Raw genomic sequence first — 1,050,180 nt, forward strand, 5'->3', positions numbered from 1 at the left:
TTTTCATCTGAATAATAGAGATATATTGTAATGGAAATCCTACTCATGCCTAATTTAGCCCGAGTGTTCCTTCTACATGAAATTTATAAACATAAAAGCACAAATTATGTGCGAATATGAATATAAAATCTATTTAATCAGATGATGAACTTAAGACTTGACACAATTACAATTTGGCTTCGATTTCGTTTTGCATCAAGTACTTTAGGGCTATGGCAAAATGCAAATACAAATTAATTCGAAAAAAAAAAAATACAAAAGCTAAAGCCCTGTGTCGCCTGCAGCAGCAACCGTAACAACAACAACGACAAAAACAACAACATACTGCGCTGTTAGCTAGCAGACTGAGAAGTGAACTTGTCGTTGTCCTCGTTGTGGTCGCCATCGCCGTCGTTCTCGTTGTCGTCAATAAGTCAAAAGTTGGAATTTCATTATGTCAGCCTAAAAGTAGGCAACGCATTTGGCAGACAAACAGCCACAAAACTCAGCGTCACGCGGCGGATGGCTGATGGCAACTGAAACTGAAACCAAACGCTGTGCCATTGGCTGTAGTCCTGCTGCACACCAACCCACCCAGAACCGGAGCCAGCGCATGGCCTGCGTCCAGCCCCGCCCACTGCCCGTTTTGAGCGACAGCATGCTCGGCAAATTTGTCATTTTGCCAAATGTCTAGCGGTGTAAGTTGCTGTACGACCACAACGACTCTGAGGCGGATTGCGAACCACTTCGCGACGGCAACAAAAAATCGACTGCTCGCTGCGAAGCAAATAAACTTGAATAGTGGAAGACACACTCAAAACAAACGCACATCGAAAAATGCTCTGAGGCCAACTCAATTTTAATGCCTCAATTATAAAGTAAATAATCTTATACATAAACTGAATTCAAATATATATCTTTACCATTACTGAGCTCGAGTTTCAGTTCCCATTTTCGCAAAATATGTACATTTCAATTACAAATAAGTTTAACTTTAACGGGTTTTTCCTTGAAGTGTATTCGCTGACATTGGTTGCCATTTTCGCGGAATAGAAAGTGAATTTCATGTTGCAGACACGAGTGGAAAATTAATTTCTTCTTTTTCGCACGACATTTAAATTTCAAATTGTCAGTTTCTTTGAAAATATACATATGTGTGTGTGTGTGTGTGTGTGTGTGTTTGTATGGGCGTCATCAACTGTGGCGACAGCAAAACAATTAATTTGATTTAGATCGGGAGGCTGCTATTGAAACGATACCCCTTGCGGTTTGTGCATGGCGCGTTTCATTTGAAAAATGCATGGATTCAGTGACAAGGTCAACTTCAAATTATCTAAAAAAGACACAAGCAACAGACCTACTCTATGCCAAATACGTTCCATCAGCAAATGTCTTGAACACTTTCTAAAGTGTCACTCGTTAGTTATCGGATTCTCATTTGCAAGGAACAGGAGGAAGAAACTCACTATTAAAAGGCTAGCATATGGTATACAAGTACAGGCACAAGTAATTGTCAAATCAAATGTATCTGGCTCCCAAAGCTTATTAGATTAACACTTTGTATGAAATTTTGAGACTTTGGATGATAAAGACAAGCAGTTAATTAAAATCCGGTGCATGGCTAAGGCAGATAGCTGGCTCTACTTCAGTTATACACTACTCTTTTTGAATGGGTACAGAGCATATGCTCGTATATTTTTTAAATACGTTAAAATACCCGCCAATGCTAAGTCAGTCTCTATTTAAGTATATCGGACAAGCCAAGGCAATCACCAGCAGTGCTGTCAAGTGTGCTACGCATCTTACACTAAATCGAAGCATTATTGTCGCAGTTGGTGACAGAGACAACGACAACAAAAATCACAACAACAACAGCAACAACAACAGCATCAACAACAAAAGCAGCGAGAATGAAAATTATATGCGCGAATTCGTGGGATGGGTTTCGTTTGAATGGGGTTTGGTCACTGGCAATGGAGTCGTAAAGTCGTAAAAATTATTTTGTGACAAATCGTCCGCGTACGTGCGCCTCATTTAAATGCGAATACCCTCCCACCGAAATGATATTAACAATTCAACGAGCAATGCGTAGGGTCTAAATTTGTGGGGTTTATGCAGGGGTGCGGCGGTACGGGCTTGTAGCCAGTGCGGGTTCAAAGGCCAAGCCCAAGTCAGAGCCGCTGAAAAGTGTGCATCAAACTATTTCAACTATTTGGCCACGCACATGTTCTATGCCCCATGCCATATGCACCCTGTTCGCTCTCCCTGTTCACCACTTAGAGAATGCTAACAACAACGTGACATGGCTGAAAAGAGCGCGTCGAACCACACTGCGAGTGATGTAATATGCTACTGAGCAGGGGCAGGACTTGGACTTGCTTAGCGTTAGCTAAGCTGTCGCCTACATGTCGTTCTGCATGTGTTATGAGCCGGTGGCTGTTGGTTGCAAGGAAGTGGGAGAGAGGTTGCTTTTAAATTGGCGCGCGAGGCAAAGACTGTGCCGGAGTTGTGCGTTAAGCGGTAAATTGCGTGCAGTGGAAAATGGAAAATTGTGCGTGAAATGTACAATACACATTTGCATTGCGTGTCCATGTCTATGGCCAGTTCAATTGCCGCCCCTCCTTCGACGGCGGCTACTCGTACCAGTGTGGCGCGCCCGTTTTACTGTGCGTGCGTTAGTGTGTGTGTGTGTGTGCAGCAGTGCAATCGGGTACGATATTCCAGCACCCTTTTAAGCAAATTAAGCATAAGAACACAAAGTGGACGCCATTATGTCGCACTGCGTCGCCCTAGCTGTCCTGCGTTGCGGGCCTTGTGCCACGCCGAGAATTTAGCTATAGCGACAGCGTTTTTCGCGTTTGCAACTTTCTAATTTATTTATCGTCCACTCAAAAATGCACACACACAAGCGCTAATAAACACGCTTACACACAAACACACACACACATAGTCGTAGAGCGAGTGCTTTATTTGTATTTGAAGTGCGTGTAAAAGTACTTTTGGTTTTTATTGTTATTGCCACTTTTGTTGCTGTTGCTGGGGTTGTTGTTATTGTTTGTATTGTTTTAGTTATAGCACTCTCTTAGCTTTTAGACGTGCCTGTTGTAGTTTTTTTTAGCCAGTTATGTTAAATTCTACATTTAGTTCTGCTTTGCACGCACCCAAAAAGCACACCCATTACGATCTCAGCCTGGCTTTTAAGCGGAGGTAAATATGCACACGTATGTACTTCAATATAACCATAATCATCCGGTGCAAACTTTCGATCGAAAGCTCGATGACTTCAAAGTAAGTAACACAAAAAATTGCAACAAATGATTGGTTGGTTATTAAAGTCTAGATTTATGAAAAGTTCATTTTTTCAATGGATTTTCCGGTTTATTTGCCCAGTTATGTTTCTTTAAGCCGCTTTCAAATAATTCCTAGACTCATTCCAGCCCCAAGGAATCGGATATATGAAACCTTTCCCCTAAGATATATTCGCATACCAGTAGATTCTCCAAGCAACATTCTCCCTTAACCCAAGCAATCTATTCCATGGAAAATATACAGAAAATTATTTTCACCGTCGCCAAAATACGACAAATTCCTAAATTAAATGCATAATTCATACTTAAATTGAACGATTTAAACGATATTATTATAATTATAAATACTGTTCCTCTTTTTCTAACACACAATTACTTAGTAAATAATACAATCAAATACATACTTTCTATTATTAAGCTTAATGGCTTTGACGATATAGCTGCCATGTTAACATATATCTTGTTTTTTTATGGTTATAATTTCGGACTGAGGACCGGATCTTGTAAATCAAGAGTCGGTAGCAAAGTCTGCTGATGATAGGTTCTCGAAATGCCTAAATAGACAACCCGCCCACGCTTTGTGCGTATACTTTGTTGATGTTTCTCTTTACTTACTTCCAAACAGGCCACTAAAATCAAATCATCATTTCCCAAATCATGATTTCGGTTATGTGTGACAAATGGCCAATGTTTACTTATCAACACAGTTTCACTTTAACAAATTTTCGGATTTAAATACATTAAAATATTCGCAATTCGAGGATGCTGTTGCTAAATCGAGAATGCAAACAAAAATATCTTATTTCATTATAGAATTATTGACATTTCCTCCAAATGGCCCATTCATCTGTTTTAAAAACAGCTCAAATTGTAGTATATATTTGATCGTAAAATTTAATTGATTAAAAATGATCGCCGATTCAGTATTTCCCACAGTTGTTAGACCAATAAAATTCCAAATTAGGTTCGCACTCAATAAAGTGTCAAACCTATTACTGCCCTCATATCACTGCTTGGGTATATCAAAAAGGAACAACAAATCGTCAACATTTTCGACTTGTTTCGGCAATTGTCTCAATGCGCATTTAATTTAACCAAAGCGAATCGTGTTTCCATGTCGTGGCCCACGACTATTGGGCACTGTAGAATGCCTCCAGTGCCTTTGGCAAACGATGCGTAACGGAAGTTTGTCATTTATACCATCTGGGGGTAGGCTGGGTATGGAGATATACATTGACGACGCATTGATTAGCGCGTGTCATTTGCCTATCAAAAAATGCCATAAATTGGCTGTGCTAAAAAAATCGGCAGCAAAAACTCAATCAGAAATATGGGAGAATCAACGAAGAATATCAATATTTTACAGTCACTTAAAATGTCTATATATGCGTTTATGTAAGGTACATTAGCAGCGATTGCACAATAAAAAGGGTTAAATAAATCAATAAAAAGTGGGCGAGGCCTCATGTTGTATACGCAATTTAATAGCCGCAAATATTCGTGTGCCGTCTGGCAGCGGGGCGTCTGCCCGGGGCGAAAATAACAAAAGCCAAATAATAATCGACACCTCGCATAGGTGGCAACATTTCAAATTGTCACCGAAACTATCACGATAATTGTTTTTCATGTCGACATTTTGTTGATTGATTTTGAGGGCTATTGTGTGGGCGTGGTTTCGGCTTTGACTTGGGGTATTATGCAAAATGTTTCGTGTTGGCAATGCAAAAGGATAAAATGTTTCATATAACTTGACTGACAAGTTGTGACTGCTCGTAATTGATTAACTTTGATTCGGAATTGCAGTGCAGCGAGGGTTCTTTTTGGATAATCCCCTGGCATGGACATGTGTAAGCACCTGGTATGCGCTTGTTTAACGAAAATTTCAATTAAATTCTTTGCCACAGGTTATGTGATTGCAATCTCGAAAATGCTGTGGCACTTTTGGTAGAATTTTGAAAAACATTTAACAATAAGTTATTTATGTTCTTTTTAAAAAGCTGCCTTACGGCTCAGATATGAAAAGTGGTAAAGCGAATGGGCAAAGGCAAAACTTCTTAGCCAGAAGCATTTTATTAATGAATGTATTGCCGAGTGCTTGTGCGTGCGTGTGTGTGTGCGTGTGTGTGTGTGTGTGTGTATAAGTGTGTGTTTATTTCTGTATTCATGTTTGCCACTTGACTGCTCACACAGCCATGAGCTTGCTTGTGAATGTGCTTACATATTCATAAATGCATAAATTGAAGGTAAATTCGCAAAGAAAACATTTCACATCACTTTACATTAAAACTTTGCGTTTCTCTCGCTCGCTCCACTGCTGTCTCTCTATCTCTTTCTGTGTGCTGCCATGACCGAGTATTTTCTTACGGCCACCTGCCACGCCCAGCCTGCCCACTCCATACCTCTATTCTATGTTGTTTGCTTTTAATTTTCGAATTTTTGAAATAATGCCTGCAGTTATTTGCTTAAGTGTGAGTATAAAAATCAAGTATACGCACTGATAACGTACCATTTTAGTCCATTGTACATCTGCTGCTTTTACTCTCGGCAATAGCTCAGTATGCAAGTGCATGTGTTTATGTCTGAGTGTGTACTTGCAAAATCCAGGAGTTAATATATCTTCTTCACAGTAGTGCCAGTGGCTTAGGCAGCGTTTTATATGAGGGGTACCTCTTGTTTAAATATTGCTTTACAACTAAGAATTCCCAAAACTGAATCAGGCATTTTTGCCTCCTATGTAATTTTGTGTTTTTAAGGTAAATTAAAAGGAAAAAAGTTTTCCATTATATCTCTGCACCCTTCTACGCCAGCTTTGACTTTGTTTAGCATGCGTTTATTGCTTAGTAGACTTTCGTATGGCTTTGGGCAGCTACTATCACGAGTATTTGCACAAAGCGATGCTGTTATTTCCATTATATGAAATACGAATTGCCAATTTGACTATTGGGTTAAAAAGTGCGGAAATTGCAAATAAAAACATCAATTACTTCATTCTTACAACCATTATGATTTCACTTAACGCAGTTCAAGTTCATCTTATAAGTATGAAACAAAAACAAATCGTGATTGAGAGAGGTGCTAGAGAGAGACAGAGAGAAAGAAAGAGAGAGAAAGAGAGTGAAAGGAAAGAGTTAAAAGGGTGGAGAGCAAGAAAGTTGTCTTGCTATATGACAAGCAAAAAATTGACGCGCCGAACAATTCACAACCAAAGCAGACAAAGAATGCGAAATGCACAGCCAACTAATCTAATTAGGCAAACATCAAGCTATATGCATGTATGTGTGTGTGTGTGTGTGTGTGCTTGTGCGCCATCGTAAAATTAGTTTTATGACAATGCATAAAAATGTTGCATTAAATTAATGATAAAATTAGATGCTAAAGAGTCTCAACGAGCCGTTGCTGACCATCGCAACCATCCCAACTATCCATTGCCAACGCCAACTTTTGCTCTAACAGTCACTGACTACAATTGACATTTATGGCGAGCTGGCGTCCTCGCCTAATCGAAATAAAATGCAATTAATTGAATTTATTGTTGCATTTGTCGGGGCGGCTTCATTAATGTCAAGGCAAATGACTGGCAGTAAATACCAGAGCCAATCGCGTGATGCAGAGCCCTCAAAGGGCCGTTCAAATTGGGCTTATTACGCGTATGCGTACCAATAAAAACTTGCGTAGGATCACAGTGTACACTTGTTATAATGGACTACTGGGAAGAACTTATAAGGCATAGATAAAGAAAGACGAAAAAAGGTAAGGTGAAGCATGTGGCAAGTGCCAGTTTGTCGACAGGTCCTGCACGGCATAGCGACAAGTTTATGAGCTTTAAAATACACGTATCCTATCACCATAAATCATGGGTCAGCCGCAGCAGCTGGAGGCACAGCTGGCAGGACGGGTGACCAGACACATAACCAGGAACGAGATGAATGTCCTTTTTGCCACGCAATGCAATTTTTAAATGTATTCGAAATATTGTAACATGGCAACTGTTTGGAATCGCTTTTAGCTGCCTCTGCTTATATTAGCTGCCCAACACACACGCACACATACTCAAACTCGCACATATATATATATAGCTATATGTATTAACTATTTGTCCCGATTGCAGACAGATGGAATATTTTCAGTGGCTTTTGACTTGTGCTTTCCATTGGCATAGAGTCGTCATCCGGCTGGGCACTTCCGAGTCTCATGCTCCTTTGAGACCATGGCACATTGACACCGGAAGTACCACAAACACACGCATCCATACACACACACACACACATAGCCCAGTGTCAGTTAGCAGTCGTCTTGGCAGCTTTGACTTTGGCCAGCGGTTGCTGCTTTATAGCTGCATAGCTCCGTTTAAAATATATGTGTATATTATTGCGTTATCCGACGAAGTTTTTTATATTGTTTGTATTGCAAAGGACATTGGCATGCGACTTGTGCGTGCGACACATGCCCCAGCCATCTTCTGATTGCACTTTCTGTCACTGGACATAGGTTCTTTGAGGTTGTTTTTTTCTGGTTGGTGTTCATATCTATATTAGTGTTTTACATACTGAACAGCATTTTGTGCTGTGGTTAAGCTTTAGAGCTTTATGAATATCATCAGGGCCGAAGTCTAAGCTAGTGCATCAGCCATCAGAGATGTATGACACATTTGCACCCAAAAAGAATCCTTACGTCGTTTTGGATTTGCGGCTATCAACTGTTTAGCTCTCGAGTAATAAATGTTGTGGGCGCATCTGCTGTCTTGGCGTCAACTTAGCTCGTTATTTTCCTCCTTTTTTTTGACATCACATCCAATTGTAAGCAGCATCTATCTTTGGAGCCACATCAACTGACCGAGTGCCGCCTGCCCAAGGCCTGAGTCCATATGTGCTGGCATCGGTTAAATCCAACAAATGACACAAAACTGCCAAGCCGAAATCACTATGAATGTCACTTGGGTTTCGTCATTCGACCAAAGTTGTCAACCGTCTTGCGCCCGCGCACGTCCCCCAACACCTGCGGTCTCAACGAATTTTGACAGGTGCCATTATTAGTTCAGCACTCTGACATTTTTCTGCTCTAGAGAATCCTATTGGGGTTTTTCGCTTTGTTTTTGCGCTCGCAATGCGTTCTAGAGTTTTTATGACCATAAGAGTTTTAGTTCTCAGATGGATGACAGCAATAAAAGTACACACACTGGCACACACGGGCACAACCTTGACGTGGTGTGGCCATTTTGTCACACGAACACACATTGCTCATACGCAACGTTGGCCACAGGCTTCCTTGCTTCCACTGGCCTCGTTGGCTGCACTAATTAAACTTGTGCTCGGCTGTTATTATGGCTGCATTGCATGGCATCGGTTAATGTGTGTTACACGACATACCCGGACACCCAAGCAGCCAAGCAGCCACGCAGCTAAGCAACCACGCAGTGGCGCCTGTTGGCCGACCCACCTGACGCCCACCTGTTTTTATGCCGCTGTCGCATTGTCTTTCGAGGCCTTCGAGTCTGGGCCCCATAAAAAAGGTCTGTGGCGAGCACGTTAAGCATTTATGTGTGCGCATCTAATTAAAATAATTTCGCATGGCAATGGCACTTCAAAGTCTAAATTGTCCTTATGGCTTATTTCGTTTCAACTGTAAACACACAAACACACACACACAAACAGACAGCATACCCCAAGGCGCTGCGGCTGCGGCCAGGTACTCTCTGGGGCAGGAAGCCAACAACATCAAGGGACAACATTAAAAGCGCGTGTAACGCAACGCAGCCAACTATTTGCGCACAATGTCTCGCAGCCCGCCTGCATCGCCAGCGTCCAGCCATACAGATATGTAATTATAATATTTTTTATTAGCTTATCTGATACGCCAACAACAAGAAAATAACATAAATTTACTTGCCGCTGCCTGTTTCCAGGTCCTTTTGATTCGCCTGGGTCCGGTCTATTAAAATAAAAAAACCAGCATTGAAGTTGACATTATCGGACTGTTCACGGCGATGGTCAAATGCTCTTTCCAAACTAAAATGAAAACTAAGGAATACATATATGAAAAATGAGAATAAATAAAGTTAGGCCTTGCAAGAAAATTTAGCACAAATATTCTAAAAACTGTGAATATTTGTTATTATGTCTTCTTAGTAACCCAACATTCTTATGTTGAATGAGTGCAAAATTTATTGAAATTTCTTTGACTGTCTTTGGTTAGTTGACTAAACATTTTAATTTACTCCCAACTAAAGGGTATCTGGGGAAAAAACTTGTTATTTTTAATGCACATTTTATAATAAATTTTAATATATGTATGTACGTTGGTGCGTCGCACAGGTAAGGTATACCAATTTAGAGGAAGAGGCACATTGTCAGAGAATCTACAACAACATAAACAGCAACAGAAACAACATCATTTTTTCTGCTCAAAGCCAAGCAAGGTAAGGTGAGCCATGAGCTTTGAGCCCTGGCTCGAGCAGCAGTTGATAATATAAATGGAAAAACGAAAGGTCGACATTTATTATGAGGCTTTATCAGTAAAGGACATTTGTTCTGCTCCATGTTACGAGCTGGGGATATTTGGCTACTTGTAGAGCAGCCGGATAGCCCCAAAGCAAGCTATGCACCGCTTTCCGCACCGCCTCCCGACAATGATTGTCCGTGTTACTGGCGGACTGCAGGATGTCCCTGCTGTGGTCGGTTGTACTGGCAAGGCGCGTGTTATCCTTGGGGTGGCATCTGTATCAGTTAGTGGACATGAGCGTCCGCTAATATGCCATTGGGCAATATGGCTTTACGTGGCCGCAACTTACCCCACAATCATAAAATGTGAACAACAGAGGTCCTCCATGGCATTAACCAGCCTCCAACAACTTCACATTATCTTCGTGATTCACTATTTATTCAATTGATCAAATTGCCCAATTAGAGTTTTTCTTTTGGTCCACGGCACTTGCGCTTTTATCGAATCAAGTGAAGAATTACCTTTTCGAACCGGCGGCATTCAGTTGTCAACTGAGCACATATGCTTTTGCCGACTGTGTACTACCACTAACTGCTGCCCGCTTAGGGTGTCTTATCTGCAAGTCGGATATGCAGCCACTCAGGAGGGAAGCTGCTATTCGAGCTGGCGCACAGCATGTGGTCGCCAGTGAAAGCAGCCAGGCCTTGCTTGCTGTGCCGGTTCGTGCCGTGCTGAGCGTCAAAATCTTTAGTGCTTTGCTATTTGCGCATTTCCGGTTTCCGTTGCAGTTGCACGTCTTCAACCAATTCCCATGCCACCACAGATACATTCTTTATATGCAGCAAATATCCTGCTATGCACCAAATGCTTTTTATTCCACTGTCGTGCACGTTGTCGCTCCAGCTAGACGGTGGGCGACCAGGCGATGGCTCCATGCATGGGAATTATTAACTAAACAGGCGGCATCAGCACCAACAGCAGCACCGACAATAGCAGCAAGGACACCACACCGTTAAGGTAATGCACGTTATGGCGTCTGCATGCCAGAATGCAGCATCGCTTCGAGCCCCAGTTGATGGCGTCCATAAAGTCTGCAAAAATATTATGATGTGTGCATTGTTTGAAGTACCCGCCCACCTGCGCAGTTTATGCGTGTATATGTGCGCCCAGGGACTTGATATGTATGAAAAGCTTCAGCACCAGCAACAACACCAGCTTCAGCTCCAGCTCAATGGCCCCAAGCCCCTGGTAAACCAATCGTTACTTTTTATGTGGCAAGCTTTAGCCAATATTTTCAGTTGATGCCATTTGTGAGCCGCTAGCCCGCTAAGCTGGCAATGCCCAAAACAACTCCCCATCTGGCCATGGCTACGCTTCGGTTATGCAAGCATTGGCATGATTATTGAAAAACTATTAACAATATGTAATGCAGAATAATATACTTATATCCATAAGTTAAAGAATTAAGAGTTAATTTATAAACATCAAAACTTTTAAGGTCTTCGAGTTAAATTTAGCAATTGTACCTGAAATTTGTACTTTTCTTAAAGCTTTTCAACTACGCACTCGTAAAAAAAAATCAGCTTATATGCGCACGTTTCAATAAAACTTAAAGGGGGGAGACGGTCGGCGAAATCAAACTCGAAATGTAAGTAAATAAAACATATTGTTTGTTATATAGGAAGACATTTTGCAAAATTGCCATGATTTGCAATGCAAATCAAACATAGCGCCATTATTTCACATACACACACACACACGCGCGTACTTACACGATATGTGGAAATAAAAGTGAAACCTCGGCGCATATGTTGCTTCAAAGACCGCGAACATCTGTCTGGCAGTCTGTCCGTTGTGCTTGAAACCATTGCGATAATAACGCACACAGGGAGCAGAAGTGTGTGCGCGTGTGTATGAGCTGGTCTTAACCTGCGGCGCAACGCGAAATAACAACTACAGAAAAACGGCAACAGCCGTGGCACAAAAACAAGACTGAAAAAAAAAAATAAACAAAAAATAGCAAAAAATATGTTTTATACATTTTCCTTCACTTTGCATTTTTGCGTTGCTCGCTGCTCGCTGCTCTGTTCCCGTTGCTCCTATTACCGGCAGTTATCCGGCCCCCAGTACGATGCCGGCCGCGCAGTCCTTGGCCCCGCGGCAAGCAATTGCCTTAACTGTGCGTGTTTTCATTGCGTTGTCTTTTCTTTTTTTATTTTTGTTTTTGTAAATTTTTGATTTGTTATTGTTGCACGTGTTGTCTTTTGCCTTTGTTATGACAATTTATGCCAGGCGGGAAACCGAGCAGTTCAACAAGATCAGGGGATGTTGTTGGCAGCATGTTGTTGTATATACGCCCGTACTTATAACAGATGCACATTATTGTATATATACACATCCTATGCACACACACTTTTCACATAAAACTTACCTGAAAACATTTTTGACTTGGTGTCAATTATGCGAAAACACACCTAAAACAACACACATCCGGCTGGAGAATAATGTGAGGAATGTAATGTTATTAAAGTAGACTCAATACACTCATGGTTATTCAATTAACTTTGAAATAAAATGCAATTTTCATTGTTATTTTTACAAAATTTTTTTGCTTGTTTTATTTGTTTTCCTTCAATATATTTATGTATACATAATATAAGTTTTTGTTTTTAGCCGTTTATTTTAAATATTATATTACGTGTTACTTCTATTCATCATTTCTATGTTGCAATAGTTGTTCTTCATGTTGTTTTTGTTTAGCTTTGTATATTTTCTTAATGCTTCTTCTCGCTGGCAACTCATCGACTCATCGAGGTCCTAACTTCTGTGCTGGCCCTTTATAATTACATTCGAACCTCATTTTGAGAAGCCTGCATTTTTCGATTTTCATTGTTTTCCTTTCTTTTTTTTTTGTATATAATTTGTATATTTCGCTTGCTTTTTATTTGGTTTACTCTGGCGCGTTGGTATACAAAAAACGCGACCAAATTTTTGTTTTTTTTTTTTTTCATTTTAACTATAAATATTTTCTTTCTTTCAATTTTGGGTTGCTATGCTTAATTTGATTAACCTTTTAATATTCGTTACGTTGTTTCACTTGTGATTTCTTATGAAAACGACATTTTGTATATATGTATGGATGTGTGTGTATGTGTATGTGTGAGTGTGTAGTTATGTAGTTATGCTTGATACCATAAATATATATATATATATATATATATATATATATATATATATATATTTATATAGATATATATATATATATATATATATATATATATATATATATATATATATATATATAATTTTGCAGTATATTTAAAACATAGCTTATTCCTTGTATTTTTTGTTTTTGCTTATTTCTCTGCTTTGCCTTATATTTTGCTTTCATAATTTTCCTGTTTGTTTTTGGGGTTTGTGTCTACTAATCCTTGTCCTAAAACACACTCAAACATTCTTAAATTTCTACAAAATATTTGCAATACTGCAGTCGATATCTATACTTTGTTTATTTTATTTGCTATTTTCTTATCATATTTTATGTGTTAATACACATATGCAATTTATATATATATATATTTAAAGACTACACATTTATTTATATGTATTTCTTTAATTAATGTGTGAGTGTGTTTGTGTGGGTGCTAATGTATGTGGTGAATTGGTGTGCACGGCTTGTCTGCGGCTTAGTGTGATGCTTTCCAAAATCTACATATGCATGTCTTTGGTATTTTGTATTTCTTTTATTAGCAGCTTTTGGTTATTTGCTCATCATTTTGATTTCTTCTACATTTGTTGCGTATTTGGTTTACAATCTTACTGTGATTTTAAATGCATAAAATGCATGCATATGCCCTCTGGAATATTGCACAAATATATTGTGGATCGCTTCCTTGCAGTGACTTGCGCAACTGCCTCAAATGTCATTTCGCTGGCATTTGGAATTATAAGGGGGGGCTCTTCTAGCTGTACTTACATTTCTATTATATTAAGTTTGCTAGTTTAACGTTTAATATTTGGGTTGGTTTATATCATATGTTTGTATTTTTAAGTATACGAGACGACAAATAATATTCGGCCGTCGGTTGAAGGGATTTTTCGAGTGGTTGCCCTATGGCTCTGTTAATTGTTGCAAGTCTGCCTTGTTATTAAGCAAAAAACCTTTTACATATCTGTCTATGTTAGATGTAATTTATGTCACGTTTACTTGCATCGTGTTAGCTTACAAACCGCATTTCTTCGGTTTTATGGGTTTGAGTACTGCCCTATGTAAATATGTTAAGTTATGTAATTGATTATACTCTTATTGTATTGTTGCTTAAATAATACTTTCATTTGATTGATTTTCGGTTTTTGCTTTGTTGTAATTTGATTTCATTTTTATTTTCATTTAATTTAATTTATGCTACGTGCCTTAATTACAGACTGAACCCTGGCCCTATCTTCCTTCTCGTTATGCTTGTGTGTGTCGTACAATTTTGCTAATGCTCCAGTTTCAGCTTTTCAATAATTACACACCAAATTGACTAAATTGAAATTGCAGTTCATAATCATAAACTACAATTAGTTCATTTTTGTGTTTCGTTCTCTCCGAAACGACAATTACTTTAATTTCAATTTTAATATTAAATGAGTTTCAAATATATTATAGAGAAATCCAACAGATCAATTGAGCTATGAACTTTAATATCCTGACTGCGAGAAAAGGAAAACGCATGTTAAATTATAATAGGGTGTAAGAAACTTAGTTTCAACTGGAGCCCCAGTTAGTACTGGAGAGTAATTAGTTACCGCGTCCAATTTGACATACTTACTAATCTATACAAAACATCCTCCCTTGCCTGTTGGTTTGACATTATGTAGTTGTCCTTATAGACGCCCATAAATATTTTGTTAATTTTACTTGTTTTGGTTTATGGTTGCGTTTGCTGTTTTTGTTTTTGTTGATACTGTATATATATAAATATTTTGTATATGTATATGTTTGTAGACGTATATAAATGTCTTAGCACATTCATTAGTTGCACAACATTAATACTTTTTTTTTCGTTTTTTTTCCTTTCTTTTTTTCTATTGAATCTGTATTACTTTTCTATATCTTAATGCCTTAAGTTTCTGTTTTGTTATTATATTATTCAGTTTCCAACTCTGGGTTAGCTTCTATATGGAAACTACATATTTAACTCTTTACTGATATGTTGTGCAAACATTAACAAACAAACCAATAATATTTGTATATAATTTTTTTTTTGTATACTTTTATATATATTTTTTTTGTTTTTTTTTTTCCTTTTTTTTTGTAATATAAAGTTTGCTTTTCATAAATGTTCTGTTTTTTCTTATAGCCAAATTTTTTAAACTTTTTTTATTGGTTTGGTCAACAATGCTTTAAATTTGTATCTGTCTAAGTTATTGTTTACTTAACAAAAATCGTCATTTTATTTCTTATTTTGTCGCTTTTTTTCATAAACCAAATAACAACACAAAATTGCAGTTAACGCATCAGCTTCAATCTCTCAGAATCGAAAGCTCTGCCTTGCTCCTTTTTAAAATCACATCTACGTCTAAATCGTTTCTTGTCATGTTGAAACATGCAATGCCTCTCATAGTCCTACTACTCGTTAGTTCTAGTGCTAAAAACATCTTAGTGTACATTACAACTCGCTTGTTTCTTAAGCTATGTCTGTTTCGTGGTTCGATTAGGTTACGGTTAAGGTTACGGTTACGATTACGGTTACGGTTACGGGTACGGTTACGGTTACGGTTACGGTTACGGTTAAGGTTAAGGTTATACTTTGCGATCCTGCGTATGTGAGCTCGGTTAGCTATAGACATGCATACACAACATTCAATTATGTATTTTGAACTCTAGTACTACTACTTGCCTCTCCCTCCTCTCCGCTAACTGTCATTGCACTTCCCGGCTGGATGAAAAAATGCAACCAACTTTTGCCCGTGTGTGTTCACAATATATTGTAAACAATGCGCACACACTCACATCAATTGGATACAAAAATAAAGATACGCCGAAACAATAAAGATAAAGCTCGCCATATGCAAATCAAAGCCCCCGTTTTCCCCCAGCTGCCCCTTTAAACAGCAAAATTCATCTGCAGTTATTTTTAGTTGATCTATTACATGTTATATGTATGTTGTTTTGTTGTTATCATTTTAATTGGTTTTTATTTTGAACATTTATTTGTAATTTATCATCCAAGACATACTCGCACATTTACGCATAGATATATGTATGTGGAGGACACACACGAGAATATCATTTGCCGTGCGTACTCGTACCTAGTTTACTGTACTCGTCTGTATGCATATATGTATATGTATAAGTATACTAAATTGCTATGCTAAATGTGTATGTATGTATACCTTTAAATATGTGTATGTATTGATGTACACAATACAAGCATATTTTCTTGCTCTCTTAATACTTTCTACATAAACAGTAATATCTCTAGCTGTATGCATGTGTGTATCTTTGTAAGTGTGTGTTAAAACTAACTTTTGTTTGACATCCAGTGAACTACGATTTCTATATGCCTTTCATACAAACGTACACTTAGATGGGGATGGCCAGTTGGAGGCGTGGTGATGCTGCACCAGGTTCCACTGTAAGTGTACCCTCTTTTTACCCTCTGATGACTCAGCTAGTTCTTATACGAAAAGTTCTACATGCAATATATGGGGGCATCTCAACTATTAAGTAATGTGTGTGTGTTTGTGTGTTCCTATGCTCACTAACTAGTTCACCTCGTGTGTGTCTGGATGCGCTAATTGCTGTTTTGTTATTTCTGTTGTAATTGTTGGGCATTGTCGGACATGCATAAAATTAAACAGGATCTTCGGAATTTGCATTATTGTATTTTTGGTTTGTTTTGCTGAAGCGAATTGGTTATGCGCTCATTTAATTTCTATGTATAGGTATTTTATTACAGTTTTGCATTTATTATGGCTAATATCAATTAATATCATTCGATGGCATATTTTGATTGTATTCATTATATGTACGACTATGTAGGTATGCATGTACTTGTGTGACGTTTCCTTTAGTGTTAGCTAATCCCTCTCCCATACATTGCACAGACCATTTACACTCGCAATTTGCTATTCCCTACCACATTTTATGGCTATGAAATTTGTGAACTCGATATGAAAAAAAAAACATTTCCAGTCTAAGGCCGGCAAATAAATAAATGAGAGTCAACTCGAGTTCGACTTAAACTGAGTTTTACAAAATCCAAATAAGAGTATGTTTGTGGGTAGAGTTTATGAAATATAGCAAATTACAAGTTCTATAGACTTGTGGAACACATGGGTTTCATCTGTATCTATGTATCTTTACATAATTTGTATCTGGTTTTTGTTTGTTCTAACACAATAAATTTGCAGCTAACCATTCATCTTCTGGCAACTGAAATAAAAACATACATTTTATACGTTTATTTAGTATAAACAGTTGATATGAAAATGCAAAAGCAAGTCAAAATGTTTATGTGGAAGTTTTGTAATGTTGCTTTGTACATGTCTTTTCAAAGAATTTTTCAAAATCGCGTCAACTTATAAAATTATAAACCAAATGATATTATTGCAAACTGAGTGAAAATATAAAGAAAAATCAAGTGTTTATCTTGCTGCTATTAATTACAAAGCTGGAGTGACAGATAAAACGTATGCTTGACGCCATATTTAACGAGGTTTGGCTTCGAATTCCAAGATCGAGTTTATGTTTGAGTTTAGCTTGTGGCTGCATTGCATTGGACTTTGTTGCGCTTATCAACGTATAATAAATATTTACGAGTATATCATAAGTTATTTCATATACTATTAACTGCGAGTGCTTGTGGCTATGTTTATGTGTTCTGGGACTGTCTGCGAATGAGTGTGTGTGCATGTGTGTGTCTGTGTGTATGTATCTGTATGTAGGAACATGTCTTTCAATTACTGAGCAATCACAAAATAAAGTACTATATAGTTATATGAGCTTTAGTGCGTTAGTATGTTGCAATGGTCTAACAATTCTTTGTAACATTTAGTTGCAGACTATAGGAAAATGATAGCAGGAAATGTCGAGTTCACCAATTGTCTGGCTTGTCTTGGCTAGGCCTGGCAATTGTCTATATATGTGTGTGCGCTCACATGACAATGTGGCGACGTTCTCGTCTAGATCTACGATAGTAACAGGCACTAGTGCTATGTGTATTATCATTGTGACATTAAATAGTGTATGCATTTGAGTGTGTGGTAAATGCTGCTAAGCGACTATCAGAAGCTGAGCACAAAAGTAGGCAATGTTAAATAATGCGGTTACGCATACAAGTATGAATATGTGTTTGTATATAGGTAGCTGTGTGTGTGGGTGTGGGTCGGGGCTGTGCCAAGGGGCTCCTGGGTACGTCTGCGTCTGGCTTGTCTGCACGCATGTCACAACACATACAGACATAAAAATTTGTATAAATAAATGTAGGTGTACGTGTGTGTGCGCGTAATTAATTTTAACGCATTTTTAATTATGTTTACTTTCATTTAATTCCGCGCTGGCGCATGTGACTGTTGTGTGTATGTGATCGCAATTTGTATGAGTGAGGCTGCTTTGCACAATACACATGGAAAACAGCATACTTAATTTATGGCTTCTCCTTTTTTTGCTTTTTTAATCAAATTGCTTTTTACTTATTTAAGCAATATATTTCTTTTGTAATTATCATAATTTTTTCTTCAATTAATTATAAATCTCTCTATTCGTAGCATGCTAAACACATTTATATAAAGCATAAATTTATTTATTTGTGTCGGTGTGATTTGCGACCTGTCAGTGTATTATAAGCAATTAGTTGTTTTTATTTGGGAATTATTTTTTTGTTTTGTTTTTCAATATTTTATTTAATGTTTAAGGCTTATACAAGGGCCGCGTGCAAGTGTTTATGAACCAAATACTTCATAAACAATTGCAAATGGATGTGTGTGCTTTAGCATATTTTGTTGTGGTTCTACTTTGGTTTTCGGTTTTTGGCTTTTGGCTTTTGGTATTTGGGTGCAGCACTCAACATTTGACGGACGCCAAATTGACGTCAATTGTTAATTTCTCGGCGCTTCGCATTTATTTACAGCTGATTTTTTGGTTTTGTTTCTGTTCAGAACTTCTGCTGTACTTTAAAAATTTGGATAGTATTTTTTTTCTTTTTTTTTTCTGTTGTTTACTGTGCCTGCAAAAGTAAAGGATAAACCTTAAAAAATAATATGGGTGTTAGTAAAAATTGGAAAAAAATAGTAGACGGAATAAAATTATTTATAATGCAGAGAAAACTTTATGCAGCTTTGTGTATATTTTATTATGATTGTTGCATTAAATACTTTGTGTCCAGCAGTAAAATAAATTTGATTTGTTGTATAATCTACGTGAGTATTAAGCGAACGCATGAGATTAACAAATAAAAAATAACAATTAAATAATGCTTACGATACTTTCAAAATATGTTGATATTCAAAGCACATGCTTTAAAGCAGGGATTATGTATTGAAATCGAACAAATGCGGAGAGAATGTTTATAAAAATGTTTTTTATGTTTAATTATTATTGTAAACGGCGAGCAATGAAAAAAACATTAAAACGTATTTTAATATTTTATGGTTTGTTTGTCGTTGTTGTCCCGTGGCTTTAAAAATGCAGTGGCAAGAACTTTTCTTTTAATAAAATTATTTTTTCGAAAACAACCTTTTGTTTATTATATATTTGTTTTACTTTAGCCGGTGCATAAAAAGTGTATGTATATGCGCTCAGAATAAGTTATTGACGTAATAATTATGAATATATTTGAAACAAAAATATTTTTTTTTTATTGATATTTAACCTCATATTATTTTCTTGAATATTTAAGTCGTTTTTTTTTTTTTTTTTGTTTTTCTAATGCCAATATTTGCAATATTTTAAAATAATTAAGCTGAAAATTTGCAAAGCAGGCAACAATAGAAAACGAAAAAATCGAAAATGTGTCGTGTTGCTCATACATAAATATGTCTCATATATAAATAATCAATAAGCAAATAAGCGAAATAGCAAACAACCGGATCGAGCCAATCAGATTGAGAACGTATTCAAAGCATTCATCGAACATACTAGACTCATCGAGATATTGAATATATGTATTTACAATTGCGAGTTGGTTTTGCATGTATGTGTGAGTAATGGTGCGTGTGTGTGTGAGTGTTTATGTCTTCATGTATTGGTATAAGTTAGCACCTACCTGTGGGCTCACTTGGAACTGCTGTATCGGATAAGCAACCACGCCGGCGGCCTGTGGTATAGCAGTGCCTGCAACACCCGTTGCCAACTGTTGGGCCGGCGAGATCTGGGCCTGGGTGACGCCTTGCCAAGTGGCTGGTATCTGCACGCCCATTCTGCAAGTGGAGTGAAAACGAGAACATGCGCACGAGTATAAGCCAAAGGTTGATGATGGCAACAGAGCCCTTGTGTCTAGATCTGACTGCGCGGCGTTTCCCTGACGCCTGCCGTATGCGACAATTACCAACGACGAGACAGAGGACTACGGCTATATGGCAGTTGCACTTACAAATCCAACAACTCCGGCTAGCACACTGCTAACAGCCGAGCATGTGGAATTGCATGCCATTCGCCAGGTACATATACGCCGCAGTCGCAAATGAAAACTTTAGCAATTAGCAAATGAATTCACTCATCCGTCATGCTGTCGCTGCCCATCCCCGGTGGAGGTTCAATCATTTTGTGTAAGGAACCATTGAGTTGGGCTGAGGGCAGGGCAGGGCAGGGCAGAGCAGGGCAGGGAAAACGCAATGCAGGCGCATCAGCTAATGAAATAATTATGCATAAATCGATGGCAACGGCATCGAGTTAACCTACCCCATGTAGCCCTGCTGATAGCCTCCGTACTGGCTGAAATGGTAGCCTTGGATGCCCTGCAGGAACTGATTCTGTACAGCCGCAGCGCTGGCGGCCGCTGCAGCAGGTGTTACAGCGGCTGCGGTGGCCGACGAGGCCGGATAGGTGGGCGTCGGCGAATACCAGCACCCAGTGGCGGCCAACTGCTGCCCATAAGCGGCAGCGGCGGCAGCAGCAGCGCTCACGCCATACGGAAAGCCAGCGGCAGCGGCGCTGTTTAAAGCCTGGCTGGCCATAGTCTGGGAATTGTTTGGGTCGCCGCTCTCCTTGCCCCAGGAGCACTTAACAGGCTGTGCATTGATTTCGGTGTTGTGCACACCGACGATGGCATGAGTGGCGGCCTCCTTGGTGGAGAAGCTGCAAGCAAAAGATGTCGCATGTGGCAAATGAGCATCTGGGTACCTGTGGCATGTGTCTGCTCTCCACTCACCGCACGAATGCGTAGCCCTTGTCCTTGAAGACGCGTATTTCCTGTATCGCGCCGTAGGGCGCAAATGTTTTCTGTAGCACCTCCTCGCTGAGTGCGGTGAGGGCGCTGTTAACGCCGCCCACATAAACGGTGCAATTGGAGGGACTGCTCTGGTTGTAGACCTCATCGAAAGTCAACGGCTTGACATTCTCTAAAGGATGAAATATGAGAACAGAAATTGGCAACGATTTCCATTAGTGCGAATTCATTTCGATATTTCGCAAATGTTGCCCTCAAGCCACAATTAATGACTGCAGTTTTTATGCCTCTGTCGTGCAGACATCCTTTTTTCATATTTTATGTCTTGTTGTTTCTGTTATTGTTGTTCTTGCTATTGTTTTTTTTTTTTTTGGTTGTTTTCAACGAACTGCATGATTAATATGCAAATTAATTAAGGGTTTTGCCCGCAGCAACAACGACTACAACGTCGGTTGCCTACGGTTTTGGTAATTAAAATAACCGCATACACTTAGTCAAAATGTTTCAGTGTGTGTGTGTGTATGTTGTATGTGTGTATGTGAAAGGGTGTATATGTACTCCTGTGCGACAGCATTTACCGTTACTTCAATTGTTGTTGCTGCACTTTTAAAAGTTGTTGCTCTTGTTATTGCATTTTTTATTATACGTATTTGGTGTATACACATTTTACATATTTTACGTATTTTTTCGTATTTTTTCGTATTTTTTCCATATTCAACTGAGAGCTGGGAGCCAGTAATTGGGAGTTGGCAACCCAAATTGTTCGCCATATTGTGGCTTTCTGTGTTGTTGTGGTTCTTGTTGCCATTATTGCTGTTAGTTCTGTTGGTGGTACTGCTATACGGCATTTGTGCACGTACTTATTTCTATGCAAAAGTTACACTAATTACTTCCTTTGAGGTTAAAACAAAATTTGCACTTTTAAAAATAATGTCAGGTTTGCGTGTTTATGTCTTTGTTTAGTTTTCAACAATTTTCAGGCGTTGTGAACCAGACTTTGGCGAAACATTTGTTAACTTTATTAACTAACGGTTTCTAAAAAACGACAATCGAACTTAAAAGGAACGTGAACATTCGCTTAAATGCCGGTTCAATACTCGGTAAATTCATTTAAGTCAATTTTACAACAAGCTGCCTTGCTGCGTAAATATAAAAATATTTTTGATTATAATACGGTCATTTTGATTTAAAAAACAACATCCAAATATGAACATGATTTAACTATAACTCTTGTTAGTAACATACATATATTAAGGCGATTATTATTAATTTATTAAAGTGTACGCTAATCTGTTCTCATAATGCAAGCATCTCCTAAGCATTTTATAACCAAGAATTAGAACAAATAGTTCAGTAATAATAAATATTTTTAATATAAAGCGTAGCGCACTGGCGCCAATCGTATTAGCCTAACCGCTGTAATGCAACGAATTTACCCCGGCATTAAAATGCCTTTACATGCCCCAGCTAGCAATACCTGTCTCTCTCGCTCTCTCCACTCTCTCTTTTCTTCCACTCAATATATCACTCTCACTGACTACCTGTTTCTTTCGTGGTGCCTTGCAGCGGGCCAAACCACACAGAAAAATATGGCTCTATAGCATGCAACAGGACAATTCCTGCGCTTACACACAACACACGCACCAGGTCTCCAACACTCACACACACGCACCAGCTTAACAACAGGAGCAACAACAACATGCAAAGAACCTGCCGAGGGTGCAATGTAGAAACTAACAAGCTTGCAAATATTTTTGAAAGCTTTTGCCTCAAATAAATACGACTTGCCGGCTACACACTCCAACACACACACACTCACACACGTGCATGCATGCACATGTATATGGATGCCCTCACGTACTCTCAGCGCGTGAGGGGCTCATGCAAGCGGCATTGTATACTTTTGAGCGCAATGTTTCACTAATTTGCACTTTGCTTTGTGCTTCTGCCATCGTTTCATTTCTTTGCCTCCATTTTTCTTTACGCTTTTAAATACGTGTAATTAAATTTGGATATGTAGGGGTGCGACACACACACACACGTACGTGCTTAGCCTTGAGGCGATTTGCAGTTGCCGTTGTTCTTGTACCTTCTGGGCGGGTCAACGTTGTCCCTTGCTACATTTCATTTCATGTCTGAACCAAATTAAAGTGCTTGGCGACGTTGCTGCCCGTAGCTTTCACTGCAAGTGTGGACATAATTATCACGTTAAAACTAAGCGCCTGGCCCGCGGGCAGGCTACATGAATAACAACACAGCCAAACGACTGTCTGACTGCCTGTCCGTATAGCTCTCTCTCTTTCTCTCCCTCCCTTTTTTCCATCTCTCTCTCTCTCTCTCTCTCTCTCTCTCTCTCTCTCTCTCTCTCTCTCTCTCTCTCTATTTCTTTTATAATGCTGCAATTTTAATGAGCAATTAGTGTCATGTAGAACCTAATGATAAATTAATCACACAATCATTAACGTAAATAATTCAAACTTATATGCATACGTCACACCCAAGAACAAGAACAATAAGCACAAAAACCTGACGGCAAGACAATTGTGAATTAGCCCCGCTTATTTTCAACTAATTAATATGCATTAGGTGGGTGTGACCATGTAAGTTTGATTTTCGTGCCTGAGAAACAAATAGATAGTGAGAGAGAGAAAGAGCGAGAGAGAGAGAGAGCTATGCTTCGAGTGTATGTGGATGGATGCATTTTCTTTATGTTAAAGTTTTCCGCTTTTAATATCTGAACATTAAGTACTGTCATATAATGCTACCAAAATGCTTTCTTAAATATCAACTTTCAGGAGTAGGTCATAAGTTAAACACAGGCTGTTCGCTGAACTTATTTACAGCACATGAATAGGAGTCGGCCACATAATTTACATTTAGCTGGAACTTTTCATGTATACGATTACAAAAACAGTAACCAGCACTTGGGCAGCGCATTGAGGCATTTCAACTTTTACTTAATTGTGCGCAACTCTGCATAAAATGTTGATTTATTGCAGCAACTACAACTGCCAGGTAAATAGGCGGCACACGCACACAGTCAAATAATTTGCCTCAAGTTTGTGTCGCTCCCGAACTCACTCGCTTTCTCTCTCCCTCTCAGTCTCTCTCAGTCCACGAGCACTCAACAGTCGACAGTTTGCCATTGCAAAACAGTCAAAAGTCAAATAGTTTTGGCACAGAAATTTGTCATACAACATCGTCGTGGAGGTTGTTGTCGTCGTCGTCGTCGTCATCGTCGTGGGCTTTGTGTTACCGGCATATTGTTTCAGGTTAATTAAGTTATTACCATAATGAGCTTGTAAGTATTTTGGCCTTTATTTATGGCATGCATTGAAATGAAGTCGCAGTCGGGGCCTTAACCGGTTAACAAAAGCAAAACTTTGGCAGAAACTTTTGCCACGAGCTGTTGTCGACAATAAAAAATGGCAAATGCGTTTGTTATAAGCCATGAACCTAAAAAATATAAAAAAGGAACCGGAATATTACAAAGCGACGCCAAAATTGTCACAACTGTAAAATGCGCAATTGCGTCGGCTCGTAAATCTTAGCTACAAAAGGAAGCGACACACAAAGAAATACACACGCACACACTCACAGGCAAGTGGCTTACTAAACGCCGCAACTGCGGACTGATTGCCATGGCCATAAAATGTGCAGCCTGCTTAAAACATAAAAATGCCAGAACAAGACTGGCCAAAAGCATCCGCACAGCAGCAGCAGCAAAGTGGCAGCGTAAAACATCAAGTAATGCCAAATCCCAAATGCGAAATGCGAAATGAGTTGAGTGCTACAAATCGTAAGAGTTGCCTGCCAGCAGGCACCCCAAGCAACTAGACAAGGCCATAAAGTCCTCAACCTACTCAACACACACGCACACATATCAAAGATTTATGCACACATGCACACTTGCACACGCCAACATGTGTGTGAGCCCCATGGAAAGCCCAAAACCCTTTATAGAGCGTCGACTAAACGACAGCTCGTAATTGTGTAAAATCTTTGTCGGCGTCTTCGATTTTGGGTCCTGGCTGCTGAGTCAGCTACTCAACCAAACAAAATATCCAAATTATTTCGCTGCCAAATTGCTAATAATAACTTGTATTGCAGCAACAACTACTACAGCTAGGCCCCGTACAATTCCCGCTCGGCCGGAGCACAGACAAAGCCGTGACAAAGGCAAATAAACAATGAGACCAATAAAAATCCGCTTAGGCTTTCATAGGCGTTTTTTATGACAACAATATAAATGCAAAAGCAAAAATTCATGCTCATAGTTGTTGTTGCCCCAAAAATGGGAACCCTTCAACATGTCAGACCTTCCTTCGCACGATAAATTCCACCTTGACGCTCTGTGTGTGTGTGTGTGTGTGTGTGTATGTGTGTGTGCTTGTGTCTGGCTGTGTGTGAGTGTGTGTGTGCCAAATGTTTGTTCTATAACCATGAAATTTTTGCTATCCTGTTTCTCAGTATGTGTGTGCCTGTGTTTGTGTGCCTTTTATGATAATAGTTTCGTGTTGGCAAAATTTATTTATCTGATTTGCGCCCTCTCCTGCTTTCTCTTGAAGTCTGTATCTGTGTGTTTGGGTGTGTGTGTGTGTAAGTCAAACAAATAAAAATTATGTTAAAACATGCAAATACGCATTAACTTTTGATTTATGAGAGACAAAGACGAAATGAAACGAACCGCCCTCCGTCGCGATTGTTCGCTAACTGTTAATAATGATTACGCTAGTTACAGTTAGTTTTGTGGCTAGGAGCAAGCTGAGGGCATTCGTGGGCGTGGCCAGATGAAAATTGATTCGCCGTGTCTAATAGAATATGTCGCATTACTTTTATTTTTGGGACCTTTCGCCGTCGACTAATTGAAAAAGTTTAAACCGAATTTTTAGACCTCGGCCCATTACGGAAATTAAGCGCGTGCGGTTTTTCAGACATCAAAAAATATTAAGAAAACATAATCTGGTGGAAAATTTGCTGCGACACGTTTATAAATAGCGGACGGGTCGACGGGTCGACAGGTCGGCGGGTTGGTGCTCGATGGGTCGATGGGTGGATGGGTCGGTTTCTCGCCGGCTTACTTTTCTGCTTTACCTTTGGCCCGTATCATGGCACTGATACCTTTGGCATTCATTGCCATAATTTCCTGTAATAACAGCGATGCGTCGACTCCTGGCAACAACGGCAAAAACAACAACCGCAACAACAATGGCTACAAGAGCAAAGGCACCTGGCTCGCTGACCCGCCTGCTTGGCTGCTTGGCGGGGTCGCCGGCTTACGCATACTCGTACGCATGGCCGGAAGCCTGGGGCCAGGCCAGGTGACAGTCATGATTTCCTTACCTTTACTCGCCGGCGGTTTCCGTGTGGCCCAATTCGTGCGAATTGAGCGGGAGCCAAGCCACTGCCCGTTCATGGCCGTAATGGCGCTCTCAGCTTCCTGTGGCGCGATGCAAAAGAATGAGAACAAGAGAATAAGCCAGTTATAGATAATAAGTAATAAAGCATGAGCATGCATTTAAATAGGTGCGCAACGCCTACCGATTTCTTAATGAAAGACACAAAACCGTAGCCCTTCGATTTCAATGTTTGTGGATCACGCACCACACGGCAATCGCTGCAACGAGAAAAGTGACAGAAAATTCAAATTAATATTCAGCGTAAGCTTCTTTAAGGAACTTAAAAATCTTTTACAGCAGGATCTCAGCATGATTACAATTCTCTAGGAATGTTTACGCTTCGTTCTCCCAGACAATTGAGCCGGACATTAAATTCGGAAATTTAATAATTTGACTAAAAACACTTAATTTATGATCGAGTAGCTGAGGCGTTTCTAGACATGATTATGATAGGACATTTAATCTCTATAACTTTCGAGCAATTGAAAAAAAGTTTGGCTAAAATATGACCACTTAAAATATTTATATTTATCTTCGTTTTATTAAAACTGTTTCATCTCAACACTTTAGTAGCGATTTAGTTGATTGCCCGGCGACCGCGCTTCAAATTGATTTCCCACAGCAATTCAAAGGAGTCCACAAATTTTTGGGGCCATCCGCCATGGCGCTGCCAGGGCAACAGCTAAGCCAAGCTGCCAGCAAAGTTTGGCAATTACCCCTGATCTGGCAGTTTAGTTAACACTGTGCCAGGGACGTTGGCAATGGTGGCCGGCAACTTTTTTTTATGATTATTATAAGTAAACTGGCGGCAGAGCCGTCGAGCGGACTGGCAGACGGCTTATTAAATATTCACACGCGCCGCGCATTTAACAAAACGGAACCAGAAATGCGCCAAGGCCCCAAACATAATGCCAAAACCAGGCAACAACAAAAAGATACTAAAACCTCAGGCAAACAAAAAAAAAAAAAAAGAATACTAAAATAAAACCCGAAAACAAAAAAGAGGCAAACAACCACGCATAAAACTTTTGACAAAGAAGTCGTTGGCCCCGTTCTAAGAAAGTGGCGGCGGCTGATCCCAGCGCGACGCACGAATGAGTCCGTATCCGATACGGAATATCTGTATCCAAGTTCGTCGCGGCTGTTTGTATTAAGCGTTTTGGCATGTTGGCTACCAGAACTCATCTCACGACAAATGCCAGCAGCGTATGAAAAGAAAGTTATTGAAGTCCCAGTTGCCAACAGGCGGTAACACAGACTCTTACTCAAACTGTGACTCAGAAGGTCGGGAGGTGATGTGAGGCTTCTGGTGTTTCCGGTTGCCTGCCGCTCCGGCTGCTGTTGCTGGTGCTGCATGTGTGAGCAATCATATCAGTGAATATGATACCCAAGATATATATCGCTAAGGTGCCAATCGATTGCTCAATAAGCCGCCAAATCAGCTGCTTAAACGCGTTGCCATCGATACGCCAACGCACTAGGTAATTTTACCATGTGAGAGGCACAATGCTTCATTAGAAGACATGCGCCGCTTATTAGCACGTTAAAGAGGTATACAGGCGCCTGGCCAAAAGCCTCGCAGCCAAATCAAAGCCCTAATCATTTTAATGAGTTTTAAATTATTAACATTTGAAACTGCGTCCGTTAACAAGGGCAGCGGGAGTGCTGGGCTGCTGGGGGCGGGTGTCGGCACATTGATGAAACAAACAAGCGCGTAATCCAAAAATCAAATACTTTGGCCAACATTTTATGCCAGTCGCCGGCGGGCAGGACATGCCACAGAGCCTCTGTCAGCCATTTGCGCCAAAACTTTGCGCCCCAAACAGCAGTTAATTAAGTCAAGTTTTATGCTTTGCTGTTGTTTTCGTCGCTGTTGACCATCAGCTTTAGTCGGTTGAGTCTTTTCAAGCCGAAAAACAGCAACTTAAATATTTGACGCTGTTGTTTCTCGGAATTGTTGCAACAATTTAACTTAAGCGACACTTTTTGTTTACTTTTGACAGCAGCTGGCAGGCTCAGCACAGTGGCCGCTAAAAGAGTTCGCTTAAGTGATATTAACATAAATATACTTTTCGTGAAGTTATGCATTTTTTATGTGAGCCACCAAGCGGCTTACTGCTGTGGGGCCAGCAACCACATCACATGCGCCTGCCAATAAATAGCGCGAGCGTCGAATGCGCGTCCCCAAAAATTGTCGAAAAACCTGGCAAAAATGCGTAAGGGAAGGCCACCTCGAGAGCGGAATGTGAACTGTGAAAAGAAAAATTTGCATTTTAATACTTACGAGATTTCGCCGAAAGGTGTGAATGCTTCGCGCAACTGCTGAGTTTCAATTTCTGAACTTAAGTCACCCACAAAGATGTGGAATTGTTCTGCAAAAGATACAAAAATAAGAAATATTGTAGAAAATATGTTTCAATGTGTCAGTATATTTGTATTTATGTACGGTTATGAATTCAACTTTTTATATACTCTATTATTATCCAATGTGGTTTCTAGCAAATTATTGATTTGATTAAATGTAATTTTTCTTTTATCATAACCGTTCGGGTATCCTCAACAAAAACAGTCGACACGATATAGTCCCTCAGATTCAACGCCTTACTTTTTATTGCGGGCAGTATTTATGTCGGAATCGTTCGGATAGATACATATTATATCATATTATTGTCATACGAATAATGCCTGCAAAATTAAGCTCTGTTATAAAATATTAAATTAAAACAGGTGTGAGAGTAAGATCAATAGCATCTGTTTCATTATATAAAGTAGGAGCATTGGGCAGAGTTAAAACAACTTGCTTAAGAAAATAAGCATATTAACAAATTCAAAGACCAGAAATTACAAGTTTTACTATTCTCCTCACATATATATCTGGCAAACCATAAACCATATGTCTACAAGAGATTTCAAGTTTAGCACAACAATATTATGCATTTCTGTTTAAATTAATGATTATGCTTTACAAAACTAATGTAACCTCACAGAGTAGGAAGTTGTTCGGCATTGCAAAAGTGTGCAGCAAAGATCTGGGTTTAGGCTCAAATTATATAAATACATAAAAGTGTATGTTTAAAAATTCATTTATTATAAAACTAAGACTTGGAATGAATTATATAAAATTATGGGCATTTATATTTACGAATTATTTTATTTAAGCTCTTGATTATTCTTATTTATTTTATTTAGTATTGAGTATGCCCCTAATTGATTTGCACCTAAACAAAACTAAGGAGCTCTTTCTTCATAAAGACAATGCGAAATTGTTTTTTGATATTTTCTTTTTGTTGATTGAGCCGGACACACGGACACGCCGCTCGATGCATTACAATTCTCAACAAGCTTATGCTCTGAATTGACTCATGCTGTGCTTACAAGTGGGATCCAGACGTTTGTTAACACTGGTTGCATAGTGTTCTCGTATCGATTTCTCAAAAGATCTCTAATTGGATTTGATGTTTCCGTTTCCTTGACTCGCAAAGCGCAGTTGCTGTGGTTTGTGTGCTGCCATTATGACTAATTAAACTAATCTAATTGCAAGTAAACTCGGCATATGCGCCCACCTTTCAAATCGTGTTGTATTAGGCCAAATGACAGGCTAACATTATGTACACAGACGGGGGACATACTCCCTGCTCATATATAACAGATATACACAAGCTATGTATACGAAATTCAGCGAGTGCACAAATTCAAAGGCTTTCGCTGTCATGCAGGCTGCACATACACAAATGCAACGAGCAAGATGCACAATGCACACATACACACTCACATAGAGACAGAACAGCTAAGCACATAAAGGCATACACAAGCACACACATACACTCAAAACGCAATCATTTATTATTATTTTTGTGTGCTTTGTCTCTTTGGCACAGAAAAAGTCGCAACGTTTCAGTCGCTGTCGACGTCGCAGTCGCAGTCGCAGTCGACGTGAGTGCTGCGGCTGCTGCTGCTGCTGCTGTTACTGCTTGACAGAAGCAGAGGTGGCAGCAGGAGGACGTTGCCGTTGTCCTTCGTACGCTTTTGTGTCAGCTAAGCTCACAGCGCTAAGGCTGAGTAAAACCAACCAGCATACAAAAACAACAACAACAACAACAACGTTAGTAACGACGCGCATGGGGTGGCAATGGGTTAAGGGCCAGCGTAGTGAGTTTTTGGGGGTCGTCACACACACACACACACACAGCCACAGAAGTCTTACCCTAAATAATTAGCACTATTCAACTGGGGCGACGACGACGACGGCGACGTTGGCGACGTTGATGGGCGCGGCTTTGACTGCCAGCTCGACTGCTGCATGTCCTGTGTCGTGCGTCCTGTGTCCTTGTCATCGTTGTCGTCGTCGTCGTCGTCGTCGTCGTCTGCAGCACGTGCAGAAATTAACATTTCCGGTAATTTTGCGAAAATGAAAAGCAAAGCGAAAAATTAACGGCAGCAGAAACGTAATGCGGAAAGCTTTTGTGTTAAATAAATATTAAAAGCAATTCGCCAGGCCAAGCCACAGCCACACGGCAATGATGACAGTGAGGGTGTGAGCAAGAGAGAGAGATTGAGAGAGCGAGAGAGAGGGAGACAGCAGGAATGTGAGTGAGCCGAAAAGGCTGTGAGGTTGGCTTTTAAAAACAAACCGAAACGAGTAAATCGCTGCTGTGTGCTACATGTGTGCGCGTGAGTGTGCACACATTTTTATTTAATTGGAAATTGCGTATACGCCACCATTAATGAGCCCATTGTAAAAGCAGTCGGCGGCAAGGCTTAGCTGGTTGCCATTTTTCGTAGCCGTGATTGAAGTTTAACTCGACTAGGAACAGTCGCAGGGTCAGGAGCAGGCCCTCAGTCAAGTTGCGACTCACAGCTCGAGTTGTTGTCATTATTGTAAGTCAATTGTGTATTGTCGTTGTTGTTGCTGTTGCCAGCTCAAAGGCGAAACGACAATTGAGGCATGCACGCAACTTGCGAATGACTTCACATTGGATGGCTGCCTGCTTGACTGGCTGGCAGTCAGACTTTTGGCTTATTGGAGCCACCGAATGTAATATTCATGAACCGGAACGAAAAGCAAAGTTCTTATTGCTGTTGCGCACAGGCAGAGAGAGGGGCAAAGAATGCGGAAACAGGCTGCCCGAGTGAGACAGACAACCGTGCACGCTAATTGCAGTCAAAGGCTGCTTTAAATTTACCTCGCATAGGCTGCCAAGACGACCTGGTGCTGTATTGGCAGCTCGTCGCTGCCAGCATTTCTTTAGGCCGCCTCATCAACTCGTTGCCTGATTAAAACCGTGCGTATGTAATGAGTTAATTAAGTTTTTGGTATCGCGGAAGTAGTCCTACCATTCGTTCAGCTACTGTATCATCGTGTAGACCAACACACGTGCACATAAATTAATTAAAAATCCTTGGCAGGCGCACGGCTGTTACAAGTGTTTTGTATATTTGCAGAGGACGCGTCTGCCCCGGCATGAAAGCGCTAACAACCTGCAGCCCAGGACACTGGCCATGCGGCTTGGAAGTGTGTCAGTAGTGCGCTGCCTGCCACGCCCACTTCTCTACCTTTTCATCACAGGCGGAAGCTCGGCCTATGTATGTGTGCTTACAGCTTTATTTAGTTTGCGTTGCCAGAGTTGTTGTAAATTGTATGTTATCCGTTTCCCCTGTTTGTGTTGCCTTTATTTATGTGTTGAGTCGTTGGATGTGTGAGTGTGTATGCGTAAGTGTGTGTGCTGATTTGCCATTGTTATTTATGCGTTTGTGCTATACCTTATTTCATGTTTGTCTTACATAAGCTGCAACGCTTAATTACACGCAATCGCATAAAGTCAGAGACTCGCAGGCAACAGCTAAGTGTAGGCAGCCCTCGAGTTGAATGGAACAGATTTATCGCTAGCTGTATGCAGCAAAGCAAGGGTTGTCGATAGACTTGCCAGGGTAAATATGTATGTCACCTTTGCATATATGTTATCGATTATGCATAGTAAAATTTATGCAGAAAATCACTTTCCAAATCCATGCGGCCATTGACCACATGGCGTATGCTTAATCGTAATGGCAATTATGTACTCACTGGCTAAATGGCAATGCATTAAAACTAAAAGCGTTTAGTGGCTAGTCGAAAAGCCACCAGCTGACCGACTGCTGGGACTGCCCGCTGTCATATAAAAGCCTAAAAAGAGTAAACAATTTGACGCTAACAACCGCAAAACGTGCGGACCGACAAAGCCCAAAAGCCCGAACCGCCCACAGTTTAACCCAAAAAATTGATGAATATGTAAGCAAATAACGAAGACTAACACGCAGCGGGATGCCACACATACTAATACACTGGATAAGTATATGCGGGTATATACATACACATATATACATATATAAAAAAAAGGATCAAAGTCCTAAGGCGCGTTAATTTTCCCAAACGTCAGCAGAAAAGTAAATCGGTGCCCAGTTGGGTCCGATACGGTTGGGCTCCGTATCCAACACAAAAATATGAATGCCGCTCAGCCGCACAGCCACAAATTATATTGAAATGTTAATAATCCAGTTGCTTAGACATGCTGTGCAGCGTTGGGTCGCACAAAAAGGACAACTCAACTGCAAAAGGATATTTACATGGAGATTTGCAGGCGGCTGCCCGCCGCCGTCGCTGACTTATGACTTTGATCAATGTCGGGGCACCCAATCAATTTGGTCCATTCTACATTTGCCGCATTTATGTGCCTTCGAGAGTCACTTATGCCCGCAATTTGGCACTGCGGTTATCTTTGGGAATAGGATACGGACCAGAACCAGGAACAGGAACAGGGACAGGGCAGCAATTGAAAGACAGGAACAGGGACATGCTGCCTGTTCATGTTTACATTCTACCCTCCCATTCACTGCCATGTCGCTTTGATATATGACACACAACTTGACTTCACTTGAGAGATGGGCGTGGGGACGCGTTTGGGGCACTGATAAGCGACTTGGTTCAGCAAATCTTTAAATTAAATTTGCCGACTCAAATCAGCAAGCATTATAAAGTATAATGTGCTTTTAATTTCATTCATTTGCAGGCTGCTTGGCCAGCTGAATGGTGGGTGGGTTGGCCAGTGGGCTGGGGAATGGGGATGGTGGCTGGGGGGAATACTAAATGAAACTAAAAGATCTAATTAGCGTTTAGCGAGCGTACACACCGAACAGGGAATAGCGACGGGCGTCAACTTAAAGCAAACTTTGTACTTTAATTTCAAGTTAATTACGCGCACTCGCAACTAAGTAAATGCCTGCCTGCCTGCCTGCCTGCTGAATGCCCGTTGCAAATGCATCTGCCACGCCGTTGCAAGCAGCAAGTTTCCGCAGCAGATTGCAAAACTGAAAGCCAATCAACTTATTTAGCCTCAACTTCTTTACCAGCTGACTGCTGTCTGTTCCTCTTGTCGGTTGTCTATTTAATGAAACAGCAGTCACTTTAAGGACTCTCAATGCTCAACACTCAGCTGGTCGAGCCAGTCGTTGACATTAGCAGCATTAAGCGTCGCCTTCGTGATTTTAATGGTGTTGCTAATAACACGGGCAGTTCCGTTTTCCCAATCTATTTGAGCGCTATTGACCTTACGCATTAGATCGATACAACTGTCTTCTAAGGAATTTGAATTCATCAAAATGCATTTTCTTAAATATGTTGCACACACCTAATGATACTTTTAACTGAAGTGCGTTTGAAAAGTAACTTGTTTTTATTAAAGAGTTTTGACTCATAATCGCAGTTCAGCAATTAAAAATTGAAATTCTGTCGTTCGTTTAAAGTTGGTCGCCGTTGGCAACAATTTTCTCGGTGCTGTGAAAATATCTGTTGTTGAGTTTCTTTGTAACGAAACAAACAGGATAACTGCTGGAGTATCGTCATCAGGTTGTCGCGGTGCGCAGATCAAATGAAATTTTCATCTTCATTGTGCTGTGCGTCGCGTCACTAAGCTATATAATTATATACATTTATACACTTAAACATTTCTACAAAAAGCTGCGTGGCTGCTCGTCGCGTGCTTGTATGTGTGTGCAAATGAATCTCTAGCTGTCTGCGTGTGCGTGTGTATGTGTCTGTGTGTGGCGCGTTGCTGTGGGGGTTGCTGACATCGAGGTTTGCTACCTTTTCGTGCCGTTGCCGCAGAAACTTTTTGGGTTATTCAGTGACTACGTTGCACTATTCTTAGCTAGCTGTTGTTGTTATTATTGTCGTTGTTGCTGCCACCGGCGACGTCGTCGTCGACGTCGTCGTCGTCGTCCTCGCCGCCACCGTCTAACGTGTAAAACAATGACTCATTAAGACTCATCTAAATTCTAATGAGATTCAGTAACTATTAAAAACAAAACATGGCAGAGGCAAAAGCAAAGGCAACAACAACAACAACAACAACAAGAAACTCAGCAGTAGCAGCAACTGTGGCAAAGGGTTGCTGCCCCAGAGGCAATGTCTCGTCTTCACGGGCCCCCGCCCTAAAGCTCTTATCAGAGCGCCCTTTTGCCTACGGCTTGTGTCCATTTTGTGCTGATTCTGCTGGTGTCTTTAAGTCCTCGGTCCCCCAAAAATTTAACTCATTTATATGCAAGTCGCCTGCGTTGCCTTTAAACAAATGTCAGTAATTTGATTTAAATTTGGCACACAAAAGGAAAGAGACAGGTACAGTGAGTGAGAGAGAGAGAGAGGCAGTGTGAGGGTAGGGTGCACAGAATGCAAAAAATTATGTGTATTGTTGGTTGTGTTTATAAAGCAATCAGTCCAGGATGTTTAGTATAGAGTGTGAGTGAGGATAAGGTTTTTAGGCCTGTTCTATTTTGGTTTCTGCTCGCGTGCAAATTTCGCATTTAAATGCCAGTCATAGGCGCTTGTTTGTCTATAGGCTAGGACTAGAGGATGCCAAGGAAAGGGGTCGGCTGCCATTTGCATTTGCTGTGTGTTGACAATTGTGTAAAAAGCGTCGCAGGACAAGACACTGCAGCACACATCACACACCCAGACACACATAACATACACGACAAAGACAGAAAGCGAAAGAAATGGCAAATTTGCGTATGAGAAATCGAATAGAGGCAGTCCAGGAGGCCAACGAATGCATTAAAGTGCTCCCTTGGCGAACAAACGAACATGTTGCCTTATAAATTAGAAAGAACATTCGCTTACTCTCTCTCTCTCGCGTACATACACGCACACATAGGCACACGCACTTGGCTGTTGAGTACATAGAAAACGAAATAGAAATTGCGTATGTTTGCTTTTTAAGGGCAGCAACAACCAACACCTAACTGGAACCACAGCAACAACAACAACAACAACTGGAGGAGCGAAACAAAAAAGGGCACAAGCATTCTGTATGGCAGGGTCGTGGCCGCCTTTGCCACCCATGTATTTGCATTGGATTTCGGGCAGTTATACGAAAAACACACTTCATAGACTGACAGCCAACCACCCACCCAAACGTTCACACACGCACACACAAACTGAACCCCCCACTAACAACAATGAACATTAAACGCCGTTTGTTGTCGCATTTACCGAGCGGGTTGGGGGCTGACGGGCGGCGCAGACAAACAGCCCGGCGGAATATGTTGCTGTTGTTGCAGTTGTTGCTGCTGGTAGCACATGTTAAAGGTAAACGCGACGCAGGTGAACCAGCTCCCAGCTCCTCGATTCATGCAATCTGCATATTTGCTGGGCGCCACGAAAGGCAAAGCAAGTAAAAACCTGGGTCAAATTGCGGTTACCGCTTCAGTTTTTCCTTTTTTTCTATCCATTTTCCCTTTCCCTTTTTCCTGTCGTGTCACTAGTTTTTAGTGTGTGTAAGCGTAGGTGTTGATGTTACCACACTCACACGCACACGAACACACGCACACATAACTAGTTTCAGTGCCATTATTGGCTCAGTCACACGCTAGACACTAGCCTAAAAGGCGGCTACGATCTTTTTTGGGCTGTCGGGGTCATGACATGACTAGTACATACGCGTCTCTATATATACACCCGGAATCAAGCTGGGTCTGGAACTACGAGCTGGGTTGCCTCGCGTTGGATTGTTAATTGTAAAGAGTTTGGCGTTTGCCATGTGTGGGTGCGGTTTACGGTTTTGCCAACAAACTCCGCACTGAAAGTGGCTTTATTTAGTTTCGCACATTCACAGTTAATTAATTTTGTTGCCAGGCCATAAGAATAGAAAAAAGTGTTGGTGCGTTTGATCTAAAAGACTAATGAATGCTGTTGAGTGGGGTTATATTGAAATGCGAGTAGCTGGGGCATAAAAAATGGTGGCAAATCAGCTAAGCACTTAACATGGAATTAAAGGTGTCTTCCAGTTTAATAGAAATAGAAATATGCCTTTGTGCTACAACAGAAGTCTTACTTTCTTTCCAGGAATATCGCACAGTACTCGGTTCGTAGTAACAATTAAGGCTGTGTAACAATTAAGACTGCTCCTGTCAGGAGTGTCGAATTAGGAGTTATCCCGGAGACTGCGCTGATCAACCCTTACACAGTTTCTTGTTACTTTCTTAATTACATTTATAAGTATAAAACACATATACACAATGAATAATGACTTCTTAAATAGCGTCTGTGCTTACAGTCTGATCTTTAGATTTATAAATTAGAGCATAAATATTGGCTCAACCTACATAACTAAATGTTTCTTTCAATGGGGATATATCCAAAAGCCTTGAGTAAAAATACATTTTTCACGATAACCTTTGTACCCATTTTCTAGGCTCCAACTATAGGGTATAAAAAGGCAGTGCCAGAAAATATTTATGTCTATCGTAAAAGTATCGTCCAGGCGACACCGTCTTGCGTTTGCGATCCTCCGCCGAACGTGAAGGTACGGAAGCGATAACAAAGCGATTTTTCTGGCTATGTAAAATGCATACTTATTTTCGTAGCATTCAAGAATTTCAATAGCAAACAGTCTTAGGAAAAATATGCTACATTCCAGAATTCATAAAGTCGAACAGCAAACAGTTTTGGACCTGATCGGCCTTCGACTCTTTTGCAATTTATTGAGTGCTTTATCGGTATTACAAAATATTTGGCAATAGTTTTAATTTAACCAAATTGAAACGGTGGGCGAAGTTGCAACCATTTCGTGCTTACTGAACAAAATTTGTAGTTTACCCAGTGGACCACGCTTTTTGCACATGGCCAAATGGCCACTCAATGCCAACGCTTATATTGTTGTTGGTGGACAATACAGACAATACAAATGCTAACAATAACCTAACGGGAAGGCTGGCAAAAAAGTAAAAAAAATCAGAAATCAAATTCAAAACTCAGTTCGCGGCTGCTGAATGAAATGTTGAAATTGCTGCGCTTCCAACGCGACGCAACGCGACGCGACGCCATCCGCATTTGTCAGGCTGCCCCCCCCCACTGTTGTGCACCCTTGGTCCGTAACGCCTACATCCGCGCCAGGACGAACAGCTGCCCTTTATCCTGCACTGTCCGCTGTTCCCTATGGGGCTGCGCAGCTGCTGCACTTTATTTCAGTCAGTCGCTTTTCTTTTTCCCTTTTGTAAGTGGCTTGTTTTTGCCATGTTCCATGCAAGTGTGTGTGTGTGTGTGAATTGCGCTCTTGTGTGCAAGTGCGGTCATTTAATTTCGATTTGTGTTTTAGATTGTTTTGCGTTGCATTTGTTGATTTTTGCCATTTAAATAGAAATTTTTATTTTCTACACGTTGCTGGACACGGTCAGGCCGGCGTGGTCCACGGTCCATGGTTTGGTCTCGCAGCCGTCGCCAGTTTTTTGTATGCCATGCATGGTCCTTGCCTTTAGCTTTTTTTTCTAGCCAATTTTTTATGAACGCGTGTCCTCGGGGCATTGCCAAAGCTCGCGCCTGGCAAATTGGATTTCTTCTTTTTTTCGGGCATTTGAGACTGACGAACGCCGGTCCGGGATCAACCGGCAATGGCAAGCTGGGACCAAACCTAATGCCAGAATATATACATATATGTGTATACAACATATATACCTGTACATATGTATGCAGTCGCTATCGCAGCCATCGCAGTCGGCGTTTCTATTAGTTACGCGCATTCATAAGAGCGGAAATTTAATCTGTACCACAGCCGAGCCCCGATTTAGTCAATTTAAAGCTGCCGGCAAATGTTATCAACTCAAAAATACTCGTTAAATATTTAAATTGGCGCAGAGCTAATGAAATAAAATCAATCCGCGTGTGACTGTGACGCAGACAGCCATCCACAGAGATGCGCGTTCATCTCTGCTGCTTGCCTTGCCTCGGCCGGCAGCCGGCAGCCGGCAGACGGCTCTTAGAACTCAACGCATACCGCCTTCTTTACCTTTTTATTTTATTCTACAGCTTCGTTACTTAACTGGTGGCAGCCGCATCAGTCAAAGTCAATGCAACATGGAGCCGAGCTGTGATTCGTTTATAACTTTTCACTTGGTTAAGTCAAGATTTATTTGAGCACATCATTTTTGCCGCAATCCTACTGTATTCTGCCCACTGTAGTTGATGCGTCTTGACATGCGGCACACGTAGCAGCTTGCTTTAAATGTTTAAATAGAAGCGAATACGCCAAAAATCAACAACAACAAAAAATCGGATAAAAGACAGCATATACACAAATCAGATACACGCAGAGAAAAAGAGAAAGAGAGAGAGAAATACACATACACTCAAAATTGGCATAAATAAGTAAGAGCAACGGCGGCCTCAGTTTGCTCGCTTTATTGTCAGCATAGCGCTTGTACATATGGGTGTGTGTGCGTGCGTCAATGTGTATATATGTATTTAGAGGTATATACTCAAATACTATACCCAAAGCGCACTTGAGTGTGTATCATCATCAACATCAGCTGCTCTTCAGCCAGCACAAGTCAGAGTCCCTGTTCCCTATCCCAAGAAAGCGCTAACGTTGAAGTTGCCCCTTGGCCGGCCCATTCCGCCGCCTTGTGCTTGGGCGCCCGGCCGCTGCTCCTGGCCAGAGATACAAAGCTACAGATATAAGCAGTAAAGCTGTGGAGCTGAGTGAGTGTGCGCCCACTACAGTGACAGTATCTTTGGCCGCTTAACAGTATTACAAGCAGACTTATGAAAGAGCTGGGCTCGGGTTGGGTACTCATCCATTCCGTGCAGTGCCCAGCCCCGTCTCGTCTGTAATTTGACTTGACTTTTACGTATCGTCAAGTACTTTTGTGGTTTTGCCCACTCGGGGGACATTTGTCAGTCAAGAGACAAATTTAATTTTTGTAGACAGACAGCGTGAGCGAGGGGAGCATCAGTTAGAGAGCCAGAGTGAAATGGACTGCGATTAGATATGAATGGCAATGAAAGTCATAGCAGCCATATATGACGAGCATCGGACCAACTATTCCGGCTATCCAACTGTCCGACTGTCTTTTATTGTATTAAAGACCACTCGTTAGTCTAACCCCGATGGCCCCGCTTTCTGCCTGCGTGGGCTCAATTCGTTTTTCATATGCAGCTGGGCGCACATGTGGGTGCACATTGTGCGTATACGTAATTTTATTACAACTGCCCAAGCAATACAAACTGCCCTATGCCCAATGGTTGATGCTGTTGCAGTCGCAGAGACCAAAATGAATGGGCAGCAACTATTTTCGGGGTGCTCCGTTGCCGCTGTGCCCCAGTTTGTGGCAGCAGGCGATGCACAGAATTCATTTCGCATTGAAATAGCTGTTCAGAGAGCAATTAGCTGAAATTATTGTTGCTACGTGTGCGTCGTCACTTGCCGGGTATTCAGCCGGATCTGCGTGAGGCAAGCATGAGGCCGAGTTTGTGGCAAACGGGGCGTATGCTTAATGCGTGCAAGTATGGTCATTATTCAGAGCTTGTTCTGGGCCAAGCCAAAAAAATGCTGATTTGCGGTTTGCCAATGCCAACCACACGGCTTCACCAACGCCCACGCACTCCCACACACACTTACTCACTAGAACACACACATAGAAATTCAACATAATTTAGCGAAGCATCCCCCCATAGAATGTGACGAAGCGAACCAAAGTCAAGTCGCAGCAAAATTATGCCAAAACAAATCAAGCAAATGAAAATATCACAGCCTCAAAATCAAGACAAAACACACGCAACGTTTCCCATAAAGGGGGCGTGGACAGGGCGCAGGAGGGTGCCACAAATGCTGCGCTTAATAGGCATCAGCTGGGTATTAAGTTGTTGTTTTTTGCCATCGATTTTGGTATCGTCTGCCTCAGTTTTGTTGCCCCATCTTGGCAGCATGACAACCTTTTTTCAGTTAGCAATACAGGAACCTGGCCTGGACCCGCACAGATTTTGGGCATTTTAACAAGCATTTACCCAGCTGCGGGACGCGTTCACTTGCCTTTCTCGCCTCACTTTTATTCAACAAACAATTTGCGGAATGCCATTAGGTGACGCCTACTGCTGAAATTATCTGTGCCATCCACTTTTTTCTTATTTGGCATCTGCCCCAGCCGCGAGTGGCCGTTGTGGGCGGAGTAAATTCAATCACATCATCTTTTGTTGAGCTCAGTCGCCGCACTCAGCCAACACAACAAATAAAATATAATAACAGCGCACAAAAAGTGAAAATGGCTAAATAAAAATGGCAAAAATTCTGTCGATGGTAGAATATTTCAGACAAATTCCGAATGCGATTGAGAATTATAATGGAGAGAATGAATTTCTTAAATCTAAGGTCTATACATTGTCATAAGAAAATAAATCTTTAAGATAAAAATAACATTTAATTATTTTATCAGAATAACTTCTTAAAATTGCCGAATGTTTAAGATTAGTTATGTGGCTGGCAAATAGCTGGACATTCCTGCTTGTACATCATATTTATCAACATATACATTAGTTGACAACCACTTTTTGGCACTTTGAAACTCAGTACATAAAAGTAAATATAAACACGCCTTAACCACATCAAGAGAAAAGCATTTAACGACCTGTCTAATTACATTAGAAACTTTAAATTCTCTAAACTTGAATAGCAGCCGCAAAATGCTTCACACGACGGCAACAAAAACAGAAATTAAAGCGGAACTTACGAAAAAAAAAAATTAAAAATTAATAGTAGCAACTAGCGAGTGTCAATGGAAACCACAAGAACAACAACAACAACTGCTGCTGCTGCTACAAACAAAAACTAACCAACTAACAAAGTATAAAACAAAAAATAAACTATTGAGTGCTGCTCATTGCCGCCGTCTCCAGCCACCCAAGCTAACCGCCGACTGGCAGCCTCCACGAACAAAAATTTCTAATTTAAAAGTTTTGCGACCAACCGACGATGAGTGAGGCAGCCGAAACGGCAAATAGAAAACAACAACAGCAGCAAAAACAAGCGGCAAATAAAAACGCAACAGCGCCACATAAAGAGACATACACCCACAAACTCACACACACACACACAAACACACATACGCACGCACACACGCTCACACAATTGCAGATAATGCAACCCCCACCCACTTGTGGCAACGCCAGAAGGCGAATAAAAAAAACGTTAGGACCAACGTGTGGGTGGAGAAAGCAACTTTGGACAACTGCAGCTGCAATTTTGTTGCTGCCATCGTAGACGTTGTGTTGTTTTTGCCCACATCGTTAGCAAGGCGCATCGGCAACATTTCGTCAGCTTCCGCCTTGCCCGCCCACCCTCCGGCAAGCCGGCCCACAGGGGCAGCCCAGTGTGCCAGCCAGTGAGGCAGTGTGGCCGTCCAGCCAGCCGTCGGTTGGAGCACAGCCGCGTCATGCGCGTTGCTCCTGCCCTGTTTGCGATTGCGATTGCAGTCGCAGGTCGCCAACAGCCCCAACCCTCGTCCTGCAACCGCCCGCTGCAGCTGTGGGGCGGGTAAAGCGTTCGTCTTTAGTCGCTGCTCGTCGGCAATCGTTGGCAGCAACTATTTTTATACGCTGCACAGTTGCCATCTGTATGTGTGTGTTTGTGTGCTGCCTACCTTTTGGGGTTGGGGGCGCGTTTGTCACTGTGCATTACGTTTAGCATGCATCGTGGCCCCCTTTCAGTGTTGCAACAATGTTACCTCAGCCCTATTGTTGTAATTTGCTTGTTGTTTTGTTAGCCTGGTTCGTTGGCTTTGCCGGTCTTGAGGCACATTTTCCAGCATTTCACAATGATTTTCATATTCGAATCGTGTGCATGTGGCTTGCTAGCAAATCGAATTATATTTGCTGCATGCCACAAGGCAGACAACAGACATGACCGCATTACAAATGCTGCTGTTGCAGTTGCAGTTGCAGCTGCTATTGCTGCTTTTATCGAGTTACCTTCATCTGCACTTTGCCATTTTGCACTCTGACCAGCAAGTCCAAAAACTTCAATGGGGCCTTGCTTATGTAGCCTTTCCCTTAAATTTCCTGCCTGCCTGTCCGTCTGTGATGAGGGGTTGGGTGTGTGTTGGTATGGCTTAACCTCACTTAATGCCACGCTTCATATTTCACAATTTTCTTGTCTTTTCCCCCCTTGTAGATTTTCTTTTAATATGTATTTTGTCATACATAATGTTGACATTTTGACGCGCTAATAAACATAATTTGCTCATAAAATATTTTTATTGCCCTTGCCTTTATCTGACTCCTGTCTGGCTCACTTCGGGCAGGTGGTATGCTTAAGTAGGTGACTTTGTGTATGTGTGTGCTTATAAATATATTTTATACATTTTTCTTTCCACAGCGGCAGATGAGGCAGAGTTAATTTGCAGATAGGCAAGTGAAACATTAAACTGTAAATTTAGCCGATAACTTGGCTGAGTGGCGCATTGACAACTTTTTTAATTGGGTTTTAAGATGTAGATATTTTAAATCTAAAAGGCATACAAATCTCTTGCAAGAAGGGAGACAAAGTATGCAACATAATATCAATTGAAATATACAGTTGTTGTATAAACGTAGCGCAAACTAAAAAAAATAGCGTATATTTATTAAATTTTGATTTATTTGTGAAATCAATACAAATTAAATTAAAAGAATAATTTCTGATATCATATTCAATTTAATTAGAGTAAATTGGCAACTTAATAATTATGATTGTACATTATAAAAATGTTCGGTTAATATACCGTATAACAAATAAGCTCCACAGTTATATGGATTCATCTCTTACACAATATTAGGTATGCTACATATCCTTATTTAGTCCAGTTAATATTAAGTCAGTTGTTTTAAGAATTGTATCCGCAATCCACATCGGTTTCGGATTCCATAAACTGATTGCAGAGTTAAGTCTATTTTAGGCACCTCTCACGTACTGTGCACTTGTCATTTTTCAAAACGTGGCGTCTCCTATTTCAATATTAATTGTATGTTCACACCGCAGGCGCACCCTCTGCCCACGTGACGATGTGTACAGATCTCTGATTTCCACACTAGGGTGCCATGCAATCAACGAGCTAGCGAACGGCTACAAATCACATTTCCCCATTTTCCCGACACACACATACTCCCACTCACACACACACACACACTCACGCACACACAGACGGAACGCGCTGCCAGTTGTTTTTCTGCACGTTGAATGAGCAGCACCTAAAACATTTTTAAATATTTATTAGCAACAGCTTACAAGCATCATCTTATTTTGTTGTTGTTTTAGTTGTTGTTGCTGCCTGTTGGTCTCGCCTCGTGCGATAAGTAATTTCATTATTTGCCAAGCAAGCGACCAACGCCCCCAAACAAGCTGGGGCCCACGCTAGCGTCGTGGTCCCGGCAACGCCAGGGTCTACGCCTTTTTGGTGCTCGCGCCATTTGTCTGCTCATCCTGCCAGTTGCTTGTTGATGCCATTATCTTATTCAGCATCCTTGTCATCTCATAAAGGATGCCTATTATAAATTAATTTTTACCATCCACGGTCGCTGCCTGCTGCTGGTTGCTGGCTGCTGGTTGCCTCTTTTTGGGGCGCTCTCTTTGCTATCGCCTTTATCACTTGAAGCTGAATGCCCACCCCTCCCCCTAATTTCCTACACCCCAAAGGCAAACATGTTGCTCCTGTTTATATGTGAGTGTGTGTTTGTTTGGCTGCCTATATGACAATATAATTTTTTGATTTAAGGCTGCTGTTGCTGCTGCTGTCGCAATTTTTCAAAGACTACAACGACAAACACACCATCCCTCATATATTTCAGGTTGCCACAAGCAAAAAGTTGCTGGTTGCCACACACACACACACACACACACACACACACAAGCACACACGGGACCTACTCGTGATATTGATGCCTTACACTCTGCGCCCTGTTTTATTGTTATCATTAAACTGTAACACCTCCCGGCCCGCTCCCAGCCCGACGCGCAGCCTGTTCGACATACTGCCTTGTTTGCTTGTCTCGTTCCGTGGGCCATCGGCTCGTTGTTGGCTGTGATGCGGGTTCTCGAGTCAGCCTCAACAAGTTTGACATGGCATTGGGGCCAGCCACTGATCCCAATATGATTAAAAACTGTTCGCTTGGCTTAACATTGTGGCCGACAGTATGATGGTTAGCCATCTTCGAATGTATTTTTCTAGGGAGCCTGTTCAATAATTTCGGCATCGCAGCTGCTGGTCATGATTAATTGGTACGCACAAGCGGTTGACAATGGAGGGAAGAGACAAATGAAAAGCAAAGCCCAAAGCAACGACGCTTTTGGGTGTTAACTGCACTTCATTCATCAACGCTTCCTAACCGCAATGAGCTGCTGGTCTGGGCCAACAGCAGTAACAACACATCTGGGCTGCTGCACAGGGGGTAAGGGGCGGGGCAGCAGAGGAAAGCTGCTGTTGCGGCAGCTGCATTGGAAATTCAAATAAAATTTACCACAGTTTCGTAACTTTGTCAACGATGCGCAACGTGCGATGTGCGAATGGGGGCAAGCGGCATCTTGCGGCAGTGGATGCGGGTGGTGCGGCGGCAGTGTCAGCCAACGAGTCATGGCGACGAATTGCAATTTGCAATTTTATGGCAGCGCAGCTAGAAACACAAGGAGCACAGGACAGAGAAACTAAACGAACAGCAGAAGCAGCAGCAGCCACAGAAGCACCCGCAATACAAAACAAACCAATTTAAATTTTTAGCGCTGCCAGGGACGAGGCAAACCGGGCAGACTAAGAAAAGGGCTGCCGGGGCAGGGCACTTGCAAAAATATAGTTAACAGCAGCCAAGAGCTGGCGAAAAGCGCAACAAAGCGTAGCTGACAAAATCAAACCAAATGCAGCACTCAGAAAAAAGCGAGAAGAAAGCGCAGGGAAATTTTCAAAATGACAATGGAAAATTGGGGTTGAGTCGGCATCGAGTAAGGGAGGATGCGGTGCCGGTGCCGGTGCCGGTGGCGCTGGCGGTGGCGCTGGCGGTGGGTGACTGGCCAAACACTCAATCAATAAATTATACTGCCACCGAATATACAAATCAGCGAACGGGCAAACGTGGCAGCGAACGCGCAAGCCACAGCGGTTGAGTGGTTGCCTTGGTCTGTGGATCTCGGGATCTGTAGGGCTGTTGGCCTGTTGGGCTGTTGGTCTGTGGGGGCCGCTTGTTTGGCTGGTCACGCGACAAACAAACGAGCGAGCGTCAGCTGCAAAACAAAGGCCATGCCCCTAGCAGCAAGCTGGGGCACACAGACGGATGTGGCTTTGTGGGTTTTTGTGTGCGGCGTCCGCTGGCCGCTGTCCCGCGACCGCAGCTGCCGTTAGTCATTTTAAAAAGTGCTACGCTGACGATGTCCCTGGCTAAGGGCAAACCCAAGCGTCAGACAGCAATGACAATGTCATGTGCGCTGCATTGTGCAAATGTGGCCAGCAGGAGTTGGCATAACCACTGGACCGGGTGGTGCTGCTGGAGTCGGTTTGTTGCAATGTCAACGCCAAAGACCAAGGCACACTGCGACCAAATGTCAAAATGGCTGCAAGGCATTTCTCAGCGGTGGCAACGATGGCGGCGGCTGCTGCAGCTCTTGCGGCGGCTTCTGCTGCTCAGCCTGACCCCAAGTTGACCTCGAGCCCAGCGCGGCTTTAAAAAGCGGCCACCAGCATCGATTTTTTTGCGCCCAACGCAGACAAACAAATAAACGTAGATAAATTTGCATGCATGTGCCCCCGGCTCTCATTTAAAATTTGTATATAAAATATTGATCAGAATTGACGATTGCAAAAATGACGGGCCCGCAGGCCGTCTGTATGCCTGAGTCTGTGTGTCGTGTGTGTGTTGTGTGTGCAGTCTGTCATTTAATGGCGCCTGTTTGCTGTGTCTCTTTTTGAACGTTGACCGCAACGCTTAAAAGTAATAATAGCGTTTAATTTCACAATTTTCAATTTTTTTTATAGACCTGATCCTGGCTAGCTGCTGCAGCGCTACAGATCGAGCTTCAATAACTACTTTAAAGGCTGCCGCGGGACAGAACATGGTAATTTTGCCAGCAGCTTGATCGATTTTTGTAATCCCCTTAACATTTTTACACAACTACGCACCTGCCATTCATTCAGTCACATACACACACACGCATACACATACGCCACAAAGTCTTGTCAGGCTTCATTGTTTCTGCTGTGCGTTGTCCATGTCCATGCGGTCGAACTAAGCGGAAGCTGTTGGAATTTACCAACGTTTAAACTTTAATGCTGTGTACAAGAGCACTTTTTATTGTTGTCCTGCTTTGCTTTTCCATTTTTTGCCATACTCTTCACCTATCCACCTACGTCCCTTTTCCTGCAACTGTACGCTGTGCTTTAGTGGACTTTGGACTTTTTTTTTGTGCTGCATGTCCTCTGCCTGACTGCCCGCTCCAATTGAACCTAATCCGGCTGCTAAAGTATTAGCTACGTAGTTGTATGCTCATCCCGGCTGTCTAAACTGCCTTATGCTGCTTTTGTTGTTTGCTGGCATTTAAAAAAAAAAAAAGAAACGAGTCCAGGCGGAGGTAGCTAGCAGCGGACCAACTATGGCCAGCTGGAGGTCTGTAAAAACTTTTGCCTCTGTCTAGGTATCTGCAGCTGTAGCTCGAGCTGCCCCTCACTTAATAACAAGGCGTCGGCCGTTGTGTGTGTTTGTGTGTGTATGTCACCCTGTCGGCTGCAGAAAATGAACGGCAGTCACTTGGCCCTTGGAAACGACGAGCATACTAATCTGTCTCCTCCGCCTCATCATGGTTACCGTCATCGTCATGTTTTCCGTACAGCCAGTAAATGAAGTGAGCGAGAGAACTCCGATCATTGTGTTTGGCAATCAGGCGCTTATAGGACTTCTCGTGCATTGGCTTCGTTATATACATCTTATATATGTATCGCTACTACCCTATCTATAAAGCGGTTAGCGAGCAGGCAGCGCTTTAAAGGGATTCGTGATAGTCGATATCAATGAATGTCACTCAGTTCTTATTATAAAATTAACACTAACGTCAACTAAGCGACAGATCCGATCCGACAAGATATGATGGGAAGTGTCAGGTGAGCAAGCTAAGGCTTACTCGACCGTCAACATGGCGTATGATTGATTTTCAAGTCATAAACCAAGCAGGGCAGCAGCAGCAACAGCAGCAACAGCAGCAGCTTGGCAGCAAACTGTAAACTGAACGTGCCCAGATAAATGCGGCAAATATTAAACGGAGAGTAAGCTCCAATAATAATAAAAGTTATAAATCTTAGCATTGCCTGTCGCCCCGTCCAGATGAGAATCAGCTGAAGCATGAGAGGATGTGGACGTTCAGAAAGGGCAAAGAAGGCGACGATGGCGACGACCACGGCGACGACGACATGCTGCATCGTGGCGATAATAACAATTTATTGCACGCACACAAAGAGTCCCAAACACAAACACACAAACACACACACAGAGACACAGGCATGTGCACAGTTGCCAAGTGCCGGAAAATGCCGCGAGACACAACTGCAACAACAAGGATAACAACAACAACCACAACAACAACAACAACAACGAGAGCAGCATCAGCAGGCAGACAATCATAAAGAGCAGAGCAAGGCAGGGCTGAGAAGGCAGACGGGCATAAAAACCGCACAATAATAAAAATGAACAATGACAGGTTAATAGCAAATAAATGAAAGCCCATAAGAAAAGCGCAACAACAGCATAAGAATGGTATGAGAGTGGGACAAGAATATAAAAAAAAAACAAGAAAGTGACAGCCAGACAACAGCAAGAACAACAACAACAACAACTGAAAGCGACAATGGGTGACACAGTAGCCAGGAGCGCAGCGAAGAACAGAGACTACGTCCAGCTGCTCCGGCGAACTCTTAGTCTAAGCAATTGATATATGGTTTTCAATTTTCAAAACCATTGACCACTTGCAGCACAACTACCAGCAACAGCAACAGCAACAACAACAACAACAATAACAGCAAAGAGCCCAGCACTAAATGGTGTAAAAATGCTGTGGAAAATGGACGCCAGGCGCCACAAGTTGATGCTGGCATATTTAAAGCTTAGCTGCGAGCGTTAGAGACTCGTTGTACGCCGGGCAAAGGAACAGGCCAGGATAATGGCAGCAAACGTACTTAACGACTTCAATAATGACAATAATGGCCAACGACTTGGCAGCGCCCAGCTTTTGCTCATCCACAAACAGGTTGACAAAATGCACTCGACATGCAATGGCAAATGCGCTGCCTGCCAATGATAGTCATCGTCATCATCATTATCGTTGCACAGGTGTGGTGCGTGTGTCAATAGATAGCCAGGACCTAGTATGCTGCATATTGAAACATCATATGGTTAAGTGAGAGCAGAAATAGGTTGTGATGTACATGCAGGGTATTTGACATTGGGTGCTTTAATTTATCTGCTTTAAAGCCCTTTAATGTGCAATGTAAATTATAATATACAATTTTATTGATATTAATTTAATATTGAATAAATCAAGAGCAAGGGAGAAAAGGTTAGAAATTCATAAATTCATTTGCATTTACATTAAAATGATAGCAATTAAATATTATTTATAAATATATGCACAGTCTGTTGCATTTCAAAACACGTTGTTAATTGTATATATTGAAAATATCCAATATATTTGATTATTTATTCTATTAATTTAATACATTACTGAGGTGTTGCATGCAGACCGCGAGCGCATTAAATTTTATTCAATTTGGCAAAAGTTTTAAAGTGACAAAGAGAAAGAGCGAAAAATCGATCACCTGTTTAAAGCTCAGACGCCCACGAGACGACCGAAACGGAAAGGAGATGGAGCAGCAGCCGCAGCAGCAGCAGCAGCAACAGCAGCAGCAACAGCAACAATGGCGGCTACTTGGCAGCTGTGCCAACGCTTGGGCGAACGCATCAGTCAACGTCCTTAGAGTTTAACAAAGAAGGACAATGCGAGCGCACGTGGAGAGAGGTAGACACCGGGCCACTTTATAAGCCAAATTCAACGCTTGCTCGTTGTTGTTGCTGTTGCTGCTGTCGCTGTTGTTGCTGCTGTTGCTGTTGTCGCTTGCAATGCGCCTTTGTCTGTTTGCTTTTTGGAAGGGCAAGCATGACGACAACTGCTGCTGCTGCTGTTCCGTCCGCCCTCTTTTTGGCAATTTGTTTCTGCATCTTACAACGAATTCAATTGAAAATTTTAACAGACACTCGACAGGCGACGAGCATCGAGCACCGAACGACGAGCGTTGCAAATTTCAAAACAAATTTGCCGCAACGCAACGGCAGCAAACTTTTCGCAAAGAAGTCGAAGCTTCGATTCGATTCGACTTGATTCAATTCGTTTCGATTTTCAATTCTCGCTGCATTCTCTTTATCCCGTGCTCTAGCGTCTAGCCTTTCAGTTGGTCAAGTGTAGACGTGCGTTTAAAAGTTACGTATGCGCCACGTTGTCCAAGCCACTTCAGCTGGGCACAATTGGCAGCGTCTCGTCTACTTCTTCATGCTCGTCTCCCGCTTTGTCTGGGTGTCTGTGGCGAACTGTGTTCAGCTGTTTGCTTAGTGCAGTTTTCACTTTGTGGGCGTTGCACAAAAAATAACAAACAGCCGCACCCCCAAGCCCAGCCTGACTTTCTTCTGCTATTTACTTTTGCCTTTCACACTGCCTGACATCACGTTAGTTTTGTTTGCTTCCCATTGTGCGTGTGTGTGTGTGTGTGGGTGAGAGTGTATGTTTGCCTTTCGTTTAGCAATGGCTATGACAAAATCAAAATCAAATCGTTGAACCAATGCCAAAGTGGAAATTGTCAATAATTTCAAATTGATTTCTGTTTGATTTAACACAACAACAACAGCAAATAAAATACAACGAACGAAATAAATGAAAGTAAACATACAGCAAAAGGCACTATAATTGTGCCATCTTACATAGAAATACCTGGCTAGTTTTGTCTAGTTGAGGGCGAAAGTGAAACAGTCAACTTTGACTGGCGCATGCGGCTCCCCAAATAACATTAGACAGCCATTATGGGCTTGGCCGACTTTTACGACGCATCATAAAAAGCATTACTTGAACTGCGCCTGACTCGTAAAACTCGTGAAATTCCTGAGCAGGCAGTGGCAATAAAATCAAATCGATAAGTGTGCCCAAAGTGTTCGAATAGCTCGTAAGCTAATCGAAATGGGCCAAAGCTCAATAAAGTCGATGTGCTTAATGTACTTAGCATTTAATTTCTAATTATATTTACAATTCCAATAACTATTCATAAAATAAGCTGATAGTAGACATTTATTTATATCTTTTATATTTTTCTAAAATAGCTTTCAATCTTTTGCTTACCCTGCTTGGGCGAAACGCTGAGCACCTGCTGCGGCGACTGCTGTTGCGAGTGGATTTGGTATTGCTGCTGCTGCTGCTGTTGTTGCTGCTGCTGTTGTTGAACGGCCACCGCCTGCTGCTGGGCGGCACAAACGGCCGCGGCGACAGCAGCTTGTTGCTGCTGCTGATGATGAGCGGCTGCTGCTGCAGCTGCAGCGGCTGCAGCAACCGCTTGATGCTGCGACTGCTGCTGATGCGGCGACTGGGACTGTGGATGATGCTGCTGCTGCTGAGTGGTAACAATGGACATTTGCTGAGAAGACTGCTGTTGCTGCTTCACATTAACCTGATGCTGCGCCTGCTGCTGCTGCTGAGCTGGCGCCTGTTGCTGCTGCTGCTGCAGGTGTGTCTGGTGTATGGCCAGCAGCTTAGTCTCATAGGGCTTGGCGCCCACCGACAACGGCTGACTGCTGAGCGTCATCTGTGCTGTTGCAGGCATCATTAGCGTGGGCATTGCCAACATTTTTTCAATGGCACTTTAATGTGCTGCTGTTGCTGTTGCTGTTGCTGCTGTGGTGTTGCTGTTGCACGTTTTGCGGTTGGACGCAATTCGCTTTGATGTTTAATGAAGTGCCGCCTCTTAGTTGATGTGTATCATCAAATCGTGTTATAATTTTGCTAAATATATTTCGGAGCCTCTTTTTTATTTGTATTTATATTTGTTGTATTTTTTGTTTGTGTGAAACCGCACTTTTAATTGCTGTTTTTGCAGTTTGTTTGCTTGTTTGTTCTGTATTTCTTTTTTTTTTATTTTCTTTAATGTTATATTTAAATCATCTGATGCGTTAAATGATTTCTACAATTTTACTAATTTCAAAAGTTTCTCTTTGTGGTTAGTGCTCGCATTTATTTTCCGTTTTGCTTTTAAAAACTTTTTTAATTTAATTTAGCTTTACCTTCACTTATCACAGACCAATAAGAATTTTTTTTAGTAAGTTCATGTGGTTTTCGTGTTAAAGTTGCTCGCTAAAACACAAAGTTTATTTAATCCTGTTAAAAATATATTTAACCTGATTGAAATATATTCGCAAACTACAATAAATAATGAAACTAATGAAAAATATAATATACATTTTAAGAGAAGCATGTAATAAGTACCATATATTTTTATCACTGATCAAAACAAATGTTAAAAAATACAAATAATTGTTTATAATTTTTCCTACAAATTTTGTTTTTCATTGTGAACTACAATTGAACATTTATAGTTGAAATATTTATTCAACTGATCTGATTATCTGCACAACTGCTGGTCTCTGGAATCCACAAGCATCTTTTTGGTAAGCACATTTTATGCTTCGGTTTTATGAGGTACCCCAAGCACAAGCATTACATTCTGGGCACAAGCCTTATCGTATATCAAGACTAAGCCATTCACACATCATTTGAAAAATTAAATTTAATATTTTACGATTTGCTGGTGTGCTTCTGTGTATTCTGAGCACATTCAAAGCAGAGCATGAACCAACAAAAAAAAATACAAATTATGCGAGAGACAGCGAAAGTGCGCGTAAGGCAAGGCAATGCGAAGCAGAAGAAGAAAAAAATTATAACAATAATAATAAAAGGCAGCTGAATACAAGCGCTGGTTTTTATGCGTCTCTCGCACGCCCCAGAGACAAAACAACAGAAGCCAGAGACCGGAAAACACAAACTCTGAAACTCCAAAAATCGCACGCCCCAAGTGTTGGCAAGTGTCAGGATCAGGCGCTGCCACAGTCTCAGTCGGCGTTGACGTCAGTCTAACGCTTCCGGTTTTTATAGCGCAACGCACACAAAACCCCAGACAGTGCGACAGAGAAGCAGACGGACAAATGTTATGTATAAATATAAACTTATATTTTTATTTTTGAAAGCCAAGAAACACACACACAGAGACGCAGTAAAAAGCAACGAGTGTACGAAAATTGCTTAACAAAAAAAATAAATATACAACACACAGCATTCGCTGTCATCTAAGTGAAGTGTGTGTGCGAGTGTGTATGATTCATACACACAAATGCACTGGCCTTTTATGTGTCCGCGCTGTGTCGGCGGCAGTCGGCGTTGGCTGGCTGAAAGCATTTATTGGCTGCTCGTTGTCGGTTTATGTGGCACATAAGCCGAAGTGGCAGAATGTATGTATGTGAGTGTGTGTGGTTGTTGTTGTACATAATATGTCCAAAAAACACCAGCACCAGAAGCAACGGCCAAATACATGCAGGCAAAAAGTCGTTGTGCTCTATGTAAATATGACTAAAATCGATGCACAGTTTTGTGGGAACTCAAGAATAACATTTTTATGAAAATTGCATTCAAAAATATCAAATATCTATAAAGATAGTGCAAATTGTGATATATATGTATGTGTTATTCTATCTTAAGTCAATATGATTCATTTTCAGTTTTCTATTAGACGCAAGAATAAACTATTAGGCATGCATAAGACTTCACTTTACGTGCCCCACAAAGTATGCAACGAAATTTGTTCAACAGAATTTCACTTTTAAAATGTCTGAAAGACACACAAAAAACCGAAGGAAAGTGTTTACAAACTATTAACTAAACAAACAAAACGAAACTTTAAAATCATATGCACACTTTGAGTAAAATTAAATATTTAATGTAAATTTTAAATATTAAAACTTGAACATAATTTGCACTATTTAAGTAAAATTAAATATTTAATGCATGTTCTAATTATAATTATTTACTTTTGCCAACTTTATTTTGTCAGTTTATTTATGTTTATGTATTCGATATATTTTTGTATTATGCTTTTATTTATTTATATCTTGCAGTCGCTCTTGCTGTTTATTTTTTACGCGTCGTTGACTGCTGCCTTTGTCCGTTTTGGATTTCTATTTATATTTTATTATATTTGTTTTTTTTTTTTTGTTTTTGTGTGCTTTGTATTTGAATTTTCGTCTTCAAGTTGTTGCGTTTGTAGATGGGTGTTTTTATATATTTTTATTTTTGGTTTTGGTTTGCTTTGCTTTGCTTGCTGGTTTGTTTGAAAATTATAATAACAACTTAACAACAATGTAACGAATATCCTTTCTTCACGAGGACACAATTCACACTGAATGCGAAGCGCGCTCGTCGGTCTCACAAATAGCCAAAGACATCGTCCGCTGTGGATACCCGTTATTCTGCCGGCGTCGCTGTCGCGCTGCCTGCGCTCCGAGTCCTTGCGTGCAGACGAGTTGCCTACTCGTCGTCCAGTCCAGCTTCGTTTCTAATAACGCTCAGGCCTGCGCACAGCCACGCTTCGAAATGGTTTGTGTCCCAGTTAAATTCGAACTATGCGATTTATAGCATACCAAGCTGCAAATTTCCCATTGTCGAAGGACTTTTAGCTGTTATACATGGACAATACAGCAACTTCTTACCAGAGTTGCACTCTAAGAGGCTTTCGCACAAAGGACTTATGTTGCGTTTTGCGGGGATGCTGCATTGTTGCTTTGTGCCACAGACTGTGCACCTCAACTCTTGCAACAAATGCTTTGAGCGGCTTTGCGAACAAAAGCAGCACCAGCAGCAGCAGAAACAATGTCAAATTGTAAGTAAGTATGTAAGTATATAATAGACAAACAAACACACCCACACTCGCACACAATCGCATACTCATGCGCTCACACACACACACACGCGTGCCATTGTTTATGCGCTCAAGAGCCAATAATCCACTTTTGTTTTGTTATCATTCGCGTGCCCTTATCCAAACGCCTTAAACCACACGGCCACCCCATTCAGTGGGGCAACGCGTTAAGCGCCTTTGCCACTGCCTTCACCCGTCTCCACTTAATTTCTACTTGATTTGTCGCTTAAGAAAACTAATTGTCTGCCTTTTGTTGAGCGTGAAAACAATAGAAAACATTTTAGCAACTGTTACTTTAGCCAAAAGCGTATTAGAAACATGGTCGGTTGGTGGAGGGGTAGGAGGGGGTGAGACAGTGAGCAAATGTTCATGGCAAAGCTCGAAAGTGGCTAAAGAAGTGGCTGGCGGCCTTAATGGTTTTGGTCGCTATAGTAATGCCAAGGAGCTGACGGCGTTAGTTTTATGCCTCGTGATTGGCCAACAATGTCTTCAAGGCCGTTCGCTCGAGGCGGAAATGCAAATGTAATTTCTGTGCCTAAATAGTTGAAAAAAAAAGAACACGCACAATTCTTGTATCTTATGGGCACGTCTCGTAATATACTTTTGATCTTTGGGCTGTCAAAGTTGACCATCAAATCGCCCTACATGTACGCTGTTGCGGCATTCAGCAGCGAGCAATGGTAAGAATTCTTTACCATTAATTTTTCGTTCCACAATTAAAACGACTGTTGCAGCTGTGGGCGTGACCCAAACGGAAATTTAACTTCCTTTGCATATTCATGCTCATGCACAAACAATCAGGACTATTCAAGTTGCAGGCCATGCTGTTTTCAGTGGCAAGAATTTGCGTGCAATAACCACAAGTTCAGAACTGCAATGCCGCAGTTGAAAATTCGGTATGAATTTCAGGTATGAGATTGCAATAACACCTGAGGAAACATTGAAGTAAATTTTTCTTAATAGTGTAGATTTAAATGCAGCCAGTCCTTAAAGAGCTTATTGTTTGCCAGTTTAACTGAACAAAAATATACGCTAAAGAACTTGTTAAATATTTATGTTATGAACCAAAATCATCAGAAAAGATAAATAATATTAAATATCTAACACAAAACTCTTTTTGTAAACACATATTTTTGCAGCTATTTTCTGGGTAAGTAGTCCCAATGGCAGAAAAATGAGAATAGCTATTCGATTCTAGCCAAGTATAGGAATTTTACTTAAATTTTTCTAATATCAACTTTCAACTGCTAATGATACAAATTTTAATTAAATTTACTTATAATAAATATAATTACTACACAATTAAATTAGTATTTCGTTGTCAACGTTAAATCCTATTCAAATGTAAGTGCTGTAAAGCGCTTAAAACAAATTTTGTGCCAATAGTATTTTACAAATCGCAACAGCTAGCCAGCTTATTAACTTTGTCAGAGCTTAAAACAAGTAAAAACATAATGAACAATTTCTATTTTGAAATGGGTGAAAACGCGCAAAAATGGCTTTGGGCAAATGTGTGTAACAGACAGAAGAAAGCACCTGTGGCCCTTTACATACATATTCTCGGCCCGTGTCAATGTTGCTTGAAGAAAACTCTTAGGTGTTTAGATCGAGAGTCAAAAAATTCAACACATACCCAACTTTTTTAATTGTTTTAGGTCTCGCACCATTCAGCAATATGAAAGATGTATAAATTTCAATTGAAAACGCACAACAATATTACGCCATATATTTAAGATTTTGTGTTCTGTTCTTTTTGCGAATATACGAATATTGTATTTCAGAATAAGATTATCAAGATCAGTTACGAAACACAGAAATAATTAAAGGAAACGTTTGCTAAGTAAAAGCAAACGCATCCGATTCTTTTTCTAACTCTTTAGATGGGATTGCAATTGGAATTTAACTGTGTGATGTATAGTATTAAGACGCAAGTGTTAGTACGGCGCTACTGATTTACCTATTTGATTAGGGTTTAATCCCAGCAAATGGAATTAACTTTTTATTTATTTGTTTTTTACAACGTTAGTCTTATACCTTTACCCATCAAAAATATTTAAATAGAATATATTTTCGCTTTTGGTAGAAGAAGGTTCAGGGTATCTGCCAGTCGGATATTCCCTATTAGAGCACTCTTACCGGTTGCCTGACCCCCTTTAATTACCCAGTTAACCGCCAAGATAAGATTGTTATGAAGTTGCATTAGCAATTGATATGCACGGGGGCTTATGCTCTATTATCCGCGCAATGCCGGACCCTGTGCACTTTTGCATTTAAATGCAAATGTCCTCGAAGTTGTGCTGCAGCGTTGACGGCCACAACAATAACGATAGCAACATGGCGACATACATATTAACTGCATTGTGACTAAATACACGTGTGTGTACATATATGTGTAAAGGACGCACACACAAACACACACACACACACAAATAGTTAGTGGCAAATACGCATACACACACTAGCACACCCATGCAGAGGCAAAGGACTCACGTGAGCGATTAAAATCTGAAGGAAAGCATTTCTGTTTTTTCTTTTTTCGCTGCTGCTGCAACATTGAGGGTTGTTGCCTCTGCCAAGCGAGGCAAGCGCCGCCAGGTGATGTGTAAATGAGCAGAGTTGAGCGACACGACGCGGCGCGGCGTTGCGCTGCCCTGAAAGGGTTGTTCAGCTGCGACGCGGGCAGCGGCAGCGGCAGCGGCATGTAATTGGAGGCGAGTGTCGTGTAAAATGTAAAACTTGCGCCGTAAATAAATCAAAACTTTCTGACTGAACAAACATTCAGGTGAGCGAAAAAATGCAGCGTGCGACGGCAACAGCCGCCAGCTCCAGATGGAAGTGTAGCAAGTGTAGCAGCAACCTAAATGCGGGCCTGCGGGGTGGGCTGGCAGCTCACAGTTTCGTATTGACAAGTGCGCCCGGAGGGAGCCAGAGGTGTGCAGCTAAAAGCGGGCACAAAAACGAGGCCGGTGGATTATTTATGCTAGAAATTGGAACAGCTGCTGCCGTTGGGCTTGAGAGGGCAGCCTCTTCATCTGCAGCTGGCTGAGCTGTTGACAGCACTGAATGTTTTTTTTTTTATGTTTGTTTTTTTTTGGGAATCTTCAAGCTGAAATGTTGGGTAAGTTCATGATACACACAGCAACACAGTTCGTCAATAAAGTTTTACTGTATTTCGCATTCCTATATTCATAGCATAATTAAGAGATTTTCCTTTCCAAAATTTAAAGCAGCTCCAAGAGACCTTCATCTTATGTCGCGCATTTTATTGATTTATTGCATAATATGCTAAACAGCTTGACCCTCACTTGGGGGCTCACCACAAAGTTTTTTGATTTATATATTCATTATTTGTACGCTGTATTTTTGCCGAGCACAGAATGAAATGTAAATGGCGCATTAATACGGTTGCAGAACACCAGAACTACTTTACTATACATATACATATATACATATATATATATATATATATATATGTAGAAAGGGAATTAAAGTTGTTGGAAAAACTTTTGCGGAAATCTTTGCAAAATGCGGCCAGGACACAGTCACATTTGCGGTGGTCGCAATAATAGAATCATAAAAATATTATTATAAATAAACAGTTTCATGAAAGAGATCTTAAAGTCATTTGCAAGCTTTCTCTGCTTCTGTTTCGCACTAAAGTTTCTGATGTCTTCAACAAAAACAACAACATCACAAAACTGTTGAATAAGTTGACAGGTTTTTCTATACCCAGTGCGCGAATGGTAAATGTACAGACTACGCACACACTGTTAAACATCATTCTCGGAAAATGCCTTAAATATTCTTGAAAAAATCTGATATTAGAATTATAACTATACATTCACAGGAAAACAGAAATCAAATCAGACTGCATGGAAATACTGAATCATTAATGGGAAGTGTTCTACCATACATAAACCAAGAAAGAAGGACATTGAATATTGTTCTACGAATTATTAATTTTTTCATTTCAAGAATATATTTATAGTTTTAAAGATTGTTCATTTTCTTATCTTTTTCGACATTTTTCTATTAGAACATATTTATTATCTTTGTGAAAGTGAGAGACAATATAAATAATGTGTCTTTATACAACCCACAAATTTAAAATATTAAACATTTCCATATGCGCTGTGCGCACATAGATTATATGAAGCACTCATAAGAGAGTATTTCAGGTCGAGCATATACAGTAAAAAAAAACTTCGTCTTTTTTTGCGCTGCGGCTTGTGCCATAAATATATTAAGCCGACAAACTTTTCCCATTGCTAGTAGGTGCTCAGCTGGCTAAGCTGAGTATGCATTGCTGGCAGGCCGCTTAGAGACGCAGCTAGTCACGAAAATTGATGACCGGAGTTTAACTTAATTGTATGTGGGAATCTGAATGGAATCTGTGGCATGCTGATTGTGTCAAGATTTCGTTTCAATTTGCGCCGCGATAAGGCAACGAGACATAAAAGTAAATTGAAACGCCTGTCGCTCGACACAGCATCAACTGGCCAGCTGACTATCACGGGTCGAGCACCTGAAACTGAACCTGAAGCTGGAAAGATGCTGTACAGGGGTGGCCGCTGCAGCCCGTGGACCTTGTCACGCACGTGCAGATGGCAGAGTTTCAAAAATTTTTAATTGAATTTGCCACTGGGCAGCGGCTATTGTCTGAGCAATGGTTGGGGTTTGGCGTCTGGGCTTGGGTTTATACTGTTGCTACTCACTGTGTAACGGTATCATGTACTCCATTTCCGAGTCGCTATTGTCAGCCTCCTCCATGGGCTGTATGCCGCCTCCAGTTTTGGCAAACGAGTTGGTGCGCAGGGCCATCTCCATGGCACGCAATGCGGGCAGGTTACGGGGCAATTTGCCGTTCTGAAATGGAGACAAGCGTTGGCATATTAAAATTAGACATGGATAAAGCACGTCCAAGGCACTTTAATTTGCAGACGGCAATTATTAATTGAGGACTGAAAACTGGTAAAAAAAAAAAAAATAAATAAAAGAAACAAACTACAAATTCGAGGCCACAAAAGGGAGACGAATGTCCTGTGCAGTGCTACAGAAATCATGAAAAAGGATAACACGTAGTAATCTGAGCAATGGATATAAATGCGTTTGCCTGCTCACCTTTGCCGAGCTCTGTTCTCTCTTTTCTTCTCCTCGCTCACACGAAACTAAACTAAAAAGCAACAACGTGACAACTACTACAACAACAGCAGCAGCAGCAAAAGGAGCAGCAGATGTAACTAGATGCTGCCAGAAATCCAATTTCAGCAAGTAGCAAGACATAAATTTGTTTGTGCCACACAGAGACACGCATTAAAGCCTCGCACCGTTTGCCTTTCCAGGGAATTGAGTAACCGGACCGGGAAGGAAGGGATCATCCCGCCTGGCCATGTCCAGCAAATGAATTCTGTTAATGCAGACATTACTCGAGCATATTAAAAGTCCAAATGGTCATTTCGTACAGAATTTTATAGCAACTAGCCACACTCACACCACTCTCACACACACACACACGCACACAGACAGACAGACAATGGCACTGGGGCAACAAATAGGCACATTTGTTCCGCCTCCCGCTGGCAAACCCCTTAGACGAGCCTCAGGACTGCAGCCAATGGCCAATGTAGTTAGCAGCCCAAACCTATGCGCAGTATTGTTTACCTTGCCACGACAATTGCGGTTGATAACAACAACAAAAACAAAAACTGTTCTATTTGTAGTTGATTATACATACACATACAGATATACATACATACTGACACATATATTTTTTTTGCACACCCCAACTGATCAACCAAGCGAAAGTGGTACTCCGCCCCTAAGGACATTTAGTTTATTTGATGTTGCGAAATGAAAATTGTGACATAAAAGGGACTAACAACATAATTAAGTAGTGTCCGAATGTGCAAATCCAAAGGCATAAAAAGCATTAAAAAAAAACACCAAAAAGAGCAAAATAATAACAACAACAAATGGATGAGCAAACGAGCGAATGCGTTTATGTTCGGCTACTGTTCGCCAAATGGCACTTAAAGGATTTCAATCCAGGGCCCAGCCTCAAGTAGGCTCCAAGTTGTGGGGGAGCATGCATATTAACTGAATGGTTAAAGCACTAAGAAGGGCGCAACCTGATCACCAAGCATACATAAGAGGCCATCTCCCCGTTTGTGGTCATAATTTTTAGTTTTTGCTGGCCACGTGTCGGCCACAAAAGGGTCATGATTAGTTCGCCCAATAAGGGACATGCCGAGGGACAGCACAAAAAAATAAATACAGTGCATAAGCCAGAAACAAATAAACAAAGCTAAAACAGACTCGAATGTGGGCTAACACATGCCCATAACTATTTTCAGGTCTTAATCATAGCTGGACCTGTCTGTTGACACATTCCGGATTATGCGATGCCTAACGGCGCAGAATATATTTTATTATTTATGAATCAAATAACAGTTTGCTAAGATTATTTTAAATAAATCTTTCATGTAACAACATGAGAACTTCAATAGCGTATTTAATAGATGCTCAAGTTAGAAATTGTAAACATTTCTTTAAAAAAAAAAAAAAATGAAATTAAATTTTTAAGTAGGGTATTTACTGGCACACTCGAGAATTGTGGAAATATTTGATTTACTTTATTCGAAGCCGCTAACAAAATTACCAAATTGGCTTACTATGACTTTGAAAATTTGCTGGCCTTATACTTAGTGTAAATATTTATGTACATAAGCATATATATACTAAGTTCACAGAGCCGTTGGCATATCGTGCCGTGGCTTAGTTAGGCTCAAAATACCCTGTAATGCTGAAATATTCTAAAACAGGTTAATCTAAGGTTTAGCAGGAATATGTAACTAGCCTTTGAATATCTCTCTGTCTATGATATCTTTATATATGCTTTTATGTTCAAGATGAACATAAACGAGAGATACGATATGGCCCTAACACCGATTACATATCTCCCATCGGGAATATATGACTAAATCTTGAGGCACTTCCCGATATAGGAAAACAATTTTCGTAAAGGCAAAAATAAATCAAATATGTTTTATGTGTATATTTTATACTGTATACATTAACATATAAATTCAAATACCTTTGCGAAATCATATATATATATTTATACAAATATATGACTTTGCATTAGGAATTTAACACCAATCGCTGGGTATCTTCCAGTCGAGCTTTATTGAGAAGCTCATTGCTCTTTGTTTTATTTGCTCATTTTTTGAGTATTTGACTTTATTTTCTTCGCCCGCAACCGTTTGCATGCACTGTTTGAATGTATATGTGAGTGTGTGTGTGTGTCTGTGTGTGTGTGCGTGTGTTGTGTGCCTGAGCTTTGTACAATTTTTTATTTAATAAAACAAATTCAGCGGACAGCCTGCGGCGAACATGGCAAGCAAAATTAAATTGTTTCGTTGTTTTGCGGCAGACTTCTTACAGCAAGATCTGGACGCGAACGCTTTATCATTTCTTGTTGCCGTTGACAGGAGAACGTGGCACGGCGGGAACGGAGCGGGCATGCGGGCACAGGGTACTGGCATTTGACAGGCCTGTCAGACAACTGGGGCGGCGACTGAGTGGCACACGCGTTCCCCATACCCCGGCGACTTGTTTGTAATTTCGTATTTTAATGACCAACAGAAATATCAAATATGCATGTCGGGGCGGGCCAGGATTTATATTTCTGCTGCGCGCTAACTCGCTGTTCAATTTCTAGATGGTATTTCCAGAGTTTCAACTTGCAAAACAATTCAATTTCAACGCACTGTTTTCATTAAACACATAAAGCAAATGCATTTGTGGCCACTCTTTGCATACATTTCGGCGCCGTTTTTCAGCTCGTTATATGCAAATGGCTGATTACAATGTCGAGCTTTAATGACGCAGCTGCGTGCTGGCCTTCACGCAAATATTGCAAATTACCTGTCAATAATATGGAAATCGCAGAAATTGCAGTCATCAAAGGCTTAACATTTTTTCTTTTAATAAAAAATGCGTGCACAGCAGGTTTCAGCGAGCACACACGCGCACGGTCTCTCAAAATGTGGCCATATTTATTTATATATGTATGTGTGTGTACATGCAAGTTTGTCCAACTGTCAAGGCGTACCGCCCCCCACCTCTTTAGGGCGTGACATGTGACGTGATTTCCACGCTGCGTGTTGTTGTTATTGCATATTGTGCCGCACTTCCGTTTCCTGGCGGCGCGCCGCTGCGTTTCTTTTGCATAATAGACGTTGATTAATGACGCGCCAAAGCATAGGTAAAGGTGTATGCAATACATTATTTATGAGCGGAGTTGCATAATTAGCATCGCGCTAAATAGCCAGCAAAATTATTAGCGGCCACAATGGCCCAGGCCCAGCGGTGCAATCGAGACTGCACTGCCATGGAATTTGTTGTTCCTGTCCTCCCATCGGCCTGCTTTGACAGTTGCCATTTGCCAAAGCAATGTATGCACAGCGAACCGGCAGCGGCCTCAGTCCCATAAATTAGGCCCCTTCTCACATCACATCACTCAGAGCGGAGCGGTGCCAAAACAGAAAGACACGCTAGCGGCATCAATCGACAAAAGTGCAGAGCACTAAAGGACGCAGCACGAAGTATGGAGTACGGAAGTGACATAGTAGTCGGGGCCGGAAAGACACGCAACATTGCATATTGGGAGCGCAGAGCGTATGAGGAATGCCAAATGCTGCCAACAAGCATGGACTCAACTCGAACCTCACACTGCCAACTGGCAATGATATAGCTCATAATTTCCAATTCGCATATTGCGGCTTGCAAGCGGCCGAGCAAACAAACGCAATCAGAAGCACTAACGCAAACCCAACTGCATTGTCTCTGCTAAATTCTGCATATCCTGTCATTGCATGCCAAACAATGTCCTGACCTGTTTGTTCAGTTGCAGTTAAGTGGGCTTTGCATGCCAACATAAACGCTCCTGTGTGCGTCTAGGCTCCTCTACTGGAACCTGTTCTATAGGCACATAAAAACTTCATATACAATTTTCGCATATCAATTTTAAAAAACAAAGTAATCTTCAGGTATGCTGCATATTTCAATGTTCTTGGCTCGATATAATTGTGATCGTGCTTCATTTTCTTATTTGAATGTAAATAATATGTATCCAATTTCCTCCTCTGCCTAAGGAGTGTAATCAAATATCTAATAGATTTTTTTAATTCAGGTGTGCCTAAGAAGAGAAGACTTATCGAAGCGAAGCTCATCAGAAGACTCAGCTTGGGACCGAGACAATCTAGGCAGGTCTCTTATAATTATTGTAAACTCTTTCATTTTATATAAACAATTAATTTTTAAAAGTTTCCTGGCTTTGTCTTTTTTGTGGCACTTCAGCTATACAGACAGTCTAAATAGACAGTTAATTCATAAAAATTAAACCAACCTTAAGAAGTAAAAATTATTCTTTAGCAAGATTTTAAATCAAGATATTAGGTATATAATAAAAAATATTTATTGCCGCAAGCCGCAATTCTTTAATAATTAAAATTAAATAAGACAATGTAAAGCCTGTAACTATGTACTTAATCGCGTCCAACTAATTGCCCGATAATTGACAGTTTGACGGCTTCGCTAATTTGTTTTTGCATGTTGCGCTGTCAAAAACTTTTGTTACCCGCTTTTTTTCCCCTACTTAGCTAAGCGAGTGCTGCCAGTAAATGTGCAAAGTGGCTGTGGATGCGCGATGGCCACTCGGAAACAGCAGGCAAACAGCCAAACAACTAACCATCTACAAAACTAGTCATAATAGTGACAGTAACAACAACAACAACAAAAACAGAAACAAAAGTTGCTCTGCAAATTGCGAGATACTTTTTATACATTTTTTAATTTTTAAAACTAATTGTTAGTTTAATCCTCTTACTGTCTCTTTGTAGCCATATGCAATTTGAGTAGAAGTGGATAACCTATATCATAGATTTTATCAGAAGCGCGGCTTGATTGTTTGGGTTTGCAAGAATATTGGTTGAGTCGAGATTTGGCTTTGCCCTTAACACTCAACATTGTGTTCGAGACTAATGAACCGGAAGTGCCATTGTGCAAAATGTTTGGAATTGTAAGGTTAAGGTTTCTCCTTCTATTTAATGAACTTCAATTATTTTAATTAAATTGTTTTTCCAATACCTTGCTAAGATCTGCTAAAGAAGAGGTTTCCTCTCGTTTCTAATTTCTAGGATTCTGATTTTGTTGGGCCGCCTTAAATACTAGGTCCATGAACTTGTTAAGCTCTATTATGTTTAACTTTTATATTTTGTTGTATTAATTAGTGTATGCATGTTACATTTTTTTGCTGAAATCACTTTGTGTAACCAAATATCTGAAGGCAGCGCCCAATTTATGTAAAAGGCAAGTAAATCAATTAATGTCAAACAACCTGTAGACAAGACAGCGCGCAACGATACAAATTCTGTTGAGACTGAGGGCGCTGCCGGTGGGCCTGGCAGGCGATTCTGCTTCGTTAGACTAATAATAATTAGGAGCCCACTGACATTTTGAGTCGAAGGCAAATACAATTAATTACCACAAAATACAAGTAAACACAATACAAATTTATAAAGGCACACACACTGAACGTGAGCGAGAGTGTACGGCAAAGTTATATGGGAGGGGGGAGTCTGGGAAGGACCTGAAATATCAAAAGCAAGCGGCAGGCGCTAAATCAATAGACGGACACAGAAAACTTGGCCATTTCTGAGAACATTTTGCAATGTTCTTACGAACTCATACAAAATAATGAGTTAGTGGCCGAGGCGAAAGAGGCAAACAAAACGTCCAGCCAATGGCCACAAGAACCAACAATAACAGTAACAACAACAACAGCAACAACAAATATGCCAATCAATTATACGGCCAATTAAATGCTGAAAAAGCACCGAAAAATACCGACAAATATAATGGAGTCGAATCAACTCGAGTCGATTGGTGGCGACTCGGGTCGACAACAACAAGAGGCTGGCTCTTGCATTCAATTTAATTGACTTGGCAGTTAAAACATTTTTATTTGTTATTGAAAATAAAGACGTGCACGGTGCCAAAAGACAAACAAAGCTGTTTCAGACATAACAAACACTCCGAATTCGTGCCATACGTACAACACTCGCTTTTGCGAGAAGAAGAAATGTCATTGAAGTACTTGAATGTGGGATTGTTTTCAGAAAGGCCTAATTGTTTTTATAAAATGATCTCGGAGACGGCAAACAGAAGGCAACCACTTTTAAAGGGTGCAGCTAAAATAGCACCACTTTCTCTTTTTTCTCTCTGCATGTCTTTCGTTTCCATTTTCATTCTCTCTGAGCCGAGTTTCTAATCATACCGGCTGAAATATTCCCAGTAATTTTAGTTCAGCATTTTGGGCATCATTCACCTTTATTTATGTGCGTTTTGCAGTGACAGCGAGACAATCATCGGTCTGGGCGTGAGGCGATCTGCTGGACTCATTTTAGGGAAGCTATGTAAGTTATTTCACGTTGTATAAATATTCGAATAAGCCTGAAGCAATTTGCACAAATATTTTCGAAGCAGACAGCAACGGCAGAAGTAGCAAAAATGGGCAAAGTTATTTCATGTATCTATTGGCATTTGATATTGCTCAACTGTACTCTGAATGAATGTTTGAATAACTCACTGTACGGTGGAGCTCACTTATGGCGTCTAAGAATTCGACCTGTTCAAGCAATAACAGCTGCAACAGTAACAACAATAACCGACTGGCAGATAGCTTCACATTAGTTGCAAATGTTCATTTCAAATTGTTTTCTGAAAACAAGTAAATTGCAAATCCTCAATAGGCAATGGCCAACGGTTAAGTTTGTGGCCTAAGCTGTTTAAGTTTAATTTACTAAGTGCAAAGGAATTTTAACTACAAACACACACGCTAACACCTGGAAACATTAGAGCTGACACATGTATTAATCACAGCCAGTTTGTAAATTATTTAGAAATACCTTTTGCGAATATATGCATACTCATATGTATATGTACATATATATATTGCTTATGGCTTATTTAATTAGCTTCGTATTAAAGGCAGTAATCGTTAAACAATTAAATCACCTACGGCACTAGGAATTTGCTTTGCTATGTGTATATTGATTGTGCTGTCTAACAGTTTGCCAGCAATCAACTGAAAGGTAATTTAATAAAGACATAATAATTTTGGATAAACTGCAATAAACACAGAAAATAAAGTGCTGTCAAGCATAGACAAAGTTATTTTTTAAATAAAATGTAGTTAGATTTGACTTTTTATGATAGTTTTATAAATAAATGTTCACGGGTTGGTTATTTTGACGTTGTTTAAAAATACTATCGCTATTATAATTGTACAGTCTTAATAAAGACCTTTCTATTTATTTATAAATCAATAACTTTTTTCTATAATCTAAAAGCAACTGTTATCAACCCGAATAGCAAATGATCTGCGATATCAATAAGACCTTTTAGATTTTAGCTTTTCTTATGGACACCTGGGCTCTCTTGGCTCGTGGCGGGCAGGATTTTTTGTGCATTTAAAATGGCAAGAATGTTGCACGCGCTCCGTTGGCGCTGTTAGTTGCCTGCTTGACTGCCTGCCTCTAATTTGACAGCCGTGGCTTGGCATTGTCGTTTCGTTTACGTGTTGTCTATCTTTGCCAGCGACACGCCCCGTGGCTGCAACGCCCCTCCCCGCACGAGCGATTCCTTGTTCTACATTAGGAAACATTTTCTTTGTCAGTTGAGGTTGCATTTTATTGTGTTACAACAGAGTTTGGCTAAGCTGCCGCTGCCTCTGTCGCTGTTTCTGTTTCTATTTTGTGTGTGTGCTTTTTTTTTCTTCTAGTTTTTACCCTTCAACTGTTCCCTTGTCCCGCTGCTCCGCACTGAGCGGCAGTTTGGGATTTGGCCTGACAGCTCGCTCGAAATTGCGACTGTCAATTGCATTTAATTCGAGTTGTTGCTGGCGGTTTGACCTTAGCCACAGAGAACACAACAACAACAACAAAAGACCAGCAAACAAAAATACATGGGAAAAAGTTAAAATCTACAGCTGAACCAAAGTTAGCTGCAAATTTTGGAAAGCAATGGAATACACAGATGTTTCTTAAACAAATTTATAAGCTTGCGTATACTTAATATGTCGGCGACATTTGCATTGTAAAGCATACGCCCCGTGTGCTGTGCTTAAGGCGAAGCCGCTGCCAACGTTTACAGTTTCAAAGGCAACCTGCTTACAGCTCGACGAGTGTCGAGTGGCTTAATAAACCGTTAAAAAAAAGAGCTTTTTCGCGACTGCTTTTGAAATTTGGCGCCAGCTTGCACAGTCACACACATACACAGAAGCACACAGACACATCATCCGTGAACGCAGTGAAGGCAAACGAGCAGCATGAACAAAGAAGCACTTGGCTGGCTCACACGCACGCACACACACTCACACACACAGAAGCATTGTGGTAAAAGCTTTCAAGTGCCAGCAACAAAAATAAGGAAAGCGAAGCTGCCTCGGCTGCTGCGTCGACGTTCGCGTCGTCCTTTTCATCTGGGCAGCGGCATTTAAGAGACTTTCGGCAACCCAATGCGTGCCCTACACACACACATACACACACACTTGTACAGGCATACATGTTCGTCTGTATTTGTGAATGCGGTGAAATAAACGGTATTCAACACCATCGACTTTCACTAACGCCACCTCGCGGCCGCTGCACAGATTAAATTAACAGCGCTCTGTGAACCAAAGATGCCCATGGTGGGATCAGGACGAAAAGGACATAAGAGCGAACTTGCGAGCCCTTGAGCGCATTGAAGCGTTCGTTGAGACTGATTCGCACTGCCAGCTCTGTGAAATGCGAGAAAGTCACCACAGCAGCAGCTGTTAATGTGGTCCTGACTGTCCGGACTATGCTACAGTTTTATTTGTAGCAATATTCGAGCTGTTTTTGCGGCTCAAAGCCAAAGGCAAGGTTTTGATTGGCGCTGCTGGCATCGCTTTTCTCGTTTGGTCGTTTCGTCGTTTTTGCCAGGCACTTGTCCAATTTGCCATTTTAGCTGTCAACGTTTCGCAGGGCTTTCAGTTGTTGTCGCTGCCCACAAAGCGCTCCTTTGATATTGCATCCCTTGGCATAAATATCGGATTTCTTTTGGCTAAAATATCAACAGCATTGCTTGCATTACTGTTGCCTGCCCGACTGCCTGCCTGCCTGCCTGCCTGAGCGCTCTACAAGGACATGCCTTTCGCCTCATTTTGTCTATGGTCTTTATTTCTGCACGCCAAAGTTATGACAACATCAGTTAACGATACGTTTGTTTTTGCCTAGCTGGTTGGATACGCATCATAAAGACAGACACACTCTACAAATTCGATGCTCTTTGCAGTCCTGCGCATATGTTTTCGTTTGCTTTTTGCTGTGATGCTAACGGTATATAAAATATGAATTCACTTACGAGTATACATCACACATCAGCCCGAGGCCATTAAGCCAACTTCACTCGCAGCCAAAGGATGCTTTCTGCCTTCTGCCTCTCAATGGCCACTGCATTTTGTTTGGTGCGACCTCAGCGCTTTTTATGTTCAGCTGGCCCCATCATTGTCTTCGCTTTTGGTCTCTGAGAGCCCCTGAATTGGTGTTGTTATTGTGACTCGTTATTTTTCGGCTTTTTGCTTGTTGCCTTTTGCCTTATGCCATATAGCGAACGATCGGCACAAGGAACGAAAATGGCAAGCAACTGAGTGTGAAGAGCTTGCTGCCCTTTTGGCCTCTGTGCGGGGTTAAATGGATTTTTGATTGCACACTGGCAAAAATGCGACGATTTTAAATTGTCCTGAATTCGGCACTTATAAAAGTGTTTGAAGACCTCGTTAACGGCTGTAGGCTTTAAAAAAAATAATTAAAAATAGCTAGGAACCTAACTAACTAACCAAAGATATAATATTGTTTGAGGTCTTTCTGAACTGAACAGATAAATTTAAGTTCTTTTTTCTAAATAACTGAAATCGTAATCAGTTTAATCAAAAGAAAAATTAGCTTAACGTTTAAAAATAAAGAAGTTCAAATGATCAATATATGAAGGGATTCTCGTTTATTCAGACTGCACAGAAAAAAGCCTTGAAAGTTATAGAAGAATTATATTCTGGTCATGTTCTCGTCTGCAGCAATCTTACATGTAGTTAAAATGATTTGAAATCTCAATGTGGTAATGTGCAACATCTGGGCACCTGTATTATTGAATAAAACGCTATGCAGCACACATAAAGTTCTTAAATATGCAAATGCAAAAACTAAAGGATGCTTCCCGCACTCCTAACTGCGCAAACACATTAAAACAAGCTCGCACCAGTTGCTCTAACACCAAAATCCGCTTTAAAAGGCTCCGCAATGGCACATGGAATATGAACAGAGCAATTATTATTTCCCGACCGAGTGTTATTTTAACATAATGCTGTGGGTGGGTCAATTGGGAGCGGCTGCAGGATGAAAGTGATGGAAAAACAGAAAAGCTTCATGTGATTTAAAATGCAGAGTTCAGAAACAACAACGAAATTTCTTAATGCAGTACCCTTGCACGGGAACATAACCAAATAGCATGCTTAGCAGGGGCTAACTGTTGTCACGCACACACACACAATCACACATACAAACAAACACCTACACCCATATGCGAATGCAGTGAGAGTACATTATAACAATGGCCAAGTGCAAGCATTAAAGCGAGTACATAAAATGCTTTCTTTGTGGATGATAGTCTGCTGGGTGTTGAATAAAACTATAAATGGAAAAACGTCGAGCAGGAAAAACAAACGAATTTCGGGTAGAGTGCATGAAAGATGAAGGCAAGGCATTGTTAAGTTGTGGTTGAAGTCCAGACCACAAGCCACACACGCACACACACACCGACACTCTCACATAAGCATGTCTTACACCGGACAGTTATGGATATGTTACAAAGGAACACACACGCGCACTCACACTCTGGCAGTCAAAAAAGGGTATTTCATGAAAGATTTAGCATTCAAATGTGCAGGAAAAAAAGAGAGCAGCCTGCTGGAAACGCTTCTTAGGATCGTGTGCTTTGTAGCATACATTTTGAGGGCTAAATAAAACTACTTAAACGAGTGAATGAACACAAGTAAGAAACATGCTATGAAACGAGCCAGAGATGTTCTACTTTTTAATATACATTTCGCTTATGTTTATTTAAAATGTGAAAGATAATGTATCTAAACGCACAACCACGCACAACCCAAATACGAGTAAGGGCAACATTTGACAAACTGCAAGTTGTCAACAAAAGAAAACTGAAAATTCAAATTGCTAGCTGAGAGCTTATGAATTTTTATACTTTAATAATATACTTTTTGCTGGCACTGTAAACGTGGGTGACTGCTGGGCAACACTCAGCAATTTTTTACAGATATATATACATATGTATACAGGTATATATATATGTGTGTGTGTGTGGAACTGTTGTTGCCGCTGATTCTTAATCAGAATCAACTGATCTGCTATGCACAAGCAGAACAAAACCAACGAAACTCTGGCAAAACAAAAAAAAAACAGAATAGTAGACGCTATCTTTGCAGTCGTATCTGAGTTCTTGCCTTTAGCTAAAAACCTGACAAGCAACAACGTAATTTACAAGGCGCGTTTGCATGTCGCTGGACAGGACGCAAAACTCAACCTGAGCTGAGCCAACCCCAAAAGCTGAGCACAAGTTTTAGTAGTTCGTTGTCGTTTTTTAGTTGCTTCTCTGTTGTTTTTGTTGTTGTTGTTTCGCTACTTTCGCTCGTTGCTTTACTCATATTAAATGCAAAAGTCATTGAGCGCAGGACAGCAGCAGGATAAGAGGGCAGCTCGGTGTAGTCGGACCTGCTGCAAAACAACAAGTTTATTTCCACATCCTTGGACATGAGTTTGCTGTAAAATTTCGTGTTGATGATCTTACTAGGTTATGCATTAGTTTTTTGTGCACGCCCAGTTTCGGCCCCTTATCTCTCCTATCCCTCTCTCTCTCTCTCACTCTCTCTCTCACTTATCTCTCCTTCGCTCTCTCTCGCTCTCTAGCTTTCAATATCGCCGTTGTCTGTTCTTTCACTTCCGCTTGCAACGCTTGTATTTCCTGTCCATGTAACTTTGATTTTTTGTGTGCTGTCTCTGGGTTAAATCTCGTCAGCGACATGCACCCAAATTCTGTTGCAAGCTCTCGACTTTGCTGCAGTTACTGTTGTTCTTGTTGTTGCTACTCGTTCGTCGTTTATGTTTATGCAAATTGAAGTTTTGTACTGCTGCTGCTGCAGCTGCTGTTAACTAATAAATATTAAGTATACGCGCCCTGGACCTTGTTTCTTGTCTGCACACAAATTGAAACATTTTGAAACCTTCCAGGATTTGTAGTGGATCGTTTAAAGCTGATGCTCAGATTTACCGATGCATAGAATATGTGTAAGGAGTCGGGGACTAATGGACGCGGCACTAACCTGCTGATGCGCTCTAATGGCAGCTGCAGCGACCGCTTTCAGCGGCAACACAATGCGGGGCGGCGGTGTTGGTGGTGCTCTTGGGGGCAGCGGTCCGGATATTGGCGGCTGTGGCAACGACGGCAATGCCGGAACTGGAGGCGGATAGTGGCAATGAAATGCAAGCGGCAGCACCAGCGGCGGCGGCCGCGGTGGTGGTGGTGCTGGGGTCTGGCCCAATGGTGGCATTGAGTTTTTAACAGCTGGCAAGGATGGTGGCTGTTTTTTTGTATATTGCAGCGGCTGTTGTTGTTGCTGCTGTTGCTGTGGCACGGGCAAACTGAAGGGCACAAAAATCATAGGTGGTGCGTTATTGTAGCTGTTATTGGCGAAAGCAGGCGCGGAGGAATTAATGTCCATGTTGTTGTCGTTGCAGCGATTGGATAGGCTAAAGGCATTGTTGTTGCTGTTGTGCCTGCTACAGCTGGTGTGACAATGTGGGGTTGCTGCTGGCGGCGGATTGTTTATATATGTCGTTGACGTGGTTGCCTGATGCTGCGCAGGCGTCGCAGCTGCTTTCAGGCAGGGCAACGGCTGCATCTGCTGTGTCGTTGTTGTCTGTTGCAGCGTTGTGATGCAGCTGATCTGCTGTGGTGGGTGCTGTTGTGGATGAGGCTGCTGGTGCTGCAGTTCATGTTGATGCTGCTGTTGGTGTTGCAGTTGATGCTGGTGCTGATGCTGCTGTTGAGATGCCTGGTGCTGCTGCATAGCGGCGATCACCTGTGGCGGCTGCTGCATACGTGGCACGGGCAAATGCTCATAGCTCTGTCTACAACAGCGACAATCCTGACAGCAGCCAGTTGCTGAAGCTGGCGGATTCACGCTGTTGTTGCAGCAATTGCTGCTGCTTGGCAGCACGTAGGGATTGCTACTGGACCGCACTGTGCCCAAGTAGTCCATCTTAGGCGCCTTGCCTGGGGCTGCTGCTGTCTGCGATGGCTGCCACTGCAGTGCGCACGGCAGGATGCCCATTAAGCGCAGTCCCACGGCGGGACTGGCAGGCTGTCCAGTTGCTAGGTTGTCTATTTTGGCGGCGTCTTCTCTGCTTGTTCAACTGCAAAATAAATATTTAATAACGAATTGGAGTGAGTGAGTTGTATATACTATGGGTCTAATTGCGATAGATAGAACCCATTAAAAACGCAATCAAAGATAACTATTAGGACAAGGGCATGAGTACGAGAAAATATAGAGAGAAGAATGGGAGAGAAAAAGAGAGTTTATCAGAAAGAAGTTTTGCAAGTTAAGTAGATAAAGAGAAAAATTTAGAGCGAGAGTAAAAGAGGGAAAATTAAAAAGAGATATTAACCATATAAACATTTTTGGATCCGATGGAAATCGCAAAGGGAGCCAGAAATTAAAGATTGTAGGAATTTTCATGGTATAAGTGCTCTGCTATAAATGCAAAATCTAAGTCGGAAATCTTATTTTACCAGTGACACACATTTGCGCAAATTTATTATGTAGGATTTAATAAGCTACAGTTCCAATTTGAGCGTTATTAATTTTAAATTAGGCAAAGAATATTGCAAGCATTCGTCCTTCGTCATCTCTCCTTTTAACTTCCTGTAATTTATGAATTATTTTGTGTGCGCGGAAGTAAAACCTTCGGTACGCTTGATTACGATTTTGGCTTCTTAAAACAATTTTGCAAAAACAATGCGTTATTTTTTTTCCTCAATTCAGTTGCTCTAAAATTTGCTGGCATAACGAAAACATTCCTTGTTATTGTTCAGACCTCCTGTGCTGCCTACTTTTCGGCTGCTGCTTGTTGCTTACATTTTCAACATCCTTTGCACCCACGGCCCACTGCCTGCCCGCTGGGTTGGCACTCGTTAGAGACTTTCAGAAATCACTCAAAGTTTTTCAGAACGAGAAAACCAATTTTTCAGCTGAGTGCATTTTAATTTAGTACACACTCCGTTGCCTCCTGTTGGCCTCTTGGCCTGCCATGTTGCAGGAGTGTGAAAACCAAAAATACTATAGGTACGGACCATATGCTCGTATTGCTGTTGAAAAGGTTTGCTTTTCATTGCAACACGCCTGAAATGGCAACTTTGACAAACAGCAATAACAGCATGGCTCTTTTGCCTGCACCTCTTGGAAATGCTGGCAAAATTGGCAGCACCTTTTCCACCATTCCCCTCACACGTTGGTACGTGCCACCCAGAGCTTTGGCTGCCACCGCTACTCCTGTTGTCGACTTCTCATTGCGTTCTGCCTTCTTTGACGCACTTTGCCAAAACAAATCCCCGCAATAGCAGAAGCGGCAGCAGCTGCAGCAACAATAGCAAAACAATGGAATTTTAAATGTGACAAACATGGTAAACACGTCCAGCATGAGGAGTGCCATTGCCTCCTGTTGATGCTGCACCATCCCCGTCCTGCCATCTATTTTGAGCAGGATTCAAGCAAATGTTGGAAGCATATTTCAGTGTACCTTGTACTAACATGCTTCTTAGCTACCTAGAAACGTCGAATTTCTGTTCGGATTTATAAGAATCAAATGTTTCTTTAGCAACAAAAATGCAGTGGCCGAAAGTAGGCCCAAAACTATATTTAAACAAAGTGAAATGCATTTACTTCATTTTATATTTTTATTACTTTTAGTAAATAAATCTAAATACATTAGGTTTGAACCATAAATTCAGCACAGCTCAGTGGAAACCCTTAAGATTTCAAGTTCTTAGTCCTTTAATTGGATATTTAATTGGTTCAAACTGAATTTTTAAAATTTTGTGGATATACATGATACCTAAACCAATATCAGTTTGATGCAGTTTGTCTATTTGCAATTATCTCTGAAAATACTTTGCATTTGCTTCCAATTTGCAAATGCTAAGCAAACTCAGGCTTAGGCTATTCACATTTTTCAGCTCGTTTGCCACAATCTTTCGAGGTAAAAGAAAGTTATTTGGAGCCATACAAAATATTTTCTAATAATTCCATAAATACTTCAAACGTACAATGAAAAATATTTCCACAAAATTAAATGAAAACAAAAAGAAAAACTTGCAGCTCAAGATCAAAAGTTTTCAAGTGCTGTACACCCACACGCACATATCAAATAGTTTTATGTACAACACAGCAACAGCAACAACCACAACAAAAACTACAATAACCGAATATATATGTAAGTGCAATAACTTTTGGCGATTAAGCTGGCAGCATCGCAAACTTTTGTTTTCGCAACAATTTGCCAGCGTGTCCAATTTAAATTTTGTGAAAATATGTTTGCTAAACAACTTATCTAATAGAAAGAAGCTGAATAAGAGTTTCAGATGTGTAGCTTAATTACAAAGCGAATAGTGTACAGACCGAAATAAGCAGTACCATATACCATAAACTGGTTAAACTTTTACCCGAAAAATAGAAGATATATACACATACACATACATATATATATAAATATATATGCAAATATGCAAGTTGGGTCTGTGGTTGTTGTTGCCATAGGAGATTCATGCGCCACTTGCACGAAAGCCAAAAGTACACAAAAACTTTGATAAAGAATTTGGTAACATCAAAGCAAAAATTTTTAATGAATTTCTTGGCCGATCCTGAAAGCCTCCAAAACGCACCACACACAAATGTGCGGGCGAAGAGGGGACGGAGGGTGGGTTGGGCGCTGGCACAGTTGCTGCTGCACAGAGGTAAGGGGTCAAAGGTCTGGCTAGCATGGACAGGCCCCTTCTTTGACCATGGCACGGAAATCGTGTTGCTCGTTGGTGGCCTTAATTAAATTTAAATATTTTATCACCGAAAAATTGCCAGCAACTGCACAGTGACAAGAACAACAATAGCACCAGAGGCTTCGGCAGCATCTCTGGCATGAAAAGGGTGCGGAAATGTTGCCAGTGTACATATGTATATGTGTGTATGTGTGGGTTTGCGGGTGTGTGGATGTGTTCCCGTTTGTGTTTCTCTTTGTATGCATGTGTGTGTGTGTGCGAGTGCAGACATCCAAAAAATACTGATGTGGGTGTATTTTTCATTATTTGCCAAGCGCTGCAACTTTTTTGTTGCCTCACTTTCACATACTGCCCCGCCCCCCACTCCTGCTAGGCCTTCGTTCGCTGCCTTTGCCACACTTCATATTCAATTGTGTTGAATAATTGCCATACGGTTTTTTGACCAACGGTTTTTGACACTTGCCTAAAAGGACACACACGCGCTCAAGTGACGCAGCCGCCCCCGCCCACACGCCCCTGGCAAACGCTGCCCTCATGCCGCATTTGAAGTTGAACTTCCCTTTTGGGCTCTCGACCAAAAAATGAGCAAAACATTCGACACAAGAGGAACACTGGCAGAGCTGCGGACCGACCCCTGGACACAGCGGCAACAGCAACAAAACATGCCAAAAGCGTTTTTTGAAATATCTTTGTAAATATTTAAAATGTTCCGCACATGCGGGTACTTCAATCATGAACCAAACTGATTCGCCGACGGTTCAAACGGGGTGCACGGGCGTGGTGTTAAAACTGGTTGGTCTGTCGATGTCTGTTGGCTTACGAGGTAGGTGCTAGGTTAGGGCACGACCCTTGTCGCAGGCGTAAGTTTTAAATAGTTTTTGTTGGCCGATGTCAGCATACAATTTGGTATTCATAAATTAATGAAGCATTGGGCAAAAAATCGCATTGGGCTATAAAGTTTTTCCATAAATTATATACCATGGGTCAAAGTGAAAGTACGAGATTTAAGTAGGGTATTAAAATATGTAATCCGTATTGTATTTTAAAATCTATCGCATTTAGTTTGTTTTGCAATTTACAAACAGAGATTAGTGTAATGCCCACTCAAAAGGTTGTTAAATTTCAATTAAAAATGCATTCGATTTATTTCGAAGTAGCAGTAGTAGTAGAAACTTAAATTTAATAAATCCTGAAGAGTAGCCTGTACTGCTATGAACTTAGCTCTAATTCCAGCATCTGTGAAAACTTAAATAACAAAAAGTTGGCTTGCTATTTATTTCTGCCCCAAAAAACCACAAGAGCCCATGTCAAATGTATAAAAAATCAAATAAAAATAATACTATTGAACAACATTCATTTTAGCAATATGTTCCAAAATTTGCAGCTTGTGGAATACACATTAAGTATTGTAGTATTCTTTTTTTATATGCCTTTAAAGTAAGTATATTGTAAGCGTTGAAGAAGTGTAATTATTTTAAATTTACAAAATAAATAATCAAATTTTTCAGGTGGTTGGCTCGAAAGTAACATTTGTTATAATAACCAGAAAAAACTAAAAATAAACACTCAACGTGAGCGGGTTCTCTGTAAAGCTATTTCAAGAACCTTCTGGGCCTATCATCAGCAGGATTCTAGATTTTCCAGCACTAGTTTTGAATATATTTATGCAAAAGAGGATTGCCATTAAGCAACAAAAAAAAAAGCTACAAGTTTTTTAGCATACAGAGTGTGTCTAAGTTTAAAAAAAAAAAACCCTCCGCTGAATACATGAGAAAATGTTTTAATGCCCTGTTTCCGTGTAAACTTGTTTTTCGTAAATACTTCTAAAGTAATGTATTTATTTTCGAACAAATCATTTGAATGAAAGCTTTTTCAAATAAGTAACTAAGTATATGTGTTTTTGAAGAAACGCAAGTGATATTATTCATATCGTGTGTAACCGACTGAGTAATACCTAATCAAAGCCCATTTAATAGTTTAAAAAGTTAACAGGTTGCTCGCCAAATTGATCGAGTTTGTCGAACTTGCCATATGCAAAATAATTTCAAATCGATATTTAGAGAAACACATCAGCGCAGTCATCGATTCAAATTTGGACACTCTCTAACACTACGATTTGTCCCCAGTAAATAAGGTAATTAGGGCGTCTTCAATTCTCTGTTTCGTCTAGACCTACTAGGAATTATCGCCCATTATTCATACCTACGTTCACAACAGATTACGCACAATTCTTTTCGTGTACTATGTTTAAATAATCACGTTTTATCCACTGAACTTTCTCTACCTCTAATAAAATCGTTGCTTTCAGGATACCTTCGAGAACTCAAGGTCCATTCCCAGCTTCAGTATGGACATAGCTTGCCGGACAGGCTATAATTTTGTTCTAGTTGGGAGCTCCCGACTAGGGGATACCCTAAACCCTCTTGTTCCAACATCAAATGCACATATATTTTCTATTTTAAAAGCTATATGACTCTAGCTCTTATTATTTACCAAAATAGACCAAAAAACAGGATATCGATATCGATTTTTATCGATTGCTTGGAAACGGAGCAAATTATCGATTATCGGAAACAAACTCGATCTGCGCGGGAACTAGGAGCATCTACATCTAAAATTTCTCTAGCTCTTATAGGTTCTGAGATCCTTGCGTTCATACATACGGACGGACGGACGGACGGACGAACGGACGGACAAACAGATGGACATGGCTAGATCGACTCGGCTATTGGTGCTGATCAAGAATATATATACTTTATGGAGTCGGATATGCTTCCTTCTGCCTGTAACATACATTTGGATTTTGCACAAAAACAATATACCCTTATACCCATTTTTAATGGGCTTAGGGTATAAAAATAAATAAACGTTGACGTACAAATTAAACTGTATAATTGACATGGACGATCCCCACATTGCATGGGGATGCGCGAGAAAAAACCCTGAAACTCCGAACGGACAGATTGAAGCAAATATACTTTTTGTCAGCGAGTATATACATCAATATTTTTATTTCTAATACATTTTAACGCATAAATTTAGTTACTCCTACGTTACGTCTAACGTTCGATAGTGGATTTGATTGACTTGGATGAATGCTAGCTAGTTTGAAAATGAATAATAAAATATGTAAGCAAAAATGCTCTGGGATGAAACTAGATTTGAAATTGGGAAGCAATTTCGAGTAAACGCTCTTTGACCTGAAAACTAAACGAAAGTAGGAATACCAAATTGACTCGGATATATATTTATTTGACATGGAATATGACAACTTCTAATTTGCAATTTGGGATTGAACAAATTGTTCGCATCGATCATTAAAAGAAACATTGTTTTATGTTGCTTGTCAAACGGCAAATTTAAATTGGTTTAGAATATCAAAGGATCATTTATTAAAAAACTAAACTTAAACTTAAAAACTATTAAAACTTAAGAATGCAAACTAAATTTTTGTAAAAAAACGTAAGCTGAGAAACATGAATGGAACTTGAAAATGTTTGCGATAGATCGACATTGAGCAGCATACTTCAAGCGCTACTCTCAGCTGTTTGTTTGTGTTTGGTTACGGCGATTGGGTGAATGAATAACACGATACAACGAGAAGAACCAAGTATAGAGCATGGTTACTCACACCTATTCGCAGGCGCAACACAGCAAGCACGAGCCGACGCGCCTCTCGGTTGCCTACACCAACACAACGATATGAATGCCTCGCGCACACACACAGACACAAGCCGGCTGAGAACTGGCACACTTTGAGTTGTATCGAATTTTTTTTTGTGCAGAAACACAACAAAACTCGCGACGTTAGCGGCAACAAACAACAACAGCAGAAGGATATACGCACTGTTACCGTACGCCTCAGTTGCTCGGCTCAGGACAATTACTGCAGACGTTGGCGTTGACTTTGTGGCGGAACGCAGCGTCTCGTGTCGACGAATTAACACTGAAGAGCCAACTTGGCGGTCGGCGCTAGGTAGTTCAGTTGGCCATAGCAGAGCCACAGCTGCACTACCACCCAAAAAGAGGCACACACACTGGCCAACCCAAACAGGCAAAAAAAAAAAATTGTAGCCAGGCAGCTATAAAAGGCGCACTGTGGTTGACATTATCATGTGCAACTAAATCACACACACACGTGCATGCAACTCTTTATGTGTGTGTGCTTGTATAAAAAAAAAACTGCGTCGCACCGCCCCTTTATGCGCTCATTCGCTCGTGCAGTGCGGCGTATGAGTAACAAAAACAGACACACACACATACACACACACACGTACGCTCAAAAGTATCCGCCCCCCGTTCACCGCTCGTTTGTCCCATTTATGGCATTTGATATGCTAATTTGCACGATTTCGCTAAAGATGTCGTGACAGAGAGTCGCCGAACGGAGCACCAAAAGGCGAAGCCACCACCAGCTGCTGCTAAGCCGGCTCGTCTCATCTCATCCGTTGTCCTGCTGCAGCTGAATGGTTATACGAGAGCCGCTCGTTTCGCTGGCCTAAGTTTCGCTCTGTTTTGATAGCTCTGGCATAGCTGATGAGTGCCAATATCTAAGGCGAAATGTGCGCTACAATATGAATGCAATTTCTTTAGCAAATACTATCATGATATCTCTATCTCAATTTAATGAAAAATCATTTTGATCTTCACAACTTACTTACATGCAGATAAATATTTATCTCAAAAATTTATATACTTTTTATGGCAAAAGTTTTAAACTTATTTTTAATTTACGAATTTTCATTTCATAAAGAACCGCAGATGGCATCATGTGGCCAACGACAACCAACTGTAGCGCATTTCTCATGTCCTGCAAATCCATTCGCTCACACACACACACTCACAGAAACAATCCACCACCGTTGCGCACGAAACCAGAGCACAGTTTTGTGCGCTCTCAGCTCTCAGCATGCTGCACTACGAGTCACCAATACAAGCACAAGTGCCACCAGTAAAACCGCATTGCGAACTGCATATACAGCACAGAGGCGGAGTCTCAACTCTGGACTATGTAAAGACTTCAGATGCTTATATACCAAAAGGGAGGTGGCTGCACAATTCTATACATGCACGGCTATAATTTCTTTGGCCAGACAAAATGGCGGCACTCAGCATTTGGCGGCACTGATTGACAAACATTTAAAATGTTAAACCCTAGTGAAAACGACGCCACTGCGTTTTGTTTACCATTTGTTTAGGGGGGGGCAATACAACAACAGGCCGAAAACATAAACACGATACAAGATAGAACACGATGAAGCCGTTGCGGCGCTCACCGAGAGCGAAAGTTGTTGCTGCCTTGTATCGCAGTTAGCCGACGAGGCTAGGACGAGTGCGATACAAACTGTGGACACACTCTCTCTCTCTCTCTCGGCTGCATTAAGTGCGATACAATGCAACAACAACAAACAGTTGGAGCTGCCGCATATGCTTTTCCTCCTGTTGAGCGCGGGTCGAAAGCAGCTGACAACGCGCAGGCAACCGGCGTCCACTTTGACAGCAAATTGACACTATCGTCAGGTTTTTGGCAGGCACATGTGACATTATCGGCCTGCCCACGGACAATGCCGAGACAATGGCTGCGCCCAAAAAGTTGGCCAGCCAAAAAGCCATGAATAATATTTGGCACTTATCTGCGCAGACAGTCAGCCCCCCAACTTTGACAAATTATGCAAATTTCAGTTTTCAGATTTTCTATGTAAACATTTACTTTACTTTTCAGCGCAGACGCTGCCATCTGCGTAGCCCAAGTCCCAGTCGCCCATTTGACATTCGTTAAAAATTTCTTATCGCGCGCTTTCATTAACGGGCGTCTGGTCCTGGCCAGAGACCTTCTAATTGTCTTGCAAATTAGTCGCCGCGAGCTCCAAAAAATGCGACCCAAAGCATCAAGAAAAACATTTTAAAAAAATGTTACCAACGGCTGCCCAAGTTGCTTTATTTACCAACTGCTGCCGCCGGCTGCTGCTGCTCCTGTTGCTGCTGCTGATCTCCAGTTCCAGCTTCAGCCACATTGATATACGGGACAACGACCGTAAGGCAGCTGTTCAAGGAAATGAAAAGCAAACACAGCCGCGGCATGTGAGTCAGTGCGTACTCAAGCTGTAATTTTTACGCAGCGCACGAGAACGTGCCTGTCAGGGATTAGTCCCAGACATAGAACAGACGCTATCGGGCAGCTGTTGATTGTCAACTGGGCCGCCGGTAACGTTAAAGCAAGCCCATATATACATTTTTTTAGAATTTTTTACTTAATCCCCGTGGAGCAGCCAGCCAAACGAAGGCCAATCGATTAGCCGAGTAGTTTATGGTTAAAGTATAAGTCTTCAAGCTGGCTCGAACCACTCAGTACTAGAGAGCTTAAGTGATAGATAAACGAAGGCTACATCTTGGCCATAAATTGTATTGGCCCTTAACTAAGACCATTTCTTGAATTTCAAATGCTTCATTTTTCAGTACATTTTTGAATCGAAGTAAGTGCTCTTTATAGTAAATCGAAGTATTTAATTAATGTGCAATCTCGTTTGAAAAGATCTTCAATACAATTCATTTAAGGCGTCTTCCACACTTTTCGGAAATCCCCCCATCCCTGGGCGGCAAATGGTGGTCAAATTTTGGTTGGGCGAAGTTTTCAATTTCGCCCGATCGGCTTCCAACTTATTTTCAAAGCTCTAAAGCAATTATGAGAAATACAATTTTCTACGCGTAAATTTGAATTCCCACTGACAAGAAATGGGTGGAAAATTGTTTTCCAAAATGTTAATCAAGAAACTTGGAAAGTAAAAGGCCATAATATACAAACTAGTATATACTAAATGTTAAGTTAACTCTTATTTCCCGTTCAAATATCACAAGAAAGCAATAAACATCGTTTTTAATTTGAATAGAGATCTGTTCTTTGGTAACTATAAAAAAGAAATAACAACTATCCAAGTGCTTATTTATTTTCTCAGCTCTTGAAGTTATCTGCTAATTTTCCATCATCCCAGTCGAATTTCAACCACCCCTCAGCTAGAACATCTTGGAGCCTTGACTATGGTCATAATAAAGTCAATGTGCTGTCATTAACATAATTTACAAATACTTGCAGTAAGCGTTCCCGCTTTTCCACTGTCTGGCACTAAATGTCTGTTAATTTGGAGCACAGTTGAGAGTCCATTGCAACATCTCATTTATTGCTGGCAACAGAAGACAAAATGGTTGTAGCTTTAATTGAAAAATTATTGGGCCATAAAAAATGTAGAACGCATAAAAAATATGTTTGTTGCTTTCAACAGAAACGACGCAACTTTTTCAGCTGAACGCGAGTTAAACGCGAGTTTAATTAACTGCAGAGTTTTAAGTACTTTTTACCCGGCATCACTTGCAGCCTCCCCCTCCACTCTTTCATATGCCCTGTCAACCTTTCTGACTGTGAATTTAATTCATATTTTAAATAGTAATGTGAATACGAGTATTTCGGCAATGCACATAAAATATGCGACATTTAAGGACACTTTGACTCTGCCGGTGCCATGGCAAATCCGAGCGGATTTTCGAGGCAACTTAAGAAGTTGTCTGCCATTTTTTGTTCTGCAAATCTTTTGTGCTTTTTTTTTTCGTTAATATATAAAAACTTTTTGTATATTTATTTTATAATGAAATTCCCCAAAGTCTACAGAGATGAAATAAAGAGACAAGATGAGAGAGTGAGAGCTGCAGCAGCAGCGGAAAAAGCATTTTGCAAAATTACCCTTAAAACAAAAATGCATTATTGTGATCTAAAATGCAAGCATGCATTATCCTGTCACAGGTCCTTTGAGAGTTGGCTTTTTTTGTTGCCGTCGTCGCTTCCTTCTTGAAGTTGCCTGGCGTTGCCTTTTCTTTCTGTCTCTATATATGTTGTTGCCTTTTTGTGCGAACTGCAGCAACGTTTATTATTTGCCACACCGCCCGTGCCACACCCACAATAAATGTAGTTGGTGTCCTTCATAAGCCAGGGACCTGGGATCAATTTGCCTGCAGCAAGAAACCTTTTTACTTGCGCATGCAAATATGACAAACACACTGGCAACTAAACACGACACTCCACTCCTTTTGCCATACCCCCATCCTCCTTAGCTCTCTGAGCACTCAGCTCCACGGCTGGCCATCGGCCAACTGCGTCTCGTGTTAATGCTGCGTTCTTGGGGGAAATTATCGCAGCTACAGCCACAGTCATAGCCAAAGGCAGAGTCATGGACAGGGGCAGTGGCAGAGTCCAGGCAGCTCGGCTCCACATTCTCGTGTTCAATTGGACAAAACTGGAATTTGGCAAATTACATATTGAAATATTATTGCAGTGTGCCGAAAATTGTATTATGTGTCCCTGTTCCGGTTCCTATTTGCATTGCCCCCTTCCCCGCCCTCGCGGTCTCTGCGCCAGTGTCAAAGTGCGAATTTGACAATTTTTGCAATGGTGCAAGCCAACGACAGCTACTGACTGGGGACATTTGGCGTTTGAAATTGCTTTCAAATTATTTTGTCAGCTGCGGCAATGTGGCGGCTCGGAGATTTGCTTACTTGGTGACTTGGAGACTTGGCCAGCCTGGCGCTGACTTCCGGGCCGTTACTTGCGTGCAATTTGCGGCCAAGGCGAATGGAAATTGAAAAGAAATTATTGGTTATTTTTGCATGCGTTGCGGCTTCAAGGATTACAGTCACAAAAGTTGGCCAAGGCAAATTACATAGCCGCTGCTAATGAAAGCCTGTGCACAGCGGCGCGATGACTAGGTAAACCACAATAAATGCACCACCAGCATTGACTAACCGCATGTTGTAACCGACTATATGCATACCCTGTACTCAATTGCAAGAGATGAACATTTCATAATATATCTTGGGTACAAACTTTAAGCTAAAAAGCCAATTAGCTTCGCGTCTTCCGATGCTACGCACGGATTTCAACTAATATACCCACTGTTTGCCACATACACACACAAAGAGATTAGGTGATAGAGCTCAAGGGAGGGTAGCGGGATAGACAAACCATAGCCGCAAATTGAAAGACAATAAATGTGCGCAGTCATATGGAAAATTGTGATATTCACACAATTTAATTAACATGAATAAATATTGTTACAAGCGGGCGGGCCAGACTACTACAACAACAACAATAATAATAACAACAACAACAGCAAGAACACCAAGCAAACCGGCTAACCAGCTAACGAGCTGGGCAACGTGGCGTATGAGTGACGACGAACATTTGATTGTCTGTATGCAAAGGCAACGACAAACAAAACGCAAACAAATCGAGAGAAATGTCGAGTTTTGAGAGCTAACAATACAAAAGCCTCTATATACAGGCACGCCCCATACCCAACCCACCAGCTACCGAACGAATTCCAAGCTGCCAGCGACATCATAAATCCCTAAAATCTCGTCTGTTATTGTTTGAAACTCGACCTCATCAGCAGCAGCGACTGCCGAGCGACTGTGCCATCCACGCTCAAGCACTTGAATTCCAAGCAAGAATTCTGGCTAATCAGAGCATTTGCCGGGAGTTAAGCGCGAATGTCACGACTTTACAGCAGCGAATCTCACGGACACTTCAATTCATCGTTTTGTGCCGAGATTTGCCTGGCAGAATCTGAGAATGCGGATGAGGCGGATGTGCTACGGATGGTCGCAGGTTACACGGATTTAGAGTTTTTAGAGTTTCGCTTTTGTATTCATGACAATTGTTATTGTGTTAAGCAACTGAGACAATTTGTTGACTTGACATTTGGTCTGGTAAAAGATATTACAGGCACAGCTTACATTAATTCCAAGCACCTTTTAAAGCCTATTCTTGGTTTCTTCAGGTTAGCAGCTGTATAGATAATATACAAATATCCTTTCTGCATCAAAATATTAATTATTCTCTACATGAACCACTTTTTATTTATAAATAATGCATGCATGCAAATATTAAATTTGTTTTGCATGCAAAGGAAGAGATTAAAAATTAGTTAACATTAAAAATGTTGTAATTCACAATTTATTATTTATTAATAATATATGTAACCAATTTGAATCTATAAATAGGTTTGTTAAAATTGGCATTAAAGGAGTGAAGTCTATGAAATAACTACAAATTTGAACGTTAAGCTACTGAGGGGTCTTAAGGATTAGCTACATTTCCTGTCATACAATGTGAAGCTCGTAAATGCTGAAGGTTGTCGAGAGTTAAAAAAAAACCGAAAAGTTGTAACGTTTTTTGGCCGATATGAGCTTTATGATTGACAAAAAAAGTCCTTTTCAACCGTGTACAAATTTAAAATGTGGGAATGTGTGCGATTTCCTTTGTAGTCGCTTTTAGCTGCCAGCATGAGTGTGTGCGTGCGAGAACATGTGTGTGTACGCGTATGAGCGTGCTTCTATTATAGCCGTATTGCCATGGCAGTTGCGAGAGGGAAGCACGTCCATCCAGAGCGCACAGATTTGTAATCCTGCTTACTGAGCTGATACATCAAAATATTTATCATTTTTATTAAAATATTTTGCGAATCATTTCCCTGTAATTTTCTACATGCTGCATTAGTTGCGTATGCGAAGCTATGCCCCTTCCTTCCTTCACAATTGATCTGCCAATTGAATGACTCGATTCCAAATGCATCGTTATTGCACACGGAAAACGGAATTTCCTTTAAGCTGTCGTCCCGATTCAACTTTTCTAGCTTTTGCAAGCTGTACTCATTCCAACAACATTTAAGAATACAGAACAAGAATAAAGATATTCTCTTAAAAACTGAAACTCATTTACAATAAGGAGCCAACCAAATAAATAAATAAATAAAAAAATTAATTCTTATTTTCTAAACAATTTCATTAGCAAATTTTCAATTAGTTGCACGATTGAATCGACAAGATATTTACAACTTTTTGCCACATCCTCATTCTCCAAATTTCATTCGCGTTCCCATGCCGTTATCTCTTTTTTCTGACTGTTTCGCTTTTCTCCTTTTGGCGTCTATATTAAAATCAATTGTAAAATCAGTAGAAATAAACTTGGAACAGCAGCGTAAACTTTCACGTTTCACGATTGAAATCTTTTACAGCCAAATTATGAGCATTTTCAATTTTCCTTTCGCTTTCCCTTGCATCGCCCCCTGGCCGAAGAGCGAGGACAACGGCTCGGCGAAAGCAACAGGGCGTGACACAAAAGTAAAGCAAACTTTGCGCTATACAGTTTCATGAGCAGGCAACAAACGCTTCTCTCTGGTGTTGAAGACGTCGATTTGCTACAACAGCAGCAACAATAGCAACAGGGCCCATAACAATAACAATAACTTGACTGCAAACCTTTCAATACCAAGAAACGCTGCCACGTTTCAATTGTACTTGGATAGATACACATACATATATAAATATATAAACGGTTGAAGCAGTTGGAACCGGTTGGCTTTGGCCGCAAGTCAAGTGTTTGGGGGCGTGGGCGTGGGCATAGGACAACCGGCAACAGCTACAACAACAATCACAAGGATCAGAGGAAAAAAGTCAATTGTTCAAGTTAAAGTGAAACTTTTTGAAGAACTTTTCCCAGACGCTTGGCTTGCCCCAACAATTTGCTTTCTTTTCGTGCCTTTATCGCTGGGTGAGACTCTGTGTATTCAGCTGGAGGACGCTTCAATGGTGCATCCGCCCGACCACCCAATCACCCGACCAGCCGACCGCCAGCCAGCTAGCCCACCACGCCCTTTGGTCACCATGAAATTGCCATTGACACGTTAAGTTTGCAATTGTAGACCTGCTCTATGATTGCCCAGACTCTTGATTCTCTTTGCATGTCTGCCCGCCGCTAAACGTAGTTTTTCCGCACACTTTTTCCAGCTGTGCGTCCTGTGTAGACAGGCCCTGTCGTTCCATGTCTTATCTACAAATTCGTGCGTCTTACAACTTTCCACTGTCTGGCTAACTTTAAAATTGAGCGCTTCTCTATCTCTGGCAATTGCACCTCATGGAATAAATGGAAGACTCATATTTCAAATCCAAAGTTCATGTTTATATTTTGGCTAATGTTTTTTCTAGTTGCATCCAAAAAAACGAATACAAATAAAATAACAAAAATATAAAGCAAACCACTTTTGAGTTTGACACCAGCTGGTGCCGCCTGCGGTCACCCTGGCTGCCTGGGCGCCACGCCTGCCACAGCCGCCCCCTTGTTGCCTGAAGTGGCCGTAAAAGCTTTCAGCATTAATAGCTTGAGTGAGTTTCAATACATATTGACAATATGGCCATTGGCAAAACGCCACACACGCTCACACACACACACACACACACACATATACACAACTAGAGCGACGCACACTCGCCAAATTGATGACAGTTTGCCAGTTGCAAAGCCGCAGCAGCATTCAGTGGGTCCTTGGGGTCGCTGGGCATGCATATGTGGACCGGCCATGGATAAATACATGGAAATAGCTTTGGCTATTTGTTTTTGGTATTGCCATGGCAAGGGGTAAGTGCAAGGAGTGGGGGTGTGCCGGGGGCCGGCAGGCCGAAATCGTCGCTGTTATGGATTGTGCCATTTTGGCACTTTGTAATTGCCTTGTTTGCCCCCATGTTTTCTGGCCCATTGTTGCTGTAACGCTTTATGTTGTTATTGCAATGTTGGCAACGCATTTGACTTTGTTTTTTGTTTTTTTTTTTTTTATGTTGGGTTTGGGCTTTGCTAAATCTGTGCCCATAAGCCATGCTTTTATATTTCAATATTTGCGCGTTGGCTAAAGCAAATCAAGGAATTATCGGATCGTGCTGTTCAAATAGAACCCAAGAAAAACTTTGGATAATGGCAGCCAAACATTGCCTGAAATTCACATTATGAATAATAGTTAACACAAATTAAATGTTGTGCCAGAAGTTGAAATATTTTTAGTCTGTGTGTAGTAAACCCCAATTGGTGCCTTTGGCTCTGATAATCTACGAGTTATGATTAAAGACCTTGTTTCTATATTGATATTTATAATTGTAATGGGCATAAGAGAGATAACGAAAACGGACAGAGACGGACAGAGGGGCCTGCAATTGGGCAGACAGCAAGATCAACTCTGGTGCTAATTCGGATCGAGAATATATAGACTTTAAAGAATGGGACTAGCTTCACCTTTAATACAAAAGTTTTCAACTATTTTCGATGGTCAAAGATAAAAATAATTTAAAAATTATCTGAAACGGATAAACAAATTCTTAAGAAACCAAAGCCCAATCAGATTTGTTTACCCATGTCTGGCATCAAGTTCTAAAATCCAAAAAGGTATTCAATCTTCGGTACTTCTAAAGGTTAGTCTGCTTTTTATTATTTTCGGTTTTAGGACAACTGAAATTTTAATAAAAACTCCATTGATTTATCTTATGCAGACCACAAATTATTTTATTTGAATTCCACAAGAAAAATGTCGCAATTGTTCCACAACAACATTTTTGCAATTGAAATGCCACAAAGCTTCATCCATGGCCGAAGGGGCTATATGCCACGATAAAGATATATTCTAATATGTGTGTATGCAATACATATATGTGGCACCCAAGGCAAGTGCCGCCTCCAGCAGCGGCTGCCCGGCAAATGCATTTAGAATTTATGTGGCACTTGTCGTCGAAAAGCGCCGCGAATTTATTTCTTGTATGCGGTGACCGCTGACCACTGGCCATGGCCACCGGGCCAATGGTTGCCCGGTCTGCTGTATTTGGTTGTTGTTGTTGTTGTTGTTGGTGATGGTGTTGTAGCTCCCTGGCCAGTCGAAAGGGGATCAAGAATATTTTGTGCGCGCGTCGTTTGTTTTATTGTTATGGTGCAGTCATGACTTAAAAATTTGTCGCGCGCTTTTCACAGGCCCAAGCCCAGTGTAAGCCAAAATCAACAACAACAACAGCAACAACTGGTAATTTCCGCTGTTGAAGCGACGCTTTTATTTGGCTATTTGTTTGGCTGGCGTTGCGTCTTCCACTGCCAGCGTTTATACGAGTTTGCCATCCTGAACGGGGCCCAAACTGCCGCTTGATGCAAGCGAATTTGTCTATGGCAGTGCCGCAGCTGAAGTCGGATGCTGGAGCTGCACTCCTCACATGCAGTGCAAATTTATCGTTTTTAATTTGCCGCAAAAAAGCGAATGAACAACAGCAAAAAGAAAAAAAAAAAACTAAAAACAAACAGCTAAAAAAAAGCAATGGGTGGCGAGTAAGCGCCGCTCGCGGCTCGAGAAAAATGGCAGCCGCGTAATGCCTTTAATGGGTTTTGCGTGCCTCAGCCACAGGCTCAATCTGCGCGGCTTCGCCAGCCGTTTTGCGCCAACTTATTGAAAGCGATAAATAAAGATTTTGCTTGATATGTTGCAAGTGCGACACTTGCAACAAGCACACAATGACACACAGACACACGCGCACGCACGCACGCACACTTACGTGAAACATACGGGGCGTATGAGCGATTCGCGAGCTGCATCTACATTTGCTGCAGGTGGCGCAATGATTATGTGGTTAACATAAATTTGTTTGCGCAATTTGAATAAGTTGTGCTGCCACAGCGCGCGCAGATGAACGACCCTTTCTCTTTTCGACATTGGCCATAATTCGCGGCAAACAGCCCCTTAAACTTTCGCCGCGCAAATCTATGGCTCAGCACCAGCAATCAAGTGCCCCTGAATGACTGCAGTTGCTGTTACAGTTTAGTTTAACTACAGCAACTGCCGCCGAGTGGTGGTGAAGAGAAAATGCAATTTATAAACAAGCAGCGGCCACAGCGCAAATGAATATACTGGCAGAAGGTGTTAAGCAGAAGCGTAAGAGCTATCGTGTGAGCAGTGAGTCGTGCTGGAATATATCCTTTGACCTGTATATTTAAGCTAGCTATAATAATATATAATTAAAAAGAACTATGTGCAAACATATTACTGATCGGGACTCACAAACAAAACCAAAAATGATCAAGTACATCTCGCCTTAAAAAGGTCTCTTGAAGAAAATAGATCAGCATCGAAATGGCATATAGGAAGTCCATTAACAGACAGGTGAAGCACACACCTAACAGTATTCTAATTAAGCCTTAAAAGCAGCTTCAAACTATTAGATAAAACTAATAAAATTAACTTGCCTCACTATCAGTTGTATGTATCTTTAGTCCACACCTTATATCTAAATTTAAATACATTTATTAAGTTTCAGAAAAAATAATATTGGTTTTTACAAACTAAGTGAACTAATTTGTTATGTTTAGCAACAAAACATACATAAGTGTTTTCTGCATGTGCATGAAAATTAAAAGCAAACCCTATTTAAAAGGCAGCATACCCGCACTGTTTCCAATGAATAAACCATAGTAAAACAATGCGCCCCTGGCAGCTGTGCACTACAATTGGAATTTATGTTATAGCCCAAAGTTTGCAAAACTCAATTAATTAACTTTAGTTGAAAAAACAAAAACAATGGACATAAAGTAAAAAAAAAAAAAAAAAAAACAGTGAAAGCGCAGCTCAACAAGAACAATAACAATAAGTAATATAAATATTTTGTTTGCAACAAATACGAGAATGCAAAATTGTAAAAATTGTAAAAATTGGGAAAACAAGTCAAACATGCGAGAAGCAAGCACACATTCCCGGCTGCCAGTGTGAGAGAAAGGGGCTGGCGGGCGCAAAAAACATAACTCGCCAAACTAAACTATTTCAGCTAAAAGACCGCAGGAAATCAGCGTACAATTTGTTGTCCATTTTCGTTTTTTAACCACGTCTTTCATATATGTATAACCCCATTTGTTGCCCCTCAAATTCCAATTGCGCATACGCCCCGTGGACGCGCGTTAATGCCCGGCCATTGCTCATACGCCCCATGCGCGAGCCGCCGTTCATCATTTGCCAGCCCCCATGTACTGTACTGTTCATGTTGCTGTTGCTGTTGTTGTTGCAGCAAGTTGCATGTTTTTTTTAAATTATTGCTGTTGTTAATATACTTGGTCCGCTTCTGTTGGCCGTCTGGCTGTCGCATGTAATTGCTGTGTATTAAAACATCAAAAGTTAACAGCATGCCAGCAACAACAACAATGCCAGCGCAGCGAACGCAGCACGAAAAAAATATAGAAATTGTTGCATATTTGGCTAGCAAAAATAATTAAAAAGTTTTGATTGCCAGCGCTTGCGACTAGAGAAGTTTAAGATTAATGGAAATCCATTCAATTCCTTACTTCTATCCCGCTCTCCCTTTCTCTGTATGTTTTTCTCTCTTGCCAGTGGATTGTATAACGAAACCATTTAACAAAATAACTGACATTGTGCTAAAAAAATAAAGTGAAACAAGAGGTATCAGTTATAATTAGAGCTCCGCAGATTTCATACGTTTGCAGACTTATATTAATCTGATCCAAATCAAATTTAATGCAGGATACCAGGAAATTTTTATCATGCAACAAATTGATTCCGTTTGAATTGCTTCAAAGTATATGTACATGGATGAGTTTTAATCAATTTTAGCAAAAAGCATTGAAAATGCCAAACAAAAAAAGAAAGGTAAAATGGACTTGTGCAAATGTTTGTAACAGGAGAGAGAAGTCTTTATGAACGTGTCAATCTCAGGTACTATAAGAACTCGAACGAGATATTAAGAATATATTTGGCACGCCGAAGACTTAATACCTTTGCATACGTTTGCCATGCTGCCGAGAAGATATATAAGAATAGTTAAGCACATTAATGCCACACAAAAACTCTCCTTTCGTCTGATTCTTTCAATAGTGCTATATAATAAAGTAGTGTGTTATTGATGAAACTTGGTTCATATGTAAGCAACATGGCTTAAATAGCAAATATTGGGGTTAATCAAGATATATTAATAATAAATATAATAAATGGAATCGGTTGTGCATACAAGAGCTTTATTTTCGACTGATCGTTTCTATTAGATATTGAAGTCCGATCCAGCAGGTTCCAATACATGTATTGCCTGCAGCAGAAAAACTGACCAATGCAAGGTTTCAAAAAAGATAAGTATCGAACTAATTTCAAAAATATCTTATTAGAGCTATAATTGCATCTGCAGTACGGGTCCTGCGTATCTACTAGTCGGTCACTCTCAACGAAAGTACTCTTACTTGTTATCTTCACGTTTATTATTTTTTTTATTTATTGGGTCTTTCATTAGTAAATAGTTAACTCAAACGATAAACGTTTAAGTACGCACACTTTCTAAATTTAACAGCTCAATAACTTTTACATTTATTGAATATATTTTGTTTAAATTGATTAATTGCTGCAGTATAGAAAAAATTAAATTGGTTTCTTTGTTTTGATAAGACCATATCAAGGGCCAAGGAAAGCTCTATACGCTGCAAATTTCAGAAACCGTTTGTTGAATTGTGCTGCAATCTCTTAACTGTTTGCAGCTGGGGATTGTGGGAGGACTGAAGTTCAGCAAAGGCGCCCAAAAATGTTCACACGCACACAAACGCAGTTGTTTGTATTTACCCCAACGTGTGTGTGTGTGTGTGTGTGTGTGTGCGTGTGTATGGGTGTGTGCGGGAGTGTTAATTTTCACAATATGTTGTATCCTGCAGCCAAAAGTTAATTAAAAACCAACAAAACTCGACACTGCACCCACTTGCACACACACATACACACATGCTGCGCACATGGCCACAACTTCACGAGCAACCTGGGCATTCACTTGGCAAAAATTGTTGGCAACAACAACAATGTCAGTCATTTTTCTACCCCAGTAGATCCAGTGCGCGTTTCTTGAAGCCAACAATTTGTTTTTTTTTTTTTATTGTTCCTGCCAATATTGTGTATAGAGTCCTGGCGGACGCCCAAATGCCAACGTGCATTTGTTTAGCCCAGCGAGAATATTTCGTAAGATATGTGTGTAAATTAAAGTCATCCACGTTCTGGACCAATTTGGACTATTCGACCCGTCTGGTTTGCTTTTCTGCATGCTAAAACGCAATTTGCACAATTTTGATTAGCCGCATAGCCAATTTTTGCAGCTCGATATTTGATTTGAATGCGATGCTGGCCCAGCCGAGCACGTAGCCTGGTTATATCGTTCCGTTCCCGCTCCAGGGCATGAAATGAGCGGCCAATTTGAGCAAACATTTTCACGCATATGGCTCAAACAAACATCCCGTCGAATATGTGCTATTGTAAGAAAATGGAATTTTAAATCCAATTTAATTGGCAACCAGCAGCGTATCCAAAACAAGCAGCTTTGCTGTGGCGCCAATGCCGCCAGAAGTGTTCGCACCAAATTGAAACGGGCTCAAGTACAAAAAAATAAAAAAAATAAAACACCAACGAAGAAAATTAAGAAATAAATTGGAGAACAACAAATGTGTACAACACGCTATGGTAACTTATACTATATTCTACACTGCATTAACGAAAAGCACGCGGGCGACGCATATTTTAAGCTTGCTTGCCACAATAAGCACTGCAAGAGCAACAACAACAAAAACAACAACGACAATAAGTGCCACAAAAGGAGCAACAAAAAGCATGGCCAACTAAATTGAAGACAGCTAAAAAAAAAACGATGCACTTTGTTGATTAAATTTCCTGAAGGAGTCCTCACTATATCGGGTCTGCTATCTCTTCAGAGGGGGTATCTCGGGTCACGACAACAACAAAATTGATTTCGTATTAAATCAAAATGTGCATATTTGTCACTAAGTCGACAGCTAACAAGGACAATAAGCAGCAAACAAACTCAAGAATTGCACTCTATATCTATTTTATTTTTATAATATGAATATTAATACTGAAATGCAGATATGCTGATAGGCAAGCGATCGATATATTCGATAGTCACTCTATCGATAGCTTTTAGTGCTTAGCTCTTAGCTGTCGCTTATATATAATAATCTTACTGAGAGAGCAAACATTTTGGAAACGAAGACTATTTATAAAGATATTATTTAATGAAAAGAGTATTTATTATATTAGAAACAATGAATTTGAAACATACGTATCAGACATCTGACTGTTGTCTTAAGGTTAGGCAACTAAGCAGCAAGGATTCAAGGCTTGAGTCTCAAGGTAGGCCATTATTGGGTGTCTATGAGAGTTGGTCCATATTACCTTCGGGGGATTGCGCTATGTTCTATCAAGCAAATAATGTATAATTAATAATGTTCACTTGAACTGAATAGCTTCTTTTATTCTTTTGCTTTAATTTGTTAAAAACAACAAAAATCAAAATGAAAAGAAAAACTTAGTACATCTGTATGGATTTTTGTATTCCTATTCGTCAAAAGCAAAAAACCGCACCAAAATCGGCGCATTCGAAATACGAAGAGTTATGAATTCCAGAGCCCCATTTATTGCCCCTAGTATGCTTTCCTTTTCTTTAATTTCGAGTCCAAAAGTTAACCAAGAGCTCAAGAACACTTTTACCGTTTCTCTAAGTTCATTGAACGATCTGCCCTGCGATTTCCCGCTGCCGCTCCTGCTCCTGCTCTCCGGCAGGGTATCCCTGGCGATTACCATATGCAAAAACGAATCTCGTAAATCAGTGCAAATATATCCCAGCTCAGGCTTATTGCTGCAGCTTATCTGCTTATGACAGCTTTCCGCCTGGCAAAAGAACAAAAAATATGTGGTTAGTTGAGGTTGTAGAGGGCAACAACAACTAACCAAAAATGAAGCAACCCATAGACACAGACAACATAAAACACGCGTCCAGAGCGAGCGTAAGTGGAGCGTTCGCGACAAACCTGAAAGGACAAAACCAAAGTCGCCGCAAAAAATATAAAAAAGATGGAAAAGAGGAGCAGCGACGAAAAAAAAAAAGTGTGCAGACTCGTTGTGTGTGCGCGTTAGAAAGAGTGAAAAAAAAAAAGAAAATAAAGTGAAAAGTTTGTACGTCCTGGCCGCAGCCTTCATCACTTTAAGCAACAGACAGGACAACAAGTGCGAGGCCAAAATGGAGATTTCATTGTCAGGCTGGCTGTCTCGTCCTGCCGTTGCCTTTTGGCCACGTGCATGGGTTAACTGTCAACGACATCTTATTATGAATTAGTGTTAAATGCCGCGCTGATAGCGTTGATGGCACTTTACAGCAATTTCGCATTAAATTCCTTGGCATCGCGCAAACTTCATAAATAATTGACTTAAACTCCGACCGGGCTGACTTCAAATTTGTGGCCAGGCTAGTGGATTTATTTTTATGACACCGCAACAGACATCAGAAATCAGAGCCAGTGCACAAACTTGTTAATAATGTAGAACTGCTGTGGAAGCTGGCCAGGAAGAGGCCAGTTCGCGTGCCACATTTTCGGCACTTTCCAAAACAGTCACGTAACCACGTTAGTAATAATCACTAAAGTTTCAGCTACCTACAATCTACCCCCTCTGGCCGATCCCATTGCTTTCCTCCCGCCTCACCTTGGGCCAACTGTTGTGTCTGCTGATGCTCATAAATATTTGTGATGCGCCCGCCCAAGGTGTGCGCTGCGTATCTGGCTCGGGATTTCGGCTTTGGGTTGTAGCTGCAGTTTCTCTAAATTATTGAGCGCTCCTCATCATTAGCAAACGTTGTATGATCATCCAGCTGCTCCTGCTGCTGCTCTTGGCTTATTTACATTTTGTGCGCATCGCGTGCTGTGATTTACTTTTGCGGCTTAATTTCATCTCCAGACATTATTTGTGCCCCGTGCGCCGTTTATCTTGGCCGTTAAGCACTCGACGCGCCCTCAGCTGACTTGCTGAATTCTGGCTGCCATTTCTTTCTTTCTTCCACTTGTTTTGCTGATAAACTTATGCAATTGCACGTGCCTTCTAACCGGGCCGCGAGGTGGGCACTTTACAGCCCTCAGACTTGTCTCAGGCTAAGCTATGTTTGGCGGTAAATTAACATGAATTTATGGTTAATGTGTCTGCGAGTGTCTCGACTTCTGGATTTCCAGAGCAGAGGCCAGGCGAACTATTGTCACTGCCATGCTAAAGCCCGACATTTGCTAATTGATTATGGACCTGCTTGGCGCTTCATTGAAGCGCCATCAACTGGCGCATAAATCAAGCAAACGTCAGTCGCTGCCCGCTGCTGTTTTCATTTCCCCTGTTCCCTTGGCCAAAACGCAAAGCTATGTATAAATTTACATTTTTAAACAACAAAAGCAGCCGAAGTAATAAAAACGAAAGAAAGTCCAAAAAAAAAAGGAAAGCATAATGCAGACCGACAAAAAACAACACGGAAAAAGGCGCAACCACAATCGGTCTCTTTTATGATTGCTGCATGGCAATAAAATTGATTAAATGCGACAGCTCGGCGAGCATTTTTTAATGCATAAATTTAAAGTAATTTCCAGACGAGCCCCCTCAATGTGCAAACACATACTCCAGTTGATCGCACTACCAAAAAGGCGCTGAGAATCCTCAAATTAGTCCAGTGTACAAGGGAATAAGTTTACCCAAACACATATCAAACAGTTTCTAAAGTCTAGAAACAGCTAAGCCCTTTGGCAGTCGAAGTCTGAGAAATTCTCATTCTAACGACAATGCTAGATGAATCCCTTATACTTCTTATCTCATCCTTTGTACTGCTGAACTTAAAAGTACGATTTTATATATATTAACGCCAATCGAAAAAATACAACATTTTTCTCCATAAAGCAAAGCTTGTACTTGCCCGATCACAGATTCTGTCCAAGCATGTCAAAATATCAATTCATGAATGACGACATTTCTGGTTGACCACTTGAAAGTCGAATCTTTTAGACAGACTCTCAAACTGTCTCACATGCTATGACAGTTTCAAAATGCCAGCCAAACGACAAAGTTCAGAAACCAAACTTTTATCAAAGCAACATTAATAAAAACACAATGCTGCTACGAAAGGCAGCTAAGATGAAAAGGAATCGCGTCCATGCTGATGCCTTATGGTCAACTGAGCTTAATTGTAACACTGATGGACAGCGCCGCACAATCAGTTTACACAACAAAGCTCGCCGAGTACTGCAGGCGGAACAATTGGGAAAAAGCTTGAAATGTTCTTATTGTCTATGCTGAGTGCGGCGACTTCGGGCTCAACTCCGTGCCCAAGTCCACATCCAGATGCACATGTCCAATTGAACCTGCTGGCTGCCTTGGACAATAGCTGGCAAAAGTAAAAACTCGGATGCCAATGTGCAAAAGTTTTAAAAATCTGACAGGCTGTCAACGGCACACAACAAGTCAAGCTACAAAAGCAGCAACACTACTGTTAAAAAAAAAAAAAATAGATACAAAAATCAAAACGGATATGCGCGCAGTTGTTGCAGAAAACAAAGATTCGCGGCGCTAAGCAGTCGTGCGTGAAGTGCGTGTATGTAGCCCGATGTGTGTGTGTGCACGAGTGTGTGTATGTGTTAGTGAGTGCGCCGGAAGCCATTAGACAAAAACGTGCAGCTGCAGCGGCAATGGCAGCTAGCGCAGGATATGCGCATTGTTGCCACTGCCCAAAAATGGACACGATGTGGGCAGCCATGATTTTGTGCCGTGATTTCAATGCACTAACTTCCAAGCGTATACACTGCCACAGACAACGGCTACAATATGCAATTTTGTATATTCATACTCCTCATGACCAGGTTTAAGGTTAAATTATTTCACACTCAGTTATGCCTGGAGACAGGCAGACGTATTTCCCAATGGTTAAAGAGCATTTTTTCTGTATATTAACTGAACTTTTGGGGACTCATCCGCATTTTGACTATTCAGATATGTTCGGCTTGGGATTGAGCCGACTTCAAATTTTCTTTCCCTTCCTTTCATATATCAAATTTATTCTTTCTTTTAAATAATTATCAATATTGCATAATGCGTTGAGTTTGCTTGAAATATATATCGATTCAACTAGTTTTGATTTTAAGGTGTTTTAATTATTATTATTATTATTATTATTATTGGAAGCGTTTTAATAGCTGATTGACTAAAATTGTTGACTCGGATGCTTACGCCCATTTGCACAAGAATTAATTTAATTTAATTTTGCTTATACAGTAGAGTATCGGAGCTTCGTTGTTGTTTTCATCAACCGCATGGCACACTTTATTAAGCAAAAAATACTCTAACAGCTGCATTTTGGTTCTTCCGCCGTGGGCTGGTGCTGCTGCTGTCGGTCGTCTGTTAAATTCAGCGTACTTTGTGGCAGTTGCAGCCGCTGCACCTGCAACAGGAGATGCCGAACCAATTGGTTAAAATAAGTGAAATTTAACGCTGCTTGCTAATGCGTAAAAAGCCCATAATGAGTAGGCCGCACCTTTACCAAGCCTTTTGTGGATGCGACAGCAGCAAATTAATGGCCGAAACACCGAAGATATCATATTTATGTAAGAATTGGGCCGATTTTATGGAGCTGCTTAAGCGTTTGGTAATTAAAAACAGTTTGCGCTTTTTTCCATTTATTTTATTTAAAATTTGTTTGTGTATAATTTTTTTCATTTTTAATCAAGGCCTAAAAGAACTAATTAATTCGCCGAAAATTGTAATTTCCGCCAATGGCAACAACGAAAAATAAAGCTATTTAATTAAAAATTGTGTACGATAGCTGATAATTGAACAACAAATGTTTCATTAATAATCTAATTGCCCATAATACGCACAAAATTGGCACTAAATTAGTCACAGCTATTGCATTGTTGTTTTGTTGGTCAAAAATGAAATTTGCAAATGGCAGAGCCCACAAAGCTGAACCTGAACCCGAACGAGCCTCAGTCGCGCCCACCAACCACCTAACAAGCACTGTGCATAATTCAGCAAAGTTAAATTAACCAAAATACATGTTCAACAACAAACCAGGCCAGGCGGAAACGCACAACAATAACAACAACAGCAGCAACAAAATGCAATTACATGCACTGCATACTTTTGGGCTGATGTTGTTGGTAATTGGCCACAAGTTGCTCGGCAGCCACAAAAAGCTCAAAGGTTTATTAGATTTGCGCTTTTATTAAGCGTTAAATTATTTCGTAAATTTCCTCAAGCTACAACAACAGCCGAAAACGCAAAGTAAATAAACACAACATCAGCTTCAACAGCAGCAAAACAACTGCATCAGTCCCCTACCTCCATGACAGCCCGTTCTAGTTGCTTTCTCTAGTAGTTAAATTACTTCATTTGTGTTATCATTTGCATAGCCAGACACAAGAAGCGGCGCCCTGCGGCACTTTAATTAATCATTTGAGTGGCTCCTGTTTTGGTCCTGATTGCCATTCCTCTTGGCACATTGTAAAACTACTTACGAGCCAAGGCCCGAGCTCGAGGACGAGCCCGTAAAAACAAAAGCCCTGCTAAATGGACAAACGCACTACAAAAAGCCGATTAGCTGGTTCAAACTTCCACGCCTCTTGCACCACGTTTTTTTTTTGTTTCTAGTCCTGCAGCTCTTCTGTTGTCCTGCGTTTGTGCAGAGCACCTTTTGTTTAGGGCAACTTTTTGCCAGGCAACACAGATAAATATATGTACTTCTTAATATCTAAATGAATAAAATGCATAGATGTATAACTCATACACACACACACACACACACACACACACGCACGCACACAATACAAGTAGTTGCCTTTGACGCCCGTTTTGGCGCTGCTGTTGTCCTTGCGCTGTGCACTCTGCAGCGCCCATTTGCATAGAAAACAAAGCATCAAAGTTGGTACAAATGGTAAAAGGACTCAACACAACTGAAATGAATAGCAGCAGGGGCTGCAGTGGGCTATAGTTTTTATACCCTGAACCTATTTAAATCGCTTATAAAGGGTATCATAGTTTTGTGCGAATGTATGTAACATGCAAAAGGAGGCATCTCCGACTCCCTGAGCATCAACAGCCGAGAGTTTGTGGCGATGTTCGTTGTCTTTCTATCTACTTTCATGTCCATCCGTTGGTCCGTCCGTATGAACACATCCAACTAATGGACTTTGAGAGCTCGATAATTATTGGGCTATCGATAATTTGCCTCGTTTCTACGAAAAGAATTTACATTCTCTCTGAGTTATAACAACTGAATACACCAAATTTGATGTTTTTTAGTTAATAAACTATCACGAATACTTTACTTTTTAAATGGCTTTCCCGGCTTTCTCAAAAATGGTTAAATTTAATAATATACAAGCATATTTGCACACCATATTAATGCCCTAAAAATATCGTAAAGAGGATGCGCAATCACGTGCAAGTGTGTATGTATTGATTGATGCGGGCTCAGGGTATCTGCTAGGCGAGCATTGCCGTTGTTGTTGAATTGTCTGGTTAACGTCCTGTTCTTGGCATATACATGAGCAGAGTTCCTTTAAGGCTGACATAAATTTAAATTTTTGCTCAGCAGCGAATAGTTAGCCAAACTGACTGGAACCACTTCTGTCGATTGGCCAGTAAAAAATGATTTCCTGCTGAAATATGAGACACGAGATGGTCGAAGTAAGCGCTGGGAATGCGAAAAACAACTACTACATCAGCTACCGGATGTTCATTCATCGCCGTGCGCTGCGTCTATTTTATAAGCTTTGCCAAATCTTTTCGAGTTGATTAAAAACAATAAAAACAGCATGTTTCTTATGGCCAAAAGCTGAGCCATAAATAAGCAATTTATTGTGCGCTTCCGCCGTGTGCTCTGCTCCCATTGTGAGCTGGCCAGTACCAGAGTCCGGTGGTGCTCGGTGGCACAGCATGCTGGCTGCTCCATGGACAGCGTTGCGCACCGCTGGGTCACTACTGGACGCCCAAGCCTGACCAGGCGCTGGCCATGTCCAGCTTGGCTTTCAATGCTTATTTCAGCATTTGGAGTGAAAGGCACGAAGCAATTTCCGCTGCCGTGAGAGCTTAGCAATATTAGCGAACAACATACAGCCGCACACACTTACACACATACACACTCACACACACACGCTAAGGCACACTTACCCACACAAAGGTCACACATATTTGTGGCATTTTGCTGCTTCCTTTGCGATAAGCCCGAGCATTAGTTATTTAAAAGGTGTGTCAGGCATGTTTGTGAGTTGGCGTGATTTAAGCTTGATTTAGAGTGTTGTAGCAGGATGTTCTGTGACCATTGTAACTGGAACTACTTCAATATCCGTGACCTGAAAATCAATAAAAAACGATCGTATTCACTAAATAGTTATTTGAAAGTTTATATGATAACGATGGTCTATAACCTATTCGATCTAGTCATGATTCTCGGTCTACATGCGTACATTCTTGAAAGGAATTGTATTCAAGCGGAATCATTTCCAAAACAAGACAGCAGACCGAGTATTATGCGAGCTGAGATCGTCAGGAGGGAGTAAATTCTCGGCAGCAGTATTAATCTCAGCTTTAAACACTATTACCAATTTTTTAGTTTGAGACTCGAACCTAAAATTATTTCACACATAAGCAAAGAAAACGAACTTCTTGGCCCAAGCTACTCGTGATCTACTTAAATAAAGCTCAAGTCTATTTCTATCCCTAGTCCACTAGGGACCTACCGAACTAACAAAATTAACAATAATGGTAAGAAGCAAAGCCGACATGCTTTACGGCCATACAATGCTAGCGGTAAGTTCCACTTGCAAAAGCAATTTTCAATCTTTTTATTCCATTAAATTCCCTGCTCTGTAACTGCCAAATTGTAAATTCAGCATAGTAAGTCGGACAGCGCTACTTATGATTACTTTTCGCTAATCGCTGAGCATTATTTCCTTTCAATTTGTGGTCTTTTATTTACGTGCATTTGGGCAAAGCGCTGACCACACACACACATACAGACATACACACGCACACACATGATGAAATCACGTATGCCGCACACATGAGAATGGAACTGCCAGATAGACCAGCATGGGCACGTAGTAAAATTGTTTGGGTGTTACGGGTCGCAAGGGGATGAAAATCTTTGGAAGAACCCCACGCACGTGACAACACAAATAGTTGCTCAATAGTTTCTGGCCATTTTCGTGACTGGAGGGGGTTGGCAGACCGGAAACTTTTATGCCATTGCATTTTTGACATTTTCCTCGGGCCACTAAATCCATTAAAATTATATTTTTGGCGTATGCTTTTGATGCGCTTCTCTAATTTCATTTCATTTTATATTTGTAGTTCTTGTTGATGTCAAAATAAATTGAAGTTATTTTTTATTTTTCTGCGCAAATTGGAAATGTGGCCAGCACTTGCCTTCTACTCGACCAATATGTATACATATAATATATAAACATGCATATATTTGTACTCATATGTATATTCTGGATACGTGCACATTCTGTCCAGTTCCAATTCAGCCCGCCTAGCCGCAGCAATTTTCTAATTAAATTCGATTTTCGCCATGCATGCGGCATAAATTGTTTTGTCATTTTACGGTCCTTGTGTGTGTGTTTGTGTGAGAAAGCATTCGATATGCACAATACGTTTATATATACGTATGAATGCGTAGATATTGGAGTAATAACACCCGAGCCATGCCCATACAATGACATCGGCAGCTTTTGGTTTTGCCTCGCCCCAGGCGACCAGCTTGTATACTCGTTTCAGATTAACAGAAATTGAAAATCTTTCGCCTCAGGTTAGGAAATTTGCGACATGCTCCTCTCGTTATCCGTTAGCGCGTGTATGTGCCCCTCAGCGGGTGAGTGTCTGTCTGTGCGTGTGTGTGAGTTAGTGTGTGTGCATGTACACGAAACATAACAAGCTGAATAATTGGTGTACATGCCCAACATACACCCATGCTTGAGACACTTACACTCTACTACCAAATTTCCTCAAACTCGTCCCTCGGCCACTCGGCTTAGGTTTTCTTTCTGTTGTCTGCGTGTTATTTCAATACTTATTTTTCGTGAGCAATGGGGTATATTAGCTTTGATGTGTATTTTTGTATGTACCCCGGCACTGAAATAATAACAATTTATTTGTCACGCCTCTTGCACGTTCCGAATTTAAAGTATACATATATATATACATATATCTAATAATTTTAAGCTAGAATCTATAAAGGTTATTTATATATTTTATTATATATATTTATTTTAGACCGAGAGTACAGAGGTAAAGCTTATAAAACTTTCAGCCCAGCCTGTTTATAATCGCAGCATCAAAATCTGTTACTGTTACTTAAACTCATGAGAATCGCATAGAAGGGTAATGCTTATAATACTTTCGTTTTTTATATGCTTTGTTGTAAGAAGTATTATTGTTCCAATTTTAGAGTACATACATACATACATACATACACACACTGATCTACTCCATTCATACCGTTTTTAATTTCCAACTCTTATCTTTCATATCTTACGGAACAGAGTACTAAGCAGTTGGTAGCTGTCAGCTTCAAAGCTCTTGTGGTTTTTCGTATAAGTATGCTACATCATGTGGGGCAAATGTTTCATGCTTTGTCTCACATGTGGTTGCTATGTTTTATTTATAAGCAGTATATTTTTTCAAAGATATACAGCACCACCGCAACCACCGCAACCACCGCAACCGACGCAACCGCCCCAACCAGGTAGCCAGGTCGCTCCAGCAGGTGCTCTTTCAGTATGTGTTAAAATTAATATTACTCTTTTGATTTGCCTGGACACTTATCATTGTGCGACTTGCTTTCCTGATTATAGGTACCTATTGAAGAGTTACCTTAACTCCTTTTAGCAAGGAGAAAATGTGCAATGAGAAGATCTTCGCTCTTAGAGATAACTTTGAATCTCAAATCAGATTTCGTCAATGCTGGCTTTCCAGCAGCTGTCCTGCAGCTATTCAGTCTGAGCTGCATTCAATTTCATGACCTTTACACATCGACAAAGAAATTCTGTCATCTGCTATAAAGCTGGGTGGCACATTGATAAAATTAAATTAAATATTGCAAAAATATGTTTGCCATAATGATGTTGCCCAGCCATTGACAAAGCTCTAGACGGCGCACAAAGCGAACTGCGTCCTGGCAACCTTAAGAAGCTGCCATTAAATGTTTGTCCTTGCGACAACGTCGTTCTTGCTGGCAACATCTTCTAAATTTCCGTCTCATCGACGCAACGGCAACGGCAACAGAAACAACGGCAACGGCGACAACATTTCACTCAATTCAATTACCTTAAGAGTGTCACCGTCAAGTGTCTGGCAAGGACTAGACGAAGGAGTAGCAGGACGAACTGCAAGAGAAAGCTGCAACAAGTGCAGGATATTCGATAGTCATTGTTGTTGTTATTGTTGTTGTTGTCGGGTCTTTGGCATTTAAAATCCCACATTTGATGTGCTTAGAGCTGCTCCCGCTGTTGTCTGGCCGTCGCCTCCACGCGACTGACAATTTTCGTTGGGTTTACCTGTAAACTCGACCTGATTTATTGCCTTACCTTGCCATTCCCAAAGCATGCCATAGCATACCATGGCGTGGCGTGGCGTGGCATGGCATGGCGTAGCCCGTAGCCGACATGGCGTGTAATAAAATTTTAATCGATGTCGTACATTTGCATGCCAATTGCTGCCAGTTACCAGTCACCAGTTACCAGTTGGAGCTGCATAGTCGCAGCCAGCCGGGCAGCCATCATGCCACCAGCCAATTACGCCCCAAGGCAAGCAAATGCGTCACATGTAATAAAACGCATGAGAGGCAAAAGCCTTCAGAGCCGCCGTTAACTTGGCTCCCAACTAGGGCTAATTTGATGCGCATTTGCATAAACAACGTAACGAAATGCGAGTAAATGCAACTAGCTGCCGCTCCGGTAACCAGTCAACATAATAATTATAATATGGCCAACATCTGTGTGCAATAAATTGCGCTAAGAGAGTCGGCGCTGGCAAACGCAAAAAATGTGAAATGCGAAAATACATTTTTGTTATTCTTGAAATTAACAACGGAAATGAAAAAGAAAATTGAAAATTGTTTTGCTGTTACTCCCCTGTGGTCCTGTTGGATGACTTCTTATTGCCAACACAAAATTCTTGGGCTGCCTGCGTATATCCTCGGAGCGGCTGCTGTTCATAATGAAAAAACTTAAATGGAATATAAATATGCGGCGACCAAAAGGTGGGTGGTTGGCTGAACTGCAGCTGGGGGAAAACAACTTTTCATTATGCATGTAATGAAAACGAAAAAACGAAAAATATGCAGTTCCAGCGAAGCGGAAAATATTTCAATTCATGTGCTTATCTGTATGACAATATGATACAATAAGCTGCCTTTTAAGCCCTGCTCTAATTGCACATTACAAAGCCCGTGCCCAAAATAAGCCATTAATTTCATACTTGCTGACCATTAAGTCCATTTACGTGGACTTGCCACACACTTTCACGCTTTGCTGTCACAGCAATTACGCCTAAGCTCCGTCAAGTGTCAAACATAATGCGCCGATTGCCAACAGCAACAGCAACAGCAGCAGCAAAAACAGTTGTCACTGTGGCCCATTAAGTCGGGCCTGCCAAATTGCCGACTCAGCCCAGAGCTGGGACAAATCTTTTTAATAACTGGCAGCTCGTGGCTTGTATTTGGGTAACATGTGTGCGAAATAGTTCGCACAACTCCAGACGCCCAGTTGATAAAGACATAATGGCATAGATTTATTTTTTATGTGCCTACATTTGCCGTATGATATGATTATCCTATGGCTGTTGTTGCTGCACCTTGGACTAATATTATGGTTGCCAAGCCACATGAGTTCCTCTGCCCAAACAATGCTGTTAGCTGGCTGTGTGTGGGAAGTGGGGTGTTTGACTGGCAGCAGCTTATTTGGCAAATCACCTGCGCTTCCTTAGCAGCTTCCTGCTTAGGCAAACTGAATACTTCCTTGCCAGAGCATAAGACAAGAGGCAGCCCGGCCAGCTACAAGGCAACATGTTTTCTTTAAGACGCAAATGTTTGTTAGCAAAATAAAGTACGCACACACACACACACACACGCTATACACACATAGAATCCCTATAATACCTTAGCAATTTGGTACAAATTTCCATCCTGTTGCTTGCCGCTGGCTTTTCATTTGATAAACAGTCGAGGCCCAGCTGCATACCTGCTTTACTCACCTGTTCTGCTAACTGTCTGTCTGACAGACTGCCTGCCTGACTATCTAACAAGCCGACCAGCCTGCTCATATTGTGCCTAATGTTCTGTCCTCGCCTTTTTCCCATTTTCTGTTCTTTTAATTTTTTTTTTGCTCGTGTTGTCGGCACTGAAGTGCCTTTTTCAATTTCCCCAGAGGCGCTTCCGATCAAACAGGAAGTGCTTAAGTTCAAACTGAAGTGAAGTACGCCCACCACAACTCGAAAACATTACTGGTTGAAGCAACAGCGAAGGGTATTCTTTGTTTTTTACTCAAAAGCCTCATCATAGGTTAGGCTACATGAACTTGATGATACACTACACACGATAAAGACTGTCGAATTTCGCTTTAGACTACTGCTGCGTACATATCAGCCTCTCAATATCACTTTGTATCTCCATCATGCCCATCGCACACAATGTAACAGCCCGTGCACATTCCTTATGCTCCACACTCGCACACCCGTAACTTCATTTCCCTGTCTGCCCCGGCATAAGGTATGCAATATAGATATAAACTCAAAAAATATGCCGCCTGGTAGAAGGCGTTATAAGTCGCCTTTTGGGGGTGCGGACTGCATAACGCCCCAGACAAGGGCATCATATTTCATGTGGCTAATAAACCAGGCGTAAAGGGAGCCACGACTACGATGTCTACGTCTGCTCCATGAATTTATTAATGAGTGGCAAATTAAGTTTTTCAGTGCCTCGCCCGGCAGCTCGACAGCATCCACAGTGGCAGCTTAGTTCACAAACCACAGTGCTGACAACTAAGCTGCCACACACGCACACCCCCACCGCCCCCACACACACACTTACAGAAACAAAGGGGTCCATCAAAAACATGGAAAAAAAGGAAAACCAACCCAGGAAGAAACAATAATCTAAGGCATTTTTGGGCATAGCCCGAAAGTTTACCCAACGCACACGAAGGCTGATTTACGTACATGTTGCACACAATTTTGTGCTAAGGAACAGCAACAACTGGAACAGGAGGCAACAAGGATCAAGCTGAGCCATGAATGCAAATTGAAATCACAAACTGCAATTTTTGGTTTTAAAAAATGAAATGAGCACAAAACAACTCGGGCTACCGGAAATGAATGAGGAGCATCTCATTCTCAACGCCGGCCGCGGTTGAAGGGTGGTGGGCGATTCAGTGGGCGTGGCCAGGCGAGTTGTCGCTGCTGCGGGCTTTCGCAAAAGTTAACAAACTTCAGTGATTGATAAATATTTAAAGCGCAGCAACAAAGCGAAATAATTGAAATAAGTGAAGCAGCGACATTGAGGGTTGCTTCCGCCTTCACCCTTGCCCCTATGGTACGACCGCCCTGGCTGGTTGTGGGTTGGGCAGCTGCGTAGACGATTGTGACAACAACAAGCCAAAATGCTTGTTAGTCTGCAGAGCGGGCACCCGCAGCTGCCTGAACTGCCTGAGTTGGCTGGGCTGCACCTTCATTCAATCTAATTTCGTTGCTTATCGCTGAAGCTGAAGCTTAGCTGCTTTAAAATGCGAATGACATGCCAAAGTACTTCAGATTCAAAAGATTGGGACAAGGGCAGCGACAGAAATAGCGACAAAACTCGCTCCATTCCTCCCTTTCTCCGTTTCTGTGAGCACGCTTCAGTGCAGGCTTTGTTTGCCGGATGAGCAGCAGCGCGTCATGCTGCCTTAATGTCCTCGACTTGCTTGTTGATGTCACCTTTCCCTTACTGAAATACTCTCTTGCCCGGGGCATAACAACTTCAACATGAAATTAGCACGGGTAACTATTGCCCAATAGCAATAGCGCAGAAGAACACGCTTAGTTGATCTCTTGACTGGAAACCTTAAGCTCTGAAATCACCAAACACTTTTCGTTGTCTCTTGAAATGGTTTCTTGAAGAAGACTCTTCTGCTCGCAAATTTAGGCAGGCTGGATAGGGAAGACTTCTGGAGCAGCAATATTTTAGAAATGACTACACGATGATAAGTACTTGCTCTATAAATTGGGCTACTGTATGCTTAAAGATGGTAAAAAATCCGTGTTGTCTATTGAATTGCCAGAAGTCTGAGTGGTTTTGAATTGAGTGAATTATTAATATTTTTGCCCAACTTTATCGATTGTCAAAAGTCAGTGAAGGGCAAAATTTCTATAGCTCAACGTACATAGCGTAATCTGTTGTGCACGTGGGTAGATTCCTGGTAGGTTTAGACGAAACAGAGAATTGAAGACGCACTCACAGAATAAAAGAGTGTATGTTGCCTACAATCAACTTATGTATGAAGACAACAACGACAGAAGGTCAAGAAGAAGCTTGCTGGAATAGGATGGTAACCGAAGCTTGGGGTCCCAATTTAAGTCTCGTTAGGCAAATTCAATAGGATCCCGGCTATTGCGATACTGTAAAGACTAGATGCAAGAATATAGGGAGAACAAGAGAGATATATAGGAGGTTGATTATGAGAGATTCGTAAAACTCTTTGGACAAACGTTTAATGAATCCAAGTACACATTTGGACTCATTTACGCTTACAATTAACTGATATTTATAGGTGTAATAATATATATTTATTAATGTTTCTTCATGTGCAAATCAGATAGACTGTTTAGATAAAAATATATAATACTACAGATCGATCGAAGTTATTCTTGATGAGAATACATATTTGTTCAGTGCATAATAACAACAGCTTATGCTGTTCTTTTTCAATAGTGTATTAAAATATGGTTGTATAGGAGTTAGTATTTTTTCTCCCTTAAGAGCGGCGTCTGACTTTCATTTGCGTTGTGCGTTCTGTTCTGTTTTTCTACTTGGCTGCCGATTTGTGAGTGTATGTGTGTGCGTCTGTTTACCATTGTCAGTGCCCACATAATGTCGCCATGTCGCCATTTCGGCAGACAGTGTTTGATTTGAATTCATTGTCGCGTAATTTGCCCTGCACGCCTTTCGGTTAATACTCCGGACCGCGCCGCGCCGCCTCGTCGGGATGTGCCGCCCACATCTCAGGTGCTCGCCATGCCGTGTCGCTAATTACACAGTAATTAAAATAGCTGTATTTAAACACACACACACACACACACACATGCACATGCACACACCCACACGTCAAGTGCGTGCAAAAATGTTTAAAAAAAAAGTAGGAAAATAATGTACAATGTACAATTCACATACATATATTTCACATTTGTGCTCTTATGTTCCGGTACATTGCGCATACGCCACATACACTGCACGCTTTGCATGCGCTTTGCAAATTAACCAAACGTCCAAAAGAAAAAATAAAACCAAAAACCTTTTACAGGCGGCAAATGTAATGATATTTGCTGGTACTGCTAGCTGGTTTATGTTTTTCTAGCTCGCCTATTTTTTCGGAGGCGTGGTGGACATTTAACACATTTCGCCCGTCGAAAACAAGCTGTAAATGTTGGGCACCTGTTAGGTGAGTGCGGGTCCTTGGGGCATTGGGGGCAGCGTGTGCTTTTTAACTTATTTCGTATGGGCTGCGCCATTTTAATTGCATTTCGCTGGCATTCTTTGGGCTGTCATGCAGGCGTTTGCGCCTAAAAATAGGCTGCACTCGTGCCTCTAAGAGTGCTTTTGCGTGTTTCTATTTCCAACTTAATTAATAGCAAACACAACCGAAGAAGAAGCAGAACCAACAAGAGCAACAACAACAACTGCCGGTAGCAAAACAAATGGAAATATTTATAAGTAAGTTTTTGGTTCGCCTCACACTTGATTTATATGGCGCACATATTTTATGCATAATGCTGGTCGTAATTAGTGCTGCATACGATTACGACTACACAAATTCAAGGCTCTAACTTGGGGCCGGGCTTAAGCCGCCTGATTTAGCCATTACCTTGCCATCTAATATTTATTATCAGTAAATTACAATTGTCTTTTACATGCAATTCCATTGCCACTGCTACGGCTACTGCTGCCTTTCCTTCTGGCCATAAATATTTATTTACAACTCTACCGAAAACCTGTCACTGCCAAATGCAAATGTTTTGCTTAACTTTCGGCTTTCGGCTTTGTTCCTGCCTTTAAGCCAGAGCTTTGCCATTTCTCCAATTGTCTGAATTTACTGAAGGCCATAAAATCTGACCACTCGACTGCCTAGCATTTTTCAATGACAGCTGCAGCTTTAATTAAACAAAAAATAATAATTTTTGGCATGCCAAGGCCCAAGCCAAACACACATGCTCAAATAAATTCTCAATAGCATTGGTCGAATATAGCACCGAAATATAACATTTTTGTGGGACACAATGGTCATCAAGAAATGATGCGTGCCAGTTGCTCTGCAAGCAAAATTAAAGTGCCTGGCAATAGTGTTAACTAACTGATAAATATCACTAGACAAGTTTGTATTATTATCTGCGTTCGTCTGCATGGCGTCAGTTTCTATGGGAGCTGTGTATATATTTGAGTTCGAGTATCTAAGACTAAAGAAACATGAACTTCGAATATTGTGCTTACAGTGAAGCTCGATCAAGACATTTTGACTAACAAGGTAAGAAGAACAAAATACATAGACTTACACTTGGCATAGAACTGCTTTTACGGGCCTGCAGATGAGATTAAGTAAAAGGCTATTGTTGGGTTCTTATAGGTTCTAGGACGGACAAACGGAGAGACAAACTGACAGCCAGACGGACAACAAGAAGGATATATTACTTAGATACTTCGTTAATGGCATGCTTCCTTCTTCATGTTACATACACTTGCACAAAATCATTATACCCTTCTTACCCATTTTTATAGTTTCAGGGTACAAAACAAAAACGAAGCTCATAATTGCTGAAGATAAGTGAAGATATCTAAAAAGTCATGTAAATCATGTAGTCAATGTACCACTTGGGTAAAGTAAAGAAAGAAATAAAATGATGTATGCAAGAACTTATTCTTCAACCGATCTTTTCTATGGGACCTATGCCATACGATCCGACAGACACTAATAAACGTACCGTACTACGGACTATGCAAAGTATCATCAAGATAGCTTTGAACTAAACGACTTATAATCAGGCCAACAGACGGTCAATGTCTATCAAGATTATACTTATGTACAATTGAACTACTCGTACATTTCTGCACCGAATGGCTTGCGTGACAGAACAATCATATTCTCATAATATTGCCCTTTACCATTTATTAAAGTTTAATTTTAAATCATGCCTGCTTCTATGTCGACCTAATAGGATTTTTGTTAAACTTACTTGCATTATTATTTATTGTTTTTACTGGCATAAAAATATGGCTTACTGGCAATAAAATTGGCTTACCAACGTTATAATTTATCTGCAATTAAATATATAAACTTAATTATTACTCTACTTAAATAAAAGGAAAAAAGCTAACAGCTGCATTGAGCAGGATCAGGAGCAGTAAATAAAACTGGCATAAAGACAATCAGCAAATTCACTTTATCGCTTCTTTTTTTTTGCTAGTCAGCAGATGGTTTATTTTAGCGGTGTGCGTGTGTGTGTGTGTGTGTGTGTGTGTGTGATGCGCTAATGAACCAAAAATTATCTGCTTTGCACTGGCGAAAACTGTTGCCTCTTAATGCAGCAGCAACGGGGCAACGGGGTAACAGGGCAAAGGGGCAACCGACTGCTTCGCAGCCAAGTGGCAGTTGCAGGTGCGAGGCGATAATGATTGTAATTAATTTAATTCCGTTATATTTTCATCTAGACGACGACGTAGGTAGCGTAACGATCCGCCGCAATGCGCTAAATGCTTCCCGCTTTTATTTGCGACTGCTGTGTGCGTGTTTCTGTGTGTGTGTGTGTTTTTTATACGCGGGGTCCTGCGCGGCTTGCTCTTTATTTTGCCGCCTCATTACGTTTCATGTCATTGTTGTTGTTCCAGTTGTTGTTGTTGTTGTTGTTGCTGTCGTTGTTATTGTTGTTATTGCTGCCGCAGCCAAAGGCATTTCTGCTCTGTGTGCTGCTTCATTTGGAGTTAATGCTACTGGCCTTCTGCGAAATCAGTTAACTCCTTTTGCTAATTACTAAAGTTTTATTTCAGTGGTTACCTAGCCCCATTGCCCCTCTGCCAAGCCCTCCCAAAGTTATAGTTTACAGCTACAGTTTATGCCAGGGGCGTGCGGCAATCTTGATGTTCGTTGCAGGGCCACACGTACTCTATATGCCATATATATATTCATATAGTACCTGCATATATAACATATATAGACATGTTACCTTAGGCAACGGGTTAATTAAAAGCCGGCATTGGTATTGTTATTGCCTGCCTGCGTTCATTTTACGATGTGCCATTCGCTCGGCGCTGATGTTACTTTGACAGCTGCAGTTCAAATGTCAAGTACACATTCACACACACGCGCACAAGCAGAAGGGATTGGTGTGGACCTGGAGACACTATACACCCACAGGATATGGCCTTTGTAATTGACGAAAACAATAACAAGTTGTGAAGTGAAACATGTAAGCGAAACCTCACCAACCGAGTGCGGCACAAGAGCCAAAAGGAGTTCGGCTGCACTTGAAACTTTTTGCCAGTTGCCTGATGATGTCCTGGCACAAAGTGTGCTGTCAGTGAAAGTGCATCATGTTCTCGAGTTCTCAAAAGGTATATATATTGTTGCCTTAGTTATGAAATTTTCAAGCAAATGCACTTGACTACCCAGCGAATTCTTCAGTGCTTCTTGTTGTGGCTCCTTGCAATATCAAAATCAATCAAGTGCTCAAATTTTAATCAGTTGCTCCACAACGAGTTGCCTGAGCTCGTCAAGTTTGATGCCAACCGCAGCCACAAGCTCACACCCTCACTTTGGTCTAAAGTTGAAGTAGAGGCATGGGGGCTGGGTCTGGGTCTGGGTGTGGGTTGCCCTTTGGCACTATCAAGGCTGCCACCATCAGTAACCGCTGCTCGACCACAAGTTACACGTTACCTGGTCTAGGGTTCAGGTTGGAATTTTACTTTCTACTAGTCCCGACCACTGTCCATGCCTCCACAACGATTGCTGGTTAAGTTTTGATGTTTTTGGCGGATTGATGAACAAGTCTTGGGCACAAGGACAAACCGCAGGCAGGCAATGCTCTGCAGCTGCTGTTGCTTTATTTGTGCCGCTGTTGGAAAAACAAATAACAATAATTATCTTGACAACAATTTCCGGTATTTGCGCTTCAGTCGAGCGCAACAAAATGGCAAAATGAAACTCAACTCAGCCCAGCTCAACTTCAGAGACGTGCCAAAGGACCCACAAACAGCCACACGGACGAGTCGTGGATAACTTGAGGCGTGATTCAGGTGCGGGGCCGCAGCTCTGAATATTTTGTAATTTATGTTGCCGCTGTTGTTGTTGATGTTGTTTTTGCTGTTTTTGTAGCTGTTGCTGGTTCTGTTGTTTGGTTGAGAGACTCGCAATCATTCACTTTGGCCTGACCCCCAACATCCTGCCTGTGGTTGCCAGACACTCACAGACCATCATATCAGATACTGAGCAACTTTTGCCTTCTGATTTTGTAAATTTGATAACAAACCAACTGACGCAGGGCTGATTCAAGCTTGACTATAAATCAGAAATCAGCCTAGAAGGTAAACAAAACCCCAACTCAATCTCTCGCTGTCTACTTGCTAAGCTCAAGCATCGAATTATTAAATGTTAATTTAAGCATGAAATTAAGACAATAATTTATACATTTCCAATTGCTTGGCAGATGTTACGTCTCAACATTTATCATGCCAATGATGCATAGGGAAATACATGAAATGCTGATGTGTATATATTAAGAAAGATCTTAGATCCTTTTAATTACTGTTAATATTATAATATGTTTAATATTGTATTATTTCTTATGTTAACGGTATGTATTAGCATTTGCCTACCATGGCTTTGCTGGCATGTCAACTTGTTTTCCATCAAAAACTTATCGATCGAACAATTGTTTCTATAGAACTATATAATATAGATACTAATAAGACTCCGCTCATATATATGTATACAGCACGACAAAGCTTTAAAATATCAGATTTTGAGAAGGATTCTTAGAATCCAAAAAGGTTTTCATTCGAAGCCTATGTTGTGACAAATAATTCCTATTGCAGCTTTAGAATAAAGTGAACCAATGCTGATAAGATTTTGCTCACATTCAAGGAGCATAGCAAAACTGAGAAATGTAAGGCTTGGCTGGAATATCTTGAATAACAAACAAACTTTCAATAAAGTTGTTGAACAATCATTCATATATAATATAGGTCCGGTCCGGCTGGCAAGAGTTAATGGAGATCTAGGCTGAGAGACAAATTATCATAGAAACAGCTATCTGGGCTCGGCTGTTAGCGCTGATCAAGAATATATATGCATATTATAAGGGTTCGAATAGAATTATAATAATGTTTTATATACAAGGACTTTTAAAATTATTAATATGCTTAAACTCAAAGAACTGTTTCAGAAAAACTGTACATCATATTAAATTTTAGGTGAATATAATTGTAGTTTAGTTAAACAAACTTTAATATGGAAAAAAATAGTGCACCTTTATAAGTTTTAATTGTGTCTGCGCTATTCAGAATTCCTGCCGCCTTAACAAACAGCAAACACATTTCCAAGCAATTAAACCCAAAGCAGTTTTTGGCTAGAAATTTGCCTAACACACCCGTTCCCACACACTCACACATACCCACAGACACACACACATGTACGCAAATATTTTAATTTGTATTTATTTTAATGCTTGAACGCCTTCTATAAAACGACAGGCGTTAAACCCACACGTAGGGCGGTGAGAAACAGAGCTCCCTTTATGTTCCATCAAGCCAACAGCTACCGGCCACAAGTAGCCAGAAATTCCTTTGAGCTTATGGTCAAATGATTCTCAGCTATTCTTTTAATGCTGTGCCAATCCCCCGCCCAACCCAGAAACCCCTCGGCGCCTCAAGTTATGCACCAACTTTTGTGGGTTAGCCCAGGCACAAACATGAAACGAATTGCCGGCGGTTGGCAGAGGGAAAGACACAACGGGCTTTTGACTGCAGCACACTTTAGCATCTAATAAACCTTAATGGGCATGTGCATAATAATAAAATTTCATTAAATTACCCAGACCAGGGCGGCGAGGCAAACTACAAGCAAAAAAAAAACAGGCAACCAAATGAGGCATACGCAAATTTGCGTTTTGAAAAAAAAAAGAAGAAAGTTTAGATAAGCTGCCAAAAACGGGCGGTGGTCACACGAGTGTTTGTGAACGTGTGTGTGTGTATGTGTGTGTGTGTGTGTGTGTAAGCCACCCTTCAAATTCTCATGCTTGCATTGGTTGACAGAAAAGGCCTGAAACAATTCAATTACGTTTCAATATGTGTGGCCTATATGTTTATGTGTGTGTGTGTCCTTCTGTGTGTGTGTGACGTGTAATAAAGTTTCATTTTATAGACCTGCCAGCAGTTTGGAGCAGCTATTTGCGTCGCCAGAGCCGCAGTCGGAGCTGCAGCCTCAAAAGCATAACTCGTGCTCATCAGAGTGACCCCCGACACATGCTTTTGTTGTTATTGTTGTTGTTATTATTGTTGTTGTTGGATTTTGCACAAGTTTTGCTGAAAATTGAAAGCATTGCTGCGGTCAGTGTCTTTGTCGTTTTTCTGACCCAGGAAATTCTTCAGAATTACTTTTACAGTTCGAGTTCTTGTTGTTTCTGTTGCAGCTGCCCAAAAAGGCGCACTAAACACTAAATAAAATTTTAGTTTTCAACTGCGTACGCACACACGCACACGTACACGCACACACACACATGCAGTCGAATGCCGCAATGTCCTTGGGCATATGTGCAGCCTGTGCGTTCTGCTCCCCGTCTGCTGCTTGTTGTCCTGCTGCAGCCCACTGTGTGGCTCTGCCATATTGAACGAAGATTTATTGCAGTGCCAGTTTGTCCAAGTGGAAATAAATCAAATAATTTTCCATGTGGAAAAATTTCTCAGTAAAAACAAAAAAAAAAAAAAAACAAACTGAAAATTAAAAACCAAAAGGAGCACCAAAAAAAAATTGACTAGAAAACGCCAACAAACACAACAAAAGTCAAGTGAGGCACAAGCAGAAGGCGCAGCCAGCTGCTAGCAAGGCTCATTGTGTAATTTACTCATTATGCAAGCATGTGTGTGTGTGTGTGTGTGTGTCTCTGTGTGTCTGCGCTTGCAAGTGCACTGTGAAAAGTGCAGATACCGCCGCCCTGTCAGACTGGCGGCCCCAGTGTTTGCTCATTTTACATACTTACAAAACAACAAGAGAAACACAAGTCAGTTAGCTTGCCTGTTGGTGCATATACATGAGGAGTCCTTTGGCCAGTCGCTGGGTCGTTCGCTTCACTCTGAACTTTGCACTGCGCCGCTGTATTTTTATATTAGCGCACATTGCGCATACGCCCCGTGCACTCTTGCCACATTACCTAACTGTCATTGTCCAGAAATTAACGAAAATATATGTATGCATGAATGTGTGTGTGTTTGTGCACCCAGACACTCGGGGAAAAGGCACTGCGAGTTTTCAGCTCTGACGAAAAAAAATGGTAGAAAACTTTTGCATTTCCTCGTGCTAATGTATGTTAATTACAGGGGGATTTGCCATGCAGAGGATTTGCATTTTAATTTATGCACCGAAAAATTTGCGTTTTTCTACAAAAACAAAACAAAAATACAAAATAAAATTAACACGGCAGCAGGCCAAAGTAGTTGAGGAAAAACAAACCGAAAACGGACAACAAAATAATGACGCAAATGAGAAGTTACAACAACGCAATCACCTCGCTGTTTGTGTACATGTGTATGTGTGTGTGTGTGTATATGTATATGTGCTTGTAAGCATTAAGGAGTAAGTGTTATGTTGATGGATGTGTAGGGGGACAGTTCACATGCTTGCTCAGCTAATGAAAATTATTTGAATTATATTAATTCAGGGATTGGGTATTAACACAAGCTCTAGAGGAAAATGAAAATTTTCAATTATTAGAAATATTATTCTTAAACGAGTAGGTATTATCTAGTCTAGATTGACTGACATTACACTGAGTCTTCTTAGAATTATAAATTAAATTTCTTGTATAGATTCTTTTTATAGAGGCTGTAATACGAGACAGACCCGTTTTCCGTCTGTCTTTTGGTCTGTCCAAGATTATCTGCTGAACGGGAAGAGCTAAGAGCTAATGATAAGAACAAATGCAAATTATTTATAGAAAACTTATAAGCATCCTAGCTAAGCCTTCTATGCCATCTCCCCGCTTGAAGAGATACCACTCTCATTAGGGATACGGACAGTAAACGGATTTTTTGTTATTGCAAGTTCCACTTTTCGGCTTTTTATGCTTTTTCCCCCTACGGCATAGCATCAATATTTATAGTCCGATCTCTTTCGTATCCTAAGCGCATAAGTATGACACACAAATGCTTTTTAATTTATTTTTAAAATTTACACAATTAATAAATCCAGTCTCAAAATTGCATTCTATCGATACTCGTTATGCGTTTGATATGAGAAAATTGAAATTCAAAATTGAATTAGCGGAATCTATACAAATTTGCAGTCGACGATGTCCTCTGCTGACAAAGTATTCCACGAAATCAGCTCGCCTGTAAGTAGATTAATACTCTTGCAAAAGAGGATTCGGAAGAAATGTCTTTAGCCTTCATTTCATCCACTAAGCAACTTCGAACATGAATTCTAAGAACCATATGACATATGGACATACGCTACATTACAGGTATTCCGGGAAGTTTAGCAGCTGGTTCCGGTAACATCTGTGAGCTTCCCAGTTACCAGTAGATTGCCCCAATAAACATGGGGTAAATTAAATCTATATTTACTTTTTACACTGCGTCATGTAGCTTTTATAGTCTCGCGTTTAATAGCGTTTCATATATTTTAGCTATATTCAGATAACAAAAGAACTTATATCAATAAGATCACCTACTTGCCTACTATGCTCCCTTTGTCATAGAAGTACATACCACGCTCTGATTAAAACAAGGAATATATCTGATTGAAGCCCAGAAATATAATTTAATTATTTCATACCCACTTTCATAACAACTCACCACAGATGCACTCAGACAGGCAGCAACCATAAACAGAATAGATGAGAACACAGAGCATTTCGCAGGGCTCATAGTAGGGTTTCTTAGTTGTTCAATTAAATTAATACAAAGCCCAAGTACACGCAGTAATGCTGCCTATGTACGCAAGCCACATGTAAAGGGTGTGAGGCATAGGCATGGCTATGGATTGCAGTGTGGGAAGTGGCAATCTCGGCAAAGCCTATGACGAGTAAATAACTTAAGCATTGGAATTTCCACACTAAAAGACACAAGCACACAGGCAAAAGCAGAGCTACAATAGCGGAGCTGCTCCTAACTAGGTAAGTGTATGTGTGAGCTTACTGTGCGTGTGTGTGTGTGTGTGTGTGTGAGCGTGCGTGTGTGTGAGCATGTGTTAGTTAAGCGTCTTACTCGAGTATTTATATATTTACATTGTGAATATTTAATAGAGATATGCGACGGATTACAACTACCTCCAACAGCAAATTGGAGTTGTCCTGGTTGTGTGTGTGTGCGTGCGTGTACGTGTAGAAAAATGTGCGAGGTAACTAAAAGAGAATATTTAAGCAATCATCAACAACAGCCAACGAGGCGGAGGAGCGAAAGCTCGAGAGAGCGAGTTAGGGGCCAACATAACAGACATGAACACAATTCTGGGCGCTTTATTTCACTTAAATAAATATTGCATAACCAATGAATGCGCTGCACTGGGCGCTTTGCATTAGCTAAAAGCGAGCTGCACGGCAAATGGCTAAAAGACAACAGATTCCTTCAGCTGGCTCTGAATGGCCTACGGCTTAAATCGTTCAAGCGTTATTTTTATGACTCGAACGGGACGAGCAGAGCCAGTGGATGCAACTCGTTGCGCTCGCTGCCCACTAACTATTTCAACAAGTAACTCCAGAGTGTTCGACTTGAAGATACGCTGCATCCAGCGACGAGTTGTTGATTTCCAAAGCTATAAAATGAAAAGCAAGAGCCTAATCTGGGTATACTCTACAAGTATACTCTGCAAGAACCTACACCTGCATTTTGGTGTATTAACTCCGACATATGCCCAAAAACTTACGTGGAAAAAGAGTAAGCTATCGTTGAATTTTCTACAGGGAACTACAGAAGTCAAACTCCGTGAAAATCGGATGAGATTTCGCCGAGATATGGGGGTGGTAATTTTTGACCCATGTCTATATACGAATCTTGGGGTAAGATTTACACATGAATTTCGACCAAAAAATCGATGTTCAGATTTGAATGCCAGAGTAATCTAGAGAGAAAACCATGAAGAAAAAACCAAACTTCGTGAAAATCGGATGAGATTTGACCGAGTTATAGGGGTGGTAGTTTTTGACCCATGTCTATATTCGAATCTTGGGGTAAGATTTGGACATGAATTTCGACTAAAAAATCGGTGTTCAGATTTGAATGCCAGATTGATCTAGAGGGAAAACCATGAAGAAAAATCCAAACTCCGTGAAAATCGGATGAGATTTCGCCGAGATATGGGGGTGGTAATTTTTGACCCATGTCTATATACGAATCTTGGGGTAAGATTTACACATGAATTTCGACCAAAAAATCGATGTTCAGATTTGAATGCCAGAGTAATCTAGAGAGAAAACCATGAAGAAAAAACCAAACTTCGTGAAAATCGGATGAGATTTGACCGAGTTATAGGGGTGGTAGTTTTTGACCCATGTCTATATTCGAATCTTGGGGTAAGATTTGGACATGAATTTCGACTAAAAAATCGGTGTTCAGATTTGAATGCCAGATTGATCTAGAGGGAAAACCATGAAGAAAAATCCAAACTTCGTGGAAATCGGATGAGATTTAAACGAGCTATGGGGGTGGTAATTTTTGACCCATGTCTATATACGAATCTTGGGGTAAGATTTGGACATGAATTTCGACTAAAAAATCGGTGTCGAGATTTGAATGCCAGATTAATCTAGAGGGAAAACCATGAAGAAAAATCCAAACTTCGAGGAAATCGGATGAGATTTGACCGAGTTATGGGGGTGGTAATTTTTGACCCATGTCTATATACGAATCTTGGAGTAAGATTTGGACATGAATTTCGACTAAAAAATCGGTTTCGAGATTTGAATGCCAGATTAATCTAGAGGGAAAACCATGAAGAAAAATCCAAACTTCGTGGAAATCGGATGAGATTTAACCGAGCTATGCGGGTGGTAATTTTTGACCCATGTCTATATACGAATATTGGGGTAAGATTTGGACATGAATTTCGACTAAAAAATCGGTGTCGAGATGTGAATGCCAGATTAATCTAGAGGGAAAACCATGAAGAAAAATCCAAACTTCGTGGAAATCGGATGAGATTTGACCGAGTTATGGGGGTGGTAATTTTTGACCCATGTCTATATACGAATCTTGGGGTAAGATTTGGACATGAATTTCGACTAAAAAATCGGTGTTCAGATTTGAATGCCACATTTATCTAGAGGGAAAACCATGAAGAAAAATCCAAACTTCGTGGAAATCGGATGAGATTTGACCGAGTTATGGGGGTGGTAATTTTTGACCCATGTCTATATACGAATCTTGGGGTAAGATTTGGACATGAATTTCGACCAAAAAATCGGTGTCGAGATTTGAATGCCAGATTAATCTAGAGGGAAAACCATGAAGAAAAAGCCAAACTTCGTGGAAATCGGATGAAATTTGACCGAGTTATGGGGGTGGTAATTTTTGACCCATGTCTATATACGAATCTTGGGGTAAGATTTGGACATGAATTTCGACTAAAAAATCGGTGTAGAGATTTGAATGCCAGATTAATCTAGAGGGAAAACCATGAAGAAAAATCCAAACTTCGTGGAAATCGGATGAAATTTGACCGAGCTATGCGGGTGGTAATTTTTGACCCATGTCTATATACGAATCTTGGGGTAAGATTTGGACATGAATTTCGACCAAAAAATCGGTGTCGAGATTTGAATGCCAGATTAATCTAGAGGGAAAACCATGAAGAAAAAGCCAAACTTCGTGGAAATCGGATGAGATTTGACCGAGTTATGGGGGTGGTAATTTTTGACCCATGTCTATATACGAATCTTGGGGTAAGATTTGGACATGAATTTCGACTAAAAAATCGGTGTTCAGATTTGAACGCCAGATTAATCTAGACGGAAAACCATGAAGAAAAATCCAAACTTCGTGGAAATCGGATGAAATTTGACCGAGTTATGGGGGTGGTAATTTTTGACCCATGTCTATATACGAATCTTGGGGTAAGATTTGGACATGAATTTCGACTAAAAAATTGGTGTCGAGATTTGAATGCCAGATTAATCTAGAGGGAAAACCATGAAGAAAAAGCAAAACTTCGTGGAAATCGGATGAAATTTGACCGAGTTATGGGGGTGGTAATTTTTGACCCATGTCTATATACGAATCTTGGGGTAAGATTTGGACAAGAATTTCGACCAAAAAATCGGTGTTCAGATTTGAATGCCAGATTAATCTAGAGGGAAAACCATGAAGAAAAAGCCAAACTTCGTGTAAATCGGATGAGATTTGACCGAGTTATGGGGGTGGTAATTTTTGACCCATGTCTATATACGAATCTTGGGGTAAGATTTGGACATGAATTTCGACCAAAAAATCGGTGTCGAGATTTGAATGCCAGATTAATCTAGAGGGAAAACCATGAAGAAAAAGCCAAACTTCGTGGAAATCGGATGAGATTTGACCGAGCTATGGGGGTGGTAATTTTTGACCCATGTCTATATACGAATCTTGGGGTAAGATTTGGACATGAATTTCGACCAAAAAATCGGTGTCGAGATTTGAATGCCAGATTAATCTAGACGGAAAACCATGAAGAAAAAGCCAAACTTCGTGGAAATCGGATGAGATTTGACCGAGTTATGGGGGTGGTAATTTTTGACCCATGTCTATATACGAATCTTGGGGTAAGATTTGGACATGAATTTCGACCAAAAAATCGGTGTCGAGATTTGAATGCCAGATTAATCTAGAGGGAAAACCATGAAGAAAAATCCAAACTTCGTGGAAATCGGATGAGATTTGACCGAGTAATGGGGGTGGTAATTTTTGACCCATGTCTATATACGAATCTTGGGGTAAGATTTGGACATGAATTTCGACTAAAAAATCGGTGTTCAGATTTGAACGCCAGATTAATCTAGAGGGAAAACCATGAAGAAAAATCCAAACTTCGTGGAAATCGGATGAAATTTGACCGAGCTATGCGGGTGGTAATTTTTGACCCATGTCTGTATACGAATCTTGGGGTAAGATTTGGACATGAATTTCGACCAAAAAATCGGTGTCGAGATTTGAATGCCAGATTAATCTAGAGGAAAAACCATGAAGAAAAAGCCAAACTTCGTGGAAATCGGATGAGATTTGACCGAGTTATGGGGGTGGTAATTTTTGACCCATGTCTATATACGAATCTTGGGGTAAGATTTGGACATGAATTTCGACTAAAAAATCGGTGTTCAGATTTGATGGGCAGATTAATCTAGAGGGAAAACCACGAAGAAAAAGCCAAACTTCGTGTAAATCGGATGAGATTTGACCGAGTAATGAGGGTGGTAATTTTTGACCCATGTCTATATACGAATCTTGGGGTAAGATTTGGACATGAATTTCGACTAAAAAATCGGTGTCGAGATTTGAATGCCACATTAATCTAGAGGGAAAACCATGAAGAAAAAGCCAAACTTCGTGGAAATCGGATGAGAATTGACCGAGTTATGGGGGTGGTAATTTTTGACCCATGTCTATATACGAATCTTGGGGAAAGATTTGGACATGAATTTCGACTAAAAAATCGGTGTCGAGATTTGAATGCCAGATTAATCTAGAGGGAAAACCATGAAGAAAAATCCAAACTTCGTGGAAATCGGATGAGATTTGACCGAGTTATGGGGGTGGTAATTTTTGGCCCATGTCTATATACGAATCTTGAAGTAAGATTTGGACATGAATTTCGACTAAAAAATCGGTGTCGAGATTTGAATGCCAGATTAATCTAGAGGGAAAACCATGAAGAAAAAGCAAAACTTCGTGGAAATCGGATGAAATTTGACCGAGTTATGGGGGTGGTAATTTTTGACCCATGTCTATATACGAATCTTGGGGTAAGATTTGGACAAGAATTTCGACCAAAAAATCGGTGTTCAGATTTGAATGCCAGATTAATCTAGAGGGAAAACCATGAAGAAAAAGCCAAACTTCGTGGAAATCGGATGAGATTTGACCGAGTTATGGGGGTGGTAATTTTTGACCCATGTCTATATACGAATCTTGGGGTAAGATTTGGACATGAATTTCGACCAAAAAATCGGTGTCGAGATTTGAATGCCAGATTAATCTAGAGGGAAAACCATGAAGAAAAAGCCAAACTTCGTGGAAATCGGATGAGATTTGACCGAGCTATGCGGGTGGTAATTTTTGACCCATGTCTATATACGAATCTTGGGGTAAGATTTGGACATGAATTTCGACTAAAAAATCGGTGTTCAGATTTGAACGCCAGATTAATCTAGAGGGAAAACCATGAAGAAAAATCCAAACTTCGTGGAAATCGGATGAGATTTAACCGAGCTATGCGGGTGGTAATTTTTGACCCATGTCTATATACGAATCTTGGGGTAAGATTTGGACATGAATTTCGACTAAAAAATCGGTGTTCAGATTTGAACGCCAGATTAATCTAGAGGGAAAACCATGAAGAAAAATCCAAACTTCGTGGAAATCGGATGAAATTTGACCGAGTTATGGGGGTGGTAATTTTTGACCCATGTCTATATACGAATCTTGGGGTAAGATTTGGACATGAATTTCGACTAAAAAATCGGTGTCGAGATTTGAATGCCAGATTAATCTAGAGGGAAAACCATGAAGAAAAAGCCAAACTTCGTGGAAATCGGATGAGATTTGACCGAGTTATGGGGGTGGTAATTTTTGACCCATGTCTATATACGAATCTTGGGGTAAGATTTGGACATGAATTTCGACCAAAAAATCGGTGTCGAGATTTGAATTCCAGATTAATCTAGAGGGAAAACCATGAAGAAAAATCCAAACTTCGTGGAAATCGGATGAGATTTGACCGAGTAATGGGGGTGGTAATTTTTGACCCATGTCTATATACGAATCTTGGGGTAAGATTTGGACATGAATTTCGACTAAAAAATCGGTGTTCAGATTTGAACGCCAGATTAATCTAGAGGGAAAACCATGAAGAAAAATCCAAACTTCGTGGAAATCGGATGAAATTTGACCGAGCTATGCGGGTGGTAATTTTTGACCCATGTCTGTATACGAATCTTGGGGTAAGATTTGGACATGAATTTCGACCAAAAAATCGGTGTCGAGATTTGAATGCCAGATTAATCTAGAGGGAAAACCATGAAGAAAAAGCCAAACTTCGTGGCAATCGGATGAGATTTGACCGAGTTATGGGGGTGGTAATTTTTGACCCATGTCTATATACGAATCTTGGGGTAAGATTTGGACATGAATTTCGACTAAAAAATCGGTGTTCAGATTTGATGGCCAGATTAATCTAGAGGGAAAACCACGAAGAAAAAGCCAAACTTCGTGTAAATCGGATGAGATTTGACCGAGTAATGAGGGTGGTAATTTTTGACCCATGTCTATATACGAATCTTGGGGTAAGATTTGGACATGAATTTCGACTAAAAAATCGGTGTCGAGATTTGAATGCCACATTAATCTAGAGGGAAAACCATGAAGAAAAAGCCAAACTTCGTGGAAATCGGATGAGAATTGACCGAGTTATGGGGGTGGTAATTTTTGACCCATGTCTATATACGAATCTTGGGGAAAGATTTGGACATGAATTTCGACTAAAAAATCGGTGTCGAGATTTGAATGCCAGATTAATCTAGAGGGAAAACCATGAAGAAAAATCCAAACTTCGTGGAAATCGGATGAGATTTGACCGAGTTATGGGGGTGGTAATTTTTGGCCCATGTCTATATACGAATCTTGAAGTAAGATTTGGACATGAATTTCGACTAAAAAATCGGTGTCGAGATTTGAATGCCAGATTAATCTAGAGGGAAAACCATGAAGAAAAAACCAAACTTCGTGGAAATCGGATGAGATTTGACCGAGTTATGGGGGTGGTAATTTTTGACCCATGTCTATATACGAATCTTGGGGAAAGATTTGGACATGAATTTCGACTAAAAAATCGGTGTCGAGATTTGAATGCCAGATTAATCTAGAGGGAAAACCATGAAGAAAAATCCAAACTTCGTGGAAATCGGATGAGATTTGACCGAGTTATGGGGGTGGTAATTTTTGACCCATGTCTATATACGAATCTTGGGGTAAGATTTGGACATGAATTTCGACAAAAAAATCGGTGTCGAGATTTGAATGCCAGATTAATCTAGAGGGAAAACCATGAAGAAAAATCCAAACTTCGTGGAAATCGGATGAGATTTGACCGAGCTATGCGGGTGGTAATTTTTTACCCATGTCTATATACGAATCTTGGGGTAAGATTTGGACATGAATTTCGACCAAAAAATCGGTGTCGAGATTTGAATGCCAGATTAATCTAGAGGGAAACCCATGAAGAAAAATCCAAACTTCGTGGAAATCGGATGAGATTTGACCGAGTTATGGGGGTGGTAATTTTTGACCCATGTCTATATACGAATCTTGGAGTAAGATTTGGACATGAATTTCGACTAAAAAATCGGTGTCGAGATTTGAATGCCAGATTAATCTAGAGGGAAAACCATAAAGAAAAATCCAAACTTCGTGGAAATCGGATGAGAATTGACCGAGTTATGGGGGTGGTAATTTTTGACCCATGTCTATATACGAATCTTGGGGAAAGATTTGGACATGAATTTCGACTAAAAAATCGGTGTCGAGATTTGAATGCCAGATTAATCTAGAGGGAAAACCGTGAAGAAAAATCCAAACTTCGTGGAAATCGGATGAGATTTGACCGAGCTATGCGGGTGGTAATTTTTGACCCATGTCTACATACGAATCTTGGGGTAAGATTTGGACATGAATTTCGACCAAAAAATCGGTGTCGAGATTTGAATGCCAGATTAATCTAGAGGGAAAACCATGAAGAAAAATCCAAACTTCGTGGAAATCGGATGAGATTTGACCGAGCTATGGGGGTGGTAATTTTTGACCCATGTCTATATACGAATCTTGGGGTAAGATTTGGACATGAATTTCGACTAAAAAATCGGTGTTCAGATTTGAATGCCAGATTAATCTAGAGGGAAAACCATGAAAAAAAATCCAAACTTCGTGGAAATCGGATGAGATTTGACCGAGTTATGGGGGTGGTAATTTTTGACCCATGTCTATATACGAATCTTGGGGTAAGATTTGGACATGAATTTCGACTAAAAAATCGGTGTCGAGATTTGAATGCCAGATTAATCTAGAGGGAAAACCATGAAGAAAAAACCAAACTTCATGAAGAAAAATCCAAACTTCGTGGAAATCGGATGAAATTTGACCGAGTTATGGGGGTGGTAATTTTTGACCCATGTCTATATACGAATCTTGGGGAAAGATTTGGACATGAATTTCGACTAAAAAATCGGTGTCGAGATTTGAATGCCAGATTAATCTAGAGGGAAAACCATGAAGAAAAATCCAAACTTCGTGGAAATCGGATGAGATTTGACCGAGCTATGCGGGTGGTAATTTTTGACCCATGTCTATATACGAATCTTGGGGTAAGATTTGGACAAGAATTTCGACCAAAAAATCGGTGTTCAGATTTGAATGCCAGATTAATCTAGAGGGAAAACCATGAAGAAAAAGCCAAACTTCGTGTAAATCGGATGAGATTTGACCGAGTAATGAGGGTGGTAATTTTTGACCCATGTCTATATACGAATCTTGGGGTAAGATTTGGACATGAATTTCGACTAAAAAATCGGTGTCGAGATTTGAATGCCACATTAATCTAGAGGGAAAACCATGAAGAAAAAGCCAAACTTCGTGGAAATCGGATGAGATTTGACCGAGCTATGCGGGTGGTAATTTTTGACCCATGTCTATATACGAATCTTGGGGTAAGATTTGGACATGAATTTCGACAAAAAAATCGGTGTCGAGATTTGAATGCCAGATTAATCTAGAGGGAAAACCATGAAGAAAAATGGGGGTGGTAATCTTTGACCCATGTCTATATACGAATCTTGGGGTAAGATTTGGACATGAATTTCGACTAAAAAATCGGTGTTCAGATTTGATGGCCAGATTAATCTAGAGGGAAAACCACGAAGAAAAAGCCAAACTTCGTGTAAATCGGATGAGATTTGACCGAGTAATGAGGGTGGTAATTTTTGACCCATGTCTATATACGAATCTTGGGGTAAGATTTGGACATGAATTTCGACTAAAAAATCGGTGTCGAGATTTGAATGCCACATTAATCTAGAGGGAAAACCATGAAGAAAAAGCCAAACTTCGGAAAATTAGATGAGATTTCGCCGAGATATGGGTGTGGTCATTTTTGCATACATTTGCACTCAACTCATTATACCCTTTTCGCACATGCTCACTGGGTTCAGGGTATAAAAAGCAATTTTTTAGTTAATTAAACGACGAAGAAAATGAAAAGAGCGCAGCAAACTCACTTGCACACTGCCACTGACTCTGGCATCGCCTTGAGCCCTGAAAATAACAGCAGGAGTAGTCAAAGTCAATTGCCAGTTGCAGATGCAAAGAGAAACAAGTTGAACAATGGAATGGACAGCATGATGAACATTTGCATGGTCACTTTGAGGTTGATCCTGTGGAAGGAACTTGTGTTCTATGCAATACCCTGCCGGACTACTATGCATACCAATTGATAGCAAGAACGAATAAATTAACTTGCTAGTGATGTTTATATGTTGTCAACTTTTAACAAAATCGGGCATTTTGGGCATATCTTAAGATAATTTGGAGAAGGGCTTGATTGAGGGATCGATTTATGTGGACCGATAGTTTTGTGAACTTATACACCGCATATAACCTAAATATTGAATTGTGAAGATCAACTGTAACATATTATTTTTCTTATTTACATTGTTATTATAGGTATAGAATATAGTCATAACTATCACCTAAGCCTTTTATATAGCACTGGCTACTTGACATCTAAACAATACCATGGAAACCAAGACCAAAATTTAAAATTAACCTAAATTTAAATTGAGAAAGAAATTTAAATTGACGTACGAAAAGAACAGGTTAGTAGGGTTATATAGGTTTATACAAACATTGATAACGATTAGTAGTTTCATTTCGTAAAGGATGCTAATTTTAGCTAGATATTTATATCTTAAGTATTTTCTTTCATTTTTACTTGCTCGATTGCTTCAGGAACTCACAGTCTATTGATGCTTTTGATACTCTATCGATTCCTGTGCCGATATTTACTAGCGCAGTTATCGATTTGATGTGAATGACCATGGAACGAGTTGGCAGACGCCTACTGTAAGCAATATACAAACTCTTTCATTTCAAAAGTTGGACTCTTGTTTCTAAATGGTATATTTAAACTCATATTTTCAACTGCGCTCAAAGGTTGATTTTATTTCATAGGCGCTTTCGTCCTTTCTTAACGCACAGTCAACAAAATTGAGGCGTGCTGATATCCTGCTGCGATACTTGCTTGCAACAATGTTTGGCCCTATGGCAGGCGCATTGCGTGCAATCAATGCTAATGAATTTTAATGGTTGTAATCAAACTGGCTGCTTTATCTGTTTGGCCACACTCACGGCTAATGAGGCCGAGGAGCGAGAGAACCGGCCAGGAATGCAAATATAAAACAGAAATTAGGGACCCAGCGAAATGCGCAACATTGTTAGGGAAATGTTTACTACTTTTGGCCATTTGTCGCATTACGTTTATCCTCTTATTTATTTGCGCTAATTTACAGCGTATTTAACAGCAAAACGTATTGTATTCTTTTTTATGCTGACTCCATTTTGACCATGTTTGTTATTAACAACAGCGTAATCATCTCAGCTAGCACTCTTTAGTTGGGTTCGTTGTTTTTTTTTTTTTTTTCTAAATTGTCCTTTGTTTTTCTTTTTTGCTTAGCCCCAAACGGTTTTCATGCTCTAATTAAGTGCATTTACTCTAATGAGCAAAAATGGCAACTGCACTGGCTGTAGCAGTAGCAGTAACAGCAGCTGCAGTAGCCGCAAAAAATGTCACAGTCGCAGTCACAGCTCCGTGAAAGAGGCGACCGTGCGTGAAAACTTTCCTAGTAGAGTGGCTGAGCTTGTGGCTTATTTTTTGTGGGTTCCCACTGAAGTGTTTTTCAGCTAAGTGCATCATAATTTAAGTTTGTCATCAAGCTCTAGGTCAGGAAAGGTTAGGTTAGTTTGGTGCGGTAGACGAGGGCAGGTTGCCCACGACCTAAGATTAGCCCAAAGTTGGTCTCTGATCCATATTCCCTTTCTCAGAGCATAATATGAGCAATATAGGGCGCACTTAGTTCCACACGGATGAAGCCAAAAATGGATCTTTAGTTGGTAAGATCATAAATGAGAATGATTTTGAGGAAGTGGAATCTGCTGCTGCTCTTTCTGCTCTTCTGCATCGCAACTTCTACTCTAGCAGCCAGTATCTAGTAATGGCCCGGGCTACTACAACGCAGTTGGATTCGTCCAGCATCTGTAGCTTGCTGGCAATCATAGATAGTTATTCTTACATTGAAGTGTAAGAGGTTTCCTAATACAGCGCTACATTCAATGAGCCCGCCTCCCATGAGGTTATCTTGTTTAAGCCCGACTGTCAATATCCAAACCGAGATTCTGAATGACATAACGAGTTTCAAGAGGGATAAATACTCTCTACACTACAGTTGTCGGAGGTTTACGGGGTGCCCTGAAATATTTTGGAGTGAAGTATTTCGAGCCTCAATGGAAGGAATATAGACATCTTCTCCTATTGGGACCCCGTAGAATAGGATCCTCCGGAAGATTGCCGTGTATAGCGTGTGAAGAACGTGTGCCTAGCACATTTAACCCAAAATATATTCTACTCACATACATATATGCACTGTAGAAGCTGGTCTGGTTGGTCAGCCATTTGTCTATGCAAAATTTCTGCCGCTCATTAGTGCAATTTGTCTAACTGTGCCATTCAAAATAAATGCATACTCAGATACAGATACACATATAGCCACAGCTACAGTTATAGATACAGATACAATTGCATTTTGCTGGTACGTTCATCAAATGCAGAACAAGAGACCGGACACTGAGCCCGACGCAGGCGTTGACGGAGGCGGAGGTACAGGCGGAGAGCAAAGGCAACTCGTTCGTTGTCGAATTCAAATATGTGTATTTTTATTTGACTATTCGCATACGAAACGCACACTAAGCGGCTATTGTTTTTGGCAATTGTGTGTGTGTGTGTGTGTGTGTGTGTGTGTGTGTGTATGCAGCACACCCTCTGAGCCCCTTCTTCGACTTAACCAAACCCGTTCCATGCTGTCCAGATTCGGCGACACTAAGTAAACAACAACGCAGCTGTGGTGTAGAATAGCATACCAGGCCCCTGGCCTGTCTACGCTGCAGGCCTTTGCAAATATGCAAATATGTATGCGCCACCACCACCACCACCAGCAGCAGCAGCTGCACCACCACCACCACCCACAACCAAACGGCGCATGTAGCTTGCAGCTTGCCCACAATGCGATAACATTTCGTTGGTTTCCAGCTTGGCGTCAAATGCAGATAAAACACAAAACGTTCCAAACTAGTTAAAAAAAAAAAAAAAGAAAAACAGCAGAAGCTACAACAACAGCAATGGCAACAAGAACAACACATTTTTCCTAAAACCAAATTCATTTTCAATTAAGGACATTTCAACATATATCGACAGAGTGCAAGCTCGCCCCGCAACTGACTGCTGCCTAATGCTTTTGTGCAGTGTAGCTGCGAACAGTGAAAATATTTGAAATGCTAAATAAATTACGTATACGTACGTCTGACAGAGCTACATACGTATGCATGCATCTATGCATTACATTTGTGTGTTTTGTATTGCACGAATACATATATATGGATATAGTTTTTGGCAATTTACAGTCGCCGCTGTTGACACTCGCTGGCCATATGGCCAGAGTGTCAGAATGTGGTCAAAATGCCAATTGCAAAACAATTGCATTTTGGTTACTTTGCTGTTAAATCCGGAATTTCGATGGCACTCAACTAACCGACATTGCGACGGGCTTCCGTTGACACTAGGGACACTCGGGCTATCTGGGGTGCCAGCTGCTTGGCTAACTGCTAAGGGGTGGGGCGGTGGCCAGGTCGGCAGAGGAGAGCGCTGGCGTGTCATATGTATGCACAAAGACAATAAAAAGCTAGAAGCCTGAGCTTAAAAGCAAATTATTGTAGCTCAGCCACACACACACACACACACACATACGCACAAAGTGTGTATAAATCTCCTGCTGCATTGCGTGAATTTCATTTCGCACTCGATTTTCCTTTATATGCTTGTTGTTGTTGCCACGGTTACTGTAATAGTTGTTGTTGCTGCTGTTGCTGCTGCAGAGCAATGGTCAAATTTGCAGACGACAAGCATTTTTGACATATTCGCCAATGAAAAACTTGCCTAGCAAACACAATAAAAAACAAAATACCCCAAAAAGCAATTAAATTGCACACTTTAAAATGCAACAAAAAAGAATGTGAAAAACAAAATGAAAGAATCAGCACTAAGCAACAGTATTATAACGCAGTCAAACAAGAAGAAGCATAAAATGATACCCTGTAGTCAGAACTAAATGCACAACACTCACATACACATGCATGTGGCACCCTCTGACCCACAATATAGATTAAAGCTTCTGTAATCATCAGCCGATGTGAAATGTGAATGTAGCCAAAATCTAGTTACATTTTACATTAACTCTTTTATCTTGGTTCCAGAGTTGACTCTAATTTGCCAAAAGGTGCAACAAATACAAAAGATAGAAAATAGTTCTAGTTATTAACCTTTTCTTTATTTTATTACTATTTAAAAACAAAAACAAGTAAGAGGTTCTAGTAGGGAGCTCCCGACTAGGGGATACCCTGAACCCTCTTCTTCCAACATCAAATGAATATATATATACTTTTTTAGAAGCTATATGTCAAGCTTGATGACTCTAGCTCTTATTATTTACCAAAATTGCCCAAAAAACATGATATCGATATCGATTTTTATCGATTGCTTGGAAACGGAGTAAGGTATCGATTATCGGAAACAAACTGGATCTGCGCAGGAACTAGGAGCATATACATCTATAATTCCTCTAGCTCCTATAGGTTCTGAGATCCTTGCGTTCATACATACGGACGGACGGACGGACAGCTTATACTTATACCCATTTTTAATGGGTTCAGGGTATAAAAAGGAACCAACTGCCGGTTCGAATTAACCAAATTTAGCAAGCAAATTAACACATGAAATACAATTTTAATGCTGATTAGGATTATTCACATTATCGCTTATATCTCCCTTATTATCCAAATCAATTTACCCCTCCTGGCCACTTCGTGCGTACAGGGTATACAAAAGAAAAAAGAGGCTATCGTTCACAGACGCATATGTGCCCAATTGCATATGACATGCAAATACATTTAATTTCAAAAACTAAACTAATAAAAGCAGCTGCAAAACACGTTCAGTTTCTATGACTGTTTGCGAAATCTGCTTTTGAGTTATTTTTCCTTTTATATTTGTTTTTCTCTTTCAGCAAAATAAGCAATCGAAATGAATTTTGCAAAATTTTAAATGTTTTTTTTCTGTAGTATTGCAATGCAATAAGAGCTCGTTCATAAAATTTAAATTTAGTTTGGGCGATTTAAATTTCCATGATAGCTGATTTACTGACTGAATATCAAGCTTTCATCACTTATTGTATTTATGTATGCGATGTTAAATAATTATAAAAAAAAAAGTATTTGTAAAAATGCCCTACTTTGCGATTCTCATAAATTAATGTGCGATTTTCAAGCTGCCCTGTTTTGATTATACATATTAAAAATTAAAATGTTAAAACAAAACTCTTGCCTGAATGTATTTTCTCTCTCTCCCTCTCTCCCCCTGTCACTCCCTCTCTCTCTCTCTCTCTCTCTCTTTCTCTCTCTTTCTTTCAAATTATATTCTTTTGTTTTCCCAGTACTTGTTTATAAAAAGACGCTTTTTGCTTCTTCAAATAGAAGAGAGAAAATATGAATCTGCAGTGATTGGTATATGCGTACTAGGAATAACGTCTTAAAAAATAATCTCTGAAATTTCAACTGAATGTAAATATAAAAAAATTAATATTAATAAATGCATTTTTGTTAGTGAAGCTTGCGAATACTAGAAAAGTCTTAAATTAAAATCGAATCTGGACGACTGCTCGAAGAAGATTTCGTTGTCCGTGTTCAGATAATGCTTCAGCTGCAATCAACAACAATGAGTGGGCAGATCAATTGTGAAGGAAGGAAGAGGCAACTAATGCAGCATGTAGAAAATTACAGCGAAATGATGCGCAAAATATTTTAACACAAAATGATAAATATTCTGAAGCATCAGCTCAATAAGTAGGACAACATATCCGTGCGCTCTGCGAGGACGTGCTTCTCTCTGGCAACTGCCATGCCAGCAATACACGCGGGTATCAGAGCGGCACACACATACACACACACACACACATACACCCGAACACACATGTTGGCAGTTAAAAGCGGCAACAAAAGAAATCGCACACATTTCAACGTTTTGAATTTGTAAAAGGATATTTTTCACATTATAATAAGAAATGAGGCTGAGAACGCGCGCCGCATGTTATGACCATGCCCCTGCCAGCCATAGCTATGCGGCATTTCCCCTGCAGGCTTACACTCAGAAAAAATTTGCAATAAATTTAGGTAAATCTACATAAAAATAACAATTTTGTACATTTATTTTGTTTTAAAGAAACTTTTTCTGTTTATAAAACAATGACAGTAAGATGCACATGTTAAGAAAATATTTTCTGAAATTACGAGAAGACATACGTTTTTCATAAAGTTAGTGCTGTTTTTTGTACGTGTACACCCGCTGGCAGGCACTTTAAAATGCAGAACAGCTGAAAAATCATATAAACACAAATAATAAAATCGACAATTTGGCAAGAGGCGCACGCACATCTACATCTATATAGAATATCCTTGTATCCATTTGAGTGTGTACATGCGTGTGTGTGTGTGTGTGTGCGTGAGAGTGTGCGTGTGCGCTATGAGCACATAACTGCAAATGTACTGGCAACAAAACGTGCGGCGATTTTCTAACAAGTCCAACAACACCAATGAAAATTCTGAAAGGCAAAAGGGTTAATTTAACCCACCCATCTCCATGCCCCGCTCCACTTTTAGCAAGGGATTCTTCTTGGAAACTTGCCGACTCGACATCGATGTGAGCATGAGCTCAGTTACTGGAAAAAATTGATATAACTCAAGTAATTTAAGACTTTAAAGTGGAACTAATAGAATAAGTTGAACCTAGAAGCTATGACGGAGCCAACAGTTAAGTGTGAAAATTGGCACCGGAAACAATCCAAAATGTTTTCTGCAATCATTTTTTTAGCTCTCAATCTGACGCTCCTTGCAAGATCTGAGCTAGCGGAAAGAACGCTTGTCAGGCCAAGGATTTATGGAGGCCAAGAGAAAACCATCGAACAGCTCGGCGGCTATGCCGTTCAGATCTACCTGGGCCATAGGTTAGTGTGCGGCGGCGGCATACTCAGCGCCCGTTATATTCTCAGCTCGGCACACTGTTTCGAACAAGCGGCTTATAAAAAATATCACGTAATCGCCGGCCAGACAGTGCCAAGAAATTATTTTGCAACAGAGAGCATGAAAAATTTAGTGCTTAAGTTGAAGATACATCCGTACTATCAGAAAACCAAGTTCGTTGCGGACATCGCTGTGGTGGCGGTAAGTGCGCCCCTTCGGGGACCCAATGTGCACTACTTGCCCCTCTGCTCGGTAAAGCCATCAGCAGGCAATGTGGCCACAGTGTCTGGCTGGGGCAACAGCGAATATTCCCTGCAGAACAATCCGCTGCGTGTTATGGAGGTGCCCATCATCTCTGAGAGCGAATGCAACCAGAAGATGGAACGCCAGATGCCCAACAATGTGCTCTGCGCCGGCGGCTACAACAGGCGCACAATCTGCAGCGGCGACTCCGGCGGGCCGCTGGTCATCAACGGCGAACTGTGCGGCATCAGCACCTGGACGTGGGAGTGCGGCAACAACGAGATGCCCGATGTCTATATGAGCGCCTACTTTTATCGGGACTTCATAGAAAAGGCCATGGCGAATTGACACAAAAGCTAAATGGAGAACGGAACACTTGATTTTTGGAACAATTCTTAACCGGCAAATGTTGACTTCAAATATTTTATAATAAATGATTTCTTTAAAGTTTCATTCCTTAATTACCCGTGCTCCTCATTCAAGAATAATCGATTTCGCAAAAAGTGCGAAATGCATATCAGAAAAATGTTCACAAAGTTTGTTGAAAATTATCGGATGGTAAACAAATAACTTTCACATCACCGTTTTCCGATTTTTCCGAATGGAATTGCCAACAATCGCATTTTCTACCAAGGACTTTGATTCCACAAAAAGGGTGAGTTTTCGTAAAGATCTTTGGAACACGAAATTTTACAAACCAGATCTTTGACCCTCATATACCGAGAAAGAATGGATTTTCCGAAAAGTGTATGCCACCCCTCAAATGAAATCGAACAGAAATCTGTGAAAATGATTTTCGAACGGATAATAACAAAAAATTGTTTCATACAAACGTTTTTCGCGATTTTCCCTTACTTGCGGCTGGTATTTCCCAAAACCCAGCCTTGGCATGCATTTCCATCACATAAGGTAAGGCAAGTCAAAATTTCAGCTTCCTAACTCTTACGGTTTGTGCTGTGCGTTGATCATCAATCAGTCAGTCAGTCAGTCAGTCAGTCATTCAGTCAATGATACAGTCTGTCAGAACAAACAGTTTTCTATATGGTGATAATTTTTCAAATATTATATTTTAGAAAAATGATAACATTTTTATCATAGAAAGTTATTATAGGTTTCTTTTTTGATGAAACTTAATAAACTATTATTTTAATAAAAAGGTGGAATGTATATACCTCTTATATATCTCTTAGTTTTTGATTGTTACACAGCGTAGTATATCAAATATATTTAAGCCCTTGAAGCATATCCAAACAATTTTGTGTGTCACTCAGGAGCCAATGAAAGAAGTTCTAACTTGGTCAAACACTTTCAAACAGAACCCAGCTCAAAATGCAGCCTATTCCGGTGATATTAAGTCTATTGATCGCACCGATTATTGCGACAACTGAACTACCCGATAAGCAGCTGGTCAAGGCCAGGGTATTTTCGGGTAGAGAAACCAGCATTCAGGAGCTGGGTGGCTATGCAGTGCAGATCTATAAGGGCAGTAAAATGACTTGCACTGGCAGCCTCTTAACCAAATTCCACATTCTAACTGCGGCTCACTGCTTCGAAAACGAGAACTATACGAAATTTCACGTGATCGCCGGTCGAACAAACTCGGAGACCTTTTTCTATCCTGACGAGATCATAAACTTCGTAATCAAGCTAAAGATGCATCCGAGCTACAATAAGTTAAGGTACATCGCCGACATTGCCATGATAAAGGTTAAAAACGCCATCAGAACTCCAGAAGTTAGCTATTTGCCCCTCTGCACACGGAAAATGTCAGCCGGACTTATGGCCACCGTGGCTGGCTGGGGCGCTAGCGAATTTACCAGGACCAAAAACACGCTCCGAACAATAAGGGTGCCTCTCATCTCGAAAGACGAATGCAACCAAAAGCTGGGCCGCAAAATGCCACGCAACGTGTTCTGCGCCTCCGGCTACAACGGTCGCACGATCTGCAGTGGCGACTCCGGCGGGCCGCTGGTCATCCGGGGTGAACTGTGCGGCGTCAGCGTATGGACATATGAATGTGGTAACAAACTGATGCCCGATGTCTATATGAGCGTGAACTTTTATCGCGACTTTATAAATAAAACAATTACGGAAATGGGCGACTAGCTAAAAGCTTATAGGAACTCGAACTATCAACAATTCTTGTATATTTCGATTTCGTGTTTAAGGTAGAAAAGAAGAAAAAAAGACACAAAACAAGTGATCTCAATAAAGTCAAAATATGTATGGATAATGAACTGAACATTAAATAATTTCAATAATGGCATTTAAATTTCTTTATCATAGTTCCTTTAACTATCTCTTGGTCTAGTTCCTTAAGTTTTTTGCATGTAAATCATCAATAATCTTCCCTGAATATGGACTAATGAACTGTTGTGCCTTGCATATAAGGATGTGGCCTGCTCTAATATATTATAGTACATGCCTTACATTCTTGGTGTCAAATAAATCTTTTACATCTAGACTGCTCCTGATGACTTTTAATAGAAACTCTCTCTCTCTCTCTAATGAAATTAATGATCTAGTTGTCTGTCTTGATCATAAACTCATCAACTCCAAGGAGTTTATTGATCCGCACACAAAAAAGATTGATTACAATTTTTAATCGCCACAGTATTCAATTAATCAAAACAGAATTGAATTTACAGAGAAAAGAAATTCTTGTTGCCGTCATACTCAAATATGTAGTCCCCTGATCTTCCCTCTTTAATTAATCGCAGACTTATAACTTATACACCTCTATTCCTATCTTAACTGTGTCGAACTAAATATGCCTTTCATGAACCATTCCGAGTCCTCTGTGATGATTACAACAAGCAACCTTCCTCATTCATGCCTTGATTCTTTTCGTTCACCAAGAGAAGAACATTGTGTGTAGATATTTCATTTGCAGCAATCTGATTCCGAACTCCTCACGCTCAATGCGCCCAAATGCTAGACTACACATTCTCTTTCGCATTTACAGCTCTCTGCTCACTTTTCGCTGTTCTCTTGTGCATTATCGCTCTCTGGCGTTAATTCTGCCCAATCGTTCCAAAGAGTATCATTTCTTGAAATCCCTTTCACTCTGCGTAATCTTCCAATGCGCAGTCATGCATTGAGAGCGTGTGAGAGCGGCGGAGAGAAAGAGCGCGCTACGCTGCTGCATCAAAAGGAGAAAAGCAGAAGACGAAAACAAGTAACAACGAAACCACAAGAGCAATGAAAATGCCACAAACCTGCCGGCACCGCGCCACGATTCCAGGCAGTTTTTTATGTACATATGTACATACATACATACATAATTCATTATTGGTGTTGTTTTTGTGATTGTGCTTGTTGCTGCTGTTAGTTTTGCAGCTTGTCAGCACACTTTCTGTCGTCTGGCTGAGCGTTTTATCAGCTGCCGCTACAATTTTATGAATTGCCTCTCTCTTTGCCATTGCCACTCCAACGCGTGGAATGCCAAGGCGCAACTATTGCTGACGCAGCCCGCTGCCCTGTTGCGCCAACCCCCTCCCCTTGACCATTGTTCAACGCCCAGCAAACCCACTCTCGGGGTTCGCTCAGTATTTGTAGCTGTGGCCGTTTTTAGTGCACGTTGGAATCTTGACGCGAGCGCGACGATCGCTCATAGTGTAAACCGTAACCAAAGCGATTCGAATAGCAAAAACCCCGTTTCCCTCGCTTTTTTGTCTGCGATTGTGTTAGTGCGTGCGTGTTAGTTTGTGTGTATTATAGTCTGTGCATACATACATACATATCTATCGATTCGTGTTGATAAGTTGTCGGTTAACCGGAGAAGCAACTTAATAAACATCTACCTGACCTTTACCAAAGTCTCAGAGCGCCTAACAATATGAGGGAAATTGTGCACTTGCAGGTCGGCCAATGCGGCAATCAAATTGGTTCAAAGGTGCGTATAATCAATATTCCATTAGTGTGCCAGCTTGGACGCCCCTTCTGATCAATTATTTAGATTTTTTCACTGTATTCCTAACCTCACATCTTAAATTATAAAACAGAACGAAATAAACGCGCTCTGCGCTTTCCACGCTCAATCTCTTTCGCTCTGCTGCCGTTCCCTCTCTCGCGCTCCCTCTCACTCTCTCTCTCTCTCTCTCTTTCAGTCGCTCGCTCTCTGTGCGCGCTCTCATTTATTGTTTTGCTGCCTGCTGCAGATTGTTTTGCCGGGGTTGGGGCAGACAACAAGCGGCCGCTCTCTCGGTTCGAGAAACTATAGAACTGCGAAGCGGCAACACATACATAAACTGACTCAGCCGACCGTTCTAGAAGTTTTAATTCGCGCTGATTTATCTTATCATGCTAATGATATCAGCAGGCAGCTGAATGTGTTTTGAAGCACTGCACTCCCCCCATAGATCATTTCCCGAAACGTAACATAAGCCCAGTGTGCATTGCAACAAAATGTTATGACAGGCGTTTAAAATTGGTTATTGTGTTTGTTTTTGGCCGGCGATTCGTTCCAACTAGAGACATATTGACACTTCTAGAAGAAGCACCTAAAACACATGTAAAGCTGTTGTTGATCTTGAACTTTCTGGTCTGAGTAATGGATACAGCGTTTGAATGTATTTCGAAACTTTCGTGAAGGTTTCGTTGGGGCTGTGCTGTTCATATACTGTTTCACGGCTCACACAGTTTGGGTAATTAATGCAAGGGTAAGCTTTCTTTCGAGTGCCCTCTACACATGACTAAATTTACCTGCTGTTTTTTATGAACACAAACGAGTTGCCTTAGAAAATGCCAGATAATTGGGAACTGTAAGGAAATTGAGCACACTGCCGTACATATGTATGTACATGCATAATTAATGCGGCACTAACAGAATTGTGTATCTTGTAGCTATTGTATCTATAAGTTTGATAGCGCCCCTCGCCTCTCGACACAAACGTCTTTGACGTGTCGCCCTGCTTGGCTACAAGTTCTTATCAGCATTTTTCCATTAGTTAGCCAACACTTGGCCCCACAACTAGCTAACTACTTACACATACCTATGCACGAGCTTGTATGCGTGTAATCAGTATGCTTGTTTACAGATACTTTGAACATACATACATAAATGGTTGATAGTTCGTATCGCTGGCATAGCCAGAAATAGGCATTGCATATGGCAGAGGCTATTCGCTTGTTTCGTCTGAAGTGCGACACACGCTGGCTGACAAAAGCTGGCCACTTTTTCACTTGACCCCGCAAGCTGGCTGCCAATTAAAGGCATACCCAAAAACAAAAACAAAAAAAGCAACTGTCGAGGCGCAGCCCCAAAGCGCAACTCGGTGCCCATTCTAAGCTAATTCAGCGCATTAATGTTCGCTCGCACAATTTACCCCATCATGAAAATCCAGAAACAGCCGCAGCAACAACAACAACAACAGCAACAACAACAGCAACATCAATGAAGTCGTTGACGTTTGACACAGTTTTCTTTTTTCTAGTTGTTGTTTGTTGTGTCTTGGCTTGTCTTGCTGTGTGTTTCTTCGTTTCCCAGCACAGTTTTCTCCACACATTAGCCCATCTGCATATTTCGCTTCGTTTCGTTTCGTTTCGTTTCTGCTTTACACGCTTTTCCACTTCAATTTTATGTAAACATATTTTCTAAGCCTTTACCAAGCTAATTAGGCCGCACTTTGCAATGACAAAGCCATGGCCTATCCCATCGGGTTTTTGCATGTGCCCATTTCCGTTTTGCTTGCGCCAGCACAATTTAAAGTTTATTCAAATAAATACATAATTTATGCAATCTGACAATTTGGCGATACAAAAAACTGTTGTTTCATTCAATTTGCCTATAATAATATTGAGCACAGTTTCGCTGCTGGCATTATTTACAAATAAATTTAAATTTGGTTCATTCTCACTGCGTTATTATATTTTGTAATTTAATTGAATGTCAATTTCTGATTAATTGGCTGTCCGTGTGAGTTATTGTTTGTGCGCTAAAATAAATAAATAATAAATATGCAAAACTGTGTGCGTGGCGAAAAATAAGCTCACAAAATAGACAAATTTGTGTACAGCAGCAGAAAATTGTACATATATACATATATACATATATATATATATATATATACTACATATATTGTATATAATATATGTTTACATATGCTTTTATGTTAAAAATCAATTGCTGTGCAGATAATGGAAACAACAAATTATGGGGTTGTTTTTTTTTGTACAATTATAATAAATTTGTCATTAGTTTTTAAATTCATAAATCAATAAAAGAGATAACAGAATAAATAGGGCCTCGCAAACTGGGCTAACAAACTTATGCAAGGCTTTTAACATTTACTGTTTTTTTTTTTTTCATAATTTTATTACATGTAGCTAATGGAGTATCTATAAAAGTATCACTCTCTAATTTAAATGGCAAGCTTTTCAGCTAAACTTATCCGAATGAAGAATTAGTAGACCCTGACAAAAACATCACAAAAAATATCTAATGGATGTAACTGATGCAACATACCTCAGCTACAATTTTTTAAATCGCAGTACAAATCGCCCAAATCTTCAACTAACTCTCCATACTCCTAGCCCATCTCTGGAAGAAACTTCGCTCTCAATTTAAACTTCATTGATATAGAATCTTATTCCAGCTGCACAGCACGTTTTACTTTAACAGGCATTCTCTGTTAATCTGTTTTAAGTTTTAGGCTAATGTGTATGCTAAATGTGAACAACTGCCGTGTTTACTTTATCTCGGCAACTTCAACAAAGTGTTTATCACCTATTCATTAAAATCACGGCTGCTAATGAAGGTATATATATATATTTTTTTTTATATTACTTTCTCCCTGGTTTGCAGCAAATCTCAACAAACAGCTTTGCCGCACGATGAGGCAGCTAGGCAGTTCCGAGCCCACGGCATATACATATATATTTTCTCTTTTTTTTTTATAACCAACCCAAAAAAAACCTTATTAAAGCTTCTCTCTTATTCAGGGCCAAGGGTTTCAAGAATTTTTAAAGCTTTCTCCAGTGCGCATTTGACAATTACATGAGCTTCTTTTTCCATTTAACTTTCCCGCTCTGGAATATACTAAATCAGCCCCCAACGAAAAGAATATTATTTTAGGCGCTTTTGTGCTTTAATTTTGCAATATGGCCTTAAGTCTTCGCTGGCTGTATATACACGTGTATAGACGCTGAAATTGATCACACATGCGAGCAAAGATGTATATTTGGCTATGGGGCAGACGGGTCATGCATGCCAGGATATTTCATAGAGGCCTGCAGCGAGCTCTTTTTTCATTATTTACATAAACCTAATTTTCCCTAAATCATTTTGTGAACAATAACAGGGAAAATCTATTTACGGCGTGCCGTCTTCGCCCTTAATTCGAGCACAGCCCCTCACTCCAAAAGAATACAGTAAAGAAACGACGACAGCGAGCAAGCAAAAAGCCAAAGAAATGGATATGGAAAAACGTGAAAAAGTGGAAAAGTGAGCTGGAAATTTATAGACAAGTGCAGCGTTGTCGTATTTCAGGCAACAACAAAGCTAAATGCCAAAACGCAAGCAACAGACAATAAAATTAAAGAGTTTGCAAAGCCAACGAAAGCCAAAGGATCCAACGTGGCTTGCACTGCATGCAAATGCCTGAAACACATGTGTCTATGTGGTGGGTGTGTGTGTGTGTGCATGTGTGTGTGTGCCCGCCTTAGGATACATTTATTTAGCTTATAATGGCAGGGCATCATCGCAGCGCCAAAATAATGCACAAAATTGAATTATCGATAACGTTGGCAACTATCGCAGCTATAATTTCTTTATGGTTACACGTTGTTGTTACATGCATAAAGTGGGCGCATGGGCATGGGCGGGGCTGCCACATGCTGTGGCATGTGGCTCATGTTTCTAGCTGGCTTGCCAGCCCGAGAGGTACTCGTTGCTAATGCGCCTGGCAATATGCAAATACAATTTCGATATGGTACTTGCCATGCATTTTATCTGTCCGTGTTTGTTTGATGGTGGAAATAACAACAAGCGTTTCATAACTTAGTTGTGGCACATTATAGTTATAGGATGGCGCAAGTGGATAACCTGATGAAATGCATGCATGGTTTCAAATATCCGGGCAAGCAAATCAACAGGCACTCAAGCACGCTTGAAAGGACCAAGTTGAAAATCAACACGAACCAGACCGAAGCGTGCTTTAACTACTTTAAAATCAACAAGAAGAAGCTTTGCAGAATATTGTCGGGATTGTCATGAAAGTAATAACTGGTCTGAGGTGTCTAGTTTTCTAATATGCTCTTCCATAATTTTTCTTTTAGCATATTTGAACAATATAATTATATTTCAAAATAGCAACAAATACATATGCTGGCAATTGCTAATAAAAATTATATATGTTGACCTAAATTTAAATTTTTAAACTAGAAGTCACTCATATATTGCAAACTTTAATGTAATGTATATTTATGAATTTTTTAAAATATGTAAACAAACCAGAAAATTGCATATTTTTCATTCTAAACTGAAAGAAAACAATGTTGCAAAGCATTTTAAATATTTATTTTTAGTTTTCGTTGCATTTACAATAAAAATGTAAGCAAAACTCTTCATTATTTGTTTTGTACAATGTTATGTCTTGTTTAACTTAACGTAACTCAAAATTCATAAGAGCTGTTGCAATTTGTTGTAATTTACTAGACTTATTACACTATATATATATATGAAAGTTTTGTTTAGTACAACAAAGCAAGTATTCAAGCAGCCCTCGTTTAAAAAAAATAATAAGTTGAATAAAACATAAAGAGTAACAAAATATATACAGTGGATATATGTTTTTGGAAAAATATTTTTCAATTTACATAAAAATGCGTTTATGCATACCAAATGAAATTTATCCTCGCACACACATACACACACTCGCACACCAATATACGCGCGCCCTTGCGCCTAACGCTATGCAATGCAGAAGAAGAAGAAGACGGGCGAACGCGCAGCCCGCGGCAACAAATGGAGGCAACAGCGCTTCGTTGCACAAACTGATTATGAATAAACAAACGTAAATTTGTATAAATATTTTGCGCATTCTATAAAAATTACATATTTATGCATTTCTTTGTGCATCGCTGAGCCCATGCAAATTTCTAAATTGCGAATTGCCGTGCAAAAGGCGCATAGATATTGGAAACACATTAGAGAACAGGTATGCCAGATAACGGCAGACAGCTGTGCTTTTCCTTTTGTGTTTTTTTTTTCGTTGTTGCAAAGCATCGAACCGGCTGCCAGCCGCCTGCCCAGCCACTCAGCCAAGTGCAACAGTTGTGGCCATAGGTAAGCCGCTGGAAACCAGGGCCTGACCAGTCCAAGGCCCGGCCAGATGGTGTGGCAGACGTCGACAAATGGGCGGGAACATTTTGTTATTTATTTAACACTTTTAAAAAGCATTGCACTCTTTTGCTCATTAATATCTCATGTTGCCCCTTAATGCATGCGGCTGTTGCATGCTTTCAAGAGCCGCCCAACATTCCAGCCGAGCCGGAGCCTGGCATATGTTTCATTATCATTGCAATACACCAGTCAGCCACATTGTTATTGTTGTTCTTTGGTTTTTTCAATACATCGTTTCGTTTTTTGTATATATTATTTTGTTGTCTTTTTTGTTGTGAATTTTCAATTACTTTGGTAATTTTATATTATTGAAATTGTACACCACAAATTGTAATTATGGCGCTTTGCCATTCCACTTGCCGCTTGCCACTCGCCACTTGGGCGGATATTGCGCAGAGCGGCAGACGACACCTGAAATAATGCTGCGCTTTTGTAATCTGGTATTTACGAAATAAATAAAACAATAAAAGAGCTGCTGGATGGAAAACAACAAAAAAACAAAAAACAAACTGTATAAAACTCCAAATGCATTTAAAGCTTTCAGGTTTAATTCGCGCTGCATAATTGTGGATGCAGCCAGAAGCTGCACGGGTGTAAATTATGCATGCAATTGCATTGGCAATAACATATTTCGGCCTTGCACGGCAGGGCGCCGATAAGCAGGCAACAGAAAATAACTCTGGACCCGGTGCGCAGCGGCCAGATAATGCCGACAGATATTAACCACACGCGATAGTAGCCTGGCAAATTTATTGCATAGCGACACATAATTAACAAAAACAAATCATGTGAAATGCAAAAACAAAACAAAAATGAGATATAATCAAGATTTGTTATTGGCTTTGTTTTATTTTATATAAATGGGTTGACAAATTGTACAGCCAAATGGCCAAATGGCCAAATGGAATTTGAACATAGGCAAACTATGCATAAAATGGCATAGAGAACACGCCAAACCCCATTAAATACCAAATGCGGTCAAAATATTTATCATTTATGTATGTGTGCACGGTGTGTCTGTGTGCCTGTGTGTGTGTTCGTATGTACAGGTGGCTAAGCATATGCGAATGTGCGGCCCATTATATCATAGAAAAATTGACATCGGTTTTATAATTTATAGCAGGTTAGCGCACGTTCGGCCCAAAGAAATACAAAAACCGCCAACCAAACCACAAATAACCAAATAGTCAAGCGCAATAATTGATCAGGCACAATCTAATGTGAATGTGCACAGCTAGAGTTTTATAAACAATGTGCAACCGGAAAACTCAAATGCAAGGATTCCAAAGCTTATTAAAAGGTAAGGTCTAGACAACAGTTTGCGGCTAGAAAATACCCTTGCTGACTTCGGCGTTATGCAATTCGCAGAGCTTACATACATCACTCATGCATACATACAGACATACATCACTCAGTTCCTCAGTGCCATTCGCACATTTAACATAAGCATTAACATAAACATGCTCTGTTATATTACAGAGTGTGACAGATACATAGAGAGCTGAAGGAAGAAGCGAGAGTCGCGTGTCAAAAAATAGAAAAGTGAAAAGAACTAACTTGGCTTAATAGCATTTCGGTATTCTTATACATATATACTTTATGGGATCGCAGAGACTATTACATACATTTGCCCAATCATATTAAACGCGTGCATCTGAAGAATGCAATTATACCAATACATCTATAGAATGCAATTGTTATCGTGTTTCATCAAAATTAAATTTACAGCTTATAAAGAGCACTAAATATATATGCAAATATGAAGAGTTAACATAAATCATAAACTAAAACCAAAAATAAAATATCCTATCGGCGCATATTTACATGAAAGCTTTTCAATTTTGGCATTTGCCCATCCGATGTGGATCTGTACAGCAAACAGCATTAATTGGATTTTTCATATACATATTTTATTTTACTATTTGGCCATATTTCAGCGCAGCGACAATCGAATTCAATAAGAACATGTAAAAAGGCTTAAACATGAGATACCCTGCAATCGGGTCTGCAAACTGTATAGACTAGAATTCTATTAAACTAATTAATCGATATAGTTATTCATACTATTAAATCTTATATGTTTTTCAATTGATCCGCCTTGACAAACCTGGTCTAGAGTAAGTCAACGTCCTAGCCTCGACAACCTTAGACAACCCGCTTAACACATGATATCTGTACAGGGTGTAAAAAAGACAACAAATAGCCGTTCAAACTATATCCACTATCCACAAACATAAAATATTAATTTGAATGTGTATGTGGATAAAAATTGTTATTGGCATATTGCAAACAATATAACAAAATGCTATCAGCAAATGCAGCGGATGCCATTGAGAAGTTGCCCTTAAATAATATGAATGATATTTGATATCCAGTTCTTTATCTGTGGCACTTGCCGCTGATTTAATGACATTTTCAGTCATTAAATTGCTGAAAAATATCTTTTCCAAGTAAATAACACAAATTGTTCAACCATATTTGCGTCAATAGACAGCAGTTATTTACTCTCTCGCTTCATAGGCAATCGAAACAAAAAAAAAACAAAAAACAAAAAATTGAAAATGTCATCTATGTGGAGAAAAACTCTTCACAAGCCACAACAACATGCTTATTTACATGGCATATACAAAACCGCGCTGAAATCATGACAATGGCATTAGACAAAAAAATTGTAAATATCTGCGTGAGCATTAAAAAAATGTATAAATGTAAATGTGTAAATGTATGCTGATGTTTTTAAATGCTGTATTTTGCGATAAGTGTTTTCAATATTTATAAATCAAGTGACTAAAAAATTAAAACAAAAATATATATCTTTGAATGTTGATATTTTAAGCATATGGATATAGAGGAAAATCGCAAAGGTTGCTGCAATTTTCACTGGAGTTACTTTATGTGATGGAGGTTCTCGTTAAGACAAGGTTTTTGGAAATCCCTCCCGCAAGTGTGGAAAAATCGCGAAAAACGATTGTATGAAACTTTTTTGTTAACCATGCGATTAGCTTTAAACTCATTTTAAAAGATCTTTCTTCAAATTCAGACGTGTTTGACACTTTTCGTATATTTTCCCATCTTTGATGATAAATGCGGGTCAAAGGTCAAGACAGGGCGAAGTTTCAGGTTGCATATGATAGGCCTCAAACTTGTTTTCACTACGAATACGTTAAAATTTTCTACGGGCGGGAACTGGTTGAAATTTTTACCACAAAACTTGCTACGGGCAAGGCCACATTTTTACTGCTAGTATATATATTTATAATATTTAAATAACATTAATTAGTTGTTAAATTAAAAAAAAAAGATATAAACTTATTAAAATGTAAAATAAATAATAAATAGAAATATGCAAATCCTAATTACGATTTCTGACAGAACTATGAACCAAAAATACTGAAATTTTAAATCAAGTGCGTTTACCTAAGAACTTATTTGACAACTTACTTGTCAATAAATATTCTAAGCAATTTTACTTAAATCAACCGGGTGCATCTCGATAGGACACTTGAGTTTAAACTGCGCGGTTGTGACTCATAAGCGCCGGCTTCATTTGAAGCGGTTGGAGCTATCATTTGGCGTTCAACAACACATGAGCCTCCTGTTACTGTGTGTGTATGTGTGTGTGTATGTGTGTGGCTGGTGTGTGCACACTTCCCGCCTTGACACTGTTTATTTATTTAGCTATTGCCAAAACGTACTTCAATGTATGAACTTCATATCGTTTGCGACATAAATATTATTATTATTACACTCTTCGCCTCGAGGCGCCACAGGACAGGCCATCTAAATAAGCACACATACATACATATATTTATATAGCATATGATAAAGTGCAAGTCGTGTCATTTCTGTGCACACAGAGCGAGAGCGTGAGCGAAAGAGGGGAGCCGAAAAACATTACGCCATATGCAAAATGATAGCGGCAAATGCTCGAAGACTTTGGCCATTAGCAAATATTATTGTTGACTAGGAAGAAGCAGACAGCAACCAGAGGTCATAAAGCAACACAACTCAGACACGCTCGAACACTTCATTCCCTCATGGATCTCCAGCAACCATCTATCACAAAAACTCAAATGACAACAGGTTCATGCAAATAATCGACAGGTTTGTGCATTATGATCAGAGCACCCGGGCGCAAATCAATGTTGTTGAAAGAAGGTCATGCAAATGGGCTGGTTGTCCGCAATATTATTATTTACCTCGGTCTGGCTACATAAGTACGAATGGGGCAGCCACACGTTGCCAGATGCTCACACACGCACCTGCACATTAGTTAAATCAATAGCAGGCCGGCCGACCAAATAAACCATAAATATTTACATATCTAAATCGACAATTATTGAAATCTCAATTGAAATTGTTTGTCAACCGCGTATACCTGCACATATGTGTGCGTATATATGTGAATGTGTGCCTGTGTGTGTGTGTGTGTGTGTGTGTGTGTGTGTTGGCCTGGCACAAAAACCTATTCAAATAAGTACATTTTGCTTCGGCCATTATAAACAAAATAAAGCCAAAATAAATTGCTTTGATACTTAAAATATGTTTAGATACATGAAGCAGACATTTTGTGACTTAACCGAAGCAATTACACGTGCATACAACATTTACGATATTTTTATATCTAAAATAAGTTGTCCAGTTATTATTTATTCACAATTATATAAAAAATGACTGCGTACAAAATATGTACTCAATGGGAAAAGCCAACGCATAAGCTTTAAGTGAAGATATAACTTTTCTGATAGGTTGTATACATATATACTTAAATAGCTATTTTTATTACTCTTCATTTCCTTATTTTCTCCCATACATTTGAGCTTAATCCGATCTACAGCAGATTCCAAAATCATATGGGAAGAATGAAGCAAAACAAGGCATTTCAAGCAAAGAGCTTCACATTTCTCCTCAAAGCAAAGTACTTGGGTAAAATGTCTTTATCTCTCTCTCTCTCCCTCTCCCTCTCTCTCTCTCTCTCTCTCTCTCTCTCTCTCTCTCTCTCTCTCTCTACCCGTCTTTTTCTCCCTCTCGAAGCTTTAAGCAATAAGCGGATCTTTAATATCGCATCCGCTCATTTAAAAGGAAAACATTTGTGTAAAGCCTGTTTAATTTAAAAATAATTTACAAAAAACCTTTTGCATCATTTCATTACGATACGAATTTTTATTAAATTATGCACATTTGCATTCGTTCGAATAATTTGAAATACTGAATGTCAGCTGCATGAAAAAACATTGCGCATTTTAAATGCATTTCGGTTGAACAACAAAAAAACAATAACATAAACACGGCACAGAATACAGAAACCCAATCAAACATCCCAGCAGCAAAAAATAAAAAAAAGCAAACATAACGTGCTGATAATGACAATTAGTGGCCACATTTAAATTGATGCACTTGATGAGAAATGTAATTGCAAATGCAGCAGACACACACACACACACACACACACACACACACACAGAGGAACTGGCACACGTATATGTGCCCATAGTATAAAGGGTAATTTACGGCATAGGCGATTGGTAAAAATTGCATTTTTCTGGTAAAGCGAGGCTGCTTCCCAATTCACACGTACGAGCAAATTGAGCGCGTTTATGTGTCTGTAGCAATTACACGCACACACACAAATTGCAGCAGCATTGCCAATTCATGGCCAGCGAATAGTGTATAATTATAGCGTAGGAGATCGAGAGCTGCCCTAAAAAGTATGCTATGGCATTTTATTGCACTAAACGTGGCCCGTACCCAGCTCAGCCATATAGAGATGAAGGCCAGCATTCGTCCAAATCCTTTTAGTATTATTACAAAATATACTTATACATATGGGCGTGACACGCGCCCATTTGGCCGTTAGTATAGTTTGGGGTACAATTCGTTATTTGCGGCGACGCGCATATAAATTGCATTTTTGAGCAGTTGCCCCCCTCCCCCCTTTTGCCAGACTGCAGATGGCCAGGTCGCTATCTTGCTTTTAAAAGGGTTTGTCTTTGCTCTTCGCTTCATTTTTGTTGTTTCTTTTTATTTTTTATGTTTTTTTGTGTGTCGCATCAAAATGGTTTATGGCCAATGGCTGCAAAATGTCATCTATCGATGGGCGGCCGTTAAGCTTTGAGTGTGTAGAGGGCCATTTTTATTTTATTGCGGCTTATGACTGAGCTGCGCTGTGCCCGGGAGCAAAGCTCATTACGCTAATGGATGCCACACACTCGCACACACTCACACACACTCGCACACACACACATATGACATTTACCATACATTGAAATATAATTTCGTTGCTGGCCGCTCAAATTAAAATAAATTGACTTAGTTCACATCGCGCGCTTTGCATTTTAAACGCTCTCGCACACAAATCGCGCGGCTTTTCTGCGCATTTGTAAATTGGCAAATGTTTGTCAAAAGAGCTTCAATCCTGTTTATTGTTTTTAATTAGTTTAATGCCAATATCGCAAAAATTCAATTGAAAATCAATGCAATGTGCCCCACCCAACGTTACTTTTGACTTGTGCCTATTTTAAATACAAACTGAATATATTTGCTAAACAAGGCGTTATGCCAATTAATAGGAACGCCTTCTTCTTTTTTTAAATTTATTTTAAGCTAACTCACTTTTGTGTTAAAAGTCTTAATATTTCTATTATACTCTCTCATCATTATTTTTATATTATTTTAATAGGTTAATGCTTAAAGCTTTTGTTATAGATCAAGCTCAATAATTGCACGCAATGGAATTTTAATTAGAAACAGGGTTTTTTATTTGTCCTCTCCTATAAATGTACATATGCCACTTATTTATTCAATTATTTATTTATATTGAATTTTTATAAATTTACACACGAAAATTGCATGAAGCTAAGCGTGCAGGTAAATTTAATTACACTATTAAACATACATCACAAAACACCAAAATTAAATTAAATTAAATATTTAAATTAAATGCCCAAATCGTTAAAAAAAGTAAATTAAAACGTTTAATATATGTATTAGGGTTTACAAATTAAAAAGCGCATCCGAGTTCAAGATAAGCCCGATTAGAATAAATATTTATGTCTGTTGCAATATCTTGAACAATCCGGCTATGATTTATTTGAGCCGCAATTGTTTATTTATGCGTTGCGTGTGCCGCGAGCAAAAACGTCAAATTCAATATTCAAACGCAGTTGCAGCAATTTGGATGACTCGAACGCCAGACCCAGGGGCAATCCCTGGTGTATCCCTTGGCGCTCTCAGTCACATCCGTTGCGACATGCACTTCCGTTGCTTTGCGTGGCGCGCAACCTTTGCATCCTCTGCTAACCAAACCCGAAATGTCCTTTTGTCTTAGGAACAAAGCACAAACTGCAGCGCACATTTCTTTGCCGGCCGCAACTAATTTATGCTCGTTTTTTTTTTCCTACTCCCGACTTTGGCGAGTTTTGCCACTTGACTTTTGCTTGGCTGCTCGCCGCGCCGCATTTCGGTTTTTTGTTTGAACGCTTTGAGAATTTTAATTTTGAATTTCTTTTACGAGCGTGGCTGTGTGGTCCCATTAAAAAAGACGGCGCCACAAAATGGCTGGCAAAATGGCGCCGCTTTGGTCAACGCACGTTGCCTTTTGTTTACTTTTAATTTGATCACTCTACTTTTTCCCCCCTAATTTCGAAAGTTCTCTAGTTTTTTAACTTGTGCGCAATTTTGTAATTAAGCAATTTGACCGCAGCTAGCAAAAGTTTAACGCAAATGAAGGCAGCGTAATTGTTTTTTCGTTTTTTGTTTTTTTTTTTTTTCGTTTCGTTTCCACTTAAAGGGAGTGTTTAAGGCTACTTTATCAGACCCACCTCAAACAGCTGAGACAGGCATGTCAGAAGCATGAGTCGATATCAACAGACGTTCAACGGACAGTTGGACAGCTCTGCAACATTTTTCGACCGTCATTTGCAACAGCAGAGCAAAAGTTTTCATAATATACATTTATAATAAGCTACTTATATAAGAGCACAGCAGAAACAATAGTCGAGAGTGTTGACAGGGCATATACCCTTACATGAAGTCCTAATTGGTCTGATAAACTTTCGTATGTTATACGAAAGAAAGGAATATAGATATAGAGCGACAGTAAATTAAAATAATATTATAGATATATATTCTTGAAAATCGCATAGAAGGGCGTTATTTGGATATTCATTTTTGTTTGGTGGCTAAACGAAGAGCATCAATAGTTGGTAGGTTACACAGTGCATGTCAAAGTGAATATACCCTATGACAGGGTATGCATAGCGTAGCACCCCTTTGCGAGCAGCTCAGCACTCAATGCCAAGAGCAAACAAACAGCTCAAAAGTAGTCAAAAAGAAAAACGCTTATCTGCAATTGGCTTCGTAAAATATACGAAAACATATTTAAATTTCCCCACAGGCAACAAGTGCCGGGGCAACAGCAGGACCAGAACAAAGTCAGTCAACTAGTTGTCTCCCATGCGGCGGCTCCAAGCACACACACACACACACACACACATAGACACACACGCCCACTCAACCAAATGCCAACAAGCAAGCAAACAAATACAAGCTAAAGCGTATGCAAATCAAAGTTATTGTCAGGCCAAAAGTGTCTACCGATGCGTACAATTGAGTGTCATATTTCCAGTTTGTTATATATGCAAAGGCAAAGGCTATGGCAAACTGAGCTACAACAGCTCGCCCACACGCCCCAAACCACACCCACTCCCCATATGAGGTCCAACTTTATGCAAGGGTAAACTCAAGTCTCAACTTTTTTACTTCTCGTTTTTTTTTATACTTAACTTCCTGCGCTCGTCTTTTGGTCATGCAACTTGTTATCATTGTTGCGTGCCTAAAAGCCAATGTCGAAATGAAACTTTGCCAACGAACAGCAGTAATGCAAACATTTATGCTGCGCCAGGATTAACATAACAACAAAAACAACAACCTGGGACATACGCGCCAGGCCAAACAGTTTATTTGAGCATGCAATCAATGATTATCCAATTTTAGGCAACATTCTAAAAGTGCTCAAACTTTTACATTCGACTATAGCCATTATTCTAATACAGTCTTAAAAGGTTATAATACATTTTTGCAGGTAAAAGAGAGGGATGGGCAGTAGAAAGCAGCATATGAACGCTTAAGTATACTTAAGCATATCATATATTAATATATCATATATCATATATACATATGATATACATATATTCTTCTGCGTCTATCAGTCCTGCATGTATAAGCCAAAGGGCATATTCTGCATTCTCCTTCTGCATACACTTCCGATTTAATTAGAATTAAATATATTTGAAATTAGATTGTATATTTTATTTAATACAAGGGTATCTGCTTGTCGATATGGACAGAAATTGTGATTTTTATTTGTCGTACAAAGAGCTTGAAAGATATTTTGAACTCTATATATCACTTATTAGTGCATGTTTTTCTTCGAATTATTATATCGAATTATTATCAACGGATCTGTGCAAATCTCTCTCTCTCTCTTGTAGACACAAGTAGTAGATTTATATATATATATATAAGTATATTCTAGCGGGTATTGCCCGGCCGTGCCCGTAATCCATTATCTGCTGAAAGTGTTAGACATTAGAAAGCTAGACTTGCACGATTCAAGTATTTTACTCGAAATTAATTAAGACACACTTGGGAACAGTGAGGAAGCGAGGTAATAAATGATGATAAATTGTTTGCAAATACAAATATTCAAAATAACTTTGGGCAGGAACTTTCTAATACGTAATTGCCTTTCTCAGCTAATATCAGCAAATATTATTAGTCTACCAAGACAATAGCTCATTCTAGTGCAACTTCATAAACACAGTGAAAACTCACTTTGGCGGATAGAGGCCGTCGGAAATGTCTGTCCACTCAAGAGGAGTGTTAGCTCCATAAAGCGGCAATGGGTGGCTTGATTTACCATATCGGTTTGAGAGAAAATGTACGCCCAAGTGTGTTGTCTGCCCTAATAGAAGTGTCCATTATACGAGTTTTTACTGTATATCCAGCTAACGACAGTTTAATACAGTAAGTACTTTTATAGAGACCATGGTGTTTGACAGTTCATGCGTGAATGTGAGCAAGGTAGAGACATAAAAATAAATATATGTGTTAGAGTGTTCGATGGCAGGTGTAATGCATCGTCGTCTAAAAACGTCGAGCTTTATGAATAATTTACAGATATTTATGAGCTCGACAGGCACTTAGAAAGGTCCTGCTATGGCCATAACACAAAAGAGACACGACAATCAAGTAATGATACGAAGCGACAGCTCTTGCGGCTGCTCAAATGCGCAACAACATATTTAAATGTTGGAAATGTGCAAAATGTCTTGTGGCTGTGAATACGAAATTCATATATGTACATCAAAGGGTATTTAAAGACGCCTTTGGCTACATACATTGTTATTATTTCTTTTGTTTGGGCAGTTGTTAAATCCATAGTTAATACACTCAAGAGTTGACGTCATGCTACGTTTGCCCATTGTAAAAGTTTGCTGTCTTTTCGGGCAAAAAGCATAAATTAAAACTTGTGCCATGCCCTTCCTTCATCCAATCTCGGACATTAATATATGAAATGCCGAGAAAAAAGAAATTAATTCACGACCCTTGGCGCTTAAGTCCATTAAAAATCATTCCGATCAATGTGAGTGGGGGGCAGCGCACATTGCGATTTTCTCACAATTAGCATTTTGGCATCCACTCCAGTTTTTACCAGCCGCCGGCCCGTATACACATACACACGCGTACACACACACACGCACACCTGGCCAACAAAAGCGAACGAAACGATTGAAACATTTTTAAAAATTTGAAATTCATATGCGCAACAAACGTGAAATGTTTTGTGAAGCGTATTGGGCAATAAAACCAAAACCAAAAAAATATCAAGAATAATCTAGTCGGAATGGCTCGACTAGGAAATACCCAAATCCTTCTTTTGCCAAAACAAGAAGCAGCAGAAGCAGTCAATAAATTTTCCATTTTTAACCCATTGTAAAGTAATAAAGGTAGAAAATGACACTATAAAGCAAATAATAACTCCCTCTGCTGGATATGAACTCGCAATTCTATCATCCGAGCGAACTAACTGCCACCGCCTCATACCTTAAAGATATATATAATCTTCGAAGTAAGTCAAAGGTAAAATACAAGTGAATTGAAATAACAACATTGCTAATCCAAGAAATGTTATATACATGATCCGAGAAGCTATAGGGCTCTACAAACCTAAAGATATATATTATCAAAAAGCAGGATTTCTATATTAATTTTTGGCGTTTGCTTAGAAACGAGGCAACTTATCAATGGCCAACTACAGTGCGGACACTGGGAGGACTTACGTTCAAGATACCAAGATCTAGCTAGGCTCTGAGATCGTTGCACCTATACATATAGTCAGAAGAACAGTTAGATCAACTCGCCTATTGACACTGACCAAGGTTATGTATACATTATGGGCCTTCTGCCTGTTGCATACGTTTTCACAAAAGCAACCACTATACCCTTCTTACCCATGCTCAAAAGGAATCAGGGTATAAAAAAAATAAAAAGTCGAGCCACACGCAAGAAAAATATACGTGCAAGCAAATACGATATAAAAGCGGACTGTTGGGCTGCAAGGTAGCGGGGGCAAAGGGGAGTGCAAAGGTAAAACAGCAAAATCGCTGAAGCACTCGACCCATAGGAAGCGGCAAAAATAAATAAATATATGAAAACACCTAAAAGGATTCAATTATTCCCCCTCGTTACATAACGAAAAATAACACGAAGCTCACTCGCTGCCAGCAAAAAATGCGCGCCCATAAAAGTATGCAACAGAAATTGCTCACGGCATATAAAGTGCTCCCGCTCCCCCGTGCATAGGTGGGGGCATATAGCAAGGCGGGCGGGGCGCTTGGAGCATATGCACGCGCATAAATCGCAACCAGATAGGTACCAGAACGATGACGATGACATTGGCGTTGGCGCTGCCATTGGTATTGGCCATAAAAGCAAGCGGCATGTAAAAAGGACACTCATATTTATATGCACTGATTGCCAAAGCAATGCAACCCAAGCACATACACACACACACACACACGGGCGCGCACATCGCTGACACATGCGATACGATACGATATATTGATTGAAAAATAATATTTAAGCGCCGCGCAGTAAACTGAAAAAAACTGCGAGCCAGCTCGTCATATCTCATTGCATAGAAATGGGCAATATTATGAAATGTCGGGCATACGACATCTAGATTATTTATATTCATTTGTATTATATGGAATTTTATTGAAATTCATCAATTGAAATCAGAAAAATGGCAGAGTTACCGAATATATTAAAATAAAATTATGCCTGCCCCTTGAATAAATCTAATGAAAAGATTTAAAAGTTTCTTAACACAAAAAAATGTGATTACTTTGAATTGAATATTATTAAGATTTGTGCAAATTGTTGTATTCATTATAGTTCTGGGAAATAATCTCAGCGGAGCATGGCATCGATCCCAATGGCTACTATCACGGCGAATCGCATCTGCAGTACGAGCGCATAGATGTCTACTACACTGAGGCAAGCAGCGGCAAGTATGTGCCGCGCGCTGTGCTCATCGATCTGGAGCCGGGCACCATGGACTCGGTGCGTCAATCGCCCATGGGTCAACTCTTCAGGCCCGATAACTTTGTGTTCGGCCAGTCAGGAGCGGGTAAGTGCTACAAGTGAATTAGTTGCAAGTGCTTGTTGAATGTTGTATTTTATTTAGGCACAAAGGCGAGCACTATAGCCATGTCCTTGTGTTTGCCTTAGGGCAGTTCCACCGTTAATCATTGTCCCTCCCACCGAAGTATATTGGACAGCGTTTAGCTAATGCATTTCAGCTGCTCATTAATGCTGCCATGTCGTGGCATGTTGCACACAAACACACACACACACACACGCTCGCACACACTGTACACACATGGACAACTACCGCTCCGCATCTGCAGATCCGCACGACCTGCGTGCGTATGCTTTTGTTTTTCCTCGCAAAAGGCGCCCCACGGCTGATCGGCAGTTTGTTCAGCTTGTCATTTTGGTGGCTCTCATCATCAAGCATATACCTGGCAATAGTTGTTCTAGCTGCAGCAACAACAACATTCAGCCGCAGCAGCAGCAGGAAGAAAACATCATGTGCTGTTGTCATTGCTTTGATAAGTTCAAACAAGATGACGTTGATGAAATTGCGGCTGGGTTCTACTTCCTATAAGCAATCCTGATAAGCCAGCAGTAAACTGGTCTATTGATGGGCAACTACAAAGGCGGCTGGACGGTTGGCACATACTGATTTTTACTCCTCTTCTTGTTGTTGTTGTTGCTGTAATTGTCGCTGTTGCTGTTGCAGTTGCAGTTGCTGCCTGTGCTGGAGACGTAGCTGTCCGGAAGGTTGATCATAATTGCAATTATAAAATAGCCTGCGGATGACGATGAAAATTAATTTCGTACATGTCATTCATCACAACATGTTGATATTATTGTCGTGGTTATGTGTGTGTTTTTCTCTGTGCATGTGCGTGTGCGGGTGTGCATGTGGAGGGGGCAAGTGTGTGCTGCTTAGTTAATTATGTTATTGCATATCTACTTGCACATATATCCAGCAGCTGACCTCACCTTTCTGCTCTTCAACAGGCAACAACTGGGCCAAGGGACACTACACAGAAGGCGCCGAGCTGATCGATTCGGTGCTAGAAGTAATGCGCAGAGAATCCGAGGGCTGTGACTGCCTGCAGGGCTTCCAGCTGGCCCATTCACTGGGCGGCGGCACTGGCTCTGGTCTCGGCACTCTCCTCATTTCGAAAATACGCGAGGAGTACCCGGATCGCATCATGAACTCCTTTTCGGTGGTGCCCTCACCCAAGGTAAGTACGCACCTTTGCACAGCTGCAGATCACGCGCACGCACATTCGCACTGCTCTCATGATTTTGGCCAGGGCAATCCGCTTAGGCAAATCAGCTTAGCCCACAAATTAGTTTAGCGCCGTTTGTAAGCCGTCGTGCGACCATAAAACGCTTTACAGCCGCACGCGTTTTTGTCTAATAACCGAAATGGGCCGCACCATGGCAACAAATATGCCCAGCACCAAAGCCTTTTTGTGCGTGCCACAAATTATTATGCCACGAATGTGAGCATAGCCTTTCAGAGGCTTTCATTACATTAGTTATTATTGCATTTAATACATGTCAGGTGTTTTGCAAATTTTAGCATATAAATGCTCATTATTGTTCATTACAAATGCCAAACTTATTTTAGAGGTATTCCTGAAATCTCCCAAGAGCTTGATTAAAAGATATAAAATAATTTATATCTTCCTTTGATATTCGCAAAGAAGGCTGAAGTCAACCAAACTAATCTCTCCTCTTTAAATGAGAACGATGATAATAACAATAATCATCTTTATCAATTCCAGTTTTTGTTTTAAATTTTCGCCAAATTCAATTGATGTCCTTTATTGTAAGCGGTACGCGGATCTGGCAAATAATTCTAATTAATTTGCCGCTGCATTTTGAGCCGCCAACAACTGCGGCTAATTGACAGTGCAATTTTGGTTGGCCAGTGTATAAGGTAGAGGGATGGATCTCTGTAGCAGCCACATCTGTGCGGCAGGTCGCCTCCACAATGGCTGCATTCTGACACGCTTCAATTATTGCTTAATTAACCTGGTTGCATATTTTACATGCACGCCCTGCCCTGGCAGCACGTGAGACGCCTTCATTTGCATTATAATCATCGTGAGCATTTAATTACATTTCGACATTTAATTAAATTAATTTAGTGGCAAATTGATTGTCAATAACAGGCGGTGCGCAATATCCACAAGCGAATTGCGAGCAGCGTATTAAATACGAACCCTTTTTGTTTTTTGTTATATATCAAAATGATTATTTATTTTAAACTGCATCAAATTAGTAGGTCAGGTTTTCTATTTTATTTATAGTTAAAATGGAATTAAAAGCCTTTGAAAGCCCATTCATTTCGACTTTCAACAGAATGTGAAACCTTAAGACTTGTCACACTGCCGAATCTTTGGACTAACCACAACTAACAAGCCACAACAATAATGAAATAGAAATGAAAACCAGGCAAATGTTTGTGTATTCATGTGATACCCCGCAAACATATTTTATTGGGGAAGAGTATTATAATTTTGATACGAAGGAGACGTGTTCGACCCCATGAATATATATATTTTTGATCAGAATCAACAGTCGAGTTGATATAGCCATGTCCGTTTGTTTCTTGCGAATTAGTCTCTCAGTTTTAAAGCTATCGTCTAGAAACTTTGCCTATCGCCTTTTTAGGCAGTACATATAACAGAGCCGGACGGATCGGATCACCACGATCTGTCAAAAAGTATAACTTCTTTGTTTATCAAGATTTCTTGACCACAGTTTCACTGTGCACCTCATATATATACCAAGTCCTATTAATATCGGACCATTCTATCATATAGCTGCCACAGAAACGATATTTAGTGTGCCGTAGATATCGCCTTTGAGGGTTTGCTAATGCAAAGCATACTATTACCAAAATCAGGTTAATACGGGTCCAAATTATAAAATATGCGACAAGTTTTCCTCTAAAGAAACGCCAGTTCAACTGCCCTGCGATGCAGACAACTTTAATTGTTTTCAGGGTATACAGAAGTATATTATTAAAATACAATTAAACTTAAAATAAAATACATGCCTAGCACTACACTGTTACAAGTGTAAATATGCCTCAGATGGTTTGGCTTGGCACTCAATTTAAAAGGCGAGCAGAAAAAGTTTATTGATGCGTGAAATTAGCATTCGACATGCCCATATATATCTCAGCCTCCCACACTCTCTCTATATTACTCCTGCTCCCGAGATTTTTAGTTTAACACTCACATAGTCCATATGCAGATCGAATGAAACTTACGTTCTGTTGCTGTTTAATTTATTACCGTCACGCTTGAGCAATAATGAACAAAACTATGTGAGAATGCGAGTCCACGCTCCGCACTTGTCATTGGGTCAGCTAAACCCTTTTTGGCCAATTGCCCAGCCCCTTCTATGGTGGAATTGTTATTTATGCGCTTGGTCTGGCGAATTACCGCAATGTTTTGGCATTGGCGGCCATTTTGTTGCGGCCAGGACATGACACACGCCTGTCACTTAATATGCATTTCAAATTTATGCGATTACTCGCACATTTTAATGGTCGTCTATTTTTTATGCGCTTTGCCAGTTGTTTTAAATGCTTTAAGGCTTAGTCAGATTAATAAATTGGCATATTTGTAAAAGCATTTAATTGGGCCCATTGATCCTGCGCAGCATTACAGCCATGTGGCAAATCCTTTTCGATTTGTGCATGGCAAATATTTTGCCTGAGCAGTTGGCAAATACAACTGCAGTAACAAATATGTGTAAGTTATGCCCGGGCATAACTCAATATAATTAGATTCATGTAGTACCTGTTCCAGGTGACCGTTCGTTATCGCCCCAGGACTGCACCATTAAATAATAGCAAGGATTTATGTGCAAACATTTTGCTTTGCAAACAGCAACTGAATTTTGCTTATCCGTGTTGTTGGACACAGGTAGTGCAATGCATCTTGCCAAGGCAAATAGAAGCCTAACCAAAGTATTACACATAATTTTCAGCTGCTGCAAGCAAACACAACAAACGCACACACACACACACGGACATCAAGTGTTGTGTGCAATATGCAATTGCATTTATGCAATAAATGTTCGACCGTATGCCCGTCCGGGCCCCAACACTTTACAAACAGCAGCAGGTGGGCGTCGACTGGGGCAGCACCTTTTCCCTCTCCATTTCCATATAGTTTGGAGCATAGTCCAAATGCAACTTTCATGTACTTTGCTTGACGCACTGCAAAACAATGCAAACTCGAAATACATTTTCAAAATCAAAAACTAGTTTCTATTTTCTGCATTTGAACGTGAACTTTGAAACATGTTTGCTGAATAATTAAGATACTGTATATACGGATAGATAAAATCGGAAATGGGCATAAACTGCAATAGATAAGGCTTTAAATACATTCTAAATGCATTTAATATAATTAAATTCACATGCAATGCGATTAGTTTTCTCGATATTGAAACTGCTGTCATAATGGGAACAGGTGAAGGCAGCTGGTTTCCACGAAATCTTGACAAAGTGCAAAGGGAGAAGGTTTCACACTGTGTGAGGGGCAATCAATGCGAAATGATCCAAATGCTGCTGTTTCTATTTCTGTTGCTAGTCTCCAAACATCAGATCGTATCTATCAACTTGCGTTCCATTAACTCTGCCAATTAATATACTTATATATGTATTTGCTTTTATTTTTCTTGCATGCCATCGCCATCGCCTGTGCCGCTGCTCGCTCCCGCTCATAGGTATCCGATACCGTTGTGGAGCCGTACAATGCAACGCTCTCCATACACCAGCTGGTGGAGAACACGGATGAGACGTTCTGCATTGACAACGAGGCGCTTTATGATATCTGCTTCCGCACGCTGAAGCTCTCGTCGCCCACATATGGCGATTTGAATCATCTGGTTTCCGTAAGTGAATTTTAATCAAACAAACCAACTAATGTGTGTGTTTCGGTTTTGTGTTTGCACTCCATACCCTGTTCCCACAACATCCACGTCCACGTCCATGTCCACATCGTTGTTGTTGTCGTCCAGGTGTCCGAGGTGGTCGTTGAGCCATACAATGCGACACTGTCGGTGCATGAGCTGTGCGTGAACACAGACGAGACGTTCTGCATTGACAATGAGGCCTTGTACGACATTTGCTATCAAACTTTGCGCCTTGGCTCACCCACCTACCAGGATCTCAATCATTTGGTGTCTGTAAGTAAATGGCAAAGGATACAACAACAACTCGCTACCTAATTTCAGGAATAACGCCCGCAAACAAAGCCATCTATTCGTACAATCCCTCATAAAGAATCTCTTTCACATCTAGATCACAATGTCTGGCGTGACCACCTGCTTGCGTTTTCCTGGCCAGCTCAATGCTGACCTGCGCAAACTGGCTGTGAATATGGTGCCCTTCCCGCGGCTGCACTTCTTCATGCCGGGCTTTGCGCCGCTTACCGCCAAGGGTTCGCAGCAATATCGCGCGCTCACCGTCGCCGAGCTGACCCAGCAAATGTTCGATGCCAAGAACATGATGACCGCCTGCGATCCCAGGCACGGCCGCTACCTAACCGTAGCCTGCATCTTCCGAGGTGAGTGTTGAGACCTTTTTCCCTGATAAATGGCCGATGTTAGGGTTTCGCTCCACTCTTAAGTGGCGTTGACATGACTCGACAGGACGCCACGTGCTCTCTGACCTTTTGCTCGCGAAGCTCACGTGAAAGGTAGCCGCGCCCACAAACCAGCGGGCCGGGCAAGAAAAATAGTATTTTAACAACAGCCACACAATACGCGGATATGACCATGTGGCCAACTGTCTGTGTAGGCTTAGGCTTAGCTGTCCGCTGCGCAGCTAACGCGGCTTAGGACCAACTTTGTCGCTTTGTCATGGCCAGCAGTTGGCGCACCTGTCCGCTCGCTTAGGCAGGAGGCCCAGAGGCAGGCACGTAGCGCGCCTTTGCGACAGCGACAATTTTATTAGCAAACGCAAAGCCTACTTATGGGCGCCACTAGAAATGATTAATGCACGTCGACTGGCGGCTAAAAAGGCTGCAATCCGTCAGCGCGCACGTAGCGCAAATTTGTTTGTGTCCAGGCCGCGTCCCTACCATCCACCATCTTTTACCATGGGGAGGGGGTCACATTTTTTCGCGCTAATTTTTAAATTAATAAACTGCTGCGCTGTGGCGCCCAAAAGTATGCCGCATAATATATCATTTGTTATTCCTTGTGTGCCTAGCCAGCCGAATGCTCGAACGCCCCCGCGCCCCTGCCCGAACGCATTTCGCCTTTGACTGATGACTCGCAAAACGCGCGTAATTAGAAATTTACTTTCAAGATCCATTTGGGAATTGCGAGTTTCGGTCCCGGTCCCAGTCCCAAGCCCGCGACCGCCGCTTGACACGGCTTTTGGGCCTTAACTAATCATGCTGAACGTGACTTAAGGCTGCAGCGCCAATGCCTGTCGCAGGCCTCGCATCCCCGCGTTCCCGCGTCCGTTTGTCCGCGCTTGCAAAATAATTAATCACAAAAATGAGCGCCAGCCAGCTAAAAAAAAAACACAACCAACAAGAATTTAAACAGCTTTTTTAGTTGCCTCATGGGACTGTTTCTGTTGGTGTCCGTCCGCAGCCCTCCCACCTAAAGGCAGGCATCGGCACAGGAATAGCCCAGGTGGCCAAGTGAGCTGGCAGGGCTTAGAAGACGTTTAGTATTTCATATTCAGGGATTTGGGGATTTACTTGACGCTTCAAAGCCAGCTCCGCTTTTGATGTAAAAAAAAGCGAAAATGCGGAAAAACCGATGCCAGCAAAGTTCAAGTATTTTTACACTGCACTCTTAATAATTAACAGGACCCATGTCTATGAAGGAGGTGGACACACAAATGCTCAACGTGCAGAGTAAGAACAGCAGCTACTTCGTCGAATGGATACCCAACAATGTGAAGGTGGCCGTTTGTGACATTCCGCCACGCGGCCTCAAGATGGCGGCCACATTCATTGGCAACACAACAGCCATCCAGGAGATATTCAAGCGCATCTCCGAACAGTTTACGGCCATGTTCCGCCGCAAAGCCTTCCTGCATTGGTACACTGGCGAGGGCATGGATGAAATGGAGTTCACCGAGGCGGAGAGCAACATGAACGATCTGATATCCGAGTATCAGCAGTATCAGGTGCGACACGATCTACAGCTTACTTCTAACTTTCCTCACATAATCAATATACATTTACTCTTTCCAGGAAGCCACCGCTGACGACGAAGTCGAGTTCGACGACGAGCAGGCTGAGCAAGAGGCTTACGAGTCAGAAGCACTGCAAAACGGCAATGCCTAAACAAGAACTCGACACTTTCGCGTTTTACTTGTTATCTGCACGATAATCTATTAGACTAGATTTTCAAACATGCAGACACACGGAATGAAAGTTAATAAACAGTAAACATAGTATTTCATTTTCTGTACGCCAACTTTGTATTAATTTTTGCGTGAACGACTTGGACAAGTCGCTGCTTAAACCAGTTAGGAATTTTAAGTGTGGCCTTGACTTTAACTAAATTGTACCTCGGACGAGAACATTTGCGGACGGACATAGTATATAGTACAAGGCCCCCTGAATACCTATCTGGACTTGTTACTTTGCTATTCATATTTTGATAACATTTCGACCTGCTCTCAACTATTTTGTGAATGTTACAGATATAGCTACATCCTGTAGCTTTTATGCAATGCGTATATGATAAAAATGTTTGTGAAAGATTGATTAAACTCACCAACTATTATTATCCTCCTATCCTATTTTGACAAAAAGCTTTTTAGAATCTGGTTACTTTATCTTTCTCCCTCGTGGTATTCACTAAGGATCCTTCGATCCAAACGCATACATTCTGTCCCTTCCTGTGTGTATTTCCTATATATATTTTGATCCTATCCTTGACCTTACATTCCACGAATTACATATCCGTTTGAAAATTGTGTCCACCATGCAGGATTTTATTGGGTCATTAGACTAACACTATAGTGGATAGTTGAGCAGAACATCCTGTCGTGCCAGCTCCAACAACATGGGATCGTCGAAGAACTTGTTTATAGACACGTCCTCGGAGAGACCCTTGCGCCGACGTGTCTTGATCATAAACTCACGAGCCAAGTGAGAGGCTTGCTGTGGCTCCAGCGGCCGTATGACAATGCTCTTGTCCAAGGGATCGCCTGGTACGATTTGCCAATGATGGAAAACAGACAGACAGAATGCCTGACCTTGGGTGTGAGTCCGCAGATCTGTTTCAAACCCAAACGAATCGATGGCGGGTATAAAGGCTTTGATTGTATAAATGGGCGAGCCAGAAACAGGCGCATCCTGCGTAACGTGACCTCTGCAAACACATAGAAAATGAGTGTACATCAAAAAAGATGTCATAATTTCGAATGACTTACCTGCGCCGCGCGAGCACAGTGTATACGGCAGATACACAATCCGCGGGTGCCTGCACCTCGACAAATAGATAGGGCTCCATCAGACGGGGCGTGGCCATGAGGAAAGCCGAGTAGGCGACACGACGTGCTGTGGGAATGATTTGGCCGCCACCACGATGCAGTGCCTCATTGGCTATGACCGCATCTAGAATTTTAAACTTGACATTACGTATGGGCTCCTCGCAGAGCGGTCCCTCGCGCGTGCCCCACTGAAAACCTTGCACGATTGAATCCTTAACCGCAGTCAGTAGATTTTTGTCCACCTCTGAAGGCAAAGTATCATCCACCAGGATGTTAGGTCCAGTACTATCCGGACCGAATGCCCAAATGGAACGTGCGGCCAGCAAATCCCAATCGTAGTTAACTTGAAAGAATTCGCCAATGCGCTTCTTATTCCAATTAATGCAGACAGTCTCGTTCTCGATGTCCTCGGCCAGCCCCTTCTCCAGCGGCTCCGATATCATGGTAATCTTATTCTTTTTGTTTGGCGTTTCCGCGAAACACTTCAAGGAACTGGTCTCCACAACGGTCTCACAAAATGCCACCACTGGATCGGCCACCTTGATGTCAATCTCCGAGTACATCTTGCGTAGATCATGCATGACACAGTCTAGGTAGAGCTCGCCCGTGCCTAGGATAACGTGCTCACCCGACTCCTCAACGCGGGTGGAAAGCAGAGGATAAGATTTGTTTACCTTACGCAGACCGTCCAACATTTTTGGCAGCTCTGAAGGATTCACCGGCTCCACAGCAATCTTAATAATGCTTTGAGTGTTAAACTTGAGCGGCCGGAATATATAGAGATCCTCGGGAACATGAATGTCCACGATGCTGGATGTTTTCACAATGCACTGATCAATGCCCTCGATGAGCACCCAATTGCCTGAGGGCACACGATTCAATTCAACTTTGTAGCGAGCTTCATAGACCCAGAGCCTGCCTACTTGGAGAATGCGCGAATCTTCCTCGTCCTGCAGTGTGTAGTTCTCGCCTAGCACACGCACCTCCTGCCCGGCATGCAGTGTGCCGGACACAATTCGTGCCAGCACCTGAAAGAAGGTGCAGTCGTCGTTGGGGTACATCTTAGAGCTGTGCACCATCAGCGTGCCGTACTGATTGCACGTAATCATGTCACGGTAAATATCGCCCTCCTTGGGGCCCGTGTAAATGTGATCCACTTTACGCTTGGCATTCTCCAGCGGTGACTTAATGTGCTCCACGCACATATCCACAAAACCGCTGCAATCGCCCATAAAACGATTGCAAACCACGCGCAACAATGGCCGTATATTGGACTTCATCTCATCTTTGGATACTCGCACATGCAGCTCCGACAAGGTGTCGGCCAACGTGGTGTCTACATCCCCCACAACTTGAGCAATCAATTTATACATAGGCTCCAGTATGAACTCCACAAAACTGCGCTGAGCAGAGCTATGCGGTGGTTTCTTAGTAAATTTGCGCCTGTTACGATATAAAGTGTTCATTTAGGAACATTTTGGTAGCTTTTTAATCCATACTTACGACTTGCTATGGAAATACATATCACCCCAGAGGCGCTTAGCAAACTCATTGTAGTTGACGCCCTCATACGTGTCTGCATAGAGTTTTGCAAAGGACTTTAAGGTGAAGCAAAACCCATACAAGGAGCTTGCAAAGCAAACGTTACCCAGTACGGGGGATACCATCAAATTATCATCCGCGCTGCCATAGGTGCTGCAATATAAACAGAGTAGCATTTAAGAAAGATTCTTTATATAAATGCATTTGCCCACAAACCTCAACAAGCTGTTGACTTCCTCGACAATGTGCTTAAGCTTAAAGTACGCGTCCTGTGGCGGCAATTTGAGCTCCAGGATTAAGCGATCGATCTGATATAAGAATAGAATATAAGTACTAAGTAATTATACTTTCATAGATCAAGCAGAGTACGCACCTTGTTGATGCACACAGTGATGGCCAGTCGCTCCTGCACAGCATGCTTAAGCAGGCGTTCGGTGTTTAACATCACTCCCTCGGATGCATCAATAAATAGCACCACGCCGTCACTCATGCGCATGGCGGCGGTTGCCTCATCTGAGAAATTAACATGACCGGGCGTGTCGAATATGTTTAGCAAGTAGCTCTTTTGCTTGACGTCCTGCAGAACAAGCGTAACCGGAGTGGCTTTAATGCTGCAACCACGCTCCTGCTCTGTGAAGAGCGTATCTGTGTACCGCAGTGATCGTTCCTCCATATTCTCAAACTGAGGATGCGTTTGACGGATTAGACAATCCACAAATGTGGTCTTGCCGTGGTGCAAGTGACCAATTAGCGCCACATTGCGAATCAATGGTGGAGTGTCCATCAGATCAGCCATGAATTCCATATCATAGGTAGTTTCGGGCAGATCTTGTTCTTTGATCTGAAACTTTAGCTTTTTCACGGGCTCAATAAGCGGCTTGTCCAATGGTTGTGCATCCTCCTCCTGCACAATTGTCTCCACATCCGGCCCATACACCTCAACGGCCGATGGATAATAACGTTTGTCCTCATGCAGCACAACAGCCGTCACTTCTTTGTCTTCATCATCTTGTGGCTCCGCTTCGTCCTCATCCATGGCATCCTCCTGCAAAAAGTAGCATATTAGCATTGGAATAGTTTTCAAATTGAAGAACTTACATCTTGATCATCGTGCACATCGGGCTGACCGTAAATGCTCTGGTCATCATCCTCATCGCTGTCCAAATCGGGCCCTATATAGTTGCCAAACTCATCATACAAATCGGAATCCATTCTGCAATATATACAAGCACACATATATATCCTTAATAATGGAAATACATTTTTTTCCTAATGGAAACATGGATCACCCTTATGTATGTATATGTATGTATGTATGTATGTATGTCCCCAATTGCTAAACGTTTTCGTGGTACAGCCGGCATAGCTAAAACAGCTTTACTGGACAAAACAGTTACTTACCTCGACTATAAAACCGTTGTTATTGTCGCTAATTTAGTTTTTCTTCAATTTACAACACCTAATACTTCTTAATTATCAAATTAAAAATATGCTCAACAAGAAAACGCGGAATACGACGCACGCCACTCTTCTTCTTTGAAACTAATCACACAGCTGACCGGCAACAGTGTGACCAAAGCAAACGAATGGCGGCAATTAGTAGTGCTGCCAACTGCACTCAATGTACATGTGAGGTAGCCCTGGCGCGAAACCAAAATTTAAATGGCCACTTGTCTGTTATTTTTTTGCAGCCGTCTGCACCATAATTACCTTGGCCATCCCTCAGCAGCAATTAAGACAGGTAACAAATAGTTTTGCAGGATAGCTCAGGTAGGTAACCAGAGATTTCAATTATGCGACAACTTGTTAGGCTAAATAGTCAACTGAGTTACTTACGCACAAGCACATCAAAATGAATGTGTGGCTAGTTTTGTTGTCAGTTTTATATTCAACTACCATTATTTTTTGTAAAGTTTTAACTGTTGAAAACTCAATTACTTTGCCGAACAAAATTGGCAGTCGCGAAGACTGGTTTATATTGTCCAAGTATTACGCCAGCATTCACAAACCTTATAATGTGAAGAAATATGTGCCTTACAAGCCTTCAAACAAGACAACCACAGTGGAAACTCCTTTAACATCAACAACGATCCATATCAGCACCACGGCACTGCCAGAGATCACAACTCAGAGATCGCGCACAAAAGGCGATCAGATCGAACAGACTAGTGAAACGGGAATTGTTGAAACAAGTACTTTTGAATCTACAACTGAAACCTCGACGAGCACCACAGAGATGCCCGAAATGTCCACCTTATTGCTGTCTATAATTGGGAAAACGCCAGGCATTGAAACTAGCACCTCATATTACGCTGCTAAAGTCGAGAGCAGCGAACAGCAATATTTAAGTTCTACAATCGAAACAAGTTCAATGATTGATGTGGCCATTTCAACTACTACAGCATCGCCTGAGCCTGAAACCACGACCGAGCTGAGAGATTCGACCTTCCAGCCGCATAACGAGGCAAGCTACACAAGCGAAGCTCCTGCAACGCCTCTAGATGTCACCACCGGAATCAACTTTGCTGCAGTTTCCAAATCAACCCCGCCAGAGACGTCAACCGATGTGGGCGATACGACAACACAACTTTCTATATTCAACATCGAAACACCATCATCCGTTGAAGACACCACTAATATCAACTGTTTGCTGCCAACAACGTCTTTTCAACAAGAAGCCACAACGGAATCGGGAGCTACAACAACCTCGTCGGAGCCGGACACCACAACAGACGAGGCAGATACGATAACCCAACTTCTTGTAACTACAACCCAATCACCATTAACAACATCATCTCCAGCCGAGACTACAACAGATACGACAACTCAACTTTTTATAAACGTAGCCCAATCAACACTAACAACATCTTCGGAACCGGACACTACAACAGACGAGGCAGATACGACAACCCAATCAACATTAACTTCATCATCTGAGCCGGAAATTACAACCGAAACGGCAGAGGCAACCACACAAATACCTATATCCACAACCCGAACAACACTATTAGAAAATACAACTGAAATACCATTTATTCCGACCAGCACTATTGCTTTTGAAAGCACCACCGACGCAGATGCCGGCGTTGAGATAACTACGGATGGGACGATGGCCACAACTTCCTCCGGAAATGCCATTCTTGTGGATGATATAATCCAGGCTAAGCCGCGAAAGTTGACATATTCTTCAGATGTAATGCCCGAGATGGAATGGTATTAAAATGCAGAAATTAAATAGAAACATTTTTTTGATAACAAAACTATTTGAATGTGCTATTATTAAAAGGAATAAAATTTAAAAATAAAAGAACTTTAAACCACAAACAACTGGGTAGCGTTGCCAGACTATTGTATCGAATTTACCAGGGCTTCCATTTCAGAGGCAAACAGCAGAGCAACATTTTCTTGCATGCAGCCCTAGCAGCAGCTCAAACCAAAAATATTAAAAATGTTTAAATTAACAAGGATACTTGCTAGAAATGGTGACTGAAATACAAATAAATTGAAAAAAAAACAAGTTAACTAAATGTTTTCCCATTAGTCACTGTGGCCAATTTGACGGGCACTCGAAGCATGCGCCCACGTTTGTATGCCAATGCTGCTGCCTTGAATGAGGAGGAACAAACGTCGACGGCACCAAACCCGGACGAACCGATTGACATAGCAAATCCCTATGAAAAGGATCGTCAGCTGTGCATATTGTGCAAGCACAACGTAACACCGCACTACAAGAACGTGAAGCTACTGTCACAGTTCCAGTCACCCTATACGGGTCGCATTTACGGCCGCCACATAACCGGGTTATGCAAGCGAAAACAGGAGGATGTCGAGAAGGCCATATTACGCGCCCAGCACTGTCTAATGATGCCTGGATACCACAAGGACTTGGACTTCCTGCATGATCCCAAGCTATTCGACCCGGAGAAGCCTGTGCGGCCACATAAATATTAGACACATGATTTACATTTTGTTTGGTTTGCCGTTTCTTTTTGAACGCAGCGAAATACATCTTACAATTAGCAGTAAGAATACATGTGTGTATTGTACGTTTATCAGTCTTCATCCAGGTACTTGAGCATTTCTAGAGGTATACCCAGTTGTGTAAGCAGCGTTTTCTTAGCAACTCGTGGCACAACCAACGCCTGCAAATCATCCATAGCCGCAGCAAAACCATGTTTCCAAGTCTCTATGTCTGCCTCGAGCTCAAGTATTTGACGTTGTCGCCAATTGTCAAGATGTGAGTTTGCAGTTTCCTCAGAGGGCTTCGGGTCGGGCTTCTTAGGCACGAGCTCGATGGTGTCAGCAATGGCAAACTCCAATCTTTTCTTAGTTAGGTCCTTGCGCTTGCGTGTTAAGCCAGGACGTCGGCAGATTGTCGAGTTCGCCTTTAATTTCACCGGCAATGCGCGTGGAGTTTCGACAGCATCAACAGAATCTTCATTTTTCTCGTCTTCTGATGGCAGCGTTGCTGTCCTCAGAGTTTGTTGTAAACGTATGCCAGGCGTTGTGTCAGCTCTTTTGTGCAATCTTAATCCCAAACGACGCCTCGGCCGTGGCGTTACATCAGGCGTCTCAGCCATCCAGGAACATTCAATTTGTCTAAAGAAAGCCTCGCCAATATTTACAGTTGTTTCATTTGCAGGCGTTGCCAGACAAACAAATAATACAGCAGTATGACGCATACACACACACACACACATGTATAAATTAACGCATATCGTGATGAAATTCCAATGTCCCTTTTACAGGTTTGTATGAAAGCGTTTTAGGCCTTGGATAATAAACAATAGTCACTTTCCCATTGAAGTGTTTTGCAAAATGTTACACTTACCAAATAAAAACAATCTTTTTTTTTTTTAATTTTATTTATGTTATGAATATATAAACTTCGCGCTTCATCTCGTCCTTCCAATTGGGGGTTGTATAAAGTCTACAAAAATTATGCGCTCTTTATCTGCCCTATGATTATACATGTACTATATGTAAGTTTAATCGCAATGCCGACTAAATGTGACCTGATACTGATAATTGGGGAATAAGTATTGATTCCACCATTCCAAGTGTATTTTGGCTTCGAATAAAAATCTCAGCACTTGCTAAAATCGACGCTGATATGATTAGAAATTATTCTATGAACTATGTGTACGAGCTTACGAACTTAATAATCATAAATGAGAATACACAAATTAAAAAAAAGAGAAGAGAAACAGGACGCCATATACGACGTTCCGCTCTGCTCCGCTGCTATCCGAAAATTGAAGATTGGCAACAAAAATTCTTACAAACGAACCTAAGTATATTGAAGCACTAGAATACGACTATTTTGTATGGGCAGGCACGACTACGGTAGCTTGTGATAGCGCTCCACGTCAACGCCGCGAAAAGTGACTTTGCAGACGCACTGCTGGGCCGTCGACAGCATGACGAGGCACTCGCGGCAGACCAGATGACGACAAGTGCGTATCTCGTAGGCAAACTGTCCACTGCGGCAGTTAATGCAGCTGGGTGGCTGCTGCAGAGCCGTGCTCACTTGGGTGTAGCGGGTGATCTTCTGCAGAGTCTGCTGTAGCGCCTGGTCAATGGAAGACGTTGGGCCCGCTGCGGCTGACGTTGTCGGCGTTTGATTGGCGCTGCTAGCAGCGGTAACAGTAGAGCTAACTGTATACGTTGAGTAGCTGTGTCGCGGCCGCTTAGCAGCTGGCGGCGAGGTCGGCGAAAGGGAACCTGAGAATGCCGATGTGGCCGTGGCAGTGACGGTTGACTTGGTCTTGCGCTGCTGCTGGTGCTTGTAGCCGCTGCTTAGTGAGGAATAGGTGCCGACTGCCATGCTGCCCGGCAGGCACATGTGGCTGGCAATCTGAGATGCGTGGCGACGACGCATTCGCGAGCTGCCCAGTAAACGCGGCACTGATTTAAAGTGCTCCGAGTGCTCCATTAGAAACTTTTCGATGCGCGCCTTGAGCGCCAGGTTTAGTATTGCTTTGCGTTGTGAGGTATATTCAAGTCCCGTAAACGGATCGGAAGGCAGGCGACCCCATTTGGCCTCCTCCTCCGAGTGCTTATCTATAGTAGATTGGTCGACAACCTTGCCGGATGGCAGCACCGTGGGAAATATCTACAAGAAAATGAGGCGAAGAGAAAGAGGGGGAATCTTAAAGGAGGACGCGCAAAGGCTTAAGCTACGCACCATTAACTCCCAGGTGATTGAGTCGAGAAACTCCTCTGGTATCTCCAGCATCGATTGTTCGCGCAGTTCGGGAATGTGACGCGAAGGCGAACGCTGGCCTGCCTGCTGCTGCTGTGCTTGGTCCCTGAGTCCATAAGGATCGCTTACCTCGCTCCATATGGTTTTCATTAGCTCACGATCAGCTTTATCCAGGCTGCGAGCGGGTAGACCCCACATTTGTATCTTGCGCAATACGGGAGGACAGCGCTCGGTGGCACGAATGACAATCTTCACGCTGTTCGTTGTGCCCAGTATCTTGTGGGCCGTCTTGAAGAAGAACACTTTCTCGCTCTGCTGCTGTGCGGCTGCGGCACTGCTGCGCGAGTTATAATCGCTTTGATAGCAAAAGGTAACAGAGTCCATACCCTTGGGAAGGTCACGCACGTAGGCAACGCGCTCCCAAATGCCGTCGTACTTGCCATGTACCTCGAAGCCAGTGGAACGCAATGCACCAGAGCTGGGCCATAGTTTAATCACCTTCAGATCGATAGCTTTGGGAAAATCAAAGACAATCTCGACGGGCGGCTTGCAGACTTGAAAGCACATAAAGCCTCGCTCCATCTGCTCCGCATCGTCGGCTATGAGATTGGCAGCTGTATAGCCATCCTCGCAGACAGCGTCGCATTCCACAGAGGGTTTAAGTTTCGGATTGAGAAAGTTGATTAGACTACTCATTGAATGCCTGTGTGTGTGTTCCCGTTCTCTTCTGTGCTCTGCTATTGGTCACGCGGCGTTGCCGTTGCGTCTGCTTCGCCCCACCTGCTCTGATTTTTTTTCTGCTAATTTGCACAGAAAATGGCGTCACTGGCTCCTGTGTTTGCTATCGTCGTTTACAATTACTCACGCCTCTCATGCACGCTCGAAATTACCAACACACGCGCAATGAAGCGTTTAAAAAAACATTGAATTTTGTATAATTCGTTCGTTTTTCTTATAATTTTCCAACAATCCTTGCCTTTTTGCAGATATTTTCTGCCCTTTTTCTTCTCGTCTTTTAATGGCTAATAACTCAGCTGTTTAGAATTATGATGCCAGCTGCCTCAGCTAGGGTTGCCATATGTGCGCATAGTCATACACTGCCAAGGCATGTCTGGTATTTTTAGTACACAGCGGTATTAAAGCGCAGATTTTTTAATATAAACTTGGTGTCTATTCTTTTCTATGGTGCCTATGCATTTTTTTTAATAGAAGTAGATTGTTTGGCTTGACACACTTGTGCAAAGATATTTAAAATTATGTGACCACATTTATAATTGCTTATATTAAATTGATTATATATTAAGCTTCGACTGCCGATTATTTAATGAGTATTTTTAGTACACAGTAGAAAAAAGCGATAGTCACAAAAACAACTATCGAAACTGAACGTACTGCTACTTAAAAAGGTTTCCCTTCGGAAGCATAGTATATTTAAATATATTGGCACGTTTACAATACATTCTCTCAAATATCATTGAAAGTGAGTTTTAAACCGATTGGACAGTAAACAAAAAACTTGAACATAACCGTTTCCTGCCAACTTGCCACTGTTGTGGGCGAAATTTTATAAAATCGCTGAAACACGAAATCCCCTTTATCGACTGCTTGTAAACGGGGAAATTTATCGGGGAAATTTACTGCGCGGTCGCGCTCAAAATGTCATGTCTCTAGCTCTTATAGGTTCTGAGAGCGACGCGTTCGTTCAATAGAAATCAAGTGTTAATACTATCTACTTTTAAGTTCTTACTATTGCCAGCAGATTGCAGATATTCATTTATGATTTAGTTTTAACTATAAGATTAGTTTATATTATATATATATGTAAATAAAAATTTCTCTAGGCGCTGAGTCCACGGGCGAAAAATGGCTGGAAAAATTATATCTACTTATAATAAGAAGCACGAAACTTGCCAATATATTTCAATAATTCTTATCTATTATTAGTTGTTCACGGGTACTGGGAAAGCAATAAAGAATTCCAAATAAAAATATTTGAATGATTAATTTTATTAGCTCTAAATCGCTTTTAGATACTGAAGCTATAGTTAGTCAAAGTGATTAGCTTCACTTCTGATTATGCATGGATCTATCCTTATCAAGCACTTCAGAGTGATAAAAAGTCAGTGAATGGGCAGCGCAAGCTAATGATAACGGCCTTTCGAAACCTATAAATTGGACCCCAGGTGCGGCAGCTTTTTTAGTGGATCAGCAAATGCCATGAAGTGTTTGCTTTTGGTGTTTTGCAGTGTTATTGCCGCATCTGCGGTTAACCTGCCAGGAGTGCCAGTGGACTTCGACTTGGACAATAAGGTGCTGTCAGCCATAGCCGATGATGTGGCTGGGCGTTTGGAGCAGGAGTACATGACCTTTTGGAAAACAGGAGTCGAAACACCGGCATTTAAAAAGCTAACACAACAGCTGGCCAAGGCGCATACCAAAAAGGACATATTTACCAAAAATCTGCCCGAACTGGAGGCGCGCGATAGCTTTGTGGTCTGCACACTATGTCGCTCGGTTATGAACGTGTTCATCCGCGCCGTACGCGAGGAGGATGGCGAGTTGAATGGCGAAAACAGCGCAGCGATAATGAAGGACATTGCGATGGATGTGTGCAAGCGCATGGAGCTGCAGACAGCGGAGGTGTGCGAGGGCTTGATCGACTTCAATCTTCCCACTTTTGAATACATAATGCGCAACTCGGAAATGGATTCGCAAAGCTTCTGCTCGCTCTTCATGGAGGTCAGTTTCTGCAATACGGGTACCAATCCAGCCTACAACTGGACCCTCACCGTGGACAACAAGGTTGAAGAGCTCAGCAGCTCCAAGTCGGACACACCACATCAGAGCGACAATGACTTCAAAATATGTCAGTTCACTGACATACACCACGATCCGCTATACGAGCCGGGCAGTCTCGCCACCTGCGCTGAGCCAATGTGTTGCCAGCGTGAGAAGAGCACCACGGAGGGCACCAGCGATGCTGCAGGCTTCTGGGGCGATTATCGTAACTGCGATTTACCCTGGCGTGCATTTGAGTCGGCGCTGGATCATGCAGCTAAAACTGTGGACTGCACATACATCTATCAAACTGGCGATGTTGTTGATCACATGGTCTGGGCAACGTCCGTGAAGAAGAATACTGAGGTGTTGACCAAGGTTAGCGATCAGTTTACCAAGGTATTTCCAGAAGTGAAAGTTTATCCTTGCATTGGTAATCATGAGCCTCATCCACTCAATCTGTAAGTAGTCTTCAAATACTCCCCAAGATCTTCCTCTTAACTTAAGCAAATTCCGTACAGCTTTAGTCCCGAAGGAGTGCCGGATGAGATTAATACCAAGTGGCTGTATGAGCACTTGTACAATGACTGGTCCAAATGGCTTCCAGCAGAGACAAAGCAGACCATTCTGAAGGGTGGCTATTACACGGTTTCGCCAAGAAAGGGTTTCCGCATCATTGCACTGAATGGCAATGACTGCTATACGGACAACTTCTGGCTGTACCACAGTGGCAACGACAAGATTCCACAGCTGCAGTGGTTCCACGACACACTGCTGGCAGCCGAGGCTGCCGGTGAGTATGTGCATGTCCTGACCCACATACCCTCGGGCGATGGTACCTGCTGGTCGGTGTGGGCTAGGGAATATAACCGCTGCATTACCCGCTTCCACAAGACCATAAGTGGCATCTTTAACGGTCACTCGCACAAGGATGAGCTGGCGGTGCACTATTCGGATGAGGGTCACGCCACGGCTGTTGCTTGGAATGGTGGCGCCTTGACCACATACAGCTACAAGAACCCCAATTACAGGGTATACTCAGTGAATCCGGACACCTACGACGTAACCAACCATCAAACCTACATTTACGACTTGAACGAAGCTAACAAGAAGCCCGACGAGCAGCCCAATTGGTTTTTGGAGTATGACTTCAGCAAGGAATTCACCGAGGATCTGAGTCCTGCGGGCATTGACAAATTGCTGGATGAATTCGCAGACAAACCAGATCTAATGCGCAAGGTAAGTGCCAGAGTGGGAACAATTACGCCCGCATATTTATGTTTATGTCAACTCGTCTTCCAGTATTGGCGCTTCAGGGTGACCTCGGCGGAGCCCAAATTGACTGAAGGCTGTGGTCGCGATTGCCTGGCCAGTTCGCTCTGCCGCGCTGCAGTCACGGTGAACAACCAGCGGGAACGCTGTGAGGAGCTAAGGACACGTCTCTTTGAAGCCGTAAGTTGTTCCCCCCTATTATCAGCCATTCAGCTTAATGAACTTATGACCCCCACAGCTGGACAATGAGGAGAGCAAGCCTGAAGACCAGGATGATGGAGCCGCTGCGCTTAGCGTTTTGAGCCTTGGCTCGCTGTTGGCTCTGGTTCTCTCCGTGAGAATTGGCTTCTAGAGACTTTTATCTATAATATACTATTGATAAGTTATATAATCGCACATTCCATTTTATTTTTTTAATATTACGATTAAGTGCAAAATCCAAAATACATTCATATATACACACGCACACGCACACACTCAGCGTTGTTTGTGCCAAACGCCTTTGTTAATCTATTGTTTTTTTAATCTCCTATCGCCTGCCATAGAATGCACATGTGGGGCCTGTGTCCGGGCTAAAACTATGGGTTAACTGATTAGGCTTAACATCATATTAGCGAAAATTGGCCAATAAAGCCATAAACTGTTGCTCATGTCATATATAACAAAAACTTTAATATTAATGGATATTTTATTGCCCAAGTCAGATCATATCGCGCACAATCATTTTTGCACGTGAATATTAACGTCAATCCACACGCATATAGTTTCTCATTTTTAAAATATACTAATATATGCATAGGACAGTGTTTTCCAAATTGCGACAACTATTTCAAATAGCTGCTCTTGGAACAATTGGTCAAAAGTTGAGGTTTGGCAGTACTAATTGATTTGGTTTAGTATAAAATATATTGGTAGTCCGGGCTTGAACTAGCCTGGCTCCTTAGATAATTTGTTTACGAGGGAGTCAAATCTTCCACATTGCCGAAGATAGAGATTCTTTGTTATTGTCTTTCAGAGTGATAATCAGTCTGACTAATGTCAAATCAGAATTTGAAGTGGTCAAGTTGCTGTCAAACTCTTAGCCCTGGCTAAGTAATTTATTAAGTATAGCAAGTATTAAGTTTGAGATATTGTGAAGTACATGCGATTGAGAGACAATTAGGGCTGTAATTTCCTTAACTATTTGTGGTAGTAAGAGCTAATTGTGTGTAGCCACGCCACTTGCTTATCAATTACTATAGAAATCTCTTGTTTGATTGTATCAATCATGATACTACGCAAATAACATTTAAAGCGATTCGATAGCCTAGCGCTTGATAAGAATGTTGCCTATAAATACAATTTGTTCGCATTCCCAAACTTTAGTCTATGCCATATCGCCCTACCGCAATGTATATCCAGCGGACTCTTCTGCTGCTGGGCGTGGCTTCTCTGCTGGCTAGCGGCCAGGCACATAGTCTACCCGGTGTACCGAATAGCTTTACCACCGAGGAGCGGCTCACAGCTGCCATTTCAGGTGCGCAGTCTTCAATAACAACGGCTTATCGCATCAAATGGACAAGTTCAAGTGCGGCAGCTGTATATCAAGATTCACTACACACGTCTTTTCATTCACAGCCAGCGTAGCGGAAGAGATTAGCCAAGAGTTTGTGAAGTACCTGAAAACGGGCCTCGAATCACCCAGATTGCAGCAACTAGGCGCTGAGCTGTGCACGGCACACAGCCAGAAGGATATTTTTACCGAGTCACTTGTGGATTTGAGTGCAGCCGATCAATATTTTGCGTGCACACTCTGCCGCGCCACAGTCAATGTGATTGGACGCACATTTACGGGGCCCAATGGCGAGCTCACTGGACCAAATCGCGATGAGAATGCAAAGAAGACATTGCTTAGCATTTGCGATTACTTCAGCATTCAGACGCCGGAGGTATGCTCCGGACTATTCGATCTCAACTGGCCGATTCTCGATTACATCTTCAATGAAACAGTTGCCGAGGCGCAGAGCATTTGCGGCATGCTGCCCATTAAAATATGCCAGCTGCAGCAGCCGGAGTACAGCCTAAACTTGACCATTGTCGGCGAGATGCCCACGGAATCGAACTCTGCATTGCCCGAGCGCAGCGAAAATGATTATCACGTGCTCCACCTAACCGATATCCACTACGATCCGGAGTACAAGAGCGGCAGCTTGGCGGACTGTGCGGAACCCATGTGCTGTCGGGATCCCCTGCCAGCTGACGCCACCTCAACTGGCGCTGGCTACTGGAGTGACTATCGCAATTGCGACACGCCCAGGCATCTGATTGTGAATGCCTTCGAGCACATTAGCGAGAATCACAAACTGGATTGGATCTATCACACGGGCGACGTGCCGCCACACAATGTGTGGTCCACCACGAGGCAGGGCAACATGGATATGCTAACAGAGATCGATGCATTGATCACAAGTCATTTTCCCGAAATTCCAGTCTATCCCTGTCTGGGCAACCATGAGCCGCATCCAGCGAATGTGTAAGTAGCGTCTCTTTGCTTTCAGTTCCCTATCATGTATTCTTCTCAGTTTTGGCAACGATGAGATACCCGACTCGCTGAGAGTTGATTGGCTGTACGAGCACGTCTGGAGCCTATGGAAAAAGTGGTTGCCCAAAGAAGCTGAGGCAACCGTACGCCGTGGTGGCTACTACACGCACTCGCCCAAAGCAGGACATCGCATCGTTGCGCTCAACAGCATGGACTGCTATCTGTATAACTGGTGGGTCTTCTACAACGGATCTATTGTGCTGGAACAGCTGCAGTGGTTCCACGACACGCTGCTTGCTGCTGAAAAGGCCGGCGAACATGTGCATGTGCTGACACATATACCCTCGGGCGATGGCGACTGCTGGACGGACTGGTCCAGGGAATACAATCGCATTGTGGCTCGCTTCAGCAAGGTCATAACGGGCATCTTCAATGGGCACACGCACAAGGATGAGATGAATGTTCACTACACGGAGACGGGCCTGGCTGTGGCCGTCTCCTGGAATGGTGGCAGCCTGACGAGCTACTCCTACATGAATCCCAATTATCGTGTGTACGAGCTGCATCCGGAGACATTGCAGGTGCTGGAGCATCACACTTATATACTCAATCTGACCGAGGCAAATCTCAAGCCCGATGAGCCGCCCATTTGGCACAAGGAGTACGAATTTGGACAACAGTTTACTGCGAACACAAGTCCCGCTGGCATTGACGAGCTGCTCGAGAAAATGGCCAAGCAGCCGGATATTCTGCGCAAGTTCTGGCGCTACAAGATGACCGAAGCGGATCCAAAACTGGCTGCCGGCTGCGATGACAGCTGCCTGAACACCACCCTGTGCCGCCTGGCGACCAGCAACTACAAGGAGAGACAGCGCTGTCGCGAGCTGCAGGCCATACTCAAGGATAGTGTAAGTTGTTCTGGCTTTGATTATTTAATCCTATTTTGCTCACCCACCATGTTTTCTGTGTCTGCAGCTTGACAAGGAGAATCCCGAGCAGCCGCAGGACGATGGTGTCGCCGCACTGGCGGCTTACAGCTTCACCAGTCTGTTGGGTCTCGTGTGTGTGGTGCGATATTTGCTTTAGCTGCCAATTGAACCATCTTTAATCTTTGAACAGTGGCTGGCCAGTGCCCTATCTTTGTTGGCTGTCGCACAATGATTATAGTTGCTTTTTTATGGCACATCGTTATTAATTAGTTCGATTAGCAGCGCGTCCATAAATTGCGCCATAAACCGTGGCCAATGGCTGGCGAGCATAAAGCTCCCGTTAACAGAAAAAAAAACAAAAAAAAAACCACTTTGTATTTTTAACATTCAGAATTTTTGATATACACATATAATTACATAAAATTTCTTTTTGGGTTTTTCGCTATTTAGTTTGGCATGGGTGAATACTTTGTGCTTGGATTGGATTAAGCGCTACAATAGAATCCAAGCTGAATGGGTTGGGGTTGTCTTTACTCCTGCCTTTGTACATACATATCCAACCACATACATATTTACAAACATGAAATTGTAATCATTGTGCCGGACTCGTCCCTGTTATCATCCATAAAGTTTGCCGCTTAGAGTGCACACAGCAGCGTGGCAATGTCCAGATCGTGCTCGTCGGCCTTGCGTATGATAACGGCTGCCTGGTTCTGGTAGCGGCCCGTGGACACCAAGCGCACACTGGTCACGCCGCAGAAGACAGCCTGCTCGGGTCCCAGCTCATTGGTGGCGCCGCACACGTCACTGGCCAGCTCCATGCCGGTGGTATCGAGGCCAGCGGAGCCGCCAATCTCTAAACGATCCTCGAACAGGTGACACTAAGAAGGATATGCTCCCGGTGAGAGCAAATACCAAAGACCCAGCTCATAATACTTACATCATAGTTGACCTTCTCCTGGGCACGCACGGCCTTGCTGCCAATACGCAGAGATCCTAGAGAGACGGCGGCCGGAAAAAGTGCGGATAAAGTGCAGTTGCGGGCGTGTCCATAGTTGGACATCTTGTAAACGGCGGCGGTGTCCTGGACAAGTATGTTGCAAGCTGCCAACAAAACGAGGTATATTAACAGGGGGATTAGATGATTCTGCACCTTTCTCCATGTCTCTCTTTCACACTTACGCTGTGTAATCTTGTGGAAGCGCACGTTGGCCACGAAGGAGCCACGTGTGGGTATGCGGTACTGCAGCAGTGCAGCATTCTGGCTGGAGCGGAAGAATTTCTTATTGCTGAAGCGTGGCCTGCAAGGGAGAGGATTATTGCAAAAAAAACCAGAAGATATGCCTGAGATATATCAATCTACCATTGCTTGTTGTTGTTGCAGAACTCGTAGACACGATCCTCGAGCACACGATGATGGTCCTTTACTGCCGGAAAGTATTCACCATTTAGCTCCCAGCCATCCACAAACTGCACCAGGATGATACATGTGAATGCATTACTACTGTTTGTGGTAGCCTCAGCAATTTACTGGCCACTTGCTACACTCACCGCCATTAGACCGCCCGACTCGCAATTGACGTCATAGTGCTTCATGGTTATTTCCACAATCGTGTCTGGTTCGCCAATCACATAGAGACCGCAAACGGACCCTGCGGCAGCTGCAGCTGCTGCTGCTGCCTCCAACTGGTCACCGGCGACCGCATCCAGCTCAAACAACGCCTCATCTCTATTGAAATTGAACGGCGGCGGTAGCGCTGCTTTCTTGAAGATGTAATCACCTGGCTCGGAGGCAACATGCATGCAATCTGAAACGGCAAAGCAAAGTAATTCGACTAGTGCCCACCCAGGGCAATGCCAGCTGGACATATGAAACCAATTTCGGCCAACTGTGTAAATTGCAAGAATTTGCAGCTACAGCTCAAATAGTTTGTTTTGCTTATTGTTTGTGTGTGTGTGTGGGTGGCTGGTCAAGCACTAATTAAAGTCCAATTGGCTTTCAAAACACACATGCAAATTGCAGCCACGTTTTGACCCAAGCTCGTAACCTGGCATTCCCCCAATTAATCTATCATACACAGACCTGCAGGCTGTCCAGCTGATGCCACTTAAGGCTCCGGCTATGGCTACAGTTGCCTGATTTATGGCGCGCATTATTAGCTCGATTTTGGTAACGCACACACAACAGCACACCCCCACACCCCCACACACCCACAGCCCCGCATACACATGCCTTTTGGTCAGCTTTGCGTTGTCATTTTATGACTGTTATCCCTGGCCGAAAACAATGAAACTTTAGTCTGTCTTTGACTTTTTCGCATGCCTGTCACACACGCAACTGTTGATGAGTGCGTGGGTGTGAGTCTGTCTACGTGAGTGTGTGTGCGTGTGTAGTCTGAGTGTATTTTGTGTGCAACTAACAGAATGACCATAAAATCGCTTACTGCGCACACAGTACTTTGTATTTGTATACCCTAACGGGAGGGTTATTAGGTTTTTCAAGTTGTAACAATAAAGTTATGAGAAATAAGCTCGACCGGATTATTTATTTACTTCCCATATGATTCCTAGGTTCCTTGCCACTAGCATTGTCAATTAATTTAATTACTTTTTAATATAAGTTTAAGTTTAATTTTAGTTCGATTGTTCACATACCCAAGCTTAATCCATAAGATATCCCAATCTCAAGTATGTGTAATTGTTTTGAATTTCTAATATTTATCTATTACCATTTAAAATAATCGGGATTAAATTATATATACTAGTAACTCTCTGTCAATATTTAACAAATTAAGATTATTAAGAAATAATTTGTTAAATATTAAATAATTAAAATTATTTTAACTAAGTGATCCAAAGAGGTTTTTAATTAAGCTGTAAATATTTTTATTATTTATAAATTAAATTAATTATATAAAGTGTTAATTTAATTTAATATTTCAATTTAGATTTCTCTAATAGCTGTCCTACATAATATGATGATGATATTATTTATTATACAAATCTTCTGAAAGGGTATTTACTGTTCATCATGCTGATAAACATTTTTTGTAGTCCCTATATGTGCAAGGGTATCTGTGAAAGTCCAGTTTTGTGTGAAGGATGCGTCTTTTAAGTGTGTGCGCGTGGGTTTTTTGGTCATTTGGCGCCTAATTGTTTATTATTTTTCCTAATTGCATTAAGTTGTCACAATTTGTTCGTTTCATTAATTCAATTGCCTGCGCCGAATAATTAAATGAACATTATGCATAATTGATAAATAACGACTTAAGTTTTATTTACAATTAATATTTATATGCATTAATGCATTTATTTATGTTAATTGACATTAGATGGTGTAATTGTGGACTGTCGAAATCACAATTCTAATCATTTATATCAAAAGGTTTGGCTGTGTATATTTTAATCTGAAAGATTAACTATTTAAGGGCATGACGAAGATTTAAGACCCGTATGCACATAAAAACTTTATTTCGACCAGTTATTCCTATTGATATCGACGTAAAAACTAGACGTGAAACCTATGAGCTATTAGTTGTAAAGCAATAACATACTAATAAGGCAAATATATACGTATTTCGTGTCATAATCTAGTCGATTATTTTAAAGGACTTTCAATTAGATACAGTATATATTTCCCGATTTACCAAGCTCAAGCTCATCAAAAACATATTAGAACTGAATTAAATGTTTGTATTTCTGACTGTATGCATTAGCATATTATTATAGCTGCTTTTTATTAATTTGTTCATAATTCAGACCTCAAAGGATGCTGTAATCTATGAATAAATTATCACGCAATTACAGTTTCAGCTTGTTTACTTGTCAGTTGCCCAGCAAAAGGCGCAAAAAAGTAGCAATTATAAATAAACCGAGTAAATACAAAGGTTGAGATTTGTCGAGCTACAAAGGGAAAATGGCAGCAAGGACTCAGCTGCGGTTGCCTTGCCAATCGCTGGCCGTTGGCCAATAAAGCTCGGTTATATTTATAGATGCTGTCATCTAGATTTACATTCAGTTTCCTTGATAGCAGTTGGTAAAATAGTTATTATGGCAAATTTAATAACTTGCCTTTCGTTGGAGTTTCGATTCAAATTTAATGGCTTTTGAAAGTGGCCACAGATTTGCTATGGCCACGTTAAGTGTATAATCCTGAATATATCAACTGAAGTGGAATTTGGTTTTATTTGCCCAAATGCGTTTTATGGTCAATCAATTTTGTAACTCTTATGCAAATAAATTACACATACATCATGCGGTTAGAGTGGTTGAAAAATAAAAAAACACTTGACAACTTGCAAGGAAAAGCAATTTAAAAGACAATTTAGCCAAACTGTAAATATTTTGTAACCCCTACACAAGGAAAAATTTGCAAATTTCAATTGAATGCTGAAAATCTAAATCTAGAACAAATCTACTTAGAGCTTTAAAGTCTTGAGTTGTCAGTCGGGGTATTGACAATATTATCATATCTTATCTATATCGAGCTTAAATGTAATCGACTTATGTTTTGATTTAGTTTTAGTCTATTTAGATTAAGATTGCCAAAGCATGTTAATTGGTTTGCAATTTAAAACCTGGTGCCTGAATAACTCGACTCTTTTGCTCAGTGTATAAACTCTTGACGTCCGCTAAAGTGCATCTCAGCCAACAGCACTTGACTAAAACTTTTACCTACCAATTTGTTGGCGCACTTCCCCTACACCCTCTCCCCCTTACGCGTGTTTGTATTTATGTGCCCTGTAATCTTACCTGCAATCCTGTGCTCGTTGTAGGGCATTGCCGCGGCTGGATATAGCTCAAAGGAGCGCTTCACAGTGGGCCAGGCCTGTGAAAAAGATTAAAAGTGTGAGACAAAAATAAAGTGCTGGCTTTTTTGAATGGTCGTTTTGACGGCGGCTGTCATTCAGCCGCTACAAAAGATACGCATTGAAAACGCGCCACAAATGCCGTTGATAAAAGCCAAACTCTAACTGCGATAAAATCAGCGGGCTGTCGAGCTAATGACAGCTTTTCACCAAGCAACAAATACCACAAGCGCAGCAGCAGTTACACCAAAAAAACTTAGTTGCGCTTTCTAGTTGGCTCAGATGCTAACAGCGGCCCGCTGTGTGACCCCTGGTCAGCAGGGCAACGGAACGTGCAGGTCAACGGCGGCTTTAAGCACAATGCAGCTGCCGGACAATCGACACTTTAAACTAAAATAAAACACCGATCCACTAGAACCACACATAGGCACATAACTTGCAGCTGCCGCTGGACTTGGCTGCATGGAACATGGAACACTCGGGTGGTTATCCGCCTTGAATTTTAAGCATTGCATATTTTTAGATTGGAAAACTCAAAACTTTATAAATAGCCACAAGCAGCAGCCTAAATCAAAAAACTTTGACCAAGCTGGGGGTCAAAAAACAAATCAAGCGGCTTTTGATTTTCTATTTGACGAGTGTATTAATACCCAGCATTCAATAAATATTTGGACTATTGGTAAGGAAAAGTTTTCGTTTTTTTCTTTTAGCTTTTTTAATTCCACAAAAAACAACCGAACTCAGTGAAGGCAGCTGCTCAATACAGTTCAGTCATATTCTAGCCAAGCACAGTCGACTAAAACATTTTGTTGTTTACTTTTTATACCCTGCACCCATTGAAACTGGGTAAAAAGTGTATAATGCTGTTGTGCAAATGCATGTAACAGGCAGAAGGAATAATCTTCGACCCCGTCCAGTATATATTCTGAATCAGCATCAATATTCGATTCGATCTAGCCATGTCCGTCTGTCTGTCCGTACGTATGAAGGATATCAAAAACTATAAGAGCTAGAGACTGAAATGTTGAACGTAATACCCCGCGCTGTACGAGTTTATTGCCGATGATCGATAACTTTTCCCGATTCTAAGCAATCGATAAAAATCAATATTATAAATCTCTGAGGTTTTAGGGCTAGACGTACCACACTTGACTGCAGCTTCAAGAATAATATAAACAGATAATATATCTTTATTGCGATTGGTTCAGGGTATCGCCTAGTCGGGCACATCCGACTAGAGCCCTCTTCTTTTGTTTATTTATGTTTTTTTTTTTTTTTTGGGGGTATTACTTTTACTTATTTCTAACAATTTTTTGTTACTCCCCTGATTGATAAAAGGTTTTATTCTGGGCGCTAATTGAAATTGTTTGGGGCTGGTCAACAGCCATAAGAGCGACGTTGGAATTGATAAATGAGGATTCGCAGGGCGTCGAGAAAAAATAATTGTATTTTCGGCCAAGTTTGGCGAATTGTTTGCGCAACACTCGAAAAAGCCGACACGATTTTGGTCTATAACGAGCTGGGCATGGTGAGTCTTATGCTTATGAAACTGTCAATTAGTGGCGGCTTTGTGGGCCCAACTTTAAGCTGCACCACACTCCCCGACACATAAGCAGCATTAACACACCCACCTACACACAGCTTGTATGGCCCAGTGACGTCATTAGTATTTGATGGGCGCATAAGCAAATTGAAAAGTCAATCGTAAGGTTGTTTAGCAATTCGCGGCATTCGTCAAAACTGATGACAGCCAGTAAATAAATGATAAATATGATCCCTTTGAAAACACTCGACGCCAGCTCATTTGCATAATAACATTCTCGCTGCATGGGATACGATGTACCAGGGACAACAACTGCAGGACAACAGCTGCCCAAACTGGATGTCACAGGATTCTATTGTTAAAGTTGGGCGCTTGTTAGTGCCTTTGGCTGGCAGCAGCTGGTCAGGGTTACTCATAAAAGTCTTATTGGTTGTCAACGACATCAATATCTGCATACCAGAGACACACTCGCACACACCCGCTCACATCCGCACACACACATTTATGTCCAATCAAAGCTTAGCAAAATTTTCTGCGTTTTTTTTACTGCTCGCTTTAAAATGATTTCTGATTTATGCGCACAGCTCTTGGTGCAGGCAAAGCCACGTGAATACATTAATGAATTTACCATGCATTTGAAGTTCATGTCAAATAATTCATTGGCACTTTATTCTCTGACACTGCGACTTGCTATAAATACGCGCTCTGTAGCCAAAGCGCGCTCTAATTGAATAAAATATTCGTGTCATGCAGGTCTCGAAAGTCTGTATCAGCAAACGGCATGCCTTAAATATTATGACTTAATTAAAATGCCACCAACAGCAGCTGCGGCAGCAACAATAACAGCAACTTGACACCTACACGAACTAACTACGTTGCGGAAATGCTTCAAAAGGTATTCGGCATCCCTTTCAAATATTTATTTTTCACCGGCAAAGCCAAAGATTTTCGCGCTAAGCCGTCAGTTTTTTCAAATATTTACTCTCCGTCTCAAACATAACAATTCCCATAGTGAAAGCGTATCATGACTTTATCATGAGACAGCTGGTGGGCCCTGGCTTTAAAAGGGTCTGGCCAGCAACAGGCGACGGTCTTATTACCATAAAACAATTTTTTTCTTATTCGGCAGGCTTTTCAGGCTCATCAAATATTAAATGAAAATTTGCTTCGTTCTCGGCGATGTTTGTAAATATGCATATTAACTAATCCGTTGTCCATAAAGGATTATTAGTAATGCTTCAACGAAACATGCTTATGTAAATAAATAAAAAATATATTTAAAACTGTTTTTTCAGACTGACTTATCAACGCCCAAATCATAATTGAAAGAAATTAGACAAATTGTTATATGAAACTTTTTTGTTCAACAGTTTCAAACTATTTTTCACAGAACTTTGTGAAAATTAAATTCGGATGTCCAAGTTTCGTTCAATCAAGCTGTAAGCATAAGTTGAATACGTGTGTTACCAATTTTGCAAAGTTCTCACCACGGGAAAAAATGCCATATACATATTTATGTATGTCTTTACAACTATTTGAGTTTATGAATGTATGTATTTTCTCTTATAGCCAACGCAAAACAAATATACTTTCCACTGGGCCTCACTATGCGCTTCTCATGAATTCAAGTATAAGACACTCTCTCTCTCTCTCTCTCACTCTCTCTATGCGTGTCTCTACTTCTCACTTTATTCCACTCCCTTTCGCTTGTTCTTAATTTAACCCGCTTTCTTTGTTTTATTAATGATGTGTGTATATGTAATGTTCTTTCTCTCCGAAAGAATTTTCGTGCGAGTGTATGTAAATGTTAATTTTACATATTAACATATATTATAATATATAAATAGCAATATATATTAAGCGAATTCCGAGCACTTTTACTTTTTAAACAAAGCCTTTTGATTTCTTTAAGTCCAATAATGGCTTGGCTGTACTGAAATGCAATTTACTTATGCATTATGAGTTTTAATAAATAGCATTCAGTTTTGATAACCTTTTTAGAGTAAAATAATATTCATTTACAAGTTTATAATAAATCTGATGTTCGCAAACATGGAATAATGATATTATAATAGTATTTTTGAAAAAAAACAATTTTTTTCGAACTCATTTAATAATGATTATAATTTGTAATAAATTATTTTATACAATTATACAAATTATACCCCAATTGAATTCATTTACTCACATAGCCATGTCAGCTGTATTATTATTTATTCTCCGAATCGTATTAATAAATTATCAGATTGTGAACTTCCATTCTCCGTGCAATTGTCGGATTTCATTTAAATGGAAAACCTTTTTTTAAGCATATTTAAATTAATTTTATTACGCGTACGCCTCATTGGCTAAGTGTTTTATTGGCTTAAGCTGCCGCCGCTGACGCACATAAAAAATATTTAATTAATTCGCGCAAAAGTTAAATCAACCGCGAAGCATATAACGCCTCTGCACGCATTTAAATGCAACCGCAGCCCAAATGCAGCCTGGTTGTGTGTTGTATAAATATGTGCGTAGGTTGCAAGCAGCTAATTACCGCAGAGGGTACTCCTGGAATTACTTGGCCCGTTTCCATTTTGAAACTGTCGTCGCCCCAGAAAAAGGAACTTCATTAACTTTATGTCATGTCGGGGGGATGACGCACAGTCAAATGGCTTGTCGTGTTGTGGCTCCATCACAGTTTTCTGCAGCATTTTCCGCAGTGTTTTTAGTGTCGGCTTGCATATGCGAAGAAATCTATTACTTTGCCGGAAATTAGTCGCACACATAACCCTGCCGCAGACCTCCGTTCGAAATTTATTGAACATGCTGCATTGGATTTTGTGCAAAGTGCGCACGCCACGCGTCATATTTCATGTGAGAGCATCGAGTTTTTGGCATAAATTTGCGTGGGAAATGTAACCAGCTGCTTCTACACGAGACTAAGATATTGAATTTATTGGGTCTTAGGACAGCTTCTGCTTCTGGCAGCAACACGGCTAACAAATTGATGTCGATTAAAAGTTCGGCTCCTGCCAACGGCAACAATATGGCCGAAAATACTTTGACACACGTTTGGCCAGGAGGACAATGACAAATAAGCGGTAATTAAGGAAGTTTGTGTGCACACTTATTAAAAGAAATGACAATGACACGATGCCCGCATGCGGGCATATATCCAGGTATTGCTGGTGTGCTTTTGCTGCAAATGTTATTTATCAATTAGGACTCTGACTTGGCAACACTTTATTTTAATTGGCTCCGTACACACGGGCACATCAAATGTCACACACACAGGGCCAGAGCCAGCTGTTGATTCTAGTCTAGCATTGGCAAGTGCGAGTCTAACTTTCTCTCTGTGCGGCTTAACTGCCCGTAAAGGGCTCAAAGTGTTGCTGATGCTGTTAACATGCTGCATTAAGCGAGCATCAAGTGCAGCCCAAGTCAGGAGTGGGTGCAGCCCATGTCCGGCTGACGATTGAGTGAGTGACCAGCTTGACTACAATAGCAAAGAACGTGGGTGCAGGCTGGCTGGACACAATGAATGGCCATCATTTGCAGTGCGGCGCTCTCAAAGCTTGCTTGCACCCTTCCTGCTCATTTTCCCTTGGCTGCATTGTTGACTTTCCGCCCACTTTTCCTACACGGCTTCAGTGGCCCCCAGCGGCAGGTTTGACTTGCCTTTAACACAGCTAAATTGCAGCTGAAAAATGTACATTTCTTCTCTTTACTGACACTGACTCTACACAAGCTTGCTGCAGGCCAATTGACTATTGTCAATGAGCATATTGTTATTTTAGTAGCTGGCAACAACAGAAAGGGGAATGTCGCACCTAAGCAAACATTGCAAATGATATTATTGATAGTTAAATAGTCAAAGGTGCAACTCAATTGCAATGCGTAGCTTGAAGTCCTTCCGACCAATGCACAAATTGATTAGGTCTTACACTAGAATTGATTCATGCTGATCAAGGCTTTGTCCTGATATATCGATGTTTAATGCACAGCCTCAAGACTCTGTTCCAGATTTAGACCTCCAAGTGGCTTAAAATGTGGTCAACGTTTGTATTAAATAACACAACTCAGCCAGAAAGCGTCGGACTTATAAGCGAGCAGTCGCTGATTCAACTTTAGGAGCAAGTGCCAATGTTTTATTATTTATTTATTTTTTTTTATTAACAAAGAAAAGACCAAAATAATAAATTAAAAAACAAAGAAATGGAAACTCATATGTTTTCAAAAAGTCAACTCCTTACGTATCGCGAGCATGATAATATTTTTAAATATGTTTATTAAATTTAAATAATAGTCTTTATTTTGTATAATTGATATATGAATCTAAGCTAGTGTGCACCTCCATTACATAAGCGAACTATAGTAAAAAGTTCAGCTTTTATGGTTTTTACAGAAAAGTAGTTTTTTATATAGAGGCTAATATAAGCAAGGAGAACAGTAATCAGTTTCTTAGCCAGGATTTATTGGCTGAGTCTGTTAATTGGGCTCTTAACAATTTAACTTGGTAGCATATTCAATTGGTTGTTATGTTAGCCGGGCAAAGCTGAGTAATTTCATCGAGCTTACAATATTTTAAACTATGTTCTTAGATTTCGAAAGCACTGCAGAATAATTTTTGTATATTGTTCGACAGGCTATTTCTTTAATCAGTTAATAATTTAAATATATTTTAAAATTGTTTTAGGAAACTTGATGTAAATACAGGCCATGTATTGTATATTAATAGCTTCTATATTGGATTATATATCATTTTCTATAATAAGTATAGAATACAGTTATAAATTATCAACAGAACTTCTGATATAACGCTTCGGATATTAAGTACACAAGTAAGGGAATAGCTCATCAAAACATGACTTGTATGAAAAATATTAAATAAAAAGAAAAGAAAAAAAGAGTAAATGATTCTGTACAGTATTACTGGCACAGATTTTAAATAAATTACAAATAATGCGCAGGAAAACTTAGAAAAATATTTCTCTTAACAGTTTTATTGTTTCAATCTGAGTTGTTGAAAAAGCTTTCTAATTACAAGGCTGACTTGTTTTTACCAATTTGTATTATGTAGTAAGCACCTTTTATATTATCATTAGATAACCAATTACTCTATAATATAAATAATATATTAAATTATTAAATTAAAGAGTGCCGTAAAGATAAAGACTGCACTCGCACACCAAAGCAGACGTCGCTGCAAATTAATGCGTCGTATTGTGGGTAAAGTTACATATTTCACACCTACAAAAAGTCCAGTAATACTTTGCTGAGTAATTAGATAAACTTTAAATGAAAACCAATAATATAAACCTAATCAATATTTTTGCAATTATTTCTATGTAGTTGCCTTTATAAAAACTCTTTAAATAGCTTTAGTTTTCATAATTTGTGATTGTTCTCTGGCAAAAGCCTTACAATGACAGCCCATCGTGCAATGAAACATAAAATTGATTTAGAAGCAAATGATATTTGAGTCAAAGCCCTCTAATATCGCACATGACCAAGTTTGAACATATAATTCGTATAATTTGAGACTAATGAAAGCAATCTGCCCAAGACATGAACCAAGATGAATCAACTAACAAAGAGCCAAGGAAAAGCCAAAGATTTCACAAAGTTTGCTCATCAAATTCGACATGGCCGAGGCCTATCAATCGTCCCTGACAGAGCGAAATGAATTCAACTGATTGTAAGACAAGAGCTGAATTTGAAGTCAAGGGTAACCCCAACTTGTTGATCGAAATCGAATTACAAGCGCGTTACCTTAGCCCCAGCAGCATTAGCAACACCTTCACTCACTTACCTGAACGCCCAGCACAATCATGGACACATAGACATAAACCACGAGCTTCATTCCGTCGGCGTTTGGGTCTGACGCTGACTTTTAATTAACCGACGGTGTAAAAGAATTTGAGTCGCGCGGCCGCCAAAATCGTAAGTCCCAGGATGCGAGCGATGTGCGGTTTGATTTTTAAATTTAAGCTGATTAAAAGTATTTGCGGCGAATGGAATGGTAAGACGCAAGCAATAATTTTATTAGAGCGCAAAATTGATGACAATGGGACGAAGGACGGTCACGTAATTCGCACTTGGACCGAGATTGAAACTGAACGCGTTTTGAATGGCACAGAAACCGTTACACGCGACACTAAGGATAACAAGGATATATAAAGCGTAGCGCTCTGGAAACGGACTGCAGTGCGCGACTTCCGTTCGCTGACCAAAACGAGACGTCAAAGCTGCCGCAACCGACGACAGAATGTTGCTCCTTATCAGCGGCGCATTTCCTTTTATAGTCCTGGCTCGTGCTGCCTCCACATGCTCACACCGTCCCAACCGCCCTTCCTCCCCTTTCGTCTGCTCGCAGCCACTTGCGTGGCATGCAGTGCGCAACATTTGAGAGTTCACTTCAAGCACCGAACTTTTGATAAGATAAGAAAACTTGTCCCTTAAGCATTCTGTATGCTGGAAAATATTCGACAGTTTCTAAACTATTTTCATTTTGGTCATTTTTTTTCTTCTAATTTTCTTTGTCGCAAACGCAAAATGCCTTTATTAATTTAAAAGTTGACCGTTAAAAGGAAAACTCAACACACTGAAAGCTTTTGGGGTAAAGCTCTTTGAAGCTTGCAACCAGACTTGCCAACTTTCCGAAAACTGCAGCAGCGCCATTTTCAAAAAAGAAAAGCTGAAAAGCTTTGAGACGAACATTACTTAAAAAGAAAACTACTTTTATTTGAACTATCTAAAAGCTACAATTATTGACTGGAGATTTCTTGCACTCTCTGTCTCTCTCTCCCTCTCTCTCTCTCTCTCTCTCTCTCTCTCTCTCTCTCTCTCTCTCTCTCTCTCTCATTCTCTTTGCTACTTCAAGCTGACGTCCAGCGACGGCGCCAGGCCCATGGGTATGGGCACATTGCGTGGGTGATTCAAGTCGCCGCGATCGTAGTAGCCGCCCAGATGCTCGCCGGGCACATGATACAAGCCATAATGGAGTCCTGTATTGGCTACCTGTGAAAGAAAATGCTCTGGGCTTAATTGAAATGCTCTTGTAGTATGTTAGACTCTGTTATAACTAACCCGCTTCAGTCCATTGATGGAGGCCAGCAGCAAAGCCATTTTGGCCAATAGCAACGCCTTGCCACTGACAATGGACAGCATTTGGAAACCCATGGGCACCAGCACGGCGCCCAGAGCTGTCACACCGAACATCATGGTGATAATCATGTTGAAACGATGCCGACGTAGTCGGGCGCTGCCCACCGCATCCGCTTTGCTCTGCGACGCATCTGCAGACGATTAAGCCCAAAAATATTCAAGGAAATAATATCTTGGCCATGGTAAAGCCACCTACCGTTGCTCAGATAGCGCTCCGTGAGCTTGGCCAGATTGATTTGCAGCGTGTGCGTGGTCAGACCCTTGGCCAGTCTAACAGCCAGCTGATCAAACCACGTCAAGTGCTTGAGATCCTTGCGCTCATCGGCAGCTGCTCGGCCTTGGCCATTTGTCGCATTTGGTGCGGCCATCAGGCGCACGCCCTCATAGAGCGGTATAACATCCGCCGCCATGATGTCCTCGAAGATTTGCAGGCTGCGCGCGCGGAAGCAAGCCCACAGACCCATGCCCGAGCGATAGCAATCGCCAAGCTGTTGGCGCAACTGCAGCAGCTGGGCTATCCACGAAACGCGCGTATCCGTTTGAGTTTGCGTTGGATTGACCGTTGCCGCATTGCCTGCCACAAGTTGCAGCAGCAGGCACCCTGCCAAGAGGCAAAGGCTTTTCACAAATTTCACTTGCATATTGTGCGGCTCTAGAAATGTTCGCGTCAAGGCTCGGATTGAAACTGCGGCTGCTTGGACGCTCGACTGCAGCTTTTTATGTGCCGCCAGAGCTGGTCACTGAATGGAAACGCATTTGGCTCGTGCAACCAGTCATTAGAGGGAGAATCCAACGCATTGCGTGCAGAATTAAATGGCTAACGGTCAGACATCGTTTCCAATTGGTTTTTGACGGTCATGGTCAGCGGCCAGCGGTCAGCGCCAGTCCAGTGGGCGGGACTCCAAGCCCAGTAAACCACATTGTCATAAAACTGTTGAATCCGAAACTGAATTTATTGTCGTGTATGACCTGAAAACCACCTGGTTAGACATCAAATTACCTTGTCAACGCTTTTGGTCAAATGCCACCGTATTCTAATCGCATACAGGCCGCATGCCTGTTAACAGTTGCAGTTAGGCATGGTTAAAGCGCTTCACTGGGCTGACCGAAGGGCAGTCGCGGTACTTTCCAGTACGACACGGCGGTAAAAGTTATGACAAAAGGTTGAGCTATTTTCAGCTATTTACTTTCTAGTTATTGGATGGGTTTGTGTATCTATAAATTAGCCAAACAGAGTTTGCCGTCTTCTTGGGGGTTATTAGCTTAGGTTAACTTGGCCAAAACAGGCCTCTCAAACAAGGTCAGAGATCAACCGGAGGGGATTGAGCAGCGGCAATATGAGGAGCATATTATAGTCTGCAAAGGATATGCTGATCAACTTTAAAAGAAACTAGTCTCAGGTATTTAAAATGAGAATCAGCTAAAAAAATCAGCTGTCCGATTCACCACTTGAGAGTTATATAATGAGTTCGTCCGGCCTAATCTCATTCGCGAAATTGGGAAGATATTTATAAGTTTTTTGGCCATAACACTTATTAGAAATTGTGGCGAATCCAGCTAAGCACAGCATGGACACTGCCTCCAGCAAACTGAAGAAACATATTAAGTTTCCTCAAGATAGCTTTGAAGGTCCGAAATTCTAGTTAGTTGTAAAAGGCAGACGGATTAGATTTAGATTTGTCTCCATTTGTGCATCATACTGTTCATTAAGTAATTATTTAATTAGGACTTTGCAAATTAGAATTATTTAACCCACTTTAAGAGCATGAAAAGAATCAATCCTGCTCGATTTTCAAGTAAATATCCATTTCACATTTTCACATGTCATTCCGTAGGAATCTAGTTTGTTGTTTCAATTTTTGTACATATTTTAATTATATTCAGTTTTACATTTATTAGCTAAGAGGTAATTCATTGCATTTTTGCATTTTTGCATTGTAACTGTTGAACAAATTCGTACTAAAATAAAAAGATTTTACGCTTAAATAGTTCATTGAGTGCAAAAAGTAGACGTTCAGTGATTTCCTTTGTTTTCGTTACGCTTTAAACTTTAAACTATGCATCTAGTTAAAAAAGTTTTACAAAAAACAGTTACAGTATCATTTTCTATTATATATAAATATATGCTCGTTTCCTGTGCAGATAAAACAGTTGCTTTCAATTGTGTGCCATAAATGTCTGCTATAGTATCATATATACATACATGTACATTTCTATTAATATATATTTCCAAAGTTTGCTTTTAAAACCTGTTGATGGTGTGAAAAGATTACTCTAGAATAGACCAGATGCATCCTCGACTGATTGTAGTTGTATAGGAATAAACGCATCCTAGCAAAAAATAGACATATACTCTATAACTGATCTATACCGACATTAACTTTCTGGCTATACATATACAGATTTATATATATGTATGGTATTTCTATGGCTACAACTGACCAACTAGCTTGTGCATGGCAGGCGATGCCGCCAATATAATCATGAGCCCGTCGCGGTACCCGCCGTGGCAGAAGCGGCAGCGCCACGCCCAAAACGAGGCAGATAGAGTCCAAATTTGGACTCGATGCCCGTCAGCAGCGGCACGGCCGCATGGTAGCCGCCAATGTGATCGGGCTTGGGCTGCAGGCCGCTCAGCGTGCCGGTCAGTGGCAGACCGGGCTTGGTGCCTTGGGAGCCCTTGGGCTGATTGCCGCCAAAGTCCACGTAGAAGAGACGCTGCAGAAGCTCGTAGGTAACCAAGGTGACACCAAATTGGGGCGAGGAGCGGCAGACGCGAGCTAAACAAGAAAGATTCGGAGATAAAGTGGGCAACAGGTACTAGTTGTTTTTTGGCTACTCACCGGCTGTGCCCTTCCAGAAGGCACGTGGGCCCTCCTCGGCCATAATCTTCTTGGTGGCATCCCAAACACCCGTGTACGTGGTCTGTCCCGTGCGAGCAGCGACCTGCAGACGCGTCTTGATCACATCGGCGGGCGTCACCAGCGAGGCAGCGGGCACGCCGGCAATGGCGCCTGCGGCCAGCAACGATAGCGGATGATTGTAGCCATCCTTGTCGGCCAGCGCCGCCTTGGTGTGCGCATAGGTCGGAAAGTAAATGGCCGAGAAGTTTACATCGCGCAGCAGACACGCCCGTGCGCCCTTATATAGTCCAAGGAAGCCCAGCTCGCGAACAACGGACAGGGCACTTATCTTGGAGCCACCGGCGATTTCGCCAGCCACCTGTAGCCTAATCTTGACAATCTCCAACGGATTGGTAAAGATGACCTGTGCACAACCACCACAGCCGCCGGCAACCACCTCGGCCCAGACGGGAATGTTGCCACGCTTATCTGTCAAATTGTCGCGCACAAAGTCATTGACCGTCAGCTTGATGGCCTTCTCAGGGGCGACGCCCATCAGCTGGGGCAGCAGGCCGCGATAAAGACCGAGGATGCCTTCGTGGCGAATGACCTGGCGCAGAAAAGATTGATTGCGATCAGGTATACGTTTTAGTTTTTTGGCTTACCTTCTTGAAACAGTCCCAGGAGTTTCTATAAGCAATCTCACCAATCATGGAGCCAGTGCGTTGATTCTGCATGCGTGTCTTGACAAGATCAATGGGATAGACCACCGTGGCGCCAGTAGCTAAAGAAGAGAGTGCATAGTTGAGTTACCAGGGTAGATAATCTGAGGAACTGTGGACTTACCGCCCGCAAAGGAGGCCAGGGTAAAGCGATAGGTGGCCTCCAGCATTTGAATTAAGGCCGATCTGTCATTGGGACTGTCGACAGCCTTGATCTCGGCCAGGCGGTGAGTAATATGCTTCGTATAATGCTCGGGCGCAATGTTGCTCAGATCGCTGTAGTCGATGCGGCTGTTGGGACAAACGATTTGGGCATGTGGTTAGTCGAAGGTTCGGGATGCGTAGATACCCACACATAGCTATCTTAAACGAAAACACACCGAAGGGGCGATGCATGGCGATCGGGAATTTTGGTATCGTTTTTTGTTTTTTTTTTTTGTTTTTGTAAGGATTGGGAATACCATGTCAAAATAAGGTGTTTTTTTTTTTGTAAGGACAACAACACTTGCCTACTTGGAGAAATCGTTTTGCGTTTCCACCAGCTACAAACATTGTGGTAAATACAATTAAGTCAACAATTTGGTATGCAATTTGGTTTGTTATGAGTGCGATAGAGAGAGCAGGGAAAGAGAAAGAGAGAGAAAAAATATACAAAATTCCAACAGTTAATACACACGGAGAGACAAACACAAGGATGTGACTTTGTTGTGACCTCAAATGGAAATGTTTTCGCTGTTGTTCTTGTTGAAGGAATCTATGGAGGATCTATGGCCAAGGACACTTACCCCGGCTGATTTACAGCGCCGGTCAACTGAAACAATATGTCAATTTCCAGTGGCGTTATCTGGCTCATGGTCTGCGCCGCATAGAGCAGTTCATCCTTGGTGACCATCTCGGTGCGACTGCCCTTGGTGGCATGTAGATAGACTTGCTTGATCAGTTCCATGTTGTTGAGCAGCGAGGTAAATGCTATGAAATATGGAAAGCTAACTCTGTGACCCTCAGTGACCTGTGAAATTGAAAATATCATTAGGTATATGTAAATATATATGTATAGATCAGTTGCCATGCACTTACCGCCACCAAGTTATCCTTGACATCGGCCGTGAGTAAATGCCGCTTAACCTTGACAATAATATCCTGAAAATCTAGGGGGGATATAAATCCAGTGCCAGCTGGATCTTTGCTTCGGAATGCCTCCATTGCGTGCTCCTCGTGAAAATCGTGCAGCAGTTGCGTAAATTCAGCATAGTTGATAAGTCGTTGCTTCTTCTACAGTAAAAGCATAGGAAAACGCTTGAATCTGTAATTGAAGTAAAGATGAAATGATCCATTGACTTACCTCGCCAAAGTAGCGTTTGATAAATGTGCCATCTAAGCTAAAAGGTATCTTTGAGTGCAGTTCCGTCTTTTGTACGACATCAGCGAAATCAGCTGAGAGCAAAAACAAAACCAGTTAGATAATCACGTTAACAGAGCTCGTCTATATGATAATATTAACCATATGAAACAGAGCCATTGCCCTGGCGGTCAAACAGCTGAAAGGCAGTTCTGTAGAGAGCATCGGGGGCGCAGAGTAAGCCCTCGAATGCCTGAAACTCCGAGAATGATATGAGGCCATCTTTGCTCGTATCCGCAATGCCGGCGAGCAGACGCACCGATTCCTGGAAAAACAAGGTTCAATGTTTAATCGAGCCCATTTGACCGTTGCCTAATTGGCGATTAGCTATAAAAAGACTTTATCACAAATTCGAATGTAAGGAAAAGTACAATCCACAGACTTCGGCCTAGCCGCACCTGGAAATCAATTCTTCAGCAGCGACCAGCCAAACAATTGATAACGAGCCGCCAATTTAAATGCTGTGACGTCGACAGACAATTTAGCACGAGGTTGACAAGTGATTGCGAGTGCGGAACGAGTGCACTATGAATCAGTTCTCTTTCTCTTTGGGATAAATGGCACACAGATTTGTCTTCTTCTGGCACAGGTAAACGTTATCGCATCAGTGCTGATAGCTGATAACAGCTGGACCGCGTTGTTGTTGCCGTTGATTGCTTATCACACAGCAACTGTCTATAACCTTGCAATGACCCAACGAACGATGCGCTGTTGTCTATGACACGGGTTTTGTTTGACACAATGTTGTTGTTGTTGTTGTTGTTGCCACTTACATCATTGAACGCTGTCTCTGTGAACAGGCCGAGAAACTTGCGCACAAAATCCTCGCTGGTCATGTACTGCTCGCCATCCTTTTGCAGTGAGGCGTACTTCAGGAAGACTTCGCGCAATTTATCAGTGCCGGCGCGTTTCAGCAGCGAGGGAGTCTGCAAGAAACCAAATAGATAAAGAGATCAAAAAGCGCACACAGCCACAAACAAACTCACACACACATACACACAACCAATACGACTCGCGCACTCTCTCTCTCTCTCTCTCTTTTCAAATGGCAAACAGAAGCAACACGTGTCATATATGCACAAACACAATGTGTGTGCGTGTGTGTGTGTGAGTGTCTGTTCTCTGTAAAAGTCAACTCACAGTCGCGGCAATTGGCATTTTGTTGATATTTGTAATTATTTTTCAACACTAGTGTTTGTTCTTAATGCCCAAGCGTATGCTGGCATTAATTAGCTCATCAACTTGTGACCGATCCAAACTGAACTGAATCGAGCCCGTTGCCCAACTGTGACTGCCCAAAATGCCTCGCTCGCATTCTATTCTATGGCAAAAAAAAAAAACAACAACGAAAAAAACTTGTTGAGAGTGCGCGCCAATTCTCTTTGCTTGGTTTCTTTTTATCGTTTGCTTAAAAGGGGAGCTAGCTACGATCTGGTGCTCTTAAATTGTCTCGCTCTTATTGATTCTGCTCTTTGGCATTTTCGCTCACTTGTTGACATCATAAACAAGGCAATTTTTATGGTTTGTTTGCAAACAATTTTCAAATTTGCAAGGGCAAAACCCATAAATATTAACACTTTTATTATGCTTATTATTATTCGTTTTGTTTTTTATTTTTCACACTGCCAACGAGAGTCAAAGCTGCTGCAAGCAATTCCGACAACAAGTCCGACATCGCTTTAAAGTCGGTTGGTTACATTTATCAATTAATCCATTGACGTAATACAATTATCATGCGATTCTCTCTCGTACTCAGAGAGCATTGTTTACATGGCAAGACAACATTTGCATGTATATGCAGGTGATATAGCAGCGAAAAGCAATAACAAAAACAATTTATTGCTCTGAAGTCAACAGAAAACCCATTTATTTGAGTACTGTATTGATTTCAGGGCTTATCAGCTGTTTGATTATTTGTGCAGGGGCGCACTTGATGTAATGTGCTTCGGTTTTATTCTATGAATATATATCAATCTGGACAAAAATAGTTTAGTAATTAACTTTAGTTATTAGTCAGCGTATGCACTACCTGAGAGCACATCAATTGTATAATTAAATATGTCACACACTGAGGAAATTTTGTGGCATTATAAAATTAATTATATATCGTAAAGTTGGGCTCGAAATAGTATAGAGACTCTGAGAGAATGCGATTATTTAGGAAATTACTGTCAGCGCAAAAAAAATGAACACCTTGTTACTTTTCTTGTCTTATTTGTAAATGTTTGAGGTGGGGAAATATCCTAATTTGAATAATATCATGCATGAATTAGTATACCATGTTAGATCTAGGAGTTTTCGAATGTCGCTATAAAGTTGAGTTAGTTGAAATTTGATCAAATTAGGAATATACGAAAGTCTAATAAGATGCACTGAATCAGATAAGGGCTGAGATATGTCAAATGCAAATGAAATTTTAAGTACTTTAAACGGAATAAAGAAAGCTACCGATGCCAGCCCCTGTATTTATATTTGAAACTAAATAAATGTAATTAACTTTATTTTCATCTTCTCTAGGCTAAGCTTACAGGTAGCACAAAGTCCCGGATAATCCACTTGCTAAAAGCAACAGCAACAACATAATCAAATGTGAGAGCTTAGCGCTTGAATAATCAAAAGGAAATGCATTTCCAGCTGTTATGCCAAGCACAAAAAACCCACACAATCCCACAATGAACTTTAAGTACGATGAACAAACACACACACGCACACACACACGCACACACACACACACACACACACACACACTTGAGAGCAAGCTCTTGCATGCAGCGCCAAAAAGGCGGTAAGGCGGCACATATGCCGCGTGTGGCAGGGCGAGTATTTGCATGCCGCGTCTGCTTTTGGCTGTTTGGTGTTGTTTGTGTGTGTTTTATTGAGAACTATAATGAGGTCGTTTGTCTGCAGGCTTCTGCTTCTGCTTGCTGTTTGTGGCTGTTGCGCTGCCAATTCGGCGGTCGAATCGGGGCAGAGGCTGCACGAGGGACTCACCTCCAGCAGGCGGCACGTGTTACTGTCTCACGTTTCGTATATGTATTCGCGTCTCTATGCAAATTGTGTGCACCTGACAATCAAAAAACATTGCAAAAGTTTTTCAATTCCTGTCAAGGTCAAACCGTCTGTTCATTAACGCCACCTGCCACAGTCCAGACTAGCGGAAAAAGTCGAGCTGCCACATGCAGTAGTAGTTGGGGTAGTATGATGGTAACAAAAAGTTTGCTAGGCTTGTGCAAATCAAATAGACTAAATCATCTTAAGTTGAGTTAAGGGCATAATGAAGTCAAAGTTCAGGTTCGGGTTTATGTCAAAGCTTATGTTAACTTTAAGTAATCTACTACTAAGCTAACATAATCATGTTAAAGTTTAGTTAACTTTCACCAAACATTAGTTTGATTTTCTTTAATCGAAGTCAGGGTTCATGTTAAGGTTCATGTTAGGGTTCATGTTAACACTCATGTTAAGGCGTATGTTAAGCTTCATGTTAACAGTAGATACATTATTAATTGCTTTCACTGTGTAGCTTGGCAATTGTTAGTAATTCAGTAACAGTCAATATCATTAGCATGAATACGAGTATATGTATTTTCATGTTAAAATGTCTGATTACGTATACGCTAGGGCGGTCAGACAGCTAATTGACGATTACGCGAAAATATAATAAGCACAACAGTGGAAATAAACCAAGAGAGAGTTATGTATTGAGAGAAATTTTGCACAGAGAAAAGAAAATCGAGCAGGAAAATAGACAAGAGTTACTGCGAGAATTGGGCCGCACATGTTAGAACATGATTCCGACTCTCTGATATTCAGCTTACGCATTTTAAGACCCCGTTTATATAAATAAATAAAACGGCACATTGCAATGAGAAATAAAAAATAAAAAAATAAAATAAAAACACAACAAAACTGCCTCCAGTGAAAATTGAGATAGTGTTGAGATAATTCAGCTTTTGCCTGAAGGTGATTTTGCTGTCATTTGACATTCGAATGGAGACTGAGAGACGGCCGCCAAATGAACATATGATATTCTGTCGAGCTTTTTTCTTATAGATCATATGTATGTGAATTTTCATTTATAATTTGGCTGTGTCTCTTTTCTTTACATATACGAAGAGTGCCTATGCGCATTCATAATATTGACAGGCACTCGCAGTTGTCTGTCAAAGCTTTTGGAACATCTGAAATATTTCCTTGATTGATAAAACACTTTTATAAGGTATCTCAAAGTTTTCATGGCTGAAAGATGATAAGTTATATATTATATATACAAATCCGTAGGTCAATAATCTAATCGTTTTTCTATTCAAAATAAAGCAATTTAATTTGTAGTTTTAATTGACTCGAGTCTTTGGCTGAGTTTATTTTTATATATACTTTTATCTGTTGTATAAGAAAAACATATGATAGTTCACTGACAGCTGTTGCTTTTTATACCCTGAACTCATTAAAAATGGGTATAAGGGTATATTGTATTTGTGCGAAGTCCAAATATATGTAACAGGCAGAAGGACCCCATAAAGTATATATATTCTTGATCAGCATAAATAGCTGAGTCGATCTAGCCATGTCCGTCTGTCTGTCCGTCCGTCCATCCGTATGTATGAACGCAAGGATCTCAAAACCTATAAGAGCTAGAGACTTGAAATTTTAGATGTAGATGCTCCTAGTTCCCGCGCAGATCGAGTTTGTTTCCGATAATCTCTTACTCCCTTTCCAAGCAATCGATAAAAATCGATATCGATATCCTGTTTTTTGGGCAATTTTGGTAAATAATAAGAGCTAGAGTCACCAAACTTGACATATGGCTTTTATAATAGAATATATATATGATATAGAATTTTTCTTCATGGCTTACCCTCTAGATTAATCTGGCATTGAAATCTCGACACCGATTTCAAATCTTACCCCAAGATTCGTATATAGACATGGGTCAAAAATTACCACCCCCATAACTCGGTCAAATCTCATCCAATTTTCACGAAGTTTGGCTTTTTCTTTATGGGTTTCCCTCTAGATTAATCTGGCATTCAAATCTGAACACCGATTTCTTAGTCGAAATTCATGTCCAAATCTTACCCCAAGATTCGTATATAGACATGGGTCAAAATGTACCACCCCCATAACTCGGCCAAATCTCATCCGATTTTCACGAAGTTTGGATTTTTCTTCATGGTTTTCCCTCTAGATTAATCTGGCATTCAAATCTGAACACCGATTTTTTTGTCGAAATTCATGTCCAAATCTTACCCCAAGATTCGTATATACCCATGGGTCAAAAATTACCACCCCCATAACTCGGTCAAATCTCATCTGATTTTTACGAAGTTTGGATTTTTCTTCATGGTTTTCCCTCTAGATTAATCTGGCATTCAAATCTGAACACCGATTTTTTAGTCGAAATTCATGTCCAAATCTTACCCCAAGATTCGTATATACCCATGGGTCAAAAATTACCACCCCCATAACTCGGTCAAATCTCATCCGATTTTCACGAAGTTTGGATTTTTCTTCATGGTTTTCCCTCTAGATTAATCTGGCATTCAAATCTGAACACCGATTTTTTAGTCGAAATGCATGTCCAAATCTTACCCCGAGATTCGTATATAGACATGGGTCAAAATTTACCACCCCCATAACTCGGCCAAATCTCATCCGATTTTCATGAAGTTTGGTGTTCTCTTCATGGTTTTCCCTCTAGATTAATGTGGCATTCAAATCTTGACACCGATTTTTTAGTCGAAATTCATGTCCAAATCTTACCCCAAGATTCGTATATACCCATGGGTCAAAAATTACCACCCCCATATCTTGGCCAAATCTCACCCGATTTTCACGAAGTTTGGATTTTTCTTCATGGTTTTCCCTCTAGATTAATCTGGCATTCAAATCTGAACACCGATTTCTTAGTCGAAATTCATGTCCAAATCTTACCCCAAGATTCGTATATAGACATGGGTCAAAAATTACCACCCCCATATCTTGGCCAAATCTCACCCGATTTTCACGAAGTTTGGATTTTTCTTCATGGTTTTCCCTCTAGATTAATCTGGCATTCAAATCTGAACACCGATTTTTTAGTCGAAATTCATGTCCAAATCTTACCCCAAGATTCGTATATACCCATGGGTCAAAAATTACCACCCCCATAACTCGGTCAAATCTCATCCGATTTTCACGAAGTTTGGATTTTTCTTCATGGTTTTCCCTCTAGATTAATCTGGCATTCAAATCTGAACACCGATTTTTTAGTCGAAATTCATGTCCAAATCTTACCCCAAGATTCGTATATAGACATGGGTCAAAATTTACCACCCCCATAACTCGGCCAAATCTCATCCGATTTTCACGAAGTTTGGTGTTCTCTTCATGGTTTTCCCTCTAGATTAATGTGGCATTCAAATCTTGACACCGATTTTTTAGTCGAAATTCATGTCCAAATCTTACCCCAAGATTCGTATATAGACATGGGTCAAAAATTACCACCCCCATATCTTGGCCAAATCTCACCCGATTTTCACGAAGTTTGGATTTTTCTTTATGGTTTTCCCTCTAGATAAATGTGGCATTCAAATCTGAACACCGATTTTTTAGTCGAAATTCATGTCCAAATCTTACCCCAAGATTCGTATATAGACATGGGTCAAAATTTACCACCCCCATAACTCGGCCAAATCTCATCCGATTTTCACGAAGTTTGGTGTTCTCTTCATGGTTTTCCCTCTAGATTAATGTGGCATTCAAATCTTGACACCGATTTTTTAGTCGAAATTCATGTCCAAATCTTACCCCAAGATTCGTATATAGACATGGGTCAAAAATTACCACCCCCATATCTTGGCCAAATCTCACCCGATTTTCACGAAGTTTGGATTTTTCTTTATGGTTTTCCCTCTAGATAAATGTGGCATTCAAATCTGAACACCGATTTTTTAGTCGAAATTCATGTCCAAATCTTACCCCAAGATTCGTATATAGACATGGGTCAAAATTTACCACCCCCATAACTCGGCCAAATCTCATCCGATTTTCACGAAGTTTGGTGTTCTCTTCATGGTTTTCCCTCTAGATTAATGTGGCATTCAAATCTTGACACCGATTTTTTAGTCGAAATTCATGTCCAAATCTTACCCCAAGATTCGTATATAGACATGGGTCAAAAATTACCACCCCCATATCTTGGCCAAATCTCACCCGATTTTCACGAAGTTTGGATTTTTCTTTATGGTTTTCCCTCTAGATAAATGTGGCATTCAAATCTGAACACCGATTTTTTAGTCGAAATTCATGTCCAAATCTTACCCCAAGATTCGTATATAGACATGGGTCAAAAATTACCACCCCCATAACTCGGTCAAATCTCATCTGATTTTTACGAAGTTTGGATTTTTCTTCATGGTTTTCCCTCTAGATTAATCTGGCATTCAAATCTGAACACCGATTTCTTAGTCGAAATTCATGTCCAAATCTTACCCCAAGATTCGTATATACCCATACCTCAAAAATTACCACCCCCATATCTTGGCCAAATCTCACCCGATTTTCACGAAGTTTGGATTTTTCTTCATGGTTTTCCCTCTAGATTAATCTGGCATTCAAATCTGAACACCGATTTTTTAGTCGAAATTCATGTCCAAATCTTACCCCAAGATTCGTATATAGACATGGGTCAAAATTTACCACCCCATAACTCGGCCAAATCTCATCCGATTTTCACGAAGTTTGGTGTTCTCTTCATGGTTTTCCCTCTAGATTAATGTGGCATTCAAATCTTGACACCGATTTTTTAGTCGAAATTCATGTCCAAATCTTACCCCAAGATTCGTATATAGACATGGGTAAAAAATTACCACCCCCATATCTTAGCCAAATCTCACCCGATTTTCACGAAGTTTGGATTTTTCTTTATGGTTTTCCCTCTAGATAAATGTGGCATTCAAATCTGAACACCGATTTTTTAGTCGAAATTCATGTCCAAATCTTACCCCAAGATTCGTATATAGACATGGGTCAAAATTTACCACCCCCATAACTCGGCCAAATCTCATCCGATTTTCACGAAGTTTGGTGTTCTCTTCATGGTTTTCCCTCTAGATTAATGTGGCATTCAAATCTTGACACCGATTTTTTAGTCGAAATTCATGTCCAAATCTTACCCCAAGATTCGTATATAGACATGGGTCAAAAATTACCACCCCCATATCTTGGCCAAATCTCACCCGATTTTCACGAAGTTTGGATTTTTCTTTATGGTTTTCCCTCTAGATAAATGTGGCATTCAAATCTGAACACCGATTTTTTAGTCGAAATTCATGTCCAAATCTTACCCCAAGATTCGTATATAGACATGGGTCAAAATTTACCACCCCCATAACTCGGCCAAATCTCATCCGATTTTCACGAAGTTTGGTGTTCTCTTCATGGTTTTCCCTCTAGATTAATGTGGCATTCAAATCTTGACACCGATTTTTTAGTCGAAATTCATGTCCAAATCTTACCCCAAGATTCGTATATAGACATGGGTCAAAAATTACCACCCCCATATCTTGGCCAAATCTCACCCGATTTTCACGAAGTTTGGATTTTTCTTTATGGTTTTCCCTCTAGATAAATGTGGCATTCAAATCTGAACACCGATTTTTTAGTCGAAATTCATGTCCAAATCTTACCCCAAGATTCGTATATAGACATGGGTCAAAATTTACCACCCCCATAACTCGGCCAAATCTCATCCGATTTTCACGAAGTTTGGTGTTCTCTTCATGGTTTTCCCTCTAGATTAATGCGGCATTCAAATCTTGACACCGATTTTTTAGTCGAAATTCATGTCCAAATCTTACCCCAAGATTCGTATATAGACATGGGTCAAAAATTACCACCCCCATATCTTGGCCGAATCTCACCCGATTTTCACGAAGTTTGGATTTTTCTTTATGGTTTTCCCTCTAGATAAATGTGGCATTCAAATCTGAACACCGATTTTTTAGTCGAAATTCATGTCCAAATCTTACCCCAAGATTCGTATATAGACATGGGTCAAAAATTACCACCCCCATAACTCGGTCAAATCTCATCTGATTTTTACGAAGTTTGGATTTTTCTTCATGGTTTTCCCTCTAGATTAATCTGGCATTCAAATCTGAACACCGATTTCTTAGTCGAAATTCATGTCCAAATCTTACCCCAAGATTCGTATATACCCATACCTCAAAAATTACCACCCCCATATCTTGGCCAAATCTCACCCGATTTTCACGAAGTTTGGATTTTTCTTCATGGTTTTCCCTCTAGATTAATCTGGCATTCAAATCTGAACACCGATTTTTTAGTCGAAATTCATGTCCAAATCTTACCCCAAGATTCGTATATAGACATGGGTCAAAATTTACCACCCCATAACTCGGCCAAATCTCATCCGATTTTCACGAAGTTTGGTGTTCTCTTCATGGTTTTCCCTCTAGATTAATGTGGCATTCAAATCTTGACACCGATTTTTTAGTCGAAATTCATGTCCAAATCTTACCCCAAGATTCGTATATAGACATGGGTCAAAAATTACCACCCCCATATCTTAGCCAAATCTCACCCGATTTTCACGAAGTTTGGATTTTTCTTTATGGTTTTCCCTCTAGATAAATGTGGCATTCAAATCTGAACACCGATTTTTTAGTCGAAATTCATGTCCAAATCTTACCCCAAGATTCGTATATAGACATGGGTCAAAAATTACCACCCCCATAACTCGGTCAAATCTCATCCGATTTTCACGAAGTTTGGATTTTTCTTTATGGTTTTCCCTCTAGATAAATGTGGCATTCAAATCTGAACACCGATTTTTTAGTCGAAATTCATGTCCAAATCTTACCCCAAGATTCGTATATAGACATGGGTCAAAAATTACCACCCCCATAACTCGGTCAAATCTCATCTGATTTTTACGAAGTTTGGATTTTTCTTTATGGTTTTCCCTCTAGATAAATGTGGCATTCAAATCTGAACACCGATTTTTTAGTCGAAATTCATGTCCAAATCTTACCCCAAGATTCGTATATAGACATGGGTCAAAAATTACCACCCCCATAACTCGGTCAAATCTCATCTGATTTTTACGAAGTTTGGATTTTTCTTCATGGTTTTCCCTCTAGATTAATCTGGCATTCAAATCTGAACACCGATTTTTTAGTCGAAATTCATGTCCAAATCTTACCCCAAGATTCGTATATAGACATGGGTCAAAATTTACCACCCCATAACTCGGCCAAATCTCACCCGATTTTCACGAAGTTTGGTGTTCTCTTCATGGTTTTCCCTCTAGATTAATGTGGCATTCAAATCTTGACACCGATTTTTTAGTCGAAATTCATGTCCAAATCTTACCCCAAGATTCGTATATAGACATGGGTCAAAAATTACCACCCCCATATCTTAGCCAAATCTCACCCGATTTTCACGAAGTTTGGATTTTTCTTTATGGTTTTCCCTCTAGATAAATGTGGCATTCAAATCTGAACACCGATTTTTTAGTCGAAATTCATGTCCAAATCTTACCCCAAGATTCGTATATAGACATGGGTCAAAAATTACCACCCCCATAACTCGGTCAAATCTCATCCGATTTTCACGAAGTTTGGATTTTTCTTTATGGTTTTCCCTCTAGATAAATGTGGCATTCAAATCTGAACACCGATTTTTTAGTCGAAATTCATGTCCAAATCTTACCCCAAGATTCGTATATAGACATGGGTCAAAAATTACCACCCCCATAACTCGGTCAAATCTCATCTGATTTTTACGAAGTTTGGATTTTTCTTTATGGTTTTCCCTCTAGATAAATCTGGCATTCAAATCTGAACACCGATTTTTTAGTCGAAATTCATGTCCAAATCTTACCCCAAGATTCGTATATAGACATGGGTCAAAAATTACCACCCCCAGAACTCGGTCAAATCTCATCTGATTTTTACGAAGTTTGGATTTTTCTTCATGGTTTTCCCTCTAGATTAATCTGGCATTCAAATCTGAACACCGATTTTTTAGTCGAAATTCATGTCCAAATCTTACCCCAAGATTCGTATATACCCATGGGTCAAAAATTACCACCCCCATAACTCGGTCAAATCTCATCCGATTTTCACGAAGCTTGGATGTTTCTTCATGGTTTTCCCTCTAGATTAATCTGGCATTCAAATCTGAACACCGATTTTTTAGTCGAAATGCATGTCCAAATCTTACCCCGAGATTCGTATATAGACATGGGTCAAAATTTACCACCCCCAGAACTCGGTCAAATCTCATCTGATTTTCACGAAGTTTGGTGTTCTCTTCATGGTTTTCCCTCTAGATTAATGTGGCATTCAAATCTCGACACCGATTTTTTAGTCGAAATTCATGTCCAAATCTTACCCCAAGATTCGTATATAGACATGGGTCAAAAATTACCACCCCATAACTCGGTCACATCTCATCTGATTTTCACGAAGTTTGGTGTTCTCTTCATGGTTTTCCCTCTAGATTAATGTGGCATTCAAATCTCGACACCGATTTTTTAGTCGAAATTCATGTCCAAATCTTACCCCAAGATTCGTATATAGACATGGGTCAAAAATTACCACCCCATAACTCGGTCACATCTCATCTGATTTTTACGAAGTTTGGATTTTTCTTCATGGTTTTCCCTCTAGATAAATCTGGCATTCAAATCTGAACACCGATTTCTTAGTCGAAATTCATGTCCAAATCTTACCCCAAGATTCGTATATAGACATGGGTCAAAAATTACCACCCCCAGAACTCGGTCAAATCTCATCTGATTTTTACGAAGTTTGGATTTTTCTTCATGGTTTTCCCTCTAGATTAATCTGGCATTCAAATCTGAACACCGATTTTTTAGTCGAAATTCATGTCCAAATCTTACCCCAAGATTCGTATATAGACATGGGTCAAAAATTACCACCCCATAACTCGGTCAAATCTCATCCGATTTTCACGAAGTTTGGATTTTTCTTCATGGTTTTCCCTCTAGATTAATCTGGCATTCAAATCTGAACACCGATTTTTTTGTCGAAATTCATGTCCAAATCTTACCCCAAGATTCGTATATACCCATGGGTCAAAATTTACCACCCCCATAACTCGGTCAAATCTCATCCGATTTTCACGAAGTTTGGATTTTTCTTCATGGTTTTCCCTCTAGATTAATCTGGCATTCAAATCTGAACACCGATTTTTTAGTCGAAATTCATGTCCAAATCTTACCCCAAGATTCGTATATAGACATGGGTCAAAAATTACCACCCCCATAACTCGGTCAAATCTCATCCGATTTTCACGAAGCTTGGATTTTTCTTCATGGTTTTCCCTCTAGATTAATCTGGCATTCAAATCTGAACACCGATTTTTTAGTCGAAATGCATGTCCAAATCTTACCCCGAGATTCGTATATAGACATGGGTCAAAATTTACCACCCCCATAACTCGGCCAAATCTCATCCGATTTTCACGAAGTTTGGTGTTCTCTTCATGGTTTTCCCTCTAGATTAATGTGACATTCAAATCTCGACACCGATTTTTTAGTCGAAATTCATGTCCAAATCTTACCCCAAGATTCGTATATAGACATGGGTCAAAAATTACCACCCCCATATCTTGGCCAAATCTCACCCGATTTTCACGAAGTTTGGATTTTTCTTTATGGTTTTCCCTCTAGATAAATGTGGCATTCAAATCTGAACACCGATTTTTTAGTCGAAATTCATGTCCAAATCTTACCCCAAGATTCGTATATAGACATGGGTCAAAAATTACCACCCCCATAACTCGGTCAAATCTCATCTGATTTTTACGAAGTTTGGATTTTTCTTCATGGTTTTCCCTCTAGATTAATCTGGCATTCAAATCTGAACACCGATTTTTTAGTCGAAATTCATGTCCAAATCTTACCCCAAGATTCGTATATACCCATGGGTCAAAAATTACCACCCCCATAACTCGGTCAAATCTCATCCGATTTTCACGAAGTTTGGATTTTTCTTCATGGTTTTCCCTCTAGATTAATCTGAAATTCAAATCTGAACACCGATTTTTTAGTCGAAATGCATGTCCAAATCTTACCCCGAGATTCGTATATAGACATGGGTCAAAATTTACCACCCCCATAACTCGGTCAAATCTCATCTGATTTTCACGAAGTTTGGATTTTTCTTCATGGTTTTCCCTCTAGATTAATCTGACATTCAAATCTTGACACCGATTTTTTAGTCGAAATTCATGTCCAAATCTTACCCCAAGATTCGTATATAGACATGGGTCAAAAATTACCACCCCCATATCTTGGCCAAATCTCACCCGATTTTCACGAAGTTTGGATTTTTCTTTATGGTTTTCCCTCTAGATAAATCTGGCATTCAAATCTGAACACCGATTTTTTAGTCGAAATTCATGTCCAAATCTTACCCCAAGATTCGTATATAGACATGGGTCAAAATTTACCACCCCCATATCTCGGCCACATCTCATCCGATTTTCACGAAGTTTGGCTTTTTATACCCTGAACCCATTAAAAATGGGTATAAGGGTATATTGTATTTGTGCGAAAGCCAAATATATGTATCAGGCAGAAGGAAGCAACTCCGACCCCATAAAGTGTATATAATCTTGATCAGCATAAATAACTGAGTCGATCTAGCCATGTCCGTCTGTTTGTCCGTCCGTCCGTCTGTCCGTCCGTATGTATGAACGCAAGGATCTCAGAACCTATAAGAGGTAGAGACTTGAAATTTTAGCTGTAGATGCTCCTAGCTCCCGCGCAGATCGAGTTTGTTTGCGATTATCGATAACTTACTCCGTTTCCAAGCAATCGATAAAAATCGATATCGATATCCTGTTTTTTGGGCAATTTTGGTAAATAATAAGAACTAGAGTCACCAAGCTTGACATATAGCTTCTAAAATAGAATATATATATGCATTTGATGTTGGAAGAAGAGAGTTCTGGGTATCCCCTAGTCGGAAGCTCCCGACTAGAACCTTTAACTTGTTATATCTCTATTTGAACTAATTTATTCACAAACTTTTATTATTAATAAATTGCTCTTTTAAATTATTGTTTATTTTAATTGGAGAAGTGTGACTCCAAACAAAAAAATATAATAAAAAAAGCAATTATTTACGCGATCTATCTTGAAGACTTGAATAAAACATTGTATCAGATATTATAGAATATTATATAAATATCACAATTATGTTTAAGAATTTTCATTTAACAAAAGGCATTACCTCTTCCATATTTAAACTAAAATGAACACAATGGAAATTGGAAAAAGTCTCTCGAAACACTTGTAACCAAATCACTTGAACGTAGATTTTCTGCGAAATTATAGTTATATATTCCAATTAGGCTCCCGGAATCTTTTACATTTGTTTTCCTATCGGTTGCTGCGATATCGCGTAGCTTAGCTAATTTATTGACGAGTTTTGTTTACGCCGCGCGCTCAACTGGCCAACTGTTGCCGCGAGTGCAAAAGTTGTTGCTGCTGATATTGGCAATGGGCTTCCAGGTCCACGGTTAGCTATGAATTTTCCGAATGCTCTGCCTCGGCACATATATTATTCATATATTTCATCTATACTATGTATTTTGATAGTTATATGAAATTTGTTCGAATTTATCTATGTGAGCGCGCGATTTGCGTTTCTCTGGCCAGTTGAGTCGTGCGTTTGCGACGCCTCACTTTTCCGTTCTGAATCAAAATCTAAGGCACTGACAAAAAGCTTTTCCCAGTAATATTTTGCCGCAGCGCCGACGTCGACGTCGACGTCGACTGCAGCTGCGGCTGCAAATAGGCAGCGCCATTCGACTGGGGCTGGGACTGGGACGTTAATGCCGTTGTGTTTGTTAGTATTATACCCTTTAAACATTGCTTCAAAAAGGGTATAATGGGCTTGTGCAAATGTGTGCAACAGATGGAGGCTCTTCCGACATATATATTCTTGATTAGCGCAAAAAGCCGAGTAGATCTGGCTATGTCCGCCCTTCAGCCTGTTCGTATATATGAGCTCTTCGATCTCAGGTACGTTGAGTGCTTGGGCTTTGGACTTAAGCGTAAGTACACCTAGTGAAGGTTATTTTAAATCATGGATAATTACAAATCGATAGCGGCACGCTGTCTTCAAAAAGTGTTATAAAGATCGGACAACAAGCACCGAAGGCATTCAGGATCTCTGACAGAAGCAGCGCAGTCATGTATTTGTAGAAAAGCTAGTATGAGTGTAATAATTAGATTGAGGGTATCTCCTAGTCGTGCACTCCCAACTTTTACTTATTATTTTTTTTTTGTGGTTGTGTGAATTGCTGTTATAATTTGTACTTGTATATGTATTTGTATTAGACTGCATTTCATGGTCCACAACAACCATATGCAATGTGTGGATGAGCTTTAGAATTTGTTTACTTATAGGGTGCAAAATTTCGAACACAATCAAAGCAATTGCAGCTTGTGTGTGAGCAGAGAACAACAACCACCTGTGGAGCCCCTGGAAACACACATTTAGCTAAAGCAGGAAATAGCTGCAGTTTATGCCCCGGCTGCCATATGACAAAGCTTTCCTGGGTGCAGTTTTTATGCAATAAATCCAAGCGATGCCAAAGCTTTGCGCCGCAAAACAGCTTCTAGACTGGGAAACTTCTATTTATTACTTGAAAGCTAAACGCAGCTGAAATAACAGCTCAAGCATCGAGTTACCAGGCACAGAGGCAAACTGACAAGAACTATATTTAGAAATAGACAATATAAAAGGGCAGGCGCCGTTTGTACTTTTATTTTAAGGGCAAGGTCGCAGTTCTCACAAGTGCCAGTGAAATATGTGTGAAAACTAGAAAGTAATTGTAATAAATAATTAAGAAATTATTGATATTTAATGGGTGGGTGCATATACAGTGAACGCTTGCGCCCATAGGAGCCGCATAATAGAGCAGTTTTATTAGAAATGCTTTGCAGGTGTGCTAAAAAGTGAAGCACGTAATTGCTGAGTTAGGATATCTTGAAGCCCAGAAATATTATCGATATCTATGTTTGATCGATTCTTCCAATAGAGTTGTTTGATTAAGTAGTCCATTGTTGATAAGATTTAACTTATACGTAGGGAGCATAGTCAAGCCAATAACTGTTTGGAGAACATATCTTGAAAAACCGAGAAGTTTTTCCCTGACTGAGAGTTCCCAGGTGAAGTCTGTTGGATACTGTTTTTCAATCATAGGCACTTATTTATTTGGTAATAAAAAAAAAATGCTGGCTCCACAGATTGAAATTGTTTGCGAATTACATATAATTATAATATAATCTCGAACTGAAATGTTATAATATAATTTACGAGCGATCATTGTATTAAATAGCTCTCGAAATAATGCGCTTTAATAGTCAGCATTGACCTTGAGCATTGACCTAATGCTAAAACAGTTTCATACAAAACTTGTTATATACTAAAAAAAAAAATATATATATATATATATGTAATTAGCTGTTGTCAGCACGTGCAGCGTTGCACGATTGCAATGACTAATACCCACATTACGTATACGCCGCATTGTCCGGCCATGATAATTCACGTGAATGGCGCATGGCGCTGTTATAAAAATAGCCAGAGACTAAAAAAATAACATGGATAATTATAAATAAAAGAGCATAGCGCACAAAGACTAGAAACACGTAAGTATCTATGTATATTATGGTGTGCAGGCGGGGAAAAATGATTGCGTTAACAATGCCTATGAAAAGCGAACTGCATGCGATTCATTATATTAAATGAGCTACAATTCTGGCTGAGAGGCGACACGACACGGCAGACAACTTCCATTCCAGGAGGTCGTTAGGCAATCAGAATGTCAATGTGGAATGCTCTTGCTGCGTGCGACCGCCGGCAGCTGATTGTGTCAGCTGACGGGCGTCTCATTCGTGTCCTTCGTGAGTCCTGGCACGAGCCAGGACGAGCAGAACCCGAAGCAGGCAGATGTACAGTAGACGCTCTCCTGAGCGGACACCATCGCTTTTGCACAGGATAACAAATAGACTTCGCTTCCGGCCAAAATAACGTCCGCTCAAGGGAGCTGTCCATTGACGGAGCTTTCACAGTACTTCCTGTGCCCCGTGTTAGCTCGTTTCCTTGATGGCCATTAAAAAAGCAAAGGATGGGCATGTTAAGCGGTTCATTTTACAGGTGGCAACCCTGGCTGGATAAGGGCTATGGCCTCAACTCTAGTGTTAACAACACACAGATAAAACAGATATGTAATTAGGGAGCTTTTAGCTGATTAAAGTGCGCTTATCAGCTTATATCAGGCAAATGAATACTCTTTCGGTCTCTTAAACACTCTCTAAAAATGAACAACAGGGTATGCGTGTTACTATATATAAGTTGTTAACGGCTTATTTCTATATACACACACGTGCGTTTCTGTTGCTCGTGTTAAGTGAAGGCCTTAATTAACACGCACTCTACTTACTTCTTGACATTGGGCGATTTTCAGTTGTGTTATCCAAGTAATTGGAGCCGATTCGAGCATTGGCATTATATCAGCAACGGATGCTAGCTGAGGGGGGGTGAGGGAGTAGCGTATTGCCAAGCAGCTGTGCCGGCGCCAAACAAAACTTAACAAGAACAATAATGTGTAATACTTAGTTTTGAATAGCACGTTGAGCTGATTTTCATATATTTTGTTTAATTATTACGCTTGCCCCTTTGAAATGAATTGAATCAAGGGCAAAGGGCACACGGCAACAGCGATGCGAGGCGTACCCCTCCCCTTTGCCTTTAGTTGCTTAGCTCGATGCGTTTGTCTTTAATGCTGGCTGCTCTTTTATCGATTATTATTCACACCACAAATATAAGTTACTTTTATCGTCGTGCAATGCTTTTTAATTAAATTATTTTTAGCGTTTTGCGGCTGCTGAATTCCGGGTCCTGTTCTTTGACCTGGGCATTCCGCACGAGTCGAGAAAACACGCAAAACTGTGGGCGGGAAATGTAAGCGCAAAGGGCTTTTATGACAGTAGGGAAATTTTAACAGAGCTGCCGAATAACATTGCTTAACATTTAAATTGGGATTTTTTTATATGAACTACTCGAACTATGAATTCATTCGAATTGAAAGACGCCAGCTTAAAATAATGTACATGTTTATTGAATAAAGCAATTTAGTAAGCATACATAACACGATTACCATTGTGTGGTTTTTTCTTTTTTTTAAACAACATGTTATTTCATAGTTTTTTTTTTTTTTAGCAATATTAGGTAAATATATAAATATCATTATTCAAAGATTTTGCATTAGCTGCTTTAGTAGCGGTGTATAGAGTGTATAATTCCTTGACAGACATAATAAATACATGCACACATAAAATTAGTTTTAACAAAAATATAAGCCACAATTGTAAATCACATAAATCAATTTTCATATTGCAGACCTTAAAATGCGACTAAATTGCCACGCCTGAACTAAAAGCTAAAAGAATGCTATTTTATCTGTTCTAAATCGCCGCATCGATTAATTTCTTGCAAAAATACACTGTACAAACTCGCAAAATATGTCGTTTTCTGTAGGTATGCTACGATTGAATTGTAGTTCCCTTTTGAAACTCGCGGTTTATCACGTACTCCTAAAATCGTTAATCACTATAGTGTGTGTGTGTGTGTGTGTGTGTGTGTGTGTTTTGCATTATGGATTGATCCAACATAAATTTTGATATTCGCAAGCGACGGCTTTTGTTGTTTGTTGTTGTCTCAATGAGTTCTGTCTTATAGCATTTGTTAAATTCGCTGCTTCTGCATCCAGTGGGTTGACCAAGTTGACGCGGTTTCAATGTGCTATTAGCTGGTTGATTTTGGCTGCTGCTTTAGACTAAGACTTCAGCATACTATCTGCGCAGATCGATGACTTTGATCTTGGACTGGTCATCCATTTTGATGTGCTGTGCATCCATGAACAGCGGTGGATCATTGGGATGGGGATGAAAGCCGGTTTGCCGGCATTGTGCAATGTAGTCCAGGCCATAATGAGGCGTGAGTATAAAGAAACCAGTTCTAAAAATAAATCGTACACATTGCTCACAAACTGATTCATTGGGAAAGTCAAAGCAATGACTCACGTATTGTACTTGGGCGCACAGACGATGGCGATTGCCTCGGGCATCATCATCTGGTAGGAGCAGTGCGTATGCAAGTCAACGGAGGACAAAAATGCAGTTTGGCTGGGATGGGTCTAGCATAATGAAAAATAGATTAGATATATGCATGAGCAGCTTTCCTTTCCTTGTTGGTTACATGTATCCAGCCGAGCGTAATGAGCTGCATTTGATCCTGGACATCAAAGATCTGTTCCTCGTGCATCGTGTTGCAGCTGTCGGGCGTGCCATGCTGCTGCGGCGTAATAATATGCGTTATATAGAGCTGGTCATGCGCCAGATGGCCAGCCAGCACGCCACAAGTCTCAATGTTGTTGGAGGTATTGGCATGCGCCAACTTCAAGAACACTTCCATGGTATCCCCAGGTACATTGACGGTGCGCAGCGAGCCCGCCAGCAGCGAATCAGTGCGGTTATATTGCGGCTTCCGGCTGCGATCAAAGCCGGGTTTCGAGGACGAGCTGCAAGGCAATCAAATAATCATTCGTGACTCGCGTCAAAGTGAATCATACACTTACTTGGATGTCCTGTCCGCGCTTGGATCAGCTACTGCGGGCAGCAGCAGACCAGAATTGGGTAAGTGGTTGCGATTGGTACCCGTGGGAAAATCATTTGGATAGACCACCTGGTCCAATAGACCCAGATCTGGTGCAGTTGGCTGGTTGCTCGGATCTATTTGCACATGCAGATTGGCGGGTATAAGGGAAGGAACAGTACCCGCTGCCGCTGCTTTCTTGTTGGCCAGCTGTTGCTGGCGCTCACGTTCCTGTTCGCGCATACGCTCCGCCTCCTTGTTGGCCAGAAACTGTTCATACTCACGCTGATACTGGCCCAGCAGCTTGGTGCGCAGCTTTTCCGTTGTGGGCATGATCTCGTCTTTAATCGTCTTATTGATGGCCTTCACCTCGGCCTTAACGCTGGCATAGTCGGGATGCTGGCGTATCTTCTCTATGAAGAGCGTCATGTAGCGCATGTAGAGTATAAACGCGTTCTCATGGTTGCCCTCATTCAAATAGACGTTAGCCATGCGCAGCATCTCCGTTCCGGCGCGGTAGTAGCTGCGGGAGGCAACATTTCACAATTCACTTGGCATATAATAATAATTGTTATTGTTTTTGTTGTTGTTGATAATGGCATGCAGCTGGGTGCCAAAAGGACCAAGATATGTATGCCACCCCACACAAGCACACACTTGCCTATGCACATGAATGCATGCTGCATGTGTGCACACACACACACACACACACACACACACACACACACACACACACACACACACACACACACACACACACACACACACACACACACACACACACACACACACACACACACACACACACACACACACACACACACACACACACACACACACACACACACACACACACACACACACACACACACACACACACACAGCCACAGTGTGCCAAAGGAGAATATCCTTCAAAAGGCAAATGCGCGTCCAAGGCCTTTTCTTGTGGTGGACTGTGACATTGGAGCAGGCTTACCGCTTGGCGCCACAACTGTGGAGTCTTGGAATTTCCAACTTACCGCGTCACAGGCATATTTTTGTCTACATCGATGAGATTGCCGCAGTGGGACAGGTATTTCATGCGCTCCTGCGGCTCCACAATGGCCATGTTCATGTTGTTCACCGCCTTCGACATGTTTTTTCTTTTCTTATTGTTTTTCTTTTTTGCTGGCTTCAGTTCTGTCTTTTTCGCCTCAGCTTTTTTGTTGTCCCTGCGCGATCCAGCTTAGCTTTTCAATGTCTTTTTGCTCCAGTTTGCATTTGTGGAATTGCCCTTGTCAAGGATTTGGTTATTTTGTAACAATTGTTAACGAATTACTCATTACGCAGGTGGTGGTGGTTGTGGCGTCGCTTGAAAACTACAAGAACAGCTGTTTGTTTGAAAAAATAAAATATTCCCTTTACAGCTGCTTTAACAGCTGTTACGGGGAATGCTATCGATAGATTTTCGATTATCGATATTTATGCAAATAAATACCCCACAGAACTGTAAACGCAATTTTGAGCTGTCGGTTTGAGTTTCAAATGCAACAAATTTTCATATGTAATTATTATATTTGCTTATGCGCGCATCTTATTATGGAATGTGTGTGTGCGTGTGTGTGCGCAGGTGGGCCTTCGCACATACCATTAATCCTTATCGCGCTTAAAATTATAGCTTAGCTAATCTTCATAGGTAGTTATCAGTTATTATTTTTAAAGACCCCCACTTGACCAAACTTTAGCAACTGTTTGCGTACTATTCCTATTTAGTTATAGAGCCTGGCTGCGACCTGTAGTGTGAGGAACCGCATAATTTTGAAAGTAAGTAAGCATCGAAACAGTAACTAAGTTTTGTGGCTTAAGGAAGAGTTATATATCTTCAAATCTGTAATAAGTAATAGTTTCATAGTGCAATCAGGCTAAATTTGGTTATTTATTTAATATATGCTGAGTGTAAACTTCAGTTGGCTTAAACAGCTTAATTTACCTGTAAGTTTAGCTAATCTCTTGTTATATCTGCGATAAGCTATCAAATCAGAAGAATATTGCCAACATGAATATAAGTAAGCATGGGGCTATGCTCGAGAGAGACAAAGGGAAATCGATCTCAGGCACGTTCAAGCGCCCCCACAATGGACTCGGACTGCGACTGCGACTGCGACGGCGACTGCGACTGCGACTGCGACTGCGACTCAGAGTTCCAGCTTTGATAGTGCCTGCATGAGCAATTGAGTACTTGAGCAGTTGACGAATGACTAAACTGATCGCTGGACGACAATCACTGCAAAGCAAATAAGAAACAAAAAACACGAAAAACTATTCAACAAAAAATAAATAAATAAATAAAAGCCGAAACTTGCGCCGCGAGAGAGCGCGCTGCCATCTTTTGGTCAGCTTGTGGCCCAGTCGCCGAGCAGCAGTCGAGTGCCAGCTTGGGCGCATAGCGGGCGTCATTTACAAACCACGCGACTTCGACACCGAAATTCGGACTCGGACTCGGTTTCGGTCTCAGTTTCGTTTTCTTGGCAATATTACTGTTGTTGTTGTTGTTGCTGCTGTTTGTGTTATTGTTGTTGGGGGGCATGGCTGGCGGGGGCAAAGTCTCTTGTGCACGCAGATAAATAATCCGATCGATGCGGCGTGTTTCGAAATTAGTTTCGACTTTTGCAAGCGATCGAAAAATTGTGTCCAACAACTAAATAACAGACTTAAAAACTAACAAGTGTTTTACATGTTGGCCGCCAATCGCGATCATTTGTGCCATAATTCTGGACTTAATTGAGGGGTGTGCGTGAGATAAGCTCCTAAATGAAAACAATGACAATCCCATGAAGTGGCGATCGCTTCCAGTTTTAATTGTAAATAAGGTAAAAATTAGTGCTCTTTGTTTATTTGTCGCATTAGTAGCTTGATACGCAAGTGTATATTTATTGGCTGAATATAGCCTCATCGAAGTCCAATCGAATCGGTGCCAAGGCAAAGGAGCCCATTGCATAAGCGAAACAAGTGCCGCGCTTAACCTCGAAAACTGAACAGCGTAAACGCTCTGCCCGATTCACAAAGCGGGGATTGACAAAAATAAAAAAAGAAAGAAAAAAGTGTATGAAAAGGCTCATCAGCAGGCAGCAGCGCCCCTATGAACCGAAATCTTCTGTAATTCGCTCAATTGGATGCCAGCGGCGACGCTGACGCAGCGTGTATCCAAGAGATACATTTGAATCTTTTGTAAGTAATGCGCACAATGGCCAGCGCCAGCACAATACCTAAACTGAAATTGGCCGAATTAAAATCAGATAAAAACCAATTACAATTCGGATTCAAGCGGAATTCAATGTTCGCTGAGACAATAAACAACAAGAAGTGCAACCAAATGCAAAAACATCCAAAACTGCGGGCAAACATTAAAATTTGTATAAATAAACATACATTATATTAGCTGAACTTGTATATAGGCAAAAAAAAAAAAAGAATAGTAATTTCATGAGTTACAAGCTTGAACTTGTATCTGTGTATCTGTCGGATGGCCCTGCAGCTGGTAACGTTAACTATGCTTTTGGTTTTTATGCCCTTGTTAAGGGTATTCCAATTTGGTCACACAATATGTAATATGTAGACGAAGACTCCTAAGAGCTGATCAAGTATATATAAACTTGAACAATAGCCACAGATATTGCACAAGTTCACCTAGCAGATTGGACCTCTATAGCATATAGCTGCCATGGGTCAAGTATTCAGTTTCTGTTTCCTTTGCAAGCTATCGTGAGCAAGCTCCTGGCATATGAGCACAATCTTGGCAATATCGGACTACTATATAATCTAGCTCTATGCGATTTTTTAAATACATATTTCTTCGTACTCTGCATTTACGAGTTCTGCTTTACATTTAACAATCTGCAATGCGGTATTAAATGCTTGTATATATCCCATTTGGAACTTCTAAGCCTATACAAGGGTATTTCAATTTCGTTCTTGTCTTTTTTTTTCAAATTTTTTATTGTCGTTTTGTCGCTTTGGCCGCCGTTTGGGTCTTTTCGGCTTTTGTGGCCAGGCCAGCGGCATATGAGTGTGCATTTGTTTAATTTTCGTTTTCAATGTCAGCCCGTCGACTGAATTATGCAAGGCGCGCGACAATCTCGATTGGGCCTGGGCAGAGGGCGGCAGGGGCATGCCTTGGCATACAAAACAATTACTCACTCGATTTTCTATTTAGCGCCTGCTAAACTATAGTTCTTTTGTATGGAACGTGGCCCGCATACGCTAGTTAAATATGCTCGCTTATAGATACATTTTACATAGGCCAAGATACAATATCTGTAAAACCAGCAGTAAAGTAGCAGTAGCTACAGTAGCAGAAGGCTGCAAATTTCGCAAGCTGATAAAAATATGGTTTCTGTAGCGAGTCGCAGTCGCACTTGTTGTTGTTGTTTATTATTTCCAGCTGATAAGAGCGCAGCAAGAGCAACAACAAAGGGAAGTTGTTGTTGTTCTCCTGGTTGTTGTTGCTTTTGATTTATATATTTTATTCATGGGATGCAACTGCTGGAGGCCACTGCGATTACAGACACAACAATAAATTAGCATTTATCGTTGGCAGACACGACCGCATTGTCCATATAAATATATATACATATACATATCTATATCTATTATATCTATTGATGGGCTGTCTGGCCTCAAGAGTTGGCTAGGCTTTTGATTATATTGCCCAACAATTTGTCACTGTTTGCAAAATACTTAAGCACTGTTAATTGATTGACAACAAAATTGGCAAATTTCTGATCTGTGTGATACACTCTTTACTTAAATGTTGTCAATCGATAAGGTTAAATAATAATAATCTTATCGCTCCTGCGAAGTATTGTGTGTAAATATGAATCCGTTAATCAGTTACTTAACGACAATTACGTATTTAACTAAGGCTACATATACTTAAGCTAATACCCCCAATAGAGACTGTAGGCTAAATAATTTGTAATCATTTTTCAAATTGATACATATTTTAAAATATACCCTAAAGTTAAAAACATTTAACTTTTACGTGTCGGCATTAAAAGATATTCCTACGACACAATAACATTGATCTGTTAACATAGCATTAACATAATGTATTATCAATTAATTATCCTTTGCTCAAATTATTATTATTATTATTATTATTATTATTCATGTATATTCACTGTATATTCCACCGAAAAGTGTGAAAGATTGACGGAAAACATGTGTTTCACTTTTTATCGTTCTTAAGCTCACTTTTATCACATGTTTTGGAAAATTCACTCAAAGGTCAAAAGTTGTATGAACGGAAGTTAAACTCTCAGTTTACTCAATCTTTAAGCATCGATATTGGAAGTCTTTCTTACGGAAGGGAAATAGTTGTTTGTAAGCTTTTGTTTTTCACCTCTCGACTTGAGCTCAGCTTAAAATATCTATGTCTAATTTTCCTAAAATTTTATTTAAGTTTTTCACGGGTGAAAAATGGGTGAAAATAAAATTAATTTGGTTCGGCAAATACCTTAAAGTTTAATATTTCAATATTTATTTATATTATTATTTTAATTAATTAAGTTGAGTCTTCGTTTTTTTCGGACAGGATATTTTTTGCGCAACTTCGAACGTGTTACCACAAGAATGGCTAACTGGAAATTTAGCCTAATCACGCTGTTCGCGTTATGCGGACTCATCAGCCTGGCCAGTGCCTATAAGGTGGGCGTGGGACGTGCTGACATAACCGGGCCGCCAGTGGAAATTAATTTCGTAAGTCTTTGACAGCCATTTGACAAGCACTCACGTTTAACTTAGTTGCTTGAATACCCTGCATTTTACAGATGGGCTATGCAAACATCAAGCAGGTGGGCCGTGGTCTGCACACGCGCACCTTTGCACGCGCCTTCGTCGTGGAGGATGAGAAGGGCAACCGCGTGGCGTTCATCAGCGCCGACTGCGGCATGATGGGCTATGGCCTCAAGCGGGAGGTGGTTAAGCGTCTGCAGGCGCGCTATGGCAACATATACAACACTGAGAATGTGGCCATAAGTGGCACCCACACGCATGGAGCACCTGGCGGCTTCTTGATGCACTTGCTCTATGATATTTCCATTCTGGGCTTTGTGCCGCAAACCTTTGAGGTGATGGCTCAAGGACTCTACTTGGTAAGTGCCCGATCCCACGCTTGGATAAAATTGATTTCTTAATTTTGTGCTGACTTTGCAGAGCATCAAACGCGCCACGGATAACTTGGTAGATGGTCGCATCTATTTCTCGAAGACTGTGCTGCTCAATGTGAACATCAATCGCTCGCCGACATCGTATCTGCGCAATCCGGAGGAGGAGCGTGCCCAGTATGAGCACGATGTGGACAAGACGCTGGCGCAGCTGCGCTTTGTGGACAAGGAGAACAATCTGCTGGGCGCCTTCAACTGGTATGCCGTGCACGCCACCTCGATGAACAACACCAATAAGCTGGTGACCAGCGACAATATGGGCTACGCTGCGCTGCTGCTGGAGAAGGAGTACAATCCCAATAAAATGCCCGGCAAGGGCAAATTTGTGGGCGCCTTCTGCTCCTCCAATTTGGGCGATGTTTCGCCCAACATCATGGGTCCCAAGTGTTCCATTTCGGGCAACCAGTGTGATATACTCACCTCCCACTGTCCCAGCGGTGAGGGTGAATGCTTTGCCTCCGGCCCTGGCCGCGACATGTTTGAGAGCACACAGATCATTGGCCAGCGCTTGGCGGAGGGCGCTCTCGGCCTGCTGAACGAGCACAGCCAGGAGACGAAGGCACGCGAGGTAACTGGAGATGTGCGCTTCATTCATCAGTTTGTCGACATGCCCAACTACAATGGCAGCACCTACAATCCGCTCACACGCAAGCTGGACAAGATCAGGGGCTGCCAGCCTGCTATGGGCTACAGCTTTGCCGCAGGCACCACCGATGGACCTGGCGCCTTCAGCTTTGAGCAGGGCACCACCACCGACAATCCCATGTGGAACTTTGTGCGCGACTTTATAGTGCCGCCCACCCAGGAGGATATCAAGTGCCACGAGCCCAAGCCCATTTTGCTGGCTACGGGTCGAGTAAGTCGATTCTTGCTTGTAAAGAGCAACTCTATAATTATTTACTTTTTAGGCAACTTTCCCTTACGAGTGGCAGCCAAAAATTGTGTCCAATCAAATCCTAAAGATCGGAGATGTTATCATTGCGGCTGTTCCATGTGAATTCACCACCATGGCCGGACGCCGGCTGCGCAATCAGATTCGAGCCGCTGCCTCGGCTGCAGGTGGCATCGACACGGAGGTAATCATAGCCGGCCTGACGAACATCTATTCCAGCTACACGGTTACCCCGGAGGAGTATCAAGCGCAGCGCTATGAGGCAGCTTCCACAATTTTTGGCCCGCATACGCACACCATTTACATGGACATCTTCGAGCACCTGACCAAGGCGCTGATGCGCAACGAGACAGTCGACGCTGGGCCCAGTCCGCCATACATGAACGATGTGATGCTGTCCCTGAATACAGGCGTGCTCTTCGACGGTCATCCCATTGGCACGGACTTTGGCTATGTGAAGACCCAGCCGAATAAGCAATATGGCATTAATGACACCGTCAGAGTCACCTACATCTCGGGCAATCCTCGCAACAATCTCTTCACAGAGAAGACCTACTTTACAGTGGAGCGCAAGATCACCGAGGATCGCTGGAAGATCGCCTACACGGATGCCAGCTGGGAAACAAAGTAAGCACCATTATATCCAACTATCTAGCATAGATTCTAACCGTTTTCTTACAGAATGATCTGGCATCGTACTAACACAATTCTGGGCTTTAGCGAGCTGGAGATTTATTGGAACATCAGTCCCCAGACGCTGCCCGGGGAGTATCGCATACGTCATTCCGGTGAATATAAATATATACTCGGTGGCAAGTATCCATATGAGGGTCTGACGCACTCCTTTACTGTCACTGAGGATTAGTGTTTCCGTTGATCAACCAAAACTAATCCACGTATTTATTTACCATGATGAGGAAAAGCTTTATTTTTAAAACACAAATAAAATGAATGCCAAATTTGTTAGAGCTTAAATAAAAACTATTGGGAAACTAGTGTACAATACAAATGAAATATATTAAGAATTAGCTGTGGAATATGTTTAATATAGTAGGATGAAACACAGATATATATCAAAACAGGAAGATAGGTTTTTCGAACAGTTTAACATGTGAATACATTTTGAATCGCGCGCCCTAATAAAAAGATTCCACAAACAGCTGTTCCAATGGGATCCACACCGCAGCACAGTCCACTGATGCCTGCTACGCGTGGATTCTATGTGTATCTTAGCTCTTACAGCGAAACATAAGTTAAAACAAACGAGAGAAAATGTAAAGTTGCTCTCCCACTCGCTCGCTCTCTCTGGTTATGGAATGTATCCACACATGCGGCAATAATATCGCTTTCAGTTCAATTCTGCGGTGCTGAGCGCGCGGACGCAGTGTAGACAGGGTCCAAAAGCAGCCAGAAGCGAATGCAAAACAAAGGCAATACAAAAGAAATAAAAAATAGCAGGACTGTTTAGAAACTGAATATATATATATATCTATCTGTTCGCGTGTGCAAATATTTTGTTTAGTGCTTGATTTAATACAAGTCTATGTAATCGTTAAATCCGTATTCGCCGGCTGTGGACAGAACTCTAGAATTCGACTCAGCTGCGGTCTGTGCGTGCGCGAAAGAAAACCCAATAAACTGTAAACAAAAGGTGAAGAGACAACGCGTAATAACAATAACAGAGGAAAGTACAAGGAAAGCGACGCCCACACTTTGAGATTTTTTTGGTGCTGCAGCAGCAGAGACTGGCGCATTGTTGAAAGGGCAACAAGTTCCCAGGAAATCAGAAAACATAGACTGGGTAAGTCCAGGGTAAAAGCAGGGTAGGGGCAGGGTACCGGCTGACGTGTTCTATGCGAGATCGTCTTGTCAGCGTGCAGCTTCCGTCCTGCACTGATAAGCGTCTTGTCTCCCTCACTCGCTCTTTCTCTGCGCCCTGATAAAATGTGGGTCAACTCTAAATTGAATTTCGTTTTGATTAGAAAGAAATTTCCAGAGAGTCGGACTACGTCATAGCAGAAACATGAGTTCCTCAGTTCTAAAGTTAGTTCAGTTATTCTACATTTATGTGCATTTAAATATTGTCGCGCTGTCGCTATCTCTGTCTCTATCGTTGCTGCTGTTGCCCACATGTGTGTAGACTCAATTGAAATCATGGAACTGCCGCTGACCGCCACACGCGTCAAATGCTCCCAGTCTTGCGATAAGTAAAGTATCTCGAATCGAAAAAATGTGTGGGGACGGCTGCTGCGGGGGCAACAGAATCGCAGGGGCAGCGGCAATTGAAGGCAGCCTCCCAGTCACGTAGTCAATTGCTCGCCTTTGTTTTGCTATGTATTCCTCTTGTTGCTTTTGGGCCGCATTTCGCTTGTGTTTATGTTCCGAGCTCACTGGAAACCAACCCCTAAATGATGCAGGGCTGGAATGGAACCGGAACTGGAACAGAACATGGCAACTGATATAGCGTTGCCAACTTCTTCAAATATGTGAATAGGAATTTTAAAATGACCGCTTCTGCAACATATTATATTCCAATTGGAATGCGCTTTACTTTATACTAACTTGTTTCTTATACGACTGTAAAAGCAAGAATATAATGTAAATTGGCGCTGTTAACTAAACTTATGAACATGAATTTTAAACTAAGCCCGTTTGGCATATGTCATTCCAATTGGATGCTCCTTGTTATAGGCGGAGCCAAAACGGGAACTAAGCGCACACACTGAAAGAGCGTTGCCAACTATTCGAAGAACGTAAATTCAAATTTGAAACTGCACGCTCGTCTTGCAAATGGGACTCTAATTAGAATGTCTTAACATTTGTATTTCCATTTATCGGCTCATAAGAATAGCTAACTCATATTTATTATATTAAGTTATATTTATAAACATACACCCAGTTTTATGAATATGAATGGCGTCAATTAAACGACGATTTGTTGATATTTATTAATTTTAATAATTGCCTTTCAGGTTTGTTGCACCCAAATTTAACTTGACATCACATACACATAAGCCGAGCTCAGCTGTTGTTAAGCTGTAATATATGGAAATTGCAATTGTTTTTGCTTGAACTTCCAATTCACAAGTCGCCAATCCCCTACAAGTTAGGCAGAGTAGTCAGCTTTAAAAACCAGTTGCAAGATGTGCACAACTCTTCTACTGTTAACAAACTGTAAATTATTTATCCATATTTCATATCGTTTAAATAGTTTGAAATGAACTTTTGGCAAGAGCTTCTTCAGTGCAGATGAAAACGAAAGTAACTCGAATGCCAAAGTGGGCTGAAAATGAAATTAAATCAAACGAAATGAAAGCAAATGAAATGAAATGAAAGTATTGCCCTGAATGTTGCCCCAATCTGGTGGCAACCTGCCCCACTCAATGCACTCCATAGCAATGCGAGGCTAGCAAAAAATACTTCCTTGCAAGTGTTCCCCCACTTCCACTTCCACGTCCACTTCCACTTCCATTTTCAATTCCCACTTCAGCTTCGGCTTCATCACGAGTTTATTGTGTAATTAGTTGCAGCTTTTGCCAAAGCTGGCAGCTGCACTTGCTGGCATTTAGCTTGCGCATCTTTTAATACCCTGTATTGCATAAATGGGGTATATTGATTTGTGCCTTGGCATGTAGCAGGCATACACATCTGTCCATGATCAAGCCATGCCCGTTTGCATTGAGGCATCTCGCATGCTAATCGCAGATCATGTTTATTTCCCTTGATCCCCTGAAATCTTATAACATTGATTGGCAGTCCCTGTTTTTGAAGCATATTTCTGGGAGATACCTTTCACCTCTCGAGAATCTTCCGCCCCTGTGGAATACCATCGTGGATAGACAAGGGAAAAGAATGTCTCTTGTGTGTTTCTATGCTCTAAGGTATCTGCTAGTCGGTCACTCTAGTCTGACTTTCTTATATGCCTGTGCTTAGCTATTTTAACCGGTTTGATGCGATTGTCAACAGGGTATATATACCGTTTATGTCGCTTACGGCTCTCAAGGTGAATCGGCTGGCTATGTAAAATTTATGCGCGCAGCATATTCAATGTCTGTGTAATTTGTCATTCATAATTAGCAAACTTGTTGGATGCACTTGGAGCAGTTGAGCATTAGGAAACGGATCTTGTTAAATATTAAAATTGTTAATATTTAATGCCAATCAGAATTTTCGCATTGAGTTGGGTTCAAGTTCATGACGGCTTTTGGGTCGCATGTATGCCAATTAAATTAAAGCTGATGAAATTGAAAAGTTTTGTCAGCCCGCAGCATAAAATGCGACAAATTTACAAATATATATATAGATATATATATATATGTATATGATCCCATGTTCCGTTCGTGCAAACTTTTTACATGCGGCAAGTTCTTTAACTGACAGTTAAATTGCTTGGCACACACACAAGGCGCATCTAACAAGCGAATCAAATTAAATCACCGAAACTGCTGTCAATTTGATTTTAATTATGCATGCAATGTGCCAAAGGCAGCGCCAAATTTGCCCGTCCAAAACGCGCATCCAACTGGAGTTTGGAGTTTCAAATTGGCCAACTCGAGTTTCGCTGTTACCAAACTGGGCATAAGGTCAGACCATGGAGTCGCTTTGTCAGGTGTTTATAACTGATTTCTGGCATTTAAGGCCAGCGAGTCCGCGTGGCCAAAGACAAAGAGCTGTCGCAAATGTCAACACCGGCGGCTGCTATCGTTCCCCAAATCGGGCGCCACATAAATGTCAGCTGCTGTTTACTGAGTTATGAATCTCTGCCTCACACCTGAAATCAACGAGCAACGGGCAACGGGCAACGGGCAACTTGTTTGTGGCAATTTGAAAAACAACTGCAACATTGCAATTCCCCGGGCAATGCTATTCACATGACATTTACGCCTGAATAATGATGCCGCAGCTTCGCTCGAAATTTTGCAATTTGATTGCATTCTGCACAAACACAGTGGATGCTCGAATAAAAGAACTGCCATTAACTAATTAACTAATTATCTAAATTTTAAGTAACTATTTGTGTAAAGGTTATGCTTTTATTTTTGTATACCCTTGTTGAGGGTGGATACTATAATTTTCTCATGAAGTGTGTAACGCACAGAAGGACACATATCCGATCCCGAAAAGTATATCCAAGTAAGTCCATCTGTCCATGCAAACTAGTCTCAGTCTAGTCTCTCCGTCTCAGACAGTCCATATGTAGGAATGGGCTGCATCGGGTTACTATATCATATAACTGCCATTGGAAGAATTGGTCGAAAAGTAGGTTCTGGTAAGGAAACCTTTCTTTTTAATAACATAACTTGACCAAGCTTGAGATTTATTAGTTCCACTACGATCTTCATATATATGTAAATTCCTTTAAACAAAGGATGGGTCAATGAGTAGGTTCTTGCATGGCAAAATATTCAGTTTTCCAAGATATTTTCATCAAGTTCCGCATCTACAAGCTTCACTATTCCTATATCTCTGCAAAAGGCAAATGTCTACAAGTGTATTAATTAGTCGGCGTGCCGAAGATATCCTTACTTTCTAGTTCTTTTTATTTCTATCAAAACAACTTTGAAATTCATAGAATTCGACTTTAGAGCTTTTAAACGCTTTCAAGCAATAATTAATTTTTCTTCTATTTTTGCATGGGGAAAAACCGAGAGGTCACAAAAATTGAAGCGAACGTTTTCATTTGCCTACTGTACTTATTTTCCTGCTTGTTGACAGTTTCATTTAAATTGGTTGACAGCATGTAGAAGTCAAAGGGGGACGACGGACGGGCAGGAAGGAAGCTGGAAACAAGCCACCGCCGGCCTGGCTGTTTATGATAAGAGTTGCAATACGGCTTCAATCCATGTGTGTGGGCGGGATGCTGGGTGCGGGTTTCGGGGTGATGTGGTCGGGAGACAAAGGATGTCACAGAAACAGTTCCTAGCTAAAGGCTACGGTTACGGTTACGGTTACGGCTACGCTTAGAGCTTTAGCTGTGCCTGTCAAGCGTTGCAGACGTACTTTTAACCCAGCCGTTGCAGTTGCAGTTGGCACAGAAAAATGGTTGCATTTGAAGCAAATTCGAGCCGAGGCGCAGGTTCGCGCTTATTTTACATAAAACTGGGCTGACAGTCAGCCAGTTTGTCAGTGGGCCAGTCGCCTCGTTCAGCTAATGTGCTTAGTCAGCACTTTGCAAAAATATAAAAAACATAATTTCATAACTTAATTGCGGCAAAGCGCAAGTCGAAACGAAAAAAATTGAAGTTTTAGTTGCTATGGAGAGTCGCGGCAACTGCTGAAGTAGGAAGAAGCGACCGTAAGCAAAAAGTTGAAGAAGATGAAAAAATCGTTTGTTGCATAAAACAACGCATTGGCAGCCAGGTAACAACAACAACAACAAGAACAACAACAACAATAGCGAAGCAATGCTAGCAACACGCAAGCGAATTTGCTGAGGCAACACTGCATGGCAAATGAGGCGTGGCGCTTGCCGCAAAAAGTGCAATTTGATGTTGAAAGCAAAATTTAATTACGTTGCCCAGCAAATTCTATTGGCTTATTAAAATTCGATCGAGCACAGGCGGACGTAAATACATTTAATTACAAAATATTTGATATAAATAACGCAAACAACTAATTAATTAAATCAACATACTCTGATTACATATGCTATTTTTTCGTTTTACTTATTCAATTGAAATTATTCACATATCCGGCTAAATAACAGAGCATTAAATGGGCAACATTTAAAGCCTTTCGACAAGTGACAAGTAAAAAAAAAAAATGAAAATGAATTACATGACAAGAGGCAGCTTTTTTAATATATTAATTCATAAATATTTAAAATATCATTAGTTAGTTTACATTATTCATTAATCAAGAATGATTTAAAGTCAATTAGCAAAGCTAGAAAGTGTTGCTGTTAAAATTAACAGATTACCTAATGCTGTTGACAATTTACCGTAATATTCTGAGTAAGTGCATAAAGTGTCTAAATAAATAGATAAAAATGATTTGGCATTAGGTAGTTTACATTATTTATAAATCAAGTCTTGATTATCAAGGAAATCAATTAACATACTAAAAAACTGTTGCTGTTAAAATTAACATATTGCTGTTATACTATTGACAATTCACTGTTATATTGTGATCGAATGCATACAATGTCTAAATAAATATATAAGTAAAATAAAGAAATATCTAATATATTATTAAATAATTATTTGAATTGGCAATTAGGTAGTTTACATTATTTATTAATCAAGGAAGGTTAACAGGCAATTAACATAGTTGGCAACTGTTGCTGTTAAAATAAACATAGGCAGTTGCCGATGACAATTAACTGTAATATTATGAGGAAATTCATAAAAGTTCTTAAAAGTGAACCTTATAATAAATTATTATATATTTTCTAGATTATTAGTTATATGAATAATGCTAAAGCTTAAAATTGAACAGAGTAGGAAACTGTTGCCGTTTATATTAACATATTCATTCCATGCTTGGTGGGAACTTTAACATTTTAAATGTGATTAAAACGGATAAGATGTACAGATAATATAAAAAGTATAAATAAATTTATTTCATATCTCTCTCGTTATAATATATTTATCAATGAAATGCAAATACATAATCCAAAATTATGATCAACATAAGCTGCTGTCTTATATCCATATATTGACTGTATATTGTCATTATTATTTTTTTGGCTTCCATATTAACATAATTTAAGTGTTAAGTATTTTATAATTATTCTTTTTCATTCATTTGCATTTTAATCTTCAACAAATTCAACTTTCAACGACTGTGCATTGTTATATATATGAACACATTGTGGCATTTTTATACCCGTGTTAAAGGTATCTGAATTTTCTCATGGAATAACATAACCAATAGAAGTCAAGTGTATATATTTTAGATCAGGATCAACTGTTAAGTTTCTATGCGAATTACTGTAACAGTTTTAAAAATATCGCCTCAAAACTTTGAATGGGTCTGCCTTAGTGTTGCAGGCAGTACAAATGTCGGGCCTGGCCGGATCGGATCACTATATCATATAGCTGACACGGAAAAGATAGAAAAGTAGGTTCTTATATGGAATACTTTATTTAGTCTGGATTTTATATTGACCAAGATGAGCACTTTCTACTTTCACGGTGCTCCTTCAATGATGATGATATATAGGAAAGATCAGTCGAAAAGTAGGCTCTTATATGGAAAACACTTTTTGACATCAAGATATCTTAAACAAACTTGGCAATTACTAGTTTCATTATGCTTTCTACACTTATGCAATATCTTATAAACATCGATATCGTATATCATAGGAACAATCGGTTAAAAAGTAGTTTTCAATTTAGCAAAAGATTCTGTTTTCCAAGATATTTTCATCAAGCACAGCATTTACAAGTTTAGCTATTCTCACATCTCTTTAAAGGGGAAATGTCTATAAGGGCATCAAATCTTCGGCGTGCTGTAGATATCCTTACTTTCACATTTTTGTTTTTTTGTTGAAACCAACAAACCATATGGTAATGTTGAGCGTGACATTTCAGTTAAGTCTGGATTGTGCAATTTATTTGTTTTTAATCTACAATTTATGCAGCTCTGGTACAATTCATACAATTTGATTTATTTAGATCAATTTTATTGTATTTTGTTTTAAAAAGAATTTGCAATTTTTGCGAAACCTTATTAAAAAGAAAAAAAGCGAAGAACTCTTTTGCCAGCCAGTCGGGCGCACAAAACTTTTGCGCAAAATGCATAAACTAAAAATAAGTTTTATATTTTTTCTCTATTTTGGCTTCCGCATTTCAGCGGCAGGGTCAAAGGTAACTAAAATTTGCGAAAATAGAATTGGTTAAATTCTTGCTGTTTTAGTCATAAATTCAGCATGCCCCACATTCATATTTCAGTGCAAAACTTTTCACCTATCAAATTGTTGGCCAAAAAGTTACCGCTGCTGCTTTTTTACCTGTTTGTGCTGTGGAAAATGTGGCGAATGTGCAAAACTGTAACAAAGCCAATACCAAAGTACTAAAGTAAGAAATAATCAACAAAAGGTTCAGTGAACCCATTAAAAGAAAACATTCCGAACGCTTTTTTTATTAAATTTCTGCAGCAACTGCAAACACGCAGTTGGGGCACGGCCACCCATAAAAGATTATTTGCATTTCAATAAGTTGGATTGTGTAACGTATTGGCCACTTGGCGCGTACCGTTAATGATTTAAATGTTTGCCAGGAAAAAACAATGCGACGCTTGTTCGTTCGGTGGACGGCCGCACAGCATCAGCCACGCGTATCCGTCAGATACATTTGCATATGAATGCGGCTGCGTCAGAGCCTAACTAAATTCTTTGTAGCAAAAGTTCCTTGAACTCCAATTTATAGTCACGTTGCAATCGAGGCCCATCACAAACGAAAAAAAAACTCATCAGATTCGATGTTGTCAGTCTCATCTACATAGACCGTTGCAGCATCCATTAGTCCATTTCTGAGCTCAGTTGCCTTTCCTTTGGCGCCCATTTCTATGCGGAGTCTAAGAAATCGACTGAGAACTCGAACTTTTGGGCTAAACCGGTTTGACGATCAAAGCAGAACATTTTTTTCGTTGAATTGGGAATCATTTTATTTATTTTTCTGACAAGTTGTGGCTTCTAGAGAAATCAGAGCTGTTATAAATTCATCGGACTTATATGTTTAGCAAAAACGAATTGGGAACAATGCAAAGTGTTGGCTTTTAAGTATACTAGTATTTAAATTTTTGAAGCCAAGCATTTTTTAGAAATGTTTTCAAGTATTGCAAAGCAAATAACACGCAAAAGATAAAAGTTCTAAAACTATTGTGATTTAGTGTTGGCTATAATATATACATTTTGTTTTTATATAGGTTGACAGGTTTTGGAAGAAGTATTTGCAAATTCTCTTTTAGTTGCGATTACTCAATAGAAAAGATAATAAAGTGCATCTAATTCAAAGTTGATTTTATAAAATAAAGAGATGGTCAGCTCAGCTCAGCTCAAAAATCAAATTTGTTAACTCTAGCTCTTATAACATACGACATTTTCTCAAAGAACAGGATCGATAAAGATTTTTATCGATTGTTAGTTAACGATTATCGGAAACAAAATCATACTGCGCGGGCACTAGGAAGACTTACGTTCATAAGGACAGACGTGCCAGGCTAGATCGAGCCGTCTATTCATGTAGATCAAGAATATATATATACTGCTTCCTTTTGCCTGTTACGTTTGTGTACATGTGCACAAAAACATTACACCCTTTTTACCCAATTTCAATGGGTTCAGGCTATAATTATTAGATTTTCAATTTCAAAGAAAATATTAGTTTATTCTAAATATTCATTTTGAGAACTGGGAATAAACCTTCATCGAAATTGTCTTTCGCATAAAATTCGTCTCAGTTTTGATGCTTTCTTTTTAACAGAATTCAAATGAACATGTTACTGAAATACTGTTGACAATTCACTGTTATTTTATATATCATTAAATAAATATCTGAATTGGCATTCGTATTTTTCGTATAAGAATCGGCTCAGTTTGAAGTTTTAATTTCAGTCAGAAACCGTTAGGCAAATGAAAAAAAACGTATTAAAACCAAATTAAAATTCATTAAAATTGTAAAGGTGCATACCCGCTACAACTTGTTATTCAGAGTTGAAATCGTTGTTGGAATGAATTTGTGTCTGTTCGAGCAGCTCGTTCAAGTAGCACAACACACTCGGTTGCCATTTGTTTAGTATATTATCTGAAGATCGGGCGGGGCAGCCATTAAGACGAATGTTGTCATTATTCGTTAGCGAATGCACTGCCGTGTTTTATTTCGCTCGGCGAGCAAACACGGGCCGACAGCCGGTTAAGCAGCACGTTGGACATGGACGCATCTTCGTCTTGAATTTGTCAACTCGAGCGAACTTGCCGTTTGATTAATGTGCGCAATTACCGTCCGAGTGCAAGTGCGATATTGTGTCATACTGAGATGTGTGCGGTCCGTTTGGTGCGGTGGCTGGCTCCCAGGTGTGCTTGATGTGCGGCAGACCAAAAGACAAAATAATTAATGCTGACTAATTAAACAGCATTTACGATGCGTGTGTCCTTGCCAGCAAGCAGGCAAGCGGCAAGTCCTGCCGATTAAGCCCGAAACAGAGTGAAAATCAATCTATTCACGCTTTAAATGCAAATTAAATCGTTTCGGTCATCCATTAAACATGTTTTAAAACGCATTTATCTTAAATACACAAATAAACAGCGTGCTGCTAATTAATCGCAATAGTTAATTTATCTCCACATAAACCGAAACAACAAGCTGTTTGCGTCGCGTCCACTAATTACCGTTAATTCGGAACGGGATCTTGTTGTGCAGATCCGAAAACAACATGCCACAAAAGTCACACCTATAAATGTATCTACTAATTATATTTCAATTTATTCATTGATACAATCGGATCTGCCACTTGTTCCATTAATTTTGATAATAAATACTGAATGCATGTATTAATCATAGATCCGGCAAACTGGCATACTCTCTATTTGGCTCTTCTGATTGATACAGGGTGTTTCATAGTCGCTCGAGTCATTCTTTGTTGCAAATAATGCCAGAGGCTTCTCAATAAGTTAACAGATAAAATTTATATAAACAAAAGTTTGCTTACTTAAAGGGTATTCAAAATTCGTTTAAATTGTACTTAATACAATAAAATAATCGAAATGGATTCAGAATATATATATGTATATAGTTCAATGGTATTTACCAATTTGATGCCACATACAGGGTGTCTTAAAGATTTCTAAATTAGTAACACCATTTTATATTAGAAATGGGCTCGCAGTATCTGCAAATTGATTCATATCTTTTATTGGGTTCAATTAGTCTTAAATTATTAAACTTACTATATAATGCGATAGTTTTTATTTTTTCCACTTTAGTCACTTATACACTGTATCTGTTAGTTGCTTAAACTATTTTAAAATAAAAAATCTATAAGATTCTATCTTAAAACTCATTTCATTCATATATACAGGGTATCTATTAGTCACTTCTTTGCTATTCTCCTGCTGTTATTGACTTTATTTTGCCGCGTATTACGACTTAAAGCAATAAACCGACGAATGTCATAAAACAACAAAGCTGTACGGCCGGCCAAATTAAAAAATAAAACTCATTAAAACAAATTGCAAGGCCGACTTTCGAAATACTTACGTTCCGAGTGCCGTTTCCAGTTCCCGAGCGAGCTTTAAATCTTAAAGTTAAGTAGCCAACCGTGTCATCTGGGGAGCAGGATATTAATTATTGCGAAAGCTGTTTTCGGGCTCAATGAATTTCACCTAATACACACGCTTCCCACTGGGCTGCGATGGCCAATGCCAAATTAGTGGACCAATAACCTTCACACACGGTCAATGGTCAGCGACAGCAGGGCTCGCCGTTAGGCTAATAGAAACAGTTATTATGCAAATTAGAAAGCCAACATAAATTTATTGGATGCACACACACTGAATGCAATCGTAATGCTTTAATTATTTATACTTGTCTATATCCTTGCAGGCTACACGATGTCGTCCTGTCTGCGTCTGCAGTTGGCGCTCGGCGTCCTTGTGCTCGCCCTGACTGGGGTGGCGGTGCGCGGGGAGCTGTACACGGCTCTGGCGGAAATGGAGGAGCTACTTGAGACTGAATCTGTATTGATAAGCAATTTAGAAGGCTACATTCGCGTGCAGGAGGACAGGCTAAGCTATCTGAAGAAGTGAGTACAAATACAAATGTATCTGCAGGAAGCTCGCTTGCGAAATGTGCTTCGTTAAATCAAGTATGCAACGAGTAGCTTTGCGTACCATTTGCATGCACTTAAGATACTTTCTTAGAGTGCAGAATATCAAATACCCCTTGCAAACGGGCGAAGACGGGTATAATGATTTTGTGTAACTCTAGCAGGTATATCTAAGGCCATAAATATATGTTCTTGACCTCGACTGCAGATTCGCTAGCTGTTAGTTGGAACTATAGAAAAATAGATTGTATATTGTATATCGATTGCTAATTCGAAAGTATCCCGTGGATGATTTATGTTAGGAGCTGAATAACTGGGAGAAAGGTCAACACATGAAGTATTCTCATCCATATATAACTTTCCCACAGTTAAAAAAAAAACTATATTATATTGATATCCGATGTTGTTAAGATTATACTTATTTGTAAGAAGCATGTTTAATCCCGCAAATGTCAAGATATCTCGAGAAATGTTGACGTTTTTCATTCAAGAACTTTATTTTCGATCGATCATTCGTATGTTAGCAAAATGGTATAAGGGTTCGGTCTATTTACGATACATGTACTATCTACAACAGAAAGACGAACCTAATTAAAGTCAACTTTAACACTGAGAGATAAGATTTAACAAGATTTAGAACAGTTGGTATTTTGGCTTTTCAATTTTATCTATGCGTTATATTAAAGGGATATATAATTTATTTTTGATGTATAAATCTGATTGTTCGTATATGCACCCATTTCATGGGCATATTCAACCTTGGAAAATCTTAAAAATATTAAACTTCCATGTTGTAGTGTTGAGGCAAGAAGAAGCACATGCGCTGTGGTATGCGGGAATATGTGAACTTCTTTGTGTGCTGTCAGTTAAGTATATGCCCATCTTCGAGCTGAATACAGGGTGTATTTTAGTTTGTTAGTCTCGACTGAATGTATTTTAGTTTTTTTCATATAATCTCCTATGCAAATGAGCTTTTAGATTGGGCTAGGTAGCGCTAGCCGGCAGGTGAGACTGAGGCGAGACTCGCGCTAGCATGCTCATAATTACAGTGGCTGTCGCCAGTATTTTTGCCACGTGCGTGTGGCAGCTGTTGCATCTGCAGAAACGGGCAGCAGCATAAACGTGTAAATGCATGCATTGTCGTTTGTGTCTATGCGGCGCCAAACACACACCGAGCGTTATTTACTCTGCATATCTTAAGCTACCCCTGGCATGTACAAATACATGTATATACTTCTATATACTGGAGCATGTTTGTGCGGTAAATGGTTGTTGCCCCTGCTTGCAGCGGAAGGACGTAGATGCAGGATAAAAGAAGCAGCGGATGCGGTAAGGCAACTCCCCTAATCAAATATGCCAACAGCCAACAAACCAAGCCAGCACCAGGAGCCCAAGCACAGGATCTATCTTATTTACTTGATGGCGCCCTCCCTTCCTCTCGCCGGCGTCCGCTTTGGCACAATAAGCGGACGGGGACTGACAAAACAGCTGTCAGCTGTTGTTGAGGATCTGCGCTGTCATTGCAACGCAGTCGCATCCTTGCAGCTCTTCTCTCTTCATCTGCTTTCATGTGGCTCTGCCGCATGTGGCGCGTGCCATGAGCCTGCTGCCCTTTGTCTCGACTCAAATTTTAAATTTAATGTCGAGTTAAAATTTTTCCATTGGCGAGCAGTAGAATTCGCCAGCATTTTCCAGATATGTGCTGCCAGCAAGGATACAGCTCCTGGCTGTGCTTTAGTGTTGGTAATGAACATATGTGAGATCCTTTGACGGCGCATCCTTTTATGTCAATGCATAAATTTTACAATAACTAACTGTGGGTCGGTTGGGGGGAGAGCGAGGGGCAGCTGCTGCCGGTTGTCAGTTCCCTTTGCGGCATCAAAGTTGGATTTGATTTGTAGTTTTGTGGGTACCGTCGCCGCTGGGGCGAAATCCAATTAAGTTGGCCAACATAGGCTGGCCACAGGCACACAGTTGGGACAGTTGGCGTGGTGGGAGAGGTGGGGTACATATACACACTATTGACACTCGATAAGCGCACAGCATATGCTGTAACGGTCGCCTGAGCCAGGGGCGTTTCCATAGAGTATATAGAACATGAAATATATGCACGATAGTGTGAGTTTTTTGCCGTCGCCTATTTCGCTGTTATGAATTGAGTAAATATAAATTCAAAATACTGATAAAACCTTGCAACGCCGGCTGCGGCATGACCGAAATTCGTTTCAACCCTCATGTGGCAGTCGCAGCAGCAGCAGCAGCAGCAGGAACAGGAGCAGATGTTTCCAGCACAAGGGAACGCGCCAAACGACGCCTGCCGCCAGCTCTTGTTGTTTTTGTTATTGTTGTTATTGTTGTTGTTGTTCTACAGTTGTCTTGAGCTCAATTATTATGTATGCTTGTATATAAGCCAAGTAAATGGTTATATTTTTTCTAAAGGGGGGGTCAAAGTAACGCACGCGTCGCTGCCGATCCACTCGACTGCGCGCCGGCGCAGGAAATTGCAAGCCGAGGAGCGACTGGCAGCCCGCGTCGCAGTTCAGTCGAGACGCAGTTGTCGTGCCGTGCGGATCAGTCAGCCAGTCAGCTAGCCCACAGTAGTTACCAGTGATCGTGAACGTGTGCAGTGACAGTGAAAACCCTTAGACACATCTACATATATTCAAGTACAGTGCGGCCATGTCCAAGCACAACTATACGAATCCGGCTTTCTGCCAGAACAGCGAGTTCTATCCGGTGCCGTCGAGCAATAGGGTTGAGTCCATATACAATCGCAGCCTGCAGCTCAACTTTAATGCGGTCTCCCGTCCCGGTCAGGTGCCGGCTGCACCCTGTCGCGACCCGCGCGAGGGACCGCTGCGCATGCAGCGTAGCATGTCGACGCGTTCGGTGACGCGTAAACAGTACCAGCAGCAGCAGCAACAGCAGCAGCAGCAGCAGCAACAGTCATCCAGTGGCCGCTATGCATTGGTGCCGCTGGAGGAGCTGGGCGCCGTGGCCAGTCGCTATGCCATTGTGCCGGGACAGGCAGCACAGCGTTTGGCCCGCTCGCAGGATAATCTGGATCGCTATGGCTCGAGGCAAGGCCTGCAGTCAGACGAGGAGCCGCACTCGTTTCACGAGGAGCCTCATCAGCAGCAGGAGACGCAGTTTGCCAGCTTGCCGCCCACATTGAACGCGTTGCCGCCCAAGCCGGCGCCGAAGATCAAGCACGCATTCTCCAGCGACTTTGGCAGCAAAACATTTCTGATTGTGGACAAGAACAGCAATCAGCGCTATCAGATGGTGCCCACGGCGGAAGATGAGGAGCTCGTTGACGAAAACCAGGAGATCATACAGATGCACAATGGACGCGCGCATCGCTATGCGGTCATACCCACAGAAGCGGATGACGACGATCTGGCGGACGACTCTGCCCACACAGCACAGCAGGAGACCTGCCTGAGCCACACGGAGCTCAGCCAACAGTTCAGCATGCGCACATCGACCCCGCAGCAGCGCAATGCGGCAGCTGCAACGCGAGCGTTGCACGAACTGCTCACCACACCCCGCAAAATGCAACCACCACCGCGTCTGGCACATTCCACGCCCCGCAATGCGGCCCACCACGAGCAGCTGCAGCGCGAGCGTCGCCTGCAGCTCTACCAGAGTCAGCAGCACATTAACCTACACCAACAGGCCACCATCTCAGTGGTGCCCTCTCCAGCGCTGCCGCTGCGTCAGCAGCGACTCTCGCCGCAGCGACTGCACTATGAGACGGTGAAGTCGACGCCGACTTCGGCGCCGGCAGCACAGCAACTGCCCAGTGACCGCACCATGGCGGTGATTAGTCCGCGTGTGCAGGGCCAGGAGCAGGATCTGAGCAGCCTGCAGGGCAAGTCGAATGTGAACAACAACTCCTATCCACAGAAGCTGGCCAATGCCACCATTACGCTGGCCGTTGTGTCCCTGATGCTTGTCCTGGGCAGCACCATGAATGCCGGCCTCATCATCTATATGATAGCCCACGTGAGTACACTCTCTTCTGCCAATTTCTCATCCTCGACTAATGTGTGGCCATTTACTTACTCTCAACTGCCTTAGTTTGGCAAGTCCTTCTACCTGCAGTTCGGGCTGGTTGCCTCCTTTTGCGGCATGGGTCTGGGTTTTCTTGGCTTTCGTTCGCGCCACTGCGAATGGCTGCCAAACCGTAGCTACACCTCCGGCTACATCTTGGTCACCATCTTTTGCCTGTTCAAGTGCTGCGGCCTGCTGCTAATTCTGGTGCTGGACCCGTTTCCTGGACTGCCCCTGCACGATGTCACCACGGGCGTCATACTCGGCCTGTCCACCTTTACCATGTTCTTTATTGGCCTGGGCGTCATTGGCAGCCTCTGGTGCTATCGCCCGCCGCCCGATAACCGCGTCAATGTGGTCTAGGCGCTTCTCTTCTTTAGCCTTAATCTAGCTCATAGTTTGTTTTAGTTTTAGTTTCAGTTTTCTTTTTAGCGAGCGGCATCCGTAACGGCTAGGCGACCAAAAAAAAATATTTATAATTAAAGACGCGCACGAAATTCCAGCAGCGAGTTTTGTTTTCAAGACTGTATATATCGAATCATAAGGCTAACCTATGCAAATATGGGTTGTAATTATATCTAAGACATCTACAATTGTTGTGAGAAAAATTAAATTATGTTTTAAATTATTTAGTCTAAGCATTGCACATTGCATCAAATAAAGTGAACACCAAAAGCACAAACTAAAAGACATATTTCTTTAAATGATTTCGAAACTTAAAAGTGTATAATTAAGTATTTCTTATCGGAGGTTCTCTTCTTTTATAAGGGTGGATTATATTTTCAAGGATTATATTTTACAACGAAAGAGTATTTAAAATCGAATGTTAGCTAATTCTCTCTCTATCTTAAATACATCCCATAATGTGTAAGCATATTGTCTCACTCGCTTCTCTATTTCTTTCTATATCTTGTAATGGTTCTTACTATCTCTCTCTTTCTTTCCTCTCTCTATATCTCTGTTCGCTCACTATAAATTTATACTTCACATGTGTATTCTCCGAAAATTTAATTTGCAGAACAATGCCAATAAGCTTCCAATTGGAGCTATATTTCTAAGCTCTATATTTTATATAAATTTCTTTTTTAATATTTTAAACATTAAGAAAATTGAAGGAAAACAATCTTCTGTACATAACAATAGATAACTGAAGATTTGCATTTCTGGAATGCTATTCCGACTAATTTTCCAATTGGAAGTTCGCGTTTTCTATAAATAAGTTATTAATTATTTTGTACTTCGTGTTAACTTCTTTTGACTGATTGAATGACTGGCTGAATAACTGACTAATTGACTGGTTATCAACGGACAGCCAAGACAGTAAGAACTTTGGAAATTTCCAGGCGCATGTGTGGAAAAATTGTAGAAAAAGGCTGTATGAAACTGTTTTGTTTACTTTAAACTTGTTTTCAACGATATTTTCATACGTGTTTCATACTCCTGGCTGGAAAATTCGAGTGGAAGGTAGTGCAAACAAAAAAGTTTTTCTGCTTCAAGCTTTATAGATTAAATGGTTGGAAAAGTTGATTCTTGTTGTTGGTTTTTATGCAAAATATCTATATAAGATATAACCTTAGATACTCGACGTGCGGAAAATGGGAATTGATGTCTAACATTGGAAGACAAAAAAGTGGGACCAAACAAAGCCGCATAATACTTCTGGCATTCTATTTTGTATATATGCAATGTTCGTAGAACTAGTTAGTTCTAAAGCTTAAGTACGATTAGTTATCCATTTTAAGCATTAGCAGCTGTAATTTATTTATAAGCTTTAAGTTGATTAATTATAAAAAAAAAAGAATATTTCGCTAAACTGAACACTCCCTAATGGATTCATCGGAATTTATGCGGCTAGGCAAAGTGTTTGTTTATTTCCTCTTGAGCTGAACTTAAGCTTTCCTAAACTTTCGTGCAAGCGGCTTCGTGCGAACCTCAGATGCACTCGTAATTTAGTTATTAGTTTACGTGAATGTAATCAAATTATTCAGTAAATTGCTTACGCAACTTTTAACTTTTAACTCTTAACTTTAGCAAAATGGATGAATACCAAAGAGAGCATGCGGATGCTGCTAGCGATATAACCGCCTACGTATCGAATCCCATCAATGCGTATTTGCTGACCAAACGACTGACCACTGACTGGCGGCAGGTGGAGAATCTCATGGGGCACGATGTGGGCACAGGTAAGATTACTTCTGCTCTCAAATTGAGATGAACTCAACTTTATAGTCACATTTGAACTGTTGACATTCTGTGCAATCCAAAGATTTTGTGCAGAACCTCACGCAATATCGCAACGTGTTGAAGTTTCCCTCGGATGAGGACCTCAATGGCGCGGCGGTGGCGCTGCTCCGACTGCAAGACACCTATCAGCTGGACACGTCCAGTGTGGCACGGGGCAAGCTGAACGGCATACAGTACAGGTAAGTGCATGGAAATAGCACAGCAGCTACTAGGCTGGATATTAACTAAGCAAATACTTCTACGCAGCACGGCAATGTCCTCGGATGACTGCTTCGAGCTGGGTCGACAGTCGTACGTGAACCGGGACTACTATCATACGGTGCTCTGGATGAACGAGGCCATGTCCCGTATGCTGGAGGAGCCACACAATCAGACGCAAAGCTTTACGCGTGCCGATGTCCTCGAATACCTCGCCTTCTCCACGTACAAGCAGGGTGAGTACCCTGAAGGCTACGTGCCCAGCTGCTTGTGGCCATTTTGGCTGTTGTTGCCATCAGGCATTTGTGTGGTTGTTTACTGTGATTCTTATGTTGTGTTCCGACTCGTTTGCATGGCACTTTCGACAGCCCCTTTCCCGACCAGGCTGCCCGGACTGCCCGGGTTGCTTGCTGTCTTCTGCTGTTGCTTGTCACTTGACCATTTGGCTGCAGGAAGTTGCACTTCGCTGGCCCCTAGCCAGGTGAGCCAAGATGAGCTGGACTCTTCTGGCGATTTAGCGTCGTGCTCGTTAAGTGCGAAAAATTGTTGACTGTCTGTAGAAGCAATGCCAATATTGTCGCTGGCTTAGTGTCAAGCCGTGGCCGTGCAGCCTGCGGATATACTTAGAATCACGTAGCTCTAGTACAAGCCAGCAAGTGCACGTATTTGCGCAAGCCGGAGTGCGGTTTATAAATGCCTTATTGCCCCAACAGTTATCCAAGGATATGGCACATGCTCTAGCCCTTAAGGCTTAGCTTCAACTTACCTTCCCGTGCCCATTTGCAATAAATTGTCACGGCAAGACTGTATCTGTATCTGTGCTTGTATCTATATCTGTGTCTGTGCCTGTATCTATATCACACAAGCTATCTGTCTTTATGACCGTCCGACCTCCCTTTGCTATATACTCTGTCCTTTAGGCGTGAACGGGTGTAGTGCGAACATAAACAAATATGATTTATTACAAACTCATAATATGTATGCCCCCGAAATTCGGTTTAACTGAGCCAACTAAGCGCTTCCAACTGCAAAGCTCGAGTCTCGAGCTTAAAAAAAGATATAGGTTTTAAAAACTAACTAACGTTCCCGATATATATTTTATTTTATTAAACACACGGCAATACCTCTGAAAACAGAGTATCTTACAGTCGTAAACTTTGCCACTTCACGTTTTTTGTTTGTTCGTCTCTGTTTTGCCTGTGCGCCGCATAAAAATGCGGCACCGCAGTATTTACGAACAGGCTGCAGTAAACGAAACTGCTGCCATATTGTGGAAAAGTATAAAAAAAACCGTATACGAGGTGGTGCAGACCTTTGCCCGGCCACGCCCCCGCTATAGCCCACATTTACAGGCATCCAACAGACATGCTGACACAAAAAATCCGTTGCCTTCGGCCTTCCTCGAGGGCATATGTGTCAGGATCGCAGGCATTGGCATGCAAAATGCAAATTTAAATTCACAGAGTCAGGTGGGGCGGGCGAAGGTGAACCAAATATTCAATGAAATTAAGGGCCACTCTTAAAGTGCTATGCAATCTAATTGGTGCAAAAAGCCAAGGGACTTGCCATTGATAAACTACCAGGGCGAGGCTAGGACACAAATAAATGCGAATAATTTCAATGCTGAAAGTTTTTATTAGAAAACCAAAAAAAAAACAAAAACACAAGTTGCAAGCGCTCTGAAAAGTTTGCTTTTGCGGCTTCCTCTCGCTGCAAATATAAAAAACTTATACTTATTTGCTGGCATTTTATCATACGTTGTGCCGTTGAGCCTGGACGTTGTGTGGCAGTCATAAATAATTTATTATCCATTTACCATTTGCCATTTGCCAGGCATTCAAGAGAGCAGAGCTATCGCCTAATGTATTATTAATTTCAGTCTGAAAAGTCTGAGAATTGTAGATCTTAAGAGCATTGCATACTTGTGGGCGACGCACACAAACATAAACACAAAATGAAATACAAATGTATCCCTGTTTCCAATTTACGAGTGTACACTGTACGCTCATAACCAAGAAGTTTTGATAACATTTGAGCTGAGTTGGGTTTAGGGGCAGTTAAAAGTCAGAGCTGGCCAAGAACAACTGAAGCTTACTTTTGGGCATTCATTAATTCAGACTTTATTCTCTTACCCTCACCTCAAAACCGGAACTGGATTCGGAATTGAAATTGTAATTGAAATATGGGCAAGCGTAGGCAATGTTGAAAGCGCACTGACCATGACAAATGAGCTGCTGCAATTGCTGCCCAACCACGAGCGGGCCAATGGCAACAAGAAGTTCTATGAAAAGGAAATTGCCCACCTGAAGGAGCTGCAGAAGATGAAGGGTGACGATGGCACCGATGAAATGCCCGTTTCCGATCTGGTAGGTGTAATAACACTTCAATCCTTCTATCCTAGTGGTCTTTAATTATCTTCTACTCGCGCCTAGCCTGTGGCCAAGAGCGACCCCGGCGTCTTTGACATGACCGAGCGCAAGGCCTACGAAATGCTCTGTCGCGGTGAGCTGAAGCCTTCGCCGTCAGAGCTGCGTCCGCTTCGCTGTCGCTATGTCAACAACAATGTGGCCTTTTTAAGGCTGGCCCCGCTCAAGCTGGAGGAGGCCTACATGGATCCATACATTGTTATTTATCACGATGCCATGTACGACAGCGAGATTGAGATAATCAAGCGCATGGCCCGTCCACGTTTCCGCCGCGCCACCGTTCAAAACTCGGTGACGGGCGCCCTGGAAACGGCCAACTATCGCATCAGCAAATCCGCCTGGCTCAAGACCACCGAGCATCGTGTCATTGGCACAGTGGTGCAGCGCACCGCGGACATGACGGGCCTGGACATGGACTCCGCCGAGGAGCTGCAAGTGGTTAACTACGGTATTGGCGGCCATTACGAGCCGCACTTTGATTTCGCGCGGGTAAGTTTTTATCAATTTACTTTGTGGAAAATGTGAATAAAGTTTGTTTTACTCTTGTTTTACAGCGCGAGGAGAAACGCGCCTTTGAGGGCCTCAATCTTGGAAATCGCATTGCCACCATGTTGTTCTATGTAAGTTTGAAACTTATTATGGGAAATTGAGCTCCTTTTCATTCTCTTTGTTCTTGCTTTTCCAGATGAGCGATGTGGAGCAGGGTGGCGCTACAGTCTTTACCTCGCTGCATGCGGCTCTGTGGCCCAAGAAGGTACACATATCTAGAAAATCATGCCTGAGTGAATCGATATATTTGATTTTGATTTTATTTCTAGGGCACGGCTGCTTTTTGGATGAATCTGCATCGCTCCGGCGAGGGAGATGTGCGCACGCGACATGCAGCGTGTCCTGTGCTCACAGGCAGCAAATGGGGTAGGTTCTGGAAAGTATTTGCCCATCTATGAGCCGACTAAATGCTCAACTCATTGCAGTGTCCAACAAGTGGATACACGAGCGCGGCCAGGAGTTCAGAAGACCCTGTGACCTGACTGCTGATCATGGTGATTTTGCCATTTAGTGCAATGTTCGAGGAGAGAACTTAAGCTGAAGCCGGAATCTCATTTACCAGCTGACCAATGTGCTTACTACCCACTTCTACTTACTTTGCATTCTAACATATCTTTAAGAACTTGCCGGCCGGAATTCTCATAATCTTTTCCTATTGTAAATACTCAACCCAAAAATGAGGGTCCGGCTGCTGTCAAAAATCATTTATTTTCAACTACATACCATGACTTGGCATTAGTTTTATTTTAGACATGCTATTATTGAATTTATTAACTTTTGTACAAAAATATAAAAAAATCTAGAAAATAATTGCAATTAAAACGAACAAATGATGCGATCAAAGAGAACACGAATAAATTAATTGGTATTTCATTTGGGAACAAGATATATAGGAAAAATATTTCAGAATTTCTTATATCTTTTTTTGAGATAATCAATTCAAAGGAATTAAAGTAAGTTTTAAATGTGTTCTTTTGTTATTTCTATTTTATTCTGCTTGTTAGAAGCGGCAAGAAAGCTTACGTATATACCAGTATTAACATTTTCTTGCTAATTTTGAAGCTATCCGAGCTAATTATAATTTATGTTGAAAGAGCTCCTTCGAGTGAGAACTCTGCAATCTAATCCTTAGAATTTTTCAAAACTGTTTGGATACCAAAGTGGCTGGCTTGTGGAGGGCTTCCTTTAGTATCGTAACTTGTTGTCTGCCTTATGTCACTTTGCTAAGCTGCTTAAATTGTTTATCATTAGCCGAGGGTAAAGTGGGGATAATGAGCTTGTGAAAATATTTGTAGCTGGCAGAAGGAGGCATATCCTACCCTATTGAGTGCACATGTTCTCAATCTTAGTCTCTCTGTAAATCGCAGAGACTATTGTGGAATTGTGGACGAAAAGATTGAGACTATTTTAAATCATGCATTAGAATCGAAATCGGATGAGAGTGTTTGTATGTGAACGAGTCTGTGGGAGTGTATTTATAGAAGGAAGCTACAATGTTTTCTCGGTACTGGCTGGGTATCTCCAAGTCGGGCATTCCCGACTATAGTACTACTTATTATGCATGTTGATGTTCTCGAGTGCGTGTATGTGCTTGGGTGGGTGTGCGGTTGCGCTAGCGTGTGCGTGCATAAATCGGCTCTGGGTTGGTAAACGAGTTTGCAGCATGTTGCACGTTGCATGTTGCACGCAGCATACTTTGAAGAGCTCGCGGCCAATTTAATTTACGCGGCAGCAAAGTGTAGCCGTGTGGCCATCGCCAGGGGCAATGAATGGTTGCCTCTGATTGAATACTTTCCGCATAAATTGAGAGAAGCTGCACGGCATTAGCCATTCGATTAAAAAATTAAACATTTCGTGCATGCTGTTTAAATAGAGAATGGAACTGTCTAATAGTTGTTTGCCTAGCCACAACTGTTCGCTGTTGTGGATACGTGACAGTTCGAGCTGGAAGTTTTCAGCATATTTGGGGCAAAAGAAAGGCAAACAATCGACAAACGCTTAGCTGCCTCTATTGAAATGCGTTCATTAGCCAACAGTTCTTTGGCCAGGTCGTGTGTTAGCCACAAGCCATAATGCTGCGTCAACACTGTTGCATTTTTGTGTGTCTGTTGCTCTCTGGTATCATCGGCATCCTTGTACATGCCGAATTTTACTCTTCGATTGACAGCATGAACGCCTTGGGGCAAGTGGAACAAGAGCTGGTCGCTGCCACGTATGTCTATTTGGCGGAGCGGCTGCAGCAGCTCAACATGTTGTCCAGGTACCAACATTTTATCAAAACCGTTTGCGGAAGCTGTAGATTGTTATTGTGATTTATAGTTTTGTGGAGCGTGTCAGTCGCGAGCATGCTTTTGCCAGGCAAGAGCTAGAGCAGGATGAGGAGTACTTGGAACAGCCGCTGCAGGCCTTCAGGCTGACCAAGCGTTTGGTCGAAGACTGGCCAGAACTATACAAGATACTTATAACGAATCAGCCCAAAGAAAGTGCGTAACGTTTCCGGTGCAAGATATTCACATATACATATATTTCCTAACTTTATTAAATGCAGCTTACCGCGCGACGGTGGATGCAATTTCTGCAGCTGTGGGCATACCAAATGAAGAGGAGCTGCAGGGCGCAGTCAAGGGTCTGCTACGCCTGCAGCGTGTGTACAATCTAACAGCCAGTGATCTGGCCGATGGCATCCTCAATGGCGTCCACACAGACAGCGTGCTTCTCTGGCGCGACTGCTTTGAGATTGGTGTGCAGCTATACGAACTGGCCGAGTATAGCAGCGCCCAGCAGTGGTTGCTGCAAGCGGTCAATTTACTCCAGGAAGTCGACGGGGAAAATGTGCAGCAAATGGCTACAGAGATCTACGAGTATTTGGTCTTGACCCACATCGAGTTGGGTGAACGGGAGAAGGGTGTGGAAACCTTAGAAGAGATGCTCTCCTGGTATTCGGAACATCCGCCACATCCAGCACAATATACACTCAACTACTTGCAGCAGAGCATGCCCAAGTGTCCCAAAGAGCAAGACCCAGCTTCCTGGTTTGACAACTACACGCAGCTCTGCCAGGGCAAGCGACTGTCCGAACCGGAGCGAAATGGAAGTCCACTAAATTGTTATTTAGATTACACTCGTCATGCGCGCTTCAGGCTAGCGCCACTAAAAGTGGAGCAGGTCCGTCTGAATCCGGACATACACATGTACTATGACCTGATCAACGATGATCAGATAGATGACATCTATGAAGTAGTTGAGCAATTCGACAGTTTTCGCTCCTCGGTGAGCAGCAGTATTGTGACGGATTGGCGCGTTAGCCAACAGGTGTGGCTCAACTACAGCAGCCCGATCCTGCGTTCCGTAAGCAATTTAGTTGGCGCCATTTCTGGTTTCGATATGGAGAATGCCGAACAAATGCAGGTGGCTAATTATGGCATTGGCGGCCAATATGCGCCACATACGGATTACATGTCCAAAATGCCCGACAGCTACATTCCAAGAGGCAATCGCATCGCAACGAATATGTTCTATGTGAGTTTAAGCGGGTGCAAACTGTAAACAATATTGAATTCAATTATGTTTCAGCTATCGGATGTACTTAATGGCGGCTATACGGTCTTTCCCAAGTTAAATGTATTTCTGAAACCCGTGAAAGGCGCCATGGTTAGCTGGCATAATCTACACCGATCTCTGAATAAAGATAGCCGCACCTTACATGCTGGCTGTCCAGTCATTGAGGGCGTCAAGCGCAGTAAGTTGAAGCAGGCCTAAAACCTCCGATCTTATAAATATCGTAATGTATTTTACAGTTGCCAACATTTGGATTCATTCCACCCGCCAGGAGTTCCGTCGTCCATGCACGCTTAAAGCCAACGAGTAAGATGGCTGGTATAAGATATAATAATGAATGAATGACACAAGCTGCGTCAGAATAAAATACAGAATTCATATTTTCAGATTAAATAAATAATAATAAGAAAATTATGCAATAATTTTATTCATTTTAACATTTTCAGTTTTTGTGATTTAAAAGGTAGTAATTAAGTTTGATTTAGTCAAGTCAATAATCTGATTGGTACTTATAACAAATGGCAAGCAAACTAAATTGAATTTTAAATTAATAATTGTTACTTGTAGTCCTGATAGGGTAGGGAGATCTCGTGATCACGTTGCAGTTCACAGGGTCTTACGTGGTCTTGATTACTCAAACGTATCCACACATTGGCAACTGGATGATAAAGAGTGAATTCTTGATTAGAACTTACGAGGCTTTGCACATTAGTTTCAACTCACTCCATTTGCTGCCCTGCAGCACCGGGCAGGCAGCATGCTTGGTGCGATAGTCCGCATCGCCGGAGCGATGAAGATTGTACCAGAAGAGCAGGCTACCCCGTTCAGGTGTGACAAGGAGTGGTAGAAAGGGAAAGGCGGTACCACCGCCCGCTTCTACATCAGATAACTAAGAAAACAATAGGTATATTTGATAGTTCTTAGGAGATAAGATGTGGAGCACTTACATAGTAGATGCCCGTAGCCAGGCGGTTGGTTTTGTACATGTTCAGGCTGTAGTCATAGGAATCGGGAAAGCTGTCCATGTGCGGCTCATAGTGACCGCCAATGCCGTAGTTGGCAATTTGCAGCGGCTCCGCAGAGCGCATATCCAGGCCGGATATCTCAGCCACATGATGGCTCATCTTTTGCATGATTGGATGATCGGTATACTCAAAGGTGGTGCCTTGGCTGGTGCGAAAGTTGGCAGAGATATGCTCGTGGCCAGTGCGGCTATAAACTTGTGAACGCTGTAGCTCTGGTCGAGCCAAATGCTGCAGCTCCGCGGCGTCCCTAGCGCTGATGACGTGGTGCACCTGTATGATGTAGGGTTCCAGATGAAGTTCCTCCAACTTGTAGGGTGCATACGTGGACTTTCGTCCGTTTCCAGCAAAGAGGCGGCAGCGTAAGTCCCGCAGCGCTGAAGGCGCTGGCCTTAACTCCTCACGACAGACCTGTTGATAGAGACGATACTCGCGGCTGATGTGGTAGTCGTCCGGACTGCGCGCCACCTCATGCATTAGGCCGCGCTTAACGCCGTCCGAAATGAGCTGTTCGAGATGGGCGCGTGTCTCAAGCAGATGAAGACGCTCCTCCGGCTGTACGGCCAGCACATGATTGATCAGATGTAGTGCATTGTCGTAGTCACCCATCGACTCGTGGTAACCCATGACCGTTTCCATGAAATCCAATGCGTCGGGCTCCTTGCTGTAGCTCTGCTTTACCAGCAGCTGCATCGATTGCTGCAGCCAGGGCACCGTATTGTTAAAGTCCCGCATTGAGAACAGATGCTGGCCCAGCACAAAGCAGTCCTGCCACGACATCGCCGCACTGTAACGAGCTGTCGAGTGTGATTTGTGATTGCCACTTGCCACGTCCATGGCCGGCGTCACTCACCCATATTTGATGCCATTCAGTATGCCACTCGCTAGCTCGCCCACGTCCAGCTGGTAGGTTTGTTGCAGTCGCGTCATCGCCAGGGCCGTGCCCACAAAGTCCTCCTGTGTGGGGAAGCTCAAGTTCTCTCTGTGGCCCGCCATCGCTCCCAGGAAGTCTATTGTGTGTGCCCGCACGGTTAAAGCAGAAGGAGCAGAAGGGGAACAACGACAAATAGAAAGCGGGCTAGTCAGATAATGATAGCATCTTTAAAGGGACACATGATTGATGCCCAAATCTGATACCAACTTGTGCGGCTCAGATCCCGCTCCACGGTGCTCTCAAACGTCTCCCAGTCGCTGTGCAGGCGCTTTATCAACCGGAACGCGTTCACCGGATTGTTCAGATATCCCTCGACGCTATTCGCGGCGCTCAGATGCTCCGATTTAATCGCATCAATTTCGCTGCAGCACAAATGGGAATAATGAAATTCATGAAATGCCTTTTGGGCTTTGCATAGCCTGTGTGTTAAGCATTAATCAGACCTTAAATTGTTTCATATTTTTTATAATTTGCATAATCGCAAATTTGCATATTAAACGCATTTGTTGTGCTCGCAGACATTTAAGTGTGGCGGTTGTGCATGACAGCCAATTTATAAGCACTTTAATACAGTGACACTTTTCAATTAATTAAAACTTTAAAAAACAACTAAAAACAACACACGTTTTAGCAGGGTACAACAGAACGCGCAATACTCTAATTGAACGTTCTAAAACGGCCGAAACAGATGAGCTTGTGACCTTTAAACTGTAAACCAGAAGGCACTTACTTTAAAGCTGTAACATGGCTTGTACTTGTTACAAAGTTCAATCCATTGGGGAAAACTATGGGTCCAAAGTTGAATGTGCTAAAGTTGACGTTGCGTGCACCTTAAACTTGAGTTAAAAACTCTTTGAAACTTGAGTTGAAAATGTTTATTATTCTTATTTATGATTCCGTGAATATGAGTTCTCTTAAACTCTAGTGCCAAGTGCGCTACTAATTAAAACGTATTTTATAACATTGCCCTGCTATGCGATTCTCATGAATTCGAGCTTTGATTGTCAGTATTATATTCACAAGTTGCGTTGGCAATCTAATTAACTTTATTCTGCTCACACTCACTTAAATGAATTCTCTTGTGCAATATTTCTCCCTGTCTTTCCCTCTTAGCTCTTCCTCCTTTTCTTACAATATCCAATATCTCAACTTCTTTTGTTCTTTTGTGTTGCGCACACAAAACAGTCTGTCGCCCTTCCACTGATAGATGGCAATGCGTGTGTATGTGACTTTTTGGGTAAGTACACAAGTATTTACAGACGTATCTATGTAGAAATAAGAATATAAATTAAAGCTGCTCTCGGGTATTTACTTTATTTTAAAATGAAATAAAGCGCTTTTGAGTGCTTTCTATTTTTTATTACCAGAATGGAAAAATCCGACAACCCGTTTGATTTATCGCTAGAATTCATCACACCATCATCACACAAGAGAATGTTCGATTGCCAAAATTTCTCTCTCAGTTATCAGTTACTGCCCATCGAAAATTTGTTTTTATTTTAAAAGAGCCAAGCAAACTATCTTGGTCAGAATGCTATATACTTTGTTCAATGGGATTTGTTGCATCCATTGTTATAAAGTGATAATACCTGTTGTAGGAATAAAATAGAATTTAGTTATTCGCGGCGCCCGCTTCAATAAATAATGAATTTGTTTTTACGGTTGTCTTCCTGCACACTTCTTCCTTTCCAACCCCCTTTATTTTTTTGGCTGGCGCTCATTAATCGGGAATTAAATGTCACCATAACTTTAAACGGCAATGTCGCAGCATCTGCTGTCAACTAGATGGTATCCGCATTTTATCGGGCTATTTATTAAGTAGTAGTAGTAGCATTCGTTTGTTCTTAGCACCCCAGAGCCATAAATAACAAATGCTTTGTGTTCCCAAGACATTTCTCTATTATAAAATATGTTCTACAAATTGCAAAGCTATATCATGATGTAAACGGAACTTGAACCTGTTTATCTGTTGCGCTTGCGATAAAATGAAATTTCATTTCAATAGGGTATCAAATTTAATATATATATATTAGTCTATATAATACTTTATTATTTAAAAATTGCTTAACGGTTCATCTTATGTACTAATTTTTGCATTATAGAGCCGGTTTGCAAATACAACGAACAAACAACAGAATAAAAGTGAATTCTGAAGATATCGGGGATAAATTTGATACACATACAAAAGGCTGACAAGTCGTTGACACTTATGGCCAAGCAATAGAATAAACAATTGTCTATACAAAAAACCGCAGCGACTGCGGCTTGCTGAGGTAGCAATCGATGGCAATAGATAATAAATAGATAATAAATTCAAAACATCAAACAGGTGCCGAAAAGTCAACTAAGTGTAAATAAGGTAAGCGGCTAGAGAGAGATATTAGCAGTTTATAAATTGAATAAAGCGCATAAAATGCGTGCAGCTTTAAAATTATTAACAAATGTATATAAAACAGCAGATGACAAAAAGCAGTCAAGGAATAAATATACTATATATATTAAAATAAAAATATGTATAGTATGTACATACGTGCATCTGTGTACTTTTACCCTTAGACCAGACCACAATTCAGACGCCTTAATGTGAACCGGTTGAGTGGGAATGCGCAAATGAAGTGTAATTAAATAAACAAAAAGAAATAAAAAATAAAAAAATTGCCAAAGGCGACTGCTTAGCAAAAAGATACCCAAAGCTCGGCTAACAAAAGTTACTTTCAGATGCCGCTGAGGTTCGACATTCAACAGAAAACAGGCCGTTCACAAATGCCCAACAGTTTGTTTTGATCGGCAAGAATATAAATATTAAACAAACAATTTGTGTGGGTTGTCTCTTCAATGCGGCACGTGGGCATACAACATTTGATTATTTATTTATTAATTTTAAGTATTCATAAAGCCAAGCAAGTAGCAAATGTCTACTGCAAGCGAGAACTGGAAAGCTGGTCGCCTTGCAGAAGAAATTTTAGTCTCGGAACTTAAATCTTGTTGTACACATAATGAAATCAGCATAAATCATCTAAATCAAATCAAAATGCAAATAAAATCAACAGTTAAAACCAGATTGTAGCTGGTCACAGAACTCTGATTCACTGCACAGCCCACTACTTAATATGCCATTAGCTGCCGTGGCAGACTTTATTGATAGGACTTTAAAAAAAGACGACTCAAATAAAGTGAAGTCAGTCTAATGTATTTTTCTTGGGGAAACACTTACCCCTGTAATATATCAGCATGTTGCCTTATTTCGTTGACATATTTCTGGAGCTCTATCGTCAGCATGACCTCCGTGCGTAGCAGCTGTTCCAGGCCGCTGGTCGAGCTAAAAAATTCGGCATAGGAGGCCAGGACTTGTAGTCCAAATAATAAAATTCCAAAAGCTGCCGAAAGCTTCATTACAATCGGTCCTATTTGAAACAATTTCAAAACTTAAAATTCAAATATTCCTGAGTCTTAGAGCTCGTGCTGTCTTTGCGGCGCCTCGTGAAGAACTGCTCGGGCTCGATCTGCTGACAAATTAACAAACCGTCTCCGCGGATCTTCAGTCTAGCAAAAGCTCTCAGCGTTGGCGGTGCTAAGCTTTAGCCGCAGCTGTTGGGCATTTTGGCCGGCATTTGTAGCTGTGGTCAAAGAACTGCCCTCGAGGCCCCACCGTCAGGCATGAATGGAGCCGGCCAACAGGTAATAAAAGACTGCTCGAGTTCAATAAACCCAAAGTGTTGCCAGCAATCACTCTACATAGGCTCCAAGCTATTTAATTAAGCGCCTAACACTCTGGGAGATCATCTTTCGGGCTGCCTAGTCCACTTTTCGTATAATGTTTAATATTGTCACAAATTTTCTCTTCGCTAATTACTTTCACTTGGCTGCTAACTCAGAGAGTTGTCATTTTCTAATTCTATGCCGCTAACATGCAAATGAGCTGCTGAGACTTTGCCCGTGAACTTGTTTATGCAAATTGCCGGCAAATCCGAGCTCAATTCAATTTTTAACTCACGCTTTGTTTTGAGGCAAAAACACTCAAAATTGAGTTTTATTTTTTTGGGTGGTTAACCCTAGAAATACATTGCTAGCCGTTATTGACAATATTCTAGTGATGGCGTTTTTTTTTAGATAATATTATATTCGAATTTACTATCCCAGTGATTTTTCGAGCTGTAAATGGGCGCGGATAAGAAGTAAAATAAAGCATAATCGTTTATAAATCCGCAACTAGTTTATTTAATAATGTCATAGCCTAGGGAAACTCCATTGTCCCGATATAAATCACAGGGTCGAGCAAACGTCTGTGTAGCCTCATGTATCCAAATGTTGGCGACTGTCAGGTATGGAAATTTAAAAAGAATAGAGAGAAGCTGTTAAAGAAGTATAAAAGATCTAGTAATAGGTTAAGTTAATGTCAATTATTCTCCAGTTTAACGTATTTTAAACACATTTCTGTAAATGCACCTGCCCCATCCCAACCATCTTGTTGCACTCCTTATATACTACTTATTATATTAAATTACATCATCTCGTACAAGCATCTTCATCTTTATTTCTGTGTAATTTAAACAATCGTTGTCATCTTTTTAGTAATTACAAAGACATCAAAATGCTTTGTCTTCTAAAATACCTCTTTTATATTTTATACTCTGTTCACAAAGTGGAAACTAGCATATTAGTTATGTACCTGTTTGTAGGAATTTTCCCCTGAAAATCTGCCCTAAGAATTGAGCCTAACCGTTTGAGAGCGACTGCTTTAGAGTTACAGTTTTGAAGACACTAATGTCCAATGATATTTAATATCAGAAAGACTGATTTCCACCTGTTGCTATAAAACTGTGAAGAGGGTATTGCACAGTCGGCTGTAATAGCATCCACATTCTTACATCTCACTTGTCAAAACTATATGAATATTAATAATTCTGAGCATACGCATACAAATGTGCCACGAGAAACCAATTAAATTACATTTGAATATCTAATCTCTAAACAGAAATTTGCCAATAAAATTTGTATCAAACAAAATTTGTTAAATTTTTAATAAGCTGAGCATTATGAGTATGGATTATAATTGAAGCAAGCAATTATAACTGTTCGAAAGGTCAATATTGATGCAAATTTTGACATGAGAAACTAGTTGTTCGCTTTGGTAAAATACTTACTCCACTTGCTGCCCTTTAGCACGGGACAGCCCGCGTGCTTGGTGCGAAAGTCCATGTCCGAGGAGCGATGCAAATTGTACCAAAACAAAATATTGCCTAGCTGCGGACGCACGGCGAAGTTTAGAAAGGGGAAGGCTGTGGCGCCACCCTGCTCCACATCCGAGAGCTGCAGCATGGCACGAAAGTTAATTTTTGCGAATGAGGTGGACTCAGTGTGGTTTAACTCACATAAAATATGGCCGTGGCAATGCGGTTGCCCTCTGCGGCCGGATAGTGCCGCGAATCGCGGAAGAAGTCCCAGTGGGGCTCGTAGTGACCACCGACGCCATAATTGGCCACCTGCAGCTGCTCGCAGTAGGTCATATCCAGGCCGGTGGCATCGCTAACATCACGCAACATGCGCTCCATCGTTGGGTGCGTGCTGTAAGGCAGCCACGCGTTTTTGCTCACGCGGAACGCGGATTTTCGCCGTTGGCCACCGGGAAGAGGATTAACTGTGGAACGCTGCATGTGCGGCACAGCCATTTCTCGAAGCTCGGCGATTCTTTGCTGGCTCAGCATGTCGTGAAAGGTGACCACCAGTGGGTCCAGGTTATGCTCCTCCAGCTTGAGCGGTGCAAGCAGCCGATAGGCATGCTCACCGCGTGTATAGCGACAGCGCAAAGGCCGCTGCTGGGCAGCAGAGGCGCCAACCTCGCCTCGGCACACCTTCTCATAGTGGGCGAACTCCTCGGTAAGCTGAGGGCCAGAGTCCAAAATTCGTCACAGACAACATAGATGATTCGTGTGGCAGGACTCACCTTGTAAGCATCTGGTTGCCTTGGCTGTGCCACATCCTCACTCTCGCCGTGCGTCAGCTTGGCGGTCTTGTCACCCAGATGCCAATTCCGTATGCGCGATGGATCCAGCTCGAGCACGCGCTGACTCAGTTCGTATGCCGTGTCAAAGTCGCCTAAAAATCGCTTGGTAAATATGCATAAAGTTGGCCGATGGCTTAGCGGGCTGCTCACCCATACGGAATAAACTCTGCGCCACCATTTCCATGTTATTTAGCAGGGCGGGCTCTGGGGCGCTGGGCTGCGGCTGATGGCGTCGCAATCGCTCCATAGATTCGCGCAACCATACTTTCGTGTTGTTGTAGTCCTCCATTTCAAAGAGTTGTTGACCCAACACAAAGCAATCCTGCCAGCTCATGTCCGTGCTAAAAATAAGGGCAACACGAAAATCGAAATGAATATGATTGGTGCTTAGGTAACGACACACGACACACAACACACGACAAACAACACCACACAACTACACACAACCTGTGCAGGGGCGGATTGAGAAATGTGGAAGGGAGCTCGATTATAATCTGCAGAAACAATAGCCGTCTAGCTCAAAGAAGAGACTGATATTATGCACGAGTCCGCATGATTAAATATCTATAATATTGAATATTTTGCCCCAGGGCGCTTCACCCTCAACAGCAAAAATCCGCTCCTGCCTAGTGTTGAATAGTATGAGTATTATGTTTATGTAGTACTCATGTATTTTAAGCTTGACTGGTTATTGCTTATTTGGGTTGCATCCCTTAGCCGCTCACCCGTATTTGATGCCATTCAGTATGCCAGCGGCCACTTGAGCCACATCCAATTTATAGGTGCTCTGCAGGCGAACTAAGGCCAGTGCGGCGCCTTCCACATCCTCCTGACTGGGAAAGTTAAGGCCATAGTGTTGTGTAATGTTGAAACCTAAAATATTGAATTCAAGTTTTCTTTGACATAATTACACTGAAAATAATGTTGAATACCTACATAGTTGTGCGCTCATTTGCTGGACCCGATTCTCCATTTGTTGCCAGTCCGTGTGAAGACGCTTCATCAGACGATAAATATTGACCGGATTGGTCAGATAGTTCTCCAAGCCTCTGGCAGCCAGTGCATGTTCCACCTTAATAGACGACAGCTCTCTGTGGATCAGGTTGCGGATTTTGGCTTAGACGAGTTTATAACTCTAATCATAAATCGATAGCTACCAGTTTGGACGTTTTGTGGGCTTTGTCGTCATAGACATAAGAAGCCCACCGCCAAGACAGCTGGACTTAATTAATTCTAATTTATTTGCGATTCTACGTGATTCTAAACACAAAACTTTTTTTTTACGATCAAACCCATAAAATGCAAACGAAAGCAAAAATGAAAAAATAAAAAAAAGCAATATGCCAAACTTGAAACTGTAAGAACTCGAAAATAGTTGCTTAAGCGGAAAATTCTACGTGGATGTATTAAAGTATACAATAGCATATGCAAATTCATTATTATTGACCAATTGAAAATGACATTTAAAGATGACATTTAGATAGCATTCAGCTGTGCAACTTTCAATATTAAAACAGCCTCATTTGTAAAATATACCAAATAAAAATTAATTTTATGAGCGTGCATAAATTATTTATTTATGACGTTTATTCGAAGCATATACTAAAACTACGCCATTTAAACTGTTGACATTATATATTGTCACCTTTCCAACTGTTTCAATGCATTTCGGGTCGCACTCAGCTGTGAACTTAAATCCTTCATCAAAGTGTGCTCCGTGTGCAGCAAGTGCTCCAGTCCAGTAATGGATGAGAAGTAATCCGTAGCCTGGCCACAGATCAGGCTGGCCAGCACCAATAGTGCCAGCAGTCCCGTATTAACCCGCATCTTAACTTATAGATATATGTTATATACTTTGTATGGATATAGCAGCTAAAACTATTTTAGGCGTCTGCAGTGCGTCGCGTCTCGCAATATACTGATGCCGGTGCCGCAGCTCGGGCCGAACATCCCCCTGAGAGATCTGTGAATAAAACCAGTGATGACAGACATTCTGGCACACGCGATTAGGAGTTCGGATACCCACGACCAGGTGCTAACTACATGCTACAGTATTTGCATAACCAATTGATGTGTGCCTATGTCTAAGTCGAAGTCTATGTCGACGGCTATGAAAAATAGATATCGGCATTATGAGCCACTCTAATGAAGAGCATACGAGTTTCGTCGCGATTAAGCATGTTTTATGGCTTTGCCAAAGCTGATTTAGTGATGCTTATCATTAGCTCGTTTTCGGCGTGGACCTGCCCCGAGTTCTAGTTCTCTCTACTCGCCACTGTCGCGGCACATTGTCGCCTTATTCGATGGCTTATTAATTCTGGCTAATTAAGAACGCGTTGTCTGATATTTAATAATGCAGTCGCTGCTGTTGCTATTAACGATCTAGTGTTGGAAAGCGCCGCTCTGACGACAAGAAAACAGAATTATGCCCTGTATTTGTTTGCCAAATTTATTGGGCTAAGTTATTCTTAGAAATTGCTTTGTTATGGTAACTACTATTATTAAAAAATTTAAAATAATAAATAAAATACATTTATATGACTTTATTTAGGCACAAAACATTGTATTAATTAAAATGTTACTTCATGTTTTATTACATTTAATTTTAAACAAAATTTGCTTGTGAGTCGAATTATCAGTTACATATATAATTTATATATATTAATAATTAATAGTATTTCAAAAGTACAGGGTATCTCTTAACGCCATTTTCTTTACTATACTCTATTGCATTTAATAACGAGCAAGTAAAGTTTAATATAAGTGCTATTGTTTGTGTTAATTGACATTTGATTTACACACATGTATGCAATGCTCAAAATTCGACTTAACATGTTTGCTTGGACTTTTAATATTGACTTTAACTACTTCCTGCTGCCCACTGGCCAAAGGCATTTGGCCAAAAGCCGAACAGAACTCAGCTCGAATGTTAATTATAGCATGTTGTGATGCATAAATATATAAATTTTGTTTGTTTGCTCTCTAATTAGTCAAAAGGCGACGCCAATGAAATGGCCATTTAATGTCAGATTGAAGTGCAAATGTAATTCAATAAAATTTTAACATTTCAGCATTTATTTTCGTTTGTGACAATTAGCGAAAGATTAAAAGGCAAATCATGCAGTCATATTTTCAACCTCTGAAGGATCGTCTGACAGGCTTCAACTGAGCTCCGTCCAAGCCGCTGCAAAGTGCAATGGGATTTGTAGAGTTCATTCAGGAGGCATATGTGCTCTACTTACATAATTGTGCGCCCAGGAGCACCGGACAGACAAGCTGGCGACTACGGTAATCCGACCTGGACGTAGCTGAAAACTCGCTTACGCTGCGTACGCTCCAGTAGAGCAGAGAGCCCCGTGGGACACAGACGCTGAGCTCCAACTGTGGAAAGACAACGGCGCCGCCCAATCTGGCCTCTTGAAGCTGAGGCAAGATGATAATGGACCAATTAGTGATATATTAAGTAATCATTTAATTAAAATGACGCACATTGAGCAGCGCACGTGCCACATGCCCCGATGTGCTGGCTGGCTCCTCTGGTTGCGTCACGTGCTCGTGACTATGACGACGTGCCTGCCACAGCTCTGGCTCAGCACCGGCCATGCCCAGTTGATTATGAATGCCACGCAACCTTTTCTGTGCAAGATTAGTGAATTTAAGCGGCTCAAAGGCGGCTGTCTTTGACTCTTGCAGTCGCGGCACTTCATCCAGCATACTAATTAGCTGGTCAGTCTGCTGCGAGTTGAGCACATCATGATACAGCATGATCAGAGGATCCTCACTAAGTTGCTCCAGGCGCAGCATACGCAGATTTGATATATCTTGGCGACACTCTGTGAAGCGGCTGCCTGTTATGGGCTGTTGCGAGGCAGAACGACAGAGATCGTCAACAATCAGCTGCTCAACGGATTTTGTGAGCTTGAAATGGACGTAAGAAAGATCTGTATTAAGTTTTGAGCAAGTATCTTAAAAGAAATAATTGAAAATTTAAAGCATCATGCTTGAGTAGTAAAGTAGAATGCCAAAAGTCAGACAGTTGCGCACACTTTAAAAATATATATTAATATATATAGATCGAGGCTGCAAACCAAAGAAAAACGCTATCCTATAGGTTTGTTAAGCTAGTATTCTATATCCATGAGCTCAGGTTTACGTTTAAATAAGAACTATTTCTCGTTCTACTGAAAATATTGCATATTGTACATAGTTTCATATATGACTGATGGGATAAATTCGATGTCTATTTAAAATTGACAATACAAAGGCTTATTTTAATTTGCAGCCCTGATATATATCAAGCAACTGCTGCTTTTATGCTGAGTTTAGGGTATCTTTAAGTCGACTACGCTCAACCAGTGCATAATTATGTAGTTTTTAATTCGGATTATTCATTGTATGTTGCATAATATTTGCATTGCTGATTTTACCTTTGCCCTGGACTTCTTGTTTGGCAGATATTTCGCTGGACTTCCATTTATGGCTCGTTCAATCTTGGCCTTCGCCTTTTTCACATTTTGGCTGGCGGGCCGCAGGAGCAGCAGCTCTTTGGCCGTTGTGAGTGCGTTGAAAAATTCACCTGTTATTGTTGAGAAGTTCGTGCAAATACGTAAAGTTTGATGAGTTTCAATGGAACAGACCTGCGCGATAATCCATATTGAGAGATGCCTCCAGTATTTGGACTTTGCCGCGCTCCTGCTCACCGACCGAGTTTGTCGCATTGTTCTCAGCTGGCAGTTTTCCCAGCGCCGTCTCCAGCCAATACTTGGCTACGGCGTAGTCGCCGTTTCGATCCGAATTACGCGCCATTTCGAGACAGTCGCTCCAGGTCATGGCCGAGCTGTGAAAATCGAAGTGAATTTTAAATTGTGTTTTGCATTTGTTTTTGCATACTTACCCCAGCTTAAGGCCATGTACCATGCCCAGGGAGAGAGTGGCCGGCTTCAGGTCATAGACTGATTGCAGGCGCAGCAGATTTAGCAGAGCCGTCTCGTAGTCCTCCTCGCTGGGCAGCGGCAGGTCCAACTCATAATCTGGCAAATTGTTGGCCAGATTATGCGTGGCATTCGCTTGCTGCTCGAGCAGAGGCCACACGCTCTGGAAACGCTTCAGTATGGTGAGCACATTTAGTGGATTGCCCATATGCTGCTCCACCCGGTTGCCCACCAGCTGATGTATCTGCTCTATAGCCGCAGTTTCGCTCTTGATAACCACCAACTGTTTATCCAGAGCATCTATATAATCTCGCAGCGCATCGATGAGCAAGGTTTCTGTGGTCAGCAGCTCACGCAAGTGCTCTTCACTGCTGCCACTCGCAGCTGCTCTTGGCCACATTAAAGCTAGCCAAAGCAGCCACAGCAATCGGACTGCTGCCGGCATTTGCATAATTGCGTGGTTTTTGTTGTTTTTCTCTCTTTATAATATTGTTTTTATTCTAGTCCGGGTCAATGCCTGGCGAGTTCTTTATTCTCTTTTGATTTTGCTTGTGGCTCAAGTTCACGGCTAGCTCCTAAATATTTATTATTCTTTTGCTAAAACTACTGTCTGCCAATTGACGACCAAGCCGCTTGGCTGCTGTGTCTAAACTGAAACTTTGAATCTTTGCCGGCTTATGAGAGAGGTGGAGGGAGGTAACCTGTCTTTTGAACTGTCTTCTTTCAGTTTTTCATTTTCTTTTTTGTAATATGCTTTATTCTTCCTACTTTCAAAGCCCTGCAAGCAATCGCTTGAAAGATAAGTTATTCTCTTTTTCACTATTTACATCTGTTGTTTATTGCAGAATTACATATTTATTCATTTAGTTGGAAACTCAAATATATTCAGCTGGACATCTTCCCCTCAAAGTTACATAGAAAAGCTTAAGGGGTAGGCGACTAATTCATATTCAGCCATAATCTAGTTTGCACAATTTACTTATTAGCTTCTTTCCTTGTCAAGTCCCGGTAAGGCCCCAACACACCAAGTCATTTGTTGTGCGATGTCTTCTGATATTCTGCAGCTGTTATTTAATGCCACTAAAGCTGCTTACGCCCCGCTGGGTATTTTCACTTGTGGCAACATCTTAAACTGCAGTTCTAAAGTGAGTTAGTTTTGTTATACCTTGAATCCATTAGAAAACCAAGAGTCCTCAGAGGAGAATACTATTGAAAAGATTTTTGAAGGTTAGTTTAAGGTGTCGTTCGATTTGCCTTAAACTAACATTTAAATCCCTTCATAAGAAAATTCCACCCGCAACTGTGGTAAATTGGTGGATTTTGTTGAATGGAAGCTATGTTTAAAGTTCTTTCTTAAAATACATATTTTTTGTGTTTCACACTTTTCGTAAAATCCACCTCTCTTGGATAAATAAGCAGTCTAATATTTAATTTAAGACGTATTCTAAAAGTTACATTTGCTATTCATTTGCACAAATACAATCAAATTTCTGCTTTAAGCTTTAGCTTTCAATTATGGTAGGCTCTCAGATTTTTGACAGGTAAGCAAATATTGTTTTTATTATTGTGATGCTTGAATCATATGTTGATGCAAACTATCTAATAACTAGAAATTACACGTTTAAATATGCTTTGTCCTTGTAACTTGAAGGCGTTGTCAAGACATTACTTACTTATGCCAAGGACCCTGCAGGAATATTCATATCAACGGCGTGAACAAACTCAGTTGCTAGCAGCAAAAATGATTCAAGCCAGCTTCAATGGATTTCGCAGGAAATATTGTAAATTGCATTGGTTTGAGCTGGCTTTTCATTTGTACAATCAGTCCAGTTATTTTCCTTTGAGCTTCCACTTCATCAACGTCCATTTATCACATCAAAGTATAAATACATTTGCATAAGTGCCCTTGAAATGTATTGACTTTTCGATAATTAACTTTACTATGGTATTCATTGGTATTTACAGACGTTAGTAGCTGTAACTAAGAAATCATGTCGTCGCAGTTTTCGATTGAGAACTGGGTTACCTTTCAATTCTGTTCAATGTTTACATATTTAATTTTTGGCAGATTTTCCCTGTTTAAGTATATTCCTTAAAATTTTTGGGATCATTTTTTCATTAATTTCCCTCCAATGGAAAATTTAACTTTTCCCTACTACTATATTAAACGTTACGTCTAAAGTTATATTATAGTTATAAAACACGCGTGAAGTCTATCGAATTTTTGAAAAAAAAACGTAGAAGCAAATGAATATATGTTAATTCGCCCAACAAATGTGTATCACCTCTTAAATTAATTTAAGCAAAGATCTTTGCAGAGGAGTTTTTGGTCGATTGGATTGCAAACAAAAAAGTCGCACGCTCCGTTTTCCGCGCTTTTTAAGCACTTGCGGGTGAAATTTCCCAAAACCACGGCTTAGCGTGTTGTTTCGGCATATAAGGTAACAACAATAAAAATTTCAGCTTCATACCTTTTACAGTTTGCTCTGTGCGTTGATCACCAATCAGTCAGGCAGTCAGTAATTGATGAAAACCAGTTTTGCATATAGAGATATGTTAGCATAAATGTTAAAGCATTAAAGGCCTGAGCACGGGTTATCTCGTCGTATGTTATATTATATCTATACATTAAAGCATTAGCATTCAGTTTATTATGTATGTAATTTCATTTCTTGTTTATGTACATTATATGAAGAGGAAAAAATCTTTTAAAATCATATGCAACAATAATTTAGACTGTCACAGAAAAGACTTATTACTGCAACTTATTTCCATGAATTGTTGCTCTTCCATCATCTATAAATCTACTTTCAGGTTTGCGATATGGATCCGCTCGAGCGCCAGTTTCTTCTGTAGCACAATTTTATTCTTGAGAGCTGCCTCATGAGTTGGCTCAGACTTTAGAATTGCATTGTTTAGCTTGTTCCCCAGCTTGTTGTTGCCCAGCTCCTGGAGTGCCGGGGCCAAGTGTTCCAGAATCTGCAGCTGGCTGACATTGGGAAATGTTGACGCATCGTGGGAGGCGTGTTGCCGCGCCTGCAGTAGCCACTCAGTGGCATAGTCATATTGATGCTCTTGACAGAGATAGCGACCGATGACGTAGCAGTCGCTGGCGCTAAGAGTCACATTCTCGCCTCGATCTTCATCTGCGAAGATGACTTCATTTGCCAGCTCCGATGTGGCCCGGCTCTCGCTCTCCTGCATATCCAATAGATCACGTGTGGCGCCTAGGAGATCCTCATTTGTGGGCTCCTCAAGTTCGTGCCTACCCAGCTCGTTGGTTAAACGTTGTTTGAATTCCGTATAGCTTTCGTGGGCCAGCACTACGTCGAAGATCTCATGTTTCCAGTTGTTTGCGAAGCGGCTGATGGTGGTGAAGGCATTGAGTGGATTACCAAAGTACTCCTCTGGTTCGTCCATATCCTTATGCAAATGGTGCACATGGTCCAAAAATCTAAGTGTCATATTTGGCATGAAACTATATTTTCTACTTAAAAGTTTTCTTCATACCCACCTCATAATACTGTCTCGCTCTTTCTCCGCTTTGTCCAGATACAATTCAAATTGTTTTACTAAAATTTCCTCCACATTGAGAAAACCTTGCACTCCGTCCTCGGACTCTGTGTATTCGGCACAAGTGCTGCCCCAACTCAAACATCTCAATCCGAACGTCAACAGAACCGCACTCACTCGAAACATGTTAACCACACTACTTTCCAATTGTTACTGTCTGATTTTCAATTGTTAAAAGTAGAGGCAGCGACTTAACTTAACATAACTTCTGTAGAAATGTTAGCAAACATTTACACAGTTGCCTGTCATTATTTCCAGTTTCATTCCCTGGGAGAACACCTTAAGAGCAATTAGGTCAATTAAGTTGAGTAACACCTGAAGTTTTCAGCATGAGACGCAAGACACCACCTAGAGTTCTCTAATTGGGACAACTCACACACTTACACACACACACACTCACACGGTAACACACTTGCCGAGAGCGGATCTGCTTCTTCTTCACCCAGCCTTGAATTATTTTTGTGTTTTGATGTCAATAGCTCTTATAATCCCCGAGATATATACGCTCAAAGTTCATAGTGCAAATCGATATTTAGAGCTGGCAGAGAAATTTGCCTATATATCGATTATTTAAATACTTGATCTACGTTTGGGACTTGCTCTTAGACATGAACTCGGCTGTTGACGTAGATTTTGAATACATGTGCAAAACTTTATGTATTATTTTTCTATACCCTTTAATGGGTATAGAGTATACATGGGATTTCCAATTTATACTACACAGAACAATTAGGAAAGGAAGAAAGGATACTTATGTGATAAGATCCATTAAAAAATCATATAGTATCTAGTATAAGAAGCCGCCTAGAAATTAGACTCAAAACCAGTTAGGAGGCACAATGAACCCAGAGCTTTCTTTACGTTTAACATAAGCACAAACAGGTTTTGCTTAATTAGTTAAAAGCGGCTGAAACTTACGCTGAGGCTCTTGGAAATTATGTAAGATATGGAAACCATGACCATGCATGAGTCATCGATCGAGCCAAGAACAGGCGGGGTCAATTGGCAAACTCAGTTGACCGCGAGTCGTGGCCGAGAGCAGAAACTCGGTTAAAATGTTATTCTTGGGCGCACAAGATAAACCCGGAGCGCTGCTGGCTGTGCTGACATTCTTGGTCTGGAGTGGCGCCTCCGCCGAGTTCTACTCGTCTATACATGCGATGTCCAGGGTGTTTGGCTATGAGCAGCAAATGTTGCAGCACATGCAAAAATTCATAGCTGATAATGAAAGCAAATTGGATTTTCTGAGAGCGTAAGCTGAAGCTGGTTTGGCACTAATCAAATTGTATGCAACCCAATCTGCAATGACAGGCGACTGGACGAATTCGAGCGCGAGCGCAACGAGGCGCAACAATGGGGGGTGGCATACTTTGAGAGTCCGTTGAACAAATATTTGCTGAGCAAACGCCTGACGCGGGACTGGCAACACATTGCGAATCTCATGGCAGCCGCAACCGGCAAAAGTGAGTGCCAAATCCACTTATGTTCAAATGTAATTAAGTATACGCTCTGTGTGCACTCCACTTACAGAGCCACTGGTACGCCTGCAGTGGTTGCGCCAGCAAGAGCACATGCCGAACGCCCAGGAATTGGAGGGCGCCATCGATGGTTTGCTGCGCCTACAATCCATTTACAGGTTACAGACCAGCCATGTGGCTGCTGGCATACTCGATGGCGTGCCTTATGGGTGAGACAAATCGTCAAAATTGAAAAAAAAAGAAGCGCTTTCATCACATATCTCACGTTTTGTTCGTTAAAGTACTCAGCTAAACGCCCAGCACTGTCTGGACATAGCCCAGCAGGCACTGCGGGATGAGCATCTGCAGCTGGCACACGCCTGGCTGCTGGAGGCGAAAAGCCGTCTTTCAAACAGCGATCGAGCTAGGCTGCAGCCCCTCATTTTCGGGCAACTAGGGCAAGTCAAAGCCAGACTAACTCATGTTGGTGGCGTCAATGGTACTCTGCAGAGCCTTAAGGAACTGGAGCCAGGCAGTGAGAGGTATATAAATAACTACAAAGACTTTCAGACGCCATTTGACGAGCTGAACCCAGTCGAGGAGCATCCCGTAAGTATAAAACGTAACGCCCACTCATTTACCAAGCGTTTCCCTGTGCCAAGCAGCCTTTGCCCGAGAATCTAACGGAGCTAAGCGAGTTCGACCTGTATCGCTACACCTGCAATGGTTATATAAAACCTACGCCTGCGGAACTGCGTCAGCTGCGCTGTGGTTATATGACTGAGACGCATCCCTTTTTGCTGCTAGCTCCGCTGAAGGTCGAGGAGCTGAGTCACGATCCGCTGCTTGTGCTCTATCATGACGTCATCTATCAGAGTGAAATCGATACGCTAGCTAAGCTAACTAAAAATAAAATTCACCGTGCCACGGTAACTGGCAATAACGCATCCGTGGTGTCCAACTCACGTACCAGCCAATTCACCTTCATCCCGAAGACGCGGCACAAAGTGCTGCGCACCATCGATCAACGGGTGGCAGATATGACGGATCTGAACATGGGTAAGCTTCAACTCAAGCAGGAATCGCCATATGAGATGAATAATATTCAATTGTAGTTTTTGCGGAGGATCATCAATTGGCCAACTATGGCATAGGCGGTCACTACGCCCAGCATATGGACTGGTTCTCCCCGAATGCCGTAAGTAAACAATGGAGTCTGGCGTCAATAGTTAAGTCCATCTAATAATACTCTTGACAGTTCGAAACCAAACAGGTTGCCAACTCTGAAATGGGCAATCGCATTGCCACCGTTTTGTTCTATGTGAGTCCTTTTGTGTTCTGTGCCAAGTCAACCCACGCAAATACATTTATTATGTTACCATACAGCTCACCGATGTGGAACAGGGTGGTGGCACCGCATTTCCCGTCCTAAAGCAATTACTGAAGCCCAAGAAATATGCGGGTACGTGCAGCACGGACTCAACTGTGGCTTGTGTAATGGGTTCTGTTACGGCACGCGTGGGTTGTCCCATTGTTATGCGTACGACGAACTAACTCAACAACTCCAACACGATGCAATAAGCATAGGGAGCAGACTATTTTAGTAAATGTGTAAATAATATTTGAATAATTATAGGTTATTATGGGCTATAGTTGCAAAACTAATTTTGTAAATGCGTAAATAATATTAGGATAATTATTATTGGTATAGGCTATAGCGGCAAGACATACAAATAACAATTTTAGATAGCATTCGGACACAAGCTAGGGATTCATCCAACGAATAATGAGAAAATATTAATAAGATATCTAAATTTTGGTACATTAACCATTTTGTATATTCTAGTCTTGCCACAAATTGTTGTAGAGACTATTTCTGATTCGTGCTCGTGCCACGCCGTGTAACGTAACGCATCTCTAGCACAGCCCCAGCCCTTAACTCCCCTTGGTAATATTTTGTTTTGCTAATTTTAGCCGCATTTTGGTACAACCTGCATGCCTCGGGCGCAGGCGATGTGCGGACCATGCATGGCGCCTGCCCCATTATTGTCGGCTCCAAGTGGGGTAAGCTGCAAGTCGTGTGAACAATTCAAACTCTATTAATATTACAAGCAAACCCTATTTTCATATAGTGCTCAATCGCTGGATACGTGAGTTCGTGCAGTCAGATCGCCGGCCCTGTCACTTGTGGGATGACTCACAGGTCATGCTAAGTCAACTTTTAGAGCTAAGTGAGAGCCAAGTCGAGTGAATTATCTATAACTTAGCCAACGGTCTGAATAAGTAAAATAAACTTTGTTCAATCGCTGAAGATTCTTCAGCTGATTTTATTTGGTTTTTTTTGCCACTTATACATTCATAATTCAATTACATTCAATTCAACATTAATATGTATTTGCATAATTGCTAGTTAATTACTTCGACTTACGCCTTCCATACGCCACGTGCGCCAACAAAAATAATTGCCTTTGGCTTGCAGCTGCAAGTGTCTGTTTTAAAATCTGTTTCAGTTACAAACTGACAAAACTTTGCTAGTGCTTTGATTTCAATTAATATATATGTTTTCATATATATGTGTGTGTATTTGTATAGTTCAATAATATGTGTGTATTTGAGTAAATTCAATATGACTTAAAACAAACATTTATATAATGTACCTTTATGTTGGCATAAATTAATTTTCGCTCATATTTCTTTTGATATTCATTTGTATAACATTAAGATTTGCATCACACATCGATATTGAAAACAACAACGCATCAAAACATTTATCATTTTTTTATATATTTTATATTTTTATATAATTTTTTTTGTCATTTTCTTCAAGCCTGTAAGTGGCCGTCTCTTTTTTCTTCATAAATAAAATAGTCTAGTTGCTTAGTTTTGTTTGCAAATTTGAGTTTTGCATTTGAAAGGACACCAAGTGAAAGTTATTTTTCTTGTAGTTTTTTGACTATGCAGTTTTACTCTTGTATATAGTTGATAAATTCGCTTTTGTGTTAGGTCATATATGTGTTTTTTGCTTATCGCATATGCAACGTTCTTTGTGGTGGGCATTTTGATGCTAGTTTCAGCTTGAATTATCAATGTTTTTTTCTAGTGCACAAGTAAACACTTCCAAGGGGATTGTCTTATAGGGGGCACATGTTACATACATCGATATATAAATAGTTGTAGATAAATATATTGTAGATAAATATATATAATATAGTATATGCTTGTATATATAGTTCAGTTAGACATTTACCATTGATATACACATTTAAAATTTGACTAATTTCATTTAAATGTTGCACTTTAACTTAAATTAAACCTCTTGCCGCTTGCATACCTTATGTTTATTGAAATTACAGTTTCTTCAATATTTAATTACCAATTTTTTTGTATACACCTATAAACATTTATATAATTCGCAACGCTATAAGTTCACATCAATATATATATATGTACTCTGTGGAGTTGTATTTCCTTTATAAATATATATGTAGTAGTATTTCTATAGAATTGATTAATATTTTGCATATTGTGTAATTTAGCTTTTCAATGCTGCTTTGATATATATGATATATATGTATTTTAAATGTATTTGTTTTGTTTGGTATTTTTAATATTTAATATTTTAATTGGAATATGTATTCTTGAAACTCACATCGAGATATACTGCCCTTCGATGGGCTATAAATATGCATAAAATTTACTTTACGACTCGCTTCTATTTTATCTCATAACATCGATACTCATCACGGGCACCGCACACTTTTTTAGCATTGCTGAAATGCCGCTTAGATCTCGTAATTACGGAACTTATTGGCCACATCTGTGTTCTCAGTACCCCACTCGGCCTTGCGGCTGCCGTAGTAGAGTGCGGCTCCGCCCTCCGAGGCCCGTCGATGGGCCGGATTCGGGGAGGCGGCTGTAAGGCCGCCGCTGCAACCAGCGCCAGCCGGAGCAGCTCCAGCTTCAGTCTCCGGTAGCATGCGGTCCTTGGTCTTAGGTGTGGCCCAATGCATGGACTTTGATAGAGTGGAAAACAATTAGGCCATTAATTGAACTGTCTTTTGTAACTGGATAACGCAACTACTCTCAGAGCCAATGCATTTGATGTGTGCGTGTATTTACATTAGGCTGGATTTGCATTTGTGCACGAAATAGAAACTCAGATGCATTAGCTCCTCATTTGCATGCACGGCGTACACTTAGAATACTTTGGATGAAGAGGCACATTCAAAAAATACCATAAAATACGTAAATACTGTAGGAATTCGGACGACCAGTGTCAGGCTTTAGACTGGGAGCTTAAATCAAAGTTTGTTGCTAGTTAAATTAAAGACACATTTGCAGTTTTATTAGGGCTGAGATCTGGTTTTCCTGTGTGCCGTTTACCATTAGCAAACGCATTAATCAAAATGTTCCTACCAAATAAGAGCCTAACCGCACTGGCCAGAAAAGTGCGTGTGGCCTTAAAACGAAATATGAAATTGGCAGCACGTGCCCAAATTGCCTGCAACCGCTAAAGCCAAAATGCAACCAGTGCAAATTGTTGGCCCACTCGACTGCCAAAAGCAAATTTATGACCGGACCAAAAACTTACCGCAGCAAATTAGCCAGACAGGCTGTCAACATTGATGGATGACCGAAAATATCCTACGGAAATTAGCTTCGAGCGTTGATTCACTGCGACGATTAATCACATTAAATTTGTAACAATGTCAATGCAAATGCAATCGGATATCAGGTTACAACTACCATAAACTGAGCAAAAAAAATTAGTACACAAACAAATTAAAATGGATGTCTTATATCTGGAAGAGCAGATACATAAGTAGTATGTCAACTCTGTAGAGAATACCCTGTTGCAAAACTATAGAAAGTAGCTCAACTTCTTACTTTCTGTTAGCTAACACAATATTGATACTTGAATGTTTATTTATTTATAAATTATAGTGTTGTTGCTTTAAAATGTAAGAGTATTGTCTTCTTAAAAGCATCTTTTATAAAATTTGCTAAAAATACTTGATACTTATTGTCTTGGCGATAAACTCGCTTAAAAAGACTAACAGGCACGGACAGAGACAAGTTGGCTGTGGATGCACTTTCAACAGCTGTAATAAGCCCACATTGTCAAATTCCATGTGTACAGGGTATAAGCATTTACACAAACGGCACACGAAAACCCACAGTTGCTCAGTTTTCTAAAGTCTTTTGGGGTTTGGCGGCTACTTCTCTGTTTCGCTGTATTCCTGGCTCATACGCATACCTCTTTATCCACTTTCTCGGCAATTGTGTATCTTCTCACCTGGCCGACGTGCTCCTTCATGCCGAGCCACTGTTTGTAGCTCATTGAGATGCCGCTGTTGCGCCACTTGTCGTACACGGCGCGCTTCTCCGGATCGCAAAGGGTCTCCTTGGCCTCCTGTAACAGAAAAGTAACAAAAAAAAATACTTGAATGTTTATTTATGTAGGTCGATTGAAGTCAAATTCGACGAAGCCCAAAACAAATACCAGTAAAACCTTGAGTTGTTGTCTTCAGCTACTATTTTAGCCTTTGCCTTTTGCTTGCATAATAATCAATTTACATAGCATACTTATTGGCATGACTGTGATTAACACACACACGCACACACGAACACTCAAGTGAACAAATACGTTTACACGCTCAAGTGGCTTTGATAGCGTATCTGGTCATGATACCAATACACACACATTATTAGACATCTACAACTTTTATGCCAAAGCAGCCTGTTGGCACGTTTGTTAGATACACAAAGGCCGCAGACAAGCCTACAGACACACACACACACACACATCCAGTCTGTGCTAGTGAGATTTTATTGTTGCGATTCTTACACGATAATCAATTATTTTACTACTCATTGATTATGTGGGTCAGCAGGCAACGTTTCAGAATATTCCTATTATCTGCTAGCTGCCTGCTTCAATTATTTTTGCCCTTTGGCTATGTTTGTTATTGCCAATCAGGAATTTGATTTTGCATGGAACTGAAAAGGCGAAAATGTTGTCATGAATTACAATGTCACCCGCTGACAAAATTACTTTAATAAAGATCTCTTAGTGACAAGACAAAATAATATAAATTGCATGTGCACGGAGTTTCAGAAAGAGTAAGCGCGGCTTTCTCGAGGGAAACTAAAAACAAAAAACAAATTTCTGTAAAACTTATAAGATTGCCACAAAATGAATACAAATTGCTGCTAGAATTTTTTTAAACTTCCGGTTAATTTTATCTCTAAGTTAAGAAAAGTTTTATGTGGGAACTCTTTCCAAAAAATTGGAACCCGCCCTAAATGACAGCAAATTGATCTGATTTACAATAAATTTGTTTCTTAAAGTTCAAGAAGCTCATAGTGAAGGTAACTTTTGACAGGCGTTTATGTCGGAAAAATTGCGTATTTGACCATTTCTCGAAGATATAAGTATTATAAATATTACTGATATAATTGATGCTATCTCATATTGTATTGCACATTAATATTATTTCACATTTAGGATACATTTCCCCGTTCTCCGCACATTTGAGAATAAAAATAATTGGGGTATAGCTTTGAATTTTGGTATAAGCATCCAATATTTAGGTCATAAAAATCATAACATCAAGTTAATCAAGAATCATAGCTTGGAAGTTGGGGGAGAAGAAGCACAGCCACATCGCGCTGCGTGCCTCCTTGTGTGTGTGTGTGTGTGTGTCTATGTGTGTGTGTGCGTCTTTGTGTATGTATATAATGAAAATAGAATGCTTGTAATTATAGAAAGATTCTGGTCTCGAGATATATCTTATTCGGGCTCGAGATATATCTTATTCGGGCACGCACGAGTGTTCGAGTGTTGAACGCGCATAAAAAGTTAAATATGCACGTAGGCAAGCAGATTCATATGTAAGAATGTAATCCAGCAGAATTTTATAGAAATATACATTTTACGTAATACTTTTGTTTGTACTGTGGAGGATTGATAAGATTATTATGTTATCTATTGCAGATATATCGGTTTAATGCATAATATAATATCAGTGCACATTTTATTGAGCTCGTTAATTTATGCAGCTTTTGGCCTGAAGCAATTTGCATATTTCCAGTAAAAAACTACTTGAATATTGCTGAAGTGCAAAGAAAATATAATAAATGTGTCTCTTTCTTATTATTTTGAGCTACTTTGAAAAACTTTAAGGCTACACATGTTGCTTATGCTCTTAAAATTGCTTAAAAAAAGTTTTTTGAGCAGATTTAAATTATGTTGGTGCTTATTGAAATCTCAACATTTCACTTGGAATGCTTTATAGCCGCCTTCAGCGTTTGTTTTATGGCTTTGACGCTAAAGCGACCATAAAAAAGGCTCCCGACCTAACTGGCAGCAAACACACGCGGGCACAGGCACGTACACGCACATTCACACACACACACATACACAGGGAGAGACCTTTAGTAGCTGAAAATTTTATTTGCTTCTTTTGTTTTTTTATGGCAAATTCAAGCTCTGAGCCCAGTTCCACAACTAAAATGAATAGAAGAAGACTTCCGCAACACTTGTTGCCGTCGCTATTGCCCAAACACAAGTTTTATTGTCGCTGTAGCTGGCAGGACTCTAATGAGGAGCGACAGAACAAGGACGAGCGAACGGCAACCGTTTGGCAAAGTTGATGTGGTTCCCCTTCGCCAAAGTCGGCTAACAATAGCCACGTGCAAACATATTAACATGTTCATATATAGTATATGTATATGCATGTGTATGTTATATATATATAAAGGTATATGTAAATGTATATTTATGATGCTATGCTTTTGGTGCCCTGACACAGCGGAAAATCAATAGTCCTTTTCAAAATATGTGCTCTATGCATACATGTGTAGGGTATATTTTTGTAATTTTGCTATCTACTTGTTAAGTGCTCGCGATCTCTGAAGCTTTTTGTTATGTGTAAAATTCAATTTGAGGTTGAGTGTAAATGAGTGTGTTTCTGGCTAGCTATTCAATTATGTGTGTGTGGCTTGTGTGTGGGCGCATGTATGTGTGTACGTGTATGTGTGTTCTTGCTAGTGCTTTGTTTCATGTGACTTAAAAGTTTTGCCAACTGACAGGCAACCATATTGCATGCACCACACACATTTCTCTTGCTCATGTGTGCGTGTGTGTGTGTATGTGTGTGTGTGTGTAGTTTTTGATTACGCCAACTGTGTGTTTTTCTTATAATTTATATGAGCAGCCCGAGCCCTCCAAATGCAAACACGAGTCCACGCTTTCAACTTAAACAAATTACCCTCGGGGCGGACAAGTACGGTGCCTCCCCTCGTCCTCGACTTGAGAACCCGCCTGGCGGCACTTTATTAAATATGTAAAATGCTCAACATTTGCCTTTTCGTTGCTGGGCAAATTTTCATTGTTGCTGCTTACCTTTAGTAGCTGGAACTTGGCCTCCGCCTCCTTGTCGCCGCAGTTCTTGTCCGGATGATACTGAAGCGCCAGAACCTTGTACTCGGCCTGGACTTGCTCCGGCTGGGGAAAGGTAGAAAATGGCGCAAATTAACTAAAGTGCAATAAAAAATTCGTATTTTTCCATAAATTAAGTAAGCATGTTCTGGCATCAATCTTGAAAATATCTCCAGAGCACAGTGAAACATTTTTCCAAAATGCATTACAAAATTCATAACATTTGAACAAAATGAGAAAATCGAATAATAAAAAACACATGAAAGAGAATTTATGCAACTTTAAAGTGAGGGCTTAGTCATTTTTAAAGGTCAACAGGATCTGCTTTTAAAAGGCAACTTAGTCAACAATTTATTACGATAATTTAGAATAATTAGCATTTGAAGTGGAAACCCAACCCTTTTCAATAAAATTTCGAAATATATATGTTGCAAATATTTTTAAAGATTTTAAGTGGAGCAATGCGGAGTATATCCAAAACAATTTAAAATTTAGGACCTAACTGATATCAATGATATTAACAAATACTTGATTGTGGTTAGCTTAGGAATTAAGGCGTATAAAAAAAAACAACCAATCTCAATACTTTCCCAAACTTTTTACTCAAAAAACCAAAAAAAAAAGCACTTCCTTGAAAAAGTTGACTAACTATAAAGACAAAACAACAAAACCAAGTTATCAAATAAAGATTTGTCTGATCCTTTGGGACTACCCTTATCGATGTATGTATACTTTGGTTTACAAACTCAACTCAAACGTCGATTTTTGCAATAGGTTTCCAGATAACGGCCCACTGTGCGGCGTAACAAACACGTATTACATAATATCAAATTGTTGTGACATGCAGATTTCATGCTGTTCCCCAGATGAAGAGAAATATGCCGCCCATCACCATGCCAAAAATGAGGAAGTCAAGCCAGCTGGGGGCGTCGAAGCGGAGCCGTGCAGGGAAGCTGTAACCACATGCCAGGTAAAGCTGTCAGGAGTACGTGAAGCTTCAGCTGGCATATGGCATTAGAATTAAAGCAACAGCAATGGGCGGTTAGCGATAAGCCCCAACAACAATCAGAAGCACACATTTAGCTGCCGTTGGGCGGCAAGGCTGGGAAATTGTAAACTGGAAAATTTCGTGTGAAAATGAAAACCACTTAACTGTAATAGCATGGGCATAAGAAATACTCAAATGCTTGAAACGCCACGCAAATTGCGGCAAAAAAATGGAAATAAATAAATATGAAACTTGTCTAAAAGGCTGACAGACCTTTGACGCTGACAACGGATCCTGCTCTCGACTGACATTAGCGTCAAGACTGTGCGAACAATTGTTATTAATTAAGCCAAAGTGCTTTGCAGTGACAGCAACAAGTTGCTGTCAGGCAACAACATTTAACCTCGCCGCTGTTGACCAAGTTTGGCGTCTGGCAGGACTTGACAGTTGTCATCGCAACCCGAGCTACAAAAGCGCATTATTCTTTCGAAATCGGTGCAGCGCAGCCAGGACTCGCAATTTCAAAACAAAGGCCACTTGTTTTTTTGTTTCTCTGAATTGTTTGTGCAAATAGCTTTTCGTGCACAATAACAAACGCGCACAATGAATGCAGATGCCATACACAAACAATTGCTTTGCCAGCAGCTCAGTCGGTCAGTCAGTCAGTCAGTCCGTCAGAGAGTCAAGTATGCATTAGTTTGCATTTCTGCATTTCTATTGCCAGCTTAAAGTATCGACTCTGCTCATTAAATATATGACAGATATATGACTTATGTATAGAACATTCAGTCAGTCAGTCCAAGCAGAGAGTCAGAGAGCCAACTAGGCATTAGTATAATCTGCATAAAGTATCGACTCTGCTCTTAAAATATATGTTCGATAGATACATCATATATATATATATAGAGAAAGAGTATTTCTCGGCAGCTCCTCTTCCTAATAAATATTTCTTATTATTTATTTGCGCAGGTTGAATTTGTTATGTTCAGCTAAAGGCAACGAGGCGTCTAATTAATTTCGACGCAATTAATATTACTTCTACGGTAGACTGCAAAACACACAATACAACAAATACTATTGCCGCAGCAGACAAGGACACAAGCTCACACCCACACACACACACACACACATGTGTTTAGATACGTGCGTGACAGATTCGTTTGTCTCAGTATGTGTGTGCTCCTAGTGAGTTTTGACATTTCCACAACCATTAGATAGTAGCGAATGTTTACACACGCGCACACACTCGACAGATGTGCCATTTAGTATGTTGACATTTTGTTATTTTTTGGCAGTCCATTACGAATTTCGAAACTGTATCAAAACAATGCGCACAGTGGCACAAAAGAGCACCGGCGAGCCCCACCCGAAACCGTCTCCCGAGAGACTCAATAATGGAAATGTCATCAGTTGCAGTGAATCACAAATACGTTGCTGTAGACTCGATTGAATTGTAAAAGCGCTCTATTGCAACGGAGTGTACAAATTGCATAATGCAATTAAAGTGAACCAATTAATATTGAATTGATCAATTAGTATGCATTGCCATGTTATTAACCAAAGCGAATTTCCATTTGATTATGCCGGACGTTGTCGGGCGCAAATGTAAATGAGCATCAAGAGCTCAGCCCAATTGTTCTATGGAGACTTTCAGCAGCTTTTCATAATAAAACCAAATGCACATATGTTAAAAACTGTGCATTCAAATGCGGCCATGACATATGCAAATTTTTTTAAGAACATCGCATAAGTGTTTCCCGACACAATGCGCAGCTTAACTGTAGGAGAGATGAGATGACACGGTTGTGAGCTCAACTGCGGGCAATTCAATTCATTTGCGGAGCCAACAATTGATCCACTCATAACAATAATGTCGAGGCGTTTGAATTGCTGCAATTTCATTTGTAAAAAGCCGGCCAATCGGAATTGGCCTGCAAACTGAAACTAGCCGCGAGAAGCTGGGAACAAAGATGGAATCTTGATTGAAAAAAGGGGGGAAAATGTAAATTCCACTTGGCATTTTTATCACATTGTTTATGGCACATTGCAGAACATTAAAGTTAAATAAAATGTTTTCTTTTTAATTGAAGCTTGTTAAACCCTTTTACAGGGTATCTCCTGCACTTTCATCCAGAGAACTTTTACTTGTTATACCCAAAATTGTGCTACGCCTTGGCCAAGATATCTTCGACCTCATAAATCAATAGTCATATTTGTCTGTTCCTCTGCATTTCCTCTCTTGGCTTTAAGACTTTATTTGCACAGTTTTCGTCTTATTTGAGAAGGCAGTACACATGGCTGAGTTGGTAACATATTTTTCTCTTCATCAATAACAAGTCATTTTTTTCATTATTGTCATCGTCAGCAGTAATTTGATTTAATTTCAACTTTGCCGCAAAGGTATTTCATGTTCCTCACTTCGGAAATTATAGATTCTTCTAGATGTTTAGAATCTTAAGAAGTGCACTTGAATAACATATCTCATGTAATATACTCCCTTTAACCCGTTGAATACCGCAAAGGCAAATGTTATGACAAACGTTTGGAAACTTAATCGAGACTAAAATTAATAATAATACAAGTAAAAGGTCACTCGGGCGTGGCTGACTAAGAGATATCCTGAACATAGTGCTTAGCTGAACATAACTGAACTACATACGCAGTTCTAACCCTTTTCTAGATAAGTCTATACTTTTAAAGATGTTGTTTTTTTGTACTTTTTTAGGAGATAGGAATGGTTGTTTTTAATCTGCGTATATAAGGTAAAAAAACGATGAGTTTATCATTTAACTTGTTAAAGAGGGGTTTAATGGTCCGTTTGTTTGCTCGATCTCAGAAACTATAAGAGCTGAAAACTAAAAGAGAGTTCGACTTCATGAAATCGATCGCAATCGACCTCTAGATTAATCTGGCATTCAAATCTGAACACCGATTTTTAGTCGAAATTCATGTCCAAATCTTACCCCAAGATTCGTATATGTCGTTTCAAAACGACATAATCTCGCCATGATCAACGGCGGAGTAATGTCGTTTTGAAACGACATATATCCGCGCGGATATATGTCGTTTTTGGGGCTTGGAGATATGTCGCTTCAAAACGACATAATCTCGCCATGATCAACGGCGGAGTTATGTCGTTTTGAAACGACATATCTCCAAGCCTCAAAAACGACATAACTCGGTCAAATCTCATCCGATTTTCACGAAGTTTGGCTTTTACTTCATGGTTTTACCTCTAGATTAATCTGGCATTCAAATCTCGACACCGATTTTTTGGTCGAAACTCATGTCCAAATCTTACCCCGTATTCGTATATAGACATGGGTCAAAAATTACCACCCCCATAACTCGATCAAATCTCATCCGATTTACACGAAGTTTGGCTTTTTCTTCATGGCTTTCCCTCTAGATTAATCTGGCATTCAAATCTCGACACCGATTTTTTAGTCGAAATTCATGTCCAAATCTTACCCCGTATTCGTATATAGACATGGCGGAGTTATGTCGTTTTGAAACGACATATCTCCAAGCCCCAAAAACGACATAACTCGGTCAAATCTCATCCGATTTTCACGAAGTTTGGCTTTTACTTCATGGTTTTACCTCTAGATTAATCTGGCATTCAAATCTCGACACCGATTTTTTGGTCGAAATTCATGTCCAAATCTTACCCCGTATTCGTATATAGACATGGGTCAAAATTTACCACCCCCATATCTCGGCCAAATCTCATCCGATTTTCACGAAGTTTGGCTTTTTCTTCATGGTTTTCCCTCTAGATTAATCTGGCATTCAAATCTGAACACCGATTTTTTAGTCGAAATTCATGTCCAAATCTTACCCCAAGATTCGTATATGTCGTTTCAAAACGACATAATCTCGCCATGATCAACGGCGGAGTTATGTCGTTTTGAAACGACATATCTCCAAGCCCCAAAAACGACATAACTCGGTCAAATCTCATCCGATTTTCACGAAGTTTGGCTTTTACTTCATGGTTTTACCTCTAGATTAATCTGGCATTCAAATCTCGACACCGATTTTTTGGTCGAAATTCATGTCCAAATCTTACCCCGTATTCGTATATAGACATGGGTCAAAAATTACCACCCCCATAACTCGGTCAAATCTCATCCGATTTACACGAAGTTGGGCTTTTTCTTCATGGCTTTCCCTCTAGATTAATCTGGCATTCAAATCTGAACACCGATTTTTTGGTCGAAATTCATGTCCAAATCTTACCCCAAGATTCGTATATAGACATGGGTCAAAAATTACCACCCCCATAACTCGGTCAAATTTCATCCGATTTTCACGAAGTTTGGCTTTTACTTCATGGTTTTACCTCTAGATTAATCTGGCATTCAAATCTCGACACCGATTTTTTGGTCGAAATTCATGTCCAAATCTTACCCCGTATTCGTATATAGACATGGGTCAAAATTTACCACCCCCATATCTCGGCCAAATCTCATCCGATTTTCACGAAGTTTGGCTTTTTCTTGATGGTTTTCCCTCTAGATTAATCTGGCATTCAAATCTGAACACCGATTTTTTAGTCGAAATTCATGTCCAAATCTTACCCCAAGATTCGTATATGTCGTTTCAAAACGACATAATCTCGCCATGATCAACGGCGGAGTTATGTCGTTTTGAAACGACATATCTCCAAGCCCCAAAAACGACATAACTCGGTCAAATCTCATCCGATTTTCACGAAGTTTGGCTTTTACTTCATGGTTTTACCTCTAGATTAATCTGGCATTCAAATCTCGACACCGATTTTTTGGTCGAAACTCATGTCCAAATCTTACCCCGTATTCGTATATAGACATGGGTCAAAAATTACCACCCCCATAACTCGATCAAATCTCATCCGATTTACACGAAGTTTGGCTTTTTCTTCATGGCTTTCCCTCTAGATTAATCTGGCATTCAAATCTCGACACCGATTTTTTAGTCGAAATTCATGTCCAAATCTTACCCCGTATTCGTATATAGACATGGCGGAGTTATGTCGTTTTGAAACGACATATCTCCAAGCCCCAAAAACGACATAACTCGGTCAAATCTCATCCGATTTTCACGAAGTTTGGCTTTTTCTTCATGGCTTTCCCTCTAGATTAATCTGGCATTCAAATCTCGACACCGATTTTTTAGTCGAAATTCATGTCCAAATCTTACCCCGTATTCGTATATAGACATGGCGGAGTTATGTCGTTTTGAAACGACATATCTCCAAGCCCCAAAAACGACATAACTCGGTCAAATCTCATCCGATTTTCACGAAGTTTGGCTTTTACTTCATGGTTTTACCTCTAGATTAATCTGGCATTCAAATCTCGACACCGATTTTTTGGTCGAAATTCATGTCCAAATCTTACCCCGTATTCGTATATAGACATGGGTCAAAATTTACCACCCCCATATCTCGGCCAAATCTCATCCGATTTTCACGAAGTTTGGCTTTTTCTTCATGGTTTTCCCTCTAGATTAATCTGGCATTCAAATCTGAACACCGATTTTTTAGTCGAAATTCATGTCCAAATCTTACCCCAAGATTCGTATATGTCGTTTCAAAACGACATAATCTCGCCATGATCAACGGCGGAGTTATGTCGTTTTGAAACGACATATCTCCAAGCCCCAAAAACGACATAACTCGGTCAAATCTCATCCGATTTTCACGAAGTTTGGCTTTTACTTCATGGTTTTACCTCTAGATTAATCTGGCATTCAAATCTCGACACCGATTTTTTGGTCGAAATTCATGTCCAAATCTTACCCCGTATTCGTATATAGACATGGGTCAAAAATTACCACCCCCATAACTCGGTCAAATCTCATCCGATTTACACGAAGTTGGGCTTTTTCTTCATGGCTTTCCCTCTAGATTAATCTGGCATTCAAATCTGAACACCGATTTTTTGGTCGAAATTCATGTCCAAATCTTACCCCAAGATTCGTATATAGACATGGGTCAAAAATTACCACCCCCATAACTCGGTCAAATTTCATCCGATTTTCACGAAGTTTGGCTTTTACTTCATGGTTTTACCTCTAGATTAATCTGGCATTCAAATCTCGACACCGATTTTTTGGTCGAAATTCATGTCCAAATCTTACCCCGTATTCGTATATAGACATGGGTCAAAATTTACCACCCCCATATCTCGGCCAAATCTCATCCGATTTTCACGAAGTTTGGCTTTTTCTTGATGGTTTTCCCTCTAGATTAATCTGGCATTCAAATCTGAACACCGATTTTTTAGTCGAAATTCATGTCCAAATCTTACCCCAAGATTCGTATATGTCGTTTCAAAACGACATAATCTCGCCATGATCAACGGCGGAGTTATGTCGTTTTGAAACGACATATCTCCAAGCCCCAAAAACGACATAACTCGGTCAAATCTCATCCGATTTTCACGAAGTTTGGCTTTTACTTCATGGTTTTACCTCTAGATTAATCTGGCATTCAAATCTCGACACCGATTTTTTGGTCGAAATTCATGTCCAAATCTTACCCCGTATTCGTATATAGACATGGGTCAAAATTTACCACCCCCATATCTCGGCCAAATCTCATCCGATTTTCACGAAGTTTGGCTTTTTCTTGATGGTTTTCCCTCTAGATTAATCTGGCATTCAAATCTGAACACCGATTTTTTAGTCGAAATTCATGTCCAAATCTTACCCCAAGATTCGTATATGTCGTTTCAAAACGACATAATCTCGCCATGATCAACGGCGGAGTTATGTCGTTTTGAAACGACATATCTCCAAGCCCCAAAAACGACATAACTCGGTCAAATCTCATCCGATTTTCACGAAGTTTGGCTTTTACTTCATGGTTTTACCTCTAGATTAATCTGGCATTCAAATCTCGACACCGATTTTTTGGTCGAAATTCATGTCCAAATCTTACCCCGTATTCGTATATAGACATGGGTCAAAAATTACCACCCCCATAACTCGGTCAAATCTCATCCGATTTACACGAAGTTGGGCTTTTTCTTCATGGCTTTCCCTCTAGATTAATCTGGCATTCAAATCTGAACACCGATTTTTTGGTCGAAATTCATGTCCAAATCTTACCCCAAGATTCGTATATAGACATGGGTCAAAAATTACCACCCCCATAACTCGGTCAAATTTCATCCGATTTTCACGAAGTTTGGCTTTTACTTCATGGTTTTACCTCTAGATTAATCTGGCATTCAAATCTCGACACCGATTTTTTGGTCGAAATTCATGTCCAAATCTTACCCCGTATTCGTATATAGACATGGGTCAAAATTTACCACCCCCATATCTCGGCCAAATCTCATCCGATTTTCACGAAGTTTGGCTTTTTCTTGATGGTTTTCCCTCTAGATTAATCTGGCATTCAAATCTGAACACCGATTTTTTAGTCGAAATTCATGTCCAATTCTTACCCCAAGATTCGTATATGTCGTTTCAAAACGACATAATCTCGCCATGATCAACGGCGGAGTTATGTCGTTTTGAAACGACATATCTCCAAGCCCCAAAAACGACATAACTCGGTCAAATCTCATCCGATTTTCACGAAGTTTGGCTTTTACTTCATGGTTTTACCTCTAGATTAATCTGGCATTCAAATCTCGACACCGATTTTTTGGTCGAAATTCATGTCCAAATCTTACCCCGTATTCGTATATAGACATGGCGGAGTTATGTCGTTTTGAAACGACATATCTCCAAGCCCCAAAAACGACATAACTCGGTCAAATCTCATCCGATTTTCACGAAGTTTGGCTTTTACTTCATGGTTTTACCTCTAGATTAATCTGGCATTCAAATCTCGACACCGATTTTTTGGTCGAAATTCATGTCCAAATCTTACCCCGTATTCGTATATAGACATGGCGGAGTTATGTCGTTTTGAAACGACATATCTCCAAGCCCCAAAAACGACATAACTCGGTCAAATCTCATCCGATTTTCACGAAGTTTGGCTTTTACTTCATGGTTTTACCTCTAGATTAATCTGGCATTCAAATCTCGACACCGATTTTTTGGTCGAAATTCATGTCCAAATCTTACCCCGTATTCGTATATAGACATGGGTCAAAATTTACCACCCCCATATCTCGGCCAAATCTCATCCGATTTTCACGAAGTTTGGCTTTTTCTTCATGGGTTTCCCTCTAGATTAATCTGGCATTCAAATCTGAACACCGATTTTTTAGTCGAAATTCATGTCCAAATCTTACCCCAAGATTCGTATATGTCGTTTCAAAACGACATAATCTCGCCATGATCAACGGCGGAGTTATGTCGTTTTGAAACGACATATCTCCAAGCCCCAAAAACGACATAACTCGGTCAAATCTCATCCGATTTTCACGAAGTTTGGCTTTTACTTCATGGTTTTACCTCTAGATTAATCTGGCATTCAAATCTCGACACCGATTTTTTGGTCGAAATTCATGTCCAAATCTTACCCCGTATTCGTATATAGCATGGCGGAGTTATGTCGTTTTGAAACGACATATCTCCAAGCCCCAAAAACGACACAACTCGGTCAAATCTCATCCGATTTTCACGAAGTTTGGCTTTTACTTCATGGTTTTACCTCTAGATTAATCTGGCATTCAAATCTGAACACCGATTTTTTGGTCGAAATTCATGTCCAAATCTTACCCCGTATTCGTATATAGACATGGGTCAAAATTTACCACCCCCATATCTCGGCCAAATCTCATCCGATTTTCACGAAGTTTGGCTTTTTCTTCATGGTTTTCCCTCTAGATTAATCTGGCATTCAAATCTGAACACCGATTTTTTAGTCGAAATTCATGTCCAAATCTTACCCCAAGATTCGTATATGTCGTTTCAAAACGACATAATCTCGCCATGATCAACGGCGGAGTTATGTCGTTTTGAAACGACATATCTCCAAGCCCCAAAAACGACATAACTCGGTCAAATCTCATCCGATTTTCACGAAGTTTGGCTTTTACTTCATGGTTTTACCTCTAGATTAATCTGGCATTCAAATCTCGACACCGATTTTTTGGTCGAAATTCATGTCCAAATCTTACCCCGTATTCGTATATAGACATGGCGGAGTTATGTCGTTTTGAAACGACATATCTCCAAGCCCCAAAAACGACATAACTCGGTCAAATCTCATCCGATTTTCACGAAGTTTGGCTTTTACTTCATGGTTTTACCTCTAGATTAATCTGGCATTCAAATCTCGACACCGATTTTTTGGTCGAAATTCATGTCCAAATCTTACCCCGTATTCGTATATAGACATGGGTCAAAATTTACCACCCCCATATCTCGGCCAAATCTCATCCGATTTTCACGAAGTTTGGCTTTTTCTTCATGGTTTTACCTCTAGATTAATCTGGCATTCAAATCTCGACACCGATTTTTTGGTCGAAATTCATGTCCAAATCTTACCCCGTATTCGTATATAGACATGGGTCAAAAATTACCACCCCCATAACTCGGTCAAATCTCATCCGATTTACACGAAGTTGGGCTTTTTCTTCATGGCTTTCCCTCTAGATTAATCTGGCATTCAAATCAGAACACCGATTTTTTGGTCGAAATTCATGTCCAAATCTTACCCCAAGATTCGTATAGACATGGGTCAAAAATTACCACCCCCATAACTCGGTCAAATTTCATCCGATTTTCACGAAGTTTGGCTTTTACTTCATGGTTTTACCTCTAGATTAATCTGGCATTCAAATCTCGACACCGATTTTTTGGTCGAAATTCATGTCCAAATCTTACCCCGTATTCGTATATAGACATGGGTCAAAATTTACCACCCCCATATCTCGGCCAAATCGCATCCGATTTTCACGAAGTTTGGCTTTTTCTTGATGGTTTTCCCTCTAGATTAATCTGGCATTCAAATCTGAACACCGATTTTTTAGTCGAAATTCATGTCCAAATCTTACCCCAAGATTCGTATATGTCGTTTCAAAACGACATAATCTCGCCATGATCAACGGCGGAGTTATGTCGTTTTGAAACGACATATCTCCAAGCCCCAAAAACGACATAACTCGGTCAAATCTCATCCGATTTTCACGAAGTTTGGCTTTTACTTCATGGTTTTACCTCTAGATTAATCTGGCATTCAAATCTCGACACCGATTTTTTGGTCGAAATTCATGTCCAAATCTTACCCCGTATTCGTATATAGACATGGCGGAGTTATGTCGTTTTGAAACGACATATCTCCAAGCCCCAAAAACGACATAACTCGGTCAAATCTCATCCGATTTTCACGAAGTTTGGCTTTTACTTCATGGTTTTACCTCTAGATTAATCTGGCATTCAAATCTGAACACCGATTTTTTGGTCGAAATTCATGTCCAAATCTTACCCCAAGATTCGTATATAGACATGGGTCAAAAATTACCACCCCCATAACTCGGTCAAATTTCATCCGATTTTCACGAAGTTTGGCTTTTACTTCATGGTTTTACCTCTAGATTAATCTGGCATTCAAATCTCGACACCGATTTTTTGGTCGAAATTCATGTCCAAATCTTACCCCGTATTCGTATATAGACATGGGTCAAAATTTACCACCCCCATATCTCGGCCAAATCTCATCCGATTTTCACGAAGTTTGGCTTTTTCTTGATGGTTTTCCCTCTAGATTAATCTGGCATTCAAATCTGAACACCGATTTTTTAGTCGAAATTCATGTCCAATTCTTACCCCAAGATTCGTATATGTCGTTTCAAAACGACATAATCTCGCCATGATCAACGGCGGAGTTATGTCGTTTTGAAACGACATATCTCCAAGCCCCAAAAACGACATAACTCGGTCAAATCTCATCCGATTTTCACGAAGTTTGGCTTTTACTTCATGGTTTTACCTCTAGATTAATCTGGCATTCAAATCTCGACACCGATTTTTTGGTCGAAATTCATGTCCAAATCTTACCCCGTATTCGTATATAGACATGGCGGAGTTATGTCGTTTTGAAACGACATATCTCCAAGCCCCAAAAACGACATAACTCGGTCAAATCTCATCCGATTTTCACGAAGTTTGGCTTTTACTTCATGGTTTTACCTCTAGATTAATCTGGCATTCAAATCTCGACACCGATTTTTTGGTCGAAATTCATGTCCAAATCTTACCCCGTATTCGTATATAGACATGGGTCAAAATTTACCACCCCCATATCTCGGCCAAATCTCATCCGATTTTCACGAAGTTTGGCTTTTTCTTCATGGTTTTCCCTCTAGATTAATCTGGCATTCAAATCTGAACACCGATTTTTTAGTCGAAATTCATGTCCAAATCTTACCCCAAGATTCGTATATGTCGTTTCAAAACGACATAATCTCGCCATGATCAACGGCGGAGTTATGTCGTTTTGAAACGACATATCTCCAAGCCCCAAAAACGACATAACTCGGTCAAATCTCATCCGATTTTCACGAAGTTTGGCTTTTACTTCATGGTTTTACCTCTAGATTAATCTGGCATTCAAATCTCGACACCGATTTTTTGGTCGAAATTCATGTCCAAATCTTACCCCGTATTCGTATACAGACATGGGTCAAAAATTACCACCCCCATAACTCGGTCAAATCTCATCCGATTTACACGAAGTTGGGCTTTTTCTTCATGGCTTTCCCTCTAGATTAATCTGGCATTCAAATCTGAACACCGATTTTTTGGTCGAAATTCATGTCCAAATCTTACCCCAAGATTCGTATATGTCGTTTCAAAACGACATAATCTCGCCATGATCAACGGCGGAGTTATGTCGTTTTGAAACGACATATCTCCAAGCCCCAAAAACGACATAACTCGGTCAAATCTCATCCGATTTTCACGAAGTTTGGCTTTTACTTCATGGTTTTACCTCTAGATTAATCTGGCATTCAAATCTCGACACCGATTTTTTGGTCGAAATTCATGTCCAAATCTTACCCCGTATTCGTATATAGACATGGGTCAAAAATTACCACCCCCATAACTCGGTCAAATCTCATCCGATTTACACGAAGTTGGGCTTTTTCTTCATGGCTTTCCCTCTAGATTAATCTGGCATTCAAATCTGAACACCGATTTTTTGGTCGAAATTCATGTCCAAATCTTACCCCAAGATTCGTATATAGACATGGGTCAAAAATTACCACCCCCATAACTCGGTCAAATCTCATCCGATTTTCACGAAGTTTGGCTTTTACTTCATGGTTTTACCTCTAGATTAATCTGGCATTCAAATCTCGACACCGATTTTTTGGTCGAAATTCATGTCCAAATCTTACCCCGTATTCGTATATAGACATGGGTCAAAATTTACCACCCCCATATCTCGGCCAAATCTCATCCGATTTTCACAAAGTTTGGCTTTTTCTTGATGGTTTTCCCTCTAGATTAATCTGGCATTCAAATCTGAACACCGATTTTTTTGTCGAAATTCATGTCCAATTCTTACCCCAAGATTCGTATATGTCGTTTCAAAACGACATAATCTCGCCATGATCAACGGCGGAGTTATGTCGTTTTGAAACGACATATCTCCAAGCCCCAAAAACGACATAACTCGGTCAAATCTCATCCGATTTTCACGAAGTTTGGCTTTTACTTCAAGGTTTTACCTCTAGATTAATCTGGCATTCAAATCTCGACACCGATTTTTTGGTCGAAATTCATGTCCAAATCTTACCCCGTATTCGTATATAGACATGGGTCAAAAATTACCACCCCCATAACTCGGTCAAATCTCATCCGATTTACACGAAGTTTGGCTTTTTCTTCATGGCTTTCCCTCTAGATTAATCTGGCATTCAAATCTGAACACCGATTTTTTGGTCGAAATTCATGTCCAAATCTTACCCCAAGATTCGTATATAGACATGGGTCAAAAATTACCACCCCCATAACTCGGTCAAATCTCATCCGATTTTCACGAAGTTTGGCTTTTACTTCATGGTTTTACCTCTAGATTAATCTGGCATTCAAATCTCGACACCGATTTTTTGGTCGAAATTCATGTCCAAATCTTACCCCGTATTCGTATATAGACATGGGTCAAAATTTACCACCCCCATATCTCGGCCAAATCTCATCCGATTTTCACAAAGTTTGGCTTTTTCTTGATGGTTTTCCCTCTAGATTAATCTGGCATTCAAATCTGAACACCGATTTTTTAGTCGAAATTCATGTCCAATTCTTACCCCAAGATTCGTATATGTCGTTTCAAAACGACATAATCTCGCCATGATCAACGGCGGAGTTATGTCGTTTTGAAACGACATATCTCCAAGCCCCAAAAACGACATAACTCGGTCAAATCTCATCCGATTTTCACGAAGTTTGGCTTTTACTTCAAGGTTTTACCTCTAGATTAATCTGGCATTCAAATCTCGACACCGATTTTTTGGTCGAAATTCATGTCCAAATCTTACCCCGTATTCGTATATAGACATGGGTCAAAAATTACCACCCCCATAACTCGGTCAAATCTCATCCGATTTACACGAAGTTTGGCTTTTTCTTCATGGCTTTCCCTCTAGATTAATCTGGCATTCAAATCTGAACACCGATTTTTTGGTCGAAATTCATGTCCAATTCTTACCCCAAGATTCGTATATAGACATGGGTCAAAAATTACCACCCCCATAACTCGGTCAAATCTCGTCCGATTTTCACGAAGTTTGGCTTTTACATCATGGTTTTACCTCTAGATTAATCTGGCATTCAAATCTCGACACCGATTTTTTGGTCGAAATTCATGTCCAAATCTTACCCCGTATTCGTATATAGACATGGGTCAAAAATTACCACCCCCATAACTCGGTCAAATCTCATCCGATTTACACGAAGTTTGGCTTATTCTTCATGGCTTTCCCTCCAGATTAATCTGGCATTCAAATCTGAACACCGATTTTTTGGTCGAAATTCATGTCCAAATCTTACCCCAAGATTCGTATATAGACATGGGTCAAAAATTACCAACCCCATAACTCGGTCAAATCTCATCCGATTTTCACGAAGTTTGGCTTTTACATCATGGTTTTACCTCTAGATTAATCTGGCATTCAAATCTCGACACCGATTTTTTGGTCGAAATTCATGTCCAAATCTTACCCCGTATTCGTATATAGACATGGGTCAAAAATTACCACCCCCATAACTCGGTCAAATCTCATCCGATTTACACGAAGTTTGGCTTTTTCTTCATGGCTTTCCCTCTATATTAATCTGGCATTCAAATCTGAACACCGATTTTTTGGTCGAAATTTATGTCCAAATCTTACCCCAAGATTCGTATATGTCGTTTCAAAACGATATAATCTCGCCATGATCAACGATGGAGTTATGTCGTTTTGAAACGACATATCTCCAAGCCCCAAAAACGACATAACTCGGTCAAATCTCATCCGATTTTCACGAAGTTTGGCTTTTACTTCATGGTTTTACCTTTGTTTTCAGAACATATATTGTAGATTTTGAGTGCTAGAGTCAAATTTTACATGTGCTACGCGTATATTATGCACATATCTGGAATATTTCATTTTTTTAGCAATATCTCCCGTACATTTAACATTTTTGTAGCTGTAGCCTTGGGCTTTGGTAAGAGCTTTGGTATGAGATGTAAATTTCAACAAGATCGGACACTAAGCAATAGGACAATAAGAAGTTGTAAAAGAGGGTTATTTCATAAAAGAATAATAAGAAGCACAGCCGTTTCATAAAGAAGCTGTGACTTGAATGCTTCTGAGTGTGTATGGATGTGTATGTGCACGTACAGAAGGGATACAGCTCGGTTGCAGGGTATCTCTTAGCCAGGCACTCCCGGCTCAAGCACTCTTACTTGTTGATTCTTTTTACTTGCGTTACGGGAAACATTCGAAAATGGTGCTAATAAATATTTGGCTTTGTGCATTAAATTTTTACTACAGAAAGAAAAACCTGTATGAAATCGAAAAAACTGCAGATTTTGCAGATCAGGAAACAACGAGAAACTGGATAGGAACCCCAGCTAGGGATTGCCGTCGCCGAAGGAGTTAAGAGGTAGGTGTACTTATGGAACTAGGCTTCTAATTTTCAAACGATAATAATAATAAAACTAATTTATTAGCATTGAAATCCGTTTCTTCAAACTAATAAGCTATTTGGGTCGTTTCAATATTTCAATTCTTTAATATGCACCTTTTGAAATTGAATCTGATTGTATATATTATTTAAGTTTTTGTTACAGAGCCTACAAATTTTAATATAAATGAGAGCCATTACCCGGCAGACATTTTCCTATTTACGCCCGTCGTTCGTCACCCTCATCACGAGAGATGCTCGGTGAGAGCTCGTGCATAATTCAATAGATGATGGCTCAGGATGATGCAATCGACAGCTTGAAAAATTGCCAACATTAAATTGTTTGCAGGTGGAAAATTGCGGCAACGTCAAAACATTTTTCATGCCAATGAATTTGATTATAACCAAGCCAGGTTGAAGCCAACATCATGCTGTTTTTGGAAAATTTCTGAAGCAGAAAATTTGATAGCCCCAAGCGAATGCCAAGTATTAAGGTATTCATATAGCTGAATGCCATTTATCAGGCCAGCAGAGACAACACAAGGCTTTCTATATGCTACTAAAAGTGTTCTTGTGTCAACGGAGAGTCAACACAACAACATGCTACATGAGTAAGGCAAGGGCAGGACTTTTGCCAATCTGTTGACAGTCGGCCACAGCATGCAGCATGGAGTTAAAATATAAAATAATTGTCAGACTTAAGTCACGCACACACACGCAAAAGTTGGCAACTGTTGTGCCAAGAAGCTTAGCCAAAAGTTACGAGTTAGTTTAAGGACTGAGAGTGACAGCAAACTGTTCTTCACTTGACAAAAAGGCAACAGTTTTCGCCTAATCACAGACAATTTTGCACTACGGACTTGAGTCCGTTTTATTTAATTGGCAGTAGTTGCCGCGTTTAATTCTTTCGATCTGGCACGATTCTGATTCTGATTGCGTATACGACGCGTAATTGAGACTAATTCTCAAAGCAAATAGCCCGACGCGTTCAAAGCCAAGTCGGCTAACGTCAACTTTTATTTGATTTCGTTTGTAACTGTAACTGTATCTTTATCTCGCTTTATTTATCTTAAGCTGTTCGCCCAAAAAAGCGTTGCCTTTGTGGCTGCCAGTTTCATCCTCGCCTTAGCTCCTGTCAATTGTGTGCCTGTAAGTGTGTGTGTGTGTGTGTGTGCGTGTGGCGCAAAAGTTCTCGAACTAAACCTAATTCATTGATAATTACATTTTTGGCCAAAGTTAAACGTTGGCGGCTAACGGAAGTGCGGATTTGCTGCTCAGATCATTATGAACTTGGCTAATAATTGGTTTTAATTGAAATTTCGATTCTTACCGATGAGGTCTCATCGCAATGGAGCAGAGCATAAAAGTCCTCGTTGGGACTGCGTTTATAGTTGATGATGGCATCCACGGCGGTCATTTTTACGGAGTTTGTTATGCGGCGAGTTGCTGTCAAACTGAGAGCCAGAATGAAATGAATTATAAATACGCTGGAAAAACAAATCTATATTTATGAGTGTGTGTCAAACAAGTTTTAGATAGCTTGAACTCGAGTTTTTGTTTATGTAGATGTGCAACAACAAATATTTTTAATTTATTTTGTTTTCTCATAGTTTATATACTTGTTTGCTGTGACCACATTTTGTGCTCTGATTCATAACAATAACAATAACAATTGCCGCGAATTCCGCTAAAAAATTTATTTCCTTGGAGAGCAAATGTATGTCTCTCAAGCACGTTTAACAAAAAAATGAAAGCAATATCAGCTGACCTTCGGGTTGAAAAACAAATGCTAAGTATATAATTAACAGCTAAAAAACAAAGCAAGTTAAGTAAGTAAAAATTGCGCGTTTTCATCAACAAATGCAGTTCAATTTATTTATTTATTTTGTTATACTTCTTTCTTGTGTTTTAGTATGGATCACTTTCACTTAGCATCGAGATGCTTAACACCACACTAAAAAGTCAACATCAAAGACCGCACAGTTACTTTTGTTGGTTGCTTCGCGCTCATACAATCAAAACAATGCCGCAGAAGAGCATCAGAAGACGCTGTGGGACTAGCTGTGATTGTCACTACACATAAGGCTCTCACTCTCACTCACTCCCTGTCTCTATCTTCCTATCTCTATATCTCTCCGACTCTCTCTCTCTCTCTCAGTTTCTGTCTTGCGTGCTGTGCACTTTTGAATAAAGTTAACTGTTATTTAGCTGTATTTATTGTGCTTTTACATTTGATGCGCTCACGATGTGGCTGGCAACACGTCGAAATTCAAACTGGCAGCGGATAGGGCTCTGTTCGGCTTGGCTTGGCTTTGCCTACGCACTGGAAGAGCTTGCATCTGTCTCTGCTGAGAGGCAGCCGCAGCTTGCGCTCACGAAAAAGTTGTAGATACGCAGGCAGCGAACTTAAAAGCACCTTTGACTCTTTGGCCGCCTTCCATGGACTGATAAGCGCGCAAAGTATCGGATTTTTTAAATGACAATTGGGGCATTACGTATTCAGTGGTCAAGAGCCGGTTTATTGCTGTCGCCGGGTTAAACCTAATTCTGCTGACTCAGTGCATTGGGTAAATTACCCAATTTCGTCGAGAATCCGTCTGTTTAATCCGACCAAGAATTAACAGCAGGCATTTGTTGTTGCACTCGCTAAGCTTTCAAGTTTGGCCACTTCCAGTTGGCCAGCTTTGGCATAACCGTATGCATGCTGTGTGCTTTGCTTAGCCATAAAAGCTGAACAGAGCTTTTGCCATAAACACTGTTTTATAGCATTGTGAACAGGCAACGGCCGCCACTTGTTGCTTTGCCTTCAAGCCGAAACCCATGCAAGGTAATCAAATTAAACTTTTCCAAATTGTCAAACACCCGTTCCAAACAGGAAATGGCACATTTTCAGCTTCGCCAGTGTTAGATAAGACTCATCAATCTGCGGCCATCGCAATGCGTAGGCTTTCGGGCGTTCCAATCGAATGACAGAAAATCGCTTTTCAAATTAAAAGAGTCAGCCAAGCGTAGAAAATGTGAACAAACTTTGCGGCTAGCGGAATTGAAAATGTAAACTGTTGCATGCTTTTAGGCGGCCAGCAAAAGGCCAACAACGAAAGTTTTTCATAGACCTATCCCATCTCGGCCAACCAACCAATGGGCAGCCCAAAAAATAATTTCCGCCCATAAATCATCATAATGGTTTACCAAAGGTCCGGCATATGGTAGAAAGGTAGCTGGCAAGCGAAATGAAGATGAAACATTTTGACAGCCAGCTAGAGTCCAGGACTTGCCTGGGATCCACGCACGTAGCCAAGTTTATCCTGTGTGTGTACGTGTGTGTGACGTCGACAAATAGAACTGGCCAGAACACACGCACACACACACAACCAAACACTCGAAATGGCAGCTGCTAGAAACCCAAACGAAACGTTTTAATTAGACAAAAGAGCTAAGCAACTATTTATTTCCATTTCTGTTTGCCCGTCTAGCTGCATAGCCCCCAGGCACAGATAAAGATACACAGACATCGAACCGAGGCGCCAGCTCAAGCTCAGAGACAGAGCCAAGGCCTGCAAGCTGGCAGTGCAGGCGATGGCCAGGACACATATCGCCCGGCTTGTGTGCATTCGTATTGATATTGGTATCTGTTGCTAACAGCATTGCGTTTCACTTAAAAGAAAAACCGGGCACCCGACTGTCTCCCAATTTGTGCAGGATTTTAATCTGCCAATTGAATGTGTTTCTTCCAATAGAGGTGAACGATGGTCGTGATTGTCGAACAGAGTTGCAATTTTCAGCAAAGCATTTTTCAATTAAATATCTAGCCAAAAGTGCGATCTACCAAATATATTAAATAATTGCCATAGCTGGCGCCAAAGCAATTTATATATCGATGCTGGATTTGCCTCAAAAATTTCAATTAGAAAATTATGATACAGCTCGGATGGCGGCTTATTTGTGTTTCGCTTTTATTGACAATAAATAAAATTGTATGAAATCTTTTAATACAGATATTTAACCACAATATTTCACTACATAAAAGGATTAACAACATATATGACGTATGTGAATAAAAAAGGGGGAAAACTTAAGATCAAAGCCACAAATCAAGTCTGTGCTCCGTCTGTGAAATGTTATTATGCGATCTTCATATATAAAACTATAAATATAAGTAAAAAATTTGGTAGGTTCGCATTAATTTTATGGTAATATCGAATATAAGCACTTGCTGGCCATCTTTAGATGAGATTTGCCTAGCTTTCAATCAGTTCAACAGTGCAATTTTTTCTTCAAATTGCGATTTCATACAATCGAAGTCGAAGTCGAAAAAATGAATCGTTTCTCTGTTTTGCATCACAGCGTCGATTGGCAAAAGTTTTCATTTCTGAATATGGCCTTTGTGAAGGGAACACATGCTTCTAACGAAGCTACTCGTAAGGCATTAAGGCGCCTTCCGTTTGTCTGGCTGTGTCTGTTCTTTATCTCATCATCTTGGCCCGTGGCTGTGCTCCTGGGTCAGCGCAAGTCAACGACACTTGCCGGAGAAAGGAATGACAGCTTGTTGGTATTATAATAAAAAGTACTTCAATAACTTTGTGCAATTTACAACTGTGTAACTGCGTGAGATTTACGGAAAATGAGCCAGGGCCAAGGGGTGTGGGGACTCAGTTCCGCTTGCATCCTTCACATGAGCGAGTTTTTCTTTATGTTGTCTTCCATTTATTTATTTTTATTTTGCGACTGTCTTCGCTTTGTTTTATTACCCCTTGTGCGTCTGCCCCTTGCTGTCTGACCTCCCTTTAATTTATTTACGCTTGCATTTTATTATTAAAGATTTTCCTTACAATTTTCAGCTCTGACGCTGGCGTTGGCGTCATACCACAACCCACAGCGAACTGTTGACAAAGGCATTACTTGTTAATCATATTTGAGCGCTGACTTTTCGTCAAGCAGCTGCTTATTATCCTATAAAATTATCCTTTGCCTGTTGCTCTGTAATTTGCTTAGAGGCTGCCACTTTGATAAACTTCCACGCAATGCGGACCCAATTACAACTGCTCGAGTCATAATAGACAAGTAGTATAATCAGCCATGTATCTTCAGACATACAGCCAGCAGCTGTATCTGTATCTGTATCTGTATCTGTATCTGTATTTGTAGCTGTTTCTTCGCACAAGCGCGTGCAGATACTTGTCTCGTCTTGTGTTGTTTGGGCATCTTGTTGCGCTGCGCGGCCAAAAAGACATTTGTCGAGCATTAATTTTAGAATATTTCATGTCTTGCGTTTATTTGGCGCTTTGTTTGCACAACGGAGCACTTGTCTTTCATATATCTTGCAGTCGATTATACAGGAAGTTCGCCCGGCAGCAGCATGAATGAAAAATATATCGCACCCGATAGTTGTGCCAGACTATTGGACACCCTGTATGCACTCATATGCCAAATGCAATTCGGCTCGCCTGTCGAACGCCGGGCACAGCAAATGCCTCTGGGCCAAACGGCCAGACAGCCAGAGACACGCCGGAGGGCGCGGAACAAGGCATCGGCAGACACGAGCAATGGCCCAGTCCCAGTCAAAATCCCACTCCCTATCCCCCAACAGCCTGTTTATATTATGTAGTATCACTTTTAAATGCCCCAACTGTGGGTATAACAGCTTAAGTATCGAGTTTAAAAAGCTTTTATCTCTGGGAAATAATCTAAAAGAAGTATAAAAAAAAAACAAAAATATAAATGAGGAAAATAAGCAAAGGTATTTCTCTTTAAAAAAAAAAAAAACATTTTATTTATATTTTAAAGTATTTTCCTTTTATATTTCCTAATTAGTACAAAATAACTTATAAAACACTAAAGGGTATATTTATTTATTTAAGATACTTAAATAATTAAATTTATAAATTTAATTATTGATAATAATTAAATAATTAAAGTAATAATTAAAATATTATTAATTTTATTTATGTTGATAGAATTTAAGTTTTTGGAATCTTACAAAATTTAACTAAATACCCAAAAACAAAGGCCGAGTGCAAGGGTATTTGTCTGTCGTCACTCTCTCGCAATTGCTCTCGTTTCCTATGCTGCGTATTGTCTAGAAGCGGGCGCGGGGTGCGTACCAAAATAGCGCCAACGACGCACGTGGAGAGGTGGGGCTGGGGCGGGTGGGAGAGAGGGCCAGTTACAGATTTGACATGCGTCACGGTTCACGCTTTGGCCAGCAGCACTAATTGCAGCCCGTTGAGCATTCAGAAGCTTTCAAATTTCGTCTCAGATTTGGACTCAGCAGCACTTGCAGCAGTCGAACAATTAGCAGCAGCTGCTCGCCCAAAATATTGAATTGAACGTCAACATTCAAATCAAAATTCAGAGCGAACAGCAGCAGCAGCAGCAGCATCAGACGTCAGAGATGCCAAAGAGCGGACATTGACTATGGCCAGCCCGCTCGCACTTGGGCCTGGCTGGGACTATTTTGGTGATCCCAAGCAGTTGGGCATCTCGCTCGCCGGGAAAAGCACACACAACAGACTCACACACGCACATGTATAATAATATATACATAGATGCAGACACATAGACAGTTCATGTCCAACTAGTCGTATGTATTGTATTTGGTATTTTGGTCGCTCTCCGGCGACGACGACGGCGACGGCGATGGTTCCGGTGGCAGGCCAGACGGCGAGCAGTGCCATCGATCGGGACAGAAGCCTCAGAATCGTGTAATTTGCCTCGTGCGTTGTCGCTGGGCGCTGCTCGCTGATTATTTTCAATTTATTGCTGCACAAGTGAAACAAACTGAATTTTGTTCTCGAATTATGCGTTTTTAATTGTACAAAAATATTCACTTTGTTTCATTTGGCAATTTGTCGTGCGTCCGCTTGTCGTGGTTGTCACCACCTCTGTCTCTGCATTCAGCATTGTCGTGTGCTTCCTTATCCGTTGTTCGTTGTGCGTTGTCGTTGTCGTTGTTCGTTGTGCGTTGTCGTTCTTCGTTGTGGGTTGCGCGTTGTTGTCGCGCCTTTCGTTGTCGCTGGCTGAGCGCTCACTCTCGCAGTGTCAAGCACAGCCAGCGCCCGTGATCATCTCAAGGAGCTCTTGAGTTCTCAATATAGAAATCAGTTTAAAGATTCCCAAATACAAGTAAACGTTATCTCGAACGTGATCGTAAACGTAATCGTGATCGTGATCGTGATCGTGATAGTCAACGTTAGCAGTGAAAAAATTTCTATTGTTTATATAATAACCCAGAGCGGGCAACAAGCATATAGAAGCAAAAGAAAAATATATATATTCATATACATATATATTCATTTTGGGTTGCTTTTTTTCAGGCGAAACAAGTTGAGAAATTCTCTATTGTGTGTCTGTGCTGCCCCAGTGTGCGTGTCGGTGGGCCGCTATAGTCGCTATAGTACAAAATTTAGTGAGCAAGCGCCGAACCAAGTGAAAGTGACGCTGAAAACAAAAAAAGAAACCAAAACACACAGTAACAAGTGAAAGCCTTTAATATAGTTAACAGACAATAAGCAAACATGTCGGACAATGAGGATATTGTTGCTGCCTCCGCGGAGCAGGCCAATACCAATGCCAGTCCCGATTCGGTGCCAGATGCCAATGCGGAGAGCAAAAGCAGCGTTGTTACGGAACGCACCGAGGAGATAATACCCGGCGAGAGCGAGAAAATGGTCACCGAAACCATCGATGAAGATGGCGATGTTGTTGAGGAGACAACCGAAGTCACCCGCAAGACCGTTAAGCGTACCATGAAAATAACCGAGGTGAGTGCAAGACAAAAGTTGGTTAAAGCTACGCAATAATTACCCTATACGAGGCACTCTTAGGACTAGCCAAAACATGTCAAAATGATTTCTTAACTTAAAATAATATTTCATTGTGTGCGTCTTAACAAATTGTTTATATAGCCGTAGAAATGCCATAAATCATCATATATGTGTTTATTATACGGCCATTGTACATACGTAATGTGCATATACGTGTGTGTGTGTGTCTGTGTGTGTATGTCTATATATTATGTGGATCTGTGTATATGCACAGTATATGGTAAATATCTGGTTCAGCCACACTTTATACAGGCGACAACGCCTGGCACAAAATCACAAATTTTGCAGCTGTTTGATTTCGGCGCAAATTACGAATATCAAAAAACAGAAAAACAAAATTGTACCAAAAAACAAAAATTATTGTTAAGCACAAATCACTTAATGCGCTGCGAGAGCTGCCAAGAAGGAATATATAAAAAACAACAAACACAAGAAAAACAAAACAAAATATGATTAAAATTAAAAACGAATTGCAGAAAAAAACAACTGCAAATTAAATGCTATAAATTCTGCGTTTGCTAGGAAAGTCGCAACAAAAAAATGAGGTTTCCGTGTCTTGCGGTCTGGCGCACAAGCCGCAGACGACGGAGGCGAGCGGCGAGCAGGCGCATTGCAATTAATTGCTACAAATTTTGTTGCACAAATTACAAATTGCACTTCCGGTTTGGCGCGGCAGCGACGCGTGCGGCATCTCGTCTTTATATAGGCCGTCTAAAATTGATTTGCTGTCGCTGTTTTACGATCGACTGTGCATTATATTCGTTCAATTTTATGGCAGCCAAATTAAATTTACATTGCCTTTGGCCGAAGGGGCTGAGCTGCCATTTTTTACCATGTCCTTTGACATTTTATTAACGAAATGAAAATGTATGTGTCACACGCATATGTATGCAGATTTGGGCAACGCGAATGCCCAAATGACACTAGCTGAAAGCGCCATATGTCATTTGAGCAGTAGCAAAAGCTACGTTAGTGTTGAAAAATTGTAAAAATACTATTTATCAACACTTATTTTGTTTTCCCTGTACACATTGTCATCTCGAGCACAGCAAAAGCTTTGTAAGTGTTGAGTAGGAGTCTAAATACTCAACAACTCTTATTTTGTTTTTCGTGGATGCATTGTTTTGTTTTTATTGTATGTTTGTTTTACTAAGTTGGTTTTATTGAGTGTTGCTAAATGTTTCAAGGCATTTTTACTGCTATTCAACACTTATTTTGAAGAAAAATAAATCTATTTCTATTAATTGTAGTCTATTGTTAATTTAAACCTGTGCACAGAGCAGCATTTGAAATTGAGTGTTGATTAATTTTGTAAAAATGTAGTGTTGTTTTGTTTTATGAAACCACTATACAGCACTGTTTTTTCCCCTTATGGCGCTTGTTGCTTCGTTGTGTGCGTTGCTCTTATCTTCAGCCTGTGTCATGCGTATGTTGACTGTTTGTGTTGACCCTGCCACAGGTCGGCTAATTGTGTTACGTGTGTCCGCTGCGGGCCGGCTTCTTAGCATGTCCTTAATGAGGCACGTGGCATTTTTGTCATTTTTATGCTTGCTGCTGGAATCTACCACAGTGCTACGTGACTCTGGCAAAGTTCAAATTGAGAATGCGAAATGTGTTTAATGAGCAACATATGAGATTTGACACATGCCATAAATTTTACAGTTGATTTAGCTGCAGTTTCCTGACCGCCTTGATGTTGATTTTGCTAATTTGCTAATGTATTTATGCAGTAAGCAAAATAGATTAGCAATTATTTTGCCCTGTCTGAGCAGACAGCGAAGGGGGCGCCCAATGAGGCATGCCAATTAGTGCAGCAAGGCGTGAACAATCACACACCAGCACAAACACACACACATAATTAGACACAAAGACAGCTATATGTAGATAGAGAAACACACAGCTAGATAAACGGTCAAACACATGAATGGAATTTCATTGGCTCAAAGCTTAACCGCAGCAAATATTTGGTCACCGCGCGGTCAACTTGGCATTGCCTGATTTGATTTTGGGCGTTATAAGGTCGAAATCTGTGTCTGACCCTGGCCCATTGCCTTAACCAATTCCTGGGCCACAGCCCTGTGCGTCAGCCGCATTGACAGCTGTCAACGGAGCTGGCGCCTCAAAAAGAAGACCACACAAAATAATTCACACGCGTCATCACACTCATACACACACACACGCATACATAATTACATATGAGGTACGCCGATTTATGTGGTATGTATTTTTCACATGATTATGGCATTTAGGTGTGACAAAACAAGTCAAAAACAATTCAATGTCATGCTTCGGCCACTTGGTTTTCATTCATTTGTTGCAGCTCTCTCAAGGCGTCCGCCTCCCATTGCGCATACGACGCGTTCGCCCAGCCAGCTCCAAATGCTGCCCGCTCGGTTCTGGTGGATTTTGGTCAGCTATTTATGCGCTTAGCGTTTGTTTTTCGTTTCGTTTCATGGCGTTCGTTCTTTTAAATTTATTTATTTGGTTGCTTTTTGCTGAGCAAACAATTTATAATTTTAATGCACACACGCACAACATATGCGGCTGTGCGTGTGTATGCGTGCATGTGTGTGTGTGTGTGAGTGTTAACTGAATATAATCTAAATATGTTTATATAATTGAAAAGCAAACGCGAAAACATCAAGCAAAACATAGCCATAGTCTAAGTATGCCAGTGCGTCAGGGCGAGCGGCGCAGCGGGCAGGGGGCGTGACATATACAAAATGTTCATATGTTCAAAAACGATGCCCCCACAAAGCAGTATATATGTGTGTGTGAGTGAGTGTGTGTTTGTATATGAGTGTGCGTGTTTGTGGTATATAAATACAGCTGCCAAATTGTTGAACGCACTGGGCTGGCTCACTGGGCGTATGATAAACGTGCCATTTATTTTGGCAGTCGGCCGCTGTTTAACTTTTGAGCAACGCAATTTTTGCACGATATGCGTCGAACGTGAGCATTGTTTGTTGCCATTGTGCTTGGCATAAATCAGTTTTATGAGTGGCATATCTCTTGTAATTTACAGGCGCTTTTCATAAGTTGCCTGCCCCACACTGATTTATTTATTAATGCCACAAAGAAAATCTGTGCAATGCTTTTGATTTTGACCTGCCGCAACGGAAACTTTGCCCGCCAGTCGCCACAAAGAGTTTACTTTTTAAGTTGTTGTGTTGCAACCTCAACAACAACAAGAACAAGAACAACAACAATGCCATATCAACTGGGCAAGCAAATAATTTTATTGCCTGCCATAAACTTCCGCCGCCGCAGGCGGATATTCAATTGATATTTACTTAATTCAATTACATTTTGTGTGCGCCGCCCGAAACTCAAAATACAAATTCAATTTACAAAATGTTTTGCGTAGTTTTGCAAGCTGGCAACCGCCACCCGTCGCCCGCTCCCCATTTTAGCTATGTATCAATCCAATGGTTCAGGCCAAAATGTATTCCCAACACACACACACACACACACACACACACACACACACACACACACACACACACACACACGCACACGCACACACACACCAAAGTTTCAGAAGCCAGCTGCAGGGAGGGGGGCATTGCAGCCCGTCGCCTTCGGGCCTCCGACTGCCCTCGTCACCGTTGTCTGTTGGCAAATCAATGAGGAAATTTGCAAATTGAGTAAATTCAACGCATTGTAGACAACAGCTCGGTCTGCCAGCTGTGCCAGTTGTCTGTTGAATATGTCCGACAACGGCAAATGCAAATGGGTTGAAACGCAATTAACTAAGCCGGCCCTAAACAGGAGAGACAGCTTGGAGTCGATACTGTTGAATGCCAAATGGAAACGGAAATAGTCCAAATGTGCACGGAGAGCATTCAAATTGGCGGAATTTAACAAATAGTTAATCCAAATTATAAATGGAAGGCAGCAAAAGATGCTTTCACTAACCGACAATGCGATACTCTGCACAGAGTGTACAATCATAAAGAGACTACAATTTATGACTAAAACTAAAGTTGCAAAGGGATTGCTTATTATTGAAAATTAATAAGTATTATATACTACTGACATAAATTAACTCTAAATAAATTGAATACAGTCTAAATAATTTTATTTGGACGGAACTAAACCTTGAATAAATTAACTTTAATTTTTATACTTAAATACTCTAAATTTTGTAATCACTCTGAGTTTTATTTTCAGACTGAGTCGCAAAACTAATAATATCCTTTATGATAAACACAAACTTAACCAGAATTCACTTTGAAAAGCAACAAATTCAAGTAACTCGTTTGACATTGTTGAAAGCAAATTAAGGAGGCTTTGTTTGTGCCTAAAATGTTGTGAGTAGGTTAAGCTTTAAGTGAGTGCCTGATGGAAATAGTTGGCTTTATACATTTTATGGGCCTAATCAAATTAAATGAAGAGCTCTTGATATTGGGGCCTGTGAAATCAATCTTTGAGTTCATTAAACGCAATGTTCTAGTTTAAAAATGCAATTGGCGCTTTCGATTTCTATGCCCGCCGCAAGTTTGTTTACTTCATTAATTGCAATATGTTTTTGGCCAGGTTTGTTGTTGCTTATCCGCCGACCATTTGGATAACCTAATTAATAATTTAGAGTCAACGGACAGCTGCTTATTTGTCCAAAGCAATGCGTGATTTGCTACACCGCACATCGTAAATAAATAATCCACATTAATATTCATATTCACAGCTTTGACGCGCTGTAGAGGCGGCTGCAATCGACATTTAATCCAGTTCGTGTTTCACAGTGCGACACTTGACATATTCCGCTTGAAATATGGGCCACGATTTTTACATGCCACGTGTTCATCTCTTTATACCCTTGTAGGGGGTTCTATGAGTATGTCACAGAGTGTGTAACGCATAGAAAGAGATGTCCCTAAAATAATTGCACACTTAGCAAGTACATGCATAATATGTGAAAGTCCGCCGCATCGGACTGCTAAATCAGAAGCTTCTTGTAGGAGCGAGGCTCACTTTTCTCTGAACTTAACTAATACCAATTTGATTTTAAATAGAATAGCTTCTACAAGCGTATTTAATTCTTCGGTGTACCATCTGGCTTTTCTTTACGCTGGGAATATTTGGTCTAACTTGTTTGCAGTATGTTAGCTGAGAGCAGAAATGACAAATGCGTCACTTGTCATCATCAGGATTTTCTTATATATTCAATATTAAGAGATTCTTTTGATACCCCAAACACTTGAGGTTAAACGCGTAACAAGGTAAACAAATTCTTCTAAATTGAAGATGATTTTTAATTTTTTGTTGATTAAACATTTGCTTCCGACTTTTGCAAATGAATTATGACTTACGTTAAATGAATAATAAAAGATTGATCTGCTTGCGACTTTTCCGTGTTGCCTCGTTGCATTTTCTCATTCCCAAGTTCCTTGACAACTTTTGAAACTTGCGATTGACAAAACCATCTACATTTTACCAGTTATTTCTGCGACTTTTGAAGTAGGTTAAGGGGGGTATGCTTATAGGAATTGTAAGAAAGAACTGTATTTATTTATTTATGTATATTTAAATAAATAATTTTTCAATATATTTCAAAGACAGGCGCTCGATTTGCACAGCCTTTCATTTTATATTCAACTGATTTTGTTAAGAATTTCAAAATGTCTATAATTGTGTGAATTTTGAATAGCCCCATCCCCTTGCCCACCTTTGGCTTATTGTTATGACCAAGTCAATGGCATTTCAGTCATTTCCTTGCCACAATAAAATATGCTAAACAGCTGCCGCAAATATTAGCAAATATGCCAAAAATTTGTCAGCACAAGACAAAGCGCTAGAAATCGAAAGTTGTGATGCACTTGGCCAGACCGCAGACTCCCCACCAACCCCCCCGGGCCCATAGCCAGCGCACGTATGTAAGCGCATTCGTATGTAACTGTGTAATGGCGCATTGCAATTTATTTGGCTGCGGACCCCGAACGAAAGAACAAAAAGCCACTCGAAAGTAGAAACGTCGATTGAACTGCAGCACTTTGATAGCATTTCGATGTTGCTTCGATTTCAGTTGCATTACAAGACTCAAAAACAAAAGGCGCTGCGCGAACAATACAAGCAAATAAGCTAGGCAAATTCTAGAATATTCCAAAAAAACTATTGATTTATTGCTGGATTGGCTCTAATGGAGGCGAGCCAGTCAGCTAAATAAATAGATTAGTTTTTATGCGAATTTTCTGTGCGCATTTTGCGTAGTTTGTGACGTGCGACCAGTCGAAACAGCCCTCCTCAGCTCTCGTCGCGCCTCGGTGTATGTGTGTGTGTGTGCGTGTGTGTTTGTGTGTGCGTGGGTGAGCAGCACAATAATATTGTAAAATTACAATTCAAAAATAAATTAATAATCCTTTTGATATTTGCGTTCGATCGCAAATTGCGCAACTGCCCAACTAACAATTGCCAACTAACAACTGGCAACTGTCGGGAATTTCAGGGATTTGTATTTTAAAGCGGATTAGAAAAAGCTACAGCCATGGCTATACTAGATGAAAAGGTAAGCTGCACATTTCGTTAAGCAAATTGAAGTCCCAATAAGCTTTTGTCGAGCTTACAGCAATAATTTTTGCACTGATCCCCGAACAAAAAGCTATCATTTTTACAAACATCTCAATGGGCTTAAGCTGTTCCCATAATGTGCATTGTTGTTGTTGCTGCTGCTGCTTCTGTCTTCTTCACATGTGTGTGTGTGTGTGTTTTTTGTGTAGGTGTGAAAATCACTTGTCAATCTTTTATGTAAAAAGATGCCGCCAACGTATCTGTCAGCCCGTAAAATTTTGTCGCCTGCTTCCGTTTTCTTTGCACTTAATTGTGTCTGCTGCTAAATCGCTGTCGCAGTCGCAGTCGCAGTCGCAGTCGCAGCGACTGCGGTTGTTGTGCGTGTGGTTCAAGGTGAATTGGCGTCGACGTCAACGTCGAAGTCGCTGCCAACACTTCAACGCATCTTTCAATCGGTTTCCGCCCCCTGCACCGCCTGTGGCTCGCAACGGGCGGCACCCGCAACCCGTTGAGGGAAATAAAGAAACAAGCGAAAAGCTAAAAAAGTCGATATGCTGCTCGATGAGCTCAACTAAAAGATACTCTATAAAAAATTAATATCACCTTAGACTGTTATTGTGCTAGTTTGCTCAAAATGTATTCCTTGACCCCTTAAAATATTTAATTAATTCTCAGAAAAAACAGCATTTTATTTGTCTGTAGACGACGTCTGCAAACTAAATTCAAGCTCACGTTAATATATTGAACCACATGACGTATGAGTAATAAATTTGATTGTTTAACACCTCATTATCGGTAGCTTGTTTACATTCACTTAGAACTCAACATACCCTTACTGACCCTTTTGAGTTTTTTGGTATAAATACAAGTTTTGCCACTGCCAAGGACTTGTGTTGCCTTCGCTTTGACTTTGCCTTCAGCTTGGGCTGGGGCTGTGGCTGTCGTTGTTCTTGTCGCTGTTGTTTATTTTGGTTGCGGGCTGTTTTCTGCTACGTATTTTTCACTTAATAAAATTGTATTCATTCGCTGCGCTTGCTTTTCAGCTGATTTTCAATATGCTTAAAAATAAACGACAGAACCCAACCCACCCACCAGGTCCCTGGCCATCCCGGCGAGCTGTTTGATTGTGCTAAAACTGCTATCGATACAACTGTTATCTGCCTTGGCTATTGTTGTTGCATCTGCTTTGCCTTTGGCTTATTAACAATTTATCTGAGCGCCAGCTCTGCATCCTGTTTATGTCATTTGAGCAGATCAGGCATTGTCCTGGCGCTGCCTGAAGCCGCTTATCCTGCTCATGATTATGCTGATATTGCAGGCATGCCAAGGCATGGTTTTTGGCTTGCAGTTGTTGCCATTGTGGCAAGCATTTGTGGCAGCAACAAATTGTTTTCCGGTTAAGCAGCTTAGCCTCGTGCCGTTTGTGACTATTCAATTAATTTTAATGGCTGCACTCAACAGGCAGCTAACAGACAGCATTATTATATTTGTTGCAATTATTTAAGTGGGAATTTAAATGAATATAATTGGATTGCATTAGGCCTTGTGCATGGCCTGTTTGCTTCATTTGCGGCATACCGCCGATGGTTCTTGTTGTGTGTGACTTCTGAGCGATTAGTTGAGGTGTTAATTTGATGATTTTATGTCTGTGCAGTCGATATCTCCCCTGGCTATTGACAGACTGCAGCAGATATATTGTAGTTAGACGCAGCTGCGATTGTCAGATACATTTTGCAACCATTTTATAGCATGAGCTCCGCTATTTCCCCATTGTCTGGTGCTGCACTCGTGTAATCAATCAAAATGTGGCTCGACAGCCAAAGCGAAACATGTTTTTTACAAAAACAAAAGCAAAAGAAAAAACAAACAACACGACACGATGCTGGCATCTGTTGCAGAACTGCGCTCCCAGGCAAAACACAACAGAAATCAGAGCAAACGCTAACACGCAAAATAAACTACAACACACACACACACACACACTTGCATTCGCACACACACAATAGATCAAACCATGTTCCAAAGATTTTCAATTTATTTTCACTAAAACGTTTTGAGTTCTGCCGCCCCCGCTTTGCTCTGATGCTGCTCTTGTTGGTTTTGTAATGGCCAACGAAAATAAAATGTTCTATGGCTAACATGGCGTATGCGCAACGGAACCAAAATCATTGAAATGGCCCAGCAACTGCAACGCGAATTGATTGCCACATGCGTCTCTAATTAGTGACCGAATCCATGCCCAACGGAACATGCCCACATGACGGGGACGTCGTCGTCATCAGTCAGCAGGCAGCAGGCAGCTAACGGCGGAGATAATCCCGGAAGTGCGCACCCGACATTTAAATCGAAATGCGAGTGACTGCCTGCAATTCGATTACTTAAACTGCCCCGCGGACATTCCATGTCGATGTCGATGTCGATTTCGCTGGCGTTATTCTTGGTAACTCGAGCGTTAAACAGTGCGTATGATTAATATGCAGCTTGTATGCCCGTCGCCCTCGCCCGCTATTAGCTGGTCCGGGCGCCCCATTAGAAATGCATATAAATTGAGGCACACATTAAAATGTCGTGCGGCCAAGTCGATCCGTAAATCAACGGGCCATTAGAACCAGCAACAACAACAGCAGCCAGCCAAGTTGTAAGATATTAATTTATACTATTTAATATCTGGTATGTTCACATGTATCCAATGTGAATTCAGGTGCAGCTACAGCTAAAGACAACTTATAATAGAACATCAAATTTTCATTTGAAAGATATTTTTGTGATCATCTGACTTTGACTTTATTGCAAAGCTATTTCAAATCTTTTTCGGAGGTATTTCATCTTTATGAACTTATAAGATTTATAGCTATTAATGTGTTCGTAATGTATATAATAAATATTTATATATATACGTATATGTGATTTAATTTAATAATTTAAACTTTGAGAAAGGTCCGCCAGATAGAAATGAATAGTCGAAACTTTCAAGAGTACTTAAAAGCCAGCCAATTCTAAGTTTAACAAATTAATGGCATATAAAAATTAATTTATTTATTAATAATATTTAACGTTTAATACATTTTAATGTCAAACAACCAACATGAGACAAGCTTGATATGGTATATTTCTTTATCATTCAAGGTTCGATAAAATTAAATTAGTATACATTTTGAAATAAATCTTTAAGTCTCTTATGATTTAACGCGTTTTGCTCAACTCAAAGTAATAGCAAAAATTGCATTGAATAGCTTTCCTTGGCCTCAAATGGGGTCCATGCACACCCGCAACCTCCTTGCTGGCGTGCCCTTAGCGGACACGCTTGTTTATTTGGCTTAGCATATAGAAACGTCTTGACAACATTTTCTATAAATACATATTTCATATCTGTATTTTTTCTCTATATATCTCATATGGCGACCCCGGTCGAGGCGAAATTCTTTAGAAGCATTTCTTTTTCTGTGTTTTCCTTCTATTTTTTTTTTTGTTTGTTTGTTTTGTTTTTCTGGCATTTGATGTTTTGATGAGATGCCCACTCTCATTGGTTATTTAAATTATAACCTACATAATTTTAATGGCTAAGAAAGAAATATATAATTAAATAATATTTATGGGGCGTGGACAGGCACATGGCCAAACATTCGCTGGCAGCCGAACCCAAGGGGGGCGCAGTGTCGAGCCGGGGGAGGTGTCAGCAATCCTTTTGTGATACACACAATGCATGGCATAAAATGAATTAAAATCGTTTTTCTTTATGATTATAGCAAAGCGTTAATTGCTCGCTTAATTGGTACTTTCCGGGCAGGATGCAACAAATTGCTATACATTTATTCAATATTGATGTGTTTCAATTTAAAATAATATATATATTTTTACAACAACGTGACATTTAAACAGAACCTTCGAAGAATGTATTTTTTGCTGTTCACAGCTTTTGTATGCACTTTCAATTGCCAACTATTTTTAACAATTGCCTTTTATATACAAGTTTTTAATAACACTGAGAAAATTACCTTGAAAGCAGCGCCGCCATTCAAAATGAAACCATGAATAAAAGACGAGTCGGCCGAGAAGAAGAAAATCAAATGGCAAAAACTCGGGAAATGCAAACGAAACAACAAGCAAAACAAGAGCTAAGAACAGTTTTCTCAATTTTTCCACTCAGGGAGCAGCAGGTGTGTGCGTGTGTGTGTCAAAGAGCTAATTAGCGCACTGGGAAGAGCAACATTGAGGTGCTGAGGTGCTCTTAGCTGCCGACACCTGTGAGAGCACCTGTGAGGTGTGTCTCTGTGTTTGCTTGCGTGCGTTTGTGTGTGCTGGTATAAAACACCTTCAGCGCGACAATGTCAATGATCATTTCTGACATGAAAGCGTGGGCGTGGCGCAGCTGCCTGCCAAGAGAACTGAAACGCACCTCAATGACTCCCAAACTGTGCGGTTTATATATTGGGCCACCGCTGCTCACAGGTAAAATACATAAAATGATATAGTCACAATGCTCAGAGACGGCATAGACGAGGTCAAAGCACTTTCATTCCCAGCCTGCATTTGTTTACAAACAACTATTTTTACAACAACTCACAGCAGGCGGAAGGGGCAACCGAACAACCGAAGGCAACGATGGATGCCGTTGCCCCCGGGCCGGATACACCAGCAAATGGGGGAAAAAAACAACTTCGTTCTTCGCTGGATATTAACGCCCGCAGGCACATTTTGCTGTTTTTGAATGCAATTCAGACGCAAATACATTGGCATATTGATCTGTTACAATTGCTGGTGGCCCCAAAAACAAGTGGGAGAAAATACTAACTGTTTTATGCGAGAGTGCGCGACACGGAGATACCTTTTGTGTATCCAGAAAGTCAAAGTTTAAAATTGAATTTGTATTGCGTGGCCAAAAAGCATTGACGAGGTTAAATAAGCTTGTGCACCTCTGACAAAAAAGTAATGAGATCTTAAAATTTAAATAACATTGTTATTTTGAGATTTTTATACAAGCTATGAGTACAGGGTATATGAAAAAAGGAAAAAACAAACAACAAATCGTAAAAAAGTATCTTTTTTTCCTAGCCTAGTTTTTTACAATCGTTAAGTTCGAATTTTCAGGCAACAGTTGCTGCTAAAAGTATTTTCCCTTCATCTTCAAATTCACAAAATATTTCAACGCGTGATTTTGTATATTAGCTGCTGTTGTTCTTGCTCTGTTGCTCTGTTGCTTTGTTGCTTTGGCTATAAATAATATTTTATTTTCTTTCTTTTTTTGGAACAATTTTCAACGCGTTATATTTAGCAGGCGTTGAGCCTACAATTCGTTTGCTGTTGTTTATTTTTTGTGCAGCAGCCGGCGGCTCGCGAGCAGGGCGTTAACTTTATTTCCCCCCGCCCTGCCTATTCACGGCACTGAAAATGGAACTTTTGTGTAAACTTGATGAGCGAAAAATAAACAATTAATTATACGGCTTAAGCGACAACAGGGCCCGGGCTTAGGATTCCTTCAGTCAGGGCGCGCTGTCAATGCAATTTAAAATTTTTATTAATTAAAAATCAACAGCTCGTTATAAATAATTTAGCAGCCATTAGCAAAGTCACAAAGCAAGTATAATTGAATTTATTATTTCGAAAAATTAACAACCAAATAATAAATACAATTTGTGCATATTTAAATGTATAAGCAATAAAACCCAGGCACATACACTATTTGCATATTCCTGATAGTTTCTTTTGGCTTAAATTATACAATCTATTTTTATTATATTTTAAATATGTCAACTTGTAGCGAACCAGCACCGTTTAATACATTTTAATTGGTTTTCTATACCCTGAATTAAATGAAAATGGATTGAACGGGTAGCATGGTTTTGTACAAAAATACGTAACAAGCAGAAGCAAGCTCTTCCGAACACATAAAATATATATTTTCTTGATCAAGAGCCAACTTCATGTAGACCATCAGTTCGACTTTACTATAAGAGGCAGATACTTTATATTGATCGAATATGTTCCCAATTATCGATAGCTGGCCCCATACATACTTGGCGCTTATAAGAGCTTAAGGCACAAATTGTAGCATGAAATCTTGTATAGAGTATACACAGATATAGACTATTTTAGACACCTCCCACCGGGATTTAAATATATATTGTTGGGCTTTGGTACAGATGTGCAGTGAAAATAAAGTTCGGTTTATAGGCTAGTGTATACAGAGGGTATACAGAGGGTATCTAAAAGTCGGGCACTCTCAACCTATTAATTTGTATTTGTGCATACACATATAAATAAAAAAATATATATAGTATATATGTTAACTCTCGCACCCGTTGCACTCTGTGGCAGACAGCTTTACATTTGCAAGACAAACAAGTAAGAGGTTCTAGACGGGAGCTCCCGACTAGGGGATACCCTGAACCCTCTTCTTCCAACATCAAAGATACAACATATATATATTCTATTTTAGAAGCTATATGTCAAGTTTGGTGACTCTAGCTCTTATTATTTACCAAAATTGCCCAAAAAACAGGATATCGATATCGATTTTTATCGATTGCTTGGAAACGGAGTAAGTTATCGATTATCGGAAACAAACTCGATATGCGCGGGAACTAGGAGCACCTACATCTAAAATTTCAAGTCTCGAGCTCTTATAGGTTCTGTCAAATTGATTTAGAGATCAAACCATGAACAAAAAGCCAAACCTTATGAAAATCGGATGAGATTTGACCGAGATATTGGGCTGGGAAATTTTGACTTATGTCTATATAAGTAATTTAAGGGTACAATTTTTACATGAATTTTGACCAGAAATACTGTTGCCAGTTTTTGATGCCAAATTGATTTAGAGGTCAAACCATGAACAAAAAGCCAAACCTTATGAAAATCGGATGAGATTTGACCGAGTTATGGGGTTGGGAAATTTTGACTTATGTCTTGTTAGGATATTTGAGGGTACAATTTTTACATGAATTTTGACCAAAAAAATTTGTTGCCAGTTTTTGATGCCAAATTGATTTAGAGGTCAAACCATTTACAAAAAGCCAAACCTTATGAAAATCGGATGAGATTTGACCCAGTTATGGGGTAGGGAAATTTTGACTTATGTCTATATAAGTATTTTGAAGGTACAATTTTTACATGAATTTTGACCAAAAAAATTTGTTGCCAGTTTTTGATGCCAAATTGATTAAAAGGTCAAACCATGAACAAAAAGCCAAACCTTATGAAAATCAGATGAGATTTGACCTAGTTATGAGGTTGGGAAATTTTGACATATGTCTAGTTAGGATATTTGAGGGTACAATTTTGACATGAATTTTGACCAAAAATACTGTGGCCAGATTCTGATGCCTAATTGATTACAAGGTCAAACCATGAACAAAAAGCCAAACCTTATGAAAATCGGATGAAATTGGGCCGAGTTATGGGGCTGGGAAATTTGGACTTATGTCTAATTAGGATATTTGAGGGTACAATTTGTACATGAATTTTGACCAAAAATACTGTTGCCAGATTTGGATGCCAAATTGATTTAGAAGTCAAACCATGAACAAAAAGCAAAGCCTAATGAAAATCGGATGAGATTTGACCGAGACACACGGGCGGACAGACAGACAGACAGACGGACATGTCTAGATTGACTCGGCTATTGGTGCTGATCAAGAATATATATTTTATGGGGTCGGAGAAGCTTCCTTCTGCCTGTCACATACATTTGGATTTTGCACAAATACAATATACCCTTATACCCATTTTTAATGAATTCAGGGTATAAAAAGCTGACAATTTAACATGCTCCTTTGACATACAGCTAAGAGTCACATTGCCACATCCGCACAACGGCTACCATGGCAGATTTACAAGGCAAATCGATGGGAACAATTAGCACTGACCAATGACCAGACCAGGACCGGGACCAGACCAAGAGTTGCAACGCAAATTGTTAGCAATTAGAATGACAAGCGACAGCAACAGTTTACGGCCCCCATAAGAACTGGCAATATGTGATGATTATGGAGACAGCTAAAGCAGCTAGATATATAGATCCATATCTATATATATATGTATATATACGTGATAGGTGTGCTGATATAGGTGAATGTGGCCAGCGAGCAGATGATTTGGACTATAATTAGACCATGTGACAAATAACGTAGCGAAGCTCGCAACGCAATAAACTGTTCACGCGACAAGGTTGCCCCCTGTGCGATGATTTACTAACAACAAAGCGGCAACAACAAAAACAATATTGAAATATTTTCGCAAAATAAAGTCTTTACTGCTGCGCCACAAAGGTGCGAAACAAAGGCCAAGAGCAACGCAGCTGGCGAACTGCATGCTATGTTAAACGCGACCCCGACCAGGAGCTGGAAGCTGTAAACGACAGCCAAATCCTAGCGTCAGTTCAGTTCATTTCGGATCAGTTCAGTTGAGTGCCACGCGCAGCACATAACGCACGGTGCTGCTGGCCAGCGAGTCTTTGCGGCTAGACAAATAAAATCACAATCCGCTTTTTATTATTTCATTTATATTTGTATTTTTTAACGGCCGTCGAAATTTGTTTTTCATTTATTTGCGCGCGGCCAAGAAGAATATCTTAAGGAATTTGCTATAATTTTTCAAGCAAGTGTGGTGAACAAATATTCACCTGTTTCTCTATTCGCAAGTTCGTTGAAAGCCAATTTATTGCTCTCTCGTGCCAGCAGCGGCGATGCTGAATACAAATGTTCACATTACGCATACGTCGCGTTGACTGGCTGCAAAAAAAAAAAATTGAAATAAATAGAAAGAAAGAAATAGAATAATAATAATATTAATAATATAAAGAAGAACTCAAAATGTAAAGCGGCAAATATTTTTGCGCACACATTTTCAAAAGTGTATAATTTAAAGTGGCCATACACACTCAAGCACACACACGCACACACACACACACACTCATAAAAATGCTGCGTGTCTCTATGAAGCATTTCATTTTTAAGATTATGAGCAAATTGTGTTAGTCAGCCGCTTCGTCCCCGCGGCAACATTAAGTGTTGATTGTGTGCGCCGCTCTATTAGCGGCTGCCTCTCGCCAGGCACCAAGCACACCCCACCTCTCCCCTCCTCCACACACACACACACACTTGGACACCCTGTATAGTCCTCAGGCTGACTGCTTGGTTGGCTGACTGCCTCGACTGAAAATCAAGCAACTCAGTTTGTTGCGAACGCGAGCGCGTCTGCTGCTGCCTGATGGCCCAGCTGAATATTTAGCATTTGAAATTTGCATGCATATGAAGGCGATAAAGCCACACAGTAACACTCTGCTCCACTGGTATAAAACACAATAACTACAACAACAACAACAACAACAACAACAACAACAACAGCAAAACACCCACGCGTTATCAGAATAAAAAGCTGAAAACACAAATCCAAAATACACGTACAAAATAAAACTACAAAAAGTGCAATTCAGCAACAACAACAATGAAAACCTATTAAAAAAGAAATACACACATACAAGCACACATAAATAATAACAGTGCACAAAAGCAATACCAACAACAAATACAACTAGAATCACAACTGCGAATGATATCAGATGTTGAATAAAAACTCATAAAAATGCATTTGAGCTGGTCAGCAAAAAGCATTTAACAATTTTATATTTAAACGAACGCACAAAAAACCAAACACAATGGCAGACGTGCTTTTTGCATTTTACAACACTGTTTTTTTTTTAAGTTTTCTTTTATACTTTCTATTTTGAATCTCCCTGCTGAGTTCAATTGGCCACCTGCTCAGTTGTACTTTATTTTGGCAAACTTTGTGCTTTATAAATAAATAGTTTTCGAGTTAAATGGCATATGGGAATTTCACAAATAGAAATTGCTCTCAACCAATGCACATGTGTGCGCTTGTCTGTGTGTGTGTGTGTGTGTGCAGCAACAATGTCCGGCTCATAAGTAACAATAAGCAGCTCCCAATGGGCAGACAGTTGCTTTGATTTGGCTTAAACTTGGCCACACACTTGGCTAGAGAAACTTGTCCAGACCACAAGCTCCCAGTGTGCGCACATCAATTAAATGTTAAATATAGACACGAATATATGCATCATTTGAATAGTTGAGATATAAAATTATGTTTTATGTATTTTTCCATTTGAAGCTTTCTTGTATGTTGCTTATACATATAATTTTTTAAACATAACTCATGTGTTTATTTGGCGTAAAAAAATTTTTGAATTTTGCAAAGATAAATTTAAAATTCACTTGGCAAGCAAAGTTTATTTATTTGCTCGTTTTATATTTGTATTAATTATATTTTTGCATTTTATGCAAGCAGTTCGCTTTTATTTAATAACAAAACAAAACAAAATGTTCGCCTCAAGGCAGCTGCAATAATAAATTATAGTAGCAAAAATAATGCATTATATCTCGTATGCTATATATGTTAAAAAATATCGCATCTAATAAAAATCATAATGTGTTTCCAGTGAAAATGTGTGAAAAATAAATGAAAAAATTGTCCATGTGAATTGAAAGCAAATATTTAAGAAGCAGCCGAAAAGTTTTTTCGTGTTCAAGTGCCAAAGAAATTCCTAAGAGCCATGAAATAAACTCGCAAATTAACACAAGCACACAAACAAACGCATATTGCGAGCATTAGGATACGGATAACACTTGTCACCTCTCAGGATTAAAACACAAACATAAACACTCTACAATATGGCAGACACTGCCAATGACAACAGACCCAACGACAATGACGTCATTGAGGAAGAGGAGACAACAACAACAACAACGAAGAAAACTTCACAATGGCGCAAAACGCGCTCCACCAAGGTGAGGAGAGCCGAAAATGCGAGGTTCTTTCAATAAGTGTGTGGGACTTTTGTAAGAGTGCAAAGATTACTCGAATTGTTGCTTTCGATATAATTTTAGAATGCCGCAAAAATAACGATACTTAATAGTTCTGATATATAAGGAGTTGTCACTATCGATATTATCGATAGCTTTGAATAAATTCCGCTCGATTTCAAATGAAGTTCTTTCGACTTACTACTTTATCTTATTTTCCCAATATCGTAAACACACTAAAGGTCAATTGACATAAGTCCAGTATCGAAGCTCTTTGTACAAATGTTCTTTTCTTTGCAAACTCGATACAGCTTGTTCATATTTCGATATATTCAATGCTTAGTTCTATATCGATATATACTTCGCTTAAATCGAATACTAATATGTTTATAACGATCTTTACAAATAAAACAATGTCTTAAGAAATCGATTTCCTGTATATGTTTACCGAGATCTTAAAAGCATATTTATTTGATTAGAACTAAAAATTTTGCTACTTTAAGTAATCGATGGCGTGGAATGTCTTACAACATTGGGGCTTATCTTAGTTAAGATTTTTTGAATGCTGTCTTATTTAATGACAAGCTGCAAGTGTTTTAGCTTTAGAATAACATAAAGATGAATTGTGTAAAATTTTAAAAATAGACCAACCTATTTGTCTGCCCTCGCTAATGTGTGTGTGCGTGCGTGTGTAGCTGTGCGTCTGTGTGAAAGGCTATTTAGATGCGTCAAGTAATGAAAGGCAGCCGCATGACCAGCGTACGCCCACTTCACTCAACATTTGAAGCTGACAAATGAGACAGATTGAAAGTTGCCAAATGGACGCCGGACAAAGATGTCGAAAGCGACGTCTCCCGATTTGCCAAAAACAAACAAAAGAAAAACAGCGTCGAATTCTTTCGATTTTTGCCAAAATACAAAATACTAAATATTTATATTATACAAATACGCTGCGGCAAAAATTACCTATAGATACTCGCATAAACATATATTTCCAAGTTTCGAAGCTGCTGCTAATTAACCGAAGCATTTTAGCTGCGCTTTGCACTTGATTAACTTTTCATGCGGCTAAAAATAAACAGCTCGCTTTGGACATTAATCAATTGGTGTGCCAGCACACAGAGCACACTTTGTTGAATGTAGCTGGTGGGGAATATCCCTAATGTTATGCACATACAAAAGGGTTTGCTCCTTAAAAAAGTGACGCCCTTAAAGCAATTTTAGCTATAGCTTGGCCAAGCCCACACAAAGCAGACGGCGTTAGAAAGTTTCCAGGTCAGTGAGTTTCCACTGCAAGTTGCGGCGGTTGCTGGCTGCCCGGGTCCGGAGCTGAAGCCGAAGCCGGAGCTGGAGCTGGAGCCAAAGGATAAACATAAGCACACAATGGTCGGGCGGCACATTGATTATATTCAGCCACATGGGACCCAATCTGTGGTAGCTGCTGCAAGACGTGTTTCTGGGCGCATAAATTACTTTGACTAACAGCAGTAGCAGCAGCAGCAGCAGCAAATAGCAGGAGCAGGAGCAGGCGCAAGAGGCACGAACAGCAGCAACAGCAATAGCTACTTAAGCATCCTTAAGCCACACTCACCTGTCGCAGGCGGGCGCACCTGCAATCAATCAAGCTGTAAAGTATTTATTAAACGATATTATGAGGTTTACCAGCAGATATACTCATGCACACACACGCGCACACGCACACACATATTTTTTTAATAGCTTCATTGTTTCTCTTAACAGGATTTCATTTCACTTAATACGCCAACACAGACGTATGCATTTAAAGGGGGCTCACACACACACACACACAGCTACAGCTGCCAGTTGGCATTAGTCGCCCCTGCAACGCCCTGCCTCTGCCACACCTGCCTCTATCATTACTGGCTTTTATTGTTGCTGCCGGGGCACACTTGTTAACCCGACGTTTGCTTCTGCCCGGCGGCATTTTGACGCTGCGCTCAAATGAAGCCAAAGAGACGTTGACGGTCCTAGCCTCAACAGCTGGCAGGTAGTTCGGTTTTCTCACAGGATTTTTCATAGCAGCAATCAAGGCAGCTCCAATGGCTATCACAGTGCAGAGTTTCCGCTCCGGCGCTCCATTTCCCTTTCCGCCTTCAGTTTTTTGTTTCCTCCCTTTTTTCCTGCTTGCCTAGCCAGCGCTTTTCGTTCCTCCTCTCCACCATTTATTGTTGTGCTTGTTATGTTCTACGACTTCAGCTAAAATTCTAACTTTTAGCTGCTTTTATTTTTATTTTTTTGTTAATTTCATTGCCATTTTTATTATTTCATGCGCTTTGAGACTCGTTATTTCTGTCGCTCTCCCTCCCTCTCCCTCTCCCACTCTCTCGCTCCTCCTCGCTTGCTACAGTTGAATATGAGCTTGGCCAGGCAATTTTATCTTTTAATTAAAACTGACGCGTCTGCTCCTTTTATTTTTTCGAGGGTAACACACCTCCTTACACACACACACACACACACACACACACACACATTTATAGGTACATTAATTAAGCGTTGTGTTTTTCACATGCCACATGCCAAGGCCAGCGTAAAAGTTAAAACCTCAACATTTGTTTTATTTGGCTGACTCGCATTAAATATTCGCTGCCCTCAAGTGGTTTGAAAGTTCAACGTGGGCGTGGCAACGCCACTAATTTTGCACAATTAAGTTGCAAAGGGCTGCACAATGGCCACAAGCGGAATGCCGAGGGGTTCAGGGTTCAGCGAAAGGCTAATTGATTTCAAGCACTCTGGCCCAGGAATAGGTCACAAAAATTCCGACAGATTTTTAACCATTTCTCACACAATAATCTCCCTCTAAAGAATATGTTGGGAAGAAAATCAAGAATTTTCAGAATGTTTATAATATTCAAAATATGTGTGTGAATACATATACTTTTGACTCGAAAAATAGGATAGTTATCAATCAAATTCCTTTTGATTTAGAATTTATTTAGAATATATTTCCTTAACTTGCACCTATTTTTGGTTGTCTTTTTTGTCATTTAGTAATATACCCTAGCACGTTGCTTTCTCTCAGTGTATAAGCATACAAAAGCAGAATATTTTAAGATATTAATTTCGCCATGGACCAATTCATTGTAGATGATGTATGTCAAATACTAAGCCCTCTGTCAGCTTAAGCATTTAAGGCAAACAGATCGGGTCTTAATAAATTTCAAACCGAATTCCCGCTTTCATAACTTGAGTCATACAAATTATTTACCGTTTCGTAACGTTAGTCATCGGCCTTATATATAGTGTACATTTATGAAGAAAATATTTACCAATAAATCAAACAATTTACATTTGCTTGTTTTTAATGTTTATTGATATATCTATATATATGCTATATTATATTCGCACTATAGAGCGGGAATCTATATCTGTCTATCAAATTTTCCAAATTTGATTCTAAAATTAATTTGCTCTCTTCTCTCTTCTATTTACAGGTAAGCAATGGCCATGCAATTGATAAGTACACAAGCTCTGCTTCTCCCTTATTTACTAGTAAGTTATTCTGCTTACTTCTTTCAAATTTCATCATCAATATGCTCTTTGCGCCAACAACATTTTCTCTTTATTGTAAATATGCGCGATTCGAGTATTTTTTTTATTTACTAGTCAAGTTAACGATCATGAAGAGAGCAAATAGATCGAAAATAAAATATACACAGCGCACACTCACACATGTGCATGTGCATGTGTGTGTGTGTATGTGTGTGTGTGTGTGTGTGTGTATGAACAAGCAGTTATAAATAATTTCTGGCAAAAAATCAGCAATTTTTTCCGTTGATCTCCAAGTATAGCGCGTTGGCACACAGCCAAGGCGAATTGCGCATACGCCGTGTGGTCCGGCCTGACATTTGTGTGCGTGTGTGTGTGTGTGTGTGTGTGTGTGTGTGTGTAGCTGCAGCTGTATGCGTGTGCCCATCTCTGTGTGCCGCGCTCTGGAGCGTGCTGTTTGCTCTTAAGTATGCGCTCTAAAGAGCGCACAGAAAACCCATTTGCTAGAATAGATAATAAACAAAATATTTTTCACTTTGTAGCATGATTTTTGTTTATTTAGCTGTTGGTTGGCCAAAAGGCTTGCTGCATCTGCGAGTGCCATTCGCTACGCTAGCTTCGCCTCTTGCTGTCACCACCAACAGCAGCAGCATTGGCAATGATGACAGCCTCGCGCATTAAATCAAATATTCTGCAGCTAATGCTGCTGCCCAGCTGCCGAGCTGCCGAGCTGCCCAAACTGTCCAAGCTGCCAAATTGCTGTGTCACATTTTCATCAGCTGTTTGATGGCTTTTATTATTTGTGCACAGCTTTCTCACTCCCTCTGTCGGCCTCTCTTTCTTTCGTACTCTCTCATTAATTTACGTCTAAATAGTTTTAATTTTTTGTTTGGTTTCAATTGTCCGCAAAACAACAAGGACGTGACTTTGGCAAAGAACTTGCCCGAAGAGCCGCCTGTCATAGATCAAAGTGAAAAATGTCACAAAATCAACGAGCGCAAATAAATATTAGAAATTCGTTTGTATATTATATATGTAAATGGCAATATATGTACATATATATTGGCTGATAATTAGTTTGTGTTCTGTTCTCTTGCTACGTGTGCAGCTGCTGCTGTGGCACTGAAAAATTGACTGTCAGACATTTTAAGCGTTTTTCAATTACATTTCAACCTCACCCACACAGTGACGCCCCTCAATATGGCGCTGCTCCAAATACACAAATTTTTCGACGTTCTTGACGGCTTGACCAAATTTGGTCGAGATGCGGAATCGATGCCGGCCTTACTGCGCCTCCGGCCGTACAGTTCAACTTAATGCAATAAACACAAAATGCGCAAAACAATAACAAAAAGTTGCTGTTATTGTTGTTGTTGTTCTCATTCTTATGATTGTTGGCCATGTCGTTGTACTTTTAAGGCCCAGACAGCTTGGTACAATAAAAACAAAGCACGACATGGCCAAAGTTGCACCCGGCAAGCGTCAGCAAGAGAGTTGGGGGGTGCTTGGGGCTGCAGGCGGCTAGCTGCAGGCTGCCAGGGACAGTATGCAACAAGCAGCACAGTTTTTCTTTGCATTTGGCCCCATGCCAAAATTTACCAGAGCAGTGGAGGGGGGCGATGTTAGCACGGACCATGTTTCGGGTGCCCAGACCGGCTCTGGGCCTGACACAAAGGCGTCGGACTGTGGCCCGCCCGCTTGTTGTGCCAAATTTAAGACCGCTTGTCCCACAGCTGCTAAATGGAATATTTACTGAACTGCTGTCGTTGTGGCAAAAGGCCTTGGTAAGCATTTAACACTTCACTTTAAATACAAAGGCGCAAATAATGCGACGCTTTTACTGAGAAAGCGTGTTTATGGTATGGCCGACAAAGGATTGAAAAGTGCATCGAGCGAGTTTTTTATAAAGGGCGTTAGGGACTCAATCTTGTTATATGAGGGGCCATTAAAGTACAAAATATTCCATAGTTGAAACTGGACCGAGAAGCTGGCTGCGTACATAGCTTGTGTTATTTAATACCACTTAAGAATTTCTCAAAGCTTAACAAGAATCTGAACTTTTCGAAATATGCGAATTAAATTTCGTTCAATTTTTTATCAAACAACGAGACAACGGCCTCTGATCCCAGGCTAGTGTATTGATTTAGATAGTAGTATTGTAAAATGTAGTTTGCTAGTTTATATTAATATTAAAAATACTAATCATTTATACTAAAACATTACAAACAGTATGTAGACGACAATTTTATTCATGGCTTCGCATATTTTCTATATTTGTTTTATATACTAAAAACAATGCACAACAAGAATGCCTGTATTTAATAGAAAAATATTTTGCGTTTTGCAGCACTGCAACTGTTTTAAGTTGCAAGCACTTAAAAGTTTTATCTGATATTTATGTTGCCCCGCTTGACCGCAAAATATGTTGTACATGTTGTATTTGCATAAAGCTGCATAAAAGCTTAATCTAAAACGAAATTGTCTAAGCTGGCTTTTAGTAAACTGAATTAAATGATCCAATACCATTTTAACAAAAGCAAACATATTCGTTATGTCGTAGTAAAAGGGAAAATAAACAAATCGAGTAGCAGACAACTTCTTGAGAGCTTCAGTTAAGAGAATTGAGTTCATTTTTAATTTATACCCGTTTGGGTCACGCTTTTCAACTGACCCAAAAAGTGGAATAAATAAAAGATTTGTATTTTTGAATTGTTCAACATTTATTTGATTTATATGTATTTCGATATTGTTTCGTTTCTGGTTTAATTCATTTGATTTTCATTGTTCAGCACTAGCTACACGTACAGTAAATCTCGTCGGACATCCTTCATTAAACATTATTTGTTAAAATTATTACATTTATAGATACTAGTATATATATTGTATAGGTTAGCTAAAAACTATTATTGTTCAAATGTATGCGTTCATATTTATTATTATTTTGATTGAATACAATTCAATAAAATGTTTTCTTTTTTCGTATATATGCTTGGTTTGCTCGGTTAATACGGTTTTGATAATTCGATAATACCATTTAAAATGTTCTTACGATATGAATACCACGTTTGCCAAGTGCCAAACCTTAAATTCTGCTAACTATGTAAATAAAATGGAAAACTTTCGATACTTTTGAGAAAAAAGTTCAGTTTTAGGGCGAGTGCCAAAATGCACTTGACTTGGCGCAGCAATTCGAAAATGCAATTTAATTTAACTAAGAACTTTTCAATAACTTTGCTTATGCTCATATCAAAATATAAATGTCTTGGGCAGCAGATAAAACTTTAATTTCCATTTGGCCAGCCATCTATTAGGCACACACACACACACTTAAGCAGGCTGCAGTATATAACGAAAATTTGGCCACACTTTGAAGTCTTTGAAGTGAAACACTTTCCCAACCCTCGGCCATGTCAATTTAAATGTTTGCCCAGCCAAGGCCTCTAACTTTCACCCACTGGCCGAGCCTATTGTAAAGTCTCTCAGCTAATGGGGTCAAGTGTGTATATGGCGCTCAAGTGCTCAAGGCGGCACGAACAGCTCTGCCCCCGCTGCCAGACGAATTGGCCCAAGCGGCCAAAAGAAAACAATAAACTGTGCGGCGTGCCCAAAAACTATAAAAAAAAAAAAAAACAAAAAGCACTCGAAATGGAAGAGTGTGTACGCTGGAAATCAATACAAACTATAGCCTCCTGCCACGCCCAAGTGCATTTGTGCCGGCTCATTGGCGCCGCATCATTAGACCGAATCGCGCGCACAAAAGTAGGCAATGAAATTTTTAAAGCGACCGTTTAAATTATTAATTATCATTTTATCAGCATGGACACAATTATTTTTTATGTGCCCCAACGAGCGCAAAGAGCGAAAAGAACTGAATGTTTAAATGCGCCAATGTGGCACGCAAATGAATTAAGTAAATTCGTTTTTTTTTAATGCAACAGCGCATCGCAACGTTGCAGCATGAACTTTGCGTGTGCGAGCTTCACATTTTGCGCGCCTTAATGCACGTCCAGGCGAGCTGCAGCTCCAGCTGCGTCTTATTGTGTCGCAAAGTTTCATTGTGCTTGAGTGTATTGTGCATTCAGGAGAGCGCTCCCAAGACTACCGTAACTAATTAGCGCGCAACCTAGTTTATCAGCTCTTAGCGGGATTTTGTCTTTAGGCCAGCATGCGACCGGCAAGAAGTTTCCTTTGATTTTTAGCTTTAAGTTCTTCACAGTGGTGCTCATTAAATGGCAAACCACAATGCCCCTGACTTCTGTCCCTGGTGGCCAAGCAACCCCAGGACCCCTAGACAAATATAATTTCATTGCGCTCGGCCCTCTGGGCGGGCGTTGGCTGGCGCTGGAATGCGTAAACGTTGACGATTAACTGCGCCATGAAAATAAAGCAAAATAAAGCGATTAGAACAATATACAGAAAGATATCTCGCAACATGGCGGGCCCCAAGCACTCGCAGAGGTCTTCCCTCTGACGCAGCCTCTACTCCCTGTATCCCTGTTGTCTGCAAATGCTGAGCTACTGCTTAGCTGCTTGGCTGGTTCAAGCGGCTGGTCGGGCTCTGTGTGAATAGAGTTAGCTAGATGTGGCACTCAGCCTAGAAGCGAACTCTCCAGATTGCACATGCACCCTGTTGGTTGCATTGGTTGCTGTGGTTGCTGTGGTTGTGGTCTTGGTCTCCGTCCTCTCATTGCCTCATTGCCGTGCATTTTGCCCGTGTCCATGGCAGCAGCTGCAAGTCAGGATAGAGGAAAACTGAGATATTAGTATATAGCAAAGTCACAGATTCACTGGGGACTGCATCAAGAATTCCTGTGTGCTGTCACAGAAAATATTTCAGATGCCCAAAAACAAACACACACACACACGCATGTGCCTAGCCCAATATCTTGAAATGTTACCAATTCCCATGGATGCATGGGGCGCAATGCGTATACGCCGCGTTAACTGTCAGACTTTACGGAGTGAGGAATTTACATACACACCGCGAGTGGGGCTAGGGCATAGACATCGCCTCGTGAAGCGATGCAGTGAAGCAACACCAAGACAGCTGGCAACAAGATTCATCAGCATGGCAAAGATTCCTGACATGCAGCTGCGCACACATGTTGCATAATTACATTTCATGTTGCCAGCTGAAGCCGCATTTATAGTCACATTTGTGCTGCATGTTACCCAATATGTTCCCCAATGCGTTCCAAGCTGGCAGCAAAAAGTTCTACAGCCAGCTGGATGCGCATGTGGCGAGGGCGGGCAAATGGTACGGATTTGATATGGCTGATGCACAAACAAAGACTAACAAAGAGCACATGGACGAATGAAAATTGTAAAGATATTTATACAAACGAAATTTAAAACACATTTGAAAGGCATTCTCTGAAAATTGCTTTAACATAACTTGAAGCTACATATATCTATATTGTATTAAATTAAGCTGCAGTTGTTTAATTTTTAATTGGAATGGTATGCAAAAGTGAGCGTAAGGATTCAAACCAAAATGTGCACAAATGCTGACTAAGGTATTTATATGGAATCTTAACGGATAAACTGGTGCCTGGAATTCATAAAACTTGATCCGTGCTTAAAGGCTTATACATTATTTAAGTTGAACAGCATTGCCAGCTCGAAAAAATATGCATTTTCCGTAGGAGACGATCTTTCTGTATTTGTACATTGAAAGTATATGGCCACACTTATTACGTTTTTGCAATCAAGTTCGACTTCTTCAGCTACAAATAACACTAATTATAAAGTGAAGAATTCGCTTCAAGTTATGTTTAAAAATATTTACTATAGGCCAGACAACTACTGGCTAATTAGAAAAAAATTAAATTATTTTTATCTCATGACAAATAAATGTTTATATTTCACTTAATTAGTTAAGGTCAACAATAGGCATACATTTTTTTTTTTTTGTTAATTTTAACCAATTTATTATTTATAGAAATATTTTCAAGTCAATATAAAAAGCTTTGATTTAATTATAATTAATTATTGCAAGCATGTGCGCATTTTCAGTTTATGTTTTCTATTGAATATTTGGTTTGAATGAAAAGCTTTTGAATTCAATTGCATACAATTTGCAAAACATCCACCGAATATATAATCTATATAATTATAATGGTTGTTTACAATTGAAGCCCGTTTAGCTGTGGTTCTAGCCATGCCTTTGAAATTCCTTTGAAAACATAATAAATTGTTTCTATCTATAATTATGGCACATTTTTGAAACAAATTACATGACAAAAACAGCAAAAATAAATGTGCATATAATTAAATGAGCATGGCGTTTTTCAAGTGCAGCGGAAAACCGTCGAGGGGGAGGTAGGGGAAGGCGGCCCTAGGCTAAACGGTTTGCACTCAAAAGCGCTGCAAACACCGCTGCACTGCATTCATATTAAATACGGCAACGAGTGTATTGAAATTTATTTGAGCGAATGCACTAAAAGGACGAGCTAGCAAAGGGCACTCCAGCCGGAGCTCCTCCCCCATGGATATCAGCTATCAACCATGCAGCTGCGGTGTCGAATGTGGTGCAGCACCCACCCACCTCCCACCCAGCGCCCGAGCCACTATACAAATCTCTAGTTTGCGCTTATTTCTGTATAGAAATTCAATCAGGCGCTCGGCTGGGCGGCTTTCAATTAAACGCTTATCGCGCGCGTTGCAGCCGCTGCCGGCATCAAAATGGCCTCGGGCGGCGCAAAGGGTTGGGCTATAGACAAATAACTGTTCTTGTAGACATTAGACATTAGAAATGAGAAAGGTTCGGCGAATTGGAACAAAGCGCAGTCAGGATTGTGATACACATTAAAAAAGTTTTGGGCCAACATATTTTACAAGGCTGAGGAATTTTTGCGTCAACTTTTGCGCAACTTGCAATGGCAAAATGTTTAGGGACTCGCAGTGCGCGGCTGATGAATGCCCAACAATAAGCAAATGAAAAATTTGAGAATTAAGAAAGAAAAACAAGCAAGACTGTGGCAGTCAAGTACAACCGACTGCCCGATGCTCGCTTGAAGTCCACTAAGAACTTATAGAAGGCTACGCGTCTAACTTTTCTAAAGTAATCTGTTTATCCGATTCCAAACGATCTTAAATGACTTTTACGACTGTGGAAGATAGATGGTTTTCAAGTATTATCTTCATTATTATTATCATCAATGTTATTATTATTATTATTTAAATCAATATTATTATTAAAGTATACATTCGTATATTCTATATATAATCAACTTTTAAAATAGACCATAGACTAGCCTGGGACTTTCACCTTGAATGACTGGGTTATTTTTTCGGAACGATCTTCGGACGAGCTCAACAGGGGACTTTAATCGCAACTGACCACGCCTCTATATAGTCTTAAAGCCTGCCCTGACATGGTTAGAGTGTAGCAAGTACTGTGGTGAAGCTACTCTAGCAATACATATCGGGTAGCAACGGTGACGGCGGTTGGCAGCCAATCTTCACAAAATAATTCGGGAAGTAGTCACCGAGGCCCCTCGTGGTTGAGTTAGCATGGCAGGGCGGGATCCTCTTGTTCCCTAGCTCTTTCGGGTGGGGGGGTTCTTTTTGCCATGTCTCGACCTGCATACACAATTTTATTTTAGGATCCCTACAGAATCTAAATTGGAGACCGATACTCCGCAGAAACAAAATCTCAAACAGGCATAACTTAACGAGCACTTAAAGTGCCAATACAATGGTGATAGCTTTCATTAGGGCATATATATTCCGAAGAGGCGAAGTCTTGGATGTAAGCTGACTCTCGCGTTCGATACCCTCCCAACCATGATCTTCAGCGTTTAAGGTTTTGAAGATCCCAAAAAAAACATTCTTCTACTACATTATATCACCATGTCACCAGGAAAGAAAACTTAGCAATTCATAATCAAAATCCGTAATTAATATTTATTATAAACAAAAGCATTATTCAATGAAACTGAATCCTTCCGTTAGATAATCTGCATCTTATTACAAGTGGCATTAATGATTCAACAATAATTCAGTAACTAAAACTAGTCCGTTAATATTTTTACAATGTCTCAAAGATTCTTCAAAAATAATTCATTTTATAAACTATTCAGTTAATATTTTTTTTTTCTTATTGATCAAAAAGAAACTCTCCAAATTTCGCTAAAGTGCATTTTAATAATTATAGAATATAGCTAGGTAAGAAAAAAAATGACATTCGTAAATTGAACTAAAGTGTATTCGGCAAAAGCAAAAAAAAAAGTTATTATAATAGAGTCAATACAATTGTAGTTGATGGTTAATTGTATGGTCGAAAAAAATATGGGCCACAGAAGGTTAAGCTCAAAGCGCATGGGCAAATCGGAGCGCAGCGCAACCAGCTGATCGGTGAATACGATGATACATCTTTGTGTACATATATTTGATTCTGTTAAAAATCTTTTCTTTTAGGTTGCTTCTGTTTCAGCTAGTAATTGAGCGGGGTGTAGGTAGAATCAAAGATGATAAGCATTCACCAGACTGACACGGTCATAAACATATTGATCGGAGCTAAAGCGTAATGTGAAACAGAAAGTAAAAAAACTCAGCAGGTGCGCATGTCAGTTTGGCTGTGCTTATCTGTGCCAAAATAAGAAAATATACTCAAAACAAAAGGTTAAAAACTTACATGTATTCCTCGATGAAAGGCCTTCCAGCGGAGAGTTTGCAGCAAATTTTATTTATTTTTTTTTCATTTGTTTTCTTTTGTCTTCTGTGGGGCTTTAAATTGTTTTGATTATATTATTATGGCACAGGAGGGTTTTTAAATTGTGAGTACTAAGAAGATACTCTCCGAAAATAAGTGGGAAAAAAAAATATAAAAAAAATTCTGAAATGACTTTGGACTCTACAAGAAGGGGGATAGATTTATACTAGTATTCCTTTCTATATATATAAAGCTATGTATATAGATGTCAATTTTTCTTTTTCACTGCACTTGCACGCGGTTTTTTGAGGGCCTAATAAATGCACTTTTCACAAACTTTTGGAAGTCTCTCACAAGATTTAGTTAACAATTTTTTTACTAAAAACATTTAACAGCAATTTTCATGCATCTGCACGCTCCGGCCAACTTAATTGGCGATGTCATCTGGGCTTCTGATCAGCGGCGCGTCAATGGGGCCCAGAAGGCTACTGCCTCTTCCGGATTCCAAACTGTGGAAACGGCGCCTGCCCTTGCTGGCATGAGCAAGGGTATGGCAGCTGATCCGCCGTTGAGGCTGACGTCTATTTAATGGGGGCAGAAATGTCATTGCCGTCCCAAGAAATTACAGTGCCGTCCAATTGGCACACGTGGCGGCTGCCTCAAAATAAGTGGGTTTTTCTGTCAGAGACGGCGGCGGCAAGATTTATTCCTCCAAAAATTACTTTCGGCAGGCAAGCAAGAACTGGTTAAAACTGTGACCAGATCTTGGCACAAAGAAATATATGCCGGTGAGGTGCTGGTGGCCGGGTGGCGGAGCGAAAGGTTATCATCAAATGAACAAAAAAAATTTATTTCGCCAATCGGTTACTTTTAGGGTTTTTCTTTTTATTTTTTTGTTGTTTTTGGTTCAATTTAGTTGGAATTTAAATTAAACGAATTAAACGACTGATGCCCGAACTTGTTGCTTTTAGATTAATATTTTGGTGGGGCTATGTCCGCACCGCCGTAGCCAGACCTTCGATGGTAAAGTAACTTTTGAAAAAAAAAAGGGTTATATCCGGGACCTGCAGGCTTATATAGGGTCTCAGAGCTTTTTTCTTTCCCGGATTAGAGGGAAGATAGCTGCGCTGCCAACGTGCACGCAGGCGGTTTATAGCAGCGGCTGACTCATTCGCAGCTGACCATGACAGACAAAAGCTGATCGCTATAGCGTCGTTACACAAACGCAAGCTGTTAGGATCGCTTACGCGGTTTAATTTAAATAGGAAAACTGCGACCATTACACCACCCGATAATATCCTACCGTTAGACGGGTATATTAGCGGGAATTAGACTCTAATGTCCTTGGCATGAAAAGTACCAATTTCTTTTCCTTGCTGATTTTCAAGGGAATAAAAACAATTTCCGAGTTTCTTTTTGACACGGCATTTAATAAACTGGGGAGCCAGTTTAGCATTAAAATTGTGTGAGAATTTACTAAGCGCAAAATTTCGACAGAACACCTCCTGTCCTTCACGAAAAGAAACAGGCTTGCTGCGTAAATTATATTGAGCCGCATTGCGCTCATAGGCTTTGTAATGGTCGCAGTTTTCCTATTTAAATTAAACCGCGTAAGCGATCCTAACAGCTTGCGTTTGTGTAACGACGCTATAGCGATCAGCTTTTGTCTGTCATGGTCAGCTGCGAATGAGTCAGCCGCTGCTATAAACCGCCTGCGTGCACGTTGGCAGCGCAGCTATCTTCCATCTAATCCGGGAAAGAAAAAAGCTCTGAGACCCTATATAAGCCTGCAGGTCCCGGATATAACCCTTTTTTTTTTCAAAAGTTACTTTACCATCGAAGGTCTGGCTACGGCGGTGCGGACATAGCCCCACCAAAATATTAATCTAAAAGCAACAAGTTCGGGCATCAGTCGTTTAATTCGTTTAATTTAAATTCCAACTAAATTGAACCAAAAACAACAAAAAAATAAAAAGAAAAACCCTAAAAGTAACCGATTGGCGAAATAAATTTTTTTGTTCATTTGATGATAACCTTTCGCTCCGCCACCCGGCCACCAGCACCTCACCGGCATATATTTCTTTGTGCCAAGATCTGGTCACAGTTTTAACCAGTTCTTGCTTGCCTGCCGAAAGTAATTTTTGGAGGAATAAATCTTGCCGCCGCCGTCTCTGACAGAAAAACCCACTTATTTTGAGGCAGCCGCCACGTGTGCCAATTGGACGGCACTGTAATTTCTTGGGACGGCAATGACATTTCTGCCCCCATTAAATAGACGTCAGCCTCAACGGCGGATCAGCTGCCATACCCTTGCTCATGCCAGCAAGGGCAGGCGCCGTTTCCACAGTTTGGAATCCGGAAGAGGCAGTAGCCTTCTGGGCCCCATTGACGCGCCGCTGATCAGAAGCCCAGATGACATCGCCAATTAAGTTGGCCGGAGCGTGCAGATGCATGAAAATTGCTGTTAAATGTTTTTAGTAAAAAAATTGTTAACTAAATCTTGTGAGAGACTTCCAAAAGTTTGTGAAAAGTGCATTTATTAGGCCCTCAAAAAACCGCGTGCAAGTGCAGTGAAAAAGCAAAATTGACATCTATATACATAGCTTTATATATATAGAAAGGAATACTAGTATAAATCTATCCCCCTTCTTGTAGAGTCCAAAGTCATTTCAGAATTTTTTTTATATTTTTTTTTCCCACTTATTTTCGGAGAGTATCTTCTTAGTACTCACAATTTAAAAACCCTCCTGTGCCATAATAATATAATCAAAACAATTTAAAGCCCCACAGAAGACAAAAGAAAACAAATGAAAAAAAAAATAAATAAAATTTGCTGCAAACTCTCCGCTGGAAGGCCTTTCATCGAGGAATACATGTAAGTTTTTAACCTTTTGTTTTGAGTATATTTTCTTATTTTGGCACAGATAAGCACAGCCAAACTGACATGCGCACCTGCTGAGTTTTTTTACTTTCTGTTTCACATTACGCTTTAGCTCCGATCAATATGTTTATGACCGTGTCAGTCTGGTGAATGCTTATCATCTTTGATTCTACCTACACCCCGCTCAATTACTAGCTGAAACAGAAGCAACCTAAAAGAAAAGATTTTTAACAGAATCAAATATATGTACACAAAGATGTATCATCGTATTCACCGATCAGCTGGTTGCGCTGCGCTCCGATTTGCCCATGCGCTTTGAGCTTAACCTTCTGTTGCCCATATTTTTTTCGACCATACAATTAACCATCAACTACAATTGTATTGACTCTATTATAATAACTTTTTTTTTTTTTTGCTTTTGCCGAATACACTTTAGTTCAATTTACGAATGTCATTTTTTTCTTACCTAGCTATATTCTATAATTATTAAAATGCACTTTAGCGAAATTTGGGGAGTTTCTTTTTGATCAATAAGAAAAAAAATATTAACTGAATAGTTTATAAAATGAATTATTTTTGAAGAATCTTTGAGACATTGTAAAAATATTAACGGACTAGTTTTAGTTACTGAATTATTGTTGAATCATTAATGCCACTTGTAATAAGATGCAGATTATCTAACGGAAGGATTCAGTTTCATTGAATAATGCTTTTGTTTATAATAAATATTAATTACGGATTTTGATTATGAATTGCTAAGTTTTCTTTCCTGGTGACATGGTGATATAATGTAGTAGAAGAATGTTTTTTTTGGGATCTTCAAAACCTTAAACGCTGAAGATCATGGTTGGGAGGGTATCGAACGCGAGAGTCAGCTTACATCCAAGACTTCGCCTCTTCGGAATATATATGCCCTAATGAAAGCTATCACCATTGTATTGGCACTTTAAGTGCTCGTTAAGTTATGCCTGTTTGAGATTTTGTTTCTGCGGAGTATCGGTCTCCAATTTAGATTCTGTAGGGATCCTAAAATAAAATTGTGTATGCAGGTCGAGACATGGCAAAAAGAACCCCCCCACCCGAAAGAGCTAGGGAACAAGAGGATCCCGCCCTGCCATGCTAACTCAACCACGAGGGGCCTCGGTGACTACTTCCCGAATTATTTTGTGAAGATTGGCTGCCAACCGCCGTCACCGTTGCTACCCGATATGTATTGCTAGAGTAGCTTCACCACAGTACTTGCCACATAAATTTTTGGCGCCCAATCATGGGGCCCGAGGTTGTCTATAAAAAAAAAAAAAATAAAAAAAAAAAAAAAAAATGAGTCTTTATATTATTGTCCACGCACGCTGACGTCGATGTGACTGGTTTAGTCTATCTTCCGCATGCGCAGATACTGGTAGTATACAAGATAGTAATTAGGACTACGATGCTTACAATTCAGAGCTTGAATTATGCCGAGAATCTGACCTTACTATATTGTTGAGTGCCTATATATAAACACGACTATAGTTATTAACACCAGCTATACAATCGGTCCCATACATTTGCTCGTTTTCTTTCTTATAATTTTGGAGAAACAACAGATTAGGTTTGCTTAGGTAGAAATACTTTCAAATGCAATTTTAGAATACTGCATATTTTGCTAAGATATCAGTACTGATTGCTACTTGATAGCTTGTTGATGGTTAAGTAAATCTCAGTCTTCGTGGAGCCAAAAGTTATAAAGTTAGATTGAATGGTTTTGTATTAACGATACTATCAAAGATAGTTAGAATGTTGCCCGGAACTTGGCCATATGCTGCTTTGCATATCCTTGCCGAACATTTCTGATTAGATTAAAATGTTGAATATTACAAACCGCTTTCTATAGTAGTTTCAATAAACCAGATAAATTACCTACTTTCATTGAGGCGATTATATTTCGTAATTAAAAAAAAAAAAAAAAAAAAAAAAAAAAAAAAAAAACAAATAACTTCTACTTTATTATATTACCAAACCAATGTCACGAATCAGGAAAATATGAATGAAGCATGTTGCCTTTACGCAGCCCACAAAATGTACAGCCGTCGTCAGAGACCGCTGATAACCACTGTGTTCTATGCCAGTTAGTAATGGACAATACACAGTCTTGCTATTGCACCCCTTGTAGGCATGTTTTCCACAAACTTTGCTTGGAAGGTTGGTTGGTAAACCATGCTAAATGTCCCAGTTGTAGTGCTGTGATTGATCCAGCCTCAATTAAATTAGTTGTTGGAGATTGCTCGCCGAGAGGAAAACAATCTGCCCCACCTCCACCTACTAACATAGGGAGAACGGTAACGCGCAGTCTAGCAAAATCTCTTAATCCTGGTCCGACCCAGAGTGGCGAGAATCCAACAGCAAGGTTATTAGATGTTAGTGATGTACCACAATCAGGACTCGACGCTAGCAATAGCACGAATCCACCTGAAATCGCTCCTGCACGACCAGCTCCTGGTGTAAGAAGAAGAGGAAGACCCACTCAGTCCAATTATACCCGCCAAAATCTGGGAGTGGACTATAGGATAATTCAGGAGATGATCGAACAATCAATTACTCGCGTTATGTCATCACTGCAAATACAAGCACCACCCTTTCCAAGAGTGTTGCCAACCCCGATCCAGGTGTCGCCTAGTAGTTCGTCATTCCGAAATGGGAAAATTGCTGACACCATGCAAAAATGGAATCTTCATTTTGATGGGTCTACCGAAGGATTAGGGGTAGAAGAATTTCTGTATAGAGTCAAAACATTGACTGATGAAACTTTGGACAGCGACTTTATGGGTCTCTGTAAGCACTTACATGTGCTATTTTTAGGCAAAGCCCGTGACTGGTACTGGCGGTACCACAAGCAGGTAGACCACATAGTCTGGACTGAATTTTGTACTGCACTTCGCCATCAGTACAAAGATTATCGGTCCGATTTTATGAGCAAAGAACTGGTAAGAGCTAGAAAGCAAAACCCTGGGGAATCATTTGTGTCGTTCCATGACGCTGTAGCGTCACTGATCGATAAATTTGCAATTAAAATTGACGAGGAGGAGTTAATCGAAATTTTAAAAAATAATTTATTACCCGAAACCCGACATAAACTGCTATACCAGCCAATAAGTTCAGTTGGCCATCTACGTAGATTGGTCCAAATGAACGAGAATTTAGTTCATGAGCTCAGTTGTCGCACTGATGGTATGAATAAATCCAGAACTATTGGCCGTCGCCAAGTATATGGACTAGAAGAGTCTTTTAATGAACCGGAGGTAGAAAATTCAGAAGATACAAACTTTGACATCGCAGCAATTCGTAGATGTCATACCAACTTTAAATGTTGGAACTGCGAAGAGCAAGGGCATCTGTGGGAAAATTGCCTTGCTGACCGCCGTATATTTTGTTACGGATGCGGGGCACCCAACATTTATAAGCCCCAGTGCCAAAACTGTATCCGTAAAGCTTCGGAAAACCAACAGAAGGGTGCATCCAGCAGCAGTCGGATGCCCCCAAAAATCTAATTAATTCCCATACGAACTTTGTAACTGTGGACCGAAGCAAAAGCTTGGTCCCTACACCGACTTTAAAGTCACATTCCAACAATTTAGAAATAGCTAAAACTATTAAATTACGATTTTTACCGTATCATGAACGGTTAGCTAATTATTTGCATGTCCGAAATAAGATTTTTTATGAAGAAAAACCCCGTGTTTCTCAGCGTACGCAGCGCTTGAAAAATTATTATTCAAAAATCAAGCAACATAGCAAGCTTTTAGTTTCGACCGTTTTTTGCAATCCCACCGATATGCGCAGCTATGCCGAAGTGTCGTTTCTAACCTTTACCGAGCTTGGTCTATTGGATACAGGCGCGAATATTAGCTGCATAGGTTCTACGCTTGCGCAACAAGATTTTACCGTAATGCCGGAATTTAAGCCTATTAAATCGCATGTCAGAACAGCAGATGGCCATAGTCAGAAAGTCATCGGAGTGCTTGAAGTTAAAATGCAGTATAAATCGGCTACCAAGTCCTTGAAACTGTATGTGATTCCTTCTATAAACCAAAATCTAATTTTGGGTCATGATTTTTGGAGAGCCTTTGAGCTCGCACCAAGCATTATAAATTCTGTAGAACTAAAATCAATGGAAAAAGAGCAGGAAACAGAGTCGATTGCATACCCTTTAGATAGCCAGCAAACGCAACAGCTGCACGTAGTAAAGCAGTTGTTCCCCAACGCTGTTGATAGATTAGGCCGCACAACATTGATCCAACACCGTATAGATATAGGAGACGCACGTCCAGTGAAACAAAGATTCTATCCTGTAAGTCCGGCCGTAGAAAAGTTGTTATATGCAGAAATTGATCGCATGTTGCAGCTTGGAGTTATTGAGCCGTCGGTAAGCGCCTGGAGCTCGCCTATGCGACTCGTCCTTAAGCCCAACAAGGTTCGCCTTTGTCTGGATGCTCGAAGACTGAATGACGCCACAAAAAAAGATGCTTATCCTTTGCCGAGCATCGATGGCATTTTTTCGCGGCTACCTAAGGCGAATATAATTTCCAAACTAGATTTGAAAGACGCCTATTGGCAAATAGAACTTTCCGAGGATTCAAAGCCTCTCACTGCTTTTACGGTCCCCGGAAGACCGCTATATCAGTTTAAGGTCATGCCCTTTGGCCTTTGTAACGCGCCTTCTACCATGTGTCGGTTAATGGACGAGATAATTCCTTCTGACCTGCGCTATTGCGTGTTTGGATATTTAGATGATCTGTGTATTGTGTCCGAAGATTTCAGTTCACATCTGGCGGTATTGGTTCGCATCGCTGAGCAGTTTAGAAAAGCCAACTTGACTTTAAATATTTCGAAAAGTCAATTCTGTGTAACAAGTATCAATTATCTTGGTTACGTGATTGGTAGCGGAGGTATTTGCACAGATCCGGAAAAAGTAGCTTGTATTGTAAATTGGCCGCCGCCAAAAAACTTGAAGCAAGTTCGAGGATTTCTAGGAGTTTGCGGTTGGTATCGTCGGTTTATATGCAACTTTTCCGATCTCACTTGCCCCATAACGGACGTATTATCGACAAAGAAAAAGTTTGAGTGGACCCCTGAAGCACAGACCGCAATGGACAACTTAAAAACAGTGCTAACATCCTCGCCGGTTTTAAAAAATGCTGACTTTAAGAAGAAATTTTTCTTACATTGTGACGCTAGTGATTTTGGCATTGGCGCCGTTTTAGTACAGATGTCTGAAGATAATGAAGAACAACCGATAGCTTTCATGTCAAAAAAATTAAACCGTGCGCAGCGAAACTATAGTGTTACCGAGCGTGAATGCCTAGCAGTCATATTAGCCATCGAAAAGTTCCGATGTTATTTGGAACTCCAGGAATTTGAAGTGGTTACCGACCATTCTAGTTTGCTATGGCTTATGCGCCAGCAAAATATATCGGGTAGACTGGCACGATGGGTTTTTAGACTGCAACAATTTAAATTTTCCGTCTCCCATCGGAAAGGCAAAGACCACATTGTTCCCGACGCTTTGTCTCGGTTGCCTGAGAATGAAATCGCTCAATTAGACATGGGTCCTGTAATAGATCTTGAGTCCGATACATTTATGGACGCCAGCTATGTACAAATTAAAGACAAATTTTCCCAAAATTTTACTCAGTTTCCGGACATAAAAATAGTTGATAAGTTTTTGTATGTACGCACCGAACATTCGAGGGGAGACTCGTCACAAGAAAGTCCTTCGTGGAAACTATGGGTGCCTGATCGACTTAAAGTCGATGTGCTCAAACAAGCCCATGACAGCATAACGTCGTCTCACGCCGGCATGCAAAAAAACCATTGAGAGAATCCGCAGACATTTGTTCTGGCCAGGATTAGTTAAAGATGTACGTGAATACATACGAAATTGCGAGATATGTAAAGAAACTAAGGCTCCAAATTATACCCTTCGGCCACCTATGGGTGCTCACATCCCAACTTGCAGACCATTTCAAAGGCTTTATATTGACCTGCTTGGGCCATACCCTAGAAGCAAAAGCGGTCATGTGGGATTGTTAATAGTCTTAGATCACTTTAGCAAGTATCATTGGTTGCAGCCCCTGAAGAAATTCACCTCAGCTGTGATACAAAAATTTCTTCTTGAACAAATTTTCCATTGTTTTGGTGTGCCACAAACTATAATAAGTGACAACGGCACCCAGTTCAAAGCTCGTGAGTTCAATGCCTTCTTAGCCGAACTTGGCATTAAACATCTGTATACAGCTCTATATTCACCGCAGAGCAATGCTGCAGAACGAGTTAACCGCTCAATACTCGCCGCCATTCGCTCGTATTTAAAACAGGATCAGACCCATTGGGATGAACATATTACAGGGATTTCATGCTCCTTAAGGTCTGCTCTGCACCAATCGATTGGGTGTTCTCCATACCGTGCCCTATTCGGGGTGGATATGATCACTCATGGTACCGATTACAAATTATTGAAGGAGTTGTCCTTATTGGAAGAACCGCAGGCCCCCCTGTTGCGGTCTGACCATTTGGCATTGCTAAGGACAGATATTCAGAAAAACATCAGGAAAGCCTATGAGCGCAATGCGGCTCAATATAATTTACGCAGCAAGCCTGTTTCTTTTCGTGAAGGACAGGAGGTGTTCTGTCGAAATTTTGCGCTTAGTAAATTCTCACACAATTTTAATGCTAAACTGGCTCCCCAGTTTATTAAATGCCGTGTCAAAAAGAAACTCGGAAATTGTTTTTATTCCCTTGAAAATCAGCAAGGAAAAGAAATTGGTACTTTTCATGCCAAGGACATTAGAGTCTAATTCCCGCTAATATACCCGTCTAACGGTAGGATATTATCGGGTGGTGTAATGGTCGCAGTTTTCCTATTTAAATTAAACCGCGTAAGCGATCCTAACAGCTTGCGTTTGTGTAACGACGCTATAGCGATCAGCTTTTGTCTGTCATGGTCAGCTGCGAATGAGTCAGCCGCTGCTATAAACCGCCTGCGTGCACGTTGGCAGCGCAGCTATCTTCCATCTAATCCGGGAAAGAAAAAAGCTCTGAGACCCTATATAAGCCTGCAGGTCCCGGATATAACCCTTTTTTTTTTTCAAAAGTTACTTTACCATCGAAGGTCTGGCTACGGCGGTGCGGACATAGCCCCACCAAAATATTAATCTAAAAGCAACAAGTTCGGGCATCAGTCGTTTAATTCGTTTAATTTAAATTCCAACTAAATTGAACCAAAAACAACAAAAAAATAAAAAGAAAAACCCTAAAAGTAACCGATTGGCGAAATAAATTTTTTTGTTCATTTGATGATAACCTTTCGCTCCGCCACCCGGCCACCAGCACCTCACCGGCATATATTTCTTTGTGCCAAGATCTGGTCACAGTTTTAACCAGTTCTTGCTTGCCTGCCGAAAGTAATTTTTGGAGGAATAAATCTTGCCGCCGCCGTCTCTGACAGAAAAACCCACTTATTTTGAGGCAGCCGCCACGTGTGCCAATTGGACGGCACTGTAATTTCTTGGGACGGCAATGACATTTCTGCCCCCATTAAATAGACGTCAGCCTCAACGGCGGATCAGCTGCCATACCCTTGCTCATGCCAGCAAGGGCAGGCGCCGTTTCCACAGTTTGGAATCCGGAAGAGGCAGTAGCCTTCTGGGCCCCATTGACGCGCCGCTGATCAGAAGCCCAGATGACATCGCCAATTAAGTTGGCCGGAGCGTGCAGATGCATGAAAATTGCTGTTAAATGTTTTTAGTAAAAAAATTGTTAACTAAATCTTGTGAGAGACTTCCAAAAGTTTGTGAAAAGTGCATTTATTAGGCCCTCAAAAAACCGCGTGCAAGTGCAGTGAAAAAGCAAAATTGACATCTATATACATAGCTTTATATATATAGAAAGGAATACTAGTATAAATCTATCCCCCTTCTTGTAGAGTCCAAAGTCATTTCAGAATTTTTTTTATATTTTTTTTTCCCACTTATTTTCGGAGAGTATCTTCTTAGTACTCACAATTTAAAAACCCTCCTGTGCCATAATAATATAATCAAAACAATTTAAAGCCCCACAGAAGACAAAAGAAAACAAATGAAAAAAAAAATAAATAAAATTTGCTGCAAACTCTCCGCTGGAAGGCCTTTCATCGAGGAATACATGTAAGTTTTTAACCTTTTGTTTTGAGTATATTTTCTTATTTTGGCACAGATAAGCACAGCCAAACTGACATGCGCACCTGCTGAGTTTTTTTACTTTCTGTTTCACATTACGCTTTAGCTCCGATCAATATGTTTATGACCGTGTCAGTCTGGTGAATGCTTATCATCTTTGATTCTACCTACACCCCGCTCAATTACTAGCTGAAACAGAAGCAACCTAAAAGAAAAGATTTTTAACAGAATCAAATATATGTACACAAAGATGTATCATCGTATTCACCGATCAGCTGGTTGCGCTGCGCTCCGATTTGCCCATGCGCTTTGAGCTTAACCTTCTGTTGCCCATATTTTTTTCGACCATACAATTAACCATCAACTACAATTGTATTGACTCTATTATAATAACTTTTTTTTTTTTTTGCTTTTGCCGAATACACTTTAGTTCAATTTACGAATGTCATTTTTTTCTTACCTAGCTATATTCTATAATTATTAAAATGCACTTTAGCGAAATTTGGGGAGTTTCTTTTTGATCAATAAGAAAAAAAATATTAACTGAATAGTTTATAAAATGAATTATTTTTGAAGAATCTTTGAGACATTGTAAAAATATTAACGGACTAGTTTTAGTTACTGAATTATTGTTGAATCATTAATGCCACTTGTAATAAGATGCAGATTATCTAACGGAAGGATTCAGTTTCATTGAATAATGCTTTTGTTTATAATAAATATTAATTACGGATTTTGATTATGAATTGCTAAGTTTTCTTTCCTGGTGACATGGTGATATAATGTAGTAGAAGAATGTTTTTTTTGGGATCTTCAAAACCTTAAACGCTGAAGATCATGGTTGGGAGGGTATCGAACGCGAGAGTCAGCTTACATCCAAGACTTCGCCTCTTCGGAATATATATGCCCTAATGAAAGCTATCACCATTGTATTGGCACTTTAAGTGCTCGTTAAGTTATGCCTGTTTGAGATTTTGTTTCTGCGGAGTATCGGTCTCCAATTTAGATTCTGTAGGGATCCTAAAATAAAATTGTGTATGCAGGTCGAGACATGGCAAAAAGAACCCCCCCACCCGAAAGAGCTAGGGAACAAGAGGATCCCGCCCTGCCATGCTAACTCAACCACGAGGGGCCTCGGTGACTACTTCCCGAATTATTTTGTGAAGATTGGCTGCCAACCGCCGTCACCGTTGCTACCCGATATGTATTGCTAGAGTAGCTTCACCACAGTACATGCTACAGCTTTCCTGATGTTTTTCTGAATATCTGTCCTTAGCAATGCCAAATGGTCAGACCGCAACAGGGGGGCCTGCGGTTCTTCCAATAAGGACAACTCCTTCAATAATTTGTAATCGGTACCATGAGTGATCATATCCACCCCGAATAGGGCACGGTATGGAGAACACCCAATCGATTGGTGCAGAGCAGACCTTAAGGAGCATGAAATCCCTGTAATATGTTCATCCCAATGGGTCTGATCCTGTTTTAAATACGAGCGAATGGCGGCGAGTATTGAGCGGTTAACTCGTTCTGCAGCATTGCTCTGCGGTGAATATAGAGCTGTATACAGATGTTTAATGCCAAGTTCGGCTAAGAAGGCATTGAACTCACGAGCTTTGAACTGGGTGCCGTTGTCACTTATTATAGTTTGTGGCACACCAAAACAATGGAAAATTTGTTCAAGAAGAAATTTTTGTATCACAGCTGAGGTGAATTTCTTCAGGGGCTGCAACCAATGATACTTGCTAAAGTGATCTAAGACTATTAACAATCCCACATGACCGCTTTTGCTTCTAGGGTATGGCCCAAGCAGGTCAATATAAAGCCTTTGAAATGGTCTGCAAGTTGGGATGTGAGCACCCATAGGTGGCCGAAGGGTATAATTTGGAGCCTTAGTTTCTTTACATATCTCGCAATTTCGTATGTATTCACGTACATCTTTAACTAATCCTGGCCAGAACAAATGTCTGCGGATTCTCTCAATGGTTTTTTTGCATGCCGGCGTGAGACGACGTTATGCTGTCATGGGCTTGTTTGAGCACATCGACTTTAAGTCGATCAGGCACCCATAGTTTCCACGAAGGACTTTCTTGTGACGAGTCTCCCCTCGAATGTTCGGTGCGTACATACAAAAACTTATCAACTATTTTTATGTCCGGAAACTGAGTAAAATTTTGGGAAAATTTGTCTTTAATTTGTACATAGCTGGCGTCCATAAATGTATCGGACTCAAGATCTATTACAGGACCCATGTCTAATTGAGCGATTTCCTTCTCAGGCAACCGAGACAAAGCGTCGGGAACAATGTGGTCTTTGCCTTTCCGATGGGAGACGGAAAATTTAAATTGTTGCAGTCTAAAAACCCATCGTGCCAGTCTACCCGATATATTTTGCTGGCGCATAAGCCATAGCAAACTAGAATGGTCGGTAACCACTTCAAATTCCTGGAGTTCCAAATAACATCGGAACTTTTCGATGGCTAATATGACTGCTAGGCATTCACGCTCGGTAACACTATAGTTTCGCTGCGCACGGTTTAATTTTTTTGACATGAAAGCTATCGGTTGTTCTTCATTATCTTCAGACATCTGTACTAAAACGGCGCCAATGCCAAAATCACTAGCGTCACAATGTAAGAAAAATTTCTTCTTAAAGTCAGCATTTTTTAAAACCGGCGAGGATGTTAGCACTGTTTTTAAGTTGTCCATTGCGGTCTGTGCTTCAGGGGTCCACTCAAACTTTTTCTTTGTCGATAATACGTCCGTTATGGGGCAAGTGAGATCGGAAAAGTTGCATATAAACCGACGATACCAACCGCAAACTCCTAGAAATCCTCGAACTTGCTTCAAGTTTTTTGGCGGCGGCCAATTTACAATACAAGCTACTTTTTCCGGATCTGTGCAAATACCTCCGCTACCAATCACGTAACCAAGATAATTGATACTTGTTACACAGAATTGACTTTTCGAAATATTTAAAGTCAAGTTGGCTTTTCTAAACTGCTCAGCGATGCGAACCAATACCGCCAGATGTGAACTGAAATCTTCGGACACAATACACAGATCATCTAAATATCCAAACACGCAATAGCGCAGGTCAGAAGGAATTATCTCGTCCATTAACCGACACATGGTAGAAGGCGCGTTACAAAGGCCAAAGGGCATGACCTTAAACTGATATAGCGGTCTTCCGGGGACCGTAAAAGCAGTGAGAGGCTTTGAATCCTCGGAAAGTTCTATTTGCCAATAGGCGTCTTTCAAATCTAGTTTGGAAATTATATTCGCCTTAGGTAGCCGCGAAAAAATGCCATCGATGCTCGGCAAAGGATAAGCATCTTTTTTTGTGGCGTCATTCAGTCTTCGAGCATCCAGACAAAGGCGAACCTTGTTGGGCTTAAGGACGAGTCGCATAGGCGAGCTCCAGGCGCTTACCGACGGCTCAATAACTCCAAGCTGCAACATGCGATCAATTTCTGCATATAACAACTTTTCTACGGCCGGACTTACAGGATAGAATCTTTGTTTCACTGGACGTGCGTCTCCTATATCTATACGGTGTTGGATCAATGTTGTGCGGCCTAATCTATCAACAGCGTTGGGGAACAACTGCTTTACTACGTGCAGCTGTTGCGTTTGCTGGCTATCTAAAGGGTATGCAATCGACTCTGTTTCCTGCTCTTTTTCCATTGATTTTAGTTCTACAGAATTTATAATGCTTGGTGCGAGCTCAAAGGCTCTCCAAAAATCATGACCCAAAATTAGATTTTGGTTTATAGAAGGAATCACATACAGTTTCAAGGACTTGGTAGCCGATTTATACTGCATTTTAACTTCAAGCATTCCGATGACTTTCTGACTATGGCCATCTGCTGTTCTGACATGCGATTTAATAGGCTTAAATTCCGGCATTACGGTAAAATCTTGTTGCGCAAGCGTAGAACCTATGCAGCTAATATTCGCGCCTGTATCCAATAGACCAAGCTCGGTAAAGGTTAAAAACGACACTTCGGCATAGCTGCGCATATCGGTGGGATTGCAAAAAACGGTCGAAACTAAAAGCTTGCTATGTTGCTTGATTTTTGAATAATAATTTTTCAAGCGCTGCGTACGCTGAGAAATACGGGGTTTTTCTTCATAAAAAATCTTATTTCGGACATGCAAATAATTAGCTAACCGTTCATGATACGGTAAAAATCGTAATTTAATAGTTTTAGCTATTTCTAAATTGTTGGAATGTGACTTTAAAGTCGGTGTAGGGACCAAGCTTTTGCTTCGGTCCACAGTTACAAAGTTCGTATGGGAATTAATTAGATTTTTGGGGGCATCCGACTGCTGCTGGATGCACCCTTCTGTTGGTTTTCCGAAGCTTTACGGATACAGTTTTGGCACTGGGGCTTATAAATGTTGGGTGCCCCGCATCCGTAACAAAATATACGGCGGTCAGCAAGGCAATTTTCCCACAGATGCCCTTGCTCTTCGCAGTTCCAACATTTAAAGTTGGTATGACATCTACGAATTGCTGCGATGTCAAAGTTTGTATCTTCTGAATTTTCTACCTCCGGTTCATTAAAAGACTCTTCTAGTCCATATACTTGGCGACGGCCAATAGTTCTGGATTTATTCATACCATCAGTGCGACAACTGAGCTCATGAACTAAATTCTCGTTCATTTGGACCAATCTACGTAGATGGCCAACTGAACTTATTGGCTGGTATAGCAGTTTATGTCGGGTTTCGGGTAATAAATTATTTTTTTAAAATTTCGATTAACTCCTCCTCGTCAATTTTAATTGCAAATTTATCGATCAGTGACGCTACAGCGTCATGGAACGACACAAATGATTCCCCAGGGTTTTGCTTTCTAGCTCTTACCAGTTCTTTGCTCATAAAATCGGACCGATAATCTTTGTACTGATGGCGAAGTGCAGTACAAAATTCAGTCCAGACTATGTGGTCTACCTGCTTGTGGTACCGCCAGTACCAGTCACGGGCTTTGCCTAAAAATAGCACATGTAAGTGCTTACAGAGACCCATAAAGTCGCTGTCCAAAGTTTCATCAGTCAATGTTTTGACTCTATACAGAAATTCTTCTACCCCTAATCCTTCGGTAGACCCATCAAAATGAAGATTCCATTTTTGCATGGTGTCAGCAATTTTCCCATTTCGGAATGACGAACTACTAGGCGACACCTGGATCGGGGTTGGCAACACTCTTGGAAAGGGTGGTGCTTGTATTTGCAGTGATGACATAACGCGAGTAATTGATTGTTCGATCATCTCCTGAATTATCCTATAGTCCACTCCCAGATTTTGGCGGGTATAATTGGACTGAGTGGGTCTTCCTCTTCTTCTTACACCAGGAGCTGGTCGTGCAGGAGCGATTTCAGGTGGATTCGTGCTATTGCTAGCGTCGAGTCCTGATTGTGGTACATCACTAACATCTAATAACCTTGCTGTTGGATTCTCGCCACTCTGGGTCGGACCAGGATTAAGAGATTTTGCTAGACTGCGCGTTACCGTTCTCCCTATGTTAGTAGGTGGAGGTGGGGCAGATTGTTTTCCTCTCGGCGAGCAATCTCCAACAACTAATTTAATTGAGGCTGGATCAATCACAGCACTACAACTGGGACATTTAGCATGGTTTACCAACCAACCTTCCAAGCAAAGTTTGTGGAAAACATGCCTACAAGGGGTGCAATAGCAAGACTGTGTATTGTCCATTACTAACTGGCATAGAACACAGTGGTTATCAGCGGTCTCTGACGACGGCTGTACATTTTGTGGGCTGCGTAAAGGCAACATGCTTCATTCATATTTTCCTGATTCGTGACATTGGTTTGGTAATATAATAAAGTAGAAGTTATTTGTTTTTTTTTTTTTTTTTTTTTTTTTTTTTTTTTTAATTACGAAATATAATCGCCTCAATGAAAGTAGGTAATTTATCTGGTTTATTGAAACTACTATAGAAAGCGGTTTGTAATATTCAACATTTTAATCTAATCAGAAATGTTCGGCAAGGATATGCAAAGCAGCATATGGCCAAGTTCCGGGCAACATTCTAACTATCTTTGATAGTATCGTTAATACAAAACCATTCAATCTAACTTTATAACTTTTGGCTCCACGAAGACTGAGATTTACTTAACCATCAACAAGCTATCAAGTAGCAATCAGTACTGATATCTTAGCAAAATATGCAGTATTCTAAAATTGCATTTGAAAGTATTTCTACCTAAGCAAACCTAATCTGTTGTTTCTCCAAAATTATAAGAAAGAAAACGAGCAAATGTATGGGACCGATTGTATAGCTGGTGTTAATAACTATAGTCGTGTTTATATATAGGCACTCAACAATATAGTAAGGTCAGATTCTCGGCATAATTCAAGCTCTGAATTGTAAGCATCGTAGTCCTAATTACTATCTTGTATACTACCAGTATCTGCGCATGCGGAAGATAGACTAAACCAGTCACATCGACGTCAGCGTGCGTGGACAATAATATAAAGACTCATTTTTTTTTTTTTTTTTTATTTTTTTTTTTTTTTATAGACAACCTCGGGCCCCACGTTGGGCGCCAAAAATTTATGTAGCAAGTACTGTGGTGAAGCTACTCTAGCAATACATATCGGGTAGCAACGGTGACGGCGGTTGGCAGCCAATCTTCACAAAATAATTCGGGAAGTAGTCACCGAGGCCCCTCGTGGTTGAGTTAGCATGGCAGGGCGGGATCCTCTTGTTCCCTAGCTCTTTCGGGTGGGGGGGTTCTTTTTGCCATGTCTCGACCTGCATACACAATTTTATTTTAGGATCCCTACAGAATCTAAATTGGAGACCGATACTCCGCAGAAACAAAATCTCAAACAGGCATAACTTAACGAGCACTTAAAGTGCCAATACAATGGTGATAGCTTTCATTAGGGCATATATATTCCGAAGAGGCGAAGTCTTGGATGTAAGCTGACTCTCGCGTTCGATACCCTCCCAACCATGATCTTCAGCGTTTAAGGTTTTGAAGATCCCAAAAAAAACATTCTTCTACTACATTATATCACCATGTCACCAGGAAAGAAAACTTAGCAATTCATAATCAAAATCCGTAATTAATATTTATTATAAACAAAAGCATTATTCAATGAAACTGAATCCTTCCGTTAGATAATCTGCATCTTATTACAAGTGGCATTAATGATTCAACAATAATTCAGTAACTAAAACTAGTCCGTTAATATTTTTACAATGTCTCAAAGATTCTTCAAAAATAATTCATTTTATAAACTATTCAGTTAATATTTTTTTTTTCTTATTGATCAAAAAGAAACTCTCCAAATTTCGCTAAAGTGCATTTTAATAATTATAGAATATAGCTAGGTAAGAAAAAAAATGACATTCGTAAATTGAACTAAAGTGTATTCGGCAAAAGCAAAAAAAAAAGTTATTATAATAGAGTCAATACAATTGTAGTTGATGGTTAATTGTATGGTCGAAAAAAATATGGGCCACAGAAGGTTAAGCTCAAAGCGCATGGGCAAATCGGAGCGCAGCGCAACCAGCTGATCGGTGAATACGATGATACATCTTTGTGTACATATATTTGATTCTGTTAAAAATCTTTTCTTTTAGGTTGCTTCTGTTTCAGCTAGTAATTGAGCGGGGTGTAGGTAGAATCAAAGATGATAAGCATTCACCAGACTGACACGGTCATAAACATATTGATCGGAGCTAAAGCGTAATGTGAAACAGAAAGTAAAAAAACTCAGCAGGTGCGCATGTCAGTTTGGCTGTGCTTATCTGTGCCAAAATAAGAAAATATACTCAAAACAAAAGGTTAAAAACTTACATGTATTCCTCGATGAAAGGCCTTCCAGCGGAGAGTTTGCAGCAAATTTTATTTATTTTTTTTTCATTTGTTTTCTTTTGTCTTCTGTGGGGCTTTAAATTGTTTTGATTATATTATTATGGCACAGGAGGGTTTTTAAATTGTGAGTACTAAGAAGATACTCTCCGAAAATAAGTGGGAAAAAAAAATATAAAAAAAATTCTGAAATGACTTTGGACTCTACAAGAAGGGGGATAGATTTATACTAGTATTCCTTTCTATATATATAAAGCTATGTATATAGATGTCAATTTTTCTTTTTCACTGCACTTGCACGCGGTTTTTTGAGGGCCTAATAAATGCACTTTTCACAAACTTTTGGAAGTCTCTCACAAGATTTAGTTAACAATTTTTTTACTAAAAACATTTAACAGCAATTTTCATGCATCTGCACGCTCCGGCCAACTTAATTGGCGATGTCATCTGGGCTTCTGATCAGCGGCGCGTCAATGGGGCCCAGAAGGCTACTGCCTCTTCCGGATTCCAAACTGTGGAAACGGCGCCTGCCCTTGCTGGCATGAGCAAGGGTATGGCAGCTGATCCGCCGTTGAGGCTGACGTCTATTTAATGGGGGCAGAAATGTCATTGCCGTCCCAAGAAATTACAGTGCCGTCCAATTGGCACACGTGGCGGCTGCCTCAAAATAAGTGGGTTTTTCTGTCAGAGACGGCGGCGGCAAGATTTATTCCTCCAAAAATTACTTTCGGCAGGCAAGCAAGAACTGGTTAAAACTGTGACCAGATCTTGGCACAAAGAAATATATGCCGGTGAGGTGCTGGTGGCCGGGTGGCGGAGCGAAAGGTTATCATCAAATGAACAAAAAAAATTTATTTCGCCAATCGGTTACTTTTAGGGTTTTTCTTTTTATTTTTTTGTTGTTTTTGGTTCAATTTAGTTGGAATTTAAATTAAACGAATTAAACGACTGATGCCCGAACTTGTTGCTTTTAGATTAATATTTTGGTGGGGCTATGTCCGCACCGCCGTAGCCAGACCTTCGATGGTAAAGTAACTTTTGAAAAAAAAAAGGGTTATATCCGGGACCTGCAGGCTTATATAGGGTCTCAGAGCTTTTTTCTTTCCCGGATTAGAGGGAAGATAGCTGCGCTGCCAACGTGCACGCAGGCGGTTTATAGCAGCGGCTGACTCATTCGCAGCTGACCATGACAGACAAAAGCTGATCGCTATAGCGTCGTTACACAAACGCAAGCTGTTAGGATCGCTTACGCGGTTTAATTTAAATAGGAAAACTGCGACCATTACAAGAGGCTTGTGTATAATTATTCCAAGTTTCAAGTTTCTTGGTATTTTAACAGAGGTGAAAGAAAAAAAGCTTCTATATGAATACGGAGACGGGCGGACTTGGTACAAAGCAAATAAACTCTTTTATTTTGGGGCATGGAATAGAACAAAAAAAGCCCAAAGCAAATAGAGCGTGTCATAAGAACAGCATGACTCGTGTCTGGGCTGCTAAAACCATTCATAAATTAGACGTCAAAGCCCGGGCTTTGACAGCAATAATACACACACCAACACACACACGCACACAGTCGAGCAAACACACAAACGTGCTACTCATATGTAAAAGGGTCAAAAGTGAAAATAACGCACAGCTGAGACGGTCGAATGTGAGCGATTGGCAACAGCCAGAACAGAAGCAGACACAAAAAAAAGAGTTGTGCGTTGCGAATGTATTAACACATTTTGTTTTTGTTCTGGCCTAAACTAAATAAATTGGCCAGCGGTTTGGGCACTTGTTCGCCCGAGTTTAAGGCCATCAATTTGGCTGGCACAAATGCAAATGAATGTTAAAATTAACTGTCCAAGCTAACTGGCCACAAAAGTCAATGGAGCGTTTAATATCCTGCAGCGTTGACAACTAAATTTGACATATCCTGGCGACTTATCGCAGCACACACCCCACTCCTGTCACACTTTTTGTGTTTTTGGCTTTATTTGCATTGCCTGCGTGTTTTGTTTTCGTAACACACACACACACACACACAACACACATGACTCGCGGCATAAACATAAATCTCTGACAGCCGTCCAGCTGCCCGCACGGCCCCGCCCACAAGGAAGCTGTTCAACTCATTACAACTCGCCTCAACTGGCATTCATTCATGGCGCGCATTTCATTCATACGCACCGTTGTACGTGGATGCCACATGGCCGCATGGCTGCCTGGCCAGTTGCCTCTCTTCAAATGCGGTCGCTGCTGTTGCTGCTGCTGCTGCTTGCTGCTGTATAAATATTTTGGTGGCACGCACTTTTCTGGCCAGCTTCTGCCTTTGTAGCTGTTGCGTATCGTAAAAATGTCAGGAATTTCACTAACGAGCGAGCGGCATTTGTGTTATTTTTGCTTTTTCAATTTGCGGCAACTGTTTGCGGCACTTGTGGCGTACGCGCAATACTCGTTATTTCCGCGTTGTGTCTGGTTCAACGTTGCTGGCGCGACTCAGCTCGTGCGTCGGCTGAGCTGCTGTCTTATAGTCCTGCCGCTGCCGCTGCCGCTGCCTTTGCTTCGGCTGCGCATTCGTCTCGGGCATCGGCGCTGCAGTGCGTCGGTTGACGGGCCGCCGTTTTGTCGGCTTTGTCGAATCTTTGGCATTTGTTTGTGTGTCAAGTGCGAATGCATGTGGAAATTGTTGTCCAGCCGCGTGCACAGAATGTGGTCGCTTTGGTACTGAACTGACAACAATAACACCACAGCGCATTGCATTATCAGCCGTGTTGTGCTTGTCACATCGTAATGCAAATATTTAAAATATACCCAACGCTGAGCTAGCAAAATGTTGACACTCAGCTAGGCCGCAGCTCCCTGTAATCCACAGATCCCCTCAAATCCCCAATGACCAAAAAAAAAAATGCTCGCTGATACTTTGACGCATGGGGGCACAAGGCGCCTGATGATGGCAATCAACTTGGCTGCCGCCGTAAATGTTGTTGTTGTTGCTGTTGTTGTTGTTGCTGCCGTCAGTTGGTGCGACAAGTAAGAAGGAAGGCCTGGGAACTGGGCCGTTTGGCAGGCCAGACGTCAGCACAGTTTGTTATTATTTAAATCAGGAAGTTGAAGAAATTTCCGCTCCACACACACACACACACACACACACACACACACACACACACACACACACACAGAGAGAGAGACAGCAACAAATTGGCAGTAGGCCTGGCAGCTGGCGCCCGACACCAAAGTCTAGCTTCGTCCTGACGTCGTCGTCCTGGCTTCCGTTTCGTGTTGTGCGCTCCGTTTCCCTTTGACTATTACGTGCCAGGCAAGTCGCCAAGTCGCCAAGTCAATTAAATTTTTGTTTAAGTGATTTCAGCAGCCATAAAATATCATCAGGCTGCAAGATTGCGTCCAATCTAATGAGAAATCGATGTGTCCCACTCAATTTGTTTAAATCCAATTGGAGCGCTGGTCGCGCACCTGGCCTCCCAATTGGCATACACATCCTGGCCGCCTGGCGGCCAGCCTGTCGGGCTATTTAATGAGTTTTTATTGCCTTTTTGGATGTTTTGATTGCTGCGATTTTTAACTTGATTTACGCGCCCTTCAGTCCCACTATTGATTTTACAATTAAGCCGGGCCTGCTCTGGTCGTGGACTGGCCGGGCGGGGGGTGAGGCGTGTTGTTTGCCTCAATTTTACAATGCATATTGCATGTTTTCGCGTGCTTTGCGCATTTGTTTGCGAAATGTCTTATAGCCAGAATGTGCTCGCATACGTTTTGAGAGTTCGTTTGTTTGTTTTTTGTTTGAGCGTCCTTTGTAGCAAGTTTAATGCGCCGCATCCTGTGCCTGGCTGCCTGCCACTGGATCCGCCTATTTGTAGTTGTGGCAGCAGCGTCGGGGCGCAATTTATGCGGTAATTGCTTTTTTAAGCGCTTCACATTTATCTTTTCGACACAACTGAAATGAGCTTGGCGCTGCCTGTGCGTGTCTTTCTCGATTTGCCTGCAATATTAACAACAACAACAGCAACAACAACAACAGGGACAACAATAATAGAAGTCGGCAGTAACAAGAGTTAGCTGAACAATGACAACAATGCAAAAGACTTCAGTTCAACTACTTACAATGGCATTTTTATGACATCTTCTATTTGCTGGCGCCTCGAGGTATGCAATGGAAATGTGCCAGTCGACTTTTGGCATTTCACTTGCCCTTGTTGTTGTTTGCCTAACATTTTACCCTAATTAATTAGGCGCAATTCAAAAACAGTCAAAAATTACAGAAAAAAATCCACGCAGATAAAAATTAATTTAATGTGAAAAATTGTGACAAAAACTTTTTGATTTATGCGCCTTACTTGTGTCGCAGCTGCGAGTACGAGTGGGTGTGGGTGTGGGTGTGTTCGTGTGTGTGTGTGTATGTTATAGCCGTAATATTATATAATTTTATGAGCGAGCGCAAAGTGGCCATAAAAGCAGCTCTTAATTATAGTGAAAGCGTTTTTGACTGCCTTGCGTGTAGAAAAATGATTTTTCAGCACACTTTTGATGCGTCAAACAAGTAGTTTTCCTACAACTAAACTGCTACTTTCAAATTTCCAGCGCATCTCAAACTTTGGCGCGCAACAGGCCGAAGTGGTTTCTAAACTGCGCTTAGTTGTGGCAAGCGAGTTGGCAGCACTTGTAAATGTTGCCACAATGACGCTATCTGGCAACTCCGCAACTCGAATTTTTTCGATTATTATCTTCGATATATGCAATCGATGCTCAGTAGTTAAATTAAACCTGGTTTGCTACACCTTGTTTGTTACTTTTCTGTCAAAGATCGTCGTTGCCGCCCGCTGTTTCGCGCTGTTAGTAACGTGTTCACATTAAACAATTGCGCTGGCTGCAATTTGTTAACAGCGGCATATTGTATCGCAGCGCGTTCTACTTGTACCGAGCTCGAAAAGAAAAACACAACAAACACAAATTTTGTAGGCCACAGCGGACTTCGATTCGTTTTGTGTGTGTCACGCCCAAACACAAGAAACAGAAATAAAAAATAAGAAAAACTCCAGTTAATTGCGGTGCGTGTGGCGACTGCAAAAGTGCAATAAAAAACATTTACAAGTAATTGTGCGGCAAGCAAATAAAAACGAGACCTTGACAGCTGTAAGACTCACAAAAAACGGGCAGCATAAAAAACGCAATGGAGGTTAGTAGTATTATTATTGTTGTTGTTGTTGGCCAGTTCAATATGACACTAGCTCCGTGTAATTGTCAATTTAAATGAATTTTTCATTGATGTTTGCTGCTTTCCTTGAATGATTTCATTTCATTTATTAGTCGACAGCAACAAAACTATGACATTCCCTTTTCCCCCTTCACCCAGTTGAAGGCGCTGTGAGAGCCAGGCGGGCAACGATAACGATTACGTCAGTGCGCGCTCTCTCACACACACACACGCCCGCTCTCTCCTCCTCGCTCACAAATCTGAGTTCTGGAGTTTGCGCTCTCGGCGTTTGCTTATGCGCTCTCCGCGCTGTTGTTTTTGTTTTTGTTGCTATACGCATAGGGTTTGTTTCGGGTCGACGTCATCTAACCCCATAGGCCTGGGCCTGGGACTGGACTTATTAATTCCGAGAACCGACTATAAATTGAATCGTATTATTATATCATCACAGAGGCGCTTTCTTTTTCTGAGTTGCCGCTCAATAATAGTTTTTATATAAAACTTCACATAATTTGTAATATGTATTAACAAATTTGCATTTTATATAATTAACAGCTGTTTATTGTTTCTGTTGCGCCACGTTTATCAGCGCTCGAAATTAATCAGCAACTGTTTACCCAGTCATATGCAGATATAATCCATGAATATGAATATTGATTGACCCAACGCCCACCCACCCGCCTTCTGTCCACGAATCGGTTATAGATAAGCGGCGTTTGGACTGTAACTATGAGTAAAACCCTCAGATAATGCTTTTGATTGTTTTGATTTTCCACCTTTCCCAACAAATTAAAAATTTGCTTAAAGCGCTTTTAAGCTTTTTATACCAGTTAATTGCTTAGTTAGCCCTTTCTCATCCGATTCCCTAATGCTTAAGCCGCGCTTTCCTTCGCCCCCGCAATTAAACCCCTCGCCAGATGAGCATTTGGATGCCCGTCAGAGCGCATTAAGTGTCTTCTTTAAGCTTAGTAATTAATCGGCTTTGTTTTTTTTTGGTTTTTTGTTTTACCATTTGACGGCCATCAAAGCAAAACATGAAAAGCCCCTCGAAATAGGGTCAAATAGAAAAAACAACGATTGTCGGCCAACATTGAAATTGGCCATTTCCGGCATTTAATTGACGTTGTGCACACGAAAAATTGTCGAACAGCAAATGGAACTAGTTTGCCCAACGAGCATATTGGATGGTTGTGTTCCGCAGATTGAAATAATGATGAGTAAACGCGACGGATTATATGTGGGCCATAAAAACAATTATAGAACCACAAGTACATATAAACTTATGGCAAGGGAAAAATATAGGTGTATATATTATTGTACATTTATAGAAATATAGAAATAGGTCACATACATTATTGAAAATACTTAAAAAAAAGCGTTGCGATAGAGAACAGCTTCTCTTAGAATCTGTTCTTAGTTGTTTTCCTCTGGGAACTAAGTACTTACTTTAAGATCGAATTAACTTTAAAACTGAGAGTCTTTATAAACAGAGTATAGCTATATGAACTTGAGACTGAAAATAGAGCCTGGCCTCCCTTCATTTGCCAAAATAATATTCTCACCTTCTCAGCTTCTCACCTGATGCTGCTATATTAATTGCCAAACCCGAAATTTGTTTGCTGATGCCATTAGCTGTGGACATACAATGAAATCATCATTGATAAAACAAAGTCAGCCCAAATGCGTATCTAAATGCTAATTGAATACAAGCCCGGCGTAGAGCTCGTCCAAAATGTGTGAAAATGTGGGAAATCGCCAGCTAATGCCGTGAGACGATTAAAGCTCTTAACATTTTCTATTGCCTGTTGCCTCAAACTGTCAGCCAAACTTTGTACAAGTTGTTAGCCACTTAAATTTCGCTGTTAACAACATTGTCAAGAAAAAGAAGAAGAAAAAAGGCATCTAAGCGCATCCCAGGCAAAAGCCTTAAGTGTTATCTTTTTCTTCAGCATTATTTTGTGGCTTGAGACTTAGGGAGTTTGTGGCTGTGGAAGTTCCATGGAAGGCAGCTGGTTGGGCATTTTTTGTTATTACTTGTGAATTTAGCTGGCTTTATGCTTATTTTCATAAATTTCCACTTATTCATCTGGGAGCCTCTGAGCCGAGTTCGGCTGTTCGGCGTCTTATAACACGCTCCGTTAACCGTATTTGGCTTGGATGGGCATTACTTACTTCATCATTCGCTCAAACTTTGCATAATTCTCATTTATTACCGCAACCATTTTTATCTCCAGCCATGAAATCTGCCGCATAAAGCGGCATTTTTTATTCCCGGCCAAGTGTCTGGCTGCCAGTCGGTGGCTGTCTGCATTTTCCGGTCTGCTCTGGGTTTCGGGTCTACTCCAATTTATCTTACAAATTTAATCTTTTTACATAATTTTGCGTATGGCTTTCGTGTAATTACCTGCGCCCTCCAACCCCCCATCAAGCAAAATTGGTGGCTTGGGAAAGTTTCCAGCTGGGCTGTCAGTCAAAAGTTGTGGTCGTTACAAAATACATTCTTACATATACATAAATATGTTGTCCATGCATACATATCATATACTTTCCGGTTGGTCCCTTTAATCAAAATTTGCTTTCGTTTTTTCTTTTAATTGCAGGTAAGTGCCAGCAGGATGATGCGATACTTGCAAATATGGCATTCATCAGATGAAAGATAAACTGGTTAAAAATATATGTGGGCGAAATGTTTCAAGCAAGCGGTATTTATTAAAAACAATTCTGCCAAAAAGCAAAACATTTTTTACAAAAGTCAGTCTAACAAATATGTATTTATATATTGCTTTTTGTTAAATAGTATTTTGCCTGCTTACGTTTGTGCCGAAAAATTCGTGAATTCATGTTTTGATTTCGCAAATTCCTTCAGCAATGTGGCAAGCTCTTAATATGCTAACAAGGTGGCAACACGTTGCAATTATCAAAGATTCGATTCCATTTTCAAGCATCATTGCGATGTAAAACGTGAAATGATGTACAATTTAGTTTCATAATATTTCAGTAAATTCACTTTTTTGTTGTGCATGATTCGTAAACAATTGTTTAGAAAACGTGGCGTTGCCAGAACTTTTTTCAGGAAGACCATTAAGTTGGCTGCGCCCAAACAATTCACGTACTAACGTTAGTTAGTGAATTCATCAATTTGCCAATTTAAATTGACGACAAATTTAGTCTAACTTCGTGTTCTATTGATGAATTTGTCGAATTCATGAATCGGAATTTGGTTTGTTTGATTTTGATATTTACTACTGCCACGACTTTACTTCTTCAAGAGTTCTGCTTGAATTATTTATGATATTTATGTTATTTTTTTGTATAATTCTTGATCTCTTCTCAGAGGGCTTTCTTTCAAAGCAACCTGTTTTGCTTCTACTAATAGAAGTGCAAGTTCTTCTCTGTAAAGCCAGGCTGTTGCAACCGCCTCCCCCGACTTATTATGCAGCTTGTGCACGCGATCTATGCAGGGCGCGTTTTTAATCGCCTTGCACGCAATCGTCGCGTTTCTTGGCGCCGCTTTTCTGTGTCTATCTGTGTGCACAAATCAGACTCGATTACAACATTCAACATCGTCGTCGTGTTGCCAATTGCTATCATCTGTGGCTGCGACTGTGGTTTGTTACTTGCCACACAAGCACACAAAGTGTTGCCAAATTTGAGGGCAGCGATTGTGAGGGACTGTGTGGGGCATGTGGCGCTTGTGTACTCGCTGTCGGCAAGCATTTGCATAATTGCCCGCAACTGGTCAGAACAGAAACCAATCTAATTGCAGCTGGCTGCCACATTTGAAATGTCAGCCGGGCCGAGTTCTAACCAGTCGACGGCTGGGCCGAGTTCATTGGCCGGGCACTAGCTGTGCATGTCTCTGGCTTTTACCCAATGTTTAAACTATCTGATGTAGTATAAACAAGCCGCTTAATTATGGACAAAGAGGCCAAAGACCGGGCTCTGCGTATGCCCAACGGGTCTCAGCTAATTTACATACTAGTATATAGATACAACATGAATTTTCATTTGCATTGCATATGAAAGCCTACAAAGAAATTGTTGTCTGATTTAGCTTTCACTTTCGCAGCCGTTCCCGACTATTATTAAGTTTTTCTTTGTTTCAAATAAGTGCTACGCGCTTTTGTTATTGTTCGAGAAAATATACATACTATATTCCCTGGCATTTCGGTCTCATAAATTTGTACACTTTTTTTTTTTTTTTTTTGCTGCTTTTGTTGTCGTGCACGCTAAAAATGCGGCGACGTGACAAAAGTTGCGCATTTCAAACTCAAAGGCAAAATGCAAACTACATAAATTTAGCACACTTCATGACGCCACAACCACAACCAAATGCCAGCCCCTCCCCCCGCTACAATCTCATGCCTCCCACCTATGTTTCCCCCTATGTGCCGCTGTTTAACTTATTGTGGAAGCTGTTTGCTGCTGGCTAAGCTGTTGCTTATTTGACATTTTATTGATGATCTGGCGGCACGACAAATGAAATGCTCTGCACGTTTCTCATTTCGAGCAAATATCGAGCTTAACTCCATATCATCGAGACAGGAAAAAAAAATTGTCGACGCACTTGGCTCCATATACATATATCCGTAAATGGAGTCAACTAAATTTCACTCTTTCTTTTTGTTATACCCTGTCTCTGAACGAGGCCTCTTTGAAACCATATGCAGACGTTGTGTGCCGACTGCAGTTCGATTTCTCAGTGTTTTAGCTAAGCTTCTCTAAAACTTCGTATAGATCCAATCCCTTCAAGGAACTTCATTTGAACAATTGGTATAAAATGTAGTTTTTATATTAATAAAAAATGTATTTAGGACTTAAAGCAGTTGTTAAATTTATTACACCCTTACTTTATCATTTACATTTTGTATTAAGAGTTGCTCAAAATTTATATTATAAATATGATTTTAATGTCGAATCTATGAAGCATATTTCACAATTTGACTTTGATTGCGCTTACAACAATTGAACTAATGCTTTCGTGTGAGTACGAAATTCGGGTTATATAAAAGTGTGGCTAACATCGGTCTATTATAAATTCCATCTATTATTTATCCGCAAGAGTATTCAATATTCGTCAGAGCAAAGACAAGTTTCTTTTATGTTTCGCTTTTGTTTTTGCTTGGCCAACAGCTGTGCAAATGCTTTGTCACAAATCGAACCGCAGTCGAGGAAAGTTTTGGCCCAGTCTCTCGGCTTGCGGGGGGGACTGTGCACAAGTGTCTGTAATGTCGTTAGCTGCTTTCGGCCGTTGTTAATTTGCCACTTCAGTGCAATGTCAATGCTAATGCCGAGTGGCCAAGATCTCAGCAGCGTTTGTGCTGTGCGTGCCCAATCAGGCGGCAAACCATCGGATGCGAATGCACTGAAACGGAACTATCGGCGTCTCAGTTTTCAGCACCAGCTCCGGACTCGACACTCAACGGTCGACTGGGCTGCTTTGGAGTGACCAATGTGGTATCAACTTACCAGCCAGTTCCAGGGCCAAGTTCTACTTTTTATTCAATTTTTCACTCTCTGTCAACTTCTTTTTCTTTGTCATGGAAGCTGCTGTAAGCTGTGGATGCCACTGTCTGCTGTCTGCTGCAGCAATGGAGCGTGCCTTCTGGGTTTATTGCTGGCATGCAAATTGCATAAAATATTGCCAAGCTATAAAAGCATATTGCTGTTCACTGAATATGTGATTTGTGGTTACAGTGGTTACAGCTGGGCTAGAGACCAGAAGCACATAGAAAGAAACCACAAAAATGCTGCTCAGCGTTGACAGCACTAGAATAGATTGTGCTGCATTTGACAACAGCCTGAAACTGCATCAGGCTAAAGCTCTGAGCTACTCTAAGGTGAAATATAATTTATTTATTATATGCATAACTTAAAATTGAAGTAGCAACAGCTTTGCATAGTTTGCTTCAGATGCAGCTGCTGAGAAATAATCGTCTGTGTGCAAGACCTTTTCTATTGCCTGCATTCCATATAAATCTCAACCGTGATAATCCATTTCCACACACAAACACACACATACGCGCAGTAACACCTTTCGCTCCTGCAATTTCCTTCATGCTAATTTGAAGAGCGCTTTCTGGCCATAAATCCTAAGCAAACAGCGGGTCGTCAGCGCTGCGCGAGATAATTAAGATTTTTTGGTATTTCCCAACGTGATTTGCTTAAGTGCCACAATTTCCTGGTAGCGCATCCTCAGCGTCACAGCGTACTTCCTACTTTGCAATATTTGGGCGGGTTCGCACATTTCCAGCCATTAGTCATTAGCGGCTGCTGCGGCCTGACCAACTTTTCACCTGCGGCCCGAAGCGGAATGACGTTTTTCCGAGCATTTTGCGTTTCATGAATTTTGTGCTCTTTTTTTTTCTTAGTTTTCCGCTCGAAAAAACGTGATCTTTACAACGAGTCGCAGGCTGTTGGTGCCGCTTAATTAAATCAGCTAAGCACCTTGACCCACTTGCCAGTCACTGGCCACCACCAGCAGCAGCAGCAGCAGTAGCACATTCATCTGTCAGCCACAGCAAATGTGCAAATCACCGAAAACAGCATTAGACATGTTTTGATTTTTGTTATACGCCACATTCTGTGGGTCGTCTGGTTAAACATGTCTCAAAGTGCCTGCTCCCGTTTCAAGGCCCCGTTGCAATTAATGAGCTAAGCCAATCCGTTAAATACCTCGCGAATTGTCGATGTAACACGTTGACAACTCTCAGATAAAATATATACGCACACGAACATCTCGTTGCGCCACCTTATTTATGCTCCTTACGGTGCATTTGCATGGTGGGCGCGCGTCTTCATGCCCCGCTTAAACTAGATGCCGTTACGCTTAAAACAGTGTTAGTTAACTAAGCTATAGCCCGAAGTAAATACAAGTGTGTCTTATAAATAGTAGTTAGTGCAACTATTAAGCGCTGAAATGTTGCCAGTCTCTCAATTTTAGCTTATGCTCGAATTACCTGGCCTAGCCTGGTATTTGTTTTCCACCCAATTGACTTGAATTGCGCATAAAGCCTTGAAAAAGCGCTTGAAAACAATCTTTCTAAAAATTAAGCTGTTGCTCATTTAACCTTGAACCACAATGAATGTGAAGTAAAACTAAAAGCATGAAACAAATTTACATAATATAAATTTCCGCCCATATTTCACCCGAGTAAGTGGATATACTATGTGCCCAAGACATGAACCCGCATCAGGGACGTCTGTTTTTGAATAGTTTGCATTAAAAGTATCTTTTGGGTGTAAAAAAAAACTCCACTGCTTTAATTTAACATTTGTTTTGCTCATTTGCACTTCTATTTTTCTATGCCTGTTTTCAGATCTAATTTATTAGCAGCTCCTATTGCTGCGCACGAGTCTCGGGAGTGCCATGAACTCAATTATTTTTGTAATTCTACTTTTTTAATGTGATTTTACTGCTGTGCGTGGTACGCAGTGGCAGTTGCGATAGCTACCTGACTTAACGCCTAGCTTCAAGTTAAAGTTAATGGAAGGCACATTCAAGGCGCCGCAATTGGAGACCATTCACAATTCGTGGCATTTACTGCGTCATTGATGTGGCATGTGGCAGCCTCATCGCAATGAAACTGTTTATTTCAATTAATCCAAGTTTGCCCCCAATTGAAATGTCAACACGCTTCTGTTCTCTGCCAGCCGTTAGATACGGCCACTGAGCCAGCCTGACATAATAGCACCGACTGTCGGCTGCCCTGTTGCCGCTTCCATGCATGCCGCTCACTTTAAAGTGGGTCAATCGACAGCATTTAGCTGTACCTCATATCTCTCTATCTGGACGCAGCATCTGCAAAGCTTTTGGCCAAACTTGGACACATATACTTACATTTGAACATGGCCATTTACGGGCGGTTTTCGCTAGCCCGCGAGATGGTGGAGGCGAGGAGCGAGTATTCGAAGTTGTCGTACAGTTTTTATAGAGTTGTTGCTATTGATATACCCTGTACTCATTGACAATTTGTACAAAGGTATGCTAATGTTGTGCAAATGTATAGAACTAGGTACTGAGGTTTTTCCAATATAGGTTCTCGTCTTTCTTATGCAAACAAAAAGTTTATATTTTTATCGATAGTTTCTCGCAAACTTCCTCAAATCCAGAAATTTCGATTTACAGCATCCAATATGTATCTCAAAGGTATTGTGAGCAATATTCTTCTATATTATAAGCAGACAGTCTAGAAAACTCCTGTCTTTGCATTATTATTTTATAGTATAAAAGATTGTATAACAAAAGATATTGTTGATGGTTCACTTGATGACTCGATCCAACTCCCTGCCCTTGAGTTCTGTTTGTGAACCTGGTTTTACATGCCTGAAACCAGAATGAAACAATCCTATTTGTTATTTAATAATTACACATACCACTAAAAATAGCTCCTTAAATTTGGGCTCTACACAACATGTCATATATACCAAATATTCTTAGATCAATGCAATGTTTAAGCCAAAGTTTTTTATACTTTGAAGCAGGGTTAATTTGGTTCATATTTGGTTTGATTTGGAGCTCTGTTCACAGAGAAACAATAGATTTGTGTAAAATACACCTTTTACTCAGTTTACTTAGTTTAGACGCTTTTGGTTGAATTAGTAGTAGATATATATGTGACGTGTTTTGAGAACCCTTTACAGGGTACCAAGAAAACGTTCACTCTACGAGCGAAGAGCTGTTACTTGTTTTCATTATAGTGAAACCGGTTTCACTTAAATGGCGCACTGAAGTTGCAGCAAAGTACGAAAAGTGGTTTATGTGGTTAGTCTCGCTTCCTGGAGCACTCGTCATTTGGTCGCAGTTGCCCTCTGGAACCAGTTTCTGAGGCGTCTTTTGATTTGGCTTTTGTCTGCTGTTGTTGGGTTCACTTGGGTTCGGTTCGGTTCAGTTGGTCTGTTTGTTTGTTTGGGTCACGCTTTGATAGAACTTTCAGGCCAGCCGGCGTGCTGTACAATTATTTTATGTATTATTTATTGTATTGGCCAGGTTAGCAGCTACACAAATGGTTCGCTTTATTTATTCGGCCATGTTTTGCATTTTATTTTTATTTCCAATTGCCTCATTAATGCCTGGCTATAAATCTCAGACAATAAGAAAACCCTGCACAATGTTTTCCCACTGCAAATCAATCGCTGGGGCTTCAACTTTTGCCTGCTTTACTTTTGTTTATTTATGGCCCCCCTCGCAACCCAATCGTAGCTTGGGCTTGGGCTTGGGCTTGGGCTTGGGCTTTTTCAGCTTCGATTTCATGCTCGGCACATCGCACTGGAGTGGAAGTCATTTAAGTGCAGACAGCGTGCCACACTCTGTTGCCCCCGCTGGCCCTGCTGCAGCTTTTAATGTATGCGCCTAATTTACATTGCCAGCGACTGTCGATTACGCCAACTCGAAGCGAGACTCACTGACTCACTGGCTCACTGTCTGACTAACTGACTGCTCAACTGACTGAGTGGCAGTTGCGATTGCAGCTTTTGGCTCAAACCGCGCGTCAACCAAATGTTGCACGGCTGTTGCGACTCTCGTTGTTGCTGTTGTTGCTGCTGCTGTTTCTGTCTCGGCCTGGTCTGCACTTTAATTTGGTGTCTTGAGCGCGTCAGTCGCTGCTGAGCCCCAGCCCCAGACACAGCCAACCACATTCAGTCGCCGCTTTATAGCTGCATAATTGGATTTGCCATTGTGTTATTTTAAGTTTCTTTTTATTTTTTGCTGTGGTTTGCCATTTATTGATTTTTAATAAGTGTCATAAGACGCTGACACGCCATGGAGAGCGCTGTGCCCATCGCTGAGTTCCAGAAGATCAAGCTGCGACCCGTGCCCAGGGTCAAGCGGCGTGCGCCACAGCCGCCAGCTAGCCTGAAGCTGCTGAAGAATGTGGGCAACGAACGCCGATTGGAGTATTAGAAGTCCACTGATCCAAAGTTATTTTTCGCCATTTGCAGACTTCGTCCACCACAAAGACAACAACACTCACCACGCCGGCCAAGCTGTACGGCAAGGATTTGAGCGAATACGATGATGTGGACGTGGAGAGCTTGTTGGCGCAGTTGTCACCCGAGGAGATAACCATACTGGCCAAAGAAGTTGATCCCGATGTGAGTATTCATTAATATTAGCATACACATATAAGTCCAGCTTTATTTACTCTTGGCACTCGTAGGACAACTTCCTGCCGCCAGATCAGCGCTGCAGCTACGAGTGCACCAAGGATGCCACCGGGCCGCTGAATCGCAAACAGCTCATCGAGCATATTAACAAGCAGGCAATTGAGACGCCCGATCAGCCGGAGTTCGAGCCCTATGTGCAGGGCAAGGTGCGCGGTAAGAAATGGGTGCCACCGCCGCGTGATGCCCGTGATATTGAGGCAGAGGAACAGATCGCAATTGACATGGGCGAGGAGTATGAGCATGCGCTCAATGATGCCACGCAGGAGGAGATTATTGATTTGGCTGCCATTCTTGGCTTCCACTCGATGATGAATCAGGATCAGTACCATGCCTCGCTGCTGAACAAGGGACAGCCGGTTGGCTTGGGCTGGGATGGCATCACAAAGTCCACACAGCAAAAGCTGTTCCCCATGGATCCGCCCAACAGCACAGATGTTGAGGAGTCGATTAAGCGCGTCAAGGATGATGATTCCAAGCTGATTGACCTGAACTTGAATAACATTAAGGTATGTACTCAAGACCTTTAAAACTAAAGAGATATGGACTAATTGGAAATATGTCTGCAGAATATATCGGATGAGAAGCTCGAACAACTCTTTGCCGCACTGCCTCAGAATGAACATTTGGAAGTTCTATCGCTGACAAACGTCGGCCTGACCGATAAGACAGCTCTCCTGCTCGCCGAAGCGATCGAGAAAAGCAAAACCCTGAGAGTATTAAATGTTGAAACCAACTTTATCAGTCCGCCCGTAATTGTTAGGCTCGTGCAAGCCCTGCTCAAATGTCGCACCATCGAGGAGTTCAGGGCCTCCAATCAAGTGAGTAGCATATACATATATTACTGAATATTGTTTTAGGCATTAGCTAAATTCGCTCAATAACTTGTTCACAGCGATCTGCGGTGCTTGGCAACAAGATTGAAATGGAGATCACCAACTTGGTGGAGAAGAACTCGTCGCTTCTGCGACTTGGCTTGCATCTGGAGTTCAACGATGCGCGTCATCGCGTGGCCGCCCATCTGCAGCGCAACATCGACAGAAGTAAGTTGGCCGTTGCCATTGGCTGCGGCTTGTCCCCACACAATATTTGCAGGTTGTCAGCGTTGGTTCTACGTTTGCCACTTCGCTCGATAGGCTCGCGATCCCTTTGAATATATAGATAAGCAACTTATGTATATATAGGTCTTTATTCATGAGCAACTCGTGTGTACCACACTCTCGCGTTTAGGTGAATTGCAACAAGGTACGTTAGCTTTCCGCGCCGACGCTTCGCCACCGTCATCCCCATCCGCATCAGCATCAGCATCAGCATCTGCATCTGCATCTAGCTCATCAGCAGCCATCTCACACTCAAAGGCCAAAAGCTTGGCTGCTTTCGAGCAGTTTGTCAAGGCCCGAACTTGGACTAATGCAAAAGATTCTGATCATGTTTTGCCATCAGGGCGCATTGCGCGCAATCTGCAGTCGAACTCAGCAGCAGCCACAACTGGAGTCGCAGCGGAAGCCTCCACATCGTCAGCTGCCTTAGGCCTCTTGCGCACTGAGAATGAAAAGGAAATCTAAGCTTGGATATCCTTTCTAGCCCCCAAAACGCGTTGGTAACCAAAAAGTAGTTGATTTACTTTTATCCCCCTCTCTGTTTCTCTCTTGTGGGTAACCAGGTAATAAGTTATCGTTTCGTGACCCCGGCCGACGTCTTAGCATCTATTTATTTAGTCCAGTCGTTTAGCCTAACATTTCAGCACATTTCTCACCATACAACGTTCGTTGCGTTCACGTTCACGTTCTCGTTATCACCTCTCGTTACGTTGCGTTATGTTGCGTTACTTGTTGCGTCCCTACGTGGCCTACATTTAGATTCATAAACATATATATACCTAAGTGGAGCTTATTTAAGATCACATTCGCTCACTCATTTGATCAAAACTCATCGACAGCAGCCGCTCATCTTTTGTCTAAATTAATATATATGATTAAATTATATTTTAGTTTATCAATTTGCTAAGTCAGTATTACATTCTAAGCCATATTTATGAAATTCAATGTCATTCTTCACATACACATAATGCTACTTCGACTCGTTTGTGTGTACAGTGCTCCCTTTTAGAAATTCCTTCGTATTGTCTCTCGTTCCTCGTTAGTGCCGTTGAGCAATCCTTGTGTCTTGTATATACCATAGAATGTTTGACAATTTGTCTACACTACGATACGATTTAAAGCATTATTAACCAATTATCTGTTATGTATATTTAAATCCCAAAATTATCAAACTGTATCCCTCAACTCGACTTGTCCTTTGTGTATATTAAACAAACGCCACCAATCAACCAACAAACCAACCAACCAATCAACCAACAACAACAACAAATTTCCAAACGATCTTCAGTCTTCCGGGTGCAAAAACTGAAACCCAATTTGCCCAAATTGATATTGCCCAGCAACATGGAGATTGAACGTGATCTGGCCCACTCGGCCACGCCCTCGCCGTCACCATCGCCCTCACCGTCGCCACAGCCGCCGGCCGACTATGATGTGGAGGTCGATCCCGATAATATGGTTATACGCGGCGGCGGCGGCGATGCCTTCGATCCAGAGATCGATCCCGATAACATGGTGGTGCCCGGCAGTCGGGCGGTGACACCCAACTATGATGACGAGGGCGTCTATCAAGCGCACACGTGAGTGAAGCCACCAACCACCAAGCACCACCCAACAGAAAACACCACCATGCACACAGGAGCGGAGTACGCCCAAAAAACACAGCCTCAATGTACAGACAGTCAGACAGCCGCCACTCGATCAGTTCTCGTGCTCTCACCTCGCCTCACCTCGATTCGTAGTAACGTTGTTGTTGTTGCCTCTTACTCCACCAACAATTTTGTGTTTTGGCCGTGGTGTACAGTAAAGCTCGTACTGTCCATTACCAGATACAACTCTAAAAATCTTGCAGACCAAGAACGTGTATATAAAACACAGCTCGAAACAAAATACAAATGTAATTCTATCCATACCTGATTGTTGTCGTCGTTATCAGCAGCTCTGCTCATGCATTTTGCTTCATTTTGTATATAACTGGGACACGCCCATCCATCAGCATTAGCTGTGCGCTACTAACAACCCGAAATGCCCCCCAAAAAACTTCTCTAAGGGCAGACCACCAGTTTTTGTATCTTGTTTTATTCCCAACTCAGTCTGTTCTCTTCCCCCTGTCGACATGTGACAGACGGACAGTTCTCCCAGTCAAAAGTCAAGTTTCTCGACTCAACAATACGCTTTACATTATTTCTTATATGTGTTTCGTCTAATGTTTTTTTGTGTGTGTACTTTTTCACTCTCTATCTCTTTCTGTTTCTCGTTTACAGTAAGAAAAGATCTTGAATTACGCCTGCAGTTCAGATTTTTCAATAATCTTCATAGAAAATCAACAAGAATTCAATAAAACCCCATATAAAAGAAAAATAAAAAACATAAATCAAAAAACAACTACACTAAACATTTTTAAAGCGTTTTGTAATTTAAAAATTAAAAAACCGTATAAAAAAAACAAACAAGTTTAATCTATGTAAATTAAACGTGTAAACAATATATAAAAAATAAAAAAAAACTAAAGAAAGAAGCAACAGCTGCAATGCTGGCAACTAAATACGTTAGAGAGACCAAGAAGTAAATAATAAATATATACATATATATATACACATACATATACACATACTTATAATGCGCAGAACGAACCAGAGATACATAAAAATATGTAAATACATATGTATACATATCTACGATACAAGCATATATAAAGAGAAGATATATTTGAAACTGATTTACGACAAAAGTCAAGGCATCTAACCCCAGCAAAAAATCTTTAGGCGTAATGTGTATAATTTTGTCTAATCTCTAACACAGGTATCTATGAACACGAATTCTACGTAAAACGTTTCTTTTTTTTATAATTCATATATGCAAGCGTTGCGAACAAAACGCCTAACACCAAAAAGCATTCTCAAATTGAATGATGCCGCATATATACATATAGTATATGCATATATATATATAGTCCAAAATATATTATGTAGTCGAAATTGGCCTTCAAAAAATAATCATAACTCAAGACTGTTTAGCGTACTACTGATCTTTTTCTACTACCCAAAAGCATTGTTTGTTCAGTTATTGTTAAATGCATCATAGCATAAATTATAGTATAATCAAGTTATAACCTATCCATTGCATGTTGCCGCTCACCTGTGTTGCATGCCACACTCACACCTGACCCACACAGGCATCACACCCTAAAACTCATCCCCAACCATCTGCTTTTACTAAACACATTCAGAAGTTGCTGTCAAATTTACAGAGCACTAATAAACTTCTCTTCGTATAGGAATTAAACTGCGATGTACAATCTTTAAGTAAAACTAAAAATTTAAACACCAATAAAAAAAATCAACAGCAACCACGAATAACTGCAATAAAAAGTAAATAAATATTAAAATCAAATGAAAATCATAATAAATTCGCAAGAACTGCTACATTAAATGCCGAACATCCAAATGTTTATGCTCTTTTTATAATTCAACAAACTCGACAACAACAAAAGCAGCAGCACATGAACAACAACAACAACCAGAACAACCATAACAACAAAGCCAAACAAGTACCTAGCATTACACCATATCGAACAGTTGGTACCTACAAAATTTTTACTCAGCTCGTTGTTGTTTGTGTCACAAAAACCAAAAAAATAAACAATAATTATAAAATACAATTGACAAAAGCGTTAACATAAGCGACATTAACATAAGCCCAACTAATTAATATCCCACCGCAGCTGCAAGTTTTGCTTAAACCAGACCTAAAAATAAAACTAGTTCTTAAGAGACGTTGCTCAAACTTTTCTTGACTTGCGAGCAGTTCTTTATGCCGACTACTAAACAAAAATATGCTCAATAGGCGTACTTTACGCCTAGCCTTGAATGTTGTATCCAAATGATTGATTGATTGATTGATTGAATATTTGACAATTTGTTGTATATTTTGATTAACCCACCCAAAAATAATAATAATATCCTTTGTTTATTGTTACAATTTGACTAATCACATTGTATTTGTCTCTTCTCTCTCCCCAATCTTTCTTCTATCTTTCTCTTTATGTCTTACAGTACGTGTGAATCGCCTCAATCAGCGTAAATAAAAAGAAAAAACATGCCACAACCAACCAACCAACCAACCAACCAACCAACAACAGCAACAACAGCCTTTGTTTGTGTGTGAGCGCGTGTGTGTGTCTTTGTTTTTATTGTCCAACTACTTATGTACTAATTAACAAGAACCAGCACCACCAACAACAACAACAACACCACCAGCTGATGCAACTACAACAAAAACAAGTACAACAACAACAGCAACAAGCATTCTTTGTGTTCAGCTCAACAACAAGTACAACAACAACAACAACAACCATCTTGTGATTTTCCTCTCCTGTTGACTGTTAAACACCGTCCTCTGTGTAACCGCAACAACAACAACAACAACAACAAGCACAATACCACCCAAACGACCCACACCCAACAACCAGCCGCAAAACTAACACCGAAGAATGATGTTAACAAGCAGTACGTAAAGTATCTGATAGATATACAATAGTATATCGCATATGTATCTTTAAGTTAGTCTAGTGCCGAGGGCGTCAATTCTAACGCGTGCATAGCCCATAAGTAGCTTAGCAAATATTTATGTCACAGCTTGGCTGGCCTTAAGTCAATCTTAAGCAACATATTCAATTAATATAAACTCAATGTTGACACTTGATATCAGCTGCAAGTGCAAATGTATCGTGCGTCATGCTTCGTTTTATTTTTAAATATATATTTTTAACCACTTTTCTAATCCGCTGTTGGTGTTACGTCTCTTAATCTCTCTGAATCAATTGCATTTTACCAAATGTACATATATTTTCAACTATATTTTTGCAGTCGGTCGCCAGCGTCGCATGGGTCATCTGACCAGGAACTATACCATTGGTGCTTGGCCGTAGGCACCGGAACCTTTTGGCATCGCCGGGCAAATGCCCATCATATACTTGATATACGTGCTTATATGAACTACATATAGCTAATATATATATCATACTTGTTGTTGTTGTTTTACAAAAGTTGTGCCACTTGCTGGTCGCTCAATTCTTTTGTTTCAATGTTTGTTGCGTTCTATATAATTTAATTATAATTATTATTATTTTTATTTTTTGGCCAGATATGGGCCTTGTGTTCGTTTATCTGCATATATACCTAATCATTTGTTTGTTATTTGAGTAATGCGATTGTTTGTTGTCAAACACACACATACACACACACATATATATATGTACATCTACACACACAAACAACTTGAAATTAATTTTATCTAGAAATTGACATTGTTAAAATTTACAATTACCAAATCGAATTATCGCGTTGTCACCTTAACAAAAAATATTTTCCTTAAGCAATTGTCAATTTTGAATTTGGATTTGTCAAATTTTACGCTGCCGCTTCACACGCGCACTTTTTGCAAAAATTGTAATTTTAAAACTACTTTTTGTTGTTGTTTTTATATTCGGTTAAATTCAAATTTTAATTTGTTTAACTACGTTTAGTTTTAAAAGAAGAGAGTGCACATGGAAAGTGCTTGAGCTTATATTTACATGCATACACATACATATATAATACTTATATATACATATATATAAATAAATATATATATATTCATATTCACATATGATACATATACATATAGCCATGGTCTCTGAAACAATTTACTGCTATTGAATTATAAAATTGCTTAAACATAATATTACAACCTATGTTTAACTACGCATATAAACAAATGGATACAATTGTATATTGTAATGATATATCATGCTTTATATGATCTAATGCGATGCTTTTAAAATACAATTTTTAAAAATCATGTAAAAATTTTAAAATTAAATAAACCAAAAAAAAAAAAAAATAAATAAAAAATACAAAAAAAAAAAATTTACAAAAATTATGTCAAATGCGTATTTAGTTTCCGAAATCGTTCGAGATTTCGCTGCTTCCGATTAATGTAAATATTGCTCCAAGAAATAATAGATAATACGTGATAATTTGCGCGCCCAATTTGTCGTTGAAAACCGTCTCAATTTGATAAATGGAAAAATTTTAAAGCGACGGGGACAGCTGTGCCAGTTGACAGGGCCAACAATGCCAGGCCAAACAAGAGTGTCGCGTAGTCAACAGCAAGTCGTGTGGCCGAAACAAACAACCGGCGTCCCGTTTCCACATATTTCGACTGGACAAACATTGGCAGCTTCGATAAGATTGCTTGTCTCCCGCACAGCATCCGGCGCTAGCTCTCAGTTAGTTGCCGCACGGCGAAGCTAACAGCAAGAGATACCGGATCTAGGCAAAGGCAAATACACAATGTCCACACTTGAGACGGAGGTGACGTTTCGTAAGCGCGCGGAAGTGAGTCAGGAGCTGGAGGCGCAGTTTCGTAGTTCCTCCACGGACTTCATACTGATTCAAGATCATCGCACCTCCAAGTACAAGAGTCTCGAGCAACTGGAGGCGGTCAAGCAGGACAATGAAACAATAGCCTCGTGCTGCATGAGCTATGCGAGGAGTGCGTGTCGCATGAAGACGCTGAAGAAGCGCCTGCCCATTATTGAATGGCTGCCCAAGTACAACAGGAACGATGCCATCGGTGATCTTATAGCCGGATTTACTGTTGGGCTCACGGTCATACCTCAGGGCTTGGCCTACTCGGGCGTGGTGGGCCTGCCCGCAGAGTCGGGTCTCTATGGCTCGTTCTTGGGCTGTTTTGTGTACGTTCTGTTGGGCACCTGCAAGGATAACACCATTGGAAGCACCGCCGTCGCCTCGCTGATGACATATCAGTTCGCCCACGGCTCCTGGGCACATTCAGTGCTGCTTACTTTTCTCACCGGCATCATAGAGATCCTTATGGCCATCTTTAAGCTGGGCTGTCTAGTGGAGTTTGTCTCGGGCCCGGTGAGCGCGGGCTTCACCAGTGCCGTATCGCTGATTGTGCTCACCTCGCAGATGAAGTACATTTTGGGTGTGAACGGTGAGGGTGGCTCGTTTCTACAGAGCTGGATCAGCATGTTGCGCGACATTGAACACTTGCGCATTTGGGACAGCTGCCTGGGCTTTGGCTGCCTGGTGCTGTTGCTGGCCATTCGCAGCCTAAGCCAACTACGCATAGGCCCCAAGGAAAAGTCCGAGCGGAGTCAGCTGCAGCGCGTGCTCAACGAGGTGATCAAGTTTGTCGGCGTTACCCGCAATGCGACTGTTGTCATTGGCGCCACCTGGGTGGCCATGCATCTGGAGGCAAACAACATGAATCCGTTCCGGCTGACAGGCTACATACCACCTGGTCTGCCCACAGTGTCGTTGCCAAATTTTACGATCGAGGCGCAGCCGGGCAATGCCACAGCTGGCATACCCGCTGCTCCCGGCGAAACCTTCCTCGAAATGGTGCACAGCCTGGGCTATGGCCTGGTTATAGTGCCGATCATAGCGCTGCTAGAGAACGTGTCCGTCTGCAAGGCGTTTGCCAAGGACAAGCAGATCGATGTCAGCCAGGAACTGTTTGCCACCGGCGTGGCCAACGTCGCCACCTCCCTGGTGAGCGGCTATCGCAGCAACGGCGGCCTGGCCCGTTCCGCCGTCAACAATGCCAGCGGCTGTCGCACCAATATGTCCAATCTATATATTGGCATCATCGTGGTGCTCTCGATAAGTTACCTCACCGAGTACTTTTACTTTATTCCGAAGGCTGTGCTGGCTGCCATCATCATATCGGCCGTGGTCTTCCAGGTGCAGTACCAGATCGTGGTGCCCATGTGGCGCAGCAAACGTAAGTTGATAGCTTGAGCGCCACCAAGCTTTTATTTAGATTATCCGCATTTACAGGCGCTGATCTTGTGCCTGGTCTGCTGGCGTTCATCACCTGCCTGGTGCTTCCCCTAGAGATAGGCATCGTTGTGGCTATTGGAGCTAATCAGCTCTTTATACTTTACCACGCGGCACGGCCCAGGATAACGCTGGAGCAGCTGGAGACGGAGCATGGCATTAAGTTTATAAAGATCACGCCAGATCGTTGCCTAATATTTCCCTCAGTGGAGTTCGTTAGGAACATGGTGCTCAAGTCCGGCAGCAAGACAACGCTGCCCATTGTCATCGACTGTACATATATTTTTGCAGCCGACTTCACAGCCGCCAAAGTAATCTCCTCCATGGTGGAAGATTTTCAACAGCGTCAGCAAAAAATAATCTTCTTTAATCTCAAGCCAAGTGTGGTAAGCATTTTCGAGGGCCTGAAGACCAAGCTGATCCTCTGCTACAATACACACGCTCTCAGCCTGGAACTCTTGCCAAATGCGTCCGATAATCTGTCGCATTCGGTGGACTCACTGGAAGCAGGCAATTGTGCAGGCGATTGTGGGAGCATGACAAGCACCAGTACTCTATCCCTGGCCAGACTCTAGCTGATTGGTCATCAACAAAGAAGAAGTAGAAGCTTAAATTTTGGGTAAGGTTTCACCCACAATTGTGGAAAATTGGTGGAATACAATTGTATGAAACAATATTCTTAACTAGCCGCTCAGTTTTAAATTCGATTAAAAGTGCGGAAAATGCATGGAAGTGATGTTTAATGTTTTATCTTAAAGCTAAGCCCAGACAAGGCTGCGATAAAATATTCGCTTGACTTTTTTATTTATATTATTTTTATTACGCAATTTATACCCTGAACCCATTAAAATAGGGTAAAATATTTATAAACCATTTGGCGAAATGTATGTTACAGGCAGCAGAAGGAAGCATCTCCGACCCCATAAACTATATAAATTCTTGATCAGCATCAATAGCCGAGTCCGACCTAGCTTTTGTGTTGATCACGAAATAGTCAGTCAGTCAGTCAGGACATATATTTAGATATTACTTGAATACTTCTATTAAAAAATTCTTGATTCTTGCGCGGCTTATCCATCTTATTTACTTAAAGAGCAGCTCAACAAAGAGATATATTGAGCAAACAGATAAAAATAAATTTATTGAAAAATAAAAAAGCAGTACTTTGAATATGATTGTATTTACTGATGCATATGCTGATGCAGCTTGAAGCGTATTTCGGCCATGCGGCGTTCCCGGGAGGCGCGCTGTTTGGCTTCCTGGGCGGCGCCCGCGGCACGCTCGGCCGCCTTTTGGGTATTCCTGAAATCGGTTCGTGCTCCGTCGAGCTGACGGAGGAGCAGCTCAACGCGCTTTTTGGCGGCCTCGACTAGCTGCTGTTTCTCGATGAGCTCCTGCTGGGCACCGTTGGCCGCCTGTTCCGAGTTTAGCACATTGGCCTGGGCGTTCTTGACGGCATCGCTTAAGGACTTCACCTGTAAGCCAGCCTGCCTTGCCGCCTGTGTGGCTGCGTTGCAGTTGCCCTGCGATGCTTGCAGGGAGCCGGACTCTTCCTGGACGACGAGCTCACCTTCACGCACCTCCGATTCCAGTTGATCAACGATTTGCTTTTTGCCCGCCAGGGCAGCCTCTGCGGCATTTGCTGCGGCCAGCGCCTTGTCTGCCAGCTGCATCTTAACCTGGTGAGCAGCATTTTCCGCGGCCGGCAGCTGAGCATCGGATGCAGCTTTCGCTTCTTGTGCTGCCTTCATGGCAATGCAGGAGGCCTTTTGTCGTGGCACCGACTTAATGGGCACTTGTACATTGGAACCATCTCCACCCTCCTTCTTACAATCTTCCATGCCCTCATTTTGCCCATCATCGTAATGTAAGCTGGATAAACCTATAGATCGCTTCTGGGACTGAAATGCATTCATGTACCATATTGTCAACGGCATCGAAAGTATTTGTCAACCACTTACCTTACCCGTCTTGTAGCCAAAGGCGTGGGTCCAGGGCAGAGGGAAGAGCAACAGGAATAGAAGCAGTGCAGCCTTAGCAGTCATTCTGTACAGTTTCAGATGCCTTTTCTGATCACAGTTGAGAATATATTGTGTTCAAATAATCAATGCTGACAGCTGAGCTTGGAGAATTTTGTAAGATGCCAAATTTCCAATGCGTTGCGAGCCCCTGGTGTTGATCTTCACAATGAGCATCGTACTGGTGATCGGAGTACAGCCCGCGTGCAATCGCAAAGCGTCTCACCATATGAATAAATGTCATAAGCAGGGCGGCGATCCGGAATACTGCAAGATTAACTTGAAATCCACAAAAATTGCCTCGAATGCAGCTAATGAGGCTACGGCGGCCAAGGATGCACAAAACTGCGCCAGCGAGGAGGCCAGCCGGCGAGCCATGAATCGCTTGGCCGACAAGGCTGAACAGGCCGCTCGAGCGGCTGAGGCTGCACTGAATGGCAAGAAGCAGTTGCTCGAACAGCTGGAACAGAGTCAGATCGAAGCCGATGCTGTCGTAGAGGAGGTCAAAAAGGCGCTAGGACATAGCAAATCCAACATTGAGACGGCTTTGCGCGTGGCCCAGCACATCAAACAGCATCTGGAGCTAATGCAGAACATCCTGGAAGAGGCAAGAAATAATTTAGAGCAGGTTCTGGAAGTTGCAGCCAATGCCAACACAGAGCTACAGGAAAAGCAAATGCTGATAATAGACAGCAAAAAGCGGGTTGAAGACTTGAACCTTTGCATGCAAAAAGCCAGAGCTGATCTTGATCGGACCGAAGAAATCGCCAAGAAGGCAGAGAATGCGGCCGAAGAGGCCAAACAGCGCATAGAAAACGTACGAAATATATTTAAGAAGATAAAAAAACTAAAAAGAAACGACCTTAAATCATTTAAACGGGTTTTCAGCCGATTTATCAAGATGTGATATTTTTATATTCCGTTTAATCATGCACGTTTAAAATAAATTGTGTTCATATATTTTCTTTACATTTATACGAGTAATATAAATGCAGATAAGAGTTTTTACTGATGTGTTAGACACAAAGCGAATTCACAAATATTAGCACAAAGTCGCGTCAAAAATTAAATTGAACAAATTAAGCTCGCAATGAAAAGCGCGGCCTTTTCAAATTGAAATAAATTCCCACCATCTTATTGACAACTCTAGAAGTATTGATTTCAACCGCTATCGATATATCGACGCTTCGCTATCGATAGTTGAGGTTGTTTCAATTTTCCATCCCCAAGCCGCATGAAAGTTATAGAAAAAATATTTAGAAAATTCGCGTTGCTCTTGGTAAAACTATTATTGTGAATTCTTAAGTCAAGCACAAGTTAAAAATGGCGCGCAAGAATGCACAGGCCGAGGATCTCTCGAACGTGGAGTTTGAGACTAGCGAAGACGTTGAGGTGATACCCACCTTCAATGCTATGAACCTCAAGGAGGAGCTGCTACGCGGCATTTACGCGTACGGTGAGTGCTTGTGTGTGTATGCATCATGAAGATCTCGTTGGTAATAATATGTAATCCATGTAGGCTTTGAAAAACCTTCGGCCATACAACAGCGCAGCATCAAGCCAATTGTTAAGGGGCGGGACGTCATAGCCCAAGCGCAGTCCGGTACGGGCAAGACTGCCACATTTTCCATTTCCATACTACAGAGCCTGGACACAACGCTGCGTGAGACCCAGGTGCTGTGTCTGTCACCCACACGCGAGTTGGCTGTCCAAATCCAAAAGGTCATTCTTGCTCTGGGCGATATGATGAACGTACAGTGTCATGTGTGCATTGGCGGTACAAATCTGGGCGAGGACATACGCAAGCTGGATTACGGTCAGCATATTGTGAGTGGAACACCGGGTCGTGTCTTCGATATGATCAAGCGGCGTGTTCTGCGCACAAGGTAAGGTTTTACCTCTTTATTTGATGACCTACCATGCTTACATATCTAACATGTGTGAATCCCGTAGAGCGATCAAAATGCTGGTGCTCGATGAAGCGGATGAGATGTTGAACAAAGGTTTCAAGGAACAAATCTATGATGTTTACCGGTATTTGCCGCCAGCTACGCAGGTGGTGCTCATATCTGCTACCCTGCCGCATGAGATTCTGGAAATGACATCTAAATTCATGACGGATCCTATTCGAATTTTGGTCAAACGGTAAAAAGAAAATAAGAAGTAAATACATTCGTATCTTATTTTAAACCCATTTCCATTGCAGTGATGAATTGACGCTGGAAGGCATTAAACAATTTTTTGTGGCCGTGGAGCGCGAGGAATGGAAATTCGATACGTTATGCGATCTCTATGACACACTGACCATCACACAGGCGGTCATTTTCTGTAACACCAAGCGCAAGGTGGACTGGCTGACTGAGAAGATGCGCGAAGCGAACTTCACGGTCAGCTCCATGCACGGCGATATGCCGCAAAAGGAACGTGACGAAATCATGAAAGAGTTCCGAGCTGGACAGTCACGTGTCCTCATTACCACCGATGTGTGGGCGCGTGGCATAGACGTGCAGCAGGTGTCCTTGGTCATCAACTACGATCTACCCAACAATCGTGAGCTGTACATTCATCGCATCGGTCGCTCGGGTCGATTTGGACGCAAGGGTGTGGCCATTAACTTTGTAAAGTCCGATGATATACGCATTTTGCGTGATATTGAGCAATATTATTCAACGCAAATCGACGAGATGCCGATGAATGTGGCAGATTTAATATAATTTTCATTTCTACTAACTAGTTTATTTCACTTATGTACAACTTCAACCAATTTCTCTTAGCTGAAAAGAATACACATGAAGAGTATTTGTCTTACAACACACAAACATCATAATCTGTATTTGTAATTAAAACTAACGATTAAGCATTAATACAGAAACCGGTTCGTTTGCAAAGGTTGAAGGTCGTTAAGTATGAAAGCGTGCAAAAATGAAACGTTCTTTGACTTTTCCCGAGGTATTAATATTGTCATAGCAATCTGCATTGAATACCATTAAAATTACAAATACAAAATAAAACCATATACATTAATTAAACTATTTAGCTAACTACAGACTTTGGTCTAGTGCGAAAAGAAAGCGCAAATGTTGGATGAAAATTAAATTAACATCACAACCATAAAACATTTCAGCTTATAACGTCTGGCTGTGATTGCGGTAAGGGTACATATGCGGGAGTAGTTGCGGGCGCTGTCGATGCTTTGCGCTGTCTTTTGTTATCCTCCGACTTCAACAGAGTGCCCAGCACAATGCCCAGAAACAGGATGAGGCCCACTTGATGATTCGAAAGGAATTTCTTGGCGCAGTCGCTGGGATTGTCTATGTTGAGTGAGTAGATCTGTAAAAAAGTGCGAGTTTACTCGAAAGTCAATGTATTTAGTCCAAAGAACGCGCACCTGCTGCACTAAATGTGCTCCAACGACCCCAACTGCGGCATAGTAGGGCAGTGTCTGATCACAGGCATAGCCGGCCGCCGACAAGCCCGCCAGCATGGCAGCCGTAAAACCCGCGAGCCAAGCTTTTGTATTCTCTCCAAAACGTAGCGCTGTGGACTTTACGCCAATTTGCAAATCATCCAGCTTGTCCTGGTGCGCATAGATGGTGTCATAGACAATGGTCCAGCAAACACCAGATAGGTACAATGGCAGGCAGGCATCCAGATTGACGCTACCTTGAGTAGCACACCAGCCCAGCAAGGCGCCCCAGTTGAAGCACATGCCGAGCACAAGTTGCGGCCAGTAGGTGACACGCTTCATCAGTGGATACGTAATGACTAGGCCCAGCGAACTGGCGCCCAGCAATATGGATTGCCAATTGAGCTGCACAAGCACTAGCAAGCCAAGGCTAAGCTGCGCCGAGAGAAACACAATCGCATCGAGTTGCGTGATTTGCCCAGAAGCTAGCGGACGTGTGCGCGTCCTCTCCACCTTGGCATCGATGTCTTTGTCCCACATATCGTTTATGGTGCAACCGGCGCCGCGCATGATCAACGCGCCCGTGGCAAACAGACCCAGCATGGTAAAGTCCGGCCAGCAGCCGGCATCAGCGCTGAGCGCAATGCTCCAGCCGCAGGGCCAAAAGAGTAGGTACGTCCCAATAGGCCGATCAATGCGCATCAGCTGTGCGTATGGCTTAGTGGCGGCAGCCAATTCCTGTAGAAGCGATGATTTGTACGGCGCCTTGCTTTCCGGGCCTGAAGACTCCGACACTGTTGTCGTAGTTCTTTGATGCAGCCTCCAGCTAGCCATGTGCTCCTGAAGCATCAGCAGTCTCTGCTTGCGGCAGTCACTGGCGTGTGTGTGCAGCCCAATGTAGACACGCGCCGGCACAGCTGGCATGTGTTTTACAGTTGTTGTTGCTGCTGCTGCAGCGTATGGCAAATACAGTTTAGCCCTGCCCTGTAGTCGCAAATGTCGTAACGCAAACATATTAATGCTGTGCTTAGTGGGTTTCTTATTGGAATAATGTACACATTGATATATGCAGTTAGAATCTATCTAATACAGAATGACTGTATGGTAAATTTGGCAAGAACTTCTTTCTCTAGACTTGGGCTTTGCATAGGGGTATTCCGATATCGTATCGATATATCGTCATTTGAAAATAAACAATACTGGCGTTATCGTTAGCATGATCATACATTTTTAGCCAGCATCAAATGCAAATTTTGAACAAATTTAAGCAAATATCGCTATCGCTGTTTATATATCAAGCTAACTTATAGTTTACCTAATGCTATATACGATATTCTGAAAAATATACCTACTTCTGCATAAGCAACTGCGTTGTCACACTGCTGCTTGCTTTTTGAATGCTGCCACATCATTGAATTATAAACGTTTTACATCAGTATGGTAAGGCTAAAAACAAGATTTCAAATCACGCGCTCTAAACAGATTATGATGGACGTTCTCTAATTCGAATACATAATTCTAGACATAAATATAATTTTTAAAATAGTAATTATGCATTTTAGGCTTATAGGTCATTGGAAAGGATTGAGGAAGATCTAATTTCCGAGAACCAATCTTTCAGTATCTTTAATTTTGTATAGACTTTGAAATTGTATACGTTTCTCAGAGTAACAGGAAGTTCTTTAGTATTAAGACAACTATGTAAACCTTTAGAAATTCAACAAAATAGTTCCACAGTCCATACCCGCTACTGATTGTCAAGAAACTTAACCAAATTGTCATTACAGAAGGCAGAAATTATAGTTAATCTCATGATTACCTATGTAGGTAAAATGATAAAATATAAATTATGATGAGAATCCAGGACTTGTGAACTTCTACCAGGATAAACCATAAAAAGATGAAAAGCATCAAACAAATAATTTCAACTGGACCACTTTAAATGCTTATGCACTTTGAATGCCTGTTCTAGTACATATAAATTTAGTTGAAGCTTTTGAAGTTTTGGCTAATAGCTTTAACCAATGTACTATTCAATAACGCAACCATTTAGACCAAGCCAATATCGTTTACCGTTTATTTTGCACGCGCCACCAATCTTTCGAAATCTGCGCACGGCAACTAAGAATAACCGTAACTTTTGCACACGGCCGTAGAGTTTTTGCGCACGGCCATCATCCAAAGGCAATTCTGCACCAGTTAGAAACAAAACATTAGCAAAGCCAAGAGGGCCTAATGCAGACATCGAGCAAATTCGCTCGTCGACGGTTGCTATCGCCCGAGAAATATGCACATACATGGGAACATACTTGGCTGCGTACAATAAAATAAATACTTTGGCCAATTACCAATAATCTTAATTACCACTCTTGTGAACTTCAGAAAATCCATAAATCAATATTGAAATAGAATTTGCTCAAGAAAAAATACTAGTTTAACGCTCTACCAAGTATCCAGGCCAGATCACAGCCAGCTGCACAGCATGCAGATCTGCAACAGATAAATAGATGGACTATCATTAACATTTGGGTTTCCATCTCAGTTGCGCTCTCTGTCGCTCTCTCTCCCACACACCTGTTACTCAATGGGGTCAACATCGTTGGGCTCTCCTCGCATGCGCGCTATCGATGATATCGCCGCCTGCACTCCGCGCTTGCTGATAACGCATATTTCTCAGAGATAAGCGCACCGGCTATCGCCTTGGCGGGATTAGTGTCAGGTTTTCTTTAAAAAACAGCATACGTTCGTCTGTTCCAAGCAGTCAACGTTTCGCTCTCAGCAGTTAAGCAAGTGTCAACGCTGTTATCACTCAGGCTCAGGCACTTAACGTTCGTTTTCACTTGGCGGTTAATTGAATTGTATTCAAAATCCAATTACAATGGACTTGATGACCATGGACCATGATGATCATGGATCAGAATCTGTTACCGCTGCCAAATCTTGCCCAATGATCATGGTGGTAAGTATCATACTAAAGCCTTATCCCATTGCACTCACTGCAGCTGCAGCTTTTTATGGCAACAACAATTATAGGGGTTGAGCGTATATATATCCGTCTGCTTTCCAATTTATTTGCTGTAGATGTAACTAATGTCGCTCTCCTTTGCATTCAGCAGCGAGTGCCGAGATTTATTTTAATTTAGTTCGCATTCACCAGATCACACTCAGAGCACATCTCGCACACTCTCTGCGCAGGTACAAATACATGCAAACAATTGTTTTGCTGTGATGCTAAAATTTAGCTCGCACTCTCACTCTCACACTCTCTCAACTCGAAGAGCTTTGTTGAGCAATGCACAGATATTAAGAAATACCGGGTGCTCTGGCGATAGGAATGCATGTAGTAATCTGTTAGCTATCATGTATAATCTAGTTTACCTGTGTCACCCTGTGATCAATGTTATGTCTCTCCTCTCTCAACAGTTCCATGGCGGCCACTGTGAGCGAATTTTGTGGCGTGGCTGGGTGGCAGCAACAGTTACCGAGTTCGCCTTCTCCTGCATTGCATTTTTTGTGCTCTCTTTTCTCTACGAGCTGCTCAAGTTTCTGCGTGAGCAACTAATTCGGCGAGAGGCGCGCAGGGAGGCTGAGCTGGCAGCGGAGCTGCGTCAGAAGAACAGTATGAACGACTGCGGAGGCGGCTGCTCGGAAACGCCACTGGCTGAAATCAGGGAGAAGACATATTGGCAACGCATTTTCAACACGCCGCACATAATCCAATCTCTGTTGAATCTGGTGCAAATTATCATTTCCTATTTGCTCATGTTGGTATTCATGAACTTCAACTATTGGCTGTGCTTGTCCGTGGTTTTGGGTCTGGGCGTGGGTTACTTTTTCTTTGGTTGGATCAAGAAAGATCCGCAAGAGAGCGAGTGTTGCCCTTGAACAAACTATATTCAGCTAAGGCTCACATATATATTTACAGCACAATATGTATGTATTTCAAGATTTAAAATAAGCCTGCAACTAGTATTTTTTTTTTGTTTTTTTTTTTTTTTAAGTTTGATTGAAGCGCCACGCCTTCAGTCCGAGCATGTTTCTTGTCAGCCCACTTTACCGCAAAGTTATTATAAAAGTGGCATTAATATTTTGCTTGAAAAAAAAAACAATTTTATTTATAAAATTTCGTTTTGAGTTTTATGGCATAAATTAGTCAACTAGTATATACTTAAAGAGCATAATGTACAAATAATTATGAGAACAAGAACCTAGGTTTAATAAAGTTTTTACATTTTATAACACAACTCAATACTTTATTTTTGTTTTTTAACAATTACAAAGTTGCCTATAAATGTAAAAAAAAAAAAAGAAAATCTCCAAATTACATAAAATTCGTTTAAGCAGAGAGCTCCATGGCGCACACCTGTACTACACCTATCTATTATTTTAAAATCATTTAGACCCTTTGCCCAATGTCTAACTAAACCCTATTTTGATCAATTCTTATATGGGAGTTGTTAGTGTTATGTGCGAGCTGGACATTGGCGTACGGACCTTAGAGTAAGCCTTACACTATATTCTCGTATATGTATCATATATGATTATGTATATATATAGATATATCGTAGTTAAACCCTTCACACATGCCTGACTAACAATTCGAGCTGCAGTTACTTACAATTGGACACGATTCGAAATCTGTCCAACTTACATCAACCGGTCCAGGAGGAACTGGGAGCTGGAAGCCGTCGCCTCATAAGCCAGTTGCCCCGGCCGTCATCATGCCTCCGTGGTGATGATGATGATGCATGCCGCCATTCTGAAAGTACATATAGTAGTTGTACGGCGGCTGTTGTGCCGCTCCGCCCTCGCAGTCCAGCAGCGGCTGTCCGCCGGTGGCGGCGGTCACCGGCGACGGCGTCATCGGCAGCGGAGAGACTGTGTTGCCCTGGCAGCTGGCGCGCAGGGCAACGGCCTGGTGATGCGCCAGAATGTCGGTCACCGAGTGCGACGAGGGCCAGTGGGCGGCGGCCACGCTGCGCAGCTGATGCGTCTGCGCCGACTGCGGCGGCGAGGGACTGCCGCAGGAGACGGCCTTCATGCTATAGGCAGCCGCCGCGGTATACGGCTGGTAGATGGAATTGTACAGATGGGCGTGGGCGTGCGCATGATGTGCACTGGCCGCCACCGCGGCTGCCGTATGCTGGTGATGATAATGATGCTGGTGCGCGGAGTGTGTGTGCTGAACGGCGCTGCCATTGGCTGCACCGTTCCCGTTGCCGCCTGTGCCGCTGCTGCCGTTGCTGCCCATGCCCAGGGATGCGGATCCACCATTACCAGCACTATGATGATGGCCAATGCTGCCCAGCTTGTTGCGCAGTATGCGTGAAATGGAGCTCACGCTGGGCACATTCGTCTTGTCGCATATGCCCTCGCTGAGCAGGCGATCGCGTATCTCCCAGGCAAAGATGCCCGGATCGCGCTGTTTCAGCTCCCGTATATAGTTGACCACCTTGGGTGTGGTGACACGCGGCTTCGAGCCGCCAATGGCGCCCGGCAGTATGGAGCCCGTTTCGTGGTAGCGCGCCAATATCTTCGAAACACAGCCGTGACTCACGCGCAGCTGGCGCGATATGTCGCAGGGTCTGATGCCCAGCCGGGCCAGCTCCACGATCCGCATGCGCGTCGCATTCGGCAGCGGCCGGCCGTTCACAAAGACGCCGCCCAGCTGATTCACTTCGCCGTACTGCGGGCACTGCGACTCTGAAAGGAGATGAAGCAGAGAGCACTGTATAAATATGTGTGCATGTGTGTGTGTGAGCATAGAAAAGGCAACAACAACAACAAGAGGAGCTAACGAGAGGGCGAACAAAAGCACATTTGCGTCTAATTAGCTCCGGTTGGGAAGCCGGGAGCGGATTGGGGTCTATGGACCTCTGGTTCGCCTGAAAATCGCTACAGTTTGCTTCCCAGAACTGCGGATGCGGGTGTGGGTGTGTGTGTGTGTGTGCGAATCATGCTAAAGATTGCGGCATAGAAAGAAAAAAGCTATATAAATGCGGCGAACGTGCGGAAATGCATTTTGTATGTCGACGCAATGATTAGCCGGAGCTGTCCCTTTACCTAACTGCACGGATCTATCGAAAACCCTGAGAATTACTTATTTCAATTAACAAAAAAATAAATTAATATTTTGTTTATTTAAATCTGGGCAAAGTTTTGTTTCCCCATTAAAATATAATTATTTCCATATTTCATTTCGAATTAATTTCAAATTAAAAGCAAACAAAATGTTGAATATTTTATGTAATTTCATTTCAAATAAATATTTGGAATTCTCTTTGTTTTAGATGTTGTTATATGAAAATAGTTGATATAGCAATAATTCTCTATGGGTTGGAGCACCTGCTCCTCTGCCCCGAAGCCAATGCCAAGTTATTACCATCACTTAAGAAAATTCGCACATCTGCGTCGTCCAATTTAGAATCATGTAGTTAGCCTCAGGTTACACAGCAACAGCAAGAAGTACAACTTTAACTAAGAACACGTACAGGGCCAGCAGAAGTGCCCCTAAGAGCGCCATAAAAATCACAATAGGGCTGCCGGGTTACACGCGCCGCAAGTGCAACTGCAAGTGCAAGAACTCGGGAAGGAGCCGGACAAAGGCCAAGGAATCGGAGATGGAGGGAGATGAAGCCGTCTGAGGAACTAACAAACAAGTGTATCGACCTCGATTGGTTTTCATTCATAACTGAAATATTGTAGCTAGTACTTTAACGAGGCGCTCCCCATTGCCATAATTAAAATAATGTGTGTGTGTGTGTGTGTGCTGGACTGTTGCAGAGTCTCGTGTTACAAAATTCAAATTGGAAACCCTTCAGACACTTGTTGCCCCAACTGAAGCGGCATCAACAGACTGCATCGAATTTCGTGTACTTTATGGTTATGCATTTGCGCATTTGTCAATTGCACTTCGATCAGTTGTTGTTGTAATCCGCAGTTGGGGCCATTCGCCAGACAAATGGGCCAAGCGAAACGTGCAGCTGCATAAATAAACTAGCCGGTGCTCCCAACAAAGTTGATTCGCATTGGGAATAGCTCTAGCATACGCCTCGACAGCCTTACAGACAGATGCAGATACAGATACAGATATGCTTGGATCTGTAGGCGAGGCAGTAGTTGAGCTCGTGTAAAAACCGCACATAATTCTAATTGTTGCATCATAAAAGCATTTACTATTTACTTTTAGTGTGTTCCAAGCACGTTACAAAAACAGTGCACTCCGTGCGCTCCACTTGGGCGGCTGTCTATAAAAGCCGATGTCTCGGCCAGCTCGCAGGTCAGTTAAAGTCAAGATGCCTGTTGGAACTAAACTTATTGTTTTGCTCCATATAGTCCTGGCGCTGTGGTCTCGGGCAGCGCATGCCAATCCTGCCGAGGAACGTGCAGCAAGAACGGTATTGTTTTTCTTTATAGCTCGACTGAGATTCGCGACTAAGTCAATTAGCTTTGCAGAAAAACGATGTTTATGACTGGATCTCAGGCATATTCGGGGACTATGAGAGCGACGAAAGCGATTCGAAGGAGTATTGTATGACTTGGGCGACATTGTGCTTGGCCTCTTTATATAACTATTTATATCTCTATATAACTTTACAGTAATCTGTCGCAATTGTACGGTTATTGTGGGCCAGGCCAATGCCACAGGCGGTCCCGCAACGGTTGCACCCACGCCAGCACCACCCGCAGCTGTTGCACCTATACCAGCTGCGGCTGGTGCTGCCCCTGCGGGAGGCGTTGCTCCAGCACCATCTGCAGCTCAAACTCCACCTCAAGCTCCGGCCACAGCCCCAGCTGCAGCACCAGCACCAGCACCAGCTCCAGCCCCGGTTCCAGCTGCAGCCCCGGCCCCAGCTTCTGCCCCAGCTCCAGCTCCTGACACAGCTGCAGCTCCAGCTCCTGACACAGCTGCAGCCCCAGCTCCAGCCCCAACTGACGGTTAATTAAAATATTTCTACCTGTTTATTAACCACGCCCTTTTCCACTGACGACTCAAAGGTGTTTCCAACTGGTATATGCACTTACGATTAAGATTTCTTTAAAGGGATTTGGTATACGAACTAAGCTGAAACACATTTGCTTAGTGCTGTTTTAAGCATCTTGGTAAACGGTTAAAACTCTTTCTTTTTACCAAAAAAAACTAAGCTATAGAAATTTCTTTACATTTTAGAAAACAAACTTTCTTGTTACAAAAGTTTTTCTCATATTTAAAAAACTAAAAAAATAAAAAATTATAATATAAATTCGTAGAAAACATTTATCAAATAACAAATTGAAAGTTTTTCTAAATTTTAGAAAATATTCTCATTTTTCTCTTACTTAAAAAAAAGGACCTCAAATATAAATGTTTCAAGAATCATTTTCTATATACTTTCTATAACGAAAAGGCAAACATATTTGATAATTTTAAACTAAAGTTTTAGTTACGTTTGCGATCTTAATTTTTATTTGTTCTGAGTATTTTCCACTCAAGCTTTCCGATCTAGCTAATATATATAATAGTATATAAATATATAATGAATATATATTTTAATTTTCGGTCCATTTAGCATTCAACATATATTACACCATAATTTAAGCCATGTAATTACTTTCGAGCTCTTATAATCAGATTCACAAATCTCAGTCTTAAGCATCCACTTCAGGAGCGCATCAAGATGTAACACAATTGTTTTGACATAAGTCACAACAAATCGGCTGGCGCTCGCCGCAGACCCACACGCATTGCCGTCTGGTCTGGGTCTGGATCTGGGAGTGGGTCTGGCAATGGGACTGGGACTGGGACTGGGACTGCAGAGTGTGTAGTGTGGAGTGTGGAGTAGCTGCTTCATTCAGCTTCAGGCTCGGTGGTTTTTCTTTATGTATCTGTGAATTTGTCGTCTTTGAACATTTTGCCTGGCATTTTCCCAGTGACAGCGAATGTGATACGAAGGCAGCCCAACTTGACATTATGTTTGACATTTGTAATCTCGCGATCGTTAATTATTTTCGAATTGAGTTACAAAAGGGGGGCCCACGTACGACAGAGCCACACAGGAGCAAATTTTCTCAATGCCAACGCGGCAACAAGTAACGCCAAAGATCATACACATTCGACAAATGTTCCCTTACCCGGATTTGGCTGCGGTTCTTTCTTCTTTTTATACTCTTGCAGAGAGTATTATAAGTTTGTCATACAATATGTTACCCATAGACGGAGAGTAGATATAGACAAGTCTCTCAGCTTTCAAGCTTTGCAGAAGTGCTTCTTCTGTTGCACGCAGTAAATATGTCGGAATCGGCTGGATCGGAGCACTATATCATATAGCTGCCATAGGAACGATCGGTCGAAAACTAAGCTGTTGTATGGAAACTTTTTTGTTTTTTAAGATATCTTATCCATACTTTGCATTAATAAGTTTTACTATGCTCCTCATGTATATGAGAAATCCTATCAACATCGGACTACTATGTCATATAGCTGCCATAGGAACGATCGGTCGGAAATTAAGTTGTTGCATGAAAAACTCTTTTGTTTTTCAAGATATCTTAACCATACTCTGCATTAATTATTTTCCCTGTGCTTCTTAGATACGGGCAAAGCACTATGAAAAGGTTGGGTCTGCAAGGGTATTAAATCTTCGGCGTGCCGAAGATAGCCCTTCTTTCTCGTTTTTTGTTGTTGTATTTTGTCTGCCTCGATCCGTCGGTATCTGTGCTCGATCCCCGTCTGGCCAGGCATTCGTGGCATCCGCAGTGATAGCTGCAATTTGTTGCTCTGCTCAACAACATTATCTTCGAGTGCTTGACTTTTGTGCTAAACGTTCATAAATTTGTCTCCACAAATACTTTTAGTTGTCTGCCCCAATGAATGATGCTGTGCGTATTTCTATTCTGTTTGTTTCGTTTTTTAGATCAATGTTTACTGCGTCATTTTAATGGCTTTTCAAATACGCATGACATCAATTTTCGGCAATTATGAAAGATTAATGGGCGCCAAAGTTGCATTGTTAATAATGATATTGAATTATGCCGGCTGATAAGGATGGCACGCTTACTAGCCCGAAAAATTGGAGCCCTTCCCGAGCTATCAAGAGTTTCTAGCTTATCACTTGGCTCTCTAATGCTGATCTTCAGCTCAGGCTTAAATTTATATGTTGACTTCTGATTTGTGACCAATAGCCATAACAACATCCGGGGATCCGCTCAGCCCGTCTGGCAGAGAGTCGCCGGCAAATTAGTCACGTATTTTTGCTATTAACGCTACAATTAAATAGCCCATGGTTCGCCTTGGATTGGGGCTTAAGATGAGTCAAGAACTTATTTGCAAAAAACATTTTTGCGACGTGCTACTATTCCATCAAAACAAATTTAGATAAATTATTGCTTAGTTTTCTCCAGTTAAAAAATCTATAGTTTTTTTTGTCGATCGAATTTAACGTTCAACTGTTAAATGTGGGATGATCTTGTTAAAATAACAAGAAGTACAAGAGAGAGAGGCACAAAAACAATATCTGAAAACAAAGTAAATACATATGTATTTCAAGATTCTATTGCAATGGGCGTGCAGAAAGTAAATACTACTTAAGTCAGAGTCCACAAAGATTTAACTATGAGCTACCGTCGCGTCGCGTCGCCGTCGCCGTCGGTGACCCTTCGATCGTGCCACAATGACCCGGTGTCTAGGTTGCCGTCGGCATTGGATTTTATGTTGCCTGGTGTTGGTCTTATTAAAGGTGCAAACATGCCACCGCCGTTGAGGATTCCAAATTCGAGAGTCGCGTCGGTTACGATCACAGGGTTACGATCTGAGGGCCAGGCCAGACCCAGGGCAGCTCCCAGCTCGGATGCAACTGAAGTGTTTGCCCGTTGCCGTTGGGTTTATTTTGCGTGTTTGTTTGCTCTCGGAAACCTTCGAGTGTAGAGAGTCCACGACACACTACGTAGACATGCATGTATTATTGTTTATTTAATTTTAAGTTACGCACAAGAAAAAAACAAAAATAAAATAAAATGGGCTTGGGCTACTTAAATGCACGCTCTAGACCATGTTTGCGCTGATGTCTATAAAAGTGTCGCTACATTGTCTCTAATGAGCATCCGTATCCTGGCATTTCCACTAGTCACCGAGCTAATCAAGACAAACAAGACGGAAGCTGGGCCTAGCACAGATCGCGAACTACTGATCCAAGTAGCTCCGCGCTGGCTTCTGTTAATGAAAGGCAAATACACCTACGAAATGTGAAGAGCTCTGGCAAACAGCTTAAAAAATCATAAACTCATTTTTTGTTGTTTTGCCTTTGCTTTTGTCAGGGCCAGCCCTGCCCGGCCAATATTTGCAGTTGGATTTTGGTTTTATGAATCGCTGCGGGCTGTCATTAGAGTCCTTCTGCGGGTCCTGAGGCAGCGGAAGTCGCTATCGGTAGCGGGTACAAATGGCTAACAAATGGCTCTGTTTGCACTGAAATCCAACACTTTTTCTGAGAGAGCTGAGCTGAGCAGCCCTTGAGGGCGATGAGGGCTGCCCCTGGCGCATGGCCCGGCGCAGACCATAAAAAGCTCAATTAAAATTGTCTATAAAGCGAAATTATAATTCATAAATTCTGGGAAATTGCCGAATACAGTGGCGGCCATTGTTCCCGCAGCAGCCGCCGTTGCGACGGCCGATAAACAAATTACAGAATGCTCCAGCAAATGGAGTTGGAGCAGTTGCCAATGCAGTCAAATGCCTTTATTTACGCACTTATCTGACGCTTTCTAATTCTGCGAAATTTTGCACAACAACAACAACAACAACAACAAATTAAATAAAATATAAAACATACGCTTTGACAGAAACCGCTTCGAGTTTCCTTTGGCAATTAAATTTTTGCCAAAGGCCTGCCGCATTTGTATGCACATATAAATTATATAAAATCGTTAAAGGTTCACCTAAAATGCACTGATGCATGCAAATCCAATTACAGGAGCAATTAACAAACTTTAACTAACTATAACTAATTAAAAATAATATTTTGCTAAATCGCAACGAAATATATATTTATAAAAATATATATACATTTATAAATAGCTCAAATATACGATGCTGAAGGGCCTATCATATCAATGCTGCGATTAAATATGAATATATATATATATATATATATACATATATAGATTGTATGCCGCGACTAATTTATTTCCTACTTGAATGCTGATAAGAAACGATTATACATACATATAGTATATGTATTCTTTTTATACCCTTGTTTTTTATTGGTCTAGGCGCTGAATTGAAATCTCTGTCTGTGTGACAGTGTCTTTTGCTATATTATTTTTTATAGTTTCGAGCAGAACAATATTCTATGTATACATGTGTGTATGTTTGTTTGAAATCTGTCAGAAACAAATTTCAAATGCCAAGGGGCAATAAACTAATTTTATGCATAATTGAAATTAACAAATTCAACAGACTGATAAGCGATTGCCTTTTTTTTTTGTACATTTAAATATATTGTATTATTTATGACTTGGTATGATGCCATGGGCCATAAGCATTTAATCAACGATTCGCAATTCAGCGAACCCAAAAGAAAATCAAAACACAATAGAAATGCAATAAATTAAATAACATCTCATTTCGAATTTAAGCAATGAGCAAAATGTCAATTAACACGTTTCCACTTCAAACGAAGCGTTCTATAATTTACCATTATATTTTTATAAGTATTTTTAATTAAATGCAGAAAAACACAGACTTATTAGTTCGATGCATACAAAGGAAAGGCAAACTTATGATAAAATATATGAACAAGACGAACAGATAAACAAAATGGCCGCCAATTGGATTCGCACTGCAGAAATGGAATATAAATTTGGCATGAAATGGCATCGTTTTAAATTTATAATTTTTTTTTTTTTATTTTTTATTTATTTCGAGGACATGATTTGCGTTATTATTTAGCCAATGCTGCAAAAAACTGTACGGCAGCAAAGAAAGCATGGCAAATTAAATTTCCTTTTTCACTTGCAACTACATATGCATACATACGCATGTATGTATGTATGTACATGCTGCAGTATGGCTGTGTTAGTGCCATAAATCTCTTGCTCTTGGCATGCGGTGCCCGCTTCCTTTGGCCACAGCCCGGGACTACCATACAATTTGATTGACAGTGTGCTGCCGCCGCCAAAAGCGAAGAGGGTGAATTGTGGATACGTATACTCTGTATAAATCCATTTACGCGGAATATGGCGCACATGCATGCAACAGAATAACAGTTAAGTTCTTATAACTGCAACGTACTCAAAGCAGAGTGACCGTGTTTGTTGTAGCTTATCGAAGCAGAATTTCCTAAATTTTACCAATATGAAAATACTGAAATCAATAACATATGCAAAACAAGTCAAAATACAAATCCTACCTATTATCTAAGCCTATTATCAGCACATAAATTAATTTTATTTACACATTAAGCCAAGCTTAAAATTACACCAATTGTATATTTCGCTAACATGATCTAAATTTATTAGGATCATGTAAATATTAGAGCACAGTTAAGACTGTTAACATGTTAACATTTTACAGCTGCGATACATTTCTCACGTCTGTGCACAGTGTGACATAAAGAAGCTATAGAGGGTAGCTATATAGGGTATCCGCTAGTTAGTCAGACCTTTTAATTGTTTCTTTTTTGATTTGCATTTGCATTGCAGCAAAAATTAATTTAACAACTCAGTTGAATTCTGTTGAGGCTCGGCGGTTTTATTTCATTTTTGCGTGCATTGCGTATACGCAATGTTAGCCCCCATTTAAGCAAACTAATACATACGCACAATGTGTGTTAGCAGCCCAAACTTCTTATTGTTGTTTTAAAAATATTCTTTTCACTTGTTCGGTGACGATTAAAATTCACGTTTTACATGATTTCATGCCAATATACATACTAAGTGCTATATAAGAGCTTGTCGACAACTTTGCATTCGGAGCGTTGCACAATTTGCCGCACAATCGCATTTATTTATCAGTGCATTTTTTTTTACAAGCCCGCACTCACTTGGGCCAGCCAAGAAGAAGGAAGCGTCTGCCACGCAGACTGTCCGTCGAGATGTCCCTTTGAACTGTGGCAATGTTATTCCCATTTAATCAGCAAGAGTTCAATTCCTAGCGTTATCATGCAAAAAGAGTGCGGGATTGTCATGTGTTTACTTTAAATTAACCGATCTTTAATTTAAGCTTGCTTGTGGTACGCTACTTGCCATCGTACAGGGAGCTTAAGTTATGCCTAACTTACAAAGATCGAAAAGATGAAGAATATTTAATTTAGTTTATAATACTAATTTAATAACCCATGTAAATAGAGTTTGGGTTTCTTGAAATAGGATTAAAAAAATTATTAAATTTAATAAGAAATTTGTTTTGCTTTTCTGGCTCGAGTTTAAGTTTGTTCTGTCCCCAGTCAAGAATTCAAGAATTCGAAAGTTAAATAACATTTTGTATTATGTTTTGTGCTTCGGTTTTCGATGGATCGCTTGTCTTCGTCCACTGAAACTGTCCAAGGTTTTGATAACATTTAATTAATTAATTGCTTTTCAATAAATTGCATCATATTGACAGCTCTGCATATAAATCTCAGATGAACTCAATATAAGCTATTGCTTTAAATAATAAATTAAGCTCATTACTTTGTTTGAGCTCCGCCTTAGAGCACATGCACCCTTACCCTCGCCCTCACCCTCACTCTCACCCGCGCCCGTGCCCTTGCCCTTGGCCCCTGCGTGTGGATATCAAAAGTACATAAAACTAAATAGATTCCTTCAGCGTCAACAACTTTGTCTGTCAACAGAAATGAATGGCTCCATAAATCACGGCAGCCACCGCAAACTGGCATCGCACTAGATCCCAAGGCCCCGCCGAATCGCACTACGAAAATATGACAGCGTCTGAGCCCCGAGCCTCGGGCTGCCTGTGCCCGTTCCCGTTGCCGGCGCATGTAAAAGGGGGCGCGCCCAAGACATGCTGCGGTGACTTCAATTACGCGTACCAAGAATGTGGACAATGCGAGCGCGCATTGCCGAAATGCACACAGCGAGAGCAACTAAAACAATGGCAAATGCACAAAATCCAACCAATCATTGCCAATGTACTAGAACCGAATCCGCTGCGCCGCCAGCTCCGGCATCCGAGCTATGCGTGCGACAAGAGAAACGCCCGCCGCTGACAGGCATAAATTTTGGCTGCGCTGTCATGTGTTGCCCGGCGCACTTTGAGCTCTGGAGCTGCAGTTCCGGTCGTAGGTCGTAGGTCGCGGGTCGTCCCCTTTGGGAATCGCCAGCGGCATCAAGGGGTTAGTCTAAGACTTAGTCGAGCTCAAGCATCTAGCCAGATGTTTGCCTTGCTTCGGCTTGGCATCTCATATTGATGAGTGCGCATTAATTACTACCCAAGGGGCGCCAACACGTGCCCGTGCCCCCCTTTGTGGCAGATGCAGTGATTAGAAAATCATTAAATTTATGTTAATGAGCAGAGTTTTGCCATCGAAGCGGACGTCATTTGTGCTGCTCATGTTGCACTTGCACTTGTCAAGTGCCAGCAAATCCTGCGGGAGCGGCTCCAAGTGGGCGGCCATCAGCATAATGAAATATATATACGCACCAGCTAACTGGCGGCTGATTTAATTAATGTCGCCTCTGTGCGGGCCACCGACGACCGACGCCATATAATCAAGTAAGTCAAGCGTTGGCCAAAACTTGAACGCAATCAGGAATATCAGGAGTTTTACGATGACTGCCCGTGACTGCCCTGCCGCCCTGCTCCTCCTGGGCATATGCGTGCACATATATACACTTCCATTAAGACGTGTACACATTGACGCGACTCTTTCCTCTCTCTCTCTCAAGTGTTTGCCTGCATTTGTGACCGTCTTCGTCTGCATCTTGGTCGTCTGTCGTCGTCGTCGTTGTTGTTGTTCTTATTGCCTTTTGTTTTACTGCCCATTTCTGTGATTTTAGCATCTCGCCACTGCGCCCGTTGGCAGCCCGTGTTGGGCTTTTATGTTTAGCTACCGAAGTAGATGGCTACCGGTTGCCGTTAGTCACGCATTTCTGCATCTACCATGGCACTGGCTGCACTGGCTCCACTGGCTCCGCTGCTCTGTCTGGCCCTTCTAAGCAAACAATGCTGTGCACAAACAAAATGTCAAAACATCGAAAGCAAGTCATTAATGGACCAAAGTGCAAGATCTTCCAAGCTCTAAATGCGGCAGGACAGCGGCTACATTCGTTACATGTTGCATAGATGGAAAAATTACATAAATACTGCGTGATTTTGTTGGAGCATTTCATCAGTACTAATAGAAATATTATAATATATATATTAGTAATTGTTTAAGCTGTTTGTAGCTGCTCAAAAATGGCTTATTGGATTTATTTCTGATTCGAATGGACACCATTCGCAGAGTAAAAACCTTAACAGTATTTCATAATGTAGAAAACATTAAAAGTGATATTCTTTACAAATATATTTTAAAGAAATATTACAGAAATTTTTCAATTTCTTGATTACCACTTACTGAACTGGGCTAATGATGGAAATGATGGCATCAGGCTATTACATAATTGAAGTCTTTAAGCACTTGTTTTAACGCATGCCAAAATATTTGGAATTGCGTTTATTTTGAAGATTGCGCAGATGCCTAATTGAACATCGATATGTCCACAAATCCGGCACTCAACACAACTCTCTACATGAATTTTGGCCGGCAAGCTAATGTTATGTGGTATTATGCTCAATTTTTGTTCCTCTTGTTTTTTTGGGCCAAAGTATATGGACAAACAGAGACACGGACACTTGGCGGCAAAAGTGAAGACCGCACGACAAACACCGTGGCACAGACCACAAACATTACAACGATCATTAGTTAAATTAGAGGCATTGACAACGTCGCTACCGACAATATTTTCCACTTGGGCCTCAGCTTTGGCATCGCCCATCTCCGGCCAAGACAAACAATCGACTCTGCTACCGGGAGGCTGTCGATCATGCGCAGTAGACGGCGGCTTCGTTGGCGCTGCTCACCTTTGAAACGAAAATCAAAAGCAAATACGGCTATATCGAAAAGTGTCTTGGACTTGTACTCGAAGGTAGCTGCTCTTTGTTTGCATTGGACATTGCGACACCGGGTCAGGTGTTCACTTGGCGACTGGGTTAGCAGGATGTGACTTTACGTCTTCTGACTTCAGCATGAATTTCCCCACTTTACTCAAGGAAATGTTGTACCCAAGCCAAGAAATGCCGACGGTTTTCTCAGTTTTGCGAATGGGATTACAAAAGATCAGGCTGATGACCTGATCGTGCTAGAAAGTTGGTATGGGGTATCATAATGATAATACTATTCATATTTAAGACAAATGTCTGTCTGCTTTAAGATAAATGTTAATAAGCTAACAATATTAATTGTTTATGTGGCTGCAACATACCTGGGTCCATTTCCAGATTGAAGAACTCCACAATTGTTTCTGCTTTTAGCTATCTCAGCTACTCATAAGCTACTCCAAATCCAATTTCAGTACTTTCTCTGTTGTGTGAATTAATACTTATATATATATATTTTTTTTTATTTAATTGTAATCGGGTGGCAGGGAGTTTGGGTTAACCGTTAAATAATCACACTTGGACGTATTGTTAGTTTCAATTAAGGCATGAAATTTGTACAAATTGACGGCGCTTGTTGCCGGCGCGACGCCAGTTGGGTTGCCTGATTGGATTTCGATTGGGCTGGCGTTTCGCTTCGCTTTTAACGTAGTTACGGGCTACCTGTAGACAGGTGAGTTGCTGAACCACAGCTGAAATCTGATTAGCACATTTTGGCAAGCGATCGATGGGTTTTGTTCAAAAATTATCACGCACTTTTCACACTTGATTTCTGTGTGTGGTACATTTGGTCACTTTACGAATTTACTTTTCAGATTTTGTGCAATATTATCAGCCTAGTCGGTGGCCAGAAATTCGCCATTAATAACAAATGCTTGTTTGTAATTAATCGGAATCAGAATTTGCATTACACATCAAACACAAAGATCACACTTATTCTTGTCACTTGCAGTTCCGCATTAAAATCCAATTGGCCGTTGCTTTCAACTCCGTGATCCGTGATCCGTGTTCCGTGTGGGAGCAGCGCGCCTTTCACTTGCACAGTCACAGCTCCAACTTGTTGTTGTTCGTCACCCGTGTCCACTGCGACTAACGGTCGCTCACGTTCATCAATCCACAGCCACATGCGAAAAGAACCAACAGCCAAAACGAGCAACGACGACGACGACGACGACAACAGCGACGCAGCATCCCAAGATCTCGTGCTCTCTCCTTCTTTCACTCTCTCTCTCTCCCGGGCTGTTTGCCTGCATGCAACTGTGTGCGTGCGTGCATGTGTCTGTGCATGATTTGTGTTTCCTCTTTACACTCGCGTTCATGATGCACACACTCTCACTGAGGGCGGCGATCGCTTTGTATTTGTTGGTTTTAATGGCGCTGTTGTTGTGTGTTGGTGTGCGTGTTTTAGTTGGCTGGCAAAATAACAAAAATGAAGTATGTCTGCCAGCGAACAGGAGCGCACTCAAAGGTGCGAGCGCCTAACAATTGAGAGAGTAGATATTGAACAGGCGCAGCCAAATAATCAACTAATCAATTATCAATTGAGTGTATAGTTTTTTTTTATTTCAAAAACGTATGGCTAGCTCATATATAACAGCCTATATTTAACACTTACAGGGTCTAGAAGAATATCGGTCAGAATATATTATTGTATTCGGTATATTTTTGTTTTAGTAAGATAATCTAAGATAAGCATAGGCTTTTATAAAATATATTAGAGCCCAAGAGACAATGACCGCCCTCGAAGCGCTCCTGTGCTCCGACAGCGATAAATGTGCATATATGTGTGTTTGCGTCAGTGTGAGTATATATCGTGTAGTTGTATGCTCGTATCTCAGCTGCGCACGAGTAGTCTGCTCTTGTGACTCTGACTAACCATACGCAACCGGGCGGAGTTAATTTTTGAATGCTTGAATGGCCAATCTGAAGCAAGTAAGCGTATCCGTAGCGTTCCGCAGTGTGCCCGAGCGATGTCATGACTTTTTAGCATCACACACATACTGAGGCCGGCTGACACCGGGGGGCGGGGCCGAGGCAGACCGCCTAGTTTGGCATCGCCATTTAGCTGATGATCGCGTGCATCTATTTTTGCTTCATTAACAAAATCGTATCGTTAGAGCGATCGTTGTTGCTAATAAAGCGGCGCAGGGCCATGTCCCTTTTTGCCTTTACCCAGCCAGGAGGGGGCCATGCGGCTCTCCCACCTTGTATCTGGTGCGGCTGCTGTCGGCGTTGCTGGGATGCTGCATTTCGATTCTCGCCGAGGCGTTGCGTTTCGCATGGTTAGGCTTAATTATAAAAAATGTTTTTGTCTTCATATTATTGTCACTAACATTTCATTTCGTCATTTAATGGTAGCTGCCAATTGTTGTTGTCGTTCCCTCATTAGAATGGCACTCGTCTCACGCCGCTCTATTACACTTACATTTGCATGTCAAGCTCTGTGTGCTTGCATGTGCGCACATGTATGTGTGAGCGAGCGCCCACGTTGCGATTGTGTGCACTACACTCACTCACGCTCTCACCGACGAGTTGGACACGCCTCCCTGCGATTGGTTTGGCCTACCTGCGCGTACCTTTTGTTGCGAATTTAACTCGCTGCTCTCTCGCAGACTCGTTCTGATGATCGCCATTGTGAACGTTTGCTTTGTGAATGATTTTGCTTAGTTTCTAAGCAAAATTTGAAATGTTGTAACTAGCTTTTTACATGCTTGTTCAATTTCTTATAATAACTTCCAAAGTCGGAACTGTTTATTTAAGATTTACTTCTTCAAATGTGGATGTGGCTCTATACCGAATTGATATTATCAAGCATTCTGACTGGCTGATTGATGGTCATGATTTCCAGCTAATGATCATGATTTTTTCCATTAGCTGGAAATAGGAAAACTATTGATCAAAATTATAAGTTGAAAACTTGTCCGCGCAAGCAATGCCAAACGACGGCTGTAAGCCTCGCTTACTTGACTTTTTGAAACTTCCTCCGCTGCATTCCAAATTAAAAAAGGAAAGAATTTCAAATGCCGCCCTACTATGTGATTCTCATGAATTCAAGTAAAACTTACAGTTTAGCTATCTACTATCAAATATATCACGTAGATATTTTAAAATGAGTTTAAAGTCGATTTAATCATCTACCCATTGATGAAATTTCTTAAAGAGATCAGACAGGTATTTAATAAGTTTTTGAATAGAGTTTTCAGAATAAACTAAACCCGATCGGGCTTGGCAAAGCACGACCAATCTTGAACGCCCAGGTATATGGTTGATCGAAGGATAAACTTGAATGTTTCCCTGAACCTTTGTCACTAAGTTGTATATAGTTATGGGCGGAATTTTCGCCATCGCTGAACACGTATTCGTAGGCGTTGAACGAGCGTAACATGAATTTTTGCTAATACAATTATTATTATTGTGAATTTTGAATGCATTTTCACAGACACTCTGCAAATAAGCTTGAGAAGGGCCAATTGGGATGATGGGTGTATCTCAAATGAATATTCTTAAATATCCTTGGAATGCATCTGATCCGGAAACATTACCCCCAAATTTTTACTCTCCACTTCCACCAAGGCGGATTGGTTTTTCCGAAAAGTTTCAAACTCCACCTACATGAATTTAAACAAGGAAGTTTGAAAATGATTTTTAGTCCGATCTTTTATATATGTTTATTTCAATACCCCTCTAATGTAGATAGCTGCTTTTGATGTGGAGCATTTTTTGGAAGCATGTTTAGTTCGACTTCTAAGAGGGAAATTTTACCCCTTGAATTTTTGGTATACGATCCAATACTTTACGACTTAAGTTGCATACATATGTATAAGTCAAAACAAAAATAATTATAATAATTAGCCATATGCGAAAATTAAAAGCCGCATGCCGTAAAGACGAGCCCAGCTGAAGATGGAGACGAAATTATCTGCGTTTAACAAATTGGGTGACATGCTTTGAAGTTGCCGCCAGCGGCGACAAATGACAAGCATAACAAATGAATATTATGTGTTTTTGGCTTTCTTATTTTTGTGTTATAACACCCAGCAAAAATAACAGCACAACAGCATCGCGAAGTCAAAGAAAATATGCGCGACACTTGAGAAAACAAAAGGCGCATCCGTGACAGAGGCGTCCGCGGATTTGAAAGTGGAACGGGGCGGGGGAGGGGGAGGGGATGAGGTAGTTCAAGTGTCGTAAAGTGGGCAAAATGTGTTATAAAACTGACATATTCGGAGCAGCATCGAAGTCGGCATCCCAGCTTACATAACACGCCGACCAAAGGGTGTAAACGCTGAACGGAAGCGTCGAATTGTCTACGCCAGCTACACGAGCAGGCACTTAAAAGGTGGGATGCACCACGTTAGACGGGATCAACTAGGCGTTGATGAATATGTTGTGCAACGGTCGGCAGCCACTTGAGAGCTGCGTCCTTGACGTGGACATAAAATGGCTCAGCGCAATTGCAGTTAACGATGAATTATTGGAATAACCCTGAAGCGGCTCACTTGAGAGGCAACGCACCGCAACTGTCACCTGATCCGGGAGGTTCGCACCCGCACTAACGATCCAATGAAGTTGTTTGTAATATTGCGCGGTAGACTGCGCTGGACAAGTCAGCGGCTGTGTGCAAGATTTGGACACATGTTTCTACTTCTCGTCGGTTTCAATTTCACAGGCCAAATATCTGCCTCACGCTCTTTTCCTAGGCATATACGTATTTGCTGGTGCGGCGGAAAATGGGAAGCGCATCTTTCACGCTGATTTGATTTTGTTGTTGCCGCCGCCGCCGCTTTCGGTGCTGCTCCCATTCTCAAGCCCATTCCCAGTGTCTGGGGGCGTTATGGTTTATAAATTTTCCAAATGCATTTCGATATTTTTAAGAGCATGCAGTCTGTTTTTGTTTGTTTATTAAAACACAATCCCCAGATTCAATCATGTATGAGTTTTATATAAAAATAAATAATACGCGCACCATTATATTGTATTATTTATAAGCTATACATTTTAGCGTTGCTTAAAAAGTTAATTAAAATCCAAAGTGTACAATTAAATTTGGAATTCTCGTTATGGTTCCACAAACGGAAACATCTTTAATGAATGCATCGCTTAAAGTAATTGTACTTGAACAATTACCTTTTTAATTCCAACACCTTTTTTTTGCGGGTGGGGGGCTTTAGCAATATTTATACTTGATCTGAATGTGTATAAAATCACTTAAACATGCATTAATAATGCGCGCGTATTTGATGTTTTTCGTAAATTATATTGTTGGTGTTAATTAAAAACCTTCTCTTCGGTTTACTCAGGCCAGTTATACATGACTCGGAAGCAACAACATCAAGCCACAAAGTTGCCGAAGGGGCACTGTTAGGGAGTTGGGTAGTATGAGTCGCCCTCTAACCTGTGCCAGGGGCACGGCATTGTGGTTTCAAACAATAATTAAAAGCAAATAAACAGATTTGTTCAACGACTAATTGAAGCTCAAATAAATCAAAAATTTAACTAAAAGCGTCGCTCAAGACCACCCAGAAAAATGCTGCTCGAGCGGCGGCAAAAAAAAAAAAAGTTGAGTTGTAATCGAAGTGTTAATAGGCCAAACTGGTTTTGTGTGGGACGTGTGGGACGTGCCTGGATAGATCGATCGATCGATCGATACACAAAAACCGTTTGAAGGTCTACTGGGTCCCTGTCCGGCGGCAGTGAAGACCAAGACGACGACAATCTGACAATAGATGGAACGCTGACGTTGCTCACTCAACGGCCGTTCATCTGAGAGTTGGCCAGATTTGCCGCAACGCAGCCGGAGACTGAGGCAGCCGCAGCCGCAGCAGAAGCAGCAGCAGCGAGTTCGCTTCACGCCGGTTGCACTTGAATGCTTCAACGACATTCTGATTTGTGGCTGCGGCTGCTGCGACTGCGACTGTGGAGCATTGGCAAAGGCAAAGGCCTGGATCTGAGCGCGCGCCGTTTGCCCGGCAATATTTCACGTGAAAAAGAAAACTACAAAATTATCTATGCCGTAGTAAAAACAAACAAATGCAAAACGATTCTGAAAAAGGTGAAAGTTGCCATGCCATGCATTAGGAACGGCATCTATTGGGGTCGCAATGGCGCTCACCCTATATCTATAGCTATCTCGCTCTCGCACCCTTCATCCATGAGAGCGCGCCACAGTTAATTTCAATATGGCGTCGTCGTCGTTTCCGCATGGCGATGCTCAGATGCAGATGCTGATGCTGCCGTTGATAGACGCGCTTTAAATGCATAAAATTGCTGACTATAAATAACATTTAATGAAACACATTTTTCGATTCTTGATTCTACACGCTACTCAGATGCCCGGCCCTTTTGTTTGCCCGTTCTTTATATTGTTTTTGGCAAAGGATTGATGCAAAACATTTAGCCTGCGCATCTTCTATGCGTTTTGAGTTATTATTGTAATTTGGCTGTGGGCAGTCGCGTGGAACGACAGCCGGTCGCAGTTAGTCGGAGTTGGGCTCGCCGTCTTGATGGTGCTCTGCTGATCCCGTTCGGACCCGCTCCTTGGCCACATATTTTTGTCATATGCACATTTTTCACAGTCTATGAAATATAATAAGTTTACGACAAGTGCACATTTCTTCCACAGCAAAGGGACTGTGCGGTTAATTAAGCCAAAAAAAAGAAGTAGATATAATAGTTTTGGAGAGCAAACCGAAAATGCACGGAAACCGCATTTACAATGTTCTCCAGAAGGAATAATCGGTTCTAGTTCAACCAAGTACCGAACCACCTACACACATCCGCCCAAATATGTTAACGGTAAACTCGCGTTCGTTTTAATGCGCTTCGCGTGCACATCTCAAAATTTAAATGTACCGTAACGGCAAATGAAATAGCAAAATAGTTGTTCTTCGACTTATTTCTCCCCCATATACACAAGCACACACACACACAAATGTGTGTAAATATGTGTAAATTGCACAGAAAACTCTTAAAATGGCTATATTTGTGTTTCCCTTTTTTATACACATTTTAAATGCTTTAGTTTTATTTAAGTGTTTATGGAGAAATAACTAATGAAAACGCCTTAAATTGCACATTTCGCTGCACTTCTGCACTTCGTTATTTTGTTTTTGTTGCTCCTTTTTTCAGTTATTAATAAACACACAACATGCATGTTGTTGCTGCTTGTGCGTGAGTGTGTGTGTGTGTGTATGTGTGTGTGCGGCAATGTGTGTTAAAGCGCAGCATGATTCGCTCGATTTAAAATACATTTCCATGCCAAAGGCAACGCGCCGAGTTGCCGCCCTTTGATTTATAAATCGGACTCCTCGCCACATCCAACCCGACACATTGACACTGCGGCGGCGATTTTCGTTTTGTCGCGCTGTTTTTGTTTATTTAAAGTCAATGCAATTTCATGTTTATAAAGCAAAAGCAAAAGCTAAAATGTATGCAGACAAGTCAAACGGCAAATCGGCATATAAACCCAACCGAACTTAGGCTGCTGAAATAAACTTCTTGTTATCTTATTACTTTACAGACAAGTTCTTATATTTCCAAGCTTGAAATGCTTTTGCGAATGTTTAGACACACTTTTAACTTAATTATTCTAACACAAGCAACAATCGATTTGGTTGTAAACGAGGTGTTGTGGGCTCTCAGCTCTGCAAGATATTACAATTAGATAAGACCACACAAATATATATATATTTATGCACTACTTACGCTATCAAAACACAGAAATATAAGGTAACATTGCTGCAACAAATGTGCCGGGGATGGTTTTACGGATTTGCAGGTAATGGCTTAGCTTAAAGGTTAGACTATACTGCTTGCGCCTTACTCCTGTTTCTGGGGCACACTGAGCTCCCAGAAAAGCTTGCCCATGCCACCAATGCCGACCAGGGCAAGCGCCATGGTGATGCGGTACAGCACACTATCGAAGGCGGAGCCCTTCAGGAAAACGGGCTTGCCGTCCTTCTTTTGGAAGTGCTCCTGCACCTTACGGATTTCAAAGTAACCCTTTTCAATCTGATCCTTGCTGGTCGCAGTTGCACGACGGGAGCTGGTAGTAGCAAAGCTGCGCACAACGGCCTATGATAACAAAATGTGCGGTTAGTTTGGGTGCTCCAGCAAATCTTACGTAATTAAATCATAATATATACATTCTTCCAGGAGAATGTAATGGATAAATCGGAAGCTCCATAGTCCATAAATAATAATGTTTCCAATTTTATACTCACTCTGGATAGGTTCATCATTTTGCTCAAAATATTTTTATTTTTAGCAATCGAAATGCAAATGGTCTGAAGTGCTGAAGCAAGAAATTTACGGGCCTCAGATTATGACAGCTGTTTGACGTCTATGGAGAACATAGTTGCCACATCGTTTCGAAAATGCCATTCGCATAGATTTGCCATTCACCATTGTTCGTGGGCGCCACTCACAACAAATATATAGTTATAACTGTATTGCCGCAACTGTTCAGTATACATTCAATTTATTAGTTTTAAAAGACAAGAAACAGCTGAAAGACGCCATGGGCTTCTTAACAGTATTGAAAAAGATGCGTCAAAAGGAAAAGGAGATGCGTATTTTACTGCTGTAAGTATATACATTCTTTTAGTTTTGAGATATTGTGATTCATGGTATTTAACATCTACAGTGGGCTGGACAACGCAGGAAAAACAACAATCCTCAAGCGTTTTAATGGAGAGCCCATTGACGAAATTTCGCCCACCTTGGGCTTTAATATTAAGACACTGGAACACAATGGCTACACACTAAACATGTGGGATGTGGGCGGACAGCGTTCGTTGCGATCCTATTGGCGCAACTATTTTGAGTGTACTGATGGTCTTGTCTGGGTCGTGGACAGTGCAGATCGTATGCGCATGGAATCCTGTAAGCAAGAAATGCAAATACTGCTTCAGGAGGAGCGCTTGGCTGGCGCCACGTTACTTGTGCTGTGCAACAAACAGGATTTGCCTGGCGCTCTAAACTCAAACGAAATCAAAGAGGTCTCGTACTTCAACATATATTTATTTTAAAGATTTCAATTTTTTAACACTATGGTTTACAGATACTATGTTTGGATGATATCACCACACATCACTGGTTGGTGGTTGGGGTTAGCGCAGTAACTGGAGAGAAGCTATTAAGTTCCATGGATTGGCTTATAGATGATATTGCTAAACGAATATTTACGTTAGATTAGAATACATGGCCACGGCTATTTCTCAAGCAAATACATTTTGTATAATTTTTCATCCTTATCGTTGGAAAACTGCGGCTTAAAATTAACTTTGTGAATTGTGGTAAAGCCTTCGTCCAGAGTAGGAACCTGGTACTTTTTCTTCATCATGTTGAAAACCATGTCATTAATTGAAGAGTGTCCAGTGTCCAACAGTTCCCGATAGGCAATATTATGTTTCGCCTGCGCCGCCGTCACATTCATCACGAAACAACGACAAGAACTATTCTTTGCCACGGCAAGATCTACAAATTTTCTACGCGATGCCACGTCCAAATTGGTATTATCCACTACACATGACTTGCCAGCGCTTAGCGCACGCTGACAAGCATTAAGACACGCCTGTGTGCTACCCAAATTGTCCGCATTTGCGATTTTGTAACCTTTGCCACCGAGCACCTCGGCACAAAAGTGACTCTTGCCCGAGCCCGGTAGGCCAACCATAATTATCATCTCGCATTTGTCTTTGCCAAGCTGTAGATCATCTGGCTCAAACTGTGGTATTTGGTTATCCACGGTGCTGGGCTCGAAATCCGGCTTGTTCCACTGCTCAACGCGCTTGTTCAGAAAATGAACCTCGGGCGTGTAGAAAGATACGCCAATATTGGTAGCAAATAGACGATCAGCCAATGAATGATCCTTACGTTGCTTGGAGACACCCTTGCCCGTCTCTGGTCGGCCAGCTGCATCGCCAACAAAGAAGCAACGATCCAGATTTATAGCCACATTGTCATTCATTTCATTCTTGAGATGTTCCCACATGCCTGGCAATGGCTTGCGATAGTAACCATTGCCTATGGCTATGAAGACCTGCACGGGTACACCCAATTTGCTTACTATGTTTTTGACTTTTACTTTAAAATCTTGGAGTTTGATTTTGCCGCGCGCTATGCCGCCCTGATTGGTAAAGAAACAAATTTTGAAGCCGTCTTGGTGCAAACGCAGTAGCTTCTCGGGCACCTCGGGATATATAATTTGCCAGTCGTCTGTGTTCTTCGGAAATACATTCCCGGATTTTGTCTTAATAATGGTACCATCCATATCATAGCCAGCAATCTTCGCGGAAGCAGTCAAACCGGCGCTGCTGTAAATTACCAATTTACCACTCGCAACCGCGTCCCACTTCTCTTCCTCAGTGGCAGCACCCACTGGAACTGTTGCTTGCTCCTCTGTGCTGCCTTCTTGGCACTGGCTCTGATTCTCTGGTGCAGGATTGAAGACTATCTCGTATGGATGCCGCCCGTAGACAATTTCTATTAGGTCGCCGTGCTGTAGCTCGCATTCCGTGTCCTGCATAGCCATGACGCCATTAATGCCACAAGGATTCAGCCCGAGCACCTTTAACTGAATGCGTCCCAGTTTTAAATCAACTTGAAGCTGAACTTGTTTCTTGGAACAGCGCGTATCACGGATGCCGGTTTCCTTGCTGCGTCCAACAACATTTTTGCCGCTTGCCAAGTGTACAGCACAATGTTCGGCCTCCATGGGTTTCAGTGTACAGATTCGCGAGGCAACCTCTGCACTCGCTTTGCCCACGGAGCGATTTATATATTTAGCCAAAGACATTACTGCTTTTCTGATTATATTTATGGATTTAAGAAATATAAACAGATAAGCAGCAAATTCGCAAACGCTTCGCCAATTGTTGTGAATATCGTACGGATGTTTAGTATGTAATCGATATTACACATTTACGATACTTGGCAATCGATATCAGGTGCCACATTTATCGATATTTTTGGCGGAATCATTTTAAAATCTGTTTTCTATATATATGAAACAGCCCAAACCGTAAAAACCTAGAAGTTAGCAAACGGTTAAAGTACTCGGTTTTTGGTTTGGGCGTGAAAATTCGTGCGGATAGTTTGTGTTTTTCTTAATTCTTCGAAATAATCTGCAAAAACTTATTTCAGATATGTTTCACACCTTCGAAATACGTTGGAAACTAAAATTTTTGAATTCAGTTTCTTCGATGAACAATATAAATAAATAGTAGGCTTTTATTTTATTTTTTTTCTACGTATAAACGTAAATCAGTTTCTTATTTTAAAACTTCGTAAGTAGGCTAGGTTTGCTGTCGGGCTCATTCCTGAAAATTTCAACTTTGATTCACACCACAGAAAATTATCTGCTATTACAAATTTTATTCCAAAATGCAGAGGAATTTTATTACTAAATTTCGCGTAAGTATTTGCAGTTACCTTAATTTATTCGCCATCTTATTAAACATGAACAGCCCCTATTGCGTGAAGTCAATGGGTGTAACTCTCTTGCACCCATGCTTATATTGAATCGTTCGATTCAGCCATCGCCGATTGATATGAACAAATGTGGTGGTGGTCCTGGAAAGCTAACACCCAAGATGGCCAAGCTGCAGAAGCAATTTCAGGAAAACGACGGAAAACCCGTATTCCTCAAGGGTGGAGGCATGGACAATATTCTGTACAGACTCACCCTTTTGCTCTGCCTCGTGGGTACACTTGGCGATATATATCTATGGTTCGGCTATATATTGGCCTGAGCTACTAGATAATGTTTAATTATGGCTGCCTACAATCAGATGGACTTAAGCAGCCATTCAATTCCTATATAATTACACACACTAATTATATATTTAGTACACGTTGATGAAGCTCAACATGAGGTAATGTTACTGTTTAGTAAATATCAGAAACAAATTTAATCATTTTGATGTCACAAACGTTCCCGCAATTTACATTATTAAGACTGCAGCATTTCATTCAGTGCGAATAAAATTTACATTTGCATTGAATTTAACTTTGGTAATATCTTTATTATAAATATTCATTTAAGCTTTACTAATAACAATAAGGCCAGACTCAAAGGGGTAAATACATTTCTGTCAATTTGCTTTTATGCTTCCATCGTCAATCTTGTCAATAACCTGCTTCAAACACTCCTTCGTCGATGTCTTTTCCAAGTCGCAGATGCGTGTCAGATCCATGGTGGCGATCTGCTCAATCATCTCTTTGATCTTCTCTTGCTTAATGATTGACTTTACCGATTGACGCATTCCAGTGCGCGCCCCTGTCGCTTTATGCTGTTCCGCAGAATCGTTTTCGATAGGTCTTCCCTTGGACCTGTAGTGCTGTTCAATTATTTTTCGAATTTTGAGTTTAGTAGCAGCACGTGATTTACGTGTTGTATGATCTAAAGCAAGATTACGCAACTCCTGAAAATTGATTTCTTTAGTTGCTTCAATTCCATCTGCATTCTGTTCCAATGATGTTTCCTCCACAGTAGCTACTATTCCATCGTCGTAATCGTCCTCTAAACTTGCCATTTGCTCAGAAATCTCAATCGGCTCGGGGTCTTTAATAACAATATCAGTTTCGTCTTCCACCAATGGTATATCCTGATATTGCTTAGAATTGTCTGCTTCAATTTTGTCTTTCTTGCGTTTGTTTTTTGGATTTTCTTTTGAGTTCTTATCCTTTGCTGGCTTCCTTTGATGTCGAGAAGCCTTTTCCACATTTAATCGCTTCTTCAGAATGCCTATGCACGGCTTAGTCTTGATGCGTACTGGCAAGATGGAGTTGTATTGTATGCCGATGCTATTGAAGCAATCTATAAACTCCAATATTTCAAAATCCTCCTGCAGCGTTGCCCACAGGTCCGCGTTGTTCTTATTTTTCGCTTCCACCAACAAGTGACTGTAGTTCGCAATTTCGGCTTGAGTATAGTTCATCGCTTCATCTTTACTGTAGATCCAATTACTTTTTATTTCCATAAAACGCGATACGCCGCTCTGCGCAGCTAAGTTTGCAATGTGCACCGAAACATTTGGATTGGCCACCTCCAGACGATGTAATCGAGATAGCGCTGCTCCACCTGGATAGTTAGTGCCAGAAACAACAAGCAGGAATATGGTCATTACCATGTTGAATAGCAAATGTGCGACTGCAAGGATCGCCAGAAAGCTGTGCCATGCCGATTTGGCCCTGTTCTTCCACCTTTCAAATAAAATAGACATTTCAATATAGGCAAAACAATGAAAATATTTCAACTTACAAGCGTTCGCAACCGCACGCTGCTGCAATATTTAAAACAGGAAACACATATATTATGAAGCGAAGCTCCTTGTGTGGCAGTATTGAATACAACAATACAAACGCCACTGCACAAAGAGCCAAGGGCCTTAGACGCCTCTCAAAGTAAATGCCAATGGGCACAAAGGCCAACGAGGCGCCCATAGCACGAGGTAGAGCAGAGTAAAAGTACCACAAAAATGGTGATGTGCCCCAGTTGGAGCTCTTGTTAAGTATCGTATTGTACCACAGCACTTCACCCTCGGGCCACAGTAGACGACGCCAGAAGAACGAATCTACCAACACAGTGCTTGCCAAAATACACAGACCAGCTGGCAAAGCGATCTTTAGCAAACTGAGGGGAAAGGTCAATTATTAAACAGGGAGAACAGGCAATATATATATTAGCCATACCCATCAATAGACAACTTTTGCTGCAATATGTCCAGAGCAAGCAGCAAGCCCAAGAAAATCGCCAACTCGGAGCGGAATACAATTATCGAAATGCCTGAACAGATGATAAAGGGTTTCGTTTGGCCACGCATCCAATAAGCAATTGCATAGAGCACTAAAATCAGACGAAATTAAAATAATAAATATGTATTTAACAATAAATAATAGGACTACAAACCAAATGGCAGTGCGAAGACGTTCGGCAGAGGACGCGTCATGTAGAAAATATAGTGAAATTGTGATATGGTAATTGCCGTAAACCACAGACGAACTTCGACGCCATAAATCTTTGTTACAGCTCGACGCAAGTTATTCCAAGCAAATGAAATAGATGCAGCCAAGACAAGGCGCACTGTGAATGATATGTTAGCATTAGAATCGGGTGGGCAGTGTTTATTTACAAGTGTCTTTTACCTACATATTGTGCCCAGAATTTATTGATGTTCAGCGACTCGAAGAGCAGCACAAACGGCGCCGACAATATTGATATGATGAGCGGTCCTATGAACGTGCGTGGCACAACTCCTGGATATTCATGATGATCATATTGTGTGAAATTATTGCGCAAATATAAAATATCATGCATGGCCTGCAAATTGAAGCTCTCCTCGACCTTAGTGAAGGGTGTGTAGACGAGGTGGGCCGCGGCCGTCAGGAACACCAACTTGTCCATTTTGCACAGTTTCAGGCAAGGCAAAAGAATTCAAAATATGTTTTGCCGCTAAGCTGGATATCAAATTGGCATATTACATAATTGCCATAATTGCTTTGGCACCAAATTCTACGTATTTTGGTAAATGCACGTATATTTCACTGGTGACGTATTTTGTACCATCAAATAATCCGGCCGGCGTCAACAATGTTTGTACTTTTTGTCAGAGGCTATTTAGTTTTCAGCATTGCCAAGTGTGTCCAATTACCCAGACATACAATGTATATTTGTTTTTTCTGTGGAGCAGAATTTACATTTCCAAAATAAAAACGAAATTTGATTTAAAAATAGAACCGTTCCACGTTGAACCCAACAACAAGAACATAGCAACAAGAACAAAAGCAACAACAGGTCTCACTAACAGCTGCTCGTGACTCACGCACTCACGCACTCACGCGATTGCATTCGACGTGAATGGCAAACGTTGACAACTCTTTACAACACTTTTGTTTATACAATTTGAAATTTCAAGTCATTCTCATCGGCTGGCCCTCTGTCAAACACGCAAAATAGAAAAATATGTTAGTGTCCAAAGACGAAAATATGGAAAACGTAGAGCCAAAAATCTTGGATGAGAGTGACTGCTATGTAGTGTATAAGAAATTACAGCTGCAGCTGGAATTGCTACAAGTTCAGGAAGACTACATTAAGGAGGAGCAGCGCAATCTGAAAAAGGAGTACCTACATGCTCAGGAAGAAGTTAAGCGGGCCAAGGCTGTGCCCCTGGTTATTGGCCAATTTCTAGAGGCAGTTGATGAAAACACCGGAATTGTTGCCTCAACCACAGGCTCAAATTACTATGTGCGCGTGTTGTCCACAATTGATAGAGAGCAGCTCAAGCCGTCGGCTTCTGTGGCATTGCATAAACAGAGCAACTGTTTGGTAGATTTGGTGCCACCGGAGGCGGATAGCACCATATCCATGCTGTCGCCGGAAGAGAAACCTGACGTCAGCTATGCGGATATCGGAGGACTTGATATGCAAAAGCAAGAAATACGCGAGGCTGTCGAGCTGCCCTTGACACACGCTCATTTGTACAAGCAAATTGGTAAGCTGTGCCTAAGCTGATCCTAACGGGTTACGTAAACATCTATATCTCCAGGCATTGACCCACCGCGCGGCGTACTACTCTATGGCCCTCCCGGCTGCGGCAAGACAATGCTGGCCAAAGCGGTTGCTAATCAGACGACAGCCGCTTTTATTCGCGTCGTCGGCTCGGAGTTTGTGCAGAAGTACTTGGGCGAGGGACCACGTATGGTGCGTGACCTGTTCCGGCTGGCCAAGCAGAATGCGCCATCGGTGATATTCATTGATGAAATTGATGCTATTGCGACTAAACGCTTTGACGCTCAGACAGGCGCCGATCGTGAGGTTCAGCGCATTTTGCTGGAGCTTTTGAATCAAATGGATGGATTCGATGAAACAACCAACATTAAGGTTATTATGGCTACTAATCGCGCTGATACCTTAGATCCGGCTCTTCTGCGCCCTGGACGCTTGGATCGTAAGATCGAGTTCCCGTTGCCGGATCGCCGTCAAAAGCGTTTGGTTTTCACCACCATAACTGCCAAAATGAATCTCGCCGAAGACGTTGATCTGGAGGAGCTTATTGCTCGCCCGGACAGAATTTCGAATGCTGACATTAACGCGATTTGCCAGGAAGCTGGAATGCACGCAGTTCGTGAAAATCGTTATATCGCACACGCTAAGGACTTTGAAAAAGGCTACAAGACAAGCGTGCGCAAGGATGAGGCTCAGCACGAATTTTATAATTAAATTCTTAATATAAAAATTATTTAAAAAAAAAAACCAAGAACTGTTTATATTAAATGCATCGCAATGCAATACTACTTAATTTTCTACATTTAATGGCGCGAAATGTCATTTTTAATTTAACGGCTTTTTCGCATACGTAAACATGTGACTGGCACTCAGCAGGCAAACCAGCTGTTGATCGACTCTACGCTTGCCGCTCTCTCTGCTTCGCATATTTTCAGTTTGTTCTTGGTTAAAGTAGATGTTTATTTAAATATATGAATTATGGCCAAAATTTCCTCGGTGGAGACATATGTGACGCGTATTAGGCCTGCCATAGAAAATTTCCTACAGCACCCTAATAAAGCCAACTTGTCGGATGTAGAGAAAGAAGTCATGGGATTTGACTTTGGACAAATACGCATATTTCAAATACAAATTGTAGTCCCGCTTGTGATTAAATTGGGTGAACTTACAGGGTAAGTAAAAGGGAATAATACAAATGTGAGCTTTCCCAACTAATTATGTGTCCTGTGCAGAGAAAGTCAGGAACTGCGCACAAGCTTGTTGGATTGCCTGCGACACATTGTATCCAAGCTCTACTTGACGGAGGAGAAAGCCTTACGCTCCATTCTAGTGGTGGTCCTGCAGCAGATTCGCGATCGCAATGGCTCTGCAATGCAACCCGATCTCTCCGAGGAAATCAAGTTGGCGGCAGTACTCTGCATAACAATGGCCCTGCAACGTTCCACAAGCGATGTGCTCGAAACATTTTATGGAAAGGAGGCTGTCGTGGTCTTAGGCCAAATATTACTCACCTTCATTGATTTTATCTCAAGGGAAAGGTATCGCAAGCTGGTCAATTCATCGCTGGAAGGCTTGATGGTACTCTTCTATGTGCACGATGATGCCGATGCTGGCGACGTGGTTTTGCGCAACCAGATAGCCAACACCATATTCATATTCCTGCCCAAAATCGTTACTGTGCTCTTCAAAACAGCGATGGCTGATGATAAGGTTGGCGAATCAACCAAATCCGTAAGTGCTAGCAAAACACAATTTGAGCTTTTTAATGGAAGACTTTAAATAATATTTCAGTTGGGCATTAAGGCCCTGGGCCGCATCACCTGTATTATGTTCGAGGAAACCACAGAGGAGTTTAGCAAAGCACGCTACGACGTGAATGCATTCCAATCACTTTTTAGCACTCCCAAAGGCGAGAGCAATGAGCTGTTGAATGACGTTAACATATTTGGCAGCAAGCGCTTAAGTCTTGAGCAGAACGAGCAGCGCCTCAAGAAGCTCCAAACTGGTCTACGCTCTGCCCAGTGGGTAGCAGCCACATCAAAACATATGCGCATCATCTTTGTCGCAACGAGTATCTTGCGCGCCCACAGCTCTGTTGCAGTGCGTCGAATGTACGCGGAAATGTGTTGCTTACTCCTGAAGAATTGCGCTCACAATTTGAAACATAGTTTTATACATTTGCTGGAGAGTGTTTTAGCTTTGTCGGAGGATGCGGAGGAGGATATAGCAAAAATGTGCCGTGAGAACCTGGCGCAGCTGCAGCAGCAGCCGAGCTGTGCGAGCATCTTTGACGAGAATGCAGAAATGCTTCTGGACGCGCATCTTAACAAATGGCCACGCATTCTACAGCGCTGTGATGACAGCGAACAGTTATCGGAGCTGCTTTTTTTCAAGGGATACCTGCGGAATCTCAGCGCTGACAAGTTGCAGCTGCTGCTGCTGTTACCAAAGAATTTGGAATTGTTTGTCATGTGTCTGCTGACGGCGCTTGATCAGCGTATATCGCGCGAATTGCTTAATGAGGAATACTCGCTACGGCATATCCAAAAGGGCAGTGCTAAGGAGCTGGCGGCTCAATGTTCCAAGTTGTCTTGGCGCCAGTTCAAGTATCTCAACTCCAAACGCTGCTTAGATGTTCTTTATGACATTGCTGCATTATTGGGCGCTGAGCCGTCTATAAATCGCCTAATCTTTGACTTTTGCCAGGATTTGATTGAACGACGCAGCTCAGCCATGAATGAATCGATTTTGTTAATGACGCTTATGATATCGCCGCAGCAAAGAGTAGCGCGCGAAAGCCGTTTATCGCTGGCACAACTTTTTGTGGATCAACTACTAGCCGAAGAGCACTGGCATTTGGCACTTCAGCCGGATGCAGCCTGGCGACTTAAGGTCGACAAGGTAAGCATTTTGCGCAAACGCTACTTAATAAATTATTCAAGTTCTAAAACTACGCAGCCTTCCTCCTGGTTTAAAGATCACACGCCTGGTCTCTACTCGTCCGCGATAGAGGTCCGCACGCAGGATTGTGATTCGGATGATGAGAGCGAGTCAGTCAATAATCGCGTGAGCATTGCGGATGCACAGTTCAATGTGCTGCACACCTGCCTGGTTTTGGATGCTCTGGGGCATTGTGCTAAGTTTATTGGCGATACGTTTGATCGTCATATATTTCGCAGCTTGCACAAAGTGCTGCTTAAGTTAGGTGAGTAGTATTATGTCAGTGCATTAATATGTAACCTTACATGTCAACGCTTTACTACAGCCAGCAGTAACACGATGGTCCATGAAGCAGCAACATTTGCATTCGTTTCAATGCAGCTGGCCTTGAAATATGCAGCACCCTCACATTTCATAGAATGCTCCACTGACTACCTAACCTTTCATCTCAATGCGCTGCTAAAGAAGGTAAGCTCAATATGTCCGGTCACAGAAGTCACAATCAAAATTTGGAAATCTACCATTGCAGTCACCCGAGAGCAGTGAAGCCGTAGATATACTCACAGTTGTGTTGCAGTACAGCTCACGTGGGAATGTGCCCCATTTGGAAAGTATTTTCCAAACAATATGCGAGGAATGCGCCAAGTCACATCAGACGGACAATATACATTCATATTTGCGCGTCTTCAATGCGTTCCTGAGGCATGCGGTCAGCTGGCAAAGTGCTACTGCGGCAGAGATCGCCGACATTCAAATGCATTTGGATGAGGAGCAGAATATTCTAAGCACTTGGTTAAATGTGCTAAATAAACAGCGAACTGACACTCCCGTTGATTTAAATAGTGCGCCTAATGAAGAACCAGATATAAATATGCACGATGTAGAAATTGAGGATCAGTCAGTGGAGCCGCCATCAAAGCCCATTCTGCCACAACACATTGAAATTGTCAAGGAGATTATAAGTCAGTCTATCAAGTTTCTTTCAAAGTCTGAGCAAGAACAGCAAATTCTTGCACTGGAATGCCTTATTACTGGTGTGCCACTGCTCGCCGACTATGAAGACGAGCTGCTGCCTCTAGTCCATCTGTTATGGCAGCCGCTGGTCGAAAAATTTCGTCAAAAAGACTCGATAGTGCTAAGCCGCTGCTTCAACTTATTGCACATTCTCGTCCTGCATGCTAAAGATTTTATCTTAAAGCGCAGTCTTAGCGATGTGATACCTCAGCTTAAGCAGTTTTTGAAGACGGCCAGTTACCACAGTAGCGCGGAAACTTTGCGAGCGCCCACCCAGGAATATAAGCTGCAGTTACAGTTGCTACGGCATCTGGCATCATTTATACGCAGCCTGCAGCTTGAGGGCAAACATCTTCATGATCTGCTTAGCATTGTTGTGTTGTATTTGTCTCAGGCGCAACCTAAAGAAATGCAAGCGCTGGCTGTGGAATTTTATGAGAACCTAGCTACCTACAACGGACCATTTGTGTATGTGACGCTCCTACAACGTGTTCATCTCAAGGACTACAAAGCTAGTATCGACCGAATTTTTCACGGCTTAGGCTTTCGCCTAGAAGCGCCAGTCGAACCTAATCTTGACTAATAAACATTTAGAGTGTTTGTAACAATTGCTTTACATTGTTTTACATTCCAGACTTTTACTATTTCTATTGTTTTTAATTGTCAAAGCACATGGTTCGCTTTGTTTAATCATTGCTTGAGTTAAAATTGATTATCGATTGGATATTTTTTGTTTTTTATTAAAATGACTTGTGTAAGTTTATATAAACAAGGATTGAACAAAAAATTTAATTTATACAGAATTGTAGCCTTCGGGAGTAAAATTTAAGGTAGGGGCTTGCAGTGGAATATGGGGGTCTCACATTATTGCCAATTTTTAAATGCTATGCATAAACATAATAAATTTGCTCACTGTTTACGTTTTTAATTTTTTTTTTCTTTTTTAAATCGCACAAACACTGTACAGTGAATACTCAGATGCTTAGCACCAATAAAACTTAGCATCTGACTTCTAAAGCCATTTTTATATAATCATTCTTGTATGCAACGTTTTTGTATCAAATATAGCTGAATTTGTTGTGAATTGATTGCTATTCTGCTGCCCTTAACCCTATATACCACAACTATGTTCTTTACTCTGACTCATATCGTAGAGTAACTAGCAAGCTGTGTGCATAAAGGTCCTATGAGCATTTTGGAATCTGTGTTTTTGTTCGTTCTAATGCGGTTGTGGGTTCTTAAGCGTGGGCAGGGGTGCTGGAGTTTGTGGTGTTCTTAGCTATTGTTATGCATAGGAAGCATGCTGCTATGACTACGCTAGCCAGTTCATTAGGCTATTGGCATATGCCATAGGCTTGACATCAGGATGTGGCTGTGAATAAAATGTATATTATTATAATTAGTGCATACATAGATGGGTTTGTAGCTATAATACTTACCACAGCCTCAAAGGATCTGTAATTTGGTTTTAAATTGTTACCAGTAATTGTTATAAATGCGCCCATGTTGCCCATAGTATCACTATAAATAAACGTTTACAATTTGTACGGTTTTGATAGTTTACGTTTTGTGGTACATACCAATAGTTTGGCGCTGAGAAGACAGTTATGCATTGACCATTGTGGGCCACCTCATAGCCCATATCTTTGACCTCGTGACTGCGAATGATATAGTCCAACTTGTTCAGGTTACAGAATGCTTCAGTTACGTCCGGACCAAACTGTATGCCCACGCCGCGCTTAGATGGGCCACGTCCCATCCATTGCTGCGGATCGGACCAGAGCAACTCGCACATGAGTCCCTCCTCTGGTGGCTGGCAGTTGCGTTCGATGCGTCTTATGTTATCCAATGTAACATTGTCTGATGAAAAGAGGCCCCCATGCATAACCAGAATCTTCTGATTTATGCAATGGCATAATGGCAGCCAGTTGAATACTTGCGTAAATATATTCGCCATTGTGTTGTTATACTTGGCAGTCACCTCGCCCGTGAATCCGTACATTTGATTCATGTTAATGCTTTCGTGATTGCCTATAAGCAATATTAAATTAGTTTCGATTTCAATGATTGGGATTATAAATTGTAAGTTACCGCGAGACAAGAAGAAATGATTGGGATACAGCAACTTAAAGCCGAAGAGCGTAAATATACATTCTACAGAGAATGAACCTCTATCCACGAAATCTCCATTAAATAGATACGGATTCTTTTCTGAGGGTAGCCCGTTTATATCAAAAATATTCATCAAATCATAAAACTGGCCATGGATATCTCCACAAATTGTGAACTTCTCGTCATCTGGAACAGTAATATCCACTAGGGATGGCTGTTCACGCATGTACTCATCAATGTTACGGAGTATCTGCAAACATACGTATGTTATATATTTTGTCACACGAAATTTAGGTTCAATTGCGGTTAAAAAAACATTAACTACCTTATAGGCGAACTTGCGATGCAGTCTCTTTTGTGCCTTATAGTGTTCCATAAGGTCTTTCATGAATTGTAAAGTAACCTTGTCATCCTCCAATTGAGGTCCCTTGTAATCATCCTCAATGGCTAAATTAAAAAAAAAAAAAAAAATACATAGAATATACGCTCGAAAAAGGAGGTTTTCCAATGCGTGGATGATCAATCGATTACTTACTAATGTTCTCCATATCGCTATACATCTCCGAGAGAGTCTTCTCAGGCTTATCTACAGCGATAGCACGCTCAAATGCGCGCATTTTAACAATTTTACTGCACTCGGTGAATTTTAATTTTGCGTCCTTATCATTGGGCCTGCATTTGGCCACCTAAAAAGATAGCTTATCAAATATCATGCGTAAGAGGTTCTCTATACAATAACTGCACTTACATATTCAAAATCAGAAAGGGCCTGTTTGAACTTGCCCAGGGACATGTGCGCCGCCGCACGTCGATAATAACCTTTCAAGTAGCTGGGATCCGTTTTAACCGCTGAAACACCATCCTGCAGAGCCAGGCCAAAGCTTTCCTGACGTAAATGCGCCAGCGCCCGATTGGCATAGTAGATTGCACTGTTGGGGTATAGTTCTATGGCTTTGGAATACATGTCAATGGCTTTCGAGAATTCCTTGGCTGCAATGTGACGAAATGAGTCATAGTTACATTAACTTTTAGCTTTAAGCTCTTTAGCTGCCCTCTAAACAGCACAAAAGAATTACACAAATTTGCACATAGAGCCAATGCCTGTAAATTGTTTTTAAGGTTAGGTCGAAGACAGCTTACAGACAACACGGGACGCTCTTGAGTTGCATACAATTTCATAGTGGGTTTCATGTGCTTTACCGACTATGTCATAATATCTAGAGTCTCGTGTATGTGATGATTGACAACTTACTTTTGAGCAAATCATTTCCTTTATTTTTGTACTGCTCGGCCGCGGCAAAATCTTGTTGACCTGCTTCCGCCGTTGAATCATGTTTGATGGCATTAATCTCTGCATTGGGCACTTGTTCCTGCTGGTTATCCGAAAATTTTTGTTGGATTTCCAGTTCTGACGACGACATATTTTGTTTTAATTGATGATTTTTTCTGCCTAGTTGTTCTCTAATATTATTTACTGTCTGCAAATTTTCAAGAGTTGAGAAACGCCAAAATGATTAGTGCTGTGCAACAAGCGGGTAGGCGCAACTTATCGATAAACTGAAATTTTAAAACTCAGATGTCTTTTCTCAGTTCGACAATATAATAATTATATATAAATTTTGCATATAGGTGTATTTAAGGGACATGTCGCAGTAATAATTTTAAGTTGGAAATGTATGAAAATTATGACAGGGCACTTCGTTGATTATATTTGTTCATATGTTAATTTGTTCTATAGAATAGATGCAGGTGTTGCACAACGCTGCATGTCAAATTATCGATATGCTCCAAAGGCCGCAACAGCTGTTATGAGCTGGGCTTTGTAATCAAGCGGTGAGAAAAGTTAGAAACGGGTTGTTGTTAGTATAGAAACTATCAGGCGAATAGCAGCACTGAGACACACAACCAGAGCCTAGGATCAGTTAACTACAACTAGAATTTCAGTAAACATCAGTCGCGCTCACTAACTCAATTGCAAATTGACCATTTAAAAGTTCTTGTGCGGGCGTATTTCAGTGTGAGAAAGTGAGCAACACAAATATATGCAAATATGTCTATGAGCAATTTATCAGTAGACGGCGAGCTCCGTTATATTATTCAGTGGTTTAACGAATGGAGTGAGCTGCAACGCGATGATTTCGTCTATGAGATGGTGGAGTATCTCTCAAGAGACACGTCTGTTGACGCAGGCGAAGATGGACGTGGTGGTAGTACCTATGTAAATGGCGTCGTCAATTCCCTGGCCACGTCGAGTGTCCAGGAAAAGCCCATGAGTCTTTTTCAATGCCGCGTAACTATTAAAAAATCTTAGTTATGAAATTGAATTTACTAAATTGAAATTATTTTTGTAACAGATTAAACTTTTTCGTCAATGGACTCCCAAATGGCCGATTGAATTCAAATCTAAACTGCAAGAGAAAATCAACGAAATGGACCCCAAAGTGGGAGAGAAAATCATCAATGAACTGAAGACACCACATTCTATGCACAATGGTGACGTATCTGTTCTTTTGAATGTAAACGGAACTAGCGGCAACGTGCACACTGAATTGGAGCAAGCGGCGGTAGACCCAGAAACATTGCCAAGTACAATGGAAACACTGGCAGCAGCGCCAGTCGCAGCGGCAGCAGCTGCAGTTGTTAACGATGTTATTGACCAGACTTTGGAGACAGTTAATGATAACCATTTAGCAGCGGTATTGCGTCAAGAAACGCCAGTTGATGATGATGACGACCAGCTCGCTGGCAATGATTGCAATGCTGATACAAATGGCATTTATGCGTCGTCGGCTGCAGTGACAACGATTGCGGTGAATACGTCCCCAACAGAGCAGTCGCCGTCGCAGTCGCAGCAGATACAGCAGTCGCAACCAAGCATCGAACCTGTAGAACAGGTCGAGAATAACGTTTCAGCCAGTGTCATTGTCTCTGTTGCTGCTGCGCCCGAGGTAGTCCCGGTGGCATAGATACACGGCTGCTTGTGGCGCTTGTTATGAGAGCAAGCGGACGAAATAAAAGAAGGCTTATTGGAGCAGTTGGGCACCACATACGCATAGCATTGTACGCCATCAGAATCAATACATTCCATATACACACATTTCTAGAAAGTTAGAATATATATGCATATTTTAAGCTAAAGTTCATTTCATGTCATGTGCATTTGTATTTACGTTAAGCAGACTTACTAAATATGTTAGTAATATTTTAAGTACAACATATGATCAAAATATATTTACAAACATATTTGAGTGCAACTATGTAATGTCTTTTTAAGGATTTGGTCCAAATATGAATGCTCGCAGAATGGGCTGTGGCAGTATTTAAAAACATGTTTTCTTTTGTGTACGTGTGTGTATGTGTGTGTGTGTGTGCAGCAACACATTGTGTTGCCGGCACTTTGACTTACGCACGAGGTGCCAGTGCCACTCGGATGTCGGGCCAGTTATGATCGCTCGTTGGCTTTGCCTTGCCCAGATCGGCCTACAATAAGTCGTGTCTGTGTGTGTGCGTGTGTGTGTTTCTTTGCATACATGTGTAGTGGTCGCTATTTCATAAGCTCAGCTTTTGGGGCATATAATTTGTTTTTGTGCTCCCTCTTTGTTTTGATTCGCTGTTGATAATAAAAAAAAATTCAAAAGCTACGCTCCGCCGTCGAAATGGAAATGGAAATAAGATATACTCAGATATTGAACCAATTTATTTCAATTTTATTTCGCACCTCGACGACAAAAGTTGTGTTCGCGTCGGGCATTCAATGATTAGTTAAGAATTGTGCTCAAGTTAAAGAAACGCGCGAGTGTGTGTGTGTGTGTGTGCGTGCGTGTGTGTGTGTCGCGGGATCAATTGAAGCAGCAGAAGTTTAACGAAAGCTCAAAATGCATTTGTTGTTTTTGAAGTTCATATGCATTACAGTTATTAGCACATTGTGCTTTCAATGTGAGTACAAAACCAACGACTTAAACAACAAACTTGAGTGGCGCACAGTTGGGCTCAATTAGCTCATATTACATGTATAACAAATTTAAAGCCAAAGAACAGACGTCATCTTTGGGGCCAATCGGCACTGGGTCAAGGTCAATGTCTAGAAATTCCCCAAGCAAATATGCTAACATCATGCTGCGAGCCGCAAAGCGAAGGCGAAGGGCAATAAACTACTACAATATAATTACGAAAACGATGGCAAAAGTGACTCAGTAATTGCTGAACCGGACTTTTGTTTGGGCTTAAAGTCTTGGCGGTTTTGGGCACTTCTGGTTTGCAGATATTGACCTTGGCTAATACGTTGCTTGATTTTTGGTTTAAACATTTTTTTTTTGTTTTCATACTATTTGCACGTGCGCTCACCTGTTACCACATCCCGTTTTTGCAGACGTTTGTCCCGCCAGTCTCTGTCACTGCATTCGCATTAAGGACTGCGTGCCCTTTGTCCGACTTTTGCTCAATCACAGTCCAGAGGAGCGCGCCTCTGTGTTCGCCATGGTGCATTCAGCCGGCTGTGGCTATCATGGTCTCGATCCGCTCGCTTGCTGTCCGCAGCATCAGGCGGCATCTTCGCATACCAGTTCGCGCAGTTCGCGCTTTGCGCCCAATGATCGCTGGGTCTGGGACACTTCGAGTGGCTCGAAGCGCAGTCCCAGATTCAACTACAGCTTGAATCGATTTGTGGCGCACGAGACCGAAATGCGTTTGCATGACTATTGGGATTTCGAGGCGCAACGCAACTGTCCACAGCCAATTGAAGATGATTATGATGATCATCATCCGTTTGGATTTGGCAGCGGTCATCACTTTCAATACCATATTGATCACGAGATTGAGCCAGTGGAGAAAGCGCCGCGTCCAAAGCCTGCAGATAGACCGATTGTGTTTCCTGGCGATTTGCGTTTTCAGGAATCGATAGAGATCAGAGGAGAAGGCGAGCTAATGGCCGATGCCAGCCAGGAGCAGATTATACGTGACACAACACCCACCACAACGATGACGCCCATGTCCACGACCACGGCCACAATATCGCCGGCTGCGCGCATGAACTCACCCAATTGTGGGATAAGTGTGAGCACACGTCTCTTGGGTGGTGACGAGGTTGCCCCAGGACAATATCCGTGGTTCGCCCGTATCGCCTACCGCAATCGCAGTGAGTAGCACAATTTTAAACGCAACAATTTTTAATGACATCCAATTGAAATTGAAATTTGTGTATAAACTCGTACGTGTGTGTGTTATTTTCGGAGATGGTCCTCGTCCTTGGATTAGAATACATTTAGGCACAAAAACAAAACAATCATAAAAATATTGTTTGCACTTATCCCAGCTCGTTTGCCACACCAGTCATCTTCATGGTGAGAAAACAACCAGTGCAGAAAACAGCAACTGCCTTGAGAAGTGAAACCGCGCCGTCGCTAAGTTCAAATCCTTGCGGCTCCTCTGCAAACTGCCCCCCCTTTTGGCTTCCATAGGAATACTCGCTAGCTGGCCCATACGGGCTGTAGTTATATTGGTTGTCATATGGATAGTTATTGTTCTGATTATACGGATAGTTATTGTTTTGATTGTTATATGGATAGTTATTTTGATTGTTATTATATGGATATTGATTATTATATGGATAGTTATTATTATATTGATTGTAATTGTTATTATAGGGAGGATTGTTGTATTGATTGTAATTTTGATAGCTTCCAGAATCGCCATAGGTTTGATCTTGGCTCACATTTTCATTCTGAACATATGGAACCTTGCCCGGAGGACAATAAGCGCAATTACTACTTAGGTCGGACGCACTTTTACATGGGCATCCTTTACTCATTTTGCTAGCTCTGCAATAATATTAAAAGTAATTGATTAATACAATTTGCCAATTCCATGTTCACAGCCAACAATCGCATCAGCTATCGCTGCTCGGGCTCCCTCATTTCCAATAATTATGTCCTTACCGCCGCTCACTGCGTTGTCAACTTGGTGAGCGATCTGCAGATGTAAGTGAAACTAATTGTACAATCTGTATGCCTCCCCCCTCAAAACCCTTTCACAGATTTCAGGTGCGCATCGGCGATGACGTATCCGGCGCGCAGGACTGCAGCCCAACTGCTGCCAATTGCAGTCGCCCAAATATATTTGATATTGTCAGCGTGCTGGTGCATCCGAACTACGATCAACCAAAGTATGCGAATGATATTGCCCTGCTGCGCCTAAACAATAGCCTGAGTAAGCTGATTTCACACGCCCCCCTCCCACGCTTCCCCCAGCCAGCATATAGGTACATTCTGGCGTTTTTTTCAGGTAATTTCACACCAATATGCTTACCTCTGAACAGCACAGCAGCGCTCGCAGATAGATTGATCGGGCAAATGGGCGTGGTGGCTGGTTGGAGCACAAAAATGGAGAGTATGTTGTTAAAATATTAAATAAACAGAATTGAATGAAAACAGTTAGCTGACGACATATATACTGTTTAATTCGCCTGCTCCGTTACAGCTAACACTTCAAGCAGCCCCGCCAGCAGCACAGCCTCCGTGAGATTCATAAGATTGCCCATAGTCAATACGACCAGCTGCGCGATCACCTATGCCACGCTCAGCGAGAACTTCCAGCAACCGATTGTCATTACGCCCAGCCACCTGTGCGCCCAGGGCCAGCCCATGAAGGATGTGTGCCGCGGCGACAGCGGTGGTCCCTTCATGGACGATGGCACCTCCGGCATACTCAATGCCAATGGGCGTCATACGCTGCTCGGCATTGTCGCCTTTGGACCAACTCTATGCGGCGTTACCACCGTACCCGGCGTCTACACGGCCGTCAGCTCTTACATGAACTGGATTTTCGATAGCATCAATGGTGAATCTCCAAAGCCAGTGCGGAATACATGAACGGGAGAGTTGCGTGGGGCACGACTTTATCCAAAGCTTTTCGACGCCAAAGCCAAATATCTACATATGTAGAACTAACACCGTTGTGTATTATTCCTATACAAAAAAAAAAAACAAACAAACAAATACTAAAAATATAAATAAATTAAAATACCTGCAGATCTAAGCTGATTGTTGTTATCACTTAATATTCAAAGCAGACAAGAAAAAAAAAACAACAAAAAGCTCAAGCCAAAGCTCGCGCAAAGTTCTCTGTTAAGCTGCGCTCATTGCCTGCCGCGTCTCAGTCGTGCGCCAAGCCTTGCTCTGAACTCTCCAACTGTAATGAACGGCTGATTGGAGTTTTACCGTTGTAGTCAACATATTTACTTAATTGCGGCGTGTGTACTTATAAAAGATATTTCAAAGAGAAAAACAAAAAGCATACATTGCACAATAACTGACGACGTTTTAACCGAAAGTAAAGATGCTTCAATTAATTACAGCCTGTGCAATTTTGGGTTTTGGTGTAAATTTGGCAAATGCGCGTAAGTAAAAGACAAGCAAAAGGAAAGTTTATAGAATCGTTGTTATAGAAGCGCGAGGAATAATGAATTATGCACATAAATAGGCGTGTTTGTATGTATGTGTATATGGGGGCCTTCGCATCTCTCGCCAGATTAGCTATACAAAAACCAGTTTCTATAACTGATAGTTAAAAAAAGTTATTAATTTAAATACTTAATACATTGCTTACGATATGATTATACAGTATTTTGATTATTTTGTTTGATTTCAACGCAGAATTCTATTTTCCCAATGAGGCTAACCAAGTGCCCAACTATGGACGCTGCATTACGCCCAACCGGGAGCGTGCCCTCTGCATCCATCTGGAGGATTGCAAGTATTTATATGGAGTACTGACAACGACACCCCTGCGGGACGCGGACAAACTATATCTTAGCCGCAGCCAGTGTGGCTATTTTAATCAGAAGGTTCTGGTAAGTTGTCAAATTGTTGATAAAGTAATGTTTTTCTAATTGAGTAATTGCACAACTTACAGATTTGCTGTCCGGATCGTTATCGGGACAGCACGCCGGCAACTACAGCACGACCCCCAGCAAATAAGACGAACACAAACTTGTTACCCTTGCCGGGCCAGTGCGGCAATATATTATCGAATCGCATTTATGGCGGCGTTAAGACAAAAATTGACGAATTTCCCTGGATGGCGCTGATCGAGTACACCAAAGGTATTTGATCCACACATATGAGACCTCGAGTTAAATGCTTTCGCTTTTAAAGGCAGCGGCAACAAAGGTCACCACTGCGGTGGCTCGCTGATCAGCACACGGTACGTGGTGACAGCATCGCATTGTGTCAATGGCAGATCCCTGCCTGCCGACTGGCGTCTAACCGGCGTGCGTCTGGGCGAGTGGGACACAGCCACCGATCCGGATTGTGAGGTCGACGTGCGCGGCATAAAGGACTGTGCGCCACCACATATGGATGTGCCGGTGGAACGGGCTATACCACATCCCTCGTACGATCCAGGCTCCAAGAATCAAGTGAACGATATAGCCCTGCTGCGCATGGCACGGCAAATCGAGTACACTGACTTTGTGCGTCCCATTTGCTTGCCATTGGATACGAATCTACGTTCGGCTACATTCGATGGTATTTCAATGGATGTGGCCGGCTGGGGTAAAACGGAAGAGTTATCGGCTAGCAATTTGAAGCTAAAGGCCGCTGTGGATGGCTTCACCCTGGAAGAATGCCAGTCCGTCTATAGTCGCCAGAGCATTGTGCTCGAGAATACGCAAATGTGCGCCGGCGGCATGGAGGGCGTAGATTCGTGTCGCGGCGACTCTGGCGGCCCGCTCATTGGCCTGGACACAAACAAGGTGAACACTTACTATTTTCTGGCAGGCGTTGTTTCGTTTGGACCCACGCCATGTGGCTTGAACGGCTGGCCAGGCGTATACAGTCGAGTTGGGGCTTATGTGGACTGGATACAGTCTACGCTGGAGCAATGAAAATATTCCAATAGCTTAAATTTAGTTGTTATTAAAGACAAGCGCAAGTCAAGGCTAAGACTATGCCGAAAAATAATTATCTTTGAATAAGCAATGATTCTAATAAGTTATTTGCAATTCAGAAGCAAAATTCTAGTTCCTGAAAGAGGAGCGTCATATCATATTTACAGTGTGTAAGACTTGTTTCTTTTTTGGGGAAATTTATTTAACAGTTCAGCCTAAGGTTATGCTTAACAATATCGAATATTACGAGACTGCTCTAGGGACCATAAAGATATATGCCACATATCATATAAGGTATGGTATACTTAGACCTGCTTAGAATCCAATCATAAACTTAGGTGTCTTCTATTACTTTTAATACAAGTTTAAATTATGCAATAAATAATATGTAAGTTGTTAAAGTAACGTTAAAACACGTGCAGCTCAACATAAGATGAACCAATACATTGTATACCTTAATCATACGAAAATTGTTAATAGATTTTCACTGTTATTTTGGTTTATATAATTCACTGTCGGAATCCGGAGTAACATATTGGATTTTCGTGGGACGCAAGGTGCTATGATAAATAATCACAAGCTTAATTTTCCAAATTCGAATCTAAACATTACTTTATGTATACAGCCCTTTTACTGCACATTAATTTATGAGCGCAACGAAGCCAGGCGGCTCTGCATTTCCTGAAGCTCTTCACCCTCGTCGTCATCGTCCTCGACCGCAACTCGGGATGGAGCTGCTGGTGTTTTGTCTGCTGGCGTTGCTTCTGGTGGTAATGGAGCCTCTCCCAGTTTGCCGTCCGTAATTTCCCAAAGTACTTTATCAACCTCCTTTGCTGCCTCCTCCTCCAACTCCTCAGACTCTTCCAGCGAGTCCATGGTCTCATCCAGCATCTCCTCGATAATGCCTGCCTTCATCATTTCCTTGGACATGTCACGCATAATGCCTGCCAATTCCGGATATCGAACAAGACTCTGCATGGCCTGCATAACTTCCGTGGATTTCTGCAAAGAGCCAGCAACCCGCAAAGTAGCTAAAACAGGAGAGCATAAGTCAGGTAATGGTTGTATTCATTGCAATGCCAAGTTTTACGCACACAATTGATTTTTCATCTGCATCTGTATGGAACTGAGATGCGCCTTAGATGTGTAAATACGATTTATAGCTTTCCGCGCATTCACTATCTCTTTGGCGAGAATGATACAGGTGTCTCGGTCGTTCTTTTGGGCGGCCTGCTTTAGAGAGCGTTTCACCTTTTCCTCCTCTCGCTGTATGCTGCGTATCTGCCTATCGAGCTGATTACCCTCTTTTCGTATTTTGTGCGTCCATTCTTGCACCTACGGTTGCGGGGAAACAGATGTTGAAAACGAGAATCAAAACAATTGGAACATGACATCATTTTATTGCCAAGTGGCCTTGTTAACGCGCAAAAAGTTGACCACATCGGAATGACGTTTCACCTGCTCTTTGGGGTCTTTGCTGGGGGTTTTGCCAAATAAGCCCATTTCGCACTTTTATAGCGGTACGCTAATTATTATAATATTGTTTAAACTATTTAGCTTAACACTGCTTGTGAGTCATTTTTGTTCTGAATGTGGCAGCATTCTTCCAATGTTTATAGTTCATTTTAAACAGTCTGGCAAGGCCTGCTCAGGCTGCGTATGCAGCTTCAACATATTTTCGGTAACGCAATATTGCCAATTCATATATAATATCCACTTTATGTTTATTAATTTTTTTATAATTACTCAAGTGTTACCATAAAATATATTAATTTAATAAATTTTTTACAAAAACCGACACAATTTATTATCGATATTTATTGTTAGTCGTGAACTGCAAGCAAGCAAAAATGGCTTGCTCATATGATCACCGTACTAGTTATGGAAGTTGGCACTTTTTAACACTAATGCTGCAACCGCGCAATTGTGATCATGTGTGTTCGGCTTGTTAATTTTGTTTAACTCTTGCTTAATTTTGTTATAGTTTTGATAATTAAAAAAAGAAAAGCAATGCAATCAAATGCAATAGTTAGTTGTTTATTATTGTTATTCCACAATGTGTGTTGTTACCAGGACAACTGGGTTGAACCACATGCATGGTCGGAACTGACATCAGCGCAATTTAATAACCCAGGTGAAGAATCCTGCCAATGTCAGGTCCCGGTGCCAGCAGAGAAATCATTGGCAACCATAGAGGATCAATTAGCATTAACGTATTTCAAAAAGTTTGTTAATACTTTATTTAGTCGCAAGCGACTGAAGGTAAGTACGCGACCGTTTCGTTGTTAAATTTGGTCATATGACGTCATATTGTCGGTGTTTGTAATGATAACTTGGGACAAAATTTCAGTATGGAAAAACGTCGCATCTTTTTAAACGATCGCTGATATTTACTTTAAATCCGTCACAAGTCGACGAGCTTGAAACAGTCCAAGATGTGCGTGACCTTGATATCATGCTCACCAAAATACTGGATGAGGCAAGAGATGTGCCCTTGCCGTCCGATCAGGCCGACGACGAATATACCTACAGGCACCAAGGAATGGGAGTGCGTGCGCTTGTTATGGACATATTCAAGGATCTTATACAGTTACTCAAAATATCCGAGGTTAGCATTGCCATTAATGGCTTAGATACACATACTTATTTGGTATTTACTATACAAACAAAAAACTTGTTTCGCCAGGTGAGATTCATGCTAACAGTGCTGCTCACCATTACTACCGGGTGGATTGTGCACAGACGATTTCGATTTTCGGCCATTGCCATTATTCTTGGCGGCATTTTCCTGTATGGCTACTTTGTAACCTATTTGGAGTGCAATAGGGTATGTCGTACAAAGTACAAGTATATCGAATTTAACTGAATTCAGATTGATTTCATTTAGAAACTGGAAGTTGAGGCTTTGATTGACGTAATTGACAGTCATCAGAAGCCCACGGATGATGCTGAAAAAACATGGTTTTCACGCATGTTTGGCTATCTTTTCAACGAGTCGCCAGAGGCGCAACAAAAGCAGAAACTTTTGTTAGTACCACTTATCTTCATCTTTTGGAATCATTGATAAGCATTAAGTTTATGCACATTACAGAAAATCAAGCAAATTAAATATGCCCTACTGTCGACCTGATCACGTTTTCGTTATGTATACGAGTGACATATTCCTCAAACAAATTGAACTGATACTAGAAAAAACAACTCACACCATGACGAGTTTAACCAGTAAGTATTAAAACAAATAACTATTGTAAAGCTTTTTTATTCTGATTGATATTTGCCGCAGCTGGATTATCATTTCCATATAACTTGATTGCTCCATTTGCACTGGTCTGCATGATTGGGTACTTACTGAAGTTAATCTTCAAGTACGTCATAAGCCCCAAGGCGTGGATGGGACTCGTGCATGGTAGATCGTCTGCATCTACTACAAAAACGCAACAGCAAGCCTTGGCAAATGAATCAACACAAGATCGATTGTCGGGTGAAAACCTTAAGATGTTGTTAAATGTCATAGGCGCTTCAGGCATAACACAATCCCAACAACAACTACAACTATCCCCGTCGGGTGTCCAAGAGCTGCTGGAACCACTGGAAGCGCCCCCACCAACGCCACAAGAAGCACAAACTAAAAGCAAACAAAATTTAAAGCCAATTTCAAACGAAAATCCCAATATCAGTAATTCCTCAGCTGACATCGCGCATGAAGCTGGTTTTACGGTTGTTGATGATAACCAAGATGATGATCATATTGATAGTTTTTAATGTTTGGCTATATATTTTTTAAGCTGTATTATGTGTAATGTTCGTGATGATCTATATATATATTTTTTTTACCAATTAATTGGCATAAGTTCTTACAGTCAAAGATAATTTTGTTACCAGCTGATATTTTTCGTAGTTAAATTATTCTTTATTTAAATTATTTTTGCGTGTAATTATTTAATTTTTGCACGATAATTATTATAAGTTAAATCTCCAACAATAAGATTTTTTAAGTGTCATTAATAGGCCTCCCAAAACTGTCTATTACATGTATATATATTTTGCATTCGGCCACTCCAAAACTGTATACATATTATCAGTATATATTACCTGTATATATACATATACCAATTATGCCAATTGCTGAATTTTTTGTTCATATTTACATCTTATTAGCATTGAGTGTGTCTGTCTGTGTTAGCTGCATATTTGAAATGTAAGCAGTAATAAAATATTCATCATGAATAAACTAGCTCAATATACAACTAATATGTTGTGTGTATAATAATTATATTGTAATGTATATTCATAAAAAAAAAATTAAAAATAATTCCGTGTAAATATATTCATTCGTTGTATTTTAAATTATACTTTTGAATTACATATACATACATATTGATGCTGTATTACATATAAATTACATTTCCTTAATATTATTATGCAACTAATTATCGATTTTATGTATTGTATTATATTGTACACCAATACACGGCATGTACATGTAAGCCATAACCAGTTTCGCTGTCAAGAGCCCAACAAACTTAACTAAATCTAGGGAAACTAAGCAAAAACCTAGTGCACGCAGGATCATGCTAACCATACATAAGATTTAACTAAGGCTGGCATTAGAATTATATATAATATACTATTTATGCATTTGTTTACTATGGCAAACTAAGAGAATTTATCTAAATTGATTTCTGAAATCTTATACGCAAATTGGTCCGCTATCAAAATCTTGGTTAATAATTTCACTACACAAATTCAACAATATAGTAGATAAGTATGTACTATGTTATATTTTTTATATGCGTGTGTATGTTTTCCTCATTTATTAGCTGATCACTATTTATTTAAATTGGTGCCAAACAACGATCAAGTGGCATTTTTATTGTGTGTTTACTGTGTGCATAAGAAATGAGCAAAGTCATAATTAATATAATTACTTGTCTTGTTTCATGTTCACCACGAATTTGGCAAAAAATTACATTAGTTGAACAGCAATTAATTGGAATTATTCTCCGCCTAGCTGAATAGGGTATACAAAATTTAAAAACCTAATGCCCTTTTAATATCATACAACAGCAAAACGACGCGAAACTATTTAACCGTCTAATAGACTTTAACTCCTACGCCTACTTATAAGCCAACCCAACTATTTAAATTTAGCAAATACCACAATTTGTGAACTGTTTATACTTTAAGTTAAACATACATTGTGTTCGTTTTGTTTAAAACAGGCAACTTATATACCAGTTTGCACATATCCTTCGATGTACATGTATTTCTATTTTCATTAGCACTAACTCTACAATTTCGAATGAGCGACAAAAACTGTGCTTGTTTCGTGGCATGAAGATCCGGATACAGTATAATTCGACTGCCTTAAACATCGGAACTTCACGTGTGGCATAATCTTTGACTAAAGCTAATTTGTTTATGCACTGTTCTTTAAATGTTAATTAAGTTCAGCAAATAATTGTAAGCAAATACATTATACGTACATAAACAAGTTTTGTGTAAAATCTTTCAAAGTGGAAACAATTTTCGATTTCTCGGTATCATCGTGTCGGTCGTCGGTCTTCGGTCTGATTGTGTGAGTATTATTTATACATTATAGGTGATGTTAGTGGCAAATATTCCATTTGTTTAACGTTTTTGGTGGTAAATAGTTTTACAGCAATAAATTGATAGTCAGATAGGAGACATTGCAGCAAACGAAACAGATCCATATCTAATAAGGACACTCGATTCCATGCCACAAATGCTTCAGAATTGTCTTGTCCATTTAGAGTCTTCTCTGTTAGTGAAAATGGATTTTTATGTAAATACACACTGTGTATTTGATTAAGCTTTAGTTGTAGTAAGTAGATAAAATGGTATGTCTTTTAAGTAGGTACTTTGGCTTTTCATTTGGGATATACGCACATATGCATGTGCATATTCGTATAGTTTATATTATAGCATTATGATATCTGTGTAATGTACACATCTAGTATGTAAGTGCGAGTATGTCATGTAATGTTAGTATGTTATGTATTTGATATGTATGCCGTTACGTTTCAGATGCAGTTTTCAGAATCCAAAGAAATTAATGCGTTAATATGTATATATTTTGTGATCTTTGGTGTTGTGTGGGTGTGCGGGCTTGGGAAGGGTGGGTATGTGTGTGACGGTTGCCTTCTCTATTCTTGTAGATGAGCAGGCGTTGCGGATAAAATCTATGTATGCAAAATATACTTATAATGCCGTCTTATTATTTTCATCTAAAATTAATAATATATTTGTTTTGTTATGCCGGCCGTTCTCTGATAACACCTGTCCCAAAGTGCTATATGGTATATGTATATGTATATATGTTTTCATAGTTCGTGTGTGCCAGTGTGTGTGTGTGTGTGTGTGTGTGTGGGATGCATTTCGAGTACTGCCAGTGTCCCCATGCGAGTATTTGTCTGTCACCAATGTTGCTTGCCAACTCGTTACATAACGCCGCACTTCTCCTTCACACCGGCTCCACTGGCACTGGCCTCGCCGTTCTCCGGTATGGCGCCGTTTGTCTCCTTGCATTTCTTTTCCTTCTTTTGCTTCTTTTGCTTTTTCGTGTCTAGCTGCAAGGAGACGGTGCGTGTTTTTTCCATGTTGAGCAGCTCCTGAAACAGTTCGGTCACGTTGTGATTGGTTTTGGCCGATGTCTCCATAAAGGATATGCTCCAGGTGGTCGCCTGTGCCTGTCCCTCAATTTGCGAGACCTCGCGCAGCTCGGTGCTTTCGTCACATTTATTCCCCACCAGCATGACGGGTATGGAGTTCACATCACCCTAAAAATAATAATCCTATTAATCTTCCATCTATTAAATCCAATTGATGTTGCCCACCTTTAGCTCCTTGATTAGCGTCCAAATGGGTCGCAGTTCCTCTAGGCTCTGTTTCGAGCACACGGAATAGACCAAAATGAATGCGTGGCCCTTGGAGATGGACAATCGCTGCATAGCCGGAAACTGATGTGATCCTGTCGTATCCGTGATTTGCAATGTGCAAATGTTCTTATTGCAGCTGATCACCTGCAGCGACGAGCAAATGAATATGACAATATATTAAGTATTAACATGGTGGCCAAATAGACACCCACCTGCCTGTAGGTGTCCTCGATGGTGGGTATATAACTCTCGCGAAACGTGCCCTTTATGAAACGCAACACCAGTGAACTCTTGCCAACGCCGCCAGCGCCAAAGACCACAACACGATAGTCGTTGCTCTGCTCCGGCGCTGCGCGGGTCACTTGATTCTTTTGCTCCGTCATCTCGATTAGGTTGGGGGCCAATCTGGGTAGGTCAAGTTGTCAAAATTGGCGGCTTTCCGTTTGTTAGGTTGTCGTCAACTCAGTATGTATGTGTTTTACTTGAGCGCCATACTTTGGTTTATCTGAAACGATTTAGGAGCAAATCAATTGGTCATATTACGCCCACACACGCACAACCTTTTAGCAGCACGGTCGGATTGCGTCTAGAATGGATGCCTGGCTAATTTTGGGCATGTGCCATTCTGGTTTAAGTTAAGGAACGCTATTGATTTTTTTGTTGTGTATATTATTATGAAAATTAACGTAAGCACAGATCTGTGCGCCGTTGGCCTTTTGGTGGCCAGTGCCAACGTCATTGGCAATATCATCATCATCATCATCATCATCATCATCATCGTCATCATTATAATTATGATTACATACTATTATTACTGCGTGGGCGGCCTGGGCACGAAGGGAATTGATGATATTGTGATTGTGATTGGGCTCAGGTATCAGGTCGGTCGCGTTATGGGCAGCTTGGCAGCCGCCACATACGCCCACGCCCACACACACATTGTGTATAAATAGAAGCTTTGAAGTGCAGGCGATTACAACAACAGCAATAACAACAACAGTCTAATGCGTGGGTGAGCAAATAATCGCTTGCAGCCTTTTCCTCTGAATACATTGACACACGCACGCACACACACACACACACACACTCCGACCCACACATATCTGTCAGTTTGTGTCTGTATATGTATTTGTGTCATTTGCTTTGGTGACCGACCACAAACTTTAAATTGTTCACTTCCGCACACTGTATCCTGTGCTCCAGTGTTACCACCTTAATTTGCTACGCATTCGCTGTTTTGCTCTTTTGTTTTCTTTCCCACGCCCATACGCGCGCACACACACACACGCAGCCGCCCACACAAACACGCACACACATGCACACGCGTCGTTGATTTTTCCTTATTTTATTTTGGCTTGGATTTATTGATTTTGTGTGTTGCATTTTCACCTATAATACACGGACACACACACACACGCACCAGTCTAACAAATTTTAAAATACAAAAAAAAAGAGTGTTTCTTAGGTTGCGTGTCAGCAAGGATAACATTAAAAATGAACATTACGATAATAAAACGCTTATTATTTACATTTAGTTCTTGCATTTCGTTGCACTTGAATTCGTTGCTAAAATGTCGCACGACTTTGCCTGCTGCAGCCGCACTCAGGAATCGGAAAAACACTGACTCTCCGCGCGTACGCGCATTGACATTCCCACTCGCAGGCAAAGGCACAGGGCACAGGCACAGTCACAGCCGAAGCCGATGATGAATGGACAGACAGACAGACAGCGGAGACCCACATTGTGAACGCTGTACGACGATAAGGGGCCCAGTGCCGCCCGTGTTTATCCACCACACAAACGCATGCGCCGTGCGTTCGATGCCCACTTAGCGTAGCCGAGACTCTAAGTCAAGACACGAACCCAAACAGTTGAGAAAGCTTTCAAACGGAAAGTGTGTTTTGCACACGACTCGAACATGTTTAGCCGGCCGGTTGGCGTGTGCAAAACTGGAATTAAAGCGCCCGGCAGCCGTGTGGAAAGCCTCGTTTCGAAAGTGTATAAAATCGGGCAACATCCGTGGTTTGTGCATCAGTTGTATTCTGCAGCAAAGTAAAAGTGATTCATCACTTAGGTGAAAACCAAAAGTATTCTTTTCTACTGTACAAGTTTAACCCTTCATTAACAATACAAGATGCCTTGCCCATGCGGAAGTGGTAAGTCAGCCAAAGGACCTAAAATATGGCTAACAAAAGCCAATTGCCTACGGCTGATTATTAATAATAAGTTTCTTATTTTCAGGCTGCAAATGCGCCTCCCAGACCAACAAGGGTTCCTGCAACTGCGGCACCGATTGCAAGTGCGGCGGCGAGAACAAAAGCAAGTGCGGCTGCTCCTCCAAGTGAATGCGCCAGCAGTTCATAGTTTAAACTAAATTAAAATTAGAATCTTTTTTTATTTTTTGCACTTGCAAAAATAACTATATACACACACTTACACATGCATAAGAGAAAAGTTCATGTGTGCCTATGTGCGCTTCTCGCAATGAATTGAATAATGTGCAATAAACGAAATTGAAATGAAAGTTCCGCTGCGTCATTTCCACTAAATGTCAACTTATGTAATCATTCAATTGTTTTCTATGTGGGGCGACTATGCTATTTACTGGGCAGTCTTTCCATTTCTTTCTCAGTTTGTGGGAAATTTGAAACCAGGTCTCACTTGGGCGTCGGAAAAGCTGTCGTTGCACTGGCTGGGTATTAAGTATAAATACGGTACATACATATGTTTATAGTATACTTTTTAGTATTGCAGGTAAAAAATGTTTCTGTCAAAACACTACGAGTTTGATAAAACAAAAAAAAAAAAAAAACAACAACAAATAAGTATTCTAAGCTAAAATAAAGAATTTTTTACTTTTATTTTAGGTTTCGTTTAGATTATTAATGCATCCTGGATTCGACGATATTTTCCAGCTTTACCAGCTGGTTTCCCTTTTCGCTATCATATATGTGTTATTTTTTTAGTTTTGTTTAAATAATAATAAATAATGTTTCCTTTCAAAAGAGAAGTATGTATGAGACAGATAAAGTGCTACGTATGCTTTATCCATAATCCGTATCCGAATGCTTTATCCATAAACGCAGCTGTACCTCGGCAGACTTAACCTCACTTGAACTCTGTTTTCTGTTTTCTGCTCTACACAAACTTTCCATGTTCACAACGTATTCATGGACCCAATTAAGCGCTGAATGCAAATGCAATGAAAAAATCTGTAAACGAGACACCGCTTGACATACATAAAACAAACATTTGTTTGTGTGTAAGTTGTATGTTCATAAAATATGCGTGTAAATTTGAGTATGTACAATGAGCCAAGGTAAGAACGGGGCCTTCGCTAATTCTATTTCCAGTATAATAAAATTGTACGTATATGCCATAGGCCAAGAGGTAACCAGACACCTTTTAACCTTTTTCGTACAAAACTTTCGACATCGACATTGGCTCAGCTACTCGCTGTCAATTGCTGAGACGCAGTTTGGCTATAAAAAATAAAAAAAACTCAAAGTGGAAGCGTTGATAAATCACTTTTATTATCTAAGACTAAAAGTACAGTTTAAGAAGGTCTCATTGCTGGTTCCACTGTATCTACGTATGTACACATAACAGTTATCAGTTAAGGAATAACAACAACAATTTCGAAATTGAGTAAATAAAAGTACTCAGTCGCATAACTGTAAATGTTGGCATGAACAGGCTCGTTTATACGTGAATCACAAACGTTTATTTAAGTGTTGGGAAACACATTTTTATTAGCAATGAAAGCGCTTGCTGCATAAATATTATTGAGCACGTATTAACTGTTTGTTAAAAATAACAAGTCAAACTAAAAAATAAATAAAATAAGCAAAGTATCAACTTCACGCAATTGAAAAACAGAATGTGCTCGTATAAACGATTTGTGTATATAAATACATTTATGTATGCATGTATGTATGTACATGTGTGCAGATGAATGTGCCTGTGTATGTTAGCTGAATTGTAACTACTTGATAACAATGTTCTGGGTCAAACGCTTCACAAAGTCCACGTTCAGAAAGTTGGCCATCAGTGTGAGCACAGACTTCTTGGGCGGACGACAGTGTCGCAGGCCCGCCTCCTGGCAGCACACATTTGGAAAGCAGTCCAGCGTGGAGGTGCAGGCTTTTGGATGCAGATCAAAAATGGTCGGCGGCGGTGCTGTACACTCCAAGTACTCCGTCACTGTGGATAGAGGCAAGAGCAGGGGTGGCCGCAATCAGATGGATTAACAGTAAAGGGATTCACGTACGGTAGTCGAAGGAGCGCTTGACCGGCACCGGAACCGTTTGCAGCTCCGGCTGGGAGGTGCGGCAATAGCGCCGGCGTCCGTCCGGGCAGCAGACACGCGGCCAGCAGTCCATGTCTGTGCGGCATTCCTGCACATCCCACCAGAGTTCGGCCAGCGGACGCGCCGGACACTTGCGCGGTATCAAGCCCAATATGGCTGCAGAAGGAAATGAATTAATAGCACCAGAAATTGCATCTTCTGTGTGCAATAGACTAACGTGCGTGCGCCGTTTCCTCCAGCGGCTTGGCAACTCCCGCTACGCAGCTGCTTGCGCCAAATATGTCGCAGCAGATCTCGTCCCGCTGCCAGACCAAGCAGTCCTTATCGGACTTGCAGATCTTTGGAAATAGCTGAAAACGCACCTCGTTCTCGCGCGGACAATTGAAACGCTGGCGCAGATCGGCTGCAGCGCGTTTATCCTTCTCCTTGTCGATGGCGCCGCCCGCAGCGCTGGGAAATGTAAGCGTTGGCAGTGCTATGCGGAATGGACCCTCCGTGGTAGTAGATGTTGTCGTTGAGGTACTCGTCTTGTGCCTTGGATTCGGTGTTGTCTTTTGTTGCTTGCGATAGTTGAGCTTCTCCTCCTTGGTGCCGGTTGCCGTTGAGTGTGTGAACTTCTTGGGCGGATGAGGATGTTTTGTGGGCGCACTCACTGGCACCAGGCTCTGCTGGCCAAAGCTCCAAAAGCTCGGATTGAAAAAATTGAAGCCGTTGGCCAAACTCGGACGCGGAGCTATGCGTGCGATAGACGGATTAGTCAACAATGGCCATTACTAGTTCTGCTCCAAATAGCTCGTATTGCAAGACAACCAAAGCGCAGTTCCCGCCACCCAGTTAGCACAATCATAAAACAAGTGCTTTTTATGCCGCGCTCAAAAGTGAATCTTTGTGCGCCTGTTGCCGCTGGCGCTGGAGCGAAAAGCAGTCCCCCTCCCCTCCCCCCCTCTCTCTACCCTGTTACCTGTTACCAATTACAAATGCCCATTCACTGTATTGGCCTACTTTTGCACTGCAAAGGCCATCATGATTATCATATGCATTTGACTGTTGCTGGAGAATCTGAACATTATTGTAAAGTTATAAGAATATATCTTTGTGTGCATATTTCCTGAAAATTTGAAGTAATTAGAAGCAATTACGTGAGCTCTTAAACTTTAACAACATTTTTAGTTGCCATAAATTGTAATTTTTTAAGTTACAATTGTAAACATTTTTTTAAAATGACACTGATGAGCAGCAGAGAATATGTATGTATGTACTTTAAGTTTTTACTAGATTTAAATTTCTGCCTAAATTGTTAATAGATTAAGGAGATCAATGTACACAAAAAAGCGAATAGCTTTCAAATGTGCATATTTATCATATTAATATAATTCGTTTGGCTCATTAGTTTTGAATTATAATATCTCTCGGCTAAGAAACAATGGGTATATTTGCACTAGTTTCTCACTGAGACAACTCCAAAATTAAGCTTTAACGAGTCTCCCGCCGAGCGTGAGAATCACTCCGTGAAATTGCGACAGTTTTGAATCAGACTCAGACAATGGGCCAAGAAAATCGATTGACCCAATTGCCTCGATTAGCTCCATAAATGTTGCCTCTAAGCTTCATTGACACACATTCGCGTATCATAAATCGCGCTAATTGTGCGCCAAGTTCAAGGCAAAGTTAAATTTATTGCCAAATGGGTGATGGTAAGCCGTATCCTTGATAAGAGCGATTCATTTAGCAGCCATGCCAAAATGCATAAGCCTTGAACGAGTACATTATCGTTGCAACTGCAAGCGCCTGTGTAAAGTGTCTCGCCACGCTCATCAAGGTCACGCGCGACTACTCAAAAAAAGAAAACAAATAATACAAATTTGAAAGCTTTGCTGCAGCTCCAGTTGCTCCAGTTATCGGCCGCATAATTATCGACCATATCAGACAGCTTCTCATTTGGCTGCTGCTAGCTGCCTTAATCAATCTTAAAACTGAAAGCTAGGTCAGTGCCAGCGACAAGTCTTGCTCGCCTTTGCAGCGGTCATATGTGGACTTGTGCTAAAGTCAATTGAATGCAGGTCCGCTCTTAGCTCAACTCACTTGTTGTTGTCGTCGTCGTCGTGGTTGACGTTGTTGTTGTCGTCGTTGTGCTCGGCGTTGTTGTTGTCGCTGGCCTGCGGCGCAGCACCACCTGGTTACGCCTGCGCATGGGCTGCACTCTGGCGCTGGCATCTCTGCTGTCCAGCGGCACTGGTGCACCATCAAGTGGTAGTTTGTATTGTGCAACAGCGCGCGATCTATGGCCGCGGGAACCGATGGCACGGCTACTGTTGTGGATAAAGACCTCGGCTGGAGCTACTCTCGTCTCTGTTGCATTTTTGCGATGCCTCGCTGCTGCTGCTGCTGCGGCTGTTGCATCATTTATCGTGGCTACAACGCAAAGGCTGCCTAGAAGTGGCAAGAGCAACAAAAATACTGGCAATTCCATTGCTCATTTAATTAAACAAAAAAAAAATAACCGTAACCAGGTCAACAAGCTCAAAGCACATCTATGAAAATTGATTTCTGTTGACTACTTATTTCTTTTATTTTGCTCTCTCAAATGTTAAACGTCGCGTATATATGGAATTAATTTTACATTTTTCACACCCAAACAACTTTATTTTTGTGTTCAATCTGCACACGCGACGCGTTGTTGCGAGTTCAAACGGCCGAACCAAACTCAACTGGCGAATGTGCAAAATTGTGAGTTTTGGCAAAAAGACAGCAGACCAAAGCGGCAGCTGCGTCAGCTGAGACCTGAGCTGCGTAGGCAGCTAGCTAAGAGAGCGTCAACTCGCTCTTTTACCTAGTGGGCCACTAAATAAACTGGTTTGCAGTGCTTTTTTCCCAGCTGCTGGTGTTTCTCCGCACAAGCGCAGCTCGAGTGCAACCTACTGGACACCACTAACCCAATATTATAGAAATGAGGAAGTAAATGGGAGCGATATTGCACTTGTTAAGATGCTTCCGGCATTTCCAGTGACATGGACATTCAATAAGGATGGAATGAAGACAATCTGTTTACATTACTTGTTATGTATTTAATCAGAGGGAGATTTAAACAAATAACCTTCCTAGAAGGTAACAACTGCAATAGGAATTTACGCTAGTGTATAAGAGAACACGGTTGTGCGGCGTTGGTAACACGGAGTTCGTCAACTCGGTTGCATTGGTGAATGCTCATTCGAGATATTGCTCTGGTTGCATTATCTTACTATTTTTATAGAATAAAATGTGGCACACTCCTAGCATGTTCCTGACTTGTATGTTGGTTTCAGAAGTGTTTGCCTCTTGTGTTATTTAAATCTCCAAATGATTATGTTGTTGTTGCTTTGTTGTTGTTGTTCCAGCATATTAATAAACGTAGTCTCTTTGCAGCGACTGCCTAAATTAATATGCTTAATTGGCGTGCGAAACGCCGAAGTTGAAGCGGACATTTAATCCAGCTGTAAAATGAATAGATTGACAATAAGATCAAACGCACAGTGCAAATGTGTTGAATTTTAGCTTACCTTCTTGAAGCCAATATCATTGGCGTATTCCCTGAAGCACTGACGGCAAATGTTCAGTCCATATTTGCGGATCAAACCGTGACGGTTTGAGCAGGCACGGCTAAAGTTTTAAGAATAGATTGCACATTAATTGTTTGCACTGGTGAAGAATTCACATCGTCAACTGTTTTACGAATGCATTTAGTTGCACAGCTGTCGCTGCAGCAGGCGGTGCCATTTAATTGTCAAATGGCAGAGGCCAGCTGCAACATTTGCTTTGGCCGCCCTTCATTAAGGAAATTGTTAAAGATGTATTGTCACATATTTCCGTACTCAACCGGGGGCAAAATTACTTTTAAGCAGGGAATTTGCATACATCAAAAATCATACAAAGGTACGGGCGGTAAGCACCATGCGAAACTAAGGCGTGCTTAACCTCAATAACTCAAAGCAATCAACTATGCAACAAAATACGGTTTAAAACAACAGGCATACATGCTAATTATACAGCTTTCGATGCGAAACTTTACGGACTACATAAAACTTACCAGCAACGGGAGCCTTGACCGTATTTACGAGGATGCGAGTACCATAAAGTAGCGAAACCCATGTTGGCGTATACGATGGAAAAATCGAAAAGAAAGAAAAAGGCAAAAAATGGCTACTTGACACTTGGACTGTCAATTGAAAACGTTGCCAGCTATTGCGGCGGTTAACCCCGCTTTACAACACTAGAATATGAAATGCTGCCAGATGTAGAGATGTTGCCGCGCAAATGTCAGTTTAAATGTCTTCAGATATAATTTAAAATTGATCTGCTAATATAGTTAAAATACATATATTTATTTATGTGTTTATAAATAGACACGTATATTAGAAATAAAACGGCTGTGAAGTATTATTTTCAACCACAACAACCTTGACGTTTTCATTGTTCTCCAATTGGAATGTTTGCTGCTCGATTGCTTCTGCTCCCTCTAGGTCCACATAGGACATTATCTCATGCTCCTCATTGTTAACAGGCATTGGCATATTTTGTACGAACTCGGATCCCTCGCCAAAATCACTGGGATCCAACTCAACCATATCAAATTGTTGATCATGCGCCATGGGAGATGCGGGTGAGTGAACAGACGGAGCCGAGGCCGATTCAACCAAAAATTCAACTCCGCCATCCTGCATTTGCTTAGCCTTCAACGCAGCTGCCGTTTCCAGTTCAAATTTCTGCATTTGCATCATCAGCCGTGCATTTGCATCCAAGTGCGAGTGACGCGCCCGCACGTGCTTATCCCGATCGCCACGCTGCCGGAACGTCTTGGTGCAGAAGGGACAATCGTAGGGCTTCTCGCCCGTGTGGATACGCTGATGGTTCTTCAAGGCATCGGCACGATAAAAACGCTTACCGCATTCATCGCACTCGTAACGCCGCTCGCCACGATGTATGAGCCGGTGCTGATAAAAAACCGAGCCGGTGAGAAAGCGCTTGCCACAGACCAGACAATGATACGGCCGTTCGCCCGTGTGGCACTTGCGTATATGATCATTGAGGTCTGGGCGTATGGTGAATTTGCGGCCGCAGTTCTCCTCCTGGCAAACGAATGGTTTCACACCTGTGAGCCACAATGAGTACCTGGGCTTATGGCCAACCGCTTGCGACTGCGTCTCTACTCACCCTGGTGGAAGCGTAGGTGTTGCCACAAATGACTGGACTGCGTGTAGGACTTGCCACAAATGTCGCACAGATACTGCCGCAGTCGGCCCATGGTGGCCGCATTGCCGCTGTTCCGCAGCTCCTTCTCCCGTTTCTTTTTGTTAAGATGCTTCTCCTCGTAGTGCGGCTGGATCTCGTGCGCGTACTCAAAGTTCGTGGCGCAGAACTCGCAGGGCAACACCAGACGCTTGCCGCTCTCGCTGAGCCGCGGAAAGTAGTGATAGCAACTGTAGCTTCAGGACGAGAGGCGGTTACCCACATATGTTATATATATGCCGGGCAGCTTCCAAGCACTTACCGATGCTCCTGGAGCAGCTCCACATTGGCGAATTTCAGCTCGCACACGTTGCACACAAAATAGCGATTGGGTTGCGCCTGCAACTGCTTGAGTCCTTCGCGCATATAGACACAGTCGGTCTGGTAGTGCACGCTGGCCTCCTTGGCGGTGGTCATGCGCAGATCGCAGGCGGTGCACTCGAAGCGCCGCTCCGGCACATGCGTAGCCGAGTGAAATAGCAGAAAGGAGACATCGGCAAAGATGAAATCACAAAATTCGCATTGCAGCACATTGCCCAGCACCAGGGTGGTGAAATATTCGTCCTCGTTCATCCTCTCCAGCTCGGCGGTAAGTGTCAACAGCTGCTCGCCCTCCAGCAGAAGCTGTTCCAGCTGCTGCTTCAAAACCACCTCGTCCGTATTGATAGCCTCTGGCTCGGCTGGCTCCGTTGTCGATTGATGCACAAATATATGCTCCAGCGCCAGCTTGACATCGTAGAAGATGCGGCCACAATGATTGCACTTCAGCACCACCAGGAGCCCCATAGCCGACGGAGCCGCATGGTGTTGCTGCACGTTTGCCTGGGTGGGGATCAGGTCGAGCGCATGCTTCTCCATGTGACGCACCAGTCCGGAGGTGTGCACGAACTTTCGCTCACAGATGGTGCACTCGTTGGGTCCCTTGGTGGAGGTCTTCCTGGTCTTGGAATTATCGAAACCCGTTTCCAGATCATACTTAAGCTCGTCCTTCATATAGCGACGTATGCGCACCTGGTTCTCCACGATGATGCGTTCACTGGGCGTTTTCTTGGTTGGCGAAGACGCCTTCTTCTCCTGACTTGGCAGCACCCGATTGCTGGACATGGGTTTCTGCTCCGTCTCGTATTCACAGCTGTGATCCTGAAATGAGGGCGTGTCGAATAGGCCGTTGCAATTGGAGCACTTGATGAAGCGAAAGGCGTTCGATTGCGGCATCACAGGACGCGGCTGGGACGGCGCTGGAAGCCGCTTTTGAGCCACCTCGGAGGGCACGTCATTGTCTGCGACCATTTTCTTGTTATTCACTCCCGACAGAAATTCACGCAACTTCTCTTGCTCGGCCTCCGGATCAAAATCGACCTTGCCATCAGCCTCTTGCAGGATTTGCTTCAGGGCCGGATCGGCCAGTGTGCGCTCTACAGCCTCCTCGGTGGGTATCTGTACGCCGGCCTGCATCTCAAAGAACTTGGCCAAATCCTCGTGGCTAACAATGCCATCGGTCTCATTGGACACCAGCACAGTGGCTCCCGGCTGCAATTCATCGCTGTTCACCACCAAATTGTCATCGAACTCGAACTCGGCCATCAGGAACTCCCCGTTCACGAACAACTCCATATTCTGATCCATTTTTATTTTATTTATAGATTTTTTTCGTATTCTATTGCAATGCAGCCTGCCTCAAAGCTCGATTACGAATGACTTTCCAGGCAAATGCTCTGCTCCTTGTTGACAAATATGTCAATGGATCAGGAAAAAAGGTTGCTTTACACTTGGTTAGATGTCAGAATAAATGACATTTCGGGCTGCACACAACGTTTAGAATTTGAAAACTTGTCAAGAGCGCGCCTTCTAGTAAAACATTCAATAATAGAATTCGGGTCACATCAAAAGAATTCGCGTCTCATCAAAAGAATTCGAGAAAAAGCAAGGCTCGCCAAGCTTACATAAAAATCTTTTTACTAGCCATGACATAGTCATTGGGGATTTTGGATGAATCAGTGTATTATTTTTTGTAAGTAAATTCCATACCAAACCATGTTATCTTCCGGATACTCCTGTCATCACCTGAAAGCTATTAATAAATATGTCGAAGAAACTCAACCAAACAAAGAAATTATATTTTTATTACTTAACAACTTTAGTTAGTATTTTCATTGTTCTTATTATTTGCATACGAATTAGGGTAAGTTTTTATTATTATCATTAATAATATTTATTGTTTATAACCATGCTCCTACAGAAGGCTGTGATTCCGCGAGAAATCATTAAACATTTATGTTAGATATTATTTTCTACAAAAAATGCTCGACTACAAAATTACCTGTATAACATTTTGGTTTTTAGCAGCACGCCATTCCAGAATGCTTATGCAGCTATGTATATATATATATTTCATTTTGGTGAATCAAGCTCTTCCAATCTTTGAATGATGCTTAAAAAAACCAAAGTTTCAATATCGATGTTTATCAATATTTTGGGAATGGGAAGAACTATGGATAATAAATAAGATCAAGTCGTGCTTGCGGAAACATAAGTTCAACATAGCGTACCGTCCTGGTTAAGAATATATATATATATATATATCGGTATATACATACCGAAATTTTCACAAAATCATTATACCCTTTTTCAATTAATATAGGGTATACAAAGTTGTTGATGTGTGGGAAAATCCGCAATATCCAATGCTTAAAGAACATCAAAAAACCGTCAGTTATGTCCAGTTAGTCATTTTATAGCTGAAATAAAAGTTATGCATATGTATATATATTACTTTATGTATATATTTAAAACTGTATCAAACTAAATACTTGGCCAAATATTTGGTCACACACATACAGGCATATATGTATGTATAGTTTATGCCTATTGTTTATATTTTCTTGCAGGCTCAAGCTGTCGAAGCCCCAGGTGACGGTGATTACTGGAGTCGAGTTATCAGTGTCTGCGTTTCTAGATAACAAGCTTGGCGAAATGAGTAAACGCGGTGACATACCACCTCGGTTAATCAGTGCGATACCTTGGTTTGGGCCGGACGGCACGCCAAACACCCGCTGCATCCAGTTCCCAGTACAATCCAGTACGACAATTGGCCAGGTGCATCAAGTACCCCACGCCTTGGAAATTACGGTAATTGCACAGAGTGTTGTAAACATAGATGTAGATGTTGTAGATGTGGATGTCGTCCATGTAATTGGCTCTGGGCTATGCGTGTCTTTGTCTTTGGCGCTATGATTCATCATCAGCAAAACAACAATAGAAATCCGTAAATTGATAAAACACAAAAAAAAAAAACGCTTCTTATCGGCAAATTGCTGGAAGATAATGCGCCAGCGTGGATACGGATACGTACGGCAAAGCCCCATGTTCTGGCAGTAGTCGCCCTCTAAAAGCAGCTCCATTAATGCAGTGCCCCGCACACGTATCGCATTTCAGGCTGTCCGCAGGGCGGGATCACAACGTGGATATGGATAGTGTGACGTATGCGTATATCTCGGAGCCGGTGGAGTTTAGGCAGCTGGAGGGCAGGGCCATCGATTTTCGGAAGACGTTCGATGTGCGGGGCATCGGCACGGATGAGATGCTGCAGTTGTATTTGCGCAAGGCCCACCTGGCCGACGATGTTGACCAGATGCCGGCGATGCAGCGACGCGCCTATGTGTATGACATAATTAGAAGCAATAAAGGCCCCGGTTACTGGGTGGTAATGGCATTCATACAATCATCATCATCATCATCATCATTATCATCATCATCATGTTGGTCGGTCAGTCGCAACTTAATTCTCCTCTTGCTCTCTTATAGCCGCCGTGCATGCAGGTGAGCAGCGACGTCTTCGCCCAGCCCCCGCCCGCAGTGCTGCCCCCGCCCACAGTGAGAGCCTCGCCTGGCAGCGAACGGCGCTACTTCGGTGACGTTGCCAGCCGCAGCATGAGCCAATCCTCCTCGTCGAATAGCTTGGGTAGCTTTACTGGGGCACCCGGTTCCGTGCCAGGACCCAGCTTTGCCACCAACGTCGTCGTCAGCAACAAGGGCTCCAAGTACGAGATAAGTGGGCCCGTCAACTTCCAGCATGTCTCCGGAGATGTGACGCGCGATCGCACGCGAAATGCGTTCGATTTAAATGCTGGCGCCAATGATAATGTACTGAAGAAGTACATGATGGAGCGCGGCATAGCCGAGGAGGATGTGGCCGGCATACGGCGACAGGACCTGATTAAAAAGATTGTGCACTCAAATTTCACCTGGATGGTATGAAGTGAATCCAACTGGAACTACGTAAACAATAACTGCCATTTTACTGTACTTCAATTCTCTCGACAGCCGACGAAGCAGGACCTGCAAAAGCCGAGGACGACAGCGCCAAAGCTCGTCTATGCCACCATCTCCACCAACAATGAAATAACACCGCCGCCTTCGCCACCGCCAGCGCCGGCAGCTGCTCCGTCAACTGCATTTTCCAATTATGCATCGCTCACCTCCCGCTTTGTGGACATATCTGATATGGAAATGGCGCCCGTTGAGCGTCCCAACAGGCAGCAGGAGCTTGGCACAATTGTCCCCGTTCAGTTGCATCTGGCGCAGCCAAGCAGACCGAAAATACCACCTCCGCCCTCTGCTGTTACGGCAGCCAATACGCACATGTATCCAGCGGCTATAGAAGTGCCTACCACACGAACTAAACCCCAGAACGAAACTTATGCCACAATTGCGCCCCAAACACAGCGGAAGGTGGGCACAATGCGCGTGGCTCCCCCGGCACCGCCTAAGCCAACGATTGTGCCCAGTGAGAACAGAACCACTGTGCAATATGCACCGGTAAAACAGCCACCCCCACCGCCAGTTAAGCCTGCACCTGTGCAGCCGCGCGTTGTGCCTGTACAGGTGCCACCGAAACCAAAGACTACAACACCTGTAAGTAACAATGCGAGCATTCCGCCTCCACCGCCAGCACCGCCAGCAGCACCAGTTTTGGCAGGTGCGTCGGGAGCACCGCCGCCACCGCCTCCTCCACCTGCTTTAGCTACGGGTGCACCAATGCCACCACCACCGCCACCAATGAGTGGAGGCACACTGCCTTTGGCAATTAAAAAGTCTGAACAACCAAAGGTGGCCGCAGGCGCGGTTGATGATCGCGACGCTTTCTTGGAAAGTATACGCAAAGGCGTGCAATTGAAGGTGAGGATATAATCGAACCGACTTCTTCTCTTCATAGTTACATATTCTTGCAGAAAATCGATAAGAAAGCTGCGACAATAAGCGGCATTAAACCACGTGCTGAAAAGAAGCCACCCACAACAGATTTCTTGAGCGAACTAAAACTGGGCATCACACTGAGACGCGTCAAAAATCCCGCTGATAATCCTTATTCCGAGGCCAATTCGGAAGAATCGCATGCGTAAAGAAACCGCGCGCAATTTTTAAATTTATGACTAAATTGGGCAACGCTTGACTCAATGGCCAGGCTGACCACCTTTCTAGATCAATTTGTTTATAAATAACATGGCCACCCTGCAATCGTTATTCAAAAATAATTTTAATAATCTATGTAATTTCATAATCTACCTACTACGCATTACTAATATTTCTTTTATTTTGCACTGATTCAATGCTACATAGCAATATCAATACATAGGTAACCCTATTCGATTTTGACATGTCTTCATGACAATTTACATTTAATGTGAAATTTGTAAATATATGTATGTATAGAGAGGAGTTGATAACGTATCTGCTTTATTAGTATTTGTAGTTTTTAAAGCTGTTGGCGCTTATGAACACTGCACACAACTACTCTTGCGTGTGTAACACACAATCAGCTGGACGATTCAGGTGAGCGCAGTCGGCGGCAGTGCAAAAACAACAATCATTTTTGATTCTGATTGGTGCTCGATAAGTCTGGAACTGCTTTAGTGATATTGCAATTTTCTATTCAAAAGCTGACCTTAGTTCAGTTGTAATACATCTAGTTTTCATTTCAGTACGAAATAGAAATAAAATAAGAAAATTATGCAACGAATTGCTGTTATTGGTGGCACCGGCATGACCGGTCAATGTGTGGTGGATTACGCCTTGGAGAAGGGTAGCGTACAATTAACTCCGCGATTTCCTTCGAATGCATTAACTGATTACTTTTTTAGGTCTAAAGGTGCGTTTACTTTACCGCACAGAACCCACCGTTCCGGAGCGTTTCAAAAGCAAGGTTCAATTGGTTCAAGGCGATGCGACCAATCTTGAGGACGTTAAACGACTGATTGAGGGCGACGGAGCTGTGGATGGCGTCTGCGTTATACTGGGCACACGCAATAAGCTGGAGGCCACAACGGAGCTGTCACGCGGTACTGAGAACGTAATCAAGGCCATGAAGGAGGCAAAGCTTACCAAACTTTCTATTGTCATGTCGTCGTTCCTATTGCGTTCCCTTAACGAGGTGCCAGCTGTATTTCACAAACTAAATGAGGAACACCAACGCATGTTGGACTTAACAAAGGCCTCTGGATTGGACTATATTGCTATACTGCCGCCGCATATCGCCGATGAGCCGGCCAGTGGCTACACCGTAGTGCATGACGAAGCACCTGGTCGCCTGGTTTCCAAAGACGACTTGGCTAAATTCATTGTAGATTCCTTGGAACAGCCTGAGCATTATGGCAAGGTTTGCGGTATTGCCAAAAGCGTTAAAAGCGCCTAATGGCTGATCACAATGACGTCAGCAGAAGATTGTCCCCATCGCATATAAATTGGAGCCAAATTGCAATCGGTTCTATCCAAACGTACAATTAGCAATGCTATTAAAGCCTTTAAAAGTCAAACTAACCATCTTGATATATATATATATATATTCATACCTATGTACATTAATATGGGTGTGTATTACGTATGCACACTATCAACTTTCCATTTTGATATAAAGAATAAACAAATTTTAATTGCAATTACGTGCGGTATCAATTGGCAATCAGCGCATGTTCGGTCAGACACCTGAAATTTTAAGCCATTAGCAGCTGTCGTATATCACGTCAGGCAAGCATTTCGAAAATGTGCACCTGTAGAGATTGTACATAAACTAACAAAAACTACCAGAGATCAACCTGCTTCCGCTTTCAGGCCCAATGCCAACAATTTCATTAAGAAAATAGCGAGAGCAATATATGAGAGGGAACTGCATATGCCTGACGGTACAGAGCGCGTTCGATATGGTGAACCAAGGTTTTGTATTAAAAGATATAACAATTTCAATAAGTTAAACGCAATTTTAGTGCAATAAAAATCTAATTCGAGTTTTACGTATAACAGGAATTTGATTTTTATTAATATCAAATAATAAATACAGTTCTTTCTATAAAAGTATACTCTCTATCGACAGTTTACTTTATGGATACGCACAGACGTATGCAAGAGCATTTGTATATAGTATTTGATAAGCAAGTGTCTTGCCGCTTGCTTGCTGTTTTATGCACGATTCTGGTTTAATTTTGTGTCAAATAAAACTTTTTGAAGCTTTCTGCGCTCGCTGGGCTGCCCCGACAGCATATGATGCAGCTGTAATAAAAATAACATTGCCGGGCGGGCACACATCAATTTTTGGCTGGTTGCAGCACCATGAACTTGAACTTGTCACAGATTTTTGTGACAGATTGCAGACGGATGTTTCCGTTGTATCTTCCGCTAATAAAATAACAAATAGAGCATTTAAAATATCTACAACTTTAATATAATTTATTGCCTTTCATTTCTTGCTTAATGCTATGTTTCCAATCTCGATATGTATATCTATGCTACAGTTTATTTGGAAGATAATTGAGCTATCATATTGTCTTGTAAGCATTCGAGCAAACACCACAACAAATCATAAGAGTATGAATTATAAATTAATAATAATACATAACTAAATTAACGTGAATATATTATGTGCAATATATTATAAAACACGGCAAATAACGTGCTTGTGTATCCAAGCATTTTCCGAAAAGATAACAAAAAATACATGCGGAAAGTAATATTTAAAAATCAACACGAGCGTAATATGAATGTTTGTTTGTGTAATCGTAATGGAATCAGAAGCAAACGCTCATAGGGTATATATTTATGCATAGTACGGCTCTGCCGCTGGGCAGTATTAGATTATATATTCAGCCCCAAGAGCGTTTACCTAATTTGACTAGTTTAACTGGCACGCTCCGGTCAAGCTTGAAGCGTTCGCAGCTTGGTTAAGCCAACACTACTACTACTACTGGTGCTGATGTCTATAAGACCTTCCTCATGTATTTCTTATTCATATTTTGTAAACTAGGCAGCTCGCAGTGGCGCGGTCCATACATGGAAATGGGTTCACAGTATTCATACCCGATGCGTTCATAGAAACCATCCTGATCTATGGTCGATAGATAAATGGTGTTTAAATCGAGAACCACACGGCAGTAGTCCTCGGCAAACTTCATGATCAGCTTTCCAAAGCCCTGACCACGATAGGTTTTGTCCACGACAACCGACTCCACAAAGCAGGCCTTCTTTTTCGATGTTATCGGGCTAAGCTTTAGGTGAGCTATTACACGACACATGCCCTCCGTGGTTAGCACCAGGCTGCAAGGCAGCGTATCACAAGAAGCTTCCAGGGAGCGCATGCGTGCAGTTTCGGAGCGCGGCCATTCGGAGTTAATGAGCGCGCACGTATCCTTCATTAGCTCCGGAAAGTTGTGTATTGGCACCACATTGAACGGACTGCCAGAAACATTGAACGGTGGAAGCCCCTGTAAATATACAAAATATGTTAGCAACGTGCCAATAGGACTTCCGTTTGTTAAAAACTGCGTTTGCCTAGGTGTGATCCAGCTACCTCATAGTACGGCTCCGGTTTAATATAGCGCATATCGCTTTAACTGACAAACTAACTGGGCCGACTGTTGTTGTGCCACCATCAGGCTACGAAAGTACCTCAAAATCTAAAAAAGAATAAATTTAATTCTAATCGGGGGGCAACTAGACAACAACTTGTTAAAAAAAAAGAAAACGTTCTGATTTATGTACACTGGATAAATTGAAATATGTATTAATAACACAAAGGCCACGAATACCTATTAAAATATTTCACATTTTACACATTGGACTAAAGATTGAGAACATCGTCTAAAACAAGGCCGTAAGCCTCATTTTTTGGCGTTTATTGAAAAACTGTTCTTTTTAGAAAACAAATATGAAAATACATATACATATATAATACAAATTCCTTAGAACAATAATCATTTGGTATGGTTTCTATAGTTACAGTGAAAGAACTCTTGTGCTTAAAAAACGTGTTGAAACAAAATATATCAGTATATATATATATATATATATATATATATATGCCTGTATAGATTTCAAAATTTGCACACGTTCGGACATATGCAAACCTTATTTTTATCTTTCATTTACCATTGTTTTATAAACAATTGTTCTTTCGTTGAACATTTTCTGCCTGTTTTGTTTTGATATAGTTTTTGTAAAATAGTCGTGTCTATAAAAACAGATAGTTAATTAAAAAATTTTTTTAGTTTACATTTTTTAAGCGACAGATTTGAAACTGAGTTGCCAACCTAATGGAAAATGTAGCCTTGGATTAAGGCTAACAAGCTTTGCAGCTACATATAAAGAAATAATTTATTTGCAGATATTCACAAAGTATATATTTATTTAGTTTTAGTGCCCGAGACTGTGGAGGCGGTAAATCATGGATAATACATACATATGTATATAAAAAGCTATAAATGTACACAGATATATGTATATAAGTTATTCATTAATGTATGTTCTGCGATGTAACACAATGTTATCTTGGGTAAGTTGCGTTGGTCCCGCGCTGCCCTTGATCAAAATATGTTCTCCTTGATCCAGTAATATTACGAAAGATATGTTTTATCGGCAATGCCGGAGCAGTATATTTATTTCGGCGACTTATGTGTTGCGCGCTTCATATAAAACTAAAAACTAGGGGACAAGCAAATTATACAAATACCCTAAGCCTCAATGCATCACGCCATCAAAGCATGGTCGGCAAGCCGACTCAGCATTCCATGCAGTGTCAGCTTACCGCTGCTGGCCGTTCTTAGCGCAGAGCGCTGAACTCAGTTCTGGCGCGTCAGCATTGTTAATACGAAGCTACTTAATTGCTAGGGCAATATATTTATGCTTAGTTGTTAACTACCCCCCCCTCAGGATGATGGCCGTCCTCGGGCATGTCGTATTTGTCAATCGCCTTCTGCATCTGCATGGAGGCTCGTCTTTTCCTTAGCACCAGAAAAAGGAAGAATGAGCCAATTAGTCCGACATTCATGACCGCGCCAATCGCGAACCAGAATTTAGGCGAGCCAGCCGCAACTACCTCCTCCTTGAAATCTCGAATTGATAGCAAGTTGTTGATGTTCATACGATGCAGGAGTGGTATGCTTAGTGCCGGGTCATGTCCGATGATGTTTAGGAGCGGTGACCTCACGATGCCAGGCTGCTTGCTTAGTGATTTGCGCAGGTTTACAAATTCTGTGCCATTGATAGTTGCAGACCGTTCGAAAGTTATCAGGAAGGTTCCTGAGACGGTTACCTCTGCGTCATCATCTGTTCGGACGCGCGCTGTCGCTTCGTTGATAACCACGACGCCGTCATCTACAGGCATTATCGCTTTCAGGTGGCTAGGTTGAGTGTGGCAGTTGGCGATGTTTCCCGCGTGAAGGGAGCTAGCACAGGTTTCGCGCCGTGCTCGTTCGCAGAAGGTGTTATGCGTAGTTACGGTGCATCCAGTAACTGCAAAGGTATCCTTTTCGCATTCCGCCAACGTGTCTTCGTCGAGTCGCAGAATGGTTTGTTGGTGTGAAACGGGGTAGACGGAGACCTTTTGGCACCTAAACTCAACTTTAGGGTAGGCTATTAATATGTGGATAATATTCTCGGACTGAAGGACCTTGATCTTAGAAGCTTCTATCAAGCTAACTATTGGGGTATCTTGTTCGATAAGTGATTTTAGATCGGTATGATCAAGGATTGTAGGATTTACTATGCTTGCTTTTGCCAACGTTATGGTGAGTACTAAATTTTGAATTTCTGTGTTCAGTATTCTATTTCTTGCCAACAGGGTCTCGAATAAATGAGGAGTGTCAACCAAATCGCCTTTGCGGGAACTGATAATTTTATTGATAGTGTCCGTTAGTCTGTTTATTTGTTTTTGAGTTTCGGAGTTTATTAGTATCTGTTTGGAGTTAGCCTCCACCAACTGCGTCTCTGTAACGCGGATCCTTAAGAAATCTGAAGCATCAGGGGTGCCAGCAACAACCTTCAAGGCAGTGCCTAAGAAATCGAGGCTTCGTGCAAATCTGTGATGCACTTGAAGAACGGACAACAATGTTCTAAGGTGATCTGTATCTACGTCTAGTAGTTTGCGCATATGCGACTGTGGAAAGGAATCGGACAGTCTTTCCGTCTCGTCTATCATACTAACAAATTCGGAAATGTTACTTGAGTGCCTCAAGTAGCTACGTTGATCGAACACCAGTACTTCCCCGTCTAAGACCGGAATGTAGTTGACATGCGAGAAGTCGGTGATCCGAGCATTTACCGCTGCTAGTGCCACAAGCAAAGTGAGTGCAAACCTGAAATGGACGAACAATATAAGACGGTGTTTAAACTCTGAGTTGGCTTACTAGCTAATTGTGGAGGAAAACTTATTTCAGGTTGTCCTTATGGACCACCCTCCCCTTAATGAGGACAGACGTTCCCAGGTCTGCTTCGACCTTTTGTTCTGAGCATAAGGGAGTTAACTTGTTCCCTAGCCTCTTGTTGTTCTTCTGGAACACCTTTTCTCCTACCTCGAAAACGCGGTTTTGTCTGGATGCATTGCACCTTTTGATATTGTCTTGCTGTGCCTTAATTAGCCTGTTTTTGACGTTCCCGCGACGATCAGAAGCTGCTGCATGAACGACCTCAATTGGTTTCTCGAGGGTTACTGAGTGCAAACTTTTGTTGTACTCTATCGTAGCCTTTAAGATTAATTCTGTAGTGTCGCTGATTTTCTTGTCTAACTTGAGGCATCTCGCAATTTCGGTCAGGGTGCTATGAAAGCGCTCCACCTGGCCGTTTGAGGTGCTGTGAAGCGGAGCCGCATTCACAATGCAAATGCCGTAGGCGTTTCGGAGCATCGAAGTGATGGTCTCGGAATTGAAGGCCGCCTCGTTATCGCAATAAATTGTCTTGGTTGCGGGAAAAAGGTTAACAATTTGCAGTAGAGGGCTTGTGACATCGATTATCGTTCTGGATAATATCGGTTGGACGACTGCAAATTTTGAGAATTTGTCTATGCAGGTCAAGAACTGTTTCTTGTCTGTCGAGAAAATGTCAATATGCAACATTTCGCCAGTATAACTTGGTATAGGCGTTTCCCCGAGTTCTTGTTTCTTCGGGTGCCTATCGTATTTGGCTTTAGTGCAGACCCTGCAGTTTGCAACCACTTCTTTGGCCAGACTGGCCATATTGGGAAAATAATAGTCCCGAAGTACTTGTTTAATGTTTTCCTGAGCTGCTCTGTGCGCTCGATTGTGCTCGGCAGTGATGATTTCTAACTGCTCGTTTTTGTCCGTTATATCTTGCACAAGATTTTTGCAATGCCAGAATTGGGTAGCAGGGAAATACAAAATCAGGTCGTGTTGGAAACTTGCCAACGTGGGAAGATCGCAATGTATTGCATTAACGACTCCAGAATTCACAACTTCTTTGAGGGTTTTGAGAATTGAGCTCTTGTCAGTGTAACTGATCAAGTGGCGTGTTTTGCTGCGAAACAGCAACAAGTTTCGCTTTAGCGGAAAACGCGATTCCTCTAGGACAATCTGGTTCCTAAAGCAATTCAAAGGTTTGTCTGTTGTCTCGACCGTGTAGGTCAGGGAAAGTTCGCTGTGAACGGTTGCAGCGTCCGAACGGGGCCCATCTTGCAGAGCATTAATGTTTTGCCTTGAAAGGGCATCCGCCACCAGATTCTCTTTGCCCGGTTTATAAAACATTTTGGCATTGTGCTGGTCAATGTAAGATTTCCATCTTTTAATCTTGGAATTCGTGTTCTTGTCCGACACAGCGAACGTGAGCGGCTGGTGGTCCGTGAAAATGTTAATTTCCCTAGAACCGTACAGAAAGTTCTGCAATCTGCCTAAAGCCCACACAATGGCCAGCAATTCTCTTTCGTTAGTGGCATAGTTTTGTTCGGCCTGTTTTAAGGCGCGAGAAATCATTGTTATTGGCCTATTGCCTTGGGAAAGAACCGCGCCAATTCCACTGGCCGAAGCATCAGTGGTTAAATCGAACGGTTTCTGGAAGTTTGGATACATTAACATGACGTCTTCTGATGCCAAAATACTCCGCAGACGGTGAAATGCATCGCGTTGAACTTCATTAAATTCAACAGGGATTTTCTTTGATACGTGCCTACTAACTGAACCATTTTCCCCTTTAAGTATGTCCGATATCGGACGCGCTATAGCGGCAAAGTCCTTAATAAAGACCCTATAGTAGTTGGCTAACCCCAAGAAGGACCTAACGCTGTAGACATTCTTTGGTTCAGGGAATTCCTGAATGGCTTTAACTTTTTTGGGGTCGGATGTTGCTCCGTCTTTGGTTACAATGAAACCCAGGAATTCGATACTTTCCTTGAAGAAACGAGTCTTTTCGGGGCCTACACGCATGTTTGCGTCGATTAGACATTTTAACACAATGTTAATGTGTTGAAGGTGCTCCGTTTCGTTTTTAGAAAAAATTATGACGTCGTCTACATAGACAAAGCAAATCTTTCCTATATGTTCCCTCAGGATATCGTCTATTGCCCTTTGGAATATGCTGCTTGCATTGCGCAGGCCGAATGGTAGGCGACAGAACTCGTACTTGCCGCTGCTTACTGAAAATGAAGTCTTTTCGCGGTCATGCTCCGCAAGGTAAATTTGATGGTACCCCGACTTTAGGTCGAGGGTAGTGAAGTATTTTGCCTTTCCTAGATTTGCTAAGATCATGGGGATGCTCGGCATGGGGTAGCGGTCCGGTATGGTTTTTTCGTTCAGTTTCCTGAAGTCGATTACCAACCTTTTTTTTGGGTTACCGTATGAGTCAGTGCCTTTTTTATCAACCACCCATGTTGGGCTGTTGTAAGGCGATCTGGAGGGCCTGATTATGCCATCGTCCAGTAATTGTTTGACTTCTTTGTTTATGAAGTCAGAAACACCCATGAGACTCGGGTATCTTGAATACACAGGCTCGTTGTCTACTGTTCGGATTGTAGCGATAACAGCAGTATTAAAAGGGAGAGCTTCGTCTGCATTTGAGAAGGCTCTTTTGTTTCTGAGTATCATGTCCCTGAACTCTTTCTTTACGGAAGGGGGGACTACGATGTCGTTGACATCGGTGAAGTTCACATCAGCACATTGATAGTACTGGAGTTTTTCGGATGTACTCTGGTATTCCAGAGTGTTTTTTGCCAAGTTCAATTTGACTCCGGCTTGTGTTAGCAAGTCGAAGCCTATGATGGCGTCGAAAGAACTTAGGGTATCGAGGAGAAAAAACGGGGAGGTATGTTGGAAAATGTTCATCAAGCATTTGCGCTTGATTTCGGTAGACCCGTGGATCGAGTTTACCGAGAATGACTTGGCGACCGGCGTTATGGTCTTTAGCTCTGTTAAGGGCTTCACATAATTTTTTGCCGCGCCAGTGTCAATCAACATCTTCAGAGTTCTCCCAGCCAACCGTCGTTCAATGTACGGAAGCCGGGAGTGTTCCCTAAAAAATTAATCGAGTCGTCACCAGGTGCGTACTCGTTCTCACTCTCTAGTTCTTCAACTGCCTCTTTGGCCGCCTTCTCGAATTCTGTTACGGCTTCTTTGGAATCTGATTGTACGACATTGTTAACGCGTTGTCGTCTTTGACCTGTTGAACGGTCTGACGAATTCTTGCGTTTTGGTGCGTTGGACTCATTAGCCTGACGCTTGCTGTAGTCGGTTTTTTGTCTAAATCTGGAGGAAGAGTCAACTTCCATGGGCTGTGGAGCCTCAGTTTGATTATCTTTAGGGGCCTGGGGCTGGGGACCGCCCTTTTGGCGTTTCACAAAATGGGGATTTCTCTCCTGATTTTGCTCATCTTTGTTAAATCTGGTTTGCTTGCCTTGGGCACGGTTTTTGTTACTTTCAGCAATTTGCGCTCGGTCTTGCAAGGCTTTAGCGTAAGAGTTCGCGAACATGCTTCTCTCAATGCTAGCTTCTGCCTCTCTGGCAAGGGCCAGAGCGGATGGTAGATCTTTTGGTTGTGCAGGGAACACAACCGCTCTCAACGGCTTCCTAAGACCGGAGATAAAGGCGTGCAAGGCGTCGTCTCTGACCTCCCGGTTGAGCAAATCCGCGCCTTCTTGGTCGTGAGACATTACAATTTTGTTAGTTACGAGCGTGAGTTTCTTTTCGACGTCATCGTAGTATTGCATCAGGGACATTTCGCCCTGCGTAACTAACTCCAAACATTGTCTCAGCAAGCGCAAGGATGTTTTGTCCGAGTATGTGCAATCTAGCCTAGCTAGTATTGCATCGAAATTTAGGACAGTGTTGTGAGACACTAGTAAGGCTCCAGCTGGGCCTTTGATTTTGTTCCTAATGATCGCTACCGCTTGGTAGTGTGCAGTGCTCTTTGGATAGTTCTTGAATAGTTCGTACGCGTAGATGGCTGCTTGCCTCCACGCTACATACTCATCCTGTACGCCGGAGAAATCCGGCACAGATTTAATAATGTCCAAGGGAATATCGCATTTGGCGTTTGGATCGACGGATATTTTCTCGTATGTGACGATTTGCGGCGCCTCCACCTGCAAACTCTGTACTTGTGAAGCTAAAGCGGTTATTTGTGCTTGAAACTGATTTTGTTGTTGCGCTAAAGCTTGCCTGATGGCACCCTCAATGAGATTCTGAACTTGAGCCGGCTCCATTTCTTCAGTTACAACGGTATCTGCAGGAGTAGGATCTACTGAGCAATTGATTTCCCCCTCCCAGCTATCGTCACTATTATACTCGACTTTTATCTCCCTATAATTCCAACTCATTGGCTTATGGTTGGCACTTTTCAAACTTAGGCCGATCGAGAAAGATCGGCAGGTAACGCTGTTGGCAATAGTGGAAACTGGTGAATCTTGGGGTATGCAATATTTATTATAAAAAATTGTTAGGGGTATGCAGCAAAAAATGTAATGCTGCCGAAAGTATGCAATAATTATTCGTTTAAGGTATGCAATGCTTTATTGACAAGGAACGCTGGTAAAAGTATGCAACAGTTTTTAGTGAAAGTATGCAATGATTTAAAGGAATGAAATGCTGGCAGAAGAGAGCAGCAATATTTACTTTACTTTACAATTTTTTTTTTTTTTTTTTTTTTTTTTTTTTTTTTTTAAAAATCACACGTATCGGTACGTGGCGTTCGAGAATAATTTCTTCAAACTGAAATCACTTATGAACTTACATGGTATGGGTTCCTATTTATTGGTTGGGCGCCAGTTATTCATTAATGTATGTTCTGCGATGTAACACAATGTTATCTTGGGTAAGTTGCGTTGGTCCCGCGCTGCCCTTGATCAAAATATGTTCTCCTTGATCCAGTAATATTACGAAAGATATGTTTTATCGGCAATGCCGGAGCAGTATATTTATTTCGGCGACTTATGTGTTGCGCGCTTCATATAAAACTAAAAACTAGGGGACAAGCAAATTATACAAATACCCTAAGCCTCAATGCATCACGCCATCAAAGCATGGTCGGCAAGCCGACTCAGCATTCCATGCAGTGTCAGCTTACCGCTGCTGGCCGTTCTTAGCGCAGAGCGCTGAACTCAGTTCTGGCGCGTCAGCATTGTTAATACGAAGCTACTTAATTGCTAGGGCAATATATTTATGCTTAGTTGTTAACTTATATGCGTATAATTTTGTGCGCCAAATTCAAGGCGAGCCATAAAAAAGGAGAACAGTTTTTCTAAGCGCTGACGAGACTTACGCGACCTTGACTGTCAAAACGGCGGCAAATATTAGGCACAAACATATTTACACACATTCTTGGGGATTACTTGGTTATGATTAAGGCATGACGTTTAATTTGTAACCAGTATGTGTACATACAGATGCAGTATGAAAATAGGTAGTAATAAAACTACACGCACACATACACACACACACGCAGCTAAACTCGATTTAATTGTTCAACAATGCGTAATAATTATTGATTTTTTTTTCTGCTGTTTACCATTGCGAGCACTCGTTGCTCTTTCCGTTGTATTTCCTCACGGGCGCCACGACGAAATGTACAAAGCGGACTGATATAGTTTCCAATTCTGACGATCCGAAAAAATGGGCCAAGTTCCGCTGACCGAGCAAAATGTTTAATATACAATTGATGTTGATGATAATTTTAGTGTATTTGTATTTGTGGCGGCAGCGACGACGTTGAACGGCAACAACAATGCACGCTTCGCCGATTTTATACAAGAAAATTGAAAAATTGGCTAGATATGTGTTGGCCAGACCTGTCTGTATGCTTTATTTGAATTAAGTGTTAGTTTAAACTGAAGCCGTTACGTTTTGTTTTATTTTTAAACATTTTGTTTAATATTTTCATGTGTGGAGCGATGGTAATGTATTGCCACCTTGTTTATAAATGGCCCGCTCTGCCAACTTCCTTTTAAAATATATCGGCTATCCACCACAAGCTATCGGACAGTTTTCAAATGTATATCGGAAATTATAAACAAAATATGAATAACAAAAAAGTGTACTACTTGCACTAGTCGCAGGTACATAACGCACTAATGATAATTCACACATACTAAAATTAACAGTTTAACGGTGAACTTACAGTGCCCTCAGCGCCGTACTAATTGTTTAGCAGCAGCTGTTGAATTTTCCTGTTCACGACACTGAAATATTTATTACACAACAAATAAATCAAATAAAGACATATCGAAAAAGTGCAACATTTTAAAATTGGCAGCGTTCGGTCTATAAATAATTTGTAAACAAACTGAGAAAGAGGAAAGACGCTCGAGCAAGCAAATAGCGGCCAGGCATTGACACTGACCCACTGATTGATTAGCAATTATTTTCTGTCGTCAGCCGGCGCAAAAAAAAGACAACTATTTCGCAGACCCAATATATTCACGTGCAGCAGCCGCAACAATGGCGAACCGACAAATAACGCAACCACCAGAAAATCATCTACGATTATCTTGGCACGATACTCAGATGATGGCCACATTGAGCCCACAGACCGTTATGGACTACTTTTGCCGCAAGAGCAATCCGTTCTATGACCACATGTGTAACAATGAAACCATACGCATGCAGCGTCTGGGAGTTGAACATTTGCAGTAGGTTTCTAGCGCAGCTTATTAGCGATTCAGTTTTGTAAATATTCCGTTCTTTGCAGTAATATGCTGGGCATGGAGTACATTCTACTGCACGTAGCCGAACCAATTCTCTATGTCATACGCAAACAGCATCGACACAATCCCTCGGAGGCGACACCAATTGCCGATTACTATATAATTGGAGGCACTGTGTACAAGGCGCCTGATCTGGCAAACGTGATAAATGCGCGTATTGTGAGTAAACTCATCAACACATCAGCATAGTGCTCAAATATTCCGATCTACTTGCAGCTCAACACAGTCGTTAATCTGCAGTCGGCGTTCGAGGAAGCCAGCAGCTATGCCCGCTATCATCCCAACAAAGGATACACCTGGGACTTTTCGTCTAACAAAGTTTGTAAGTAGAATGCATATTCTCGATGGCTGCTCGCTGTAAATTTAATATATTCCAATTAAATTGTGGTCTCTGATTTTTCGCAGTATCTGACAAAACCAAGTCTGACAAGAAGGATTCAAATGCTGCCAAGGATGACAATAGTGGCACGTTATTTCAAAAGCAACGTGTTGACATGTTGCTGGCCGAGCTACTACGTAAATTCCCACCGCCTATACCTCCAATGCTACAGAATTTTCAGCAACCACTACAAGCTGGACAAGTGCCAGCGGGCACAGATGGTAGTACGGGGTCGAACCCAACGGATATTCATGCCACTGGGCCATTAGATATAGCAACGGAAAGCATAGATATGAAGCCGCCGCCCGAGAAGAAAACCAAGTGAACTTCGTTGCAGTTTAATCGTATATTTCATATTAACCGTATTAGCATTAAAGTAAACACAACCTAAACTAAGGTATTTGATTTAATCTTCATATCGAGCACTCGGTGCATTTGCTGTGTTCAGCTTCTTGTTTTTCGAGTGCACTGTCAGGCAGTGGTTAGTATAGTCAAGAATGCTCTTAAAGGACTGCTTACAGGTGTGGCAAGGCACAGATTTAGTGGGTGTCCGATAGACGCCTGCATGGGCAACCTTCTTGGGAATCTTCTTTACCGATGGCGGCGCCATTTCAACACTTTTTGTACCTCCGCTGGTGGCTACAAACGCAGAGAATGTAACAAACGTTTTTCGGGCTGGCCTCGATCTAAACTTACCAATGGGCTGCTCTTTCTCCATCTCTGGCATCGTGCTCTCACGTGGCTTCAAGCTCTCACTGCTCACAGCTGGCGAGGTGCACGTCAATTTTGGTAGCTTTGCTTTCTTTTCATGATTCAGCTCTGTAAATTGAAGCTTACGCTTCTCGCCTGGCGGTATTTTGTCACAGTTCTGCATTAGGTGAATGTGCAGCGCGCGTTCGAGCACAAATTTCTTGTCACAATATTTACAGAAAAACGAATTCTTATTTCTAATTGCTGGCCTACATTTCCAGTGCGAGTCCATGTGGGTATCGAGCAAGTTCTTCTCTCGAAAGCTGGCACTGCATAGTTGGCATTTAAACTTATGTATAATGGGACGGACTTTTTCAGCAGCTAATTCTCCAGCTGCTCTTGCGGTCTGCGAAGTGCTTGCCTTGCTAGTGGCGCTCTCAGCGGATCGTGGCAGCATGGACTTGCGGTATCCAGTGTTTCCCATAAGGCTAGTTTTGGCTGCGGGCAGGCAGCTGCGGCGCGCAATCGGATTACCTGTAGCCAGTTTGCGTGCTGGGCTGTTCAATGTGGTCTTGACAACAATCGACATGCGTTGCTTAAATGTTGTCCCATTAGCTGTGGGCAGATACGAGCGACGCGGCCGTGGCAAGGCAAGTGTCGGCAGTTTTGTTTGGTTTTCGGGTTTTGTTGAGCCGTCGGTTAGTTTAAGAGCCTTAGCAATCAGCTCGGACACTTCATTAACCATCTCAGAGACCACAATTTCTGTATCCTTTCTGTCTTGGGCAACTGCTGCCAATGGAGATGGCCCATTCAGTGACAGTGACGGCTCCTCTGTCGATACTGGAAAAATAAATCAAACTGATCGGTTAAGAGCCGAAATCAAACAAATAATATGTTAAAGTTTACCTTCCGTAATATTTTCAAGCACAACGTTGGCGCTTAAAGGATAAATATTAGTCTTGTTATTTTCCTTTACTGAATTGTCCTCAAGCGTAGCATTAAAAATTGTATTTGTCTTCACGGTCGAGGCAGTGGCGTCTATGGTGGACGATAACGTGGAATTCTCTTCATCTGGCTGCGTGTTCTCCTTATTATCAGCGTCTGTAGCAGTCACATCCTGACGCACGTCAGATAATGTTATATTTTTTGTTGGTGTCGAGCACAGGGCGTTGTGCTTGTTCAAAATACTCTTGTCAAAGGGGCGCAAGGGTGAGACTTGGTCTTTCGAAATGTCATTCTTAATTAGAGCCTGGAGTACGTTTTTCACATCTTTTTTCTTTTCCTCTAGGGTGTCATCATGTTTTAGGTCCAGCTCCATGCTGTGCATCTCCAAATATTGAGTAGTTTGGGTAGCCATCACCGATTGCCATTTGCTGGCCAGCGTGTCGTCGGCTTCGGCGTCAAAGGACAAATACATGCTAATGCTGTCCTCGCCGGGTGCAAGCGAACGGCGTGAATTGTCCATAATTACACTGCTAAAAAGTTATGTTCACTAAATCCGTTCGTGTGCAGCACAAAATGAGAGCGCAAAATTAAATTGATACTGAATAAGAAAAAAAAATTGCGCTGAAGATCACTGACGCTCAGCCTTGGCTGTACCAACAACTATTCGTTAATATTTCAAATGTATTATACAACACTAAACGCGCCAACCAGTTACGAACGGCGGTATAAATATAAATACACAGCTTCGCAGTGTTTAATAAAAAGTTTTTTCTATATTTTAACAATTTAACAAGTTTAGTTCTTTTTAAAAAATTCTTATCGTTTGGCTATAATTTGTAGAAATTTTCAATTTTAATGGCTTGCTATGAATAAAATTTGCTCACACTGATTTTAGATTTAGCAACCCTGGCTTATCGTATATCGGTCTCGTGTGTATATCAATTTTCGATAATTCTTGTATATACAGAATTGGTTCTTGTATTTGCATAAAAAGACTTGCCAAAATATTGTACAAATTAAACAAATCTTTCGATTATCATTTTTAACTTAAATTCAAGTTCCTGCTTTTGCAAAAAAACGAGCTTATAAAAACGATTGTGTGAACCCCTTGTGGTGGCGTCAGCAGCAGTGATTGTGAGTCACTTGCGAAAATTTCCCAAACCTGCTACAAAAAATCTCGCAACCACTTGCTAAGTCATCAGTTCGGCGTAAACACCGCAAATAAAAAATCACGCAATGGCTGCAATGGTGGAAAATGAGCCGCGCACGGAGTTGCAGGAGCTGCAGCTTAAATCCGCTCAAGTGGCCGACGAGTCGTTGGAAAGCACTCGACGCATGCTTAGTTTGATGGATGAATCTAAGGAGGCAGGCATACGCACTCTGGTAGCCCTGGACGATCAGGGCGAGCAGCTAGATCGCATTGAGGAGGGCATGGATCGCATCAATGCAGATATGCGAGAGGCAGAAAAGAATCTTAGTGGCATGGAGAAATGCTGCGGTGTCTGCGTGCTGCCGTGGAAGAAGGTCAACATAAAGGATGACGGCGATAGCGCCTGGAAGGCCAATGACGATGGAAAAGTGGTGGCCAGTCAGCCGCAGCGTGTCATTGATGAGCGCGAGCGTGGCGGCATGGGCGCACCACCACAATCCGGGTATATAGCGCGCATAACCAACGATGCGCGCGAAGATGAAATGGATGAGAATTTGGGACAAGTGAACTCAATGCTAGGAAACTTGCGCAACATGGCCTTGGACATGGGATCCGAGCTGGAGAACCAAAACAAGCAAGTTGATCGCATCAATGCCAAAGGTGATGCGAACAACACTCGCATGGACGGTGTTAATAAACGCGCAAACAATCTGCTCAAGAGCTAAACTGCACAATTGAATGCACTCAAAGCGATAATGATTAACCTAATCAAAAGCTCCTCCCACTCTCCATATACTCGAAACAACTTACTATCTCACCTAAACTTACACAACCACCACCACCACCACCAACAACTACTACAACAACAGGGAACACATGTTGTGGGCACAAATATACTAGCAGTAGCGGCATTATTAATTGATTTATTTGTTGCTACTGCGTTATCAAACTATATTATACGTATATACTTACTAAAGCAAAACTGAAGAGAAATTAATAATTACGATTAACCCATCTATATAATGTATCTACACGTATACCTATCGTCTAACTACTAACAACCTTTACCAAAATTTTATAATGAGATATTTCGTATAAATGTACCCAAGTTTTTGGTACAAACATTTTGAGGCATTTTACGACCTTTATGATTCAAACTAAGCAACTTTGTATGTAATCTATATGATAAAATATTTACAACTTGTGCATGCTGTGGTGAGGCATTTATAAGGAGTCAACGGAACGAACGGATGGTTGAGAACAATTAAATATTTAAGGGTAGTGTCATATTGTAGCCAATTTATGTGCATTCTTTGTGTACGCCAGTTTGTTAATACTATACAAGAAACGTACTAACTGTATGTATGTTTATGTACCCCCCTTTTCTATATATAACACATATACATATTATATACTTCAACCAGATTGTAAGCCCAGTTTTTGCATTAGGTTAAGTCTGTGCAACGTATTTTGTTGTTTTGTATTAATCTGAAATTATCTGTGCACAAAATATTATTCATTGATATGTTTATTGTACATTACATAATATCGTATTTAATTAGATATATAAACCCACGCGTTAACCCCGCTTTAAATGATTAAAATTGCCAGTTTAGTTTCTATTTTAGCTGTTATAAATTGCAATAATTGAAATTGAAATTAATTCGACACGAAAGAAGCGTGTTTCATTTATTTAAAATTTTGTATAGCACTACAAATTTACACTCTAGGCACGCCTGAAATAATTATATGTTGCAATGTAGGCGGTAAAATCATCTCCGCAGTCTTCGGCATGCATGAATTCAATTTCGGGCGCTGCCTCAACTGGAATGTAGACAATGTTTCCGCGCGTAACGGTGATTTCTTTGGGACCCTCCTTGGTGTTAAGCTTTAAGATGCGGACACCTGTCAACGTCAACAGAATGGACCCATATGGCTGTATCTGTAGCTTGTACGTATCTACAGTGTGTTTAAGGGCCACATGCATCACAGCGAAGTCGTCAACAGGTGGAACAAACACCTGTACGGTGTCATCGATGCGATATGGCATAAACAGCTTGCAGCTTGCCGGTTTGCCCTCAAATATTACCGAGGCAATAAGCTGCTCCACATCTTTGTATTTGGGCGTGAGTCCTGCACGAATAACATTATCAGAACAGGCCATGCATTCCACACAATCACCATCCAAATATGCATGAATCTCGTTGGCGCCCAAGTAAATGGCCTGACCAGGCTGCAGACGCACCAGATTCAGAAAGAATAGAGACAGTACACCCACGTCTCCGGGAAAATCTCCATTCACTGTGTTGAATATATCCAGCAATCCATCCTGCTTAAGCTCTACATAAACATAAACAAATGAAATGGATGAAATTGAAATGCAAATAGGATAAGGCGGCAGCCTTGCCTTTTTTGTAGTTCTTGGCTATCTCCTTGACGCAATTGGCGACGACAGTTTCATCCGACTTCATTAAGATCTCGTAGCATTCCTTTACGCCCTCGGCGTTTCGATTTTTGTGTAGCGCATGGACGGCGTCTTTGCCGATGAGCTTGGATAACGGTTGGAACTCATCAATATTATCGATTATATCTTCGACTGGCTGAAATCCAACCAGCGCCAGGAACGGTGTTAGAGCTATGCTCAGCTCTGGCTTATGATTATCATCCTTATAAATAAGTGGTCTTTCCTTGTGGAGACGCTCTGCTTCGCATTTATTTGGATGCACTTGGATGCTGAGTGCTTTTTTTATGCTCAGCACCTTGAACAGATATGGCAGATCCTTCTTAAGAACACGGTCGAGGGTTTCCCCAGTCGCCTTGACAATGGAAACACCACAGAAATGGGTGCCCATCCACATTTCGGCATATGTTTCATTCTCGTTCAGGATAAAGTCTGGATCGTTGGCCATTGCCATTTGGGCAACAGTCGAATTAATGCCACGTTTACCCCATTCATAGTTTTTCACCCAGCCAGTCAGTTCCATTTCTTTAACGCTTGCGAAAAAACTTTTACTGCCCAACTAGGGTCAACCTGAAGGTGATAAGAAAATAAACATATGATTTGGACAGCTGTTTGGGTGGGTGGCGGGCGTTAAGGCCCACACAATTGCGTGGGGTTTCGATAACAGCTTTAGCTTCCGAATAGTTGTTGGATACGTGCCAATTGTTATCTGATAATCACGCCCACACCTCAACATAAAGATAGTGAATTTTCAGATTTTTTTTTTCAAAATATTTTAACTACATATTTGAAAAGTGCCAGACAGTGTGACCGCAAACGCTGAAATAACGCTTTTGCAATTAGAATACTAACATCTGATATTAAAATGCATTTGTACCAATCTAGAGTATTTGCAATGGCGATATATAGATGGTTATATTTTGAAAGTGGGTATACTTTCCACTGCCTAAAATATTTTTTAGTTCGCATTGTTTTAATAGTTGTTCATTGTTTGCTGTTAAGTACATTTAACAGTTTATGTTAAGATAATGCTCCTGTAAATAACATTTCTGAAATGCCAAAGCTTACAGAAATATCGCTAAGCTGCAAATATCGCTCATCTCTAGTAACAACTTGCACTTTGTCGGCATTTTGATTTCATTAATTGCATTTCTTATTTGTAAGGTACGTAACACAATATATTATAGCTTTATGGTATTATTTTATAGCATTTTTTTTTCTTTGTTTCGCTATGCATGCACCGCGTAATATGCTCAAGAATCAAACGATTTCCTAGCTTCTAATTGGGCACCTACATATGTATGTATGTTCACACAATACAAATATTTGTATGTGTGTACTTTACAGTTTCAACGCGTTGTTCAACATTCATAAAATCACAATTTCATGTTTGGTAATATTTGAAATAATTTCGAAATTAAAGCATTTTACATTTTACAGTTGTGCTGCAGTAATTCGGTTGATTATTGTGATAGTACGTTGTATATAATATTTCAAAATCGTCAGTCAAAATTCTCAGTCATGTTGCTAGTTCAGAAAATTCGTAGGTGCCGTCAACTGGGCCAGCTTTGCCAATTACGTTTTCGAACGGCCAGCAGTTACACTGTAGCGCAACATTTCCAAAAGCAGGCAACGCGTCTTCTGAATTTCGGTCAGCTAAGAACAACAACATCTGCATTTACAGCCGACAATTACAGGTACTCCATGGTTATGCGTTCAGCACTTATCTTAACTTATGTCTGATTTCTCTGTTTGTTGCAGCACACGTGTTAATTTGCCACAACCAAGCGTAATGGCCAGCAAGACTTCGCATTTCGTGTTGCCAAATACGCAGCCCATTGCCGATTTGGATTGCAAAAACGCATTTGAAAATTTAACCGACAAGGAAAAGCTGTACGCTCACTATTTTAGCAAGGCATCCTGGGACGGTGGTCTCGTTTCCCTCATCCAATCCAGCCCGGAGGCACCCCTTATATTTTCGCTATTGCATCGCATTTTTGTTGCCGAAAAACCCGCCGAACTGAAAGTCAAAGCCTTGAAAGCGGGCGCTACTGAAGATGATTTTACTGTGAGTCTCTGAAAATAAATCTACTTAAAGATTTTATCAAGTACAAACTAAATGATCCATAAATGGCCATACAACTCTTTTTAACGATTAGTTTTCCTAGAATCAAAATTCTTCCATGGTAAAACTATCTTTCAAGTAATAGAAACCTTTTGTGAATTTTTAGGCATTCCTAGTTTACGCATGTGGTGTGTTCGCCAATTCCGGCAACTACAAGGGCATGGGTGATAGCAAAATCGTGCCCAACTTGACGGAGGATAAATTTGAGGCGATTGTGCGCTCTTCGGCTGCCTATGCTGCCGAGCCGCGTGTGTCGAAGATTTATGAGAAGGTCAAAAATCTGATTTATGCTCTGGAAGCACGTAATGAAGTTCTCGGCTTTGCACCAAATGGCGTAACTACATATTGGTCGGACAACTGCACCAAGGAGGATTCGGAAATAGTCAATGCCTGGCTGACAACGAAGCGTATTGAGCCATACATGTGTCGTACATTTAAAGTGACCGAGAACGGAAAAACATTTTACGACATCAAGCTCGGTTCCGTTGAGCAATCTAGCAAGGAGGGCATAACCCTGGCTCTGGAGGAGTACAAGGGCAACCATTTTCGCGTTACACGTGGCGACTATCAACCGTTGCTGAAACGTGTAAACGAGAATTTGCTTCAAGCAAAGAAATATGCCGCCAATGATAATGAGTCAAAAATGATTGAGCATTATGTCAAGTCCTTTGAGGAAGGCTCTTTGGCCGAGCATAAGGATGGCTCCAGATGGTGGATCAAGGACAAGGGACCCGTTATTGAGACCTACATTGGTTTCATTGAAACATACCGCGATCCGGCTGGCGGGCGTGCCGAATTCGAGGGCTTTGTGGCCATGGTCAACAAGGAAAGTTCGGCTAAATTTTCCGAACTCGTCAATCGTGCCGAGAAACTTCTGGAGTATTTGCCATGGACCGAGCCCTATGAGAAGGATTCATATTTAAAGCCAGATTTTACGTCGCTAGATGTGCTGACTTTTGCTGGAAGCGGCGTTCCTGCTGGTATTAATATACCCAATTGTAAGTAATACCATATAGAGAGGAGCCAATATATAATGAATTATGTCTAACAGATGACGAAATTCGTCAGGATGAGGGCTTTAAAAACGTTTCGCTGGGCAACGTGCTGGCCAATATAAATCGCAAGGATCCCATACCTTTTCTATCCGAAGCGGATCAGACACTCATGAAGGAATATAAGGTGAAGGCTTTTGAGGTGCAGGTGGGCTTGCACGAGCTGTTAGGACATGGTAGTGGCAAATTGTTCCGCATCGATGAAAATGGTACCCACAACTTTGACGTGGAGACAGTAAAGAACCTCATAACTGGCGAACCTATTAATAGTTGGTATAAGCCTGGCGAGACGTACGATACTAAATTCGGGGCCATTGGTTCATCCTACGAAGAGTGCCGCGCTGAAGCAGTTGGCCTTTATTTATCTCTGCAGCGGGATATACTGGAAATATTTGGTTTTAAGGACGCTGCAGAGCAGGACGATATCATTTACATCAATTGGCTTAGCCTTATTTGGAACGGCATGGGTGTTGCCCTGGAAATGTACAATCCCAAATCCAAACTGTGGCTGCAAGCACATTCGCGTGCACGTTTTGTTATCATGAAAGTATTGCTTGAAGCAGGCGAAGGATTTGTTACCGTTGAAGAGACCGAGGGTGGTAAAAATCTACTGCTCACATTGGACCGTAGCAAAATCCATACCGTTGGCAAGAAAGCGCTGGGCGAATTCTTGACTAAGCTACAGGTGTATAAATCCACAGCCGACATCGAAGCCGCTTCGAAAATGTACGAACACTACTCGAACGTGAACGAAGGCGGATCACATCCTTGGGCCAAGTGGCGTGATATATGCCTGGCGCACAAAAAGCCGCGCATTATTCTGGTGCAGGCTAACACATTTATTAATGGTGACAAAGTTGAATTGAAGACCTATGATGCCACTCATGAGGGCTACATACAGTCTTGGGTAGAGCGTTATCCCACTACTGATATTGATGATGTACTAGAGAATATTGTAGAGCAGGATAAGAAGTACTTCCCTATTGCTTATTCAAAGTAAAACGGCTGGAAATTGCATATACATGTTGACTCTGAAAAAATATATTAAATATCTTTATGAACTTTTTACTGCCAAACTCGTGGCCTTTCTTTAAGAAACATTTTTAATTACAGATATTGCTTATTGCTTAAGAAGGGAACACAGTCGTTATCAACGTTGTCCACTGTGCCTATTTACCTTGATCAATCCTTTTCCGATAAAAATCTATCGATAGTAAAATATCGATATCAAACATGCAAAATATCGTTACTATAATAAATAAGGATTTTACTTTTAAGGCATCAGTTGTTTCTTTATAATACATATTGCTACATCATTTTATTTTACATTATTTATATAGTTTTTTTTTAACGTCGATTCGCTACCATGACAACGCTAAAAGGGACATACATGGATACGAGGGACGCCGCCCCCGCGATTCATATCACAGGGAGGCCCAAGTATATCGTATCGGTTGACGATACTCTTGTTTACAAGAACGCCAAATATTTTTGTAATACAGTAATCGAAACGGATCTTGGAAGTAAGCAGATGGAAATGGAAAATCGTCTTGGTAGACAGGCCTCCAGCAAAGAGGCTATAATGTCTGACGAGCTTAAGCAACTGAAGCATCAGGAGTTCATAGATCGCAAGCGGCGCCAACAACTGCGCAACGAATGCGAGGAACTTCGGGAATTGGCTGAGCAGCTCCGATTGGCATCAATTACAAAGGAGCTCGAAGAGCATATTTCGGAAACCAATAGAAACCGAGAACTGGCCAAAAATGCCAAAGCGGTGGGTTTGCAGCGTGCCGAAGCTAAAAGACAGCAGGACTTGGCGATGCAAGAGCAGGAGGAGTTGCTCAAGAAGGAACAGCAAATAGAGCTCCACAAGACGTTGTCAAAACAAATCGAAGAGAAGCGGCAACAACGCCAGCTTCGTTATGTAGAGACGCTGACAGAGCGGGAGATGCGCATGGCCATGCAGCAGCAAATTGAGGAAGAAGACAGAGCAGAGCAACTGGAGCTAAACCGATTAAAGCTCAAAAAACGCGACGAAATGATTACATTCATTAATGAGCAAAGGGAATACAAAGAACTGCAAAGGGCTAAGTCTGACGAGGATATTTTAAAAGTACTTGAAAAACAATCGGAGATAGCTGAGCAAAAGCGCCAAATGGAGGAGGCAAAGCTGGAGGCTCAACGTAAGCAAGCGGAGATTAGAACGCGAATTGGTCATCAGGTGTTTGAAGTTGAGGTAAGTGTGCTGAAATCTAGAGGAATGCACAGAAAGATAAAAGATTTGTTTTCTTATACCCGCAGGAGCCCCTACGTCAACGCTACACTCTGTTGGTCGATCTGCTGATCGCAGAGTACAAAGCCAAAGACGATGAACTCTACCGGCAGCAGCTCAAGCAGAAGCAATTCAACCGGCAGCGTGCCCGGCAGGAGCTGGAACTTTATCGCGCTGAAGTAAATGAGCGCAACATCGAAAAAGCTCGCAAAAAGCACGAAGAAACAGTTGAAAGAAACCTTATGTGCCCCGATGAGGGCCCCGATGGCATTAATAAAAGGGACATCCAGGAACGTCAACGGCGGAAGGAGCATGGTGTCTTACTGCTGTCCATGATTGAGGACAATAAACGCAAACGTGCTGAAGCAGCTGCTGAAAATATGCTGTTCTTCGATTCAAAAGCCAAGGCAGAAGCCGAGCGGCAAGAGCGCATTCAGGAAGAGCGGCTGCAGATGCTGGGCTCTGTGCCGGCTTCGGTGCTGCAATATCTTCCAAAACAAGTGCTTACGGATTCGGACCGGAAGTATTTTAACATACAGAAGAAACAGAAAACGTTTAAGTAACAGCGTAATTGATCACCAAAAGAAGCATTATCGGGCCAAGGCTATTTTAAATTTAATATTGTAGCTCAACAATATGGATATGAAGATATTTACTTAATAGGAAAATCCTGAGCTGGCATTTCAAATACAGGCACCCAACCCGCCCCTGTGCCTACGTGACGTGTCGCATACATTGCGTGGTGTTGCCGTACTTTTTAGAAATAGTAAACAAAATTTAAGGCTTGTACGCCAATCACGGTATAGTTGCAAATAATCACTGTTTACGCGCAATATTTCTCATTTTACTATGCAAAATTGAGATATATAGTTTGGAGTATAAAAACCAAAGATTTCATTTCGCATCAATAAAGAATGGTTAGTTCATCAAAATCCACGGAAAATAAATATATTGATAGCACAATCCGTTTGTTTAAAATAACAATACGTTCAAGCAACCTGAATATATGTAATTTCTATATTCATTCTTGATTGTTTGGATAGAAAAAATCTAGCCCCAATTTATATTTCGGCATTTTTAAAATTCTCCTGCTATTTCAGTAGCAGTAAATACATTTATGAAATCACAGTTTCGAATCGTAACTTTGGATTTTCTTTTCTGTTCTTTGACAACTATCTGGCAACTCTGACTAGTGCCCACGCAACGCATAGAGTACGGCAACACCAGCACGACGTCGCATTCGTTTTAGTTCAATGGCGGACGGTAATGAAAAAAGTGGGAGTGATCTTTGTTTTGCTTTAAAGTCAAAGAATTTAGTAGAACAACTGTTTTAATAAAATGACAATAGACAAACAATTCAGGCAAATAATAAATTGCAGTGTTTTAAAAAATGCCCATACTAGTGTTAATCGCGCATCCGAGTGCAATGAGATAAAGTGAACAAACAAAAACAAAAAAGGAAAAAAATTCCGCAAAATACTGCGAATGGGCATAGACAGACAATACGCGGAAGCAGTGTAAAATAGGAAAGGCAACGCAAAAAACGAACTTTGTACGCTGTTGCGAGTACACAAAAGTGAATTTATAAGTTATAAAAAAAAAATCAGAAAAGTCAGAATGTCTGCACAACGTGTAAACGCGGTCGACAAAGAATTGGAAAAATACATAAAATTCCTGGCGCTCAAATCAGCACAAGTTGTGGTGCAGTCGCGCCTTGGCGAGAAGATACAAACCCAATGCAATCCACTGGGTGGCAACGATTGGTTCAACATTGTCGTACAGGATCACCCAGATGTGCTGGACGAGACGAAACGCGCCCTGGCGCTAAAGCCAGGTGATAGCATACTGCAACGCCTGCCTCTGTGCATTGAGATCTCGCTTAAGACTAGCGAAGGCGACAAAATGATACTTGAGGTGTGGTCGTTGGATCTGCTGCCAGTGGACAATAAAAAAGAAGCTGCAGCTGGCGAGGATTGCAAGGGCGAAGGCTGCAACACAAACATCTGCAATGACAGCCAAACGCTAAAGGCCCCCCATGCTATCTATAATCGGATGAGCATTATGCTAAAGTCCCTCATTTCGCTCACACGCACGACGCCTGCCTATAAATTGTCGCGTCGTCAGTGCCCGGACTCATATAGCATCTTCTACCTCATCTATGTGGATCGACCGAAGGTGCATACACTGGGCGAGGGGCACAAACAGGTCAAGATTGGGCAACTCAATACGATTTTGGGCTCCCTAACCATGTCGGTTGCCTACCGCACCAAGCTGACCATTTCACCTACGGCTGGTCATCAGGTGACGGCGGCAGCACATCAAGGAGAGCAGCAAAATACTATTATGCTAAAGTCAGATCACTTTCGGCCCGCCAGCGATGTCAGTCCACCTACGCAGCAGTTGGCAACGGTCAAGTTTGGAGCGGGCGTGGGTGGCACGGGCACTGGAGCAGCGAACGATAAGCGTTTCATAGATATTGAAAAGCCATTGCGTCCGGGTGCGTTTACAGACCTGGGCAAGCTGCGCCAGTTTACGGAGCATGATTTTGTGCTGCCAGAGACGCCGCCGTTTGAGTGGATGCTGCGGCGTACGCGGCATGAGAGCAACGGCAGCGGCTCAATTGAGTCGCTGAATCGAAAATGTGAATCGCCAGTGAACAACAACAACAACAATATTAATGGCAGCAACAACAACATTAACCACAACCACAATAACAACAACAACTCGACAGCGTTTAAAAGCTTTGAGAAACCAACTGTTGTAGTACCCTGTGCCACATCACCAATCAAAAGTCTCCTAATACCCGCCAGCAGCTCCACGTTGCGTCACAATTCTGCACCCACGTTGCAGGAGCAACAGGCGCCAGCACAACAGCCCCCGCCAGATGATGATAGTCTGCTCAAGGAGCTGCATTTTCCCTTCGCCTCGCCCACATCCCATGTCAACGATCTGGCCAAATTCTATCGGGAATGTTACCATGCGCCGCCACTGCGCGGCCTCAGCGAGTTGCAAGTACCCAACTTAACCAGCTGCGGCGCCTCAGCAGCAGCATCCGCGACAGCAGCGGCATCTGCCTTGGCCAGCACAGCCGCAGTCACAGCCGATGGCAGCATGGATGATTTGTCGCGCCAGCTGGAACAATTTGAGACATCGCTGGAAGATTACGATAAACTCGTCTCACAATTCGGACTGAGCGGCTCCTCATCCACGGGCAGCCGCAGCAGTGGCGGCCTCCAGATGAGCAATTGAACATCGAGCGCGAACGAGGATCTTTTTAATAATAGTTCATACTAATCATCTGCATCAGTGTTAGGCTCTAAGTTTGGCTTTTCTTCTTGTTTAAACTGGCTTTAAGTTATTATGATATTATTAACTTCATGTCTCATTGCATACATATAGCAGCATAGGAAACAAATATTTAGATATAGGCTAATTATATGGGCTCTAGTTTTGTATAGCTATCAAGTAGGAATCCCGTTTCACGTTTTCAGTGCAACGCTTTAAATACGAACACCCGCGCCCACGCCCACATATATGTCATTAGATTGGAGCGTACTAATCGCTTGGTTGTTTAATTTCCACTTTGTTCATGTGCCTTTAAATGCGATTGGAACTACATTTATATATGTATATACAAGTATCAAATGATGTTCATGCATAGATTATGTTTTTAAGCTAACATTTCTGTAAATGCCTCACGTAAATATGGAAAGCGATTGTAAATTTCATCAAATTTAGTTTTAAGTCCCAGTAAGAGTTGCCTTTTGTTTATCAAAATCAATACGATATAGAAAGAAGAGAAACTATTAGCATAACTAAATGTATATGTATGTGTCAAACGAAAGACTTAAAAATTAGTTGAACAAAATATCGTACATATTTGTTTAATAATTTGTAAATAGCCAGGGAGAGAGAATTAAAGCAGCTGCATAAACAATTGTAAACAATATACAATGCATGCTATTCTAACTATTTGTAATGTCGCGCTTTGTTATTTATTGGTTCCAGAAACTGCAAGGTTATACATCCTAATCAAATTTATACATATACTATATACATATTCATTTGGTATACATCAAGCAAAACACATAAAGGAAAATATGTAAAATTAAACGAATTTGTTAATCAGAATACAAATTGTTCATTTATTTATATGGTACATGCCTTCCCAAGAGTGTCGCTGATCACGAGACCGACACAAAAGCAGATTATCAACGCTGACTGATCTTGATTATATATATATATATATATATATGTGTGTACAAATAGAAATATAAAATATGTAAATAGTAATAATGGCTTATAGAAGCTGCCCTACAAATCACCTTCAAACTTGGCATTGATCTAGCCGGGAAACTATCATAAACATAATTGCACAAAGATCGTGTGCAGGTTTTCATCTGATCCATCACGTGTGTATCCATATAACTATATATGGCACATATATTTTTGAACTTATCTCTCGATAAGATAATGCCAAAGGCTTAACTGATTGGCGCCTGTTTTCATTGCTTTTGCTCGGCGCTTTTCCTAAGTGTAGTTTGTTGCAATTAAATATTGTATAATAAACTTCAGAGTTGTTGTGGTTGCGGCTGCGGCTGCTACCGGTCAAGTCCGAGCTGCACTTAGCTGCCAGCATTGAGCAATAACAACAAAATTAGTAAAAAGGCGCGATTACAATTTCCCCCGCCCGGCCCAGTGCCTCCTCAATAAGTGCTCACATCAATCTTTTTATACCCTTGTAATGGGCATTATATTTTTGAAGGATCCATCTCCGATCGCACAAATTAAAAGTATCTAATGGCTAATACTTTAGCGATATATTTTTCGGTTTTGAAGATATCTTAAATAAAACTTTACATATCGAAGCAATCGGTTAAAAATTCAGTTCTTTGATAAAACACTCAAAAAATCTTTACTCTAATTCTATATTTTTTTATTTCAAGGAATTTTACGACAATAACAAACTGCCGGAAGTTGAGTTTTTGTTTGAAAATACATATAAGTATATATGTACATATATTTACAGAAATATACCGCAGGTGAAGTGTCAGCAGCAAGGGTATTTGATCTTCGGCATCTGTTTTGTTTTGCTTTGTTCTCGACAAGTGCTCGACAGTGCATTGCAAAGTGTTGTTTTTTTTATCTCCATGTAGAATTAAAGTCACTATGGCAACGACATAACGACATTAAATAGTTTATTTTTAAATGTACAAATACAATATAGTATATATATGTATAAGCAGTTGTGCTTGTATGTATTAGTATTACTATTGCCTTTTTTGTTTTGCTACACCTTATCTGCTGTTTTGCTAAATTGCTGTATTTTCGAGTGTCTTACACTCATACATATACATTTATACCCATGTGCATGTGTGTGTGTTGGGTACTTCTCAGTGGCGCCTTTAAGTGCGCGGGGGTGCTCGGGCAAGTTTGCCCAGCTGCTGCTGCTAGCAGGTTGAGAAACTTTCGGTGTGACCGTCGCGCTCAACAGGTCATTGGTAATGCACACATCACCTGTTAGCCACACATATGCATGCACAAATATTTTGTGTCTTTGTTTCGCTGTTGCCAAGCGAAGTGATTTTTGCCATTAGCTTTGACGTAGACTTCGACTTTGGCTGTGTAAAATGGCCAGACGCCAACCTTACTCAACACTGTATACTAATGCATATGTATGTATGTATGTATTGCATACATAAATGTATACACATTCATGCGTGTTTGTGTAAATGGTAATTGGTTTCGCCAAGCAACCACTGCGCTCCACTTTGCTACCCCTCCCCTTCCCACTAAGGTTGCACGCGCCAACGCGACGTCAGCTGAGAAGCTCGCATCCGGCGGCCTGGAAAGTTTTATGCATATCTGTTTGGTGGGCTGACTCTCAATTTTGCACCCACCTAAATCAAATTCAATTGTCATTAATTCATCCAGGGGCATGACTGACTCGTGCACTCAGGCACTCATTTCACATATCTGCAATCGTTGTCAAGATCATGTTTGAAAATTAAAGCTTAATGCATTTAAAATACAGGTTGTTCTAATGATTTTGGACATTTTTGAAATTTTGTTGCTTTTACTTTTTTTTGCATACTTCATGCGTTTATTTCTAATTTTCCCGCCTTCTCCCCGCGGCGCTGCTGATCAAATGATAAGCGTATTTTGATGATATTCACGTGCCGCTGTTAAATTTAGGCATTAAAAATGGACAACAAAAACCGCTATACGAATGAAAAGCACTGTAAGCACATACATACATACATACATACATACACACATACATACATACATACATATAAAGCCATTTCGAAATTGCTTGATAAGCAAACGCCAAAAATGGGCAGCCACAGCGAAAAATAAATAAATAAAAGAATACAACACTGATAAGCCCAAAAATGTACAATATTGTTGCGATTTCGTTGTGTTTATGTACTCCTACATATTTGGAATTTTCATCTAAATACTGTAAGTAATCGATCAACAGTTTGCAAGCAACTGGTTTGACGAGCTAAGTTTTACATTCACATTAGCATACATGCATATGTAGGCATATTTACGTGCACACAATCTGGGGGTGAATTGTTGTTTGTCGGCTTTGCCGGTTTTTGCGCCAGCTGCAATAATAAATAGCATAATTGCAGTTATTTTTAGACACCCACTGTATCCGCCTTCGACTGCAGCAGTCGATTGTCTTAAGCATTTCAGGTAGGGTACTTGTAGGGTATTTTTAAACAGATTGATTATTCAAGTTAGACCATACAACGAAATATTCCCAGAATAATCTGGTAAACAACAGCATAAAAAACAAATTCGGATTTTAGTTCAGCGTCCCAACTGTTGCTACGTGCCATTTGTCTCGCAGAACAGGCACCGCTTGTAAGTTGGCACCGTAGATGTTGTTTTCGTTTTTTTTTTGGTGGCCTCGGCGGGGCTTTGTTTGTTTTCATAATGTGGCGATGATATGGAGAAACAACAGCTATTGATTGAATCACGCCTGCCAGTTAATAGCGCTGGGATAAAGGTAGTCTCGAATGATAAGGTTCATAAAATTACAAGGTTAGGGAACAATAAGCAATCGCTACTAAAGAAATTTAAATGCATTTCATATTTCAATGCGGAAGCTAAACAAACAACAGTTGCAAATCTCACACTTTGTAAGGCGGAAGTGAAATGCATGTACATGACATTAATTTTATTTGAATTCAGAATAGGGTATTGTGTAATTTTATAATTAATAATAATTATTTAATAATTAACATGCTGCGAATAAACAACTTTCCGCACTAAGATCAGGAATGTGTATATTTAATTACACTCACGTTTAATGGGACTTAGTCAATGATTAGGTGCACGAATGCAATTATTATTTATGTTAAGACAATTAAAGTTAAATTGATAGCTTAAAAGTAGCGGATTGGATTACAGCTTTGGTTTTGCTTGCATTGACCATTTTTTAAATTTAGCGCCAAAATTGTTGGGCGATAACTGAAATCGGTTATTTTTATGAATCAACTATGGTACTGGGTTGCCAACATTACTCACATAATAACTCGATCCATAACATTTACTCAAAGTGATTTTCATATCGATATACTGGTTTTTGTATGGCGCTACTTTAAAATTGACTTTGAATTAACATGTTACACCAGCGCAAATAATAAATCATTAAAGATTAAAATAACCAATGCAGCTCTTGATAACCTAATAAGCTGAGTACTCGATAGTTGCCAACTCAAATGTTATTCACAACCTCCACTTATGCATGTGGTGGCTAATCGATATCATTCGATTACTGCAGCTGCTCGGCTAACTTCGACTTGAGAAACTGGGGTGTTATAAATATATTTTTATATATTTATGTGATAAGAATTCAAGCCAGCATCGTAAGCTGGCCAATTACAAAAAAATACATACCGGCGACAAGCCGTACACGTGCTCCTACTGCCATATGCAGTTCAGGCAGCAGGGCACGCTCATCAGCCACATAAGGACGCACACGAATCTCGCCAGCCAGCCAGCAAGAGTAGAGCACTCGGTCATGCCAGCACATCTCGGACACGGTGCACAGCAGCTGACAAACGGTCTGCTGCCCAACAATCTGCACAACACAACACCCAACTTCCTCCAGCTGGATCACCATCCGCTGCTGCATTTCCTTGAAGGCAGCACAACAGTAAGCTCTTTGGTAGCCAGCAATGCGGCGGCGGCGGCGGCGTCTGCTGCATCAGCGGGAACAGCGGCGTCTAACCCAAAACCCGAACCCAGCCAGGCCGAGCAGGGACCTCGAATAAGTGTGGGCAACATTAATATGCTGAGGAGCGATAATCCGGATCGGCCGTTTGGCTGCAGCGTCTGTCGGCGCTTCTTCTCACAGCAGAGCACCCTGGTCAACCACATTAAAACGCATACGGGCGAGAAGCCGTACAAGTGTAAGATCTGTGATGCTAGTTTCCGGCAGGTGGCCACGCTCAACAACCACATGAAGATCCACACCGGCGAGAAACCCTACAACTGTTCCTACTGTCCCAAGCAATTCCGGCAAAAGAGTACCCTACAAAACCATCTGCGCATTCACAAGTGCTAGCTTGGTTCCGCCGCCAGCATTACGGAAAAGTGGAAGAAACACAGTTATACTAGATGCCGATACAGTTACATACACAATAACAAGCGCAATACATTTAAATAAATTTAAATATACTCAAATGTACTCAAACGGGTTATTTACCTGCTATGCAGAACGCAATTGAATATAAACAAATCTCAACCGTAGCATGTCCAACATTTGTACATATGCATGTGTTTGGGAGACATTTGAATTTAAACTAGTCTAAATTTGAATTGTACTCCCGTTAACGTGTTAAATGCTAAGTCGAATTTAATGTGACGCAAATATAGTAAACGCTCTCTTACCGGCCTTTATGCTTCTAATTTTAGACTTTATCACATTTAGCCTTCCATTTCCCAGCCGTGGAACATTCGAATCAACTCGTACTATCTTCCACACATCTTGAGCGTATCACAATTCGAATTTAGGAAGCACGAATGGGAATAAACGCTTTCTGCCTATTTAAGTTCCGTGGTACGAAGCTTGAAAGCCGCATTTTCCATGCCAGAGGGCTCAAATGAATTTTCACAACGATCCTTAAAAATGTAATAATAATGAATAATGGAGTTGCATGCAATGCGGGTGAAATGATGTTTCTTTGAAAATAGTTTTCAAGCCGATCGCACGATACATAAATATAGTGAAAATGTTAAATTTTCAGCTAACATGGATGATAACAGAAAATGACGATAACAGAAAATGTTATTTGTAACGCGCGCGCGTATTCTGTTTAATATTGGCTTAAACCATTTGCATTCATATAACTTCATTTATTGTAGTTTATCAGTTTTGATATAATTTAAATATATATATATATATATATGATTTTATATTTATAAGTGTAGTATATGTATATAGACATATATATATATATATTGTATTTTCTATATATATTATGTATATATGTATGTATTTGTTTTTTTGTAAAGCAGGAAGTTTTAGGATTCGCAAATGTTGCACCTTTGGTGCCACCAAATTTACAATTTTGTTTTTGTTTGTTATACATACAACAATTACATATTTACTTAAAATGAACACACATATTTAGCTATTTAATGTATACAATCATAATCGTAATAATATTCAGTTACTTCATGTCTTCCAAAAAGGCTCTAAAACTAATAGAAACAAGAAATATACGACTTACACATCTTTTAGCAAACACAAGTACGGATACAGAAAAGGCTCTAAACAAATAGAAAAAAATTTCGCTGCTGCTTGTATGCAATGGCACAAAAAATAAAAAAAAAACAAATTCCGCGCAAGAAGTTCAAAATCAATCCACTGGCGACATTTGCCTAAGTGAAGCTATACTGATTATCAATGGCGCGTCCGCTGCACTCGGCTCCAGTTGCTCCACCGCTACCGCTGCTGCCGGGTGCACCACTGTTGGCGCCCGTGGTGTCAGCGGCATGGCGTGTCGTCACCACGCCCGGATGGGTTGCCTGCAGTGAAGCATTCGATGCACGCAGGTGCGGCTGATCTAGAAAACCTTGACCTGCCGGTGGCGAATTGTGCACGGTCAGCGTTGAGGGATCCAAATGAAAGTAGACTTGCTCCGGAAAATAGACGTGTGTTGGCTCTTGTGGCAGTTCGATTTCGTTTGTCTTTAGGCGAACACTTAGATTCATGGTAATCACTTCGTTGCGCTGTAAATGGTCAAAAGCAGATCCCAATTAGTTTTTGTTGAACAATTCAAATGTTTACTTTTTGGGTGAACAGGTTAAACATGAAGCATGCAACAATTGGTAACGCATTCAAACTAAACACAATGAACATGAAAGAAAAGATTTGTATGTCCCAAAAAGAACTACTAAAGAAATCATTTTCAAATGAACATAAACTAAATTATCCACAACTTTTGACATCAGTTAAATTTCGTTACCCAACTGTGAAGTTAACTTTCTTAGTCTCACATATCAAAGATTTTATGTAGACGGACAACAAGAAGGCATATTACATATTGTCGGAAAGGTATTGAAGAAGTTTTCGGACAATTGTTGTATATTTTTACCCAGTGGGCGGGCACTTTTGAATATTCAATCGACATTTAATTTGTAATGAGTTTGAAGACTGGATTTTTGATTATGAAATGAAAAAGTTGCAAAATCAAATAAAGGAAAATAAAAACCATCACTGACACTGAATTGACTCCAAAATTTTGGCTATCTCACATGTCTCGGCGATGGATGTCCATTGCCATTGCCATTTGCATGGCCAGAGCTGCCGGCAGCGTTGCTCGCTCCAGCGGACGCATCGGCGCCCGGCTCATGCGCTGCGGCGGCAATTGTTGTTATGGGTGCTCCGTCGTTCAGTCTACTGGTGTGATGCACCCAATCCGTAAGCGTCACATCGGAAGTGCCGCCCGACTCAAGCGGTATGGGATTGTGTCGAAAATGTTCGAGCATCTCTTGTATGGTGGGGAACCATAGATGTTGCACTCGGCACTGGCCCTTTTCGGAGATTGTCAGCCGCAGATGCTTGGCACGTCCTTGAAAATTGAATGTTAACACAAACTCGCCACGTCGTGTTTCGCTTTGGCGGACCAAAAAGTAACCATGTCCCGCGGCCTCCGATTGCAGCACCATGCGAGCGGCTTCAGCACGCGGTAACGTGCCATGGAACCAGGGAAACAGACGCATCTCCGCTGTCAGATCGGCCACATTCACATCGGATTCTGTTTCAACCAGCTCGGTGCCATCGAAATTGCTGGAGGCTGACAAACGCTGTTCGCCCCGCTCGCCTCGTGATGGACGCGATGGTATTTCGGGTGGCGTGCTACTCAGCTCGATGCTAGCCTGAGAAATGGCATTCACATCATTGCCGCCGGCAGGTGCATTCGCGTTACTATTACTGGCCGAGATGGCGGCCAAGGCGCTGTCCGCTGACTGTGAGTTGACCAAATTTCCATTGGAGCCGCCCAAGACAAGACCACCTTGCTGCTGATATTGAGGATTTTGTATGCCTCCCAATGCACCACTGGGCGCGCTTGTTGTTGGATTCGGATTGGTTGTCACCGGTGATGTCTGCATGGCCACCGCTATGACATCCGAATTGAGGATCGGCTGCTGTGTTGGCGGTGTGCGCATGCAATAGCGTATTGTGGCCAGCCAGCTGCGCATTTCGTCGGCACTCGCTGCCTCAATTACGTACTCCATGTTGTTATCGGCCTTGAGCACAAACGTGTTCAGGCGATCGGGCATCTCCAGGGTGGTTGTTTCGCGTGCCTCCGAGATGAGGAAGCAGAAGACGCCGCTGTGTGGCTTTGGTGCCTTGGGTGGCGTATAAAATTCAAGCATGTAACCGCCTACGGCCTTGACCAATGCCAGGCGGCATTTCTCCCACTTTTGTGTGGCCGTCGTCTGGTCCAAGCTCTCGGCAGTCAAATTGTTGACAATGCCCTCCTTGCGGCACTCGACCACTATTTTGGCCAACTTCGTCTTGCTGCTCTGCTTGCTGCTACCCACGCCGTCCACGTCGTCCGAGTTCTTGTGAAAGAACGCCTGCAAAAAGAAGAGCTTCTAAAATTAAACATTGATTTAACACTCTATTGAGCATCGACCACTCGGAGTACGCTCACCTTGCCCTTGCGCAGTCCCTTAAAGGAAAGGCGCCGCAGCAGCGACTTGGGAAACAGTCTCGACACCTCGTGCTCCTCCGTATCGAAACCGCCACCGCCATCACCGCCGCCTTCGCAAAGCAGGGATCCAATGTCTGTCTTCAGATTACTGCGTCGTCGAAAGAACTCTGTATCGTAGTGCTCCGAGAAGTATTCGACAAACTTTACAGCAAAGCTGCGGTGTGGTATGCTACGAGCCACCTCCGGTGGCAGATTGCCATTAATGTAGTTAATACACGCCTTGGCAAAGTCGCTGGCGGCCACTCGCGCATGCCGATCGCAAAACTCTTCCCAGCTAGTCCCGCCGTATGCAAAGGATGTGCTGCCCAATGCAGTGCCAGTGCCCATTGGCGCCGGTATCAAGTCGCTGCCACCGGCGGCACCCAGACTTGTGGTCGGCCCAATGTAGCCGCCGGCGCTGAAAGCGTTCGAATTGGCAGCTGCGCTGTTTCCACCCATGTGGCCAAAGTTCAGCTGCTGTTGTCTGTGTGGGTGGTGGCGCGGCTCCGGCCCGCTATTCCCGTTTAAATTCAGTTTGATGCAAGAGTTACCCAGTTGAAATCCGTGGTGCTGCAATAAAAATTAGTTCTCGGTTTAATAAATTTCCCATTGTTGGTAAACTGCTAATGGATTAAAAGAAATATTAATATATGTATTTACTTACACATTAGCCACAAAGATTTTGAATATCAATTGTTTAATATCAAATGATGTTAATTGTATAAAAACAGACAAAATAGAATCTCTCACTGAGATATGCTTCAAAAACTATTAGGGATAAGTCTTCTAATAAGAATTCAAAATATTGCTATTGTTAAGGTCACAACGGCAGTAAATCAATATCTAAATTGTTTTACTTGAAGGACATGTTTATCTTTAAATTTCGCTAACATTCTGAAAATTCCTTGAAGTGTTTATATATTACGCTTCATGGTACTTTGATCAAGTTCCCACCGGGTATTTATGAACAAGCTCCTGAAATGTGCAACGTTGCTCATTTTGCGTTTACGTTGCTCATTTTGCGTGTTTGCTTTTACGTGCTCGATTTATAGTAAGTGGGATCTTACGTGAAGCGTAGGCGTATTACGTTCTACACACACACATATGCAATATGTAGTATGCGTGTTGGTGTGTGATGTCTGCTGTTTTGTTTTTGTTTTGCAAATTTGATGATAAGCTGGAGTCAGCGGATTCAAAGAAAAGACAATTTTAAAGTCATTTATAATATTTCTGGCCACTTTGTTATTGAAATGCAACTTGTTTTACGCTCAGCGTGTGTATGTGTGCGTAGCACACCTACTCATTCGTTCTCGGCGTTAAATTTTTTTGTAGTGATTCAACTTACATTTGCCCGTTGTTTATGTAGTCATTAACAGGCGAACACAGTAACTATAACATGAGGTTTTTCACTTAATTTTGTTGTTGCAATTATTCACTATTTCTTCTAATATAAATTTATTTTCCAGAAGAAAAACACAACGCAATATAATCGTCTATCGTCCAGACACCACCAATATTATCAATCGCTATTTTTAATTTTATCGGTACACCTCCATTACGCCCTAATTATCGAATAAGTCGATTAGTCGAATATTAGCTGTTTAGTATTTTTTGTTTTAAGCGCAAATTTGAATTTACGATCAATAGATACCAAACTGTTGCTTTCAGTAAGGGATATAGTTAGATCTGATCTAACTTTTATTTCCAATATTGTTTAATGTCAATTAATTAACGAATTACAGCCGCAGTAGTCAGACCTTGAATACCCAGTAATAAGGTGAACACATTTATTTAAATGGTTTATGTTCAAATCTCACATTTTTATTGTTTCTATATGTTTCGAAATTGCATTTACTTACAATTAAAATGTAACTACTATGCATATATTTATAGTTATGTATTATTGTTAGTTTTGCTTGATCGTTATAAATAATTAAAATTCTTGAAACTTAATTTGTGAAACACCCGAGTGCAACATATTTTTTTGTTTCTTTGTTTTTCTCCATTTAATATTTATTGTTTAAAACGAACACATGCATTTTGGCAAAATATCATTTTTATATGTATGTGTGAAAAATTCGAATGCAGAAAATGGAAATGGGGACGCAAATGTGTTTGTTGAAAGAAAATCGAAATGTGAATTTAAATGCGGCGCACTTACGAACTATTATTTGTGATTGTGATATTAAAATTAAGTATTTACAGAAATTGTCATACAGTTTGATAATTGATTCGAATTTGAAATTTTGCGAATTTATGCTTGTTGATCATGTGATTGGAAATGTTGAAAATGCATTAAATCTAAATGAACAAAATAAATCTCAACAGTAGTAGCTAAATGAAAACAAAAAAAAACTATAATACTAAACCCCTACTATAGCATATGCAGGTTAGTATGTAAGTAAGAATGCAGCTTGAGTCTGTATGAGATTGAAGCGCAACTGAAATCTTTCGTATGCGTCAAATTGAATATTACGGCCAGCATAAACTGTTTCTAATTTTTGCTTTGCGTAGCGTAAAGCGTAAAGAAATTACATTAACATATACATACATGTACATTTGTGTGTGTGGTTTTCAAAAAAACTTTCCCACTTATACTAAAACTACGTACATTTATTATTCGGTTTTGCTGTTACTTCACTACACTAAAAAGTGGATCACCTAACTTAAAAAAACCTTGATACGTATAAGTAAACAATACGTTTGTTATCGATAGAGAATTCATTTTCTGTTTTCTGTTTGTTTTTCTCCTTTTTTTTTGCTGTTTTTTTTTTAAGTTTTTCATTAATTCTGATTTAAGATAGAGTACACTCAGACTTCCAATTGTTTTGATGTTGGATGCGCTATAAACGGTTCGCTCCACATGCGTCGCAGATCGCCCTACGGGAGACATAATAGTTAGAGCATATTTAATAGTATTAGGACGGATTCTGCATACCTTTAAATAGGCCATCAGCAGCAGTGGCAATAACGTGAACGGCACCAAATAGAGTAAGGCGGGTTGTGCGGCCTTAAAGACCTCCGAACTGACCGTTGCCGTTAGCAGACCGAGGAAATAGCTAAGGAAGACCGAGTTCTCAATTGAAAAACCATTCACTTGCAGCAGACTTGCGCTCCACTTACCCCAATAAGGAACAATGAAAATATGTCAACCTGGAGCCAACACCCTTTGGCGGTGATAGTGTTGGGTCCGATGTAAAGCCCTGTGACTTTTTATAGGCATCATAACGTAGCACAAAGCACAGCAGGAGACCTGGCATAACCACATCGCCCAGGCCGAGCATCGAGAAATGGCCCGTGTTGTGAATGCTGGGGAAAACCAGTTTGCCCGGTAAATTTAGCTTCGGTGTGTCCCGCACAATGCCGCCCAAATTCAATTTGCGCGCCACAATGCCAACGGGATTCTCGGCGGGTCGTGTGGCCACCTTGACCATCACATTTGTGCTAAATATGTACGATGAAAGGAATACCCAAAAAACGTCATAGATCAGCAGGCCGGTTAACAGCAGCGTCGACACCTTCAAGCTGGGCAATCGCACGAACGCAATAAAGGCGACACACAAGCCCATGCCCATGGCTAAAACAAATAGATAGTTAAATACATTTAAACTGAAATTCCAGATGCTCTAATTTTGTTTACCATCCATAAGCAGCCAGTGCCCAGTAAGCACCCATACGCACACAATTGAGACGGAGAGTGTAAAGCTGAATAGCTCCGCTGCCGTAAAACGTCCACAGATGCCAAAGGAGAAGCGTTTACCATCCGTGCACGGACGTATTATATACTGGCACATGGGCAAGAGCAGAAATGCCAGCGCCACAGTGGCAATAACTGTGAATATACGGATAAAGTGAGCAGATGGGCGCATAAAACATAACATGCTCCACTTACTGGCTGTGCACACGGCAAAGAGCAGCTGCATTGAGTCAAAAAAGAAGAACATGATGAGCAGCGATATGGAAGCACCCAGTGGCAGGCACAGCGCGTGCATCGTATCCAACGTGGCAAACTTATCCGCTGCAACAGAGTGAAGTAATCAAGTTATATTATTTACAAATTTCTTAACGCTATAAGAAATATAAACATTTATTTGTAACTCTTCCAGCGATAAGGCTTTACAAACGAAAATAAGAAAGTTTACAAAAAACAAGAAATAACTTTGCAGATCTGAGTTTGGTGAAGATAAAAAACAGAACACGTTTCTACTCTTCCTACAGATCTATATGATATAGTAACATGGCTGGGTTATGGTTAGTATATCTTGAAAAACTAAAAAGTTTGTCATACAATAATTTAATTTTCAGCCGACCTATATGATATAGAGAACCGATAATTAAGGAGCATAGTGAAACTATGTGATGTTGACTTACTCGGATCCTTCTCGACATGCTCGCCAGTTAGCAGATTCGTCATGGATTCATTGCGTTTCTTTTGCTCTCGCTCCCGCGCCTCCTGCTCAATGTTGAGACTGCGAAAGCTGCCATAAACAATCAGCAGCATCGATATTAGGCAGGTGGATACGCGAGAGGAGTCCATCACGCTCGACACAGTCCAATGCAGTTCCCGATATTCAGAGCCAGCTGCTGCTGCTGCCGCCGCTGCTCCGCCCAAGCTGCCGCCGCCGACACTGCCGCCGCCAACGCCACCGCCAACAGTTTGCGCGCCGGCGCTGCCGTGCGACATGCTCGGTCAATGATAAGCGATAAGGTGGCTGCTGCCGCTGCGCAGGAGACACTTGGATTGAATCGGAACCAGTATTCGGGTATTCGGTAATCCGTATCAATTGTTATCAGTGCGTGCAGCTGCCTTGCTGCTTATCTCCGTCCGCTGCTGCTGATGCCTTGCTGCTGCTGCTGCTGCTGCTAGGTTGTTGTCTCTGCGACGCTGCTGGCTGCAATGAAACTGAAATTTGTTTTGGTTTATTGGAATAGTGATAAGCATGCGGTGAGGTCTGCTCGAGACCTGCTTTGGTAAACCCCAAATAATGTACGCTGTTATTCTTGTTAGTTTTCCTTGTTTGCGATCATCTATTTGCCGTTGTTTCTGCTGGAACTTTAAACAGCTGCCCTGCCACAGTAGTTATACACACGCACTCACACACACACACACTCAATCAAAAGACAAACAACAAATTATATGCTTTATGCTGAGTATACGTTTAACGCTCGAAAGACCTTAAAGTCCCAAACATCAACCGAAAGGTTAACTTTCATGCTGGCCCAAGATTAACACCCTACCACAAAAGCGGAACAGAGCAGAGCCAGTGTGTGAAAATAAAAACGGGTCTCAGCACAAAAAAAGAAGGCCATAAAAAGTAGCTAGAATAAATTATAAAAGTATTACCTAGTTTCTGTTATGCTTTGCCCACTTGCGGTCTATTGTTATTATTGCAAGAAATTCTATGGCATGTTCACACATGGCTCCCCCCTAATCTGCTCTTTAGATACCCATTGTATTAGAAAGGTTCATATGGTATGCATGCTTCTTTATTATATTTTGCTTGAATGAGCGTACATGTAAATTGTACATTAATATGTTTAATGTTTCACAAATTTTGAAGGCATTGTTTTTTATTGCGTACTAATTGAAAGCATAATTAAGAGAAGGCTCTTCGATTACTAATGTGGTTTTAATTAATGTTTGAAAGCATTCATCTGTAATTGATTAAACTTTTTTGTGAGCTTATCTCAAACGAGAAAATCCGATTAGAACGAATTTGGATTTAAAATGATATCCTTAGAAAAATGATTTATTAAAAATTCTCTATGCCAAACTCGTCATGTATGCATAGCATACTTTTAAGGATATGCGTACAACTAAAAAAAATGTAGGGTATATTATTGTCTAGCAAAATATGACATGCAATTGCGTCTGCTGCTGTTGTTGGGTTGTTGCACTTCTGCTATGTTAACGTTATGTTACTGTTAATGTTGTGTGCAGCAAGCTGTTAATGATAATCAAGCAGTTCGTTAATAGAGAAGAAATGAAGCACTAGACAAAAGCGAAACAATTGCCAACAACTTCCTAGTTGCCACTTATTGTTGATGTTGCCGCATGTTGTCGTTGCGCGCTCTATATTATGTGCTTTGTTCGAAATGCAAAGTGTTACATGCTGTCTGTGTGCATGGGAGTGTATGTGTGTGTGTGTGCAAATGATTGAAATATCTGAATGTGTGTCCCCCTTTTCAATGCAACAATTTAACAGTTCCCACACGTTGCACGCTTGTTAAAGTTGTCAGAGCGAGGGAACGCAAGCGGTCAGACATTCAGATAATTAGACGCAATCTTCTGGTGGGTCAGAATGGGGCTAATTACAATTAAATTATACGACAGACAGGCAGAAGAGCAAAGTGTGGGCATGCCCGAATGGAGGCAAGCATTAATTAAGAAGCCACACAAACACACGCAGAAAGAGTTCACTTTCAAATTTTAACATAAAGTACAAAGTAATTGGTCAGCCGTGGCCGCAACTGTAAACTGCCCACATCGAAGGTGAAAGTGAAATTTACTTATGAGACACTCTCAAACGCAGAGCGGAAAACCCAAAAGCCATGTACACAGTGTGGGCCATACAATTAGGAACACTATTTTTTTTTTTCATTTAAGCTTTCTGTTCACATGCACTATAAGCATTATTTTTTATCAATTTATAGCTTGCATGTTAATAAATATATTCGCTTTACACAAACATTACGTTGAGATTTAAATAATATCACTAATTATATGGTCATCACTTAATACATATACATGTGCATACATATGTGTTTTTCTTTTGCATAAATACATATGTATATGTATGCAAAGCAAGTTGCTAAGTTTTGCTTTTTGGTTTTTTTTTACTACTTCACAAACACACACACACACACACATGCAGGCAAAGCATAACAACAACTTGGCTTAAAGCGAGAAGTGGCCCCGCAACTGGCTTCAAATGCAACACTTGTGAAATTTTATATGTACAACATCAAATACCGTAACAACAACAAAACTTAAAGCGCAGGCAAAGCTTATAAGTATGTTTTTCTCGTATACAAAATGCTTAGACTTCACTTGAACGGCTGCCGCACCGCTCCACTGCGTAACAAAATTACAAGACACACACACACACTCACAAACACTCACTGTGGGGGCATGTGTATATTGATGTGTGGGATAGGGGCGGGGGTATCAGGGTGCAGGTCTTTAATTACTTAAAACTTAGAGGCAAGCGGCAGGCAGCAGCCTGTTTCGAATTCAGTGCACCTCGATGTGGTGTACAGTATTTGTGGCACCACTGGGGTGGGTGGGGGCGGCTGTGAGCTGACGCCTGTTTTGGGGGTATTGCTTGTGCTTACTTTGCCCTGTGCTTCACATTTACATTCGCGTTTGGCTGTGTATTTTGTTTTCCTTTTGTACCGATTTTCTTTTGATTTGGTGGAAAAGCCACAGCAGCTACATTAGTTGTGTGCGCATTTTGAATTTTTGTGAAATAGCTGCAGGGTAATGCACAATTCACTGATTATTCAATTACAGATTTGTTACTAATAATGCATTCTTTCACTATTTCTCTCTGCACTCTTTTACTGTTTTTTTCTGTAAGAAAAACAACGAACTGCGAGTGTGACCCAACAGCACGAAGCCATAAATGTTGCCAATTCTTTGACGATATTTGTGTATCGATTATAGTAAACAATATGATTTTGTGCAATCATCGATATATTCAACAATGTACTGCCAATTATTAAATAGAGGATTGCCATTTTTGTTAACCTCTTCAAAGCGTAGAATCATTTTCAAATTATTGTATTAAAAGTGAATAAATATTTGAATCAGTGTTGCACAATGGTGAAAACGAGTTGTGCAATCGATAACGATTTTTCATATTAAAGCGATAAGTGGATTATCAAAAATAGTAGAAACGGCCACACTGATTCAGACGCGATTGAGAGAGCGCCGCTGCTGCTTCGATGTACAAATAAAAATTTAAATTATTGCTAAATGCAACGCGCTTAACGGAAATAAAACGGATATTAATGATTTAAGCTGAAAGTGTTTTGAACCGATTTCGAAAAATCGGGCGCCAACCGAATTGTTTTAAAAAGTGTGCAAGTGCAACGAGTAGAGAAATTGCATTAAAGGCTGCAAGGGGCGAACGCAGCTTCTCAGTTTCATACGGCAGGAAGTCAACGGTGGTGAAAAAGCCGTCAAAGTAAACGCAAACTGTGCGAAAAAATTAAATTAAAGCCATAAAATGGGTCTCAACGGGTGCTGTTCGTGTGTCAAATATTTGATGGTCCTTATAAACATCTTATTTTGGGTAGGTATGCAAGCAGACAGCAACAACACTGAAAACAAAAACAACAACAACAACAAGCATAGAATCAGCCAGCTCACTAATACAAACAGCAACTGGAACACATCAATAGAAACTTGCATGGCGCGTTTTTCAGTGTATGCGTGCGCGTTCCCTATGCCGATGCCTTTGCTTGCGCGCACGCTCTCAACTGCTGCTGCTCACTCCCTACTTCAAAAAACAATAGAAGTTCCGCTGTGGGTGGAGATTATGCGACACACACCCACACACCCACACACGAATATACGCACACTCGCACACAGCAGATAGACAGGCAGCGAAAGCATCGCGCTCTTTTTTGCCCCCTCCTTTGTGCTGCTCCCACACATTGAGTTGTGTTGTTATTCTTGTTTTCTTGTTGGCCTTTTCCTGTTGGTCTTTTATTTTTATATGCGTGTCTTGTTGTTAAGATTGAGTTCTGCTTCTTGCTACACCTCGTATTCTTCTTCTCTTCTTATCAACAAAAAAAATGAAGCAACTGCTCATTCAGTGCTTTAACGCCCGTGTATGTATCTGTATACACACTCACATGTACATTTGTTGTGTATGGGCAGGACCTACATTTGGCGCCTTTCGGGTGCGCCACTCCCCACTAACTGTTCTCTCTCTCTCTCTCTCTCTTTTTAACCGTTACGTCTCGTTGAAAGGGTTCAACGAATTGTGTGTATTTTTGTATTTTTTTTTCTCGATTTACGCAATTCACTATTTCCACATTAATTGTTATTTCCTTTCTGTTTGTGTTTTATGTTGTTCTTGCTCGATCGAGTCAAATTTTCATTTTCAATTTTGTTTTTAGTTTTTGTTATTTTGTTGTTGCCTTTTCGATTTTTCCCTATAGTATTTATTAGTCAAATCTATTTTCGAACAAACCAACAAAAACGTTTTGCTTTCGTTCCGTGTGGATGTTGATTATTCTCTTGGTCTTGCCTCAGCCATTGGCAGGAGGAGGTGGCAGAATCTTCTTGTTGGCCACAGTGGTAAAATTTATTCATTAATGCATGCACATAATACTCGTGTGCACTTTATAAAATATAGACAAAATATTTATATAAATTTAGAAAAAAAATTTAATTATAAATACTTGCAGAAGTTGACAAATTTGAGTTATTAGATTTAAATTTACGTTTCATCATTTTTTGTCTACGCATAAATTTATATAACCATACTTTGCTTTTTACTGTTATATATCTTTAATCTAACTGTATGTATGTGATTCTAGTTTGAATATCGATTGTGGAAGGATTTGAGATCTTATGTTCCATACATATCTTTTTAATAGCCTTCCAGCCTTTATCTCATATGCGCAATTTAATAAATATATTTGAGTGGATATTGCTGGAAGTTATTCGAAAAGAATAACTGTTTTAGACTTTGGCCTTGCCGGACTTATCGAGAGAGATGCCCATATATGATTATGAGAATAGAATATATTTAATAACAGTCGGAGTAAATCCGAACTATGAAGATTTTGCCTGCATTGGCGGCATTTTTAATTTTAGTTTTTCCATGCATATTTGCAACACTGTGACATCGTTTTCCATAGCATTTCCATTTTCATCAGCATCGCTGCGGGGCTGCGTGATCGTGATCAAGCGCCACGATTTCAGTTGACGCTAATGCTTTGACGTTCCATTGATACTGCGCGACCGACCGACCGGCTGACAGACTGCCCGTCTGGCCGCCATTTAGTTAGAAGCTATGATCATTCGCTGTGTTGTTGGTGGAAATCGCTTGCGTCTCTTGCTTGGCCGGGCAATTAATTTAGATGATTTGCTCTCCTCCTTGTTCTCTTTGCACATCATTCATTGTGCTATTTTTCGCACAATTATTCATACGTATGTTTGCATCATATACAAAAAGAAAAATTACGTGTGGCCAATTTGCGATAAATATTGCATAAGGAGCAAAGCGAGCCGAGGACACTTATCCACGATACGGCCTCCCCAGCTTTCTGTTCCACAGTGATGTAGGTCATGTAAGGAGTTGCCACTTTTTATTAAATATTTGACATACATTTTGCATGCACGCGACATGTAGTCAGTTTTGTATGCATCATGTACATTCATGCATGCGATCATGTGTGTGTGTGTGTGTGTGTGTGTGTGCGTGTGTGTGTGTATACATATGCAATCAATTCGCTGCCAATTGCAACGTTTGTATTACAACTTTAAGTGTTTTGTCGTTTGTTTTCTCCTTCATTCAGACACTCACACACGTACACTCTGGCCCCTTGAATGCACTTTGCTTTGGCCCATTTTTCAGCGATTCTCTTTTACTCTTGTCTTCGCGCAAACTCTGTCCGACTCTTCAACTCGCTCTTAAGCTGCTTAAGAGCGCAACTCGAACACCACCCGCACGCAGAGCTGGGCTTACGTTTGTGTACCGTTAGCCCATTGTTGAATGTGCTTAAGATGGGCATAATGTTTTTATGCATATGTTTGTTACCGGCAACAAAAAGTATAACCGACTACATCAGACATAAATATTCTTGTAACAGATATTCTCGTATATATTTTTATGTCGTTTCCCATTTACAAAATTTGTACAAATATCAATTTGGAGACATACTATGAGCTATTCTTAAAATAATGTAAAAAATATAGGCTCTGCGTTCTGAAATACCTTAAAGCTGCACGAAATATACCAAATGAAAATTGTAATTATAATTGAGAAAATTACATAGTTTTCAGATATTTCCAGTACGATTAAATAGCTACATGTTCTTTCCGTCTATGTTGGACTATCTTGTTGAAACTTGAATTCAATTCGTACAAATAGTTGCCAAAGGAATGATACTTGAATTATTGAATAAATGCTTTTTGGCCAATTTTAATTTAAGTCGTTTTATGGCTTTTAAATGTATTAATCTCTTACCTGAAAGCGTTCATTAAATACTAAATAGCAACAATTTGTCAAAGTGCTAAAATCAAACGAACATGTGTTTATAAATAAAACAACATAGTATAAAATATATATATTATAGATCTTGCATATTTTTGCTAGGGTAGTTCATGCGTGGCAAGACGAAAAGAAATGTTGCATATCGTTCGTATTTGTTTTTTGCACCAGACCATTGTTAGCGGCAAATTGTTATTGTTTTTTTCGTTGAGGCACCGTTGTTTTTATTTTCCAGGTGTTCTTTGCTCTATAATCATAAAATATAGTAAAAGGAAAGCGAATGGATACAGCTGAGAGATTGACTTATCTCCAACTACAAACTGAACTGCATTATGACTTAATTAATATGCAAACATTTAAATATTTAAACAATTTAGCAGCCGTTTAGTTAGTGTGTGCTTTGCGATTCGTCTGCCTCATATGCCACATTGTGGCAATTCCGGAGGCAACTTAAATATTCAAAAATGTACAAAGTCGGGCCTATAATGCAGTTAAATGAAGCGAACTTGTGGAAATATCTTCTACCGTCTAAATACATTTGCGTATATAAATATTTATAATTTTTCATTTGAGCTCCGTAGATTCCCATTTAAAATACACAAATTCAAACGTCGAGCATTCAGTTAAAAACAATAACTGCATATTTGTACTTCAATTCCGTAAATTAATCCATTTTGATATTAGAACAAATGTGTAAACGTCTTCAATTTCCATTGAAATGTAAAATATAATATAAATTAAGATCAAATAAAGGGTGCTTTTATATACAACTTCATGTAGTTCTAACGATCAATGATTATTCTAGCAGAGCATACTTAACATTTATCTCCAAATATATAACGCATTAGGAGAGATTATTCCAAGGACAACAACTTGTTTTAAATACTTGATTTGTGAGATGTTAAACAAAAGGGTTTTAGGGATCAAAACTTGTACTCAAATTGAGTAGGGTAGACAGTTGTGAGAGCTTGCAGGACGCTACACGGTAACTGCTAGTCGAGCAAGTGTTTTTATTGTAAACAGATGGATCAGATTAATATACAATATAAAGCTGTCAAAAGAGGCAGTCGATTTATAGCGTAAAAATCTTTAGTATTATGAACTTACGAAATCTTGTTGTCATCCTACTAGTTTATATTTAAAAGCTTTTCTAAATAAAAGATGTATAAGGGTATTTAGTTATCGGCATCATGCATTTCCTAATAGTCTACAGATGAACGTACTATATGACGACTATTTTAGTGGCAATCGGAGAAAAATGAGTAACACAATATGCAAATTGATGTATGTACATGTGCAAGTGCTTATTAGGAATATAATCAGCTTGGAGCACACAAGTAATATGAGTACACACAGCTGAGCATATTAGCTGGCATATTAAAAAAGATTCCCATTCCCATTCGCATTCTTGATAATCCCCCAGCCCGTAGATAAGGTTATGGCCTCTGAACGGCATCGGGGCTTGGTTCAATGTCTTGGCAAATGTTGCCAAGTAAAAAACGAAACCGAAACGAAACAAAACAAAACAAAAGAAAGGAAATAAAATGTGGCTCTTAATTTTATTAAAACGTAAACACAGACATTGGCACAAACAAATACGGGAATGTAGCGTCATGAAATGATGAAAAATATACAATTTGGCTGTCTGCTGACATCATGAGTTACAAACGAACCATGTTTCATATAATGCCCAAGTCTGATGTCTGGCGGGGAAATACGTTCAACTACTTGGCACGACTTTTGCCGCCCGCTTCAATTGCCGCCCTCTCTCTAGTGGGGCGTGCCGCACACACACACACACACACACACACACACACACATGTATGGCGTCATTGAAGCATTTCGATTGATGAGATTGAGCAAAACATGACGTTACTTCACCAAGTCAACTAATGAACGCATGACCTATTTAAAGCAAAAGAAAGAAGATGTAAATAAACGAAAGCTAATTATCAAATTTTGAATCTTTTGCATAACCTTTACAGCTCATCGGCCTGACCATTGTGATCACCTCGTTGTGGATGCTAACGGATCCCACGTTTATGCTGTCGATGACACAATCGTACAATCATTATCATATAGCGCTCTATGTCTTCCTGGCCATTGGCATACTGATCACCCTGGGCGCATTCTTTGGCTGCTTGGGCGTATGTCGCGAGTCCCAGTGTCTGCTTGTCTCGGTAAGTGGAGCCCAGATTCGTAGATCGCATTGAAAAACTGCCCACACATCCTACGCCGTCTGCACTGGCTCGCCCACAAGTCGCAATTTGTTAAATTATTCCGCCCATGTACACTTACGCACAGATCTCATTCATAAATTCACAATTCTTTGCAGTTCTTCTGTGTCATACTCATTGTGATGGTGGCGCAAATCGCAGCCGGTGCTTGGGCCTTTCACAACAAAGACAAACTGGATGACATTGTGCGTGCGGCGGTCAAATCATCTGTCCAGGAGGAGTACGGACAGTCGAGCATGAGTTCGCGCACCGTCACCTTTGACACGCTGCAAAAGAATGTAAATATTATCTTAGGTCGTACTTCATATCTCAACTGATTTAATATATTTTATCTGTTTGCAGTTGAAGTGCTGCGGCGCAGACGGACCTGGCGATTGGGCCACGAGTCGTTTTAATAATGTGGATCGCACCAATATAGTTGACATTGCCGTATCTTCAATGAATGTGCTTTACAATATACCTGAATCGTGTTGCAAAGAGGATATCAAGGATAACGAGTGTGAAAAGTGGCGTATCTTGAAATTCGGAGGCCCATTGAACACGTACATTTATCAGCAGGTAAATCGAAATGACTGCATTTGAAATAATCTAGGGCAAGATATAAACGGGAATCTTTCGGATTCTTACATCCATTAAGGGCTTCAAAATAATTAATAACTGAGTAGTTATGTTTCAAATAAAAGCTCGCATTTAGGCTTAAAGCTTATTATTGATAGACTTTTTTAATAATTTCAAGATTGGCATACATTTTGTATATTTGCCATCTCTACCTTTTTTTTATGTTGCATATATAAATGTATCTTTAACTATTGAAGGTTATTTAAGGTTTTTAAGCACCGTTAAGCGGCTGAGCATAAAAATTAATAATCCCTCACGCTAATTGTTTTTATTTTCTCAACGCTCAAGCCAATAAAAATTCTACGCGTGACAAAAAATACGATAAAAATGTATTAATTCTTATTGATATTCCGCACGCACTTTTAATGTCTGTGCAGAAACTTCCTCTCTATCGGAATTCGTTTAATAAACAATCAATAAACATTTGCAATGAAAATGAGAAGCAGATACCCACACACACACACACACACACACGGACACACAGCGTGTGTTTATAGACTGTCGTTCATTGTAATGATATTAAGTTTTTTGAATTTCTGCTTTACAGGGCTGCGTTGATAAGCTGATTGAGATCATTTATGAGAATTGGGTTACCATATTTGCCATTACCGCCGCTGTGATACTGCTGGAGCTGCTGTCGCTGACCTTTGCCCTGAGCCTGTGCTGTGCGGTGAGGAATCAGCACTACAAGGCCTGAGAATTACAGAATTCCCATAGGGAAATAACGGACGATGAGAAGTACTAACAAACCAAATGTAAACTAAAGCATAAGCGTTACTAAAAACAACAACAATTGGTGCGAATCAAATGCATTTAGCACTGACAACAATAGCAACAACAACGGCAACAACAGCTGTAGCGGGCTACATTTGAAGGCTGTCAGTCCTTGCAAATACTTTAAAACACTTTTGTAGTACTTTAACAAACAAACAACTGAGCAATTGTGGAAGATTTGAAATCGACAAAGAGTTAAAGAAATTGAAACGGCGCAGGAGGTAGCATTGACCTTGAAAGCCATTTAATAAATATATACGCAATTAAAACAAGAAAAATAAGAAATTGAATAAACTTTATATGAACTTGATACGAACAACAACTTTTCTAAAATATTTCTACATAAACAAACCGAAAACAAATCACATTTTATATTAGCAACAAACAAACACCTAAATATTAGAAAAGTCCGACCGTGTAAGGCAAAAAGTTTCAAAATCAACAAAATGAAAAATGTTTTATGAATACATAAATATAGTAAGACACTCGTACTATATAGAAATCATACATTAGCAATTTAAGCACAACAGTAAAACTTATTTGCCAAAAACACGGAATTATAAATGCAATCATAGTTTTTCTTTTTTCTCTTTTCAAACTTAATGTTCGTAAAACACTTTTGAATCGTACGCATTATTTGGTAAGAATCAATCTAATGAGCATTCCACAAGTGAGAAATGTTTAAATGCACACAGTTTAGTTCTGATTCGGCGTTGCCATCCAAAGATCCAAACCCAAAAACTCTTATCATTTCTCTTGTGTGAAATCATGTGCTAAAGGAATAAGTAATTATTAAATGAAATTCGTTGAGCTTCGCGAAATTAAATGCCAAATATTTTATCTATTTACAAAATTTGTTTTAACCTCGAATGTTAACTGACAGCGCACTGTTAACTAATTAACATTTGTAGCCGATGTAAGCGCGCTGTAGTTCAAGCACTGTTGAATATGCTGTTAATTAACAGCTCTCTGTACAATACCCTGCCATTTATTAAATACGCTCGAAACAACATTTACTCACACACACACACATATACACACACACACACACATTCACGCACACACGAATACACATACTAATAAATTGTCGAATCAAAATATTATTTATTATGAATTAAAGTACAATTAATATGTAACTTAAACAAACATTAATGAAAGTACATCATGAATTTATTTTTACTAGCTGTACGAAACGTAATTTTTATATTTTGTATACTTATTACACTCGAAACCCCATACACACACACACACAGCCACATATATATATTTTCACATATACATATATATTTTTTTAAACATGTATCTTTATTTCTTATAAATGCGAAACTAAACGAATTTTGTATTTTTATTGTTGTTATATGAATTTTGTTGTTAGTTAAACGTAGCTGAGCGTCATACTTTGTACCCTTCACAACGTTTAAATAAATGAAATCTACAACCAATCCAATGACAAAATTAAATTAAATTTACATTACTTTACAAATAAACCTAAATAAATAAATATATATTTAAATTTACACATGAAATAAAGTAAACATTTATTTACATTTTATAGTAGTTAAGCCAATTTTTGATTTAGTGACGTAAAAATGTTCGTGCAAATGGAGTTAAATTTTGAAAAATGTAGCCTAAGTGAACTATTTCACACACAACATACATATATGTATAACAAATCCAAGTAACAAAACAAAATTAATGCGTTCAAATTGTAGCAAAACATTTTTATAAAAAATATATATATATATATATATATAGAAATTTAATGAACCACTCAAGTAAAACATTTAACACACAACATAAATGTCATAAGAACCCAAGCTCATAAACCATTTAGAATCAAAATCAATACATCAAAATACATAAATCATATTGCATTAATCAAATTCGAATGTAAAGGCAATGTTAAGCCCATTTGGAATGTCTTCAAACACAACCAAATATTGTTGCTTTAAATCTGAGCACAAATTAGCAAAGGAAGCAATATTTAGAAATCCATCGAAATGGATGCTCAAAAATCGCAATAAATTAATAAGTATAGATATTCACAGCCAGATGCATAAATGCACAATTCAAAACATGAAAACAATACATTCAAAAGAATGTACTTAAGCAGTGACATATTATTGATATTTCATAACTAAATAAACATCTATTTAACAAATATTTCAAAGTGTCTTCTATTTCAATTCGAAGTTGGGTCTTTTGACAATCTAATTTGGCCAGCTTTTCCCTTTCTTAATAATTGATTGTATTGATTTCAATGCCTTAGGTCAGTTTGTGCTAGCCGGTTCTTGTTGCACAAATACAGGTGAGCTTGTTCTATACAATTACCTTTGCAGACATTTGGCTTATGGTTTCGCAGCTGTGAGGAGAATAGTGAAGCTCGTCATTGATGAAGTTGGTGAAGATGTTTTTTCAAATTGAACTCAGACCTAAAATCGCTAAAAGTAGAGCTTGAGGCGGGTCTTGAAGCAGCGCTCTCCGAGTTCCGTAGATCAGTTGAATAAGCCTCATCTCAACTGAACAGGGGAATGTAGGTGCACGCACTCCAAGGATGGCATGACCATGATATCTTTGATAGTGAACAGTGCTTTCATGAAGGCTCTAACCGTTTGTGGTGGTCACATCTGGTATTTGTTAAGGAGTAACAGACTCATCATTGTTTGGCAACAAGAACGGATCATCCAATTTAAAGGTCTCCCCACCCAACAATTCGCTAGCAGAGCTAGTGGATTAGCCCGGAGTCAGGATTCTCGCAAGCCACCAAGCAACCAAGGTAAGCCAGGAGCAGGAGCAATGAGATCCAAGAAGCCAAGCCCAAAAGCTTTCCCCTACGTCAGTCGTCTAAAGAAGGGAGGAAGAGGGTGCATCGGCCATCCTGTGCAGTTGGCTCTGATCCAAGCCAAGTCACAAATGAACCCTTGGCCCAGAGTTCCGATAAAAACCGGCCTCTCAGTTGCTCTCATTAATTTTAATAAAAATGCCAAAACTATATTATTAAATGTTGATGTTTATTAAAATTGTTTTCATTTGTTATTTTCTCTGTTATCATTATTGAGGAACAACATAATTAATCAGTTAGAACTAAAACAATCAGATATATATGAAAATACCATTTGCATGGCAAACAAAACGACACCAAATCTAAACTAACAAGTTTTCTAAGGTTTTGAATACGTTTTTGTTTTGTTTTTGTTTGAGAGTAGAGTATTTGGTTTGTCGCATGCTTTAAATTCCATATGCTTATGTTAATTAAAAGATTGACCACAAATATTATGAGCCGCAGGCGCGACATGAATATTTAACAATACTCGCACATTTCTACATACATTCATATGTGTGTATTAGACAATTAAATACATTTTCTAGAATTGAGTTTCGATTAGTATTAGGTATTAGATCATATGTATTATATATGCGTATGTGTATGGGTCTCCTATTATAGTATCCGAATCACTAACCACGTTTGCTGCTGTTAAGTTTCATATTTAAAAGTATTTTGTTTTGGTTTTCCGATCGTGTCTCAATTAAAAGTGAATAGCATATCAAATATATAATAAATAAATTGAACAGATGGACATGGGTTGCCTTCCCCTTCTTTTTATTCTTCTTCGCTTTAGTTCATTCCTTGACGCTTGATCGTAATTTAAATAGCTTATAATAAAAAATTATTATCATAATTTACATTTACTAGGTACTTTTTGATTCAATTTGGTTTCAACAAAATATGCAAAATATTCCTTTTTAATCATGCTAAAAATAGTTGCTACACACATTTAGTTAGTTAGTTAGTTAGCTAGCTACGCTCTTACATGATTAAAATAAGTTAATTCCTCAAATGAAATATATCTTCGTAAGTAGTTTGATTTGGGAGTAGCTTAGTAGACATTTACACAAATTTAGTTACTCTTGCTAAACATTCAGCTGCTAAAAACAATGACAATGTTTAGTTGATCAATTCTTTAATTAATTAATAATTATATTACTAGTTAGACATTTAAATATTAATTCGCTTAGATAGAGTTTTCCTTGCGGGACAAGTTGTTAAATATATTGCACAATATCCATACATGCTAGGTAGGTTGAATCTTGGGGTGGATTATCAAGTAGGTCGCTTAGTTTTTCAAGTTCAAAGTTCTAAATGACACTCAAATCCAGCACTTAGTTACAAGTTTAATGTTAATAAACACTTATTAAAGCGCATTCGCTAGTATTGCCATTTATTTATTGACAAGCTCCTAATAGAGCTTGCTAATAATAATGAGTATTGATGATGAATCTGATTTATTGCTAAGAAGAACAGATATGGGAAAAGTGAAACTTATTGAGGCGGGCGATGCACAAGTTAAAGATTTTCCATGTCAACAATTTCTAAGTATATTAAGAGCCAATTGTTAATGGGAAATGTACAAATAATTCATTACGGGACAAAATACACCTTGCGTCCTTCTAAAAGCACACAGGTGTGTTGCATAAATGTTTAGTTATTGTTTAAATTAACAATGGAACAAAATGTGCACAACTAAGAGGAAATATCAAACCACATTGATTGTCTCGACTCCAATGAACGCGACGCGTATTAGATATAAGTATAAAACTTTAGCTGAAACAACAATTGTATTGTATGGAAGGTACAATGTTAAAAGAACTTTTCTTTTGTTTCTTTGGTTTTTTGTGTTTTTTTTTTTTTTGTTTTTTTTTGCTGTCGTGCATTCAGGCAATGTCAGACGCAGGCAATTGTATTATCCTGCTGCCTGCCTCATCTCTGGCCGCTGATATGCTAATAATTAAATTAAATTTTACAATTATTAATATGTAAAGTAGTATAGGACAGATGCTGCAATCATTTGAATGTTGCGCAGGCCTTAGGCTTTAGCTGTATTTAATGGATTTGTGTTTTTGTTCTTAATTTATGCACGCGTGCTGAATAATGAATTAAAGTAATTAAGATTTAATTGAAAACTCATGTTGAGCATTGGGCTCTCCATAATTAATAAAGGTCGTTTCAATTGTCAACTGGTAATTTATCGGTGGTTGCTTTGCATTCAGAAATAGTTTTTACAAATATTTCAAGCATTTGGCTGATGAAAAAAAGCAAAAAATTAACTTAATCCTGCTCGAGTATTTCAATTCTCTTGGAATATCAATTAATGCATATGACATATGAATTGCTGGGACATTGTTAAATAAATAAAAGAGCCGCGTTTTTATTGTTGAAACTTAACAATTGCACAAAATTGAATGCAATTTGTCGAGGCAAGTAATTAATTTTGCACGCAATCGTTTATTGTTTCGCCTGCAAATACTTGAATGTGTATAAATTGTTGTTGTTTTTAATGTTATTTCGTGTAAAGTAAATCGTGTCGCATTTCTATCCAATTCCTGTTTCAAATTTATTCGTTATTCACTTTAGTTGGTGGTTTAGTTTAGTGGTTTGCTCAGTTAATATTATTAAATAAAGTGTTGTTTTTGTTTTTTTTTATATATATTCATATACATTTATCAAGTAAATATAAGACCAATACGCTCTTGACGGCAGGATTTAAATTCATAATATGCTTAAAAACCGACATTTATTATTAATTGTATTAATTCGTTTTCCATTAGCATCTTGTTTTAAGTACTTGTACAATTACACACTTATAAATTTTAAATTTATCTTTGGTTTATTATTATAATATTTCTTTTTGTCTCAATATTATTTTTGTAGTTTTTGTAGCCTAAAATAACGTTAAATACTAGTATGTGGTTTCTTCATTTATATCATTGTTGAAATGTTGTTTTCTGACCGCTGAACAATTATTAATGTGGCTGTCTGGATTTTCGGAATTGGTTTATTAAAACTCGCGCAACATATGTTGGGTTATTTATAGGTCTATAAGCGGTATTATAGTCCTTGTATTGCGTATCTCGGGCTCCTCCGCTTGTCATCAAAGGTCATTGTCAAACATTTGCAATGAACGCGTTACCAAATCATCCTTGAGGCATGCCTCAAGAAACTCTTCTATCGTTATGATGCCATCCTGATTTAAATCCAATTTGCGAAAAACTCGATCCACCTGCAAAAAGGAGAAGACGTTTTAATAAAATTTGCCATAATACTAAAGTTCTTGCTCTATGCTTAGCTATGCATTTATTTTTAAACATAAATTCCCATTCGAGGATTTGTCAATCACCTTAACAGGCCCAGGTGATCCACCTGTGCAATGAAGCCTTAATCATTAAATAAAATTCCGCCGCTTCGCGTTGCCAATCAATTTCCCTAGAGCCGAATTCACACACACACTCTTCATTCGCGTATGACTCTCTGACGCTATGTGCACAATTATAATTACTCATACGCAGCGTAAGCCGCGTTCTGTTGCGACGCACCGACGACGCGTCAACGTCGACGACAAACGATGCTGCAATTTATATTAATGGCGGCTCCAGCATTCAAAATGATGTATGCACAACAAGCGAAAACATGTACGAGTGCCCGACTAGGAGATACCCTACCAAATAAGGGCAGGCTAACACACTCAGAAAATGTCTATTTGCAACGGGTTCAGGGCATCGATTACATCATATTCGGATGTCGTATGTGGCTGCATCGACCCGGCTATTGATGTTGATCATGAATATATATGCTTTATGGGGTCGGTGATATTTCCATTTGCCTGTTACATACGTAATGCACACAATCATCATACCCTTTTACCCATTTTCAACGGGTATAAATAAAGCCAGAAATGCACTGCATTCATCAAGGAATTCAAAAGAATTTTATTATCCGCATTTCACAAATGCAGTTAAAATGTAATTATTTAACTTGCTATTGTTACTAAATTGGGCAATCATGTTCGGGTAAATCTTATTATCCCGCAACTGGAAAGACAACAAGGAGCCTTCGCCACAGTTTACATTTACATGGAATATTTAATGTGGAAATACTTCAGAATGAATTCAGATAACTTTTGAATTTGCTTTACGAATTGCATAAAATAAATCACAGGCGACGTTCTTGTTATAAATAATTATCTTGCACAATTCGTAAAATTTATTTACGCGCACGTTTAGATATCTTAATTATTATGTGTATCTATTTTCATTTTTAGTAATTTGCAATATTTGATTAAGTCAGTTCTAGTACACAAAACTATATAGAATATCTGCCCTACTTGAGAATGAATTATCAATAAAAATATAACTTAAATGAACGTAAGAATTGAAGCAATATAAATCTGTAATATTTTAAATTTAATAAACAAGTATAAGAAAATTCAGTGTCCGTTTGGTATCGATTAAAGGTCAACTAAGCTGAAATTTGAGAATTGGTAAAAAAATGTCTCTCTCGAACATTTTTGCCTGTAACTGGCCAGTAATTACAGTAATTATTTCTGGCGTAATTATTGATGTAAGCATGTTTAATATAGTTTAATTTGATTTAAGCAATACCGTTTCCATATTCGTCTTATATCAGTTACAGCTTACCTGATCTCTCGCCTTGCGATCTTCCTCGGGTTGATGGGGTCTCCTGCCCATAAGCTCGTGTATGGCCAAAACTATTTCGCTCAGCTCGCCGCGACTGATGCGACCATCTCCATTGAGGTCGTAAAGCTTGAAGGTCCAGCGCAGACGCTCGTAAACGGAGCCACGCAACAGAGTGGATAAGGTGACAAGTAAGTCCTGATGCGACCCAGAATAATACGTAAGTATAAAAGTGTATATTGAAATAGGAGCAGCATTATAATAATGAGCATAGTTACCCGAAAACTAATGGCGCCGTTGCAATTAACATCGAAGGCTTTGAACACATAATGAGCATATAAACTGGAATCTGCGGAAATAGAAATTTTTGGGAACGTTTTACTACTTGAACTGTGCAAGCGGCGAAAACTAGCGTATATAAATGAAATGTTGGGGGCTTAAGTGCCGCTTTATGGCGAAAAGCTATAAAAAAAAAAATGAAAAACCAAAAGAGAAGAAGCGAAACGCCAGCAAGGACACACTCAAATACTTACTGCCATGTGGAAAGAATTTGGCGTAAATATCCTTAAAACAATCCTCGTGCACCACACCCTCGGGACATTCCTGCAAAACAAAAAACACAATATCAATGAAAATTATGAGCGCAAACGGAATGGCCAAAAGCTGAGTTCACACGCGTTTCGAATCCTTACGAAAGTGCCTTGTAAACCTAATACTATGTAATACGTGTATTTCTTCGAGTTCTATTAAAATGTTTTTACTAACTGTATAACTTTATAAGATAAGATTCTCATTGCCATATCTACATACTTCATATACTCACAATCAGGTCGTTTTGTTCAAAGTTATTTACTTGTTTGATAAGCTAATTTTAAGTAATAAATTAAGTATAGTATGCGTTCTTAGCTTCTGCGCCAAAGGAGTGTCTCTATATTCTATTGTTGGAACTTTTTTTCAGCTCTTGAAACATAACCTAACTCTTTAGCATTACTTTGTTATCCAACATCTCAGAAATAAGCTAGTGTGAGTTTAATAAAGAACATGACTTTATTACGTAAAGTACAGTCAGCATAATCTTCGGCATGACATCGTTATATAATACCGCAGAAATAAACCAGTGTTGCAAAGGCCTGCAAAAAATAGTAGCCATTTTCAATAGACTTACGCAATTAGAACAAGCTTTCGCTTGACTTTAGCACATAAACCACAAATCTAGTGAGGCATTTATAATATATATTTTATTGTCAGTCCTTAATAGTACTTGTCCTCTTACTTAGTTTCGCTTGAGCTCCTAATGATTCGAAATATTGTTGACACAGATTCGAAAGAGCTGCTTGACAAGTGAAGGCATGAGTGCATATGTGTGGACTCTATGTATATATACACCCGCACACCCACCGAAATGATATTGCAATGAAATTCAAGAAGCGTGTCCCACAAATTGGGTGACATTATTTGCCAAAGGCAATCCGGCTGTGGTTTGCCTTGCTGCGCGTTTGGCTCATAAATTTGAGTACTTAGCCTTAGCCAGAAATTCCATATTCATTCAAATATGTATGTGCGGCTTATACATATCTGGAGATACGAGTATATATATTTATTTGTGACTGGAGGCGAATGTGGCAAATGGATAGAAGCGTGTGTCCACTTACCGTTTTAAATCCTCTGTACATGACGCGGATTTCCTGCTTGGTGAACTTCGTCTGGCGGCACAAATCTTCGAGAGCGACCGGTATGGGCTTAGGCACGCGTGTGTGTTCCAACTCATAGACCACCTCCTCGATGGGGCTTTCCGGCGGTGAGGCCATGGTTGTGTAATCAAAATGTTAATGCGAAAGCTGCCTGATGCTGATGCTAGTTGTTGTTGTTGTTGCTATATACTTGAAGCTTGGGTTTCTTATTAATTTTAATTTGTTGCGTTTATTTATAGCTTCAGGCTGAGCATAATATCAATTTTCATTTCCATTCGCTCGTAAAAGGCAACTCATTAACTGAATTCGCTGGGCTCTGATGCATCTAACATGTGTCCATGCAAACTCATTGGGGCCCTGCGTGGTTTTTTTTGGGTTGTGGCTTCCTGTTCCCTTACCTAGGCAGCGAGGGCATTTTGTCCGCTAAGTCGCTAATGAGGCAAGCATCGCTGTAAAGAGATGGAAGAGCAACATGAGCAATGGGCCAGAATAAAAAGTTACATAAATCATGGAGCCAGACAGGCAGGCAGCGAGCCAAGTGGACGACGGAAGCCGCCGCAAGGACGCAGCCCGTCATCAGCGTAAGTTGCGGCCTGATCTTCCTGACTGCTTGTTAAGGCCAACTTGCAGCTGCCGGAAGTGCAACTTGTTGTTGTCGAGCTGCTAACCAGCTAGCCAGCAGCAAAGAAGTATATATCTATATATATATGTATATGTATTGAGTATACGCCATGTTTGCCTTTGCACAAATACAAAAACTCGCCTGCAGTGTATGCTCGTGTAAATGCATCCCGGTCGGCAACATGGAAATGCTGATTATTATTGCGTGCCATAAATCAAAAGGAATCGAGTTATGCGCGCGCCTTGGCGCGTGCTTCACCTACTTTCTCACTCCCCCCAGGTTGGGGCAGAGATTAAGCTTGAAGGTGATTTGGTTTGGGGTCCTGCAGGCAATCAGTTGTTGGTTCTCTAGCAGCTGCTGCTGCATAAAGCCATTTGCCAGTTGCTAACTCGGATGATAATAATCAGCAGTTTGCATGCATTGATAAGTATTTTTAAAGAAAAGGACATCATACTGCGAAAGAGTTGTGGTATACTGTCAATAATTGGGTTTATTGGTAAAGTAAATGTATCCTTGTAAGAGTTCCACAAATCGATTAACCTTTCAGAATAAAAGCTACTAGAAAAATCATAAGTATGAATTTTGCGGCATCAGGAAATGTTATGAAATTGAAAATTAGAAAATGAAACGCAGCTGACACTCAGCCAAAGGTACAAACTAGTCAGCACTATGAAGTATCGACAAAGAAAATTGATTATAATTGATTTCTGGCAACTTGGAAACTTGATATATTGAGTTGAAGAGCAAATTGTGAATTTGATGCATTGCTTTTCATTGAGTGTGAACTTTAAAGTGCAAGCCATTTGGCAAAGTGCAGTACTTGATGACATTTTATTGCTCGCAAATTGAAACTAGTTTTGAGAAATTTCAGAGACATGCTCAGGAAAAACTTGATCGCACTTCTCGCTTACTCGAGTGCGCAACTTGACCTCTTTGGACTGGACAAAATGTAATAGCGTTTCGACGTCAAGAGCTCAAGAGGTTTTTGTTATTTTTCTCCTTTTCTGGTTTATTTCAGTGTTTTTTCCATGCCATTTCCATTATGCTCGTATTCGAGCGAATACATACACACGGGGCCATGTTATCAAACTGGAGGCAGCATCGTTATTTCCGACGTCACAGTCGAAATGAATAAATCGAAAGGATGGGCAAATAGGTCAAAGGTGCGGCGGAAATAGCTTTGACAGTTTGATCCCAGCAAATATTTCTCATCGACCTCCCATTCGGCGCGATAATTTCCTTTTGGCACACAAACTCAGCTTGCCATCAACATTAAAACATTTCGAGACTCTTTGCTGTACTTTCAGCGCTTTTACAATTTAAATAAGTTGCAGCAGTTGTCCAAATCAAATGCATAATTCATCAATGCCACAGCCAGTACTTCGTTTGAGTATCGCAGCAATCAACTCAAAGCAGAGCAACTCGCACAAAATCGAATCGATAGGCACATATATACATATAACTAGATACCCAAAGTGTCATATATATGTATATGGCAGGCAGCTCAAATTGCTTAAATTAAGAATCTTTGAAACTTGTGCATAAAATGCAGCACGAAAGCTTGAGTTATGCAATTCCCAAAGTCGAATGATAAGTTATTGCTGCTGAAATTTTGTAATCTAGATTGCTTTGAAGCTCAAACTATGCAAAGAGTACAGGTGAAATGAAAACTTATAACAGATATTTGTTTACAAAATAAATCGTAAGTCGTTAAAAATTAAAGGAATTTTGCTTTGTAGAGATCAGAAGGCACTGATTATAATGAATTTCGGATTTTCGCTTAACTGGTTAAACGGGTTACAAACTGCTTTAAGATGCCAGAAAATAGAGTTAGAATAGAGTTTACCCTGCCGCATGCAGCTTCTTTGCATAAATGTTACAGCTCGTCTTAATATATTGCAATAGCATAATAATTGAGACACTGTCAAATTGCTTCATCAACGTAAAGATTATATTTTGCTAAGCTGTCAAAAATTGCACACATCAACTTTGTGAAACTTCTCCCCCACTTAAGAGTAAACGTTTTGGGAAGAACAGCTTGCCATGAAATCGTCATTACGGCGAAAACGAGCTCTTTAGCTTTGGCCATAACAAGCAACAGCTGGGCTAACTAATTGCATGACTCTATTTGCGCAAATCAAAGACGTTTGCAGCAGCAGCGAAAGCTGCATATAACAACATTTTTCATAACGTTTAAATAGCGGAAGTCAAGGCAAACGCCCCTATTCGAGGGCCTAGAGAGCAGCCCCCTTTCCAAGTGGCCACCTCGCGTTTAAAATGCAGCTGGCCAGCTGCTGTTGCCGTCTGCTTGGCTGGTGCTTTTCCTGGGGTTTTCCAATGCGTGTGCCTGAAATGTGTGCATGTGTTTGTCAAATATGACGTATACGCCATGTGCTGCCGCCAGCGAGCACACGAACATATTTAATGTTAGGCGTGCTAATTAAATATTAAATCGGGTCAAAGCTTAAACGCCTTAACGCGTAAATCTTTATTAGCTAATTGGCAAATGGCAAAGCGAGTGCCCTGAAACATTGAAATGCACTTAAATCGCTTGAAGGCCAATGCCAGACTCAGATTTGTTGGCATATATATGCAAATTACGTGCACTATATTGTGCGCTATTTCATTTGTTTAATTGTGTTTTGTGTGCGGTCGGTATACAGCCAAACCTGGAAATATGGAAATTGGAATTTCGACTCAGTGCGGGAATGGCATACATGTGTATGCTGGAATGCTATGCATGTCAGGTCCTTCACTTCTAAATAGCAACGACAGCAGCAGCAGCAGCAGCAGCAGCAGCAGCAGCAGGAGCAAGCACACGAAGGACAAGGCTTGCCGCTTCTTAACTCGCCTTGCATGCAGTCATGCAATGCTACTTGAAAAAAAAAGCTAAACAAAAAAAAAAATAGCATGCCAAGCCCTTAACGCCGTCTTTTGTGCACACAGTGGTTCGAATATGTGTACAAATTAGTTGGTCCTTCAAGAAGTTTAGGGCATGATGATAAAGTTTTAATTGGATTCTCTATGGTGACATGATCAATTTCAGCATGCTCTTGTTTTAAAACAAATTTGTAGAACCCAAACCGAACAGGCTACATTAAATATATATGAATTTCTTTAAATATGTTTTAAGATTCATTTGGTATCATGAGTAAGAATATGCAAATTTTTTTAATTTAATTTCAATTGTATGTATCTCATACATCAATAAAAATGTACAGCATTGAACACCTTGCACCACTGTGCAATGGCCAACGCTGAGCCTTTGTCATTTCCCGCTGCTTTCATGCCATTTTCACGGACAGACAGCGAGGAGTGGCGCATACTAGAAAAGCAATCGTCTAACTAACCAACTAACCCGTAACTATCTAAATAAAATAGCCCGACAGCGGCGACACGCGACTGCCACAAAACCTAATTATATATGTACATACTCTATATAAGTATTTAGAAACATGCATATCTACTTATTTAAAGTGCATTTTTTATTTCTACTCGACGAGCACAATTACACAATTGCATTTTTGGCATGCCCCAAACGCCCACACAAATCGACCAGAATATCTTGAGGCGCCCACAAAGACAATAAATCAACGCCAATTATACGTGTATATCCGTATATCCTGTACATTTTTTGGGGTTCTCGCTTGGCCAACTTGGCGGCAAATGATAAACGACTTTCAGCAACACTTTTCAATCTGGCCTAAGATCTAGTCCGATTTTGGCCTGTGCATAAAAACTATTCGTGGTCTAAATATAAAACCAGCTTACAAGTTTACCAAAGAAAAACGAGTGCATAATAAACCACAGCACACTTTCGTGACGACATGTGAGAAATATTTGCTTAAATTGCAAATTCCATATTGACATTCCGAAGGATATGCATGCGGGCTGCATATACTCGTGGGCATTTCAACTAACACATCAGCGATTGGCATGCACTTCCCTCTTAATTGGCTTAAAAGAGGCGGATAATGACCTTTCTGTGTGGGCTTGCGGTTGCTGGCAATAATAAGGTTTCATGCTGAAGTGTGCCTGTGGGCGACTGAGATTTGTAATAATGCACGCAAGCGCAATAATTAAATGATGTATTAAACGTTAATTGATTTATGGTACACTTAAGGACATTCCCCAATGCCTGTGCACTATAGATAATTCAATTATTACGCAATCTGAGCCAATTCAAAAGTCGACTGCATTATTCAACACATATGCAACCCATGCCAAGACATGATTGCTTAAATATATATTTTTCTATATATAGTATAAATCAATATCTATATTTCATTCCACAAACCTTAAAATCATTTCTATTTCATCAAATTTACATAGAAGTTTAAGAATGAGCTTCAAGTTACTCGAATGAAAAACAATTATGTGTTTACATTTTCTTGTTTTGGCCAAAAATCATTTAAACACATGAGTCTAAAGCCGAAAAGTCAGCTTTTGTTCAAACAACCGCTTTACCCGCATTTTTCATCGAACGCATGAATTCTGCGTAAATTCTGAAATAGCTCTCAAATGAATTTTCACATGCGAGTTTCATATAACAGTTTAATATGAATTTTCCACACTTGTGGCGGGAATTTCCGAAAATCCTTAAAGCGAATTTCAGCTTGCGGTTGGCGTTGTGCCTTCGTCACGACATCATGATATTACCAATCAGTCAATCAGTCAATCAGTCAGTCAATCAGTCAGTCAATCAGCGAGGGTAAAGAGTTGCATTTTTGGCAAAAAGCTGACATGTATCTACATCAGCAGCAATTATATATTCTCTATGGTAGAAATATTTGAGCACATTTTTTTGCTAAAAGTTTTTCGCTTGATAAAAATATTAAATTTATACCATTTTTTTTTTTGGATTTGATTGTCTTTTTGCACGGCTTAACTCAAAATCACAATGCATATTAATTGCAATTTATTTCGTTTTTTTTTTGTAATAATACGCAGAAAAACGAATATGACATTTCAATATGTTGGGATTCCCAGAATATGAAAAATGAACTTTTAACTTAATGATAAATTAAATTTCAGAGAAAACTTAATATGATATTTAAATACTTTGGGATTTCCAGAATATGAAAAATTAACTTCAAACTATATATACATGAGATGTATATATATAGATGCGTGTGGATAATAATTAAATTTTTGGCAACGAAACTATATTAAAGTTGGATAAAAGCCAGCTAAAGGCACAAATGGCCTATGAATATTGTTGATATGTTAAGATTGGTGTAAAAAGGGAAAGCCATTTGTTATTATCAGATTGTTTGTCTGAAAGGTGCATTTTGTATTCAACTAAATAGACGGTTGGATTGTCTCTTAGCCGTGTCCTTTGGTAAATGCCGCTCCACTACGGATTTGAACTTAAAATCGTAGTTTGTCATTAAAGCGCAGTTTGGCTCCCTGGAGAAATCAGGCAAAAAGTGTTGATGGAAACCTGGCTCTGAGGCAGCGGAAACTTTTGTTTGGTGCCTTGTGAATAGTTGCTTGCTAATAAGCAAAAAGAAAAACTCTAGAACGTTGTGATAATTTAGGGGCCTTGCACGCAGCATTTGCCCCCAGTGGAGCCTTAGGATGTGCCAAGAAACAATAACAAATGACACCCGCGAGCAGCGTTATATTCCAACCGTTCGTAACACTCTTCCTTCTGCTTTTCGTTGTCCTTGCAGCGGGCTAGTGGATAATTTTGTAGTCAAATATGGTGCCAAAAGCAATTTGGGCAACCCATCAGCCACACGCATAAGGAGTGCATGTCATTCGTATCTCTTGCGACTCAACAAAACCACAACAGGATCTCGATGATTGCGATGCTCTTCACTCTTTTTTTCTGCGGTCATGTTTCATCCAAGCTTTGGAATCACTTTCCAAGCTGACTTCACAATTCTCTCTCTATAAGGTTTGAACTTGCAACCACCCATCAATCGAAACGAAGCAAGTCCATTAAAATAGCAGCAATTGCAAACAGCGTTCGATACAAAGCTATCGCAATTTAATTAACAGAATTCTTTTGTGTTTCTTAAACAACCTTAAGCAGATCCTATTGTGCCACGGAACATGCCAATATTCGCAAAAAGCCAACTGAGCTAAAATTGTGGCTGTAGCTTCAATTGCATTTATTATTATTTATTAGACTGCGCGAGTTGGGCAGACGAGAGCCAACAAATGATATATGACCAATTTTTGTTGACTATGCGAGCAACTAATTTACAGACATCAGGACGAACGAAGGTTCATACAGACACACAAACTTTAGCTCGTCGTCTTGATCAAGGATATAAATACTAAATGCGTTTAAGCCCCTTTTTAGCCTTTGTCAATATTTTCAGGGGTTATAATTAATATGAAAATAGATTTTATTAACTTTAATACAATGAGACCTGTTGGAAATAGAAAACATTCCTGACATTAAGTATTTCGAGCAGTTCGAATTTGTATAACAAGATAGTTAAGTTAGCCAGATAGTTAAAGATAGTTCTGTCAAAACCAGTTTTTAAATTTATTGGCAATTATTTCATCTATTTTTCTGCGTCGCTCAGTCTACATATATTTCTGTAGCAATATTTATGCCCAGCGGAAATAAATTAGACCAGCTCATAAATTAAAGCAGATCAAGCAAAACAAAACAAAAAATTGCCGTCCAGTCAACATTTTGTGGTTCTTCTCACTCCGACACACACATACATGAAAAAGGAATATAACTTGGCCGAAAATTATTGTAGTGACTGCACTCCGAAAAACTCAGACACTTGCCCTCGATTCCCCTTAGCCTGCAAACGAGCTACAGAAATTGCTAAGCATTTGCGTTTCGCCTTTTGCTTTGTTGGCCGATAAAGAAAATTATTGTCTAAAACTTGGCGCATATCGCCGAACCGGAAGTGCTGGGGTCATAAAAACTAGCGGGCGGCTTTGGTGTGTGTGTGTGTGTGTGCGTGGGTGTTTGTATATATGTATGCGTCGCCAGCAGGACGACGTTCAATGGCGTTTTATTGTTGAGCATTTCGCACAGTTGTAGGATTACATTTGTATATGAATCCACCCGCTCCCGCACAATTGCTTCCATTCTGTGGGAGGTAGGGGGCACAACTATTTTGGCAGTTTGTTAGGTTGGCTGGCCGACAATGAAGTCAGTTTTTTAGTCGGTTGGGCAGTGCCAAGTAACTGCGAGTCATTCATTGTGGGAGTTACTAAAACTTTCGTAACGGAAGTACAGCGCCAAGTTTGTGGGGCTCTCTAGTTTTTGCATACTGCTGCAAATGTTTTGCTTTAATTTCTAGCTGCTGAATGCATTTTTAGTGAAAAATAATGAAAACAATTGCATGGTGCAAGTTTTTAATTGGACTGCGCAGCAAAGTGGCCCTCATTCGACCCCCTAATGAAACTTCAATGCGATACAATTGAACTAACAAGTTTCCGCTTCGCTAACTGTCAGAAGGACCAGAAGGACCTCTCCGGCTCTTCCATATTTGCGTAATTACTCTGACATTTCTACTACTGCCCTGTCTGCACTTCGGCTGCTGCGAAAGCGTATCATGGAACTGATTGCCGTTTCACTTAATTCGAATCTTGGCTTGTGGTTTGGTTCGAGTGCTCGCTCTTGATGTGAATGTGCTATGGGACGTATGATTGCATAGGATACTCGTGTGTTTGTTTGCGGCTTACTTGATATTTGATGCTAATTACTTAACAAGATCGATTTTCATTCGGTGTGTTAAGTACTATTATTCACACTACTTACCTGCATCAAAGCTAAGCTTATTTCTTTCTTTTGTATCATTATTATTTAATTTTTTGAGCATTTTTTTGTGTGCTTTTGTTCAACGGCAATAATAAGAACGGCGGCAAGGAAGCCAAATAAAAAATGTGAAAACTTTTTCCGCTAAAAATAAAAGCCAACAAAAACGCCAACAGCAATAGAAAACAACAAGAAACCAGCAACAATGCCAATAAAACGGAAACATTCAAGGCACAACTCATGCAAAAACTGTACTCGGCGCAGAGAAGTATGCTATATATACATATATTTTTTTGTTTTATTAAATCGCCCAACGACTGTCGACTCCTCGACTGGCGGTCTCTTGGCTGCTGTTGGAGGCCCTTTGCCGTCTACTCGGCCAGTCCCTGCATAGTAATTAATGCTTGTAAGTGCCACTCGTCGCGCTATGCGTGTGTGTGTGTGTGTAGGCTGCGCGGCGTTGCCACATTATCAGTATTTTTGGGTGCTGTTTGTTAATTGCATGTTGGCCGCATATGTTCGCTTGTAACTGTGAATTTGGCGGCACCTGCGTCGCCACATTTCTGCAAATGTTCGGCAATTAAAAAGTGTTGCCAAACCTTTATATCAGGGTCGTACCAGAGCCACAGCCAAATCTTTCCATCTCGCTGCCTTGCATTTGCTTTTTTTGCACGTGCCACATGGCGTATGCGTATTGCAGCAAACTTTTCGCAACTTTACATTCATCAGCTGGCCATAAAAGCAACGCTGGAAAGCCATATAAAAAACTTGTAGAAGTTTTCCACACAACGACTAAATGATTAAATTTATAGCCAGTACTTAAATATACCCTCTAGTATAATATGTTTATATATATTATTGAAATTATATTATATGCAATTTGTAATACCCCGTACTTGAATTATAAGAAGCAACAGTTACAAAAACTATAATTTTGCAATAAAGTGTCGGACTTTAGTTCTTTTGTTTAAAGCAAACATTATGGCAAGTTCAATACACCCCACAAAAACTTTTCCTATGTACAGGGTATCATAAAGGTACATAAATTTACACATATTAATGTGCATGCATGTGTAAGCATTCCTTAAATAGACACATATATCATGTGGGCACCTCTCTCGTTGTCCTTGATATGTTTGCGCTTAATAAGTTGACCAATAATACGTAATTTCTTGCAATCAACGCAGATGCGCTTAAATAGGTCAACTAATAGGTCAACTCTAGCAATTAACTAACTGAGGGACATGTTGAGTTTTTAATCATGTTAGCTATATGGGACAGCTAAGATTAATATTAGGTAATATTAATAATAATCTGTGCATGGATAGTTCAGTTTTCTTAGAAATTAACAATAATAGAGCTTGGCATTTAAGCTCTTATGTATATTCTTAATGAAATTTTCACCTATTAGTACAAGAAGGCATTAGAAGAAGGATATTCTGAATCCGACAGAAAGCCTAGCCTTTGCATCAATAGAGAAAAGCGCCAGCTGTAAAGCTGGCTGAAACAAAAGTCACAGTTTAGCTGAATTTAATTTTCCTAACTATTTTAGTGCCCATGCGAACAATTAAAGGGTTTTTTTGAAGGTGAGAATTATTGATAGTTAAAGCTATTAAAATTAATAGCATTATTATATGTATAATTAATTTCTGCTGATGTTGCAAATATGCATGGCTGCTGAAATTGAAATATTTCGTCCAATTGCGTCTGCATTAAATTTGCAACTAATATTGCACTTTAATAATAACACTATGCAACAAAATTAGCTTTTTGCCGCTGTTAGGGTCCGACTTCTTAACATTAAATAAAAATAATAAGAGTAAGGAAATTACTTATTTGTAGTTCTTGAAGGTTTTATTTTCCCAAAATTCTGGGTCTACGAATAAATAGTTGATCAACGCAAATTCAATTCCAATGGTAAACTTATATTATTGTTTGTCGGCCTGTGTAAAGTCTTAGTATGCGATTAGCTATGTATTTTGATATCCCCAGAGCCCAAAGTGATTAGGCAATTGAAGAAAGCGTTTGAATCATTTCACGCCTTCTTATTGCCGCGTTCCGGTTTGCGTGTCTAAGCGCTTAGGTAACAAATATTTGACCAGGCCCAAAAGGTCACGGCACATGCCCTTCTCAGGGTGTGACTTTAGCACTCAATGCAAGCTGCTTAATCGAATCCAAATGTCACTTACATAAGTTCATTATCAGACAAGGCTTGCAAATGATAATTTGATGAAAATCATGTTCGATTGAGGCAACGCGTTGCGAATGGGGACCTCGGGTTCAGTTCAGTTCAGTTCAGTTGAGTTTATTTTTAACGTTCTCTATTTACCGCATTTGTGTGAACTATGTGGGCGTATGTGTATATGTTTGTGGGGGCGGGGCGGGTGGTTTGTATTTGTGAATGAATCTAGAGCACACCTTGATGCTATTTTTAAACGCAACAGCAACAACAGCGACAGCAACAAATGCCGTTTAGTTTTTTTTTGTCCATGTTGCCGCCGCATCCTTTGTGCAGCATCATAGGCCAAGCATGTGTTGTTGTTTGTGCTCTTGCCATTAGTTGCAAGCACTTAAAAAATAGCTAGGTAAATAACGTCAAGTATTATTTAATGAAATGCAGCTGAAGAGCCCTCACGGCATGAGGATGTCTCTTAATGCAATGATACTGTAATTTATATAACAAGAGTGTGTCCTGACTGTGGCAAGACCTGGCTAACTTACACGGCAGTTACCTTATGTGAAGTAAGGTTGTGTACAACTTTGAAATTGATTGGAAAGTGTTTGGCATATATCAGTTAATCGAAGTATTCGAACCGCTGGAATATGGAAGAAAAGGCAATGTCTACAACTTGCAGACAAAACATGTCCCAGGCTAAATTGTGTAAAACCTGCTAGCTTATATTTTTATTAGCATATATTAATAGTTAAGTATGCCATTACGAATTGAATATTAGTATTGACTAGGGGATACCCTGTAGCCAAAGATTCTATGATTCTATACAATTCGAAAACCTTAATACCAAAAGTCGCATCTGGCTCGAAGTATATATATATTTTCTTGTTTTCAAGTGACATTCCCACAGCTTGACAGACTAACTTGTCTAGATCAACTTAGTTTATCGAACTGAACAGGAATATATATATATATATATACGTTACACGGTCCGAGCTACTTCCTGCTGCCTGTTGCAAACAATTTTCCCCTTTTACCCATTAAAGAGCAATAAAATTTTAAAAAAGTAATATGTATTTAAAGCCCACAAAAAAAGAAACTGACAAATTTGCATATGTATAAAATAGTTTCAATTCAATAAAACCATCAAGAGATTCTCATATAAATCATACCATAAAAAAAAGGTATTGTTACGCTATCAATATCAACATCCAAATCTAAATTGCCATTAAAATAAAAACTGATGTTCTGCACGAAATGGATGTTGTTTGTTGAGCGATAAAAAACATTCTGTTATTTGTTAAATTTAATTGGATTGTTGCTGAACATACTTACATACATGTATGTTGTGTATGCATGTGCATGTGCATGTGGGATAATGTGCATATGCAGATTTTCAGCGTTGCCAACTGTCTCATTTATCAACCGAATAATGGGTTGAACACAGTTCCCTATGGAATTTAACGACGATATTTAAAAACGATATCACAAAAAATTAAATGTTTATCCTGCTAAAAATAAACATATTTAAATCAAATTAGTTAAAATACCAATTAAAATCCAATTATTTAAATAGACAATGAATGACATGTAAACATGGCATGTCGCATTTCTAGTCCAGACTTAACACTTGTGAGTAAACTAATAAAGCCCACTGTACGCTGCAGGTGCTTTATTTTGGGTTCATTTGTATATGATTTAACGTGTGTTTGCCCGAGGCGCCTAGTTAAATGAATCGCATGCGATTAAAAATTTATGGACATACGTAAATTTAGGGACATACGTTTGGCTTTTGTGCTGTTCAATGTTCAGATTCCATTATATTTTCAAATTCTTTTGCATTTTCCAGTTGCTTTCATGCTTGCTGGTTTTATGTTATGTTACGCAGCCGCACAGTGGAACTTAACATTCAAAATTACTCAAAAATGCGAGTGTAAAAATGGGTAAAGGGTAGAGTCTTGGTTGGAGGTATATTATTTGTTTATTCTGTACCATCTATTATTTTGTTATAGAAAAAATAAAATAGTATAGAAATAATTAACAAATAAATAAGATTAGAAAAATATTAAGGTTTTTCTATAATTATTACTTTTTTTCAAATTTAAGTACTTATTATTAGAAATCTATCTTTCATTCGAAACTATTGTAACATTCACATTGTTGTTCATTTTCGAGCTAATGCTACTTTTGTTCCACTGTGCGTCCGTTAAATAAGTTGTTCTTTATAGTTCGGTCTTGAATGTATAAGTGTGAGTAGGTGATAAATTTGCATTTATATCGCTAGGCTATTGTTTACTTTGTAGGTTAGTTTGTTTGGCTTGTCTGCGCTGTGCGTATATTTACCTTCGATGCCTTTGGCGGCGATGACGACGCGGACGAGGACGAAGACGAGGACGAGGACGAGGACGAGGACGGGAACGACGGAAAACGGACGAGTTAACCTCAAAGCAAGCTCCGATACACCAAGTCAGGACCTCTTGACTTTCCACACTCGACCCGACGCGACGCACTTCACAAGGTCCTCGCTATTCCTGTTTCTATTCTTCGCTCTACCCCCCCCCTTCAGCTTTTGCGTGTCTCGATTTAATTTGGTAATGACTTTGGCTTATTAATTTATTTGCATAGTTGCGCACATTTTTGTTTCATTTTCGGTTTTTTTTTTTTTTTTTTGCCAACTTGTCACTCACATCATTCTGCTCTCAACCCGCACGCACACACGGTATAAATTTTCGTTGTTGTTGTTGTTGTCGTTGTTGTTGTTGTTGCTTAAGTTCGCTTACAAACGCAGCGTCAAAGCAAAAAGCCAAGCAAGCAGCCTGCACAAGTAAAAAAAAAACTGTATCTTTTAGATCCGGGCATATCCTTTATCTCGGACAGCGCAGCAGCGCAGTCATGAGCAGCAGCAGCCGCGGCGTTAGCAGAGCAGCAGCAGCAGCAGCGCTAGCAGCTGCGGCCGTGGCACCGCCAGCAGCTGTAGCTGAAAAGATTTTCGTTTACGCTGCTTTGCAGAAATTCAACGCTCATTTTTAGTACATTTTTGGAGCAACATCAAGAACAACAATCAACAATCGACGACAAGAACAATTAACAAAGCAGCATATCATAAATGCAAATTAAGAACAAACCGCAAAGCGTTGCCGCCAAGCAGTCCCAGATTTCGTTTGCGTTACAGTCGACCCGTTGTCGGTTTTGTTGCCGTTACCGTTACCCAGGAGCCTGTCGACGTGCACACGCGAGTGTCCTATACACAACTGATTACAGTTATAGTCCTTGCAGCAGAGCCGAACGCGACTGCGGCTCGAATGCTAGCTAGGCAGCGACGCTAACGTTCGTTTTCATTTCGCTTTGCGTTCGTGTCGGCAGTACGACGTTGACGTCGACGTCGACGTCGACGACGGCCAGGTTCCGTTACCAAAATTTGACTAAGCACAGCTTTGGTTTTGCCTGACGCCTGACAGCTGAGACTGCGACAGAGACTGTAACGGGAAAGGCAACGGCAGCGTCGACAGCTTCACATTTTGCGCTGGCAGCGGGGCTTCTTGCGGTGAGAGAAAGCGGCTGAGAGAGCACACGAGACGAGAGACGATAGATTGCGAAGGAGAGAGAGGCGGGCAGCAGCTCACTAGGGGGGTTGGTATATGTGCGGTGGCACCCGCGTATACAATGGTACGCATACGTACATATTGTCAGCTTTAAAGTCGACTTTGGTATTCTCTTGCTAAACAAATTAATACTGCCTAACGATTTGAATTTAATTAAATGTATTCGATTGCAATTCTGATTATATGTCTATCTGCAAAAGTTCACAATAGTATTATTTTTCGTGCGGCATCAATAAGTCTCAACTAAAACTTCCTCATTCGGCGTGGCCTACTGAGCCGACACACACCCAGCCTAAAAGCGTGTACCTCCGACACACACCCGCACTTGGCCGCGCCCCATCACAGGTTGTCGAGTCACACAGTCTGGCAGCACCGCAAAACTATGTAGCCGGGTTCGTGCTCATCTCGTCACAACTCTGGTCTGTTTCTAGTATTGCCTCTGTCTCAGGCATATGTTGGGCTCATGTTGTGCTGCTGGCGTCGCAGTCAACGACTCTGTTACGTTTCGCTGTTAGCCGACATCGTCGTCTTTTGTCAGTGCCTGAGAAATTATACCCAAGAGCTTAGGATGAGCATCCTTTGTATGCCGCCCCCGCGTCCTTGTATTGTTGAGTATTGAGCATTGCCACACTTTTCACCAACAACGGACGAGCGCGACAGACGGACGGACATTTTACAGCCAAATGACAAGTGCCTAGTGCATGTGTGTGTGTGTGTGTGTGTGTATGTGTGCACGCGCGTGTATACGGCTCTTGTTGCTTTCTTCTTCTTCTTTTTTACATTTTCATTTTTCAAGCTCTAAAATGGGCAACTTGTGGGACGGCGGCCATGAGGCTGGCTGATGGGCTCGCGGAAACGGCATCGGGTAACGTATAAACGTATAATGGGCATTTGGAAGGTGCGAATATGGCAGGAAGCAATCTAGGCAAGCACTTAGCGCGCGCTTGCGCGCCTTTCAAATTTAGCGTATTAACTCATTAAATGTTCAAAAGCTCATTGCCTGCGAAATGTGCACACATTTGTTAAGCGCGCGCGTGTGTGTGTGTGTGTGTGGGTCTGTGCGTGTGCATGGGTGTGAAATATGCACATGTGTCGCCAACATGGCTGGCTGGACTGCTGTGGCTGGCATTATATGGACTCGGCCCGTGGGCCCGTGGGCCCGTGGGGAAAATTGAGGCCATTCCTTGTACTCGGACGCCGCTTTATGCAATTTAAATTAATTTCTGTAATTATTTTAGTGGTGCACTTAAATGGCTTTATTTAAAATGCCAGGGCTTAGCGTCAGCCCTGCCTTCGTCTGTGGCTCGGCTTAGTGGCATTACGCATACGCCACGTTGCATGTGTCTAAAATATGCACACGAAACTGTAGCACGACTGACTAGAATGACAGCTGCGTGCTGCAAATAATTAAGGTGCGATTGCTTAGAACCTTCACAAATGTTGACTTCGACCAGGCCACAGTCACTGAAATGTGTTGCATTCCGTGGCAGACACTGTGGCACCAACAGTCAACTCTTGCAACAACTTTTCGCAAACGAAACTGAGGCAAAATTATTCACAACTATCTTAACTAAGTTACGCATTTTGCCTAACAAATTGGGAACTGCAATGTCTTGCAATTGTAAAGTTGAAAAAGCATTTTATCTTTTGTTAATATTGTGTATTTGTTTATTTTGACCCTCAACTATTATTAGAAGAGATTACCCGGCATTGTCCGGGTCGATTCTCGGACAACTAACCCACGCAGGCCTATGACGACTTGACTTGCACGACTGGAAGGTTGAATTTTCTAAAGTCCAAAGCTTTAGTAAACATTTCTTAAAGCTAAGATCCTTGCTTTGAACCACGTTCAGTCAGAAATGAATATTTAATATATATGTATGCAGATTAACGATTATCTTTGACAATGTCACCTAAGACCCGGCGAAAATGAGTACAAAATATTGTATTAGATCTCAATACGCTGATGAAAATAATAAAATCTTAAAAACTTTTACGCAAATAAAAAAAAAAGCCTAAAATATTTTGATACGGAATTTTTCTCACTTTCTTAAATTATAAAAATCCCAAATATATTATAACTTTCTTTTGTTTATAAAAATTGACTCAAACTATCAAATATACACATTTATATGTACCAGCTATTTATGAAACAAAATGATATACAGACGAGCTTGTAGACCTATTAGCATTTTTTATGGCCTTTTATAAACTAGTTTGCTTTACGTAGTATCTCACGATATTATACCTGTTCCTACTGAACATTAAATGATTAATCTTTGAAATGTGAACGGTGAAAAATGTAAGCTATATTTTTTATCCTTAACTGTCTGATATGCTTCGTTGCAGGCTTGCCGAAAAAGGTATTACTTGGCACCATATTACAATCATTATAAACTTCTTCTGTGTGTGTATATTCTAAATAATAGCTGCTAGTGTATAATATATTATCAAATTTTGAGTCTCTAGATAAAGGAATATGGCTAGATTGACTCTCGACCTTAATAAAGGCATATGGAATCGGAGATGTGTCCTTCAGTTTGTTACATAATTATACCTTTTTTGTGCACAGTGAATACGTAAATAGTATATGTATATATTTTTTGAAAAATTATTTAATTATTTCTGATATTTTTTTTACAGCTCATAAATTGCGCATTAATAAATAGAATTTATAAAATAGAATAAATAATCATTTAGCAGCAATAATGATTTCTTTTTAGGATAACTGATAGTTTTACAATTGTTAGCTTGTTATATATTTTAAAAATGAATGAATGACAAAATGCACACATATATAGGAAGGAGGCATACATTTCAAGTAAAAGCACAAAAACAGTCGAGGCCTCTAAACGTCATTGGAATCGATTAACCCAGGCACTTCCAATTCAATAGGCGCTGCTGTAGCATCGCTTACATCTACCTGAGATTCTGGCACAATTTCGGCATTATATTCCTTTCCATTGCAGTTATCACCAGACGCTTGCAGCTGCTCCACATTGTCAGATACCACTAGCTCTGGCTCTGGCACTGGCTCTGGCTCAGGCTCTGGCTCTGGCTTCAGTGTTGATGGCAGTTCTTCTCTGGCGATGTCAGATTCGGGCTCCGTAGCCGCTGCCGCAGCTGCTGCTGCCGCTGCTGCAGCCTTTGCCTTTGACTTGGCCTTCTTTTTATTGTTCTTCTTGGCATTGTTTACTCTCTGTTGCTCCTCAGCTGCTTGCCGCTTCTCAGCTTCAGCGGCGGCTATTTTGGCATCATTCGTGGTGAGCAGCTTCATTTGGCTTTGTAAATTGGCTAGCGTTTGCTTAAGCTCAGCACAGTTGCGGGTCATCAGTTCCATTTTGGAATTGTCCGTGTTAACTGGCACAGCTTTGATAGGTTCCGGCTCGGGCGGCAGCTGCGGCATGGCAGGAATTTCAATATTCTTATCCCGCAGAGTCTGGTGTAAGGTTGTGCGCTCAAGTTGCAGGGCGCGCAGGAGCTTCTGCAGTTGCTCCACCTGCTTTTGTAGACGCTCCGACAGCAGATCACGGTGCTGCTTTTCTGTGGCCAGTTCAATAACCGTCGCATTAGCCTTCTCGTATTTTTGGCGCCAAACCAGTGCTTCCTTTTCGATTTTCTTGGTGTGCTTGGACATTTTCTCCAGCTCGACCTTGTAACTGCCAAAGACTTCATTGGACTTCTTAAGCGATTGCTGAAACTCATCATATTTGGCGGTGTAGATGTTGAGCTGCTGTTTGAGCTGTTGCTCGCGCTCTGTCAGATCCTTAATGGCGCGTTGCGCCTGCAACAATTTCTCTAGGCCAATCTGATTTTCTCTGTGTGGCATTAGAAACAGAAAGAGATATATAGTGAATGTTATAATAATATAAATATTATACAGACTTGGTCAGTATCTCCTTTTCCATGGCCGCTTCAACCTGAGCCTTGTTCAGCTTGGCCTGATGCAGCTGGGACTCGAGTTGGACCTGCTCATTCAGTTTTTCCAGGTGCTTCTCGCGTGCCTGATACTGCTCGGCCAGCAGTTTTAACCTAAAAGCAAATCAAATACGCAAATAGTGAACATATGGTCGGTTTATGTCTGTGTGTGGCAGCCACAGATACATCCACAGGCACAAGGCATGCAGTGCCTATAAATAGACGGCGCACGCCGGTGTTTGTCTGTTAATGGCAGCGCCTCTTACTTTTTGGTCATTTCGATGTTGTAATCACGTAATTTAATGTTCTCCTCGTTGTTTTTGGACAGCGACTTTTGCACCTCGTTTAGCGAGTTCTGAAACTTGGTTTGGCTCTCCTTGCGTCGCTCCTCCTCCACCTTGATTTGCAGCATGCTCTCGTTTTTCACCGACTTGAGTATGCGCTGCTGTTCTCGGCACACCTCCTGCAGCTTATCCCTCATCAGAACACTCTTGTTCAACTCCCGCTGCACCTGCTCCTTTTCCCGCTGTTGCGCCTCAGTGTGCCGTTGCAGTGCGCGCATCTCTGATGTCAGTCGGCTCACTGTTTTCTCGCTTTCCACATGCCGCTGTAGCAGCAATTTCAATTTTTCATCGCTTGTGCTGCATTCTTCCAAGGATTTAAGCACCTGGTAACGGGCAGCATGTTAATTTTCCTATTGGTGTTGCCAAACGTTTGATCTACCGCTATGACAACTTACCAAATCCTCAAGCTTCAGTTCCCGCTGTTTTTCGTCACGTACTCCACGTTTACTCTTGCTCCCTTTCTCCATGGTTTATCGCCTCTATATATGTGTATATACTGTTCGTTCAAATTTTTACTATATTTGTTGAGTTTGCTTGCTACAGCGTGACCGAATTCCTATATGAAGAAAATGCTGTTTTTTTTTTTAAATAAATAAAGTGTTCTATTAAAATGTACTCAAAATACTGACCTTTATTTTAAATTAGCAAAGGGCATAATCATGTATACGTTGTTGTTATCGAATTTGATCACTTGATTTAAAGATGTTTACATAAAATTAGGTTGTATTGAATAATAATAACCTAATAGCTGCTATTCATTAATCAACGTAATATAAAAGTGTGCAAGAATAAATACCAATTATATACTAAATATTATTTTAGCCTCAATTGAAAATTGTGGTGGCTGCTCGATAATTTGAAATCACCGTTAAATATCGTGTTTAACACACAAAAATACTGGTTTAAATTGAAATTAAACCCTTCTTTTACATAAGCGTTGTCAAATGTGGAATTCTTAGTTTATACAATTGGAATGCCAGCTAAAACTGAAACAGTCTGCTTATATTCTAGTTTGTAGACTTATGTGATTCGTATTCTTGCTGTTGAACGTAACTCTTCCTAAATGTTTTTTTATTTTCTCTTAAAAAAAAAAACAGTGGGAGCAGTATTCTGTTGTGGTGGTGAAGTCCAATATTGAAGAAAAGAGTATCGATAGATTCTTATCGTTGAACAAGCGATAACAAATATACTTGGCAGCTCTAAATTTGTATTCGATACAATCGATTCTCAGACCAATTTTGTATGTATGCGTGTGTGTGACTTCGTCATATGACATTTTTCACGTCGTTTGTATTAAGTCCGTCGTCGTCGTCGTCGTCACTTGCTTTTTTCAACTTGCGCTGATACCACGGTTGCAGCCAGCAGAAAAACAATAAGTGTTAATATACCTTAAAATGGCCAGCCAGACGCAGGGAATCCAGCAATTACTTGCTGCCGAAAAGAAGGCAGCTGAGAAGGTTGCCGAGGCCAGAAAACGTAAGCAAAATACCAATTAACCGTCCAATTGGATAGATACAAAAACCTTACGACTTTTTCGCTATCGACGTTACGCGCGTCGAGCAGTCACATGATTTCTGTGTGCTCAAGTAAATATTGATAGAATGAAAAAATCTTTGCATCAATTGCAGGCAAGGCAAGGAGATTGAAGCAAGCCAAGGATGAGGCCACCGAGGAGATTGAGAAATTCCGACAGGAGCGTGAACGCTCCTTCAAAGAATTCGAGGCCAAGGTTAGTTGCCGATAATAATACCAATTCAAATAGAGATATGAACTTTTCTTCTACCCCTACGAAAACAGCACATGGGTAGCCGCGAGGGGGTCGCAGCGAAAATCGATGCAGATACTCGTGTGAAACTCGCCGATATGGAGGGCGCCATCAGGACGCGCAAGGAGCCCGTCATACAGGAGATCTTGCAATTCGTCTACAACATCTCGCCCGAAGTGCACAAAAACTACAACAGGAAGTAAGTTTTTGGAGCATTGGCAACAGCGTTGGCCGCATCCAAGATCTGCTCGTTTCTATTGTAAATTCGATGTCCAAAATGCATAATTTAGCCCCTTAATAATAGTGCATACTATATTAAACACAGCTGTATTATTATTCCATATATTAAAAATTTGTTGTTTCGCCGAGCTAGAAACTCGGTGCAGTTAAAATCCAATTACGTGTAAATCACTGAACATTTTTGCAATTCCGCAATTGTTAAAAAATGTGTTGTTTTGTTTATGTTCTATTCCATATAAATACAAATTGTTATATTCTTTAAAAACATGTTTTACTTTTAGTTTATTGTTTCCATAAAATGCTTTCAGTTTTGATACGAACAGATATGATAACAGGCACGTTCAGACATGCATGACAGCGGAGTAACAGTTGATTAATATACAGTTCTACTGTTATACTTCTCAGCTCCATCAGCTCCCCTCACTGTTATCAAACATTCGCCCATGCTTGCGTTGCACGATTGATTGTATGACAAACTAGTACTTTTTATGGTATTTTTTAGGTTATTTTTTTAGGTATTTATATTTTTGCGTACAACTTGTAATCGTTAGTGTTTATTTTCCTTTTGCTTGGAGGGGTGGTGTTCGGTTTTCCGCGGCTCTGAATGCCGCTATTTTAGGCGCAATCGCTGCAATGCAACTGCATAATATAAAGTTTAATAGGCAGTGATAACAGCGCTCCGGCATTACTTTTATAATCTCTTATGCTCGCAAATTGACCTCGCGCTGATTAACTTGGCTAACGCGACCCGAAAATTCTGCTTGCACACACACACACACACACACACACACAAGCAAATGTCATGTGAAAGTAAACAAGTCGGTCGAGAAATTAGCAGAGTGTAGCCAAAACCAAATACGTCTAAAGCGAAATGCTAAATTTAGATAATGCCGATGCCGACGGCAATGCTGATGAGCTGGAAACGCTTCCACAATTGCCCCTACCGCCACCTCAACCCGAGGAAGAGTCCTTGCGGCTGCTGGCAGAGCAGCGCAAGCGAACAGATGCTGCGATTAAGCCGCCCTACACGGCACCCTTGGCCCCCTACGACATGGAGCTGTTGCAGCGAGTTGGCCTAAAGGGCAAACTGGTAGCCGAAGACAGCATATGGGGGGCAGGCGAGGGCAAGCGGCGCCTACGAGAGGCGAGAGGCGCGGCGGCTGCGGCCCGGTTTGTGGAACTTGAGCGGCGCGGCGATGCCGGAAAAGCCAGCAACTCATCGAGTGAATCACTCAGCTTGCACGAGAAACGAGCCAGATTTGCGGAGAGGTAAACCGGGGTATATGCCATCAATGAATGCCCTTCGTATAGAGGAAACGTTCATTAACTTAATTACATTTCGTTCATTTCTATCTTTTGTTGTTCCACTTTGTTTGTGGACAGATACAGGGTGGCTTTTATAAAAAGCCACAATTTGATATGTGGCTTTTTATAAAATTACTCAAACTGTATTATAGTTCTATTGGAAAGAGTACTCTATATAAATGGGGCTATGTGTTGTATGTTCGCTTTTGACAGATAAAAGAGTTGCCCTATTCCTAAAAGTGGACAGATACAGGGTGGCTTTTATAAAAAGCCACATATCAAATAGATAAATTAGTCAAACTAAATTATAGTTCTATTGGAAAGAGTACTCTATATAAATGGGGCTATGTGTTGTATGTTCGCTTTTGACAGATAAAAGAGTTGCCCTATTTCTAAAAATTGTGAGTCCATGTTTAACATTGATAAGACTGGAAAGTGCAACATTATTTTGGGTCAAAATTAAAAATAAACACCTTACGTATAAATTTTGTTAAATATTATATAATTGATTCGATTATTATAATATTCTATTCTCTCTTATAAAGTAAAATTTGATCAATTTTCGACAAAAAGTACGTGATTTAAAATTTTCTGGCAAACATTATTCACAAAAATCTGATAAATTATAAAATATTTGAAAATTGAACTTAATCCCCAATTTCCGTCTGTCCGAATTCTTGTTCAAACGAAACTGTTTTCCTATTTGAAATCGTGATTTTATTTAGATTTCATATTAAAGTGCACAGCTGAATTTGAGGAACTTTCAAATATATATCTATATATATCTTTAAAAAATATATCTATAGAAAATATTCCACAGCATTTTGTATGCATTGAACAAAAATAAATAGTATATTAGATAGTTTATTGTTAAGCTAAAGTTCAAGGCTTGCGCTTGTTAGCCAAGCTTAAACCTTAGCTATAATAAAAATAATAATTATATCAATTTTACGAGAAAGCAACAACACGCTAAGTGTATAATATATATGCAAGGTTTTATTCCCCCTGTTATATCTAATATATCTGAGCTCAAATGTTAACCCAAAGTATGATATAACTAAACGCTCTCAGATACCTGGCCTATAGCACCCTATGTAAAGTAATTTATCAATATCAGTATCTTTGTAATTGAGCTTCATATATGATTCGTGTTATCAATCAGAATATAACTATTAGAACTAACAGTCAAAATAGTGGACACTTTTTCAATAATTGTTGTTGCATATCGGAACATTGAAACGCAAGCCATTTCCATGCATCAATTATTCCAATGTACAGAATGCGACACCTCACACAGGTACACCTCACACAGGTTGCCCAATGTGCCTCACACTGATCTGTTTTGCTCAACAAGTGCTCCGACTCTCTCTCCCTCTCTCTCTCTCTCGCTCTCTCTCACTCTCTCTTTGCTGCTGCTCTCGCATGGGATGCAGACGCAGACGCCGATAACAGCTGATTTCCTCGGCGCTCTTGTCTGTCTTGTATGTGTCTGAGCAGAGTGTAGAGTCTACACTGTAGACACGTGTGTAATGGGAGGGGGAGGGGGAGGGGGGTTGAGGAGACTACCCGGTAAACGGACTCTCCGCTCAGCTGTTGGCGCTGGCTCTTTGTGTTTTTTTTTCTTCAGTTTGTTGACGCTGCTGCTGCGCTTTGGTCGTCGCCATCGCATTGTGGTTTTTCTTCTTCTTTGTATTCGTGCGCGACGCTCAAATGTTAATTTTATTAATAATTCGCGCGGACAACGGGCAACAGACATCATAAGCTCTTAGCTATTCTATTTGTTTGCGGCACAGTTCACAGGTAAACAGTGTCAGAGTGGGTCGGTTTAGGAAACGGAAACACGTTTAATCTCTCCCTTATTACGCGTTTTATTTGTTAAGTTATCATTTTTCTGTATTAATCATCAGCTCGGGGACATCAGACAAAGATTTCTCTGTCTCTGTATTGCTCGCATCTGTTTTTTTTTTTGGAATTTTGTTGTGTGGGCGCGCTTAAGTTGCGTGTGTCATTATTCCCGTATCGAAATTCCGGATATCTTTAGAAACTGAACTGCATGCATATATCATTGACAATGCCTTATATAAGCTATATTCAAAATGTTTTGCACATTTTCGCCTCTTTCACGCTGTATTTCGAGCGCATCGTACAAGATCTTGAATAAATTTATATGCTTTGGCCTTGATTAAAGCAAAAACAAAAGCTTTTTTTTTAAATTCCGAAATGAAACTGTGGGTTTGTAATAGTCAAAAAGAGTATACATTCAACTTGTCTGACTGAACTGTGTGTAAATTTGAATAATTTCTGAAAAAGCCTCAAACTAATTACCTTGTGCTGGAAGGTCATTATTGTTTGGAACTAAGAGGCCTCTAAAGAAAAATACAAAATTTAAACGAAAATATTCGTGGCTAAACAGGAAAAAAAGACGTGCTCGAATCATGGTCTAAAGAGAACATTAATTAATTATGATGAATTATATTCGCTGATTCCTATTGATAGATATATTCCTAGATAGATTCCTATGAAATTTTGTATGATGCCCAGATAATTACAAAGGTAGTTTGTTCTTAACCAATTGTAAACATTTAAGGCTTGGATCAATATTAATGTGTTACAATTAATTATACGATTGTAGATCTGAAACATAAACCGTTTATTTACAATTTTCTTATCAGTAATGCCCTCCGTTTCGAAATTATAATATAAGTTCATTTTGATTAGCAGCCATGCATAATACTACAGTTCTTGATGCTTGCAAAGTCAAGAACTGAACTGAGTTCTCAAATAAAATGTAAAAAGTAATATAGAAAATTATATATGAGCAATAAAACAATAAGGAATTCTATTTTGAAAACCTAAGTATAGGTTCTTAACAATAGAAGTAAGGAATTTGGGAATAGTACTTTATTATTGGGACGTCATTTTTGGCAAACTTTGTTATCTTTCACATCGTAAAGGAAACAATATTCATATGCCCTGAAATGTATCTTGATAAGACCTGAATTTCAAGTCATGTTCGTTTTATATTTCTAGCTATGGTTTATACCCGTTTACGAATCTAACTGAATACCCAGTACCCGTGCATGGGTACTTCTGAATAAATGGTGATTCACCTTGGATGAGTGTTAGGTAAAGTTAGAAGTAAAAGCGACTGCATCTGAATCATAAGTGATATTCAATGAAATGTGTTTAACAAGCAAATATTAAATGTTGTATATAGTATATACTTAATATATATGAAATGTGCGGCCGCTTTTCTCATTAGCAAGTGTCAGCGGTTCGGCATTTCTCTCTCACTCTCTCAATTATATATAACACATTAAAAGTGCTGAGAACTTTCGAACGAGATACTCAAATATCTCATCTCTGGTTTATTTCCAGTTGCATTTTCACAGTTTGCTTATTTGCGCTATAAAACAGCTGCATAAATAATTAAATTCTTTGACACACAAATAAACAAGGCGCCTGGCGGCTGGTCTAAAATTTAATGTACTGGCTTGGCGATTATGAAGTATGCGAGCCATTAAATGTTAACAGCTCTCTCCTTCATATTGACCTATTTAATTTGGGGAGTGTTGCGACTTTCTTACGAGCGCTGGGCACGCCAGGCCGCAGGAAGTCCCTGCTGAGCCAGAAGGTCATGGGGAGACCAGAGGGAAGCATTCGCAATGTTTGTGTGCTTGGCTCTGTTTGATGAAATCATGCGCTCATGTTTATCCAGGTCAAGCTGTAGTTGCTCGAACTATCTAACGAAATGCAATATTTTCTGCCACAGCAGCTCGTCCACCTTAAAACTGCCAGACACTGCCGGGCAACTGCCCAACGGCAAGGCCAGCCAGCATAGGAGCACCAACTTAAATCAGTCTACTCCTCTGCTGCCAATGACTGAAGCCACATTGGTGGCCAGCAGCTACGATGACCGCGAATGCAGTTGTCCACGTGAATTTTACCAAAGAGCCGAGCTCAACACCTCACTGTTCTTTGAGGATTGCACGCGTTCGATTGATTTTGTGCTGGCCCACACGATCAATGCACACGAGCCGACGGAGGCGGAAAATGCGGAGAAACGACGCGTATTCCAGGAGAATCTAGTGCAGCAAGGCCTGGAGGTGGAGCTCAGCCAAAAGGACCAAATCTACTTTGTCAAGGTGCGTGCCTCTTAATTGTATATCCAACTCTTATACTCATAACATTTGGTTTGCCCACTTGCAGATACATGCACCTTTGGAGGTGCTGCGCCGTTATGCGGAGATACTTAAGCTGCGTATGCCCATGAAGGAGGTGTGTACACATTTCTGTAATCGTATACTTTGGATACACTTGAATGATACACATGTCTTATGTTATTTTAGTCATTATGTAATTTGCGCGTATCCGAAAGATCAAATCGACTACACAATGCGGCGCATTATTTGTCCAAGAAGGTCTGCAAAAGTGTCCAGGTCTTAGTTTAACATAATTAACAATCTTTGCAGATATGCTCCTTACTTGCGCTGCTCAACTAAATGTGTCTCGATATTTTATGTATTTGCTATATTTATGCTTCAGCTATTAGCCCTACTCGATATCCAATGTAAATACCTTCGTACAACTGATTTGAAATTGTATATTTATATATATAGTTAAAAATATGTTGGCATCCCGTTCGTGATCTTTTAGTTCGATTTGTTCTAGTTAACCCAAACTCTAACCCTAGTTAAAATTACATATTTGTATTTGTCTATTTTTTTTTGTTTTGTTATCCAACATTCTCTTCAATTAATCTACAACTACTCCGTACTTTTCATAATGAGTAAATAATCAGCATAATTTTATTCTTACAGATACCCGGTCTATCTGTGGTGAATCGTTCCACAAAAAGTGTATATTCTAGTCTCAAAACAGTCTGTCAATTCTTCTTGCGCAATATCTATGTCGACGAGCAATACTTTCCAAGACGTGCGCATCGTTTCACGGCCATTTACAGTCGTGATAAGGAGTATCTGTAAGTGAGCATGGAGACTGATTGTAACGATCAATTCATTTCAATATATATTTATAATTATTTGTAGGTTCGACATACGCCAGGACTGCTTCTTTACAACCGCAGTCCGTTCGCGTATTGTGGAATTCATTCTGGATCGCCAGCGCTTTCCTGCCAAGCGTCACAGCGATATGGCCTTTGGCATTGAGCGCTTGGTGGCCGAGGGTGTCTACTGTGCTGCCTATCCACTGCATGATGTAGGTAGATTTGAGCGACAAGTTTCAATATATCTTATGGCAATTGTTTTGCAGGGCGAAATCAATGAGAAGGGCACCATGCGCGAACTGCTGTACACAAACTGGGCGTCGGTGAAAAAATGGTATCGTTATCAGCCGCTGGATGATATTAAAGAGTACTTTGGCGTTAAGATTGGTAAAAGCTCAGGCTCAAGGCGGCTAAGAGGTTCACTCGCAATTTACACTTTTATCATTTGAAATCAGGTCTGTACTTCGCTTGGCTGGGCTACTATACGTATATGCTGCTGCTTGCCTCCATAGTGGGCGTCGCTTGCTTTCTTTACTCCTGGATCTCACTGAAAAACTATGTGCCCGTGTAAGTTGCTAGCAGGCCTGTTAATCCAAGCCATACCTAATAGACATTTTTCGTTTGCAGTAAGGACATTTGCTTGCGCTCAAACTCAAATATAACAATGTGCCCGCTTTGCGACTGGTGTGAATTCTGGAATCTCAAAGAGACTTGCAACTATGCCAAGATAACCTACCTAATAGATAATCCAAGTACGGTATTTTTTGCCGTCTTTATGTCGTTTTGGGCCACGTTATTTCTGGAGCTTTGGAAACGATATTCGGCTGAGATTACACATCGCTGGGATTTGACGGGCTTCGATGTGCACGAGGAACACCCCCGGCCGCAGTATTTGGCGCGCCTGGAGCACATTGAACCCACACGCACAGACTATGTGACAAATATGAAGGAACCGACGGTGCCCTTCTGGCGCATGAAGTTGCCAGCGACAGTATTCAGCTTCTCAGTTGTGGTGCTACTCATAGCCTTGGCTTTTGTTGCCCTGGTCGCGGTTGTCGTTCATCGCATGTCCATGCTGGCTGCTCTAAAGGTGGACGGCAGCGGCATGACCACGTCGAAAGCGATTGTTCTGGCCGCTGCTTCAGCGGCATTTGTTAATCTTTGCTTGCTTTACGTACTGAACTATGTAAGTAGCTAGCTTTCATATCTACTATCTAATCTGATTGATCTCTTATTTAGTTGTATAATCACTTGGCCGAGTATTTGACTGAGCTGGAAATGTGGCGCACTCAAACGCAGTTCGACGATTCGCTGACGCTTAAGATTTACCTGTTGCAGTTTGTGAATTATTATGCCTCCATATTTTATATAGCCTTCTTCAAGGGCAAATTCGTTGGCCATCCGGGCGAGTATATAACGGTCTTCAAATACCGTCAAGAGGAGGTAAGTTTGCCTTTTTTGCAAGGTCTGATTAAGTCTAATTGGTTTCTTATTTGAAGTGCTCCTCGGGCGGTTGTCTGACGGAGCTTTGCATACAACTGGCCATAATAATGATAGGCAAGCAGGCATTCAATACCATATTGGAGGTTTACCTGCCCATGTTTTGGCGCAAAGTACTGGCCATTCAGGTGGGCCTTTCGCGGCTATTTCGCAATGCGGTTAAGCCAGACAAGACCAAGGATGAGCGCTGGATGCGCGATTTTAAGCTGCTCGACTGGGGTGCACGTAGCTTGTTTCCGGAGTATCTGGAAATGGTTTTGCAATATGGATTTGTGACCATTTTTGTGGCTGCCTTTCCGCTTGCTCCGTTCTTTGCGCTTCTCAACAACATACTCGAGATGCGCTTGGACGCCAAAAAGCTGCTGACACATCACAAAAGGCCCGTTTCTCAGCGTGTCAGGGACATAGGTGTCTGGTATCGCATACTGGACTGCATTGGCAAACTGAGTGTCATCACGAATGTGAGTTGAAATATGATTTTGTATGATGATGTAGACTGAATTATCATGTTTATTTAGGGCTTCATCATTGCCTTCACTTCAGATATGATACCACGCTTGGTCTATCGTAGCTTAAAGTCACCAGATGGTACTCTGAACGGATATTTGGACTTTACCTTGTCCGAGTTCAGAATATCTGACTCCTCCAAGCTACAAAGCCTAGCAGGTGATTTTTCCAACATTACCACGTGCAAGTAAATATAACTAAGATATTTTTAAGCTATGCATTTTAAATGACATTCTCCTTTCTTTACCGGAAGATACACGGACTATCGTGAGCCGCCCACATCACCGGAAAAATATCATTTGACGAGCATGTATTATATTATCTTAGCTTGTCGCTTGGGATTTGTTGTGGTTTTTGAAGTAAGTTCTGTGGAGCATGGTCTGGGTTGTTCGTTTTATTTGTTCCATTACATAAATGCTTGTACATTAATTAAGAAAATACCTTGATTTAATGAAATCCGTTTAAATAAGTTTGCTTTCTGTTCGTTCAGATGTGTATAATATTCCAATTAATTGCTAGTCAACGTTTCAAACCTTGATATGCTGAAACATACCCGAGGTTTCCACAATGCTCTCCTGCAGGGCTCGATTCTCATTTGTAGATGATTTCAACATGCGATAGAGCGCATAAATTGCGTATGTAAACAGCGCATTTAGAACTAACCAAATCGATTTCAAAGCAATTTCGTTTCACATTATTTAAATCGTAACGCAAACTTACCTGTAAAAACACCAAAGAGCACACTACGTGCTATGCGTCGATCTATGGAGGCATCCACTTCGTCAATTTTCAGCTCCAAGCTTACGAATACGGCCACCTCTATGACCATCGATACGCACGCATTGATCAACCAGGGGGCAATGGAAATAAGTCGTTGCTATTCAGTTGAAGGGAAAGTATGGAGAGATATTCATAAAGTAGTTTCGTTAGTAAATTCCTCACCTGTTTGATGCCATCGACGAGAATGCCAGCCACCACCAGATTTATCAGCGCCTTAACCCAAACGGTTACTGTGAGTATCATATAAAAAGCCTGTGAAAATTCATGGACCAGCACATAGTCGACTACAAATTGAATATGTGTTATTTTAAGACAATTGTGTGCATCACTTGCTCCTTGCTTTACCCAATGTGGCCACAAATGTTCCAAAGGGACTTAAGATCTGCACATCATTCTGCTGCCATTGGTTCAAGTCCATAAAGTCAGTGTACAGATGATAGCTGCACAGGCTCAGGATGCTCAGAGCAATAAGTGCATCCAAGCAGGCTATGCTGAGGCCCAAAGTGCGCAGATTCAAACAGGCAAATCTTTTCATTTTGGCTCGACTTTCAAATTGTTGAAATATTTGTTTTCGTATTCAGATATTAATGAAATGTCTTCTTGATTTTAGTAAAATAATTTTTTGATATTTAAGTTGTGCTTTTGTATAGTTTTGTTGCTTAAATACCTATTGCTTTATTTGCTTTACTGTAGTTTTTTGTTATGTCTTTTATGTTATTTTATATCCTGGCATTTATTATTTTTCTTTTTAAAGAAAGCGTGCGTTCGTTTCGAAGTACTTGCCGCAACTAAATCCAAATGTTGCAATGTGTGACAAAATTAAGTCCCATTTTCACTGAGTTGCCTTTTCACTTTCACTCTTAGCATTCAGCATTTGCCAATTACATACACATACATTTAAATGTGAATGTGTATTTGTATCTGCAGTTTGAAAAGTTCTAGATGTGCTTTTTGCTTGCACCTTTGTCGCACATGAACTAGATCTGTGGGCTTCTTTGTCTGTCCATATTAGCGTTAGGTGTTAGTTGGGATTGGGCAGTGGAAGCAGTAAATATCGCGGTTTTACATTTTTTGTAAGTATCTAACCAATTCTCGACCATGTTAGGATAGAAGCTAATGTTCAAAGCACTCGCGCTGTTTGATTAGCGAAAAAATTAAATTAACTAGAAACCTAAGTTTCAATTGGTTTGACGCATTTTTAAGGTTTTACCTCGAGCTAATGACCCCAATCGCTTAGGGTGATGAAATATTGCAACTGTGCCAGATACAATGCTAAAGGGAAAGGCCTAATGAAATGATGTCTAGCAATTAGTTGAATGTAAAAGCTCTTCGAAGGTTGTTCTCTAGATTATTTGATAAGTTCGTTTTGTTAAGCAATTAATGTGTTCAATTATAGTTTAACTAATTATTGTATATTTTTCAGAACTTTGTGGCCTTAGTGATGATATTAGTACGCTGGTGTATTCCGGACATGAGCGTGGAACTGCGCGACCAAATCCGTCGTGAAGTGTACATAACCAATGAGATTATCATAGATCAAGAAGCACAACGCGCGCGTTTTGGTAAAAAAGAAACACTATTTTTGCGAATATATCTAGTAAAGAGTATTATAATTTTGTAATGAAGTGTGTAGGAGACCTTTCCGAGAACGTAAAGTATATTAAAAACTTGTTGTGCCCATGCCTAGCCTAGTCTAAAGCTATCGCCTTAGGTCTGTCTATTGCAGACAGAATGTTGGAAGCGGTCGGATCTGACCTCTATATCATTTAGCTGCAATAGGAATGATCGGTCGGAAATGAAGTTATATATTAAACCAGGCATTTTTTACTTTAACTAACCTCCATACCAATTTGTTCAATTTGTTCGTGTTGTTTTTATGGTATCTTTATGGAACTTGCCATTTCTAAATTATAAAATGCTTCACATACTTGACACAAATCTTATCAAAATCAAACAAATATAGCATATAGCTGTATAGGCAGAAGAATTGGTCGATTTGAATGAAAAATGCATTTTTTTTTTCAATATATTTTCAGAAAACTCAGGAATTACGCACAGTTCTTCTGATTATTCATAAGTTTTGATTTGTTTATTTACCATGTCTTGAATAATTTATTGTTTTCTTTCAGAACGTGCGAAACGTAACTATTCAGTTGTACAAAATCCCAGCGAACAAGATGTGGATGCTGCATCTGTAGATGAACCAAATACGAAGTTCATACAAATTGAAAAGCTACTCACCGCAAATCTGTCTCAAATTGAAATGGACTCCATTCTACATCGCGAAAACTCGACCACAGGCATCTCTGGTGCAGACTGCTAGAAACTACTCTGAAAAGCACAAAATGCTCAGTGATCCGCAATGATTGTTTAATTTCTAGTTGAATTTTTAGCTTAGGTTTTAAAAGTGCTTTATTGTGTTATGCCAGTTCCTTTAAAAAAAACTTAATTTGAATTTTGTTTTTGCAAATGCTTGCAATATGGTTTTAAGCTTTACTCATTAAACACCTCGGATTTGTTGAAAACAATCGCGAGTGTGACATAAACTCACAATACTAAAGTGCAACCTTATGAGTACCTATTTATACGTTAATCACCATTATTCAAGTCCAGTAAGTGCCAAACTTTAAGCTTGCACAAAATTTAACAAAATATGCATATTTTTAATTCAAGAATATGTGATTAATATATTCGTCTAAGGGAAATATGTTAGCTTTAGATAATCGCATCAATAGAATTCAATTATTGTTAAATATATTATATTGTTTTGTTGTGATTTACCCAGTCAAAAGTTGCATATATAATATTCTAAAAAATCTTTGAAAATTTCATCTATTTGTACTAAATCTCAGGCTCTCTCGAAAGACCCATTGAATTCTCATGTATACAAACATACACTAAATAAAATGTGAATCTATTTTAGATAAAGTAGTTATATATATACATATATATTTATAGATATTTATAAATATAAAGTTCATATTATATTATCTGGGCAAATGAATGTATAAAGAATGTTATTAAAACTACAAACTGAGTTTGTGCATTGAAATGTATCTTATTGTTTGTTTGTTGAATTGATATAATGTCCGTTAATTGTGGAATATTACAGAATTGTAACTACTTAATTGAAACCTGTTTGTCTGAATTCAACATATTTGAAATATATGTGAAAGCGAAAAACTGTATAAATTCTATTCTTGGTTTCATTTTCACGCACACTCTGCATCCTATCAATACAATTTATGTAACCTAATTAATTGATTAATTAATCACTCCCGCTCGAACAAGTGTCTTAATTAAATATCATCAACAAATTGTAACAATGTTGCACCGACTCTAAAAGGGTCGCTATCCATGGGAAATAGACATTTTGGCAAAATAATACTTAATGTGCCCTTTTTCGATAATTTAGATAGTTAAGCTGTCGCAGTTAGGTATACAAATTTAACAAAGCTGTAAACAATCAATTCTTCAGTTTTAAGAGAACTACTCAATAAGGAGAAAATCTCTAAAAAGGACACACATTTTTAAGCACCTCTTATTTCTTTTCCACTATTAATTCGCATGTTATTAAACATTGTTAGGAATTAACTTGCACGTTGAGCTTGAGCTTCTGCACAGTCGCAAGGACCCCACATTTGCCACAAGTGTGTAGCGTATTCCAACGAATAACATATGCCCCAGTGTACTCGGGCGCCCCATGGCGCAACAAGCATGCAGCTATGAGCACATTTCTAGCTGGCCACATGGCTACATAGCCACACTTCTCAGCCACATTGTGAGTGCGCCAAGTTGGCCAAGTGCGGATATGGGATGGCTGATGGTTTGTTGTGCTCCCGTTGCGTGCGCATGTGCCAAACTATGACGTCACTTGGGAAACGCGTACGCTCTGCAACAAGGAGCGCAGCTGATTGCGCTGGCGGCAAGCGCACATGGCGCTGGCTTCGATGGCGTCGCTGCCATCGTTCACCAAGGGTTCATAAAAATAATCATTTTTCATTCGTCTATTTTGTTTTGCACAGTGTGGTGCGCGTTTGACTGGCTGCTCGCCGTGCTCTCCGCTCGGTGTGTGTTGCTCGCTGTGTATTCAGTTCGTGGCTGTCCGCTTTAGTTTGCCTTACGGATTTTACGTTTAAACAACGAAACCACAGCCGGACGCGGCACAATGCTGGGCGCGATTGTTGCTGCCGTAGCTGAAGCTCGTTGCTGCCTCCATTCGAATCCGCTGCTCGGTTCGCTTCAGGTGCTGTTGCAGCGTGCATTGCCCTAAGTGCAAGTGTGTTGTCCTGGCAACTTGGGGGGGGGCAGAAGCCGCCGACACAGCAGTGTGCGAATCATACTTCAAGGCTACTTAGGCGGAAATCACAAGTATGTCCTAATTAATAAATACGGGTTTATTATATCACAGTTGAATCTCAACCCAGGTGAATGCTTTTGGTCATTGTCCTGCATATTGACATTAACTTTTGCGATCCCTAGACTATTGATTTTAGTTTCAGGCGCCGGCTAATATTTAAGGAAGTGCTTGCTTCTGCTGATTCTGCGTGTGTGTGTGTGTGTGCTTGTTTGAGTATGTGTTTACGGATTTGGCGTTTCTGCAGTTGCATTGCGCCGCCATGGCGACTCTTTGTTTGACTTGGTTGGACGCCACATTTCGACAAGTTTTTTACTTGTCTTAAAATAACTCAACTTTTCTTTGTACTCCATTGTGTTTGTTGCGGTCTTGTGTGGATCGAATATATAATTATATGTATATGTACATCTGAATAAAGGAATTCATTTACCAATTGTTCGTTGTTCTTTTACCCTGAACCCCTTGAAAGTGGATTAAAGGGCATACGAGTTTTGAGCAAATATGCGTAACAGCCAACAGAAGAAGGCATCTCCGACCCAATAATGTACATGTATTCTTATTCAGCATCAATAGCCGGGTCGGCCTCTATATGTCCCTCTGTCTGCGGACGGGTGGTGTATCCATATGCTTGAACGCGTCGATCTCAGATTTGGATTCCGAACATCTTTCGAAATTATAAGAGAGAGAGAGAGAGAAAGACACATATTTTGTTATAGTAAACAAAGATCCAGATACTTCTTCTCAGTCCATGAATATTGCGTTGATTATATACATTTAATTCGATGTCATATTTGGGGCCTGAACATTTCTTAAAGCTGGGATGATAAATACCGAAGCTACTGAAGCTGCGTTTAATACGAATTTACCCCATATATATATATATATATATATATATATATATATGCAATTTTTTAAAAATTTAAATTGAAATATATTATTCATTTATTAATATTTACTTAAGACATTTGCATATTTGCACAGATTTATTTTTAAAAAATATATACAATGTCCTTGGGCTGTTAAAGTTAATTTTTTTAAGAGGCTATATTTTGATTTCAGCCAAAGTTTCACAGACATAATAATAAGGCATTAACATTTATTTTCAAACTTTTTGCTTACTCACAAGATGTTGATAATTTTATTGATTAAATAAGCGCCGTCGAATGGGTAACTGAACTTTCGCATTAGCCGTTTACGCCATATAATCGTACGGTATCTAATATTACTGCAGTAATTAAATGTGTCTTTAATGTCTTTTAAATTGTTGACTTACAATCTGTTTGCGTTCTTGTGTTTCGGTACTTAATGGCCCATACGGCATATGGGCTAATGTCCACAACCCCTCGACTTGCCACACACACACACACACATACTCGCATTACAATGCAAACAGAGGGCAACTGTTCCGATTAACTTTTCCTAGTCCAGTACAGTCCTTGATAATGGTGCGGAAATGTGGCAATCGAATGCGCTGCCGCAGGTGCGAGCAAGTGCGACTTAACGATTGCTTGCAAATGATTTAAAAATTATACCTCAACTATAAATTATTGCTGTTTGCTTTAACGAGTGGCTTGAGTGCTAGAGGCATGATTGGAATGTTTGTACGTAGTGCATCCATATGGCTCCATGGCGGGTTTTGGTTCGATTAATTATGGTTACATAAATTCGTACTTTTTTCGAATTGAGGCTGAGCACTGCGCATGGTCTGCTAATTAAATTAATTAACAATTCTCCTCATTTATAATGAGCAATAAATTTCGTTAAATATAATATAAGCAGGGTTTTTTTTGTTTTTTTGATTTTGAGAATAAAACCAGCACAAATTGAGCAAATAAATCTGGCAGAGCGTGCTTCATCAATAAAGCCATAAAGATTTTGCATTATAGATAGTCAGGCTTTAAAGTTTTCAGCTTTTTTTCAGTGCACACATTGCGTATACGCAATATAAGCTACATTAAACACTTTTTTGTACCTTGCTGGGGTTAAACTAATGTAAATGCAACTGTTTCGTCAAATTGTATGAAATATTTATTAATAATAATTATCCCATCAATCGAACATATTGCTTAGGCAAATAAATTAATAGAGCTATCGCATAAATTGTACGCATCATTGTGTTCTGCCCAAGGAAAATCGAATCAAACATCAAAATAAGTTACGCACGAAAATATACACAACACGCACACGAAGCCAAGCAACAGCAAAATCAACAACATGATTGTGAAAAGCCAACAACAAGGCATAAATAAATTTGTGTAGCTTTTGCATAAAGGAAAAGCTGAAAATGTGCTGACTCACAAATGGAAAACACATTTCACATGCATTTCCCCCAAATATGTACAATTGGAGTAGCTGTAGGCACAGCTATGAGCGTGTTTATAATATGAAAAGACAAGAGTGTTGGCGCTCTAGTTGGTTGTCTGCGACTAGCAGATACCCTGCACGCAGAACTCTCTTTCATACAAAAGCTCAAAATCGTAGCTCCCACTGTGGCAAATGCATTGCTTATTAATTTATGCGATTTTTTATTTTCAGGACTTTAGTATGACCCCAATATGAAAATGACCAAAATGTGCTCCTGATCAGGAATATATACATTTTATGTGATCGAAGATGCTTCCATATATCGTTTAGATACACTACAATTTTATAACTAGGCACACGCTATTTGCGTTTATATAATTTAACGCAATGTTTTCGGTCTTGCAACGCCATATGTACTATAGTTGTCCTTGGGGGCTATTTATATATCAGCGCAATGTCCCAAGCACCGTCACAAGCAATGCCAATTTCATTTACATGACAGGAACGACTTTTCCCCCCCCCTCCCCCCTGGAACCGCCTCTCTAGATGTTTGAGTGCGTGCGTTAGCTTGTCGGCAAGTGATTAGTTTGAGAAATGCTGCTTCTTTTATGGCACAAGGTTGAATCGCTGATTTACAGTCCGATGTAGAAATTGTCCAGGATAAAAATGACCTGAACGTCTTAAGTTATTTATAGATTTTGTTACAAAAGATTTTGGAATATAGTTATTATTTGCTTAAGTGAACCTGTCATTAAGGCAACTGAAAAATAAGGTTCCGGGTTCGAAAATGGCAGGCAAGTCTATAAACCTAGGCTAAATTAACAAATTTTGGAAATAATAGGATAGTTAATAAGATTGCCGAAACACAACTTGCTAATATTCTAATTCTTATCAGAGTATGAAAACTAAAAGGTCTTATCTGAATTTCTGAGAATCGCATAATGGGGCGATATTGTAGCATTTGCTCAAATAGAAAAAATCCAAAAAATTGAATTTGCATTCCAAAGGATTTGAAAGTAAAGTCTATATACTTGCAGGTATTTGGCCTTACACATTCATCATGCGCATGCACATCCCTCCTAATTGAAAATGCCTTTGCATTGCAATGTTGTTCTCTAAAATTGGCTAATAATGACTTGAGGTTGCCGTTGAATGAGAAGGCTTCATGCTGCAGTGCGTCTGAGGGGCATTACGACTTTATGACAAGCGCCATAAGGCCTTTTCCCTACATGCCAGGGTAATTTATTGGAGGATAATTAAACGTTAATTGATTTATAATACATTAAGGAAGGTAGCCCATTACTTACGCACGGTGAATAATTAAATTATTCCGAGACCAGAGCAAATGTAAAAATGCAAAATGCAAAATGTAAAAATGCAAAATGCAAAGATTATCCGTGCCCAGGACATAAGTTCCTTTAACTTTAAAGTTGAAATATACACAAACTGCCATCTTATTGCCACGAGGGAGAAATACTTTGAAATAAAACTAAAGTTTATTATGCAACCAGCATAGCTTGTCAATATGACACTTAATATCAAGAGCATGAAATCTATACATATATAAAGTTCTATGGTATTCATGGAAATCGCAAAGGACGGCAACATATACAAATATTTTTGTTTCAATTTGCAGCGCAGCGGGAAGTTCCTGGTCGGTGTGTGAAATAAAAGAATACATATAGACATACATAGATACATACATACAAAGATGAAGCTAACTTAGACTGAGTACGGTATAAGAGCACACACATACATATCCGGTATTACTCGAACTTAGATGGTCGTAGTTTTTATACCCTTTCAAAAAATGAGACATTTCCGACCCTCATAAAGTATATATATATTCTTGATCAGTATCAACAGCCGAATTGATATAGCCATGTCCGTCTGTCAGTCTGTTTATTTCTCAGCGAACTAGTTTCTCAGTTTTATAGAAACTTTGCATAAGTCCTGTTTTCTGTTGCCCGTCGGAGCCGGCCGGATCGAACCACTATATCATATGACTGCCATAGTAACAATCGGTCGAGAAGTAGCTTGTTGTATGGCCTTTTTTTTAAGCTATCTCAACCAAACTAGGCAATTATTTGTATAATTAAGTTTCTCAGATATATGACAAATCTTATAAACATCGGGCTACTATACCATATACCGTGAACATAACTCTTTTAGCTTTTGCCCGACTGATATATAGATTAGCACCCTTATGTTCGAAGCAGTCCTGCTTGAATTGCGTATTACCATTGCTGACTTAATTAGTTTGTTTATCTCACCTTCAAATTAACATAAGCATAAACCGAAATTCGACTTAAGCCCGAAATTTATGAAAAAAAAAACCCCCAAAGACATAACAATTTTGACAACCGCAAATTTTAAAAGTCACTGGAAAATAACCGTGATCATTCCTTAAATAAATATTTGTTACATATAATAAAATAGAAAAGCCCAACAGAAAATATATCCGGCTTAATCAAGCTCAACATATAATTCGAAAACCAACCAAATAAGCTCTTGTATTTGGTTTTCTATGACCTATACCAATATAATTGTCTATACTAAATACACACACACACACACAAACACAACTGATAAAGTTCTGAACTTGGCGATTTATAACAGAATTCTTATCAGTTATAAATTGTTGCGCATTTAAATAATTTCTTTCGAGACTTGCAGGCGCCATATACTGTACATTATTTGCACAATTCGTAGTCTTATAAGAACTATAAATAGAGGGCAGCCATTATTTCAGACAGTTATTAGTATACCTACATAATATTGGATGCATGGAATGAATGAAATACTTGTTCCCAGGCAAGAAATCGCAATAATTATTATTTAATTCGTTTTGTTTTTGTAGCAATAATAATAAATAAATAAATAAACTAATCAACATACTAGATCACGATTTTGTTGATAAGTATTCAGTACTGTCAACGGTTGTTTAGAAAAAAAACTTGTATTAAAGTTTTCTGACGTATTAACAATTAATTTTATGTAAATGAATTATACATATATATGTATATTTAACAAACAAAAGTCAACTAATGAGTAAGCAATAATTCTTGCGGTTGTTAAGACTGCAGCAAATCCTATGAAAACAAAAATTCACTCGTTTCCGAGTCACGAAAATCACGGCGAAGGTCGTCGGCATTTTAATTAGCGTTTTCCTCTAATGGGGCGAGGGGGAGGGCGGTAAATGATCGCAAAATGCAAATCACTGACGCAAAATCAAAATAAATATATTTATATATTATATATTCCGTTGCAAAGAATAAACATATATAGGAAATGCATTTATGTTGCGACGAGAACTAATATGAAGTGCAAATTAAATCGGTTCCGATATTCCAATAATTGACGGGATGATTACATTTATGACAGACTGTACTTATGTGAGTTCTTGAGCTCTTCCAACCCCCTTTTGACTTCATTCAAGTTCGTGGCTTTTCTTTCTTTCAATGTTTTTCTCAACATCGGATTTCCTTTATTGTGTATTGCACTTACCTGGAGGGTTGTTTTCCCTTTGGAAAATCCTTTATTTTGAATTTTCTTTTATGACATTCGGTTTGTTTAAAACTTACCTGCATCAGAGTATTGCGCAGAAGTTTTTCTTTGAACAGTTAGAATAGTTAGCTGTTTCATTAGTGGAAAATTCAAAGGTTATTTAAGGTCATGTGTAGTTATTACGCAACGAGATTGTGATCTGCAGATTTTCCAGTAATCGCCTGTGGAATGGTAGAAACTTGTAGTAAGTGTTGACAACATTTCAATATATTGGTTAAGCTGCTTTTAGTATTCAAATTTAGTTGGAGAATATTAAAAAGATTTTCACCATATTCTGCTAGCTATCATCTAGTTACAGGGTATACAAATTACACGCTTTATATGAATGCTTGTGACATTTGTAATTGTAGAGTATGCGAATTCTGGGGCTTCAGAAGTGTGTAGAATGGAGAATGTTTAAGACAATTATGGCATTCGTTTGTCAATGCCCAACTAATTGCTGGCAAACTGCCCGCTTTTCAACTTACAAATTTAACATGGCACAATCATAAAGATTTTGAATTATGCCGTTAAGAGTCGAACTGTGCGCTTTGAGCTGGATCGAACTGGTTCCCGAGCACAGCACGTTGTGTTTACGGTATGCAAACGCATGAACAACAAAGCAAAGCAAAGCTAAACAAAATGCCCCGCCAACAGCTGATGGCATTGGCAATGGCAAAGACAGTGCAATCTCAATGTGCATTGAAAGGGGATGCAGCAAAGAAGAGAAAATACAATCGAATGCGCGTGAATACCCTTTCCAATGCGTAGGGTATGTTCAGATGAATTTACAGTTATAGAAAATTATATAAAATTGCGAATTTATCTAAAAATGTACAAAACTATTTGCAACCTGTCACATAAGAAATTATTAAGTAGAAAATAAATAAGAAAAAATAAAAAGTAAACAATTCAAACAAAATGGGAGGAAGCTTAACTATTAATATGTGTAGGTTTTGTATTCGCAAACACTATTATTATTTAACTTAATTTATAATATTTTATCTTTAGTCTATTCATTCGCTAAGTTCATTAGTCTGTATATATTTTTAATATCTTAATTTCTAGATTACTTAAAGTTCTTTTCATTCGTTTCGCTTGCAATAATGTTTGTTAAGAAACTAATTAAATGGAATGCAGGGTAATTAGTAGTCGATCATTTGAATATTGCCATTTGCATGTGTGCTCTTGCTCTTCTGTTCTTCATGGCCGATATTCGAATACCTGAAGAAGAGCAACATCATCTGCGGAGCACAGTCACACGACGGCGCTCGCGCAGCGGACGATCACGAAAAGGAAGCACACAAGATAAACGGGGCGCAGTCGAAGGACTAACGGTAAACAGTGAATGTGTGCTGCATCGAAATGGATAAAATGCAAAAAGTTTCATGCATTGAAAATTAAAAGACGCTTAAAACGTTTCAAGTGCGCTGCTCAGTATTGTAAATAGTTTGTCCATTAAAATCAATAAAACAATTGCAAACAAATTGCGTGCGATAGAGTGAAATGTTTAATATGTGTGCATATATGTATATTTGCATACGCATTTGCTTGCACATACATACATATGCACATATGCACAGCTGTATGTATGCATGCTGATAAGCTAACAATTAAATAATTGACGACAATTGAATTGCAGCGGCGGCATCATGCAAAATTTCTCACAGGCGAGCGGAAAGTTTTGTTCAATATTCAATTCGATTTGATTTGTGTTGCCTAGCGACGCATATAAAAATAGCAATTAACAAATTTATGCAACCCACTGTGGCAGCTCTTCCAACACATACATACATCTGATCGCTTGTATGTGTACGTATGTGTATGTGTTTGTATGTGTGTTTTGCAAACTATTTTGGGCGTGTAAGTGTGCTTTTTAAAAATAAACAAAAAACACATAAGTAAGCCATAGACACATGCACACACCCACACACACACACAAACATATATACCTATACCTAAATATACTTCTCAAAATGTAGTTGCTAATTGATCTATAGCCAAATGTTTGTTATTTTCATAGGCAGCTCACTTGTCTTGCCTTTGACATTCAAATTATTTTTTGTTGGATTTCACTTCTTGTGTATATTAACTCGTTGTCAGGGCACATTTCATTTCACATTTACGACTCCTCCTCTGCTGGCGCCCGCATTCTAGTATTTTATTATTCTGTGCTGGTAGCGCGGCATCATTAAAACGGGGACACAGCCAGCAACAGCTGAGTATGAAAACAACAACAACCAGAACAACAACAACAACAACAACAAGAACAAGAACAACCGCAGCGAACGTTTTATAGAACTCGCAAAGGAATAGTTAACATTTTTTTATAATTCTGCGCGTTTTTAGTAAACAGAGTTTTAAAGACTTAAAACAGTGGCAATAGAACATAGTAAAAGGCTTTAACAAAATGGTATACAGTGTGACATTAAACAGTTATACACATATTTCTAAAACATATGTTTGCATACCTTATACACCTGAGTATCTTTTAAAAATGTATATTTGAATATATCCATATATAAATGCATGTATATCGAATCGCTTGTTCAACTAATAGAATCGGGAAGAATTTGTATTTCATGCTTGTGAAGAAAATGCATTTATTAGATCATTTCCCAAGCTTATTGTTTTTACCAAGAATTTGTTATAAATATTTACCATATGCCAATTTTCACCATATGTCTTTGGGTATATTTAAAATTCAGTAGGCAAGCTTTGGGCAATTATAAAATATTCTATCCTGATTTTCATTTGTTCTGACAATTTATTAATTTTACAAATAGGTTTAATTATAATATTAACAGTGATCTTTTCGAATATATGTAAAAGGCAAGACTTTACGACCAAAAATTATAATTTTTTTTTTTTCAACATTCAGGAAACAATTTTTATTGGTTTAATGGATAGTAGAAAAATACATTACACAAAAACAGAATAAATTCAATTTTGATGAAACCCCAATTTGTATAATGGATTTGAATACTCTAATAAAAAGCATTGAAAATAGCTATAAAATAAATATACTTCGATTCTTAAAAAAAAACTTAAATTTTACGCTAAAATGTTTATAAAAATTCTTTTTTTAATGGGGATTGTTTGATGTAGACTTATATTCTATTTTTATTACACATTTTCAGCGTATTTGCCTAAGCCCAAGACCAAGACCAAGATTTAATAAAAGTGAAAGTTATAGACTATCTATAAATAGTAAGTCTTATTACAAGCTAAGACTAATGAACTGAATATAAAAAGAATTTGTTTAAAGTTCTTGAATTATGAGTGTATTCATAATCAACCTTTGTTGAGGTATTGTTATTGTTACCTTATCTAATTGAAATTAATAATTATTAATGATAGAGACACTCATGAATGAGTCTGTGCCTGATCAGGTGCTCGTTGTAAATGTGACTGTGCTTCTAGGTAAACAACATTGGGAGTGCAATCAATTCAATTTCAGTTTCAATTAATTGTTTCCGAGGTGCATTGTTAAAAAGAAATGTTATTTGTTGTTGTTGTTGTTGTTGTTGTTTATTAACCAGTTGGTAGCCAGCATATGATAATGATAATTGTCGGCTGTGTTCTTGGAACTTATCTGCTATGCACAGCCATAGGAGACACCTAATAACGTGTTCTGCCCATGTTTCTGACTGGTTTGCTGAGAGCGTAGATAAATGGCATTTGATTAGCTGAACTTTACACGCCCTGCTGCCAGTTAAAAAACTGATCTGTGGCAACAGGTTTCCTTTCGGATTTTGCCATGCAAAAACTGCTTGCGAAGATGAAAAGTACACAAAAACATTTTCGAGGACGCGCCATTTATCTAAATGCTTTTCAGCTCAACAAACCATTTCGAAAGAAAAAAAACAAAAGCAATAAACAAGCATCAACAACAATCTTTTGCACATAAATAAATTGAGCAAAAAATACTTTTGTCACGTTTTTAAACGAAAACAAGAACAAAAGTTATGTGCGTTCTGCTGCCGTTCGCTTGTGCCGAATGTTGATATAGTTTATAGTACACTATTGAGAGTATTTAAATATATTTTTAAATTTTCGAGAGTCGATGTTGCCAAGCGTTTAAGTGGCCCGCGGCCAACATTGCTGCCAAGCCTTATAGTTTCCTTTCTTTTTCGACACGCTTCTCGATTGAGGGTCAGTGTTGGTAGCTTTAATGGTGGCCTGCACCATATATGCCTGGTCATAGCTGGCTAGAACCCTAGTCTCACCCCCCCTGCTCAACAGTTGCTCAACGTGTTTGCCTGGCGCTTATCATTGCGCAATCTCGACGTGTGCCGACAACGACAAAAACGACGACGACAGCGACGACTGGCACTGTGTCTGGCTATGGCTGTGGGTATGGGTATGCTGCTGTGTCTGGGTATGGCTATGGGCCTGGGAGGGGGAGGGGTCTGACTGGCCAGCTGTTTTGACTGTTTTGACTAGCTAGCAGCCCAGCCAGGCGATGTCGTCGTCATTGCCGCATCGTTTGCATTCGTCGTCCGTCAGACTATCAGCTGTTTTTTTGCTTTATTTTTGCGGTAGTCGCTCGGGTTCCATTTGTTAACAGCGTGGGGTTTATTTTGGGGCTAAAAGCAAACTCAAGCGCTTCACCTGCCCTGAGTTGGGTAATTGACAACAATGCTGGACCTGAGCAAAATCAATCGATCAAAATGTCTCTTTTACTGCGAATCGAATTCGTTAGCTGTTCGATCGTTTCAGTTTCGATTTCAGTTAATTTTTGTATTTTGTTTTTGCCACATTTTGCTGGCCACACCCGGCGCGTATCAATTTGTTTACGTCACGGTTTCATGGCTCCATGGAATATTCCCAACATTTATGCTGGCACAACATAATCAAACATGAGATCATTTGCATACGCGTGCCCGACAACCGACGACTCTCGACTTTCGGCCGCAACTCAATTGATTTATTTTGATATCGGCGCTCTCCTTCAGTTCGCTTATATAATATTTCTATATGATTGTGGTTTCTCGTCTTTTTTTTTCGCAGAATCAAATGATTTGTGTGCATGGATTGCGACATCTGAATATTGGGAGTGTTTTGTTTTGTTTTTCGATTCTTAATGGATTTTAATTACAAAAAATAAAATTTTAACCAAAAAGTGGGTTAATACTTTTAACAAGGTGCTTACAATATTATTAATTTTATTTTGTTCTATATTGTGAACGAAGCTGTAAAGGGTATCAAAACAAATCAATTATAGGTATTTGCATTTGGACTCTGATATTTGACGCCAATAATATGCCAATAGTATGCGCTATTTAATTTCTAATTTCTGTTTTTTAAACCCTTGTCGAATAGAGTTTTACGAGCTGTTGACCCTTGTTTCTTTGAAGTACATTTTTGTTAGAGTCCAAGGCATGCAAATCTATGATTTTTATTTCAAGAACAACTTATACCAGCACGTTTTTCACATCGTATTGCAGGTCGATGTTTGTTGTTTTTTTTTGTTTTAATTGAAGGGCGTACTTGAGAGTACTTCAGCACCAGCGTGGTTGAGTCGAGTACCTCATAAAAGCCATAAATATATAAGCGTATGCTTATAATAATTACTTGATATGCTGGAAATGTCGTTTTGGCTTATGTATCTTGGTCTCGGTCAACATAGGTTGCAATCGAAATTGAGCTATCGAATTTACTTCAAAGTTTTCGCAATAGAATACACTTTTGCTTTGAGTTTGGACCTTACTGCGTATGACAAGCCATTTTCTGGCCATTATCACCACATACTATGCGCGCTCTCTCTCTCTCTCTCACTCCCTCTCATGTACTCTGTCTGGCGCTCTCAGCCTAGCATATGTATGGCCAAGCAGCGTCCGGTAATTGGTTACAACCGAAGCTAACCAGTCTGGCTCAGTGTTGACTTGTCTGGGCACAGTTCTCAGCGAGCTTTATCAATTCGCTTGGCCAGAAACTACGCTGTAAGCACGCCCAGAGACATCTTATCAGCTGCATCTATTGTCGCTTTCTCAGTCAACAAATTATGTGTTAGTCTGTGCCCTTAGATAGTTGCTTTGCCTTATTGATTAACTAATCCGAACTGCTTTCGCTACTGCAATATCTTATCTCGTCCCAGCTCAGACAATTATTGGGCACTGTGTTCTTTAGTCTAAGAACATGATTCAGTCAACTTATCATCTAGAATTCGTTTGTTTTCTTAATTGACTAGCCCGTCAAATATCTCATGTGTTTTGATGAGATCACAATGTTTTATGCGGTGCATAGAAATTCTTTGTGGATTTAAGACTAATTGGTTGCGAGCAGAAATAACAAACTTAACTTGTTGGTTTTTCAGTCTAATTGAAAATATCTTCAAGATAAGCAATTTCAGCAGTATTTTCTCTTTTCTGTATATCTTTTGGGTTTGATTTCAAAGATCAATTTTACTATCAATATTGATATCTTTAAGCACTTAAATATTCCAACTTATAAAATGCCATAAAGAAATCAGTTTAGATACTGGAAAATTGTTCTTAAAAGTTGCTGGATCTGTTGATATCATATTACTTTAAATAAAGCCTGTTTCTAAAAAGTGTTGTTGAGTTATTGTTTAGAAATGAATACTGTTTATATTTAAATCTTAGATTTAAATTTAAATAAATATAAAATAATTTGGCTTCTAGGGCAACCCTTAGACAATTTAAAGCCAGATGATATAATCTCTAGAATTCATCAAAAAATATTCTATTTGTCTTTTTCAATAAATATTCCCGGAGAGATTTGCTTTCAATTTTCAAACCCGTATCGCCTCTTAAAAATCCCCATAGTGTATAAACTTATTCATATTTTCAATTGTCTCATATGTAAGCTGCATTACAAGGGACCCCACAGCTGCCAATTTTCATTAAAGCGAATCTAACTTTTATTGTCGTTTTATTAATGTGTCAAAAAAGCACTTTAATTGACGCCAAGTGTTCTGTATTTCTGTTGAAGCTGAAACATGTGTACGCTAAAAATTCAAATGTTTAAATGAAATTAGGCAGCAACAAACAAAAACAAACATTTGCCATTAAAAACAATTAAATATTAATAGAATGGAAATGCCATACTTGAGGGTATTGTAAGAAATCGTTATATGATGTGCATTGTCCATCTCATTTTTCTGAGGTTCTCGCTAAAGAGGGGCTTTCAGCTGCAATCTTTGACGGATATATTATTCCACAATGCAGCGAGCGTGTTGGAGACATAATGACGCCATATCAATAGGAGAACTCACACATGCAGACACAGACATGCTTCTTAGAACTCGTGGATGCAGACACAGGGACAGGACTGCCATATAATAATGAGTATAAATGAAGAGCGTGCAGTGCTGCTGCATTGATTTGTTTTACTGGTCCCGCAGAAAGCGTAGGTACATGGTTCTATGAGTAGTTTATATATACCAAGCAGTTGTAAGAAGTACTTCTCTCTGTCTCTCCCTCTCTCTCTCTCGCATAAAGTATAAACATGGGCAATTTACAGAAACTGGCACGCAAGGCATTTAAAACCGAAGCCATTCGATGAACTTGAAGTCAAAGCGAATTCAATTGTCACGCGAGCAGCACCAGATGCAGCTGCAGATGCAGATCGAACATCAGACTGCAGCAAGTGTGCGTGTGTGTTGTTTGTTGTGTCAATGCAGGAGCATCGAATGGGGATATACCCGAACAGCCGACTCGTAAAAAGCATACGCGATTATTACTTTGCGCATAAGAGAAAAACCTGCAAAAAAATTGGACTGATTTCTGGGCAAAACATCGTAAACATTTCATAATTAGTAAGTTCAATTTGAGCATCTAATTTTGACTATAATAAAATATTTCGCAAGCATGTGTGAAATGTAGCTGTCGCACCTCCAAAAAAAGTTTAAATGTACAAATACTTCATATAAAAAAAAAAAATAGTGATTGTAAGCTTTTTTTGTTGTCTTGCATTTGTTGCTGCCAGTGACATGCATAAACATATGCCAGAAACTTGACTTCAGTCTGACATGACCTGACCTTAAGAACAAAATTTTGTTTCAATTTGTCTAATATTTTTTGATGTTGCTTATCTCAATATTTGATTGAATCAAAATCAAGCATGTATATAAAATGATAATAAAGTTAGTTCACACGTGCCTTTTATTTGGCATATAGTTATTTTCACTTTTATCGGCGTACTTTTTACACCATCAAATAATTTTTAAGGCAATTTTATTTGTCTAAGTTGGCACATTAATAATATTTTTGGACATTTTTTTTCGATATTCCTTATCGACAACTAGGTGTTAAAGTTAGCATTGGCAACTGTGAAACCAGATGTGTCAATTGCTATTGTAGTTTCTTTATTCGGGCGCCCAGCAGGTAGTCTTTCGATGGCGCTTAGTCACAGGAAAACTTACACATGCACATATAGTAAATCACGATAAATTATATCATATCAGCTTAAGTTTATCTAAAAATGCATTTGAATGTTGTAACAAATGTGTTGCCAACGCGTATGCGTCTGCGTGATAAGTTTCTATAGTCATCAGCACTTGCAGGTCTCGTATTGTTGGCTGGGCACAGTATTTGTTTGGACATTTGATATAAGAGTTTCGAATGTGCCTCGGGGCAATTCTTGACTCTACGCTGACTATAACATGTAGAATGTTCTCTTTGTTCTTTGTTGAGTTGCCAACGGAAGGCGAACAAAGAAAAGCACAATATGTAAATATTTGGATGCGCAATTCCGTACCGCCCTTTATCTGGGATCGACACTACTCCCTGCAGCTGTCCTGGCTTGCCCACTCGGTACACTTGATTTACATCACATGTGAGGTTCGTCTGTCTGCGTAACTGCGATAAGATCTGTTGTATTCGATATCCCGCACACTTTTCACACTCCTCAATAGTTTTAAGCCCTAAATCCATTAGCACTTCAACATCTTTTCAGCTACTTAAGTGCCTATGCTGCGCTGCTGTGTTGTGCTATCTAATCGCACTTTGTTGTTCTTTTGCCTGAAAACATTTATTAATCTATAATTCCACAATTCCAACATTACCCATGGGCTTTGATTTCGGCTATCTACTGATTGCGCTGGCAACAGCAAATATTTGCTCTGAATGGCAACAGACGAGGCTGCAGAGGATTCTCGCAGACTCGCGACCATATGAAGGGTTTCATAAATTGCGTAATTGAAATAAAGCTAGATATTTACATGCTCTTTTCGTATAATGAGACTACAGCTTATCGGAGGAGTTTGTGTTGATGACACAAATGTGGGCATTGAAATCATAAAAGTTAGTATTTGTTTTCTGTAATAAGAAGATTCCACTTTTCTAAGGGTTCTTTATGTGAAACAAGCAGAATTTACCCGGTATTGATATTGATTTTTATCGATTGCTTGGAAACGGAATAAGTTATCGATTATCGGAAAAAAACTCGATCTGCGCGGGAACTATGAGCACCTACATCTAAAATTTCAAGTCTCGAGCTCTTATAGGTTCTGTCAAATTGATTTAGAGGTAAAACCATGAACAAAAAGCCAAACCTTATGAAAATCGGATGAGATTTGGCCGAGTTATGAGGTTGGGAAATTTTGCGTTATGTCTACATAGGATATTTGAGGGTATAATTTTTACATATATTTTTTCCAAAAATACGGTTGCTAGTTTTTGATGCCAAATTGATTTAGAAGTAAAACCAGGAACAAAAAGCCAAACCTTATGAAAATCGGATGAGATTTGACCGAGTTATGGGACTGGGAAATTCTGATTTATGTCTATATAGGATATTTGAGGGTATAATTTTTACATGAATTTTGACCAAAAATACAATTGCCAGTTTTTGATGCCAAATTGATTTAGAGGTCAAACCATGAACAAAAAGCCAAACCTTATGAAAATCGAATGAGATTTTACCGAGTTATGGGGTTGGGAAATTTTGACTTATGTCTATATAGGATATTTGAGGGTACAATTTTTACATGAATTTTGACCAAAAATACAATTGCCAGTTTTTGATGCCAAATTGATTTAGAGGTCAAGCCATGAACAAAAAGCCAAACCTTATGAAAATCGGATGAGATTTGACCCAGTTATGGGGCTGGGAAATTTTGACTTATGTCTAGTTAGGATATTTGAGGGTACAATTTTAACATGAATTTTGACCAAAAATACTGTTGCCATATTTTGATGCCAAATTGATTTAGAGGTCAAACCATGAACTAAAAGCCAAACCTTATGAAAATCGGATGAGATTTGACCGAGATATGGGGCTGGGAAATTTTGACTTATGTCTAGTTAGGATATTTGAGGGTACAATTTTTACATGAATTTTGACCAAAAATACAGTTGCCAGTTTTTGATGCCAAATTGATTTAGAGGTCAAACCATGAACAAACAGCCAAACCTTATGAAAATCGGATGAGATTTGACCGAGTTATGGGGTTGGAAAGTTTTGCCTTAGGTCTAGGATATCTAGGATATTTGAGGGTATAAATTTTTCATGAATTTTGACCAAAAATACAATTGCCAGTTTTTGATGCCAAATTGATTTAGAGGTCAAACCATGAACAAACAGCCAAACCTTATGAAAATCGGATGAGATTTGACCGAGTTATGGGGTTGGAAAGTTTTGCCTTATGTCTAGTTAGGATATTTGAGGGTACAATTTTTACATGAATTTTGACCAAAAATTTTTGTTGCCAGTTTTTGATGCCAAATTGATTTAGAGGTCAAACCATGAACAAACAGCCAAACCTTATGAAAATCGGATGAGATTTGACCGAATTATGGGGCTGGGAAATTTTGCCTTATGTCTAGGATATCTAGGATATTTGAGGGTATAATTTTTACATGAATTTTGACCAAAAATACAGTTGCCAGTTTTTGATGCCAAATTGATTTAGAGGTCAAACCATGAACAAAAAGCCAAACCTTATGAAAATCGGATGAGATTTGACCGAGTTATGGGGTTGGGAAATTTTGCCTTATGTCTATATAGGATATTTGAGGGTACAATTTTAACATGAATTTTGACCAAAAATACTGTTGCCAGTTTTTGATGCCAAATTGATTTAGAGGTCAAACTATTAACAAAAAGCCAAACCTTACGAAGATCGGATGATATTTGACCGAGATATGGGGTTGGGAAATTTTGCCTTATGTCTAGGATATCTAGGATATTTGAGGGTATAATTTTTACATGAATTTTGACCAAAAATACAGTTGCCAGTTTTTGATGCCAAATTGATTTAGAGGTCAAACCATGAACAAAAAGCCAAACCTTATGAAAATCGGATGAGATTTGACCGAGTTATGGGGTTGGGAAATTTTGCCTTATGTCTATATAGGATATTTGAGGGTACAATTTTTACATGAATTTTGACCAAAAAATTTTGTTGCCAGTTTTTGATGCCAAATTGATTAAGAGGTCAAACCATGAACAAAAAGCCAAACCTTATGAAAATCGGATGAGATTTGACCGAATTATGGGGCTGGGAAATTTTGACTTATCTTTAGTTAGGATATTTGAGGGTACAATTTTTACATGAATTTTGACCAAAAAATTTTGTTGCCAGTTTTTGATGCCAAATTGATTTAGAGGTCAAACCATGAACAAAAAGCCAAACCTTACGAAGATCGGATGAGATTTGACCGAGCTATGGGGTTGGGAAATTTTGCCTTACGTCTAGGATATCTAGGATATTTGAGGGTATAATTTTTACATGTATTTTGACAAAAAATACGGTTGCCAGTTTTTGATGCCAAATTGATTTAGAGGTCAAACCATGAACAAACAGCCAAACCTTATGAAAATCGGATGAGATTTGACCGAGTTATGGGGTTGGAAAGTTTTGCCTTATGTCTAGTTAGGATATTTGAGGGTACAATTTTTACATGAATTTTGACCAAAAATTTTGTTGCCAGTTTTTGATGCCAAATTGATTTAGAGGTCAAACCATGAACAAACAGCCAAACCTTATGAAAATCGGATGAGATTTGACCGAATTATGGGGCTGGGAAATTTTGCCTTATGTCTAGGATATCTAGGATATTTGAGGGTATAATTTTTACATGAATTTTGACCAAAAATACAGTTGCCAGTTTTTGATGCCAAATTGATTTAGAGGTCAAACCATGAACAAAAAGCCAAACCTTATGAAAATCGGATGAGATTTGACCGAGTTATGGGGTTGGGAAATTTTGCCTTATGTCTATATAGGATATTTGAGGGTACAATTTTAACATGAATTTTGACCAAAAATTTTGTTGCCAGTTTTTGATGCCAAATTGATTAAGAGGTCAAACCATGAACAAAAAGCCAAACCTTATGAAAATCGGATGAGATTTGACCGAATTATGGGGCTGGGAAATTTTGACTTATCTTTAGTTAGGATATTTGAGGGTACAATTTTTACATGAATTTTGACCAAAAAATTTTGTTGCCAGTTTTTGATGCCAAATTGATTTAGAGGTCAAACCATGAACAAAAAGCCAAACCTTACGAAGATCGGATGAGATTTGACCGAGCTATGGGGTTGGGAAATTTTGCCTTACGTCTAGGATATCTAGGATATTTGAGGGTATAATTTTTACATGTATTTTGACAAAAAATACGGTTGCCAGTTTTTGATGCCAAATTGATTTAGAGGTCAAACCATGAACAAAAAGCCAAACCTTATGAAAAGCGGATGAGATTTGACCGACTTATGGTGTTGGGAAATTTTGCCTTATGTCTATATAGGATATTTGAGGGTACAATTTTTACATGAATTTTGACCAAAAAATTTTGTTGCCAGTTTTTGATGCCAAATTGATTTAGAGGTCAAACCATGAACAAACAGCCAAACCTTATGAAAATCGGATGAGATTTGGCCCAGTTATGGGGCTGGGAAATTTTGACTTATGTCTAGTTAGGATATTTGAGGGTACAATTTTAACATGAATTTTGACCAAAAATACTGTTGCCAGATTTTGATGCCATATTGATTTAGAAGTCAAACCATGAACAAAAAGCCAAACCTTATGAAAATCGGATGAGATTTGACCGAGATATGGGGCTGGGAAATTTTGACTTATGTCTAGTTAGGATATTTGAGGGTACAATTTTAACATGAATTTTGACCAATAATACAATTGCCAGTTTTTGATGCCAAATTGATTTAATGGTCAAACCATGAACAAAAAGCCAAACCTTATGAAAATCGGATGAGATTTGACCGAATTATGGGGCTGGGAAATTTTGACTTACGACGGGCGGACAGACAGACAGACAGACGGACTTGGTTAGATCGACTCGGCTATTGGTGCTGATCAAGAATATATATACTTTATGGGGTCGGAGATGCTTCTTTCTGCCTGTTACATACATTTGGATTTTGCACAAATACAATATACCCTTATACCCATTTTTAATCTGTTCAGTGTATAAAAATGTATTGAAAAGAAAGCTGCTCCTGAAAAACAAAAGCGCTACGTTAAATAATCAAATTCGAGCAGATTGAATATATATGAACAATTAGCAAGCGATTTCCTAATGCATGAATCAGTTGAATGTTGGCGCCTCAAGTAATTCCCCCACTGTGATATACAAATCTTTAAAATGAACTATAAGCTTATATACACATATGTATCTGCAAAGACTGAGCTGCCTATAGAAGGCAAAATTGTGGTTAAAGCGTTGCAAAATCTATCTAATAGTGCTTGAATAGAGAATTGTAGATACGTTTAGCACAACTAATTAGCGGGGCAATTTCTTATAGTTAGTGGTAGCTGCGTGTCCGCATCACAAGGCCTAAATGAGCATGTAAATCAAATGAAATCGTATCGAATCCATCGAACGCGTATACGCCGTGTGGCCGCCCGTAAAAGTCAAAAGCCCGATTTGACTCTGACTTTCATGCGCAGCTCGTTTTTTGGCGCCATCTGACCTGTTTTCGGCCCCCGCCAACGCCAACGGGGCAAAAACTTGTTTGATCCACTGTTTGGAGTACAGCCCCCGAAATTCGAAAATGATTTGGATCAAAATTCTGTCCCTGGTTCGCCTGTTGATTTGCTTTTATTGGACTTGGCGTCGCTCGTCGCTCGACTGCTGCGTCGGCATCGGCGTCGGCGTCGACAGCAGCGCTCAGCCGAACAGCTGTTTGGCGTTTTTAATAAACAAACTGCGGCATTGGTTGAGTCAGTACGCAAAAGACACTTCGTGGATACACATCGCTAAAGATACTCGTGCGGCACGTTACAAGTGCGCGCTAAACGGGCCGTTCGCCAGAACACAGACCCAAAACATCAGCTGCCATAAACCAAAACAGAAACTCAGTTTATTTCAAAAAATTTACAAACTAAAGCAGAAAATTGAAATTCCGTTCATTAGCCGTCGCATCTATGAGTGCTCGAGCCGTTGAACTTTTTGATATATGTATGCATAAATAAAAAATAGGAAATATATATTTCTATACTAATTGCGGTTGTCGCGAAATAGAACTTGGTTCTGAAAACAACAAAAAATATTTGTTTGTGTCTGTTTGAAAATTGTGTATAAATTTCTGGCATATACGCATTTAATCTACGTTTTGTTGTTTCTCTTCGTAAACAAATTTGTTTCTTGTTTTCATGTGTGTAAAGATTCAAACATCTTGAGAATTTCTACATATTCAAAGCTGCAAATCAGGTAATTTTATGATTTTGGCTTGGAATAAGTAAATAATAATATTAAGCGATTGTTTTTGACAAAGCGAATTAATTTTTTCTTTAAGTTAATTTAACTCCGCTTGAATTTTTTATGCATTCTGATTTAAAAATGACTTGCCGAAATAATCATCTGCGTTTCACTTTTTGGCTTTTAGGACCTTGAACAAATTTTCAGTTGTGCTTAATCTTTGTACGAGTTTTCTTACAAAAAAAAAAGTACAGCACTTCAGGCAGATTTTGGCAATCGCCTTAAACTGAAACCAGTTGTCAAATGTAAAATATTCAAAGTTGAAATAAAATTGAAATATTTAGACATACATAGAAAACTCATTGCATATGTTACCTTAGCATTCCAGATTGAGTTAAGCTCAATTCAAATGAACTCAATGCAAAACGAGAGTGCTCTGATAAATTATTGTAATATATGTTATTCAAGCGTTCAGAAACAAGGTAAAACGAACTCGACAGCAGAAACACGTGCTTCAACTTAATTAGAAGTATATTACTTTGACTACTTGACAACCATTGACGAGACTCCAATTATTGCCAGCAATGCTCTAATCAACGGGGCTGTAAGTTAGTCAGCCATCGGCATTTAGCAGTTGCCAGCCAGCGGCTGCTGCCCGTTAGTCAGCTTCCCCTCAACAATAAAGTTGTATCTAAACGATTGCTAATATGAACACTGTGTTACTGATAGGCGGAATAGCTCACTCCATAGTTCCCAGGGCTCGAAAGTTGTCCGATAACAAAAATCTGGACTCTTACTCAGCGGCTGCCATATGTAGCCCCATTTTAGCTGTGAACAGAGCATTAGCATATTATGTTAATAATCTAATAAATCTTTGAAATTGCCTGATTGATTCTAGATACATTCCATTTAAGTAAATAAGCTGTAGGGCCTAACTAGTTAAAATAATATGTTTCTTATACATTATAATCAAGTTACAACCCTCGCTCAGAGTGTGACAGGCAAATTATAAGTATTATTTGTGCATATATTATTTGTTTCGTAGAAAGAGTAAGATTATTGTAGGTTAGCTGAAAGTACAATCAAAACAAAAATTTACAGCGACAAAAAAAGTTTGCACTTGTTTTGAGAAAGTCGAACGAATTTAGCTCAATCAACTTTCTCTTCAACTAAATATTTGCATTTTTAATTAAAAATTAAAAATGACCGGCTGCCGACAAATAAGAAATAAATTGGTTTCCTAAGAATAATATGCTTTAAATGTATTTAATTAAATTTGAAATGCCTTAGATATGTATATATGTATAAATCGTGTGTGTCATATCGCTTGCTAATTAAATCTGAATTTATTTACGTATGCAGGCAAAGCTTGTCTGTACAAATAATGGAATATATAAACATGTTCCAAGCTCTTGCTCTATAATATTACCAATAAGCATATATGTTTTTTTTTTGTATTTACAGACAAAACAAATGTGAACCAAATGCATAGATATTTATTCTTTGGATAACAAAACATAACACACAACACACAACAACCAACACAACAGGCACACATACATGCACACACACAGAACAAACTGTGATACACTACATTAAGAGTCCAACGGCCATTTAGCAACAGCACGTGGACTGGTCAGGCAGCTACAAATAGAGGAACAACACACCTAATCGAGTACAAAAACATCTAATACATCAAATACAGCCACTCAGTAAAGGCCACAATGGATTTCGATCAAATTCTTGCCAAATGTGGCGACTTCAATCGCTATCAGTTCATGATACTCGCACTCTTTGGCTTCATTAATATTATCGTATCAATGGTGCGTATTCAATGTCTACCCTATATATATATTATGATACAGCTTATAATTACCGTATTATTCACTGCAGCATTACTTCACACAAACTGTGATTAGTTTCGTGCCGGATCATTGGTGCTATCACGAAAAGCTAGTTAACATGACGTATAAGGAGATAGCTGACATCTATTCCAAATTCGAGAGTCCCTCGTGCACGCGTCTAGCGGACATCAATGCTGGAAATGTGACAGTCAGCTCTGAGAAGTGCGAACGATGGATTTATAACTATGATTTTGGCTATAGAAGCATGAACACCGAGGTGAGTACGGAATACTGATCTGATAGCTGAATCTCTATTCTTTTTAACGAGATATTTATTTGAAATTTAAGATTAAAATTAAAATTGAAACGTTCATTAGTGGGTTAATATTGCTATAATCAACATATTAAAACTTGGAAATGCAATCAATATTTATGTTAAAATTATAAAAATTAGGAAAACTATAGAATTTAAAAGTAAGGCTTCATAATTAATCCCGCGATTCTCACAGCCAACAAAGATTACGGACCTCCACTACTCAAATTATCTTTCTCGCCATACAAGTATCTTCGTGAATTCTCGATCTGCAAAACTTGGTGGACTGATATATAAAACATTTAAGGGGATAAAACCGTATTACATAATAAACATTAATTTAATTTGATATTTTACAAGCTTATTAAGTTTAGTTAATTCCAAAATTGAAACTTTGTCTGTTTTACCCAAGCTGATTATGATATATACAGTAATTAGAAGCTGTTCGATCTAAACAGTTGGTTCCAAAATTTTAATAAGGGCGGTCGGTGGTTATATTAAGATGTGAAAATGATCGTTGTTGTCTGCAAGGGTATTCAAAATGATCTTATTTTTAAGCTTTTTACAAATTTAACCCTTTTTTATTTTTGTTGCCAATCAATCAACAGCTGAACTGGGTCTGTGACTCAGCGTATAAGGCGCGCATTGGCCAGTCCCTTTTCTTCATTGGATCCGTTGTGGGTACACTATTCTACGGGCTGCTGTCTGATAAAATTGGACGTGTGCCAGCCTTGATATTGTCGAACTTCTGCGGCTTTGCTGGCGATTTTTCAACCATCTTTACTAAGAGCGTGGCAACATTTACGCTGTGCCGCTTCATATCGGGCCTGGCGGCCGATACAAACTTTTATCTCATGTATATTATAGGTAAATACATCCCTTATATTGCCTACATCAAGTTATGCTTAACGTTTGTTTCCATAGTTCTCGAATACATACGCCCCAGCATGCGCACATTGGGTCTCAATATGGCTGTGGGTCTGTTCTATTGCCTGGGCCTGGTGTTTACGCCTTGGCTGGCAGTTTTGGCCGGGCACTGGCAGATCTACTTGGCCTGCACATCACTGCCCATATTGCTGGTGGTGCTCTACTATTTTGTGGTGCAGGAGAGCGCCCAGTGGCTGGTGACGCGTAATGATATCGATGGGGCCATAATGCGGCTCAAGCGCGTAGCCAGATTCAATGGCTGCCATGTGACGCAGGCGGACTTTGATGAGTTCAGGCGCCATTGTCAAATAACCCGCGAGATGCAAGGCGGCGATGACAAGAAGCATGCGACGCTATTGGACATGTTCAGGACGCCACGCATGCGCAAGAACACGCTGATTCTCTTCTTCAAGTCGTAAGTCTTAAGGCTCTTAGCAGGCCGACACATTACTTATACGCAGCGTATTCCAGAATGGTGATTACACTGTGCTACGACGCCGTGTCGCGTAATGTGGAAGGAATGGGCATCTCGCCGTTCATAATGTTCTCGTTGAGCGCCCTGGCTGTTCTCCCCTCAAGTATTTTACTGGTGCTTCTCCAGGATCGCATTGGACGCAAGGGCATGGCGTCGGGCTCCCTGCTCGTCGGCGGTTTGTTCACGGCTGCCGCTGGCATTGCCATTGCCTATCAGCAGCATAATCACAATGCCATTTTGTTGGCCTGCCTGACGATTGCAGCGCGCTTCGGTGTGGCCATTTCATATGAATCGGGCTCGCAGTATGCCACAGAACTGATACCCACGTGTGTGCGCGGCCAGGGCGTGGCTGCGGTACATGTGGCTGGCTTCGCGGCCTCCTTCCTGGCGCCCTATATCCTTTGGCTGGGCACCTTCTTCAAGGCAGCGCCCTCCATTATATTGGGCGTACTTTTCTTTGCTGGCTCCTTTGTATGCCTGCTTCTGCCAGAGACGCTGAACCGGTAAGTGTGCGAATTTTGTGTATAGCTAACAAACTGTTCAACTTTGATTATTTTTGCCCTGACAGGAGTCTACCTACTACAATCGAGGAGGGTGAGGTCTTTGGTAAGGGCGAACGTATGTTCGACTTCCCCTGCCTACAGCATCACGGCGACGACGACTCGGACTCAGAGCTTGAGAAGTACAAACGCAAGCATTCGCTCATTGATGCCAAGCAGCAGATGGAGTCCGGTCAGTATACCAAGCGCAAGCAGTCTCTGATCGATGCCGATCGCGAGGAGCAGAGCCTCAAGGATGCCAAGCATTGAGCCAATCTGTAATGCTAATGACTAGTTTGTAGTTTAGTTAAACAATTTTGTATAGGCCCCTAAGTAAGCACTAAAAATACTTAAACTAACAAACAACTATAACAATAGCCCCAGGTAAACAGCTCTATGACATTAAATCTGGAATCGAATTGTAGCTTGTTCAACGAAGAAATCCAGCAGCTGTTATCCCTTTAAATTATAAATAAATAATGAAAATAGGAAGGAAAGTGCTTATTCAGCTGTTTAAATACCTCACAAGCAACAATTCACAAATTAAACTTAAAGTTACAATATGTGTGCTCAGCATCTGGACATCTTTTTCGATACATATTCTTTCTATACGTGCACGCTTACACGCTATGCATATATATTATGACATATATACGAACATATATGTAATATTTTAGGCTTGTTTATCTATGTAGACTTGTAAGTAACAATATACAATATAAATATATATATATATATACAACTCATAACTTAATTCTAAAACTAGCCTTTGAAAATATTTTCCAAATGTATGTAAAATATCAAAACTGGAATCGGAATCGTATAGTTAACATTTAAGCGGCACAATTTCACTTAACTGAATTAAATACGTCAATACATTTGTATGTCATAGTTTTTCTAAGTGTATTACTATTTAGAAAGAGTAGATTTTGATCTGTTGCAATTGCAAATGCAAATGATACTTACAAATATAGAACAAATTTAAAAATATGTAATACAATTATCATATGTATACAAATTTATTTGAGCTTGTTTATTTATTTGTGTATGTACTACATTAATTGTTCGCAATATCTGTTGGCCGTATCGAGATTTCTACAGAAACTGGACTGTCCAGCAGATCGTTCCAGAGCACTTTTTGATAACGGTTAAAGTTCAGATTTCTAAAGATATATAAAATGTGAGATAAATCATTTACAATTTATTCGAACAATATGCACTTACGACTTGCCACATTCCGTAAGCCACCAGCCTCCTTTCGCATCCTTAGCGCAGTTAACATCCTCGACTTGATCATTATCGCGATCGAAGGTGCTAAACTTTTGATTTAGACTTTCCCGCAATCCATCGCCAGCATCTCCTGAATATGTGCCGAGTGATGTTATTGGATAGCCCTCATTCTCGCTGCCAATTTTAAAGTTGCTGTAAATGGCGTTTCGAGTTTCACCTTCAGAAACTAAACGTATTAACAGCTTGTGAGGTTTTGACGATGTCATCAGATGCACTTTTTCCAGTCCGATAAAGAACTCGCCATTAAAGTTTCCAAACCCATCGCGGTATTCCTTCCAGCCACGGTTAAAGTTTAGATTTTGGTCCAACCGACGCTCAATAACTGACCAGACATAGTTATCACTGTCTACGGTGCAGGGCACTTTTAAAGGTTGCTGGTTGGGTACGGATATTAACTTAGCATCTGTTACGTTGCCAAAGGGTGGACAGTTGTCGTATAATGTAAGATTTTCTTTCAGCTCAATGTTGCTATGTTGTAAATTTGTCAAATTTTGTTGACATACTCTTTCCATGTCGTGAATCTTTTCATTATTGCTCTTTACGTAAGAGTTGCACTCTGCGACTTGAATTTCACTGAGACTTAAAAAAGATTGGCAGTTGCTTAAAATTGACTCCACGTCTCTGAATTTATTTTGAGAGCTTTGCAGTTGAGTATTCATACTCTTTTGGAAATCGTCAAGTGTAGATTGCAATGAATCAATATTCAAACTAAGATGGGAAACTTTTACATCACATTCAGTTAAATTCTTTTGTAACGCCTCTTTTTGTGAGTTGAGTTGTGCTGTGACTTCTTTCTCTTCCTTAAGTTTTGTACTGCTTTCAATTTCAATCATGCATAATGAAAGATTTTCTTTCAGCTCAATGTTGCTATGTTGTAAATTTGTCAAATTTTGTTGACATACTTTTTCCATGTCGTGAATCTTTTCATTATTAAGACTTAAAGAAGATTGACAGTTGATTTTAGCTGATTCCAGGATTCCGATCTGTTCTTGAGAGCTTCGCAGTTGAGTCTTCAAACGTTCATCAAAATTTTTAATTGCTTCAATTTTATATTTTAGCAATTTTATCAAATAATCCTTTTGTTTTTTGGTGTATTTTTCCAATTCCATGTGTTTTAAAGCTGTGTGAGGTATATATATTTTTAATTTTTATATCCTAAACTCATTGGAAATGGTTTGTATTGTAAGCAGAAGGAACTATCTTCCATAAACTGTCTATATTGATGATTAGTATCAATAGCAATAGTAGTATCAATAGCCATGTCCGTTTGTCCGTCTGTCTGTCCGATTGCAGACAATCAATTAAAATTGTCTTCTTGAGAACACAAAGATATACTTTAGAAGGTAGTTGGAAGAGTTTATTGTGGTTTATTATCCTAGTCGGGAACTCCCGACTTGAGTCGCTTACTTGTTAATTTTTTATTTATTTTTGCTGTTTTGGATCTCGGCATTGCAATAGTTTTTGGGTAGTCATAAATAACTTTGTGTTGAGTATTATTATCGCGAGGCATCGGCCTTAGGTTACTGTTTTGGGAACGCGCAACATAGTTATTTGACATATTTATCAGATTTGACAAAATCAATGGTAAAAATATTAAAAAAATCAGCAAAAGCGAAATTTTAGAAAAATATTCCACTGACATTTCACTTTGGTTTAATACGCCGTTCGGAAACTATTTCTACTCACTTGACTCAACCAAATGAAACTGAACTTGGAATTCGTACAGGCTTGTTATCGTGGTATGCCCTCTACAAAAAAGAAATGGTTACACAGTAAGCTCCGAAGTGACTTAAAAAATGAAAAAAAAAAATGCGATATGGAGCTAAAAATAAATGAAAGAAGAAGCGTAGCGCTTATGTCACAATGCAGATTTCGGCATTCGTGTTTTTTTTTTTGCATGTGTGTCACCAAGAAAGGATATACGCAGGTCAAAGCTGGTTACAGCGCATATTCTAGGCAATTTTGAAAGTCTTCTTTATCAGCATTCTCGAATGTACTATATAAAGCAATGCTTGTAGATAATACTATAAACATGTGTCTGATGTGAACTTAGAGCCTTATTTAAGAGTATGAATAACTTGAATATTGTGGTATATTTGATTTCTGTTGATTTAAAAGTATATATTAAATCAGTGCTAATGGAGGCATCAAATGAACTACTATGCATCGCAGTCAATGGTTGTTCCCGGTTAATAGAGATCCGGATAATCTTGGTAAAACAATATAATAATACGGAAACGGGTCCAGCCCTCCCAACTACAAAATTATTTTTCATTCTTAGATTAATGCTTCCTGGGGGAAGCAAGGCAATATTAAGCTTTATTAAATATACGGGCCTACATTATTGTTCTTAATGTTTCTAATCAGCACATTCAAGCATAACTATTTATACACATCAAGATAACGCTAGAATATTGTATAATATATATATATATATATATATATATATATATATATATATATATATATATATATGTACTTTATTAAATTTTAGTCAAGCCCCAGGAAAGCGAATGTCTCCCTTCTCTCACACAGAAAAAGACACAAACACGACTTAAGCTGAGCTCTCTATGATGTTAATGTGCTTCTTTTTTCATAAGCCATACACAACGGGAAAGGCATTCTTCAACTTTAATCTTAATGTCGGTTATCGATTTCGATAGATATCGTAGAAACGCGGCGATATGTTCACAGGATACAAGTTTAAATATATGGAGAGGACTTAGCTTAGCAGTAAAACTTTGCGTTAAGTTGTAAATATTGTTATATTTTAAGGAAATGTAGTATATATATTTAATTAGTTCAGTTCAGTTTAGTTACAAACAGCATAGCTTAAGTGGAATACGAGTACGTATAGTAAAATTTAACGGCTAAATCCCGATTACTATGCATTCTCTACATGAGTAATACTTATCAGACCATTCAGTTACAGGAACTAACTTCACGTTAAGCTCATCATCAGGTTAGTTAGTTGCTTAATCAGTTTCAGGTTTATCGGTATACTTTTTAGTTCAGCATCAGCTAAACAAAAGTTCTATGCATCAGACTTATTATCGCAATTGGGGGCCAAACTTTCGCGACGTTTATTAAAGCACGGGAAGTACAAGCAGCCCTCGTTCATAGCAAAGCGTTCCCCGTCGGCCAGGTTTTCAGGTAGTTTTCTAGATAAAAAGCAAAATATAAGATGTTTTGCGCATTTTGGATTAACAGTGTGTGAGTGAGTTACTTGTGTAAAGTTTCTGGAAGCGTCAAACAAAGTCCAGCGCCGAAGAACATAAGACAACTTATGAAAATTGAGGGCAGTGGCTTATAAAACTTGGCCAAGTATATCACATAGAAGGCCAGCGAGCTGGACGCCAGTCCTATGACATGTATATTTGAGACGGCACTCCCTCGCACGCTAGTTGGTATTATCTCGGCGGCATATTGAATCTCAGCATCGTAGGCGACTGTGGACCCGTAGCGGCCCAGTCCAATCATAATAGCCAGCAGAAGAGCATTCTCCTTAGGGTCCATGAAGGCAATTAGAAAGCCTGTAACTGTGGTGATAATGCCCCCCACCAGAAGCGCACCGCAAGCCATTCCCTTTCGACCGATGATGTTTTGGAGTAGAAGAATCGTGCAGCCTGCAGGCAAATAGTTGATGGATGTGAACGAGAATAGTTTGAAGGGGGAGGTACCAAGTCCCTCCATGTTCCGGTTGATCACATCGTATGAGAGTGTGATTATGACCCTGTGGGCATAAATATCATTGTAGAATTGTCAATTATGAGCAATGCAATCGCTTACGATTTAAGCAGCAAGGTCAGGGTGAAGCGTCGCAGACGTGGTGTTCTGAACATTCCCATGAACGTATCCTCATTGGAATTCAGTTTCCGCTCCTCGTTCATCTTCTCGCGATAGTGCTTCACGAACTCGTCGAACACAGAGTCCTCCACCTGCCGCCCATTGAACTTAGCCACCCATTTGAGGCATTTCACGGCACGATCGTATTTCTTCTTGGTGAGCAGCCACTGGGCGCTCTCGCAGATGAACAGCGGGTAGGCGAGCACCCCGAGGGCGGGCAACGAAGCTAGCCAGAGGTAGTGGCGCCAGTTGCCAATCCAAATGGCCACCCAGGGCGAAGTCATCAATCCAAAGCAATAAAAGAAGGCGAGTATGATGTTGAGACCAAAGGTGCGACGTTTGGGACTGAGGTACTCGAACACTGGAAAGTTGAAACTGTTTGTTAGCATCCACAAGATCATAAAATATTTTCACTTTAGCGAAGCAAAACTCACCCAAAATATACATCAAATAGTACATGGTATCGGTGGAGAGACCCGACACAAACCTCGAGAATGCAAACCAAGGTAAGGTGTGCACAAACGAGGTCATAAAATCCCCAGAAGCGCCAGCTAAAGTTGCCATTAACATGGTAGGCAGCCGGCCAATGCGATCCGAAAGATATCCAAATGTAATGGTGCCCACCACAGAGCCCACAAAGAAGAAGGATTGGCCCACGGCCGGCTGATGCGATTTATCACAGACCCACTTCAGTTCTGTTGTAAGGCTTTCGTAGCCGCTTTCTCGTTCGAAAATCCAATCCTGGCAAGTCTCCTCCTCGGCCGCAATGCCCGTTCCATTGATCACGCCGTCGAGTAAAGTGCATGAGGGTTGGGTTATATTCGAATAAATAGAGCGTATCGAGTCTGCACTGAGACCATGAAGGTCATCATGGGAGCACCTGCATCGATCAAGTAAACAGTTTGGAGTTAGCAAAACATTACAAATATATTTATTTAAGTATTGTACTAACCAATGTTCCGGGGTAAACGTAATAAGGGTTTGAGAAAAATAATGCAACGAGCTAAGTATATTCGTATAGCCGTATAATATTAGAATAACAAACTGGAAGCGCCCGAAGCTGCCGCACTTGTCGAGCACACGATCGAAATCCATATTTAATATTACACCTAGCAGCAATCCGTCTACTTTTATAAATGAAACACACTTTATACAACAGCTAGAGAGGGCAGATCGAGGACTTGAAAGCTCCCCGTTAACAACATGCTCAGTGCCCAACAAAAGTCTAAGTGTTTTTGCAGCTGGCTAAGCGCGTCGTATTTTGATGTCCGGATCTCGAGCGGCTGCCTTATATAGAATAGCGGCCGGTAGGCGTCTGTTGAGATTAGGGTGCGAAATTAGTGCCAAAGATTGACTTCAGCTATCTTTGTTGTATTATAATACTTTGAGACTTTCACAAACACAGTATTCGTACGTTTAGACAAAGCGAGTGCCAAAGAGTCAGACGCTGTCCGCTTTTTAATTGCCTACTTTACATAATATAATGCCTCTAAATCTGGGATCTAACGTAATCCTTCCAGTCGAAGAGTTGTAACTGTCAAATACTGACTGACCCAGTGATTGTTGCCATGGCGTTGTTGATGCGTTGCCTAAAAAATGCTTTGTGGGGCTTTTTCGCGAAGTGAATATTTCGCCATTTCTCTTATCAGACATTTAACTCGGCCGACCAAGCGGGCAAGGGACTTAGCATTTCTGGCAGTCGCAAAAGAGCTTAGTCTAAGATTTATACCAGAGTTAGTTGCGTCGGATGCTGTAAGTCACGCCTGTACAGTAAACATATCAAAGGAATTACCGCTGACTTAATTTGGCGCCTGACAACTTTATAGATCGGCTTATACGTGCAGGTATCTAGTATAGAATACAATTCTATTGACACTGCGATATACTACCAACACGCTGGCTCAAGCGCACGCCCCTTCCTGTAAAACATTTGGCTGGCACGAAAGTACAAGATCCGCAATCATCGACGTGATAAGTATAAATCATGCTGCTGATCTCAGGCAATGGGTAAACGCTGACGTTTCCCTTTAGATTATTTAAGATTTATGCATTTATTGTTTTATAATACCTTAATAGCGCAATAAAGCCATAAAATTTAATTGAAATAATAGGATAATCTCATCCAAAGTAGTACTACTTAACAGTAGCACTTCGCCATAAGGCACTTAGATTCCATCTTAATGAAACTTCGAGACGAAATGCAGTTGCAAAGTATATACCATAAATACCATAAATTATAAACTTTATTTTAAAACTGTTTGGCTACAATTGTTTTATGAGTATTTTCTATAGACGCAACAGTCATCGTCTGCTCGTCCAGTTTCCTCTTTTGACTGAAACAGGGAAAGTAATACCATTTTTCGCCTATACCAAAGGTCTCACCATCCGCCAGTGTTTGGGGCAGTTTCCTAAAAAGAATTATATAAATATTTGAATGAAATACCGAGATTAAAGCTTACTTTTTCACTGTTTCCGGCAGCGTCAGACACAAGGCGGAGCCAATAAACATTAGCAAGCTGATAAAAAGTGACGGCAGAGGTTTATAAAAAGTACCCAGAAAAATGATATATGAGCTAAAGAAACCAAATGCATAGCCCACAACGTGTATATTGGACATGCCTCGACCGCGCACACTAGTGGGTATAATTTCGGCGGCATACTGAGCCTCCGCATCGTAAGCTACAACGCCGCCATATCTGCCCAAGCCCACCATCAGGGCCAATACAATTGAATGTTCTGCTGGGTCCAAGCTGGCTATCAAATAGCCCGTCAAGGCCGTAATGACAGCGCCAACAAGCAAGGAGGCGCAGGCCATGCCCTTGCGACCGATGTAGTTCTGGAACAATATGATGGTCAGGCCGGCAGGCAGGTATGTAATACCCGTGTATGAGAAGAGCTTGAACGGCGAGGTGCCCATTCCCTCCATATTGCGGCTGAGTATGTCAAAGGCCACCGTGATGATCATGCTGAAGATAAATGGTTGTAGTCTTTTTGGGAAGCATTGCCGATCTCGCTAAACTTACGACTTTATGAACAGTATGATTGTAAATTTTCGCAATCGTGGAGTCCTTAGCATGCCCATGAAAGTATCGGTTGTGCTTTTCTGCTCCTCGTTTAGTTTTTCGTGATAGTACTTAATAAACTCATCAAATACATATTCATCCACCTGACGTCCATTGAACTTGGCGATGCGGTGCAGACACTCCGCTGCCTTCTCGAATTGGCGCTTGGTCAACAACCACTCGGCGCTCTCGAAGAGCAAGCACGGATAGCAGAGCACGCCCAATGCCGGCAATGAGGCAGCCCACAGATAGTGGCGCCAAGTGCCCACCCAAATGGCCAGCCAAGGTGAGACCATCAGTCCCACGCAATAGAATACAGCCAGAACGATGTTCAGTCCCAGGGTGCGACGTTTTGGACTGAGATACTCAAATACTGCAATTATAATAAAAAACGCTTTAAATATCCCTCTATAAGAAATTAACAGTAAATCAGACCTACCCAATATGTACATCAAGATGTACTGAGTGTCCGTGGATAGGCCCGCTATAAAACGGCCAGCCGAGAAGAATGGCAGCGAGTGCACAAAAGATGTGATAAAATCTCCGAAGGCACCCGTCAAAGTAGTCAGCATACATGCCTTGAGTCGGCCGATACGATCCGCCAAATAGCCAAAGAATATGGTGCCCAGTACGGAGCCAACGAAGAAGAACGATTGACCTACGGCCAATTTGTAGGCATCATCGCAGACCCATTTCAACTGTGCACAATAGATCGGGATGCGAGTGTAATTGGTGAAACTCGAAAAAGTGTTGCCTACTTCTAGGGCTGACATACCTCTGTTGTAATGCTCTCATAATTGCTTTCGCGCTCAAATTGCCAAGACTGGCACTTGGTTTCCTCGTGTCTTAACAACTCAGCATTCCATTCAATGTATTTGCATCGTTCAGAGGATGTGATATTTACGAATGCGTAAACGTCGGGTGCATCTGCGGGCAAGCACCTATAAAATAAGAAAAATACTTAACCTTGTTTAAAGAATTGAAAATTCATTTTAGATTTCACCTGTGTGGCGGTGTAAAGCTGATGATGGTCTGCGAGAAATAATGAAATGACGAAAGTATATTCGTATAGCCATAGAGAGCCAGCAAGACGAACTGATAGCGTCCAAAGCTGCCACATTTGTCTAACACACTCTCGAAGTCCATTGCAACAGAATTCTAGGTAGCTCTCGCGATCGACAACGTCTACATTGCTCGTTGCCTGTCGAGCGTTTGCCAAAAAATTGCTGCAGATATTCCTAAAAGTGTACATATAAGTAAGCGCACATGCATACATACATACATCAACCGTAAAGCTAGCCACACGAGCATCTATAGCCTGCAATATTTTATAGTATTCAAAGTAGAGTCTATGCAAACAGCAACCCGACAAGCCGTTGCCACTGAATACATTCTGGAATGGGTTTCCGTGCCGCAGGTGGGGATTCTTTTTACTTTTAACACTCATATGTAATATGTATATATTGATAAGAAGTTAAGCTGTATACGTTTCTATCAAGATGCATAATACCCTGAACTCACAAAGCAGAGGCTACAAGGGTATTATGAAATACGAAAATTCGGGCGCAAGCTAACTTATTCAAGGCAAGATGCTATTTTAACTTTATGTAAATTGGTTAGGCGTTAACAATTCTGCAAAATACAATTGGCTTACAAAATTGTTACGTATATTCATAAGTTTATACTAAGTTCTACAAAGGGTACTTGCTAGGCAATCACTTTTGACTAGACCATTTTTACTTATTATCTTTATATATTTTTAAAACGGCCATATTCTGATATGATAAAAGAATAATTTTTATGATCTTCATGACATATGATAAACGTCACAAAGAAAATGAGTAGGAATGAAAATCTTATAAAAGGCAATTTTTTTATAATTTATTTTCATGTTTCATTTCTGAAGATTGGTTGGGTGCATGCTATATATGCTTTATATTATTGTAGGAAATATCCCTTGCTCAATTCTTATCCATTAGTAGATATATATAAAACTATTTACTTACCCAAAAAAATCACATAGATGACGGGGTGGAGGCAGACTCTTACATACACATTACTAAAAGAAGAAAAGGTAATGGGTTAGATTAAGGACTGGAAAAGAACAAGGAATTAAATAAGGGCAATGATTGAGAGCATTGAGAGATTGAGAGAGATTGTAATTGAATTCGTAGAAACGGTGTGAGCTCTAATACTGTCAGATCGTTCTTATTGATATATTTACTTTATATTTTAAGACAAGTCTCCTTCTATCTGTTTCTGATTTGTGATAAACCCATCAGTTTTAGGGCAGAGAAATGAGGTATGTGAGCTGATCAATAAGTTTACGGAAACCAATGAACAGATTAGTGAAGACAATCCTAGTCTGTCGCATAAACGCCGGCATCTCACCATTAAGTGCCGCAACCGTATGAGCAAACACCATGCAATATAATTCAATTTAAAAAATTAGTTTCAGCAAACGAGGTCATATGCTGTTGCTTAGTGTAATTAGAACTACGCAATCAAAGCGTTAAATATATAGAAATAGATAATTAGTAGTAGTAAAAGTTTGGTCAACAACACCAACAAGCGGCTAGACGCAGAAAGAAGATAAACCGGGTTGAAAAGAAGTTGCGAAAGCGGTTAGCTAAGCAAAAACATGTATTTTAGAGCGGCTTACCAGCAGAGAACTCAACTATGCTTTGCACAAAAACAACAAACAGAAATGCACAAAGGCACAAATTCAGAAGTTCTTATTTTCAATATTCAAGACATGCACTCGCGATATAGCAACTCTCCCCGGGAAGGTAAACCGATAAATGAAGATGTTTCTTATAAATATAAGTTCTAATAAAAATCAGGCGCAATGCGCAACGCATAAAAAAACACGTCTGTTCACTTCGGAATCGATTGATCTGTTCAGGTTATCAAAGGCAGCGAAATTTGTTCGATTTTAGGCATTAATTACAATATTTAATTTCTATACTCTGTTCCCAAATGGAAAAAGAGTATATTGGTTTTGTGCTATGTCCGTCTCGCTGTCCTTTCATCTCTCCATATGAGGCTTAGACTAGGCCACAAAATTAAGCAGCACGACTACTGAGGACCTCTTCTAAAGATCGAGTCAATCTTTCGGATACGTTCAGCCCCGCCGCAATGAGCTAAAGAGTATCATTATTTTCTGAAGGAATACGAACTAATTAATCGTACGACCTTAAGAGTTATTACACTATTAATAGAGTAGATTTTACAATACGTTTTTATACTATATTACATCATTTTCTAAACTTCGTAGTCGTCATCTTTATCAGCTTGATCTTCAAATTATAAATGTCATTTTATTAAGGTAGAAGGTTTGACTTGTATTTTTTGGGCAATCATGAACTGACTTTAAAACATATATTTACTTTAAGACTTAAAATAACTATTTAAACTTCAAATTAAAATTTTGGTTTACACAAGGACTTAATCTAAAGCTAATTCTATTTTCGATTGTAATTCATTACTTGAACTAATTAGCTTACAACTTTAAGTTGGAGCTTAAAAGTATGCTAACATTTTCTATAAAAAAGAGTTGATATGACCTGCCCTTAAAAATAAAAGGAGGAATCAGTGGAAGCGGAAAGCGACTTGCCACGTGCCGGAGCGAGTTTCATTACCGACTGCGAGCGTTTCTCCATGCAGCTAAATGTGTACCAGTGCTCGTTAATGCCGAACTTCTCGCCTTCCTCCAGTGAGGTGGGCAGCGTGCGATGCAGCGTCTCCGGCAGCAGCAGGCACAAGCAGGCGCCCAGCAAGGAGAGCACGCCCAGAATGATCTCCGGCAGCGGCGAGAACACTGTCCGCGTGTACAAAATGTATGCACTGAAGAATGTGAACGCATAGCCCATGACATGCACGGCAGCCACTCCCTGGCCACGCACACATGTTGGTATCAGCTCCGTGGCGTACTGGGCGGCCGAGTTGTAGGCCACGGTGACACCGAAGCGCCCAATCACGGAAAGCGTTACCACTATTGTGGTGTCTGTGGGAGAGTATACGAAAAGATGCTTTAAATAAATAAAAATACAACTGAAGCAGCTTTTCAAGAAAGTGTAAGCTCAAAACTCATTCAACTAGAGCAGAAACCAGATATGTTCATTGTATTTTCGACTTTTTTATATCTGAGTAAATTGCGCTCTTATTATAAATATTATCAAGAAAGTCTTTTAAGTGTTAACCACATGTATAACATGTATTATTCGAATTGCTAACTCAAATTCACAAGTGGAAGTATGAACAAAAATTGCAAATATATTTATAGAACAATCATCTTTAAAAAATAGATTATAGAGGCTAAACATTGGTGAACCACAAAATGTGAGTATCAATTTTTATCCATATAATGAAAATGGCTCGAAATATAGACAACAAAATGGTAAAAGTTTTGGGTATGGTATAGAAAAAGAATATATATTTTAATTTCAAAGTCTCTATCTTTTTAAGTTTCCGGGATCAATGCCTCTGCAATGATAAACAGACGGACATGGCTGGTTCGACTCAGCCCGTCGTCCTGATCAAGAATACATGCACTTTATGGATATTTCTCTCTACCTGATACATACATACATATATACATGGTATAACAAGGCCCAAAAAGTAAACAGTCGAATTTCCGTGTGATAAACGTTGCAAATAAGATTTTGTATAAAACTTGAGCTAATACCAGAACAGATAAAAACAAGCTAAATATAATTAAATTAAATACTTCTTCCACAAAATTTGCATATATATAAATAAAGAAGTAAATGATGGGATAGCTTTAACTTACTGTGATTACTGGCGGTATAGAGAACGATGCCCGTTACCGAGATGAAAACGCCACTGAGGAGCAGCGATGAGGAAGCCATTGCCTTGCGCCCGATGCGATCTTGCAGAGCAATGAGTATCAGGCAAGCAGGCAGAATCGTGGTTGCGCTCAGTGAGAACATGATAAATGGCGAAATGCCAAGGCCTTGCACATTTCGTGAGACGGCATCGTAGCAGAGGGTAATGACCATGCTGTGTGGGCGAGCGGATGAGGGCATAGACACAGATCGTTGCGAATGTAAAAGTGAGCCACTTGACTGCGGCAGCTGTCTACTCACGATTTGAAGAACAGTATGAAAGTGTTGCGGCGCAGGCGGGTCGTCTTGAAGAGGTCCAGTAGATTCGGCGTAGTCTTCGTATTTTGCTGACTTAATTTGCAGTCCGCAATGAACTGCGCATAGACGCTATCGTCAAGTTGGCGGCCATTGATCTTGGCCACGCGCTTCAGGCAGGCCATAGCCTTGTCGTATTTCTGCTTTGATATCAGCCACTGCACGCTCTCCGGCACAATGAAATAGAACAGCGGCACCAATGCGAACGGCAGCGAGGTAACAAGCAGGAAACCACGCCAGCTGCCCATGAGCACCGCCACCCAGGGCGCGCCCATTGAGCCCAAACAGTAAAAGATGCCGATGCAGACACTCAGGCCAATGGTGCGTAATGAGGGACGCATATATTCCATAACTGCGAAATGGTAATCCACTCAAAAAAATATTAGCTAAGACTATTATTCTTGTGCTCACCCAGAATGTACATCATCAAAAAGTTGCTGTCAGTGGCGAAGCCGGCAATAAGTCGAAATATACAAAATAGAGGCAGACTCGTGCCAAAAATGGTCAATAAGTTGCCCGTCATGGCAATAAGATTCGCCAATATAAGTATGGGCAACCGACCCACTATATCTGCCAGATAGCCCAGCACAAGAGTGCCTACCACGGAACCTACAAAGAACATGGACTGGCCCAAGGTTAGTTTCCACGCCTCACCGCATATCCAGTTCATTTCGCTGGTGAAACTCTGATAGCCCATGTATGTCTCATAGTTGTAGCTATGGCAGGTCTCATGCCCTGTTGCATTTGTGTTCAGTGGCTGGCAGCTGGATACATCTGGAGCTGCTGTTTCCAACTCCTGGCCATCAGCGCACCTGGGCGTATGATTGATATACGTTGAGTATACGCCATGTTATTCATATGTTCTTTATACATACCAGTACTTGGGCACAAAACTTATGATCGTCTGCGAATAGTAATGCATGGCCGAGAGCAAATTGATCACACTGAAAAGTAGCAGCATAAACACCTGCAGTCGACTGAAGTCGCCGCACTTTTCCAACATTTTGTCCACTTCCAGCATTGTGCTATTTTTGTTTCTAACTCCAGCTACATTCACATTTACCAGCCGACGCAGTCTAGTAGAAGGACTCCCCCGAACTTGACCCACGTTAGCCTATGGCCTTAATGTATTGCTGCACTTGTGGCGTGTGCATCGCATCTCATTTAATTTAATTGGCCTTTTTTCGCGTTGAGCGGAATTCGTTTAGTTACTAAAGTCAATTAGCGCTTTGAATTCCCGGAACGTCTAAGCTTCATGAAAAACAAAAATGTATAATTTAGGTTTCACAGATTTCACATAGAAGTGTCAAGGCATGCCTAATGTTTGTCAGACTCAATTTAAAAAGTGAAGATCATTATGTTTCAGGTTAAGAACGTTGTAGTTTGTTTACAAATACTTTTAATTAATGTCATTGCTGGCGATCTATTTAATTCAAGGATGTTGCCCAGGGGCAAGTGCGGCAATCGTCTTTGGAACACTGATTAATGCTGAGATTTCTTACTTTATCAAATTTAGTAAGAAAACTCTATTCGATAGTACCCCGTTCCCAGTTCTGATGTAAAATAATCATTTGCTTACAGTATATGTAGTTAGTTTCTAGAAAATAACCGCACACCAAATTTGGCATCTCCAGCCCTATTAGTGCCAGAGATCGATAGCTCGATAAATTCGCATATTAATGATAGTCACGTATAGACACTTTACATTTTATAGATTCAGAGATGTCTCCTCCTCTGTTACATACAGAGCTTGGTTTTTATTGTTAGGGCATAAAATTTAATTACATTAACGCTGAAATTTACGTTAACAGTCAATTATATGAGCCAATAATTTGATCGATCGTTCATAAGTCTAATGATAAGCTAGAATATTTGGGATCGAGATGAAAATAAGCACACTTGATTACCTAAGGGCTCATACGATTAAAGTTGGGGCGAGGCAGTCTTTGTCTCATTAAGTTATGGTCGGAGTCCCTCATCTGAGCGTTCTTGGACCCCTCCTCTTCTGCATAAGCTCTTCAACCAAATTTTAATATACTTATACAAAACTAAGAGAATATTGTTGAGTTGACTACTTTTGCATAATAGTATATTTTTGTCATTAAATGAATCGTGTGCAATCCCTCATATTGCTTATAGCAATTGGCAGCAAAGCTTCTGTTTTAAAGCTGTCTTGCTGAAGCTTGACATTGATTCGTATTTGCAAACAGCAATAATTGCAAGTCTACTCTGTGTATCTGAGCAACTATGTAGCTCTAGCTACTAGCGGTTGCTTTCTTTTGTCCTTATTGAATTTATGAAACATGAGTCAAAATAATCTAATAGTGATTCTTAGGTTTAGCATCAGACGCTAAATTGTACAGCTGCTCTGGGACGATTTGTTAATAATTTGTTATATGAACAAATGTTTTATTCTCTATCTGCAGAGTTAATGTTATATCCAGACCATTGCAAATTTATAAAATTTTTTAATATGATCGTACAAATTTATGTAACCGACAAAAGACAGCACGAATCCATAAAGTAAACACATTCTTGATGAAGACGACGTCGATCTTAGACACTAAATGACTGGAGACCTGAAATAAGGAAAGTAGGTCCGCCTTTTGTGCGCAATTAAATTTTAATGATCGTAGTAACACAGTTTCCACGAATTCGGTAATTGTTAAAATTAGTTTTTTTAACCGTATCTTGGAGCTTTAGAAGTATGTAGACTCTTGTATACACAGAATAAGAATATTTCTCCAAAATTATGATCTTGCGCTTGGTAATAGACACATATTTGGATGCGCCGAAAATTTGGGATTATGGAAGAAGCGGCACAGCCACGTAAACTGTGTGTGTATGTGTGATGAGTATGTTCTTAAGAAGAAATTTAGACGGCAGCTCGTCGTTATGCTTCAGGTATCTCCTAGACTGGCACTCCCGACTGGATCACTCTTGTTATTAATTTATATTTTCATTTTTCGGTTGCACGTTAAGTACGTAAACTGTGTGAGAATTTATATGAGTTTTTCCATTAATTTACAATATATTTTGTCAGCAGAACTTATTGATGCTTTTTGTTTGAATTCAGATTTTCGGAGCACATAAACACTTTAGTTACTGAAATGTAGTTTTCAGCTCTTGTATGCGATTTTTTGTATTTGAATGATCACAAAACTGAGTTACACTAAAATTATGACTGCGATGACTTATCGAATCTGCCTACGAATACGAAATGATTGCGTTGACTGTTTGTGCGAATAGCGAGCTGACGATAAGAAACAGCTTTTTCCGAACGATCCTAAAACAGCTGAGGCCCGGCTGAATTGATCCCGCGTTTGGGGCAGCCACCAACAGCTGCGACTGTGATAATCGTATATAATTCGACTAGAATACTTAAAACGTGAACCGTAGAAGACCGAAGTCAAGTCTGAAATGTCGCCTGCCCGGGCCCGTGCATGGCTACTGCCAGCCGAAATCAGCTGCAATTTGTATATGTGGGTGTATATGCAGGGAGGTTGTGATTTTGGAAGATAAATATAGATTTTGCGCGATGCGATTTCCGACTTGAAATGCTTTTGCATGCGATGCGATTCGCTTACAGTTATTATATCGCGCTTGGCCTGCGGGACGTAGCTGTGAGTATTTGTGCGTGCGTGTCGCTCGGTGTCGAGTCGACAACTCAATGCTTTCCACCCACTGAATTGTATACCGTGTATCGAAATGTGTAAAAAAGGGTATATTGCTTTTCTGCAAATGTATGTAACTGACAGAAGGAGACTCGTCCGAGGCTGTAAATGCTATATATTGTCAATCGGGACTACAAGCCAAGTCCATCTGGCCATTTCCGTCTGTCTCACCGTCTATGTGAATTTAAGGGGTATTTCACACTTTTGGAAAATCCATCCCTTCTTGTTGGAAATGGGGTAGATAGTTTTTTTTATAACCTTATGCTTAGAGGAGCGTGGATAGCTCTCAAGATGAACTCAACTAATCAAAACTGATCTCAACTTTTCGTACTTATGCGTGGATATCATTATAATATGAAATATTTAGGAAGTATTGAGAACTCATTTGAACTTAACACAGTTACTATTTATATGATTTCAGTTGGAATCTTTTATAATCAAAATATGTCTATTCATGGTTTTAGGGCACATTTTGGATTCGGTGCCACACAAGAATTTTGTTTTATTATTGGTCGAATTTGAAATTAATTTTGTTTTGTTTGCCGGGCTATAAAATATTGCTTAAAGTAATATACTTGCAAAGACATATTCGACAAATATTTTGTTATTGCTCTCGTGTTGTTATTATTAATAATAATATGCATGTTGAAACAAGTGCTATTCCCAAATAAGATGTGCGTCAATACCGAATTATTGTCTACGTCTCATATATTTTTGGCTGTTCTATATAATTTTCACAATCATTAGATGTTCCATGTGCAGGTGAAATATGAACTGTATTTAGAATAAGATACGTTTGCAATTGATTAATAACTGTTATTTGTGCATAGGCCGACAAACTACAAACTACAAACTATAAATAATTAAGATTATTTAACAAAATTTTACTCAAATCGGTCAACGACACAATATAGATCTTTTGAAGAGTTCTTTAAATATTGACAATTAGATGCCACACTTTATAAAGGGGAATATAAAGATAATTATATTTGTAGAGAATAAGGCTAAGATAAATATAAGAAATTGTTTACTGTGATGCTTAATATTTTGCCTAATATTTACTTTCCGCCTTGTCGTTATGATACAAATATATAAAATAATACTCTTAAATATGTAGCCTTCTAGTATTTATTGTTTTGTGATGCATAAGTTAAAATAAGTTAATCTTCCGTCCACATCCTTTGGACCCATAATCCCGCAGGAGGGTCGGATTATTCAAATCACATCACAAATAAAATGTACTTAAATGAGTATCCAAAATGTTTCATAGAAGTTTTCCCTTAATTTTCCATGTTTGCGGGTAGAATTTTTCAAAGTATGCACTTTCATCACAAAAGCTTACAACTATATAAAGTTTCGTTTCGTATATAAGTTGGATGTATATACACAGACATATAAGTTATGGCAGCGTTACAACTCTTCAGATTTTAATCGTTATTTTGTATACTTTAAAGGAATTTTACCTATTCAATCGATATACGTCGGGAGTCTCTTTTTTAGCTCGATAGTTTGCCTTAAGTTGTCGAAAAAAGTGGATGTTGATGTTAGTGGGAGGTGTCAGAAAATATTATGAAAATTAAGCAGAAAGTGTTGTATTAGGTAATAATAATAATTACGGTAATAAAGCAATCAAAGGTGGGAGTTCTTAAGAAACATTAATAAAGCAGTTTTGAATATAAGCTATGGAATTTAATTTGACATGATATATAATACATGATAATATCCTGAGGAAGGTCGTTAATATTTAAAACAAATATTAAAGCTTATCAGTTTATCCTTAGTATTTGTCAACTAAAAGATTTATGCAAATTACAAGTCGTCTTTTAGCACACAATGCATACACAGTATGCATGTTCCTCGCACGCTGCAAAACAAATTTCAAATTTGAAATTATTATTTCTTAGTCCACCACATTTAACTACTTATTTTAAATGCAAACTTAGAAGCTTTAAACTGTAATTGGCGAACTTGTTTCACATTTGCGAAACCATGGAAAGTAAAGGCTAGGCTGATTCTTAACAAAACTTTCCGCTTCGGCGAGATTTTCCGGCAGCTTTCTAAAAGTTGGAAATTGTATAACAGAGAATTATGCCATAATTAACGACAAATCAAGCTAGAAACATACTGGTTCAAAGTTTCCGGAAGAGTAAGACACAAGCCAGCTCCAAGGAACATTAAACAGCTTATGAAGATGGATGGCAATGGCTTATAGAACTTGGCCAAGTAGATCACATAGAACACCAGCGAGTTGGAGGCCAGGCCTACGACATGTATATTGGAGAGGGCACGCCCTCTCACGCTGGTTGGTATTATCTCGGCGGCATATTGAATCTCAGCATCATAGGACACCGTGACGCCATAGCGGCCCAGTCCGATCATAATAGCCAGCAGAAGAGCATTCTCCTTAGGGTCCATGAAGGCAATTAGAAAGCCTGTAACTGTGGTGATAATGCCCCCCACCATCAACGCACCACAGGCCATGCCCTTCCGGCCGATATTGTTTTGGAGCAGGAGAATAGTACAGCCGGCTGGTAAATAGTTGATTGACGTGTAAGAGAATAGTTTAAATGGTGAGGTTCCAAGGCCTTCCATGTTGCGGTTTATTACATCGTAGGAGAGTGTGATTATGACACTGTATGGAATAAAAAGTTGCCATAATCAGATATTACGAATTATTGGCAGTAGCTCACGATTTGAATAGCAAGGAGAGTGTGCAGCGTCGGAGATACGGTGTTCTGAACATTCCCATGAATGTGTCCTCATAGGTTGTCAGTTTCTGATGCTCGGTTATCTTTTCGCTGTAGTGCTTGACGAACTCGTAGAACACAGAGTCCTCCACCTGTCGCCCATTGAACTTAGCCACCCATTTCAGACATTTCACGGCGCGATCGTATTTCTTCTTGGTGAGCAGCCACTGGGCGCTCTCGCAGATGAACAGCGGGTAGGCGAGCACCCCGAGGGCGGGCAACGAAGCTAGCCAGAGGTAGTGGCGCCAGTTGCCAATCCAAATGGCCACCCAGGGGGAAGTCATCAATCCGAAGCAATAAAAGAAGGCGAGTATAATGTTGAGACCAAAGGTGCGACGTTTGGGACTCAGGTACTCGAACACTGGAAAGTTGAAACTGTTTGTTAGCATCCACAAGATCACAAAATATATCCACATTATTGAAACTCAAAACTCACCTAAAATATACATCAAATAGTACATGGTATCGGTGGAGAGGCCGGAAACAAAACGTGAAAACGCAAATAATGGAAAACTGTAAACAAACGAGGTGAGGAAATCTCCTGATGCTCCTGCTATTGTGGCCAGCAGCAATGCTGGCAGACGTCCAATGCGGTCTGAGAGGTTTCCAAATATCACGGTGCCCACAACTGAGCCAATGAAGAAGAACGATTGACCGACGGCCGAGTGATGCGATTTGTCGCAAACCCATTTGAGCTGCAATTGGTGCAAATCGATGAAGTTGTTGCTTACGTCGCATCCGAATACACAATTACCTCAGTTGTGACACTTTCGTAGCCTTGTTCACGCTTAAATATCCAATCCTGGCACCGACCAGTCTCAGCTGCAACAGCCGTTCCATTGACCACTCCCTCCAATAATGTGCAAGATTTATTGGTCATATTTGCGTATATCGAGCGAACTTCTGACATATTCAAATGCTGCAGGTCGTCATGGTAACACCTAGGCATATTTAAACAATGAATACGATTCGCGAAATCGCTGTTTCTTACCTTCTTACCAATGCTCTGGAGTAAATGTTATAAGAGTTTGTGAAAAGTAGTGCAGGGAGCTGAGTATATTCGTATAGCCGTACAAGAGTAAGATCACGTGTTGGAATCGCCCAAAGTCTCCGCATTTTTCGAGCACAGTGGAGAAGTCCATGTTGCCACCGCTTGGACATCTACTCACAAATTGCAATTGAGGACTAACTAAAAGCGCTGAGATCTGCCGCTTAAACACTAAATCAGTGCAGCAATGCCATAAAAAAGCGTCAATAATGACACATGTTTTACTAAAGAAAACAGCTGACCCACTTTGATAACTGGGACTGTTGCCCACCGTCAACTGCTTTCGTATCCGCCGCCTTATTAACAGAAAATGCACTCAGTCAGTTGTTCAATTTATCCTAGGCCATCCATAAACACATTTTAATACATTTCCGAATCAACATCAAATTGGTAATTAAAAAATGGAAAGAACCTCAAGTATCAGTATTTGTTGGTGACGGTTAGTACCTATCACAATTTACTCCGCCAGCCAATCCATATCGACAGCTTTCTGTGCGTTACCGAATAGTAAATACTCTTTCAATTATTTAATTAAAATGCGGCAGTCTAGCTGATCCAGTCATCAAAGTAATCAACCAGCAACTTTTGAATAAGTCTTGGAGACAAAAGGGAAAAGGTAAGTATCCAAAAAATTCAGATATGCTTGATCAGTGTGCAGCAATTCCAATTTTTGTGTTCTTACCTCATGGGTGTATTATCCCTAAAAACTTGATGTTTATCGATCTTAGGAGAGCCTAGAAATGTATAAAAAAAGATTTGTTTTAATTATCGATAACAAGTTGATTTGCGTATGGAAAATTTAGCCACGTTCATGTGCATAGATAGACAGACAAACACACAAGGCAAAATCGATTCGACTGTTGATGCTGATCTTACCCGAGGGAGCATTCTAACATATATACAAAATATATATAATAAAAAATATCTTAAGTTATAGAACGATTGTAGTCGTTTCTGACTATTCTAATATATTTGAAATTTAGCTGCTTGAACAGATAATTGAAGGAACCAAACTTTTGGTCCTAATATGAATTTGAATTGCTTTTCAATCTTTATTTAGCTTGAAAATATATTTGGCACAGAATATCGATTAAAAACCTGGCGAACTTAACTAAAGAAGCGACCTTAAGAGCCATTTAATAAAAATCTAATAATTAAAAAAAAAAATGAATATCGATTACTATAATAATATCAATTTAAATTATTTGCATAATACTTTTAGTTTGCTATAAGGCCGAGTTATCTAAAATAAGCCGGTCGATGGCATACTTTTAAATTAAACCATTAATCCATCGTTTATTCGTATAAATTTGTACCTATTTAATGGTAATAGTGCATAAAAACAGCTTTAACTACTTACATTTTTGATCTGTCGCCTCATTGACTTCTACTCTTCCACTCAGCTGAATTAGCAGAGTATGTAGGCGCCTCTATAACTTATGCTTAAAACAAGTTAGAGGCTCAAGTCGAGAGCTCCCGACTAGGGGATACCCTGAACCCTCTTCTTCCAACATCAAATGCATATATATATTCTATTTTAGAAGCTATATGTCAAGTTTGGTGACTCTAGCTTTTATTATTTACCAAAATTGCCCAAAAAACATGATATCGATATCGATTTTTATCGATTGCTTGGAAACGGAGTAAGTTATCGATTATCGGAAACAAACTCGATTTGCGCGGGAACTAGGAGCATATACATCTGAAATTTCTAGCTCTTATAGGTTCTGAGTTCCTTGCGTTCATACATACGGAACGAACGGACAGACGGACGGACGGACGGACAGATGGACGGACATGGCTAGATCGACTCGGCTATTGATGCTGATCAAGAATATATATACTTTATGGGGTCGGAAATGCTTCCTTCTGCCTGTTACATACATTTGGCTTTCGCACAAATACAATATACCCTTATACCCATTTTTAATGGGTTCAGGGTATAAAAAGTAACCTACAATTGGACATTGTTCTGATCAATTGTTTTTTTTCGTCAAGCTACAAATGTTGTATTGAATAACGGCAACTTGCACGATTTATTGCTATATCTGCGCCAATGGCTGGAGCTGTCAATACCTTTGGATATCTGTGGACTGTAACAAATTTGCGATAATAAATTAAGAGTACTAAGTGAACATGAAACAAATGACATTATTCGTTCTGGCATGGAGCTTAAAGGATTGGGTACGGGCAACCGGGTAACCGGGGAACTGGGGACTGGTTATGCATGAGCGTGGCTGTGTCAGGGCGCAAATGTGCCGTTACTTAAGCGGTGGGCAAGTTGACCTTTCGCTTTATTCGGCGGCTGCTGGAGTCAGACATTTGGTTTGTTGTAATTTAATTGTCGACTGTCTGACCTTTTGTGCATGCGCGACGTTGTTGCTGCTGCTGCTGTTGTTGTTGTTTTTGTTGTGGTTGTTGCTGCCGACTGCCATTTCATTGGATTTGGCGTTTGCCGTTTGGATTTTTCTCATAGCTGGAACTAATTACGCGCCTTTAAGCTTGGCCAAAGTCCTAGCCGATAATAAATTAACATTTCAATTGTGTGTGCAGCAAAATACATTTTCACACAATTGGCTAAATCGCAAACGAATCACAAACATGGCACACAAAAGTGAAAGGGCAAACAACGAACGGGTCTCCCCGGGTCCCTTTAAATGGTTTGGCGGAAGAATAACCTTTCTAAGACGGCGGCGATGGCAGCGCCAAAGTTGAACCCAGGCACACGATTCGATTCAGTGCCAGGTGGCTGCCCAGTCTTAGTCTTATATATACTAACTTGTTGTTTATATTGCTGTTGTTGTTGTTGTTGTTGTTGTTGTTGCTGTGGTTGTTTAGTGCGCGCCATGTGGCATGATCAGTCTGGGGCTCTTAACTGGTCTCTCAGTGTTGATCTTCAATTAGTTTATTGTTCGCTTGGTCTTTTGCGCCATGTGAAGCAGGCGACATTTGCCGCCAGTTTACTATAAATTGCCAGAACGCCATCGAAGCGTTTGCAGTTGTTGTTTCTTCTTCTAGTGTGCTCGTCGTTGTGCTCCAAGCCTTAAGAGTCGGTTGGCCACATTCCAAGTGGTGTTCGGTGTTTGGGCTAATAAAAGGATCGACAAGTGGAGAGACGCGCAAGGACATCTAAGCAGTGCAATGCTGAAGGTGTGCCAAATGAATGTGTTAATGATAGCTATACTTGAACAGAATGCATCCACTCGATGGAAATACTGCTTCAATTATTAACCTTGTGATAGTCCATAAGCTTCAAACTACAATAATGCTATGAGTGATATTTGAGTGCCAGTTGTATTAACAATCGTCTGATAATCTTTCTTGCAGATATTTCTGCTAAGCGCTGCGCTTGGCATTGCCTATGCAGGCGTTATTGGACCCGGGCCCTACTATGGTGGCCCGGCTGGACCTTTGCATGCCTATGCAAGTTATGGTCCACATCACGGACCACCGCAATATTTGGCACCTGGTGAGTAGATTGAGACATTGAAGAAATTTAAATGCAATCTGAAAAAACATTTTGAGTACAGCTCCAGCACCCAAGCCAGCACCGGAACCGTACGATGCTGATCCCAAGTACTCCTTTGGCTATGACATACAGGACGGCTACACCGGTGATCTGAAGAGTCAGCATGAAACACGCCATGGCGATGTGGTGAAGGGCAGCTATTCGGTTGTGGATCCGGATGGCACCAAGCGCACCGTTGACTACACAGCCGATCCCCATCATGGCTTCAATGCAGTTGTGCGTAAGGAGCCATTAGCCTACAAGCCGCTGCCTGGGCCAGCGCCTGCACCGCATGCTCCAGTTGCAGGACCGGCGCCAGCACCTCCGTTGCCACCAGTGCCCAAGGCCTCGCTACCATTGCTCTCCTATCCGTATGCCTTGAGCGCTTTACATCATGGAGGACCTGCACCCGCTCCAGCACCAGCACCTGCTCCTGCTCCCGCACCAGTACCCGTGGCTCCCGCTCACCTGCCCACCGCCCATTTCCAAGCCGCCTATCCAGCACTTGCCCATTCTCCGTACGCACACTATCCTGCCGCTCTGCCCGCACCCGCCGCTGACCCACATGCCTACTATCACCACTGAGTTCGACAAGCATTTGGCAACTAGAATTCGATCTAGCACTCCAGCTTCCCCTGTTCTTTGATTTGATTTGACTGCCCAATTATATTCTTAATATCTACTTCTTTGACTTTGTGCTTTTCTCCATCTCTCATCTACTCCTTGAACGGTCTACTGTATCCATTGTTGTGTTCGACGTTGGATGTTGGTTTTACGTACATACATACAAACATATATTTTGTTCTCAATACGCGGGCTTATCTCATAAGTTTAACTTAATATATAGGACCATATACTATGTTGGGTATGTGATGTTATATTTCAAGTAGAAGCTTAAGTTCGCGGCTAAGGTATTTGAACTTGAAATAAAAATAAAAATCTAAAATCGGCATATCAGTATTTGGTGAATTGATCAACAAGTATATTTGGGGCTCAAATTTCAGATGTAGGCATTTTGAGTTATTATATATTTTTGCCTGTTGCTTTCTGTGAATAGAAATCTTTGGATGGACTATAAAGCTAAGAATGGAAAATTATATTAATGTCAATTTGTCTAATTCTATCATATGCAAAAAATAAATGGCTTTACAGCTAAGAGGCTGACCAAAGCTTCCTTTTGTTTCAAAATTGAGCAATAAGATAGAGAAAGTTAGAAATTCGCAAGTGAGGGAATTTTGTATGAAAAGCATAAAGAACAACACAACATTGCAAACATGACGTTACTTGCCTGTGATGCTAAGCTGTCTAAGCGTTGAACCAGCAAGTTAGCAGTCGCTAGTTCAAACTCAGCAGCAGTTATCAATATTTAGGTTTTGCTCACAAAAGAAAGCAATAGTAATAACTAATTATTTAACAACAATTTTGGACTTCAAGCTTCACAGCACGAGGCTATAATGAACGGATGATAGAGATTCCAACTTCGTGACCCTAATTCGATAAACTTTTAATTTATATAAAATAAAAATATGGCATGCAGTTAATCATCTCGTAAGTAGGTATAAATTGGAAATCGGTACAATAATCTGAAGCAAGATTCTTAGATCGGTCAAGCTCGGAAAATACCAGCTGGTAGTAAATCAAACATTCATAAGAACTGAATGTGTGTTGTTTTTTTAATTTTGTTTTTATTGTATCAACTTTTTGTAATGTTCATATTTGTTTGTATTGTATGACATAGTATAATTATTCCATTATGTATAAATATATGTGTGTGTGTTTTGTATATAAACATTTAAGTATTATTTGTTGATATTATTTTGTAGTATTTTTGCATGTTTGCACATGTATATGTATGTATGTATATGAATGCATTATATATAAGTGTGTGTATATACTTTCTACCATTTGTAGAACAGATTGAAATGTTTAAGATCGCATCATAGATTTCATCTGCTTCAAGTTACAAATAAAGTTCACATATATATATTTATTTTCTTGCATTGGTCTTACTGCATCAAATCAGATATACAATTCAATAAGATTATAGTCCTTAGTTTTGTAGTAAACGGTATCAAAAGATAGGTACAATTGAATTTGCCCGTGCTCATGCACAAGCTACCACTAAAATAATTTTGGAGCTTAGTCAAGCCCTTTGTCTACCTTCGATTCTACGTAGTAGAGAAACAAATAAGCGAGAACTTCAATTCAATTTTCATTTTATAATTGCAATACCAATAATAAGCCGCTTCTCTAGTGGAGTGGTTAGTATTAAACTAAGGGTTTAGCATATAGTGAGTGAGTGCTCTGATGCTTTACAATTGGACACAATTTCTCTAAGTGAACTTAGAATTAGTTAGTTGTTAATAAGCTTCATAAGTATGTATGTGACATTGAGTTGCGCTAAAATATTTCGATTATATATTGTACATACGTATGAATATTTACCAAATAAAGAGCCTAATATAGCACGTAGTATATTTTGTATAATTTTCGTTGATTGTTTGGCTTTTGTCTAGTTTTATATCATATATTTTATATAATGGCATATAGAATACCATATTTATCGTAGACAACCACTTGATGCACTGAAGACTATTTTGGGATATGCTTGAATTGCTTCGCTTCCTATTAAATATTTTTTATATATTTTCTTTATAAATATACAAATTATATCAAAGCTGGCAGAGTTTACCGTTGCGACTCTTAAATCAAAATTATGGCTCACCTTATCAGCAGCAATAATTTGAGTATTTTGCGAATCGAATCTAAGAGAACACGAACATTCATTTATTGTTGATCTTTAAGTTTAAGTAACATGCGTGTATTTAAATTCGTGTTAAATATATTTATGCTATTTCAGCTTATTTATAAGTGTATTTATATTTTCGTATTTTTCGGGATATGTTTTCTAATAACTTCATATGTTTATTCAATGATTTATGATTTAATTCTTGACTTTAGCTCTTTTGGTTCATTCGTTTTTAACTTGAAACGGAGGGTTTTAAACTGTAGGTTATTGGTAGGATTTCCTTGTCTGCATCGGTTAGAAAAATATTCATAGTGGGTAAAATGTCTACACAGATTGTGAGTTGTGGGGAATAGCATATGGTACATATATAAGTCTATATGTATTTATATAGTCAGTTCTTGTTATGCATATTAAAAACTGTTATGTTGAATTTGTTGTTATTATTAATTTAAAATTTCCATTCATTTAATTTTTTTTGAGTTTAATATTGTCGACTTTTTTGTAACTGATTATAATAATATTAGGATAAAATAAAAATGTATTTAAAAAGATATTTTACGTTTTGATTTGTTCAAAGCTCTATTTATGGTTGTGGATAGTTTTGAGTGTTATATTTTGCTATTTGCTCTATATGAATAATAAATGGTACTTTTGTTGATATATGTTATTGTATTTTATATTTTAGCATATGTAATTTATGATGTGATTATATTAGTTCCATTTCTTTGGAAATCTAAAAACGTACGTTAAGTTTGGTATGTAAAGCGATTTGAGTTGTATTTATCGGTTTCATATATGCATAAGTAGGTAAGTATGAATTTAATTTGACTAGTAGTATTAAGTGGAACTATATTGATTTATCTATTGAACATCTCATGTGTTTATTATACTTTGATAGTAAAGGTTATAGAAAAGGTGGTCCATATAGTCATCGTATTCGTGATCAATGCATTTATAACACAAATACATATTGTATCTACAATTAAAATAATTATTAAAGAAATCAAAGCTGAAATGGTTAAATAAATAAAACAAACCAAATCAAAATGCATATATAAATTGTTCAATAAAGACTAATTCTTTAATTAATTACATTGCAGCACACTTTTAGTTAGCACATATAACATTATAATACAAAATACACATAAATGGAATATAATAAATTACAAATTAAACTGAAATAAAGTATCTTTGATTCAGGGTGAACGGGTAAATAAGGTTGCATTTCAATTCTTACTAAATATATACCTTAGAAATTTGTTGTATATCAAGTAAAAAAGGGAACCTCGAAATTGGCTTTAAATATATTGTTGCATCGTTTTGAAAAAAGTGCTTCTATAACAATTTTGCAAGTGCTCGCAGTTGGTTATGCATTCGTTATTACGAAGTTTATTTTAGTATAAGACTCTTAACTACATTTTATATTTCTGCATTATTTTCAGCTTTTAATATGTATTATTCTCTTAGTATTGATATATTCTCATAGCTAATAAAAAACTTTCAGCTTTCAAATATTTGTATTTTTTTTTTATGTTCATATGTATAAATATATGTACCACGACATTTATATGTATAAGTTGCGTTTTGTAATTATTTATAGTGATATATGTAAGTATATGTATACTGTTTAGAATTTGCTTGCACGCCAGCCATTACAGTGAAGTATCCTTAAGTTGGGCTTCCTTGTTTCCTTCATTCCTTTTTTTCAGTTTTTTAGTATTGCCTTGCAGCTGTAGATATCGAAACTTATTTCCTTAAATCCACACAGGTTTTCTCCGTATTTGTGGTCGTCGTCGTCGTTGTATTTGTAGTCGTGCAGCTGCTCGTCTCATCCAAGTCATCGTTGTTAGACTCGATTTCCTGTTCCGTGATGACAGTGACCAAATTATCAGCTTTTTCTGTTTTGAGGTGAAAACAATCAAAATCGTCAGGTAAACATTATATTTGAACATACGTTATTTAATTGGATTGATTGATTTGAACAACAGAAAGGTTTGTATTACCGCTTTGACATACACTCCGAACGCTCTAGGTAAGATCTATAGTCATATAGGTGGCAATGGCAGGGAGGATTAAGCAAGAGAAAGTTTACATTAGTTTTTCTGAATAAATAGAGTTTGACCATCAAGCACAAACAACATAAAAAGCAAGAAGCTGCAGTGAAGCAACGAAATAAAAATCCATTAAAACTTTTTGATTTGTTGTCACAAAATATCGCCACAACTGAACCAACTGAGAAAACCAAAAGTCAACTAAAACAAAAAATGAACTCATCCAACAATTTTCGCACCGTTCATCTGCTGCTGTAGCAAGCTGGAGTGCGGTGGAGGAGGCGGACGACCGTCGTCGCCCAAATAGCTGGACGTCTGCATGCCACTATTGGGCATGTCGATGCCGCCGTTGCCGGTTAGGACTCCTCTCTGCGAGTGCTGCAACTGCTGCTGCTGCTGATGCAGTGCGTTCAAGGCGCCGCTCAGTTGGTGCTGATGATGCTTGGCGGCCAGGCTGGCCAGCTGTGAATGCTGCTGCAGCTCGTTGCTGAGACCGGGCAGCATAATGCCCTCTATGTATGCGCATGTGAAAAGTAAATAGTCAAGAGTTGGCCAAGCATTCAGATATTATTCAGTTAGATGCGGACAGACAGGGGTTAAGTGCAAGATACCTATAAGACTTAAGCTAAGCAGACCTATGTCTGATTCCCGCCCTGCTACAATATCTTTGTCTGCTGCTACTCACTTGAATTGTGCTCGTAGTGGCCATTCTGCTGGTTCATCTTGGCTGGTGAGTCGGTGTTCAGCTGTGAGGCGGTTACCGAGCGTGTTTGCAGCGTGTTTGGCTTGGAATTAAGCGCTGAGCCGGGAGCGCTGGGCAGTCCACTGCTGTTGGCGCTGCTGCAGCCGCCGCCGTTGGGCTCGTCGAGCAACTGGCGTAGACGCTGCAGCTGCGCCTCCAGCTGGCGATTGTGATCCTCAAGTATTTGCATGCGCGCCTCCAGGCGTCCCTTGTGCTGGCGCAGCAGCTGCGCCTCGGCCATCATGTCCTGCAAGCAATCGCAACAAAAGATAGATTTATTGGAATCACATTTGGCAACTTTTCGGGCTTACCTGTCCGTGCTCGCCCTGGCTGGACAGGCCCGTCATGCTGGAGCTGGAGTGCTGCATGCCGTTCGACTCGTCGGGTGTGCCGCTTTGCTGCTTGCTGCACAGCTGCTGGTATTCGGCCTGCAGATTGGCATTCTCTTCCTCAAGGTCGCGTATGATGGCCTCCAGCTCCTCGCGCTGCTCTGCATCCATAGCGGCCATCACCTGAACCGGCGATTTGGGCGCACTGCCATTGTTTGTGGGCAGTGCCTGGCAATACTGTGCAATTAGCTGATGCTCATCATCGCTGTCTGGCGTTGAGTTCGAGCCGGTTCCACCATACTCCACCTGCGCCAGCCGAGAGGCATACATCTCCAGCCGCGAGTGCATGTCGCTTTGCAGCTGATGCGTCGTGTGCTGCGGGCTGGGTGCCGGACTCTCAAGTGCATCACCTGCGTATTATACAAAAGAAAAGATGAGTCAATGAGCTATGACAGTTTGATGCTCTGTTTACCCTCTAGAACACTCTGCACGGGCAGGTAGCCGACGCGTGGATGTTTTTTAAAGTATTTTCGACTCTTGAATTTGTTTTTGAGCGCCCGCGTGAAATCACGCACGTCCTCGGTGGATGTGGTCTAAAGGATTAAAGAGAAAAAGGACATTATAGCCGATGGGCGCCTGGCAGCTCATTAAGCATACGAACCGTTGTGCAATATTCGTGCATGGGATGCGTTAGTTTATGGTTCTTGGCATTTCTTCCGAAGAAGAAACACTTTTGGCACATATCAAAGTTGAAGCACTTGAGGCAGCGATAACGGAAGCCTACAATTGGATACTCCTTGCATATATTGCACTTGGCTTGATGCCTGGCCGCCTCCGCAGCAGCCAGACGATGCAGCACAGGCAGCCAGACGAGACTCTGCGGCTCGTGCTGCAGCCAGCCAAGGAAGTGTTGCAGCTCTATTGAGATTTCCTGATTGCCATCGATGGCCTCCTGTGATATGCCCGCCTGCTCCAGGCACGAACGCACCGAGGGCTCAATATTGGAGCCACCAAAGGCGGCCACCTCTCCCAATTGACGCGGTACCTGTAACGATGGCACAACAATCAGTTGGATTATGCTAAGTGCCTTAATGCCACCAAGCACTCACCTGTATGCAATCGTGCAGCAGAAGTCCCAAGCGTCGCTGATCCGCCCTCCGTTCGGTGTCGGCGACCAGGCGGAACAGATAGCGGTACTTTTCCTCGAGGTGACCCCTGCAGAGCAGCACGAGACCCACCTTAAAGCTGAGCACACGTATTTGCCCGGTGCGCTGCGAGTCGTACACATTCAGTATCCAGTTGATGGCCAGGTCGAGCATTAGCGTCAAATCAATTTTATCGATTGTCACATAGAGCGAATGCAGCACCGTCGTCATGTCCGGTATGTCAATCAGCTTGTCGTTCTGGGCCCGGAGTCCGTGTCGATCGAAAGATTCACAGGCAGTGGCCATTGAGATGCGATCGAGTGCTTCAAGTGAAAAACAAGGAAAGTTGTTAAATATGTACGTTAAGGTAAGCCTGTATATAGCAAGGGTCGGAAGCAATGCTTTTCGGTAAGTTTCTAAAGATCTATATAAACATATAAAACAGAGTCCTCACGACAGACTGATTAACTGACAATTGGTGTCCAACGCAAGACCTTAAAGCTTAAGAGCTTTGTTGCTAAAGCTTTTACAATATGACGGAAAATTGCTGGCAGAAAGCCTGTGTGGCTTAGGTGGACTAACAAGCCAGCTTAGTCGCTCTAGCCTGGTAAGTCTATGTGTGCGAAAATCGAAATCTACAAAAGCTAGGGACTTGAAGTGGTATTCACCAAACGAGCTTATAGTTTTGTATCAAAAAAGCCTTCCATTTCTATATAATCGATAAGTATCGAATTTTTTGTTTAGCGTAACTTAAAATGAATGTATAGAATGAACGTTTGCAACGGCAGCTCGGGTTGGGGTTCAGGGTATTTGCCAGAAGGGCACTTCCAACTGGAGCACTCATATTTGTTTCGAAATAAGTGTAAATGTCAAAAAATTTCCTACAATAGTAATTCACAAATATTACACTCTTGCGTGAACTCTTCAGAACCGTCCCAGAATTGACTTGCATTATGAAAGCTAAGGCAAAAGCTGTCTACCTCTTACGAAAGTGAGGTGTACATTGAAAACCACTTGGATAGTCAGTCTGACCAGTTTTTAAAAATCGATTTTCCATATTCCAATATTTAATCATTTTTCTAAAATTAAATTGCTGTAGTCTGCAGGCGAATACTCACCCAGTCGCTTTTGGACGGCGCGCAATTTCATGGCCGTGCGATAGGCTGAGAAGCGAATCTCATTGAGATCTGCAAGTCCCTTCATTAGTTCAATCATCTCCGGGTGGTCCCAGTGAGTGGTTTCGCGTTCGTGGCTACAGGAAAGTTGGGAGGTTGGGTACGGTTGTGATTGGCTGATGTCATAGGTGAAATTCAGGTGTCGATACTTACTCGATGTAGTAAGGCACATTGGCGGCGGTCGTGGCACGCTCCCAGGGCGGCTTAACACTTTGTCCCAAATTAGGTAATGGCCCAATGGTGCCACTGTTCGATGTGTTGCGTCCATCGTCCCCGTTCTCGTGCGTGTGATTTGCACCCGCCTGGCACAAAACCTTCTGACGCTCGTCCATCGCAATTTGCAACAGTTTCATGCTGCAACAGCAAAAAAAAAAAAAAACCAACAAATTAAAATCTCTGTGAGTGCCGTCCTGTTGCAGCTGCCAAAGCCCATAGCGCACACTTACCGTGTATTTAAATCCTCCAGCTTGGACAAACACGGCGTCGGCACGAGCACCTGGTTGGCGGTAAAGAAGGATTGTTGCTCGTTGCAGTCATCCAGCAATGCACTAGCCGTGGTCATCTTGTCCCGCAGCCGTTGCAGCTGTTGCATCTGTTCATTAGCTTCGCCCACAGATGTGGGCGTCTGCCAGGCGTTCTTTGTTTGTTCAGCTAGGGCGACTCGGGAGCTCAGGTCCTCGAGCACTTTCTGGAATTGGCGCATTTTCTGCAAGTAACAAGTTTAACGCATTGCATTTAGTAATATACATCAATTGAATTAGCTCGCTTTATGAAAAGGATATGAAAGACATATGATAACATTTGTATGCCCCAAATCTATGGAATTGGCTGAAAAAGTTATAAGGTTTTTTATGTAAATAAAAGTAAGAGTTATTAGGAAACATCTCCCACCACATAGAGTGCACAAGATTATATTCTTGATCAAAACGACAAGCGGAGTTGGTCGAGACATTTGTTGTCGATATAACATTAACATAATATCGATAAAAATCGATTTTCATACTGCCTTTTAAGTATAACACAAAAACTATAAAACCCAGACACATCGTATATTATCATATTTCAGATATATTTAACTTGTTAGATACCTCGTCATGTTTCTCTCTATTTCAAAAACTTATTTCAGCACACATTTTAGGCATAATTGTGCCATTAAAATTTTATAAAGTTCTGGCTATGTGTGTGCGTGGACTTTGATAATTTATTCATATTATGTGTAATTTTATATACAATTTTATTCATGCATGCATTTTTAATTATGCCACAAAATATTAGCTCTGTACAATTTTAATATTCAGTTCACTTTTGAGCAATCGAAATCTTGTTTATCTTATGAATATACTTTTATTTGTTTAATTTGATTTAAAATATAAATTGCGCTCTCTGCCTGTCTTGCTTAAGTTCAATTAAGTTTTGTATAGGTTGACTTTTGTGAATGTATAATTGGCTTTTAATTTGATTTTCATTTTTAAGTGGATTTATATGCTCTATCAATGCTCTATCAGAAGAGATAAAATAAGAGAAAACAACAACAGAAGAAGCAAATTGTGTTTACATAAGCAGACCTACACGCATACACACACACACACACATACACCTATATTCATAAATAGAGCTCACATTAAACTCTTCTCATCCATTGTCCTAAATTGTTTATTGCCTACTTTTTGGCTGGCTTGGATAATTTTCACATGGCTTTGTTTGGCAACGGCAAAGGCAAGAGCACTATGTTCATTATGTGAATATTAAGCATACGACCCGTAGCTCGCATTGTTGCGGCAATAATGAGGTAATGTCCTTATGGTTGGACATTGTTGGGCCTCAATGGAGCGCGTTGTAATTTAAAGTTGGGCATAAGTTAATCAAAGGCATACTCTTTGCTTTCATCGGGTCGCTGTCACAGCTGCTTCGTTAGCCGTAAAGGGCAAAGGACATGCTTTAACTTTGATGTGTTAACGGGGGACAAGCAGGCTGCCCCCGTTGCCGTTGCCAATTTAAATGCCTTATAGTAGGTGGAAAGTGGCAGCTGCTGCACACGTTTCATTTTGCACATTTTCATCATTTTCGCTTTTCAATTTCGCTTTGGCAGACCATTTGGCGGGGCTGCTGTCGTTCTCTTTGGAGTTTGCAACAAAAACTTTCATTGCTGCCATTTTGCATGTAAAATGCATGCAACAAGCAAAATGCATTTACCTGCGCACAACTTCAACTTTCAACTCTGTCACAGTACAACAAGCCACCAGGATACCAATATGCAAGGATACCATCCGGCATGCCCAGCTCGCCCCATTTACTCTATTATTTTATTTAGTTATAGTTATTTGCTTGCTTGCTGCTGCTGTACCTACTTTTTTCTCTATGTAATTCAGTTTTCTTGAAGTTTGTGTTTATGATTTTGAACTTTGCAGCTTCTGCTAGCTCCCAGGGGCAAGTTTATGCTTCATAATGCATGCTGGGGCAATTTTACATGTGCTGGTCTGTCTCGACGGCCCCCAGCCCCCAGCAATGTTTGCCATTTAACTTTTTTACTTGTAAGTTTTGCAAATTTTTCGGGTGGTTTCCACTCCTGCTGTTGACCTTTGCTTTGATTACTTTTAATTTGGTTAGGATATTAAAAGTTTTGAAATATATTTTAAGCATAAATTTTAAAATGCTAATTGGGCTGACGATGCTGTGTCTTTGATGTCTTTGACTTTTGACCCCTTGTCGCAGAAAATGTTGTTAAAATTATCTTGACCAAACACAACATTTATTATTAGTTTCCCTATGCTCGTTCTATATGAAGTATATTTCCAAAAATGGGCTTATGTACTTATGAATAAATTCTTCTGCTTTGCAAGACAGTATTTACGAGCTTGCAGGAGAATCCATATTTTTTAAGAGGTATTTAAACGTCGTGCTTTCTTGTTAATTATTTGGTCTTGCGTTGCGGTTTATCAATCATCATATTTTATTATTCTGCGATGTGGCATATTTGTATTTTCTTTTACTTATTTTCTAAAGTTTCGTGCTTCAGCTAATTAGATGTAAACACAATTTGAAGTTGCAATTGACTGTGCATTTTTTTGCGCCAAAGAACGACAACAAAAACTGATGGCAGAGTTTTTTACCGCTTTGCATTTCTGTTTAATTAGCAAAAGGGGAGTACAACAAAGGCCACAGGAGAGACGACGGTTAGACTTCACTTGTCGCCGCAAATTGTTGCCCGCTGCAATCAATAATTTGATGTTTACTGCAAATATGCAACGTGACCTGGCCCCAACCCCTACCCTGTTGAAAGCAGCACTAATTAGTGGCAACAAGCCAACGTTGCAACAACAAAGACAAGAAAACGTTTGATATCGAAGTCATTATGAAAACTACACGAGCCGATAGGAGGTCAATGCACCTTTTCGGCACGTTCTGGTAGCTCGCGTATGGCAGTAAAACTTTTTCAGTTTTAATCAACGGCAACAAAGCAAAAGCCCCAAAGATGCGTCAAAGTGGACCGGGAATCCTTGTAAAGTCACCATGGCTGCCAATAGGGCGGCGCCTGGTCTGGCTTTGTATAATCACAACAACAAATACAAAAAAAAAATACGAATAAAAAAAGTGTGCAACTTGGTGCAAGTTAATACGTGCCACTCGCCAGGCATAGCAGCAGCTAATGCGACTTCTTCGTATTGCCAGCCGCTGGCCAGCTAAACCAGAAAAGTTGTGCACATATTTTCTATGGCATCCCACCGAGATCGCGGGCTGGCGGACATGGCACCTTTGAGCTTTCACCATCCAGCCTTGTGCCGCTTGCTTATTAAAAATGCCTTTGTTTGCTCTGGAAATGTGACTTGCGGGCATTTTCTGGCGTTTGCTGTCATTTGCCATGTCAAATGGATTAGCAGGAGACCAGGTGCTGCCGCATCAGTTCGTCTATTCTCAGTTGAATTAAATTACATGTTTTAGCCAAATCGAAATTTATTTAATGAAAAACAATATTTTATCAACAAGGAAAACCTTTTAAATATAAAAGGCCAATAGCCCATTAAACGAAATGGCAAGATAACTTTCATTTGATTTCATTTCGGCTTTAATTTAAGTAATCAAACCGTAAATCAAATGATTAATTAATTAAGCTTATAATCGTGCAGTTCCATTGATGGGATGCAGTGGCACTTGCAGATGCATTTTCAGTTATTATCGGGTTTTTATTGAAGGGAAAAAGCTCAATTATTAAAACAAATTTGAGTAAAGGCCAATCCATTATGGGCCGTGACTGAACTGTAGTCAAGAAATTCATTTTGACAAAGCGAAAGCGTGGGAGGCTTAGGAATGTGTTTAATTAAAATTGTAAGGCGTAAATATGGCGATTCCCGCAAATTATTATTATAATATCTGCATATGTGTGAGAGTACGAGTGTACCGAGTATATTCAAAGTAGTAAATAAAGAGAGACACTCATAGAACATGTTGTTAGGGGCACTTAGCCAATACACAAACCTCATTTTCATCGCGCAACATGCCAACAATTTGTAGAAACATGCGCTCCGCATCGTTCTGTGGATCGCAGTTGGAGTAGGTGTCATCCATGAGGGTGATGTCACCGATGCGACAGTGCAGCTGTTCCTCGGACGAGGAGGAGTACAGCGACAAGATGTTGCGTCGCCGCCGCTCGTCGGCAACATGTTGCAGCGCAACATCAACAACACTCGAATGCGATGCCAGCTGCGACGCTTGCGTTGCTGCTACTGTTGCTGCCTCGTCATCGGCATCTGCCTCATCGCAGCCGCTGCTGCTCAGCTGCGAGTAGCTGAGACTCAGTTGACTGCTCTCATCGTGCTCCTGCTCATCGTGATCTAGCTCCAAGTCGAGTTCCAGCTCATGCTCCAGCTCCGTGCCGCCGGTGCCGCTGTCGCCGCTCTGGGAGCTGGCCTTGGCCTGGCCAGTGGTAGCTGCGGCTGCGGCGGCTGCAGCGGCTGCATTGGCCACCACCACTGCCAGATGACTGTAGGCCTGTGACTCGCCGCTGCTGCTGCTGCTGCGACTGCGCCGCTTCATGGAGCGAAACGGCGACAGCAGGCGTCGACGCGTGCTGCCCGTGGGCGTGGCACAGGGCGGCAGCTGTAGCTGCAGTTGCTGCTGTGACGGCGGGCCTGCATAGCGTTCCAATGACCTTGACTTGCTGTGGTTGCTGTAGATCGTGGCTCCGACATCCCTCCCAGCCTCAGCTCCAGCTGCAGACCGTCCAGCGACAGCTCCTGCTCCCGTTACCGTTCCCGCCACAGCATCCGCCCCTGCCCCCGCAGACTGCATTTGTTTTCTGCTGGCATCGATGTGCGCGTTCTCTATAATTTCGCCAGCCTCATCGCTGGAGCTGTGAGACAACATCGCTGCCGGCGTCGTTGCAGCAAATAGTCGCATAGTTGTTGCTTGTCGATGTTGCTGTTGTTGCAACTATTATTGTTATTGTTGTTGTTGTTGTTGGTGCTTCTGCTTGCGCCTTGCGTCGGGTTAATTAATCTTTCTACTACTATGCAGATTTCAGGTTTTTGTTGTTCTTAGGCACTTGGCTGCATCGTTTTAGGGCACATTCTTGCGTAATGAACGTTTTTATTTTTATGGACCGGTTAGACAGGATTGTTTTCGTTTCCTTTTACTCACTTTTTAGCTGGACAAATATGGCAACGCATTAGGCAAATAGCCGAACAACTACAACTACAAGTTCCTCTTTTACTACAAATTATATGTATATATGGGTATTTGTAATCGACGAAGCAAATAAGCCACTCAATTACGCCGAAATTTCTCAGGGCCCCCCGCCCTGTAAACATAGCCTAGCGTTAATTATCTAGACATATTGGAATGTTTATTAAACACGTTGTCGTTGTTGTTGTTTTTGTTGTTGCTGTTTGTGGAGTCGGGCGAAAGGTTGTCGGCTGCATTTTGTTTGCACAATTGCTGGGCGTGTGTAAATTATGTTGGGCAATATTTGCCTATAGATAAGTTCTTTAATGTTTCAGGCACCAAGTTAAGATGTTCTCTGCCGAGCCGTGACATTGTTGCTGTCAGCGTTTCCGACATATTTATATGACAATGAGTTTGCCAGAAATGCGGCACCTAGACACTGAGGCAAGAGGATGTTGCTGGCGTACAAAACCAACAGAAAAGGTGGGAAAGTTTGGTGGAACGCCATCAAGTATATGAGAAAGTAAAGTTGTGCTCTTTGAAACTGGCGGAAAGTGAAGGGTGTGAATCAAGTAAATGAGGCCAAGGAATTTGAATTTCACATAAAATTTGTTGGATTGATGTATGTGGCAAATATAAATACTTAATACTGGTATATGTCCCAATGCCACAAATGTATTCGAATTGTGGCAAAGCTGTGTCAAAACGTTGACAATGCTAGTGAAAATATTGTTGACCTTGCGAGCAGACACAACAATCAGGAACTTGACATTGAAAGTACAAGGTATTATGTTAACATCTAACGATCACTTAAAACTCTATGTATAAGGTGGGCGGGGAAGCTTCGAAGTCAAGGCTTACTTTTTATGGTAATTTCTTTTAACCGCTTTGCAATTTACTAGAAAGCTAAAAACAGAAGCCAACTGTCAACAAAAACAAAACATCTTACGGCAAGCTTAACTTTATGCACTCGAAAAAAGTGTCAAGGAGTCGGTACTTATAACTAAGCAATGACCCCACAGAAAATGAGAATATCTTACATAAGAACGTGTTTAGTTTGAGCGGCATGAAAAATAGAAGAATATGATATTTCAGAATGGAGTGAAAAAAGCGCAGTAGACGAAAGCTCATTAAAATTCTAAGCCGTAAAGCAAAACAAAGTTTTGAACAAAGTCAAGAGCGGTACGTGGTACCGTGTACCGGGTACCGGGTACCGGGGCGTCTCTCGTCTCTCGATGGGGAGCGAGAGTTCACGCCAGAAAGAAAGCTAACAAGCCAATGACAGTCAGACTGTCAGACAGTCGGGCCAGACGGGCCAGACTGCGACCAGTTAAACAAAATGGAGAAACAAAATAACCGGAATACCGTCAAGTAATGCCGGTAATGACATTGTAACGGTATTTATTACAACATTACAACGAATGACAAGTGTCTAATTAGTTGTGCCAACATAGCCCCCCCCCCCCCCCCCCCCCCCCCCCCCCACCCCATTTGTATGCAACTTTGTTGTTGTTTGTTTGGGATATGCATAAATTAATGCTCAGTGCCCGGAGTTTCCACTGTTTCGAGCCGAAAGCCGCTCTCGGATGCACTTGGGAGGTAATTGAAAATGTCCCACACGCAATTTTAAGTTTTTGCACAAACATTCTTGATTGCGATTTATGTGCAACAACATGTTGTTGTGGCACAAGCAATACGTGTGCGTGCAGAAAATTAGTATCTATTATTGGACTTATCATCTGTTATTGTTATTCTTGAATGCATTACAAATTATTTACGCAGAAAATGCATTTTGGATTTGATTGATGCACTATGCCCTGGACACGTGGAAAATGCCAATGAATCTCACTTTTTGATCTCTATCGCACATTTTTCCTGTGGCCCTCTGTTGTTGTTCTCTAATATATGCATACGGTATCTACTCTGGGACGTTGCCTTGCATACGAAGTCCGTGTTCGGTTTGACAGAATACCGCATTGAAGTATGGATAAATGCCGGGATGAATATTGGAATGTGCTGTTGCTGCTGATGTTGGACACTGCGTTTTGCTTTTGATATGCAAATACTTTTTGCAGCAGCAACTAAGAGTAAAAAAATGCTTACGAATTGCAGCAAATCAGGGGAAATGGAATGGATTTCAATCTATGAATTTTGCAATTGAATAGCATGAGGTATACTCAAAGGGAAGAATTTATTGGGTACAACTGGGTCGATTTACTGGTCCCATAGCCACAATTGTATTTTCAATCAGCAGGCACCACTCTAGCTAACTAAAATGTGGATGCATTTGCGCAGAAAATAAATATTTATTTGTATTTAAGTAGAAATTCATATTGAATTTCAAATATTTGCCATGCGCATTACACTAATTATCATTTACATATTCTAAAAGGGATACCAATAATCTGTTATTTGTATATTTTGTTTGCTTGTCTGCATTGCTGATACCTACAAATTTAAAACTTGCCAACTGTTTTGCGATTCGCAGCACACTTACAATATGTTATCTTTCATCTGTCCGATGGCGACTTGGGTAGATTTAATACCAAAATATTTTCACTTTCGACTCGACTAATACGAAATGCGCGGCACATGCGTTGCTGCAAAATGGTTTAGTGGCTGATTTGTATACAAGCAATAAGACATCGAGTCATTAAATATATATAACTCGCCGAAATTTGGTTATTTATGTGAAACCACAGGCAGCAACCAGACGGTAAATCCGTTTACCTGCGCCAAGAAGAAAACACATTGACACCCATATATATAGTTTTTAGTTTTGTTTATCAACAGCTGCTTCAAAAACTAATTAAGTGGCCAGAGCTTTGCCCCCGGGCCGTAGACAATGCGAATAGAAAGCCTGCGGTCACAAACATAACTCGTCACGATTCCCAGGTGTCTTTTCAGATTTAAGATCGCCCAACAAAAGGGCACATGTGGATAGAGGTGTACACTCAAGACACATCGAAAGAGAGAGAGAGAGAGCGAGAGAGATCGACCGAGATCAACAACCGTGACAAGAATACGAGCAATAATTCAGGCATGGAAAGTCAAGGCAATTGCACTGCGACAATAGAAATGCTGATTCATGGACCGAAATGATAATGTAACAAAAGCGAGACTTACAGCCAAGTTAAAGTCACAGCGAAATGGTCAATTTATGTTGCTGCAACTATTGATAATAGCCGCGGCACGTGTCTCAGATAATTGTTGATTGATTAAGACAAAGTCTGCCTCCCCCTCGCAATTCATTGAAAACTTCGTAAACTGTGCTGTGCTGATGGCATTTGTAATCAGTCTGTGTGTTATAAATTTGGATGAGTCTTTTCAGCAATTGCCAAGCCACAATGCGAAGACTCTTCAAGCCAACGAATCTGCTCAGTGCATTCAACTCTGAAATTAATTCAGAAGAAAAAAGACAGCCCAGACGAAACAGCAAAAAATTAAGAGTCGTCCGAAGAAACATGGGACACGTTGTCATTACGGATTATTATATTTACATACACACAATATGCAACCGGAAATTTTCGTCAGTTTTATTCAATTTATTGTGATTCAATGATATAAGAGAATAATAAAAGCAAAAGTGCATATTATTATGCCACAACTCTGGGTCTCTCCAATTGCCATTTGTTCGCCGGCTCGACGCTCGGCTCTCGGCTCTCGACTGGTTGCGCTCTGTTTCGCTCTTGGTTTTCAGAAGTGCCTGTTAAACTCAATGCTACCCATTCTGGTTCTGGGTGCCCGCCCATGCATAATTTTCCAGAACTGCGCCCCGAGCGGGGTCGCTCCATTGTCAATGTTGTTTTTACAGTGCGTAAATCGTAACCGAAATGCATTTCTCGCCGAGCGATCCACACAATAGGGAAATGGAAAATGTGTGGGCGTAGTAAGCCCTGCATTTTCTATTTGTTTTGTTTCAAATGCGCTTTGTTTTCTTTAATGGATGCAGTTCGTCAAGCAAGGCCAGCAATGCAATTTGAATAAATCAATTTAAAGCATTTATGTTGCGATTAAGATATCATCTAGGAAATGAACAAATTTTAAGATAAAATAATTTATTTTCACCAATTAATTTTGATTTTCTCTTGCCAAAATGCACCACCAAAATATGTTAATTCACAGCTTAACTACAAAGAAATATTTTATTTCCCATGATTTCGACAAGCATAAATCCTGTTCAAATTGGCAAATCGCATAACACTTGGTTGCTTTTTAGTTGCTAAGCGACTCAATCGAAATTGAACTTCAACGCGGAAATTCAAAAACAAATTAGAATTCGATAAACAGAATTTGGAAATCGCTCGCAATTTCTTTAGCATTTCTGGTTAACTGCATCTCGACTCAAGCACAGTTGCGAATGGCGCATAACAAAAATCCCATGCGTTATAGATATGTGCCACGCCCACAGGCTCACATCAATATAGGCGCCACGGAAACTCACGACACAAACTGCCGTTGAAATATTATATCAAATATAAAATGCAACTTATTGTTGCAGCAGCAGTAGCAGCCGCAGCCGCAAGAGTTGCATATGGATAGAATGGCAGGCAGTTAGCAATGTATTTGGGCCGAGTTATCCAGTTTTTCTGGCAAAAAAGAAAAACAAACAAGAAATGGGCAGGGCGCACGAACAAGATGGCGCTTTGACCATGGCCAGCAATAAAAGTCAAGAGTGCTAAGCGACATGGCACAATTTATCACAAACAAATGATCGCAACAAGCCGAGGCATGAAATGGAGAATGCGAAATTGGGAATGGAAATGGAAATGGCAATGGGAATTCGAATGGGAAGGAGGTCAGTCTGAGAGTCTAGCTTCAATTCAAGGATGACGACTCCTCTGGCGAGGGCGTGGCTGGGTGCGCGCCGCGCCGTGCCGCGTTGCGCTTAAAAGGCTTTTGGTTAAACGAATTTTCATATCAATTTCGTGTGCCGTCGCTCGATGGTGCGAAGGCTTTGGTAGGTGGAATGGCAAATGGAATCAATTGTTGAATTTTCCACAGTCGAGGCGAAGCGAGGCGCAGAGTCTTCGGGCGAAAATAACGTGAAAAATTTACAAGATGTTTTCGTTGCGATAAATAAAGTTGCAAATGTGAGCTGCATCAGCTGGCAGGCAACTCGATACTCCCTTTGCTGCTGCCCCATCCATTCGTTGCATAGGAGGTGCACTTTGTATGTCCGCCTGACAGCAATTTGCCACAAATTGCTGCACGCATTCATACAAATTGAAGGTCTGCCGCATGTGTGTATGTGTGTGTATGTGTGTGTGTGTGCGGAGCTTAGAAACTGGTCCAATGTTCTAGGACCTTAAGACTTGTTTATTGCATCGCCCATGGCAGAGGCTTTTGATATTCCTGTTGTCGTGGCTGTTGCTCTTGCTGTTGCCCTTGCTCGTATTACCTCACTTTGTATACAAATGCAGTTGCGATTCAACTGGGAGTGTGGCCCGAGGTGGGTGGAGTTACTTGTGCATTGTGTGTGGCCTGGCCAGGAGGTATGCTTTGTGTTATTGTTTGCCGGAATGACAGGCTTATAACAATTAATTACCAGAATTGATGAACCAAGATTTCCATTTTATGCAGTCTTCTTCGATTTGTTTCGATGATTAACATGTATGTGAGAAATACAAATATGAAATGAAGCCGTAAACTGAGCGAGAAGAAATATCCAACCAAATTTAATTATTCAATCAGATAACCAAAGGTATAGAAGAACAATAATTTAGCAGCCACGTTACTAATTTATATTTGAATTATACTTCAGATATCTTTACTTTCTTTAAGTATTATTGTCTTTGAAAATGAGCACAGCAACTTTATTTACTTATAAATATAAAATGCTTGCTTTCTTTATGATGCAATTAACAAAGAACAATTCCGACTTTTTATTGAAGTTCCACAAAATCCATAGAAAATAATTATAAATACATGTTACGCAAATATAAACCACGGTTGAACTTCACGGCAAAAGTAGTTTTATATCAAAACACACGTTAAGAAATCGCAGTGGTCTTGGGCTTGTACAATCCAAGGAAGTGCAGTGCAGAAAGTAATTTTGGCATTTTTTATGACGCCGCATTTTGATAAATATTAAATGCGTTTGAGATGTGCGACGCATGAAAATGTGTAAGGGGGTCGTGAAAGAAATTTATGACAATAGTAAAATGTTATCATTGCGCCAGGAGGAGAAGGAGTTTTCGGCAGCCAAAAGTTGCGAGATGGAACAATTTTTCAAAAGTGGCAATTAAAGCTGCTCATAAATATAAGCCCATATATAAGTCATATGTACATTTAATCCATCCAATTAGAAAAGTACAGCAGCTATTGTCAGATTAGGGGCAATGGAGGAAAAGGTAGAGCGTTGGGCAGTGCGGCCTTTGTAAGAATTATTGCTAAAGCCAAAATGGACGCACGTATCAAGTGCAGCAGCTGAACGAGAACGAGACAAAGGATTAGGTTGCAGCTCTGGCTTGTCTCTACGTGTGAGCACTCGAATGCATGTTCTTTTGTTTGCGAAAATTATTTTATAATCATTTTATCACATTTTCAAACCAAGTGCCCAGCTGCCAGCAACAACAACTACAACAACAACTACTACAACAAAGTACTGGCAAAACTTTTCATGGCACACACCTGCTGCCCGGATTCGAGTATGCGAGGGTACGAGGATAGCAGGGTACGCCGAGGACAACAATAGTTTGTCTGCCTCCCTCTCAGGCTGCCTGCAACTTTGGCTTCCTATTGATGCCATGCGGGCTGTCTTCTCCCAGCTCACGTCCTGAGAGGCACACACATACAAAAATACACACATTGAATCTTCATTTTCGTTAGACAATGACAAAAATGGGGCATAATAGATAAAATTAAGTGCAAGTGCAGCAGGCAGACACCAGATAGCGGAGAGAGAAGCCAGCACAAAAAGATGATCAAACCTCAAACTTCAACCTGGCAGCGGAACTTTGCCGTTGCCGCCGCCATAGCCAAAGCCTCGACTCGCTAAGCAGAAGGCCATTAATAAAGTGTATTGAATGGCTTTCAGCCAAATGCAACGGAGTCCCCAAAATGGTGGCTACGATGCCTGAAAAAAACCTTTTGTGTTGGCAAATGCATCGTTTAACTTAATCGCTGGATAAACTTGGCAGCTGACAGGCGTCCAAGTGATATATGGAATACACATAGATCGATAAGCTGTCCAAAGAGATATGTCATAATGTTAAGTGTTCGAAAGAAACAACAAATTTATTAAGTCAAATAAATAAAAAACACATAACAAAAGATAACACTATCAAAAAGCATAGCAGCATGTATAATCGTTCTCCTTTGACTTTGACTGCTGTCACTTTAACCCTTTAATGAAACCCACCCACATACTTCTGAAATCACACTGGGCTTAACTCGACCTCGGTCCAGCGGATGTTACCTAAGTAAACAGAACTAAAATATGAAACCTGAAATATTATTAATCCGTTAGGGGTATTTATTATTTGTCCAAATTCTCTGCCAGCTGCTGCAGCCAACTCAAATATTAGTTCGGTAAATTGAATTAGGTATTCCGTAAAACTCTTCGCCAAGCCTCCCGCTCCACATATTAAAATTTCCTTTAAAATAACTTTGCATATAATTTTGAGCAGTCCCCTGGCGCCTGCCAGTAAAGTCGACTATGGGCAAGACAAACTTTTCAACTTTAATTAGAATAAAACAGGCACCGACCTGTGCAACACTCAAGCCTAGAGGCAGAGCCTCTCTGCCCTCCAGCGATGCGATTGCATGGAGCACAATTAGCTACGGCAGCTTTCATCAAATTTTAGCAAAATTTTTCCACAAAATAAACGCATATTTTACCGTCATAAATTAAAGACGCAGAAACCTTTATATGGCTTAGCAGTTGGTGGAGGTTGAGGGTGACTCAGGTGGGTGGAAGCACTCGGAAAGGTAATGGCTTTAAACGTTTGGCACCTACGCAACGAGAAGCCATTCCAGGTGGGTGGCGGGGTAGAGAACAATAATAAGTTTAATGAGTTATAAAAAAGTCCTTTTACAACCCGTGGAATGAGGCATTCTCCTGCTGCCAGTTTAACAGCCAGCGTGTGCAGCTACTGAGAGCATTATTATTAAGGTATTACGGAAAACGAAAGTTGGCATTCACCCCAAATGGTACAACAATAACAAGCACAAGAAATTCAGCTGGGCACCTGATCTGCGGACTTAACAATTTGAAAGTTTCAACTGCATTTCAGCCAAATAATTTAGTCACAATATTTTATGGCTCAATTTCCGTTTTTCCAACTTCCGCCCGCTGCCTGCATTGAGCCGCAACGAATGCGCCCAAAACAAGTTGAAGCTGCTGCGGATGATTAAACACAGCCACACCCAGTTCAACTGGAGCAAGAGGGAGAGGGAGGGAGAGAGAGAGAGAGGGAGAGAGAGAGAGAGAAGCAGACAGACAGAGACGAAGTTTTGCACCAAGCCTAGATTTGACTGCCATTTGTTTCTTTTGTGAAAAATGATAAATACGCTGAGATCTATTTCAGTGTATATCTTTGTAGTTGTTTTGTTTTTGTTATTTTGTTTTTGTTTTTTATTTTTTATTTTTGGCGGGTGTGTCACTTAATGACTTTTTGTTGAATGCTCAAGGAACAAACAGCCAGACATTGCTGGAAGCGAGATATTTTCAGCTGTTGTTTGCTTTTATTGTTAACAATATTGTTGATTATCTGTTATCCATTTTTGTATTGCAGTCAAGGCAACTGTGAGGCAGCAGAAACATGTAGATGTGGCACGGATATTAAGCTTGGCGACGTTAACTTTACGATGAAAATGCGCAGATTGAATATTTTGAAATTGATCGAAGTGTTTGCGGCAAAGTTGCTCAAGTACCCAAAGCACATTAAATACCTAATTAGGGTATAATTTTAATTTATAAATATATTTTTATTTGTAAATATATTGCTAACTAAATGCGTTTTTCTCATGAATGCAGAGGTGCATATTAGATAGAAAATTGCCAAGAGAATTAATGTATTAACAGAGCTTAGACTCTGAATTCCACGAAGTCTGAAGATACAAAATTAGATACAATTTCCACAGTATCTAGAAATAGGCTGAAGCAATAGTCTGCTGAATAAGTGTGATACATAAAAGAAAACTTGTAATTATAGAATTTAACATTAAATATAAAGTTGAAAATTGTTTTTAGGCAGCACACTTCAGTAATGCGCTGTTGCATAAATTAAACATAAGTAGTTTGAACATCAATCACGGAATTTTAGTTCCAAGCGAATATAATAAGCAGCTTAAAATTGTTTCTAGCTGCAGATTTGTAATTAAGCGCATTTCCAATGACAAACTCAGATACAGATACAAAGGCCAGACGCAAATCTGTAAAACTAAACAGTCAACCAACTGAACAACTTGGCATGGCTGTTGCCGAGCATTAGACTATGGCTTTAAGTGGGGACTGGGATTGGGATTGGGAATAGACGTCTAGCGGGCAAGCGTAATATATTTGCATTAACCCAGTGACACATTTTGACATAATCTGATTAATTGGCGTGTAAAAGAGAGAAATAAATTGAGCGGACTAATGAAGCGCAAATAGAGCGAGACAAAGATGTTGCAGTCGCCAGCTCCAGACGATTGCAACTGGAGTCGACGCCCACGAGCTGCCGTCCAGGCGCTGAAAATTAGTGCGAGTCGCCATGTGAGTCGCTTCCAATTTCCAGCGAGGAGACCGCCTGTTGCCGCCCGCCAGCCTGGCTAATAGTCAATTTTTCTTTATACAATTAATTGATGTCAACGGCTTGCAGCAACCAGGAAGATTGAGCAACCAGACCGCAAAACGGCGTCGCTATCGTCATATCGCCGCTTTGGCAACTTCATCAAAGACGCGTCAAGAGTTGGCGGCAAACTGGCGGCGTTCGTCTTTCTTGTGGCTGTGGCTGCTTTGGCTTTGGCCTGGCTGTCAGTCACAGACGCTGCCGACGCCGCAAAATCAATCAGGCATGGAAAAGCACAGCCCCAGTCCTCTTTCCCGCATTCCAAATCCCAGCTTTGTGCAGCGCGTTTGCGGCCTGCCGCCCACAATTCCAATTTATTAAATGACATTTGTTTTGTCTGGCCTGGCTCGATATACTTGTATTTGCATTTGCATTTCTATTTGTATTTGTATTCGCCTAGATATTTCCACAAACATATTTGCGCCTATGGCCCCAAAGCATCAATTTTTAATTTCATTAGCGTGGCGCGGCCCCAGAGCCCCACTTTGGTTTTTCATTATCTGCTTTTCCAATTTGCATTCGCCGGTTTTGTGTTTTGGTTACAGCACTCGCACATTTTCCGGTTCATGCTTTGCCCATTTGAATTTTAAATGATTATTGATTTTCTCCATTTTTATCTGGATTTCCTTTCCATTTTTATTTATTTTTTTTGTTTTGTGCTGTATTTTGGTTGAGTTATGCTTATCGATGGCCCATTCTGTGGCCTACTAAATAGGCTGTGGCTGGCAGCCAAGGCAAATATTCAAATTCAGGGACAAACAAACTTGTTAATTACCCAAAGTGCACAAAGTTCACAATCTGCGTGTAAAGTATAAACAAACAAAGCCCCACGCGGACTGTTCAAAAATAACATTCAGGTAATCATTTGGGATAAACAAAGCCCATCAATGAAGGCTGCCAACAGCAGCTGGTGCCACAAATTGGATCTAAAGCCTTTTTAACAGCTGCGAATAAATATAAACACAACGAAGGCACCTCAGGTGTCCATCAGTTAGTCATTAATTCATTTAACCAATTTTAGTGGTTTTGCATCAATTTAAAAACTATTAAACCAATGCTCCAAGTGTTCAATTAATTTGCGTGGACATCAATAGTTTTTGCATATTCAATTGATACTCTCTTATTTAGTCGGGAGTATTTAAAAATCCGTCTGAACAAAAGTCACTAAGTAATCAAATTAATTTGTAGAGTAGGTGTTTAATTAAAGCCACACTGCTTCTGTTTCGAACTGATTTAATATGATATTTTCAATTATGTTAAATGCCTAGGGTATATAAATTGCTTGCCAATTATATTAATAGTTGAATCCAAGGCACCATCGTGCATCGTGCTAATACAAATGAAAACCGCAACGAGAAATACAGGAATTCCAACGCACCTGGCCATAATCTAAATGTTTATTTAACAAATAAATTGGGCAAAATTGCGCAGCGCATATTGCCAGAGCAGAGAAGATACCAGCCCAACCCAACCCAGACCATCCCACACTAACGGGCTGCTTGAAATATTTCATGGGTGGTGGCCATTTATATATTTATGCAATTAAAAGAAAATTGCTTTTGTGTATTTACGATGCAGGTCGGAAAAACTCTAGCCAAACCAAATACAAATCATGTAAAATCTGTGCAAATATTGCAAGCTCAAAGAAAATATAACAGAACTTAAGTACATGAAATAAATCTGGATATAAATTTTGGACTAAATTGCAAAAGTTCAAATAGCGGAAACATTTCTATGAAACCCTGATGCAGATTTTTTAAGATCTCAACAGAAAACAGAAATTGAATTAAATTGAATTTAACAATTATATTTAAATTCTTTAGAAAATGTTTCTTGTCAACTTGCAGCTTTTAAATAACTATTCTGGCTATAGAGCATTTTTTATTATGTGTCTATAAAACAATTTTTATGATAAAAACATACAAAATTTGTTTTCTGTTGCATGTTGGAATTCTTGATGCGAGCAGCGGTGGCAGCTGCTCATTAAACTTCACTCGTTGGGGGGCTTGGCTGTTGACTCCGTCTGAGAAACGATTTGCCATGCTTTCTAATATTTGAAAATAGTTGCAGCTCATTAAAGTCGCATTAAAGCCAGTGTCAAATGTGCGGCAATCGTGTACGCGTTGTACTTGTTACTTGGCTTAGTCTGCACTTTAAGCCATTTGCAATGACGGCTTTTACTTTCCCTTCGACGCCGTGATTTTCGACAGAGCAGAAAAAGCTCAACTAGATAGTTTGGTATTTAATGCTTCACGCTTAACTGGCCGCATCGATGGGCTGATTGTTCATTTGAAGTCAGGGTCTTTGATGCGGGCTGACTTGACGTTGATAAATGAGGCGATTCGGTTGTCTGCGAGTAGGTTCTACTGTGGGTTCTGTCAGTCGCCTAACTAACTAACTTAACAATGCATAACTTTAGTTGACTTGGCTCTAAAGTTCATCTACACGCAGTTGTTGATGTTGCCCCGCTTCATGTAAATTTTCTGCTCAATTAAGTTGTCAACATTTTGACAAACATTTGCACTCATTAGAGACTTTCCCTAGAATTATTAATACTTGGCTGCTGCAGCCTTCCCTATCCGCATACAACAGCAAAGTCGAGTGGCAGGCAATTTGTGGGTGATTTGCATAAAATGCCTCTTCGAGCCGCCACTTGGCCACTTCGCCAGTTGTGGGCTGTGATTTCTTTTGGCTGAGCTGCTTTTGCCACTTCCTGGCTAATGTAGCTAAAGAATCTGTCAGTCAGCCGGTCTGACAGTCGTCGATGTGAATTATTTCATTTGTTTGCCTCTTGATGCGCTTAACAGTTCAATGAAGCGTGTCCGCATTACGAGAGGGCACAAACACCCTCTACAATTTATGCTACTAATCACAATTGCGATGAAAAAAGGTTTTTCCCCGGCAGCGCACATTTAATTGAGTGAAACTCCTAAATACGAGTACTCACTACATAATTGTTCAATTGAAATGGTTCAGATGATTGGGTGGCAACTGTCCACTGTCCATTGTCCAGTGTCTGATAAACAGGCAGCAATTAGGGCAGCAATTTTTAATTGATTGGAGCATTGCTGACAGCGACTTCCATTGATAGTTCCCCCCGCTCGAAGCTTGGTTTCGTGCGGAAGCGTGAAAAAGCGCAAAACAATCGACAAGTTGCTTACTTATCGCCGCTGCTCACAGCTGCCAATGTGCTCTCGGACCTGGCCCAAACACCGATCAGTAGGCTTCGGCCAAGCTACGTGCTCGTGGAACTTAAGACATACAGTTGTATGCATAAGTATGTGGCGAATCGCTGGAACATACACAAGTGGCTTAGGTGTTAAATATGCTTCGATATGCAATAATGCTCGGGCAGATGATATGTTATCAAATCAAAGTTGAGTATTGCTTATAAAGAAGAAAGCTTTCACTTGATAGCGCTGGCAATACATTTCCTTAACGAGCTCTTATCATATCATATCTTGTTGAAGTACAACAAACATCTTGCAAATTCCCAATGCACAACTGGCGCACAAAATATACGATAGCTTATAGATAGATATGTATTGATGTATGCTAAAATATTTTAAACTTTTCTATGCAACGAATTCGTGTGGCACATTTAAGCATTGGCAAAGTGCTGTGCAGCATCAATGTACACTTTTTATGCCACAGCTTAATTCACTTATCTGACACGCTCAGCTGCAATTTATTCAGATAAGTTATTTATTCACACTAGCAGATGCTTGTGCTTGTTATTCTTCTTTTTCTAAGCCAAAGATACATTTCATGCACTCGGCAGATGTTTGAAATGTGCCACTGCCACTGCCACCACACCCCACAACAGCAACAGCAACAACAAAAACAGCGACAATAAATGCGCTTAAGCCTGGCACTAGATATTTTTCTTTGCCTTTGGGCACAGTTGGATACATGTACATGTTGCTGCTAGTTGTGCTTTCTTATGCAATCCATCGGATACATTTTAGCAGCTCCATCACTTGACATGCAAAATGCACAACGGCAGCGACTGGCTGCCTGCCCGATCGGCTGTCTGTTTGCCTGTCACTCAGTCCACTTATTGGCGCTCGTGTTGCACATGCAATTGAGTTGCAGTTGCATCTTTGGGCCTATAAATAAGCACGTCAAACAGTTAACACCATTAGCCGCATATTAATTAATAGACACCACGAAATAACACCAGCAGGATTAAGCGCCACGACGAAGTCGCGGTCGCGACATTTGCCTGACATTTGTATAAATGCCATAGAAGGCGTCGTATTGCCACATATGGATAGCCTTAAATGGCACTTGGCGTCTGCAAGTCGCGTATGTCAAAAAGATATTCGCACACACACACGCACACGCACACACACAACAAGTATATAAGATATGGGTGCTATGCTCTATCCTCCATCCATTGCCATGCAAATGTCAGCCAGGAGTGGAGGGTGCTGCGTGGGTGCGGTACGGCGGCAATTGCGGCGATAATTGCACATTTGAGGCACGCAGAAATTGCCAGATCACCCGCCCCTCCTCCATCGTCCCCTGCCTCTACCAATGACTCTTAGTGTACTAATAAATATCAATTGTCTATGCAACAACAATGACAACAAGTACTCCCACAACAACAACAACAACATGTTTTTGCCTTGTCTTTGCATTTCTTTTGCTGTTCTTACAACATTCAGATACATAGGCACATAAACACACGCACACACGCACACACACACAGACAACATGCATAAATTAAGTGCAATTAGCATAAACAATTTTCAGCTTTTAGCTGCAATCAAGAGGGGAACACACAAACGGGAACTGCCAGGAGCATCTACATGCAACCGCGCGGAATGTGCTGTGCGATTCGGCTGCAAATATGGAAATATCAACTGCGGGAATTTCAGATGTTTGGATGCATTATTTGGAAACCAAATTTGGCATTCGAGTTGATATATGCTACTTTGTCAGGACTATTTCTGATTTTCGGTTTCAGTTGTTGAGAGTAAAGACCAGTTTTTGCCATGTCAGCTTAGAAAACTATACTAGCTTAGTCGTTTAGCCAGACACGCAATATATTGTTTTTAAAGTGAATAATTTGGTTATAACATATTTAATACATTTTTAAACATAGTTGATTACGAATTTCTCAAATATTGTTTGTTTAAGGCTTTAGGCTGGAAACTAAGCTACAAAATTGTAAGAACTTAAATGCACAAAAAAGATGGCTGCTTCTCGACTGTAAGACTTTGTGATGAAAGAATAACAGCTGACTAAAATTAATTAATTAGTGATGTAATATATACAATTGGTTAATATATGTAAGTCGAATTCTATTAGCTAACGCATTTTAAGTATAATTTGTCTATCTCTTTCTCCATTTTTTTATCTTTTGCTTGGCTCGTCTTCTAGCTATGTTAACAGAATGTTGATACGTATGTTAATACGAGCTCAACTAACTAACGATTTTGAATCCTGTATTTGCTCGAATGAATAGTTAAAGTACTTGCAATTTTCTTTAAATCAGGCCTATCCATATACGTACATATGTATGTATGTATATTTTATGTAACGAAATTCACTGGAATCCAAAATGATGACTTCATATTGCAGCTGTTTTCAAGCGAAACCAATCCAAGTTTCGTATAACATTTGCAGACAAAGAAGCTTCGAATCAACTAATAAACCATGCCCCTTATCAAGGCCAGCCAAAACCGAGTGGGTCTCCATAAAGCTGACAAGAAACCGAAGTGGGAACTCGAAGCGACGAACCCTCCTCGTCTGGAGAGAGCCCGCACATGGTCGGTGTTTGCTTACAAATTTTATACTATATATATATATATGTATATACATATATATATTTTTAAATGGATATACATATATTTGTTTATCTGTAGTGCACGCCAAAATGCGCCTCTGGAATGTATTCAAGAGTATTCTGTGTTAAATGCCGTTTAGTTCGGAATGCACGAAATGCAAAAGTAAATAAGAGCAGGGCAACCGCAGGTAAATAAATAAATATTTAAGAAATTTAAGTAAATTTTCGACTGCTTGTTTATGGGAAGACGGACAGTGACCAGGGCATGGGATATGAAGGACAATGAAAAATAATAAAAAAAAAACAACAAAATTTCAACAAAAATAAAGCTCAACAAATAGCAGAGCTACGCAGTAGGATATATTTTATATAAAATTATTATTAAAGGGTAGCTTTGTGCGGGAACATAGATTGTTGTTTATATGATGTACTTTAAATAAATAATAATAATAAACATATAAATATGTATGTCATGACTGCAGCTGCCGTCAATAAAATATGAAGCCACACTATCGCCAGAACCAACCCTGGTCAAGAACTCGTCATTTTGAACAATTTGTAGCAAGGTCAAACAGTTTAGTTACAATTTATAGACGCGGCAAAGCACATCTAATAAATTTCGAAATGCATCTTGAATATTTTCTTTCTAATGATGTTCATTTACTGTCGCCGCATGTGAGAGCTGTGCATTTAATTACTCGTAAAGGGGAATCAAATATGTCAACGTATGTCTGCCATGTTTTTCAATTCAAAGCTTGGCTTTGACAGTGGTTCGTGATTATTAGTTGTGCAGAGAATTCATCAAGAAATCAAAATATTTGGGTATCAATTAACATTTGTGGCCTCAATTGGGAATCTCAATTGGGAATTTTTCTAAGGAATTCGTTTTTTTCTCTTGCTGGCTTCTTCTTCACGTAATTGGTTAATTATTATGTATATTTTTTCCTTTTCATGTAGTCTAGTTTTATTACATGCAGCGCTATGAGCAGTAAAAAAAAAGCTAAGCCACTGCATTAATTGGTCGCAATGTGGCGCTTATCTGCGCAGCCACCCATTCGAAGTGGGTCAAAGTTGCTCTGCGGTTCAAATCCCTACCGCAACTCGTAAATTTGTGGGGTTGCAAACATGTGCGCTTCTAATAAACACGAGCATAGCTCTGTAATAAAACAGAATCATTAGAGCACGTCCATTAAAAAGCAGACGAGGAGACGGCAGCTTCGGATTTCATTCTAAGTTCTAAATTTGCTGCATTCGTTGGCATTAATTATGTGCCTTGTGGCTCTTTTCATCGCCATCATGAATATCGGCCGCATCATAAAAAACAATATAAACAAGATCCGTATCGGAAGCGAACCCCCTCGTGCATTTGCAGTATATAGCAATTGTTATCATTGGACTGTTAGATAAAAGTGACAAATTTATGCCCGACTTTTGTTTCACGCAATTTGTATGAAATGTCAGTGTGTTTTATGTTGTGCGTTATTGTGTACAACAAATGAATATTATGGGACCCAACACATGTTGTGAGATTTATGCTCTGGTGGGTTAATAGAATATGTGGACAAGTAATAACAGAAAAAGTATAACATAAAAGAGTAGACGTACTTTGAGCGTGTTGGTTATAAGAATTTGAGCTACAACTGAAACTGAACTGGTCTGTAAAATACAAAAGATAATTGAAAAGAAACAAATTGATAAGAATATTGACAGAAACATATTGCTGATTAATAACAAATGCATTAATGAAAGTTACTAAATTTATTATTTAAGCTGCAATTAGTTGCTTTCAAGACCCTCTGCCAGATGTGTTGCAAACACATGTGAGCAACAGCTGTCAAAATTGTTGCCATCAATAAAAATTCCTTTTCACTTTGTTGTTAATGAACTACACAGACATGCACTTTTTCAAAACAGCCCACAAATGAGTCCAATGAAAGCGACTTCAAACAAATGTTGACATCATCGATGAGTCCAAGGAATTTGATGTGAATAACCGGCAAACGAAAATCAAATTGGGGCACAAGGGACCCTCGAGTTGAACTTTGCCTCGAGAAATGTTGTTAATTTCATACAAATTTTGACACTAAAGTGCCACAAAGTATTTCATTATGTGGCGTATAACTTTAATGAATGCAAAACCTTGAGCACATTCCAGATGGCGCCTCGCACATGAGGCACGCACAGTTTGACTCATATCGTCCTAATTAACCAACTGACAACAAAGACAGTTGGGACTGTCCCGCCCCCGTTCTCATTCTTATTCCCGTTGTCGTGTTCTCACTCGTAAGCTCGTCCTCGCCAGAGACACGGATGGAATGTGCACAAAGAGATAAGCCAACAGCAGCAACAGCAACAGCAACAGCAGCAGTAGCAGCAGCAGCAATAACAATGACTAACAACTGTAAAAGATAAAAAATCGCACATACGTACATCGAGATATGCAGATGAAGATGTGCCACAATGTAAATCCAGCTGAGATACATCCAGACATAAGCGTAAGTAAGTACGTGCGAGTATATAAAAGACGAGGCGTTGGAGTTACTTGAATCCCCACAAAGCTCAAACATATGACAAATATAAAGCAGGACAGGCTGTGCCTGAGTCTGGGTCGCAATCTCAGTCTGGGGCTTGATGTAGCCAGGGCAACAGCATATAAAGCGATAACTTTAACAAATAAACTGCTTCGAAGTCTTCACTTCAGCAGGCTGGTGGATCTCATTCTTCTGCGCTCCCCTTTGAGAAAAAGATTCAATAAGATGCAAAGTAAATAATAATAAACGACCTTCACTTGTTGTCACCGAGCATCGCGCCCTTAGGCTTTTGACAGCCGGGTGTGGGATATTAAAAGTGTGGTCGGGCACAGTTTCTAGGAAGGGGCCAACGAAATGAAGGCATTCTACTTTTGCGAGCATATGAAATGTGAGATGCAAAATGAATGTCTACCTATAGACTGAACATGTTTATTCCAAAGTATATCTGAGCATTTAATTATCTGACTTATCGCGACCGATATGCAGGGAAAACTCTTCTTAAGTCACATGTAAATTTCATTATCACGCAATTTGATAAAGAAAAACTGAGATGGCACGATAATTAATTTGGATGACGAGCCTTAACTACCTACATAGTTCTATTAAAATAAACGTTTATTAAGTATATTGAAAGTTCCATTTAATTAAATGGGATATTCAAAAAACATTTGGATGTAAGAGTTACCGCTCTGTTAACAACATGAACTCGCGCTGTTAAGACAAGACTGTAAATGTAAATGTAAATCTTTGATATTCTAACTATGCCCATGCCCATGCTTATTATGAAAATTGACATACTACATATTAAGTGCATATATAAATTTTGGCAAAAACATTTGAAATATTTGCAAGAGCTATACACCGACAAATTGAAATCATTTTGCAGTGTAAACAGCAATTTTTCTTTATAAAATTGCAGTCAAAATAAAGTGTCTCGCTTAATTTATTTTTTATTACATTACATTAAAAAAACAAGTCTTATTTTAGCGCATGCAGCACAAAGGTTTGCTTAACGCCGTCGCCATATTTTCCCAACCCCACAACAACGACAATAACAACCGAAAACAACAACAAAAACAAGTCGATGGTATATTTAGTCTAGAAGCTAGACTCTAGATAAAGTATCCAATACGCGCACAGCTACCGATGTACAAAGAAATTCACAAAATGAAAATAAAACAGGGAAAACTTGAAAAAAAAAAATACAAATTTGGGCGCACAATTTTAAACGTGACTGTTACAAAGAATTTCATTTAATTTATCACACAAATTTTTGCCATGTTGCCGACGTCGCCGACGTTGACAAAAATTATTGTTATAAATTCGACCTTATTACTCTTGTTACTTTCGTTTGTTGTACAACAGTTTTTCGCGCTTGTGACTTGGGTTTTTTTTAGCTGTTGCTGGTTTTCAATTTCACTTCTTGGGAAGCAAATGCGCCCGGATTTAAGATATTAAAATAAAAAGCAAAGCTTTGAAGCTAGAACACGACACTGAGCACAAAATCACTTTGTTTTTGGTTACTTATTGGGATGAATCCTCGCTGCACTGAGTACTTCGTGTATCTCACGGATGCAAATGTATCTTTCGTTTGGCCAATGCCGGCTGATCGCGTTCTGCGCGCGCCGCTTCTCCAAAAACGCAACCAACTTACGCGCCGACGTTTCGTTAACTGACCCAACAACAACGCCGGCCGCATGCGTTAAGTGAACGGCCGTCAGCGTCTCTGCCGGCGTCGACGTCGCGCCGTTGCTGCAGCCACTTTGCGCTCAAACTCCACAAGCAAACGAAACTTGTTCTCCCCAATTCACACACTCACACTCACGCGTTCATTGGGCTACTCCTCATAAGCACTCGGTGCACACTCACGCACTCGCGAGAACTTGTTGCTCGCTTTTTGAGTTTTGTTTGCATATGTATCTAAATATGTTTGTATGTACGTTTCTATCTGTTCTCTGCATTTTTTTTTATTTTTGGCTAGTGTGCTTTGTTTTGTTTCCCGCTTGCGCTTTTTTCTCCATTTTATTTGTCTCTCCTAGCTTCTGGCTCATTAAGTGGCTGTCGTACGTTGAGTACGTTGAGTGCTTGTCTACCGGCCAATTGAGTGGTGCTCTTGAGTGTTGTTGTACTCGTAACATTTCAATGAGCTTTACGATTTGCTTTGTTTATTGCCACAGTTTTGTTTACGTTATTTTATTTTTTGGCTCAATTCGAAACATTTATAAATGCATTTGAATGGCTTGTTTGACGCTTTGCTTTATTTTTCGCGCATTTCGGTTGCTTTTATTTGATTTTTATGGCATTGCACGCATATTTTTGTGCGCGCCTTTTTTGACTGTGAATGATTCGGGGCTTATGAGTCACGGACGGGTTGTGGATCATAATGGGGTGCAGAAGGATTTATTTGTTTGATATATTCATGTGTATAAACAGACAAGCATGGCCATGAAACTGTCAGAGTTATTTAAGGCTTTTGTCAAATGTGTATCCTCCTTATAAGTATTAGTACACAAAGATATATTAACGGAAGTACATTTTGGATATTTCTAACACAAAATACAAATTGCAGAGCTCAGACAGAGGTCAGTAAAAGCAAAACAAATTAAATATTTCTTCAAAATATTTTTTAGCTGGAAATTCATTTACTTTCAAGATAGAACAAATGCTGTACACATATTTGCTCAATTGTTTGATGTCCAATTAAACGATTCCCACTAAAAATATTTAAAATATTGTTACTCTAAGACTTACATCTTGATGAATATTTTCTGGGAATAGAAATGGCTTACTGTTCAATAAAATTCTTGCCAATTTTGAGGTCATCTTCATATGAAACAAGTCCCTTAACCTGAATTCCACAATTGTTGGCCCAGTACACAGCATTTTCTGCTCCACTAACTAGCAAAGTTTATTCAGTTTTTCTACTCGTTTAGTCAATGGAAAAAAACGCCAATGCCTTTTGCTGTGGGTCTTACATCTAACAACTGCATGAAAGCATTCAGCAAAGCTGGGGGGGAGGCACAAATCTAACCGACAGATGATTTTATTAAATGGCAGAAAGTAAAATGCTGAAAACATTTGCTATTTGTCTATTTCCACAGCCATCGACATCGTTGCAACACGTGGCAAAGTGGGAAAAGTGCATGCAACGAGTTTATCATAGGAGTAGACAATTTTTTTTTAATATAATTTTAGACGCAATAGCTGTGGATTTGTCTACACTTGTGCCGCCAGCAAAGGACGTGGCAAAAAAAATTTTATTAACTGCAGACGCGACATCACGGACGGATTGGCTTTGGACAGACCAAGAGTCAGCTCCATGGCTGACAAGTGTGTTTTTTCGACTTTTTTCCTTTTTCTATTTTGAACTGTCGCTGGAAAATCTATTTTGAGCGCATAATTTTTCACACTGCCACCTTTTGGGGCAGCATTTTTCTTCCGTCGCTCTTCACATGCATATTTTTCCTTACAAAAGTCGATTTGTCGTCTGCAAGGCAAAAAGTATCTTTGGGCTTGTTTCTGCTGTTGTTTTTGTTGTCGGATTTCCTGCATTTGTAAATTGAATTCGAGTCTGTGAGCCGCAGAGGCTTCGCATTGAGCCATTTGCATGTGGTGTTTCGTTACATTGAAATTAAGTTGAGAGCAATTTTGGTTTTGTTGATAGATGAAAAATGCATTCGAATTCGAATCTTTAAGACTTGTCGTTTAGTGAAATGTAAAAATGCGACCAATTAAACATTACATTTATCTCATAAAAGATATATCTGTATATTGCGCTTCCCTTTGGTATACAGAGAGTGGAATGCGTGCATATATACATATATTGAAAGCAAAGTCCATTTAATAGCTATCTTATGGTTATTCGAATTTTTAAACGTTTACCAAATATTGCAAATGGGACAAGCAAATATTTATGAAAAATATGCCAGACCCAGTGCAGTTACAAGGGTCAAATTTTAAAACGTTGCGTTGTACACAAAATGGCGCCGGCAGACATGAATATATAACCCAACAAAAAAAAAAAAGAAGGGAATTAAACCCAAGGCGAGTATGTACGCATATTTGTTTTGGTCTATGTGTGTGCGTGTGTGTGTTTGCGTGCTCAGGGATGCACGTATTGTCAATATGACTGAACACGTTTGACAATTATACACGGTTACATTTCGTGGCATATTGGTGCACTTTTGCAAATAGCAACAGCAAAAACAACATGCAACAAAATGGCGCAAAAAGTCAACGCCTGACTGCGAGCGCAGTGTGTGGCCTTAAATTGATAGCGGCTGCTGTTGGGTAGATGTGAGGGCTGCTGCACCTGGAGCTGAGTTACAATCATAGCCAAAGGAAACACATTGCACAGCGCCTGGATAACCAAAGCCAAAGCCAAGCCATTTTAGCGTGACAATCAATTGATTTCCCAAGCGGCAGGCGGGCTATATATATATCTACATGTTTTTATTTTTGCGAGCTTTTTCAAGTTTTTCTGTTGCTTCTGGCATTGCAATCTTTTTGGCTTTTTGACAGGTTTGCTGCAATTTGTGATCAATAAATCATTTGCAGCTTGCTGTTTGCGTTTGGCTAATTTAAAGGACAAACATGGCAACAGAAAAGAGAAGATGAATGGGATCAAATTAAAAAGCATTGTAAACATTGTCGATTGTTTTTGTAGCCGAATGAAATATATCCAGCTGCTGCTGCTCGACTTTCATAGACGCTTGAGTGCAATTTGTTGTTTTAATTGGCGTTTTTGACAATCGAGTGACATATTTTTTAACGTGCATCATTATTTTTAATAGCATTCCGCACAACTTTCGTATATTTTCTATGGTTTGTGTCTCGACTATATGAATTAGTGCTGCATACTTTTGTGCTGCCTTAAAATTGACCCCTTGCCATAAAATTGTGTGACGTACATGCAAAATGATTTCATTTATTATAACAATTTATTCACCAAGCAAAGACTTAAAAAATCAATTTTAAATTATGAGGCTATCATAAATCACAGACTCTTAGGCAAACAAGCAGGACAAACATAGTTTACACTGCGTATGAGTGATTTATTGAACGATTTTCGAAAAACGAAAATTGATTTCATTGTGTCTCGGCTGCATAATAAACTAAACTAAACTCAACTAAAAGCAACGCAATGCCAGGCGCTTCGTTGCAGCGGCAACTGCTCTATTGGCTACCACATATTTTACACGACCAAACTCTCCACAAGGAAGCGGCAACCACAACCAGAGGAACAGGGTAGACTCAAGGACAACATTGATGACGAAGCCAAGCATGGTCAGGCAGCGGCAGCAACAACAACAGCAGCTGTTACAGTGCCCAAGACCAGCGGTCATAAGGGGTTAAATGAGCTGGATGCTTGTGTGTGTGCGTGTTTGTGTGTGTGTGTGTGTGTGTGTGTCCAGCGTCAATATCGACCACATGTGGTTAAATTATGGCAAGCAGAAGTGTTGCGCAGTGTCAGCGCTCCAAGGGTCCTGTTGGCTGCAATTTCTATGCGTTTTTGCCACATTTATTTTACAATTTTTCCAGTTTAACAGGAAATCTATGAAGCATATTTCACAGAGTAAAGCAATTGGTTTTTAGTCGCCCGTCCTGTCCTGACCAAATGTCCATTTTCATCGACGTATTTATGTGGCTTAAATGGCCACATTCTGTGTGGAAAGATAATTCGATTTTCTGAACCATGCCCACACTTCATAGAGTTTCTCCCATTATTTCCCCTGCTAACCAGCTAGCTCTATGAAGTCAGCTATATACTATTTTTCGCAATAGTTCGGACAAAGTAATGCGGCTGCTTCAAAGCTATGATCACCTCCAGTCTAGTGCCAACATCGGCCAGCCAAGTTTGACAAATTGCTGCGCAGACCTCGTTCGGCATTCTTCATTAGTATGGGCATTCATTTAGCACATGGCCAGTGGTTTTTAAGGGGAGCTCAATGCATATTGTCATGACATTGACTCGGCCATGCATCATTTGTGCGCCAGAAACGGTCTGATGAATAGTGGGGTCAGTTAGGCTCTAATTGGAGTCGCATTTGATGGGCAGGCATGCAGGCGTAATTGCATTCCGCAGCACGTTGATTGAAGATGCGGCACGTGCATTGCAAATTTTTAAGTTTGACAGCCATTAACTAGCCAAACACTACAGAGTCACAGAAAACTTCTTCGTTCCAGACGCTTTGTAGAAACTTGCCTATTGAAATTTCATAAATAATATCGGTGCTATAGCTGTTAGATACGGAAAATACAAATTTAATAATATATTTTTCGTACAGCTTGCCACAAATGTCATATCCACAATAAAAAAATGTACAATTTGAGGCTGGCATTGTTGCCGCATGAAAAGCTGCCACAAAAAGCTTCAGGCTTTGTGTTTGCTCAGCGCACTTTCAATTAATTTTTCAGCTGAATTAATCAGTTTACTTTCATGGATATGAAAAAGGTATCAAAATATGGGCTACGCTGCGTGCCACTGCCGTGGCACATTTTTATTTTCCCTGACAGCGGTTTTTTTTTGCTGACGTCTCGGGCGTATGCTTAACATGCGAAATGCAAGTAAAAAAATGTGAAACGCAAATGCAATTTTCAATTTAATTTAATACTCCCCTGGCTCTTAAAAACTTTTATTCAATTAATAGAAATTCTCCGTGCAAGCAAGTTGGCATACAAAGGACGGCAGGCAGACAGTTTTGTGGTCAATTAACCGCAGTCCTCGCTGTGGCTTAGAGAGTCCTGCTCCTGGTCAGCTGAGTATGGCAGCCAGTTGTGGGCAAAGTTGGTCTCAGATCGGCCAGGCTAGAAATTGTATGTGCCCAGCCGTTGGGTGACTTCATTTAAACGGAGTCAACCGCTCCATAAAGCGTTTATTTGAACATACAGAAAGTTTCATTTGCGCTTCTCCACGCTCCTCGACTTTCCATTTTGGTGCTGGTTTCCTGGTAATTGTTTTAAGTTGCATTTATTTAAACTTTTTACGTATTCTCTGTGAAAGCTCCCGCGCTCGGGGCTCGGATAACTTTGCCAGCTTGTTGAGAAAGTTTTTTAATTCTATTTTGCTCATTTTTTTATTCTTTTTTATTTTTGTTTCTCCTGCATGTTGTTAATTTTATTAAAGTTTTCCTTATCAGTTTTTCGCCGGCTGCAACCTGCACGGAAAAAGGCCAAAGACCGCACGGTATAAAAAAAAAAGAAAAACTCACTTCTGTCAAGTGATGCTAAAAGCATTCTAACTAGTTGCGAATTTGATCCTGTTTCCACTTAATGAAATATTGAATACTTGCTAAAAAGGTAGGAAAATTCAATCAATAAGACTTGAAATAGTAGCCTCCAATAACGATCGAAATTTGTTTATATGCTAACTAAATTTATTTAATGCAGCCTCAATTCAGCAGCAGACAATTAAAGAAGCTTATGTGGAGTTAATTAATTCACAGTAAATTTATTCCTATCTATCTACATTTTCGATTCTAGGATTCCATCATTTAAGTTAAAGTTATTTTCAAACACTTTAAAGTAGGTCACTGAGCTGACTCTCATTAGGAAGTTTATGCACACAAATACACTTGGATTTGTCTAGTTAGACTCAATAAAATGTAAACTGCTCCCTGGTGCAAAATCTATGAATACACAAAAATATCAAAAGGGCGAGAGCGAGAGAAAGAGAGAAGAAATTTAATCTGGAATACATAAAAGACGAAAAGCAACCACAAGGCAGGCGAGCATATAATAAACTGACAGGATGAGCCCTACATTGTTTTCATCTAGATTTGGATTTAGATAGATTGTGGCTGGCTTTAAATATGTGGCCACATTAGCATATGCCACAATGTTGCACTCTACGTACAAGAAATGGGCGCAGAGTGAATGAAGCCTTAGGCAGGGCGCGTTAAGCCCTTAACGCTTGACATCCTAAGCCAACTCAGTTCCTTGCCTTTTCCACTCAAGTGTCATATTTATGCGCACTTTGCTGCAAATATTTTTCTATGCCGCTCACTTGTTGTTTCTATTTCCAGCACATACACACTGTTTCTTTTTATGGCATTGTGCGCCTTGCTTTATATTGATTTTCGCTTCAGCCCAGTTGCCGAAAAGTATGCTACACCACTAGCAGCACAGCATACAGCATACAGCATACATCATACACAATATGTGCATTTTATGCGCTTGAATGTTTTATACAAGCGCCCACTGAACGAGTTATATATATATATAAATATACAATGTATTTGTGTGAGTGTGTGAGTGTGTGTGTTGTGCTTGTATATCCATTGTTTGCACACTGTGTGACATTTTTATGCGGCCAAACTTTGTTGCATCAAATTTACGGTGCGTATGAGTAACGACAGCCGTCGCCATCCGTCCGTCACATTTGTGGGAAATATTTTGTTGTTATTCTGGTTGTTGTTTTTGTTGTTGCTGCTGCTGTTGTTTTGCAAACCAAACGATATGTGTCGTAAAAAGCACACTTGCATTTATTAGCCATCAGCTGAACCCACAGCCGCAACCCTAACTCTAACCCACAATAAAACTGCCAAGAAAAACCCCAAATTCCATGGGTTACAATGGCAATGCGAAAGCCAAAGCCATTCAACACTTTCAAGAGTCTGTGTTGTTTTTCGTTTGTTTTGTTGTTGTTGGAACTCTTTTGTTATTTCGACGAAACATGGAATTGTAATTGAATAATTTATATAGCGTGTGTGCTGAGAAAATGATATATATTTCCATGAGCATAGAAGCTGATGATGGAATAATATCTCTTTTTAAAGAGTTCTTGGCAATATTGTTTATATTTCCAATGTTATTTCTCACTCTTATTATTTTATCTTTCTAATTATCATTTTATGTTTTGCACCTGCAATTCCCCTATATTTATCTGCAGTTTGCTTTAAGCACGGAAATTACAAATTATTTCTGCTCCTAATGATTCCATTCAAAGGCCTACCCCCACACTTAGAGCTCTGATTTGATTTCCTCTACAAATTGCTTGCTCAAAAAGTTTGAGCACCTTTCCACTTTGCAAATATAATTGCACAAAAAAGTACGCTCGCAGGCAGACAGACACATACCCGAACACAGACACACGCGCACATGTGAATGGGGCCCTCGAAAAAATAAAGTTGAGAGCCTCCAACTGCTCAGGCTAAAACAAATTGGAAGCCATACAAATTACAACAGCAAAAAGTCACGGTCGCTGCCAGGGAGTCAATTCTCAATTTTCATAAGAAAATTCACCCGCAAGTCAGAAGAAAATTATGAAAATGTAACACAGCGAGAATGTGAATAAAGAAGTAAGTATAATCGTGGCGTGGCGTGTCGCGCCGGGCTGGGCCGGGCCGTGCCTTGCCGAGCCGTGCTGTGGCAGACTTACCGTCATGTATTCATCCAAACGATGCTTCCAATTGTCAGATCTATCGATTAGATTGTTCCATTGCTCGGAAAGTTTGCCCACCTCGCGTCGTATGCTGCGTGCCAGTTCACGGCTCTGCTCCTCGGCGGACATGTAACGCGAGTCGGAATCATGGGCGGCTGCAAGGATACGGCAAAAGGCAAATATGTATGAGCGAACAGTGAAAAAATTATTCGAATCGGTCGGCAGTGCGGCAGAGGAGCACGCAGCCAGGTTGTAAGGCAGTCAAAAACAATTGCACCTGCTATCAAATTTGGGAGTCTGCCCCCACCTTCCCGCCCGCTTCTGCTGCTGGCACGTACCTTGCCGCACCGCGCACACAACTTTATGAATTAGAGATGATTTTATGGTTCTTAATGTCTACAGACAGCGATGATTACGCTGACGATGCTGCGGCCAGAGGGGGGAAGAGCGCAACTTTGATTATGCTGATGGCGCACAGTGATTAAATTTGCAATAAAATAATCTCAGCTAGTCACAAGTGTCAAACAATTGTCGAGCATTGAGCATATCAAAATAACAGATACGCTCAAGGGATAAGCCAAAGTCTAACTTGGCTGGAAATGAGAGAGAGAGTGAGAGTTGGCTTTCAATCAAATTAACAGCGAAGAGTTGGCGTAAAGACCAAATTAAGATGAAGACTCTAAGTGGCTTAACATATATTTAAATTATCGATTAGATGATTTCATCATGCCAGTAAAAGACCTATAATCCCAGGAGGTCAGCCACGAGGAACTTAAGCAATATCCTTCTTCAAATCGACAGGCAATCGAACAAGAAAATAAGAAAGCAAAAGAAAACATAATGGAAGTGTCATGAAACATGAAGGACAGACAGACGTGCATGTGGCAGAAATGCATGAGCAGCCCGACCAAGTGACAAGTGGCTGCTGGAGCTGGAAGCAAGGCAAACCTTTGAGCTGAAGGCACTACAGTGACACTGACAAGTATGACAACAACAGCGGCTTCTGCGGCAGAGCATCGATGAATGTCAGAGCCGTTGGCTAAATCTAAATTTAATTTAATGCACGAACGGAGCTGGCGAACAACTTTTATGTGCCCGAACCTAAGGCATTGCTGGTTGGACACTCGACATCTGGTAATATGGCGCTAAGCAAATATCAGAACTAAAATACTTTGAGGAGGAGCCGCCAGCTCCGAGGCTGTTGTAATATTCAAATTCAATTTAAGATTGAGTTTATCGCATAGATGTTTTCTGCTCTTTGCGCGCCTCACTGACTGGCGACGTCGACAAGAGTTTGATGGAGATGATGGAAATGGAAATGCAGATGAAAACGGAATTTAAGAAAATCAGCCAAACTTTTCATTTCGCCTTGATTTCAATTTTAATGCAAGTTTCTTTTCAGGCGTGGACATTTTTGCCAAAGAAATTTCATTTTGTTAAATGTTGGGCTTGAAATTTAAATTCGACTTTGCATAAACTTTTTCAGTTGCCAATTCGAAATAGAAACAAAAATTAGAACTAGGTTAAAAGCATAAGTGAACGTACAATTAGAGCTTGTCAAACTTTTCAGTTGATGGAAATGATTTTGTTTGGAAGTAAGTAAAAAATTAGAAACAACATATTTCGCTCTTAGTAATATTTTATAGGAATTATATTAAATATGTATATACATTTTTGGTTTATTTTTATTCAGACAGTAGCTATATAATAATACGACTTTTGATATGTATATACTTTGCATTTTGTGAAGCAAAATTCAATCATATATGATTTTTTTTTTGTGAGATCACTCGAAAGGATACATTTATAAGTAGACATGAATAATATACAAACATATATGCATCTTCATAAGGGAAATTAATATTTCATAAGCCTGTAGAAGATTACAGAAAATTTACAAAATTTACTTGCATCTTGTTTTCAAGTCAAAACTATTTTCAACTTAAATTTGCCGTAATTGAAGGAAATTGTGAAACGTGGCATAGATTTAATTTAATCAACATTTATTTTATTGTCGCTCATGCAGATACAGGCAGCAGATAGCCGCAGAGTAAACATCAATGGTTAAATTCAAATGGCGGCTAAAAGCACAGATTCAACAGCCACACAGAAATACCAAACTTAATGGCACACACACATACACAGTCACACACACACACACACAGAGTTGGGGCAACTGTTGATGGTTTGGCACTAATAGCGTACTAATCGCACTAATTGCTTTGGTTGCAATTATCATTGACGCCTTCTGGTGGGCGCTATTGGCGGACTGTCGCCATTGTGCGAATGCTGCAAGCCAAAATAAGTTAAGCTCATGCCAGGTCCACATAGTCATTTTCTAAATTGTTGGCTGTAGTTAAAAAGAACTAAGCCCTAAATACAACAGGCACAACAAAATAAATGCAATGGAACAAAATCAATTGGAGATTCCGCACAAGCCGCACAGCAGTTGTCTACTTTTAGGCGCCTCACGTGCACAAAACTTTCTGGGCGTGTATTTAGGTGTAAGTGTGTGTGTGTGTGTGTGTGTCTGTGTGTGCTTTAGTGGTTAAGCCAGCCGTTAAGCTTGTAGAGCAGAGCTCAATGGAGTTTTTGGGTTGTACATGCTGTGTCGATGTTTGGCTCTGAGATTTGCCAAACAAATTGAAAATGCAGTGAATGGCAATTGTTGAATGCTGATGAGTTGTTTGGTTGCTGCTAAAGGCATGAATAGCCTGCCAAGATTTGCAAAGCTGATTGCAAGGGTAAAGCTTAGAGAGGGGAGTCGCAAGGCTGTAATAAGTATTTTTAGTTTAGACGAAATTTAAACTACGACCCAAATGAGCTTTAAATAGTTGAAAATTCATGGCCTCTTTTGTGGTCAAAGTTTATGTGCGGGTGCGCACTTACTATCCGCCATATACATAATAATTTAATGGCATCGTCGTAAAACTTACCCTCCGTATCGCTGGTATCCGAAACGGGCGCCTCGCTGGCTATATACTGACGACCGCTCGTTAAATTGCTCTCAACAATTGGGCGTTTATCCTCCAACTGGCGGCGAAAAGCTTTATGATCATCCTGCAAGCAAAGGCAGGACACAAAAGAAATGAGAATTTGTTGGCTATGGCTGTTTTGTTTGGCAAATAAAATAATATATTACACATCTATACTATATGAATATGTATTTGTATATGTATATGTATTAGTCAGTGCTGCAAAAGATTTATTTGTGGAACCCAAACTGATGCAGCCACAAATAATACGAGTAATGCCACTTGGCCAGCCATAAACTATTTGCTATACTGCGATAGCTTTCCCAATGAAATAGCCCAAAAAAAAGGCAGTTAGCGCGCGTTTCAAGTGCCCCAACAATAAAACATCATAGAAACTGAGCAGCATGAAGAGCTCACAATAAATTCCGTGCTTGATGCATTTAGTGTAGAAATAAAAACTGCAACAATACTGCCAAAAGGCAGGCGAATGCTGGCGAATCAAATAAATGGCAATACAAAATACAAGCCGAATTCCTTTTAAAGTTTGCTAGAGCCGCAACTCAAGACTTGGCCCCACACTCCACAAGCCGAAATGTAAATGTCCGGCAGACCGTAACTTAGTGGCAGGCAATAGATTTCCAGAGCCTGCCAGGCTTCAAGGGTGAAAGTTGCCTCATTTTTTCTGCTCAACTCACAGCGGGGGATTGTGTGCGAGTGTGTGTGCTGGGGGTAAGTGAAATTCAAGTGGCGCTCGCTGTGTTAGACAGTGTTTCCCCATTTCCCAACTAGCCAGGCCGGCTCTGGCTGCTGCCATTGCTACTTCTACGGATTTTTTTTCAGGCTTGGCAAGCCCTTAAGTGATTTCCGGCATACATATACATATGTACATATGTATGTACTTATGTATATACGCTGATTGTGAGTGTGAATGCTTTTGACATAACAAGCATCATTTAACAATTATTTAAGAATTCGCAGCTAGAGCAGTTTAGCCAAGTGGGAATTTCAATTCAACTACGCAATTCGGTCAAGTTGGGCAGTTAGCTACTTGAGCACATGGCGTGAGGAGAATCGATGGCTGCTCAAGTGGTCTTACCAGAAAAAGCGAATGCAATGTATAAAGCACATTTCTTATGTGGCTATAAAAAACATTGACGCACGAGCTGCTGAATTATGTAATGCGTACACCGGAATCGAATTGATAGGCCAATCGCAAAATTCCTGAATTACAACATTTGAGTATTATATTTTCATTACAAAAGTCAGTTAAAATGCTCTAGTCCGGATCGCCCGGGGATACCATGAACAGCAGGGGGCACGGGGGGGAGACCGTAGCTAAGAAATGAAAGACACTTGATCTGTATATACCATTCTAGAAGCTACATGTCTAACCATTAAGACCCAAAAGATTTAACCAAAAAATAGGATTTAAATATCGATTATTATGGATTGCTTGGAAACGGGGCACTTTTAAGTTTACGAACGGACGGATAGACAGACGGACGGGCAGTCGGCTAGATCGACTATTGATGCTAATCAAGAATATATAAACTTTCAGGGATCGGAGATGTTTTTACTGCCGGTTACACAAAAGAGTTATACCCTTTTTACCCATTTTTAATGGGTATTCATAAATTGTTTAGTGAAAAACAAACTAATTCTGCTAACTTTGCCGACATTACCGGCAAGCGTATTATATTCATTTTGCATTTGGCAATTACATTTAACGGAAAGCATATCAAACACATTGTAAATTGTGTGCAATAGCTTTGCATTATCAAATAAATATTCGTAATTAAATGAAAGCATATTCGCTTCAATTGATTCACAGTCCATGTCCACCATGACATTCATTCAATAGCCAAATATGACGACCATACAATTTGTTAAGCTTGACTCATTTTGCCTGTGCATGGTACTTATGTTATTATCATTTGAACAGGGCCTTGCTATTGAAACTAAATATCTGAATGCGGCGTTATGTGCGGATTTTCTATTAATTCCGTTGAGTGTGAAATGCGATTTGCCAGACATATAATTATGTCTAAATATTTGCTCGAAATATGCTCAGCACACAAAATGGGCTTGCCAACCACTTTATGCGCCATTAAATCACAGAGACCCTTCATATACCACACATACACACACACACATCCACACACACACGCACACAGAGAGGCGAAAAATTACAAATTGTGCCAGAGAATGGCACTAAAAATGCCAGCGTCCCGCACTTGTGCGTCGCAAAGCCTTCCACACAATTAGTTGGCCAGAGCAAATTGAGGTGCAGCCAGGGCTTTGCAAAAGGTTAAAATTGGGTCGTTCGCGGCACACAAAAAACGGCAAAAGCCCGCAACGAGCTCATGATGAGCACCAGCTGTAGAGTGAACTTTGTGCTCGTATTGAGGGCATGCTTATTACAAGTACTAGTACGGATCCAGCTGACCCGAAGGGTACTCACTCGGAGTCGTGTATACGTTAACTTTAAAACTAAATTGCAATTTTATGAATAATTTGTTGGCATTAGTATAGCTGCTAAGCTAGTTTTGAATGTAATGCTCAAGTGCCTAAACGAATAAAGGCTTATAAGCCTGCGGAGAATACTACATATAACGTGTATCGAGTAGAAAATATTACTAAGAATTGCATTTAGTTGGTTATATGTATAATGCTAACTTTTATTGTATACATATTTTTATAAAAAATACAAACATAATTTAAGTATCGGTATTGGCAACTATCGAATAACATAAGCAGCCATTACCAATAGTCTTGTTATTTAGTTGTCGCATAATTCAACTTACCAACTGCTTCTGTAGACTGGCCGCATCGCCGCGCACAGGCCCCAAGCCCAGGCTGCTCAGCTCTGTATCCTTGCGAATGACCCATTCGGTTAGCTCGCGGAGTGAGAGCAACAGCGCATGCCAGTGCTCCGAATTAGATTCCAAGCGATTTCTGAAAGCAAGAGCAAGGGCAAAGGGCGAGGTTAGAAGTTGCCAAAAAGTTTACCAATAAGACATATATATATAAGCGTTATAATACTTAGTATTAAATTTAATTTGGCACTTTACAACACAGGCCAAGCAGCTGTGTTGATTACCAGCACTGCCCACAAAATGGCAGCGACAATTTGTCTGCTTCCGCCCATCTGGCTAGCTGTACGTCTAATAAACCCTCCCACGCTGCGCCCAAGGGGAGGCGACGACCCAAGTGGCTGTCGTCTATGCTAAATTTCAGCTGTCGCTGTAATTGTCAAATGCCCTGGCTTTATTTTCATTTTATTTGGCCAAAGCAGCATCCGGTCGGCCATATCGCCGGCATATTTTTTGGCCCATTTCTTTGTTGTTTTTCGGAGCCATAAAATCTAAAAAAAATCTGCAGACACCGCTTTGTGCCTTTGTCTGTTTATCTTTGGCGAAATTCCTTGGCTCGTTTTCTTTATTATTATTTTTCTTGTTCTTCGCGTGTAATTAAGGCATGCCGTGGAATTGGATTCGCACCCTGGCACTCAGGCATATGTACAGTGGTTATGCTTCCAGGCGGCTGCTCACTTAACGCCCACTTTCGTGTGTCGTCCAAGAAAATAATAAAAGGAATAACTCGCCTCGGAAATATGCTTGGGAAATAAGATGTTTTCAAATATTCGTGGGGTGCCCACTTTGCCTTTTGTGTTTTTTCTCTTTGTTTACAGTGGGTGCTCTTCGTATTCCCACTTCACAATTTTTTGCTCTACGTTTGGCAATGCCTTGCCAGATTTCTTCCATTTTTTTTGACAGCTGCTGTCGTTGACTTTTGCAGGCCCAATTAGTGCGGCAAATAGATTGAGCTGGTAAATGATCTGGGCAAAGTTGGAAGAATTCATTTGCACTGTGAATGGTTGTGGTTGCGTTTAACTTTAAGAAAAATTGTTTAAGAAATTCGTAATAATTTTATTTTTATTGAAGGTAGTATTTAGACTAGTGTCCAGGGTATTTGGAATTGGTTGTTGCGAAAGATTCAGAGGCCTAGGGAGCTCCTTTACTGGCCTGATAAATTCAAACATTGCGAATGCCAGGGGAAACGGGGTGATGATGAGGAAATGAACCAATATTCTGACCCATCTTTGACCACATCCAAGCAAGAGAAAAAACAACAAGATGTTTACAATTTTATGTTTGAGCAATAATATGCTATTTTTTGCTATGCTCCAAATCTAATTTATAAATCATTAGTTCATTTTTTTGAGCCAGTTCTCGTTTTCTGAGCTCAAATTCATTGCTGAGTTTCTGCTTTCCAGCAGCAATCGTCGCTCCTCCAGGACAATTTTTTTTTGTCATTTCATCTTATGACTTTGGACAATTGAAGTCCTTCTGTTTTACTTGTTGCAAGCGCAACGGTTGCAAACTCTTCGCAAATCTGCTCGGACTCGGACTTTCACTTTTTTCCCTCTATGTCGGCAGCAAATGAGAATTCTGGCTTATTGTTAAAAGAATCGGATGAAACTTGAAATTTCACTTATTTAACCTTTGAACCGCAGTTTACATCCAGTGGGTGGATTTCGCGAAAAGCGTGAATCGGATTGTTAGCAAAGAACAGCATTTTTTTCTTTAGAGTTTTGTACAACTTTTAACACGCGCTTTTTAACCAAGGAAACTGGTTTTTCCGACAAGTGTGAGACACTTCCCAAATGGATTTTAAAATAAATTAAAGTACTCTTTTGTAAAAATAGAGCTTTCTGTTTTTATATAATGGATTCTGATTGAGTATTATACATTTATACATTGGCATATAATATTCTTGTCGCCTTGCATTGAAAGAAAAGCAAATAAATATTGTAATTGTGCAGATCTGTCAGTGCTTAATACATTGATTGAGCATGGCAATACTTTGAAATCCATCATTTTAACGCGCACTGGACATGGAATATGAATTGCAACCCTCAAATTTTTGGCTGCCACCCGAACTGTCTGTCCCAAACGTAATTTGAGAAAGAAACCACACACATCGCAACGGCACATGAATACCCGCCCACATGAGGTTCTTGTATATCAAGTGGGTTCATCAATCTTCGCGCAACTCAAACTCAAACAGCAATCAACAGAACCGGCCAGAAAGGATGTGGCCATGCAGCTGAAACACCTGTAGATGCCACAAAAGAACAGAAATGAAACTTGACAGTAAAAGTTTTGTTTGTGGCGGTGAGGAGAAAGGATAAAAGTTCAAAGCCAAGAACTATGCACCACCAAATGACCCAAAGCGAGAGCCAGCCGCCCAAGTGACGCGTCTAATACAAACAAGAATCTGAAGGCAAGAGCGAAAACTTTTCAAGTGCTGTCCGAAATATTTCACTGGAATTTATAAGCTGGCAAATCTTCGGCAGCAAAGCAAACAACAAGTGGAGCCAAGGCAAACAGAAGGCGAGCCAAGGAAGCAACAAAGCAACTGCTGGTGGCCAAACAACGACAACGACAACGACAACAAGAACAAGAACAACAACAATATCGGAAGTGGCCAAACTTGGCTAACGGAAATATGCCAAAACGCCAACAATGAACGTAAATAGAAAGCGTCTCAAACTGACAAAGAATAATCATCAGAGTTTGGTCAACAAAAGCAATGCCAAACGGCACAATGCACGGCGGGGGCTGTTCGGGGGCTGCTGAATGTGGCCGAACATTTTGGCCACACTTAAGGTGTCATTCGTTGGCTGTTATGCTGTTGGGGCCTAATTGAAAAGCGCTCCAAGAGGACGTAAAATATTGTTGCCTACTTTCGCGCGCATACGCTCCGTTGTGCACAGTGACACAGGCACATAATTGCCATTTATATTCATTCAGCGTTCGCTTGTTTTTCAACGCTTTTCGCGTGTCATCATCATTATTCATTTTAAGCCACCCAGCACCCCGTCTCACTAAACGAGTAAACATCGTCAACTGCCTGACTTTGGCCCACGACAGCTACAGCTACAGCTTCAGCTTTAGCCCACGGCCGGCATCAATATCAACAAGCGGACAATATTTGTATACGCTGGCGTGCTTTATTTATGAAATGTGAAAATGACAAGCACAGCAACATAGTCAGGCACAAGCACTGAGCCAGGCCCGGGACAAGGACCAATGCTGGCCATTTGCACTGGATTCCATCATGTTGCCGGCTGGGCAGCTGTCAGCGCCTGGCCAGTATTGGACACATCAACGGCGCGTGCGGAGTGACACAGTGTTGAGCCCGTGTCAGTTCTGCCGGTTCCGTCACTTTTCACGCGTTTCGTTTTTATTGATTTTCATTGGCTGCCTGCCTGTTTGATGGTGAATACTCTCATACATCTGGCTTTGTGCCTGGCCGGGCGTAAACTGTTGTTGTTGGCCATCCCGCCTGACTGGCTTGTTTGTAATGTTATATTCGCATTTTTATCATCACAAAGTCTTTAAACCAACCATGTTGTCTGTGGCTGTGGCAAGTGACACACAACTTGAGGGTAATGTGGTTTAATTAACGCATCAGCTTGTAAGCCATACGCCCAGTGTCTGCGACAAAAAACGGCTGCTTAAAGCTACTTAATTGCTGGCATTGCAAAACTCTTGTAAAGATTGAAAAAATACAAGCGAGTAAGTACTCTGATTGAGAAGACATTTTCAAGTTCATTAAAGTCCAGAATTCACTTAAGTATGTTTTCAGACAGTCAATAATAATATCTTAGGCATATGGAGTCGTCCAGATTGACTCGGATGTTTAAACGTCATGATGTCTGAAAAAAGATTATTGCGGAAGGCTCGATATGCAAGTAGATTTATAGTTGCCCTTCCTACAAAACGAACCACAAGCTCAGGAAGTAAGCCATCCGAATTGTTTGAATTGTATTCGATTTTTCTGGATTCAGGGTATTTTCAAGTTTCTAGTCCTTGTACGACGTTTTATAATTTTATAATAGAATGTGTAATGCATTGAAGGAGACTTACAGAATCCCATTGGATATAAATATTCTTGGTCAGTATCAACTACCGAGTATACCCATAAATATATATATATACATATATACCCATGACCCTCTGCCTGTCTTGACAAGCTAGTTTCTCATTTTTAAAGTTGTGAGTTTGCACGGGTCCGTCTTTCTGTTTCAGGAAGTATATATTTCGGAACCAGTAGTATCGGACCGCTATATCAAAACTGCCGCCATAATAACCAGCGGTAGAAAATTATGAAAATCTGTCTTAGTTTCCAAGATAACTTGACCTAGCCTGGCAAACATTAGTTTCACTAATTCTCAACAACATCGGATAACTAGATAATATAGTTTCAGTTTTTCAGTTTACAATTTTTCATGATATCTTCACCAATCTCTGCAATGAGGAGCTTCAATATTCTTAGGCGTCTTTTCACGTTGCCAGTCAATAGCCAGTGAAAAAAAAATGAAAATTGACACAGCTATCGGAAGCGGTTTGCGCGGCAAACTCAGCATTATCCGGCGATACGTACACACGGAAACACATTTGGACAAACAGCAACAAGAAACAGGGAAATAAAAAGTTCGGGGCAAAAAGCACTTACCTGATTGCAATACTTTTTGATTTTAAATTATTCCAACGTTGATTCATTTCATCCAAGCGATGCTGCAGCATAACCGCATCCTCTTGTGAGGTGAGCGAACCCAAAAGTTTGCGGCCAGTGCCATCGAGACGATCGTAAACAACGCGATGGGTTTCAATTTCCGATTGTAGATCCTGCAAAGGCAAAAACATAGCCAACAACAAGTTAAAAAGTTGAAAAGGTAAATGAGTTCGCAAAAAATATAAAAATAATAAAAGAAATACACGGAAATGCTAATAAATTAGTGTATGTACAATTTATTCAAAACCGCGTCTGCGTCGGCAGCTGTGAGGAAATTGAATTTGAGTTTCTAAACGAGTTTCGCCTGTTTTGCCTTCCCACATCCCCTCTGCAAGTATACACGTGTGTGTGTGTGTGTTTGTTTGCGTGCGTTCACCTGTTTCATATTCCAAAAAACTGTGATATGCAAAGCGGCTGCAAGCATTTCAGACAAAGCAACCCACACAATGGTGGCAGTTCAACGATCTGGCCCAGCCAGGGGCTAGATTAAAAGGCGACCATTTAGCACAACAAGCAAGCCATGAAATTGCCGAGCATGCCATCAATAAGCCAGCACGGGGCGTAGGCCATCTAAACGCCATTGTGTCCAGCATGTAGCCCATGGCACACACATGGCGTTTTCACGGCACTTTTGAACATGAGTGATAAGTTTTTAAGCGCCTCGCAGTCCGTGTCCCATATCCGGCCCCTTCTCGCTTTGCAATTATTAACCGCATGTCAGCCCCGACCCCTCGACGCCGCACCCTGACTAGATGTCAAGCTGCGGTGCGTCTCATATTTAGCTGTACCTGGCATCTGTGTTGTGGCAGGTGTGTTATTTGTCAACCCGCTTGGCAAAGGCTTAAAAATGTTTCGCCTCTCGGTTTGTTTTGTGCTCTGCTTGGACCCAAAAACCTTAAAAAAAAATACCCAGTTATTTTCTGTGGCTTTGTTGGTTAAGTCACCCACAAAACACACACTCACACACACATTTCTATATATATATATATATATATATATATATATATATGTTAATATTCAATTTATATGTGTGTAGTTGCCTGGTCTTGTGCATTTTAAGGCAGGTTTTATGGGGCTTTAAGGCTTTAACTTTGCTGTGGCTGAGGTCATGCGGTTGGTTCTGCAAACGTTAAGTTCTTAGCTAAGATTATACGAACATGGGGTTGCCAGCCACAGAACAAATTCTGCCAGGGAACCCCATGTCGAAACACCAAACTTAAACTCTATTATTGGGTAACAATAGTCTTTATACAATATGCTTAACAATGCTGTGTTGTTTTAGTGGAGGTGAAAGGGACTACGACCAGACTTATTTGATGCATACCTTAGGAAAAGATATTGCCATGTCTGTCCGTCACTTTAAACTTAAAATAAATCTGAGAAAATTAAAAAAAAAATGAGAAAAAGTCTCTCAGTCTTAAAGCTATCGTCCTGAAACTTTGCATTCGTCCCTCTTTCTGTTGCACGCAGTACATATGTCGGGACCGACTGGATCGGATCATTATACCAGATAGAAACGATCGGTCAAAAATAAGTTGCTTGTATGAAAAACTATTTTGTTTATCAAGATATTTTGACCATACTCGGCATAAGCTATTTTCCCAGTGCTTCTTATTATGAACCGTATGAAATATGTTCGGTCTGCAACTTAAATGGGCATTATAATTGTCATTATATTTGTAACGTATGAAAGGAAACATCTTCGACTCTAGATACATAAAATTTAATATCAGAGCAGGGGCTGACTGAAGACTGTAGTAGTGCTTTACAGGGTATTTACAAGTATCACACCCTCAACTTTACACTAATTTTCATGTGGATTCATATATAATTCCGGTGATTTAGCTAATTCTCTGTTAACTTAAAGCTTTTTTAATTGCTGTATCGCCAAAGTCGTTCACAGTAGGCGCTTGTCGCCTGAACATTCTAGTGCAGCGAGTTTTGCTAATTGAATTAATCAATCAATCAATCACACAAAACGTGCCAAATAAACTAATTAAAACTGGAATTAGTGGCACATACGCGCACATATAAAAATAGAAGGGCACAGGAAATGGCTTCTAAAATAATGCGTGCATGCGTGCGTGTGTGTGTGTGTGTGTGTGTGTGTGTGAGAGTGTTTGTTTGCTAATTAAACCTTCATTAGGACGCCAATGGCTTTTGTTGCATGTAAACAATGGGGAAAAAATAGAAAGAACGAAAGAAATAAATAAAGCCAAGCAGTCAAAGGGCGTAAAATTCGACGACGTTTTTTCTAGGATGCTGTGCGAAACGAGGCTACAATTAATTTGGCTTATGCATGTCACACACACACACATACCCGCCCACGCCAGCCCACGCACATACGCACACATACAAACAGAGCAATTCAATTAATGCGCTAAAATTGTTTATACACCAATAGAGCGGAAATGAGGCATTCCGCAGGGGGATCTACAGAAAAACCAAGCAGTTTTAATGAGCAGCCCGTCTCTGCGTATACAAGGCGGTTATGTATGGAGGCGTGGCACATGTATAAAAGCCGATTAAATCAATTAAAAGGAGAAAATGCCAGTGGAAACGGCAGCTTCACTAATAACAGCAGTTTGTCGCGCTGCGCTTGGCCATTATCATAGAGTCAACCCCTGCCCTCCTCTCTCATAGATTAATGCTGCTAATTTGTGCGCCAAAAGACCCCAATTTCCGACACAACTACACACACACACACACGCACAATATATAAGAACTTGTTATTTTTAATACCTTTTGCTTGCCAGAGTAAGGTTTTTTTAAGGTATCTACGTAGTAGTCCATTCTCAGGTTCAGGTTTTACTAGAAAGCCACAAATGCAGCTATTATCCGCTTAAGTATAGTTTTTTTTATGTGCGTGTGTATGTGTGTGTGTGTGTGTGTGTGTGTGCTTCATCATGCTTTGTTGCCTCATTTTTCACATTTCCGCTGCTAGCCCCTGCCATCTCAAGCCATGCATATGAGTGTGTGTGTGGGTGTGCATGTGAATCTGTGTATAGTGCACTTTGCTGTTTTAAGCCCCAATTAAGTAAAAGCCAAGCTCCAGCCTCCCCCGCAAGGCAGGCCCACTGCGTGGGGCATATAGCAGAATGTAATTCAAATGCCATGCGTGAACGTAGTCCAACGCCCACCTCTGGCTGCCTGCGGATGAGTTGCTGTTAACAACGCTTGCGTTTCATCGAGGTCGCTTTGTTTAACATTTAATAATTACTCGTTAAGGAACCAACATTTAAAAAACTATCAAAAGCCTTAAGAGTTGCTTTAAAGACATATATGACACAAATTTAAATTTGCTAAGAAATAAAAACTTTACACAGCAAAACACAAAGCTAAAGTTCCTAAAATCTAAATATGTAATTAGTTTTTTGTCAATTCTTTTTATTTGATTAAGCATATGCACCATGAATGCATTTATTATGTGTATTCCCATAGGAGTAAACTTAAATTCATGGAAAATACAGTCGACCACAGTGCGTATGATAAATTTTTGTTGGGGCCTTTCGCAAGATGGCAGTGAAAGCTCGTATGCGATGTCAGCATGAATATGAAATCAAATTTTTGAGTGAGCCGAAAATACCTTTGGGTGTTGTTTGCTCATAAATAATAGCGCTGCAGCCAAAAAGAAAACATCAGCAACAAACAAGAACAGGAAAAAGATGGCAAGGCAAATATCAAGAAACAGCAGCCCAGACACACAAATAAAATGGAAATGCGTTTATAACGCCCTCATAAATATATTAGGGGCACATAATAAACACATCAGCAAGTGGTGTCGACTGAGGCAGTGACGAATGTTTAACAAGACTGGCCAGGCACGTCCTCCGCCCTTCACCCACACAGCCTATGCTGGCTGGCAGCCTGCCTGCCTGTCGACAAGGACAGGCGGCGAGCTGTCAAGTGGGCTCGCCCGAGGCGCTCAAGCGGCAGTGACAGCCATGCCCCTCTACCGACCGCCCCACTAAACGACTCAAAACAAAAATGACAAGAAATTTAAAAAGGCCTCGATATGGACTCATTCCCTGGTGGTGCTGCTCAACCATGTTGATATAGCATTTTACATATTTTAGTCAGCCGACTGTTCACATGCGTGTAAATCCTTTATGGCCGACCTTAGCTGCCGCTGCCAACAACATTTGTAAAGGAAGAGAAAACTGAAATTTGATTTTCACCGAACGACAAAATGTGCTTGGGTTGTTTGCTTACCGCTTATTTCAGCTTATTTGATTATGTTTATTTCAGGTGTTACCTTTATTTGGATGAGTTACGTGAGGGTAAATATTATCTGCCTGACTGCGCGCCACATGAGTTAGAGTGTCAGTGCTTGTGTGTGTGTGTGTGTGCGAGAGTGTGATATGAATTTATATACATTGAAAGCGAAATTTAATGCTATTTGATAGTATGATATTATTGATTATTCACTGTGTTCATTCAGGAAAGAAGCAACATCAAAATCCAACTATTAATAGTAAAGAAAACTCTTATGACGATGAAAGAAAACGGAAAAATATTATTTATTCACTGAAACTTTGATTTTTTTGGGGACAGCTGTTTAGGGATGATTTCTGAAAAAATCTTGGATGCACGAAATTTCTTATTTATTTTCTTTTATCTTCACAATTTGTGCCTAAGTCGATTTTATAGACTTATGTAGCTTTTTAGAAAAGTTTATTTTGTATTTCTCTGCACAAGAAATATTTTGTTACAGATTGCAATGCACTTGTACCGCAATACATTTTGTATAACTCTTCTTTTGACCTAGCAAAGCAATGGGAAATGGTTGAAGCATAAAAAGAGCAGACAAATGCGAAAACTAAACGCAAAACTCAAATCAAAAATACATAATCTTAAAAGAAACTAGGCAAACGAGTATTTGCAAAAGAAAAGAAATTGTGAGACCGCCAGCTGGAAAAGGCTACAAACTATGAGCTGAAATTTATCTGTATTCCCTATAAGCTTGGCTGCACTTGTCCTTGACTTATCTGTCAGTCTTACGCTGCACTGAGCAGAGGGCAAACAGCACAAACACACACACCACACTGCCACATGCTCCTAATCGGCTAACAAGCTACGTTTAGCAGGTGAATCGAGTGGGCCAAAAGCCACAGCCACATCAAGCTGGTGACCTGCTGTCTCAGCTGCGGACAGCAGCCAACAGTGCAGAGTTCAATGTGGGCTTTGGTAGTCAGCCACCCTTACGTTGTGGCTCCTGTGTCCAAATTATAAGAGTCCCGTATAGATTTTACAGTTTCTCGGTGCTCGGCTTAATTTACTTTGGAAAGCCCCCAGCATTTACCTGGCTAGTTCCTTTTCCTTTATAGGACATAGAGCTAGCTCATAAAGAGGCCAGGCGAATAGTCGTATCGTAGTTTCGCCCACGCTGGGACTTGTTTTGTGGCACTGCCACTCGGCATCTTTTGCCTGAGTAGGTGGCTCAAGTTTACAGCTTGGGTTTGCATCCTGTTCCCTTGCCAGTCAGCATTATATTTTTTTTTAGCCCGTGTCGCCTACATTGTTTTTCCCCAGTTGTTATTGTCGTGCCGACTGTTTCGCTGTCTCGTATTCAAAGGGACAACCCCTTCCTGGCTCGTTATGTGCTTGTGACCCTTCTGCAGGGCATATCATCATTTCCATTTAGCTGTGTAACAGCTTTAAGGGCAACTATGGTTAAGAGAGTTACAAGATGGCGATAATATGTCAGCCAACTACATTTTAGTAAATCATACATCTTATAGTAAGACAAGCAAAGCAGAGACTTTCTCATTAAATTCTTGACAGATTTCTTAACCCTTTTAAAGCCGCTTAGCAGCAAAAATTCCTAAGCTCCATCGTATCGCATTGCTAAGCATAAGTAGCACAATGGGTGTAGCATAATCCACAATGAGACGTCCACATCTGTTCGGATCCGACTCTCATTTTACTTGTGACCATATCTGTCTTCAGTGACTTGTCCATTTCCCATCATGACTTTCCCACTCCTAATCCTTTGTCTGTGTTTTTATTGTCTGCTGCAGCCTGCAGGTGAGCTCTCGTTCTCTCTTTGTCTGTGCCTTAGTGTGTCACAATTGCCTTGCGCCCGCTGCTCCTGTCCAGCCCGCAATCACCCTCAGCATTCATGTTGCTGCTCCTATTTGCCTTTGACTTGAGTTGTTTTCTGACTATGCCGCCCAGGCGTAAGAAAACAACACAAACGAACAAAACAAACGGTGCCATTATTTTTGTGAGGCTTGCACGTACGCCCGAGCACCTCGGCGCAGTCCCCGCACCTGGAATTGTAGCCGGCTCCGGTCATAGTCAAAACCATTCTCGCTCTTGTTGTTTTTATGTAGTCCGGGCTACGAGTCGGCTATTAACCCAAATCCCCAGAGTGGCAGTTGTTGTGTATTTCAATGTGTCTGCCACGCTGGCTTTAGCGGAAAGTTCAACGGCAGCACCCATAAATAAAAACAACTTTTTTGTGTTAAATGCATATTAATCATACGCCATGTTTACCGGCTGCATTTCAATTGGCCAGCTGTGCGGCACGTTGACATTTTCTATGCAAATATGTTTCTGGCAAATTAATTAATTAAATTCCATTTAAGCTGGGCATCCGCTTCAGCATAGTTGCTTATATAATACTTCTACATCACGGTGCATGGCAAAACAAAAAGGATACAGGTATGGGAAAAATGCAATACGAAACTGTTGTAAAAATATATGTAATTAAAAATTGCATCGCGCTGCTGCAATATTTAGCGAAAAGTGTTGAGCAACAACATTTTTGTTTGATATTTTCAAAGTTTTAAGCTCTTAGCCAATTTTCAGCTGGGCAGTAGAGCAACGGGTTAGGGACTGTCCCCGGGGGCTGTTTTGACAGCACTGTGATATATTTTTAAATCAGCTAATAACTGGGTTCAATTTTCACTAGGTAAACTTTACTATATTTTACAATAGATTTTAGTCTGTATTGTTGTAAAATCATGCTTTTACGGGTACGACAATTCGAGTCTAAATCTCTTTATTTTAAATTTCTTTATTATGAATCTAAGTACAAATTATATTTTACTCATACTTTTTACTGCGTTAGTCGGCCTAAAGAGAGCCGCAAATTTTTTGTTGTATGCCATATTAACTATTTGATGCCAAGAGTTGAGAAGACAGCGACCCTTTTTTTTGTAGATGAAGCAAATATTTAAATGTGAATTTATTAAGAGACCTCTTCCTTCTATATGCAAGCAGTCAACATTTGTTGGCCAACAAATTTATGCGCCACGTTAACGAACATTTAGCAATGCCAACAAAGGCGGCCCAGTTGGCACATTGGCCAAGTTGGCAACTATTTTCGCGTAGCTGGCACAAAATTTGTTCAACGCTGCAAAGTAAAACGGACCGAAACGGAAACTGCATGCTTTAAGTCAAGTAAAATATGCCAAGTAGAGGTGCAGAAGTCAGAGTAGACGGCGTAGAGGAGAGCAGCATCTGGCATTTAAGCATTGAAGATTTGCGTGACGTTTGTTGCACAAATATTTTGCATAGCAAACGAGGCAACGCTCATTAAAATTCATAAAGCAGCGCAGCCAAAAGAGAAAAGCCCAAAGATGGAAAAGCTGGCAGCAGCAAAATGTGTTATGCCATTACTATGTTTTATTTATTTATTTACTTTTTTTCCCCCATTTTTTGTTGCTGTTTTTTTTTTCGCACAAACTAAATTGAAATAAATAAAATGCGGTTGCGCCTTTCGGAGCGCATATCCTTGCGGGCATAATAAAATTCCACATACTACCTCGGACTAAGACACGACGTTGCTCCGAAATAATTGAGAAATGTTTGCTGCCGGGAAATGTGGGCGTGATCCCAGCACAGCGCCAAAAAGTATGTATATTCCCCACAGCAAATATGGAAAATATCTTGCAGGCTTGCCGCGCTCTGTCGAGTGCATTCCCGCTATACAGATATTATCCAAATTAAATGCTTTAGGACTTTAAGAATCCATCAACTTCTACAAATGAATGCGTCTTATAGAAAATATGCAAAAACTTTACTTTCTTTGTTTTTAATATAAGGCTAATAAATATTTTTTCCAGTCGATGGCCTTATTAGCTAGCACGGCCTCCCGTTAGTTATTATATTATTTTTTTGTATAATAATTAATTACGTAAATAAATAAATAAATAAAATATTTTTTCCATTTTGTCGTGTTTTTTTGCAAAGTATGTTATTTACATACCGATCGGAATCAAACTCATATTCAAAAATCTTTATGAATATGCTTTTGCAACGTTTGTCAAACTCTGCAAAATACACGCCTCTTGGGGCGGGTCAAAGGTTGTATAAGCATAAGTTTATTTTCCGGCTTCAAGGTGCAAGCAACTGGCCTTAAATGAGCGAAAAATGTTGATTCTAGTTTAGGTTATCAATTCAATGGATTTGATACTCATTTTAAAATACACATTACAACACAAATGTAACTTGATACAATTGTTAATTCATGAAAAAACGGGCAGGTTGAAGCGAAAAACAGGAGAAATATTAATGTGTAACATTTAAAGCAAGCAACTTGGACTGTGAAGGGCAATGAAATAGCATCTTATAAGTATATGGCTCTATACCTTCTTTGGCAAGAATTATTTAAATATTCTTTTAGTAGTGCTTGAGGTATAAGAAACACACAATTTACCTAATAATTGGGCTGTAAAGTTCTTTGACTCGAGGAGGTCTTAAAAATCTCAATTTATTTCATATTTGTATGTAGAAAATGAACAAGCTGCACAGAGAGCAAGTTTAATTTGTTTATTAAATATAAACGAGTTTGTGTGCCCGACATTCTCTGGGGTGTAGGCTGCAGTGGTCTGTAGGTAACAAGTTGCCGGGAAAGCTCATCATCACGATGATGATGGCAACGACGACACTTTGCAACTACTTTAACTTTGTCTAGTCCTGGCATACAGACTGCACTGGCTGAGTGTGCACATGTCTGGCCTGATGTGTATCTGGGATCACCCTTTCAAGAGTATGTTGGGCTGCTCATAAGCAGATACTTTCGTGAGGCAGCTGCAGCAAAAGTTTATTCAGGACATTTCTGAGCGACTTTTTAAATTAGTCATGATAAATAATTAAGCATATCACATGCATATTTTGTGTGGCTTTTGGGCAAAGCTCAGGCATGTAGATTTATGCTTTGTAGAGCGCAAACAGCAAATTGCGGTTGATAGTTTCTTTTTCGGTTTCGTTTTTCGTTTGCACTGACAAAGTTTAAGGCTCACCATATAATTGGGGCTGACATGCTCGTCTGTCTGGTTTGCAAACAAATATTTTCACTTTGGTTGTGTCAGCCAAATAAAACATGTACAAACTAAAATTAAATTTCACCGAAATATGAGGAAAACTGTTGTATTTATTTGGCAAATTCATTGCAAATATTTGGTAAAGTTGGCAATTGAAAAAACAATTTTGTAATCCCTTAACTAGAATATTCCCCTCTGAGTATATCAACTTAATTTCTTGGCAAAATAAAGCTAGCTATTGGCAATAGTGTGTGGCAGAACGTGCAGCTAATTGCTCAAAAATTTTAATTAACTTACTAAATATCTTCACGAAGTATGATGAAAACGGAAATACAAAGAAAGCCTGTCCCCCCTGCAGCCAGTGCAGGCTGTGCGCCCAGGCCCTGGCTCCCAGTAATGTCACGTCGTGGCAGCAACAATGGCAACAATGCGACAATAAGCTGCATGCAAACTTCGGCAGCAACAATAACAAAGGCAGCATCGGCAACAGCAGCAAGTCAAAGGAAACACAATAACTATATTGAATTGCTGCACAGGATATAAATACACACACACACACAGACAGAGAGAGCTTTCCCGGAAGACAAAGTGCAACTGGTTAAACGTGTTTATAGTCGTAGTCCAGCTAGTTCGTACTCGTCCTGTACAATGGGCAACGTTCCAAAAATACTTACAAGAGCAAACAGTAAGCCCTCTGCCAGTATTTGGCAAAGAAGAAAAACAAAAAATTAGCATAGTGCGGAAAATTGTATACCCTTACACAGACTTGGTTTCTAAACTAGCAAACTAAAATGGGCTTTGTTAAGATTTCAGATCGACGGAAAGAGAATACGATAAGAGTTAAGATATATTAAGGGCAGTCGAGAAAAGATAAAGGCAAATTATATTTTAATAGTTCCAGAAAATGTATAAATAAACGTTGGAAAAATAAAACTATCAAAATTTGGCTCCCATTAATGCACTTTAATTGAACCATTGCAAATATTCATGATTTCCATTTGTCCATGTACATCGTGTCTCATGACTAAACTGTAGGACCTTTAGGAACTGTATTGAAAAATGCGCAATCACGGTCAACTGGACAAATTGACTAAATGGAAACGATGTAATGAAGAGCATTGTCAAAGAGGGCACCAGATGCAGAGCGACAACAGCAGCAATGGCTGCTCAAGATAGCAATAAGGTTATTTGTTATTAAAGTGCATGAAGTAAGATTCTTCGAATTTAAAATTGTATGTTTAATAAGACCTACATAAACATAACTTCCGGAACTACTAACTAAGCAATTTAACTGACTCGCAATCAAGTTTCGCTAGCTAAAGTAGCAAAAGTATTAGAATATTCATCTTAATCGAAGGCTAAAAACTTTGACATTGAACTAAATAGTATTCGGAATACAAGTCCTTAAGACAGAGTAATACTGCAAATTAAGTCAAATTAAAGTTATTTCTTGGTATTAATTTAAATTAGCTGCTGTCAAGGTTTAGTGGCAAGGCAAGGATCAGAGCTCAAAATCGAGGCTCTTACATGCATAATATTAAATTTTGCACGCGCAAATTTGTGTTTTTATTTATTGGTAATTGTTGGCGTAATTAAATAAGTACTTTTTTACACGTTGCCCACTTAACACACAATTTCACAACCACAATTTGCATATGTTCGTTTAATTATTGAATTACCACTATAAAATTAAAGGCAAATTATTTTAACAGAATTTTTTGCCTCTGCTCGCAAATTAGGTAAATGACATTTTTAATGCGCTACACGCAAAATATGAAAGAGTATCAATATATTGATTCAACTATTTTCCCTATAATACATTTTGTTTTCAATTTATTATTTTTTGAATTCGATTACATATCCAATTGTATAAGTGTTGAATATATATTTGTGTCAGTTAAACTCGTTGCTGCATATATTTTTTAAAGACTCGTTGAATTATTTGAAAACTTTTTAGAGGGCAACTCCTAGTCGAGTGCGCTCAGGTATATCAATTAAACATGCTTTTAGAAGCATTTATGAATGCAAATGAGTGCTCTGAGCTTATGAATAAGTTTGTGTGCGTGTGTATGTGTGTGTATATCGCCTTAATTCGCTTTACAGTTTATTTCATGGCTTTGTGTGTTTTAATTCCCGAGTTCTCAATTTATATGTATCCCGCCCAGAGTGACCGCTGTATTTAAGGCTTTTTTATAAGCTTGGTTTCCATTTTTCATGTGCTTCTTTTTAATGTCCCAGAGCAGCGCTCGCTTTGCATAACTAATTAAAGTTTGTTGCCGCTTCTGATGCGCCATTTCTCAGCTTTTGTATGCAGCTCCGGTTCAGGCAGCAATAAATAGAGAAAGGGAAAAGTATTATGACACGCAAAAGGCGTTTCTAAGCTTGCCCAGGATCACAGTTACCCGCCCGCTTTCAGTGCGGAAAGGAAGTGTAAAAATGTGGTTGGATAGAAATTGTAGTATTAATTAAATGCAGCGACAGCTATTTGCTAGCTTACTCTTATGAGAAAAGCGAAAAAACGATTGAAATAATAGGAGCAACTAAATTAACAATGCCTTAGGCAAACTGAGTATAAGCCAAGAAATGCAATTTACCCGCTTAAATATAAGTGAAGGACGGGCCAAGAAAACTGTTTGCCAAGTTCTATTGATTAACTCCCGCCAGCCAGCTGGTTAAGCTAATGCAAGTTCTGCAAGTAATCAATAGACATAAATTGGAGTACATGGGCATTTTAAGCCGACGTCCAACTTTTTCTCACACCCAATTGGCCAAAGAGCTCGCCTAAGCCAACAAGCGAAAAAACTTTTAACAAATTATCAGCGCAGTAAATGAAACTTTGTTATGGCATGCCCCAGAAATTACAGAAGCTGCCGATGCAGGTTTCTATACCCTGTACCAAATGAAAATGGGTTAAAAAGTGTATACGTGGTTTGTGAGTTAATATAAAAGGTAGACGAAAGCATTTTGAAGCCCATAAGGTGACCAAAACATGGACGATCAGCTGAGTTGGCTTACCACAACCCCTAACACAACCGAACGGAAGCCCGAACAAATCCATTATTGCTTTAGAGAATGGTAGACCGAGAGCCAATGCACAAATATTGCATTTATTTAACTTAATATGGCAAACGTCAGATTCAAGTAGAGATTAAATTTATAACCAATAATTAACATAGGATATACTTACAAACTATAAATAGAACTACACTAGCGTGAGATTCGAAGCTGGCTGTTCGCCGCTTTTTAGCCCAAATAACTAGGCCACTTCAGAAAACCATCAATAAGAAAAGGAAAATGGAATTGTTTCATTTAAATTTGGGAATTAAATGACAAACAATAATAAGTTCGAGGGCATCTCAGAGTCGGACACTGTTGACTAGAGAAATCTTGCCTTTTTTTGGCCCCAATAAGATAAACTTTTAAAACTCGCACTGGTCGTGCCAATGCCCGGTGTTGCCTTTTCGGGGGCACCACTCACGTGTGTAACGCTTAAACGTATTATAAATACGTAATGGAAGTTTTACAAACTGGCCGCGACGTGTGGACTTTGGAGGTAAGCCACGTGCTTGCGGGCCTGTTAGCGTGCAATTAAAAAGACAAATAGTCCGGCAAACTGTTCAAGGCCCCTGGAGTTTTTGGGGTAAACACAAACAAGCATCAGGTCAGCTGAGTGTAAATCACATTTGGGCTAACATTATAGTTGGATAATTAAATTTATTGAAATAAATTGCCAATTTGTGGTCGGGTTGTGGCTTGGCACATAATTTTTAATGAAATGTGCACAAAAAAGCTGCAATTTTACAATGAAGCTGGGCAGAAAAAGCGCAAACAGCAGCTGCAAAAAAACTGACCAGTTTAAAAGGGGATACAATGCATCGGGGCGGCAAATAGTGGGAAAAAATTGCAAGTTTTAATGCAGCACAAATACAAATATAATTTGTATGTGCAATGCTAGCCTTTTTCTTATTTTTTTTTCGCAGCTCTCCACAGTTTTTGTTTGTGTGCTTAATGGCGTTGAAGCGAAATGGAACAGCGACAACCTTGTTGCCACTTTACAAGAAAAATATTATGCTGCCGTTGCTGATGGCAACGCTCGCGAGTTTTGTGTCTCTTGGTCACACAGTGAGGGGGGCGAGTGGGCGGCGCTTAGTGTTGTATGCAGCAACCACTTGGTGGTGGGGTGGGGCTTACTAACTTGTAAAATAAGTGGACGCACTGAATGTGGGTGTTGCCAGTAAGTACTTTTCACTGATTGCTTTCTTTTAATAAGTTATATGAAATAAAAATCGAAAACAAAAATTAGTTCATCACTGTGCTGAATTCTTAAAAATCAATACATAATTCATATTATGCCATAGAGGGGAAGAGAGTTTCATAATCCAGTTCCTTTTTATAAGTTTCTTGGACGTATTGTGCAACATTTAGTTATTTTCGGATGCAGTAGGATAAAGTAACTGGCAGGTTATAAGTTGCTGAAGAACGTTCGCCAAGCATATTGTAACTTCACAAAACATGAACAATATATTGAAAAAGGTTTCACAGCAGGGCACAGGCAAAACTTTTCAAGCGTACGAGCATTGTGCCATATAAAGATGCCACAATATTAGCAAGAAGAACAGTCTATTGAAAAGTTAAAAAAAAAAGAGAAGCAAACAAAATAAAAACCCAACCGAGACGCACATTAATAAAGTTGGCAACTTGCAGTTAACTTTACCCGTGAGTGTGCTTAAACATTATAAACAGGAAGAAAACCAACAACAACAAATGGGCAAACAAACGACTAAATTACTTTGGCCGACAGGCGCCTAAAAGTATACAGCACGCGCCGCAGCAATAAACAATATTAAACCGCCGCCGCGTCACCGGGGTCTGAGAAGCCGGCGCGCAGCAAATGGTAAACTGATTTAAAATTAAGCGAAATGATTTTACCTAACGCGCATTCGAGCTGCACAACACGCAAACACAACACACAAATGAGTATCATCAATCACGCAGGAGGAGCAAAAAAATTAAGAGTGGGTGGGTGATGGTTGGTGGGCGGAAAAGGCTGGATTGTAAAGCGCGAACTCAAGACGTGCGTTCTCACAAAAAGGATAAGCACCCATCTTAGTTTGGCTGGCGGAAGATGTGGCCAACCGACTTGGCGGAAATGCTACTGATTTCCCAGATATCAAGTAGCCGTCCTGTGGGCTCAGCATCAGCTGCAAGTGCTCAACTTTTTTAATCATAATGTTGCATAAGCATTTTCGCAGCAGTCAATTATGTTAATAAATTCAATAAACAAATTGCTGACTGCTTTGCAATTTACCTCCATTGTCTTGCTTGCCTGGATGTAGCCTGTCCCACTTTCAAGTAAAATAATTTAAAAGTACTTCCTCTCTGTCTCCCTTGCTCTTTCTGTTTCTCTCCTTCTGTCTGTCTCGCTCTCTAAGCGATAAAGTTGTTGGCCTAAGTGGCGCACTTCAAGTGTTGCGGTTTGGCGCAAAATACACAAATTCCAAAGTTCGTCGCGCACTTTCTCAATTGCCACACCCCTCTCAGCCAGCACACACACACACACAGGAACAGGATTACGTCTTTGGATGGCTGTTTATATCGCAATTGCCTGTGTTTCTACTCTTTACTGGAAGGCAATAAGTGCTGGGCTGTTGTTGTTGCTGCTGTTGATAGCTTCCTATGGCTGACAGGAGGCAGTTGTTGCCTCGCTTAGTTTATTTATTTGAAAATGATTTTGCCGAGAAAACCGCAGTTACTTGAAATTAAATTATTTACATTTTCCTGTCATCAAACAGGCAACACACTCAACAACAGAACCGCAGCAGCGTTTTCAGAGACTTCTCATTTCCCTCACGCTCAACAGTGAAAACTTTGCTCATTTGCATTGTTTCTGCTGCTTATGTGTTTTCTGACACCTCTTTAAATGAAAATAGCTGCTTTTGTTTTTATAGAAACAAGCCATGTAGAAAACTTCACGTATGCATGTATGTATATGCGAGTATGTATGTGTATATATGAAATTGTTCAAAGAAGAAACATGTTTAAAATCTAATAAACTTTCTCATATTTATCATATTGAAATGAGCCCAAACAATAAAACAGCTTTTTTTGGGAAGGCTAAGTAAGGGGATTGTAACCCTTGAAAAAACACGCCTAATTTTCGGTTTCTATACCAAAAACTCAACTCCGACCAATAGGAGCCATTATTGTGCGATGTTAATAAGATTCTATAAAAGTAAAATAAACCTTTTAATAACTTAATGGACTTAAGAACTAGATATATGTTTGTGCTGAATACAAATTTGAAAGAATATAGGGAATATAAAAAGAGAAAATATATAAAGATTTTGAAAGTTTAAGAAAATTCGATAGGTTATTTCTTCAAAATCCATTATAATTTTAGGGAATTCAACGAAATCCAATCCTAATGAAATTTAATAATGAACATTTTTTTTCTAAGCGTTTGACTGTCGGGTCCTTTACATTTTAAGTACATGTTTTGATATTCTGTATTCAGATGGTATATTGAGTATATTTAGTCCCACTTGATATGTCTTATGGAAATAGAGTCTCAAATCGAAGGAAGATTACAACTACTATGCATGACTGGAATGTTAGATGAATAGCAAGTACTATATTGCATAGCTTATATGTTGATCATAATAAAAATCAAAGAATGTAGTCATATATCATCAAATACACGCAAATAAATATATTTCCATCTGGTCTCTGAGCTGCTTAATTTGTATATAACTCACTTAGCGTAGCCTGTTAGCATTTAATATGTGTAATTCCTGTAAGCAGTTACAGTTATGCAATGGTAAGTGGATGTCTTATAAATATATAGTCAACGACATTAAATCGCACATGAAGCAGACTAAATAGCGCTCTGAGAGATACATAAATTATGAGCACAGCTGACAACCAGAGCTCTATATACATCTAAGGGTGTCATTTGGGAGGGCAAAGCGAAGAAAGGGGGCTGATTGTCAAACGAGGAGCAAATCTTCAAATTCTAGAAACAAAGCAGACAATTGGACTAATGTGAATGTCCTTGTGTGTGGATGTGGCTGTGGAAGTTGCTCCTGCCAAAATAGCCAAATTACGCAAGGCAAGGACAGAACTCGCACACACGAAAAGTATCTCAAAGATACAACATGTTAACAACGACAATAACAAGTTATGAGACAGTCGAGACAAGGAGGCAAACAGCCCATAACAATAAAATGCAAAGAGCAACTTGCCAAATTTATTTCACAAAACTATGGCACAAATAATAAAGCCCCGGGAAAATGCAGGGGTGCGGCATGTGCGAGAGACACGAGACACGAGACGCGCGACAAGAGACAATGGACAAAGAGCGAGAAGCAAGCACATGTTGGCATGTTGATTGTCACGTGTAGTTTTTTATTTTTTTCTGTAGTCCTATTTCGGGCAGCTTATCCACAACAGAAGGAGACACACGGAGGCGCACACTGAGAGCTAAAAGTATTTGGCAAGTAGATTTTTGACTTGCCATTTACGACACCGTCACCATTAAGCGTTTGAGCGACCCACACACGTTCTGATTTCTCCTCGGTCTTCTTTAAGACGTGCCGGTTCATTTTCTACGGTTGAGCCTGAGCAAGTTCTGGCGAGGCTTGTGAAAAGTTTTTGCTGGATTTTAGTGTGGACCTAGTTGCCCATATGTATAAGTGTATATATATGCGCACACTTACTTATAAAGCGCTTTCTTTAACCGCACAGCACATTATGTGTCCATACTTGTGTGTGTGTGTGTGTGTAATGCGCAAATCTTTGAGTTCATGTCCCGAGCTTAACTTTGATTTCTGTGTGTAACTTTCTCACTTAAATGGGCGTTAGAGCGCTACAAACTGTCGACGCTACGACAAAGTTGAAGCCGTCAGACAAGAGAAACGCATAAAACTTATCTCTCAGGTTAAAGACAAGTTAAATTTTGACTGAAGCGCACGCTTAAAGCGATTCTTAAATATGCTGAAGTAAAGCAATCATATTGCTTATGACAAAAATATTACGACTTCAAGACTTTGGCTACATACTGGATAGTATGTAGGAAGGAGGCTGTATAGCTAAAAACTTGTTTCGATACCAACTCGATGTGTATTTAGCATATTTGAAATGCATTTTAAATATTAAGCATTTCTTTTGAAGGCATCAAAAAGCTTTTATGGGATTGTTTTTGCACTCTGTCCAGCTTAACATTTTGTGTCATTCAGCACATTGATTTTTGCAAAGTACCTACGAACCTGACATAAACGTCGAAATAGATAAAAGTGCAACATAAAACTAAACCCAAGTCGACAAGCAGCCGCAAAAAGCCCCACAAAACTTTCTTCAAAACACACAGACAACAAAATTTATAATGTCGAGCATTCAGTTGGGCGTTAAGGTTGTTGGGGTTGTCTTCCTTCTGAGTGGGAGGCTCATGGACCATGTCTTGTATGTTTTTCGCAACCAATTGAAGTGTGGCAACTGCCATGTGGTAAGAGATAATGTTATTTGTTCCCAACCATAACAAACCCTTTTATGCCCGGCCCGCAGCCACACAAAAATATATAAGATAAGATGGCGGGTGCGAGCAATATGTGGCCGAGGCCACGCCCACGCCCATGCCCTCGCTAAGCGTGACATTTGGAAATTCTTTAAATATTAAAATCTTGATTAAGTTAAATGCGCATTTGGGGCCGACGTAACTTAAGTACACATTTTACATTTGCCACGCACATAAACAGATTCCTTGGCCATATGCCCTGCCGAGCATGGCCAACAAATCTCTGTCTTGCTTGGGTTGGGGTTTTTTTTTGGTTCAGGGTCTTCCGACCGCGCATCTTTTGTTTGCCCAATGTGGGCGTGGCGTATACATTTTAAAACTTAACGCACGATTTGACAAAATGCTACGGTTGGCAGCTCCTGTCAACATTCACCGGACACTTGAAAGCGAAGCAGCGATGTCTCGCATTTTAAATTTGTTTTCTTCGGTTGGTAAAAAACTTAAATACACAAAATTTACATTGCGCTGAGTTGTGCGTTTCAATTAGCTAAATACAATTTAGCCCTAATTGAGCTCTCGTTTCTCAACATTTTTGTCGCTTCACAGCCCAAACAGCCCAAGGGTTGACCTTGCTGTAACGCCAAGCCCCTCTCTAAGAGGCAGGCTTCTTTTATATATATTCATTTTTTTAACTTTTTTTTGTTGGCTTTTGTTTCGGTCGTATATTTTCAATTTTTGCTGAGAAGCCTACTTAAGTTGTCATTTTGATTGCTTTTGAAGCCTACGCTAATTTTTCTACATCCCCTCACATGTCTTTCCTGTCTTTCATCTATCATTTTGCCAGCCTGTCGCGGCTAACTCAATTTCCATTTATTTTTTCACAGCTTTTCGTTTTTTCACTTCCCTCTAGCGCATATTTCGGTACAGATTTGCCTGTGACATTTGCGAGGCAAATGAATATAAGTAACTTAAAAAAGAATCTAAATCGCAGAAGGCCGCCAAATTGGGCCTCCATTTACTGGCATTGAATTATTAAGTGACAGAAGCCTAAAAAACTCGACTGACTCGTTCTTTCAGTTTTCATTATTCAATTGACATTCAGTCTCAATTTTTGGAAAATGTTCGCAATCTGCTCGTTTGATTTTGTGTGTGTTTCAAATTCTATTAAATCCGACTTACATTTAATTATTGAATACCTCGAGATATTTAAATGGCAATTCTATATTTAAATGACCTAGCAAATTATGGTAAATAAATAAGGCACAGCACTTGCATAAACCAAGACATCTAAGCTCCAGTATTTAACACATATTATGTACATTTACCCAGTAAAATTTTACTTGTTATTCACGTCAATTAGGGACTTGCGCAATGACAATAGCTTACCTGCAATGAAATAAATTGAAACAAAATTTATTAATGAATAAATATCAGCTCCAGACTTAAACATATTAGAACAATTAAAAGTTCTTGTAGCATATGTAACATTAAATAACTTCGAGACATGTTTTTTGCCAAGCCCGGCACTCGGTAGGTAAAAGTGCTCAGAAATTATATTTGAAGTGTTTGGCTGGACAGCCTTGATAGGGCAAACGAAAGAGGAAATCAAGTGGAGCAATAGGACATCCGTTTTATCTAGGTCAGTTTTTTGTCTGGCATTTATTTCCTCTTATTTCCTTGCAGTACCATTTTACGCTGAACTGCCATGCCCTGATCTTTATTTCTGCATCCAATTGGACGCAATACTGCGCAGATATTTTTATATCAAAGAATATGCTACCTAGCTTGAGGCTGCTCCACAATAAACAAAGAGGCGCAGCAGTGGCAAACGTAACAAAAAGTGATGGCAGAAATGAGCAAGCGCCAAATTAGATTTTTAGGTCAACAGAGTCCGACCAGGGAACGCGTTGGGGCTAGGCCAACGCGGTTTTTGTGTCACTTGCTGCCTGCTGCTGATGCTCTAACTGAATGTGTTTTGATTCTGTCATGGTATATGTCACGGATTTAAGAGGACCCTTTGAACTGATACAAATATATGTTTGCGATTTGGATTGCCACCACATGCTTTTTATTATAAAGGTCCCATCTTGCTCGAAAGCTCAAATGCTGCCAACATATAGCTTCAAAGATTCACTAAGAATACAGTCCATACAATTTGGACTAAAGGCAGATTTCGATTATTTCTTTGTATTTAAGCAAGAAGCGTATTCAGTCTTCGGTCTTACAAAAATTTATGTTTCTGTGCTTTTATTCACTTTCACCACACAGCTTTAACTTTACTTTTTATTTTGCGTTCAGACGCTTTGATGCTGTGCGTGCAACTCGCTGGCCACGTGTGCTCATTTCTGTCCTTTTTTTTTTTTTTGAGCTGCTGTTACCAACTGACGCTTTATAGGCTAGGTAAACAGGGCAGGTGGGCAGCACCGCGGGCCGTGCGGGGGCAATGGGTTATGGCCTGGCATCACACATTTGTGCGCTGCTTCTTGCCTGCTGGCGGTCTAAACAGCTTTTCATACACCTGCATGGCCACGTGATTGTGTGGAGTTTTTTTGTTTGTAGCTGTATGCCGCATTCTGAGCCCTTAGCCGTGGCAGGGCCAAAGTGCATTGCATACTTATAGGCACTTAAGCGACGCATTACGCAGCTGACCTGAATTACGAGCTGCCAATAGTATTGAGCGAGAAATGGAAAAAATCAACTGATGAGTGTCGCCAGTATGGTTTTTAGGCGTCGAAAGTTAGTTTGGTCTAGCCATTTATAAGCAACATACTAACCCAATTAATGCGACTATCAAGTGCAATGCTTAAAATGATACGTTTTAAGCACAGCAGCAACTGCGGCTGCAGGAAATTCACTCATTCAATTTCGCAACTGCCGAGTTCATTATATTTTCACATCATTACCAAGTCAGGAACGAGGCAACCAGACGCTGCCAGTGGACCATAACAGCCACAGTCGACGGGCCCTGCACGTTGGCTATAACTATGCTAATTTTAACTCGTTTCGAATATAACCAACTTACATGTAGCCACGCCTGAGGAAACAAGAAGCAGACAGGCAGACTGCCGTAAAAGAGGTAGATACAACCGGCACGCTAGTTGCTTAGCCAGCAACCGCAGACAGGGATCTAAGCTCAGCAGGACATGCTCACACACACGCACACACAGAGATACAGGTACATTTTTGGATGGCAGACCTCGTGCTCGCACGCTACACAGATTTCCCCAGTTGCATGTTGTTACCTACACGATGATGATTTTTGAATACCAACAGTTTCATTTTTTCCTAATTTTTTCTAGTCTACCATCAAGTTTTTGGTGTAAAACTTCTGGTTTGCACAACGCTGTTGCTGCTGCTGCTGTCGGTACAACGTTGCGTATGTGTAACGCTCCAGGGGATATCATGATGAATGCACAGCGACCTGCCAGCTGCAGTTGATGGCAATATTCATTAGTGATCACAATTGCAAGTGCCAATCAGTAAATTTGAATTCTATTCGTATAACAGTGTATGTCGAACATTTTCGCTTATCATTATGGAATCTCATGGAAGGCAGACAGCCACAGGCAAAATGACCAAAATTGTGATAGAATGGCAAATTACTGGATTATGGTAGAGTTTATGCGTACTTCTAATTTAGCCATAAATTTGTTTGTTTTCATACTATAGAAAAAGCGTAAGCGGTGAGTTATGATTGGCTCAAGCGCCAGACCACTGAGTATGCCACAAATCCACAGGCGTACCAAAACAAGAAAAAGAAAAAAACATGAGTAAATTAAAGGCCATAAATAATTGCAATTAATTTCAGCAGAAACCCATGGCACATACACACACACACACACACTTCTGTGCTATATGAAACTAATAATAACAAAGCCACACTGTCTAGTCTCCTAGCGCATCAGATCCAACAGCACATACACACAGGGACACGGACCCTAACACGTGACACATAATCGCATAAAAGTAATAAACTTGGCAAAAAGTGGTTGCCAGACAGACGGACTGACTGACTGACTGACTGACGGGGTGGCTGGTTAGTTAGTTGGCTTGTGTGGTGCGTCCTGTGTGTGCGAAGCTGTTGGTAAAATGATTACAAAGAAGTTGCCTTCCTTTATAATAGGACCACTTAAGCAGTGCGCCTTATTGTGTGTATCTCTCTGTTCTACCCAGACGTAACTGAAGCGTAAATGCAACACAGTTTTAATGCAGCCAGAATGAAGAGTGAGAGACAGTTGGCAAAGAAGCAAACAAAAAAAATCATACCCGTCTATAGTTCTTGCAATAAACTGAGCTACAGTTCGTAGAACCAAATATTTGTAAACTAAATTCTCGATAAAATAAAAAATAATTCAACGAAAAGACTTTTCAAGTCCATCAAGGAATGCAATTTAAAGAACCTGCAACTGACTGCAACAAAAAGTCTTATAAATATCTTCAAAACATGTATGAAATAGGTGACGTCCAAGCAGTCAAAAAAATTAAAATACCTTTTATTATTACGTGCCCTCATTATGGTAAAATAATAATTAATATATTTTCGGCAACTGTCTAAATAGCCCAGTTCATACAGGCAACTGAAAGTGGAGAAATCAGGATCTAGTGCCTAAAAAGACGGTGCTATTTTTATACCCCTGCAGAGGTTATTATAATTTTGTCTCGAAAAGTGTTATGCATTGAAGGAGAGTATTAAATATTCGTTGCAATTTAAAACGATATAGAGATTTAGAGAGATATAGGGGTATACTCTTTGGCCAGCAATTCGCAATAACTGTGCTTTATTTTGCATTTTATTGTACGATTGTACATTTTTCATGTAGGTTTTCATGAATATAATCTACCGTCAAAGCCGTCTACCTTTTCAGCCTTTTCTCTTTCAGCCTTGTAGCAGTGGGGGAAAGACATCTAAAAATTCACATAACCCTGAGCTGTATATAACAACAATGTATATTAATCAATTAGTTTTTAGACGTTTTCTCAGCAAGAAGGTACAATTGTACGCTTTCGCGTTCGCACTTTACTATAACATTCCATAAATAAGGATAATTATTGATTATAAGTTATTGTCAATAAACTTTTGTAGTTTCACTGCAGCTGTGTGATATTAAGCAATTTAGTCGTCGATTAAAGCATAATATTCTTATATGAAATATACAAAGCTTGTCCTTTGCAATGAACTGAAAACGCATTGAAAAAGTATGATACAACATTTTTGGGTGAAAATTATATCAGGAATGCAACAGCAGGGGCAGCCAACTAACGGCATATTAGTATGTGCGGCACACATGCCAGGGACGATGTCGACACAGCTACCATGTTGGGGTTATGCGGGTCCTGCCTCCGCTTCTGCTCCTGCTGCGTCTGGTCCTGCTGGCGTTGTTGTTGATGTCCGTGTCGGTGTGATGCGGTCATGTCATTGCCTCAGCGTGCTGATAAAAATTTTCAACAAACTTTGAGCTAACGACAACGCCACCACTCACTATAAAAAGGGCGTGAGTGTGTGTGTGTGGGTGAGTGTGTGTGTGAAAGTGTGCTCAAACAAGTTATTTCTGAGCTGAGAGTCGCGCGCTGCGCTTGCCGCAAGCCTTTCCGCCAATTTCAAGCGTTCACAACGCGGCGGCCATTTTGAAAAATGACCAAACGCTATTAGCTCATTCTTTTAGTGGAGGTAGGGGTGGGGCAGACGCAAAAAAAAAAAAAAAAAAATAGATAGCAGCGTCTAAAATATTAGTTGCTGCATGTTTTATATCATAAAACTTTATAGCTGCTTTTGTTGTTGCTGTTGCAATTGCAGCTGCAGCTGTGTCAGAAAATGTTCATGAATTTCCTGTTGCTTCTTGTTGGACGAAGAATGCAAAATTTAATACAAATATTTAATATGAATTTAGGATGAAATATTTGCTGGATACAAGTAGATAAATTACGGCCAAATAAAAACCAGCTACAGCAGCAGACATCATATACAGATATTTGAATATATATATGCTATGTAAGTCTCGGGTCAAGAGTTTCAAATTTGGTAAGCCTGTTTATCTTGGCAAATGATGTATACTTATACAAAAGCACTTAACAGAACCTTTAATATGCACATGAACGTTTAGCTAAAAAAGTAACATTTATTTATGTTTAAAAAATGAGATGTGCATGACCTAAAGAGAATCAAATATCTTCTAAAGATTCCACTTAAAAGAAAGTTTGTTGAATATCAATGTCTGAATAGTTGGTATATATATTTTAGACTAGCTGCGTACAAGTAGTAGAAAAACTATACTCTGAAGGCCTATGTATTCAAATATACTTACAAATTTCCAATTGTTTGCAATTGGAGCTTTCGCGGTAAATGAATACAGAAGGTTGAGTAGAGAAGTTTGCAACTTGCAAAGATGACCGATGCTATAAAGCTCCTTCCATCATTTTTTTGTTCACAAATAAAATATTATCTTTATAGTGACTGGTCTGAAGCTTCCTTTGGTTCGAAAGTGAGCCCTAAGACGGCGCTTTGCATTTTTCATACGTATACAAAGACGTGCGTACATGTTATATTTATAAAATCGAGATTGGACCGTGAATAGGAGTCCGGTCGGGAAGTACTGGCCATCTAAAAACGAAATCATGGCAAATGCTAATAACTATTCATTCTTAAACAATTCCTATTTATAGTTCTTGACCAACTGTTGCGCCAGACAACAGGGTGCAAATATCGGGGGAGAAATAGCCACTAGAAAAATGGCCATCAACCCATTTTATTTGAATTTTCTTTTTTTCAATTTTCCGCACAATCGAACGAAAGGCTACAATGACAACAACAGAAACAATAACAATTTTCACTGTCGCCTATCGGGCAGAACGAACCCTTCAAGAAAAATAGACGTACATACACATAAAACGGAGCATGTGTGTAGGAGAAGAAGACGAAACCAGCGCCATAAATAAGCAGACTTTTCAACACATTAAACACAATAAATCCGAGCCGTAACAAAGACAACGAGTAAACAACTTGACGCGTCTGCCAAACTGAGCGTTGAGTAATGTCAACATGTGCCCAAGACAACAACAACAAAAAAACGAAAGCGTCGAAAGCAAAAAATATGCCCCTGAATGGCATCTGGCATCTGAACTCGCTGAGTAATCTAAAATCCACACAGCACACTCACACAGAAAATCCAATTGACTGTGACCGTATTGTTGTGCCAGTGCTGGGGCAAAGCCGCAACACATTTGCCAGCATTAGTAAGATTGCAATTACTGTTGTGCGGCGCAGCTCTTGCGTGCGTGTGTGCGAGGGTGTTTGAGGGTGTATGGGTATGGGTGTGCTCGCGCCTAAAAGCAGAGACTGTAAAACATAAGCACCGCACACAATGCAATAGCCACGACCACGAGCTAAACTGCAGTCAGCACGATGGAGAGATCAGGCAGAGGAGCCAAGGATTTTGCATCAGTTGGATGCGAAGCGTTCTGGCAAACAGAGGCGGCTTTAATAAACACACTCGACCGGCTTTTGGTTTTGATGTAGAGCCCTCGAGAAATTACAAGTGTCGCACTGTTTGTGTTTCTCTTCTCCGAAAATACTGCAAAAAAAATGCATAAAAAAAGGGTAACTAATAAAGCTAAAGCGTCAACAGGCACAGCCTGAAATCCTAGGGCCAAACAGCTATTATTACAGTTTGAGTGTACTGAAAGAGGTTTTTTATATGATCACGACTGAAATTGGATTTTAAGTCTAGTAATCGCAAGCTCTACTTTTCAGTCTGCGCGTATCGAGGATACTACGCGAGTTGTTCTTTCCCCATGCACAACTCAATTTGGCAAAATGTAAACGATGCCAAGATGTGCAGAAAATACATGATACAAGAAAAACAAGTTAGTATTTTTTTTTTTAAATGTTGTGATGTAAGTAGGGCGTGGGGGCGTTTTTATGCGTCGCAAAATACGAATATAAATACAAAAAGCTTTTCTATACCCAGTCACAATTTAACTATAAAGATATGATATAACAGTTTGTAAAAATTTGATAAAAAAAAGGCGTTTTGCATGAATGGGAGGAGATAATCATAACTTTATATTCGTGCTTATCTTTAGATAGTTATATTAAAGGCGAATAAATGAAAGTTAGCTTTTTTGTATCAATTTTATGACAACATGTTTAAAATACCTAACATATAAATTTGCGAAAGCGTCTCTTGTGAGATTATATAAGATGTAACTTAACTGACTGGCAACTGACATAAATAATAACAGGTGGGAGCACACACACAATTGTTATATTCTCAATTCTAAGCAATTGTATTTTTAGCAACAATTTTTACATATATTCATATATATTTATTTATATGAAATGAAATTTTGCTTTACTCTCTTCATATATAATATGATTTGCAGGCAATAAAGTGAATCACGACACAACTCAAATGACGGCTGCTTGTTGCACTATCGATGTGGCCAGAGAAAGGATTTGCGGGGTTCAAAAGGTCGAGTGACTGATTGACCGAATGCCAGAGGTATTAAAGTAATTGCATGCAATTGTATTTCATATATGGATTTCCACATTTTCAGCCTGTCACAGTGAAATCCAAACATGAAAATGCGTGCAAAATGAATAGTTCTATAGGCTGTATCTTTTGCAGGCCCACTGTGCATATATTGCATCTATAGGTACCTGAGTTGTGTATACAGCTATTGACTACATTTTCTGATTAATGAAGCTGCCATTCAAAAAACGCCAAAAGCGTTGCCTGCCACAATACCAAATTGAACTGTTGCATATGCTAGGAAAGACAGAGACACCAACAGAGATATGACCCCAAGAGATACAGAGAGGGAGAGACGGAGAGTGAGAGAGTGGAAGGCAGGGTGGCAGCTTGCAAATTGGGAAAACGCCGAACATATTTCGTTTACTGCCAGCTGCAATATGTGAGATATTTTTTCATCGTATTTTCACCCGGCATTTGCATAGCTCTCTCGTCCGCTGCACTGCACGTTAGCCCAGTTGCACCTGCGAAAACGCCCTGTAGTTCTCCTGTTTGTATCCTGTTCGCTGCCAAAGAAAATATGTCAAAAATCAGCAAAAACTGAGAAAAAAACGAAATATTCTTCGATCGCCTACAGCTGGCAAATATACGTGCGCCGCCCACACACATGCACATATACAGCACACACACAGCCATGCGCACACAGACACACACACGCAGACATACGGATACGCGCCTATCGCAAAGATACTTAGCTGTTGTGCTTGTTGGCCGTTGCCTAGTTGCATTGAAGCTGACACTTTGTCAGACACCGAGACGACTGAAAGTATGCAAACTGTTTCGTCTGTTGTCTGCTGTCGGCTCAGATTTTCGTTTTCATTTTCCGAAAAATGAAATTGTTTGCTCTTTAGCAGCAGTCGTTGCAGCTGCCGTTATCCGCAGCTCCTTTGAGCCGAGTGCAAACAGAAAGTGGACTCCTTTATTCGTTGATCGATATTCAATCGTTCTTTTCAATTGCAAAATAATGAAAAAGTTGCAAGCCATACTGACACATTTTACGTATCAGACATCAAATAAGGATGCGTACAAGTCAAGAAAGAGTTTTGGAGAAAATATAATCCTTCCTTACTGGAACGCTCCTTTCTGCCAGTGACGCTTCTTTGTCTGAGCGACGTACTCGTGGGAGAATGCACTTGGATCATGTAACGCACCTCGTTTGAGGCACGCAAGTAAACTACATATTAAGCAAATATAAAACTGTAATTTGTAAATCGTGGCTGTGCATTTCTCTGCTGAAATTTCAATTTAATTTAATTGCAGCAGATTAAGGTTGCGTCGATGCACAACTTCAGGCACGTTAATTAAGCGCGCACTTGTAGCATACTTTTGAGAGCGCGCTTTTTCGCGCATCTCCCTTTCTCAATGGAAGCCTCTCGAATTCTCGCTGGCTGTGAGTAATGAAGTGCTTTAAATATTAAAACCAATTTACGTGACAACATACGCGTGTTATGAAGCTTGTTACCCGCATTGTTGTTATTAATTCTGTGTCCCAAAAAATAAACCAGCTGGCGTATTTCCATGGCTTGGCCACGGCCAGGCCCCGAGGCTAGTGAGGGCTCTGGCTGCTGCGCCTGTTCACAGGCTCGTGTGGCCAGTAAACTTTTGCAATTAATCAAGATAGGGCAACCAGCAACTGAACAACCACTGCGTCGCCGACAACAAAGTCCCATTTGCATGAATCTGCCATATGGCTGCCACTACCTGGACAGACTCATCCCAATCACGCTCCCGCCCTCTTTCGCTGTGTGGGCGACACAAGATTAATAATAATAACTACGACTAGCGCAGCGGTTGGTCAGCAAGTGGCATAATCATGATTTATGACATGCAATTAATAAGCGGCAATGCCGGACAAGCGACAGGAGCTGCAATTGGAAGCTGTTGAAAGGCCCCCCGCAGCTTGTCCAGCCTGCACCTCAGTCCAGTCAAATGGACATTTGTAAAGCAGGCACTTTGTTGTTATCTTTTTGTAATGACTTTTAATCATATATTTCATTAAATAAAAATCTTGCTTGAATACTAACTGCTAAGTACTATTAAATATTGTTTATTTTTATTCACCACGAAACATGGAAAAATTTACATTAAGCCAAACAACTCTGTAAACTGTGACAATTGTGGTTAATGTTGAAACATGTTCAGTTGTCCTTGCACAACTTAAAAACTAGCTTCGCATTTAGAAACCAGATTAACTTTCCTCTAACGCTATCTATGCGATTTCCTGATTAACTGCTCGTATTATATATGAAATTGACAGCAATAACTATTATAACTACTTTAAAGAAGAATCCAATCATAAAAAGAAACTAAGTGATAATTAGTGAAGTAAGTAGTAAAAGCAAAAGTAATGCTAGTTGTCATTGGTAAATGAACTGTCCGAGTAGGAAGAGGGCGGGCAGCCGAATAGCCTCGTATATGCTTGTAGTGTTGTTTTAGCCGAAAGCCTTAGTTGACTGTCCTAATTAGAAATAAATTGGGTGGCTAGTTTATCGATGCTGAGATGCACAGACCGAGAGTTAGGCAAACGCCAAAGCTGTATGAAAAAGAAAACATCAATGAACACACTTAATCTGTTTGTTTTCTGTGCTCAGCTTTGAATTTAAATGCACATTTTCTATCGATCAGTTAGTTCTTCATGCTCTTAAGCCCCTAATCCATTTGCTGATTTCATCCAATTAATTTGAGTCTTAATTAGCTTTTGTGACTAGTGAAACAGAGAAAGTCAACACTTAAATATTTATTTAAGCATTCATATAAATTTGCATCTTTATGCCGTCAACCGTGTTGTAGAATGTTATTAAAACCCTTACAAAGGTTGTGTTTAAATAATTAAATTGTTTTACCCCTAGGTGTTGACCACAGAATTGCATTTATTAATTGCAGCCCGAAAGTGAACTCGCCTCGCCCCCGTTGTTGTTGCGGCTGTTGTGTGTACAGCTAATTAAAATAAATGGCTTGTGACAATGCCGTCAATGTGGCCACCAATGCTCGCCAGAGTTAGCCCAAATGGGTGCAAATGACATTTCGGTTGGCCGCCTGTTTTACAGTTCATTTATGGTCTAGGGTCTATTTGGCGCTATTTTGAATGTGCCCGGCAAACATGTGGCAGTCGTTGTTGTTGCAGTTGTTGTCCCTGTTGTTTTTCCAGGCAGTTCAAATAATTACTTTGTAATGCAAATTATGGGAGGGCGTCAACCGCCCAATGCAATTATTTCAGTTTGTGCACATTTGCGCAATTGTTTGCAATTACATTATGAAAAACACTTTTAAAATTTGCATTTGTTTACTTTTTGCCTCACGAAATATATAACATAGCATCAGCAACAAAAGTAAAAACTGCGAACGGCATTAAATTGAAATGCAATTTGGCAAATAATTTAAATAAATGGTGCAACATGAACATTAAATTAATGCCGGCAGCTATGTAATTGCTTTTTCAACAGTATTTGTTTAATCAACCAATTCCTCGGTAAATATATTTTACATAATTGCATTACTCATGCAATCAGTTTCATATATTAACAAATTGTGCAAAGCTTTTTCATTGTGTCAGATAATTTATCCCAGTTACTCAATAAGCATCAATCACTGCACGCAATTGCACTTGAAACTCGAGCTCATAGTTGCACGCTCCGAATTTTGGCTTGGAATGTAAAAACAAAACAACAATTATTTGTGCCCATGCTTTGAATCTCTAATGTACCTGAATACGATTGACTTTCAGTATAATTTAATTATAGAAATATATATTTATTTATATATGTATGTCAGATTTATATTCAAAATATATTAAATTCGTACAGATCATATCATATTTCTTTGTATTTCCAGTTGGCATTTATCCCTAATATAAGACAAGTCATTCAAATGATTAAAGCTATGTGGCACAGCATTAATTTAATTGCTGAATTTTATCACTCGCATGTATGTGTTACACATAGGCAAACTTATTAACTGCGTGCTCGGGCTAACCGAAGCCAGCTTCTAATCAAATGCAGGCAAAATTCGAATACTCAAGCCGATCATAAAATAATGTGAGTTCCAAGAGCTTGCAATCTGGCAACTGATATGTCATCCCGAGCTGGGCACAAGCCACAAGGAAGTGGTGCAGACACAGGTACAGGCGGAGGTCAGATCGTATACAATTAGCAATGCCCAAAGCGGCGTGAGTCGTCATTAACCCGTACAGCTCATAGAGAAGCAAGGGAATGGCCCGAAAGGGGCCTGGTATGAGGCATTTCCGTTTCCGCCCGCAGGCGTGCCAAATTGTACGAAATTAGTACACTGATTTATTTTGCATATTAAATTTTGAGCCCACTGAGAAAGCAGACATGGAAACTGGCAGCAAAAGCAATTCAAATTTTGTATGCTTGCGAGACTGACAGTAGAGTGAGGGAGTAAGGTAGAAGGCAAAGCCCTATGTCAGGTCATGATAGCCTCACTGATTAGCTACTTTTGGGAATTTTCGTGACTGGTCGCTTGATTACTTTTCTCAACTGTCGCCTGGGCTGTACCCTAGTTTTATGTCTTTTACCCACACACACACACACACATCGTCAGTTTAATTCTCTGGTTCATCATCAGCATTATAATAAACGAGCTGGCTAAAACTACACATGAAGTGGCCGTGGTTGTGGGTAGCCTCGATTTCGGCGTCAAAATTTGATTAAATTTTCAATTTTGCTTGCCTTTGGCCTTTATCTGGCGAGTAGTAAAGCAAATTAGTAAGCTGCCCTCAAAATGACTACGTAGTTTATTAATATTAATTGCCGATGCTCAGTTTGGCTATATTCGGTAAATTGATAGGTATCCCATTTTTTTGACTTTTAGTTTCTGCTGGAGCTAGATTGTGATGCTAAAAGTTAAACTTTCTGGTTCATTAACTGATTTGATGGCTTCTGCCACATTGTGTAATTGACCATAATATGCGGGTGGCCAAGATAACTTGTTCTGGACAGGTTATTGCTTGAAGAAATAGCCATTTACTTGATGTAAATTAAAGTCAACAACAAAACAGTTTTGCTATAACAAATATCTGAAGACCTGGCAGTGAATATTAATCTATATTAAATTATCAACAATAGTTAATAGAATAGTTTTTTAGTTTAGGGACAGATTGTCGACATTAACCACATTAACAATTGACAATTAATTTAAAAAAATACTCCAATAAATAATTCACGCCAAATAAAAACTGTTGAAAATGTCTTTTGAATATTAGCTATAATTAATAAAAAATGTCAAGCCCAATATATTTGTACTCACATAACTAGTTCTATTTTAATACTGAGATAAGACTTGAAACATACCTGTAATAAAATGTAATAATAAATATATTAGCGAATTGCAATTTTAGATGTTTGTTAAACTATAAAATATAAATAAAGGATCGTACACCAGCTGCCTTTGCACAAAAATAACAAGTAAGAGGTTCTAGACGGGAGCTCCCGACTAGGGGATACCCTGAACCCTCTTCTTCCAACATCAAAGATACATCATATATATATTATATTTTTAAAGCTATATGTCAAGTTTGGTGACTCTTATTATTTACCAAAATTGCCCAAGAAACAGGATATCGATATCGATTTTTATCGATTGCTTGGAAACGGAGTAAGTTTTGAGGGTACAATTTTTACATGAGTTTTGACCAAAAAAATGTTTTTTGCCAGTTTTTGATGCCAAATTGATTTAGAGGTCAAACCATGAACAAAAAGCCAAACCTTATGAAAATCGGATGAGATTTGACCCAGTTATGGGATTGGGAAATTTTGACTTATGTCTCGTTAGGATATTTGAGGGTACAATTTGTACATGAATTTTGACCAAAAATACTGTTGCCAGTTTTTGATGCCAAATTGATTTAGAGGTCAAACCATGAACAAAAAGCGAAACCTTATTAAATTCGGATGAGATTTGACCGAGATATGGGGCTGGGAAATGTTGACTTATGTCTAGTTAGGATATTTGTGGGTATAATTTTTACATAAATTTTGACCAAAAATACTGTTGCCAGTTTTTGATGTCAAATTGATTTAGAGGTCAAACCATGAACAAAAAGCCAAACTTTATGAAAATCGGATGAGATTTGACCGAATTATGGGGTTGGGAAATTTTGACTTATGTCTCGTTAGGATATTTGAGGGTACAATTTGTACATGAAATTTGACCAAAAATACTGTTGCCAGTTTTTGATGCCAAATTGATTTAGAGGTCAAACCATGAACAAAAAGCGAAACCTTATTAAATTCGGATGAGATTTGACCGAGATATGGGGCTGGGAAATGTTGACTTATGTCTAATTAAGATATTTGAGGGTACAATTTTTACATGCATTTTGACCAAAAATACTGTTGCCAGATTTTGATGCCAAATTGATTTAGAAGTCAAACCATGAACAAAAAGCCAAACTTTATGAAAATCGGATGAAATTTGACCCAGTTATGGGGCTGGGAAATTTTGACTTATGTCTATATAAGTATTTTGAGGGTACAATTTTACAAGAATTTTGACCAAAAAATTTATTGCCAAGTTTTTGATGCCAAATTGATTTAGAGGTCAAACCATGAACAAAAAGCGAAACCTTATTAAATTCGGATGAGATTTGACCGAGATATGGGGCTGGGAAATGTTGACTTATGTCTAGTTAGGATATTTGAGGGTATAATTTTTACATGAATTTTGACCAAAAATACTGTTGCCAGTTTTTGATGCCAAATTGATTTAGAGGTCAAATCATGAACAAAAAGCCAACCTTATGAAAATCGGATGAGATTTGACCGAATTATGGGGTTGGGAAATTTTGACTTATGTCTCGTTAGGATATTTGAGGGTATAATTTTTACATGAATTTTGACCAAAAATACTGTTGCCAGTTTTTGATGCCAAATTGATTTAGAGGTCAAATCATGAACAAAAAGCCAACCTTATGGAAATCGGATGAGATTTGACCGAGATATGGGGCTGGGAAATGTTGACTTATGTCTAGTTAGGATATTTGAGGGTATAATTTTTACATGAATTTTGACCAAAAATACTCTTGCCAGTTTTTGATGCCAAATTGATTTAGAGGTCAAATCATGAACAAAAAGCCAAACCTTATGAAAATCGGATGAGATTTGACCGAATTATGGGACTGGGAAATTTTGATTTATCTAGTCAGTATATTTGAGGGTAGAATTTGTACATGAATTTTGACCAAAAATACTGTTGCCAGTTTTTGATGCCAAATTGATTAAGACGTCAAACCATGAACAAAAAGCCAAACCTTATGAAAATCGGATGAGATTTGACCGAGTTATAGGGTTGGGAAATTTTGACTTATGTCTATATAAGTAATTTGAGGGTACAATTTTTACATGAATTTTGACCATAAAATACTGTTGCCAGTTTTTGATGCCAAATTGATTTAGAAGTCAAACCATGAACAAAAAGCCGAACCTTATGAAAATCGGATGAGATTTGACCCAGTTATGGGATTGGGAAATTTTGACTTATGTCTCGTTAGGATATTTGAGGGTACAATTTGTACATGAATTTTGACCAAAAATACTGTTGCCAGTTTTTGATGCCAAATTGATTTAGAGGTCAAACCATGAACAAAAAGCGAAACCTTATTAAATTCGGATGAGATTTGACCGAGATATAGGGCTGGGAAATGTTGACTTATGTCTAGTTAGGATATTTGAGGGTATAATTTTTACATGAATTTTGACCAAAAATACTGTTGCCAGTTTTTGATGTCAAATTGATTTAGAGGTCAAACCATGAACAAAAAGCCAAACTTTATGAAAATCGGATGAGATTTGACCGAATTATGGGGTTGGGAAATTTTGACTTATGTCTCGTTAGGATATTTGAGGGTACAATTTGAACATGAATTTTGACCAAAAACATTTGTTGCCAGTTTTTGATGCCAAATTGATTTAGAGGTCAAACCATGAACAAAAAGCCAAACCTTATGAAAATCGGATGAGATTTGACCGAATTATGGGACTGGGAAATTTTGATTTATCTAGTCACTATATTTGAGGGTAAAATTTGTACATGAATTTTGACCAAAAATACTGTTGCCAGTTTTTGATGCCAAATTGATTTAGAGGTCAAACCATGAACAAAAAGCGAAACCTTATTAAATTCGGATGAGATTTGACCGAGATATGGGGCTGGGAAATGTTGACTTATGTCTAGTTAGGATATTTGAGGGTATAATTTTTACATGAATTTTGACCAAAAATACTGTTGCCAGTTTTTGATGTCAAATTGATTTAGAGGTCAAACCATGAACAAAAAGCCAAACTTTATGAAAATCGGATGAGATTTGACCGAATTATGGGGTTGGGAAATTTTGACTTATGTCTCGTTAGGATATTTGAGGGTACAATTTGAACATGAATTTTGACCAAAAACATTTGTTGCCAGTTTTTGATGCCAAATTGATTTAGAGGTCAAACCATGAACAAAAAGCCAAACCTTATGAAAATCGGATGAGATTTGACCGAATTATGGGACTGGGAAATTTTGATTTATCTAGTCACTATATTTGAGGGTAAAATTTGTACATGAATTTTGACCAAAAATACTGTTGCCAGTTTTTGATGCCAAATTGATTTAGAGGTCAAACCATGAACAAAAAGCGAAACCTTATTAAATTCGGATGAGATTTGACCGAGATATGGGGCTGGGAAATGTTGACTTATGTCTAGTTAGGATATTTGAGGGTACAATTTTACAAGAATTTTGACCAAAAAATTTATTGCCAAGTTTTTGATGCCAAATTGATTTAGAGGTCAAACCATGAACAAAAAGCGAAACCTTATTAAATTCGGATGAGATTTGACCGAGATATGGGGCTGGGAAATGTTGACTTATGTCTAGTTAGGATATTTGAGGGTATAATTTTTACATGAATTTTGACCAAAAATACTGTTGCCAGTTTTTGATGCCAAATTGATTTAGAGGTCAAATCATGAACAAAAAGCCAAACCTTATGAAAATCGGATGAGATTTGACCGAATTATGGGACTGGGAAATTTTGATTTATCTAGTCAGTATATTTGAGGGTAGAATTTGTACATGAATTTTGACCAAAAATACTGTTGCCAGTTTTTGATGCCAAATTGATTAAGACGTCAAACCATGAACAAAAAGCCAAACCTTATGAAAATCGGATGAGATTTGACCGAGTTATAGGGTTGGGAAATTTTGACTTATGTCTATATAAGTAATTTGAGGGTACAATTTTTACATGAATTTTGACCAAAAATACTGTTGCCAGATTTTGATGCCAAATTGATTAAGACGTCAAACCATGAACAAAAAGCCAAACTTTATGAAAATCGGATGAAATTTGACCCAGTTATGGGGCTGGGAAATTTTGACTTATGTCTATATAAGTATTTTGAGGGTACAATTTTACAAGAATTTTGACCAAAAAATTTATTGCCAAGTTTTTGATGCCAAATTGATTTAGAGGTCAAACCATGAACAAAAAGCGAAACCTTATTAAATTCGGATGAGATTTGACCGAGATATGGGGCTGGGAAATGTTGACTTATGTCTAGTTAGGATATTTGAGGGTATAATTTTTACATGAATTTTGACCAAAAATACTGTTGCCAGTTTTTGATGTCAAATTGATTTAGAGGTCAAACCATGAACAAAAAGCCAAACTTTATGAAAATCGGATGAGATTTGACCGAATTATGGGGTTGGGAAATTTTGACTTATGTCTCGTTAGGATATTTGAGGGTACAATTTGAACATGAATTTTGACCAAAAAAATTTGTTGCCAGTTTTTGATGCCAAATTGATTTAGAGGTCAAACCATGAACAAAAAGCCAAACCTTATGAAAATCGGATGAGATTTGACCGAATTATGGGACTGGGAAATTTTGATTTATCTAGTCACTATATTTGAGGGTAAAATTTGTACATGAATTTTGACCAAAAATACTGTTGCCAGTTTTTGATGCCAAATTGATTTAGAGGTCAAACCATGAACAAAAAGCGAAACCTTATTAAATTCGGATGAGATTTGACCGAGATATGGGGCTGGGAAATGTTGACTTATGTCTAGTTAGGATATTTGAGGGTATAATTTTTACATGAATTTTGACCAAAAATACTGTTGCCAGTTTTTGATGCCAAATTGATTTAGAGGTCAAATCATGAACAAAAAGCCAAACCTTATGAAAATCGGATGAGATTTGACCGAATTATGGGGTTGGGAAATTTTGACTTATGTCTCGTTAGGATATTTGAGGGTACAATTTGAACATGAATTTTGACCAAAAAAATTTGTTGCCAGTTTTTGATGCCAAATTGATTTAGAGGTCAAGTCATGAACAAAAAGCCAAACCTTATGAAAATCGGATGAGATTTGACCGAATTATGGGGTTGGGAAATTTTGACTTATGTCTCGTTAGGATATTTGAGGGTACATTTGTACATGAATTTTGACCAAAAATACTGTTGCCAGTTTTTGATGCCAAATTGATTTAGAGGTCAAACCATGAACAAAAAGCGAAACCTTATTAAATTCGGATGAGATTTGACCGAGATATAGGGCTGGGAAATGTTGACTTATGTCTAGTTAGGATATTTGAGGGTATAATTTTTACATGAATTTTGACCAAAAATACTGTTGCCAGTTTTTGATGCCAAATTGATTTAGAGGTCAAATCATGAACAAAAAGCCAAACCTTATGAAAATCGGATGAGATTTGACCGAATTATGGGGTTGGGAAATTTTGACTTATGTCTCGTTAGGATATTTGAGGGTACAATTTGAACATGAATTTTGACCAAAAAAATTTGTTGCCAGTTTTTGATGCCAAATTGATTTAGAGGTCAAACCATGAACAAAAAGCCAAACCTTATGAAAATCGGATGAGATTTGACCGAATTATGGGACTGGGAAATTTTGATTTATCTAGTCAGTATATTTGAGGGTAGAATTTGTACATGAATTTTGACCAAAAATACTGTTGCCAGTTTTTGATGCCAAATTGATTAAGACGTCAAACCATGAACAAAAAGCCAAACCTTATGAAAATCGGATGAGATTTGACCGAGTTATAGGGTTGGGAAATTTTGACTTATGTCTATATAAGTAATTTGAGGGTACAATTTTTACATGAATTTTGACCATAAAATACTGTTGCCAGTTTTTGATGCCAAATTGATTTAGAGGTCAAACCATGAACAAAAAGCCAAACCTTATGAAAATCGGATGAGATTTGACCGAATTATGGGACTGGGAAATTTTGATTTATCTAGTCAGTATATTTGAGGGTAGAATTTGTACATGAATTTTGACCAAAAATACTGTTGCCAGATTTTGATGCCAAATTGATTAAGACGTCAAACCATGAACAAAAAGCCAAACTTTATGAAAATCGGATGAAATTTGACCCAGTTATGGGGCTGGGAAATTTTGACTTATGTCTATATAAGTATTTTGAGGGTACAATTTTACAAGAATTTTGACCAAAAAATTTATTGCCAAGTTTTTGATGCCAAATTGATTTAGAGGTCAAACCATGAACAAAAAGCGAAACCTTATTAAATTCGGATGAGATTTGACCGAGATATGGGGCTGGGAAATGTTGACTTATGTCTAGTTAGGATATTTGAGGGTATAATTTTTACATGAATTTTGACCAAAAATACTGTTGCCAGTTTTTGATGTCAAATTGATTTAGAGGTCAAACCATGAACAAAAAGCCAAACTTTATGAAAATCGGATGAGATTTGACCGAATTATGGGGTTGGGAAATTTTGACTTATGTCTCGTTAGGATATTTGAGGGTACAATTTGAACATGAATTTTGACCAAAAAAATTTGTTGCCAGTTTTTGATGCCAAATTGATTTAGAGGTCAAACCATGAACAAAAAGCCAAACCTTATGAAAATCGGATGAGATTTGACCGAATTATGGGACTGGGAAATTTTGATTTATCTAGTCACTATATTTGAGGGTAAAATTTGTACATGAATTTTGACCAAAAATACTGTTGCCAGTTTTTGATGCCAAATTGATTTAGAGGTCAAACCATGAACAAAAAGCGAAACCTTATTAAATTCGGATGAGATTTGACCGAGATATGGGGCTGGGAAATGTTGACTTATGTCTAGTTAGGATATTTGAGGGTATAATTTTTACATGAATTTTGACCAAAAATACTGTTGCCAGTTTTTGATGCCAAATTGATTTAGAGGTCAAATCATGAACAAAAAGCCAAACCTTATGAAAATCGGATGAGATTTGACCGAATTATGGGGTTGGGAAATTTTGACTTATGTCTCGTTAGGATATTTGAGGGTACAATTTGAACATGAATTTTGACCAAAAAAATTTGTTGCCAGTTTTTGATGCCAAATTGATTTAGAGGTCAAGTCATGAACAAAAAGCCAAACCTTATGAAAATCGGATGAGATTTGACCGAATTATGGGGTTGGGAAATTTTGACTTATGTCTCGTTAGGATATTTGAGGGTACATTTGTACATGAATTTTGACCAAAAATACTGTTGCCAGTTTTTGATGCCAAATTGATTTAGAGGTCAAACCATGAACAAAAAGCGAAACCTTATTAAATTCGGATGAGATTTGACCGAGATATAGGGCTGGGAAATGTTGACTTATGTCTAGTTAGGATATTTGAGGGTATAATTTTTACATGAATTTTGACCAAAAATACTGTTGCCAGTTTTTGATGCCAAATTGATTTAGAGGTCAAATCATGAACAAAAAGCCAAACCTTATGAAAATCGGATGAGATTTGACCGAATTATGGGGTTGGGAAATTTTGACTTATGTCTCGTTAGGATATTTGAGGGTACAATTTGAACATGAATTTTGACCAAAAAAATTTGTTGCCAGTTTTTGATGCCAAATTGATTTAGAGGTCAAACCATGAACAAAAAGCCAAACCTTATGAAAATCGGATGAGATTTGACCGAATTATGGGACTGGGAAATTTTGATTTATCTAGTCAGTATATTTGAGGGTAGAATTTGTACATGAATTTTGACCAAAAATACTGTTGCCAGTTTTTGATGCCAAATTGATTAAGACGTCAAACCATGAACAAAAAGCCAAACCTTATGAAAATCGGATGAGATTTGACCGAGTTATAGGGTTGGGAAATTTTGACTTATGTCTATATAAGTAATTTGAGGGTACAATTTTTACATGAATTTTGACCATAAAATACTGTTGCCAGTTTTTGATGCCAAATTGATTTAGAAGTCAAACCATGAACAATAAGCCAAACCTTATGAAAATCGGATGAGATTTGACCCAGTTATGGGATTGGGAAATTTTGACTTATGTCTATTTAAGATATTTGAGGGTACAATTTTTACATGAATTTTGACCAAAAATACTGTTGCCAAATTTTGATGCCAAATTGATTTAGAAGTCAAACCATGAACAAAAAGCCAAACTTTATGAAAATCGGATGAAATTTGACCCAGTTATGGGGCTGGGAAATTTTGACTTATGTATGTCTATATAAGATATTTGAGGGTACAATTTTTACATGAATTTTGACCAAAAATACTGTTGCCAGTTTTTGATGCCAAATTGATTTAGAGGTCAAACCATGAACAAAAAGCGAAACCTTATGAAAATCGGATGAGATTTGAACGAATTATGGGGTTGGGAAATTTTTACTTATGTCTAGTTAGGATATTTGAGGGTATAATTTTTACATGTATTTTGACCAAAAATACGGTTGCCATTTTTTGATGCCAAATTGATTTAGAGGTCAATCCATGAACAAAAAACCAAACCTTATGAAAATCGGATGAGATTTGACCCAGTTATGGGGCTGGGAAATTTTGACTTATGTCTATATAAGATATTTGAGGGTACAATTTTTACATGAATTTTGACCAAAAATACTGTTGCCAGTTTTTTGATTAAGAGGTCAAACCATGAACAAAAAGCGAAACCTTATTAAATTCGGATGAGATTTGACCGAGATATGGGGCTGGGAAATGTTGACTTATGTCTAGTTACGATATTTGAGGGTATAATTTTTACATGAATTTTGACCAAAAATACTGTTGCCAGTTTTTTATGTCAAATTGATTTAGAGGTCAAACCATGAACAAAAAGCCAAACTTTATGAAAATCGGATGAGATTTGACCGAATTATGGGGTTGGGAAATTTTGACTTATGTCTCGTTAGGATATTTGAGGGTACATTTGTACATGAATTTTGACCAAAAATACTGTTGCCAGTTTTTGATGCCAAATTGATTTAGAGGTCAAACCATGAACAAAAAGCGAAACCTTATTAAATTCGGATGAGATTTGACCGAGATATGGGGCTGGGAAATGTTGACTTATGTCTAGTTAGGATATTTGAGGGTATAATTTTTACATGAATTTTGACCAAAAATACTGTTGCCAGTTTTTGATGCCAAATTGATTTAGAGGTCAAATCATGAACAAAAAGCCAAACCTTATGAAAATCGGATGAGATTTGACCGAATTATGGGGTTGGGAAATTTTGATTTATCTAGTCAGTATATTTGAGGGTAGAATTTGTACATGAATTTTGACCAAAAATACTGTTGCCAGTTTTTGATGCCAAATTGATTAAGACGTCAAACCATGAACAAAAAGCCAAACCTTATGAAAATCGGATGAGATTTGACCGAGTTATAGGGTTGGGAAATTTTGACTTATGTCTATATAAGTAATTTGAGGGTACAATTTTTACATGAATTTTGACCATAAAATACTGTTGCCAGTTTTTGATGCCAAATTGATTTAGAAGTCAAACCATGAACAAAAAGCCAAACCTTATGAAAATCGGATGAGATTTGACCCAGTTATGGGATTGGGAAATTTTGACTTATGTCTAATTAAGATATTTGAGGGTACAATTTTTACATGAATTTTGACCAAAAATACTGTTGCCAAATTTTGATGCCAAATTGATTTAGAAGTCAAACCATGAACAAAAAGCCAAACTTTATGAAAATCGGATGAAATTTGACCCAGTTATGGGGCTGGGAAATTTTGACTTATGTATGTCTATATAAGATATTTGAGGGTACAATTTTTACATGAATTTTGACCAAAAATACTGTTGCCAGCTTTTGATGCCAAATTGATTTAGAAGTCAAACCATGAACAAAAAGCCAAACTTTATGAAAATCGGATGAAATTTGACCCAGTTATGGGGCTGGGAAATTTTGACTTATGTATGTCTATATAAGATATTTGAGGGTACAATTTTTACATGAATTTTGACCAAAAATACTGTTGCCAGCTTTTGATGCCAAATTGATTTAGAGGTCAAACCATGAACAAAAAGCGAAACCTTATGAAAATCGGATGAGATTTGAACGAATTATGGGGTTGGGAAATTTTTACTTATGTCTAGTTAGGATATTTGAGGGTATAATTTTTACATGTATTTTGACCAAAAATACGGTTGCCAGTTTTTGATGCCAAATTGATTTAGAGGTCAATCCATGAACAAAAAACCAAACCTTATGAAAATCGGATGAGATTTGACCGAATTATGGGGCTGGGAAATTTTGACTTATGTCTATATAAGATATTTGAGGGTATAATTTTTACATGAATTTTGACCAAAAATACTGTTGCCAGTTTTTGATGCCAAATTGATTAAGAGGTCAAACCATGAACATAAAGCGAAACCTTATTAAATTCGGATGAGATTTGACCGAGATATGGGGCTGGGAAATGTTGACTTATGTCTAGTTACGATATTTGAGGGTATAATTTTTACATGAATTTTGACCAAAAATACGGTTGCCATTTTTTGATGCCAAATTGATTTAGAGGTCAATCCATGAACAAAAAACCAAACCTTATGAAAATCGGATGAGATTTGACCCAGTTATGGGGCTGGGAAATTTTGACTTATGTCTATATAAGATATTTGAGGGTACAATTTTTACATGAATTTTGACCAAAAATACTGTTGCCAGTTTTTTGATTAAGAGGTCAAACCATGAACAAAAAGCGAAACCTTATTAAATTCGGATGAGATTTGACCGAGATATGGGGCTGGGAAATGTTGACTTATGTCTAGTTACGATATTTGAGGGTATAATTTTTACATGAATTTTGACCAAAAATACTGTTGCCAGTTTTTTATGTCAAATTGATTTAGAGGTCAAACCATGAACAAAAAGCCAAACTTTATGAAAATCGGATGAGATTTGACCGAATTATGGGGTTGGGAAATTTTGACTTATGTCTCGTTAGGATATTTGAGGGTACATTTGTACATGAATTTTGACCAAAAATACTGTTGCCAGTTTTTGATGCCAAATTGATTTAGAGGTCAAACCATGAACAAAAAGCGAAACCTTATTAAATTCGGATGAGATTTGACCGAGATATGGGGCTGGGAAATGTTGACTTATGTCTAGTTAGGATATTTGAGGGTATAATTTTTACATGAATTTTGACCAAAAATACTGTTGCCAGTTTTTGATGCCAAATTGATTTAGAGGTCAAATCATGAACAAAAAGCCAAACCTTATGAAAATCGGATGAGATTTGACCGAATTATGGGGTTGGGAAATTTTGATTTATCTAGTCAGTATATTTGAGGGTAGAATTTGTACATGAATTTTGACCAAAAATACTGTTGCCAGTTTTTGATGCCAAATTGATTAAGACGTCAAACCATGAACAAAAAGCCAAACCTTATGAAAATCGGATGAGATTTGACCGAGTTATAGGGTTGGGAAATTTTGACTTATGTCTATATAAGTAATTTGAGGGTACAATTTTTACATGAATTTTGACCATAAAATACTGTTGCCAGTTTTTGATGCCAAATTGATTTAGAAGTCAAACCATGAACAAAAAGCCAAACCTTATGAAAATCGGATGAGATTTGACCCAGTTATGGGATTGGGAAATTTTGACTTATGTCTAATTAAGATATTTGAGGGTACAATTTTTACATGAATTTTGACCAAAAATACTGTTGCCAAATTTTGATGCCAAATTGATTTAGAAGTCAAACCATGAACAAAAAGCCAAACTTTATGAAAATCGGATGAAATTTGACCCAGTTATGGGGCTGGGAAATTTTGACTTATGTATGTCTATATAAGATATTTGAGGGTACAATTTTTACATGAATTTTGACCAAAAATACTGTTGCCAGCTTTTGATGCCAAATTGATTTAGAAGTCAAACCATGAACAAAAAGCCAAACTTTATGAAAATCGGATGAAATTTGACCCAGTTATGGGGCTGGGAAATTTTGACTTATGTATGTCTATATAAGATATTTGAGGGTACAATTTTTACATGAATTTTGACCAAAAATACTGTTGCCAGCTTTTGATGCCAAATTGATTTAGAGGTCAAACCATGAACAAAAAGCGAAACCTTATGAAAATCGGATGAGATTTGAACGAATTATGGGGTTGGGAAATTTTTACTTATGTCTAGTTAGGATATTTGAGGGTATAATTTTTACATGTATTTTGACCAAAAATACGGTTGCCAGTTTTTGATGCCAAATTGATTTAGAGGTCAATCCATGAACAAAAAACCAAACCTTATGAAAATCGGATGAGATTTGACCGAATTATGGGGCTGGGAAATTTTGACTTATGTCTATATAAGATATTTGAGGGTATAATTTTTACATGAATTTTGACCAAAAATACTGTTGCCAGTTTTTGATGCCAAATTGATTAAGAGGTCAAACCATGAACATAAAGCGAAACCTTATTAAATTCGGATGAGATTTGACCGAGATATGGGGCTGGGAAATGTTGACTTATGTCTAGTTACGATATTTGAGGGTATAATTTTTACATGAATTTTGACCAAAAATACTGTTGCCAGTTTTTTATGTCAAATTGATTTAGAGGTCAAACCATGAACAAAAAGCCAAACTTTATGAAAATCGGATGAGATTTGACCGAATTATGGGGTTGGGAAATTTTGACTTATGTCTCGTTAGGATATTTGAGGGTACATTTGTACATGAATTCTGACCAAAAATACTGTTGCCAGTTTTTGATGCCAAATTGATTTAGAGGTCAAACCATGAACAAAAAGCGAAACCTTATTAAATTCGGATGAGATTTGACCGAGATATGGGGCTGGGAAATGTTGACTTATGTCTAGTTAGGATATTTGAGGGTATAATTTTTACATGAATTTTGACTAAAAATACTGTTGCCAGTTTTTGATGCCAAATTGATTTAGAGGTCAAATCATGAACAAAAAGCCAAACTTATGAAAATCGGATGAGATTTGACCGAATTATGGGGTTGGGAAATTTTGACTTATGTCTCGTTAGGATATTTGAGGGTACAATTTGAACATGAATTTTGACCAAAAAAATTTGTTGCCAGTTTTTGATGCCAAATTGATTAAGAGGTCAAACCATGAACATAAAGCGAAACCTTATTAAATTCGGATGAGATTTGACCGAGATATGGGGCTGGGAAATGTTGACTTATGTCTAGTTACGATATTTGAGGGTATAATTTTTACATGAATTTTGACCAAAAATACTGTTGCCAGTTTTTTATGTCAAATTGATTTAGAGGTCAAACCATGAACAAAAAGCCAAACTTTATGAAAATCGGATGAGATTTGACCGAATTATGGGGTTGGGAAATTTTGACTTATGTCTCGTTAGGATATTTGAGGGTACATTTGTACATGAATTTTGACCAAAAATACTGTTGCCAGTTTTTGATGCCAAATTGATTTAGAGGTCAAACCATGAACAAAAAGCGAAACCTTATTAAATTCGGATGAGATTTGACCGAGATATGGGGCTGGGAAATGTTGACTTATGTCTAGTTAGGATATTTGAGGGTATAATTTTTACATGAATTTTGACTAAAAATACTGTTGCCAGTTTTTGATGCCAAATTGATTTAGAGGTCAAATCATGAACAAAAAGCCAAACTTATGAAAATCGGATGAGATTTGACCGAATTATGGGGTTGGGAAATTTTGACTTATGTCTCGTTAGGATATTTGAGGGTACAATTTGAACATGAATTTTGACCAAAAGAATTTGTTGCCAGTTTTTGATGCCAAATTGATTTAGAGGTCAAACCATGAACAAAAAGCCAAACCTTATGAAAATCGGATGAGATTTGACCGAATTATGGGACTGGGAAATTTTGATTTATCTAGTCAGTATATTTGAGAGTAGAATTTGTACATGAATTTTGACCAAAAATACTGTTGCCAGTTTTTGATGCCAAATTGATTAAGACGTCAAACCATGAACAAAAAGCCAAACCTTATGAAAATCTGATGAGATTTGACCGAGTTATAGGGTTGGGAAATTTTGACTTATGTCTATATAAGTAATTTGAGGGTACAATTTTTACATGAATTTTGACCAAAAAATACTGTTGCCAGTTTTTGATGCCAAATTGATTTAGAAGTCAAACCATGAACAAAAAGCCAAACCTTATGAAAATCGGATGAAATTTGACCCAGTTATGGGGCTGGGAAATTTTGCCTTATGTCTAGTTAGGAGTTTTGAGGGTAGTCAAAATTTCCCAGCCCCATATCTCGGTCAAATCTCATCCGATTTTCAAAAGGTTTGGCTTTTTGTTCATGGTTTGACCTCTAAATCAATTTGGCATCAAAAACTGGCAGCAAAATTTTTTGGTCAAAATTCATGTAAAAATTGTACCCTCAAATATCTTAACTAGACATAAGTCAAAATTTCCCAGTCCCATAATTCGGTCAAATCTCATCCGATTTTCATAAGGTTTGGCTTTTTGTTCATAGTTTGACCTCAAGATCAATTTGGCATCAAAAACTGGCAACAGTATTTTTGGTCAAAATTCATGTAGAAATTGTACCCTCAAATTACTTACATAAGTCAAAAATTACATAAGTCAAAATTTCCCAGCCCCATATCTCGGTCAAATCTATTTAAAATGTAGACAGACGGGCGGACAGACAGACTGACAGACGGACATGGCTAGATCGAATCGGCTATTGGTGCTGATTAAGAATATATATACTTTATGGGGTCGCAGATGCTTCCTTCTCCTGTTACATACATTTGGATTTTGCACAAATACAGTATACCCTTATACCCGTTTTGAATGGGTTCAGGGTATAAAAATGATATCCATGTCGCGGCTTCTCACTCACCTGACTCAAACGATCCTGACTATCGATGATATCGATAAACAACCGCATGCGATCGTCGAGTATCTGAAAGCCGTTACGTGGCAGCAGCAGCAGATTCTGCACCGCATCCCGAATGCTGCCCGGGGTGGTGCTGCAAGAGCTGCTGTCGTCGCTATGGAAGCCATTTTGCAATTGCTGCTGCTGCGCTTGATGCTGCTGGAATTGTGAATGATGTTGCTGATGCTGCTGCTGGTGTTGTTGCTGCTGTTGCTGTAGCTTAAGCTGCATCGAGTGCTGACGCAGAGCCTCTGAGCATTTGCGCAAATAATCATAGGAACCTTTCGATTTGTACTTATCGGCCATGGCGTGAAAGCTGTCCAATATTTCATTAAAGTCCGTCATCAGCGGCGCCGTTGAGGGCGTGGTCGTGGCACTCGAGGGCGTCGTCACCGTCAGCGCCAGCGATCCCAGCGAGCTATTCGATTTGCTCATCACCATTTGCTGTGGCGAGCTGGTAATCACCCGGAGCTCAGTTGTCAGGGAGCTGCTGCCGCAGGCTGCCAGAGTTTTGAGGCTGCCGCTGCTGGCAGAGCTGCTGACTACCTTGCTGGGACTGAGCGCCTGCAAATCCTCGCTCATCAGCCGCAAATTATCGGAGATTTGATGAAAGCTCTCAGAGGTCACCAGCGAATGTTCGCGCTGCTCCAGTTTGGCGCTGTTGCTGCCAGGCAGCACGCTGCTCTTGGGTCGTCTGCGTGTGGGCAAGCCACACGCGCTGACCCCGCCTGCAGAGGTACCAACTGCAGCAGCAGCTGCAGCTGTGGAAGCATTCGCTGCTGCTCCCGGTGTGCCGACTCCTGGCGTGCCGGAGGTCACGTCGGGCATTTGTAGCGGCTTCGAAATGAACGAGTCTAGCGTTTGGGAGCTACTCAACTTGGGCTTATCTGAGCTTTCAGGTATTTTATTGGCGCGTATTGCGTCCAGAAACTGACGCAGCTGATCCGAGGGCGTGGGCGGCGGCGGTTCCTCTGCGACAACCTTAGCAGCAACTGGATCGCCATTACGCTTCAGCGTCGATGTCGGCTTGAGCACATCCTCTGGCATGTGCTGCTGATACTCCTGCCGCATGCTGCTACGAATGTTGTCGAGGAACAGGCGCAGCTGGTTGGACGGTGTCTGAACCTCGCCGGCGTTTGACAATGAAGCCAGCGACTTGCTAACAATTTCCGGCGAGATCATATTCGGCTGAAAGTTGTTGTTGTTATTGTTGCTGCTGCCGCTGTTGCTGTTGCAGCCGCTATTGCTGTTGGGCGCAAGCAAATTGAGATTCGTTTGGCTTTGCTTTGTCAGCTGTTGCTGGCGCTTCAGCTCGGACAAGAGCTTCGCCTGCTCGGAGTACTTGCGCACGCTTTCCGTAATGGTGCGCAGCTGCTCGGAATAGGCGCGCAGCTGATGCTCTAAGTAGGCCTGATCTGGTCCTGGTGCCGCATAACTGGAGGGTCTAGTATCAGGCTTGTCAGTCTCCGCCGGCTCCTGGCTGCCGTGAAAGCTCAGCGAGTGGCGCATGGTGCCCGTCTGCACTGTGGTCGCTGCCTGCAACATGCTCTCCGTGCTGCAGCTCTTCTTGGGGCTGCGCTGCCGTCCGAGCGTGCCATTGTTGTTGCCATTGCTGCCATTGGCAAAGCGTCTCAGCGGAATGGGCGGTGCCTCCGCTTGCTGGCCGCCATTGTAGCGATCCAGACTGCGTGGACGCTGCACCCCATTGCCATTAAGATGTCCATTGATTGGTGAAGCCATCGCCATTCCCTGTGCATGCTGCTGTTGCTGCTGCAGTGCTGGTCCATTAGGCCGAGGCGTGCTTTGTGAACGTCGCGGTACGACTGGAACGCCGGCAACTGATCCTGGCCCTGCTGCTGTCGCCGTTGCCGTCTGGCGGTGCAGCGGCACCGGTGGTGCTGGCTGGCCATTGGTGGGACTTTGTCTGTACTGCTGGAAAATTGCCGCATATAGCGATTCCTTGTCCGCGGCAGTGGCTGTGGATGTTGTCGTCGTGTTGCTGGCGCTGCTCACGAGACTGACTGCGTTGCGCAGCTGTTGCTGCTGAAGTGAAAGCTGCAGCAGACGCTGCTGCTGCTGAGCATTGTAGTCAACAAAGCTGGACCGACCCCCACTAGTTGGCGAAGCTGTGGAAGCAACAGCAATGCTATGGGGTCGCTGCTTCAAGCCGCGCAGCCGAGAAGGCTCTGCGTATTCGGGCATCTCGTAGCCTTTGGATGTTGTCGTTGTGGTCTTGACAATTGTCGGTGTCGCTTCCGTGGGCGAGGGGCTATTTAAGAATGGATTGTTGCCTTTCAAGGCTATGGGCGTGGCAGCACCAGGTATGCCCGCTGTGGGCAACATGTTCGTCAACTGCGGCGGCGGTCCTGGTGAATTTTGCAGCAACTGTTGCTGTTGCTGGCTCGGCAGGGGCTGGGTGCTGCCCGGGTACTGAAGCGACTCGCTTATGTGTAAATCTAGCTCATGGGCGTTGGGCTTGGCGTAAATGCTGTTCGCTGTGCTTGTGCGTGTAGGAGGTGTGGCTGCAGCCGGGTAACCTGTTATGCGAAAGCCATTCATATTGGCAGTCTGTAGCGGTTGTGGTTGATGCTGCTGCTGCTCCTGCTGCTGCCGCCTCTGCTCTTGTGCGCTCTTGGCCTTTATTGCCGGCGTTATCATGTCCTTCCTAGAGTAGCTCAACTACGTGCTCATTGCGATTCCTTGATGCCTTTTGCTGCTTCTGCTGTATGCGTATGATTTTCAGTTGTTTTGCGTATAGCATGGGAATTGTTCAATTTTGATTGTAACCGAGTCAAGTGGGCAATCAGTCAATCAATCACTCAATCTTTCAGCTCAGCGCCTTCGCTTTGGTCATCGTCTTTAGCTTGTCAAATTAATTGCACTTCGCGGTGCAATTAATGAAATTTGTATTCGACGCTGGTTAAATGAATGTAAGTGGCATTTAAATTTATGGCGCACCACAGGACGTATACGCATTGCTTACAATTGTTAATGGCAATTGATAAAAGTTGTACGACTCTTGAGCAGTCGACTTAACGAATTAACTACCTGACGATCGATAAGTTTTTTATACGTAAAGGACTAAGATAGCATAGCATCGTTAAACTGAACTGGATTCTGAACTTTTGGGTTCAATATACAATTATATCTATCCTCTCAAATGTTACAGCAAGCAGATATCAATATATTAATTTAGTTGACACAGGTATATGTATTGTGATAAGTTAAAACAAACAACTAAAATCTCGTTAGGCTAGTAAAATATAAATACATGCGATCTAACGATGTCATTTCCAATCAATTTGAATTCAACATAAATATATTAATATCAACATGCTAGAAATGCAGCCAATCACTGAGTTTGACAAGATGCATAATAGACATTGTGTTTACATGAAAACAATCAGTAAGCAATTTGAGTAAAACAAAATCACTAGAAAAGCCAAATTCCATACAAATACGCCGAAAGGAATCCACCCAAGCCGGACCGAGGAATGCAAATTACCATTTTGCATTAGATGCAAATAACGAATTGTCCAAACACTCATTCCGCAGGGCAATACCTGTCCAAATATTTCGACATACTTCGCAAGGCTTGGCTTATATGTTATATACTATGTATGTGTGTAGCATGCAATAATATATTGAGGCCAAGGAATTTGTTGCACAAAATTCAAAATTGAAATGCCAACGGTTGCAGCACACAGAAAGCCCGTGTTATGTGCCAGCATTGACAGTACTATTTATGGCTATCCATGTGGGCCACTACCTGAGACCGTCATCATTGTCTTCTGGTCGTGCTGGCTACGTGGCAGCTACGTGTCAACAGCATTACAAATATGTGTGACACACGCAGACACACACACATACTGTAAGGACAACAAACAGAGAACTGAAACAAAAAAAAGGAACTGAAGCATTTGCACGCTTTATGGCATAAATATGCAGTAAGGGAAAAGGGGCGATGGCGCGTCAAGCGAAAGGGTGAGACGGCGAGAAAGTTGCTTGCGGTCGGGCTAAATTTCAGCATAAACATAAAAATTTAATAAAAAATGCGCATAAATTATAAATTACAAACTCAGTTGATATATGAAAATAAACAACTGAGCCAGCGCAACGGTTTACGGGGTAAATGAGAAAATGAAACATGCCATGAGGGAAATGCGCGCAAACATGTTACAGATACTCTCTCACCCTCACACACACAAACACACACAGACACACAGAGAGACAAGCGCGCGGAATATGTGACAAACATGTGCCGAGTGGGTAGCATCATTTGCATTTAATTCTAGACTGATAAATTCAACTTAATTGCACCGTAAGAAATCTTGTGGGCAAAATATTTGTCAAAATAATTATATTTAAAAAAATATAACATATTACAAATGCCTCTCACATAATAAGATTTCATTAGTTTGGCATATTCGTGAAATGCTTTTATTTGCAAGCCTTAAGTGTTTGTAAATTTATTCCTAATTGGGCATAATATTAATAATTGGCTCGCAGCAATTGGAGCGGTGTAAGCCAAGTAACAATGCCCTACAAAGCAGAACGGGCGGGCGGGCAGTAGGGGCTGGAGCATGATTGGAGGGCAGGGCATTTTGTCAGCTCGTCCTGCTCAGCTGTCTGCAACATGCTCAGCTGTCTGGCGTTGTTGTCGTGTGCTTTATGACTAGGCATTCACACACATGCATACTATATGCACACAGCTCCTGTCGCTGCTCTGCCAACAGTATTTTGCAGCGTACGGTGAGTGTGTGTTACTGTGCTACAGCTGGGGACAGTAATAGCAGCAAAAGTAGCTTGTATCAACACTTTAGCACATGCACTGAACTGAAGAGTGCCACTTAGCACACGAATACACAGGTGCACACACTGAGAGATACCTGCTGACCCAAAGAGCGTTGCCCCCAAAAGCAGACTACAAAATGCCGAGCTTAAGCTACAACTTGGCATATTTGGGTTAGCTCAGACACGCTCTTCCTAGTCTTCTCTTGGCTCATTCGAAATTTCAGCTAAATGTTATTCTGACGGTTGTATCTACGTGGTTATGTGTGTGTGTGTGTGTGTGTGTGTGTGTGTAGCAAGATTTCGAAATGCTTTTGAATTTGCTAATGAACATAACTCAGAGACCAGGCGCAACTGCCGTAACTGGCTGACAGACAAACCAAAAGATGGAGAGCTGGAACTCAAGTTTTGGTATTGTTTGTTTAAGTTTTAAATTAATGACGGCATATTTACTTGAGGTTGCTCAACTGAGGCAGCAGCTGCTCGTTCGTAGAGCTTGCTCATTCCCCGGTTTACCCACTGACCAACTCTTCAAAATAGATTAACAAAAATTAATGTTATGCTCGGCTTGTGCCTGGCAGTGTGCTCTAGTGCAAACTCGTTCTTCTTCTATTCTCGTTCTGGGTTATCTGCAGCAGAGCGAGTTGAAATTAAATAAGATATGCTGTCACTGTCACGGCCTGTCTTTGTGTGTGTCTGCCTGTATATATATATGTGTGTTTGTGTTAGCGTATTCAAGTTTGTGTTTGTGTGGTTGATGAATCTCGGCAGCTCGGAATTTGATTCAATTTGTGGGCAGCAGATACAAGAGAAGCGACCATAGAAAACACAGACCGCATCTTGGGTTTGTCTACAATTGCGGAGGACTGTCACTTGTCCTAGGGGCTGTCATCGTTTGTTTGGCTTGTGTGTGCCACACTATGCTGCAAGTGGAAAGTGCGAAACGTTTGGCAAACAGAAATTAAATGGTTTGCCTAATGCAAAATGCGAAAGACATTCAGATTGAGTTTAGATATCAACATAAAGAAACTTGCTTCAAAAGCGTAACTATATATATATATATATCACACTACCAAACCTATCTTTGCCAATCTGTACGATTTGTGTCTAAGTCAAACTTTGTAATTTTTTATTTTTCCAAATTTCAAAAATCAAACTCACTTTCGCAGATGGGATGATCATTAAAATCCTCATCTTCATCTTCCGTCTTTCAATTAGAAAATTTAAAATAACAAATTATATTCAATCTTTGAGATTTTAATATTAATCAATCTCTTTTACTTAACTACAAAAATTACATTAGATCTAAAGCTGCGCCTGTAACTCTTTGAATATCAATAGCAGATTATGCGAAGAAACTCCCAGAACAGCTGCCCGAGCGCATGTTAAAAATCACTAAGAGTACATTTATAATTTATATTAGCTACTCTCTGCAGATGTAAGAACGCCTAGCGGCATCATCTCTCCACAAATTAAAGGAAGAAAAGGGCCCGTTTCCTTAAGGGTAATAATCGTATTGCATATAGCCGCAGACTGAAAACTGATTTTTTAATTAATGTTAAAACACAATCCACAACAATAAAAACAGTAGCCACAAGAACCGGAAGAGGAACTCAAAGGGCACCTCAGCTACCTGGCCACAGACCCAGCCACTCGAAAGGAACGCTGCAAAAAAAGAAAATCCCCAAGCTTAAAGCAATCTTTTAAAACAAACTATCGACTATGGCGCGCACACACACACACACACAAATACACCCACACACACACTGAAAATCATGTTCAGATATAAAAGCAAACAAGGATAACAAATGAATGGGATGAAAAGGAGCAGGGATCTGGTGGCGAGAAGGACGCATCGTTCGTGTAGTACAACATGCAACGGCAAAGAAAGACAAAACAAATAGACATGATAAATTAAAAAGCAAAAGGAATGTAAAGCAAACAACGCGGCTGCCGCACGCAAAGCTCAGTCTAAATTACAGCCTGCCCCACAGTCTGGGCGTGGTCGAGCATCTCGTCTCGCGTTGTAGGCGTCGTTCAAGTCCATGCTCAAAGTGTGCTAAGTGGCATGCCCCACAGGCATCACGACGGGTTGAGGACGCCAAAGCACGCAGGATAACTAACAAACCGACACTGATAGAAATTGGAATGGAAAAAAAAGAAAGGGAAAAACAACGCAGAACTCCAGCTATGGCTCACCGACTTAACTGGCAGCTAAAGTTGCCCAGGCTTATGTGTGTGGCACGGACTGTTTGGTTAGGTCTTGTCGCAGGTGTTGAGAGCTTTGAAATGCGAGCGATTTGCAAATTTACATAGTCTCAATAACTAGTCACGAGCAGTGAACAGGTTGGAAAGTGAGTAAGCAGATTGTATGAAAGATGATTTTAGTAAACCAATCGGGATAATTAAAAATTATTTCTTCTTTATAAAATAACATCTTGATTTTGTAATTTTTACCAAAGAATTTATATTGCTTACTAAATAAATAGTCTGGAATTGAAAGTATTTAGAAACGATCTTTCCCCAAGTTTATAGTTAAAAATATCTTCGCTTTACAGTTGAGCAACTTTCTAGCCCAGCCATACATCAACATTGCACCTGACGGCACGCGCTGTACGTTTAGCCAATAGACATTGGCAACATGGCCAGTGGGGTACCTGGGCCGAGAGAGTGCAAATACGCAGCCAAGTGAGAAATGAAGACGAGTTAGTTAAGGCGGCGTCAGAGATAGCCAAAGATTGGCACACCTCGTTGCCAGTGGCCACCCGCTAACCCCAAGCCCAACATTGGCATGTGCTAAGCCTCAATACAGAGCAATGTTCTGGAGTCCGTGCGGGTCGACGACATAAATCAGCTTACGCGTGGGGTTTAACTAAAGTTGTGCAGGACACCGAACCAAGAACGAACGAAGGCGTTGAGCAAACGGACACCAACACCGAAACTGACACCAACGCCATTCGCTGCGCTAATTGAAAAAGCAAGATAACCTGAATGGATAGGGAAATGTAGGTGGCTAGAAAGACGCTAGAAAGCAGTTGCGCAAAAATTTGAAAAAGTTTAACTGAAACGTAACGGTACTTAAGTTGGCCAATTAAAGGCAACGCCAGGACACGCGAGAGCGTACGCAAAGCAAATTGGCCGCACGACCAGACAGCCAAGGGCCAACAATCGACAGCCAGTCGGCCAGCCAGCCAGTCGGCCAGACAGACGGTGGATAACTTTTGCCCATCTATGTCAATTACCGAGCATCCTGTCTGCGCGAGTAAACACAAAACTTAGTTTTTTTTTTCGGTTTGCTTAGACAATTTTATTAGGGTCTAATTGAAATAACCAACGGCCGGCAAATGAGCTGCCACAATCAGCTGGGCGTGTGTGTGTGTGTGTGTATATATAAAATAATTAAGACCACAATTCCCACTAATTATAATATATTTAAGTGTTAATGGAGTTCGGCGGCCAGTATGTGTAGCGGAGGCCTTTGCGTGTTTGACAGCCTGGTGAACTTTGATTTTTGGCTGAGTCGACAAAGTTTCTACGCCCCCGTTAAGTGCCAGTCTGAATGGGGATCCTCAATTTTAGATATGCTCGAGCTAATACCTTGGGGCAGGCAAAACCCCAAGACAAACCTTGGCCATGTTTTGGTCGACAGCGGTTCTGGCTATATGTTAGCTTACAATTTGCGGCTGTGCTGGATCAAAGTTTTAATCTACTAAAAGCCGACACAAATGTGCTTATATGATTTTAACATGTCATTGAAATGTTAAGGGCAACGCATTTTATTGGCATGAGTGCGTGCGTGTGTGTGTGTGTGTTTGAGTGGGCTTGTCTGTGCTTTGTTTTATGACGTGTTCGGCTTAGTGTTTTGTACAGGTGTGAATATATTTGCAATGTGCTATAAATTTGCCACACATAAATTGCTTTTAAGGCGAAGGCAGCAAAAACGTTAAAGAACATCAACTTCAATTTGGGTATTTATCTAAAACATTATGCAATGTTGTCTAGAATGTGTAACAAGAGTTTATCATATCTTTCTTCCATCTATATAAATATCAAATCTGTAATTGGGTTTAATTTTCCCCAATAAAAACAAGAATATTTTCAGTCTTGTTCCTAATTGAATTATCAGAAAACATATTTCAGAACAGCTAACCTTTCAATATGTTAACCAAAATTAATTTACGCGTCGTTAGAGCTGGAGACTAAAAATTTTCTATAATTTATTAGAATCTATATCCAAAACGTTTTTTTCGAGCATATCTCAAGCTTCAAGAGAGCTTAAACCATATTTAGCGTATAATATACACAAAAACCAGAATATATTAAAGTAACCTCCGGCGATTTCGATAAAGAACGAAATCAGTTTCAACGAAAAGCGGGAAGCTAGAATTTTTCTACCAACAGCTCAGGGCTGGGTTAAGGGTATCTTCTAGTCGGACACCTTTACTTGTTTAAGATCATTACTTTAACAGTTCCTTATTAAATGTTAACTATATTTTTACTCAAGTTAACATTTTGAGCCCAAGCCTTGGCCAATAAATATAATATGGGCCGTAGGGCTCCACAAACGCATTACATTAGACATTGCGTATACGCCGCGTCGCAGCGCAAAGTTATGGCAATCAAATTTAAATTACGCACAGCGCAGAAAATAATAATCATCTTAATAATAGCAAAAGTTAAAAGAAGCGCCAGCAATTTTAATGCCATTTGAACCCTTTTTATATGCAAGTAATTTATTTATGACTTTACTTATCAACTGCTTGGGGCTCCATTGGCTGTGGACATTAAAACTGGACTGCATAATAAAAGTTTAGGCTGAACGTGCGCCGCAAGCAAATAGCAGAGTCTCAGCATTGAAAACTTGGATGGGACAACTTTTTATACTATAAAAATGTAATTTTATTGAACCTTAACCATTTATGAAAACCCGAAGTGGGCTTTAATCCAATTGAAACTAGAGAATGAAAAAAGAATTGCTGGCTCTTGTGATTGAATAAACGTTACAAACACTTCGTGCGTCATTTTACCATTTTCACGCTATTCACAGGCACAAACGAATCTTTACACATACAAACAGACAAGGTATTAAACAAACGCACACAATAAAATCACAATAAAGTAATTGAATTTAACAAATCGTCTACAAAACTGCCAACGAACTTAACGAACTCTGCGCGCTGCGCGCAGAATTAATTCAATTCACTTACAATAATAATTTGCACAATAAAAACGGCAACAATTGAATGAACACCAGAAATAACAACAACAATAACAACAACTCGAGCGACAATAGCCGCCAGATGCTTGGCTCGGTCTTGGCTTGGGCGGTGAGTTTTCATTTGAGTTCGGGGGCAGTTACGAGAAACTTGTGCCCAGATTTAATCACAAAATGGCTGCCAGTTACCGTTGCTAACAGTCCTGCAGTCTTATAGTCCTGTAGTCCTGTAGTCCTGTTGGTCTGACAGTCTCATTGCCGCTACTGTCGCTACGTGCTTCTGCTGGCTAAGCAAAAGTTTTCCCTGTAGCCATCGTAAAATTAATGAATCTGTTATGCAAAATCGACAACTAGCTGCAAAAGCAACAGCACAGAAGAACTACTAACAATAACTGTGGCAAACAATTAAGCTTCGCATTTGGCAGTTGGCAGGTGGCAGGGACAGGCGAAGGTGCCACAGCTCCTGCGTATGGCAAGCAGTCAGTTCGTTTTTCGCTAAGTGGAAAAACTATTAGCATTGTTAACGCTGATCAATGGAAATTTTCAGATATTGAAGATATTGAAACTGAATGCAATGATAAGGACATTTTGAGTATTCAATATACAAATCAATTGCAGTCTGTCAATTTAGCAAAGTGTTTGAATTGTCCTAGAAGAAATTGTATATTTCTTAATCCTACGCAATTCTTCCATTTCAAGAAGTAAGAAGCCTGCCAGGAGCAGCCTATTATAGATACATATAAAAAATATACTTGAATCTATAAAAAAATTATACTCTAATGCAGCTTAGCTAGGAAATTCTCTTGGATTAAACCTTTTCATGGAATGCTTAGATGCAGCTTAAATGCAATTGTTATTTGCAGTTTAGTTCTAGTCTTTTCTTTGCGGGTTTTATGTTTCTGACATTGAAAAAACTTGGGTCTAGCACGCCAGCACTTCTGAATTCTCATAAGTATTTAATTTATCTAAAGACCGTTGAGCTATCCCTAAAATCCATTTCATTAAACCCCTTTACTTAAGATTTCCCACAAAGTACACATAAGTAATATATAAAATCCAATGTATTGCAAAAGAAAAAAACGTGGAAAAACCTATCCGGACTCATCGAATGGCATATATTTTACAAGCTTTACTTTACTTTTCCACAAATGTCCATTTCCATGTGCCATATACGAAGCAAGTTTCTCGGGCTGCAAACACTGCGTATACGCAATATCATGAAAGAACTTTTGAGGTTTCCCTTTTGGCAAATACTCAACTCGCTTTCAGCGATGTGGCACGTTCCCTGGCAAACTGCTTACAAGCTGCTTGAGGGCAGCACACTTTATTTTTATACTATTTTCATACAACGCCTTGTCCTTGTACTTGTACAACACTTAAATCCCAATTCGTTTTGGCTGCAGGAATCACAGCGCAGTGACCCACACACACACACGCACACACGGCGAGACGGAGGGAAACACTTACTTAGCATGCATGTATGGATATTTTATTGATACGCAACTGTGAGTGCCGTTGGGTTGTTGGGCGGTTGGTCGGTTGGTCGGTTGCTTGTTTCGAATGGTTTTTTGCCCAGCTGGAAAAATGTGTGCGTGGCTTTTAATGCGTGTGCAAGAGGAGCTGGCGGAAAGATCTTGGGCTCGGCTTTCGGTTTCGGATTCGAGGCCTAAGGCAGCGGCACATGTAGCAAAAAAGGAATTTTATGTTTTTTTGTTTTTTTTTTTGTTTGCCTTTTTTTTTTGCTCAGCAAACAGCCCATTGGATGGCCATGGGCCAGACAAGCACCAGCCGCGCGGACAGCGACAAGGAGCAAGTCATATGGAAATCCCTTTGAGTATGCAACGTTTTTCTTCTCGGCTTACGCATTTTCACACTTGTGCGGCACTTTGCATACACTTTCTCTTTTGGGTAAACATGCGAAGGGCAAAGCAATAGTATGTGCATTGGCGCCGAGGCTTTACCAATTTGAGTGATGAATAACACTCGGGAGTTGTTAAGCATATAATCAAAGCTTAAATTAATTTTAAGTTAATTTAAGCATTTATTTCTAAAGCGAACACAATTGGCAATGATTCAGCTAGAGTATTCAAGCAAGAATCATTTCCAGTTGAGTTTGGTTTCTTCGCTTTTATTTCATTTTGTGCGTCGAGCGATTCATTCATCTTCTTCGGCATGGATTTCAGGACCCGGCAACAATCAATATAATTCAAGTTGCCTTTTTCGCCAGCCGCGCAAAAGTCATGCCAGCTGCCGACACGATGTAGCTGGACATTGGGAGGCTGAGGCTCGGCCTTCTTCTACTATATTGAATGTCAGAGCATTTGCAAATGCCTCCTGATTAATGACGCAATAATTGTTGCCACACGCCAACAGCATGAAAGAGAAGGTCACGAGGCTGTAAAGAGAATCGGCACGGTCTCGTTCTGGCTGTTTAGTTTTGTTTTAGACAAACAAAGTGTTAAAAAATTGACTTTTGGCTGTCGGGACTGTCGACTTTGGCTTTGGCCGTCTCTTGTTCTGGCCATTTGATAGGATTATTATCGTGTTAGCTGCGCCATTTCGCCATTTGACTTTGTGAAAAGCTTTGACGTTCCGTTCAATTTACCAAATTGCTCAAATGGAAATTTCAACTACTTTTTGGCTTTACCCATGCCATATAATTTTTTTGTAATTTAACAAGACTTGAGAGACTGCTCCCCGTGCTCGGTTAATGATGATTTATGTGCCAAACTGTGCTTTGGCTGCTTGCTTCTGAATTGTTTGGTAAATTTTGTGAGCGTTGAATTGGCTGATAATGAATTTCAATTGATAGCTAATTGGTTAAATGTTTGAAACTTCTTGAATAGTTTGTCAGCTGCGGATATCATCGACTTTACAAAAAGGGAGCTGGCTCCAGAGGTTCTTTATCTATAAAATTATTTAATGAATATACTAAAAATGTAATCTTTCAATTATTCTTCGCCTTTAACAGGCTTATAAATCATGAACATAATTCCACTCGGACACATTTATAAGTCAAGCTGCATATTTTACCATTAGCCAAAGGCTTATAAGCCGCCGCAGCTAGGCAAATCCCAAAGAGTAAACACCACACACACAAGCACACACGCACTCAACAAATAATTGCACAATGCGTAAACAAAGCATAATTAACAAAAGAAAGCGGAAAAGGAGCTGCGATGAGACTCGCGCGTCGGAAATTATGCAAAAGACGGAAATAAAGTACAAATTTATGTTGTTGAACTCTCTCTCTCTCAAAGGCTTTTGGTTTGGTGGTTCGGCGGCTCGGCGGTTGGATGGTTGGGTGGTTGGGCGGTTGGGTGGTTGGGCGGTTGCCAAGCGCGCTAATTTGCTAAGCTCGCTTAGAGCCACTTCCCGCTGCGATGGTGACGCCCCCGGAGATATGAGCCGAGCAACACGGCTTTTGCGGCATTATCATTAGAATTTAAATTGCCTTTTGCTGCCGGTTAGCTAAAGGTAAATAATTTGTGGCGCCACAACGGTTGGCATATTTTTTACGAGCTTATTCACCCTTTTTTCAGCTGCCTGCAGCCCTATATTTAAGCACCTTTTCTCTAAGCTCTCTTATCTAGTTGAATATTTAATTAACCGCAATACCCAAAGAAAAAAAATAATAATCATGCAGGAAAGTGAAAAAAGATGTGGAAAATATTCTGATAACTGGGCTAAAACAACTGAAAGTTGCAACATTTCGGGTCTGCTCCAGTGCTGACAGGCTTCATCTAGCATCAGAAAACTAGGCAACATTGGACTTTGCTCAAATGGACAAGTTTCCAACGCATTGTCTATACTTTTATCTTATTTATATTTTATTATCTGTGGCGCTGCGCGGCTGATAAGTATTATCTGACATGTGTATGGCTTGTCTTTTGATGTTTATGCTGTTGTTGCCCCTGTTGTTTTTCTGCTGTTGACCCGGTTGTTGCCGCTGTTGTTGCCGCTGCTGCTGCTGCTGGCATTTTAAAATAGTTGTGAACTTTATCGCACAAACAAACAACACGGAGGAATCTAAAGTACACCATGCCATACCACATTTTGTGGCTGCCACACCCACAAGCCCGCTTGCCACATGTCGCTTATAATTTGCTGTAACTTTTGCTGGGCTATAAACTGACATTTTGGCTTCTGTGGCTTTTCTGGGATGGCTTTTGACAACTGCCAACATTGCAATGTTTTCCAGCATTCCATTACCCTGTAATAAGCGTCAGTGGATATGCACTATATGCACTTGACAACTATTAAGATGAAGAGATGTGAAGGAGAAACAATTATCTCTGAAGAAAACCAAAAACAAATTTCAGTCCAATTACAATGGACTCTATAAGAGAGCAGCCAAAGAGAACTGCGCTGATGGTCTTAAGTATAAATGATTTATCCAATTTTCCGCTTGCGATAAATCAACACTATTTAAACAAATAGTTAACACTGGGTATACTTTGTTCGAATCTGCACTATTTGTCATTTTATTTGATTAAACGGCATGACAATATACATATTTGTTGAAACTGTTTCACAACGATATTGCGTTTTTTTTTTTTATTACTTTTGTTTATGTCTCGACAATGACATTGAAAAATGTCGGGTGTTTTATCTTAGATGTATCTCAGCGTCTATTCTCGAGCTTTTCAGACTCGCAATCATTCAAGATTATGTTTATGTTTACAGTTTCTGCTAGATTTTTAGATTGACAGCCGCGTGTCATTTTTGCCAAATATATTTGCCTGTCCAGCATTGGCATAATCTTTGTTTTTTTTCCCCCTCCCGTTTTCATTTGTTGGGAGGAGGAAAATGTTCAATTACACAACGACTGTGAACTGGTATTTTGGCAATTGCAGTGTGTCTAGTATTTTGCTTTATGCGGATTTTGGTTCACGGACGCCTGACGTGTTGTCGATGCAACTGTCGAGCATTCTGTTGATTTATTGTGAAATATTCGTTTTACCACCGTATACGACTGCAAATATTCAAACAGAAATTCTCCATTGAATATTTGTGAGGAAGAATTCGTAATGCTTTGTAGCATTTTTGCATATCTTTAAATTTTTAAACATTTCAATTCAAAAATCATTTAGAGACATTCCTTCAAGAAAACTAAGAAGAAGGAGCCACAATACTAATGTACTTTTAATATGCACATAATTCTATTTTGCTGCGACTAAGAGATATGTAAAAATATCAAATGCACTTTGTGTGTGCCAAAGAAATAACAAAAACGAACAAAACATAAGAGAAAAAGAAAAACTAGAGGAGCAGAATAAATAATATTTTTTGAAAACATGCTCAAATGTAGTTAACATTGCAAAACAGTAACGAATGAAGTGGAAGTGCAGCAGAAAAGTAAAGAAAGAAAAAAACCCAACAAAAAGCCGCACAAACAGCACAGGACAGGCGGCAACAACGCCTGCAACAACTCACGAGCTGCAAAGAAAAGCGGGTGCGCACAAAAGTATGCAGCAACAACTGCAGTTGCAGCAGCTAAACAATTGTGCTTGCACATGTGTGTGTGCGTGTGTGTGTCGTGTGTGTGGCTGCGAGCATCTATGTCTGCGTCTGCATTTCCAGCTGCATAAAGTTCGCATTTAATTTCGTTGCCGTTTACAAAACAAAATCGTTGTTGCTTTTGTTGTTGCCAACTCGTTTTTCACAAATATCGTTCAGTTCTTGCCGCTGTTTTGTTGCGTTTTGTTTTTTTTATCGCCTGTCTGGTCGCGAGTCACCATTTGCGCTTGTAAATGGAGTAACACAAACACCAACAGAAACTGCAACACCCACACCAGTGCCAGCAAACACATGTTGTGAATATGTTGCACTGTCTGTGCGGCGTCTGCAACAGACTCTGTCTCTGTCTAAAACACTCGCTCTCTCACTCTTGGCCTGGCTTTTGAGTTGCGACAGGCAGCAGCACTGGCGCAAATTAAATGCAATAACATGCGAGAAAAGGTCACAAAAACAGAGTTGAATAAAAATATTCAGCAACCGTTTGCCATGGAGCCGCAGCGGAAAACCCTACAGGACTGAGAGGTATGTTGGGGTGCTAACCGGATGTTTCGCCATAGCTGGCGCATTGCAATATATATGTCTGGGTAAAGTGCCACGCTGAAGCAATTATAGCTGAAGTAAAGATGTAATCTTTATGTACCGTAGTGCATTCGTAGTGGGTTACATGCGGCTGGCAATGACAAATAACCTCATCTTTGTGTGATATATGCAGCCGAGACTCTCAACTAGTTACAGTTCTATCTAAGTCAGCCACTTGATAGTCATAGATTGTTGGCCACGATTGCAGCAGCATGCATACCATTTACATCCAATTTGATAAATCTTTAATATTCACGAATATCTTTGAAATGTTTTTAGTTACATCCAAAACAATTCTACAACTACCCAAGTTTCTATTTTCGCAGATATCTGTTGAATTGATCAAATTGTTTAAGCCCAATTACTTTCTATGCACCATGAAATCATATAAAAATAATGCTAGAGGAACATATAAAGAAGAAGGTTAGAAAGTGTCGTTTTTCTTCCAATTTGATATGAGAACTTACAGCTTCAATCTATATAAACAATCTTTTATGTCAACAGACAATTTAAAATTTCTAGAACAAACTTATTTTTCTTCTAGCTATAGCTCCCAGCTCAGCTTCCACCCTCACGCACATACCCTTTAAGTTCAAAAAAGATATATATCAACTATTTGACTAAAATATAAGATATTATATTTTAAGATACCTCCAACCCATCGCACAGCAAGTAAACTGAGTACACCGTATGTCCTAGTCGAGCACTAGAGCATTCTCAATTATGTAACATGGTAAAGCCTTTAATAATAATAACTAAAACCTTATGCCTCGTATTCATATGCATTTTATCAAACGCATTGGAGTAAAAGTAATCAAATAATTGGTTTTATAAATGAATCCTATATGTTTTTGAACAAACAGCTGTCCTGTGCTTCCTTTTGTCTTCCAACAACTAAACCAATTTGAATAAACTATACAACATTTTAAGCTCACTTTTTTTTTTGCGGTTTGCGCGAGCTTTAATGAATATTTAAATCGCTTACAAACAGAGTGTAAATAATTTTCTTTTTGAGCTGTTAGTTAACGATTTGAACAGTTCGATTTGGGCTGAGCATAATTTTGATTATCGAAAACAAATCAATTAGAGAAAATGTAAAACATCAGCCTATGTCGGGAAGTTTCAGTGTGTTGTTTTAAGATGTTAATTTTACTATTGCTTTGATTTTTATTTCAATCAAAATTTTGTGCGTTTTTTTATCCACCCATCAAAGTTCCCAAATTAGGGATCTGAGATGAAGTTATTCGAAAGGACAAGAAGTGAAAAAGTTTCGATCTGGCCAAGTAAACTCTTAGCTGCTGAGAGAAACAACGCAAATACTACAACGGTTGCAAGCCCGAGCTCGCATACCTCTTCAGCCGAATCGGAGAGAAAAGTGCGATTCGTATTAGAAAAGAAAATAGTAGTCGAGAGATATACGGTTGAGGAAGATAGTCCCATAACAAACCAACCAGTCCAAGCGAAATGGAAGCGGTGCATAATGTGGTTATTTTTTATTTTGCTGTTCATTTCCATTTTTATAGGCGCATTAATAGCGGCGTTTTATAGTATAAAACTCTAACCTTTGATATTTAATTCAATCAAGCTCATCAAAGTCTAGGGCTTTACTCTACTCTTGCCGGTGCGCAGAGCAACCGCAACACGGTCACGCGCAATATGGCAACTGGGAACCGGATCTGGACATTGTTTTCGTAATTTGCAAGTCCAACTGTGACCGAGACTAGTTTAAACTGTCCGCAGAGTTGCACGTTTTTTGCGCCATCTCCTGACCGCATCCTGACCGCCGACCTATGCCGACTGCCTGACAAGAGGCACTAGAATCTAGTTACTGTTGGCCACGAGGCTGGCGCCAGTTGACCCGTAGCCCTCTTTAAGCTAACCAGCACGTGCACACACTTTACACACTCTCTCTCACACACACACACAGACTAACACAGTCGCAGTGAATTTGTGGCTTTGATAGCTTTTGCATCCCGGCGATTTGGCATCCACATCCAAGTCAAGTGGCAGCCGCTCGTCAAGTACTCCACTGGACTCGACTTTTGTTTCTATGTTGTAAAGTTTTCCACCATTCATTTTGTATTCCACTCTTTTTTTCCCCAACTCTATGCGCAGTTTTCCGGCTGCCTCTTTTTGTGCCTGCTTGTTTGTTTCTCTTCTCTTTGTTTTTTCTTTTTTTTTTGGCTACGCTTTGCGCGGAAATGTAAATTAATTGGTTTAACAAAGTGCACTTGAATTCTACTGCTGGCATGTGTTGTTGTTGTTATTGTTGTTGTTGTTGTTGTTGCTGCTGCTGATGCTGTTATTATTATTATTGTTTTGGGGTTGCTCTGCAACTGGCGACCATAAAACTTTAAGTGCCGCCATAACAATGCAGTCAGTGTACCGAAATATTAAATAAATGCATAGAGTTAAAAAAAAAATGTATTTTCCAGTTAACCTTTTGACATTTTTGCCATAAATTCTAATAGAAAATGTTTAGAGTTGCGGAAGGTGCGAAAAAGTTGCTTAATTTATTTCAAATCACGAAAGTCCTTTATAATAAAGTTAAATATTGCTCGCAAATAAGAAACAAAGAATTTAAAAAAAACTTTTATTTGAATTTAATTTTTAAGCGTTGAAAATTAATTTGATTTATTTACATTTCCGTTTAATAACGTCGTTAGCTTCGCGCTAAGTTTTTGTTTTATTGCAATTTACAGCAAGAGCAAAGCAATCTTTTCACCTTAACACATTTCACGCATAAGGCAAATAAATTAAATAGAAGTCGTTGGCTCGTTAATCAACAACTTATAAACACCCACTAAATTTAATGTGGCTCGCAAGCTGCAATTTACATAGGGCAAAGTTTATGACCATCGAATTGATAGCTGCACCTTTAAGGCCAGTGCCGAAATCCACTCAAGCGTTATAATTTTTAACTAAACACAGACAATTAATTCTCAAGTGGCGCTGCCTCAGCAGAGCTGAGCAACAAAAAGCCGACCGCGACTCTAATCAAACAACTTTGAAGAACCCACGCGCGCACCCCACAGCTGAAATAGACAACCGGGCAGACAATTTTTTTGAAGTGCTTCTAAGCCGACGTCAACAGCCAAAGCAACAACAACAACTCAAGCAACAAGAAACAAGGCACTATGAAAACTTTGATGCCTACGCACAATTTGTATGTCATTGTTTATGCATACTCTTTCATCGGGCTATATGAACTAATGTTTAAGCTTGTTATGCATATGCAGAAGTAAAATACATATATATAATATATTTATATATATTTTGTACATACATAGAATAACCATTGGATATGTAGACATGTAGACATGATAAATTATTAACTAGATAAATGCACGACATGCATTTCAATAAGTATATATAGTATGCATTTTAGTAAAGTTCAGGATAAGTACGAGTTCTCAGTTACAATGGTAATTTGCAGGTATTATTAATTGTATAACGATAAGTAAAACATTTAAATGCTTCCGCATGAAGGAAGGCAATATGTCAGTATTCTCTTCTAGAGCATATTCGAATTTTGTCATGTTATGTGTAACACATAGAAGGAACACCCTATAAATGATATATATATATTATTGAACTTACTGATCAACCGAATATAACTCTTTCTATGCGCCTAGTGTATAAATTTGATGACATAGATTAAGCTCTTGCTTTCTTTTTGTTTTCATTTCAAGAGACTTTTCACTTAAATATCTGCAAGCCCATTAGTCGTAAAAGGGTATTTAATGATCGACTTGCTGAATGCAGTAGTTTTTTTAAGTTGTTTTTTTTTTTGTAGTCAAATCTTTTTGGTTTGTTTGTGAACTTGTTTTGGTTACTTGTTGCTTTCTGTGTCTGTCGCCGCCGTCGCCGCTGTCGCAGCTGCTGCCGCCGACGCCACAAGCGTCAACAGGTAAACGTAAACATGCCCCACACACGCGGCCAGTTGCCAGAGACAACACGACTCCCAGAGCTCAAGAAAACGCATGTTTGACATTTGTTGTTGACCAAGACGCAGCACGGCCCGCCTCTGAGGGCTTGCATATTTTCTGGTCTTAATGCGCGTTGACGGGAAAAACGTGTAAACGAAAACTTTTCGAAAGTGCGGAAATCTCGTTATGAATGAAATTGGGACTCAACACACGAGACTGTGTCGATTGTATTGTCATTTGATAAATAATCGGTTTTGTGTCGCACGCTAAAACACTTGGGTTGGGCCCTCGCCCGAAGTTGAAAGTTTATCATCAGCCAGGGGATCAAAGATAATTCTGTTGTGCTTCAGCTCAAGTGTTCGCTACCGGTTATTAATGGTTATTCGTGCTGAGTATGTTCATGAGTTTTTATTGAATTTGAAGACGGTTGTTCACTTTTGATTTGTTGATACATCGCAAATATATGAGGCGCCTCTTATTTTCATTGAAAGATGTAGTTGAGCGAAAGATTAATAAAAAACACACACCCCAAGAACTTTAAGCCATGGATATATCTCTCTGCACATAGCTTAATTTAAGCGGATCTAAGCAACAATTAAATTCAAATGAGGCAGATTTTAAAATTTCCATCAGTGAGAAAAGTGTGTTGATTATTATAGGACATATTAAAATACTAACTAGCCGCCAAACAGTAAACTGTTTCATTATTAATTGTTATCCATTATATTTAAATAATAATCTTGTAAAAGTATCTGCCTACTCATTTTTATGAAATTAAAAAAAAAACGTTTAATTTGAAACATTTTTTACGCATGTGTTAAAGCAACCGCTCATTAATATAACAAATAAAATATAATTAGCATAATTTTTGCTGCATATAACGCATAACTTTCATCAAATGCCATTTTTAGTCAGAAACTGAAGCCCGCAAAATGTCGTTCTGTTCGAATTGAAAGGCTTTCACAAGTAGTTAATTATGCACAGTTTTGAACAAGAACTTTTGCCATTCACATATTAAACACTCGCTTGTTTATTGACACAGGTATTTCAATATAATTCACAAGAAAGCATAAATGCGAATCGTAAATATTTGCTGGCTTTTGTGGCACCCAAATAAATGTGGGCTGCACACATTTCAATTTCAATTTCACTTAGTCCGTTTGCTGCACGGCGCAGGGAGGCCAAAGGAATGTGTGCATAATTAATGCACATTTCACTTTAAAATGCACACTCACACACACACGCACGCACGCAGGCAGGCACAAGTGCACACACACATTTGCATTTGCACACATAAACGCGCGCGCGAGGCAAAATGGCGACGGCTGTGCCGCCTTTTCCGTGCGTTGCTTTAAGCAAAGATTTGCGATTAATTGTTGCATGGTGGATTCAATTTGCATGTGGACAATGGTGCTCCGCAAACGTGCAACTGCATGTCTGCAGGCTAGTGTGTGTGCGTGTGCATGTGTGCGTATGCAATGCACGCCTGTAAGTATGCAACGACAAGTTTCCGGGTACGGACTGAATTAATTTTGATTTTAATTACATTTCACACAATTGTTTAACTTAATTATTTGTGCATTTCAGATTTCTTGAGATGTTCGGTACATTTCTGAATGAGTTTTTGAAATGTTTAAAGGCCGATTAAACAAATCAGAGCGACCGTAATCAACGCGCGTCCGGGCGCATCTCAGAACACGAACTGAATGACGAACACTAACGGCAAGTGCGAACTGCCACTGGCCGAAGTAGCGCCGACGCCGACGCCGACGCCACAGCATCCAACGGCAGCAGTAGCGGCGGCAGCATCAGCAGCTGGCGAGCTATCCAAAATAGCGACGCTCGCTTGGCGTCGACATCGGCATGTGCTGAGATAACAAAAACAGAGAACGAAAACGAAAACAGACGCCGAGAGTAAGCTGAAGTGGAGAGTTTGGCGCTCTCTCGCACTCTACACGGGCTGCCGGTAAATATAACGGTATTCGCCGGCAAAATACGAAAAAAAGAACATAAACAAAATTTAAAATTATGAACTATGGGATGCCCTGTATAAACTTTTTGATATTGGTATTTTTCTCAATATATAACGACTTTTATTGTAAGCAAAACAATTTCAGAATTATTTTGGCCCTTCTAAACTTTGTTATTTTGAAAGAGATAACGAAAGATGTTTGAAACGGATTACTAGATCAAAAATAACCTAGGTTTACGTTTTTAAATAATCATACTACTTCAAAAGACTAAAGCTATTTTCAGTTTTTCTCACATGATTTCGTTAAGTTTTCTGTCTTTCTTGGTCTTTCAACAAATTTAGCCCATTTCCTTATTAACATATATATAGGGCAAATTGAGAAACAAACTTTTTAACGTATCAGCTCTTACAGCATTGCCAACACAAAATATATATCAAAAGACGCTTTCGTGAGAGCTTCTCAAGCTTTTGGAAGAACTCGTTGCGCAACTTCAACTTGGTTGAAGCTCAGGATAAAGCTTTTGTGGAACTTGTGGTAATTGGGACAAGGACATTTGTGAGACACGCTCCATAAACGAAAGCTCTCTAAAGTTTGGGGGAAATGAATAAAAGCTTGCTTTAGTCACTTTTTCTTGGGATATTTGGGTAAATGTATATAAGTCTAGGATGTATTTTAAATAATCTAAATATATTCATTCCTTCTTATCATATATATTTAACTTTTATTATGCCAAATAAAAATGGACAAGAATATTGAAATGAAAATGCATTTAGAATAATTGCCTTAAATGGGCGTATGCGTAATTGTAATCAGAAAGTGAATGTTGGCCACATGCAGGCCGATGATGATGATGATCATAACGACAATGATGATGCAGCTGATGACGTTGCACGGCCAGCAACCCAAGCAGCCAAAACAAACAATCAAACAGACAGACGCCACGCGGCACTTGAAAAACACGCCGCACTCTAGAGTGCTGCGTGGGTGCACAGGGTTGAAGGGGCGGAGGCTGATAAGTGCCAAGGCACGCCGGCAAAAGGGGGTGAGCTGGGTGAGTGTACATTTGTGTGCGGCATGCAACTCAGCTGAGGCAGCAACAGCAATTCGGCTTGCAAATGCAATTGAGGCATTAAGTGCTCGAGAGCTGGCCGATCCGTGCCGGTCTTCAAAGTAGGCAACAATGTAAGCGAATTCGAGTGGATCCACATCCACATTGATTGTGGCTTGATGGGGGCCAGCAGTCGAGCCCTGATCTGATATCACAAAAAAAAAAAAAAACTGCTGCTTGCATGTTTCACGGTCATACGGAAAACGAAAATAGGAAATGCTTAAGGAAAATTAGCTGATAAGCGCAAGAGAGCTCATCGAAATGCGGGTCAAATGCAGAGCACAAGGGGGAAAACTCGTTCGGGAAATTGCAATAAATTTTTGTTTATTTGTACCCGAATGGAGGGTATTTTAAAATGTGTGACGGATCTGTCAGGCAGTAATATATATAACAATCGGACAGATCCGAAATAGAAATTTTGCCAATATATCTTGAGAACACTTGTCACTTACTTTAATTCCTAAGTGTAAGAGAAATATTATATAACTGTAATCTGTAAAACTAAATTAAAACAAAGTACTATATCATATGGCTCCTATAGGAACAATCGGTCGAAAGTATAACTCATATGTTTATCTACATCATAAGTCGAAAGGGATATCCGCTCATTTCTTTCTCTTCTAACTTTTATATTAACCTAATCTAGTCCAGAAATAGGAACAAGCCCATATCACATCACAAGTCGCAAACTAATAAATTAACAATTCTTCGAATATATGAAATCGATAGCAGCCGATGCATCACAATAAAGTCACAAGTCAAAATAAATGAATATAAATATATGAAGCGTATAATTATTCAGATACGCAAAAATCCAATATCGATTTATGTAATAACAATGGGCTTTTAGAGTGCACTTCTCGCCATTGTGAACACTTTGTGTTTTCCATCATTCACAGTTCAGATCGGGCAATGCACCACGGACTAAAGAAAAGCACTTTGCCGTGCATAAATCTTTCACTTGAGATCGGGTTAATTGATGTACAAAGGCAGCGTTGTGTTCATTTGAGGGTCATTTAGCTCAAAAGGGAAGTTGGAAAGCGTGTGCACTGCACTTACCTTAAACATCATTGGGTTGCGTTCAACGTCCGATTCTGCGTTTTCGCAGAGTGTTTCCATTTCCGAGAGAAAAGCAAGAAACTGCACAAGACAATTCAATTATAGGCATTGCATCTTCGCGTGGATTGATATAATTGCTCACCTGATCCATGGCACGATCGAACGATTGTAGACTGTGTACGGCGGCATGAAGCTGCTTGCCACGGTTGATCACACCATTATTTAAGTTGGAATATCTGCAAGTAGAATGTGTAAAGCACGATAACAATACGATAACAATAGAACTAACATTTTTCATTGTTCGGCAATCTAGCTTCGAGCTCAACAAGTTTATATTCAAGACTATCAGCCAAATCCCTATGTTGGTATATTTCTATATCCTAATTTTGTCGTGATCAGGGAAAAATACATTCAAATTGATCTAGAAGTCAAACCATGAACAAAAAAGCAAGCCTTATGAAAATCGGTTGAGTTTTGACCGCGTTATGGGGGTGGAAAATGTTGACCTATGTCTATAGAGGATATTTGAGGATATCATTGTTTTTCACATTGATTTTGGCGAAGAATAATGTTGACAGATTTGGATGCCAAATTGATTGAGAGCCATGAAAAGCCTTGAAAATCGTTGACCCCCATTTCCACTAAAGAGGAATGCATTTTTCGAAAAGTGTGAAACACTTCTCAAATTAATTTGAACAAAGATCTTTGAAAATGTTTTTCAAACCGATCGGATGGTAAGCAAACAAGTTTCATACATTTTTCGCGATTTTTCCACATATGCGGGTGGATTTTCCCGAAACCCCTTCTTGACGTGCACCTTCATCGCATAAGGTAACCACAGTGCGAATTTCAGCTTCCTAGCTCTTACGGTTTGGGCTGTGCGTTGAGCACCAATCAGTCAGTCAATCAGTCAGTCAGTCAGTCAGTCAGGACAAACATATATATATATATATATATATATATAGATTATGGTTCATTTGACAATCACTTTTTAATTTAATTTAATTTTCGAAAAGTTTGACTGGAATCGTCAAAAGTCTGTTCGTTAAGAGGTTTTCCCTTTCTAAGAAAAGTAGGTTTCTCTTATGTGATTGTTCAGCTCTGTTCAGAAGACGGATATGGAACAAATGGCGCACTTGGTCGTAAAATTGTTACGCTTTTTCAACCACTTAAGGGATATTGGAAATATGTTGGCATAGTCTAGTCCTCTTGAGTGTGCCGTATTTCAGATGCTAATGGTGAAGCTGGCGATTCAAGGGGAACAAGTGCAAGTCATTAAATCGCATTAAATGCAAATTCGCGCAAGTGATTTGAATTGAAACTGCGCAACTTTTCGCATTTCATTAGAGTCGGCCGAGGCAGTCGCTGCACGATTTCAATATCCACTCACCGTTGATTAAGGGCCTCTGTCATCTTCTTAATTCTGGTAGTATCATCGTTGGGATAGACTGCAATTAGTTTTTGCGTCAAGTCGCTGAAGAGCTCAAAGTGCTGCTTATTCTGATGCAGCTCGGCGTGGAAGGACTACGGATAGGCAAAAGATGTAAAGGAAATTGATTAATTTATGCACTCCATGGATATCCCACGTCGCCCCCCCCCCCCCCCCCCCCCTCGACCAGCAGGTTACCTTCTGCTCCTTCTGCTGGGCCTCCAGTATATCGGCTGTGGTGGCAACGGTGCCCATGCGCTCGGCCCGCTGCTCCATGCGCCCCAGCCACTTCTCCAGCTCGAGGCGCTTGGCCTCAAACCTGCCAATAGGAATTTAGCATTAATTAGATTGACCCCAAAGTAGGCAAAAGGATAACCTACCGCTGCGAGTCACTTAGCATGTTCTTCAGCTGCGCTGCTCGCTGCAGGACGCACTGCGATGTCTCATCCCAATGCTCCCGCAGGCGGGTCACTGTGAATGGCAGAATAGAGAGGAGTTTAATTAGTGGTGCCCCAAAGTGATTTCTGATTGGTTACAGTTCTACAATATTAGCTAAAACAACAATCAATTTTAATTGGGTGACAGTAATTAGCTGGTGTTTTTTTTCTAGTATCCGGGGGAACCTCTGGCACCGGCATCCCATTCAACAATTATTGATCAGTTGTCAGTTTATAAAAAAAAAGCGCCATGCAACATAATTAGTAGACAACAGTGTTTGAGTCCTTCAGAAGGAGTGTAACTATTTCGTGTGTGAGTTGGTCTCAATTATTATCATATTAGTTGGGCCCCACTCTGGTATCTTTGGGGGCTGTTAGCTATCGCACAATGGGATTAGCAGGAACACAAACTGTGGTCGTTACCTTTCAGAAAGCAACGTATATAGTCTAAATCAGCTGAACAATGCGGTGCTATCGAGAACTGTTTCAATTCTAGCAGAGAAGTGAAAAATGAATAAGTTTTAACAATGAATAAATCAGATCAAAATCATTTCAAATACATTTGTAGCTTAGATTTTAAAACAGTTGTGATAAACTTGTTAACATAAAAATAAAAATTAATATAACATTTTTAGGTAATTTCTGATTATGTTTTATCATATTTTTTAATTTATTATGTTTTAGTATTCATTTTTATATGAATATATTGAAAGATAATATTTTGTTTCGTTTGTGTCTATAAAATGTTTAACTTATATATAGTACATGTGCTTCTCCAATAATGCAATATTGATGGAGGGAATAATGATTAAAATAAAAAGAAAACTAAATTTAATAATAAGACGCTAAAACAATAATATTTCAAAATATTATATATTCTAAAATAATTAACGAAAATAAAGGCAATAATAATTTTTATCATATAAATCTAAGAAGAAAAGGGTTTTGTGGTTGGAACTCGTAACCATGTTGTGCAGTTTAAACTGTTGAACATGATGCCGAAAAATAAACTTTTTTAAGATTTCTATTATCTTATTTATTTATTAAGTTATTCTTTTGAAAAAGTTGCACGTAATTAATAATTACACTTAAGAGAAGAAAATAAAATAGGATTTAAAAAAGAATTAATTTTCCAATAAATAAAATTAATTAAAATGTCGTTAATACGGGTTTGACAAAAATGTTGTCGTATAATTGCCGAAAATCATAGTTGAAGAAAAATAACAACGAAAAGACCCCCTTTTTGTATACAATCAGACACATTTTTCCAGGCTAAAAGCGATGCTCTTTAAGCATATGACGCAGGAGTCGTCCTTGCAATTCTCAATTGGTTAAAGCTTCATTTTAGACCTTTGATATAGTCGAGAGGTTTTTGCAATAGCTATACAGACCTCGCCGGACAGCCTAAAACTAAGTTGGGACTACACAGGTTACTCATTGATAATATTTATTATTCAAGTGTAGGAGATACAGGGTTTTGGGATTGGAACACCCAAATAGACCTTTTAATTGTAAGGCTTGTTTTCATTATTGATATGTATAGTCTCCCTCTCTCTATATCTCTCTCTCTCTCTCTCTCTCTTCTTACCCTGGATGCATCCGGCAGCGTTCTGGGATATTTGGGTTTCGTCATGCGACGAGCGTCGTCGGATGCGTAGCTCCTCCCGGGACAATCCGACTGCCGCAACGCCGTTGCCGGCGGCGACCTGAGCGACAGCAGCAGCAGCGACCGCAGCAGCCCGCGACTGAGCTTGGTGCTGAAGCAGCGCTGCAGCTGCCGCCGAGCCGGGCAACTGGCCCATATTGTGCACCACCTGGGGCGGAATGTTGCCCAGCAGCTGCTGGCGAATCTGTTCACGGAACTCGCTGCTCAGCGGCATGGGTGGCTGTGGCGACTGCTGCTGCTGCTGGGTTGGCGCAGCAGACTGGGCGCCAGCACCTGGCCCTGGATGGTGGCCAGCGGCAGACAGATTGTTCTGCATGCGATGGCGGCTGTATTGCAGCTCCAGCGGCAGATTGCGATCCAGAGAGCGCATGTGATGTTCGATGGTGGAGCGCATGGACTGCTCCACCTGCGAAGCCGACGCTGATGAGACGGACGAGGAGGATGAATTGTGCAAGGACTGCTGCTGCGCCTGGGCACGCAGCTGCTTCAGTTCCTCCAGGGACTGCCGCGAGTCGCCGGCGCGACTCTCGTCCAAGGACAAGTTGCGCTCATAGTTGGCGGTGCGCAAATTGACGGAGCTGCCCAAATGGCGACCGCCTCCAGCGGCCAGGCTGGCCTTGAAGCTCAGATCGAAGTTGTTCTGCACGGCCGCCTCCAGGGTGCGCAGATTCATCTGCTCCTGCATGGCGCGCTCCATGTTGCGCAGCCCGCTCTCAATGCCACGCAGCGCATCCTCCGAGCCGAATTCATCCGTGGGCGAAGCGGCAGCAGCTGCTGGTTGTTTATTTAGCTTCTTGGCCTCGCTGGCCCTCGTGGGCGCCGGAGAGGGCACCGGATTGCAACTGGCCGCCGCATTCTTGGAGCTCTGCTCGGCAAGGGCCGCTACTGCAGATTGCAGCACCAGCGGCGGCGGTGGCGGCGGCATCTCAAAGGGATTGGAACAACGACGCGCGGCCATTGCCTCCGCCGAGAGCGTTGAGTGCTTCTCAGGCGGCGGCGGCGGCTTGTCCTTAAACTTAAGCCCCGCCAGAGGCGAGTTCTGTGCGCTGTTCTGGGCCGAGCTGTGCGCGGAAGCGGGCTTCTTGGGCAGAGGCGGCGGCTGGCGCAGAGGCGGTGGCAGGCCAGGCACCACCATCGCCTGGCCGTCGGGCAAGCTTTTCAGACTGTGACGTTTGGGTGGAATTTCGGGCGGTGCCGCCCGCTCACCAGAGCCGCGGGCCGGAATCGCTGGCACCGGCCGGCTCTGAGGGGGCAGCGGTGGTGGCGCTGCTTTTTGCCCGGGCGCCTGCTCCTGGGAGCTCTGCTTGCGCAGCAGCTGCTGGGCGCGCAGTGCTGCCTGGGCGGCCAGCTCGGAGTTGAGCCGTGGTATCTGCGGCGCCAGCTTGGGTGTCTGGTCTGGATCGGGCACCGTGGGCGGCACCGGAGGCGGCGGCTTGGCAGTCATCGCTGGTTCCCGATTGTTTTGTGCGTGTCGTTGTGCGTGTCGGTGTTTAGCTGTATAGCTGTGGCAGCTGCTGTTGGATTATGGACTCCCGTTATGAGTGCCGTTTAACGTTCACTTCATGTGCGGCATCACGTGCGGCTTTTGATATGTTGCATTCGCATTTTCCGGCGCGGCTCAAATGTTTAAAAAAAAACGCGCCTGCATATTGACATTGGTAAATGGTAAACAAGTGCAACACCCGCCGCCCCGCCGGCTTGTGGTCTCGCCTTGGTTTGTTTATACAACGTGCCGGAAACTCAACACAGTTACAGGCCACAGGCAAACACACACAAATAACAAACAAAAAACACAAAAGAGCACACGACGTGGACCCAAGAGAACGTTCTCTTCAAAAACGATATTCACCATTCACCTCATGCCAGCCATCAACCCCCACACACGCATACGCACGTATGGCTATTGCTCTCTCGCACTATCTTTTTCACCACACTCTTCGCAGCACGCTGCGCCGGCTGTTAACGCACAGGCGGCATTTTCGGTAATCTCTGAAAACGTTGCATACTTTTGTCGCTGTTTTGCTTTGCTTTCTGCTTCGTAGAACAGTAGATATCAAATATGAAGCACACGCTTTTGACTTTGACTTGTTTTCAATGTTCAACTATTAGTTTATTTTATTAATTTAACTTTTAGATTAAGCATAACTTGTTCGAGTTTATTTATACATATTTCTTCGTACTGCTTTGCATAATGTCATACTTGAGTTAAATGTTTGTCATATTGAATTTATATTAATAAGTCTCGTGCCGAAATTACTTTGTGTTTACATTCATATTTAAACATGTTATATTGTTTGGCTCGTTATATTCGGTTTCTACTGTAGTTGATTTCAGACGCGTCTGCACTGAGTAAACATGTGTGTATACATGAGTGCACAACACTGCAAGGCAAAAAAAGACACACACACACACGCACACACGCATATAAAGAGACACACAGACTTGGGCATCTGAAGGGGGGCGTTGGGCGCCCAAACAAATGCAGCAAACTTTTTACGCAGCGCCACAGCGAACTTTGCCTTTGACGCCTGCAACAAGGAGCAACAGAGAAGTTTCTGTCGTTGTTGTTGTTGTTGTTGTATGTGTTGTATTTGCTGCTGTCATTCCATGTGCGCCTTAACGGTGCGCTTTTATTGTCCCGTCCAGCCGGTGTCGTGCCATTAAACCCCAGAAGCCGCCCGTGGCAGGTGCATTTAACTTCTGGCACACCTTTAAATGCATATAACAATGTCGGCGTTGCAACGTGTTCGTTTACTACATTTTTATTGTTTACCGCTGTCTGTCTGTCTCCCTTCCACTCTCTCACGGCAACTCGCTGTCTCTCCCTCTAGCCCATTGTTCTGCAACAATTTGTATAAGGACTGTCTGTGCCCGTTTGGCTTTTGTTACCTCAAATGCTTGACTTCATTTAATAGTTTTTTAAATCATTTCCAGCCGCATATTGCTCTTGCTCTTTCTACTTCGGCTTTTCAGCTATCAGCTTATTTGTTTTAATCGCCTCATAACTGGCTTCAATCATTGCAAAATTCTAGTTTTTAGAAGTTGTTGGCAAATTGAGCATTGTATTGCAATTAGCTCTAACTAGTTATGGAAAATGTATCTTCCCTTTCGCACTCCTGCTTCACTTTTAAGTAGAATTTTCAGATTGTTCTCTATCTGCCTCATAAGCTGCTTCAAATGTTAAGACTTTATTTTCCAGTGCTAACTTTGAGTTGCAAATTTTCATAATTCTAGTTTTTAGTTGTTATAGAAAGCAGCTCAACAATTAACTAAAGCACAAATGGGTAATACTTTAAATGCCTTCCAGTGCAAAGATATACAAAAAGCCATGTGTCTATTCAAACAGGGAATGTTTAAACAAATTGCACGATAATCATTGTTTTAGTGAGCTTCAACGTTTATTTCTCAATTGTAATGATTAATTGTAAGCTATATTATATTGAGTTATATTATAAAACTCATCATATCTATGCAATATAAATGTAAGTCTAATACACCTATCATCGGCTGAGTATATATTAAACCTCTAAATTTATCATTTCAATTGACAAATATTCTTGAAATATTGAATATTTATAAATAAGCGAACTAATGAACATGCAGCTAAGTTATCTGAATAATAAGGTATATACTTATTAAATTGGAGAACTATCAAATCAAGCCATCTGGCAAAGTGTCCATCAAAATAAGCTGTCGAGCAGACCTTGGCAGATAGTAAGGAACTTGAGTTATGTAAGCTTTAAGCAACAACTCAATGCAGGTATGCGCTGCAGGTGTACGAAATGCACCTAAACAAAATGGCGCAAAATGGTTGTCAACATTTAAATTTTAAAGTGAAATACATCAAAAACCAAAACAGTCACATAATTATGCCTTGTAAATGTGAGTTTATGAGCCTGTGTGGCCTAGTTGAGCGTCGGACTAACAAGCGAGCAGTCGCCGGTTCTAATTCAGCAACAATTGTCAATTTAATACTTGTTTATTTAATTTACAAACAATGTATCAAACAAAGAAACGAAATATGAATATGAATATGTTTTCTAAGCTGAGAACGAGATTAGAGTTTGAGCTCAGACGGAAGGCAGAATAGTTATTTTTTGTTTTAATTAGATTCCAACAGATGACGATTCTTTTATGTGAAGAAGAATTAATATGAGCAGCACGAGCAATTTCTAAGCGTATTTAATTAATGGAGCCGCATCAGGCACAACATAATCTAGAGTAAAAGAATTCCTCAAAATCCCTGTATGTCCGTTCACTAATTAAAATGAAAGCTTATACATAATATGAAGTTTTTCCGCTCTCCACATTTTCAATTGGAGCTCATAATGCCCACAGCTACGGCTAATGAAGTTAATCGAAACGCATCAATCAATACAAATTGTCTTGTGGTTAAATTGAGTCCCTACACCAAGGTGATTGCCCTCAGCAATGTGTGTACGTTTTGTCATCACACTCAATTGCCATATTCATTGTTTTAAGCGTGCAAAGCGAATCAGCTATTGTGCCTCTCAGAATCCTCCCGACCCAATTGGTTATAAACACAAATCAGGTAAACAAAGCGTGCACTTGAGAGACTCTGTTGTTGAAGGAAACTAATTGGAAACTGAGTGCAAACTAATTGGAATTGTCTGCTGAAATAAAAATGAAAACAAGAAAATTGCAGAAGGAAAACAATTTGATGCCTTGCCACATAACCATAGTGCAGGCAACAACTTATGATAAACAGCCAGAAAACTTGTTAGCCAAATAAACTTTATTGTTTTGGATTTGTGACAACCGACCAAATAACAGAAGCTATTGGTTGGGTAAGGCTGGGCGTGGCAGGGCGGGGCAGTGCGGGTTGGGGGTGTGAAAGCAGAAAAAAACAACTTGAAAACTATTTTCATACACAACACGTTCGCTGTGAGGCGCTATAGTATACACACATACATATACATATATATGAATCTATGTATATTTGTTGGCAAAAATAAAACGTTATTTTCCGCCTAAAAGTATGCAATCAAGTCAAATAACTTGAGTGTTTGTTTCGACGCCGCTTCTCAGTGCGAATAGCTCGTCATGGTTGTTGTTGTTGTTGTTGTTGTTGTTGTTCTTGTTGTTGTTCTTGTTGTTGCTCTTGTTGCTTTTGCCATTTGACTGAGCGCAAAGTTAAATTTTTGTGCTTGCGTTGTCGTTTTTGTGCGCTGCTTGCCATGCATTGCCATTCACGACGCACACACACAAGCACAAGCACACACAAGCACACACACACACACACACACACACACACACACACACACACACACACACACACACACACACAAATATATATGTATACATATCCCTCAAGTTATGCTACATAATTGTGACGGCTGCTGCTGCCTTCAGCGCGTTTGGCGCTGTGCGCTCATGTAATTTATTGAAACACATTTATTTCGCTCTGCCATGATGGCCAACAACAACAATAACAACAACAGAAAGTCTTATTGTTGTTGTTGTAGTTGTTTTTTTCCCACATACACGCCCACTTTATTTAGCTTCGCTTTTGTTGGCTTCAGCCACGGCTTATTGAATATTTATATGAAAATTTGCATAGTCGATTATTATTTTGTTATAATATTATTATATTTTGTTATGTTTTGATTAATTATCCTAGCATTGGGGTCGCATTAAAATTGTTTAAGCCTAGTTTGTTATATTATATTATATATAAAGAAAATAAACAAAAGAGCTGAAATATTTGTTTATTTTATGGCTGATTTATGAAAATAATTAATTTAGAAAAGGAAATCTACTTGAATAATTTAGAATGCAACTATATACAAAAAAAGAAATATGTTTTTAATATATTTCTAATAAAAACTCCTGCCGCAATGTTAAGTCAAATGATATAAATAAAAATCTAATTAGTCTAGGCAATCTTTTTCCACCAGAATGATTAACAATTTCTCTATATATTTGCTTCAAGAATTAACATCATTAAATGTATTAGGATTAACGATTGTTCTAAGCTCAATATATATACTTTTTGTATGTTACAAAAGTGTATATATTTTATGCATACAACTTTCTTTAATTTTTTTTAATAATCATTGCGATTGAAAGTTACAAAAATCATAATGACATATTTAGTATTGGTTTAATATTAGTATTTAGTTATGCCAAGCCTTAACGCACTTTCCCCTTTTTAAACGCCTTTAATCAATTTTAATTGTAGCCCATGTATTCGAGTAATTTTAATTGCATTATCTCTTGTAAGCGCTTGCTAAACGATCCATTCAATTAATTCAAATGAGGACACAATTTATCCTGTAACACTCATCGATGTGCATTCCGATATTTTTCCTTGTTTTTTTTTTATCAATTTAGTTGTGAATTTACAATCGCTTTTTGTGCTGAATATTCATTTTAATTCGTTTTTTTTTATCTGCGGCATTTGCCACCCTCACGTTTATTGATTTACAAAAGTAGCGGCAACAAAAGTGGCAACAAAAATAATACCAACAACAACAACAACAACTACAAGAGCGGCTGCTGGTGCGCAGGGGTGTGTGGGGAAATAGACAGGGCTGGGCAATAATCCGTTGCAGACAGAAACTTTAAATGCCATTTTGTGGTTTGACTTTTGTTGGCCCTCAAAAAATAGAAGCACAAAATAACACACACGTTCAGACGTTCACACACACACACACACACACACACACACACACATAAACTAGCACGCACACGCACGCACACTGAAAGCCTTGCTAATTGATTGCAATTATTTTGGCTCAGTGAAAAACAAGTTTGTCGCTTTTCACGTTTTAATGGCATTGCAGTTTTTTCACAGTTTTTTTTTTTTCGGTTTTTTGAGCCAAATTTTCACGCGTCCCGCGACACGAGTTGGTGGACAACAGAGACGGAGACGGCAGAGGATACAAGTGGATTCACAACCGTTTGTACGCAGTCAATGCCCACGAATGTCCTGGGCTGACTGCTGGCTGGGACTCTGCCAACTGGCAACTGAACAAAGAGCGAGCGCAACGTTTTCAACACGGAACTGTTTTTACTACGCTTTCGACACGCTCCGCTCTCCGATGGGGCGGGTGGGTGTGGGCTGTGCGGCAGCAACCCCCAAAAGAGGGTAAACAAAGACAACAGCCGCAACCCCAACATAATTACAGCTCGGCCCCCGCGCTCCCCCTGGCCAAACCAACAGAAACACATAATCACCCACCTGGCGGCACTCCCGCTCTCGCTCTCGCTCTCTCTCTCTCTCTTAAACTCTCTCTCTCATTTTTCTCACCACGGCTGAGCTGGCTCTTACGCCGGCATTCCGGCAGTTTGTTTTGCTTGTGAATGTCATGCGCATTGGGTGCTCCATAGCCGGGAGCAGCCGGAATTTGTTCTGGGGCCGCCAACCTTCCTGCCACATGTTGTGCGTGTCTGCCACGAACCTTGATAACTGATAAGAAACTTTTACATCAGCTTTGCACAGGGTTGCAGCCAACAAGCGTGCCGGAGCCATTGACGGAATTCATGTGCATGTTTTGTGTGTGTGTGTGTGTGTGTGTGTGTGTGTGTGTGTGTGTATTGTGCTCTGTTTTCGTAGCTCAGTAGATATTTGCTTTAACCCCCGCGCCAGCACCCCCCGCTATCAATCTCGTGGGTGGTAATAACGCGAGGAATTGTAAAAGTTGACTCGTGTGCAACGGACTTAATGACATCAAAACGAAAGCTTCGGGTGCGCTGCTTCTAAGGGCTTTCTTAGAGTACAATGTCGTGGAAAGGAGGCAACATTTGTGGCAAAGGAAAAAATAAATTAAAATACAACTTAATGAGAATGCGTCAAGTATGGAAATTGAGGATAAAAAGGAGATTTATTTGACTATAATGGGTGAGCTTTAAGGTGGGGAGCGCACTAGAAACCCTATATGCAATAAAATAGCTGCTAACATAAATAAAGCTAGCAGAAATGCTGCAGACGGGTGCTGCCGACTGCGAGATACTCGGCCAACAACAGCAGGACTGATTTAACACGCTCGTTAGTGGGCATCGAAATTATGGATCGATCTTTGGAAGAACTGTTCGCCAGAGCAAAATGCTTGAGAATATGCATGCGATAATATTCCATCATTGTAAATACTTCAATAATAGAAGAAGAGCTGTCTGCAGTTACAATTAAACTGTCGCTATATAGATTTTATTCATGTGCCACGCTCCTAGTAGGTTATACATGAGTACATATCCCAAACTAGAAGTCTTTTGCCTTAACAGCGCAGGAAGAACGGACGAACGGACGGACGGACAGCAGATCAATTCCCAAAACTAATATACTCTCATCATCATTTGTCATGTGAAGAATCCTTAAAAAAATTACTTAATTCAAGAAATGGGATTCGTAGTTAAGGTAGCGTCACAAACTACTTAGCTACCTTAATTAATTAACTAAAACAACCACAAACACCTGACAGAGCTAAAGACTAGCAGAGTTTAGCATCAACTATAAACAAAGCTCTTGACAACAGATTTCACAGCCAGACAAATTCAGGCGTATCCAAAGAACTGACAACGAAACAAGTAAGAGTCGGGAGTGCCCGACTAGGGGATACCCTGAACCCACTTCTACCAACACCAAATGCAGCTCGATTGCTTTAGCAGAATTTAAAAAATAACTATATATAATAAGATCCTACCAGTCGGACTTAATCCCACTTGCCATAACACCAATTTATGTGATATGAGTGGTATAGAATATTCGTATATTCTTAAAAAGACAATAAAAGTAATTAAAATTGATTTATTTATTTGATTTATAGCTATGTTGGTGGCGTGGCAGTGGCAATAGCTATAATATTAAATATACTTGATATCTATCTACTATTTAAGACGCTTCATGTCAGATTCGGTGACTATATCTCTTATAAATTATGAGAATTGCTCAAAAAACAGGATTTCGAAATCGATTTTTATTGATTGTAGGATTGTAGACGGAAATACCTAGATCGACTCGAACCTTTATACTTTATGGGGTAGTAGATGCTTCATTCTGCCTGTTACATACATTATACCCTCTTTACCCATTTTCAATTGGTTTAGGGTATAGAAACACTGTTGGCAAGCGTTTTAATGGATTTAATTAAAATTCATTTTATCCTGGCCATAGTGCCCAGCACATGAACGAGGTACCAGGAATACCAGGCTTCCACTTCAAATCCACTTACATACATGACAGGCACGTACCGCTAACCCCTAGCAATTTGCGTAATCAGTGAATATTGCATCACAGTATAGACAAAAACTGAGCGAGTCTGGAAGGCTGCACTTTAAAGCGTACCGGGAATTTCGTGTGGCAAAGTTTCTGCCAGGAATCTGCAGGCAAGCACATTCCGTCGAGGTCAACACACGCACACACACACACAGCTCTTACGGCTAAAACGGCAGCAAGAACCTTTTTATTTATAAACATTTTTCACATAACTTTCCTGCACAAAAATGTCCGCAAAACTATATCTTGCACATAACATGGCGACTGAAAGGCTGACAGCCATGACAATTATTTAATTTAAGATGGCTTTCAATTTGTTGGCAGCGGCATTAAGTGTTCAAGTTGCATAAAGCCACGGCCCAATTGCCCCTGGCCAGAGGTCTGAGGTTAAGCAGTCATGAAGATTACACTCTCAAGTAATTAAAACTAACAGCTACAACGAAACCTAAATACTCTTCATGGCAATTCAGTTTTAATCTTAACTGTAATCATTAATAATTAATATTTTATTTTATTGATATTTGATTTCTTAAAATTCATATAGTATTTAATCTTCATCTTAATCTTAAACCAAAAAGTAATGCTCCAATATTGTAGTATTTTCTGATTCTCATTTTTCCCTTTGATTTTCAGACATATGAGATAAAATAGATTCCACTACAATTAAATATTAAATGACAAAAATATATGTTTTTTCTTTCATAACATTAACCATTAACTGAAACATGATTTGGAAAATTGGCAAGGTTAAAAGGCGCGCTCGAAAGGGACATCGCTTGATTACCAAATATTATGTACACTACATCAATTATGCAAGCTTCATAAGGTAGTCATAGTGCCTTCTGGCTAGGGCATCAAAAGCGAAAAACTTCTTGAAAGCGCAGACACAGGGCAGGAAGCGCCAGCTAGGCAAAGACAGTCACTCAGGCTGGAGACGTAGGTCGTCAGGGACTCGCGTGTACGGGCGGGATACGGGCAACGGGCTACGGGCTACGGGGTAGGCCTATTAAAGCATGTAATGGCGTGAAGTGGGCGTGTAACTGGGCACCGAAGGGTGTCTGCAGGTTGCAGGCAGCCCAGAGAGAAAGACGGCAATTAGAGGCAATTTGGTTGCTGGTTCCATCCCCGGCCGGGGACCACACACTGCCAGGGCTTGTGCCCGGCGAACGAGTGCGTTGTCCTTTCAAATAATGTGCATTGTTATTGTTGTTGTTGTTGTTGCTGTTGCCATTTGTTGGCTGCAGGCGCACAAACTGCAGCAACAGCCGCTGCACTAAAATTGCATGTCAAAGACAGATTTACGAGGAGCCCACACATAGCCCTGCTCTGGCATTGCTTTGCTTTGCCACAACTTTGGTTTAGGTTTGGGGCGCCCTCCATTAGCTGGCAGGCATTTTATTTATGATAACCGAACTCGGGTTGAGCTTGGGTCGGGCGAATTGGCACAACTTTTTGCCCAGCCGCGCCCCATGGCACGCCATCCAGCCATACGAGATAATAAATAATGGTTTAATTAAGCGTCAGCTTACAAAATGCGTAATTAATTGATTTTGTGTGCAATTCGCTTGGCCCAAGATAAGCGATAGGCATGGGCACGGCCACAGGCACGGGCAACGCCGACAGGTCTCCTCTCAATTGACCGTGTCCAACTGGTTAGACACTATACGTGTATACGAGTTTCAAAGCCAATTATTTCGTGTGGTGACCAATTTAATTGCACGTCAATAATTATTTGGCCTGTTGCCCAATTGTGGCCAAATTTGACAAACAGTTTAAAGCCACATCTCGAAATACTTGTGTGCGCACAAAGTTTAATTCAAAAAGAACACAAAACAATTTAAAATATTGAATTTGCGAACAACTCGACCCATTTGGATGTTCGTTTTTGGATTATATTCGACTAAGTATCTCTTTACCCCATCTACCTTAGTCGAACTTTCCACACCTCTCACTCGACCGAACTACTTCCAACCGATCTGTATATACTATTCTAGAAAGTTCAAGTCAATTTTGGTGACTCAAGCTTTTAAGACCCTAGAGGTTTGCTCAAAAAACAGGATTGACATTTATCGATTGCGTGGATACTTGGAGCACCTACGTTTAAAACTTCAAGTCTCTAGCTCGCAAATATTCTGAGATCCTTGAGAGATGCAGAGAGACGGACATGGCTAATATTGTGAAATCTTAGAAATTTAAAACTTTTTAAGTTTAGTGCTTCAATACTTTAATAGATTTTTGGTCGTGCTCAATTGAAGTGCAAAAAGTTGGACTGTGTCTTTTACAAAATTATACCGAATGCAATTATTTCCAACATCTTTCAAAGAATATAAGCCCTGTGGAGTTTAAGATACGGCTCACTCTGATCTTTGGAAATGGGAAAATGGACGATCTACTGTTGAGGCTCACATTGAGTACATTACATATGACATTATGTAAACAATATGTAACTATATGCAGTGGAACAAATGCAAACGCAACAATGAAGTATTTCAATATCAAATAGATCGCCAAGGGATGAATATCTGTTTATCTTGGTAGCATTTTTGAAGTCATTTCAGAGAGAAACTACGAATCCTAGACATACAATTGTATTTGTAATAACAGCAAATGTCTTCGACTATGCTTAATGAATGATTTAACAACTGACAACCATACAAAAGTTCAATCCCAGAATAGTTTTTTTTCGCTTAAATCGATTGACACAGTTAATAACCATAAGAATCCTTGCATAAGATAGATTTCCTTAGATTATCAGCTCGAGGTTTAAATTGAAGCGAATTGAATCAATTTCTTCTACAATATATTTATATAACATAATTATTTTTTGTATTTTTTTAATCTTGAATAACATATAACATGTGCAGCTTGCGTAACCAGCGCAAAGCTCATTTCTTGCAGAAAAAATAAAAAAAAGAAGAAATCTGCCCCCCTTAACTGTGTGGCGTCTGTAATGTGTCCGAGGAACCACAACAAAGTGAATTCCCAGTATCCAGCCCCAAGCTCAGACCCCAGTGACGTCTTGCTAGTGGTACAACAACAGGGATTCACTTAAGTACGTGGTCGACGGCAACAGTCGTGCGCAGGACAAGTTACAAATGTTTATGACAAACCAAACATCATAATAATATGTAACAACACACAAGCAATGCAACCAACTGCAGGCCAATTCCCCCACAGCCAACAAACAATGACATAAAATACAAAACTATGTAAGACCCAACAAGCAGCAGACCCAACAACAGTGGCCGCAACAACAAAAGGGGCGCATAAAAATGTTAGCAGCCCGCCCCACACTTCAACTCCGTAGCGCTTGTCAATTAAATGTCAACTGACAGAAATGTTGGCTGCCTGATGCCACATTAAAATTCCGCAGAGAGTTCAAAAATGAACGAAATGCAAAAAATACACAGAGCACACATACTAACACACACACACACGCATGCACACATACCCAAATGTATATCTTCTTCTGAGCATGCGCCTTGAGGCATGCAATGAAAAATTTCACTCTCTTTAACGTTACATTCCACTCTTTAGTCCAGTGCCTGTCCAACTGTGATGGTGCATATTCACCACTGAATTGTACCGGCTTAAAAAGCATTTCCATTTCCGATTCATAGTGCAGGGCATTCTATACATTCCTATGTTTGGCACTCAATTCTGACATGTTTCCCATTTACATAAATGTGTGTGTGTGTGTGTGTCTGTGTGTGTGTGTGTGTCTGTGTGTGTGTGTGTCCTGTGCACATATTTGTATTTGTGTTTGCTGAGAACCTTGCCATTGTCTTTCAATGCCATTCGACAGCTTTGGCTTTGTCACCTAACAATACCCTTTAAAAAACGAACAAAAAAAAACTAAATATAGACTCACTTTCGAACTTTTCAATTATTGAAGAATTTGTATACTAGAATACAGATAATTAAATGTTTATGGACCAAATGTTTATGGCATTGCATTCAGGTACGATTGAAATTAGCAATTCAAACCCAATTGTGATTTGATTTAAATAAAACAAATCGTAAAAGTTTAGAAAAGAACTTAAAAAAGTCTTCGAATATTATATGCATTATATTGAAATAATTTAAGCTTTTTTTTTGACCTAATATCTCAGTTAACATGAAGAATATCTGCGTATCCCACAAGTACAACTACAGAGTATCTGAGTGCGTTCCATCGATCGTATTTACTGGTTAATTTTAGTCTTTTTAGCAGCAGCCAAACCTATCGGAGGACGCATTGTACGGGACAAGTGCAAGACATATTGTGTCGGAAGGTTCCCGGCAACGGCATGCAAATTTTTGCATCAGCAGCACCACCGACCGCACCACTCGCTTGGGCCAGTTGGCAAGCGAGCCAGCAACTGTTGGTCATTTTAAGTGGATATTTCAGATTGAACGGAACGCCCTTCCCATACCACGCTGACCGTGGTATGTGAGTTGGACTGGCAAAGCGGAAATTTGCTTGCACGAAAGTCGTTAAGGGAAATGGAAAATGTACACAGCTCGCCAGGGCTTCAGGTTGAACACAATCTGCATGCAATTCATAATGGCATTTAGCAGACAGCAGCTAAAAGGTCTAATGAAATTTCCATGTGCCATCGAATGGGCAATTTGTTCGATGAATTAGGAAACGTTCACATGTGTTCTCCAAAATGATTTCTCCTTGAAAGCTTGTTTAATAGGAAAACTAGCATTTCTGGCAGCTTTCGTAATGACAATGGACTGGCTATGCATCTTCTAAAGGGATGTAGAATTGGAGAAGACCGAGTGCAGAGGAGTTTGCAGAGGTGAGAGAAGGAGGAGAATATTAAAAGGAAGAGAAAAAAAAGCCTTCCCTTATATTTTACATATGTATAACATACGTCTTAGAGCACAGTTCGTAATTTAAATATTCAAATAAGAAAAACTGTGCCCGTTCAAAAAAGCATAGAATGCACATTTTTCCCTAATAATGAAGTTTTTATCGAGTGTAGAAAAGCTCAATAATTTTTTCGTTATCAACCACAATTCGTAGAATGAAATACACATTGATATATATGTACATACATATGAAGTGTGTTTCTCCAATAATACCTAATATGTACCTAGTTTTGGTTTTGTAAACTTTAGCATTGACAACAAATGTTTAGATGAAATAGCCCGTTAAATAGTTATTTTTATTTAGTAATAAGGCTTTAAGAGCTTACCTTTCTCCTGCAATTGCTGTCGCTTAATGTCGCCCTTCAGCACTTCCGCTGTGTGGACCAGCTCATTGAGTTGAGGTTTTTTCATTTTCAATTCACGCAAAACTTTCTACAAAGCGAAGCAGAAATAGAGCAAAAGCAATGGACACTACTTCAACCTGCAACCGGCTGCTGCAGCTGAAACTTACCTCCTGCTTTTCAATGGCCAAACGCACTGCGTCCACATCGTCCACGACCACACTCTGTATCTTGATCATGTTTTGTTCCCAAGTCAACCAGTCGGAAATGTGCAGAACGGACTTATCGAAGCTGCTTGCCAAAGCGCCGGTGCCGCTCGCCTCGTTGTTGTAATCTAAAACGGCAAGTAAAAAACCAAATTTTCATTAAAAAACAACGATAATTAGATGCCTGCGTAGCTCAGTCACTAATGCTATTTTCCTCATTAGCAACGGCTGCGGCTTTGTGTCGGCCAATTGCGGTCACCATGGCCAACATTCGTATAGAGCGAACGCCTGTCACAGTGGGCCATATTTGCCGGGTTCACTTTTCTGCCAGCTCGCCCAGTTGGCCATTTCGACGAAATGCCTGTCCAGAGGCGCATAAAAAGCGTTGAGTAAATGAAAAACTATTTCAATGAAACACACTTTCAAGTGGCTGCAAAGCAGGACGGGGCCGTAATTCAGGCATCGCACACAACCGGCCAAGAAAGAGAATAAATTTGCACGAGAATTTCTCTGAAGCTTTCTAGTTTGCACTGCAAGAAAGCTGAAAAATCAAAACTAGCAAGAATTAGCCGGCTGTGCACGGCCAAGTAGACCCACACCACAGTAGTCGATTTTTGTCAAAAAATATCAAAATGGACATTCTATTCACCTAATTGTTATTAAGTTTACTATAAAGTAAAGAATTTAAGGCTCTTAATGAATATGCAGTTCGTTTTGTAAGCGCACATTTCATTTACTCTGCTTTAAGGCATGCCACACTCGACAATGCACAAAATAATATTATTTTTTTTTTAGTTCGCATTCTTGACGCCCCAAATGGCAGCTTTCAATTGAAAAACCAGAACTGGACGCAAAGAATTCAAAGCACACGAAAGGGGCGAGGGAAACACTTGAAATACTTAGCGCAAAGTATTAAAAGAAAAGTCTTGGGCAAGTTTTGTAAGCCTATGGAGCTAGTGCAGAAATTTATGAAAGTTTCGGGGCTTCAGTTGCACATAAGCCGTGAAAGCAAACCCAATAACTACGAAAGTCTGTCTGTGTCCTTGTGTTTGAGCTGTGTCTGTAGGTCCAGAAGTTACGTAGCGACGTTTACTTTCTTATGATTGTTGTTGTTATTTTATACGAACGCCCCAGCACGCAGGATTAGAGCTTCTATTTGCGACAAGGGATTCGGAACGGGCAGGGCAACTAGGGGTAAAAAGGAACAGACTTTGAGACAGGCCTTTACTCGTCATGTCTATGCGGAATGAATGAATGAAAGCATTTGAAATAAAATTCATGAGAGTCACATCACACAAGAGGCTGTTAAACAAATATATGGCAAAAACATGAAGAAAAAAAAACAGAAAAAAAAATCAGCTAACAAGCCTTAGACACAAACTGAAGTAGCCGGAGATGGAAAACACGTTAAGTGCAAAATTTCTTTTCACCCATTTTGACGCTTGTTGTCCTTTATACGACAACAATCAGAGTCTGGCAGGTGCAAAGAGCTAAAAAAAAAATCATATATATACATATATATATAATGTAAGTGAAACGCGTTGAAATTGGCGAGGGAAGCTGCCTGATAAAGCTTATGTCATAACTCATTAAAACCGGAGAAAATGTTATATTTCCACTTGTCGCGCGGCTGCTTCTCAATGTCACTCAGCTCTTTTTTCAAATACCTTGGGAAGGTGAGCACATTGAACTCTGAGCATATGCGTTTTAATGGCACACACATATAATTATTATAATTTTATAATTTTGTAATGTTTTACTAATTATTAGTATTTATTGATTTGTTAAAAGCTGAACAATAATTAAATTTTGTTAAGGAAAAACAAGGGCAATTGAAATTTTCAAGCCGAACATATCTTGTATGAAATTCACATTATCGTTAGATTCTGTATATATATATTTATATACTCATTAATATTCATATTTATTAATGCCTACTTGGATCGGGACTTCAATGTTTTGGTTTTGTGAGTAGGACATTTTTTAATTTTATATGTTTTTTAAAACACATAAATGAATATACGTAATTATATATTCATTTTATAAAAATAGATTGTTTTAAAAGAGTGCAGCATTTAACATATTATTTTCGAAGGACATATGTTGGTTATATTGCTTTGTTACTTTTTAAGTACACTCAAATTACATTTTCCATTTCAAATATTATTTTATTAAACTTTGGTTATGCACAGCACAAACCTAGATACAAAATTGATATCACAAGCAGACGGACATGAAACAGCTTTAAGTTTTAAAGTTAATTAAAAACATTTTTTGAGGTTTTAAATAGTGTTTCCAGCTTCATTAAAAAATTCGTTGTAAGAATTTACACATTGCTCTTATAAGCGACAAGTGAGAGCATAGTTTCTTTTCACAAGGAAGCTTATAGAATGTTTCTAATTGAAAACTCTCACTAAATAGCAAATTATTGAGACTTTCGAATTTAAATCATTTTGTGCTATTCTTCATATTTAATCACATGCACAAGGATTTTAAACGAGTTCAGTTACTTCCTTACCGCTGAACGTTTTGTTTTGAAATGTTTGCCCGCAGTCCTTAACAGCTGTTTGGCAAGTGGCAAAGCTAATTGGCAAAAGAAAAAGCTTTGGCCAGAGCTTAAAGCTAACAATGTGCTTTTAGTCGATGCCCACGGTTATGTGTTGGCACACAAACAGTTGTAGAGCATTTAGCTATCGCATGCTCACCGAATTCAAAATCAAAATGTAAGCAGTGCCGCGTAGGCACGGCAAGCAGTTTCAGATTCAGGTGAGCACGATATAAAAATAGGTGAAATTCAAGAACATATTCTAGAAACAGGAAAACAAACAACACATACAAGAAAACAACAATTAAAAAAAAAAAAACAAAAGCTGCTTGACACAGAAACGCCCACAAGACGGTTAATCGCGATTGCCATCCCTTTCACGATGGCGTCAACGGAAACTACAAAATCATCATTCCTGAGCAAAATAAAAAAAAGTCAATCGAGAAATCTGATATTCAAACCGCCTGACCAAATACCAATTGTAGACCGCGACTATGGCCTAATAAAGATAACTGCAGACAAGGCTTCGACCCCATACCCACGCATATCTAAGGGAATTGATATGCCGGCACTTACAGCGCGCCTTGAGGAGGAGCGAACAAGTAAAACCGAAAGGGCTCACTTGGAAAAAAGTGATTCTGCCATGAGTATCTTACGTTTTAGCAACACGTCACACAGGACACATGTAATGCATCCTGAGCAAATGCCCTCAGGCACTCCGCACCCTAACAAGGGCTTGGCCATAAATCCCAAGTTACTCAAAAGGCAGATCAGTACAATTGATTGGAATGCAGAACTCTCCCATCAATGGGCTAGCATTAGACGATTATCGGACATCCAGACGATGCTGACAGAAATGGAAACTGACAGGAAGTCAGTCAAGAACCTCCTGTCGGCTCGCTCTTCATGCTACAATCGCAATACCCTGCCCAGCTGTCTGCGAAAAAACTTCAGCAATAAATCTAGCATTACTGAGCACGAGCATAAGCGCAAAAAGGTCACCCTAATCAGTCCTCGGAGAAGCACGAGCAGCGAAGAGCGAGGCGAAAAAAAGACTTTGTTAATGGACGAGAAAAAAAGTGGCCAAGGCACAGTGACTAACTCCGGGCCCAGCAGCCATCCACTTAGCTTTAATGAACGTCGACAATTATTCTGTAAGGGCGAATTCACAATTGCCAAAAATGGAAAGAAGTTGAGCGAATATTTTATGTCAAATCCAGTTGATCAATCAGACATAGTTGACGGCACATTTTGCGAAGACCAGAGGGCGACAGATGCCATCGAAACGTTTATCCGAAAAGAAGGCTTCATAAAAGCACCCGCCGGTACACTAACCGGCAATACAAAAATCAAACTCAATGATTCAGCGTCACAAACTAGCTTTGGCAGCTCTCCATCATACTTATTGACAAGGAAATCAGGAAATCAGCCGAATAATTTTCATTGAACGCCCCTCTATGTCCAAAAGGAGATGGCATTTGACAAATAGCGAGAGTGCATACAGATTGCGACTGGAGCTCACTTGAACGCACTTTCGCTATTTTTCTAATGCAAACTTATTCATAACTGGAACCTGTTTGGATCGTCAATTGCGATTTGTATAAATTTCTGTCTACGTATTCACATTCAGCAATACGCCTGCTAATGGAAGTTCATGTAAATAAATCACAATTGATAAAACAAGAAGATATGGTTACCTTTCGCGGTGCCGATGTTTCTTTCTTATGCTCTAAAACAGTGGACAAACAATGGACAATACCTGTTATCTATTTATCTGGTTATCTGTCTATATGTATTTTTTAGCTTAGGCTGACTGTCTGAACAGTTACCAAGGCACAAAGGTTTGAGGCCAGACGGAAGACAAGATATTTTTTAAATTTAAGTTAGAAAATGTATTTTTCTAATAAATTCTAAGAGAAATGGCTTCTCTTTGCAGGTTGAGGCGAAACAGGGCCAATGTGTAAGATATGTTAAAATCTTAGTGAAGATGAAGACTGTGAATCGTTTTTTGCGTTTTTCCGAATGTAAGAGAAATATCTGCGTCTGTCGTGCAAAGCCGAATAAAGCCAGATAGTAGAAAAGCCGGATGAAACCTGGTAGTAATATACATAATCTAAATATTGCCTGACGTATCATTTAAAGCGCATAATTTCTATTTAAACTCTGATTTGAAATCAAGTTCGCCTTTTTGCCATTATTACTTATTCAGGAAGTCTATGGTTCAAATAACGATGTAGGTACATTTTCTGTTTGATTTTCAATTCTAACTAAATTCACACATGGAGGAAAGTACTTTATTACATCATATTACATTACATCTTATGAGCTAAATCATTTAGCAATAGAGAGGTCACAGTTCAGCAATAAAATGATTCTTCATAATTATTTTTCCCATTCCGATAGATTGCAAAGAATAAAAGGGTAGCCTTTGAAAGCTGTTCAAAAGCTCTACTCTGAACAGTTGGCACTGCAAGCAGTGTTAAACAATTTTATGTTATATTTGATTTCCCAACACAGCAAATAAGTTAATTCAAAAAAAAAAAAAAAAAAAAAGAAAAAACAAAATATTTGCTTACATATATATTTTGTTCTTTTGCTTGCATCAGTACGTATGTTGAACGTCATGTCAGCTACCCATTTAAGGTCACATCCCGCTGCGAGCTTGAAACCATCAATTAGGTCTATAACATCCTTGGCAAGGAGCCATCATGAGAAGCTCTTCTTCAGCAAATCGGACACATCAGCTCTGGCTTTTCGTGAATATGGTCTAATGCGGATAGCTTCCGTTAGGGTAACGACACCATTTCCACGAGTAACTCCGGCAGTGGATGCGGAGACGCTCCGCGAACGCCTTGCTAGTCAGCAAAACATAGAAACGGCGAGGGCAATCGAACAACGTGCTGAAATGTTCGAGACTCGGACAAGAAAAGACGATGCAGGAAGTATACAATTGGGCCCTCCGAATCTCAAAAAGGCCGTGAATCCCAAATCACTAATGAACAACCTAAAAGACAAACATGCCACGGACTGGCAGCCCCATCGAAAGTCATCGCACTTTAGGCCAAGCTCTAGAAAAGAGTCTTACTCTAACAGGAGTTCTATAAGCGAATATCTGTCGGTTGGCACACCGCATCCGAAAAAAAAAGTTGTTTTAAATCCCGTAAATCTGGTAAAGCGTTTGACCGAAGCTAACATCGAGCATACGATGAAGCGTGTAAAAAAAGTAGTTATTATCATTCCACAGCCAAGCATATTGCCCAAGGGAATGCAGGAGAACACGGAAGAATCAACAGCTCAGAAGGGCATAAGTTTTGAGGAACGAAGACGTTTATTTGATACTGCCGAATTCACAATAGCTAAGAACGGCAAAAAGATGTGCGAATTGCCATTGCCAAACCCCAATGCATCAATAGATATATCCGACTCGTTATATCATGTCGATGTACAGGCAAGGGATGAGATTGAAAATTATATCAAAATTCAAGGTTTAATTAAAACGTCCCCCAATACACTGGCGAGTGTGCCCCAGCCACAAAGAAACACGGCACCCGCCGCCATCAAATCGGAACGTACATCCGAAACGAGTCAGCGGAGCGGATCAATCATTTCAAAAAACTCAAATCGATCGTCGACTCTGTCTAGGCAAGTTAGTTTCGTCAAAAGATCGAAAACCCCAAGCTCAATATTAAGAAATGCGTTTCACTTTCAGAAAGTGGGCAGTCAACGAAGCATTGCATTCAATACTTAGCAAAAGTGCTTTCGAATTGAGACTTAATCCGATTCGAAGAGACTTTCGTTCAGTAACGAATGCAATGCCCATACAAATGTGGTATAATAAATTGGCTTATACATAAAACGTTTCTTATTGATTTTTAATTTCTGTTTCTTACAGTATTCCGAATTGGTCAGATGATATAGAATGGGAGGCATTGACGGGAATGAACAATTGAATACAGGGTTTTAGAATGAACAACTTTTGCGCTCAAAGATATATTGACACAACTCAATTAATACCTCAATGCTTAGCACATACATATGTGGCATATATCATAAAGCTTCAACAACAACTTTTTCTTCTAATATAGCTATACTTTTTTGCTCTATAGCAAGAATAGATCGATAAATGAGCAAACTCTGCTATCACGAGCTTCAAAATTCTTTCCACATATCCATAAGGATATTTGATCTTTCTTGATTATTGACCATTTCTTGTTTTAGTAAGCTGGGTGAATATTGAACAATCGGTCGAGAAATTAGTTATTATATGGTAAGCTTTTCAATTTTTCAAATGTTTGCAAGGGTATTTAATCTTCGGTGTGCTGCAAAAAGCCGTTGCATCTCAATAGCTCGACGATTCTTTCCACATAGTTGCAAAATGGTTTTAAATCGAACTACTATATCGTAGAAAAGCATTTCTAAGCGGCTAGGTTATTTAATATTATATATTTGAATTCTATTATTTAATAAATATTTGTAAAATTGCCCTGTTATTATTAAAGCGCTCCATTTAATATATATATTTGGCGATTTATGTTGAATTTTGAATATTTAAGCATAAATTTCAAAAGAGCAGTCCTGTGTAAGCCGGAACAGTCGTCGCTTCCGTCACAGTAAACCAACACACCCGACACATGTATCCCACATGCATACATTTGAAAATATCTATGTGCAATGTCAAAAGTGCTATTGACACGGCGCATTTGGATGCGAGCCCTTAACTGGTGCAAACAACAAAGTCAAAAGATGGAAAGCGGGGAAATGACCGGCAACGAGTAGAGAGATATTCCATTAAAATACCATAAAATGCAACGAAATATTGCCGGCTGCATGAAAATATGAAATTAAAAACTTCAAAAGCGTAAATGTGTAAAAAGAATTATCAAAAAAAAAAAAAAAAAGAAGAAAAATAATAAAAACGTACTGTGCGTGCTTATTCTCGCGTTTTCGCAAATGGCCATCGAATTCGATAAATTGTGTTTAAAACTTTTTTTTCCACATATTCAACGTTACGTTAATTCCCTGCGATCTGAGTTTCTGTAGCACAATTAAAATTTCTGAATATGAAAATGATAGGGCTTGCTGTAACCAATCAGAATAACGTTATTTAACGAAAATAATAAAATTCTACCAACAATATAGCTTCGGGGCTTCAGTTTTTATACCCTGGGTATAAGGGTATATATTTTTTGTGCAAAATCCACATGTATGTAACAGGCAGAAGGAAGCATCTCCGACCCCATAGAGTATATATATTCTTGATCAGCATCAATAGCCGAGTCGATCTAGCCACGTCCATCTGTCTCTCCGTCCGTATGTATGAACGCAAGGATATCACAATCTATAAGAGCTGAAATTTTAGCTGTAGGTCCTCCTAGTGTCTACGCAGATCGAGTTTGTTTCCGATAATCGATAACTTGCCCCGTTTCCAAGTAATCGATAAAAATCGATATAAGGTGGAGACACAAATTTTAGCTGCCAGCCTTCAGTCTGTTCTGAATATATGTCTATATATGCATGTATATAATGATTAAAATTCTTTTACTCTTGTGATACCTCTACGCCTATCCATATCGGTAAATATACCCAATTTGGTTGGTAGGCACTCAGTACAGTTTATACACATTACAGACTCTGAAAATATTATAAAGTTCAGCCTATACAACCGTCTGTTCAGCGCATTGAATTAAAAGTGCGCAATATAAAAACGGGGAAAACACTTTACTTTATGCAATCGTAACCAAGTGTATACAAGCTCTACAAGTCTTTCAACCACTGACCTTAAGGGGCCAAACAAAGCGCAATAAATAACCTTTGCAAATCGATTACCAAATAATAGGAGCTAAAATCACTTACCCTGTCGGCTGTTGGTGGAGCCGTTGCCGTTGCCGTTGCCAATTTGGTTGCCATTTTTCAGTTCCGTCAATGAGAGCTCTACACAATCGGCATGAGCAATCAAATTGTTTTTAGTCTGTAAAGGGAATGGAAAAAAAATGTGTGTAAGCGGGCAGTTTAAATGAAATCGTCGAGCGACGAGTGCGTTTTGAGAACCTTTTCAATTTCGTTCATCATGACGGGCGTAACCTTTGGCATTTGGGGATTCTTGCCAATGGCGCCGACAATCACCTGCAGATCGTCTCGGCGTTCCTGCAAGGAGTTCAACCATTAATAAATTTGAGCTGATTATCTGCTGTGGTGATGAAAAATTAGCAATAAATGCACGCTGAGCGCTTGAGCGGAAGAAGGAAACGGCACGCACTCTAGCAAAATGGACGCCGCTGGGAGGGCCAACGGTAAATGAATTTCAATTCCGGCTACAATCGAACAAGAGAGTCCCATGCAAGTATTCCCTGGGACAGCCAAGTACGTGAATCAATGCAATATGTGTGTCTGTGTGTGGGTAGTTGGGTGGTTGGATGGTTGGTACAGCTAGGTTGCTGGTTGTTTGTGGGTGGGTGACGTCTGTTTGTATACCGCACTGGCAGACTGTGTCAACCAGCAGAATTGCATCGGAGATTCTAGGGCAAACAATTTTGGCGCCAAGAGAATTTCGTACACGCTTTTTAATCAATCAAATTAATCACGAAATTAATTACTAGCGACGCGACCGTTGCGTGTTTGAGACGCGCACATACTGAATATACAAACGCCGCCGCCGGCAAAGGGAGAAAATTATAGTTGCTTGTTGAAATAACACTCTTCGAAATGCCTCACAATGTTTCTCTTTGCCAGACTCTTCATGTTTCTATTTTTAACTATATAGGTTTCTCACTTTCCTATTTGATTTCGTATTATTTTGTCATCGTTTGGGCCTGTATCAAAAACAAGAAAAAAACAAAAACTATACCAAACAAAAAGAAAAACAAAAATAAACAACCCATGTACGAATTGATTAATGATGGATTTTAGGGCATGTCATCGTCTAGGGATCGAAATTGTCGAATTGTGGCGATTTTGTATGGGCAGGAAATAAACACATTTGTCAAGCATTTTATTTCAAATTAAACAGAACAACCATAAATTTAATTAAGCCATACAAAGTACAAGTTTGTGTAACGAAAACAGACAAACTTTAGATTGTTGAATATTTAAAACAATTCTATTTTATAATATGTACTTTGCCCGGAAGAATATTTGCCAAGCAATTTATTTCAATTTAAAGAGGAAACCTGTAAATTCAATACAAAGTACTTGTTTGAATGTCGAATATTTATTGCAAGGCATATGACAGATATACTATAATAATAATATGTACTTTGCCCAGAAGAATATTTGTCAAGCAATTCATTTAAATTTAAACTAAGTACTATTTTGTACATCGCAAACAGGCAAAAATTAACGTTAGAGTGTCGAATATTTATTACAATGCATATGGCAGATATATGGTATTGTATAATATATGGACTCGGCCCAAGGCCTCTCGTCAATTTTCCTCCTTACTTTTTCAATGTGCACACGCCAAACACGACAATTATTCTTGAAGATATCTTCAAAAGCAATAAGTCTGTAATCTTAAAAGTTAATTTCGGACTGCTCAGCCATAGTTTATAAGTATATTAACCCGACTGTCAGATGTTTGTCCTGCCTAACTATAAAACTTACTAAGCTATAGAAAATATGATGTATTAAATCTGCGCGATTAGTTTATTTCATTGATCGCTTGTGGATTTACTTTTTCATTAATTAATTATTTATTTATATTTCATTTATTTTTAAAATATTTTTTAATCTCATATATAGTTCAAATTCCAGCAAGTGAGCTATTTCTGCAGTCACAATTGGTACGGAAATAGTTATGTTGCTTTGTGACCTAGATATTTATTTATGTACATATTTTTTAGAGACAATTCTTATTACGTTTCCTTTTTAAATAAAACATGACACTAGACACATTAAACAATCGATATGTTGACCTAACTACCTTTATAAGCTCACACAGTGCGGATCACAATTTAGCAGACTTTATCATGACAAAAATCTCTTAAGTACGCTCTTTGAATAATATCTTAGCTCTCCTCTAAATATGCATAGTTGTAACAGTTGTTGTTGCTGATGTTGTTGAATGTTGTTGGCGTACGACGCGATGTCTCGAGATGTCTGTGTAACTATGTCAAAACTTTTGGTTTATTTTGGGCATTCCTAATGGCAGCATTTAGTTTGCCTGTGCCTGTGCCGATGCTCTGAATTCTCAAGAGGCCAATTAACTTGTGGTTGGAATAAGAGCACAGAAAAAAAAAAAACGCAGACGCTTTCAAAGATGTCTAAATTAGTACGCAAAAAAATATAAAAATTTATAAATACCAAATATTGTGCTCGATTATAATAAAGAAAATTTAAAATTGTCTTGCTAAGGCAGAAAATACCCTATGCTCATTGCAATAAGCTCAAACGAAGGTGATTTTAATTTGTATAAAATTAATGAAATAGACTGTAATGCATCGAAAATTATGATTTTAAATTTTAAGATTTTCGCACTTCCAAGGCATCTACAACTGTCTTATCAACCCCTTCTAAAATGTGGCCTCATCTTTCAAGCAATGCAGAAAAGCGGATTGAGACAAGGATTCATACTTTTCCGCCTCCGCCTCTTTCTTAACAACTTTATAAAACTCCTGATGAAAAGAATTTTATGCAGAGGGGTATAATTATTCTGCCCAGTTTGACCATGGGCAATTAATTGTGTTTTGTTGCCAGATGTGGCAAATGTTGGACGAAAGCCAGCGTAAAATTAGCTTGGTCACACTTACGTTGATGTCCTCCATGCGTTTCTCGAGCTCAGTGCTGGACTTGACATTAACGGGCTTCTCGATGAGCACATTTATGCGACGTAAACCTTTTGTGACCAGCTCCTCAATATTAACGCTGTCCGGAGTGGAACGTGCTGCAGACGAGCCAGTTACTTTCGATCTGATAGTTGAGTGAAATAAATAAATGTATTAATAAAAGAAGACACTCCTCGGCAATCGCTAAGTTCTTTACTTGGCCTGTTGAACCTCGCGGAATTTTTCTCTAAGAATGATCTGGGTGCGCATGACCAGGCGCGAGATGCTGCCCTGTTTGCCGTGCGTTTCGAGCACCAAGGAATCGCCCTGTGAGATCAGAGTGGCCGCATCCGGCGCTATTAACATTCTGAGATCCTCACTACGAAATAATTACATTTTTAGTGTGAAATTCGTTGAAGTTTTGTATGCTTACGCCTCGCTTTCGTGACCCTGCTCGATCTTGACCTTGGTCAGCTCCAGCTTATAGATCATCTGCTTGGCCAACTTATTGAATTCCTGAACACGCTGCTCCAGATTAATGGGGCTGGTGCTGGGCTGTTCACTTGGCGGACTCTTAAGGGTCACATTCGAATCGTCCAGTGGCGAGGGCATTGAGTTAAGAACCTTGCTCAGGAACGAGTTCGGCTTCTTGGTGGAGGGCGTCTCAATTCGGCTCTGCGATGATCAATAGGGAAAGATATAGAAAGAGTCGTGGCAAAACAATTGAAATGATGGCCCAAGCTCTACCAAATTACCGTATCACTATCAGAGTCGAAGCTTGGTGTCATTTCCAGCGAAAAGCGCGGTATCTCCTCATCATCGGAGAACACAAGCGGCTCAATATCAAAACCTGCCTCCTTGTCGGCGCTATAGAAACTATTCCGAATGGGTGATTCTGGTTCCGTATCGGGTGTAATAGCCTCCATTTCTGGCTGCAGCTGACGCCAGCGTTTGGCTTTGGGTCGCTGTTCTTGTTCTGCTTTTGCAGTTTCACTTGACGCCGCGGCGCTTTGTGGCGCTTCATCCTCCTCGGAATCGCGCAGTATGTCACGCTCATGGGCAATCCGCTTGCGTTTCTCATCAAAGGATATACGCTGCTTTTCCACTCGCAGCAGAGGTGTGCTCGTGTTGCCCGCTGCAGGACGCAACAAGGATTCCGCATCATCCGCGTCGCCGTCGGCGTCTGCGTCAGTGCCATCGTCCAACTTGGCCACCGGGGAATCGCAGAGGGAACGTTTGCTCTTGCTGCGTCGCACCTCCTTGCCGTTGGCATCGATCCGCAATGAGGAGTCCGAGTCTTCGGACAGATCCACAATTTGCACGGTCTGCACATATTCGGGCAATAGGGGCTCCACGCTCTCCAAAATATTGACGGTGTCCACAATCTCGCCCTGCTGCGGCTCCAGCGCAATATTCTGAACAGACATTTTATCATTCTGAATGTTTTTCACTTTAATCTCAACCACCTGAGCTGGCGCTGCCGGCGCTTTGCGTTTATTTTTCGCTGGTCTTGCTTGTGCAGATGTTTCCGCCACCTTGCCCGGATTCAGCGATATCTGTGAGAAGAGTGTGCTGGATTCAGCCAGGCGAAACGTTTGAGGAGGAAGCAAATCGGGCAGCACCTGTTCACCACTGGATGATGTGAGCTTAGCATCCGCTGTTCGCACCTTCGGCGACTGCGCGTCGGTGGCACTTGTGTTGGGCGTACTGCCTTCGCCGGCCTGTGGCGTGCGTGCACGTCTTTGACGCACTGTATCGCTTACAACAACAATTTCCGTATCGTCATCGCTTGGCTTTGGCTTTTCAACTGTGGCAAGCGTCGTTGTCTCGTTGTAGCGCGCTTTCAACGTATCCTGTGCAAAGGATGCATAGTTTCATAGTGTTTAATAGAGCTCTAGTCAAATAAAACGCCTTAAAGCTACAGACGTTCAAGTTGTCAATCGCTCCCCATGAAGGGTATATTTCATAGGTTGCATTACATAGTAGTTTATGAAGGCCAAAAAGCATTTGCTGTACATAAGCGTTGGTGAAAGGATTAGCAGATACTTATGTATCTATGCTGTTGTTGGGATGTGTTGATTGGACAATTACGTTTGACGCAGCCGCAACCAAGTTGAACGTCATTTGTTTACTTTATTTATTTTTGTTTATTTTTATGAGGGGACAGTTACAAGAACTCCAAATAACGCAAAACAAAGAGATATTTTATATGTATATAATTGAAATTTGAAGCGTGAAAATGACACCAAATTAGACCTCGTAGAGCTAGTGATACGGTGATTCTGGTATATGGTGGTGGTTGTTTTGGGTGATGGTTGTTGGTATTTTTATCTGGTATTTGAATTGGTTCTTGATTAGCTTGGTGGACAGATTATTACGAATAATGTTTTATTATTATTATTTAAATGGATGGTATGTGAAATTGCAAATAAAAAAATCATGAATTTACACAAAATAAATAAGCATTACACATAATAAATAATAATGTACTTAGGTACATATACAATAATATATGCAAAGCACCTTTTGGTTAGAACATTATACAGATTTTACAATAATTTAATCAAATAAAAAAAACATAAATTATAATAACAGCTTAATTTAAAATTAGTATTTTCAACTTAATTTAAGGATTTTCTCTATAAATTGCACACTTAAAGCTTTGATCATAAATTGCATTCAATTCAATTCGATACGAATTCAAATCAACGGACTTATGCTTTTCCTGAACGAACGGCAAAGGAGAATAAGTACAAGTATCGGAAATTTGATTCCATTTCGGAGTGCAAGCTGATAGCAGAGCTGCCTTTGGCGCCAGAATCTCACTTGCTCGCGTTGCTTTGTGAGTTGTGTGTGTCTGTGTGTGTGAGTGAGTGTGTGAATGATTCGAATGAAAAACCAAAGGTGTTAAAATGGAAAACAACCAACAACCAAGAGGTATATGGAATGTGCAAACGATAAAAGAGTGCATGAAATGAAATCTCGAATTTATAAAGAAAATTGTGCAGTAAATTCAAATAAATTAACTCAAAAGACAGTGAAATAAACAGAAACCATTAGGATAATGTAATTAAATACAGATCATCCTTAAGAGCATTTGTAAAATTAGTACATCTATATAAATTCTTATATTGGCAAACGTTTTCTACGCACCACAACAATTGCAATGACTTGTTGCTGCAATTTTTCAATTTCCGGATTCGATGGCACATTTATCTCCTTCAGGTCATGCTCCATGGTTCTGCAAGAGTAAATCAATACAGAATAAGAAAAGTAAAACACTTAAGATGTCTTGAGGCACCTTGCATACAGATTGTCATAATTGATGATAAGGTATATAAATATTATATATACTATATTGTACGAGATATTGGACAAGCCAAACGCAAGAAAACTTTAATTTCCAAGCGATTAACAAAAGCTCAAATGCGTCTAAAGACAAACTCATCATCAGCATGTATTTAAACGAATCGAGAAGCTTGGCCAATAAATCAATGTACATACAGTTGGGCAACAAAATGTCAATATGTCAACAATTATAATAGGCTTAATATTCAGAGAACTGCATATGCATATTAACGTTTTATGGTATACTCTGCAAGCACATAAAGCGCAGCAGATATAATATGCACATGTCAAAGAGATTCTGCTGTTAAAAAGTCCGAGTATACATTTGCTTGCGACAGTTCTCTGATAACTATAATATATGAAACATTAAATGTCACAAACTTCAAAGTGTCCAGTGAAATGTTATCCAAATTCTGCAGCGTTGTTTTCATCTCGGTCAGCCGCTTGATAATGTCCGCACTGGTCAGTTTGTGGTAGGTGGCTTTGAGGCCATCGATGCGCTGGCGCGTCTCCTGCATGCAGCTTTTATCACAGGACTTGCTGTACTCGTTGTAGTGCTCCTCGCAGCGCTGCAGCACATCCTCGAACTCGAGAAGTATGGAGTTGCGATCGTGCAGCTCCTGTGGCGACTCGAAGCGCCTTATCAAGTCATCAGCCGAATCGAAGCACTGCTCCAGCTGCCTGGCCAGCTTGATTAGGCCCTCCAGAAAGGCCTTCGATTGGGTAACACTCTCGCCGAGCGTATTGTACAGATGCTTAAGTGCATCGATGCGTTGACTGAGCTGCTTGGGGCTCTTTGTATATTTATCCTCACAGACCCGTCGACCCGTCTTAATAGTGCTCTCAATCTGCGCTTTGATTTCGGAAAGTGTGCGATATATTTGCTGTGGAATTGTACATTATATTGAAATTAGTTAAACTTAATTATGTATTTTTATAAAAACATACCAAACACTTTTGGTACTGCGCCTGCACGGTGCTTGGACCCGCCGAGGCCACATCCAGCACCAATGTGGAGTGCTCCACGTTGCGCAGGTCACCGTAGGCACGATTCAAGCGCGACTCGTAGGCAGGCTGTGGGGCTGTGCATTTGTTGAGCTTAGCCTGGCATGCCTTGAAGCGCAGCTCCATCAGATTAAGCTGCTCCTGCAGACGATTGGCGGCACCTGTTTTGCCCTTGGCCGTGTGCTCAGCAATCAGTTCGCTTATATCCTTGAAATTTTGCTCGTTAATGGCAAATTCGCGTGCCAAAATCTGCAGAAATCAAAATCAATTTGTTGTTGTCTTTTGATGACTAAGTAAACTATGTGCTTTACTCACCTGGAAATCATCTGGCAGATCCTCAATGGTCACATCATTTTCAAGATGCTCGCTGAGTATCTCATCCATGCGCGTTAGCCAGGCCTCGAGATGAACGACTGCTTTCTCGGACTGCTCCGCTTCGCTGACCTTCTCCTCCAACAGTTCGGTGCGTTTCTTAGCCAGCTGCTGCAGCTTCGTCCAGCGCTCTACAATGCCATCAATATCCTGACGCATGACATCGCCCATAAATTCATTGTCAATTAGCTCGTTGCCAATTTCTTGAATCTTGTCCAACCACTCGGCGGAGTGAGCGCGCAGTACGTTCTCCAGATCCTTTAGATAGCGAAAAGAACAACAATTAAATATTCATTTAAGTTCCGTTGTAGCCTTATGCGGAGGGTGTGCTCCCTCTTGCCTTAGCTTCTTACTAAGGTGATTTCAGACATATCGATCTATAATTAAACTTACATCCAATTCTTCTATAATTTCCTCAGCATCGGCTGCATTTGTTGTGTTGCGTATCTTATTCTCCAGCCGATCCAGGTAGCCCGTCTCACTGACCATGAACTTCTTGAACTCGCCCAGCTGCGTGGAGATGTGCTCCAGCAGTGCCGTCTTGGCGTACACCCGCTCCGTGACCTCCGTCCAGCGTGCATTCAGGCGCGTGAATTGTTTGGCCAGCGTGCCGTACTTGGAGTCCTTCTCTTTGTCCTGCAGCTCGTCCATTTGCAAAAGTAGTTCACCGCCCAGCTCATTGAGCTCCCGGAACTGTATGGCCTCACGCTCGCAGGTTTCTTTAAGTGTCTGGAACTTAGATTTGCTCTGGAAAAGCTCATTGGAATTGCGAATTTCCGCAACGCCCGACTTTGGCGTGTTTGCCTCCAGTTCGTTGAGCCAGCGCTCCGTCTGTTGAAGACGCTTTTGTATGGCGTCAGTTTGGGACTGCATCGCCGACTGCTGTTGCCGCTGTGCCTGATGCAGCTGTTCCACCTGCTCATAGAGCGCATTTAGAGCGCGTATCTGGCTCTGCAGAGCTTCGCGCTGTGGCGGCTCCGCGTCCTTGATCAGAATCTCACTAAAGTTCCGGGCACTGATCACATCGATCTCCAGCTTGCGCAGATCCTGTGTCTGAAGCACTTCAGGGGCGCTGCGTAGCACAGCTATGATCGAATTGTATTCAGCCACGAAGTGGTTGAGGTTCTCAATGGCGGTGGTTTGCTTGATGACCCGCTCGCTGAGCTGCTCCGGAAGACGTTGCCAGGCGGCCTGCAGCTCCTCGCTGAGCATATGGGCGGGCACACGCTCATAACAGGGTTTCAGGGACTCTAGCTCATCGACCAGTTGATTAAGCAGCTGCTGCTGCTGCTGCATCGCCTCCAGATTGGAGACGCGCACCTTTTGCGCAGCCACCTTGCTGACAAAATTCTCGAGCTTCTGCACTTGCTGGGCTATGTTTTCACCGCCACGCTGTTGTATGAGCGCCTGCAGCGCCTGTTTCATGTCATGCCAGCTGTCATAGAAGAGGCCAAAGTCCTGCTTCCATTCCAGCAGCTGATCGTCTAGGGCCTCTGTAGTTTCACGCGCCTCGGCTATCTCCGTGGCAAGTGATTCCATGTGACTGAGACGCTGCTCCAGCTCCTGGCAGCTGGCAGTGCCTGCGTGCTGCTTGTACCAGTCCCGCGAGTCGGCCAGCACCAGCTTAAAGCCAGTAAGGCTATTATAATAACGCTCCTTGGCCAGCAGCGTGCTGCTCTCGCTGTGCTGGCTGGCCAGGCGCTGGGCCAATGCCGCATAGCGTTGCTCAAGCTGCTTGATTTGGGCAGCCTCCAGCAGCAGCTTACGTCCTGGCTGCTCCTGCTCGCATACCTCATAGAGCTTCTTAAGCTCTGGCAAGGAGTTGGCGCGCTGCTGACTCTCGGACTGCAGCTCTTTGAGCAGCTCGCACTGATTGCGCAGGCTCTGGCGCTGCAGCTGCTGCAGTTGCTGTTCCACGTCCTGAACATGCGAAAAGTGTTGCTGGATCTGATTTTCCAGTGCAAAAAAGTTGTCCGCGTTGCGCAGTTTACGTTTCTTGCTGGCCAATTCGTCTGGTTCATGTAAACCAGCCTGTTGCTCCTGCTGCTGCTGCTGCGTTGGCTCAGGCTCATCCTCGTCCTCCTCGTCGTCACCGAATCGTATTATCATTTGATAGTCCACCCAGCCTTCGGGTCGCACCACGCGGCTGTCATCGTAGCTAGCGCGATCGCGTCCAAAGTTGAAGCCTTTCGACTCGATGCGCAGCGTTTGCACTTCCAAGATTTGCTTGAGTGCATCCAGGCGATCCTCATAGCTTTCCAGCTGCATGAGCACGCGCTCACCTTTGTCGTCGCCATCCTGTAGGGTCGCGGCCACCATTTGGCGCAGATCAATCAAATAGCGGTGCAGCTCCAACAAATCTTTGGCGCAGTAGTTAAGCTCATTGATGCGCTGTGTGATGCCACCGACGTCGGTCACATCACGGCTTTCCATACGTTTCAGATCCTGTTCGCGTGCATCTAGCCAGCGGGAGATGCATTTGTATTGTTGCAGTTTCTCGGTACGTAAATCTATCCACTTGACCACATGGGACCAGCGCTCGCCGAGCGCACTCAGTCGATCCTCGAGATCATTGAAATTGCCAGAAGTGTCGTTCACAATGACCACCATGCTACTAATGCTGTCCACCAGCTCCTGTTGCTCGCACAGATCCGCCTTGAGCTGTCGTGCCTCGGCCAGCTGCTGCTCTGCCTCGGCTATGGTGGGTCCCAAGTCGCTCATGTGCGAGATGCGATCCTCGACATTAGTAAGAAACTGGCGAAGCTGTTCTAGTTTCTGCTTCTGGAACTCGGCCAGCCGCATTAGAATTTTGGCCTGCATGTCCAGTGCACGCAAACGCAGCGTCTCCCAGCGCTCGTTGAGCAGCACCATCTGCTGGCGGATTTCGTTTTGGTCCACCTGGGAGAGACTGGAGCCGTCCTTCTGCTGTGATTCATTTATCAGATTGCTGCCCGCCTCGAGCGCCTCGCCCACAAACTCTTGATGTTCGGTTAGCTTCAGCATGAAGCTCTCGTTTTCGTGAAACTGCATTTTGGCGGCTTGAAAGTTCTCTGGATCTAACAGCTCCTGTGACAGTAGCTCTTCATCCTCTAACAGTAGAGTCAGCACCGCCTCGAGGGCTGTCTGATAGCTGCCGATGCCGCAGCTGGCATTAGTTGAGGTGCTCAGTGGACGCTGGGAACTTGACTCCACCGCAGACTTCAACTCAATACTGGCCGCACTATCGGAAGTGTAGAGCTCCCGCTCGCCGTCCAGCGGCACCTCATCCAGATCTGTGATGCTCGTGCAGGGCACTCTATCGCGCTCGGTGGCTCGCATCGATTCCATCGCATGATACAGACACATCACATACATCTGTATGGATTTGTTGTCCGGCTTGTGTGTGTGCACATCCTCCGCATCCAGAAGCTTCTCAATCTTGAAGTGCCTGTGCGCCAAGTCAAAGGCCAAGTACAGGCGCTGCAGCGCGTGCTGTGACAGCGCCGTTTCCAAGTCAAGCTCATCCAGGTGTGCAGCGAGTATCATGAGAAAGGCGCGACCATCTGCCCAAGAGCTGGCAAAGTCATTGAGCCCCAGTCCATGCGGCTCTGTGTATTGTCTCGCCCAGGCCAGCAGGGATTTCTCAACGCCATTGCTTGAATGGCTTTTGACTAGATGCTGGCCATTGAACTCGAGCGCTATCAGCCAGATAAGGCCCAGTGTCAGCTTCGGATTGCCGCCCACAATGTCATCGCTAGATATGTTAACCAGCTTGACACCGTGCTGTTGGATCACCTGCAGCACTTTGTTCAGATTGTTGATGTGGTGCACGCGCATGCGACCCTTCTCGGGTTTCTAAAGAGAAAACGATACACAAATGAAAAGAAAACATTTAGTTCAATGATGACAATGAGCATTTGCTTTAGAAATATATCCCAATTTATCGTCATCTAATCGATAGGATTCTCAATTGTCAATAAAAGCCGACCTAAAACATTTTTAAAAATAATTTGTTTAGAAAAGTCAAATCACAACAAAAATTATGATTGGATCAAATTTAGCTTGCTTTGTTTTTGGGCAACTGGTTTTGCACAGAGTTCAGGCAAATCGGAATTCCGGGTTGAAACCGGTTTGGTTTAAAATTCATTTGCGGTCTTGTTCGCAATTTAAGTAAATGACTAACACAATCAATAATAAATCAATGTTTTATAAGCAGCATTTTTGATAATAACTTATGAGTAGGCAAAATGTGTAACGCAGCAAAAATGTCGACAACATAATGTATATATGTTCTTAATCAGTATTCACAGCCGAGTGGACCATATCCATCCATATCTTTCTCTTCGTCTGTCTGTTCCCATTCAAAGCCTACAATAAAGTAATAAATGTCAGGTGTGCCTACTTGTTTTCAAAACAAAACAAAATTTGCTCATGACATTTTGGAGTACAACTCATCAGCAGATCCTCAGTACCTAACTATAATCGAGCATAAATAAGGATCAAAACTCCCGATGTTTGCTTGTTCTCATTGTTGTTATTTACATATAAACTAGACTAAACGCATTACCTTATAAGCCAAATCTGGTGATGACAAATGTACAAGCTAATACTATTGAGAGCACAGAATGTAGGATAAAGGTTTTTGCATAAATGTTGATGATTTTCAGCAATTTATATAACTAGTTCGTTTTTTTCGTCCTTGTCCGTTCGCAGTTTTTCGCTTTAAATTTAGTCATATATTTTCCATCCTCTTTTGCTCGCGGAAAATTAAAATCAAGTGTATGCTATACATTGATATTTGCAAATGAATAAATCCATTGTAATAAATCCCTTCATTATAGCCCCGTGGTTTAAAGCCAGAAGCCAAAAAAAATTAACTTTCGTTCGTACAACCTTTGATCAGTAATTTTTATCCAATAGGAGAAAAATGCGAATCGTCTCAAATGAATTGGAGCATAGATCTTTGCAAAATAATTTGCGGCACATTTGAATGCGAGTGAAATTTACCAAAACTACTCTTAGCAGGTAATCTTTATAAATCTCTTGGATTGGATTATTGATTACCTATCAACTAATTAGTCAGTCATTCAATATGTTTTTTATGTAGAGATGGATGTACCATAAAAAAAACTTATTAGATCACAGGCGTTGACATATATTCGTGATCTATTGTAGCTTATATATGGATTTTTTGCTGCGCCTAGTGACAATCTTACTACTATCAGATTGAACGTTAAGGAGTGTTAAAAAATAAGCAGAGGCTATTTACACACTCACCAGCTGTGTATGTGTTAGGGTGCTAAGTAAGGCCAGCAACCGGTGTCCATCTCTCAGGTCCAAGAACAAATCATTCACTGGTGTACACTGGGTATTGCTGAGATGTGAATTGATCCATTTTGTAAAAGTTTTCTTCTGTATGTGCTGTCGTTCATCTGCAATGGAAAAGAAACGGAACATTAGTCAAAGAATTTGCCATGTTGTTTTAGCTACGGGCAAGAGCAGACCTCGGGCTATTATCGCCACCTTTAATGGCAAATTGTAGGCCAGCATTTGCGCCTTGTCTAGCCGCAGGGCCCAGAGTTTTATGAACCAGCGCACGTCCCAGGTGCCAACGTTTCAAGCCGCCTGTCTGCCGAGTCTGTTTTCTGTTTTCCTAGACTTATTGTCAGGCCAAGCCCAGCTCTCGAGTCGACTTGAGTCGGCTCCGCTAATGAACTGCACCAAAAACGTGCCAACTGGCTCAAAATCAATTAGTAAAGCCGTCGTCCCACCGCCACGTAGAGCAACGCTTCCTCAACTCTCTGCGTCAGCTTCAGCGTCAGCGTCATTTGCCAGTTTTGTGCGAAACTGCATTGTGGCCCAAACAATTTGCAACTTGGCCATATGCATTGCACCCACATACAGCTGGACCCACAGTCGCACAGCAGATAGTCCCCAAGCGCTGATTGATGGCGGCTCAGTAATGCATCGCATCTTGATCGGCTCTCAACCTGACTTGGACAATTACCCATTGTGCAATTATTGATTGTTTGCGGGTAAGTGATTAACTTTTTGATACTGTTATCGCTGATATATAACGAAATGCTCAAAATTGACAAATGATTGAATAGAACTATAAGCTATTACCCCATAGTGAACAAGTGATAACTTAAATATGACAATTATCTGATATCCCAGATGAATTGCAAGCAATACCTAGATGACAATATCCCACATATTATTATTTATGGAAAGTATTCACAGCACTAAAACTTCGTTACTTTTACTTAAGCTTTACTTTACTTAACTTAAAATTAGGTTCGAACCTGGATTAACAACAAATATTTGCAAAATATGAATATGATGGAAAGTTATGATCAGCTGATTGGACTAGTATTCTATAAAACAAGTTTATTGCTTTGAAGTTCATCGAAAATCTTATGAATTGTAGTTAAAATAATACGATTACATTAACTACATACTGTTAACCAGTCTTAATAATGGGACTTCAAGAGCTATGCAGTCTGGCAAGCGGCTTAACCGATTATGAACTTAACAGAAACTTTAAAGAACCTATCAATCTAGGCCGTCACGTCTGTAAACTCATATTAAGGTGCTGTCATTTCACACCATCAAAAGCAAGCCCATCAGCGGCTCGGTGGCAGCTCGAAACCAAATCCAACAACGCTCAATGGCAGTCATATGGGTCCTGCCCATTCTGGCTAACGTGAGCAGCCGGCTTGGATTGCGACTGACATCCTTGGCTGCTGCGTGTCTGTCGGCCTGTCGACTATTGAAGTTGAGAACTTGGTATGAAACTCCTACACTTCAGCAGAAACAATAATCTCCAGGGACGAGAGAAGAGAGAGAATAAGAAAACCCCTATCCGACATATGTGACTGCATTGGTGAGTAGGCCATCCGCATATTATTTAAAGAATTGGGTAGTCGTCCGATTTGGCCCCGTTGGGCCTTACCTTTTCCGTCAACTCAGCAAGAAGGTTTTTTGAGTGACCACAGGCACAGCGAAGGAGCAGAAGGCCTCGACACTAGCCCGAAGCAGCCTGATGTTCCCTCTAAATGCTATGCACTAAAGGATTATTGTCTTAACCGCATTTAGATATTTTGCAATTTTTTTTAGTTTTTTTTTTTTTTTTTTTTTTTTTTTTTATTTATTTATTTATTAATGGTCGACAAAACGAGTGTCTTCCTCATTATTCAATAGAATATACAATAGAATTTTATGCTAAAAGCCTAGTTAAAGGATACAATTTTCTAAATAGCATCACCGACCGATGGAGGTGTTTTATTTGCCAGTCCGGCCAGCTGTGCCCCTTTTCACAGCTAATTTTGTCAGTGACGCTATTAGAGCCTACATCTAAGCAGAAGGTTGTAAGTAGGAAAAAAGTGTTTTCAAGTAGCATTAAAATAATCTTAATTTGCTATATTAATAAAGAAAATACAATAAATAGGAAAAATGAAAGTAAGAAGAATTGTTAATAAAGTAAAGCAATGTAAGTTAGATAAAGAGTGTTAAGTAGATAGGACAGAAAGAAAAGTAATGGGAAATCACCGACCCGGTGGGGGAAAAATTTTTCAGCCTGTCCGGCAAGCTATGCCCCTGCTCATAGCTGGGAATGGTCAGCGACTTCCCGAAGGTATCCTGAAAGCAACGATTTTATTAGGGGTAGAGACAGTTCGGTAGAGAAAGCGTGATGCAAACTATTATAATTTTTACATAGCACGCGAAAAGGATTGTGCATAGCGTAGTCTGTTGTGCACGTAGATAGTAAAAAGGGGCGATAATTTCTGGTTGGTCTAGCCGGAACAGAGAATTGAAGACGCCCTAGCAGAAAAGGAGAATCTATGTCGCCAATAATCAACTTATGTAGAAGGACAACACCGAGAATTGTCCTACGGTTGGTTAACGACGGAAGGTTGAGAAGAAGCAGTCTGCTGGAGTAGGATGGCAACCGAAGATTAGGGTCCCAATTTAAACCTCGTAAGGCAAAAAGCAGAAATTGCTTCTGAACAGATTCAATACGATCCTGGCTGTTGTTATACTGTGGAGACCAAATGCAAGAGCAGTATTCAAGGATAGGGCGAACAAGAGAGATGTACAGAAGTTTTGTTATAAAAGGATCGTTAAACTCTTTAGACCATCGTTTAATGAATCCAAGTACACCTTTTGCCTCATTAACGATGGTATCTATGTGAAGATTGAAACAGAGTTTAGAATCAAAAATTACGCCTAGATCCTTAACTGTTAGTATACGTTGCAAAGGGATATTGTCGATTGTATAACTGACAAGATAAGGTGTAGTACGATTAAAAGTCATAAACATACACTTTGAACAGTTTAGATGCAATTGATTGGCAGAACACCATAGTTGCATAGCGTTCAAATCGTCTTGTAGACGAGAATGATGTAGGGGATTAGTGTATGATAGAAAAAGTTTGACATCGTCCGCATACATGAGTACACGGGCATGTGATATGACAGAGGGGAGATCATTTATAAAAAGGGTAAAGAGTAAAGGTCCAAGATGACTACCTTGAGGAACACCAGAAGTAACGTGAACCCGTTTAGAGGTAGTCAGCCTCAGCATTACTCTTTGGGTCCTACCTTTTAAATAAGAATTAATCCAAAGCAGAAGAGACAGGGGGAAACCTATTCGGTCAAGTTTAAAAAGTAAAATGTCATGGTGCACAGAGTCAAACGCCTTACTGAAGTCAGTGTAAATGACATCAGTTTGCATTTTCGAAAGGAAAGCATCGTTTACCAAGGAAGTAAACTCAAGCAGATTGGTCGTAGTTGACCGATTCTTTACGAATCCGTGTTGAACAGGGGAAACAACTGATTTGCAGAAATGCTGCAAATTCGAAGTGATTATTTTTTCAAATAATTTAGGAATAGCGGACAGTTTTGCAATGCCCCTGTAATTTTGTATATCAGACTTCCCACCTTTCTTGTGAAGAGGAATGATATAAGATTCTTTCCAAAGAGATGGAAAGACAGAAGTTTCAAGGGATAGATTAAAAAGCTTTAGCAATGGATAAAGAAGGGAAGAACTACACTCCTTGAGAAGACAACTAGGAATATTGTCCGGCCCAGGAGAGTAAGAAGACTTTAAAGAGTTTATAGCTAATAGGAGAGAGGAGTGTGAAATAATTAGAGGAGGTATATAACTTGCGGAAGAAATAGTATAAGGGTAAGCATTAGTATTAGGACAGACTGAAGAGTAAGTTGATTGGAAAAAATTAGCAAACAGGTTAGCAGAATCAGTGTCATTGCTAGCTTTATCCAAGCCAAGAAAAAAAGAAGATGGCAAACTTGAAGATTTACGCTTCAAGTTTACAAAATTATAAAACTGTCTCGGATTTCGGGAAAATTGTCTTTTACAACGTATTAGATAATTCTCATAGCATTGAGAATTAAGAAGAAAGAAGTTCGACTTAGCTATGGAATATTTAGCCAAGTCTGTACACGAACCAGACTTTTTAAACTTTTTAAAATATTTGGATTTTACATTTTTTAGATGTGATAATCTGGTAGTAAACCAGGGTGGTTTTGAAAAAGTAGTCGAAGGAATTGACTTAGGAATACACACATCTAAGAGGGAGATTAGGGTGATGTAAAAAAAATTAATAGCTGTATTCATATCAACTGAGTCATATAAGAAAGACCAATCGGTTGAATAAATAAGCTGATTCAGCAAAGAATAATTTCCTTTGCGAAAGCAATAGCGGGGCTTATTGGCTGATGAGCACGAAATGAGAGGATTACAATTTAGCATTGCAATCTCTAAAGTTGGATGATAGACATCCTCAGGAAGAGATAAAGGAGGGGACCTAGACACATTAGAAATAAGGTAGTCGTTAACAAATACAAGGTCAAGTGTTCTAGTCAAATGATTAGAAATTGAATTGATTTGAAACAACGAAAGATCAAGCATGCAGTCTATAAAATCGTGCTGTGCTGAGGGCACTAGATAATTTTTGGCAGTAAATAATGACCAAGAGATGTTGGGCAAATTAAAATCACCCAACACCATAAATAGGTCACTATCACGCACGTGTGAAGAAACTTCTTTAATACAAGTAATATGTTTCATATAAACTTGAATATCAGAAGAGGGTGGGACATAAGAGCATGTTACATAGACATTCCGTGTAGGAAAAGACACCTTAACTGAGACAATCTCAGCGTCAGTAGGCGTACTAAAACAGAAAAGTTCAGACTGGAGAGTGGCTTTAACGGCAATTAACACCCCACCACCTCGAGTCGGCCGATCATTTCGATACAAACTAAAGTTATTTGATAAAATCTCAAAATCAGATATGGTTGAGTTCAACCATGTTTCTGAAAATGCTATTATATCCGAATTGAAGGAAGTGCTGGCCATGAATAAATTTTTAAGTTTTGAAATAAGACCTCTAACATTCTGATAATGAATAAAGATTTGGTCAGAAGATGAAGCTAGTTTTTTGGGGCAGAAATGGTACCCTGTATTGAAGGGACTGGAAGGGTGACAGGCTGGTTACGCTTTTTAGGCTTGAACTCGTGAACAATCATGTGTGGAGGCCAAAATTTGGGATCACAAATGATTGGGAACATATCATGTGAAACATTTATTTTGAATGATGATATTTCACGAGGGGTGGAGAAATTAAATTTAGTTATTGACACGCTAGCAGAAGATTTGCTAGCAATATAGGCTGCCAATGACTCAGAAGTGGTGTCCGACGAAAGTCGAGACACAAAGACTTGCCTACGAGGGGCAACTACCGTTAAAGTAGGCGCTGGTGGGGCTGTAGGTAATACAGGGGTTGGGGGAGCTAGCGAGGCACAATGATTGTTTTTAACAATCTGGGCAAGATTGCGTGCAGGTCTACCTTTGCGGCCAGGAGCTGATGGGGCTGAGGCAGTTTGATTAATTGGGACGGGATCAGGTACGGGCTCTACTGGGACTAGTACAGGGGTTGAAACAGGGGTAATTGGACAGTCGCTTGGAGAAGGCGATAAAGACAACATTGGAGATACCTCCAAGTTGCTAGGAAGGGACAAGAAAGTAGTAGGTGTCTGAACAGACGTAGAGGGCAATTGCAAAAGTTGAGGCTCCAACCGGCGATTGGTTGGGGACTCAAATTTATATTTGCCAAGCAGCTCGAAACTCGAGTCAAAATTACTCGAGAGCTGCTTAGCCACATTATTTAATTTTAAGAATTGACTTCTCACAGAATTATACATTCTAGAGAAATCAATTTGCTTGTCGATGCATTCTGGGCACGACCAACGCAAGCCACCACAGCCCTTCTTGGCAATAGCAGCGATCTTGTCGCAATCACGCCCAGTGAGACCTGCACATTTAGCATGCATCATATTCTCACACAGCCAGCAATTAACAAATTGCGGCAGTGCAGAATCATCAGCCTGCTTGAACGTGCACGGTTTCTTACAGCACAACATAATTATTTAATGCGTATGCAAATTGCGAGAGCACAGAGCAAAACGAAAACGGTGCACAAGATAGAGCAAGTAAATACACAAACAAATTGTTTGGAGCAAAAAGCAATAGAAAAAGTTTGCGAGAGCGCGATGCACAAGCAGAAAGTATGCAGCGAACACACGCACAAACAAGTGTATGCACAGGGGAGCACCAAAGCAAAAGAATCAAAACAGGCAATAACAACAACACGGAGCTGATGCCGCGTTTTATAAAATGTAATAATTAACAGACTTACGCTGCACAACAGATAACACTTTGCACAGTTTATTAAAGCTTCTTAAATAAAGCACCGAAAAATGCAAAATTTTGAAATAAAAAGCAGGATAAAAGCGCAAAAATATATAAAAATCTTGGAGCACAAGTAAAACACGTCAATCACTCTCAACTGAGAACTCTCTCTTGATAAGCCTCTGCCATTGGCTGGCTCATTTAAAACGAAATAACATGTCATAATCATGACCAAGTCAAAGCGTTTTGTACAGTGGCACTCAAGGTCGTCTCGAGTGTGGTTGTGGCACGCAGTGAATGATGCAGTTGAAAAAGTATCGCCTATAAATAGGCGCAAGTCAACATCAAGCGGTGGCACGTCATTCGAATTATACGCTGTTTGATAGCCACGGAGAAATGTAGGCAACTGCTCGTGCAAACTAATTGCTGGCTTGAATTGTTTTAAGAGCCTTCCAAGCACACCCAGAAATCAGACACACACACGCACACACACACACACAATTTTATCGATTCGGAACGTTGACAACCCGTTGAAAGTAACGAGGTTGGGCGGCGTACAAACTGTTGCATGTGACCCACAAATGTGGCCAACTATAAAGTGCGTAGCTGGGGCGAGCACCAAACTCAGCCAGCCAGCTAATGGCCTATGACATTGCACGTACAAAAGTCGTCATTTAACGCAGCCACTTTAAGCCATTTGCCATCGGAGGGGACTGAGGGGATAATTCCTATGGCTGCTCATCAATTAATTACTTCGCTTTGCGGAGTCGGAGTCGGACCTCGTCTGAATGTGAGATGAATTTTGCGTGTCGTTTGCTAATTTAATGAAATTCTATTATTTGCATTAGAGACTGTGCAAATGAACTTTGGATGTTTCGCACAGCGCAAGAGCTGTAACCCCCTCCAGGCGGGGGCAATTAAATGAAACTTACTAAACCATGACAAAATGACGCGTCATCACACGGCAAACTGATGACTCGAAGACCAAGAAGACTGTATAATCAGCATCCCAAAGAGCAGCAGCAACATTTCCAGTGTCAATTACAATTATTTCCTTGGCTCCCCTCAGCAATTGCAATTGCAATCGCAGTTGCACTTACTGTTCGAGCTGCAGTTGGAGTTTCAGTTGTTGTTTACCAGGAAATATTTTCGAATGTCTATCTCTCAATTTTTTCTTTTTCGCTGTTGCTGTTTGTTTTTCAAGTTGTTCGGAAATTGCTTTCAGCTTCTCCATGGCATTGTTACTTTTCAGTGTTCAGGGAAAACTCGTTCAGTTGCAGCTGTTTTGCTGATTTAGCCAAAAGCTACTAGCAAATTTGAAAGCCAATTTATTGATAACCCAAAAAAAAAACAAGTAAGAGGTTCTAGTCGGGAGCTGCCGACTAGGGGATACCCTGAACCCTCTTCATCCAACATCAAATTCATATATATATATTCTATTTTAGAAGCTATTTGTCAAGCTTGGTGACTCTAGCTCTTATTATTTACCAAAATTGCCCAAAAAGCAGGATATCGATATCGATTTTTATCGATTGCTTGGAAACGGAGTAAGTTATCGATTATCGGAAGCAAACTCAATCTGCGCGGGAACTAGGAGCACCTACATCTAAAATTTCAAGTTTCTAGCTCTTATAGGTTCTGAGATCCTTGCTTTCATACATACGGACAGACGGACGGACGGACGGACAGATAGACAGACGGGCATGGCTAGTTCGACTCGGCTATTGGTGCTGATCAAGAATATATATACTTTATGGGGTCGGAGAAGCTTTCTTCTGCCTGTTACATAGATTTGGATTTTGAACAAATGCAATATACCCTTATACCCATTTTTAATGGGTTCAGGGTATAAAAAAAAAAAAAAAAAAAAAAAAAAAAAAAAAAAAACAAATAACAATACACACAATTCTTTTCATAAATAAAGTTTCAATAATAATAAAATGCAAAAATTTTGTAAAATTGTAAAATGCCTTGCAGAACAGTTTCATTTGCTGCTTTCAGAAAAATTTGCTTTGGAAGAGTTGCCAAGCACTTTATCTTCTGGGCAAAAGCAAACAGAATATGTTTGCAGTATAAACAAAATATAAGAAAAACATTTCATATAATTAATTATAAAATAACTTAACTGACTTTTATAGCGCATCGAATCTTGATATTTGGTACATTTACTACATTTGAATGCAAGTTATTGAAATTTTATTTGGCTAATTTTTATGACGGGGCTAATATTCAAATTATTTTTTGACTAAGTGAGGTCGACAGGGACACTCAACTGTAGTTCCTTAGAAAAATCGAAATATATATATTATTAATGAAATTCTAATTTATTTAAAAAATATACTCGTACAATTTATGTGAAATGTTTTGTAGGCGAACATGCACACACTAAAACACATACTGTTGATTCTAGGGTTCAAAGGCATCGGAGTTGCACCCATGAAGTCGGACGGAACCCTTAATATGTGACCACAAACATTCATTATCAGGGAAATTTCACAGGCACACTGGAAAGTCAGAAAAACGGATCCAGTCAGATTCATGATCACATACAACCAATGATATGCTGGCGGGGCACAGGTTCTCGAGTGCAAAAACGTAAAAATAGCAATGGGAATTGTTACTACAAAGGAGTAAAGGCCGTATATGCAATCATCAGGTACATTGTAATACCAGAGCCTCCATTTATCTCTGAACATCAAAGCCTTTCCAAATACGATTTTGATCGCCGGATTAATGATAATATGCAGGCAATTCAGAAGCTTGCTCCAGCCATTTTTATCCAACTCGTAATCTACCAAGTGTATATATATCACACATATTATTGCAGCTGCAACCCTGACAATATAAAACATGCGCATGAGAAGATTAGCCTTGCGCCAATCAGCTAAAGCAACGGGCAGGAGTGCGTAAAAGAATTCCTTAAAGAGGTGGACATTACTTCTAGCATCCATATTGTTCATATTATTGCGAGAAGCAGAGTCCTCCTCAAGGATTACGTGTACTTTCGATCGTGTAGTTATAAAGCTAAACTAATCATAATTTTCGCTGATGTGGGTCGGTTTCCTCTTCAATATATGCACGCGGTGATCCATTGCAAGACAGTCATATTTAAGTTTCAACTCGTCGCGGTTTCTTGCAACCTCCGCTGTTTGTTTTAGTTCTAGTTCTTCTAATCATCGATAACATTGACAGTTAAATAAATTAAGAGCATTAATATTCGGTTTCGGGTATTGTCATTACTCCACCTGTTTGCATTCAATATTCCATTAGAAGCACAGCAAAGAGCAAGAAGAGTAGATCGCGCATGGTTGAAGAAGAGTTCATTTTAAACGGACTAATCTAGCAAATCCATCCCCCTACAAACATTACCACAAACAATGCCTCTGAGAGGCAATTGGCATATACGGGCACCTCATCCTTAAGAGCCATCAGATTACTAAACAGATCCGGCATTGAATTGCTAAAGGTCAATACCGTCACGCTAGCGATATGCTCGCTCATGTGGAGCATCCGCGTAGCGACCTTCAACGCTGGACCGCATAGCCGAGGCAGAGCAGCAACTCGAGGCATAGCAGCAGGAAGGCGGACACGAAGGCATACTCCTGAAATCGATTTTTACATTTGAAATCACAGGCTAATAACTGTATGTATGGCACGAAATTCGTTCCGGATAAGCAGTTAGCCTTTTTCACAAATTCACATCTCTCTTCATACGGAAAGCACAACAAAACAATCCACTCTTAACCAAAGCATATCGAATTCTTTGTCCAAGGCGGTATAAGTATGGTTTGTGACCATAATATAAAGATATTAAAAAATTTAATTGTATTTAACATTAAATAAGTTTGCATTAAGATCGATTTTAATATGAATAAATTTTTCTAAACTTAAAACTTATATTATTCAGACAACAAAAGCAAAGAAACTTAACTGAGAACTGAATGTGCCCCATTTTGCTGGCGATCTTAATGATCGTTAACAAATTAAACTGCACTTGATTAAAGCTTTATTAAGTTTTATTTGGCATTACGTTTACAATTTTGAAAACATTATGTTACGGGGCTGGGACTATATTCGCCATAGCTTTCGTAAGGCTCAGCATATTTCAGCGGGTACAGTGTATCTGCTAGTCGGGCACACCCGACTATGATATTATTATTGTTTTGTTGTTTTTTGTGTCGCTGCATTGTTGAATTTCAATCAAATTGTATGGCAAATTGATAACCAAGAACAGCAGGCAAATGAAAATATTCTCGGACCCAAATAATTAAAGTTGACTTGAATTGAATTCAATTGAATTGTGAGCGACTGACAGACTGATGTCAATACTTGCAATACATTTGCGATTATTTCGATTTGTGCTTTTGTGACTCTCCGTCATTTCGAATCGAGTATTCACAGGGTACAACTCACACACAAAACACCCACACAGCATCAGCTGACGTTGATTGTTGTTGTTTTTTTTTTCAAATTTTTATTGCTTTCAATTATAAAACAATAAATCGGCATTTTATGGCTGCCAGAGTCGACAGCATATGAAATTCATTTTTGGTTGAGAATAAAAGTTTGGGTTGTAAACCATAAAAATATTGTTTACCAGCCGTTTTGTCAGTTAATACAAGCACAAAAAAAAAAACAACGTTTGATTGGCATCGTTATGTTTTTAATTGTTCGGTGGGATTTAGTGCGTACCAACTCCATTGTGTGGTCTTTTGTTTTTATGGCAACGACCAACCCAGTTGGGATTTGCAGTGCATATCCTTCGCTGACTTATTCAGCAGAGAGACCTATCAACTATTTATGATGAGTTTTGCGGACCTCCAAATGAAAGAGTTTGTGCGTTTTGAGCATCTGTTTATGAGGATAAAAAAGACAAGAGAACTCGCCTTGATAACATCCCAATTCCTCATAACAATCATTATCATTAACTGTAGAAGTGAGAGAAAGTATATTATTACAGATAGTCCAGCCGTCCCATACAATATTATAAAAGCCATATTTAACCACTGAAATTTACCTTTATCGTACTCTAAATACTAAAATTAATCAAAAAGTTCAATTTGTTAAAACGTGGCTGATTGGCATGAACAAAGATTTCAAGAATCTTACAGATAAGTAATTAGATAAGTAAGTTTGTATACAGATACAAAAATAAGCCTCAATTTATTGAAAAGCAGATAAATACTTAGTGAGGAAATGCAAGCATCCGCTGCAAGTAGCCGACAGAGCTATACTCTATTTAAACTCAAGTTGAATATGTGCATGTACATGTATGCATTAAATGTCTTCTGCTTGTTGCACACCATTTATTATGCGCTATTTGAGCACTTTCATTGGTACAGGGTATGCAACATATTTGTAATGAATGTAAACAAAATAACAAACGGCAACATACCGCATTTTGTTTATTGTTGGAAAGCTGTTTGCGGCATGTGCCGCTGCTTCGATCCCTTGCCTGTGGGTCAACACAAAACTCACGCAAAGTTGCCAGCTCCCCAACACGAGCAGGAGCACAAATACACACACTCATTTATACATACATACATGCAGAGACTACCGTAACAAATATTTATACACACTCACACACAGATGTTTAAACAAATGCTTGTACGATGTGCTCGCGTATATGTGTGTCACGCACAACGGCAAGAAATATGACGAAAAGGTGAAGGAACTCTGCGCGATGGCGCTTCAGAGCTGATAAGCTGAGCGCTATCAGGCTTACGATTGGAGGGATTGGGCTGTTCGTTCCGATTCGTTAACTATTCAACAATAATATCAAGCAAATTGAAATTCCGGCTAAGGCAAACATAAACATAAAGTGCCACAGCGGAAATAGTTTTTTTTTATTTATAGGTTTCATATAATACTTAAAGTTTATGCATATGTTCAATCGACAATGTACAATCATATAAACAACATATGACCTGAGTGGAGATTGAGTTAAAGCTGCTGAAAACTTGTACGCGGCTCGTGCAGAGTTTTTTAAACACATGCATATAGCACACAGGCATGGTTGGATGCAAAAAAGGAACTAAAATGACGATCGAAGTCGGCTGTAACCGACTGCGCAATACTTTGTTCATAGTGTACAGAACTGCAAGTCATTCCGGTTTTAATCCGGAAATACAATTATTAATTTAACAGATAACGAACAAATCTAAACCTGAGCGCAATCTATTTTTCTAAATAATATACTAATATCTAAATAATATACTATGAACTATATACATGGTTCAATAAAACTAAATTGTTCGAACTATGTTCGCGATCCGAGCCTTAAAACAAGACATTGGTTTGAATCATGAAACGCATCTTGATTTGTAGGTAAATTATAGATGATTTGATTTGTTAAGTTGTAAGGCTTTTTTGATATTCGGAGCTTTGTGTTTCGACTCTTAGGGAGTGTTTTGTGGAGTCTGCCTGTCAAATTTTATGGTTCTTACATTAGGACTGAAGATTTTTGCTGTTTAAATAAATGCATGCGATCAATCAGAAGAACGAACATTACACAAATCCAATATACTCTGTTTCATTTGGCGAACAGGGCATAAGAATTGCGTATTCGCATTCGCCATCAGAAAGCAGAATGCATGTACGTTAAGTTGAATACAACCAACGTGGCACATTCGAGTTTTATTCAATATTTTTGTTAGTAGGTAAATTTTAGCTCAGCCGTGTTTTTACTTTTATCGCTTTTATGGCGCGGCCCCTGCACGCCTCAGTAACTTTGTTGTGTTTGTGGTTGGAGTTTTTATAATGACAATTCCATAAAGTCGGCTGGGACGCATGGCATGTATATGAGCCCAGGAAGCTTCAATTTAAATTGGCTTTTGTCGCTGGCTTTTACAGCCCATATAGGAAATACCCTCGCAGCACCCACACCACATCCAGCATAACACTCACATAATATTTGTGTGTGTGTCTGTGTGTTTGGGTTTCTTTTTTTTTTTTAATTTTTGATTTGTCACATAAGCATGTTCACGTTTCTGTATTTACCTTTTTTTATCAGACTTATTGCTGCCGTGAAGTTCGATTACCTTCACTTTTAAGTCCTTTTGTACGTGACACTCTGCCGCATGCGACACGCATTTCGATAGCGAAGTCTTGGAATTCATATGCCCTAGCAGAGAGTATTATAATTTTGCCACAACATGAGAAATATACCCTCGATCCGCTAGTAATATATATATATTCTTGATTAGTATCAACAGCCGACACGAAGCAGGCATGCTCTTCTGCCTGATACTTCGAAACTGGTATATATCTTGCTGAATCGGAACACTATATCCTCTAGCTGCCATAGGTATGATCGTTAAGGAATTGGAAACTTGTTGTTTCCAGTCTACACTATGCTCATAACATATGAGCAGAAGCTTATCACAATAATACATCTGTATCACACGGTATGCAAGGGTATTTAATCTTCGTCGTGATGAAAAAATGCCTTTTTTTTCTTGTCTGGGTTATTTTTAGTTGTACTATAAAACATGTACATATTTTATTTACAATTTTTGATGCACACATTTACCATTTATATCTTTGTATTCTTTTGTGCGCTTCCCATAACAAATTTGCAAAGTGCGTTTGATACTAGAGACAAAATACAAATACTCATCGATGTTTTATTCAATTTAGATGGTGTGAGAGGACGCGCGATGTGAATTGGATAGAGACAAGTTCTCATATAATAAATATTTCATGTGGATTGGTCGCATTTATGCGTCAAATGTGTTTTGAACACGGGTATCAACCCGTTTTATAATACCTGCTACTTTTGATAGTTTAATATGATTCTTTAATTAAAATAACAAAAAAATCTATAAAAATAAACCTTGAATATGACAATATAGATATGCATACTTATTACTTATCAAAATGATATGGGGCTGACCAAAGTATAATTGCAGTGTTGGATAATGCGAAGACAAAATCAATTAAATAACACGTAAGACCCGCAGCAACAAACCATCTAGCTTCTTCGCTTTTCTCTATAAAAGAAAGGTTCTACCTTTAAAAATGATTTCAAGTGAAGCTTTTACAGTTCTTGATTTACTCAAAAACCCAAGTCTTTAAATCCAAATTAAGGAGACGGGACAGGATATTGACAATAAATAAGAAGAACAGTAAAAATAGGAATATTTATAAAAGGAAGAAAACATATTTTAAATTTCAAGTCTCTAGCTTTTGGAGCTTACAGAGACGGACGGTGGGAGACATGGACATGGCTACATCAAACTTAGACTGAAACCTTAAAACACTATTCATTTTATTACCCTAATAGAGAGTATTATAATTTTGGCATTATATGTGTAACTTATCCCGATAAAGTCAATAAATATGTGGTAAGCATCAAGAGCTTAACCGATATGGCCATGTCCGTCTGTTCGTCCATCTGTGAGTTTCTATGCCAACAGTCTTTCAGTCATAAAACAGGATTTATGTCAGAATCGGCCGAAACGGACTCCTATATAAAGTTGTCGAGAAACTTGTTTGCTTTACAAGTTTAATGAGAATCTGAAGTTCCGCTATCGTATCAACAACGCTCAATCGAATTTGTTTACGATATAATCGGGTGCTATCATATTTAAGATATGCTCACTTATACGTATTTGATCAAGGATTAATTTGGATTCTTTAATTCTAAGAAGTAAGAAAAGTTTAAAATAATTTATTGCCTAAGCAAGCATTATTTAGTGAAGAAATGATAATTTGTTAGGGGTTACATGCAGGACAACGCGTTGGATAACAAAAGCTCAATATATGGAATTAGTAATTTGTACTAATGTCAAAGTGGAATGGAACAAAAAAGCGTTTTTCAAAAAAGAGAACAGTCAAAACTTGAACCTGAATTCTGCTTAACTGGCAGCTAATTTCTACACCTGATTGAAAATCCCAGCGTAGTTCTGGCTGGCGCTCAATCGGACTGCGTGTATGGCCTGTTAATAGCTAAAACCAACGAGAGTTCCCATATTAAACAGCAGTTTTTGTTTTGTCTGAGCAAGAAACAACAAATTAAATGCATCATTCAAGCAAACATTTGTGGCCACTTTGGCCCGCATAAATTAGTATACTGACTGCATTTCAATGTGTGCCACAGCCGAAAAATGTCAGAAGATCATGGGAAAACCTGTTCCAACCAGCATGTCCAACACTTTCAGAGTGTGTCTTGACGTACAACGAACGAGTGCTGCCAAAAGGCTTATCAACGTGGGGGACAACAAGACCCAAGTCATGTCCGTGTCCGTGTCCGTGCCAAAGTCAAAGCCCACAGCAGTCTACCTCCGCCTCCACCTCCGCCTCCGCCCCCGCCCCCGCCTCCACCTCTGGTCCGCCCTCAGTTGCGATTGGAAGTGACTTTTGGTCGCCTTCTGCAACGTTCAGAGCGACGCGTCTGTTGGTCTGATGTTTGGCTATTTGGTTTTGGACGCGACTCTCTGTAGCGCGTGCAAGCGGAAGTTTTAATTCATTTTTGTTGTTTCACAAATATGCTTTTTTACAGTCGCAGCTCCATACAGCTCAGTCAACACTTTGGACAACGCTTCCGACATTCGTTGCCAGCAAATTTGCATATACTGCCGGATGGACAGCACTTAAAATTAGCATGCAACCTAACTTTACAGGGTATGACAATATGATTATTAAGTTTGCATTGTCAGCAATTGTGTATTTTTATTTCTAGTTAGTATTCCGCATTATTACTAAATAAACAAGAGCTGTATTCTGTTCGAAAAAGATTCACTGTTTTATGGAAATCTTTATCAATAATGGAATTTTTCTGAAATCCCTAGAGATTTTGGCGACAAATTGCTGGCAAAACTCTCAAAATATCGATGACACAGAATTACGAGATTAAAGGAAAAGCGTGAAACAAAGCAGAATGCAGAATGCTCAGAAAATCTATATACTTTGCATGCCATTCATTGGTTTTCCTTGGTTCATTTTCTGCAGGTGTGCTTCCAAATCTCTCGAGGCTTAAAATTAACCAATTGGATTTGGATTGCGATTTGGCTGGATGCGATTTCTGTGTCACTCGCGATAATTATTATTAAATAAATTAGGAATAAGTATAATTATGAAATCAGCTGCACTCTGAACTCGCACAGCTGAACTCGAGATTGAACAGAACCAGAAAATGGTTTGGTTGAAAACCAATATAACTTTTGGCATGTAAGAAAATTATTAGATTAAAATCTAGATTCAGGTTTACGAACCTAATCTAATCGTGAGCCGCATTTAGATTAATAACTCCTGAATAAATAAATGATATTTGTTTCTATAAATTTTACAGGGTATTGCAGATTAGACCCACGCATATCACCTACGGCGGTTTGTAAAGTATCGTAACCGGCGACATTTAAACGTTTTTTTTTTTAAAAGCAGTTGACTTCTGACACTTCGCCTTTAGCTTTGACTCAATTTGTGACTCAGCGTGCTCGGTTTTGTCTATCTATAAATATTCATTAAATTATTTAGCCATATCTAAGTCGTTGGCCCACTCAAAACACTTAACGCCTTATTAACTTTCGGTGGGCTCGGTACGCTTTGTTAGCTGTGCTGTGGCCCCGTCCGGTTTGCTACAAAACTGATTGCGAATTCACTTGGGCGGCAGGTTTTCGGTGTGCTGACAAAATGCTGAGATTGCTGCTTAAATTTTACGCATTCATTAATGTTACGGTTAATTGAATTTACTTATCGCGAAATTCATTCATTCATACATTAAACGCAACTCAAGCCAATGACAACATTCGCAATGTTGTCGCCAATAACAACAACAACAACAACCGGGCAGCATTGGCAAATACAATAATACAAACGGCGATAATGATGACACGACTGCAGAGTCAGTCCACAATTAAGAAGAAGACTCAACGATTCGGCAATTGCACATAAACTGGTTCTGGCCAGGCCGCAGCACTTATGGCCACATACTCCCATGTTGCGGGACTTAAATGCATAGCCGTTTCTTCTTAAATACAGACGTATGAAATTGTTCGTATTGGCCAGGAGATTGCTTTGTCGCTTCTCCAGGAAGCAACAACAATTGCTGTTGCAGTCATTTTCGCAATTCACAAAAATTACAAACTGAATTATTTGAAAGTTTGGCAAATTACTGGACAATTTTTCTAATACTAAAATAGTAGAAGAGAAAATTTACCTATTTCACTAGAAAGTTCACTTGGCAAACTTAAGTTGAAATTTTTCTGAAAGAACGCAGCAAACAATTAATTTGTCCTAAAGAGGTAAGGCGCAATTGTCTTGGCCAAAAAACTGGCAAAAAGTTGGCTAATATCTTTTCAGAAAGTTAACTTAACTTAACTTTATAAGAACTTAAATAAAGTACAACCTTAAGGGCTACAGATTTATATAAATTCGATTTATTTTTTGTAAAAGTCAAGCTTAAAGATGGAATAAATGTCATTTAAAAGTTGATCAAAGTGTAGTCGATCCCATAGATACATTTCTTGCATAAGGATATAACAGGACATGTACGGCGTCTATTTCATTTGAGTTAATTTAAGGACTTTTATGAAATCAATTCCTGCTTTGCAGCAAAAGCTTGTCTCTGGCATCTGCTGCACAGCTGGGCATATTTTCAAGAAATTTTGGTTTCTCTTTAATACCAACACCTTTGGCCGGGCGTAGAAATGTTTGCAGGTGCAAATATTTGCCCTTCACTTGGTTCTCCTAGCTCTGCTTAAAACCCACTTAGGCCGAATGGCTCTATAGTAGCCGCAGGCAAAGGTACCTTAGCGATTTTATATATATATACTTTCATTAAATGTACGCTTACTTCTGAATCGAGCAACTTTTGCCATTGCCTCCATTAAATTGATAGGAGTTTAAATTTTAAAGTCGCAACATTTGCCTGCGAAGCGTGAGAAGACGCCCCAGTCATGTGTTATTAATTCATACGATAGATTGCTTGCGAAAAAATAAATGAACAAACAAACTTGACGATTACGGATACACATACAAATAGATTGAGATACATATACAGATGCTCTCTTGTCGTTGGCATTTAATTTGAGACAATTAACTGTTTGCTTGCATTCGCCAGTTTTAAAGGAGCAGCAGCTCCTTAATTGAATTGACAGCAACTTTGACCCAAGCCATGGTCATTTACCACATCTGTGTCCCTAGTTCAATGGGCTTATCAATATATATCTATTGGCCTCTGGTCACACTTTCAAAAGAATGCTGCTCCCTTTAACAAGGTCTGCTTTTGATAATGCCCTTACTCTTTCAAGTAGACGATTTGCTGTGCACAATTTAAATTTGCATTTATATAACGTATTGAATGAAATAAAAATCAACAACTAAGTAAGCTGCAATTTCGCCTAGTATTTCATCTATCAATTTATCTATTATCGCGCTTAAAGTGAATGCGATCTTTGGCTTTCGCGTGCCCAGCACCCATCCCAGCTGCACCAGCTCAATCCATGTAATCAATCGGGCACCACCCTTAATATTAATTCAATTCATCATCAATTCATCAAACAGACTTATCAGTCACATTAATCGATGTTGCGTGCATCGAGGCAAATGCAAAGAAATTATATATGTGTTTATAAAAGAGAAAGGGAACTTTAAGCTGATATCGTTTCTCAGCTGCATACAACTACACGTGAATGGTCTTGTCCGCACTGCCCGACTAGGAGATACCCTGCCTGTCTAGCTTACGTCTTAGCACATACGATCGCAGCTGCGGCTCCTCTTTCAAAACTGACCACACACTTCGGTGCTTAGTGTCCGATCCTTAAGAAATTTTCAGGGCTTAAATATGGCAGCCTAATGAATGTCCATTCAAGACTGGTCAACATCTTCTATAGGCTAAGAGATATGTTGAAAATACGGAATTCGATATCGATTTTTATCGCTTTCATGGAAACTGAGCAAGTTAGCAATTGTTATCTGCCCAGATAAACGGAGGAGCTACATTCCCAGTTTTATAGTCCCTCAGATCGACGCAACTTGGCATAATCGTCTCGGCTATTAGTGTTGGCCCAGAAGAAGGCGGAATTGGTGCCTTCGGTCTGTTAGACACACTTCCACAATATCATTTAGCCTTTATCAACGAGTTGAGGGTATAAACGTGTACGTCAAAGTTGTAAATGATAAGCCTTGCGCTGCAGTCGATGATTTGTGACGCTTCAACGCGGTTTCTCGTACTTGTCTTGGCGTCAAAGTCAAAACGGCGAGTCAAAGCCAATGGATACTAACATTTATGGTCAGGTGAGTTTTGCAAACATTCACTCAGAGTCGAAATGCGCACAGCTTTTGCTTTTACCTTGATTGCCTTGTCGCATTACTGAGCCATTCAATTTGCCTTATTGGGGTGGGCAAACTTTCTAATTAGGCACTGCACATGGAAACACATGGAAACTGCTCGTCTCCAGTAACTGTGGGTGAGAACTTTCGTTGCCAGCTAACGATAATTTGTATTAAGGCCTGTTGACAGTCGGTTCAATGTTTATTTTCTAAAGGTGTTCATACGCTGCCCAGCTGTGTATTAGCTTAAAAATGTGTACGTACATATGTAAATACTTGTACATATCTGTAAGTACGTCAGATAATGAAGAGTCACGCTCGAACCCAATTACTGAGACAAGTTTGTTTCGGATAGAAGTCTACAAGCTCAAGTACTTTAGAGTGGGCCAAGCAAATACTAAACTCTCAGTTGGTTGGCAAATTCGCCAGTTTTCATCATAAATGCCAAATGCAGTACATTTTACCACTTATTCAAGATTTGCCGAAAATTATTATTTCATTTTTGGACAGTTGCAAATATTTGTGTAGAACATAGTTTTATACCAAAGAAACAATTGTGTATAATATGTTTGCCTTAAAAATTATAATGTATAATGTTTTACATAATATTAATATTACAAAACTCAAATATTTCTAAGTAAATTTAGCTCTTCATGTATTGTGTGTATAAGATATGAGCGATGGACTCCCAATAAACTTCTAGGATAACGCTGTCCTGCAATCGTCCTGTCGAAACGTTTCAGCTGCTAATCTCTTATTAAGAAACACACAGAAAGACTCGGTAGTAAAACTGTTTGTTTTGTTTTATTTATTCAAACGCATATATAAAAGTACAGGAATTCATTTACGTTCGGCCACATAAAAAAGGTTTATACTTTGTTGACTTGCCAAGTGGAAGGAAGGGCTTTAATTAGGGTGCAAAAATGTTTGGCTAACGAAGCCATTAATTAGAGTGTAAGAATCTTGCCAGAGGGAAATGGCAACATCTGCGTATATATAATCTGTATATATACCTATATCTATACAACTGTTTGTCCTGACTAACTGACTGACTGACTGACTGACTGATTGGTGAGCAACGCACAACAAATGCCGTAAGAGCTAGGAAGCTAACATTTGCACTCTAGTTGCCTCATGTGATGAAGGTGTTAAGACTAGGTTTTGGGAAATTCCATCCTTGAATCGCTTGAAAACTTTTTGTTGACTCTCATTTTCAAAGATTTTTGAGAGAATTGATATTAAACGTGCCACGGGCAAGGCCGGGGCATATAGACATACATATATATCTCAAAATTTTTCAACCCCATAACTCGGTCAAAACACAACCGATTTTTACAAGTTCTGGCATCTAGATCAATTTGGCATCTAGAATCTGGCAACAGTTTTCTTGGTCAAAATTCATGCAAAAATGTATGTATCCTATATAGACATAGGCCAAAATAACTGAACCAATGTTCACGAGATTTGATTCTTTGTTCATGGCTTGGCCTTAAGATCAATCTGGCATCTAAATCTGGCGACATTATTTTTGCATTTAAACTTATTTTCCACGCTTTACTTAAGTCAGTCAATAAGTCAAGACAATCCGTTTTATATATAGACCAATATATTTATGAATTCAACATAAATGTGTGTATAAAGATGTCGAACAGACAGCAGGCACATCAGAGCTCATTGGGACAGCGTAAATTTATAACATTAGTTATCCAAAATTGTGTGACAAGTTTTGCAGCTGCGCTTAGCTTTAGCTTCAGCGTCTGCCAACACGCCCTGCGGAGCCGGCTAAATTAACCCCATTGACAAGAGAAACATAATGAAGAGGAAGAAGCAGAGAGGCGCTCGATGCTCGTGCCCTCATTTGAGTTGAATTTGTGGAAAAACAATTTCTTTGCACCAGCCCAGAGAAATGTCAGCACGATTGCGACCACATGTTGCACACGCCCGGCACGGGCACACACCCCATTCACACACACACACGCACACACGCACACATGTATGCAGAGTGGGCATCTGCATTTCTCGCATAGCTCATTTGGCTGAGCATTTAATGATCAGACAACTAGCGGGCGTGGTCCAATTGCCGGCTCTGGCGGTAACGCTTTATAAACACACACACACACACACGTACCCCCTTTTGCCGCTGCGTAACCCGCGCTCTAATGAGATCCGACCGCTGTGAGGCTTGTGGGCAGAGTGTTTGGGTCTATCGGTAATTGAGACTCGATTTGGTATCGAGCCGCAGCAATTCGCGCTTGCCATTTGCCGCAATTCGTGTGTGGGTATCAGTTTGGGCTGCATGCATACACATACATATGCCTACACATACAAACACACTTATGTATCTATGTCTCTGGTTTGTCTGCGACAACCAGCTGCTGGCTCTGTCTGCTGCGGAATGCGAATGCGCATTTGCATTTGGCTACACGTGTCTGCCCGTCCGTCCGTCTGTCCGTCCGTCCGAATGCGTTGAATGTGGAGCAGCTCACGCCCAGAAAAATAAAGCAAAAAGAAATATGTTTACAAGTTGCAATTTGTTTGCGCAGCTTTTTTAATGGTTTTCCATTTGGTGTGGAGCTGCCTAAGTGCAGGCCGTAATTTGTTAATGATTACATGTCTAGCTACCAGATCATTAATTGAAATTCCCTGGCAGTGTGATCATCAATTCTGATGATATCCAACCTGCGATCACTTAGCATTCAATACAGCAATAGCATTCAAATGGGCAATAGGGAATATGGACATTATGCAAAAGGAGCAGGATCATGAAAAACTTCTGCGAATTGGCAGCACATACAAAGTTACACTTAAGCAAGTAAGAGGTTCCAGTCGGGAATTCCCCGACTAGGGGATACCCTGAACCCTCTTCTTCCAACATCAAATGCATATATACATATATTCTATTTTAGAAGCTATATGTCAAGTTTGGTGACTCTAGCTCTAATAATTTACCAAAATTGCCCAAAAAACAGGACATCGATATCGATTTTTATCGATTGCTTGGAAACGGAGTAAGTTATCGATTATCGGAAACAAACTCGATCTGCGCGGGAACTAGGAGCATCTACATCTTTAATTTCAGTCTCTCGCTCTTATAGGTTCTGAGATCCTTGCGTTCATACATACGGACGGACGGACGGACATGGCTAGATCGACTTGGCTATTGATGCTGATCAAGAATATACATATATACTGCCTGTTACATACATTTGGATTTTGCACAAATACAATATACCCTTATACCCATTTTTCATGGGTTCAGGGTATAAAAAGAGTAAAACGTTAAAATGTTTAAAGGAAAAGAAATAAATGTTATCATTTTCTAGCCCCAAAAGCAAGTAAGGCTTATAAGCTTTATTTCTATTCATTATCAGCAGCTAAAAAGAAAAGTGTCCTAAAAATAAGAATGTCCCATCCTTAAAATATTATTATTCTGTGTTAAATGATCATTTTTATCACGAAAATAAACCTCTTAAGTTAATGGAACCGTCGACTTACCAATTAAAATAGCTGGTTCCATTTTCGTAAGTCGCTTTAATTAAAAATTGCTTGGAATCCAAAACTTCGTTGCGTTTAAAACACGTAATATCAAGATTATAAATGTAAAATCGTTGAATCACATAGCCTTCTTTTTTTTTATCAAACTTTAAAATTTATTTATAGCTGTTTCGTTGGCATTCTTTACACTTTTTCACTTGATTTGCTGTTTCGTAATATTTCGCGATAATTATTAAAAACAAGGGTGCGCCATGGATTTCTAAAAAAAAAATTGTTTTGTAAATATTAGGTGGCAAATTTGATGGGAAAGAAGCTATAAAAACTGACACCTGCAGCGTACCAGCCTTGAATTTGATGTTTGCAAAAGCAAAATAAACAGAGAAAAAATTAAAACCAAACACGCCGAAACAAACACAAACACACATACACACACACATGCACAAATACGAAAGCAATACGAGCGAGGGAGCGAGCGAGCGGGCGAGAACAACAAACTACCGTTAAACGGCACAGGGCTATTGCCTTAATGAGTTTCTTGTTTGTTTGCATGCCATTTGTTGTTCGCTGGTTAATTTAACATGGTTTTTAGTTTGTTGTTTTTGTTGCTGTTCATTTATTTTGATAGTGCAGTCCGTTTTTTAGTTTATCAATTTGTGTATGTCTTATCGCATCCAGAGAGAGAGAGAGAGAGAGCAGCACAGGTGGTTGCTTCGCTTGCGCTCTCCCGTTCTGCTGCTCGATCAGAAAAAACAAACACCGGGTTGAAGCTAGCGGTATGGCTGGCAAATGGAACGCGTTGTGAATACGCCGCTCACATTCCAATAAGCACGCGCATGGAAAGGGAAAACCAGATATGAAACAATGGAATTGTGAAACAGACAACAGTTTCACTGCCGCTAACTCTGCTGACGTCGCTGTTGCCGTCTCGGGTAATTTGTGAGTCAAAGAATCAGCCAGTAAAAACAACTACAATTTATGTGTTTGTGTGCGTGCAAGTGTGTGTACGATTTTGTATATGAATGTGCGCGTGTGTGTGTGTGGGAACAAGAAAAAGAGTTGAAGACGAAAATGCCAAAAAAAAAATTGTTTTCGCGCTGCAACTAAACACACAAACTCATATGGCCTGTGTCGAATATTAATATAACTAAATATATTCTTGTATATCACTTAAATAAAACACTTTTAAACACTTAATGATTTTAAATTGGTTTACAACAACTTGTCGCCTGTTGGCAACAACACAAACACTACACTTGAACTTGTTGCGTCGCAGCCTACGATGGCGTCAACGTCGGCGTCCACATTTAATTGAATTTTTGCACTGCCTTTGAGCCAAATCGTGCTGTGCGCACATTTTGATTACACACTTTTAATTAAACATTGCGAGCCACTTTTATGGTTAATATCGCAAAGCAAAGCGGTGCTTCATACTCTTTTTATTGCTACCCTTTTGCGCTGCTTCTTCTTTGCCTTTTTGTTGTTTTTTTTTTCTTCTTGTCTTTACCTCTACCATAAAACGAAAAACCTTCCGCGCACTTAAAACGAAGTTTCTCGCGCGACTGCGCTGTCGTGACTGTGCGATTGGAACAAGCCGATCTTGAGAGTGAGCGACAGTGCTGGCTATTTTTGAGAAGCAGCAAAGTCTAGCTAAAAAGTCGCTAAAAAGACAAAAAGACATAACGGCCAAATATGTATTGATAGGATTTTCGAATAGGAATTTTTGTGTAAATGTTGTACATTTCAAATATTTTTTGCTAAACATTTTAAATATTATTGTTTCGCCTCTCTTATAGTACAACAACAACATAGTTATGTGCAATGAAAACGGCTAGAAATATCCCACTTAAAAAAAGCTAGTCTTGGCAGCTGGCAACACTGAGCAGCAACATGAGAGCGGGTACAAAATGTGCAGAAGAGGGTTCTGTTAACACGAGAGTATATTACCATTACACACTGTTATTCTTTGACCAGCCAGTACAATCAATTTACTTATATGCTTCAATAAAGTTATAAACAAGTATACATATATAAAAAGGTAGTTAATTTTATGAAGATAGTTATACATAATTATAAATATATATATTATTATTAAAGGTTTGTTATATCCGTTAAATTCTAAGAGAGTATGTTAGCTTCGGCTTGGAATCTGTTGTTTAACTGTTGACTAACAGTTTCTCTCTGTGAGCGCACAGCAGCTCAAATGTTCCATTTTCATTTTGGCGCGTTGCATGGATCTGGCTTCAAAATGATCAATTTAAATCGAATTGGAAATAATTGATAGGCACAGAAAAACAGATAAAAGTCAAATTGGAAATGAACTTGATTTTAATATTAATTGAAAATAATGGTAGTATATACATAGATAATCGAATACATTCATTGAATTGTGTATACTTAAATATATACTTTTCTTATATGCATATATTACTGCCAGACTTTTCACATACTCTGCAAAAGCTTCAGCGCAAGGGCATTTTATCAAAATTTAAAGCCATGGTAAACATAAGATAAGCGCTACAGGTGTAGACAGCTCTAATGTGAACTGCCGCATACATACAACTATATTCATAGTATATGCATACTTAATTTAAAAAGAAAATAAAATAAGACTCACCCATCGTTTTTACCAGAAACTCATCGTAGTTCATCAAGGGCGGCGTTGTGGCGCCTTGTACGATATCCAGGAAATCCTCCTCGCTATAGACCGAATCATAATCGCTGGGATCGTGCATGGCTTATATTTTATATCTTATAACTTTCGATTAACAAAGGGAAACATATATGTTTGTTATAATTTGAAAGAACCTATCAATTGTTCCTAATAAAACCTCTATTTACTTCTTAAATAACTTTTGATGCCTGAATAAAAACTAACACATACTTTTGGGCATCTCGGAAAATATGACCGATTGTTTGATCACGATCACGGACACTACACTTGCTGGAGTGTTCGTTTAGGTTGTTATCAACACTTTCGCTTTTTTAGAGCATTGAATAGGCAATAGGTAAAACCAAAACTGCATCAGCATGAGCCAAAAGCCGACCTTTAATAGCGCCCACCTGAACCGATAACCGAATGCGCTAAAATATGAAGTACGACTAACGCGACAGTCGCCGAGAGCCTCTAATCAACGGCGAGTAAATAAAATTTCTACGAAGGCTATCATAAGCACAAATGAGAAACGCAATGCAAACGTCTCCCAGCTGATTAGAATACTTATAAACATTTATTTTTTTAATACACAAACGAAACGTTCTATTTGCAAAGAGATCGCTCAGCAAACGCTCTCAACTGTTCACTTAGATGCTATCATAATGTTCCTACAAGTCTGTCTCCCTCTCGCTCTCTCTCTCTCTCTCTCTCTCTCTCTCTCTCTCTCTCTCTCTCTCTCTCTCTCTCTCTATTCACTTGTTTGGGCGAAAGTAAAGGTGGAAGTGTGGGAGAATCCGAACGGCCCGGCCCGGAACGTCGTATCTTATCGCTCCTCTTGAATTCAAACTTGTTTCATGCACGTATCGAAACAAGTAAAGCCCATCAACAGCTTACTGATAGCTCCATTTAAAATTAATTATTGCTCGGCAATATTTGGATTCTCAAAAAGATATTTAAAGAAAACAACAAAGTTTTAGATAAGCGATCATTGTTAATTATGCTGTATGATATAGTGATCCGGCCCAGCCAATTTAAACTCATAAACTGCCTGAATAAAAAAACAGACCTATGTCAGGAAATGTATGAAAAACTTATTGTCTATTAACTTCAAATTAAAGCCTATATTTTATAAACTAAGAGATGAACATGCGAGTCGATATACCCATGTCTATATGTCCGAAGTCTCTCAGTTTTAAAGATATCAGCTGGATCAGACCCCTATATCATATAGCTGCCATAGGAACGATCGGTCGAAAAGTAGGTTCCCATATGAACAACTTTTTTGTTTATCAAGATAACCTGACCAAACTCGGAACTTATTAGTTTTACTTTGCTCCTCATATATATGCAAAGTCCTAACAACATCGGAGCACTATGTCATATAGCTGCCATAGGAACGATCGGTCGAAGATTAAGTTGTTGTATGGAAACCTTTTTGGTTTTTCAAGATAAATTAAACAAGCTCGCCATTTATAAGTTTAACCATGTTCCCAATCTTACATCGGACCACTATATATATCTGTCATATAAGTTCTATGAAAAACTTTTTGTTTTTCAAGATATCTTAACCATAGTCTATTTTCCCTTTGCTTCTTTGATACGGGCAAAGCACTATGAGCATTATGAAAAGGTTGGGTTTGCAAGAGTATTAGAAGTTCGGCGTGCCGAAGATAGCGCTTCTTTATCGTTTTTGTTTGTTTTGAAACCCTTTTTTGTTGAGTAAAACAATGTTATTGTTTTTAAAACAGCACACCAAAGAAATAGCTTCATTGGAATGTTCAAAATTGTATTTAAGTTTTTGTTGCATTTCAATCTATATTCATATACACATAGAATTTAGTTATTTATTTAAATTTGTTTTTTTTTTCAATATACGATATAATGTTTTGTCCGTTTGCAATTGGATTCAAGTTTTGTTTTAATTCAATATTTTTGTTTATTTATTTTTTTTTTTGTGTGATTTTTGAAGAGTACTTAACTCTTGTTTGCTGCAATAGTTTTGCTAAGACTTTCAGATATGTTTATTGGTAATTCTTATAGAGATACTCTATGCATGGGTGCAACTATTTCATGCTGTGGTAAATGGAAAGGGAAAATATCAAATTTGTTGTTTGTTTTTTTTTTGTAATTTGCGGACTGCTTTGTAGAATTGTTTCAGCATTTTAATTTGTTTTGGGTCAGTTTTGGGCTTAAAACACTGAATCAAGTTACAAAGACGGTTAAGAAAATATTAAAATAAAAAAGAAAAACAAATTAAAAAGAATTCAAACTAAAGTCAAGTTAAGATTATTTAAAGGGAATTTGTTTGGTATAGGTTTATGTTTAAGCTTGTTTTTTCTTTTCGTAAATATATTTTGTGTCTTTTGTTTCACTTTGGTTTTCTTCGTACGCATATTAAATATGTTTTCATTAGTTTATTGATATGTAGCATATTTGCTTAATTTTAGACTTTAATCCGTTTTCTATTTCATTTACGTTGTATATTTCTCTTCTTCTTCATTTTTTTTTTTTTTTAGCGTTTTTAAACATCGATAGCGAATTCGCTGATATGTATGTGATATAGTTTTGTGGCTTACTTATAATATCGTATATATAGTAGTACTAGGTTTGTATAATAAATATTAAAATTGTTCAAAAATATGCACAAAGAAACGCATAATTGTTGCAAAATTGCAAAGATATGTGTATGCTAGGAGTTTTGATAGGCTTCGAGTAAACGATATATAAAAGTGTTGAATCATTAGTTATATATAACAATAAATATGCCAAATGCTATAATTGTATTCATAAAAAATAATCAAATTATCACTTGTAGTATTTATTTATATATTTATTTTTTTTTTTTTTTTTTGGTTTTTTTTCTTTGACTTGTTCGCGTTCTACGTCCATTTGCATCCATATGAAATATGTAGCTTGTCTCTTTATTTACACGGGCATATACACATGTATACATACATACACATTTATAAGTGATATGTATGTGTTCATACTAATATTACTGTTGCTTGTTCATATACTTAGGCATATACATAATATACGTATTTTATTTATATATATATATAAATATATATATATATATATATATATATATAGTTCAATGGATCTGTTATTTATTTATCTTCTTTTAATACCACTCTTAATTGAATCTTTGAATCAGGTTTCTATATATTGTGTACACATAAGTACTTCTTTTCAAGCATTTAAATAGACAATTAGCAAATAAAATTGTTTACGAATTATTTCGTTTTAAGATTTGGTTTTTCTAGCAATAGTTGGTTTAATACGCGTTTCTACCAGCTAATTCAAGGTACTTATAACTCCATTATTAAGTGTTTTTTTTTTTTGTTTTTTTTTTTCTATTTTGTATTAGTTTTCTTTTAGCTATCTGCTTGCCTTTCGTGCATGATGCGACATTAAAACGTTGGGTTCGATACTTGATTTGAGTTGGACTGAGACTGAAATACCTTAGAGCACACCTTGCGTATGGCATGTGCTTAGTTACTTTCACTGCGTATTAACAATTCCGTGCTCTTTCATCTCATATTAACCCGAAGGGGCCTAGACATAAGCTATGTGGGTGGATTTCATTTTCTTTCGTATTAGACAAAGATGACATTTAGATTAAGGCTAAATATAGTTTTAGAAGCCAATTTTGTTCTTGGTTTTCTAGATACCATTGTTATATCTTTTATCATATCGGTTTGAGGGTCAGTTTTTAAGTCATGAACAAAATTGGCTGCTAAAAATTGTAATCTCATGAGCTTCATTTTGGTTACTATACTTTTTATATATATTTATTTCATTTAATTGATTAATTAATTGATAGACAGGTCTTGTGCTAAAATGTTTAATAAGCTAACACACATTTTTCCTCATTTTAAGCAAGTTTAATATTGTGATAAGTATGTTTATTTATTTACCAGTTGTTTAACTAGTTTCCAAACATTTAAACATTTATAAATTATGCAACTCGACAATTGTTCTTTCAGCTATTGCATTGTGTACAGTAGCCCGACATTTGCGATTATTTATCTTACTATAATAATAAATATATATGCGTATATATGTATTTCGCATAGTTGCAAATTGAAACATTGAATGCTTGTCTACACGTCTTCAATTGAACAACAATAGCTGCAGGGCTTGCTAGTGGTTTATACTCTAAGCTCTAGACGATATGTCCCAATAGTTATATATACTATATAAAGAGACATAAATGTGTGTGTGTATATAGAAAAGAATTTTCAAAAAGTTAAACGTACTCTTGTGGGGTCGATATTAAGCATTATTTCTTGGAAGGTTCTGTACTGATAGCCTTGGTTTCTTTGCCGCTGAAACGTACAATTTTTGATAGGATTTCTGCTTTGAGTGAATACCTTGAGTGTGTTTTTTGGGTATTGAAACTAGAGTTGTTGTGAGGCCTCTTGAAACACTTACAAATACACATATAAGAAAGATATCATTTTATAAATATTAATGTTTTCTTTTTCAAATTTTTTTTTTTTTTTTGTATTTCCTTTTTTTTTCTCTGTTTTCTTTTGCCGAACGATCCCGCTTCTACATTTTGCTTTTACTTTTTCGTGAATTATTTTTGTAATGTTTTCAATTGTCTTGAAAATTGTATTTAGTTACTGAAAGATGCGCGTTAATTTTCTCAAAATTTGACGAAGTTTTCCAACACAAACGAACTAAGAGCTAAGAATGCAGACCGATTGAAAGAGCGCAGAAGAATTGGGAGAAAGTTCTTGATATAGTAGAGAAGCCGATTAATCGTCATTTTTGTATATTTTTGCAATTGACCAATATATTTTTGCAGAGTAGCGTTTTTTTGTTCTTTTGTAATATTTTTCATTTTTTTTTTTATTTTTGTGGTTTTTTTTTTTCTAAAAAAGATGTTTGAAAATTGAAAGCAAATCAAGCGTTGGACGGGCAAGAAACAGCATAAAACTAAGGAGTTTATTTGGAAAACCAATAGACAACTGCGAAAGTTTTGAGAAAATATTAGATGTACGAGTGTGTTCGTGTCTGGAATTGTGTCTGTTTAATAGTGTGTATCGGTTTATATTGTTGAATGTAAAGATTTGCTGCAACACCTTTCTAATAATTGTAATTATCATAGGGCGTGCCCAGATATGAATAGAAATTAGGATTGATGGGCTGTGCGTGTGCATAATAAAATCCAGAAGCCGGATCCGGCGCTACTCAGTCAAGGAAACCGGTGTTGACCAATTTCTCCAAAAAGAACTTCACATCACCCAGTTCCGAGTCCTTGATGCCAAGCGACTTCAACATGCCAAGATCGCCATTCTCCACAGCCATAAAAACTGAACGTAAATGCTCCAAGTCAGATCTGCAAAAAATGAATATTCAAATGTACCTCTTTTCTATTTTAATCAAAATAAACAAAGATAGTATTAAGTATATCGAGATAACTTCTCGTAAACGTAGTAATCGGGTTATATCCTGCTCATGCTGATAAAAGCAAGTGCTAAAGCTTATATAAATATTGTCGAGTTTGTGTAAGATCTTTTACATTTACATTTTGTTTCAACTGTTTCACACTTCCTCTCTAGAAGGAAGGGACGCTCAATGGAAAAACCACAATTGACTGTGGGCATTTTCAAATCTACCGAACACCTGAATAAAAGTTTAAGGCATATCGGACTTGCTTACAAAAATGCCTTATTTAAACGTCCGATTTGGATGCTTTGTTTAAAATTGCATTCCTAAAGGAAATAATGGCAGCTCTGCTTCTTGAATAACTTTTTTTGTCCCAACTTCATGGGAATTTGTAGGGCATAAATATTCCATCGAAATGTGTGCATAAACAAGAAACGAAAGACTTTTTATTTTAAAATGGAAGATTTGCAGTTTTTGCTGTTGGAAGTGAAGTGAAGTATTTATTTACCGGCAAACCCCTGTAATGTCTGGCCTAAGTTGTTTGCTTCGAATATGTCTATAATTTAAAATGAGTTTGCAATCCGAAAGTTCGTATCTATATTTTCAGCCCACTTCAGTTCTGTGGTGTGAATTTCAAAAAATGTTGAACTTTTACCAAGAGAAGCCTTGAAAGCCTCAAGCATGAAGCTGAAATATTAAGAACAACTTTTGATTCCCCTTTTACACCCAGCAGTGGTGGTTCTGGTGAAACGCGTCTCATAAAAGTCCTTGGAAAGGACGTCTCATAAAAGTCCTAAACAAATGTCCAACCAGGATGGGCTTGATTTTGCGAAATGGTGTGCAACAATACTCAAATGAATTTTCGCAAAGATCTTTAAAGATTCAATTTGTTTTATTATCCCTAAGAACCTTCTGATCCAAGCCAAATACTGCGGAATAAGGTATAAAGAACTTTGAGTCAAACATGTTCAAAACCTCATCTTCTCTTACTTCAAATGAGCTTACTGTCAGTCAGGACGAACAGTTTTTTTTATATAGATGAACTAGTACGTTGCCTTCGATAATTAATTGACATTCAAACTAATGCTTCTCTATCGGACAGGTATAGCTTGAATGAATACAAAATTTAAAGAAATCCATTGAAAATGTAATTACTTAATTACTTGATGTTGAACTACATCCGGCCCGAGCTCATATCCCACCCGTTCGCAAGCACTCCAAGCTTTCGGTTTGGGCACGATTAATTGAGTTGATGAAATTTTGTAAGTACCAGCAAACGAGGAGAAGCAGCCGCACAGAGAGCAGGTCTGCTAGTTAGGCTCGAGAGTTGTTGCCAATTAATCAGCCTTTTTGTCGGGGGTCTTTATGGGTCTAGCTTGTCCACAATTAGCTACACTTCAGTTAATTGTACGACCGAGCGACTGCCATTTTTGGGCAAATCTCATTGCTATTGCTGCCGTTTTGTGGTCAGTTTTTATTATTCTAATTTCATGAAAATTTCCCCCAATGGCTGCTACGGCCGTTATGTAACAGGCAGAAGGAGTATTTGCTAGCATATATATCATTTACATTTATATATTATCTATATATTCATGGTCGGCCGTTAGAGCTAGAGATACCAAAAAGATACAAATGCAGAATATTTCATTTATTAAAATTTATCCAGTTCCAGGTTTTGGTTGTAAATTCCTAGCTCTTAGTATTTGCACACATTTGAATGTCATATTTAAGCTTTAAAATTTTCATTAACATCGGACAAAAAGCACCGAAGCAAATCAAGTAAGCATTTTTGCATCGTAGCCTGGGAATCTTCAAGTCGGGCACACCCGACTACATCGCTCATACTTGTTATTTTTCTGCATTTGCTAAATAGTCCCTTATACAAACAACGGCCCATGCATGTGGAAATATGCAAACTTTAAGTAAGCATAAGCTTAATTATAAGAGATTGTGTTGTTCTAAAGGCTCGCACACCAGATACCTTGGTATTTAAATTTAGTCAAAAACACGAATATGGGAAGCCTTCCCATATTATATATATATATAAATGTTCTTCTCTCCATAACTATATTGGCACGACATTCTTCCACCCTTCTTAAACATTTTTATGAGCACAGGGTATAATGTAGGGATTAACTCCTTAAAGCCCGTGTGCAAAAACTGTCAACCATAGAAAAAAGTATTCAAATAAAGAACAGACACAGACAAAAAGCAAACAAGCAAAAAGGGTAACCATACGATATTTTAAAATTTCATAACTTGTTTGTGGTGGAGCGCAGAGAACTATAAAAGCGGTGTAAAGGACACACGTATATTTCAAGAGAATCGCCAAGGACGCTGCTGGATATGTTGTACAAAACACCAGACCTGGCCAGTGGGACAGGACTGGGGTGCACACGAACAGAAGAAGCGGAGCCTTGCCATTGTAAAGCAGCAGAGGGAAAAACTACCAAAAGTTAAAATAGCTTTGGGGTTGTGTTAAGTTTATTTAAGAGCTTTCATTATTTATATGGGATGTTCTGCTACTGGAGGCACTAAATTAAAATTCTTCCACATCTACCAAAGGGTTCCAGATAACAAACTAAGCGCATGAATAGCGCCCCGAGCATTGCGAAGGGACTCAAGTTTCTGACCATACCTCATTAGGTGCAATGCGGCTCCGAAGTCCTCAATCGTTTGCGATTCGCTCAAAGCGATGGCCACCTTTTCCACACCACCCAACGGGGAGAGGGCATCACGTGCCTTGCTGCCAAAAAGTTTCTCCAGATAATTGGGTCCATGTGAGGCGATTAGGCTCTGCAAAAATGATGCAGTCTCTTCGACAGGTGGGCGTTTGGCTGCAAATAGAAATAAAGGCAAGAACATTTTACAAATTGCTTATAATTAACCCAAGGCACATGTTGGGTGTTAAGTGGCAACAGGAGGGTCATAACACTCATATCTCACGAGACTAGTTGCATCCGTTAGGCTCATGCTGTTAAAAGAGAGTGTGAGAGTGACAGACCGAAATAGAAAGAGAGAGAGAGAGAAGTAGAGATAGAAGCATTGACATCCTTTCAATTTGAATTTTGTCCATTAATTTTAATGCTACAACAACAGCATATCAGCATTAATTAATCGCATGGCTTTTTTCATACCAGCTCCTGCATAGTCCAGTAATGTAATCAACATTATAATCAATTATTCAATATTAATAATAATTGCAAAATTAATGGCACATGAAGAACTCATGTTAAATTATTATAGAACACGTTCTGGCTTTTAATAAAATTGTTGTTCCTGACTGATTAACTCCTGATTGCACTATTCGATATCAATTTAAAAAAACTGCTTTTTAAAATGTACAGATCTACTTCATGGTGTAAAAATGCTGGTTCAACAGTTTAATGAGTGGAAAAGTTTTTGTTACAGTTTGAATATGAAAACTTGGCCCGAGCGAGAACGGTTAATATGCTCTTATGCCAAACGCAAAGTAAGCTAACTTCTTCCCTAACTTATATTTACGTATTTTTAAAAATTGCCTTACTATGCGATTCTCATGATTTACATATTTTCATAGTTTGTTTAAGAGTATTAAATAGTGTTGGTAAATTAATTAACTTTATCTCTGATAATATTTTTACTCTTATTAACTTATTATCAATCTCTTTTATGTACACGTATTTCCTAGTCAAGACCAAATAGAAAAAGACTTCCATGTCATAATGAAATACGGAAACTATCAGTCAAAATTTATTATTTATTTGATTCAAATACAAAGTTAATACTTTTCACATGTGGCCAGTTTCGAAATAATTATATTGATAATGATGATAAGACGAGTTAACCAAAAACATTCATTATAAAGTAAATAATATATAATAATATAAATACAGTTTTTAATGTGTATTGTTCAGTTAATTTAAAGCTGGCTTGTACATGATTAATAACTGTTTTATCAGGAAAGATTTAGTGTGTTCTTCAATAAAACTTCTTGTTACATGAATTTCAATCCTTTAGCTCAAATCATATTAAAATACAAACAAGGCCACTATTTTCGCTGTTTTGTATATGAAGAAAAGATAAAAATTACCCGGAGTCGCCCGGGGCAAATGAAAAATGTTCAACGAAATAGTTTGTGTAATTCGCGCCAAATTGAGGCAAACACCTTGCCAACACGCGTCAAGGTGTTGTAGTAACAGATAAAACAATGAAATATACAAATTGACTATGGCTGCTGCATTTGAGCCAGCGACCACTCGCTCGTTAGTCCGATGCTCAGAAACATGCTCATGACGTCAAAGTTACAAGGCATAATTATAAAGCTGCCTTGCTTTAAAATGCTTGGAAGTGGACTCTAACCCAAAGTGCAGCTACTGTAAGCATTTAATCGTAGGTCCTTTAAACTTTTTTATATGTATTGATTGCTCGTTTATTTCATTATTAAGCAAATGACACACGCTTTCAGAAAGAGACTTGTAATTGTTGCTAGTGGAAAGCTCTTTAAATATTTAACTGAAGTCCCGCAGAAATCAATTTAATATTAATTTCCCAATTTTAAGAACGTTTCTTTCAATTTATTTTAAATTGATCTATTTATAAGTATAAAAGGTTGCTAGAACTTTTGTCTTTTATTGTATTTCTATTGCCTTTTTTTTTGTTTTTTTGTTTTGGACAAATTGCTGACAATTTTAGGTAAGTCAGTTACTCTGTCAGTCCATCAAAGAATGGTTAAGTTTGCGGCGCTCGTTGTCGGCTTTTACCCCACCGGCTGCACTTTTGAGACTCGGTGAGTGTCCCTTATGTACATATACCGACGCTTGTTGGCATTTTTAATGGCTGCAAGGACACGGTAGTCGATGGATCTGTAGCAAGTGGGTGTATATATGTGTGTGTGTGTGTGTGTGTGTGTGTGTGTGAGTTGATTCAGTTACTGGCTGTATTTGTTATGCAAATGGCGCAGTTTGCCAGTTTTTTTTTTTTTCTATTTTTTTGTGCTCTTTTGTTGTGCTGTTGGCATCTATGTGAGACCCAGTGCATGTATGGTCAGGATATATCGCCTGGGAACGCCACAGTTTTACATGCCCCGAGCTTAATGTGTGTGTGTGCATGTGTGTGTCGCCTGTTTGCCTTTAACTTGTTACATATTCAGGCGATGTATATCAGCAGTTAAGATAAGGCCAACTAACATTTGCAGGCTCTTTGGTCGCTGGCCCTGCAGCACTTGCAGCACTTCATGGGAAACGCCAATGTTAACTTTTAGCTGTTGTTAAAATGTATGTAAATTTATGTTAATTTCCCTGGGGTATTCAAGTGCAGCGCAATCAACTTATTTTTTAAATATTTATTGCAGTTTTACTCCTTTTTATTGAGAAATGGAATACGTTTGTTTCCCTTTTATATGTATAAAATGTTTATTATTTATTTAATTTTATATTTTATTTTACTTTCTATTAACTTTTTGTATTATTTTACCTTGTGCAGACAGCTTTCGGTTAACAATTTAAGCTACTCGATACATTTTAATTGAATTCTCAAACGGAAATGGAATTAATTAGGCTCTTATTTTGCGCCCTCTGGTCATGATCTCAGTTAAGTATTTCTAAGCCACAAAGATTAATTAATTATTATTCATTTACTAGCACATTTAACATTTGTTTTCAGCATTCGGCCCCACCTGATGAGAAAAGCCACTCTCTATGGCACTTTATGCCATTGTACAATGCAGCAACAATTGGCTGAGGCGGAAGCAAGTCAAAGGAAGCCGCAGGACTGCTCCCAGGCACAAAAAAAAAAAAAAAACGGACTGAAGGCAACTTGAGCCTGCCATTTAGCCCCACACACTAGCTGGTCAGGGGGAACCATATTGGGTGGGGCGCATAATTTATCAAAGACATTTGAGCCAGGCGCTATAACTTGCGCGCACATTAGACCCAGATCGAGACCGAGACCGAGACCGACACTTCCTAAATGATTTCATTGTCGAAAATAGTTTATTCTTTTCTTTTTTTTTGTCTTTTCCTTTTGGTTTTTGTTGTAGAATAACAATGGTGCACGGAAAATATACGCCACAATGCGCCCGACTTTGCCCTGCGGCCTCTGCGTGTCCCGGCAACGGAGTCTAGCGAAGGCGAAGGCCCACAGCAACTGGAAGCGTCTGTCCTGCCTGGCCCGCCTGCTGGCGACTTTCAGGTTTCAGTCAAGTGAATTGCGGCAATTAGTGGCAACAATTTTCTGTTTACTTAAAGTTTCGCTGCCAGCGCCGTGGCCGCTTGTTTGCCCAGCAGTCGGTGCCCCCAAAAAATTAAGCACCGAATTTTCGCCATTGTTTGCTCAACCACAGTGCGTAATTTCTTTAGATATATTCTTACTTATTCAACTAGTTTATGTGCCAAAAATTGTATTTATCACCCAGCAACAATAATTCGTCGGGCTTTGCACAATATTTATTACGAGATTTGCATCGGCAGCCTGAATATCAAATTCAATTATATTTCCTTTAATTATTGCGCAATTTGTTTAATTATTTTGTTGATTGTTCGCCTTTGTTTTGCCTGGTCATAAATGCAATCAATTCTACAAGGGAGTTTTATATATATATAAAAAACATAAAAACCCTGCCACCGCAAGGCCGGGTAATACACGCGACTCTGCAATTAAAACAACAACAAACAAACTTATTTTTAAGTATTGCTCTACTATGCGATTCTCATGAATATAATAAATGAAATGTATTTGGATAATATAAAAGCATAGAGTTGATTTAGATATTGTTGCATTTAATGTGTCAAGGCATACAAGAAACATGGCTGCTTCAATTGAAAGTGGAGTAGCTTGTGCTGGATTTCCAATTATTTTATTAGCTTGGCTCTAAGCCAAGCATCAGTTCTTGTCAAAGTTTTGTAGCATATTTTACACGTTCAATTCTCACCAGGAAGCTGGACTGTTCGAATGGACAAGTAAATGGAAACTTTCTGATTCGCTGGTAAACTTTGCAGCTATGTGGCTAATTTGATTAGATTCAAGCGAGCAGCAAACCAAAAATAGAATAACAAGTTGTGCACAAATCTTTGAAAGTGCAACAGCATGCTTTATAAGTTCCATACAGTGGCCAGTTGCCAGTTGCCAGAGATGAATGGGACCGAATACGTGTACCGCTTGGCCTTTGACTCATGTGCAGCTGCCCTTGATATGACACAGACAGTTGAAAATACGTACACACATATACAAACGCATACACAGGGCCTAATTGAAATACGGCCTTTAATTTCCTGCTGGTTTCTTGACAGAAGCATTTGACAACTCCAGTCGGAACCATGCTGCTCAGCCATGAGTGCAATATTCTGATGGGCCTTTGGCAAATTGGATTGTGGCTTGTGACTGGCAGCCACAAATCAAAATTGCACCATTTCTTGGCATTGATTTTGCTTGAAAATCAATGGATCTAACCAAATTATTTATGGCCAGACAGATGGCCAACAGTTTGCATACAATTAAAGCCAACTCTGACGCTGGCGCTGGCTCTGGCTAACTGGTCATTGCAGGCAGCTACAATTGAAAGCCAGAAGTAATTTCGACCCAATGTCTCTGGGACTTACCCGCAGTGCAAAGACGCATGTCCTCGTCGTAGCCGTCGGAGCAATCGGGCGCACCATCGCATAAATATTGTATGGAAATGCAATTACCGTCGCCGGGGCACTTGAAAGGCTCGTACGGATGGCAGGCATCTGCAAGAAAATAGCAAAGGGAAAAACATCATGAATAACGCTTTAAGCTTTAATCGGCAAATATAATTTCAATTCTAAACTTTGTCTTAAAACAACCAAATGGGTTGTAAGGACTTCAATGGGATCATTTACTTTTCTATTAAAGTCAATTCTAAGCTATTCAATGCGGTAACAAGTGTGTATATTAATGGAAATTGACTAAAAATAAATAAGCTGACTTAATTATATAGTTTTGACTATTATTATTTGGATTTGCTTAAAGTAATTTATCAATTGAAGGTTGTTCAACAATATTCTTTTCGATGTTCGTTTCATAATTTCTAAGAAATATATGTAAAAATAAAACAATAAAGAAATATATTCAAATTGATCAACATATTTAGATGCATATGTACATTTTTATTTATTTATTTGAGCATGACTCTGCTCGCCAGGCAAACACACGACCAGACCACATATTTTATTGCTTTGCAGAGACATATTTACATATCTGTATGTTTATTATATAGAACACCTGAACCAAGTGAACACCATTCACCCCTTTAACAGCCTCTGTGAGAGCTATATATGACAAAATAAAAGGCAAGGACTAAAATATGCTGGCATTAAAGTCGACTTTAAGCTGATAAAGCGTATTTATATTATTGTTTGTTTGTTTTATACTTTACATCAGGGAATTACAGCTACACCACATTATTTATATATGTTAAACATGTGCAATTGTGCGCTGGTTTCAGGATTTATCTCGAAAGCCGTAATATTAAACATATTTGATGTAAAACATTTAACTAGACAAAATAGCCGAATTGTAAACGAAGAAAAAGTAAGTCAATTTAAGTGCAAGTCCCTTAAGTCTTGCCCTCAAGCCAATAAGGTGCTAGCTATCAAAAATATAATTGCAGTTGTAGCTTCAATTTCTTTTCTCTACTTTGCGTGCTATCCATTTTTCCAAAGAGTCCGACAGTTTATTACCAGCAACCTTTAGTTGCATAAATTTGCATTGCAAAGGCAATTTCAACAAGTTGGATTTATATAGACTCCTCGAAAGCTGGAAAAGAACAAGAGAAGAAAGCGCAACAACAAATTGGAGGACAGCAATGGAGTACCGAAGATTTAATACCCAAGCAGAAATATTAAGGTCGTTCGCTGATCTACATGATCTAAGAAAATTGTTAAGAGCATTTAGCTCCATATATAAAATGGTATGTATAACATTTTCTCGAAAGTATATTTCGTCCATTTCAGTTATGTGTTTTATTTTTAACTTCTCAGATCACAAGTGCCTTTACAAGTAAATATTTAAACCTCGAGTAGATAATTTGAATATAAAACTCTCAAGTTTCCTAGCTGGCACAAACAAAAACTTTAGCTTAAAGCGTTTTGCTAAAGTCGTTTTTTTTTGTTTTCGAAAATGGAATTAAATTGTTGCTTAAAGAATGTGCTGTTATGGCCACAGGTAATGCTGAGCTTAATATTTTTAAAGCAGCCCTTTTAAAAGAAAACCGCACATAACCGTAAAGCAAATGCGAGGAGCCACAGCAGCCAAATGTCGAAAAGTAAACCTCTTTTGTTGTGCGGCTCTTTTTTTGGCCGCACATTAAATGCAGACAAATGAAAATAAATACATACGTCAGCCAGACGCCACCTACACAAACACGAGCTCGCACACGCACACACACACACACACACACACACACACACACACACACACACACACACACACACACACACACACACACACACACACACACACACACGCACACATCCACATGGCAAACAAACAGCTAACAAAATGGCAAAATGGCGTTGGAAGTGAAAATTGTTCCTAAAAGCCTTGGCAAGCTTTACTCGAAGCCCCAACATACGCCCAATCCGCCACGTGCCTGCCAAAAAGAAAACCAATTTGCGCTCCTGCAAAAAGATCTGGTGAAAATTTACAGTCGCAACACAATGGCAAGCAAGGACCTAAAGAAAACCAAGCAAACAAAACAAAAACATGTGAAAATTAAAATACCAAAAATTTTGAGCGCCGCACACGCATGTTAACAAATGGCCCAGCATATTGGCCATGAAAGCAGTGCAAAAAAAAACAAGTAAGAGTTTCTAGTCGGGAGCTCCCGACTAGGGGATACCCTGAGCCCTCTTCTTCCAACATCAAATGCAGATATATATTCTATTTTAGAAGCTATATGTCAAGTTTGGTGACACTAGCTCTTATTATTTACCAAGATTGCCCAAAAAACAGGATATCGATATAGATTTTTATCGATTGCTTGGAAACGGAGCAAGTTATCGATTATCGGAAACAAACTCGATCTGCGCGGGAACTAGGAGCATCTACATCTAAAATTTCAGGTCTCTAGCTCTATAGGTTCTGAGATCCTTGCGTTCATACATACGGACGGACGGACGGACAGACAGACGGACATGGCTAGATCGACTTGGCTATTGATGCTAATCAAGAATATATATACTTTATGGGGTCGGAGAAGCTTACTTCTGCCTGTTACATACATTTGGATTTTGCACAAATTCAATATACCCTTATACCCATTTTTAATGGGTACAGGGTATAAAAAAAAACAAAAAAATCCAGCACAACAATAAATTCAATTAACTCGCGCCTTGTTTGGGTCTTATTTTGATTTGATTCCCCAGAGAGCTCCCACAGCGGCGCGATTCAAAATGGCGCCTGCCTACGCATCAGCGGCTAATGCGCACTTAACGGGATTTTACGAGCAGTGGAAATTAGTGCTCGGCAAAAAACATCATTTTAAATATGAAAATAAATTAATTGCCTTGATTTTCTGTTAATGGTTTTTAGCTGTTTTTCGCTTGTCCCATATCTCGTTTGGGGCTAAATACGATTGTATTTTGCAGCTTTTTGCAATTATGTCCATATTTTGATTATTTTATTAGCCAATAATGGGTTTAAAGGGTTTATTAATTGATCTAGCCTGTCTGTCCGACCTCAGGCACTATAATTGATATGTTTATAGACTTAAAACTTACTGATTGACTGACTGAACGATTGACTGACTAACTGATTGACTAACTGACTGATTGATGTTAAAAGCTACGAATCTTATATTTTATATAATGAAAGGGCATGCTGAGATTGTCAATTCATACTGCAAGTGTAGCAATTGCTTGTATCATTTTAGCTTACCATCTGATTGGCTTTAAACATATTGCAAAATATCTAGTTTACTAAAGATATGACCGCGATCATATATTAAAATTGTAAGCTGTCGTCAAACCAGTCAATATTCATATTGTGATCTAAGTGGACACAATATAGGAGCTTAACATGCAATTAGATAAGCTTACTTACTTAGGCTTACTTACAATTAAACGCACATAATTAGTCAATTATAACGATAATTTTTCAATTATAACTGCAACAACTGGCCTGTAATTGGCCCTCTATTGCTCTGGCTTTGTGCTATCTATAACAAAAGCACATTGAAATACGTGCGACACGAAGCCAAATGGTATTCAATTGCTTTATAAAAAGGTTTATTCTTAGCGCAACAAAGCTATTCTGAAGCAGGGCAAAATGAAAATCGCAAAACATGTTTAATGGTGCAACAAAGGATAAATATGTTTCACAGGATTGACATTAAAGCGACTCCAAGCAAGTGCGTTAAAGGATTTGACAGCTTGACAGTAACTGGCACCTTATAGTGGCAAACCATTTGGGCAATTTGGACAGCACCTTTTGGCCTTTCATCCGAGAAATTTTTGCTGCGCACAATTTGGCTGGGATTTTTCCTTACACAGCACGCACAATAAACTAAATATCTTTCACTTGGCCCGTGCTTGTAAAGCACACGTCCAGAACTTGTTTACTTGCTCCAGCAATTGAGTCAAGTGAATTATGGGACTCGGTCCTGCACCCTGCCTTACGGCTTGTCAATTATCCTGGCCCGCTGGGCACATAAATTCCAATTGTTCTAACATCAAATAGTAATGAATTGCTCGCGGCTGACTTACAAAGTGTTTTATATTTTTATTTTTTTTCTTTTGGATTTTCGATATTTACGCACAATGCCAACGCAACTAAATTAAGTAGTCTGGCGCGTGCAACGTGTCGTATGTGTGATATTCATGTTTTTCCAAGCTTGTTGCCAAGTGCTCGACGAGCATGAAAATATAGACCTTATCGCTTGATTTAGCAGCTGTGAATTGGTATTTTTCTGCTAAGCTACTCGGTTAAGAGGCTCTGCGTACTTTATGAGAAGTTTTAAAATGTAGGACATCTCAGTTATTTAATCTAAGCTCTTCGCAATTGAAAGGAGGACGGTTTAAGATATTTTAAAGCATTTATTTGTCTATCGTGCACATATGCCACTCGGCATTGTAATTCAGTGGCAATTTATTGTTTGAGCTGATAGGACTTAACATTTTTTACCCACTTTCAAAGCTCATTTGCCAATTTCAAGCTTATGCTGAATAAAAGTTAGCTAAAGCTTCATTGTCTAACATTCAATTTTAGTCCATTTGCATGGCTTTCACTAGCATTTAATATTTTGTGTTTACTTAAGAGTCCTCAAATCAAGTGCCATATTTGTGGTTCTTTCAAATGACAACAAGTGCGCACAGAAGTAGGCAACATATAAATGAAACATGTGATGCAGTTGCGTTAAGCTTTCTGGCCACAGACAGACAAGGGGTACATTTGTGAGATCTGGCATAAAGTAAGCACACACCTGACAAGAGCTCATAAAAGCAAGAAAATCGACTGTGGTTAGCCTCGGCACGAAATACTTTTCATAAAACACATCAGACACGGAGGCCAAAGAGTTGATGGTAATGAAAATGAAGATAAGGCTGGGGCTTCGTCCGCTGACGTGAATTGTGTGTATGTCGTGTGTGGCAAACTTAATGAATGTTGCATAAATGTCAACGGCTAAGAAAAAAGAAGACACGCACCTGTGGTCGCCTGTCAGCTGCGTCATGATGTTACGAATATTAAACCTATTCCAAGTATATGTAGCATACATACAGTCGCACCACATAACATAAGAAATAATGAAAAAATAACCTGAATTTTGGGCTAAGTACTGCATGTGACAGGCAGCCGGGCAGACGAAAAGTAAGAAAGAGGAAGCTGTTTCATCAAAAATATGTTCTTGTTGCCCCCCTAAGATAAAGGTCAGCGGGTAACGACTTAAGGCAAAAAAAGTCTTGACATACAAGGCGTACGCGCAATATCTGTCACACACATGCGTTGCGTTAGCTTTTGTTCTGCCCACAGCCTGCCAATTGCAGTTTACCTGACTCACCCAATTGATTAGGTGTGTCCTGTATCCTGTCGGGCACTAGTGTAATATGTGCTCAAAGCACACAATGCGGTAAGCCTGTTACATGACACATAATAACGCAAAAAGCAGGTCTTGGCTTTGGCAATATTTCTTTCTATGCACCTTGGGGGGACTGAAAGTCAATAGACATGGCTATTAAGAATGCTGCAAGGTGATAAATACTTCAATGGAGATGATTTCGCTCCCAAAAATGTGCGTTGAACCGACAGCGAGAGAACGCCGGTTCAAAGCAGCACTAAATAACAATTTTAATATTATCCGCAGAGAAAATGTATATTAGTTATGTATATATGTATATGTATATGTATTCTTTGGTAGAGCTGTTGAAGGTTTCAGGACACCCTGAACTAGAGAACCTCGGTGTAGATGACAGTTTTGATTGGTTTGTAATAGATTATGAAAAGTGGGGCGGTACAGCCAGCGTTCGCATAGCTGCGTGGTGAAAATTTAGCCAGCTTCGCGACGAGAATTGCTCGTATATATATAGATCTCAAGAAACTACATAAGATATTCAAACAAATAGGTTAAAAGCCAAGATGACTCATCGGATTTGCAGGGAACCAAACGTATTCTTTATATTCGTGCATTTCCAGCAGCTAGTACCATATTTTAGTAAAGACAAACACTACGTTCGCACAACATGACGTATACGCAATATAAGTATACAATGTGATTGCACACACCCACAATGGAAGCAAACTAATGAAATTTACTGTCCTTCCCCAGTTGTATCGCTCGCAGCTCGCATGTGTATTGTATTTGTTTAGTGTAGTGTTGCCGCTGCTGAACTAGTTTGATTGCATATAACTAATTGTTTTGCTTATAAATTAGCACATTTGTATGCACCAACACGTCCCAGACGACAATGCTGACGTAATTTATTATAGCATCCAGAGACATGCATTCCTACGATTGCCTGTAGACAATACAGCAAAGTAAATTTATTGGCATCGACCTAAAGTGAGAATGCGAGGCACACTAACTGTAGATGTGAAGGTTACGAGAATATAAACAAGAACGAAAGTAAACGAAACTCTCGTGCTGAGTTTGGTTTGTCATAACAGACACAGGCATTTATTTGTAGGGTAAGCTGCAGTTGCATTGAGCTGGCATAATTCACACATCGAAATTCATTTAGTAATACGTATTTTTATATTTAAACGGTTTCATATATATATATATATTTAGAGATATACATATATATATACTTGACTCTGCCTACAATATTTATTTATAATTTGTCGCCCTGTCAGACAGTAAATTATTTATATATGTAAGTTACCCTCCTCCTTAGACAGATTAAGTTTCCTTTAATATACATTTCGATATTCCCTCACATCGTCATTTAATCTTTAAAAAGCAATTTATTTTAATCTTATATTATGCTTAAAAAAACAAATGTGACATATCGAAGGAAATAAGCTTAAAAAAAATGCTGCAACCTACACACCCTACCTCTGTGCACGAGTTACAAATAATACATTGACATGATTTCACTTTTTGGATGTGTAAATATTTAATAAGGACGGGACAGAGTACATAAAGTAACAAAATACCAATGTGTATATGCTCGCTTGCCAGAGAAGCTATGGCAATTTATCCGATTGAAATTTGCAGTCTCTTGATACGCATAAAAATTATCAAATTTAATTGGATTCAGTGTATTTGTGGGAGTGTATGTATACAGACATATATAATCTGAGACGACTTCCAATTAATTAGTTTACATCAGAAAATGAAGCTAAAATCCGTAATTTGTATCAACAGATTGATAATCAACACATTGCCCAAACACTGAACACATTTTAAATAAGTAAAGGGACTTAATGGGCTTGTGCCGAGGCGTGCCCGGCTGTCTGTCGATCTCAGAAACTATTAGAGCAAAGTCTTGAAATCTTAATGAATGGAATTTCTATGGCATCATCTGGTTTCTTAGAAGTTTCTCTAAGCTTATGATAGTGAGAATCTTTAAATTTAGGATAAAGGTTCTAGTAGAGTATCCACCGATACACAATATTTGCAATTTTTGGATATATGTAAAAACGGCTTGTGTCTGTACGTATAAAAGAAAGCAAGCATGCAAGCATCGGCAGCTCGTCTCTTTTCAATTCTCGAAGTTTCACATGCTAAACATAACATTTTTAACTACACATTTCGCACATTTTCGGTTCCCCGATTTTGTTTGTTTTTATAAAAGTTCTACATAAAATAGTGCGCAATATTGTGGAATGCGCGCATTCGGAAAATTTTACCATAAATTTTGCACTTTTATGGGCACATAAAAAATGCATTGCTCTGGCGGAAATAATGCTTTGCAGATGCCATTTAAAACTCTTGAAAAACGTATTTTCCATGTGCGTGTAAAACTGTAAAAAGCAATCATAAATTACATTTTCTAATGGCTAAGCCGGAAGTGTGCACAACTAATGCAATTTTCTAAAGGTGCCACACATCGCATTGCGTATAAGACAAATAAGAGTTCCCCAGTCAGGAATGCCCGAATAGAAATTACCCTTAGTCTAGCGGCTAGCATCTGTGTCTGTGCTTCCTCTAGCCCTTGCCTCATACCAAGGTATATGCACCCTTGAATATCTCCTGTGGTTTTTGTGCGACTTTTGAGAAATGTGGCATCTAAATATTTTTGCCTTTAAGCTTCAATTCAAGCAGCTTTGCAAATGACATGTATTTATAGTACAGTATGTGGCAAAATGAGCAGACCCCAGGTAACTGTGTCCTTATTGACTTACCTGTTTGTGCGCTGGCATTCTATTTTACAGTAGGCAATATTTCGACGGGAAATGAACCGGAAATGCGCACATCGTTAAGGTGTAAGGCAATTGCTGCATGCACCTTTAACCTTTACTGGCATGAGGTTTTTTATGAATGCAATCAACATTCACAAAGCCGCACGTGGTGAGTATTTCAAGGCAATTCTAGTGAAATGGAGTCTGTGAAACAAATTGCATTTTCACAACTGCGCCAGACTTCGAATAACATTAAATTTCAGACTAATTGCAGTTGTTTGTCAAGCGCATACTCAATTAAATTATAGGTGAAAAGTGTGTTCAATATCTAAAAACTGTCGAGAAAGTATGAAGCAAGCGAAAATTCGTTTAAATTAAATAAATCTAACTGTTAGCACACGAGTCGTGGCAAAAACCAAAATGTCAAGTAAACTCGGTTGAGTGTATTCCCAAAAATAGTTTTTGCCACTTACCACTCGACCGCGAATTTTCAACCACATTACGCTTGCTTGTTTTTTGTTTTCGTTTCTATTTGCCCGCTCAACACGCAACAGACAAAACATTGTCATTAAAGTAAAATAAGCGAATACGAGTAAACACTCGTCTGTCTGACTGGGTCCGTCTCTTCGTCTGCCCGGCTCGCCTTTCATTTTGGGCAACAAAACGCCCCGAAAATATTCACAAAATGGCTCAGCGACCATGTGCCAGTGGCTGCAATCATCCAAACTGCCAGCTCCATTCACAATTCTCATTGTCATTGTCTTTTTTGGGGTTGCTGTTGTTATTGTTGTTGTTGTTGGTTGGCGTGTGGAATCGGGGGCATATGCCAACAATAGGCGACCCACACGGCATGATTATATACAGTATCTATGTATGTGCATATGTTAACTATTTGTGCAGTCAAAGTTCCCATTAGTCGCTTTGCAGAACGAAAATAAAAATAATTTGCTCAGCAAATGGCTGGTCCGAAACGCAAACGCGTTCAGTTTGTCTGCGCAACAATGATTATGGTACTACAAACTACAAACTTAACAAATTCATTTACATGATTCCTATCGCAATTTAATGCGCGTTTTCTTGTTTACTTTACGCTATGGAATAGTTGAGAATATCTGACTTTGAATGAAGTAGAAAAGAACAAAAATGAAGTAATTTAAGACACAAATGTTTTTAAAAAATGGTAATGTAATAGGTATTATATGACAGTCGAAGACTGCAATAATATTCATATAATACTGAAGCAAATATATAAATCCACATTTCTTAAGACAATATATAATTATGTTGTTTTCCGTGCAGATACTCGCATAGTTCGACTTAGTTGGTCGTCGTCTTTTATGGGCATGTCTTTTGAGAGCTACAAAATACATTTCATGTATATAATAGTCTGTATAAGCTTGTGTTAAAGTATACAAGTCAAATTTTGACGACAGCAATCGCAGCATCATTTAATGATCCTTATATTACATAAAAATTAAAGGAAAGAGTATGCAATGCAGTGCAACCCGTAAAGGCCTGTTTAAAATAGATACTTTAAAATTGGCACGGCTGGCTGTCAACGAAATGTCGTGTTGCAACAAGTTTTCACCCAATTATGCACTGGAACAGCGTGCTACACATAATTAAGTTGAAGGGAACACTCAATTGGATTCTAATGTGAGGACACCTGTCATAAGCGGAGCTAGAGTAAGAACAAGAGTGTGGACCATACTGGCGCTGGTGAGTGTCCGTGTCGCTGGATAAAAGCATAAGGAAGTCAACAAAATTGGCGGAATTTTCGTTTCCTGCTTTTACTCTAATGTCATGTTGCTTGCCGTTTTATTGGTTTGTTATTAGTAATGAAATAAAAGGACATTCTTTTTAGCTGCATTGCCCATATGAAGGCTGACATGAACAGTTCTTTAATTGTTCCCAAAGAGCATTTATTTGTTTATTCACACTATATTAGAGAGATAACAAATGTTTCTGCACTTGAGCTGGAATTGTTGTGCATTTGTCATCAATTTACTCGAGTAGAATTGATAGCACATTCCATTGGCCTTTCATTTTATTGACTTGTTAACAGCGACAAAGTGATTTAATGGCGACTATTAATTGCTTAAGTGTCATTTGACAGCCATAAAGCATGTCTCAAACCCTCTTTCACTAACTTTATCTGGCTGTCATTCTTGTGGCTAATTTTAGCTTACATTGGGACGCACCTTGGCCGACTTTAATTGCACGTTGACAATTCCATTCCAAGTATAGTATGGTATAGTACAATATTGTTGGCATTACCATGGCATTTGTATGCAAATGTCAAAGCATTTCTGCGGTCGAGTCGACAAGTCGCCAAGGTCCTTTTCTTGTCTTAGTGACACATTTGTTGGCCAACCTAACTGCCAGCGGCCCGCTTTGCTTGCGTCACTTGCGGAATGACCTTGCACTTGATGTTGCACACGTTGCAACAGAACTAAAAGGGAAAAAAATGCTTAAATAATTACCACTTGAGCTGTTGTCACGCAAAATATGACAATTAAGCGAGCCCAGGACGTGGCCATAGACGTGCAAAAATAATAAATGCTTGGGCGACTTAGGGATGAATAAAAACTGAACACTATGCCAAGACACACCAAGGCAAGGCAACGGAAGCATGTCTGAGAGCCAGCCAGGCATTAAGGCCCGCCGCATGTCCCTTGCTTTCAGCGCCATCATCATAATGGCGTTTAAGTGCAGGCAATTAAAAATATGACAAGACTACAATCTAAAGCTTGGAAGACTTAAGTCTTGCGAAAACCGAATCAGCAATAAAACTTGTTGCTTTTGCTCAACTCACAATAACAATAACTTCAAACAAACTTGACCGTTTAATTGGTTCAAATCAAATTGTACGTGCTTAAACAGAAAGTAGCATTTTTTATACAACAAATTGCAAGCCCCAACTAAGTAATAAATGTGTTACTTTCGTTGTAAATCTCATTGTTTTTTTTACATATTAAACAACTTGTTGCAATTCAAATACAACTTAACTTCATATGCTTACAGACTTACAAATTGTTGCGTTGATAAATAAAACAAATTAATTTATGTTAATTTAGGGACAACAGTTTTACAGCTTTGGGCATATTGAATTTTACAGCCTGTCTTGTTTAGTTATGACCGCATATTTTGTTTATTATATTGCATTCCTTCATATCAACAAACAAATTCCCAACTGCGCATTCCGAGAGCGCCCCAAATGACAAATGGCATTAACGGCAGGCCAAAAATTAATGAGCGGTAATCATGAAAAATGTTTGGTTTACCAAATAAGTAAGGCCAACAAACAGTGTGTACACACATTAACACAATGCCGTTATGTGAGCCAGGTTCAGGCACGTATTTGTCCCAGACGCATTCGTTTAAGTTAGGCATCTAATTGAAAGCACGTTAGGCCAACAGCTACTTGCTAGCTGTTGTTGTTGTTGTTGTTGTTGTTGTTACTGATGGTTGTTGTAATTGATAAAGGAGGCAAACATTCGTTTTGATTAGCGCTGCCGTCACTTACACCTGGCAGGCGCAAGCAACTTTCATGACTGACTGTATTCATGCAGAATCTAAGGCGCGCCTGAGAGCCTGCCTCGCTTAAATTGATTAAAGCAAGCTTTTAATGTGGCGCATCTGCAGTAAGTAAATTTCACATTAAATATTAATCATACGCCACATTTTCCGAATTCTGTAGACCCAAGACTACTCCCTGGAGAATACAGTCGAAGTTGATTGTTTCGCCGTTTCAAGAAAAAGCAAAAGGTCCCACAAGTTGTTCAACTTTTTCGCTGCCACCTGCGCATTATCACACGCCTCAATAACCAAATTAGAAATGGCCAATGAGATTGTCAGTCTGCCCCCTCTGGAGTACTTTGTTTGTCTTTTCGCATTTTGAGCGCAATGGTGAAATGTTTTGACATTTTGACATTTAACGCTCTTGCAAGTCAAATAATAATATGAATAATGATGATTACTTGCGGTTGGTATTTGTTGTCAATAGCATTGAACTTTATGTGAGCAAAGTTACCTGAATGCCGTGAAATGGGTTAATAGACGTGCGGCATAGGATTAAAATATCATTTGAGAAAGTTTTCCTTATATATAAAACTTTCTTCATTCCGAATGTCTTTCTTCTGCAAACTGTACTTACGTGTTGTATGACATGCTGTCAATTTGTGTTGGGTCTTAGTTTGAACACATTTTCGCGATATTTAAGCCCAATGCCATCCGCATACACACATAACGATAAAATTCGGCACTTTCTCTTCGGCAGCTTAACGCGTCGTGTTGCACGGTATCGTGATGAAGCTAATGCTCGTGCTGTTGCCACAGGGCAACAGTATCAGGAGGTTGAAGGAACAACAAAAAACCGGATGTGAATATGTAAATGAAATCCAGGCAGACACAAGCAACAGCCGGTCGATGCGAACAGGTGGAACAAACGGATATGGACGGGGGCAATAGAACAAGTGCACAGCAGTTGATAAATTGTTTATTTAAAAACGTATATACCATTGCGATAACAGCTACAAATTGCCCCGCACCGCACCACCCAACATCAACTCCAATGCTAATGTTAAGCCTAAGCAACAATATTTGTATATTGTGGGAGCACAAAACCAAGCACCAGCTGCGCGCAGGGATCATGCATATATATATATATATACAGTCGACGAACAAAAATAGAAATGAAAACCAAATAGGCTTTTGTTCCGGGATAGTATTTGCAAATGTTAAGCAAGTGTATAACAAAATGACGCATAGAAAATATTAAACAACTTTTATTTAATTATTATTGTCACATATTATCCTCGAAAATAATATATAATATAATATATATATAATATTATACGAAAATAATAATTTAAAAAATATAGAACAACATATAAATTGTTATTTGGGCATTTCATAAAATAATAATAATTAATTATTTATAGAACTCCTTCCATATGATGACAAGTTTAAATGGGCTTTAAAAATTTATAAAATGTGCAAGGGCATAATGTAAGTTTATAAATTATTAGAATATTGCATATTCTATGGTACAAACATTTTCAGGATTAAACGTTTGAAACATTTAATAAAAAAAACCAAATGCAAGGCAAACAAAGAAAGACTCAACATGAAAATTAACTTTATATTAAACTTTCAGTTGAATTGTTCTTCTTGCATTTGTTTAAAATAATAATACTCTTCAGTTTTGTTTAATAATATTAGCTAAGTGCTGATGGGAATATTTTTCATCCAATATTTGCTCGATTATATTCAATCATTTGCTTTTCGCTCAGCTGTTCAAATGAATATATTTTTTTTTTTGGGCTTTTCTTGCATAAAATACTGGTTCTAGAGACGTGTTCAATAATTTTTGATGAATTCATATTAGCCACAAGCAAATCAATCAATCAATCAAAGGAGAAAGGCTACCAACTGCGACTCAGGCGACGACAACGCCATTGACACGCCCACATTGTCGACAAATGAACCGCCCACATCGAAGCCGTAAACGGACGAGGAAAGAGCATGACTGAGAGGGCAGGGCCGTGGTGCGAATTGCGTGCCACGCGCCATGTGGTAAACCCAGCAGATTTGTGGTACGTTTATTTATCATATCAATCGAAACTTCAACTATTTTGCGCGTCATACTTCATGTTAAGCCTGCCTCTAAGCTGAGCCCCTCGAAATGTGGCACATTTATCAGGCAATTACCAAAATCGCTTAATTTATGGTACTGACGCATCTGTCAATTGGTTCTGTGGCTCATAATGTTGCTTGAATCCGTTTCGATATATCCAATACAACATTCGACTGGGCTCTGATTGAATTAGATTAAGTTCTGGTTGAATCTTCATTTTTGCATGCATTTGATTGGCCCCAGCTAATGGCTTTGTAATGAATGTTGTGATTAGCTTCAGGGCCAAGCTAAAACCACTTACCAGCGCCGAATCGATGTGTCGATGGGGCGTCTTAGATAGGTCGAAGGTTGCCACGATTTGAGTGGGCCGCTGTGCCCGCAGGCCCACAATTGCCAATTAAATGTATCGCCATTTGTCATTGAGGATTATTAAGGTTAGACAACAAAGTTCTATTGATTTGACATTATTGCTGGCTCGTACCTGCGGTGCTTTTACGGCCTTCTTAAATGTGGGGGCAGCGCTAATATGGGGCTTATGTACATGATAAAGATAATTAAAAATCAATACAACTCTGATTTGTCAGCTACAATTTAGAAAAAAATTATATGGTAACTGAGCGATATTTCTTTTATATGAAATTCGGAGTATCAGAGCTTCCAGACTCAAGTTAAGCACAGCTTTCAGCTTTACCTTAAATTATTTAAAGCTTTAAAGCATTTGTTTACATACTCTTTGGATTATAAACACATAAGAGCCGTAGGGTACTGTAGCTTCCTAGGGAGGATGGTGGAAAATCCTGCATGAGTGCAACAAATTCTAATAAAAAGCAAAGCTTTAACCTTTGCTGCATGAGCACATTGGGCCAAGTGTGCTTTAGACCCGACTAAAGTCCAGCTCATCCCCTGACATAAAACCGCTTAAGCTGTTGGCGCCGTGTTGCTTTAGCAAAAGTCATAAAAGAATCGCAGCCCGCACGTAGAAACTTAAATCATTGCCTTCGCTAATAATGAAAAACCCACACACAGAGGATGGGGAAAATACTATGAGCACATGGGAAGATAGAGTACGATAGGGAGCGTTTGCCACAGCTGCGCATAGAGGGCGGGTATATAGTACTTTTTAAAGCACAGTCAACGCAATACGGCGAGGCACATAAAACTTGAGCAATCGCACATAAATCTTTTGCAGACAAAATGGCCAACTGTTGTTGGCGCAGCCATGGCGCAGTTTGCATGCTAAGCAGGTGTATTGGCTTTTGCCCACTATAAAAGCCAATGGTGTGGAATAAACGTGGGCGCTTGGAATTACTTGTGCGAGAGTGGGCAGCAGATGAAAGCCTGTTTCAGGTGTGGGCCAGGTATCAAGTGCGAGTTAAAATAAACTAGACTGATGCTTTTTTGATGTTCAAATTGCAATTCCGATTGGAAATTAAAAATCGCAATTCAAATAGATATATACCTATATATTAATTATTATTATTATTTTCCTTTAAATTTTCTTTTTAATTAAATAGAAATCAATATATATTTTTATATATCATATATCAATGCACATGTGCGTAACTCTAACAAAACATAAAAATTTAGAATAAAGTATGATATCCAACATTATGAATTTAAACAGATTTATTTATTGAATCATTTTACTAGTTCTAGGTATACGCAGATTTTTGAGTAACACGTTAGGCTCTCTATATACTATATATTTCACTTCTCCCGTCCCTGCAGGCGCCAATTAACATTAAAAGGCTTTCCCTCGAAATTTTGGTGTTAAAAATCAATAAATATATTGGTATATATATTATATATTTATCACTGTGTTTGGCAGCTGAAATTGAAATCACATGCAACTGGCAGGCACATAAATTGCGGTTTATATATATTATAATACCCAGGGAACATGGAGTGGCTAAGAAACGGGTATGCCCGTTTGCTGCCAATATAACTATAATTGAATCATCTAAAAACTAAATCTTACCTTAAATAGATAATGAGCCTGCATGGATTGCCCAATGATTCTCTATAAAGTTCTTATCCCTTTTTAATATCCTACCTAGCCTCCTAGCCAACAAGTTTTGGTGTAGCGTAACTCGTAGTCGAGTACACTTTGCCAGCGTGTTCTCCTATTTTATTTTTTTTTTGGTGCACGGCAATGTGCGTGTCGTGGCCTTTAGCCAAACATCTTTGCAACATGCAACTTACCAACGGCAGCTCATAAATCTGCAAATGTGATAAATGGCTGTAAAGCGTAGCTTAATGTTTATTTAAAATAATGATGATGATGAGCAGCATGTGCCCCGGCCTGTCGGGGTCGGATCGTATGCAAATTTGCCCAGCACATTAGGCAAAATTGTCAAATGTCAGTTGCGAGTGGCTCGTTGAGGGTCTCTCCTGTGGAGCCTGACAGTTGCTGCCTTTTGGGCTGTCAATTATTCATAAATTGCGCATACGTCTGCGCTCATTACGCATACGCCCCCTGTGCGCTTGTGTGTGCATTTAAATTGCTTTCAGTTTGCTTATGTCCATATATTTATATGTATATGGGCCTGTCAGTGAGTATATATATCAGACATTGCAATAATTTGATTTACACAGCGACACGTGGAAATGGTCCTTTTACCTTTCATTTTACTTACATTTGGCTTGTCTCTTTAGCATCATTTTGCCTAATTTAAGGCTAATGTCCGCCTATGAGCTCTGAATTTAAGTTTGCGGCTTTTTGTTCTTCAAAACTCTGCCTAACTTCTTATAATTTCTGTCAAACGTTCCTTATAATGCAAACGTTACCGAATAATTTACGCGCGAAATCGAAAAAGTTTTTTTTGCTGGTTTCTCAACATTTGTTTGACTTATCGCACTTATTACAGGAGATGTTGTTCTTCTTGTTTATTTTATTTATTTATTGCTCTGGTGTGTGGTTTATAAGTTAGCCTAGATTTGCATACATTAAGTGACTGTGCCCAAGATGAATATAAATGAACAAATTTTGACGTAGGCTTGACAAAGTATTTGACATTTAAATACATTATTCATTTTCATGTTGGTCTTTTGAATGCCAAACGGTTAAGAAAGTTGAACTTAAGTAACGATTTATAAACGATTCCTTCTATAATGAAAAGCAGCTGTAATGGTAAAATTACTGAATATTTTCCGAATATTAACGTACTTTGTTACCAAATTCCCATTTTAAATCAAACCTTAACTGTTAATTGTTTTCCAAAACTTTTGTATTTCGTTGAAAATATAACCAATGCCTATAAATTCGTATAAAATATTAAGAACGAACTTATCATTTTTTATACTATCGATGTACATCGATTTTCAACAATTTTGAGAGCTAAATAACCCAAATATGGTATTTAGCTGAAGAATATTATACTTAGCCGAAGCTTACCAATAGTGTATGGTAAAGAAAGGAAGACTTGCAGCTGTAAATTTATATATAGAGAAGCTAGATTGTTTCTTGCGGCACCTAGCAGTTAAGCACAGGGTCTCTCCTAGTCAGGCATAACCGGCTAGAGCACTCATTGGTTTTTATAAGCAAATTGTTGACTTAAAATAAAGTTGAAAAGCAGGTTCCATTTTTTATTGCAATACAAAACAAGGCAAGCGTTTCTTTAGATGGAATCAGGCTCAATACACACATGACTCTCAAGGGCATTATGAATGTGTCTGCAAAAACAATACGAACGTCATACGGAGATGGCCTCTGTGGATGCATTATGAAATAAAATAAAAGCCACAGTCAGCGAATGCGGCTAATGCCCAACACAGATACAACAAAATAAATAAGTATATTTGTTTTACTTATTTGATGTAACCGTTAAAGCTGGCGTAATAAATTTTTTATTTTCCTGTGGTATTTTGCCTTCTAATGCGTCCAGTGCTCAGGGTCATCCTCAGCTGCGGTTTCTGGCTGGCTAAATACACAGCGACATGAGTAATGACAACTTTATCGCTCATCTGTTTGGCTTGTGTGTCCCATCGGGATGGTCGTGGAGGGGCTTCGGTCGGCATTTGTCAGCATTTTTGTTTCACAAACATATTTGATTATATTATTTTTTTTTTCCTTCTTACTGTTCAGCATGTCAAACCAATATTTGTTCGGTTTGCCTCATGTCAACGGATACGGATATTGTCTTGCTTGTTGTTGAACCTCTGCTTGTCCAATAAATTCAACATTGATGTATATATTTACTCGGATAGCAGCGAAGAGTAGCAGAAGTAACCAGGACATGCCTTGCCTTGGGAACAACAGCTCATGGTTTATGAATATTGTCCCCGGCATGTTTCATCTAATATGCAGGACGGCACTCCCAGACAGGCCCATTTGCTTCCCCCCAATCATGAACTTGAGTCAATGCCGTCATTAACACTTAGATATGCCCGTAGCCAGAGGGTCGTCAATCTAAGAGGTAGTTGGACAAATGTGTAGGCTGCTTTACAAGCAAAACATTTGTCTTTGTACCGTTTTCCCTTTACAAGTTTTGTTATTGAAATATTCACATGTAGTTTCAATTGGTATCATTAAGCTGATATTATAATATTCTTAAGCTCATATGCTGCCAAAGAAAGTGTTTAAATATTTCAACACTCAGACAAAAAAGCAATATTTTTTACAATCAACCTAGCCTTCATTGAAAACAAGGAAGTTGTCTTATAATCGATTTTAATTCTTAGCCTTGACTCTGTAAAGTGAAGTCTTTGCATTTTCTATCAGCAGAATCAACTCAACATTGGAAGTGTAGTCAGGATTTTCAGTAAAATGTAGCACAATTGTTCGGCCAGTCTCGATATATAATCTTTAAAATACAACAAAAATATACAAAATAATTTGTTAAAAATATACTTTTTTAAATTTTTCCAGCTAATCTCGATGCAGGCCCATCACGCCATGCCTGATTTCCGGTGCCGGAATAACTGTCAACATAAGGAGTGCCAGCGCCATGCGCCGCTAGGTATCATTGATCAGCATACGCAGTGCAAGTGCCTGGGCGAGGTGAATGCCTCATCGATATTCCTGGAGAACGTACTGGACTTGGCCAATACATTGGCACAGATAATGATCATATGCGGATTGCACGAGTGTAAGGCTAAGTCCACGGTAGACATCATAACGTATGCATTTCTGCATTACGATCAGGTATGCTACTGCATCGATACCGTTCCCAAGAAGCGGCTGCGCAAAGAGGATCTCTTCCACGAGCTGGGCAAAAAGTCACTGATGAACAAGGTCGAGGCGCATCTGGCATACAACATCATCAAGCGCGGCTTCAAAGCCTTCTACTACGAGCCCAAGCAGGAGCTGACCTACGACGAGCAGGGCAGACCTAGCTATAATGACGAGTGCGTTTGGGTGCATGCGTCGCGCAAGACCGCCGAGAGCTATGCGCGTTTCGACGGCCTCTCTTGCAACGAGCAGATGGCTTTTGAGGCCAAAATCAAGATTGCCTACAAAAAGTACTACGATCGCATGCAGACCCGCAAGCGCCAGCCAGAGGGTGATGATTGCAACTGTTGCTTCTGCGCCAAGAAGCGCGGACATCTTGTTTATGCCAAAGAACCGGTTCCATGCAGCACCAAACGTAAGCCGAAGCATATATGCCCTTACTGCTGCAAGAAGAAGCAGAAGCAGCAGTACACTCATCCTGCTCGCCAGCCGGCCAAGTGTCCCAAGTGCCACAAGTCTCGCAAGTTCTGCTGCTGCACAAAGATGGACTTCAATCTGCAATGGGTGAAGAGCATTTGGGAGCGACCCGATTTCAATCAGTATTACAAAAACGAGATCGCCGAGATCGAACAGCGTCTCATCAAAGGTTCCTGCTGGCTGCCACCAGAGCCAATCGCCACAGAGGGCGTCGATGACGAAGAGGGCGAGGAGGAAAGTGAAGTTTCACCCGAAACCCAATTGGCTCTTGGTGGCAAGAGCGTGGGACACCCGCCCAAAGATGACGAGGAAGAGGAGGCACCAGCACCTGCAGCTTCAAATGAAGGTGCCGCTGAGCCTGCACCCGAAACTAAAGAAGGGGAAGAGTAATTGTCAATGGAGTGTGAAACATATTAATAGATTTACCAAATGGTATTTTTTCGACAAGCTATCCAAATCAGTAAAAATTCCAAGTTTATTATCAAATTTCTATCGACTTTTTACTTAATACATTTTTTTGTCAAATTGAAGCAGTTTATTAAATATCGATTTTTATTGCCATTATAAAAAGGAGTATACCCGAGCTAAACACAGTCAAATTTGGCATGTAGATACTGGTATCGTACATAGAAATCCAGAATATTTTTCAGATGAAAGATAAAATTCGAAAATTGTAAAAATCGTCTGATGCTCTTTAGTATGCACGCACATTTCAAATGGATAGCTCTATCAGCTCCGAAATGATTAAAATATAAATTTTCCATAGAGTAAGGCTAGGGCACACACAGCTACAGCATAGTTAGAGTTGTGCGTGCTTGTGAGTATCTGTGTTTTTGTGTATGCATGTATAGAAGACAGCGAGAAAGTTTATAACGATAGTTGGACGTTAGATACAGGCTATGTCTAGCTCAAGCACTCGCAACTAAGAATATATACTGCTATGAATTGCGTTAAATGGCATGAATTTCCAACAATATCATTGATAGGTGTCAGATTGATTAAATCAAAAGTAAAGTTAATGAATAGAAAGATATGTGAAAATCGGGCTAAAAAATGTTAAAAAAAAACCCCCGATATATTACATTGAAATCAAATTTACAAATCTCAGCTGGCTAATAAATGTACCTAATATATCGTCCGCTCCCTTTCACTTGTGACTAGAACATTTCTCTGAAAAGTATATTTATACATATGTGGTATGTAGCAGGCCATTATGGCATAATACGTGCTGGTCTCCTCAGCTACGTCCACGTTCAAGTGCACTTCATCATAACCACAAGCCGCCCTGCAGCTGTTGCTGCCGCCTTCAGCTCCTGCGGACAAGGCCCTGACTGGAGTGCTTTTCAACACTAACTCGTAGCTGCACACAAGAATTCCCTCGTAACCTCGAGCCGAGCAGGAGAGGCAACAACTGCAGCAAATCCACCCGACTGAAACTATCCGTTGCAGTCATTTAACTCGAGAACGCAATGCAAATCCTCAGCAGTCTCTCTGCTCGGCTTATTAAGAATTAAGTGAATATGCAACATGTTGAGTCGTGTACCAAACTGTACCCATAAAGTGGGTACAAATCTCGTTTTTTGCTGTTATGTAGGTACATGTCTGCATGTATAAATTTGCAGGCCAAAAAAGTAGACCACTTCTATACTATATTGTGGAATGTGACTGATCTCAAACAACTGATAACTCTTTTATCGAATTATTCGGCAAGATTTTTCAGCTGGTATTTTCCATTTCGTCGTATTCTGATTATTCTATTAATTTGCACTTGCATTTGCTTGGCAAAGTTGCCAGTCACTTTATCTGCTTGGTAAAAATATGGCATGAATTCATCGAACTATAATCGCAGAGTTGCCATACTGCTATGTATTGTGCAGAAGCATTGCCAGCATTGAAAAAATTTGATAAGCATTTTGTATGCAGTGTTAATAGCACATCGATTATTTCCAAGTTTTGACAGTTCTGATATTGACACTCTCCCAACTAGCAATTGACTCAACTTATTCTGTTAGATGTGAATGCAATTTGGCAAAATAGAAAATGTTTCATTATGTATTTATATATATTATCTAACTTGCGTATGGCCTAGCCAGTCTGGAGGTGGCATAAAAAGTTTGAAAGTGAAAAGTTAGTGTAACAAAAGCATGCAACTAAGTGGAATTGCCACAACTTTTCACTAGCTGCCAATTTGAAAGCCAATGTCAAGCCTGATGCCGCAAAAGTTTTGTGCCCACCCAACTGACGTCCTTGCAGTGTCATAATCACCTTTCGACTGTTGGACTTCAAATTAGAATGTGCTTTGCGGTTGGGCCTTCAATATCCGGCGGTGCATATCGCCGCAAATAATTGAAAGCAAGCGTGCTAATTTATTTCTGCTGTTTTGGAAAGACCACAATAGAATTTTAAACTGCGGTTCAGAATTCCAACGAGAGAATTGCAATAAATTTGCGCATCAAATTGTCACTCAGTGGTTAAATAATATTTTAATTCAAATTTTATGGATGGCTCATTTGTTGATTGGATAATTAAATATTCAAATATGTTGAAATGTAGAATGGCATTCAATTTTAATTATTGAAACGGGTAATAGGAGTGGTAAAATTACATTAATATGCATATCGACTGTTGAAGGTATAATTGAATTTATTTATCCTAAGCTAATTGAGATGGTTGTAATTGAAATTAAAGTGTGGACTTGTACTTGTATTTCGAAAATACAATTTGTTGCCGCTCTAGATATGGGCAATGAATAATTAAGATGACTTGACAACTTTTTTAACTAGTTATGGCCTTGAGTTCATTTTGTACCTCAAGCAATAAAGTTTCTGAGTGAAAAGTTAGACTCAAGGCTATGACACCTAATTAAACTAAAAGTTGTCAAAGTTAAACATGAGTTAATGCAGAAAAAAGGTTTATTAATGCGCATACTGTATGCACATCAAGGACATTTAAATGCGTCATAAGTGTTGGCCAAGGTTTTTCCAATGGATCACATATGCATTTAGGCGGAATGACGTATAATTCCAATAACAAATACATGAATACTAATAATGAATACATAGAATATCCAGTCCTGCATTTTGAATATCGCACCTGACTAATTCTATATGAAGGCATTTCAACAGCAGGGAATAAATATTAAATTGCTTTTAATGCCGACAGCTAAATTGGATATTCAAAGCCAGACTCTGTCAGTTGCAGCCACAACAACAACTTAAGGCGCTGGCCAAGGATGCCCCAGCATCTCGGCAAGTATGCTGGAGCATCACAAAAGTCACAAGTGGATTTTTAGTGCAAATGCAAATGCGCTCAGCCAATGCGGATCTGCATCTGTGGCTATAACCAAAGCATCTTTTATACGCTGGCAGGACATTACTTCAGCTCTGCTTTGGCTGGGCTTGGCTTGCCTTATATGACCGCATATTTCCATTTTCCATATAATACTTTTGCTCGAAATTGGATTTTGTGTATGTGTGGACGGCGAAATATATTTCTGACAACCGCCAGAAAATACGAATACAAATGCGAATATGTATGCAAATGTGGATGACATGCAAAGCTGTAGTACTGGCGGCACGTTGCTTGAGTTTAGAGATTTATATAAGTAAATAGCTGCACATAACTAAACTATGGTAAAGTGCAAAAGTCAAGCAGCAAATGTAAAATAAATTATTGCCAAAATCCAAAATAAGTCTACTACATGCACTCACTCCCAAGGCATTGTTATAAGCCCAAGCAGAGTACACATTGACATTGACAGTCGGCTTGTTTTAGTTACAATTGTTTAGCGGCAATGTAATTGGCAACTACCATGAGAATCTTTAACGATTTTATACACTACAAAAATAAAAATAATCTAGCAAATAAATTGGCATTCCCTCGGTTACACAAGCAAATGTAAGTTTAATTATCAAGAAAAAGAAATGTTAAAAGGGAAATTGGATAAAACGAATAAAAACTGGGTTGAGAGCAAATAAATTTCAGTTTAATAGGTTAAACGGAATCGATTATTGAAAACTAAGCAAAATGTTGATTTAATGCAATTCACAACTTTGTGAACTGTCATTAAATTAGTTGCCCTGCATAAATTTGCCCGACTTAAGCTTGGCAAGTTTACATAAATATCGCACACTTTTTGCCAGCTTTTGCCTCAATTTTATACTTAATTGTCTGGCTTTTACTAAATTTATCTTGCATTTTATTTGAGTGAATAAATTATATCAAATATATATAAAAGAGCTTGTCAAAGAATGACTGCACATTGGTTAAGCGGAAATTTGAACCCGCATTAAAGACATCAAAAAAGACGAAACGTCGCTGGTTCAACTCTAGCAGCATTTCTCAATTAATAAATTATCTTATCAAATTTGATACTCTTCGCAAAGAAAAAATATTGATAATAATTACAAAAACAACAAAGAGGGGAAAATGAATGTGAGGGAAAACAATATTTAAACTTTCACTTATTCTTTGAGTGTTTCGTGGTGTCATTAGTCGACATAGTTGATTGAAAAGCGAAGTTAAGGGCGACGACACCTGACACGATGGAAAGCAGTGTTTTTTTTTTTTAATAAAAGAATATGAGCGAAAAGATTAAAGCATATGAAACAAAATAAACATGAACAGGGATAGCAGTGAGTTTCTTATCCAATGATTACATATTTTGAATAGTTTGATTTGTATTGGCTGAGATTGTCGAGAGTTACAGTTGGCCAAATGCAAAAGGCCAATATTGCGACAAAAAGTGCTAGTATAACTCATATTCTCATTATATTTTTTAGAAAACAGATTAGGCGTGTACTTACTACTTCTCAACCAATTCAAACAGGCCAATCATAATTCAAACTAATCGACAGCGTCATCATGCTTGGTTTAAAGCTGATTTCGTTCCAAAATTTAACTTAAATTTCTGCTGTTTGCTGTTACAAGCCCAAATCAATATGCCATGCCCTCGCACTCGACTTAAGTTTGTCTGCAAGGGATACTTTGCAACATTCAAGTCGCTTTGGCTTAATGAAAAAGTGTTGTGCTACCCAGTTTTCTGTCCGCAACGGGGCGTATGAGCAATGCATGAAAGTCCTTGCTGACCTACCACCCGCCAGATACCGCGGCAAACTGACTTCCCGACTGTCCATAGGTGTTTTTACATATTCAATACGCTAGGTTTATCTTTTTGGCGCGCACGGCGAAACTTTTATGGCAGTAGTAAGCACTATAAGTACCCACAAAAATGAATGGAAAGCAGGACACGAAACGCAAAGAAAAAGAAAACAGCAACAAGAAACGCCAAGCGGAAAAACGCTTTTACTTTCGCCAGTCGCTGTCGGCAGCCCGTAAAATTGACAAGCCGTAAAAAAATATACGCATTACCAGTACCCAATGCTATTTGTCGAATGGCTGAATGCATGTAGAGCAACAAATTTCCCCATTGATGACGCACAGAACTACGTGAAATAATATTACACCATAAAAATGGCGCTTTGTGCTAACTAAGCCGAATATATTTCAGTCATTTACTTAGTTATAGTTCGCTAATTCTACGTCTCAGGCTCATTAACGGTATACAAGCTATAAAAGTATGCATAATGTGAATACTTAAATATAAAATGAACCTCTGACTTGCCTGCGCCAGCGAATTTATAAATATCTCGCGAGTAATGCTTAAAATACGCATCGATTTAAGTTGCACGACAAAATCGATCAAAATTGACCTTTAGCTTCGACCTAGCAAAGTAAAGCAATGCATATATATCAAAGATAATTCAATAACACATGTTCGCACCGCATAACAAGAAACATTTAAAAAACGTTTGGTAATTGAATAAAATTACTTTTGATATATTTTAACAAAATATAAATTTGGACATTAAAAGGAATTGAATACACCCTATTGTAATATAATAACATATCTCCTAATAATATTGTTTATCTTTTATTTCCAGAGTTGATCGAGGTGTCTATCAGTACTCAACTCTAAGTAATTGGTATAATAATAAATCAATATATTAAAATGTGTTTTTATATATATATATATTATACATTATAAAAATATTGTATATATATATACAAGTTAAATGGCGAACACCTATTGGGATTTTTGGAATTTATACTTGGTCTTCTCCTATTAAGAGCTTTGTGTGTTCGAATAAAACACATAAAACTAATGCAAATTATCGTTAAATATTACAAATTTGGTTCGTGAGAGAATGTGAGCACAGGCGACTGACAATATAATAGATAAAACAAATCTCAACATACCCGAAACAGGACACTCAGGATCATCCCCAATGCTCAACTATCCCACACACACTAAGAGAACCACAAGAAACTCAGTGTGCCTTGGGTATAACAAAAACTTATTAGATTAAGCAACTCCCATTAAAATCTCCACAGGTATCAACCTGCTCGGAAACAGCTCCTCTACAAGAAGGCTCAAAAGACTTTACCCGCTTGACCTGCCCCAGGGGAGTCACACTCTTTCCCCTTCTCACTCTCAACAACATTTTCTTAGCTTGGCCAATGAATTGCCAATTTTTTTGTTGTTCGTAAAATTTGTTGATGGTCTTACAATAATAGGTTGCAAATTTTGCCACTGAACATATTCCGAAACAAAAATAAATAACTTTTTAATGCAATACGTCATTTTAAAGTACTATATCTTTTGGGATTCGCCTGAATATGCCACGCTTTAAAGAATCTATTAACCTACAAGCTAAATATCTACAGTCGTACAGACGTAAGTAATCGAGTGGAAAAGCTACCAAGGCCTTAAATTTGTGACACTTAAAGAGTCTTGCTATGCTCCAGCTGAGCCACAATGTTGTCAATTAGTCAAGTGGCTTTAATGCTTCGATAGATATATAAGGCTGCGTATATAAGATGGGGATGAAGCAGCGAAACCCAAGCTAATCACTTAAATTTATGTTCTCTTTGAACTTTGAACAATTTCAACTGATTTTGAAGTGGCCAGAAAACTGGCTACAATACATCAGTATCAGGCATCATTGTGTCCGAGTAGGTATTATGACGCCACAGATGGTAGTCATAGCATGTGGTTAATTGGCATGCACTAATAAATCATCGAACATGTTCTGTGTGGTTATCATTAACCTGCGTTAACGCGGCGTATGCATAACAAAACGGGCGGCATGCTAATTTGCATACGCGTATCTAATAAATCCCTAGATTTGCATATCCAATGGCCTAGTTTACACAAAATTGGCAAAGCGGCCACAAATCAGTGCTGGCCGCGTATAATTAAGCTGTCAACATAATTAAATTTATCGCATTTATGGAATACTTTATACTTTGCCATTGCAATTAAGCGCCCTTCGCTTGACCAATTCTTCGGCTATTTTATGGCAATGGAAAATTGCTTACAAATGGCTCTGATAGTCATACTCGCCGCTCGTTTACATGGAATATTTACTAGTTGTTTTATATCGTTTAGAGTAGAATTTATATTGATATTATTTATGCCTGGTTGTGGTCGAACAAATTGCACAGCTCAAATTTTTTATGCTCTTCCTTGGCAATAACAATAAATATTGTGCATGGCCTGGAAAGGGTGCAGGGATGGAAGCTTAATACATTCATTACCAGAACTGTATTTCTTGTGTTTGCTTATTTTTGCAACAATATTCCAGCACAGTTTTCGTAATATTTATTTCAAGTTTCCTTCGAGATTGTCATTTATTAGTATATTCGATTTTGTATAGATTTTAATTTTAGATTGTGAGCGAGTTGTTAAACTAAACGTTTTCGGCTAAAGGCTGCACAAAATCAATATACTTTCGATAAATAAATATTTATATTTTTCTGTGAATGGAAGATATGACTGGTATCTGATAGGAACACATTCAGATTTGCCATATCGAGTATTCCTTTGTTAGTTCTTGGGAATGTTTGCAATTCAAAGAATGTGGCATGCCTTCAACTGTTAGTTGCATTCATTTGCTGAAACTCCTTTTCATCAAAGAGGGTATTTAACCAATTTACATTTTGTTTATTTAGCATTAGGTATAACAATTTATGTTATATTTGCATTCCACTCCGTTAAATAAATATATGTCGGGTAATATTCTCTACTTTGTATGACTGCCATATATTTATTGTGTTATCCAATTAGGGGCAACTTGTCAAGGTGTGCGACCACAAAATGTGTTGGAATTACGTTTTGAATTATGCAGGCTTTAATTCACTTCTGACGTTGCCAAATAACACTGTACCAAGGGGGAGTAGAATTTCATGTTGATTCTGGCATTGTATGATTGTAACTTGAGCATGCGATTGAGTGTGTGCAGTGCCACTCGAGTGCAGTCAGAAAACCAAAGCGACAACAAATAGCAAACAAAACGTAGCATACTCGGAGGCGTTCTTTGAAGCGTGCCACACATGCAAATGCATTGGTAAAGGCAAAGGCAAATATAAAATGCAAACGCGCCTTGCCCCCGTCAGCATTTTATGCTGCCATTCCAGCCCGTTGCCCATTTACGTGATCGTTTCCAAGCGCAACTGCAGTTGCATGCCGCAAAATAATATATTCTCTATGGATGGTAAATGCTGGCCACGAGCGCCCAAAACCAAAATCATGATTACGCGCGCATTATGGCAAACATTTTGCACTGGGACCTGAGTTGAGTTGCAATTTCCTGCCAGCCTCATAATAACCATAAACTTTATTAGTTTCCTTGTTGCTCCTCTTGCGACCTCTTGTACAGAGCGCCTAATTTTATTAAAAACTTTCGGTTGTGTGTGCTTTTGGCTGTGGGTAGGGCCGTGTTCGACCAGGTGAAACTTTCGCTGCCATCAGCTTTTTGTTCTAATGCTTCGAAATTCATTTTCTCAGACGCCCCCTTTTTTTTTTTGTTGGCCAAGTTTTTCGCTCCGTGCCTCATTAAGTATAAATAAACGAAACCGTAAACGGAATTCGTGCAGCACAACTTTTAATGGATTTCACATAGGTGAGAGGCGTCAAAGGATTGCTTAGGTGCCGCCATTAGAACACCTTTCACGATTACGGGCTGCACTCATTTATATTTAGTTTGTGCGCCATTCAAGTCTTGCTAAGAGCTCTTGACCTTGTTGTTAAATTGATTCCTAAACCTTAATTTTTAATTTCATGGATTACAAATACTATATCAATAAATAACAATCTATAAAGTGGCACGAAATACAACCAAGTTTTATTTTTTTGCTAACTAATGGCCCATCTACAATTTTTCAGTAAAACAGATTCACTGAACGACTTCACTTATAGGTGATCAAAAACAACAAAAGGTTATCTTTCCATGTCAGAGATGAGATATGACTTCGTTATGACATCGTTTCAAGGCATGAGGAACTCCTGACCATTTATGACGAGAATCAAGCAGACGAAGAGACCGAAAGTATATTAAAGAAAGCTAATTTAAATTTGTATAACTAATTTAAATGAGCTGTTAAAATGTTCCTCGATGAAGTGGAGCTCACGGAGATTACTTCTCGGATCAATTTCAAGGTGAATGCAACACTAACTCCATATAAAAAAACAACTTGAAATGGGGTTCAGCCTTATAAATATTAGTTAAATACATGTATAAGTATTGGTTATGTAGAAAGGAAAGATCCTTTTCATTTTTATAATTTAATGGGCTCAGAACCAATCATACAAATGTTTGCTAATGATGTACTCGCTTTAGGGCAATGCAATTAACGACCAACTCTTTTGGTCTACATGAAGGCCTTTAAACGGGAGTTGGGTGTGCAAATCAGTCAAATCAATGCGAGTAGATTGACCTTTCACTTCAAATGTCACTTAACAACCTTTATATATGCTGTTTTAAATTGCGTAAATTGCGGACACAGGCACCTCAACCCACACACAGTTTATGCAGTAACCACTCAAATCGTTGCCACAACGGCTGAAACGCAAAAAAATAAAAATGAAAATAACCTTTTTAAGTGACAGGCGGTGCTTTGTAACGTCCTGCGCTTTTGTTGCACACAGCTCCAACCCAGTGCACAATTATTAACTGCCAGCGTTCAGAGGCAAAAAAATTATGACCAAAACCACGTTAGTTAGAATCAACGGCGGTCATAAAGGCGGCCAAAGCCAAATGCCAAGAGCACAAAAGCGACCGACATTGTATGGCTGAGCTTCTGAGTGATGGACACCGTTGAGAAAAACATGAGACAGGGATGGAGTAAGAAAAGGATAAGCAAGTCCTTTTACTGTTGGCGCCAGAGCACTTTTCTGTCCAATAAGCTTAGAAGCTGCACTTGGTTTGTTGACTCAGCAGTTACACAATGCGCAGCCACTTGAAATTCTTCCACAGAAATCAAATAAACCTTGTTTATTGGATGCACGAAACAACTTTCGCCTTTATTAAATTATATTGCTTATTTTATATATGAATTTCAATTCAGCGATTTCCTATATTCAAATGTTCCTAAATATGATCCCTCCAGTATTTTCTCTGAATATGAAAATTACATGAAATAACGTCTATATTCGGAAAGACGTAGATCAATAAGGCACAAGGCCTTAAAGATATGTGGGGAAAATTGGAGGGCATTTTTCAACCGATTCCCCTTTTAGAGCTTTATGATTTAGAAGACTTGAGTCATATATGTGAAGTATAATTGAGTTCTAGCAACAAACTTACAAAAAAATGTATTTAGAAATATTGCTCTACTACGCGATTCTCAATAATTAAAGTAAGGTTTAGCAGGCAAACTACTTAACATTATCTCTCGTTTTCTTCTTAATATACAACAAAAAATTATCTGGATGGTGTATATTCAGTTTATTCCAAATTTGTGTTAATGAAACCAGCCAGACTTTCCCAAACCGAAAAGCAACTAACAATCATATTTTAAAGATACAACTTTAAAAAGTTAAATGCTAAAATGAAGGTAAAGTTATGTGCCCTAGAAGCTCTTGACTAAAGCATTCATACATATATTTTATGCAAAACAGCAATTATGGTAACTGCTTGTGACAAGCGGAAAAAATTGAATTATTTGATATGATGGCTTACCGTAGCTGCAGCTGCTGTCGTACCTTTGAATTGTCTGACCTTTGACTTAAAATTCACATAAATGTCGTAATTACTTGGAAATTTACGCGGAATCTGAACATGAATTAATCATGTTGTGACAGGTGCAATTGGATAACCGAATTACGGTTGTATGAGTTTGAAATTCAGTTAATTAAAGTTAAACATGTGCATTATTTAAAAACCATTCAGTATAAAGCTTACCAGTCATTATTCAAGCCTAACTAGGTGTGGCAAACTGAACTTGTTTATTTGCTCAAAAATGTGTTGCCAAATATTTGGTTTACCTGTCGCTAATAAAACATCTGACAATCAGTTAGCTTGTGGTAATTATTCAAAAAGCAAACAAAATTATGCCATCACCATCCGTTCGACTTCTCTACCCCGGCTGCAATTGCCATTAACGACTGACCGACTGGTGTTAATTTAATTATATAATAAATAAGTTCCGCACATAAACCAGAAAATATATATATGGGAAATTCCAACATGAAAACACGAAACTTTACTGAGTGTAATTAAAAGGAAAATGAGAAAAACGCATATGCCAGGACGAAAGCCCGCTTAGTTTATTTAATTGCAAATTGAGTTTTAAGCACGCAAATGCAAAAACATTTCACAATTCGTTGGCCAAGAACAAAGTACATTCAAAAACAGCAATGAGTTATATGGAAGCCTTAGAGCTGATGCACATAGAAGCCATACAAATACATAACTCCTTGTTTATAAATAGGGTTTTATGATATTACATAAATTCTAAGTATTAACTCAATGTGCCTATGGTATTTAAGAATAAATATGAAAATTAAAAATGTAAATAAATAAAACAATTTTGTTTTAATATATTTCTTTCTAATATATTTCGGCTTCACCTCGGCAACCGTCTTCACCGCAATTGCTTAACACGTCTGTATATATGTATATCTTTAGTATTCTCTGAGATTTGAAGCAAACGTGCAGTCGGAGTGTCATAAACCAAAATGTATATATATATATATAAGTCTATTATAAGTCTATTTGTCGTGACTGACTGACAACCCAACCCGTAAAAGCTACGATGCTGATATTTTCATTGTAGTTACCTTTCTTAATTAAGGAAAACTTAATTTTAAAACTCTACATAAAGACTTGAAGAATTTGTGAATATGTATCAACGGTTTTGGAAATTCTACCCACAGCTGTGTTTTTTTCTACCACCCAATTTGTTTCAAACTTATCTTCGAAGCTCGGATGAAAAACTTTGTTTTTAGACATATATATGCGTTATATATGTTATATGTTATATATATGCGATATGGAATATATATATTATATCCAACATAGATATAAAAGGTAGACATTTTTAGAATTTTATAGATTTTAGCCTTTTTCTTTAGAGATAATAATCTTTTTGTATAATAATATATGAATACATAACATATATGGAGAATATTTGAAATGTGCACTTACCGCTTCGTTTCTGTATCGGGTTTGCCATATGCCCGTACAAACGACTCAAGTCGATGGCACTCGCCGTTGCTTGGAGCAACAGCAGCGAGAGAATAAATGTTGGCCAGATCAAACGTCGCTGGTCCATGGTCAATGGCATGGAGGAGGACATCCTGCAGCTGTTTCTCTTGCCGCCTTTTTATGTACTTATTTTGCTGAGAACGTGCCGAAATTAAAGCACTCGCGTCGCTGTATGTATTTTTTATCTGTATCTATATCTGAGTCTAAGAGGTGCACGAAATAGAGGGAAAACTTTCAGATGCGCACGTTTGCCGCTTTACTCGAGTGTTTGACAAAGTTTTCTAGTTAGTTTGTGTTTGGGCAGCCGCGTCCTTTGCAGTAGCTGAAGGGGACCCCAGCACCGGATCGGTTATGTTTGGTTTGGTTTGGTTCGTGTTACGGCTGTCACTCTCACTTGGACTCGTTGACGCCGTGGACGTTTTCTTTTTCTGGCTTCACAGATGAGTCTGATTGAATTATTGTTGGCACTTCTGCTGCAGTAGCTCGTTCGTTTGCTTTGCGCTCACAAAGCTATGCTAATCGCCTTCTAATGGAGTTATACGCACCAGAAATTAGCTTTATTCCTTAATTTACTTTCGTTACGTTGATTCGATATAATTATTTGCCGCTATATACGTATTTGATTCGTGCAATTATGTTCGCGCTTTTTTGCTACAAGCCGTTTTTCTAAAAGCCGTTGGATTTAGTTTACTTTTCTAAAATATTTCGGATTCGCTTTCGCTTAAACATAAAATCGAAAAGAATTTGCAGGCAAACAAATATTTTGTTTTAGTCGACTTTTTACATTTTTCTACACTGTAACGAGAAGAACACAGAAAACCACATTAGTAGAGCAAAAAATCGATGTGCTTGGGTTACATTTTTCAAATTGTAATTTTGTTTAAAGTGGGGATTGTGTTTTTTTAGCGGACTGCCAGAGAAAATATTGCGGAAAGCTAACTTAAATGAAATGTATAATTTAAAGGGAAATAAAGGAAAGGAGAGGAAAATATGTTTCCTCTTGCATGTGGATCAGATATTAATGCGATGGACGGAAGCAATAAAATAAATAATATAAGCAAATATGAGCTTGTGCCATTAAACCAAAACCAATGATTTTTCGACCCAACAAACATAAATTGAACAAACACACATTTAATTGGGGCATTAAGAACTTCACACCACATTTTCAACTCGCACGCAACATGTACATATATTTATATATAAAAATATAGATATATATGGTATATAAAATAGTCGCCATGACATGATATGGAACAACGTTGGGTGGGTGTTAGGCAATTTACATGGCAATGTCGTCTAATCGGCTTAACAAAGCTTAACAATATTTCGGTGGTACGAAAAGTTGAACAACCCTTTTTCTTGCTTTTGAACACAGACACACACACACACGCACACAAGCCCACGAGCATACACACACATGGCATATAATATGCTCTAGCCATACTTGAGCGCCTTTTAATGACTCTCTGGAGCACCCAAAACACATACGCAGCAGTGGCAGAGGGAAATGCCGTTGAAGGAAAGCAAGTAAAAACCAGACCTTTAATTATAGCCAAGCTGAACACTTTTTTTTGCTTGTGTTTTGTTTTTTGGTTAACAGCTAACACAAGCAGACAACTTTATACAAAAGTCAAGCTCGAGGAAGTGGCAACTTTTAGCATACTTTTTGGAGCAATCAAAAATGTAACGTCATTTTTGCTCACTTTATTTAAACAAGTAGACAAAGTTTGCCTCAGCTTTACGGTGCCACAGACTTGCACAGCTTGTAAAAATGAACAAAAACAAGAAGCAGGCGTGAGCATTTTAATTAGTCAGTTTGCCTTTTCTAATGGAACTTTCTTATTTTTTATGTGTTGGATGATATTTTTGTAGACTTTTTTTTGGAACAAAATGTATGTATATAGACATATTTAGGTTGTACTGGGACCAGTGGCATTTTTAGTGCCAATGTTGACGTAGGTCCGTCTGGTCAAGGAAATGCTCCGGCCTTTCTTTTTTCTTTGAGTTCTAATTGAAGTTGACAAATCCTCAGGGTGAAGGGTCAGCACACAGTGTCTAACACAGCTGCTAATGAAAATTTATGTGGCGTGATGTATTCCATCGAAATTTCATTTGTTTTTCACAGCCAGTACTTTAAGAGAACTCAAAGTTTATGATTATGCCTTTAAAAACAGCTATGAATGTAAGCTAAATTTTTGCATTTATTTGTTTTGTATTCTTAACAGCAAATACCTAGTATAATATTATATACCTTTTGACCATTTAGAAGAAAAAACAACAGTCTTTCAAAATTGAATCAAAATATATAATTGAAAATAAATTGTCTCAATATTATAAATGATTGATTGATGGATTCCTGACTGGGAAGAACTTATCGCTGTAATATAAAATATGAAAGGAACTTCGGCTGACAAAGAAGTTTTAATGTCCAAAGGGGGAACAATAGGCCTTACGGGCATCCAAAAATGATAGTAGATGGCAAGTGAAGAGCGCAATACCCAAAATATGTTTGCCTAAAATCTATCTGAACGATATTGCGGAATTTTTATTGATCTCTTTGCTGGTGTCCGACTACAGAGTTAAAGTTTATATACACATAAAAGCGAGCTCACAAATAAAAAAGTCTATCGAGATTTTATAATCTGCAAGACATACTTAAAATGGAGCTTAAACGTGACATTTTTGTTGATTTGCAGTCGGACGGACAGTCAGATAGATAAAGCTGGATCAGCTGCTTTAAAAATGTTGAGTAAACAAACCCGTAAACCACTCTCTTACCTAGTTGAGTATGGCCTACAGGACAAATAAATTGAAGACAACTAAACGTCTTTTTATACTCCAAAGCATAAAGCCGAAAAATGTCATGACAGTTTGCTGGCAAACTTTGCGCACATCAAGACGGAGCCAGAATTCTTTAATAAACTCTAATGAAAGTTTTGTGCAAACGATTTAATAAACAATTCGAAGCCGAGTAACAAACAGATGCTTTTGCCGCGTTCAACGTCTGGGGAAACACAACTTGCGACTAAATTAAATACACCAGAGACGAAAGAAGCCAAATATTTTAAGACGTGTTTGCCGTTTGCTGTTCCGAGCAAAACTCAAGGAAAACCACATGGCTAAATATTAAGATAGGCCACAGGGGCATAGAGTAGCGCAAACAGGCGAGCCATAAAGTAGGAAACCAAGCCAGTTATGTGACGTGGCCAAAATGTTTCCAAATAAAGCGGCGCAAATTGTTTTAATAAGTAGCGAGACGTGAGTGCAGTTAAAGCCAGCAGATCAAACTATTTAAGCGCATTTTCTGTGGCAAAAAATATATAGAAGGAAAAGGCGAGCGAGAAAGAAATCTGTACTCTTAGCAAATTATTATTATACAAAATATAATGCAATGTTCACTTTAAATATGCATTAAACAGTCTTTAAATCTTCTTCCAACCAAAACAAACTTAAAGTAATGCTCCAGCATGGGTTCTTTTAAGGGTCATAACTTTGGGTTACTGCTGGGTACCTTCAAAGTTGAAAAATGTATAAAAATAGCTGCAGAGTCAGCTGCCGAAATCACAAGCAAGCGTTCATTTGCATAATATGTAAGTATAATAATATACGAAGAAGCAAAGCAGTGACTGCCCACAACAACAACAACAACAGCAACCAGAGCAAATGTAAGCTTTATTTTCGCAGCATTTTTCCAGCCTTTTTCATATAATTTTGTAGCGCTGGCGATGAGATTTTCCGAGTCCGTCGTTACGTTTTCTTAATGCATAATTTAACAGGTGCCTTTGCTGAGCGGTGCGGGCCAGATGAGAGGCATAGCAACAGTGGGCCCGCACAAAAGCAGGCAACAATCAGCAACTGCGTGTTGTTATTCAAAGCACAAAAACACCAAAAACACACAAACAAACACACACACACACACAGCTAGACGGCGCAAGAATAAACTGCGGTCTAACGATGGTAGAACTGAGGCTGAGCCTAACTCTGAGGTAAATAATGTTCAAAGCGACTGTTCTTCAATTCAATTTCTTAACACACTCGCACACTCGCACACCAAAAGCACATAGACGTGGCTATATGATATTTTTGTTGTCAATTTTTGTCACTTGATTTGGTTTGTAGCGCGAGGTTTTCTTTTACAATGTCACTACCAAAATGGGCTTCACATTTATATGGTATATTTTATTACAAAGGCACACACTGGCGCACACAAATACACAGACACACACACATACACACACACACACACACACACACACACACACACACACACACACACACACACACACACACACACACACACACACACACACACACACACACACACACACACACACACACACACACACACACACACACACACACACACACACACACACACACACACACACACACACACACACACACACAAGAAGGAAACAAAATAAAAAAGGCGCCAGTTGGAAATACGCGGACACAAGAAAAACAATTTTGTAAATTTATGTAAAAATTTCCATAATATTTGTTTTTTATGCATTTCTTTTTGCTAGCACTGTGTTAGTGTGTATGTGTTTAATAATATTCGGTTACAGTACGTTTGAGTACGAGCCAAAAAACTCGAACAACTATTTACAACTCCGCTTGAGTGTAAGTTTCAAACTCGACTGAAGCGTTGAGCACATTGCGTGCGGTTTTTATACTCTGCATTCCACTCAAATGACCGCCACAACTGAGCGTAACTCAATCGCCTACGCGTTGCTCGTCCTGAGCGAATCGCGAGCAACTCGTGCCCTCGTGCGGCCTGCTCTTTGACTCATGATTACTCCGACTGTTGCTACAGTTGTTGCTTATGTTTGTGCGTTGTGCAAAGGCAATACGAATGGGCATATATTACAACAAGTTGCTACATTGTTGAAAATTTCGGTATTTATGGAAATATGATAGGTTTTAAGTATATTGGCAATACAGAGCAATAAACTGAGCATTTCATTGGCAACACATTTAAATTCACTTTGATAAAAGTTATAAAAATGAAAGTTAAAATTTTAATATAAGAGTTTCAAGTAACTGGAGTGCATTATTCTTTACCCTCACGAGGAATCACTTACGATAAGGCACAAAGCATCACAGGTAATAGGTATGTATATACCCCGGAAATGACCACAACCTCTTGGATTAGCGAACCGACTCCTCACCTACCCGGTGAATCTTTTACTTTGCGTCTTCTAAAGAACCAAGTAGAACGGTGCAAAAAATGAGGCGGTAACCAAGAAAGCCAACCTCTTTGCCAAGTAGTCAGCCTCTAGATACAATAGATGAAACCATCCGGCTCCTATATCCGTTCATCAACCACTAATCTAAGCTATCCACATACAATACTTAAGAAAACTGCAAGCTGCTCAATCTAAAATACTGAAAATGATATTTAATCCGTCATCCTTCGATTCAACAAAATCCGTGCATAAGAAAACCCATGGCCTCATCTCTGCAACCAAATTCGCTTTAAATTAAACTAATTTAATGCACAACCCACGTGCTGATAGGTAATTTGCCCTTTAATTCCCGATTAGTTGCCATGAAGTTCGTCACAATAACCTTTAGTATTAGCTTTTATATATTTATGTTCAAGGTGGTCTGTACCTTTGGGCTATTAATAATTGTGCATTTGTTTAAGCTCAACTGTAATATATCATATTAAATCGAATCGGTGCTTATTCCAGCTAGCTAGGTTTAATTGAATTGAAGCAAATTATTTAATTGAATCCGTCCCACGCTTGATCCAAAATTAAAAATTAAACTCATTTTTCAAGGAAGAGCCATGCGCTTCGGTATATACACATAGTTCGGTATATACAACAATCGGACTATAAACACCGAAGGCTGATCATCCTTACTAATTACAATTATATTAATACTACTTCTGTGGGCGCGACTCGCTTACATCTTAACAAACTCTAAAATATAAATAAATAAAGATACAATGTCCATGCTTAAGCTGATGAGAATGACAGACATATCTAATTTGACAAAAAAGCTTGCATATATACAATAGTTAAACTAAATTCATAGACCCTCTGCAAGTGTATATCTGCAGGAAAAAGCGATTGAGGAAGCTGATAAGCACAGAATATCAATTAGCATAAGACCATAAATGAGGAAACGCAACTCTCAAGGTCGCTAGTCGTTAGCATCCTAGTCCTGGCCCAGTCATCAATATACTTCCATGCGCATCCACTAAATATGCTATTAATTAAAGCAACAAATATTAATTAGTGCCGAGTGTCTATGTGTGTATGTGTGAACCTTTTGTTTTTGTGGATTCCTGGTAAACGAAAAAAAAAACACATGTTCATGTAATAAAACCCAATGTGTTCTTATAATTTCAGCCAGCAGTAAGGAGCCACTCGCTGAGTAGAAAGTATCAGGGAAATTGAACAAGAAATTACTCATAGAAGAGCACGCCGGCTGCTACCCGCCCCGCCCTTTTTGCTGCCCACGCAAACATCTCTGGCATAACTAGGTGAATCCATGCCCAATAGATTGCCAACCGGGTCCCTTATATGAGCGCCCACTGCTCCAAGGGTAGCGCTGATTCGCTCTAGTCAAAAAGCTCGAGGGGTATTCAGGGTGTGCTATGAAAAGCGTTGGCGTTTCACTCAAAACTGAGTGAATCCAGGTTGAGCCGAAGAGAGCGTGATAGAGAGAGAGGGTAGACAAGGAGGGAGGCTTCAACGTTCGCTCGGCTTGTTTGTCTTTTGGGCCCTCGGACTTGTAATGGCAATATTTTTAAGAGTTCAACTGGGAGTTTGTACTTGCTTCCAGATGAAAGGGAAACTTTCCTATAGATGTGTAAAATGTTAAGCTGTATACACAAGAAGCAAAAAGTTATTTTTAAAGATGCAAATAATTGCATATGTGTTCCCATTTCCATAATAATGTACATTTATACTCAAGCTTCACGGATACATTTTTGAAAGATTACTTCCCAATCCACTTTGAGAGATTTCAACTGGCATACTTTCAGAAACCAAGAAAATTTTCAATTATAAGCTCTTGTTAATTTATTGGACTCCTTAAAGTATGCCTTTTAAAATTAAATATTAATATGCAGCTAGTATATACATATTGCTATTTTGAGCATACAAACTTTTAACATATCCAGAAATTTTGGGAGACATAAAACCTACAATTTTCTGAGCACGCTCATCCGGAGCTAGTTAATCAGGAAAATATATATCTTGATTAATTTGAAAGGGGAATTGCTGGGCCCACTCTAGCCGCCACTTGTCGAAAGTCTTAATATTTAAAAGTAACTTTCCTTTGAAGTCCCATAATCATGAAGTCTCATTGTTTTGTTTTGTTACGTAGTTCATAGTCAAAGTATTCATTTGGTTTTTATATTGTAAAGTTGATTTTTTTTAGCAAATTATTATCAATGCTGACAAGCGTGTTATGAAAATTGGCTTAAACTGTGCGTAATAGATTAAGAAATATTTCATTATGCAAGCCATACTTTGTTTTTGGTTTATGCTCCAGTGTCTCTTGAATAATAGTTTTGGTTGAGCGGATGTTTTTTTTATACTCATAAAAGGTGTTGGAAATTCGCTTCTGACCCCTTACAGTATATATATTCTTGATCAGTGTTAATAGCAGAGTCGATATATTAATTTTATGAATTTCTGTTGCAGGCATTACATATATCGAAACCGGCCGTATCGGACCGCCATATCATCAAGGAACGATTAGTCATAATATAGGTTTCTTTCTGAATTGGTTCGGTTCCAAACCAATTGGCAGCTTAGTTATTGTTGAGTGTTTAGTAAATGTTCTAAGCAACGTATACCACTACGTATCAGCAGTTCAAAAAATGTTGAACTACAAATTATATAATTCATTTATTATGATAGTCAACTAATTAGCATACATATGCAATTACTATAGGGGCAATAATTACAACGCTGCACGCCCTATAAAACGCCAAACAAACTGGGACAAACACTTCAGCTAAGAGCTGTCTACATCAACATGAATTATTACATTCTCGTCTGCATAATTATATTAGACTTCAGCTCGTTGGTCTCTGCAAAGCTGGAAGCTCACAATCCATACCGTCGTAATTGGGAGCTGCTGCTGCAGGAGCCCAGCTCAGGACCTTATACGAAGAACGATGCTGCTCCAGTGGAGGAGCTTTGGCTGACCCAAAGACTTGATCACTTTGATAGTCAGAATAATAAAACTTGGCAAATGGTAATATTCATCACAAGATTCAATTTTGACCACAAGACTCTTCTCCTATAGCGTTATTTTCGAAATGCCAAATATCATAGGCCTCAAGGACCCATTTATATATTTTTGGGAGGCGAATGGACCATAACACCAGGTCTGCTCAGCACGGGTCTAACGCATGATATGGCCGTGGAAAATGCGGGAATTTTGTTCTACACGGAGCACCGATACTACGGCCACAGCTGGCCATACGAGTAAGTTAGTTAGCATACAATATTATTAAATACCTCGTACATTTAGTCTTTCCTATGCAGAAATGACAGTCTGTCCTTAGAGCATCTGAAGCACTTATCCCTGCATCAAGCCTTAGCCGATCTAGCGCATTTCATACGATACCAAAAGTCGCACTCCAGCAATCTAACACATTCCAAAGTCATCCTCGTAGGTGGTTCATACTCCGGCAGCATGGCAGCTTGAATGACGCATCTCTATCCAGAACTTGTTACTGCCAGCTGGGCGTCCAGTGCTCCGCTGCTGGCCAAGGCGGATTTCTACGGTAAGAAGATCATTGACTGTAATAAACAGTAGTCTTTAAGTCTATAACATATCAGTTTTTGTTAAGAATTGCATTTAAGCCAAATAACATAAACTCGTTCTCTTATAGTTCTCGCTAAATTTATGTCTTAAAAAAGACACAGAACCCAGCTAATTATTATTAAAATATTTGATATTTTTCCAGAATACATGCAACTGGTTGAGCACTCTCTTAACCTGAGCTATGGTCACAATTGTACACAACGAATAGAGAGGGGTCTTAACCACTTGGTGAAGCTATTCAATACGAACGAGACAACTGAATTATTAACAAGACTGAATGCCTGTCCGAGCTATAATGCAAATAATTTGCTAGATCGCATGACCTTCTTCAGCGGCATTGGCAATTACTTTGCCCTAGTTGTACAGAGTTACAGGTGGGCCTTGTGCATTGACGATGAGTACAATTGCTCAGCTACTAAACTTCTTGAAAGTGCCTACATTCCAGCGCTGTGCGAGACGCTTATGTCGCTACACTCCAGCGACGAGGAGGCCTTGCACAAGTTTCTACAGCTGCTCTATTTGGATGGAAAGCGGTTGGGTGAATACAACAACTGTCTGGACTTTAGCTACAAGTCAATGTTGCAGCTGTTTAACGAATTTTCCGACCGCAGCTCGGGCAGTAAGTCGGATTGTTTTTCCATTTTTCGAGCGCTAAGCTCAATTCACTTGCAAACAAATCAAAACTTGCTTGCAGCACGCGCCTGGTTCTACCAGACGTGCAACCAATTTGGGTGGTATACCACAACCAGCCACATTAACACCACATCAACCAGCTCAACCTTTGGCCGTGAAGTGCCTTTGTGGTACTTTGAGCAGCTGTGCCGTGATGCATTTGGTTCAGGCCAGACTCCGGCAACACTTGCCTTGGGCATTGCACAGATGAATGCACAATTTGGTGGTCTCTCGTTTAACCAGAGCATGCGTTATCGTGAGGTGGTCTTTACGCATGGTGAGCTGGATCCATGGCGGGCTTTGGGACAACAACATGACCGCCAGGCGCTGGTTATAGCAGGCAAGCAACTGGCAATTAGCCAGGTAAATAGTGCATTAATTAATTTACTTCTTGCGGCAGGTTACTCGCATGTGGAGGATCTGACCAGCATCAATGTGCGGGACAGTGTGCCCATGAATCTGGCCAAGCTGCGTGTCATGTCCTTTCTGCGGCGTCACATTGCGCCCATTTAGATGCCTTCATACATTATTAAATAAATAACTTCTTGTCCACGTATTAGTCAGTTTGTAAATTCCTCTTCGCTGCAACCTCTCGTAGGCGTTGCGGCATTTCTTTTCTCGCCTCACTGGCCCTGGGTAAACAGAGACAAATTGAGTGACACTTGGTCGTAAGTGAGATAAGTGTTTCGACCCCTCAATGTACACTTGTAATTATAAATATGTATTTGTGTGGATTGTAGATTGTTTGCTCAGCTCGGGGAATCAAGAGAGCAATTTCTGTTGATTAGGAAAATGCACTTATACTTAATTGTTAGCTCTTGCCTACGTTCAATAATGAATTAGTTTAGCGAAACAAGCCCCAAAGGATCCCAGCCTTAAGATTGCATTACCTACAGAATCAATAAATAGAAATCCTCTAGTTAAAATGAAGGAATCTGCAGTCTGAATAAGTTACGCACTGACAACTATAAAATAAAATAAAATAAAAATAAAGATATTTTAAAAATTTATATGAAGGTGCATTTCACCTTCCTGGATTAAATGAGCGCAAGTTTTGCCAAAAAACTGTTTCAAACTGTTTCTCAAACTGTTTCTCTATGGCCCCTAGAAATTTAAATCATTTGTATGCAACTTTACTGTTTCCAGTTTAATTATATTCAAACGTACTCTTAAAGATTTTCGTGTAAATTTATACGAGTGGTTTTTAATGCTGTTCGTAAAAGCCATACACTTCATGGAAAATGGGGGTCAAGGGTGTTTATAAGCATTTAAATTTCGTATGATCGACTTTAAGCTTCTCTTGAAAGCTCGTCAATAAATACTTTTAGAATCCAATCCACGGGAGAAACCATGTTTTCAGGCTTATCAATATTTAACTTATTTGCACATTTATATTTATAGAACTGAGTTTTCCAACTGACTCCCAGAAAGTTTTCTTGCAAGTGTTTGTTCTTCATACCATCAACAACAAAAACATTTTAAGAGCTCTTTGTAATCCAATCCACTCTGTTTCCAATATAACAGCTTGTTTGATCATTTTTTCACTCTATCTTACAACATTTTAATGCTCACCACTTACAGCGCATTATATTTTGCTTTTTCAATATGAAAGTATAAGCAGCGACATTTACCCCTCAAGCCGGGCAAGGCTTATGAAGTTTATGCCAGGAAAATGTCACTGGCTCAAAATCCGTTTCATGCCAGCCCGGCGTATACGTAATGTCAATGCATTGCAGAAACAATACCGCCAACCAAGCATTTTCACTAGACTGCTGTCGAAAGAAATACGAAAAAAAAAGACTAGGCAAGAAATCAAACAAGGCGAACAGAAATAAATAGTTTTCCGCGCGGAGAGGCGAAAGCATTGTTTCTGGCATTCTGGAGCCAATGAGTGTTATAGTACATTTCGAAAGGATTGCATTTAAAATGGATGGCTGTATTAAATTATTAAAGCCAAAGTAGCTTCATCGCATACCATGAGTGTGAATTGGGCCTGTACCATATGCATATGACGCCACCCGGCGCTACGGGGCGTTTAATGGCAATGGGACGCTATGAAAAGTTATTATCATTGGAGCACGTTGTCATGCCCATTGCCGTTTCCGATGTTTTTCTTGTGCGAAAATTGCAAATTGCTTAAATCGCACAGTTCATGTTAAGCCTCGACGACTTTCACTGTTGTGAAAAACATATTCAACATATGCCGTGAGCCTGGGCTGTGTCTGGCACATTTATTTTAAAATACATCTGCATAACAATTCATTTTCCATAGGCCACATCTGCAGACTGCTCAATGGATAAAGAAGATGTTGCTCCTTAGGCTCAACTGCTGTAAAATATTTCTCAAATATTGGAAACAAACAACTCCAATGCAACAAAGTATATACAAACAAACTGGTATTATTTTGCCAATCGCAGTAACTATTTTAAATCTAACGAAATCTTCTTTCAAACTCGTTTAAAATTTGATCACGTCTGTTTCGAGTATTTTACGGAAAAATGGACTTGCAAAGACGCTTATTCCATAACATTTTCTCTGCACCTATTGCCAGAGAAAAAAGCATATCTGTGTTTATAAAGTAGAGTTTTTATAAGTTTGGCAATGAACTCAGATTTAGCCATGTAATGGAATAAAGCCGAATGTCATCAATATCACTTTTTAAAGCTGTTCTTTTCCCTTTTTTGATATAAATTAATTCAAACTAATTCCACCGTCAAAATTCGAATTAAAGTTTACTTAAGTTATAAAAAAAAAATCTGAGGCTTAGAAATAAAAAACAAGCTCGACAGCAGCACATATTTTGTATTTATATGGAAACATAAATATTTCAAAACTTTGCTGCACACGAGAAGAAACACTCAGCATACACACAAAAGTAATGGGAAATGCTTCGAGGCTATGTTTCGAGTAAATCTTAGACGGACATCTCGACCTGTGGGCTATGGAAATGATTGATTATCAACTTTTTGATTGCCAAGCGGAGCGAATGGGAATTTAAACAATGCAAGACAATGATTTCATATATGACTTGTCAAGAGATGGATGTACCGATTCAAAATTCGATCAACTACGACTAACCTTATGCGACAGTAATGATTAAAAGGGAAATAACAATTTTTTATTTGTTTTATGTAGTTTGCGTATTCTTTAATCTTATGTTGAATTCATAAAAGAAAATATGGTACTTGGGCTCAGGTTGAAGAGAATTTCATTTGGAAGTGATATATACAATATTTCGGAGAGATCAGACTTTAAACGCCATGTAAACACATTGTGGGGTCACTCGAGTAAGTTTTACAAATGAATTTTGAAATTTTTTTAATCAATTTTTTGAAACAGAAAACAGGCTATGAAGCAATTGATCGCTTGAAAGCAAACGAAAGCCCACGTATTGCCAGTTAAACAGTGTTTCTCAGTTCAAATGGTAGAAACTTTTGCTACTCTGGAGCATGCGCTCGGCGCAGCTCTCGCTCTCAGCGCAAGCTGGCGCTTTTTGGCTCAAAAGTAATGTCCATCATGAATGGCATCCTGTTGCTTGAGCCGACTCGTAACAGGTGGCAAGGCTTCGACAGCGCTCAATGCGCCAGGAGGCAGCTTTGATGGCGTAGCCGATGGCCAGATGGCAAATGGAACCAGCTTGGAGCTGCTTCAACAATGGCAGCCACCCCCGAAAATGAGCGGAAACTGACGTGTTCGCGAGTAACATTGAAACGCTTTCTGCGAACACCTTGACACTGTGACACACAAACATATTTGCAGGTGTTGGCGTCAAGTTCAAATTACAATGACAACAACAACGACAACAGCAGCAACAACAGCAGTCCGTGCTTTAGAGTTGCCACAGCCTTGTCTCAGGGTTGTTACCTTGAATTTTGCTAAACGGACACATATCTCTCAATTTGCTGTAATTTTTGCCTCGGAGTTTGGCGTCCAGGGCTAAGAATTAACTCCTTGCGCAGCTTAAATTACAGCGTCAAGTAGATTAGTTTATTATATAAAAACTTAACTGCATGAATGAAGTTGGCAAACAAATTGCCAGCACACTGATGGATTAAGTCAAGTGTCCTTGAACTAAGAAATAAAATAATTGCACCCGAGTACTTAGTTGATTAGTGTGAAACAAGACTTTCATAACGAATATACTGACAATTAATGAACAATAATTATTTTAGATTAAAAAGAAATAGTAACTTCAACTATTTGTACTCTGTACCTTATAAAAATTGGAACAATGGGGTATATTATATTGGCGTTTATTTATGTCACACACAGAAGAAGCCATGTTCGATCTCGCTTCGTCTGTCCCTCCTTATGTCTGTCGCCTTTCGACTAGCTATGGAATATTGTTCTTTTATCTTTAATATCATTTATACTTGGCTCATATGTTTTAGCCTCAGCGTCAAGTATTTCACACACGCGTTTTTCGCGTTAGTTGAGCTAACTAATGGCAGTTATTTGGCTTTCTGGCTAATCGCTGGCACAAACTCAGATTAAGTAGCTTGAAATAACTTGATGTAGCTTTTTTAACTTTCCACACACACGTGCATCAAATGCTTTAAAGAGCTCAAGGAGCGAAGGAGGAAACAGTTTGAACTGCCTGAGTAGCCGCCGCTGACGCTTAACCCTCTCGCAGGTGCAGGACGATCGGAAAACTTTGCCCACTTTATCCACTAATCAGGATTATAATTTATATTTTGCCAACCCCCGTTTGTGCTTCACCTGAGTGCTGGCTCGGTTGCCCTTGGTGCGCTTAATTAGCCGTGGGCTAATAATTTTCCAGATTTAAACTGCTTGGAAAGTGAACTTTAAACTAAGCGACCACGTACCGTTTACGTTTCCTAAGATTTGAATTAGCCCAAAGGCATTTCATAATTACATAATATATAACAAGTAAGAGGTTCTAGTCGGGAGCTCCCGACTAGGGGATACCCTGAACCCTTTTCTTCCGACATCAAATGCATATATATATTCTATTTTAGAAGCTATATGTCAGGTTTGGTGACTCTAGCTCTTATTATTTACCAAAATTGCCCAAAAAAAAGGTAATCGATATCGATTTTTATCGATTGGAAACGGAGCAAGTTATCGATTATCAGAAACAAACTTGATCTGCGCGGGAACTGGGAGCATCTACATCTAAAATTTCAAGTCTCTAGCTCTTATAGGTTTTGAGATCCTTGCGTTCATACATACGGACGGACGGACGGACGGACTGACGGACAGACAGAAGAACATGGCTAGATCGACTCGGCTATTGATGCTGATCAAGAATATATATACTTTATGGGGTCGGAGAAGCTTACTTCTGCCTGTTACATACATTTGGATTTTGCACAAATACAATATACCCTTATACCCATTTTTAATGGGTCCAGGGTATAAAAAATTATATTAATTTTGAAATAGCACCGAAAGCATTTATTGTCTGTCTTTTGGATATGATTTTCCAGTCAAATAGAATTAGTAGAAAATTTGTTTAGGTAAAATTAAATTGAAGCAGCATGGAAGTAAACAAAACACGAACCGCCTTGGACAAAGAATTCGATGTGTTCTGGTCAAATGTCAATTGTTTTGTTGTGCTGAATTTTCCGTATGAAGAAAGATGTGAATTTGTGAAAAAGGCCAAAAATTGCATACATGGAACGAACTTCGTACCATACATGCATTTATTTGCCTGTCATTTCAAATGTAAAAATCAATTTCAGGAGCTTGTCTTCGTGGCCATCTTCTTCTTTGTATGTCTCGAGTTGGTGCTCTGCCTCGGCTATGCAGCCCATTATTATTACAGTCCAGCGCTGAAGGTCGTTTCGCGAATGCTCCACATGAACGAGCATCTGGCTGGCGTGACGATATTGGCTTTTGGCAACACAAGTCCAGAGCTGTTTTCTAATTTGACGTCTCATAAGGATAATGTGCCCGTATTTGGCAATTGCCTCTCGACGGCATTGTTTGTGGTCATGTTTGTGGGAGGATTGATCTGCTATCTGTGTCCGTTCAAAATGAGCTCATACAGCATCGTTCGAGACTTACTTTTCTTGATATTAGGCGTGACGCTTTTGGAATATATGATTTCCAGCGACGGGCTGCTTTCGATTAGAGAGTGCTGCATATTAGCGCTAGTCTACATCGTTTATTTGGTGGTCAACGTGCTGGACCTGTATCTAATGCATGTTTCCACAAGATGTGAGTAGCGTATTTAACGAGTTCTTTCTGTATTTAGCTCGCTCGCATATCCTTTTCTCAGCACTAAGAGTCCAAATAGACGCTCTGGACAGTATAGAAAACACACAAGATGTAAAAGAGCAGCGCAGATCCCTTGAAAAGAAATACAACGTGATTAAAGTCGATCAACGCGTGGATATTCTAAAGCGTGAGCAAGGCCCAATGGCAGACGGTCCAAGTTTCACCTACATGACTAAGCGTCCTGGCCGGCGTGCAAGGATTGACATGAGGGCCAATCGCAGAATTCTATATAATGAATTCCAGAGAAGAAACCAGTATCTCTTCAGAGACTTCTTCTACGCACTCCGGCCGGTTGATTTAGCTGATTGGCGCAAAGCCAACATGCTTATGCGTACCTTTTATATAATAAGGGCTCCAATTGTAATAATATGTGCGTTATATATACCCTTGGTGGATTATGAGAAGGAATTGAATGGCTGGAATAAGCTGCTCAATTGTCTACAAATTATCATTAATCCGGCGATCACAATAACAATGGGCAGTGCAATAATATTTAGAGAAAAATCGAGGCTCTGGTATTCCACCATAACCGAGACTTGCAAATACGGCTTTTACTCCTTTGCGATAACGGTGCCAATTTCCATATTTGTGTTTTGTCACTCGAGGACCGGTGTCCCGCCAGCATATCATTGGTTGTATACGATCTTGAATCTGACTGGATCTATGTTCCTGACTTTCCAGTGTGCCTCCGAAATAGCCCTGATAATCGATGTGTGTGGCCACATATTAAAAGTTGAATCCGACTTCATGGGTGCCACTGTAAGTGCCATTGCCAGCGCCCTCGGCAATCTGGTGACCAATACTTCACTGGCTCTGCTTGGTTATGAAAAAATGGCGTATGCTGCAACTATTGGCAGTCCATTCTTTAGTGTACTCCTGGGCACGGGTGCTGTGTTAGCATCCAGAATATTATCCGGCGGTTCTCCCACAATTGAGAACATGCATGGCAAGTATGGTGAGAATGCGTTCGTCTTGTTGCTTCTCGGGCTCTTGTCAACGCTGCTGTGGACAGCTTTATTAAATTATAATTCTCGCCGTTCTGTTGGCATATTCTCCATGGGCATCTACCTTCTATATTTAGTTTTTACCCTGCTGATTAGGTACGGAATAATCCAACCATATATCTTTATGCAGTCGATCCAGTCCCCGATCGTTATGCAGAGGCAGATGCGAATCTTTAATCATGACAGCTAACACGCTTTTGATATCCAAAATTTATAGTAGCAGATGAAACAAATTTTAATGGTATACACACATAGTTAATGTATGTACTCAGATACATTAGTTGCCATTTACCATTTGATAGGTATATGTATGTTTGTATGTATGTATGTAAGTTATATGTGAACCAAAATATTAATTTATAAATTAGAATCTGATGTCTTGTTAATATTGTGCCTAAAAGAGTTTAGCTCTGAGATCGATGCGTTCACACATACGGACAGGCAGATAGTCACGGCTAGATCGATTCGACTATTGACGCTGACCAAGAATATATATACATATACATTATGAGGTCGGAGATACTTTCATTTGCCTGTTTCATAACCATTTTAACAATTTCCAATGGGCTCAGAGCTTACAAGTTATTAGCGAGTGCCCGTACAGAATCCCTCATATTACGGCAATTAAGAATATTTACAGGGATAAAAACTATGTAATATGATTTTTTATATCAGACTTAACTTGCTTTAAATACTTTCAATATGCTCGAGTGTCGACTTATTAAATAATAATATGACTTGTCCATATTATTAGGTTCTTCTTTGACCACCATAAAGTATTTATATAGCTGTCCCCAAAGACAATATTAATATCATCGTCATTATAACCATGGCCGCCAGAATAACCGTGTCTAGTCTAGTCAATCTGTCTATCAGTATCAAAAAGTTATTGGCTCTAAATTGAAGACTATAAAAGCATAAACATATTTTTCGCTTAATGGCGCAAAAATTTACATAAAATTAGGTTTACTCTTGCATGAATATATAGTTTGTATTTGAAATATTGAATATGCATGTGTATAAGATTAAGAACGCTCGGAACAACAGTCGAATATTTTCGAATATGATAAAGAATCATTTAAACCAAGTTAAGCCTTGCCAGGCGCATTATCCTTACCATTGGATGTCTTGGAATCTGGCGGGTTTTGGTTCTTTTTCTTCGGCTTGTTATGCCATTTCTTTTTGATAAACGGCTTTGCATCGATTGGATTACGTTGTGCATGATCCGGGACACGATGCTGAATATATCCGTCATTTTTGTTAGGACATATATTTGATGTAGCATAACCATTCGACTTATCAGCTGTGTTCGCTGTGCTCGTCTTCTGCAAATCATTAGCAGTTTGCTTAGATTTAACTAGCTGCCTGTAGTCAAGACGGTTGTTGTGCAATCCTGGGTTCGGGGCCCTGAAATACATCTGATTAAAGTCTTTGCTGTTTGCCTGAGATGATGACGGTGCATTATTATTCATCTGATATGGTCTCTGGAAATTCATGTTTGGTCGCTGCTGATGTCCAACTGGTCCTCGAAAGTTTCTTCTAAAGAAATCAGTCCACCCACCCATAGCATCAGCAGTTCCATTAAATGGATTGCACATTGGTGGTGCATATCCAAAAATGTTGCTGTTGGCATTCAAATGCATTTGTCCAATTGATTGTGACAAACTTGCCACGCCCATTCTGCTTAGATGCTCATTTTGTCGTTTTCTCCAATGGTCATACAAATGAATCTTGAATTTGTTAAAGTTATCTGTAATAAAACTGCACTGGTTGCAATGGATAGGCGTGGCCATACGCAATTCTTCCGCCTTGTCGGCGGGCATGGGTTCAACAGAACCGTTGACGCGCAGAAGTGCGTATACAGCTTGAAAAGTTATAAACAAGTCTGTGTTAAAAGTGTTCCAGTGCTGAATGCGACGCATGAAGCTGGAATAGAAGTCATCCGAAATAATGTGCATGTTTAAGCGATTCATGAACGCGTCAATCTTGAAGCCAACCCGGAAATGATTGGAGGGCAAAGGCTGCTGCTCAATGATTTCGTTAGCTAGATCCATCATGTGGTCCAGAAGGGGCAGGTGCTCCCGTTTTAGCTGCAGATTGAATGCATATATAAAGTACAACAGGCATCTCACCTACACTCACTTACCGTTGTCACATTTTCAATGTCCTCTTTGGGCAAAACAACAAAATGATATTCCGCTTTTGGGCAATCCTCATTACGCAGCACCGCGGCCCGATCGGTCTGAATAACTACGTTCTTCCCAGCTTCCATTTTCCGGGTGAGTTCGCCACGTTGAAATTCCACTTCATTCTCGTTCTCCTGCATCGCAGCCGAAATGTATTACAAAAAACACAAGCAGCAAATCGAGCTATGGAACTGAACACTTAGAATTGGCACACTCAACTGTTTGTGAATGCGACTAAACAGTGTTGTGAAACTGTGCGAACGAGTAACAAAACCAACAAGACTCCAGTTGGTTCACTTTTACTGCGTCACAAATGCAATTGCGATATGGTGAAATGTGAATCCAGTTGACGTCACGATACCCAAACATATACATGCATATACATACATATATATTTATACAATCAGCAATTCAGGCAAATTAGCTGACGTGGCGTTACAGTTTCATTTTCTATTTATGCCCGGAACTCATTCAAAACGGGAGAAGGCGTATAATTTTCGGCAATCCCATAGAGTATATACATACATATATTCTTTGTCGGCAATACCAGCCGAGTTGATCTTGCCACGTTGTCTGTCATCTTGCCATCTTGTCTGTCCATGAGATACCGAAATTAAATAGGTGCATTGACAACACTGGACTGCCGTAGCAGCCGGCGTACGTGCTTGTATGCATGTGTATACATATATACATATACTTATATATTTTTATTTTACATATATATCTTTGGTTTAATAATTATCTGATATGTTGTTACTGTTATCTAATATCTTTTGGCAAAATAAAGATATGTATGAATAACCTGGAATGTTTAAAACGCCAGTTAAGCGCTCTATTTAGGGTATCTTTAAGTGGACCCCATTTTATCTATGTGTACTCTACCGCATATGTACTCTACTCTTTTTAATGTATTTTATATAATAGCATTTGTTTTTTATTGAATTGCTTGGTCTTTGTTCTAAGTAGAAATGTAATTTTCTTTGAATAAGTGATATTGATAGATAAATATAAATTGAACAGAAGATAATTCAACATTTTCAAAATGTTATAAAAAGAAAAACGCCAACAAAAGAAACTAAATAAATCCATTTTGACAGACGTACAAAAATGTAGGTTTCCAAAAAGTCGGTAATATAGTGTTATATTTATAGGAAGATTTTATGTATACATATACACATATATATGTATGTAGCATAATAGGTGAGAGCTTATATCCAGATTGCAATTTTCATGACTTTCGAGGATTTTTGTTTTGTTTCTTAACAAATTTGTTCTTAAATAGGTTTCCTTTGCCTCTGCGCTCATTGCCTTGATCTTCAGACGTAGCGTTGCAAACATTAACAGATTGATGTTTCCGATTCATACTTTGCTGAGATTCGGACTTTGCGCTATGCTTATTCAACATTGCTTGATTTTGTTGCATATTCAAGGCCTCTGGTTTAGATTTGTCCGTGTTTTGGGCTTGCTTATATTGAGGTTTTGCATTGAAACTGGGTCGGACTTGCATGGCGTTAGATGGTCCAGATCCAAAGCTGTTTTGTGCCTGGTTATGTGGAGGTGCAGGATACCGCGCAGAACTACCTTGTTCAATATTGAATCGGGGTCGTGTCTGGTGATGTTGCGCATCAGGTGGTACAAAATTGTTGCAATTAACCTTGGAAAAATTTGGTCTATACATATTAAACCGAGGATCCTGCCCATTGGGATGCCTATTAAGTCCGGAATTCTGAAAATGCATACGCGGGCTGTAGTTGGGCCGTGGCCCGTTTGCAGTCTGTTGATTGAATTGTCTAAATTCGGGCGGCAGATAATCGGAATTTGCATTCTGGCCAGGAATGATGTTGATGTAATCCTGCTGCGGGTGATACGGGCCACCGCCGCCTTTTTTATAATGTGTATTCTGATGGGTATTTGAATTTGGGGCCGGTTGCTGTCCCATGTTTTGGCGCCAGTTTTGTATTTGCCTTTCTGGTTTCGAATTTGTAGCGCCTCTTGAATAGCTTGGCTGCAGTCCAGGACTTTGACAGTCCTTAGTTATCTGCGACGTTGACTCGTTGATGGCTTGAGAAGCATCAACGAGCTCTTGCTTGGGGTTCACTTCCAATTTTGCTTCGTCTAGCATGCGAGTTACGCTGTCCACTTGCTGTTTTATTTTCAGTTCAACTTCTCGCTTCTTCCAATGCCCAAACAAGTGACCTTTCAATGCCACCAGACTCTGGCTTTCAAAATCGCATTGGTTGCAGCGCAATGGCGTTCTTTTGCGTAATGCCTCAGCCCTTTCGGGAGACATTGGCTCAATGGAGCCCTGTACACGGAGCATAGCGTAAACAGCCTGGTAAGTGAGGAAGACGTCCGTGTTGAAGCTGTTCCAATGCTTTATGCGACGCATAGACTCCGAGTAGAAATCGTTTGATATGACATGCATAGCGATTCGGTTCATGAATGCGTCGACTTTGAATCCAACTAGAAAGTAGCTGGAGGGCACGTATTTTTGTTGTTCAATTATCTGAGTGGCCAGTTCCATCATATGATCCAGGAGCGGCAAGTGCTCCCGGGTCAGCTAAATAGCGCTAAAAATATTATCATAGAAACAGATTAATGTATTCACAGACTTACAGCACAAATATTCGATATATCTTCCTTGGGGACAACCAGAAAATGATATTGCGCCTTTGGATACACATCCTTCATTACCGTCGCTAGATCAGTTTCTATTAGTTGTCCCTTGCCCTGTTGCATTTGGCACGTCAAGCTGTCTCTAGCCGCTTCCTTTGATTTCCCCATTTGGTATGAACTACTTTTAGGAATTCACCGAAAACTAAAAATGATGTATACAAGCTTACACACATTTATGCACATTATGTGTACAATGGCAGAAATTAGTATTTAAAAGTAATGAAACAATTGGAATCGGTACCTAAAATGATTGAAAATACTAGACAACAGTGTTGAAAAAACCTCACAGCTGGTATTCACACACGACACACACACGCACATAATATAAATGCTTGCGTACGTCTGGGCACGATCTACTTTGTTTACAGGCTTCAGTGTTCCTGTAAGTGTTCCTTGAGCAATGGCATGTTTTTGGCAACAAACGCGCACTGATTGCATGTTAAGGGCTTCGCAAGCAGCTCGTCGACTATATCTTTGGGCAAACGTTGTATGTGGCCTTCGTTGCTTAGTTGTGCATAAAGTGCTGCAATTACAGAAACATTAAACACTCTGGTTTACAGTTATTTTGGTATTTCGTCAACCTACTTTCGTATGTTATAAAGAGCGACGTATTGAAGCTATTCCAGTGTTTTTTTGTCTTTAAGCAGCTTGAGACAAAATCCTTTGAAATGACGTGCAAATGCAAACGTTGCATGCTCGGCTGTGCATGGAAACCAATTTGAAAACTCTCATAACTTTCGCCGCGTATTTCAATGATATTGCGGGCCAGCAGATGCAGCTCCTCCAGCAATGGCAAATGTTTCTTGCTTAACTGAAAATTGCAAATCAAAATGTTTCTTAATAAATTTGTGCATGCCCTTCTATTACCTGAAAAATGCTAGCAATATCCTCCTTGGGCAGCACGAGGTAGTGATGGCGCGCCTTTGGGTATTTATCGGCTATTACAACAGCTACGTCTGTTGTTATAATTAAATTAGTAGGATCTAATAAGGATTTGATAAGCCCGGTTTGCCAATACATTTTTACAGCTGATTTGCTCGGCTGTCCCGGTTTCTCCAGTGTTGATAAATGTCCAGATGTGGTGCCGTTAGTGGTGAAAAATGCCGATACGAACACAATGATGCGTGCGTCAGACGCGCTTTGGTTTGCTTATCGATTAAGCACACAATTGTAACTATGAGTTCAATAAAATATACTGATAAAATTTACAAGCAAATAATTAATTTACATAAGTCTAACATATATGCAATTATTCACTCCGTGACATAGTACTCGATTTATTTAAATGGATTGTCCAGCACTGTATCCACAGCGCATGCAACCCTGCACGCAACCCTGCAGCAACAACAATGAACTACAAGAGCCGAGAAGAATATTATTTGTTTGGTCGTCTAAATGTGCTTGTGTGCAGCGTGTGGGCAAGTAAAAAAGTGTGTACCGCAACATACAGTCAGCCGTGCATTTTTTACGCAACGCGTGCGCAATTTTCTCTATTATGTGATACTTTTTAATTGGAAATCATTCGAATCTCATTTTGAAGCATCCAGTGCAGCGCCAAGTTAACGGAAATTTGCATCTGGAAGTCGAAAACCTGCCATCTAAAGATCCAAAAAAAAAAAAAGATTACGCAAAGCAAATAAATCATACGCAACATGGCAAAAGTCACAGAATTAAAGCCACGCCTCATGGCCGAACCGTTGCACATACAGCGACTCGAGGCAGCATTAAATATGCGTCCGTTTATGGAGATGGCCCGCCAGGCGCTCAAGCAGCCATTGAGCAGTGGAAGCGGTGAAGATAGTGCTACCGAGCTGGAGTGTAACCAGGAGGCCTGCGTTGATTCTGACGACTCCTCCACTAGGGTGGGCGTGGTAAGGATGAAGTTAAAAAAGAAACGTCGCAACCGTCTCCTGGGCAGCAAAGAGGGTAATCGCAGTTGTATATCGGGAATGTTATAACGTGGATTCTAAATCTTCACCTTTACAGAGCGACAGAGCGTCAAGACGCAGATATACAACTTCAATGATCTGACAAGCGATCGGGAATGGCTCTACGATATAATACTCAGCGACACGGAGAGCGAGGAGCAGGTTAGCGATGAAGATGAGTACATTAATCAAATGCTTCGCGAGCATCTGCAAGAACAACGCCAGCGGAAGAACTACTACAAGAAGGCCACAGTATGTACATGAACTTTGTGCCAATTACCTATATTTAACAATTTGCATTAAAGAACGCTCAATATGCCTATTATGGCAGTGGCCTACTGTCCAATCATGACGTTTATGCGGAACGCCAGCAGGCCACAGTTGGCGTGCGCAAGCGCCGGCGTCGCACCAAGCAGGAGATACTTTTGGCACGTTTGGCTGAGGCGCAGGCGGGCCCCAAACCGGTTAAACAGCGACGACGCGGGCGCAAGAAGCGCACGACTTTAGACTCGCCGGAATCTGGCGAGGTGCCGCCCTCGGAGCTGGGCAAGTACAGTTTTGGTGACACGCTGCCCGCCAACGATGAGGATGATGAGGATAACGGTGAGGTGGATTACAAGCGGGAACTGGCCAACCTGGCTCTGGATTTTCCAGAGGAGGAAGAAGAAATCGAGGAGGAGGTGGATGTAGTTGGTGCGGCCGATGGTCAAGTGACACGTGTTCGTCGTCGTCGCAAGAATCCCGAAGTATTGGCTGCACGCCGTCGCCGTATCTGGCAAATAATGTCCAAAAAGGAGTCTGGCCGGCTGCAGCGCATCAAGAGCAACAACCACAAAGAGATGCTGGCCAACTGCAAGCGCGTGGCCGGCATGTGCGCAAAGGTTGTGCGCCAGCGTGCACTCAACTCGCAGCGTATCATGAAGGAAACAGTATGGCGTGCCAAGCGTCTTACTCGCGAAATGCTCACCTATTGGAAGCGTTATGAGCGGGTAGAACGCGACCAGCGTCGCAAACAGGAACGCGAGGCCGAAGAGCAACGCAAACAAGATGTGGAGCTCATTGAGGTGAAGCGCCAGCAGCGCAAACTTAACTTCTTAATTACCCAAACGGAGCTATACGCTCACTTTATGTCCAAGAAACTGGGCCAGGGAACAGAGGCGGATCAGCTGCGCATACTCAGTCAACTGGACGAGGAGCACAACGCGCGTCTGGCAGCCCACGATGATTACGACGCGGGCGAAATGAAGCAGCTGGCGCAGGCCAATGCAGAGGCAGCGTTGCAGCGCGATTTGGACAAAACGCGCGCCTTTGATGTACCCTTTAAGAAGGAGCAGATAATGGAACAGCTGCAAGAGCTAGATCAGCCGCAGTCGGAGCGTGAACAAATGAAGGATCTGCCGCAACCCAATATGTTTAAGGGCACACTTAAAGGCTATCAAATCAAGGGCATGACTTGGCTTGCTAATATCTACGATCAGGGGATCAGTGGAATTCTGGCCGATGAGATGGGCCTGGGAAAGACTGTTCAATCGATTGCGTTTCTATGCCACATTGCGGAGCACTACGGAGTGTGGGGCCCGTTTCTGGTTATCTCGCCCGCCTCGACCCTGCATAACTGGCAGCAGGAGATGGCACGTTTTGTGCCCGACTTCAATGTGGTGCCCTACTGGGGATCACCCAATGAGCGGAAAATTTTGCGCCAGTTCTGGGAGCAAAAGCACCTGCACACACGGGAGGCCAGCTTCCACGTGGTGATTACATCGTACCAGCTGGTTGTCAGCGACTACAAGTATTTTAATCGCATTAAGTGGCAGTACATGGTGCTGGACGAGGCACAAGCCATCAAGAGTGCCGCCTCACAGCGTTGGAAGCTCTTGCTAGGCTTCAATTGTCGCAATCGTTTGCTGCTAAGCGGCACGCCCATTCAAAATAGCATGGCTGAGCTGTGGGCGTTACTGCACTTCATAATGCCCACACTGTTTGATTCGCATGACGAATTTAACGAGTGGTTTTCCAAGGACATTGAATCGCATGCGGAGAACAAGACGGGCATAGACGAGCGTCAAATATCTCGCCTGCACATGATATTGAAGCCTTTTATGCTGCGGCGCATTAAGAAAGATGTGGAGAACGAACTGTCCGATAAGATTGAGATTATGGTATATTGCCCGCTAACAATACGTCAGAAGCTGCTTTACAGGGCGCTAAAGCAAAAAATACGCATCGAGGATCTGCTACATGTTGCTAACGGCGGCTCATCAAGTTCTGCGTCAGCGGATGGCTCTATTTTGGATCGCAACTTTACCTCGAACCTCATGAATCTGGTCATGCAGTTCCGCAAAGTCTGCAATCACCCAGAGCTCTTTGAGCGACGAGATGCAAAGAGTCCGTTCAGCATGCGCTGTGCCGAGTTTGTTCTACCGCGCTTGGTCTTTAATGATGGCCTTCTTCAAAGCGCTTTGCCGAGTCGCAGGCACCTCGTGTATAACCGGTTAGTAGTTGTTGATCGTGGACTAGCATTTCATTTAATATTATTCCTTTACAGCTTCAACATATTCAAGGCGGCGCACATGCAAGGATCCCTGTTCGACGATGTGCACGTTAATAGTTGCTTCGGTTTTACCCGTCTGTGTGACTTATCCTTGTCCGACATGGAGGATGTGACCTGGCACGGACTTATAGATTTGTGAGTATTCAATTTGGAATAATTTGTTTTTCCACTCTTTAATACTGATTTGGTTTCGTAGCTTGTTGCACTATCGTCGCGTGCTTGCCAGGCAACCACTACTTTCCTATCGACGTCAGTGGTGGCCATATCAACTTGCTTCCCGTTACCAACTATTGGAACCAGTTCTGGAGCGCAAACTTGTGCCGGATTATTTACTTACAAACAGTGTGCTAAGGGAATTCATTTTTACAGCAATGGTAAGTTTTTGACATATGCATTTGTAGAATAGTAAACATAATATTGACGAAAAATGATTTAGTGCTTGCTTATATTGGGATTGAGTATGCCTTGTATAAAAACTAAAAAATAGCTAAGATTCAGCATTGTCAACTTCTATCTCCCATTGTCCGTATAAAGGCCTCGATCTCAGGGATTTTTGTCGCTGGCTTAATACATTTGTAAATTTGTTCAACTCCGCTCATAAGCTATAAATATTTTTGTTCAATATCAGGCATATTCGTCTGCCATGCTCGCTAGAGATCACTAGAACGTCATATTTGGGACATATGTTTCTTTCAAATAATTAATAGATCGTATTGTTTTCTGAAAACAATAATTATCGAAAACCCAAATTTATTGATTAAATCTGAAAGATAAATAGAGCGCAAAGCAACAAATTGTTGCATGAGCAACACAAAAAAAAAATAAAACTAATAAAAAATGTATATCGAATTCTCATAAAAAAATGTGTATATGATGTTTCGCAAGCATATACATTAGTATGCCATATCTGCAAAGTCCTTAAACTTGATAACGATAGGCACAGTAGTTAGTATACATTGCACATGTATGTAAAAGCTTTGTATATTCATTTAGCTATTTACGCGTAGAATTATGTTGACTTCCTTTTTGATTCCTTCTGTTGATTTGCAGACATCTCGCGAGAGCAGCGTTTATGCTTTTGGTGATTATATCACTGTCAACATGCAGGAAACGATCGAGCACCGTGTGACACGCTCCAAAATACTCAAGGAGAAGGCTGGACTCATCGAGACGCTCGTCGATGCTGATGGTCAATCGGAGACAAAGGCTGAGCCGAGTATAAAGCAGGAGCTAGAGCTGGAATCTGTGGAGGTGCAGACCAAATCGAATACTAAGAGCGATGTCAAGATGACTACGTTGCATTTGCTGCCCGAGTTTCCGCATCGTCCGCGCAAGCCGCAACGCTATCAATGCGAGCCGCTGCAGATGCCACGCTTCCTCTACGGGCTGGGTCAGCGTGTTCAGGCCGTCGATAGGCATTTATAGTGAGTAGCAATTTTTGGACGTCAATGTATGTAAATTCAACTAATGCCTGACAACTTCTGTTTGATAGTTGCGAAAGTCGCGCCGCTGCCTGGACGCACATTCGCCACCTGCAGTGCGAGAACAGCGTTGGCAGAGAGCTTGTGGGCACTGGCTTGGCGCTGTGCAAGCCGCGTAGCGGCTGGTCGTCGATTGTGGTCCCTGATAAGGAGACACTCATAACGGATGCGGGCAAACTGTTTGTGCTGGACAGTCTACTGACGCGCCTCAAGGCCGAGGGTCATCGTGTGCTCATCTACTCACAAATGACCAAAATGATTGATCTATTAGAGGTGCCCCCAATACTTAGCAAACACATTTATTTTATGCTAATGCTTGTTTCTATATTTTAAGGAGTATATGTGGCATCGCAAACATCGTTATATGCGCCTCGATGGCTCTAGCAAGATCTCAGCTCGTCGCGACATGGTCGCTGATTTCCAAACCCGTGCCGATATATTTGTTTTTCTACTTTCGACGCGCGCCGGCGGCTTGGGTATTAATTTGACAGCAGCCGATACGGTAAGTCAAAGTTATTTCTTCGAAATTATACAAATTAAGACAAAGGGAGGCGGGGATAAAATAACATTGTTTATATATAAACTAGCTAACTAGCTAGCTATCTAAAGAGACGGTAATAGACTAGACAGGCACATGACTGACTTGGATATTAATGATTACTATATTATATGTATATATAATCATCAGCTGGTGGAACTAGAGATAGTTTGGGAAGTAACATAGAGTATACGTTTCTCTAGCACTGTTTCTTTCAATTATTTGTCAACCAGAGCTGATTTTTTCCATAGACTTGAGCTTCATTCTAAAATCTGACGGGAATCGGCAGCATAACTTGAAAATATAATACTTTCCACTGTTGAAAAGAAACAAAATTGATAAGTTACTTACTACGAGAATCAAATGGAATTCTTGCACAAAAAATACTTAGAGGCAGCAGCCACTAGCAATTCACTTAAATTAGCCCGCCTTGAGGCTAATTTGGTGCCATTTAAATCGAAAAGGACTAAAATGTTGGCTCAGAAGTCAACAGAAATAAACGACTCAGGGAAGCATAATGGGCTGGATTGTGAGGTCGACTCAACAAAATCAGTCATTAGGAAAACTGAAAACAATGATGAAAAGTTACTGACGATGATCAAAAACAATAAGACGCGACTTAGGAAGCTATACAAGGAGCTCGACCTGAACACATCTGATGAGCCTTCTGGCAAGAGAGAAAATTGTGTTCTGCATGTAAACTACAAAGAACAAGAGGCGGCATTGGTGTGTCAGGTGAGCACGGCCAATCTGGGTGTACTAAAGCATCGATTGTCCAAGGTGCTGCTGAAATATAAATCACGCTTTCGCCCTGTGCACAGTGTTCCGAGTCTCTTTAAGCAAATGGGCCTCATCCATGCGCTTATGAACTGCAAGGCTGCAATAGACTTTGCTAGCTTGGACGAGCAGCTGAAACGCGATGCGCACTCTTGCCAGGCTGAAGGCTGCCAGATTGTTAGCATTGAAATGGGCGCACTATGCTTTCGGTGCCATCCAGAGGGTATACCAGACGTGGCTGCAAAGCTTAAGCTGTGCGGCTACAAGCCGCTGCTTACAGAAATTGGTTACTATTCCACTGAGCCGCTTGTGAAGTTGACTGCGGCGCAAATGCGGCGCTATTCGGAGTTCCTCAAGGCGCTGCAGGCAGACACGGATATTGTGAAGATCTATGACAATGTGCAGAACTCTGTGCTAAACTCCATGTACACCGGCTGAATTGGCAGCTGGCAAATTTATGTGTGGGCGATGAATAAAGGGGCAGCTTCTTTCTTGTATCCATTTGCTCGACTACTTGTTTATGCAATGCGCGGTCGTCGGCATCGCCCGAGCACTTTTCGCCATGATTTACACATTGTGATCTTTATCGCAACAATGACACTGCCAAGGCAGCCACCACAAATTCTCAGCCAAAAGGATGCAATACTTACCATGTGTGTGTGTATGTGTGTCGCTTCGATTTGCTGTGATTTCTGTCTGTGACTTTGGCTGCTGGGCTTCGTGTGAACTTTTTTGCTTGGTTCTTAAATCATTTTGTCACTGATTTTGATTCGTTATTTGTGCTGGCCGCCAAGTAATTCGGTGTTTGTCTTTTCGTCCATTTTATTGTTTGGTTCTCAGGCTCGGAATTGTTCGCCCAAGTCGTCGTTGACTAATTCCCTGGCATTTCGGTCTTTTCATCGGCTCTTTGAGCGGCTCATCGCAAACGGCGAATAATCTTTTGTATTACACTGCATCCATTCGAAATCGTTTAAAAGGGCATGACAAACTTGTTCAAATACATGTAACGTTCTCGACCCAATTTAGTATTTATTCAGTGAACTCTCCCAACGGATTATTAGGCGGACATTTTCTTTTAAACCTTTAGGTCCCACACAGATTCCACCTAAAAGACTTTTCAATGTAAATACTTAGTGTTGGACATAATGAGAATCTGAACCGTTTTAGCTATTATCATCTGTCTATCTACAAAATATTTCAGATTTTGGAGAGCTTACCCGGTTTTTAAAAAACTGGAATTGATTTTTCATTAAATACCTATTTCAAATATATCGACAAAAAATTAGCATTTAGCTTTTGGTATTTGTTTGCCTCCAAGCACAGGGTGTCCCCTTGTCAAGATTCCTTGAGCTTGAGATGAGAACTTTGTCGTTAGGCAACCTGATCACAATTATTTGGATTGGTGAATTTGAATTTAAAGCGAACCGGTTTGAGCCTGGAACTTCATGTTTAATATATTATATATTTTTATTTACCACGCATCGGATTAGTTAAAAAACATGGTTTTGCAGCCATGGTACATTCAAAGGCGACTGATGTTTTTATTAAATATAATTTAAACATAAAAATTGTATAAGCTGCAAATAGCACATGGAAACCAAGCCAAGCCACACAGAACAAAAAGGTGAAAATCGTTTGTGTTGTTTTAAATTAAATTACTGAAAGGCCAACGCAATGTGTGAGAAACACAAGTTCAGGCCTAAAAGTATTTGCTGTTCATGTCGTTGGCGCATACCAATATAATTTGACCAAAAGGCAACTCATCACTTTGGCATTTTACTGCACGTTAACGGAAACCGTTGAGGGCCCAAATATTGTACCAGTTACATTTTAAATGATATGAAATCAGCTCATTAATTGTTTTTGTGTGCCATTTATAAACAAATTCAATTTGTTTGTAGCGCAATGTTCATTCTTAAGGATCATTATCATGCGCGTCTTGCTTTTGGCTGCCATTAAGATTTATGACATTTTCGAAATCGTAGCAATGTCTTTCAATAGCCGCTGTCTGTTGCCATCTTTTGATAGACCATCGTATTTGGTATGCCCCACACGTACTTAAATTTAGTGCAATTCATTGGGTGTATAAATGTTTGGGTTTTTAAAGCTGTCTCGCATGCCAGTTAGAATATAGACGTTTTCTGTACTTCGGGCGGTAAGTACAGGTGATGGACTGTCCAACTGGTCACACCTTTTAACCAATATTTTGATAGATTTATTTGCCGGAAAAAGTTTTAGTCAAATTACTTTGTAATTAGTCGATAGCAATCTAAACTTTTTTATAAAGTTCCATCAAATTCTTTTAATCGTCACGACCTTTTAATATGAATTTAATTTTAGTAGCACATATTTTTAAAGAAGCTCAAACTCAGAATTTATTCACAAATTTTTTATTTATTATGCAAAGTAAATTTGATTAGTTCCATTGTGCTAATGGAGTTAACTGAAAACTGTTAAGTGTTTATACCATACGAGAATCCACGTACCAAAATTGGCATCTCTAGCTCTTATAACTCGTACTGCGTGGGCACTAGGATATTGCTATTGACCAGAAATATATGTATATACTTTATGGGGTCACAGATGGTTCCGTCAATTTTGTACTATACTATTTCAACTCTTTACGCAAATAGGAGCTACATGATATAATAGACAGAGTTGATAAGCAGATATGCTAGAGAAAATCTCAAAATGGCTGGGAAAGCAATAATTTCCTATTTATTTGTAATTGAGAACTTATAATGCTCTAACTATATGAGTATTTAAAAATTAATCCCAATTAATTGGTTCTAATCAATTACGTAACTAAATTATCAGAAATCCTTTTCAAGTCCAGTGAACCTTATATTCATTTTTATTTCTGGTACTCATTGAAAACGGTTCAATGGGGTAAAAGGCTTCTGTGTAATATATGTAAAGTCTTGGTTAGCATTATCAGTCTACTCGATTCAGCCAAGTCAGTATAAATAAATGACTACAAACTTGAGAGATTTTATACTAAAGTAGATCAAGTTGAACTAACTTAACTAATAGACAAAACTTACAAATGTCTAGCTTCACGCTAGAGTATCAGAACTCGTGTATTTGCTTTCGCTTGCGGATACGAATTTGAAGAATTGCATTTGTTCTAGTTAATTAGTCGGATATCCAGAATCTCATTCGATACAAATAAAGCCCAAAAAATCTGAAGCATTATTTTACGATCCACCCAGAAACTATTACAGATTGCGTTGACCTACATGCCAGCGGGCGTTATGCTAGTAGTATTCGTTTTAATTTAATAAGATCTTACGGATAGTTTGTTTTAAAAATTTGGTTAAATATTGATTTTATTAATCAGTATTGCATCTCTAAGAAATATATATATATATATATATGTATATAACAATTAATGTAATGAAAAATTTAAAATATATAGAGTTAAGCAAGCCAATCGCGAACTAGTTTAGCCAATCGCTCCTTGGCGGCGCGAAGTCCAGGACTGTCCGTGGCACTGATTGAACCCGAGTCGGAACAGTGTGAGGCTTGGGGAATAATAGTGGCGTTTTGTGCCAGGCCAGCACCAACTTTGCTCCATGGATCCAATCCACCCTGAGTCATGTAAACGTTCTCGACAGCCGGATTCACACCGCCATACTTCTTGTTTGTGGCCCTGATATACCTTTCGATTCTCGCTGACGAGTAACCTGAGCCGAAAACATCGTGACAGGTGTCGGTGTACAGAGTGGCCGGGAAAGAAGATCCGAATGGTTGACTAGTGCTCCCAGAGGATTGAAACCAGCCAAATTCTCTGCATGTTTGATAGAACCAGGCAAGACCAGCTAAGAGAAGAAATGATTTACCTTACTTGGTCAATTTGTTATGCTAGTCTATACTCACAACCATCGTAGTTGTCCATTGACCATTTGTAATAGGCAACAGTTCCCTTATACCGCGTATTAACGCATGCTGGATAATTAAGACGCCACTGTACAAATTTAGATACTGCCACAGAATCGTCAGGATCAAAGCTTCGAAGAACGGAGCAATATTGGGCCAAGTCGTAGTTTTCGGGCCTACATAGATAGAATATGATAATATAGCAGGAAAATATTTGGATGTTTTATAGTTACTTTTGGTACTGGGCAATGCCAGCAAAAACATTTGCAATCGTGCTAAATATTTGCCACTGATCCTGCTCGTCGTTTTCATCAAAATCGTCACAAAGGTTTAAAATTTTCTTGGCCTCAGTGCCATTTCCGCTCGCAAACAATTGCTCATATTGGGACGTGGCATTATCGATAATGTTGTAGCAATAGTCTCCTCCCAGTTCTCTGTATGCTTTGCCAACAACTTTCATATAATCTGCAATAGAAGAGGCAGCGGAATTGTTATATACTCAACGTAGCAAGTATAAGGCAAATCTGGGGCTGGTATATTCACCTTTAAAGTCTACTTTGGCCTCTAATGGAGCACTGGACGCCCAACTGCCCACGATTACGTCGGGGTACAATAGCTTTAGCCAAACCGCCATAGTTGCAGAGTAAGAACAACCAGATATAACTACTTTCGAGTCCTTGTACTTGTCCTCCGTTTTGAGAACGTTGATAACATTAACCACATCGGCCAAAGCTTGTTCCACACTTTGATATTTGAGGTTGGCAGTTGACAAGGGTCTGAGGGTTGAATGAACAAAGTTGTTATGCGTCGCTGAGGTATTAGGAATAAAAGTCAGGAAATTTACTTAATTGGAATGCTTTCTCCGAAGAATCGATGTTCAGTGTAGACCAGTGAGCTGAAACAAAATAAGTTGTTCAGGACCATTGTCTTTCACAAAATGTTTGAAAAAACTTACATCGTACCACACTTCCTCATTTGATACATTAAAGTTGTCCAATTTCTGGCTGATCCAGCGGGTCTCTACATTTGCTCGCGTGGTGCCGACCTGCCCTGGTGGTGGTCCACGGTGAAGCTCTCTGAGTGTTTGTACAAATGCAGGTATTTCTACATCGTCCGAGTAAAGGGAGTCTCCGAGACTTGCTGTAAAAGCAAGAGTTATGAGCACTGAGAAAACTATTAGGATGTACTTCAGCATGATGGATAGTTCGCTGTTTTGCGAATAGTTCCCTACCTCAATACGCCGCCTATTTATTAAAAAAATTGGTCTGTCAGCGTGCTTTTGCTGATAACTGTTGATTAAAAGTAAATATTTACAAATAATTTGGTCTTAAGCTTCTATTTTATAACATTGATAAGTTTAAGTAGTTTCTGTGTCACGTTGTTTAACATTTCCCAAGTTCTTATGGACTTTATAACCTGGAACAGTTGTATTTTCATTATATTGATGGCTTATAACACTTTCGAAATCGATTGCCATTTAAAATCAGTACTGACTTATATTTGTAAAATCTTAATATTTGTTTTTGTTACTGCGCAAAATATTTTATACGTGCGCCATGACAGTAGATTTGTAGCTTTGTTGCTCATAGACTCAGGACCCAGATCCAGGACTCATTGAAAATTAAAATAATGTTTTGTGGTAATTGCATGGTAAAGCCTGAGAACCCAACCAGGCTTGGCAAAATATTACCTAAGCCAACTGTGTTGTAATAAAAATGTATGCTGTTTATACCCTGAACCCATTAAAAATGGGTTTGTATTGTATTGTATTTGTGCAAAATCCAAATGTATGTAACAGGCAGAAGGAAGCATCTCCGACCCCATAAAGTATATATATTCTTGATCAGCACCAATAGCCGAGTCGATCTAGCCATGTCCGTCTGTCTGTCTGTCCGCCCGTCGTAAGTTAAAATTTCCCAGCCCCAAATTCGGTCAAATCTCATCCGATTTCCATAAGGTTTGGCTTTTTGTTCATGGTTTGACCTCTAAATCAATTTGGCATCAAAAACTGGCAACAGTATTTTTGGTCAAAATACATGTACAAATTATACCCTCAAATATCCTATATAGACATAAGGCGAAATTTCCCATCCCCATAACTCGGTCAAATCTCGTCCGATTTTCATAAGGTTTGGCTTTTTGTTCATGGTTTGACCTCTAAATCAATTTGGCATCAAAACCTGGCAACCGTATTTTTGGTCAAAATACATGTAAAAATTATACCCTCAAATATCCTAACTAGACATAAGACAAAATTTCCCAGCACCATAATTCGGTCAAATCTCATCCGATTTTCATAAGGTTTGGCTTTTTGTTCATGGTTTGACCTCTAAATCAATTTGGCATCAAAACCTGGCAACCGTATTTTTGGTCAAAATACATGTAAAAATTATACTCTCAAATATCCTATATAGACATAATGCAAAATTTCCCAACCCCATAACTCGGTCAAATCTCATCCGATTTTTATAAGGTTTGACTTTTTGTTCATGGTTTGACCTCTAAATCAATTTGGCATCAAAAACTGGCAACAGTATTTTTTGTCAAAATTCGTGTAAAAATTGTACCCTCAAATTACTTATATAGACATAAGGCATAATTTCCCAGCCCCATAATTCGGTCAAATCTCATCCGATTTTCATAAGGTTTGGCTTTTTGTTCATGGTTTGACCTCTAAATCAATTTGGCATCAAAAACTGGCAACCGTATTTTTGGTCAAAATTCATGTAAAAATTGTACCCTCAAAATACTTATATAGACATAAGTCAAAATTTCCCAGCCCCATAACTGGGTCAACTCTCATCCGATTTTCATAAGGTTTGGCTTTTTGTTCATGGTTTGACCTCTAAATCAATTTGGCATCAAAAACTGGCAACAAATTTTTTTGGTCAAAATTCATGTAAAAATTGTACCCTCAATTACTTATATAGACATAAGTCAAAATTTCCCAGCCCCATAACTGGGTCAAATCTCATCCGATTTTCATAAGGTTTGGCTTTTTGTTAATGGTTTGACCTCTAAATCAATTTGGCATCAAAAACTGGCAACAAATTTTTTTGGTCAAAATTCATGTAAAAATTGTACCCTTAAAATACTTATATAGACATAAGTCAAAAATTCCCAGCCCCATATCTCGGTCAAATCTCATCCGATTTTCATAAGGTTTGGCTTTTTGTTCATGGTTTGACCTCTAAATCAATTTGGCATCAAAAACTGGCAACAAATTTTTTTGGTCAAAATACATGTAAAAATTAGACCCTCAAATATCCTATATAGACATAAGGCGAAATTTCCAAACCCCATAACTCGGTCAAATCTCATCCGATTTTCATAAGGTTTGGCTTTATGTTCATGGTTTGACCTCTAAATCAATTTGGCATCAAAAACTGGCAACAGTATTTTTGGTCAAAATTCATGTAAAAATTGTACCCTTAAAATTCTTATATAGACATAAGTCAAAATTTCCCAGCCCCATAACTGGGTCAAATCTCATCCGATTTTCATAAGGTTTGGCTTTTTGTTAATGGTTTGACCTCTAAATCAATTTGGCATCAAAAACTGGCAACAAATTTTTTTGGTCAAAATTTATGTAAAAATTGTACTCTTAAAATACTTATATAGACATAAGTCAAAATTTCCCAGCCCCATAACTGGGTCAAATCTCATCCGATTTTCATAAGGTTTGGCTTTTTGTTCATGGTTTGACCTCTAAATCAATTTGGCATCAAAAACTGGCAACAGTATTTTTGGTCAAAATTCATGTAAAAATTGCACCCTCAAATTAGTTATATAGACATAAGTCAAAAATTCCCAGCCCCATATCTCGGTCAAATCTCATCCGATTTTCATAAGGTTTGGCTTTTTGTTCATGGTTTGACCTCTAAATCAATTTGGCATCAAAAACTGGCAACAAATTTTTTTGGTCAAAATACATGTAAAAATTATACCCTCAAATATCCTATATAGACATAATGCAAAATTTCCCAACCCCATAACTCGGTCAAATCTCATCCGATTTTCATAAGGTTTGGCTTTATGTTCATGGTTTGACCTCTAAATCAATTTGGCATCAAAAACTGGCAACAAATTTTTTTGGTCAAAATTCATGTAAAAATTGTACCCTCAAAATACTTATATAGACATAAGTCAAAATTTCCCAGCCCCATAGCTGGGTCAACTCTCATCCGATTTTCATAAGGTTTGGCTTTATGTTCATGGTTTGACCTCTAAATCAATTTGGCATCAAAAACTGGCAACAAATTTTTTTGTTCAAAATACATGTAAAAATTATACCCTCAAATATCCTATATAGACATAAGTCAAAATTTCCCAGCCCCATAACTGGGTCAAATCTCATCCGATTTTCATAAGGTTTGGCTTTTTGTTCATGGTTTGACCTCTAAATCAATTTGGCATCAAAAACTGGCAACAAATTTTTTTGGTCAAAATACATGTAAAAATTGCACCCTCAAATTAGTTATATAGACATAAGTCAAAAATTCCCAGCCCCATATCTCGGTCAAATCTCATCCGATTTTCATAAGGTTTGGCTTTTTGTTCATGGTTTGACCTCTAAATCAATTTGGCATCAAAAACTGGCAACAAATTTTTTTGGTCAAAATACATGTAAAAATTATACCCTCAAATATCCTATATAGACATAATGCAAAATTTCCCAACCCCATAACTCGGTCAAATCTCATCCGATTTTCATAAGGTTTGGCTTTATGTTCATGGTTTGACCTCTAAATCAATTTGGCATCAAAAACTGGCAACAAATTTTTTTGGTCAAAATTCATGTAAAAATTGTACCCTCAAAATACTTATATAGACATAAGTCAAAATTTCCCAGCCCCATAGCTGGGTCAACTCTCATCCGATTTTCATAAGGTTTGGCTTTATGTTCATGGTTTGACCTCTAAATCAATTTGGCATCAAAAACTGGCAACAAATTTTTTTGTTCAAAATACATGTAAAAATTATACCCTCAAATATCCTATATAGACATAAGGCGAAATTTCCCAACCCCATAACTCGGTCAAATCTCATCCGATTTTCATAAGGTTTGGCTTTTTGTTAATGGTTTGACCTTTAAATCAATTTGGCATCAAAAACTGGCAACAAATTTTTTTGGTCAAAATACATGTAAAAATTATACCCTCAAATATCCTATATAGACATAAGGCGAAATTTCCCAACCCCATAACTCGGTCAAATCTCATCCGATTTTCATAAGGTTTAGCTTTATGTTCATGGTTTGACCTCTAAATCAATTTGGCATCAAAAACTGGCAACAAATTTTTTTGTTCAAAATACATGTAAAAATTATACCCTCAAATATCCTATATAGACATAAGGCGAAATTTCCCAACCCCATAACTCGGTCAAATCTCATCCGATTTTCATAAGGTTTGGCTTTATGTTCATGGTTTGACCTCTAAATCAATTTGGCATCAAAAACTGGCAACAGTATTTTTGGTCAAAATTCATGTAAAAATTGCACCCTCAAATTAGTTATATAGACATGAGTCAAAAATTCCCAGCCCCATAACTGGGTCAAATCTCATCCGATTTTCATAAGGTTTGGCTTTTTGTTAATGGTTTGACCTCTAAATCAATTTGGCATCAAAAACTGGCAACAAATTTTTTTGGTCAAAATTCATGTAAAAATTGTACCCTTAAAATACTTATATAGACATAAGTCAAAAATTCCCAGCCCCATAACTGGGTCAAATCTCATCCGATTTTCATAAGGTTTGGCTTTTTGTTAATGGTTTGACCTCTAAATCAATTTGGCATCAAAAACTGGCAACAAATTTTTTTGGTCAAAATACATGTAAAAATTATACCCTCAAATATCCTATATAGACATAAGGCGAAATTTCCCAACCCCATAACTCGGTCAAATCTCATCCGATTTTCATAAGGTTTGGCTTTATGTTCATGGTTTGACCTCTAAATCAATTTGGCATCAAAAACTGGCAACAGTATTTTTGGTCAAAATTCATGTAAAAATTGTACCCTCAATTACTTATATAGACATAAGTCAAAATTTCCCAGCCCCATAACTGGGTCAAATCTCATCCGATTTTCATAAGGTTTGGCTTTTTGTTAATGGTTTGACCTCTAAATCAATTTGGCATCAAAAACTGGCAACAAATTTTTTTGGTCAAAATTCATGTAAAAATTGTACCCTTAAAATACTTATATAGACATAAGTCAAAAATTCCCAGCCCCATATCTCGGTCAAATCTCATCCGATTTTCATAAGGTTTGGCTTTTTGTTCATGGTTTGACCTCTAAATCAATTTGGCATCAAAAACTGGCAACAAATTTTTTTGGTCAAAATACATGTAAAAATTATACCCTCAAATATCCTATATAGACATAAGGCGAAATTTCCAAACCCCATAACTCGGTCAAATCTCATCCGATTTTCATAAGGTTTGGCTTTATGTTCATGGTTTGACCTCTAAATCAATTTGGCATCAAAAACTGGCAACAGTATTTTTGGTCAAAATTCATGTAAAAATTGTACCCTTAAAATACTTATATAGACATAAGTCAAAATTTCCCAGCCCCATAACTGGGTCAAATCTCATCCGATTTTCATAAGGTTTGGCTTTTTGTTAATGGTTTGACCTCTAAATCAATTTGGCATCAAAAACTGGCAACAAATTTTTTTGGTCAAAATTTATGTAAAAATTGTACTCTTAAAATACTTATATAGACATAAGTCAAAAATTCCCAGCCCCATAACTGGGTCAAATCTCATCCGATTTTCATAAGGTTTGGCTTTTTGTTAATGGTTTGACCTCTAAATCAATTTGGCATCAAAAACTGGCAACAAATTTTTTTGGTCAAAATACATGTAAAAATTATACCCTCAAATATCCTATATAGACATAAGGCGAAATTTCCCAACCCCATAACTCGGTCAAATCTCATCCGATTTTCATAAGGTTTGGCTTTATGTTCATGGTTTGACCTCTAAATCAATTTGGCATCAAAAACTGGCAACAGTATTTTTGGTCAAAATTCATGTAAAAATTGTACCCTCAATTACTTATATAGACATAAGTCAAAATTTCCCAGCCCCATAACTGGGTCAAATCTCATCCGATTTTCATAAGGTTTGGCTTTTTGTTAATGGTTTGACCTCTAAATCAATTTGGCATCAAAAACTGGCAACAAATTTTTTTGGTCAAAATTCATGTAAAAATTGTACCCTTAAAATACTTATATAGACATAAGTCAAAAATTCCCAGCCCCATATCTCGGTCAAATCTCATCCGATTTTCATAAGGTTTGGCTTTTTGTTCATGGTTTGACCTCTAAATCAATTTGGCATCAAAAACTGGCAACAAATTTTTTTGGTCAAAATACATGTAAAAATTATACCCTCAAATATCCTATATAGACATAAGGCGAAATTTCCAAACCCCATAACTCGGTCAAATCTCATCCGATTTTCATAAGGTTTGGCTTTATGTTCATGGTTTGACCTCTAAATCAATTTGGCATCAAAAACTGGCAACAGTATTTTTGGTCAAAATTCATGTAAAAATTGTACCCTTAAAATACTTATATAGACATAAGTCAAAATTTCCCAGCCCCATAACTGGGTCAAATCTCATCCGATTTTCATAAGGTTTGGCTTTTTGTTAATGGTTTGACCTCTAAATCAATTTGGCATCAAAAACTGGCAACAAATTTTTTTGGTCAAAATTTATGTAAAAATTGTACTCTTAAAATACTTATATAGACATAAGTCAAAATTTCCCAGCCCCATAACTGGGTCAAATCTCATCCGATTTTCATAAGGTTTGGCTTTTTGTTCATGGTTTGACCTCTAAATCAATTTGGCATCAAAAACTGGCAACAGTATTTTTGGTCAAAGTTCATGTAAAAATTGCACCCTCAAATTAGTTATATAGACATAAGTCAAAAATTCCCAGCCCCATATCTCGGTCAAATCTCATCCGATTTTCATAAGGTTTGGCTTTTTGTTCATGGTTTGACCTCTAAATCAATTTGGCATCAAAAACTGGCAACAAATTTTTTTGGTCAAAATACATGTAAAAATTATACCCTCAAATATCCTATATAGACATAATGCAAAATTTCCCAACCCCATAACTCGGTCAAATCTCATCCGATTTTCATAAGGTTTGGCTTTATGTTCATGGTTTGACCTCTAAATCAATTTGGCATCAAAAACTGGCAACAAATTTTTTTGGTCAAAATTCATGTAAAAATTGTACCCTCAAAATACTTATATAGACATAAGTCAAAATTTCCCAGCCCCATAGCTGGGTCAACTCTCATCCGATTTTCATAAGGTTTGGCTTTATGTTCATGGTTTGACCTCTAAATCAATTTGGCATCAAAAACTGGCAACAAATTTTTTTGTTCAAAATACATGTAAAAATTATACCCTCAAATATCCTATATAGACATAAGTCAAAATTTCCCAGCCCCATAACTGGGTCAAATCTCATCCGATTTTCATAAGGTTTGGCTTTTTGTTCATGGTTTGACCTCTAAATCAATTTGGCATCAAAAACTGGCAACAAATTTTTTTGGTCAAAATACATGTAAAAATTGCACCCTCAAATTAGTTATATAGACATAAGTCAAAAATTCCCAGCCCCATATCTCGGTCAAATCTCATCCGATTTTCATAAGGTTTGGCTTTTTGTTCATGGTTTGACCTCTAAATCAATTTGGCATCAAAAACTGGCAACAAATTTTTTTGGTCAAAATACATGTAAAAATTATACCCTCAAATATCCTATATAGACATAATGCAAAATTTCCCAACCCCATAACTCGGTCAAATCTCATCCGATTTTCATAAGGTTTGGCTTTATGTTCATGGTTTGACCTCTAAATCAATTTGGCATCAAAAACTGGCAACAAATTTTTTTGGTCAAAATTCATGTAAAAATTGTACCCTCAAAATACTTATATAGACATAAGTCAAAATTTCCCAGCCCCATAGCTGGGTCAACTCTCATCCGATTTTCATAAGGTTTGGCTTTATGTTCATGGTTTGACCTCTAAATCAATTTGGCATCAAAAACTGGCAACAAATTTTTTTGTTCAAAATACATGTAAAAATTATACCCTCAAATATCCTATATAGACATAAGGCGAAATTTCCCAACCCCATAACTCGGTCAAATCTCATCCGATTTTCATAAGGTTTGGCTTTTTGTTAATGGTTTGACCTTTAAATCAATTTGGCATCAAAAACTGGCAACAAATTTTTTTGGTCAAAATACATGTAAAAATTATACCCTCAAATATCCTATATAGACATAAGGCGAAATTTCCCAACCCCATAACTCGGTCAAATCTCATCCGATTTTCATAAGGTTTAGCTTTATGTTCATGGTTTGACCTCTAAATCAATTTGGCATCAAAAACTGGCAACAAATTTTTTTGTTCAAAATACATGTAAAAATTATACCCTCAAATATCCTATATAGACATAAGGCGAAATTTCCCAACCCCATAACTCGGTCAAATCTCATCCGATTTTCATAAGGTTTGGCTTTATGTTCATGGTTTGACCTCTAAATCAATTTGGCATCAAAAACTGGCAACAGTATTTTTGGTCAAAATTCATGTAAAAATTGCACCCTCAAATTAGTTATATAGACATAAGTCAAAAATTCCCAGCCCCATAACTGGGTCAAATCTCATCCGATTTTCATAAGGTTTGGCTTTTTGTTAATGGTTTGACCTCTAAATCAATTTGGCATCAAAAACTGGCAACAAATTTTTTTGGTCAAAATTCATGTAAAAATTGTACCCTTAAAATACTTATATAGACATAAGTCAAAAATTCCCAGCCCCATAACTGGGTCAAATCTCATCCGATTTTCATAAGGTTTGGCTTTTTGTTAATGGTTTGACCTCTAAATCAATTTGGCATCAAAAACTGGCAACAAATTTTTTTGGTCAAAATACATGTAAAAATTATACCCTCAAATATCCTATATAGACATAAGGCGAAATTTCCCAACCCCATAACTCGGTCAAATCTCATCCGATTTTCATAAGGTTTGGCTTTATGTTCATGGTTTGACCTCTAAATCAATTTGGCATCAAAAACTGGCAACAGTATTTTTGGTCAAAATTCATGTAAAAATTGTACCCTCAATTACTTATATAGACATAAGTCAAAATTTCCCAGCCCCATAACTGGGTCAAATCTCATCCGATTTTCATAAGGTTTGGCTTTTTGTTAATGGTTTGACCTCTAAATCAATTTGGCATCAAAAACTGGCAACAAATTTTTTTGGTCAAAATTCATGTAAAAATTGTACCCTTAAAATACTTATATAGACATAAGTCAAAAATTCCCAGCCCCATATCTCGGTCAAATCTCATCCGATTTTCATAAGGTTTGGCTTTTTGTTCATGGTTTGACCTCTAAATCAATTTGGCATCAAAAACTGGCAACAAATTTTTTTGGTCAAAATACATGTAAAAATTATACCCTCAAATATCCTATATAGACATAAGGCGAAATTTCCAAACCCCATAACTCGGTCAAATCTCATCCGATTTTCATAAGGTTTGGCTTTATGTTCATGGTTTGACCTCTAAATCAATTTGGCATCAAAAACTGGCAACAGTATTTTTGGTCAAAATTCATGTAAAAATTGTACCCTTAAAATACTTATATAGACATAAGTCAAAATTTCCCAGCCCCATAACTGGGTCAAATCTCATCCGATTTTCATAAGGTTTGGCTTTTTGTTAATGGTTTGACCTCTAAATCAATTTGGCATCAAAAACTGGCAACAAATTTTTTTGGTCAAAATTTATGTAAAAATTGTACTCTTAAAATACTTATATAGACATAAGTCAAAAATTCCCAGCCCCATAACTGGGTCAAATCTCATCCGATTTTCATAAGGTTTGGCTTTTTGTTAATGGTTTGACCTCTAAATCAATTTGGCATCAAAAACTGGCAACAAATTTTTTTGGTCAAAATACATGTAAAAATTATACCCTCAAATATCCTATATAGACATAAGGCGAAATTTCCCAACCCCATAACTCGGTCAAATCTCATCCGATTTTCATAAGGTTTGGCTTTATGTTCATGGTTTGACCTCTAAATCAATTTGGCATCAAAAACTGGCAACAGTATTTTTGGTCAAAATTCATGTAAAAATTGTACCCTCAATTACTTATATAGACATAAGTCAAAATTTCCCAGCCCCATAACTGGGTCAAATCTCATCCGATTTTCATAAGGTTTGGCTTTTTGTTAATGGTTTGACCTCTAAATCAATTTGGCATCAAAAACTGGCAACAAATTTTTTTGGTCAAAATTCATGTAAAAATTGTACCCTTAAAATACTTATATAGACATAAGTCAAAAATTCCCAGCCCCATATCTCGGTCAAATCTCATCCGATTTTCATAAGGTTTGGCTTTTTGTTCATGGTTTGACCTCTAAATCAATTTGGCATCAAAAACTGGCAACAAATTTTTTTGGTCAAAATACATGTAAAAATTATACCCTCAAATATCCTATATAGACATAAGGCGAAATTTCCAAACCCCATAACTCGGTCAAATCTCATCCGATTTTCATAAGGTTTGGCTTTATGTTCATGGTTTGACCTCTAAATCAATTTGGCATCAAAAACTGGCAACAGTATTTTTGGTCAAAATTCATGTAAAAATTGTACCCTTAAAATACTTATATAGACATAAGTCAAAATTTCCCAGCCCCATAACTGGGTCAAATCTCATCCGATTTTCATAAGGTTTGGCTTTTTGTTAATGGTTTGACCTCTAAATCAATTTGGCATCAAAAACTGGCAACAAATTTTTTTGGTCAAAATTTATGTAAAAATTGTACTCTTAAAATACTTATATAGACATAAGTCAAAATTTCCCAGCCCCATAACTGGGTCAAATCTCATCCGATTTTCATAAGGTTTGGCTTTTTGTTCATGGTTTGACCTCTAAATCAATTTGGCATCAAAAACTGGCAACAGTATTTTTGGTCAAAGTTCATGTAAAAATTGCACCCTCAAATTAGTTATATAGACATAAGTCAAAAATTCCCAGCCCCATATCTCGGTCAAATCTCATCCGATTTTCATAAGGTTTGGCTTTTTGTTCATGGTTTGACCTCTAAATCAATTTGGCATCAAAAACTGGCAACAAATTTTTTTGGTCAAAATACATGTAAAAATTATACCCTCAAATATCCTATATAGACATAATGCAAAATTTCCCAACCCCATAACTCGGTCAAATCTCATCCGATTTTCATAAGGTTTGGCTTTATGTTCATGGTTTGACCTCTAAATCAATTTGGCATCAAAAACTGGCAACAAATTTTTTTGGTCAAAATTCATGTAAAAATTGTACCCTCAAAATACTTATATAGACATAAGTCAAAATTTCCCAGCCCCATAGCTGGGTCAACTCTCATCCGATTTTCATAAGGTTTGGCTTTATGTTCATGGTTTGACCTCTAAATCAATTTGGCATCAAAAACTGGCAACAAATTTTTTTGTTCAAAATACATGTAAAAATTATACCCTCAAATATCCTATATAGACATAAGTCAAAATTTCCCAGCCCCATAACTGGGTCAAATCTCATCCGATTTTCATAAGGTTTGGCTTTTTGTTCATGGTTTGACCTCTAAATCAATTTGGCATCAAAAACTGGCAACAAATTTTTTTGGTCAAAATACATGTAAAAATTGCACCCTCAAATTAGTTATATAGACATAAGTCAAAAATTCCCAGCCCCATATCTCGGTCAAATCTCATCCGATTTTCATAAGGTTTGGCTTTTTGTTCATGGTTTGACCTCTAAATCAATTTGGCATCAAAAACTGGCAACAAATTTTTTTGGTCAAAATACATGTAAAAATTATACCCTCAAATATCCTATATAGACATAATGCAAAATTTCCCAACCCCATAACTCGGTCAAATCTCATCCGATTTTCATAAGGTTTGGCTTTATGTTCATGGTTTGACCTCTAAATCAATTTGGCATCAAAAACTGGCAACAAATTTTTTTGGTCAAAATTCATGTAAAAATTGTACCCTCAAAATACTTATATAGACATAAGTCAAAATTTCCCAGCCCCATAGCTGGGTCAACTCTCATCCGATTTTCATAAGGTTTGGCTTTATGTTCATGGTTTGACCTCTAAATCAATTTGGCATCAAAAACTGGCAACAAATTTTTTTGTTCAAAATACATGTAAAAATTATACCCTCAAATATCCTATATAGACATAAGGCGAAATTTCCCAACCCCATAACTCGGTCAAATCTCATCCGATTTTCATAAGGTTTGGCTTTTTGTTAATGGTTTGACCTTTAAATCAATTTGGCATCAAAAACTGGCAACAAATTTTTTTGGTCAAAATACATGTAAAAATTATACCCTCAAATATCCTATATAGACATAAGGCGAAATTTCCCAACCCCATAACTCGGTCAAATCTCATCCGATTTTCATAAGGTTTAGCTTTATGTTCATGGTTTGACCTCTAAATCAATTTGGCATCAAAAACTGGCAACAAATTTTTTTGTTCAAAATACATGTAAAAATTATACCCTCAAATATCCTATATAGACATAAGGCGAAATTTCCCAACCCCATAACTCGGTCAAATCTCATCCGATTTTCATAAGGTTTGGCTTTATGTTCATGGTTTGACCTCTAAATCAATTTGGCATCAAAAACTGGCAACAGTATTTTTGGTCAAAATTCATGTAAAAATTGCACCCTCAAATTAGTTATATAGACATAAGTCAAAAATTCCCAGCCCCATAACTGGGTCAAATCTCATCCGATTTTCATAAGGTTTGGCTTTTTGTTAATGGTTTGACCTCTAAATCAATTTGGCATCAAAAACTGGCAACAAATTTTTTTGGTCAAAATTCATGTAAAAATTGTACCCTTAAAATACTTATATAGACATAAGTCAAAAATTCCCAGCCCCATAACTGGGTCAAATCTCATCCGATTTTCATAAGGTTTGGCTTTTTGTTAATGGTTTGACCTCTAAATCAATTTGGCATCAAAAACTGGCAACAAATTTTTTTGGTCAAAATACATGTAAAAATTATACCCTCAAATATCCTATATAGACATAAGGCGAAATTTCCCAACCCCATAACTCGGTCAAATCTCATCCGATTTTCATAAGGTTTGGCTTTATGTTCATGGTTTGACCTCTAAATCAATTTGGCATCAAAAACTGGCAACAGTATTTTTGGTCAAAATTCATGTAAAAATTGTACCCTCAATTACTTATATAGACATAAGTCAAAATTTCCCAGCCCCATAACTGGGTCAAATCTCATCCGATTTTCATAAGGTTTGGCTTTTTGTTAATGGTTTGACCTCTAAATCAATTTGGCATCAAAAACTGGCAACAAATTTTTTTGGTCAAAATTCATGTAAAAATTGTACCCTTAAAATACTTATATAGACATAAGTCAAAAATTCCCAGCCCCATATCTCGGTCAAATCTCATCCGATTTTCATAAGGTTTGGCTTTTTGTTCATGGTTTGACCTCTAAATCAATTTGGCATCAAAAACTGGCAACAAATTTTTTTGGTCAAAATACATGTAAAAATTATACCCTCAAATATCCTATATAGACATAAGGCGAAATTTCCAAACCCCATAACTCGGTCAAATCTCATCCGATTTTCATAAGGTTTGGCTTTATGTTCATGGTTTGACCTCTAAATCAATTTGGCATCAAAAACTGGCAACAGTATTTTTGGTCAAAATTCATGTAAAAATTGTACCCTTAAAATACTTATATAGACATAAGTCAAAATTTCCCAGCCCCATAACTGGGTCAAATCTCATCCGATTTTCATAAGGTTTGGCTTTTTGTTAATGGTTTGACCTCTAAATCAATTTGGCATCAAAAACTGGCAACAAATTTTTTTGGTCAAAATTTATGTAAAAATTGTACCCTTAAAATATTTATATATTCATAAGGTTTGGCTTTTTGTTCATGGTTTGACCTCTAAATCAATTTGGTATCAAAAACTGGCAACAGTATTTTTGGTCAAAATTCATGTAAAAATTGTACCCTCAATTACTTATATAGACATAAGTCAAAATTTCCCAGCCCCATAACTGGGTCAAATCTCATCCGATTTTCATAAGGTTTGGCTTTTTGTTAATGGTTTGACCTCTAAATCAATTTGGCATCAAAAACTGGCAACAAATTTTTTTGGTCAAAATTCATGTAAAAATTGTACCCTTAAAATACTTATATAGACATAAGTCAAAAATTCCCAGCCCCATATCTCGGTCAAATCTCATCCGATTTTCATAAGGTTTGGCTTTTTGTTCATGGTTTGACCTCTAAATCAATTTGGCATCAAAAACTGGCAACAAATTTTTTTGGTCAAAATACATGTAAAAATTATACCCTCAAATATCCTATATAGACATAAGGCGAAATTTCCAAACCCCATAACTCGGTCAAATCTCATCCGATTTTCATAAGGTTTGGCTTTATGTTCATGGTTTGACCTCTAAATCAATTTGGCATCAAAAACTGGCAACAGTATTTTTGGTCAAAATTCATGTAAAAATTGTACCCTTAAAATACTTATATAGACATAAGTCAAAATTTCCCAGCCCCATAACTGGGTCAAATCTCATCCGATTTTCATAAGGTTTGGCTTTTTGTTAATGGTTTGACCTCTAAATCAATTTGGCATCAAAAACTGGCAACAAATTTTTTTGGTCAAAATTTATGTAAAAATTGTACCCTTAAAATATTTATATATTCATAAGGTTTGGCTTTTTGTTCATGGTTTGACCTCTAAATCAATTTGGTATCAAAAACTGGCAACAGTATTTTTGGTCAAAATTCATGTAAAAATTGCACCCTCAAATTAGTTATATAGACATAAGTCAAAAATTCCCAGCCCCATATCTCGGTCAAATCTCATCCGATTTTCATAAGGTTTGGCTTTTTGTTCATGGTTTGACCTCTAAATCAATTTGGCATCAAAAACTGGCAACAAATTTTTTTGGTCAAAATACATGTAAAAATTATACCCTCAAATATCCTATATAGACATAATGCAAAATTTCCCAACCCCATAACTCGGTCAAATCTCATCCGATTTTCATAAGGTTTGGCTTTATGTTCATGGTTTGACCTCTAAATCAATTTGGCATCAAAAACTGGCAACAGTATTTTTGGTCAAAATTCATGTAAAAATTGCACCCTCAAATTAGTTATATAGACATAAGTCAAAATTTCCCAGCCCCATAGCTGGGTCAACTCTCATCCGATTTTCATAAGGTTTGGCTTTTTGTTCATGGTTTGACCTCTAAATCAATTTGGCATCAAAAACTGGCAACAAATTTTTTTGGTCAAAATACATGTAAAAATTATACCCTCAAATATCCTATATAGACATAAGGCGAAATTTCCCAACCCCATAACTCGGTCAAATCTCATCCGATTTTCATAAGGTTTGGCTTTTTGTTCATGGTTTGACCTCTAAATCAATTTGGCATCAAAAACTGGCAACAAATTTTTTTGGTCAAAATACATGTAAAAATTATACCCTCAAATATCCTATATAGACATAAGGCGAAATTTCCCAACCCCATAACTCGGTCAAATCTCATCCGATTTTCATAAGGTTTGGCTTTATGTTCATGGTTTGACCTCTAAATCAATTTGGCATCAAAAACTGGCAACAAATTTTTTTGTTCAAAATACATGTAAAAATTATACCCTCAAATATCCTATATAGACATAAGGCGAAATTTCCCAACCCCATAACTCGGTCAAATCTCATCCGATTTTCATAAGGTTTTGCTTTTTGTTAATGGTTTGACCTCTAAATCAATTTGGCATAAAAAACTGGCAACAAATTTTTTTGGTCAAAATACATGTAAAAATTATACCCTCAAATATCCTATATAGACATAAGGCGAAATTTCCCAACCCCATAACTCGGTCAAATCTCATCCGATTTTCATAAGGTTTGGCTTTATGTTCATGGTTTGACCTCTAAATCAATTTGGCATCAAAAACTGGCAACAAATTTTTTTGTTCAAAATACATGTAAAAATTATACCCTCAAATATCCTATATAGACATAAGGCGAAATTTCCCAACCCCATAACTCGGTCAAATCTCATCCGATTTTCATAAGGTTTGGCTTTATGTTCATGGTTTGACCTCTAAATCAATTTGGCATCAAAAACTGGCAACAGTATTTTTGGTCAAAATTCATGTAAAAATTGCACCCTCAAATTAGTTATATAGACATAAGTCAAAAATTCCCAGCCCCATAACTGGGTCAAATCTCATCCGATTTTCATAAGGTTTGGCTTTTTGTTAATGGTTTGACCTCTAAATCAATTTGGCATCAAAAACTGGCAACAAATTTTTTTGGTCAAAATTCATGTAAAAATTGTACCCTTAAAATACTTATATAGACATAAGTCAAAATTTCCCAGCCCCATAACTGGGTCAAATCTCATCCGATTTTCATAAGGTTTGGCTTTTTGTTCATGGTTTGACCTCTAAATCAATTTGGCATCAAAAACTGGCAACAGTATTTTTGGTCAAAATTCATGTAAAAATTGCACCCTCAAATTAGTTATATAGACATAAGTCAAAAATTCCCAGCCCCATATCTCGGTCAAATCTCATCCGATTTTCATAAGGTTTGGCTTTTTGTTAATGGTTTGACCTCTAAATCAATTTGGCATCAAAAACTGGCAACAAATTTTTTTGGTCAAAATACATGTAAAAATTATACCCTCAAATATCCTATATAGACATAAGTCAAAATTTCCCAGCCTCATAACTGGGTCAAATCTCATCCGATTTTCATAAGGTTTGGCTTTTTGTTCATGGTTTGACCTCTAAATCAATTTGGCATCAAAAACTGGCAACAAATTTTTTTGGTCAAAGTTCATGTAAAAATTGTACCCTCAAATTACTTATATAGACATAAGTCAAAATTTCCCAGCCCCATAACTCACTCAAATCTCATCCGATTTTCATAAGGTTTGGCTTTTTGTTCATGGTTTGACCTCTAAATCAATTTGGCATCAAAAACTGGCAACAAATTTTTTTGGTCAAAATACATGTAAAAATTATACCCTCAAATATCCTATATAGACATAATGCAAAATTTCCCAACCCCATAACTCGGTCAAATCTCATCCGATTTTCATAAGGTTTGGCTTTTTGTTCATGGTTTGACCTCTAAATCAATTTGGCATCAAAAACTGGCAACAAATTTTTTTGGTCAAAATACATGTAAAAATTATACCCTCAAATGTCCTATATAGACATAAGGCGAAATTTCCCAACCCCATAACTCGGTCAAATCTCATCCGATTTTCATAAGGTTTGGCTTTATGTTCATGGTTTGACCTCTAAATCAATTTGGCATCAAAAACTGGCAACAGTATTTTTGGTCAAAATTCATGTAAAAATTGTACCCTCAATTACTTATATAGACATAAGTCAAAATTTCCCAGCCCCATAACTGGGTCAAATCTCATCCGATTTTCATAAGGTTTGGCTTTTTGTTCATGGTTTGACCTCTAAATCAATTTGGCATCAAAAACTGGCAACAAATTTTTTTGGTCAAAGTTCATGTAAAAATTGTACCCTCAAATTACTTATATAGACATAAGTCAAAATTTCCCAGCCCCATAACTCACTCAAATCTCATCCGATTTTCATAAGGTTTGGCTTTTTGTTCATGGTTTGACCTCTAAATCAATTTGGCATCAAAAACTGGCAACAAATTTTTTTGGTCAAATTTCATGTAAAAATTGTAAATTACTTATATAGACATAAGTCAAAATTTCCCAGCCCCATAACTGGGTCAAATCTCATCCGATTTTCATAAGGTTTGGCTTTTTGTTCATGGTTTGACCTCTAAATCAATTTGGCATCAAAAACTGGCAACAAATTTTTTTGGTCAAAGTTCATGTAAAAATTGTACCCTCAAATTACTTATATAGACATAAGTCAAAATTTCCCAGCCCCATAACTCACTCAAATCTCATCCGATTTTCATAAGGTTTGGCTTTTTGTTCATGGTTTGACCTCTAAATCAATTTGGCATCAAAAACTGGCATTAAATTTTTTTGGTCAAAATTTATGTAAAAATTGTACCCTTAAAATACTTATATAGACATAAGTCAAAATTTCCCAGCCCCATAACTGGGTCAAATCTCATCCGATTTTCATAAGGTTTGGCTTTTTGTTAATGGTTTGACCTCTAAATCAATTTGGCATCAAAAACTGGCAACAGTATTTTTGGTCAAAATTCATGTAAAAATTGTACCCTCAAATTACTTATATAGACATAAGTCAAAATTTCCCAGCCCCATAACTGGGTCAACTCTCATCCGATTTTCATAAGGTTTGGCTTTTTGTTCATGGTTTGACCTCTAAATCAATTTGGCATCAAAAACTGGCAACAAATTTTTTTGGTCAAAATACATGTAAAAATTATACCCTCAAATATCCTATATAGACATAATGCAAAATTTCCCAACCCCATAACTCGGTCAAATCTCATCCGATTTTCATAAGGTTTGGCTTTTTGTGCATGGTTTGACCTCTAAATCAATTTGGCATCAAAAACTGGCAACAACTTTTTTTGGTCAAAGTTCATGTAAAAATTGTACCCTCAAATTACTTATATAGACATAAGTCAAAATTTCCCAGCCCCATAACTGGGTCAAATCTCATCCGATTTTCATAAGGTTTGGCTTTTTGTTAATGGTTTGACCTCTAAATCAATTTGGCATCAAAAACTGGCAACAGTATTTTTGGTCAAAATTCATGTAAAAATTGCACCCTCAAATTAGTTATATAGACATAAGTCAAAAATTCCAAGCCCCATATCTCGGTAAAATCTCATCCGATTTTCATAAGGTTTGGCTTTTTGTTCATGGTTTGACCTCTAAATCAATTTGGCATCAAAAACTGGCAACAAATTTTTTTGGTCAAAATTCATGTAAAAATTGTACCCTCAAAATATTTATATAGACATAAGTCAAAATTTCCCAGCCCCATAACTAGGTCAAATCTCATCCGATTTTCATAAGGTTTGGCTTTTTGTTAATGGTTTGACCTCCAAATAAATTTGGCATCAAAAACTGGCAACAGTATTTTTGGTCAAAATTCATGTACAAATTGTACCCCCAAATTACTTATATAGACATAAGTCAAAATTTCCCAGCCCCATAGCTGGGTCAACTCTCATCCGATTTTCATAAGGTTTGGCTTTTTGTTCATGGTTTGACCTCTAAATCAATTTGGCAACAAAAACTGGCAACAGTATTTTTGGTCAAAATTCATGTAAAAATTGTACCCTCAATTACTTATATAGACATAAGTCAAAATTTCCCAGCCCCATAACTGGGTCAAATCTCATTCGATTTTCATAAGGTTTGGCTTTTTGTTCATGGTTTGACCTCTAAATCAATTTGGCATCAAAAACTGGCAACAAATTTTTTTGGTCAAAGTTCAAGTAAAAATTGTACCCTCAAATTACTTATATAGACATAAGTCAAAATTTCCCAGCCCCATAACTCGGTCAAATCTCATCCGATTTTCATAAGGTTTGGCTTTTTGTTAATGGTTTGACCTCCAAATAAATTTGGCATCAAAAACTGGCAACAGTATTTTTGGTCAAAATTCATGTAAAAATTGTACCCCCAAATTACTTATATAGACATAAGTCAAAATTTCCCAGCCCCATAGCTGGGTCAACTCTCATCCGATTTTCATAAGGTTTGGCTTTTTGTTCATGGTTTGACCTCTAAATCAATTTGGCAACAAAAACTGGCAACAGTATTTTTGGTCAAAATTCATGTAAAAATTGTACCCTCAATTACTTATATAGACATAAGTCAAAATTTCCCAGCCCCATAACTCGCTCAAATCTCATCCGATTTTCATAAGGTTTGGCTTTTTGTTCATGGTTTGACCTCTAAATCAATTTGGCATCAAAAACTGGCAACAAATTTTTTTGGTCAAAATACATGTAAAAATTATACCCTCAAATATCCTATATAGACATAATGCAAAATTTCCCAACCCCATAACTCGGTCAAATCTCATCCGATTTTCATAAGGTTTGGCTTTTTGTTCATGGTTTGACCTCTAAATCAATTTGGCAACAAAAACTGGCAACAGTATTTTTGGTCAAAATTCATGTAAAAATTGTACCCTCAATTACTTATATAGACATAAGTCAAAATTTCCCAGCCCCATAACTGGGTCAAATCTCATTCGATTTTCATAAGGTTTGGCTTTTTGTTCATGGTTTGACCTCTAAATCAATTTGGCATCAAAAACTGGCAACAAATTTTTTTGGTCAAAGTTCAAGTAAAAATTGTACCCTCAAATTACTTATATAGACATAAGTCAAAATTTCCCAGCCCCATAACTGGGTCAAATCTCATCCGATTTTCATAAGGTTTGGCTTTTTGTTAATGGTTTAATCTCTAAATCAATTTGGTATCAAAAACTGGCAACAGTATTTTTGGTCAAAATTCATGTAAAAATTGCGCCCTCAAATTAGTTATATAGACATAAGTCAAAAATTCCCAGCCCCATATCTCGGTCAAATCTCATCCGATTTTCATAAGGTTTGGCTTTTTGTTCATGGTTTGACCTCTAAATCAATTTGGCATCAAAAACTGGCAACAGTATTTTTGGTCAAAATTCATGTAAAAATTGTACCCTCAATTACTTATATAGACATAAGTCAAAATTTCCCAGCCCCATAACTGGATCAAATCTCATCCGATTTTCATAAGGTTTGGCTTTTTGTTCATGGTTTGACCTCTAAATCAATTTGGCATCAAAAACTGGTAACAAATTTTTTTGGTCAAAATTCATGTAAAAATTGTTCCCTCAATTACTTATATAGACATAAGTCAAAATTTCCCAGCCCCATAACTGGATCAAATCTCATCCGATTTTCATAAGGTTTGGCTTTTTGTTCATGGTTTGACCTCTTAATCAATTTGGCATCAAAAACTGGCTACAAATTTTTTTGGTCAAAATTCATGTAAAAATTGTACCCTCAAAATACTTATATAGACATAAGTCAAAATTTCCCAGCCCCATAGCTGGGTCAAATCTCATCCGATTTTCATAAGTTTGGCTTTTTGTTAATGGTTTAACCTCTAAATCAATTTGGCATCAAAAACTGGCAACAGTATTTTTGGTCAAAATGCATGTAAAAATTGCGCCCTCAAATTAGTTATATAGACGTAAGTCAAAAATTCCCAGCCCCATATCTCGGTCAAATCTCATCCGATTTTCAAAAGGGTTGGCTTTTTGTTAATGGTTTGACCTCTAAATCAATTTGGCATCAAAAACTGGCAACAAATTTTTTTGGTCAAAATACATGTAAAAATTATACCCTCAAATATCCTATATAGACATATTGCAAAATTTCCCAACCCCATAACTCGGTCAAATCTCATCCGATTTTCATAAGGTTTGGCTTTTTGTTCACGGTTTGACCTCTAAATCAATTTGGCATCAAAAACTGGCAACAAATTTTTTTGGTCAAAATACATGTAAAAATTATACCCTCAAATATCCTATATAGACATAAGGCGAAATTTCCCAACCCCAGAACTCGATCAAATCTCATCCGATTTTCAAAAGGGTTGGCTTTTTGTTAATGGTTTGACCTCTAAATCAATTTGGCATCAAAAACTGGCAACAAATTTTTTTGGTCAAAATACATGTAAAAATTATACCCTCAAATATCCTATATAGACATATTGCAAAATTTCCCAACCCCATAACTCGGTCAAATCTCATCCGATTTTCATAACGTTTGGCTTTTTGTTCATGGTTTGAACTCTAAATCAATTTGGCATCAAAAACTGGCAACAGTATTTTTGGTCAAAATTCATGTAAAAATTGTACCCTCAAATTACTTATATAAACATAAGTCAAAATTTCCCAGCCCCATAACTCGCTCAAATCTCATCCGATTTTCATAAGGTTTGGCTTTTTGTTCATGGTTTGACCTCTAAATCAATTTGGCATCAAAAACTGGCAACACATTTTTTTGGTCAAAATTCATGTAAAAATTGTACCCTCAAAATACTTATATAGACATAAGGCGAAATTTCCCAACCCCATAACTCGGTCAAATCTCATCCGATTTTCATAAGGTTTGGCTTTTTGTTCATGGTTTGACCTCTAAATCAATTTGGCATCAAAAACTGGCAACAGTATTTTTGGTCAAAATTCATGTAATAATTGTACCCTCAAAATACTTATATAGACATGTCAAAATTTCCCAGCCCCATAACTGGGTCAACTCTCATCCGATTTTCATAAGGTTTGGCTTTTTGTTCATGGGTCAAATCTTATCCGATTTTCATAAGGTTTGGCTTTTTGTTCATGGTTTGACCTCTAAATCAATTTGGCATCAAAAACTGGCAACAGTATTTTTGGTCAAAATTCATGTAAAAATTGTACCCTCCAAATACTTATATAGACATGTCAATATTTCCCAGCCTTATAACTGGGTCAACTCTCATCCGATTTCCATAAGGTTTGGCTTTTTGTTCATGGTTTGACCTCTAAATCAATTTGGCATCAAAAACTGGCAACAGTATTTTTGGTCAAAATTCAAGTAAAAATTGTACCCTCAATTACTTATATAGACATAAGTCAAAATTTCCCAGCCCCATAACTGGGTCAAATCTTATCCGATTTTCATAAGGTTTGGCTTTTTGTTCATGGGTCAAATCTTATCCGATTTTCAGAAGGTTTGGCTTTTTGTTCATGGTTTGACCTCTAAATCAATTTGGCATCAAAAACTGGCAACAGTATTTTTGGTCAAAATTCATGTAAAAATTTTACCCTCAAATTACTTATATAGACATAAGTCAAAATTTCCCAGCCCCATAACTGGGTCAAATCTCATCCGATTTTCATTAGGGTTGGATTTTTGTTCATGGTTTGACCTCTAAATCAATTTGGCATCAAAAACTGGCAACCGTATTTTTGGTCAAAATACATGTAAAAATTATACCCTCAAATATCCTATATAGACATAAGGCGAAATTTCCCAACCCCATAACTCGGTCAAATCTCATCCGATTTTCATAAGGTTTGGCTTTTTGTTCATGGTTTGACCTCTTAATCAATTTGGCATCAAAATCTGGCAACAGTATTTGTGGTCAAAATTCATGTAAAAATTATACCCTCAAATATCCTAACTAGACATAAGTCAAAATTTCCCAGCCCCATAATTCGGCCAAATATCATCCGATTTTCATAAGGTTTGGCTTTTTGTTCATGGTTTGACCTCTAAATCAATTTGTCATCAAAAACGGGCAACACATTTTTTTGGTCAAAATTCATGTAAAAATTGTACCCTCAAATTACTTATATAGACATAAGTCAAAAATTCCCAGCCCCATATCTCGGTCAAATCTCATCCGATTTGCATAATGTTTGGCTTTTTGTTCATGGTTTGACCTCTAAATCAATTTGGCATCAAAAACTGGCAACCGTATTTTTGATCAAAATACATGTAAAAATTATACCCTCAAATATCCTATATAGACATAAGGCGAAATTTCCCAACCCCATAACTGGGTCAAATCTCATCCGATTTTCATAAGGTTTGGCTTTTTGTTCGTGGTTTGACCTCTTAATCAATTTGGCATCAAAATCTGGCAATAGTATTTATGGTCAAAATTCATGTAAAAATTATACCCTCAAATATCCTAACTAGAAATAAGTCAAAATTACACAGCCCCATAATTCGGCCAAATATCATCCGATTTTCATAAGGTTTGGCTTTTTGTTCATGACTTGACCTCTAAATCAATTTGGCATCAAAATCTGGCAACAGTATTTTTGGTCAAAATTCATGTAAAAATTTGTGCAGTTTGTGATAGTACATTCTTCCTCTAACTTCGCCTTCTTCCATTTCTCCCATTTAGGAAATTTTGACTATTTTTACAACCTCGTTAAATTGAGCAATGGTTTTAAGTAATTTGTAGGATCTACAAAGTTTATTTGTAGTTTAACCCTAATCAATTTGCAAAATTTAGATATTCGTTAATAAAAATATACACATATGTCATTGCCCAAGTATTTAAACGTTTGGGCTTAAAATGTTATTTCTGTGCCATGATAGAGATGGAAATGTTAGAACGATATTTAAAGTTAGGCCAACCATTCGCGAACTAGTTCAGCAATACGTTCCTTGGAAGCCCGCATTTCTGCGCTGTCACTTGAGCTGATAGAATCGAAGTCCGTACAGTGGGAGGCTTTTGTAATAACCGTGGCACCCTCTGCAACACCATGACCCATGGCACTCCAAGGGTCCAGTTCTCCGTGTGTCATATAGACGTTCTCAACGTTCGGTTCCAGGCCGCCAAAGTCCTCATTGGTTTGGGCGATATTGCTTTCGACCTGTTCGTTTCCGAACTTGGAGCTGAAGACATCTTTGCACAATTCAATGTTGAACGTGGCAGGGAATTTGTTGCCAAAGGGCTGATTATTTGATCGCGATGACTGATACCAGCCGTACTCGTTACAGGTCTGATAAAACCAGGGTCGAGCTATTAAACACAAAGAGTTCCAATAAATTAAAGCAACGCGGGTAAAAGCTTTATAACTTACACGAGTCAAAGTTCTCAATGCCCCACAGATAATACTCAACGGTTTCTTGATATCGCGCATCGATGCAGCTTGGATAATTCCAGGCCCAATAGGCAAAGTTAGCTATGGCTGTGGCATTATCGTCAAAGCTCAGCAGAAAGTCACAATAATACTCGATATCGCCCGGGCTACAATAAATTGAATGTAAGTCCTGAATGCTTTTGATCAAATGGCTGACTTACCTTTGTGTCTGAGCTACATTCGCAAAGATGTTCGAAATGCTGCCGAATAAGTTCCACATATCCAGATCATTTTCGTGATCAAAACTGCTGCATAAACGCAACATGGCACGTGCTTCTGCTGCGCGTTTGTTGTCAAACATGTACTCCAGCTCGGCAATACCATTCTGAATGCGATCGTAGCACTTCTGACCACCCAGCTCAAGGAACGCTCTGCCTGTCACCTCTTTGTATTCATAGAAATCAACCTTGGCAAGCAGCGGTGCGCTGGAAGCCCAGCCACCCACCACCAACTCGGGATAGAGCCGTTTGAACCAAACGACCATTGTGGCTGAGTAGGAGCCACCGGCTAGCAGCACCTTCGAGTTGGTAAGCTGTGCATTTTCCGATTTGAAAGTTTCAATAAAACGGGCCACATCGGCGAGCGCCTGCTTGACATGCAAATACTGTAGGTTGTCCAATGACATTGTCCTGTTGGCAATTGATTTTGTATAGAAGATAATCCGATATTGCATAAACACCTACTCTGTGGGCACACTTTCTCCATAATAACGATGCTCAGTGTAGATCAGCACGCCGTTGTGCTCCTTGGCCATGTCATACCAATGACCCTGTTGTATCATCCCTGGGCTGGCCTCCCATTCTCCACCCAAAAAGATGAATATGGGGCTGCCATCAGTTTGGAATTCATCGTTTAGGAAATATCGCTGAAAAACACGGAAATATTTGAGATATGTGCCTTGAGTTTTCTGCTAGTACTCATACCATTTCGTATGTCTTCGTATTGCTTTCATCGAAGTGGTCAAGTGGTTGTGTAATCCATTTTTCCTCCGCGGTGTCTGCCCGTGTCATTGTCCGCTGAGGCGGGCCACGATGCAGCTCTTTTAGAGTTTTAACAAAAACGGGCACATCTTTCTTCAATTTCAGGCTATGTGCCTGGCTAGCCAAAGCCAATATCGCAAGGCTAACCAACTGAAGCAGCAGCATGTTTGTAAATGAAATTCCCAATTGACCAACGTTCCGCTTTTATGTAATCAAAGTGCAATTCAGTTTTCAATAATTTGCGATCAAGATAGAAGGTCATAAAACTAAAGTTGATAAGCTTTTGGAGTGGAATTTCAATAGAATCTTGTGATAAGACGGGATTTTCAGCAACCCAACCCGTATGTCGATTTATGATGTCCATTGACTGCTATAAGTATTCCGCACATTTTACATGTATTTCATAGGTTGCCAGCCCAATTATCCGTATAACTGATCTCAACAAAATCTATGCTACGATCTGGTAATCCCATTTGGTAAATATGCTTGACCAGTAGTTGTTTAATTAATATTGGAACTATTTCGCATGGCGACTTATTACAATTACTAATTTTATTTATAGCAGCAACTATTAGATTGTGGTTATCGCTTTAATAATGTTGCGTTAGCCACTCGCGAGCCAGCTAAGCAATACGCTCTTTTGAAGCAAGCATATGGGCAGTGTCATTGTCACTGATCGACTCATGGTGTGTAAAGGGAACTTGGTGCAAAATGGTTGGGCGGTGGAGCCTGAGTTGGGCGAGGTCTAATACCAGCCGTACTCGTTGCATAAAATATACATCAGGTCCCACCGCTCTTCTTAAGCTTACTGGGATAAATATTAACTTAAGATCAGAATTTTTGGCCATAATTTTCTGGTAAGAGACTTCAGTACGTAAAAAGTTCACAGATCGCGTAGAACAATGTCAGCAGAGCGATGACAAATTAATAGTGTGGCCCATAATCTCAATGTGTTCCAAGCTAACAGTGTAAAATGAGTTTTTAAGTGAGCCAACCAAGCGATCACGGCAGAGGATGGCTTTTGCCATAGTATCGATGTTCAATATAGACGAGCAGTCCATTGTTTTCCTTAGCCATATCATACATGTGTCCAGCTGCGGTGTGACCCTTGCTTATTTCCTATTCTCCACACAAGAATGTAAGCATAGGACCGGCCTTAAATAATACATATTTCAACGTATATCGCTGAAGATGCAAGATGAGCTCCATTGGAGCTCTACTTATACATGTTGCTAAGCTCAACAGCAAGTTATGAATTATGAATAATATCTACGTCAAGATTATTTCGCTAAAAAGTAAACAATGCCAATACACTATTTTCAAATCGTTGGTCGAATACCTTGCGGTGCTTTATCAGCTATACAATTCAATTCATTTCCAGAGCAATTTTGACGATCGCAATTGAATAAAGAACGCGAACTATTAGATTTAATTTTTTTTAAGGAAAACTTAAATTCATCAGATGTTTACTTCAGCCATTCGCGAACCAGTTCAGCAATGCGTTCTTTTGAGGCGCGCATTTCAGCAGTGTCATCGGCACTGATCGAACCGAAGTCTTTGCAGTGAGCATGTTCTGCGAATTAAATTATTTATCAAATATAATGCTTCCAATGTGTAAACTCATTAGTCCACCTGGTATAATGGTCGCTTGCGCCTCGTCCTGTATGCCCATTGCACGCCAGGGATCTAAATGACCATGTGTTAGGTAGACATTCTGCACATTTGGGGTCAGACCACCAAAGTTTTCATTTGTTTCAGCCACACGGCTCTCGATAAAGGAATTGGTAAACTGTGCGCCATAGAGATCGGCGCACATGGTTGTGTAAAATGTTACGGGGAACTTGGTACCGAATGGTTGAGCGGCGGATCCTGAGGTCTGATACCAGCCGTACTCGTTGCATGTCTGGTATATCCATTGACGCACTGAAAGATAATCATTTATTTGTAAGGAAATATATTTTCAAGAGTTCATACATACTTATATTTCCGGTGTACCTTGACTCCGAAAGTACGCCAATCATGGCATCATAACTAAGGTCGTGGCAGTTGCCACCGCTCTTTTCAAATTCGCTGAGAATGTAACTGCTTACTCCAACAAGATCGGAACTTTCAGCCATGATCTTCTGGCACACGCCCTCAATGTTTCCAGCACTGTGGCATAAATGACAATAAAATAACGATTTTTGCACCTGTGACGAACCATGCTTACTCATGAGTCTGGACGAGGCCAGCAAATATGTCGGAGATCTCACTAAAAAGTGTCCATATATCCAGATCGCTGTACACATCAAAACGTTCGCAAAGCTTCAGCAGAGCCTTGACCTCAGCTCCGCGTTTGCTAGCAATCATCGCTTCCATCTCGGCAATGCCCTTCTCAATGCGATTGTAACAGGCAGAACCGCCCATTAGGGCTATGGATTGTCCTGTAACCTCCTTGTACTCTAAGTAAATAGTGTGAAAAGACATTCTTAAGCAGAGGTAGAGTAAAACGTACCCACAAAGTTCATTTTGGCGAAGAGTGGAGCACTGGAAGCCCAGCCACCTACGACCAAATCGGGGTAGGTTTTCTTGAACCAAGTGACCATCGTTGCCGAGTAGGAGCCACCGACAATTATGACTTTGGAATCACTCAAGCCCTCATAGGTAGCCTTTTGGGTGGTTATAAAATGTGCCAGATCGGCCAAGGCCTGTTTTACATGCAAATATTGTATGTTTTCATTGGACAAATCGCTGAAAAACATTGAAATTCATTAAAAACGCTATTAAAACTCGTTTTATTTATCACTTACGGCAGTGGATGACTTTCGCCATAGTATCGATGTTCAGTGTAGGCCAGCAGTCCATTGTGCTCCTTGGCCATATCATACATGTGTCCAGCTGTGATGCGACCCGTGCTTATCTCCCATTCTCCACCCAAGAAAATGAACAAAGGTCCACCGGCTTTAAAGAATACATCGTTCAACATATATCGCTGAAGATACAAGTTTATAAATAAATAGATATAAGTTGGTTGGCACCGATTATATAACAAATGACGCATACCATTTGCCAGGTTCGTGTCTCGGACTCATCGAAGTGGTCTAACTTCTGCTCGATCCACAATGTTTGCACCTCATCTGCTCGATTCTGGTTTGCCGGCACAGGTGGCTCCCCGTGCAGTTTGTTGAATGTCCGCTGGAAGATATTCCCATTAGCCTGTACCAGGCCCAATGCTAGCAGCACAAGAGTTACTCCGACCAGGTGGTGTGGCATCGTTGTGGGTTGGACTTTTACTGTGGCTCAGGCACCATTCGAGCACCACTAATACGTGTTGCTTAGCTCAGCGGCAAATCTTATCACACACTTTTTAGGGTATTAATCTAGGTAAAGCAAATCGCACTAAAAGTTGTAAATAATACTAACGCATTCGTTTCAACTCGTTGGCCTACAACTTTGTGGAGCCCAGTGCCATGCAGTGCTTTATCAGTTCTATAAGTCGAGCCATTTTCAAAGCAATTGAAGTCGAGCGAATTTTATTTGAACGATTCACTCAAAGTATTTGCAGTCATTTCGACAAGCTGATAAGGGTTATCAAGAAGCTCTATTTTGTGTTTTACATCGATTTTAAGTAGATTATATACGGTTGATCTCAATCGATAGGCAATTGGTAGATTTTTTTTCTCGTTTACACGAACTTGTTTTTAATGATATCCTCACACTAAATTGACAAAAATGTAGGCCATTTGCTACCTTATATGCCCAATGGCCAAGACAATATATAACCTCAACCCTTGCCAAGGACTTAAACAAAGAATCCTGTTATTGAATTGACTGAATAATGAGTTCTAGTTTTTGATTTATGCCTGGGTTACCTAATATAAAGCTTTAATAAGGAAAGTTGTTCTTAACTTCAGATTTAGCATTTGACATTGTTTGTTTATATCTCACGTATTTTTACTTGATAGGACAAAATAAAAATTAACATTTTGTAAGTGTTTCGCGAGTGGTACCCCCGCCATTTATCCAGCTCTCAATTAGATCGAAACCTTTTTGCTTGGCAGCTGCAAGAGCGGGCGGATCATTTGGAGTGCGAGCTCGCAAATCATGGCAGTGAGCAATTCCTGCGTAGAATTCACGCGGATATTATAAAAACGAATTAAATATTTTAATCAATTCGTACCTGGTATAACAGTTGCGCATTCGTCAACTATACCAGCCCATCTCCAGGGATCATCTTCGGCTTTTGTGAAATAAATGTGATCAACATTGGGCTGAGTACCTCCGTATAGTGCGTTGATTTCATCAACTTTTTTACTTATATAGTCAATGGTAAATTTAGGACCAAAATCCTTTTTACACTGTGCAATTAGGGAGGAAAAAGGCTTCCTGTCACCGAAAGGCTGATGTTGTGAGCTTGTTGTTTGGAAGTTACCGAACTCATTGCAAGTTTGATAAAAATATTGACGGGCTGAAATGAGTATCTTACTAAATCCAATCATTAGTCATTTAAGAAAGCATATTTACATGAATGGTCCTCCGAAAATTCAATTTCATCCTTGCTACCCACTTCTGGTATTTTTGACCTGAGATGCTGTAGGACTAAACCGAATTTGACAATGTCATTGCTATCAACCGCAGTTATATTGCTGCATATTTTCTGGAACATGGATATGCTGAAAGAAGTGTTTATATTAATATACAGACTTTCGGATAAATAAATTATTTGATATGTCTCACTTGCGATGCTGCACATGAGTTGCTATTGTGTCATCCATGTTGCTATATTCGACAGTTAAGTTGAGTTGCTGAAGCAATGTATAAGTTTCATCGTTTGCTTTCTTATGTTTGAGGTAAGCTTTGGTGAAATGGTTAACTTGATCGTAACATGCATCTCCACCAATCTTGCGAATTGATTTACCAACGCTTACTAAAGCATCTACGTGAAAAAGAAAGGCTTCAGTCTCAAAGCAACTGTACGACTGTATAAACCAAACCAGAATAGTCTAATCTGTAGTAGAGCCCCGCGCAAGATGACCAGCCGCCGTCAATTAATTCAGGATAATCCTTCCGAAAATAGGCAACTATGCTTCCTGCATACGAGCATCCGAGAATGATGACCTTAGCGTTGGCTAGTCCGGGAACTGAGGTTTTTTGGTGCCTAACGAAATGGGCCAGATCAGCTAGGGCTTGCTTCATAGTCAAATATTGTAGATTCTCAGTGGTTAAATTTCTGTTGAACAAGTTGATTTAAATCACACTCTTTCTACATTCCGTATTACTCACTGTACTGGATGACTTTTGCCGTAGTAACGATGTTCGGTTTGAAACGCATAGGCATTGAACTTTTCAACCAATTCGTAGAACATGCCACACAATTCGCTGTTTACTGCTAAAGGCCATTCACCATTCACATTGATAAGGATGGGACCACCAGGCTTATAAAAAGTATCACTTTCCGAATAACGCTGAAATAAGTAAACAAATAAAATGTTAATTTACTAATTGAATATAAATGCTATAAACACTTTATTAACTTGCCATTTGCCATGTGCGCGTCTCGTTCTCATCGAAATGATCTAATTTCTGCTCGATCCATAGTTCCTTCTCAGTAAAATTGTCATTAAAACCCGTGGCTAATTGCGCAATGATCAGAATGATGAAGTGTTGTAGCTTCATTGCTCGATCTGATCCCTGATGAATAACGTCTACCGGCAACTGTCAACCGCTAAATGACAACTGTCTAACTGTTAGTTCAAAATGTGACTATAAATAGTCTAAGGTGCTTCAAACATTTAGCAAATGATACGGTTTTGAATATTAAAGGTGATGTCGATTATTTACACTTAGACCATAACGAATTAGTTACAATGAATTATAATAGTGAATAACTATTATACAAACATATGCATATATTCCAATATATACATAGACTAAATTAAATGGCACCAACAAATCTCTGCTGTTGTTTTTTTATTTCGCCTCCATTCAAATGAAATCCAGACTCTATCAAACGGAAATGGATTTTGGAAAGGGAAAAAGAAGAAATTTAAGAGCACACTACACGTGTTCTAAATTCAGTTCGATATAATTAGTTTCATCAGTGCCGGATGTGGCAATACAGAAGCAGCCGTTGAACCCTTCAAGAAGTGCTGCACACTTGCACTCTGCACACGTTTTAAATAAAAAGGTCCCTGCTCAATAATAGACAGCCGAAAACAGGAAAGGAATATAATTCGTAGCACGACAAATGGATTATTGAATAGTCGTACCAGCAATTAATATGCAGCGCTGGCAAAAGCGACATATCAAAAGGATAGCGAAAGGATGTGCATGTCGGATTTCTCATTTGCATATTCATTTAACCCGTACCAGCATTTTTAGGCACATCTCAAAGATTAGAAGACATACAAAATGTAGTATGTAGGTTTTCTTACATACATATTTTACTTCTTTAAAAATTCCAGTAAAAAAATAAATTATTAACATTTATAAAGCGGTGTTTACTCTGAACGGGCAGACTTATTTTGGTTTTAATTTAATTGAACTTAAAAAAAGAAAATAAATAAACAATATATTTAGAGGCCTAATTGTTTTCCATCCCTTTCTCCTTGTAGGTTATCTTCTACGATTCGGATTGGAATCCCACCGTTGACCAACAGGCCATGGATCGAGCGCATCGCCTGGGCCAAACCAAACAGGTGACAGTCTATCGACTCATCTGTAAGGGCACCATCGAGGAGCGAATTCTACAGCGGGCACGGGAAAAGAGCGAGGTAAGAAACCCACTCGGGCCCAGGAAACCGCAAAACTCTATTCAGCAAACTGAACAAAAACACGTCGCTTGGAGTTTCTGCTTTCTTTTGCCATATATTAGGCACGTGCGCGGACTTACCCCTGCCTGACTCGAAGTTGCATGTCGCATTGTTGCGCCTCATTCAAAATGCTAAATGAAACTCGAGGCGCACACATGAAACACTTGTACGAGATGCGCATTGTTGGGGCAGCTATAAAGACACGGGTAAACCGATACCGGAAATTAATTATACAATTGGTTAGGCGACATTTTGGTTACGCCTTTCAGTTCTCTTTAAAAAAAACCATTCAGGGTACATATTTGTTGTTGAGTTCTTTGCATTTATTAGTTTAATTGCCGAACTCTTGATTATCATATTAAAGTGCTTAGGCCGCCAGAACGGAAGCTAAGTAAGTCTATGCGCAGCCCCAGGCGCTACTCACTTCTACGTGTTTCATTTCATTTCCTGCGGCACTGCTCTTTCAATATTTTCGGCATATTTATTCATATTAGTAATATATTTTTTTTATTTATATTTTCTACAGATACAACGTATGGTTATAAGTGGCGGCAATTTCAAGCCCGACACACTCAAGCCCAAAGAGGTCGTCTCATTGCTCTTAGATGATGAGGAAATTGAAATGAAATGTAAGTTAGGTGTCGGTGCTTATTTATATCTCCATAGGTAAAGCTAGATTGATAGATTATTAATAAAGGAGTAAGGATATTTTAGATTAATAATTAAATAATAAGGTAAGGATATCTTTACTGCCTGCAGAAAGCCGAACCTATGCAAAGATTCAAGACGTTAGCTTTAAAATTGAGGAACTAGATCGCATAGCAACAGACAGATGGACAGATGGACATGGCTATATCAACTCGGCTTTTAGTGTGATGTTAATTATTAAAATTTTTAAGTCAAGTTCAAGTTTTACGGAATCATTCGAAAAGTAGAGTTAATCACTGCGGATATAGTAAAGTATTAAATATACACCTTAACCTAAATCAATTCCCTTAAATTAGCTTTATTTTAACTGAGTACCAAAGTCTTATATGTGAGGGACTAATTTTAAAGATTTCAAGGAAGAAATAAAGAATAATATGTATATATTTAATAGGGAATATGGGGTAAAGAATAAGGCACACTTCATAAATATTTACACTTATTTGATATTATAATTAAATAAAAAGTACATATATACTTAAGTTTATACGTAACAAAATGTAATTAACTCTATTTTGTTTGTTTAATAGATCGCCAGGAAGTCAAGCAGCAGGTAAAAGAAGATATATCCTCCTCCTCCTCCCCTATAACAACAGCAACCGCGAGAACATCAACGCCAGCTGCAACTGCGAGTGAACGTAAGCGACGCAGGCCAAATAAGGTGAGTAAATGGCCAAAAAAGGACAGCCACTAATTGTTTAATTAAAAGAGAAAGAGATATGCAAATCGAGATGCGTAAAACTAAAGACTTCCGGCCAAAAGCAGTTTTTATCTGAGGCATAAATCTCGTTCCTGCATTGCACTTTTACGCATGATCCGACTGGCTGTTAATGGCCACTTATTAGACCAAGTTTACACTTGTTACACGCGGCGACAGGTTCCGCAGTCTCAATGAAAGTAAATGATCTTTTAAGTGAAGTTCAAATTGCGACTCGGCCATATACAGCCACAGCAAAGGCGGGGGGTAAGTGAGACAGCTTTGAGTCTGGCTCTGGCTCTTTTGTTGTTCTTACTTGGGCACTGCATGGTGGTCATGGTCACGTGATTCATGCAACAACAACAAACGCAACAACAACAGCATCAGCAGCAGCAACAACGACAATTCAATTTGCTACAAGCCTCAACTTGTCTTGGTCTGTTACGTAGCGTGCTTTGAACTTGCTGCCAGCTTTGGGCATATTCGTAGTGGATCTGGTGCTGCTCCGGCTGCCTATATTCATTCATCCAAGTGTTGTGTTCCCTACATCCGTATACATATACAAATACATATACATACATATATACATATGTATAAAGCAAACACTTTGCTTTAACCAACTTGGCTCTTCTGTCCAAGTCTTGGAAAACAGTTTCAAGTGCCTTGTGCCATGGAGTCTTTAGTAGGCTTGTGGGGTGCTGGTCGGCTCTTTTCGTTTTGGTTTCGCTAAATGATTTTGTGCGTTCAATGGAACACTGATTATGGTCTGTTGCCTCTTTGTCTTTTCATTTCTCTCCGTTTTTGGTTAGTTCTACTCGTAGGTCTCTGCCTCTCCTACTTACGGTCTCCGTGCTTCTTTGCCTGAGAGGGGGGCGGCCTGCACTCAAGTTCATATACCACCACAATATACAGACGGCATATAAGTTTTTTAATGGCACGCAGCCATCTTTTTTCTGGTTCTTGTGGATTGCTTCTTCTGTTTGTGCATCTACATAGTCTGTCAATTGGAAGTTCGAGTTTCAATTTCTTGTACTTGGTTTAAGTTTGAGGTTAGCTAACATTGGCCATCGAGCGAAGCCAAGCGATACGTTTGAAACTGATTGCAGCACGTTTATGTCAAAGATATTTATTAAGTTTTTAACGGTTTCTTGCGGCCCAGTTAGGGGGTACTACTATATGCTCCATTGGTTTAAGTGGGTTGGCTTAAAATTTCGATGGCCTGCTTATGAAACCACGTGGAAAAGGAAATTAGAAGATTGTTAAATGCAATTTAGCTGTCATTGATCAAAAATATTTAAACTCCTTTCTTTCTTAGTTCAAGCTTTTGAATCCTATTTCAATTCTGCACTACGTTCTTTAATAAAGATCTTAACTTAGTATGAAGTATGCTCTCGCTCAAATCAATCCACTAAAAATCGGGCATACTGCAAAAAACCCGTCCGCTGCAAAAACTGGTGTCATATTTCAATTGGCCAACGGCCTAAAGGAAAACAATTTAAGTCGATCGACTAAATATACATTTAGTGGAATGATTAAAAATACATGCATTTTTTTTTGGGGGAATATTTAATTATTGTGGTCTTCACTTTGCTACCATTTTGTCTACAATTTTAACAAATTGGTTTTCGCGTTTTTCGTGGCTTTGAATGTATTGAGTGTCATGAGCGAAGGCATACTGTACTTCCTAAGCCCAATATTTGACCCTCTATAGCGCATTTGTAATGACGGTTAATGTGTTACTGAATATATAAAACTGGATTCCATTATCCAAGCTAAAAATTGTTTTCAAAGCTTTAATTTTAAACTGCAATAAATCAATATGCGCAAGTGCAAGTGGACAAAAACTTTGCCCGGGCAGAGCTGGGTTACATTATACATTTAAAACGCCTTTAACAGTATTCACAGTAAAAGCTGCTACTGTGCTGCCTATCAAGATAATTGCTATCGAAATCTGTGCAAATTTTATGCTAATTTTTTTACATTTACCCTAGTGCCGTGTTACGCCCTGAAGCATGGCCATTTTAGTCTTCTCCCCAGTGGCTAAAGCATTCCCGGCCCCATTTTAAGTAAGGCCAAAAATTGTATAGCGTCCTAGTCAGGAGCTGACCAACCCGACAGCACTAAGCAATAACTCAAGTCTCAGTTTGGCATGAATTATTTTAATGCTACACAAAAAAAAGAAAGAACAACAGAAGAACAACAAAAACAAGATCGGGGACTGGCATAAATTATAAGTGAAACATTTTTTGGACCAGTTGGTTAGGGTGGGTCGCACCGAAACGAATAGACAACGAGGCGATATTCGTTATCTTATTTCCGTTGCTCATAAAAATGCTAATTGTTTTTATTGCTACATCAGGAATTAAACACATTTTTATTATATTTGTCTTAGGAGGCTAATATGGGCGGAATTACGATTCCGGCAAATGAAGAAGATGGAGACCGATGCAGCTCAGCTGCCAAGCGCATCAAACAGGAGGTGGACGAGATCTCCATTGACGTAGCCATTGCCTCCTCCTCATCCAGCGCCGGCACTGATAGCAATAACCACCAAATCAGCCAAGAGACTTATGTGCCCGGTGCGATGCGTGTGCAGAAACAAGCACAGCAGCAACATCATCAGCAGCCACAACTTGACGACGATTCCGATAATGAGGCTTTGGTAGTGGATGGTGATAGTCCGACAGCGATGTCCCAAACAGAATCGACGAGTAAGTACCATGCGTTACAATTTAATGATATCAACATTATTTTAAGACCTAGTTAAAGAAGGGATTTAACTGAACAGAAGTTTATGCTAAGCCCATCTGTATTAACAGATCTAATTGCTCTATAGAATCTTAAAAATGTGGCTTTACCTGTAATGTATGTAATATATGTATGGTATGTAAGCTACATTTTAATATCGACTATTATCGATTGCATTGTATTACGTGGGACAACATTGATAATGACCCTATCTATTTACTTTATAGGGTCGAATATGCTTCATTCGGCCTGTTACATACTTTTGTACAAAAGCATTATACCCTTTTTGGCCATTTTTAATGGGTTCAGTTCATAAGAAAGTATCGCCTTGTTAACCTGACGAGGCGAGATGCCCCACCTTTTTCCAATGAGCAGCAACGTCCAAGTCAAAGCGCTGCATTCGACGCCTTCGTGGATTTTCGGCCTGCATATGTTACATCATATGCTCAAATTCTTAACATATTCCAATCACTTTATAATTAATAATTCAAACTATTTGGCAATAACGAGCGATTGCTAAGGCGCACAGAGCGAGACAGCATGTGCTTAGCAGAATGTGGTCTACCAGCTGAACAAGTTGGCCCAAACAACTTGGCCTGTTTGTTGTTATAAGTTGCAAATTATATGTGGGATGTGCAACAGCAGCAGCAACATAAATCTATGATTGCAGCTAGCTGGCCAGCCTAAAACGACGCATGCATTCGATTTGCATTCAAAAAATGTTGCTTAATTTCAAATTTGTTTAACAATTAACAAACCGTATGTACAAGGGACGTTGAAAAGTAGGCAACACGGCTTAACAAAAAAAAAGAAAACAAACTGATGTTCAATCGCGACAAGTGCAACGTCAACTGATTCGACCCGTTGTTAAAGCCAAATTTGCTGGACAACAACAACAACAACAGCAGCAGCAGCAGCAGCATGCCGAATGTAACCTGTCTGTCTAGCTTGGCCATTTGCCCGACCGCCTAACTATTTGCCTAGCTAACTGCCTCACAGATGGGTTTCCAATTCGATTCACGGAATAGCTGGAGCAAACGCAACTAATTTTGTCTATCGTAATCATTGCCATACCCTGTATTCAAACAATGTGGGTATAAATGTGTATTATACTAGTTGGGCAAATATATATGCAAACATATCATTTCGTAGGTTTAGGTGAAGCCGTGAAAATGAGACATAAAGCCCGAAAGAATAGTTAGCATTGTTTAAACATCGAAGCTAATCTCATACATATAGCCTGTAAAATTATTTAAAAGAAATTAAGCTTAACCAAACCCAATTAAAGTTGTGTAAAAAACTAAACGACGAAAGGTTCAAGAAGCTTTTCGACGCACATATTTATTACTATGCGAATGTGTAGTCAATTTTTTGCCAGGGATGGATTTTTTAATATTATGTTTAGGCTCTGTCTTTTATCGAGTGCATGTGTTTTTTTTTTTTCTTATGCTGGGCTTCAGTTTTAACTTACAATTTTCAGCAAAAGCTTCTATGAAATAAGTCTGGAGATCGCTCAAAACAATTAAACATTTGATTTGATTACACTAAAACGGGGTACTGGGTATTTACTACTCGAGTCTGCGTAACTGTAACATTTTCACTTGTGGCTGTTGCTTTTTGCCTTTGTTACTGGCTGTCGTTGATAACGTTGTCATTTGTATTGGCCACCGTTTTTGTTAAGCATTTGCTATACACGTACGCAACCCAATTTAATATCACTCGTTGCCTGGAAATTGTTGCTGCCAGTTGATTATGTTCCCCAATGGAGCTCGCTTGTCAGTCAGCCAGCCAGTTAGTCAGTCGCACAGTTGTTGGCTGTTTGTGTTTTTCGGCCTATTGATTTGGCTGTTACTTGTTTGCTTGGCTTATGCATTAAAATGCCACAAAAAACGAGGTGCTCATAAATATTTTTTATATGCCATTTCTTTGGTTTTTGCTTGCGGCTCTGCAGGGCTTGGCAAATGGAAACATCTAATTTAATCAGTGGCTTCACGTGCTGTGGCTACATAAATTGTAGCTACATTTGCAGTTTCAAGTTTTCTTTTCTCTCTTTTTTGATTTTGTAACTTTTTTCTAGACATTTATGTACTGTTTATTATGAGCCATCATGAGAAACTGTCATAATAGGCGACATTAACCAATTTCTCGTAAATCTATACGAACAATTTTGAATACTAAAAATTTCCTTGTTCAAGTCAATGACAACATAAAAATTAAAGTTAAAAACTATCAACAATAAATGATCGTTTACTATTTGGGGACCTATTCACAGTACGATTTTTGATTTACTGATGTATTTATTTGATTTTCAGTCCAGGTCATATAAAATTTCACAAATCGTGAAAATTCAATAGAATTAATAAAATTTAATTTTACGAAAAATTGTTGGAATAATTGAATAAGTTTAATAGTTTAAATATATCGAAATTGTTTAATTGCTAGTAATGTCATGGGCAAAGTATAATGAATGTGGCATTCTCTTAAATTATTTTCATTCCAACTGTATTTATACAATTATACCACTTCCTCCAGTTTTTGCCCAACCCTATCCACGAGTTCATCCAATTAAGCGTGCCTCACGCACTAGACACTACTTGAAAGTTAAAGCATTTGCTTTACAAGCATGTTTTACTTAACTGCATTCCATTGCCAAGCACTTGATGGAGTACATAACAACGGATTCATCAGTGTTTCGTTTTCCTCTGTCTATGGCACATTTTACCACAGTTAATTTTATGCGGCAGGATTTTTTAATGTTTCTCGCTTCTCCGCTGCATTTTTGCGCTATTTGCTGTTTCTGAGGTTGTAAACAATTTTTTCCCATTTTTCCGGCAACGTCGCTTGAAATGTGGGTTAATTTTACAATACAGGTGGAAGTCCACAAATCATCCGGCCAGTTACTTAGGTAGGTTTCCAAGTAGTTGGCAGTTAGTAGTAGCAACGCGCGAGGCATTCAAATTGCAATTCCATTTTAATGCTTGTATTGTGTAATAAAGCCGAGTAAACAATTTTTTAATTGATTTTCATTTAAAACATTTCGTTTTCAAACGAACGGACGCGTGCCAACAGCTTTCGATTTGATTGTGAAAGATACTTTCGCAAAGAGTCAATTAGCGAATCAGCAGATACTTATTATTCAGGCACCGCCCATTCGAAAAATGTGACACAGCCCGTATTCATTATTCATTAGATATATCATAGATCCTTGTCCACTTTGTCAGTGCTGCTTGTGATACATATAAATAATTAAAGAAACAGTTGTAAACAAGGTGCAAAACTCCCAAAGAACATGACAACAGCAACAATAATATAAACAGCAACAATTTAAGCTACAAAAGCAGCAGAAATATCGTAAAGAAAAAAATGTATCTCATAGAATACACGTTAGCCATGAGATACAATTACGTTGAAATCTTGGCAGCGAATCAAAACTGCGAACAAAAACGCTGATTGGCCACAAAAATTCACACAGCTTACAAATAATTACAAAATGCGCTTCGATTGCATGTGAAAAAAAAAATAAATAAAAACAAGTAAAAACCGTTTCTGGTCGACAGACCGAATATTATATACCCTTTTAGGTTTGGTTTAAATGTCTTAAAAACCAAACTAATTTTTCATAAAAAAAAACTAAACCCGATCAGATTAAAATTTACCAGCACTATACTTTTGACCGATCGTTCGTACGGTAGATAAGATATATATTGTTTCCTTGTTGATAAGTTGTAATTATACATTAAACAATAGCAATGTTTTTATTTTACGACAGATATATGATATAGTAGGCCGATCCTGCCGATTCCGACATATGTAAAGTTTAGAGACTTGTTTACGAGATAGTCAGACGGAATATATATACTTAACAGGTCCGGAGATGTCTTCTATGCGTTACACATTACATGACAAAGTTATAACACACTTCACAAGGGTATAGAAAGACAAGAGCCAAAAAAAACTTCTCAAATGCCAATCCCAAGGCATACGAAAAATGTGCGTTTTGCTGAGCTTTTATAAGAATTAACAATAAATTGCATAGGCTCGTTTGCTAATGGTTGTTCACTATTGTTGTTGTAGTTTTATTGTTGTTGATTTTCTAAACTGGCGCTGGCGCATAAATTTACACCTTATTGGCCCCCATAGCGCCCAGAGCGAGTACGTGCCCGGCCAGCACCCAGCACAAACTCGCAGACTCGTTTCCACGAATACCAGTGAGTGTGTGTAGATGGATCACGGATCAGATTGGCAGTCGCAGTCGCCACTTGTCTATTTGATTTAAAACTTTATAATTAAAGTGGTTTTGACTTAAATTGGTTAATCATATTTATACTTGAAGTATTCCAACAGAGAGTCATGCACAAAAAAGTAAATGAATAATATTCAAGCGTAAATGAATTGAGATTTCAGAAGAATTTGCTTTTGGAATTGCTGTGCTGTGAATATGCGAGCATACTTAATTTAAATCCGAGAATTTTGTCGACCCGCTGAATTTGTGAAGCAATGCCGTTTGTATAATGATAAGTTCATTTTCTAAAACTGGTTTTAAGCAAAACATTAATTAAAGTCGATTGGTTGAGGCTTTAAAATTCAGCAAGAAAGCAGTATGGGTCTGCCCAAAGATTGTTGACAGAGGAATTCCAGTCTTTTGCTGCTGAATACAGCAGTGATGAGTATTAGACTAATATGAAATGTATATGTTTTGTTCCAAAGCAGCTGTTTGAAATAATATATATGAAATTTTCAAGAATGAGCATACATTTTCAAAGTTGTCGTCGCCGATATTCGAAATAGGCTGAACGCTTCCGCATAAATTGCGGTTAACCTAACATAAATTGGATCTTAATTCCGGATACTTTTTCGTATAGCCTGTTCCTGTAAAGTGGCTTAATAAGGTGAAATATGATAATGAATTGAAGAAGTCTTCTCCGAACCTATAGAACATATTTTTGAATTAATTCCAACTGCTATCTTGATCTTGCCACCACTCTGAAGATATAAAATTGATATTCGGTATATCTGCATTTCCAACGAATAGTTGCACAATTTCTACGAAAAGATTTAACGGTTCAAAGACTTTTTGAAACCATCGAAATAATATAACGTGGATTCCCGTTGGATTCCCGTGTTATTCATGTTTTATTTTTTGGTCACCATAGATATCATTTTATGTAAAAATAAGCAGCTGAAATTTATAAATGTTTGAACCTCGTCCCGTATGTTATTCGCCCACATTTAAGCACAATGTAAACGGCTCAATCACGATGCACTGCATCGGAGGAGCATCGGAAATCCATGTTGGCAACACGCATTCGAGGTCATAACCCAATTCCTTTTGTGGTCGATTGTCCGAACTGGTCTGGCACTGGTACTGGTAGTACTCGTACTCGAACTTGGTGCTGTTTTATCATCAATAGCAGCTGTAAGTATTTCCCGAATGCCATGGCCATCCATTACTGAAGCTTTGACCGTTGCTTCTTGGTCTTCGGTCTCTGGTCGGTCGATGCCCAATTGAAATTCGGTGCGCATTGCAATTGATCGCACTTTTTGCCTTGTGATTGTGCGAGTACCTTTCTAACGTTGTCGTCGTTGTCGTCGTCTTCTGGCCCGTTGGCATTGTCGCCCATCTTCATTATCATCCATGCTGCCGCGTGTTGCATTTGATGATGTGCATCGCCGCCGCCGCCGCTAGCAGAATGCAACAACGTTGCCTTCATGTCGCCACCATCGCCGTCGTCATTGTTGTTCTTGTTGTTGTTGTCGTTCGTTGTTTGTTGGTTACCGTTGTCATGATTTGTTGTCGCCAGTTTCTAACCTGGTCAAACCACGATTTTGTCTGCTTTTCTAACTTGGTTTGAATTGCTTTTGCTTTCGTGGTAGTAGCCAGTCTTGTTGCTTAAAGAATTTTAATAATGCCTAAGGTTTTTTCTTGTACCCCTTGAGCATTTCCGGTTTGTTTGCCTACTGCCGGAACTGTCCCTCTAAGGACAAACTGGCCAGGTTCAAAGTCATCAATCTGAGTGCGGCTGTAGCTCGTACTCGACCGCAGAGTGCTCATAACATGTGTGAAATTGACACCACATATGCCATTGACTGGCCCTGGCGGCGGAAACAAAAGCAATTTTACGCTACATTTGCTTAATGATACAACCCTCGATACGAAGAGGCAGCTGTTCTTTTCGAGTTTCTGGAGCTGTAAAAAGAAGTACTTGAGAGCAACTCGCCAAGAACTAAAAAGAAACTGCCCTTTTATGAATTAAGGATATAATAAGCATGTATCGATTATAAGTAGAGTAGCTGGTGTTACTGGCTTTCTTCCGCAAAAACGAAATAATCAGTTCTTATAGGTTGAAAGATGATTTCCATACAGACTTGAATTCTACATTTTTCACCCGTGGGGGTGGATTTCTTGAAATGGTTTGCATTGAATACATGGTTTAATACTTGCTTCTATTCTTACCCGCATTCTATTTAGAAATATAGCCATCCGTGCGTTAAATGCTTTAAGTTACTAAAAATATTTCATCATGTTAAGGTCCCTCTCTACTGGCTTTTTCAGTATTTTCAACAAAATGCAAACGTGTTTAAACATAGTTCGAATGTGCAGGCCTTCTAAATTTGTTTAAAATTGTCGATTTTATTTGAATAAAAATTAGTTTTTTCGGCACACTACGATACACTAAATTTGTTGTGTAAAATGGACAGCAGATGGGCCCGTTGGGAGGAGTGGGTGGAACGTAATGCGAAGCCTAAGAATAATTTCTCAGTGCCCCAATTGCCCCAACCACCGACGCGTTGGCAAAAGCCTGGACCAATGGATCGACAACAGTGGATTGATTTTCACAAATGGGCCAAGGTAAATGCGTGTCCACTGCAGCAGCAACCCAAACGAAAGCCACGATCAACACCGGCATCGACACCAAATTTGAAACCGGATCGATTGACTCCGATTTCGCCTTTGGTTTTTATTTATGTTGCATCCGAATTGCAAGCCGAGAGGGATAAAAAAAGAGAAATCATAGAAAATATCGAAAACCTAAGTCAGCCGAAATACAAACGGGAAAAGTATTCACCGCCACCCAAAAGGGAGCATCCGTATCGGCCGCAGCTCCCCTATCGGCCACCACCGAAACCGGAGCGTGGACGGCCCACGGAGAAGCCAAAAGTGCCGTGCTGTTTTCAGCACGAAGAACTAAAGTTAAATTTCTGGTCAAATTTGCGTTTTAAAATTTCCCCACAAGCACTAAAAGCCAAGCCTTCGAAAAAAGTTGTTCAACTGGCCAAACCGCGAACGTATCCACCTAAACTACATTGTCCATTGCCGCCGAATAAGGATGAGAAGATACCCAAGCGCAAGAAGATGTCTGCGAAGCAATGGAGGGATCATCTCATGCGCCTGGATTTTCTTTCTCAGCCAAATCCCCGTGTCCTGGCCGATTTAGCTCTCTCCTTTCCTGATTTGATAGTAGGTGCTGGCTTGCAAGTAGGGTGTTTATGTAAATACTGTGGTTGCCCAACGGGTAAACCAGTGTACTACGATTTGGTGGATGAATGAACTATATCAGGATACGTTCATTCCTCCAGCAAATCGTTGTTCAAAGGATCATGGCACATAAGCAGTTATTTGTTGAAATTAAACGTTAAAATTCACAGTCAATAATATTCTACAAAAATTTGGTATATTTTATTCAAAATTTATTTAAAGTATTTACGGGATATCACGTACCACGATACTTAACTGGAACGAAAGAATGAAATAATAGGTGGGTGTATTTGTAAAAAATGCTACTGATAGGAATGATCATTGAACCGAACCGACTCGAGCCCAGAATTTAAGTTTTATTAACCATTAAACGTAGCTTAAATCGAATTAGTTTTATAAAGTACAGCAAAAACTAATCCAGAATCAAGACGGTTTGATTCAAAAGCCATTGATATTGTGCTGAAGTACTTCCTTTAAAAATTAAAAAAAAAAAAAAACAAAAATGAATCAAGCCAAAATCTCACTATAATCTGCATTAATTCGATCCGCAAATAGCATCGTCAAATATTTGGTAAGGATTTGCGCTCATATTCGGAAGTTTTTATACACATCTTCAGATAGCGATAGTTTTTGTTAGAACACAACGTTTTTCCACAGAGAGTATTTTCATTTGTAATGTACATTGCATTGAGAGATTTATGTTGTAATCCTTAGGGAGCAATCGGATGAAAATAGACTCCTGGATTAAGCAATTTTATTTTTTAGCTACTGTTAAGGTTGTGTGACAGATCAGAATTTTAGAATTTTACATAGACAAGTTTTTCTTATAATCGATAGTCGGACGAAAACTTTTCATTTTTAATTGGCTGCATTTGGTGACTTATTTAATATGTTTATGTATGATTTTGATTAGGCCTGCAATTTTTTTTAATTTCTCTCCAATATATTTCAATATTACCCCCGCAGAAAACAGATACCAATTGAAAATGTGCCCAAATAGATATTAAATAATATTGTAGATTGTCTGGCCTTCACCTTTCTCTTTGTAAAAACATTTTGAGTTGTTCATTCCAATCTCGAGTCAGTCGGTCGGTTGCAAAGGTAAAGAGTTTTTTAAAGTAGACCATGCGGAACTTTTGTGCATACACGAGTTGTAGATGTGTGTTCCTTAAAGCAAGAACTCTAGTAGATGACGAAAGGCGTGTCATTAGAAAATTCAATATAGCCGGCCGAGATCCAGCAAAATGTCAGTGTTTTTAAACTTTTTTAAAGCATGCGTTGTATAGCTGGCTAGCTATCAAACCTTTTCATTCTTTCTATAAGCCTCTAGAAAAAAACATCTGCTCAAAGGCGAAAAAAAAAAAATTATTTTAAAATCTGAAGTTCAAAGTTTCAAGCTCTAGTCATTCATTATTATTCAATTGAAAACTCTGATTTGTCAAAATGAGCTTTACCAATGAAGATGGCGAAGCGGAAGACAAGAAGTTAGTTGAGGAAGAGGACAAACCTCTGCCTTCATGGGTTGAGTGGTGCGAGCGCAATGCTCAACCCATAAAGCGGTGCATACCGAGAGAGCAGCGCGAACTGACGCGTTGGCAGAAGGCGGGACCTATGAAAAAAAAGGAGTGGAAAAAATTCTTTGAGTGGGCTTTGCAAAATGCAATGCCAAAGGAACCTCCGCAGGTCGAAGTGCCTATTCCTTGCCTGGAAAAATACTTGCCCTGTGGCCGTGAAAAACGCAAAATGGATATGGACTCTTTGGAAGAGAGCATGGAGAAGTTGTCCAAGCCACTTGAGCGTAAAATGACTCCAAAGCACGTGTACCAGCCTCGATTCTACGCCTATTCCCCGGTCATTGTATGGGGCAAGCCTCCACACCATGACAAAGGTCGACCATTTCGCCCACCCTTCGTACCCTGTTGTTTTCCCAATGATGATATAGAGGACGAATTCTGGGCCAATTTGCGTTTTCCAGTGCGGCCGTCCGCGCTCAAGGCGCGCCCCACGGCTCGTATCCTTAGTTTGGCCAAGCCGCACATAATGCCGCCAAATCCGCCTCATTGTCCCATTCCAAAAAAGGCGCCGGCTCCACTGGAAGTGCCGCCACCGAAGCGAAAGAAGTTCACACCACGTGGCTGGCGCTTACACCAAATACGCTTGATCTACCTCTCCAAGCCCGTGTCCAGACCAGAGTTCGAATATTTCTATATGTGAATATGTGAATCAATATGACCCTTTTTCGGTACTAAAAATTCACTGTATGTAGTTTTAGGCTTGTATTAAAAAATGTATTTAACCAACCTCAACGTTTTAAATTATCTTGAATTACGAATACAATTTGCAATCTTCAAATGCAGTAAACTGACTAAGCAAAGTCGCTAAAAAATTAACAATTTCACACTGATAAAAATTGCAATTTGTATTCTTAACGGCTTAAACAGTAGCCACTGCCACAGCCGGAGCCACACTCGCAGTCGCATTCACAGTCGCAGTAGAAGTCACATAAGTAATCCAAGCGCCCAAATCTGCCCAAGCCCAAGATGCACTTAGTCATGGCAGGCGCATTAGAGTCTCACAGTCAAAGGTGAGCTGCCGCTGAGAACGGCATTGTGCTTCAATAGCCTTCGCTCCTCCGCCTACTCCTGCTCTTCCTTCGTTACCTTCTGCGCCGACTGGCTGCCAGCTCCAAATTGCTGTTTATCAAGCGTAACAAACATGCGTCACATTGACTTTAGCTGGCCGGGCTAGGATCAAGGTTCACAAATGATCATCAGTCAAATCAATTAGATAATTGAATGAATGATTTGTAAAATCCGATTATATGCGCTCTTCCTTACACACAGAGTACCTTATAAAAATAAATGATTGTGAGTGTGTGTGTGTGTATAGCTGTGTGTTTGCATAAGTCCGAATATCTTGTCTTGCCTTCTGCCCGCTCTTTCGTGCTGAGCGTGCATTATGTACAGACTCTCAGAACAGCTAAACACAATTGCATAACACGAAACTTTAACTTTATAAGAAACACAAATAAATAACTGCAACTAAAAATCGATTGCAGAGAAAATATATAAAACGTAACATTTACCAAAAAAACATTGTTTTCTACATGATAAAGTAATCCGATGTTAAATAGAATTTTGCTCATATCACTAACCATGTTTCTTGGTTAGTGCTCATATGCTGGAAGTAGGAGTAGAAATGCTGGGCTTACTTAAGATATAAGATAACCAATATTGAGCTGAGCCAGCCTGCAACAGAAAGAAATACCTAAAGTACAGCTGAGGAACCAGTGCAACTCAACTAACCAACCAACGGGCCAGAGTACTTCATTTTCCATTTTTCTTAAAATTTTCCCGCGCCAGGGTGATAACTGGTCGAGTGAAATATGGTAAAAAGCGAAACTTTAGACAATTTTGTGTTTTCACCGCAATGCCACGTCGCCAAACGACAGTTGACCGAAATACATGGCTAAAGCAGCAGCAACAGCTACAGCAATCAAAATAACGAATTGCCCAAATAATATAACAAATTCATGGCTTGTGTTTGGTAAAGGATTGCCTTGGATTGAATATTATTGATAAAACTTATGCCACAGACAGGCAGATAGACAGGCAGGCAGGCATGCGATTCAATAATTTGGCACTCATTCTTGATTTTTGGCGCAGGTGTAACAACAATCGAAGCGATAGGCTGGCATCGAGTTCTAGAGTCTCTTATTAAAAATTTCCCAAGTTGGCTGCCAAAGTTGTAGACAATTCCACAAAGGGGCCAAGCAACTGATGGTACCAACTGTTGTTGTCTGCATCCTATGATGATGATGATGATGGCGATGATAATGATGATGAGGATGGTTATGATGATCACTCGACTGACGAGACTATGTCGATCATGACTGGGCCAACCAGAGACGACGATGATGGCGAAGTTGATTGGGGATTGTGAAATGTGATGATGTTGCTGCACTTGTGGTGCATACCAAAATAGCTAGCGCCAGGCAATGTCGCCATTGCGACAGCAACAGCAACAACAACAACAACAACAACAACATGAGTAACAACAACAGAATCAACAAGCACATTGTTGCCATCGGTAGTTGTTGCTGAGAGTTGCCTACTAAAGCCCGTCTCTGGGATTCTTTGTTGACTTTGTTTTATTTATTCAATTTACAGTTAACTTAAGTTAAGCAAAGTAAAAGGGAGATATACCAAAAAACATGAAAACCAAACAAATAAAAATTGTCTCCCATACGTACCTATGTACATGATGTACACTCAACCTCTTTTAGCTGGAATAGACAAATAATATATGCACACATTCACATTTGGATTCACATTCACATTCGTATTCGTATTCGCATTCGCATTCGAATTGCTTGTCCTGTTGTTCTTGAACCCTGTGAGATACCAAAATGTTTCGACTGGTTCTTTGGCTCGAATACGCGATTGCACCCTGGCTAAAAAATGTATCAGGTTAATACGAATATGGGCATGACACACATTACGTGTAGGCAGCTGCCACATCTCTGGCGACATCTGAGTGGGTGATATGGGAGGAGAAAGTGATGAACAAATGTCAAGCCATATAACACGAATCAGGGATAATTGAATTTTGAAGTAAGCCGCAAAGAGCGGCAGAAAAAAGCTATAATCTCATTAAACGGCTTACATCTGGAGCATTTGTCTACTATATATGTTCAATTGTACTACATTCGTTTGCTATTTACTTGGGTGATTATTGATCTTTATGAGAAATTATATTTTGTGCGGTCCGGCCTGGTCCGACATATGTATTGCCTGCAACAGAAAGACATAACTTTGCATAAAAGCAGGCAGGCGGACATGGTTATATCAACGCCGCTGTTAATATTGATCAAAAAATATATATATTATCGGCCCGAACATGTCTCCTGCATTAGCCTTCAGCGGTTAAACAATAAGTTACTTCCAAATTTATTCAAGGAAATGCTATACGAGAACACATATACTAGGTTTGGTGTATCTACAGTTTATAGTCTTTGAGTTATGTTAAAAAAAAACGAAAATTATCGATATGCAAAGAGGAGAGAATATATAAAAACTCACACATGGCTAGATCGGCCCAGCTTCTCGTCCTGCTTAAATAATATTTGCCTTTAAACTCATGTATGTTTTGACCCATAAAAATTATATAAATACAGCCCTTTTATTGCATAGCAACGTTTTGTTTTAGAATAATTTGATTTTATTAAATTGTAGAAAATATTTGATTAGGGCAAAACACAGAAGTAATTGTGGATATCTATGTAAACGTGCTGTACGCATGCAAAAAAAATTGGATATCATTTTTCCATTAAAAAGTCTCTACCTAGGAATTAGTCCCAATCCGGATATGAAAATAAGATATAAACGAACTTATGCTAAATCTTTAATTTCATTATACTTATAACCAGCTTTGATATTAAAAGTCTGATAGTGTTGTATGGCCAAAAAGTAGTACTTACAAAAGTAACAACTGTTTTTCTAAATAGACACTTCCAGTTAGGGAGGACAATTTACTGGCGCCGAAATGCATTTTTGGAGCATAAATTTAGATGTGCTGTTAAATTGTAACAAAATGACGGCATTAAGTTATACGTTTCTTTTCTCTCTCCCTTTTTATGTGTTTTACTGGTGGTTGCTTTGTGCCAGCTGTTTAACCGGAACCGCAAAAGATATATATATAGTAAACCAACAAAAAACAAAAAAGAAAAAAAAATTACCCCAATTAATCAATAAAACCCATAATTCTTTTTGCAGACTTCCTGGGCGATTTTGGCAGCATGTCGATGCGGCGGCGGCACCACCCGCGTGGCACTAAACGCGGCCGACCACGTGGCAGCACAAGACGCGGCGGTGGCCATGGATCGCTGCAGCGCGTGCCGACGCCGACATCGCCAGCGGTTGGAGCGTTGATGGCAACTGCAACGACCACATCGCCGTTACCACAGCAGGAAGCAGGCGGCGGCGAGGCTGCAAGTGGCCTGCCCCTGCCAGCGCACGAGGAAGGTAAGTGCAGCCAGCGGTTTTTTATTGATCAGCTTCCTGGTACCCTACCCTGTTTATATGGACTTGAGTGTCACTTGTCGCTAATCGCCGACATAATCACGTTTATCGCTGCCTCTTTACATGCATATCTGCTTACTTATGTTAGTGTGTCTGTGTGTGTGTGTGTGTGAGTATGCTGCAGCTCTCTTAACAATTGGGCACACTTGAGTGGCGCTTTGTGGTCCCTGCCCCTTTTGGCTGCCCGCATTTTTCGAGGATGGAAATTTCACTTGTAGTACGTGACAATTTTGGCGCAGCACAAACCATTTTCATTATATCTTTATCCGATTCAATGGCATTTCCTGCTCCCCTTTTACTTAAATATTGCGTTCTCGCCCCATTCACGCAGTCAGGCCAAATATTTGTTCAAAGATTTGCATCTGGCTGCCTTATCGCTGATGTACAAACAGAAACAGCCCCAGGCGCAATCGATACTGTGACTACTCAGCATGTCGAGTACTTCCTAAGTGCCTGCAGTTGCTCTCGAGTAGTTTGGGGTTCCGGAATTTATACGGTGTACATTGCTAGCTTCATTAAATGATTAATGTAAATATTTTTAACATATTTTTTATTTCTCAGAATTTGTACTACAAATCTTTACAATTCTAGCACCTTCGTAAAGCTGTTATTGAGCTGTTTGTACGATTTTCAAATGGATTTAAAGTGTGTTCTACGCTTGTCTTCTATCTCTATGTATCAAACTGTTTGTCCTGACTGTAGTTATTTTATGCGATGAAGGTGCACGTAAAGACGGGTTTTCGTTGAATTCCACCCGTATGTGTGGAAAAATCGCAAAGAGCGTTTGAATGAAACTTTTTTGTTTACCATCCGATCGGCCTCAAGCCCATTTCCAAAGATTTTTGTTTAAATTTGTTTGAGGGTTCTTCAAACTTTTTAAAAAATATTTTCCTCCTTGGTGGAAATGGGGGTCAACGATTTGGTGGGTGACGTTTCGTTTTCAAATTCATTTCCACGGATCTATAAAACCATTTAAGAATCGTTTCACCTTTTTGGCCAAATCACACCTTCACTGGTGTGCTCTATATAAGAAATTTTAAAGCTCTACATAAGAATATAACGTCTGATCCGTTTCCAACTCGATTTCAAAGATCTTTGAGAAAGTATATTTTATACGTGTCACTGGCAAGGCTGATGTGCTCCCCGTTTATATTCCTAGTTTATATATAAATCTTAAAAACGTTACGCAAACAGTTTTTCAAGACTTCTGCACAGATATACGCCCATATTCAATGCTAATATTTTAGAAAGCAATTCAATTAGCTACATTTTAATCCTTGAGCTTCTTTACCGGGCACGTTTGATTTGTTGTGCAGACTCGAATTGATTTCTGCTCATTTACAGAGATGCTCATCGTTATTAACAGCAATTAGCAGCGGGCGGCTTACACATTTTGCAAACAGCTGTTCAGATTTAAAGCCTGAAATTAATGCAACCAGCAGTCGATTTTAGTAGAAAATTGTAAAGAATTTCGCAGCTTCAATGCCAATTTTCAGTTGAAACACGTTGGCGCACATGCCAAATTTGCACAACAAATGTTAATTGCATAAATCGGCTTAAACGCTCAGACACAGACCAAAATGCTGCTGGTGTATTACGTGTATGTGTGCGCATGTGTGTGTGCTCGTGTGTGTACAGGGGTATGAGGACAATGTGAATGCTGTGGGCAGCACCAGACAACACGTACAGTTATTAACTCTCTTTCCTCCAAACGGAGACATAATCGCAAAAGGAAATACAACAAAAGCAAGCGAATTGATCGACTATGAGATATCATACACTGACTACCAAATCCTAGAATATATTGATATTGACAGATTATAGATTCGCAGAGTAGAGATAAAGATTGGGAAGAGCGAAGTTTTTTGTATTTCTATATACAAACTGGAAAATTTCATAAAATGTTTATTAAATGAATACGCCAGCGTAGTACACGCCTCTTGCAGCTAAATGTTAGGGTATTTAAACGCAAAGTTGCATAAATGCGACTTAACCACGATGGATTGCGCTCTGTGCAGGACATTGTTGCCGGGCTGGGCTCGGCCGTGTGCCGGCAATTAAAATAACCACAATCGATGCGCCCCAAAGTATGCAACATTGTAAGCAAACTGAAAAATGCGGATCTGGCAGGACTCGCTGAAAACGTGCTGGCTCAAGCGGCAGAGGCATTAGTGACAATGTTGCCATTCCTTCCTCAAGGCAATTTGCATTCGCATTTGAATGGAGAGCGCTTCGTAGCATGTCCAACAGTAACACGCATTTACATTAATTAAGATTATTCAAATCGGAACTCTGCAAGACTGCGATGTCCACTCACCAAAAGTATCTTTTGCAGAAACAAATCCCGCTCCCAGCGGTCTCGTCAGCACAATGGGCACACCGAGCGCTTCCATGGCCAAGCGCGGACCAGGACGTCCCCGCTCCAAGACAGCGACGCCTGTTAGTCGTGGATCACGCGGCGCACCACGGGCACGCCGGCCAATGGGGCCGCTGCTTGTGCCGCTTGGGCGCAGTCCAGATGCCACACCCCCAGGAAGCAGTCCGGCCACAAGTCGTGCGCCCAGTCCGACAACGCATGGAGAACGCGGCGCTGGAACACTCGATTAACTTTAACAATTCCATTGCAAGCTAATAAAAAAGGAGCAAAGCCCTTATGTGATGATGCAGTTGGTGTCAATAGCATTTACTGGCCACAGCTTATACTGAAAAGTGTTAACTCATGACAAATCTAATAAAATTAATCACTTTAAAGTAATAATAATAATAAGCGCACAAAATAATACATTGGCTGCGATAACATTTGAAAATTATTGATTCTCAAAATATTGAATACTCTTTAAAGGGTTACAACAATAGAGAACGGGTTAATTGAAACCAGAAAATGACTTTGAAACTTCGCGTGCAACTTGTATTCTTCTATTCTTATACTCTGAACTTATAAAATATGCTTGATACGCATCTATATCCGAGTCGATCAAGCCATTTATTCTCAAGGAATACAATAATCGAAATGTTTCAATTTGACATATAGATTTTCTTATTGAACAATTCAATTCCTTCGTTTCCCTAAGTTTTATATGACTTTTCATTTCCTTTTCGTTTAGTATACCCAGATCCAAAATTTTGAATTTTTTCAATAACTTGCTTCGTCCCCTAAAATGAGTCATTTACTAAGATATGAAATATGACGCCAATCTCATTTTCTTCTTTTATATCAACAACCGAACTAATATTATCGATCTGTAAAACAAACACCAAAAAACGTTTTTCACCTAGAAAGTGGTAGCTAGGCTGATGCTTTCTCTCTTCCGCATCAGCGCGCGGTTTTTACGCCCTGACAAGGACATCAATTGAATAAAAAACAATTGAAGGACAGCTGGCGCACAACTTATACAAAGTTTGCTTTCGCAGAGGCAATGGGCTGAGTGAGCAGCATTATATCCATTAAGAGCCATGCGCCAATGGTGACTTTGTCTTGTCTAAGATAAATTGAATTAGAGACGCCGAACGCGCACATTCATCATCGCCAGAGGTAGGAACGCGGCCGGCAGAATGTGATAGATAGTTGTAGCTTATGGGCTGCATAAAAAAGGCCGGAGTAGGTACCCGCGCAGACAAATAGTAGGAGTAGACATTTTAATTTTCGAAAAATAGCTGCTACGAAAATAGACTAAGACTCTAGACTGCCAGATGAATGGCTGGCGCAGGCGGCTCCTCGAGGGTACTGCCTGCGTCTTTGGCTTTGGGCTTAAGTGCCAAGACGATGATGATAGTCCCCCGACATTGTTGAAGCGCATGCGCGCGTGAATTCCGACCCGTCCAGGGGTAGGGGTTGGCTGAATTAGAGCATGCGGCGTTTTTTAGAAAAAGGAAAGGGATGAGAAAAAAAGATGCTGCATGCCGACGCACACACCTTCGAGATTGGTATTGGCATTGCCCTAAAGCAGTATGCTGGCTGTCTTGTCTCCTGTTCTTTGTGGCCATGTGTGTAGGCAGCGGAAAGGATTTGATCCTGAAAACAATTAAGAAGGAGTATGCACGCACTTGGATTTCGGTTGCCCGTTCTTGCTCTATAGCTGTAAAGAAAAATTTAATCCTTTTGCTTATTTTTTCAAGGTGTGGCCACGCAATGTGTGCGCGCGGGGCGTATTCTCGTTATTGTCTTGATTTATCGACCGAGCATCTTTGCCTTAAATTAAGGTAGCAGCTTCCAGCTGATGGCAAGCAACAAAAAAAAAAAGGATTTAAGTCCGCATTTTGTGGCTTATTAGTTGCGCCGGATTAAATCACAAGAATGGTTGCGTCCATATGAACGGAAGCAGCTGCCTTTATAAGCAGTATTAGCTGAACAGAAGGAGTTGCGGACTTAGGATGAGCAGGCGGCAGGCCAAAATGTTTACCCTAACTGTAATGTTGGTAACCCAAGCTCTAGAGTTTTCCTTTTCCATGCTGGAGAAATAAATGTTGGCATTTGATAATAAACATTTCAATGGTAAATTAGCGACCAACAACGGCCACACCCTCGCCGCTGGCCGGACATAAGTCCAAACAAGCTAACAGGAGTTACAACTGTCGCCAATGAGACGAACCTGTTGCCGGCCTTTTAAAAAATTTATTTTTCCTGGTTGTTTACAACAGTCGAGATGATTGAAACGCTGTTTGTGATTTTTAATTGAAAAAAAAACATACACTAGTGTGCGTTCCTCTTAGTCTGTGTGTCAGTTAAATCTCAGATTTTGCGTGTGTTTGTGTGTGTGTGTGTCGGGATCGGGCTGGCTGCTAATTAATAAACGCACTGCCGGTAGGGAGGAAACCGGTGAACGACAACTGCAACTCCAACTCCAACTGAGGCTGAGGCCGTAGCTGAGGCCGAGGCCGTGGCCGCCCGACGCCGTCGCAGATGCCACTTGGCATAAATGCACACTTTTAAAATTGTTGAGATTCTCCAACTGTAGCTAAAACGTGCAGCTTTATGACAGTCGGACTCACAGTGTCTGCCGTCTTTGGAATAGTCGCCAACTGGACGGCAGAAAAAGTTGCACAAACCACTTGCAGTCGGCATCAGAATATTAAGAATTGTCATATTGAAAAGTCCAAGATGCCAACATTCAATGCCAAGAGTTGCATTGCGCTACATCGCGTACATCTGTTGACAGCAACAACAATTTACAGGGAATACAATTCTATTCCTGATTAGCTAACAAAAATTATATTAGAGCATGGTAGCATATGTCCCACATAGGACTCTGTATTTAAAGATATAGCCTTTCCCTTTTGGGCTTTTTATGAAATTTTAAATTAATATTGTAGCCCAAAGTAATACAAATACTAAAATGTAAATAAGATATAGGTTTCTAGCAGCACAAATAACTCTCTTTTCTCTTTTCCAGATATATTTGTAGCAATATAAGTTGCACCATAAAGTGAATGTAGCCAGTGCTAGGATAGGGCAGAGCACACAAATGTTGCATAACAAGTCTGCGGTTTTCTTTTATTTGTGAGTTATTGTCTGTGACAGGAGCATGTCCTGTTTATATTATTAGGTTTGCTGCCCATTATTTAACCGCTTAAAATTATTATTCCATAAGTTATAAAATGTGTGACTTGTCTGCATGTCCGAATCTCAAGAATTTTTTGGCTGTCTAAACATGTTATAAAAATCATGCGCTGTAACTAATTTGAGTTTCACTTCTGAGAGTTTTCAGCGTGCAGGCCGAGTTATAGCTACTGTTGTTCTTCTTCTTAATTTGATTACAGGCTTTATTTTGTTATGTGCCCTCTCTTCTGGTGCTTGATTGCTGCGCTAATTTAATGTCATGCACACTTAATGGATGCGCTTCTTGAACTCAACGCGCAGCGGGTGTTGATTACAACAAACAACATTATGTTTATGCTGGCTACGAGCAATAACAAATTTTATTTTATTATACCGCACATTTGTTTGTGTTGTACAATTATTTTGCCAAACGATGCGTGAATGCGTCAAATGCGCCGTTGCGTGGCTCAGGCGCAGGCATTTTGTTAGCTCACGGTTAATACAAATGACTTAGGCGACGAACTTGCCCACACTAAGTTTCGTGTGACCTAGGAAGTGCTTTAACAGTTTTACAAGTTTATTAATTTATGCCCTATAATAATTCTAAGGCTAGTATATCAAATAGATATAAAATCTAATTAGGAACTCAAGTGGCATTTTCCATTTTTGAAATTATTTAAAACTGTAGACGCATTTTGATATTTTCCCTATTTATTTTTGCTTTAGAGTTTGTTCTTTGAAAATTTCGAAATATAATTGCATTTATTCCCATAGGCAGTTGAGAGCCGAACGGTGTAGTAACTTGTTAACTTAATTGACTTCAGTTTTTATTAAAACTAATTCAATAATGAAAACATATCAATAAACACACGCCGCGGCCGTCGGTGACGGCAAGTGACGGCTTTCAAAAATACTCGACTTGTACAAGCGGCTCGAAAAGATGCCTCGGCCAAGCAATTGTGCAAAAAGCGCAGCATGTAGCTGACAGGAGCAGGAACAAAAAGTTAAAGCAAAAATAATTAAAAAATTTAATTGATGTATTAAAGCAGGCAACAAGTTTTCAAGTCGCTTGCTGCCTGCCTGGCTGCAGCTTTGTTTTTTTGCTTTTCATTTTCTTTTTTCTGTTTTACCCAGCCTGTTGGCGCCCGTACAAATTATAAGAAACGGGCTACAAAACAAAAAAAACCAACTGAAAACTGAAGTGACTTGAGTCGAGCTTCAGCCGGTCCACAACACAACACTATTTTTAACTAGCTGACAGGACCTGGCCCCAAGTATCGTTAACCAAGTTAAAGACCTCATTATAAGGCCGCCAGCGGAGTGGGGTGGCTTTTACATACAACGCGAGCCCTTCAAATATTTACATTAAAATAGTTTGCGTTGACTGGGTAATGTAATTTTGATTTTGATGATAGATGGCGGCATTCATTCAAGTCTGACAGATAAATGCACATTTTTTACTTATTGATTCAGGTTATGGCAAACTTGTATGCCATTGCATTCATATATGGCTAAAACAAATGACTTAGGCAGCGAACTTGCAAATTTACTTTGCATGTGATCAATAAAAAATAATGAAAACACTAACAATTAACTCAAGTCACAGAGATTTTTCACATCAACCTATTCAGAAATTCATTCTTAGAGACTAAGTAAGACATGTATTATTATCTTAATATGTCTTCCGGCAAAGACTTCTTCTTCTTTTTGATTTATATTTAATACAAAAAGTCAAAGTCATGTGCCGAAAATTAAAAACAATTGAACTGATACATAATATACAAATGCAATGAATGGATTTAGGACAGATGTGATGAATGGGCTTAGCACAGATGTGGCTTATATATTTTGTATTCCGCAAACGATGAATGACAAGAAATTTATAGTAAGGCAGAGAGACGGACTTGGTTATTTCATAAATAGTATATATCCTTTATAACATGAGAACCATATCTATACGAAACCAATTGCGGTTAACACATTTATGTAACTAGGTAACTGCCTGTCAAGAAGGTGCTCGTTTGTTGCTTACGCCAGCTTTTTTATCCTTTTGAAGCCATTTATTCGAGCGTATATTCAGTGTGATGCCGAGTTAACTTTTTAATTGTACGTCCCTTGCCTGCTACCAGGCAGCTTGAATGGGTATTCACCAAAAAAGTAAACAATTACTCAATTTAACTGCACCCCAGTGCAACGCTCTTTATCATTAACATATCGCATCCTGTGGATCTGCGACCCATGCGGACAATGCGCACCACATTCGAACTGCAGCCGCATGCAACTTGACAAATATGCTTTCAGGTCTAATTATACACCAAAGAGCGAACCGCGCCCGATGCGCATGCGCATGCTCACTGGGCTCACTGAGCGGGCAGTCAAGCAGGCAGGACAAGACGGGCAGCAGCAACAATGTTGGAGACGCTGACCAGGGCAAGGTGACCCCAATTCCAATTCGCGGGCAACCCTCTCAGGCACGTACGCAAACAACGCTATATAATTACGTCGGATGAGAATGTGAATGTCAACTGACCATCAATAAAAAGGTAGCAAATTAAATTTTATTAAAATTTTTATTTCATTTTGTATTTTTGGGGAACTGTTGCCCCGTGTGAATGAAATTTTTCGTATATTTTTGCAAAAATACCAGCGTCCACATTTCGAGCTATGCAAATGAACAAAAGTGAAAAGAAATTTTGAGGTCTGAGAAATTTAGAAACATTTCAATTAAGTTCGCTCCGGAGCTCGCTGCTATCAGCGGCGATCATCTGGGCTGGGTCGTAAAAAATACGACTTAAAAAGTTAAAATTAGCATAAAACAAATTTGTGGCGAACAAACAAATGACAACAAATTATCACAGCGGCGGCGCCTGTCACAATGTTTATGCTCTTTCATTTGCTTTACACAATACTATTATTCACTTTTACAGCATAGACCTCCCAATTAGCTTGATTTATTGTAATCGTAATCGCCAAGTTTGCATAGTATATGCAATGCTAACGCCAGGAATCGGTTTTATTTTTAATTTTTGTTCTTTCATTCGATGCATTCAAGTGACTCAAGCTCCAAACTGAGCGGGTTTTATTATTAATTACAGTTGAAAACATTTATGTTAAGCACGTACAAAAGAACTGTCAAAGTCATCCAAGCTGCGCCGTCAACTTGGCGCCACTTGGGCCACATGCAATGCATTTTTTCTTTCTGCAGAAATAATTAAAATAATAAATAATGCTACCGACAATTTCACCGTATGAAATTTGAGCATTCATTTTGGCCATTGACTGCAGTCTGCATCAAAGGCTTAGCAAAAAACTTCGCGTGTCCCAAAAGGGCCAACTAGCTTATGGTCTAATTATGTAGACGATAATACATTTATTAACATTTTTGGGCATGACATTTTTGCACATTTTCACATTCCGTTGCACATTGGGACAAGGTTTCTTTTTCAAGTCACGTAAAGATCTTGAGCCAGACTCATAAGTCAAATAAAAGACAGTTCCTTTGAGGGAAAAACCGTAAATAAAACTAAATGCATTTAAAGGGCTTTAGAAAAAATACACAAATATATTTCAGTTGAAAACTTTTTAAAAAATTTGAACAAAATGTATAATTCCAATTTTACACACTGTATTTCTATTTTCATTTATTCAAGCGTCACCATGCAACAACTTTCGGCAGTTGTTGCAACGACTTTAAAGCTCTGTCAGGCACGGCATCAAAATAATTAATAATTTATATGATAAAATATGTATGAGCAATTATGTATTTCAGAGAATTTTCACTTTGTCATAGTGCTGCTGTTCTCTAAGCGCTTTTGTTGGTTTCTTAAGCAGGCATTGCGAATTTTCGGTCTAGAAAATGTCACAGTTCATAGCCAGTTCGTTGCCTAAGTCTTTTGTTGTGACCGCAGCAGCGGTTACGTTTTCCTTTTTACCTGACACAAAAACTGTAAATTACAGGCCGTAAAAATCAGTATAAATTAAGCATTAAATCTACAACATCTTGGATCACAGCGAATGTGTACATGGCAATTTCCATGCAAATTATATACACTTATGCGCCCAACATATTGTCCACAGCAAAGGGCAATTGCGCTTAATATCGGACCATATTCAAGTCGGTGACGATGGCCACACTTCGGGCGACAACGTTGCAAACTGTTTTCGCACCTCGCGGCCACATAACATCGGCCCTGAAAACCAACTTTCCTAAAGTGTGAACATCAACCGGCAGACGGGCCGAAGAGAAGGCAGCTGGGCAGCACCCAGGTCCAGGTCCAGGCGGTAGCTGGACACGCGCAAAAGAAAGTGCGAGCGCCGCAACTGCCCCGAGGACATGTAAAACTGTTTGAGGTGTGGCGAGACCTGACCGCCGCTAGGTGACGTTGGCCAAGTGGTAGCAATGACAATGCCAATGCCTCGATCACGAAGGCTGCGTCTGTCCAGTCAGGCAACCAGCCATCCATTCAGCCAACCAGCCAGCCAGCTAGCCGTATGGATACGTCGCCATCAAGTGTTGACGTTGATGGCGACGACACTTTCTTTTCCACCTTCGGTGGACGGGACAACAGACGCGGCTGTGGACGAGCCAAGTGGCTGACTCAGGCCACAGGCAATTTGAGAATTCTCAAGGCGAAAGTGCATGTGAAGTGCGTGCGCCGCCATCGTCCCGGGGCATTGGGGCGTGTGCATGCTTGGGGGCGTGGCCGATTGCCTGCAATGTGCACCGCAAATTATGAGGTGTTATGTCAATGCGGTCGCCGTTGCCACGACCCCATACACGTCCAGTGCAGCCACTGCAATCCATGGCGTTAAAGTGCCTCAAAATGTGTGCTAAAGTCGCACGACCAAAGCTTGTGAAAGGCATTGACTGCTCATAAGAGCGCTGAGCTATATAATTGAAAACGCCCCATGAAAGGGAAATGCGTGCGAATGCAATTGTGAGCTACCGAAAGGGCTGACAATGGAAAATGCAAACACAGTTATTAATTTAGTTCTGCTTTTCACAGTTTCCAGCCTCTTCATATTATTCACTTAAGATGACTGAGGAAGTTCAAAAGTGCAGTAAATATAATACGCTTGTAATTTTAGATAATCAATTCTCATATTTTCACTAATTGCTTTATACCAGAAAATAGCTGAATTAATAATAATAATGATCAATAAAAGCCATGATAAATAAGAGCTAAAATTGTTGAATTGAACAATTAAACCCCAAGAATCCGGCATTACTGCTGTGCTGAATCAATCTAAGTGGAATTATTGATTGTGAAAGCTGAAGAGGACTTATTTGCACACCTTTGCAGGAAACCTAAAGCTATCCACTTAGCAATTTCATAGTACTCACAGATTTTTAGCTCCTTATTAACTAACTAAATAAATGTAAGGACCACTTTATCTATTCAAACTATCTCTTCATTTTTCCATTCGTCTGCACGTATTTATAAAAATGAAATATGTTCAAGACTGAAAATATATTGAAATAGAGCTCATCGAAAACCTTTTTAGTTATTTGCTAGCTCTGTAAAATTTGTAGCTATTTAACAAATGCGCAAAATGCATTTTTGTGAGCTGTGTATAAAATTGAAATTGAAAAGTTTGTGTGCACCTCATCCAAATGGATGATTGATGGAGACTGTTTGAGTATTTTGGTCTAGGAGCTCTTCCAGTCGACTAGTTCTTTAAATAGTTATTCCATTGTAGCCTGTTGCTGTTGCAGTAGTAGATGCAGTTGAAGAATCAGTAGTTGTTGTTTCATGTTGTTGTTTTAGTTGTTGTAATTGTCATGGTTGTTGTTATTGACTTCACCTGTGCTCGTTGTCGTTGGCTAGTGGACTTTGTCGCCGAGACGCTGTCATCGCCATCGCCGGCTTCAACGTTCGGACGTTCGATTTGTGGCTGTAAACGTGCAGCATTTTATGAAATTGCTTGTTGTTATTATTATGGTTATTATTGGTTGCATTTGCTGCTCGTGTTGTTTTTGCTGTGTGTCATTTGAAGTTTGGCGCTGGCGCTGCAGTAACGATTTGCTCTCACGGCGTTCCCTACGAAAATATAAACATAACAATCATTACGAGCAACATCGCTAAAGAGCAACAAGAAAATAATAAAAACGAAAGCTGAACAAAAAACATTATTGATATTTATGAGAATTATGTCGACTTCCTGCTATTCGGCTACACGGTGGCATCTTAAATGGCGCTAAATGCGTGCATTTAATATAATAAAACACGTTTTATTCTCTCATTGTTTATTATTATTTTTTTTGTGTTTTGTTGTTTTTTTTTTCTTCACTGGCCGCTGACGTTTAAGATCTTTAAGCCAACTTTGTGTGGTCAGACACGTACGCGTTGGGATTGAGTGGCGTGAAGTGTAGTGAAAGGGTCGACAGCCAATTAAAATGCTAGTCTAATCGTTAAGAGTCTAAAATATGGGAAATTTCTGTTAAAATTAGGTGAGCGTTGCCTTACTATGGACAAAAGCTAGAATACCTTAATAGTTTTCACTAACATTAGGAAGTTTACTTTCAACAAATTTCAACTCAAAGGTTCGTTTCCTCAGTCTTTTGTTTGCCTCTGTGATCCACAAACGTTTTGTGTCCAAATCCTTAAGCACATTCCGTTAGTCGCCCAGCTCATGCATCATCAGACACAAGACATAAGTCTTATAGATGGAGGAGTTTTGGGAAATATATGTTGCCATTGTTGCGCCATTTTACGCTACTGCACCACTGTATGCGACTGGGCCAAAGATACTAAAAACACAAGGCACAGAAACGCACATTGTTGTCATGCCAACTATTGTTGCGTTTGTCTTATTGATTGTTTGTTTTGCCTTTTGCCAAGGCGTTGTCCTGTTGACAATTGGTCATAAGTTAGGCACCCAAATGGTCACACCAAAAACATGAAGCATGATGCCAGCGCATTGTCTTCCGGCTGTCCCTAACTTATGTGCAGCATAGAGAATTGCTCAAGAAGTCAAAAAAGAGAGAGTGCACAGCTTCCAGTGCCGCTGTGAGGCAGCAGCGATAATGTGATAGCAACGCCCGGAATGCAGGGAAGCATTAATTTTGAGAGCGATACGAATTACTGAGAAACATAATGTTTTCTATACGCAATTTAAAGGCATATTTAGAAAAGAAGTTGCCTAAACTTTTATAAAATGAAACAAGTAAGATCGTTCCAGTCGGAGACTCCGCTAGCGATGAAATTAGTCGAAAAGAGGCTTCGCGATTCGAAGACTATGCCCACAGAGTAGTGACTTATAAAGTCAAGCTCGTTCCTTAAAGGAGGAGGAGGAAGAGGAGGTCTCCTTGTAAGATTTGTTGACTGTGGCATTGATCTTTTTTCGCGGCTTACCTGCGTGTGCACAACTTTTTAACACCTTGTGTCGAAAACTCCCTTCAGCAACAACAACAACATTTAAATTAGCTCTTAGAAAGAAGTATTGACGAAACACATAAAATATATTGCATCATATAAATATAAAATTATTAGTTATAAAATATCTTTAATTATTTTTTCATATATTTGATTCCATTCCAGATTCCTGAAAATTACTTTGAATCTGGTCGGATGAAAGACATTAAAGTTTCACATAGTACAAAAGTTTCTACCAATTTTTAACTGTTACGGGAGGAATTTACCAAAACTATGTCTACGTGTGCACTTTCATCATAAAGGGTAAGTTTTTACAAAAATTGATCTTTTACGATATGGGATGTGCGTTGATCACCAATCAGTCATTGCTTCAGTCAGGACAAACAGTTTTCCTTCCACATAGTTTTTTTAGACACACAATACTGTTATGTAGACAATAATATAAATCATTTTATAAATACTTTTACAACTGAGACTCGTCCATTTCTCGCAACTTTCACAGCATTTGGCTGTGTACAAAATAAATAATATTGCAGCTCCCTTCGGCACCCACATCTGCTCCCGTGTGCCCAAATATTGTCAGCACAAAAGTCAAGGGAACAAAGAAACCAGCATATAAGACACACAACACACATACACACATTAAGTACACACACGAGTATCAAACACCAAACAGTGGCAATATTTGGCTGTTGTTTACAGGCTGAGCCCTCGCCTCGAACGCCATGGGTTGGTTTCTTGAGAAATTGGCGCATGCTGTGAATTGTGCAGACATATCTATCTAAGTATTTTTCACATAGTCATAGTCATGGACAATATTGCGTTGCTTTTGTTTGCGATCGGGTTTGGGATTTGGATTTTCGCTTTGGCTTTTGCATGCTTTATTTTTCATTTACGCCAGCCATGCTGCTATCAACAACCACGATGAGCCATTGTGCGAGCCGGGCAAAGGCTTCCACTGGCTTTGGCTGTGGCTTTGGCTTTGGCTTTGCCTGGCCGGGCCATGGCATGGCTGGCCATAAAATGACAACGGCAGCGGCTACCGTTCTACGTACAACTGTTTGCATTTCTTCATATTTTTGTGGACAAACAACAATTTTTCGCTGGAATTTATCTGATCCTGTTGAGTCATGCAATGCCTAAGCCAGCATTTGAATTATGGAGATGATAATGCGTTTGCCTATGTGTGACATGAGTGCCATTCCGTGCCAGATCCACGCCGTGCCACCATGCACCATGCACTCCCCAGACGCAGAAATTTGCATTTGAAGCAGCGCCAAACGCAACAACGCAGCCAACAGTCTCCAAGTAGCTGATGTCCGCTCAATTAAATGCCTTGTACTGTGCGGCAATCATCAGCACTTGCCGAAAATACTCAACTGGGCTGTCGGACACGCGCAGTCTGTCCGCTTAATTGAGTTGATTAGCCCGGCTGCCCCCTTAGCGGACATTGTCGGGCATGTTGCAGAAAAAATGAAGAAATTGCCGCTGACATGCGCTTGAGAAAATAAAAATATATGAATTCACAAACATGCCACTGCACGTATTTATATAAAGCAAAAATAACGGTAACATCAAAATTGTTCTTACATCTTGCGGCAATCAGCGGACTCCAGAGTCGGGCCTCCTTTCCGCCTTCTTTCGGGCATGTCATGCTTGGCCTCCTCCTCTCCAAACAAATTAACGACACTCACCGCAGTCTCGCGCAGATGTGTGACTCCGAATAATACGAAATGAAATGCAATTTTGAAATAATTAAATATGAAGGCCAACATATTTTTCGACTCCCGTATTCTCAGGCCAGGTGAATTTCGGCGCAATTTTATTTGCAATTAGCTGGAATGCCAAATTTAATTATGTAAATTTGTTAATGGCTGTTAATGTTCTTAATACATTTCCTACGACCCAAATAAAAGTAAAGGAGCGAAATATTTGCAGAGAAGTTTTAAGGAGTGGAAATTGCAATATATTTTAGAAGAAGTTTAACCTTACAAAATCCTAAATACCGAAAATAAATGTTATTATTAGAACAAATTGCAATGCAGGATTCCTATAATAGAAATAATGATTGAAGTTCCATAGTTTTCCAAATATTAATACTTTTTCAATCGAAAAGCTTTAGAATAAGGAGCTGGTATACAAAGATATTAAAGAAACGTGGCATATAAAATGCTCGGATTCAAATCTGGGAAAATTGTTTGTTTAAGGAAGTAACATAAAGACACCGGAGGCTTACCTTTTAACTATACTTTATGTTTAAGTTCGTAAAGGCAGTGTGAATATTTTCAATTCTAAAAACATGACCTATTGTTATTTTCACGATGTGACTTTTGCTGTAATTAGAGCCTGTCTGTGTTCAGGTGACAAGCTGCGATCCGTTACAAGCAACTGTAAATTGGCCAAATGAAGAATTCTGGGCGAGTAGCCCAGAGAAGAGTCGGAGAGTTGAGAGCAATTCCACTGCTAATGACAAGCTACAAATTAATGGGTTCAACATTTGAAAAGAATGTGGCATATAAAAAATAGTCAAGACACTTGGCACTTGAACCCGTGCACCCATAAAACTGTAGACACACACATATACATATACATATTAGTTATTATGCTGTGTTAGTTATCTGTCTGTGTCTATGGCAGCAGCTGCTGCTTGAAACTCCGCTCTGCGGCCAAAAAACTCTCACTAGGCACTTAAAAATTAACGCTTTTGACAGCCAAACGGACTTTAAAATGTCCAAAGAGCAAAGCAAGCTGCCAACTAGCCAACTAGCCGCAGATTGCGGCAAGTCGCATGCGCAGGCGCAACAAAGTGTCAATGTGCCGAGCAGCAGCTTTAACAAGATTGGCAGAGACGCCGACGCCGACGTCGAAGTCAGAGTCCATGTCGGCGGCAGATGAGACAGCGACAACGAGCCGGCCGTGGCCAATCTTGAGATTTTCTCATAAGGTGCAAAATCTGTGGATATCATCATAAAAGCCGAAACAACTGAAAACATGCACAGAAACGAGCCCAACAGCCGACAGAAATAAAGTCGTAAAAGCCGCAGCAGCCAGAGCAGACGGAAACGCCTCTCTTAGGTTCTGGTACTAACTTGAGAGCAGGGAAAAGGGGAGCCAAAGATGCCTCCTAATTAGCTGACTGACTGCTTTGCAATTGAGGGCGACTGCGCTTCAATATTTTTAGTATATATTTTATTATTATACAGTTTTGGTTGTTGCGGCAAATGCACACAAGTCCACAGCCTCTGAACGTGAATCCTCTGAAACAATGGAGCAGTTAAAATCCGTTGCTAATAAATAAATTAAGTCTTTAACGATGACAACACGGGCGCAAAGACAGAAGCGACTCCGCAGGGCGCTCGAACATCTCAATTATGTTGTTTAAGCTCATTGTTTTTGAATTTTTTCTTAATTTTCTTATGGTTATGGCTATTTGTTGTTGTTGTTTTTTTTTTTTTTTTTTTAGCTTATCGCATCGCAGATCGGCCAGAGCTGCCCAAATTGCGGAAATTCGTTGGCCGTGCGGCAATACAATTTAAATGGGCTCATAAATGTCTTCAAATGCCCCCCCATAGAATGCCGAGGGCTGAGAGTTAGTTACCTGCGATTTTGCGCCGCCACTATGCGAATTATTTCGTCTCCAATTAAACTTGTAATATTTTTGTTAATGCTCTTAATTAGCTAATTTGCAAACAATTAAAGTCAGAGTATGCGTTGCTTTTATCCGTCCATTTGATTACAACCTGTGGCCGCTACAAAGTTGCCAACTCATTTGATTGCCGATAGACCAGCGCGTTTAAAGCCAACTCATGGCGGGAAATATACGTACAAAAGGTGAAATTGTCAAAAAAAGTGAAATGTTTGCATAACAAATTAAATCAAAATGAAAGCTCCAGATACCATGAACTACTCACGGTCACGATTTACATTAACTAATGAATATAATTATCCGGTGCGAAAGAGAGAGATTCCTCATTTTGCATTTTCGTCTCATATTCATACCCACAAAGCGCCAATTCTTAAAACTTGTAGGCTCAAGCAAAGACTGCCCTTAAAGTTAAATAGCATATCATATATACTCTATATATACTCTCCATACATGGAGCACATAGAAATAACTCACACAATATTCCCAGCTTTTTAACTATACTAGCTACACGGAGTGGGTTCTTGGACTATTGTCTGACTATTTAACGAAATTTGTTTGCCCAAATAATCAAATACCATTACCTTTTTAAAAACAAACAAAAAATGGACAAACATCAAGGACAAACGTGTGGCTCATCAAAATGTCACATCATTTCTCTATTTACTACAGCTTGGCACATCTAATTAATCGAAACCACCCACCTTTAATTCTGAAAGGAAACTTTTCATTTCGGCCATAAACTATTTTGGTAGAAATTATCTCGAACTGAATTGTTGCCAAAATGAGAAACTCTGTTCCCACGTTTGCCAAACTGGAATACAGTTTTATAACCGTAACCAGACACATATCTGGCCCTGAGAATATTTCGTGATGTCCACCTGCAAAAACCTAAACTAAAATTGAAGAGGAAAGAAGATCTGTTGTTGCAATCCCGTACTCTGCTAGTCCCAGCTGCGTGCGAGCCTCACAGAATAACTACGCACGAAATGGTTTTTTCTTTCTTTCAGTTTTTTTTTTATGTTTTTGTTTTTGTTCGGCAGGTAGTTTCGTTAATGCGAGTATAGCAAAGCGTTTCCAAACAATTGAGTTTTTAAAATGACAATTTTTCTCCGTGAGCTGCCTGTGAACAGAAATAGAACAAAGCCATTGCCTGGCAATGCACCTGAGCTAGTGAAAGATCACGTCTATTGTGTAGCTGGGAGAAAATAATGCTTTATATAATTAAAAAAGTCCGCTTCACCAACATGCGATGGCAATGGCAGCGGCTCAAGAAAGCAGCTGCCAAAAAAAAAAAAAAAACAGAAAACAAAAAAAACGTAAAACAAGTTTGTTGCTTGAGTCTTTTGTTTTGCTACCAGGCGCTCGTCAAGTTTTTTGCTTTTTCGGACTAACACAACTTGCTACCCTGTCTCCGTTGCTCTCCTTTCGATTTAACGCTTCACTACTGACAAATGAGCAGCATATCCTGTTGATCCTGTTGTAAGGAAATAATTATAATGCTCCTGTACGTGTGAACGCTGCAGCTTTAATTGTAAAAATAATTAAAAGCTCATAAATTAACGGATTGCAGCAAAAAACGAAACGTGCAAATTTAATTATGGCCAGACTCAATTAATTCATTAAAACAACGAAAACAACAACAACAACAACGTCGACGTCGACGACAAAAGCAACTCCCTGCCCACCTTCTGCAGTTAAATCAATCAACGCCAAATACTCGTGCAGACGCGCCTTTTCCCTAAGGACATGGTCTGTGGCCGAACGAGCAGTCGTAGCAACCGGTTTGCAGCCGCCTGTCCTTTTGCATCCTGGGGCGCACTTAGAATATGCATTATGCAACTGCGGTGCCAGCAGAAGTGCGCCAGGGCTGGGGCTTTCATAATTTATTGATTTTATATGGCGTCACATTTGTCTCTTTGTCTGTCTCTCGACACTGAACGCTGACAGTTTTTGCCACTGCCGACGCCGCAGAGACGTTTGACAGTTGCAGGTTGTCATCGTGCAGTGCGCCGCTTTGCTGTCACTTTAATTGCAACTGACGCATTGCCAAAAATATATACATTCGAGCCACTGCCGCATATCCTGCCTGCCTGCCAGCCTGCCTCCCTGCTTCGTCTTGTCATCTTGCGATAAGCTCGACTGTCATTTCAATTTTTCATGCTGCCAAATATACAGCGCAAGGTGCGCTAGCCAGTCTCCGGTCTCTCCATTTCCCCTCTCTCTTTTTCTCGGTCTTTCTCTCCCTTGCATTCTGTTTCACTCTGACCGGGAGTACTCTTATACAGTTGTGGACCACTTTACCGCCATCAGCCAACGTATGATTAAATAATATGCAATGCTCCCTTTGGCTATAATTCATGGGTATGCGTATATTAAGTCGAACGGAAGTTTGTGGCTTAAGTCTTTTGTCTTGCGGTAGGGTAAACTGTTAACCGTTCCCCAAATTATTAACCAAATAATTGCGACCATTGCATCATAAACTTGGCGACATTATTGCTTAAGTATAGATATGCTGAATAAATGTTACATGTTTATCCTATAATTAAAACAACTGGGATGAACCCTTAACATTTATATATATTTTCAAAATTGATGCTAATGTAGACACAGTAAAAGCCGTAAGAGTTAGAAAACTAAAATTTTTGCTGGAGATACCTCATTTTCAAATATCTATCCTCTTTGATGGTAAATGAAGGTCAAAAGTTGTATTAATAAAAGTTTTTGTTGTTTTCGATAAAAATACAAATTTGGAGCTTAAGAATGGGTTTGTAATGCATGCGGCTATAAATATGATAGGCATAGCCAATGAATTTTCTAAAGAAAACATAATTTATTGCATATTTTTCTTATATACATTTATTATTTTTATTTATGTCATGATTATGCATCCAGCTTTTAAATTCGCTTTAATTGTAGTGCATATTAATTTTATGCACATGTATATGCATGTCTTGTTGATTCCAATTCGAGTTGCCCAAATATCTTAACGCTCTTACCGTTAACTTTTCTTATTATGGATTCACCCTTGTGCAGATGCAACATTAAGCCCAAAACGCAGCCCTCTCGTGTACGGTTTTCGATGAATAGATAATAAATTACCAAAATGCAGACGAGCTGCAATTAAAAAGAAAAAGCAATCCAAGCCAAACTAACCCCTTTGGGCCATTAATTCTAACGAAACCTTTCAGCCATGAAGGCTAGCAGGTGTAGCAAGGTGAGCCAAGTTAAAGAATGTGCTAATGATATCAATAAAATTTAAATAAAATGATCTGAAATGAAATAGCCGGGTAGGTCAAAATGTAACAATTAAAATGCACTTTCGTGCAAATCCTTGATGCAACTATAACTGTAACTGCAGCTCGTTGCAGCTGCATCTCGGCCAGTTGCAGATGCATATCACAATTTGGCTGCGTGCTCATTAACGGCAGCGCATCGGAGCGAAGCGCATTTATTTTTATTAATTTTGATAGCGAAATGTTCGTATTTGTGTCGCCTGCAACATGCAACAGCGCAGCGTGGCAAGTGCAGCGTGACCAATGCCCAAAAATTTAACCCTAGCCCAAAGACACTAGCTGCGGCATTTGCAGCGGCTGCACGCGTTGCTCAACCCTTTGCATTATCGAGCGTTAGCGTTTCGCGTCTCGGCCTCATCCTCGGCCTGGTTCTCGGTTCGATTTCTACGCTTTCTACACTCACTCACATTGGCCACTCGCCTCGTCAAGGAACAGGTGTAATGATTTTGCTTTGCACCTTGACTGCTGCTTCCGTTTCGTTTCGTTGCGTTGTTGTTGCTGTCGTCGTCCGGGCTTGTCGATAACTTTTTGGCTGGGGGTAATTTGTGTGCATTTACTTCCTTACCACAGCCAAAAAAATTTCGCAGTTCTTTATACAGGGTGTCACACTTGGCGTACTATTTCTGTCCTTCGTTCTGCATTAAGCGCGCAATAGTCACGTCCTTTGCATTCGCTTTTGCCATACATTAGTTTGAATCTCAGTGAGCAATTTATTGTATATATCGACAATTCACTTACCCTGCTCCTTTCTGCGTTTGTGCTCCTCGGATTCGGATTGCATAAATAACGAGAGCGCGTAGTGTAGTACAGGCAACACGACAAATAACTTTGGAAACGTCTTCCAATTTATCTTCATGGTAAAAGTACTTAAATTGTCGAATAAAAACTTTCTAAAAATTATTTAAAGCTAAGATGGCAAGTTGAACATATTAAACTGAGTATACTTGAATCTTGTCAACTTGACTTACATCCGATAATATGAAGATGAATGCAGGGCACCCTGTATCTTTCGCCCCTGTTTAATCATTAATTTCATACTAAGGACTTTATTATCGACATTGTATCGTAAGCGGTACAAGCCAGAAGCATTTAAAAAACACTGAGAACAAATTGGTGGTGCTTTATTTTGAACTAAGAAAAGGAAGACCCGAGGATTAGATACCCTTGTAGACATTTAGCTGAATGTTTTGCTATGCTATGTGTGTAAAAGAGGGAGAGAGAAAGAATTGTTAAGCTTAGAAGAATTGTTATATTGTAAAACTATATTGTTTTTATGCATGTACATTTGGATGATCGTTCCTATGACAGGTATATGTTTTTGTGGTCCGCCAATAATAAGATTTTGCAATATAAAATTGTCAAATTTCGAGCTTGGTTAAAATGTCTTTTTTATTGATCATTGCTCTGGCATAATATATATGTACGATATAACAAGAAAACACTATGCTGGATTATTATTTAATATGGTTAATATTGTTATGTTAAGCCCCATTTTTGCTGCCAGTGTACGTTCGCTGTGGAAATGTAATACAACCGCAAGACAACTTCCTCAATATCAATCATTACGCCTGCTATATTTCCTACCCCCAAACACAACTTTCTTCATAAAGCATTTATGTAGCCCCAAAATAAAATACAGTTGCCGTTGCCGTCGAGCAGGTTGTGAGCAGGAGCGGCAACTGCAATTTTCAGGTGTTAGCCGAGTGGCTGGGGCAACCCTTTCATTAGACAGGCAAAAATGATATATTTAATCCGTTCGTTCGGCCGTTCGGTCATATAGCCAGGCAGGCGAATGCTCGTCTTCGATGCGATACACAACAGCAAGGCGCGTATTGATAAACCTGATATGGAACACACTTAAGGGCTTAACTTGGGTAATCTGCAGTTTGTTCAAGTGGAAACAGCAGCGACAACACCAACCGGCACTGAGACTGGGCCAGCGAAATTAAAACATAAGTGTGTGCGTAAGGTTTATTAACATCAAGGAGACGCAGCACTTGGAACTTGAGCAGTGCACAGGCATCGGGTTAGGGGTAAGGTACAGGGCGAGGCAGAGGGACAGGCGCAACAGATCGCAGATGCAGATCGCTGCCAGTTGCCGGCGAAACGTCGCTTTTGTGCAGGTGGATTTCTCAAGTGGCTGCGTCCGTTCTCTTGTCACTTCATACAAGTATCTGCATACATGTGTGTGTATACAATTTTGAAGGCAGACATAGATACGCTAGTACTTACTTTGATTGAAGTGCCACAAGTGTCTATTTAAAGCTATATTGGTATAGCTGAGAGTTCCTTACTGATATCATTCTTTTTTGAAGTAACATTAAGTTTGCCACATTTTTCTTTATCAAATTCTAATAGATTTTTCTTATCCTGCAATTATATATTGTATCTGTATATACAAATACAGAAGAATTAAAATAAAGGGTATATGGTTACTAGTTTAAATTGAAGATAACTAATCAAGACTTTCCGATCCATGAGGACCAGAGACACCTTGAGGTTATGAGAGCTATAGTCTCAAAATATGCATGTCTTGCTGTCTTGCTTTTTAAGACCCATACAATCAAACCGATTTAATGATCTGGAACTTTCTATGGGAGGGGGCTAAGGAATAGAGATCTGAAAAAGCTGATGTGTGAATTTTTTCTGAGTCTTAAAGGCTAATTTCGTGAATCTCCTTAATCAATCTTCACTCCTGCTTGTTTTCTGTACAATATTAATTAAATTATTTCGCAAACATTGACAGATTTATTTTGCAAGCCCAACGCTTTATAGCCGATATACTTTACTCATAAGCTAGAGCGATATTTACGAAAAGTCAATAAAAATGCCCATTGTGACAAAAAAAATAAATGTCAGTTTAACTTTGGCCACGCAAATATATGTATTCAATCGTTAGGGAATGCGGAAGGAAATCCCAAAGGAGCTGGGTCCGTTGCAAGTCGCATTATTCATGCCTGCTTAAGACTTGGCAGCCAAGATTTCGATTCTTCTTAGTTGACTTTCTGATGTCTGGAGGGAAATGCAATTGTATGTGGTGTCAAAAGTCGCACAGCAATCCATCAATTTAACAGCCATGGAAAATCAACAGACACGCGCACAATGGAGCGGCCAAATCGTAAAATAAATTGTACAAAATATATCAAGCAAAGGACAAAAAGGACACAGTAGTCGAGCTCGGGGTGGGTTGCCGCTGCAGGCATCAAATGATTTCTTTATATTCCATTACCATTCTCGAGCAGCGACAATGAAACACAAAAGTCATGTGTTGCATTTGAAACACAAGACGCTGTCGTTGTCCTTTGTGGCATGTTTGCGTAATGTTAAAAACACTGTGCAAACTTTGAGTTGCTCAGAGGCCCAGCAGCTGCCAAGAAGTCAACATACTGTGCCCCAATCTCTAAGCGCAACGCGTGCCATATGTCAAGCCCAAACTAGCATATGAGACATAAGAAAAAACCCCAAAAACAAAAAACATAAGTACAAACCACTACTGCCAGGCGGACTGCATGTAATTAAAAACCACACGCCTATCATTTATATATATATATATATATATATATACGAAAATGCATCCACCAAAATTGAGCTCCAATTCGACGCCGTGCGGTATCCAAGCTGCTGCCCTTGCGCCGGTCTTTGATTGGCTTCGCGGCGGCGGCGCATTAAATGTCGTTTTAAAAAGCAACAAAAAAAAAAAAAGACACAAAAAATCCTGGCAGCCGGCGCAGTTCATCAACTGCAACAACTGTCGACCTGGCATCAGGTTCACTTTACGCTTCGCTTTCATGCCCAGATTTTTTATATTCATTTGGTTTTTACTTTTGAGAACTGGGTCTCGTGTGTGGCAGCGGCAACGGCGACATGCCGCAAGCATTCCGCTCGATAAATTTCCAGCAATCAAATTGAAGCGCTTTTTTTTCAATATAATTAAAATTAAAATTAGCGGCTAATATTGGCTGAATATAAGGGACTTTAGTATATGTTAGTACGCACAGCCCCAATTTTTTCTCGTTTTGCCCGCAAAGACGAAGATTCGAGTTGGAATCTGCTTTTTCTTTTTTTTTTTTGGGTAACGCTTTCGTTAAAACTGTATTAATGCAAATGCGCAAATTCGAAATAACAGCTCGAAATAATTCAAAGTGAATGAACTTAAAAATATCCTTATGACAAAATTAGTTTTAGCTGTTTCGGGCCATTATTGGATATAAAGTTTCGCTTGGAGGCGTACGATCAAAAATAGGCATTTGCAATTAATTGTCATGTTTCGGACTTACAATATTTGGCTGTAAAACATTATTTTTGAGCCACGTCAACTGTTTAATTCGTACAAGAAGTCATATAGGCAATCAAAACACGAATTGAACATCAAGAATGTTGATGGTCGTAAATTCAGTAGAAATAACAAATGTATCTGAACGCGTTTAAAACGTCTGGTGGACAACGCCCACGCATAACAAATAAGTCAATGGCAAAAATATATAAAAAGCGAATAGGCATTTGATGAGGAATATTATTGGCAGGCACGGCCCTGTGGCTGTCAGACATAAGTACAAGCAGACAGAAACGTCTGGACGACATGCCAACACACCCAACTTGAAGAGTATTTGTCTAGCTGTGCTTGGAAATCAGAATTTTCCAGCGAAAGCAACTGATGTGCCTGGTTGCAACAAAGTAGCGTCTGCTGTGATTGCTGCCATTTTGGTGATCAGCATCGCTGGAGCAGCTGCCACAAGAACAACAAAACAGGAAAAAAGAGAAACAACAAAAGTAAATCTCTTTGGCATGGTAAAAAAGAAATCGATTTGGACTAGCGGCTGCAGCCTGTTGCGCACAGGATGCGCAGGGCTCTCACTGTGAGTGCAACTGCGACTGGGCCTGCATCTGCATCAGATCCTTAAAAAGTACCTGCTGTGACCACCAACTGGCAAATGTTTCGAGGATTCGTTTCATTTGTTGCACTCCCTGTTCGCCTCGGTATGCACACGAGAGGACCCTCTCGCTGGCAATCTGTTGCTCGCTCTGCACATGTCTCTGATTCTGGTGTTTTGATTCAGCTGTGCTGTGAGCACTGAATTTGATGCCCTCGCAAGGTGTTCCACTGACCCTGTTTTGTGTGCATGCAGGCGAAATAAAAAACCCTAAGCAACATATGCATTTCGAATGCCCTTTGTTTTCGCAGCACAGCCGAGTGCGTAGAAGTTTCGAGCATTGAGCAGTGGCATCGAGATTTTTAGGTACAGTTTCCCACTCTGATCATTAGCCGTACGACCTGCCTCTGTTTGTGTTCACCCACCCACACAGCGATTGCCGCGCCCACATCTGTGTTCGAAAGCTAATAAAGTTGTCATTTCAGCACGATTGAGCAGTTAGCCAAACATTTTCCCACTGGTGGCACGTACAGCGCCAAGTGAACTGCGCCGGCAATGGGGAGGCAACAATTACCAACAACAGTCATTACAGTGGCAACCAAAGTTGGCCATAACAAGCGAGTGGCGCTATATAATCATAGACGCCGTCAGAAACGTCCACGTCCACGTCCACGTCCACGTCCATGTCCATGTCCGCACCGGACAAAAAGCCAGTGAGCCAGTGAGACTCAATGGCCAAACGTGGACGCAAACTGCGCTCTAAATCAATTAACAGCACGTCAAAAGTGTTGAAAATTGGACCAAGTGGTCGCGACGGGCAAGTGCAAGGCGGCTGCTAATAGATTAACTGGAGCTGGAGTCGGTGCTGGAGCTGGAGCTGGCGCTGGCGCTGGCGCTGGCGCTGGGGAGGAGGCGTGAAGGCACAGAGACAGAGCGAGATCGAGATACGTCTGGGAGATGGAAAGTGAGGTGCAAAATGTGTAGCAACCTGTCTGCGTTGAAGGCTAATCAGCATGCAAATAATGTTGCCGCCTCTGCAGAAGATTAAAGAGCCATGTAGCTGCGATAGCCGGCGTTAACCAAGTCAGTGCTGACTGCGGTTGGGGCCCCGGCTACGTGCTGAAAGCCAAACCAGTTACAGGTCGTTGGGAAAATTATTGAGTAAAATCAGTTTGTTAACACCTAGCGACGAGAGGGCGTTTCCAACATGGACCGATAATTAAGCATGCGTCACGTTGGACTGCATCCGAAATCCCGCCACCCCCACCGCACTGCCAACCTCCTGTTTGATCGCTCCATTAGCGACAGTATGCGATATTTAAATGTAATTATGACAACGACTAAATTGTGTCCAGCTTCTTGAAGGAACATGGCAACATGTCTTCATTAACCCGCTTGTAACTGGCCAACAAATGATGGGTAATGGCATTGTTATTGTTATGATTATTTGCCTGGCTGCTTGTTAGTTTATTTGTTTGCCATTTCGATTGACATTCACTTGCCACATTGCCACACATCAGATACAGATACAAATCGTAGAAAACTGTGGCAGCATTTTTCGTTACGTTCGGCTAGCTATGAGTTTGCGTTTGTCCGGCTTTTCATGTGTACCCAACAAGTTTTTCACTTTTATTTATGATGAAGATGTCAATCTGGCGGCCTATTGCCTCTGTCGGCATGTGTTTGTTTTTCCAATTGCCTGCCTGGTCTACTTTGTTGGCCGCTCTTAGCTGGCCATCATTGGCCACTCTGAGGTGGCTGTCAGTGTCAGTGTCACAGACGAGTTTTCCATTTCGCCCGCGGGCCTGGGAAAAGTTCACTCCACAAAAAAGCTAAGCACACATTTGGATTCGGCATCGAATCATGTTGACTTTTTTAATTGGATCTCTAGGCCGGTAATTGATTTGCAATCAATTTAGGTCCACACACATAAAAGTCTTCCATCGAACTAGTCTAAAACTTTATTTGTTTATTTATTAACAAATAAATAAGAAACAACTCTTTAGAAGTTTTATGCCCATATCCGCATAGCTTTTACATTCGTTCAAAAAAATCTCTCAGATCATTATAAAATTTTCCGGATATTCAAATAAGTTTATAGAGCAACGATTAGGAATTAGGTGTAGGGTGTAAATCTATATTTATCTAGTTGCTAACAATAATTTCCATTACCAAAACAAAGCCATAAATGTAATTCTTATGGAGGATAATACTGAGAATTTGGTATGCTTAACTATAAAATGGATATATTTTGCTAGTTGAAGTTTAATCAGCAATTTATTCAATTAAAATTCTACCTTTTTCGAAACCATATTAAAATAATACTCGACTCGATTTGCCCATCATCCAACTAAAGTTGTTGAACTCCAGCCAACATTTCCCGAAATGCAAATGTCCAAATAACGAATTTAAGATAAACAACAAGTTTTACGACCAAATTTCATTGAACGTTTACCCAATACAAAGGTAATTTGAAGATCCCACTAACAGCATGTACGCCTATACGACTCCAGCTCTGCTGGGCGGCACGTGTTGCGCTTACAAATGATGTCCAATCTCTATGGTGGCAACGGTAGTCCAGAAAGTATCAACATTGCCGAAAAGCGCGGCACGTATGTGTCACCGCCGTGGCACACTCACGAAATCTCTTGTGTGGGGCCGTTGGATGTCAGAAGCCGTGAATTGTCGAAAGCAAGACTCATGAGTCGGACTACCGACTTTCGTCTACGTTTCGGGCTCCGGCCTGGGGCTGTGGCTGGGGCTGGGAGTGAGGCGTGCGGCTATTTTATGTCAAAATAATTGTTAATCCGCAAGGAGCAGCAACTTTTTGGGAGCTTCGTCATCGTCTTCGGCGGCACAGCTTGAGGCTTCAGCTACGGATACGGCTACGGCTTCGGATTCAGATATTTACGAGTAGCTGTTGCACTCGAAACGTGACAAGCTTATGAAGATTTATGGAGTTCGGGCTGCCGCCCGTCGACATTGTCGCCATTTCCATTCTCACGATCGGTGTTCGATCGACAGTTTTTTTTTTGTCTCTTGATTTTTTTTATTTTTGTTGTATTTATTTTGTCCGTTTTACGTTCTGTGGCGTACAAAATTTTGTTTGGTTAATTTAAGTACAAAGTACGTGCAACTCAGCAGGCATTGATTTTTAATTTGTCCATTAAAATGCAATCATCACGCCCGTCGCAACATGCCCGGCTCCCGGTTCCCAGCTCCCACATCTCGTGCTGCCACCTATTGGACAACGTTGTGTCTCTGCCAGCTCCTTTGTTTTAAAATTTACCAGAAAATATGGCACCATAATTTAATCATTTTATCTCTCACTGCGTGTTACATATAAATTTTGCCCACTCTTTATTTTGATCAGGCATGCAGGCTGCATTTTTCGATTCGCAATCGATTCGCATCGAGCATTTTAATATCTATTTTGAAGTGCTCCATTTTCGTTGTTTCAACAATTCCAAATGACACGGCTGTGAGTTGACTTTCAATTAAATAATATTGTGAAATTATTTCAAAAAAAAAAAAGGATGGTGACTTCATAGACCAATTATGGGCGTACAATTTATAAAGGAATTACTCTGAACTTTTCGCAGAGATAGAAATAAATATTGTTTGAATAAAATAATCGCAAATAATATTTAAAGCAGCTTGGCTCTTCTAGTTCAAGACAGTTATGTTACTTCACATAACTGATTTCTTTTTCCCGCTAACTATCCACTGTGCTTAGCATAGGCCCGAGAGAAGCGTCAGCAGCTTCTCCATTTAGGGACGCGTAGTCACAGGATAGACACATGTTTGACATTATCAAACCGCAGTATCCACTGCTGCTTGCATTTTTAATGATCATCACATGAGGCGAGCTGCATTGAGAACGCATTCAGAACAACGTGTTGCACTATGCCAGCAGCAGGGGCTGTCAAAAGGGAAAAAAGGAAAAAAGGAAAAAAAACAAATGGAAATATATTCAAAACGAGCTGCGAACAGTTGTGATTTTCAGCAGTGTTTGCCTCCAGGGACAACTGTTGCGCTGGCTGGAAACTGGAACTGGGTTCGCAGATTGTTGATCGGAGATCTGGGACTGGCATTATTTCCGCTTTGAGCACCGTTTGTTTCTCTTATTCTCATTGCCAGTTTTGTTTTGATTCTTGAGCCGCGACTGCTGCTTCCGCATCCTTGTTGTTGTCTGATCCTGTTGTATATTTTGCGCATCTGTCGTTGAGACAGGTACAGGCTCAGGATCACAGTGCAACAGCTACGCACCTTTTATGCTGTTCGGTTGCTTCCTCTGCGCGTATTTTTGCAGACCGGAAGTTTTTATGTCTTTTGTAACTAATCGTCAAGGATCACAGATTTCGGCAAACTACAACAAGGCGGGTGGTTAATGAGAATTGTCCAAAATATTATTTACAGCCTGTTTCCCAGCCAGTTCAAAGGTTGAACAGGTTTCCTGTTTTACCCAATTTGCATGGCCGGAAGTTGTTGCTCTCTTCGTTGGCCCTTGGGTGAAAGGTGATGCCAGCGATCTGTTTGAGATGGTATTTAACAATGGGAAATATAACTCTATGTCAACTGCTTAAGCAGATCTTTGCGACCTAAGACTTTTCTGGAATAATTACATGGAAAATAATCAGATATTAAACGTAAACTTTTTGAAGGCGAACTTTGTTATTGTTAACATATTCTACTGATTGCTTGTTGTGGCCAACTTCTACAAATCAATCGCTTTGATGCCTATTAAAATGGCTTAATTTTTTATTCATTCCCCTACGAAATCATTAAAAACATGAGCAAAACAAGCAACGAAATCGACTGGGACAACAGCTTGAATCTAGATAAGCCGTGCAACAGGATAAAGCTGCAGTGTGGCGAGGACAAGCGTTATCAAGGAGCAGGAGCAAACGCAACAACAGGCACAATGCATTGAAAATTATGATATAAATTATACAAAACACATTGCAACATTTAAAATGTATGGAGCACCGGCCGCCGGCTGGTCAGGACGAGGACGTGCAGGACAATAGCGTGTCCAACTACAACTACCTGCTGGCTGTCAGCTTGAACCTGCCGATGCTTATCGCCGGCTTAAGCGTCCCAAATGAGTCTGGCCCCAGCGTTCCGGCAAGGTGAGGACCTTGTCCTGCCAGCGTGACGCGCGATTAGAGATTAGGGCAACGTCTGCACGCTCAAGGACGAGGACAGACATAGTCCAAGCAGGGACAGCCAGCCAGACCAGGCCCCTATGATCGCATCGGCCTTAAACAGGATTCCATTAAAAAGAGAATGTCTTGCTGTTAGACAAATGCCTTCATAGAAAAATGTCTGAATACATATAATCTTACAATGGTTTTCTCAGCAACAAAAATTGTATGAAAACGTACAAAAATTGATAAGAAAAGTTAAATTATAATCTATTTGGCGATCGTATCTAATTTTCAAACGATTCTTAATGGCTTTAACGTGTGACAAATTGTATTCATTCCACTTTTAGAATACATCACAAGAAATCCTGGAGCCCCTTTTAGTTACGATAGACAGTTTCTTCTTATCGATAAATATATACATATATATATATATATATATATATATATATTCAAGCACAGATCAAAGCAACTATAATGGTAAATGTTTTATTTATTTTATTTGAATGCTTGAAAAGCTAAAAAACTTTATACAAATTTATACATAAGAATAGTTAATTTGAACCGGCGACTTCTCATTAGTTAGTCCGACGCTCAGATACCTAAGTTACAGAGGCTCTGGCCGTCACGTTTGCATACAATTCCGATCCAAAAGAAAGCTCCTCCTTCCCATCTCTTAATATGTTACGATTTTCGCAATAATATTCGCACAATACTACAAAATCAAACAAAATCTTTTCTTATTCAAACTATATAAGCATGTCACATATTCAGTTTGTGCCCTGAAGCGAACTTAGAATCCGAACAGTCGTAAATTGTCAAAGGCTTATGAAGAGAGTAGGGGAAATTTGGAAATAACAAAAGAAGGATTGAGGTGACGAGTGCTATGCAAGGATAATCACTATTGTGGGGCTTGTTTACGTTTAGATGAAGCCAATTGTCACAGGACAAAGAGCCGAAAGGATTAGAGTGGAAACCATGCGCGATAGTTATATAACATTTCTAAGGCTTGCAGCTGTCAATGTGACATTATGTGGGTGCTCGACAGGATATTAGTTGGCGATCGCATGATACTGAAAGCTTCGAAGTCGCATATGCTAATGAGATCAACAGCAGCTGATGGTCTCAGCGGGCGACAGGATATATAGGTTCAAGAAATTTCTATGAAAAAACAAGATCTCATAATTTTTTACTCGTCGAAAAAGTGCCATAATAAGGACACGCACGCTCCAAGCCGAAATGACAGGATCAGCGCCAGCGACAGCTGCTGGCGACAGCACATGCCTTTCAACTAAAGCAGGATACGCATATCCTGCGTTTAGCATTAAAAATTCGAGATTTTTTCTATTAAAAAATCGTGTGTGCAGACGGCACGCGCTTGACCTTGACATTGTTCCTAGACACAGTCCTGGCTGACTCGCACTTAAACTGGAACTGTACATGTGCAGCCAACGCAGCGAGCACAGCCGGCGTCTAGCGGAGGAGTCAAGCGTTAATTGTAAGGACACGAACAGGGATACGAGCACATGTACGGGCACAGCCTACCTAGCAGCGTTCTCGCTCGCATGCTGCTTACATTTTTTTATGTAGCTCATCGCTTTACTTGTTTTTTGTTTGCAAGTATCCTGTTCCAAATGTCCTGCGTCCTGCGTGTGCATGCGTACAGCAACAGCAGAAGCAGAAGCAACAACAACGGCAATAATGCCAAGAAAAGACAACAGCAAAAAATATATATATATGATGAAGCGAACGAAAAATTGAGCGGGGCAGATGTTTCCTCAGCAGGCTGCAAGCAAAAATAACACCACGCATGATCAGTTGCTCGCCCTGTCCTTCTCGTACTGCTGCTCCCGCTGCTTTTTATGCTTAGTTGTGTTTTTTAGTGCGTCGCACTGAAATTGTGGAGCATTGTCCTCCACGGGCCCGGCACGCATTAAGACCGAGGTTCGAGTAACTGGCGCACAATGCTGCCAAGTTTTTCTAGTAAATCTGCTGACTATTGTTTCCGCCTCACAGAAACAGAAACCAAGGAATCATTATCATGTTGAGGAGCCTAGACATAGAGTGCGGGTGCGCCTGCCCTGTCAGCCAGTCGCTATTCAATCTGAAAGATGTCTAGTTTTTAGCTGCTTCGACTTCACATTGCTGATACAATAATTTTATATATTTTTTTTCAAGCACTCAAGGTCTTCATTTGTTATGCAGCTCAGGGATGCCGGCACATGCTGGTCAATTTGATGTTTTCATGCACAGACAAAAAATAAATCATTTTTTAAGAATTTATATCCCAACTGCAATAATATTTTATGGTTTATAATAATATATCATCACAAATATTCAGTTTAAGCCACATAAAGGGATACAAAATAACAATTAATTCAGACTCAGTGCCTTATTCTAATTACGCTTTAGCTGAATATTAATACGAATCAGAAAAGCCAATCAAAAATGTTATTGAAACTTTATCTCTATTTCTACTGAAAAGCTTGCTTTTCTTTACTTTAACACACGAGCCTGTCCTCTGTGTGGGCAGATGTTAACTCTCTTCTATAATGTGGGCTATTCATTATGTGTATAATTCTTGCATTAATCCATCGGCAGCTGTATTTGTTGCCTAGCCCCCGCATTATTTGCACAACATAAATGTATGTTAGGTTCTCGATAACTCAATCGGTGCACAAAAAGCCTACAGAGTTAGATATGATTTTCAGGAATAACCCCTTGGCAATTGTATGCAATTGCCAGCAAATTTATACAATTTTGACAATATTTTTGCAGCTTGCCTTGTCACATACGAGTGCTACTGGGCCCAAACCCTTTGGCACACCTTTGGCCAATTGTGACAATGGCGACAATTGCTGGGGAATTGAAGGATTGCAGTTTGCGTCTGCATTTGAGTGTTTGCGCAAACATGACCCAGAAATGTCTCTGGACTATTGTCAACTGCGTCCTTTGTATTTGAAATCCTTTTTTTCATTTCAGATTTGCCTTTGATTAGCTGTGCTCGCGGTGCCATGTGCTGAAAGTCTTTGGAAGTCATTGTTGGAATTTCTGGTTTTCAGGTTTTGTGTTAGTTTTCGATATGGATATGTCAATAGAGGTTGCGATATGTTTGTCCAATCGAACTGTGAAATTTCAGTTGATGTTGATTTCAGATCTGTGCATCTGCATAGCTCGCCATTGTTCTCAGCGTATTCTTTCAGCTTAAAGAGTTTTACGTTTTACGTGCCTCGGGCGAATCCTTTGGCCTTAGCATATGGCTCAGCTTCTTGGAACCTATAGAGAACTCTCTATTATTAAGCCATTGCCTGTTATAAAAGTACCATAAATCGTCGAGCAGCAATTCACAGCCAAGCGTTAGTTTCCAAGATACTTTGGCTGATTATTATGCAATGGTCTACGCTCTGGCATTGTTGCGCGTCCAAACACATCTGTTCTGGCTACTTGGCCATAAACCAAATACCTTAAGAGCTGAGAGCTGAACAGAGAACTTGAGCCAAGGTGCAAGACATGCTATCCTAGAAAAATGATCCTTGGCGAGCAGGTTCAGTGCGTTCAGCCAGGGCTTTGTTTATTTTTCTAGTTTGCACTGGCCTCGACTGACCCTGTTTGATCCTGTGGCCTGCAGCCTGCAGCCTGTTGCCCATCGCCTGCTGCCTGTTGCTTGTTCTGCGGCTTTTGTTTCCGCATTTGCAGCTGCCACGCATTTGGAAATATTTGCATATGCGCACGCACTGTGGGTGTTTCTTTCCCGGGGTCTGTTCCGCTGGTCTGGCCACACAATGCCGTCTACTTTATTACTTTTTACGTATCACCTGTCCAGGGATCTGACCCTCGCAATGCCACGTGCTTTGTTAAACCAACTGACCTGCACTCGTATTTGTTTGTACTGACATTTGAGCCAGCTTAGAAATAGTTTTGCTCTTCAGTCAACGTGGTGGGTATTTTATTGTCGATTTGGAAAACATTCGCAACGTTCGTAATTAGGAGTGTATAGATGTAATCTACAGAGCTCGTAAGCTGCAGATTTTTACAAATTTGTACATAGGCAATCACTCCTATCTTTAGTTGTTGATCTTAGAACTAATCCAGCGGCCTAAGAGCATCAGATGCATATAGCTAAGATTGCATAGCCAGATAATTATAAAGATAGGCTAAAGGAACGAACTTTAAAGTTTCAACAAAACAAATATATTGTTATTGTTGTTAAGACTTTCAATAATTTCAATCTCCATTTTCCATGGAATCAATTTATATCGACTCGAAATGCTTTTAGGTGTATAAAATATTGATGTTCAAGATGCGTATTTGATTTTATGTATACTATCTAGGTTTTCGTTAAGAAAATACTGCTATTCATTCAGTTGAAGTAGATATTTATGAAACTATTCCCTAGACATGTGACCTATCTTTACTAGAAAGTTCTTTGTCAAAAAGCAGTGTAGCATGCTTTGGGATTTAATATACTGTGTACTATACAACGACTACCTTTCATCGGAATTCAATAAACTGCAACATGAAAGCATGTCCTTTCTATCCCCCAATACATGTTCCATGCAGCGTCCTGTTGTGACACTATTAAATACGCATTTATGGCCGTCGATTGGCCGCCATTAGAGACCAAGGGCTGCATAGACCGAAATGCCGATGCGTGCGTTTTAATAAATTTTATATAAATTTGACAAAATGAATCAAAACAATAAGCGAGGCCGTAGCGTCAGGACTAGCGGGCAAATGCAAGGACACGCACGAAATGCGAAACAATTGCAGCACGCGGCAGGACACAAAACCGACGACAGCAGAGACAAAGGGCCAAGTACTCGAGTGGACAATGGGCCTGGCCTGGCCTGGCCTGACTTAATAAGAATAAGAAACGCCGACCAGGCACCAGGCGGCTGCAGGACGAACGCAGCGACAACGCTGCCGCCTGCTGCATGCAGCACCTGGTGTTTGTTGTTTACAAGCCGGCCAGCAGCCAGCAGCCAGGAGCAAGGATAAAGACTAAGACGAAGACGAAGACGCTGAAGCTGACGCTGGCGAACCGGTACAGTTTGGCAAAAATACTGCAAGATGCAACTGCGCACGTGCTGTGCGCTCCAGTGCCAGGATTGGTATCTCTAGCCATCTTGTGACTGATTGTGATACTCGGCCACTTGAAGGACATGCATGCATACAGTCAGTCTGCTGGCAGCTAAAAAACAGCCGCCACAGCCCACACTGGAAATGGGAACGGCTCAATTATGAGCGTCAAATTAAATTTTGGTAACACATTGCCAGCAACCCTTTGGGCCTGCAGGCTGCATCATCTGCGGCTGCTGTCTCTAGCCGTCTGGCGGTGGTCAGTCCGCGTCCAGGTGGTAAATCCCTAACCCGCTTCGATAATTACGCCAAGCGCTGCCGCCGCCGCCGTTTGACTGGCTTTGAGTTGAACTCAAACCCAAGTCCAAAACCGATCCCGAACTCGAACTCGATCCCCAGCCCGAACCCTTCGGCAACTGTTTCAATTTCAACTCTTTGCTTGGCGTCTGCTGCTATAATTTGATGGCATCTGTAACCGACGGTTTTTTTTTTTGCCTTTCATTTGTTAAGTCTTGTCTCTCTGCCTTTTTAGCCACGTAGATTTTCAACAACGTCGTTCATTAGTCCGTCCTTTTTTTTCGGGCTCCTGGCCCTCACTATTTTTTTGGCAGTTGGCCATTACGCATGCACTGGCAGATGCTCTTGACTTGGTTCGCTTCTCTGTTTTTATTTTTTATCCGTTTGGTAGAAGGGTCAACTGTCCGTTGGATGCCGCTGGCTGCCGCCTGTAAACAACACCTTTGATTTCAGCTGAGGCTGGCAGTCAAATTGAATTGCTTCTGCTGCTCCATCTGCTCCTGCCTGCTGCCAGGCAGCAGTTAGAAGGGTTTGCAGTTTGTCCTGCAGGTTGCTCCTTCTTGATGTTTGTGTAGATAAGCAGCCGAGTCTTGGACATGTTGTCAGCCAAATTAAAAAAATACAACTTGCAGCCGTTCTTTGGTTTTAAGTCCATTTGCTAACAAAGTATTAAATTCATAAAGCGAACACTAAGACTCAGCAGGCCTCGGACTGGGCAAGCCAGTCGGACTGCCTTGATGGAATATTACTGGGCCATATATCTCTACAAATAAAACTGTTCATCCTGACTGATTGACTGATTGACTGACTGACTGATTGAACATCATCCATACGAGCAGTTTCAAATTCATCCTCTTCAGAGATTTAGAAAATTGTACGTTTTTATATTATTTGAAGAATTCAATCTATGCTTTACTAGTAAATAATATTTGCTACTCTGCCTATTGTGATAATCATATATGTTCCTTAGCTAAAAATTGCAAATCACAGACAACTGTACAAATAGTAAAATTACGCACAAATCCTTTGTATAAACAAAGAGCATATAAATCATTTACGTAAAACGAGGACAATTTGCAAGAAGCTGTCAGCAGGCGACAAAGCAAAGGAATAACAATAAGAGACAATTCGCAGGGAAAAACTAACAATGATTAGGCGAGCGTAAGGTAAGTCAGTCGGTAGCCAGGATATCTGTTAGCAGCAGACGGACAAATCAAACAACTGTCCTTCCACTGGCATATGGCCGCTGCCGTTGACGATTTTCTATAGAACTATGTGGAACTCAATCCCTGCCATGGCAGTCGCTGGTCAAGCATCAGTGGCATCGACGATCCGATCCGTTGTCGTTATGCCCTTTAAGTGGCCAGGTCTCCTTCCAGGACCCGCTCGGACAGCGCCGTCTGCAACGCCGCATGGGTCGCCATTGCCGTTGCCGTTGACGTTGCCGTATCGGTTATCCTTATCCCGAGAAAAGGGACCGGGAACAGGCAGACAGACAGCCACTGAGCAAACGAATCACTGTATCCGTGTTGTAGGTGTTGCTCGGCACAACCCACCCAAGCGTCGGGTCTGGTGCGTTGCGCGAAGGTCCTGGTGTCTGCATAATGATCCTGCGGTGCCGTTTACATTTGTCATTCTTGTGGTTTTTGCTCGGCTGCCTTTTGTTCAGCCCAACACATCTTTTGCCATCTTCAGCTACGGCAGCCGCATAAATTGTGTTCGTATTGCTTTCAATAATTTCTTGCCATTGTTCGTCAAGATTCTTTTTAGCTCCCTCTAATTGTAATTGAGTTCTTTCCCTTGAAAGAGTATCGAATGTTACACAGAAGCTGCTCATTTGCGCATAAAGGTGATATAAATTGCAGAAGCTTCTCAATTACCGCAGTCAAAATGAAGCATGATAATCGTATCAATAATCTTATAGCTTAAATAGATTGGTTTCTGTAAGATATTCAATCAGCTGGTATTTCTAGGCCTTGCCTTGTCCAAGTTTCTTTTGCATTCAAATATACCCTTACTTTCTTCGAGTCACAAGCTTTAATTTATTACAACCAAAACGCTTCCTGCTCAGTTTTATCCCCTGGTGTGAAGCTTAAGGCCGAAAAGTAAAATCGATAAAAAAAATGTATTCAAGAAGGTTGGATTTTATGAAAAGTGTGAAAGAATTTATCACACAACCGTTTTCAGTGAATTTTTCACAGTTGCTGCTGAAAAAGCATTCATTTAATTCTTATTAGAACATAGAACATATTGTATTGATAGTTGCTGGATAGTTGAAACCGATCGAACAAAGCTTACTACAACTTCGCCTCTACAGCTTCTGACCTTTGATTTCATCTACCAATTCCGTGACTCCATTCCAATGGGTGGATTTGCCAAAAAGGGTGAAACTTTGAAAATGAGCTTAGGATCGATCAGGTTTAACACAAGAGTTTCCCACACCCCACAAACATTGGTTTAGTATCTCAAGCATGATATTCTTAATAAATGCATAAAAAAATGTCAATTAAATTGAAAAGCCAATTAACTTTTGTGCTGTGAATAATATCGTTAAGCACTGAAGGAATCTACAAGTCCAAATATAATTCCCAGTTTAGCGAACAGGTCCATTTAATAGTCGACCCTTTTAGGCCGTTTTGCACTCCATGCTCCAGCTCGGCATACCTTTCAAATTACTTTTGGTAATTGCCGAGAGCAAGCGAAAAATAGAACATATTGCTGAAAAGCTCATAGCAGGCGCATAATGTTGTTGGCCTGACCCCGCCGACAACCCCAGCGGTCAGAAGACTGGGACAGGCACTGGAACTGGGAACAGAGACAACAGTTGGTGTCTGACAGCAACTTGACGATGAGTTGGAGTTGGAGTTGAAATTGTTTTTGTAGTTGGAGCAACCTGCCAGAGGTGTGTGTGTGTGTGTGTGTGTGCTGTTTTGAAATTGCCAATGCGCATGCGCACCGGGGCAACAATTTCACATTTAATGATAATAATGATGGCGATAATAGGCTAAAATTAGTTAAACACGAATTATAACAAAAAACGACAAGACAACACAAAAGGGTTTATACACTGCGAGGGAGCGCGTTGAACGAACGAAAGAGACAAAAGGTGAGACAGTCGGAGAGCGAGAGAGAGAGAGAGGGCGAGAGAGATCAGCTCTCAACTATTTCCTCCAGCGACTTAAGTGCCGCCAGCTGTTGCTGCTTAGCTGCTGCTGGCGAGATTGGCTCAGCCAGGGCGAAATTACTCGACTTGGCCAAAGTGAAGTTGGCCAACTAATTTGGCTCAGGTGGCGCGCCAGCGCAAGCGCAAACGGAACAAATTTATAACAATTCTCTGATCGCTCGACCGAAAGTGGGTTCCATATGGCTATGTGATTGAAATGCGGTTAACTGCACTATCAAATAATAAAAATGCTTACCCTAGCATTCATTGCTGACCCAGCCAGCAGACGCTGTTATTACCTTTAATCGTAATGAACAGCTCAAGCATTTTTGTCACGTACATAAATGTTAAGCAATTTTGTTTGGCCAAGGAATTCCGTATTGTCTTCGAGCCACTTTATGGCTACTTACTGCATTTACGATTTTGGGCTTGGTTACTTTTGGCCTGGACCTTGCTTCATTTTTATTTGTCACCCGAACTTTGAAGTCGCCGCTTGAGTCGAGCTATTAATGAACGAACGCCCAGCTTAACGAGTTGGCTCATCATCAGTTGGACGGGGCTTAGCTCCAATGATGAGCTGCTGTCTGACTGACCACACACAATTAAATCAGTGTTGCTTCCAAGCAGCCCACTTCAAACGCTCGACAAGCTGGCAACTAACATAGTCTATAAATTGCACTCGGAGACCACCCATACTAACCATAGTAATTGCATGATAAGAGATGTCTTTATATATTTATGTGGGCACCTTTATGGAAGGCAAAAGAACCCTAGAAATTGCATAAGTAAGTTTTGAGGTAGAGCTCATATGGAGTGGAGTGTTCCATTATTTTAATGTACATCTTCCAGACTGCTTAGAAAACGACCTTAATTAAAATAAATATTTCAAGCTAAAGAAAGTTTATTGCACTTGAATGAACTGTGTATAGAAAATTCGAACTAAATATATAAATATTTTATTAAAGTTTAAATTCATTTTAAAAACAAGCCGTGGGACAAATTCAATAATACAGGCACAAAATAGGGACATTTGTCTGGTTCGCTTTGCTGTTTTATTGCAATTCTCAACAAGTTAAAGCTTCGAAAGGGACCCAAGCTGCATTGCTAGAGTCTTCAACAAAGACTGTTCATGATGTAACCGAGTGGTTCTGGAAATTTCCTGCCCAAGTAAAGAATATTGATCTCGAGGCGGACAGCTTATATAAGTATTAGAAATATGGACCCTTTCTTAGCAATATGCCCTCTATAGGCATTGAATTGTGAAATGTCTGTTGGGCAAACTGTACTTTTAAACTGTACGCCTGGCTACTTGACCCAAATGCATATCAAATATACCGCAGCGTACCTTTAGCATGCAGCTGATCGCACATTAGACCCAAGGGAACTATTGTGAGTATCTTGGCCAACGCAATTGCCTATCCATATCTATTTCCCGCAAGATGCAAACTAAATAAAAATGAAAACACTCAACAAAGCACTCAAGCAGTAGGCAGAAACAGCTTGAGCTGCGACCTGAGGAGCCGAATTGAAATATTACATGATGGATAACCAATCAAGCGATTATCCTTATAATTATGATGGACTACTGCCAGCTACCGCGACTCGCTCTCACTGTGTAAGACTGTGTGCTCCACTTAGGGCCTTATCGCTGATCACTGATCGCTGATCGACCACAAAATGCAATAAACAGAGGGCAACACGCAGTCGAGCATTTTTGACAGACAGTTACAGCTTCATTCTGGCACACAAAGGGCCAAATGTGAAATGTATAACATTCTCCATGAAACGGGAACAGAGCCAGAAGCAGGAGCTGCTCGGCCATGGCCATTCTTTGCACATTGACGACAGCATTAAAGACGACGTGGCACATGGATCTCATCTGCTGGATTCGCTACACTTAAGGGTGGATCATGCCTGCACAATGAACGAAATGGTATATGATCGTCTTTTGTCTGACTTTGAGCCATTGTTGAGCTGCTGACTCGGCTAGGCGATACTTTCGTATATCTAACATTCAACGCCGGGTACAGACTATCTTTGTGGTCTTTTAAAGCAAGATGTGCAGCCAGACACAGTCTTGACTTTTAATTGCCGACAGCAGGCCTATTAAAGGCGCATAAAAGCCGTTTTCATTATGCAATATAAGTCATAAGTATATTTAAATTCAATTACCATATCAAGCAACTGCGCAGCCCACTTAATGAGCCACAACAAAGTATTGAAAGGAATAATCGGGGCCATAAAACCATGTCATAAAACGCAATGCTCAGCGCTCCTTGCCGCCTGGAACCGGACAGATGCAACAGCGGAAGGATACGCAACACTTTTATTGCACTTTCGAGCAAACAGTTTTCGATTTTCGGAATGCGTCGATAAGCATGGCCTGGTGCTACACATGGAATGAACATATATATACAAATACTTATCCGATTTCATTTCGAGCTGGAGAATCGCGCGTGCCGTGCCTCGCTTTATCTGTGGAACAGCTGCACCACAACGAATTGCCAGCTCGATAAGAACATTCTGTCCAGTTACTTACCTTTCGACATTGTCGATATCTTTGGCTTTGCACTTATTTGCTTAGATTTCGTCTCAGCCACTATCTTATCTGCCCCGTTCGACGGTTTATCATTTGTCGCCGTACCGAGCGTTCGATCCGCATTGGATTGGTCTGCGGTTTCGGGGCTCAGGCATTCGACGTCGTGCACTTCTTGGTACCTGACTGGCTCCAAAACTGAACTTAACCCCATTATTTCTTGGAAATATTATTTGTCTGGGCATTTGCCGCAAGCTTAGCACGCGCCAAAAGTGAGTTCTTCTCTTTGTTTAAGCAGTGTCAATATTATTTGGAGCCCTAGCACAGGGGCGGCAATTTATGTAACGACATTTTTGTGAGGGAATTTAATAACAGGAAAACTAAGCTATTGAAATCATTTGAAATCATAAAGCTAACATGCTTTGCTACTAATCATCGAAGTACTACTTGAACATCGTCAAGTTTGGCAAGGATATCTGTAAAAGATACAGATACGTAACTGATCCCAGCTGGTTTTCACATTCTTGTTGCCGATTGAAAGCGAGCGAGATTCCTTGAGTTATGTTAAAAGTCAGCAGCAAGAACAGCTGGAGAAGTTTTTCCTTGTGCATTTGGCCCTCATCACTGAACCGAATATAATATGACAATCTTTAGAGCACGCACTGGAGCAGGCACAGGTAGAGAGGCAGGGGCACGAGTACATGTAGCATTACATAAGTACAGTTCCGTCGGGAACATTGATTACTCACGAACAAAACAACAACAATGACAAGAAGAGTCAAAACCAATAAAATACAATTTTTAAAAATAAAGAAGTCAACAACATCGTCGGTAGAGAACTGGGGCTGGGAAGCAGAGGGGCAGGGGCACGTAATCAGCCCGCATAAATACAAATTAAAGTGCAGGCGAATTACGGTTAATATATGCAACCACAACAACAACAAAAACAAGAGCAACAGCTACAACAAGCATGATAAATGAAATAAAAGAGAAAGAAAATAGCATAAAAGTTAAATTTGTCGCGTGTTTGCCGCCTGCTGCTGACGAACTAACCGAAAACAAGCAACTGTTGAAGCTGGAGCTGGAGCTGAAGCTGAAGCAGGCCCAGGCCCAAAACCAGAAAGATCGCAAGCCAAGTTAAAGCCAAGCCGAGGAGACCTGGAGTCGGGCCCAGCATTCATTGCTAATCATGGTAATTATGGCAATGAAAAAGTTGCCCAGGCAGCCAACCGCCAGTAGAAGAAGATCCACAAAATGGAAAGCAAAACGAGAGAGATAGACGAGTGGATACCCTGTAGCAAGTGAGCTACAATCAAATGGAAAAATTCGGTTAGATTATTGGTTTCTAATCTAGAAAATGTTAGCCCAGAGAATCGATGCTCATGATATTCTATTCCCCACGCCAAGTACTCAAAAGTACTCCAACAGTTAACTCAATAAACTCGTCAAGTACTCAAAAGTACGCTAAAAATAAATGGAAATATAATTCAAATAAATGTGAAATAAATGTGGAAATACGTTAATCAATATATATAGAAATGTTTTCCTTGGGCTCATCGTTTTGATGCACTCGGACAGGCGTGCTGGTTCAACTTTTAGTTTGAATCAAGTCTCAAATGCTCCACTTTACATAGTTATGTTGTGTACAGGGTATAAACAGAAATGAAAACCCAACTGGGGAGCACTTATTTTTCGTGCTGTTGTCGCTGTTGTTTTTGTTGTTGTCCCTGATAAATAATAAAAGAAAAAACAGTAAATACACCTGTTGGCAGCAGTTGACGTGCACGTCGCTGCTCTTCTGGCTCCGACTGAGGCTCTGTCTGTCGATGTGACTGACTTGTGGCTGCGCATGTGCAAAAGTTGCTGCGGCTGCGGCTGCCAGAAAAACGGAAGTTTGTTGGCATCGGCACAAACACCGGATGCAGCTTGCCTGCTTTGCCAGGACAACAGCAACAAATTAATTTTTGGTTTTTTATATTTTTATTTTATATACATATATATATATATATATATATATATATATATTTTCGGCACAACAGGTTGCCGAGTGGGAAAGCTTTGCGAATTGTGTTTTTAAATGATTAGCTCTGGAAACCCGTTTGCGCTTATCTTCTTTGTTAACCAACCCCAAAAGGTTTTCATTACGCTTAATCTGCTCACTGGCAGCTGCTTTTTCGTTCTCATCAACGACTCCCCGGACTTTCCATTAACTTGCGCGTAATCTGTTTGATACATATACACATATATATATATATATATATATCTGATTTTGATTATCGCTTAAATGTTCATTAAAAATGACAAAATGCACAGCAAGCTACTGTATGAGTGCTTATTTCTTATTTAATTTTTCTCCTTGGAGGGGGACTTAACTGGTTAAGAGCCTCAAAAGCTGACAAAGGATTTTAATTACTAAATGAATTTGGGTCACAGATTAAATTGTAGCCGTAAGTAATGCAACCTGGCAGTCATATATCATCAAATGATTTATCTTCGAGAAAGCATTTACTGTTGGATCCCAGCGTGGTCGCCAGGGTCCTAGCTGACTCCAGAGAGGCGCCTACAAAGGTAACAACCACCTGAGGCGAATCATCTAAACACAAGCGATGTATATCGCAGTCTTTCGCTTGGTAGATCTCATCAGATATTGAATTCGACTCTTCTTTCTTTTAGATATATTCGCAGATTTGGTTTCTGGGCATAGTACATTTCGTTCAAATTGCATTCAATTCAATTAACTGAACTTTTTGGCACATTCAACATATTATCCATAATATCTATGACAGGCCAGATAATTGAGTTTTTCCTAGGCGCAAGGGCGAACTTTATTTAAATGTGAACATTTACCTTTCATTTCATTTTACGTTTCGGCTAATTGCCAAAATGTTAAACATTGCAAGCGGAACTTAAGTAAACAACATTTGTGAAGGGCAATTTGCTGATATGACGACGACGACGACGACGACGAAGTCTAGACAGGGCAGGTCAGAGTCAGGGTCAGGGTAAACAGACAATGAAATTTGTTTTCTTTTTTATTTAAACGGCGCACCTGCAGCTCCTTAAAAATTAATCATTTTAGTAGTTGCTAGGCCGCATTTAGGCCGGGGTAGTACGGCTCAACACGCCCACAAATAATACGAAATTGCAGCCAGGAGTCGTAGGACTTGGCTAAAATGATTGTGCAGAATGGTTCTGGGGCAACAAATCTGCCGGCCGGCATTCACTTTGTCGGCACGGAACTCAGCAGGTTCTCAATAGTTCTAGCTGATCCCGGTGCTGATCCTGAGCCAGCATTACAAATGGGCGCGGCAAATCGTTTCGTCTTGAGGCACGCTAGGACCATGCAGCTACGTGTCCTTTTTGAGCGGCCTGCGCCCGTAGCAGTGGGTGCAATGGGACATCTTGTTTTTCCGACCTATTCAGGCTGGCACTTGGGCAATGCCCGCAATGTGTTTGGGAAATCCATTAGGTACGAGAGTACAGTACTCCGAGCACACTTTATACTGTGACATGTGTTGTACATAGGAAACGGTAGAGTATGGAATCTATCCTTGGCACGATAAGATATATGCACTTGAATTATTGGTGCCATATGCTCGATACGTACACTTGCTCTCGAAGAGATCCTTGAAGCAACTGACTTTTCGCATTTCCAGCGAAAATACGCTGTGAAATCAATTAGCGAAAAGGCAAAACCCTTGGAAGTCCTATACGAAAGTGGATAGAGTAGCTGAGTTGGGCTTATGAGCAAATTATCATAGACTTAAGTTATTGTAGATTGCATATCCAGACTTGATTCCATAAGAGTTTTTCCTTTTTATACCCTAAAAAGGGTATATTGTATTTGTGCAAAATGTAAATGTATGTAACAGGCAGAAGGAAGCATTTCCGACCCCATAAAGTATATATATTCTTGATCAGCACCAATAGCCGAGTCGATCTAGCCATGTCCATCTGTCTGTCTGTCCGTCCGTCAGTATGTATGAACGCAAGGATCTCAGAACCTATAAGAGCAAGAGACTGAGTTCCCGACTGCGGGATACCTTGAAACCTCTTCTAATCTGTATATACTATTATAGATCAACTCGGCTATTGGTGCTGATCAATAGAATACATACTAATAAAAAGGGTTTAATCAAACTCTAGTCTAGTCTGGTGAAAGATAAGTTCGCAATATAGAAGGCACACCTCTTTCGAGCTGGTACTTTGAACTATATAAAGATACAACATCTCATCTCCCTTAGCAAGGATTTACATTATAACCCAATTTCTCCAATTTAGTTTGCAAACAAGTCGCCAATTCCCACGCGAAATCAACTTCCGCTTGCTGTAGAACCATCTTCACATAAAAATCGAAAAGATTCCCACACAAGCAAGTGAGGATTATGCAAGGCACCTGATACACCCTCGCATTCGACATTTGGCAATGCCAGAGACGAGGGTGTCCCGCTGGATCCCGTTCGAAGGATGCCTCACTTCCGTTCTCAGGCCGCAGGCAGATTTCAGATAAAATTCGTTTTGAACGGTTGCCAATTAAAAACTGCAGTTTCTAACAATCGCCTCGAAAGGATTAAGCACTAGAAATTGCCACTTGGCCAGCTGTTGCCCGAGAAATTCACACGGAAGTAAACGTCCAAAACAGACGACGACATCATCAGCCAAAACAAATCTCCAGCTCCTCAGACTTCGAGCTAAAGAGCATCAGCTGCGGGAGGGAGCCTTCAGCTCGAGATGAGCTGCCTGGGAAGTGTTTCCATATCTATATAGTCAAAGTACCTGCTGCTGCTGCATTCAACATGTGCGTGTGTGTGTGTGTGTGTGTGTGTGTGTGTGTGTGTGTGTGTGTGTGGGAAGCACACATGCCTGCAGCACCGCTTTTCTCATGGTTTTTCCTTCCACTGATTTCGATTTCGTTTGGGTTTTTTTTGTTTTGCATGAAATCAAACATAAAATTTGTGTTTCGGTTCCTTGTGTTTTGTTACATTTGCATCCTGTGGGAAATGTTGCCCGTTGCTCCGTTTACTTTTATCGGCTGGGCATGAGAAAATTCGGTGTACTCCACCTGCCCAGGCAAATAGATCAGGCATGCCTGGTCTTGTGCGTTTCGATAGGCATATTTCTCAAAGATACTGTGATTTTATTTAAAATACATTCACAATGGACGACGCAGTGTGCAGTTTTTTGAGATTATTCAAAAAGGATTACACTGTACAACACAATTTGAACACAAAATGAATATCTGTGGTTGATTCTTTTATTCTTTTCTTTCCCTTAGAACTTGATATAATTGGAAGTTTTCAGTAATAAAAGATTTAATCGCATTTCAGTTAACATTAATTCGATTACGTTTGTCTCAAAGTTAGGTAAAAACAGTTGCAAAATCAAAGGAAAAAGAAAAGAGAAAAACTTGCTTTCAAAAATTAAGCTTCACAAACAACCTAATGTCATGGCAAGGAAGCTGCTAAGGAGGCGAAGAAAAAAGTCTTAAAAGTAACAGCCCGACAAACTAGAACCTAGACTAGACTTAACAAAATGAACATATACTACCATATATATATATCTATCTATCCATCCATCTATCTATCTATCTATGTGTCTATCTATCTGCCTATCCATCCTACCTGTACAAATCCAAGCAAAGCTACCTTAAACCAAAAACTATTGCTTAGCTATGAACCCCCCCGTTGCTCACTCTGATAAAAGTGTCTAACTTATCAAACATTTAAGGACTTGAAAATCGCTAGTCTTGCAGTTGATAAGTAAGTTTTAAATCCTTGCCCAGAATCCCTTTGTGGGTGACTTAAAGCACTTGACGGCAATCCCATTGGCGATTGCAATCGATTAATGAAAAACATCCGGCAAAGGACTCGGGTGAATCGGACACTTGTTGTCTTTATTTGGCATGTCCTGGCGGCGACATCCTTATTTGCATGGCGTGGGCAAGGCGCAGGAAACGGCCGCGAGGCAACTGCAAAAACTCGACACTACAACAACAACTACCTGCTGCTACAGTCGCGTCGCTGTGTCGCTGCGTCGCTGCGTCGTCGTTGTTGTTGATGTCCTTCGCGCAAAACCGGAAGTAGTCAAGGCTCAAGGTGCAAACCAACAAGCAGCAGCAGCAGCATGTGGCTGATGAATGCAGAGAGACTGTGCCAGGGACGCAGACTCGGGCACTGTGGACGGGCCACGCGTAATTTGATTCGCGCTCATAGACATATCCCAAGAAGGATCTGTGGCTGGATCGGTGCTCCACCCGCGCTTTTGTTGTTCGGCCTCAGTTCGGGCGGAAGGAAGGAAGTGGCTCACGAAATTCCCACGAACTGCAGGTTCTATGGTTCGCTTCCGGTTTCTTCATTTATTTACGCGAACTTTTACGCATTCGCCTTGCCCGCTTTCTGATGAATGAATGAACGCCAAACGAGTTATGCAGTTTCATAACAGGATGTTTACTGGGATCCCCAGCAGCCATCAGCTGTACTCATCTCCTCTCTGCGGCGGGCAAGGACATTCGGCGATCGGCTCGGCAACATGTGCCACAGTTCTTGGAATCATTTGAATGGCGTGCGGATATTTCTGTGCAAAATTCCTGGAACCAAAGCTGCAAAAGTTTGTTGCTGTTCTGGACTTGGAATTAATCTGGCCAAGCTGTGTGCAGAGTGTCCTCAAAGTAACCTGTTCCAAATGGAAGCAAGTTACCTAATAAAAATAAAAGGTATACATGAATTCCTTTCTAGAAACAGATCATCAAACTATGCTACTCTTAAAGTCAACCAGCAATATCTTCGAATATCTATAAGAAAAGCAATCTTGAGTTTTCAAAGTCGAAATCTTATCAACATCGGAACACTATAGCCTATAGTTCCTATAGGAAAGGTCGCTGGCATAGAAGCATCCTATGAAACAATGGAAATGTCTGCAAGGGTATTAGATCTTCGGCGTTCCCATTATGATTTTCTTGTAATATCTATATTTTGTGAGATGAGTTCAGAAATAGGGGCCCCATTCAAGTCAAGAGCAACGTCAACAGGTTGCATAAAGGCTCCCTCCCTCCGCACATGCACTATAAACATATCACGAGACTCAACTGCAGTCCCTCCCCCCCTGGTTGCCGCCCCTTTTGCTAAATGTCACAGCCACGCGCCTAATTTTCAAGTTTCTTGTGGCATGCAACGAGGCGAAGCTGATAAAAAATAAAATACAAAAGTATATAAAGTACACTTGCAAAGTGAAAGATGTTGACCGCAACGTGTTGCAGCAGTGGTAGGGAAGGGGAGGGGAGGGGGGCTGATGCCAGCTTGGCAGCTCGGCAAGACGCCGCATGCGTGCGAAGTGCATGACCCCAATTTCTTTTGGCTGTGTGTTTTGGGTTTTGGCTTTTTGCTTATTATTCAAAACGGCAAGGCGAGTCGCCCCATGGCCACAGCGGGGGCAGCGGCGGGCGGCGGGGGACGCCCTTTGGAAGGATGATGTATGTTGCGCTTTCAATTTGGAGCAGCAGGACATCTGTTTGGCCAGCGGCCAGGCTACCTGCACAACAGCCCCAGCAACCGGTTTACAGGTGCTAACTTGGCGCTGACCGTGGCTCTGGTGTGTCTGGAGCTGGGCCCGCTGCCCCTTGCCCCCTTGCCCCCTTTTGCCCCGTTGCACTGTTGCCCCACAGCCCGCAGCTTTTGGCGGCCATAAATTTGTGTTTCATTTAAAAACTTTTCACTCTTCGCTCACATTTTGCTGCCTAATTTATGGCGCGAAAGAATTGTTGTTTAAATATTGAACTTGCCAGGAGCACCACATCCCGTCCAGCTTCAGCTCCAACTCGAACTGCCTGCCCCGCCCATCTTCTGGGCCACTTGAAAGTGAGGTGAAATTTTAGTTGGCTCTTGTAAAATTGGGTGTTGACTTGATTGCTTTTTTCCTTCTTCGATTTAACATTTCCTTTCGTTTCGTTTTTTCCTCTTACCATTCATATGCAAATGTTCTGTTGGCCCCAAACAATCGCAGCGACATGCAAATTAATGAAGACCGATTTTTATGTACAAATTTCAACAACTTTATTGAGCTCCAGCTGGATCAGACGCTGCACAGATTTCTGGCCATTTATCAGAATTTATCGACAACAAATGATTAACAATCTGAGCTAATGCAAATCGATGCGACATTCATTCGTTCGATTTTCCGATCTATATACATGAGATGTTCCCAATGTCTTGAGTGCAGACTTCTGCTTTGATATATATATATTATTATTATTATTATATATATACATAATTCTCATTGCATTCCTTATGATATGTAAGAGCTTCCTCCGATGATCTTATATAATTTTCATTGACATTTATCTTGACCTTGACCCATTCCTTGAATTTTCAGAGCCTTTTACAAAAGATGTTCCCAATGTCTTAAGTAAATATTTTTCTACTTTAATATATATATTATTATTATATATATTCATATTTCTCATTGCATTCCCAATCATTTGTTTTCTTAACTCTCTAAAGGTTTATTAATATACCTTATGTTCTTAACATGATCCTTGGCTCTGTCCCACATTTTTTTTGCTTCAATTGATTTCAATAAATCCAACTTTGGCTAGAAGATAAATATAGATATTTATTTTCTGACATTTCTCAACATTTCTTTTTTTTAATAAAAATAATTAAATAATTCTCAAACGGAATTCGGTCAAAAACTATTTTTTTTTTCAAATAATTTTCACCCTATTTTACATCTAATCAAACTTTTCCGCAAATCTGTATCCAAACTGTAAATTACACACCTCTCTCCCCTCTCTCTCCACCCAAAATATTGAATGTTAATTTTGATTTGCTTCGCTCGTTTTTTTTTTTGTAGTTTTATGTTTGAGCGCCAAAAACTGCCCAAAAAGCCTTTCACATGCAAATCGTGTGCCACAAAGGACCAAAAATCCCTTTATGTGCAGTTCCTGCAGCTTATCTATGGTCCTTTTGCTGCTATAGAAAAAAAAAACAACCCTTCCATAGACAAAGGATTGAAAAATTCGTACATTGACTTTTTAAAGCGAATTGCGCGCGCAAAAAATTTGCGCTAAAATCAGTCAAATACAGTAGTTAGTAAACTTTAATATAAAAATAGATTTTAGTCTTTGGTTAGCATTAGTTTTATTTATTTACATAAAATCTTAACCTCTCGCAACCACCTTGGCTGACCGCTCAACAATGTTGCAGCAACATTTCTCTCACCTTGCAACATTTGCCAGAAACGCGCTAAATATGCACAAAAAACGCGTTTCGCTCAGCAGCTGGCAGACAATAGTTGTCCCGTTCTGACGCGCAGGCGCACCCAGCTTACCGCTCACGTACATCCCGTCAAACAGGGATGACCACGAAAAGTGTGTGTGTGTGTGTGTGTGTGTGCTGCTGGCAGCATTTTTGTTGCTGCAACTATGCTCTCTCGAGCGCGCGCTCTCACTCTCTGGCTCTCGCTCTATGTCGCCCTCTCCGTATGTTGCTCTCTCACCGTGGCTGCTTAAAACGAATTTAGAAAATAAAACATTTTCTGCTTTCATTCTGTTTTTGATTCTTGCGCTGTGCGGTTCGTTGCGGCTGCTTCGTTGTTTTGTCGCCAATTCGCTTTGTGGCTCTTATGTCGTGCACATCGTTCGGTCGTGTCGCGCGTCGCTTTGAAATTTTTGTAGCCCATTTTACGAGCAGCAAATGCAAAACGCACAAATTTCAATCAAGTGTGCAACCAAAAATTTGAATACGAATTAAAGCATGTTCAGTGTGTAATAAGAAGAAGAAGAAGTAGTAGTAGAAGAAGCAGAGCTGCCAATTCTGAAATATTCGCGTTAATATATTACAAAAAGTGCATGAACAAATCGAAAAGAGTTTTTCAAATGGTTTTTAAAAAAGCATCATCAACCTAAGGCAAATACAATTTTTGTTTTGCATCTGTGTACGTACGTGTGTGTGTGTCCTTATATAGCTCGGTTGTGTGCGATTTTTATATTGCCAATTTACTAACGGCACTTTGCCATCTCGCCCCCGCCGTGCGTGAGAAGGAGCAGGCCGAAGAAAATTCGCCAAAAAGAAAAAAGCCGTCGAATTCTTGTCTCACAACAGAGAAGCTAACACAAAAGTAAAGAAAAAATGTGGCGCGTGCACGTGTGAGACAAATTCAAAAAAAAAAAAAAAAAAAAAAAGAAAAGAAACACGAAAACAACAAAATGCACACAAAAGCAACAGAAAATTGCCAAAGCATGTGCCGCAGTTAGCTGCAAAAGGGAATTGCCAAAAATACAATAAGCTACTATTTTTTATGTTGTAATTGAGTGTGTGCGTGTGAGTGAAGCAGCAACAATAACAAGGCCGCCCCACTAAGGATTATTACACTAATAATAACACACACAACACAACAACCGCAGCAACAACAACAACAACAACAGCAAGAAAGCTTGGCAACAACAACAGCAATAAACATGCAGTGGATTAAATGTTTATTAACCGCATTCATTTGCTTCACAGTAATTGTGCAGGTAAGCTATTCTCTCCCTCTCTCTCTCTGCCTCTGCCTCTGCCTTGCTCCTTTTTCGCCTTTCTCCTTTTACATTTTAATTAAATTTCGTAGGACCAGCAACTTGTTGGTTTTTCTTTGGTTATTCTTCTTTTTATTTCGGTAATTCTTGCTACACACATGCGCGCCTGTATTTTGCAGCTGCCGTTTTGTGTGTGTGCGTGAAGGAGAGCGAGCTTTTGGCGTTGCCAGCCTGGTGACAACCCAGAGACGAGCTAAAGTTAGCGGTTTTTATAGTTGGATAGAATTTGTAAAGTCCTAAATATGCATTTCCTGAAATTAAAAAAATTCAAAATTCAGATATGCGTAGAAAAGGACCTTGCCTTGCTATAATAACTTTATCTCGTCTATGCATTTTTTTTTTTTTTAATTTTTTTTGATTATAATTTGGCTAGTTTTTATAAAAACGAAATGTAATACGAGAAGTTGAGTTGAGAAAACAGCTGAGCAAACAGGGGTTGGTTTTTAAGGAACACCCTTGGCACTCGTTTAGATGAAAACTAGTTTTGGGTATTTCAATTGACAAACAGGTCTATATCAAAAACTTAACAGTCTCTATAGGGTCACAAAAAAAAATTACCACCAACGGCGCATGCCTCGAAAAACAGAAAACCGAGAAGCTGCTCGATTTCAATATGAAACTTAAATGCACTAATACAGGCGCATTGCGTGTGTGCGTGTGAGTGTGTGTGTGAGTGTCTAAATGGGCAACATCTGCCGCTGTCGACATTTTTGCATGCGCTTCTTACTTGGGCGTTTTTGGCTACACTTTGCGTAGGTCAACGTCAACGTCAACGTCGACGTCGTCGACACATGCGCAGCGGCGGCTGCTCGTTGCATGCACTTGCTCTCGTTTTTTTTTTTTTTTTTTTTTTTTTTTGCGTCTGCTTCTTTCATTGATCTTTAACGCCAGCATCCCCTGAACATTGCATGTGGCTCTGCTGCACTTCTTCTCTGCCGCCTCTCTTTGCTGTTGCTGTTTTTTTCTTGTTCTTTTTTCATTTAGTTTGCTAATTTTAACAGCACTCGAAAAAGCGTCTTGAAACCTCCTGCGGTCTTGCGTTTCAGCCAGCTGAAATGTTGCAAGTTAAACTTGGGGCACATCAGAAAGTGCAGCTGTTGTTGTTCAGCTTGAGACTCGGGATGTGCTAGTTGCGGCAATCTGGCAACACTGAAATATGAATACCTTATTCCTTTTGTATTAGAATTCAGCATTGAAAGCTCCCCCTCACCCCTCGCTGTCTATCACTCTATTTCTTTTACACATGGTTTATTCACACATGCTGCGTTTTAATATCACTTAACTATCAAATAACCGTACTTTGTGTCTAAATGCTTATCACATACACATACACATGCACATGCACATGTACATACTCGACATGCTGTAATTGCTCTTTCTTCTGTTTTGCATTTCGTGCAATTTTCATATTAACATTGAGACAACGACGTCAAATGAATGAATGAATGAGCGAATGAATGAATAACGCAGTCTCTGAGCTTAACTGAGCTGAGCCGAGCTGCTTCATTATTTTCGTCTTTGTCTTGCGCACTTTATAACATAATTAATTGCAATTTAGAAACCAGGGTGCGATCGAGAGAGAGAGAGAGAGAGAGAGAGGCGGGCGCCGCAACTCCCACACACAGAAGCTGTTTCACTTGCGCTTATAACTGTTTCCCAAGCCCGTTGTTAACGGTTGATTATGATGATGACTTTAAATGATTAATAAACAACGTACCAAAGCCAAAGGGCACTCTCCCTCTCTCTCTCTCTCTCTCTCGCTCGCTCTCTTTCCCCCTATTTGTTCTCTCTCACTCAGCAGCATAGGCTAAGCAAACACCTGTAAGAAAATGTTATTAAAATACAAGTAAAATGCGTGCGTTGATACATTTTAATGTGTGCGTGTGTGTTGTAACCCACAACATTCAAACTGTCAGTCAGTCAGTCAGTCAGGCAGGCAGGCAGTCAACCCAAGTTGACGTGCAAGACACTGAGCAGAAATGGCAAAAAGTGCTGAGGGGTTGCGGGACGGCGGGGTGGTGGTAGCTGCTGAGGCAGGGGCCCAGCGAGTCGCGTCAGGCCCGAGTGATCGCAGTAGAGGAAAATAGAAACAACAAAAAATACCACGTTCATATACAGTATAAATTTACCATGGCTCGTAAAAACCAACAGCTAACTGAGCAAACTGAGTCAAGCAAAAGGTAAACAATGCAACGCACTATTTTCTAACACTTTTAACAAGTGTCTGTCCAGTTCCCGTTCCTGTTCCCGTTCCCGTCCCGACCAGTCTTGGGCCAACTTGGCATTTCAGCTTTCAAGTTCTCTCGACAGGCGCTTTTTCCTCCTCTTATTTATGTGTGTCTGTGTGTGTGTGTGTGTGTGTGTGCCCAAAAGGTCTTCAAGCGTAATAAAGTTCATAGTTGAAGGCAAAGCCAAACAAAAGAACTGTAACAAGTGTATAAAATTATGATATTTTTCCAGCTACGGAAATGCATAGAAAATTTGAATTTTCGAAATTAACAACAATTTATTGGTTAAGGGGAAATTTTGCTATGCATTTACTGTAACATAATGTGCGTGGGTGGCTGGCTGGCTAGCAGAATTTCCCTGCTTGGGAAATTATAATCAACTGTCAAAAATAGTGTGGGAAAATCGTATGCACCGCATTTGAGCATTCAAATGGTGTCAAATTGTTTTACAAAACTATTGTGGTTTTGTGTCATAGCACATCATTTGAAAGCTTTGCACCGCAGCTTTGTTTCTTTTCCCACCGAACACGTGTCTCTGTGTGTGTCTGTCTGTCTCTGTATGTGTGTGTGTGTGTGTAAATGTTTCGCTGTTATGCAAATTGATTTGCTTTGTACATATTTTGACAACCGCCTGCGCCTTTGTTTGTATGCGCATTGGCGCTTTTTGTTTGCTTCTTCTGCTTTGTAATGTGCATGTGTGCGTGTGTGTGTGTGTGTTTGTTGCATATCAAATAGTTGGCCAGCCATAGCTGTATATTTTCTTGCCCTGCCCTGCACTTGCCTCTTAACCTTCCTTCCGCTTATTGCTTTTTCTAACATTTCTTTTGCAAGAGCTTTTTTTCCTATAGATTCTGATTCAGTCGCCGTCGCCGTCGCAGTCTGTGTCTCGCATCAGCAACGCATCATTGCTGATCGTCTATTAATTCTTATATTTTTTTCGCACTACTCTTCTTCAAAGCGCCGTTCAAAAAAAAAAAAAAAAAAAAACAAGTTTTCGCTCTTTGCCGCTGCGCTCTCAGCAGCTTGCGGAGGCTGTTGCCAGCAGCTGCCAGCTGCACTTTATGAAGCCAACAACAACAGCAAAAGCAACAAAAAAGAAATAAAGAAAAACAACAACAACACTCCAATTCACTTTTAAGTCACGTTTTGCTCTTTTTGCGCTTTGGCGCTGCTCTTTCGGCTGCAGGCTGCACAAAGCTCCACAGCACCAGCTGACAACAACAACAACAACTGCACACGCTAAACTGTTATAGCTATGGGGCTTTTGCGCTCTCTCTCTGAGAGCGGCTCTCTGTGCTGCGCTCTCTCTTACTGTGACTCTCTCTCGCTCTCGCTCTTTCAACATGGCTGGCTCTGGCTGTGCATGCATGCACTGCCGTCTGCAGGCCGCTTCTTCACCTGGCGTTCGTTCGTTTCTTGCTTACACCTTTTGCTTTGCTGCGCCTCCGACTGAACTCACCGACGCGACGTCGAGCCCGTCACTTCGTCGCCCGATCGTTCGTTCCTTCGCTCGCTCGCTCGTTCGTTCGTTCGTTCGTTCGTTTGTTCGTTTTAACCATCAATGTTGACCGGCAAAATCGTATGCCGTGGGAAACAATTCGGTTTTACTTGTTCATTTTTTTCAACGTTTTTCCTCTTCTTCTTCTTCGCCTGCCTGTTGCCGTCGTCGTCGCTGTCGCTGCCGCTGTCGCTGCTGCTGCCGCTGCTGCTTCTTTTTGTGCTGCTCTTTTGCGTCCGTTTTGCCGTGTGTTGTTTTATTTTTATTATTTCTTTACTTCTTTATTTTTTTTTTTGGCCCGCTGCTTATTAATACACGTTTTGTTGTACGTAGCGCAGCAGCGTCGCCGTCGACGTCTCAGCCTGCATATGTCGGCGCGTTCGTTGCTTAAGTCTTTCGTTTTGCGTGTATCTTAGGCGTTTTTTCCTTCTTGATTTTCTATATATATTTGATTTGTGCGAGTTTTATGCGCTATCGCGAGCTGCACTCGCAGCTGCTAGAACATCAATAATTGCTTTATCTTATCAACCGAATGCGCTCTAGGCCAACAACTCGCCACACTTGCCACAATTACAAAGGCGTGCGGCAAATGTTAGCGCCAGAGCTCAATTGCCGAGCCCATTAAATGTTAGTTAAGCAGCTTTGCTACAGTTGTTTTTTTTTTGTTGGTCTCTTTTCAAAGTCGCCCTTTGTATCATCGAGCCACGCTTTATGTTTTTTGTTTTTCCTCTTCTGGAGCCCCCAACGGATTACACCTGTGCGTGGAAGGGGCATTGCTTACACAGCATCTGAAGAAGACATGAAAAGAGGCAGCGTCAGACGCACTTCTGCTTAATTGAGCAATTAAACACCCATGTTCATACAAACAGATCAACTAAACCAGCAACAACAACAACAGCAACTCTAACAACAACAACAAGAGCAACTCGAACAATAAAAGCTTCCCAAGCCAACGCATGTGGAGCAGCGGCTAGCTGCGTCTCTGCCTTCAGTCGGTGCTCGGGTCTTGTTAACAATTAAATTGTCATTTTAACAAGCTTCACTTGTTGTTGTCAAAATGTTAATTGCCGAACAGTTATAGAAGCAGCAGCAGCAGCAGCAGCAGCAATCAGAGCAATAACTCTAGAGCGCCTATTTTTGGGCATTGCCTTGTCGTAGTATTGAGAGTTTTCAGCGCCCATTTATGGATCATAATTATAACTTAAGTGCACTGGCGACAGCCTTATACGATGCGCAAGAATTTCCCTAAAAGACGGACATCAATTTCCCAACAAGGGAAATTCTCGAAACTCCAAACAGAACGGGCTATTTTCGAAAACATTTCAAATAATTAAGTTGTTAACACACGCGCTGCCGACCTATTTTACAAATTCATCTCACACCCGGCGTCGTAAAATGTGATAGCGTATTAATTGAAAGAAATTTATGACAAATCAAATCAAACGATATCAAATCGCAAATTTGCAAGTCGAAATATGCAAATACCTCCCGTACAAAGGCGGCGCTTCAAAAACGAAATACGAAACGAACTTGGAGTCGAGTCTAAAGTAAACCGAAACATGGCCGCCAGAGGGGGGAGGGAGGGGGGGGGGACAAAAGGCGACCGCTCGCTGTGCATTTTGGTTGCCCGGTTCTTGACTCTTAATATTTCATAAGACTCCGCTTTGTCCTTTGCATGGGTCTCTTTTGCGCGATCTGCAGCCAATTGCTACTCGATTTGGTATTTGGTTTTGGTTGTCGTTTTGCTTGTGGTTTTGCTGATCGCCACGTAAAATTCCGCAGCGTAGCCGTGTTTCATTTATTTATTCTTTTTGCAGCTCTTTTTTCGGTAAAATACCATGTTGAAAGATTTATTGCCGTGTTGCTGGGGATGCTGCATTCTTGATTTGTTGTATGCCGGCTGGAGCGATCTTTCGATCGGAGCGTCAACTTAAATGAATTGCTTTTTAATTTGATTATACTAATGCAATATTCTCTACCTCTCTCCCTCTCTCTTTCTCTCTCGCTCAGGTTCACAGTTCCGGCAATTTTGAATTGCGCCTCAGATACTTCAGCAACGAGCACGGCCGGGACAGCGAGGGCCATTGCTGCACCGGCGAAAAGGATGCGACGACGGGCAGGTGCATTGGCACCTGCAAGACGAGATTTCGTGTCTGCCTGAAGCACTACCAGGCGACCATAGACACCACCTCGCAGTGCACATACGGGGATGTTGTGACCCCCATACTCGGCGAGAACTCCTTCAATCTGACGGATGCGCAGAGCTTTCAGAGCAGGGGCTTCACGAATCCCATACAGTTCGCCTTCAACTTTGCCTGGCCGGTAAGTGCACGCGATTGCGATCCTCCCGCAACAGATAACTTTGTATATATCTTCCGTCTCTATATATAGCCTCACACAGTGAGTCAGCGCCCGCCTCACTCAGTCAGTCAGTCACTCAGTCAGTCAGTCAATAAAATGTTCAGTGCTGTCTTCGCAGCTCAGTTGTAATTTCTTTTAACTCTGCCCTCTCTCTTTCTCTCCCTCTCTCTCTCTCTCTCTCTTGCGGCGTCTTTGCTAATTTGTTTGGGGGCTTTTTATAGCACAGCCCTGCCCGATTGTGCGACTGTGCGTCGCACTTATTTCCGCCCGTAGCCGCAGTCGCTGCCGCGCTGACTGTGTCCTTGTCAAGGGTTGTTGGCGCAAACATCTGTCGACTATTAAAATGCGCTGAAAAACGCGTGCGCCGCCGCGCACCACCAGCGACAATTTCCAGCTCGCTGACTATTGCCGGGAACGGGGCCGCTTTTCAACCCCTGGCTGACCCCACCCCACACGACAGAGGCAAACGTACGTTACTTTTTTGAGAGACATACAAAGAGAGAGCGAGAGAGGGAGAGAGAGCGAGAGAGAAACGACTTTTGGTCACCTTTCGCAGATTTTCCATTAGACTGTCCAGCCTGCCTCCTCTCCTCTCTCGCTCTCCCTCACTCGCCCAGCTAAGCGCACGTGCTTGCTTAATAAATAACTCAAATTCGAAATACTTGCACTCTAGCTGAATTCCTCCATTTGCCTTCGTCTGCTTCTTCTTCTTCTTCTTTTATGCTCCAGTGGCCAAGCAGCACTCGCATATAGCTTGTGACGGTTGCATGCGATGCATTTCCTAATTATAACGAGTATTACGGCCACATTTTCCATACCGAATGAAGACTCGCTCCGCCCCCTGCCCCCTGCCCCTACCCCTGCCTCCCTTGCCTCTATGCTGGCTGTTCACCCCACATTATTTGTGCTGGGCTTTACCTTGCGCTGCGCCGAGGCCCGCTTGCATTTTGTAACGTATTTTTGAAGCGACTTCTCGCTTGTCAGCGCGCCCGCAGCGTGTGCGGCAGACTTAAGGGGTGGATTTGCCCCCTCTCCCCTCTCTCTCTCTCTCTCTCTCTCTCTTCTGTGTATACACTTTACTTCCTAATCGCTCGCGCATGTGCAGCGTCAGCATTATTATCATTACACACATGCGTTGACTAAAGTGGCAAAGTCATGCTAGGCCCATGCCTGGGCTATTGCGCCTGGACAGGGGGGGAGGGGGGAATATGCCGACACTTTAACACACACACACACGCACACATAGCTAGAGTCTAGCTGGAGTTATCGGCACGTGAATTGTGTAAGTTGCATAAATTTGAGCAGCTGCGGGCAAAGTGAAAATTATGCATAAATATGCGAAATGCATTAGCTAAAGTCAATTAGCAAAATGTCCCAAATGGGAACACCTTTTCAGCGGACATCAGAGCGCACGTGCCAAAAAAGGGAAGTTTATAAAATTGCCCAAATACAAGGAATTTGTTGACAATTCACAAATGTCACACTTTTAATTTCAAAGAAAATCATGCATAAATATGCGAAATGCATTAGCAAAAGTCAATAAGCAAAATGTCCCAAATTGATGTGCCAAAATGGGGAAATTTATACAATTGCCCAATTAATGATCCCAGTCACATGCAAATACAGGGAATTTGTTGACAATTCACAAATGTCAGGCAATAGGAAATTGACTATTTCGGTCAGACAATGCTCTATTTTGGTGCTCACACTTTCAACTTCAAATATTTCTAGGTCAAGCTATAAAATGTAATTATAGTCAGCGACTAGACGCGCGCCAGAGTCTCAGCAGCAACTAATTTAATGTTGCACTTAATTAAAATGAGCCACGGGTTGGGCACGGGGCACGGGCCACGGGCCACGCATGCATGTGCGAGTGTATGAGATGCGCTTGTTGCATTGGGGGTTGCCGGAGACGCCTCTTCAGCTGCCGCTGCCGCTGCTGCTGCTGCTGCTGCTGTGGCTGTGCCTAAAAATAGTCAACGACTGGCAACGGCAGCAACTTTGACGCTCCTCATCGTTGTCTGTGGCTTTTGCTGTTGCCTGTTGCCTGTTGCCTGTGTATTGAACTTTGTTACTTTTGTCTGTCGATGCGGCCCCTACTCGCCCCGCACTGCCCCTCCGTATGACTGCGGCGGGTGTCTTGTCTTGTCTTGTCTTGTCCCTGTTGCTACGTGGCTGCCACTCCTACTCTGCTCGTGCGCCCTATGCATTTGGCATGCACTTCACCCTATGCTGCAGATATTGACGTTGAAATACAGCGTCGTCGCACGCGATATATGTTCGCGTGTTCCCATGTGTGTGTGTGTGTGTGTCGCTCATTTATTTTTGGAGCTCATATATTTTATGTATACATATATATTTTATGTACATGCGTATTTATATGTATATATATATATCACAGCTAGTCGCCAGAGTTTGCTAGAATAATTTGAAATTTGCCAATTGGAAAAATATATTCATTTCGTTTTATAGCCCAATAAGGCATAAAACTTGTATTCACTGCAAAATTCCCAATAAATGCAGCGCTTCATTCGTTCGAATTCCCATTGTGAACTGCCAATGATCTATGTGTGCGTGTGTGTGTGTGTCTGATTTGTTTCCTGTCGTGCCCATCAGCTTTATGTGCTTATGTGCAAATGCAGTTTTCAATGTCTGGCCACACCGCAGCCACATCCAATACTTCAGCTGCTTATGCAATCAAACGGCACTGCGCTTATCAACTAAATTAATTCTACATCTGCCGCCCACGCAACACACATGCAACAACAACAACAACAGCAACAACAACAGCAGCAACAACAACAGCGATGCAGCAATCGAAAGTTAGTCAAAAATTAGTCGCTTTAATGCAATGCAAACACGAACTCAAACGCAAACTCGAATTCGAACTCGAATTCGAGCTCGAACTCAAACTCGAAGCCGTACGCAATCACACGCCCATTCAAGCTACTTTGAGCTTAGCTCAGATGTTGCCAATACGCATATGTTTCTATGCACACAGCATGTATGTATATATACATTTTGGCTCTTGGATTTTGTGTCATCTCTGTCTGGTTTTTGCCCACTCCCCCTCCCCCCTTCGGGCCAGGCTGCATTTGTAATCAAGTGTGAATTGAGGGCGCTGCCAGTTGCCAACTGCTGTGCATTTGCATTTGAAATGTGTGTGTGTGTGTGTGTTGGCACATTTTTGCCTGCCCCCCTCCCCCCCGTTGCCCGTTGCCCGCCACTTGCCTTGCTGGCTAGCTTGTGGGCATGTGGGCGGGCCTCTTCGGCGCTGTCATAATCTGTTTATAATGAGCTCTGTGGGCTGTGGGATTTGTAAGAGCTTTCGAGCCATTAGCTCGAAGCTGGTTTGTGGCCCAGATGATATCTCTATAAGTGCCAGATTTCGTTTAAATGCGGCACAAAGCGCGGATCGCTTCCCGTTTTGATAAGCTGCTCTTCCTCTTGCTAACACTATAAATAATCTACCCTTTTTATTTTTCTTCTTTAATATGATTTGTATTAACTTTCTTTTTACGCTTTGCTTGCAGGGCACATTCACGCTGATCGTCGAGGCCTGGCACGATACGAACAACAGCGCCAATGCGCGCACCAACAGTGAGTACCAAAAGTTTGTCAACATCCTGTGGCACAGTTATTTTTTTGTTTTAATTGAAATTCATAACTCGCATCCTGCTTCCTGTTTGATCGAAAGCTGTCAGAATTGTTTTTTGATTATTTTTTGCATTCATTACTTTTTTTTGGCTGGCGAGGATCAACGATCCTTGGAGCGACACCTGATATGCGGCCACTCAAATTTCTAGTTTCGCTAACTGCGCAACTAACTAAAGTTCAACACTTGCCGCAAGTGTGTGTGCGTGTGCGTGTGTGTGTGTAAGATTTCCGGCACATTCGAGTGGTTTTAAATAACAGCCAGGTTGAGGCATTGAGCGAGCGTCAGGTTTAGCACCGCTGGCTCCCTTTTTTTTAGTCAGGGATAAACCCAGGCCGGAGGCACCGCAGACTTGTCGCCTTTGTTGTCTGCTCGCCCTCGAACGGAAGTGTGCTGAGGTCGTCCAGACCCCGACCCCGTCCTCGTCCTCGTCTCATTTACGTTTTTTAGCTTGTGTCTGCGTTTTTCTTAATCACGAACTGTCGATGCTAGGCGAAGGACTTTGATTATTTCACTGCGGAATTTAGCGATCGTGTACGGCGTGTAATTCATCTTGGAACAATGCGACATGATCGTCGATCCAGCAGCCAGATAAGGCCCACACACACAGACGTAGGGAGGGATCTGTGTGGTCCATGCCCAAGGACACGCTGCACCACATATCATCATATTCTCTCTCTCTCTCTCTCTCTCTCTCTCTCTCTCTCTTTACTCTTTCACATTTTGATCAAAGCAGGTTTTCCATTTGATTTTCTGAACAGTTTTCCCACACAATGATCGGGCTACCTGCTTGTTTTCCTGACCTGGGACCAAGATTTATGTGGGCTTCCATTAAAATCTAGTTTTTCTGCGTTCCCCATTTTCTGGAGAACCGACTCCTTGGTATAGGAATTTTAATTGTTTAGCTCGACTCGATTTGTTTCTATCTTTTTCCCTTCTTTTTCCTTTTTCTTTTTTTTTTAACTGATGATATCCTGCTGGGAGCCCAGCTCGATCTTAACAGCTAATTTTCGAGTACTAGACGCGGCCAGAGCTAATAGATCTTTATCGGCCGGGCAAGCCCTTTGCAATTTCAATTTTGCGCACATTTCTTCTAGTCGCTGTACGCGCTTGTCAAGGATTAATTTCATTATATCAAGGAGGCTCGGGGACGATCTCCCGCATACTTGCGCCCGGCTGGCTGCATGGTAGGTTTACGCCTGTCTCGAGTGCGTTGCATGGCCAACAAGTTTAGCAGCTCTTTTTGTTATATTCATTTAACATAAATTACATACAAAAAAGGAGAAATACGAACGCAGCGAGGGGGGGACATCGGAACTCGACTGAGTTGCGACCTTTTCGCCAGTTTGCCTGCAGGCAGGAGGCCAGCAGTTGTTTGCCTGCCGGACGGCCTGAGGTGGAGCAGATGGAGTAGGGGGAGGAGGAGGAGGAGGAGGACGAGACACACAGCTTGACCGGCCCCCCTGCTCCCTCCTCCCCACTTGCCCCCCTGTCCGCACGAGGCGTCGTGCAAGGTGATTCTTGGCTTGATGCGTCGAAATCTTTCAACTCATGCTCTTAAGATTTTCGCTGGCGTTCTTTTTAGGTTTTGTTTTCGTTTATTTTTTCTTTCCTTCTCTTTTTTCACCTATCCCTACCTACCAATTAATCTCTGCCAATGCCAAAGTTGTTAGTTGCACGTTGTTGTGCCTTATTGTTGTTGTTGTTGTTGTTGTTGCTGGCGATGTTGTTAAAATGCTTATCTTTTAATTTTAACTCATTGGATCAAGCGGCAGCCCAGCAACAGTCCCTGGGTCTCTTTTTGCCACAGAAACACAAAACTTGTTGCCACCGCCGCCGCCGCCCCCCTTTGCCGAACCGTCTGCAACGTTGCCGCGTTGCCGTCGTGTGTCTTGATAAAATGGTATTTTATAAATTCCTTTAGAAGAAGTCAGCGCGATGCGATGGCAACGGCGACGCCGACGCCGACAGCGACTGCGACTAAATATTTGCAGTTGCCAAAGCCTTACACTTAAGCCTTGCCCCTTGTCAGAGTCAAGTTTGAGATTCTGCCTCTTGCAAATTTGTTGCACACAAATTTCACTCGAAAGACAAAACGCGCAACAAAGTACCAAAAGTGACTTGGTTAAATGTCCTAAAAGGGAAATTATTGCATAGCACTCGTCTATTTAGTTGGGTATATTATCGTAGTTCTGATTGGAATCTCATAGCAATTTGGCAACATTTGTTTGTGAGTAATAGATTGTTCTGGAAGAAGTACCCAAATTTAGGAAATTACCCAAGCTGGGAAATTTGGGAAATAGTTATTTATAGTTTTGGCAACACTTGTTCGTGTGTTTATTTAGCCAAAAGGCTTCTTGAGTAAATGTCCCAAAGGGAAAATAAAGTACTTATAACCATTTCGCTTATCTAGTTTCTGATAATTAGAGTGAAGAATTGATTAAAGAGGAGAAAACATCTGCATCAGGAAAATTCGGTTGATTGCTGTTGACAATTTCCGCACTCGGCGGCCATTAATCATGTCGTTAAGAGCAACATTTTCTTTAATTGCGAAAGTTGCCGCACGCAACTTTTCACTTTGAGTGTGCGAAATGTCTTCTTTTTAGTGTCCTTTTTATAGATAGATAATTAAAAAAAATGCCGTTTTGCGTAAATATTTGCAAAAATTGCTGCGCATGATTTTCCACATTTATTTCTATGTTGTTGTTGTTGTCGTTGTCGTTGTTGTTGTTGTTGTTGCACACTGGCCAACTGGCCAAACTGGACCCCGAAACCTGCAGTCAAATTGTGCGTCTCGCTTGAAGCGTTGCCGGTACGTCGCCTAATAACCTGTCATGCCACAAATCCGTTGCCGCATGTGTGTGTCCGTGTGTGCCCGCCTGTGTGTATGTGTGTGTGTGTGTGTTGCAAATGTAAATAAAACCACAGACACACAATATTCAATTCTTTTTGCTTATTTTTGAATATAATTTTTGTGCCTTGAGCTGTGCTTTTTTTTGGGGGAATGTTGTTGCTTGGCGTGAGTCTCAGGCATTGAGCGTTTTTCCATTTTGCCACGTCAGGTGAAGCACACGACTTGGCCAACTTGCAACTGGCTTAGAATTTTGTTTATGCAACACACACACATGCGCATTCACACATTTGGTTGGTAATTAATTAGTTGATATTTTGAATATGGTTATTTGACTCAAAATTTTGGGCAACCAGTTGGTGCGCTTGTCAATTGCAGCTTGTAATTTATTGGGCAAACAACATTTCTGGCCATATTCGTATTCGTTTTTGACTGCATGCCAGCCAGCCGCTTGCCAGTTTTTTAGCTGCCTCTAATCGCGGTTCTAAGCCAGGCTAATCTGTGTGGCCAACTATTTAATCGCACTTTCACTAACTGCCTTTTGCTGTGATCAACTCTTTGGCAACTTTTGCTTTTGCCAGCGCGTTCCAAAAAGTATATCTTTTCACTCGATTCTTGAGCTACAATAGATAGACGGAGATTTATGCATAGGTTCTTTTTATTCTTATTTTTTTTGTTTTTTGTTAACTTAACAAAACTCTTGGCTCGCTTCAGCCTCAGCGTCAGCCACGGCTTAAGGTTCGACTTGGCTGCATGCAATTCGAATAGTCATGCACCTGCAATTTACTTTATAGACCATGGCATAATGTGGCTATATGAAACAGCTATGCATACACACACACACACACGCGCGCACACACACACACATAGGTACAAACAAGTTGCCATCCAATAGTTTCTCAAAAAAAAAAAAAAAAAAAAAGACCGGTCCGCTTGGCTCAGCGAACAGCTGAAAATGCAACTGACGTCCGTCTGCGACGCTCAGTTGGTCGTGTGTTGCATGCCTGGCTGACTGTCTGCCTGCTTGCCCCCCCGCCTGCCTGCCTGCCTGCCCGCCCGCCCGCCTGTTGCAAATACCAAGTACTTACCCCCGGCTGGTCGCATACCTTGGCACGGCACTTGACTTGTGCGCCTGCGCGGCGAGTGTGACAAGCGCAATTGCGATTGCAACTCGCCGAGCTGAAGTTTCGGCTTTTGGTTTGGGATTTCGGAATTTCTTGTGTCTGTGTTTCTAATCTCCCGAAATGCCGCCAGGGACAGCCAGCTCCAGTGACAGCCTCCCAAGTTCATTCGATTCCCTTAAACTGTAACCCGAGTCCAATTAATCTTCATTAGGGCCAACTCGACTCGTATTTTTCTCACACACAAACCGAAACACTTTACTTATCTTTATGGTTTTGTCTGTATCTCTTTTCAGATCTGCTCATACAACGCCTCTCTGTGCAGCAAGTGCTCGAGGTCTCATCCGAATGGAAGACGAACAAATCCGAGTCCCAATACACTTCGCTCGAATACGATTTTCGTGTCACCTGCGATGCGCATTATTATGGCACCGGCTGTGCGAATCTCTGCCGACCCCGTGATGATCAATTCGGGCACTACACATGCTCCGAAACTGGTGAAATAATCTGCCTGACAGGCTGGCAGGGCGACTACTGCGAGAAACGTAAGTATCCATCAGATTGATGAGTAGCTAGCCTTTAGATGCAGATACAGATACAGATACCATATATAGATACAGATATAGATACTGATATATACAGATATAGATGCAGACATAGATACAGAAACAGATTACAGATATAGATATAGATACAGATTATATATATAGATATAGATACAGATACAGATATATGTACAGATATAAATACGGATACAGATTGCAGATATAGATACAGATATAGATAGGGATATACACACAGATATAGATGCAACAGATGAAAGATATATCTTCTAAGACTCAGAGGGCCAACTACTTCAGTTCCACACTCAGTTCGACAATTATACATTCTTTTCGCCGAAGCTCTTGGCCATGTTTTTTGTTGTTGTTGTTGTTGTTGTTGTTGCTGCCGTCAAGTGGACACAACGTGCCGCGTTTCTTGTGCCGCACTTGACGGGCAGCTCTCATTATTATTGAAAATCACTTGCTTGTCAAATCAAATGAGATGATTGTACACAAAACAAAACAAGGGGGGATGAAAGGGTGGAGGAGGGGGGAGGGGGGGTGGCACAAGGAGCTGCTAACGAATTAAAAGTGTAATTATTTTGAATGCGTAGCTTGCGATGATTTGACGAAAATGCCGAAGCACATTTGAATATCAGCCGTAGCAGAAAAAAAAAAATTCAAATATCGACGAAAAGCCAAATAGCCAAACAAATAAATTAAAAATCAATGAATTTTGTTCCTCTCATTTTGTGAGGGAAAAATCATTTGTCATTTGGCGTGGGGCAGAACAAACGGGCGCAACAAAACGTCTAACGAACTGAGAAACTGAAAAACTGAGAAACCAAAAGAAATCACCGAGGAAGAAGCAGAAACAAAACAAAACAAAAACAACAGAAACAACACAATTTGAACTCGGACGCGGACTCGGCCCTTTGTAGTAGCCCACAAGCTACCTATGCAGCATTTTCGGGGGCACACACACACACACAAACACACACACGCACACGCATAGGGACTGTGAATCAGAGCACAAGACTGGCGAAGAGCACAAAAATCTTCCCACGCCAAGTGCAAGTGGCCCCAGGTTCCATATTCAAGGTGTGGTGTGGACACACACACACACATACGCATCTACAACAAACACAGATACAAATACAGGCAGCAACAGCAGCAGCAGCAGCAGCTTCTTGATCATCATGACGTACCGTCGTGGCCGATGTCGTTTTTGAGTATCTTGCGCCTGCGTCGTCGGTCGTCGTTTTCGTCTGCATGCCGCGCATTGCTGAGGACGAGACCAGAACTTCCTTTAGGGCTGGCCACGGCTGATTACACCATAAATGTGGTTCGAGCTCCAGCCTGCCTGCCTGCCTGCCAGCCTGCCAGCCTGCCTGTTTGCCTGCTTTTTTTTCGGGCACATAATTTTGTGTCCTTCTGCTGCCGGTTGAGCAAGTTGCCAGCCAGCAGCAGCAGCAGCAGCTGCCTCTTCCGCTCTTTCTGTTGCTATACTTTATTTCCAAGTTAAATGCGCAAAAATGAGCTTAAATTAAGGCACACACACACACACATTTGTGCGAAAATTATTTTCCAACAGCAGCAAATAAAAAGCCAAAACGTGCGGCTGCAAAAACAACAAAAAATCGACAACAAAAAAAAAAACGTTGCTCATGTGGAAGTGGCTGCCTTTATTAAATTGGCCCAAAAGGTCTGTAAACATGGCTTTTTGTTTTTTTTTTTTTTGAATGAAACTTCGATTGCTTTGAATTGGTAACGTGTATGTGTGTGTGTGTGTGTGCGTTATAATTTCAAGGAAATGAGCTATTTAGACTAAAGTTGTTTACTTTTGTGAATGGGCTGAAAGGGCAGCTGTGCACTTGGGCCCGAGATACATTTGTATCTGTCAGATGCGTGCGCTCGAATGTTTGCAAATTGGCTTTCGCTTGCAGTCGGCTTGTTAAGACGCCAAAGTTACAAATGTATCTACAAGATACAAATGTATCTGCAAGATACAAATGTATCTATCAGATGCAGATCACACCCACATATCTAACTAAGCGCACTCAAGTGAAAGTAAATTCACACCAATTGGAATTGTCCGTCATAATCATTAGGCCTGCGCTCCTAAACCATGAGATACATTTGCGTCATCCGCTTGCGGGCGTGTGAACACACACACACACATGCACTCACACAAGAAAGAAGCCAAGAACATAACGAACCCGAGCACGTTTCAAATAGACACGAAACGATCCTCAGACCTGGCTACCAGCTAACAACCAGTAACAACAATAACAACAACAACAACAACAACAAACTCACTTTCAGTCGCTGTGGAAAAACAATTTCAAGTGTAGCTGCTCTGCTCTGCTTGGCTGTGCTCTGGTCTGGTCTGGTCTGGTCTGGATTGCTCCTCGGTCTGTGGCCATGTAATAAAAATCATTGCCAATTGCCAATATTACGGCTTATATATATTAACTGCGTGCGGGGGAATTAAAAGCGCATAGCAGCAGGAGCCGGGAGAGAGAACACGTTTTAGTGATTTTCTAGCAATTTTCCTGCTGAATGAAAGAAACTTACACGGGGTGTCTGCGCTGGTTGGCCAGTTTAAAGAGGAGCTTTGCCTTATTCGCAGTGTTCACGATTTTCTTCGTGCGCGGCCCTTGCGACGAAGCGGGCGGCAGCGAAGACTCCCCTACTTCCTGCCAGGGCCCAGCCCCAGATCGAAAGAAACATGTTTGCCACATTCTTGGCCCAGCTCCAGCAGCAGCAGCAGCAACAGCTCTTCTTCACCCTCTCTCTCTCTCTCACTCGCTCCTCCAATTCACAATCGAAGTTTTCGTCGAACCTTTTGGAGCTTGGGAATCGGTTTTCGGGCCGCGGTTTATGATGCTGCTGCAGCTCTTTGCGGCCATGGGATTATTTCATTTTGTGGTGTTTCCTTTTGGCCTGGCCGGGTTGGCCTGGCCTGCCGCAGCATATTAGAAACAAGTTATTCCTGCTGCCGCACAGTTTGAGAGTCACTAGCGTTTTATTTTTTAGTTTTTTTTTGGGCCATGATTCATGATTTTGGCCACAACATTTTTAAACGTCTTGTCTATCTAGTGTTGAATTGTTTCGAAGATGCCACATTTTGGCCCGTTTAGTGGTTTTTCATTGCCGAGACGCGTGAAAAAGAAAGTTTATTTTCTTTCCCCCCCCCCCCCCCCCCCCCCCCTTCAAATTGCCTCAAATCTTGTTCGCATTGTGTTCCCCTCATTGTTTCGTGAATGTGGGCTGCGTGTGGGCGTAACTGGGCATTGTGACAGGTGGTCGGTCAGCTGGCCACTTAAAAGCCAAATGTGTTGGGAAAGTGTCGCTTCACGAGGCTATTATTTTTAAGTATTTGCCCTTTGTTAAGCTCATCAGCATATCAATTAATGTTATTTGTATGCCCTTTCTTTCTATTTGCAGCCAAATGCGCCAAAGGCTGTCTCCATGGTCAGTGCGATAAGCCCAATCAATGCATGTAAGTATTCGAGATAAATAACTAAACTTAAAACAATTGTGAAACAAGCCCAAAAAGAGTTTAAAGCGTGTTGCTTGGGACCACCCGCAACATGTTGCTGCGTATCGAGCGCAACATGTTGCTAATTAAGCAAAGCTTTTCTTTGCCAAGATGAGCTGATTTTTTTTTTTTCTGTTTTGTTTGCTGCACGTTTTTGCTTCGAACAAACAACAACAATTGTCATTGGACACACCTTTTACACAGTTTTATTTGTTGTTTTCGCTTGTCGAGTGCTGCCAAGTTTGGTAAAGGGCAAAAGCATAAGCAGAGCCAGAGACAAAAAGTGGCAACAGCACCAAAAGTCTGTTTGTTTAGCCGTTTAGTGCACGTTTTGTGCGACCACAAGAAATTCTTTTGGCTGTCTTTCGGTCGGTCGGTCGGTCGGGAGTGCATTGGCTGTCATTTGATTGTCGAGGTTTTGCATTACAATTATTCGAGTGCCTGCTGAAATAGTCAAGTAAAAGCAATACACACAGCGGCGAACGAAATTGAATTACAAAGTTTTCCCACATTTTTCATAGGGCAACAGCAACAACAACAACAACAACAACAACAGCAGCAGCAACAACTGCAGCGGCAGCAACAACAATGACACAGCAAGGTGTAAGCCAACACTTTTGACGACGCTGGCAAATATTTTATGCATGAAATTTCAAGCTCAAATCTCAGCTCATGGCGTTGCCATCAGCCAGCAGCAGCAGCTGTTGGCCGGCGTTGCCAGCTCGAGTGCAGAAAGCTAATTGCGCCGTTCGTTGTTTAGATTTCTTCTTGTCGATTTTGAACAGGATGTTGCTCATTATTTATGCATTGCTGGCCAATAAAGTACATACATACATATATTCCCGCCTATTGATCGTAACAGTTCCCACTCTGCCAAACGGAAATCAAACATTTTGTGGTTCAATCAATAATTGTGCCAAAACCAAAAATTCAAACACATCATTGCGCCCGTCAGCAGCAGCAGCAGCAGCAGCAAATGTTATTGATGTGATTTGGGATAAAATGTTTGTTTTATAAATAGGCCCCGACGTGTTGATTGTTCGTAGAAAAAACCGCAAGCGTTACGCTCAACTATGCGTGTGCCACTCAGCCAAATCCCAAACCAACACCAACACCACGGCCAGAGCCAACGGCAAAGCCATTGAAAATTAAAGTGCTTTTTGTGCGCTGCGCTGCCTCGTAATGGTGGGAATATTTTAATAATTCTAAGCGCGCGCGCTATATGACCAAATACACACACACATGCACTCACACGCACGCGCACACACACACACGCACGCACTCAGCTGATAGTTGAACGTCGTGTCGCCAACGTTTTTGACATTTCTGCTTGTGTAAACACTGACGCATATCAATTACTACTTGTCTCTTCTCTCTCTCTTTCGCACCGCTTGTGCACCCCCCCCCCCCCACACTAGCATTTGCTTTGAATTATTGCCAATTGAGAGTTTGTGGGTGAAGGATTTTTCTCTTTCGTTTTTTTTTTGGCTTTTGCATATTAATCGAAAATGCATTTGTGGTCAGCGCACAATGCGACGCGCGCGCGTGCGTGCGTGTGTGTATGTTTGGCAACGCAAAGTGGAGCGCGCTGCAAATAAAATAAATTAATTTAGTGCTTGCTGCGATCGTGAGAAATGCAAAATTGCCCCCAACCCCCTTCGCTCTGCCCGGCGCTGTGCGGATATGTGCACTTGAACAGAAAATGAAAAAAAAAAACAACGTCGCATCATTGCATTGTTTTTTGTTGTACTTTTTTTTTTGACTCTGAAGTTGACATGCCTTTTCCCTACAACTTCTCCTTGGGCACGGCTGTCAAGCACACGTCCCGCTTGGGGGGATCAAGCGATCCAAATCGTACGGGCGTTCGGGCAGGAGCAGTAAAAGTGCAGATCCCAAGCAAAAGTTGTCGTTGCCCTTTTGTTTTATTTTCTTTCAAGACCCAACCAAGCGTTGCTGCGCCCACACGGCCAATTACGTATGTATTGATTTATGTCTGTGTGTGTGTGTTTGTGTGCGAGCGATTTGCTAAGCAGGTGATGCGCCTTCTTTCCTTCATGCTTTCGCATTGGCTGAGACTTCGACTTCGACTTCGACTTCAAAAGTAAACCAGCGCCCCGAGCGCAATAACCGTGTCCGTCATGTCCAGCAATCAGCGTCCCCTTCCCTTCGCCTCCCTTGCCTTTGCATATTTCATTGATGAGCAATGAGCATATTCCGTTTTTTCTTGCTTTGCCTTTTGCCTTATGCATTGCATTCGTTCTGCTTTTGGAACTGGCGGCAAATAAATTTAGTTATCGATAAGCGAAAAGTGAACTAGTTCACAGTGCAATTGACGCTTGCAATTTGAATTGTGGACATACTTAAATATTTCGACTTCTCCTTTGCTTTTTATTCGACATTTATTAATTGTGCTATCCTTGCTCTACTTGCAGCTGCCAGAAGGGCTGGCGAGGACCGCTGTGCGATGAGTGTGCTCCGTACCCGAGCTGCGTGCACGGCACGTGCAACAAGCCATGGGACTGCATCTGCAACGAGGGCTGGGGCGGTCTGTTCTGCAACCAGGACCTGAACTACTGCACGAACCATCGGCCCTGCCTGAATGGCGGCACCTGCTTCAATACTGGCCAGGGCCTGTACACGTGCATGTGTGCGCCGGGCTATAGCGGCAACGATTGCCAGACGGAGATCAACTCGTGCGATTCCGACGTGAATCCCTGCCAGAATGGCGGCACCTGCGTGGACGAGGCGACGCAGCGCGGCTACAAGTGTATGTGCCCCAAGGGCTGGAACGGACGCATGTGCGAGGAGAAGCTGCTGACCTGCGCCGACAAGCCGTGCCACCAGGGCAGATGCCGCAACACGAGCAGCAACAGCAAGCAGGGGTTTCAGTGCGACTGCCCCAGCGGCTACAGCGGCAACACCTGCGAGCTGCACTTAGACAACTGCAATCCGAATCCCTGCCAGAACGGCGCCAGCTGCCAGCCGAATGGCAAATGCATCTGCCCCGACGGCTACACGGGCGCCAAATGCGAGCAGAACATCGATGACTGTGTGGGGCACAAGTGCCAGAATGGCGGCACCTGCATCGACATGCTCAACCAGTATCGCTGCCAGTGCGTGCCCGGCTTCCATGGGCCGCGCTGCAGCAGCCGAGTCGATCTGTGCCTGACCAAGCCGTGCGCCAACGGCGGCAGCTGCACCAATCTGAACAATGACTATCAGTGCGCGTGTCGTGCGGGCTTCACCGGCAAGGACTGCTCCATTGACATTGACGAGTGCGGCAGCCTGCCCTGCCACAACGGCGGCACCTGCATGAATCGCGTCAACAGCTTCGAGTGCGTCTGCGCCAACGGCTTTCGCGGCAAGCAGTGTGACGAGGAGTCCTACGACTCGGTCAGCTTCGATGCCCATCAATATGGCGCCACGACGCAGGCCCGCGCCGATGGCCTCACCAATGCCCAGGTCGTGCTCATCGCCATCTTCTCCGTGGCCATGCCGCTGGTCGCTGTGATCGCCGCCTGCGTTGTCTTCTGCATGAAGCGCAAGCGCAAGCGCGCCCAGGAGAAGGACGACGCCGAGGCACGCAAACAGAACGAACAGAACGCGGTCGCCACGCTCCATCATAATGGCAGCGGCGTCGGCGTCGGCGTGGGCGTCGGCGGCCTGCCCGCCGGCACGCTGGGCGTGAAGCGCGGCAGCAGCGGCGGCCTGACCTTTGACAACAGCAATCCCAACATCATCAAGAACACGTGGGACAAGTCGGTCAACAACATCTGCGCCTCGGCCGCTGCAGCTGCTGCGGCCGCGGCCGCCGCCGACGAGTGCCGCATGTATTCCGGAGCGTTGGCCAACTATGCCGCCGCCGCGGACAACAATGCCAATTCCGAGTTCTGCGGCGTGGGCCAGATAGCGCCGCTGCAGCGCGCCAAGTCGCAGAAGCAGCTCAATACGGATCCCACGCTCATGCATCGCGCCTCCCAGCTGCTCTCTGCGGGCGCTGGAGCCGCCGGAGCGGCAGCGGCAGCAGCAGCCGGCTCAACCAAAGACTACAGCGCGTCCGGCGCTGGAACGGGCGCCAGCGAGGGCAAGGGCAAGCGCATCTCGGTGCTGGGCGAGGGCTCCTACTGCAGCCAGCGCTGGCCCTCCTTGGCCGCGGCAGGTGTCGCCGGCGCCTGCTCCTCGCAGCTGATGGCCGCCGCCTCGGCGACGGGCAGCGGTGCGGCGACGACGCAGCGCACCGTGGTCTGTGGTACGCCGCACATGTAAACAAAGACTGCCAGCGAGAGAGAGCGAGAGAGAGAGAGAGTGAGAGAGAGAGACGCCAAATGAGCCGTTTATGGCTTTGTTGTTGATTGAAGCAGTGCAGTCGTCAAAATTGTAACAGGCTTAACTCTACACACACCTACACACACACACACACACCCACACACCCACGCACACACACACAAACACTTATCGATCAATTTTAAAACTTTATATCGTAATTATTAATTTAACATTTTAGTTTCACATGGACTGACGTAAGCATAAAGTTCTCAATGTATATAAAACTAAATACATATATATAAATAATACGTATATATATATATATATATATAAAGCTACTCAAGAAAATCAATTGTTTTTGAAAACTCTGCCTTCGACTAAAACTCTCCCTCCACACTGGACCATGGCAACGGCGCGGGGCTGCGGCTCGTAACTGAGAAAAGAGAAAGCGCTGGCAGCCACGAGAAATTCTAGAAATTCTAAACTGGACGAAATCAAACTCTATATATACTTATATACATATATATATATATATATATACTGACGTTTTGCATGTTACTGAAAAATCTGCTTCAATTATTATTATTAATATTATTATTATTTTCTCACTTAGTTGCGATAAATTGTAAATACTACTTAACGCAAAGAACTCTAGCACGTAACTAGCAACTAATTTATAGCCTAAGTTAAATACAAAAATTCCTCATTGACGCTGCATGGTCGACCGACTTGTCCACATGTCTATGCAAAGTAGTGCACAAGCATTTTGTATATAGTATCTATAGGTAAAAGCTCTGATATACGACAAACACACACACACACACACACACACAAACAAAACAAAATAATAAAAAACGAAAGAAAAAAAAAATAAACAACAAAAAAATAATTGACTATCTCGCGCTCTATTTTTAGTGTCTAAAATATATGCATCAAGTATGACTCAAATTTAACTCTAGCTTAATTACATTATCTAAAAGCCCTAAACAGACAGACAAACAAAAGAAGAAGAAGAAGAAGACAAACAACAACATTTAGTGATTCTATAATAAGTGCTTAATTTTTACACTATATACACCTTTTATTTCATCTTATTTTTTTTTAACTTTTTGTATTATTTTTGGCATTTTTTTTTTTTTTTGTAATTTGGAGCAACTATAGAAAAGAAGTCAACAATATTTATAGTTAATAACTAACTGTTAACGAAATGTATTGAATTTATAAATCTTAAGCGTAAATTTATTTGATACAAAATGAAAGAAAAGAAAAAACAACAAAAAACCAGACAAAATTGAATGAAATATACAAAATACAAAAACATTTATCTAATATATGCGTGCGTATGTTTGCAAGTCTACAGAACAGTATAGTCTTATTATTATTTCCTCTGTTGTTACACAACAGAGAGAAAAATACTAAAAAAAAAAAATGATTTACATTTAATTTTGATCTCAAAACCATTTAAGAAACAATGTGTAGTATGCAAGTATGACGCAACATCTGTTTGCGTAATTCCAAAATATCAAAATTAAATCTTCACAAAACAAACTCATAAAACTTACAGTTAAATTGCAAATGGTTCCTCGTTAGTGTAAAACTAGTTGTAAAAGTGCTAAAAAAAAACAAAACAAAAAAAAATTAAGAATGAATATATTCATACATATATTTTTCTTATACATTTGCTAATTAAAAAAAAAAAAAAAAAAAAAAAAAAAAACTACACCAACAAATCAGCGCTCATCAATATTTATCTCAACTAATTTTGTGTACATATTAACTAAAAGCTCTCTTTAAAACATTTTGTTATCTACGCTCATACAGAATATATGCTTAAACCGCCTATATACATATGCATATATACATATATTTTTTATAAATATTTAATTTTTTAAATAGTCGTTTTTAGTAATTTATATTTTTATTGCAAAAAAGAAAACCTAAAAAAAAAACACACACACACACACGTCAGATTGTAAAAAGTTTATAAGACATTAAGTACATATATTTATGCAACATGAAAAATATTAAAATAGTAGTTACATACAAACAATTGTAATTTAGTGTTGTACTTACGAATTAGTCTAAACAATTTTATGAAATTTTAGTAATTAAAAAATGAATTGAAAAAAAAAAACAAAAACAAGAAAAAAATACAAGCTACAAAAAACGAACAAACAAAATGCAAAAGAAAAAAAATATGAAAACAAAAAAAAAACAATAAAAATTTGTATGAATGAATTCTCAAAACAAGATTTTATTATTGAAGCCCATGGCAACTGCCCCACTGTGGCTGGCTGAAATGTGGCAACGCTGTGCACAACGCGACAGCAGCAAAGATGGCGACGCATTTCAAGTGTTGAACAACGACAGTCAGCAACAGCTGCCACCGGGAAGTGTTTGGCATTCTTTCAAACACAGATTGACTAATAAAGAGCCACGTTTACGACAGCAACAGGTGTAAGCCGCAAATGCTTGGCATAACATCCGAATTAAAGTTTAATTACAATTCCATGCCGCAAGAATGCATCCCAAACTAGACAAGAACGGGCTGTGTGAGAAATAAGTGAAATATGTAAATATGTGTGTGTGCAATGCCAGAAAACATCAAAAGTTGTTATTGCTGTCGGAATTTGTTTTGTCTACTTGCTGGGCATTTTCGTATGTTCGAGGATCTGAGTGCAGCACCGTGGGACAAAGCCGCATGGAATGCAACTATGCTAAACATAAATGAAAGAAAGATGAATGCGTGAGTAATAGCACATAAATATACTCGAGAATTATCTAAGAAACGTTTAGAGTAAATAGAATCGTTTTGCTAATTAATCCACACCATGAACCAAGCCATTTCCTAATCTCGTCCTCAATTTGCGCACTCAGGTGTGCAACGTGGCCCATAGTACCTGCATCCATCGTACAGAGGCTGCTCGGGTATGCCGCAGCCACAGTCACAGTCACAGTCACAGTCACAGCCGCAGCCGCAGTCTCTGGTCGCTGCAACAAAGCATTAACAATAAATTCTCGCATGCCATTGTGAAATTCTCACAATAATCATAAATAATACTTTATTTTTACTTCTTAAACGGGTGGCTGTTAATGAAGTTGCCGAGCAGTGCGTATGGTTATGCGTATTCCCAGTCCAACGTTGGCTGTTGGCTGCGACTAGCTTTACATATCTTTTGTTGCCTGTCAACATGGGCCACAAATATCATAGATATGGCTATAGCCGCATCATAGAGATGCGCGCGAGATGCGAGACTCGTCGAGCCGCCTAATTAAGCAACTTTAAACTTGGCAACAAAAAAGTGGCAAGTCATTTGGACAGTGGGCAGCATAACTTCATGTGTGTCTGTCTGGCATATCATTTACAAAACAATTACGTATACGCCAGGGCGGCGAGATGCATCGGCGTGCGAGCGAGCTCCACTTGAATACAAAACCATTCAAAATGCCCTATGAAAATATTATGTTAGGCTGTTGTGGACACACGATGCCCCAACGTGGGGCAGCCAGTGGAGCCGTGACACTGCTCATTCAAGAATTCATGGGCCATGCTCTTTGTTTGTTTACCAAGATCGTTTACTCCACATTTTGTCATTTCACGGCCCGTGTGGCTTGGACTGGACGCGTCTATTACTTGGCACCTAATTGTGTTTACGTAGGCGTCCGGGGTCCGGTCCTTCATGAAGTGCCAGGGCAAACTGCAAATTAACTCATTGAAAGCGCGTTTCAATTATGTTTAGACAAACAAGAGCCCTGGGCACGGGGTTGACAGTAATAATGCCTGTCAACGGTTTCCAAAATATATATATCCCAGACTCATTTCGTATTTAATGCCTTTGTCTGCGTCGCGCAGCCAGTTGAAAAATGTTTGGCTCAATTCTCATAATGCCAAAGAAGAACAACAACAACAACAAAGCATTGCAGCATTCGGAAAAAAAGATCAACAAGAAGTTTGTGTTCTTGTTCTCATTCTTGTCTCTTTAGCTTGTCTCCTATATAAAGTTCTGTAGTCGCGTTTTCGGTTCTGTGTTTTTTGTTTTTTCTTATTTTTTTTCTGAATCCATCGTGCATTCATTGTCCGGGCCTAATCGCTATAAAAGATCTCGCTTTTCATCTTCGTGACGCTCAACTGCGTTGTTGTTGATCTTGAAAATTTGCTCTAAACGAGCAGCGCGAACAACAAAAACAACAACAACAGCGGCCAGATTCAAAATCAAAATAGTAAACTGAGCTATCGGATTGTTGGATTTAAATGTGTTCAGCGCACATGATCGGAAATTGTTGCTGCTCTCAGAGGATTGGCCCATGCACACTGAGAAAAAATTCAAGGGTAATTAATATAAACAGCGAATTGGATGAGAAGCTTCTGTTTATTTGTTTAACTTATGACTGACAAAACTAGTCTCGACAGAAGAATTCATTATAATACATTAAGCAAACAGTAAAAGTTAAAGTAAAAATTCAAATAAAATACATAATAATTAAAATAAAGGGAGAAGGCATAGAAGATATTCAAGTGGGCAAAGAGTTAAAAAAAAGGCTTAAGAAATAAGAAAACTAGAGTAAGTGAAAAGTTGGAAGATCATATAGAATATCGAAAAAGATAAATAGTTTTTAGTTTTACGATAAAGATGAAAAGCTGTTTCAGTCCGATCCTGTCCGAACAACTAAGAAAATCCTAAGTCAGATTAAGTGACAACTTTGGGAAGAGCTAACTTTTTGTAGAAAGAAATTAAATGATATAAACTCCATTCGGTTCAAGTCTTGGCTAGCAACAAAGTAACAAGGCACCCCATAATTGTGCTCAGTGTACGCTACTCATATTTCAAAATGTGGCTTAAAACACACACCGCTAACCCATAAGTGCCCCATAATTTAATGAGCTTCATTCATTCATTCATCTTCCCAAATGTGAATCCCGAACTAGAGAGGCACACACAGCTCCAATTCTATTAAAGAGCAGCCCCGGGAAGACGACGACGACGACGACGACGACGACGACAAACCGAAAATGAGATGAATAAAAAAAAAAGGTCATCTTATCATAAATAAACTGACATAAAATCAAGAATCAAATTCAAAGCGAAGACAGCCCAAAACAAGGCAGCCAGCAGACGCGGGGCAGGCAAGAAACAAATCCGTGGCCAAAAGTACATTGTCGAGAATTACACAATAAATGAAATGCAGACCAATGGAGCGCAGTGTCTGGCCAGACAGACAGACAGACGGACAGACGGACTTGGCACGGAAAGACGCCAGACAAAAAGCGCAGAGAAAAATGATTCACTATGGAATTTTATGAGCTGAGAACATTTTCAAACCTTCAATGCCATGGGATACAAATGCGAGTGTGAGTATTTACCAGAGCTGGAAGCTGCCGTCAGCTCAGCAACTGCAGTAGCCAAGTAGAGATAGATAGATATATGGCAAAAGTCATATTATCTAGTCGCATGCAAATGAAATCGATGAAATATTAAACTGAATGCCAGCCAGCAGCAGATGCAGCGATATGGGAACCGAGCTAATTGAGTGTGAAAAGGTTGCGAGAGCACTGAGACTCCAGCTCCAGAGATTATCAGATTATCAAACTAACTCGTAGATACGAGCTGGGGCATTGAGCTCCAGGCACCCCGTTCAGGTAGCGCCGCAGCCATTTAGGGCTAATAAATTTCATTTAAACGGACAGCAGACAAAACGTTCAACTTCATTTCGACTGTTATAATTTATTTAACATAGCCAAATACAAATCCACATACATGTCCATTCGAGACAAGTCCCCGGCTTCCTTCTGGTGACCAAGTTCCAGTTCAAGTCCAAATCGAAATTCTTCTCCAGCTGCTGCGCTTTGGGGTTGTCTGCGTTGTCGCTGCATAATTTGTCGTCGCTTGTGTTTTTTGTTTTGGTTTTTTTTCAATTTGGGGTTTTGTTTTTGTTCTTGTATCTTGTAGATACATTTGTAAGTTGGAGTCGCTTTAATTCGTTTGAATTCTGTTCTCCAGCGCCAGCACGGGATCATCGTGTGTGTCTCTCGAGCGATGCTGCTTCTGATCTCTAGTTGGACTTTGCTTTATTTTAATTCTTTTTTTTTTTCCTTCTTATTAATGATGTGGGAACTTCTGTTCGCTAAGCTGCTTTGGCCCGGCGCTGATTTGTGTTTTGTGTGCTGTCTGCGTTGCCTTGTAATGCGCCCATTAAGATTTCATTAATTATGAGCAATACTTTCATTAATATTGTGAACAAGTATCTGGAAACTCATCCGACTTTTAACTCTTTAAGCTGCGCCTGTAGGGTGGAGGCTTCCATTTTGCACTGTGACCTGATTTCATAACCTGAACGTCTTGTGGGGTCAGTCAGATCAAAATCAATTAAGAGTGGTGTGCTTTTTTTCGTATATTTCATAAATATGAGGCCCATCTCTAAAAATGTTATTACAAACTTGCATATGTCAAGTATGACATATACGAAGGCCACAAATACACTTAACTAAACGCTTACTATCGTTTAAATTGGGTTCTCATAAGTACAAAAGTTTGTTTAGATCCAGAAATAAGTAAGTAAATTATATGGAGGAAATTCCTTTTTTTATCCAAAACAAAAACAAAAAAAAAACTATCTTAAAGAATGAAGAAATTCGAATATATTGGAAACTTTTTTTTGTCGAATATCAACTTAGAAATATACTTGCTAATAGGCTATAAAAATATTCCCATTCTAGACAGAAATAGGGCATTAGATGGTAGAAATATATATGTACATTTATCTTTTCAGTATAGCTTTTAAGTTTGTCTCCCGCATTATTTGCAAAATATTTACAATATCTTTGTAGTTAAGAACTACAAATTGGTTAACGATGCTTTAAAAATTGTTAGATTGACCCATAATTTATGTTCCCTGAAAAAAACGAAACATTTATGAACAAACAGAAGATGGCAAAAAGTAAGTTTAAGCTCTACGGAAATGCAGACTGAGCTTACATATTCAGAGAAACAGAAGAAAGGTGTCAATATACAAAAACTGTTTACGATTTGGTATTGGTTTATTTGCCATTGACAAACAGAACCCAAGAAAAGGCAACACAAGGCAAGAGAACACATATTGAAAAACTTGAAATAAATCAAGCACATGCCACATGAGGCACAGAGCCAGGAGAGATAGAGAGAGAGAGAGAGACGAAGATGGAGATGGAGATGGTGAATGGGGAGAGTAGAGGGAACCTGGCTCGAAGCGCTAGTGCTCATAATCATATTGATTGATGTATTACAATAGTTTGTGGAAGTACACGGCTCGTCTCGCGGCTGTAAAAAGCAGCTATAAAAACTACAAAACATTACTGCGAGCACCAAGTGCCAAGCACGAGAAGAAGGCCCAAAGAACCCAACAAAAGTAACAAACCAAATGAGTTGAAAGTGTGTTTGTATTCTTACCTGCAACTACAGAGCATCCGACAAGATTGACATGCGTACGAGTTGGAGTTGCCGCCACCTTCCCCCTCCGCTGCCATCTGGCCCGTGGATGCACGAAAACAATGCCCCGAGAGCCGAGTGGAACTGACTGCCAACTGCCAACTGCTAACGATGTGGCCATTGAGGGCATACTATATAAATAATGGAAATGCATACTAATTAAATTGTGAGAACTTTGCCTTCGCCTGTGTAGATCTTTGCCTAATGCCAGCCAGTTCCATGATTTGCACCCAACCTCATCCAACTCCCCGGCATTGAGGCTTCGTGGATGCCTCAACGAGACGCCAATTATCACCAGCTGCCCGGCGGAGTGCGAGAATGTGAGAGTGTTTGTCACTCTAACTGAATATGTCAATATTATGCATTATCGATTGGCTGTCAAACTAAATGCTTGCCCAATCGATTGCTTGGGTTCTCTTCTGATTATCAAATGATTTCGTTTAATGAGCTCCTTGTTAAATGAGTATACCAGGTTTTATTTTGAATCCGTCCAAATACTACGATTAATCATAGTAGGCATCTATCAGTGCAATAATACAACATTTCCTCTGTATTTCTCTGACTGAGTTCAAGTCCGACGACCAGAATTGATGAAATTCACCTAACTCAGTGAGGAAGGGGGGAATTTGTCGAAAAAACTTAGCTAGACTTAAAGAACTAATACTTGGGCCGGGTGATACCTTGAGTGTATTATATAATAAAATGAAATTTTAATTTTCACAAAAGCAATAACTGTTTAGTTTTTGAAAGCAATAAATGTTTGTATAGTCGCATTTTGCACACTCGTAATAAGCGCCAATTATGTCAGACAATCTGTGAGCTCTTCTTTGTAGAGAGAGATAGAGGGAGGTGTACCAAAATCTGAGCTACAATTGGATATCACGACTTGCCAAACTTAGCCGAGTACGGACAAGTATAACAACAACGACTTTGATCAGAACAATGACAACAACTTAACTTTACACACATTGAGCCGCAAATCTGCAAAGGCGTGGAAATGCCAAGTTTCTCCCTTCTCTCTCGTCTCTCTACGTGTCTCTAATTGCCAAGGCCCAAAAAAGAGCCAACACACACATAGAGTACATGGAAAATGCGAACAATTGAACAAGTTGCAGGCCTTTGGGCGTCTGCTGATGGACGGAAGCTATTGGATAGCTACGGCTACTTGCCGCGTTCCACAATGCCTTCTTAGTTACCAGATACTCCCGAACGGTCCTCTGACAACTTTGAGTGCGCGCACAATAGAACCGAAAACACGTCGAACAATTACGGTACTCGTACTCAGATCATTCCCAGTCCATGGGACCGCTAGACGCCTCTTGATGCTGTTGTTGTTCGTTCGGCTTGGAAAATGTCCAAACATTGTCGGAAATTTGTTAACTTTAATTTCTGTTGCATTTGGACAGGCTGGCCGAATAGTCGGCCTGTTCATTGGCAAAGGCTTGCGGATGATTTTTTCCAAAGAACCGAGCGAAAGTCGCGGGCGTTGTGCCATTTCCATTCAACTGTTCAACTGTTCAACTGGTCCTCCTGTTGTTGTTGCTGCTGTTGTTGTCTTTTATTGGCCAGCTAATCGAAATTATGACAATCCTGGCAATAGCTTTAACGGTTCTCTGCTGCCATTTCGAGTTGCCGTAAATTTGTTTGTCAACTTGTTCGACAGCCTCAGCCGAATTGAATGTGGGCTCTATTAGCTGTTCCATTAGCCTGACTATTGCCATGCTCGGTGGGATGCATTATGAGATGCATACTTAGTTGGTGCTCAAATTTGGACACAATTCTTTGTAGCCAATTTTGGTATTATTGTTGTGTAATAAATTTTATATATACGACATACTTTAAAATAGTATAAGACATCTCTTCTAGATGCCTTGTCATCAGGCAAAATTCTGTTCAAATATATAAATTTCTCATTTATTTGCATATGTAAGATGAAAGCCTGATTTATATAATATATGAAAGAACTATTTTGCATCTGTCGATAGATATTGAATTATATACAATAAATACATATTTATAGTTATTGATTGCATTTTCGCTAGTAAGGTATGATGCAGGTGACATTCGCAAGCCAAATACGTAAACTCAGGCACCTAGATGAAGCGAACGAAATACTTACAACTCTCTTATGACAGCGATGATGCCAAAATTGAGAGCTGGCGACCATAAACGGAAGCGAGAGCTCATCAAAGGCGAGCCAAACAAAGTGGCTTTCAGCATAGGTGACATTTTCAGAATATCCAAAGAGATGCAGTACAAACTGAAATATTTCGTTGGATGCGGAGGGACAAAAGCTTTCTCAGCCATTGGAAACTAGTTATCTGCAGGCACACAAATCAATTTAACGATGCACTAGCCCAGTTCGAATCGTAGATCTCTCGGCTCAGATCTAGCCCGCTGCTGGGCCACATCAATTGCAATCGCTGTTCATTCACTATCCGACTGGGAAACTGGAAAAAGTCTGAACACTGCAACTGTCAGCGGCGGCAGCGGCAGCGGCAGCTTGGACTTCCTGTTGTCGCGTCATTATTGTCCATCATCATTTCCATTCGTAATGAGGCGCTGGCTGCTAAAATGAAGTCGATCTGCAGTTCATTTAGATGCCGCCACAGAGCCACAAATAGCGGGGGCTGTTTTGGCCCTGCACGATTCTGGCCGCCGATCAGCTGTGCCTCACTTAGCCGCCTGTGACAATTTCTTGCATTGTGCTGTATCAACACAACCACTGCAACACCACCCCACCCCACCAACCCACCAGCACTCCAGCGCGGCACAAAAACTGGCATAATGCTTGGCCCGAAGAGCCAGTCGGAGGCTTATGTACAACATTTACTATGTTCGCTGACATTCTTCGCGTAATTCTTCAATTTCAATTGCATACTACGATAGACTAGCTCCAGCTCCAGCTCTAGCTTCAGCATCAGCTTTGGCTTTGGCTTTGAGTTGTTCTCTGTCCTCTTGGTTGTTGCTACCAGTTCTGTTTTTTAGCTCTGTTTTTTTATTCCATTGCTAACAATTGTCGCGACATTTTTCTAGGTAAAACTCACGATCAATTGGCGACACGCTTCTTCTTGGCAGCCAAACCTGTCGACGGCTGCGTGAGTTGTAGCCCCAGTCGCAGACCCAGTCCCAGTCACAGTCTCCGTCTCTGTCTCTGTCTCAGTCTCCATCTTCATCTCCATCTCTATCTCTGTGTTTTGTCTCAGCAAACAGCAGCGATTCCATCCTTTACCCGTCCTGGCCATCTCTCAGCAGCAGCTAGCACAAGCATCGGCACATCTGTTGTCGCATTGTTCTTGGCAGCGCAGCGAGCGGAGATAAAAGTGTTTATCATGTTTGCAATTATATGCTAAAATTGTAATTGCAAATGTTTGCCCAAGCTGTAAAGGGCTTTACTCGCAGCTAAACCTTCAACCAGCAGGGCCGGCAGCGGCGCATGTGAAAACGCTGCAGCAAGTGGGGTTCACTTTGAAGTGTTTCGTTTCGTTGTTTAAATGGATTTCTTAAACGGTTCTACTGAACATATTTACCATTTCAGTGCTGAGAACCGGATGTGAAAGCCTTCGACTAGGTGTGAACGCCACGGAAGCATCGAGAGTTTTAGAGAGTTTGTGCATCCACTTAACGGTTGATGGAGTGCATCTAAAGATGCATTTAAGCTTTGAATTGTTAATTATGCTTAATGACTTTCCTTTATTAAAGAATTTTCCAAGTAATAGTGCATGAAGGCAGCGCAGCCTAGTCCTATCTTAAATATCCAAAATCGATTTAACATTGGGCTGAAGGATATATTTTATATATAATTTTCTTTAATTACAAGATGCACAAATGCTCGCTTAAAACATACAAAATCCAGTTTCTGAGGAAACTGAACTGAATTATATAAAATCATTTACTTTCAATCGTCTTAGCTACTTTTACTGATTCAGAAACTTTCTACTCTTGGCTGGCCAGATCAAAAAGCTAGCCAGTTTTATGGCTGATCAATCAAAAATTCGAATTTAATTTTTATAGTCTATTTAATATTAAATTTAATATTAATAATATTAAACGAAATTCTGGCTTTCACATGAAATAAAACTGTTGAAAAACATAATTAATTTTTGATATTAATGGTATAAGAATATGTCTTGATAACTGATGGTATCTGTCACCAGAAATTGTGAGAGAGGTCGACAGCAAAAAAAGAGGCTAGTTAACCGGGCATTTCTCTTGTAATTGTGATTATGGATTTGAATGAAAAGCGCCCACCTGAAAGTGTGGCTCATCTTGTGCATGCAACGTGCAGCAAGAGGCCATAAATTTACCAACTGACCTCAGCTGCATCAACACTCCATCAAAATCTCAGCACTTAATGTTGTGTGCCCACCCAAAAAAGGCCATGCGATGACGATGACGATGAAGATGAAGATGATGATGATGATAATGCCAACGGTCCGGCCGTATCCCGTCTGAACGTGGCATAAGGCAGCATCCGAAGTGCAGCTAATTTAAGGAAATGCTTACTCAACGCAACACCATCACCAGCTCCGACAGCGACAGCGACACCACCTGGACTTGGACTGGGACTGGGATCCGGCAACATGTGCATGTCTCTGATACCTACACCAATATGGAGGCGTTTGCTGCTGCGGCGCGTGACGTCCACTTTTGGTTGTCAAGCAAATTACATATATGATTTTTATGTGACAAATAAGCTTAAGATGTTGTCGTTGATGGGACAGTTCGGCCTGGAGTTTGGAGTTTGTAGCTTGGGGCTTGGTTTGGTTTCGGTTCGCTTCGTTTTGTTTCGTTTGGCTCTGAAAGCCGGACTTAAAGATGGACGCGTGACAGTATGTGCCACCACATGGCTCACGTGAATGAATCTTCGTTTGTGGTCAGTATTAATCAAAGTACCATTTGTCTTAAACATTTATTGATTGTTAATTATATTTTACCATTAAAGGGGGCGTTAAACTAAACCAGTTGCCCAATCGAACTAAATCTATTCGAGAGGCACTTAAGGATTCATTGAGGAACCTTTTGAAAGTATATGACAAATAAAGGTTCGAATCAAAATCTTTATTCCAGGTTTTTTAAAGGAGCTTGGTTCAAGCTGTGAATTACATTTTGTTATGTTATTTATGTTTAACCAGAGCTTTTACTCGCTAGCTTGTTGGAAAGGACTTAATTGGCTTAAAGGACTATATGTTGACAGGCATATTAGAGAGCTAAACTGAAAATCTTGTTGACGAAATTAAACTCTTTAAATATTTCAGTTTTCAATGAAGTGCATCCATTTGGTTTCTTGTTTCCACTTAGCTGCAACCGAATGGAAAATCACGAAACCATCTTCAGCTTGGCTTGAGTTGCCTTTGCATTTACCAGTTTCTAGTCACACTCACGCATTTTGACACGCTGACACATATCGAAGTGTGTTTTTAAGACTGTTGCATCTGCTTTTAAATTTTGTTTTATGATTTGTCGTAGATTTGCATATAAATGCTGAACATGTGTTACGCCCGCGCCGCTTGTTTCCGCCTTTCGCCCAGCTCGCTGACATATTGGAAAAGTTTTCGGAATTAGTGAAGAAAAGTGAGAGTAAAGGTCTCGACTTGGTGTCATCAGCTGCCAACCGCAGCGGACGCATTGATTTATGTCTCGGCCAGTTGTCTAGCTTATTTTTTACGACGTGTCGACTCCCAGGTAGGTGTCTATCTCATTTGGCAGTTACATGCAACTGGGCATTCCTATAATGATTTCACTGCATTAAAATAGCTGCAGGCTGCGTGAGTCCATTCAAAGTATTCCCCCAACCGTTGTCATAAGCAGCCGTAACAATTGAGCTACAACATTGTCGGGGTGACGGACAGACGGACAGACCGTCAGGCAATCGTTAAATTTGGCAAATATGGTTAAAGCGACAGTTTGGCTTAGTTTCGGTCGTCGTAGCTTGTCGCTATGCGGCAACATGCTTAACAAAAACTATCGAAAATTTCAGATATTCATGCATTTATCTGCCATAGAATCCGTCTCTTTGGTATGCTGAGATACTTTTCCACAGTTCGTGAAATAAGAACATTGATCGGAATTTGTGAAGGTATGCTTATACGTGATATCTATACTCTTGATCATGTGTGAATATTTGATTAGGTTGTGCAATTTTATTCTTCTAAGTGCAAATCAGCAGATTCGGATTTAAGGCTTAACAATAGTTCCTGATAAATTAAATTATTATTAATAAGTTAAGTTAATATATGTATTTTATATAGAATGTAGATGTATTGTATAGAATATCAATCAAGTTTATATACTTGGATTTTCAATGATAATGCTGACGACATTTTTGCGCATTTTAATGTCCAAAAGGGTTCCAGCAATCAAGTGCATTTATCAGTAAATATTTGTAAAATTTCGCCTTCAACCATGTTGTAGGATTATCTGCGAGCTAAGCTGATCTAATGTTGCTCGAGCCAGGCACGCATGTTTGACCTTTGGCTTTGGCCTGTTGGCATCAAAATTCCAACCGGTGGTCATTTCTGTAACCACTTGTAAGTTACAGCCAACTCATTAACTCGGACAAGCGGCGGCGCACATGCTTAAACCATGGCCATAAACAACAATTTATCTCCCGAGAAGACCGACTATATCAACAGATCCAGCTATGCAGAAATTCCATATGCGACATTATTCTCATAACCGAAGCTGGGCAATGTGCCGGCTCCGAGAGCCTATTAGCTAAGCCAATACACGCATGTACTTCAAAGTGCAGGCCCTGGCTAACTGACTCTCTGGCTGGCTGGCAGGATGGCTGGTTGGCTGTTTGACTGGCTGACCATAAATCACAGTGACGACGATGCGACTAATTAAAAAATCGACACGCTAAACTGGCAAAAGACAAAATTAACATTTGCTCAAATGCACTGGCACAGAAGGGAGCCGTGGCAACGGGGAACACCCGCCGACAGACATCAACTCAGATGGGAATCAGTATTGGTATCGGAAAAGGGGACTGAGAACTGGGCACTGAATCAGGCGCTTCGTCAGTCCGACTGATTGCCTTTGTCTCTTACGTTGTTGTCGTTTTATTTGTGTGTGTGTATATTTATTCATTTGTTTATAGGACTTACACAGCCTGTGCTGTGCGGCTTGTGGCAGCTATTCGCCAGTTAAAATTATCGACAATAATGTCAACAAGTTTTTGCGTAAATTTGCGCTGCGATTCTCTGGGATACTTGGGGATGCACGGGCTGCCTTTCTGCTGGCGTTCGGCTTTGATGGCGTGCAGGTGATCAATGTTTGCGATCAACTGCTTTAACCGGAAAGAACGACTCAAAGTCGACTGCAATTTAAGCGCCCAATCTACACTGCTCAAAAACAACGAGAAAATTATTATTTGGATTCAGTATCTTAAATTTTTATTTTAGAATGAAAACTATGCATCCTAATTGAACTATTTATCTAGACAGATTTACAAGTTTTCAAAGCTTCCATTCCTTGAAAATGTTCACAGGAGGGTGTAGTAAAAATCATCCTAAAGGTTAATAGCCCCATCAGAGCTAATTATCTTCAATTGTGGCATCTGCAAAAGCTACAGACAAAAAATGAGAGACTTGGGTACATATTACACCCAATACCTGACTAGATGTTAGCGCTGATTTTGTTTAAGAATATTTGATAAAAGATTTTATTTGTTTCGATCAGTTCTCGGTAGTTGATTCTGGTAACTGAATAAGGAGGATCCACATTCGAATCCTTATTATACCTTATTAATAATAATTTTTGATATTGATAGATAATTATTAAGTTCAAGTCGAATGAATAATTATAAAAATTATTATAATAATTCGAGTACAAATTTCTTGCTTATGACAGCCCGTTTTTTTATTGTGTACCGACCCACATGCACCCTCTCCTTGACAGGCTAAATATGTCGCTTTGCAGTATCTCTCTTATCCTCTTTGTCTCTTTTAGTATTTTAGTCAAAGACGTGGCTCGTCATCAACGCTCTGTGCCGATGGCATTAATTCGATAATGCATAAAAATAAGGAATACGCTTCATTGGACTCTAATTGCTAAACGCAAACAGACACAGCAACAATAATAACAACAACAACAGCAACAACAACAACAGCAACAGCAACAAAATCAACAACAACTCGAAGATGACAACGACAGTTGGAACTGGCTCAGCTGGGTTCTCAGGCTGGCCAAAAGCTGTGTTGCAAGTGCATTGAGACGCTGCATTTGATGGGCCTCGGGGCTCGAGCTGGAGGCCCTTGGCCAGGCGGCGGGCGGATGATCGGCGACTGCCCCAACAACGTTGCGTGTAATTAAAACGCAAACTTCAGCCAGGCCAGGCCTGGGCCATGGTCTGCGACTGCGAGAACGGGCCAAGTAGGTGAAAGACGACTTAGCCGGGCGCAGGCTGATTTCTTGAAAGATTTGTAAACGTAAACTTTCGAAAAAGAAGAAATAAACCAGAAGTAAATATCGACAAACATCGTCGTGGTCGGAAAAAATTAAGAAAAACTTAAATGAGTTAAAAATTCCACACAACTGCGTGAGAAGTCGCCGCCGCCATCGACGCGCCGCAAAGCGACGCGAGGCTGAAGTTGCAACCCGGAGTCGATGTTTAAGTATTGGGCTTTGTTGCTGTTGTTGTTGTTGTTGTTGTTGTTATTGTTTTCGTTTGCGGTTGGTTTATGCATTGGCTTAAACGAACAAGAGGTCCCACCAACAACAATAACAACAACGTTGCATTTATTGATCGCCGCGTACCGATTATTGTTTAAACTGTTTTCAATGCGTTTACTTTGTGTAAATATTATTTTTTCAATTTATGAGCCGCGTACTCCGTTCCGCTGGCAGCGCTGTGAAGATGCTGTCCGGATGAGCAGATGAGCAGAGGCTGCCATGAGGCATCAAATATGCACCCTGCCCCCCTCGCCAAATTTCCATCAACGATCCCCCCAGACTGTCTGACAGACAGTTTGTCGCTTTTGGGCTGGCGCATTGCGTTGGCGCGCAGACAAATATCAATTGGAAATCAAGCATGAATCGAAATTGGAAATCCTCAAGATACAAAATGAAATGTTCATCATTAAAATGATGCCTAATGCGATGCGGCTTAGCCTTCGCTCCTCACATTTATGCTTTAAAAAATGCCGAAATATTTTAATGTTATTAATTTATTATCATTTAACGGCTTTTGCAGCAAAATTACACGTAATTGGCATTCTTCGTGTGGCAATTAAATTTTTGACAGAGGAAAAATTCATTTAGCCATTGTAATGGAAAAGTTATGAGGCGGTGCATTTACAAAGGGGTTCTTAAAGGAAATATTGTTATTTGCCAAGTGTGTTGATATTACATAACCAAATATTAATTCCATATGCATAATATAAATATATAATTAATATCCGTACTAGACGACGTCATAGACAAAAGGGTGTGAAAATGTATGTTACAGACAGACAAAGAAAACATCTCGCATTGCATGTATTATAATTGTTCTCGATCACGACGTTGCGCTGAGCCGATCTGGCCGAATTGCCCTGTCCGTGTCTGTGTGAAATGTCGGAACAGACAGAAGGCAACTTAAAATGTAGATTATCATAATTTTCGAAGCACAGTTTCCTTTTGGACCTCACCGAATACACTCCAGTTGCTGACTACTCACAGGACTATTTCTCACATTTCCTGGTGATATCTGGACATCTTCCTGACAGTTCTTGAAACTATATATTTATTTACATATATTTTTTTGGAAATCTGATCAGATGTTACTATTATCGATTAACATGAAATTTGATGCATTTTCTTTAAGCAAAACCCCAAGATTATAACAACTGGATGACTAAACTTTGTAATGTAGGCTCTCGTCAGAATATTTCACTTTTCGAATGCTTTCCCCATTAACAGCACTAAAAAAAATTTTTTTTTAAGCAGAGCTTTGACCTACTTTGACTTATAAAGGTAAGGGTCGGTATAGTGACCTGTATGGATTATTCAGTATCCACGTATTTTCGATGCCTTCCGGGCATTAAATGGAGTAATGGTAACCTTTTAGACAAGAATTCATTACACGTCACTTTTTGTTGTTTTAGTTACCTACTATTAAGAAATGATTAAAATCAGACAACGGAAGTTTGTGATTTTATTATATTTCTATATTAATGTGAAGCTGGAGATGCTAAGGAGCAGACAGTTAAGCCGATGACTCAATTAAGAGTGTGTAAAAAATAAATAGATATACATACGTGGTTAAATGTGAACAATAGTTGGGTGCACAGCAGGCCGAGCTCATTTGGTGAAACGATCATTTGTAGACAAGCGCCATCTAACGCCAATGTTTCAGACAAAATCAGAGCCAGTGTTGGAGTTCATGTTGGAGTCATCTCCAGCCAGGAGACGCTGCGTGCGACTTTGTAGACATGCTGGGTGCTACATTGGCGCGACAAGCTGCCAAAGATCAAACGTGGTCTACGCGGCAAACACGAGAAGGAGGAGATGGTGGTGGCTGATGGTGCCGCTGATGATGTCGATGATGATGATGCGGGCGCGCACTCGCGGCCGAGTCATTTTGGTTTATGTCCAAGCGAAATTGGCCAAAAGTAGCCACGTTTTAAACTGCCAGCACGGCAGTACAATCAGAATTATCATTATGACGTTGGCCCGTTGCAGATGTTGCAACATTTGGCACGCACACTCTCAGTCACCCATTCAGTCAGTCATTCAGTCAGTCATTCAGTTGGACAGACAAGATAAATGTATGACCATGTAGCTCTGATCTAATTAATAGGCTGCATAGTTTTTGCACCTGCGTTTGCTGCGTGAAAATTTGTTAGGTTTACTTTCAGTTTTCCAATCGCCGTCGCCATCGCTCACATATCAACTCTGATGCACAATTTATATGGCAAAACACGATCGATACACGGTACGTGCGTTTCGGGCCCACGTTTATGTCCAGTTCCAGCTCCACTATTAATTTGTATGATATAATCGCTTTGGGGAGGCGTGTTCCCTCAATTCGCGCCATGTGCAAAAATTAGTTGCCGTTGGCTCTGATTGATGGAAATCCATATTAAATGTTAAAATGCTATTAAAGTCATGTAGCGTGTTTTGATTGCCACCATTTGACTTCAATTGCTATCATTTTATGGATATAAACACGTTTGTACAAGTTATTCATAACCTTTGTAAACAATTTATATTTTAAGGCGTCCTGAGATTAGACTCTGCATTACCTGAATCAATGTGGCATTCGCATAGAATAATAGCAAGCCTTAACGGTGATGTTTACAACTTCTAAGGTTATATTTTTAGTTTTGATACGTAAATAGTATATTTTGTCTGTCTGTTAAAAAGATTTGCAAGGAATCTCGGAAAACGGGTGAAAAATATTGCTTAAAACTGAAAGATGGAAACTTGGTCTGGACAAACACGGGTAATTCCAGGTACCCAAGTTTACTTTTATTCTTTGATAAATTCCTGCGATCTAATCTATGCGAATCTCATGAATTCAAGCAAGATATGTTTTCATGCTTTTAAAATCGATTATAAAATGATAACAAAATCGATCTCTATAACAAATGGTTACTACTTTAATTAACATGATTATAAAATTTGAGGAGCAATTCTTTCGTAAACCTAGAAAGTAGACTGCGATCTTCAGAGTTTTTAAAAAAAATGATGCAGCTTTAATAGATGTCTTGCGATTTAAAAATGAGTCCAACTATCTGCTTTGGAACTCATATTTTATTAGGCCTTTTTTTAAATCTTTTCAAGCTCGGATTATGGAATTTTAGCTTATTCTTTGATGACAGCCCCGTAACTCCTCCAACGATTGCAACAAAATTACAATTTTCTTTATTAAAATCACTTTTCCACCTCTGAAGCTCTGGGCAGGGTACTGGTCCGAGTCAAGTCGCGATAAGACTTTGGTTTAAATCAGATCACTAAATCATATATCTTACAATATTAAATCTCCAAATATTTAATATATGCATGTTTTTATGAATTTCCTAAAGCGGTTTGAGGGTCGTATTCTTAGCATAATAAATTTGGCAATTAAAATAAAATGCTTGCAACTTTAAAGGCATAATTATTGGATAGACTGTAACTGCTCGTTATTTTTTCTTTTTCCTTAGTCATTAGATGATTAAGAATATAAGTTTTTATTTTATCAGGTTGAAAGAGTTGTTTGAAAGTGCATAGATCTTGGCAGAACTGGCCTTTCACCTGCGTGCAGCAAGTCTTATATGCAAGTTGATTAAGATGTTAAGACAATGACAGTTAGTACGCGTTAATACTAAAGTGAGGCAATCGGAAATCCATTTAACAGAGAGTTGGCCAGCCGCCCCAACTAAGAGCTCCATTGACCATTTCGGTGTGAAACACTAATTGGATATTCACACTTCCACACATTTGGGGCGGCGTAAATGAGCCAAAGAAAAAGCGCCACTCCCAAAATAGGCAACTGGTAAGCGCCAACAGGCAAAGAGGCACGCACATACGCAAACCAGCTCTGATTCAGCTGGCCAAGACGGGCGGGTAGGCAGGCAGGCGGGCGGGCGTGCAGGCAAGTGAAGTGCATTTTATGGCTAAGATGGGAAATGGTAACAAAAGCGCTCCTCAGACTCAGACCCAACTGTTGCTAACAAGACCGGGACTTATGTGCAGCGAGTGTGTACGAATGTACGAGTGTACGAGACCCCAAAAATAGGCATACCAATGTGTGCGCATGCGCGGAATTTATGGTGACATTTGAGTGATTCGCGCAACGTGTCATGAGCTGCTCTCGAGGATCTAGATCTGGATCTGGCGGCAGCATCAGCAGCAGTTTGGTGTAAAAGCCAATTAAATTGGCAGAGAATTGGAACATTGTGCGGCGACTGTCTGACTTATGGCCCAGGAGCATGTAATTGCATTGAAGAAGGCCAGTTGCCGTTTCAACTCTGCCGATTAAACCAGCTGCTGTGTGCGGCACCAGTGTATTCCAGGGTATTCACTCTACATAAGTGGCACACAAAATTAGCGTAATTTTCAACCACCGCCGACGCAGCAGGCAAATGGACCATCGGACTGTCGGACTGTCGGACCATCGGACAAGTGTCAAAGTGAAAGAGGCGAATTCTCGCACAGGTTGCAATTCTTGAGAAATGCAAAGCATTCCCAGTCGGTCGGTTGGTCGGTCACACACTTTCTGATCTTTGGCTGGCGATAAAAAGGCTCGACCCCTTTGCGCATATGGCACACATAACGATTATTCCATATTTACTTATTGTATGTACATACTTATTGCCAGCTCCCAGGACTCAAGTCCAGACCCAGACCCATGCCCATGCCCCAGCCCAGTCACAGACCCAGGCCCAGACTCAGGCCGAGGCATATTATTTGCGCGATTAAATTGATCGCGGCTGCCTTATTGGTATGGTCTCTCCTTCGGGCTCTTGGAGTCAGGGACTGTGACTCCTACTGTGTCTGTAGCCGTGCTTGGCTGCAGTTCGGGGCTTCTGCGGCAGTCAACTTCACGCTTCGCTCAAGCATCACCAAATAAATTTCATTGAGCGTCCCTGCACAGTGCAACGCATGCCTCGAAAAGGAGACACATTCACATACACAAATAAATCTGCCCATTTCATTTTAAATAATTTATTCAGATGATGCATGTTTAAGCTTCTATAAATTTCATCATTTTAATAAAAAGTACAATCTGTCTGGTCTGAGGACACTGTGCATCTGGCAGAGTTACTGTTGTTGCAACAGCACTCTGTGTGATCCATGGCGATGCGCTTGTGAAGCTGCAGCTTGCGCCGAGGCGCATTCCAAGTACTTTACGTTTACCTTTAGCTTAAGCTTCACATTTACCTTTGCCTTTGCCTATGCTTTGCCTTTACCTTAAGGTTTAGCTTAGTTTTACCTTGGCATTTTGGGTTTGAGCGCTGATGCGCTGCATGCCGCAGCGCATGCTTCATCTGTTGCATGTAGTTACCGCTTTCATGGCTAAGTGGTTGGCTGGACATGGTCATCTTATTTCTTTTGTGTTTGGGTGCACAGCCTCCTCCTGCTCCTCCGTATGCTCCTCGCCGCTGTCGTCGTCGTCGTCGTCGTCGTCGTCATCCTCGTCCACTCCTGATGGCTGTTCCTTTTGCTGTTGCGTGTCACGTACAAGCAATTCGCATGTTTCAAAAATGCTTTAGACATGGCCCTCTGTTTGTCTCGGTGGTTGGTGTTTTTTTAGGTGGCTTGCAGCGGCAGGCACATCGGGCGGTTTTGGGTTTGATAGTCGCCGTCAACTTCGACTCGGCTCTCGGCTCGGGTCGACTGCGTTCTGAGCGCGGGGATTGGCTGGAGCACATACTTGAGCGCATACTTAAAAATAAATGTTAATTCTTTTATTTATTTCCTTTGTCAGATTAAACGGTTTAAAGGTTACAGGCAAGACTTTCAGCCATATCCTCCCGGACACTCGAAGGCTGTCTGCCTGTGCTTGTAATGGCTGCTGTTTAAATCAGTCACGATCACATATTGTGCGACGAAGCTGCTATGAAATAATTCACTTAATGTTCAGGCAATAAGCAATAAATATCGTATGAACTTGACCAGCGGAAGAATTAATAAAAGTCCAACTTTATCTAAATGCTGATACTTATATAGATATTCTCCTTAATCAGTCTTATATGGCATAGATAATGCTTCCATAAGCTGGAACTCAACTGCATTCCAACAATATTTGAAATACTCATAAAGTCCTTTGATGACCTTTTGAAATTCGTATCTGACCTCTGTCTAAACAATCTCTGAACGATGTTTTCTTTGCCCAACTCTGTTACTTGCTCGCACATCCCAATTAAACAGTCTCTGTTCTGTGCCTTGCCCAGCTCTGATATACCTGCCAGATTGTGAGCTTCTCGGGCAACTCCCTTGGGGCACGCACACCCAGCAGAGTCGAGTCCAGTCCAGTACCAGTTCTCACGCTGCGTCTGATCACCTTTTGGTGACCAGAGCAAACCAGTACACATCAATCTGCTAGTGTCAACACCCCGGCTGGCGACATCCGCCAACCGGCTGGCGCTGTCTAGGAGCAACGGCAACAACGGCAACGGCACCGGTTACCACCAACTGTTACTCCTGTTGACGTGCGATGCCCTAAAAGGATGTTGCACTCCTATTGACTTGTTAATGTGATCACTTTAACTGACCCAAATATAGTCAAACGTTTCAATTTGTGCAACGCTTTTGGGCAATTGATAGCCATGCAGCCCACAGTCAGTCTTACTCTACGTCGCCACAGTTCGTCTAAAGTCACAAAGTCTCGGTTCCACTCTAAGTCTCCGTCTCTGTCTCCATCTCCATCTCAGTCTCAGTCTCAGTCTCAGTCTCAGTCTCAGTCTGGGTCCCAGTCCCAATCGCAGTTCATCGTCACCAGCGGACCACGCGTAACGCGGTGCAAAGCGCCTTAGGCCTTAGGTCTTGGTAGTCTTCAGTTTCTGCCAGTTGAGTTGTAGGTAGGCTGTTTGGCTTCCTCTTGTCTAAGATCGTCCGACGCCAGTTGACAGATTGCCCCGAGGCTAAAAGTCGCTGTCTCTGCGCAGCTTATTTGGGCTTGTATTTTGGCTTGGCTGGTGTTGATGAGTCAGTGATATGACCGTTGTTGGGTAATGGAAAAGACCTAACTAAGTATATTTGAGCTACTACGTTGAAAATAAGGCAGCATGATGGGGGATCTGTTGGATACATTCATGGATTAAAAAAGTGTTTGTAATATAGTTGATATACAAAAACGTTTTTAATTTAACATTGGATAACTTTAAATTTTCACTTTCGATTAGGTTTTAAATTGCTTTACAATTCTTGTATACAATTTAATTTTTTATTTTCGTACTCTCGTGGGGGGATTTATAAATTTGTCGTGAAATGTGAAGGAGATATCTCCCAAGTCGATTGAGCTTGTTTCTATGCAAGCCCGTCATTCATTTTTATACCCTGAACCCATTAAAAATGGGTATAGAGTTATATTGTATTTGTGCAAAATCCAAATGTATGTAACAGGCAGAAGGAAGCATCTCCGACCGCATAAAGTATATATATTCTTGATCAGCATCAATAGTCGAGTCGATCTAGCCATGTCCGTATGTATGAACGCAAGGATCTCATAATCTATAAGAGCTAGAGAAATTTTAGAAATAGATGCTCCTAGTTCCCACGCAGATCGAGTTTGTTTCCGATAATCGATAACTTACTCCGTTTCCAAGCAATCGATAAAAATCGATATCGATATCCTGTTTTTTGGGCAATTTAGGGAAATAATAAGAGCTAGAGTCACCAAACTTGACATGTAGCTTCTAAAATAGAATATATATATGCAGTTGATGTTGGAAGAAGAGGGTTCAGGGTATCGCCTAGTCGGGAGCTCCCGACTAGAACCTCTTACTTGTTAAAGCTTTCTTCCGTCATTTTTTGCCGGTAGAATATGTGTCGGCAACGGAAAAAACTAACTTCTTTTCTTATATAGTTAAAATATCTTAACTAAAATTGGCATTAACGAGTTCTACCCAGATTGCACAAAAAAACGTATATACCTCGGACTACTATAACATATAAGTCTGTAGGAAGAATCGGTCAATAAACGTTTTTATATACCAACAATTTTCTGCACTAAGATCCTTAAAACTAACCATATATATGTAAGCTGCCTAGCCATATGTCTACAGGATTATTTAATCTTCGGCGTGCCGAAAATATACTTTCCTATACTCCTATTCATAATTTGGCAGGAGTAGTTATATAAGTTATATTGTATGCTCTATGTAGACAAAGGTTACAAAGGCATTTCAAATTGGCGAAGTTTATGTTAAAAAGGGCACAGACCAGATTATACTTTGTTTCTTTATCGCTACCACTAATAAAGATATTTGGGCGGTTTTAATAAGCTTCACTCTATACAAGAACTTTGTAGGCTATATTTACTGCAGGGTATAACAATTTGTATCCTAAGCATGATCATAAAATGTGGGCTCCCCTGCAACTTATTACCTGAGTCCGAGGCCACACGCTACGCCAACAATCATTGATCATCCGTAAACTTGGCTTACTTATATTGAAACATTAAGGAGAGTGCCAAAGCTCGTGCAAGGCAAGGGAGAACAAAAGGAGAGGACAACATCATTGAAGACTTTGTTAAAACGCATTTCATTAACCTGCTGCAGTGCGACGCCAAGACCGGGCGACTGGTCCCAGAATATGAGAAGTTATGAGCGAACGTGAGGCGCAGCATGATGCTGGGCCCAGTGGATGCCAATGCTGAGGTAATTTTTGGCCAGCCAGCCAGCCAACCGAGTGCCCATTTCTAAGATTATGAAAAGTGCCTCTCGCCGTTGCGTATGCTCGCATCTTCAAAGACTCAAATGCAGCCAGCTCCCAATCAGGCTGCGACGATCTGCGTCGCAGCCAGTGCCAGCATCCCAGAGACGCCAACCGAAGAACCTTCAACTAAGTGCATTGCTCAGCATGTGCAGTCGTTTTCCAAATGCTGAGTCCCGGCCAGCCATTTATTGGAGATTTTAAGGGCTCCAAAGTCCATAGAATAACAGTGTTGTTTTCTCTGTTGTGTATGTGTGTGTGTGCGTGTGTGTGTGTGTGCACAGTTTCTTTTTGGCTCAAATGCTCCTTTAGCTGTCTCCTTTGGAATGCCTTATGTGTGCGTGTGTGTGTGCTCTATAGGTGGTCATTATCACGACTTTGCGTCCTATAGGCCTGGTATGCACTGCATCGTTTGCTGCAGATAGCTGAAAATGATGGAACGATGCAATCTTTTAGCCATTTAATGAATTCTGTGAGTACCATCATATTTACACTGAAACTATTTAATTCCTTTCAACATTTTCTTCTAAAAATTATAAATGCATCGATTTTTTATTTCTGTATATAATACGCAGACTTCTTTGTTCTTTCCACTTATTAGATAATATAAAGTAATTATTACTTATACGGAAAATATTCAATTTGATTGTATAAGCACTTTTGTAGCCAAAGACCTCTGAAAAGTATTACTACTCAACTTATTGTAGGGTATACAACACACAAAATATTCGATGTTTTCGTTGTTAGCAAAAATCTCTCAGCAGCAGCAACGGCAGCCGCGGCCAACCGCATTTTCAACTGCTGTTCTACTTAATTTGCCGCTGCGTGCGTTGCCGATTTGGACGAGGAGGAAGCTGCAGCGCCAAACCACCGCCACCGCCATGGCAGACAGAAGGAGAGACACCTACTCTCGCTCCTCACTAGTCGCCAACTGTGTAGCGACGGGCATCATCTGCTGACCAGCGCCGGCCGTGGAATAGCTACAACAATTACCGCATTACCAACGCGCCGCTGACTGACTGACTGAGTATAAGGATGTGGACGTTGAGGGCGTCGTGACGTGGTGGTGGCTGTAGCTGTAGCTGTAGCTGGCGGTGGCGGTGGCGGTGCCCATGTGACTTCTGCGCCAGTTTTGCGGGGCCGCGGCTCGGTTTTACTTATTTGATTTGTTTATGCAGATTAAATGCAAACGATCTTGATAATGACATTAACCGACAGAAGAAGAAGACGACAGCGTCAGGGACACGAAATGAGAGACGTTTTAAACTGGGACCGGGACCGGGACCGGGACTGGGACTGGAACTGGGACTGTGACTTGAACTGGCTGGGACTGTGTTGTCTGGATTGTTAACTTGACAGCTTTTGAAAGCAGATTCGTGAGCCTCGCACCGCAATCGTCATGAAACGGCAGGAGCAGAGGGAAAAATTAAGCAGACAGCAGTTGGTCCAGGCTGACCCAGCGCTGCTTTTGGTCAATGTGCTTAAAACCAAAACGCGTCTGAACTTTAGTTGCCCGCGGTCTCATCTCTCGCTCGCACCCCCTCCATTCCATTCCACCTCCCTTCCACTTTGCAGCATCTTGTAGCCTAATTAGCTGAAAACGGATTACGCTGCCAGCGACAACTGGAGCGCGTCTCCTCTGCCCAGTCGCCGGAGCGCCTGTCGGTCCCAATAAGCCAAACGTCGCTGCTCATTAAACTCTTACACCTTGCCCGCCGATACAGATACAGATACTGAAACTGTGGCTCAGGCAAGACGCAAAATTCAAGTTACCAAATTGCAAAGTCTTAAAAATTGCGGTAATGCCATAAACAAAATGCTCAACGAGCTTTACAGCGCAATTAACATTAAGCATTAAAACACTTGGCTTTATTGTTCAACAGCCTTTCGACTGAGCGTTAAAAATCGGCATCAAATTGGTCAGCGTGCAAGAAAAAAAAAATGATAATAATAAAAAACGCCGCTTTAAATTGCTGACTTCATAAATTTGTTGGCTAAAATGATAAAAAGAGAAAAAAAAACACACACACACACAACAAAAACAGAATGCCTGCCATATTTTTATGCTTGACGCATGCGCAAACTGCTTCCGTGGCGTGTGTTTTTTTTTTTTGCAGCTCGGTTTCTATTGGTGCGATCCATCGATCCAATACACGATCCGAGTCGCCTGCTGCATTATCATTTAGCGACGTTTTTGCGACTTTTCCTTTACATTTCCGGCGCGGAGTCAAAATTAATCAACAGCTTCATGGTTATCGGTTTCAATATCATCAGCAGACTGAGCCGCAAGAGTCAGCGACCGCATCGAGAGACTGTTTATATCGAGAGTGGAGTCCGCATCGATCCGAAAGAAGCCTCATCATAATTATTGTCGGCTTCCCTTTTTTCGCTTTCGTTTTGATTTTGCTTTTTGTGGGGATTTGTTTCTGTCCCCGCTACGTTTAGACGAAAGGATTTCTTTTTATGAGGACTTTTGAGAGCTTAACTCAATTATGTGTGCAACGCGTCTGGATTTTTTGCCTTGTCCTTGATTGCAGTGATCGTGAATGCATGAAACTGAATATAAACTCCGTCTATCGTCAATCATAATAATTATATACTATGTAAATACCATATCTGCCTTTTTTTCTAAATTAAGAAATCAGCTTTCAATTGTTTTGTTCTTTTTCCTCTTTGTTATTCGAATTTGGCTTACACTTGAAAAGCGTAAATGAAAAGTTAAGAAAACTGAAAGCTCAACATTTAAACAAAATTAAACAAAACGCATTATTTTTCTCTTCGCAATATGGAATAAGGTGCAGCTGTGTATAATATCCCTACCTGGTCTATAAGCACTTCCATCTTAATGCCGGCACCAAAAGTGAACAACGTGGCAAAAGGCAAAACTGAAAAGTGAAAGTTTCGGGACAAAGTCATTTGAAATCAACTTAATGCCTGCATTTCATCTTCATCTTAGACACAAACAAACTGCAAACCGACAAGTCGCAGTTATTGAAATTCAATGTAAATCCATGGTGATATGTCATACAGGCGTAGAAAATGCACCGAAGACAACCCGGGCTCTGTGGCAGGCTCCATGGCGATCGCCGATCGGCGAGTCGGAGCCTGAGTCAGGTGCTCTGTGGCCATGCTTCCCACCAAAGAGCCAAGCAAATTTCAAAACGAAAGGCAATCCCGCACGTCATCGATATTTTGTAAATGCATTAAATATATGTATTTAATTCGAGTTGGCCAAAACCAAGCCAAACTACGATGCCAACAGGCACAGGCCTGCAACAGGTAACTGCCGCTTTTCGTTCGTGCCTGTCGCAGTTGCATTGCAAAACTTGTCAAACGCAAACGCAATCGATACGAATATCAATCAAATCCAATGAAAAGAAAAGAAATACAAAATATCCAACAACAACAACCACAGCAACAGCAAAACGAATAACAAAATCAAACTTCTACTCAATAGCGTTGACAACCGTAAGCTGCGCCGGACAAATAAACGATTCGAAATCGATAAAGCGAACATTTATGCATATGATATTGAACAGATCGCGGCGACTTTAACGACATATGAAAATCCGGAAGCGATAAATATTTTGTGCGTGTATGCTACCTATTTTATCTTATTTTCGTTTTATACCATTGCCAGGATACTCTACTTTTGTAACGGAGCGTGTCACAACAGGCTGACCAGGTGAAAGAAACTGTGATCAGACTTATGAATATAACCAAGGATCTACAAAATACAGTCAAAATTGATGAGGATATAATCGATGGAAAATTCACCAAAAATAAATAGATCTACCAAGTTTCTTAAAACGGTTTTATTGTTCGTTGTCTTTGATGAGGTCCTATATTTTATAGCTGACTTATGGTTATTGGGACGATATTAATATTGGCCATTAAATGTTAGCCTTCTTTGCCAGCTTCAAGGGTATATGGGCTTCGGTGTTCGGAGCCCACGTTCTTTCTTGTTTTGTTTTTATTTGTGTTGTCGTATATTTTGAATACACAGAGGAAATTCGTTGAAAATTGTGACTCAGTTGCGTCTTGAGGTGTCGTCCACGAGCTCCGGCTGGGAATCTTTGGATTTTTTGTTGCCGTTTGGCTGCATTTTGTGTAGCTATTTTGTATTTTAATTTATATAAATATTGTAAATGATCTTTGTCTTGGCCTGCGAACGATACTCGGACCCCTCTGACTGGGGCTCAGTATTTGGGTTTCGTATTTGGGTCAGCGTTGGCTCGTTGTGGTTTTCACGTTTTATTTTGGTCTTACACGTTGTGTTTTAGTTTATCCCCGTTTTTGTTACCGAAGAATCTCGCAGATGCTTCACAAATTAATTATGACAGTTTATTTATTTAATTATTTCAGCGGACTTCAAAGTGGCTCTGCCGCCAGCGAAAATCTTACACTAATTATGTTGTGACTCAGGCTGGGATTGAATGTAAATTATTAACATAATGCCAAATTTAGGACTATCCAGGTGGTGAGTAAGCGCTCTTTATGCATATTTACATTTGTTATAGTCAACAACCAAAACTTCAAATTTAATGAACATTGAACTTATTAAAAAACATTTGATATGGTGTCTTCCAGAGTTAAGATTAGGCTTTGCATTATGCAAAGAAAAAGCTTGAACGCATTTTGTATATGTTACAGAATAGAATATACTTGACTATTTGAAAAATATTAGTAAACTTTATGATTGGATTCTACATTTAAAATGAAAAAATATTATAAAATATTCAGTCTTACTCCAGATCTTAGAAGTTGGTGTGTCGTGCAGCTGAATGTGTAAAATTTGAATTGCTAAACGAATCTAATGCTCCTCTATTCATGTACAAATCTGTGAAGTAGCTTCGCTAGCGGGAAGTTGACTCTTTGGCAGTTCGAAATACATTATTTTAGAATGCATTTATATAATTTTTGGCCAAGTGCAGCAAAGCAAATTTTAACCATGCATTGTCTACGACTTGTAAATGGCTTGAAAGAGACACAATCCATTAGGGGAATTGCCGTCCCGCCCAGCATTTTGGCAAATGCATCGCTAATTGCAGGTTCTGCACAAACTTTCAGTTTCGCCGTATTGACGAGGCATGGAGAAGACAAGCCATAAACAACGACTAGTGACACAAACTGAACCCACAAACTTTCACCTTTGGCAAATATTTTATCATCATTTGGCAATATTTGTGCACATTGTTTGAGAGTACATTAAACAAAACTATAGAAAATGTCATATTTTGAGCACAAGCCGAGCAGCGACGAGCCCTGCAAAGCAATTCAGACAACGACCTAAACGAGCCCGAACAACCTGTTGCCAGGGGGTACTAATTACCCTCGGGTACCCGAAACAAATTTTCAAGCACATATTTACATGGCGGGGACCAGCCTCCAAAATGGCTTGGCCCGCGCATAGTTGCCAGATAATTTGTACGGCAAAAACAACTAGCTAAATACTAAACACTTTATGCACGATAAACAAAGGCTGAAGCTCTACTGGGTCTAAAGATGTTGTCGTCAGTCTGGCAAACTGGCATACTGGCAGACTGGCAGGCTGGCAGGTAGTTAGTCAGCAAAGCTATCAACGTGGTCTCATCAACAATAACAATATCGACGCTTTGGCTGGAGCTTCATTAGCAAGACGAGACGCTCAAGTCGAGTGAAACCTTTTAAAGAGTGAAACCGCGACTGCGAGTGCAGTTGACCTCCGCGGGCTGACCCCAGATTGTAACGCCCGCCCAGCTTCTCGTAACTATGTATGGCAAATCAACATGCAACATAAGTAAGTACAACATACAGTCAGATAAGAGCCCGAGGCCCTAATCTGCCGCTCATCTGGCTTGGCCCAGGCACTGGTGCAGGCCCAGGCCCAGGCCTAGGCCCAGGGCAGGCGAGGCCGTTAGTTGAATTAGCCCGGGCAGCTACTTACCTTAGCCTTACCTTGACTATCTGAATGATGCATCTTTTAGTTACACATTTTGCTGATTTAATTTTCATGTTGCAAGCACTGGCAACACTTCCATCAAGCAGCTGACCAACCCAGAACCCAGTCCACGCACGCCCCGCTCTCTGGCTCGTCCGCCTAGTTGGCCGCAACTTTTCCAGTCAATGTTGCGGCAAAGTGCATAATTGGTTTATTATTTTTATTTTATTTGCTCTACCGCTTCCTGCCATATCGCTCGCATCGCTGAGCAGCGAAACCCTCCTAACTGGAGCCGGCTCTTCGACCCCACTCCAAATGTTTGCCACCACATCTGTGGGCGCTTTTTGCCCTACCCTATTTCTCTCTGCTGCTCGTGGCACTTGATTTTCATTGAAATCTTCGTCATCTGCCTGGCTCCACAGTTTTTGTCATCGTTGAAGTGTGTCTCGGCTCTCCGGCTCGACTCAACTCGACTTGACTCGTCGCTTTGTAGCGTTTTTTGCCAGCTAGGCGTGATTTACATTTTTTTCTTGGCTTTATTTTATTATTATTTTTTTTTGTTTTTTGTTTGATAAAATATTTGTGCCTACTTTTGGCTTGTGCACCGACTGAGTTTTCCTTTTTATCGTGCCAAGGTGTGCCATCAATTGTGCTTGAGTTTTTCCGGCTGGTTTTCTGTTTGGCTTGTCGTTGTTCATAATAAGCATTTTCTGCATCTGTTGGCTGGCAAAAACAAGAAATGGATGGCAAAGAAAGCCAATGCAATGCAACTAACCCAGTTGCAACTCCTCATCCAGCACACACACGGCCAACCTTGAACAAGCTCGCAATACCAAATGAACGTTGGCTTTAATTTAGAACAAAAAGTCTTCAAAAGCAGAAGAGTTCCATTTACATAATCTAAGATGCTTAAATACTTATAAAGCGAATGGACTTCTAACGTTGAAAATACAATTTTTTCGGGTATTTTCTAGTTAGTAAAAAATATTTTTAATTTAAGAATACTTTTTATCTACGAACACCTTCCTTTTGAGCTATAGACTCTAATAAATATGCAAACTGTAAAAAGGCGAAGAGTTGGAGGCACTGGCAAGTAAAATACCCCAATCATGTTGGTGATGTTGTAAGAATCTTTTGGATAGGTTTATTACTTTCAATTGTTTTAATATTATTATAAATAATAAATAAGTTAAACTGATCAAATTTAATTTCAAACATATAGTTGTCCACTTTGATCCATCTTGCACTTAAGGTAAAGGGGACAAAGAAGTTTCAGCTTTGCTCTTCTCATTTTCCTGAACGTACTATATCTATAAGTTATTTTCAAATTAGCTGTGATCATTATTCAATAACGCTTTAATTAATTTAATTGTAGTATTAAAATGTCTATCTTCCATATTAGTCGCCGAGTTAATATCTCACATTCAGTGAATCGTCGCTGCCCACTGCAATGTCTTTACTACAGTTTGTATCCCAATTATCATATGATAATAACCTTGAATAGTCGTATGTCTCACACGTCTATTGACCTAAGGGGTATAGCTAAGCATATAATCAAATAGAACACACCCACAATGACCACCCAGCCTCAGAGCTCGATCCAGCTGAGACGTGAGCCAATTAAATACCGGAAGCCTGCAAAATTATTGCATTAGCTGCTAAGCCCTTAATTACAGAGCCGAAAGACTCATGAATGGAAGTGAGGCCCGTTCATGTATTAAATGACCAAAGGAACCCCTGAAGCCAGACCGAGAGGGTTAGGGACATAAATCACACGACGAACAGACGCCAAGCTGGCGCAAAGAGTTTACTTTGAATTCGACAAATATCAAAATCAGAATCCTATTAATCAACGATATGGCCCACGGCTGGTCGAGCTGCGGTTCCAACAAAAATTAACACCCAGCTAATGCCAAATGCCGACAAAAGATGACGAAAACGAGCATCAGCTAAAACCAAATGCCGCTGCCAATCTTTGGCGCGCTTTACGCCTCCAAATCCGAGTCCGAGTCCGAATTCGAATCCGACGCCCTGCCCCTGTGTCTGTGTGTCATGTTAATTGCGTCTAATAAGCAGTTTGGCGTTTGTTCTCACAAAACGCCAACGCCACCGCCTCAGCCAGACGACTGACCGTTCGAATACCCATGATTAAAGTCCTCCTCATCATCATCGTCGTCGTCGTGTGGTGTGTGCTGTGTGCTCATTTGAATCTGTGCGAGCTGCCGCCTGTTAATCTCAAGATCAACACATTGTGCAGTTGGCCACGGCAGCGGCTTTATAAAACAAATATCGCTTCGTTTACGCTAACTAGTCGACTTGGTCATAGTCAACGCCATCGCCATCGCCTTCGCCATCATCATCATGATCATCATCGTGGTAATCATCATTTAAGACAGAGTCTGGCTGCTCAGTTTGTTTTGCCTGCTCAATTATGTTGGGGCGCAAAAGTTCGTTTTATTTGTTCTTATTGATTTTTGGCGTTCAATGGTGGAAATCTGAAAAATCTAATCATGCAATAAATTGGCCAATTGTTTTGCTTTCAGCCAGTTGGCAGCAGCCGGCTGGTCAGCTGGGGCAAACAATGCCCATTGGGGCTGGTCAAAACGCTGGCCTAAGCGTCCCATCCGACAATAGTTTTATCTTGTTGTTGCCTCTTGTTTGCACATGCTTGATTTATTGGTTTGAGCACTGAATGTCCATAAGCTTGTAATTGATAGTTGGCATTTGTAATTAATACCTGTTCCTAGTGTGTATTTTTATCCGCCTGAGTTGGACATGAGAACTGTTTGCGTGCTGCCTACATGGTAGCGAAAAAAAAAAAAAACACAAGAAGTAAATTGCATACAATTTAAATACGAATGTTCTACTTGAAACACGCATTTAGTAAGAGTTGAATGCATATTTTATTTCCATTCGTCTTATCAAATTAATATTGAGCAATTCGATACATAAATTTCTTTTGCAATGTATCTTAATCTTACTTATTTAGAGAATAACGAAACAGGGATAAATATCTACATAGGTAAGCTTAATGCTTAAAGACACTTATCATTACAATATCATTTTAAAATAGAAAAGAATAATTTACTGGGACCTGATGCACATATATTGATATTCGAGCGACTAATCCAATCTAATCTTTTTATTTATCTACCCCTTAAATTATCAACACATATCCGTCTGTCCGTCCTTCCGAGGCTAGATATTAACTTACCCCGTATCGGTCTTATTTTATAAACATATCTCGAGTTTTTAAAGAGACTCCAAGCTTGGAATGTAGACGCTCGTATAGAAAGAGAAGAAACCCGTCTGCAGCATATGGTATGCAGGGTATCTTAAGGTCGAGCACTCCTGCTATATGTATTATTAAAATTACATTGAAAAATGGGATAGAACTCTGTGTCAGCATTTATTTAAGAGCTTGAGATGATCTTTCAAATGTTGAAAATATGTTACTTACGTTCGACAAATTTCAGAAGGCCTCACTTAAATATGCTTCCATATTTTACTTCAAGTCTGAATTGTCTTGAAGACTTGCAGCTAGAAACTAGTTAATTTTAAATAGCTAAATATTTCGAATATTTCCCATAAGAATTGCGCATAGATTAAAATCTTGTCAGACTCTTGTAGCTTTGGCTTTTTCCCCCATGTAATGCGCTTATGACTAAGCCAAAGTCTAACCTACTTTGAGGGAGCAAAGACGGCCCCACATTTGGCCAAACCCGTTGCCAGCGTCGCCAGCGCGGGCTGGAGCCCGTAGACGACAACTGATTGTCAGCGCTGCAAATATCTTGAAATTGCCTGCACTTGTTGCATGCAACGCGAGCGGCAACAGTTGCTGATGCCCCACAAAATGCACTCGCTCTAAACTATTTATACTTATAGTTTATTGAGCCGGCACCGGCTAAAACCCAACAACTAAAACCCAGTGCTGCAAATGTCAACAAGTTGGACGATGATGATGATGACGATGCTTTTGATGCCGCCTATTTTATTCGTTTTGTTGGACTCGTATACGAAATCGATTGGCAACAATTTCTGTTACGACTGTTTGCGATTTGAGCTGCAGTCACAGTCGGAGTGGGCCAGCCAACACGTCTAAAGATTATTTTTAAGGTGCGCACTTTTGAGGTTGGTCCTCCTGATTTTCCAAATGCAACGCCTGTTAGTTTACCGTTTTCGTTTGCTGTCGCTGCCGCCGCCGCCGCTGCTGCTGCTGTTGCAGTTGCCGCCGCTGCTGCTGCCGCTGCTGCTGCTGCTGCGCGTTGAGAGATGAGGTTTGCATGCAACGGGCGGGCAACGTCCAAGTCGATGTTTTCAAATGCTTTGAATCATGACTGCCAACAATCGAATATCAGCAGCGTCTTTTGCACAGTGCTTAAAGCACATTTAATCAATTTTTGAATATAGGTAGAAACAATTTTCCAAACAAAAGATTTAATCTTCCAGGCATTGAATATTAAATATGCTCAATATAAGCCTCTCTTTAAACGAGAGAGATTATTGCATGCAAGTGTACTTTATAACATTTAATTTTCTAGCTGACAGCATTTTTACCAAAAAAGAATTTTCATAGTAAATATAGAAACGAGCTGAAGTTTGAATTGGGCCAGGCCTTCAGCTCTATTAAGTTATATAATTCACATTGGAATATGCAATATATTATATTTTATAGTTCATATTGGAATATGCTATATTGTTAAATGTTAAATGTAAGCCCATATATATTCCATATTAAAAAATAGTACCCATCAGGTTTTGTGATACCTTATCGGAAGCTTAAGATGCACAATACAAAATGTTTGTTGTGTCTGGTTCCACTGTGCATCTGTTGCGGCGCGTTCTTTGACAATTTTCAACGCCTTCGTTGGATCGACATCATCGCTGCATGAGATGGCAACTGTTGCCGTAGTTGTGGTGCTGGTGGTGCTGGCGGTGCTGGTGGTGGAGCTGAGCTGATGCTGCTGTTTGATGGCTGGAAGTCTTTTGGGTTTGGGTGTTCGGCATGGCTATGGGTTTGTTTTGCCAGCGGCGTGTTGCTGCTGCTGCTGCTGCTGCTGTTGTTATTGTTGCTGATGATTTTATTATTTTTCCTATGCACTTCCTATTGGGTAATATTTGATTTGCATTCCAGTTGATGCGCATCACGCTGCTGGGCTGCAATGAATTGCATTTTAATTAGATTCATGATTTCGGGTAGGGTTCCAGACGGCCCCTCAGAACGATCCCATTGCATTCCCCTGGCAGCATTGTATTAACAACCTTCGCCTGCGCTGACCTTTCCAGCCAAAAATATGCTATTAGTGTCCCAAGCACACTGTATAAATTTAACATTCCAATCCACAGAGTCTTTCACTCTAACAATTGTTTATCTGTTTGTCTGCGCTGGCCACTTAAAAATGTTACTTGTGTCAACACGATGTCAGCCTAAAACAAAATGCCTTCGGGCTGTTCATTAACACCTTTTTCGGGGCCCAGTTGAAATTTAACAGACAGAAAATGAAATTCCATGTGCGGTTTCATTAATTGTGTTTGCCCATGCCAAGTGGTAATGAGATGGACAAGTCCCCAATGAACAATACTTGTTACAGGTTCTTACGCCAGACTCTCAAACAAAGACATCAGCGTGCCCCGCTCCCCCGAGGCAGCTAAGAGTCGCCTCTCCCCCTCCCCCCGCCCCCCTTGATTGTATGTAGGCGGCGTCCATTGGCGCAGGCAGGTTTCTAATTTCAATAATTGTTAATTGTTTTGCTGAGTGCTTTTGGTTGTTGTTGCCCAATTGCTATTGATTTGGTTTTTTCGACAGGTTTTCTACTATTCAGCATTTTAGTAGGCCAAATTAACGGCTCTTTAAGTTGAATCAATGGGCTAATTAATTCACGTTTAGGAAACCTTAAGATTTTATTGGTAGTAGTATTGTAGTATTGGTATATAGTCTGATAAATGGCTCAACTCTATTTAAAATCATTTAATGATCAGTTCAAAGAACGCATCTTACGCATCTGCTAACGCTTTACACCCTTTTAAGTTTTGAGTACATACTAACTATAATAACTATTTGGCTTTAAGAAATCCACTCAGCTTTTTTCAACAACCATTTCACATGTTTAGTGAAAACTCGAAGCACAAACTGCGTATGGCAAATAATTATGTTCAGTTAAATATAGTTAGTACTTTTTGCAAAATTGGCGACCAAGTTTATGGCGTGTGTTTTTAAAGACACATAAACGAAGTTATTGCAGCGCTCGTATAAACAAAACACGGACTTTTTACTATCATATTGTAATAGTTTCTAATTGAAGCCGCTCTACGTGGCAGTTACTGAAGTTTTCAATGGGCTTGGGATTGTTCAGAAGACAATAATAGCAGCTCAGACAGGCAAAATACATCAAAGGCTTTGCACGTCATCAGCGTGAAGTGCATCTTAAGCCTTGGGCACATCCTTTGGGTCGGCCCAGTTGGAATTTTATTAAATTCCGAACGAACTTTAACTGAGCTACTGTCAGCTTGGCTGAAATGTTGTGCAACTATTGATTGTTGTGGCCCACCATTAACCTGGTCTACTTGGGCCAACAGCCACTTGAACCCAACGTGCCCAGCTTGACACCGATTGGCAGCCAGTCAGCCACCCACTCGACTCGATGAGTAGCCTCCGTGTCCATAATGTCTCAATCTCAATAAAGTTGCCGGCATAACGCCTTCGAATTCGTGTCATGGCACAAATATCCAAGTCAAGCCAAACGGAAGTGTCGGCACATAACAAAGTGGCCCCAGCCCATGCACTCGATAAGGACTTGGGGCGCCTGCACCCCTGTCAATATACCCCATATACCATATCAATGCATATGCTCGACCACCAGGTCTGGCTCAGGCAAGGCTGTTGTATCCTTGTAAATCAGCACGCCAAAACTTTTGCCGTTGCCTTTGTTTTGTCACGTCATTGTTGCAAGCGACAGGCCCCAAAAGAACACCCCCCCTCCCCTTATCTTACACACACACTCACAATAAACAATGATGCAGTGTTCCGACTGCGTCTTTTTATACAGTTTCCTGGCTCACCTTCAAAGGTGGCTTCTGATTGCATTTGGCAAGCAACCAGTGCAAATGGTGCCAGCTGAAAAGTTATTTGTTTATTGATTGCCGCTATTTAGTTTTCGTACTCTTATAAATTAAATTACAAATTTGTTTGGCTTTCCTGTTTTATCAAGGACTTGCCGGTTTGGTTGCAAACAGTTGCGATTGCCGCAATTTAATCAAATTTATTGCTCAAACCGCCGTTTGTAATGGGGTTTATAGAGCATAGAATAGTCGCTAGAAAATTAGGACGCTTTTCGAAATAATTTTAGCTTCTGGAAAACAATAAACATTTAAAATAATTATAAAAAATACAATAATTATATTAATAATAGTAATCAATTTATTTAATTTAAATATGGCTAATATTAATTGTAAAAAATATATAAATGTAAATTGTCTTCATTTTCTAAAATGTTTTAAAGTTAATAATTAATTAACATTATTTTTCGACCTCTGCATATTATTACTGATTAAACTTAAGTTCGTTTAGTATATATTTCCTGGAAACTTACATCAACTTGCAGTTTCTAGCTTTGTTTTCGCTTAGAACGAAATCTTTAACAGTTTTTGTGTTGACAATTCTCAACAATTAGAATATGTTTTTTACAGTTTCTAATCTTCATTGTAATGTAACTCTGCTGACGTAATTGCACTTTTGACTCATCATATAACAACAACAAAACAATACATAAACTCTAACAGCTTCCGTCGGTGTGGTCATTGTGTGTGTGTGTGTGCTAATGTGTGTGTGTGTGTGTGTGTGTGTTTGTGAAGTATCTTCTATTTTCTTGTTTGTATCTTTGTTTTTACAGTGCGCGTTGAGTAAAATTTGCAACTTATTTTTTACGACTGAAGTGAAATTGTTGCTTGTGGTTTGTGTTCCCTGCCTCAACCTAACATTATGATTGCTATTATTATGGATTTGTTGTGTTTTCTTGTTTTATGCTCAGTGCAAACAAAACGGAAAGCCAAAGTCAGCTTTATCATGCGAATTATGAAAAAGGGCGCCATTGGGCCATAAAGTATAGCGGAGAAGTGTCAAGTGCAGCGCCATGTAAACATTATTGGCGTTCACTTGAGGGGCAGAGAGACTAGTGGAGGGGGGATTAGGGGAGCAAAGTTCTCTTTGCGGCGTCATCATGCACAAGTTGCCTCTGGGCGAAATTGCAACACTCGATGATGCATTGCTGCTATTTTTAATTACGTTCATACATTGTCTCACAAAAGTATCTGACAGATACATGCAAGCGGCTAAGTAGTTGTAGTCGCAGCCGCGTTTATTAATTGCGTTCGCTTTTAAACTTGACACACACATAAGTATTTGCATATGACGTCATAAGCAGCGCTGTTGACATTTACGTCTATCGGGGGTCACTAAGCTATTCAATGCGCTTTGCACTTAGGCCTCGAGCGTGTTTCTGAATTTTTTGTTCTTTGTGCGCTCGCCCATTGTCTGCTCGAGTGTGCGACGGGTGTCGCAGAGGGGGATGTCAGCGGTACTCTATAAACTACTACGTCTATGTATGGCTCGGGATATTTGCCGCCAAATGTCAAGGAGCTGTGGGCAAGCTTTGATCTTGTTGTGGCAGGTCATGCCATTAGTTCGCTTACAAGTGCTTTCGGCAACACACATTTGTTATGGTCTATTGTCGAAATCAAGTCATAATTTACAACTAATTTGTACTTAGCGCATTTTCTGTTTTTTGGGAACTATATGACAGTTGTAATGCATCTTTATCTCAGGAGAAGTAAAAGAACCCAAAATAAATACATTTTCCTTTCGTTAAAGATTTACTTGATTTTATCAATAATTAGAAGTGGTTAGATAATTGATATTAAAAGATCAAAAATGTTTTATGCCGAAATTTAAAATTAAATTTTAAATTAAATTATTTTAATTCGTTATAAATTTATAACATAGAATCAAGAGATATTTGTTTTTGAAAAATAGATTGTTTCGATTATTTTTTAAGTATACATGGACATAATTATTGATCTTTATTTATTTATCCTTAATAATTAATTAAAAAATGTTAACGCTTAGACAAATCTAAGAATAGATTCAGATTTAGAACATTTGTCCAACACCCAATAAATTATTCGTTAAGTACCTCTTCACTTTCTAGAAAGAGGCTGTCATGTTATAGCCAAAACTGCGGCCAAGTACTTGGAAAAACAGATACAAAAATTTAAAAAAATAATGCACCTTAAGGTCAGAGCTACATTTTCAATTTTTTCAACAAAAGTATTCGGTGTTGACCAATATTTTCTGACAAGGAGCCAAGTTGCCAATTGTTAACTTGTAGGCAAATTGGCCGTTCGAGAAAGAGAAAACACTTGCGAGATATTTTCATTAGCATTGAATAAAAAAACATTTCTAATTACAGCCAGAGCTGTCAAGGCTAGCCATTGGGTGTGGTTTTGTTTGCAGCCACATAAAATTTCATTTACCTATTTAATTGCCAAACAGTCAAGCTTGCAAATGAGCAGAATATGCAGGCGGGAAGTCAGGGAGCTGCAGCTGCAGCTGGAGCAGGAGTCGGTGCGGTAGCGGCCATAAATGAGTCAACGACTGCAAGTTTCATTACGGTGCTGACCAGACCATAGCCAAGACTAAGACCAAGTTGGACATTCAGTCCTGGCCATTGGCGGCAGCTCATAAGCCACACAGTAAAACGGCATGAAATAAAGAAACGAGTCAGCCAACAACGTCGACCCTGTCGAGATGCTAAAGATTCTGTGGAAATGTTTATTAAAGTCGAGGTTTTTATGATTATGCCGCACACAGCCAAGAACCTGGTCAACGCGTTAGTAGCTGCTGCTGCTGCTGTCGTCGTTGCCACTGTTGTTGTTGTTGTTGTGCTGGTTGTTGTTGCTACCGCCACCGCCACGGACATTGGGCTTGCGCCTGCGTAGGCAATTAATTTGGCCAACAGCCACATCGATGAAATGCCATTCATATTGCCTCCTGGCCGACTGCCTCGCTAGCTGCCTTTCCAAGAAATGCAGACGCGCAGTCAAAGTCTGACTGGCTATTCAAATTTCAGTTTGGTAATTTGCGTTCCACCTCAATCGGTAATTATGTGAAAATGCATTTTGGTGGCTCAGGCTTTTCCATCCACTGCCATTTATGCCTCACCTGAACACCTGCCCCACTGGCCAGCCTGCCTGCCTGCCAGCCCCTGTCAATGCATGTCAACTTATTTCATTTGCAGTCGAGTCGTCTTTTTGGAACTGACCGACTACCAATTGGTTCCTTTTCCCACTACTCACTACATGCCTGCCTGTTTGGCTATTTGGATGGTTTCACATGGCAGCCTGCATGTCACTCTTTGTTTTTATATTGGTTGTGCTTTGGTTACGGCAATTAGAAATATGCTCAGAATTTCCGGAGGCATGCAGAGAGAGTATCTTTGTGGGACACATTTTATATTTTTCAATGCAACAAAGACTTTTACAAGACGAAAAAAAAGTGGAATGTGCGCGTGTAACTACAAATAAAATATTCCTTATCTCTATCTAGCCGCATGAATTTTGCCTGAATTTAATCAAATTTTAATGGGAAAAAATATAAACTTGTTCGTTGTAGTTATGAGATTTTAATTTAAAATGTTTCAGCTATATTTTATAAATAATTAAGTATAAATTAAGAAAATATTTCTCGATAATTACCACGGTTCAAAATGAACAAGTTTCCTAAACATACGAATAGTTGTTGTCGTTGTGTTGTCTCTTCATGTTGATCACCAGCATATCCTTGTATGTATTCACGCTGTATGCACACGATGACAAACACTGGTTATCACACTTGGCTACAAGAAAATGAAAATGGGTAAACATTAATTAAACAAAATACATTTGGCAACATGACGCGCAACAGCGACAAGCTGCCCGGGAAGGGTAGGGAAAGCAGAAAAGTTATGAACTATATACAAAAGCTGTGCTCCAGCAAAGTGGCAGAAAACATTTTCACCAATTTTTGCATATCTGCAACAAGTCGACGGCAACGGCAACGGCGGCAACTGCAACCACAACAGCAACAAATCAAATAAGGAAAAATGTCGCCAAACTTTTCAATTCAACTGTCAATCAGTTTGAGATAGCGGCGGTCTGGAGAGCCAGCGGCAACAATAATGACATTTATGCAAAATAGCCGTCGAAGCGGCCGCATACTCTGCAAGTTTTGACCTGACACACAGACGGACGGACGGAAGGACGGAGGGACGGAGTTGCTGCTCTTGTTGTGAGCCGGGGCGAGCCTGGTTCGAGGCAGGCCGATGCCTTTCCTGGTCACCTTTGCCATAATAATTGCACTTGCATTGCATGCAAATCAAATTGTCATCACGCTGCCATCCGCCAACAGGCTGTGGGCTACAGCGTCCAGCGGCTTGCTTTATTGGCCCCAAAGGAGCCAACTCCGCGCCGACATTGACGATAGTCAGCCAGTCAGTCAGTCAGTCAGTCAAGCAGCCATGTAGTCAGGCAGCCAGGCAGTCAGGCAGCCGGGGCTCCACCAGCTGAATGATCGATGACAGAGTTTGTGTTTGATTGAAAGCAATTGGTGGCACCGTCACTTGGTCTTGCGCTCCTGATGGGCGCGGATGGCGGCGGTTACGTTTCAGTCTCAGCCTCAATCCTCATCACCGACCGGGTTTTTTTCTTCTTCCCTCCGAGCCAGTGCATTGTTTGCTATTGTTTCTTTTCGGTAGCTCTCTGTGCGAAAATTATTGCCACACGCGATTCGGGCGCATAAGGAAAATTTATTGCCTGGCAGCTTTTGCGTTGGCGACGAGTTTATCTTTCCCGCTCGGCACGTCTAACGGCAAATTTTGATGCAGTGCAGCCATAATTGTCATTTGTTTATAGCCGCCCCATGCGTATTAGTTGCTATTGCCGACAGCTCATAATTGTCTGAGCCGATTTATGGTATTCCCATCTGAATTTGTGATACTCCCCAACAATAAAAATATATAACATCGTATCTGGAGAAGAGTTCTTCACGCACGCACCACAACTTTATTTATCAAGACTGAGATAGATTTCTAGAATGAGACACAAAAATTGGATAACTGAAGGAATGAATAAATAATTTGCCTATAATTAATATAATAATACCCATTGACGGATTTTGTTAAAGCTCATTTTATTGGAATATTCAAAGCTCTTCATAATTATATTCTTCAAAAAAATGTCCATAAAGAAAGAAAATTGTATAAAAATAATAAATAATAACCCTAAGTACTTAGTTGCTATGGTGGACATTATTCGTATTATCTACAACTCTTCTAAATAGTTAAATATATAAGTGAGATGAAAATAAACCAATTATATTAAAAGATTGTACAATAAATGCATCTTAAGAATGCATCAGTATCATGTCATTCACCTTAAGTGCAGCCAATTATCTGACTTGCTCCCTTCTATGATCTCGCTCCACACACACACACACAAATTATGCGAGGTGCAATGGCAAATCCGGGTAACAAATTAATTTGTCATATTAACAATTGCCACATAAAGTCACACGCTCGCCATGCCTACCAGGAGGTGATCATGATGATGGCCGAATGCTGATCATCGTCTGCGTGCTGATGATGGTAAAGCGCAAGGGCTAGGCAGACATCAGTAACTAACTAACCAAGTTGACTAACTGCCTCAGCTGAGCCTTAGCCTGCGGCACTGACACCAGCACCAGCTACGGCCTGGCTCTGACTCTGACTCTGACTCTGGATTTTACTTACACTGAACGATACCCAAACTTGGCGAAGCATGTGTCGTGTTGTTGTTGGTGTTTTTGTGGGCTGTTGCATTTCGTAGATTTTTAATTGAAAAAACATGTTTTACGAGCATCGCTAACCACGACGATGACTACACTAACAAAAAAAAAACTCAAAAATAACTCTGGGGCGCAGCCGCAGCAAAAGATGACGCTGTCGTTAGTTAAGCATCGCGTACTTCTTAAAACTCGGTGCTTAGGTGCTTAGGTGCTTACGTGCTAGATGCTGGCTAACAAGTCGACATTAAGTACTTGCAAGTTAACTTTGCATCTGAAAACTTTTAAACGACTTGGATACTGGAATGCCTTCGCATGACTTAATCTTTGTGCCGCTAATCACTCAGAATAATAACATTGTGTTAAAACAGCATCAAATCTGCATGTGGATTACAAATACCTTAGCTTATTGTTTAAATGCAATATTCAACAAGATATGAAAAATAGTTACTTGGTGTTTTCTTCTCTCTTTCATTTATTGGATCAATTTTAAGCGCTTTCAAAAGTCCACCGTACGATTTAAAAATGTCCGAACAGCTGTTCAATCTTTTTTCGTCCTTGCATATTTTCAATCATTAACTTGTTGATAATTACAAGATTCACCGAACATGCTAAAACTTCGGAAAGAGGACATGGCTTTTGCAATCCTAGAATTGTAAGCAAAGTCTTCTGATGATAGAAGCGAGAGCTTCTTTAAATGATTATACTGACAACATTATAATTTATTATTCTCGGTTTGTTAATATTATATGTATCGTAAATATTAATCAAATATCGTATAACCCGGAGTGAGAACGTTTCTGAACCACTTTCAAACCAGGTTATACCCTCACTCAACTTTAGAATACTTTAATTAATTTTGATCGATTTCGATCGGCATCCAAATCGTCTGTCGGAGGAGGAGCCCACATCGATCTTTCATATCGGTTTATATAATCATATTTGTTTAATTAAAGTTGTTACCATAATAACAGTAAAATTGAAGAAAATCAAAAATATATATCCGCATAACTTTTGCTCCTTAAGTACCTTAAGGTTTCAATGTTGCATACTTTTGGGCTAGTTTATGTTAAATTTTTAGTAGTACAATAACAGTAAACATTGTTGTTGCTATGTTGTAGAGTACCCACACCTTACAGCTATCCTTACTCATTTGGTTATCAAAACTATTCCTAACTAATGCATTTAAACAGGCACCTACCGTTAATGGTCAAGTTTTAATTAGCAATTAACTATAGAGTTGCATAATCTCAAACGGACAACTGCAACTGCAAAGCGACTACTAAATGCCATGTCAGGGGCAAAGCTAAAGTAGCAGACAATTAACTTTAGCAAGAGCATCAAAGAGCAAAGGAAAATGCAATAAATAAACGAAATACAAATTAAATAAATGTGCGGCATTTAAACGCAACTTGCCAGCGCTTGCCGCTAATCTCAGCCAGTCGGAAAGCGAGACTCGGACCAGAGGCGAGCGACGAGATGTGGGAAATGGCACACGCACATTGAGCACAAGCTGGATGTGGGACTTGGACTTGGACTTGGAATCTGACTGTGCAGCTATGGATACGACTGGCTCTGGGGCTGTGACACTTGCCGCATCTTTAAGCGAATGACCGCAAACGGCAGATGGGCGATTAGGCTGAAAGTCAAGTTTGAAGTTGATAGCTTGAAGAGACGAGGCTGCAGGAGCTTGAAGACAGAAAGATAGAAAGTTTTGCAAGTGACCCGGCTACTGAGCCAATGGAAATTGCACGCAGCGGCGGCTTAGAGCGAGAAACCGAGAAGTCGAGAGACCAGCGGAGAGAAATGCAAACTAACAGCCATAACTGAATGCAAAGATCAGGCAAATGCTATGAATAATAAAAATTAAAAATACCAAGAGTAGAAAGCCAGCAGCCCTCTCTTGTGCTCTCTTTCTCTCTCATTCTCTCTCCTCTCCCTGTTTCACTCTTCTTATGTGTATACTCTAACGGATAGCCGCTGCGCTATTGACGCTGACAAGCCGAGTTGTCCAGGCTGTGGCCAAGTGGGCAACGCTGCGTATACTTAATCTGTGGATTCGCATCGTCCGCTGTGAATGTGCGTGCAACTGTTGCCATGCTGTGACTATCATTAATTTTTCATATTCATAATCATCATCTAGTCAACGTGTTTTAACGCACTGCCAGTTAACAGCCAGCCACCTTTTGCTTTGGTGTCAAAATGCTTTTTTCTTTCACATTTTTCACGCGATTTATGCACCTTTTTGTGCCATCAGTGCCACAGCCAGTGCCCACTTCCTCTCCATTTTCACCCAGTCTGGCTCTTGTCCATGCCAGCCTTTTATCGCTCCATTCTCGTCTCGGCTCGGTGTCGCTCGCCTGCCACTTGGACCAAGATCTCTTACATGCAATGCATTCTGGCGCCCCAGCAACAAGCAAATTTTCGAAAGGCTCCTTTTTTGGTTGAGTGTTGAAATTTTGATGAATGCACATGAAAGATGTGCGATTAATATAGGTGCGTGTGTGTGCGAGTGTGCTCTTTGTTGTGTGTATGTGATAAAACGAGGGCCATTCAAATTCTTCAAAACCTGAACCAACGATTAAGTGTGATTATGTGAAAAAGCACTCAAGACGCGCAGGAAACGATAAAGAGATTATAAATAAATCTCACGAATTAAAATAACTTCATTATAATAATATCATAATAGAAAATGATGTGACGCGTAATAAGAACTTTGTAATCAGGTTCAATCCGAATGGCACACGTTCTTGACGAATTACTGAAACCTGGCTCTAAAAATATGAGGACCTTAGTTTTAAGCCAATTAAGTTGTGTTTCCATCAAAAGATAAAAGAGATGTTAAGAAGAATAATATAATATTAGAAATTCTCGCACTTAAGCATAATAATTATATTTTTGTGCATAATAGATTTCAAAATATCTGCACAGATTCCACAACTTAACCCTTTTTATATGTCTTAGAATTTGTTTTAATAGCTCTACCGCCGCTTTGAGTCTAAGATAATTTCAATTTTTTCAATAATTCAAGCATAAAACAATGCCCAGGCCAAGCCTTTAAAGGTAGACGAAAAGAGTCTCACATGTGCTAATTCCCATCGTAGGTTCAGCAGCGACTAACACGCTTAATTTGTATACCCTGCAACCACGAGCATGCGGGAAAAGGTAGTATAATGTTAGGCAGCAGAAATGTATTTCAAATGTAGCAAAAGCTAAGTATATGCTGGATAAGAACGAATATGTAAACATATATGTCCTACTATAGAAGTTATTGCTTACTAAACAACCTGCTACAGGGTATATTCTAGTCGAGCTAGTATGCTGTTCCTATTTGCTTTATTTTGTGCACATGCAAATAAATAGGTGAGCAATAAGTCCACTAAAAGACCGCCCGCTCGGACTTCGAAATAGTGCTAAAAGTGCGGCAATAAAAATCACGGCATCGCATTGAGTCGAACAGAATCGTTAAATTTGTAGAAAATAGTGTGAAAACCAACATACACACATATAAGAGGTATAAGGTAGAAGGTACAAGGGGTATAAAGTGTGCGCGTGTGTATGGAGCTAGTATGAAAAATAAATGAAACTTAAAATGGCACTGGTTGAATTTTGGACGGCTTAATGCTTGAACGCTTGTACAACACAACCGAAGACAGTTTAATTACGGCGTGAAGTTGCGCACAGTCCGTTGTTTTGTATTCAGCCGACGAGCACATCGTCGCTCCGTCCCAGTCCTAAGGCTCGTTTCCGCGCCCGCAGTTCACAGCTCCACAAGCTGCCAGCATTTCTTACTACTTGGGTAGTTAAGCTTTTGGCTTTTGTTTCATAGACTTTTGTGCGATTTGTTACCCCAGTTTGATGGGGTTTTAATGCAAGCGTGAATCATAAAATCGCTGCTTGATGGTCTTGGTGTCAGTTAGTTACCCAGTACTGAGAGTCAGCCTTATAATAATGCATCGCAAATTTCCCACACGTTTGCCCTGGGGGATCAGGTGTCAGCCATTGGCAATTTTGACAAGCTTGCAATTATTGAGGAAATTATATTCTCTGTCTAATATTCTGCCAATATGTTGCCTCGATCGCCTCGCTAATGTCTCGTTATAATATAATAATAAGTAGCAAGAGTGCAGCTTGAAAATGTCAAACTTTATGAAGATATCTTGAAAATACCAAAAAGCTTTTGATTAATTTAATTATACCCTGAACCCATTAAAATTTGGATAAGGGTATATTTTTTTTGTGCGAAAGCCAAATGTATGTTACAGGCAGAAGGAAGCATCTCCGACCCCATAAAGTATATATATTCTTGATCAGCATCAATAGCCGAGTCAATCTAGCCATGTCCGTCTGTCTGTTCTTCCGTCCGTCCGTCCGTCCGTATGTATGAACGCAAGGATCTCAGAACCTATGTAGATGCTCCTTGCTCCCGCGCAGATCGAGTTTGTTTCCGATAATCGATAACTTACTCCGTTTTCTAGAGCTAGAGTCACCAAACTTGACATATAGCTTCTAAAATATAATATATATATGCATTTGATGTTGGAAGAAGAGGGTTTAGGGTATCCCTTAGTCGGGAGCTCCCGACTAGAACCTCTTACTTGTTTTTGCTAGTTCTTTTTATCGGGCAGCTATATAAAACGATAGTCCGTTTAATATCATTAATATATATTTGATTAATAATATTTATTGTTCAAAGGAAAACTATTTTTGACTTTAAAGAAAAGTTATATTTAGTTGCAGTGATTGATTGCATAGTCTAAATGCTTTCCCTTAACTCAATCGTTCCATCAATCTTTGAAATGCCTTGCCGGCGACTCAAGCATTCTCATTACCAGACAAGACATTTCATTAGTTTGCAATGACTAATTACTTTGAATTGCGATGGACTGCCAACATTTTATAGATCCACCGATCGAGGGAATTCGAGCTCAAGTCACTGGGCTGCAGCCCAATCACTCGAACAGCGCAGTCAATGCAAAATGCAAAATGCAAAAATGCGCCTCTACATCGAGGACCCCATGCCGCTTAAAGGCCCATCACAAGTCGAAGTCGGGGCCAAATGATCAACTGCTAACCAGTCAAATAAATTAATTGCAGACGAGTAGCGCAAAAATGCAGCAGGTATGAAAATTGCTTCATTAGATGGCCAAAAGATAATCAACAACAACAACAACGATCACACGTAGCTAGAGCTCAACCTGTGCCGTTTTCTTTCGTGACACGAAAACTCTCACGTGTTGACTGTTTAAAATAAAATCAATTTTCGTGCGTGATCTTGTGTTCGGATGTAAAGCACGTCGACTCTATAAACTCGACCATCAAAGAATTGATCAAAATGGCTGTAACTATCGATATTTATAGATATATTTATTATACTTTTATTTATTTAGAATTTCTTAAAGAAGAGACTTCTCGTACACCAGAAATGGATTACATTAAAGATAAGCCCATCTGTCTGACTCTGTCTATGTCTGAGTTTTCGAACTATTCTCCAGAATCTTTATATGTCTTAAGTGTTTATTGTATTGGATCAAAAATATATTTTGATTACAACACAGTTGGCTTAGGTGATATTTCAGCAAACCTGGTTGGATTCTCACGCTTTGTAAGGTGCCTCCTTCTATTACAGGCATTATGAAGCTGGGAGGATCAGAGCAGTATGTATTTCTAAAACTAGGCTACAGAAATATATTTTAAATAATATTCAAATATTTAAAAAAAAAAGTGTAAGATACGACGAACATGTTGAGATCGAGTTAGCTGTTGATGGTGACAAGAAATGTTTTAACTGTATCGAATTGGATACACCTCATCTGCCAGCTAGATATATATATGTGTACACTACTCTCTAAAAATATAGGATAAAAAAAAGGTCAACAAAATTGACCATAAAATGTGACAATAAGATTTTTAGTTTCGAAAAGAATTACATTTGACTTTGCAGGTGTCGCTTCTGATAACGATATTTCTCGTGTAGCATTGAGGGAAAACTGAGACACGGCCATCTCTACAGACAGCAGATCAGCTAAGTAAACGGCCAGCTGATCGCTTTATTAAGCCAAAAACAAGTTGGCAGCAACTTTGGCTGTATTTTAAATCAATAACCTGGCAATTAAAATCCATGCGGTGGTCCCATAACACTGCCGTGCCGTAACGCCGTTTAATAAAGTTAGCATTTGTATAATGTCTTGTCAAAAATTTATTGGCATTTTTCCTTAACGTTTAACGTTTAAACGTTTTATTTTGTTGTTGTTGTTGCGATTGTGATCTCTGGTATGCCGTTTAAAATGGCTTTAACTGACCGCCAGCAGCGATTGTGGTGGACATATTGTGCCCGTTGTGGGTTCCCATTGTCATTGTTGTTGTTGTCGTTGTTGCTGTTGTTTTTTTTTATAGAGGGGGGTGTGGACAATTAAAAGACATGAAGTGATTGCCGATTCGACGGCCATTTTCAGCATTCATTTGGCTTGATTGCTGACAGTTAACAGTGCGATTTGCGATTTGCGATCTGCGATTTGCGCTCTGATAAGCCGGCAATTGCATCGTTTTCACCTTTTGCCTCATTGCGAATTGATTAACTTATGCAAATGCTGAAATGTTGCCACAGATCTCGCCATCGCACACCCCCAACAGCGACGAGTCGCAACTGTGACAAAAGGCGTTGCCATGCACGTTGGAGCTCCTCTCAGCCAACCTCAAAGACCTCTCCTCAAAATTTGGCTGTATTTCTAATTTCCATTAACCGACAAAAGCGACTCTGCATGGCATGGCAAAAGATTCTCATGTTTTCCATTTTGGCCGGCTTCGAAGCCATATCGTCGACGGTGTCGGTGGATTTTCAATTTCTAATGTAGTGCACGTTACGCCCTGAAGGGATTTTTATTTTATACTTTTCGACTTTACGGTTTTATTTATTTATGCTAGAGCTTTGCTGTCACTGTGGAATGCAACGCGAAAAATATGAATAAAACATGTGAATGTACTTAATTTCCACTGCATTATGTAATTATCGGTAGATAAATTATGACAGATTTTTAAATGTAATAATATTTAATTTCATATATATTTTATATAAAATATTAATATCCAACTCTTTATTATTTGTCTTTTTTTTTGCATTTATTGTATTTATTAGAAAATTGTTTTTGCTATCTTAAAAGAGTCCGGCCATACAACTTCCTGCATAAGTTAGAATGCATTCCTGGAGACATCGACTCTGCTACATATGCGAGCTAGATCAGATCATATTTTCATATGGAGCTCAAAGAGACAAGGACACACTTCTTCAGCAGACGTGAAAAATGATTCGATGAGAAATCAACTCTACATAAGAATTCCATCCGTAGCTCAGATTCCCATGTGTACCCATAATTAAGCCGCCAATAAGTCTTTTTATTCTTAAGACCTAATTTAATATTAAAATCTTAGTGCAAATGAACCCTAAAATCGTTCCACTGTGCCGCCTCTTGGCGCCCTGTCCAAGGCTTCAGACGTCATTTGATGACAAACTTCAAATACAAAACGTTGCATGCAATATTTGTTGTTGTCTGCTTTATGATTACTGCCTGCTCCAGCCTGCTCTGGGTTGTTGTTGCTGGTGGTGATGGTGATGATGGTGGTGATGGTGGTGATGGTGGTGGTGCTGCACACTTTTAGTCATCACCATGTCAGCGGCGCAGACAGCGATCCAAACAATCAAAATGATATGCAAATATATGTAAGAGTACCGCTACGAAAAAGGCGTGGGTTAATTGTGACTTTATCATACGACGGCCAAAAGGAACAATGAAAATTCGCAATCGAAAGGAAAAAATCAAATTTATTACAAATTTAAGCATAGAAACCAACACGACAGCGGCCCTGGCAACGAGTTTGCCAAAGACTTCGACTGCGACTTGGACTTCCAGTTCGACTGCAACTGCAACGTCAACTTGAACGACGACGACGATGCGGCAAGTTATAGATTTCGTCATAGTTTCGGCAAGGCGAGAGATATGAAAATCTGTAAATAAACCTGTCAACCGACACCAACGCCAACCGACTGTGAACTACGAACTTGCAGACCGCCCAGTCGGCGGGTGGGCGGCGCCAAAACTAAGCCACCAAAACGGTGAAATACATAAAACACATTAACACGGCACTGGGAACGGAAATGGTCGCATGCATGTCAAGTTTTCCCATAGCAACCAGAAAGGCCCTGCAGTCGATTCGAAATTTGGACTGAAGCGTAACATATTCCAAAATTTAATGCAAACAACGGCATATGCTGTCTATGAGCTACAAGCAGTAACAGTAACTGCAACAGTGAAGGTAAACGTAACCGTAACCACGGCACAGCAGAGCACAGGTAATCGAGCCGCATCCATGTCAGACACACAGCTCCTGCCTGTAGACCAGACGAAAGCCGCGACCCACATATTCGGCATCGGTGCGAAAGGGCAGCACAATGGGGCCGGCGGCAATATCCCTCACCACAGCATGCATGGTGTAGTCCTCATTCTCGGTGCCATCGTTCAGCCGCTCCCCGCACAGTCGCACCGAGTTGACGGCTATGAAGTCGTCCGGGCAATTAAAGATGCCAGCGCCTGCCTGGCCACTGGCCACCAGATCGTTTTCGGCTGTCAAAGAAACGGCTGTAGACATATTGAATCAGAATCTTATAGACGTACCCTCATCCTTGTTGATCAGCTGAAAGTCGGGCTGATCTCCGCCTAGCTGCTCGGTTATGTACCTGATGCTGCACACACTTTTGGAGCGTGCTAAGCATACTGCATAGTTGAGATTGTTCTACAGATGATGGGCGCTTTCAATACCCGATTTGTTTATGATTTGTATGCGTTTAATTACCAGATAAGTGGCCTCGCGATCCTCCACAATGCTGCCAGCCACATCGTAGTTGAACGACTTGATTATACCCTCGCCGTCGGTGAAATATTGCAGGCAATTATCGGGCGCGAGCTCATCTTCAATTTGACGGACCATGATATTAAAAGATCGGCCACCGCTCGAGACCCTGACAAACACCGACAGATATACCTTGCTCTCGTTGGAGTCGCCGACATGCACATAAACTAAGGGATAGACGTGTATAGAAAAAAAAAAGAAAAACTAATCTTAGCCTGACTCACTATGTTGGCCCGTATTAATACCACAGAGTATGGGTATATGGAAATTGGCATTGTGTCCAGATATGATGAACTGATCATCTATACAATCACCATTTGTGGGTCGACTAAGCTGAAAAGCGAGGAATGTATGCCTAATTAAATTTAACATCGATTAAAATATATAAGAAACAGATCAATATCAAGCTGCTCTTGTCGAAAGTGGCCGACTAGCAGATACCCTGTTACCAAACGTCGTCTGACAAATATTACTTTTATGTTTATCACTGATTTCTTTATATAGTCAAGATAAGCATATTAATCGAGAGGGAACAAGAACGTACATTCTCGCGACTTCACACAGACAGAATGACAGACAGACAACAAACATGGATCGACTCAGTTCGTCATGAATAGAAATATATATATGTATACCATTTACAACCGCTTATAATACCCATTTCACTTATCTATATCACAGGGTATAAAAATTGCTAAGAAATTTCCAATTTATAGCTTAACTAAAAAGCATCGGTTATATAATCAATAGTACCTCGAACATTTGGAAATCCAGACGCAGCTGTTGCACGCCCTGCCCCACATTAATAGTGAGTACACAAATCATGGATTCGCGCACCGCCTGCGGATAGTTGGGACTCTCGAAGTAAACGGTCTGCTGGCTGGTAACATCACCGCAACCGTTAACAACTGAAAAGGAAAGCAGTTAGGTCTGGGCACCTGATAAACCACAAGCGAGTACATGATCACTTGTTCACTTTATGTTCATCTGGGCGGGTAGTTACACTCACAGATGCAGCAGGCGCCAACACCCTCCGCACAGCTCTCGGTGGGTATGCCACCCAAGCTCTTGCATTCGAATTCGTGATAGCAGACACCCTCCACGATGCGTATGTCGCCCATTGAGACGGAGCACTTGGTGTTGGGAAACTTGATCACCTCGAAGAGACTAAGGAAACCCTTGCCCTTGGGCTTGGGTGCGCCGGATTGTTTCAGTATAAGATTCGCCTTGATCGGAGAACCATAGATAAACTGCTTCAGCTTGTTTGCCAATTTGCTGGAAAAGCTCTGCGGCTGCATAATGGATGTGCGCGTGCTGGAGGGAGTGGGCGGCACAGAAGGTCTCGTCGAAGGTCTCATCGAAGGTCTTCGCGTTGGCATGGGGCTAGGCATCATATCCGTGCTGTTGGGTGTGGGGGTGGGTGGTGTTACAGGTGGTTCTGGTGGGGGTTCCATCGAAGTCGGACGCATTGGTATCGTTGGCTCGGGCTCATCGGGTCCCTCGGGAGCGGGCTCAGTCGGCACTACCGGCATCTCTGTCATTGCTGGCGGCATCGGCGGCGCCATGGTCATCTCCTGTTCCTGTTGTTGTGCAAAGCTTTGCGGCCGACTGCCCGGCTGATAGCGCAGCGTGTAGTGGTATCCAATGCCATCGATGGCCATGCCACCAAATCGTTGTGCCGATCTTGTGGCGCTGCCCTGCCTGGTCTCTTTCACGCCCAGTGTCACAAATGCACGTCGATCATCGGCGCCAGACACGCCCACATAATAGAGCGTCAAAACAAGAGCGCTTATCAACGCATCGCGTTTTGACAACATTATTAACGGAACTGCACTCAGCGACTGCCTGCAGATCGTCCCAAGATCCAAGCGCTGCTGGGGCTTCATCTGCCCCAGCCCCACTCCCAGCTTTCAGCTTCAGCTTCAGCCTCTGCTTCTGCCTGTTTTCTTTGGCTTTATTAGAGCATTAATTGTTTTACCCACCAACGATGTTGTCGGTTGTCATCGTTGTCATCGCAGTCGGCTTTTCAGCTTTTCAGCTTTTCCCACCTTGGCTGCTGGCACAACCTTCACTTTTGCAGTATTTTCTTGCAAACAACAAAGTCACGCTATTGTGATCACACATGTGGCCCGCACTAGGTGCTTGCCTCTTGTGGCAATTGCAATTGTTGCTGTTGTTGCCTTCTGGCAGCAACAATTGAGCTGCCAACAGCCCAAAAGCAATGTGAAATATTTTAGCAAATTGCCTCTAAACTGTGCATTTTCAAACAAAACTTTGGACTTTAACTTTGGGGAGGTCTAGGCAAAAGAATAAAACGAGCTGGGAAGATGAGTTGGCAAAAATAAAACGAAAGTCGCTGAAAAACCCAAAGAGCCAAATAAAATCACATACACATCTTTATTATGAAGAATATTTATTTCAAAGTTTATTTTGACTTAGGCTGCACTTGCCTTTACGACCATTTGATCGAAGGAACAGCCAGACAATTAAAATAAATACAACATTCTATTTACACAAGACGGTTAAACTCAGCCAAAAAAATATAATATTAGAATAGATTCTAGTTAAAGATATAAATAAAAGTTTTCATTATTTAATTTTACTATTTATAATGTGAATTCATTGCTATTAATGTATTTAAATCTCTTTATTAGAGATAATATGCTTGCAAGTTTATTGTATGTTAATACATTTTATAGACTTTGCCCTTTTATACTAGGTTTAAACATAAACACGACATGGAAAATCGCGTTTTGCCCTATTATAACTAACAGCTCATAATCATAATACTTAAAATTAAATGCCCGGATTATAGCTTCTTAATATCCCTCATACTTATACCCATTGAAAATGGTTAGACAAGGTATATATTATTTAATATTAGGGTAATGAGCTGATTTGATTTAGCTATGAATGAAAGCTTAAGGAAAGCTAGACTTGTAAAACGAGTTTATCCTATTTACAACTATTCCTATTTTCATATTAGCGATTAATATTGATTGATATGGATTATGCGACTATATTTTTCAATCCATAGCTGGAAAATTAGAAGCGCTAGATACACGAAATTTGTCTCATATATTGGTTCTCGTATGGTATTCCTTTTTTTTTTTGGATGCCTCCTTCATTCGCCACAATATTGAGAAATAAATACAATATTTAAAGGAAGAGCTTAGATGTTTGGAAGGAAGAGCCAAAATCTTTCATATATACTCGCTTTTTGCCATAATCAGACTATAAAAATTGTATAAAGATCGGACAATAAACACCAAAGTTTATCAAGATCAAATGTCCCAAATTGTGGAGCTAGAGTAAGGCGTGCATGTGTGTATCTATGTGTGATTTGAGTGTGCATAGAATAAAGCTAGAATGATTGTAACGTCAGCTGGTCACTGGGGCTAGGGTATCTTCTGGTCGGGCATATCCGATTCGGCTTTGTTTGTCAAGTGCGCAATTATTTATAATTTTGCCAAGCTGTTTAGATGATTCCAGCAACAATAAATGTTTACAGCTGCAATGGTTGTTGTTGTTGTTTTTGTTGCTGTTGTCGCTGGTGCATAATATTAGCAATTGCAGTTGGCGTTGGCAGCAGGCTTTGTCAACAATTAAAAACGTTAGCCTTGTTGTGCATGATGCATGTGCTTCTCCAGAGCGCTGCTCAGTTATGATGATCATCACGACGACGACGACGATGATGTTGATCAACGATTAGTCACATGCATGTGCATAAAATGCTGCTAAATGATTGTGATTTTGATTTTGATTTCTGCTTAAGACTCGAGTGCTCTTCGACTGGCTTTGCAATTAAAATGATTTCGATTGCATGACGGCAGCTGCCTGGGTAAAATACGCCAGCCTGAACGTTAGACATTGATATAACCTGATGTTACCGATTTGCATACTCAATTGCTAGCAATACTCTCATTAGGCATTATTAATTATGAAAGTTTTAATTGATTTCTAAATCGTCCGGTGTCCGCATTCGCATCGGCATCGAATCTTATGTTGCAATCGCAATCGATACGAGAAATGACTCGTCGTTAGCATTCAATTTATTTGAAAGTAATTGTCTCTAACGCAACTGACATCGATGGGGTATTTGTTGGTATTCGCCATGACGATCTCTTTATGACTCTGAGTTATTCAAGTGCTGAGGAGCACTCAACTAAGTACTACATGCTTACGTGTTGCGACCAGGAAAACAGGTTCGCATTCAATTTTATTGATATTGAAACTATGTATTCGTGAGTTATTATGTAACACATCAATGTGCAATAATTAAAGTGAGTGAAAAATGGTTATTTTCATTAATAATTATTCCTAGATACCAACTGAAACAACAGCATTAAAAGAATAATATTGTGTTAAGCTCCTGTGAAGGTTTAATCTAAGTAAATACAATTTTTAGTTCCACAGAGCTTTCCATATTATCACATAAGACGATGATGTTTACGTAGCACTCGAACTGCTGCTCCATCTCCATCTCCATCTCATCTCTCAAAGCTGGGAGCTTGAAATGTGCTCTTAGGAAACACGTACAGACAATTCCCATCCATTAATTGAATCAAATCGAACGTTACGCATGCGTCACGCCAAAGGACAAAGGGAGCCGCCAATGGTCATGTGCAATAACTGGGAGAGGCTCAAACAAGCGCTCTGCGCTCTGCCATAGATGATGACCAACATGATGTTCAACAGGCCAGACCAGGCCCGACTAGGCCAGGGTGTCCACTTCAGACAGCAGCATTGTGTGCACATTATTGTTATTGCTATTATGTTATGTATTTGTATGGGCAAAGTGGGAATCGCAGTTGGAGCGCAAGAATCCCCCAAGTGGGTGTAGGAGCTGGAGCTGGAAGTGATCAGTAAACGGGGTGCTGGTGCTGGTACTGGGCACTTGGCAACCGGCAAATCAAACCGTGGTAAAACCCACTTAATTGACATTTAGTGGACACTCGAATGCGAATTCAAATGCAAATGCTGCTGCGCAACAGCAGCTGCAGCCAAATGCAATCCGAGTGCCAAAGAGCCGCTGCGTTAAACGGCGACCGATGCACATCAGCTCTATAAGTAGTGTTCCTTTTCGACTGCTGTCCATTTCCCCAATGGGCTGGCATTCTAATGCGACTTTAGCCCCAGCCCCAGCCGCAGTCGCAGTCACAGCCACGCCAATGATGACGTTGATAATGAGCAGTTGCCTCCTCGTTGATGCTGCTGCTGCTGCTGTTTTTATACCCTTACAGAGGGTATTCGAATACTTTCATGTTGTGTGTCGCATTTAATAATCAATTACCTACTCTCTGAGTTTTTCATCACGAAATCCGTTTGTTACAGACAAAAGTCGGATCGGATTATCTGCCATAGGAATGATGCTCCGAAGGTAAAGTTCCTTTTTAACATGGAGAACTATAATGTTCTAATGAAATGGCTAATGTCATTAGCAATTACTTTCAATTATTTTATAATTATTTACTAGCTTCACTTTTTCCCGAAGATATTTGCAAATCCATATTAATTTGATATCCCATTTCTCACGTAGGAAAAATGTGTCGATATTTTACATATTAAATCGGCAAGGGTATTTACACCTCGTCTACCTGGCCAGGTAGATATCAGGTGATTGTTGTTGTTGTTCTAGCCATGATTTTCGAAGATGCAGCAACAGCGGCAGCAGACATCATTACAATATAATTGATGGGTTATAAACCGGTAACGGTAAATCGAAAAGTTTTCTTTTGCATTTCGGCTTTTTGGCCAACTGGAAGCAAAGTTTTCTTGCATTCTGTTTGGAAATTATTATTGTTCCGTTTGACAGCTCACAAGATGTGCGTATGCATGGGCATAGATGTGGGACATAATGCCACCAAATCGGGCGGAAAATGTGCACATTCGACATAGAAAACTACTTTGCATATGCGGCATCTAATTTGGGTGGCAATTGGCCAAAGCATTAGATAGCAAAGAATGCATTTATAGTGGATTTATCTATTGATCTTACTCCGTTGCAGTTTCAATGCCCGAGTCTTAGAACTTTAAGAACTCGACCTGCATGCCTTCTGAACCACATCGGGACCAATCTCGGCCAACCTCTATAAAAACCATTCGGTTCAATGTCATTTTTGTTGAAACAAAGACTGAGCAAAACGGTCACTGAAAGTGCATCGTTTAAGAAAAAACGTCGGAAAGTGGAAAACAACTTTTGCGGTTGCGGTTTTTCAGATCTTGTGTTTTTTTTTATTTTTGTTTATGTGGTCTTAGTTAAAATGCCGCCCAAACCGCAGCTGTGCCCGTTTTTTATTTGTTGCACGCTCCACGAGCGAGCAGAGCGACGATCAATTTGAAGCTTGCCATAAATGGTGCGTTAATTAAATGTTTTGTTATTATAATGAAATGGGCAAAAGTGTGGGCAAATGTGTGCTGACTGATGCGCTACATAAATAAAAAATAAACATTTCATTTTAATTTATTCAAGCCGAAACAATTATATTTGCAATTATCAAAAAGGTTTAGGTAAAAAAGATTAATTTTGCTTTTGTGTATATATTTGTTTATAAAATATGGAGAACATTTTCAAATAAACTAGCATAAGCTGGGATAGATATGGGATCTAGCATTTATATTATTACAGGAATTTATATCTGGAATAGCACAATAGCTGTATAAACAAGAGAATCCTGGGGCAACACAGTCGAGAATGTAGAATGTTACTTATAACTGACATTATATTCATTATATGCAAAATGAGAGCAGAAGTTTTACATACCAGCCCTTCTTTGCAACATCTTATATTAAGCTCGCTCTCCTCATATTTATTAAAATAATTAATGTGACAAATAAAGGCTCTGGGGCTTATTTATTATAGGTTTTATGTATATTGTACATATGTATAATAGGGCTTTTTGCAATCTCAACAAGAGAATGTTTAAGGAATACACGTCTTTTATACATGAAAACTTTATATTTTCTATAAATCCAGAGCAGTTTTTTGCTTCACAAATATTCCTAAAAGTGAGAACTTGGGGATAGACTGTGGAGCCAGTTGAATGTTAAATTTTACAAACAGCATTAGAAAAAGGGCTTTAAGCCAACTAAATATAGCATCTGGAAAATGATAGCAGATTTTCCATTATTTATGGTAGCGCCCCAAAAAGTGCGTCTCAGCCTATTACTGCTTAAGTTGGCATGCAAAATTGCCCCAAAAGGATGCGAGGCGGAAGCTGGGCTTAGCTTTAGCTTCATTGTTGCCGCTGCTGCGTTCATTGCCTTAGGTTTTGTGTTTGGTTTTTTTTTTTTTTTTTTTTTTTTTTGGGCAACATGTTGCGGCAACACTTGTTGGTTGGCCGAGGGAGCCAGTTCCTTTGTCTTGTGCTGGACTCCTGTGCGTGGCTTGCGGTTTTTTCGATTGCCCAAAGCGCTCCTCACACAACAGCACATTGATCAAGATCCATAATGAGCGATAACTGCAGTTGGGGTTTTTGTTTTGCTTTTGTCTCGTCCTGAGATTGAGCGCGTTTTTTCTCGATGCATTAGTTACGTATCTTTCGGATACAGAGCAAATATCCGCGTATCGTTTGGCACTGCCGCATGTAGCGGCAGTTTTTTATTTTTGGCCAGGGTCTGTGGCGCTGCAAAATTAAACTGTTAACTTGCCATGTTTAGCTGCCATTGTTTGGCTTGTCCAGACATTGTTTGGCTCAGTCTTAGCTCGTGGATTACATATGTATGGATGTCTTGTGGCTGTGCTACGAGTATGTGTATCTACATATCTGTATCTGTATCTGGTATCTGTATCGCTATCTAATCGCTTTCTAATAGCCTCAGCTAGCCTGGCGATCTATGTTACCTGTCAGCGGCGCTTGTTTACTTAATAGATTTCTGGCTAACCATTTTTTTTTTTTTGTTTTGCTGCTGCCGCCAACCCATTTTAAACATTTTAATAAATAAGAAAATCTTTTTGCTGTCATTTTCCCCTCTTGTGCTGGCCTTTAAACTTTAATACATGGAAAATTGCATGTTGATCGCTGGATCGGACACAGCAACCTTCAAAATTAAGTTGTCTCGGTTGGTTATTTATTTTTAATTACTTGCTGCAGAGCTGCAACTGGGTTTTTGTTTTGCTGCCGTGGCCGTAATTAATTACCAATCAGAGTGTGATGAACTTTAAGCGAATATTGATAATATTTACCTGTCTAGATTAGGGATTTAAGCAGACAAATTGTGCATAAATCAAGTGTTGGCCGATGCCATGAATTATCGTGAGAAGTCGTGAGAAAATACTAGCCCAAATTTCATCAAATACATTTGACCTATTTTGGGTAAAAGAAATTTAATTTAACAGATTTGTATGATATTTATACCCTGTAAATATTCAAAATGAGTATATTGCTTTCTTGAAAATGTGTGAAGAAGACAGACGGTCTGTTAATGCAGAACAGGAATATATACGAGTTATTTTAGAATAGATAATTTGTCGTATAACACACGCAGACCAAGTTTATATTTATTTATCGATAGTCAAAGAGATCAATACTTATCAAAGTTCAGCCCCTTTACAGCATGCTTTAAGAGCTACAAATATATTTTGTGAAATATATTTGTATCTTTTGGATACTTGCCCCAAGAAGGGGTAAAAGTGTTCTCGATGGAAGTGCTCAAAAATATGAATACTTTATCAGCAGCAGGCGCACTAGGTCATAATCTGCCAATTCACTGCACTGTAAACTAATATTAATATATAAAATTGTGCCATCCTGACTGTCAAAAGTGTACCGATAGAAAAAATGGGGCAAAAGATCATTAGATTCGAGTTTGTCAAAAGTATGCTTAGAAATATCTAGGTTAAAGCCAAATAAATAAACCAATAAAGTGCTTAATACATAAACTACCGGAAACTGTGCAATAGGCATAGAAAGTTTTCAGATCTTTGTGCGGTTGCCAAAACTCTGTCTCATTATACATCCAATTATACATTTATGCTAGGCAGACTTTCCAGACATTGCTGAAAATATGATGGCTATACGAGTACATAGGTAAATGCATTTCCGTCAAGTTGTTTGCTAAATTATGCAAAAATGATTACGCTCAATATGTTAGAGTCATACATCAAGCATTTAGCAACTTTCTACATCTGCATAATAAATTGAATACATCAGAAACTATAAATAATTGCCAACAACTGCAAACAAGCTACAAGTTCAGCCGGCAAATGAAGAAATTTTGTTAGAATTGCGATTTTTGAAAAATGCGTGCGTGTGTGCCTTGTGAGTGGCTCGCAGCGAAGGCTAATGGTCCCACAGACAACAACGGCAACAACAGCAACAACAACAACAACAACAACAACAACAACAACAACAACAGCTTACAAGTTGGCCAACTGTGCGAGACAAGTGCAGGTAACACCATCACCTGGTTCACCTGGTGGCACCCCGTACACAAGCAAAATACAAAATCTCACAGGTAAATCACAAAGCAACGGCAATATCAATCCAAAGTCCAGTTAGAAAAAAGACGAATTAAAATATTTAAATAATACAATATGAATATGCATATATAAAAATATATTTATTTTAATAAAATCAACAGAGTTGAGTAGAGAGAGAGAGAGAGCTATGCAATGTATTTATTTTATTTAAAGCTAATCTAACCGATTCCTGTAAGGGTCTAAGTTACACATTTATGAATATGCTTATCGAGTACAAGCGTCATTTCTGAAAAAGTATTGTAGAGTACTTAGAACTCTACCAGGCCGCTGCAAAGTGAGACAAGTGTGTGCCACAAGCCAGGAGATGACCGCGACCGCGACGGCAACGCACGACAGAGTCAGAGTCAGAGGCAGTGGCAGACCAAGAGGTAGAGGCCAGGCAATCGGCCAAACTGTCAGGCATGGTGCGTTGTGTGCCAAAAGAGCAACCGCAGCAACAGCCAATTGGCAACTGGCAACTGGCAAGCAGCAGACAACAGACAACGGACATGGACAGCCGACAACCGACAACCGACAACCGACGGCCGACAAGCAACAGGCGCAAGTCAAGTGAATGGCCAATGACCACCAAATTGGCAGTAAAGCATACAAAAATAACTTCAAATGGTCAAAAGGTTAACAAAATCAAGCAGTGTGCGCGAACAGAACCCGATGTGCACACTGACTACCAGTCGCTGGGAGACGGGGGTAGGGGGTAGGAGTCCGGTCCAGGTGCAGACAGAGTTTGTTCCGGGACCTGGCCTGCTGCAGCTGTTCCCGCCAGTCAGCCGCATGCGCAACATGTTGCCAGCATTCCGTCAGTGGCGTCGGCTGCCGCTGCTGCTGCTGGCGCTGCTGCGACGCCGGCAACATAATCCCCCAGCCGATGCACAACTAAAAAAATGATTAATGAGTTGCCTCATTACTTGGCGAAAATCAATGTCGCGCATATGCTCTGGGCCAGAAGGAAGCTGGCGAGAGCCAACGTAGCCGGCACTTGGCCATGTTGTCGCTGGGCCTGTTGCTGCCGTCGAACGTCGCCTCGTCGCATAATAAATCGATCATATTTTTAATGCAGACTCAAATATCAAAATGTCAGGCGCTGATTCTGATCAACCGCGACAATCTGCTCCTGTCGCACACGACGCTGCGGATGGCAACGTGACGCCAAAGATTCTTTCGATGTGCCCACATGTGTTGCCAGCAGCCTTGGAGAGTCGTGTGCTCGCACTGTCTGATCGAGTGACTGACTCTGATTCGAGCACCGACTCTCCTCTGGCTCTAAATCTGAATCGGAGTAATCTCTCGCTCACTTGCAGTCGCGCTTCGTGCCTGTGGCTTTCTATGCCCTTGCAGAGGGTCATAACATTTTGTCATTTAGTGTGTAACGCATAAAGGGAGATATACAATCTTTCAATGCGCTTTCTCAGCAACTTTCACAATGTTATTAATATGTGGTTAACATTGGAGCGAACTCTAGAAAAATAAGTTATTGTTTGAAGAACTTTTTAGTTCTCCAAATATCTTAATCAAACTCGAGACTACTTATATCTAATATGCTTCCTAAATGTGAGAAAATTCTTATGAATATCGAACTGCTTTATCATTATATCGGACGGATCCGTCAAACATTAGTTTTGGTAGGGAAAATGCTCTGGTTTTTCAGCATAGCTTCTAAGCCATTTGTCCACAAGTGTATTTAATCTTCGGCGTGCCAAAGATGGCCTTTGTTTGTTGTTTTAATTGCGGTCGCGCGCCTGCCAACAGTCTCAGTTTGAGGTCTGGTCGTGGCTCTGGCTCTGGATCTGGATCTGGATCTGTGCCTGTTGTGCTGCTGACTGATTTTATTTATTAAACTGTTGACATTCTGTTTACAGTGCTGGCGCTCTGCTTCTTTTGATTCCATCACCCGATATCGATATCAACAGCTTTGATGGCGCCTGCAACGGTTAAATTTATTGCGGCTTGTAGTAATTGATTAACTTGATGGCAAGCTGCGACTTATTGTCAACGGTTCTGCTCTTAACCATCTGTTATATAAGCAGAAAAATAACAAAAAGCAACAAATTGGGAAAATAAGCATATATAACATATTACCCATTTATCATAAATCCATATTTTTAATAATTGTTATATGTATTTTTGTACACAGAAACTAAGTCATACAAATGGATTGGGCAAGTCAAGGGTTCATTTAGGTTGACTAGAACTAAGTCAACTCTTGCCAAATATAATTTTGAATCTGCTTCGATCTCCAGGTCAAAGAAAGGAAACCTTTAAATAAATTGCCTTGAAGACGGTTGCCGTAGCGCATCTGATATATCTTGTAAACCCACACCTCGAGCCAGCTAAACGAAAAGTCAATGTCTTAAACAATTACAAGAATATACCACATGTGTATAATTTATTTGTACTTCAGCGAATTTCATCTTGTTTTTAATTTATAACGTTTACTCTATAATTTTACTAAGCTAGCTAAACTGAGGTCTTCGTTTCAGATGTATCCTCTACGATTTCGATATTGAGTCACATTCGAGCGCTCGTCGCTTTATGTCGTAATCGTTAAGGTGAAAGTGTGAAATAATAAAAAGTACATTATCAATGCGCTTTAAATACACAACGACGTAAAATTATTATCGTTATGCTCGTACATAAAATATTTATTGTAAATAGAGCCGAGAGTTCGTGTTGTTGCTGCTCAGGGGCCAATAAACTAAAGCGATTGAACTCTTTATCGCTAGGGTTATATATAAACAGACTTGTGCACAAAGCAAATATTGTAAATCTACTATAAAGCCGCAGATCAGGCGGATTCGAAGTAGTGCCAAATTGAACTAGCTTGTGCTGGAGCAACAGAATTTATGAATTTATGACCTTTATCAAAGTACGACACGTTAAAGTTTACCTTTCCCACATGAGGGAAGACGCCTCTGAATCACAGAGTACAAGTACTTGTTCGATATCTATGACGATTAGACGAAAGGGATACAACAAAATATTAGAGTCAATAACATTGAATGGTTATGTTGGGCAGTGTTGTTGTTGTTATTGTTGTTGTTGTTGTTGTTGTTGTTGTTGTTGTTGTTGTTGTTGGTGCTGTTGTCGGCGGCACAAACAAGTTGAATGGCATTGCAAATGCGCAACAAGAACTGCGGCGAGCGGGTCACTCGGCGGACTAGGAAGATTTCCTCTGCTTCAGCAGCGGCAACAGCAGCCAAGTGCCAGCAGCAGTTTGATTGTTATTGCCAATGAATGAATGCACTTGCTGCCTTTTGTCTGTGAGGATTGCCTGAACGGGCCGTTGCCAGACGAAACAACAACCGACTCCAGCCAGCGAGTTCATCTCCACAACAGCGCCAGGGGGCATGCAACACATTTTGCGGTGTGCTGTTGCAGCTTCTGCTGCCATTGTTTTCACTTCTGCTGCTGCCCTTTGTTGTTGCGTAAGCCCAGGGGGTGTTGGTATTATTGTTGTTTTCCTGGCGCTGTTGCGGCTGCTGCGGCTGCTGTTGCTGGGGCATTTGGTATTTACAAATGTGTTGGCAATGAATTTGCCGGCATGCCACAAACAACATATCCGTTTGGCATTATATTGCGACACCCAACCCGACCCCAAATGCACTCCTACACGTCGTCCGTTTGATCCTGGCAAATGCAACTCCAAACTCATTGTCACTGACATTTTCACACTTTCTTTGGAGTGGGCGAGAAACTCGTTAACTGGCTAGCAGATGCTCCCTGGCAAAGGACATCCTTGTTTTTCTGCTGCCAATGATTTATTGATATCTCCCCGCTCTTCTATGAGCAGTGCAACCATAAATTTAATATACATTTTAAATTCAACTCAGCTTACAAGGTCCACAATCATTTTTAAAAAGTCACCATAAGCTGGCTTTTTAAATAAATTACATGTTTAACGGATATGAGCTTGAACCCAAAACTACACCCACCAAATCTTTGATTCCCA

At 40.2% G+C, this 1,050,180-nt stretch overlaps 99 protein-coding genes and 4 long non-coding RNA genes across 156 annotated transcripts; 51 read left to right on the forward strand and 52 right to left on the reverse strand.

The window, feature by feature from the left end:
- Positions 1-15,046: 15,046 nt before the first annotated feature.
- On the reverse strand, positions 15,047-51,864 carry LOC115759578 (nucleolysin TIA-1). Of its 2 annotated transcripts, none has more exons than XM_030700546.1 (8): positions 51,183-51,864; positions 28,784-28,871; positions 26,642-26,717; positions 26,444-26,540; positions 21,083-21,272; positions 20,614-21,009; positions 19,979-20,132; positions 15,047-17,148 (listed from the first exon to the last, which is right to left on the reverse strand). In XM_030700546.1, the coding sequence occupies exons 1-8, from the start codon at positions 51,682-51,684 to the stop codon at positions 17,107-17,109; spliced, it is 1,545 nt and encodes a 514-aa protein (XP_030556406.1). In that variant the 5' UTR covers positions 51,685-51,864; the 3' UTR covers positions 15,047-17,106. The 2 variants fall into 2 exon arrangements, with proteins under 2 accessions (XP_030556406.1, XP_030556407.1); XM_030700547.1 differs by lacking the exon at positions 15,047-17,148 and adding an exon at positions 18,932-18,961.
- Positions 32,135-32,597, forward strand: LOC115759579. Its single transcript, XR_004017534.1, has 3 exons — positions 32,135-32,209; positions 32,286-32,435; positions 32,489-32,597. It is a non-coding gene; the product is annotated as an uncharacterized LOC115759579 (long non-coding RNA).
- Positions 51,865-59,508: 7,644 nt separating the features above from the next.
- On the reverse strand, positions 59,509-73,291 carry LOC115759631 (proline-rich receptor-like protein kinase PERK2). Its single transcript, XM_030700620.1, has 3 exons — positions 73,040-73,291; positions 72,281-72,490; positions 59,509-59,667 (listed from the first exon to the last, which is right to left on the reverse strand). The coding sequence occupies exons 1-3, from the start codon at positions 73,289-73,291 to the stop codon at positions 59,509-59,511; spliced, it is 621 nt and encodes a 206-aa protein (XP_030556480.1).
- Positions 73,292-135,540: 62,249 nt separating this feature from the next.
- LOC115759606 (trypsin-3-like) lies at positions 135,541-136,484 on the forward strand. Its single transcript, XM_030700576.1, has one exon. It carries the CDS (start codon positions 135,556-135,558, stop codon positions 136,369-136,371), a length of 816 nt encoding a protein of 271 aa, XP_030556436.1. The 5' UTR covers positions 135,541-135,555; the 3' UTR covers positions 136,372-136,484.
- Positions 136,485-137,315: 831 nt separating this feature from the next.
- Positions 137,316-138,289, forward strand: LOC115759596 (trypsin-3). Its single transcript, XM_030700567.1, has one exon. It carries the CDS (start codon positions 137,353-137,355, stop codon positions 138,127-138,129), a length of 777 nt encoding a protein of 258 aa, XP_030556427.1. The 5' UTR covers positions 137,316-137,352; the 3' UTR covers positions 138,130-138,289.
- A 1,310-nt stretch (positions 138,290-139,599) lies between these two features.
- Positions 139,600-165,475, forward strand: LOC115759443 (tubulin beta chain). Its single transcript, XM_030700364.1, has 7 exons — positions 139,600-139,918; positions 157,826-158,060; positions 159,020-159,249; positions 162,764-162,931; positions 163,341-163,605; positions 164,866-165,188; positions 165,256-165,475. The coding sequence occupies exons 1-7, from the start codon at positions 139,862-139,864 to the stop codon at positions 165,346-165,348; spliced, it is 1,371 nt and encodes a 456-aa protein (XP_030556224.1). The 5' UTR covers positions 139,600-139,861; the 3' UTR covers positions 165,349-165,475.
- A 515-nt stretch (positions 165,476-165,990) lies between these two features.
- On the reverse strand, positions 165,991-169,559 carry LOC115759421 (116 kDa U5 small nuclear ribonucleoprotein component). Its single transcript, XM_030700318.1, has 7 exons — positions 169,449-169,559; positions 169,146-169,260; positions 168,421-169,092; positions 168,264-168,355; positions 168,009-168,200; positions 166,446-167,948; positions 165,991-166,384 (listed from the first exon to the last, which is right to left on the reverse strand). The coding sequence occupies exons 2-7, from the start codon at positions 169,257-169,259 to the stop codon at positions 166,027-166,029; spliced, it is 2,931 nt and encodes a 976-aa protein (XP_030556178.1). The 5' UTR covers position 169,260; positions 169,449-169,559; the 3' UTR covers positions 165,991-166,026.
- A 340-nt stretch (positions 169,560-169,899) lies between these two features.
- On the forward strand, positions 169,900-171,267 carry LOC115759632 (integumentary mucin C.1). The gene is made up of 2 exons (XM_030700621.1): positions 169,900-169,922; positions 170,007-171,267. Exons 1-2 carry the CDS (start codon positions 169,900-169,902, stop codon positions 171,265-171,267), a joined length of 1,284 nt encoding a protein of 427 aa, XP_030556481.1.
- Positions 171,268-171,451: 184 nt separating this feature from the next.
- Positions 171,452-172,073, forward strand: LOC115759424 (28S ribosomal protein S18c, mitochondrial). Its single transcript, XM_030700321.1, has 2 exons — positions 171,452-171,529; positions 171,589-172,073. The coding sequence occupies exons 1-2, from the start codon at positions 171,496-171,498 to the stop codon at positions 171,996-171,998; spliced, it is 444 nt and encodes a 147-aa protein (XP_030556181.1). The 5' UTR covers positions 171,452-171,495; the 3' UTR covers positions 171,999-172,073.
- On the reverse strand, positions 172,026-172,770 carry LOC115759423. The gene has a single exon (XM_030700320.1). The coding sequence runs from the start codon at positions 172,745-172,747 to the stop codon at positions 172,100-172,102; it is 648 nt and encodes a 215-aa protein (XP_030556180.1). The 5' UTR covers positions 172,748-172,770; the 3' UTR covers positions 172,026-172,099.
- A 608-nt stretch (positions 172,771-173,378) lies between these two features.
- LOC115759422 (RING finger protein 37) lies at positions 173,379-175,277 on the reverse strand. The gene is made up of 2 exons (XM_030700319.1): positions 174,235-175,277; positions 173,379-174,162 (listed from the first exon to the last, which is right to left on the reverse strand). Exons 1-2 carry the CDS (start codon positions 174,946-174,948, stop codon positions 173,389-173,391), a joined length of 1,488 nt encoding a protein of 495 aa, XP_030556179.1. The 5' UTR covers positions 174,949-175,277; the 3' UTR covers positions 173,379-173,388.
- Positions 175,278-176,469: 1,192 nt separating this feature from the next.
- Positions 176,470-178,754, forward strand: LOC115759633 (sphingomyelin phosphodiesterase). The gene is made up of 4 exons (XM_030700622.1): positions 176,470-177,491; positions 177,552-178,269; positions 178,333-178,482; positions 178,541-178,754. The coding sequence occupies exons 1-4, from the start codon at positions 176,470-176,472 to the stop codon at positions 178,652-178,654; spliced, it is 2,004 nt and encodes a 667-aa protein (XP_030556482.1). The 3' UTR covers positions 178,655-178,754.
- A 937-nt stretch (positions 178,755-179,691) lies between these two features.
- LOC115759634 (sphingomyelin phosphodiesterase) lies at positions 179,692-182,050 on the forward strand. The gene is made up of 4 exons (XM_030700623.1): positions 179,692-179,818; positions 179,920-180,814; positions 180,864-181,731; positions 181,799-182,050. The coding sequence occupies exons 1-4, from the start codon at positions 179,692-179,694 to the stop codon at positions 181,907-181,909; spliced, it is 2,001 nt and encodes a 666-aa protein (XP_030556483.1). The 3' UTR covers positions 181,910-182,050.
- Positions 182,051-182,147: 97 nt separating this feature from the next.
- On the reverse strand, positions 182,148-194,332 carry LOC115759595 (corticotropin-releasing factor-binding protein). Of its 2 annotated transcripts, none has more exons than XM_030700565.1 (7): positions 188,732-188,798; positions 186,505-186,580; positions 183,304-183,560; positions 183,116-183,222; positions 182,935-183,053; positions 182,693-182,856; positions 182,148-182,633 (listed from the first exon to the last, which is right to left on the reverse strand). In XM_030700565.1, exons 1-7 carry the CDS (start codon positions 188,747-188,749, stop codon positions 182,391-182,393), a joined length of 984 nt encoding a protein of 327 aa, XP_030556425.1. In that variant the 5' UTR covers positions 188,750-188,798; the 3' UTR covers positions 182,148-182,390. The 2 variants fall into 2 exon arrangements, with proteins under 2 accessions (XP_030556425.1, XP_030556424.1); XM_030700564.1 differs by lacking the exon at positions 188,732-188,798 and adding an exon at positions 193,898-194,332 and having other exon boundaries at positions 182,149-182,633.
- A 626-nt stretch (positions 194,333-194,958) lies between these two features.
- Positions 194,959-195,893, reverse strand: LOC115759635. Its single transcript, XM_030700624.1, has 3 exons — positions 195,449-195,893; positions 195,175-195,383; positions 194,959-195,105 (listed from the first exon to the last, which is right to left on the reverse strand). The coding sequence occupies exons 1-3, from the start codon at positions 195,891-195,893 to the stop codon at positions 194,959-194,961; spliced, it is 801 nt and encodes a 266-aa protein (XP_030556484.1).
- Positions 195,894-197,100: 1,207 nt separating this feature from the next.
- On the reverse strand, positions 197,101-217,811 carry LOC115759509 (calcium-binding mitochondrial carrier protein Aralar1). Of its 3 annotated transcripts, none has more exons than XM_030700449.1 (10): positions 217,710-217,811; positions 200,990-201,142; positions 200,319-200,481; positions 200,160-200,251; positions 199,895-200,089; positions 199,603-199,826; positions 198,942-199,108; positions 198,761-198,879; positions 198,096-198,705; positions 197,101-198,032 (listed from the first exon to the last, which is right to left on the reverse strand). In XM_030700449.1, the coding sequence occupies exons 1-10, from the start codon at positions 217,773-217,775 to the stop codon at positions 197,734-197,736; spliced, it is 2,088 nt and encodes a 695-aa protein (XP_030556309.1). In that variant the 5' UTR covers positions 217,776-217,811; the 3' UTR covers positions 197,101-197,733. The 3 variants fall into 3 exon arrangements, with proteins under 3 accessions (XP_030556309.1, XP_030556312.1, XP_030556310.1); XM_030700452.1 differs by lacking the exon at positions 217,710-217,811 and adding an exon at positions 214,487-214,929; XM_030700450.1 differs by lacking the exon at positions 217,710-217,811 and adding an exon at positions 201,357-201,479.
- A 582-nt stretch (positions 217,812-218,393) lies between these two features.
- Positions 218,394-221,330, reverse strand: LOC115759577 (STAM-binding protein-like A). Its single transcript, XM_030700545.1, has 5 exons — positions 220,942-221,330; positions 219,906-220,445; positions 219,527-219,848; positions 219,352-219,464; positions 218,394-219,286 (listed from the first exon to the last, which is right to left on the reverse strand). Exons 1-5 carry the CDS (start codon positions 221,055-221,057, stop codon positions 219,121-219,123), a joined length of 1,257 nt encoding a protein of 418 aa, XP_030556405.1. The 5' UTR covers positions 221,058-221,330; the 3' UTR covers positions 218,394-219,120.
- Positions 221,331-221,702: 372 nt separating this feature from the next.
- LOC115759550 (neutral ceramidase) lies at positions 221,703-228,003 on the forward strand. 4 transcript variants are annotated; one of them, XM_030700509.1, is made up of 7 exons: positions 222,318-222,771; positions 222,849-223,129; positions 225,495-225,658; positions 225,730-226,053; positions 226,115-226,981; positions 227,034-227,644; positions 227,699-228,003. In XM_030700509.1, exons 3-7 carry the CDS (start codon positions 225,533-225,535, stop codon positions 227,880-227,882), a joined length of 2,112 nt encoding a protein of 703 aa, XP_030556369.1. In that variant the 5' UTR covers positions 222,318-222,771; positions 222,849-223,129; positions 225,495-225,532; the 3' UTR covers positions 227,883-228,003. The 4 variants fall into 4 exon arrangements, with proteins under 4 accessions (XP_030556372.1, XP_030556369.1, XP_030556368.1 ...); XM_030700512.1 differs by lacking the exons at positions 222,318-222,771; positions 222,849-223,129 and adding an exon at positions 221,703-221,725; XM_030700508.1 differs by having other exon boundaries at positions 222,318-223,129.
- Positions 228,004-228,399: 396 nt separating this feature from the next.
- On the forward strand, positions 228,400-250,016 carry LOC115759598 (prolyl 4-hydroxylase subunit alpha-1). Its single transcript, XM_030700569.1, has 11 exons — positions 228,400-228,818; positions 239,563-239,761; positions 245,873-246,024; positions 246,108-246,264; positions 246,332-246,519; positions 248,480-248,649; positions 248,716-249,198; positions 249,264-249,329; positions 249,395-249,463; positions 249,528-249,624; positions 249,684-250,016. Exons 2-11 carry the CDS (start codon positions 239,571-239,573, stop codon positions 249,767-249,769), a joined length of 1,659 nt encoding a protein of 552 aa, XP_030556429.1. The 5' UTR covers positions 228,400-228,818; positions 239,563-239,570; the 3' UTR covers positions 249,770-250,016.
- LOC115759597 (transcription factor SPT20 homolog) lies at positions 242,465-244,434 on the forward strand. Its single transcript, XM_030700568.1, has 2 exons — positions 242,465-243,793; positions 243,869-244,434. The coding sequence occupies exons 1-2, from the start codon at positions 242,465-242,467 to the stop codon at positions 244,202-244,204; spliced, it is 1,665 nt and encodes a 554-aa protein (XP_030556428.1). The 3' UTR covers positions 244,205-244,434.
- A 1,314-nt stretch (positions 250,017-251,330) lies between the features above and the next one.
- Positions 251,331-253,126, forward strand: LOC115759636 (prolyl 4-hydroxylase subunit alpha-1). Its single transcript, XM_030700625.1, has 5 exons — positions 251,331-251,518; positions 251,578-251,741; positions 251,807-252,777; positions 252,832-252,997; positions 253,056-253,126. Exons 1-5 carry the CDS (start codon positions 251,331-251,333, stop codon positions 253,124-253,126), a joined length of 1,560 nt encoding a protein of 519 aa, XP_030556485.1.
- Positions 253,127-253,350: 224 nt separating this feature from the next.
- LOC115759638 (prolyl 4-hydroxylase subunit alpha-2) lies at positions 253,351-258,165 on the reverse strand. The gene is made up of 6 exons (XM_030700626.1): positions 257,987-258,165; positions 254,980-255,134; positions 254,692-254,848; positions 253,764-254,625; positions 253,540-253,705; positions 253,351-253,474 (listed from the first exon to the last, which is right to left on the reverse strand). Exons 1-6 carry the CDS (start codon positions 258,163-258,165, stop codon positions 253,374-253,376), a joined length of 1,620 nt encoding a protein of 539 aa, XP_030556486.1. The 3' UTR covers positions 253,351-253,373.
- Positions 258,166-258,986: 821 nt separating this feature from the next.
- Positions 258,987-262,603, reverse strand: LOC115759639 (prolyl 4-hydroxylase subunit alpha-1). The gene is made up of 8 exons (XM_030700627.1): positions 262,422-262,603; positions 261,713-261,867; positions 261,502-261,649; positions 260,927-261,117; positions 260,717-260,868; positions 260,145-260,654; positions 259,917-260,082; positions 258,987-259,087 (listed from the first exon to the last, which is right to left on the reverse strand). Exons 1-8 carry the CDS (start codon positions 262,601-262,603, stop codon positions 258,987-258,989), a joined length of 1,605 nt encoding a protein of 534 aa, XP_030556487.1.
- A 1,255-nt stretch (positions 262,604-263,858) lies between these two features.
- Positions 263,859-266,158, reverse strand: LOC115759600 (prolyl 4-hydroxylase subunit alpha-1). The gene is made up of 6 exons (XM_030700571.1): positions 265,671-266,158; positions 265,414-265,613; positions 265,195-265,352; positions 264,266-264,694; positions 264,019-264,199; positions 263,859-263,960 (listed from the first exon to the last, which is right to left on the reverse strand). Exons 1-6 carry the CDS (start codon positions 266,156-266,158, stop codon positions 263,938-263,940), a joined length of 1,479 nt encoding a protein of 492 aa, XP_030556431.1. The 3' UTR covers positions 263,859-263,937.
- Positions 266,159-268,129: 1,971 nt separating this feature from the next.
- Positions 268,130-269,682, reverse strand: LOC115759601 (prolyl 4-hydroxylase subunit alpha-1-like). The gene has a single exon (XM_030700572.1). The coding sequence runs from the start codon at positions 269,179-269,181 to the stop codon at positions 268,504-268,506; it is 678 nt and encodes a 225-aa protein (XP_030556432.1). The 5' UTR covers positions 269,182-269,682; the 3' UTR covers positions 268,130-268,503.
- Positions 269,683-269,685: 3 nt separating this feature from the next.
- On the forward strand, positions 269,686-273,344 carry LOC115759599 (prolyl 4-hydroxylase subunit alpha-2). The gene is made up of 10 exons (XM_030700570.1): positions 269,686-270,532; positions 270,592-270,743; positions 270,811-270,967; positions 271,040-271,346; positions 271,403-271,796; positions 271,853-271,935; positions 271,996-272,058; positions 272,124-272,199; positions 272,712-272,801; positions 272,870-273,344. Exons 1-10 carry the CDS (start codon positions 270,336-270,338, stop codon positions 272,986-272,988), a joined length of 1,638 nt encoding a protein of 545 aa, XP_030556430.1. The 5' UTR covers positions 269,686-270,335; the 3' UTR covers positions 272,989-273,344.
- Positions 273,345-273,354: 10 nt separating this feature from the next.
- LOC115759602 (J domain-containing protein) lies at positions 273,355-297,516 on the reverse strand. Of its 2 annotated transcripts, none has more exons than XM_030700574.1 (5): positions 297,467-297,516; positions 296,568-296,691; positions 279,145-279,246; positions 276,034-276,150; positions 273,355-274,750 (listed from the first exon to the last, which is right to left on the reverse strand). In XM_030700574.1, the coding sequence occupies exons 2-5, from the start codon at positions 296,652-296,654 to the stop codon at positions 274,520-274,522; spliced, it is 537 nt and encodes a 178-aa protein (XP_030556434.1). In that variant the 5' UTR covers positions 296,655-296,691; positions 297,467-297,516; the 3' UTR covers positions 273,355-274,519. The 2 variants fall into 2 exon arrangements, with proteins under 2 accessions (XP_030556434.1, XP_030556433.1); XM_030700573.1 differs by having other exon boundaries at positions 275,995-276,150.
- Positions 279,256-280,430, forward strand: LOC115759604. Its single transcript, XR_004017535.1, has 2 exons — positions 279,256-279,902; positions 279,955-280,430. It is a non-coding gene; the product is annotated as an uncharacterized LOC115759604 (long non-coding RNA).
- A 5,042-nt stretch (positions 297,517-302,558) lies between the features above and the next one.
- LOC115759610 (tropomodulin) lies at positions 302,559-373,786 on the forward strand. 11 transcript variants are annotated; one of them, XR_004017536.1, is made up of 8 exons: positions 302,560-302,997; positions 366,609-366,761; positions 366,827-367,339; positions 367,400-367,651; positions 367,726-367,873; positions 369,219-369,510; positions 371,208-371,511; positions 371,986-372,064. XR_004017536.1 is itself a non-coding variant. In XM_030700582.1 (7 exons), exons 1-7 carry the CDS (start codon positions 302,752-302,754, stop codon positions 372,011-372,013), a joined length of 1,632 nt encoding a protein of 543 aa, XP_030556442.1. In that variant the 5' UTR covers positions 302,559-302,751; the 3' UTR covers positions 372,014-372,216. The 11 variants fall into 11 exon arrangements, 9 of the variants coding, with proteins under 9 accessions (XP_030556442.1, XP_030556443.1, XP_030556447.1 ...); XR_004017537.1 differs by having other exon boundaries at positions 371,208-371,507; positions 371,986-372,061; XM_030700582.1 differs by lacking the exon at positions 371,208-371,511 and having other exon boundaries at positions 302,559-302,997; positions 371,986-372,216.
- On the reverse strand, positions 326,618-353,927 carry LOC115759612. Its single transcript, XM_030700592.1, has 2 exons — positions 353,645-353,927; positions 326,618-328,620 (listed from the first exon to the last, which is right to left on the reverse strand). Exon 2 carries the CDS (start codon positions 328,323-328,325, stop codon positions 328,179-328,181), a length of 147 nt encoding a protein of 48 aa, XP_030556452.1. The 5' UTR covers positions 328,326-328,620; positions 353,645-353,927; the 3' UTR covers positions 326,618-328,178.
- LOC115759613 lies at positions 346,271-347,749 on the forward strand. The gene is made up of 3 exons (XR_004017538.1): positions 346,271-347,270; positions 347,324-347,532; positions 347,595-347,749. It is a non-coding gene; the product is annotated as an uncharacterized LOC115759613 (long non-coding RNA).
- A 479-nt stretch (positions 373,787-374,265) lies between the features above and the next one.
- LOC115759549 (sodium-independent sulfate anion transporter) lies at positions 374,266-376,546 on the forward strand. The gene is made up of 2 exons (XM_030700507.1): positions 374,266-375,724; positions 375,781-376,546. Exons 1-2 carry the CDS (start codon positions 374,266-374,268, stop codon positions 376,353-376,355), a joined length of 2,034 nt encoding a protein of 677 aa, XP_030556367.1. The 3' UTR covers positions 376,356-376,546.
- Positions 376,547-376,926: 380 nt separating this feature from the next.
- LOC115759484 (plectin) lies at positions 376,927-377,840 on the reverse strand. The gene is made up of 2 exons (XM_030700420.1): positions 377,742-377,840; positions 376,927-377,681 (listed from the first exon to the last, which is right to left on the reverse strand). The coding sequence occupies exons 1-2, from the start codon at positions 377,823-377,825 to the stop codon at positions 376,962-376,964; spliced, it is 804 nt and encodes a 267-aa protein (XP_030556280.1). The 5' UTR covers positions 377,826-377,840; the 3' UTR covers positions 376,927-376,961.
- Positions 377,841-377,967: 127 nt separating this feature from the next.
- Positions 377,968-378,705, forward strand: LOC115759640 (tropomyosin). Its single transcript, XM_030700628.1, has one exon. It carries the CDS (start codon positions 377,968-377,970, stop codon positions 378,703-378,705), a length of 738 nt encoding a protein of 245 aa, XP_030556488.1.
- Positions 378,706-379,020: 315 nt separating this feature from the next.
- LOC115759498 (eukaryotic initiation factor 4A-III) lies at positions 379,021-380,531 on the forward strand. Its single transcript, XM_030700436.1, has 4 exons — positions 379,021-379,254; positions 379,318-379,684; positions 379,752-379,943; positions 380,005-380,531. Exons 1-4 carry the CDS (start codon positions 379,122-379,124, stop codon positions 380,510-380,512), a joined length of 1,200 nt encoding a protein of 399 aa, XP_030556296.1. The 5' UTR covers positions 379,021-379,121; the 3' UTR covers positions 380,513-380,531.
- LOC115759497 (4-hydroxybenzoate polyprenyltransferase, mitochondrial) lies at positions 380,484-382,334 on the reverse strand. The gene is made up of 2 exons (XM_030700435.1): positions 381,187-382,334; positions 380,484-381,128 (listed from the first exon to the last, which is right to left on the reverse strand). Exons 1-2 carry the CDS (start codon positions 382,216-382,218, stop codon positions 380,919-380,921), a joined length of 1,242 nt encoding a protein of 413 aa, XP_030556295.1. The 5' UTR covers positions 382,219-382,334; the 3' UTR covers positions 380,484-380,918.
- Positions 382,335-383,968: 1,634 nt separating this feature from the next.
- LOC115759453 (high affinity copper uptake protein 1) lies at positions 383,969-385,428 on the forward strand. The gene is made up of 2 exons (XM_030700385.1): positions 383,969-384,163; positions 384,628-385,428. The coding sequence occupies exons 1-2, from the start codon at positions 384,083-384,085 to the stop codon at positions 385,087-385,089; spliced, it is 543 nt and encodes a 180-aa protein (XP_030556245.1). The 5' UTR covers positions 383,969-384,082; the 3' UTR covers positions 385,090-385,428.
- LOC115759452 (paired box pox-meso protein) lies at positions 385,188-399,418 on the reverse strand. 2 transcript variants are annotated; one of them, XM_030700383.1, is made up of 2 exons: positions 398,641-399,418; positions 385,188-386,907 (listed from the first exon to the last, which is right to left on the reverse strand). In XM_030700383.1, the coding sequence occupies exons 1-2, from the start codon at positions 398,648-398,650 to the stop codon at positions 385,898-385,900; spliced, it is 1,020 nt and encodes a 339-aa protein (XP_030556243.1). In that variant the 5' UTR covers positions 398,651-399,418; the 3' UTR covers positions 385,188-385,897. The 2 variants fall into 2 exon arrangements, with proteins under 2 accessions (XP_030556243.1, XP_030556244.1); XM_030700384.1 differs by lacking the exon at positions 398,641-399,418 and adding an exon at positions 387,587-387,861.
- On the forward strand, positions 388,492-389,453 carry LOC115759454 (cyclin-dependent kinase inhibitor 1C). Its single transcript, XM_030700386.1, has 3 exons — positions 388,492-388,601; positions 388,660-388,735; positions 388,804-389,453. Exons 1-3 carry the CDS (start codon positions 388,500-388,502, stop codon positions 389,145-389,147), a joined length of 522 nt encoding a protein of 173 aa, XP_030556246.1. The 5' UTR covers positions 388,492-388,499; the 3' UTR covers positions 389,148-389,453.
- Positions 399,419-405,822: 6,404 nt separating the features above from the next.
- On the reverse strand, positions 405,823-406,639 carry LOC115759505 (cytochrome c oxidase subunit 7A, mitochondrial). Its single transcript, XM_030700446.1, has 3 exons — positions 406,537-406,639; positions 406,019-406,387; positions 405,823-405,957 (listed from the first exon to the last, which is right to left on the reverse strand). Exons 1-2 carry the CDS (start codon positions 406,552-406,554, stop codon positions 406,133-406,135), a joined length of 273 nt encoding a protein of 90 aa, XP_030556306.1. The 5' UTR covers positions 406,555-406,639; the 3' UTR covers positions 405,823-405,957; positions 406,019-406,132.
- An 84-nt stretch (positions 406,640-406,723) lies between these two features.
- Positions 406,724-407,587, forward strand: LOC115759504 (ADP-ribosylation factor-like protein 2). The gene is made up of 3 exons (XM_030700445.1): positions 406,724-406,897; positions 406,959-407,313; positions 407,376-407,587. The coding sequence occupies exons 1-3, from the start codon at positions 406,833-406,835 to the stop codon at positions 407,508-407,510; spliced, it is 555 nt and encodes a 184-aa protein (XP_030556305.1). The 5' UTR covers positions 406,724-406,832; the 3' UTR covers positions 407,511-407,587.
- Positions 407,502-409,452, reverse strand: LOC115759503 (uncharacterized protein F21D5.5). The gene has a single exon (XM_030700444.1). The coding sequence runs from the start codon at positions 409,110-409,112 to the stop codon at positions 407,526-407,528; it is 1,587 nt and encodes a 528-aa protein (XP_030556304.1). The 5' UTR covers positions 409,113-409,452; the 3' UTR covers positions 407,502-407,525.
- Positions 409,453-409,610: 158 nt separating this feature from the next.
- On the forward strand, positions 409,611-410,319 carry LOC115759458. The gene is made up of 2 exons (XM_030700390.1): positions 409,611-409,729; positions 409,783-410,319. The coding sequence occupies exons 1-2, from the start codon at positions 409,700-409,702 to the stop codon at positions 410,065-410,067; spliced, it is 315 nt and encodes a 104-aa protein (XP_030556250.1). The 5' UTR covers positions 409,611-409,699; the 3' UTR covers positions 410,068-410,319.
- Positions 410,320-410,330: 11 nt separating this feature from the next.
- Positions 410,331-413,039, reverse strand: LOC115759455 (probable Dol-P-Man:Man(7)GlcNAc(2)-PP-Dol alpha-1,6-mannosyltransferase). Of its 2 annotated transcripts, none has more exons than XM_030700387.1 (5): positions 412,463-413,039; positions 412,227-412,400; positions 412,010-412,163; positions 411,579-411,950; positions 410,331-411,520 (listed from the first exon to the last, which is right to left on the reverse strand). In XM_030700387.1, the coding sequence occupies exons 1-5, from the start codon at positions 412,719-412,721 to the stop codon at positions 410,410-410,412; spliced, it is 2,070 nt and encodes a 689-aa protein (XP_030556247.1). In that variant the 5' UTR covers positions 412,722-413,039; the 3' UTR covers positions 410,331-410,409. The 2 variants fall into 2 exon arrangements, with proteins under 2 accessions (XP_030556247.1, XP_030556248.1); XM_030700388.1 differs by having other exon boundaries at positions 412,467-412,544.
- Positions 413,040-413,045: 6 nt separating this feature from the next.
- Positions 413,046-414,551, forward strand: LOC115759457 (26S proteasome regulatory subunit 6B). The gene is made up of 2 exons (XM_030700389.1): positions 413,046-413,808; positions 413,863-414,551. Exons 1-2 carry the CDS (start codon positions 413,280-413,282, stop codon positions 414,534-414,536), a joined length of 1,203 nt encoding a protein of 400 aa, XP_030556249.1. The 5' UTR covers positions 413,046-413,279; the 3' UTR covers positions 414,537-414,551.
- A 231-nt stretch (positions 414,552-414,782) lies between these two features.
- On the forward strand, positions 414,783-418,408 carry LOC115759584. The gene is made up of 6 exons (XM_030700551.1): positions 414,783-414,994; positions 415,055-415,553; positions 415,614-416,723; positions 416,781-417,027; positions 417,088-417,230; positions 417,292-418,408. The coding sequence occupies exons 1-6, from the start codon at positions 414,801-414,803 to the stop codon at positions 418,357-418,359; spliced, it is 3,261 nt and encodes a 1,086-aa protein (XP_030556411.1). The 5' UTR covers positions 414,783-414,800; the 3' UTR covers positions 418,360-418,408.
- A 119-nt stretch (positions 418,409-418,527) lies between these two features.
- On the reverse strand, positions 418,528-424,310 carry LOC115759585 (serine/threonine-protein phosphatase 5). 2 transcript variants are annotated; one of them, XM_030700553.1, is made up of 9 exons: positions 424,233-424,310; positions 421,141-421,366; positions 420,637-420,878; positions 420,424-420,574; positions 420,214-420,335; positions 419,868-420,138; positions 419,357-419,807; positions 419,216-419,297; positions 419,089-419,148 (listed from the first exon to the last, which is right to left on the reverse strand). In XM_030700553.1, exons 2-9 carry the CDS (start codon positions 421,307-421,309, stop codon positions 419,089-419,091), a joined length of 1,548 nt encoding a protein of 515 aa, XP_030556413.1. In that variant the 5' UTR covers positions 421,310-421,366; positions 424,233-424,310. The 2 variants fall into 2 exon arrangements, with proteins under 2 accessions (XP_030556412.1, XP_030556413.1); XM_030700552.1 differs by lacking the exon at positions 424,233-424,310 and having other exon boundaries at positions 418,528-419,148; positions 421,141-421,309.
- LOC115759586 lies at positions 421,599-423,122 on the forward strand. The gene is made up of 2 exons (XM_030700555.1): positions 421,599-422,178; positions 422,243-423,122. Exons 1-2 carry the CDS (start codon positions 421,939-421,941, stop codon positions 422,852-422,854), a joined length of 852 nt encoding a protein of 283 aa, XP_030556415.1. The 5' UTR covers positions 421,599-421,938; the 3' UTR covers positions 422,855-423,122.
- Positions 424,276-429,156, forward strand: LOC115759641 (transmembrane protease serine 9). Its single transcript, XM_030700630.1, has 8 exons — positions 424,276-425,022; positions 425,761-425,863; positions 425,920-426,092; positions 426,168-426,287; positions 426,363-426,722; positions 427,538-427,734; positions 427,797-427,986; positions 428,039-429,156. Exons 1-8 carry the CDS (start codon positions 424,365-424,367, stop codon positions 428,767-428,769), a joined length of 2,532 nt encoding a protein of 843 aa, XP_030556490.1. The 5' UTR covers positions 424,276-424,364; the 3' UTR covers positions 428,770-429,156.
- Positions 429,157-429,249: 93 nt separating this feature from the next.
- Positions 429,250-430,363, reverse strand: LOC115759587 (charged multivesicular body protein 3). Its single transcript, XM_030700556.1, has 3 exons — positions 430,231-430,363; positions 429,867-430,107; positions 429,250-429,803 (listed from the first exon to the last, which is right to left on the reverse strand). The coding sequence occupies exons 1-3, from the start codon at positions 430,273-430,275 to the stop codon at positions 429,418-429,420; spliced, it is 672 nt and encodes a 223-aa protein (XP_030556416.1). The 5' UTR covers positions 430,276-430,363; the 3' UTR covers positions 429,250-429,417.
- A 346-nt stretch (positions 430,364-430,709) lies between these two features.
- Positions 430,710-434,998, forward strand: LOC115759534. The gene is made up of 6 exons (XM_030700486.1): positions 430,710-431,034; positions 431,123-431,380; positions 431,459-431,599; positions 431,660-431,799; positions 431,864-431,994; positions 432,056-434,998. Exons 1-6 carry the CDS (start codon positions 430,783-430,785, stop codon positions 432,532-432,534), a joined length of 1,401 nt encoding a protein of 466 aa, XP_030556346.1. The 5' UTR covers positions 430,710-430,782; the 3' UTR covers positions 432,535-434,998.
- A 151-nt stretch (positions 434,999-435,149) lies between these two features.
- LOC115759536 (GTP-binding protein Di-Ras2) lies at positions 435,150-437,341 on the reverse strand. The gene is made up of 4 exons (XM_030700487.1): positions 437,201-437,341; positions 435,884-436,176; positions 435,630-435,815; positions 435,150-435,572 (listed from the first exon to the last, which is right to left on the reverse strand). The coding sequence occupies exons 2-4, from the start codon at positions 436,052-436,054 to the stop codon at positions 435,234-435,236; spliced, it is 696 nt and encodes a 231-aa protein (XP_030556347.1). The 5' UTR covers positions 436,055-436,176; positions 437,201-437,341; the 3' UTR covers positions 435,150-435,233.
- A 359-nt stretch (positions 437,342-437,700) lies between these two features.
- LOC115759488 (metallothionein-1) lies at positions 437,701-438,196 on the forward strand. The gene is made up of 2 exons (XM_030700424.1): positions 437,701-437,828; positions 437,914-438,196. Exons 1-2 carry the CDS (start codon positions 437,807-437,809, stop codon positions 438,015-438,017), a joined length of 126 nt encoding a protein of 41 aa, XP_030556284.1. The 5' UTR covers positions 437,701-437,806; the 3' UTR covers positions 438,018-438,196.
- A 1,352-nt stretch (positions 438,197-439,548) lies between these two features.
- Positions 439,549-442,451, reverse strand: LOC115759642. Its single transcript, XM_030700631.1, has 4 exons — positions 442,064-442,451; positions 440,199-440,714; positions 439,943-440,137; positions 439,549-439,875 (listed from the first exon to the last, which is right to left on the reverse strand). Exons 1-4 carry the CDS (start codon positions 442,449-442,451, stop codon positions 439,658-439,660), a joined length of 1,317 nt encoding a protein of 438 aa, XP_030556491.1. The 3' UTR covers positions 439,549-439,657.
- Positions 442,452-443,025: 574 nt separating this feature from the next.
- LOC115759500 (40S ribosomal protein S29) lies at positions 443,026-444,144 on the reverse strand. The gene is made up of 3 exons (XM_030700441.1): positions 444,045-444,144; positions 443,518-443,617; positions 443,026-443,451 (listed from the first exon to the last, which is right to left on the reverse strand). Exons 1-3 carry the CDS (start codon positions 444,104-444,106, stop codon positions 443,443-443,445), a joined length of 171 nt encoding a protein of 56 aa, XP_030556301.1. The 5' UTR covers positions 444,107-444,144; the 3' UTR covers positions 443,026-443,442.
- Positions 444,145-444,331: 187 nt separating this feature from the next.
- On the reverse strand, positions 444,332-446,904 carry LOC115759499 (testis-specific zinc finger protein topi). 2 transcript variants are annotated; one of them, XM_030700440.1, is made up of 3 exons: positions 445,506-446,904; positions 445,169-445,434; positions 444,332-445,106 (listed from the first exon to the last, which is right to left on the reverse strand). In XM_030700440.1, exons 1-3 carry the CDS (start codon positions 446,867-446,869, stop codon positions 444,370-444,372), a joined length of 2,367 nt encoding a protein of 788 aa, XP_030556300.1. In that variant the 5' UTR covers positions 446,870-446,904; the 3' UTR covers positions 444,332-444,369. The 2 variants fall into 2 exon arrangements, with proteins under 2 accessions (XP_030556300.1, XP_030556297.1); XM_030700437.1 differs by having other exon boundaries at positions 445,169-445,440.
- Positions 446,905-448,275: 1,371 nt separating this feature from the next.
- Positions 448,276-451,237, forward strand: LOC115759543 (formin-like protein 20). 2 transcript variants are annotated; one of them, XM_030700498.1, is made up of 6 exons: positions 448,276-448,372; positions 448,679-448,946; positions 449,048-449,494; positions 449,567-450,421; positions 450,475-451,075; positions 451,225-451,237. In XM_030700498.1, the coding sequence occupies exons 2-5, from the start codon at positions 448,710-448,712 to the stop codon at positions 450,643-450,645; spliced, it is 1,710 nt and encodes a 569-aa protein (XP_030556358.1). In that variant the 5' UTR covers positions 448,276-448,372; positions 448,679-448,709; the 3' UTR covers positions 450,646-451,075; positions 451,225-451,237. The 2 variants fall into 2 exon arrangements, with proteins under 2 accessions (XP_030556358.1, XP_030556359.1); XM_030700499.1 differs by lacking the exon at positions 448,679-448,946.
- LOC115759545 (flavin reductase (NADPH)) lies at positions 451,118-452,172 on the forward strand. The gene is made up of 2 exons (XM_030700500.1): positions 451,118-451,325; positions 451,384-452,172. The coding sequence occupies exons 1-2, from the start codon at positions 451,253-451,255 to the stop codon at positions 451,932-451,934; spliced, it is 624 nt and encodes a 207-aa protein (XP_030556360.1). The 5' UTR covers positions 451,118-451,252; the 3' UTR covers positions 451,935-452,172.
- Positions 452,173-452,960: 788 nt separating this feature from the next.
- LOC115759519 (N-alpha-acetyltransferase 80) lies at positions 452,961-462,699 on the reverse strand. Of its 2 annotated transcripts, XM_030700464.1 has the most exons (3): positions 462,509-462,699; positions 454,080-454,185; positions 452,961-453,993 (listed from the first exon to the last, which is right to left on the reverse strand). In XM_030700464.1, the coding sequence occupies exons 2-3, from the start codon at positions 454,110-454,112 to the stop codon at positions 453,490-453,492; spliced, it is 537 nt and encodes a 178-aa protein (XP_030556324.1). In that variant the 5' UTR covers positions 454,113-454,185; positions 462,509-462,699; the 3' UTR covers positions 452,961-453,489. The 2 variants fall into 2 exon arrangements, with proteins under 2 accessions (XP_030556324.1, XP_030556325.1); XM_030700465.1 differs by lacking the exon at positions 454,080-454,185.
- A 294-nt stretch (positions 462,700-462,993) lies between these two features.
- Positions 462,994-464,466, forward strand: LOC115759517 (mediator of RNA polymerase II transcription subunit 6). 2 transcript variants are annotated; one of them, XM_030700461.1, is made up of 5 exons: positions 462,994-463,055; positions 463,120-463,628; positions 463,688-463,862; positions 463,920-464,025; positions 464,109-464,466. In XM_030700461.1, the coding sequence occupies exons 2-5, from the start codon at positions 463,438-463,440 to the stop codon at positions 464,405-464,407; spliced, it is 771 nt and encodes a 256-aa protein (XP_030556321.1). In that variant the 5' UTR covers positions 462,994-463,055; positions 463,120-463,437; the 3' UTR covers positions 464,408-464,466. The 2 variants fall into 2 exon arrangements, with proteins under 2 accessions (XP_030556321.1, XP_030556320.1); XM_030700460.1 differs by having other exon boundaries at positions 463,002-463,628.
- LOC115759514 lies at positions 464,417-466,504 on the reverse strand. The gene is made up of 3 exons (XM_030700458.1): positions 465,679-466,504; positions 464,779-465,612; positions 464,417-464,721 (listed from the first exon to the last, which is right to left on the reverse strand). The coding sequence occupies exons 1-3, from the start codon at positions 466,235-466,237 to the stop codon at positions 464,489-464,491; spliced, it is 1,626 nt and encodes a 541-aa protein (XP_030556318.1). The 5' UTR covers positions 466,238-466,504; the 3' UTR covers positions 464,417-464,488.
- A 178-nt stretch (positions 466,505-466,682) lies between these two features.
- LOC115759518 (synaptosomal-associated protein 25) lies at positions 466,683-467,607 on the forward strand. The gene has a single exon (XM_030700463.1). It carries the CDS (start codon positions 466,954-466,956, stop codon positions 467,590-467,592), a length of 639 nt encoding a protein of 212 aa, XP_030556323.1. The 5' UTR covers positions 466,683-466,953; the 3' UTR covers positions 467,593-467,607.
- Positions 467,608-467,683: 76 nt separating this feature from the next.
- LOC115759516 (mannose-6-phosphate isomerase) lies at positions 467,684-470,126 on the reverse strand. Its single transcript, XM_030700459.1, has 3 exons — positions 470,028-470,126; positions 469,275-469,898; positions 467,684-469,207 (listed from the first exon to the last, which is right to left on the reverse strand). The coding sequence occupies exons 2-3, from the start codon at positions 469,849-469,851 to the stop codon at positions 468,594-468,596; spliced, it is 1,191 nt and encodes a 396-aa protein (XP_030556319.1). The 5' UTR covers positions 469,852-469,898; positions 470,028-470,126; the 3' UTR covers positions 467,684-468,593.
- Positions 470,127-470,790: 664 nt separating this feature from the next.
- On the forward strand, positions 470,791-473,581 carry LOC115759614 (dipeptidyl peptidase 3). The gene is made up of 4 exons (XM_030700593.1): positions 470,791-471,025; positions 471,090-471,396; positions 471,560-472,451; positions 472,505-473,581. Exons 1-4 carry the CDS (start codon positions 470,850-470,852, stop codon positions 473,503-473,505), a joined length of 2,376 nt encoding a protein of 791 aa, XP_030556453.1. The 5' UTR covers positions 470,791-470,849; the 3' UTR covers positions 473,506-473,581.
- A 214-nt stretch (positions 473,582-473,795) lies between these two features.
- On the forward strand, positions 473,796-475,708 carry LOC115759616 (meiosis-specific nuclear structural protein 1). Its single transcript, XM_030700595.1, has 2 exons — positions 473,796-474,741; positions 474,807-475,708. Exons 1-2 carry the CDS (start codon positions 473,872-473,874, stop codon positions 475,338-475,340), a joined length of 1,404 nt encoding a protein of 467 aa, XP_030556455.1. The 5' UTR covers positions 473,796-473,871; the 3' UTR covers positions 475,341-475,708.
- A 91-nt stretch (positions 475,709-475,799) lies between these two features.
- Positions 475,800-478,893, forward strand: LOC115759615 (autophagy-related protein 13 homolog). The gene has a single exon (XM_030700594.1). The coding sequence runs from the start codon at positions 476,395-476,397 to the stop codon at positions 478,024-478,026; it is 1,632 nt and encodes a 543-aa protein (XP_030556454.1). The 5' UTR covers positions 475,800-476,394; the 3' UTR covers positions 478,027-478,893.
- A 3,693-nt stretch (positions 478,894-482,586) lies between these two features.
- LOC115759480 (adult enhancer factor 1-like) lies at positions 482,587-483,691 on the forward strand. The gene has a single exon (XM_030700413.1). The coding sequence runs from the start codon at positions 482,726-482,728 to the stop codon at positions 483,359-483,361; it is 636 nt and encodes a 211-aa protein (XP_030556273.1). The 5' UTR covers positions 482,587-482,725; the 3' UTR covers positions 483,362-483,691.
- Positions 483,692-484,241: 550 nt separating this feature from the next.
- Positions 484,242-488,472, reverse strand: LOC115759425 (SH2B adapter protein 1). Of its 5 annotated transcripts, none has more exons than XM_030700322.1 (4): positions 488,347-488,472; positions 486,963-487,571; positions 485,557-486,903; positions 484,242-485,031 (listed from the first exon to the last, which is right to left on the reverse strand). In XM_030700322.1, exons 2-4 carry the CDS (start codon positions 487,458-487,460, stop codon positions 484,681-484,683), a joined length of 2,196 nt encoding a protein of 731 aa, XP_030556182.1. In that variant the 5' UTR covers positions 487,461-487,571; positions 488,347-488,472; the 3' UTR covers positions 484,242-484,680. The 5 variants fall into 5 exon arrangements, with proteins under 5 accessions (XP_030556182.1, XP_030556183.1, XP_030556184.1 ...); XM_030700323.1 differs by lacking the exon at positions 488,347-488,472 and adding an exon at positions 487,666-487,759; XM_030700324.1 differs by having other exon boundaries at positions 484,243-485,031; positions 485,557-486,885.
- LOC115759427 (signal peptide peptidase-like 3) lies at positions 488,396-494,572 on the reverse strand. 4 transcript variants are annotated; one of them, XM_030700327.1, is made up of 6 exons: positions 494,337-494,572; positions 491,373-491,904; positions 490,642-491,019; positions 490,125-490,578; positions 489,940-490,060; positions 488,396-489,881 (listed from the first exon to the last, which is right to left on the reverse strand). In XM_030700327.1, exons 2-6 carry the CDS (start codon positions 491,683-491,685, stop codon positions 489,813-489,815), a joined length of 1,335 nt encoding a protein of 444 aa, XP_030556187.1. In that variant the 5' UTR covers positions 491,686-491,904; positions 494,337-494,572; the 3' UTR covers positions 488,396-489,812. The 4 variants fall into 4 exon arrangements, with proteins under 4 accessions (XP_030556187.1, XP_030556190.1, XP_030556191.1 ...); XM_030700330.1 differs by having other exon boundaries at positions 489,795-489,881; positions 491,373-491,893; XM_030700331.1 differs by lacking the exon at positions 494,337-494,572 and having other exon boundaries at positions 489,795-489,881; positions 490,642-490,833; positions 490,894-491,019; positions 491,373-491,685.
- Positions 490,961-491,388, forward strand: LOC115759428. The gene is made up of 3 exons (XR_004017532.1): positions 490,961-491,034; positions 491,108-491,252; positions 491,307-491,388. It is a non-coding gene; the product is annotated as an uncharacterized LOC115759428 (long non-coding RNA).
- A 361-nt stretch (positions 494,573-494,933) lies between the features above and the next one.
- LOC115759472 (CD81 antigen) lies at positions 494,934-503,087 on the forward strand. The gene is made up of 5 exons (XM_030700406.1): positions 494,934-495,298; positions 500,218-500,412; positions 500,568-500,747; positions 500,812-501,027; positions 501,635-503,087. The coding sequence occupies exons 1-5, from the start codon at positions 495,233-495,235 to the stop codon at positions 501,782-501,784; spliced, it is 807 nt and encodes a 268-aa protein (XP_030556266.1). The 5' UTR covers positions 494,934-495,232; the 3' UTR covers positions 501,785-503,087.
- A 3,625-nt stretch (positions 503,088-506,712) lies between these two features.
- On the reverse strand, positions 506,713-524,198 carry LOC115759520 (Kv channel-interacting protein 1). Its single transcript, XM_030700466.1, has 6 exons — positions 523,899-524,198; positions 510,984-511,471; positions 509,865-509,934; positions 509,610-509,680; positions 509,335-509,529; positions 506,713-507,920 (listed from the first exon to the last, which is right to left on the reverse strand). The coding sequence occupies exons 2-6, from the start codon at positions 511,137-511,139 to the stop codon at positions 507,792-507,794; spliced, it is 621 nt and encodes a 206-aa protein (XP_030556326.1). The 5' UTR covers positions 511,140-511,471; positions 523,899-524,198; the 3' UTR covers positions 506,713-507,791.
- A 3,628-nt stretch (positions 524,199-527,826) lies between these two features.
- On the reverse strand, positions 527,827-530,000 carry LOC115759555 (alpha-taxilin). Its single transcript, XM_030700517.1, has 4 exons — positions 529,815-530,000; positions 529,342-529,742; positions 529,043-529,189; positions 527,827-528,975 (listed from the first exon to the last, which is right to left on the reverse strand). The coding sequence occupies exons 1-4, from the start codon at positions 529,884-529,886 to the stop codon at positions 528,006-528,008; spliced, it is 1,590 nt and encodes a 529-aa protein (XP_030556377.1). The 5' UTR covers positions 529,887-530,000; the 3' UTR covers positions 527,827-528,005.
- Positions 530,001-530,719: 719 nt separating this feature from the next.
- Positions 530,720-531,576, forward strand: LOC115759446 (V-type proton ATPase subunit G). The gene is made up of 3 exons (XM_030700369.1): positions 530,720-530,895; positions 531,048-531,148; positions 531,217-531,576. The coding sequence occupies exons 1-3, from the start codon at positions 530,814-530,816 to the stop codon at positions 531,385-531,387; spliced, it is 354 nt and encodes a 117-aa protein (XP_030556229.1). The 5' UTR covers positions 530,720-530,813; the 3' UTR covers positions 531,388-531,576.
- Positions 531,577-532,013: 437 nt separating this feature from the next.
- Positions 532,014-543,665, forward strand: LOC115759447 (anoctamin-1). Of its 6 annotated transcripts, XM_030700373.1 has the most exons (16): positions 534,401-534,529; positions 535,760-535,855; positions 536,505-536,874; positions 536,939-537,007; positions 537,079-537,150; positions 537,550-537,710; positions 537,778-537,946; positions 538,001-538,121; positions 538,190-538,301; positions 538,362-538,920; positions 538,974-539,177; positions 539,234-539,695; positions 539,753-539,928; positions 539,995-540,100; positions 541,945-542,083; positions 542,651-543,664. In XM_030700373.1, the coding sequence occupies exons 2-16, from the start codon at positions 535,845-535,847 to the stop codon at positions 542,842-542,844; spliced, it is 2,925 nt and encodes a 974-aa protein (XP_030556233.1). In that variant the 5' UTR covers positions 534,401-534,529; positions 535,760-535,844; the 3' UTR covers positions 542,845-543,664. The 6 variants fall into 6 exon arrangements, with proteins under 6 accessions (XP_030556230.1, XP_030556231.1, XP_030556232.1 ...); XM_030700370.1 differs by lacking the exons at positions 534,401-534,529; positions 535,760-535,855 and adding an exon at positions 532,014-532,693 and having other exon boundaries at positions 536,502-536,874; positions 542,651-543,665; XM_030700371.1 differs by lacking the exons at positions 534,401-534,529; positions 535,760-535,855 and adding an exon at positions 532,014-532,693 and having other exon boundaries at positions 542,651-543,665.
- LOC115759449 lies at positions 540,110-541,575 on the reverse strand. The gene is made up of 4 exons (XM_030700376.1): positions 540,867-541,575; positions 540,684-540,805; positions 540,462-540,618; positions 540,110-540,399 (listed from the first exon to the last, which is right to left on the reverse strand). The coding sequence occupies exons 1-4, from the start codon at positions 541,054-541,056 to the stop codon at positions 540,269-540,271; spliced, it is 600 nt and encodes a 199-aa protein (XP_030556236.1). The 5' UTR covers positions 541,057-541,575; the 3' UTR covers positions 540,110-540,268.
- Positions 543,666-544,678: 1,013 nt separating the features above from the next.
- LOC115759548 (organic cation transporter protein) lies at positions 544,679-570,423 on the forward strand. 3 transcript variants are annotated; one of them, XM_030700506.1, is made up of 7 exons: positions 544,679-544,892; positions 566,824-567,182; positions 567,253-567,480; positions 568,125-568,383; positions 568,441-568,858; positions 568,915-569,421; positions 569,487-570,423. In XM_030700506.1, the coding sequence occupies exons 2-7, from the start codon at positions 567,084-567,086 to the stop codon at positions 569,725-569,727; spliced, it is 1,752 nt and encodes a 583-aa protein (XP_030556366.1). In that variant the 5' UTR covers positions 544,679-544,892; positions 566,824-567,083; the 3' UTR covers positions 569,728-570,423. The 3 variants fall into 3 exon arrangements, with proteins under 3 accessions (XP_030556366.1, XP_030556365.1, XP_030556364.1); XM_030700505.1 differs by lacking the exon at positions 544,679-544,892 and adding an exon at positions 558,195-558,511; XM_030700504.1 differs by lacking the exon at positions 544,679-544,892 and adding an exon at positions 564,909-565,371.
- A 91-nt stretch (positions 570,424-570,514) lies between these two features.
- On the reverse strand, positions 570,515-571,658 carry LOC115759551 (fibrinogen-like protein 1). The gene is made up of 2 exons (XM_030700513.1): positions 570,682-571,658; positions 570,515-570,620 (listed from the first exon to the last, which is right to left on the reverse strand). The coding sequence occupies exons 1-2, from the start codon at positions 571,656-571,658 to the stop codon at positions 570,515-570,517; spliced, it is 1,083 nt and encodes a 360-aa protein (XP_030556373.1).
- Positions 571,659-573,413: 1,755 nt separating this feature from the next.
- Positions 573,414-575,833, reverse strand: LOC115759481 (organic cation transporter-like protein). The gene is made up of 5 exons (XM_030700414.1): positions 575,546-575,833; positions 575,028-575,473; positions 574,537-574,954; positions 573,974-574,480; positions 573,414-573,908 (listed from the first exon to the last, which is right to left on the reverse strand). The coding sequence occupies exons 1-5, from the start codon at positions 575,686-575,688 to the stop codon at positions 573,782-573,784; spliced, it is 1,641 nt and encodes a 546-aa protein (XP_030556274.1). The 5' UTR covers positions 575,689-575,833; the 3' UTR covers positions 573,414-573,781.
- A 985-nt stretch (positions 575,834-576,818) lies between these two features.
- LOC115759485 (organic cation transporter protein) lies at positions 576,819-579,714 on the reverse strand. Its single transcript, XM_030700421.1, has 7 exons — positions 579,662-579,714; positions 578,659-578,893; positions 578,431-578,596; positions 578,095-578,353; positions 577,617-578,028; positions 577,053-577,559; positions 576,819-577,001 (listed from the first exon to the last, which is right to left on the reverse strand). The coding sequence occupies exons 2-7, from the start codon at positions 578,799-578,801 to the stop codon at positions 576,842-576,844; spliced, it is 1,647 nt and encodes a 548-aa protein (XP_030556281.1). The 5' UTR covers positions 578,802-578,893; positions 579,662-579,714; the 3' UTR covers positions 576,819-576,841.
- Positions 579,715-580,953: 1,239 nt separating this feature from the next.
- LOC115759533 (organic cation transporter-like protein) lies at positions 580,954-586,132 on the reverse strand. 3 transcript variants are annotated; one of them, XM_030700485.1, is made up of 6 exons: positions 585,846-586,132; positions 583,693-584,063; positions 583,229-583,629; positions 582,764-583,169; positions 582,448-582,677; positions 580,954-581,661 (listed from the first exon to the last, which is right to left on the reverse strand). In XM_030700485.1, the coding sequence occupies exons 2-6, from the start codon at positions 583,836-583,838 to the stop codon at positions 581,228-581,230; spliced, it is 1,617 nt and encodes a 538-aa protein (XP_030556345.1). In that variant the 5' UTR covers positions 583,839-584,063; positions 585,846-586,132; the 3' UTR covers positions 580,954-581,227. The 3 variants fall into 3 exon arrangements, with proteins under 3 accessions (XP_030556345.1, XP_030556344.1, XP_030556343.1); XM_030700484.1 differs by having other exon boundaries at positions 583,693-584,068; XM_030700483.1 differs by lacking the exon at positions 585,846-586,132 and having other exon boundaries at positions 583,693-584,364.
- A 1,694-nt stretch (positions 586,133-587,826) lies between these two features.
- Positions 587,827-590,421, reverse strand: LOC115759660 (organic cation transporter protein-like). 2 transcript variants are annotated; one of them, XM_030700656.1, is made up of 6 exons: positions 590,238-590,421; positions 589,993-590,179; positions 589,675-589,933; positions 589,182-589,599; positions 588,617-589,123; positions 587,827-588,548 (listed from the first exon to the last, which is right to left on the reverse strand). In XM_030700656.1, exons 1-6 carry the CDS (start codon positions 590,378-590,380, stop codon positions 588,440-588,442), a joined length of 1,623 nt encoding a protein of 540 aa, XP_030556516.1. In that variant the 5' UTR covers positions 590,381-590,421; the 3' UTR covers positions 587,827-588,439. The 2 variants fall into 2 exon arrangements, with proteins under 2 accessions (XP_030556516.1, XP_030556517.1); XM_030700657.1 differs by having other exon boundaries at positions 590,230-590,304.
- A 2,762-nt stretch (positions 590,422-593,183) lies between these two features.
- Positions 593,184-594,692, forward strand: LOC115759663 (larval cuticle protein A3A). The gene is made up of 3 exons (XM_030700659.1): positions 593,184-593,436; positions 593,614-593,755; positions 593,817-594,692. Exons 1-3 carry the CDS (start codon positions 593,428-593,430, stop codon positions 594,377-594,379), a joined length of 714 nt encoding a protein of 237 aa, XP_030556519.1. The 5' UTR covers positions 593,184-593,427; the 3' UTR covers positions 594,380-594,692.
- Positions 594,693-597,615: 2,923 nt separating this feature from the next.
- Positions 597,616-781,858, reverse strand: LOC115759659 (dystrophin). Of its 7 annotated transcripts, none has more exons than XM_030700653.1 (35): positions 781,648-781,858; positions 755,828-755,982; positions 750,965-754,405; positions 750,515-750,829; positions 750,143-750,448; positions 749,576-750,078; positions 749,000-749,087; positions 746,602-747,699; positions 746,280-746,521; positions 746,064-746,225; positions 745,832-745,991; positions 743,136-743,231; positions 742,941-743,055; positions 734,507-734,670; positions 734,322-734,427; positions 718,658-718,726; positions 718,178-718,268; positions 717,996-718,116; positions 717,759-717,892; positions 716,511-716,604; positions 716,369-716,449; positions 645,626-645,798; positions 640,906-641,056; positions 638,063-638,186; positions 635,124-635,281; positions 602,432-602,691; positions 602,139-602,339; positions 601,929-602,062; positions 600,775-601,133; positions 600,327-600,710; positions 600,138-600,258; positions 599,648-600,075; positions 599,280-599,583; positions 598,834-599,106; positions 597,616-598,441 (listed from the first exon to the last, which is right to left on the reverse strand). In XM_030700653.1, the coding sequence occupies exons 1-35, from the start codon at positions 781,763-781,765 to the stop codon at positions 598,290-598,292; spliced, it is 10,881 nt and encodes a 3,626-aa protein (XP_030556513.1). In that variant the 5' UTR covers positions 781,766-781,858; the 3' UTR covers positions 597,616-598,289. The 7 variants fall into 7 exon arrangements, with proteins under 7 accessions (XP_030556513.1, XP_030556509.1, XP_030556511.1 ...); XM_030700649.1 differs by lacking the exons at positions 598,834-599,106; positions 781,648-781,858 and adding exons at positions 624,819-624,869; positions 779,034-780,192; XM_030700654.1 differs by lacking the exons at positions 597,616-598,441; positions 718,658-718,726; positions 746,602-747,699 and adding an exon at positions 624,819-624,869 and having other exon boundaries at positions 598,601-599,106.
- Positions 737,295-738,761, forward strand: LOC115759662. The gene has a single exon (XM_030700658.1). It carries the CDS (start codon positions 737,470-737,472, stop codon positions 738,532-738,534), a length of 1,065 nt encoding a protein of 354 aa, XP_030556518.1. The 5' UTR covers positions 737,295-737,469; the 3' UTR covers positions 738,535-738,761.
- A 4,678-nt stretch (positions 781,859-786,536) lies between the features above and the next one.
- Positions 786,537-827,154, reverse strand: LOC115759476 (IDLSRF-like peptide). The gene is made up of 4 exons (XM_030700410.1): positions 826,637-827,154; positions 794,664-794,792; positions 789,725-789,923; positions 786,537-787,036 (listed from the first exon to the last, which is right to left on the reverse strand). The coding sequence occupies exons 1-4, from the start codon at positions 826,785-826,787 to the stop codon at positions 786,889-786,891; spliced, it is 627 nt and encodes a 208-aa protein (XP_030556270.1). The 5' UTR covers positions 826,788-827,154; the 3' UTR covers positions 786,537-786,888.
- LOC115759475 lies at positions 813,200-814,629 on the forward strand. The gene is made up of 2 exons (XM_030700409.1): positions 813,200-813,268; positions 813,369-814,629. Exon 2 carries the CDS (start codon positions 813,378-813,380, stop codon positions 814,536-814,538), a length of 1,161 nt encoding a protein of 386 aa, XP_030556269.1. The 5' UTR covers positions 813,200-813,268; positions 813,369-813,377; the 3' UTR covers positions 814,539-814,629.
- Positions 827,155-835,084: 7,930 nt separating the features above from the next.
- On the forward strand, positions 835,085-836,683 carry LOC115759643 (putative serine protease K12H4.7). The gene is given in 6 exon segments (XM_030700632.1): positions 835,085-835,155; positions 835,216-835,457; positions 835,641-835,872; positions 835,930-836,117; positions 836,193-836,510; positions 836,571-836,683. Coding segments are annotated over 6 exon segments (1,164 nt in total).
- Positions 836,684-841,605: 4,922 nt separating this feature from the next.
- On the forward strand, positions 841,606-843,776 carry LOC115759494 (putative sodium/calcium exchanger 7). Its single transcript, XM_030700433.1, has 2 exons — positions 841,606-842,354; positions 842,416-843,776. Exons 1-2 carry the CDS (start codon positions 841,673-841,675, stop codon positions 843,606-843,608), a joined length of 1,875 nt encoding a protein of 624 aa, XP_030556293.1. The 5' UTR covers positions 841,606-841,672; the 3' UTR covers positions 843,609-843,776.
- A 588-nt stretch (positions 843,777-844,364) lies between these two features.
- On the reverse strand, positions 844,365-846,211 carry LOC115759495 (aprataxin-like protein). The gene is made up of 2 exons (XM_030700434.1): positions 845,565-846,211; positions 844,365-845,508 (listed from the first exon to the last, which is right to left on the reverse strand). Exons 1-2 carry the CDS (start codon positions 845,742-845,744, stop codon positions 844,507-844,509), a joined length of 1,182 nt encoding a protein of 393 aa, XP_030556294.1. The 5' UTR covers positions 845,745-846,211; the 3' UTR covers positions 844,365-844,506.
- A 187-nt stretch (positions 846,212-846,398) lies between these two features.
- Positions 846,399-848,600, reverse strand: LOC115759528 (aprataxin-like protein). The gene is made up of 2 exons (XM_030700477.1): positions 848,221-848,600; positions 846,399-848,164 (listed from the first exon to the last, which is right to left on the reverse strand). The coding sequence occupies exons 1-2, from the start codon at positions 848,386-848,388 to the stop codon at positions 846,833-846,835; spliced, it is 1,500 nt and encodes a 499-aa protein (XP_030556337.1). The 5' UTR covers positions 848,389-848,600; the 3' UTR covers positions 846,399-846,832.
- A 34-nt stretch (positions 848,601-848,634) lies between these two features.
- Positions 848,635-849,338, reverse strand: LOC115759529 (aprataxin-like protein). The gene is made up of 3 exons (XM_030700479.1): positions 849,148-849,338; positions 848,866-849,091; positions 848,635-848,803 (listed from the first exon to the last, which is right to left on the reverse strand). Exons 1-3 carry the CDS (start codon positions 849,298-849,300, stop codon positions 848,652-848,654), a joined length of 531 nt encoding a protein of 176 aa, XP_030556339.1. The 5' UTR covers positions 849,301-849,338; the 3' UTR covers positions 848,635-848,651.
- A 571-nt stretch (positions 849,339-849,909) lies between these two features.
- On the forward strand, positions 849,910-913,423 carry LOC115759537 (chromatin-remodeling ATPase INO80). Of its 4 annotated transcripts, XM_030700489.1 has the most exons (14): positions 849,910-850,206; positions 850,267-850,460; positions 850,514-852,699; positions 852,754-852,894; positions 852,956-853,133; positions 853,810-854,183; positions 854,252-854,513; positions 854,575-854,742; positions 892,786-892,944; positions 893,510-893,612; positions 894,219-894,349; positions 896,778-897,096; positions 910,385-910,633; positions 913,026-913,423. In XM_030700489.1, the coding sequence occupies exons 1-14, from the start codon at positions 849,933-849,935 to the stop codon at positions 913,295-913,297; spliced, it is 5,010 nt and encodes a 1,669-aa protein (XP_030556349.1). In that variant the 5' UTR covers positions 849,910-849,932; the 3' UTR covers positions 913,298-913,423. The 4 variants fall into 4 exon arrangements, with proteins under 4 accessions (XP_030556349.1, XP_030556348.1, XP_030556351.1 ...); XM_030700488.1 differs by having other exon boundaries at positions 850,514-852,894; XM_030700491.1 differs by lacking the exons at positions 910,385-910,633; positions 913,026-913,423 and adding an exon at positions 897,149-897,229 and having other exon boundaries at positions 850,514-852,894.
- LOC115759541 lies at positions 855,128-856,036 on the forward strand. The gene has a single exon (XM_030700496.1). It carries the CDS (start codon positions 855,142-855,144, stop codon positions 855,991-855,993), a length of 852 nt encoding a protein of 283 aa, XP_030556356.1. The 5' UTR covers positions 855,128-855,141; the 3' UTR covers positions 855,994-856,036.
- LOC115759540 (putative serine protease K12H4.7) lies at positions 858,912-860,630 on the reverse strand. Its single transcript, XM_030700495.1, has 6 exons — positions 860,390-860,630; positions 860,279-860,329; positions 859,978-860,210; positions 859,668-859,899; positions 859,435-859,610; positions 858,912-859,376 (listed from the first exon to the last, which is right to left on the reverse strand). The coding sequence occupies exons 1-6, from the start codon at positions 860,416-860,418 to the stop codon at positions 858,976-858,978; spliced, it is 1,122 nt and encodes a 373-aa protein (XP_030556355.1). The 5' UTR covers positions 860,419-860,630; the 3' UTR covers positions 858,912-858,975.
- LOC115759546 (thymus-specific serine protease) lies at positions 884,537-886,357 on the reverse strand. The gene is made up of 5 exons (XM_030700501.1): positions 886,136-886,357; positions 885,896-886,077; positions 885,374-885,841; positions 885,153-885,319; positions 884,537-885,091 (listed from the first exon to the last, which is right to left on the reverse strand). Exons 1-5 carry the CDS (start codon positions 886,355-886,357, stop codon positions 884,694-884,696), a joined length of 1,437 nt encoding a protein of 478 aa, XP_030556361.1. The 3' UTR covers positions 884,537-884,693.
- LOC115759538 (putative serine protease K12H4.7) lies at positions 887,535-889,520 on the reverse strand. Its single transcript, XM_030700493.1, has 7 exons — positions 889,235-889,520; positions 888,982-889,163; positions 888,687-888,922; positions 888,402-888,633; positions 888,171-888,343; positions 887,825-888,115; positions 887,535-887,765 (listed from the first exon to the last, which is right to left on the reverse strand). The coding sequence occupies exons 1-7, from the start codon at positions 889,442-889,444 to the stop codon at positions 887,659-887,661; spliced, it is 1,431 nt and encodes a 476-aa protein (XP_030556353.1). The 5' UTR covers positions 889,445-889,520; the 3' UTR covers positions 887,535-887,658.
- LOC115759539 (putative serine protease K12H4.7) lies at positions 890,087-891,898 on the reverse strand. The gene is made up of 7 exons (XM_030700494.1): positions 891,710-891,898; positions 891,455-891,636; positions 891,166-891,401; positions 890,909-891,107; positions 890,696-890,844; positions 890,352-890,639; positions 890,087-890,292 (listed from the first exon to the last, which is right to left on the reverse strand). The coding sequence occupies exons 1-7, from the start codon at positions 891,845-891,847 to the stop codon at positions 890,150-890,152; spliced, it is 1,335 nt and encodes a 444-aa protein (XP_030556354.1). The 5' UTR covers positions 891,848-891,898; the 3' UTR covers positions 890,087-890,149.
- On the forward strand, positions 905,918-906,912 carry LOC115759542. The gene has a single exon (XM_030700497.1). It carries the CDS (start codon positions 906,054-906,056, stop codon positions 906,822-906,824), a length of 771 nt encoding a protein of 256 aa, XP_030556357.1. The 5' UTR covers positions 905,918-906,053; the 3' UTR covers positions 906,825-906,912.
- A 17,226-nt stretch (positions 913,424-930,649) lies between the features above and the next one.
- On the reverse strand, positions 930,650-931,473 carry LOC115759493. Its single transcript, XM_030700432.1, has 2 exons — positions 931,280-931,473; positions 930,650-931,214 (listed from the first exon to the last, which is right to left on the reverse strand). The coding sequence occupies exons 1-2, from the start codon at positions 931,395-931,397 to the stop codon at positions 931,159-931,161; spliced, it is 174 nt and encodes a 57-aa protein (XP_030556292.1). The 5' UTR covers positions 931,398-931,473; the 3' UTR covers positions 930,650-931,158.
- Positions 931,474-937,672: 6,199 nt separating this feature from the next.
- On the reverse strand, positions 937,673-952,042 carry LOC115759492. 3 transcript variants are annotated; one of them, XM_030700431.1, is made up of 2 exons: positions 951,638-952,040; positions 937,673-938,891 (listed from the first exon to the last, which is right to left on the reverse strand). In XM_030700431.1, exons 1-2 carry the CDS (start codon positions 951,846-951,848, stop codon positions 938,782-938,784), a joined length of 321 nt encoding a protein of 106 aa, XP_030556291.1. In that variant the 5' UTR covers positions 951,849-952,040; the 3' UTR covers positions 937,673-938,781. The 3 variants fall into 3 exon arrangements, 2 of the variants coding, with proteins under 2 accessions (XP_030556291.1, XP_030556290.1); XM_030700430.1 differs by lacking the exon at positions 937,673-938,891 and adding an exon at positions 941,083-941,274 and having other exon boundaries at positions 951,638-952,039; XR_004017533.1 differs by lacking the exon at positions 937,673-938,891 and adding an exon at positions 951,248-951,487 and having other exon boundaries at positions 951,638-952,042.
- A 10,030-nt stretch (positions 952,043-962,072) lies between these two features.
- Positions 962,073-984,311, forward strand: LOC115759482 (neurogenic locus protein delta). The gene is made up of 6 exons (XM_030700416.1): positions 962,073-962,144; positions 967,941-968,252; positions 971,825-971,891; positions 976,215-976,463; positions 979,911-979,965; positions 982,437-984,311. The coding sequence occupies exons 1-6, from the start codon at positions 962,088-962,090 to the stop codon at positions 984,268-984,270; spliced, it is 2,574 nt and encodes an 857-aa protein (XP_030556276.1). The 5' UTR covers positions 962,073-962,087; the 3' UTR covers positions 984,271-984,311.
- A 51,905-nt stretch (positions 984,312-1,036,216) lies between these two features.
- Positions 1,036,217-1,038,570, reverse strand: LOC115759644. The gene is made up of 6 exons (XM_030700633.1): positions 1,037,763-1,038,570; positions 1,037,507-1,037,661; positions 1,036,978-1,037,086; positions 1,036,697-1,036,920; positions 1,036,519-1,036,636; positions 1,036,217-1,036,467 (listed from the first exon to the last, which is right to left on the reverse strand). Exons 1-6 carry the CDS (start codon positions 1,038,568-1,038,570, stop codon positions 1,036,217-1,036,219), a joined length of 1,665 nt encoding a protein of 554 aa, XP_030556493.1.
- Positions 1,038,571-1,050,180: the final 11,610 nt, after the last annotated feature.

Source organism: Drosophila novamexicana, unplaced genomic scaffold (assembly GCF_003285875.2).
Source record: "Drosophila novamexicana strain 15010-1031.04,08,12 unplaced genomic scaffold, DnovRS2.1 tig00000308-arrow-arrow-pilon, whole genome shotgun sequence".
Lineage (NCBI taxonomy): Eukaryota > Metazoa > Arthropoda > Insecta > Diptera > Drosophilidae > Drosophila > Drosophila novamexicana.

Excerpts from the sequence above, each read along its gene's own strand:
- LOC115759635 (XM_030700624.1), bottom strand. The coding sequence starts at position 195,893 with ATGCAAGTGAAATTTGTGAAAAGCCTTTGCCTCTTGGCAGGGTGCCTG. Across the intron at positions 195,384-195,448 it reads GGAGCGCTATCTGAGCAACG|ATGCGTCGCAGAGCAAAGCG; the intron begins GTAGGTGGCTTT and ends AATCGTCTGCAG. Across the intron at positions 195,106-195,174 it reads CCATCAATGGACTGAAGCGG|GTAGCCAATACAGGACTCCA; the intron begins GTTAGTTATAAC and ends TTTCTTTCACAG.
- LOC115759577 (XM_030700545.1), bottom strand. The coding sequence starts at position 221,057 with ATGTCGAAGGCGGTGAACAACATGAACATGGCCATTGTGGAGCCGCAG. Across the intron at positions 219,465-219,526 it reads TTACGCTCGGCTGGATACAT|ACCCATCCCAGCCAAACTGC; the intron begins GTAACCAACAAG and ends TCATTATGCTAG. Across the intron at positions 219,287-219,351 it reads TGTGCGCCCAAGTACAATAC|AACTGGTTTCTTTATACTCA; the intron begins GTGAGTCATTGC and ends ATTTATTTTTAG.
- LOC115759633 (XM_030700622.1), top strand. The coding sequence starts at position 176,470 with ATGAAGTGTTTGCTTTTGGTGTTTTGCAGTGTTATTGCCGCATCTGCG. Across the intron at positions 177,492-177,551 it reads GAGCCTCATCCACTCAATCT|CTTTAGTCCCGAAGGAGTGC; the intron begins GTAAGTAGTCTT and ends AATTCCGTACAG. Across the intron at positions 178,483-178,540 it reads GGACACGTCTCTTTGAAGCC|CTGGACAATGAGGAGAGCAA; the intron begins GTAAGTTGTTCC and ends TGACCCCCACAG.
- LOC115759662 (XM_030700658.1), top strand. The coding sequence starts at position 737,470 with ATGGCGTCAACGGAAACTACAAAATCATCATTCCTGAGCAAAATAAAA.
- LOC115759598 (XM_030700569.1), top strand. The coding sequence starts at position 239,571 with ATGTCGTCCTGTCTGCGTCTGCAGTTGGCGCTCGGCGTCCTTGTGCTC. Across the intron at positions 239,762-245,872 it reads AGGCTAAGCTATCTGAAGAA|CAAAATGGATGAATACCAAA; the intron begins GTGAGTACAAAT and ends TCTTAACTTTAG. Across the intron at positions 246,265-246,331 it reads CTGAACGGCATACAGTACAG|CACGGCAATGTCCTCGGATG; the intron begins GTAAGTGCATGG and ends ACTTCTACGCAG.
- LOC115759534 (XM_030700486.1), top strand. The coding sequence starts at position 430,783 with ATGCAATCAAATGCAATAGTTAGTTGTTTATTATTGTTATTCCACAAT. Across the intron at positions 431,800-431,863 it reads CAACAAAAGCAGAAACTTTT|AAAATCAAGCAAATTAAATA; the intron begins GTTAGTACCACT and ends TGCACATTACAG. Across the intron at positions 431,995-432,055 it reads CACCATGACGAGTTTAACCA|CTGGATTATCATTTCCATAT; the intron begins GTAAGTATTAAA and ends TATTTGCCGCAG.
- LOC115759475 (XM_030700409.1), top strand. The coding sequence starts at position 813,378 with ATGCAGGCCCATCACGCCATGCCTGATTTCCGGTGCCGGAATAACTGT.
- LOC115759606 (XM_030700576.1), top strand. The coding sequence starts at position 135,556 with ATGACGGAGCCAACAGTTAAGTGTGAAAATTGGCACCGGAAACAATCC.
- LOC115759519 (XM_030700464.1), bottom strand. The coding sequence starts at position 454,112 with ATGCGCTATATTAAACCGGAGCCGTACTATGAG. Across the intron at positions 453,994-454,079 it reads AACCGGAGCCGTACTATGAG|GGGCTTCCACCGTTCAATGT; the intron begins GTAGCTGGATCA and ends GTATATTTACAG.
- LOC115759492 (XM_030700430.1), bottom strand. The coding sequence starts at position 951,848 with ATGGGGTTAAGTTCAGTTTTGGAGCCAGTCAGGTACCAAGAAGTGCAC. Across the intron at positions 941,275-951,637 it reads GATATCGACAATGTCGAAAG|TATTGTGCGAATATTATTGC; the intron begins GTAAGTAACTGG and ends TTGATTTTGTAG.
- LOC115759578 (XM_030700546.1), bottom strand. The coding sequence starts at position 51,684 with ATGTTGGCAATGCCCACGCTAATGATGCCTGCAACAGCACAGATGACG. Across the intron at positions 20,133-20,613 it reads TATCAGCAGGGCTACATGGG|AATGGGCGTGCAGATACCAG; the intron begins GTAGGTTAACTC and ends CTCCACTTGCAG. Across the intron at positions 17,149-19,978 it reads AGTTCCAAGTGAGCCCACAG|TTGCCAGAAGATGAATGGTT; the intron begins GTAGGTGCTAAC and ends TTTTTATTTCAG.
- LOC115759542 (XM_030700497.1), top strand. The coding sequence starts at position 906,054 with ATGAGCTTTACCAATGAAGATGGCGAAGCGGAAGACAAGAAGTTAGTT.
- LOC115759663 (XM_030700659.1), top strand. Across the intron at positions 593,756-593,816 it reads ACCGCAATATTTGGCACCTG|CTCCAGCACCCAAGCCAGCA; the intron begins GTGAGTAGATTG and ends TTTTGAGTACAG.
- LOC115759539 (XM_030700494.1), bottom strand. The coding sequence starts at position 891,847 with ATGAAGCTACAACACTTCATCATTCTGATCATTGCGCAATTAGCCACG. Across the intron at positions 891,402-891,454 it reads GGCAAAAGTCATCCAGTACA|AAATTTAACCACTGAGAATC; the intron begins GTGAGTAATACG and ends CTTGTTCAACAG. Across the intron at positions 891,108-891,165 it reads CTACAGATTAGACTATTCTG|ATGCTTTAGTAAGCGTTGGT; the intron begins GTTTGGTTTATA and ends TTTTTCACGTAG.
- LOC115759493 (XM_030700432.1), bottom strand. The coding sequence starts at position 931,397 with ATGAAGATAAATTGGAAGACGTTTCCAAAGTTATTTGTCGTGTTGCCT. Across the intron at positions 931,215-931,279 it reads CAAACGCAGAAAGGAGCAGG|CGAATGCAAAGGACGTGACT; the intron begins GTAAGTGAATTG and ends GTATGGCAAAAG.
- LOC115759528 (XM_030700477.1), bottom strand. The coding sequence starts at position 848,388 with ATGGGGAAATCAAAGGAAGCGGCTAGAGACAGCTTGACGTGCCAAATG. Across the intron at positions 848,165-848,220 it reads ATATATCGAATATTTGTGCT|CTGACCCGGGAGCACTTGCC; the intron begins GTAAGTCTGTGA and ends AGCGCTATTTAG.
- LOC115759504 (XM_030700445.1), top strand. The coding sequence starts at position 406,833 with ATGGGCTTCTTAACAGTATTGAAAAAGATGCGTCAAAAGGAAAAGGAG. Across the intron at positions 406,898-406,958 it reads GAGATGCGTATTTTACTGCT|TGGGCTGGACAACGCAGGAA; the intron begins GTAAGTATATAC and ends TAACATCTACAG. Across the intron at positions 407,314-407,375 it reads ACTCAAACGAAATCAAAGAG|ATACTATGTTTGGATGATAT; the intron begins GTCTCGTACTTC and ends TATGGTTTACAG.
- LOC115759427 (XM_030700327.1), bottom strand. The coding sequence starts at position 491,685 with ATGTCGCACGGCAGCGCCGGCGCGCAAACTGTTGGCGGTGGCGTTGGC. Across the intron at positions 490,061-490,124 it reads TTTCATTGTTCCTTATTGGG|CTATTTCCTCGGTCTGCTAA; the intron begins GTAAGTGGAGCG and ends GGTCTTCCTTAG. Across the intron at positions 489,882-489,939 it reads TGCTGATGGCCTATTTAAAG|GGCGATCTGCGACGCATGTG; the intron begins GTATGCAGAATC and ends TGTCTCCCGTAG.
- LOC115759641 (XM_030700630.1), top strand. The coding sequence starts at position 424,365 with ATGGTGCATTCAGCCGGCTGTGGCTATCATGGTCTCGATCCGCTCGCT. Across the intron at positions 426,093-426,167 it reads GCGCCTAAACAATAGCCTGA|GTAATTTCACACCAATATGC; the intron begins GTAAGCTGATTT and ends CGTTTTTTTCAG. Across the intron at positions 426,723-427,537 it reads GATTTTCGATAGCATCAATG|AATTCTATTTTCCCAATGAG; the intron begins GTGAATCTCCAA and ends ATTTCAACGCAG.
- LOC115759550 (XM_030700512.1), top strand. The coding sequence starts at position 225,533 with ATGGCTAACTGGAAATTTAGCCTAATCACGCTGTTCGCGTTATGCGGA. Across the intron at positions 226,054-226,114 it reads TGGCTCAAGGACTCTACTTG|AGCATCAAACGCGCCACGGA; the intron begins GTAAGTGCCCGA and ends CTGACTTTGCAG. Across the intron at positions 227,645-227,698 it reads GATGCCAGCTGGGAAACAAA|AATGATCTGGCATCGTACTA; the intron begins GTAAGCACCATT and ends GTTTTCTTACAG.
- LOC115759503 (XM_030700444.1), bottom strand. The coding sequence starts at position 409,112 with ATGTCTTTGGCTAAATATATAAATCGCTCCGTGGGCAAAGCGAGTGCA.
- LOC115759660 (XM_030700656.1), bottom strand. The coding sequence starts at position 590,380 with ATGGACTTCTCCACTGTGCTCGAAAAATGCGGAGACTTTGGGCGATTC. Across the intron at positions 590,180-590,237 it reads ACATTTACTCCAGAGCATTG|GTGTTACCATGACGACCTGC; the intron begins GTAAGAAGGTAA and ends AAATATGCCTAG. Across the intron at positions 589,934-589,992 it reads ACGAAAGTGTCACAACTGAG|CTCAAATGGGTTTGCGACAA; the intron begins GTAATTGTGTAT and ends CACCAATTGCAG.
- LOC115759602 (XM_030700573.1), bottom strand. The coding sequence starts at position 296,654 with ATGACCGCCGTGGATGCCATCATCAACTATAAACGCAGTCCCAACGAG. Across the intron at positions 279,247-296,567 it reads ATTGCGATGAGACCTCATCG|CCGGAGCAAGTCCAGGCCGA; the intron begins GTAAGAATCGAA and ends ACCTTTCCCCAG. Across the intron at positions 274,751-275,994 it reads CCGAGAAAGTGGATAAAGAG|TCCATGCATTGGGCCACACC; the intron begins GTATGCGTATGA and ends ACTCTATCAAAG.
- LOC115759615 (XM_030700594.1), top strand. The coding sequence starts at position 476,395 with ATGTCTGCACAACGTGTAAACGCGGTCGACAAAGAATTGGAAAAATAC.
- LOC115759549 (XM_030700507.1), top strand. The coding sequence starts at position 374,266 with ATGTCCACACTTGAGACGGAGGTGACGTTTCGTAAGCGCGCGGAAGTG. Across the intron at positions 375,725-375,780 it reads GCCCATGTGGCGCAGCAAAC|GCGCTGATCTTGTGCCTGGT; the intron begins GTAAGTTGATAG and ends CCGCATTTACAG.
- LOC115759600 (XM_030700571.1), bottom strand. The coding sequence starts at position 266,158 with ATGCAAATGCCGGCAGCAGTCCGATTGCTGTGGCTGCTTTGGCTAGCT. Across the intron at positions 265,614-265,670 it reads GTACATGGCCTTAAGCTGGG|CTCGGCCATGACCTGGAGCG; the intron begins GTAAGTATGCAA and ends CGATTTTCACAG. Across the intron at positions 264,200-264,265 it reads TGGCACGTGCGCTGCTCAAT|CTTCAAGAGGCCAGATTGGG; the intron begins GTGCGTCATTTT and ends ATCTTGCCTCAG.
- LOC115759599 (XM_030700570.1), top strand. The coding sequence starts at position 270,336 with ATGTTATTCTTGGGCGCACAAGATAAACCCGGAGCGCTGCTGGCTGTG. Across the intron at positions 270,533-270,591 it reads AAATTGGATTTTCTGAGAGC|GCGACTGGACGAATTCGAGC; the intron begins GTAAGCTGAAGC and ends CTGCAATGACAG. Across the intron at positions 272,200-272,711 it reads GAAGCCCAAGAAATATGCGG|CCGCATTTTGGTACAACCTG; the intron begins GTACGTGCAGCA and ends TGCTAATTTTAG.
- LOC115759476 (XM_030700410.1), bottom strand. The coding sequence starts at position 826,787 with ATGTCCTCCTCCATGCCATTGACCATGGACCAGCGACGTTTGATCTGG. Across the intron at positions 794,793-826,636 it reads CCCGATACAGAAACGAAGCG|ATGCCTGCCATCCGTACGAG; the intron begins GTAAGTGCACAT and ends ATTTTCTTGCAG. Across the intron at positions 787,037-789,724 it reads GCCGCATTGCACCTAATGAG|ATCTGACTTGGAGCATTTAC; the intron begins GTATGGTCAGAA and ends CATTTTTTGCAG.
- LOC115759514 (XM_030700458.1), bottom strand. The coding sequence starts at position 466,237 with ATGGACAATTCACGCCGTTCGCTTGCACCCGGCGAGGACAGCATTAGC. Across the intron at positions 465,613-465,678 it reads GCTTGAAAATATTACGGAAG|TATCGACAGAGGAGCCGTCA; the intron begins GTAAACTTTAAC and ends TTATTTTTCCAG. Across the intron at positions 464,722-464,778 it reads GGAGAAAGAGCAGCCCATTG|CCACCAGCGGAGGTACAAAA; the intron begins GTAAGTTTAGAT and ends CTGCGTTTGTAG.
- LOC115759423 (XM_030700320.1), bottom strand. The coding sequence starts at position 172,747 with ATGTGTGTGTGTGTGTGTATGCGTCATACTGCTGTATTATTTGTTTGT.
- LOC115759639 (XM_030700627.1), bottom strand. The coding sequence starts at position 262,603 with ATGCGGGTTAATACGGGACTGCTGGCACTATTGGTGCTGGCCAGCCTG. Across the intron at positions 260,869-260,926 it reads GCAGAGTTTATTCCGTATGG|GCGACTTTGACACGGCATAC; the intron begins GTGAGCAGCCCG and ends AGCGATTTTTAG. Across the intron at positions 260,655-260,716 it reads GGCAACCAGATGCTTACAAG|CTTACCGAGGAGTTCGCCCA; the intron begins GTGAGTCCTGCC and ends TCTGGCCCTCAG.
- LOC115759584 (XM_030700551.1), top strand. The coding sequence starts at position 414,801 with ATGGCCAAAATTTCCTCGGTGGAGACATATGTGACGCGTATTAGGCCT. Across the intron at positions 414,995-415,054 it reads AAATTGGGTGAACTTACAGG|AGAAAGTCAGGAACTGCGCA; the intron begins GTAAGTAAAAGG and ends TGTCCTGTGCAG. Across the intron at positions 417,231-417,291 it reads TCAATGCGCTGCTAAAGAAG|TCACCCGAGAGCAGTGAAGC; the intron begins GTAAGCTCAATA and ends CTACCATTGCAG.
- LOC115759536 (XM_030700487.1), bottom strand. The coding sequence starts at position 436,054 with ATGACGGAGCAAAAGAATCAAGTGACCCGCGCAGCGCCGGAGCAGAGC. Across the intron at positions 435,816-435,883 it reads TCGAGGACACCTACAGGCAG|GTGATCAGCTGCAATAAGAA; the intron begins GTGGGTGTCTAT and ends TCGTCGCTGCAG. Across the intron at positions 435,573-435,629 it reads CGCTAATCAAGGAGCTAAAG|GGTGATGTGAACTCCATACC; the intron begins GTGGGCAACATC and ends TATTATTTTTAG.
- LOC115759449 (XM_030700376.1), bottom strand. The coding sequence starts at position 541,056 with ATGAAAAGATTTGCCTGTTTGAATCTGCGCACTTTGGGCCTCAGCATA. Across the intron at positions 540,806-540,866 it reads AACATTTGTGGCCACATTGG|TCGACTATGTGCTGGTCCAT; the intron begins GTAAAGCAAGGA and ends TTCAATTTGTAG. Across the intron at positions 540,400-540,461 it reads GCTCTTTGGTGTTTTTACAG|TTCTAAATGCGCTGTTTACA; the intron begins GTAAGTTTGCGT and ends CGATTTGGTTAG.
- LOC115759457 (XM_030700389.1), top strand. The coding sequence starts at position 413,280 with ATGTTAGTGTCCAAAGACGAAAATATGGAAAACGTAGAGCCAAAAATC. Across the intron at positions 413,809-413,862 it reads TCATTTGTACAAGCAAATTG|GCATTGACCCACCGCGCGGC; the intron begins GTAAGCTGTGCC and ends CTATATCTCCAG.
- LOC115759455 (XM_030700387.1), bottom strand. The coding sequence starts at position 412,721 with ATGGACAAGTTGGTGTTCCTGACGGCCGCGGCCCACCTCGTCTACACA. Across the intron at positions 412,164-412,226 it reads CGTCTTCGCACTGCCATTTG|TGCTCTATGCAATTGCTTAT; the intron begins GTTTGTAGTCCT and ends GTCTGATTTTAG. Across the intron at positions 411,521-411,578 it reads GCGTGCGGTTGCGAACGCTT|GTGGAAGAACAGGGCCAAAT; the intron begins GTAAGTTGAAAT and ends TTTATTTGAAAG.
- LOC115759472 (XM_030700406.1), top strand. The coding sequence starts at position 495,233 with ATGGGTCTCAACGGGTGCTGTTCGTGTGTCAAATATTTGATGGTCCTT. Across the intron at positions 500,748-500,811 it reads TTGACACGCTGCAAAAGAAT|TTGAAGTGCTGCGGCGCAGA; the intron begins GTAAATATTATC and ends ATCTGTTTGCAG. Across the intron at positions 501,028-501,634 it reads ACACGTACATTTATCAGCAG|GGCTGCGTTGATAAGCTGAT; the intron begins GTAAATCGAAAT and ends TCTGCTTTACAG.
- LOC115759541 (XM_030700496.1), top strand. The coding sequence starts at position 855,142 with ATGGAATTCTTGCACAAAAAATACTTAGAGGCAGCAGCCACTAGCAAT.
- LOC115759446 (XM_030700369.1), top strand. The coding sequence starts at position 530,814 with ATGGCCAGCCAGACGCAGGGAATCCAGCAATTACTTGCTGCCGAAAAG. Across the intron at positions 530,896-531,047 it reads GGTTGCCGAGGCCAGAAAAC|GCAAGGCAAGGAGATTGAAG; the intron begins GTAAGCAAAATA and ends CATCAATTGCAG. Across the intron at positions 531,149-531,216 it reads TCAAAGAATTCGAGGCCAAG|CACATGGGTAGCCGCGAGGG; the intron begins GTTAGTTGCCGA and ends CTACGAAAACAG.
- LOC115759484 (XM_030700420.1), bottom strand. The coding sequence starts at position 377,825 with ATGACTGCTAAGGCTGCACTGCTTCTATTCCTGTTGCTCTTCCCTCTG. Across the intron at positions 377,682-377,741 it reads TTGGCTACAAGACGGGTAAG|TCCCAGAAGCGATCTATAGG; the intron begins GTAAGTGGTTGA and ends AATGCATTTCAG.
- LOC115759585 (XM_030700552.1), bottom strand. The coding sequence starts at position 421,309 with ATGTCGTCGTCAGAACTGGAAATCCAACAAAAATTTTCGGATAACCAG. Across the intron at positions 419,808-419,867 it reads TCATTTCTTCTTGTCTCGCG|GCAATCACGAAAGCATTAAC; the intron begins GTAACTTACAAT and ends TATTGCTTATAG. Across the intron at positions 419,298-419,356 it reads TTCTCAGCGCCAAACTATTG|TGATACTATGGGCAACATGG; the intron begins GTATGTACCACA and ends GTTTATTTATAG.
- LOC115759601 (XM_030700572.1), bottom strand. The coding sequence starts at position 269,181 with ATGCCAAATATGACACTTAGATTTTTGGACCATGTGCACCATTTGCAT.
- LOC115759494 (XM_030700433.1), top strand. The coding sequence starts at position 841,673 with ATGGAAGTAAACAAAACACGAACCGCCTTGGACAAAGAATTCGATGTG. Across the intron at positions 842,355-842,415 it reads AATGCATGTTTCCACAAGAT|CACTAAGAGTCCAAATAGAC; the intron begins GTGAGTAGCGTA and ends TCCTTTTCTCAG.
- LOC115759595 (XM_030700564.1), bottom strand. The coding sequence starts at position 193,948 with ATGAAGCTCGTGGTTTATGTCTATGTGTCCATGATTGTGCTGGGCGTT. Across the intron at positions 183,054-183,115 it reads TGCAACAACAACAAGCAATG|GCCACGCTTCAGCAATAAGA; the intron begins GTAGATTGATAT and ends TCTCCCTTGCAG. Across the intron at positions 182,634-182,692 it reads AGGAGAAGGTCAACTATGAT|TGTCACCTGTTCGAGGATCG; the intron begins GTAAGTATTATG and ends TATCCTTCTTAG.
- LOC115759533 (XM_030700485.1), bottom strand. The coding sequence starts at position 583,838 with ATGCTGGAAGTGGACAAAATGTTGGAAAAGTGCGGCGACTTCAGTCGA. Across the intron at positions 583,630-583,692 it reads AGTTTTGTGCCCAAGTACTG|GTGCGCTGATGGCCAGGAGT; the intron begins GTATGTATAAAG and ends TCATACGCCCAG. Across the intron at positions 581,662-582,447 it reads CTATACCGCCAGTAATCACA|ACACCACAATAGTGGTAACG; the intron begins GTAAGTTAAAGC and ends ACTCTCCCACAG.
- LOC115759546 (XM_030700501.1), bottom strand. The coding sequence starts at position 886,357 with ATGCTGCTGCTTCAGTTGGTTAGCCTTGCGATATTGGCTTTGGCTAGC. Across the intron at positions 886,078-886,135 it reads ATACGAAGACATACGAAATG|CGATATTTCCTAAACGATGA; the intron begins GTATGAGTACTA and ends CGTGTTTTTCAG. Across the intron at positions 885,092-885,152 it reads CATTGAGAACTTTGACTCGT|CTCGACCCTGGTTTTATCAG; the intron begins GTAAGTTATAAA and ends TGTGTTTAATAG.
- LOC115759616 (XM_030700595.1), top strand. The coding sequence starts at position 473,872 with ATGACAACGCTAAAAGGGACATACATGGATACGAGGGACGCCGCCCCC. Across the intron at positions 474,742-474,806 it reads ATCAGGTGTTTGAAGTTGAG|GAGCCCCTACGTCAACGCTA; the intron begins GTAAGTGTGCTG and ends TTATACCCGCAG.
- LOC115759634 (XM_030700623.1), top strand. The coding sequence starts at position 179,692 with ATGTATATCCAGCGGACTCTTCTGCTGCTGGGCGTGGCTTCTCTGCTG. Across the intron at positions 180,815-180,863 it reads GAGCCGCATCCAGCGAATGT|TTTTGGCAACGATGAGATAC; the intron begins GTAAGTAGCGTC and ends TATTCTTCTCAG. Across the intron at positions 181,732-181,798 it reads AGGCCATACTCAAGGATAGT|CTTGACAAGGAGAATCCCGA; the intron begins GTAAGTTGTTCT and ends CTGTGTCTGCAG.
- LOC115759642 (XM_030700631.1), bottom strand. The coding sequence starts at position 442,451 with ATGGAATTGCCAGTATTTTTGTTGCTCTTGCCACTTCTAGGCAGCCTT. Across the intron at positions 440,715-442,063 it reads GACGACGACGACAACAACAA|CTCCGCGTCCGAGTTTGGCC; the intron begins GTGAGTTGAGCT and ends TCGCACGCATAG. Across the intron at positions 440,138-440,198 it reads GGAGGAAACGGCGCACGCAC|CCATATTGGGCTTGATACCG; the intron begins GTTAGTCTATTG and ends TTCCTTCTGCAG.
- LOC115759538 (XM_030700493.1), bottom strand. The coding sequence starts at position 889,444 with ATGCCACACCACCTGGTCGGAGTAACTCTTGTGCTGCTAGCATTGGGC. Across the intron at positions 888,634-888,686 it reads CGCCAAAATGAACTTTGTGG|AGTACAAGGAGGTTACAGGA; the intron begins GTACGTTTTACT and ends CTATTTACTTAG. Across the intron at positions 888,116-888,170 it reads AAGGTACACCGGAAATATAA|TGCGTCAATGGATATACCAG; the intron begins GTATGTATGAAC and ends ATTATCTTTCAG.
- LOC115759497 (XM_030700435.1), bottom strand. The coding sequence starts at position 382,218 with ATGTTTGCGTTACGACATTTGCGACTACAGGGCAGGGCTAAACTGTAT. Across the intron at positions 381,129-381,186 it reads GAGCACATTTAGTGCAGCAG|ATCTACTCACTCAACATAGA; the intron begins GTGCGCGTTCTT and ends ACTTTTTTACAG.
- LOC115759500 (XM_030700441.1), bottom strand. The coding sequence starts at position 444,106 with ATGGGTTTCGCTACTTTATGGTACTCGCATCCTCGTAAATACGGTCAA. Across the intron at positions 443,618-444,044 it reads GGTCAAGGCTCCCGTTGCTG|CCGTGCCTGCTCAAACCGTC; the intron begins GTAAGTTTTATG and ends TTAAAACTTTAG.
- LOC115759516 (XM_030700459.1), bottom strand. The coding sequence starts at position 469,851 with ATGGAACTGACTGGCTGGGTGAAAAACTATGAATGGGGTAAACGTGGC. Across the intron at positions 469,208-469,274 it reads AGCCAAGAACTACAAAAAAG|AGCTTAAGCAGGATGGATTG; the intron begins GCAAGGCTGCCG and ends ATGTTTATGTAG.
- LOC115759485 (XM_030700421.1), bottom strand. The coding sequence starts at position 578,801 with ATGGACTTCGAGAGTGTGTTAGACAAATGTGGCAGCTTTGGACGCTAT. Across the intron at positions 578,597-578,658 it reads AGCTTTACACCGCCACACAG|GTGCTTGCCCGCAGATGCAC; the intron begins GTGAAATCTAAA and ends CTTATTTTATAG. Across the intron at positions 578,354-578,430 it reads ATGAGAGCATTACAACAGAG|TTGAAATGGGTCTGCGATGA; the intron begins GTATGTCAGCCC and ends TATTGTGCACAG.
- LOC115759453 (XM_030700385.1), top strand. The coding sequence starts at position 384,083 with ATGGACTTGATGACCATGGACCATGATGATCATGGATCAGAATCTGTT. Across the intron at positions 384,164-384,627 it reads CTTGCCCAATGATCATGGTG|TTCCATGGCGGCCACTGTGA; the intron begins GTAAGTATCATA and ends CTCTCTCAACAG.
- LOC115759518 (XM_030700463.1), top strand. The coding sequence starts at position 466,954 with ATGGCTGCAATGGTGGAAAATGAGCCGCGCACGGAGTTGCAGGAGCTG.
- LOC115759458 (XM_030700390.1), top strand. The coding sequence starts at position 409,700 with ATGCAGAGGAATTTTATTACTAAATTTCGC. Across the intron at positions 409,730-409,782 it reads ATTTTATTACTAAATTTCGC|CCCCTATTGCGTGAAGTCAA; the intron begins GTAAGTATTTGC and ends AAACATGAACAG.
- LOC115759644 (XM_030700633.1), bottom strand. The coding sequence starts at position 1,038,570 with ATGTTGTCAAAACGCGATGCGTTGATAAGCGCTCTTGTTTTGACGCTC. Across the intron at positions 1,036,921-1,036,977 it reads TATTAATACGGGCCAACATA|TTTATGTGCATGTCGGCGAC; the intron begins GTGAGTCAGGCT and ends TCTATCCCTTAG. Across the intron at positions 1,036,468-1,036,518 it reads GCTGATCAACAAGGATGAGG|CCGAAAACGATCTGGTGGCC; the intron begins GTACGTCTATAA and ends TTTCTTTGACAG.
- LOC115759597 (XM_030700568.1), top strand. The coding sequence starts at position 242,465 with ATGTCCAAGCACAACTATACGAATCCGGCTTTCTGCCAGAACAGCGAG. Across the intron at positions 243,794-243,868 it reads TCATCTATATGATAGCCCAC|TTTGGCAAGTCCTTCTACCT; the intron begins GTGAGTACACTC and ends CAACTGCCTTAG.
- LOC115759610 (XM_030700582.1), top strand. The coding sequence starts at position 302,752 with ATGTCGGACAATGAGGATATTGTTGCTGCCTCCGCGGAGCAGGCCAAT. Across the intron at positions 367,652-367,725 it reads AGTTCAGGGCCTCCAATCAA|CGATCTGCGGTGCTTGGCAA; the intron begins GTGAGTAGCATA and ends ACTTGTTCACAG. Across the intron at positions 367,874-369,218 it reads GCAGCGCAACATCGACAGAA|TCTTCCGGGTGCAAAAACTG; the intron begins GTAAGTTGGCCG and ends AACGATCTTCAG.
- LOC115759631 (XM_030700620.1), bottom strand. The coding sequence starts at position 73,291 with ATGGGCATCCTGCCGTGCGCACTGCAGTGGCAGCCATCGCAGACAGCA. Across the intron at positions 72,491-73,039 it reads GTATGCAGCAGCCGCCACAG|ACCCCAGCACCACCACCACC; the intron begins GTGATCGCCGCT and ends CCATTGGGCCAG. Across the intron at positions 59,668-72,280 it reads CCATTAGAGCGCATCAGCAG|AACGGCAAATTGCCCCGTAA; the intron begins GTTAGTGCCGCG and ends TCTCCATTTCAG.
- LOC115759596 (XM_030700567.1), top strand. The coding sequence starts at position 137,353 with ATGCAGCCTATTCCGGTGATATTAAGTCTATTGATCGCACCGATTATT.
- LOC115759638 (XM_030700626.1), bottom strand. The coding sequence starts at position 258,165 with ATGAAGCTTTCGGCAGCTTTTGGAATTTTATTATTTGGACTACAAGTC. Across the intron at positions 254,849-254,979 it reads GCGGGATCTGAGCCGCACAA|ACTTCCTGGGAGCGATGGCG; the intron begins GTTGGTATCAGA and ends CACACACAATAG. Across the intron at positions 254,626-254,691 it reads CTGAATGGCATCAAATATGG|TGCGGCGATGTCGTGGCAGG; the intron begins GTGAGTGACGCC and ends AGCTCGTTACAG.
- LOC115759509 (XM_030700449.1), bottom strand. The coding sequence starts at position 217,775 with ATGCCAATGCTCGAATCGGCTCCAATTACTTGGATAACACAACTGAAA. Across the intron at positions 198,706-198,760 it reads CCTGGGACTGTTTCAAGAAG|GTCATTCGCCACGAAGGCAT; the intron begins GTAAGCCAAAAA and ends TTTCTGCGCCAG. Across the intron at positions 198,033-198,095 it reads CTTCTGGAAGGGCACAGCCG|CTCGCGTCTGCCGCTCCTCG; the intron begins GTGAGTAGCCAA and ends TTTCTTGTTTAG.
- LOC115759612 (XM_030700592.1), bottom strand. The coding sequence starts at position 328,325 with ATGTTGCGAGATATCTTTCTGTATATTGTTCTAATCGCTTTATTTTGC.
- LOC115759636 (XM_030700625.1), top strand. The coding sequence starts at position 251,331 with ATGCTGCGTCAACACTGTTGCATTTTTGTGTGTCTGTTGCTCTCTGGT. Across the intron at positions 252,778-252,831 it reads TCGCAACGAATATGTTCTAT|CTATCGGATGTACTTAATGG; the intron begins GTGAGTTTAAGC and ends ATTATGTTTCAG. Across the intron at positions 252,998-253,055 it reads CATTGAGGGCGTCAAGCGCA|TTGCCAACATTTGGATTCAT; the intron begins GTAAGTTGAAGC and ends TGTATTTTACAG.
- LOC115759480 (XM_030700413.1), top strand. The coding sequence starts at position 482,726 with ATGCAGTTCAGGCAGCAGGGCACGCTCATCAGCCACATAAGGACGCAC.
- LOC115759498 (XM_030700436.1), top strand. The coding sequence starts at position 379,122 with ATGGCGCGCAAGAATGCACAGGCCGAGGATCTCTCGAACGTGGAGTTT. Across the intron at positions 379,685-379,751 it reads CGGCGTGTTCTGCGCACAAG|AGCGATCAAAATGCTGGTGC; the intron begins GTAAGGTTTTAC and ends TGAATCCCGTAG. Across the intron at positions 379,944-380,004 it reads ATTCGAATTTTGGTCAAACG|TGATGAATTGACGCTGGAAG; the intron begins GTAAAAAGAAAA and ends TTTCCATTGCAG.
- LOC115759499 (XM_030700437.1), bottom strand. The coding sequence starts at position 446,869 with ATGGATCAGAATATGGAGTTGTTCGTGAACGGGGAGTTCCTGATGGCC. Across the intron at positions 445,441-445,505 it reads GAGCTGCTCCAGGAGCATCG|CTACAGTTGCTATCACTACT; the intron begins GTAAGTGCTTGG and ends CTCGTCCTGAAG. Across the intron at positions 445,107-445,168 it reads ACACCTACGCTTCCACCAGG|GTGTGAAACCATTCGTTTGC; the intron begins GTGAGTAGAGAC and ends TGTGGCTCACAG.
- LOC115759640 (XM_030700628.1), top strand. The coding sequence starts at position 377,968 with ATGAGCATCGTACTGGTGATCGGAGTACAGCCCGCGTGCAATCGCAAA.
- LOC115759421 (XM_030700318.1), bottom strand. The coding sequence starts at position 169,259 with ATGGATTCCGATTTGTATGATGAGTTTGGCAACTATATAGGGCCCGAT. Across the intron at positions 168,356-168,420 it reads TCACTGTGTGCATCAACAAG|ATCGATCGCTTAATCCTGGA; the intron begins GTGCGTACTCTG and ends TTCTTATATCAG. Across the intron at positions 166,385-166,445 it reads ACTGTGCTCGCGCGGCGCAG|AGGTCACGTTACGCAGGATG; the intron begins GTAAGTCATTCG and ends ATGTGTTTGCAG.
- LOC115759520 (XM_030700466.1), bottom strand. The coding sequence starts at position 511,139 with ATGGCCTCACCGCCGGAAAGCCCCATCGAGGAGGTGGTCTATGAGTTG. Across the intron at positions 509,530-509,609 it reads ACGGCGCCATTAGTTTTCGG|GACTTACTTGTCACCTTATC; the intron begins GTAACTATGCTC and ends GGGTCGCATCAG. Across the intron at positions 507,921-509,334 it reads ATCGCAAGGCGAGAGATCAG|GTGGATCGAGTTTTTCGCAA; the intron begins GTAAGCTGTAAC and ends TCCTTTTTGCAG.
- LOC115759447 (XM_030700370.1), top strand. The coding sequence starts at position 532,296 with ATGCTAAATTTAGATAATGCCGATGCCGACGGCAATGCTGATGAGCTG. Across the intron at positions 538,122-538,189 it reads GTACTTTGGCGTTAAGATTG|GTCTGTACTTCGCTTGGCTG; the intron begins GTAAAAGCTCAG and ends ATTTGAAATCAG. Across the intron at positions 542,084-542,650 it reads AGCACAACGCGCGCGTTTTG|AACGTGCGAAACGTAACTAT; the intron begins GTAAAAAAGAAA and ends GTTTTCTTTCAG.
- LOC115759543 (XM_030700498.1), top strand. The coding sequence starts at position 448,710 with ATGGATAGTGTGACGTATGCGTATATCTCGGAGCCGGTGGAGTTTAGG. Across the intron at positions 448,947-449,047 it reads AAGGCCCCGGTTACTGGGTG|CCGCCGTGCATGCAGGTGAG; the intron begins GTAATGGCATTC and ends GCTCTCTTATAG. Across the intron at positions 449,495-449,566 it reads ACTCAAATTTCACCTGGATG|CCGACGAAGCAGGACCTGCA; the intron begins GTATGAAGTGAA and ends TTCTCTCGACAG.
- LOC115759659 (XM_030700653.1), bottom strand. The coding sequence starts at position 781,765 with ATGCACGATCCCAGCGATTATGATTCGGTCTATAGCGAGGAGGATTTC. Across the intron at positions 750,830-750,964 it reads AAATTATAGAAGAATTGGAT|GATCTGGAGAACGTACTGCG; the intron begins GTAAGTTTAATT and ends CGCTATCTAAAG. Across the intron at positions 749,088-749,575 it reads ATTTCACTGGACACTTTGAA|AACCATGGAGCATGACCTGA; the intron begins GTTTGTGACATT and ends TTACTCTTGCAG.
- LOC115759454 (XM_030700386.1), top strand. The coding sequence starts at position 388,500 with ATGCCTGTTGGAACTAAACTTATTGTTTTGCTCCATATAGTCCTGGCG. Across the intron at positions 388,602-388,659 it reads AGGAACGTGCAGCAAGAACG|AAAAACGATGTTTATGACTG; the intron begins GTATTGTTTTTC and ends TTAGCTTTGCAG. Across the intron at positions 388,736-388,803 it reads AAGCGATTCGAAGGAGTATT|TAATCTGTCGCAATTGTACG; the intron begins GTATGACTTGGG and ends ATAACTTTACAG.
- LOC115759614 (XM_030700593.1), top strand. The coding sequence starts at position 470,850 with ATGTTGCTAGTTCAGAAAATTCGTAGGTGCCGTCAACTGGGCCAGCTT. Across the intron at positions 471,397-471,559 it reads CTACTGAAGATGATTTTACT|GCATTCCTAGTTTACGCATG; the intron begins GTGAGTCTCTGA and ends GTGAATTTTTAG. Across the intron at positions 472,452-472,504 it reads TGGTATTAATATACCCAATT|ATGACGAAATTCGTCAGGAT; the intron begins GTAAGTAATACC and ends TATGTCTAACAG.
- LOC115759517 (XM_030700461.1), top strand. The coding sequence starts at position 463,438 with ATGGCGAACCGACAAATAACGCAACCACCAGAAAATCATCTACGATTA. Across the intron at positions 463,629-463,687 it reads CTGGGAGTTGAACATTTGCA|TAATATGCTGGGCATGGAGT; the intron begins GTAGGTTTCTAG and ends CGTTCTTTGCAG. Across the intron at positions 464,026-464,108 it reads CTTTTCGTCTAACAAAGTTT|TATCTGACAAAACCAAGTCT; the intron begins GTAAGTAGAATG and ends GATTTTTCGCAG.
- LOC115759537 (XM_030700488.1), top strand. The coding sequence starts at position 849,933 with ATGGCAAAAGTCACAGAATTAAAGCCACGCCTCATGGCCGAACCGTTG. Across the intron at positions 850,461-850,513 it reads ACTACTACAAGAAGGCCACA|AACGCTCAATATGCCTATTA; the intron begins GTATGTACATGA and ends TTTGCATTAAAG. Across the intron at positions 852,895-852,955 it reads TGGCACGGACTTATAGATTT|CTTGTTGCACTATCGTCGCG; the intron begins GTGAGTATTCAA and ends TTGGTTTCGTAG.
- LOC115759424 (XM_030700321.1), top strand. The coding sequence starts at position 171,496 with ATGTTTAAATTAACAAGGATACTTGCTAGAAATG. Across the intron at positions 171,530-171,588 it reads AAGGATACTTGCTAGAAATG|TCACTGTGGCCAATTTGACG; the intron begins GTGACTGAAATA and ends TTTTCCCATTAG.
- LOC115759425 (XM_030700322.1), bottom strand. The coding sequence starts at position 487,460 with ATGGGTGGAAACAGCGCAGCTGCCAATTCGAACGCTTTCAGCGCCGGC. Across the intron at positions 486,904-486,962 it reads AGGGACTGCGCAAGGGCAAG|AAGCTCTTCTTTTTGCAGGC; the intron begins GTGAGCGTACTC and ends GTTTAATTTTAG. Across the intron at positions 485,032-485,556 it reads GACATCCATCGCCGAGACAT|CGCAACGAAGTGATTACCAT; the intron begins GTGAGATAGCCA and ends GACCATTTACAG.
- LOC115759443 (XM_030700364.1), top strand. The coding sequence starts at position 139,862 with ATGAGGGAAATTGTGCACTTGCAGGTCGGCCAATGCGGCAATCAAATT. Across the intron at positions 158,061-159,019 it reads GTTCGGCCAGTCAGGAGCGG|GCAACAACTGGGCCAAGGGA; the intron begins GTAAGTGCTACA and ends GCTCTTCAACAG. Across the intron at positions 159,250-162,763 it reads CGGTGGTGCCCTCACCCAAG|GTATCCGATACCGTTGTGGA; the intron begins GTAAGTACGCAC and ends TCCCGCTCATAG.
- LOC115759586 (XM_030700555.1), top strand. The coding sequence starts at position 421,939 with ATGTCTATGAGCAATTTATCAGTAGACGGCGAGCTCCGTTATATTATT. Across the intron at positions 422,179-422,242 it reads TGAGTCTTTTTCAATGCCGC|ATTAAACTTTTTCGTCAATG; the intron begins GTAACTATTAAA and ends TTTTTGTAACAG.
- LOC115759495 (XM_030700434.1), bottom strand. The coding sequence starts at position 845,744 with ATGCAGGAGAACGAGAATGAAGTGGAATTTCAACGTGGCGAACTCACC. Across the intron at positions 845,509-845,564 it reads ACATTGAAAATGTGACAACG|CTAAAACGGGAGCACCTGCC; the intron begins GTAAGTGAGTGT and ends TTCAATCTGCAG.
- LOC115759540 (XM_030700495.1), bottom strand. The coding sequence starts at position 860,418 with ATGTATCAAATGAGGAAGTGTGGTACGAT. Across the intron at positions 859,900-859,977 it reads GGCCAAAGTAGACTTTAAAG|ATTATATGAAAGTTGTTGGC; the intron begins GTGAATATACCA and ends CTTCTATTGCAG. Across the intron at positions 859,611-859,667 it reads GGCATTGCCCAGTACCAAAA|GCCCGAAAACTACGACTTGG; the intron begins GTAACTATAAAA and ends CTATCTATGTAG.
- LOC115759551 (XM_030700513.1), bottom strand. The coding sequence starts at position 571,658 with ATGGAAAAAGTATGTCAACAAAATTTGACAAATTTACAACATAGCAAC. Across the intron at positions 570,621-570,681 it reads CTTACGGAATGTGGCAAGTC|AAATCTGAACTTTAACCGTT; the intron begins GTAAGTGCATAT and ends ATATATCTTTAG.
- LOC115759555 (XM_030700517.1), bottom strand. The coding sequence starts at position 529,886 with ATGGAGAAAGGGAGCAAGAGTAAACGTGGAGTACGTGACGAAAAACAG. Across the intron at positions 529,743-529,814 it reads AACTGAAGCTTGAGGATTTG|GTGCTTAAATCCTTGGAAGA; the intron begins GTAAGTTGTCAT and ends GCCCGTTACCAG. Across the intron at positions 528,976-529,042 it reads GAAAAGGAGATACTGACCAA|AGAAAATCAGATTGGCCTAG; the intron begins GTCTGTATAATA and ends AATGCCACACAG.
- LOC115759482 (XM_030700416.1), top strand. The coding sequence starts at position 962,088 with ATGCAGTGGATTAAATGTTTATTAACCGCATTCATTTGCTTCACAGTA. Across the intron at positions 971,892-976,214 it reads CGCCAATGCGCGCACCAACA|ATCTGCTCATACAACGCCTC; the intron begins GTGAGTACCAAA and ends ATCTCTTTTCAG. Across the intron at positions 976,464-979,910 it reads GGGCGACTACTGCGAGAAAC|CCAAATGCGCCAAAGGCTGT; the intron begins GTAAGTATCCAT and ends TTCTATTTGCAG.
- LOC115759632 (XM_030700621.1), top strand. The coding sequence starts at position 169,900 with ATGAATGTGTGGCTAGTTTTGTT. Across the intron at positions 169,923-170,006 it reads AATGTGTGGCTAGTTTTGTT|TCGCGAAGACTGGTTTATAT; the intron begins GTCAGTTTTATA and ends CAAAATTGGCAG.
- LOC115759422 (XM_030700319.1), bottom strand. The coding sequence starts at position 174,948 with ATGAGTAGTCTAATCAACTTTCTCAATCCGAAACTTAAACCCTCTGTG. Across the intron at positions 174,163-174,234 it reads CAATCACCTGGGAGTTAATG|ATATTTCCCACGGTGCTGCC; the intron begins GTGCGTAGCTTA and ends ATTTTCTTGTAG.
- LOC115759481 (XM_030700414.1), bottom strand. The coding sequence starts at position 575,688 with ATGGATTTCGATCGTGTGCTCGACAAGTGCGGCAGCTTCGGGCGCTTC. Across the intron at positions 574,955-575,027 it reads CTATTTGATGTATATTTTGG|TGTTCGAGTACCTCAGTCCC; the intron begins GTGAGTTTTGCT and ends TCAACTTTCCAG. Across the intron at positions 574,481-574,536 it reads CTGACCTTGCTGCTTAAATC|GGTCATAATCACACTCTCAT; the intron begins GTAAGCGATTGC and ends TTATGCCCACAG.
- LOC115759548 (XM_030700506.1), top strand. The coding sequence starts at position 567,084 with ATGGATTTCGATCAAATTCTTGCCAAATGTGGCGACTTCAATCGCTAT. Across the intron at positions 568,859-568,914 it reads CTGATTCTCTTCTTCAAGTC|AATGGTGATTACACTGTGCT; the intron begins GTAAGTCTTAAG and ends AGCGTATTCCAG. Across the intron at positions 569,422-569,486 it reads CTGCCAGAGACGCTGAACCG|GAGTCTACCTACTACAATCG; the intron begins GTAAGTGTGCGA and ends TTGCCCTGACAG.
- LOC115759545 (XM_030700500.1), top strand. The coding sequence starts at position 451,253 with ATGCAACGAATTGCTGTTATTGGTGGCACCGGCATGACCGGTCAATGT. Across the intron at positions 451,326-451,383 it reads GGATTACGCCTTGGAGAAGG|GTCTAAAGGTGCGTTTACTT; the intron begins GTAGCGTACAAT and ends TTACTTTTTTAG.
- LOC115759587 (XM_030700556.1), bottom strand. The coding sequence starts at position 430,275 with ATGGGCTTATTTGGCAAAACCCCCAGCAAAGACCCCAAAGAGCAG. Across the intron at positions 430,108-430,230 it reads GCAAAGACCCCAAAGAGCAG|GTGCAAGAATGGACGCACAA; the intron begins GTGAAACGTCAT and ends CCGCAACCGTAG. Across the intron at positions 429,804-429,866 it reads GCAGATGAAAAATCAATTGT|CTACTTTGCGGGTTGCTGGC; the intron begins GTGCGTAAAACT and ends CTCCTGTTTTAG.
- LOC115759529 (XM_030700479.1), bottom strand. The coding sequence starts at position 849,300 with ATGTATTGGCAAACCGGGCTTATCAAATCCTTATTAGATCCTACTAAT. Across the intron at positions 849,092-849,147 it reads ATATTGCTAGCATTTTTCAG|TTAAGCAAGAAACATTTGCC; the intron begins GTAATAGAAGGG and ends TGCAATTTTCAG. Across the intron at positions 848,804-848,865 it reads GCTCTTTATAACATACGAAA|CACTTTATGCACAACTAAGC; the intron begins GTAGGTTGACGA and ends CTGTAATTGCAG.
- LOC115759488 (XM_030700424.1), top strand. The coding sequence starts at position 437,807 with ATGCCTTGCCCATGCGGAAGTG. Across the intron at positions 437,829-437,913 it reads GCCTTGCCCATGCGGAAGTG|GCTGCAAATGCGCCTCCCAG; the intron begins GTAAGTCAGCCA and ends TCTTATTTTCAG.